General features: G+C 42.3%; 9 protein-coding genes, 2 long non-coding RNA genes, 2 other non-coding genes and 2 pseudogenes across 43 annotated transcripts; 6 read left to right on the top strand and 9 right to left on the bottom strand.

Annotated features, from left to right (window-relative positions):
- Positions 1–2,805: 2,805 nt before the first annotated feature.
- On the bottom strand, positions 2,806–13,131 carry LOC103160964. 3 transcript variants are annotated; one of them, XR_003483377.2, is made up of 3 exons: positions 11,133–13,131; positions 8,295–10,169; positions 2,806–7,593 (listed from the first exon to the last, which is right to left on the bottom strand). It is a non-coding gene; the product is annotated as an uncharacterized LOC103160964 (long non-coding RNA). The 3 variants fall into 3 exon arrangements; XR_003483378.2 differs by having other exon boundaries at positions 2,806–7,163; positions 7,421–7,593; positions 8,295–13,124; XR_003483376.2 differs by having other exon boundaries at positions 8,295–13,131.
- An 11,319-nt stretch (positions 13,132–24,450) lies between these two features.
- Positions 24,451–83,550, bottom strand: LOC103160963. 6 transcript variants are annotated; one of them, XR_004769252.1, is made up of 9 exons: positions 82,745–83,550; positions 78,973–79,962; positions 77,693–77,808; positions 66,051–66,133; positions 44,787–45,033; positions 36,594–36,862; positions 32,548–32,769; positions 30,656–30,865; positions 24,451–25,765 (listed from the first exon to the last, which is right to left on the bottom strand). It is a non-coding gene; the product is annotated as an uncharacterized LOC103160963 (long non-coding RNA). The 6 variants fall into 6 exon arrangements; XR_004769253.1 differs by lacking the exons at positions 24,451–25,765; positions 30,656–30,865; positions 32,548–32,769 and adding exons at positions 52,132–52,231; positions 52,323–52,460 and having other exon boundaries at positions 32,779–36,862; XR_004769251.1 differs by lacking the exons at positions 24,451–25,765; positions 30,656–30,865; positions 32,548–32,769 and adding an exon at positions 40,512–40,631 and having other exon boundaries at positions 32,779–36,862.
- Trnay-gua lies at positions 69,192–69,279 on the bottom strand. Its single transcript is given in 2 exon segments — positions 69,192–69,227; positions 69,243–69,279. It is a non-coding gene; the product is annotated as a tRNA-Tyr (tRNA).
- A 392-nt stretch (positions 83,551–83,942) lies between the features above and the next one.
- Irx3 (iroquois homeobox 3) lies at positions 83,943–86,812 on the top strand. Of its 2 annotated transcripts, XM_035442583.1 has the most exons (5): positions 83,943–84,359; positions 84,497–85,480; positions 85,581–85,622; positions 85,810–85,876; positions 86,348–86,812. In XM_035442583.1, the coding sequence occupies exons 1-5, from the start codon at positions 84,090–84,092 to the stop codon at positions 86,419–86,421; spliced, it is 1,437 nt and encodes a 478-aa protein (XP_035298474.1). In that variant the 5' UTR covers positions 83,943–84,089; the 3' UTR covers positions 86,422–86,812. The 2 variants fall into 2 exon arrangements, with proteins under 2 accessions (XP_035298474.1, XP_027261394.1); XM_027405593.2 differs by having other exon boundaries at positions 84,497–85,622.
- Positions 86,813–117,863: 31,051 nt separating this feature from the next.
- On the top strand, positions 117,864–118,611 carry LOC100771854 (annotated as a pseudogene).
- Positions 118,612–216,553: 97,942 nt separating this feature from the next.
- On the bottom strand, positions 216,554–575,853 carry Fto (FTO alpha-ketoglutarate dependent dioxygenase). Of its 6 annotated transcripts, none has more exons than XM_027405589.2 (11): positions 575,730–575,829; positions 563,490–564,080; positions 483,023–483,100; positions 471,759–472,377; positions 455,095–455,238; positions 421,349–421,428; positions 414,137–414,280; positions 405,668–405,787; positions 364,405–364,529; positions 287,817–287,944; positions 286,666–286,793 (listed from the first exon to the last, which is right to left on the bottom strand). In XM_027405589.2, the coding sequence occupies exons 2-11, from the start codon at positions 563,493–563,495 to the stop codon at positions 286,681–286,683; spliced, it is 1,557 nt and encodes a 518-aa protein (XP_027261390.2). In that variant the 5' UTR covers positions 563,496–564,080; positions 575,730–575,829; the 3' UTR covers positions 286,666–286,680. The 6 variants fall into 6 exon arrangements, with proteins under 6 accessions (XP_027261389.1, XP_027261390.2, XP_027261387.2 ...); XM_027405586.2 differs by lacking the exon at positions 563,490–564,080 and adding an exon at positions 514,407–514,457 and having other exon boundaries at positions 575,730–575,789; XM_027405588.2 differs by lacking the exons at positions 286,666–286,793; positions 287,817–287,944; positions 563,490–564,080 and adding exons at positions 216,554–218,741; positions 514,407–514,457 and having other exon boundaries at positions 575,730–575,789.
- On the bottom strand, positions 491,178–491,333 carry LOC113834625. The gene has a single exon (XR_003483450.1). It is a non-coding gene; the product is annotated as a U1 spliceosomal RNA (small nuclear RNA).
- An 88-nt stretch (positions 575,854–575,941) lies between the features above and the next one.
- Positions 575,942–683,677, top strand: Rpgrip1l (RPGRIP1 like). Of its 3 annotated transcripts, XM_027405584.1 has the most exons (26): positions 575,942–576,147; positions 578,893–578,984; positions 581,012–581,156; positions 584,228–584,526; positions 588,314–588,416; positions 589,572–589,715; positions 599,127–599,232; positions 601,093–601,239; positions 602,548–602,621; positions 608,238–608,377; positions 618,929–619,035; positions 619,469–619,519; positions 620,191–620,370; positions 620,988–621,105; positions 624,329–624,781; positions 632,463–632,614; positions 634,792–635,170; positions 645,910–646,100; positions 646,238–646,321; positions 646,661–646,762; positions 648,137–648,287; positions 650,969–651,039; positions 667,647–667,830; positions 674,972–675,056; positions 678,848–678,981; positions 680,799–683,677. In XM_027405584.1, the coding sequence occupies exons 2-26, from the start codon at positions 578,900–578,902 to the stop codon at positions 680,909–680,911; spliced, it is 3,798 nt and encodes a 1,265-aa protein (XP_027261385.1). In that variant the 5' UTR covers positions 575,942–576,147; positions 578,893–578,899; the 3' UTR covers positions 680,912–683,677. The 3 variants fall into 3 exon arrangements, 2 of the variants coding, with proteins under 2 accessions (XP_027261385.1, XP_027261386.1); XR_003483368.2 differs by lacking the exons at positions 678,848–678,981; positions 680,799–683,677 and adding an exon at positions 674,441–674,750; XM_027405585.2 differs by lacking the exon at positions 678,848–678,981.
- Positions 683,678–740,095: 56,418 nt separating this feature from the next.
- On the bottom strand, positions 740,096–740,510 carry LOC100770788 (annotated as a pseudogene).
- Positions 740,511–763,185: 22,675 nt separating this feature from the next.
- On the top strand, positions 763,186–773,530 carry Aktip (AKT interacting protein). Of its 4 annotated transcripts, none has more exons than XM_027405580.2 (11): positions 763,186–763,313; positions 765,827–765,938; positions 767,217–767,422; positions 769,351–769,359; positions 770,292–770,356; positions 770,443–770,543; positions 770,949–771,037; positions 771,115–771,213; positions 771,307–771,414; positions 772,508–772,568; positions 772,749–773,530. In XM_027405580.2, exons 2-11 carry the CDS (start codon positions 765,897–765,899, stop codon positions 772,857–772,859), a joined length of 891 nt encoding a protein of 296 aa, XP_027261381.1. In that variant the 5' UTR covers positions 763,186–763,313; positions 765,827–765,896; the 3' UTR covers positions 772,860–773,530. The 4 variants fall into 4 exon arrangements, with proteins under 4 accessions (XP_027261381.1, XP_027261384.1, XP_027261383.1 ...); XM_027405581.2 differs by having other exon boundaries at positions 763,198–763,313; positions 765,831–765,938; XM_027405583.2 differs by lacking the exon at positions 769,351–769,359 and having other exon boundaries at positions 772,752–773,530.
- Positions 773,531–773,564: 34 nt separating this feature from the next.
- Positions 773,565–825,371, bottom strand: Rbl2 (RB transcriptional corepressor like 2). Of its 3 annotated transcripts, none has more exons than XM_027405577.2 (22): positions 825,037–825,270; positions 824,247–824,377; positions 822,166–822,366; positions 818,489–818,553; positions 814,319–814,447; positions 811,900–812,060; positions 811,754–811,818; positions 810,599–810,785; positions 806,245–806,411; positions 801,185–801,294; positions 799,244–799,347; positions 795,844–795,981; positions 793,880–794,044; positions 793,330–793,441; positions 789,053–789,319; positions 788,611–788,888; positions 788,353–788,529; positions 782,498–782,569; positions 780,994–781,099; positions 779,660–779,862; positions 778,942–779,109; positions 773,565–775,121 (listed from the first exon to the last, which is right to left on the bottom strand). In XM_027405577.2, exons 1-22 carry the CDS (start codon positions 825,268–825,270, stop codon positions 774,951–774,953), a joined length of 3,411 nt encoding a protein of 1,136 aa, XP_027261378.1. In that variant the 3' UTR covers positions 773,565–774,950. The 3 variants fall into 3 exon arrangements, with proteins under 3 accessions (XP_027261378.1, XP_027261380.1, XP_027261379.1); XM_027405579.2 differs by lacking the exon at positions 825,037–825,270 and adding an exon at positions 824,579–824,659 and having other exon boundaries at positions 774,951–775,121; XM_027405578.2 differs by lacking the exon at positions 795,844–795,981 and having other exon boundaries at positions 774,951–775,121; positions 825,037–825,371.
- Positions 825,372–837,067: 11,696 nt separating this feature from the next.
- Positions 837,068–1,068,367, bottom strand: Chd9 (chromodomain helicase DNA binding protein 9). 11 transcript variants are annotated; one of them, XM_035442580.1, is made up of 42 exons: positions 1,068,221–1,068,366; positions 1,047,267–1,047,392; positions 977,927–978,044; positions 972,021–972,131; positions 970,513–970,757; positions 944,099–944,430; positions 927,860–927,971; positions 923,870–924,016; positions 923,404–923,472; positions 923,268–923,323; positions 922,123–922,240; positions 918,036–918,122; positions 917,073–917,210; positions 915,338–915,459; positions 911,772–912,015; positions 907,090–907,266; positions 904,170–904,313; positions 903,802–904,057; positions 902,763–902,973; positions 900,269–900,464; positions 897,060–897,227; positions 896,196–896,375; positions 892,624–892,734; positions 890,711–890,904; positions 890,106–890,305; positions 886,483–886,642; positions 885,868–885,957; positions 879,755–879,858; positions 877,802–877,919; positions 877,163–877,220; positions 872,318–872,360; positions 869,151–869,370; positions 861,865–862,067; positions 857,232–858,119; positions 856,377–856,537; positions 855,021–855,293; positions 854,031–854,199; positions 850,740–850,879; positions 849,930–850,124; positions 846,459–846,587; positions 842,197–842,301; positions 837,068–840,493 (listed from the first exon to the last, which is right to left on the bottom strand). In XM_035442580.1, the coding sequence occupies exons 5-42, from the start codon at positions 970,612–970,614 to the stop codon at positions 839,624–839,626; spliced, it is 7,290 nt and encodes a 2,429-aa protein (XP_035298471.1). In that variant the 5' UTR covers positions 970,615–970,757; positions 972,021–972,131; positions 977,927–978,044; positions 1,047,267–1,047,392; positions 1,068,221–1,068,366; the 3' UTR covers positions 837,068–839,623. The 11 variants fall into 11 exon arrangements, with proteins under 11 accessions (XP_035298471.1, XP_027261362.1, XP_027261376.1 ...); XM_027405561.2 differs by having other exon boundaries at positions 970,513–972,131; positions 1,068,221–1,068,367; XM_035442579.1 differs by having other exon boundaries at positions 839,624–840,493; positions 855,069–855,293; positions 970,513–972,131; positions 1,068,221–1,068,367.
- Positions 991,623–999,778, top strand: LOC107978764 (basic proline-rich protein-like). The gene is made up of 4 exons (XM_035441675.1): positions 991,623–991,811; positions 991,918–992,586; positions 992,667–993,157; positions 999,552–999,778. The coding sequence occupies exons 1-4, from the start codon at positions 991,623–991,625 to the stop codon at positions 999,604–999,606; spliced, it is 1,404 nt and encodes a 467-aa protein (XP_035297566.1). The 3' UTR covers positions 999,607–999,778.
- Positions 1,048,422–1,049,627, bottom strand: LOC113834588 (60S ribosomal protein L18a-like). The gene is given in 3 exon segments (XM_035442581.1): positions 1,048,422–1,048,832; positions 1,048,835–1,048,878; positions 1,048,880–1,049,627. Coding segments are annotated over 3 exon segments (528 nt in total). The 5' UTR covers positions 1,049,005–1,049,627; the 3' UTR covers positions 1,048,422–1,048,473.
- Positions 1,068,368–1,104,908: 36,541 nt separating the features above from the next.
- On the top strand, positions 1,104,909–1,105,124 carry LOC100769650 (guanine nucleotide-binding protein G(I)/G(S)/G(O) subunit gamma-2). The gene has a single exon (XM_027406102.1). It carries the CDS (start codon positions 1,104,909–1,104,911, stop codon positions 1,105,122–1,105,124), a length of 216 nt encoding a protein of 71 aa, XP_027261903.1.
- Positions 1,105,125–1,153,433: the final 48,309 nt, after the last annotated feature.

Here is a 1,153,433-nt window from a genome sequence, read left to right as displayed (position 1 = left end):
TTCATATGGCATATGGTAAAACTGATAGTTCTCTGAGTGGTAGAAAATATGTGAACACACACACACACACACACACACACACACACTGCTTGTAAAATGAAATAATCAACCTTGAAGAACTAAACTTTTTAAAGTAGACAAATATCACAACAAGGCAATCAACTTTCAGGCCAAGGAAGCCCTGCTCAAATTAGCTTTTGGGTCCCTAAAGGTAAGGTAACCATGTATTTCTCAAGTGGCATAGACAAGCAAATTCAATAAGGAACAATTCTTTATTTTTTAAAGTAACTTCTTTTAGATTTATTTTATATGTATGTGTGTGTACCTGAGTGTACATCTGTGTAACATATGTGTGCATGAGCCTGAGGAAGTCAGAAGAGAGCGTCAGATCCATGGAACTGTAGTTACAGCCATTTGTGAGCCCCCAGGTCAGTTTTGCTCACTGTACCTGTGTCTTCTCCAAGGGTAATAAGTGCTCTAACCACTTAGCAATCTTTCTAGCCCTACAAGGAGTGATTCTTTTTTGTTGTTGTTGTTGTTTTGCGAGACAGGGTTTCTCTGTGGCTTTGGAGGCTGTCCTGGAACTACCTCTTGTAGACCAGGTTGGTCTCGAACTCACAGAGAGGGATTAAAGGCGTGCACCACAACCGCCTGGATATGGATGGATGGATATATATATATATATATAAAGCTGGGTGCAGTGAGTGAAGTCTGTAACCATAGCACCAGAGTACAGTGACCAGAAAATCCCAGGGGATCAATGGCTAGCCAGCATAGTGGTCATGGGAGCTCCAAATTCAGTCAGAGACCTGGTCTCAAAGAACAAAATGGAGAAACAGTTGAGGAAAAAGGAAAATATCCCAGTGTCAATATCTGACCTTCACATGTACCCACATATATGCACACACACACACACACACACGCACACGCACACGCACACGCACACGCACACGCACACACACACACACACACACTCACACACCAAAACACATGCATCTGTATATATATGATGTACCTACATACATACAAACATACATATAAATAATAAAAATTAAATTTCCAAACTTAAAAGACTGGCCCCATCTTTCCAGAGTTTTGTAGTAAAAATTCCTAATTCTGTGCATGCTAAATGTCTCATCAGGTAAAGGCACATGCTAAAAAAGTCTGATGACCTGAGTTCAGTCCCCAGAACCCACATAATGGTGGAAGAAGAGAAATGAGTTCATGAAAGTTGTCTTCTGATCTCCACATGTACACATGGCATGTGAGCCTGCACGCACGCGCGCGCACACACACACACACACACACACACACACACACACACACACACACACACACACAAATACAATAGACAAATGACAAAGAAAAAATTTAAATCAAATTCTTTTTAATTGTCTAAACTCTATTATTTCTTTAAAGACTTGCAAGTAAACAAACACATCACATCTAACTGCATATAAATTCACTACACTGATAAAAATCAAACTCTATCCAAATGACCCTGCTCCTGGCACCAAACCCTGTGAAAATACAAGGAGAAGCTGTTTCCCTTCCTGAACAGAGAACCCAAAAGACATTTCTGCAGTTGTGGTCCAGTCCTTCACTGTATAGATCAGACACTGAAGCATGAAGATGATGAAAACATTCAAAGCTACCCATCCTTAGCCTTCAGGTTTTCCAGCAGCAGGTGCACACCCAGCCACCAGTTTTCCGACAGCAGCCATGAAGGTTTGCTGTCTTCTGACATCAGTGGTTTCCAGGTAGAATCTGCACCTTGTCTACAGAAGCAGGGCTGAGGGACCATGTGCCCACACTAAAAATGCTCTTTGCTGCTCCGCACTCAAAGTTTCTATAAACTCCAGTTTCCACAATCCAACTGAGTGCCTGCTGGGCATAGCCCATGCTGTGTATTACATTCGATGGCCTTTGAACATGCTATGGACTTTCAGAAGTGAAGGCTCCAACCTTCTGTGAACCCTAGGATGAGGTGGGCATGTTCAGTGTCACCAAAAGAAAACACAAGTTCCTAAACATTTGCTTTCTCTGGAATTTATGTTTGAGAGGTCTTGTTTCTTATGTTAAATGATTAGGCTGTAAATCTCACAAACTGCATAAATCAGGTCTGACACTGTCCCTGTGTGTAAGGCCAGGGCCAATTTATGGCCAGGCAGGAGAGAACGGTGGACTTTGTTTATTTTACCAGCTGGTATTTGCACACAGGGCCTCGGGAGTGCTGACCGGGAAGACCAGGGGACTGCTAACGTAAATCCACCTGTGAACCTCACCCTTAAGGTTGAGAGTGGGGCCTCTGCCTCAGTGGCATGGGGTCTGGCGGAAGATGCTGCCAGACTGCAAGTCCAGTGTGACAACTCCCTGTCTTGCTTGGATTTCAGTGAGTCACTGCTACCGTAGAGAATTGGTTTAGGGCCTTCCCTCATCCTTAGGATTGTTTGTTTTTGCTGTGGGAAGCTGGAGATGAGTATGAAGACTGAAGACTGAGAATGTGGTTCAGTGGTACAGCTCTTACCTGGCATGTGTGGGGCCCTAGGTTCGATTCATGGAACATCTTTTTTCCCCCTTTGCTCTTTCAAGATATGGTTTCTCTGTGTAATTGCCCTGGATGTCCCAGAACTTGCTTTGTAGTCCAGGCTGGTCTCAGTTTACAGAGATCCACCTGCCTCTGCCTCCCAAGGGCTGGGACTAAAGGGGAGCATCACTACACCCTGCCTCTTTTTTTTTTGGATGGGACGTCTTATGAATTTTAAAATCATGAAAATTTGCCAAGAAGAGTCATCAACCATGTTGTCATTAAACATGCTCACAGTAAATCTTGTTACTGTAACAGTCACTCATTAAACACATCTTTAAAAGTGTTTCACACTTACTCATTTGTTTACATATGTTTTAATATTTACACATATTTGTGGGCACACATTGCCACAGCACACATATCGAAATCAGAGGGCCACTGTGGGAATCAGTTCTACCATGTGGGTTTGGGGAATTGAACTCAGGGCATCAAACTTGACGGCAAGCACCTCTTACCCTCTGAGTCATCTCAACAGCCCCATCACTAAACATTTATATATTCACAATATTTAATAAATATTACTATGTGGTAGGGACAACCTGCTATGGATCTTACAAAACAGTAGCAGGAGACAGAAATAACGCAAACACTGGGCCAAACAATGAACACTAGCTGGAAAGCTAAGTAGCACTATAGGGGGTAGTTTAGGGAGCAATGTGGTCAAGCATGTGCCTTGACAGAATGACCTCATTTATTTAATGTTTACCTACATATGTATATGTGTATCATGTGCATGCCTGATGCCCTCAGAACCAGAGGAGGTACTGGATCCTAAGCAACTGGAGTTACAGATGATATGTGAGCCACCATGTGTGCAGTGCTGGGCACGGAAACTGAGTTACCTGCAAGGGCAGCTAGTCCTCTTCATCTTAAAACCTGTTATCTAGCCCAGGCATTTAATGCCAGTGAAGGGAAAGGAATGGTTGTATCCACAACGAAGAACATGGAAGGCAGGGGACAGCCAGCTGAGAGGCTGAAGGAGGAACAAAAGTGGCATCTTTAAGAGAGACCAGGGCAGTTGGAGGGGAATGAGCAAGAGAATGCATTAAGAAGAGAACGAGATCAGAGAGATAGCTAGGGTCCAGTTCCTACAGGGCTGGTAGACCACCGGAACTCTTTAACTTTAGCTGAGGAAGAAATGGAGCATAAGGAGGCCTGAGCAGAGGGTGAAACAATGCATCCAGTGCTTTGGAGGCTTAACTGTGCCGGGAGTACAGAATGTCGGAGATCTGAATGTCTGAGGCAAGACAAGGAGCAGGGCCCATTACCATGCTATTACAGAGGCCACACCAAAGATAATGGCTGTGGGTGAGGAGCTTTCTCTGATGGCTCTGGCTGCCTCATGCTTGCTCACTGTATATTGGACTTACTTTGGGATAGGTGATGCCTACAGCCTAAGAGCTGGGGGTAGTGGAGGGGAAGGAGCAGCTCCTGAAGGCACCCCATGGTTCCCTTCAAGACGGGATCCAGGTGCATGCAGCCCACAGTTCCCATGTTCAGGTACTTCTGGCTCCAGGGAAGAGGGATGGAGACCTGCTCACCAGTGTGTGTTCCGAGACCTCACTAGACTTAATTAGAGCCACACTGGACTTCATAGTCAGGGGACAAAGAATGCCAGGGAGGGAGAGAACAGAGCTGTCCTGAAAAACCCGCCTCTGGTAAATTACTTTCCTGCCATGGTGGCCCATTGGGAAGAACACTCGAGAGTGATTACTGAGAAGGGGGACTGCAGGACAGTGAAGAATGGGGCCAAATGGGAGAGAATGGACAAATTAATGATTCGGGAAGATTTTTTTTTTCTTTTAAGAGTGGTGTCCAGCCTGGCCTCTCTGATTTGATCAATCTTTCACTGTCAAGAGAGCCTGAGAGATGGATTCAATTAAGATTAGCGAGGCAGGAAAATGGCACAGGGGGGCTTCTGATGGTACTGTCTTCTCTCTCATCTCTGGGTGTTGGTGGCCTTGACAAGTCTCAGGAAGGCAACACAGGCATCAGAGTGGAGCTGGTGTGCCCTGCTGCAGAGGAGGCCTGTGTCTCTCTATTTACTTCTGAGTCAGCTCCCATGTGTCCCTCTCGTATGTCTTTCTCATAATTACTGACTTCTGAAGGGACACCAAGGTGTTGGGAGCCACTGTTATCTGGGAGGGTCAGTGCTGGGTATAATTCCTTGAAGCAAATAAATGTAATTGGAGTCTCATTAATTCCTAGTGATGCCCTGGTGCCCTTGCTGCTGTGTCAGGGGCAGCAGAACTGCCCTAGAGATGGAGGAGACCACGGAAACAGAGTCAAGAAGCCCAGACTCTAATAGCTAGAGCACAGAGTGGGGTGGAGAGGGAGTATGCCTTTTCCCCAACCACCATTGTGCCAGGATTCCACAGTCACCCAGTGGGTGGATTTCTATCCCAAGGGCCTTTGCTCAGGGAAGCCCCAGCAACTGTCTCAAACATTCGTGCCTTGCAAATTGCCATCACCTCCAAATTGGTATTCGGTCCTTGTTGCTGGATGAGTTTAATGAAAGTGGTACTTTCCATGAGGTCCCTGGTGGAATTAGTTCACATTACAAAATCATTATACATAATGTGACTCTATTGTGTGCCGTTAGCTTAGGGGAAAAGCCTGTTTTACAGCTCTTGGAGACAGAGGTCCCTCCAGATAAGCTAGGGCTTCCGAGAGAGGGAAGAACGGCTCCCTCTGGTTAATAATAAGAGAACCTCAATGCTCCAGGCAGCCACTGACTTTCCAGTAGGCAAGATGGATATGTAGTCCCCGTGGAGAAAATAGCCAAGTAGAATAGACAGTGGGCTGGACCCTAATACCCCAGGGCACACAGTTCATTTGTCCCTTAAAAATCTCTCCTGACACCTCCAATAGCTAATTGATGTTTCATTCTGGCACATCCTACCCTGATATTTGGCACAACTTTCTGTGTGCTGTTCCGGGCTACTCTACACTGTTCCATGCTGCCCACACAGGATTGCCTTATGCATGGTCTGGACAAGGGAAATCTCACAGGTTGTTAGAAGTTAACAGATTTCCACAATTGTTGTTAAGCAGCATAGGCCACTGGGTCTCTTTGTCCACTGCTTATATATTAATCTTTCCCCAGGATTTGCAAAAGTGCTTGGCCAAATGACAAGCACCTAAGAGTCTACTTGTTGAACACATAATGACCAATTTGCTATCAGGAGACAAGGCCACACGAGCCTAGCGATAAGTAAGAGGAATATGGTCATGAAGATGGGGCAATAAGTAGATAAATTAAGCCTACTAATACGTGAATAGGTAGGACAGGAACATGCCTGTCCTTATAGCATGAGGAGGAGACACTAGAGGTCTGACTCTAGACAGCAAGAAGCCACATACTTAGTCTAGACAGCAAGAGCATCCCCACCTGAAGCCACCATGCCATAGTGCATGGGTGGACATCAGAGGTCAACCTCCGGTGTCAGCACTCACCTTCCACTAATCTCTTTGGGGTTCGCTGCCACATAGCTCATCCTAGATGGTATGTGAGCCTCTGTGGAGTCCCCTGTCTCCCTTGCATCTCACTGCAGGCACACTGCTATCACAGAAATGCACTGCTGCTCCTGACTTTGAGCCCTGGAGATTCTGACTCTGGTCCTTGCTTGCTTAGAAAGCAAATTGTTGGCTGAGCCATCTCCAGGGCTCCAGGTGCAAGTTTTATAGAATATTTTCAGTGGTTTGTTGAATGTGCTCTTTCAGAACACATGGATATATTGTACACTCACCATCAGCTACTAGCATCCTTTCTTACTTAAAATAAAAACAAAAACCAACTTACCTCCCCCCCCCATCTGACTTCCAAAGGTGCTAGCCGCAGAGTCAAATAGCCCACAGTGATCTTCCCATGGGAACGTGTAGGCCCAGATGTCATCTTCGACTCATCTCTCTATTTTGAACAATTTGGTGTTCTACCTCTCTGGACCCCACCTCTTGATGCCAAACACCCAGCTCTTTTCCCACCCTTCCAGAGTCTCCTTTATTTCAGAGAGTGACAGTGATTACAGTTTTCCCCTGGACTACTCTTACATTATGCTCTAGATCAGACATCTCACCCACTCATTGCTGCAGCTAATGAGGCTTTCCTAGAGCTGTGATCACATCCCTGCTATGCTGAATAGCCTTGGAGTATCTTTACTACCCTGGGATGGACCTGGGTCTACCCTCCTCCGAGTCTACCCTCCTCCAAGTCTACCCTTGACTTTCTAGCTTTTACCTATGCTCCTCTATTACCCAAACCCACACCCCTCAGTCCTTCTTTTGGCCAGCTCCTGCCCAGTCTCTTGAGAAGGAATTGCTTGCACAGACCTTACAGGCTGTCACTGAGACACACTTGAATGCCATTCAGCTCTTCGGGTGCAATCTGCCAAGACTCCTTGGAAAGGCTGTCAGTCTCTGAGATATGAAACCCATTTGTTGTAAACTCTCCTCTTGGATCCTTCTTCATCCTTCTCCAGGTCCCAGGATTTCCTTTCCAGTTGTTCAGATTTCCTTCGAGCTATGGGAGCTGAAGCTACTGTCTCATTCACAAATGAATTCAGTGATTCCATGTCTGTGAGACCAGCACACCACAGGAAACACATATGAAACACATATGAAATCAAAGAAGGAAGGAATGGCTAAAATAGCATGTTAACAATAGAAGAGGTCCCCAATGGGTCAGCTCCACCATCTTTCACTACTAAGGGTCAGCCACAGAGAGGGCATGGCCCTGGGTCACATGATGAGCATGGCTGTCCGACACAGAATATGTAGATGTTTGGCACTTGGACTGAAGGCAGACTGGCAAACATTAGGGAATTTTCTGACCTGGAAGTGGACAGCATCTTCCCCAAAAGCATCATTGGATAATGCAGACTTCAGCAGCTGCAGGTCCATTCCTGCTATTCCAGGGAACAGGATGTAGGCTGGATGAGATTTCTAACATTGTCAGGCACTGGGAATTCGAAAGTCACAGATGATGGCAGGATCCCGCCTGTTTCCTAGACAAAGACAAATGTTCTTGGAAAATTCCCGAAGGCATGGACTCTCTCTCTACCTGTGGTGATAAGTCTGGCCTAAGTCATGCAAGAGAACAAGAATCCAACATAGTTCCTTTGTGTTCCAGAATGTTCTCAGGGACACATCATTGAGGACAGACTAGACATTCCAAATGTTGCAGAGACACCAGTCTCTGAACCAGAGACTAACTCCACCCACAATGTCTTTCCCCTCCCATCCTCAAGACCCCATCCCCTGCAACAAAGAGGAAGAAATGTTCACTCTATTCTATAGCCAAGAGAAGGAGATGATGGTAGGCTTGCTGGGATGTGCCTGTCATTCAGCACTTGGGAGACAGAGGTTGGAGGATCTTGAGTTTGAGAAAAGCTTGGGCTATAAAATGAGATATGCTTCAAAAGTAGAGGAGAAGAAGACCTGGAGACAGGAAGGGAAAGAGACAGATTTTAAAAAGACCATAGACCCATGCAGAGACTGGTGGTAAGACTCTAACCAGCTTTTGATTTGAAGGAGGATAAATGAATCATTCAAAAAGAACCTTGAACTAGAGAAAGAAGGTGTGAACATGCACTTTGTTCCTCCTTTCTCCCTCTGTCCTCTCTTTCTTCCACTTTCCCTCCCTCTCCCTTCCTCTTTTTGTGTCTCCATCAGAGCAGACTTCTTGGGGCCCACAATAGAGGCTCACCTTGAGAATGCAGCAGCAATCAGTCCATGGTCACGCTGAGAACCATGAGGCCTTTAACGCAAATGTTGTTCCACATAGCTGCATTAATTTTCCTCCCAGCATTCCCTTCTCTCAGACATTAAGTGTTCTGGACAGCCCCATCTTTTAGGACACAGAATCTCTGAGAGAGCTAGAATCTTACAGATGTCCCTCTTTGGGGTCCAAGGCTTTCTTGTGGGCTCTAGGAGAAGCTTGCCAGCACAGCTCTGGAAACCCCCAACAGTCTCAGGATGGGACCTCCTCCTCTGGTGCCCATACCATCCACTCCCAGCTGATTTCTGGTGTCAGGAGGTTGCTTTGATGATGAGGGTCCTTTTCTTATGAACAAAAAGGTGACCCTGAAGGGGCTGAAAGTTGCTCTTGTGTAGGCTTGTCTGGGGGACTCCACACCCAGCTTTGGAGATTCCTGATAGGCAGAGGGGAAGGGACACACCCCTGTAGGATGCACAGAGCCCAAAGACACAAAGATCAAACTCCACATTTCCCCAAAATCTTCCTGCTCTGGAAACTCACAAGGACTCTAGTCTCTGTAAAATACGAAACCAAGGTTTCAAATGACTTGCCTTGCAATGAAAAAGATGACCATAGTGTGTGCTCTGGCCATCCATACTCTCAGAGAAGGATCCTCCATTGAGACCATCTGGATGAGTTCAGTGATCACCTATTCTTGGCAAGATCCAGTAGCAAAACTTAAGTCATAGAGAGGTGAAGTGATTTGCCCGAAGCAACACAGTAAGTCAGTGTCTATACTCTCCTGTATCCTACACAATGGTTAACAGCCCAGTCAGTGTGGCTGGGAGCTGTAGGCATAAAGCTACACAGTGCAACGCAGGTGCTGGTACCTCAGGAATGGACAATGTCCACACCACTTCTTTGTGCTTCAATTTCCAGATTATGAAGCAAGGATGGTGGTGGTATGGACCCCAGGATCCAACATGTGGATCGAGATCATGCTTATGCTAGCACAAGGTCTTTGCTCAATAAAACTTAACTTTCAGTGCTTACACAAAATACTCCCACATTCATCTGAAGCTTGTGACAAGCAATGCCAGGGAAGAGACCCAGGAAAGCCTTCTGTTGCCTACATGACTTAGTGTCAAGCTTACCTGAGTTAATGCCCATGAATATGTACAACAGAACAGAGCAAGCGGCCTGGCATGAAATGGGCACTCTGAGAAAACCATCGCTGTCCCTTCAGAGAGCTGGGTCTGCACCTAAGTGTGTGTGACTCTAACTGATGTGGCAGGAATGACTTCCTGTTTGCCCACACGACTGGGCTTCTGGAAACTGCTGTCTTCTCATGCAACATTGCTTGGTTTTTGTCCTAGTATCATCTGAGAAAGGAGGGACATAGTTGTTCAAAGTGCCATGGGGAGGAGAAACTTCTTAATTCTGTCAAGTTGACTTTTCCCCTCCAAGATTGCTGGAGCCCCTCTCCTGGAGGCAGCAAGGCTAGCCAGGCTCCCAGGGCCCTCTGGCTCCATTCAAAGTCTCCTTTCTCAGCTTTGGCACTTTTATGGCCCTTAATGACCTCCTATTGTGCCCTGATTGGCAATCAGGGCACACGTAATGACCAAGCAGCATCACTTAGCCCTTATTCTGATGACAATGGCCAGAGTGGCCAGCTAGCTGTTTTGACATGAGCGGGGTCACAGGGAAAGATTTCAAGCCAGTGACATAAAGATCACTGACCAGCCAGTACCCTGGACGCTTCAGTTGCCAGGGCTTGGACAAAAGAATGAACTCTGAACTTTTCCTTTGACAAATGGAGGTCATTAAAACTGTGGTGGGGGCCCCTTCAAAGGCAGGTGTAGACCACGATGTCCCTCAAAGTGCCTAATAAAGAGAGAACAGACGATTGTGTGAGATTCGGAGGAGGGAACTTCTGAGCGATTCAGTGAAGTGGTTCAAGAAGTGACAGAGCTTGGGAGGAGGGTTGACAGGGGCCAGAAGTGCCTGGCCAGCCCACTGCCACCCATTCAATGGGTGGCTGCCCCGATTGTTCCTAAGCAGAGGCCAGCACAATAAACGCTTCTGAGCCTTTTCAGGGGTACCCTGGCTTCTAGGGCCTGGGGCTGGCAAGAAAATCCAGAGAAAGCATTGCCACCAACTGGCATTCTCAATTGGAACTATTTTCATAAAGTGCCGAGAGGCCTCCAAGCAGCTTAAAATCTTAAAGGTTTAGTTTATACACCTGGAAGATAACATCTAATTGCTAGATATTGCTCCCAGTAACGTATATGTAATGATATCAATCCCACCTCCCACCAGCAAACCCCAAACCACAGCTCTACCTGAAAACCTCCATCTCTACAGAACATAGGGCATCCTGCAAACTCCCAACATGGATTCCAAACAACATAGCTCATTCTTTGCTCCCATTTCCATCACCCCATAGCCAGCTGGGGCCACATGCTGCCCCTGGAGGGGCAAAACCAGAAGTTCTGACCTCCTGGAAGTCAACAGGACCAGCAAACTAAATAGATTGCCTGCAAATGATCTGAGTCATAGAAGTTCAACCATGAAGGGAAATGAAAGCTTAGGGGATTTAGCCTCCTCTGTGTGTGTGTGTGTGTGTGTGTGTGTGTGTGTGTGTGTGTGTGTGTGTGTGTGTTCAGAAGGTGTTTTTGCTTTTCACAAAAGACTCAGGAATTTTAATCCCCAAGGTCCTGTGTGAGAGCTTGGATGGATTTGGATGAGTTGGAAGCTGGGTCTTGGGGGAGAAGTGCTCTGAATGCATCATTAAGAACATTTGCTGGACACATCACACATGCCTGCTCAAGATGCAGAATTCCTTACCTGTGTGAGGGTTATTAATGGCAACACCATCAGATGAGAAGGCAGTGGACAGGAAGCCACAAAGCACAGATGAAACAATTGTGGAGACAAATAAATGGAGGTTCCACCTCCCCAAAATGTGCCCTCAAGGCAGAGTCACATCCTTCGAATTGTCCAAGGACAAACCATTATGGGTTCTTGGGCAGACGGTGTCGCCAGGGCTGAAGGAAAAAGTAATGACTCACGATCCTGGGGAGGGGCAAACGAGCACTTAGACCTCTTTCCAAGGAAAGCAACATTCCCCTCACTGGGCCACAAATGTCAAGACTGGGGAGGCTTTAGTGGGAGAAAGGATGCTCTTCTTTCTAGCAAGTCTAGAAACATGGTCTGAGTCACTAGGACAACTCACTACAACGCATGTCATAAACATCTTCAGCACAGAGGAAGGAAGCAATGCCTTCTCTCTACCCTCAGAAGATCCAAATGGGGTCTCGGCAAGTCACCAGGAGAAAACCTGTTTTGATTACAAGCAAATGCAGAACATCCTCTTATCCAGACAGGACCCCAGCAGATACCTGATGCATGGCAGCACTTTCTACAAAGCACATAAAGCTGATAAAGTTAGGCATAGCAAGGGACCAGCACCGATAAGCAATAACAGAATAGAGCAGTTGCTTATTGCAATCTGCTATGTTGCTTAACTTCTTAACTATTCTGAAGTTTTCCACTTACTATTTTCAGAGCATGGCTAACTATGAGTAACTGGGTCTGGCAACAGAGAAGGCACACATAAGATGACCACTGCAGACCTCCCTGGGCTATGGAAATGACTAGGGCTATCCATGTGTCCTTGACTTCTCAAAATAGCCAGCCCAAAAATTGCAAAGATATATACTTTAAAATGTCACATTTTTATGCATTTGTACTTTGGGGGTGCTATGCCTTGAGCCCCAACAGATGAAGATGACCTGCCACCTTCATTGGAACAGTAAACAGTAAACAGATAACTCAAGTAATGAGTATTATTATCTGAAATGCCACAAAGGATAACCAAGGGTGCCCTGAACACCTGAAGATCTGCCCTCATCTGGAGGGTAGGAAAGACTGGGCAGAGGTTCCCTGGCATAGGGCACCAGAAAGAGCACCGAGACAGACTGAGACAGCCCAGGCAGGAAAAGGATGTCTACAGAGGGCTTGCCATGAGAGACAGTGGCTTAGAATTTCCCAATGAGGAACAAAATGACCAACCAGATAGCAAGAAACTTCCATTCCCAGCCACCTCAGTTTCTCTGCACACTTTAAACATCAGAATCCGAGCTGAACTAGAACAGCAGGGACACCCTAGGCAGGAAATGGAGGGATGGGCTACCATGGGCTAGTGTGTTTACAACTTTGCTATGTGGATAGAGGAGGAACAGAAGAGGGGGGGAGATGAGGAAGAGGTGCAGGGTGGAGAAGGAAGAGAAGATGAGAAAGAAGGAGAAAAGATGAGGGAAGGGAGAAGGGAAATGATGAAGAGGAGGGGGGAGGAAGACAGGGAGGAGAAAAAGAAATTGAAAAGAAAGTTTGACTGTGAGATTCCGTCCTCCTAGGTGTTGAAACAGAAGCATCTAGAAACTTCTAGAAAATGGAAATACGCCCAATTCTTAGGTGTATTCAACTGTCCTGGGTGAAAACATCCACCAGCAACTCCGAGATGAGCTCACCCATTGCCACCTCTCAGTCTGCAACCAAACATAGAATACCATTCCTGTTTAGCAATAGCCTGTACCTGGCCCTTCGAACCACCCACTTCTGAGCATGTTAGTGGAAAATCATCCTTCGTTATAACCAGCACTAACTCATCATCTGTACAAGTTGTGTTGAGTGACATAAGCCCACATCCCACTAAACTAAAGGTTTGTTTGGATCAAGATGGAGAGATACTGATCCAGGCATGGAGACACATAGCCATGATCCCACCACTTAGAAGACAGAAGCAGAAAAATCATGAGTTCAAAGCTAACCTGGACTACCTAGAGATTCTGTCTTGAAAGAAAGAAGGAGAGAACGAGAGAGAGAAAGGAGAGGGGAGAAGGGAGAGGGAAGAAAGGGGAGGAGAGGGGAGGAAAGGGGAGGGGAGGGGAGGGGAGGGGAAGAAAGGAGAGGAGAGGAGAGGAGAAGAGGGGAGAGGAGAGGAGAGGAGAAGAGGGGAGGGGAGAGGAGAGGAGGGGAGAGGAGAGGAGAGAGGGCCGTAGAAGACATGGGTTTTCCCAAGAGACTCCCATTTCTGAGCCACATAGGGTAGACAGCCTCCATCACACAGGACCCTGTGTGTCTCTTTTGGAAGAGCGTCTGTGTGGTGTCTGCTCAGAGCAGTTTGCATTTTTCCAGGAAATGTCTCCGTTAAATATGCAAGCATGTTTAATTGCGGAGGCTCAGGCAACTTGTTTATCTTCCTTGCACACTGCCAGGGTGGCTCTCGTTTGTTATCTAGGGTGTGAAATGAACGCTGACAACAATTAATACCTCCTCCCAGGCAGCTCGGCGGCGCTCTGACGGGAAGCCGTGTACTTCCGAGCAGGCAGCTGAGGAGGTGGTGGGCCTGGCTGTCACTCAGGATCCAAGGGGCAGAAGAGTGACAGTGGCAGCTGACAGCCCCTCCTGCCGCCTCCGGAGAGGCCCCCGTGATAAAGCGTCCTGCTTTGTGGTGTAATCAACTTGCTTTACATGCCTTACTTCCTAATGAGCGCCGTGTTTAAACAAGTGTATAGAACACATCTGTCCGGGCCTTGGGACTTGAGGCTGTGTGACCAATTTCAGCATCTGAAAGTTAAATTAATGGTAAAGGGTTTAATTGTGAGTAAACAATACCGCATTAAGGAGCAGTAAACACAGCAGTGGGGACCCACCGACTGGCTCTGGTATCACAGATGTGGCTGCCGCTGTGTGACCATTAATAGTCCTCCCCGCCTGGACTCTCTGACAGCGCCTGGAAGCTCATTTGTCATCTAAATGGTCCATCCCCTTCTCAAACATAATTTTGGCTCATGGTCCATTTGGGGGGCTGGTAGGATATGTTCCTTGGAAGATGGGCCAATTTTTTTTTTCAAAGCAAATGGGAAAAGTTCTGGTTTCTCAATGGAGACCCGAAGTGGGTAGGAGGCACCATGGCCTCCTACTCTAAACCAACATGGGTCCCAAGGACTGAGTCTGGCTTAGACTGCAGGCTTTGATGGCAGTGATTCCAAAACTGGCTTTTAAACACCATAGGGTGTCTCTAACAAACAAAGGATGCCTCAAAACCAAATTAAGTTCCCTTAATTAAAGATCATAAAATACACCACAGAACATTCTGTTACAGCAGGGGGGAAGGAAGTGACTGTCACATAAAATAAACAAGGTTCTGCCATCCCAAAATTAAGAGTTAACACAACAAGGTCTCAGCACCTTCCTGGTTTGTTGGGGAACCAGGTCTGGCTGTCAGTGTGCTGGGTTGACTCGTCTAGAAGGACACGGGGCTCCCCAAAGGTATGTGCTCTGAGTGCTCCTGGCCCTGGGGAACATAGACTGTCCCCTGTCATTTCCTCCATCATCCATCAGGATAGGCGACATTTTGGTGGTCAGATCCTGGGAAAGGGTCACAGGAGCACATGACACTCCATGGTCCTGAGGTGATCTCCCTGGGCACACTCAATGCTTTCTCCTGTGGAGGGCTGGAGCTGGTGCTATTATCTCCCCTGGATGCTGAAAATGTACTCACTTGGATGAAGTTTCCCTGTAAGTAGAGATTGCCACCAGCCCAAGAAATGGGCGCCTAACTGTCAAGATTAATATCCTAGGTCCCCATCATCTCTCTCCCTTTAAACGTGGTAGTCTGTGGCTTCCAAGAAAACTATCCTCCAGGATACACAACCTCTAGGTTCTGAATCCCTTCTTGAACCTCAACATACTCATCTGTGAGATGGGAACATCAGTCAAGTTGCTGAAAGAATCAAGTGCCTTCATGTATAGGGAGGGCACCGGTCAATGTATGACAGGGTGGAAGTTCCGCAAATGTGACAAGCTATGACAGCACCTCTTTAAATAAAACCCGATGATGCCAACAGCTAAGACACACAGAGAGACAACTGGAGCCCCCATTGGGTCAAAGAAACAACTGGGCTGAGCAGGGCCACCATGTCTTTGGCATTGCTTGGCCTATCTGCCTTGCAGCTATGTGCACACAACACCCATAGTCTCCGGATATCTGCTGTTGCATGTGCAGTGAGTCGGGTATGGGACAGCTGCTGCACACACTGCTCAGAGCTCCGGACAACTCCTGCTGGCTCCTGTCAATGGGGGAAGTCACTGCCATCTCTCAAAGCCAGCTCCCAGTCACAACCAGCTATGGAGAAAACTCTCCCAAAGGGTTGGTCTATATCATGTATTGCAAATACCAGCAAGCACGTTTCTAACAACTCTCTGGCCAGAGAGGGTTTCTACATGTGGACTGCATGTATAAATCCATGCATGTCCCACAAACTCCAGAACCTCTAAGTAGGAAGGGCCTCTTGATGATAGACTTACAAGGAAATAGATGCCTGGGATCTGAGCACTTCCATGCAGCAATGGCTTGGGCAGAAGGTGAGATAAAGCCTCTTCCACCATCCTTCCCTCGCCATCCAGGATGACTCTTTGTCCCTTTGGCATTGCACTAGTTTGCTTTCCATTGCTGGAATTAACACTGGGATCAAAGCAACTTGAGGAGCAAAGGGTTTATTGTAGCTTAGAGTACAGTTCATCATCAAGGGATACCAGGTAGGGACTTGGAGCTTGGAGGCAGGATCTAAAGCAGAAGCCACAGAAGAAAGCTGCTCTCAGGCTTGCTTCAAGCTGGGAGTCAGCTACTTTTCATACACATGCCAGCACCACATGCCCAGGGTAGCACTGCTCATAGTAGCCCGGGTCCTCCTGCAGCAGTCATTAGTCAAGAAAATTCCCCCACAAACTTGCTTACAGGCCAATCTGATGGAGGCATTTTCTCAACTGAGGTTACCTATTCCCAGGTGACCCTGCTTGTATCAAGTTGACAAAAACAAACAAAAAAAAAGAAAGAAAAAGAAAAGAAAAGAAAAAACTAACCAGCATAGGTGACAATGCCCAGATGGTCTGATCTTAAATAGAGTCTCATATACCCAGCCTTGTCACACAGACTAGGTCATGTAATTTTACCAACACGCATGCACACACATGTACACACACACACACACACACACACACACACACACACACACACAGCGTGTTTGCAACCTGAGTTTTGCTGTCCTTGTCTCTTGGCTTCCAGGACCTTGTCTTGAGGACTATCATCTGAGTCTCCCAGCTTCTCTGACCTCTGGGTCCCTGAGATAGAGACTAGGTAGGCTGGCACTTTTTTACCCCTGCCATCTCTCTGCTGGCCCTGGGAAGAGGGTGGAAGTTGGCTTTCCCATGGTAACTGGTAACCGTGCAACCCATGCCAGAGCCCCTCTGAGGCAGGGGGAAACTTGGAAGCCCTCTACCCGGTGATCTCCAAACAGTTGTCTCTCTGCGAGATTCTAACTTCAGATGAAATCATTGAAAGGGGCCCAGAGCAGCTGCTGGGACACAGTGGCAGGATCCATGCTTGCCACCTGACCCTGACATCCGGTCTCTCCTTACTCCCCACTGTCTATCTGCTTCAGTTCCTCATAGGAGGAGAATAGGCTGAAAACTACTACACTATACTTTATTTCTTAGTGAAGAAGACTGAGGACCAGAGAAGTATACAGACTTATAGAGAGTAACACAGCAATCAGCAGACAGATACTTCATTTTCTGAAGAAATGGCTGACCCCATTGTTCTCCATAGTCCAAGGATGGCCTGGCCCCAAGTCTTGCCTGATGGATTCCCAGGCTACCTTTAAAGAAATCTATTTGTATTTTCCTACTTTCTTCTGTCTTAAAGACATGGCTGCCAGATACAGTCCTAAATAGCCAGGAGCGATGTAGCCCATCGAGGGAATGGAAGCTGTTCCCTCTTCCTCTGCTGCTTTAGTTGCCTTTAAAGCCCATTTTCACCTTTATTGATTTTAGTTTTCTGCTGGTCTATGAATGACAACTTGAATTAAGACAATGTAGGCTGAGAAGTCACCAGTCTGAACTAAACTGACACCCAGGGCTTCGAGGCTGAGTACCCCCTGACCCCACAGCATCCTACCCATCATCCTCTTGGGGGGCTGGGACGCATAGAAGAGGCTCCCTGAATGCCTGATATGTGTCTGCCCAAGTCTGTACAGAATTCTGAGGTGTAAGCAAGCTGGGACATGTCACAGCTAGCCCTCCTTGAAGCCTCTTTGCTGACCCACTGTTTGATGAGGGACTGTGTATTTATCCCACTGGGCAGCAAATCTGAGCCCCATCCCTCTAGCCCAGCCAGTGGCACACCTGACTCAGGTCAGCCCAGAAGCTGCCGTTCTCTCAAAGCACCTTGCTTTGCACAAACCTTTGACGGGCAAGCCTGAAGTGGCATTAATGCTACAGCTGTTCTGTACTGTGAACTTGAAAAACAACATAACCTTCATAAGCTAGAACTTACACGTTCACAGCCCATCTTAAGACATGATTGAGTAAGCTCATGATCTGAGGACAGCCAGTGCAGTACCCACTGTTAGCACAGACAAACCCTAACCAGAGGGGAGGCACCCCAAGAACAGAATCCCACCTTTTAGACATGAAATGAAGAAAAGAAGGAAAGAATTTGAGACAGGCCAAAATGTCAACATTTGGGAGAATTTTTAATGCCTTTTGGACTGATTTCTAAGTATATGAATTTATAATCAAGTAAAAATATTGCTGTTTTCATGGTGGACTTGGATGACACACCAAGAAGCCCTGGATGATTCTGAGGTTGCCCTGTTCTGTCTGCTGGAAGGAGTGCTCCATGTTTCTGAGGTTGCCCCAAACCTGTTCTGTCTGTCTCCTCACTGCTGCGGCAACAGCCATCCCCTACTGCCTGCCTTGTTCTGGCTCTGGGGAGACTTGAAGATGGGGTGATTCAGAAAGCCCCTTCCCACTGTTACTGTGGGAGAAGGAGGTTGAAGATACAGACAAACTGGGAGCAGAGAGAGGGAACTGGAAGTGTTCCACTAGACAGTGCACCAGAAAGGAAGGCCAACTCAATGTCTTTTGTCCTGGCCCCAAAGCCAGAGGCCTGGGATTTTGATGTGGTCAGATACATATTTCCTCCACATAAGAAGCTCCCAGAATGAGAATTCTAGCTCTCTTTTGGGGGTCAAAGACAAACTCAGAAATCTAATGGAAGATTGTTTTTCTGCCCCTAGGGGAAAAAAAAACACATCTAAACACAATTTTGCACTTGTTTCTCAGGGAAATTACAAGTCATCAACACTGAACTTCTTTGAGTCACCCTGGGTCAGGAAGTCATAGGAGGCTCTGTTCAGCTGGGTACCACAGCCTTTTTTATACATAAGCACCAGTCTCTGCTTCAGGGAAGAGTTTGCTCCATTCTTCTTACCAGATTGAACCAGCTACTAAGGTCCAAACTCCTCAGTCACAGAGCACTGAGATTCCTATTCAGGCCATATGCCAGGGCTGTGAGAGAGTCAGTGAGTGGAAGGGAGGAGCCCACCAAGACACACCCTTTTCTTCAGATAAAGAGGGCGCCATCTTGTAGCCAGGCTGCTTGGGAGGGCTCCTCCCAAAGTGAGAATATCTAAGTGTTTTGTAAGGGTGTTAAAGAGGGTAATTAAAGGGTACCACATGTCAGACCTCACACACACACACACACACAAACACACACACCATCCTTCCAGATCCCAGGCCCTGCCTCTCAGATCCTCTCAGCTGCTACAGAACCAGGGCTAGTAACAAAAGGTGTTAATAGCCTGATGAGGGGGCCATGCTGATAGATGACCCATTATGGTGATCGCTCTTGTGCGAATGGCAACTAGGTTTGATCAATTAGATTTTAATGTAAAGTGGGGCCTGGGGGAAAAAACAGCAAGGGGGCAAGGGAAGACCCTTTGTTACTAATGCATCTGAAAAAAGCACTTAATTGAGGTCATAATAATATTAGCAGTTCTCATCATCAATAATTCAGCCTTATTTATTACTACTGATAGAGAGCTGTCAGGTGGGAATTCAGGAGCCTTTGTTGAAGACAGGATGCATCCCTTCCCAGTGAGGGCTGTTCTAGTAGATTCTCCCTCTCCTCTCCTCTCCTCTCCTCTCCTCTCCTCTCCTCTCCTCTCCTCTCTCCTCTCCTCTCCTCTCCTCTCCTCTCCCTCCCCTCCCCTACTCTCCTCTCCCCTTCCCACCTCTTCTCCCTCCCTCCTTCTCTTCCTCTGCCTCTCTCTTTCTCCCTTCCTTTCTCTCTTCCTCTCCCTCTTCACCTCCCTAATTCTTCAATTCTCAAAACACTTTCTAGTAAGAGTCTATTTGTGGCACTATTTCCAGTTGGAGGACTGGAAATAAAAGTTCACAAAAAGGCATGATCCTGCACCCTTCCTCGCTCATTTTTAAAAGTCATTTTCTTTTGAAGAGTCGCTGATTTTGCTGAAGAAATCTGTCAGGAGAGGAAAAGATTCCTATACTTTTGTGATTTAAAACCCTGAAAATGACACATTTAGTCATGTGTGATTTTGTTATCCTTTAAAGAGAAAAGAGAGGGTGCCAGGAAGTGTGTGCTAAATGAATGTGTAATTGCACAATTAAAGATGCTACCCTCCGTGTTAAAATTTAAAATGTATTAGTCTCGTAAAACCGCCTCATTAGTCTGTGTCTTAAAGGACACACTTGTCCATAATGAGGCAAAGGCAGGAAATGGTCCGGGTGTGACAGCCGGGGGATGGAGGGGATGTTGAAGCTGGCTGCCATTTTCATTTTTACTGTGTGTGTGTGTGTGTGTGTGTGTGTGTGTGTGTGTGTGTGTGTGTGTGTGTGTTGGGGGTGCTTAATAAAGATAATTGGGCTGGTCTGCCCTGCTCCCATCTGGAATGGAAACAGACAGAGCCCGGGGCAGAAAATTGGTCATTAACCAAGAAAATAACCTATCTGAAAGGGATTTGTTTGTGTTACAGATGACATTTGGAAGTTTTTGCATGCCCCACTCCCTTTTTTTTCCATCCTAAATAGATGTTAAACTGCCCTTTGATGATTGTTGTCTGGTAGGTTAGAAAACATCAGCCTCAGGGTCAGGCCCAGCAGCACAGGTGTTAGATGGTGAAGGGAGTGGTCAGCTCCAATTCAGTTCATCTGGTAACGAGCCCTCACTATGGAGAGACAGGGCCTGACCTGAAAGCTGGCTTCCGACAGGAGATGAGAAGTATTAGTGGTCCATTGCCCTGGCCCAGCCATTGTGATCTCAACACACGCATTGGCGGGTCACGTGCTCAGAGAACTCATTCATCAATTCCAGTTGGAATCACAGAGATTAGGGCAGATAGGAGAAGCCCAGTGCCTTATCCAACAGGCCTTCTGGTGATTTCGAGAGGGAGTAATTACGGTAATTAGAAATGAGGGCTCCGTGGCAAAGCTCCTCTGATCCCGCTATTTCCAAGGAAGGTTGCTCAGCTGCTTAGAAGGGCGTGTGAAAGTAGGATCTTCAGAGACAAAGGGGATGGGAGGAACCAATGCAACCTGCCTTTTGAAGAAAAGAACTCTGGGCTCTGGAGAAGCCCCTCTAGACTGTGGTCCTCATCGGCTGTGACCATGTTGCTTTCCATGAAATACTTGGCAATGCCATGGGGCGTCTTGGTTGTCACAACTTGGAATAGGGTATCATTGGCATCTAGTGGGCAGAGGCCACGGATGATATATCCCTGCCCTACCTTCTTACACACACACACACACACACACACACACACACACACACACAGAGAGAGAGAGAGAGAGAGAGAGAGAGAGAGAGAGAGAGAGAGAACTACCAATCCCCAGATTCCATCAGTACAGGAGCAAGAAGCCTTATCCCCTCATGTGCCATTCACTGAGGAAGTCCAGTTTGCTTGGTCTCAGAACTAGCTCTCTGCCCTTGCCCATCCCCACCCATGATGCTCCATGGGTTAGCACAGTCCAAAAGAACAGTCTATAAAAGTTCTCCAGAACTATGATCCAAGCCAATTCATCTTTCAGTGAGTCGGTCAGATCCAGCCTAGAAGCAGAGGGGAAAGGATTGCTGTCATAGTATCTTTGGGCTATCTGCCCTTTATTTCAGGACACAGTGTCCTCTGTGAATTACAACAGGAACTTGAACAAGGAGTTGTGAGCTACTTTGTGGACTCAAACTTGACTTCAATGCCACCTCTCTGAAATCGATGTAATGGTTATGTTGCTTAGTAGGGCCAGGAGGAGGAAATACAAAATGCTGAGTCCAGTAGCCAATGTGCTAGGGGAGGCCTATGGGAGATTCTTTTCAACTGGTGTCAAGAGCCATGATATGTAAAGATGGTGACAGACACCCCAAACTGCACAAAAGGAGACTGCCCATTGCGAATAGAGGGGTGGTTGTCATTTTATGGTGATAAAGCATGAAGCAGATGCTCAGTGTTCCTGTCTAGTTATCATCCATATCACCCACAAGGCTTAAGTGTCTAGCCACGCAAAGCATCATTCCCCTTTCCCCTTGTTTCTCCACCTGGATTCTGGGAGGAGCAGGAAGCCAGGATGGCCTAACCAAACTTCTCCCTACTCACGCCTGGCTCCTTCTGGCAGCCTTCGACTGTGCTGTATCATTTCCACCAAAGCCCATATCACTTCCAATGTGAATTTCAAATCACACTGATCCACCCTTCTTAGCTGAAGTCAGCTTTATCAACCACAAGAGATGTGGGATTTGAGAGAGATCTGAGTAAATTCACATTGTTTGGATAAACTCATTCGGGAAGCTCAACAAATCAAAGCTGAAATGGATATGTATTCCAGAGAGACTAAAAGCTGCTGGGGGAAGAAAAGGGGGAAAGTTACTATTAACATTTTTATTTCTTAAGAAGAAAAAAAACCAGCAATTCCCTTTTAATGAGGGTGTTCACAGCCTCTTTCTCAACCTCCACCAGAGGTCCTGAGGATGTACCAGTTGAAGTGACGAGATCTTAGAGATGGTTGACAAGGGAAACAAGGTGTCATAGAGAGTTATGCTGTCCATTGGCCCTAGCTCCCAGTTTTGGTCAGCAAGAGGGCTATCAAATATGGTACTAGGTGAATTTATGCACTATCCCATAACTTAAGGAACTGTGTGTATCATGTATATCATGTATATTTAAAACAATTTCTCTGTAGTTTTAATTATCTCAGTCTGCAGGGGCAAAAGAAAAAAAAAAATAAAAAAGAACCAGGCAGCTCCCTTGCCTGGGACCAAAATGAAAGCATTTGCCCGCTGACAGCTAAGACGTCTGTCCTAGCTGGTTGAGATTTCTATAAAATTTGCATTGGAAAGGCAGCTTTAAGTATACTTAAAATAAAAAGGGGGCATTTGCATCTAATTTGCTACACTTGCAGTATTAGAGTTTTATCTGAATAAAGACACGTCAACTGGATTTATATAGTTAAGCTGATAGCTGGGAAAGTCAATACCAAAAAATACCAGCTAAATTCAACAAAGTGGCAGAGAACCTAATAGTATTCACAAATTGTTGTGTGCTTTTTTCTTCCTCTACTGATGACTTTAAAACTGCAGCAAACCATCTGCTTTTTGCACAAGTGGGGAAATAACAAGGTTTTAATGAAAGGCATCTTTATGGATGGACCTCTTTCCCTACCCGCCCAAGCCCCAGCACAGTCAAGCACCCTATCACTCTCTGTGGTTATGAAATGTGTCCTATGGAGAACTGCATTAGCTTTGGACTCAGATCTAAGCACAGCCACTTCCTCCCTACCTGTTCCGCCTCTTTAGCCTCGGTTTCATCATCTGCTAAATGGAGATCATGAGAGCTGTTCCCACTAAAAGGCTACAGTTGTGAGTACGTGAGGTGACTAACTGCCCAGCTGAAACCTAGCTCTTTTCACTTGGCAAGCCAGGGATGTGTGGCTTTCTGCCATCTCCTCAGAGGGAGCACTCATCATTCATACAAAGGTGCTGTCCAGGGTAATTTAGACCAAGTACCAGAGCATCAAGTGGAGTATAGTAAGTGCTCAGAAAATATCAGGAACAATATTGACAATGTCAGTCAACCATGAAATGTCACACTGCAGGGGGATTGTCCAGTAATAATAATTATACCTCACCTGTTCCTTGAGAGTAGCACTCTGGGCTAATGGGCTGCAGGTGACCCAGCTCCTTGCTTCCTTAGACTGGTCTTGAGGTCAGCCCAGGAGGGAAGAGTGGGCAATGTCCTTCCATCTGGAATGCCCCTCCTCTCCCCACACTGCCCAGCTGGAAAAATGCAGTAAATCCCAGCTCTGATCGCAGCCTCACACAGCTGGGAACAGATTTCTGTCTGCATGCTTGGAGTAGTCTCTGGGGTCTAGCTCCCCTTGCCCCTTCCCCAGCTTAGGGGGAAACATCACCCAGGAAGGTGACACAATGCCCCCCAGTGTTGGCCTCCCTACCTCTTGTTCCACGAGAGGCCCACCAACACACTGCCTTGAAAGATCAGCTCCTGGACCTTGCTCAGGGATCCGGGAGGCAGGAGTTCCTAGCACCATGAAGCCCCATGCTCAGCCAAAGACCCCAATCACTTCCCTTCCTTCCAAGCCATCCTGGTTTCCAATCCTGCTTCTCTGCTCCCCATCAAGGCACCTGGGGTGGGTCACCTTCTCTCATCTATGAAACAGGAGCCATGAGCATTCCCACCTCTTGATGTTGTAGTGGGATGTGAAGAGGTTGATGAGTAGTGGCAGCTGCCACAGACAGAGAAGAGAATAGGGCCACCATGGACAGCCACAGCCAGTTAGACTGGATCAAGGCAAGTCCTAACCAAGGCTCCCTAAATATCAATTTCTGAGACAGGTTGTAGAATGATCACCCCAAATAGACAGCCTTGATGACAGGAAACAAGAAGTCTCCCCCAGTTTGTGCCAGCCAAGGCCTGCCGTCTAGTACAACGCTCTGAATGGAGGTTTTGGGGTCTTAGTTGGGAAAGAACATGTGGGAAGGGGTGGAAAGATGTGGATGTTGAGTCTCCCTCTATAGATCTCCATCTAGGGTTTGTTTGTTGTTTGCTTTGGTTTGTTTTTGTTTTAAGCTTCTCTAACTGAACCTGAATGGAACCACTGATTGGCTAGGCTGGCTAGTCATCCAGTTCCTAGGACTGCCTCTACCTTCTAGCTCTGAGATTACAGGCATGTGTCCACTGTCACATGTCTTTTTTTCCAACATGGGTTGTAGACCTGAATTCAAACACTCTCGTTTGCACGGCAAGTTCTTCACTCTCTGAGTCATCTCTCCAGTCCCCACACAAAAACAAAAAACAAACAAACAAACAAACAAACAAAAACCTCAACATCCTTTGCCATTCACAGAGCAAGATCCAAAGGTCAAAAACACATAGCCATCCAGCTGGCAGCCTCATCACACAAGGGGATATCTCCAAACCAAAGGATTCTGTGGTTGAAGATGGTGGGCAGGGTAGTCCCAAAGCAACAGTCTTTTCCCTGTAAATGGGCATCTTCCCATTCTGGAACTGCTGAATTACAAATCAGAGGAGAGCATAGAGCATCCTCCAGGCCATCAGTGGAGAGAAGGCAACCACCAGGGTAGTTCTGAGAGCAGAGAGGGGCAGCATAAGCTATCCTGTGCAGCCTCTCACCTCCTGTCTAGCATGGGGCCACCTTGACAATCAGAGTCTGGACAAGGATCATGGTAAGCATGTATGGAGGGTGACCTCAGGAGGCCCTAAGGACTGTTAAAGTGTCTCATAAAAACAAAGGTTATTCTTTTCAAGGAACACTCATGAGCAGGTCACCAATGTGGCCATCTAGAACTGTTCAGCAGGCGACCTTCTGAGTCTACTGACCTCACATGTCAGGGTCCCACCAAGAGTGAAAGAGTTTGTCCAGGAGCACCCCTACACTCCCACTCATAGGCTTCATTGGATGTCAGTCTTTCTTGGAATTTTAACTTTCTAGACTTTTTTGTTGTTGTTGTTCTGCTGGAGAATGGAAGAACAAGAAGAAACATCTGATGACCTCCTAGTAGAGTCAAGGGAATGTGGCTGGGACTGACAGTGTCTGCCACGTTCCAGGAAGTAGTTCCCAATAGCATCTTTTCCTGCAGGGAGGCTTGGAGAAGGCATCACCATCATGCAGACTGAGAACAGCAAATTCAGAACTCATTGATCGCCAGGAACTGCAGAGGCTCTATCAGGAACCTTGCTTGTCCAAACACAACACCATGAAAGGATGTCAAGAAGGATGTTTTATTCGGCTAGGTGTTTGACACGTGTCACATGCTGGACATGGGTTGGTTTCCATGCTTCTAACCCTTTAGATCTCTTTGCTCTCTGTTTAACAACTCTCCCTTGGAGGAATCGGCAGCAGCTGAGAACTGGGACTCTGGCACACATCCGCCCAGACACTGGGGCACAGGCAGAGGAGATGCAGGAACTCAAGTCTGTGCTCCCCTGTCCTCTTAGGCCTGGAGCTCAGGAGTCAGATCCTAGCCAAGATGGTAAATGGAAGCCACAGGCTGGAGCCTCAAGATAAGGCCAGACTGAAGAATGAGGCTGGGAGAGGAAAGGAGGAGTTACAAGGGTCTTAAGACTCTCAGAAGAAGGGAGACTTGTGCTGGGGGCATGTCTAGAGGACTCCACAATTCTGCATCAGAGCTGTACTGAGGACCTCCATATGTACTAGGCTGACGGCCTACAGTGTTCTGTCTACCCATGTTCACCTCATCTAGGACACTGAATTCTTGTACTAGCTCACGATACTTAGTGAATGTCACTCTTCTGTGTGTCCATCTTTACATCCCAAAGAAGCCAACACTACCGTCTAAGGCTGTGTCCAGCCTGCCTGTGAGGACCAACCACTTGCTGTCACTTTGCACTGCAGGACTCATCCCCTGGCAACCAACCAGTTCCCTTGATAATGTGATTGTTCTAATGTCCCAAAGTCAGGCCAGACCCTGAGCCACACATCACGCCGATTTCACAAGTTTCACAGTCACAGCTCTGTGTTGTGGAATACTACTTGAACTATGGAAAAGTGTGTTACATTTGTTTATGCTGCCTTTGTGTAACAATGCAAAGATGTCTGCCTTATGCACCTGATTAGTCTAATAAAAAGCTGAACAGTCAGTATCTAGACAGTAAATGAGTAGGCAGGGCTGACAGGCAGAGAGAATAAGTAAAAGGAGGAATCTAGGCGTGAGAGAGGAGAGAACAAAGAAGAAAGAGAGGGAGACCTCTGGGGCCAGCCAGCCAGGGAAGAAACAGAAAAGTAGGACATACAGAATGAAAGCAAGGTAAAAAGTCCAGAGACAAAACATAGATGAAGAAACATGGGGTTAAACTAAGCTATAAGAGCTAGTGGGGAAAGCCTAAGCTAAGGCCTAGCATTCATAACTAATATTAAGTCTCCATGTCATGATTTGGGAACTGGTTGATGGCCAAAACAAAGCCTGATACAGACCTGGGCTCTGGAATCACATAGATTTGCTTTCAATTCTGCCATTGCAGAATTCTGTACCATCTCAACAGCTACCCTCTGAATCTCAATTTCCTAATCTGTGAAATGGGAGTATTCCTGGCTATTGGTCTCAAAGTTCTGTTGGGCAGAATGAGATGAAGCACTCAGTGCATACCAGTCAAGAGTTTATGTACCCAGGCCAGCATGAAAATAGAATAGATACTATGAAAAAAAAAAAAAACTTCCAGCTGTTTAAGTCACACACACTAATACAAACACACGCATACAAATATTGGATAAGGGCTGGAGAGATGGCTCAGCCATTAAAGGCTAGGCTCACAACCAAATATTGGATAAAATAAAATTTTACTGCTTGGGGGAGCTGGCAGGATAAGCAAGTGAAAAGCAAGACCAGAAATAAATGAGTATGTACTCAACAGGCATTGACCTAAGAAGCTGCTAAACACCTGGTGGGCCTGAGCCATTGTTTCCAAGGTCTCTGATGGGTGGAGAGGTGAAGACAAAGCTTGAGACATAGGCAATGTGGCTATTTTTATTATGACCCCCCCCAGAGAAAGCCAAAAGATGACCCACCCTCTTCAAGTAAATTGGGATGAGTGGGGTAAAGGTTTTCACTAATGCTGTTACAAGAAGAAGAAGAAGAAGAAGAAGAAGAAGAAGAAGAAGAAGAAGAAGAAGAAGAAGAAGAAGAAGAAGAAGAAGAAGAAGAAGAAGAAGAAGACAACAAAACAGAACAGGCCATTGGCCATCAGCCACAATAGGGAGATGGTAGATCTTACCAGTCCCTTCTGGGAGCCACAGTCACAAGCTGCCTTCAGTTGAGAATCAGAAGCCACTTCCTATGCCACACAGCTTCCCACTGACCAGTGTTCCCTGTTGGTCTGTAAGCCTGGCTGAAGTTTTCCCTAGAGGGCTACACCTAGCAACTCCGCACCAGCAATCCCTGCAGAAGAGCATGACTTTGCCTGCCCCACATCACAAAACCACAAGGACATAGCCCATCATGAGAAAGACCTCAGGAGTCTGCAGACATGTAAATGCTTGGGAACAGAATCCCAAACCGAGTATATTTAGGGTGTCTTAAGAATCCAATAAATCTGGACATGGTGGTACACACATGTAACCAGAGCACTCAGAAGGCTGGGCCCAAAGGATTTCAAGACAGTGGTCAATCTGGGATACAAAGTAAAATTCTGACTCTCAATAAAAAAGCAAAATAAATAATTTTTAAAATAAAAGGACTAAATGAGGCCAAGAAATGGCTCAGCAGGTAAAGGTGCTGGCTTTGTAAGCCTGGCAACCTGAGTTCAATTCCCAGACCCCCTGTAAAGGTGAAAAGAGAGAACAAAGTTGTCCCTGGTGGAATTGGGGAGTGCGTCTCTCTCTCTCTCTCTCTCTCTCTCTCTCTCTCTCTCTCTCTCTCTCTCTCTCTCTCTCTCTCTCTCTCACACACACACACACACACACACACACACACACACACACGGAACTGGCCAGGCAGTTGAGGCCAGGCTGTTCTAAACAACCAGAGCTACTTAGTGAGATCAAAACACAACAAAACAAAACAAAAACCAACAACAACAAAAAGATGAGGTGGGTGACTAGAAAAATAAATAAATAAAACTTCTAAAAGTAGATTCTCCACACAATATTGATAAATTTCAAAGATACATAAGTGAGTAAATCAGTCACATACAAAAGAGAGCTTCCAGTCACCCCTCAGGATCAAGATGGGGGTTCCACATCTAGGGTCACTTCTATAAAATAGTACAGTATAACTACACAGTCCTCTCATGTACTATAAATCATCTCTAGATTACTTTGGATAACTGATATGATGACACTATTGTGAGATCATTGGGATACTCTTATTTAAAGATTAATGAGGAGAAGAGAGGTGATGGGAGGAAGTGAGGGATTCCTTCATACACCCACTACCGGAGTATTCATCAAGCTGTGTGTCATGACATCTGTACCTGTCTCTATGCGAGACTTCAACTCAAAGAATGCATCAGACACAGCTAAGAGGAAACCCATGCCCTGGACAATGGGGTTGAAGAAATTAGACCACAGCATGGTGAGAAATTGATGCAGAAGCATCATGGGGTGGGGGGGGAGGTACAGGGGAGACACCTGATACATATCTGATCTCAGACCCCCGAAAAAGAGGACAAGAAATTAGAGAGGAAGTAATATTGGTGAAGATGGTAAAGAACATCCCAGAAATGATAGAAATTACTTAGCAGTCTTCAGTCTCAGGGTTATAAGCTGAATAAGCAAACATCAACATTTAGCCAGAATTCACGGAAAGAATCCCAACACAGGAAATCATAACATCTTGAAATAAGAGGAATCCTACCTGCAGAAAATGGGAAAGGAAGTGGTAATCCGCACAGAAGAGTAAGGGCCCATAGCGACACCCTCATGACAGGTACTTGTCATAGTGATAATCGATCTACGGGCATTGCCATTGCCTTATTATGGGACCTGAAACAAGATGCTTACCCACAAGAAGCCTTCATTTCCTCAGAATAGGGTTCTTGGTAAAGATGAAACGAGGTGACATAAAATACTTGGCAAATCTTCCAGAGCTCAGTTAAGGCTCCTTTAACCTGAGCTACAAGTCAACCTCCTAATGAGCCAAAGCCCCAGAAGAGATGAGGGTCATGTTCACCTCAAACTACCTATAAAAGCTGCTAGCCCAGGATTCTCGCGGCCACTCCTTGCCAAGGAAGGAAGTGGAATAAAAATGGGGTCCAAAATGTGATGGCAGCTATTTCCTCTTGTAAGGTCAACAAGCCCTGCACCAAATGCCAGTGGGACACAGAAACACGGTTTAGTCAGTCTTCCATAATATTTTGTGACTGCAAGTGTGCAATTACAGCAAGTGTGTTACTATGCCAAGTGTCACAATGTCACCATGGTGGAAGGAGCCGATGGGTGTTTCTCTTCCTTCAGGTGCTTTCTGGGTGCTCTTCCCGTACAACCACCTTGCAAGTTCTTAACACAGCTTCCTCAGCCAGACCTAACTACCCACCACCTGTTTGTGGATGCCTCTAGTCACTGAGGTACCAATGCCTAGAAAAGTGCCCGGTTTTGTGCAGCAACCATTCTGCAAGTGTTTGTTGACTGAATAAGCTTGAGAGGTGTTATAAAGTTGTTGAACACTTTAGAGGGGAACCTAGGATTGTGTGAATGGCTATAAATTCACTCAACAGGAATCCCAAACAAGATTTTCATTTCTCCTTCAAATTCTGCCCCACCACATTCTGAACAGTGTTTCCCAGGACAGAAAAATAAATAAATAAAAACAAATAAAAAAAAACACGGAGTGACTAAGGGGAGCAGTTCATGGTGTGGCTGCCAGTTCCTGCCTGCCATCTTTTCCCGTTCTAAGCCACTCCAGGAGCTGAAGAAGCAAGGCTACTCAGCATAACACTGCCCCTAGGAGCCACCTCTCCTCTCCCGTGTAGCAGTTTGGCAGAAACTCAAAATCTCTGACCCTCTACAATGTGTCTGTGACATGCTAAGGGATGGCACAGCCACTGTCTTCCCAGTGGATGCTAACATGCAACAGGCTTTGACAATAAACTGCAGTTTGGGCCACCAAGGAAGCCCATAGGGCAAGGGACCAAGTGACAACATACCCCAGTTCTGTTCAGGAAGCTCCTCCTGCTACCTGTGTGCTTCCCCTCAGAACTCTACCACTTCCCCTTGCCCCCTGGGAGCCAAGGAGGATACAGGGGGGAAGAGAGTGAGAGAGGGGAAGGAGATGGCGATGCATTAAAATAAAGAGTGAGAATGCAGCAGCGTAAGGTTGGTCACACATGTGTTGTTAAGTCAAAACCATGTCCCGGTGTTTGTGGGAGGTGGAATTATCTCATTCTTTTAGCCGGCAAGGCTCTGTGATCCACCATTCAAGTATGTGATTGGATTTTGGCTCAACAAAACCTTAAATTACACACCTATTGTGCCTGAGTTAAGCCCAGCTTCACAGTGGTGGAGGAGGCCTCTGCAGCTTCCTTGGCAGCATTCGATCCAGTGTGGGTTCTCATCACCCATTGATGAATGAGTAATAGGATTAGAGCGTCTCGTCTCGGGCCACACTGTAATCTTCAGGTTGGGACAAAGGCTGGGTGATGGATAGGAGCTTCGTGGTCCAGACAGGCCTGCTCCTGCAGTGTGCCATTGACACAAGGGACAGACCCAGGGCCTCTGAGAAGACGGTGCCAAGTCTTGAGAAGAGGCCTGTTCATGTGAGTTAATGGTCTACCAGACGAACAGGGCACAGCACTCACACAGAAGGCCATATCTTAGCAAATGGCCCCTGAGGTGACAGATATCTCATAAGTTTTTTCTACTCAGTGTCCTCTTTTCACTTCTAGTCACTGGACCAATTCTGTTCCGTGGAGACTCCACCCCATTCCTACTTTGAGAGGAGATAGGGCAGGATTGGCTAGGCCTCCAGCTTGGGAATATGTCATGTGACCAAAACAAGTCCTTTAGGACTACTGGCATTCACTGTAGGTCCATTGTGTGGGCTTTCAGGACACAGCCTGGAGGCAGGACCATATCAGCATGGGCTGCTTGAAGACAGCAAGGTAAGCCAGACCATGGGATGAAAGGCAGGAGGATGCTAATCTGTCTGCCAGAAGCCAGGTCCACCCTTGGAATTTTTTAATCACTAAAAGCCAGCAATTTCCCCATCTTGATGCAAGACAACTTGAGATGGCTTTTCTGTCCAATTTTATAATTGGACATTTTATAAATGAACATTTTATAAATGAAGATGCAGCGTTCACAAAAGTCTGGCTACCTGCCTGAGTCCATGAGCCCAGAGCAGGGCAGAGTTGGGTCTCAAGACCAGGCTTTTAATTTCAGTCCACTGTGCTTTTCCATCCCTTGACCCTCCCTGCCAGCCAACTGTGAACCTGTACCACAGGACTCCAACACTGATCCCATGTGGGAAGGAACAGCCCAGCAGCCTGAGAGAGCCAAGACATGTTTTCAGACTAGAGAGGTATGGATATGTTTTCTCTTCCTGTCAAAACTCCATCTAGCCAGCTGTGAGGGAAGTTTGTAAAAAACAGGAGTAAATGTTGGGAGATGTGTTGAGTTTTATCCTACCTAGACACTTTCTAGCTGGATGGCTTTGAGCTAGTACCTTAACCTTTCTGAGCAGAAATAGAAATAACTCCCTGGGACAACAATTAGGATCAACTGGAAAGTGCATCTGTGTCAGCTGCAAATAGGAAGTTCCTGTTACTTCGAACCAAACCAAGAGATCTGTATATGTTTTTCTCAAACAAGAGCATGTCAGATCTAGGTGTCTCCAGAATTACCTCAGTGACCTGCAATGGATTTGGCCTTCTGCAGTTGTAGGGTGATTCTGTAACTGCAGAACCTGGCACTTGAAGGAATTGTATTCCCAGACCTGTCCTGTCAAAATGGAATTCCCAGCATACCTCTCCTTACATCCCATTGGACAGAACTAGATCACATGACTGCTCCTAGCCGCAAGGGCCTCTGGGAAGATCAACAAAAAGTGCTTTGTGCTCTGTATCTCCAGTATCAGAACTCCAGGGAGGCAGTATTTGCCAAATGATAAATAATAAAAAGCACTGGACAAAAGCCAGCATGCTTGAAATACTTAGATCTGGAAGCAGCATTGTCCTTACTAGACAGCATGCTCTGCCAGCCAGCCAGGACATTTCTCATCTCAGGGCAGAATGTCACCAGGGGCCTCATGATTCCTGCCAGGCATCTCCCCTGACCCTGTATAGCCTCACCAGAAAATCCAGTCACTGGCCATCCCCATCTCCACCCTTACTCCAGAAGGGTCACATGCATTGCCTACCTTCTTGCAGCCATCATGGAGTGTCTGCAGAGAGAAGAGAATACCCAGGGAAGGATCTGAAACTTCAGGTCTGAAGGTTAGACATGGGTCATCAAGTGCAACAGGTGGGCAACTCCGGGGCTGCAGGAGCCTCTTCTCAGCCATCCTGAGGCTGCTTCCCTCACCAGTCATAGCCTGCAGTCTCCACAGGAAGGGTGTCCCTTCCCACTCTCGTCTCTGCTTCTGTCCACAAAAAAGAATCCTCACACCTTTCCACAAAGAGAGACTCAAGATCCTGGCCCAAGGGAACCATCATTCTTCTGGATAACACATAGTGGTGGTCTGACTCCTAACCCATCCATCCTCCCTGGGTCAGCAGGGACTGATTCTGTCAATCACCCATTCAACACTCAGTTATGAGTGTCTACTGATGTCAACTTGACACTGGATTCTGGGGCTACAGGCCAGCAGCTAGTCACTTGAGGACCCTGAAGAGCTTCCCTAACTGGTACCCAATGGGACACATAGCTAAGCTTCCTAGGGACAGTACCTAGAACGTCCCCGCAGCTTGCCCTTCGTCATTACTCAAGAGCATCCTACCTGAGGATTGCTTCTGTGTGTCTTGGGCTCTCCACGTCACTCTGCCTAGGCTGGCTGCTAAGTAATGACAAATGTTGGAGAGAGTGCAGAGAAATGGCCCCCTCATACACTGCCAGGGAGAATGCAAAATGGCACAGCTGCTCTGCAACAGGCTGGGAGTCACTCTGAGTTTAAACAGAGTTGCCATATGGTCCAGCAATTCCTCTTCCAGAGACATACCAAAGAGCTGAAAATATGCCCCAGAAAAATATTCACACAAATGCTAACAGCAACAGTGTTCATAAGTCAAAAAGTTGAAGCAACACAGGTGTCTAACTTCTGGTGACTGAAGACACAGGTGCATACTCTCCACAAAGAGATGTTAGTCACCCATGGAGAACAAGGAAACACCCTGCATGCCATAGATAGGCCAGCTAAGAATGTCATCCATGTAGATGCAGTCACCAAAGACTTCAGATTATGGGTCTACTTGCTTGTCCAGCTAGAGAGCCAGAAAGGAGGTCAGTGACAGACAGAGGCTGAGGGACTAGAGGGAACAGACCACTGAGAGATATAGGGCTTCTTTCTGGGGTGTTGAAAATTATTTTGTGGGGGATGGGTTTAGACAGTGGTGACGCTCACACTATCTCATAGATTTACTCAACACCACTTACTCTTCAAAGAAAAAAATGTTTGCAGGACAGTGAGATGGTTCAGTGGATAAAGGCATTGCCACCAAGTCTGCTGACCTGAGTTAGATCTCCAGGAACTCATGATGAAGAGAACTGGCTCCCAGAAGGTGTCTGATCTCCACATATGCACTGTGCTGCACACACATACACACTTAAGGGCCATGTTTGTGGCACATGGAGCATATCTCAAGATACCACCACAAACTGTAATCTCTCCCTGGCTCTGACTGCCATAAGAAAGGAATATTTTGCTGGGAAAAGGCAGCACCCAGATGCTTCTTCCTCCCCTGACAGCCCAGACAGCTAATGCTCCAGGAAGTCTGCCACTGCCTGCTGAAGCGCCCACAGCCTCCTGCAAGGCCTGACAGCCAGAGTGGAGGCATCACCAGGGCTTCTGCTGACAGCCAAAGCCTTCCCTGTGCTTTCCGCCCCTCTGAGTTCACCGCTTGACAAGAGAGCCATGCTGGACACTTGGCATGTCCTTGAGAAGGACATTGGAGTGGAGACTGCAGTGGCACCCTGTCACTGGCTTTGCCTGATTGTATGGTCCCCGGGGGGAGAAGAGTCCAGAGCATCCACTGGGGCCACTGAAGGTGATTTTTTTTTGTCATGACCCCTGTCCCCATCAAAGTCATCATACCTGCATGAGAAGAGTCCCTAAGGGGTCAGCATGGGCAATTATTCTCCATTTAAAGATTATTCTAGTGACCACACTGGAGTGAATGAAATGAATAGCTGGAATTTTCCTTCAGGCACAATAGTTTGGATGGACATACTGGGGACTCCTCAGGCAGGCTACTTTTCTAGAAAACCATTTAGCTAGGGATGGAACCCAGGCCTTTGCACATACTACACACCCACTCCATCACTGAGCAGTACCCAACCCTCCCTAGTGTGTTTAGTAGCATTTCCCCAGCCTGTTACATAAGTCTTTTTATTCCGCACACCAGTTCCTGAGCACTTAAGATGGAGGGCCGTTCTCCACAGCACTTCCACACATGTCTTTACAAAGACTACCTGCCCCTCATTCCTCAATTCTAAGGCCTGCATGACTATCTCACTGCCCTCACAGGGCTACGAAAGCCTTTTGGAGACACCTGGGCGGAAGGGCTAGTCTCATGACTCCTCAGATCCAAGGAAGCCAGTACTAAGAGACCTGAGCACTGTATTGACCTGGATTGTTTCTGAATCTAAGGTGTGGTTTGTTCAAAACCAAACAAACAAGCAAGTAAAACACCAGGGATCTGTAGAGGTCTCAAGCCCAAAGCTTTTGTCCTCAAATAGGACTCAGAAAAATATGAGAAAGACACAGCACATTCTAGAAGCTTTCCAGCTCCAGGTGAAAGAAACAGTTGTCACCCTTGGACCTGACCATGCTCCCACAACACCACAGAACATTCAACAAGGATGCCTACCGGCAGTCTGTGCCTGCTGGGCTCTCTAGCAAGCAGGGAAAGAGCCAGGATGGGGGCCAGAGGGCAGAGTCCTTTTTGACCCACCCGGAGTTCCTGTGAGACTTTGGCCTTGAAAATGGCCCTGTGATCAAGGGACATCATGCAAAAGACAAGCTCTCTGTCTGCCAGACACACTCATTCACAAACAGGAGTAAAGATCAAGACCACAAACAGGGGATAGTGTGGCAGGGAGCTGGAGACTGCAAGGCCAGCTGGGGCCAGGTAAGCAAGTTCCATCTCAAGAAAATACCAACAGCTCACAAAGAAGAAACTCATCCATATTCCAGAAAGACACCAAAAGGAAGAGACACCAAGAAAGAAGAATGTATTTGCAAATTTCCGGGGATGTTAGGAAACCTTAACTCAGTCCCTTATTTGAAAAGGTTTCCAGAGATGAAGTTTGATGTTACAATTCTGACTCATTTATTTTTTCTTTCCTTTCCATTTATTTATTTATTTATTTATTTATTTATTTATTTATTTTTGAGACAGAGTTTCTCTGTGTAGCCCAGACTGTACTAGAACTCCCTCTGTAGACCAGGCTGACCTTGAACTCACAGAGATCTGCCTGTCTCTGCCTCTCTAGTGCTGGGATTAAAGGCATGGGACACCACTACCTGGGCTGAGTCGCTCAATTTTTCAAGCACACACCCCATGCCCATACTGAGTTACAAATTTGAGTTCCCAAATCCTTGTGTCCTGGGGCCTCCCCTCCAGCAGGTCAAGGAAACAATAATATTTTGAAATCTTTAAAGGTGACAGTTCTAGGACAGCAGCAGAGGCCGTAGGATTTAGTGAGGAAATAACCTGGAGTACAAACTGGAGATGCAGGAGAGGAAAACACAAGGCAGTTGTTACCAGAGACTGAATGACAAGCAGCTCGTCTTGTTGGGTGATCTGGGGCAAATGGCATACTCCTCTCGCCTGGTTTACCCATCTCACTACAGAGAACATACAGCGGCCATCCACCTCACAGGACTGGGGAAATAACGTGCAGAGTGCTGAAGGTCATTCCTAACACACAGAGAATGCTCAATAAATTGACACTGTGTCACTCCTTGTGAAATGACTGTGTTCACCATGGGGCTGAAAAAGGGGGCATGGAGTTGTGGACTGTGTGAGGAGACCTCTTTTCTGGTCCCACCACAAAACCAATATGGCTGCCACCAGGCCCACTGCCACCTTAGGAAGCTCTTCTAAGGCTGGGGGCTTGTTGTACTTCTTAAGGTAAACCCATGGGCAGGGAAGTCTTCTTGTCTCTACCCACCCATTGCCTGTACAAGACCTGAGCTGTGCATCTCACTAAATGGTTGGACTTAAGTCCGAACTGGCCCCACCTCACCTCCCTGGGTGTGCATCCCCACTTAGGCCAAGATCACAGTGTCTCCAGCTCACTCCCAGAGCAGGTGGCCTGGAAGCCAAGTAATGTGGTCAAGCAAGTGATGTCCAAAGAATGTGACCAGGTCAGTAAGGGGTGCCTCGGGGATGGCAGAAGGCAGGATGTCCCTCACACACAGAGAAACTTCTTCATGATGTTCGTGGGGGTGAGAAACTGTCCCAAGGAAATTCTTCGGGGTTATTTCACCATCAGCAGCTGGTATTTTTTGGCAGCTGAAACAAGATAATAACCATGTTGAAATGGCACCCACGGCCTTGTAGGAACAGGGCATGACTTGTTACCTCCTCAAGCCTGGGCAGTCCCATCCACCTCTGCCCTCTCCCATCTCTCCTGGAACAGCCCAGGGCAGCTCACACCAGGGCAAGACAGATTAGCACCAGCTGTTGGGGAGGTGGGACAGAGGGAGTCTGATCTGAGTCAGCCCCTGGTTAGACACTAGGACCCACACAACCTACCAGAAACCCCTAAACACCATCACACCCATCTCTTCCCTCGGCAGCCCCTCCCACACTCATTCCACCCCAAGTGTACTTGGGCACATTTCAAAGGTCTGTTTAATAAATTACCACCTCTCCCTGACCTGACAATAACCACAGATAATCCAGGGCTATTAGAAGGCTTGTTTACAACTCATAATTCTAGGTTGTGCAAAGCCCAACAAGTTGAGAAAGGTGTCAACCATCCCCCTATGAATGGCATAGCTTGTGTTCACAAATTATATGTAATTGATCCAAAGATGTTGCAGACATTTGAGAAACAAAGGGCTTGCCTCCTCCCTCCCAGCCTCTCCTTTTGGGAATTTACCCCCAAGGAAATCACAGTGAAAAAAAAAATTAGTGCAGGGGTGTTGTTTATAAGAAGGAGAACTTTAGAAACAACCTAGGTGCTCAACAATAGGGGATTACTTAAACAAACCTTGGACATGTATACAATGTGATTCTAAGAAGCCATTTAAAATAATATTATGTAGGAGGCTGGATCCTGCCATGGGAGGAGTGTTAATCATCTGTTGTTAAGTGAAGGACAAAAAGCAGGCTACAAAGTAAAGGCTACAGTTAATGCCATTAAACTATTTTATATTTATACATGTACTTGACAGTGCTTGGGTGGTAAGGTGTGTGCTGTAAGCAGACAGACAAGTTTTGAGGCTGGATTTTCTTAGCTGTATGTAAATGACCTTGGGCAAACCACATGAACTCACCCTATGTTTCAGTTTCTTTATTCATAAAATGCAAAATAAAATAAAATACAAAAGACCAGCTTTGTGGGCCTGTTCTAACAATTAAACAAAATATTCTTCTAAAGATCTTCACTTTATATCTTACATAAAGTAATTGTTCAATAAGTGGGGAGTATTGTTTCTGTGAAGTAAAAGTAGATAATGCTGGGGGGCAGATGGGAAGATGGTTCCCCTCATTTTATGTTTTGCTAGGTTTGCTTCACTTGATCCTGGGAGGTACCATTAGAGTAATAACCTCACCCCAAAGTTAAAGTTAACAAAGCTGCCGGAGGGCTGGAAAAGGAGCTGTGACCTGTGACATGTGAAGAGTTGGGGCCTGGATGAATTACACGGAGACAAGGTGGCCACTTCTGCCAGTAGGGGTGAGGAGCTTTTGTGTAAGTCCATCACCTAGGAGGAAGCTAGGCCAAAGGGCAGCCACATCAGCAACCAGAGCCCAGAGAGGCCAAGAGAGACAGATGGAAACACAGCAAAACAAACTGCATATGCCTGGCACCCCCCCACACTCTGCCTCCTCCCCACCCTACCCCCCTTCCCGTGATCCCCATCTTGCTCCTCACTTCAGATAGTTGTATGATCCTGAAGAAAGGACTGAGCTGGGAATGGGGTTGTTGAGAAATGTGTAAACTTATGAGGGCCTTTCGCTATGGTCTGAGTCTTATAGTGAGGGCACTGGGGTGGTTGCTAATGATGGGGAGTGGCAGAAAGTAAATAGGAACTACTGGGAGCTAGCATAGCTCAGAATGTTCCATAAAACCCAGATTGAATGGCCCTTGTCTTAGCCAGGGGTCCCAAGAGTTCAGAAGTGCAGTCTCCAGATTCCTTGGGGCTGAAAATGTCACACAAGTCCACACTCCCCTGACATGAGCCCCCTAAGATGTATTACTGAGAGTCAGGGCTCTGCTGATCCTCCATAACTGGACTCCATCTCCCAGATATCAACAGTGGCCAGGGGCTGGAGAAGGACCTTGACATCAAAATGCAGTCTCTATCCTGTTTGTCCTAACTGCCTTCACAGGAAAAAAATCAATGAAGTCAAGTACTGAAGTCAGAGAGAGCCATGCTTAGAGAGGCACCCTTCATGGGCCTCCAAGGAAGACTGTGACATAGGAAGACATGGAAGAGGAGATTGGGTTCTTTCTGGGTCGTTATAGGGAGCCACCCCTCCCAGACTAGCCTGGGTCTCTTTAGCCTCAAAACAGGAACTTGGCATCATACAAGAGGCCTGTCACCTGCCAATTTAGGAACAACAATATGGCAGAGGAGGTGTAAGATGCAAGGAGACTATCCTGCATTTACCACGAAGTCTTTGCTCTTCCCCACTCAAGATGGAGGGAAGACAGACCTGAAGTTGAGGCCCTTCACCTTCAGGTTCTCAGCTCTGTTGGCTAAGGGAGGGCTAAAGAGGAAAGCTCAGGGTGAGGATTTGTGGGTCACCCCTGAGCATGATAGTTCTGTCCACATTGGTCACTGTGGGCTGTTTCTCAGGCATATGCTCTATCTGGTTGGCAAAGTTAGTCACCTTGAGCTAATGGTAAAACATGAGCCATGACCTCACCTTCCTGCCACTTCCTGCTTGACTGCACAGCCCCAAAGCCAGAAACTAGTGAGTACAGAGAGACCGGAAGCCTTGGACACACCACTGGGAACACCAAATGCTGCAAACTGCAATTAACTGTTTGCTCAACAAGTTCAGCACAGTATTACCATATAGTCTAGCAACTCCATGCTTATGGATACCTCCAGACAATGGAAAATGATTACCCAAAGGCTCATAATGGAACTCTTCAGAACATACAAATTTTGGGGACAACCCAAATAACCAGCAGTAGACTCTTTTTTCTTAATTATTTATTTTTATCTTATGTAAAGATGAGTGTTTAACTCTATGTATGTATATGCACCGTGTGCATGAAATGCCCATGGAAGCCAGAAGAGGGTACCAAAGGTCCTGGAACAAGCGTTAATAGGCTGGGAACTGAACCCAGGTCCTGTGCAAGAACAACAAGTTCTCTTAACCACTTAACCATCTCACCAGACCTTGATTCTTAATATCTTTAATTTTATTCATTCAATGGGACATGACCACCATAGAGAGGAACATGGCTCTATTGTACACAGCAACAAGGATAAATGTGGATACATCATGTCAAATGAAGGAAGCCAAACACAAAAGGTCACACACTTCATGATGCCTTATATTCAAACTATCTAAGGTAGGAACATCCCTAGAACAGCAGGCAGGTCAATGGTTTCCCTGGGTGTGGTGGGGATGAGGGCTGGGAAGTAGTTGTTTCATAGCTCCTGGCTTTACTTTGAGTCATAAAGATGTTTGGGAACTAGACAGATGGACATTTGGACAGCTTTGTCAAAGTACTGAATGGCACTGAGCTGCGGGGGTGGTGGGGGCCAAATGCTGAAGAGTTTTGTGTAAGTATCAACACTAAAGAGAAATCAAGCCAAAATTAAAAAGTTTCTGCTTGCCACACCATGTGTTCCACATGGTCCCCTGCATCTGTAGAACAGGCCTCCCCAGCAGCAGCAGAGTTTATTACCCCACTTGACTGATAAGGAAACTGAGGCTCGGAGGTGATCTGATCTGCCCAAGGCTGCATACTCACACCCTGCTCTAGGCAGACCAGAGGTCTTTTTGTCTGCACAGAGGCTGGTTCTGAACTGCCCAGAAATTCCTCAGTGTTGAGTAAGACATCTCCTCAGGGGCTGAGGATGTGCATCCTGACCTGGAAGGCAAGGGAGCCAGAGCTCAGGATTCCATGCAGTTTCTTTGTTGGAATTCAGGCTGGAGAGCCTGGAACCCAGGGAAGGATGCTTAACACATGCCTGATATGCAACGTGGCCCATGGAGGACTGCCTTGGGCGGGGCTGAGAGAGAGCTAGAGAAAGGGGGGACTGGAGGAGCTGAGGCCCTGCATTCAAGGAACTGAATGAATGGTGGCAAACTGTTCTTGAGCCTTCAAAGTCATCCTGCCATCACCCCCAAACCTCCACCCTTGAAATGGAGACAAAGGACACTAACTTTAAGATTAGTGGCTTTGGTACCTAGGTACTAAGATTCACTAAGTACTCTCTGTGTCCCTCACTGTCCCAAGCACTTGACCTGGCTCTCTAGAACCTTGTAAGGTAGGATAACTGTTACAAAGATAAATCTGAGAGCATGGAGCCCAACCCACCTCCCTTCATGTGCCATGTTTAAACCACACTTGTAAATGTTGACCCCTGTTGTCTGCGACTAAGTATGGGATGTACCCTGGCCATGCAATCTCCGGGTGAAGAATGGTGTTTATCCAGGCAGAACTCTCTTCCTATGATGCCATATGTGAATATGGTGCTGGGAACATGGCAGCCATCCCTCTTCTGCCTGATAATAAAATAGATATGAAGATGGCAGAGCAGAGATGTAAAGACATGGCACTGATGGTGCAGGGAGTCATGGGAGAGGATGAAATTCTTCACCATTCTTATAAGCATAGGGACCACAGCTGACAGGTCCAGGCTATGGCTAAGAACTGGGAGGCAATGAGAGGCTGGGCCAGTGGGCTAAGTATCCATACCATTAGGCACCAGGTAGTCCATCCTTCACCCTCATAAGACCCTGTGGACTGCACAGGATTGCTGCCACTGCAAATGCAGCATCATGTACCATAGGAGGAAAATCAAAATGACCAGCATCAAGCATGCAAGTGGAACTTTGGAAATATAAAGGATGCCCCAGGGCAGAAGCATCACCCTGCATCCCAATCCCCGTGCAGTGTCCCTGAGCCCAGAGTCTAAAATCTCCACTCTCCTGTCAGCTTCTAGCCCTCAGAAGTCCAGGTTTCCAAATTCTGGTCTCAGCCTACCTGCTCCTGGTAGCATCATGGCACAGCCATAACATTCCCTTCCCACCCCAGCAGCCAGCTCATCTACCTTTCCACACTCCAATGAGTGGGGAGAATGAGCTGCCAATATCTATACAGCAGCCAAGGGGATCTTAAGCATTCATAACACTCTCCTGCCCCAGAAATTTTTGCTTCTTCCTACTGAGCCTAGTATCAAACCAAACACAGTTGTGACTCAGAGGCCATGTGCTTCCGGGCCTGACTTGAACTTCACCTTGACCCAAGCACCTCCACCCTGACCCCATAAGTTCCTTGCACCTGGGAAATGCACTCCCAGCCTAGGGCTTTTGACCTTGTTGGCCATTTAGCTTGTACAACACTCTTTCCACAAGGTCATGTCACTTTATGGTTCCCTAGAAAGGCATATCCTGTTTGTCTCTGGTTAGGCATCCAATATTATTCTACAGATATCATATTCTTCTTTGACATCATCTCTAATTTTTATCTTTTTTTCATTATTTTTCCATCATACATACACAACACACACACACACACACACACACACAGAGAGAGAGAGAGAGAGAGAGAGAGAGAGAGAGAGAGAGAGAGAGAGAGACAGACACACACTTGGGAAGGTCCCTCCATGTGCTGGGGACCATGTCAGTGCAATCCACTGCCATATCCCTAGCATCCAGAACAGAGTTAGACACACAGTAGGTGATGGACACATGGTAGGCATTCAATAACATTTGTTTAAGGGCTAAGTCTCCTCCAGGTGAAGCTAGAGTGTGTCCTTTGAAGAGGGGTTATTGTACCCACTCTTATCCACACTCAGGAGCCTTGTTGCCACTAAAGGCGCTTACACAGATTCACAGAGAAAGATGCAGACTTCAAGTTCATGCCTAAGCTCTGCCAGTTCTCAAAACATGACCTTCAGCAAATCATTTACCCTCTCTGTGTGTGCCTCAGTCTGTCAAGTGGGAATCATGGAGTTCTTAGACTTCCTGGGAAAGACAAGTGAGAAAATATATTGGCATTCTCCGAACAGCTTCTGGAGTATGTGGCACCTTCAGTGTCAGGACAGCAGAGAAGAGGGGACAAGGACGGATGTGTGCTGCACATCCACAACAGAGCCCTGTCTAACATCACTGCATCACCCAGAGATGCCTGTCCTGGTGAGAGAGGGTGCACAGGGGTCTGGACAGACGTGTGCCAAAACCTTTCCCTAGTTTCCATGATGGGTTCTTTGCTAGGTTCAGGATTGTCAACACCCAAAAAGCCTTGGCTCCCCCAGATTTAATCCAGAGCAAGCCTTACGCATCAGGAGAAAAGTGGGGAATCCACTCAAGGACAGGGAACTTCCAAGTCCCTAAAGCTGCTGCAGGGAAACAGTTTCTGGCAGGATGAGTTTGTTAATAGCTGCTAATTGGTCATAAGGAGAATGGAGGGGAGCAAACCATTTGGCTCCGAGTGAATGGGCCATAACCCAAAGGGATTGTATCGGCCTGCATGCATTTTAAGAGTTTCCATTTATAAAGTGTCTTGACCATAAAATGGTCCACTAAGACCAAGGCTTTAAGAAAATGAGCAGAATGTTGAGGATCATATGTAGCCCACAGTTCCCCAGCTACTCTTACTTGAGAGCCACCTCGAGGCTGCCAGGCTGCCTTAGGCTCCTTCTTCCCTGCTCACAAACCCTTACAGGGTGGGGGTGGAGGGTATTGCTTGTACCTGAACACTGGAAGCCACCCATATTTCAGCCTAAGTTTGGGCATCATTCAAAAGAGCCAAAGAATGAGGGTGTTGTCTTTAAAGTTCTGTATGGGCACATGTGAGCTGTCAGTTGTCCTTTTGCTCCTATTTCCCAGAACAGAGAAATTACCCCTTCTTCCATGATCTTACTGGCCAGAAATAACCATAACCAACATCATGATTTATAGCTCTCTGGAGACATGAATTTCACTATATTAAGTATTTTGATAGCTAATATACTGAATATTTACATATAAACCACCTAGCTTTAAAAAAAAGCATCCGAATCAAGCTCGGTTCCTCTATTCTCTGACTCTCTTTTTTATACCATGCCCTTCCCCATGTCTTCCCAAAAGCAACCTGTTCTTCCCAGAAGTTACCCTTTTTGTATCACTTTTCATCCCACTGTTCACCCATGTGTTTGCTTTCTGCAACCTCAACCCAACACAGCCCGGAATCATTTGAGGGGTCTCAGCAGAGGGATTGTGGCCCAGATCATATTGGCCTGTGGTCACATCTTTGAGGACGTGTATAATTGATGATTGATGCAGGATGTCCCAGGCCCTATGGACAGCAGCATCCCTAGGCAGGTGGCCCTGGACTGTATAAGAGAGCCAGAGCCAGCCAGCCAGGAAGGCAGTAAGCAGCGTTCTCCCATTTTCTTCTCCAACTTCCTCCCCTGAGTTCCTGCCATGACTTTCCTCAGTGATGGACTGTGACATGGAAGTGTAAGCCAAATAAACCCTTTCCTCCACAAGGTACTTTTGGTCAGTGCTTTATCGAAACAACAGAAGGGAAACTAGAACACATAGCACATCCTGGTCTAAAAGTATTATGTGAAAATTTCCAGAAATAATCTATTCCTAAGCGTTAAACTGTGCATTTTGGGAACAGTGTGATAAAATCCTTTCCATCTTGATGCCAGTCATTGTTTGGCCCAGCACATCCACACTATATATGCTACACTCCCTTTAGTCACTTTAGTTGGCGATCAGAACATTGGTCAGTATCACAGGGCTTGTGTTCAAGTCACCATTATTGTATGTCCCTAAAACAGGAAAGTAAAGACACTAGTGATTTAGATATAGTAAAGACAACTTGTGAAGTCATTCATGTGAAAAGATAAAACAAGTCCTGAGTACTTTGTGAGGAGGACAACTTTAGTGAGAGTTTAGTGTTATTTGTGGTTTCAAGCACTCATTGTGAATCACAGGCTTACAAACTGCTAGAGGAGGGTACTGCTGTGCCCATAAACATATGTAAAATTGTGTCACCCTTTTGAAAACAGTAAAACAATTTACTTACATAGCAATCTTAATGCACTTAACTTTCTCCATCTTGCTTTTCCAGATTCTCCGTGCTGTCAGCGTTGGAGCACTATTTGTTCATTCTGCTTTCTGTCTCATTATGTCATTCTACCACAATCTATTTATCCATTGTCCTATTAGGAAGTCCTGGTGTCGAAGGTCTTCCGCTTCACAGGCAGTGCTACAGTGACCATTCTGGCAGCCAAGTCTTCCAGCACATGCAGACATCCCACTGGAGTATGCAACTAAAGAAGAAATGTCCATTTCATGGTATGAGCATCTTAGACTCTGCTGGACAAGTTGCTCTCCAAGATGTCCACACAATCAGCAGGCTTACCATCAAGTAGAAATCAGTGAAAACACTTTGAAGAACAATTGGGCAATATCTACACAGGCATGAATATCTCTGTGCTCTGCACTCTTGCTAAATGGTGTTGTCAGACATTCAAATTTTTGCCAACTGTTGGGTGTGGACAAATATTTCATGGCTGTTTTAATTGCATCTCTATAATTAACCAGACTGAACACCTTTTGTATGCTCTCTGGCCTTTCCAACTTCTTGTTCTGGGATTTACTTGTCTGTACCCTGACTAATTTCAACATATAGATGATAGATATAGATAGATAGATAGATAGATAGATAGATAGATAGATAGATGACAGACAGATACATACATACACATACATACATAGATACATAGATGATAGGTAGGTAGATGATAGATACATACATACACATACATACATAGGTGATAGGTAGATAGATGATAGGTAGATAGATAGATAGATACAGTCTTTGAACAGTTTATAAAGAAGTATGCTTTGAACCATTTCCTAACACAATAGATCTCTTTAGCCTAGAGTCTACATTGTATTCTGCAAATGAAGCTTGAACTTATTACCAGCTAACAATCCCTTCTGCATTGTCTTGCAATTGTACCACCAATACACTGTGATTTACTAATCATTTCTCTATAAATGGACATTTTATTCTCTTTTTCTCATTATAAATAGTGAATTCTGTAAAATTTAGCCACAGTCATAGTATTTCTGTGGAAAATGGACAATTCTGTGAGCTACAGTGATACTTACAAAAAAAGAAATTACAACAGTAAAAGTTTCCCAGATGCAATTCTTCCCCCTTCTAACAGCTCAAAGGGCAGCATGAGAATTACTTCTTAGGAAATATGTTTGGCAAGATCTGCTAAAGCTAAACATGCCGTTACCTCTGACCCAGGATTGCGATCCTGTGGATGCGTCCAACAAAAATAGATTCATGTCTCCATGAAAAGCATGAGTGTTCACAATAGCTTTATTCATAAGTCACATAAATCAGTGTGCTAATGGCAGGCTCAATGCCATGGGCAGATCTGAAGACACAAGGAAACCAGCCTTGAAAGAAAAAAATCTTCTCTAATTCCATGTGCACAAAGTCCAGGCATGGGCAAGACAATGCACATTAGTCTTATTTAGAAATTAGAAAATTAATTAGAAATAAGAAAAAAATGTCTGGATGTGATGACACATGTCTATAATCCCATTACTCAGGAGGCTGGGGCAGGAGGATGGCCATGAGTTTGAAGCCAACCTAGGCTACATAGATAGATGCATGGATAGATGGATGGATGGATGGATGGATGGATGGATGGATGGATAGATAGATAGATAGATAGATAGATAGATAGATAGATAGATAGATAGATAGATGAAGGAAAGAAATATGGTTAATCAACATCCCCAAAGCAGAGAGGTTCAATTAAAATTAAGAGACAGGTTAGATCCAAAAGTTACAAAATTCCAGCAGAGCAGGAAGAATGAGTCTAGTTCTGTTTCCTACATGGTAACTAGAGTATAACTAGAACACTTTTGAGAAGGGGTTTACACACACACACACACACACACACACACACACACACACACACAAGACAGAGAGAGATTAGCTCCCTTACTAGTAACTCTATAATGTTTGCATATATCAAACACATACAATAAATAGATCCGATTTTGTCTGTTAAAATAAATAAAAACAAGCTGATGTGATGGTACTGTCACCTCAGTTCTCAGAAGGCTAAGGCAAGAAAACCAAGAGTTTGAAGCCAGCCTTGGTCACATAGCAAGACCCTGTATCAAATTGCTTAATTAATATTATACAAATAAATTGTAAAAATGTACATACAACTTTTTTCCTTAAAAAACATAACTTTCTGGTTATTCAGTTTGGGTTCCACTTAAGTGAAAGGCAAATTTTACTGAGTCTTAACTACTGAGAGTAACATTTCCTAAATTTTAGCCAGCTTAATTTTCCTGGTGAGCTCGATGGTGCAGGCATGAGTGTCCCTATGCTCATATATGGAAAGCAAAGCATTAGGCGATTTGTCTAAGGCCCTAGCTGCATTCAGACTCTATCGATAATCACTTGAGTCACAGCTGTCATGGCTGTTGCTGACTAGGCACATAGTGTGTCAGACGTTATTCCAACAGCTTTTACGTGTATTATCTCATGTCATCTGCAAGATGATCTCATGCGACAGGCGCCATTATTATCTCCATTCTACAGGTGAGGAAATTGCGACAGTAAGTCTCTTCCCCCAGGCCACACAGCCGGTCAGTGGAGGAGCTGTGCTCTCTCATTTCTGTGTGGCACATGCCCCAGTTCTGACTTTTCTAGCCCCAAGACTATGCATGGAATCTGCCTCCTGCCTCATGACTCCAGGCTATGCTGCTGCACATTGTGGCAGCTGTTTGCTTTGTTCCTGACTCTTCTAATGGAGGCAGTGTTTATTTGTTGATGTGTTTTTCACATTCACTCATCTGCTTAGAGGTCAGAACAAAAAGCCATCAAGCATGGAACCCCAAATATCCCCCCAGGTAAATTAACAAAGAACTTCACCAAGGCAGAGAAGCTAGGGAGGGGATCCCCATTGTTTCCCTATGAAGAGCCAGACTTCTTCCCAGATCCCAGAGAGCCCACCTCAGCTCAAGGTTTGTGGTGACATGACTTTTGTAGAATAGGCATTACCTCGGGATGATGTTTTCATGGGAAATACAGCTGCCTGGAGGTCAGCTTCAGAGGTTTATGAAGAAACTGACGCTCTAACCACCTAACCACTTTAGAGAGGAATGATGCCTGACCGCCCATCAGCTTCTTGTCCAGCAGAGGCCTAGACCACACCACAGCAATAATGTGACACCAACAGCCCTCCTAGGCTGCTGTCCTTAGCCACCAGGCTCCCAACTAAAGCTCTACTCCACCTTTGTCAACTTACAAATCACTTTCACAAAGAACAACAGAAGCAGTAAAGAGAGTATCCACAGGCTCAGGTCCATCCAGCAATGGCAGCATGAGAAACAACAAGGTCCAGACCTCTTTCCATCTTCACGAGGAACATTTCCCCAGGGGTCTCAGAAGGAAGAAGTTGGACTGGATGCAGAAGAGAGAAGGGCTTCAAGGGAGCCACTGAAAGCCCAGGCTCATGAACCACATAAATAAGAAACCTGGGACCAAGAGCTTACTAAGCATCAGACCCTTCATATAAACTGACTCTCGTCCCTTCCGTGATCCTTCAAGACAGGGATGCTAGTCAGCCTTGTTGGACAGAAGGGGAAAATGAGGCTCAAACTAGGTCAAGTAATCACTGCTCAGATCTTGAGAGGGCGGCTCCCTGCTGAAGACCCTTACTTCCCTCTGCAGAGGAAGTAAGAAAGAAAGGAGAAGCAGGGGCATGGTGGCAGGGCAGTCTACTCTGAGGAGATGTTGCCCTTGACCATCTCCCACAATGGGGGTAAAGTCAGCACCCACCCTAGTCTGTTTCTCTGCTACCTTGCACCAACTTCCAGGACAAACAATTGCTCACAGCCTTTCCCAGAAAGGTAACAAAGAGGACAGAGGCCATCATCTAAGCAGTGTATAGGCAGCAGGCTTCAGGTTGGGATAAGGCTTTCTGGAAACCATTGGAGAATCCTGAAGAGATGCCTTGAGCAGGTAGGCCAGCCTGGATTCAGAAAGGAAGCTATTTCCATTGCCAGGAAGAGCAATAACACCCTGGGTGTCAGAAGGGAGCCCTGGATTAAAGAGAAGGGATTAGAGTGCGGACTGGTGAAAAGCCAGGATTCATGACTCCACTCAGGCATGCTCATTCAAGCTGCCCTCAGCCAGGGTCCATTATTCCTCTGGTTGTACTATGGCCTAGTTCTGAGCAGAGTGGGCTGGACTGGGTGGCAGCCTAGAGTCAAAGCAAAGCCCTTTCCTCCAGTCCCTGGGGGCAGCACCTGCAGAGGCCACTCCAGAGAGTCCCCGGAGGGGACCACCAGCTGTTCAGTTGCTGGATGTGAAGAAAGGAGCCCCTCTGGGGATATTATTGGAAAAGACTCTGCCAAGTCAGAAGGAAGGCACCCTTCTCAAAACAGAAATACTAAATGTAAAACTGTTCCCAAGCAGCGTTTTCAAATACTTCAGAACAGCGAAGTGGCCACAGCCATACACAGGCTCACAGCTTCTGGCTCCCCAGCCAAGCAGGTGGAATCTGAACCCTGATTATACTAACTGTGCAGTCCAAGGCAGATGCTCAGCCTCAGCAAGCCTCCCATCCTCACCTTCTCCTCCAAGCATCCTTCCATCTACTTCACCAGAAATGACTGGAAATGGCTGGCACTGAGCTGCCCAGCCTAAGTATCTGGGACTAATGAGTCATTGATGACCAAATTGCCCAGGCCGCTCACTTTCTCTGCACTCAAAGTCAGAGCCTATCCAGTATAATTCCAACACCAGAGATGTTGAGAAAGGAGAATGACAAATTCCAAGACCCAACAGCATAGTGAGAGCATGTTGCAAAGAAATACAGAAGGTGGGGTTAGAAGGGGACATGGGAGGGGGAGAGAGAGGAAGGGAGAGAAGGGAATAGAAAGGAAGGTGTTTGGAGAGAAGAGGAAGGGATAGAGAATGATGGGGGGAGAAAAGAAGGGAGGGAGAGGAGAGGAGGATAGAGGAAGGGAGGGCAGAGAAGGGGAGGGGAGAGGGTTTGTTCCTGGGCTCCTCAGATCTAGGCAGGCTGCTGATTGGCCTTAGCAGGCAGCACACTGAAAGCAAGGGCTTCAGTTTGCTTTATCCCATCTACCTAACTCTTTTGTATTTCCAAGAGAGCAACAGCTCAGGTCACCTCTAGAAGGCTGAGACACGTGGACCCATGCTGCATCTGCTTGACCCCTCAAATGTGTTGTGAGTTTATCTGAAGTGACCTACTGTCACACAGCTGACCACAGGCCAGTGACAGAGCCCTGCCAGTGGGCTCTGAGCTATCACACAGTGAGCACAAGCAGCTGTTCATTGAGATAGCTTGAGCACCCTTCATGAAAACATCCACTCAGAAATGCTCTAAAAGCTGATGCTTTCTGACACACCACAGGTGGAAAATTCCATCCCTGCTCTCATGACATGGGGCACAGAGAGCAGGTGTGCTACAAAAATCACACAGTTCCCTTCAGGCAGTGTGCATAAGGTAGGCCTAAAACAAAAAGGGACTCATTCAGACTTGGGCTTTGTCCACACATGGTCTCATTACAGATACATGAAAAATATCCCAAACCCTGAACTCTGAAATACCTCTCATCCTAAGCATGTCAGATAAATACTATCAATCCTGCCAGGTGGCGGTGGCATATACCTTTAATCCCAGCACTTTGGAGGCAGAGACAGGCAGATTTCGAGTTCAAGATCCACAGCCTGATCCACAAAGTGAATTCCAGAATAACCAGGGCTACACAAAGAATCCCTGTCTCAAAAAAAAAAAAAAAAAAAAAAAAAAAAAAAAAAAAACCTATCAATCCGTGTGCAACACTGAGGTGTCTGTAGTTATCACATGCTATCATTTTGGTCATGTTAGAACTAACAGTTGTTACAAAGCCATCAATGTACCAATGTCTCCTGGCTTCAAATCTTGTTCCTCCTATTCTCCTGGGCACATTGTTTAAATTCCTGGTGCCTCAGCTTATTGCCAAAATGGAAGTTGATAGCAGAAAACCCATAAGAAATATCTTCTGATAGTAAATGAATAAATCCCAAGATGTTTATGTCAGTACCTGGTAAGTCCTTAATGCTCAACAAGTATTTGCCACTAAAATACTGTCTGCAAATAGACTATGATGCCATTTTTCTCTATTTCCCATCCTTATTCAAAATATTATCTAGATAGTTTCTGCCCATTTATAATGAAGATGGAGGCATCTTTCCAAATTTCAGACCCCAAGGGTGTCACCTTTGGCCAAGTCTTTCACTGAGTTCAGCATGGCTTAAACTTGGAAATGATAAGACACCCCACACACACTACACCGGGCCTTGCTTAATTCTCCAGTCTGTTCTTCTCCCAGGCATCAGTACACTTCTCATAATGCAATAACGAGAGCAATTACAGCCTCCATATTGACCACTCTTCTGTGTTGAGTCGAAGCTGAGAATGTCTCTTACAATGTGTCACTGAGTGTTGTGGCCTCCTTGTAACCCCCATTTCACAGATTAGGAAACTTAAGAGTGGTTTGCCCAGGTCACCCCACTAATAAGCAGCAGAGGAAGGACTTAGGGTTCTCCCTGCTCCCCTGAGTCAGGCTGCTCAGAGGCAAAGCTGGAGAGAGACTCCCACACCAACTCCCTTTGCATCCTGCCCTTGGTGTCAGGCCAGGGCCCCACGTGGGCCACACTTTAGAAGAGATGGGGCAGTAGGGAGACATGCTTGCCATAGTTAAGAATCCTCACCTGAGAAAAAAACAGACTGTCATGGAGAGCATCAGCAGCCTGGCTGATGATAACACCACCTTGCTGAGCCCCACACCCCTACCCAGGCCTCAGGCTGTTCTGTGACACCTTGCAGCTCACCACATACTAGGTGGTCATTAAGACTACACTTAAATATCAACTCCCGTGTGCCAGGCATCTTCCTTCATGCCACACGTATCTGCAATGTAATATGGACGGTGCTAACTGTTCCCTGCTCCCCAGATGAGAAATGAAGGGTCAGAAATGGTAGAATGTTTGACTGAGCCAAATTCTAGCTCAGAAAGTCTATGCTCTACAATCATTGTTCAGAAACCACTGTACTGCTGCCTGTTAAGGCAGTCAAAGAAGGCTCAAGAAGGGCTCTGTTTTGGGTCCTTCTATGTGGCCCTCAGGCAGAGGGGTCAGATGAAAGTATATCACCGTGGGTCACCAGGATCCATGGCTCTTCTTTTGGATGTATGAAGGATGGTGATTCCTGGTCTTTATGACTAGCCAGGGCTGAAGAATTGGGAGCAGGCTCAAGCCACCAGGCACCTGGGCAAGAAGGACCTCTGAAGCCTGAAGCTAAGATACTTACCACTGGCCTGAGGTGGCGCTTCCCCAGCCTGAAGACTGGTGATTGATGCCGTGGAGTCTGCCTGGCCTCTCATCTCCCCCACTCTGGCTTCTGCACTCACCTATGTTGGTTACAACATACATGTGAAAAGGAAGGCTGAGCTTGAAGTCAATAGCATTTTGGGGATCCTTGTTATTGCATCCCAGTCTCACCTCTCCTGATTATTGTAGGTCTGGCTGTGTGAGAAAGGGAGGGATTTCAGGTGCCTGACAGTCAGATATACTTCAGGGGATCTGAAGACTCAGAAACCAGTCTTGTCACATCCGTTTCAGTGGAAATGTGTGTTCCTTCTGCAGAGGAGCAGAGAGCTTTTTCTAACCCAACCAAAGCACGCTCCAAATGTTAAGATCAGAGATGAAATTATGAACAGAAGATGCACAACAGGACCCTTCCTCAGACCAGGCAAACACAGAAGCCTCTTATTGCTTCCATGATCACTAACTGGGAGAAAGGTTGACCCAGCTGTGACTTCACCACCCCTGGGGCAGGCAGCCCCACAGTCTGGCACACTCTAGCTTCACCTACCAACACCAGGGCCCTGACTTGCATTTCACCTGGTTCCTGCAGCATCACAGATTCTCAGAGAGAATAGCAGAGAGCTAGGAGCTGCTGGGTAAGGATGCTAGCTCAGAAGGTCACAAAGCCCTCCCTAGAGGGACCAGCACATCAGCTGAGTCTTTAGACAGATTTGGAGATTTCTAAAAGGAAGAAAAAGCCATTCTAGTCAGAGAAATCGTGTGTGTGTAAAATTTGTGGTTTTGTTTGTTTTGTCATTATTGGTTTTTGGTGTTTTGTAATTGTTTGTTTTTGTTTTGTTCTGTTAATTTGAGACAGGGTGTGGTGGCCTGAATGCAAAGGACCTCCATAGGTTCATATGTTTGAAAGCTTGGTCCCAAGTTAGTGGAATTGTTTGGGAAAGATTAGGAGGTGTGGCCTTGTTGGAATGGGTGTGTTACTGGGAGTGAGCTTTGAGGTTTCAAAAGCTCATGCCAGGTCCAATCTGTCTCTGCTGCCTGCCTGTGGCTCATGATGTAAAGCTCTCAGCTATTGCTACAGTGCCGTACCTGGCTGTTTCCCACCATGATGATCATGGGCTAAACTGTAAGCAAGGCCCCAATGAAATGCTTTCTTTCATAAGAATTTCTTTGGTCATGGTGTCTTCACAATAGAACATTAACTAAGACAGAGGGTTTCACAATGTAGCTCTGGCTAGCTTGGAACTCACTATGTACCAGGCTGACCTCAAACTCCCAGAGGTCTGCCTGCTTCTACCTCTAAAATGCTGGAATTAAAGGTGTGCCTGGTGGGATGAGGTATTCATAGCAATGGCATTTGCTCTTATCTGCACCTATCAATCAACACAACCAGACTCCTGAAAGCTTTGATGGATAAGGACTAGTGTTAAAGGCAGTCTTTTGGGGGTGGAGCCAGGTAACCATAAAGATGGTCACCTTCAAACCTTGCTCCAGTCAATTCTGTATTGTCATCAGAACCTTGAAGTATAATGCAGATTTGTCACTTAAGAAGCTTGGCATGTTTCCTCCCAGGGATCCTGGGACCTTCCCCTTGAGCCCACAGAAGTTCCAGGGCTACCACAGGGCAAGGTAGCAACCTCAGCCTCTCCAGGCTGAGCAAGAAGGCCTTCTCATCAGACATGGAGTCCTGACTGGCTCAGTGGGGTGGGAAAGTGGGTTTAGACAAAGAGCCAAAGAAGCCAAAAGACACAAGGAAATTTGGTGCTCTGTGTGCACAGGTCCAGCACCAGCCTCAGGTACCATAACAGGTTCAGACATTGACTCTCCACTCTCTGGTCTTGAAGCTCCAGCTCTGTGATTTTGCCTGTCAACATTAATCTATTTTCTTCCTATTTCTCCTTGGTTGGTTTAATGTCTCTTTGAAGGGAACTTCAAGCAAAATGGATATTCAGATGCTCTCTCCTTCAGTGCTGGGGACAGAACCCATGGACTGGAACATTCTAGGCAACCCCTCTGCCACTGAGCCACATTGCAAGCCTACAAGTTGACCTAGAGGGAAGGCACCCGAAGAGTAAACATGTTCCGAATGGTGCTATTAAAGTGTAGCTGGGTGATGTTTCCACTCAAACTCTCCATGCGTGGAGCTTGCTCTTTGTTTTTATTATAGCAATTTATACAGAACAGAAAATTGGTCCCCACGACCGTTTTTATCCATGGTGGTGGCTATGTTTGTTTACTTGTTTTGTTTTCTTTTTCCCCAGCAATGGGCCATCAGACCCCGAGCTTTGTGAGTGCTAGGCAAGTACTCCACCACTGAGCAAAACCCTCCCCAGGCCTATACCAGTCAGCTCAGTGGCCCTCACCTTCCTGACAATCCATCACCAACAGCCATCTCTTGAACCTCTTTCATTCTTCCAAACTGAAATTCCACAGCCATAAACAGTGGCACCCACCCCACCCTTGTCCCAGTCCCAGGACACCTTCTGTCCCCATAATTTCTTTGGTTTAAAGGGAAACTGGAACAAATTAGAGAAGTGTGACCCTTGTTCTGACAAACAGACATAGCATGGGGAAAAAACAAATAAGTCATTTTGCTCTGTGGGACTTGATGCCCCCACACCATGACTGATCTAAACTCTTAGCATGTGTGGCACAAGTTTCAGATGGCCCACTAGTGTCCCTAGGTTTTTCTGTCTCTAGAGTCTGATTTTGCTACAAGCATGTGACTAAATCTGAATCTGACACATGACAGAGAGAAGGTGTGGCAGGATTTCTTTTAATGCTCTCAACACTGCTGAGAGAAAAATGGTTTCTACTTGACTGAAGAGGGTGTGATCTATCTCAGCAGGACAGTAATGCCCCCAAAGTGACACAATTATCCCATACCAGGGCTTGTGGCTCTAACCTCAAGCCTCTTCCCTTTCAACTCTACCATGCAGACTTCCCTAAGGCAAGTTTCAGAAGCAAAGCCCAGACATACCCACAAAGAGGTGGCTCTGCTGCTCAGTAAATGCAGTCCACACTCAGCAAGCAGACTCCTAACAAGCTAATCAAAATAAATTGGGGTGGCGCATGCCGGGTAACACTCTTTCCCAGTGCATAAATGCTACTGTCTTTTTTTTTTTTTTTTGTCCATGTGACCACTGAGTGGGCCCAATAATGAATGCACAGGAGATGCTGGCCATCAAGAGACGGTGCCCCTCTGCTCATCTCAGGGGACCCACCCAGCTCCTGACCAGGCCTTTGCACAGCAAATGGCTATGCATACTCTCTCAACATTTGGACATGTCTGCCCCCACGGGATACTGATACAAATGGATTTGACACACACAAGGCACCCCCTCCCAGCTGAGTGCCCAGACTGCTGAGGGCTGGCAGCATCCTCTTGGTATTGCTTGCCTTCATCTTGTGTGTGTTTAAATAACAGGCAGGCAGAGACTTTCACTAAGTATCTTCCAGTATGCCAAGAATGGCGATATTTCCCTGAACTCCACCCCACCTGATAGCGATTCCGTGTCTACAGAGGCTCCCAGCTCCCTGGCTGGCCTCCATTAATGTACCAGGCTCAGAGGGAGCCATATGCATAAAGTTCACTTATTAGTAGGAGTCTTCTGCATTTTCAGCCTCAGGGATGCAGCCAGGTACCTGGCCTGACCCTCCCTGCATACATTTGCTTTTGCCCCACAATCTTCCTCAGTGTGGAGTGGTTTGAGTGTGCTGCCTTAAAGGCATCACATATACAAACAGTCATCTCTAGGAATCCTAATGGGTGGTTCCAGAGCTCTCCACCCCCACATGTCAAAATCCATGACTGCTCCAGTTCCTTATATGAAGTGACACAGTGTTTGCATGTGGCCATGAACACCATCCTGTAGACTCTACATCACTTCTAGGTTGCTTTCAACACCTTGTACTCTGTAAGTGCTAGGGAGGTGTGCTGTTGTGTTACATGTGGAATACTGAGAGAAAAAAAAGAGTGCTCGACACGTTCGGCATGGATGGAACAGGATTTCAAACATTGTTAATTTCAAATATTGTTGAATCCACTACGGATGTGAAAGTCTGACTGCACCTCAGAAAATACTTTGATCATTTTAGGATCTGGAGAGACGGCTCAGAGGTTAAGAACACTTGTTGCTCTTTCAGAGGTCCTGAGTTTGATTCCTACCACCCACACAATGGCTCACAACCAGTTCCAAGACAGTTGACCCTATCTTCTGACCTCAGGCAAGCATGTATTGTACATATATACACTTAGGCAAAACACTCATACACATAAAATAAATAAATACAGAAAGTAGTTTTAAAGGAATTTCATCATTTTCTTTTTTAAGTTTTCTTGTTTTTAAAATTTTGCATTTGTTTATTTATTTTGTGTCTGTGTATATGTGCCTGTCAGAGGGTAGGGGCATTGTGTGCTATATAGAGGAAAACTTGTGGGAGTCAGTTCTCTCCCTCTACCGTGTGGGTCCTGGGGATTGAACTCCAGTCAGCAGCTTGGAGGCACCACCTTCACCCACTGAGCCATCCATCTCACTGACCCCTGATTATTTTCCCATTAAAGAAATCTCCAGTGCTGGGCGTTGGTGGCACACTCCTTTAATCCCAGCACTCGGGAGGCAGAGGCAGGCAGAACTCTGTGAGTTCAAGAGCAAGTGCCAGGATAGGCTCCAAAGCTACACAGAGAAACCCTGTCTCGAGAAAACAACAAACAAACAAACAAAAGTCTCCCATTGCTTCTCCCTTATGTGGAGACAGAGTTTTTCTTAGCATAGTAAGGACTTAGTGACTTAAGATCTAGGCTTGCTCAAGTTCACAGCCAGCTGCTGATAGCAGTCCGGCATTCGGTCAACCTGTCAGGAGGTCGTGAGTGGCTTGTTTTAGTCCTCAGGTGGCTTCAGGTCCAAGTCTGAAAGGTTTGGGTCACCTGACATAGATGGAGGGTGACATTGTTTATGCCTATGGGTGTCAGGGACAGAGAGAGTCTCCCTCCCACATCTTCCCTTTTTAGAGACCGCAGCAACCATGCAACTGTGACCTCAAGGTAAGGATCAGGGACCCAGGCTGAGGTCTCCTTATGGGGGTGTGAGAATGACAAGAGAAACCATGTAAGCCCTTGGTATCATTGCTGACACCCTGACTTGCCTGCTGCCATGGTGGTCTCTGTGCAAGCCTTCCCATCAGCCATCCTGCCACTTGTGCTGCCTGGGAGCTCTTTGCTCTTCAGGGCCATGTGTCTAACACTCAATCCAGCATCAGTTGGACAGTTGCTTTCCCAGATTACCTTGCAGTCAGAGCCAGTTGACCAATGACACATAAGAGGACAGGTGCTGGCTTGATTCCAGCCAAAAAAAAAAAAAGAAGAAGAAGAAGAAGCATAATCCATGTCCCACTTTGCCCCTTTGTCCACCTGCTTCAATCTCACAATCTTTTGTGCCAATTTTTCAAAAGCAGCAAAGGAAAGGCCAGCTTGTGAAGGAGGGCTGGCAGGAGCACAGAAGAAGCCCAGGTGAGGCCTTTTCCAGACTCTGGTGGATGATGTATTGAACATCTACACTGTTGGCTGGGCCTTACGTTTTATCCTACTTTCAGCCATTGTCCCTAGACCTGCTTGCAGCTTCTGGAAAAGCCGCATACAGCCCCCTGAAATTCCAAGGAACCAATCAATATCATATAAGATAATTATTTCACAACTCAGTCATTTCAACACAACAGCTTCAAAACTCAGAGACATCCCCAGCCTGGCATCTACACGGGTGAGCAAGCTCCAGGCATCTATGTGGGAAGCTGACCTCCCATTTACCACTGTCTGCCCAACAACCCTCATCTACCAACACTGGCAAGACACTGTACCCCTCCGTGTGACTTCGTTTCTTTATCTGTAAAACTGGGTGTTGTGACATCTCCTTTATAAAGTTGTTGACCAGAACCTTCTCTGGGGACAGATCTCCTGCTTAACTCACCAGATTCACAAGTCCCTCACATCATCCAGCACCTTCTAGATTCATGAACCCTGCTGCTTTCTTCTCACACATGCCCCCCCTGAACCCGAGATCTCCTAGCTGTCTCCAAGTTGCTTGGACACCATTCTCTGACCACCTTGTACTTTACAAATGTTGTCCCTGTCTGGGACAGGAACTCCCCCACCTCACCCTGGAAGATCTGCTATCTCATTTGTACATGTGTACACACACACACACACACACACACACACACACACACACACACACAGCATTGGGTACTGCGATTGTGGGGTTCTGTTCTGAGGTCCCTTTATTTGCTCAACAGTCTCTCACTGGTCTGTGAGCTATCCAAGGGAAAAAGCCAAATTCACAGGGCTCTTCATTTACTCCTCTACTCTCTAGCAGACCTAGCCCAAAGGAAACATTCCATAACTGTGTGCTTATTAAAAGAAGCCCAGGAGAGCTCAGCTCCAGGCACATGATAAATTCACACCTTCAGAGAAAATCTCCAAAGCACAGTGGTTTAGAGGTTCAACTTCTATTCCATGGAGCCATCCAGCTTGGGTGTAAATTCTAGCTAAGCCACTTAGCAGATGTGTGACCCTAAGCAAGTCACTTAACCTCTGAATCTCCAGTTTTCTTGCCTACAAATGAGAATTTGAATAATAACAACTTTATGAAATTGCTGTGAGAATTAAATAAATTGGTAAAATAATAACTCAAGTGTGTGTGTGTGTGTGTGTGTGTGTGTGTGTGTGTGTGTGTGTGTGTGTGTGTTGCTTAGGATGGAGCCTAAAACCTTGAACATGCTAGGTAAGGAATCTACCACTGAACTGCATACATCTCCAACCCTATTTCAAGGTCTCTTTATATAGCCCAGGCAGCCTTGAACTCTTGGGACCCTCCTTCCTCAGCCTCCTGAGTACAGAGATGACAGCTTCCTACCAATACTAGCTATTTTTATTATATTCATAGAGTTATCGTTGTGCTGGAGACATTCACAATGAGACCTGAAATAGGTTTGCCCACCATGGACCAGACCATCCAGGTTTGCCCATCCTGACATTCTGCCTCATCTCTGGATACTTGCTCTGGCAGTCTCCACCTTGGTCAGCAACGCCACCTATGCAAAGCTTGTCCTCTGACCGCTCCCCAGCTCTCCTTCCCAACTATCAGCGGTCACACACATACACTCATTTGATTGATAAAGTCCCTATCTGGTCATTTACGATCTGGCTGCTATAGAGGCAACTCCTGCCAGCTTGAAAAGCAATTAATCTGCAAACAAGCTGGGCAGCAGCAGGCCTGGGCATTTCAGTCTCGGGCCGGGCCACTCCGGAGAGCAGACAAGACTGCAGCCGGCTATTTATTGTACATTTTAATTAAGTGCTTGTTAACGACAGTTATTTTAACAGTCATAAAATTACTGTTGTAATGCATTTTGTTGGAGGGAGAATGGAGGGGCCTCAGGATTTTATGAAAGCAACCACAGATTGCCTTCACTTTAAATCAAAGAATAAATTCTGAAGAGGAGGGCCAGTGCTGTGGTCCAGGCCCAGACGCTAATGGTTATTTAATGTGCTCATCAGTGTTTGTAAGTCCTGAGCATACGGCGTGGACACAACAGCCTCCAAACCCTCTTTAACACTTATTTGAGATGACAGGAAAAATGAAACCATTTGTGCTTTCAATGGAAAAGCAATCATTGGTACATTATATTCGCCTTGCCCTATCAAGCTAATGCATGGTAAAAGTGTCACCAAATGTATTTAAGGGCCTGATGGACTGTTAACGTTGGATTCCTGGTACTGGACTGATTAATAAAAATCTTCAATTTGTATGTAAATGCAGTGAGGCCTCATATCATCGGCATACCTGCACCCTGAGAAAATAATAAACTGAAGTTTAATGCAGCAATTATCAGCATTTATGGAACTCTTAATGTGGTTGTTGGTGGCCCTTGAAGGTAGGCATATAAGAAGGCAGGGATAGGTTGAGATTCCTGCAGGACCTATGGGTTTCTCTCAGGAGCCATCACTGGCAGAGCTGGTAATACCACATGGTGGTACCCTGTGCATGTCCAAGGAGTAAGCCAAGTGCAATGATGCCAGATGATGAGTGCTGCCAGAAAGATGCTCCAGATAAAACAGCTGGGCACCTGCTAACACTCCAAGCTCTTATTTAGAGGAACCTCACAGAGCAGTCCTACAACCTGCTGCACCAAGCCATGTGTATAATGACAAGAAGACTCACTGCGCACCTGCAGAAACCTTCTATCTTGGTACAAATGGCAATGTCCTCAAGATACTGCATTGCTGTGTGTCCAGCCCAGGGCTAAGGACAGCTTTAAATATCGAATTCCTCATGATGTCAGAGACTAGCTCACTGCTTACTAAATTCATTTCCTTTTCCTCTTGGTCACACACCTAAACTATACTTCCCAGACTCCTTTGCAGTTAAAAGTAGCCATGCGAGTTAGTTTGACTGACCAAGAATAGATAGACACCAAGATGAGATTGGACACTAGATATGCAGGGGTTTGAAGCAATAGAGAGCAGGAGAAGCCTTGGGCTATCAGCCATCCAATTGCTACAGAAGCAGAACAGGGAGAAAAGAAGCATGAGCACAGATTCTCAGAAGGGAATCACTCTTCCAAGGAAGTGCTTGCCAGGCTAACAGGAAGTACTTGAGCCTTTGCCCATTGGCAGGTTACTGCTCTTGCCTCAATGAGCCTGGCTTCATAGCTCTACCATGCGCAGTCACTGTTCTAGCACACCAAAATGTGCTCACACTGCAGGAGCATGATGGGATAGACAGCAGCCTAGCTGGGCTCCCATAGCAGGAGACCAGAGGCACAACAGCATGTCTGCACACCATCAGTGGCTGAGGGCTAATAAAATGTAGACAGAATTAATCTAGGCTCCTTCTAGCCTGGCCCCTACAACCTCCCATGGACTATCCAGGCCATAATCACTGTCCTCAGCTTGAGGCACACAAGATACTTATGAACTGAAGAACCAGAGCTGGAAAAGGTCCCATTCATTGCTTGAAGACAACTGCTTAAGAGGAAAAAAAACTTCCATTACACCAAGCCATTGAGATTGAGGACCTCTCTATTACAGCAACTAAGCCTTAACCCAACTGACATCCTACCAGCAGAAAGCAAGTGTTCGGATCTCCATTTCCCAGTAAGAACAGGAACCCAGACATATCAGTTATATTCACTTCCTTGACTCAACCCTACTCTTTTTGTTTCCTGTTCCCAGGTTTTTCTGACACTTTAGGACTCCTTGGGCCAGAAGGAGTCCATTTAACCTTCTCCAGCCATGAGCATCCCAAGTATTCAAGGAGGTCCAAAGACCATGAGGCCACCTCCATAGACAGGAAGGGTAGACACAGATGAAGAAATGTTTTCCTTTCACCCTAGGTGGACAGTAGGAAATACATTCTGTCATGAACCCTTGGTGACTTTCTCCACCTTCTTTGTTCCTTCTGTCCAGCATTCCTCCACACCCCTGTCTGTTTTAAACACCTGCTCCCTGAGAACATTGTGAAGAAATTCCCTGTATATCAGCTTTTGCCTATGGAGCTATTTCAGGGAGTGCCCAGCTAAAACAAGGTGTGAATCTGAAACAATCAGAGTCGCCACTGGCCAAAAGGTCTAAATGAGGTTTTCAAGTAAGAAACAGCAATCACTTGGCAGAGAGAAATGGGATGAGGGACTCTGGGAAGACAGGGAGAAAAATGAAGCCGAAAGAGAAGGAGAAGGAAGGAGGTGGGGGGAGGATCTCAATTTGTTGGTTAGCTCAATGCCTCCCTGACTTTCTAAGTTCCAAATTGTCTTGCTTTCCTCCAGATTCCAATCAAGGCTGCAAGCAGCTCCTGCCCTTGGTCTCCCTCCCAAAAACACCTGTCCTCTTGGGGTCTCCTACCCACTTGGTGTCTCCCACCCACCAGTTTCTGCCCACTCAGGGTCTCCCACCCACCAGCATGGGGTGCCATGGGGGGGGGATGGAGGCTAAAAAAAACCTTCCACTTCCACTTGAATCTCAGCAGATATTAGCCAGTCAGCTAGGCAAGGAAAAGCAATCACTGCCACACCTGACACAAGAGTTATTCTCGCTCTCAGACCAGGCAATTTGTGTAGAGCTTTGGGGACAGAAAGGGAGGGGGGACATAGCCAGGTGTACCTACTCCTATCCCACACCCAAGCAAAGAGGGTAACAACAAAACCAATTTGCTAGTGATAAAATAAGACCTTCACATCTTCCAAAATGGATCCATCTGAAAGGCCCAACTGCTCTGACCACTTCCGATCTACTTGATCTTCCTCCAGAAGGACAAGGATGGCTATGTTGGTTGTATGCCCTGCCCAGCAGAACACCCATGGACTCCTCCTGTCACTCACTGGCTTCTTGAACACCCTCACATGTCCAGGGCATGAGTGAGTGAATGGTGTTCATCTTGGCACCCCATAGTCCACAGAACAGCAGCAAAGACACTCTGAACACAGTTGTCCCTTTTTCCTGGAGTGGAAGAGACAAAGCTTCTTTTTTCTTTTTAAAACTTTAAAGAGGTGTGTGTGTGTGTGTGTGTGTGTGTGTGTGTGTGTGTGTGTGTGTGTGTGTGTGTTATGTATTTTTTAGTGTGAACGTGTATTTTTTTAGCACATGAACATTCTACCTGTGAAAGTGCTATGTGTGCATATGGCGGCCAGAGACTGACAATAGGTGCCTTTCCTCAATTGGCTTTCCTCTTTTATATTTTGAGATAGGGTCTCTCACTGAATCTAAAGTTCATTGATTCAGCTAGACTTCTAGTCCGTGTGCTTCAGGGATGGATCTGTGCCTGCCCCATCTCCAACTCACCCAGCACTGGGGTTATGGTATGCTTTGCCACACCCAGATTTCTATGTGGGTTCTGGAGATCCAGACACAGATCTTCCTGCTTGAGCGGTACTTTACTGAATGAACCATCTCCCTAGCCCAAGGGAAACTTTTTTCAATGTATGTTTAATCGATGGCAAACTATCACATAAAATCACCCCTCTTGAGCACGTAAGTATTTTAGGCATGCCATTAAGCATTAAGTATTCCTTTCACTGTGCAACAGTCACCACCCAGAGCCCCTTTCCACCTTGTAAAACTAAAACTACACCCAGAAGCCATTCCTTATTTCAGCCCCAAAGGCCACCGCCTGCCTGCTTTCTCTATCTGTGACTGTGAAGACATAAAATGTCCCCACAGAAGTGGAATGGTGTGTGTGTGTGTGTGTGTGTGTGTGTGTGTGTGTCCTTAGGTTCATCCATGATGTAGTTTACGTCAGAATCTACCTTGTTCTGTTTGTCTAGCCAACTTTGGGTTGCTCCCACATTGTTTGGCTATCTTGCTGTTGTGTGTATGAGTGTGCAAATGCCTCTTTGAGACTCTGCTCTCAGTAAGGAGGGAACATTTGTAACCTCAAGTGGTCCCTCACTAGCTTGGGGGAGGAGGCAGGGCTGTGGTTCCCGGCTCAGATTTGTAAACCCACTGGACTGGTTTTAAATCTTGATTCCACCTCCTACTCTACTTAGGCAAAGCCGTGAACACTTATGGGCCCCTTGCCACATGCCAACTGCTCTTCTAACCACTTCACACAGGGTTAGTGTGTATGGCCCTCACCGAAATTCTCTAAGGTAGGTGCCACTACTCACCCTGCTTTACAGAGGAAGTTAAGCTGTTTATCTGGATTCAAATAAGAGATAGAACTGAGATTTCAAGGCAGGCAGTCTTGTGCCAGAGCCCATATGACTACAAAACATTGAATGATGGTCACCCATGTTTGAGTCAAACCTGGCCTTGCTGCACCATCTGGATGGAGAGTTAACTCCTTTAGACCTAGCACTGTCAGAGGAAGTGAATTAAGTAAATGTATTTGTTACATCTCCCTGATTTCCTCCCTCAGAGGCTGGATTTCCTAATTGTTCTATAGTGTGTTCCATGTCATGGGGTGAACAAGAGATGACCCAGGGTTCCAAATTCACTAGGCCCATCCCATGTCTGTTCTCTTGGCCAGTGATCTCTGCATGAATCCCTTTGTAAGGAACGAGGAAGGGCTGTGGGCAAAAATTGTTCACAGTCTCCATCTAGTCCTTCCAGCGAGCGCCTCAGCCAGAGCTGAAATTCCAAGGACATCTGGCAGCGAAGCAGCGAAGGGAGACCTGTGGAGAGAAGGAAGAGGAAGCTGGTGCAGCCTGGAGATGAGTGTGTGCCTGGGGCAGCCACAGGAAATGGAAGAAGGAAAAGAGTAACAGAGGGGGCGGGGAAGCATCTCTCTAGAGATGAATGTCATACACATTAAAGTGTTCTGATAGTCACAAGAAAAAAAATAGAACCCTCTAAAGATTATAAACAGTCTCCATTTTAGACTCTTTCTGAATACAGCACCTAGGTAAAGCTAGCCCACATAGAGTTCAGTTTGTGTTCAGGTTAAGTCAATTGAGAAATTCAATTTTTGATTGTTTGTTTTAAGCTGGACCTGGTGTCACAAGCTTCCAGTCTCAGCACTCATAAGGCTGAGGCAGGAGGGTCACAAAGCCAGACTGAAATACAAAGTGAGACCCCACCTCAGTAACATTTTGTTGTTGTTTTGTATTCTTTCTTTCTTTCATTTTGTACTTTCTTTCTTTCTTTCCTTTTCTCATATACTCTTTCTGTGTGAGCAAGCATTAACTGTAACAGACAGAGATGTTCCTCCTCTTGGGCTCCCTGTCACAGACTCAGAAGCTCATCAGAGCTACAATCAGGGATGGAGCTGTCTGGATATATCTCATTCATCTCTCCTTTCTCCTTTCACCTCTATCTTCTCCCTCCAGGGTCTCACTATGTGTGTAGCCTACATTGATGTTAAACTCATTCAAACTTAGGGCAATGCTCTTCCTTCAGTCTCCTGCATGCTGGATGATAAGCCTGTACTCCCAAGTCTGGCTTTCTTGGTTTCTCCTTTTATAAACCATATGGGGAACACCCTTATAAGAGAAGCTGACACCTCCTGCAGGGTGTCTGCAGGCTCTAACCTCCTCAGATCCTGCCCTCCCTACTCATGTTCTCAGCTCCCTCCAGCTCTGCTGCCCCAACTCAGCCCTCACTCTGGGAATGTTATAGTTTTAATGTGAAGTGTCCTCCCAGGGTGGTGTGTTTGAATACCCGGTGGTGCTATTTTGGGAGGTCATAGGACTTTTGAGATGTAACGCCTAGTAGTAGAGTTGGCCACTAGAGTCAGACCTTTCGAGTTATAACCCACTGAGCCCTTTTGCTTCCTGGTCTGTACCTAATGACAAGCTTCACAGCCAGCTTCCCCCTCTCCCCCATTGGGCAACCTCCTCCATCTCTAACCACCATGCCTTTGCCATCATGATGTGTTGCACCCTCTTGAGCCATGATTTAAAATAAACACACACACACACACACACACACACACACACACACACACACACACACGTTGTTTTTGTCAGGTAACTAATTATAGCAATATGAAAGTAACTGTCACAGTGTCTTGCTCCCCGACAGTGCAGCCTCCTGTGGACCACCTGAGAGCTTGAACTGCTAAGTTCCTGCCACAAAGAATAATGGCTCAGATGGACCCTTGGCTACATGACTCCAAAATGGCTACTGGTTACCTCCAAAATCCACCCTATGCATAACTACCTCCTTCCTCTTATCCTCTTTATCAGTCTTTCAGAAACTGTCTTTTGCTGGATGTGGTTGAGTACATCTATAAACCACTCAGGAAGGAGAGAGCAGGAGGATCATGAGTTTAGGCCAGCTTGGGCTTCACAGTGAAAGACCTTGTCTCAAAGAAAAACAAAAAGGCAGAATTTGCCTTTTAATATTCTAATAGCAGTAAGAGTATTAGCATACACATTATACAAAAAAATCAGAAAAGATAGAAAATTAGCACTCACCTCAGCATCCAGAGATGGTTGTCATGAGCTGCCATCTTGGTTGCATAAGCCAGTGAGTGCTCCCCAAGCTACAGGTGTAGACACTGAAACACAGAGATGACAAGAAACTGCTCGAATGTCACCCACCACAGGAAAAGGTGAAGTCAGGATCCAGGCAACCTGACTGTACAGTTCTGGCTCCAAACTCCTCTGCTCACTTGGTGTTTTCCTGTCCCTCCATGACTCCTACCACTGGACCTCAAGGAGCAAGTGAAGGAAGTCCCTCAGGGAGGGCTGCCCATTAGGACAGCTTTGGGCACATGCCCTCTGTCTTTAGAAACAGCCTTTGCTCACATGAACATACATCAGATACAGGCAAGGGGCTCTCCCTTCATACTCCTAGGAGTACCGCTGTTTCTGGGCTTCACATGCCAAGGCCTGAAACCACTGTACATATGTCTCCACCCACTGAGGTGACTCTGGAGGCAGAGAGAAAGCCTCCAGGGACATCTCTGTTCACACTCAAAAGCAGATCAGTAGACGGCTCCATACCCTGCCTTAGCAAGAATTCAGAAAACTACCCATGGCCCTATTTCATGGTGGCCTGGCAGCTACTCAGGGACAAATGACTTTGAAGGTTCATGAGAAGTAGAGATAGGAGAATTGCCAAAAGTTGCAGGTCTACATGGTCCCCATAGCAAGACTTAGGCTAGAGAGTAAGACTCTGTCTCCCAAGAGTGACAAGAAGACATTATTTTGGGATTTCAAGTAGAGTGACTGAAGGGTAGTCAGGTGGGACCTGGGACAAAACAGTAGATCCAAATCATTAAGCCCAAGTCCCGATTCAGACTTCCCAAAGCAGACCAGTATGGCAATCTGGGGTACAGTGAGCTTGCTTGAGAGAGAGGGAGAAATTCCAGAAAGCATGAGTGAATCAAGTAAAGGAAGGGAGCAAAGCCAACAGGAATGACAATGAGTAGGTTACCTCTGAGACAAAGGTTCTTGATACCCCCAGACCCTCCAAGAAGCATGATTGAACTAAGTTCAATGTCATCCCATAGGGAGACAGGAAAGCAGAGCTGTCTGTTCAAAATTTCCCACTTCTAACTAAAGTTCTAAACGTGAAGGGGAGTATCCAACTCCTGTCTTCAAATAACTATGTTGCCTCGCTACGTCTGTGCTCATTAAAAGCATCCATTCCTTGCTGACAAGTGCCTAGAAACAACCACGATCTTTGGGGCACTGTGTTGGTGTATTTTCCCCCTTGGAAATACTAGTGAAAGATCTAGGGTGTGGACCTGGAAGATTACATCTCTGGTCCTCAGCAGTAGTTTGTTGAGCCTTGGCTGATGTGGTGACAGATCATCAAAGCACAGCCCAGATGACCCAAGGTCACAGCTTGATGACCCGGCCCAGGTCATAGCCCCATCCGGAACCAGAGTCAATCCAACTAGGGAGTGGACTGAAGGATTCAACTTCCCTCCCAAGAGGATCTGAAGTGCAAAGGCCCAACACGTGGACACCCTCTCCTGTTAAGTGTTCTTCCTTCCTTCCTTCCTTCCTGTGGCTTGCACAATGGAGAAAGCCCCAATGTCATTAATCACTAGGGTCCACACTGCAGGACTTCCAAGCCTTGTAAAGCCCCATGGAAAGTAAAGATCCTGATTTGCTTCAGAGCCAGGTTCAGAACTTGTAAGTTGCAGACAAACAACAATGGAGGAGGCAAGGGCAATATAAACTGAGTCTGTCAATGTCACCATTGGGAAAGTTCCATAGTACAATTTTTTCCTCCCTCACCCAGAAGAGGTAGCAGCTTCTTCCACCCTCAACTTCCCAATGGGACTAACGACATGCATAGCAGGTGCTACAGCTTTCTTAAAGCAAAAATGAAGACACTTAATCCAGTCCCAGGCGAGCATTAAAGCAGATGTGCAGACTCATCCACTTCTGGGGCCAACCTTGCTTAATGATTATTTGTAAGTCAATAAATAAGGACCAGACACCCTCCCTGGGCATCTGCAGCAGCATCATCAACCCCTACTTGATCTTTTCCATTTCCTCATCACTCTGGAGATAACTTTTAGAATTGGCTCATTCTTGTGTGGCCCTTGGAGAGTCTGGAAGTTCAAAAAGATCAGGGGCTGGCTGTCACATGGCTGGCCATACACAGAATGCTTCATCGGGGTTTGGTCACCAAGTATATGAGCTCTTGACCTCACATGGGGAACTCCAGCTCTTGAGAGGTTAGAATTATTCTTCCCATGAGGGAACAGTTCCTAGTCTGATTTGAGCTGAGTTCTTTGTCTCAAGGCTCAGTCACAATGTCATAGAACCCCATAGTCTGAGCTCTCAGTTCTCTTTGAAAGAACAGGACACGAGAAAGTTCCCAAATGCCCACTCATGGTAAACACTGTAATTGGAGCACTGAGGGTAGCTGGAGTGAGAGATCTCCAGCACCTGTATCCCCGCTTCTGTGTAGGTAGATCACACATACACACAATGTTGAACCATAGATGACAGAAGCAAAAGAATGCACCCTGGACCTCCATTTCCATAAAGTGCAAAATGAGTGTGAATGAAAGGAGCATCGGGGGCTACCCAAGAGCCTCCTCCTTCCTTTGTCTGCTCACGTGGCTTCTCAGTTTGTGTGAAAATGTGTATGCTCCATGCTTTGGGTTCATGCACTTCATTTATAGAAAAATTGTTAAATAAGAAACTTTAAAGTTTCCTGGAAAGGGAAAAACCCTGAACATCCAGCGAAACACGTGTTGTATACATCAGCAAAGCACAGTGGCTAAGCTACAGGCTCTCTGGGTTCCTGAGTGTGAAGCCCAACACTCTTACTTTTAGCAGTGATTTAACCACCACTCTGGGCCTTGGTTGTTTTGTTTGTCACTGTCTACAAAACAGAAGCAACAACAGTCCCTGTTTCATTGGGATGTTTGAGTTCTCATCGAGGTAATATTTGTAAAGAGCTTAAAACCACACTTGGCACAGTGAGTGCTAGGTGCTGATTAGCTTTTATAAATAGGAATATGATGACAGAGACACATCTATTTCCATATATAATAATAATGGGAAAGATGCTTTTAAAATTTGTTAACTACACACTTTTTATACTATCTTTTGATAACTGGAATCTAAAGCTCACCAAAAGAGTCTTCCTTCGAGCCGGATTCGAACCAGCGACCTAAGGATACCTAGAAGATGCACCTACAGTCCTCCGCTCTACCAACTGAGCTACCGAAGGAAGCTTGTTAACTATATACTTACTGAGCACCTAATTACCTGTTATTAGCACTTTACTGGTATCCAGTCATCTAATTCTCCTTGCAGCGTTTTACACATGGAGGGTGGAGACACAGAGAAGCCAAGCCACTTGCTCAGTGGTCCCCAGAGAATAAGATGCAGAACTGGGACGTGCCAATATGTTTCTGCCCTGGCTCACAGTCCACACCAGAGTCTTGGTGGCATGTGGAAGACATATGATGCTGTAAAGGATGTTCACTGGTGCCCATGAGCCACTGAGACTACTCCTCCCCCCACACACACAATCAAGAGTTGGGATTAGTGACAGAAAGATGCTAAAGTTTCTATGGTGGCACTCTAGAGAGGGGTGACTGGGATGCAGGAGAACAGGAAAGCCACCAATCAAGTTTTTCAGGAGAAAATCCTTGAATGCTGATGTCATGAGCTGGTATAAATCTGTAAGAGCCCAGCTTTGGGTTTTGTTTTTGTTTCTTGTTTTTGTTTTTTTTGGGGGGCCCTTTTCTCCCACACATTTCCCAGCATACCAGCCTGTACCCACTGGGCAACTTGGCTTGTCTACTGGCACTAAACAGCTGGAAATATGGCAAACTGTCATCAATGATTTCCCAATGATTCGAGAACTCTTTCAAAATTTAAAACCTTGGACTCTTACAGAAAAGAAACCCAGCCCAAAACATGTATTGTGAGACGTGGTTCTGGGCTGGGCTTCCTCTCTGGATTTTAAAGGTGTAAGGTGATGGCAGCCTTTGCTGCTTTAAACAGGTCTCCTTGACTGCCTCTAACCAGCTGAGTTACATGGAAGCATAGCCCCCACTACCACATATAACCCCCATGTACTGGCTAGAGCTTGACACAAGCTAGAGTCATTTGGAAAGAAGGGAACTAAGTTGAGAAAATATCTCCCTAGTTTGGCCCAGGGACAAGCATGTGGTACATTTTCTTCATTAATGACTAACGTTAAGAGGGCCCAGCTTACTGCTGGCAATACCACCCCTGGGTGTATGGTTCTGGGTGCTATAAGAAAGCAAGCTTTCTTATAGCCAATAGGTAGCACTTCTCTATGGTGTTTCCATTAGTTCCTACCCTGAGTTCCCAAACTGACTTACTTGGATGATAGACCATAAGCTATAAGATGAAATAAACCCTTTCTTCTACAAGTTGCTTTCGGTCATGATGTTTCCTCACAGTGACAGAGACATTCTGGTAATAAATTATGATGGCTCGTCTCTCATGAAGGCTTCACTAGATCCAGCTCATGTGCATCCACTAGTCCAGTGCAAAATGAGACCTGGAGCCCCTTTCCCAATATATTGAAAACCTTCAAGATGGGGCAACAGAAGATTAAGCCAAGTGCAAGTAAAGGTGCCTTAATTGGCTTTATATTGCTGTGATGAAATACCATGACCAAAGGCAATTTGGGAAGGAAATGGTTTATTTAGTTTATAGTTCCACATCACAATTCATCACTGAGGGAAGCCAAGGCAGGAACTCAAGCAGGGCAGGAACCTGGAGACAACAACTAAAGAAGAGGCCATAGAGGAACATTGTTTATCAGCTTGTTCCTCGTGTTTTGCTCAGCCTGCTTTCTTAGACATCCCAGTACCACCTGCCCAGACATGGCGCCAATGATGGTGGGATGATCCCTTCCACATCAATTGTTAATAAAGAACACACCCCCATAGACTTGCCTCTAGGCCAATCTGATAGAAGCATTTTCTTGATTCCCTAGGTTTATGTCAGGTTGACAAAAAGCAGCACACACAACAATTCACATGCCCAGGAAGTCAGCCCCAAGAGCGCACAGACAGTCTCCTGTAGAGTCCAGGACCTCGCAGCTCTCCAGCCAATACACTGAATGCAGAACGTAGAACCAGTTGATGCTGAATCAACAGATGAATCCAGGACCTAGTCAGTGGTCAGTCAACCCACAGAATGTGTATCTCACCATCACCTTACCCTCTGAATGTGTGGTTTGGGCACAGGAATCTCAATGCTATTCCATTTATGAGTACTTATAAGCAAGAGTCATTACCCCTAGTCCTTGCTATGTCAGCTCACCCCACTAGAATGCTAAAAGGTAGATTGTATTATTGACACAGAGAAGGCAACAGAGGCAAAGAAGTGCACCGTGCTAAAGCTCATACAGATGGTAAGACAGGCTTCTGGGTTTCAACTCAGGAGACCTGCACGCTGAGCCTGCTACTGAGTTCAGGTGGGATGTCCTTAGGGAATCAAACTGCCCCTCTGAGGCCATAACCCATTCTTGATACTTGTAGCCTCCTCATCTCCTCCCCACCCCCAAGAGGAGTGATCCTTCAACAGAGATCTCTAACTCCATTACACCACCAGCACTACCAAGTATGGTTTATGGACCAGGTGAGAAGCCTGGCTCTGGACAGAAAGACAGCAGTGATTTATCCTTCTTCATCCACATTCCAAGTCTGGATGGAGGGACAGATTGCAAGAGGTGAGGCATGTGCCCTGAGGCAACCTGCAAAACTTTCAGTGGCAGGATCATTCAGAGCAGATCTCAGCTAACTCTGATGCTTAGGCAGCCCCCACCATGCCCACTGAACACCTTTAGTTACTGGATTATTGTGCTAGAGAAGAGGGTAAGACACTTGGGGCCCAGAATAGGAGGGCCCAGCCAACATGACCATGCTAGGACAATGCAGGAAGACATGCCTTTGCCCCTGCTCTCCAGATCATTGTGTTATCAAGGGCACCCTGTTCACTCCAAGCTCATGATATACATTTTTATCCCAGCATGCATGGTATGAAACCCCCGTGGAGGAGACTGTGATACAGAATAAGGGCAGTATTTTGAAATATAACTGAAACCATATCTGTACACAGTAGGCTCTCAGTTAATGCCTATTCACTGAGTTCAAGTGAAAAGGGAAAATCTTTTGAGGGCAGGGAGAGCACTGTTCTATCTTTGGACTTCATTGTATCAGTGATTAGCAAGGGCTAGGTAGCAAATATTCAAGTTGTAGTCTCTTCATGAAACCAGCAGCCGCTACTGCTCAGGTCATAACAAAGCAGCAGAGACAATACAGGCACTGATAGGCATTGCCAGCTTCCAATAAAACTTTATTTACAAAAATCTGTGGATGGAGGTTTAGGGACCCCTACCTACTGCCTTCACACAAGCACTTATTATGTCACAGTCTCTGTGAGTCAGGAATCCAGCAATGTGAGATTTAGCTGTAATATCTGGCTATTAGCTCTCTGGAAGTTGCAATGAAGTGAGCAACAGGGGCCACGGTCATCCCAAACCCAAGGTCTGAGGAGCCACTCCACATAGACCAGTAACCCACGTAGGATTTAGTGACTTCCATGTGGACCACCCCACACTGCTACCTGCTGTCCATGTGATCCAAAAAAACATCAGCCTGGGAAAACAGGAGCTCTCTCTTAAACAACCTGTATAATTAGCATCTCACTGCTGCACCAAAAGCCAATTCTACACCTTTTGTAATAAAACAGAGAAAGGGAAACACAAAGTGAGTAATACTTTAAAAGTAAGAGTGATCCCAGTTTTAATGCAATGGATTTATAGGGACTGGGAGGAGGAGGCTTGACCAATAAAGTGCTGGGCATCCAAGCAAAGGGCCGAGTGCAATCCTCAGATCCCAAGCAATAAAGAGCTGGGTGTGGTGTGTTGGTGCATGGAAAATCTCCCAACACTTGGGACATGGAGACAAGTGGATCCCCGAAGCCATTGCCCAGCTAGCCTAGCAAGCTCCTAGCCAGAGACTGTCTTAAAAAAAAAAAGAAAAGAAAAGAAAAGAAAAGCAAACTAAGGTGGATGGGCCTGAGGAATGACACCTGAATTTACACACACACACACACACACACACACACACACACGCACGCACGCACACGCGGCAAAACAACAGTTTCTGTACTATAGCCTTAAAAGCTCACTGTTTAAAGGAGACCTCAGACAGCAGAGTCAACAAGAGAGCATAGATGCCATCTCTTTTGTTTGTTTTCAATTATCCTACAAAGCATCATGTTTCATAATGGCATATTTTAAACAAAATTTTTCTTCCCTCCACCTCCTCTCCCATCCACCCTCCCTGCCTTGTGTCCTCTCACCCCCCCCCCATTACCCCTCTGCTACTTTATAATAACATACCCGCTGTCCCCTTTCAAGCCCGGCCTCATGTGGACTCAGACTCAATGATTGGCTCTTCCACAAATTTAAGACTGAAAAATTGAAAGTGAGTAATGTAGCTCATTGGTAGAGTTCTAGTCATGAGGCTCTGGGTTGGATCCCCAGAACTATGAAAAGAAGGAAGGGAGAAGGGAGGGAAGACTGGAGGGAAGTTGGTTGGGAAAGAGAGCGGTGAATGGGGAGGTGCAGGTTAAGATTTCATATTGAGTCTCCAGTTTTTAAATAAGGACTCAGCAGACAGGTAGTGAAGGTTACTGAGGGGGGTCTATGGGGAAATGCCCCCCTGGGAGTGAGCTGGAAACAGGAGAGAGACACACTGTTTGAAAAGTGTTACGCGATGTAGCCCCTGCTGGGACCTTCCCAGGCACTTGTAGCTGGACTCTCTGAAAACCTGGCCCCAAGAGTGGAGGGGACAATTATCTGGCTTCTTCCTTCCTTTGATGCCACAATGTGTTTTGCCCCTGCACATGACACGTGTGTGAGGGTCCTGCTGGCACAGGAAGTCAGAGGATGTAGTGGGTGTCATCAGCATAGACCTGCCTCCAGCTTGCTAAAGCAGTAACTGGAACTAGAGTTGAAGGGAACAGAGTGGCACACAGGCATCCACAGGTTGACCCCTCCCAAAAGAAGTCAGGTATCCCAACTTAGACTTCAAGCATGACCCCATGATGACTTTGACTAATGAAAGGTGAGCAAAAGGACCCTAAAGTTCATATCCAATCAGAAGCATCAACAGCCAGAGCTCAGGTCACCTTTCCCCCTTGCAAGGCATCCAGAGAGTGACTTTGTGTGGATTGGAGTCATAGCCAAGAACATGCTGAGGGAGGGTGCCCACTATTAACATCTGAAAGATGTTTGTTGTTGCCACTAGTTCCAGCCCAGGCTGGCAGATGAAACAACCAAATCTACACAGAATTCCAAAATGACCACACCCAGTGGGTAGAGGTGAGCCTGAGGCCATCACCATGAGAACTTCACATAAATGAGCAAAAGTCCTGTTTTAACAGGTGAACTGTCTCTTGAAGGTCACATGCAAGCTGCAGGCTCCTTGATAGCACAATCATATTACCTTTGTGCCGACCATCTGGAAACTTGGAGACCTAGGGAGCTGGGTCCAAGGACCAAGTCCCCCCCTGCTGAGACTTATATGACAGGGAGAGATGAGTTTGTGGAGCAGGAAGTATAGGCCTGCCTGCCTTCTTCCTCAGGTGTTCTGAGGGATTGCTAGAGTCAAGATTCAGAAAGAAGGCCTTGCGCTAAGGGCCAGGTTTCCTGAACTCACTTTGCCCCTCAGATTGGTGATTCATTCATATGTTCCATGTTCACTGCAGTATGAGCCTATTCACCTCTTCTGAGTTTAGCAGTGTTTCCCACTTAGCTCTGCAGGTTTAATGCTGTCACATGCCAAGTGAGGAAAGACAAGCAAGGCAAGTGCTTGGAGCTCTGTCTCCACCATAGACCCTTTTGTTTAGAATAACTCTACACAGCAGGCATATAATGTGAGCCACAAACACAACTTTCTAGTAACTACATTTTGGATTCATTAATATTTCATTTACTTTTTGTGTGTTTTGTTTTTGGTTTGGTTTTTAGAAACAAGATTTTAACCTCTGTTGGCTGGGAACTCACTTTATATATTGTATCAGGCATTGATCTGCCTGCTTGTCACATAAGTACAGTGGTTATATGCAAGTATGACTATACCCAGGCTAGCAACTGTATTTTAAAAGGTAAGAAGAGGTAAAATTGTGTGTTCTGGGGGCAGAGGGAGGGCTTATGGTATAAGGTGTATGCAGTTCTGAGTCCAGAGTCTATGCATGCTAGCTAGGCATTTTCTCTACCACCAATCTACTTTACCAGGCCAATTAATTTTAATAACATACTTTACTTAATCTAGTATATGCAAAACAGTACCACTTGGACATGTGGTCAGCCATTTAGAGTCCAGCTCCCAGCTTTCCTTTCGGCACTAGTCTTTGAAGCCACTTAAGTGTTTTTCATTTAGCTCATCTCCAGATTTTGGAGGACTGCATCTCAGTTGGCCAATACCACCTGAGGCTAGTGATCACTCTATCATAGAAAGCAACCCTAAAATGCACTTCCCCTTTGAGGTTATTTATTTATTTGCTTATTTATTTAACTTCTATCTCAACTAAAATGTCACCTTCTCACAAACCCATCCTCTGCCTGTGCTTCTAAAGCCAAAGTCTCCTAGCCCCTATCACATCACCCAATCTACTGGGTTCCAGAGCTTCTGTCACTCAGGGTCCTACTCTGGATGGCTGAAATTACAAGTGGCTCTTTTTTGGCTTCAGAGCAAGACAGATCCACTCTCCTGGGTCTCTGAGAAGAAATCCTTTCTTGCCTCTTGCTGTTGTTGGCCTCTCTCAGCTGGTGGCTGTCTCCTTTGGGTTCCAACCTATGTCTTCCATCTTTTTACAAGGGTACTCACCATACTGATAAGGTCCTTCCCTCCTCAAACATGACACAAAAATGACAGCAGCAGTGTACCATAACAGATCCGATCATCTGTAGTCATGCTTCCAAACAAGCTTCCTTTCTGTTGTTCCAGGAGGCTCTGGGTTGGGTAAGGCTCTATACACACCATCCTTGGCCCTAGCCTTGTCTCACTTGTTTCCTGATTTGGTTGCCACCCCAATGAAACGCAAGACCATTCAAGCCAGACTCTGGGTACCCTCACTACTCCATGCCCAGCACTTGGCACAGAGAAGGCTTTCTGCAACTGCTAGTTGCAAAGAAAGAAGCAAAGGGGGGCAAAGAGTAGGAAAAGAGTGAAAGAATGACAGAGAAGAAACAGACTCACCCATCTCTAAAATGGTTCATGAGAGCCAGGACAAGCCTAAGCTAAGTGGGGGAGGCATTGGGAGAACCCAGATCCATTATTCCTACTGGGTAGTAGACTTTCTAGATTCTTCCAGAAGCTCAATGATCAGCCCTGCTACAACTTTGTGACCAACTGGGTAACCACCCTGCAAAAGGGCATGACTATCCCTTGGACTTCTAGAAAGCAGCATTCAACCTATGGGACCTCAGCTTTATCCTATACTGGGGTGAACAGCTCCAGCAAAGCAGAGAGGGCCAGGGAGGGAAGTTGGGAAGATGTTCTTAGCCTTCCTGCATCTGCCCTCCTTCCCTACGGCTTCTTTTCATGAAGAAGACTGTCTACTAACAGGATCTGATCCATTTTCATGGACACCAAGAATGGCTACCAACCCTACTATCTAGAGGTCCCTGAGAAAAGCCAATGAGCTTGGGACTGAACTACAAAGAGCTCCAGAAGACTGCCCTCAGAATGGAGTGTGGTAGGGGCTGTGTATATGGTCTTGTGGCAATAGGCTTGCCTAGCTAGGAATGAAGGTGAAGAGCAGGAAATGAAAGAGAAAGAGAAAAGGGGGAAAGGAGAGGGAAAAGAAAAGGAAAGGAAGGGGAAGAAAATGTAGAGGAGAAGAGAGAAGAGGAGAGGAGAGAAGAGGAGAGGAGAGGAGAGGAGAAATGGAGGGGGGAGAAAAGGGAAGGGGAAGGGAAGGAAGGTGGAAGGGCCTGAAGGATCGATCTTACATATTTGAGCTTTCCCATTTGTCAAACAAACCTTGAGATCTAAATATTTTAGTGGTCTTAAAGTATAATTCAGACAATCCAATCAATGGGGAAGTCACTATTAAGATTAATCACAAAAGTAGAGGTACAAAACCATTTTCGTGTGTCATGAAGATTCTGAAAGTTCCAGCAGTGTGGGTATGAATGAGGAAAAGCACATGTGGTAAAATCTACATTGTTCAGACACCCAACATTAGGCCTAAAATTATAGACCTCCTCTCCCCTCCCACAACTGGGACCCTAGAAGGGACTATGCAGTCTGGATACCAGTTCAATTTTTGATCTAGGACTTGGTGAACAGTGAAGAGCTTGAGGGATAGACATCTGGGGTCCCTGTGGCTCTTTCCTTCAACCCATCCAGGGTCTTCCCAGATCCCTGCCCCATGCCTCAAAGACTCTAACCCTCTGGTTCCAGAGGGAATACTTAAAAATATCAGTTCAGGCTTTTCCAAGTACCCAGAGCCTCAGTGTTCCAGTTTTTTAAGGACTGGTCATCTTCCTAACTTTTTGTACAGATTAGAAAAATAGCTTCCCTGTTTTGCCAAAACCAGGACACACAGCTGAGGGGTGAGGGTGGGGGTGTGAGAAGTACCTTCTTATCCTCTTGAAAGTGTGTTCAGTAAACATCCTACACAACCACGTGTGGCCTCTGGACAGTCTCTGCCCGGTGAGGGAAGGTGAGAATTAGATGCAGTGCTGCCTGGAAACCTGTAATGAGATTATTTGATAATAATAGTTCAGAGTGTTAAGTTTTACCTTAAACTTTTCACATTCGTGTTAACAGAGCAACTTCCCCAAACCCTAAGCCAGGACAGCCCTTGAGACCCTGGACATCATTTTAGGATGGAGGGAGAAACATTCCCTTTTCATGCTCGCACACCCTCAGCGGTTGTACTTGAACCCCAAAGAGGAAGGGACAAGTCTCGGGAGTAAGGTTTGCTGTGTTTCCTTTCTGCCAACAGCTACTTTCTAGTTTGCAGAAGTGGTGGAAGGATCACATATGTATCCAAAATCATGCATTTGAGTTCTGAAAAGAACTTGATTTAAGGAAAAATCTTCAGTCCCTAACAGTAGAAGCGCTAGCAGGATGCTTGAAGGTTGAGAAACCTGACCCTAGACAATGGCCTCCTTTCCACAATGCATTTCAGCCAGCCATGGAACCCCGGTTAGGGACATCCCTAGTAGGAAGTAGGGAAGGCAGAAAAATGTCCTGAGGTGGGCTATGGGGCCCTGAACTCCCAGGGCGCATAAATCTCCTGCCTTCCCCCAGCCCCAACCAGAGTCTGACCTGCCCTGGGACCCTTCACCTGAGGTTGGCTGGCCTCGGGGAGGGGGCTGCCTCTGTTAGATGACTGGGAACCAGCTCTGAGCCCATGTCTAGAAAAAAAGTGGATCTCCGATAGCCAACTGAGTCAACCTGTCAGGGTCAAGTGATGCCCACGCCCCCCCCCCCGGGATGAAGGAGATGCGTGTAGTGTAGGGCACATGGTGCAGCTATGTTTCATCCTAAAAGGCCATTCTTGTCGCAAACAACGAGTAGTCGTTAGAGAACAGAGCCAAGCTCTCTTTCTCAGGACTCTGATCACCGGGAAAGAGTTCCGAGGCCCGTGGACCTGGGGCGCTACAGCCAGGCTGTTTTCCCTTCACCAGCCTTTAACCCGGGCAGAGACGCCTTTGTGGAAGCCAGAGCAAGTGGAGGGTGGGCAAGGCACTCTGAAAGGTCACTTCCTCGCTCCCCCTTCCGTGGGTAACTAGGGCCACAAGGCCCCGGGCCCACTATCGGGCTCCCGTGGGTCCACACCAATCTTGCCCATTCTGCACCGCAGAGGGAACCGCATCATTTCCATGCAACAATGCAAACACACTCATTACCATATTCTCAATATGCATGAAGAAAATGTGCGACGTTGGCCGAGCCCCATCGCCCTGCTCTGGCCTCCGCATCCAATAAGGCGACATATTCATCTCCCAAGATGGATGAGAAAGGGATGCCTGGGAAGCAGATCCACGGGCGGGGGAGGGGACAGACTCTGTAAAGGAAAGGAAGACAGAGTAAACCAGCAGAAGAGAGCTTGGGATAGACCAAGATTGAAATAGGATGGATGGGGACGAAAGAAAGAGAGGGAGAAAAAGAAGAGGAAACCGAGAAAGGGAGAGGGGAGAAGATGAAAACAGGGGGTTGAAAAAAACCTGAAATTTTAAAAAGACCCCACACACACACCAAAGAACACATTAGGAGTCAAAAAAGAGAAAAATAAAGGCTCCGGAAACCAAATATGCAGAAAATGTGAGGAATAGATAGGACTGAAACAAACAAGGCGTTCAGCGGAAATACTCGTCGCAGGTGGAAACGGGGTGATGCTGCATAAGAAAAGAGAAATAGAACCACTCGCGCTCAGGGCCACGGTTTTCCATCCATGCTGGGATTCCGGGAGCCGCAGCGCAGATCTGGCCACTCGAAAGCCGGTGGCAGAGGGCATGGTCCGGGAGGTTCCGGAGCGCGGAGGGCGGGCTGGAGAAGACTCGCGCTCCTTCTGGGGCGTCCTGGTCCGCTCCGCGGTGCACAAATCAGGCCTGGGGCCCACGCAGCTAATGCTGCTACCTTTCCAACCGGCGGTCTTCTAGCGCCGGCAGAGAAGTTTGCAAAGTTTACCTCAAAGTTTCCCAGTTTCCCGTGGCGTCTCTGGACTCAGGGACAGCCTCCGAGGCCCTGACAGCTCACAGGGCTCAGCCAGAGTTGCACGGCAGACGTGGCGGCGCCCAGCCGGTGCCTCCTGGGATGCTCCGAGGCCAGATTCACAGTCAAATGTGAATTCCTGCCGGTGCTACGCCAGGCCACGCATCTGCAAGTCCGTGTGGCTGCTAATAGCGGAGAGAGAGAATGCGAAAGCGAGAGAGGGGGAGAGAGAGAAAAGGAAAAAAATATTCTCAGCTCAATTTAAGTCTCATGGAAAGGGCTTACAACTGTAATTAAATCATTAAATTCTTGTCTACGCTTCACAGAGCGGAGAGAAATTAACTTCCCACCAACCTCATTTTCTATTTGAACATGAAATAATGATTTTCTGCCCGTCTAATTACAAAGCCAACATCTGATCAAGCCAGCATCCAGAGGGGATTATCGCATGCGCGAGTATTAGACCTCATTACCAGCTTGAGTGCAAAATTATTACATCTTGTAATTGGATGGTGAGATTTATATACAGATCGGCCCGGTTTCTGTAAGATTGTAATTACAAGCTTCGTTGGTTAGCTACTTATCAGAACTTTGCAGGAAAACAAAACAAATGACTGAGGAAAACGAGCGTTTCATTAACCTGTAACCCCAACGCGCGGGGGGGGGGGGCGGGGGAGGGGGCAGTGGGAGCGCACGCCGCTGCGTCTGCAGGAAGCTGAAGGATGGCCAGCCAGCACCTCCTCTGGGGGACTCTGGGCCTTGGGAGGAAAGGACTGAAAACTGGCCCGGCTGGGAGACCCAGGGCTGCAGTGGCTCCCCGAGATGGGGATGCAGGCACATGGGGGGAGCTAGACCAGGAGAGGGAAGAGATGGGGACTGGTGGCTCCGAGCGTGCCTGATTTGCGCCCTTCAGACCCGGGACCTGGTGGGCCTCTGGCCCTGGGTACACGTCGGGCACCTCTCTCAGTTGTCCTCCAGCACGTATGCTACTGGCGCCCTGGGCCCAGACCAGAGAGCATCCGCGGCGAGGGCTAGCAGCGTTTTGTGAGCTGGGACTGTTGGAAGAAGGATGGGTGCTGGAGAAGCTTCTGCCAGCGGCGGAAGCGTTGTTGCGTTCAGGTTTTTTCCCAATCAACTCCCCGGTGCACCTGCTTCTCTTCGCTTGCCGTGCTGTGCGAGTATGTCAATCTGACCTAATCTGGATTAAAAATCCCTTGAAAAGGTTCAACTACCCGCAGATTCAAGAGTTTAGTCTGGGAGCTGGCTTCCACTGGCCTGGTCCTGCTGAGGAACCAGAGCTATGTTGTGACTCCAGCCACTGGAGATACTGAATCCCGACGTGGAGTGCGGATTTCAAGGCCTGGCCCACGCTCTTCCCATTTGGTCACGGGGTAACCGGGAAGCTGTTTCTGTCTCTGGCCTGGGATGCCTGGAGGGATCTAATTAAGCGAGGTTCTTAGGTTCGTTTCTGGGTCTAGAGGTTCACCCTCTGGGCCAGGGGCAGCCCCCCACCGGCGTTGGGTCCTTCCTGAGAACAGCCTGGCTCTTCCGGTGCTTGCTCTCTCGCTTTCTCTCTCACTCCGCAGTTCAGACACAGCTAGGTCGATAGCTGGTTAATGCAATGCGGAAGGAGCATCTCAGGGGCTCGTGTGTGTGTGTGTGTGTGTGTGTGTGTGTGTGTGTGTGTGTGTTGTGTTTTTGCGTTTTCTTTTCCATCTGGAAAAAAACGGAATTAAATATCCGTGTTTTTACCCAGGTACATACAAAGAAGCCTCTTCGCCCACCTTGTAATCTGGCTATTGCTTATTGGCCTGGTCCACCACTGTTTAGGTAGGTCTTCACAGCTGCCTAGCAAAACTCACAGCCCTATACATAGGAAAGATCCTAGGAAATAATATTACCCCGATTCTGTACCCCTAAGACCCTTCCTGAACAGGTGAGCTTCCCTTGACAGATTTAACCAGAAACGGAATCAGGCTAGGGAAAAGCATTTGAAGGCCACAGCTGGCCTTGCAGTGCCTCCTCTGTCAGGCTCACCGAAAGCCAACCTCTGTAAGGCTCACCCCGCACCCGGCAAGGAGGGCCAGGAAGGAACAGAGAAGCCGCACAGAGAGAATTTAGGGAGATTCCAGATGCTGCCATTGAACTCTAAACCTTAGGCAGCTCCCCAAACTTCGGTCCGTGCTTCCCTACTAATTTTCTGAGTGGCACCTCCTGGAACCTTAGGCCCGTACAAAGGCCCATGGAATGTAACAGAGGTGGCACACGGACTCCACTTTTGACTGGAGTCCAGGGCCAGGGCGAAAGAAACCTTCATTTCCTGACTTAACTATTCATACCAGAGCCAATCAGCCCGGAACCCTCAGATCCCTCCACTGGGAATTCAGACTTGTTTCGTAGATCACCTGGAGACGCGGGAGTGGTGTTTCTACCTCTAAGTTGGGCTCCTCGCTCTACTAAAGAATCGCAGTCCGGGAGTTGTCTGGGCCGCAGGCCCGCAGCAGGCCTGGCCCGCGCGTGGGTCGTCGCCACAGTCTAAATCGCCACAGTCTAAATAGCCACAGCTATTCCGAGCATTTCAGTGTGGCTTTTCACTGCCCACCGTAATCCGTGAAGGTGGGCAATTGAACACTACATTTCAAGTTAGATTTAGTTATCCTACCATAAAACATTTAGATATCCTACCAGAAAACGAGTCTGGCTCCCCACCCCCCACATGCACACGCTCCTCGGCTCTAGGGGATTGTCACCAAAAGAAAACACTGGCCTTGGGCCCAGAGAACAGGAGAAGGGACAGTGAAATGAATGGTCGTAATCGACCAAAAACATCAACACAGAAACTTCTCGAAGTGCTCTCAGAAAGTTCCCAGAGCCTCCGCGGTGAGGCTCTCTCTGCTCCTCCCCCACCCCATAGCCAGGAGCTCCAACTCTGCTTGCTCCGCAAGACCACCTGGGCGCCAAACTCACTTTCTAATGAGAATTCTCACCGAGGTACCCCGGAGGTGTTAACGTGGTGAACTGTAGGGTTTCCCCGACACAGATTCGGTCTTTTAAAAGATCAGAGGGGCAGCTCTCCCTACTCCCAGGCTGCACGCTCAACTCTTTTAGCTGCCCTTTTTGCTGCCCGCTTAGGCTATTGGAAGCGTCCTAGGGACCAGAGCTGAGAACTGCAAAGGGAAACAGCATCGCACAGAAAAACCCGGGTGCCAGCCTGGAGCCGGGGTCCCGTCCCACCCCGGAACTACAGCTGCTGTGGGGGCTGAAAAGCGAGGAGTTGGAAGACCCGAGGGGAGAGGTGACCCTGTACTAACCCTCCACTCCTGGTCTGGGCTCTCCCCTCCCTGTGCCGGCAGGAGGGGGGCGGGAAAAGACTGCGTCCCGGCCCGGCCCGCCCCGCCCCTCCCGGCGCTCTGTATTCGCGAGGGAAGGCCGCCTCGCCCAGAAGGCTCCCGGGTGATTGGAGACTCCAGGAGGAGACGCGAGGAAAAGTCGAATAAGAGGGCGCAACGTCAGACTCGAGATTTGGGGAAGGGTGAGGGAGGGGGTGGAAGGGCGGGGACGGACACACAGACACTGACGCGGACACACACCCCCTGCACAGCATTCTAAGTGTCTACAACTTTAGGTCGTTTTAGCTCAGGACACAGAACAGAGACCAGGGAGAAGGAAGAGAGACTGAGAGAGGGAGAGAAAAAAAAGATTTAAAAGAGAGGAGTCAGACTAGGAAAAGTAAAGAGAGGTGAGCAAAAGCAACTGTGAGAAAGGGAAAGAGGAAAAAGAACCGCAGTTTCCAAGCGCCCGAGACTGCGAAGGAGCCTCGGGAGCGGAAGCGATCAGGGGGAGGGGTGGGGAGGACGCAGCGAGGGGAGGGGAGAGGAAAGGACAGGAGGGGAGTGTAAACTATAGGAGGGCGAAGGAAGCGAGGCGCGACACAGCTTCGGGAGAGGACAGAACTGAGCGCTGCGCGCAGAGCAGCTCTCCAGGCCTAGAGGAGGGAGAGCGGCGCAGAGAGGAGGGGCTTGAGGCCCCGTAGAAATGTCAATCAGAGCCCGGAGCCCAGGGAATCTCGGCCAATCTGTTCGGACCTGACCTGACTCCTCGCTGCCGCTGCCGCCGCCGCGCCGCCGCCGCCGCCGCCGCCGCCGCCGCCGCCGCCGCCGCCGCGGAGCAGATCAATAGGCGAACGCGGAGCGCAGCGCAGCGCGGCCCGAGCTCGGCCCAGCCCCCGATGCGCTCCGGAGCCAGCGTGCGGCTCTGAGCACGGCGGCCCCGGGGGCCGGGCCCCCTCAACGTAGGTGCCCCTCGGGCCACCATGTCCTTCCCCCAGCTCGGATACCAGTACATCCGCCCGCTCTACCCACCGGAGCGCCCGGGAGCCGCAGGAGGCGGCGGCGGCAGCGCGGGGGGCCGGAGCGGTCCGGGAGCCGGAGCCTCAGAGCTGGCAGCCTCGGGGTCTCTATCCAATGTGCTTTCGTCCGTGTACGGGGCACCCTACGCCGCGGCCGCAGCTGCAGCTGCTGCCGCGCAGGGTTACGGCGCCTTCCTGCCCTACGCTACGGAGCTGCCCATCTTCCCACAGCTGGTAAGAGCCGGAAAAAACCGGGAAAGAGGGGTTGGAGCTGGGGTGCAGGGGTCCCGGCGGGAGGGTGGAGACGGCGACGGCTGGAGCTCACTTGCGCTACCCCGCGCGTGTCCCTTTCCTTTTCCATGTGCGTATAGGGCGCTCAATATGAGCTGAAGGACAGCCCTGGGGTGCAGCACACAGCCACGGCCTCCGCGTTCCCGCACCCGCACCCCGCCTTCTACCCCTACGGCCAGTACCAGTTCGGGGACCCGTCCCGTCCCAAGAACGCCACCCGCGAAAGCACGAGCACGCTCAAGGCCTGGCTCAACGAGCACCGCAAAAACCCGTACCCCACCAAGGGCGAGAAGATCATGCTGGCCATCATCACCAAGATGACCCTCACCCAGGTGTCCACCTGGTTCGCCAACGCGCGCCGGCGCCTCAAGAAGGAAAATAAAATGACATGGGCACCCCGTAGTCGCACGGACGAGGAGGGCAATGCTTATGGGAGCGAGCGGGAGGAGGAAGACGAAGAGGAAGATGAGGAAGAGGGCAAACGCGAGCTGGAGATGGAGGAGGAGGAGCTCGCAGGGGAGGAGGAGGACACGGGGGGCGAGGGCCTGGCCGACGACGACGAGGATGAGGAGATCGATTTGGAAAACTTAGACAGCGCTGCAGCCGGGCCGGACCTGGCCCTGACTGGGGCAGCGCACAGGAACGGCGACTTCGGCCTAGGACCCATTTCGGACTGCAAAAATAGTGACTCTGACGACAGCTCTGAAGGCTTGGAGGAGCGACCACTGTCTGTCCTAAGTCTGGCCCCAGTGCCACCGCCTGTGGCCAGGGCTCCTCCATCTACACCCTCTTCACCCTCCGGCCTGGACTCCTGTGCTCCCGCACCAGCGCCCTCCTCCGCCCTGCAGAAGCCCAAGATCTGGTCACTGGCTGAAACGGCCACCAGCCCGGACAACCCTCGTCGCTCGCCTACTGGAGCCGGAGGTTCTCCTCCTGGGGCAGCCGTCGCGCCCCCGACGCTGCAGCTCTCGCCCGCGGCTGCCGCTGCAGCAGCGGCGGCACACAGACTCGTCTCGGCGCCGCTTGGCAAATTCCCCGCTTGGACCAACCGGCCTTTCCCAGGCCCGCCGCCCGGCCCGCGGCCGCACCCGCTGTCCATGTTGGGCTCGGCCCCACAGCACCTGCTGGGACTTCCCGGAGCCACGGGTCACCCGGCGGCTGCGGCCGCCGCCTATGCTCGGCCTACGGAGCCGGAGAGTGGAACAGGTGACTACAGAAGTGTGGGTCTCAGTGAGAGGGTGTTGGTGGGGCTCTCGCCTTGGCTAGAGGGAAAGAACAAGGGTTTGGGGCACATTCGATGTTTTCCTCTTCGCTCCCGCTCTAGTGCAGCGGCCCTAGAGGCCTGGACCCAGAGTTCTGAAGGCCTCTCTTTTCTTCCCCTTGTTTCCTACAGATCGCTGTAGTGCCTTGGAAATGGAGAAAAAGTTACTCAAGACAGCTTTCCAGCCCGTGCCAAGGCGGTAAGAGACCCTGCATTTGGGAAGCAGAGTGGGAGACCCTTCAGGAGAGATAAGAAAAACACAGAGCCAATGACAGAAACCTTTTGCTCCCCCCACCGCACCCGGGGAAGGGAGAAAAGTGGCTGGGAGACTATTTCTAAAAAGCACCAAAACCCCACTCTTGTGTCACTTCTTGTGGACTCATAGAGGCTTTTCCGTTCTCAGTTTGGCACCTCAAGCAGGGCCTGTGGGTACAGAACTGGGGAAGGCTGGCCCCTCAAACAAGCCTCAGGAACACAAGGCCTTCTCTGCCTGATTTCCATCTTCCTCCACCCCCGACCTTTAATTCTGAGCTCTTCTGTCTAGCTTATAGTTAATATACCCAGGGCTGAACAAGTCCATAAGCCTGGCCCTAGGCTCAGTAGAGTGTCCCCTATCTGAGCAGCCTCCACGTCTCTAAATCTCGTTTCCTTTGCTCCTGCTCTCTTCCAGGCCCCAGAACCACTTGGATGCTGCTCTGGTCTTATCAGCTCTCTCCTCATCTTAGTTCTTTCATCAATTTTTAAATCGTTGTACTAATTGTAAAAAAAAAAACACAAATCGCTCTGTATAGTTATGACTTGCAAGCATGTCTGTGTATGAATACCTAAAAAAGAAACACTAAACCAACAAACAAACAAAAAGAACAAAAGAAAGAATAAAGCCAGCCCCCCCCTTGGCCCTCCCCAAGTCGCTTCTGTACTGCCCCACATTAGATTGTGAGGCTTGTTTGTTCTGTTGATTTCGGGGGTGGCGGGGTGGAGTTGCAGAGAGAATAAGCGTGTCTGACTCTTTTTGTATATACAGAAAATGTACATATGTGTGAACCAAATTGTACAAGAAAGTATCTATTTTTGGCTAAATAAAAGAGCTGTTGCCACTTTTGACTATAACCGGCGGGTCCGCCACCTGAACAGATCTGTTTGATGGTTCTTTGGTGTTTTAGCGTCCCTCTACCCTACCCCACCCTCGGCTGTTGAAAGAATCTGCAGGAAAGGGCGAGCATAGTCTGGGGACAGCAATGGCGGAAGTGGTCCGCTCTGAGGTAGGTAGGCTAGGTCCTCTACAAGAAGGGGCGATGGAAGGCCCCCCTCCGAGAGAAAGGGTGGAGACGGATGAGAAAATAGGGTCCATTCCCTACTAGGAGCTGGGGAACTGGGTACTGTCGGGGATCCACTGGAGTAACCTTGGGGCCTGCTCTGATGACTTAGCAGAAAGACTTAGGGAAGCTTCCAGGACCTCAGGGCATGGGCTGAGAGGCTCTCCCTCCCTGCTCCGATTCCGACCCAGCACAACTGGTGTTTCTCAGTCCCGTGTATAGGGGCTGCCCATGCTCAACTTCGAGGCCGCTCCCACCGCGCTTCCCTCTCTGACACCTCCTTCCGTATTGGTGTAAGGGCGTTGGGGATCTGCGGGAGAAGCCGGGTGCTCACACTTCCCGCTTGGTGGCGTGTGACCGCGCTGGTGTTCGGAGTCCGAGGCCGAAGCCAGGCGGCGTTTGGTTCCTAGGTACTTCTGGACGTTTTATCCAGAGTGCCAGAGAAGGGGCTGTTTTCAGAGACGCCGGCGTGGGTTCGGGGTCGAGTCCCGACACCTTTGGAGCTGGGATTGCGGCCGCAGGAGTCCGCCGGAGGGAGGCGGGGAGGGGGGTGGAGGTGGGGGGGGGCAGGCAAGACAGTGGGAAACCTGGGGCTGGAGCTCCCTCTACAGGACGTAGGGGACGCTCGGCGTCCGGCCCCTCCGGCCTCTGCAGCCAGGCCGACCTCCTGGCCCCTAGCCCGGCTTGACCATGCTGGCCGGGCTTGTCCAACTTTGACGCTAGGAACTGGAGAGTCACGCTTAGGATAGTGACACCTCGGGGTTCTAAGTGGGAGCACCTTTGAGGCACCCGGTTCTGGAACTTTAGATTTTCAGGCTAGCCGGATGCCATACATCGGAGCTGCAGAACAGGGCTTGTGACTGTCATGCGCGCTGTTGGGGGGGAGGGTCGTGGGGGGGAGTGGCAGGTATGAAGAGCTGAAGTCTGGATCCGGTACAGTTAACCTTGTGGACCCTCGAGAGTCTGTGAGCGAGGGCAGCCAGTGTGTACGGGTCCGCGAGATGATGACCCGGCTGCCAGCACCGCGAGGGACCTGGGGCTTTCCTTAGGAAAGTGAGAGAGCAACGTGTGTCCCCAGAACAGAGACCGGAGGAGGGAGGCGGCCGCTGGCAAAGACAAGGATAACGGGGCAGGCTGGATGGGAGGGACGCTGAGATATTCGTGCAAATACCCCCTTGCTCTCTTGGCTAAGGTGTTTCAGAGGCGCAAGGTCCTTCATGGTGAAGACTGGAGCTCCATCTTCTGGGTCAGGGCCACAGCTTTGGTTAGCACCATGAGTGTCTGTACAAGGGCCACACCCTTCCTCAGCCCCAGCGCTTAGTTGTGGCCCACACGGCCTGCCCATTTACTTCCTGTGAGGCCAATGACATAGAACTCACTTCCTTGGGTCCTTTCTCATCAGCTAGTCGCCTCACAAGGTGGAGCGAGGATGACAGAGGATGCTCTGCCGGTGTTCACTCTTAAGTAGCAATGTCCAGCCATTTGCAGATGCTCGGACAAACATCCTCAGTACCGGGACAGGGGTGGGGGTATCTGCCTCACCCCCTCCCATCGCCCAGAAGAGTGAAGACGCTTCCTTCGGGTGACTCAAGAGTCTCTGCAACCAGCTCCACCAAGGGAAAAAGAAAACTTCCAGGGGAAAGGCGATCTTGGTGTGTGCAGCAGAAGTCTTCTAGGAGGAGTGCCCCATGAAAGGAGTTTCCTCACTGGAGGCAGATGGGTGTGGAGAGGCTGGTCAGGGCCAGCAGGTCTGACAGCAGGCATAGGACCTCTCTCCTGGGAAGCCTCTGGAACTACTCAGCTTTTCTAGCTATCTCATTCCCACATGACATCCTTTGCTTAGGTCTGTCTTGAAAGAACAGCAAAAGGAAGTACTAGTGGAGTCAGACTAACCCTGGGCATGGTTCCATGCAGTGTGTACTTCTAACTCCACTCATCCCAAAGCAAAATGCAAGCTCCCAGGTTCCCAACAAAAGACGGAGTCCGAGGAACCTTCTCCATTGATGCCTAAAATCTAGGAGGAAGCAGTAGAGATGGTGGCAGGGGTAAGAAGCAGGGAACATTTTGTCTCCAGTGCAGCTTCAATTAGAGATGAAATATGTCAATCCCCCACTAGGAAGTGCCTCTGCTGCTCAGTAGTTTACTCAGAGCCCTCCAAGGTGTGTGGGAGATCAGGCAGATCAGAGGAACTGCTTCCTCAATATCTGCACACAGCTAGGTGGGGGGCAGTGCCTCCCAGGTTTGGGGAGGCTAAGGAAAATAAAATTGCCCCCTAGGTGACTACCTGCACATTAATGGTTTCTAACTAAACTGTCTTTGGGGGAATGGGGTCAGGCAGGAAGAAGTACAGTGTTATCCCAAGGTGACAAAGAAGGGCCAGGGTCTAGTACATAAAACACCACTCACTTGCTCTATGCCTGGAGTGAAGAGGGGGAAAGCCCCACATACCAGGTGGCATTCTCTGAGCACCTGGAGGACAGGGAGACCCAAAGGCTCCTCGGCCACTGGTTGCCTGTTTGGGGAGGTAGGGTAGCCACAGAGACTGGTGCCTGGGTAACAACTGCACCTCAGGCCAGGCAGTGGTGGCACACACCTTTAATCCCAGCACTCGGGAGGCAGAGGTAGGTGGATCTCTCCGAGTCTGAGCCAGCCTGGTCTACAAGAGATAGTTCCAGGACAGCTGGGGCTATTTCATAGAGAAAACCTGTCTCAGAAAAAAAAAGAAAGAAAGAAAGAGGAAGAAGGAAGGAAGGAAAGGAAAAGAAAGAAAGAAAGAAAGAAAGAAAGAAAGAAAGAAAGAAAGAAAGAAAGAGAAAGAAAGAAAGAAAAGAAAAGAATTGTATGTGAGATGTTTTCTGGTTTGGGTTTATTTGGAGGTGTGGACTCTCTTTGGAACTGATTCCTTGTAGCCTTCTAGCAAAGTCCTATCCTTCCTAGAATCCTTGGTTACATGTGTTCTGGTGAAAATTCCACCCCAAGCCCCCTCTCCTAGCTCTCTCCAAACCCTGCTGTATCTTAGAAAACCCATCTAATAATGACCCCTCACCCAGAGATTCTCAAGACCACTCCCATAGGGTATTTAAACTGTACTCCAGAAAACAGACGTGTGGTTTTCTGGTCTCTCTTTTCTGACTCCTCTCGGGGGGGGGGGGCTGGAAGGCCATCCGGGAGCATTGTATCCATTAAATGTTGGCTTTTCTAATTCCGTTTGATTTGGTCTGATTTGGATTGCTGCATCGGCAGAGAGGCTTATTGGGATGCAGAAACTTCAACATGTAACCCCCATTGAGAAAAAAAATGGGCAAGTGCATGTCAGTAAAAATTGTGTCTGTGTTTGAAGCTAACTCTAACTTGAGTGGGGACAAGCCTCATACCTCACTTTGAGCATCTGGGAAAGGTTGGGTTTGACAGACTTAGCCAAACTTTCTTGCAAGTCCATCAGTGGTTAAGAAAGGGAAAAAAAAAAAAAAAAAAAAAAACAGAAAAGAAAAATGGGACCAAAGATAATTGTGGGGTAAGAGGACTCCATACACCATCAGATAGCCCTTCCTGATCTGAATTGACCACTGTCATCTGATCCCCCCATGTAGCTTGACCACATTAAAAAATGTCTGCCTGCTATGGGATTGCTCCCAGAAACAGGCTCAGGCCCTTTAGGTGAGGTCTCTGGATGAAAAATCTCTGAAGTAGGGAACAATGGCAAAGTCCTTAGGAATAGTATTGTAATCCACAACGAAGCCATCTGGTCTCCTCTCCCATCCTGGGATGTTTGACAATGCCTGCAGAAGAATAAAACCAGGGGGTGAGGACAGAACTGGCACCTTGGGGACAGAGGCCAACATCACTGCTCACAGTCCTTTGGACACAAGTGATCCTCCACCAAGAATGAGTCCACAGCATCGTGTCCAATGCTCCTCTAAGCCACACAGGTAAAGCCTGCTGGGTATTTGGATATGACTAAGATGCTGATAGTGCTGAAGCTAAGAGACAATGGGCATGAGGTGACAAGGGTCTATGGCACTCACAGCAACCTTTCCTCCCAGAAGCCATAACTTATTGAAGGAAATGTTCAAACCGAGTGCTAAGTGGACGGCTTCTGTTCTTTAGAGGTGTTTAGTATTAGAAGGAAGAAGTGGGGGTGAAAGAGAGCCAACAGGAAACTAACTATGCGAACCTGGGAAAAAGCAAAAGTGGGACTTAGGTCAGTTCTAGATAAGCCTTTCCCAAGCCGAGGTGGCAAAAAAGGGGTCCATCCAAGGAGAACATCGGTCTAAAAGGTTGGGGCCTTTCTCTTGTAGATGCTGGTACAAAAAGGTGGTCACAGATGCGAGCTCAAGTCATGTAGTGTGGGTCTAGTAATTACTGCTGTTCCTCAGCCACTTCCAGGTCTCCCAAGAACAACAACAAAACGCATCCATTTAGTTATGTGTTTAGTTTAACCCCCTCCCAGGGGGCTGGAGAGAGAGAGGGGAGAGGAAGAAGGAGGGAGATGAAGGGAGGGAGGGAGAGGGAGGGGAGAGAGAGAGATAGAAAGAGAGGAGAGAGGGGGGCAGTGCACATGTATGTGTCTCATGTCAGGGATCAGGACAAAGACAAAGGCGGGGTCAAATCTGACTCCTGGCCTGTAGCCTACCCTGGCTTGGCCTGGCCATGAAGGCTGTGATGTCATGTCTTTTGTGCTGGTGACAGTTCTGCATTCTCTCACTACACCAGGCTGCTAACAAGTGGGCCACAGCCCTCCAGGGCCTTTGGAGTGCACTCATCTGGCAACTGTGCTGCCCCCGGATGCTCAGATTTCTTTTGCCAAAGTTACAGGGCAATTATGGAAATGTGCCCTTTGAAGCCAGCCTGATTTCTCTTTATTTTCTTCTCCCTGACAGAGTAGAACAGAGCTTCCCCGCCTCTCCAGGCTCTCTCTCTCTCTCTCTCTCTCTCTCTCTCTCTCTCTCTCTCTTTCTTCTCTTTTCCTAATAATTCTTACATAGTGAGAGATATTCTAGGGACAATGTTGAGGAAAAAAAAAAAACTCCTAAGTGGCATCCAAATTGTGTATATATAAAATGGCATCAGTATTATTTTCATGTTAGGTTTTATTTTTTCAGTGGGGTGCTGATGGCCATGAAAGGACAAATGAATTGGGGAGAGCAAGAGGTAGGTGCTTCTGCCTAGCTGCTGGACCCCTCCCATGTCTGAAGTCTTTATTTATAGCCAGGCAGATGACCCCACTGGGGCAGACTGGCCTGGCCCCTGAGGACCCTGTGCTGTCCTTGAAATCTTAGCTCCACAAATTGTAGCAGAGGCCTTTGTTCTTGTCCCCTGCACCTGGAGAAGAAGACATCCCCAGCCTCTGTAAAGTTTCAGAGCTTTACAGTATTTTCAACAGGACATGGAATCTGGGGCCTCTGTGTGAAGTGAACCCATGTGTTTCTTTCTTCCTACCCCACTGTGCTTGGCATTGGGGTGTTGAGTGAAAGTGTCTGAAGTCAGATGGTATGGATGGAATGGGTCTGGGGAGGCCAGGGAAAGGTCATGAAGGGGGAGCCTAGGACTGGGGTTGCCTAGTGTCTGGGGACATTTCTACTTTTAAAAAAGTGACTTTGAAGTCTCTTTGTCCTTGTAGTCACTTGCTCCATCCTCTCTGCCCTCCTTCCTGCCTTTAGGAGATCTGCTCTGAGTACAGACTGACACCACCACCAAGAAGTCTTGCCCACCTTTCTCAGAATACCTAGAGAGGAGGCCACTTTCTAGCTCACTTTCCTGCCTTGCTTTTTTGTTTTGTTTTTGATACAGGGTCTCATAGTGTCAAAGAGTGTCATAGTCTCATAGCCCAGGCTGGTCTTAAACTCAATATGTAGCTTGAATGCCTGATTTTCCTGCCACCACCTCCCAGGTACTGGGATTACAGGCCACCTTGCCTAGCCTCCCTGCATTAACTTTAAAATCTAAAGTAAAGTAAGTGGAATCAAGTAAGCTGGCAAAGCAGTTCCCATGCTCATTATTTAATACTCACAGCTGTTATCCTCTCCCTTTTGCTGATGCAGAAAACTAAGGCTGGAAAAGGGGAGCGGGATGGAAGGTGTCAAGAAACATCTGGAAACATGGAGCAGTCTGCACTCAATGATAAAACACCCAATGCAAAAGCTCCCACAAACCAAAATGGAGAATGTGCAAGAGGCTAGTAAAAGTGGCTACCTTGGGGAGAGGACCTGGCAGCTGGGGTCAAGTGCAGGAAGAATATTTTTCCATATATAACAGCAGTTCTCAACCTTCCTATTGCTGCTACCCTTTAATACAGCTCTGCATCTTATGGTGACCCCCAACCACAAAATTATTTTCATTGCTGCTTCATAGCTGTAATTTTGTTACTGTTATGAGTCATGTTTTTTATGATGGTCTTTTGTTGTTGTTTGTCTTGTCTTGTCTTGTTTGTTTTGTTTTGTTTTCGAGACAGGTTTTATTTGTGTAGCCTTAGCTGTTCTGAAACTATCTCTGTAGACCAGGCTGGACTCTTATTCATAGAGATCCACTTGCCCCTGCCTCCCTAGTGCTGGGATTAAAGGTGGACACCACCACCACCACCAGGCTTTTTCTGATGGTCTTGGTCAACCCTGTGGAAGAGTCATTCAAGCCCACAGGTTGAGAGCCACTGATGTATAATCATTTGCTCCTGTTGGATCACATAAATATGTTGGCTTTCAAACATCTTGTTTGCTTATAAATAACTAAAATAAACGTGGGGAAGGAGAGAGAGAAAGAATGGCAGACAGGCTTACTTTTCTGGGTGTCACAGTGGAGGTGAAGTAGTGACTCACTGGACACCACAATCCTCATGTGTCAGTCAGCTCCACGCCACTCACACACATGCAGGAGGCAAAGTGCTCAAGGGAGCAAAACTGCATTCAGGCCCGGGGTTCAGTACATGGTGCTCTGGACTTGTGGCAAGGTGGAAAAGTGGCAAAGAATGTGTGATGGAGAAAGGCTGTTGGCAGGGAAACGGAAAGTAGGAGAGAAGGGAGGGAGGTCGACTGCACTTATACCAGCCCCTTTGACACTACACTCCCAGCGACCTCACCAGCCCCCACCAGGCCCTATCCTAAAGAGACTACCAGCTCCAGTGCTGCCATCAACTGGAAACCAACCTTCTTCCCTCAAAGGGGCCTAGAAGGGACATTTAAGACCAAAACCATGAGCTCAGCAGACTAAGGCACCCAGCACCAAGCTTGACAAGCTGAGTTCAAGACCCAGGACACATATGGAGAGAACCAACCCCTATTAATTGTCCCCTGACCTCCACTGTTATTAATTCTAATATACAGTTTTATATAGCTAATATTCTTATTAATTAGAACAAGTGCCTGGTGTAATAGGTGCTATTGCCCTCATTTTGTAAATGGACAAATCCAGGCTCAGCCACTTGTCCAACATGGCCAATAAATGAAAAAGCCGGCATCTGGACTCAGGGCTTCTTGATTCCAGAATAGAACTCCAAAAAAGTTCTTTGCATCTGGATTTGGAGCATATGGCTCTGTGTCCGTGAGTCTACTTTGTCTCCACTCCACCCCACTCCCTGACATATCTGATGTTCATGGACCTGAGACTCTGGATAGGGCCCCATAGCGCACCATAGTTCTTACTGAATTACACCCACTTCTACATTGAAAAATGGGACACTTGGCCATCTGAATGGTTGTGCCAGAGGATAACCCTGAACTCTTGCCATCTCCTCACCTACACCTTCCCAGTAACCACAGGTCAGGGTGTGGCTCTTTGCCCACTCCTTTAACTCCCTCTTTTGGCCAGTCCTTGTGGAAGGGGCTGCCAGCATCTGCACACATCAAGGTTTTTCCGAGAAAGCCGGGAAAAGCCCACCCATCATAGTAGAAGATTCATCCCTTTCCCATCTCTGCCACTTAGCAAGGGTTCCTGGACCAGCAGCAGCATGTATAAATACAAGGGAGAGTCCTGGATGCTCAGGTCCTTCCCAGACCTACTGAGTGGGAATATGCCTTTCCCTGGAGAGGCCTGGGTGAGTGATACAAGTGTATATTAGAGCAAGGTTCACCATTCTAGAGGCACCCCAACAAAACATGTGGCCCCCCAGCATGGAGCTAGCTTTATCCCTGAGACTAGGACCTCCCCAGGAATGTGGCTTGGGACTGAGCTGCAGGGAAAGCTGGATATGGGAGACGGAAGGTCTAAGGAATGAGGGAAGTCAGGGGAAGGGTCCATGGGCCAGCAGAACTGGATATACCAGGGTCAGATGTGCTTTGCCTCCTTGTTTACCTTTAGACACATCTATAGATGGCTGTAAGCAACACAAGCTGTCTCCTTGTGTTCCTTGCCTATGACTGTGTGGCCTTCCAGATATCTCACGGTAACAGGACAGTCACTAAAAACATTAGAGGTATCAGTGGTTTCTCACCACCTTGAGGTTCACATCTGATCTGCACTGGAGTCAGGTATGTTTCTGTAAAGGGAGAAAAAGACAGGAGGGGAAACAGGAAGGGAAGAAAGGAAAAGGGGTACCATTTGTGATGGCACAAAGTGGCAGGAGCCCTAGAAGGCAAGGCCACCTCATTTACTCCTTTTTATTCATTCAACAGTAGTTACCAAAGAGATATACAGTGAACAAGCCTGTCCTCATGCAACTTCCTGTCTCCTAGAAACAAATGTTTTCATAGGTATCTGGCCAAGATAGGGGTTAGGTAGTGGGACATACAGAGTATTACAAGCTTGTGCAAATGTACCAAGGAGACCTACCACACTGTGAGATCTAGCTAAGCTCCAGACCTGTGCCACTCAGTATGACAGCCACCAAACACACCCGGCTATTGAGCACCAAAGTGTGACTTGTGAGAGTTCATCTTGTCACCTTGGTTGTGCTAAGAAGTACTTAGGAGACTACTGAAGTTTTTTCCAGGGAGGATTAACTAAGTGGGTAACACTGATCCAGAGGTACAAAATGCCATTCTATAGGCTGGAGGAGAGGCAGAGTGCACCCTCTGCTTCCCGGCCACCAATGGAGGCTGCCCTCTGCTCTGCCACGCCCTTTTGCAGTGATGGGAAAGATCCTCTGAAACCAAAGTAAGCTTTCCCTCTTTTAAGTTGTTTTGCCCAGGTACATGGTCACAGTGAGGAAATGCTGACTAACACAACTGGGCGAGTTATCGTAAAAGCATGGTACAGTCTGGAATCCAAAGAGTTGGTAATTAAAACAAAGAAGATAAAGTATCACAAAAATTTCCTGCTTTTTAAATTTTATTTAAATTTATTTTATGTGCATTGGTGTGAAGGTGTCAGATCCCTTGGAACTGGAGTTACAGACAGTTGTAAGCTGCCATGTGGGTGCTAGGAATTGAACCCAGGTCCTCTGGAAGGGTAGTCAGTGCTCTTAACTGATGAGCCATCTCTCCAGCCCCTAAATTCCTGCTTTTACATGACAATATTTGAACACATCAGATTAAATAAGAAACATTGACGTCAATTGTATTTACTTACCTTTTTCAAAGATAAGAGGGTTTTTTGGTTTCTTTTTGTTTATTAGCATCCATGGTTCACATTGTGCTTCCAGTGGGCAGTTGGGCCACCTGGACATTGAAATGCCAGGAATTGATGCCCAGAACCACTGCTCTCTGTTGAAGGCTGGTGAGTGTTAGTCCAGCTGTGCTGAGCCCCTGGATCTTCCTCTGTTGTGCTGGTACCTGACCTTCCTGAGCAGAGCCTTCTGGTCAAAGCACCAGCTAATCTAGTCTTCAAAGGTCTTATGAGGTAGGTACTGCAGTTCCTCTCATTGTTTCTTAATCTGGAGAGACTGAGACTCAGAGAGACAGAACTCAGAAGATCCACATTCTCAGAAGGTGAAAGAGACAGGATTTAAGCCAGTGTGGCCCCAAAGCGCACACACACACACACACACGCACGCACGCACGCACGCACGCACGCACACACACACGCACACACACACACACACTTGACATACTAAGGTTATTTTGACTTGTGGTTTTAGAGGGTTTATTCTACCTCACACGATGGTGGAAGGGCAAGCACAGGAAAGCTCCTCCCTTCATGAACAGGACGTAAGAGAGGAGGAAAGAGATGCAATCTCAATGTTCACTCTCCAGGGCGCACCCTTCTGACCTGAGCACCTCCTGCTAAACACCACTTTTAAAAATCCCATCACCCAGTTCTCCGAACAATCAACCTTTAATGTGGCTCTTTGGGGACAGTTGAGATCCAAACTGTAGCATGTTTATTTGGACAACGTGTTGTTCCTTAGAATAGCACCAACATGATAAAAACATGTCAGGGGACAATCTAAGGAACTTTCACCAGGAAACACCTTAATAGTGTTCAGGTGACAATCTGCCTCAGAGAGTCACACATTACTGCAAAATCAGTCACCTCGAGCCCAGGGGCATAAAGAAATAGTTGTCAGCTCACAGACTTCTCTGGGTGCCAGAAACAGTCAAATGAAATGGTTTCTCTTGATCATCTCAGCTGTCAAATCTCAAAGGAGTGTTCCAGTGGACTCAGTGTGGGTTATGTACTCACTGCTAGGACAATCACAATGGCCAAATGTAGGCAGAAGTTTCTGTCCTGCCTGGTCCCTCAGCCTTTTAGTCCCAAATAAATACACAGAGGCTTATATCAATTATAAACTGTTTGACTGGTGACTCAGGTTTCTTATTGGCTAGCTCTCTCTAATTATTATCTATTTCTATTAATCTGTGTATCTCCACATGGTCTTGGCTTACTGATGAAGCCTGGGTCTCTTGCGTCTTTGGCAGCTTCATGTAGTCTCCCTTGAGACTAACTCTCTATGGTTCTCTTCCCAGAATTCTCCTAGTCTGGTAGCTCTGCCTATACTTCCTGCCCAGATACACCCTGCCTGTCTGCTGGCCAAAATAGCTTTATTCATCAACCAATAAGAGAAACATATATTCATAGCATACAGGAGGACATCTCCCATCAGCCAGGGTGTGTGGCAGGAAGAGACCCTCCTTGGCATCTCATGATGGACACCATCAAGGATATCTAGTAGGCTAGAGTGAGGCAAAGCATGGGAGAGGAGAGGGACAAGGTCTAAGAAGGAGTGTGATTGTGGGCTAGGGGTGTGGCAGGTACAGAATCCTGGGTTCCATCTCTAATACGACAAAAAAATTAGCTTTTACCAAATGCAGTCTGTCATGGCTGATAAGAGCATTGACTGAGACCAGAGGCAGCCAGCCTTAGGGCCCTTCCTGAGCTTTCCAGGTGCCGAGGTCCCCTTTGGATCACACTCGATTGGGCACAGGCTGAGCAACAAGGTCAACAGTGGTACAATCAACAACATTGCAAATTTTCCTATCTGAACAACCTGGGGTCAGGGGAGGAGCCCTAACATCATGAGGACCCAAAGATTAAAGAAGAGGTGGCCCCATGCAGTAGGCTTATGCATGCATTTTATCTTAAAACAGGGGCCTTCATATCTTTCTGCATGATCTTTTCTGTTTGTCATTACCAAAACGGGTTTCCTCCACAAAAGCCTGCAGATAAAATGACTCATTCAGAGCCCATGTTTGTCTCCAGCCTACTGGGGTATTGTTACACACCTTAGAGATCTTTATTGGACAACTCAAGAAATTAGGCTTGTGGGGTTGCCAGAGCTGGACCCCAGCAGGGGTGGCACAGGACAAAGGGATCAGGTTGTAGAAGACTCCTGGGGAGCTCAAGATCACTGGGGACTTTAGAGACAGCCGTGTCTCTTCTCTTGATTATCCTTCAGTCTTGCTTCCCCTCTCACTTGAGCTTCTTGGAGCTAAGGGCTATCCTGGTGCTGGGGTGGTGTAGTCTTAGCAAGTGACTAATATTTACCAAATGCATTTACAAAATTTACCAAATGCATTTCTGTTTGGGAACTCAGCATTAGAGTCAGACTCCCTTGAGGTATCACTGTGATATTTAGGAAGACCACTTACAGATATTTTATGAAATAAAATCCATTAAAGACAAGTGTGAGGAACTCCCATATAAATCCTAGTGCTTGGGAGACTAAGGCAGGAGGATCTTGATTTTGAGATCAGACTGAGCTATATAGACTCAGTCTCTCATCCACCCAAACCTATTAAATAAACATAATCATTGTGGTGGTTTGAATGAAAATGGCCCCCATAGTCTCATTGTCTGAATGCTTGGTCCCAGGTTAGTGGAACTGTTTGGGAAGGATTAGGAAGTATGTCCTTGTTGGAGGAGGTTTGTCACTGGGGATGGGCTTTGAGATTTCAAAAGCCCATACCAGGGCCAGGCCCTCCCTCTCAACCTGCTGCCTGCAGATCAAGATGTACAACTCTGATCTACTGCTACTACAGTGTCTGCTTCCAACCATGATGGCTATGGACTGCCCCTTTAAAACTGTAAGCAAGGCTCCAATTAAATGCTTTGCTTTATAAGACTTGCCTTGGTTATGGTGTCTCTTCACAGCAATAGGACAGTTACTAACACAACCATCATCAATAGAATTGCATGAGCAGATTTAATAGTTATAAAATGTCACAACAGTTCACACTCTATTATCCAATGGATAATAATCAGACATAATCAGACATTATGGTAAGTTACCCTGTGGACAGGGACTGGTCCCTGTAGTCAGCACAGAAGTACAATTGAGTGCCAGCAGCCACTCTATTTTGGGTTGTCTCCTGTCTCCTCCCTACAACACCCGAGTACTCCAAATATACCCAGAGCCCCTGCTGACTCTTGCCCAAATACACAGGCACAGTTGGAACCATTTATGGGGTCAGCTGGGGAGGCTGGACCTGGGCTGTCTTATCATATGTCCTGGTTTTTCCTAAGATGCTCGTTTTTATCCATGTAGCAGTCCAGCCAGGAGGTTGCCACATGGGGTCTATCTTTCCTGACCTTTCATGTCCGGGACTAGAATAGAAGAACAGGGTGGTATGGCCCAGCTGGAAATAGGACTAGGGAAAAGGCCACAGACTCTGCCACTTGGTCACAGCATGTCGAGGGCCACTGCCAGAAATAGAATTATCCAGAAATGTAGAAGGAAGAGACTGCAGGAGCCAGGGCTGAGCAGGACATGAGATGGGAAATGGCTGGGCAGGTGGCAGCAGAGCCAGTTCTGACAGATGGGCAGAGGGCCTGCCTCTCAGTGACCTGGTAGACAACCATTGTAGGGTAGGGAGTGCCAGGCACCAAGCCAGGCTGGTCTGCAAACTATAGGCTTTTAAGGAAGCTGTCATGGCTGGCTAACCTGGGGAAAGACAGAGATCCCTTGTGTCCTGGGAAACCTTAGACACTAAAGCTTGTTGTGCCTAGAAGGAAACTGAGGAAGGGTCCACTCAGGCCTCTCTATTCTCCAAGCCCCTGACTCCCTCTGTTCCCCAGGAGGAAAATCAGTGATAGGAGATACCATGGCCGACCATTCTCAGCTTCAGCCTCCTGACCGTCAGCTCAGAGGCATTTGCACAGTTGTCCCAACTCCTGTTAGGTCATTTCTCTTCCATGGGTCCTCACCAGTGTGACAGTTATGCAAAGCTGGCATCTCTCCTGACTCCAACAATGGAGGCATGAGCCTGTTTTATGGAAGGCTGTGGGACATTTCGGCCCTGACATCAACATCCCTGAAGGGGCGGTGCTTTAAGTGCTTCACAAGTGGGACCTCAGCAGTATCACAGTCAGCAGGATGCTGATGCCTGTGACTCCAGGCACTGTCATCTCAATTTATGAAACACAGGGATGTCCGGAGAGTCCAAGGAGGGACCAGAGCAAATAGGTGACACTTGGAAGTCTCAGGACAACACAATTTACCAAGTGGCATAAGACTTCATTTTAAAAACCAGCAGTGGGATATCCACATCCATGAGAATTAAGCTGGGCTCCTCCTTCACACTGTTCACAAAATGCATCATAACCTTAAGCAGAAGACCTGAAACTTCAAAATCCATAGAGGAAAACATACATGGAACTTTTTTAACTTTGGGTCCAGCAAAGCTTTCTTTAGGACATCCAAAGAATGAAAGAAATAGTTCAAAACAGACTTGTAAGCTATGAAGACATGCCTGTGAGTTATATATCTTGGTGGTATGCCTACAATATATAAAGACATTATAATTCAACAATAAAAGACAAATAATTCAGTTTAAAAATAGGCAAAGATTCCGAGCAGATATTTCTCCAAAAATGATGTACAAATGGTAAGCTTCCATACAGAAAGGTAGACAGCATTGTTACCTATCAGAGAAGCACAACTCAAAACCAAAAATCCAAGTTAGTTTGGCTTTCAAGAAATGGGAAAAAGATCATGTCCACAATGGCTGGAGAGGTGGCTTAGTGGTTAAGAGCACTGTCTACTCTTCCAGAGGACCTGGGTTCAATTTCCAGCACCCACATGACAGCTCACAGTTGTCTGTAACTCCAGTTCCAGGGGACCCAACACCCTCACACTGACATATCTGAAGGCAAAACACCAGTCAATGCATACAAGACAAAAATAAATCATAAACAAAAGAACATGAGTACAAGCAACTTAGGGAGGAAAGGGCATATTTGGTTTACGTATCCCGAGTCACAGCCATTGAAGGAAACTAAGGAAGGAAGCTGAAGGCGATAACTGCAGCGAAGGTCATGGAGGAGTGCTGCTTACTGACTTGCTCTCTGAGGCTTGTTCAGCCTGCTTCCTTGTATTGCCCAAGACAATCCGCCCAAGGATGACACTGCCCCCAGTGGTCTGGGACTTTTCACACCAATAATTAATCAAGACTGTGCCCCCACAGATTCCCCTGCAGGCCAATCAGATGGAGGCATTTTCTAAATGGAGATTCCTCTTTCGAGATAACTCTACCCTGCAACAAAATTAGCACAGATGGGCAAAAAACAAAAACAACAACAACAAAACAGAAAACAACAACTGTTGACAAAGCTATGGAGAAATCTCAGTCCTGTGTTGATGGGAAAGCAAAATGAAGCCTGCCATTGAAAAACAGTTGGGGGCGGTTGAAAAACAGTTAGGCAGTTATTTGATTAATTAACTATGTTTTTCACATGATCTAGACATTCCCTCCCTAAGTGTGCTGGTTAATTTGAATTGTCTTCAAATATTCTTCCTCCCTTCCTTAATTTTAAGCCCTGTAAGAACAAACATGGAGTCTGCAAACTCTAAGACCCTGGATCAAGGCCTGGCTCTAGGGTGAGGGGCCCTTTATACCATTGTCAGGTGAGCAGGCTTGTTTGTAGTGACCTAAGGGCCAATGCCTGGACACTCCTTTGAGCCCATGGCCTTCTGGCATACGTTATGCACCTTAAAACAATGTTTTTTGCTTTTGTTTTTATAAAAACAGGGTCTTGCTATGAGGCTCAAGCTGGACTCAAACTCACCATCCTCCTGCCCAGCCTCCTAAGCACTGGAATTACAGGTATATGTCTCCACCTGTGATGCAGTTTCTCCTGATTGGGTGTCATACACCAGAGCATTATATGTTAACATGGATTGGAGACATGCATCCTAGAAAACGCAAAATTAGAAAATGGGTTTTGTTATTTCACATTTAAAAAGTACCAAGAAGCCCAGGTTGTGACACCATGGTCATGAGGGACCCAAGCTCTTCCCTCAGTCCTGTCTTCCTTCCAGTCAACACATCATTTCCATATTCCTCATGATGTTCAAAGGTTGCTGGTACCCCTAACACCATATGTGTGCTCCAGAAAAAAAAAAAGAAGGACAGACATCGCCTTTCTCTATCACTAGTTAGTGGGCTACACGTGCTGATCTAAATGAGAGACCTGAGACTGCTGTGGGTGGGTGTGCACCTTCCTGTGGGACTTCTTGCTCAGTGTGGTCTGAATGGACTTAACCTGTCTCTTCCTTCCTTTCTGCCAACTCGAAGTAAGAGGCGGGAAGTGATCTTCATAAGATAATCCCTTTGGTTAGGACACTCCTGACTCCTTCTCAAATTGGAGCCCATAGCCAGGCCTGGTGGCAGAGGTTTAATACCTTGCCACTCAGGAGACTGAGGTACAAGGGTCATAAATTCAAAGCCTGTCTACACAGTGAGTTTAAGGCTAGCCTAAGAAACTTAGTGAGCCCCTATCTCAAAAATAAGGAAAAAAAAAAAAGAGGGCTGGGAATGTAACTAGAAGGCTAGAAGGTGCTAGAAGGCTTACCTAGCATCAGTTCCTGATTCAATCACTGATACTAAAAAGGAAAAAAAAATCAAAGTGTGGTCTGTGCCTAGCTCTTCAGTATCACCTGAGAACTTGTAAGAGTTATGAACCCTTGAATGCCCCACCAATAAACAATTAACTTGGTAACCCCAAAGACCTGGAGACCTCCTCTACCGCAAGCCCAGATTCACATAACTTAGCTCTTGACAAATGAATAAATAAATAGCTCTGCAGATTGATAAATGTGAGAAATCCTACACACCAGGTTCCTCTCCCCACAAAAACTCAGCAGCTCCTTTAAAGTCCTGACAAGTCTAACATTACAGGAACATGCTGGCAAGTCCATTGTTACAGGAACATGTTGATTTATTCAACTGAACGCCTCCAAACTTATCTACTACAAACTATTCTTTTCCTAGAATGCCCGGGTGCGGAATATATTTCTGGAAACACCACCCTTCCTCGGAAGAGAGGGAACCACAGGACAAGTGGGGCTCCCATGGGATGTTACATCTTAACAACCAGTTCTAAGACCTCCAGATGTTCAAGTCAGGAGCCTATTTCAAAGGTGACTGGGAAACTGACACCAATTACCTTTCGCAGGAGCCACCCCTCCCTATTTCTAAGATTTCAGCCTCCATTCCCACGGTCTATCTAACTCAGCATGCCCAGCCCAATGTCATCATAGAGCACAGTTCTTCTGAGCCACCCCCAGTGTCCTCCCAGGCCCCAGGACATTTTCTTCACTTCTCCACTCGTCAATCGCATTCCCTCTTCCCCACGCTGCCTTGGCTCCTACTTCAAATCAATCGCCAAGCTCATTAGATCGTATCTGTTCTGTCTCTGCACCTCTGCTCCTTCCCACTGTGACTAAGCTGGCCTGTTGCCCTCAGCCACCTCCCTGCCTGGTTCCCGCTGCCCTTCCTATCTGCCACCTGGTGCACTGCTCAGTCACACATGTGTCTCTGTCACCTGTCTGCTCAGATCCGGATGCACTTCAGCACAGTAGGTCCCACTTTGGAGATTGAAAATTGAGGCTCAGAGAGGCGGGGTGGTATGTGGCTGCAGGAAGGTTGGGGCCTAGACATCATGGTTTCAGTTCCCTCCGTGGCTCACCACCATTTCCTGGCTCTGCCTCCATGTGGGCCTTCAGCATCATTACCAGACCCACCACTGTGGAGGAGTGACAGTATTCCCCAGGTCCACTGGTCATTTGCCATGTATTTGCCTTTGTTCAAATACATCCAGTGAGGCAGCGAATATTCTGGAAACTAATCTGCCTTCCTGCCTGCCTGTGCACACATACCTCCTGCATGAGCATCACTTCACTCCTGGTCCTGTTTTGCACAGAGCAGTGATTCTTTGCATTTCAACCCCAGAAGCAGTGTGTTTTCTCGATAGGTTATTATTAGCATCTTACAGGTAAGAACAGCAAGATGCCCAAAGGGCAGGCCACCTGCTCAAGTGGTTTGGGGCAGATGCCTCTAACACATAGATTATGTGGAAAAGACTGCCAAGGCTCTGGGGCAGTGGGGGGGTCTGAGGGTGATGGACAGGTGCAGGAGTGAGAGCATGAAGGATGTGGTAGTATTTGGGATGGAATGAGGAGGATGGCTTGGGTTTCAGTGGCAGCACTTTGGTAGAGGGCATTCCAGAAGGAATGAACAGGAGGGACAAAACCTGGAGACTGGAAGGGCAGAGGCCAAGCCAGGACAGTAAGGAGTCAGGCGTGGCGAGGGCGTGGGACACACATACAAAGGGTGTTAGAGAAGCATTAACAGCAGGGCAGGCCAACAAGGAGTCCCAGAGCACAGAGAGCCCTCCTGGGGTAAAGGGAGTGCCTGGCCACTACTGTGCATGGAGCTGCCATATCTTTGGGGGCAGTCCTTGACCTTTGTCATTAAAGAAACATCAAGGAACTCTGCCCAGGACCTTCAGGCAGCACAAGCTTTGCCATGCTGCATTTTGTCCTGAAAGCAAGGCACAGGCAGGGAGATCCAGCTGGTTTCAGGGTAATCAGAGGCCTGAGGTGGCATGTGAGGCCAGGTCCCAGGGCTCTAGAGGAGGTGACACAAGGAGACAGAATTCCCCAGTGACAGAAAGGACCCTTCCTTCCTTCCTTCTTTCCCTCCTTCCTTCCTTCCTTCCTCCTTCTCTGCCTCCCTCTATCCCTTCCTTTCTGCCTTTCTTTGCTTTTACCATCCTGAAACAACATGATGTCTATATATGCATGATGCTACATGAGCACTGCCTCTACCCTCAGCCCAAAATATTTTACCAAAGGAAATTCTATCCCCACTAAGCCAACTCCCCTTCCTCTTCTCCCCTCAGCTTCAGGTAAGCACTCCATTGCTTATGTCTGTAAAAAAATTGCCTCTCAAGACTTGCATATGAATGAAACAATAAATTGTGTGATTCCCTGATCTGACTTCCTTCCCTTAGCATGTTTTAAAGTCCATCTCTTGTTTACATGTATCAGCATTTTATATAGCTAAGCAATACTCCGTTGTATGAATATACTACATGCCTTTTCTCTGTTTATCCAGTGAAGGACACTTGGATTGTCTCTATGCTCTGGCTGTTGTAAATAGTGCTGCTATGCACGTTTGTATGTAACTTTTGTTTGTCACCATCCTTAGAATTAAACCTAGTGCCTCACACATACCAGATAAGCAGTCTACTACTTGGGTCTCTCTGTGTAGCTCAGGTTGACAAGCAATTCACTGTAGCTGGTGCTGGCCATTCTGCTGTCTCTGCTGAGTGGAGTGTGATCACAAGTGTATGTAATATACCTGTAAGTGTGTAAGTTTTTCTTTGCACATTATTTTCCATCTTTGTGGCATCAGTGGAACTGATGAGTCATATGATAATTCTGTGCTTGTTTATTGAGAAACTACCAATTCAAATTAGCATTTCCCCCAAATATATGCCTCTGTCTCTGAAAGAATTGAAATGCCCGAAAGAGAAACTTTGTCACTCAAAGGTAAATACTACAAATCTTATTGTTTCCCATCAGGGCTTTTGTTTAGGGTGCCTAAATATGTGCATATTAAGACTGTTTTCCAAACACTAATACACACACACACACACACACACACACACACACACACACACACACACACACACGGGGACCTAAGATCGACTCCCCAGCACCATGTAGAAATCTGTCTAATCAGTGAACTACAGGTTCAGAGAGAGATCTTGTCTCAAAAATGAGGTGGACGCTGGGGATGCAGCTCAACAGATAAAAGCACTTATTACTCTTGTAGAGAAACCATGTTTGGTTCCTAGTGCCCACACCAGACAGCTCACAACCACCTGCAATTCCAGCTTGGGGGATCTGACACCCTCTTCTGGCCCCCATGGCCACCTGCATACATGTGATGCACATACCCACACTCAGACATACATAACACAGAAAATAAAACTTAGTAAATAAATAAAAAGATAAGGTGGAGAGTGACTAAAAAAGTCACTTGCCTTCAACCTCTGGCTTTCATGTACATAACAGATACAAATTTTAGTTGGGTTGCAGAAGGATCATTTAGTGACATGTTTTTTAACGGCTTCTTCTCAGTAACAAGCCTATTTAAAGTCACACCCTAACACTCCCTGCATCCTTCTTTGGTTTATTTTACTCCCTGACATGTCCCTTCATTCCTCCACCCCCATTTGTATGGTACTAGCATAGCCCAGTAAACACAGCTTTACTCATGGCCTAGTGCACTGCCAGAGTGCAGGACACACAGTGTAAACACCTGAGCGAATGGATACTGGCAAATGAATGAACACACAGGAATTTAATGTTCACTGTGAATTTTATTTTGTTTTGTTTGAGTTAGAATATTTCTGCTGTAGCCCTGGCTAGTGCAAAACTCTCCATATAGCCCAGGCTAGCTTTAAACTTGTAGTGGTCCTCAGGCCTTAGCCTCCCATATGCTGGGATAGCAACCCTACCTTATAACAAATTTTATATGTGCTACAGCAGTGGCTGCCCATTTTATTCCCTGTTAATTGCCATCCATATTGACACACTGCTACAGCCTTTGTCATCTCCTAAAAGCCCATTCCAGACTGGATACAGTAGTACCCAGAATGCCTTAGGCTGGGGCTAAGATGTCACCATACTGGAGCCTTCTGAGGTTTTTTGTTTTGTTTTGTTTTGTTTTTGCAAGGAAGCCCATCTTCCATCTCAGACTTCTAGAAAGATTCTGGAAAAAGTCTTCAAAATCTGCAGCATCTCAGTGCCCACTTGCTCCTGATTTGAGAACAGGTCACTGGAACTCCAAGCAAAGCCAAAGTCCCTAAAGGGAGACCACGTCTCAGCCTTCACCTTCCTGCCCACAGTCGAGCAACTCTCCAGACACCTCATCACCAGCCACTGTGCAGCTCGTATTAGTTACAGGTGATGGCGATTAGAGGCAGCATCACCCAGGCTCCTGGGAGAATATTGAATCAGAAATATAGCTATTTTAGGACTTTAAGCAGATTTATACTTAGTGCTTCAAAGAGAGCCAGCCAGCAAGGAAAATATGGTAACTGTTGCTTTAAATTATAGCTATCATTACTTCAAAAGGCTATTCAATCAGAAGCCACTGAAGGCTAAAACCATTTACATCTCCTGACACTTAAAAGCAAGCAAGCGGTTGCAGTTTGACAGCCTTGGACACACTGACCACAAGGAGTCCTAGCCCTTGGTGAGCTGCAAAGGAAAGCATGTCCTAGAAAGCGGGAATGAAAGGTGATCTGGAGTCCTGGCTGGTGCCTCCATCTCTCACTACAGCCTAGGGAGGATTTGGGGTGTGGGGTGTGGGGATATTGTCTGGTTCTAACCTCTTGAAAGGCTGATTTTTCAGTCTGCCTGGCCTCTGGCCTTCAGGGCCCTATAGTGGGAAATCCTGCTTGGTCCCATTAGTGCAAGTGCCAGGTTGGGGCTGTCCCCTCCTTCCTGGGTTGTGAGGTAGAGACTGACAGGAGGCTGGCTCATATATGGGTCAGAATCTGAGCTAGTGGTGTTGCCAAAAGCAGGGCTTTGCAAGCAGACTTCTCCAGGTTAGAGTTCAGGCTATTATTTAATGTGCTTCTTGGACAAGACAAACTCTCAGAGGGAGTGATTCAAGTCCCTATTTCATAGAAGCTTAAACTGAGATGAGGGATACTAAGTACTTCATTTAAGTGATGCTAGACACCGAATCAAATGCATCCCAGGTCGTGCCTCACTGCCACATTTATCGGCATCACCAATCAGTTCTAAGTGGCTCAGGGTAGGCACTTGTATCCAGGGGGTAGCCATGATGGTTTGGGGAGCTCCAGCCTTCTCCATTATCTCTTAGGTTCTGGAGTTGTCTGCTTCTCACTCCAGGGCGAAGAGAAGGATGGCACAGGGCCGAGGGAGAATCGTTGAGATGCAGAGACACTAAGATTTCAGGGGTCCATGAACTACACACTCCTGTGAAGTCAGCATAGCCTGGCCTCTGAGTTAATGTCCTTCCTTAGCATCTGTTCTTGGACTGTCACATTAGTCACCCAGACCCTCTATCTCTGCTGGTCACAGTCTCACTCTGGAAGAATCTGGCACATAGGTAGATTTTGACTCCACAGACTCTGGCTGGGGGAATTTGAGCTGTAAAACCCAGACCTCCACCACATTCCCTCCACAACACATACAGATTAGCAAATGCCACTGAGCAGGTGACAGGAGCTAGAGAAAGGAATTACAAACATCTTCTACAGCAGAGGCTAGCCACAGTTCAGGGACCAAGCCAAATCCCCTGCCTGCTTCTGCAAACATTTTCCTGGGATGCTGATCCACTTTGATAGAAGGGAGTCTGGGAAACATAGTCAGTGGCTGAGTCCCTGGTAGGCAGGAGAAGCTCAAATGTTCAGTGGACAGAAATATGCTGTCTGCCACGAGCACTTCCTACAGGGGTGTTCGTTGATTTTAGCATCATTTTAACCTGTTGTTTTCTAATACAAACTTGCAGCTGCACAAATGAGATGCAGAGGGCTTTGTGCAAGACTACAGCCGATAAATGGCAGAAGCAGAGTTAGAAGCCAACTCTCTAGCCTACCTCAGGAACTAGGGAAAAGAAAAGGTCTACCAAGGCTGTTTGTCTTGGGTGGAGACTTGAAAGGTGTCCTGTAGTCCTGTCCTGTGTTGCCAGTATTCTCTCTCTCTCTCTCTCTCTCTCTCTCTCTCTCTCTCTCTCTCTCTCTCTCTCTCTCTCTCTCTCTGTGTGTGTGTGTGTGTGTGTGTGTGTGTGTGTGTGTGTGTGTTTCAGAAAGCCAGTGTTTTAGGGCTGCTTATAGTTTTGCAGTACAGGATGGCCAACTTTATTTTCTGCCTATCTTCCTGGGTCCTCCCAACCTTCCCTGCTCACCCAGAGCCCCTCTCCCACAGTTAGGCCCTCCTTCTCTATCCAGAACCTTCCTCTAGCCAGCAAGAGTCCCAGCAGACCCCATGGTTGGGTGGAGGCCCATGTTCTCAGGAAGTGCTCACCTGCCCCTGCTGGGTTGTTGCTTCTTTCTCCCTGCCCCACTATGCTCAAGCCTGGACAAGTGACATGTCCTGTTCCTCTATTGTCGGGCAGGAATTGGGTGACCTAAGTAGACACACAGATTGTGTGAAGTTCAGTGAGGGTGGGCAGGCAGTGGCACCAGAAAAAGTCAGGTGCTGTGTGTTAGCTGGACAAGTTACTTCCCTCTCTGAGCTTGCACTTGCCCTTTACTAGCCAGTTCCATCTCCTTTACTCTCCGTGCGGGGATACAGAGGGTGGAGTAAAGGTCTGATTAAGACAGCGACTTACATAGTGGACATTTGTTGGCCGTAATAAATTCTGTTTCCTTTTAGTGATAGTCATTATGTTTCTTTTGTATGTATTAACCCTCTCCCAGTGGTTTGGCAAAATTATCAGCCAAGATGCTCCACCTTCCTCTGCCCACTGAGTGTGGGTATAATTCCACCGCAACCAATCAAGCTCTTGCTTCAAATTTTTATCCTTGAGGGGCTCAGAGTAATAAAGTATGAACACATACACACTCATGCACACACATATTACACACTCACACATACACATATACACATTCACATAGATACACCTACTCACACACAGTCTCCAGAATTCTTCCTTAAAAGTCTTCCTGTATTCTTAATGAGGCCAGTAAGTCCCTGGGAGGTCATTAGCATCTTGTGATTCTTCCATCCTCTTCTTTCTCCAACATGGGCTTCCAAAGCAATGTGGCAGGTGGAGCCCAAAGGCACCTCCCATTGCCCCTCTTAGTCTCCCCACTGCCCTCTCTAGATACAAAGTCATGTTGCCTAAGGGACCAGAAAGATGGCTCAATGTTTAAGAATAGTTTCTATTCTTCCATGGGATGCAAGTTCAATTCCCAGCACCCACCACTGTCTGTAACAACAGCTCCAGGGGATCTGATGCTTTCTTCTGGCCTCCAAGGGCTTCATATACCTCTCTCTCTCCCTCTCTCTCCTCTCTCTCTCTCTCTCTCTCTCTCTCTCTCTCTCTCTCACACACACACACACACACATAGTAAATTAATATTTTTCTTCCTTTCTGTTTTTATTTTTTGATAGGGCCAACTATCAAAAGTAACCTGGAACTCACTATGTAGATCAAGTTGGCCTCTGAACCTACAGAGTTCTGCCTGTCTCTGCCTCCTGAGTGCTGATTGATATTAAAGGTGTGTGCCACCATGACCAGCTAACATGAATGTTTTTAAAAATCACCTAATGTATGCAAAGGGGAGATTGCTGTTGTCACAATTATTCTGCCACTCAAGCCTGAAGACATATAAATGGTCTTAAATTTAAACTGCCCCCAATATTTTCCCATGGCAGGGTAAATTTTACCAAGAACCTAAAACCCTAATGAACTAGTTTTTAAGCTCTGCAACTTAGACACCTCCAATAACTTCTCAATAGCTGCTGTATGCCAGGAAGTACCCTGGATACTTCCATGAAAGTGTCCTCTACTCACAGGAGCTTCAGTGTTCAAAAAATAAATATTCCATCACCTATCCACCAAGAATCAGAAATGTGCCAGGCTCCTCTTCCAAGTGGGTGTGGTTTTCATCTTTTTCTGGTGGACCTTCCTCATTTTCATTAGGACATCCCCTCAAGCTGCTAGTAGCCCTAACATGGAGAAAGTCTTGAGTTTGTGCTGCCTTCTGAAATGGGGACCACAGACATGATGTCATTCACAAAGGAGCCAAAGTCAAAAGTAGCAACATGTGCCCAGACTGCAGGACCTCAAACCAGTGAGAACTGGCCTTGCTGAAGCACACAGAGGGCTGGTTGTGGCCTGCCCAAAAGAGGACCAAGGGGATGAAGGAGGATGCAGAGCAGTGCAGGTGGGGAAGATGGGTCCCCAAATTAAAGAACCCTAGGTAAAAGATGCTATGGAGGGGTCATCTGGGTACCCACTCGCATCTGTTCTCTACTCTCCATCCCTGCTCTGTGATCTAGGAAGCTGATCTCAAAATCAGAGTAAGTCCACATGCCCTTTCAACTCTCCCTTCAGACCCCAGCATACAGTTAACAGGAAAGTCAGGTTGTAAGAAGACAAGAGAATCATGAGAGAGCAGATAGGGGGAGTAAGAGGAGGAGGAGGAGGGAAAGGAAGTGAGACATTCATTCTCTTGCTGCCTTTCCACCCAAGGCTCAATGGTACAGCTTCAAGGTCCCCCATGGCCCTCTCCTAGCTCCTTCTCTTGTGCCTTTGGTCTGAGGTGGTGATGGGGCTCAATGTCACCTCCAATGTTCCCCATATTGTACAGTGCCTTTTAGAGGCCTCCTTGAATAACCCCAAGTCTGCTAGCTCTCCCTCAGCCCCAGGGCCAAAGGACCCCTCCCAAACTCTGTAGTGAAAGGGCTGTGAAATCCATTCCATGGGGGCAAGGAACCTTCTCCTGCAGGTGACCATACACTCTAGGCATCTACATGTCATGGTGAATAGTGGCAGTTATGGAGCTTCCTTGTCAAGACGCTGTGAGTCTGGGGCCAAGGTACAGCCAGCCCTTACCTAACCCTCCAGTCCCAAGAAATTCTATCTCTGTCCCTGAGATCATAAAATCCTCACCTGATTTAGGAGGAAATGGTCCCGCAGATGTCGCTCGGCAGGCACTTTGCACTAGACAGTCCTCATGATAAGTCACTGAGGACTTAAAAGGTTGCTGACATTTTCCGTTATGTATCTTTTCATTAGAGGTAACTATCACTTTAAGCAAATTGTTTCAGGGTCTGGAATGCAGCAGTAAGTGATGTAATTAGTGTAGGTTGTAATTTAGGAAGGTTCATTATGTCACAGACATTATGACTCCAGGGGATTACTAAAGGACTCATTTGTAGCCCTTGAAATGATTTTCTCATGAACACACATAATGTCACCCATAGAAGTGGAGTGGAGCCTTACAGCGCTTTGATGGATGCGGAGCTCCAGCTCTGCCGGGGACTAGGTTTCAGGACAGCCATAAACAAGAGAGTGCATGTGTCACAGGAAAGCCCAGGTCTAACTAGATCAGCATGGACCCTTCAGCTCTGCTACTCAACACAAAGTAAAACGTCACTTAAGGTGGAGGTGGTATTAAAGGATAAGCAAAAAGCCAGTAATGGGCCAGTGAGATGACTCTGCATGCACATGTATGCTTGCCACCAACTCTGGAGATCTGGGTTTGAGCCCTAGGACCCACAACAGAAGAGAACCAATTGTGGCAAGTTGTCCCCTGACCTTCACATGTGTGCCTTGAGGCACACACACACAAATAAATAAATGTCTAAAAATACCCAGCAGGTCTAAATATGTTCAATCCCATGTATCCAGAAAGCCTGAGAAATGGTAACTTTGAGTTTTTTCTTGTTTTCTTTTGTGCCTTGGTTTACCCACAAAAGTATACCTGTGATATCCATAGGCACAGAATAAAAACATGCTCTCCCCAGGACCACCAACTTGTAAATGTGCCTTTGGAGCATGGCAGAGCCAGCTAATTGCTGTCTATCCACATTTTCCTCTTTTCTTCTCAGGCATCCCACTGAACTACATTTCCCAGCCTCCCTTGCACTGGCATAGCCAAGTTACTAAATTCTGGAAAAGCTAATGTGCACCTTAACCAGCCTTCCCTCAGACCTCAGCACCACACTCCATGCTCTCCCTACCACCTACTGCCAGGATAGGGAGACCTCACAGAAATGCAGCAAATGCAGGGTGGAGTGAGGAGATGCAAAGAACCTGGACATTAAGTCCCCTTTTACCCACTGCCAAGAGGCAGTAATAGGATTGAAATTAAGTGCGTGCTCTCTCTCTCTCTCTCTCTCTCTCTCTCTCTCTCTCTCTCTCTCTGTGTGTGTGTGTGTGTGTGTGTGTGTGTGTGTGTGTGTGTGTGTGTGTACAGGCCATCAAGCATGTTCACTGACTAATAGAGGGCTGAGAAGTTCTCCATGGAACCCATGTTCCTCAGCCCTACCCACCAAAAGTCAAAGCTCCATTTTCTGTACCTCATCTTATGAATGAAATTTGTTTCTTTTTCCAGTCTTCCAAATGTTTTTTTGAGATGATCACAGAAACTTCACTTCCAATGCTTCTAACTTCTCAGACATGGGCAAAGCTGTCAACCAAAAACAGGTTAGCTCTGCTCCCCACTGACAGCCACTGTTTCTGTGGCACCAGGGATTAGATGTGAGCTGGCTGAAACCAGAAAGAGACAATGTTCTGACATGGGCCAGGTACAAATCATATGTCCATTCCAAGAGCTAATGCTGGAGTCCTTACTCAAACCAAATGGGCTAAATGTAGGAAAGGAGAACCGAGGTGCTGCAGTCAAAGGGGAAGGGATCTGGGCGGGTAAATCTAGAATGCTAGTTCCATACACACAATGCAATGATACTCAAGACTCTTTCCCAAGATCAAAGAGCCAGGAAGGACACTAGAAGCAACCTTCACCTCTACCTCAGTTCTCCCTTTCACCTCCATGACAGCACAGAACAACATGTCCACTCCACAGAGTTTGGGGTGCAACATACCCGCAATTGAAGCAACTGTGGATAGCTATAAGCACAGTGGACCCATGCTCCCTAATGCAAGGACCATAAAGCCATCAGATGTCCTGGGGCTGCAGGAGGATTTATAAAAGGCCATTCATTTCATTAATAATTGGTCTGCTGCCAACTTAAGTGCTCTGCTGCTGTTAACTGTGAGTATATTTTTAATGTAAGGAACTTACTCCCACTAGCTGTCTTCACTTCTGAAAATATGGCCAAGTAAAAGGCTGGGTTTTCACAAGCTGACAGAAATCACCAAACATTAGCTGGGCTCTTAGGAGTTTACCTACACAGCCAAGTTCGTTTCCAACACCCCACTCCAGAGGACAAACCCTCTTTCTCATTATTTATTTGTGTGTGTGTGTGTGTGTGTGTGTGTGTGTGTGTGTGTGTGTGTGACCAGTTCTCCTGACTACTAGTTTTATGTCAACTTGACACAAGCTAAAGTCATTTGAAAGGGAGAAAGCTCAATTGAGAAAATGCCTCCATAATATTCAGGTGTAGTACATTTACTTAAATGGTGATTGGAGGTGGAGGGCCCAGCCTATGTTGGGTGGTGCTACCCCTGGGCTGGTGGTCTTGGGTCCTATAAGAAAGCCTGCTGAGCAAACCATGATGATCAATCTGTGAGCAGCACCCTTCATTGGCCTCTGCATCAGCTCCTGCCTCCAGGTTCCTGTTTGAGTTCCTGTCACCACTTCCCAGCAATGGACTATGATATGGAAGTGTAAGTCAAATAAAGCTTTTCCTCCCCAACTTGGTTTTTGTCATGGTGTTTCATCACAGTAATAGTACCCCGACTAGGACACATGTCCTGCTTGTATCACTCTTTTTTAAAATTTCTTTGTGATTTATTATTTCTTGCTTCTTGATTTATTAAATATTTGATGGTCCTTGTAGGTCACTCCAGAAGACTGTTTTGAACTTGTGTGCTGACCTGCATGGTACCTTCAGCTAGGAACCAGTGAGTCCTGGTCTTGGAGAACAGTGACAGTCAGTTGCTTCCCCAGCCTTGCCTTGGTGAGACTTTCAAAAGAGCCCCAAGTATGTTCTTTGGCGGCCAATCACAAGTCTGAATTCCTCCAAACAACTACAATTTGAAATTATGACTTATTGGCATGTGTAATTTGGTCCAAAGCTTGCATCAGCTGCTTGGTCCAATTGAAAAAACAAGGGAGGAAATGTGAAAAGCCTCACAAGACTTTTCCAAACTCCCTTGACTTTTGCCAGGCTCTGATCTAATACTAGAAACCTTTGCAAGACTCTTCGGGCTGTATCAGAGTAAGGCAGATGGGGCAGCTGGCTGGCTGCACACTTTGCAAGTGGCTTTCTGCATCTTCAGTCATCAGATGCTGGAGTCCTGGATGCTTCTATTTCAATAGCAGCTGCTATTGTTGACCTCCAGCTTGTTAATTGACCCTATAAACACTTGGAAGCTTCAGGAAAGCCTGTTGCGTGGGGAAAACCCAGCCAGTGTGGGGAGAATCAATTCTAATCACTCATTTTTCTTGCCATGTGCTAGCTCTATACAGATGTTAAACACACCAGACATTTTCCCTCAAACACCCAGCTGTTTCTTCTAACTACTTCCAGAGATCCCAGATAGACAGAACCAGATAGACTTCAATAAAAATGGTTCCAGAACCTCTAGAAAGCAAACACCCCCACCCACCTACCACTCCACCCAGTGGGCTTCTCTGGCTCCTTGCATAGGGAAGTACCTGTCCCACCAAAGCAGGTGGGCTGCCTGCAAAGGAGCAGGTCTTTCCTTGGCCGGGCTGCCCCTACCCAGCTGCTCACTCTTGCTAGTCTGCAGTCAAGCCCAGGTGCACAGCAGATCACAGGGCCTGTGCTTTTTTCCTGCATTCCCATTCACTGAAATTGAAGAGGGTAAAGGGAACCCATGGCAGGATGCAGGCCCCAGAGCTGGTGCCTGACAGCTCCCTTATACATGGTGACAGCTCTATAGACCTGGAAACATCTGGAGAGAAGGGGCTGGAAAAACCACAGACAGCTAGGCAGGCTACAAGGGCGGAGGGAAGGTACTGCACTTCCCAGTTCCTCTCAGCCTCCTGAGGTCCCTATTACAAAGGCAGAATGGGATTAGAATGCCATGTTTTGCCATAAGATGTCCACTTGCTGAGTAAGTCACTCGACCTTGAAGGCAGGTTAAAGAAAGTCCATGAATGCCTGAATAAAGAATAACAGATATTTATTTGGGGAGCACTCACACAATGATGGCAAATAACCACCCAGTCTTCTGCCCTTGCAGGCACGGGTCTCCATTGCAGGATGCTCAGACCACAACCCAAGAGAGAGCCCTGGGAAGCCACTCCTCTTCCTTATAAGGGGTCACATCTGCACAGCAAAGCCACACCTTAAGGCCATTACCTCAAGATGCTACTACATGACCCCCTTTTTAAAAGAGGGAGACATCAAAGGGCTAACAAATGCTAGCACTTAGGAGCATTGACTCTGCACAGCTGTGACATCATCTACCTAGAATGATGCTTCCAAACCCATCCTCAATTGTTTCTCTCCAGAAGGCTGCCACCGAGGCAGGTCAATCAGTCTTCCCATTTTATGATGTAAAAACAGACATACAATGGACGTAAAAAGGACTCCAAGGACAATTCCCTGCCCTGGGTGTGTGGACCACTGATGCCAGGAGATGGGTACTCACCACACTGGCCCATCAGGCTGTTGTAAAGGAAGAGTAAGTTAATTACACGAAAATCATTGTGACGTGTGGCTGCAGGTACTCTGTGCACATTGGTGGTCATGATGAAAACAACAGCAGACAGATCTCTGAAATGCTTATGTTTCTGGAAGAGCCTAGCCAGCAGCCTGCCCATCATAAGTCCACAGGGGAAAAGATGATACCCCATGTGTTTCTTTCCTAGAGATGCTGGGACTATCTCCCTTTCATTTCATTCCAAGGCCACATATTTCAAAGATGTCAGCACACCCCAACCTCCACTATGGGATGGTATTCAGGTCCAACTGAAGGGTTTCAGAAGACCTCCCGTCTTTCCCCTCCCAACTAAACCCAGGCTATTTGCACAGTTAAAAACCCTCCCCTTTTGGGGGAGTCAGGCAATGTAGGTCACACCTAATTTTTTTTAACTTTTTGCTCTGGGAATAAAGCATATTAGGAAGCTTACCACTCCCCTTTTACACCTAACATTTTACCATTTCTTTGTGACAATACAAAACACTTGAAGGCTCAGGAGCAGACACTGATACTCCCCCACACCCATGGCTCCCTTCTCCTTCCTGGGCACCAGGCTACCATGATGGGTAGGTCATCTGTCTGAGTCCTGGTGGCAGAAAGTGAGCAGATGTGCAGATATGACGAGCACCACTTCCAGGCCTCACACACCTAATTCTGATTTCTCCCCAGGCAGAAGTAACTCAGATCCCTGCCTCACAGTGTGGAGGAAAGGTGCCTATCTCAGTTAGGAACACAGCTTAGGATAACTGATAAGGATTAACTGTGCATTCTGTCAAGACACTGGAATCTGGGGGCTGTGATTTCAATGCAGGCCCCATCTGTGCAGACTCTGGAATACTGGTCTGGGCACAATTATATGATAATATTAACCATTAAAAGTCTGTTTTTAAAATGTTTTGGTAGCACACATCCTACTCCAGCAAGAAACATGGCGTCTGCTTTGCTGCTGCTGCATTTCCCGTGGTCGACGCATCTGCTCTGGAGGTGCAGGGAGCTGCTGCAGCAACTGCAGCAGAGCTGGAATGGCATTGCCAGTCCTCAGTGGGCACCAGCATTAGCAGTCCAGGGCTCATCTGTACTCACAGAACTAGCACACGAGACCAGTGGAAATAAAGAAGATTCCAGCTTTTTAGATAGTGTCTTTTGGATGGCAGCTCCCAAATAGAGATGCACCATTGAAACTAACCTGTGTAGGAGCTTATTAAATTAAGCTTACTAAAATTAAGAACAATATAGACATTTGTCCTGAATGTGGTCACCTGAAGCAGAAGCATATCCTTTGTGGCTATTGCTACATGAGAAAGTACGCAAGGAAACAACAAAAACCAGACAACAAATATGGGCTCAGGAAGGGGGCCCATTTAAAGCTCCTACCGTAGAGACTGTGGTACTGTACCCAGGAGAGAAACCATCAGAACAGGATCAGGGCAAGAGGATTGTGGAACGAAACATGAAGAGGCCATCTTGGTTCACCCAGAATTGACACTGAAGAAGTTAAAAGGATAATTTCATTGTAAGGGAAGTTTCATAGTAAGTCTCTAAAATCAGGAGTCTTTGTTTCCATACTGTGCCTATTTTCATATCATTGTATTTTAAAATAGACTTTATTAGCTGTTAATTTTAAATGAGGTAATTTGAAGAGTGTATCTTGAATAAACTCAACATATTTATGCAAAGGCTCAGTGGAAAAAAATGTTTTGGTAACAGACTTTTCAAAGTTGGATGGATGTCGCTAGGTGGATAGGAGCAGATGGGTGGATGAATGGATGGATGATCGATAGAAATAGGTGGCTGAGTGGATGGATGGCAACAGATTGATGATTGAGGGAATAGATCAGATGAATGAATGCATGGATGAATAGATAGAATAATAGGGAAGTGGATGGATGGATGGATGGATGGATGGATGGATGGATGGATGATGATGATGATGAGCAGTTGGGTGAGTGGATGGGTGGAACTGGTGGGCGTTCACCCTGTTGTCATTGATCTTCTAATTGTCACAGATGACAATTAGAGAGTTTATTCTCCTCAAATGTAGGAAGAGGTGATGGACTCAGCCCACAGTTCTCAAAGGGACAAGCATGCCTATTTGGGCCATAAGACCTGAACAAGGACAGTCAGATGCACACAGAACTACTGAAGAAATTCACCGCAGGACGTGTGGCTTCAACCTCACTTCCTATGGCCTTTCAGCATCTCAAGGCAAGGCTGAGCACAAGCAGGTCCAGACAGCTCAGGCTGTATCTTGGCTCTTCTGCTGTCTGCAAAACCAGCCACATAAGAACAGTATGCTTATCAAGAGAGAAGGGCACAGCAGCCAGCCAGAGCCAGAACCATCCATCCACCGCTGCTTGCTTATCTCCCCAAAGTGCCTGTCCACTGTGGAAGTGCAGAATGCTCAGGCCTCCATCTGTCCAGGGCCCCCTTTCTGCATCATTGCAGGGGCCGAGCAGGCTCTCTGCTCAAGCTCTCCACAGGGACCACTGGGCTGCCTCCTCCAGCGGTTCCGCCTCTGGCAAGCAAGCCCTTTAAGCCTGTCTTTATGTCCTTATCAGTGCTCCACGGCAGGCCCAGGTGCCAGGCCCCATTCACTCAATTACCGTCTTCGCAGGACACAATGCTCTCTTCTGTGTGCAGACAGAGACACTTTCATGGCAAGGGTTCAGAGCTAAATCCTCTTTTGATGCTGTCAGAACCCCCCTGCCAAGCTGACACTGTATGTTAGAGAGGAAAGCGCTCATTGGCGCAGAAAGCCAAAATTAAATTAAACAGGATATCAATACCTACTAGTTAAGGAAACGATATTTCCTTTTTGTCATTCCTCTCTCCCAGGGCCTCAGCCAAATATTCACCCTTCCTTGGCGGAGCCAGTCACCCAGGGTTTTCCAAATAGAATACCTGGGGAAAGGGCTTCCAGGAGGCTCTTTCGACACTCGCCAGCCCTGGGCCCCAGGTTCTTCCCACCTGAAAGGTTGTTTAATTCTCTAAAGGGGAAGGAAACTGAAACTCATTCAAATGGCCTGGGATGGGTGGTGTCTTTTTTTCCACTGTTTTTTAAATTTAAAAATATTATAAGTGGGGCTGGAGGTGCTGGGTGGTGGTTCAGCTATTGTCCTGCGTGTATTGAGGCCCTGAGTTTGATCACTAGCCACACACACACACACACACACACAACACACACACACACACACACACACACACAGAATTCCAACAATAGGTCTGGGCAGTGGTGGTGCACACCTTTAATCCCAGCACTGGAGAGGCAGAGGCAGATGGGTCTCTGTGGGTTTGAGGCTAGTCTGGTCTACAGAGTGAGTTCCAGTACAAGCTCCAAAGCTACAGAGAAACCCTGTCAAAAAAAAAAAAAAAAAATCCAGGGATAGCGTTACATGCTGTAGTCCTAGCACCCAGCAGGTTTAGAGAAGAGGATTGTAAGTTCAAGGCCAACCTAGACAATGTACTCAAACCACATCTCTCAAAATGAAAAAGAAAAAAGTTTTAAAATAAAATTAAGGTTGGGTTTATACTGAAGGAGAAGGGAGGGAAGGGGGAGTGACCTTTGCCCTCTCACTGACCCTCCAGTCTTAGGAAGCTTCTCTTGAATGCTTGGCTGTACACCTTCATCATCAATGGTAACAACCCTGTTGCTATCAGCTCTCCTTTTGAAGGCACTCACTCAGCACTGGATAGCTTTAAATAGTCAAAAGGTGGCGACAACTCAAATGTCCATCAATAACAGTGAAAGAGCACTCTGCCTTTAAAAATGAAGGGAATCCTGGCACTCCACACCAGGGATGAGCCTTGCAGATATTATGTCCACAAGACAAACACAGAAGTGCAGACATTGTCCTGATCTACATGTGTGAGGCTGCTAGTGCAGTGAGGTTCTTGGGGACAGTCACTGGCTCAGTGCCTGCCAAGGGCTAGGAAAGGGGGCATGGGAAGCTTGTGTCTAATCGATAGTCTCTGTTCTGAGAGAGAAAAGCATTCAGGAAATGGGCATGGTGATAGTTGGACAGCAACACAAACATACTGTTATGTAGCTCACTGTGTGTGTGGCAAGGGCTGATATAACCAACTTTTGTTAAGCAAATTTACTAAAATAAGAAATCGATGAGGAGGGCTGGAGAGATGGTTCAGCAGTTAAGAGCACTGACTACTCATCCAGAGAACCCAGGTTCAATTCCCAGCACCCACATGGCTGCCCACACCTGTCTGTAACTCCAGTTCTAGGGGATCTGATACCCTCACACAGACATGCATGCAGGCAAAACACCAGTGTACATAAAAATAAATTTAAAATATTTTAAAGAAATTAATTAAGAAAAGAAAAAAAATAAACAAGCTAAAGCTCAGAAAAAGAAGACTTGTGGATGGTATTAGCCTGTGTAGTAGAGCCTGAACCCATGTGTGTATGCAGGGCCTTGGGCTTCCTTGGGAAGAGCTGCCTTGTCTGAAGGGTGCAGGGCCAGTTGGGCTGCACCTCTCACAGGCACCAGATCCTTTACTGAAGTGCATCAATGTTAAGAGCCAATACAAGTTGGGGTGCTGTTCAGCTATAAAGAGAAATCAGCTCCTAGTGTGTGCTGCATGTCTTAGTGTGTAGTGTTCGCTGTGGCTCCTAGTGTGTGCTGCAGCACAGCAAGGCTCCTCCTAAGAACCCAAACAGGAGAGACTGTATGATGAAATATCCCAAAGAGCAGAAGCTATAGGGAGCAGACAGGAGAGTGGGAGCTGGTGGAGACTCGGCTGGAAATGTGCCTGGGGGAGGCTGGAGAGATGACTTAGTAGCTCTGAGCAATGGCTGCTCTTTCAGGGGAGCCAACTTCAGTTTCAAGCACTCCCATGGCAGCTCACAGCCATCTACAACTCTAGTTCTAGGAAATCTGGTGACCTCTCCTGACCTCTGCAGGCACCAATGTGGTGCGCAGGCACATAAGTGGGCAAAACACTTACATACCTAAAATAAATTAATTTTTAAAAATTGAAAGAATGATTTAGAGTGACAGTTGCAAAACTGAGTAAAGATACCTTTTTAAAGCAATGGATGGCACTCTTGAAAAAGGTCGATCCTCTCTCTCTCTCTCTCCCCCTTGTGATTGAGTGTGCGTGTGCGTGAGGGGTGTGCTTGTGTTCAGTACAAGGCTCAACATGCTACCCACACCCACAGACCCACCAAAAATTTGTTCTGCCACCCCACTCCCGGCCACTCACTTCCCTGTAGTGACTTACCCGCTATGGCCTCCTCCATTCCCTAAGTTTGCATTCATACCTGAGGACCTTAGAACCTGCTACCCATGTGGTGCCCATGTGATCTCTGCACTTTACAACCCTTGTACAACAGCAGGCAAGAAGGGACATAAGACCAGCAGAGCAGCCTCCCATTGAGGTTTTTAAGGGTTTTGCTCAGCCCACACTCCTGAGCATTTTATACACTCTCATCCTCATTAATAGCCCCTCTCCAATCTTGACCTTGCGCTAAGGGCTGCAGACAGACCCTTCCCTTAAGGGTCACCATGCTGCCACTGCAGAGGGATCTCCTGGGCCAGCAAAGGCCCAATGAAGCAGTCATGCACTGCAAGAGCACCTCACAGGTCACACCCTGGAACAGAAATGCCTTAGAGCACATGAGAGAATGGAACACTTCTCAGTGACCTAGAAGCAGGGACTGCATAGAGAGCCTCGAAGTCCCGAGGAGAAAACTGACTTGACTGTTTCTGTGACCCTTTCCTAAAACCTCAGATTTGGACCCCTCCCTTTCCTTCAGCCTGCTGAATACAAACTATGCTGCTCCCAGACCAAGCCCACATCTCACAGACAAGAAACCTGAGTTCCCAAGAGGAGAAGATCACAGAACTGAGACTAGAAGAGCTCTCTCAATCCAACATTTCATTCTTGACCTTTATTTCAACAGTCATCCATTAGGTACAGAAGGACGTAAATGTGTCTTTTTCCCCAAGTTCACCCTTAAGACCGGAAGAGTGTGATCCCCGCCCAGCTCTGTGACTTCTCAGTAACAGTCAGCATTTATTGAGCACTTAATGTATCCCAGGCAGTACTGGGCCTCCTGCCACACAGACCAGTTCTGTTCAGGAAGCAGAGTTCGTAGGGGAGGAAATGAGGCTTAAAGCCAGTTATTTGCTTTGTGCAGTGCTGTATGCCTGAAGCATTCTGGAAGCTCAATTCTTCTTGCAGTTGTCTGACTTTACTCTGGAGCCCACATTTGCCATCTACAAGTTGGTCTGCCTTCTGGGACCTGATGTCTCTCACCAGTGCTTCTGGAATGTCCCTGCCCTGCTGAAGTTAAGGGCTGGGTAAATCACCCCACAGAGTTTGAGTGCTCCCTGGGTGACAGTGAGTGCTCCCCTAGATGAGTGTGAATGCTCCCTGGGTGATAGTGAATGCTCCCCAGGATCTGCAGCTATTGTTTTCTGTTCTCCTCAAGAAACAGGATGTGGAGAAATCAAGTGGCTGGGAGAGGGTCACACTGTGTTCTGAGAAACATTGGCTTCTCATTCATGGTGGGGCTTTGTAGGACTTACAGGGATAGGGTGAAGGAAGACACTGGTCTTTTTTTTTTTTTTTTTTTTCTCTTCCCTGAGGATCTTCTCTGGTGAGGCACAAGCTCCTGGCATAGGAGCCTTCAGAACAGAGGTCCCTATTGGACTGATCCCCACAAATCATTTCAGTTCAGCAGAACAGGTATTATGTGATGGCAGCAAGCACCTTCAGACCACAGCCTGAAGTTTCTCTGCTCCCCACACATCAGATGGCTCATCGTTTGTTTTTTTTAAGACTAATCATCAGAATTCATGAAAAATAAAATCAAGTCTCAGCCATAAGGACAGATGGCAAAGGAGTGACAGTAATGACTGGCTGTAGAAGAAATGGGGGTTGAGGCACCCATCTCCCTGCCAGCCGTCCCCACCCAGCCTGCATTTCCATGCCACATTGCCCTTCTTGTCCCGTGCCAGTCTCCACATTGTTGGTTTCTACTGTTACTCTGGGCATTCTTGTGGCTCTTTTTCCTGTCGTTATTATCAAACATCCTGACAAAAGCATCTTAAGGGAGAAAGGGCTTGGTCTGGTGCACAGTTAGAGGGCACAGTCCATCATGGCTGGGAAGTCAAGACTGCAGGAGCTTGACGCATATGGTTACATCACACCCTTGTTCAGAAACACAGCAAAGAATGCTTTCTCTGTTTTACACTATCCAGAATCCCCTGGCCAGGTAAGGGTACCACCCACAATTAGGGTGGGTTTTCCTACATCAATTAATGTAATCAAGATACCCACCCCAGACCTGCCCAGATACCCATCTCCAAGGTGATTCTAGACTCAGTCAAGTTGACAATTAGCACTAGTCATCCCAGGCACTAGTTTTGATTTTTGTAAACATTGTTTAACCTGATAACTGAGGTTTTGGGGAACTTGGTTTTAGCCATGGATGAGTGGATAACTGAATGAATTCACTTCTTGTAAGAGGCTCACATTGTGGGCAGGCACAGATAGCAACTGTGGTAGGTCCAAAGTCAAGTGCAGGCAAAGGCTCAGGCACTGAATGGACATAGGCAGGTAGGCTCTGCCCTCTCTCCCCAAACTCTGAATCTAGGCAACCCCCAGGAAATTGACCCCTCAAGGGACTGACTCTTGATCTAGCTGGAGAATGACAATGAGAACACATAGCAGATAGCCAATCTGCCCAAGGCCACTCCATATGCTAACATGTTTTACATGCTAGTCTCTTCCATGATCCCATTAGCAGGAGATATGTGAAACGACACCTCACTGGCTGACTGACTACCCCAGTGGCTCAGCCCTTATAGCATCCTCATCTGACTGATGAGCAAACGGAAGCAGGAGGGTGCACTCCTTTCCACCCAAAGCTGCAGGTGACAGAGCAAGGCTTCTCACCAAGTACTTTGTGTTAGGAGACTCCATTGCATTACCCCATCCCTACTCCTCCACAGAGCTGCTGTAACAGTCCTCCCTTTCCCAGATCTGGTGGGCTTCTGTTTCATAAGCAGATGGGGGGGAGGGAGCTGCAAAGACTCACTCTATAGAGGACCAGTAGTCCTAGAAAGGGACTTACTGACCACGACCTATGGGCCTCTGCTGGCTGTCAGACTGAAGGAATGGATGAAGCTAGGGTCATTATCTATGGTGGCTCCCTCAGGACAGATGGGCCTTGGGGAGCAGGCCATTACAGGCTCTATGAGGATAGCCTGGATGTGTAGTTCTTGGCTTTCCTGACAGTTTCAGGTGATTGAGACCTAAGCAATATTCTTAACTTGAAACTTCTACCACTGGCTGAAGCTTTTCCAGCTTTTCTGAAACACTCCAGAGGTTACAGTGCCCCATGGCTGGAAGGACACTTCTCTGGACATGTCTATGAAGGTGTGTCCAGAAGGAGTAAGCACTGCCCTTTGAGGGACCATATAAAGAGGATTTTATTCTCAGGGCTTAGTGACCAGAATATGTTTTGAGAAATGCAGTTAGGTAGTTCCATCATTATGCAAAGATCCCAGCATGTACTTACACAAATGTAGATGGTCACAGCCAGGCACATGGGAAGGCCTGTTGCTCTGAGACTCAGCATTGTACAGCACATTACTATACTGAGTGCCATGAGCAACCAAAACCCAATGGTAAGCATTTGTGTATTGGAACAGACCTGAACATGGAAAAGGTACGGCCAACAGAAAACATGCACATGAGAGGGGAGGTTTATGTTTGGGGTCAAGACTTGGTCTGCACCTCTCCATCCTCTTGCCTGGCCTCCCCAGTTCTGGGATGACCAGTGTGTGTCATCACACCTGGCCCCATTATAAGGTGATGGAGTCTCTAGCATATGTGTGGTCCGTTGTTGGGCATCACAGATCAATGGCTGGGCACTCTATTGGTTTATTTCCCCCAAAGACCATAATGCAAGACCTTAGCTGCCTGGTGCCCATAAACCACACAGGTGTAGGCTAGAGAGCACCAAAAGGTTCCATCCCTGCCACCCAGGGCCCCCTGAACCTGACAACTCTTCACTTGATGTGGCCTTCCCCAAAACCCTTCACAATGACTGTAGTTCCCCAGGCCTCCACCACACCCACAGAGCTGAAGCAGCCCAGTGTCCACCTGCAGCCTATGGTCTTTTCTTCCTTCCCAGCTCATGCTGGCAGGCAGATGCCATGGCAGGACACAGGCAGTTAATATCTGAGGCTGCATTCCTGGTAGCCGGCAGCTCCCTGTGCTTCTGTCTTTTGTGAAAGTTTAATAAAATAAATTTTGAATATCAATAAAGGACGTTCTATTTTTCTTGGCATGTCCCAGCAGTGCTCCATCCTTCTATCGCAGAAGTCATGCTACAGACAGATCGCTTTCCACAGATCATTGATGTGGTGCCACAAGGGCTGGGGATGATTTGCTAAAATGCTCCAAAGGTATTCAAATTTCTTTAAAGAAGAAATTCAATTTATGTGCATTTATATTACAATGTCTGTCAGGAAGAAAGGTTATAATCACCAGCATATTTTAGATTTACATTTCCCTCTGTACATGAGGTAATGGCATTAGAGGAAAAGTCTAAAGTGGAGAGTTGAATTGGATGCATGGGCCTATTTTCATTGCTGCAAAAAGCATGTGTTTGAAGTTCTCGAGGAGAGCATATGTTAGCATATGTTAGGGAAATGGCAAGAACAGGAGGCCGGATGGTTGGAGCTCCGAGCATTTGTCTTTGCTTCTGGCTGTTCCAGGTGGTGCTCAGACCGGGTGTCTTCTGCACCACGGCCCTTAGACGCTATCTGAGATGTCAGTCTCTGATAGAGACCAGGAACAGATTCAGGCTACATGGGAGTGTCCTAACTGCACTGTCCTTCTCCAGCCTGGGGGTGGCTGGTGAGGCCCAGGTAAGATGGTCCCAGTGAGGACAGGAAGGGGTGGATCCCCAGCTCATCTAAAAGCAAACCTTGATCCTGAGTATTTCAAATTACTCCTAGCAAGTCATCAATCACAGGGCTCACAGATCCCCAGGATGTTCTAGAGCAGTGGTTCTCAATTTGTGGGTCATAAGTCCTTTGGGAGTCAAACAACCCATTCACATGGGGCCATCTAAGACCATTAGAAAACACAGATATTTATATTATGATTCATAACGGTAGCAAAATTGCAGTTATGAAGTAGCAACAAAAGTAATTTTATGGCTGGGGGTCACCACAACATGGGAACTGTATCAAAGGGTCGCAATGTTAGGAAGGTGGAAAACCACTGGTCTAGAGGATGATTGGGGTCAGTCCTAGCAAAGTGACTGACTGTTGCTCTGGGAAGCAAAAGCTGGGATGCAGAGCCTGTGAGTGGTGAAGGTGACACCAGCTCCCACCCAGCCACAGTGCTTAGCAGCTGCTCAGGCATCCAAGGGAAACAACATTTTGGCTTCTTCAGTGAGACTCCCTAAACAAAGGTCTGCAGGAAGCTGGGGACAGATGTCCCTGAGTGACACCAACTAGGTCCTAGCCTGAAAGATCTCTGCTAGCAAAGGGTACTTGCCTCCAAATTATATATTTAAAAATTTGGTGGGAAATCTATGCATGCAGCCCTGAGTTCCATTCACAGCAGCACACACATACACACATACACACACACACACACACACACACACACACACACACACACACACACAGAGCGGGGGCGGGGGGGGGATATTTGGGTAAAATAATGGAGACAATATTTTCCCAACTTCTCTATGATTAAAAATGTTTCCTTAAGGCCAGGTGGTGGTGGCACACGTCTTTGAGCTTGGGAGGCAGAGGCAAGTAGATCTCTGAGTTTGAGGCCAGTCTGGTCTACAGAGCAAGTTCCAGGACAACCAGGACTACACAGAAAAAAAAAAAAAAAAAAAAAAAAAAAAAAAAAAAAAAAAAAAAAAAAAAAAAAAAAAAACCAAAAAGCAAAAAACCTATCTTGAAAAACCAAAAACAAATTAAGTAAATAAAAATAGTTTCATTAAACAGGTTTTAATTGACTATGTCACTACCTCTCATACTGTGTTTTCTTCTAACCCCAAAATGATAACTATAAAATGTGGAGCACTTGAGCATGATGGGCAAGCTAAATAAACCTAAAAGAGAAAGAAAAAAAAACAGCCTTACCTCCATTCCACAGAGGTAACCATTCTTAACATCTGGTATGAGACCATTGCATGTTCTGCATATAATCTACCAGATGTCTAAGTTTTTCTGTAAGTACAGTTCTTCCACAAGAATGAAAGCATATTGGGCTGTCTCATGGTGTGGGTGAGGCAAGTGGAACATCTGTTTACAGCACTGAACAGTCTTTCCCGGTGTATTTTTAACGACTACGTAGCATTCCTCTCTACAATCGTATATCCCTTTTGTGGAGGTATATCTGTTACTCACAGATTTGCATCTGTGTAGCTCATATCTACAATTCTTACTCAGGACAATAAAAATAAGACTGTGCCTTTATTTTCCCCATCATCCGAATATGAGATCCTGTGTTTCGTCAACTAACCAATAGTCTAAGTGGTGAAGAAAACTTCTAATATGCTTACTGTCTTAATTTGGGTTTCTCTTACTATACCAAAAGCAAAAGCAATTTAGAGGGGGGAGGGGTTATTTATTTCTGGTTACAACTCTCAGGACCATTCAAGGAAACTAGAGCAGGAACTTAAAGGCGGAAACTGACACACAGGCCACAGAGAAGGGCTGCTTACTGGATAGCTCCCAGTGGCTTACTCAGTCTGCTTCCTTACATCAGGGACACTTGCCCATGGGTGGCACCGCCCACAGTGAGATGGACCTTCCCACATCAATTATCTTGCCTACAGGACAATCTGTGGGGAGAACTTCTTAACTGAGGTTCCCTCCTTTCAGATGACCCTAGCTTGGGTGAAGTTGACATAAAACTAGCCCATTTTATGGCAGTTTCTGAAATTGGAGAAATGAAGACATGGGGTTTTCTAGAAGGCCAGACTCCCCTGGGGCAAAGAGGAGAAACTGCCTCTAGTTAATGGAGTTGGGAGAAAGAATGGGGAAGAACCTGGCCTTGCTGGTGGAACACCCGGAAGTCTTTAGGGTGGTGTTAGGCCCTGGCTATCTCTGATTTTATGGTCTGATCCTCAAAGAATCAGTAAAATGTGGTGACAGGGAAGAGACTCCCAGCTGAGCTGTGACAATGAAAGTAATGATACTGCTTTGTGTTTAAAAGATAAAAAAAACTAGGCCTGGAGAGGTAGCTTGTGTGAAAGAACCTGGGTCTGGTCACTGGAATCCTTGGTTTAAAAGTTCAGTGTTACAGACACATGCTGGGGAGCTGAGACAGGTAGGTTTCTTGGGCTCACAGGACAGCCAGCCTAGCCCCACTGGTGAGCTCCAGGCACTGAGAGACCCAGTCTCAAAAAACAACAAGCCCAATACTTGAGGTTGACTTTGGCCTCCACATGTACACACACACACACACACACACACACACACACACACACACACACACACACACACACACAAATTAAAAGTCATACCTAATAGAAAAGTGGGCCATGGTATGGAATGTATACCATAAACTCATGTATTTGATGCTCAGTCACATGCTGATGGTGCTGTTTGAGAAAGGTTATGGAAAAACAAAGACTACAAGAAGCAACATCATATGTGACACGCATGCCCAGTGCAGGAGCAGAGCAAGGAAGAAAAGAAGGCATTTGGGAAACTACATGGAAAGCCATGTGGTTGGCATAAAACACTAATGCTCTGTCCTTTCTCATAGTCCTATGGGCTGCTTGGTGATTCCATCCTGGGTCTGTTTGGACTGGGCCATGCATCTGAAATGACTCAAAGGGGCCTCTAGGAGAGAAGGCACCAGAGAGGCTGCTCCTGGCTGGGCCCTTAAGGCCCCTCCTTGCAGCTGCTAACCTTCTAGAAGTTTCTTCTGGCCTGCTGGTCTTGGGGCAGTATTCCTAAAGGATCACAGCAGGGCTTCAAAGTTCCCTTGCAAACTCATTCACCTTCATTTTTTAAAATTTTTACTGTGGTAAATTACTTAAGAACATGATGTAAACAATACAATAACATTTCAGAGTAAAAACGGGATGTTTGAACCATATGAAGTGTGTTGAACCATTCAGTGTGCTAATTACATGACTACCATCCACAAATTTTCAAGCTTCCCAAATTGAACCTCTGTCTCCTAGAACACAGACTCTTCCCATCATCAGTCCTTGGCCCTCACTCTGCATATTTCTCTCTGTGGATATCTGTGGAAGCAGCTCATAGAGCTACAGCCATCCATGTCATTGTCTGATGGTCTCATTTCACTTAGCAGTGTTCCCCAGACTCACTCCATTGTAGCGTATGTCCAAATGAGCTTCCTTTTTAAGATGAATAATTCCCTGCTGTATGGATATATCGCAATGCTTGTTTTCCTCCTTGGATAGACAAACACTTGAGTTATTCAATCCGGTCTCAATTCTGCCATGTTATATAGGTCAAAGTATTACCACAGTCATCTCAACCTCAAGACCACAGCAATATAGGTTCTACCAACTGATGGGAGGAACAGCAATGTCACATTTTAAGAAGCAAGGACCCAGGAAGTTCTGATTGGAGGCCATTTCTACTTCTGAAGCCTAATGTAACACTGATACCCAGAGATAGCCTGGGAAGCAATGAAATGTAACTCGTGATAAGTGCAGAGTCCAGAGGCTGGTTCAGAGGGCACCTGCCGAGGAAGGGGACTCTGAGGACATTTATGGTTCATAGATTTGGGATGAGAGACCATGGCTTCCATCCAGTTCAAAGACGTAATGAGGAGTTTAACCTGAGCACTGTGTGCTGACTTGAACAGTTTGCACAGGAGACAAAATGGGGGTATTAGAAGAGAAGTAGACAGAGAAACAGGATCCAGGTCCTATTCTCCAGCACCCACAAAAACACCTCCCACATGGCTGTAAGCACAATATCTACCTTCTCTTTGGTTAAGTTTTATCTGTAGCAAAATGGAAATCATGACATCTGTCTGTGAAAACGTGGTGGTCTGATGTTTGTGAAACTGTTTACAAAAAGCAAGAACGTGCTTGGAGCCACTCTCTCCTGCTCAGGCAGTTCTTTCAAGTCCCCTCATGCTCTTTGCTGGTGTCCCTCTCCCCCCCAGCTGGGGCCACCTACAATGCTCTTGTCTTTGCTTTCTCTGGGTTCTCTCTGAAGCACAGCCAGGTGCCCCAAGGACCACAGAGCTGACTTCATCAGGATGCTTCCTGGTGTGTCTCGATTTCAAAGTGCACTACGGGTTGTGAATGAATGTTAAATAGTAACGAAGACACAGAGACAGCGGCCTGACCTGCCTTCTTGCTGGTGACTGTCTTCTTCCTGTCCCACCTGCTGAGAGATGGGTACTCAGAGGCCCCCAGATCAGAAGACAGCAGCCTAACTCCTCATCACAGCTCCCATCAGAAAGTCCAGAAGCATAAGCAGGATGAACAGTTGCCTCCAGACCCTCAGTTTCTCTTTTTTCGAAACGGGAGAGATACAGGGCCAAGGTTAGGGCAGATGAGGTTCAGTTAGTGGGGTTCAGTCCTGCAAATACAGAGAAGGATGATGTCTTTAAAGAATTGCTAATTTGTTTAATATGGAGTTTTTATATTAACTTTGCTTTTTAAAATTTTCGGTGAGGTCTCAATGATTGGTTTGTCTGTTTTGATGCCTCCTCTAAGTATCAGGAAGCAAAGGATTCCCTCTCCTTGCCCTCAGTAGCCACAGAGATAGTAGGCTCTTATGGCATGCAATGAGGCTGGGACGCAGTGATGGGAGTGATCTTCATGGGCCAGGCCAGCTATGCTCATGATGGGCACATTCACTTCAGCCCTTCTCAGCGGGACAAGGAAACTGAGGCACAAGGAGGCCATGCAGTCTGAGTCTGCTGCATCCTGCTGCCTGGCAGCCAGGAGCCTGTTTTCTAGGATATTTGCATTTTTCATAGCTTGCTGACCCCAGTGGCTTCCTGGTTACTCCCTTCTCTCAGGCATAAATGGGGACTCCTTAGGACTCCTCACAGTCTGTTCCTGCTGCTTAAGACACAGGCCAGGAGACCCCTAAGATGCAGGAGACTCTGAGATACAGTGCAGAGCCCAAAAGGTCCGGTTCTTGGGGTCCTGCCTCTAATCCAGTCTTTTGACACGCTAGATCAGTGGTTCTCAACCTGTGTGTCTCGACCCTTTGGGTTGCATAGTACATGTCAGATATCTACATTATGATTCATATAGTAGCAAAATCACAGTGATGAAGTAGTAATGAAATAACTTTATGGTTCGGGTCACTATAACCTGAGGCACTGTATGAAAGGGTCACAGCGTTAAGGAGGTTGAGAACCTCTGCTCTAGAGGGTGATGTCAAACCTCAAACACCTCAAAGGGGATTATTGGTGCAGCCCACTGACTGGTTTTGCTTTTAAGAGAAATGGGTGGTTCTTAGAGCTATCATGTTTTCTCAGTATTGGGCATCTAGACATGAAAACAACACACTGTGTATAAGGACTGCATAACTGTAAACCCAGTACTAATGAGGCTGAGTGGGGAGGAACATCTGTCCAAGCCCATCTTAGGCCACTTCATAAGATCCTGCATTTTTTTTAAATCAATAATAAGGAAGCAATAACACTGTGAGGGGTACAGGTGGTGTTAGCTGATGCCTGCAGCCCCACTCCGCACCCACAGCTGTAGCACACCCTTCTCAATGGTGGTTTCTCAGGATAGCTTCATTTTCCAGAGGCTTGGGTGACTTGCTCAGGACCACACAATGAGAGGCAGGCCTGGCCTTCCACTCAGGTGAGCCCTTTCATCAGCACACCAATCCCATCCCACTGTCCCCCACCTCTTACTCTGTGGGTGTTCAAGAGCGAAACTAGGTGAGAAAACAACCAAATTCCTAAAGACCAACATCTAGGCATTCTCACACAGGGAATCAGAGTAAGAGAAAGTGTCCTTGAGAGAACTTCCCCACTGCATTAAACCGTTGTTTGCTGTGGTATTCTAGAATAAGAGCAGAGCCTTACATGGTAGGTTAGACCCAAGATAAGCCTGCTCCCAGAGCAGCCTGTAGACTGTCGGGGCAGCCCATAGGATGCTTCCTCTGCTTTCATTTCTGAAGGGAACACAGCTCCATTTGTGCCATCCAAGATATACTGCTATCCATCTTCAAGCCAAGGGGGATGGGGGACGCCTAGACTCTTGTCACTGCTCCTGACCTTCTGGTCTCCAGACAATCAGTGTGCACATCCCCTGAGAGCCTGTTAGAAACCCACTCTTGGGCCCAGTGCCGCCTCCTGGGTCAGAAATCTAGGGTGGGGCTTTGTTGTCCAGGGTGGCCACCAGCAGCTTTCATAGATAGGTTTCATTTTGAAAAGAAAAGCCTCACTCCACTGACAGCCAAGATAAGGCATTTTTGATCCAAGGAAAAGACTAGAACAATGTCAACTGTAGATAGAAAGGAACAAACTGTGCAGAAAGTGAGGCTCAGCTGGGATGAGACACCTTGGCATTGCCATAGCTTCTTCCTGTCTGTTTACCCAATTGTCACAGCTATGCTGAGCTCTGAGTATACCTTGACTTTTCTAGCAAGAAGCATTACCCATTTTTAATGCAAAATTCACAGGCATGAGATACAGCTCAGTGACAGAGAACATGGCTGCAGGGGCGGGGCAGGAGGTGCGGGGGCGGGGGCAGGGGGGCTGGGCTTGGTTCTCTCTCCAGCTCTGCAACAATCGAAAATTCAGGGTTTACCCAAATCCTTCTCCATGCATTCAGATACCATGCAGTTGTCACATTGTGGTCTAATATGTAGGACCTTGGTTGGGGAGCTCTCAGCTTGTACTTCACTAGCTTTGCAGGTATGGCATTTTGTTTTTTTCTAAGACAAGATCTCATGAAGCATAAGTTGGCCTTGAACTTACTATGTATCTGAAGATGACCTCGAACTTCTCATTCTTTTGACTCCACCGAAGTCCTTGGAATCACATATGTTTTATTGGGTTTCTGAAGTACGGGAAGTTGAACCCAGGGCTTGGCACTTAGTAGGCAAACATTTACCAACTGAACTACATCCCTAGCCTGACACCTTTCATTGCAACTTCCCAAGTCACATTGGGTACAAGCTTCACAGATCAGTGCAAAGCACTAAGCCATCCTGGGAACAGCCAAGACAGGAACAATGACCCTGGCTGCTGAAGGCACCCGGAGAGGAGCTTAAGTAGCAAGGAGGGAGCACATAGCCAGGAGGAGGCGAGTGACGGGGCCAGAACAGGTCATTGGCATAGGGCATACTACTGCCTTCACTAACTTCTGGTAGAAGGACACATGTTTCTACTTTAAGTGATCAGTTTTAACATTGGAGATTAAAATTAAGTGCATTACCATAGATCAGTTTTCAGGGATTCGGTACATCTGTTTTGGAGTTGTAAAGCAAAAAGCAGCACCATCACTTTATGTATTAGAGAATTGGGGAGAAGTCTGGGCATGGGCTGGACCCACTGCACTGCCTCCACCTTGCAAATTCCTCAGACTTTGTGGAAAGACTTTTGGCCGGGGATGGTGAGAACCACAGCCCCAAAGGGGTCACTGAGACACAGTCCAGATTCCCTAGTGCCCAGATAGCAAATAGCAGCCACTTCTTCAAACACAAGAATGAAGGGATGAGAGTCCATGGTTGCTGCTAGAACTCAGCAGAGGCCCCAGCTGTTGGGCCCTATGCCTGGCTTGACACCCACAGCATCCCACTTGCCAGGGGGTTTTTACACGGGCCTCTGAGGTCCAGCCATAAGGGAGAAGCCTGGCACATTAGATTATTGCCCTGGTGATGAGCGAATGGTTTCTGGTTTGCTATTTACACTGCTCTCCAGGAGAGAAAGAAAGTCTTCCAACTGAAGTACTCCGATTTCTACTATTTATCCAAGATTACACATCTAATCCTATAATAAAACACCATTCCTGCCCAGAATGCTGAGTGATTGCCTGCAGATGTGCCCAAACCAAAACATCTGCACTACCAAAAATGGCCACCGGCAGGATATTTTATCTGCCCTTGGTTGATAACCAAAACAGCTAGTTAACTTTGGAGACTTTCAGAGTGGAAATCCCATATAGGGAACAAAAAAAGCAAGTTGGTGGCAAAGCCATCTCATCCTGGATGAGATGCCAGAGATAGAAGGCCACGCTGTTCCTGACATCACGTAGCACCTTGTAGTCTGATGAAGTTTGGCCCCAACAGCATGCCGTCACTGACACATGAAAATAAAATGCTCTCCTAATGGTGCCTGGCACAGCATCAGGAAAATACCTCATCTGAATTTTTATTCAGCTGACAAATGATGTGTGTCTAGCCTTTATCTGGCTGCTTATATTAAATATCTGAGCGCGGCAAAGATTTCTTAATTTGCTTTTTTCTCCTGGTACCATGTAGCATGAGAGCTTAAAATGGAAATGTGTCAAGAGACAAGAGGGAGGTCTGCCTGCTTGAAGCAGCCCCCCTCACCCCTAACCATCCCCACCCCACCCCCACCCCCGGAAATCACTGGCCACACTGGATCATATCCCATAATCATCTCAGCTCTGCCTTGATTTGTCTCACAATATACTGTTTAAAAACATAACCCAGCCCAGCCCAACAAGCTGTCTGTTTATTATTACTTTTGATAGAAAGGTTCATAAAGCCCCGTAATGTGTGTGCATTTTTTATTCCGTTTGGCTACTAGACACCGAAACCTTTGGGGACATTTATTAAAATGCATTCAGCCGCTCTTTAGGACAGGGTTAATGTGGGATTTATACCTCTGCGGCGCGCAGTGCACAACGCAGTAATAATGGTTGGTTAGTACCTAGTTCACGTACAAAATGGTCGGCTATAAAAAGCGAAGGAATACAAAGATGGGCTAGAAGACGTGTGAAATGTGGAGCGATGTCTTCAAGTCCGGGCCTTAGACAGGAGACTGTGGAGGAGGACTTGTATGTGAAGGAAAGGTCTCTCTGGCTGCATCCAGAATGCAGCTCCCAAAAGCCTGATGCAACCAACCTAGTCCCGCCACCTTGCCAGGGGCTTCTGTGACACCAGATGGGGTCATGGGCGCTTCCTCCTCCTCATGCCTCCTTAATTCCTTTCTACTGCAGAAGCCCACGGCCATCACATGGATCTGAGGCCCAGAGAGAGGGCCCGAAGGCTGGAGAGATCCCGTCACATGTCCTAGCCCAGACTCCTTTGGTATCCAGAGCAGATGGTCCCAGCAAGATGGGGATGAAATTCCAAGCAGCTTCCCAAGCTTGGCCAAGCATCTGGGCAGCAGGCAGAGCACATGTCGGCTACATATGTTGGTGATGTGTTTGCCTCCAAGAACGGAAGTGGCCCAGAAGTCCCCTGCACGGTGCTGCATGTCTTCCCCGGGAAAGGCTGCCTGTCCATGGCAGCTGACTTGCTAGTTAGGGAGCTGATGGCAAACATCCCGCTTCCCCTTAAGAAAGTGGGGGCTTTGAATCCCTGTGAGCAGGCTTCATCTCAGCTCATCAGTGAGGCTGGAGGATGCTAGGGGTTTGGGGTCAGCAACTGTGTTCTCTGCTTCTTGCCCCAAGCAGAGCAGACTGGGAAAGGTGAACAAGGGCAGTCTGAGGCTCTAGCATGAGGCTCTGCAGAGGTCAGGAACATCCTTGGCATCCTCCCTTCTCCTATTTCCTATTCCTAATTCACTCACAGCACCCCAGGGATTGTCAAAATAAAAGTCTAACCAAGTCATGCTAACACCTGCTCAAACCTTACCATGGTTTCCCACTGGCTTTGGTCATTCCAGAGTCCTTCTGGGCTGTCCCATTGGCTGGACAGCACCTGCCTCCCACTTCCTCCTGCTGTTTCTTTTCTTTCCATTCCACAGCAATTACTATGCCGCAGTAGCCTTCACTCCTTCCTGCTCTACCCAGTCACCACACCCCAGACATAGAGCTTTTGAAGGAGCTAGCTCCCTGTCTGGACCTCGTGGTGCTCCAGATATGCACACAGCTGCATTCCACAGAGCTCAGGTTCCATGTTCCTCATGGCAGTGCCCTGAAGGAATGTGGGCTCCCATCTTGGGCAGGCCCCATTTTGGTGATAACCCGAATACGGGTGGCCTCTCTTCCCTCTGTTCACATTCTTTAGTAAGCCTCTCAGTGCTAGGTTCAAAGCTCTCTGAAGGCAGAGGCCCACCTGCCCTGTTCAGTTCTGTATCCTCAACTCCTTAAGCAGGATCGGGCACATAAAAGGGCTCAACATGCCAACAGAGGCTGAGAGGTTGAAAGCTAGTAGCCGTCTTAACTGAACTGGCTCTGAACAGACATGATCTCCTGGCATCCCAGTGAAAAACCTGTCTGTCCCTTGGCTGTCACACTGTTATCATGCCATTTTTCAAAGGAGGAAGCCTAGATGTTGGGACAATTCAAAGCTATCTGAGCCCAGGGCTCAAGTTCTTCACTAGACACCCCACAAGCTCACGTGCTGGGGTAGCCGGTAGGGTCTGCCCCAGCTCCTGGGCAAGCCTGTCTGTTCTGGAAGAGCTTCTGGAACAAGTGGCCTCTGGAACCACTGCAATCTCTACTCCGAGGTCGACTCAAGAAAGTGTGCCCTTCTTCCACCTGCTCTGGATCCCTCCCCAACCCTAACCACCTTGCTCCGCCATCAGAGGTCTTCCTGAACTGCCTGCACACCGCCCTCGTGCTCTTCTCTATATGTGAACCTCTGGGATCTCCCTTTCCAACTCCTGCCTTTTCTTTTGCCCTCCTCCCATCCACCTGAAAGCGGAGGGTGAGTGTCTTTTCTTAGAGAGAGAGAGAGAGAGAGAGAGAGAGAGAGAGAGAGAGAGAGAGAGATTTTGTGTATACATGCTTGAGGTCAGAAGACGACATATTGGAGTTAGCTCTCTCCTTCTCCTTCCACCATATGTGTCTGGACATTCAAACCCAGGTTTTCAGTCTTGGTGGTGGTACCTCTTCTGGCTGAGTTATCTCTGAGGCCCAAAACTTTTTTTCCTTAAATATACACAGCACAAACCACAGCACATGAGATTGTTATGAAAAGAACAAATCTGACTGCCAATCATATTTTTACAAATGGGTCCTCTGGCCTCTGCCAACTTTCCCTACGTGCCTGCAGCTTGTCTTGGGAATTATTCTTGGGGACCATTGCATTCTGGCACTGTACCATCGGCATGTGTATTAGACAAGTCCCAGGGTGGGGTGTTTTGCTTAGTTACACTGGATGATGAATGTTTCCACAGCTGCAAACAGGGCTTTCCTGCTAAGGAGTTGGGGCTGTGGGAGAAAGCTGCAGACCCAGTTGCTGGTGCTTGAATGGAGAAGGAGAAGGAACAAAGCAGGGATTCCACGAGGCAGCATTGAGGCCACCAGCAGTTTTCAGAATGTCCAGCAGGGTAAAGCTCTGCTGGTATCCAACAAGGTAAGGCTCTGCTGGTATCCTGGGCAAAGAACTAGCCTGGAAACAGACCAAACAATTAAATTTAAAGGAGCCAAGCCCTCCAGCATTGCAGCCCAAGGACAGTCCGGGAAGCATGTGTTTGGGACTTGCTGTTTGCCAAGCTTGCTGATTGCTGCACTTGAACCCTACTGCAGCTCAGAGTCACACATTCTCAGTACTGGAGACACAGAGGCACATGAAGAGTAAGGGAAGTGCCGGGACTTGAATCTAAACAGAGTGTTAGCTGACAGCTGTCAGGCTCTTATACTCACTGCTAAATGCTTCCACCTTCTATTCTTACCGTATTGACTAAGGAAAGTTCTGGAACCCAGCTGCCCATAAATTACTTTGGGGGCCTCTTTTGAAATGGGAAACTTCAATGCCTAGATCCCAGATCTCACCAATTAAGGCCCCCAGGCATCTTACTTATCCAAAGGTGATTCTAACATCCAGCCAGATGTTCAATCCATGCCTCAAACTAGTTCTTAATGTGGGTCCCTTGGACCAGCAATATCATCAATATCCAAGGTTTATTAGAAATGCAAAGTCCTGGATCAGCAAGATGGTTCAACAGATAAGGGCACTTGCTGCCAAGCCTAGGGACCTGGATTTGATCTCTAGATCCCATATGTAGAAGGGGGAATAGACACCTGCAAGTTGTCCTCTGACATTCACAAGCGCACCCTAGCATGTGCATTTCCCCACATTTAAAATTTGTTTGAAAAGAATGAAAGAAGAAGAAAAGAAACATAAACTTCCATAGACCTGTGAGATACAGAACTCAGGAGCTGATCCCAGAAATTGGCCTTTTTGCAAAACCTGCAGGCAAGTTTGAAATAATTCAGAAAGCCATGCTTTGAAAACCACTGTCCCTTACATGCTATTAATACTTTGAGGCAAGGACCTTCTGTAATCTAATCAAAGTACCTTGCACTGGGCCTTATCCTGCAATTGAAGTACCTTGCACCAAAATACCAAACAGAAAGGCTTCCTACAGCATGATATGCCTGCTGTTTCCATTAGAGGAAGAAAAACTTAAACACGGGGGCACATAGTTACAACTTTTCAAACACAGGGATGGGATATCTGTTAGCAAGGTTAAAGTTTTTGCAGTTCGAGTATTAATCTATTCATGCCCTACCTCTGACAGACTGCAGATGAAATTAACACCAATTACATCCATAATAGCTAGTCTGGCCCTTGCCAGTTCCCAGGGTGCAGGCAGGTCGCCAATATGCAAGGCTGCTGGATTTTCTGCCCTTCCAGCCTAGAGATTTGAGGGTGGCCAGTTTTAACAAACACATGAGAATTTTCCTAAGAAGTAAGTCAATCCTGCATCCAGCTGCCCAGCCCAACACCCAGACAGGGCTGTAGCTTCATCAAAGAGAATTAACAGTTCTCACAGCACTACTTAGTAGAAGACAGAACTGTGTCTGTGTCCACGCAGCTTCCTCATGGTTCCCTTTCTACATGCTGACCATAGGTTTTGAAAAATGGCCTGGAATCATAACAGTCATGCAAGTGAGAAATGATTAAATTTGTCTCTACAATTAATGTGTCTGTGACTGGAGGAGGGGAAAGGAGTTACAGAGCCATCAACAATCAATGGAGAGAAGGTGACCTGACACCACAATCCTGTGTGATCATGATCAATAACCCTCCAGCTTCCGGAGGCCTTCTCAGCCTGCTCTTCTCCATAGCTTGTTCTTGTATAAACACCTGAAATAAATAGTGGAAGGAGAACACCAAGGGATGCTTTAAATTACATCCATATCATGCAGAGGTAAAAAGCAAGTTCCGCTGGGAAGAACTTGGCTCTCAGAACCAAACAAGCTTCTTTTTTTTAAAACCATAATTGGTTATTTACACACTCTGTAACCTCACACGGAAGCTGACTCCTGATTACCATATGCAGTTCTGATCCGACAGAGCCTCGCTGTAAGTGCTCCAGCTCTCCTAATTTCCAATTCGACTAACTGTAGATAGCAAAGGGCAATGATTTATTTGTTTGTGATTTGAATAGATGATGCCTGTGCTGACTCCAAGCCAGGGCTGTGTGATGTGGACATGTGTTGTCCTGAGAACCCTGCCTGACAGACACCCTTTAAATTTAGGCATCATAAACATTATAGGAGCCAAGATTTTTTGCTGTTGTCACTGGTGGTAGCAGCGGTGATGATTTTAACTGTCTGGGTGGAGGATGGCAGGCCTGTGCTGAAACAAACTACACAGCCGAGGATGCCATGGATGCAGGTCCAATCTGCAGGTTGAGAAGCAACATCAATTATAGGCAAATCAATTCAATCACAACAGCAGAGTAGGTTGGAGACAAAGGCTAGATGCAGGCTCCTTGTTGTACTGGGCCTGCAGGATGCTGAAAGGCAGAGGGCCTGACTCCCCTTAGGACCTGGGAGAAATGTCCCTGTTGATCAGAGTCCAGGAAAGGGCCCTAGCACATCCAGTTACCCTACCACTCTGGGGCTCTCTCTGCATGGCTGCCCCCAAGCCTGTATGATCAGTTCAGCCACCTTGGCCAAGACACTGTGGGTCACTTTTGCCTATCCAGATTCAGATTTTAAAAATGATCAGTGGTCTTCCTGAACCTGTTCAAAGCCTACCTTCCCTGTGGAGTCACAGGGCCCTGCAGTAGTGGAGTTACAGGGCTGCTCTCACACCCTGACAACTGCTCTCTCTCTCTCTCTCTCTCTCTCTCTCTCTCTCTCTCTCTCTCTTCCTCCCTCCCTGTCTCTCTCTCTCTCTCTCTCCTGTCTCCTCTCTCTCTCTCTCTTGTTTTTTGAGATAGAGTCTCTCTACATAGCCCTGGCTGTCCTGGAACTCACTATGTAGACAGTAGGCTCGAACTCAGAGAGATCTGCCTACCTATGCCTCTTGAGTGCTTAGATAAAAAGCATGTGCCACCACATCCATCCTTCTTCCCTGTCTCTTCACTATATTGTAATATGATATAGTCATATATTAATATACCAGTTAAATTATAATTAATATGTTATATTATGTTACATATTATAGAGTACTATAGCATATAATGTATATATACTATATATCTAAGGTCCATGAAGTTTTACGTAATAAATACATTATATAACTTAATGTAATATGATATAAAATAGTATGCTATACTATATCTATGATATATTAACATGATGTAATGCATAACAAGATATATTAAATGTCACACATATATTTACCTTTCTTAGATAGACATCGTGTACCTACCTTAGCTCCAAAGCTGCCTCTTCAGAGAAGCCCTCCCTGACTGCCTGCCCAGTGCTCTGCACAGCCTTCCTTCGGCTCCCCTCTTCCATCACTACGGCTTATTTCCCCACAGCACATCCTCCTTGTGTGTGTTTCCTCCCTACTGTGACTGACAATCTGGCTTTCAGTGTCAAGTTGGCTGAATTTAGAGTTCCCAAATGATCAGAGAGGGGCATTTCTCTGGTGTCTGTGAGTACATTCTTAGACAGAACTGACTGAGGTGAGGGGAAAGACTCCCTGAATGTGGACAGTGCCATCTCATGGGCTGGAGGTCAGCACAGCATGTCCCTTGCTTCTGCTTCCTGGAGACATGAACTTACCTACCACACACACTCCTGACAGCAGGAAGGTTTGCCCTCGCATGTGGGGCCAAGAGGCCATGGACTGATCTTTCCCCCTTTATGTTGTTCTGATGTTGCAAGTCCTTCTGTGTATGTTTACTTTATTGGTTGTTGAATAAAGCACTGTTCGACCAATGAGGCAGCAAGTAAGGCAGGACTAGGAGTCAAGGAGGATTCTGGGAAATGTAGTAAAGTCTTGTGATCCAGGCAGGAAGCAACATAGCAGGCAGACTCAGAATATAAGCAGAGACAAACAGGAAGTCATTCTCTTCCTCCTCCTCTCTGAAGAGCCGCCATGTGATCCCAGGAAGACAGGATACATTGCCCCGGTGTCCTCCATAAAATAAATTTTATGAAATGTATAGATTAATAGTTATGGGTAATACATAAGACGGAGCTGGCAAATAAGAAATCCTAGTCACTGGCCAAAAGCATTAGACCTAATATAAATCTCTGTGTGTTACTTGAGACCTTAACTTGGCAGAACTTGGGGTTGGTGGAAAGATTTATTGTTACATTGTTCTCTTGGGCATTTGAGTCACAGTGATGAGAAAGCTGATGATGACCATGGTGGCTATGATGAACACCTGACATCCAGGCCTCTGTGTCTACTATCCTGCCTGCCTCCTTGCAGCTCTAGTCTTCTGACTCCAATCCCATATACAGTGGAGGTACAGCAAGGCTTACTATGTCCCTTGCACCCTTGGGTCTTGGTCCTTCGTTTTTTGTTTTGTTTTGCTTTGGTTTTTCAAGACAGGGTTTCTCTGTAACTCTGACTCTCCTACAACTTACTTTGTAAACCAGGCTAGTCTTGAACTCACAGAGATCTGCCTGTCTCTGCCTCCAGAGCACTGGGATTAAAGGTATATGCCACCACTGCCCAGCAGGTTCTGGTTCTTTAAGGAGACCTGGCTCTCCAGCATCAGAGCTCTGCCACAGGGTAGCCCACAGTCCTTTGTCCTCTCACTACCCTCTTCTGACTCTTTTTTTTTCTCTTTCTGCACATTTACTCAGCCTAGCTTGGCAGCTTCTCTGGATTCATTGAGAGACTCTGTAGGGGACAGTCCCACATACTCAGCATCTCACTCCCCACTCATCAGTACAACAACAGAGTAGCACTGGGGTCATTGGTATGGGTTTGGCTGCTAAATAGTGATCCAGTTAAGAGGAAAGACCTGGAGTCTTCAGACCTGCCAAATTCAAAAGTTGCCTTGTTTGGTACTTCCATGTCCCCTGCTAAGCTGTTAATCCAGTTGGGGTCTCTGCTTCCTCATTTCCAAAATGGTGATCACAATCTTTAAAAGAGGCTAACTTTGATATTTATAAAAGGTGGCCTACTAGAGTGTTGGGTAAAAAGGCAAGCACACAGTATGTTTCTGTTATTTTCTCCCACTAACAGCTATCATTTTAAATGTCTTGTGTTTAGCTCTAGCTTTGTGATTTTCTTTGCATTATGGCATTTTAACTTTTTTGAGTGATTTCATCTCCTGAGGATCTAGTTACATGTGGGCCATGTGCCAGGAACTAGGGGTACAAGTGTGTGTGCCCCAGTGTGCTTTCTGTACAGGGGGAAGTCCCTTATCTGCCATTTACAAAGCCAGGGCTACCTCCTTCCCCACAGTGGCACCCAGTGCTAGCTGGTATTGCTTCCTTCCTCAGAGAAATTGGTTTTTGTTTTCTGTTTTCTCTTTTACAGAGCTGGGGATCAAACCAAGTGCCTGGAGCATGCCACTAGAGAAAGAGATAGACGGCACATGTGTACATACAAACAGGATTCGAGTCATGAAGGAAACACGCATTGTAAAGTTAGAAGAATGTGGGAAACAGGCAGGGCGGGGTGGGGGGGGCACACTGAGCTGAGCCACCACAGATGGACCTATGAGGAACAGCCACTAAAACAAGGCAAAAAAGTAGAAGGAGTTTTAGACAGGCAGATCAAGTCAGAGGAGTCTAAGGGGTATAATGGGGTGCACCCAGCTCTCGTTCAGGGGCCCTCTGCCCCGGAGAAAAAAAAGAGGAAAAAGATGGTTTGAGTCCCTGGCAGAGTACCCCTCTAAAGAAAGACAGCAACACGAGTTGCTGAGTGTGGGTATGTCTGGCCAGTTGCAAGAGAATCTAAGAGCATCTGCAGGTGAAAAAGCAGACACCACTCTGCCACAAACACTTCAATTTGCTTGTTTCGCCATTAGGGATCCATTCCTTTGTTTGCCAAGTGCAGTATTTAAAAACAGCTGGGCATTAGTGGTGCATGCCTTTAATCCCAGCACTCAGGAGGCAGAGGCAGGTGGATCTCTGTGAGTTCAAGGCCAGCCTGGTCTCCAGAGCTAATGCCAGGATAGGCTCCAAAAGTACACAGAGAAACCCTGTCTCGAAAAACCAAAATAAATAAATAATTAATTAAATTAAATTAAATAAAAACAACTGTCTTGAGGGAGTGTGAGATGTCCTGTATTCACTCACTTGAAGATAGGAGGCCACAGAAAAAAGCTCTCAGCCCACTGCCAGATCACCTGAGACACTTTTTAAGCCACTCTCTAGAATAGTAGGGCCTAAGTCACCTGCAGTGATTGCTTGCTCCCTGGTGCTTCTGATGCAATGTCCCAGGCAAGAGTTCCTGCAGGGCAAACCCACCTTTACCTGCTTCAGTGCTGTTGCAGATGACATCATCAATGCCAGTCACATATACCTAGCACAGGGTCTGCAGAGAAGCCAGCTGCAGTCCAGAACTGCTCTGTGTCCTGCATTCTGCCTTCTGGACCAAGACTGCAGGGCAGCACCTAAACAACCTGCTCCCGGCAGAGGGACTGGGGCCATGTGTCTGAGGCTCCATGGGGGAAGAAGAGCAGCGACCAAGAATGGGCAAGGACATGTGGTCAGAGCACCAAACAGAAAAACACCTGTTCCGATGCTGACATCAATCCGAAATCAGAAGCAAGTTGCCTGGGGCACCTCAATGTGGCATACAGAATTCAGTCCCCACAGCTTTGGCTTACTGCCTGCCACCAAGAGTTCCGGAGAAAATGAAAATTAATGGGGTGGGAAAGGAACCAGCAGTGAGTCCCACTTTTATTAATAACTATCCTCCATCACAGGAAGACCGAGACAGAGTGTCCACTCAAGGCCAGGGTCACCTTGGGGAGGGAGGTGGGAGCCTTTGAAGAGTCTCTGTAGGAGCCCCCCTGGGGGGAGGGGCTAGATACTGTCTCAGACAAAGGGCTGATGCTTTTGAGCGTCAATGGGGGCTTCTAGTTTTTGAGACAATCTCACTATACAGTTCAGGCTGGCCTTGAACTCATGATCCTCCTCTTCTAGGCTCCACAGTGGTGGGGTAACAAGCATTCATCCTCAAAGACCAGCTCTATGGACTGAACAAGAAGAGTTAACTGGGACTCATGGGGAGTGGGGTGATCCACCTGTCCACACTGAGTGGTCAGGCCTGCCCTCCATGCTTTGGTTTTGCTCAGTGTCTTCAATCTCACTACCTGCTTCCTCGTCACCAGCCACAAATTTGCCAGAAGAGAAAAGCCACATTGGGACTGAAGCTGCTATAAACCAGTGGGCAGCCATCAGCCCAGGTCCCCAAATCTGACTCCCAGGCCCCAGCACCCATCAGATGTTAACTCTCCGAGACCACCTGCTGCCACCCTGCTCAACACTAAAAGGCATACAATTCAGTCAAACACCTCTCCAAGTGGCTTTGCCTTCCTATTAGTCAGCACAGCCTCCCTCTGCTCCTGTGTTGCTGGGAAATTGGTGACTCCTACAAACAGACTCTGAAGCAGCAAGCCCTGATGCTCACTACTGGGGACCTGTGAGCTGTAGGTAGCTCAGCACCGCCTGCCACGGGAACCCTGGAACTCAGCCCATCTATCTTAGAAGGCATGCGCAGGATGCCCTGCCTGAAGTCAGCAGAGAGATGGCAATTTCAGGTGTTTGCTGGGCACACACAGACCTGCTGGCCACATGTTCCTCCTCTCTCTCCACGCAGCAGGATCTTGGTTATTCTGCACGATAAACCTGTCTAGTGGACATAATTTCATGGCTAAACCTTGGATTCCAGAGCTGGTGTTTGAGTCAAAATTTCAACTCTGGCCGGGCAGTGGTGGTGCACACCTTTAATCCCAATACTTGGAAGTCAGAGACAGTCATATCTCTGTGAGTTCGAGGCCAGCCTGATCTATAGGGACAGTTCCAGGGCATCCAGAGCTGTCAAGACAGAGAAACTCTGTTGCAGGATATTTGGTCACAACTGTGAATCCTGAGATTTCATCATTTACTGAAAAAAAAAACTGTTTCTAGTTGTGGTGTGGCTCAGCTCTAGCACACACCTTTAATCCAAGAGTGTTCTGCTTGAATATTGTAAACAGGATTAAATAAAGTCCACCATAGGTCAAGAGGAGGAGCAAGCAACCAACTGACAGGAAAACACCCTAGAAAGTGAGAGGGAGTCAGGAGGACGGATAGAGATGCGCAGGAAGTAGAAGGGAGGGACATTCCATTTGAGGACTTTGGTGTGAGGCCACTTAGGAGAAAGCTCTCTTTCTAGGACATAGGTGGAGGAGGAAGGTCAGCTGGTTGTTTTCTCTGCCTCTCTGACCTGGCACCCCCAACCCCCCACCCCCAAACCCTGGAGCTGGCTCCTGAGTCTTTATTGATAAAATAGAATGATCGAGATTAAGATAAAAACAACAAAGCCCTGTCTTTAAAAATTAATTAATTAATTAATTAATTAAAAGAAAATCTCAACTCTGTCACTCACTATGTGACTTTGGAAAAACTATTTAACCTTTCTGGTATTACAGCTTTTTCTGTCAGCCATTGTCATCATCACCATCATGGTCCCCTTCTGTGTAGGAGTGCTGGGGCCAGACAGTCTCGTACTTGCCCACAGGCATGTCAGCCCTGCACTCTGATCCAGGACTTCCAAGCTAACAGCTGGAATTTGAAGCTGAAGGTTGAACTCTCGCCATCAGACCTGAGGTGCTCCCCATCTCTTGTCAGGCACTGTGGAGTGCTCCTTTGGCCAGTAGCCACACACTTCTGGGCACCGGAGAGCCTGTTGAAGCTTGTGGGCAGCTGGGCAGGTCAGGTGGTGGTCAGGGTCTGGGTACCAGGCATGGAAGTTCTTGTATAAGGAGCAGATGTAGGCCTCCCTCTGCTCTGAGTCTCAGCAGGAGCCCCTATCCCAAGCCCTGCATTAGCTGCTGGCAAGGGAGGCCTGGCTTAAGGGGTCTGGTGGAGAGAGGGGAGGAGCATGTGGCCAGCAGGTCTGTGATGAAAATCCCTGCTCCTCATTAGCAGCCTCCATCTGCCCTAGAGGCAGGCCCAGGCTCTTCTTGCCCTCTGTGGATAGTGATAGCCAGGATTCTTCTCCGCTAACCACAAGGCTCTGATGGTAAGGCCTGCCACAGGCACTGCCTGCCCATTCCCCATCCCATTCTTAGTTCTTATAGAAACAGCTACTGATGTGTCTAGGTGGCTTGACTAAACTCACCCAAAGCAGTCATGTGACCTTGCTCTAACCAATCAGGGCATCACATTTACTGTCATTGACTCAAGGAAGGGTACATATCCAAATACAGGCAAAAGAGAATAAAAAGGAGTCATCTTTAAAACTGTCAGTAGCATGAGCAGAAAAGGGGTTTTCTCTTCAGTGAACTTGAACTTCAGGATGAGGAGATGAGCCCAGGGCAACCAGCTGCCCTTCTGATGCCATGAGAATTGAATCAAGGAAGCTGAGAAGAGGCTACAAGACCAAGTCCCAATGGCATGGTATTCGTTTCTGGATGCAGCTGTGCCTGAAGCCAGAATTCCAAAGTATTTTTGTTATCTCAGCCAAAACCTGACCTCCCTTACTAGTTTGACTTGGGCTTTCCCACTTGCAAAAATGGTTTAAAGAAAGAAGAAAGAGGTTGGAGGGCAAACATTCTGAGGTGGGGCAGGAGCGCAGCCTGCCTGCCCCTATGTGCAGTAGACAAGAGCAATAGCTTTCTCCCATCTCTCATGGGCCACTGGAGCTGTAATCCAGAAACAGCAGAGCATTCTCCCATCAAGTGGGGACAGATGTGATATTTGGGCCACAAGGAACAAGGGGGAAGTCCAGCTCCAGTGTGGAGGTACTGGCTTCTCCATGGCCCAGAAATCTATGTGCCTCCAAGAAAGCCTGCACTTAAAAGGACCATGCATTGATCTGGGTGAGCCAGCAGCCACAGATATATCAAGCTGGCTTGACTGGCACTGCTTTGTGTCCAGCCAAAGCTGGAAACATTTGGTATTAACTAGCCCAGGAATCAGGGGTCCTTAGGAAATCAGAACAGAGACAGGGGTGCCCTAAAGCACCTGTCCACAGTCTGCCTGGGTGCCTTGGAGAGTCAGGATGCCTTCACACATATAAGAGAAAAAGATTCTGAAGCCAAGAAACAGTGCATCCTGGGGAGCTGAGGAAATGCCACCCATAACACACTCTGCCTCCAGGGACTTTGGGGAAGAGGGAAGCATAGAAATTCCCTAATTGTGCTGGCCAGCCTCCAGAGGAAGCCCCCTCTTTCCCATGATTGGTTTAAGTGAGCCTTGGGAGTAGATGCTGAGCAGGGGCAGAGTTAGCCTTAACAAACACAAGCAGAGGAAGACAGAGGCAGCAGTGTTGCTCAGTCTTGAGTCAGAGGTGGATCCAGTGGGATGGTTTTTTTTGTTTGTTTGTTTTGTTTTTTAACCAGGGACACAGTAAGTAAGCCTCTCCTGATAGATGCTCTAGGGGTCAGGTGGTCAGACAGACAGATGATACTCATACAGTTTCTTCATTCTCTCTTTCTAAGGACTGCTTGGGGGTCAGTCCAACCCTCTAGGGTAGAATAAGGTAGCTGAGGAGAGAGAGATGATGAGGAGATGTGAACTTTTTGCCCTGAGAAGAGCTGTTGGGTGTGATTTCTTCCATCTGTTCGACACCTAAGGAAGACTGGTGGACTCTCCAAGTATTTTTTTGGAGACAAGCCACAGAAATCTGGCTGGTAAAAGGTCAAAGGAAACTAAGGAAAGACTGGGGCAGCTCTCGGAATCTGAGAAGCCACAGGCAAGAACGGAAGAAAAGGGAAGGTGGCCTGTGTGGAAGCAAAGGCTCCCAGGATTGGAAGAGAGCTGGATGTAGCTAGCGTTCATCTTGAGTGACTCTTATTGGCTGATCTTTGCTCACATGCCCATTCCCTGGACAGAGGTTCAAACCATAGGAGAATCATATTGGCTAATAGTGAATCACTCTCAAGTCCTGGGATAGCACTTCATTGGCCATCTTACCTCGAGATGGGAGTGGGCAGGCCATTCAGTGAAAATAAGATTCATGGAACACCAGAGGAGGGAAGGACAGCACACATGAGAAAGGTCATCCACACACCACCTCAGTAAAGACAACTTTATAAAAAGAAATCCCAAATTTTACAGTATCTATTTGTGGACAGCACACAGTAACCCACATGAAAATGTCATCCACACACTGCATCAGAAAAGACAACTATATATATATATATATATATATATATAATATATATATATATATATATAATCTATTTGCAACCACTCAATCGATTACCAAATGTCCTTCTGAGTTGACTCAAGCAGGAAGAGCAAGGTAGGAGCCCTGCTGCTGGGCCATGTTTGTGTAACTCTTGCCTGGCCAGTGAACTGGGCATTTGTGCCAATGAGCTAAAATCAACCTTGTAGCAACAGCACCTTTTAGGTGAGGCCACCTATGCTCAACAAAGGGACTTGCCCGGAGCACACGGCTCCTTGAGTCAGGATTGGCAAATTCAGATATTGCTCCAAAGCCTGGGCAATAAATCAGTGTGCTTCAACGAATGTCAGGAGACGGAGGAGGGGGAAAGTCAGTATGAAGAGGAATACTGAGGTTTGGATGGGAAATGTCACCTGAAGGCTCTTGTGCTGAAGGTTGAGTCACCAGAACCAGGCGTGGGAGTGGGTCTTTGGGGCAGAGACTGGCTCCTGAGGGCTCAGAACCAATCAATGGATTAATGCATGAATGGATGCATTGTGGGGTGTCATTGTGGAGATATAGTGGAGGCACGACCTAATAAGGGGTCAGTCACTGGAGGCATGCCTCCGAAGGGCTGCTCTTGTCTCCAGGCTCCTCCTTTCTCTGAGTGTCTGCTTCCCAGTCACCAGGAGGAGTGCTCCACTGTGCCACATGTTCTTGCCACCGTAATATCTGTCTCATCATAGACACTTTGCAATAGAGCTAGCCATTGTGGACTGCCCTGGTTTATTTATCTGTTTATTTATTTTGTCAATTTGACACAAGGCAGAGTTATTTGGGAAGAGGAACCTCAGTTGAGAAAATGCCTCCATTAGATTGCCTGTAGGCAAGTCTATAGAGCATTTTCTTGATTAATGATTGACTTGGGAGGGCCCAGCTCACTGTGGGTGGTGCCACATTGGGCAGGTGGTCCCGAATTGTATAAGAAAGAAGGCAAGCTGAGCAAGCCATTGATGGGGGATGTCCTTCTGTATGCTGTGAATGTTTCTCTTATTCGTTGATGAATAAAGCTGTCTCGGCCAATGGACAGGCAGGATTTAGCCAAGCAGGATTGAGAAAGGTCGTAGGCAGAGTCAGGGAGATATCATGTAGCTGCTGAGGAATCAAGAGACCCAGGCATCACTGGTGAGCTAAGACCACACGGGTATACACAGATTAATAGAAATGGGTTAATAATTAAAAGAGAGCTTAGCCAATAAGAAGCCTAAGTCATTGGCCAAACATTTTATAGTTAATATAAGCCTCTGTGTGTTTATTTGAGACCAAATGACTGAGGGACTTGGCGGGACAAAAACTTCTGACTGCAAGCCAGAGGGAGGAAGCCAGTAAGCAGTGGGCCTCCATGACTTCTGCTTCAGTTCCTGCCTTGAGTTCCTATCCTGACTTCCCTCAATGATGGAGTGTAACCTGAGGGCTGTTAAGATGAAACAAAACATTTCTCCCCTATGTTGTTGCTGTTCATGGTGTTTATCACAGCAATAGAAGCCTAACTCAGACACGGACTGAGACCTCTGAGACCAGGAGCCAAAGGGAGCCATTCCTTCTCCTTCATGCTGATTCACTTTTGTCACAATGGTGAGAGGCAACTAATGGAGAGAAAGAAAATCAGAAAGGAAGCTGGAAGAGATCACAAGGGACCACTTGGAAAAACAGGAAATGCAACATGGAGTGTGTCCTGAACCACAGGCCTATCCCTTCTGCTATACCCCCAACACACACACACACTGCTGGGCTTCACTAAGTCTCTATTTCCTTTCACTATAGGATCAAAGGTACAGCATCATATAGAGGCCAAACCACAGAGATCCATTGTCCTGGGAAATCACTATCTCCCAGGAAATCACTGTCTCCAGGATGCTTGGAGCTTCACAGCTGTCTAAGTCCCTGAGAAGACATAACATAGTGGAACTGTCTGACTGCCTTGACTCTCTGCTAGATCTCTTAAAACTCAAGGGAGGGATTGGGGAAGTGGCAAAGTGCTTGCTCAACAAACATGAGGCCTTAATTCAGATCCTTGGAACTATGCAAAAGACAGGCACAGAGGTGTATGACAGTAACCCCAGGCACAAGTAGACAGGGGATGGGGGAAGCTTGCTGGCCAGCCCGTCTAGCTGATTCATGAAACAACAGGTTCAGTGGAAGACAAAGTCTCAAAAATTAGGATAGAGAGCAATCTCACACACACACACACACACACACACACACACACACACACACACACACACACCACCCAACCACACTCAAAAATGAAAGAGTCAAGGGACAGAGTCAGAGCGGAGTGACCTTCCCATTGATTGAGTGCCTACTAAGTGCCAGGTGCAAGAGTTCTTCCTGTGTCGTCAGTAACCTTAGGGTAATCCAGAGCTCTGCTCTCCACACACCCTGGGATGTGTGTGTGTGTACATAGGCGTGTACACTCAGGCCAGGAACACCCACTTTAAAGCTCATCTTCCCAGAGGGCACTTTCATCAGGACAGTGCTAGGTGGCCTGTCCCCTACCCCAACTGCTGGACTCGTGGTTCCTGACACCTGCAAAGCCACACTCGCTAAGTTGCAGCCTTACTTAACCAAAGTTTGTAAAAGGGCACCCTGGGAGAAGAAACAGTCTTATCCAGGCAGAGCTCTGCTAAAATCCCAATAAGCCCATTGCTAGCTGGAGATTGAAGTGCTATTTTGGCATCTCTCCTCTGGTGTGGAAAGAGATTACAGAGTCATATTTCAAAAAGGCCCCACTGACACAGTATAATCTCTGGTCTTAACTTCCCCTGACCTTGAGAGAGCAGCAATAATGCAGAGGGGCTGTGGTGGCTGGGAACACAGACTTAGATGATCACCAAGAAGCTGGGCGACCAGGAGATTCTCATCAGCCCATGTCTGAGACCTCAGGGAGATGTCGCTGAAGACACAGCCTCATTTCCCTAAGACCTAGAACCAGCCAGCCACAGCCCTGATGCCCAGCCTGGCTTTGACCTTCCCCAGCCCCTGTCTGCTTTCAAGCCCCAATGGACCGGCAGGACCTCCTCTCCTCTGCACTCCATCCCTGTCTCTTTCCCAGTGACAATAATGAAGCTGAAATGTTGCCAGAGAAGGCATCGATCTGTTTATCTATCACTCGCTAATCAAAAGTTTCCTGCCTCCTGTTAGAACAGCAATGATTTCCTTTGCGGAATCAAACAGGTCTGTTCCCAGACTCTGCCTGTCAGCAGAGACACTTTAATTATCGTCTTTGATGCTCCTTCCCTGAATACCAATCTTTCCAGAGCTACATGATGAACACACATTAGGGGAAGAATTAAATCAAAAAGCAGGGGCTGGCTAATTGCAGAACGCCTCTAGTGGACTCAGGCTTCCCCGTCATGGGCTTGATTCTCTGTGCGTCCCAGCATTCCAGAGGATGCCCCAGAAATGCCATGCAATAGGCAGAAGCTCACTCTCAGCATTGTCCTCTGCATCTCTTCTATTACATTACATAATATTATTCACAAAATAAATATGATGGCTGCATTAAGGGCTGCAGACTCAAAGTCTGGCTGCACCCTTTATCCCACTCCCAGCCAACTAATTTGGAAAAGCCTCAACTTCCCTCTATGTAAAATGGAGACACTAAATAGTCACAAAAAGGCTGTTTCGAGAATTAAATCAAATGACATGGGCAAACTGTTAACATTAAATAATAAGAACAGCATGATATTTAAAAACACGCTGGTGTGTTGAGCAATGGTGGCTCACACCTTTTATCCCAGCACTTGGGAGGCAGAAACAGGGAGATCTCTGAGTATGAGGCTAGACTGTTCTACAAAGAAAGATCTAAGGCAGCCAGGACTACACAGGGAAACCCTGTCTTGAAAAATAAACACAAAAGGCAAACAAAATTAAAAAATAAACAAAAATAGGTATCATAATGCATAACACCACATTCCATTATAAAATATGCTAATCACATAGCTGGTACAATTTTAAATTCCTCATAGAAGCTATGCTATCTGTAGGACATGGACATGAATTTCCAGGTCAGGTAGAGGAGTTGGCTCAGAGTCCCAGGCTGGAATACCATTCCTTCTCCCAATAGACTCTGTGATGAAAAGCAGAAGTAAGTCAAGTCACTGAATGCAGGCTCAGCTCTCCCTCACCTTCTTGGCCACAGTTGATGTCCTTCGCTGGAATTTGAACTCTCAGGTTGTGTGAAGAAGTCTGGTTGCCTTCTACCATCCTTGCATAAGAGATAGGTGCTTACCAGTGCTGGGGATCTGTCTTTCCCCACAGCTAAGCTGACTGACAGAAACAAATGACCGACAGGTAATACTAGCATGGAAAAGGAACAGCTTTTAGATTCTGTCTCGTATAAGAAAAAGCAATGGTAAAATTATATCTGCCTATATTCTGTATATATTCTATAACTACACAAGCAATGAGGCCAGAGAGCCTCATATTCCTCCATCAGCATCCCCAGGTCTCCATTTCCCATGTATACACCCATTCATATGCACGCACTCATATAGATAAATGTATAATTCATAAATACTCATACACGTATATGGAGACACGGTGATACGTGTACACACCTACCTGTGCGCGCGCGCACACACACACACACACACACACACACACACACACACACAGAGGCACTCGTGCACACACACTTCTCCTGCACTCATTTCTCACCTTTCCATGTGGGTGGAAGCTGAATTCCCTCTACTACTCAGTCAGCACTTCCTTAGCTACTCATGTTGTGTGGGGCTCTCAGCTCAAGGACCAGCTGGAAGCAAATGTCCACAAATTGCTGGGTCACCTTAGTACACTGAGAATTGCCACCCTGAAGATTAAACATATCCAGCTTCGTGGAATGCCTGGGTTAGCCCTGGAAGTGAGCCATCTGAAGGCCTGCAGACAGACTCCTCTCACACATGGCTTCTGTCCAGTCTACCGATCTTGTTGGCTGCCACTCTGGGGCAGTGGAACCCTCTCCTCTGGTTGCTCTCTTTGTTTTCTCGTCAAATAATGCAGCCAGAGAAAATCTCCCACTGGTCTTAGTCATTCACTTACCCTGCCGAAACCCTAACAATTCTGAGTGTTCTGTCCCATCAGGTCAGAGAAAGAGCTCGGTACCCCTGAGTAAACAAACTGGAAGACCGTTCTCTGGGAGGCTGCCAGAAGAATTAAGATGTTTTACACAAATCTACAAGTGTACATACAAAAGTGATAGTGTGTGACTGAGACAAGTTCCTAACCCCAGGAAGCATGAGAGTCCCCTATAAGGGACAGACAGCTCCACAGGTAACACAACACAGACAACAAGTCTGATGAGTGGGGCTGCAGCTCAGTTGGTAGAGTGCTTGCTGAGGATGTGTGAGGCTGTACATTCAATCCCCTGTACCACATAAACTAGCCTTGGTGTGAACACTTGTAATCCCAGCATTCCTGCTTAGGCAGGAGGACCAATGCCTGGCTTGGAACACACAGAGAGAGCAAAGGCAGAGGTATTCATATCTGAGCCCATGAACCATGTGAAGGGGCCATGGTGACATACTGAGGGTCAGTGGCCAGTCCCTGCCAGCTCCAAGCGAGAGAACAACTCAATCCCATTTACATGTCATTTTGGCCACATGTGGGTATTGAGAAATGACCCACAGGATGACAGCAAGGCTCCTGCTGCAGGTGGATAAGGGATCCACCCCCTTGCCTGACAACCAACACAAAAGATAGTCTAGCCCAGCGTCTGTGCTTGGCGCCTCCAACTGGCCACAGGATGCCTTCTGCTCTCCATCTCTTGATGGTCCCAATCCTCCCTTTCCCCCTCTGTGCCTCTTACTCTGGGTCTGTCTTTCTCTTTCATTACCCCTACCTCTTCCTGCTCTTCCTCTCTTGCCTCCCTCAATGTCCTTTTTTTCATGTCTGCCATTTCTCTACAAGTGTACACCCTTCCCCACCACCTTCTCTGACACAAACACAGCGAGATAGATGCCATCATTCTTGTGATTTTCTTCACTATTGCATGCACAATTTCTACCCACTCATAATGTAAATATGACCTTTCTGATTTCATTATCAATTAAAGCAGTGGTTCTCAACCTTCCTAATGCTGCGACTCTTTAATTCAGTTCCTCATGTAATGGCGACCCTGAAGCATAAAATTACTACGTTGCTATTTTCATGACTGTAATTTTGATACTATTATGAATCAAAATGTAAATATCTGATAAGTGACTCCCAAGGAGGGTCATGACCCACAGGGTGAGAACTGCTGAATTAAAGGAATACATTTCTTTCTCTCATCACAAGAGACTTTCCCATCCAAAGAGCACACAGGGCCTCTCATAGTGGCCACCATGTTGTCAAGTTCCCTAGAGACCCCTGTGTGGGCTGAGGAGGCTGGCCAAGACAGGGCACCTAGATGAGAGTTGGGAGTTACCAGAATCACTTAGAACATGGACTTCACTGTGGTACTGCAAATTCATAGCCCATTCTAGCATTCTGGTATTCAAATGCCCCATGGGTCCTCGCTTCCTTCTCCCTATGGGACATGCTGTTGTCCCCCAGGCACAAGTTAGGGACCATCTGGCAGAGCCCCCTTTGGCCTGTCCCAGCAAAGGCTCCTTCTCCCCACCCCAATGGTTTGGTCTGCGCTCAGAAGTTGCAGTTGGTAGTTTGCAGTTTAGGTTGATTGTAGGTTTTTATAGGTCACTGTGCCAGGAGCTGCACTTTCTCTGTGTTAATTCATTGCCCAAGCCCCTCCTTTTGGTCTTCCACCCCACCTTCTCCTCCTCTCCTTCAGCTCTTCTTCCCTCTCCTTGTCACTAAGTTTGAAAACATATGCACAGCTCTCCAGGGAGCCTATTTCCCATGAGAAACACAAAAAGAAATGGGAAGAAAGCCAGCAACAGTGCTGAGCTTGGATAAGGGTTCTGCCTGGTTCAGCTCACCCAGCCCTGTGAAAGCCTTCCTCTCCTAGGACTGTGGTCATAGGTGAGTTCATCTCCAGGTCTGCTAGAGACCCTTCTACTCTAGGAGGTAGGCCACCTTGCCTGGGAACAAGCTGGGGTTTTAAAGAACATAGTCTCTGTCTAGAAAGGCAACTCAGTCAAATAAAATGTTTACCTTGTAAGTATGAGAACCTAAGTTTGATCCCTACATCTCAGTTTTTTGTTTTTGTTTTGTTTTTTTTTTTTTGTTTTTTTTTTTAAAAAAAAAGTGGGTATGATGGAACATGCTTGTAATTCCAGTGCAAAGATGGGTAGATTCCCTGCAGCTTGCTGGCCAGCCAGCCTAGCTTATTTGACAAGTTCCAGGCCAATAAGAGGCCCTGCCTAGAAATAATAACAACAACAACAACAACAAGGTAGATAGTGCCTAAGGAATGACACCTGACATACTTTCATACATGTGCAAACATCTGTGCACACACACAAAAGAATGTGGTCTTAGGGGAAGGCACGTGCTACCAAGCCTGAGGACTTGGGTTCAATCCCTGGTAACCATTTGGTGGAAGGAGAGAAGTTACTCCCACAAGCTGTCCTCTGACCTCAATCTGCACATGCATTTGTACACACACACACACACACACACACACACACACACACACACACACACTTTTAAATGTAAATGCCTCTTAGAGAAATGGCCTAATCTATGTCCTTTGGCTGTTTCTCAGCAGTAGGCCCAGAGTCTTGTCCTCCAGCCCCAGAACACACAGTCTATCCAGGATGAAAACTCATAGACAATATTCATCCTCAGTGCAGTCACACCCATGGCTTAATTGCTGGTTAAGGATGGGCAGTAGCCCCACTGGGAGGACATGGTCCTGTGGACAGGGTGTCTGTCCTTAGCCACACCTGTCTAGGTGTGCTTTCGGGGGTCAGGGGCAAGCTGTACACATTACAGTCTCACTCTCACAGGCAGCATTGGGCATGGTAGTTTTGTGGTTGTTACTCATTCTGGACAATGGCATCCAGCATGAGGTCCTCAAGGCCTGAGAAGATGCCTCAGGGTAAAGAAGGAAGAACATAGGACAGGCAAGAGGATGGAGGCATAAGTCTCAGTGCTTCAAGATGTCAGTGTTCAGCTACAGGGTCTAAGGTACAGCCTTCATGAGCTGCCTGAGGCCACCAGTGCTACTTAATGCTGCCAGCAAATGACCTCACTAAACAGCCCAGCGGGCAAAGTGAGCCAGCACTTCCTCCTGTATCCTGGGATTCAGAACACTGAATGGGCCCTGCCATTCCTTTCTGGGTGATGAGGGAGCTCTGTCCACTAGGCCTTCAATCACTGCTCTCCAGAAAGACCCACGGATCCCTATGGAAGCCAAGACCTCTTCATACCTTCCTCGCCCCTCCCGACCTCCCTTCTTTCCTTCCTTCCTTCTTCCTTTTCTTCCTCCCTTCCTCCTTCCTTCCTTTCTCTCAGGAGAGGTGCACTTTGGTGACACTATAAGGCAGCTCAGAGTAATGCAGAGAGAACACCTGGAAATGTACAAAGAGGAAAGTTCAAAAAACATCCATACTACATACACACACACACACACACACACACACACACACACACACACACCTGTGCGCACACACAAACCTGACAAGCTAGCATGGCTATACCTCTGACCAATCTTTGTTCACTTAAAACGTAACCCAAATTTGGCATCAGAAATAGGGGAAGCAAAACACCAATGCACATAAAATAAAAATAAATAATTTTTTTAGAAGAACAGAAATAGGGGAGGGACTGAAAAAGCTTTCCCTCCATTCCCCTCATCCCTGTGCTTCAGGGTATGGCTGACCCCTAAAAAAAGAAGCTATTTATTTACCAGTTCCTGCTCCTTTTACAACTCTGGGGTCTCTTGCCATAAAAGGTGGCTCCCCAGGTTCAGGAAGTTAAGAAACCATTGTCAGGCACTTACCCTAAAGAGATGGCAGACAACAGTTTTTGAACTATATAGATTGCATCATTATTTATAACAGAAAAGGAAGTGGAAACAATCCCATCACCCACCATCAGGATCTGCTTGAGTCCATGGTCATGCATCAAAGATGTAGACAGCAAAGTGAGGACAAGGATAGTGGAGATGGTGAGATTGAGACCCAGTGCCATGGAGCTTGTAGGCCAGTGGGAGATGCCAGCCCAACAGAAGGTGCCCAGGAGGTAGGAGGGACGGCCCTGCAGTGTCCGTTCTTTAGCTATGAAGAGACACCATGACTACAAAAACTCTTATAAAAGACAACTTTTAACTGGGGTTTGCTTGCAGTTTCAGAGATTTAGCCCATTATCATCTTGGTAGAAAGCATGGTGGCATGCAGACAGACATGTTGCTGGAGAGGTAGCCAAGAATTCTACATCAGTATCAGCAGGCAACAAGAAGGAGACTCACTGGACCTGGCTTGGGCTTCTGCAACCCCAAAGCCCAGTGACATACTTCCTTCAACAAGGCCACACTCACCCCAACAAGTCCATACCCCATAATAGTGCCACACCCTGGTGACCAATCATTCAAATTTATGAGTCTATGGAGGCCATTTATTCAACCCACCACACTGCTGCATGTCATCTGGGTGTTGTAGCATTATTTGCCAGCTGTATACAGCTCCAGAGCGTCCCCTCCCCACAAAGCACAGCCACGTGCTTGAGTAACTGCTGGCAGCAAGAGATGAGCAACCTGAGACAGCCTTCAGGCAAAGTGCACAACAACAACATCTCCTTCATGTGATGAAATGCACCTTACAGTCAAAATTGAGCTACTAATTACTCATGTCTTTTTCTCTGTTCTGAGAAACTGTTGTTTAGGCTATTGCATTATTTACTTATTGCACATGCGTTAAACTTCCTTGGGGTAATTTTTAAGCCCAAGAATCAATATTTACAATTTCACAGATTCTTTAGATCAGGAATTTTGATTTCTCTGGAGGTAACCGGCACGATGTCAGCCAGGGTTACAGTCATGTGGCCCCTTGGCTGATGTCAGAGGAGCCATTGCCATAGTGGCTTGTTCATATGACTATTGGTAGGAGACCTCAGTTCCTCACCACAGGGACTTCTCCAGAGAGAGCTTGAGTGTCCTCACATTATGGTGGCTGTCTTCTCTCAACCAAGTGACCCAACAAAAAATAAGTGGAAGGCACAAGGCCTCAGAAATCCCATGGAATCATTCTATTGGCATCTCCCTCCCCCAGCTCAAATAGCCCAGCCCAGGCCTCCTGTGGTGTTGGATAAGTGCTGAGATATGTCCCCAAACCCATTGGTCACCTCTGTTTGATGTGAGAGGGGACTCTTCAAGGGTTTGACAGTTTTCTAATACTCTCTAAGTTTATCATTCCTCTCCTATAAATGTGGATGATTAAGTACCTACCCCTTCATGAAATTTTTCCAAATATTTATCTTATTAATTTATGTGTCTGAGTATATTGCCTGCATGTATAAATGTGCACCATGTGCACACCTGGTACCCACAGAGGTCAGAAGAGGGGGTCAGATCCTCTGGGACTGGACTGACAGATGTTGTAAACTGTTGTGTGGGTGCTGAGAATTGAATCTGAATCCTCTACAACAACAATAAGTGCCTTTAATGGCTAAGTCATCTCTCCAGCCGAAGCCTCACTGAGTTAAGGGGGACAAGATGAGACTGTATGTGTCAAGTACTTTAGGCAGTCCCAGGCATGGAGCAACATTTCCTCCATGTTGCCTTATGACCATCGTTTCCTCCTCCTGAACTGAGAGCTTTTCCAAAACATTTCCTTTCAAAGATCCAAAGACATGTGTGCATAAGATCTGTCCTGGCTGACCCCACTCCCACCTTTTTTAAGGATCCGTGCGGCTACTTTCTTGATTTGGTTTACCTGAAATGGCTCTGGCCAAAGGCTCATTGTTATGGCCTCAGCAAAGCCCCTTCAAGAGCCTCAGTGGAGGTGGGACACAAATGGTCTGAGCTATGGGATCCTGGAGCCACATTTCCTGAAGAGAGGCCCACTGGTGTCGGGAAATGAAGCATATAAAAGCAGGGCATGGGCGTCAGGCCTCTCAGAGGGAGAGCTATGGGGGCAATGATGCTCAGCTAGAACTTACAGCATGGCTTGGTTTTCTTACGGGTGTACTGGTGTATACACACACACACACACTCACACACACTCACACACACACTCACACACACTCACACACACACTCACACACACACACACACACACTCACACACACACTCACACACACACACACACACACACACACTCACACACACTCACACACACACACACTCACAACACACACACACCACACACACCACACACACACACACACACACACACACACACACACACACACACACTCACACACACTCACACACACACACACACTCACACACACACACTCACACACACACACACACACACACACTCACACACACACACACTCACACACACACACACACACACACACACACAGGGGGGCAGGAAATGAGGAGTGGGGTGAGAGAGAGGAGAGAGAGTGACTGGGGATTTGAACCCAGGGCCTCATGCTTGTAAAACAAGTTCCTCAGCCAGTGTTCACATTATTTCTTACAGCAGCTCTGAGACTAAACCTTGCATCTTATGCATTTCATTTAAGCAGGTACCTTTTACATATGGCAAAGGGTATCACATTTCTATTTTTAGAATTGATATGTTGTTCCCTCTAAAACAATTTGTCTAAATAAAAGAGCAGGACTGACGAGATGGTTCAGTGGTTAGGAGCACCAAATGCTCTTCCAGAGGACCTAGGTTTGATTCTTACCATCCACATGGTGGTACACAACCATGTCTGTAACTTAAGTTCCAGGGGATCTGATTCTCTCTTCTGGCCTTTATAGGCACCAGGCTCACACATGGTCCACAGACATGTACAGTCAAAACACTCATACACATAAGATAAAAAATTAAAAGCATATAAAAGAAATTGGGTATGGTGGCACACACCTTTAATCCCAGCACTCAAAGAGGTAGAGACAGGAAGATCTCTGGTTTCAAAGCCAGCCTGGTCTACACAGGGAATTTGAGGCCATCATGAGCTATATAGTGAGACCCTGTCTCAAAAAAAAATTTAAACAAATAAGTAAGTAAATAAATAAGTAAATAAAAGAGTAGTCACCAGGATGGAAGGTGTTAGATGAAAATTTGTATCAGATATTCAGTAGGCCAGGACAAGAGACCAGATAGCACTTGAAGAAAGTTTCGGAGAAAGTTTCCTAAGAGGCTGAGGCCTGTAAGCATCTCTATGACCTGCAGCCAGGCCTGGCAGTGTACCTGGTACCTAATCTTGTACACAAACTGTAGAACTCTGCCATCACTCTCAACTGTCAATGCTGTGCCATGACAGTCCCTTTCCACAGCTTCCTCTGTAACAAAGACAAACTGAAAACCAAAGCACATGCATGCTGTGGATCACACACACACACACACACACACACACACACACACACACACACACACACATTTTTTAAAAAAAAAAGTTAAAGAAAGTGAAGTTAATTTAATATGCCAAGTCCCACAATACCCTAAAGTGTAAAGAATCATTAGTCCTTGCTGGCAGAGGTTGGAAATGTTGAGTTGGCATAGGAGAGACTTGAAATGACCCAAGCAATATGATTTATGAAGTGCTTCCAAAAACTCAAAAATACTTTTTTCTGATGCCATAGCATAACAGTCATTGAGAAAAATAGTGCAATATTTTCAAATAAGATCAAAAATCCACAGATCTCATCTTCAGAACAACTCTTCCACATTCCAGAAGAGGCCAATGATATAAATGTGGTATATCTAACCTTGACTACTCTGAAACATCTTCCATTCTTGGAGACTGAGTTGGAAGCTTCTAGAAGCAGGCATATGAACAAAACACAGCTGTAACCTATCTTACAGGTTTTAGACCTGGGACTCTTGGAGTCTTGCTATGGTTTCTCAACTAGTTCCGAAGTCACATTTGGTTACTTGTAAATCAGGAGCCCCAGTGAACCCTCAGAAAGCTCAAAATAGTAGTTCCCACACTTTGCTCAGAAATATGAATTCTAGAGATTGATGTTTTCATTATTATCCATTTTCAATCTGTATGTACTTGTGTGTGATTGTGTAATGAATGTGTGTATGCATGTGCGTATGCACGTTTTCCTCTATGTATGTGTGGGGGGGCACATTCTTGAATGAGCATGTATACACATACATGTGCCCATGTATGCGGAGGTCTGAGGCTGATGGCTAGGGTCATCCTCCATCATTCTCCCACCTTGTTTGTTGAGGCAGGGTCTCTTAATGAAACCCAGAGTGGATTGCATCAATATGGCCACTCTTACTAGCCAGCTTGCTCTGAGGATCCCACTCTCTCCTCTTCCCCAAGCTGGAATCACAGGTAGGCTACCATGCCTAACTGGCATTTTATCAATTTCTGTGGATGTGCATTCCAGTACAGGGGCAAGTACTTTGACCACTGAGCCATTTCCTAGCCCTAGAGAATGATTTTTTAAATAGTTATATATATTTTAATATATATTATGTATACAGGTATATATAAAACCATATATTATGTATGTCAATACATATTAATATATAACTATTTCTGTTATATATAGCCCATTCACTAGAACAAGTCAATATTAGCATATAATATGTCAATATTATATATTATACATTAAACATTTTATAATTAATTTATAGATATATAATTGTATTATACATTTAGATATCAATATAAAATATAGCTATTTTATATTTTATAATTGACAATATTTAAATAATTACCTATCATAATATTTATATAATAATGTGTATAATATATACATATTTTTTCTATGGCACGTTAAGTTTGGGAAGTGCTGGCTTTCAATACTAGCCTTCTCTCTCCTAGATCATCTTGAGAAAGCCAATGCCACCTCACAGGACATAAGATTTTTACAGTTCCCAAAATAGCTTAGTCCACAATAACCTTAAAAACAGATATGCCCAAGAGTGGCATGAGTAAGATGGAAGACTGTCACTACCATCCATGGAAACATTAAGCACACAACTAGAAACTGGGTGAAAACACTTTGTATGCTCTCTGGAGATCAGTCAAAAGCCTAGAGCAACCAGGCAAATGCCCAAGCAAACACAATCCACACTAGCTGGAAGGAAATGCCATGATCTTCTTATTCAGCCCTGTTGATCTCCTCCTCACTGTGACACGGCATGGTGTGAGGGAAGAGGCATCTCAACTCCAAATTCCCTTGCTTGAACAAAAGAAGATACAGTGGACCTAATTGCAATAGGCAGATGTATCCAAACACTTCCTGAAAAAAACAGGCTCTGTCATCACTTAACTTGGAGCCTAGGCAGCTTTCTGAGTCTCTGAGACTAATCTGAGTCTCACTGAGGCTCAGAGACCAGTGGATATGGCTACAGAAATTGAAGAAGAGCTTGGAGACAAAAATTACTGATTGGAGTGTAAAGGTCCCAAGAAGAAAGAGATAACTGTTGGGAAACTAATACATTTAAAAGCAGCTAAATATAGGGGTTAGAAAAGATTCGGGTAGCCGGGCGTTGGTGGCACATGCTTTAATCCCAGCACTCGGGAGGCAGAGGCAGGCAGATCTCTGTGAGTTCGAGGCCAGCCTGGTCTACAGAGCAAGTGCCAGGATAGGCTCCAAAGCTACACAGAGAAACCCTAACTCACAAAAGAAAGAAAGAAAGAAAGAAAGAAAGAAAGAAAGAAAGAAAGAAAGAAAGAAAGAAAGAAAGAAAGGAGAGAGGGAGGGAGGGAGGGAGGGAGGGAGGAAGGGAGGGAGAAAAGAAAGAAAGAAAAGAAAAGATTCAAGTAAAACACAAACCCAGAATTACTGACCTTCTCATCTGCCAACCTGCAAAGCTGGGAGACTTCAAGTGCCTAGTTTTCAGAAGACATACAAAACAAATAGGAAAACATGGCCTATTCATTAGAACAAAATTAATCTTTAGACTCTGGCTCTGAGAAAACAGACATCAGACTTACTAAATGAAGACTAAGACAGCTCTTAAATATGCTCAAAATGCTAAAGGAAAATACAGACAAGAGGCAAAGAAGATTAGGAAAGTAATATGCAAATACATTTTAATGTTTACAGATACAAATATTTTTAAACAAAGTGGCAATTTTAAAGATTATTTTATTACTTTATTTGCATTGGTGTTGGTGTTTTTGCTACATGTATGTAGGCACATGTTTTGCTACATGTATGTGCACCACTTGCCTGTCTGGAACCTGTGGAGGCCAGAACTCCATCCTGTAGAAATGGAGTGAAAGATGATTATGAGCCACTATATGAATGCTGGGAATCGAACCTGGGTCCTCTGCAAGAGCAGCCAGTGCTGTTAACCATTAATCCATTTATCCAACCCAGAAATTGTCAGGAGCACAAGAAATATTTTTTAAACGAACAATACAGTAAATGAATTGAAACATTCACTGGAAGAATTCAACCGCTGACTCAAGCAGGCAGAAGAAATAACAAAATTGAAGAGAAAGCATTTTAAATTATCAGACTTGGGGGGGAAAAATAAGGCAAACATCCCAGTGTACTTACAAATACTATTGAGCAAACTATGCATCATGGGAGTTCTAGAGACAGGAGAGGGAAAGGGGCAGAGATATGATCTGAAAGAATAATGGCCAATTTCCCCCAATTTGATGAAAAATATGAATCTAAACATTCAAAATCTTAACAGATATCCAAGTAGGCTGCACATTACCACAAACTAAGACTCTGGAGGGTTTTTATTTTTTTTCTCTAAGGATATACTTGGATCTAGGGACATGCTGAACTTGGGTGAGCAATTAGATGCAAGTATTTCTCTTGGAACTATGAATAGCTGTGTTGAGGTTCCAACACACAGTCCTTGGTGTGGTCAGGTGCGGGTGCTACAAGGCTAGGTTCACTTGTCAGGACTGCAGGCTAAGCTGTTTCCATGCCAGAGAATCTGCAGAAGCCCAGCCTATGACCTTTGACCAGTACAAGTGTGCAAGAATAAAATTTCTGCCAGGGAAAGTTTTTAGATATTCACCATCTTGGCCCACTCGGCACTTCCTGCTGTTAAAACCAGAGCAAGTTTTCAGCAGTAGACATAGCTTAGTAGTAGTGTCTGCCTTGTATATAAAACCCAGGGTTTGATCCCCACTGCCATGAAAACACATGAGTAAATCCTTTCACAAATCTGAGAATACTTTGCCATTAAAATAAAAATGCAGGGCCATTGGAAATCCACGTACACACAGAAGATGCTAAATCAATGAAACCATTAACTTGGGGAAGGCACAGAGGTCAGGCAATGTTCATAGGGTTCAAGTCCTTTTCTGCCACAGGCTCTAAATTTTCAGGCAGCCCAGCAGCTTCCCATAGTGAAGAACCAAGCCCAGCACAGCTAAGCAGGGAGGGGATTTGCCCTGTGCCCTAAAGCCTACTGGGAAATAGTTAATCCTACAGGAAGCAAAAGCCAAGATATAGGCCTGTAGCCAACTCAGAATTTCAGAGAGTCTTGGGAGGTAAGCAAGAGAAGTGGGTATATAGGGACAGAATGTAGTCACACAAAAAGGTAAAACCAGAGAAATAATAATCTCAGAACAATGGACTCCACTGTGGCATAGGCAAGCTTTTCTTTGATATCTACCTCCATCCCCCATCCTGTCCAAACTCCTCTGAAATACACATTCCAGACAGTCTGATTACTTAAATATTAACAGAAATTTGCATTTTGGTAAGATCCTAACTACTGTAAAAGTTTTCTCAGGACTCAAATACTTGGAGCTCCATACAGGTTGCAGGAAACAAAGTGGGTAATGAACACAAGAACATTCTAGAAGAGAACGTAATGCAACACCACAGGAACCTGTGCTAGAAACTAAGTTTCTGAGCCCTGTGCCCTCTTCAGAGATGTGCTTCTCAATCCTTTGTTCTTGGTATTGGCTGTACACACTTGAAAGTGAGACAGCTTTGGGCCTTGTTTTCCTGTCTGTAAAATGGGACAGTAAAGCTGCAGTGTCCGGAGGCAAGCCTAGGAAGCTCTCTGTGACCGTATTCTCCTTACTCATGTCTCTCTCCTTCCCAGCATGCCCACACTCACCACCCCTACTTTCTAATAGAAATTGTTTGCCAACGAATGAGTGAAACGGGTTTCTCCAGAGGACTTGCTCCTTGGAGCAGTCAGATTGTGACCTTTTGGGGGTTCTTTTGGCTGTGTGTGATACCACCTCAAGTCAGCATAAGCAAGGAAGAAATATACCAGCTCACATAATTGAATGTATTAGAAATATATCTCTTTATGTCTTCAGGCATGGCTGGATCAGGGGCTCTGATGAGAGCAAGCCTTAGCCCCTCTTCTGAGCATCCTAGCTATTTTCTCTGTACCAATTTGATTTTCAGGTAGGGTCTTCCTGCATGATGCTCCTGGAAGTTCTAAAAGCCAACAATTTGAAGCTGGTTTTTGTTTTGCAGCTGTTTGTTTACTCCTAGGAAACTAAGATCTTAAGACATCTAGAAGGGTAAATGTCCAACTGAAATCCATAGGAAAAACAAACAAGAGGAAGAAATGGGTCACTGAGTACCTGATGGACCAGATACTGGGAGCTAGCTCTTCCTTCTTAAACACTCATGGACATGTTTGAGACCTAAAACAAGACTTATTTACTGGCTCTGAACTATAAGAAGAAAAACACAACACTGCAACTAATAGTGTTTAATTAAATGTCAGAATGCCTGCAGATATTCCATATTTTATCAGCTTCATTGATGGCTATGTTTACTATTCCTCCCAGATGCCATTATGGTGGGAAGTAATTGCAACGGTAAATACTGCTCTCTTTGCAGGCTTCCAAAGTTCACGCAATGGTTACTGGGAAATCTTGGCATTGTATGTGGATGCACCCATAGCCAGATCAAAAGCAAAAGGATTCCTTAAAACCTTCTCAGCCAGCATATAGAAAACAAGAGGTAGGTGTGGGATGTGATGTTGAGAAGGGGTGTCTTTGAAAGTAAGGGTACCTGAGTCTCTCTGGATAGCCCTGCCCATGGGACGCCTTGGAGCCAGGGAGGCCACAGCCACAGGCCACCATCCCCCAGTCCCTTCTTCCCAGCGCCTCCCTGGCTGAGCCCCCACCCCTCTTTTAAGCCTCTATCATGGCAACTGCCCCAGGGCCAGACCCCTAATTACCAGCTTCTTCTAAGTGCCAGGGGAAAAAAAAGCCTTCGATAGCCCTGCCCCCTCCCTAGCACAGGCCCAGGGGGTCAGGCAGGTTCAAAAGGTGAAATAAATGAATCTTTACACATTATAAGGGCCCTGAACAACATTCTCTGAGGCATTAGGGCCTGAAACAGCAGCAAGTAAAAGCAGGTGTGCTGGGCGCCCTGTCAGCTAAGTATACTGATAAGCCTGCCATGCCTGGTTCTGCTTCATTTCAAACAGACTGCTACAGAAAGGAGGGGAAAGCCAGAGCAGAAATAATTGCTGGAGCTTCCAGTGAGCAGAGAGAGCCTGCAGGCAGAGATCAACGGGCCTGATTTCACCCTCTTCCCTTTATTTCTATAACCTTAAATGTTCTGCTATTATAGAAGTCATCATGTCAGCTTTCTCCCCAGCCTCTCCAGCTGCCCATTTTCAAATTGTATCAATTGGTAAGACTTTGGGGCCCAGGGATTTTCATCTTGATTTCTGGTTTCTAGGCTTTAAGGATGAAGCCAACTCCCTTGATCTGATTCAAGCATCAGGAGAAGCTGTCCTGAGCATGCGTCTAGAATCAGATCCCCCATCTCACTCCAGAACTGCCTAGGAACTAGGCAGGGCTTGGGTGGGTCTTTTTTTTTTTATCCTCAAGTGATGGATAATAAGGCAAATCGAGAGCAAATAATACTTGTTACAGGTCTTCTGTTGAAGTGGATAAAGGGGCCTGATTCTCAGCCCTCCCTGGGGGATCATGCCAGCAGACTCCTCCCTGGGGAATCATGCCAGCAGGCTCCTCCCAAGCTTTTGAGTTTATTGATGGCCTCAGGCCTCAGGTATACAGACCTCACATGGGCCCATCTGAACTAACACTTCTGTGTTTTACTTTGCTTACTGTTTGAGACATTCTCTCATCATACTGCCCAGGCTGGTCTTGAACTCACAATCCTCCTGCCTGGGCCTCCAGAGTGCCATGACCTTGCAGTATGGAGAACAGACACTTCCCAAGCCCAGAATGGGAATGGCTGGGAAACAGGTTGTGTAGACCCTTCACACTCAAGCATTCACAGTAAAAAGAAGCACATTAAATAGACTTGAGTACACTGTGGGCTTCCACAGGGATACCGGATTTGAGGGAGATCATGAGTTGCTCTAGGGACTCAGTGGTTGTTCAAGAAAGTATGACAGCAAAATGCTAGGCAAATCAAAGGAAGGCCTGTGTGACCAATAATAAATTCTATAGCTGTCTTCATGCATCACCCATCAAAGACTCTGAAGTAAATCACCTAGAGACTTGGTCATGTTAAAAAAAAATATATGTACCATCATCAATCACCCCGTCCCACCCACCCCCTTGCCAAAAATCAGGGCCCTCTGGCAGTAACAAAGAATGTGGACAATGATTTGGAGAAGAGGTTAAGACAGACACAGGGAGAGACTCCTGAGCCAACACCAGCTCTTTTTTGGAACAGGTGGAAGCTGCCTGCAGTGAGATGGAGACATGAGGAGAGCATATAGTGGGGTTCATGGGTCAGAGATGGCCTATGCGGTCAAATGCAGGAAGAAATAAACGAGACACATGCACTACCTATGAGACCTTCCGAGGGGTGGAGAGTGGCAAGGAGTACAAGGCCCCATCTAGGAATTTCTCCAGGGAAGATGGCAAAGGTGGCAGAGGGTCACCTCAGTCCCTTCCTCAATTCCTTCCCATTAATGTAAGTGTACATCGGGAGAGAGAGAGAGAGAGAGAGAGAGAAAGAGAGAGAGAGAGAGAGAAGTAAAAGGAAATGCTAATTGTGCCGGGGACACTGACAGATGTAACAGAAACTGTCTTCATTGGGAAACTGCCATCTGAAGTCCCCTTGTTCCTTCAGAAACCAGGAGGAGAGGCAGAAGGAGCCTGACAGGAAGTGAGGATTCGAGACTTCAAACACAAACATTATGAAAAACAAGCAACATCTGCAAACAGTAAGTACTTATTTATATTTTATGGAGTGTGTGCTTGGGATTCTGACAGGTTTTTAAACAGAGACCATATTAAGCCCATTCAAAGGCGAGAATGTCCCTTTTAAAAATGCATTACCCTGCTGCTCAGGCAGGCAGGCCGACTGCTGGCCTCAGGTGAGCCCTGACCCCTGCCGACCTGGTCTAACAAAACACACATGCAGGTTTGCAAGGGGGCCGTTTAGTGCTTCTCTCTCAAGGTCATCGCAGGCGGGTGCTGGAGGGTTAGTATGCAGCGAGCTTTCCCTCAGCTGACAGAGGCGCTTTGAACTTTTCCCTTCTGAACAAATAGGAAAGGGACCCGCAAGGAAACAGTGCTGAGAATCTAAGGCAAGAGCATTCCTCGACTGAATAGGCCGTAAATAAACAACTAAATAAATAAATAAGTGGCCATCCTTGTCCCCGACATTTGAAAGACACCCCTCCTAGGCTTCCAGGGGCTTTGTGCATTTGCGGCATGTGAGAAACTTTAAAATAAAAACAACAGAATAAACCTTCTCTCTCTTTCCCCTTCCAAAGGATGAACCCTTTATTTTTGACAACAAATCCGAGATGGCTGGCAGGTACCGTGTGCTCTGTTCCATGAAATATTTAGTAAGGCAATAACGACTCCCTGGACAGCCTAAGAAAAGCTCGATTATATTCAGAGAGAAAGCCATGAGCAAACAGGAGGGGAGGACACAAAGGAAGATAAAGGAGGGGCTTTCATCAGGACTTCCTGTCCAATAAGGCAACCGGGCTTGATCCATATGTTTTGAGAAAAATCAAAGTGTCACAACTATCTAAAATGTCAATAGCTCCGGTAAGGAATATTGTGTAACATTTTCTATTACACCGTTCAAGAATTTGCCTCGCAGCGCAATTTGGAAGAAAAAAACTCTTTCATTTCAAAAACACTCAGAGAAAAGAAAGAAGGGGGAGGTGGGAAGAGGCGAACAAGGCGCATTTGAGGGGAGTGTAACATGATCGCGCTCTGGGCTCCCAACCATCCTAAAAGCCCAGCTGATGAAAGTGGCTCTCCTCCACACCTCTGCGGCATTCTTTCCTCTTTCCAGGCACTCTTGCTTGCTTAGACACTTCCTGGACAGTAGAGTGGAACTGAGCAGGCTTTTTGCTGCAGGCAACCTGAGGTGCAAGCCTTCAGTCGTCTTAATATTGCGCCGATCCCAGTAATCATTTAAGGATGAGTCGAGGAATACTCGACTCATCTTTCTAGATGTTGGGTACCCAATCACTGGGTGACCCACTTTGGAAAGGCAGAAGAGAGAGTCTCCATATGAGCAATTTATTGCTGCTTTGGCAAAATGTAAACAAAATACTCCCCACCTCACCCCACCCCCACCCCGGGGACTGGCCTGACAGGATGAACAGAACTTTCTGACTGTGGTTCTCTGATTGCCTCGGCCGCATCCTGGAAATTTTAGAGGGACAGACCAGGAACAAGCTGCTGCTGTCGGTGCCTTGTGGAATCTTAAATAGAATGAAACAGGCCCCAACAATCAATATTACTGACAAATTAATTTCTGCAAATAAACTGTTGTGCACATCAAGGCTGTCCCAAGTCCCCAGAATAATTGTGTTAAGGAAGTTAGGTCTTTGCACCAGCTTCATGGCATTTTGTTTGGTTTTTTGTTTGTTTTGTTTTTTGTTTTGTTTTGTTTTCTGGGCAGTGGCAGCAGCATCACTTAGACTGATGAAGCTTGAGAGTCCAGTCTCCCTGTGACCTTTCCCCATTGCGTAAACTCCCAAATGTAAAGGTACCTATCCTTTCTGGAGGGAAGAGAGGACAGGCAGACGTTGTCCATAGAAATGACCAAGACTCTCAATATCAAATCCTGATTCATTTTCCTTTGAGGACTAGAAAGGGCACAGGGTTCTTTTGTGACTTCCCCAAAATTCCTACAGTTGTATGAAAGGATGCCAAGGGAAAGGGCTTGTGCCCAATCTACACTAATATTAAATAAACCTTGGACCACTGGTTTATTTAGTGGCCTTTTGCTGTGCGGTGCTCTGGTTCCTGTCATCGGGCGCTGAAGGGTTAATATGTGGAAAGCAAAGGGACATAAGCCTTGGGCCCAGATCCTGTTCCCACTACAGAGGGTCTGAGCTACTTGGGAATGTCAGAGCAAATAGGCAAGACTCTCCGCCACCACAGGAACAGTACATCGATGCAGAAATCAGGAGTCACCAGAGTACAGTTGTCATTAGTATGTAAATTTTAAAAGCTCGGTCAAAAATATCAATACCTCCCACTTAATTTATTACTATATAAAGATGGATGGCGGTGAAGCATATCATTGATTTTCAGAGCTCTTAAAAAATGGCAAGGAAGAAAATAGTCAAAGACAACACAAAATGCTGTGTCTCAAAATTAATCACTGTGCTTTTTAAACACACACACAAATGCACTGTACAGCAGCCCGTACGGTTCAATCTTATTTGATTGCTGTTTCTGAAAATGAAGAAATGGTGCAGGGCATTTATGTAAAGAGCTCTCCCTTGGAATGGATTAGATGAAGCCGGTTAGCATTTTTACTGTATCGACAGTAGACTGTTAGGCAGCCACACTCCAGCCTGGCCCCTGAGAGGAAATCGAAGTGAATGTAGTCCCTTGGCAGAGCCTGGCAGGACAACCTATCAGTCCTCAGCCAGCCTGGTGTTCACTGGCCAGCCTCGCCAGGCCAGCTCCTCTTATTCTTTGATGCAGCAATGTCGCCATCCCCCTGTTTACTGAAGTGTTAGGAGGAACAGTCAGGATCATGGAAGCCAAACACAGATTCATCACCACCAGGTTCAAACTGTTCCGGAAAGTCTGTAACCTGGGAATTTCATGTATGTCTGAAATGACAAGGACATCAGGGCCTGATCATCCCCTGTGCTGCTAAAGGAAGGGTCACTTTCTTGCACTTGGCATTTCAAGATGTTTGCATTTATAGAGAGGGGGAGGGGCTGGAGAGAAAAGATTTTGAGGTGGCAAAAAGGAGAAGACAATAAAGGTGCAGTTGGTGGGAGAGTGCATCGTCTGGACGCTTGCTCTGTTTGATTTTTGTTTGGCTTCTAAAGCATTTTGGCTCTGTGTCTGTTGAACAAACAGCCTCCTGATTAAAGCAGATAACTGAGCCTTGGGGTGAAGTAGACACAGCCTAGAGAGATGCTGAAGATGCTACACTTCCCAAAAAACCCAGAGTCCCAAGGAGAAGGAATACTTATACTCCATAATAGTAAATCCTGGATGTCTGTCTCTGCTTCCCAGAGTTCTGGGGCCGTACCTCCAACCTTCCTCAAAAGACCCCGGGAATGATGGGCCATTGCCTTGGGTTTGCTATAGTCAAGGCAGAAACATATTTCCTTATAAAGATGTTTTACCTGTCATTAGGCTGTAAGCCAAGGGCAACTCTCCACATTCATTCTACTGGAAATATGCAGCTGGTAGATGCACCCTGTCCGGAGAACCCCAGTCTCTATCAGAGGCTGCTTTCCAGGGTCTCTGCCAGCAGACTGATTGTTCTGATTTAGCCAACCACTTCCACTGTAGTGAGCAGCAGCTTTCTTTCCCTCCTTGCTTTGTTTACAAAAATACACATCAACTTACTAGATGTCTTCTGACTATAATTGGATTTAATTCATTATCTTTGCTTTCAATAAAATCACAGGAAAACATGGGGATGTAAATGTGCAGGCTAATTGCTTATGGAAATTCAGTGGCCGTAGTTGGTATAAATTTACCCCTCATGAGAAAGACACAGTTGTGTCATTATCATAGCATTTTACAACAATATGTAATTATAGAGAGAAGCAGGTATAATTAGCAAGCCTTCCCACAAAGCAGGTAGCATTCCTGGTTAAATATTTACAGCTACACAAACAGCCAGTAATAATGAGTTTTCTCAGCCCCGCATTACAGAGCATCCAACAAACATCCCGCCAAGTGGTCATTATCACTCCAGCAAGCGCTGCTTTGCCTTCTTGCCTGCAAGGATGCTTCTGCAGAGTCTGCAAGACAGGAATCCAGGCTGACGCGCCACACCGTGCTGCCTTGCAACGGTAATGAAAACAAGTATGGAAGCGCTCTCCTTCTGCAGAGAGCCGCAATTAAAGCTGCATATTTAGAGATTTAGAGATGACATCAGCCATGAGTCCTGCACTTTGGAAACAACAAAACTTGCATCTCTTTCTTTTTCTTTCTTTTCTTTCCTTTTCCATCTGAAGGAAGCCCACAGCAAACTGCAAAACTACCAAAGCTGCCTGCAGCACAAGCAACGGCCAAACAACCCACCGAGGGTCACCCAGATCTGCAGCTGTTGCACAAAATAAAATCAACGCAGCCCACTCTGGGCAAACACCCTCTGTGGCTCTTTATTACCAAATGATATGAACTTTGACCCAACCTGAACAAAATTTAATATTTTCTCCCAAATATTTAAAAAATTCATTCTGGGGCTCGTGAGGAGTCAGAGAGTCTGCGAGCTGTAATTTGACATCTGAATTATTCTGAGGTTAATACGGAAAGCTATTCACAAGCTTATTTGGAGATGTGTCAATCAAGATATCACTTGTGCAGAGAAGATGGACTTGGGCTTAGGAGAGCAGATAGCTTTCAGGGAAGCACAAAATAAAAGGAAGGCGGGCTCTGATGAATGTGTTATGTCTTCATTCCCCACAATGACATTTTTCTTTTCCTGAAAGAGCCAAGAGCCTGTCTCAGGGAACATGCCTTTTTCCACACCTGCAAAAACATTTTAACGTTTATTAAAAATGATAACCATAAACAACAAACATGATGTCAAAACTCGCCTCTGTTAATTTCAGCACTCTGATTAAGATTTTAAGCAACGCTTCTAAATTAGACTGTCAGGCTGCCATCCTCAAGGCTGGGTCAGGGTTCTGATCCTGACCAGGGTTGCTGGGCAAGCAGTCTTTCTTGGTTTGACTGTGAGCTGGGCTGGCGCTGCTGCCGATAGTCCTTCTATTCATCTCCACGGAGTTGGGGGTGATTCAATTATCCCTGATTGTCCGGGAGCTACAGCCCAAAATAAAATGGCTGGCTCTGATAGCCTCTTTCTTACATATTTCCCAGCTGACAAATAACATTGTTAATTACCCATTGTTATGATCTGAAAAGAAATTCGCATTTTAATTATGCAAATATGGAGCCATTTTGTTCAGATAAGCCAAAACTAAGCAGGCTAGTTTGTCCAAGGGTGGTTGCATGCCTCTTTGAAATCTCCCTGTTAACTTGACTGTAGCATGTGTGATCTGTCATGCAAAAGTGGACTTCATCTTTGGGCATCTCAGGGGTAACTTTGTTCTCAAAAGACAAAGAATAAGACATCGTCTTTGACATTCTGTTTCTCTGAGCATCATTCATGGAAAGCTGTGATGGCAGATTTGCTTGGCTGTGGCTGCTATCTTGGGGGTGTCTATGATAAATGACCCGGTGGTCAGCAAACAAATATCTCTGGCTTTCATACCTGTGAGAGCCAGAGACTCGACAAACAGAAATAACAGCATGCATCTCCCGCCAATCCCCAAATATGTTGGACACATTTTGAGCTACGGAAGCTCTATTTAAAAAAAAATCCTACAAACTGAAAAAATAAAATCAAAATTTTCTTCAAAAGCTTTGGAATAGAGAGTTGGCATGTAGAAGTCAGAAGGCAACCTTGGGGGACAGGGTCTCTTTGTTAAATGTCTTTGCATACTCTAGTCTGACTGCTCTTCCAGGAATCACTCTGTCTCTGCTTTCCATCTTGATGTGGGAACACTGGGATTATAGACATGTGCTACCATATCGGGTTTTTTGTGGGGATGACCACTATGGGCAGCACCATTTCCTAGGCAGGACCCTGAAGTATTTAAGAATGCATAAATTTCACTGGGTATAAGCAGAAAGCAGGCAGCATGTAAGCATTCATGTCTCTCTGCTCTTGACAATGAGTGTGATGTGACAGCTGCCTAAGCTCTAGCCTTGACTTCCCTGAAGTCACTCGGAATTGTGAGCCACATAAACCTTCTTCCCTATGCTGTTTTTTGATCAAGGTGTTTCATCACAGCAACAGAAATGAAATGAGGATTTGTTGCAATTAGAAAATTGCTTAGTTAGATATGTGTGGCCACATCACATGTGTTAGGGACTGTGCCAATCAAGACCTATAATACCATAGATGTTAATGTATTTACAATGCATTGATAATGAGAATGAACAAACTCACTTCTACAGAGATGGCTTAAAATACAAATCAGGTCTTGTTTCTCTGTTCTTTAAAAAACCCTTCAGAAGCTTCCAGAAAGAATCCAAGGTCTTTATCTAGCTCTGGATTCTAGGGCTGGCTCCATCTGTATCTCTGCCAGCCACTGAGCTCTATCCACCAGCCATTTGGAAGTGCTGGTGGTTCTCAGCTGTGTCATGACCTCTTTAACCTTCATGCCTTTGTATAGATCTGCCTGGATCTACCCTTCTCTGACTCTCAGTGCACCTCAACTTTTATTTAAGTCCTTCTCCAGGAAGTCAGCCTGAGACCCATGGGATGGCATCAGAGGACCCAATGAATTATGGGTTATTTGTTCATTTCTTCACTGCACCCATCAATTGTGAGATCCAATAATAATCAAGCTCCCTGCTCAACTGCATCTCTTATGCCCCAACCCTACCCCTGGTTCAGAGGCTGCTGAGTGGTGTTTGCATTTTTATAGATAACAAAATACTGTAACCCTAATGATCCAGGCCACATAGGAAAGCATCCCCCCACAGGTTGGCTCTTTCACCAGACCATCCACCTGTGTGCTGGACACATCTTATCCCTTCCTGCCTGCCCCAGGGGAGATGGATTGGCTCAGCCATAGAGTTACTAGTTAGGCCAGGCATTTGCTCAGGGATCACGAGCCCTTCAGTACAAAATTACCTTGTGTCCAAAGCCATCAGCACTGGGAACAGCCTGCCAAATATTTGCTGAGAGTCCCTAACCTTTACCTTCTCTCCCATAGCCCCACGGGGATGCCAGATGAGCTGGGCGGCGGCAGGTGAATGGCAGGTCAAGGCTCTTCCCCTCTTTCTTCCTCCTCACCAGTCTCTGTGGTATGAAGGCTTGGCTGCAAGGCCAGCGCCTTGCCTAGTCACTCTTCATATTAAGTAGGGAGCCTGGGATGATGCTCTTTCCATGTTGACTCTGCTAACACCATTAATGCTCTTGGTGTCATCACTTTAATTTGTGCTTTTGAAGCCAACTGCTGTCATTGGAGCCCCCGTGGGAGGATTTTGCTTATATTGAAGATCAGGATGAAGAAACAGCAGCCTAACTTACAGCAGCACTGCCAGAGATGGCTGCCCGAAGCAGAGAGTTTCAGGAACACCAGCCTGAGGCCAAGGATTTGGAAAGAGACCCAGGGATGGAGAAGGGGCTGCAGCCTCTCCTAAACCCCACTGACAAAGTGAATCACTTAAACAGTCCACAAGACTTGCACAAGGTTGTCAGCAGTGTCACATCCTCCTGGCAGGCAAAGCTCAGTACACCGGGCATAGGGTCAATGCTAACCAAGTGGCTGTGAGCTGAGTGAGGAGTTAAGAAGAGCCTTAGAAAGTTGCCAGCCTTCTGCCCAGCCTGAATTTAAGGGTAGAGAGAAAGGGGGGGACGACTCCCAAAGACAGAGACAATACCTGTGTGGCTGTCAAAGGACATCAGAGCCCCAACAAACAGCCATGTGACACCTTTTGGGCTGAAGATAGGTTTGCTTGGTGAAAACTGTGATTTTCAGTTAAACATGATATCAGTTAAATTTGAATTTCAAAGAAGCAATATTGTCATGACTGGATAGTATTCTATTGCATGGCTATACCAAATTTTGCTTATTGATGGGTAGGCTCATGAGTTGTTTAATCCACTGGCCTTTATGTATTGAGCCGGGATGAACATAAGTGTGCATGGTTTTGTTTGGAACTCTATCTCTGAGTATATAGGCAGGAGAGGAGCTGATGAGTCTCATGGTAATTCCATGTTCAATTTCCCAAGCAGTTACCAAGTTGTTCTCCTCAGGGGCTATATCATTCGTTCTTCTTACAAAAGGTCCCAAACCCTTGAGGGTTTGCAGATCTTAAAAAGTGATGTTAAGAGACAAACAGAAAATATATAAATAGAGCAGTGAAGTAATGTGACCAAGGCACAAATAAATGACAGTAACAGACAAAGAGGCATCAGAGTTTGTACCTGAGCTGGATGATGAATGATGCCATTCACTGCCATGGGTAGTCTGAAGTGGGTCTGTTTGTGAGCTGACCATGAGCTGGATTTGGAGCATGTTGGTATTTATGGAATGCTCACCCTTTCTGGAGCACTGGCCTCCGAGGTCACCTTCATTGCCTCATTTGTCCTCAGGCTCTGGGATGGTATTCATGGAGATGGTTACTTCCCCAGGTCTTCAAATACACTAGTATTTGAACATTTAACTTGAGGTCTCCTATACTCAAGCTACACCTAGTGAGACAATTCACTTCTTGTTGCAGGTGGCTCTAGGATTTGAACACAGACCTCGGAGACAGAAGCCCCATGCCACCCTCATCAGACTGTGACCTTCAGAAACCATTTCTTGTCTCCACACCAGGGGGATGCTGCCTGTGAACATTGTTCTTTGCCTGAAAGGGCACTGCTGCTTTCATTTCTGTTGTCTATATAATTAAGAACTATTTAAACATCTACTAAAACAACTTGTCTTAGTTAGGGTTTCTGTTGCTGTGAAGAGACACCATGACCACAGCAACTCTTATAAAGGCAAGCATTTGAGTGGCTCACTTTCAGTTTCACAGGTTTAGTCCATTATCAACATAGTGGGAAGCAAGGCAGCATGCAAGCAGACAAGGTACTGGAGAAGGAGCTGAGGGTTCTAGATATTTGATCCACAGGAAACAGGAAGTGAACTGTCTTGCTGGGTGTAGCTTGAGCATAGGAGACCTCAAAGCCCACCCCTCAAAGTGACACACACACTCCTCCAACAAGGTCATGTCTCCCATTAGTGCCACTCCCTTTGGGGGCCATTTTCTTTCAAACCACCACACAAGTGTTCATGTTTATAATCAGAAAAAGTGTATTCACTAAAGGGAAGGAAGGAAAGAAGGAAGGAAGGAAGGAAGGAAGGAAGGAAGGAAGGAAGGAAGGAAGGAAGGAAGGAAGACTGGAAAAAATAAAATAACCAGCCAAATGGGGAGACCTAAGGGTCATGGACATCTGTGAGATGAGAGAGTGCCCTCCCTCCACCGCACAGGAGACATACACCAACTATGGATTAGCCAAGGGTGGGGGTGGGGAGCAGACAAGATAAAATGATGTCACACCCCAACTCATGGCAAATGAACGACAGGTGACTCAACTCATTGCAGCCATGGGAATAGCCCTGTCCTCACCTCCCAGAAGCTGGAGATAGTCTCTTTGGGAACAAACAAAAGCAAACAAGACTGAGGATAGTGCTAGAGATTTTTGCCATATCATCCCTGATGAAGGTGCAGTTGTATGTCTGTGCTGAAGTGAACAGAAGTGGCTTGAGGACATATTAGGGATGGAAAAGATCCAAAGTCCCCTGGGGCCTTGTTTGCCTGCAGGCAGGTGGTTCCCCTATGGACCAATGGAGCCCAGATTTCCCATGGGTGCTTTTGAAGGACCCCATTGAGTGGTGCACTCGTTTTTAGTGAGCACAACTGAAGTCTCTTCAGAGTGTGGAAAGTGCCTGTAACATACGGGTCATTACAACACCAGGGAAGAAACAGGAGCTTACATATTGACTATAAGTTTATTATAAGGCCCGGCAGAATGGGGAGACTGAGAAGAGGAACAGGGGTAAATGGCTGACCGCCATGGCCGGTCGCCATAGAGAGAGAGAGAGAGCGCGCACAGAGCGCGGGACAGAGGAACAGAGGAACAGAGAGAACAGGAACAGAGAGAGAGAGAGCGTAAATAAGCAGGAGCCTATCTTTTAAAGGGGTCCTCTGCACCTGCGTGCAGACTTCTTTCCCATGGAACCTTGGGCTGACCAGGGTATTGCCTGAGTGGATTCCACCAGGTAACAGGGGCAGGCCAGCATAATGCCTGAACCTTTCAGAAGGCACAAAGCCTTGGTCTCATGTGCTGCAGTGTGAATTACCCCACAGGGCAGCATCACATCAGCCAGGGGCCTTGAAAACTGACCACAAAACCATAGGCCATCTCTGTTTCTGCAGGTCTCATGTCCCAATTTGGATTAGTCTTGCGTCAGGCTCCATGCTGTCAGCAAGACTGGTATCTACCTCTCGAGGAACCACCAGCAAAGTCTCCCATGTGACTGAGGGTCACTCACAAGCCTTCACCTGCAGTTGCTGTTCCTGGGCTCCTGGCCTCTAATCAGGCAGCTGGCCATGAGTTAGGAGCCCTCAAAGCAAGGAAAGAGGAGCAAGCAGAGGAAAGCTGTGGTCTAATGTCAGAAGTCACATCCTGTCCATTACTATATTGTGTGCTGCACAATACTGTCGATATGCCCGATGTCCCTAACTGTACACTTAAAAATGGCTAAAGAGGCTGTGGTGGTTTGAATGTAATTGGCCTCCATAAGCTCATAGGGAGGGCCACTATTAGGAGGTGTGTCTATGCTGGAGTAGGTATGGCCTCCTTGGAGGAGATGTCTCACTGTGGGGATGGGTTTTAAGGTTCAATGCTCAAGATACATCCAGTGTCCCAGTGCACTTCCTATTACCTGTGGGTCAAGACTCTCAGCTAGCTACCTTTCCAGCACCATGTCTGCCTGCATGCCGCCATGCTTCCTGCCATGAAGATAATGGACTAACCCTCTGAACTGAAAGCCAGTCCCAATTAAATGTTTTCCTTTATAAGAGTTGCCGTGGTCATGGGGTCTCTTCACAGCAACAGAAACCCTAACTAAGACAGAGGTTATTTTGTCCTATGCATGTTTTGTTATATACTTTTAAAAGATTCCCTAGAGGCCCCAGAGGAATAATTCTAAGGCATCAAAACCCTGTGGGCAGAGGCCCTGGGTATCTTAGAGATTACCCACAACAAACATCTACTGAGCACCTGCTGCGTGCAGAGAAGTGTTCTGGGTTTCTGGGCATAACAGTGAATGCTGATTTCTTCCCCACAAAGCCAATCACAGAGGATGGTGTGACTGTGAAAATAAGACAGTGGACAGAAGAGGGCTCAGAAGTGCTGGGAGAGGAAGTGGGCTGTAGTGTTCAGTGTGGTGAGGAAGATAAGCCTCATCCATCATGAGACAGGAGCATCCTTCAAGAGGCAAAGCTGCTGAAGAAAGTCTGCACCAGAGTCAAGGCAGGTCCAAAGGGCCTGAGGGGGATGAGAAGGTCAGAGGAGACCCAGGCGGTAGGCCCATGTTCTCAATATGCTTAGCGGGGAAAAGAAACAGGAAACAGGGCAGGTCATACAAGGCCCACTCAACCAGAGCTTGTGCCTCAGAAGTTCTTGTTAAGATCTGTTGCCCTATTAGGAAGACATGAGGAGAAAGGCAGATGAGGGTGTCAAGAGCCTCAGCCAAAGGCTTGTGTTTCCTGAAGATATGAGACAGCCACGGTTCCAATGAAGACATACTGAGGGAAATGCAGAGAAATACTGGCTGGCAAGCACATCTGAGGAATAAGGCAATATAGTTTGTAAACATGTGGGCAGCAGAAAGAATGGAATGGAGGGCCCCTTTGAGATGGTCTTCAACTACTGTTCAGCCCCATCATCACTTCCTCCAGGAAGTCCCTTGGGACTGTCTCCCTGGAGGCTTGCCAGGACCTGCTTCTCTGTAACTCAGATGTTCTCTCTGGGTCTTAGCTTGCAGTGATTACATGGGGACTCTGCCTATTTGCTCAGTGTCTGAGTCTCTCACACTGGCCCACAGGCACCTGTGGACAGGGACCATGTCTGGTTTGTATATCCCTGTCAGTTTAGTGCCTTTTTGTATCTGGGGTACCACCAATGGTCAGACATTGGGTTCAGTGACTCCTGTGTCCCTGAGAATAACAAGAATGGAGACTCTGAGCCAGGCAGCTGGCAGGTCTCTGCTAAGGAAGGTATACCCTAGATCCCATGGAGACTGAGTCCCTCTGCTGGGAGGATACTTTCTCCTTAGACAATGTAAGCCTCTCACGTTGGGCTCCTCTAAGGCCAGATGTTTCTCCAGGCATGCCAGGGCCCTTGTCCGGCCACCTTGTTCCTCCATGTCCTGCCCTGGGCTTGGCCTCAACACAGGTACATTGTTTTTCTTGCTTTGTACAGAGGTTGGGGAGGGCTGGAAAGCTGGAGACCCTGGCAGGGCTGAAGGCCCTGCCTCTCATAATGGAGGTCAAACAAAATGAAAACCCGCCTCCCCTGCCCCGTCATCTGAATTCCTACATTGGCTATGACATGGCTAAGGGGGAAATATTGGATTTGTTTTTATGAGTTAGTCATAACCCTAAGGCCCTCAAGAGGAACTGTGCGAGGGGAATCCATCAGAAGGTTGAGAAGGTCACAGCTAACTTGTAAAAATAAATCCAATATTTTTCACTCTGTCTTATTAGATTTATTTGATGCAGACATCCAAGAGGGTTTTCTTCTTCTCCTTTTCTTTTAAATGGTCATTTTTTAGTGCTATTTAGAATCTTTCTTCCCAGCCTCTAACCAAACACCCGACCATCATGATCATCTAGCCCCAAGGCATTTTCTTGAATTTTGTTCATTTTATTTATTTTTTAATTTTTTGAAACAAGTATCCAGGGGTCTTCATATCTCCTGTCCAATGTTTTCCCTCTACTGGAATCAGCACCAGGATGTATGAGTCTGTGGCCAAATATGGAAGTTGGAAATACCTGAGAACATTTAATGGGCGATAACTGTGGATTTGTCAAAAGGTCAAGGCAGATCTGTAATCCTAGCATGCAGGAAGCAGTAGTATGAGGATCAGGAGTTTCTGCCTAGCCTGGGCTACATAGAGAGACCCTGCCTCAAAACAAATCATTTTTTTTAAATCTGGAAAACAAAACAGCAACACTGTGGGGTGGGATCAAATGTCTCTATAGTCAACACCCAGGAAGCAAAGTATGTTTCCTGGGCTCTGTCTCAAGTTCTTCAGATCCAGTCTCCTAGTCAGTATCTCTGAATGAGAATGAGTGAGTGCAGGAGACACAAGGGATTGAGGGAGAAACTGGGAGGAGATGGCAGAAGTCCTTCCCTGCTTTCAGGGGGTTACTCAAGCCAGCTCCCTTGTTTCTCCTCCCTGGAGGTCTATGCTTGCAAGTTCTCCCTCAATAGGATGGTGCTTCACTGCACCTGGTGTATGCCATTGCCTTCTGTGGGAGATTGCTCAGGCCTCCATAGTAAATATAGACGAGCAGCTTAAACAGCACAGAAGTATTTTCTCATGATCCTGCAGGTGGCAGGGCCAAGATTAAGGTGTCATCAGGGTTGACTTATGAGGATGCATTAGCCAACTTCTGCCACTTAGAAATGCCTCAGGTAGTCAATGTCAAAAGTGATAGCTTTGCAAGGTGGTGGCACAAACCTTTAATCCAGCACTCAGGAGGCAAAGGCAGGTAGATCTCTGTGAGTTTGAGGTCGGCCTGGTCTACAAAGCAAGTTCCAGGACAACCAGTACTACACAGCACTATACAGCATGGGGACATTTGCCTATGGCTGTTTGTCCCTGTTGCTTTCAGGAAAGACTGTATATGGCAGAGAGGGAGGGAGGGAGGAGAGAGAGAGAGAGAGAGAGAGAGAGAGAGAGAGAGAGAGAGAGAGAGAGAGAGAGAGAATTCCTGGTGAGCAAGCCAGGTACCCCCCACCCAGAAGGCATGGCTGGTAGTGGTGGTAGGCGGGTGGGGTGTCCCACAATTCCCTTGAAGGGCTTGTCCTCGATGATCTAAAACCTTCCACTATGTCCTGTCACTTCAAAGTTCCTTCACCTCTGCATACTGTCATAGACTGGGAACCTGGCCTTCAACACATGGGTCTTCGGGGAACATTTGAGATCCAAACTACTGCAAAGGTCTCTCTCCTCACTTGCTGATGTTCATCTTCCCAAAGGGTCCCCACATGTTCTCTTGATGTCTGAATGCACCCTTCTTAGGATAGGCATTAGTGACATTAGACAGGTATCACCTAAAGGCCTCTAACTCATTCTTTGGTATAGATGTCATCTCCAGGTGCTGTTACACTGAAATACTTGGAGTTAGCGCTTCAACACATGAATTTGAAGGATGCAATTCAGCCCATTAACCCCCAGGTTAGACATCAAGCCTTTTACTAGAAGGAAGGCCTTCCTCAAAAGTCTTTCCTGCCAGTCTAGAGCTCCCACACTGCTTGGGGCAGAAGTGTGCCACATAGGAGCTGTCTGGAAGGGGTGTGTACTTGTCAAGTACCCAGCATTGTCCATCCACAGTTGCATTTCATATGCTCGTCATGTGACCATCTCTCAGGCCATGTTTCTTTTCCACGTTGGGCAGAAAAAGAAAGAATGAGATGGGTGGTGATTTTAATCCACCATTATTCCTGGTGGAAACATTGATGATCCCTGTTTTACTGTTTGGACCTCTCTGAAATTTCAAATCATGTGTGCTCTCAAAAAGCTGTTAGTCTGCCCAGATGTCCAGGGCTACTTTCTAATGGGTGACAGATAGCTAATGCAGCCATGCTGAGCCTTCTGAGTCATGTGTGTCCCTTCTCACCTGGAGGGAATGAGGGCAACAGAGGTAGCAAACAACTATCCTGCTTGTTAGTCCCAGCTGCTGTCCCCCTAGAAGATGCAATGAGGCCGCAGTACACAAACAGGACAAGTGAAAAGTCTGTGGTGGGTGGGCACCCAATGTTCCAAAGTCTTACCCTTTGCCAGCATCCCTTGCTCTTAGGACAAGGTGTTTTTTGTGACCTGAGGAAGCTGCTCTCAGACAGGTGGAATTTAAGGCACTGAAAGACATCAAGCTGGACGTGGTGGCACATGCCTAAAGTTCCAGCTCTCAAAAGGCTGAGGTGACAATTCAGGAGCTCAGAGCCAGCCTGGCCTATTTGGTGAGATTGTCTTTAAAAAAAAAAGTAAATAAATAAAAGCCCTCTCCTGAGACTTGGACATTTTTCAGGGATGAGTCCTCAGGAATAGCAGGTTTCCTTTACCATTATCTTTCCATATCTTATAACAAGGGCACTTATACCCAGAGAGGGAGAGAAAGAGAGTGTGTGTTTTCAATAAATACATGCAGAATGACTTGTTTCAAAGGAGAAATACATTTGAGAAATGCCAAATGAAAACCAAAGTCAGAGTTTTCTAATTTGGACTTTTTTTTTTTTGTATTTAGAAACCTACATTATTTATTATGTAAACTAGAGCCTCTTGCACAGTCTAGATATTTCACCTTTTTTCCCCAACTTTTTTTATTTGAATTAGAAACAGGATTGTTTTACATGACAATCCCAGTTCCCTTCTCCCACCAGTCCTCCCCTACCCGCCCCCCCCCAACTAAAACCTTATCTGTCACATATCTTTTCTGCTCCCCCTGGATGGTGAGGCCTTCCATAGGGTGTCATCAGAGTCTTTGGTATCCTTTGGGATAGGGCCTAGGCCCACCCCCTAATTTGGACTTCTTTTGGAGACTGGTAAACTAGTTAGAAAAGTGCCTCAGAGAGGACTGCAGTCACCCAGCAGTCCAAGGCCAGGCTGCTGTAGTCACCCTGTAGTCAGAGGCCAGGCTGCTACAGAGTTTACACCTTTAAAACTGTCCCCTGCTGAGATGAAGCAAGACACATACCAGGAGGGGAAGGACATGAGTCTGAGGTCAATGGCATTTGGGGTAACTTGAGAGATGACGTTCCTCTCATCAACATGGATGGGGACTTTGAGGGGTGATGTCCTTGAAGCTCCTTTGAGGGAAATGTTGGTTGAATGCACTGTCTCTACAAGGTTCCGATTCACTGTGTTGCAGTGACATCAAGGATGGAATAGAGAAGGATATTTAGACAAACAAACAGTGAGGCTTTGGAAGAAAGGACTTGTATGGGTTTGTCATGAAGTCCCCAGCACAGAAGTAGATGTCTGAGGCAGATTGTATTTATGGGACAGGATCAAGCAGCAGGTGGAAAAGGGTCAGGAAGAAGAGAAGTCAGGAGAGCGACACAGGTGAGCAGGGAATGTAGAGTCAGGGATGTCCTGAGGACAGGTGTCATAGTCACAGCACCTTCAGGGCTGACCCTGCTCTGTGGTGCCACCAAATGAACATTAGCTAATTATCTGGCAGCTAAGTCCATTCCCATCCCAGGCAAAACAGAAACAGAGAGAGACTCAGAGAAGCAATGGCTCGAACTGCTTGGAGCTTCAATTTAGCTTTCCCTTTGACATGCGGCTGCCATGATGCACACCAAACAAGTGCAATTTAAAACTCTGGAAACTCGGCTTTCAATAATTCCCCGCTAGGCTTCCGTCTGTGAAAGAGTAAATAACGCAAGCGCTACAAACGCTGGGAGCAAAATCTCCAATAACAGCTCTATGCTTATGAGAACTTCCCCAATTTTCTTCAGTCTCCACTGCTTCTCTCCTGACTTGGGTCTGTATCAGATTTTTTTCCCCTTTATTGAACATCTGCCTTGGGAGCCACTGTCACAAAAAGTAATAAACACATCAATCCAAAAGAAAAAGAGGATTGCACAGTCCAAACTACTTAACCAATCAAATTGGCAGCCAGGGGGATGAGATGGAGGGGTGAGAGCCTAGAGAGACCCGTTTCCTAGAGAATTCTCTAATAATGGTACCTCCCCACCGAGGAAGAGCGCCCACACTGCACTCGGTTCCCAATAAGTTAATTACAGCTTCTATCACTAATTACAGATTTCAACCTTTGTTGTGATTTCTAGCCCTGGGATTAATTTGTAAGTCTTTCACTTAGCCAAACTCTTGACAGTTCCTGGTTCCTCTCTGCATCCTCCAAAATAGAAGAAACAGGGGAAAAATCTGTCTTGGAATCAAAAAACATTTCTTTTCCTTAAAAAATGAGCCCAGACAATAATAATGCCTTCCCAATTTATTACCCATGGAGTCTGCGTGTATTAGAGACAGTGATCATTTTGTTCATTGTCCCTGATGGTCCCCCCTCCACAAGAACAACAACTAAAAATTACGCCTGAAAGGAAAAACAAAGCAATTTATGTTTCCCAGTGATCTGCCCAGAAACAGCCCAAGATTGCTTGCATAGCAAGCACACAAAATCAAATCTTTCCCTGCTGCACAAAAAAAAAAAAATCCTATTACAAATTACATTTAACTCAGGTGTGTATAGTTTGCCAGTTTTTATCCAATTGTAAATTAGACCAGGGTTGCCTGTTGGGAGGGAAAAGTAGCTTTTGAAACATGTCTTATTGACTGGGTGTAAATTACCTGCAGCAGATTTGTGAAGCAAATTCGAAGCAAGCATGCCTCCCAGCAACATTGTATTGATTGGGCATTGATATTCAGCTGATTTTAAGGTGAAAAATAAATATTGTTTTAGCAGCAAATTAATTAACAAAATCATTGCACACATGGTAAGAATATTGTGCTGTTTAATACAGGGATTTAAGCTTTTTTTTGAAAAAACAATTATCTGAGAAATGTTCAGTTTCACATGTAGATTAATTACCTTTATTACTAGAAGTCTCTAGGAGAATTCACAGAAAGCAGTATAGCGTTTGTGGGCACCTGTTCTTCCGGCTTTGGAAATGAGGGCCTCTCTCCTAACTGAAATAAACACACTGCTCAGCACTGGCCAGGATTAAGCTGTGCTGTTTATATCAAAGTTCTGGTGGGAGAGTTGGAAGCAGAGGCGGGGGAGACCTATCTGCCAAACCAACTCTGGCTTCATGCCATCATGTGACCTTGTGCAAGGTGGTCTCCCCGCCCCCATCCACTTTCTTTACAGATCAGCTCACTGCGAAGCCAGGGTGTGATGGTAAGAAATCAGCTCTAGAAAGAGTGCTATATTGAAGCAGGTGCCCATCGCCCTGGTGTAAATACTCCTAAAATAAATAAATAAATAAATAAATAATACAAATCCAGGCAGTGGTGACGCACATCTTTAATCCCAGAGGCAGGCAGGTCTCTGTGAGTTCAAGGCCTGTCTGGTTTATAAAGTGAGTTTCAGGACATCTAGGCTGTTACACAGAGAAACCCTGTCTCAAAACAAACAGGCAAACAAATAAATATTAAGTTAATATAAAATCTTATTTCAAGCTACCAGTTTGACTTTCCCAATTGCACTGCTGGAAGAGATGCCTTGAGCCACCCCGGCCCAGCTCCTCCTGACCTGGACCCTTTGGCAGTTTTGGAATCCCAAAAGTCTAGGAAGGTAATGGATATAAACCCTCACTAGAATTAAAATGTAAATGCATGTAGACAGCAAGAGACCTGCATCTGTCTTTCTGATAACCCGGAAGTTATTTCAGGACCTTTCAGGGCAGTAGTCTTATTTGTTTTATTGTTTTAGAATTATTTATTTTCTGTGTAAGGGTGTTTTGAATGAATGTATACTACACTCATGTCTGATCACTGGAGAACAATATTGAATCCCCAGAGCTGGAATTATGAACAGTTCTGAGCTGTCACATGAGTGCTGGGAATCAAACCCTGTCCTCTCCAAAAACAAGTGCTCTTAGCAACTGAACCACCTCTCCAGCCTGTGAATGAGGTTTTAATGGTGGATATGATTTTTATTTTCTCATGAATAATATGACTGGGATGCCCAGCTGTTTCTCAGTTTGATCTTTCTTTGAGGTGGAGTCTGGCAAGGCAACAGATAGCCACGAGGAGGAGATGTCTATGGTTTCCAGAAATCCTCTAATGACTGATGGAAAAGGAAAAACGAAGCCTTCATTCTCGGTGTTAAAACACAGTGTGTGCATTGAAAAAAGAAAGGAGAATTCAGGAAATCAAAGTGGGTAAAACTGTTCAACTCTCAATTATCACCTCCTCCCAGATGAGGGTGTTGCTATGCTACTATCTATCTCTCCTTTCTTACACACACTTGCACACATATATGTACATATGGCTGTTAAGTTGAACGTGTATGCCTGCGTGTTTCTATAGTTTTTTGTGGGGTTAAACTCAGAGCTTTAGGAGTGCTAGGCAAGCATTCTCCCAGTGAGATATATGTCAAGCCCTCTATTACTTTTATAAAAAAAAATAAATCAGGCAAGGTTTTGTGATTTTTTTAAACAATAAAAATAATACCATGCCATCTAATATACCTGCATTAATTTTGAGGGCTGCATAATCACACATTAATCAATCTCTGCTTTATTTTTGGACCTTTAGACTGTTTAGGGTCAATGGAGGACAACTGCACCATAGACTTATTTTTATCTATAGATAGTTATTGTTGATGGGTCAATTATTATAAGAACCGTAGTTGGAGATTCTGCTAATATACTTGCTTAAAAAAAAAGAAAGAAAACAAAAATCCTTAACATCAAAACCTGTTGTTAGTTTCTAAGTACTGACTGAACAATATTACGTGATTTTTTCCCCCATGTAAGGCAATGAAAACCCAGTGCAGAGTTGGGTGTTGCCTTGTTGGGCAAGTACCACTGCTCCTCATAGTATGATCTGTGGTTAGAGGACTGGTTCATGATATTTCACCCAGGAAGTAAGAGGAGGTCCTGACAGGAGACCCTAGCAGTGACCTTGTTCAGATGGAACTAAGAGACGTGCAGATGGGGCCCCAGGCATGTAAGGAGCCGCTGTAGGTCAGAGGGCAGGATATTTGGAGGCCACAGGAAACACTCTCACCATATGGACGTTTTTCCAAGAAATGGCAGCTGGAGGCAATTTCTGATTTGCTTTTTCAATAATATCCAAGGGGCCATTGAATCCAGAAGCTGAAGTGGGCCATGTGAGAAAGAAGCAACTGAGATAAGGGGAGAGTGAATGGAGAGAAAACACAATTGATTAATTAAAAAGTCATACGAACAGCAGGGTGGATACTACAGAAAATCAATTTAATGAGGTAAAGAGACTAATTCAAGACATTTTCCATTAAACACATGGGAAGGTTTGATAGATACTGACTTATAGTATCAGAGAAAAACAATCCAAGACACATCTGAAAAACTTAAAGGTTGCCACTAGCAGAACAAAAGTGGAAAATGTACTAATTATTTTTAATGAAAGCAAGGCAGTAAACAGCTCATACAACAAAGGGCAATGAAGAAGTATCAAATACACCTAAAGCACAAAAGAATAGAAAAACCAAACATCACTGACATCATCTATAAATAGATCAACCCCTAAATAAAATGTCCTGCAGAGAGGTGGACACTATCAAATTCTCAGATAGGGCCAAAAGACAGGTCCAAATGTGTCAGTACTGACCTATGACCCCAGCACCTGGAAGGCTGAGACAGAAAGACCATCAGTTCAGGCCATCGTGGGCTACATTATCTAGATGCTGTCAGAAAATTAAAACAAATTATTGATATTTAAATAACCTCACCACAAAAGTATTCCAAGGTGTTAAATATTGCGTAATGTAAAGTTGACTTACACATGGTCTGTTCTATTCCCTGTCCAGGAAGAATATATTCTTTAAAATTTGCCACAAAGTATTTCCATAAAGTATTTTCTTTTAGTCCCAAGGTTGGTCTTAACAACTTTGAAAAGTATCAAACAGCTCTGGGGAATAGCTTTAAAACTGAGACTAAAGTCCAATTATCTCCCCCAAGTTTGCAGAATTCTACAGAAAATTTTGGGAGAAAAAAAAATCAAAGAGTAAGAAACAGTCTGTAGTTACATTAGAGACCTTAAAATACTTCAACGAATGCCCCCCCCCAACTGTAAAGTATTTCTGGGAACTGAGGAAATGGACGTGAAAGCAGTCCCAGAGTGGTTCTGCCTTGCCCTTCCCATATGTGGAGGAACCCTGAGAAGAGTAGGAAAATGTCCCAATATTAGAAAAGAAGGGTTCAGCAGGCCCTGGGAACCAACAGTGCTCAGCCCGGTTCTCTGTGAGTTTCAGCTTGGTTCTCTGTCTGATGACATGACAGAAAGACACCTGGAGTGTCCATGGCTCAATGTGGCTTTCTGTGACCTTGGGGCACTGATCCCCTTGCCTTGAAGATGGCAAATTGCTTAATATCAGTAAAATTCTTAGCTGGGGGTCTGTACGATATTCTACAAAGTGAAATTATCAGCCGATGAGGACCCACAGAAAAACTTCTCCCTAAACATCTTTCCACAGTGAGCATTTGCCGAAATCCCCGTCATTCTAGGGGCCACAGACTTGTAAACCACAGACTTACTGCTTACTGTTCTTAAGGCCAGAAAGCTCAGGACACTGGCAGACTTGGTGTCACCTTCTTTCTGAGTCCCCAGGGCACAAAAGAGGCAGGCAGCTAGCTATTTGGAGCATGCTAATCCCATTCAAGAGGGCTCCATCTTCCTCATTTAATCATGTCCCAAAATCACTTAGGGATGGCTTTGTGGTGCTGTTTTAGCACATGATTTTTAGAGGGTCTCATTTAGGCTATAGCACCCTCATAACTAAAAGACTGGTTCTGGCACTCTTGTTTTTGCTTTCGAAGTGGGAGGAAGCAAGTGGGACCAGAAGCCAAGCCACACCTACACCTTGAAATTGAGATGCTCACAGTTTTCTCACTTCTCTGCCCCCTCCCTACTTTTTCTTTCTGTTCTCTCTCCAGGAAAAAAAAAAAAAAGATGTCTGACATATTGTTTGAATTGTTTTTCAAATTTCAGTTAAGTAAAGATAGTATACCTAACCTCCTACCAAGTGCTTTGAGATATAAACGACACCATACAAACCCATTCGCTGACTGCTATTACACCCACTTGACAGAGATGGAGGAGAAAACCGAGGCACAGAAGATAGGTGTCTTTCCCAGGGTCATGGAGCGGCAGAAGGTGCCGAGTTCTGTACAGCTTCCTGCTCCCTAAGCAGTAGCCATAAAACCTTAACTGATTCATCAACAAACTTCATGAGGAAAGCACCTTGGCCAACTTCACAAGTGCTCCCCAATGGTTCTAGTCAAAGCAGCTATTATACCCATGAACTTTGCCGTTGAGAGCCTGCCCGGATCTGCGACTGGTTTTTCTCTTTAATTAAATGGGAGAAGTGTGTGTGTGTGTGTGTGTGTGTGTGTGTGTGTGTGTGTGTGTGTGTGGTGTGTGTGTGTGTGTGTGTGTGTGTGTGTGTGTGTGTGTGTGTGTGTGTGTGTGTGTGTGTGTGTGTGTGTGTGTGTGTGTGTGTGGTGTGTGTGTGTGTGTGTGTGTGTGTGTGTGTGTGTGTGTGTGTGTGTGTGTGTGTGTGTGTGTGTGTGTGTGTGTGTGTGTGTGTGTGTGTGTGTGTGTGTGTGTGTGTGTGTGTGTGTGTGTGTGTGTGTGTGTGTGTGTGTGTGTGTGTGTGTGTGTGTGTGTGTGTGTGTGTGTGTGTGTGTGTGTGTGTGTGTGTGTGTGTGTGTGTGTGTGTGTGTGTGTGTGTGTGTGTGTGTGTGTGTGTGTGTGTGTGTGTGTGTGTGTGTGTGTGTGTGTGGTGTGTGTGTGTGTGTGTGTTGTGTGTGTGTGTGTGTGTGTGGTGTGTGTGTGTGTGTGTGTGTGTGTCTGTGTGTGTGTGTGTGTGTGTGTGTGTGTGTGTGTGTGTGTGTGTGTGTGTGTGTGTGTGTGTGTGTGTGTGTGTGTGTGTGTGTGTGTGTGTGTGTGTGTGTGTGTGTGTGTGTGTGTGTGTGTGTGTGTGTGTGTGTGTGTGTGTGTGTGTGTGTGTGTGTGTGTGTGTGTGTGTGTGTGTGTGTGTGTGTGTGTGTGTGTGTGTGTGTGTGTGTGTGTGTGTGTGTGTGTGTGTGTGTGTGTGTGTGTGTGTGTGTGTGTGTGTGTGTGTGTGTGTGTGTGTGTGTGTGTGTGTGTGTGTGTGTGTGTGTGTGTGTGTGTGTGTGTGTGTGTGTGTGTGTGTGTGTGTGTGTGTGTGTGTGTGTGTGTGTGTGTGTGTGTGTGTGTGTGTGTGTGTGTGTGTGTGTGGTGTGTGTGTGTGGGGGGGGTCCTTGGCTCTGTCTAGCCCCTTCCCCTTCAGTCAGCCTTAGAGCCCTCTGCTGAGAACGAGATGAGAGGGGATGTCACCCTGGCAGCCTATCACTCAAGCAGAGGCGGCCAACGACTTCACTGAAGAAGGGCGCAGATGCAAATGAGGTCCCAAGACCTTTCCCATGTGATTTGCTCATGGCCGAGGACAAGGCTCTCTGACTCCGGAGTTCGTTGGCTTTTTTTAGTCCCAGGCTTGGCACAAAGATTTATGACCCAAGTGTGACCACACTTGCCATCCATCACGATTAGTTACAATAAAATCTCTCTTCGTGTTTTTAAAAGCCCTTCGCGTTACATTCCATTATGCAGTTAACATCTCGCAGATGGTCAGGCCATTGTTCACCCGGGGAACCATTTTTTGATGTCTAAAAACTAAAGCAGGCAACCAGCACTTGACCTTCCCTGAGGCCCTGGAGACCTGAGCCTGGAGCAGAGGAAAGAGAACAAAGGGGGTGGGGGGCGACACGGGGACCCTGATTAATCCACAAAAACTTGGCGGTCAGACTAGGAGTGGACAGAGAGGATGGGCTCAGGTGATGGGCCTCTTTACCTCTCAAGAAGCTAACATGGACGCTCTTCGGTACCTAGTATACCTGTCCTGTCTCCTGTAAGCATCTGAACTTGCACATGAATGCAAGCCTGAGACATGACACTCCCAGGGAGTCCTGTTCCCAGCCTCCAAGCAGCACCTGATTCAAGGTCCTGCTGGGAAAAGGTGAAAGGACAATTGTGAAGAACACCAGACCAGTGAGTTGCTCATTCCACTGCCCACACAACCCTAGCTGGGTATGGTGATTGACATAGCCTACTAGGCTCTGCTCCCTGCTGAGATTTGGGTTCGCTGTTTATAGGATTCTGTGCACCCACCCCCCACCCCTCTGAGCAAAATATAGAGCCCGCCCCTTGACACGACCACATGACTTTGTTTAACCAACTGGCATGTGGCAAGATGCTATGCTCTGTACATACCCTTCTAGGATTCTGCTTGTTGTCGCTTTGCATTTGATACTTGCTGCTCCCTTGGGCGTGGGTACTGAAATTAAAGACTCCCAAGCAAGTCACGGTGACCCACAGCTGGCGCTGGTGGAAGTGCGCGGTAAGCCATGTTGTTCGCTGCCGAGATTCTTTGGGTGTGTCTAACCCGGAAGAGTCTGAGAGGAGGGCTTACTACAGCCTTCCCTGGCGGATTCTTCCACGCTCTGGACTTTCTCCATGGACAGTATCTTGGTTACCATGCATCTCTGTCCCTTTTGCGGTCACTAGCTGACAACTGCAGCGGTGGCTTTCTGGTTGCACGCTGCTGGTCCTCACCCACCGCAAGACTGTGTGTCCATTGTGAAAACAGATTGCTGTGGAGATGTTCCCCAAAGTCTCTTATTGAAAGCTGGTCCTCAGGGCTATACTGTCCGCAGGGGTGGCTTCGGGGGGAAACGACCAGAGCTGTTAGTGGATAAATCCACTGGATTCTTGACTGAGAGCACCATTGGGAGGTGGTGAGAACTCTAGGAGGTGGGGCCTCATTGGAGGAAGTGATGCTCTGGGTATTCCTTTGAAGATAAACATTGTTCTCACCATAGTCCCACCAGGAGGTGCCAGCTTGGCACCACCACGGGTCAGGAACAGTGGAGCCAGGAAGCATGGACTGAAACTAGGAGCCAAGATAACCCTCCTTCCTTTAAGTTGATTTGTGTCAGCTCTTTTGCAACGGCAGCAGAACACCAACTAGCACAGATGAAAACACTTCATGCTTAAGCTACCTCTACGCCTTCTCATAGTTTCTGACAGAAACGCAAACACTATCCCTGCATACTAGCCCTGGGTGACCAGCTCTTCACACCACTTCTCTGTACCTTCCTTTTCTCTCTGCCATGCTGTGCCCACCTTCCACCTAGGCCTTCACTCTCCTCGTCTGTTGCCAGAGTTATACCAGAATGTTCTCCCACAGATAGAACCTTCTCCAGAATAGATACAAAGGTTGCTTCCTCAAAGGGGCCTTCACTGCCCACCTGCCTTCCCACTGCCCTCCATTTCAGTGCATGGGGGCTCCGGCCACCATAGATGATTATCTTCTCTGTTAGGTTACTTCCTGTCTGTGCCCTCCTCATGAAATGAGTGGCAGTTGCTTTCCTTTCATGTGTCTCCAGGGCCTGATACACGAGTGTTTGATAGACATTTGCTAAAAAAAAAAACTGTCGTTATATGCGCGTGGACTCCAGTCAACCTTCTTATTTTATGGTTGAAGGGACTGATTCCCCAGGAGTTTGTGCCTGGCCAGGTCCTGAAAGTAGCTGATGGCTAAGCCTGGAGGGGAACTCGGGTCTGCTGACCCCATTCCAATGCTTTTCTTGACTACAGCATACCTCTTTTATTCCACCTCCAGATAGTTTGTCTCCTTTTCTTCCTTGTGCCTCTGTTTAACATCCAATAATATCAGAAACTTTTTCCTGATGTCCACTACACAGCTCTCAGTATAGCTTATAACCCCTTTAACTCAACCTTTGACTTATGAAATTCTGGCTATGTTTCCATTCCCTGTTTTTAAAAGGATTGTACTAATAAGAGCCAACATTTAAAGGGGATGGAGAGGTAGCTCAGTGGTTAAGAGTGCACACCAATCTTGTCAAGGCCCAGAATTTGTTTCCAAACCCCCTTGTTGGGATGGCTCACAGCCACTTGCAAGTCCAACTCCAGGGGATCTGATGCTCTCTTCTGGCCTCTGTGGGCACTATCACACAGCACAGATGTGCATATCTCTCTCTCTCTCTCTCTCTCTCTCTCTCTCTCTCTCTCTCTCTCTCTCTCACACACACACACACACACACATACACACACACACACACACACACACACACACAGAGGGAGAGAGAGAAAAGAGCCAGCAATCACTGGGTACTTGCATGTATGAACTTACTAATCTCCTCAGTCACACAGCAGGCAGGCAGTGTTACCACCCTCACCTTTTATGTAAGAAGTAGTTGCCTTTGTATCACTGTCTCCAAAATACCTGACAGAAGCAATTTAAGGGTGGAAGGGCTTAGTTTGGTTCATGGTTTCTGGTATTTGGTCCACTGTGGTGGGAGATCTGATCAGTTCACTGTGGTAGAAGATAACCTTGAAAGGTCTGTCCCTAATGACCTAGGCCCTATCTCCCAAGGGCTCCATGCCCTGCTCAGGTAGCGCTGCCACCTGGGAAACAAGAGTTCAGAACATGAACCTATTTGGGTGGGCATTTCAGATTTAAATACCATAATGACTCATTTACCCAAGGCTGCAGAGTGATTGGTGTTGGTGTTGGTATAGCTGGGATATGGGCCCAGGAAGCCGGGCTCTGGATCCTGGACACCTTCTGTGTGATCCTAGCCTGGTCAGTAGTCTAGTGGAGTTCCCTACCACTAGCACACACTTATTCAACCAGAAATAGCACCATCAGCCAGTGTCTTGCAAGGAAATAGCTACATTAACAAAACCCAAACAGTATTACTTCCTCATTTAAAAAGATTCCTATGGCATTAGGAAAAGAAGAGTGGCTCTAGGGCCAGCCAGGCCTGTGGCCCACGCCTTGGCTGTTATAACTGAGCATTGATTGTGTACTTGGTACAGGGCCAAGAATTAGCAAATACCATCTCGTTTAACAGATAAGGAAACAGGCTTTGGAAGATCAAGTCCATTGCAGAACCTCTCAGGAGGAGGATGTGGCAGTTTAGACATTCGATTTAAAGACACTAGTCTAGATGTTTGAACCCTCTGAATTTGATGCAAACTAACAGTTATAAACACACAGGATAGACATGCAGTGTCTGGCACCTAGTAGGCCATCAGATGGCAGCTACCATTGCAAGGTGGTTCCACCACTGGGCACAATTGTTCTGTGGGTGTAACTGCTGGGTCCAACTATTAAGCAGATGTGGTTTTCAGAGACTCCTGAGAAAAAGTATCGATCCGCTAACGACCTGCCTAAATCACTTGAAAGCCATCTGCAAACAAAACGCCCTTGAGAAATCATCAGTTGTCACCGCTCCTTCACCTCGGTGGCCCAGTGGTGTCAGACAGCAAACTTCATTCCCTAATGCGTATCCTCCCCCCCTCCACTCCTTCAGCCTCTCAGTGTGCTGGTTAACAGCTTGGGGACAGGATGTTAGCCTTTGCAGGCCTTCTTCCTTCCAGCTAAAAAGCAATGGAGCTCTGTGCTAACCCCCAAGAGCTCTGAACCCGATTGGTTTTCTGTAGGTCCTAATAAATGAGGAGGAGGCAGAGTGTCTCCCTGCTCACTTTTCAATCCTGTGATCCATCTTGGGGATGTAGTAGTGTGTCTGGGAGCATGACTGCCTATCTCGGGCACTGAGCTCATCAGACCTGTCATCTCCATTCCTCCCAGTCCCTCTCTTCTCCTCAATGGTGCAGCCACCAGCTGCAGGACACCAGGACACCAGACTAGACTACTTTGCTTGGAAAACATTAGAGTTCTCTTCGTTTTTATCCATGGCAAATCCATTACAACAGCAGCTATGCCCAGCCTACAGAGTGGATGCTGAGTAGAGGAAAAAGAATCCCCCAGTCAGCTCAAATCACCCCCAAAAGCAAACGAGAAGAGAGAGGCTGATGTGCATTGGTTGAGGGAAGCTTACTAAGGCACAAACTTCCTCGTGAGTCCAAAGCAAAATCCAGATCCTTGTTTTTCTGGAAGGTAAGACTTAGTACAGAGAATGGTACACTATGCGTGCAGATTCCAAGAAGGTTCTGGAAGGTAGTTCAGTACTGGAGGCAGGATCTGGCATAGACCAGAGCTGGGTGTCCAGAAATTGCTGGTGGGTTTAAGGGCAGAGACTTGACACTCAACCTGAAGTGAGTTCCCTCCCACCTCCACCCCTGCACATACACACTGGGCATTAGAGTCACCCAGAATCTCAAGCTACACATCAGACATTGGGAAAGTTGGCCAATGGCTGGGCTCTGAGGGCCAGGACTCAACTATACAGAATTGTTACACCAACAGCTGACTCTTAGAAAATTTGCCCTCATAAAGGGTCAACAGTGAGGCTTTTGGGCTAGGGACAAGGAAAGCAGGGCCTACAGGAGGTAGCTTCTACTCTGACAGGATCATCTAGTCTTTGTTTCAGCAATGTGGGAGGAGAGAGAGGGGCCAGGCATAGGACCATGGCTTCTGAATGGATGGAACCCAAGTTCCATATGTGCCCTGGGCCACCAGTATAGAGGTGCTATAGGGAGAACTGTCAGGGCCATTGTCCTCACTGCAGAGCAGGGACCTAAAAGAAAAAGTGCTTCTCCATGACAGGAGACATAGTCCCCTAGAGCTAGGGAGGTGGCTAGAAGCAAAGTGAGAAACAGGAGAGGTAGTGAAGACGGGGAGCAGCAGTCTTGCTGACACAGCACTGCTGTGGAAGACAGTCATACTGCCCCATCCCTCAGCCCCACAGCTCCAGGACAGCCACCTCTTAGGAGGGTCCAGCAGAGTTATAGAGCTGCATGCTACACATCCTGTCACTCCCTTTTCACCAGTCACGGATCTGCATCCTGGACCCCAGTGAAGACAGGAAACAGCTACTCCCTCATCCATGTCCCAGGGAGCACTGCTGAAGAGCTGTGGTGCCTCTGGTTGTCACTCAGTGCTAACAAATGCCTTCTCTGAAGATGAAGGTCGTGTGGGCGGGGCACATCTGAGCAGATGACCCCCTCCACGTGTGTTACTAGATGCTAGTGCCAGTGTCATTTCTACTGAAGGCCTAATTCCAGTGACACTATTTGAGGCTAATGGGTTCTCTAGAAGATGAGCGATTGTATCATTTAAATAGGAGTGTCCACTTCAAATACAGCAACAAGACAACAATGCTATAGGCAGACATCCATGACTTGGGTGTGGCTGAGGGTGGGGCATTCTTTTGTGAGATGCTGCTGTGCTCATTTTTAGGGGTGCTTCCCCTCAGACACTTCCCTTGTTAAATTCTGATCTCGTGTCATTGGCGATATAGTCCTTTGTGAGGACTCCTCCCTATTTATAAGTGATAACTTCTCCTGGGAGATCTTGCTCTTTGTGAGAACTCCTCCTTATGTATAAGTGGTGAGTGCTCCTGGGAGGCCTTGCTCTTGCTAGTATAAATGAGTATGCTGGCTGGAAGAGGGGTCATCAAGAGGGGCTTTGGCAAAGGGTCAGGTGACATATGAAGGATGGGGGAAGAGACCAAATCCTCTATGTCACAATTTAGCAACTCCCCCTCTTTTATATTAGAATGAAGTTGAATTAGCCAGTGGGGATGTTGGGGGACTGTGGGGACAGTGACAACTATGACTTCATATGCACGTGGCAAAGAAAAGACCAACCAACTAACCAACCAACCAACCAACCAACCAGCCAACCAACCCACCTACAGCCAACCAACCAACCCACCTACAGCCAACCAAAAATCTAAACAAAACAGCTGAGGAGAAACTGGGGCCAAAATGCTGTTTCCCTTTGTAGTAGCAGGATGGGTGGTATTTAAAGCAAACAGACAAACATAAAGAGCTGAAAAACAAGTGCCGGGTGGATACAGACCTGTCAGAACCCTCTGTGCTGCAGTGGGAACAGCATTCTTTTGGACCCCCAGCAAACACAGGATCACCATGTGACCTAGCAAGGGTAAGTCCGGCTATATACACAAAAGAACTAGAAGCAGAGATGCCAATGTTTGCCCAGCTGTGCTTTAGAGCACCATTCTTGACAGTAGCCAAGAAGTTACCAAGTGTTCATCAACAGATACCAGAAGGAACAAAGCATAACACATACACACCATGGAATACTATCCAGCCTTTAAAAGGTAAATGTCTGCTACATGCCACACAGGCGAATCCTGAAGACATGATGCTAAGTGAACTGTGTCAAACACAAAGGGACAAATACTGAGTGAATGAATCACCTCAAACTCCAGGGGTTGGGTGGGGCCACTGGCAAGGAAGTCATTGTTTTATGAGTATAAAGTTTCTGCTGCAGGATGTAGAAAGTTCTGGAGATATACCGTGGTAATGGTGGATGGCTTTTGTGGATGTATTTAATTCCATTGGATCTGTATACTTTAAAAAAGGAAAGAAGAGGGGTCCAGGAGAGGGCTCAGCAGGCAAAAGTGCTTGCTGCCAAGCCTGAGAACCAAGTCCACGCCCTGGAACCCATACCACGGAAGAAGGGACGAGACTTCCACAAGTTGTCCTCTGACACCCTTACCTGTGCTGTGGCATCTCTCCCCTCCACATTCTCCCTCAAATAAACATAGATAAATGTAGAAGTTTTAAAGGAAAGAAGATATTTTGTAGTTGAAAACCTAGCATTCTTTCTTTTTCCTCTAGGAATCCAGTTATAGCCAGGGCTCAGGTTAGAGCAGAGTTCACGCCCGTTGGGATGGGCTAGCCTGTGGTGCATAATGAACATTCCCAGAATTTCTGACCCAGGCTCCACGTCTCTATCAGGGTGTGTTTGCAGGGCTCATCCAAAACCTTCAGGAGTCCTGTGGACAGAACAGCTTTTGTTAGAGGGAATACAGTTCCTGAAGTCTCACTTTGGTCTGGATGAGACACACATTTATGCTCAAGAATCCTTGGCCCAGCTCACAACACACACCTACCTTGTGTTCAGAAGGCAGAGAGCTGTAAGTCCTGGTGAATACCAGCTTTGATTCCTGCAGGCTCCTGCCATCACTTCTTGCCCCCTAAGAAACACTCCAGCCACCTCACATGATGGCTGAGATTCACCTGTAACCCAGGACAGATGAATGTCCTGAAGCCAGCTAGTGCCTTATCTGCCCCACTGAGAGAGGGAACTCTCTCCAGCAGCTTTGTGTCTGGCATCTTAAGCAAATGCTAGTTAGGACAACATATTTACAGCTCCCCAGGATGATGCTTGCTGGACAATGCTTGCTGTGTCTTGCCAGTGTTTCCAGTAGCCTTATTTATATTGTGTGTGTATGTATATTATATATTTGTGTACACACACACACACACACACACACACACACACACACACACACACACACACACACATATATATATATATATATATATATATATATATATTTGCCCCTCCTATTTATCCCCTGGTGAGTTGTGTTTCCTTCTCTCAGCTCATTCCACTGTTTCCTCCAGGAGCTACATTTGTTTTAAGAATGCTCCTGAACATTTCTTCACTCATCCAGCAAGCACATGAACGAATGTTTCCTGTGTACCACATGCTGTTCTAGATGGCAGAGACAGTAAACAGGACAGACAGAAGTCCCTGTCTATGTAGAACTGTTGCAGTTAGCAACATTGTGCAGACGCGCTAGCGTGTAAGGTAGAGTGGGACTTCTCAGATGGTGGGTCCTCATGATAGATCCGCCCCTCTGCACTCTGTCAGCCTGCTTTAGTCAAAGCTTTATGGTACCCTGCTGTCTGTCCACAGACATCATTCTTGCTTGCTGTTCTCCTCAAACGCTCTTCCGAGCTCACGGAGAAAATGCAGGTGTTCAGTCAAACCCTAAGTTCCCATAAAAATTAGGTTTAGTATGCTAGAAAGATAGATTCTTGGGCCAGAGAGTTGGTTCAGCAGTTGACAGCACTGGCTGCTCTTCCCGGGTTAAATACCCAGCAACCACATGCCAGCTCACAACTGTCTGTAACTTCAGTTCCAGGGGATCCAACACTCTCACACAGACATATATACAGGCGAAACACCAATGAACATGAAACAAAAATAATAAATAACATAAAAAAGAAAATTGGTTTAAAAAAAGATGGATTCTCAAGTGGATTTGGAAAGCTTGGTTTACCTTTGACTGGTGTTCAGGCAACGGGATTAGTGGAGGGTGGAGAACTGTTCCCTCACCTCATTCACAAAAATGATGAATTAGACATCTGAAGGTTACCTGGCGGCACGAGAAGCACTCGGGAGGCAGAGGTAGGTGGATCTCTCTGAGTTTGAGGCCAGCCTGGTTTACAAAGTGAGTTCCAGGACATCTGGGCTGTTTCAGAGAAACCCTGCTAGAAAAAAACAAAAACAAAAACAAACAAGCAAAAAAAAAATACAGAGAGCTATAAAGCAAAAAGCATCTGAAGAAAATAAGCTTTTTTTTCCTCCACACAAAATTCAATTTGTGTGGAGAGCTTGAAAGATAGAAATGAGAAGCAATAATAGAAATATTAAGAAATCTGACACTGAAAATCACACTCTTGTATGTGATAAGAGATATCACGCATCTGATAAAAAACAATCAGTATGGGAAGACGGTGCTTAGCAAACAGAGGAATGATGTGCAAATATACAAAAAAGCGCCCACAAATCAATGAAAATGAATATTTTAAATGTCAAAAGTTATAAACAAGCAATTCACAAAAGCAGAAATTGAAATGGTCATAAAATATACTGGAATATTTTCTTAGCATGTCTTTCTTGCTTCTAATGTACATCATGCAGTGAGGGGTCTAGCCAGCTTCACTGTGACCTATAAACCTGGCCCTTCTCTGGCTGTCATAGCAAAGGACTCATGGAGGCTGCAAGCAATAGGTTTATTTTGGGGAGTTGAAGTGCTGCCTGACCAGAGCCAGGCGTTTGGGATGCTGACGCAAAGACAGATGTAAGATCAGAGGCAGCTTTGGGGCTGACAGTTTGCTGAGAAGCCAATATTGGTCATTGCTATGGACAACGGTCTAGAAGGACCAAGACCGAAGGCAGTGGGCTGTTGATGTCCTAGTGGAAGCCATACAGAGCACAAAGGTAGCACTGGCAAGTCAAAGAGAGGCAGGATCCTGAGGCAGCTGTAAGGACGTGGAGACACGGACTGCAGGGATGAGAGTGAGGTGATGACCATGTTGAGCTGAAGTCAACTGCAAGCAACACTCTGAGTGACAGCCACTGGCTGACTGTGAGAAGGACTCCCAGTCTGAGGCCCACTTAAGAGATGACCAGCCACTCACAGCCTCTCATTAACACCCAGAATGCATAATCACTCAGAGAGATAGCCACACCACAGAGTACCATTCTGTAGCCCAGGCTGGCCTGGAACTCTCTGTGTAGCCCAGGCTGCATAGGATTTGTGATTTTGCCTTGGCCTTTTTGCAGTGTTGGGATCATAGGTGAGTACCATCATGCCTGGCTATTTTTTCAGTCTTGAAGAAAGAGCCCTCCCTGGGTAGTATGGTTCCTTTTGTGTTTTCCTGTGCAGGAGACACTACCATAAAAAGAAATCGAGAAGCGAATGGGGTACTGTTTAGAAAGGTATTCGACCCCCAAATAAATACACATGAACTATCTGATGCCCTATAAAACATATCTTTCAACATTTACAGGCTTCCTAGTGGAAGCCCCCAAACCATCTCTGGAACCCGGCGGACTACCCCTGATGTGATGCCCTGTGGGAGGCAGTGGTGGCACACACTGGTTTCCTCTGCAGCCTGGTCACACTGTCAGTCAATAATGTTGACACCTTCTCCAGAATTCCTCCTCCATCCTGACTCAACTACTGCTGAGGAACAGTGGGTCCATAACAGGAAGAAACAGAGCAGGCTGAGACGAAACAAGTCAAGACACAGCCAATTTCCAAATTGAAAATTATGTTTGAAAATTGTCCCCTTTAATACAGGATGGTGCTCTAGCCCTGTGGGGAATGGATGTGAAGTTTAAAGTTCCAGAGAGGCAGCTTCCTTAGGTAGCCTTCAGTTTATCCTGGAGGTTGAGCAATAAATGGAAACAAAAATAATTGACCACTTTTGCAGTTAGCTGAACCCAGCAGCAGTCCCTAAATAGCTTTCACCTTCCTGGAGCTTGTGGTCCTGGTAAAGCTACAAGATGCATTTCAAAGCTATGAATTTGCTAAATAGAACTTCATTTCCTCTTCTTATTAGAGGTAATTAAATTTATTAGACGTCAGTAAAAGCCTTGTAAACAGAAAATATGAATGCTTATAAAAAGTCTGCCCTTTCTTTTCAACCCAATAATTAAGATGCAAGGAGGGAGCGGCTAATATCGGCTTGTAATTTACGAGGTGCCATTCAACCCTGAATCCTCGACAGACTGCGGAGGTATTAAACACCAAAATGAAAATAATACCCACTGAAACGCATTATTTATTAAGTACATAAGCACTCAGAAATAAACACATCGCAGAAGAACTTGGTGTGTCTGGTGGCAACAGTGTATATACATCACCTCCTGCCGTGCATAGATTACCCACTGAGTCAGTTTCTTAAATCAAAGTCATGCTTGCTTGAGTGCAAACTGCCAGTGGCAGTCAGCAAGCCACATTCGCCTTGATAGTGGCTTTCCAAGACACAACAGTGTTACTATTTCTAACCTTCCCAAAAGGAAAGAACGCCCCCAGCAGGCGTCTGAAGAGTCTAAAAAGAACAGCACAACAATTAAAAAATTGTGATGAAACCCCTCACCCTATCCCAGACCTACACCCTGGTCACATGACTAAAGCAAGGAGACCAGGGGGGTGTCTATCCCGGCACATTTGACATCTTTGCCAGCGGTCCAGCTAAAATGTGGGCTTGAAGCTCTAGAAAAATGATTACACTGAAACTTTAAAAGCTGCATTTCATCGACTCAGAGATTCCTTTTATTTGTTGTTGTTGTTGTCTGTTTTTTGTTTGTTTGTTTGTTTGTGGCTTTTGTTCTTTGTTTGGTTTTTAGGTTTTTTTGTCTGTTTTTCCAGACAGGGTTTCTCTGTGTAACCCTGACTGTCCTTGAACTTGCTTGTAGACCAGGCTGGCCTTGAACTCACAGAGATTTGCCTACTTCTGCCTCCTGAGTGCTGGGATTAAAGGCTTGTGCAACTCCACTGCTGGTTGAGATTCCTTTCATTTTAAGGTGTGTCATTACCCACTGCATCACAAAGACAGGGAAAATAAAAAGCCAATTAAACTGGTTGGACACAAGCTGCCATAAGAGGTGCCCTGATATCAGAGATGTCAGAACTGAAAACAACAACAAGCCCTCCAGAAGCCACAAAACACAATTCACAATCCAAAAACACTTGAGTCAACAATTAAGGTCAGTCTGAAAACTCTCATTTTGGTTTGGGCACATGAGCAATGTTTCAATAGAGTTGATTTAGCAAATGTTATTTGGGGGTTAATGTTGGACCCTAAATTTCAGTTTTATAGAGGGTGGTATAAAAGGGCTTGGTCTGAGGTGCTACTGGAGAGAGCAATGAGTAGGGAGAAGACAGTGTCAGCCGGGATTGGAGCACAGGTCTTGCAGTATGGGAGCACCTTAAACAGAGAGCCAGAGTGAGTGGAGTTAGGGGAGGCAGAGAGGATCGTGGAAGGTGACGTCAGAGAGTCTAGAGCAAATGTGACCATTTCCTCTGCTCTTATATGAAGTTGAAAAATACTCCTTTTAACTTGGGAGCAAGTTTGTCCTTCACTCTAAAACCAATCTTGGTGGCTTCTAGAATGGTTAAGAACAAACCTTCTGGGGATGGAGAAATGGCTCAGTAGTTAAGAGCACTTGTTGCTCCTACAAAGGATCTAGGTTCAATTTCCAGCACCTACATAATGGCTCACAACCATTGGTAATCCCAGTTCTAAGGTATCCAACAAGCACACACAAGGGACACATACATTAATTCAAGTGAACCAGCCTCCATTCACATGCCTGCTATTTTCTTGAATGGTCCTTGTAGATGCAGCCCCTCCTCCAGGTCCATCCTCTCCTGGTTCTGAGAGGACTGGAGGCAACCGAAGACTCCTAGCTGGCAAGACATGGACTTTTGAGCTGTACCTTCCCTTTTTATCTGGGACCTAAAATCATCTCCTCTTATACAATAACACACAGACAGAAGCTATCCTCTCCACTAAACTACACTACCACCCAGCACCAAAAAACAAAACAAAACAAAAATGAAAACAAAATGAACAATAACAAAACAGTACCCAGCATAAAAAAGCTAGGTAACTATCCACAGTAATAGTCAACACTCCTGGGCAACAGCCATGGATCTTGCTGGCTTTTGTGCATTTTCCCTTCAAGCAATTCTGTGCTGTTGGTGCCATGAGCAGCCCTGTTTTGTAGAAGGGAAACGGGTATTGAGAGATTGGTCAACTTGCCCATAGCCTACTGCTGCACATGAGCTTATAGCCGGGCCCTGGAGTGTGGGCATGCTGCACCCCACATGCAGGAATCTCGCCACAGTGCAGCTGGGTGCTCCCACGACACCATGTCAAGTTTCATAGGAAGTTAGAAGCCTAGGGATGTAGCTAAGGTCAAGTGCCTGCCTAGTGTTCCCAAGGCTGGGTTTGATCCTCAGGGTTGCAAACAAACAAATTTTTTAAAAAATAGTCTCCCTACTTGTGAGAGCAGCTGTGCCACTGGCTTCTTGTCAGCAATCCAGAAGGCCCCACATGTTTGCACCCCACCAGATGCATTGTCATCACTGTGGCTAACATGATAACCACCACTGTAAGTGTTATTCTTTTGTTTAAAAAGAAGAAAAGAGAAATGCTGAGACATGAGACATATTGACTATAAGTTTATTATGAGGTCCAGCAGAGTAGGGAGACTAAGAGGAGGAACAGGGGTAAATGGCTGACCGTCATGGTCGGTCGCCATAGAGAGAGCGCATAGGTGAGAGAGAGTAGACAGGAAGCTGAGAGGAAACAGCGTAAATGGGCAGGGACCTGTCTTTTAAAGGGGTCCTCTGCACCTGCGTGCAGACTTAGTTCCCATGGAACCTTGGGCTGACCAGAGTACTGCCTGTTCCACCAGGTAACAGGGGCAGGCCAGCATAATGCCTGAACCTTTCATTCCCACCTCTACTTATTATTTAAAAAAGGTGGGGCGTTTAGATGTAGCAGGTTAAGGAATAAGGGCGTCGAATTCTCAAGACTGCTTCCTGATGACGTGCGGGGCGTTGACTATCTTTGGAGGACCCAAGAAGGTTGGGGTGCTGCCACGTCCTGGGGTAGCTGGTTGTTTCATTGCAGTCCAGGCTGTATGGAACTCCCTGATGCCTCTTAGACCTGGCAAGATGTTGACAGAGCAGAGGACAAGGTTAAGTTTAGAAAAAAATTTTTCTTAGGTCCTGGTATTTGTGGGAAGATTGTAAGGCGAGGGAGGGGTTCCCGAGGTGTCCCAAGATGAGGGGAGGGAAACCTGGGACCAGGGAAAGATTGAATAACTGGAGTGAATCTGACCTGTTTGTTTGGATCCAGTTCAGCTCCCTGGAACTTACAAGAATCCTTAGAGTTTGTGGAAACATAAGTATTAGACACATTAGCAGCTTGTTCATGTTAGAAGCAACTTGGCTGAAAGCATTATCATTTTAAAATAGACAGATTTTTTTAGGACAATGAAAAGCATCTTAATCTTGACCTTGTAGTTATGATTGTATAGTGGTATTGTAGAACTGACTATGAACAGTAGCATGAGAAATAGAGAAATCAAGAACATATTTCATTCTTTTTAATGTCTCAACTTATTTAATCATCACTTAAGCCTTTTTGTCCTCAGGCCTTCGTAACTACATTCTCAGACCTTCTTACATTCAGACATCTTACACTTTCCTATCTTCACATAGATAAACCCTAAAATACCTGTTCCTGGAATCTGTTTTGCTTTAAGCTGGTAAGACTACCAGTCGTCAAAAGTATCAGTTCTTGAGAAGGATAAGATTTTACCTGAATCAATGATTAAAGAATAACAGAGACTTGCCAGCAGGCTGCATGGACAGCCACCCCCAAGGTCCTCCATCCATAGTAGTGGGCTGTAAGATACCTGCCTTCTTGCTTGTAGCATTGACCTGTGTATTACACATTATAGGAAGACTCGCCTACCATTGTCCCAAGCAACGTGGGGAAAGTCGATTCCACTGTCATCCTGTCCACGGTCTGGAATACTTTGTTAGCAGTAGAGGTGAAGGGCAGGATTGCTCAGTGACCATCGTTGTCACTGACTCGAGATGAAGTTTCTTCAGTGCCCATCAGTCTTCTTGGAGGAAATGGGGTGGGGCCAGCAGCTGGCCTATCTCTCTGTTATAAAAAGCTTTTTAATAAAACATTTTAAATGCCATATTCTGGGCGCCAAATGTTATTGTTTTGTTTAAAAAGAAGAAAAGAGATGTTATTGTTTTGTTTAAAAAGAAGAGAAATGCTGAGACAGAAGACATATTGACTATAAGTTTATTCTAAGGCCCGGCAGAGTAGGGAGACTAAGAGAAGAGGAACAGGGTAATGGCTGACCGCCATGGTCGGTCGCCATAGACAGGCAGAGAGAGCATAGGTGGAAGACAGAGTAGAAGGGAAGCTGAGAGGAAACAGAGAGCGTAAATGGGCAGGGGCCTGTCTTTTAAAGGGGTCTTCTGCACCTGCGTGCAGATTTAGTTCCCATGGAATCTTGGGCTGACCAGAGTACTGCCTGTTCCACCAGGTAACAGGGGCAGGCCAGCATAATGCCTGAACCTTTCAGTAAGTGTGTGGTGACATCTCAGACAGTTTATTTTTAATTTTTATTTTATGGGTGTTTTGCCTGCATGTATGACTGTGCCTTCATGTGTGTCTGTTGCAGTCAGGTGAGGTCAGAAGAGGGTATCAGAACTGGAGTTACAGACAGCTGGGGGCGGGTGGCTACCATCTTGATGCTGGGAATTCAACTGAGGTCCTCTGCAAGAGCAGCCAGTGCTCTTAATCATGGAGCCATCTCTCAATATAGTTTGAATCTGCTCATGGCTAACATGTGTGATGCCCACCTCCTGCTTAGGGGCTCCCTGATGATCCTCTATGCCTTGATCACTGGCTCACTTGCCAGGGTTCTCCTCCTGGTACCTCTGCGGGCAATTGTTCATAAAGATGCTTACCACATATGTCCCAGCCCCATTGGCTCTCAGCCTTATTTTCTTAATCCTGACAAGGGTCTGCCATGACCATGGCCTCCTTACCTGGCCCTATGTCAGAGCCACTGAGCAATGTGGGATATGGAAACAAAGCAGGTGCTGTGGGAACCAAAAGTGAGGGGTGTGTTTCAGGGATGGACACTGGGAGAGGGGGAGGCAGGGCTCAGGGGCTTTTGAAAGCAGGGAATGGCCAGGTTAGTTTGGTGCTATCAATTAATAAGCTGACAAGTATTTATTGAGCACCTGTTACCTATCAGATAAAGCCTTCCCAACCCCCAGGAATGTTGGTTCTACAGAATAGCTTTGGGGATATGAGATGAGGCATTAGTGTGGAATGGGACCAAATAGAAGCAGACATTTGGCTCTGTAGGTTTGCCCTCTAGTATCTGATAACTTAATATGAAGATAACATTTGACATGCCATGTATTCAGAAACACTTTGGCAACAACAAATGAAAGTGATCAACATGGTGACTTCCTGAGACTCAAAAGCCACAGTGGAAAGAGAGGCATTATGGAAGGCAGATGGGGCAACCCTGGACAGTCTGGGGCACCATGGAGACTGAAAAAAAATACACAGGGAACCATGATGCCAAGAACAGGGCAGCAGGGAGAAAGGCTAATTTTAACAGTGTTCATTCCAAGTGAGCAATTTGGAATTTCTAAATCGAAATCGACAAACTGGGGACTCTCAGGCCTGACCACTTGGTTTGGATAACCATGAGGTGTGCTCTTCCCTGGGGAAGGCTATCTCTCCCATTCCCAGCATTCCTTAGGTGACTATAGTTCTTTATGTAGGGTTGAGGCTTCCTGGGCTTTCCCACATCCATTTTAACTTATCTCTTGTCTATCGTTCAGTTCTTGTTTAGGCAGTCATGTTGGTGAGACTATATGTGTATACTGTACTTACATATTTAGGGATGTGTATGTATATACATACACATTTATATATGCACACATATATGCATATGACAACAATCAATAGAAAAAAGAGGCCAAACATTTGAAAGAGAGAAGAGGGATATATGGGAGGGTTTGGAAGGAGGAAAGGAGAGGGGGAAATGGATGTAACTATATTATAGTCTCAAAAAGTAAAAGGAGGAGGAAGAGAAAGAAGAAGAGGAGGAGGAGGAGGAGGAGGAGGGAGGAGGAGGAGGAGGAGGAGGAGGAGGAGGAGGAGAAGAAGAAGAAGAAGAAGAAGAAGAAGAAGAAGAAGAAGAAGAAGAAGAAGAAGAAGAAGAAGAAGAAATAACTGCTGGGGGCTTATGAGTAGCAAGTCTAGCCCAGAGTTAGAAGCAGATATGCATCACATGTAGTGTGCCACGGCTGTAATCCCAGCACTCAGGAAGCCCAGGTGGGAGGATCCTGAGTTCAAAGCTAGCCTGGGCTACAGAGCAAGTCCCTGTTTCAAAAGAATAAAACAAAACTAAGAGGGCTGGAGAGATGGCTCAGCAGTTAAGAGAGCTTGGCTGCTCTTTCAAAGGTCCTGAGTCAATTCCCAGCAACCACATGGTGGCTCACAACCATCTGTAATGAGATATGGTGCCCTCTTCTGGCCTGCAAGCATATACGCAGACAGAACACTGTATACATAATAAATAAATCTTTAAAAAAACAAAACAAAGAAATATCCAACAGAACACTCTTCCAAAATAACACCAAACGTAGTAGCAGCTATGTGTTACTGATCATTTCTAACAACACACAGTCAGCCCTGGATGCCACAGAGCACAGGTACACACACGCTAGAACATTCCAGAATGAGCTAACCACTGGAAGCATTATAATCACTTGAGCTCTGACAACCAGGGAGCTTGGAAGGCCAAGCTTTAGCCCGCTTATCTGTAGGATACCCCACCACCACCACCACCACCACACAAATGGTGGTGGGACAAGCTATGTGGTGCAGAAAGCCAGGGTGGCTCTCTGCCCTCTTAGCATGATCACTGCTGGTGACTTTTCCTAGCTCAGTTCTCTTTAATTCAGAAGCATCCTGTCTGCTCTGCTCCTTGGATGCTCTGCATTGCCCTCCCCCATTTCTTGGTGTGAGTATTTTGGTGCAGCTACTATGAATATATCATCATAATTTACATGCACTGAACAGTTCCTATGTACACTTAACACACATGGTCACAAGTGAGCCAACAATCCACCGAGCTAGTCTTTGGTCAGGGCCATCTGTCTAGACCTGTACTGAACATGTGGGGAATCTGTGGGTCCCACCCACTCAACTCTGCTACAGTAGTGAAAAGGCAGTCTTCTGTGTAGACACACAGTATAGCCATGTCTTAATAAAGTTCTATTTGATCAAAACACTCATGAGCTGGATTTAACTGAGAACTGCGCTCCTCTCACTCTTAGATATTTTACTCTTATTTCATTTGCTTGCTCTGCCATCTATTATTTTGTGGTACTGGGAGTCAAATTTGGGCTCTGCATATGCTGGGCAAGGTTTTCTACTAGTGAGCCACATCTTCTCTCCTCTTATTTATTTTTTAAATTAATATTTTGAGGCAGAGTCTCTCTTGCAAAGTTTCTGAGGCTGGCCTTGAACTCACTCTGTAGCCTAAGGTAGGGATGGCATCAGGCTCAGCTCTGCTGTTCCAAGTGATCAATCTGGCTTCTTGGAATTCTAGTTCCCGAGTCATGAACACATATCTCAGGGGTTCACTCAGGCAGTGAAATCTTACCCAAGTCCCATGGGCATTTGTAGCTAAGGAAAAAGCAATTAATGACATATAAATTGTTTTCCAGGCTGACAAAACTGCTCCTTTCTGAGCCGGAATTGGAAGGAAAATGAGGCCATTCCAGTAAGGAACCCAGAATCACTGTCTTCAATAGTACACAGATTTGTGTGGGAGGTTGATTCAAATGAATTGTCCCCCAGTTCCTCTAAACACTGGAAACTAACCCAATTTACACCATCCACCTTAAATAGCCCAATTTCTCCCATCTGGGCTTCACTTGCCCCATCTGTAAAATGGGCATGATGCATAAATCTGCCTGGGATACATCCCCTTGCAAATAGGGTGAGGACCCTCTTCTGCCAAGCTGCTCCCTGTCCCTTCTCAGGCCCTGTGTCAAAAGGCAAAGGGGAGGAAGCAGACTGGCTGTTTGAGAAGGTGGGGTTTCAGGGCTCTCACTGCTCTTGTGTTTATGAAGGAACCAACAGGTGTCTGCTAGTTGGATCCATTTTAGTAAAGCAGAAAGAATTGTCAGTGCCCACAGAGCTGGCAATATGATGCCCTGACTGCTTCCTTACCCTCTCCAAAAGACCCTTAAACTCCACAGACAGGTTGGATGAGGGTATCCTCGTCTCAACCACAGGAGTCCCAGGCTGCCTAGACAGGCTTTCACTGACTGTGTACATTGTCAGACTCACGTCCACACTGGCCTCGGCAGGGCTTCATGTTTTCAGAAAGATCCCCCTTGTCTTTCATTCCAGGCCCTTGGCAGGAATACTGGTCCCTTCTGCACATACAGCTCGCTCAATGGGTACAAAGAAATGGGATTAAGTTCTGGAAAAAAAATAAGTAAGAGCCCCACCCAGACTAACCCTCTGGAACTCCACCGGGGGCCACATGGCTTTGAAAACTATCCCTAGTGCTTTCTGGTCAAATGAAAGCAAGCTTCTCATGGAGGGCTGGAGACAGCAAATGGGGCCAGAGTCATACACAGTTAGTTTCAAACTTATGTTGCTGCTCACGGGGAGAAATCAATGTACAGTATATTAAAAACAATCACTGCAGCCCTTAAATGATCCGATAGTTTAGCTTTGAATGCATTCGAGCTAATGGGGGCTTTAATGGCTTCTGACAGATCATTGCATTGATCAAGGGGCATGTATGAAATACACTGCCTACTAAACTCTGTTTTGATTTTGTCAAAAGAAAACTAAGCATCCATGGTAAACAGTGTTTGATTGTTCACATAGTCCCTGGGATGCCTCTCAGCCTGACCCTGGCTGCAAGTAGTAGAGGGGGACAGTGGGAATCCTATATACCTGCCCCAGCTCTAATCACTGTAATCAAATGCAACTCACTGTCAGAAGGGTTGGGGGGGTGGGAAGATGGAAGGAGGGGACCAGGGGCCCCGTTTCCATGGTGGGTGAGTTACCAGCTGCAGTTTTTGCTACTCTGAGAAACCTATTCATCCCTTGTGGGGCTTGGGGGTTGCTTGCTCCCCATCCTTCATTTGAAAAGAAAACGTGGGTTATGAGTGGGGTACAGCCATTTTGCCAAGAAGCAAATGGCAGCACATCCACTTTCCTTGCAGTGTTTGAGGCTCTAGGATAATTTGATGAAGAATGGAACACAACTGGGCTCAGCTTTGGTGTGTTGTCACAGGGTGTATGGAGTCTGAAAAACAACAAAAAACTCAAGAGTAGCCCTTACCATACTCCTCATGGCTGTTTGGTGAGGTGGGCTTGCTGCTGGCGAAGCCTCCAGAGTGAGCCACATGCCACTGCCTTGCATGGTCAGAATTGAGAAATGTTTCGGGGCACTAGCAACACTCTCTGTGGATCTGCATGGGTTTGGGTCCTTATGTTGACATCTCCCTAGGGGGAAGAAATCACATAGAGCACAGGACCAGTGGGTTTAAGCATGAGGATCCCTCTGGCTTATAGATGTTCTTGTGTTTAGAAGGGCCAAAAGGTCACTTCAATACTGGTACCCTGAAGGGTGGGATGGTTGTTGATTTTTCCCCCTTTACATTTTTGCAGAGCTATGAATGAAACCCAGGGTCCCCATATGCTAAGCAAGTGCTCTGCCATTGAGCTACCTGTCCAGCTTCATGGGTGATCTTTATGTGACCAAGCAAGACCATCACATGGTCACCAACCAAGAGGGCCAGATGACCCAAGTGCTTGGCTCAGAACCACTGCATGTTTGAGAAAGCAGCTCTCATAGAGTAGCCTTTTACTGGTCTAAGGCCAGCAAGCTACCACCTCTGCAAGTTCAAAACAAAGGGAAAGCCCAGGCTGCAAGCCCTTCATTTGTACTGGTGCTGGATTAGTCAGTAGCTTTTGTAAAATTGATGAATTTTGTCTAAAGGCAAGTGCAGACAGGCAAACAGATCTGTATCTTCTGTGATCCATTTAGCCCGACACATATGTGGCGGGGAGCTGGTTCACCTCGATTCCTGCAGGACTGATGAAAAGTAAATGCGAACAAAGTCATGCACTGCGTCATTGGAAAAGAATCACTGAGTCTAATGGTGGGAGTTAATTAATGCTTCCCTCCCCCGAAGCGGGCTGACCCTGGTCCTTAGGCATCCGAGTCAATAAACAATTGTTGTACACAGGCCATCCATTAGAAGGTGAGGCAGGAATGTTTTTAAGCAAATCTGAAATTGCCAGGGGTGACCTAATCCTGCTGCAGTAATGGCAGTATGAAGGAACCATTTTTCATGCCATCTCATTTATAAGAAGTTCCAGGCCATCTGCTGAGAAAAAAAAAATGGAAGCTGTGAAGAGCAACTGGGATAAATATGTGCTGGTGGCATTCTCTTGTCTTTAAGCAAACTGTAGCTGGCTGCTGTGCTCTCTTTCTTGGTGACTATTGACTATTGGTTGTGGTGTTGTCGATTATAGCAACTGACAAGCGCTGAGTGATTACTGTGGTCCGATGGGATTCACTGACGGCGCCTGACTGCAGAGTGTGGGGCATGGCCAAGTGCTAGCCCACATCTCCATCTACCCCCACTGGGTCAATGAAGACTGGATTGCAGAGGTAAGCCGTTTGCCTGAGTCACAAACCAAGGACTTCGATGTCAGCCGGTACTTCCTGAAGACCTGTGCATGCTAGCCCTGTATGCCCTTCATGACCTACTCAGGCAATAGTAACATTACTACACCTTCCATTTTGTAGACAAGAGAAGAGGTGTGAAAAGCATATGTAGCCTTAGGGTCACACATCCACAACTAGTGTAGACCCAGAAAGCCTGTACCCAGAAGCCTCTACTGTCACTCAGGACTCAGGTTTTGGGAAATCAGATGTCAACAGAATAGATGGGCATGTGCCTAAAGGAAAACTAGCTTCCAAAGTCAGAAGATTCTCACTAGATACCAGAAAGAACCTGTGTTGGTTAAGGTTCTAAGGGGAAAGTGAACCGTATGGTGAGAAGAGGAAGTCAGAGTAGAGGATTATGGATGTGTCTCTTTGGGATTATGGCCAGGCTGCAGCAAGGGGTCTTGGGAGGACATTCTGCCTTGCTGTGCTACACACAACAGACATGGGAATGGACCCTTCAGTCCCTTTCCTGGAGTCACCAGCACACTCTGGAGTCTATCCAAATCTCTCCGTGTCTCAGGGCAGCAAGAGTACTCCTTTGCTGACAACCACAGAGAACAGCCTCCCAAACACAGCAGCAGTCCTGGGTGCCCTTGTCCCCTTTCAGAAGTCATTATAGCAGGCCTGCCTTCTCTGTCCTCCCAGAGCTGCTGGCTCTCTGTGGCTCTCCCAGCAGTCTCAGTGGCAGTCATTACAACCCGCCTGCGCCTTCCTCCCTCTTTATGGTTGTCAAATTGATTTCACCACCTCGATACCTATGGCTCCCAATGAAACTTAATTAAAAATACCATTTAATCACAGAGTAACAAAGGCAAACTGGATAAACGCATTACCACTTCAGCGCCTTTTAATCCGCGCCGCTTCGCTCCATCTGAACCTGTTTGGATGAGAATTGCCTTTTCAAATCAGAATCCCCTTGTCTTCCATGCACTCGCCTCTGACAGATCCCCAGAATAAACAGTATTTAGCGTGGCATGGATCCAAATGTATGCAATTTGCCCAGTGGTAAAATCAGCCTTAACTAGAGCAGGCCAGAAAAAAAAAAAAAGTTGCACTGGAAAATACCTTCCCTGGAAACGTATACCAAGCCTGTGCCCCAGCATTAGGCAGGGCTCATGCAATCTCATTTCTGGCACCCCTCCACTCACTTAGTGATGGATTTGGAAGCTTATTACTAAAATTGTGTCAGAAGCCATGCTATGACCCTGCCCTTTTCTGTTTAGAAAACTGTCAGGCAGGAGGCTGCTGGTAAGAATGGGAATGGATGGGCTATTGTGGGTGCTGCTCAGCAAGGCCTCTGCACACTGGAGGTGGCTGCTTGCATCTTCCCACCACATGGAATTCCTGGCTGCCAAGATGGTCCCCTGGAACTGGGCCTGTTCATTCCCATGACCCTTAGGATCCAGGCATTAGTTGGAGCAATGGTTGAAAGCATAAACTATCTCATCAAGTTGCCCCCACCTGTCCTGTGGAAAATCCTCCACATTTCCCAGGGAATACTGCTTCTGTTTCTGCTCTAGTGGGGATGGCAGCACTCGCCTGGCTTTCTCTGCCTGGGTTACAAAAGCCCTTTTCCTTCCCTAAAGCCACCTTTACAAGGGCCCCCAGCCTTGTAGTCTTTGTGACTGTTATCCTCTCTTCTGGAAAGGTCTTCCATACTGCCCCAGGATAATTTACCCTTCTCTTCTGTTACTAGTGATCTAGTGACCACTAGTTCCCCTCCATGTCCCACCTAGGTATTTCCCTTCCAAGCACAAGCATCTAGGATGATCTTGTCACAGCATTGGTTTCTTGTCTGTCTCCCATGACAGTATAAATTCCTGGGAGCACCTGGAAGGAAGACAGAGATTGGTAGTAGGATCAGACCTATGGCTCCCCACACTGCTAGAGTCTGAATAGAGGAAGGCCAAAGCCCCTGAGGGTAGTAATGCATCTTTTAGACCACTTTCCTCAAATGGGCTATAACCTGTCAGCCAGGAAAGACTAGTAGGGAAGCAGGTAGGAGCTACTGAGAATGTGAGAACCACTTCCATCAACCCAGCACAGCACCCCGCCCTCCCTCTCCCCCCCCCCTGCCCCCTGCCACTGGTACCCAAGGAGAAAAGCACCACAGTCACTCTTTGGTTTCTCATCTTTGTGTTCTTTATTGTGTATGAACGGGTGCACACAGCACAGCAGTACAAGCAGACCATGAACACAGTTCAACAGGAGGAACACACACTGAGCACGCGACACTACTGCTTTCTACTAACGGGTGTGAGCAAGCAGGTTTAGAAAGCACTGTTGGGGGATCATGTTTATAAAATGACGACAAGGAGTAGCAGGGTCGTAGCAGAGCATAGAGGTCACAGACACTGCCAAGCCACTGCCATGCGGGTATAGAGACCCAGGAGCACATAGGCATTCTGACTTCTAAAGAGAATGCAGAAATTTTTATTTTATGTGGAATCTCCCCAATTTTTAATTTTGGCACCTAATGGAATAGAGCACAGAAGAAATATCATGGGGCCTAATAAACCAGAGCCTGGCAGCTGGGGATGGTGGTGGTGGGCCAACCTGTGACATCTGAAGCCACCTACACCTTACTTAGGTCATTTCATTTCATCTATGGCAGTACCCTCTGAGAATGGACCTCACCTCTCTACTAATGAGGAAGCTGCAGTTCAGTGACAAAAGAGGACACATCAAGGCCTAAGAGACTTGGGTCCCTACACTAGGAAATCCTAGCTGCTTTGTAAAATGCAGCTCCTGTGGCTAATTCTGGGCTGGAAGGCATCTCAGATGGAATCCTGACTGCAGCAAAAACACTGTTGTGTACCCCTCCACATGCAGAAGGTCCCGACCAATACCACAAAGTCATAGGCTGAGGGAAGGGGCCACCGAAAGACCTCAGGCCAGCAGAAAGAGATGTGGGCCATGAGCCACAGATAGCAAAGGACTGCTGCGGGGGAGGAAGACTGCTACAGCCAGGGCAACTCACATAACAACACTAATATGTATCAGGTGTGGAGCTAGGTATGCTAGACATTGCTTCAGGTCTGTAGCTCCGTCATGTCACTTAATCTTCATATTTAGCAGTTGACACTTTTAACACCTCCCACCACACAGATGAGGAGGCTGAGATACAAGGACATGCGAAGGTCACAGAGTGAGTGGGAATCCTGGCACTTGGAAATTAGAATTCAGGCTTAACATTTCCCTATAGCCTGTGACGCTCTGGCATCACTGGGATGGGGAGTTGGGTCCTTCAAGTTCCCATACCACCTGCCAGTACCCACAAATGGGGGAATTCTAAAAGAAACGCTAACTCCATGAAATAGAGTCTACAGGGCTGGCCTGTCATTGGATCAGGGAAGCCCCGTAAAGCCAGGATGTGGCCATTTCCTTTGTTGTTCCTTCCTCTTCCTGTGTGCAGTGTACAGGGCAATCAGTCAGGCCCTCTCTGAGCTTTGTCTCTGAGAAGAAGGGAAGAGTTTACTGTTCAGCAATTGCTTTTCCTTTCTTTCCTCCACGGTTACGGCAGCAATAGTCACTACAGAAAACCGTAAGAGGGGGTGCCTGCTCATAAACTTGAAACATGGAAACATCCATATGTTGTCTAAAACCACAGTCACCGGTACCCTCCTGCTAGGCACTTGACTTGTGGCCAGAGGAATTTTTAACTATAATCGAGCTGAATCTAAGTCTGCACAGCCACAGTGAGCTAGTAACTGCCGTTTTGGATGGCCCAACTGCCAGAGCCAAGGTGAGAAGCTGGGATGGGTCTCTCCAGTTCTGTGGTCCCATGCCTGGGTCTCCTCCCAGTCTCTGACGGGGCTAGCCCAAGAGGAAAGAAGGTGAGGCTTGTCACAGGCTTAGCTCGTCCCTGTTGCCACCCTGGGGACAAAAGGGCTCCCAAAGGGGCAAAAAAGTTTGGGGAATACTTTTTGGGGTGTGTGTGTGTGTTCTAGTTTAACACCAAATCAGACTGAAACACTGAGTGATTGATTATTCAACATTTTAGTATTTGTGAGCTTTATTTTCTAACTGTCTTGAACTGAAACCCAGGTCCTATTACCTACAGGTTGAAAGGTGTCTACACTACCCTTGTCCAAGGTTTGGGGAGGAAAGCCAAAGATATCTTTTTCTTCTCCCCTGAAGAATTGTGCTTCCTCTAGGGTCTTGCTTCCAGAAGCAGGCCTCTGAGCTCTGAAACCACTTCTGTGAGGTCAAAGGGCAGAGGCATGGAAGGGTCATCCTTCTCCCAGTAGGGTCGGCAGTCTGGCTTCTGATGAGCTGGTAAAGACCGGACAATTCGGGACTGGCACCTAGGAGAGGAAGAGCAGCAGTTAACCCACTGGGAAAGCACCGGAAGTTCCAGGCTTCTGGGAAACTCGGAGACTAACACTGGCAAATGCTCCAACAACAGCTGTGACAGGGGAGGTGAAGGTGAAGTGGGAGGAGATGCTTGCCAGGCAGAAAGAACACATTTCTGAGGAAAACCTGTCCCTCTGAATGTTGCAGCTTCAAGTTTTTCCAATTCCCCATCTGTATTATCTCCAGTGGCTTCAGAAAAGCCAATCACCAGGGAAATTGAGTTACTCTGCCTTTAAAATGGTGAATTATTTTTTCATTATCTCAACAGTTATTTAAAGTGTGTGATTAAGCCATTATCAGATTTAAATGTTTGTGGGATTTCAATGTATTACTAGATTACTGGGAAAGATTAAATTGAATTTACTGCATTAAAACGTCCAAGAATAGATTAAACAATATTACAGACCAGGATTGACTTTGGAGATCCTGGAGATTTACAAGTGTCCCAGCTTGCTGGGCTCAGAAAAAAAGGCACTCCAAGGAGAGAGAGGTTTATAAGGATATATGCAAATAGAGGTTAATAATCATTTCCGCTGATGAATAGGTGGAGAAACTTCCACCAAATTAAATTAAGAGGCTAGCAAGAGTTAGTCCCCAAGGAAAACACTTAAATCACCGTTTTTATTAAATGGATTATTCATCAATACTAGAGAAATTAATTATCATATGCTACTAAATTCTAGCCTGGTAGGAAAAAGTTGGGGTGACACCCTCACATCTCTGAGGCACCACCCTCTTGGAGAGTTGCACTCATCTAAAACTGGGCTTGGGAAGTGCTTTGGTTTCAGTTCCAGTTATCTGAAAAAATGAGGGTCACAGAAAAAGAAATGGGTGCAATAAGTGATGAATGATTTCTTATAGGCAGAGCACATACACCAAACCCGTGAACTGCAACAGCTGTGTGGGCGCCCCTACCTCTGCCCTCCTCCTTGTTGTCAGTTGAAGAGTGGCCACACCCACTTGAAGTCATAGGACTCAGTAAGACCCTCACAGAAAGCTATTTCTTCTCTGGGGGATTATTAATGGTGAGGGGATTCCCAGGGGAAAGCATACTTCAACTTTACACCTATTTTCGAATGTGGTTAATTGCTATACCGGCATCCTCTGCACTCAATCCGTCGTACATTACACGTAACATTCCAATATATCTTCTGCTCTCCGCATCAGACCCTGATAATAGCGTCTGTTAACACGCACTAAGTACTATTATGTAGCACATCACTTCATAAATAATAAGATTAGCTGACCTCGGGGCCCCAAGAAGAGTAATGTGTTTAAATGTTCTCATTATTTATTTAAAACAAGAATTAAAGCAACAGAAGCAGCCCCTGACAATCCTCTTAGCATAAATATTCAACTGTTTGTGCTGATAAGCACACACGGCATGGAGGGGCAGAGGGCATGCTCTGCAGCCTACTTCATAATAGGTGCTGGAGCCCACGCTGCTTGCTGTCGCCCTTCTCAGGGTGCATCTCTGCAACTCCTGCGACAGTCTCTAAATCACTTGAAAGAGACGAGAGGGAAATTAATATTCAAGGGAAGCTGCGACTAATTACAAAGGGACCCAGCAAAGCTTTTTAAATTGTGCTTTCTCTCGACCTCAGAATAGCAGAGTAATGCTCAATTTACTGGGTAGGGAAAGTTATTCCAAATTGAGCATTTCAATCTCACAGTGGATAAATTATCCGTGCACATATTATCCTGCTTGGCAGATTAAAGGGCTGTGATAAGTGTTGATCCACCTAGAATATCATAAGGTTTGTAAAAAGTCAATAGAGATGCTTTCTCAGCTGTCAAATGGTTTTGCCTCCTCACTTTGAGAAAGTATTAAAAATCTTCAGACCCATGGCAGAGCTGTGTGCATTCTGGCCTGCTTCTGGGCAAGCTGCTTCCCAGCTTGCTGCCACTGTTCTCACCAAGGTTGGCTGTTGAGGGACCTACCTGATGTCATAAAGACTGTGGCAGGCTTGGGGTGATACACACACACACACACACACACACACACACACACACACACACACACACACACACACACACACCTACTGACTCCATATGGGTTGGGACAAGAACCTTTGTTGAGTTTCTCAGGGCCTCAATTCAGCTATATTAAGATTGCTGTAAAATTTTTCTCTCAATGGCCAGTATTCCTTGCTAATTTCCAAATGCCAGTGCAATAGCTAAGCAGGTTTCCATGTTTGAGAAGGGACTCCCACCCCCCTCCAGCTACACCAGACTGTAGAAGGGGATGAAACGGGGTTGAGAATGATCTGAAGGCTTGTGCCCTTTCAGCTGTTATGTTTTATATCTTGCTCAAATCACCTGTCTGCTAGACAGGTGGCCTTAGGTGGGGCAGTAGGGGAATGGCAGCATCAAGGGTCATACTGTGTTCTCTGGAGGTGCTGCTTCTGAGGGACACACCATTTGGGAGCTGTGGGTTCTTGGCTATCTAATGGTGGTGATGGGAATAATGACGACAATGGTCCAGTAGTTCCTGCTACCTATACATTTTTTTTTCAGTTACCCACAGTCAACCAATGGAAAAGTCTAGAAATAATTTACAAGTTTTAAGATGTGCACAATTCTGAGCAGTGTGATGGGTGTTCCACCCAGGATGTGAGTCACCTGTGTCTCTCATAACCCTGTAAGTACACTATACAAGCTACTTCATCCATATTGCCATGATCTGGAGTCACAGAGAGCAGACAATCCTCCTGACATAATGTCAGGAGGTCAATAGTGGCCCGAAGCTGCATGAAAGCACCTATGTTATTGTCACCCATCTCAGCTCACCTCCTCATTGTAGGCACCTCACAGTACTACCCTCAGGGTGAGTGGAGCATAAGGCATTTTGAGAAAGACAACTAAAATCAAAATCATCTAATTCTATTGCAGCACACTATTAAAATGGTTCTGTTTTATTAGTTACTGGTGCTCATCTTTTTCTGTGCCTATCTTTAAACTTTATCCGAGGCATGTATGCCCAGGAAAAAAATATTACTATTATTATTAGCCATTATTTCAAGCATGCCTGAGGAATCTGGGGAAATATTCCCTACAAGCAAGCTGGTGTGTGTGTGTGTGTGTGTGTGTGTGTGTGTGTGTGTGTGTGTGTGTGTGTGTGTGTGTGTGTGTGTGTTGCAGTAATAACATTCTGACTTACAGGTTTGCTGTGATTAAATGAATGAACAGAGATAGTATTTGGAATACTGCCCAGCACACAGCCCAGTTACTATTAAATATCACGCCTATCGTTACTTCCACCATGAGTGCCAGTGACAGATGAGAGATGCCACCAGAGTATTGACTGTTACACAGTGGCTCTCTGCTCCTTCCAAAGTCCCTCTGTGGGGTCCTCTGGACAGGTTCTCTAGGGGAATCTCAGCAGCCCTGGTCTTTCTGCCTTGAATCAAACAGCCTGTGGCTGAATCTTGTCACAGGCTGCAACTCTCCAGTGGCAGGCTATACTACACAGACTCAGCAGGACCAGCAGCTACCAACTCACACTAAGGAAGGGGTGGTGGCTGTTTCATGTGGACTTGCCACTTACTGGAAACCATGCTGGGTTGTTTCTTAGCATGCGGATCCTGTATCCTACAGTCCCTTGCACAAGAGAAGGTCCTGAGTGTCTTCAGATGTGTTTTAGAAATACCAATCGTAGTGGTGCAGTCAGTACCGCCTACTCCTAGTCATAGGGAGTAGCTAGAGAGGCATGCGACACAACCCAGAGAAACCAGGATCAACCTGGTTTCTGATGCAGGATTGAGGGAAAATACTGTCTTCTCTCCTGATTTGTGCAACCCTGACCTCCCATGGTCATTTTGCTTCTCTGCCACCAGAGGCAGGATTCTAAGCCATATTGTCAGGTGGTGAAGGTTCATCTGAGCCAGGTCTCTCTGCAGACTTCATTCTCTCAAGCTTTATTGGCTGAGGTAGGTTTTCCTGTTACTTGCAACCCAAAGCATCCTGATGATGCCAGTCACTGTTCCTAGCTCAGCTACTTCCCACATTTTACAAGATTCATTGTCACCGTCCCACCACGCGTCCATGTTACTGCTGACACTGTGCACCCAAACTATCTGTACTTGAAATTAAGAACTTGAGGGCTTTTGCTAGGAAATAAGCCAGTTCTCACAGCCAGAACCAGATGATCTTTCCAGAAAATCTAAAAGATCCTACCCAACTTAGTGTTCTTCCCAGCTCTTACCGCCCTTCTAGCTACCCAGTATGAAAAGGTCACAGCCTCTCCTTCTAGTCTCCATTCTCATTTCCTAAGGCAAAAACTCCATTTTTAGATGCTTCTGGAATTAGCAAGTAAACCTGGATCAACTTAGAAAACCCTGCCTCTCTCTTGAAACACTTACAAGGGAGCCAAACAAAACAGAACAGAACAAAACAGAAAACTACAAGCCTTTCATCCCTCTCTTTCCCATTCACCTGGCTTCTGTTCAAAGGACACAATGGGCTACACTCGATGCTCTTTGCTGTTCAAGAGTGGTTCTCTCTGAATGACCTAGTGAGAGTGCAGGAAGCTGGCTGGCCCAGAGGTCCTGCAGCCTCCACCCTGAGGTGTAACTCACTGATTTCCCCCAGGGCTTCCCTTACATCTGGGTGATCAAGATGGCAGCTACATTAGGGAACATTGGCCACCATGCTAAAATTAACCACTTTAGCTAAAGTGTGTGTTAATTATGGGTATGCAAGCAGTCAATAAAGGTTAATGCAAAAGTCAAAGGATAAATTTCTTCCCTTATCGCGTCACTTCACAGACTAAATGACTAACATTATACTTTGTGTTTTTAATCAATAGGTTTTACAGTAATGTGCTGGCCATTGATTTTAAGAAAACACATATGATTCTTTCTTGTCCCTAAATTTCGCAACAAATAAAGAAGGACAGGTAACATTTCCGACACGCTCCAGACAATGATAAAGTTTCAGGACAAATGGTTTCTGCTAATAGAGTCACGAGGACAGACAAGCTAAGCACACACACAAGAACTTCATAGAGAAATGTCATCAGGCACAGGCCAAGAAGAGACAAGAAAAATGAACCACTAAAAATGAAAGTTCTTTCCTGGGGAAGCAGAAAGCAAACACTGAGGAAAGAAACTACAATCTGTTATTTAAAAGTCCAACAACCAGTGCTGTGTTCCCCCCTACCTCTTCAGAAAGCTGGAGGAGGTGGTAGGGGCTGGCATCTAGATTCCTATTTGCATGAGGCCTGCCTTATCCCAGGTTAACCCAGAGCTCTGCTGGCAGGAAGCTGGGTGGGCCCAGCCCCTACACAGAAACTGTGTGCCCTTTGCATTACATACTGTATCTTTATCATGGATTTCCATTTGGATCAAAGTGGGTCCTGTCCATCAACTACTTAGCTATTCTTGCCTAACTGAATTGGGAAATTTCAAAACACTTATGGGGTGAGGTGGGGGGGCACACAAACATTTTCTTTTTCTTATTTCTAGGACTCTTGCTATAGCAAACGACTGAACAACCTTACTTTTCTTCCGTTTCTCCCTCAGGCTTTGAAGTTCTTACGGGCATTATCTACAGAAATAAATGATACCTGTTTATCCTTCAAGTGCATAAACCCTCTCTCATTATAGCCTCTGGGTGACCTTGAGAAAATATCTCAAGCTCTCAGGTTTCTTAGCTGTTCCATGAAGTGCACGGGCCTCTGCTCTGCTGGGTTACGTGGAGATGAGATCAAGTCATGCATATGAGGCTCTCCAAAATAGGCAAATACACATAAACGCAGTCATGCCAACACACCATCTCCTACAGGGTGCACATCCTACTTTTAAAATGAGGCTGATAATGTCATGCAATCCAGGAAGGCTCTTAGCATTTGGGGATAAAAAGGAAGTAATTGGTGCTTCTAAAAGCAAGACAAGTTTAAACTCGTAACATCATCAGAAAATCTCTAATGACTAATGAAGTGTTATTTTGCATGTCAGAATTTTCCCTGGAATTTTCCCCTACAGTGAGGTGAGGGTCACTCTGGCTAAAGTTAGTTGAGAGACTACTTTAGGATCTCAGCCATATCCAAAAACATTTTCTCAAACAATACACACCAGTCTCAAGGCTTAGGAGGCCTCAGGGGAAAAAACAATAGGGAGATCCAGGCTAACCCACAAAGCCTGAGTGCCTGGAGCAGCACGAGGAAAGCAGGAAATAAGGACTGAAAGGGGCTTGGTTTCCTAAGGCCTGAGGCTTTCAAGGGGTGATCAGGAGATCAGGGGGTGACCCAGAATACCTGTCCCACTCAGCCTTGCTGGAGAATGAGACAGCACATCTGCCACACAGACTGAGGCAGCATTTTCTATCAAGCATGGCTGCCACATGCTCAATTTAAGGGATTTATCCATGCTGTTCACCTTAAACCCACTATTTAAAATCTAACCTCAGACTGGAATGTAAAAAATAAATAAATTAATAAAAAAATACACTCCCCCCCCAATCTACCCCAGGCCATTTCATTGTACTGTTTCTCACTGTTCTTTGTTTCAATTTATTTCAGTGTGAGCTTGTGTGCAGGCAGGGGTATAATGGTCTCAGCCTTTGGCTGGCATGGTGGTGGCATGCCTAAGATTTCAGCACAGAGGAGAAAAAGCAGGAGAATTGTGAGTTCAAAGTCAGTCTGGGCGACTGAGACTCTCTCTTTCTCCCCCCCCCCCATGTATACATACACATATACATATATATATTTACACACACACACACACACACACACACACACACACACACATATATACACATACATATTTACACACACATACATACCTTTGAAACATGTGACATAAAAACTTAGCCTTGTACTCTGGCCCCTTTGTGTGGATTTAAATGCTATCAATGAAGATTCACCTCATCCTACAGCCACCATGACCATCCACTTTGTAAAGGTGATATCATAAGTTAGCTTGCCAATTTTGCATAACTCAGAAGCAGAAGCAGTTCCTAACTGGATTCCGTGGAGGGGCACACTCTCTCTCCCTGTGAAGGGCTTTCACCTCCTACCTCCCTGTCACATTAGTGTTTTCAGATCACATCAGAGGCAGGAAACCCCACCTTTGCCCACAGGCCATCTCTCTTTCTTCCAGCTCAGCATACCTTTTTAGTAGACAGCACTTTTCAAACACAGACACTTGAACCTGGTTTAAATCTTAATTGTCTACAGATTCATCTTTGGGCCTCACACCATGGGAAGAAAGGAGGAGTCTAACAAACAAAAGGCTATAAGAATGCTTTTAAAAGGCTCCAAATACAACACATACCCCCAACATTTTAAACAGCAAGATGATGCTACCAATGACAACCGGTCATCGCCCAAGAGATGGCTAGGATGCTCAGCACAGACAGCCTGCTGTCTGGATCTTGGTCAAACACTTCATGTGTGGATGGAGTATTGACTGTACTGCTCTGTTGGCTGCACCATGGGAGCAGCTGGGAAGAGGCAGCTGCTGGAACTGGATAGTGTTCTCCATGCCTCCTAGAGATTCAAAAGACACTTCCTCTAAGTAGCTTTCAGAGCTCCCAACTCTTTCTTTCAGAATGGAGATGACCCATAATTTGCCTGAAAAATATTAGCCCTCTGTCACCCCAAGTGACAAAACTACAAGTGGCAAGCTTTGCATATGAAGCATGTATCCAAAGGCTTGTGTGTTGAAGGCTTGATTTCAGAGGTGTAGCACTGGGGAAGTAAGTGGTTAGATCATGATGGTTCTAGTCCAATAAATGAATTAATCCATTGAAGGATTCCCAATTGAATGGATTATTGGCTCACTGGAGGTGTGCCATTGAAAGCTCTATCTTGTCCCTAGCCCCTTGCTCTGTGTCTCAGCTTCCTGTTTGTCATGAGGTAAACCGTCTGTTACATCATGTTCCTGATGCCATGATGTCTGTCTGTCTCACCACTGGCCTGAGGGAGCAGGGCCAGGCAACCAGAGAAAAACCTCTGAAACCTCTGAGCAAAATGAATCTTTCTTACTATAAGTTATTTATCTTATTTATCAGAAAATGAGCACCAAGGTCTTAGTTTTGGTTTAACATTTAAAGGAGAAAGAGCAATGAAGTTTCCAAGTATGGGATTCTAAGAAGAGACTTCCTTTGCTAAGGGCTTCTGGTCTTCCTGGCTCAGGGAACTGGGGCAGAGGTTCTACCAGAGACAGCAAGGTGCTCACAGTGTGGCCAAATCAGGAGGTAAATGGATGGGGATTCAAGAGCTTCCTGCCATTTTAAGACAGGGACTTTCTAGTCACAATATGGCCCAAAGGCATCTCCATTCTTTTTGCAGGAGCCTAAAGGAGTATCATGCCCTCCTTCTGTTGCTAATGGTAACTGCTTCATTCAAGAGCTCTGCCCCATCCACAGTCTAGGTGATTATACTACAAGGACCTCACAGCATCCCCTTACACCTGTTGCTCTGAAAACGGCTCTTTGAGGATTGTTGGGTCTTTTGTTGCCATGGGAGAAGTATAGTTACTTATTCTAGACTGTGCCACTGCTCCTTCAGTGACAATTTTAGACCAAAGAGACAACAAAAATGCTACTGAAAACACAAAGGACCGATGGTAATGTACACTGTGTGTAGATACTCTGCACATTTTCTATGTAAGTTTCTTGTCCCTGAGAAGGAACTGAAGCCAGGAAGATTAAAAAAACAATCCAAGCTTTTATGACCAAACACAAGCTGGAGTCTGGATTCAAGGCCAGACTCATCTAACTCAGAACCACAAGCTCTTTGTATTATTCAAAAAAGCAAACAAAGAAAGAATCCCTTGTGGGGGGGTGTTACTAAAAGGAGTTTCCTGAAGGCATAAGCCCCCGAGTCAAGTGACTTCTAGGAGCAGGCTATTCAGGACAAACCTGTACATGTAAACTTGCCCAAAGGACCACAGTGATGCTAAACAGGGATGTAATGGGGGGACATAGGATGCTTTTGTGATCATACAGAACTAACATTGAATTCATCTTCACTACAGAGGAAACCAGAGACAGGACAGCTTCTGTAGGTATGCAACTGGGCCTGGTAAGCAGATAACTGGTGACCTTCCAGGGTTCAGAGCATCCAGCAGGTTTCCCAAAGTCCCTTCCCCTACTTCAGGGATGTTGGCAGGCTCATGGAACCACTTAATATGTGAGACTGTTTGGCCCACCTCTCTGGTGTAAATCTGGGAGGCAGAAGGTTGAGAATAATTTTATCCCAGGTTCATTTGTTGGCTTGTCAGTTGCATAATGATGGTGATGAATGGGCTACCTTGACAGCAGAACATTTAGGAGCTGCTGACCTTTGATCTCTGGTCACATGATAGGGTTACCTGAAACCTGCATGACTTCTACCTGCTCAAGGGTAACAATATAAAGGTCAAATGGGTTGGCGGTTCTATGTATCAAGTCTGAGGCAACTTGGTTGGAAGCTTTAAGAGAGGCCGGGTTGGGTTCCTCGGCACACAAAGCTATGGACGCAGTGCAGAAATGGGCTTGACAAAAGCTATACAATTTCAAAGGAGGCTAGAGTAGCTTTCCTTGCAAGGGAATAGAATGAACTCATTATTTTTAAAGGGCAACAATGAAAACAAACACTTTGGAAGAAAATATATTCTGCCAGTGACTCAGCCATTGGGAGGGAAAGCACACGGGCATACAACTTAATGAGTGTTATTAATGCCGTACCTGCGCTGTGGCATAAGGTCCAATTGGATGCAATTACTGGAACAAAATCCCCACTGGGTATGATCAAGCCCTGCTTTCAGCCATAAAAATACGGTCTCTCCACTGTCTCTCTGTCAGCACAACACCCCACAAAGGGCTATGATTGACAAAAGATAACCCTTGCCAATTTCATGACTTCCCTGTTGGTTGAAACCTAAGTCAAGTTTGCATGGGATGGTCTCAAACTTCAGAAAGATTCTAGAATAACTTAGGACCAGAAATTCAAGTCAGTGTGGTTTTAGATGTACTTATAACATTTCAAGAAATATTTCTTCCTACAATTCTCAGGATTTGCAAGTCTTTGAGAATCTTAGGATTTTCAAATGTTTGGAAAAATTACATTTACTCAGAATCAGATAACAGCTGTCACATGGGCAATAAACATAGTTATGAAAATAAAAGCAAGAGAGCCAATGCCATTGATTCCCAAACCTACAAATTATATAACCTGGGCAAGAAGCAGATGTCACAGAGAAATCTGATTTATACAGAGGGTCTGGTTTCTACAGAGGCTGTTTGCCTGCAAAGTCAAAGACAGACAGACGGACACTGGAGCATAATCCATTCATGCTCTGGAGAGATAAGCCAAGCAAAGACAATGGCTTACTGAATCTAAGGCCAGATGTTCTGACTTAGGGATGAACACTGGAGTTGTAAGCTGTTAAAAAAACCTGTGTCTAGATTTCCCCATATGCTCACTTGTCAGTCTATCTCCACAGCATTGCTGGTTTCAGAAATACTTCTGAGTAGCCTGCTTAACTGGGGTTTGAATGCTGAGAAACTCCTACACGAGTCCATTTTAATCCCATTTGGAACTTGAGGCCTAGGAGCTCAAAGGTCCACAGTGCTTGCAGTAGTGAGCTCTGGATCACCCAATACCAAGTGCTGGGCAACAGTCTATGTTCAGACTCCAGAGAAGATGGGGTGGACACAAGAGATGCCTGCTTGCTAAGGGCACACCAGACTTCCAGTGTACACTCATGCTTTGCACAGACTTAACAGGTAAGCAGAAGTCAAATTCTGCTGAGCATGGTAGTGAGTATTGTAATCTCTGTACTTGGGAGAAGAGGAGGAAGGAGGAGTAAGAGTTTGAGGCTAGCCTGGGCTACAAAGCCAACATTCTTTCCATGGTCCAGAAGATCCATCTCCATTTCCTATGTATCTATCTCCAATTCTCTAGTTTTCTCTCTTTCCATTGGTCTGCTTGTGCATTTGGCTCCACACACACTGGCTTATTTGTTCTTCCTTTATAGGACACGAACATACTCAGGGCATTAGTATGCTGCTCCTTCCACCCAGAACTCCCCTCTGTACTGTCTCTAGTGCTAACCTGCCCTCTTGCCCTCGGAGACACTGCTTAGAGGCTCTGAAGAAAGGCATTCTGGCTGTTTTACTCACTTCTCTATTCTCCAGGCCTAGAGCAGACTTTGACATATGAAGACATGGAAACACATTAATGACTGAAAACACTTGTGCCTGAACTACTCAGATGAGATCAATCTCCCTATTGCATAACCCTTACAATAGCAATGGAGAGTATGTGGCACATCAGATGGGGTCATAATAATAAAGTCATTATTACCTGTGGACAAGAAGGGCACTGTGGTGGGGAGGAAATGGGTTTGAGAATCTAGGACATTGTTCTGACAATACTTTACCCTGTCGTCTCAGATAAAACCTTGACTTTCTGGCTCACCTGTATGATAAGGGGTTGGGTAAGACAACCCTTAAGAATGTCCCCAACTCTGAACAAAGATCCATACACACGACTTCATATGCTTCTTACCACTAGGGTAGCACACAGAGGTGTTATCTCATCCTTGGAGACAAGCCAACTGGGGGCCTTGCTCCAGGTCACAAGGCCACAGTGTCACACAAATGAGCCCAGCATTTTCCTTTCTTGGTAGAATCAGAAGTACCACCAGGCACTGTTAATCGTGATTTAAAAAGCTGTGTTTGCAGGCAGGTTCTGACTTTTTCAGACATAACATATGTGCATGGGAGACTCCCCTGGGCCACTAGCCAAAGTCTACAGGCTCTAAGCGTCATTTCTTTCACAGGCTAGAGAGTATTACTCCTTTGCAGGGACCTTTATGGTTGTTGGTGTGGCTCTTATGAAGAAGAGAGGCCCAAAGCATAGCATGACTGAACTCAGGGTTCCTCTGTGATCTCTCTACCAATTCCAGCCCTGACTCCTCTCAATAATGGAGAGTGACATAGGAGTGTAAGCCCAAGTTGGTTTGTGTCAGGATGTTTTATCACAGCAGTAGAAGACAACTGCAACAAGAAGTAAACTAGACAAGAAACATGCATTTGGCAGCTAGCAAGGGGCTCTAGGAGCTGTGATGGTTAAAGGGGATGGATGCTTGTCTTTGTTTCATACTCAAGAAGTCCAGGGATGTAGGTCACAGGAAGACAGTTCACAGATTTACAGGGACCTGCTGCTCCTTCTATGTTCTGCTCTGCCATCCATGTATGGCTGTCTTTCCTGAGGTCACCTGTAGTCCAGAATGTTCTAGCCACCATTCTGGAGTCCCAGGCAGGGAGGAGAAAAGAAGAGGGTGAAATATGCCCCTCTTCCTCTTTCTCAGGCCAGCCTACAAGGGAGGCAAGAAAGTGGCTGCCTTGTCCCTTTCTTTCCCATCAAAACTGAGATTCTATATTAAGGAAGAGGGAATGAGTGGGGGAGGAAGAGAAATCAGTACTTTTCTGCTATACTCTGTAAGCCAATAAATAGTAAGAGGGTTTTTAGACATGCCCTGTGGCAAGGTAAATGGGTATATGAAGAAAAGAGCAAATGGGAATATGGGGGAGGCATTGGCACGGTGACTCTGGCAGGTGTTTACCTATCAGAGACTAAGTTACATCACTGTGGCTGGAGGAGTGTGAGCAGGGAACTCAAGATGGAGCCAGTGAAGCCTACAGTCTCAGAGGCCATCATGGAGACTGGATTGTTCCTAAGTGAGGACTGAACCACTGCAGAGTTTTGCACAGGAGGCCTTCATCCCAGTGCTTTGTAGGAGCCTCTGTGAGAGGAAGCATTTATGCTCGTTCCCACACAGAATTGGGGAAACTCGCAGAGGATCTTCCTGGAGTCTCATGGCTTCCACTGCTCTGGGACTGAGAGGGAGGGTAGACTTGGAGCCTTACTGTGCCAACAATGTTCATGAATTGTCCCCTTTGCACTAGAACATAAGAGTCAGGCTGAGCCTCCTGTGATCCCGAGTCTATCCAAGGTATCCCTGCTCCAGAACTCTGCTCACATCCAGTTTGAGGTGGTGCTCCTTTGCTTTTCTTTGTTATGGATTCAGGCTGAGGAAGAGGCCCAGCCTTGTATGCCTGAGCCAGCTTCAGAAGCAGAGCTGGGCTGCTTTGAAAATGACTTGGCTTGCATGGCAGTTTTTACAAAGAGAGAGCAGACTGAATTCTAAGATCCCATGTGCTTCCTGGGATACTGTCTCTGAACATAGCTCCCTGGAACCTTACGAAGAAAGGAGACTGCCAGAGAGATGGCCCTAGGGGAGTACTTGCATCCATAGCCCTTTGGCAAACTGGGCACATGGCTCTTTCTCTATCTTGACCCCAGAAAGAGAAAGGCAGAGGATTCAAGGCATTAGGTACCTCTTCTAGTCATGTTCTCTGGTGGATGGTAGGGCCAGGGCATGTTCTTCTGGGCCCTGAGATCTTGGGCCTATGGTTCCATCACAGTCTGGGGAGGGGGGGGGAGTAACCTCATTCTCCTAGGACCAGCATTTGCTTGCTTGTGAGGTGACCTTGAGGAGGGCACTTAAGAGGCATTGTCTCATCTGTCAAGTTGAGACAGCATGGAGACCTGGAGTCACATCTGGTAAATACTGAAGAGTTGACCAGTATTGGCTACCTCCTCTCATAGCCCCTGGCTCCGGGAAGAAGGCTTTCTTCCCACACGACAAATGAGCAAGGCCATGTCCTTGGCATGATGTCTGATGGTGATGAGGGGGTGAGGTGGATGACAGAGGTTCTCTGCACAGACACCCAGAGGCCCTCACTGTGGAGCCCAGGCACTTTCTCATTTGCCCACATGCAGAAGGTCATAAGGAATCAAAGGATGACATCTGCTGGAGCAGCATGTCATTAGAGAGGAGCCTGGGAACAGGAGGCCCATGACAAGCCACCTTCCAGATTCTGAAAATGGCCGATTAACAAGGAAGCTCTGCTTTTTCCCAAGCAGAGCAGGAGACAGGCAGCTGGGAATGGCCAGGGCTGGGCGGTGAGCCGGGCCAGTGCAGTGAAGCCTGATTAGCTGATGTGACCTCCCGCCCTGAGCCTGGCCTGTTGGGGAGCCAGGCTTCTCAGCAGACTGCTAAGTTGCAATTTATTCTTTTTGGAAGAACATTCTGCAGTTGAGAACACCTGGGAGTTCGCCCAGCCTGCCTCACCAAGGCCATTATGCATCCTCTGCTGGCTTATTTCAATTGCTCTTTCTATGTGCAGACTGCCTGAGAGATGCCTTGTGCCCAGAGGTGCCTGTCAGTAAGTTCCAAGGCCAGGCTCTGGACATGCTACCAGCAAGTGGCCTTGCCTGTGAAGCATGGATTAAGAGAAACCAGGAAGGTAGTCCTCCCAAAATGGCCTTTGCTCTGGCCTTCAAGCAATGTCATACTGTTGATTCCCTTTTTGTTTTTCAAGTGTGTGGAGAAAAAAGAATGGTATTTTCAAATGCAATGATTCGTATGGAGATGGGACCAGGCTGTATTGCTTCCTGGGTGAGGAAGACATGTAAGTTCTCCCCAGGGAGGGAAAAGAAGGTAAATGGCTGGACAGTTGTGTCTAGGCCTGACCATATGACTGGCCTTTTAGGGGAGATTTGTTCAGCAGAGCGGCAGACACACAGTGCACAGGATTTAATTGGTTCTAAGTTGGTCTCCTGGAAGTGCCTGGAAACCATGGTCACTAGCTCTTTTAAAATGATTTATAAAGTTCCTTTCCAGGAGAGAGGTCTTGGGGCAGCAGACCTGTGAATTATTTCTCCATTGTGGGTAGAGATGAGGACGAGGAACGGCTCCACTGCAAGGAATCTGAAGCTCTCCCTGGAAAGGAAGGACTTCTCATTTTTCAGTGAGGTAATTTCTGACAGCCATGCTTGCTCTTCCCAACTTCAAATCTGATAGAATCTCTGTCCTTCGGAACTAATCTCATCTGCTACTCCCTTGGCTTACAGTGATGCTAACAGACTGGCTTGTGACAAAGTTGGGCACCAACATCCTCTGGCCCTCCCTGCGTCTATGTGACATCTTTTGAGCACCTCTCTGTGCCAGGTGTCAGTAGCTCCCAGTGATGCTGGTGCAGTTTTCTCATTCCACCTTAGAGATGGGAACACAGAGTGGGCATGTAACTTGCCTAAGCCACCAGAGCTTGTACTCCAGAGCCTATCCTGCAAATCATTATCCTCCAGTGTTACTGAGTCATCCCGAAGTTCTAAATCTAATGCTACAGAAGACGGTGCAGGAAGATAGAACTGTCCCTCCGTAGTCCATCCCATGGTGCCTCTAATACGCACTGACTGCTGTTTCTCAATTGGTCAACTATGGGTATTACATGAAATACTGCATTCTTTATACATTGGTATTACATTTGTCTCCCTTATTCCACACATGTGTGAATGGTGTCTGTGGCAACTAGCTCTTAAGAACCCGGTGACTGGAGAGATGACACTGGCTAATTTCTTACAAACTTGGTAGTTTCTGCTTTTGTATCCTTAGAAGTCTTGAGCTGCCTCTGAAGACTGGATGATACCTGCTAGAGAGACCACAGGAAGAGAGCCTTCCTGAAATGCCAAGAAGGAAGCTGGGCAATCCCATGGCTGAAGCAGCTCTGTGCCCCAGCCGCACAGTCACTGGAGTCCTGTGTGACCAACTAAGACCTGGTCCACCAAGAGAAGACCAGAGTCTCAGCCCAGGTAAGAAATAACCAACCGTAGCTGAGGTCATAGGGTTGAGGTAAAAGTATTGTGGTGGAGAGATGGCGGGGTGTTTTCAGTCACTGCATTTGCTGTCTGTAACTTCAGATGATATGCTTACATTTCTCTTAGTTCTGCTTCCCCCGGGGCCTCTCTGCCTGGGCCTCCCAGGGAAGTCTTCTCTCTGGAAATGCCCTCACAGTCCCACCCAGAGGCAGGTCTCTTAGTTGAGTCCAGATTCCCTCAAGTTGATAATCAAGATTAACTCTTTGATATGGTTCTCTGATGTATAAAATTTTATAATTCTAGTGAAGTTCAATTCGTCTGCACTTTTTTCTTCCACTAACTTTTTGTAGGTTTGTTTGTGTGGAAAATGTATGTCTGTGTCTGTGTCCGTGTGTGTCCGTGTGTGTCCGTGTGTGTCCGTGTGTGTCCGTGTCCGTGTCCGTGTGTGTGTGTGTGTGTGTGTGTGTGTGTGTGTGTGTGTGTGTGTGTGTGTATCTGTGTGTGTGTACCTTGCTACACAGCCAAGGTTGTCCTTAAACTTGAGATTCTCTTGCCTCCTGAGTACAGGGTTACAGGCGAGTACCACCGTGCCCAGCAGTTTCCATACAGCACAGCTCAGCCTGGAATGAGGAACTGAGTCAAGGTGGAATGGAAGGCTACACGCTCACTATTGCTTCCCTTCCTATGCTCGGGCTGTTCTCTTTCCCAGTCACCATTCTCAGAACACTCACCAGCCTTCACAAAAGCAAACACTCTATTGCACTATTAACCTGGGATGGAGATGTTTCCTAAAACTAAAAGTAACTGGTGTGAATTGTTTTTACATTCTAGAATCTTTGACTGGAACGCTCTTGGTTGGAGGTTTTCTTTCTCTAGTGGTGTAAGCTCACAGGATCTGGCTATGTGTATGCTTGTCTCTTTAACTAAGCCAGAGAACAGGGGTTGGGGGCATCTCAGCACTTCCCCAATCACACCTAAGACTTCTATCTAAGGGATGATATCTCAGACCTTGAACAAAAAGTTGTGCATGGGATTTAACTCTCCAAACTCCTGGCAAGAGGCTGCTGGAGGTATAGTTTATTTAGGCCATGTGTGCATATCCTGATTGGCAAGCCATCCTCCCATAGCCACCGTCACCTCTCTAAAATGTGGGTGCTGGCAGATAAGACTAATGAGGACCCAGCAGCATGTTGGGGAGCAGCAGTTCAGGGGACATAGTCCAATGTGCCTAACTAGTACTTGAAACAAGAAATAAAGATGAGGGTACCCCTCACAGCACAATGCTTTCTTTCCCATGCTGAGAATATTTAATTAACTGCCATGTTTGGAATATCTATTTATTTGTGGGTACTAGGATACGACATATCTAATGACTATTGCTCAATGGAAGAGAGCTCAGGTAGTATGAGCAAGGTTCTGAGTTGGGCCTCTAGCCTCTAGCATTCAATGGGGGAAAAATATTTTGAAGTACGAGGGTAGTACAAACATCTTTGAAATTTTATCTGTACTAGTCAGCATGCCAGTTAGATAGTTTTACCAAACTGTCTCACCTCCAAACATATTAATATTCTCCAGAATTTGAAAACCTAGAAACAAATTCCCACTGGTGTATTAATCGCAAGATACCCACAGAATGGATGCCCTGGCAACAGTGAAATGGGGGAGATTGATGTGCTCTGCCATAGAAAGATTTCCAAACGCAAGACAATTGTTAATTCAAAAAACAACGTGGACATTGATTTCACCAGCAAAGCAACCACTTACATCTGCCTATGGGTCCATGTACATCTAAAATGCATAGAATAACATCTGGGGGCAAAGGGCCTGTTGGGGTGACCTGTGGTCAAAGAGGACTCTGTCCTTATCTAAAGAGCTTACATTTTTATAAAGGGAATATATTTGTGCATTATACTTGTGTAACTGAAAATAGACGGAGATACGAACAACTGTGAGTAAATGGCACTCCTTAGCTGGGGAGGCTCGGCAGGTGTTCAAGGTCATGTTGCCTTTGGTTCCCACTTCCTCTCTCAGACCCAACACTGGGAACCTAGTGACAACTAAATTCCCGGTCTAGAATTCCAGGTCAACTAGGTACAACAGGTCTTCTGCATCGTAAGGGAAGTTTACCCACAGCATTCTTTGTTGGTTTAATAAAGACAGGTTCCTTGGAGGACTAGAGGGGAGATTTATTCTGAGAGCCCACCTTGTGTCACTAAACTTCTGTGGATGAGACTGAGGCTCAGCACTGGGAAAGCTAAGAAGGGGTAGAAAGGACCAGTTCCTAACCCTGAGCTACGTCAGACTTCTCTCCCCTCTGCATGCTTGTTAAGAAAACTTGTCAAAACAAAGCTGGCAAGCAGAAACAGATGCTTCTCTACCAAATGCTCTCAGGAATGGCTTCAGAGAGCCCTGTTTGTTTTCCAAGTTAACTGTACCAACTGCCTCTCCTTGTTCTCTGTGAAGCCCCTGGCATGTTTCTTGGGCCCCTCTGGGCACACATGCTCAAACAGTGTCTGGTCATGGAGGCCCAAGTTCCCTCACGTCCTAGGGACAGGGCAAGGCCTAGGGCTCTCTGCCTGGAGCACCCTACACAGCAAAATGGGTACATTCTTCTTAGATGGCCCCCAAAAGGCAAGTGCCAGCTCTTTCAGCTGACTCTGCCTTGCCCTTCCCTAAGTGGCCTTCCCTAAGATGCCGAGGGGCTTGGGACTACAAGCCTCACCCCTGCAGTTCATGACCCCTCCCCCAAGTCTTTGCTTTTAGGCACCTTTGTTGCTAAAGGCATTTAACTCTAATTCCATTTGACTTCAATTGTGTCCAAATTACTGTAAAAAGGAAGAAGACAACAAGCTGTAAATATGAAGAGAGACAGAAAATCATTGAGAATCCTGCCTTTATGAATATTTGATGAGGAAAGGTTAGATCCATAGCTGGTAAATTATAAGAAATTATGTCCATCATGTGACTCTGTCAGCAGAGGTTAATACAAATGGGTTGGGACTTAGTTGGGATGACAATGCAGATTAAAAAAGATTTGTCCTGTCCCCACTGCAATTCATTTTTCTTCTATTATTGGTGTAATAGAGTTGATCATTAGGATTGTGGTGACAGAGAACTTGGGTTGTTTTCTCAGTCCGTCACTACGTTTTCACAATAAATTTTTCATCTCTGCTAATCTTGCCCTTAATTGTGTGGTTGCTGTGGGTAGGATCCAATTATTAACTCTTTTGATCCTTCAATGGCCCTGCCTTGGAGCTTGTTGATGAGATGCACACAGGGCGGCATGCCTGCATTTCTCTGCAGTTGGATGCATGGATCTTGTGGTTCATTTAGTGTAAGCAGAAAAAAAATGGTTATTTTGCTCAAATAACAGCTCTAGCCAAGTGTGAAATTGTATATAATTGTGTTATAGGATCCTGCCCGGGTTAAAGGGCTTCTTGGAGCTTCCATTATGAACCTCATTTCCCAGGTATTTATGATTTGTTTTCAGTTTAAAAAAAAATCTGAATTAGGCTTGCTGTGTTCTGCCTGCAGGCTTATTGTTGTTGTTATTTTGCAAAGGGGATTAAAGTGGTCATCCTGGATCTTTTTTACCAACATGGAAAATGTAACTGATGTCCAATTCGGTCAGCTAAGTTGTGGTGGGATACCAATAGTTTGAAGTACAGGTGTCCCAGTGAGCATGCAAACACATCTAGGTGCCTTCAACAAAGATGGGGAGCCTGGGAAAGGGATGGTGGTGAGAAGCCAGCTCCTAAAGAAAGGCGAGCAGGGCCAGTGAGATGCTCAGCTGGTAAAGTTTCTCACCACCCAGGCTGGTGACCTGAGTTCAATAAGTACAATTCAAAAATAAAATATTGAAAAATTTAAAAAGAAACACAAGCTGGTGCTTCTATCTCCCTGTGTCATTGCCAATGGGCACCAGTGCTTGTGTGCCATTGCTGGCTGAGCTCCTGGGAGGAAACACCACGCTGGCCTCAGGCCAGCCTCTCTCAGATCTCTACACACCATGAATTATACACTTTCATAAAGTGGCCATATACTTCTGAAGGAGCAGAGATGGCAGAGTATCTGGGAACCACCAACAGACAGGCAAATGTCATTTTCCCCCCAGCAAATGAAGGAAAACTCCAGAGGAAGGAGGGTGAGAGCTCATAACAGAAAGGTGAATTAATAAAGTCTACCCATGCCAACACCCCCAGAGTCCTCAACATGTCTCCAAATCTAAGGTAAAGTCAAAAGAACGTCATTTGGAAAAGGGTTAAATGTGACAGCCAAAGGAGTAATTGGAGCTATCAAGCTGCAGCAGTCTGCACTAGGAGCATCATCCGACAAGAACCAGCTAGAGTTCTCCCAGCACAGGGGTATGCCCTGCCTACACTTATAGCCACCCCAAAGTAGGAAATTTAACACATCAGGGAGCCCACTGGATTATCAAATTGACTAATCAATAGCATTGACAATATTTCTGCCTAAAAGCATTGGGAAGCAGCAAGTAAGTCACCAAGGCAGACGGGATATTTGCCAATACATTACCTTGGGCCTGTGACTTCTGCCAAGGGACCAGAGGGCACCTCGCTTTTCTTCCCAAGGCTTGGGATTTTCTGCTTAAGTGATTTCTGCCTGCTTGAGTTGAGTCAACAGCATCCTTCCTCAAGAATTGGTACAGGGAACATATGCAAATCACACAGGCCCAGTCTCCCAGGGTTCCAAAGCAGCATGTGGGCCATACCATTACCCTGTCTCAGCAACCCCCACCCCCACTCTGTAAATCTCAGCTGTGTGTGTGTGTGTGTGTGTGTGTGTGTGTGTGTGTGTGTAACATTGCTACACTCAATGGGATACAAATGGCTTCTTCATGTATCTGGATTGCTCCTGAGACTTGAGCCACCTGAAGAGTCTGTCCCCTTGGTGTGACCTACACCTGGTGGTTCTGAAAACACATTTTGGCCACACTCTACTCAAGGAATTTAATGCTCCAGAAAGCAACAAGATTTTATCACCGAGAATGATGCTAACTCACAGAGACAAGGAGAATACACTGTTCACATCCCTGGCTTTAAAGAGCCTGTGGGGCCATGCAAAGTGCAACTCATCAACTCCACACCAGCCATGCTCCCCAGACTCTGACCATCTTTCCAGATTGCTCCTTTAGGTGCAGCAATCTGGACACAGGTGAGCCCAAATACCAGATGAACCCCCTCTCTACATGACATTTGTCACCAAAGACCAGAACAGATCTATCAGAACCCACTATAGATTGTCTACCTCATTTAATCTCACTTAACTGTCTGAATAATCTCTCAAATTTACTATTGGAGTAACTGATGCTCAGAGAAGTTAAGTAACACACCCAAGGGCACAGCACAAGGAAAGAATGAGACTAGAATACAGGTTGGCCAGTAGGCCCCAGACTCTTGGTGGCATTCAGTGATGAAAGCTGTTGCTTGCCAAATGTAACCCAGGCAGGTAGACAGACAAAATGCTAGCCCCAGGACCCTTCCAGAACTGGGAAAGCTGGATTGAGCTATGGCACACTGGAGGAACAAATCCCATGGTGGGTAGAGGAGAAATGGGTGGAGAGACTTTTTATTTGGGACTGACTCTGCTGCAGGCTTTATCTGCACCAGTCCTTGGGTTTTGGAACTATGACAGAGCCAAGGTTTTCTTGAACTGGCATATTATTGCAGTCTGCCTGGCTGTGCTGTAACTATTTCAAGGACTATTAAATTAAACCCTGGAGACAGTTTCCCTTAAGATAAAGAGCATGCTTCTTATTGTGTCATCAAAGGAGGCCAGAAAACCTGAAGCTTTCAGCTTTAAAGACAACATAATGAGATCAGAGATTTCGCTTGCAAAGAAATTAACTTTCGGTTAATTAATGAAAGTAACCTTAAACAGCGGGCATGTTGCCAACAACCAGGACACTGTAATAAAAAGGGGGGAGGGGAGATAATGGGCTGCTTTCAAGGGGCTGGGGCTCAGCAGCCCAGAAAAGAAATCTGATGAGGATGCTGCTTGTAAATTTGATCTCAAATTCTTAAGATGAACAAATAATAGCCTTATCTGTAATAAAGTCGGCTACAAATGCTTTCTTTTCCCCCATAATTTTCTGTTCAATTTAGATAGAAGATTTAATTAGATGTTGGTGAAACACCAGTTATTTAATAAAACCCTTAATAAAAATCTAATCTATGGTACATAGAAACCACTGTAACATAATCACAATTTAAAAAATACATTTTAGGGTATTTACTTTTTACAATTAAGAAAATATATGTATGTGACACACTCTATTTTCCCATCAAAGTGAAAGCTAAGGAAGGCAAAACTAATCCTAATGAACAAGCCCTGAACTAGAGGCCTTTCCCTATTGCCATGAAGTTTCTTTTTAAAGGATTTCTTACATTTATTGCAGACCAAAGGGGGCCTTGAGCCTGAGTGGGAGGAATCAGGACTGATCCAGGCTGTCTCACAAAGCTTTACATTAACATTTTGGTTACTAAAGATTTCTAAAATTGCCTAAGAAACAACATGTCCTCCAACCCCTGCACTGGCTGTCACTGTGTCATCACAGACCACCAGCCAACCCATTGGTGGACACTGGCTCTCCTTTCACCCACTAAAGGAACACAGAAATTCTCAAACAGGATGATCGTGTTATGGAGCATGATGACCTGCAACACATCATTGAGCAGCATTGGGGACATCCTGAATATGTTCTCCATTTCCCAGACTTTACCCAGACTCAGAACACCGTGGGCCCCAGGAACCTGTCTGAAGAGTGGGTGGTGCTGGTTTCCACAAGGGATAGCAAGACTTAAGAGAAAATGGGATGAAAACTGAGAATCTGATAGTCTGCCTTGTGCAAAATTACTGGAGGGAGTTGGACATCTGAAGGGAGGAACACCTCTCTGAACTGAACTGTGCAAGTAGAATCCACAAAGCCATGTCCCTTTATTGTCTTTGTATAGTTCCCAAGACCCTGTGACTAGTTATATGCAAGAGTCTGAGTGAAATGATTTCTTGGACTAGCAGGGTGAAGTTTACAGTAGAAGAACTAAGTTTCTCTGGGCTTAAGTGGCAAGGAGCGCTGCTTTCTGCCTGACCCAGCAGCAGGACTAACAGGCCTGTGCTATCAACTCCCTGTGCCCTTGGCCAGGGCCATGTGGCATCTCTGTTGGCAGATGACCTGAGAAGGTCACTGTTCAGCACATCTGGAGGCTCTGATCATCAGGTTTAATCATCAGTATGGGGTTCCAGTGGCTTCCACTGTATATAAATTTAAATAATGGTCCCTCCTCCATGAATGAAGGAAAGTCCACAGACTTTGCCCATCTGTTCCATGAGGCTGTTCATTTGGAACTTCTGATTAGGCACCTCCTGTTATTCCTAAGAATGCCATTATCTCCAAACAATTCATGGTGTTTGGGGTATTTAATGATTTATAGTCTTTGTTATTTTGCTTCAAACCTGCCTCTTCTTTGGCTAGGACACTGAGGTTGACACAGACTGAATGTGGCTTGTGCAATTTAGACAGTGATAGGGCCACACAGCCATCCAAGAGTGTGTCCTGATTGGGTGTGTTTAGACCGTATTTCATTTCTTTGTACCTTACCAAATGGCTCAGCCAATCACAGATACCAACCCCAGATTGAGCTAGAGAGCACCAGAAGATGGGGTATACCAGGAGGGGTGTGGGAAACAGACTGGGGATACAAGAAAGAAACACTTAAATACCATCTACATGCCACCTGACCAGGAGCGCCAGGCCTTGCATCACCTTCCAGCCATGAAATCTCTCTCCCTTCTACAGGTTGGCTTCTCATAGCCTTGCCATACCCTGAGGACAAGAGACACATCCTTTTGTGTGTCTATATGTGAATGTGTTTAGGTGTGGAGGCCACCTCATGTGGCTTCCTCAATTGCTCTCCACATTACTTTTTGAGACAGGGTGTCTCACTGAATCTAGACAGTCTCAATTCTTCTGGGCAAGCTGGCCAAAGAGCTTCGTGGCTCTACCCTCGTCTTTTTTTTTTTTTTCTTTCTTTCTTTCTTTCTTTCTTTCTTTTTTTCTTTTCTTTTCCTTTCTTTCTTTCTTTTCTTTTCTTTCTTTCTTTCTTTCTTTCTTTCTTTCTTTCTTTCTTTCTTTCTCTCTTTCTTTCTTTTTTTTTTTTTTTGAGACAGGGTTTCACTATGTAGCTCTGACTGGACTAGAACTCTCTTTGTAGACCAGGCTGGCCTTGAACTCAGAGAGAGCTGCCTGACTCTGCTTTCCAAGTGCTGCCTCTGGCTTTTTTATGCAGGTGCTGAGGACACAAATTCAGGTTGTTATCATTGTGTGGCAAGTACTTTATCCACCAAGCTATCTCCTCAGCCTTGAGGGGCACTTTCCTTTTTTTCTTTTTAAAAAGAGTGCTGATGTACTTACAGGCCTCGAAAGCAAGCCTGTGTGAGTGCTTGAGCTTAGCAGCAGTAACCTCATCTCTTTCTAGCTCAGAGGCAGTTTCTGAAGCCTCCTTAAATATTGAAATTATAACTGGGAGACAGGGGCCATGCTCTAGTGGTGGGTTTCACACAACATCCTGCTTTAATAGGATCCTTTGGCTCCTGTGAGGCCTCCAAGCACAGGCTGTACTTGCAGAGGGATGTTGACTTTTGTGGTCTGTTAAGCAAGCGATGCCTAAGTCAAAGTATACTCTTCCAGGAGCAGAGCACTGACGCAAGTGCTTCAGGCCAAATGCACATAGGTCAGTCCCCTTTCCCATGAGCTTGGCAGAGCAAATGCTCCCTAATGGCACAATAGAAAGGACAAACTGTTGTGTTGAAATAAGTTATGGAACAGGTAGCAAAATCACCCCTGGAACTCGTTTGTGTTCATCTCTGTGTTGCTGGGGAAGCTGCCAAGGCTCTGGGGTAGACAGATCCCAGGGCTAAAAGTCAAGGTGATAGGGCGTGTGCCTCTCGGTGTGACTTACAGGTTCCCTAACCATTAGCAGATTTGTCTCACTGGGTGAGACTCTGAGTTTTGAAGTCTCTTGGTGGCATGGGGGAACTTGAGAAAATCAGAGTCCTTCGGAGTTTCGTCATCTGTAGGCGAGGGTGCAAACATCTACTTCCCAAACCTGCTCTAGGAAGTAAAGTCTGTGGCACCATGCATAGCACTCAGTCACCAGCTCCAGCAGTGGCAGCTATTACCAGCAAGTGGCACTGTCACTGTCTTTTAATATGCTGGAAGGCTTCTGTTCTGGAAGTACAGTCATTATTTTTCTCTAATGTTCCATGAAAGCCATGATATGGCTGATACTGGGAGCCACTGACAGTTTAAATGGGAACTTTTAAGTCTCTAGCCAACAGGTGACAAAATGGTGGTTCTGGGGTCACATTTACCTACAGACATTTATTTTAGCTCAAACACTGCTGATCTGTCAAACTTTCTTAGAGTACGAACTAAATGTTAAAGAAAAATAAGTTGTAAAGTATAGAAATTTTACTCAAAAAATGTAGATTTTGGGCTTCCTGTGAAACATGGGAAGATCTGTTTATTTGGGCCACTATTCCTCCATGACGTGTATTGGGCATACCTGAGTAATGGCCACACTCCTTTGGCAGGATGCAAAGCCTTGGACGAAAGTCAGGTCTGTGTCCCTGTGCTTGGCCTGCTTCATCACCCAGGCTCTGATCAGTCACTGAGCAGCAGAGCAGAAGTGAGATCTATAATCTGCTATAGACAGTCTATTTGATCTCTTCCATAATTCTGCCACTTTGCATTCTGTGGTTGCGATTCAGTGTCATGGAGCTAACTTACCAGTGTTAGGAGTTTCTCCATCTTACAGTGTTGCTGAATGTCAGCTCCGACTTTCCCTTACAGCAATAAAGTCTGCCTGTTGTCAGACAAGGGACTGTTGCCAGTCCCTTGCTGAGTAAAGTTTACTTTGATAGTTTCTTTTTCAGCTTCTGTCCTGGCTTTACCCAGAGCAGGTGGAAGCATATCCGTTTGAAAAACTCAGAACCAACCATCATTCTTGACTTACACTTCCTGTGTCCTTGTGACCTTATTCTCATTGTTCATCTCAGTAGGCCCTCAAGTGTGTGAGCTATGCCCAAGGACCACTAACTTCCAAGGCCCCACCCAGCACCCAGCAGATCTGACAGCCAAGATGATGATCTCACATTCTGTCTTCTCTACACCAAAATATTTTTCAATAGTGAGTACAGGATAGCCAGTAGTAACTAATGGGTTCATGCTTTAGTTTCAGAAGAATCGATCAGTAGTTAAGTAAAATCATTTCCACTAAAATATGGTAAAAACTCATCAAAATACTTTATAAAGAGAACTGAAAATATCACCTCCAGCAGCATTTAAAAAGCTTCTCTGTATTAAAATCTTAAAGACAAGTGAAAACCTCTGGGAATTGTGTGGAATGGTGTCTCCACTTCTACTGTTTTCAATGTACTGTTCTAATTGAGGGACACACAGTGCTGGAGTGGTCAGAGACAAACAATACTAGAAGTGAGCTCCAACAACTCCAAATAGTGATGAACTCACTCTTGAAATTCATATGTGTAGCTTAGTGTGTATGCATGTGTGTTTGAGAATCCTCTGTGAGTAAGAATCCTCTGAGAACAGTGTTTATTAAAAGACGCTTATTCTTAAAATGTATTGGTTTGAAGCTAAAGTAGAAAAAAGTAGACCCCCTTTCATCAAGCTTCAGTTTTGATAAACAGCAAGTGCGCCCTATTGCCAGTACAAAAGGAAAGGGGAGTGGGGAGGGCCTCTTCAGTCTGAGCTTCTGAGGGACTTGGCCTTTAAAGAGATTGCTGGCTGCTTTCTCTAGTTTGGCTTGCTGACACCCCTGACCCAGAAGGTAGCTGAGTCCTGAATGTTCTTTTCCTAAGTCTACTAGTTTGGATTTCTAGTCAGCCTGCCTGCCATTCTGGCCAGTAGACCTTGCTTGCCTCTTGCTCCTGGCTCAGTTCTTAAGCCAAACTGCTCACTGACTATGTCCTTGCTGCCTGCTTTACAACCATCGACCCCTCTCAGCACGTGATCTATTTCCAAATGTGAACACTTGCCTGCATGGATGAGAGACTGGAGTGCTTGCTTTCCAGTCTAGTTCAACTCCTGGCTCAGACTGCACATTGTCCTGTTACTGTTACTGCCTGAACCTCAAATCGGCATTTATAAGCAGTGTCACTGAAGAGACATACCTTGACGGGGAGGTAGCTGTGTAGAGTATTTATCCTTATGTATAAATGCATGTATTGCAAAGACAGCCAGAGCTGACCAGGACCAGCTGAAAACCAGAATGGGGAAGGTTCTGGGCTGAGCATGTTCTAATGCCTTGTCTGATCCCACAATGCACCTGCTCAGAAGCTTTAGTATTCAGGATGCCCTTTCTTACGGTATATTGCCCAATAGCAGCATTTATGCTCTGTAGTTCTGAGCTGTCAATAAAACCACAAGGCTACTGAAGAGTTTTCTCCAGGACAGTCTACTAAGGAATGCTTATCTTAGTCAGATCCAACATTAGCTCTCAGATCCCACTAAGTTTGCAAATCAAGCCAGGATTTCTACAGCTTCTCTGCCAGTAGCACTCATAGCCTGCAGTTCTGTTCCAAGGCAAAGATCGTTCAAGGTGATCAGCTAACCCCTTATGTCAAGTAATCACATAGGCTGGTTAATCAAGGTTGTTTTCCTCTGCTTTACATTTCACCGGTGACTCTAAGAAACAAGTGCCTCCAGAAGGGAAGGGAGGTTGGGCCTCATTCAGGAAAATCAACTAGAGGCCCAATGGTTAATTCTAAATCCTCCACATTGATTAACCAGGCACTTTACTCTTCATAGTAAGGAATAATAATCCTGGTCTTTCACTCCCTTTCAAATAAGACAATAGGAGAGAAGTATTTAAAGATGTTGCCTTTTTATTTAGTTTCTAAAACCTAACAAGCATCAGTGCCCAGTGATACAAGTCACTTAACTCCATGCAGTAACGCACATGTATCCAATATACACCTATGCAATGTGTACATATGCCAACATGTGCATGTACCAAGAATGTATATATAAACACGGTCATAGATACACAAGCACAGGTTATTTTAACAAGCACATATGTGTATGAAAAAAACACATATGTGCATACAGGCGAGCCACCTGACTCGGTGGGGGGTTACATGGAGTCCATATGCTAGAAGATCACTCAAATGCTTTTTGACTATTCTCTCCTCTATTGCACTTGCTTTGTGGAATTCAATCACTGCTCATTTTTGCTTAGCCCTCACATGTTTCAAGGGCGCTGCTCTGAGAAATCTGGGCCACCTGGAAAGATTTTCTAAAGTGACTCCTTTATTCTCGGGAAGAGGAGAAAGGCAGGTTAATCATCTATTGACTCCCGTTCTTATTACTGGCATAAAGCCCTGGCTTTGCTAAATTTCCTCTGGAGCTACCTAACAAACATACATCACCAGGAGGTGCAGATAACGATCCGAAAGATTAAGCTTTGTCACTCAAATGATAATTAAAAAGAGTATTTTAAACACACTGTAAATATACACAAGCCATCATGAAATCATCAAAACCCTGCAGAGCGTGCCACCTCCAGAGTCTATAGATTACCAGGGAGAGGGATATTGATGTTAAGTCCGGCTTGTCTTGGAAGACTGTCATTAACTGTCCCGAGCTTGCTCCCAGCCGGCCACCTGAGCTAGGAGACTCAGTGGAATCTGGGCTCACATCCCAGTGTAAATTAGTGGCATTTGGGCCAGGCACTTCAATATGCATTTAATTGTGACCCTTTTCCAGTCAAATTCAAGATTCCTAAAATATATATTATCGCAGGAACTGCAAATAAAAATGGAAGTCAAGATTCTGTTGTCCGGCTTTCAAAAACTGATTTCATACGTGGAAAAGATTTAGAGCAGATTATTGTCTTCTAAAATTTTTCATTTATAGCATGTCATAAAAAGACAAGAGCCCGTGTAGAGCAGAGGCACGCGGTAGCATCACCTTTCATAAAAAGAAAAGCTTGTCATCACAATCTTATTAGGATGTCATGCAATGTTAAACTGGGGAAATATTTCTGTATATGCCAATTAGTGCAGCCATTTACTGGCATAGGCATTAGAGCAACTGCTCTTCCTTGGAAAAACCCTTTCCACCGGGAGCCAGCCCTTTGTTTGACAACGCAGAGAGTGTTATTTAGAGATTTTAATTGCTCAGTTGATCTGTGGCTGGATCTCAGTAATCAAAACAATAAAATTGTTGGTTTTTTTCCCTGACAACTGTAATAAAATGCCGGCGGTGGCCTGGGATACTCGGCCGCGCTGGATTGACACTGTCAGATTCTCCTTCCTGTATCTTTTTTATCAGAGGCAAAAGAGTCATTTTCAGAAGCTAAAATGCATTATTAATATTGCTAGTATCAACAAATGCTCCAAATATTACTAATGTCTACATGGAAAATCCAATCTGATTATCTGTAACAATCTATACCGATTAGTGATAGCAAAGGTCTACAATTCTTAATTAAAAAGGAACTATCCTCAGTCAATTAGAAAAGCCTAGTGTTCCAAAACGGGCAAAAAATGGACATTTCATAAGAGAAGAAACATATGTATCCATGGAATAGTAGAAAATATGTCTACCTCACTGATAATTAAGAAATATGGATGGAATCAAAAGTCTATATGAGCATGTGCACCCATGCTGTCCAGTTCTGATGAGGTAGAGGAAGGCAGGCATGCAGGCATGCCCATAGACTGCCGGGGAATGGGTGTGACTGGTTCCACCTCTTGGATGGACATTTTGGTATTAAGAATGAAAAACTTAAAGAAATGGCATGTGTTGACTCAGTCTTTTAGTTTCTCGGAAATCATCCGAAGGTGACAAAGAATCTGGCAGAGTTCTTGGATCAGGATGTTCCGCCCAGCACTCACATGATAGGGGAAACAGTGAATAGCCAGATGGCCAACAACCGAGGGAGGAGAATAGATTAACAGCATCCCTATACAAGGGCAGTCTCGTTTCCAGGGGCAATCGCAACACTGAAAACTATGAACAATGAACGGCCAGGGCTGGGAGCCCGGCTTAGGGACAGAGCACTGGCCTGGAGCACATGAAGCAATGGGTTCGACACCCAGCCCTGCAAAAACCAATGGAGACACTGCTCAGGCTACAGACATCGACTGGAAAGAAGCGGGGGCAAATCATAACATGTGATCCTAGCTTTTCTTTACATTAACATAGGCACAATGATACCTTAGGGTGGCAGGACGGTCAGAGAATTATGACTCACACTTTTCTGAATTTTCAGGGCATATTTTCAATTAGCACAAACTACATCTCAGTTGAAGACAGTTGGTTTAAAAAGCAATTTTAGAAATCCTGAGCAATGAAAACCGTTTCCACCATTTTCTGTGAGTCATTGACCAGACTTGTGACAAACACACTTAGGGCTGTGCAAGCTTCTGTTTGGGGGAATTTTCACTATGTGAACCTCACAGAAATCTGGAAAAGGCATTTCAAAAGGTTTCCAAGGGTAGGGCGGCAGTTAGTGTTGTGGAATATTACTTTAAAAGATGCGCTGCATTTGTTTATGTTACAGAATATTACTTTAACTATGTAAAGATGTGTTACATTTGTTTAATTATGTAAAGATGTGTTGCTGTTTCACCTTGCCTGCCTAAGGCACCTGATTGGTATAATAAAAATCTATTGGACAGCCAATAGCTAGGCAATAGAGGGATAGGCAGGGCTGGCAAGCAGAGAGAATAAGGAGGAGGAGAAGTCTAGGCTCAATAGAGGGAAAGAGAATGAGGGAGAAAGAGAGGGACACTCCTAGGGCTGGCCAGCCAGCCAGGCAGCCTCCAGCCAGCTAGACACAGAGTAGGACATACAGAATGAAAGAAACATAAAAAGACCTGAGGCAAAATGTAGATGAGGAAAATCAAGTTAAATTGAGTTATAAGGGCTAGCAAGAAACAAGCCTAAGCTAAGGCTGAGCATTCATAACTAATAAGTCTCTGTGTCATGATTTGGGTGCTGGCTGGTGGCCCAAAAGTGAGGCCTGAGGAGATTGTTTGGTGTATTAAGCCTCCACGGGACACAGGACAGTTGAAACATGGTGCCAATGGAAATGTGGCAGGGCACAAGACTGACAATGACAGCTAAAGAGAAGCATAACACAGACCTGACTACATTGTGGTCAATTTTGATTCTGAAATTCCACAAATGAGAACATTTTAGTTGCTTCTGTTAAAAAAGAAGAGTTCCTCCCACTATTACCACCTCACCTGCTCTACCCCAAAGCACGCAAGGGAGGACTTTATAATGCCCCTTTTCAGTAACTTCTAAAAGGCTACTGGCATTCACACTGGGACCACATAGTTCTGAAATGTGACCTTATTTAGTAGACATGCTTCAGATCTCAGACTGTTCATTCTGAGGCTGAAATTAACCATTTGCTAAAGAGTCACAGCAGACCACAGAGAGATGCTGTATTCTTTACTTGGCCCACTCCTGGCCGGTTGTCCTAGCTTCACCAGCCCTTCTTCTTTTGGACTCCATAAAAATAGCATGTGGACCTTGTGGAGGCCACCTCTGTGATCTACTTGTAAGGAGGATGTGTCGGTGAAGTATGGGGATGAACCAGAAGTGTGAGGAGTAAAATCAAAGTCTGGCTGATGACTGGGCTACTGGGTCAGCACTGACTTGTACCCTGCACTTTTCTCTGCTTTGCACATGATCACGTTTGCTTTTCTGCATTCCACTGTCCTTAGAAAGTTCTTCCTCAAGGGAAGGATTATGGGAGCCAGAGGGACCAAGGGCAGAGACTGAACTGCTATCCAGAAAACTTGCATGGGACTGATCTGTGCCCTCTGCACATGTGTTGTACTTGTGTGGTTTGGTTTTCTTGTAGGACACCTGGTGGAGGGAGCAGGGGCTGTCTCTGACTCTGTTGCCTGCTCTTGGGGCCCTTTCCTCCTGCTTAGTTGCCTTGTACCACCTTAATAGGAGAGGAGGCACCTAATCTTGCTGCAACTTGATATGCCATGGCTGGCTGATATACATGGAAGGCCTGTACTTTTTTGAAGGGAAGGGAGAGGGGGGGATTGGGGGCAAGGACTGGGAGAACAGGAGGAAGGAAGGGGAAGCTGTGAACGGGTTGGAAAAATTTTAAAAACAACAACAACAAACAACACAATTCTTTCTCTAACCATGATATTCTTTGTGTCTTTCTTGTTTTTCTCTTCCTCTAGTGTCCTGCCTGCTGTATGTCTGTGCACTCCTTGTGTGCCTGGTACCAAAACGATAAGAAAAGGTCACCAGGTCCTCTAGCACTCAGAACTGAAGTTACAGATATTTTTAGCCACCATGTGAGTGCTGGGACTCTAATCAGGTCCACTGGTAGAGCAGCCAGTGCTTGTAGTTGCTGTACCGTCTATCTCTCCAGTCTACATCTCTTTATTTCTAATACTTGGGATCCATGCTTAGTGGCAGAAGGTGGACAGTTCTTAAACATAGTGGACAGTTCTTCTGCATGACTTGGGAGCAGCAGTTCTGAAATAGGAAGCCATTCATCCTAGTAGGTAGGAGGAGGAGTGCAAGCCACAGCCAGGGCAACGGATGCTCAACAGCCCGTGTCTTACAGCAGGTTTCTGAGAGTGCTTTTATTTTAGAGCTCATGAGTTTTAAGTTTCAGGTCAGAGCAGACTCTGCTTCTTCCCTCACTAAAGACTGCTGTTGTCCTCAGGAAGCTACCTAGGTGGAGGGAACATTTTTGGTTTGGTTACCTCTCTAGCAGAAGACAATGGGCTTTCCTGGTGGGGCTTGGTGAGCCACCACAGATGCCTCTATGGATTAAAGGCCATTTGTGCCAGCCTTGGGCACTTGCTTAGGATGCCTGTCTTCTGCATTTGCAGTCCTATCAGACAGCAGAGAATGTTCCCTTCCACTGAAGACCAAGTACATGATCCACTGCAGCTAATCAATAGGATAATGGAATGAATCAATAGGAAAGATTTTTAGAAGGTCTTAATTAAAGAAACACTTGCAGATACAAATGATGTCTTCAATCTATTGATAGTGCCAAGGTGAAGGGTTAAACACAAACAAAACCATCAACTTTATTTTGCCGGCATGCCTTCCACAAGAGAGTAACCCAGCAGCCTCCTGGCCCCAGGGTTGGCCCATTAATCAGTCCCTTGTCAATTGCAATAGCCACACAGTATGGGAAATTAGTCTATGATCAAAATTTTAATTACTAAACAGCAGCTCCAAACAATGAAAAATAGGCACGGGTATACTACTTGACTTTCCTTTGCTCCTAAAGCTGGGGTAGCATCCCCTATACAAGCTGCTTCTGCACTTCTCCACACCAAGTCTCCTTCCAATGAGATGCACAGAATTAGAATAATTAAAGAAAGCCTAAATTGATGGATCCCACTCAGACTGGGGAATTCTCCAGCGGGCCTTCTGCTCAAACATGTTACATCAATATTTCTGATTCCCCCAATGGTCTTGCACAAGGTACTGGTTTAAAGAGACATCAATCTATGATGTCAGCATTCATCTAATGAACCTTCAAAAATCAATGTCTGGGACGGTCTGTTACATACAATCCCCCAATTTGTCCACTCTCCTAGCTGTACTTGGCTAAACCTACAGCCATAATGACAATAAAACTGTGTCAAGTGGCCAGGCAGAATGGCTGGATGGGAAGAGACTGGGAGTATGGGGCTAGGTTCAACCCGGAGAATTCCAAGACACAGGGATCAAACACAGAGGCCATGATGTTCTTCCTACTGTGCAAGGAAGGTTCTCCTGACTTCAGACAAGCATGCCCAGAGATGATCACTTCTTCCCATTGTGCCCTCCAAACCCACCTCTTCCTTGATGCTTCCATCCATTTCCTATCCTGGTTCTGACAGCTGTGGTTGCCATTTAGCTGCACTCAACAGGAGGCCGTGCTCAGCTTTGCCCTTGTTAGTGTTTATGCTCAGCTCGCCCCAGCCTTCGGTTAACAGCACTCTCTGACATGGATATCTTGACACCCTAACAGTCAAAGGAGAGGGCCCAAGTTTGTTTCACTTCTTTCTGCCTCTTTAAAATAAATTGGCTTGAACTGGCTGCCATGAGGTTGAGCTACTTCGAATGCACAACTCAAGGTGACAGCATGCCACTCAACGCCAGTGTTTGGCCTGCTTTGCGATCTTGGCTTTTGTTAGCTGCTCTTGTCTCTCTCTCTTGACCAAAAGAGTCAGTCTTGAGAGCAAGAAAGGAGCATGGGCAGCTGTAGGATGTGCTGTACAGGCTGAACGTGCTTCTGACTGCTGTCTGTCTCCCTCAGTGAGGCCTTCAGCAGCCTTTCTCATTGACTTTGAGTCCAATTAAGCTACAATGAAAGGTACCATGATTTCATTTGCTCGGATCGTCATGTTTCAGAAGTTCAGTAGCCTGAAAAATGTTTGCTGTCTCTCATTAAGCAGGTTCTGGCAACTGGGTAAAGTCCCTAATTTTGCTGCTTTTCCCATAGCTTTCAGCCCTGAAGATGGATGCCTGTAGGGAGGATCCATGCCAGCCTCAATGTTAGAAAGGGCATCGGGCCCTACAGACAGAAGGGGGGGAGCTACAGACAGAAGCGGGGGGGGGGGCTTGAGAATGTCAGCTTCACTCTATGACAAACATGAGGAGTGGTCCCTGCCAGGTCTGCAGGGTTTTCTTAGGATGATGCTTTCATGTCCACGTGGGCATCTGTATATGCATGTTTGTGGGCAGGCACATTCCAAGCCAGAGAACTGTGAATGGAGTGATCATGTTTACAGAAACACCAATAAAGAACTACAAGGAGTTGTCCCAAAAACAACAAAGTTTTTATTTTAAAACCCTTGAGGAAAAACCAGTTTTCACTTATTTGAAAAAAAAAAAAAACAACCCTAATTTTAAATTACATTAAAGAATGCTATATACAATGAGGTTGACCTGAGAAGTGTCAACAGAGCTTTGCTTGGGTTTCTGTAGGAACAAGCAAAACAAAGTGACACAAAAATCCCAAACCTGCCTATTCTGTGGACTGTGTTTATGTTGTCCTAATTCCCATTCGTGTTCTGGCTTGATAAGGAGATTGCTCTACAGATGGCAGAATGACAGCTGCCATTTATTGATTGCATTCTTCTAGATGCTAGGCACTAAGTTAAGAACTTACACACACTATCTCATTTATTCCTCTCCAAAAACCGTGTTCCAGATGAGGATTCTGATGCCCAGAGGAAAAGACAGATGACAAGAGAAAAAGCCAAAAATGAAGCCCAAGTGTGGATCACTCTGAAGCCCTCTCCTAAGCATCTCATACTTTGTGGTGGTAGCAAAGGCTGGTGCAATCCCCACCAGATTCCCAAAATGAAAACTGGCAGGTGCATGCTGACAGGAGTTGTATCCGCTTCGTGTCCCTCAGGGTGGAGATTAGCATGGTCACTGAGTCAATTTCCACCTTGGCTAATGCATTTATTCCGGTGGACGGTGATCTTCAGCAGCTCCAGACTTACTAATCCCCTCACTTCCAAAAACAATGCTGGGGAGCAGGGTCTGTTTCCTAATTGTAAAAAAGGCACAGAAATGACTCCATCACTGAACACAGTCAGTGAGTGCAGGTTGCCTATTGTCTCCTATGAAGATTCCAATTTCCAGCATTGTTTGTGTTTGATGGTGTTCTGAACAAGCAAGCTCACCCCAACTCTGAGTCACATCCTTCCCACGACCAGACGTCCAGTTTATGGTCATTGAGCTAAGTATTAATTGTCTGGCTTTTTAAAACACCTACCAATCTCATCTGACTCCACAGGGGAAAACATGAAACTTTTTTAGGCCCAGGTGTTGAGAAGGGCCCCATCTGGTTGAGCACTGAAGGGCAAAGAGGCCCTGGGTCTGGCTGAGTGTGCCAAACCCCGAATCCTAGAAGATTACAATGTAATCAGAGTTCTTCCTCCCAGCTCAGGGACACACAGATCTAACATTCCTTAAAAAAATTTTTTTTAAAAATTACAGAAAAAGTCCAACATAATACCAAAGAAATAAGTTTAATTATGTATGTATGCATAAAAATAACCATGGTCAAAAAAAAAAAAAAAAAAAAGCTTTCCTTTTCCTGGGTAATTTTGCAGAGACTGCATACAGTTGATATGCTTACTCCAAAGATGGAGAGCTGCTTCAGCCTGCAGCAGTCAAGGGTTTACAAGACTGGGGCTGCTGCTCTCTGCCTGGCCTGGGAAGGGTGTGATGAACACAATCTGAAATCGATATCAGGGAACAGTTACTGCATCTCAATATTATTTGCGGAGATGGGCTGCTGGAAGGAGAGTGGGCAAGAGAGATATGTCAATAGCTTTAACGAAGCACTCCACAGCCATGCACAAAGGGAGGTCAAATAACTATCAGCCGACCAATCCCAATTGTAAGTAGTAAAAATGATAAAATCAATATTATTAAATAAAAAGTTAGCACTGCTATTGAACTCTCTCATGATCTTGGCAGCGCCTGGCTGCAGGCGAAGGAGGCTATTTTCCAATCTCTTTGGTGGTTAGCAATGAGGACCAGGAACAGTGGCACCCAAGAATTTTTCACACATACACTGTGTCACAGGAACTGCTAAGTAATAGGACCAGGTAGTTGATACCTGGCTAGGAACCAGTGACCCTTGCTAGCCCTGGCTTCATATCTGTTCTGATGCCACCAAAGACCGCCTCTCTGTCCTGGGTGGCAGAGGTTAAACTGATCCGAGGCTTTCAAGGAACAAAGCAAGGCCCTGCTTGGTGTCCTTGCCAATCTCAAGATTTAGAAATTTATCAGGAAAAAAAATTGTGGGAGAGGGGGTAAAAGAGAACGCAGGACACTATCCTCGCTAATGCAGAGAACGAAGGGACAGCGTCTCAAAGCCAAGGCTGTGTTCTTCCCTGCTGGGGCTAATCCTGAAGCTGAAAGTGACTTGCAGCCAGGTACATAAGAAAGAAACATTTAGAAAAAGAGACTGGCCAGTCAAAAATGCCTAGGAAAGCAGCATGCTCTAGCCTTGCCTATGAGAAGGGGGGAAAATAAAAAGAATGAAAAAGGAAAAACAAAACAAAACAAAACGGAGGAATGTGTAAGAGTGAGTGACAGCCCATGGGCGAGACAGCATGCACTGCTGCTCTGACCTGCATTTAAACACACAGCTGCTTAGCCTTTTGAACACCCAGAGTTGGCTCCCTGTTTACATTTCACAGAAACTACTATAGAGAGTAAACAAGAACCTTTGGTGAATTATTTAGCATACAAATAAGCCAGCAAAGAAGGCTAAGTAGGCCTCTATGAACTAACTGGATTGAAATATTCATCTGTAAATAACCTTCCAATCTGGTGCTTTCACGTACAAATACTACATGGAACATTAGACACAACTAGCTTCTAGGGATATTTAGGCTCACCAGAGAGCAATTTTTATGTCTACTGGCATCTGTGGGTAGTGATATGGACTGACTGTTAATATAACCAACATAAAATTTATGTGAACACTCACTGAAATAGCAGCACACTGTCAGACAGCTGGTGGCTGATGCGGAGCACATGCGGATTTTATATGCACTGCGTAAACTAACCTTTGCAATAAAGATTTAGCAGGTTTATTAGTTTAGGAAATCGCTATAATTAAGGATAATTCATAATGGCCGCTTATCCACTCTCCAGCAATAGCTCGCTTAATTTAGGCTCCATTTCTTTGAGCCGTAAATAAGTGAGCTGCTATCTTCTGCACAGATGTGGCATTCAACCTGTTCATGTTGGCTGGTTTTGCTTGTGTTTTAATCAAAAACATTAGTAGGTAAGACTATAAAAAGCACACGGTTTGAAATAAAATTAGCAAGGACTGCACTGGCAAAGTTTATTTTTTATCTACTAGCTTCCCCTTCCAAACTAACCCCAACATCAAAAATCTAACCTCCTCTTCCAGCAGTAAAACAAAACAATTACAAACAAATAATCCTTTAAAATGTACTAAAGGAGCTTTCATTTAAAAACCCAAGGAGAGAGAAAGTGACAGAGCAATAACATTAATGAAGGCCAAAGAAATATGAGCGTGACCTCTCTACAGTATTTCCATTTAACTGCGCATGTAATTAAAGCCTGACCTTTGCGAGTGCAGCGCACTGGGCTGTGCAGCAACTTCCCTGTGATCCCAGCTCAGCTGCAGGGAGAGGGGGAAGTTCTCACAGTGCATCTCTGCCTTCAGTGTTTTCTAGGAGGCATGGTCATGCACTTGTTCCCTGCTCCACTGATGGGGATACCGTGTACTGGCTCTAAGCTACATCTGATGCTCTTCCTGCATACATCCTCTGAATCTTCCTGCCAGCCGGTACACTCTGCAGGGCATGAGTCAGCACAAGGCAGCCAATGCCAGAACCCAAGTCCAGACTCTCCTCATCTGCTATACCAACTAGTTGGTAAGCATACAGTAGGTGCAGATCAACACCCTCCTTGGCCTGGTCTGAGAAGTCTGCAAAGGAAAGCTTACCCTGCACACATCTCCCCCAGGGAATTGCAGCATGATTGACATGGGAATTTGGAGTCATATTAGGAGTGAAGCTATATAGAGACTTAAGATTCGCTTTGTTCTCGAGATTTTCATGATTGTGGAGTTAATCCTAGTGTAATGGAAAGGGTGTTGGTCTAAGAGTCAGAAGATCTGGGATGCAGTCTTAGCTGTGTCACTCATCAGCTGCCATGTTCCCCCAAGAGACAGTTAGCCTCCCTGAATTTCAGGGTTCCCATGTGCAAATGGAGACATCATTCCCTAGCTACCTACTTTGGGGACTATTAAAGATCCAAAGAAATAACACTGACAGATATTTTCTGGGACACTACAAATTCTGGTAGCGGTGAGTTCCAACCCAAGCACTAATTCCAGGGGAGACTCCAGGTCCTAGCTCCCCCCTGGGATAGTAGGGCTGCCTTGCCCATTTCACTGTGCAGTGAGGATCAAGAGAAATGCTGTGCACAAGTGGCCAGCCAACTCACAAGGACTTTATTCTCTCATCTGTCCTCCTGGAAGCTTCCAGAAATCATCAAGGTCACTCAGAGCAAAGGGCAAGGACTGGGAGCTCAGAAGTAATCTCGAAGTAATCTCACATGTGGTCAAGAAGTATAGAAATTACTTTTGAGCTGCTTTGTACAAAATACCTGAGACAAACAAGGAAGAGAGGGTCCATATCGACTCATAGTTTCAAAAGGCTTGATACAAGACTGCTTAGCACCCTGAATGTAGAACATCATTGTGGTTGTGGTGTAGAGGTGGTAGCTGTTCACCTCATGGTAGACAGGAAGGAATGCACTGGGTGGGCATCAAGTACAGTGCCCAAAAGCCTACTTCCTCTGTCTAGATCCCACCTAATAGTTTCCAGAACCTTGCAAACACGTTCCACAAGCTAGTCATTAGGTATTCAACACAGGAATCTATGGGAGTGGGGGATACTTCATGCTCAAATCATAACAGGTACAATGTTGTGACCCCTAAGAAAGAGCAAAACACATCATTTAAAAAAAAATTGTATCAGGGGTGGGGGAGGAGGGATGGGGGTGAGGGGAAGGAGAGGGAGAAGGGATTTACATGTGAAACAAGCTTGCTCCCAACTTGAACTAATAAAAAAAATATTTTAAAAAATTGTATCTTGCTGCGCAGTGGTAGCACACACCTTTAATCCCAGCACTAGGGAGGCAGAGGCAGGCAGATCTCTGTGAGTTCCAGGCCAGCCTGGTCTACAGAGTGAGTTCCAGGACAGCCAGGACTGTTTCACAGAAAAACCCTGTCTTGAAAAACCAAATACATACATACATACATATATAATACAAACATACATACATACATACATACATACATACATACATACATACAAAAATGAACTTTCTCTGAAACTTTCCTATTCTTGGAAAGACACTAAACACAGTGCAGTTTCCTGCACGAGTAGTTTCACCTGGAGAAGATTAAAGAGTCAGCCCCAAGGTCAGTTAAACTGATCAAAATAAACAAATAAACAAACAAACAAACTAATAAATAAATAAATAAATACCTCCTTCAAAGCATCCTCATTGGGAAGTTGAGATTGGAGCTAAAATGGAAAAAGTTGGCAATCTTTAACACTTTATTGACTAATACTGGCCCTCAGTGTTCACTACCAAGTGGGCATGTACACACAAGAGCAGCAGCCAAGGGTGATGGGGAGTTCCTGGGGCTGGTGCCAGCACAGCCTGCCAGCTCTGTCAGTGAGAACAGGCAGGAGGGGCGTGATACCCCTGGGATAAGCCTTTTCAATCTGAGGAAATGCACAGCCAAAGAACGGCTTCTTACTCCCATTTCTTTACAACAGCCCCAAGAAGCAATGTGACCTTAGCTCCTGAGCTAATAAAAACACACCTGATGGTCACCTGATGGCCTTACCTGTCGCCCCTGGTGGCAAGTGGCTGACCCTCTTTTTAATTCATGTTGGGGCTTATTTAATCTGCTGTGCACCCAGAGATTTATAACCCATTATGAAAGTGTTCTTGGCAAAATAAAACTCTAATGCTGGGGGGTTGTAAAATGCTCCCAATATATGGGAGCAAGTGGGGTCAGGCAATAGGGAATCCTTTTCCAGCCCCCTGCTTGCACCGAAAGTATTAGCCCAACATGAGGAACATATTTATCAGGAAAAATCTTTTATTCTTCTAAAATAGTTTCCTTCAGGAGTCAAAGTTCATGGGAACATTTACCATTTTGGTGCACAAATTGACATCGTTAATAAGGCTCCTTCAAATTCAGACTTTAAGTCACAGATACAATGATAGGGTCAAAACAAGTCACACCAAGAACTCAGGGTCAAACAAATAATGCTTTCATTGCAGCAGAATCACTTTGAAATATTCTCAGCCTCCAAAAACCAAAACAAAACAATAAACTCAAAAGAAAGAGGCTGGGGCTTTCTAAAGAAATACCTGGCTCAGAGCTCACTAAACAGCACCAGGAAAAAGCAACAATGGGGCCCCAGCCCAGCAGTAACAGGAATGGCAAGGCAGCTCCACAGCACCCTCCAGAAGATCTCTCCCCAGCAAGCAGCCTACGTTCAGACTCCAAGTTAAGCTAAGTACATAAACCCAAAGTTAAGGGCATTTCCATGACAAGGGCAGGTGGCAGATGTGAGGGTGAAGCTGTAAGGTGAAGGGACTCAAAATAAGATCTTAGCAGGGCTTGGTACATAGGCCTGTAATTCTAGCCACTCAGGAAGATCCCAAGTTTAAGACCAGCCTGCAAGTGATCTTAGTGAGACCTAGTTTCAAAAATACAATAAAGAGGGCTAGGAATCTAGCTTAGGAGTACTTGGCATACCATGTGTGAGGCCCCAAAATAAAACAGAAAATCAAACGTTACCTTAAAAGCAGTCAGAACAAAGACTTGATAGGTCTCAGGACCTATCCCACCATCTTCTTGATGGCTGTTGTAGAACAGATGCTAGACTCATCCTTTGCCCATTTTCACATCCTTCCCATCTGCTGGAAGACCCAGGACCACCCTACTTGAAACTTTTGGAGTTAGGCACAATTATGCTTGCTCTGGGGTCAAAATACTTTTTCTAATGAGAGGGAAACAAAAACTCTACCTACTGTTCCAGCCTCCAGTCCTGTGTCTGAGCCCCTTCGGGGAACTGAGTGAGGTTACACTCTTACCAAGCAGTTTACTTTTTATTTTAAATCTGGCTCTCAGCTCTCCAGAAGATCCTAGCGCACTGCCCGATGTTCATGACTCCACGATAGCTAAAATAAAGATGGTATCTTCCACCTAATACCAGGGACTCTAAAATTGTAGAAAAGTTCTTTTTATCTCTGCAGCCTGAGTGGGAAATAGCAGGTCCAGCGCTGATTCCCTCTGAATTTCTCTCATTGAAGCAAAGCAGATTCACAGTCAGTAAGGCCAGCCTTCCTGGCTGGAAGATAAACTTGAGGCTCCCTGCTTCTGCCTGCCCTTTGCCCACCACCGCCAATGTCAGCAGCTTAGCAGTAATACTGTTAGCCATCATAACCCAACTCATTTGATTTGCAGATGGGGACCCCTATTGGTATGAGAAAAATCCCAGGAAAAATGGAAACCAGGCAGCACTTCTTAACCAACTGTGCCTGAATGTACCAATAAACAGAGTAGCAACCACAGTACCACAGTGGGAAACAAGAGACACAGCCTCGAAATGCTCCCCTCTCCCACCACATCAACACCCCCTCCCAGGAAAGTCACCCCCAGGCTTTAGAGTTAAACTCTTCAAACACCCCAGGGGCACGTGTGTGCGCACGCCCACTTCACGGGAGCTGCCCGTGTTTGCAGGGTGGCAGTCCATCTCCTCGCTGACAGATCTCCGTGTTGGGCAGGATTTCCAATCCTTCATGACTATCTATTTGTCACTGCAGGTGAGTGGTGGCACTCAGCCTGATCCCCAGCCACTTTCACAGTTACTTATCTGTCTTTATGGATTCATCCTGTGTGTCAAGCCAGCGCATAACAGCATTACTGTCAGGGTGACAAAACTGTCCCCAGAGTGCCACAAATGATTCTCTCTCCTTATGGCTGCTAGCAGATGGAAACGGCGACACTACCTCGCCTCGCTCATCCTTCTCTGGCTATCGCTGGGCTCACATCTCCTCCTGCAGGTAGAGCTGGCTAATGATGGGTGCAGCCCAGAGCAGCTTTCACCAGTCTACAAATTATAAAGGGAAAAGGGGCGGGCCAGAATGAATCATGGGCATTCTGTGAAGAGCCAAGTTTTTGTCATTCGCTCTTGGGTATGTACCTGACATGTCTGGATGCTTGGCACTGTGGAAGGGAGATCCTTCCTCTTCAAGTCCCTGTCCCCTCCCCGGAAAGACATGTGCTACACAGTGGAGGGATGGAGGGCTGGGAACTTCTGATCCTGTAAACCTGAACTGAAGTGGCAAGCTGAGATGTTTAGCATTGCCATACTGGGAAAAGAAATACCAACTGGAACTAATAGTAAATAAGATTCAAGAGCACTTTGATTCGCCAAATGATTTGTAATCATTTTTATGAGTTGGCTGCTTCAAAAAATAACATCTCATTTCTTTTCTGTTTTTAAATGGAAGCCTAGTTCAATTTTCCTCCGTGGCCTTCCTTCAAAATGTAATTTTGACAGCCAACGTGGGTGCCTGTGGCCATGTTGCTTAGAAGGAAGGTTTTTGCTTTTCCTTTATTTTAATTCCACAACAGCACACAAAACTAAGACCTCAGGGAAAAGGCTGAAACTGTATGGCACTAGGTAAGGACGCCACTGTTGAGAGCTGCTGGTCCTGGGCCAGGTACATAATCATTTTCCAGGCTTGCCTAGCATGGCTTTCCAATGCCTCTCAATAGTTTCACAGATTCCACCCCCACCCTCCAACCCCCGCCCCCAGTCAAGGGCAGTGGAGCTGAGCAGGGCAGTCCTATTGCATTTGGGGCTTCACTAAGCGTCAGGGAAATAGGTATTCAACAAGACACTGTTGGTCAGCCGGGTCTGGGATGAAGGTGGGTTGGAAGGCCTGGCTTTTCCTTTGGGAAGTCAAGTGAAATACATGAGTGTGTGTGCAGGTGCACACACACAAACATACTTGCAGTTCAGGCGTGCCTCAATCTCAGCTTTGTTCTTACCCCGATGAGTACTCACCGTCTTGAGTTTTTAAAAATAGGTTCAAGCTGATTTCTGACACTGGAAAAACAAACCTAAAAGCAATTTAGAAAACACCTGCCCGTGAAGTCAGATGGCAAAATATCTAAAGCTTCTCTCAAAATCTGTGACCTCAGAGGCTGACATGGTTTGATGGGAAATTTAATGTAATAGGCTGCGAAAGCCAAGAGGCCTGTTGTCAGCAATGAAGTCTGAAAGTTAGCAGAATTAATAACGCTGTACAATGGAAGAGCCCTCAAGGGACAAGGCTGCAGAACCAGGGCAGTGGGGAAAAATGACTTTTGAAGTCATTTCACTATGACATTCTGTCATCACTGCTAAACGGAAATAAAAAATCATCCGAATCACCGCATGTTTCTTTGTGTGTCCTTCCCTTATCTAATATAAAGTAATAATACCCCACCCAGGCTGGGGAGGGACCCTCAAGGGATTCCAAGAGCTCCATTTTGAATGGCTAAATGCAATCAGAATAAATGCAAGTGGGAGTCTGTGTAGCAGAGAGTGATGCCTGGGCTGTTGCCCATCGAAAGCCAATAAATCTCAATGCTTCAACAAGAGATGAAAATGGTTATCTCATCATTGCAGTGCCAGGGTGAAATTTTCTCTGAGCGAGAGTATTTTTATAGATGATTTATGTCTGCGAAGGATAGTTATTTAGCAAAATGGCAGATAATGATGAATAGAAAGTAAATATGAAGAGCAGCAAGGGAGTGGTGTTCCACAGCCGCAATAGACCAAACAAAATACCTCCATAACGTACATGCCAGAGATAATTGCCACAACACTGAAACTAGCGTCCCTCTGCAACTGGGAGGCAAATACAAACGAGCAAGTCTGATTCGCTAAGTGATTGCTCTTTGTTGCTCTAGAATGCCCTCCCCTGGAGTCTGCTAATTTTCTTGGAAGCATACTTTTGTATCTAAGGAAGAGTGGCTAATGCTCTGAGCACTGTGATTGGATGCCAGTCCTAGCACAGCCTCTGCTTTGAATCTTGCTTGAAGTCCTTGCTCTTCTAAACCTTAGTTTCCCTATCTGTGAAATGGAGATAATAGCACTGGCCTGTGTGAGGATTAATCAGGGTCATTGGTAGAAAGAGTTGGGCTATGATTATTGGCTTTGAGTTACAGCCACAAAAAATGTAGCTATCATATTTTATTGGGACAAGTCTCCTGGAGGATTATTTATTTATTATACTTTTCATTTTATCTGGCCCTGTCCACTAGCTTATTCTTTTTTTTGAAGCCAGAGTGAGATGGGCAAAGACTCAAAGGGGAAACTTGTAGTTCACTGGCTGGGCTGGGGCCAGCAATCGCCCAGCTTGATTTCTGACCACTGTGCCATCACAATCCTTAATTCTCAAGGCATAAGAAACGGCCACATTATCAAGCTGGAGGAGAAGCCAGGAACAAAAGAAATTATTCATGGAGATACAATGGAAAGGAAGTCTATTTTAAAAAGAAACAGAACTGAGATTTTGGAGCCTTTGAATAAAAGATAAGTTGACTGCACACAGAATGTCAAAATGGAATAGGAGAACATTTTTTTTTTTTTGTACTGAAGCACTACACAAGGAAAAACACTAATTACAGTTTTAAATGTCCAAAACGCCATGTCCACCAAAAGCCCGCTGCTCATTAGTACCAGTAATTAACTTTACAACTGTCAACACAAACAGCACACAGGCTGACAGATAGAGAGTAGCTCTGAGGGTGCTAATAAATCCGGAAATAACAACTTGACACACAGATGCACAAAGGAAGCAGGTGATAAAGAAATGTTGACATCAAATCTAATTATCTTCGAAACGGCCAACTACAGCACAAGCCACAGTAATGCTCAGTTATTGCTGCTGATGAGCCCCACTGGCACCGAGCTTAACCACCGCCTACAACCGAGCATTTACAGCCCTTGTCAGAGCTGGCGAGGACAATATCAAACAGGAAATTATGAGTGCCATGACCCCTCCAAGTCAAAACTCCAGTGATGAATATGGGCTCAGCAAGGCATGGCAGATTACCCCCTCACGAGTTCTAAAGCCGGGATGATATATGACATTTTTATCAGGCACTTTCTCAGGAATGTCACCAAGAGGGAAAATAAAGGCCCTGCAAAGAGCCGACTAGGTGAATTATGCAACTGTAATTGCCGATCATAACCTGATATGAGTTGAAATTGCTCTGTTTTCATATTGAGATAGCATAAAATTGTCGGGAAATGCAATGGCTCCTTAATGTGGGCTAGATGAGTCTAATATTCTGATCATTTTTCACTCGGCTGCAAGGTAAATCGAGCTTCCTTAACGCAGCCACTGTGGCCCAGGGCAATCGAGGGGCCCAATTTTACACTTGAATTGAGCAAATATGTGTAAACTACGATTTTTCATATTTTCTGCATGCATAAGAAGATGAAACATCTTTATCATCTGTATTGTCTGGCTGAGCTTATACAAAATATTAGTTTATCTCTCCTACTTGGTTCATCCCATAAGCGAGGCACATAGATCTGAAGGACAGGCAATATCCCATATATAAAACAAGTCCATCTTTTATGCAGTCTCATCTCACACATTCTCCTATTTAAACAGCTACCTCCACAACAAAGATCCACACAGTGGCAGTGTACAAAGGAAGAGTTCTTTTTAAGGAAACACATAAAGGCCGAAACACAACCAATTTTTCCATCGTTGCTCTAGCTGTACACAGGGGATGGAGAAGAGCCAAATACTCCTGGATGTCTCTCTTAAACTGTCCCCTTCTGTCCACTTCCAACAGGCACCCTACAGGATGCTACCAGAGTCTACTGCCTTCCCACAATGGCCTGTAGCAGAGCGGGGAAGGATCTGTCCTCTTTTTATATCCCAGGAGGCCATGGGAGCCCAGCTCATCTTTGCTGTATTACTGGGTCTGTCTGGTGCCTGGTTCTGTGTCTGGGCTTTACTACCCTGAGGATGGAGAGTACAGGGCTAGAAAGGCTGCCTTTTACATCCCGTCTGCAGGCTCTTAGTTAGCCATACACATGATTCATGTGCAGGGAAGCCTCTGTTTATGGGGGGCAAGGCCCTGAAAAATGGGTCTAGTAAAGGATCAGCACCAAAGGTCCTTAAGGAAATGTGTTTTTTAGCATTGTGATCTACTGATGACCATCTCTATGAATTAAGACTTGTTGCCTGGTGTCTCTATCTACATGACATTCCATAGATGGGTGTAGCTTCGCCCAGAGCATGACTCACTCCCACCTACTGTGTTGATCCCATGGGGCAGGCTTGATAGGAGGCTAGTGTAGGGAGATCAGGAATTCAATGTCATCATTAGCTATGCAGCAGGTTTGAGGCTTGTTATATGAGATCCGGCCTTAAAACTACAACAAAAACCAAGATAATCCCATGACTATTTCCTTTTTATTATTTTAGTAATATATTGATCAATCTACTTTTTTGTTCACTCATGTATCTATTTTGCAATACCAGAGGGTCTGGGGATTGAGTATAGGGTCCTTGTGCATGTTAGGCTAGCACTCTACCACTAAGCTATAGCCCTACCCATGTCCTTTTAAAAATAAACTGCTTGATTCTATCAAGGGACTGCTAGGAAATAGGACATGAATGTCAGACCAGGGGAGAATAAAGAAAACTGACAGACTGGCAAGAGTCATTCAAATTAAGTCAAGTTCAGCACAAGAGTCTCATAACCAAGAGCAGACAATGTATTCAAGTGCTCTCTCTACTGTAGTAGCCATTGAGCTTGTCCAGGAACGAACACAATACAGAAGTGTTAAAACTGAAGGCTAAGCTAGCCATAGAACAGTTGAGGAGGAAGTGCTGGGTAGGGGACAGGATGGAGGTGAGGTTCTATGGACCACCTTGTCAATGTGATAACTTCTGGCATTCTAGGTTGCCTCTCTGTATACCCACTGTACCTGCATGAACCTATGGAATTGTTTGTGCACGCTGTCATTAATCTCAGACAATAAGCTCCTTGAAGGCATGACTCTTACTTTGTCACAGAATACTCAGCACCTAGCACAGTCCCTGGTTGTCAGTCAGTAAGTAATGAGTAAATGAACATGTGAATGAGTTGATAGGTGTTCTAACTGGCTAGTGTGTTGATTACTGGATCACCACTCCTCTCTAAGTAGTAGGTTAAATCAACAGGGATTATCATCTGGTAGCTTCCTTGTGAATTTGGGGCCTGGATGCTTCTGGCTAAACGTCTCGGTGAAGCATACAATCACAGTATAGTCAGGGGTATAAGGGCTCCCTCCCATGTGCTGCTCACAAAATGGCAACCAACTTCTCCTACAATGACTGGACCAGGCACAAAGTGTTGGCAGGTGAGCATATTACCTCTTATGATTTACTGGAAGTGACTTACCAAATCTGGCTCACATTCAAAGGGAGGGACTTACGTAGGCTGTGAATAGTAGGGAATGTGGGTCATCAGAGGCCATCTTGGGATGGTTACCACTGTCAAGTTCTAACAATTCCATCCAGCCTATATTTATTGGGTGCCTTCTATATAATAACACTCTGTGTTGAGTGCCAGAGTGAGTATACCAGTCAGTGAAAAGCAAGTGTGTAGCTCAGTGGTGGTGACCCAAGCCTTAAGTCCCAGTATGTGGGAGGCAGAGGCAAGGGTATCTCTGTGAGTCCAAGGCCAGACTGATCCACAAAAAAAGAAAGAAAGAAAGAAAGAAAGAAAGAAAGAAAGAAAGAAAGATGAAAAGAAAAAAGAAAAGAAGAGAAAAGCAAGTGTGATGGTTAATCTCAAATATTCACTTGATGAGACCTATAATCACTTGGGAGATAGGCCTCTGGGAATGTCTGTGGTACTATCTTGATTAGGTAGAAAGAACCACCATTATGGGTGGTGTAATTCCCTGGGATGGGATACTGGACTGTATGAAAAGAAGAAATGGAGCCAAGCAATGCAGTCTTTGTTTCTCTGCTTCCCGACTGTAGATGCAATGTGACCAGCTGCTTCAAGTCTGCTGCCTTGAGCCCTTACCCTGATGGACTGCACCCTGGAACTATGAAGCAGAATAAGCCCCTCCCCATGAAGTTGCTTTTGTTGGATATTTTACTATAGCAACAAGAAAAAGAAAACAAGGGAAAAAAGGAAGGAAGGAAGGGAGGTAGGAAGGAAGAAAAGAAAACTTACTTTAGGTCCCTGCTCTCACAGCACTCAAAGCCTAATATGGAAGCTGGATATTAAACAACCAGACAGGGAGTGACGAGGGGCAGGGAAAGTGGGTGTACAGAATGCCCTTAGCAATATTTAAACTTGAATCACTGGTTATTTGACAGACTGTTCTGTGATTATGCACTATCACTTTAGCTTCTTCTCCTCAGCACAGAGGTTCACACCTCCCTGACTCACTGCACTGCTGCAAGCAATGGTGAACACTCTGTAGACACTGGGCAGGAGTCAGAGATGGTTTACTGTTCTCTGTGGTTAGAACTTTAGGCCAGGAAAGCCAAGCTTTTCTCAATTGCACAGTAGTGACTTTACATCAAAATACCTGCATTCTTTAGGTAGAAAACAAGTCATGGGTAGAGACAGAGAATCTGCTTTCTGAGTCCTGAAGATCTCTTTCAAATCACTAGAAGATGGGGGAGTGAATTACGATCATAGGTGATCAGAACCAGCTGAAATAAATCCCTCTGTGTAATATAGTGTATTTGATTTTTTATTTTAGAAGCAATAGAAATACATAAGGGTAAGTTTTTCTGTTTCTGTTTTTCCTTGTGGTTTTTTAAAATCCAAGAATTGACTTGTTTCTTCCCAGGGAATCTTTATTGAGTTGCAACACACTCGATATTATTAAGAATTCTGATCAGAGGTGAACATGCAAAACACTCAACCGGAGGGATTAAGGCTCTTTGTTAGTGTTTACGTTATCTGTTTTTAATTCCTATATATCCTGTCTTTATCTCAGTGTTTCAACACTAATTGCAAAACAGCCCTCACTCTCAGTAATGAGCCCCTGGCCCTTTGCAGACCTCTGGGCAGAGCTGCTATAGATAAGGCAACCCTTAACAAGGCTCGGCAGCTGCATCAAGGGCTTTTCCTGCTTTCCCACTTGCTTCTGCTCATCTGGCCTTCCAGAGGCAAATCCAGTTCACTAAATCATGTAGTTCAGGGTGATAGCTTAGTTTGCCGAGGCCTCTAACCCCAGCCAAGTCAGATGAAATGAATACGATGCTCTTGGCCCCGTCAAGATCTTTCTTGACTCCAAATAGAGTGGGACGGGGCATCAGTATTGGAAAGCACCCATTCTACCTGGTATCCAGGGCAAGGCTAAGCCCAAACTGGACCCTGCTGTGCAGTCAATCCCAGCTCCTGGGTATACACAAAAGCCAAATTAATCTTATTCTAGAGATTTCATTCTCCATCTCCTCCTCCCACAAATTTCCATGCTGCCTTCTGGGTAAAGTATGCTCCCTGGGTTCTGTTTGCATTGGAATCACTGCAAAGTGTCAAAGGAAGGCAATGAGCTCTTATATCAATGGACTACTCAACTGCCACTTACCCTTATTTCATTTAGCGAGAGAGGAACTAACATTCTGCCCTTTCTTTCCTTTAGCCCCAATTTCCCAGTCAACCATTTCTATGATTACAAGTATCTTTCACTCTTTTTTCATTATGGAGACACCTACACATTGAAAGGGTACCTATTTCATCTTCCTGTCTTGTCTCTTCCTGTGTGCCCCTTCCAGAGACTTAATTCAGGGACCGTTGCTAAGCAACTATACATCATAGCAGCCAGTCACCAATTACTAATTGTCCCCAGCACTTTAGCCTTACAAATCTGGACTGCCAGTGACAATGGCACAGTTTCCATGGCCAAAAAACACACTGAGAGGTTTCTTTGCTCAGCAATACAGAGACACTTACAGCTAGGCACCATCCTCAAGGCAGTAACAAAGACTTCCGGTCTCACACCTGCCCAGTCATTGCACAGGTCTCAGCCCATCGGCTAGACATTGATCTCTCCTTTCTGCCTAGGAAATAAACTGGAGGTATGGCTGGAAACATCTGAACACACGCACAGAGGAAAACATGGACACTGGCATTTCACATGTGCTCACCTTCTTCCCCTGCTGCTATAGTTTCTAACTGAACTGAGGATCTATTAGTAATCAAATTTCAGCCTCAATTTTATGGTTAGTGTAATGGAGTTAATTTCTCTAATGCTAGCAGTTCATGGAAGGGGTCTCTTGCGGCAGCACAGACCTGGGACCGGCGGCAGCTGTCAGGGACGCCGCTAAGGAATTCCTTATTAGCTAAGATGCAACCAGGCAGAAAACTCATTACACAGTGCTAAATATACTTAATCACATCTATTAGAGAAAAATGAACTTGATAATTACAACAAATAACTAAACTGCAGAAAGTGTTTAAGGAAAAAAATCCACACCAGGATCTAAGTGTATTGGGGACCCAGGGCTGAACTCACTGGAGAGGAGCAGGGAACATATACGCCGGCCGCTTTGTGCTGAAGGAGGTGGAGCCCGTGCAAGTTGCCTAGGAAAATGATAGATTTACATTTCAAAAGTGCCCTTGTTTATTTGGTATGTGTAAAATTTTAATTGAAGAGAAATCTTCTGAGGAGACTGCTGTGTTTGCTGACTCTCTTTCCTAGGTGTGGTGCCGGGGGCTGTGAGGAAGCCCACAGCAAACACTCAGCTTGATGAATGCAGATCTGCAATAGCTGTGTGGCACAGACCACTTCCCCGGGGACTAACAAATGCTGAGTCAAATTTGTCTGTTTTTCCCTGGTCACAAAATTGAAGTCCCCAAGTCAGGAGACCTTTACGATTGTTTTCCAAGGAATCTACTTGAGGAGTCCTGGATCCAGCATCACCTATTCATTTTCCCAGGCTCTGGCCTTCCTGGAGGAAGGCATCTATACTGTGTGTGTGTCAGAGCGGTGTTCTGGGTATCGTCGTCTGAAGAACCAAGGCTATGGACTCAAGAATTAGGTTAACTTCCTCCAAGACCTGGCAGGAGATCTTCAGAAACTGGGAGAGGGAAACTAACTTGCCAGTTCTCTCTCCTTACCTCTCCCTCTCATTAGTTCTTAGAATTGTAGCTCAGGATAGCCTAGGTAGCCCAGGAGAGCCTTGAGCTTACACTCTTCCTGCTCTAGCCTCCAGAGTACTGGAATTACAGAGGTGTGCTATCATATCCAGGTTAAAATGAGACTTCTGGGACACAGACATGGAGGATGCTTGCAGATCCTAGAGACAGGAGTAGTCTGGAACAGGACACACACTAGTCCACCTCAGAGTCCAGATGCAAGAGCACTGGATGAGCAGGGGAGGAAGCTGGCCTCAGCCTGGACAGACCCTTAACTCTGGTGTGGGTGTGTCCTCTACATAGAGGAAAGATGGACATAAGTTTTATGCAGAAAAAATGGCAGTATGATTTCATCTCTAAAAAAAAAAAAAAAAAAAAATCTGCTGAACAAAAATTCCCCTGTCACCTTCGGCCACTGGTGGCAGCAGCAAAAGCCTCTTCCTTGCTCTGAATTCTGGGAAGACAAAGTCAAGCCTGTACATCCAAGCCCATCACCAGGAAACACTTTCATCTGCATGATCACATTTGAAGGAGAATGAGAACAGAAGTGATGGGCCCAGCCCTCCTCACTCACTCCAGTTTCTTGATTCAGAGTTCATGCTCTGACCATGTCATTTGGTGAACAGCCTTTCCCATAGGTGAAGAACATTCTGGTTTTGTCAGAGAATATACATCCAGCTGTCTGATACCCTACCACAGTGCACCCTCCAGGAAGACCCTGTCTTAGCTCAAGGGCCCATACACAACTCAACCACCTCTACCCTGGCAGTGTTTATACTCACTCTCTGGTTAGAACCAAGGCAAGTGAGCAGCTGTGCTAGGAATGCTACATGGCCCTCATTTCTCCATGTGGGATGGACATGGGGGAACAGCTGCTGTGACCATCTCTTGGGGACCTAGAGGACAGTCTGAATGAAAATGGGACTCACAGAAGTAGGAGAAGCACATAGACAAAACGATGCTGAGCACAGCAGTATACTCTGTGAAAGCCAAGCACCAGAACTTCTGCAGACACACAAGCCAGTAAATTAGCTCCTCCATGAAAAATCTCTCCCCGTAAACTTAGCCAGGCTCCTTCCCATAGAAGGAGTCCTGACAGAACACCCCTTGCCCACTAGAAATCGCAAGTCTCTGTGTGGACTCATCTGCCCTCTAATAGGACACAAAAGTGACACAGGAGAATGGTGTGCATTAAGAGAGATGGCCCAAGCCAGGGACCACTGATTCTATGCTCAGTGCTGAGGAATGGGCATATTGGGCCCAGGCTACGGGATGGCAATGGCCAGGCCCTGGCCTTTAGCCTGGTAGAGATCAGAGGCCTCAGGAGTACCAGCCCCAACCAGACATGCAGCTGTGCTGCGTTTCATCACATATCAATTTTTACTGAAAAGAAAACCATACAAATTTAATCAGCTCTTCATATGGAAACATTTAACTTTTTTCCCCTGGAGTTGTTTGATATTATTGTTTTAAGAGTCGGATAAAAAAAAATCAAGATGTGTGATAGTGGTGGACACAGTAAAGCATCCATTTCTGGCAGGAATGCAAGTCTCATTTCCAGTAGACTCAGGTCTTAAACGCACTGGCGTCTCTGTCAATTGCCTGGCTCAATGAAGAACATATTACATGCCCATAACCATGAAGAAGACGACAAGAGGCTCCATCCTGCACAACCCTCACCCGAAGTCAAGGCAGGATACTAGTGTTGGTAGAATAAAATGAGCTTTGAAAAGCTTCCGCTGCCCGCAGCTTAGGGAGTATTCTGTCTTGGCATCTAAAGCTCTGAGGTTTACGTTCCCTCCTCTGCCCTTCAGAGATGTTATCAAACAACCTTGTTCCAAAGCTTCTAATCTCTGAAACCCTGTAATGTGGGACTCTTACATACATACCTATTAAAGAACTATGTTCTCTCTCAGTAGTCATAAAATGTAAAACACCTCTTAAAAGAGGTTTCCTTTGTTTCGTAGCCAAGGGCACAGGAGATGAAAGAAACTGTCTTTTAAATATAATTTTAAAACACCATGTTAAATAAAATGAGGTACCCATATACAGGGTGATTTGAAAATAAGGTCTGCTTTTGAGATCATGGCACTTTGGATGCCCAAGTGATGTAATCACAATTGAAAGTCAAGAATCCTGTCTCAGAAAAACATCTTCAGAAATCCAGGGGAGTAAGAAGTGTAGCTGGAACCAGCTGTATTTGGATGACAAACCAGTTCACAGGGCCCACAAGGCTGTGGAGAGGGAGGGCCCACTGCAGAGTGACCAATGCCTAGCAAGGACAAGCACCCTGAACTGTTAGAGCCAGTCTCAAATCCTTAGAAACTTCTAACCCTAACATGTTTAGAAAGCCCATATGGCATGTTGGCAATGCAGCTATTAAAAGTCTAGTTAATACCAGTTAATAGTCTCCTCAGTGTCACTTCGTGATGGTGGGAGTCCTGCCTGCAAGTGAACCAGCTTTCTCTTTACGGATTTCTCGAGGCCACTGTTAGCCATTGTGAAGATGCTTGAGAGAGGACAGCTGGGACCCAAGGCACCGAGAAATCCATGTCAACATTATGGATAATGCTTTTTAGTGTTTTAGGAGGGAAAAGAAATCCCATTTCTATTATGCAATCAGGAAATTGAAGATGTCTATCTTCAGATAACCAACTGCTTGTGGTGCGATTTCAGCTGGAAACTTGGGATGAGAATGTTTTCATGCCGTCTGTTCTGGTTTCTCTGTCACTTTGCATTAACTTTTTTTGCTCTCTGTAGCAAATAAATCAGAAAGTTAATAGTTGTGCTGATTTGTTGGTGCTTACCCGTCTCCCCCTTTAAGAAAACAAAGAAAAGAAAAGAATAGCTTTAAAGGGGAAAGCTGACCCCAGCGTGTTAACAGTGCCACTGCGGTTTCAGGCTGCGGTCATGCCAACTGTCTAGTAAAGAGAAATTCCATTGCAGCGCAAGTAATAAAATCTTCTTTTAAAGCACAAATACCATGCAGGGAGGAAATGTAAACCCCTGCATTGGGAAAAGGAAGGTGGGGCTGTCTGAGGTAAAATACGGCCTGGAGCAGTGGCAATGGGGCCTCCACATGGACATTCTTCAACTGAAGCAGCTGTTCCTATGGCTCAGAAGCATCTCTTCTCCATCCATCACCTGGAGGACTCTGGGAAGATGTAAGCTATTATGGGAGGTTCTCTTCATTGCTATTCAGATGATGAACTGTTAAGCATCCACTTGCTTTTCCAAAGAGACTGGTCTGTGAGATGGGTGGTAAGGACATTCTCAGCATGAGAGCTGGCTTGAGGCTGCTCTGGTGGAGGTGGAGTTGACAAGATTCAGAGAGGCTGCCATGTTACTCTTGAGTCTCTATCTGTGTTCTTAGACTCAAAATTGACAAACCATCCATGTTCCTTAGAATCTGGGTCAAAGCTCACTATATTTACCACCCTGAGTAATAAACATACTGGGCCAGTCATTCTCAGACTCCAACAAAATGTAGACACAAGTCAAATGAAGGGAGCTGGGATCCCGTTTCCAGGTGTTGATAGTTAGATGGAATCACAGTCACTCAGCATCTCTGATCACAGACAGACAGGGAAATCTGACTCTTCTGCCAGGTGATGCTTGGACACAGGAAAAGCCGAAGACTGCAGGCTAAAGTCCTGCTTCTCCTAATGTGGGTTCTTCATTAAAACACCCACACCATCACCTAAGTGGATCCCGGAAAATCCCTCAGAATAGCAGGGCAGAGCCTGTGAATGTGTGGCTAGTAGCTCCAGATTTGACTCGCCCTTCCCTTATCTTCTCCTAAGCTCTAAGGGAAGGGAAGAGGGGCCATTCCAGGATGGCAAACTGCAAGAGCCACTTTCACACTAATGAATTACACAGAAAGGTATGAAGACAAGTATTTCCTCCAGCCCTTCCACCACAGGAGCTGTGTGTAAACATTACCATTTCCCCCCTCACCACTTTGGACTTAATTGTATTCCTAATTGGAAATGAAAATTAATTTGCTTTTGATCAATTCCAGGTGGCAGATCAGCCCGAACTGGTAGTAGAACATTTTCTCCTCTCCTAGTGACCACACACATGTGCCATAAACACCAACCAGCATGCGGCTGACACAAACAGGCAGCCGTCTCCCTGCACAGAAGGGCTTCCAGTGTCTCTCCCTCCCTCCCCCTCCCCCTCCCCCTCTCCCTCTCTCTCTGGTTCTCTCTCTTTCCTAGGCTGATTGGCACCATTCAATTTTTTAATAAAAAGATTTACCAAAGTGACGGTACTTGTGGAAATAAACTGCTGACAGGCTTGCTGAGTTAAGTGCGTAATTAAAGCTGTGGAGGTACAGATGTTGAACAATGGTGGCCTACATCAAGATGTATGCGGTGGTATCACAAATAACCTGGCATCTGGTTTCTTTATCTAAGAACCTTTCTTACGGTTTGGATCTTAATTTTTTACAGTTGACAGCAGTGTTATTTGAGCCAGTCAGTGGCATCTGGCTGCTGGGGGAAAAAAAAAGGAAAGAAAGAAAGAGGGGGGAAATCTCCATGCACTTTAATTAATTGTGGAGAAATTACATGGCCCTTCAACCGTGTAGTTTGTCATCAGTGCACATTACAGATTTATATTAGATGTTTCTCCACAGTGTCAGGAATAATTAAAAGGGGGTAGGAAATGATGCCAACCAGCAATGCTTTACAGCAGAGCTGAAAGTTTCTATTTATTACAGCCAAACAATTTTAGAAGAAGATGTCAACTCAGAGGCTTGATTGTGCATGGAATACATATCAGGTCGGGATGGAAGCTGAAGCAGCATGGTTGCTTGGATAATGAGAGAGGGCTCATGTTTAATCTATCAGACCGACCAGAATTGGTGTGGCGTGCCAGAGTTATTAACGATGTGGTATCCCCCTTTCTCATAAAAACATTCACCCAAAACAATAAGTAACATATGCTTTTTCCTTCTTCCTTCATCCAATTGCTCTTTCTGATCCTAATAAGAACAGAAGTGCCAACTGTACACAAGTCACTATTTTTCTCCATTAATTTGTGCCACACTTACAGCTTGGGCACTGCTGGTGGAATAATTCAGTACAAAGATCTGGAAATGATGCCTGCCTTCATTGGGTACACAACTGTGGCAGCCCTGCGGTAACATCCTGTGACAGAAGCCCACAGGAGCTCAGGGAGGGCACACCTAACCCACACTAGCTGAGAAACCCGACTCTGCCTCCGTATTCCCAATACCATCAAACAAACCACAGACAGATTCCTTTATCTCTTCCAGACATCAGAGCCAGGGACTACAATGAGAAACCAATGGTGGTGGGAAAGCTCTGAAGAACATCCCACAGACCCACAGTGAAGGTTCTGGAACAGCCACATATAGGATGTCAATCTTGTTATTTGCTCTTCCAGCCAAACCACTTTCCTTTCGTATCGTCAGCTCATCAGGCGCACACTTCAGGGGGATTATTAGACCCTCTCACCCTGCATCGTGTATCTTGCGGAACAGCCACTATGCACAGTAATCCCTTAATATGTGATGCCTGTCACTTCTTATTTATTAGCTTCTTGCCCTGGATAGTTTCTAATTTCCATTTAGCTAGTATGGCCCCAGAAGAGGAGACATCCTGGGAACCACAGGCTCAGGAAACCTCACCTTTGCCCCTGGGGATGCATGTGCCAGCAGGGCAGCCAGAAGGGGTTCTCTCCTCTGGGGGTTATGGATCTAGACAGTGGAACGGTCCTCCGTGAGATGAAGACCACAGCAATGGAGTCCTCCGGGTACCGTGCTTCTGTGTATGACCAAGTGAGTCCACTAGTTCAGGTGATACTCCATATACAAGAGACAACACCCTTGGTCATTTTAAACACTTTCACAATGGCATTTGCCATTGTGAACAGTGCTTCAGAATTTCCAAAGCACTTCCATAAGTAATTTTACTAATGCCTGTATCACTCAGTGCAGAAGTATGAAAGGAAGAAACTCGGCACTCCAGTTGTAAGCATAGTTTTCTTCTGTTGATGGGTTAGAATAGTCACCAGCCATCTTCCTAAGATACTCTCTGGACTTCAAACAGAAGGTGAACTCCATGCTTCTTCTCATCTCCTTGAATGGTGCTCTGCTTGTGTGCTTAGTGACCTCCAAGCACCAAGTCCATTCCATTTTAGGGGCCTGGCACTTACATGCTCCCTGACTTTGTAACACTCAACTCCAGGTCTTGATATGGCTGCGGCCGTTTTGTCTTTTAGAGCATGGTTTAAATATTGCTATTCCCGACCTTTCTCAATCTACTATCAACACTGCCTCCCACTTTCCAGCCCACCATCTGAAATGATCTTATATATTTGTTTAACATGGGTCTCTCCCACAGTAATATGAGCACAAGGAGAACTTGCAATACAACTTTAGATTCCTCCATGTGCTTCAAGAAACACAATAAGGGAGCTGGAGAGATGGCTCAATGGTTAAGAGCACTTGCTGCTCTTACAGAGAGAGGACCTGGGTTCAGTTCTCAGCATCCCCATAGTGGCTCACAACCATCCATAACTCCAATTCCAGGGGATCTGATGCCCTCTTCTGGTCTTCATGGGCTCTAGGCACACATGAGGTACACATAATACATGCATACAAACATTCATACATATTTAAGAAAGAGTAAGAAGTATAATTAGGGGCTACAGGGATAGTTTGGCTGCTAAGAATGCAAGCCACTAAGAATGCAGAGAACCTGAGTTCCATTCTCTTCATGCAACTGCCTGTAACTCCAATTCCAAGGGGATCTAATGTCTCTGGCCCTCTCAAGCAACTGCACTCATGTGCATCACGCTCCTACACAAGTAAAAATAAACACATTTATAGTTGCAAATAATCCTTAACTCATTTTTTTTCTTCAATCACCCAGAAAGTCTTCAATCTAGCTAATATAGCTAAGATTTTTGCCATACAAATAATTTTTCTTCATCTCATTTAGGTTTTGAAGTCACCAAAGAACCTCTTTTTTTGGAGTGCTCCTACTGGGATTAACCACATTTAAAGAGATGTAGACTTGAAATCATTTTTACTGTAAAGCAGAAGTAGTGAAGAAATTGAACCACTGCATGTATGTCCCTAAAGGGCCTGTTTTCACATCGGTGTTTTTCATCATTGGTATTAAAGTGTTTTACTGGGCTGGGTTTGAACTCTGATCTGAGCCAGGGTTTGTAGAGCTTCAATCATATCCCCACTAACCCAGCTCTGCAAAGGGCAGCTGTATGTGACTGGTCAAGGTAAGAATCGATCTTCACTGGGCTCTCATCCCCAGCCTTGAACAGTGGATACCAACAAGAGCCTTGTACATGTTGTCTGACTAGGGCCAAGAGGCCCAAGTATCTTGAGACCAACACAGAAAACAAACTTCTGCAGGAAGTAAGAGACCTAAGAAGTCAGCAGATAGAAGATCAGAGCCTTCGAAGGCTACAGCTGTGTTTGTAGCTCCTTGTGGTAAGTGACATACCAGGCACTCAAGCTGTACACAGCAGACTGAACTGGCATAAGTGTGGAGTGGAGGGTAGGCCTAATACTAAGCACCATGAGGGCTGGGGCTGGATCATGTCTTTCTAGTTCTCTACTATATGCTGAGTGCCCTGCATAACTTGGCAAGATTGTTGAATCAAAAACATGCTGGACAAACTGACCAATGAATGAACAACTCACTTGGCTCTGTGCTACAGGGCTAAAATGCTGGGTAATCTTGCAGAAGTTAACACTCCCACCCCACCCCCAGTTTCCCCTTTGATCTCTACAGAGCTTTGTTCAAGGAAGCCAACTATCTCTTCTACATCCTCCACTCTCTGTCCACTCTATTACTCTTGGGGAAACAGAGGCATTTCTGGAGTTGCTACTGATAATCCTCACTCTCACCAAGGGACTTGGCACATTATTTTCCTGGGCCCCCCTCAGCCCTGACAGTGCTGTATTACATGCTGCATCGAAAGCTAGCAAGAGTAGCTTCATGGGCGTGAGGGAATGAAGGCTGGTAAAGGCCCCTGACAGCTGCGACACATGTAGAATCAGTCAGCTCTGCTCTGATCCCTTCCTCCAAGTCTCAGCCTCCCCCAAACTCTAGTGTACCATTTTCAAGGAGAAGAAAGGAAGCCAGATGAATGGGAGGTCCCACATCTCCAAGGCAAACCCTCCTGTCTACAGAAGCCCTGCTGCTGGCTGCTCTTGTATCCCCCCTCCCTTCACGTGCTCACCGTCCAGGGAGTGGATGAGAAAGTAGACAGTATCTAAGACACTGCTTTTGTACTCAAGCCTAGCCTTCAAAGTAGCCAGTGCAGCTTCTGGGAAGGTAGGAAGTCAGAATGGCTAGGAAAGACACTTTACAGCTGCACATGCTCACACTGCAGCTGGCATTGCTACAGAAATCACTTCAGGAGAAACCCTCCCTCCAGACCTTAGCCAAGCTCTGTGTCCAAATGTTTGGCATGTTCTGAGACCCTAAGAACAGTTCTGGAGCTCAAGGAGGTCAATCTAGATATATAGTGTGAGTGAGGCTCCTCCCGGCTCCTAAAGTCCAGTACTACTTCACTTGAAGCATCTCACCCAATCCTCTGATAGCCTCTGGCAGGTCACAGTGTCTGAGGACAACTCTCCATTTAGACACTAATTTAATGTAGCTGTAGTCACAGAGAGGAGGATGTCACTTCAAAATGTTCACTACCACAATGAAGGTTCCAATGGTGCCAAGACACACATGCCTTCACTAGCAATGGCATTAGGCACGTGGGTTTAGGGAGCTGGAGAGAAGCAGGACAAGGTGCATTTATTTTTTTAAGACTTTTAAAAAATATTTTATTTATTTATTATGTATACAACATTCTGCTTCCATGTATATCTGCACACCAGAAGAGGGCAGCAGATCTCATAACGGATGGTTGTGAGCCACCATGTGGTTGCTGGGAATTGAACTCAGGACCTCTGGAAGAGCAGTCAGTGCTCTTAACCTCTTGAGTCATCTTTCCAGCCCCTGACAAGGTGCATTTGTATCAAATGTTCTTTCTAACAGTAAAAATCATTTGCTGACAGTGTTAAGGGAAGGCAGAAGTTGCACCCAATAATACCATTCTAAGAGTTTAGTCACTATTCATACACATACAAAGTATTAATGGTATATCATATACATTATAAGCCATTTGCCCAGGTTTCTATGTTGTCTTCATAAACGTTATCTGTATTTTCTAAAGTAGAGAAGTCCATAAAACTCAAGCCATCTGTTAACATTAGGACCATAAATATAAGCCATTAGTAATATAAAAACTTCTAGGCAGCAAGAAAAAAAAAAAAAACATCTAAAATACGTGTTATGTGATAACAAAGGAAAGTGAACAAATGGTGTGTCAGGTGTTCTTAACCAAAGTGCTAGCACTGGGTGCTCTCAACTCGTTCAGGAGTTCTGGAAGCTCAGGCGCCTTCTTTTTTTTTTAAATTTATTTATTTATATTTTACGTGCATTGATGTTTTGCCTGCATGTGTCTGTGTGACAGTGTCAGCTCTTGGAGGTACAGACAGTTGTGAGTTGTCACATGGGTACTGGGAATTGAACAGGGTCCTCTGGAAGAGCAGCCAGTGCTCTTAACCACTGAGGTGCCTTCTTTCTGCCTTGGTTTTCCCAAGATGATATGGAGGAAGGCTGCTATAAATAAGAACCCTCCTACTCTGAAATTTCACATTCATTTCTCAGAGCAATGACAAACTTTGGGCAGTGTGATATATGCCTTAAAGGTGGGGGTCTGGTGGAAATACAAAGAGGTACTCTTGTTCTCCTTTTGAGACATCAGTGCCCAGTATGGCTTCAACAGCAGATTTCTGGAAGTCATATTGTTTTGGTGTTGCTGACTCCTGGCCATAGACGGTTGTTCCAGAAATGGGCACCTACTCCAGGCTGGAAAAAGGCAAACAACACAGCAATGTGATGGCTTAACCCACAGATTCTGACTCTGACACAGACTCTCAGGCATTTCTCACCCTATGGTTCAACTTCTATTGACAACGAGGGAAACTCTGGAGAGGAACCTCAGCCATCTTGGAAATCCACTCAATTCTGGATACGACTGAAGTTTTGGGCAAACAGATTTAAGGCATTTTGTTTTGACCCTCCAGTCTGTCTTTATGACCCAGAGGGATCCTTCTCAACATGTTCTGCTCTTCTGAGGCCCAGTGCAGCCTAATGACAGCCCTCTTATGCATGCAGAGATGCTAACAGAGATAGGCAACTAAGGCTGGGATCCCAGGCCAGCCAGAGGTTGCAAACATTAAGGAACTAAATATTAGATTAGGGCTAATCTGGTAAATTCAGAATACTGAGGGCAATAGGAACCTTAAAATAGGATAGACAGCTGAAAACATGAACCTTTTCTATGCTTTGCACTAATCCACTGAGCTATCTGCAGGTCTCATCTAGCAGGTATTTAACCATACACCAGAGACATTTCCTTCAGTCCGGGGAAGAAGGCCAGGGGGAATTGCTTCCATATGAAATATTAGCTCCTTTACATTTCTAAACGAAAGCTTTGCAGGCGTGGATATGATGACTGTGCTCACTCGTAAGAGCCCTCTGCTATCAGCACCCCAAATTCCCAATCTCAAAATCACAAGCCCCAAACCAACCAATGAACCAAAAGAGAAAGAGCTTCATTCAAGCGCCTGGCCAGGGATCCTGGGACAACCAAGGCTCTGACTTAAGGTGGCCAGGATGCACAAATCTAAAAAAAAAAAAATGTTGTTGGGTTTGTCTGCATCAAAGCTTCCCATGGCCCCAGAAGTGGCAGGAAGCTGCTTGTCAAAGGCCCTGACAAGGACAGTGACCTAAGATTCTGAGTTCTCTAGTGTACCTCAGTCTGAAGCTGCAGTGGTTTCAAAGGAGCCTTAAGCTTACCAGTCAGTGAGGGCTAGCACAAGGGACAGAGCTGTGGGTAAAACCTACTCTACTCCTCCCTTCACAACACCCCTGAGACCCTTGTCCCTCAGAAGAGGCCACATTCTAGCTAGTGTCTGGCTCAGAGGTCTTTGGGTACATTAAGTACAGGATAGCAAATGAAAACTGCACGCAGAGCAGAGAGCCCTTCAAGGCCATGCTACCCAAGACTCAGGGGCCAGAAGCATGAAGGCCAGACCAGAATGAAGAGGCCTCTGAACACTCCCCTTTTCCTTCTGGGAGTGAATGGCTGGTGGTTTTGGAGGAGACACCTGCCTCTCTCCTCCTTGAGTCCTCATCCCATTAAGGGCGGGGTGTGGTTCTGGGCCTTGTAGTTGGTTTTAAGAAATAGGTCTAAGTAAAAACAGAAGATCTGTTGAGAATGTCTGCTTTACAGCAAAGACAACAAACATGACACATCAGATCCAGTTCAGTCCAGGTACTTCCTTGCTGAAGATCAGTTACTGTGAAACATGCCTGAGTTCTTTCAAACCACAAGGCAAAACCTGTAATTAACCTACATTTTCTGAACTGAACCACTGTAGAATCACACACCCACACCGCCCCCAACACAACCCTTATTAAAATGGACAGTCCCAGACTACATATTGAGAATGCCTTTGCCATACAAGGAAAGGAGTGGACTTATTTATTGATTTATTTGCAACAAAGTGTGCTTAATTTTGCCACCTCAATACATCTGGAACATCTACTGAGAGTGGTGGTCACATGGATTAGCTTTACCTTTCCAGTTTTGTCTTATTGGCTCCTCAACATGATTCAGTACCTAAAACACACACTGCCAGTGTGCAGCCACACCTGCCAGCTTAGTATTAAAACATGCACTCAAGAGCCAGGTATGGTGGTGCACTCCTGTAATCTTAGTAAAAGGAAGATGAAAACAAGAAGGTCAGAAGTTCAAGGTCATCCTCAGCTATCTGGTAAGTTTGAGGACAGCCCTGGCTACATGAAATGTTGCCTAAAACAAACAAACAAATAAGCAAAATAAAATAAAACCCCCAAATCCACTCAAGTTAACCTCTGTGTAAATGTGAAATCTGACTGTATGACCAGAAAACAGGTACAGAACTTTATTATTTTACTTATTTATTTGTTTGTTTTTCAGAGACAGGGACTCTCTGTGTAATAGCCCTAGCTGTCCTGGAATTCACTCTCTAAATCAGGCTGGCCTTGAACTCACAGAGATCCACTTGCTTCTGCCTCTCAAGTGCAGGGATTAAAGGTGTACACCACCACCGCTGGTCGAAGAGAACTTTAAAGAGTGTTTATGGCTTGGAATTTAATTCAATCCCCTGTAAAGACCTAACAGCTACTATTAGCATAGCTCTGCTTCCAGCTACCATTCTACTGGTTTTCAAAGCTCAGTTCACTTCTCACATATGGCTAGGCAGACTCCAAGCCAGAAGTGGTTATGCCTAATAAAAGTCTCTACTCCAGTGCGCTCAGCCAACAGGCTACAGGGGGTGGCAAAGCAAGGCACCGTTTTTTTTTTTGCAAGAATATTTCATCATTCTTCCCTTTCCTAGTAAGGTGAGATTATTTTTTCTCATTTTAGGATCACAAAGCTTACACAATTCCTGCTTTGAGTTGGAAAAACAAGCCCTTTTCTTAGTACAGTGCTACTGGAAACAGGTCTATTTCTTGGCCATACCAACTTTCCCAGGAAAAGGAAAAGAAAATGTTTAAAGTCCAATTTAAAAGGTGAATGCAGGCCTTCACATATACCATTCAGAAGCAGAGGAAATAATGACCTTTAATTTTCTTAATTAAATTTTTTTAAACAGTATCATACATGAGTACTACTGTATTTACATAATTTACACTCTTTCCTCTCCCTACTTCAACTCTTCCCATGCCTTCCCCCCCAACCTTTGATATTTTTATTTTCAGACTTTTAAAATGTGACAAGCATCATCACCTCCTCATCGAGTGGTGCCTGTCTAAGACACGGTTCTTACTGGAAAGGACTTTATTATTTTTTAAACGTGTATATGTAGGGCCATATGTGTATGGGGTTGAACATGCATGTGTGGGCATATATGCAGAGGTCAGAGGATAATCTTGGCTGTGATCCCTGGGAATGCCATCCAATTCCTGTGAGACGGGCTCTTTTACTCACAAGGAGTTCACCAGTTCCTGGCTAGGGTTGTTGGCCAGGAAGCACAGGGATCCTCTGGTCTCTATCTCTAGCATGTCGATTACAAGCAAGTAGTACCAGGCTCTGCTTTCTACATGGTGCTGGGGACTGACTAAGGCCAACCACTTTACAAACCAGGCCATGCCCTTTGCTCCTTAAAGAAAACAAAACAGAACAAACAACAACAACAAAAACCTAAAGTAAATGAATAAATAAAATAAAAATAAATAAGTAAGAATTGACAGGCCCTTGGCTGTTTGACAGTTTTTGAAAAATCAAGCTAATACATGTATGTGACTGTATGTATATGTGTGTGAGAGTGCAAGTGTATATGCATGTGTGTGGAGGTCAGAGAACCACCTCAGATATTGTTTCTTAATCACAGGCCACATGTGTTTGGGGACCTGATCTCCTAGTGGCCTGGAGCTCACCAAGTAGGCTTTCCTAATTGGCTACTGAGTCTTAGGGATCTACCTGGCTCTGCCTCCCTAAAGCTGGGATTACAGGCATGCAGCACCATGCTCAGCTTTCTTATGTGGGATGCAGAAATTGACAGGGCTTCTTCATGCTTGCAAGGCAAGTACTTTATTAACTGAGCTTGTTTTTTCAACCCTGTGAAAAACCTTTAAAGTAACCAAGAATGAAGAGAGATCTAACTACTAACTAATGAGGGAATGAACAAAACCCTGTATTACATACAAGCTTACTAAGATGATGGTCAGGACATCATCAACAAAATACACATGCCTTATTGACACATGATGAGTTTGAAGGCCCACACACAAAGTACACATTGTCAGTATGCATGGACATCAATTGGCCTACTGCACACTTGCTTGCCACACAACTGCAGAGCATGCTGGCTCCCAAATAGTGCACTGCAGAGCATGCTGGCTCCCACACAGTGCACTGCAGAGCATGCTGGCTCCCACACAGTGCACTGCAGAGCATGCTGGCTCCCCAGGTGATCCAGGGATGAAACAGGAGCTGCAGTTCATTACCGCTGCTCAGCAGTGCAATGGTATCCTGCCACAATCACCGGCCCAGAAAGGGGTCAAAATCTACATGTCAAGAGCAGTTCCTATGAATGTAGAACCCCTTTGCACCACTCTAAAGCTGAAAGCCCTAAGTCGAACAAATGTTAGTTAGGTCAGGGAATGTGTATCAAAATCACAACTGGATCATTTTCTTTCATTACCTATTTGTGCCCTGGGCATCAATAACTGCATGGGCATAAAGGTATTGGTGTCCCTTTAGGAAATCATTTCTTTATAACCCAGAGAATGCCACTGTTCCTTACATTTGAGGTTTTTCTCAGTAGCCAATTTACATGGCTGCAGTTTTAAAAACTCCTTCCCAGGCTCAAACTATATTGGAACACACAGCTACTTCCCCAAATATACATTTATGTCTACATCTGAAATCACAAACTCACCCTTGACACCACCCTCCTCTTTATTGCCATAACCTGTTTATTACAAGGCTTTCTCACCTGGGAAGTCTTAACATCATCCCTCTGCTACCCTGTACCCATCTAATGTGTCCTCTCATCCCCTTATTTCAAGAGCAATGGTTTTCTCTACTTCTTTGCCTAGAACAAGAACAACCCTAGTTTTCCTGTGTTATTAGAATTATGTCACATCCAGCATCAGACACATTGGGAGGTTCCTGGAACTCAGCCACTTTTTAGTGCTTACACAAAATGGTCTAGATTTCCTGACACACTGAGCCCACCATCATAATACATCACATCTTATAGAAAAGACCTATTGGACCTGCCTGCCTAAGTCTTACACAACTCAAAGTCCCTATTTACCCTAAGTGTAATGAGGGGTCTTGTGGCATCCATTAGTATTAAGAGAATTTAAAATGTCTGGATTTTCATCTCAACAATGATCCAGAATAATTCATCTGTATCAGTGACATAGGTTTCTTGGGTGTTGACTTTTTTTAGTTGTAAGACACTTTGTGTCTTATATGTATTTGTATACATGTATTTGTAGGCACATGGATACGCACTTTCATATACAGGCCAGAAGTCAACCTTGACTATTGTTCCTCTGGACAGTTTACTGTCTTGTTTTCCAAGTCAGGGTATTTCCTTACCCTGGAAAGTTTGGCAGTTATGCTAGGTTTGCTTGCCACTGAGCCCAGGGGATCGACTACCTCCACTTTTCTAGTGTTAGGATTCAAAGGCATTATGCCCATTTTTTGCCCCAACAAATGGTTTCTTTGTATAGCCATGGATGCCCTAGAACTCAATTTGTAGACCAGGCTGTCCTTGAACTCAGAGAGTCACCTACTTCTGCCCCCTGAGTGCTGAGATTAAAGGTGTGTGCCACCACCACTTCACTTTTTCTTTTTTAATGTGGGCTCTAGCTTGAATTTAGCTCCTAAGGCTTGCAACACAGAGCTCTTCCTTTTGCTTATGGAATAATATTTCAGCTTCTTAATATATTAGAGACTATAATGGTCCTTATGATTTCCACTATTAGACTGGTCCAAAATCATCCTTTTCTTTTCAAAGACACCCGAGATCGACTTTGATAAGCACGTACTGTCATGTGCTGTCTCTCTCCTGAGGTCTCTGGGGCTGTTCTCCAACCCTCTTGTAGTGTTTTACTTTCATGTGCATTATGTCTTATCCTTCTAGGCCGATGGCAAACTCTGTGGGGACAAGGAGTATGTCTTGGTTCCTCTGGATTCTTGATGCTCCAAAAGCAATATACAGAAGGTGCTTGGTGAACACCAACTGCTGTGGTGCTAACAACCCATGGGCTGAGAGTCAAATGAGTGCTTCACAGGGGTCAAATGTCAGATACCCTGCACATCAGATATTTACATAAAGATTCACAACAGTAGCAAATTGACAGTTATAAAGCAGCAACAGAGATAATTTTATGATTGGGGGTCACAATGTGAAGAACTGCACTGAAGGGCTGCAGCGTCGGAAGGTGGAGAACCACTGCTGTAAAAGATGACATAAGCACACTCAATATTTAAGGGGAAAAACTAAGCAAACAACAGAGACTGAGCTTCAGTAGACAGTCAAGCCTTATTAGAACTGGGCAGCAAAGCAGAAGCATTTTTCTCCCTTGTAGCTGATGAGAGGTCTCCATGAAATCTGTTCATCGTCTCCATGATGATCTGTCAGTCCATCAGTTCCCAACGCTTCTGCCAAGTCCTTCTCTGGACAGTCCTTACAGTGCGAATTCGACAATGACAGCATTCATTTTACCATGCGAGCAAGGTGGTCTGAATTTGCCACATTAGTAGAAAACTGGAGCTGCCAAGGAAACTGTGTTAGAAAAGTGGAACCTAAGAGTGAGGCTTCTCTCTTGGGGTGCACTGAGAGGGCGGCACACCCTTTCCACACACAGTGCTTCCTTCACCTGGTGCCTGAAATACTCTTGCCTTGCCCATGCCGTCACCTGCAGACAGAAAGGGGTCAGTGGAGGACATCTAGAGCACACACGAGTTGATGGACTATTAGCTGCACCTGAGGGTCAGTCAAGTTCTCCCTCTTCACAGAAAGAGAACTGAAGGCTTAGTGCAGAGGAACGAAGATGAGAACCACATGCGCCTTACAACAGTCAGAGGCATAAGGAGGGGCAAATCTAACTGTATGAAAGAGCAGTCCACAGGATGTACCAAACTCACGGAGAAAGGAGAAAGCGTGAACTTCTCTGTAAAACAGCTGTCCTTACTGCTCATGTCTCAACTACATAAAAAGGGGAACGAGAAAGACAACTTTAGCCAAAGAAATTCTGAAGGCAGAGCAGAGTGGAGACTTCCTCCGTGAACTGCTCTTTGTTCAGGCGCAACCGCATCTTCAGCACAGACATTAGTTAAAACAGAGCGCACTGTTGCCTACACCTGGAGTCTAATTAGGTCAGTCTCCACTACCGCTGGTCTAAATCAGCCACACTACGCATCTCTCAAAGTGTGGCTAGCACTCAAGTCAAGTCGTTAGGATGGTGATGGTGGTGGTGGTGGTGGTGGTGGTGGTGGTGGTGGTGGTGGTGGTGGTGGTGGTGGTGGTGGTGTGTGTGTGTGTGTGTGTGTGTGTGTGTGTGTGTGTGTGTGTATAGCTAAAGTATAGCTAAAGCTTTCATTTATCCAGTCAAACAGAACAAATGTAACAAACGATGCTATAAACGACGAGAATGCTAGACTCAGTAGCATGGGGTTTTCAGTGACACATGCAAGGAGTTGTAATCAGTAACATTTAACCATAACTTACATCTGTCTTCTGCCTCTGTACATTGTTTGCCAGGGTTACAAAAGATTCCCGTGAGGTCTATCTGTCACTTAGCTGGGTACACCTCTGTTATCAGGTGAAAGGGACAAAGGGACACACGCATCCCAATCTGTGGATCACATGGCTTCACAAGAACTGATATTTCTACCTAACCAGTTCTGGAGACTGACAGAGGGGGAGGGAGAGTACAGACCTGATTCCTTGCAAGGCCCAGGCCCCCGGCCTCCGTCAATGCTGCTATCCAACTTCTGGGCCCAGCCAAAGCGATCAGAAGCAGGCAGACTATTGCCAAGTCTGCACTCTGCCCACAGCGACTGCCAACTAATGATAGATTAGACGAATCAGATTGCTCTATCAAAACATTAATCTCAAATCTTGATTAGTAAGCCTATTGAATTATGATTAGTTCACAAGGGTGCAGCTGACAGATAAGATACTCTATCTGACAATGGGTACTAGTTGCTCTGCCCAAAGCCAAAAATACCCCCAAACAAATAAAACAGAACAAAACAAAACAAAACAAAACTCGAAAATACAAACTAGCAAAATAACAGTAACCAGCACAGCACAATGAGGAGGATAATAAGGCTATGTACATTTCTTAGTTTATTAAAGAGTTTGCATGTGAGAAGCCAGCTTTCCTATAAAAAACAAGGGAGAGACTTAGAGAAATATATGGTAAAACAATATGGTGTGAACATGAGCCCACTGGGGCTCTCCTACTTTTTCAGTCAGCAGTGTGAACTTGAGATTGCTACAGGGGGCGCTCTGCCTGGTTTTGGTAACATCTTAGTTACAAAGGCAGGGCAAAATGACTTTCTTAGCGGTGCTGCCCAGTACCCTGGCCTGTGGGATGACAACATCTGTGCAAAGACCTCAAGGATTTTTAAAGGGGGAATTTTAAAGAAGTCTGTAGAGAGAAAAAACATGGCAAGGGAGGGATGGAGGTTGTTCAGTCAGGCATTAAAACTAGTTTCTGATGTTTTTCTTTTAAGTGCTATTGACTGAACAAGCTAAGCACATGCTACATTTCCATATCCCCAGCCTCCACTGAAAATATCCACAGGGGCTAAGAACACCGCTAGGCTGTTCTTACAGAGAACCTGGGTTTGGTTCCTAGCACCCTCTTGGTGGCTCACAACTGTCTATAATTCCAGTTCCAGTGATCTGACACTCTCTTCTGGCCTCAAAGAGCACCACGCATGCCCCATGGTGCAGATATATGTGTGGGCAAGCATTCACATACATAAACTAAAAACACACAAATCTTTAAAAAACCTTCCTAGTTTATAGGAAATGAACATTCAATACGGTGTAAGCTTATATTCTGAGTTGATACACATGTATGACTCAGAAAAATTAAAATAGTATTACTCATTCTCTTATCACCCCCCCCCCCCCCGCCTACCTGCATTTAGGTCTCTCTCAGTCCCCTGAATTCAGCTGCTACAGGGGGCTAAAGTGGCATAGTCTAAGGATGCCAGGCACTCAGACTCCTGTGTCACTTTAGATGGTATGGCCATCTTACCCTGACCTTATGATTTTACACAAAGCCTAATGTCCTATAATCGTGTTTCTCTTTAGCTGATATTAACCTTGCAGTGACTTCTCTCCTCTGTCTCTCGGACACTCATAACTATACTCTGCTAATCAATTGTGCTCTGCAGATGGGGTCAAGGAAACTTACTTCCTCTTTTGATAGCCTCCAATGTTTCTACTCTTGGGGATAAAAGTGCTTTAAATGGAGTTATATTCTAGGAAAATCAATATATGATTACTGCAAAGATCTGTATTGATTGTCCTGTTGCATTGCAAAAAGGCTGAAGAAAAATGGCAGGGCACATCTCCCTTCGATTCCTACTCCACAGAGTTTGTTGCAAATGTTTGGGCAGGAAAAAAATGGTGGAACTTCATTTAATGACCTGAAGTTCTCATCATTCAATCCTCTTTTTTCTTTCTCTCCTCTGCAAAGCACTCATTACTCCGCTCGGGCCTTCAGTCTCCAACACTGGTCTGCAGCAGAGGCTCCAGGAGAGTTCACAGAGCAGAAGAAAGGAGGCTTCAGACAGGGAGGGCCTGCCAGCAGCTGCAGGGTGCCTTCCCTAATAGCTACCATTCTCTTCTTCCTCCCTCCTAGAATCCTGCCTTTGTGGGACAGCCCTGTACCCAGCTTCAGACACTTCCTGGTGTTAGCAACTGGAGCGAGGGTGAGTGGTGGTGAATGGAGTGATCTGGTGGGCAGGGACTTCTGGGGGAAGTGCCTTGAAGTGTAGATGGGACTTGACTAGCCATAAGCATTTCCCCCTTCTTTACTTTTCCTCCCTACAAGACAGATGAGACTCTGGCCAGATGACAGCAGCTCTGTGGTCAGTAGATGCTGAAACTAAAACACATGTCCACACCAGGGCAGAGCCCAGCCCAAGAGTGACCTGATTACTTTGGCTGCAGGAGCAAGAAGACTGCCTCACTTTCTATGTATTCCTTTCTTACCACCCCACCCCCCACCCCCCCCACCCCACCCCAAATCCCATATACCTTACATCACTGCTTTCCAGGGTGCTGATGTGTGCAGAGAAACTAAGACATTCCTTCAGGGATGTGTGGGTCCTCAATGTTATACCAACTAATGAGAACCAAACCCCACCTCCAGGGCTAATGGAGATGGTTGACACTGCACCAGCCAAGGAGGAGCACATGGTTCTGTCACAGCCCTGCTGGCATACACCCTGACTCTCCTATTCCTAGGCCACTGCTACTGGATCACCCAATTCTCCAAGTTGTCTATGAGCTTCGCTCAATTGTTTTTGCAAGCATTAGCTCGGGAGTCACCACAGTGCCAGTGTTTAGCTGTCCCAGTGCATTGCTCCCATACTAATAGGACTCAGTTTCTTTGGAGGAATTCTTCTCTCTAGGTGAGCCTGAGTGGAGCTGCCCTCACAGCTCAGAAGAGACCGAAGTTCTAGGTTATGCCCACCAGGCTTCAATTAGGGCTTCAAGGCCATTTGGATGGTTCTGGATTTGAAGCTATTGTGGCCAAAGTGGGCCATCGCAAAGACCCTTGGAGGCACAACAGCCTTCACTGTGACTGTGACGTGCTTCCAGTGAGTTGTCATCTAAGGACCTGGAAATGCACAAGTATACTGGCTACTTAGCATCGGTGGACTACAAGGTTTCCTCCAAAAGTGTAACTTAATCGAGGGAGATATGAAATGAAGAGAAAATGAAATTTCTGCAATAATAAGAACTCATCTTTAGTGATTCCTATGAGGCACCCATTCTTCCCCCAAGTGTAAACTGAGGTTAAGTGCTACCACCAATCCCTCATTTGGATGGGGGACTGAGGCAGAGAGATTAGATAGTTTGCTTAATACCATCTAGTTTGAAAATGGAGGAATCAGGACCAACTCCAAAATGACTATGACAAACATTTATACTCCCACCTTGCTGGTAGGCAATGCAACTGACTGCAGGTATCTAGGAGTATATTTTAGTGATATGGCAATTCCATAGAAAGGCTCTAAATGGAGAAAGCTCAGATTTTCACTGCAGCATTCTTCATATTATCAAAATGAAACAGAACTACCTAACTTTTCAATAATGAGGAATAAGATAAAATACAGTATATTTACTTAGTAGAGTATTATTCAGTAACTACAATGCATAATTACTACAACATCAAAGTTGTTTCACTATGTGAAATGTGTTGTCATTTTATATAAAAGCAGAACATAAAATCAAATGCATTCAACAGTCATCTCTAGGTTAAATCATATATATTCACATAGCAGAGGTTGGAAAATAACTTTCAAAATGAAAATAGCTATGTTAGGAGAGTGGGATGTGAATGAATCCTGCACCTTCTATTTGCCCATTATTTTCAAAATTTCAAAGGGTAGAGAATATGCTCTTAAAAAAGAAAGTAATGGACACTGTTGAGGATGCTATGGATGACGGCTGGGTGAGCCTGCTGCTTGCCCTTCAGTACAGATGAGCAGAGAGCTGGAAGGAGGGGTGGCTTGGAACTCCTGGCTTTTTATCCAGACAAGGTAAATGAAGTTCGGCCGGTCAGGAGAGTAAATAAGATTAGTTATGGGCTCCAGGTCATCCACTCACGGAGGTCAGAGAGTGTGAGATTATTATCCCTGGTAGAAGAACAGCAAAATAGCATTACAGAATAAATTAATGAAAAAGGTAGAAGATTATTTGAACGAAAGCCCTAATCACTTTAGAGATTTCACTCAACTGCTCTACTGGCTATCAGTCAAACTCACAAAACAAATACGCTTGTTCTCCTAAGTAATTCCAGGAGCTCTCCCCTTCTTGCTTCAAAGACATCCAATCTAAGGAAAGTCAAGAATAAAGTTACCCTGGCTTGCTGTTCCGCCTCATGCAAACCCCCTGAAGCACTAGGGTGCACACTGTTCCAATGTATATACTCAGGATGCAGATGGCTCATTGAAGATTCATAATTGCCAGCCTGTTTGGCCTTTGATTCCAAATAAACCATCATTCCATACCCATTCAGAAACACTGAATTCACCAATGTGCAAACTGCATATTTTATTAAATAAACACAAACTCGGAGATAATGACATACATTTGTTTTCATCACAAGTCCTAATGCAGCATTTCTCCAAGGCTTCCGGTATTAGCATTGCTTGCCGCATTTCAAATGCCTTTGAACTTTCTGAAAAGCTACATCTGTTAGCTCCTGTGTATACAGGCAGAAAGTTACCAGGTGAATTAAGTTTTAATATAAACTGCTTTGTTCACTATTAAGATTGATGTTGGATACGCTGTACTGTAAGTTGCAAACTGCAATTACAATTCCTTGCAATTATCTTTGGCTGTTAATAGCACAAGATAGTGTGTCACTTTCTACCAAGCGCATGATTTATCATTTGTGTTTTTTTTCCCCCTGAACTCTTGTGGTATTCCAAATGTATAATCTTGTTGTATTTATTTCCCAGTGGTCCAACAAAATGCACAGCAAGTGCTGACTAGAACAAACTAAAAAGCACCACTATTGACAAGCCGTCACTTGAGCAGTAATGAACACTCTGCCTCCACTTTCACCTCAACAAGCAGCAGCTTTAATTTATGATAAAGCAAAGGAGAGGCAACCTCCAGGTTTATTATACCCTCAGTGCTGTTTCAAATAAAGTAATTAGAAGGTCAAGAGACGGGTCTGGAAAGCCAAATAGAAACGCAACCCTTCTGTACTGACATTAAAAAAAACAGACTAGTATGTTCAAAGAGTATTTTATCCATCTTCTCAAAGGCAGGGCAAGGCTGTTGTTGCCTTTTTTTTTTTTTAAATACTACCGTAACCAATCAGAACCAGTGGCTGTCCCACTCGCTTTCTCTTAATTTGCTCCATATGGACTGTAAGCAGCTCTAAAGAGTCACTGGACTCAGGGGAAGGCCAACTACTCTCCCCCTATTCCCCCCACCCCACTCCCCCACCCCCCACTCTGGGACAAACCAGGGACAGGTGATCAGGAAGCCAATGGGGTCTTATGGGGTCTTCTCTTTTTTAAATAATGAAAATGCAGAAGGTGGAGCAATGGGAAGGATCTGGTGAGCTCCTATACAAGGAAATAACTAGAGTCGGCTTAAAGCATCCAAGGGAAGCGTGAGCAGGGAGCAAGCTGACTTTTCAGCATATTTTGATTCTGGGGATGGAAACCCAGCTGCAATTAACTACCATGTTGTTTCTGAGGACTGTCTATAAATGCACTGTCCATTTTAAAGGGTCCTCCTTTTTCACACACCATGTTCTGCATTTATTTACACCTTCCCTTTTCTCTGCTATCAATGATAACACCCTATAGTTTTTACTAAAGGCCCAAAGACCTATTGGACTTTGGCAATGTGCTAGGCCACTCTCTGAGGAGTCGGGTAATTTTAAGGACCGCATGGACTCTTAAGCCAGCAACCTTGGACATCTGGAACCACAGATTTCTTCAGTGGGCAATAACTGTCCATGAATCAACTCTGTTTTTTCCCATTACCTACTGCCTCTAATTCTTCACCCTCTAAATGAGAAAGAAGGGGACAGACAGAAAGAGGAGAGGGAAGGGAGTACAAGGTGGGAAGGTTAGTCCTGAAGGAGTTTCTGCACAGGGAGCTGTGATAAGCATGTACCAGGAAGCATGTACCTAGAACTGGATGGCATATAAAACAATAAAACAAGGTATCCTTGCTTTGGCTACTTGAATGCTATTATAATCACCTTGACCTATCTCTTGTGGGAGTCTGTGGCCCATAGATTCTAAAAGCCTTTCTGAAATAATGTTTTATGGTGTAATTTTTGCTTCAAGTAATTTTTACCTTGTCTATTCTGGTAGTCTAATTGCACCTGATTATCTAAATGGTGGAAATGTTATGTAATCTCATAATTAGAACATGTAATTATGTTGTAAAAATCTTTGTGAAACTGTAAAACAGAAGGTTTATCAGTACAGTAGTTGGCCTCCCTGACTCTCACTCCCTAATCTCTACCTACAAAAAGCAACGACTTTCCGAAGTGTGAGAGGAAATGGGTACAATTGGGGTTGAGTTTTATAAGGTGAAGGATTGGATCACTCTGGTCTAAGACTCCTTAGGAATCCTAGTGCTAAACCACACTGTAAGTCAGGAAGAAAGACCCAGTTTCTCTACAAGTCATGAACACAAAACACGAACTAAGGCATACAGCATCTCTGATACTGTTTATCCAGCCCAGGAACAGGCTCTTCTGCCTCTGCCTTTTGTTGTTGTCTATACATTTTACTCTAAATTGTAATACTAATTTGTACACATTAGTGGCAAATGTGTCTGGAGATATACCAGATAGTTTACCAATATCCTTTAAGATGGCAATTTCAGCCATTTCTTCAATTAGATGAAGCAAGGACTTGCTGATCTCAGTTCTTCAATGTCCTCTTCTCTTGCCTTCCTGGCCCTTCATTGGAGGTGCTAATGAGTGATGCCAGGACCGAAGCTTGAGCTGTGCAAATGGTATAAGATGCCTGGAGCCTGTGTGATCCAGACTGGAAAGGATGCAAACTACTATCTCAGTGGGAGCTGGACAGCTTTATGGCACCAGCAGTTAGAATCCTCCAAAGGGAAAGGCAGAGATCCAATCTGTTTCTTATAGGAGACCTGTATGTTGAAACACCAACGGAGGTTTTGGAAAGACATTAAAGCAATATAGGGCATGCTTCCTGGCCGCAAGGACCTTCTATGCGGGGTAAGGCCCAGTGCTGGTGAGAGCTAACTGCTTTTGCAAAGATCCCTTGAATGCATAATGGTTACTTAGGGATTTTAAAGTGGGCCTAAGAGTATGGCAAAAATGGAAGAAAATAGTCATGGTGTTTGTGACAGTTAACCCACCACCACTCTCTCCAAAGACTCAGAGGATGTTGACTTCATTGTCAAGTCCAGAGGAACTCTTGGTTAATAAACTTCTTGGTTAATGGCACTTCTATTTCCTGTGACAGTGTTTAGCATAAGAGCTGACCTAAGACTCAGACTTCATGGTGAGGGCAGAGAAAGTGTCAACTGGAACTTTGAGAAATAATTTCTCCCCATCTCTGCTGTTTCTACATTTGATATGATGCCTGAGGCTACTGCAGTCTTTGGAAACATGAAGGAAGACACCACCAGGGTGAAGTTCATAATGGCCAAACTTAAAGAGCACAGGTCTGCTGTGACATCACTGGGCCAACAGCTTTCCCACTTCTGAATTTACTGTAGTGCAAGATAATGACTACCCATGTTTATGCCTAGTTGAGTCGGGGCACAGTTTGTCCCTGTGGACAGTGCCCACTAGTCCACAGTAGAGGAGTAATGCTTAGTAACTATGAGAAGGTCAACACAACTGAATTTAAATATCATTCACTAAAATTAAGTTAGAATCTGAATTCTAATTTAATTGGAATGGTGAATGAAGGCTTTTTAAATGGGTACAATCCTTTTGGTGAGCAGTCTTAAGTGTTTAAGAGTTATGAAAAGGTTATGAATTTTGATCAGCTGTTTTAGATTAGACAATCTACCCCAAGGAAACAATCAAAGCCATTATGAATATGTATGAATATGTAGGTATAGATAGCTACATAGACAGATAGTCACTACATAGGGGGATGGGGTTTATATAGACATCTTCATTCATATACTTCGCTCATATTCACCCCATCCCTTACTTTTTCTTCCCCTCCCCAGCCCCCTTTCTTTTCCCAAATGCCTTCAAGACTCTCTCTCTCTCTCTCTCTCTCTCTCTCTCTCTCTCTCTCTCTCTCTCTCTCATATAAGAGAAAACATGGTAATGCCATTCTGAGTCTGGTATTTCACTTATGCAATCACCTCCATCTCCATCCAATTTACTGCAAATTTGTTCTTCTTTATGGATGAATAGTACTCCACACAGTGGAGTGTTTGTTAATCCATTAATTAGCACCTAGCCTAATTCTGTAACATGGTTGCTGTGAACAGTGCTGCAGTTCTAACTATGACTCTGTAGGTATCTCTGTATAGGGTATGCTGACTCAGATCCTTTGTGTATAGTCCTGGAGGGGTACAGCTTGATCCTAGTTAGCTTTCTTTTCATTTCTGTTTCTTCTTCCTTCCTTCTTTTCTTCCTTCCTTCCTTCCTTCCTTCCTTCCTCCCTCTCTCTTTTTCTTCCTTCATTTCTTTCTTCTTCCTGCTCTCCTCCTCCTCCTTCCCTTCTGAGATAGGGTTTCTCTGTGTAGCCCTAATTGCCGTGGAACTCCCACTGTAGACCAGGCTGTCCTGGAACTTAGAAATCTGCCTGCCTCTTCTTCCTGAGTGCTGGCATTAACAGTGTGTACTACCACTGCCCAGCCCCAGTTAGTTTTCTTAAGGAACCTCTACATTGACTTCCATAGTAGCTAAACCAATTTAACTGCCACTACTAGTAGTGTATGAAGCCACACTAACATCTTTGCCAGCATTTGCTATTTTCTTTCCCTTTGTGCTGTATTTTTTGAGATAAGGTCTTATGTATCTGAGACTGGCTGGAAAGCCCTATGTAGACAAGGGTGACCCTGAACTTCCAATACTTCTTCCTCTACCTCTTGAGTGTTGGGATTATAGGTGAGTACCACCATGCTTGTTTTATGGAGTGCTGGAACTAATCCCACAGTTTTGTGTGGGCTAAACACTCTACCAAATGAACTACATCCCTAGACCCTGCTGTTTCCTAATGATAGATGGAATCTCAATATTGTTCTGATTTGCATTTCCCTGATGGCTAAGGATATTAAACTTATTCTCATGTATACTGGCCATGTGTACTTCATCTCTGAGAAGTACTTGCTCATTTCCTGACTGAATGGTTTGTTTTACTGACACTTAATTTTTTTGAGTTCTTTACATATTCTCTGTGTGACTTTTCTGTCAGATTTACAGTTAGCAGAGTAATTTTCCTACTTTGTAGGCTGTATCTTTACATAGCTAGTTGTTCCCTCTGCTATGTGGCAGCTTTTGAATTTTATTAAGCCCAATAGTATATATCTGATAGAGCACTATGCATCAATTAAAACTGTTATAGAAGTGAAAAATAGAATTCTGTAATAACAACATCAATAGACACATATGTATATTTAATAGTGTGAAGAGACAGCTTGCAAAGTTTTCAGAGTGGTGCTGATATTAGGAGACTAAATGACATATTATTGTTTTATTTTTCTTCCAATTTCACAAATAGAAAAACCCCTTATATGTGAAACATCCCATTGCATTATTCGGCAGCTTGGAACAATTTGTGGGCAAGACTGATTGAAAATGTCTAGACAGCAAGACTGGGCTAACCTAAGGAAAAGACTTGAAGTAGATGCAGAAAACTCATTAGCATCAGGATTTCTTCACAATGAGTTGGATTCTTTTAAAGCCTGGTGTTTGTCTTTTTTGTTTGTTTTGTTTTGTTTGTTTGGTATGTATTCTCTCCCCCTCTCTCCCCACCCCCATCCCCGCCCATATTCAGTGATTATTGCTTGGTTTGGGGAAGATGCAAAACAAAAGCAGTTAGTTTTACACAAGATGGTAAACTAACATCCCGTCCCTGAGAGAACTCCATGGGGATTCCCTATTCCTAACCAAGAAAGAACAGGTCAAATGTCTTGATTCAAATGTTCTGCTTTGGAATAAATTTGCCTGGAAGCAGTGGAGGGTATAGGGTGGGGACTGGGAGTTATTAATGTGGTCTTCTAAATGAAGTCTGGGACACAGGTACAGTGTCTAATCTAAGCCAACGATGATGCCACTGTTGAGCCCTAAAAAAGCTCCTGTATACCACATAATTAAGAGGGATGGTTGGTATCGGGGGACCCAAAATGTTATGCAGACTAACTGATTGTTCCAGTGCTAATGACTGCCCAATTTCTTTAGACTAATTGGTGCAATCTATATTTTTGCAGCAAAGATGAAGTATCAACTTGATTTGGTGTCGATAAAAAATTGATGGATGCTTCTGACTGCTCCATCCCAACAATACACGGATTATTACCACCATAATTATCATAAATGACAAAACATGGGCAAGTGGTGATTACAAGTCTAATTCTATCTTGAGACTTTAATGGCATAAAGCACTCAGGCTTTGCATTCATGATTTACTGCATGGGCACACCCCTGGTGAACAGCACTCATTATCTTACCCATAATGCAAGGCTTTGGCCTAACGTAGAACAAATACTCAAGATGGAGTTCTTAGAAAAGCCAGCCCATTACCATCCACAGACTCCAGTTTGGGAAGGAGACATGTGCCTACCTGTAGCCTCCTTTCCATTCTGGGATATGACAGTTGTATTTCATTCTGCCATGCACAGAGGCTGAGAGTCTGTCAACAATGGTCAAGCAAAGCTGTGCCAAAGCCCAAAGATGCAGTCATGACCCCAGTTAATGTCAACGTAGCATTTTGAGTGCCATCAGCCAGGAGGAGAGATAAAGGTCTACATATCTTAGATGTCCCCACTTGGTTAGGATAAAGTTCCATTTCTTTAGAGTCACCTTGTTTAGGAGGAAAGAGACAGGGAGGAAGGGAAAGGATGGCGCTGTGGTTCTAAGTAACCATGTTCGGTGAACACCGAACAACTGGGCTAGCAGACAACGAGCAGGCACATAGCCTGCCACAGAGGCAGAACTAGAGAATGTCTCTGGACAGGCACTGAAAAGTACAATGCCCCAAAGTCAGGCAACCAGAGGGTAAGTCAGCCTGTGTGAGGGTAGAGGCCATGCGGTGAGAGGCATCCTTTAAAATGGAAAGCCACCCTTCTTGCTAGGTGATTGTGGCTGGGTAGAAGGCAACTTCACCTGCTCTTTGCGCTCACTAAGCCAGAAGGCTGTTTTCATGTAGAACATTCGGGGTTTACAATGTCAGCCCTAGACTGCTTAAGTAACTCTACCAGCATATAAGGCATGTCACTATCCAAGCCTGTTTCCTGGTATACTAAGTGGGGACTGTAACTGCCTCCTAACTCCTGGGTTGTTTTGAGAATTACACAAAGATGCAAATGCAGATGCAATAGCAATGACCTACGAACTGCTCAAGAGATGCAGCTACCACCCAAAGCAGGCTTCTGTCCCAAGAAGAAACCTGTTCAACTGAAATTTCCACATTTACAAGGCCGAAGGGGTTTCCCCAGTTTGCCTCAGAGTATAGTTCTTTGCCTCTAGAACAGACAGAACACTTCTCAGAAGGCCTGAGGGATCCTGTAAGCTAGAGCATGTGTGTGACCAGCAAAGACAACTGTGTTTTCCATGAAATACTGGAGTGCTAGAGAGAACTCTGTTCATACCAGAAGTACCAACAGGCACAAGGTGACTACAGAGTCTCTCTCACATACATATGACCTTCAAATACCCTTTTTGGCGCATGTGGAATCTTTTCTGTTGCAGCAATTTAGGAAAATAAATGATGGGCATCACCTGGCATTGAGACCACAAGGCTGTCAGGAATAGGCCTCTGATGTTTCATATCCAGGTGTACTTGGTGGCTCTCCAAAGCCCCATACCACCCTGTTCATAAGAAAGAGCTCTGCTTTGCAAGTGACAGTAATCAAGAGTTTTCCCAGAGAAATTTCTCCTTTCATTAAGAGTTTCCACAGCATTTTACTTTATGTGCCCAGTCATGGAAATTACAACTGGACATAAATTAATTTTGTTTTCTCTCCAATTAATTGTGTATCATTTAAATATTCAAAGAGTTTATGCTCATAATGCCACCCTCAATTACTCCAATGTCACCCCCTCATGGATGTGAAGGTCAGTGGATGCTCAGGAAGCAGAGGCGGGTGAGATGGGGGGGGGGTCCCTTTGGAAACAGTCTGGTAAGCAGCCATCTCCTGGTCACTCCCCCTCCTCAATCAGGACCTACAGTTTCAAAATGCCCAAATCCAAGAAGAGATATCACTTACTGTCGGAGATGCACATACCAGAGGAAGTGCTGGGGATAAAGGAAATCTGTGAATCAGAGAAAGATGTTGGTATGCAAGATTGAAGATATACCAGCTGCCCACTGCTTCAGCTGCCTTCCAGGGGCCAGGAAGAAATTAGTCTCACAGTCCAGTTGAAAGAACACCTGGCCATTCACCCAGGGGCGCAAATTCACTGTCGAACAAGGTTATCTTTGTTTCCATTCCAAAATCACCCAGGAATTCAGCTATTTAAGATTCTGTGACTTGCATTGTCTTGAGTCACTCGCCTTCATAAAAATCAGGAGGTGGAGAACAGTGAAGAGCGATTGGCTGTAAAAATGCTGGTGTCAACAGACTGACCTCAAAAGTCAGGCTTGTCTTCTCCTGACTATTGCAGCTGGGTTGGAACTTGCTGTGTTGCTTTCCAGTGTGTGTTTCATTGAAGACTTACAAATGTATAGGGCGAAGGGAAAGAAACTGTATTAATGCCAAAGAATCAGCACTCTGCCACAACTAAAAAGACAGTAGAAGCTAAATGGGTTGGTTATAATAATTCAAGAATCTCTGACTTGGGGGAAGGGGCAGTGTTTTAAGTCAGTGGTCTGAGTTAAGGAGAAAACAACATGACAGCAGAGGAGATGATGAGGCCAGGTCAGAGCATAAAGCCAGAAGTAGACTTCTGACCTGAGAAAGAGTTGTGGTGAGGAGCCAGCAGCTTGTGCTGGCAGATCCTATTGTCACAAGACTCAAGGAGAGACCTGGGTAGACTCAGGCTGGGAATTAGACTCTTAGGAGGCATCATCTTAGAACCAGTGCATCTACCTCAATCTGTTCATCTTGTTGTTCATATGTTGTCTTTCCTACTACATTCAAATACCCCCCTTTAACCCGTCTCTTAGCTTATTTATTAAATATGTTGCAAAGTTATTATGGTATCTAGTTATATCTAAACATATTTATTTAACTGCAGCATGGTTTTGCTGAGGTCCATCTCCTCTGGGTCAAACCACCACAATTACAACAGTGACAAAAGAAACCAGGCACAGACTTATACCCATAGTATAAGGGCCCAGGTCCTGGTGCTGTGCAGGGCCTAGGATGGAAGTCCTTTTCTCACAGGGTTTCCAAACTGGTTGGCAAGCCCCAACAGTTTCATCACTAACCACCTTAGATGATAGATCTTTGAAAGTAAAATCCAAGACTTTGGGAATAACTGGGTAGTGGGATGAAAAAGAAATAACAGTTCCTAGAAAGAATGAAAAGCTGGCAATGTAGCACTTCTTCAAAGAGGTCAAGTGGTACCAGTAACTTTGCATACAGACTACATTAAGTGAGGGTGAAAGGTGAGAGTTTTCTTTGGTCAATTTTTTGGGGGGAAAACCTTTTTAAGATAGTTCTTATGAACTGTAGTTTTCTACACTCCAGTGTTTCCTTGCAGCCTCTGAGAGGCTTTGCTGGAGGGTTTTATGAATTTCCAAATGACACTGGACTAGCTCATAGGACCACTGTTCCGCTGAACATCTTTTCAAAGTATAAAGGAAATTCAAACTATCAAAGAAAGAAACCACAAAACCCCATGAAATAACAGGAAAACAACTGGAAAATATCAGAGCTCAAGTCTATGAGCCCTGGACAGTGATAAAGAGACAAGATGATCAGTGCTAGAAAAAGCAGACTCCTCAGAGTGATGAACAGCTGAGGCAGGGCATGCCTGCACTGGCATTGTTCACTCATTCTGAACAGCAGCACACCACACACGTCTCAGGAAACTGATGGAGCTCCCAAATACTCCCTGCAGCAAGTCTAGACTCAGATTACAGAATGAACTGAGGGCTTACGTTTGTTATAGTTCTATTCAGGGCCAGACTTCAAGTACCTTGCAACTTGAACAGAGAAGCAATAGCTAACTCATGGCAGAGTGGGTTTTGAATTTATGTCAGAGCTCTTCACAACCATGCTCTTTGCTAAGGCCATATGCAAGACAACTGGAGTTATGTGCAAGACTCCAGTATCCTAAGACCATAGTGGCCTCAAGCATAAGACTGATGCCCTTTCCTGCATTTTACTGAGCAGACTCCTCAGTACCTTTTTCATTCATTTGGTTGGGAGCATCTCTGTAAATCAACACATTTGGCAATCTTCCTGGCCACCAGGAAGTGAGCTGAAGTCTGGCTCCCCGACAGCAAACCCAATATTGACCAAAGTTTCCTTGGCCGGGGAGCCCCACAGCTGAGGACAGCAAGCTGCCTTCACACTTCTCACAGTGGCAACCGTGATGGCTTGCATTACACAAGCTCAAGGCTGGTGACTGGAAGACACACAGATTCGGTTTCATCAGTCCTCACTTTGGTTCAGAGTGGGTTCACAGAATAGCTGGCTAGAAGCCCGCCCTTTCACTTCAATTAGTTCTCCCTCTCCACAGTCTGGATTTACTGACAAAGCACTGGCTTTATCTGCTAGTGGCACTGGAGTTCTGTCTAGGCAGAGTGTGGCTGGTACAACTGGGCCATTCGGGTCACTTAGACACTTTCATGTGGGCCACTGACTACAGAAAGACATTTGATTTCCCAATTAGTCCATATCACCAAATTTATTTTACTTCCATTATTTCTTTGTTTCGAATTCTGATTCATAAAATATCTTAGGGAAAACATATTTCACATTACTGAGTCTTTGATTTTGTGGGGAAACTAATAAATAATCAACAAAAATATGATTAAAGACTGGCTGCACTACCATCCTGAGAAGGGACTCTCCCCAGCAAAGGCTCTTTCTGATCCAAATCTTTTTATTCCTAGAAACAGAATTCTTACTTAGCCTTTCAAAAAGCCTGATGAAGGCTTCAGCTAAGTTTTGACATAAGATTTTCATATTCAAAATATCTGTTGAAATAAGGGGAAAAGGGATATGGATCTCGGAACTGCATTAGTCTGAAATAAAGCTTAGTGAGCTAGAAAGGGAAATTACTTCTCTGTAATTGGAATTCTGTCCTAAAAAATCCCTTTGAAATCACATTCAGCTACTTCCCCATTATGTGTCCCAGAGAAGTGCATATTAACCCTTTCTGGGATGATCCATTAGAAAAATTATTTGATAATTATAAACTTCCCTGGGAAGAAATTTCGGAGAAACGGTCTGGTCTATGTCATCAAAGATCCTAATAATTAATGAGTATTTGCAGGAAATCCTAGACTCATCCTTAAAAAGTGCTTCTCTGGGACACTTCTCATCAGTACATTCTTCATATATATCCTAAGCAACTAGTTGCCACACCTCCCCCCAGTCTGGGTGCCTTCACATTTGGAATATTGTATTTGATTCTTTCTGTATCTTTAATGCCAGTATTTAGTTGATTAACAAACACTACAAATCAACACTGCATTCAAGAGAGCTAGCTGAGTAAGCCTGGGATGGGGCTTCACTTCTTTTCTCTTCAGGTTTCCTCATCTGTAAATGCAGCAATATCATCCTCAAAACCTCCTCATGAGGGTTAAAGGAAACAATAGGAACACATGTGTAATAGCATGGTATTTGGGACACAGATATATTTCATGGTTATTGTTATGTTAATATAGTTAATAATGTAAAGTTATGTATGGTATGTGTATTGCCAAGTCTTAGGAATGCCTCTAGAGAAATGAGATGGAAAAAGGGCATAACCCACACTGCTGCTACTTCATTCTATTTCCACTTCCTCCACCTTTACTGCTCTATCACACTGGAGTTGATGGCTAGTAGCACAACCAAATTGGCTGTCAAGTGTATCTGTGAAGTGTCCCACTTTGAAATCAGTCCTCTCCTTGAATGGACATCAACATATTAACTGATGTATGTTGCCTGGTGTGGATCGTATTCACTTATGGTCATGCTTCACTTCCATGGCAGCTTAGCTCATGGTTAGGATAAACAAATACCAAACCTGATGTGCAAGATAACCCAGCATGGACCAGTCTGGTGCTATACATACCACATTTGGAGGGGAAAGGATGGGCATAAGAGCTTTGCATATGTGAGATGGGCACTCCACCACTGAGCTACATCATCAGCCCTTGGCTTCAATAGACAGGGTCATACTATGTAGGCCTGGCTGACCTCTAACACATGAACCTCTTGCTCTTACCTCCTATGTGCTGGGATCACAGCCATTTGTCCCTGTGCCCAGCTTACTCATTGATTTTTCAGTAAGGTTTTTCCCTAAAATTATAGCATTCCAAGTAAAGACAACCAAATATTCTTATAAGCCTATTTTAAAAAGCTATAATGAACAATAGTGTATTATTCGAAATTAAAAGCAAAATCAGTGTTGGTATGTTTTAGTGAAAACTTTCTAGGAAAAATTTCTGAAAAAATGTGATGCATACAAATGTGTAAGTCATATGTGATCTTATTTTACCCCATCATATATGAGAATAGTCAGCAATTATCATTTCTGCTCCAGTGTAGCTTCCCTTAATGTGCAAACATTAAACATGGTACCCATGAAGACCAAATCTCCCTGTTTTAAAAGAGAAAACAGAGTATGAAATGACAAGATCGTTTTTTTAACAGCAAGATTGATACCCATAATTTGAGTGACATTGGATGACAAGTAACAAACTGTTTCAGTATAGTAACTGATGTCAGTTATAGTCTCTCTCCTTCCCTGAGTCCCCATCTAGGAACTCATGAGCTGACCCAGGCTTCATAGAAACTACCTTTTTCACTAATGTTTCATCTCTGGTAACAGTGTGTGCTATGTCAGCAGCACCTCAGAGCAGCCAGTCCTGAGCCCATGAAAGGGGGACATCTTTTTGTTGTTGGTTTTTGTTTTTCCCTCAAAATTCCAAAAAGCGATCACTCCTGGAAACCATAGGTGTGAATTCTAGCAAAAGGAAAAACTCTATTCCAGAGTTTCCCTCCTTCTCCCTGAGGCTGCATGTGGAACTATAGTGTAGGTGCCTTTGCACACCAGAGTCAAAAGGGACAACCTGCTAAGGTGGGCAAGTCAGCAGAGCCTGTGCTGCTTGCTCTTAGGGCTCCCCACTTCTCCAGAGGGGAGTGCTAGGAAGCTGGCATCTAGTACACTTCCCAGAATTTCTGAGAGTTGAAAGAAGGAGAGGCTAGCACAGAAGCATCAAACTGCCAGGAAGGGCTCTGAAACCTAATTTGACAGCTTAGGGGCTGGGGGACTGACAGTAGTGTGTGTGCTGTATGCCTGAGGAAAAGTCACACACGGGACTGCCAATGATGCTACAGAACAAAAGGAAAAAACAAAGACAACAAAACTAGAGTCTGTAGCTTTAAGACTATAAATAGAAAAATTATTTCAGCTACATAATAGATATGAGTATATCAAAGTATAACAGTATTTTGCAAATTTATAATTAGACTCACATTTTCAAAGTTATTTTCCCCCCATGCTTCTGGGCCCCCTTTAGGATTAAGGTCAACACATTTCAGTCTCTCCTGGCTCTCTCCTGGAAACATGAGACACAGGAAATGGAGGCTCTCAGGCAAAAGCTGTTAGCCATTCCCAATACTGGAACTATTAGAACAGAAGTAGGCATCCATCCCCAGCTAGTAAACATAGCTCATTCATCCTCCCAATACATAGGCAAGGAATGCACACATACCCAGAACTGAGGTGGGCCCAGGGCCTATAAGAGTTGATAAGACAATTACCTCATCTTAGTGGGGGAGACACAAAATAAACAAGTGAGGTAAAAGGTCTTTCAGACAGAGCTGAGTGCTTTGAGTCAAAATGGGCAGAGTGATCTGGCTGTGCAGGGGATGGGCAGGTCCCTTCACTGAGAGCAGTCACCTAAGGAGGTGACCTTCCAACAGTAAAACATGCAAGTTATGTAACGTCATCGCCAAGGAGGCTGAAGCAGGAGGCTCATGAGTATGATGTCAGCCTAAACTATACAATAAAAAGTCTCTCTCTCTCTCCTCTCTCTCCTCTCTCTCTCTCTCTCTCTCTCTCTCTCTCTCTCTCTCTCTCTCTCTCTCTCTCTCTCACACACACACACACACACACACACACACACATATTCACACACACCCTCAGAAGGCTGAGTACTTGAGGCTAAGGGAAGACCAAGAGGTAAAAATACCTCTTATGCTGGGCGTTGGTGGAGCATGCCTTTAATCCCAGCACTTGGGAGGCAGAGGCAGGTGGATCTCTGTGAGTTCAAGGCCAGCCTGGTCTTCAGAGCGAGTGCCAGGATAGGCTCCAAAGCTACACAGAGAAACCTTGTCTCGAAAAAAAAAAAACCAAAAACAAAAAAAAAAAACAAACCTCTTACTCAGGGAGGGACAGAGCCCAGTGTGGGAGGTGAAGAGGGGATGAGGCATAGGGGCTGGCAGGCAGAGAAAGTCTTGGTGAGTCTTCTAGGTGTGGCAGAGGGTCTTAAATGGGTTAAGCTGTAGTTTGACATCATGGATTCTTGGTTTTAAATTACTTTTGTTAGTAGCTCTAATGCAATGTAAATTCATATGCCATATGATTCACTCTTTTTAAGACTACATACATTTCAGTGGTTTTAAGTGTCCAGTTTTGCTCAGCCCAGCACCAGAAACCACTGTTCTACTTTGTTTCTGGACACACCATAGACAAGAGATGATGGCAGCTTGTGCCTGGTGCCTTCTGCAGTCCACTGGGTATCAGAATCCATCTGTGAGGTTGTGCTTGGGAGCTTTATTATTTTACCTGCCAAACTGGGACATATTTGCCACAGATTATTCATGGGTTGATGTCTGGACTGCTTCCACTTTTTGGACATTACCAACAATGCTGCTGTGAATGCTTACATAAAAGTTCTATGTGGACATGGTTCCCACTTCTCCTAGGTTCAGAGTGGTGCTGTTGCTAGGCCATTTGCTCTGCTATAGCCTTCTGATCTTCCATACTAGTTGCACATTTTACATCTTCACCAGCAGTGTATGTATAAAAGTTGCAATTAGTCTTTCTTCATCAAGATCTGTTAATATCTATTTGATGAGGTACATTTTAGGAGAGTATTTTCATTCTCTTAAAAGTATCATCATTTTACAAAAATAACAATAAAAGCTGACTGCTAACTGGCTATTGAGCATTCTGACTAGCTGAAGTCATTCTGGAATTCTACAGGCTAGCATGGCATAAGGACAAGTAAAGATCTTTTCCATGAACCTAATTCCATGTGGAAAATGATGACGAGAGGAGCAAGTGGAATACATCTTTGCTCAAAATTTGATAAAAAAAAAAATGCATTCAAGGACTGGAGAGATGGAGATGGCTCAGCAGTTAAGAACACTGGCTGCTCTTCCAGAGGACCTGGCTTCAATTCCCAGCACCCACATGGCAGCTCACAAACATCTGATACTCCAGTTCCCCTGGGGATCTGACACCTTCTCCTGCCCTCCTCAGGCACCAGACATGCATGTAGTACACTAACATGCATGCAGGTAAAACACCTATATACATAAAATAAAAAATAAATTTTAAAATTCTTAAGAACCAAATCCAAGACGGGGGGGGGGGGGGGGCTTGGAATGGTCAAACTCAGAAGTGGAAGACTTACTAGCTTAAGTTCCTCATTTTATAGCTGAGTAAAATGGGGGCCATAGAAAATGACTTGTCCAAGGTGGGACAGCTGGGCTCAGCTCAGAATGCCTGTTGGCTCCTATTTTGTGTTAGAAATTCCCATGTGTGGTAGTACAAGCCTGTCATTCCAGCACTTAGGAGGCTGAGACAGGAGGATAGTGAGTTTGAGGCTGGGCTTTGCTACACTATGTGATTCTGGCTTAAAATAAAACTCCAATGAATCAAAGAAAATAGCTGTAAGGGTACAAAAAGTACAGCTAGTAGCTCCAATTCTTCGACCTAGCACACACTACAGCAATTAAAACACAGCACACAGTGACTGTTGCTGTGCTTTAATCATGTTGTGCTGCCTGGGACATGTTGATGGACATGTGCTTTGGAAAGTCAAATAAAACCACAGAGTTGGTTGTCACTGGCTCCACTTCTTTAATTTACATAGTCTCAGCTTGCCTTTGGGGAATTTACAGACCAAAGCAAACCTGTCCCCTAGAGACACTGTGGCAACAGTTCTCAGAGCAGAGTTATTCTCTTTGTTGTTGCAGTCACTTATAATCAGAGAATCAGAATGTTAGCACAAGTCCACAGGATTTCCTGGAGACAGCATAGGGACCAGAATCTCCCCCAAGTCTCAGGAGCTACCCTTACCTGAGTGAAACACCCACATCTAGCATCTGACTAAGGCCTGAATGCCAAGAAATCCCCTCCCCATGAACATATCTGTTCCCCATTCTCCACCCTAAATCTGCTCCCCGGCTTTTCTTTGAAATCTGAGTAGGACATCTGTGACCTGTCGGAATACACTTGCTTGTTTGCTTTCTCCTAGGTTTTCCTTAATGCAATAACGTGAAATGTCAACATGGGGTGACAAGTAAATCCTCAGTCAAAATAAGTTCACAACCAAACTCGGGAGGGAAAAGAAAAGCCATAGAAAAGTGGCTGCAGAGGTTCTGACTGGAGGCCAAGGGCCAGCAAAGCATTAACGGGACACAGACTTATAGCCCCCAGGATGCAGTTTGTGCTGAGTTTACATCTCTTACAGAAAGTAGGCTATCAAGACTGGTAGCATTTCTCAATGCCAGAGATACATACAGAGCAGAGAGAAAAGCCAAGAGTCTTGGTGTTGTCTGTTTCTGTTGAGGTGGAAACAGCCAAGTGATGAGACCCTCTGCAATGCAGTGTGGAGACAATTAGATTTTTCTAATCTAACTTGCCAGGGATTTGGGGAAGATCCAGTCAGTTAATGGTACATTTTTATTTGAGGCAAAATGAAGTTATAAATAGGAAGAAGGAGATTTGCCTATAGGACAGCCACCAGCTGCCAGGGTCATTCACAACACAGCAAAAATGCACATGGTGCCAAGTTAGAAAAGATGTATTATTTTCATATTTTTGACACATCTCCCCCTTTCTTCCTCCCTCTGTTGGTGCAAACCTATGGCTGCACACCTCCCCAGGCCCTAAACTGAGAGGGATGAGTTACAAACCCAAATCCTAGTGTTTGTTAAGGGGATTTTTGCATTAGGTTCTTTGAAACTTTACCCAGAAAGTCTTCCCCACTCCTCTGCTAGGCTTCCGGAAGGAGAGACCCCTGCTGCGGATCTCCCTTTGACTCGGTGCTGGATACAGGCAAGCATAAATCCTGCTAATGACTTCTGCCTGTGGCTGACAGGTTCTGGTCTGGGGTAAAAGCCTGGTTCTCAAAAGCTGCTTTCTGTTTATTTCCAAAGAGGATTTACTGCATGACTTCTTCAGCGAGCATCGGCATTCCCCATGAAGGCTGTCAGCACCTTGGGTACTCCACACAGAGGGGCCTAATTCATGCTGTCAGACCTGGGGCCCAAAATATTCCAACCTTTAAAACCCAGAGTCATGTTTGGTAAAATCTAAGACCTCTGTTGTGAAAGTTTCCTTTTTTGGAGAGGGGAGGTTACTTCTGGAACATTCTCTACTCTTGGGACTGGTACTCTCAATTTTCCTTTGGCAGTTTCCATAGCTCAGGGGAAAGCAGTGGGTGTGCATGGAAGCTCACTTAATATGGACCTTAGCCCCTTGTCATATGACTGAGTTCAGGGATAGAATAATCCAGTTTCAGGAGAGATGTTTAGAAGATGAACTTCTGAGAAACAGAGTGTATCTCCCCTTGCAGGACTTGTGATGCTTCCAGATGTGAAATCTGAAGTTGTAACTATGTTGCAATGGGGAGAAGAGGCGGAAGTTTCAGCAGCCATGAGGATGACCAAGTACGGAGCAACTAAGAATCTAAAAAGAAAAAGACCCAGCAATGACAGTATGTTAAGTCTGCATCAAGCTAGGCCTGAAGCTAGGTGGCCATGACTTTTAAATGCCAATAAACTTCTTACTTAAGTCAACATGAGTTGGGCTTTGTGACTATTCTAATGGGAGGAGCAGCTGGATTAGATGAAATGTGTGATCTGGAGGCCAGGCTTTTCCTGGACTAATAAAAGTGGACGTCAGGCGCATAGGCACTTAGAAGTTCTCATGTAGCCTTGGGCTCTGCTTAACAGCCACCCTATCCCTGCCTTCAACTGGTTTGTTTTGTTTCTTTTGCCTTTCTATTGCTTCTCACTCTTGTCATATGTATGATCTTGACTCTTCTATTTTATGAAATGCCTCCTTTATCCATACCCTGGTGTACTGTTCCTCTAAGAGGTATCCCTCAGTCCCATGGCTTAAAGGACTTTTCTCTATCAAGACTTCCTAATTCCACTACTGCAAATGGTTACAAAAAACATTTTGGGAAATGCTCCAGAGAGCAGTCTTTTGGACAGTGGCAATCACCAGGAATCATCCAGGGCCATGTGACTTCTTACCAGTAATGAACACTTTTCAATTTTACTTACTAACACATGGGTTATGATCATCCGGGATGCCATCTCCACATTATTTATGCTTGCATCATTTAACATCTCCTATACTCTCAGTTCTGACGAAGACACACTGGGAAACGAGGGTTATACTCATATCCTATTTGTTTATTTGCTTTCAAGACAAGGTTTCTCTGTAGCTTTGAAACCTGTCCTGGAACTCACTCTGGAGACCAGACTGGTCTTGAACTCACAGGGATCCACCTGCCTCTGCCTCCTGAGTGCTGGGAATAAAGGTATGGGCCACCATTGCCTAGCAACACTTACTCTCATTCTTACTTTCCATTTATTAACTTAAAATAGTAACATTTAAAAAGTAGCAGAGTATAAAGAATAACACAGGCAGGCATGGTGGACCATGTCTTCAATCCCGGGAAGAAGCAGGTAGATCTATGAGATGGGAGGCCAGCATAGTGAGCTTCAGGCCAGCTAGGACTTCATAAAGAGATATTGTCCTAAAAACAAAACAAAAAAAGAATAATATAAAGATAGTAGTTACCAATGACCTTGCCAAGACAGCACTTAAAGATCCAAATCAAATATGGGCAAAACATTAAGATTTATATTTCTAAAGGTCCTTTTTTTTTTTTTTTTTCTCAAGACAGGGCTTCTCTGTGGCTTTGGAGGCTATCCTGGAACTAGCTCTTGTAGACCAGGCTGGTCTTGAACTCACAGAGATCCACCTGCCTCTGCCTTCCTAGTGCTGGGATTAAAGGCATGCACCACCAATGCCAGGCTTAAATGTTCTATTTCTCTTGTGCTTCTTAGCCTTACAACATGTTCCTTGTATTTGCCTTGTCTTCACCCAGGGAAGGATTCCTGGTCCCTTCTATCCCTCAGCCTATATAAAGGGTCATGGTCTTCTCATTTGAATGCAGTCAGTATTTTGAGTACTAAGTACCATGGCAAGCTAGACTAGATAGGAAGACCCCGTCTCCAGGAACACCCCCCTCCACCTCACAATGTTCACACTCTTAGTTACCTGTCCATCTCTTACTAGACTCCAGGTTCATTGAAATAGAAGCCACCTGTGGTTCTGCACTTCTGTCTGAATCCCACACAGTCCCAAGAACATCAGACAGAAACGATCAATGTCTCTTGAAGAATCTGTGTTTCAGGGTCATTTGGTGGTCCTTTCTCCCACTCACACTGCCAAGACGTTCATATAGTCTACCAACCTACTCTATTTAGCCTTCCCCAGGGCACTGTCTGTAGTTGTATTTTCTCCTTTTAGAAGCCAGTGCATCACCTGCGATTTCAATGAACAGAAAACCAGCTATCCAAAGTATAAATCACCAGGACAATTATCAGTGAAGAAGTCTGGAGGTGGGAGCTTCAGGTTGGCTACCACAGTCCCAGACACTTTCTGTTCATCTGTTTTACCAGCATGGCTATTATACCCCTTTGTCCCCACACTCATCACTGTATCCTGAAAGCCAGCTGCTGAAGCCCCAGTTTCAAGTCCTCTCATTATGCACAAGGAGGCCTCTCTGGAAGGGAGGCCTCTGAGCAACAGGAGGCTCTTCATGGTGAGAAAAATACTTCCCAGGGGTCCCTAATAGCTGCTGTACCTTCTGGCTCACAGGTCAGGACTTATCATGTGGCCACACACTCGCCCAGGAAGCTGGGAATGTGGACATCAGGAGAAGCAGGAACACTACAACTGGCTTAAGCCAACTATGCTTTTTCTTCCTTAGCTGGTTCACTACCACTGAAATCAAGAAATCTCTACCCACCAGCTGAACAAAGGTGAAGAAGGCAGGGTGGGGAGAGGGCACCTGCCCTTGGGTAGGTAACAAAGTACACCTGCCAAGACAACAGCGCTATGGTTGCCAGGGTTCCTGGCCATGAAGCAGGACGAGCAGGTTTCTAGACCTGGGTTCTCTTCATGGGTTTCTGCACAGTCGATGGTAGTCTGTGATATCAATGCTCTCTAGCTTGGTGATGGCTTTCCTTGGCAGGATCACATGGGCTTATCAGGACTCCTGCTCATTTGCCTCGGTCAAGCATCTGCTGGTTTTTTTTTTTTTTTGGCAAGAAATGACTTGTTTATGGATTTACTTCTCACTGTGTTGTGGCAACTTTGGACACAGATTAATTAAAAAACTGCCCTCAGAAGGCTCACTGGTGAACAGGGCCTACTCAATGTGGCAAGCGTGTCATGCCAGTTCTAGACAGTGTGGATGAGAGCAGAGGGCCGATCTGATGGACAAGCAGCAGCAAGATGTCAACAAGGCTGCTTCGCCTTTCACAGCTTGGTTAGAAGAGTCCCTAGATGCTGTGCCAAAGGCTTCCAGAGGGAAGTATCTGAGGTGCAGGCATGGGAGGGATAGGAAGTGCAGCCTACAGCCAGAAGCACAGCAAATCCTCAGGAACATGCCTTCTGTGGAACTAGAGGGAGGCGGTGGAAGTCTGACTTTACTCTGGAGTTGGCAATTGAGAGTCTATGAAAGTTTGAAAGAAATGTTTCCCTGCAGAGGTTATGGAGGCCAAGCCCATTTGCAAATTAAATAACTACCAAATCTCGGCACTCCTAAATTACAAGCTAAGCTTAATAACACAAAGACTTTACTGTAACAGCAGAGAAATAACCATCTCACGTGCTTTTTAAAGAAACTATGATAAAATGAATCCCTGTATTTTGTCCCTCTATAAAACTGGACAGGTCGGGGATACAGTCTGTAAATCCTGCAATTATTTAAAGCACACAGCAGGGCCTGACTGTGTTATCGCTTTTAAATAACACTTCACCAGATTCTGCTTCCCAAAACCACTTTGGGGGAAAATGCTTTCCTAAGTGACATCACCCCATTTTCCACATAAAATGGAAAAAAAAAAAATAAAGGGTTATATTCAGAAACAGGCTACAAAAGAGAGATTGGTATACCTTAAGCGCCTGCTATGGAACCCCTACTGCCTTGAGAGAAACACTGAAATAAAGTAAAAATATAACCCCCAATATACATGATTGAACTTACAAGAGGTGGGCCTGTCCCCCCCAAATCCATTAAAAACAGAAATCACTGTATTTCATATTTGCAGGCATCTCCGAAAGTTCTCTTAATTGCTCCATAGCATCGTGTTTTACTTTAGTAAAGTTCAGATTTTATTGCCAATGACTAATGGGCATAGAGTCCCTGAAGAACTTGTTTTAAAACATCAACCAGTCAACCATAAAAGGGGCATTAAAATGGCTACACGGGCTAAGCAAGAATTAAAAAGTATGGCCACTTATTTTTAAATTAGAATCCTCTTTCACATTTAGGAATACAATAAAATGTGTCATAAAATTTCTACTTTCATTCCAAAGTATTGTTGTAAGAATCGGCAGTAACAGACACCACCCTTGTATGGTTAAGCGTTAAAAATCGAGCACTGTTTTTAGCGTTATTATGGGCACCTTAAAATTACACATGGTTACAGCACCACAAAAGCCCTCCAGATGGAAACATAAGGGGAGATGGGAAGGCTCTAATGAACAAAGCTGTTAATAAACTGACAGCATTGATGGGTCAAAGTCCATAAGCTTTGCAGGAACAAATCCCAGTAAAGATCCAGACAGAACTTCCGGCCCAAAACTACATGCAAACTGAATTCAGAAGAGACTGGTGTGGACCACTGGTTATCACTCTGTAGCTTCCCCTATGGGAGGAGTCCAGCCTTGAACCATTTTCATGACCATATAATGCTGTCTACTATGTTCTTTACAGAGGCTTGGTGTCAACAGCCAGGCTGGAGGTGTAGGGTGAGTAGGGCATAATGGTTCTAGTCTTTCCTCAAGTTCAACCCGGGTAAGGTGCTCAGCTTTCCAGTTCTCTAAAATGACTGAAACGGTCTGTCTGTGCATTTAGCAGCAGAGGAAGGTGAGACTGTCCACCATCGAGAAGACCTGCTCTGATAAGCTGAGGAGGGCCAATCACACACTGAACGTGGAGACAGCTTTTCAGGCTTCTGAAATAGGGCACTAGGCACAAAGAGAGGAGAGGTGTTGTCCCCCACAGATGAGCTACTGGGCCAAATAGGGCAGACACAGGATGCTAAGCAGAAAAGGGCCATTTTTTTGGTGAATATGATCTCTCAAAAGACCCAAAACAGAGGTTGTGGCACAAATCCAGGTAGATGTCCCCTCAAAAGAAGTGTCCAGCTGAGGAAAAGGCAGCAAGAGGCCCCGGTGCTGCTAGGTTTCTCAAGCTGTGGCACCTTCTGTACAACCAACCAGTTTCAGAACAAAAGGATCTTGAACTGGGGTAGCCCTGTCCCCACAGGGCACATTTGTAAAGATAAAATGGACATGGTTGGCTTTCCTTCTGGTCCAGGGATGGGGAGAAGAGGGCAAGAGTGTTCCACCTCGTCTCAGGAGAGAAAACAAGGAATGAAACATGTTCCTAAGCACACATGAAACACTCAGCTTGCTTGTGAAATTCGTACTTTCCGGGTTACAGACTCTGGGAAGCAGAGAGTTGGTGGAGGCTGGTAGAAGCTGGGTTTCTTCCTGTCTCGGCAGTCCCAGGCAGAGCGTCTGTGGGAACACTCAGTGGCCCATCTGAACCTGACTGTAGAACAAAACAATTCCAGTTTTAAAGTGCTTGAGCTGCTCCAGCTCGACCTGAGGATTTGCCCATTGAATCTGGATTGCTTCCTTTTAACTCTGAATGGAGGAAGAATCATGAGACTGGAGCTATTCAATGAGAGCTATCTGTCCTGGCACTCAATCAAAGGGATTAGGATTTGGGAAGAAAAGCCTACAGGTGATCCTCCAGGAAGCACACTAAGCAGTTATCAAAAACATACAAGTTCAAAGCAGCTCCATTTTCATATGTTAAATGGGCTTGGATGCAGCCCCAGGCTCCTTTCTGGGTAAGAAATTGTGTTAAAGCTGTTTGTACTCGCATACTTAGCAGAGGAAGGAATGAAAGAGGCATGTGGCACAGCGGTGCTGGGTCCACTCCACCCCTGCATAACACAATAAATCAATCTTGTTCTCCTGGTGAAACACATCTGATACAATGTCCCTGCATCTCCCACCTTCGTGGTGGATACACATGGCAAACGCTGGTAGCCAGCTGGACAATGAAGTGTGAGCTTATCTTGAGTTGGTATTGTTTTTCCCAAGTGCCATGATCTGGGCTTAACAGTGTATTATCCACTTAGTAGCTGAACTTGGGCACAGTGAAAGAATGAAACAAGAACACACACTAAGATCTAGGTTACAGATGCTGGCACATTTTGGGTGGCCTTCCAGTGACAGCAAGTCACCAGGAATACAATATACTCTACCAGTGAGAATTCCACAGCACAACCATACACAAGGGTTCAACTCCCTCTGCTGTGCACAAATGGTCTCTAGAAAAAAATGAATGTTTTAAAATTTTTGTTTTGTTTTTTTGAGACAGGCTTTCTCTGTGTAGCCCTGGCTGTCTTGGAACTTGCTTTGTAGACCAGGCTGGCATCCAATTCAGAGATCCACCTGACTCTGCCTCTCTAGTGCTTCAATTAAAGGCCTGCACCACCACTCCCTGGCATATCTATTTTAAGAAGAAAAAAGTGAAGTGAGAAAAATGGAAAGCTATATTTAGTCATTAATTTAATACAAAGCAGGTAAGAGCATACCAGACACTGGAGACATGTTCAATAAATGGATGCTGAGGGAATGAGTCAGTATTTGCATCAACTATGTCAACCTTCCCTGGGGGGAAGATCAAGTTGACTGTCATCTTAACCTATGAAACTGAGCAGGAGAGAGCCCACTCCAAGAAGCAATGGTCTAGTAGTCTCTACTCAAACTGGTAAGACTTCAATGTTGTAGAATTTTGGAAAACGGCTCCACCTACCCAAACTTTGCTGGCCTCATCTCTACGATGGGCATTAAAGCCTGCACACCTGCAGGCTTGAGATAAAACACCATGGCCAGAAACAACTTGAAGAGGAAAGTGTTTGTTTCATCTTACATGTCCATGTAACAACAGTCCATCCCTGAGGTAAGTCAGGGAAGGAACTTAAGGCAGGATCCTGGAGGCAGGAACTGAAGCCCAGGCTATGAAGGGGTGCTACTTACTGATGTGCTTCCCATGGCTTGTGCAGTCTACTTTCTTATAAATTCCTGGAGCACCTGCCCAGGGGTGGCACTGTCAAATAGTAAGCTGGGCCAGTAAGCAGCATTCCTTGGTGGCCACTGCTTCATGTTTACAGTTTGCATTTTTTTTTCCCTGTCTCAGCTCATTCTATTCTTAAAGCCTGAAATGCCCCCTCTGACATTAACACCCCTACATCACATCTTCTCTAATGCCAAGCTCAAATGACACCTCCAACTTGCCTCTCTCCCCTGTGATCCCAAAGCATACTGGCAGCACCCCTCCTTAGCTCTCATGTCACTCTCCTTGGCATTCTATTTACCTGCAATCCTCCATCCACCCCTCCCCAGCTGAACTGTGGGTACCATCAACACCGTATTATCTCTTTTCTTATTTCTGTGGCATGTAAGACTTGTAAACATGGTAACAGTCACAGAGAAGAGGGAATATCATAAGCTAATATGAAAGGGAAATATCATCCATGCTTGTTCTGAATCAGGAAGGAACAGTGGGAAGCTGGAGCTGCAAGTCTGGCTAGAACGTTTCCTTGGGAGCTCAGCTGGAGGCCTATGTCTAAAAGGGCCATGTCACAAAGCTGGCTCCTCCTAGCTTCCTGTTGTCTTGGCACCAGGCAAGCAATTTGAAAGTACATTAAGTTATTTAACAGGTCACCAAGTAGAAGGACACGAAAAGTTTAGCCATATTTACAAGGGGGATTATATGAAAATATTTTATTGATGTTATAAAGGCCACAGTTTTAAAAGACTGTAGTGAAAAGCTGAGCATACGTGGAACAAATGGGCAACTCTTAAAGTGTTACCTGGTTCCAGACAGTCCAAATGTGTCGAGTTAGCAAACAAGATAAATGGCTGTCTGACATGATGTTTTATAAATCCTATTAACAGGCTGTAAAGGAGGTAATAGTTCCCTAAACAGGAAAATTAATTTTCTCAGTTCAATTCCCACTGTACATACAAGAATTTGGAGTATCTGAGGGGCTCATTGTTCATGCTGTATACTAATGGACCTCTCTGGCAATTATACTTCATACTCTTCAAAGTACCTGGAGGCTTGTTAGTCCCCTGGGTGTGTTTTGCTATTTGTTTGAATAACAGAGATGGGCACGGTGGCTTACTGAAGTCAGTTTAAAACACTTTCACACTGTGTGATGTGGAGATGGGCATTTCCCCATGTTCCCTGACTATGGGCTGGGGGTCTCTAGTGTTTCAAACACTGTATCTGATTAAACTGGAGTGTACCAGCTTGTTTCCTACTTGATGTTTTCACTCCTCAAATCACAGAACTGAGTGGCTCCCACCACTCCACAATCAACAATCCGGTGTTTGGCATACACTGCCTTTAAGACCGAGACACATTCTAACGACTGGCATGATGCTATTTTTGCCTTTTCTTGCCAGAAAGAAAATATGGCTTTAATAGAAGTGTACATCTGTGTGGTATTACATGCATGTAAAACAGATGTAACCTAATTAGGTTTTCATTTAAATTGCTAAATAGCTACTTAAGTAAAAAGCTAAAATAACATACAAACAACAGTTACTATAATGACAAGTGTACTTAGAATTACATGAAAAGGATCAAAGCTACAGGAGACAGAATTTGAGTTGGTCTTTCAAAAAGACAGAGTGACACAAAAACAGTCTTGTTTACTCACGAATCCACGGTCTCTACAGCTAGACCTAAATGCCGAGTTTGGTTTAGCCTAGACACAGGGAAGAAAATCTATAGCGTTTAGAGAAGACTGTGTTTCATGACGATTAGACACACTCTACCAGAGATTATGTAGCAAACCCCTAAATTGGAAATTAGAATTCCAGGCAATACAATCAGCTTGATTATAGTTTAAAGCAGATCCAGTGAGGCTGGAATCAGAAATCAGCTCCCAACTTTGAGATCAGAGTCTCCTCTTTGTATTTGTAGAAGGAGACAACACAGTCTTGGTGATTGCATATTCATGACGGGGGCCCTTCCTGCGAGCCACACAAAGGCTCGCCAGATACCTAGGACATTTGGGCTGATACTCAGCCTCAGTGCCCATTGACTGCAAGGTTAGTCCTCACAAAGAAGCAGGGAACAACGTATCACCGGCCTCAACAGTAAGTTCCAGACAACTTAAACCTCTTCAACCTGACCCTGCTAGTTCTAGCCTTGCCTCTTCTATTTCAATACATTTTGAACTAAAGTGAGTTTCCGGTATTTGGTGATCATGGTTTTGTTTTAAGCAGAATAAGACACTAGAGTATGAGCGCAGCATAAGCTTATCTGAGAATCTGAACTGTCTGTCAGCAACGCACAAGCCTCCGAGCAGGAATGCATGCTGGAAATGCTCCTGCTCAGCTTTCTTTTCTAAACCAGACTGGCCAGTTTTACTGAAGTTTAGTCAGGAGTGTAAAGAAAAAAAGGATCTAAGCTTGAAATGTTTAAGTCTTTTCAAAACTAAAGGGACCACCTCTGCTGAAACTGAGCCAAGAAGCTGCTTATCAAAGACCTGGACAGATTCTAAATTTAGCATTATATTTAAGGTCTCTCTCACACACACAACTTTCAAACTATAAACACAGACTGTGGATTTAGCTCAGTGACAGGGGGCTTGCCTGGTGTGTGAGGCTCTAGCTCAAGCACTGTACAAGTAAAATAAAATTAAAAAGGAGCAATAGACATAGCTTCATTTTATTCATCAAATGCCTTCTTTCAAGGAGAGAAAAGATGAAAAGTCTAACAGTCATTAGAGGTGGGGAGCTGGCATTTGGTGTCAACCTCACACTGGCCAGATTATGCATCTCAAACAGCATTTTATGAGCATGGTACTTTAATCTTAGCATAGCCCCAAGTGGACCCCTGTGCACTGAAAAGTTAAGGGGCAAGATTTATTTAATTTTCTTTTTCACATTTGGTCAGCTAACCCCTTTGCTGAGGAATCTGCAAACTCCCTGCTCTGAATCCACAAGAGAAATGGGCTATATCTGTGAAGACAACAGGAAATACAATTCAAGAACCTTCCATCTTATAGTCACTCCTTCATCTAAGGCTTTGCTTGATCTCTTAAGTCTCCTGCTATTCACTTTCTGGAAAGAATGTTCATGAAGTTTCACAATATATTGAGAACAAGATTGTAAAGGACAAGTGGAAGCTTGTCGTGATTTTGAAACCAATTATTTCATTTGTATTTTATAAATGGATCATAAATGTCATTCACTAATTGCCACCTTCTCCCTCTTCCCTCTCATCTTTCCATACACATTGCAACAAAAAGGCAACCTTCTGAAACCCTTCCTGCCAGAGGCCAGCAGTTAATGGCAGGTTTTAAACTAGACTTCAACTATTTGGAAGGATCTCAATGGAGGCTGAATACACACTGATTTCTCTACTTAGCACTGCTCCTCTCTGCCATCTTTACCCTCTGACCAAGAAACTCAGATGTTAGATGGAAAATTAATAAGATAACCAAAGGAAGCCAAAAGAGTACACAGTAGTCATACTATAGAGTCACTGACATAGGCAAGGCCTTTTCTGGTGGACCTAGCCACTAGAATAGCAGTTATTACTCAAGATTACACATTAAAGAAATGACTTCTGTTGAAGCACAGAACACATACTCTCTTCTGTTGAAGCTTAGGGGGCTGGGGGAAAAATGGAAACATCATCCAGCTAGAACAGAACATATTTTAAACCCCAAAGGCTGATGGGTTGGAGAGAGGGTAATAACATAGGAGGTGTGTGTGTGTGTGTGTGTGTGTGTGCACTTTGTGATAGTTTAAACATCAGGAAGAAAAATGAACACAGGAGGATTTATCCTATAGGTTCATAAGGATAGTGTCAGTCTTCACAAAATGTCCATGTCACTAAAGATAGATAACATAAATGTAACAAAGCATCCTTAAGGATGACTCAGCATTCTTTATCATTTTTTTCCCCCCACAACATGACACCTTCCCAGGAGAATGGGAGAGTAGAGCCTGTGGCATATTCTGAGAGGGGAAGTCTAACTTGTGGCATGTCAGCCAAAGCCAGCCCTCAAATGTGTTTTCAGTGTTATGTGTTAGTTTCCAGAATGTTTATATAAGTACATTTTATATATAATTCTGGAATCCTGCCTGGCTTCTTGTGTAAAAGAATCTGAGCAGCTTACAACATTGGGTCCAGTATATCACACTGACAGCTGGCAGGAGCAGAGTCCCATCAGTCAGACTGGGGTCTACACTGCAGTTCTAATCCTTGTCTCCCCACCACCTGCCTTGCTGTAGCCACTGCCAGTATCTGTTAGTTCTGGTAGGAGTTGTGTATATGTTTCCTAATTAATTAATTTCCCTACTCGAAGTTAAAGAGAGAACATTGTAGAAGCAGCAATTTCAACACGGCAGGCCTACATCCAGGCCTACCTGGAGATGCCTGGGCCCTGGTGCACTCTGCACTCCCCAGCTGACCACAAGGGCACCATTTCCTCTAGGATTATCAGTTCCTTAGGGATCTGTTGCATACTTTACAGGCAAACTATGACCATGAATTGTCCTAGTCTCTAAAGAAAGAAAAAAACAAAACATCAAAGAAAAAAGACCCTAGTCTTATTCATTCTTTTTGTTATTCCAAAATTAAGTTTGCTAAAATAAATAAAGAACTTGAGCTGCAGACGGAAGCGTGACTCTTCTACAGTTAGGATGGAGGGAAACCATCATTCTACATGTTGTACATTTTTATAATGAGGACCACAAAAAGTGCAGAAGGAAATCTCGGGATCTTTGGCAATCAAAATGAATGTGCATATTTTGCACTAGCTGCAGTAATTACTTCACCACGTGAGGCCCAGGGCAGGTAGTAATGTGCAATACCTTTCAACTTGAAGCCATCTCAAAAAACAAACAGAAAAAAACCCACCTCTGACCCTGTTTTGAAGCATCACTACCCGCTTGGGTAGTGTTTGCATGCTGAAATATTTATTTCCTTCATAAAAAAATCTATCTGAATATCCAATCTCTCAGCAGCAAAGAGTCTCATTTCCATGTCAGCAGAAGCCCTTAAGTAATTTGGGGCTATGATCTTAACACTGTAAGCTTTACCCACTTAAAACTTTGCCAGCTTCTAGCTGCATATTTTTCTCACCAGCTCCTCATTTGCAAAACACAGCAGAGATTCAGGTGAAAGGTGATGAAGTTTCAACAACACACAGCCCAGTTAGGAAACTAAGTTTCTTGGGCTTAGCTTCCTGTCACTTGAAGAATTTGTTTCAGTGTGGGCAAACAAGTCCTTGCAGGGAGGTTTTGTAATAGCAGCTACTAGCCATGGTGTGGATGACAAAAGCCTCTGAACCGGAAGGAGCGAAGGAGCGGCCTCTAAGACACACTGCTGGGGGGACAGCATCAGAGCAGAAACCATCTCTTCGCTCACTGTACCACATGGACAAAGATGGAAAAAGAACTCAGGATTTACATCAAAAGAAAGAAAAATCTAAATTCCATATAAGCTGCTACATCAAATTCACAAGTTTCCTAGGATACAGAGTAAGTTGGCTTGAGCTACACAGCAAGATCCCCATCTTGCCAATGCCTTCCACCCTAATGGCAGATTTGGGTAAACAGAAGAGACACATCAGAGGTACACTGTGCCCTTTTTATAAGGGTATAGTTCCCAACATACAGGTGTAATCCTCAAACCCCATCCACAAATAAGGTTGAGATTAATCCCAGGGCCACTGGCATAATGCTTTCTAATAATGGGGATGAAATGAGGCTCAAGGATCAACTCCTTGAAATTAGGCCCTTAGGAAGTAGAAAGGCTTCTGTGTATAACTTAGGGGAAATTATCTTTGAAAAACGCATAGTAAGTGGGAAAGGGATGAAATACTGTTCTGTGAAAAGAAATATAACAGAATACTTCTCAGCATGTGCTAATGCTAACAGTCTGGTGGTAGGATTATGAGCACCTTTTATTTTCTTTTCTATGAGTTTCAAATTTTATAATGAGCATTTATTAAATTTAGAAATGGAGGGAAGTGCTGAACACTGAAAAAGGAATAGCTGAAGAGCAGATATAGTCAAAAGCTCAAAAATTATAATTGAATTTGGAGAGATGGCTCAATGGTAAAAGCACTTGCTGCCAATTTGAAACACACATGGTGAAAGGGGAGAACTGACTCCTGAAGTTGTCCTAAGGACACCTACACCTACATCTGCACACACACACACACACACACACACACACACACACACACACAACCCCATAACACAACACACACTTCATTGTTGTGGAAACTAGGAATTACGTTTCAAATGGCTGATCTAGAACTTCAAGGCAGGGCTATAAGAGCCCTGGACTCCTGGCTTTGGATTTCTGCTATTCCGGTGATGCCAGCACCTGCCACATTTTGGTAGCTGAGGCTGTGCTGCACTGAGATCACTGCTGTCTGTTTTGCTGATGTGTCTGCTAGAAATGACACAACACTGTCTTCTCCAGAGCCTGTGCTCCTCACTATAATAACATCATCCCTATTTCTAGGGGGAACACTCGCTATAAATCAGGACTAACTACAGAATGCACGAAAAATGCACACAAAGGAAGCTTTACAATTTTCAAATGAAAGATGGTTAATTTCAGGTAAAATAATTTAAAGAGCAAACCTACACATTGGCTGTGGAAAGTATAAATAGAAATGAACTTCAAAGACAGGAGAACTTGCAAACAAAAGCCTTGAACATTAAATGGCCAAAGCCAGGCAAGCCCGGGACAAACTTCAAAAGGGTCAATGTCTCTATAAAGGTTGGAATGGATGAGTTCTGCCAAGAGCTGTTAACCAGGGCCAGAGAGCACCACCAAACACCTCTAAAAAGATAGCTGGCTGGGAAGGCAGCTTAGTGCCAGAGGACCTGCCCAACTGTGTTCGGTGGAGAGGGCACTCCAGTACTACAAGACAACAAAAGTAAAACTATAAACAAAGCACTAGGCAATCAAACCCCTGTGTCCATTAGTTAAGGATCAACTAAGTTTTTATCTAGGAATGAAAGCTGGCTCACCAGTATCATTCAGCAGCTCCTTCCTTCTAAGTAATGAAATTAGATACAATACACATTAAAGAGAGTAAGAATGCATAAACTTAATAAAGTATGTTTGTGTTTCTCCTTTTGAGAACCATCTGTCCATTTAATTAGCCCATTGATCTGACTGCCAGTTTTGTATTTTCAGTGTTTAATTTTTGTAGCTCCTTTATATAGTCTAGATATTAACCTCTTATCTGAAGAATATCAAGCAGAAATGTAGGTTTTAGAAAGAAGAGCAAGAACAAAAGAAAGAATGGATGTAGAAAGAAAGCTATGAAAAGTAAATAATGCACAGGAAAGAAAAGGCTACCTAGTTCCCATTAGTTCACAAATGCAAACACATGAGGGACACCCGAGAAGAGGACATGAAAGCTGGAGAACAGGAATCCTTGCTCTTGTGGTCGTGCAGCTTAGAGCAGAGAATGAAGACTGGAGGAGGCTGCCTACTTCTCATGCTGACCAGCAATCTGGGCTCCAGCTTATTGTCAAATCTAATATTATTCATGCTGCTTTGATTTCTTAAAAACACACCACAATGCAACACACCACACATACCAGGCAAGCACTCTCCTACTATGGTACATTCAGTCATGCCATTTTTGAGGACTATAAAGTCAGGAAGATGATGTCAGAGTGAGTCACTGTGACTTTTTTCATATGTACACCTTGAATGATCTTAACTTCGGGGAAGAAAGGTAATATTTAGAGTGCAACAATTAAAATTTCAGTCATGCTTTTAAAATCTACTCATATGTATTTCCATATAATGCACAGGACTAAAAGTTCATACAAATTACAAATGATTAAATTCTGTGTTGTAATGGTTGTTCTTGGTTGTCAACTGACTACAATCTGGAATTAATGAAAACCAAGTGGCTGAGCAAACCTGTAAGGGATTTTTTTCTTAATTAATCATTTGAAGTGGGAAGAGCCACTTCTAATCCAGATCTTTGAGGTGGGAAGATCACCTTTAATCTGGACCACACCTTCTGCTGGCAGCCTATACAAAGGACACAGAAGAAGGAAGTTGCTCTCTTAGCCTGCCTGCTCTCACTCTCACTGGCAAGTCCATTCCTTCAATGGTATTAGAGCCTGCTTTTTCAGAATTCTGGTGTACACTAAAGACAAACTGAGACATTCAGTCTTGTGGACTGAACAACTCTACTGGATTCTTGAACCTTCCACTGGTAGGAAGCCATTGTCAGACTAGCTGAGCCATAGCCTGTAAGCCATTCTAGTAATACACACACACACACACACACACACACACACACACACACACACACACACACACACACACACACATCCCAGAGTGATGTTTGGAAGAAAATGGCCTCCACAGGGGGTGGCACTATTAGGAGGTGTGGCTTTGTTGGAGTTGGTATGGCCTTGTTGGCTTAAGTGTGTCACTGTTGGGGTGAGCTTTGAGGTCTCCTATATTCAAGCTATACCCAGTGTGGAACACAGATTCCTTTTGTGTTCTACTGTGGATTAAGATGTAGAACTCTTAGCTCTTTCTCCAGCACCATATCTACCTGCATGCCATCTGCCATGATGACAATGGACTAAACCTGTGAACTGTAAGTCAGTCCCAATTAAATGTTTTCCTTTATAAGTGTTACCTTGGTCATGGCATCTCTTTACAAGCAATAGAATACTCACTAAGACACATACATATTCACTTTATAAGTTTTGTTCCTCTAGAGAATTCTGACTAACACATGTGTGACAGCAACATGTTCATTAAATGTAGAATTTCATATTTAGAAATTTTAAAAATGAAATAATGTACAAATTAGGATACAAAAGAACTTCATCTTGTATATTACTTTTATAAAGCTTTATATATTACTTTAAGTTAGTAGAAAGTCTTAAATTCACCTTCATTTTTATGATGCTTCAGACAAAAGATCAGACATTAAGTCAAGCAAACCTTTCAAGGTATAGAGGCACATGCTTTATAGATACAACATTTGGGAGGCGGAGTCAGAAGCCCTCAAGTTCCAGGCTGACTAGGGCTACCTAGTGAGATTATTTCAAAATGAATGGAGGAAAAAAAAAAGGCCAATCGTTGTATTTTTAAAAGGTTACCCTGGCCTTAGCTCTCCTTTTTGAATGCTGGTTTTATCCGTTGTTAAATGTGTTCCATATAAAAACTCAAGTGCAACATGCTCAGCTGAAGTCAATTTAAGAACAGAAAACACACAGAAAAACAAATCTCTGCATTAAATACACAAACAACTGAAGGAGAGTAGATTCCTGGGAAGCGTTTCTATAAATAGTCTGACATTATTACACAATCCTCTCTGCATACTTGTCATGGAAACACTGCTATGGGTGATTGAAGAAATAAGCAACTTTGACATTTCTGGATGTAACTTGAGGAGATTATTTCATCATGAAGGATTGGGATGGAATATCCTAACCAACAACTCAATATCAAAACTCTCCTTGCAACTCTAAAACAGTGCAGAGTGACATTTAAGATAATCCATTTATCACTACCCAATACAGGCTGCTTGTTCACAAAATGTCAGTGACAAGGCTGGGGCATCCCGATTGCCAGACACTGAGTCCAAATGACAACAAAATTTTAATATAGCATCAACTTCATTTCCTTATATGCTAGTGGCACCTTGGACTTCATCACTGGAGTTGTGATTCATATGAGCAGCTGTACAAATCCAATGTTTCTCTTCTCCCTCTAAAAAGATCACGACAAGTCTGCATAATCTGTGCAGGCCAGAAATTGATCCACAGTGAATTCTTCAAAAAACATATTTACACACACACACACACACACACACACACACTCTCTCTCTCTCTCTCTCTCTCTCTCTCTCTCTCTCTCTCTCTCTTCTCTCTCCTCTCTTCCCTTTCCCACCGTGTGTGTGTGTGTGTGTGTGTGTGTGTGTGTGTGTGTGTGTGTGTGTGTGTGTGTATCTGCCCATCACAATAAGCATGTAGTTCAAAGAATAACTTGTAGGAGTGGATTCCCTCTTGTTTCACCAAGTGCGTCCTGGGAATTGACCTCAGGTTGTCAGGCTTGGCAGAAAATGTCTTTATTCACGGCGCCATCTTGCTGTCCCTATCATGGAGAATTCTTGATGGTTTTCTTAAGCTATCTTTAAGAAGTAGAGCACCTTGATCTTGTAGAATACCAAGTTAGAGATTCAAAGAATCCCTTTTAATAGCTGTCGAGGCAACAGTGACCTGCACTGATACATTATCCATGTTTAGAGTAGTTGCCTACAAGTTATCTCACGTGATCCTTAGCAGACCCCTGTGGGATTAGTCTTGCTTCTTCAGTACCCGACAGGTGGCAAGAGCTGAGGTGTAGGAAGCCTAACTGTGTTGGCTAAGGTCTCAAAGAATGCTGGTGAGTCCTGGTGCTGAGACAATGTCAGTGTCAGAAGAAGAAGCCCCTGTTTCTGAGGTCACAAACCAGAGTTGTATCTGACCAAATAACACCAAAAGTCTACATATCCTATATGCATATTACATATGCAAATTACATACATATTTAAATTTCTGGCTCTTTTTGACAAGGGAGGAACAATCACCAACATTCTAGAGAAAGCCAGTGCCAAGAACTCTTCCTCACCCTTCACACAAGTTCATAACACTTTGCAACTTACTGCCTGGTCCATTCCAGTTGCTTTGCATTTACTCTAGGTAAGGTAAATTACTTAAGTTTAAAAGGTTAAATTGAAATGCCACCCAAGCAGGAGATGCATTCCACTCACTCTGAACTCCTCCAGGTACCAATCCTCTTCCAGTCTGTTCCCTTCTTCCTCATTTTCTCTAAACCATCAGTATTTGAATTTGAAGCCCTGTCCTTGGTCAGACCTTTCCACCATAAACAGTAAAACTGACCTTTAGGAGAGATGGAGCTGGAAGCAGCACCCACATTTGCACCCTGTATCTACAAAGCTTTATTCTGAGGATGCTCAAAACTAAGATATTACTTAACCAAAGAAAGATGCATATGAATATGCACTTGCTATCAAAGAAGATACCAAGATGTCACAGCTAGAGGCTTCAGAGAGAAATTCAGGGTGGTGACTGTTACATCACTCCAAATGAATCTGTCTGGAAGTAGCAATTAAGTGGGAATGAGTCTAGGTAGATGCTTCTGGGAGTGTAAGTATGGCCTAGATTTGATCTTGCTCTTTCCCAGCAGCTGAAGGGCCAACCCTCCACTACCACTGCATCTGCAAGGGAGAGCATCTGGGGTCAGCCTCCTGCTGAGCAGTCTTGCTGCTGCTGAACTCTGAAATGGCAAGAGCCCAGTAGCAGAAATAGCCTGCATTCTCTGTGCCAGGCCACCTTTGTTCTGTCTATGCCTGATGGTGCTTGCTTAGCAGGTGAGGTGCTGTATGGAAGGGGAACCTTATTTTTCTAAAGTCATTTTGCATGGACTTTACACTTGAATCAATGCAGGAAGTTTTGCAGGTTTGTGAGGAGCTAACTCAATGCCTCCATCAGCCACCATCCTTAATTAACTTCCCACCAGAGAGGGGAGAGAGAGAGAGGGGGGGGAGGGAGAGATAGAGAGAGAGCGCAGTGAGGAAAGACAGAAACAAAGTTCATTCCCCTTTGTAAGTTTTAAGGGACCACGATACAATGACTGTCACAGTAACAGCTCCACTTGGCTTTAGCCAACACAAGGGCTCTCCTTGGGAGTTGGGGTGTTTCCCTCCACTCCTTGTGCACTCTCATGAGGATCCCTCCTCTTTCCAAGGTTCACACTTCCTGAGAAAGCTGGCTGGGGGCGACAGCTGGACCAAACACAGGCTTGACTACATGTGGGGTATGTGCAGCCTCTGGGAGCTCCACAAGGCTTTTTCATCGGGGTTCAAATTTGTAGCCAATGAGAAAAGGTGATAGCTGAAAGGAGCCAATGAATGAGTGTGATTCTGCTTCTATACATTATGAACTAAGAAGCTGAGGGCTAGAGAGGTAAGCTGGTTAGTTAACTACAATTTCTCTTATGTCCCAATCAACCCAACCTGACCAACACATTTGAGCTCTGTGCTAGCACAGCAAGGTAAAGAGAAATAATTTCATTTAGTAGACAGGATGACAGAATTACAGAGATGAAAACCCACAAACCGCCTCTAGTTCGGAGTGATGAAGGGAGACTGGAGAAGCAAGTACTCTATCTTCCTCAGCTTTGCTTTCCTCTTCCAAATGATAAACAGTATTTGTTTATTCATAGTTGACCACACGGATTCGAACTGGATGAAGAAAGCCAGCTTGGTAGCATATACCTGTACTCCCATCACTAAGGAGGCTGAAGCAACAGGACTGTGGGTTCAAGGCCACCAACAGGGATACTGAGTTCAAGGCCACCTGGGCCAGACTCTGTCTTACAAAGAGTGAGAGCAAGCAAAAGCGAGATCATATGAAGAATGCATTTCAGCATTGGCTAGGTATTTGTTGTTGTTATTATGCTAGTAAACAAAGGGCTAAGCCAATAATGAAACTCCTGGTTACCATACTGCTGGCTCAATGCCCCTTCCATCAGGACACCTACAGGAAACTCCAATTATATGTCATCTGTAGTTACAACATGAGCCACATGGAGGAGTGATAGAGGGAAGGGAAGAGGCAACACAAAAAGACATGGAAAGTAGTTGTTATCAAAGGAAAAAGCACTGGTAACCACTATCCAATTTTGTGAGATGTAGTACAGCAGACAGCCCATCAGCTGGCTCCACCGAAAACATATTGTCTGACTCAGCTGTGGCTTAGCAGACACACAGAGCCACTCTTCAGGAAGCGGGTCCTGCTTGGTCCCTGGCCCAATTTCAAGTGAATGTAGTTAAAACTAGCAGCTGCAGTAGTGCTGCAACTGAATACATTAGGAGGACTTCCCAAATCACTTACTAGTTGTTAGGAGAGAGACTGTACAGGAACACACACATACATACCAGAGAACTTGAACAAAAATTCCACCACAGGAAATACAGATGTTGTCAGAACAAACACAAAGAGTCAAGAGATATATGGAAATACCCCTTAGCATATCAGTGAAATTCAATCTATGCCTACTAATGGAGAGGTCTCTAAAACAGAGAAGCTAGCGAGGCTGATTTAAAAACTCCACACTCATACTTGGGTAATTGCAGTGTTAATTGGTGCAATGCTTTTGGAAACAACCTGAGGATACACGAAGAAAGTCAGAAAAAACATTCATACCTTTTCATTTAGTCATTCTCCCTTTCAGTTCCAAGGAATGAATCCAAACTAAGAAAAAACAGGCCACATGCAAAGACCTAGCTGCAACATTACTTTACAGTGGTGTCAAACCAAGAAGGACTTCAGTGCCAGCAATAAGGAAATGATTTTGCATACTGTGATTCATCCCCTGGCTGGAGCATCCTACAGCCATTATAAACCCCATAAAAACATACCTCTGTGGAAAACCACAGGCACCTACAGCACTTTTAAAATTGTACAGTATTGGTGGGATATGGCAGCACATATCTTTAATTCCAGCACTTGGTAGGCAGAGGCAAGTGGATCTCTGTGAGTTTGAGGCTAGCCTGGTCTACAGAGTGAGTTCCAAGACAGCCAGAGCCACATAACAGAGATCATATTTCAAACAAACAAACAAATAAATAAATAAATACAAAAAGTACAGTAATCAAAGACACAACATGAAAAGGCACAATGTATTGTCTGTTAATAACTTTCCTTTATAAAAATTTTCTCCTCCAACAAGGAATCCTCCAAGCAGCAATACTGTTTGAACAGCTCCACCTTGGATGCCGTCCTTTGGCCAGTGTGTTGGTTTGAGTTTTTGTCAAAAATCTGGGAACCTTATTTGAGTGGAGTTATATCTGGGTCTTCATTTCTATTCTGTTGACAAATATGTTAGTTTTTATGCCCATACCATGCATGTTGTTTTTAACTATTTCTCTGCAGTTGCACTTGAAATCTATGAAGATGATACCCCCTACAGGTCTTTTATTATTCTGAATTGTTAAGGTATCCTGGAGGTTTCCTGTTTACATATGAAGATGAAATTCTTTTCTTTCTTTTTCAACTCTTGTGAAGAACGTGTTGGAATTTTGATGAAGATTGCATTGAATTTGTAGATTGGTTTTGGTAATTATTTTCATAATATTAATTGCACTGTTCTGAGCATGGGAGATCTTTCATCTTCTGATAGCTTCTTCAGTTTCTTTCCTCAGTGTCTTAAAATTTGTTTTATACAAATCTTTCAATTGCTTGATTGGAATTATCTGAAAATATTTTGGAGGCTATCTCCACAATTTCCTCTCTTTTTTTAAACTTCATTTTATTTTATTAAATTTCTTTTTATTCATTTTACATACCAATCACAGTTCCCTCTCCCTCCCTCCCTCCCTCCCTCCACCTTCCTTCAGTTCACCCCCAAAGACACCTCAGAAAGGGTAAGGCCTCTCAGGACTTCTTTTTCAGCACTTGGTATTTTATTCAGTATGCTTACCATTTATATAGGAAGGAAAATTTTTTGCTCTTCATTTGTTTTGTTTTTGCTGTGTATTTGTGTATATGTTATTTACATCCTGCTAATTACTAGAAGTGTTTATTAAATGTGGGATTTTCTTGGTGTGGTCTTGAGGGTCTTTTATTTATAAAATCAAATCATTTACCTATGAAAAAAAAATTTCTCCTCCAAAATGCCTCTACATTTTGTGACTTAGCATGTCCTTGCCTAGAGCGTGTCACTGCGTCTATCAGCATATGTAAAGTAGCTGCCTAGCATAGGCAACCCACTTCACATGGGGTCATCTGCCAACACCACCAACTCAATGTGAGGGCCTGCAGCCCTGGGCCCATACTCCACAGAGCAGCAACTGCCTGAAGTTAGGCAGTCAGCCTCCCAAAAGGAGAAGGTCTTAGAGTCACTTGTGTTGCTATTGTCATGCTCATTCTTCTATGCCACTTGCCCAATTTGTAGTCTCTTACAAATAAACAAAAAAAATTATACAGAGTTTGAGTATTTCTTTAAACATGACTCGCTGAATATTAAACTTGAGCTTCAGTGTAAGTGTTAACTGTGTCAGGGTACCAATCTGAAATGTTTTCCATGGTCTCATGTTTTGAGGTCCTAAGCTTTGGAGTGCTACTCTGGAGGCTGGGGTGCATTCAAGAGGTGGGGCCTGGCTAGCAAAAAGAGGTCAGTGGGGTGGATCTTTGAAGGTTATTTATCCTGATTTCACAGCTTGCTCTCTCTGCTTCCTGGATCAAGACACGCAAACAACCCACCATCTCAACACTCTAGTGTCATGCCTTCCTAGCAAGAACTGAAGCTTTCTGAAGCTGTGAGACAAAAGCAATCCATTCTTCTCTTAGGTTGTTTTTGCCAGCTGGTGCCTCATAGCAGTGAGAGTGTAACCACTACAAGTCACCAGAAAAGTAAGGGTGAACCAATCCACAGTTGTCCTCCACATCAGACAACACTAAGGTCCTTCCTACCAATAAGGACAACTGGGATAGCCTGTTCCCTCATCCCTCAGTCATCAGATGCTGTCTTCTCATTTCTCCAAAGCTGGACCCTGGCATCTCCAGGCCTAATAGAGTAACAGAGGGAACACACTTTTAGATGGAGAGCACAGTCATGTTCCCCTAGCTGCTTTTACACAAAAGCATTTTCTTTGTTTCTGGAGATGGAGATCAAGCAGGTTAAGGAAGATGTTTCTATATGAATTTCAGCTCAAGTCTGACAGAGCCCCAGTTATTTGCTGGGGGCAGAACTTGCATTTTTCTTTGCTTAGGGGTGGAAGGTAGAATATGAACAGAGGCTGCACAAAGGTGCTCTCAGAGCTACTGTATAGAGATAAAGTGTTGGGGAGAATGCCTGGGAACCAAACACTGCTCCACCCGCTACAGACATATACAGACTCATAGACACACAGACACAGATACACAGACACAAGCACACATAGACAGATACACAGAGACATACACTCACAGATACACAGACACAGACACATGCATACACAGATACACAGACACAGACATACACTCACAGATACACAGACATATACACACACACAGATATCCCCCCCCACACACACACATACACACACACACACACACACACACACACACACACACACACACACATGCACGCACGCACGCACACACGCACACAAGTCAGTTACTGGTGTCACACTCGTTTATATTAGTGACTATAAAAGGCCATAATTTTGGTTAATAAACTAACAGAAAATAAGCAAAAAGCCAGAAAAGAAAATGCACTCCTAGTACAAGTCTAATGTAGTAAGTACTTAGGGACAGAAGGAGAACTCAGGACTTTAGTAAAGCCAGGACACTGGGTAGAATGCCCTTACCTGCTTCCTGAGGTTCAGAAAATAGTTCTTCCGGCAAGAGAGATTTATTTCAGATAAAGGACAAATGCTGTCCTTTAATTAACAACATCTATCTCCGGGACAAGCACATCAGGCAGACAGTACAGAAGATTCTGTTAATATAAAGGACAGATGGCAACTTCTCCCCTGGGACATCTGAGGCTGCCTCAGAAAAACACATGATTTTAAAAGGCTTTGGAAGGACCAGTCAGGAGACAGGAAGGCTTCAGTGCCCCATTTACAAAGTAAACCTGAAAGTATCTCAGAACTATTCTGAAAACACTTGGAAAGGAGCCAGGGGAATCCGAGAGGAGGGTCATAGCTTATGCCTCACAGCATGGAAGGAAGGACTGTGCAAGCTTCCTCTTTGCCCAGCCCAAATGACACCAGATAAAACAGAGTTTTTTTCATGGGAAATATTAGCACTTTGGGCTTCATGACCCAGAATGACACAGTGGAAGAAAACTTGAAGACACTCTTATGCAAATATTGAAAACACCTAGCCAGGTCACTGCCACCAGCTGAGTACTAGATTTCTGGGTAAGAGGGCAGGATTTGGTCCTCAGCTCAAGGGGAAATGTTTCTTCAATGGTTCTCATTAGTCTGACTCAACACACACATCTTGTTGGTACAAGATTCCTAGCATGTATGTTATACCTGCCTAACTGGGTGCTAACATTATAAACCATACATCAACACTTCTTGCTCAAGTGTTAATGTCTATTAATGTCCTGCTGGGGAAGGCTTTTGAGTCCCAGTCTGTAGCCATGATCTGAGACTGGCTGCCCCCAGTTCTAGTCTTGGTCTGGGGCTTTTAGAAGGCAGATCTCATTAACAGCATCTGCAGAGTGGGGATTGTTGCCACATTGTACTTGGTTTTAGGTTGTTGTGATTATTCTCATACAAGGAGGTAAAAAGTCCTATGACACTAAAGGGATTTAGAGCTGAAGAACCAACTGTCTGGAATTTGGCTGCTGATACCTCAGACAGCAAATTAGATTTTTCTTGTGCTGCATTGTGATGCTTTCCTGCAGCATGGAGACATGGGAAGGAGCAGGCTCACCAATGTCATGGTGAGATGTGTTACCTGCAACTCTTTTACAGGCCTATAAAGTGTGTGTCATCCTCAAACTGGATTCAGTAAGTTCCCAGGTGCACATATAATGTGTTTAAGCATGCAGTTTGCATGCACATATGTTAAAGTTTGCATTGAACAGTGACTTTCTTTTTAATGTATGAAGAATATAGAATACTGTGTGAATGTACACATATGTATGTATTAAACCAACAGTAATTTATTAATGTAACAGTAATTTCATAAAGTTTGGAGCAGTTCTTCAAGCTCAACTTGGCAGCACATAAAGTGCATATTTAACCCACACAACTCCATTTCTGCAGATTAAAAAAAAAAGAAAGAAAACATTCATACAAACAGAACAGTCCAAACTGGCTTTGCCCTTCTCTAAATTAATCCAATTATTCAAATGTCAGTTATATCTGCCACAGTCTGGCTCCTTGAGTCGAACCAAACTGTTAAAAATTAAAACTGTTTTACTTCGTTTAGTCTTTCTGCCTTTTTAGTGTAAAATCCACAGTCTCGACAAAAAGTTGTGGGATTTGACACCCAGTGCAACACAACCCTATTGCTGTCATCCATGCATAATTCACTTTGGAAATATGCACTTGCTTTAAAATATTGCTAAAATATACATGTAACATATGCTAATTTCACTGAGCTGGTTTGTAAACTCCAGCTCCTAGGTTATATGTAAACTTCGCCAAGTACACACACTGTACATAAAGGGATTATAAATGAAAGGAAATATCTCTGTCCCTAGCTTTCTGTCTCCTGCCTTGGCCAAACTGACAGCCCCAAATCCCAGCACCATCTAACACGCCCTTCCCGTGGAGAAGACAGCCTGTTCTCAGAGTCTTAATTACATCCCAGCTGACTGCCCAACGTTGCCAAAACCAGGCAACAAACGCTGGCCCTTCACTCACAATATGGTCTGCTAAACAGATTCCTGGTCACACAGAAAGAAACTTGCACAACGTGGGGAAATAAAGGGACAAGCAGGAGATCAAGGTAGAGCACAAACAGTAACCTGGGGGATGGAAGAGAGAGGCAATTCATCCCCACAGTGCAGAAAAGGAAAGAAAACCCCTTCCCAGAATCCTCAGGCACCAGGCAGCGGAATGTTAACAAAGCTGTTCTTATACGATGAAGTCACTGCCCTACTTATCTAGCCAAGCACTGCTGCTCAAGATGGGCCGCTGATACTAAAGCTCAGTAGATTAATGATTGTTAACTAAGACGTAACCACCCACATGGATCAGGCCATTATAATTACAGAAGAACAGCATGAAACTTTCTGCCAGTGCAAATGGTATCATATGTTTTCCTGGCTGGCTTTTGGGGAAGGCTTTAGCTCATTTGACATGGCAGAAAGTGCTAGAGCCTTAATTCATATCCCATATAATCTACATAAAATTGAGTTTCTTCCTTTTTGTGATTTTGTCACATGGATATGACAACAAAGATGATTGCCAAATTTAGCAACTATCTTTGGCTTGGTCCAATTCTATATACAGGCAAATGGCACATCTTCTGGGAGCTTTGGAAGGCAGTCATTTCAAGTGCAACAGAAAGCAAGACCAACAGAAGCACCTGAGAGTGTCTTAATAGAGAGAGCTCTGTCCAGGTCACTAAGATGCTGTGGTCTAAGAAAGTAGTACTTTCAAACCTGAGCTCCAAACCAGTGGTCACAAATGTAGTTGCTTGGAACATTCCTTACTGACTTTAATATCTGAAATGGTGTTTCTGGGTGCCACTTACTCTACACAACGGTAATGGTGCCCTGGCAATCTGTACCAAGCAACTTGCTTTGTACATGGGTGGTTCTACATTTTACTAATAGTAGCGTAAGGTCCCAAAGAAGGCAGAGTCAGAGAGTCAACACTAAAGTGACTCAACTGGCCAAGTTTTTAAAAACACACCCTCACTGAGTTTCAAAGGTACTGCACAGTGTGAGATTGGCTAGCAACCTTCTGTTTTGAATAGCAAAATCCATATCTTCTGCACGGTCCTGTGTTGTTGCTAAAAAAAAGAAGAGGCAGAATGAAGGTAAATAAGTACTTCACAGGCACAGTCTGCTAAGTCCAGAGAATGCAGTATCATCAGTTGATGGTAAGACTGGGGATCCATAGGCACAGGCAGGCAACCAGAAGCTGTGATATGAGGATGTGATTTCTGTTCTCGTCCCTTTCTCTTCAACACAGCTGTCCTTAGTAGGCACAGTGAGGAGCCCAGGGATGCCTTTAAGAAGTGTTAAATGGGATAGCTGACCACTAAACCTGCTGCCCAGTTAATCACCAGCACTGGTGCCACCAAACTCTTTACTGATCCCCTCTGTAGAAGAGGTAGATGGCACTGAGCCTCATTACCCAGTGTTCTATAAAAGAGGGTCCTTACTGCAACAATGGGGAGCAAGGAAACCATTACCTCCTAGTGTCCTGGAAATGATGCCAGCACTCATAACTTCATTTTGGGGGTTGTTTGTAGTTTTCTGTTAGAAAATGCTTAGTGGGGAAGGAAGGGGGAAGCCTCATTATAATATAACCTCACTGTATCCAAGTTTACCTAGAAAATCAAATCTAATGCCTTATCTGTAGTTCTAAATGAAATCTTCATACTATTTTACTCTTTGAGATAATAGAAAGCCATAAGAATAGAAAACAAAGGGTTCAGTATACCTTAACAGTGCTGAGTAAGGGCCAATCCAATGAGTCATTATTTTTCTATGGAACTTAAATAATAAGATTTGGAATCCTGTTTCCATTACAGAGGCAGAACACATTCAAACTGCATCTTGGGAATTGATACAAATCATCCTTTGGGGATGAATTCACCGCAATTTGAAGTCTGGGAAGGCAACCAAGATATTTAACAGAAAGAACCTGGACATAGTTAACGTGTGCTTAAGCAAGAGATTATAAAAAAACAAAAAAGAAAGAAAAGAAAAGAAAAGGAAAAACCCAAGCCTTTAAATGCCAAGCCAGAGAATCAGGTTTTATGTTGTGCTGAGAGGGTACTTCCCTGTCTGGCAATGGACACAAACAAGTAATAACTAGTGGGGCAGTGGAACAAGCTTTGTTGTGGTCTGTGTCCCTTAGCATCACCCTATATTATGGCATTGGCCTGGGTGGGGCTAGAAGTATTTTCTAAACTACAGCACAAGGGTGACAACTTGCCACCTGTTTTGTAAATAAAGCCTCTTCTACCATAGCCACTCATGTATTTACATATTGTCTGTGGCTGGTTTTTTACACTACAACAGAACACTTGTGACAGGCTGTATAGCCCAAGAGGCCTAAAATATTTCTTCTTTGGTCTTTTAACAAGTGTGTAGGTCCAGAGATCTACTATGATCCATATGGTAAGAAATAAGTCTGCTCAACTAATTTTAAATAGTCTACCTTTGGAAAACTGGTTTAAAATTCAAGTGTGCAGGAATACAAGTTGCTTTATATCATGGCAGGTTTTACATTCACAATAGGAATCAAGAGCCCAGAAATGGAACCAACATCATCACCAGGGACAATGAGGAATTTTAGCCATCTACACTAATTCCTTCTCTGAAAACTCTACTTCTCAACATAAGAGCAACTAACTTAACAGGGATACAAAGTTCTAACCATCCACAGCCAATGTTGTAGCTTTAAAAGCAATATTCAGGTTCATGTCTGAGCAACCACATTTTTTTAAGACAACAGTTAATGAGAATCACCTTTGGCTTTCAAAGGTCCAGTTTCTCTATCTCAATGAATGGGTGAATGAGATAAGATGTCACAAATACTAAGGTACTTGACCCAGGCCAACAGCCCCTCAGCAAACAAGGGCCACTTGGAACTTTTAAGAGTCTTTCCCCTTGGTGTACTTTCTCTCCTCACTGCTATTTGCTGTTTTCAGGATCTTTTTACTTTAACCATCATGTTATACATAGGTGTTTGAATCCCCAGAACCAAGGAGAAGTTTTTGCTTTCCTTTGACTTGCTTTTTGAAAGCTTAAAAGTCATTCATTTCTATTGCCCCCTTTTAGTAAGCCTCTAAATTCTGATCATTTATTTATGTATTTCTTTATAGACAGTCTCACTATATAGTCCTCGCTGGGCAGACCAGGCTGGCCTCCAACCTGCCCTGCTGCTAGAGTGGTGGGATGAAAGGTGTGGTCTCCATGCCTAGAAATACTACTAAGATAATCAGTTTCCTGACAAATTCTTACATGGAGTTATATGGCAAGGACTCTACTATGTTCTCTAAGCAACAAACACAGGATAAGTCAGACAGTCTGGGCCCCAAGAACAACTCAAAATATATAGGGCAGTAGGTCTAGATAGGATTGGAAGAACAGATCACCTGGGCCTGAGATACACAGACAGAAATATGGAAAGGTAGCTCTGGGTCTACATAACATGCATACCCATGTTAGACTACAGAGCATGCATACCCATGTTAGACTGCAGAGCATGCATACCCATGTTAGACTGCAGAGCATGTATACCCATGTTAGACTGCAGAGCATGCATACCCATGTTAGACTGCAACTTCCCCTCGTGCTATGATGATGCATCAGGATCCTTACATAGCAAAAGACAAGAGTGAAAGCTTCAGAAAGACCTCTGGGAGCAAAACAATGTCTGCCTTGGAACGGGTTTCAAAATACCTCAAACTGTTGTAACCTTTGGTAATTTCAGAGAAATACAACAAAGATTAGTCTCACTTTTAATGGGAATGCCAGCCCTCCTATTGGATTTGAAGGTGAGAAAATAAGCCTACTAGGATTTCAAAACATATTCAATATTTGATGCTCTACACATCTCATATATAAACGAAAGACTAATGTTTCTTTCATTTTCTCTGCAGGGGAAAGAAAATATACATTTCTCATTCCTTGTAAATTACAGCAACTCAGTTTCAGCAGACTTGAGTTTCAAAGCAGTTCATTTAAACCAAGTGCGTACCTATGAGGAACAGGGTATACCACTCTAGATTCAGTGTAATTGAGACTCCACAAACTCTACCATCGATGGTCTAACACTATCATGAATATTCCAAGTAGAAATGCCTATCCCAGGGAAGAAAGCACCACAACACAGGTTGTGTGGCATTTTATGAGCTCCCAGGATACAGACTGGCCCTTGGTATGAGTTGAGGGTGACCAAGGACACATCTGGATTCCCATCTGGAGCTACAGCCCCTGTATCTCCCTTCCCTCACTCACAGGCTCAACCTTCTCACATTTGCCACTAGGTAAATCAGACTATAGTCTGCATAAGTACTTCCCAGTGGAGATGGGAAATGTCTTAGGATTCTAGAGACACAAGTAGGTCCCTGCAATCAATAGCACCCTGCCATATCTGGTCTTCAGGAAGAAATTAAAGTAATACTATGGCTGAGGTAACCATCTGTTCAGAAGCACTGACTTGAAGGCAAACAGAATACTTTACCTATTAGCCAGACTTGAATTCCCATTCTGGGTCCTTCTCTATTAGCTCTGAAGAAACACAAATGCAGAGATATTGTGAAGGACAGGGTCTCTTAGGCTACCTACTGTAAGAATGGAGGCTCAGAGGCCCCATTAAACTCTCATTAGAGCTTATATACTACTATGGGAATCCTAAAACCATCCATCCTACCTCTACAAAGATAACTTCCTAGAGATCAGAGGACAATGCACATATAAGGGTCAGTGACTCAGGCACATTGGGAGGGTAGGAGGCATCATACTTCCAACATACTCCTGATGAGTTCCTACTCAACGACACTTACTATCAAGTGCCCCCAGCCTCTCTGTTACAGCAGAGGATTCCTTCTGGGATGTCTTGCTTCACCCTGCCCAATACCCTAAGCACACAGGGCAAGAGCCTTACCAATATCACTAAGAGTGTGGCATGCATCCAACCAGCCTTGGTAAGCACTACCAACATTGGTCATGAGAACTGAATTCCCTGGGGCATGCCCCAACAGATGCTGAGTGAATTAGAAGCAAAAGTGGACTTTAGAACAGATTCCAGGTAAAGCTGATAAATGCCCAGCCAGACCTAAAATTGCAATGTCGCTGATAATAATGAAACCTAAGCTGGTGCATCTGGCTAGCAAAACCCATCTTCCCAGCCTTACACACGAGCTGGAATCTACCTTGGAAGAATGCACAATAGAACTCCCATGAATCAGCTCAAAGAATTTAATACCTGTTGCAATTTTCTCCAATTTAGTATATGAAATAATCACAGGCAGCAATTACCATAAAGAAAAACTTCAGGTGCAACAGCATTAGTTCAACAACTGGGATCAAGTGTCAGGCCAGAATAGCAAATTTCATTCATTTTTATCTCCAGTGCTGGAGACATGTTGCTACTAGCTGCTATAGCCAGGAATGTCTGTTGGCTAAATGGCTCTGCAGAGCTAGTCAAGTGAGGGCAGCCCACGACAATTTAATTGGGCTGCTCACTGTAACTATATTGGGGGGCTCTGGGCAGTGGACTATAAACAAGCACAAAGCTGCCCTGGGTGTTGAGCAGAACAGCCTGCAGGAGGGGAGTCAAAGAGGGAGGGCTTCTGTTGGCAGGATCTCTCATTCACACTGGCGTCAGCTTGGCTACAGGTGAACTGGAGCAAGGTATCCACAGCAGAAGAAAAGTGGGGTTAGGAGAGCAATCATTTATGTTGTATTGATTTCTGGACACTGTCTGAGATCCCTCCCAAGACACAGTGACAGTTTTCAGTCTTGTGCTGGCAAGAGATGAGAATGACCAAGCAGTTCCCTCTGTTCCAGTTATATTACCTTAAGAAACACATCATCCGTGTGTGTGTGTGTGTGTGTGTGTGTGTGTGTGTGTGTGTGTGTGTGTGTGTGTGTATTTCCAGACAGGGAATCCAAACAGGCTTATCACTGAAAAAGAAGGTTAGGGATGGTTAATCAGCCATTTGTCTTTGCTTCTTGGGATTGGGGAGTCAAGAGGTCAAAAACAAGCACAATCGGGCCCTTTGGCTTCATAGCAGGTAACCTCCCATCTCTGGTAATTGAACCCATTCCTTGTGGTCAGAGTTCCTGTCACTCATATTCAATGTCTGTCATTACAGAGAAATGCTTCATGTCATATTACATTGACAGAACCACTACAGCAAAGCTAGCAAGATTCCCTCAGCACCAGAGGTAAGACAATGGAAACCTCTTTCAGACCACTGATGTTTAACATTTTATGTGCTGACACTCTGTCTGTAAGCACACGATAATGAAAGTCTGCTAAATGGGAGATAAAAATTCACACTTTCTTCCTTCAGGGGCTGCCACGCAGTTTCGGAAATAAAACAGGTTGGCAGCTCCAACAATACCAGAGCACTGGTGCCATGGTAGGCATTTCTCAGAGCAGCATAGATGTGAGCAGGGAAGGGTGCTAGGAGGGCCTGTTTTTGATGTGGTTGTGTACAGACACCTTGCTCTGGCAGACATGACTCACTGTTAAGAGGGTGGCTAACCTCACAAAGCCAACTCTGTCGGGATGTATGCCGAGACCTCTAACCACAAAGGCCAGATGACTTTGCACTCTGGAACTCCAGGAAGATGCCCCTTGGGGCTGAGCAGACCCCTGACACAGTCAGTGTACAGTACAGTAACTCACTCCATTCTTCTAGCCATAGCATCCCTCATCTCTTGCCCAGGTAGTGTACACGGAGGTCTCCATGCTACTCATCTCCTACTACACCTTTATGCCTCTGGGCCTTTGCACAGATCTATTCCATTTGGAAACCTCTTTTTAGCTCCCTCCTTGCTCAGAGCCCAGCTCAGGAACTTGCTGCTCCATAGATGGGCCTCTGAACCCCTTCAGCTATTCACTTTGGTGGCTAAGTGCCTGGGCTGTGAAATGCAGCGGGTGTAGTTGAAATTCATGATTTGTCATTTGTGCCCTACTTTCCTTAGCAGCAAACAAGTTTAACAGTAATGTCTACCTTACATGTTTGCTGTTCTAGTTAAAGGAGGGTCCATGGCAAGTTCCAATGGTCATGTGGTTGGTCAATGGTGCGTAGTTCTGACCAAGCACTCAACAAATGCCAGGCAAAAATGCCATCAGCAGATCCCAGCACTGCTGTCACTGGCACTGCCATTCTTAAATCTTGCCACTTATATAAGCAATGAGACTTTTCACCTTGTTCTACAGTGATGGCTTCCCATTTAACACAGCACTAGGCATTGATACCATCTCAAAATGCCTTAGAAATCAAAGTGCCACAGAACACCCACAAGGGTCTGCAATCGGTGTGTCACAAGGCTACAAGGTGGTTCTGACTGTTGTAATGAGAAGGCCCAAATGCCAAGCTTTGGAATCCCAGCTCTTCTGCCTAGAAGCCTTGTGCCCCTAGGAGGTTATTCAATGCATCTGTGCTTGTGGTCTCCACTTTCATTTCTTTAAAGTAGGGCGAATAAAAATACCTACAGCCGGGCTGGAGAGATGGCTCAGAGGTTAAGAGCACTGACTGCTCTTCCAGAGGTCCTGAGTTCAATTCCCAGCAACCACATGGTGGCTCACAACCGTCTATAATGAGACCTGGTGCCCTCTTCTGGCCAGCAGGCATACATGTAGGCAGAACACTATATACATAATAAATAAATAAAATCTTAAAAAAAAAAAAACAAAACCTACAGCTGAACAGTGGACTCATAAGCGCTTCAAAACATCCTGGCCTCTGTGCTCAGTTGGCACTATTATTATTTGGGATTAAACAAGTTTGTAATACATGCAAAGCGCTTGATTGATTATCAGGTCTAATGGTAACTTTGATTATCATGTTCAACAGATGTCAAGCCTCCTCAGGGCAGAAACACAGCTTACTCAACCTCCCAGGCTTTGTGTTACACAGGCACTCTGAAAAGGGCAGCCAAGGCCTGAGAGTCTAGCTAGATATGAGTCTGGTGGCCAGGAGACTTTCCTGAAGCTGCAAGCCTGAAGGACAACAGTTATTTGTATAGACTTCTCCTTCCAAGCCAAGGCTTCCTTCTTTCAAGGTTACAACCTTAAGCCTAGGAGCTTTGGATTTTAAAAATCACTGACTTGATATTTCACAGAGAATAGGCAGGTGTAGTGAATTTAGTCAATCCTTCCTTCTCACATTGATGGGTATGTGGGGGTCCGTTTTAACCTATATGACAGAGCTTTGAAAGCCTTTACATAGAAACCACTGCAGCCCAAAGCATAATGGAAAGGATAGCCCGCGCCTTCGGAAGGATGACCCCACAGGGTCACTCCCCAGGCATAAGCCACACAGGGCTTGAGGAGCCATTCCTTCCATCTACTCCCAGAGAGGATGTACAACAGAAGCAGCTGCCTAGCAAGCTTCTTACATCTCTGGATCATCTACGGGAGAAGCAAACAAGCCTCCCTTCACCCCAGATAAAGCACCAACAACAGACCTAAGACTTTTTCACCCAAATCTGACTTAGTGACCAGGTGAGCTTACAGGACTTACAAGCGCATGGAATAACCCTAAAATAGCTGCACCGTCAAAAGGTCTGATCTGGCATTGGTGTTGACCACTTTAGCTAACCTTCCCCTTCCTATATACTCTAGAAGCACCCAAGACCATAAGAATTACATAAAAGTAGTGGCTGGAATCTCAGGTGAGGGTCTTAGGTAGGCAGTAACAACTGCTCTGAATAAGATGACAACAGTCCCATTTGCCTGGAAGACAGACTTCCACATCAGTCTGCTTCACCCATCTCCTTCGACGGTTAGGCATATCTTAACACCAAGAGTGTTTAAAAGCCGATTATGAGGTGGCAAGTCGTTGATTAAGGGCTTGTTGTACAAGTGTTGAGGATCTGAGTTCAGATCCCTAATGCCAACATAAAAGCTGGAGTGCCAATATGCACCAGCAATCCCAATTTATAGCAGTGAGGAGGCAGAAACAGGAGGATCTGCTGGAGCTTGGTTGCCAGCTAGTCTTGCTGAATGGTGAACTGTAGGTTTGGTAGAAGATGCTGTCTCAAAAAAAAAATAAGGTTGGGAGTGACTGAAGGCATTCAACTTTGACTTCTGGCTTCACCATATACTGTAACACATGTACAAGGACACACACTCTCATAAGCACACATACACACAAATTCATACAGACCACTCCCAACCACACACACAAAGCTGGCTGTGAGCTCAGCATGAAGGGACATGCCTGTAATCCCAGCACTCTGGAAATGGAGGCAGAAAAATCATGATCTCTGGGCTATATAATAAAAGCTTGTCTCAAAACCAAAACAACAATAGTGACAACAAAGTAATTTTATAGCCAAGAAATGAATTAGTCTGCTTGGGGAAAGTTCCCATTTTATACAAGTGCCAGGGTCATAATAAAAGTAAATGGTAACTTTAAATTTTATTAGATGAAACCACAGTGACAGAACTAGTCAATAATCAAAAATATAAATTCTATATCCATAAGGGTCTGCTATTTACACAACAGAGGATGAGACTTTCCCAAAGGATATAAACAGAGCTAGCCACCATTAGCAGCCTGCAGAAGATATGCTGTAAATACCTAACACAAAGTTCTGGGTTTTAGAATTTCTGCATTCCAATCTAATGGGCAAACAAGACACTTTGATGACTGTTTTTACTCTAATACCTCATATTACCAGACTGCTGATAATTAGAGATTTTCCCCCTACTTCTAAGAGTGGGAATTAATGGGACAAGGAACTAAATAAGCTATCTATTGCTCCTCAGGAGCAACATCAGGAAAATACAGGCAACATGGAAGAAAACCGTAGTCTATGAAAACAGCTCAATACTTCTCTCCAAAGGCATTGTTATCAGGCTCTCACTAGGATAATGACATGCCAAGCACAATCCTAGCAACAGGCTCACAGCCCTAGCATGCTTCTACACTCTAGCTGCTAGAGTCTAGCAAAACTTGGATAGAGTCTTAAACACTGACTGGATCCCAAATAGTCTAGTGGTTGCCATTTTCTGGAGCTCTGCAATGACTTAGGGACAAATTCAGTCAAGTCCCAAAGTCTTGCACTCTGAAGAATAAAGTAACCGATAATCCCTAAGCCAAGCGGGAGATAAGGCCTGTTGCAAAGATACTTCTAATTCTGAAATACCACATTGTGAATGCTCCATTCAAACTGTGGTGACTCTTATAATCACCAGTCATTAGCAACAACACTTATATCTGTTTACACTTCTGTCAGAAATGGCAGCCACACTGAAGCCAGAGAGTAGGAAAACTTGTCCCAAGATATACACTTGTTTGAGAAATGGTCATCTAAGTTGACCTGTGGGCACCCAGGAACCATCCTTCTAGGGGGAGGGTCTCTGAAGCAAACATCCCGACATAGAGAAGCAAATTTCAAGTCAGGTTTCGAGTCCTAAAAGGACTGGGGCTAAGGGCTCTGGCAGCTTTGATGGGAAGGCATTAGCTGGAACACATTCTCCTTTGCACTGTTTCTGGGGTCTTTCTACCTAGCACCCTTATTTACCCCCCTTATTTACCCCACAGAGTCAAACATGGCACTCAAGTCTTCCGTCAATTCTCTCTTCCTCGGGGGACAGGGTCTACTTTCCTTGGCATTCAGTAGCTGACTCTACTGGCTAGATTTGAGAGAATGTTCTCCCTCGAGTCCCCTTTCTTCGCCACAGCCATAAAAATAGCACATACTTGTCTCTTGCTTTGATGTTTAGTATATCAACGGCAGAGAGAAAGAGAAGGCGAGAGACAAAAGAGATCATCACAGGAATATCCAAAAGCCTATGATGTTTCTGGTTGTGATCAGCAACTATCAGGTTCTGCCTTCCTTCCAGAGGTTCAGTGATTTTTTTTTTTTTTTTTTGTCCTTTCAATTTCTTTGGATTCACTTTCATCATCTATCACATGGGAAGAACAGCATTCACTTCAGTAGTTACTGTCAAGAAGGAAACACATGCAGTGTTGACACATAGTGCATGCCCAGTAATTCCACTTGGGTTCTTTCCATAGAAACTTTCCCAACCCACATTAGAGACTTACTTCATGATTTACTTATGGTCAGTACCATTTAATTTGTTGTCTATCTCACCATTAATTTTTGTCCCTTTTCCAACAATTGAACTATAACCTTGATTAGAAAGACTGTGTTTTCCACTGCACCTAAGGAAAATAACAAACTTCTTGGTTAATGGAAGTTGGATTTGTAGTCAATGCCTGTTTGTCAGCACCAGAACAAAATGAAGGTTCCTCATCCCAGCTGCAGGAAGTGACTGACCCACTTGTGCTAGAGGTCCAGCTTACCTCTTCCCCAGTGTCTGGGCTTCAGATACTGGTGGGTTCCTTCCTTTTCTGTACCCAATTCCAATAAGGCTTCCTAGGAAATCCTTCAGGGGCTGCCCTTAGAAACTCCCCATGCCTCTCAGATCACCTGCCTGCTTCCTTTGCTCCACAGAAGGCATTCTTACTTCACAAGGCCCCCCTGTTTACTTTTTTCCAGTCTGTCTCCTGCACCATGAGTATAAGCTTCATCAAGACAAGAAACAGACTGGCTTTTGGTCACCCTTGTATTCCAAGAGTCAGGGACACTGTGGAATGTTCAGTGGACATTTATGGAATCAATGGATGGTACTACTGGATAGTCAGACTTAAAGAGCCATTGCACCAAAGCTAGATTCCAATGGCATTAGCCCCCAAAAAGATGTTAGCATAAAACAGACAGGACTAATGATGCACTGGTCAGAACATGAGAACCTTTCTCACTAGTCAGATAAGAAAAGGTGACATTAGATTTCTGGTATAAAAAGAGGTCCACCATGTACTCAAGAATAAGTCAGCTAGCCTGGTCTACAGAGTGAGTTCCAGGACAGGCTCCAAAGCTACAGAGAAACCCTGTCTCCAAACAAAACAAAGAGTAAATCAGGTCTTTGCAAGGCACCAATCTTGGTAACGGGTCTTGTCAGAACTCACTAATGTCTCAGCTCAGCCACTTCTCTTTGGCCTTCTTTCCTTTTGGACTATAACTTTGACACGTCAGTAGTATGCCCACAATGTCACAGCTACAATCTGTTTCAGGACAGCATCATCTTATCTTAAATGACAGAAGAATATTGTCCTAGGAAAATAGTCACAACTCATTGCTCACTCTGAGGAAGGCTTAAGAAAAGAAATCATGGCTTCCTTTGGATGATCCTTTGGCTCATGTTTCTATCTCCTGGCAAGATAACTCCTTTGCCCAACACAGAAATCAGAGATTACTGTCAACACCATCACCAACTAAGCCCTCATCCTTAAGATGAGAGTAAACAGATCTGGTCCTTCTTCTCTCTTACATTTGAAAATGGACAGTTGAAAAAATGGAGAATTTTTCTCTTACACATCCATAATCTATGAACACCTTCTCCATGCCAAGTGTCAGATCCAGCTTCTAACTGGACACTGTACTTTCTGCAGACTCCCAGTGTTCATCATTAAGTGTAAAGCCACGGGTGAAGGGGGAGGAATTCGACTGTTTTATGGATGTGCAAGGGGCAGCAACTCAAGTGTATTTCACTAGTTCAATGTGGTAAATGAAATCGGCCATGGCTGGCACCGCCACACATTGTTTCAGAAAAACACCCTGTAGAGAAGCAACACTGTACCTATAATTTTAAAAGCTCTGTTCATTTTAACCCACCAGCAGCATTTTCTGCCACATAATGGAGAAATTCACAGGATGCTGGGCCCCTCATGGCTTCTGTGGCTATAAAAACCCCTTCATACTGGATTTTTATATTTGGTAAATTAATAGTTTACTGTTCCAAGATTCCTACGTGTTTATGTGATTGCTTTTCTGACATAAAAGTTTGTAGTTGTTATGGAAACATATGGTAACATTTGCTGCTAAATTTTAAATGCATTTTCTACCCCTGTTACACACCTGAAACGAAGCCAAAAACTCTCTTTGCTTTACATTAGGGTGAAATTCAAACTGGTCTGGGTGACTATAAATGGTTACTGTTTGTCTTGGCTCCTACCTGTATCAGATTTAGACTGAAGAATCTTAGAGAAGAAATTACACGGGATAAAATGGATATTTCTAAATTACAAGGCCTGCAATTCCAGTGGCTCCAAATATCAGCTTTCTGTTTCATCTCAGTCTGCCAGAAAGAAAATGGTGGGACTGGACAATGAAAGGGAGGCAAGATTCACTGTCCAGAGCCAAATGCCTCTTGTTTTGATTAAAGGGGAGGAGATTGCAGGTCCATATCAGTTAAGTCTTGTTAGCAAATTAAATGACGGTAGATTATAATGGTGCAAGATATGAGTCTTAGCCCCCGGCTGCCAGCAGGAAGGAGGGAAAGGATAAATTCTTCAGAACCATTTTGTTCTGCATCTCATCATTTTTATATAATTGTTGATGTTGACTCTAGGCCCATAGGGACAGTAGCTTAGAAATGCTCATTGGACAGTTTTTGCTGTTGTTATTTTAAGTGCCCTAATTCCTCACTTCTCCAGACCTTAATACCTCACCCAAGGCAGGTTTCCTTGCGCAATGTCATAAATACTACTTAAGAAAATGACATACTTTGGCTCAGAAAAACGTCAGATAAGACAGTAATGACAGTGCTTGCCTATTTGAACATTTTTCCTGGGACTTAAGATCAAGATAAACCAAAAGCCACAGATGCCCTTCTGTGTGTGCAATAGGTCTTGCTCAGGGACCTGGGAGACCTACATTCCCACCTGCACCCTGTCCTGTGGACAGAATTCCTGAATTCTGACTCACCTCTGAGCCTCCTAGGTTAACTCACCAGCTCTCATTTTGGAGAATATAACCACACCATTAACTGGAGAGTGTCAACTGAAATGTCATACCAGTGAACATGCTACTCGCATTGATCTGAAGTGAACAGAGGAAAACGAAGCTACTTGCCTAAGCACAAAGGTAGTATATCTTCACAACACAGACCCTTGTAAGGCAAAAAAATGTCTTACTTGTACCCTAACAGTACATATTCAGAGTGGATGATAGCAGTGGGTTAAAGTTTCCTTGAAATTCCTGCCCTCCCTCCTCACCTTCAAATGAAGAACTCCAAGTCCTTAGGTATCAGTTACAAGACACTTTTAGGATGCTAAGGAGAACAAGGCCACAGAACATAATCCCAGTAGATTCTGTGAGCAGCTCTGGGCAGAGCCCCTAGAAAAGTAGGTGAGGGCAGCAATATCTTTTGCATTATTGCACATTTCTCCACATTTGTTCTTTAGTGAACAGGGGCTAAAATTTCTTAATCCATCGGGGCACAGGAAAATGAAGTAATAAAAAGGACACCAGAAGTTGCTGCTGCTCTGGCTCAAGTTGGGCTTGGCCACTTGGAACCTGCACCCATTTTGAATAAATTCCTGAGCTTTCCTGGGTTTTAGTTACTTGAGCTGGAGCATAGTGTGGGGGAAAATAAGGAGCTGTGGAAAGACACTGAAGACCATGTCTGCCTATAGCAAAGATGCAGGAGTTAGCTGTTGCTATTTATCCCCATGGCATGACCATCTTTCCTAGAAAGCACCACACAATTATGACTGAATCACATGATTCCTAGAGCCAGAAAAGTTTGTAAGGCCAGCATGCCAACAGCTCCTCAGCTTTGACAGAGTGCTCCGCCATCATTAATTTTAGCTGCATTGTAAACCTACATTTTTATATTTTTAGCATGGCTCACTAAATCAACCTTCAAAACTGCATAGTGATTTTAGTATTTATTTATCATCTATTTATTTTGTGGTTTTTCAAGATGAGGTTTCTCTGTGTAGCTCAGGCTATCCTGGAATTCAGAAATTCTTGAGTGCTGGGATTAAAGGCGTGCCCCTGGGCTTGATTTTAGTCTTATACTCAAGTAATACTATTTGAAAACTCTAGATCCAATATACCAATTGTCCCTTTCTAACTTAAACTAAAATATTCATGAAGACAGGAGAAAACAGTTTTTCAGATCTATTGCATAGCAGGGCGAGATCATAGTTGATAATAATATATATTCCAAAAATTCTAAGAGTAAATGTAAGCTACTTAATTACCACCACCATCCTCACCCCAGCTAAACAAATTATATAATTAAAAAAAAATAAAAAGTAACCCATCTGTCAGTTTGTTGCAGGTACTTGGGTATCAGCTGACCCTAGGCTCATAATCTCGGATGAGCTGGGGGATAACCTTCTAGTCCAGTCACCCCTACAACTTGTCCCAGAGGCTTTGGGACTACACCACTTAGTGACTACATCACTGGTTTACTTAATGTATGATTAGTGTACACTCTTGCATCAACACTGGGGACTGAAAACAGTTCCTTCTTCCATATCTAAGTTCCTGGTGATTTGAAAACTGTGTTGGGGGCTGCCTTTTTGAAAGAAGAAAACAAGACAGTATCCAGCGAGCACATTCCATCTCTGCAGACTGGTTTAAATGTATTTTGACCCCCATGCTAACTCAGTCTCATGTGATACATTTGGAGTGAGAAAAGATTAATTACTTATGAAAAACAAGCTAACATCTCTACAGCAAATATATTATCACAATATAGAGTGGGACATAAAGGTTTGCACTTGCATCATTAGCCTGGCTATAATAAATGAGAGGCACTCTGTGATGTATAATATGGTAAGGAAAACACAGCTGCTTGCCTCTGTAGGAAAGTGCCTAGGTGCACTGCACCTGAGTCCGAAAACCCTTAATAACCCCCAATAACAAAGCTGCATCCCTCACAACAGCAATGGCTGAAAACCATTATCTATGGATAATTAACTATGTCAGGACACTGAGGTCCTAACATGAGGTCCTCACAAATCCCCACTACAGGAGAGACAGGGATGCATTATTGTAATGGATTACTAATATCTCCTAAGAAGACTGTTCCCCTTGTGCAGTGTGGATGCAAGCTGGGAGTAAATGCACTATTCGAATTACTGTTGGTTCCTCTGGACACTATCACCAGAAGGGCAAAGCAGCCCTTTGAGTTTAGCAACTGTGAAGAAATACTTGGATTTAGCATTCAAACCTTAAAACTGTATTCAAAGTTCTGTTTATCTTCCTTCTGATTCCATGACTATATTGATGGCAAACATCTGCCACTGGAAAATGCATCACTTAAATCACCACAACTAAAGAAGCCAGAGTGGCCATTTGTAAAACATTCCTGGTGTGTTCATGATTGTCAAGGGTCCATTATTTTGCTTTCTTCAAATATCTCAGTCATTTTGAGACTCTCCCCAATAATGCATGGTGTTTTAATTCCTCAGTAACAAGCCTTTCTGACACTTGAAGACAAAAAGCTCTGCTCTATTTATTAAGACGACTTCCTACTGTGTGGGCTGGTTTTTACCTCATAATTAAAATAGCACCTGAACAGGACCATCTGTGAGTGTGGATTACGATTTGTATAAAATGTATCTTTTCATTTTTCCCCTGGCACATGCCTCTAGAACCTCATGCATAGTTTGTGACGCATTAAAAAAAAAAAAGCATATTTAAATGAACCTTTCCTCAAAAAAGGAGGGAGAGAGAGGGAAGTAAGGAACAACAGTTAGGGTATGTGTGTGCTCTTTGATGCACTCCAATGCAGCAATGAGTACACACACTGTAATTAGCCCACGGTGCCAATGAGCTAGTCTCTGCATTCTCTTCCTAGGATACTGCAAGTTAACAACAAGCCAGAGAGATATAGTTTACCACTTAATTTTCCTCTTCCATTTTCAAACACACAAATTTTGGAAAAGACATTATTTGTCCAAAGGGCTGCCAAAATATCATGTGAGGATGGATTTGAATATACAGACTATTTTAGAAGTTAGTCTCATTTAATCAAAATAAAGTCTCTTTGGGTGTGTTTTATTTTATTTTGCTTCTATTTTTTTGCACATACTGCAAATCCATAAATTCAGAGATTATAAACATTGATACAGACACCCCTTCCACAGGGTGTTCTGACCTCATGTTCACTATGCCATTGAAATGTGTGTTTCTTTGGAAAGGCTGGCTTACTTTAATGAAATGGTTCCTTTGGTATAGTTGGGGCTGTGATGTCAACCTGGCTCCATTCTGATAGCCCTTATGAAATATTTATGGTGAAATTTAACCATGTATGTGTAACAGCTGACTTTAGTGGTAGCCAAGGTTTGGGCTTCCTCTATTCTCTCTAGTAAAGGAAGACAATCATTTTATTTTTCTCTTCTCCCAAACCACACCTCTATGAACCCACTGTCTGGAGCAGTGACACTAAATGATTATACTGACCACAAGATGCCTGTGTGCTAGCTCTCCTGTACTTGGAGAGAGCAGCCCAACCCTCCACCCAGGAGCTGGGCACAGGGCAGGGGCTCTATAGCTTAACAGGAGAAATGGCCATTTCCTGGCAACAAAGTCCTAGCCCTTCTTTTCCAGGACTAAACCCTTCATCAGACTTGAAACCACCAATATTTTGCAGACACCATTTTTAATGTGATGATGAGTACCATCCACATCTCATCACATTTGAAAACTCTCATATCCTTTCTCTGGCAAAGGAAAGATGAAACACTGCCCAAATCAAGGCAAAACAATTAGTACACGAGAGAGTGGGCTTACACGCTCATGCACTCTCGAACCCCCCCCCACTCCCTCCACCCCCACCCACACACACACGGTGCTCTAGTCCACTGTCAGTGGAGAAAGCCTCCAATGCAAAGTGGTGGAGATGCTCACTCTGTATCAGAAATAAACCCATACCAACTAGTTTCAGATACATTTTTAATTAGCATGAACAATAATTACAAATATTGAACTGGTTGTTAAAATTTCAATATTTGGTAGACCCCTTAAGCATATACACGTTTTTCCCCTTGAAACTGGGGAAGACCCAGGAATTCGGATCCTGTCTTCCTTGCAGTGCTGAACAGGGCTCACACCCCCACTCAACCCCACCTCTATGGCTTCATCCATCTCAGTTACTGCCAGACCCTACAGACAGGACAGTTGGGTTTGCTAGTGAATTAGCAATCACCAGAAAATACAAATACCAAATCTCATGCCTGGTCAGCAAGAGCTCAAATACATCCTCCACAAAGCCTAGGGCCTCCTTGGGAAGCATCTTACCTCTGTGTGAGCCCTGCTAACCCTCAAAGCCAGGCCTCCTTAGCTTATCTACAGAACCCAGGTACAGGTCTTAGGTGCCAATACTACAGAAGCTTGTGGACGCATGAACAACATCAAAGTACCCAGAGACACACAGGGGAAAAGTGACAGCAGCCTGGGGAGGCTGCTACTTTACACTGATGAGAGCTCTCAGCTGCCAGCCACAGCAGTGTTTGTATACCCCACTCAAACCCACACTTGGATCCCTACACACAGGCATAACTTCCCAACGCATCCTATATGACTCTTCTGCCACAGCCCGATTCCAGGGATGCTAGAAGATACCTTGCTTAACACAGCTCCCAACTCTCAGAGGCCCCCTCAGAGCTTTTAGAGCTGGCATCACATGCAGAATGGCAAATGGAGAACCGGCAGCAGAAAGATCATTTACAGTGACTATACAAACAAGCTAAATGAAAGACTTGTGTTCAGTCATTAAAAATAATAATGCCAAATCCCCGAGGGCTGAAATGTAAAGCTTCAACTTCGTGTGAGGAAACAGAAAAGGAGTGTGTTTATTATCCCAATAAGATAACATGCTAATTTACTTAGTAGGCAATTTTAGAGTATGTTCACAGTGAAATCTCACTTTATCAGATTATATGAAAAATAACAACCACAAATAAAATGCTCACTCAAGCCTGGGGCTTCTGTAAGATAGTAATCGCCATGTGGGAGGCCAGAAAGGGGCTGCTGGAGGGGCTGGCTCTGGGAGTTTTCTCCTCCGTGCTTACCCAGGCCCCTGGACCGAGCCCAGGTTAGGATAAAGTTATCTCCCCCACACTTTGCAGATGATGCCTAACATCATGACAACGGGGGTGGGGGATGGGGGGTGGGGGGGGAGGTCTCTGGGCCTGCCTACCTGAAAGTTTCTGTAAAGTAATGAGTACAGACAGCTTGGGGACTGTCCACCTGCGCTGCCTGCCTCTGCCTGCCTCCAAAGTGAAACCACCAGGGATTGGCAGAAGGCACTTGCCTGACAGGGCCAGGACAGCCTTTCTCCTCCATGACAGCCTGGGCCTACCCTCTTAAACTTGACCCGCCATAATTCCTTCACAATGCAGCAGCGAGGCAGCTGACAGTAGCAGCTGCAGTTCCTAAGCGAGATGGATGGAATTTTCATAACTGGTTCCCCAAGTTACATTTTACCTTCAAGATAATTTATGAGCTGCTCTGGAGCCTTGAAGAGACAATATGCTTGCCATAAAATTATCTCTAACAGTCTTGTAGGTTATAATTAACACTGGGAGGGTAACACCAACTGGACGAAACACATGGCATAATTGATGGTGAAATTGGGACCGAAGGAAGCTTGCAGTGTGATGGCCACGCACACTCTTAGCACAATCCAGGTTTCGCTGTTTTTGAGGCTTCATCACAGTCACCTTGTAGGCCTCAGATCTGGAGACAGAAGAAGCCAGAGCTGGGCAAGGAGCTTGAAGGTTTGTTGGCAAAACCATGGGGCATGTGCATGGGTCCACAGCCCAGAAGGGCACCAAATTAGGAGCTTTTGGGGAGCTGGGCAATGTACTTAAGAGCTCAAGTCAAGCCTTACAGGAGAGCCTTCCAAGAAAACACAACTGCATTTTAAAACAAAACAAAAAGGATCTTTTCCAGTGAAGAAAAAGGGTACATAAAAAGTAGAGAATTTCTAAAAGGTCCTCCTAGAAGCGAATCTTTTCAGCAGTTCCAGTCTTATCCAGGAACCAACAAAGGTGATCAACTAAACATTAAGGTTTATTAAATTACAATGTCCAGGGGTGAAGACATAGGAGGCTAATCAGAAATCATGTCAATCACTGGCAAGCTACTCCTGCCTGTGCTTAGATCCTGAACTGCCTGACCACTGAAGGAACCATGACCACACCAAAAACACTGGGACCATCAAATGATTTTAGTGAGCAATTTAAAAAGGTGGCTGACCTAATTTTTATTTTCTGATTTGTTGTGTTTTTGTCCCAGGACAAGTTATCGGAAAATTCTGATAAATGATGCAACAGTGTCCCCTACAGGCCAACAGTGCTGTTCTTCTCCCCCTCCCCCAGCACCTTCTAAACCCAAAGCCAGTTAAACTTTTATCTATAACCTGGAATATTCATTATAGAGTAAATTTGTAAAATACACTGGGGATCCCCCTGAGATAGAATAAAATTACTATTCTTCACATGTAGTAAATTGTTTCCTAGATATAAACATACTGTACAGCTGACGACTAACCCACAATGGAGCAGACAAATCACTCCCCTTTCACCTTAGGGTACCTGCTCAAGTCGGTCTTGATTAACACAGCCCCAAAATTACTTGACCTGGAGGATGTACAGATTCTTTGAGGCTAACCTTTGATGTTCTCATCTTCGTCCCCACCCCCACCTTCTAAAAAGATTGTAATCAATATAAAAGAAACAACACAGCTATAAAAGGCAGAAACTTCCCTTTAAAAGATTAACGGCAGCGAGATTCATACAGCGTGGGCTGCAAACAACTGTCTTATGGAGAGATGCCTTCATGGCTAGAAGATGAGGTGTGTGCAGGTAGCAGAGGAAATATGTGTTTACAGATACACGATTGCTTATCTCCAAACTGGGAAAGATCCTGAAGGACTGGAAGTCCTGTACTGTGAGACTGAGTGTGAGTGGCTGACAAAGCTCCTAGCCTCTGAGCTGGGCATGATGGCTTAAGTTTCATCTCTACTACTGACTAGCTGTTGCCTTGGGCAAGGTGCTCTGCATCCTATGCTGTATTCTCATCACAGAGAGCTTGAAAACTGCCTGGCACTTGGGGAGCTCTTGGCTGGTGCTAGCTGTTACTATTGCTAACACTGTTTCCATCCCAGATTTCAAGGGCGAAAATAGAGAAAGCCATGTCTAAGTTTGCTGCTCTCTAGGATCTTTTGTCAGGGCCTGGAAGACGTTGTTTGCCTTGAGGGTCATGTGAATCAAGACACTGTTTTAGGTGAAGTTGAAAAAAATCCAAAGTGTCTGTGAATTGCCTAGACACCTATGGCCAGTTGCTAATAGGATTCAACCTGGAGCTTTGACCTACACCTGTCAATTCTAGGTGACAGTGTTTATCAGAAGTGAAGACCAGGGCTAGCCCAGTCTAAACTTCCACTCTACCTTCTTCAGCAGAATCAGGTCTCCATTATGAAGGCAGGATTTTGCATCAGGATACTGTCAAAGGAGAGGGCAGTTTGAAAGAGGGGATGAATTCATTTTTCATTTAATTCTATTGGCCTACCTTCGTCACTGTTCTATTGCTGTGAGAAGATACCATGACAAAGGCAACTTCCGAGAAAGCATTTAACTGGGGGCTTGTTTACAGTTTCAGAGGGTGAGTCCATGATCAATATGGCAGGAAGCATAGCAGCAGGAAGGTAAGCATGGTGGTGGAACAGTAAAAGTGGAGCTTACATTTGATCCTCAAGGAGGATGCAGAGAGAGAGAGAGAGAGAGAGAGAGAGAGAGAGAGAGGGAGGGAGGGAGGGAGGGAGGGAGGGAGGGAGGGAGGGAGAGGGAGAGGGAGGGGCTGGCATGGACTTTTGAAACCTCCAAGTCCACCACCAGTGACACACCTTCTCTAACAAGGCCACACCTCCTAATTGTTCCTAAGCAACCTACCAATTGGGAATGAGACAGTCAAATACATGAAGCTATGGGGGCCACTCTCCTTCAAGCCACAAGATGATGATGATGTGATGATGGCTTTCCGGAATTCTTAGTGTATGTCAGGCACTTGCCCTAGGTGCTTTACAACCTGTGCAACAACAGGTCCCACCATTATCTGTCTGCCCAGCAAATTACAAATGGGAGAACTGAGGTTCAGAGAGAGCTAAGTAACTTGTTTAGTTACTGTCTTCAGTTGTACCTTCCCTAGAGTTATGGAAGTGGAGCCAAGATTCAAACCCAGTCAATATGACTCATATTCTACACAGACAACCACTATGACATAGTAATACAATTTGTTCTAGAAAAAAAAATACTTAGTTCCACATTTAAAATTGAGAATGAGGAATCTCTTGAGAGAGGATAGCAAAGATTCTATCCAAGGACCCACATCATACATAGTTTTCTTTTTCTTCTATCTTATTCTCAAGGACAGGCAGTTTTCCTACTCACCAGCAGCCAGCATGTCTCAGCAGAGGAAGAGTAATCCTCCCAGAGGCCGACTTCCTGTGACTCACTCAAGAACACCTAGGCAGAGCTTCCATTTTCCTTCCCTGGGACCTGGGTTTCCATGAAATCATGACTCAATCTCTTTCTGGGTATTTATTGTTCTATGTTACATAATCCATTTCTCCTAATCAACTGCTACTCATCACTATTGCCCCAGGGCCTAGGATAATACCTTCTACCAGCTAGGAACTCAATAAATATTTGCAGAACCAACATGTGACTGACATCAGTCACAGCAACAATAACAACCTTTGATAAAGGAGAGTGCATTATCACCCATAATCCCAAACACCTATGGCACAGGTGTGGCTTTTCAAGTTCTCTCTTAAGGGGATTTTCTAGTACAACACTTGAACTGAACCTAAGCCTTTCTTAAAGTGAAGGCTTTAAAAGTGGCAAATGTCTGGTAAAGTAACTTGGAGCCAGGGAGCAGGCAATTAATGTGCAATCCCTAGGCTGGTGCTCCTGGGATAGTGATGTTATGTGGGGACCTGACAGACGTGACCCTTTACAACTACAAAGCCAAGAGTTATCACAGTGACCATTCATGAGGAAGATCAGACAGGACGTTTTGCTATCTTTAACCTGAATGGGATGGCTTTGGTTCAGTTCTATTGCGTGTTTGTGACTCAGCTCTACACATTTTACAGACACACTATGCAGGGTTCCACTAGGGAAACTGTGCCTGACAACCCCCACCACTGCACCCTCCCCCAAACACACTAAAAGAGAAACTCCGCAAGAGAAGACTGCTCTTCAGTTATGTTCACTGCTGTGTTTCCAAAGCCTGGAGCAGGGCTTGGGAAACAGCCCCCAGGAAATAGTTGAATAAAGAAATGTGGGAATCAATATTTTCTCAAAAATGTTAAGAAGCACTGATGCTAAGAACAGTCAACAACTAATCACAATGAGTAACCTGACAGCTCCAGCCCACCGGCCCACATGGTGACTTTATAAATAAGATGTGCAGACGTCAACTGGCTCCTGTCCCCATAGAATGGTTCAAATAATGATAGTAACAATGGCAATAACAGTAACAGCACTACCCACTTTAGATAAGCTGCTGTATACTGGACAAAAGGTAACCCAGCTCTTCATTTATTTATCCCTTGCTCTACATTCATATAATGATGTTTCAATCCCTACATATTTGTAGGGGGTTTCATGGAGTTATCAGGTTTTATGGAGTGATCTGGTCCAGACCCAAAGAGCATTCTTTTGCTAAGGGTGGCAGATAGCAGAGACTGCAATTATTAAAGGAGAAGGGCAGATGCATTAAAGAAGAAAAAAAAAATCAACACAGATTGGTAGGCCAGTGCCTGCTGGTTTCTCACCCACTCCCTCTCCCATTTTCCATGTTTCCTCATGCCACTCAGACAGTACCCACAAGTTCATCTATGGCAAAGGACAGTGACGTACAAACTCATGCTAAAACTCCTAATGCCCAACTAACTAAATGCCCAAAGAATCATGAAGAAGGAGCATGAAGGACAGTATCAGACACAGTCAGATGACTCAGTCACAGTTCATTTTAGTAGGTAACTGTCTCAGCCTCCCAGGGCACCCCAGGGGCTAGTGACTACACATATTGTTACAGCAACTGGAAAATGAGCTGTAGCCCAAATGGGAAGTCACTGAGGCGCAGGACACAGCAGGTAACTAGGACAAGGTAGCTGCCCAGAGCAGCTGGAGCACAGAACTCAGAACACCTGCAGCTGGGATTGTTGTAGCATTTAATAGTCTCTTCCACTGTAGACTTCAACCTCAGCCTGGCCCTCCTGGACTGAACCCAAACCTTATTCAGAGGCATGACCTGCAACAGGCCTTTAGGGCCTGACCCAAAATCTCCAGATGCATCATCTTCTCACCAAGGTCTACTTCTGTTCGACCCAGGGCAGGAAATTAGGAATGGCTAACTCAAGAATGATACCATGGCCTTTGTGCTAGCAGAGTCCCTTGGTGTCTTCTCCCTCAGCTAGCTTGTGTCCAAAGCTTTATGTTCAAGGTCCTGCCTCCTTCCACCTGCAAGTGTTCCACCCTTGACAAGGTGAGAGAATTTCATTTCTAGTATTAGGGTTCTCCCCTCCCCTCTAAATTCAAAGTTGCAGCTCAGCAAGTTTAAGGAAACACCAAAGAAACAAACAGTACTTAGAAACAGGCATGGGCTGGGGAAGTATTTCATTCAGTCAGTTGGAGTGCCAGGTGCCTTGGCAGATGCCAGGCACACATCATGAACAGTGTCTAGTCCCCTTGCTGGGATAGGCCATTATTACAATGGAAGAGACTATTAAATGCTACAACAATCCCAGCTGCTGGTGTTCTAAATGTCAAGCCAACAAACACTCTGTTTAACCTGTGGTAAAGAAATAAGTATAAACACTGAATCAAGTCAACAGAGAAGAAATATCACTCAGTAGCTGTGTGTGTGTATGTGTATGTATGTATGTGTGTGTGTATGTTTATGTACATATATGTCCCTGAGCATATTATGGGAGACTGAATCCAGGACCTTGCACATGTTAAGAATGCCTACTATTGAACTACACTCCAAGACCCATGCTATGCCTTTTCATAACCTACCAGAATGTGCACATGAATATTCAGAGGTGTATTGTTTGTAATAGTTCCAAATGTAAACAACCAGATGTCCAACAGCTGATAAGTGGGTAAATGAAGTATGGCATATTCATAAATGGAATATTATTCAACACCAAGTAGAATGAAGTACTTATTATGCTATGACATGGATGAACCCTGAAATTATGCTAAATGGAAGGAGCCAAGTATAATAGGCAAATCTTTAGATACAGAAAGAAAACTAGTGGTTGCCAGTGGCTGTGGGGAAAAGGGAAAATCTAAAGTGGTTATTACCTGATAACAGGGCTTTGTTTTGGGTAGGGAGTATGCTGCCACTAGGCAGTGTGATGACTGCATAGTCTTGAGCAGACACTTCAAAAGCCACTCACAGTGTACGTCACAATGCTGACTTTTAGATCATACAACATTGTATTCTCTTTAGATTAGATCTTGAGTTTTTAAAACCCCTAATGACCGCTTACTCCTCATATAGCAACAAGTAAAGGCACTGCCTGCCAGTGAGTAGCAAGCCTCACTCTGAAATGTGCCCTCCTCCATGGTCAGACAGATCCTTCCTGTTGTCCCTCCCTCCCTAATACACAGTCAAGTCGAAACCAAAAATATGCTAGCTTTGGGTAATGTTTAGAAGCTCTTTGTTTCTATTTTCAATATAATGACAGTCTAGGTGAGGCTACTATTATGCAGACAATATAGCTCTCAGAGTCAGAGCCTTCAATGCCACAGAATGCTAGTCTCTTAGGACTTCTATGATGACTTACTTTGCTGAGCAGGTTACGCAAAGAAGCTTCACATTCCTCCTGACTGCTTTCCACTGTCTCCTGTGCTATCTCATACTCAGAGAAGGCCTGGCTGCAGAGCACACCATCATAGGAATAGCATTGCATGCAGTATGTTGTACATAGTTAACCACACAAAGTATACGGATGCTTGATGAATAAAACCATTCTAGTCTCAGAAAGCAGAGAGTTATGATGTGTCCATGATCTTTGCAGAAAATAACAGAGCCATAGGTCTCCAATATCACACCTGAAGCAGGGCACTGCACATTTGTAGGATAGAATACGCAGGGAATAAACTTTACTCACTGAGTAAACAGTGTATCTTTTCCAGAAAAACTACAAAGTCTTAGTTGGGATACAGTGCTCAGGAGCCGTGCACAGACCCAGTGCTGCAACATGCAGACGGGCCATATGCTAGAATGGACACTTTGCTTTGTTTTGAAAAGCACTCTCATTAACCTCCATCACTGAAACTGAGCAAACAAGCAGAAACAAAATGTTGATAGTCATTCTGACATGTTCAAGGCAAAGGGGGCCTGTTCCATTCCTGAAGCTGAACATGGATAATTATGCCATCAATGCCTGGGCATTTTTAGCACTCTAGGTGATATGCTGGGATGTGTATAAAATAAACAAAGACACTGATTCTTAGATTTTATCTAGAGAAACAAGTCAGGCATGGACACTGAACTGTACACTTTGGTGGACTTTTCAAATGATAATTCCTTCCACTGTCACCATTAAATCTTAATCCATTCCAGCTCCTTGCATGGGTCATTGAGTCTATATGTACTGCTGTTATTTTAAAATGTTTCCCCTTGGTAGGGAAAGAGGGGGAGAAAAGATGTTGAGAGCCAGATGGGCCTCTTCACAGTTCATTTATCAAACCTAATACGCTGGGCTCCACCCTCCTCTCTCTCACTATTGCAGTTAAACTTCCATATAATTTGGTAATCATTTTCATTATCAGACAGTGACCCAAAGCAGCCGATCCTGGGATACTCAGTTCTTGCAGCTGCTCTTTTTCTGCCTGCTCCTACAGTAGGCCCTAAGAGCTTCGGATTTTATTAGCTGCAGACTGACCTCTGGGCTGCAGAGGTCAAGAAGGGGTCAGATCAGAGGGCTTGCCCAGTTCTTTAAAAGCTATAACAAGCTGTCCATCAGGCAGAGTGGACTGTATAAACAAAGGCAAATCTTCAGAAATTCGGTACCACTTCTGTTAACACTTACCCAGCATTCACATGGTGCTCCTGATGTACTTTGGATCATTCAACTCCAGGGAAGTGAATAGACAGCCCTAATAAGCCTATCTGGAGAGCACTGTTTATAGGATTATCAAGTTTGGGGAAGGGAACCCAACAGAGCTCAGATATGCCTCTAGAATCACAGGCTTGTGTGACACTGTGACAAACTCAGTTACCCCAAGTCACTGCAGAATTGACACTTTCCTCAAGAAGCTAAATCACAGAGAACATATGCTTTTGGTTTCAGGCATGTGGAGGCCCAGACAATGGCTCCACTCCTGGCCTGAGAGGGGGGACACATATTTTATGACCAAGTTACAAGTTCCACTTGAAATGTTCTCTGGAGACCACGAAGGCAGATGAGCCTGCTGAAGAAAGGGCTTATGATAGCAGCCTGGCACTGAAGCTATGGCAGCTGGGGTCGGGCTGACCTAAGGTTCTTGAAGTCGCACAGCTCAATGAGTGTCACAAGTCCATTAGAGTCATCTGGACGCAACTTTCTAAAGGAAAAAATTTCTATTATCTAATCTAACTGGTTCCTTACTAGCTTTGATGAAGGTGAAATGCTGTCATCTATTGCTTGGTCTCTGATGAATGCTAATTATTTTCTGTTAAAGCACAATGGTTTTATTTTGTTGTTATTGTTTTCTTCATGTAATTCCAAAGCATACAATAAGCCCATCTTTAAAATGCAGGAAACAAGGAAGAAAGGCATCTTCTGGGGTGTTTTTATAACTTTTACCACCACCCGCAGGATGGCCATGCAAGGCCTGGCCTGTGCCAGACGCCGGGCTGTGCTTTGATGAGCAAAGAGAGGGATATGGTGACCGTCTGTTTATCCGGCTCATGTGGATGAGGCTTTGAGATAGGGTACCGAGATGGGAAACATCAAATGCGGGCACAGGCGGGTGGGGAGGATACGGTTATTTAATACTCTGAGGACACTTTGCCTTGGGAGCTCTCAGGACACGGACCTCTTGAAATTTTCTTTCAGGTGTTTGGTTTTAAGAGGGTCTGCACAGTGTCAGCTGCTAAGCCCCTTCTTCCCTCTGCCTCTGCCACAAAGGACTTGCGAATTTTTGTTTCAGATGCTAGACTACATCAACTTCAACACTGGCTCCAGCTCCTGATTAAACTGTTAGCAGTAAAGGCTCAGAAATGCTGAAGCCAGACTCCTTTTAAACAGGCTATCTCGACCATGTTGTCTAATGAGTTGATGTCATAGGAAATCACCAGTGACAAACTATATGCATCCAACAAAAGACAGCCATTCCTGGGGAGCAGAGAAGAGTGTGGAAGAGAGAATATATATAGGGAGATAGAATGTGTCACAATGCTGCTACTCTATTATTTAATAAAATATAATACAAATATAATAATAATAATAATAATAATAATAATAATAATAATAATACAAAAAGGGCAAAATTTATTGAAAGTTAAAATGGTAAATCACCTCTTTGTCACTGCCATTGAAAACTCATTTACTGTGACTGCACTGTGAGGAAGGGGCAATACTGAAAATTATGATACTCCCCTTAAACACAAGCCTGAATTAGACAGAGATCATGCAGCCCCTGAGAAAGCAGCTTTCTGATACCCAGTGAGAAGCAACAGCTCATGCTGCCTTTCTTGGAAAATGCTCCTCGTGTCTTTCCCTTTCAAACACATCTATTTTTAAGATTATAATTACTAGTAAAGCTATCAATTACTATAAATTCTGCCCCATGAAGTTTTAGAGAATATCACGGCCATTAATAAAATTGTTCTTTGACTCCCAGGCACACAGAATTTCTAGGCATCAAATAGAACTGTGAAAAAAAACCCACATTGTCATCTCCTTATTCCTCTCCTTCTTGTGTGGAAATGGTTCAATATTTTTACCACTATGCATAAAGAGAATCTCAACATTTGAAGGAGCCAGCTCCGACCTCTCAGACATCAACTGTTTTCAGCAAGATAACACCAGACTTCCCCTGTGAGCACATTTCTTCAGAACTGATGACTTACACAAACCTTCCACCAGTGACAGCTTCCCAATCACAGGTAGCTCCACACACAAAGAAACTAGGCTGAAGCAAAAGGAATCTCTACCCAGCCAATTCTGAAAACGAGATCGTTAATACACTGCTTCTAGTCTGTCGCTTGCAGGACAGAGTGAACTTGGTGGACCTCCCAGGCATCTGTCTAACCGATCGTCTTCAGACTGCTGATCAGAAAGGGTGCTTGGGCATCAGGTACTTAAGCTACATTATGCTCAAGATGCAAACCTGCAGGCTAAATGCTACACTCGAAGAGAATTCATACACACATACGGACAACGTCGGGCATCATTATAATTGATGAGGTCACCATGGGCAGGAAAGCTAACTTCAGCTCAGAATGTCTTCAATGTACTCATTCCCTATGGCCCCACAAATGAGAGGGACAAGTTGAGCCAGGTCAGGGACACAAACCCCATCTCCCGGCAGCACAAACCTGGTGTGCCATTCTTTCCTCAGGTTCTGGCGCACGGTGAGCGGGGCCAGGATGGCAGCCAGAATTTCATTCCTTTGTTCCACAGGGAGTTCCTCTCTTTTAACTTCACGAAGCACAGCATTTGTCTAGAAGAAATGATTCCCAAAAGAGAAAGAAAAAGTGAAAAATTAATAATAAAAAAAAGCCCATAAGCAAATAAGGACAGTAAATCAATGGCTTTTTTATTACAGTTCCCTTGCTAACAAATCAATACGGTAAATGATGGTCAAAAATGGCCAGCATATATTCTGGGTTTAATCAATGTACATGGCACATAGGGCAAACTGCAAAGCACCATTGCCTAAAGAAACGTGTCCAGACGCTATGCATTCTCACTCTCATTTTCTCAGCACACCCAACGATTTTTTTTTCCCAGGGAATTGCCTACCATGAGCTATTATTAGAAATGATTTTCATGGACTAGTCACTGTGAGTTGTTTGTTTTGCCTTAAAAACAACATCAAAGAAAACACAGGCTCTGACTTCCCTGTCTCCTGCCACCCCGTGGAGGTTTTCTACATGGCTTTTCTCTTGAATTGCTACTTTCAATTTCTACCCGTGTCAGAGGTTGGGGGTGTTGTCACTCATTTCCCTGGCTTATTGCAAATCAAGATCTGGCAAAGATCTAAATAAGGGCATATTAGTCAGAAAGAGCAGTACATCTCAATAAACATCGTTAAAATTTGTGACTACTACTAGTATTTATTGACTATTAAATATCTTTTGTTTTGTTTCCAGCTTTGTGTACTTGTGTGTTTGTGTGTGGGCATGTGCAAGATCCCTTGCTGCAGGAGTTAGAGGTGGTTGTGAACTGCCTGGCATGGGTAGTGAGAACCATCTACCCCTCTACAAGAGCAGTATCCACTCTAACTGCTGAGCCATTCTCCAGTCCTACATTTATGTATTTACTTTTGGGGTATATGTATCTATGCATGCACACGGGTGTTATGAGAGTTGTATCTCTCGTATCATGTGGGCCCCAGAGCCTGACTCCAGCCATCAGACTTGACAGCAAGCACCTTTACCTGCTGAGCTGTCTTGCCAGCCTATGAATATTATTTTAGTTTCAAGTCAGTATGAAATTTGTGGGGATTCTATAGCACTCTTTTGTAAACACTAGTGTACCCCAATATAAACACATATCAACTAGAATTCAAGTCACAAATAACTAGATAGTTCTAAAACCATGATGAAAATGAAGCTCGTTTTCCTTTGAATTTATAAATATAGTTTTTCTTTTTTTTTTTTTTTTAATAGACGGCTGAAGGAAAGGTTAGCAGGACCAAAGTATCCTGTGTCTGATGCTGATGCAGCCGCTGACTTCCAGGGTGAACTCACAGTTTGCTTCTCACAGAATTTGAAATCCACCTGAGCTCCACTTGAGCATTCTACAGCATGTACTTACTACCAGCATGAGGAGGGACACAGCAGGGTTTATTGTTTCTGTTGCCAACACCAACCAGCTCCTTTGTCCAGCAACAGCACCTAGATGCCCTTAGGCAAAGTCCTTTGTCTCACTGCTCATGGCCCTAGAGGACTGTCACATTCCTGTAGGGATATGAGCCACAATACTCTGCCTCTTTTCTCGGATATAAGACTCTTGAGAGGATGATGAAAGAGAGTCCTCAGAGGCAACCCATCTAAGGACTCTAAGGGGTCCCAGCTGGGATGCGAACCCTGACTTGGGCCTCTAGGATGTAGATAGACATGCCTAGGACATGATGTCAGGGGACACTCAATCAGCTTCCACAGAAGTCATGTGTCAGTCCTCCAGCCCAGAGAGGAAGCTTACTTTCTCTAAATAGTTTCAGTTTGCAACCCATGATTCAGCAATGGCATGTTCCACTTAGAGCAGATAGATGATAAGAATGAGTCAGGTAGAGGTTACCTGACGAGAGCATGTGCTTTGTCAAATGGCTACAACCTGGCTCCTGTGAAGTCTGCTGTCCAGAGATACTGGCTTAAGAGGGCCAAATCAGGAATATTCAAAACAAAGAAACAAATCCATTGGCAGGGGAATATTAAATGTGAACATTTCTGGTTTTGTTCATGTTGGAAATTCATTACCTTTTTAAAAGTATTATGTAGGCAAAATAAGAAATATGGTGGGCTAACCAGAATTCAGGCAGCTGCTAGCCTGTGGCTTTTAATCAAAAAGAAGACTTATTTCAGAATGTCTTACTTGCATAGCTCTGTCCCTTGTCTGGAATACATCACACAGTGAAAGCCTAAAGGTCATCCAGTGTACTACCATGCCTGTGTGTATGTGTTACTTCACCAAAGCAAAGGACAATGGACACATCCAATAGGCTCTAAATGTGGTGAACATAACTTGTAAAGTGTCTTTAGTGTGCCCTCACTTCTACCATCATTTCAATTGTATCTGGTGACTTTTGCTTTCCATATACAGTGAGGAGTAATCTATGAGGGGGAAGAGAAGGAATGTACAAGACAGTGTTACAGAAGCAGAGGATGCTGTCCCGTCTGCCACCATTTCCCATTAGCCACTGTTTCCCATTAACCACCTAACAACTTACTATTTGTCAAAATGATAAATGAAAAAGAAACACGAAAAATAAGTACTGTAAACAAAAAGAACAACAGATGACTCTTAAGAAATTACTGTTACATACACGATAGGCTCATAGAAATGGTAAACTGTGGGAGCACTTTATGCTGCATGAGGGGCTCGTCACTGCCAAGAATTAACTTTATGATCTTCTAAGATAACCAGAACCCCAGGTTTTAGTTCCCTTGGATTCAGGCATTCTCTCATGCCCTTACAAGTTATACAACTTCCAACATTTTTCTCTTTAAATTGGCCCATATAAAAAAAAACAAAAAAAAAAAAAAACCAGAAAATATCCACACTTCAGAGAAAAATGGAGAAACCAGTGGTACTCTTCATAAATGAGATGAAAATCATAAAGACAGTAAAAGCAAGATGTCGGCCTGCCTCCCTCTACGTGGGTCACTGCTTGCCAGGGCTCCCAAATGGCAGTACGCTCCTGCTGCATCATAAAGGAAGGTATCAGAAATATCAGAGAATGCAAAAGCCATGTCACACTGCAATAAGACAGAAGATCTCAACAGTGTTGGATAACAAAAGCTCCATCACACTGCAATGAGGACTGCTGATACATCACATAGGCTGAAAAGAGGCCAAGGGAATCTCCTTCTCCCAGAACTCCAGGAGTACTAGCTAACTTTATCCTGGGAATTCCTGTGGGCCTCATGCCACACTCAAGAGGGAAGGCCAGATGGCAATGGCATAACTATAGAGCATTTCCTAAGTTTAGAGGTAAGTCACTGAACAAAAGGAAATTTCAGAGTGTCAAATGAACATTCCTCTTACATGATAGTTAACTGATATTTCTCCTTATACTAATGCGAGCTCCTCAAGCTTGACTTACCTGGGGAATGTCAGTAGGTATTTTCCATTAGTACTAACACAGAACAGTCATGTACATTCCATTTTATAAAAACAATCTCCTACTAGCCAAAGCACACTACCTCTCCCCTCACCCAAAAACACAGAAAGCAAGGCACAGGGTTAAGACCATGCCTCGAGAGTTGGACTCCTTTTCAATAAAGTTTGAGAGGATAATGGTCAAATAAGAATGAACCAAGCGTATTCTTAAGAGGCCCCTCTCTGTCTGCATATAGACACATCGACTGGCTGTCCACTACACCCGTCATTCTGATCATTAGTGTTCAGTTCCATCTCATGCTCAGCTCATCTACCACATACATACAAAGTTGTGCTAGTTCAACAACAGGATGCCAGAAAGAGTCAACTACTTGAAATTTAAAAACTTTTGTAAAGCTATCTTTGTCCAGAGCCCTCCAGTGTGCCACGAACACAAGCACATCCCTTTGTACATTCCAAGTACAAAGGCCCTCCTGGAGTAGCTTTCACATTTGCAACTGGCCCTGACCTCCTTCCATTAGATTGGAGAGACTGCTCTCTCCTAGGCTCCTTCTCAACCCTTGGCACATCCCTTCTTGTGTCCTAGGTGAATCTTCTTCCTGAGAGCATTAACTGTTGCCATCCTGAGGTCATAACCTTCATTCTCTTCTCTCTTTTGCCTGCTCTCTCTGTAGAAAGTTTTAAGGGGTCCCTGTAGACTCACTACATCTACATATCTACCCCCTGCACTGGCTTCTGCCTCCTGCAGCCAACAATTGACTATCTCTTATTAAGCATGACACCTCAAACACGGTATCACATCTGCTCACATCAGAACCTCCTTTCCTTCCCATCTCTCTTCTCCTCACCAATCCTACCCTAGAACAAGTGGTACCATTATCAACACAATGACACAAACTCCATCCCTGGAATCATCTAGTCTCTCCTGATTCTGGTACACACTCCCTTCACTTCAGCCTTCTCTCTTACACCTGTCTTCCTGCCCCCTCTCAGTTCAGACCTCTTATCTGTACGTGATGGACTCCAAACTGCCATCAATCTTACCCATCTGTGAAATTTTCTTACTTCAAGAGAAAATGTTGGAAGCTTGGGATGTAGTTCCAAGTGACAGAACACTTACCTAGTATTTACAAGTCCCTGAAGAGGGGGAGAGTAAGAGGTGGAGGAGGGCAGGAAGGAGGAGAAGGGGTCATTTTTCATAGTGCAAGTCTGAACAAGTTACTTTCTTTCATACAAGTCAGCTTTACCCAGGTGGTAGTTTGTGAAGTTGTCTACATGAAGTCCTGGTGCTCCATGAAACACAGTAACCTCAGAGACGAGGACCTCAGGTCTCCAAAGCCCAACACAACTAAGGTATTTCTGCTTATGAATGTTTTAGTTCTTAAAATTCAGAAGATTAAAAAAAGCAAATATATTTTTAAAAAGCTCAAATTTCTAACCAATGCAAAACTGAAACCAAAATAAAACAAAGGAAACCTTGATATCTTGGTATGCATCCTGCTGGCATTGCCAATTTTATCTCTTGCCATCTTCTGCTCCACATAAATTGCTAGGAACTCACTGAAAGGCCTACAGGATGCACTCCCGTGGACCCTACTTATCAGACACCTCTCAGACCACACCCCCTTAGCAAAGTCTTGCATGGGCCACAGTCTTGTCCCAAACTCAGCTGGTCTGACCACCTCTGAGCATGTCCTAAACCACATCTCAGTCCACTGTGTATGTTTAGTCATCTCCATGTTTCCTCCACCAAGTTCAGCTCTTTCAGAACAGACAGGCTCCGTGTCCATTTCCAAGGCTCCTGGGAGGGCCGCATGCCATGGCAGTAGACTCTGAGGGACGCCACTGAGTGAGTGAAGCCCAGTGATATGCTGTAGGGCACCTGACTATGAGCAACTAGTTACCTAGATATATGCCAGAGGAGCATTTTGTTTCGAAGTGCTCCTGAAGACACATCTAAGAAGGAGCTTGCCAAACCTACTCTGAAGTGATATAATTAAGGGAAAGAAGTATATACACCAAAGGCAATTCTCATTTGGATGGGCTGTCGACAGAACTGATTCACTGTAGTAATGTCACATTTTTTTCCATGTACACACTCAGTAATAAGCCATTTCAACGGAGAAACCAACTAGGAGTCTGGAGACACTCAGGACACTAAGAATTCCACAAAGTCTTTAGTCTTTTCTCTCTTAAGTCTACATGTACAAAACCAACACACACACACACACACACACACACACACACACACACACACACACACACACACACACACACAAAATCCATTAACAGGGAGAGAAAGAGAGAGGAAGGAAAAGAAACTGAGATTCTAAGAAATCTTGAATTTTAGGCTTATACTCCACATTCTTCTTTGAAAAGAATTTCTTAATTCTTGATTTATTAAATTAAAACAGAACTCACTTAATTTTTGTTGAGCACAGTTACATTCAGTAACTTTTAACATACCTAATAGTGAATGTGCATATGAACACACATGCCAAAGTGCACGATTTGATACATACAGGCTTTCAGAGAGGAGTCCTTAGATAAAAAGCAGGAAAGTACATGCACTCATCACTAATAATTCAATTTAAGCCATGAATTCCTCTGGTCCTCTCTTGACATGGAGTAACAGTTCTGACCAGTCTAGAATCCCAAAATTCACATTGAATCTACCACCCAAAAGCCAGACATATAGGGAAATGAATCGGCATTCCACAGATATGGCTGATAATGCCTCTGCTTAGCTTATTTACATTAGGCATTCTTGTAATTTCAAAATACCAACACCAAAATCCCAGAGTCACAAGATTTTTCTGCTTCCCCAGCTCCCTTTCTTACCACCACCAAAGAACTAACACTGTCATCATGTGGAAAACTGCCCTCCTAACACTACACACTATACACTCACAGCGGTCTTCTGCTAGGATTGTGTTTCCCCCATGCACTCACAAATTACAAAGCTATGCTCCGAGTGATACTGTGGGCCAAGGTTCAACTTGTGAAGAAACTTGGTTTCAGATGTTATCAGCCAGGAAGGCTATTTCCCCACATCAGCACTGTCAAAAACCCAACAAGCCTCCCCTCTTCAAAAGTCCAGGGGTCCTTTTTCCTTTCCTCTTTTCTCTATCCCCTCCCCCTTTAAGAAGAAAGGTTCTGAACCCACTGAGATAGCCTTAGTCCCATCAAAGAGAGGTCGATCTCAGGTCTTCCTTCATTTACTGATTGTCAGCTCGAGATGGCTCTTTTGTGTAGCCTCTGAAGCTCAATGCTGAGTGATGCCTTCACATTTTCTAAACTGGAGGGTACCACCAAAGATTTCCCCCGCTCTTGGATCCACGGCTCAGCAGAACAAATAAACATTCCTCGAAGCCCCGTTGCCTCCTTTATCTCCCTCTCTGGAAGCAAGAGATTTTGGGGGTGCCAATGTTTACACAATGGTAAAACTTTCTTTCCCCTGTTTCCTGAATTTGAGAAAACACATCCTGGTTGACCTCGGCTAAGAGATAACACCAAGCCACCACTGGGTGCCACCTCTACTGGACTCCAGGAGGCAGCTGTCTTCGGTCCCTTCCCCTCTCCTTCAGAGTCTGTTTACAAGGCAAAGGGAGATAAGCTGACTGTCCTGGGGTCAGAGGACTCAAAGGTAGGAGTCTTAAGAGGCTGCCAACAATGAAGCCTTTCATTCCCACCCAAAGGCACACTTGGTTCAGTTTGTCTCAAAGACCTGTCTCATTTGAATGGAGAGTTCACCAAATGCATCCACCACAATGTTCGCTAGGGCATCTGTGGGCCAGAGAGCTGGGAAGTTGAGGAGGCTAATGAGAAATGTCTGAGGTGAAAAAACTGTGGAGAAATGACTCTTTAATGAATCTCTTCAATTCCAAAGGGGTGTTAAGTGATAGCAAGGTATTCCTCCTCAGGCTGCTGTGAATACTCAGTGTGACATAAAGTGGCGAGCACAATGTGGCACATACAGAGTGCTTAACCAATGTTAGAATTGTCATGTGTAAAAAAGATTTGGGAAAAAAAGTCACCAGAAAGGTGGAAATGGATACCGATTAAAAAAATCTTAAAATTCTTATGACTGAGAATGGTGGCTTATTTTTTCCATGGTGCACACACAGTGTCTGTAATTTCCCAACTAGAAGAGAAATCATTAGAAGAGAAATCAGCTCCCTGCCTATCATGGCCCAACATCTCAGGGTAGTCTTGTGCTCCATGGCTGCCATGCTAGTGGGGTCTTGTGGGAGATGACCTTTATGTACGCTTCACCTGGGATGTCAGGGCCGTGTTTGCAAACTGGACACCACTCCTGCTGAGACTATGGTGTTTCAGATGGTGGGGAAAGAGCCTGAGCTTCTGTTTCCTTCTTGTTTCTTCCTTTGGGAAGGGGGAAAAGTAGAACAAGGAACGAAGGGAAAAAAGAGAAGTGGAAGGAAAGAGGAGAAGAGGAAGGGAACGAGAAAAAGAGAGAAGAAAAGAAGGGAACACAAAGAAAGAAGGGGCAAGGTGAAGACGAAGAGGGAGAAATGTGTTGTTTATAGAAGCCAGCTGCTTGGGCCTTGGCGCCAGCAACCCCCATCCTTCTATTTCACCAGGCAACCCCACTGCCCTCACTGGCACAGGTACAACTCAGTGTTGACTTCAGTGCTTCAGAGGGCCCTTGGCCGATTTGGTCCATGATTAATTGCCAAAGACATGGCTGGCCATATGGAACAGAGAAAGCATCAAGTAATTCATACTTTGTGTGTGTGATCACTTGGCCCTGTATTTTAATGCACAGGAAAGAGCCAGTACAGCACAGCCCTGTTGTCTTGCCCCCGACAGCCCATTAAGAAACCTCAGAGCACCTAGTCAGAGTTCCACTGCTGGGTTTTCAATAGCAGCCTAATAGAGTGGAGGCCAGGCTTTCCAGCTAGCCTTAAATCTTTCACATACAGTACATTAACTACCGCCACTGAAACAACGGCTTCTTATGATGAAATGGGATTTGATTTCTAGGCTCTGCATACCTACATACTTACTTACTGCCTTTTCCCCTGCTACCTTTATGGAGTTTACAAAAATCATTGTTCTTCTTTCCTTGTGTTTTCCATGTAGCCTAAAAGATTGGCCTATGTCAGGAGTCTGCTCCTCATCCCTGTTAGTGCTGTCTACCTAATAAAGTTGATTCATAGCGAGGTGTAAGACACGGCTTAATTATTCTCACCAAGACAGCCCTGGAGCCACGGCAGGGAGGACACTGAAAACAGGAGCAAACTGCAGCTCCCCAGGAGGAGGGTGCCTCCGACACACTTTCATGATTCTTCCTTCCCTCCCATCACTCCACGAGGAGACTACTCAACATAAGCATGAATATCAACTCACTTCCCTGTTCTGCTGACATGCTGCACCTGGCAAGGGGAGACGGTGCCACACTGGGAGCAATTCTACCCCAGCTTCACCTGCTACACTCTGCAGCCTGTACACACATTTCCACAGCAGTTTCCTTCCAGGGAATTTTTTTTCAAAGGCAAGTGGCAAAATGATGATGCACTCAGTAGTTGCTTCTGTCAGCTATGACACATGTTGGTAGTGATGACTTTGTTGACATTTCCTGCTAAAAAATATTTACATGGTGTCTTTTGTCCGATGTAGTTTTAGGTGCCGTAATTACCCTCCTACTGGAAGACACCATAGAGTTTGACTGCCTAATCATTAGCAGGACTGTAATTGCCTCCACTGCCAAAATGAGCTCCCAGACCATTTATAGCTGTAAGCCAAGGGGACTACTGCCTCACTGCTGGAATACACTGACACTTCCCAGAACAAGCGACTCAACCAGTAAACAATGTCAGCAAACAGCAAGAGCAAGAGCAGAAGAGGAAAAGAGCCACCAGCATGGAAACAGACTACAGAATATAGCCATGAAAATACAAACCAAGATGTCTTCACAGACCCAAGGAGTTTCACCACTATAAAACCATCTTATTTCGTTGAATTTTAGAATGTTCTATAAAGTATGATAATTCTCGCTTTGTCAACTTTCACCTGCCCTCTTTGGGGGTGAAAAATGACCAAGAGACATTTAGTGGTGCAATGAGTAGTATGCTAATTCATAAATCTCTAGTACAAGGGAACTGCAACAGTATCCCTAATATATTACAAATAAAAGTGTTACGTCTAATCCATATACATAAGATGTGTGTCTCTAAAATCTTACCCATGGAAATAAGCCCACCATAGCTGCAGAAGTTTCAGTACAGAAAACTAAGGGGCTAATCTACAGCACAGAACGGCATGTAGATCGAAAAATAAGCATGGCCATGCCTATATATTTCCCATCATGAATGCTGGAATGGCAGCTGACTTCTTTCCAATTATTGTAGAGGTGCCTGGCCTTGTCGTTTGTCTTTTCACCAAAAGCTATCCATTCTATAAATAAAAGCAAGAACTCTCCCAACCCCACCACAACACACATGCCCCCAATTTCTAGCCACCATTTGTGTACTTGTGTGAATCTTGCCGTACTAATCTGCTCATGGCCGAACTGCTAATTGAAGGTGAAGTGGTGTTTAACTACATCAAGCACTAAGGAACTGGACACTGATGCTGTCTGGCCTAAAGGTGGCTGAGTGCCATCCAGTCCCTGGGCAAGTGAAAGCTATCCAACCAAACTCTCCATCAGGTCTTCTCCTGTCTTCCCCTAAACATCAGGAGCACAAAGACCGGAGTGGTCTGTCATGCACACTGGATTATATGAAGTGTAAAACATTGGGGGAGAGGGGAGGAGGAGGCTTTTGAAAGGGAACTGGAAAAAGAAATCACACTTGCAAGAGGATCCGGCTGACAGCTCAGTCCCTAACTAGTGAGACAAGTGAATCTGTTTAGATGCTCGGTGAATGCAGGCAGAGCGCGGGCCCTTTGTCTGCAGCCCTACAGTGTGTCTTTAACCCAACTGCTGCCTGCATCACTGAACATATGTTTTCTACACAAGAACTGAAGCAGAAAAGGGTCTTTGTTATCATTCACTCTTTGTATCTCTCCACCCCTCCCCCTTCCACTTACCCATCCAAGCCAAAGCCCCAGTGGAAATTTTAACGGCTTGGAACAGGGAAGCCAGAGGCCTTCCTGCTCCCCTCAGGCTTGGAGAACTGGCCCCACAATGGTACGAAGGGCAAGAGCCACAGTTACTGAATGCATCTTCCTGCCAGGCTAAGGGGCATTTCACCCATGTTACCTCATTTAAAGTAGCTATTACCACGTGACAGGAGTCTCTGTGTGAAATGTGTAAATTGAGGCACGGTGATGATGGGAAGTTACTCTGCCAAGCTACAGGAAGAGTTAAGTTTTAGAGACTTGCAGTTCAAAGTGCTTATGGATATTCAGCAGACAGAGGTTTTAGGAAATCACCCCCGTACACACAGACTGACAGACAGACACACAGACAGATGTGCACACATGCATCCAAAGCTGATGACTCAGGGCTGCAGAAGAAATAATAATGGCGGTTAATGCTTCAGATCTCCCCTCATTGGGACTTTAGTATGGGAAAGAAGGGCAAAGGCTGCAGGTGGCAACTGCCTTACAGTGGCCAAGCTGGCCACAGGCAAGTTGTTTCTCCTTTCTGGCCTCAGTTTACCCACCTGAAAATGAGAGTAGCTATTGTCCTTACCTCAGGGATCCAATGGGACTCATCTTGTCTACATCAGGTCCCTAGAGCAGCAATGTTACTGTGTGTTACATGGTAATATGTGTTAGCTACCACTTTTAGCCTAGGACTCTGCTACTGAGATTTAGAGGAACAAAGCATATTGGCCATTTACAATACTGAGTCTTTTCTGTGTTGGTGACTTCCCTTGCTGCTATGGCCAAATGCCTGACTAAAAGCAACTTAAGGAGATAAGATTTATTTTGGCTTATGGTCTCAGGAGACATAGTCCATGATGGTAGGGCAATCATGGTGGCAGAAAGATAAAGTGGCTGGTCACATTGCATCCACATTCAGGAAGCAGAGAGAGACAAATGCTTGTATCCAGCTAGCTTCTTCCTTTGTTCCTTCTTATTTACGGTGGAAGTATAGCTCATGGGATGACACTGCATTCAAACTCAAGGTGCCTTCTCTCCTCAAATAACCTTCTCTGGAAACACCCTGCTGGTGACCTAGAGGTATATCTCCTAGGTGATTCCAAATCCCGTCAAGTTAGCAGTGAAGACGAACCCACACCTTATGCTGTTCCCTGTGCCTCTTCCTCCATACTCGCAGTGCATAAAATCAGTATCTGGTGATGCTTAGTGCCATCTAAGTAGTGACAGTGATGACGACACAAGAGGCACATCACCCAACATGTCCTGAATGCCAGGTACTGCTCATGTCATGCACTCTGCATCTCTGAATCCTAGGAAGGAAATTTGCAGTGCTTTCATTTACTGATGAAAGAAACGGAGGCTCAGAAAGGTTTTTAATTTGTCAAATTTCTTCTATAGGTAAGCAGCAGAGCCACATCTAACTCAAGAGGCCAGAGGCCAACACAGGCCTCTACTTACTTGTACACTGCAAGATGCTTTCTTGCATTACCTTAAATGTGCCAGTGCGGAAAGCAGTGGTTTACCATATCTTTACATATGAGGAAACTTTATGGAATGAGATGATGAAGCTTAGCTGAATTAAATAACCCACCAAATAAAAATTTAGTGAAGGAGCTAAGATATCAAGATGTATAAACCCAGGCTCAGAACACTTTATAGTAGGCACACACAGCAGACAGCAAAGGAACCTCCCGTGAAAGGAATGATAGCTGAGTCTCTGCTACTCGGTGGATACAAAAAGGTCAGAATACTCAGCCATCAGGAGCTTCTGATTTAGTAGGGAATAGCTACACAGACAGGGTGGAGGCTGAGTGAGAATGACATGGGGTACTTACTTAAGCTTTTAGGCTAGATTCTGATTCATGAAGTGTGATTCTGTTCTATTAGAATGTCCTCTTCGCTGACTATTGTAACGTCAGCAGCGTCATATGACACTAACCAGCTAAGCACTAGTCTTCTCATTTGATCATGACAATAAAAAACTAGAACACACACCTGTAAGAACAAAGCCATGACTTACACATGTCACCACAAAAATCCAGCAACCCTCAACCACCTTATTTTTCTTAAGATTCCCAAAGTGAAAACTCTGGCCCATTATAATGAAGTGGCTATTGACAATGGGATTTTTAAAACTCCAGACAATCTAGGGACAGTGCCATGAGCAGTTGCCACATCTGTCCTTGGAAAAGATCTACTCAATCAAATGTAGACCCATCTGTGAACAGCACAATCTATGGAGACCTGGGATGCCTCACATGGACACACTGAATGCAGGGTGCGCAGAGATGGACAGGCGCACACACTCTCACACAGTTCTGTGATATAACTCTTTGGTTTGCTGTTGTTTTGATTGTGACAAGGTCTAAGCACCGTATCCTAGTGCTGAGTGTAGATATGTACCACATACCCAGTTAGCCATGTGACAGAATTCTCTAGCAGGGCTTCGGTACCTGCTACTTGGCAGTTTATGCAGATTTTACTTATTAAAGTGTTACTAGGAGGCATGAAAAGAACAATCATGTCCTATAGTTGCTAGGCGAGTCTTATCAGAAAGGGGTTGATAACAGGAACTATCAGTTATTGAACATTCACCAACTGCCACATCCAGTCCTGATCACTTCTCACACATTCCCAGTTTAAATCCCTAGGACGATTCGGTGAAATAATACAGCAAAATGCTTTTATTTTAATCATCACCACAATTTACACATAAGAATCCAAGACACAGGACATGGTTTAGCGAGTGACGGCATATGATGCACAGGCTTACTGATCTGAATTGAGAAGTTCCATCCCCAGATCCATATAAACGTGGGAGGAAGGAACATACTCCACCAAGAGGCCTTCTGACCCCCACATGCTCATACTGCTCATAACTATCAATAATAATAAATGGTTATAAAACAAAAGCATTATGTAACAGCTCAAAATACACAGCTGGGCAGACTGATGCATAACATGACAGCCCATTAAACCCTCCCAACTATCTGTGTCGGTCGGTAGCATGAGCAAACTTATTCTGCACATGGTGACACCCAGGTTCAGGGTGTTGACACTGGCCCTGGAGCCAGAGCAGGAGTGGAAATGGTAAGGAAGACCATGTGGAGTGACGCTAGGCTTCAGGAAGTGCCCGGCCGCAGTGACAGCCTGTGCCAGTGGGAGCAAGGGCTGTCTCCCTGACTGCTGGGAGTCTTACTTGCACACAGATCTAGTTCCCTTTCCTTTTGTTGTAAGAAACTACCCTGAAGAATGCAACTTAAAGGAGACAAGGTTATGTGGCTCACAACACCAGGCTACAGGACAGTGCTGCAGGCAGGAACTTGCAGTAGCTGGTCACATTCAGTCAAGAGCAGAAATGACTGAGGACACTTTTGTTACTTAGTTCAGGGCCCTGCCCTTGAAATGGTGCTGCCCACACTCAGGGTGGGTTCTTCCTACTTCAGTTAACCCAGTTAAGAAAACTCCATCACAGGCATGTCCACATGCAACCTGACCAAGGTAATCCTCACTGGGAGGCTTTTCCCAGGAGATCCCACACTGTGCCACACTGGGTTAAAAGTGACCACTACAAACACCACTTCTTAAGGGAGAAAGGGAAGAGCCTCAGGTCTGCAAATAACTACTCTAGATTGCTACTTGAAAGGCTAAAAGTAATTAAAAATAACTTAGGGGGTTTTCATCTTTTCTCACATTTTTAAACATCATACATGAAAGAGATACACGTATCATTAGAAATACTAACTTCTACATACTGCTGTTATCTGAAAGGCTATAATCAACTCCTCAAGATTGGGAGCTGGTTATGGTGGTGCAGGACTAGGGAGGTAGAAGTGGGAGGATCTTGAGTTTAAGGCAATTCTGGGCTACATGCTGAAATCCTATCTCAAGCTCCACCTTGAGATAGGTGCTTGTGTGGTACACGCTAAGGCCAGGATTCCAGCCAAGCACCACATGTACACACACACTTCTCTCTCTCTCTCTCTCTCTCTCTCTCTCACACACACACACACACACACACACACAGAGAGAGAGAGAGAGGGGGGGGAGGGAGGGAGGGAGAGAGAGAGGGAGGAAAGGAAGGAGAGACGGAGGGAGGGAGGCCTTCCACTTGGCAGCTGCAATTCTGTTCATAAGTTTAGCATCACCAGCCACAGCCCTCATAGGACCAAATGTGCAGCTGAAGCAGCAAAAATGCAGTTTCCTTCTGGCAGGAAAGAGCATCCAGTCTTCACACAGCACTTTGTGTGGAGCATCCGTCACGTATTAGGATTTGTGTCTGAAGTTTTTGGGGAACATGATTTTCAGCTCCAGACGTCTCACAAATTTATAAAAGAAAACTATCATTACACTGCACTCATTTTCTTCAACAGTCCCAACTGTGATTTGGAATGAAATAAACAATTATGGGAATACAGAGAGGGGCTCGGAACATGAATGGATCCTGGGTGCCTTCATCACAATTGTGCAGCAATAGGAACTTGTCTGGGAGCCTGGCTTTGCCCTTTGGCTCATCTTTTAATGCAACCTACCCAGGGTGACCTGAGGTACAACTTAAGGAAAAGCAAAAATCTTCTTAAATATTCCAACCTAGATTGTTAAGTCCCTTTAAAAGCTATACCCCTTATTATAGCACCTTGCTAACCAGACAAGGACAGCATAGAATTTAACCCCAGTTTTAGGGAGCTCCTGGAGTTTGCACACACTTGCTTTGAGAGCCCCCAAGGACAACAAAAGGCACATTTCTGCCTGGATGTATATAGTGAGAGCCCCACGCTGCTGGCGTGTATTCCCACTGCACTCTAACTTGCCACACTGAGAACAGTTTCATGCTTTGATAAGCAGGTATTATTGGCTCATCTTTGGGAGATAATTGCCTCTCCTGTCTTGTTTGGTAGTGATACACTCCATACCCAAAGATGAAACCAGTGTGCAGAAGCATCAGCGGGCGCAGCCCTTTCATGCTAAACTTGTCTCCATGAGACTGAGCAGGAACAGTTTCAATTTGGGGTCTGGACAATGGGTATTCTGAAAGGATTAGAAAAATGGGCAACAACTGAGCCTCCTCCTCCCTCCTGTGTTCGAGTTCACCACCTGCTGCGGTATTTTTGTTTCAGGAACAAAGAGGCCTTCATGTTTGAGGCTCATATTTAATGTTTGCTGAACTGGCCCCCTGAGCTTTGGTTAACTCTTAAGGAGAAAAAAGAAATATCTCTTGCCTGACAAACAAACAAATACACCAAACTCCTTTCCTGGTTGGCCTCCACAAATCAATACATGGGTCTCTGTGGGCACATGTGCATCTGCCCAGAGACTGGAGGATACTCTATTTATATTTAATAAAGTATTATCAGTCAATAAGAGCTGCATGACATTCGCGATTTCATGGTCCACTACAGTAACAGGTGCTGTGGTGAACAGGAGTGTAAAGTGCTCAAGAGAAAGGGGATCACTTCAGAGACATTAAGCGGCTTTAAACACTGACAGCAGAAAGGGAAAATTTTTAAGCAATTTGGTTGGGTCAGTAAAAAGTAACAGAGGTCAAAGGAACAAAATGGTACCCAAAAATTCTGCCCATTGATAAATGATCCTACTGTTTTGTGGTTGGATGCACAAGGCAAAGGCTAAACAAGTGTTGTGTGGAAACAGAAATATGCCCCCTTTGTGGGTCTTTTACAATAAGTTACTTCAGCTTGGTGAACGCTTGGGGCCCCCATTCTCCCTGTGTCCGTGGCTGGGGTATACATTAATGAAAACAAAAAGGTCCATTTTCATTGTAACCATGAAGAAGGGTTAAGCATTTGACCTTCAAGTATGGTGTGCTTGTGCTCAGTGGAAAGGTTCTTGACAATATAAACAAGAATTACTGCTGTTAGAGAAAGGGGACACAATTAAAGACAATCTTAGAGGCTTGTTGTACAGCTGTTCAAGTTTCGGCTCTGTCTGACCTCTAAGGATGCTACATGCTTAAGGGAGACGATTTAAGATATTTTAGTGAGTCCCCCACCATTCACCATTTCCAGCCTTCCACCAGAAAGACCTATCTTTAAGCACAAAGCATTTTCCACTAATGAGATTTTGTGCCACGGTGTTTCCCCTTGACAACATTCGCCTTTCCAATCTGTCCTCCACTTGTATTTGATCATCCCGAGGAGTAGCTAAAGGCTGGCTCCAAGAGTCTCCTGGCAAGAAGTGGAGATCCTTCACTTTAGAAACTTTCCCCCCTTGTTCTGTTTTTAAGCCCGAAAAGCAAAATGCTATCATAACTTACTTTCTAGGAAAAGGTATTACTGAAAAAGAGTTTTATCTTGCTCCACAACAATTTATCAGAAAGGCAGTTTTCTTTGTTGTCACTTATTTCCAGTTTACAGATGAGAATGTGTTGAGACAGTTCCATCACAGATGGAAACAGGCAAACAATTAACAAAAATATGGGAGTATATTTCTCTGAGATACCAGAGAAAACAGAAATTCTAAGGTAAAAGACTAAGTCCTTTGTCCACACTGAGGGAAACATCCCTGTCTTCCTGGAGTCAGCAAAACACTCTGAAATTCTTCCACAAATAAGAGAGGGCCTGGGAAGTGGCCTTGGGAAGGTGTTGTCCCCACTGCAGCAGGACAATGCTGATGGTTGAGGCACTGATGCTGAGGCTTTAAAGCACAAAGGCTTTAAAGAGGCAGTGCAGGGCGGTAGGCTCTGGATTGGAGGGGGCTATGCTTCCTGCTTTGGGGGAAGATAGGATGTTGCTCTGGGGTGAGGCACTGGCAGGGAACACAGGCCAAGTGCAGTTTGGAGCAGGGCACTGGCAAGTTTTGTTTGTCAAACATACTTTAATCTCTAAAGTCACCAGCTTTGAAGTTGCTCCTAACAGAAAACCTACACTGTCTGCAAGATCTACAGCATCTCTAGCAGGATGGTCCATGCTCTGGGGTATTCTTCTGAGATTAGGGTCTAATCCCTGATGTTCACTGTGTCTGACTCTAAGAGCCTCATCAGAGACAAAGACATTTTCCTGACCTCTGACTCATCAAATACACCAAACTTATTTGTCAGCTCAAGTTCATTTTGCAGGGAACAAAGCTGCTGGAGATGGTTCAAACAGTGAAGTAATCCCCACCACCCTACAAATGCAGGAGTGTCCCTTTTTGAAGAGTCGGCTCCTAAGGAAGATGACAAAGATTGACTAAACATGGCTGTGTTAATCTTGGTGTGTCAAAAAACACATAGGTTTTTGGAGACAGGGTTTCTCTGTGGCTTTGGAGGCTGTCCTGGAACTAGCTCTGTAGACCAGGCTGGTCTCAAACTCACAGAGATCCACCTGCCTCTGCCTCCTGAATGCTGGGATTAAAGGCGTGTGCCACTACCACCTGGCTAATCTTGGAATTATTAAAAACACACACACACACACACACACACACACACACACACACACACACACACAATTCATTGCTTCAAATGAAAGGAGAAGCAAAAGAGATGGGGAAGAAATAGTCACCTCTGCCCACATATCCAAGGCAACTGAGCACTCAACCATCCTAAGTCACAGGGACAGAAGCCCTTGCCAAGGGCCACTTGAGGCAAGTTCACTCAAAGCAATGAGAACAACCACTGGCATTTCATCAATACTTCCTTCCTGAAGCTGTCTCCTCTTCTTGCCCTAACCACAGGTGAGCCCTGACTCTAAGGATGGCAGATGAAGCCAAGAATCTGGTTGCGAGGTTTGCCTAGGTCATGGGTCATACTTAATCCCAACACTACTTCAGAAATCTGGGCAGTTGGGGTTACAGAATGGTTCTCTTCATCTGCTAACTAATGACCCTGGGCATGCTCTATCCCATCTATGAGTCTATGAGTCTGATGAAGTCTGAGGATGGCTCATTTGCCAGGGCAAACAGAGATCATTCTTTTTTGCTAAAACAAAAGGCTAGATAAGAAAGGAATGCCTTACACCAGCTTCTAAATGAACAGGTTAACAAAAAAAGTAATCCCCGCTTCTAGGACTGAAGAACAAATGCCTTCAATGTCTCAGTCATAGCATGCTAAAGGAAGATGTTCTCTTCTCACTGAAGAATGTCAAGGCACCTGTAAGTATTAACCTAAGACCACCACACCCACGGGGGAGTGGGAGAGATGGATAGCCACCAGCCTGCAGATTATCGGAGGCTGGAGCATGACCCAGGCATCCTGGCTTCTGAGTGCACAGCCATCTGAGAGAGATCACTCCTTGAGGTTGCCTCGGGACACACGTAACTGTAAGTGAGGTTTTACTCTAAATTGCAACAATTTGATCTTTCTCCTAGTACCCCCAGCAACACTGTAATAACACCCAACATTTCCCTCTGCCTTTCTACCCTAGATATACACTTGTGAAAAAAAAAATGAAGGTAAGTTTGTCCCTTTGGGGGTCAGTTTCTTCCATGCAATTTGCAACAAAGCACACCTTGGATTTTAAGAGAGCTATCCTGTAGTTACGATATTGATTTTTCATTTTGCTCCACAAATTCTACCACAACTTTATAACTGATATACAGCATCAACAGTTTCCTTGGCCTTAGAGACCAAATTAATCACAAAATCAACAATCTGTTTTTTATGCCACAGAGTTCAATGTTCATTTTCAACATAAATTGCAAAGCCACAGCCAGAGCCTGGTGCAATTTTGGAGATGCATTGCTAAATGGCCTCCCATTTGTGATTTAATACAACAATGGTCTTGCAAATTAAAATGTTTAAAGCTTTAGGTTGGCCTCTATTTTAGTCAGCCATGGGCAACTGCATGTCCCCAGGCTCCTTTCTGCAGGAACACACCAGGGATAAAATGGGCTTCTTGGCAGGCACCTCAGGGTGACCTATAAACATCACTGGCAAGAGAACTGCTTTGAGGAGCCCTTTACCCCCACCCCGCCCCAAGCAGATCACAGAATCCTGTTGAGGTTCACCATCTCCCCATCTTATCTTCTGACGGTGCCCAGCACTCTTCCCATGCTGACCTTGACAGTGGGCTCATTCTCACTTCTCTCAGGGATTTGACACTGTTAACCCTCTGACTCCTCAGCTCACATCTACCACAACTGTGGCTGCCAGTCAGGCCATTTCACTGGCTATTTATGCTAGATACATCCCATACTTCATTGAGTGTTTTGGTTTTAGTTTTTTTTTTTTTTTTTACTTCCCTTCTCTTTCTCACTTCCTTTATTGTAGCTTCTATCTCAGTGTAGAAGACTGCCATGTGTTTTGTGTTTTCACACATCAGTTAACACAGAAGAACATGCCTGGTACATAGTAGACAATGATGCATGTCTACTGTAGACACTGTCCAAATACCCAAGTGTACACTAGGCTCTGATTGCCGAATTGGGTTCTGGACTAGAATCTTCAGTTCTTTGTTGACACTCTGCTGGCTAGTCATGTGTTCTTCAGTGTGGCACATGGAATAACCATCTATCCATCCATTCTCTACAGCTGTCATTTTCCTCGTCTCTCAAGGTTATTAGACAACTGATGATGATGCTTTTCTTATCTATAAAATACAGAACTAAATTCACCCTATGTTGTATTCCTTCCCTTGCTGCCTTTGTTATTTGTCATGGAAATTTCTTGCAATAAGTCTTCATGGCCAGTCTCTCCTCTCTGAAGCTTATCCACTGTGCTGTTATAGTTACCATTTTGACTCCAACTCCCACCACTGTCCCCCAAACAAAGGCCAATCATCTAAACATATCATTCAAGGCTGGTTCTCTTGTTTTAGGTGTCTGCTTCCCCCTTTCCCTCTCTGCTACAGCTAAGTACCAAATACACATTCTTTTCTTCCATGCCCTCCTACTCCCTCTGCTTTATCCAAAAAGGCCTCATCTCTCCTCCAGAACTCACCAAATCTTTCCCTTTGATTCACTGAGGCACAACCCAAAGGCAGTGCCTCTTTATGAAGTCTTCAAATTTTTCTGTCTAGCATATGCTCTCCGACTACTCTGTTGGATCCTATGTTTGGCATCCCACACATCATGTCTCTGCTTAGCATACACACACTCCACAATGAGATTTCTCTAATGCTTGGCACATTAAACTTAAAAAAATTTAATGACTGTCTATTGGCTTGAACTTGGGCCATATCTGGACTCTGTGTCCCTCTAGTAGATACCAGCTGAACTTGAACTACAATTTAACATGACCCTTTACTGACTTCTAGAAGAGAATGGAACAACAAGGAGATGGGAACCTAGGCACTATCCTAGGGCTTCTGGAGAAAGTCAGAAGGATAAGTTATCTTAACTTCAGCTCACACAGAAAAAAAAAAAAAAAGACACTCTTGTAGGCTCAAAAGGTTCCCACATTTCTCCCTTATGCATAAGACATGTTTATAAACACAGGAGATTATAATAAAACTCATGTGAGAGACAGAAACTCAGGGTTGGCAAGTGTTTATATTCTAATCAGGACGACAAGTCACTTCTCACTGAGAGATTCCAACTCAGACAGCATGAAGATTCTTGTACTTGTGCCAAGGGCCCTTCCCTATGCCAAAAACATCCCAGTCTTTCCAAGCTAGAGGACAAGGCTGGGCACCCACAGAAGAGTAATAAAAAATAGCTTCTGAAGAATAATTCTAAAACCAGTGTCCACAGACTGTATGGCTCTACACACTAAAGCATCCTGGTCCTTGACCTTGTCAGATGAGTCCCAACCCGGGCAGACTGAAGGCTGGATTATAGAGGTAGGCTACAGACCTTTCTGACAGGAAGCCAAGGGCCCTTCCTGGAGTGGCTGATGTTTGGCAAGGAAAAGGAAAATGTAACACCCCCCAAGAATCCTGGCTTTTCTGAATGTCAGAGTCGAGTGGCATTTGGAAGACGCTGAGCTGAGGAACATAGGAGAGCCTGGCTGATGCATTGCCAGTGCTCATTTCATAAGCCCAGACAACGGCTGCACATGCAAGGTTTCCCTGGAAGGCTGAACACTGATGACTTGTTGCTCTATAATGAATCCTGGACAATGGCTTCACTGCCTGGTCTTTGTGAAACAGGTGAATAGTATAGGGATCAAGCACGGTGAAAATTTGATGGCTGCTGTCTTACTGAAGACAACAGTATCCAACCAACATTATGGAATTGGCCCAATTCTAACAAATGGGAGGATCTACAAGGAAATCTAATGGCATTTCGAGTTGTAGTTGGTATGGATAAAAATCCCTGATTCTCTGTCAAGGAGCAGCTAATAAGATACACAAATCATTTGCCCAAAATCACATCTGCTATTCCCATGCCTCTGGAGGCACAGGATCTTCATGGAACAGGGAAATGTTCCTAAGGCCTGTCTGCCAAAGATACCCAAAGCCTCCAGATAAGCCCTGAGCTGCTAGGGCTGGCTTCCTGAGGATGACGGTAGAATCAGAGTCCGGCAACTTGATCTAGTCAGGAGGTCAAGGAAGTCATACCTGAAAAATGACAGTCTGCCTTGGTGGGAGGAGACATTTCAGGAAGAGGAAAGATACACAAAGACCATATAGCAGAGGGAGCCCAGTGCTGCCGCTGACTGGAAAAGGACTGCAGGGCAGACTCTGCAGAGTAAAGGGAGGAAGACAACACAGGAGACTGGGGATAAAGCAGTTGTGGAATCCACTGGTAAGTCTATGAGGGAGAAGCAGATCAGACCTGCAGTTAAAAACACTACCCTAACTGCTGTGTAAGGAATTCCTGAAGCCAACAGGCAAGCATGGTAACACCTGAGGTGAGAAGTAGTCCTGGACAGGCTAGCAGCAGAACAGCAGAAAGATACAATAGAGAGACTGAGGTGCAGAGACAGCTCGAGTGCTTCCACACACAACACCTGTCATGCAGAGAGATGAGCAGCAGTGCCATTTCCTGAATGAGACTAGTTTGAGTAGAATTACTAGTCATAGACTCTTTTAGGAACCTCGAAAGGAACCTGCATTTACCCATCCCCCATATATACAACTCGTTCCATGGAAAATGACCACCTATCTCTACCTGCTGCCAATGCCTTTCCTGATTTTTAGATTAACTCATAGCTCTCTGGCATCCTACCCACCCAATGCGTCCCTCTGCATGCCTTATGTTGTGACGGTATTGGCATCAGCCTTTACCACATATAAGAATTAGAAGCACAGCTTTTCCTCCTGAGCGCCTACTCTAGGCCACCCTGGGAATTAAAGAAAAACAGCAGACTGGATGCATATGCGCTGGGCTGAAGTGAGAGGGCCTTCCTGTTTATTTGCTAATTGCTTCATTTATTCATCCATTCAATCAAGTCTGCAGCTTGATTAAAATAATATCAACTGGGAGCCATGACTTAGACCAGGTAAATCGGTGTCTCTGGAGCTGGTAGCCAAGCAATATTTTGAAAAAAAGTTTCCTGGGTGATCCAAATATGCAGCCAAGATTAAGGACCCAAACAGCTAAGGAGCCTTACTTGAGGGTTTAAACAACCACACATCCTAATGTTGACTCTCACTAATACAGTGAAATAACATCCCAGAAAAGGCTGAGAAAGATTTTTAACAACCAATGTTTTTAACTCAGGGAATCTGGGCACTCAGACTAAATCAAGAAGTAGAGGCAGCAGGCCATTGAACAACGATCAAGTGCAAACACACACAGAGAAGGGACAGCCAACATACCCTGTACCACGGGCTCCTAGTTCTGTTTGGTTTTCTTTTTAAAATGTTTTTTTAATTTATTATTAATATATTTGTGTGTGTTAAGGGGTGTTGAAGGGAATGGGTCCTTGAAGCATGTTCTTAGGGACTTTGTCTTGTCCCTAGCCCTGTCTCTCAGCCTTCTAGCTGATGGGAGGTAAGCAGCCTCCTCTACCATATGCTCCTACAACTCTTTTTTGGTTTGGGCCCAAAGCAATATAGCTAGCCAACCTCTGACTGAAACCCTTAACCAAAATAAACTTTCCTCCTTTAAGCTGATTCCTCTCGAGTATCACTGTCACCATAGTGGGACATTTTACTAATGTCACAGTCCCAATTATTTGAGTCATGCTGTGCAGTTGTCTGTTTCTCTCTCTCTCTCTCTCTCTCTCTCTCTCTCTCTCTCTCTCTCTCTCTCTCTCTCTCTCTCTCTCTCTGTATGTGTGTATGTTTGTGTTTTATCATGTGTCACCCCCACCCCTGGTTTTCTGGAAACAACCTCTTACCTAGGAACAAGGAACTGGGAACTGTGTTGTACACAGTAAATGCTTCAAGCTGCACTTTTGCAGCAAAGCAGAAAAAGGCCCAGAACAGAGAATAAACAGTGTTTAAATAACCCTAATGAAGACTGACAGGGGGAGAAAGAATGACAGCAAACGAGAGGCCAAGAAGGCTCATCATATCAGAAAGCAACAACTGAAGCTCAGACCTGAAATGTGTCCAACAGTAACATAACTTTAAACAGAAAATCAGGCAACAGGCATGTTTTCTCCCATCACTCTGCACCAGTGAAAAATAGAACACCAAGCCTTAGGATTTGCAGGGGGAAGGGCAAAACTTAGCTCTACCTATAGGGCTCGAGTTGGCCCCAGTAGCATTACCAGATGTCATGCTAGCTGCACTCAGCTGGCTGACCCAGCTAATTCAGTGACAGTACGCAGAGACATCTTTCTGACACTTACCAGTCAGTGTGCATGATAGCTCCCTATTAGAATCTTGGGATCTACCCTGGTTCTTTGATCACAATAATGTAAGTACTGTATGGCTGAAGTCATTATAGCAACTAAGAGAGCAGGAACCTCAGCCTAACTACAAACCCCAGATCTGTCACTCATTAAGTGTGTGACCTGACAAATCACTCAACGGTCTGAGCCCTAACTTCTTCATCAGGAAAGCAGAAATGAGGAAAATGCAAACATTCTTACCAATAATAGATATAAAAAGTCAAAAGGTCTGATAATAGACTGTACTAGTGAAGATGCAGGAAATGGCACTGAGCCACATAAACCCTATCACACACAAATACACGCGCGCGCGCGCGCACACACACACACACACACACACACACACACACACTTCACTACAAACTCTATGGATGGCCATATGATACCCCCCTCCCCGGCCAATCTTTTGTCCTGCCTTGTTTTGGAGACAGAGTCTGTGTAGCTCTGGCTGCCTCTGGACTCACAACCTTTCTGACTCCACTCCATGACTTCTGGGGTTGCAGCCTGCGCTGCTACATGCAGCTGACCATCTCTCTTAGAATTAAAACTGCGCATCTTCTCTTTCTGCTTCCTGAATATGGATGAAAATGTGATCGGCCAGCTTCCTGTTCTTGATACCTTGATTTTCCTGATTGTTGCTATGTCTCCATGCCATAATAAACTTCATCTTCTGGAAGAGTAAGACAAAGCAACCCCTTTTTTCTTTAAGTTGCTTTTGTCTGAGAGTTTCATCTCAGTAACAGAAAAGCAGCTAATCCAGAAACTAGTGCAGGAGTGGGCTGTGGCTTCATTTATTTATGCCTTTCAACTATTTTGTGGAAGACCTTGGAATTTAGAGTTGAAAAAGTCTTTGAATGCCTCAAAGAGAGCTTAATTGGCTACTGTAGAGAAGACGGTGATGCTGAGGAAATGCATACACTGGAAACCTGCTTCATCAGGCTCACAGAGAGGAGCAAGGAGCAGCTGGGCTACAGGCCATTAGTGTGATATTTTGGTAAAGAATCTGCCTCCATTTTGCCCGTGAACTTGTGTGGGACTCTAAAAAGCAATGGACAGGGGCTAGAGACATGGCTCAGCAGTTAAGAGCACTGGGTGCTCTTCCAGAGGACCTGGGTTCAATTCACAGCACCTACATGATCTCTAAAAATGGTCAGTAACTCCAGTCTCAGGGTATCCTACACCCTCTTCTGGCCTTCACAGGCACCAAGCACACATGTAGCACACAAACATACATGCAGGCAAAACGCCCATACACATAAAATAATTTTGGATTACCTAAACAATGGCCTTAAAAAATAAACAAGGACTAATTATTTTGGGTGGGGGAAATTTCAAGACAGCATAGCACTAAATAAGCAGAATGGTTATTTTTGATTACTCTTATGCAGGTCTACTGTGAAAAAAAGAGCAACAGTGGGGAGAAAAGAAACCACATTTTTGAGAGGGAAAAGACCAATAGGAAGCTCCAATCAAGTCACATGCTGAAAGGAACTATCACTGTTAAAGAGAAGTCCCATTATAGGTACACCTCTGGCTCTGCAGTGAACAGCAGGGAAGGAAATAAGAGGTGGGGATGGCCTTCAACTAGGGAGAGTGCCTGAGGCATTGTTTGCTTCCAGAATGCAACTGTGTAGGCAAGCCTTTCACCATCTTCAGCATTCACCAGTTACAGCAACCTTGGTCCAAGTGAGCAGCCAAACTTGGAAGTATCATATATGTTGTACAAGTTTTGGAGACAAGAAAGGTGCAAGATTGAGGGAAGTCATGGTTCTTTCTCTGTGGTTTTAGAGAGCCACTAGGCAACATGTTTCAGAGTTAGAGTCCCTGCAAACAGGCCATTTGATGAAGCTCTGAAAGGGAACCCTGGGTTGCAGTACAGACCCCAAATGATAGAGCTGTCAGTCAAGAGGTAATCTACCAAGGAGAGCTGAATAGAGGAACAGAACCTAAGGGAGATGTACATAGCAGACAGCAAAGGGAAGAGCTGGGCCACCTGAGCCCTTTGAAATTCAAGCCCTAAGATATCTGACATGGAGCTACAGGACTTGGTGTTTTCCCTACTGGGTTTTGGTCTTGCTTTGGCCCAATCTCTCATCATTATGCCCCCATCCCTGCCTTTTGGAATGGGAATGTATATTCTGTGCCATTGTATGTTGGAAGTAGGTAATTTTCTTTTTACTTTACAGAGGTTACAGTTAAGAGACTCTGGACTTTTAAAATGCGGTGAGACTATGAAAGGCTATGGGGACTTTTGAAGTTGAGCTAAATGCATTTGGCATCATGAGATGGCTTTGAGCCTATGGGAACCAGAGGTGGAATGTGCTGGCTTGAATGAGAAATGTCCCCATAAGTTCATGTATTTGAATATTTGGTCCCTTTGGGAGATGTTAAGAAACTTTTAAAATAAAGAGGCTTTCTGGAGGAAGTCACAGGGTGAGAAATGGGGACAAGATTTGAGGGTTTATAAAGCCAGTTCCTGTTCTGTCCCTGCTGCTTGTATGTGGAAGAAAATTCGATCAGCCAGCTTCCTGTTCCTGCCAGCATGTTCCTGCTACCTGACTGTTGCCATGCCTTTCCCACCAAGATGGACTCTGTCTGAAACAATATGCCCAAAGAAACCCTTTCTTCCTTAAAAACTACAATAAAAATAGATGTGTTTTAATCTAATAATTCTACTTCTAGGTGTTGCTATTATTTCAAATGCTACAAATATTATACAGAAAAAGATTCATTACTACATTATTTGTGAATGTGGCAAACTGAAGATAATAGAAGACTAACCAAATAAATTATGAAACCACATGATGAGATACATGTCATAATTTAAAGAACATACAAAACTGCAACATAATGTTATGTGGGGACAGAAATGATGGCTTGGTGTCTAAGAGCACACACTGCTCTTGCAGAGGACCTGAGTTCACTTCCCAGACAAATGCCAGATGGCTCTCAGTGACTTATAATTCTAGCTCCAGAGGACTCTAACACCTTCTTCTCAGCTCTGTGGGCACCAGCACTCATGTGAATATTCCCTGACACATACCCTTACTCATGCACATAATTTAAAATAAGTCTTTTTCAAAAAAGATACAATGTGTTACAAAATCAAAACTGTATATAAAAATTTTTAAGCATGCAAAACATCTCTAAAAAGGTCTAGAAAAAACTAGAAATAGTGCTAGCCTCTGAGGGAGGGAAATGGGTGTTAGGGGAACCAAGGGAGAGTGAATGCCACTCTTCACTACAGACATTTTCATCCCAATGAATTCAGCTCATCGGAAAGTCCCAGCTCAGAGTCCTGGGACACAGGGTAGCCACACCAAGAACTCACCTTACCAGCCAGAGAAGAAAATGGCTCCACCAGCATATTGGGGGTTCAGGGTACACTGAACCAATGTCACTTCTACACTAACAGGGTAGTGGAATGTTTCAGAGGAACAGCTTCTTGGCTATACTTGGCTATACTTTGCTACAGCACACAGGAGAAGGCAGCTAACAGCACAGAAAGGGCCCAGCTGCTGGGAGATGGGGGCTGCTGTACAATGTGGAACTGCCACTGGGAAATGCACGCTCCACACCCACTATGGTCTGGCGCTGTGTTCCCAGACAAGTCTTTCTGCCCTGCTGAGCTTCTCTTTTCACTAAAGGAAGAGGTCAGATGATCTTCACGAGTTGCTCATCAGAGCACGGTACCCAGGCATGAATGTCACCTGGAGTGACATTAGTAAGATCAGAACACAGAGGAAATGACACTGGTAGGCCTTGGAAGAAACTAAACAATACCAAACATCTTTGTTACCTGTTCCTGGGGAACAGGAAAAATAAAAGGATATCAGAGGAGAGGAATTTTCTGAAAAGCATGAACCCCATTTATTTTCCAGAGAATTACCCTGTAGGGTAACTCATAAGGGTCCTGATAAAATGAAACCGTAGCACTATAATGTCATTCCTGTCTTATTATCGAAGGAGAAAGGGTCTGTTTAATTAACCCCAGACCTTACAGTCCCAAAGACAATCAAAGTAAGGGCCATCTTCAGATGCTCATGGCTGAATAGGCTGAGACTTAATGATAACTCAAGAATCGACACCTTGTGCCTTAGAAGGAACAACAGCAGCTCAGAGAGGGACAAAGTGAAGCAGAACAAAGGTCCATAGGCAATGAGAGGGACTAGAAGGAGCTGGCAGCCATTTCCATTATGGACACCACCTCAGTCTTTCACGCAGTGTCACTAACGTGCCAGAGTGCAATGGCAAACACAGGGCAGCACAGAGCTCAGTCCCAAACAGGAGCTGCCAGCCAAAGGGGGTGACAGTGTGAGAAAGAGCCCATTCTGTTCTATTTATTACCATGCCTGCTATCCTGAACTAAATCGAGGAACTCATGCATGGCCTTTAGCGATATTTCAAATTTTTTTCTATGCAGTACTGAGTCTTCAAGACTGTCACCAGGACAAGACACAGAGGAGATGCCATTTCCTTCACCACAATCCCAACAGTGAAGGGTCATGCTCCCACATACAGGAGAAAACCTCTAAGTGGCTCACACATGGGAAGATGTGCCTCTGGTCAAGGTTTAAAATTACTATTCTGGCATTTAGTTAATGGAAGGGAAATAAAAAGAAACTTGGTAAGAAAAACTATCCATTTGTAATTCATATTCCAACAATGCAGAGTGCTTGTTAGCTGTGTTTAGGGTGCAGACTGATTGTGAAATTGGGACAAATAATGTGATGTGACTTGTTTTCCAGGCAAAACCTTTGCAAACACAAGATAAACCAGTTTTCATTTTATTCCTAGTTGCACATACTTGGATGGCACTCTGCTCCAGATGACTTTGACAGTCATTAGGGACGAGAGGGTTGTACTTCACAAAAAATGCATCAGGACAAAAGGGTCCATACTAATCTTTCTCATCTTATCTGTAGCTACCTGACTCACACAAAACAAACTCCATGAAGTCTAATCAAGTCTGCAAGCATAAAATGTTTTCCTGCCTACTGCATCTCTGCTCTTGCCATCTTTGACTATCTCCCACCCGTCTCCATCTATCAAAATCCTTCGTTTTCCCACAGGCCTGTGTCAGACTCTGCCTTTCTCCTTTGATTTTCCTCCCACTGAATTACTTACTGCCTTGTGCCTTATCAGTCTGGGAGACCTAAGTCCCCGCTCTTTGTACAACTTCCCTTATCTGGACGACACGAAGCAGAAGTATGATTAAATGACCAGATGAAGACAGAACATTTCTCTTCTGATGTCACAATATTAAAATAGATTTAAAAGAAAATTATTGTCCAATTTTCAGATTATCACTCATATAAATATCTGAGTAGCATGGAATTATAAAAAGTAAGTATAGAAGGGTAGCTTCTAAATCTTCAGATTTGAAATATTGAAACTAAGTGCTAACATGTTGCCCATTTTATGAGAAGCTTCTTTTCAATTTCTAGTTTGTCTTCAGACCAATCAATAAGAAAGGTCAAGTTCCTTCGGCACTCATATTAGCACCCAAAAATGTAATCAAGGTTATTCCAATCTAGCCAGAAAATTCTGGTTAATCATCACAGCTAATAGAGTCAGATTCATTCTCTCATTAAAGAAAAAGGAAGCTAGTAAGAACAATCCTAAAAGCCCCACAAGGCACTCTGTGCAACTTCACGTAGACAGTCTGTTTATCCGGTCTCTTGCTGAGGATGAAGGGGCTATAGATGGTATACTCAAAATAACATCACAAGACCTGGGCATAAGCGGCAGACACACTCATTTTTTTTCCTCCTTCCTCCTCAACAAAGTGGCTGGGGGGTGACTACCTCCAGAGGCATTTCCTTCAAACCCTTTGTAAAGTTTGGATCCCCGACTTCACCTAAGAAGCCAGGTCCATTTCCGGTGCTCAGACAGCACAGTAGTTCTGTGGCTCATAAAATTATGGCCCAACTTTCCCCTTTGTTCCGGCAAAAGACTTCCTCTGAGAAAGCAGCAATCCTTTAAAGCCTCCCGGTGCAAAGGTCTCTCCTGGCGTGTTCCCCATCCCCATCCCCCAGAGGAAAAGCTCAGGCACATCACAAGGCATGTCTCGGTTCCAAGCTGCACCGGGCTCAAGGCTCCTGGTGAGGAAAGAAAACTGGTCATTTGAACATCCTTTCCTGGGATCTGTCTGAAGTGTAGACAAGCAGCAAAGATGAATATTAATATGCCTTCCATCATCAAAAGCTATTGCATACCCAAAGGATGATAAATATTTTAATCAGTTTTCAGCTTGTCTGGCGGAAGTCGGTTTATTCCTCGGGGATTTTCCTAGTTCTATGCCCAAAACCTGTCCAGTGCATGCCGCTTTCTCTGTATTTTGAAATTAACCACAACAAAGTTCAAGCTTTGCTACAGAAGTCCTTTAATTTTGACGTGATCCTACTCTATTCCATTTTTTTAGGAGAAGGGAACTCTGAGACTGAGCGATGCCAACAAAGGAGACAAAGCACCTTCTTCAGGTGTAGCAACACAATGATTTGAGGACACTAAGGCCTATTCTCTCATTAAAAAAAAAAAAAAAAATCCCCATATTTACACAAGTCCATTGTCAGTGATTTCTCAATCTGCTTAGCTAGAAATGCCAAAGACATGCAACCTGCCTTTGGGCTTTTAAACTGAAGAGGAGGAGGAAAAAGCTGCAGCTGCTGCAGATGTCCGCCAGTGTTGTGAGGAAGGTCTAAGTAGGGATCCAACTCAAAAACATCCCTTTTAATTAGGAAGTAATTTTTCAGAAACGTACTGGAGGCCAGGCCTCCTCACACGATGGGAAGAACCGGAGCACTGACCTCACATCTAGGTCTTCCTTCTTTAAGTGCATGGTAAGCACTACTGTGTGCCAGCCAGGGTCCCAGAGCTGGGATCACCACAGCAAAGCTGACAGCTTCTCTTCTGGCCAGCCCAGTGGGGGAGGGGCACCTGGATCCAGCTGAGGCAGACAGTAAAGGAATTCACAATCTCATGGTGAGGTGCTGTGGAGCACACAGAGAGGGCAAAGCCCCCTACTAGCAGAGTAAACTCAGAGAGACTCTCCAAGGACAACAAAAGACAATGTGGAGTAAAGGAATGAGAAAAGCAAAGCAAAAAAAGAATATTCCAGAAACCAAAACAAACACAAAGATACAGGCAGAAGGGTGGGTCCCGCAGCTCCAAAAGCAAGGCTCGAAAGGAAGATGGATTTCTGAGTGTAGGCTGAATGACTGGATAGTACCAGTTATTGATGTTGGGAGACTAGTCAGCCATTATAGGAATCAAGATTTGAGGTATGCTTAATTTGAAGCATTGCTACAGGTTGGCACCAATCTATCCCAACTTTTAGACAGGTACCCAGGATATGACTCTTTCAACGCCAAGGAAATATTGATTTATTATAGGCATCAGCATATTGTCCTGTTCCCATTCTTTACGAAGCTCTCTGATGTTGCAGTGATTCTCAACCTGTCTAATGCTTCAACTCTTTAATACAGTTCCTCAGGTTGTAGTGACCCAACCATAAAATCATCTCATTGCTACTTCATAACTGAAATTCTGCTACTGTTATGAATTGTAATGTAAACATTTTTTGGAGATAGAGGTTATGACCCACAGGTTAAGAATTGCTGGTTTATCAATTGATACATGGGACCTCCTGAAACTGAGAAGCTTCTGTAAGGCAAAGGAGACAGTCAGCAAGACAAAACAGCAGCCCACAGACTGGGAAAAGATAGTCACCAACCCCACATCTGACAGAGGGCTGATCTCCAAAATATACAAAGAACTCAAGAAGCTAGTCTCCAGAACACCAAATAATCCAATTAAAAGGTGGGGTACAGAAATTAATAGACAGTTCTCAATAGAGGAATCTAAAATGGCTGAAAGACCCATAAGAAAGTGTTCAACATCCTTAGCCATCGGGGAAATGCAAATCAAAACAACTCTGAGATACCATCTTACTCCTGTCAGAATGGCCAAAATCAAAAACACCAATGACAGTTTATGCTGGAGAGGATGTAGAGAAAGGGGATCACTCCTCCACTGCTTGTGGGAGTGCCAAATCGTACAGCCACTTTGGAAATCTGTATGGCGACTCCTCAGGAAAATGGGAATCAGTCTACCACAAGATTCAGCAATTCCATTCTTAGCACATTTATTCATACAACAAGGACATCTGTTCAACTATGTTCATAGCAGCACTATTTGTAATAGCCAGATACTGGAAGCAGCCTAAATGTCGCTCAACTGAAGAATGGATAGAGAAAATGTGGTACATTTACACAATGGAGTACTACTCAGCAGAAAAAAAAAAAAAAAAGCAATATAATCTTGAAATTCGCAGGAAAATGGATGGAACTCGAAGAAACCATTCTGAGCGAGGTAACCCAACCACAAAAAGACAAAAATGGTATGTACTCACTCATATGTGTATTTTAGACATAGAGTAAAGGATTATCAGCCTACAATCCACACTGCCAGAGAAGCTCTTGGTCTCCAGACTGATAGCTGGGATACCAGCATGGGACTGATCCAGACCCCAGGAAATCTATGGGACCTCCTGTAGTAATTCAGTACTTATTCCTAGCATAGGTGGAGACCATTCCACACAGAGGGATACTCCCTGAGCCAAGACACACGGGGGTGGGCCTAGGCCCTATCCCAAAGGACACGATAGACTCTGATGACCCCCTATGGAAGGCCTCACCCTCCAGGGGGAACAGAAAGGGTGTGTGATAGGTAGGGTTTTAGTTGGGGAGGGGGTTGTAGGGGAGGAGGGGAGGGAGAGGGAACTGGGATTGACATGTAAAACAATCTTGTTTCTAATTCAAATAAAAAAAGAATTGCTGGTTTAGGGCATCAAATAAAATACAAACTTCTTCATTCCCCCAAACATCTGCTAACATCTTATGATCATAGGCATTTCATAATTCTTCACCTAAATTAATAATGCTTAAAAGGTACAGGACTATGCACTATCAAGAAATCAGCAGCTTCAAGTCGTACAACCAAAGTAGATACATCTAAACACAGGTCTTACTTCACTTCCAATGCTGACCTGATAACCCAATTTTTTTTATTAGAGAGCTAAGTTTGTCAGTCAATCAAAACCAAACAGGAGATCATCTGTCTGTGCCTTTGATACACACTGAGGAAATGTTTACAAGTGAGATGGTCACAGGTGGTCCCAGATGAGGTTGAGCTCATAGAAAGGAAATGCAAGGTCAATTATACGGCACCTGTTAGGAGAAGATGGAATTAAAAGTATCACTGACCATCGACTCCAGAGGCACTTTTAAGAATACAAAAAAACAATATATCACAATCGCTTTCTGAAAAATACAGGTTGTTTTTCAGATGTCAAGGTGGAAGAACAAGATCATGGTTATGACACCCTTGATGTATGGAAGCGGGGATGTCATGTGTTCCCATAGTTCTCAGAGAAGTTAGGTTTTTAGAAATTTGAGCACATTTCTCCATAGGGACACTTCTGCAAAGTATGACAAGAGTCCCAGTCTGACCCCACAAGTGTTTAACACTCAGTGGGTGGGAGCATTAATCGAGTTAGCATTGTGCTCCAAACTGCTCTGGGACAGAACTGGGGTGGGGTAGAACCTCAATCAAATACCTCTAAGCAAGGGTGTCATACTAACCTCTAGAATCCCTACCTCGGATGCAACGTGTAGTCTACAAGCTCTCTCGGGAGATGAATATAACCATGTTCTTCAGAAGGGAAGGATTTTAGGGACCACTCATTAGCTAACTTGGGGGTTAAAACAGCAAAAATCTGGATAATATTCCAAATAAGTGGCACAGATCCTGGCAAAGGTTGCTTCCCTTGCAAAACTATGGGCTTGTCTTTTTATGTATGTATTTATTTATACATTACTTCATTCTCTACACTGATTCCTCTAAGATATGGAAAAGGGTTTTTTGTTTTTTGTTTTTGTTTTTTCCAATGAGGTGAATGATAGACTAGAGAGAAACTTAGTACTCCACCAAGCCATCTAAAAAAGGACTTGGGGGAAGGGTGGGGGAGAAGGTTTATATTAGCCTTTGTCTTTCTTGGGAAAATGGAAATTCCTGACACACCAGTCTGGCATCCAGGTTTCTGAATTCACACATGCATGTTATGGCCTGCTTGTCAAAGTAACCAAAAATAAATTCCAACAGCTGAGGCTACCACAGTTCCCCCAGGAAAAGTGGTAGGGCTTTTACACCCTTTACACAGATTTGAATTTCACAGTAGTTAAAAACATTTCAAACAGGAGAATTCACCTGCGCTTTTTGTTGTTTTTGTTTTACAAACAGAATGTATAAAAATCGTATGTATATGCCATGGATTCGTGAACTTAATGAAGGTAAACAAAATTTGTCTAATGCTCCAGTGTCGAGACTACAACAGAAACCCTGACTAATTATCCCAGGTTTTCTTTCTACACACTAACTGGAGAGATGGCACACTTTCCTTGGGCATGTCCTAGCTCCTGTCACATTTGCTCTCCATTTTCACTGTTTTGGGTCTTGTTCCTGTTGTGTTTGGGAACAGAGGCAGCAGCTGCGGCCTCTGAGCATCCTGGCACATCCTAGCACAGGGCACTAGAAGGCTTTGCTCATACTGCTCACGCAAGGGTTAAGAACAGAAAGTCTACCACTGGCCAGCTCTGATGTTCCTGGAGATATTGTCACTGGATGTATCCTCAGTAGAATTCTATTCAACACCTCTGTCTTTAAGTACAAAGCTGCAGGCTGTAGCAGCTTTAAGAAACATAAGTACCCCTTTTTTCTGCACACAGTATCTGTGTGTGAAATTCTCTAAAGGGGTTTAAGTATTTACCCTGAACACTATCAGCCGCTTTCTAAATTTTTCCTTATCCAGTTGCAAAACACTTCAAAGAGAATCACAAACACAGGCTTTTGTGCTTCCCATGCACACTCTGTTTGGGAGGCTTAAGTGTGAATTCTCTTGGAATTGTAATTTTTTCCCCCCAAAAGGACAGGATACACATACTTTAAAAAAAAATCATTATTAAGTTTATAGCAACAAAGGGGAGGTATTCTAAGAGAAACTAAAATAAATCTATCAAGAAAACCCCAAAACATGTTAGAAAGTGTTCAATGCTAAATTATACATAAAATTCCCTCCCTCCCTCAAGATATTTTGCTTTTAGAGCAACACAGCTATGGGAAATTGGCATTAAGGGGTGGGTGCAAAGAACCAAACTTCAGAGAATGTCTTGAGGATCACCAAAATGCAAGCCAAGGATTGTAGCTTTTGTGGCTGGAAAAAACTTGTTTCTTTTTTCCCAATTTCCAAACAAAGGCCCTAAAATACTGTGTTCCAGAATTTGAATTATTGGGTGCTTGTAACTGTTTAACCTGCTTCCAATCTGGGCTTATCTTGAGCCACTCAGCAATGTCCCAGTCAAACGAGGGAGAGGGGAATTTAAATCTTAATTGAAAACCACCAGACATTTCATACCAGATCTTAAATTACTGTAATATACTCTGCTCCTAAATTAGAAATCCTGGCCCTAAGGTTGGAGAGATGGCTCAGTGGTTAAGAGTTTATGGGGCTCTTGCAGAGGATCCAAGTTCAATTCCCAGCACCCACGCCGGTTGGCTCACACCTCTACATCAGCTCCTGGAGACCTGATACCTCTGACCTCCAAAGTACCTGCACTAAGTCACATATCCATGTATAGACAATACACACAGTTAAAAATAAATATAAAACTGAAAATAAAAATGCTGAAAAATGGAAGACAAGATTATGTTAGCACATATAATTTAGTATTCACAGGAATACTTATGGGGAGAGGTAAATATATACATATATAACATCAATATACATACTATATCTAGGTGATTTCACCATTAATATGAACCCCAAATATTTATTTGTCATTATATCGTTCATGTCCCTTACGATCTTTAATTTAAAAATTTAAAATGAATTTACTTGAGTGGTTATCTAAATGCCATTGTATTTGATATGTATTTCAGTACATAGGAAGCAGCCTTGTTCTATGTTCACTTACAAAGAACTTTATCCACAGCTGTAGTGACAGCTTCATTAACCTCACCCAAAACAAATAAACAAAACTGCTCTTCAGCTCCCTCATTCCCTGCAACTATGGGAGCCACAAACAGGGGACCAGTCCCTGCAGCAGCAGGCTGCCTCCAGAACAAGGTTCCCTGATGATTTATGCAGACCACAATGACAAGCAGAGAGGCATGACTCACCTCAGAATTAAACCATTATAAATAACTTGTCAGGGACGCCTTTACATGCGGAAGAACATTTCTCTCTTAAAACTTTAACAACAAGAACCTGGTTATGTTATGAAATGAAACACCCACTCATTTTCCACATCTCTCTGCTCTCCTGAGCCAAATTTTAACATAAATGGGCAAATTAAATGTAGCCTATTGCTTACCTAACATAATTATATGTTGCATTTTACACTGATTCAAAACGGATACATTAAAATAATCCAGCCTTGGCTCCCACCCACTACAGTCAGCAAAGGTTATTAAGGCCAATGGCCATGCACGGTGCCTGCTACTGTAGCACCAGGGACTGTTGGGACAGGAAATGGCTCAGAACACAGAGGATGAGCAGGAGCCACTTTCTCCCCCACAAGGAAAAGCAACAACGACAGAATGCATGAAGAAATCCCCGCAGTGCATGAATCATCAGCTTTTCTCAGAGTGCTTCCTCGGGATGCTCGTCTGGTATCATTCCACTGGATTGTATGTACCAAGTGGAGGCTTTTAAGGTCAAAAGGAAATGAATAAATGTCATCAATTTAGAGGATTTCACACACAGCATTCTTTTCAGTCTCACCATGAATTTGATAGTGTTAAAACATTTTTATAGGTAAAATAAATGTCAGTTTTGCAAAGAGTGATACCAGCCCCTGGGAGACAAATGGCCTATCCACTGGATCTCAGGCCACAGCATGACTTCGTTGCCTCACAGGAGACCTCAGCTTTTCATACTCCTCTTTAGCTGGCAAGAAAAGCTTGCACGGTTTCTTTCAAATGATAACTCTCCTATCCCGAGGAGTCTCCTCATAATATGATAATCTTGGATGAGAGGTAGTGGGTTGGTTGAAAAAAAATGAAATACAAATCTGTGACTAGTGCTCAGTGTTAGAAGACTTCTGGAGTGGAGAGTAAGAAGGCAAGAAAGGCTTGACCGTGCTGCAAAGGGTCAGGCTGCTCCCGGCTCAATGCTCAGCAAATTCACAAAGCAATAATCTGGGGAGATGTGATGTTTTATCAGAATGTCATTCAAATATAAGGTTTAACATTTACATCGCAAGAGCAAGCATGGGGTAAAACTGTCCTCCAGGAAAGAATAGCAGGACAAACAGTGCGCCAGAGTGTGCCTGCTGGGACAGGGAGTGGGCAGCAGAGGCCAGGGGAGTTTATGTATAGCTGACTAAACTTTCTGGATATGTGGCTGGTTATAACATGTGCAGTAATTACTACTAATGGAAGAAGAGCTATTTCAAAATTCATTTTCCATTCTCCTCTAGGCTTCCTACCCCTCCCAACCACATGAGAAAAAGGTCAGAAAGACAGAGAGAAATGATGACACTCGCCTCTCCCTGGTACAAGGGCCATCAAAGGCTGCTTTACTCATCAAAAAGGGGGGAAAGCACTGCATGCAGGGCCCAAGGTTGTAGGTCTTATTTTTTTCATTGAAAAAGATGGATCACGCCGGGCGTTGGTGGCACACGCCTTTAATCCCAGCACTAAGGAGGCAGAGGCAGGCGGATCTCTGTGAGTTCCAGACCAGCCTTGTCTACAAGAGCTAGTTCCAGGACAGCCTCCAAAGCCACAGAAAAACCCTGTCTCGAAAAACAAAAACAAAAAGATGGAACATACACTATAGTACAGACAAAATGCATTGATCAAAGACATCTTTCCACAACACTTGCATGACTTTATAACTGTTTTTTTTAACAGAAAGATAATAAAGAATCGCTTGTCTGAAATCATAATTTGGAGTAATATATTCTCTAGAAGAAAAGTCTGAACATTCAGAAATGCCCTTTCGATTAGCTTAATGCCACAGAATCTAAATGTGTACCAAACACTGCACTTTTGATGTGAAATTGCTGTTGAATTTGTGAACCCACAACTGATTTCCTGTGTTACAGAATCTTGGAGATTACAGTTAACTTGAAGCAACAGGGATAATTCTTGGTAGTTAATGGGACATTCATATGTATTTTCCTGAAAGGCAGCATCTTGGGACCTCCAACTGGCAGCTCAACATTGCCCCCTACTGCTTACAAGTTTAAAAAAAGCCGGAGAAGGGCTGACAGCCAGACTCCCACCGGCCAATACCTATTTCACCCTCATACCCAAATACCACATGTCACTGCACTAGAGCCAGCTAGCCAGGGACTCTTTCTAAGATTATTCTCTGCTGTGTCTTCCAATAGCAAAAACAACTTATCACAAGCTTATTAGAAATCATTTTTAAAGGCCCAAAGCACAATGCTTTTTATCTTGGCCCAAACCCTCACTCTGATGATAATGATCCAACTATGGTATTCGGGAGAGACACTGAACCATTGATTTTTTTTTTTTTTTTTCAGAGAAAGAACTGTGCTCTGGAAAATTACCTGGTTTGCTACTCCTTTTAGTATTTTTTTTTTCCTGGTAGAATACAATGAATAGAAGATAATTCCTTTAACTAATGTGCCAATACTACCACGTGTGTATACATACATAGGAGACACTGTCATACATCTACACACATATCTACCAAATGTGTGTATACATACATAGGAGACACTGGCATACATCAACACACATATCTCCCAAATGTGTGTATACACATAGGAGACACTGGCATGCATCTACACACATATCTACCAAATGTGTGTATACACTTAGGAGACACTGGCATGTATCTACACTCATATCTACCAAATGTGTGTATACACATATGGAGACACTGGCATGCATCTACACTCATATCTTTTCAATAAATTAATAATGAACATCACTGGTATGATCAGAATACTAAAAATTTCACTTGAGGGAAAAATACCCCTAAATGAAAGCAATAAAAACTTTTTAAAAATTATTTTATAAAATTACTGAGTTCTTTTCTTATTTGTTTCTAAATCTAACTTTACAACTTGATTAAATTACAATTTCAAAGTCAGGCTGATGTCTAAGAATTAGGCCTCGGCAAACAGGATTCTAAGTACATATGTAAAATGGTCAATATCTGGATTTCTGTGCATATCCTAACAGCATTTTCTCCCCAAGCTTGAACAGAGCTAGCCAGGCAGAGAAGGACTCTTCACCTCCAATCTGACAACACAATGCTCTGTTTTGTACTAACTTGGGGCTTTGGGGAAATCTATCTTTGAGTCTGTTAATACGTTAAGAGGGTAATCGTGTTGCTTTCCCAGACACTGATCCTTGCAAAGGATCTCAGAGATTAGAGATACACATTCTGATCATATTTGTAACTTGCTATTTTCATTATTATAAAATAGGGATTAGATACTATGTTAACATCTTTATCAAAACAACAACACTAAATTGATAGGCCAAATGAATTCCTTTGGAAGTGACAGATAGGTTTCAATGTGGGCTATTTCTATGGCATCATAGGTGTATATTTATCCCTCAACTCATCAAGCTGTATACATATGCTTGTTTAACTTGCTGTATGCCAACCATAGGTTCATAAAGCTGTCTAAAAACATTATGTGTGGGTACTGGCGATCACTGTGCACCCTGCAGATGAGCTCACTGCTCTCAGCACACTCCAAATCTGTGAAGTGGCACTCTCCAGAGGTCATCAGGCTTTTATCGCCTTTCCTCTACATTCCAAATTCAAGTGTTTGGAGGCAGATCAGTGAGCGGACAAAGGGCAAGAAGCCTAGAGCAAGCCTTCTAGAGTTCAAATCCCAGCTCTCCCACCTACTAGCTGGTGACCTTGGGAAAGTTATGTAAGGCCTTTGAGCTCCTATCTCCTCATATGTAAAAGTGAGCCAAAAGCCAAACCTATCCCACAGGGTCATCATGAACATTAAGTGGCAGCAATCTTTAGGACTCTTAAAACTGCAATGTAAGAATTTAGTGTTGTTATTGTTATTCAAGTTGAGGCTTACCAAGTGGCTTCCATTTGCCATCTAGCTGATGTTCATGTTCTGCATACCATAAATGCCCCGATTTCTGATTTTGTTTTCACACTTACAAAACCTAATGTTCTTCCCAGATAGCCCACCCCATCCTCTCTTCTCCACATGGGCCTCTAACCAGACCAGCACCTTCGTAACAGTCCCAGAAGTCATGACCTGAAGCTGATATTGATGTGAATCATGGCAAATATGTGGAGGGCAGAGGATGACTTTAGAGTCTATTTTCTCCTTCCATGATGTGCGTCCCTGAGATAGAACCCAGATTGCCAGGTTTGGTGGCTACTGTCTTTACATTCTGGGACATATCGCCAGCCCATGATTATTTATTTATTTATTTATTTAATATTTATTTATTTATTTTTAGGTCCCACTGTATAGTTTTATTTTAGCTATAGCAATAGGTGGTGTCATCCACATTTCTCTCCTTCCTAAACTGCTAGGTCATGCAGACTTAACTCATGCACTCTGCAGCCTGGGCTTCCATCTCAACTGTCTACTCAGTGACTTTAGACAAGCACCTAATTTCTCTATAACTAAGATTTCACATGTAAATAAGTTAGGGCTCATAACACTGTCTCACAACTGCTGAAGGAAGACCCTTTGAATAATGGCTGTAGCATAAAAACAAATGAGTGCTGGATACTGCTGTTGCCCTGTTCTCATGGTGTGTTGCAGCTTATGTCTGGCAGAGTGCCTTCTATGAAGGATATCAGAAATGTTTCCAGAAATGAACTGAGGCTCCAGTGACAAAATTGCAGGCTGCTCCCATTACCTTACAGGAAGTAACCTAACACACTCATGTAGATTGATAACATATACATTTGCCTGTGACAGCTGAAGATTTGCACAGTGCAGTACCCCAGAAAATGTGGTCAGCCCTCATGCACTTACCACACTCTCCATCTTCTTCCACAGCCCCTCCAGCTGAGTCATGGGTTCACACCACCAATCGGTGCAAATTTTGTTTCGATCTCCTTGAAACCAGAACTGTCTCAGCCACTCAAACTCGACCTGCGAACCAGAACCAGAAGGTGGCGGTTAGAATGTCCTTGTGCTAGACCAACAAGGACAATGACTTCCCCACCTAATTCTCCTTTGGCAACTTCATAGACAGGGCGAGAAAGGTGAGAGAAGCCTGGCCTAACCAGTTCCCAGCACACCCTGGTACCTCCAGAGCATTCTGAAAGCTAAGAAAATGGAAATCGCAGAGTTGAGGTCCTGCTAGGAAGACAATCCAGGCCAGGTTACATATTTTAGGCAGACACAACAAACATTCAGATCCTGGAGTACAAGCAGCCTCCACTGGGAACGACAGAAAAGTCATAACCAAACAATTAGACGTTTTTAGTAAAAGCTAAGAAGGCAATGACACAAACAGATATTAAGAATATCATGTGTCAATTTCTTAGAATGAAAAGAAAGAACTTACCTAGGGGCCAGGAGGAGCTGGTGATAATCTTAGCCATATAAGCAAACAATATATAATGAGTTATTGAGGCATTCAACCTCCTACACAGCCATTAAGGTTCTCACTTGTTGGTTCAGTAAGGGTCTATTGCAATAGGCAAACAGTAGCAAAGATAGAAGGTACTGATGTACATTCTTTTCTGGGAAACTGCTAAGCTGTTTGTGTTGACCACCTAGAGGCATTGCTCCTATCCACAGGATGGACATACAGCTCCCACCATTATCCCTTCTTCAGGCTCAGTCCTGTGTTATAGGTAGAGCTCCAGCTAAATACGAATGGCAGAAGTAGAAAGCCAGGGTTAAGCCAAACATCCCTCACTCCCCCATTTCTAGATTTTGGAAAAACAGATCTCAAGACTAGAAAAACACAAGAAGAAGCCTGTAGACATTTTGCTGTCAAACTGGAGCCAACATGGCAAGAAGTGACTATAAGGTAAGAAGATGAAATACAGGTCCTGGAGATGGCCACTGACTATCTCCAAAGCCCCTTTCCACTCAAATTGACTCAGGTTTAGTTGTCTGGGCCTTGCAATAGAAACAGTCTCAACATACACAGGCGTGAGTCTGATCAGCACTGTGCACACAAGTCTTCTATGGCTTGTCTTCCACTTGAACTTCAGATACTATCATCAATGTACAACTCCATCTCACCCCAAAACTCCTTTACTTTTGCAGTGAGCCAAGAACCATTCCATGGTGTCTGCTTTGCAGAATGATTGCATTTCACACACACAGCTGAACTATTGTCACCATCACCTGTGACCACAGAGGACTGTGGGCTGTTTCTCTACACTCAACTTTCAAGAAGCAAACAAAAAGCAACTTGTGAAGATTAACAATGGTGAAAAAGGCTCAAGTAAGAAACTGGAGAAGATCTAGTCTAACGAAAGGTTTTTGGTTTACGTTAAATAAATGTTTGTTTGATGTGTAGAACTGATTTCAGCTAAAGCTGTTTAAACAAAACAAAACAAAGCAGGAATGTGGGCGACATTAAGACAGTTGCTAAGCCTTATCTGTGGCATTAAAAGACAGTGGTTGACAGGAGGTAAATCTGAATACTTTGAAAGGAGAATGAATATGGCCACAGTTCAATTTCAGGGAAGATCCAGGTTTAGCAACACATTTACTACAAGAGAAAAACCAAGAGAGCCTCTTAATGGGTTTCTCATGAAACTGTTGACGCTGACAGAGCAGTCTCATTGCAGAGCCTCAGCCTGAAGTTAGGGAGAGGTAAAGTGGTTTCCGACAGCTTCTTAACCTTCGGGCCAGTTATTTCCACTAAAGAGGACAACACTTGGAAGCCCTGACCACCCTGGTACACAGGGAATGAAAAGACATGCAACAAGCCTATCAACCTATCAGTGTACAGGAGCCAGTACTTCTGTGATGGAGCCCTCGGAAGCAGGAAGAGGGCATATGCGGGACTCTGCCATAGGGCTAGAAAGCAAATGCAGAGCCCTGGCCATGCTAACAAACAAAAGCTTCTTTCCTCCTCAGGAACCTCAGTAGCTTGGCTCAGTGGGTAAGGGTGCTTGTCTCCAGGGCCATCAACCTGAGTTTGAGCCCTGGAACCCACATGGCAGAAGGAGTGAAATGGTTCCTCTAACTTCCACATACATGCTATGCCATAAGCACTTCGGACTCCCAGTAAAAAACCAAATGTAACTTCTGTATTTAAAGAATCAGGGTTCTGGATGTTCAGGGAAGATAGAAGACTAGAAAATGCCTCCTTGTTATGGATAAATTCCCAGCATATCTGACCTACCAAAATTAAGTCAAGACATAAAACAACTTAACTCCATAAAAAGCAATGGGACTGATAAAATAACAAAAGTGTCCCAAAATAACAAAAGTACCCCAGAACCAGACGAATTAATTCATTGCCAATTTCTACTAAATGTTCAAGGAAGAACCAACACCAGTGCTCCTTAAACTGTTTCATAAAACAGAAAGGGAAGGCAGGCAAATAAACATAGTGGACAAAGCCAGTGTTACCACAATCTCAAATCGAGAAGAACAGCAACCAAGGGCTATAGACTAAATTCACTAATGAACACAGACACACAATTTCTTAACAAAATATTTACAAATCAAATTCAAGAACAAAGGAGGACAACAATATACCATAAGTCATGACCAAATTGTTTCCACTCCAGGCATGCAAGGATGGGTCAACATATACAAATAAAGATGTAATAAAGCACATAAATTATGTAAGGGCAGACATCTTATAGACATCAGTAGATGCCAGAAGAGGCCTTTGACAAAGTCTATGTCCCTTCATAATGCAATCCCTGAATAAACTACAAATAGAAGGAACAAAGGGTATATATATCACAAGTCTATAGCCAATGTTACACTAAAGCCTCTAAAATTAGGAATGAGACAAGGTTTCCCATACTTCCCACTCTTACTCACTATAATGTTTCCTATCTTAACTAGAGAAATAAGGCAAGAGAAAGAAAAGGAATACAAATTTAAAATAGTAAAATGACTTCTATATACAGATAACATGATCCTAAACTTGAGGGGGTATAAAGACACCTTAGAAAACTCTTCCACCTGGTAACCACGTTCTGCCTTGAGGAAGGATGCTAATCCACACAGAAATCCAGTCCTATACACCTCTAACTTGCCAAGAAAGAAATAAGGGGGAAGCTCCATTCATAATTCCTCCCTCATCAGAAGAGCAAAAGATGTCTACAATGAAATAAAACACTGATGAAAGAAATTGAAACACACTAGAAGACAGAAAGACCCCAATACTCATGGATTGGCAGGATATCGTGAAAATAATTATATTACAAAAAGTTATCTACAAATTCAATACAGTTCCCATAAAACTCAAATGACACTGTTCACAGATGTAGAAAAATATTCTAAAATTCATATAGAAGTATAACATACCCCCATAAACCAGGAGCAATCCTGAATAAGCAATGCTGAAGGAATCATAACACATAATCTCAAAATATACCATAAAGCCATAGTAACAACAACAACAAAAAAGCATTGCAATGACACAAAATCAGACCAATGGAATTTAATAGAGTACCCAGAAATAAACCCACAAAACTGGGACCATCTGATCTCTTACAAGATGTCAAGAAGATACATTGGGAAAATTACAACCTCTTCAATAATGGTGCTGGGAAAACTGAATAAGCACATATAAAAGAAACAAGATTTACATCTTTTTCCACAGACAAAAATAAATTCAAAAGAGACCAAAGACCTTATTATAAAACTTGAAACTCTGAAATTGCTAAGAAAGGCAAAATACTTCAGAATATAGACATAGTCAAGGACTTTCTAGAAAAGACCTCTATAGCACAGAAAACAGTCTCAAGAATTATCAATGAGATTAAATTAAAAAGCTTTTGCTCAGAGACAGATACTATCAAAGTGAAGAGACAAACCATAAAACAGGAAAACAGTATTTATCAAATATATTACCCAACAGGGTATTACTACCTAGACTCCAAAAGACCTCCAAAAGCTAAATATCACAAAATCAAATCAAGTGAATAAATAGAATGAACTGAAAACGGTTCTAAAGGAAGAAATACAAGTGTCCAATAAACACTTGAAAAAGCATTCAACATCCTTAGCCATTAGCAAAAATACAAATTAAAGCCACCTGGAAATTCCATCACAGCCAAGTTATCAAGAAAATAAATGACAACATATGCTGGTGAGGAGGTGGGAAAATCAGAACCCTTATTCATTGTCAGTGGGAGTATAAATGGGTGCTGACATTATGGAATTAATATGGAGGCCCCTCAAAAAACAAAACTGGAACTACCGTAGGATTCAGGTATACCACTTCTAGATGTATACATAAAGGACTCTAAGTCAGCACACTATGGAGTTACCTGCTATCTATGTTTAATGTCACACTATTCACAACAGCAGAGATCTGGAACCAATCTAGATAGTCATCAGTAGATGAATGGATTTAAAAAAATGTGGTGTATATACACAGTGGAAATTTACTAAGCTGTAAAAACAATAACAACAACAAAAACTGCAACCATGGCATTTTCAGGAAAATAATAGAACTAGAGATCATTATGTTAAGCAAAAGAAGCCAGACAAAAATATAGCAGAATTGAGATAGAAATCTGTATGTATATGTTTATATATGCATGCATGCATGCATACGTATGCACATATATGACTGGAAATGGAACAGACCATGAGACAGGAAGAGCTCTAAAGGAGCTGCCTGATTTCTAATATGCACATAATGAAGATTACTATTCAACCTTCCAAGCAATTCCCATACACAGCCAAATGAAATCCCATGGGCAGAAGAAGGTGGGCTGTAGCTCAGAGTCCCACAGATCATGAAAGGCTTTCTGCATCTTCAGGGAACCATGAAAGCAAGTGTACAGTGGCTTCAGGTTCACATACACAACTCAGGAGACCATGTTCATAACCTTATGCATGCCTTCTCCACAGCACAGCCAAAAGAGATTAGCCAAGTTTAGCCTTCTCTCAGAAATACCAAGAGAATATGTCACAGGGAAAGAATCAGGATCCATCTGTCTGCCTGAACCTGTCAGTGAGCACTCAGACGATGTGGAGGAAAGATTACAACAGCCAGCGATGGCGGTGCACACCTGTAATCCCAGCACTCACATGGCTGAAGCAGAAGACTGAGTCTGAGTCTAGCCTGAGCTGCATAGTGAGAGTCTGTTTGGAAAACAAAAATGACAAAAAGAAGAAACATTCCAAAACCGTATTTCAAAACCACTATCACCACATCACCACCACTCCTCTAAAGAAAGCAAGTAGTGCCTGCTTTTTTCTCTGTCATGTTGGTTTAGACTCTTGGTTTGGCCTCAGGTCAGGCAATTGGTTTGCTCATGAGGTTGTGCACCTGTCCTAAGGGACATACGTCTCACCACACCATCTGCATTGTCTCTTCAGCCCTAAGGTCACTAGAGCAGGGGCGTGCCTGGCTACGGTTACACAGACACACACAAAGCCATTGCAGAGTAGAAGAAACTGAGAATCCAACATGCTACCCACTGTGTCACTTCCAGGAGAAACTTGCTAGACGATTGTTAGGTTTACAACACACTGGACTGGTTTGAAGAAAGAAACAGGTGATTTAATAACAAAGAAGGGAATTCTGTTTATAAAGATATTGAAATCTTTTCTCTGCATCTTAAACTGGGGGTACCAAAAGATCACTGCCTTCTTATAACTGAAGTTCCCATGCTGCCTTGCTAGAAAACAAGCTATTCTGAAGCCCAGATGGCTTCAAAGTATTCAAAGTGCTTCATTATAATTAGCCCAGCAAAGGTACATGGCCTTGAAGGAAGAGGAAAACAAACAAGAAACTAGATAACTACTAAGAAAACAGTGCAGGGTGAGTGAACCACCCCCATCCCAGGCCAGCTTGTACGACAACAGAACAACTCCTAATGATGAGCTGACACACCAACTTAACCTTGAAGTTAAGATGACTTTGGAGAGTGGGAGATGAGGAGGTGGTGGCCATGATAGGCACAGGGGACATTTATTTATAAGACTTTTTATCTGTTTACTCAGGGCTAACTCTCAAGGGCTGCCCTACCTCCCTGACACAATGTCAAAGCAGCCAGCTGGTTTCTGTGGCAGATGGATTCTGATGACAATATTCTGCTGTGTGGTTTTGCATTTTCCCTGTCCACTGCAGATAACAAAACACTACATCCGTGTAAGACCGGAGAAGACAGCAAAATGAAATAACATACATGCATGATAAAGTCAGAACCCAGTTTGCTGACCTGATTCTGAAAGTCATGAATTCTTTCAGAGTAGGTGAATGCCTGGATTAGAGATTCTGCACAAAGATGGAGACCCAATGAGGTCATCAGGTCCATAAATGCATGGCTTCAAGCAGTTCTATCTATGAGCAACATCTCCAATGGGGACACTTACTAGGCACAGTGAAGGAAGGAAACCCAGCCCTGGGTTCAGCATTAGCATGAGGCAACCAATATTCTCTGAAATCTGAGGATTCTGATGTAGTTTACCAAAGTGTAGAACTGCTCACAAGATAGGGAACCCCTTTTAAAGCTATTACAAGATATCTTATGCCCATGGGTAAAGACACTGTTTCTCATCTGCTCAGACTCCTTCAGTAACAATTTCCCTCACAACTGTGCTTAGCAGGATTTATACATCTGCTAACACTGTCCCTGTGACCCCACTTCCTACAACTGGTAGCCTCAGACCCTCCCTCACACTGCTGCTAAACTGTCCCATGAACACCAAGCATTCTCTGCCCCATGGTGTTTGCAATGGTTGCTCCTTCTGCTTGAAATGCCCCGCCCCCATGGCTCGCCCCTTCCTCTTCTTTCCAGTAGAGATGCAAGCTTTCTGGTTCTTGCCATCTTGTTCTGTTCTGTTTTCTGTAGCACTAGCAATGTCAGCACACCAATACTTTGCCAGTGTTCTGGGTTTCTTGTTTCCCTTCTCCATTTACTAGAATGTCTGTTTTCTTTACCAGTTTTCCCTAATGCAATCAGAAGAGGGGCTGGCGAAAGCTCAGAGATCATTATTTGACAGGATGAGCAGCAGCAGTGTCGTAGTCCAGGTTTTCCAGCAGTTTTCATTATATCATGAGAAAGTTTGAGATTGCCCACCCATTTGAACCTTTCTCCACCACCTGTTAATCTTACCTTTATCCTTATGTCTTTATCTGAGGTATAATTCACCCACAATAAAATCCATTCATTTGAAGTATAAAAGTCAACATTTTTTTTAAACTTATGAAGTTTAAAAAACTTTGCATGACCAATACCACAAATCTTAGCATGACAGAAGGGCGCAGGCAGATATATAAGGGTGCCTGTAGATGAGTCTAAGGATTGTTCTGTCTTCAGTGAATATGGTTATCGACTTTACACTTGCTTTTGACTAATTATAGAAGATGTCCACTTAGTAGTACAAAGTTTCTTTTTTTAAAAAGTCATTTATGCAAAAAAGTTGAAAAAAGCTAAACAGTTAATACATATAGTTTGGGTATGTGGGAATTGAGAGTCATCTTAGGATGTGCTCTGACCTCATGATGCAGACCCACTGAGCTCACAGAGTGCAGAAAAGCAGCTGTTCTCACAAATGTAAGGCATAGCATTAACCACTTATTGTTGGGTGGGCAACCATTCTCCCCAAGTCTCTTTATTTCTGCCTCTTTCCAGGAAGCCACTGACTGTATTATGCTGCAGTCCCTCTGCAAGGATGCTTGTATTGGGAAAACTCATGGGGGTGGGTGGTAGTCAGTGTCTTCATGCAGAAGTTAGGGCAAAGCTACTCATAGACTTGGAAGATGATTCCAATCCATTAGAAAAGTCAATTCCCTTGTCTCAAGGTTCTACTTCATATAATGGAACCCTTCTGGTGCCATGCTATATTTCCTGTGGAAACCATCTCAAAGAAAACAAAGGTCTGAATGTTTGTGCCCTTTGCACCCAAATTCTTATAGTGAAATCCCAACCACCACAAAGTGACAGCTCATTTGGGGAGGTAACTGAGCCCAAGGGCAGAGCTCAATGCAGATAGAAAGGAGGCCCAATGAGGCTTTGTCCTTTCCACCTTGCAAAGACACAATGAGAAGGTACCATCTATGAATCCAGAAACAGCTCCTAACCAGACACCCAAACTGCCAGTGCCTTGCTCTTGGGCTTCCCAGTCCAGACTAAAAGGATAAATTCCCACTGTGTAGAAGCTGTATGGCTGTATGGCTGTATGGCTGCCATGTTTTGTTAGCACTAACATGCTGGCTCTGACTATTGGTGTAAGCTGCCCTCTCCTCTGACTCCAATGTCCTGTGTTAGATCCTCTTGAAGCTGCAAGCAGGGGTGAGTCCACACCTAGCAACTTCTTGGCCATCCTCACCTCATTGTGGATATCTTCTCCTTTTTTCAAAACTGCAGGTTCCAAGGACTTCAGAGAGACGTCACCATTATCCGAGTCATTGAGGACATTCTGCAGCGCCAACTGGCAGCGTTGTAAAATATAATCCAAGGTGCCTGTTGAGCACTGCCAAGACAGAAGGACAGCAAGCCTGTGAGTGACTCCAAGCTCACAATGCCCTCTTCCTGCTCACATTTGCCCCTACTCTGTGTACTTACCTGCCATCCACACAGTTCATGCTTCCTAAGTGAGAATTATAGTGTGGCCTGCCCCCTTGATTCTGTATTGCCAGCCAGCCCTTATCTGGTCCCACAGACTGTGGGCTATCTGCACCATGTAGGACTCCTCTCTCTAAATAACATGCACCTTGAGGTGTGTCAACACCTCATATATGCATATATATTCTACATATATTGCAGACCTTAAACTGATTCTCAAATGTAGAAGAAATGTAACAAACAATGATTCAGGGAATCACCAGTTAGCAAAAGATAATGATTTTTGTCCTGTGCTATGAATGCATCAATGAGGGAGAATGGTAGACAAACTAGAAAATTTGATGCAAAGCACATAAACTAGAGCAGCAATAATGTGTGTGTACGTGTGTGTGTGAGTGTGTGTGTGTGTATGTGTGTGTGTGGCGGGGGGAGAGTGACATTACAAATTCAAGGCAAAGAACTTCTTCCCTTTCCTATATGTAGATATAGGAAAAAGCTGCAATCCTTCCTAGAACAGTTTCTAGGAAAACTATGGGGCTTAGGCTGCAAAGCATACTCAAGGCAAAGCTGAGACCTCATCATCAGTAGGGATAGAGACAGCTAGTTCACCGCTCTCTAGGCCTGTGGAAATGTGAGAGGTCAAATGGACATACTCCTTTGAAGGAGCATATGTTGGAGAAGCCAAGGATACAGATGGAGTATGAATTCACTTATTTTGATAATGAAGTGATTTCTTAGAATGATAAGAAGATACATATCCTTTGGGTGTCTGAGGAAAATGTGTCCTTAAAATATTTTTCTTTTAATATTTATAATTTAAAGCAAGCACATGGGGGGCTAGAGAGATGGCTCAGAGGTTAAGAGCACTGGCTGCTCTTCCAGAGGTCCTGAGTTCAATTCCTAGCAACCACATGGTGGCTCACAACCATCTGTAATGAGATCTCTTCTGTTGTGCAGGCATGCATGCAGACAGAACACTGTAAACATAATAAATAAATCCTTTAAAAAACGAAGCATGTGGAAAAGCCTTTGCAAGCAAGTCTTGTGGTATAGAAACCATCATTGCCCCTTTATGCAACACGGCATAGATAAGCCTTGGAAACAATAAGTTTTTGTGTCCACAACAGAAGCTTGGCTAATATGTATTTTAATATGGTGACCCCAGAGTGCAGAGTGCATGAGGGTAGGTAGCACTGAAGAAGAGGGGTGAACCCCTACTCACAAAATGCCCCATTACCTACTTCTAAGTGGTAACCACCAAGAAAGGCATTCCACTTTCATTTCTGCTTCCTAAGTATGGAGTGAAGTCAAGCAAGTGCATGCCATTTACTATACCTGAGAACTGGGATAACCTACGCTCTCCGTCAGTGTGGAGCCAATTGATGAACTAAGCCTGCCAAACCTAACCTGGCCATAAAAAAAGAAATGAGGGACTTTGTCTTTCTAACTTTATATATAATTGATATAAAGAACTTAGGAGTGGGCCTGCATTTTTGAGGTTTTATTCCTTTCTTGGTCACAGCTTTATTGAAATCTTTATTGAAATTTAATTCATATCATGAAGTACAGCTATTTAAAGCAACAATCAGGCTTTTTTTTTTTCAGTATATTTTGAGTTGTACTACCATCACTACAATTAACTCCAGGATATTCTGTTACTCTAAATGAAACTCTTGCCCTTTAGTGTCATTTCCACCAGCACTAACTTGCTTCGTGCTATAAAGAAATGATGCTGAAGTCACACACACACACACACACACACACACACACACACACACACACACACACACACACACCCCACACACACACACACTTGCCTGTTTTAAACCTTTCAGGTCATTAAAATCTTTGGCTGTAGTGGTCCTTTTTTTTTTTTCCTTCCTTTTTTTTTTTCTTTTGGTTTTTCAAGACAGGGTTTCTCTGTGGCTTTGAAGGCTGTCCTGGAACTAGCTCTTGTAGACTAGGCTGGTATCGAACTCAAAAAGATCCGCCTGCCTCTGAGTGCCGGGATTAAAGGCATGGGCCACCACTGCCCAGCATATGCTGTCTTTTGTGTCTTCTTTTTACACTAGTATGTCGTTATGGTTCATCTCTGTTGCAGCAGCGTGCATCCGTATTTCAACCTTGTTTATTGTCAAATAGTAGTCAATTATACGGATATGTGATGAGCAACTGTGCTGTGTCCAGTTTTAGGCTATTATGGGCATTAACATACAAGTTTTCATTTCTCTTGGCCATATGGCCAGGTACAGGATTGCTATGCCAGTAGCTTTCTTGAAGGGCCAGTCCACACCAAAGTCACTACAGAATATGGTGCATTCCTGCCAGCAGTACAGACTGAGATCTTGTTTCTGAATAGCCTTGCCGACATGTATTGCCTTCATTTGACTCTCGCCATCTTAGTGTGTGAGAACGGTATCTCACTGTAGTTTTTATTGGCAATCCTCTGATGACTAATGTTGATATAATTTTTTTTTTTTTGGTTTATTTCTTTGTTTTACTTTCAGTAATGGGGAGGGAATCCAGGGCTTTGTACACGGCAAGCAGATTTTACCACCAAAGCACTCTCAGCTATCCTGTGCATTTTTCATGTGTTCTTAGCTGTTTTTATACCTTCACTGGCACCTGTCTATTTATCTCATTCACCATTTTAAACAAAATCATTTCTCTTTTGAATTATTGACTTTAAAAGAGTCTTTTTATATTCTAATTACACTTATTAGATACATGGCTTGTTAATATTGTCTCTATTTTTTTTTACTTTGTTGACAGTTTACTTTGAAGTACAAAGAATTTTTAACTTTGTGATGAAGTTCATGCTTTCTATTTCTTTCTTGGGTTATTTACGCTTTAGCTGTCATATCTGAAAACCCAAGCCCCATGCAAAGATAAGAATCACTTGTTGGTAGGTAATTATCAGTAAGTTTTCTGAGACAAAACAAAAGATATATGGGTACAGGGAAGACTAACATGTGTTCCTGTGTCCTAGGCTGACACATATTATCATTGAAATGGTAACACAAACTTGATCACATTTGGTGGTCTCTATGAAGGCAGAACTAGTTTATCTAAGGAAAAAATAGAGAATATATAACTTTATATACTTTTAAAATTTTGAACTGGCTGAATAATTAAAAAATAATTATGTGTAAAGTTCAAGTTTATAAAAAAACACTCTCAAATCTCCAGAACATTCTGGAAATAAAACTAAAATCAAATAAAAAGAGCCAATAGTAAGAGTTTTGCTCACATACAACCCATTTCTCCACACACAACGCTCTGTCCCACTAACTGCAAGGAATAACACAGTGCCATTTCCACAAGACAATCTGCTTCCTACTAGTGCAACAGCCAATCATTTTGGGGACGGAGCACAGGTAAATCATATAACACAAGCATGCACAGTATGAGTGAAGATGAGGCAACCCTGGAAAACATGAGGGCTGAAAAGTCGAAGTAATTTATTTTCCCTCTTCTACTGAGAGAAACAAGAGTGCACTGCAGTTTGAGAAGGAAACTTTTCCCTTCTTTGATCAGTGGAAACAATAACAAAAGATGAAATGAAACATTTTAAATAAGATACAAACATTCTGTCACCTGAACCTATGTCTAGTTTGAGTTTCCATCTGTGCACCAACAGAAGCATGTGCTGGTTTTCATTACCTACACACAGATAAGGATTCAAACTGACCACTCCCAGGATTGTTGAGTCAATTTCATTAACTCATCAGAGGCACCAAGGATCTGCCCAGCTTTCCCTATTGTCCATGCTACATAAGCCTCTTTATCAATCCTGTTTTACTGAATTAGCTCCTAAGTTTGATCCTCAAATATACTGTTAGGAGACCAAAGAAGTGAGTGTTGTTGTGGCACTGTGCACAGCCCCGTGAGGAGCTCCAAAGACTAAACCCACAAGATGTGCAGGAATATACAGCTTCAGCGTAATGTTATCAGTACTGAATGCTATCAGTTTTTACTTCAGTAGTCATGTTTTTCTGGAAATAAAGTTGCTCTAAAATAGTGATTATTAAAAATTATTTTCAGTTTTTGGATGCTTGCCTACCCAAAATCCTACATACTCAGAATCATGCATACTAAGACTAGTAGTGTTTATTTTAAAACTAGCCACTAAATATTTTGTACTTATAAGCCACAAATATTCAGCTCTCTCTCAGAAAGGCCAAAGCAGCAGTAAACAGTATGTAAACAAATTGAGTGTAGCTGTGTTCCAATAAAACTTTATTCATAAGAGCAGCCTGCTGCTCCTGTCATTTGCTGACTGATAAATATACAGAAAAGACATTTAAGTAATTAATATTACAGGTATCCAATTATTAAAATATCATGCAGTTTGAACCACAGAGAATATAAGAATCATAGACTGGCAGTAAGTTTTCTTTTCTGAGATGGTCTCACATATCCCAGGCAGGACCCAAACTTGCTCTATAGCCCAGGACGACCTTGAACTTGTGATTTTCCCTCCTCTACCTCCCAAGTGCTGGGGTTATAGGCACACACCACATGTTCTGCTTATGGTATGCCTGGTGATCAAAAACATTAGGGAAGTGTTCTACCAATTCAACTACATTCCCAGCCTGACTTGGAGAAATGTATTCTTCCGAGAGACCCACTACACACAGCCCCTCTCTTTATTTAAAGTGAATTAATGCTCAAAATGTGGCCTAAAGATACAAGGATACTTATGGTTAATCTGAGAAAACTAAGCTTAAGAATATTTTTGAAAGTAACTAATAGACAACATGAAATTAGTCCACAAGGAAAAAGGAATCAAAGCTGGAAGGCAGGATACGTCCTAACTTTGCAACTTCATTTCACCACAGTGTCTTACATTCTTTGCTACCTCGTATTCTGCACTGTTCTTCCTCCTATCTGTAAGCATCATCTGTAGCCCACACTGGACCAGAATGTGTGAGCTCCTTCCTCAGCATCTAGGACTACAGGCATATACCACCACACCTGACTCGTAGGCATCTTGAAGACACTAATAAATCACCTGTTCCTGTTTATAACTGGCTAAAAGAATACCTTGAGTGTCAGACAGTTAATGAAAGTCTGCTAAATGAGTGAAATAAAATCCCTTCTTCTGAATAGCAACTCTCATTGAGTAGAAGTTTTCATCTTTGAGACTTTTTACTGTCTCTTGCTTCATGTCCACTCTAGTGAACACAGAGATGAAATTAACCTCCCACAAGGAGTCTCTGATATTCCTCTCTCCTCTTCTATTATTTTTCAATTCACTGTTCTAAAAGACTTAGATGCAATTACTTATTGCATTACATCAAATTGAATACAAAGAATCATGTGAATTCAAGAATATTGGTATCCCCATCAAATACATATTCCAAGCATTTTACTCTTTAATGGCCAAAGGTTCTGTCTGACTACTCTTACAGGTTAGATTATGAAAGATATGGGGGAGACATGCTTACACAGCACATACTCAAGTGACTGACAAGAACAGGACTCTTGGGAGGATTATATCTAGACAGATGACTACAAAAGGAAATGGAGTCATCCTGTACCACATCAAATGGTCTATAAATATTCCATCCCCTCCCTATTTCTTACCCTCCCTCCTTCTTAACAGAACGTACTTAGAACTAATTGACACTTGCCAATGGCATTTACCTTTCAAAGAAACAACACCAACAATCTAAGACAAGAATTTGTATGTTTGTATTTATCATTTTGAGTTGGGCAGAATGGCTATGTGGGTGGCTCTAATTCCCATGCTTGCAGTGCAGATCAATAAAACAAACACTGAAACATTCAAAGAATGAGTGAACAGAAAAGAAAAGATTTCAGAAAGGAAGACAGAATGACTAGTGGGCTTGCTGGCATTCTAAAAATATGCCCGCCCTTTCTGCTATACAACATCATGACACTCCATCTACCAAGAAAAGGCATGGTGTTGCCTGACTCAGTGGCCTTGTGCAGCCTCAGGACTAGCAAGACCTTGCACTTGTGCCATTTTACAAGGTTAATTTCTTCTGGCCAATATCCCCATACTTATCCTCTGAAAAGTCAAGCTATAAGGCAAAACACAGTCAACAAGCTGGGGTACTGGGGGTTGTTGCTCAGTAATTGCCTAACATGTGAAAAGTCTTGGACTTAGATTCTAGCAACCCATAATTAGTTTGTTCATTAATTAAGACTTGGACAGGAAGCCAGTCTATAACCCTTGTCATTACTCCCCTGCTCTCTAAAACCCTAGAGTGACTGCTAGACAATTGTTTCTCATCTTATAATTTCCATTCTGATCTCAGTTGATAGGCCACTGGGCTGGGAACATGATTGGGGACCTTGGAAGTTCTCTGACATCGATGTAAGCTTCTCATAAATTTACATTCATATGTCTACTTGTCGGACCAAAAATTAAGGCAAATGTTGATCTCAGCCATTTGAAAACAAATAATATATACACAAGCAAACAAATTCACCTCATTTTCTTTGCTCTTGACCATGGCAGGCATGATCACCCATAGAAGTGTAATGTTATCAGCATATGTAATAACATTTACCTACTTCATGAAATAAAACCCTTGGCTGGTAAGATGGCTCAGTTAGCAAGATACTTGCCTGAGGACATTGAGTTTCATCCCTGGAACCTACAGGAAGGAACTGACTCCTATAAGAAGTTCTCTGACCTACACACACACACACACACACACACACACACACACACACACACACACACACTAATAATATAGACATTTTCTTTTTAAAGAAATAGCTCCAAAAGGCAAAATAAGCTTATCCTATACTGTGAATAAATTTAAAAACTGCAGCCACTACAATCCAGAGCTAAAAGTAAGTAAATAAAGGCTAAAGGCAAATTAGATGAGAGTGCGTTTCTGGTTAAGCACTCTTCCAAAGCTCTATGATAAATTGCTTATTCAACTACTTCTGCCACCTTCAGTTAAGTGTGAATCATCACATTTTTCTTTTTGCTTACCTCTGCCACTCGGTGGGTGGAACTAAAACGAGGCTGTGAACCAGCCAAAACACAGTGCTGGTGGGTGGCATTGAGATCATCTGCAGGAAAAATGAAAAAAAAAAAAAGTTTATTAGTTACTACACACTAGCCACTGTTTAACTAACGCACAAAGTAAACAGTAAATGTGTCATCGAAGGAACAACAATTACCAAGGAATTAACACTTAACTTATGTAAACTGGTCTTTGTAATTGGGTTGGTCACATAAATATTGCATGTATATGTATAAAATGAATCATTCAAACCAGGATTCTTGCATATGTGTACATAAATAGGTTTCATAAGTAAAGCACCCACACCAAGGTGCTATCAGTAATACACCAGGACTACCCTTGGCAACCATGGCATATGGCCTCTAAGGACATGTGGTTTTATGATGCTCATCTACTACCATGTTTTCTCTCTGTGGACTGAGCTTTCCTCTTTCACAGTTATAATTATATCATTAACAGAAGCCAGAGTCCTTTTCAATTATTTGGAAATAAATATCTTTTATTCCAAGTTCATCTTTTTCTATCTACTTAAAGTGCTCATTTTGCCCTGACAATTGACCAATCAAGCATGTTGGGCTTTTGAACAAAATTCAAGCCTGGACCATGACTCCAAAGGAAAAAGGGGTGGTGCCTCATTAGTTGAAGAATACTCCTAAAATCCCAAGTACACAGAGACAAATCAGAACCCAGGTTTATGTGTATTCTAAATACTAATGCTTCTGCCAAACAGAGTCTCTATCACATTCACTTAGGGCATTGCCTCAATTATTACAGAGACAAGACAAGAACTGAACAGTAGGTGCCTCGACAAGCTATCATGACAAACAATGACTTTAACTAAGAGTACTCAGGTTCCCTCTAAACATAGAAAGGAAACACAAAAGGAGAAACAGAAGGCTTCAGCTCAGGGACAGCATGAAGTAAAAGTAACAGTAACAGTAACAGCAACAGTAACAGTAACAGTAACAGGGCTTACCCACAGCTTTTAACAATTAAATGCTTTTAAACAATAAAAAGTAACAAAGCAAAACAGGGAGTCAAAGATTTCTAACACAGGGAAGCAGATCCCAAAAGAGAAAAGAAACAACACAGGCAGGTTTACAACTGCCCTAACTTAGTGTCTAGAAAGGGGTTCAAAGACAGAGTGGGGAAGTGAAGCAAAAGGAAAGGACAGAGATTAGAGGGGAAAGCTAAGGCAACAAGATTCCTAAAATGTTCTAGATTGGGGGTAGGAGTTTGGGGAGAACATGCTGCAGTCATTGGCTAAGCACTGAACTGTGTATGTGTGAGTGAAACTCCCAAAGATGAAAAAGAAGCATCAGAGATCAGAAGTCTGAGCAGCCAGTACCTCACTCCTGACCATGAAAGAGTAGTCTCAGCAGAGGGAAGGCTCCTAGAGCAAGGTACTAGGCAATCCATAGGAAAAGTTACTTTAGTAACAAAGACAAACTAGTGCCAGAAGAAGTATTGTTAGAGATACATCCAGCCTAGCAGAAACTATGTCTCTAAAGAATTTAATTCATTTAAGTAAATTAATTATCCATCGAAGCATTAATTTAACATTATTTAAAAGAATGAAACAAAATAGACATATATCAAATACCATATACTCTAGTACTCATTGAAAAAAAATAAAAGGAGAAACTCTGTATCTACATAAGACATGTATAGATCTTTCTTTTATATACATAAACTTTAATCTTATACACATAAGCAGAAGCTTCTGAATATTAGATATGTAGTACCTGAAATTTTAAAGGCCACTAAATGAGATTAAAGAAAATTTAGACTGTATATAAGAAAAAAATGAGTGAACAAAAACACATGATAAAAGAAACTCTCCCTGAGCAGTGGTAGTGCACTCCTTTAATCCCAGCACTCCAGAGGCAGAAGCAGTTGGGTCTCTGTGAGTTTGAGGCCAGCCTTGTGTACAGAGCAAGTTACAGGACAGCCAGGGCTATTACACAGAGAAACCCTGTCTTGAAAAACAAAGAAAGAAAGAAAGAAAGAAAGAAAGAAAGAAAGAAAGAAAGAAAGAAAGAAGGGAGGGAGGGAGGAGGGAGGAGGGAGGGAGGGAGGGAGGGAGGGAGGAGCTCCAAAATAAAGGAAAGATTTAAAAAGACCTCAAAAGGATGAGAACATCAATGTCGGAGAGCAAAAATGTCCCCCCAAAACCAAGACTGAATCGTAAGGTACACACCATTTCCCCTCTACAGACCTCACTACTTCACTGAAGACCTGTTTAATGCAATATCATGTTATCCATCAAGAAAAAAAAAACTAAAAGTATAACTTGAAAGAATAAACAAAATAAGAATCAGTCAAAGAGGGAGGGATTTTAGGTAACATGTGTTAGTTAGATAAGAGGAAATCATAAGTAAATCAATAATACCAAAACCTGAAAGTATAAACTGCTGCCATTGGCTAAGGGCAGATAATGTCCTCAAGGATCACTTTGCAACATGTCAGAGTTTCTTTCCTTTTTAAGGCTGAATAATATTCTATTGCATGCATTGCATATGCTACAGTTGGCTTAACTATTCAATGGTTGATGGACACTTGGTTCACTTCCATCTTTCTGCAATTGTGAATGACAGTGGTGTGACCATTGGTGTACAGATTTCTCTTTGGGAGTACTGATTTCAATGCATTTGGTATATTCTTAGAAGTGAGATTCCTGGATTGTATTCACACTTGAGAAAATGTCTCACAGTCTTCCACACTGCCTTCCACAGTTTACACTTCTATCATTTAGCACACGAGCTTTCTAGTTTCTCCACTGCCTTACCAACACTTGCTAGTTTCTGTTTTTCTATTTTATCACAGCAATATCAATTGTGTGTGAAGCAATACAGGGCTTTTGATGTACATTTCCAAATGAGTCATCTTTTCAGACAAGAGTTAAATAACCTGGTAAATCAAAATTGGTCATAGACCTAAATGTCTGAAGTCAAATAAAAAATTCTCAGACTATAAAGGCAAAATATTTGTGAATTTCCAAAGACAGAATGACTACTTCTCAGATATTCTAATGAAGATGGAGCCACAGGAACAGAAAGCAGGTCAGCAACTTCAAAGGGGATCAAAGTACCCAATCTTGGCACCTTGGACCATCCATGAACAAGGATCTAAAGACACACCAACTGTAGCCACACCTTGTTGGAAAAGGAAATGTATTAATTCAGATGCTACAATGCATAGAGTCCCAACTAAGGAGGAGGGGAAATTCTGAGAACTTGAGAAATTCACAATTCAGAAACACAAGATCCCTAAAAGACCAAGATGGAATCATTAAGATAGACCATTCCCCTCCCCCATGCCTCACCACCTTACTAAAAGCCTACTTAATGCAGTTCTATTCACCTGGGATATTCTGTTACACATCATGAAGAATATGAAAAGGCATTTAAAAGGCAAAAAGCCGAGCTTGAAAGAATGAGAAAACATCATAACCAGTCAGATATGACAAGAATGTTAAAATTATCAGACCATTAATTTTTAAAAACTGTGATTAATATACTAAGGATCTAAAGGGAAAAGTAGACAACATACAAGAGCAGATGGAGAACTTGAGCAAAGGGTGGGGATTCTAATCATCAAAGAGAAATGCTTGAGATCAAAACCCTACCAGAAGTGCTGAGCATTTCTGATGGGCTCATTAGCAAACAGGACATGACAGAGGAAAGATCTCAAAGCTGAAGATATGTTAATAGAGACTTCCCAAACTGAAAATCAAAGAGAAAAAAAAAGACTAGAAAAAGTAGACTATGGAAGAACTATGACACAGCTATAAAAGGTATAATATATGTATAATGGGAATACTAGAAGGGAAATACTGAAAGGAACAGGAGAAAATTAGAAGCAACTATGAGTAAAAAATTTCCATAAGTCACCATTACACACCAGTCAACAGAAGCTCAGAAGGCATCAAGCCAAGTTAAGTGTCAATAACAAGACAGCATCTCATACTTGCTGAGGTCCTACTAGTTGTTTTTGTTTGTTTTGTTTTGTTGATACTGGGACTGAACCCAGAGCATGCTAAGCAATGTACTTCACCACTGGGCTACACCTCTACCCTAGCATATCACGTTGAAATTTCAGGAAATCAAAGACAAAAAAAATTTTTTTGAATGAGTCCAGAAGGGAAAACAATTAATCTCTTTGGGAACAAAGATAAGAAAGTCAACTGTTTTCTCCACAGAATCTGTGCCAGAAAGAAATGTGGGAAGTTAAATATTTAGCATTGCCAATGAAAGGTGGACAACCTAGAGCTCTACCACATGAGAGTACCCTTCAAAGGAAAAGGAGAAATACAGACCGTTTCAGACAAAGAAAACCAAAATAATTGTTTAGACTCACATTTCAAAAAAGACATCTCAGAAAAAAGAGGCAAATATTAAAAGCTACTATCTTTTACCCTTGTTCTCAGCGACAACAACTTGTCATGTGTGTCTGTTGTGTGGACTGCAATAAATGGCAGAAAGGATATAAATGATGAGATGAAGAATCACAAATATTTTGCTATTTTAGTGTACCTCAGTGATTATTCTGTAGTAGAATGCTTTTTAAAGACAGAACTGGATTAGCTGTAAACATAGTTTACAAATTACAGGGTGCGGCTTAAGAAACAAAAAAGAGAAAAAGTACCAGGGATATGTAAAACAGAAAACAAAGAAGAATCATACAAAATATTCAAAATCACAAATGGCAGAAGGGAATAAGAAAGAAAGCAGCACATACATGCAGTTACTATGTCAACTAGATCAGTGATCAGTCATCTAGGTATACCTGTAGCTTTCAAAAGACCTGGGACAATTCAGGTTGTTGCTGCAGGAGGAGGCTACTCAGACTTAGTGAGGGGGGGTCACTTCCTAAGATCACACTGGAAATGACATGGGTGTGGTCCTACCCTAGCTATAAAAGCTGTACAAGAAAACCATCAGGCATACTGGTTCCAGTTTCAGCTCCTTCCTGACTCTAGGATTTGGACAATTAATGTGTACTTTTTCCATAGTGGCCTCTCTGGGGAAACTACAAACTCAATACTTCCAAATTCATAGTCATCAAATTCTTAAGAAGAAACAGCAAGAAATGGGCTTGGAGTTTTTGATGCATGTAATGTTCCAGGCTGACTACAAGATATGCTTGCTTGTATGTATGCTGCTATCCCCAAGGTGGAAGTTTGCTTCCTGGATATGAAACTTGAAAATTGTTTCTGAGTTTTATTGAAAAAGTTGAGATCGTCAAAGTTTAAAAAGAAAAGTCCAACTAAATGTTGTCAATAAGAAACACAATCTAAGTAAAAAAAAAAAAAAAGCACATTTAAGTAAAAGACTGGAGAAAAGTATACCCTACTACATTCATCAAGAGAAAGGCACGGGATAGCTGGGGCTCTAGATTATCAGTGGGGACTCTCGATATAAGACAAGCCACCTTGTGGTCTCTATTTGTCCTGCATGGGGTTTCACCAAACACAGAGCTGAACACCTCTGTGGTTGCAAAGCACCAGGTGAGCAAATAGAAATTGAAAGTGGAGAAATAATTCATAATAAACACACTGAATAATGCACTGAATCAAAAAAGAAAGCTAATGTGGTTATATTAATATGAAAGAGCAGGCTTCAGGGAGGATATAATACAACTATAAACCCTTTGGCTCTCTGAGAAAACATACAAATCTTTAATGTATAACCACTTATCTGTAGAACTTAAAAAAATGTAAGAAAATCTGACAGAACTGTGAGGATTATAGCTGGACATTTAAAAATTCCTCTGTCTAAAACGGAAAGATACAGCAGATAGAAAGTCACTGAAGAAATAACTGAGCTCAACAACATCATTAGTCAACAGAGTACAGCAGACATCAAGAGTGCTTTATCCAACAACAGATAGGCATTCCTGCTAAGCTCAGATGAACGGGACTCCAGGGGAGACCACATTCTGGACCATCTTGTATGCATTACTACATTTAAAACAACTATAACTATGCCATATCAGCCCTCAGACCACAATGGAATGCATAGCAGCGGCAATAAAATGATTAACATAACAACAGCTAGAAAAATTCCCAAACACATAGAGACCAAAAAATATACTTCTACACAATACAAGCCACAGAAACAAAAAACTCAAGAAAAATTATAAAAGATTATGAATTAAATGAAAGTAAAATTCTATTGACCTTTCATGTAATTTTGAAAAACTACTTCAGAGGATCAACTAAGAAGAGGAAGATAAATTATGAGGCCATAGCTAGCTGGCACCATCATTTTTAGGCCAAAAGCAAGGCATAAATACTTTGACAAAGAGACATAGTGGAGCAAGGTGTTCACTTCATTGTGGCCATGGAACAGAAAGAAACAGAAAGGGACCAGGGCCAGGTATCCCCTCCAATGAAAGCACCTCCCCAGCCCCCACCTTGTGATCTACATTCTCCAAGCAGGTTCTACCTTCCATTGTGTACTTACATATGGATTCACCTACAGATTAACCGTGGCTGTTTTCATCATCATAAGTGAGTCAGCAGCATCTCTAGGACCAAGCCTTTACACATCAGGCTGCAGGGAAAGCATTTCCTACCTGCAAGTCACAGGAACATGCTGAATGCACAGTAAACTTCTTAGAGAAAAAGTTCTTCCTATGTTTAAAAGGAAGAAAGTGCTGAAACTAATAACCTGAGTTTCCATTTCAGAAAACTGGAAAAAGGAGAGTAAACTACTCCGGCACAAATGCAAGAAAACAAGTAAAAATTAAGATAAATTAGTGAAATAAAAATAGAAAATGGGAATATATTCAAAGTACAAGATATTCTTGTATGAAAATATCCTTACATAAAAATACAACTGAGAATGAATATATACAAAGGAAAACATTAAATTATACTTAAAAAAGTAAAAAGGGAAACCAATAAAATCTATGAAGCCAAAAGCTGCTTTAGCCAAAATACCAACAAAACAAGTTAGACTCTAGATAAGCTGAAAAATTAGAACAAATACAAATTACTAATATAAGAAATTAATGACCTGACAAAACTGCAGATACCATGGATATTACAAAATAATACATGAATGCCTCAACTATTTCTACCCCCTAATCTGATTATCTAGGTTAACTGGACCACTTTCTTGAAAAGTATAAAATGCTAAATTTCACATACAAATCAGTAATATAAATTCACAATATAAGTAGTCCCATCTCTATTAACTAAATAATGAATAACCTCTAAAACCAAAAGAAATTTATCCAAACAATATTAGCATTGTATCCCATCAGACACTGATGGGGAAAAAGTTTAGGCAGCCTCGAAGGAGGTGAAGGTATGGACACTCATTCTACGAGGTCAGCCTTTCCCTAACACCAAACACAGAAAACAGTACAAGACAACTAAAACACAACTTCTCATTAGCCCAGGGGCAAAACTCCTTGAAAAAAATCTTAGCAAATTGAATTCAACAGTGAATTAGAGGAATTATTCATCATGACCACATGGGATGGAAGATAAGCTCAACATCTGAAAATCACTTGATGTAATCCATCTAATCAAAAAGCTAAAGAAATGTATGATCAAACCAACAACACAGAGAACAATGTGATAGAATCTAACATCCATTCATGATGAAAAATGGTCAGCAAGCCAGAAAGAGAGAATTTCCCATAGAGAATACAAACTCCTAACCCAACCCAAAACCCCACAGCTGACACTTAAGGGAGGGTCACTAAAGTAACAACTTAAGTTCCTTTCCTCTCATCACTGCTTGCAATATCAGACAAGCAAGCTCCCGCTATGAATCATACAACTAAAGGATCTGAAAAGGACACAGATTTAGAAAAAAGAAAAACTATCTTTGTTCACATCTGATAGACAACGCAGACAAACAAAATAATCCACACACACAAAATAAGCAAACAAAATAACAACAAAAACCACCCACACCTAATAAGCAAATAGCCATTGTAACAAGGCTGCACAATACAAGTTTAAAATTAAAAATGACTTTCTATTCAATATAATGAAATTTGAAATCAATAATATGATTTATATTAGCATATACTTAATTAAATAAATATAATTCCAAAATATGTATACAACCTAGAACTGGGGGCTTATCTCAGTGGCAAAACACTTGTCTAGCATGCATGAATTGGACCCTTAGCACTGTTAAGTATAGCAAGTAAGAGATCCGTATGAGGAAAACCATGTTGGTGGAAGAGTTAACAGATCAAGCATGTGCAAAGTTGTCCCATGTTCATGGGACTAAGAGCCAGCACTCTCAAGATATCAGCTATGCTCAGCCTGTTCTATACATTCAGCACAAACCCAATGAAAATCCCAGCAAGATAACTACTTTTTTTCTTTATTAAAAAGAAAATTACTTTACATGTCAATACCAGGTCCTTCTCCCTCCCCTCCTCCCCTCCTCCCCTGCCCCCCCAACTAACACCCTACCTATCCCATACCCTTTCTGCTCCCCAGGGAGGGTGAGGCCTTCCACAGGGATCTTCAAAGTCTGTCATATGCTTTGAGATAGGGTCTAGGCCAACACCCTTGTGTCTAGGCTCAGGGAGTAACGCTCCATGTGGAATGGGCTCCCAAAGTCCATTCCTATGCTAGGGATAAGTACTGATCCACTACAAGAAGCCCCATAGATTTCCAAGGTCTCCTCACTAACACCCACATTCAGGGGGTCTGGATCAGTCCCATGCTGGTTTCCCAGCTATCAGTCTGGGGACCAAGAGCTCTCCCTTGTTCAGGTCAGCTGTTTCTGTGGGTTTCACCAGCCTGGTCTGGACCCCTTTGCACATCAGTTCTCCTTCTCTGCAACTGGATTCCAGTTAAGTTCAAGGTTTAGCTGTGGGTATCTGCTTCTACTTCCACCAGCTGCTGGATGAAGGCTATAGGATGACATGTAAGTTATTCATCAATCTCATTATCAGGGGAGGGCATTTAAGGTAACCTCTCCTCTGTTGCTTAGATTGTTAGTTGGTGTCATCTTTGTAGCTCTCCAGACATTTCCCTAGTGCCTGATTTCTCTTTGAACTTATAATGTCTCCCTCTATTATATTATCTCTTATCCTGCTCTCTTCTGTTCTTCCCCCAACTCAACCTCCCTGCCTCATCATGACTTCCTCGCCCCTCTTCTTCTCCCCTTCTCATTCTCCTAGTTCTCTCTCCCCTTCCCCCATGCTCCCAATTTGCTCAGGAGATTCTTGTCCCTTTCCCCTTCTCCAGGGGACCATGTATGTCTCTCTTAGGGTCCTCCTTGTTTACCAGCCTCTCCGGAAGTGTGGACTACAGACTGGTAATCCTTTACTCTATGTCTAAAATCCACATATGAGTGAGTACATACCATGCCTGCCTTTTTGTGACTGGGTTACCTCGTTCAGAATGGTTTCTTCTGGTTCCATCCATTTGCCTGCGAATTTCAAGATTCCATTGCTTTTTCTTCTGCTGAGTAGTACTCCATTTGTGTAAATGTACCACATTTTCTCTATCCATTCCTCAGTTGAGGGGCATCTAGGTTGTTGCCACAAACAACACAAAATACCTTGGGGTAACGCTAACCAAAAAAGTGAAAGACCTGTATCAAAGAATTTTGAGTCTTTAAAGAAAGAAATTAAAGAAGATACCAGAAAATTGAAGGATCGCCCATGTTCTTGGATAGGTAGGATCAATATAGCAAAAATGGCATCTTGCCAAAAGCAATCTACAGATTCAATGCAATCCCCATCAAAATCCTAGTACAATTCTTCACACACCTTGAAAAAACAATTCTCAACTTTATATGGAAAAACAAAAGACCCAGGATAGCCAAAACAACCCTGTACAATAAAAGAATCTCCGGAGGCATCACCATCCCTGATTTCAAGCTCTATTATAGAGCTATAGTCCTGAAAAGAGTTTGGTATTGGCAAAAAAATAGACAGGTAGACCAATGGAATCGAGTTGAAAATCCTGATATTAACCTGCACACCCATGAACAACTGATTTTTGACAAAGAAGCTAAAGTTATACAATGAAATAAAGAGAGCATCTTCAACAAATGGTGCTGGCATAACTGGATACTGGCATGTAGAAGACTGCAGATAGAACCATGTCTATCGCCATGCACAAAACTTAAGTCAACATGGATCAAAGACCTCAACATAAACACAGCCACACTGAACTTATTAGAAGAGAAAGTAAGAAATGCCCTTGAACAAATTGATACAGGAGACTGCTTCCTGAACATAACACCAGTAGCACAGACACTGAGATGGACAATTAACAATGGGACCTCCTGAAACTGAGAAGCTTCTGTAAGGCAAAGGACAGTCAGCAAGACAAAACGGCAGCCCACAGATTGGGAAAAGATAGTCACCAACCCCACATCTGACAGAGGGCTGATCTCCAAAATTCACAAAGAATTCAAGAAGCTAGTCTCCAAAACACCAAATAATCCAATTAAAAAGTGGGGTACAGAAATTAATAGACGATTCTCAATAGAGAAATCTAAAATGGCTGAAAGACACAAAAGAAAGTGTTCAACATCCTTAGTCATCAGGGAAATGCAAATCAAAACAATTCTGAGATACCATCTTACACCTGTCAGAATGGCTAAAATCAAACACACCAATGACAGTTTATGATGGAGAGGATGTGGGAGTGCAAACTCATACAGCCACTTTGGAAATCTGTATGGCGATTCCTCAGGAAAATGGGAATCAGTCTACCACAAGATCCAGCAATTCCACTTCTAGGCATATACCCAAAAGAACCACATTCTTACAAGGTTTAAGTGGAACTAGGAAGAGCCCAGAAAAGCTAACACAATACTGAGGCAGAAGTAATTCTAAGGAATACCATGACTTCACACAAGGATTATACTTTCAAGCTACATGATTGAGACACTGTGATAGTGCTGGGCATATGCACAGATCAATGAAATAGAAAGTGGCTCCCAAAACAGATCCACAAAAATTAAACCAACTGGTAACTGACAAGGGAGGATAGGAATGTTATAAAATGGAGCAATGACAGTCTTTCCAACAAATTCTTCTGGGACAACTGGATGCTTATGCCCACATAGAAACACACATGCTATGGGACTTTTATCCATGGTGGCTTAAACCTGGCCCCGAGAGAGGTGTCCCTCAGTAGGTGAATGGATTGACTGTGGTACACTCAACAGTGAAATAATTTTCAGCACTAATCAGCTTTCAAATCAGAAAACAAAGACACAGGAACCTTAAGTCCACAGTACTAGTGCCAGAAGGTAACCTGAAAGGGCTGCCCACTGTAAGATTTCACCTCTGTGAATTCTGGGGGAGATAGAACTATAGAGACAAAAAAAATATATACAAAGGTTTTAAAGACTTAGGGAGGAGAGACAGATAACAAGACAAGCACAGAGTGTTTACAGGGCATTGTAACTATTTATTCTTATACTATACTTGTAACTATAACTCATTATATATTTTTTTAAAACTCATAGAAAATACAACATAAAAAGCAAACCCTAATGCAAACTATAAACTTTGGGTGACAGTGACATGTCGATCAAAGTTCACTGATTGTATAAATACACCAGTATGGGTTGTTGCTAATAAGGGAAACTGGGGATATATGGGGCAGGAATCAGTAGAAACATTTCTGCAGCTTTGTTATGAATCTAAAACTGCTCTAAAACAATAAAATCACTAAAAGAGATGACAAACTGACATATGGACAGACAGACATAGATGGAACCTCATCATCAACTTGACTGAATGAAGAAGCATCGAGGAGAATGAGGCACACTTCCGGATGTGTCTGTGAGGACACTTCAGAGAGGAATAAATAATTGAAGGGAAAGACTGATTTTAAATGTGGGTGGCAGTGGGCTAGCAATCTGAATGGAATAAGATGGGGAAAAGGAGAAAGTAGGTGAGCTGAACACCAGCATCCATTTCTTTTTGCTTCCTTGTCCACAGAGATGAGAGGAATCTCAGCCATGGACATTATAATACACCCCACAGTGGGCTGCACCTTCAAATGACAATAACCCTTCTGCTCTTAAGTAATCGCCAACAGTGATCAGAAAAATAACAAGCACGCACGCACGCACGCACTCGCGCGCACACACACATACACACACACACACACACACACACACACACACACACAACACACACACACACACACACACACACAGTGAATTCACTTGAATGGTCACAAATGCATAGTGAGGGCAGGATGCTTGGTGTCTTCCTCTAGCACTCTCCATGTTGGTACTTTGCACCAGGTCTCCCACTGATCCAGGAGCTCACCTTTCCAGCAAGATTGGCTGGCTAATGCTCTCAGGATCTGCTGCCTCTATTCCTGTGATGATTATTCTTGGTCATCTACTTGACTAGAACTATAATCACCTAAAACTCAAGCAGCTGGGTACACCTGTAAGAAATCTGCCTCATAATTAAGTCATTCAATGTGAGAAGACCCACTTTTATCTGAGCCTTTTGAGGTAGGAAGATCCACCATTAATCTGGGCTACACCTTCTAGTAGCCCATATAAAGGCTATGGAAGAAGGAAGCTTGCTGTCTTTGACTGTGCTCTCTCTCTCTCCTCTCTCTCTTCTCTCTCCCTCCCTCTCCCCCCCCAAGTCCATTCCTTCCCTGTCATTACAGCCTGCTTCTTCAGGATTCCAGAATATACTAAAGACCAGCTGAGACATCCAGCCTCGTGGACTGAACAATTTTTGGATTCTTGGACTTTTGTTGATAGACAGCCATCATTGAATTAGCTGGCCACAGCCTATAAGCCATTCTAATAATATATATGTGTGTGTGTGTGTGTGTGTGTGTGTGTGTGTGTGTGTGTGTGTGTGTGACAGGACTGACAGAATATATTCATTCTATCAATTATGTTCCTCTAGAGAACTCTGACTAATACAATTCTCCAATACTGAAGATACAGGCACACACAACCATACTTAATATGTCAGTTGAAAGATTTAAACTCATATCCTCAAGCCTGCAGAGTAAGTACTCTTATGCACTGGGCCATTTCTTCAGCTCTGGAAAACTCTGTGAGACTGCCCAATTCATCATCTTGATATTACTAATATGTAGGCACTTAAGTACATAAAGCTATTCTTCCATGTTTGAGTAACAAAGAAAAACCTTTACATGTGGTAATTTATTATTATTATTATTATTATTATTATTATTATTATTATTATTATTATTTTGGTTTTTTCGAGGCATGGTTTCCCTGTGTAGCTTTGGAGCCTATCCTGGCACTCACTCTGGAGATCAGGCTGGCCTCGAACTCACAGAGATCCGCCTGCCTCTGCCTCCTGAGTGCTGGGATTAAAGGCGTGCACCACCAATGCCCAGCGTGGTACTTAATTTAAAAACAAGATGAGCAACTACTAAGCATCAAGCCTTAGCTTAGGCACAGAGAACAAAACAAAGCAGCTGTTCTAGTGGAGATTATGTTATGACAAAGAAGATGCAGGATGAACACATTCATGTGAAGAATGTTAAAACAGCAAACAATATGGACTTTAAGGATTTGTGGGATGTTTGCAAACAATGTACTACATTATACAGAACAGCTATGACACTGAAGCTGGAATATGAAGGAGGCAGGGCAAATGGCTAGGGCCAGGGCTCTGAAATGGAAATGGGCTTGGTGTACTTGAGAAAAAAGGCCAGTTGACTGTCACACAGTGAGAAAGGCACAGGGAAGTTGAACAAAGTTTTAAGGGTCTCTGCCAGGCATGATAAGGATGTAGAGTTTGTTAAAGTTTGAATATGAAGTGTCCTCCACAGGCTCTCATGCTTGAACACTGGTTATGGTGCTGGTTTGGAAAGACAAAGATCCTTTAGGAAGAAGAGACTCAATAGAGGAAATGGATCACAGGAAGCAGCCTCTCAGGTTCGACAGCCTGGCCCCACTTCCCATGTGCTGTCAACTTGCCACATGGAAACCCATGTGATCAGCCATCTCACATTCCTGCTGCCATGCCATCCTCTAGTCAACTACATTCTCAAACTGTGGGGCACAATAAACCCTTCTCCCTTAAGTTTCTTCTTGTCTGCTATGTAGCTGGAGCAAGAAGGAAAGTGACCAAGGAGTGACAGGGTGGGAGAGATGGCTTGTTAGAGAGGATCTGAGCATGAAGACCTGAGTGTGGATCTCCAGCACCATGTAAAAGCTATGCCAAGCAGCACACATCTAGGGCTATGTGGATGGATACAGGTATATTTTTGGCATTCACTGGCCAGCTGGCCTAGTCAAACTGTTATGCTTCTGGTATAATGAGAGATCTTGTGTCAAAACATGCAAGGAGGAGCGTGATTGAGGAAGACACCCGACATCAATCTCTGACCCTAATTGTTTTTAAATGACTCAAGCAGCTGTACAGAAACAAGAGATGATACTGTGGTTTGGATATGGCCTGAGTTCCCTTTTGGCTCTGAGTATTGAAATTTAATGTCTACTGTGAGGTATTAAGAGAGTACAAAGTTAATCTGACTAGGGTACTTAGAGGCCCAAGGTCTTTGGGGAAGTGATCAGAATTAAGTAAAGTCATTAGGGTGGAGCTCCATGATTGAATTCTGCTAACATTATAGGAGGAGAGAGAAAAACAAGGCACAAGCACACACACACACACACACACACACACACACACACACACACACACACACACACACACACACACAGAGAGAGAGAGAGAGAGAGAGAGAGCGGGGGGAGGGGAGAGAGGGCTCTGTCACTTACCATGTAGTACTTGGTACCTGCTTAGGACTCCACCAACAAGACCATTACCAGATATGATCCCCTGAGCTTGGATAGGAAGTTTGAGATAAAATAAACATAACTTTATAAGGTTATAGCCTGCCTTGAGTGATTCATTATAGTCATGGAAACTAACAGAAGTCTGAAAGCAAGCAAGAGCTGACACTGGGAAACTAGTAAGGAGACTTGTAGGTCATATGGAAGTTAATAGCGAGAGAGATGAGGAAGAGTGACTGGATTCAGAATGCTTTCGGGAAAGACTATAGCACCTCTCGGTGCATTGAGAGTGAAGAACTTAACGAGGGAAGAACAACAGAATTAAGATCAACTCTCGAGGCTTCAAGGAAAAACTGACTGAAGGTGAGAAAAATCACAAAACATTAGAATACGATACAAGCAACAGTAGAAAACACTGGTAAGTTGAACGAAACATCTGTGGTATGTCTGGACCTTTAATTACGGACATAAACACGGCAATACAGAAGACCGAAGCTGATCCAATTGTGCGGACTTGGTGCCCTGTCAGACAAAGAGGACATTCACTCCTCAAGGTGCCATCTTTGAGGACTAAGGACACACTAAGACATCTATGAAGGCCCTCTAGAATGTATCATTCTCCTTATTTAGCTAAAGGAGTTTCAGAATCAAGCAAAGTAAAGAAAAGCAGGAGTCAGAGAGAGACTGTCCACAGGCTAGACTTCTGGAAAGAAATGTAACAGGTCTAGGAAATGCACACAGATGCCATGTTCCACTCACGGGCCTGATTACTGTCCCACTATTAACAGCAGGACCCAAAGACATCACTAAGGAAAGATCATCCTAAAGGATGTATTTGGCAAGTGCCTTTGTTTCACCGAGTAGCAATTAATGTGACTAGAGCCAATAGGCAAATACCCTACAAAGGAATTCTTTGGTCAATGAACCTTTACATTGTTGCAACTCTCTAATCAAATGATTCTTTTGAAAATTCTTTCAAATGCCCCTAATTCTTTGTAACTTGTGTGTGTGTGTGTGTGGGGGGGTGACCTTGGATTTTCATTTTAGAACTAATTCTCTAAAACTCCAAGTCTCTAAAAGTGGTTCAGTCTTCATGGATTGAAGATCTCAAAGGACATACTAAGGCATTCCCACTTTCAAAGTCTATTCTTAATACATTTTAGAAAGAAAACACTGAAAGCATGTGGTTTTGTTGGCACTATCTGAGAATACAGTTAAAAACTACCCCCAACCCCAACTACATCAGGGCTTACAGATCATTCAACAAAAGAGCAAAGTAAAAAAGCACCGTGGCCATGGGTAAAGAGGGCCCCGGGTGTCTATTGGAGCATGAAATCTCATCTCACATATAAAAGCCACAGATGTAGAAGTTTAATGGCACACCGGGGCAACCAATCTGGGTTTTAGCACGAACAGCTCCACCACCTGAGACCCCTTCGTCCATGGATAAGCCTAGACAGGTGGTCACCCTAAATCTGCCCAGACCCTGACTTCCTTGGTTTTGTCATTCAGAGAGTCACGGGAGGTGACTTCACCCAAATTTCTTAAAGTAACAATCAGGAGCTTGGCTCACGGCACTCCTGAAGTAAATAGGTTGGATAGTGAAATCCAATCTCCTTGAGCTCCCAGTCACTGAAGCTCTTCACTCTCGCTCACCTGTCCATTCCCATCTCTCAATCTTAATATTTATGACCTGCTTTTTTTTTTTTTTTCTAGATGTTGGGACACCCTTCAGTGAGAACATTTTCAGAACTGAATAGCTGATAGGAGGGGGAAGGGAAACCTCTGGCAAGGTGTCAGACTAGACAAAGACACTGACTTCCTCATTCCCAGAGAAACTTCAGAAGGCAAAAACACCAAAAGCTCTTAGAGCACCATGAATTAGAAAAAGGGGCTCAGTACTTCAGAAGCCAGTATCTGTGCTAGAATTAGATTTAAAGAAGGGCAAAGGAAGTAGGCACGTGGCTGCCTCTCACAGAGCACCCTGCCTAATAAATGTGCAGCTGGATCGTAAGAGGAGTGCTCACCCTTTGCCACAGAACCTGGACAAGGTATAGGTGCTCAGAGGCCAGGGCTGTTGTCACTGAGGGACATCACTGTATGCACATAAGCAACTTTGTTCCGATGCTACAATGCTGCTGTTGCCAGCTGTGCTCTGAAAAGTGAACCAGGTAGGTCTGAAGCAAGGACTTGGAACAAAAAACAATGCTACCATGAGTCACATCTACTCATGCTGCAAGCATCCCTGTCATATGAAGACACACAAGTTGTGACACATGATCCAATTTACCAAGCTACCATCTTGGCTGTGAGAACACATTTGGCCAAAATTCATCTCAGTCTCCCACAGACAAATCACAAGGAGGCAATAGTCACCCTCTTTCTATAAGGATAACCAGACAAGAAGTAATCATAGTTCAAAGAAATGGAACCCCTTTGACTGACAGAGCCTCTGAAAGGGGGCTCAAACTGAGAAAACATGCTAGAAAACTTCCAACTTTTTTAGAAGACACTTGATTGTAGTGTCTTCTAAGTCTTTGCACTACAGCTGTTGGAAGGCCAAAGCTGATGTGAAAATGGAATCCTAAGATATCAGTGAAGATTGCTGGATTTTGTTTTTAACTAGAACTGTTACATTTAAAAGTGATACCTTGCACGAATGGCAGATGGCATGCTGAAAAAAAAAAAAAAGAGAGAGAAAAAGAAATCAACCTACTGCAGTAGATGAGTGAGCTTAAGAAAAACCACTGGAACACGGAAAAAAATGAAAAGGTGGTCATAGGAGAGACAAGACACCAAAATACCTATCACTGAAACCTGAGGAAGAAAGAAAGAAAGAAAGAAAGAAAGAAAGAAAGAAAGAAAGAAAGAAAGAAAGCAATGACACCCCTGCTTCCAAAATTGTGAAAAGACCTGAGTTTGTGCTTGACCAGTTACGTAAATACATTCTGATAAAAATTAAATATAAAACATTGTGGCCAGGTATGGTGGTGCCCAACTTTAATCCCAGAACTCAGGAGGGCAGAAGAGGAGGGTGGATCTCTGAGTTTGAGGCCAGCCTGGTCTACATATGTATGGAGTTCCAGGCCAGCCAAGCCTACATGGTATGACCTTCTCTCAAAAAAATAAAAAAATAAACAAAGAATAACAAATGTTGTATGACAAACATCATTGTCAACTTCACTAGATATAAAATTGCCAGAGAAGCTGGGCAGTGGTGGCAATTAATTTAAAGGCTTAATTAAGCCTTTAATCACAGGGCTCAGAGGCAGAGGCAGGCAGACATCTGTGAGTTTGAGGCTAGCCTTGTCTACAGAGTGAGTTCCAGGACTATTACACAGAGAAAGCTTGTCTGGAAAAGCAAAAAACAAAACAAACAGAAAAATCACCAGGAAAACACACATATGGGTGGATCTATGAGGGTGCTTCCAGGAAGGTTTAACTCTCTGAGTTAGATACCACCATCCCCCCTGGAGTGAAGAAAAGGAAAAAGCAAGCTGAGCAGCCACTCATGTCTGCTTTCTGACTGCAGAGGCAAAGGGACCACAACCTCACAAGTGTGTAGCCATGCCTTCAAACTCTAAGCCATAACAAACCCTTCCTTAAGTTGCTTTTGTCGTATTCTGCCACAACATCGAGAAATAACTAACACAAATGCCACAACCATGTTGTCTTCTTCATTATAAGTTGTAGTATATACTGTGACCGTTATGAGAACTCCACAGTAACTGTTCTTACTTAAGACTTCTTTGGCTATTCAAGGTTTTGCTGGTTTCATATAAATTTCAGTAACTTTCATCTTCTGCAAAAAAATAAATAAATAAAGTTCCTGAAATTTTGATAGGAATTTCAGAAAATTCTAATTCATTTGGTGGTAATATAGACAAACTAACAAAATTGGTTCTTTTAATCCATGAACATAGGTTACCCATCCATTTATTTGTTTTTTCAACATCTTTCAACAGTGTTTCATAGTTCTTGGTGTACAAAACTTTCACTTTCTTGGTCAAACTTACCCCTGAATAATTTCTTTTGACATTATTGTAACTGGGATTATGTACTTTGTCTTTTGAAGCTTGCTGTATATATAACTGCAACTGATTTTTTATGTTTATCTTATATCTTGCAACGTTACTACATTTATTAGTTCTAACAGGGTTTTGATTTGTTTTGTTTTGCTTTTTTTTTTTTTACATTCTCTTTTTAGAGTTAATCATATCCAAAATCATCTGTAATTATGGGCAGTTTTATTACCACCTTTCAGATCTGGAAACCTTATATTTCTTTATTTTGCCTAGCTGCTCCATCAAATATGATGCTGACTAGAAGTGCTAACAGTAGGAAGCCTTGCCTTAACATATGACTGCAATCTTCTCACATCTGACACTGACGGATGCTGCGTCCATCAAATGTCTTTTTTTCCATCTGTTACAATCATCACAGGATGTATACTTTTATTCAATTAATATAATATACAATGGTAATCAATATGCACATGCTTGGCTGCCCTGCCCATCAGGGATAAATACCAGTAGATCTTGGCATGTGATCCCTTTGTTACAGAGTACAGCTTGCTAATATTTTGTCAAGGGTTATTGTATCTATGTTCCTCTGAGATACTAGGCCAGTAACTGTCCTACCGCTGTTATGTGGGTGATAATGGATTCCTAACTCACACCTGGAAATTTCTTTCCTCTTCAGTTGCTTAGAAGATTTTTAGATGATCACCATAGGCTGAGTGGCTGTGATTACTACGAGTCCGTAATCATCACTATATACCAGTCTGTGTTGATTCTCTACTTCATCACAAGTCTGCCTTAGTAATGCTGTGTGTCTAGCAATGTATCCCTTTGTCTAGGCTACTAAATTGGTTTGGATAAGGCTATTCACAGCAGTCTCTTAAGATCTATTACACTACAGCATACAAGTTGTTAAGATTGTGTATTCATTTCTAATTCTATTTCTCTGCTCTTTTGCTTAATTTTGTTTAACTTTTCAAAAACCTACCATTTTAGTTTTGTGTACATTGTCTATTGTCTTTCTGGTCTCTATCTCACTTATTTCTATTCTGTTCTTTGTTATTTCCTTCCTTCTGCTAGTTTGAAATTAGTTTTTTTTTCTCTTCCTTGTTTCTTGAGATATAAATTTAAGCTGTTTATCTGTGGTCTTTCCCCTAACATAATATAAGCATCTATTGCTATAAACTACCCTCTGAGAAATGCTTTTCTTGCATCTCAAAAGTTTTGGTATTTTTGTTTCTATTTTTATTTCTCTAAAAGTGTTTTTAGTTCCTTTTTTATTTCACTTTAAAAAAAAAAACTGTTTTTTTAAGCAGTTCTGAAACTCCAGTATGTGCGAATTTTACAAAAATTCCAGTATGTGAATTTTAAAGAAAAAAAAAACACAGTACAGTGATACTTCTGCATTTACATCATTGTGATAAAGAAGAAAACATTAGCTTCTTAAAAGTATAGGCGCTTGTTTTGTGGCAAAATATATTATCTAACCTGGGGAATGCTTCATGTGTGCTGCATACCCTGCTGCTGGAAGGGCTGCTCCAGACATGTCTGTCAGCTCTATTGGGTTAACATGGTTGTCCAAGTCTGTTGCTTTTATTGATTTTCTGTCTGGATGATCTGTCTATTATTGAAAATAGGGAATTGAGCTCTTCTACTATTTTATATGTATTGCTAAATATTTCTCCCTTCAGTTCTAATATTTGCTTCATCTATTAAGGTGTTCATGAATGTATTATCTGCAATTACTGTATGTATGAAAGCTTACCAACTTATTATTATTGCATACGACCTGCACCTCTCATGAGTTTGTGACACAGAGCCTCACTTCTCTTCAGTTGTTACTTCCCATGGTACATCTTTTGCTACCCATTCATCTTTGGGGGAGTATTTGGCCACAGCAAGTATCTGATAGGCAGCACAAGCAGCAGTCTCCCCTTAGTATCACTTTCAATCGACCCAATCCAGCATCCACAATCTATATCATGATGGCACACCAGGATCACCTGAAGCATATCATCTTTATGACATACCATCAGAAGATAATGGCTCCTGTCTAAGTGCCACATCAGCTCTGCCTCACTTTACTCCATCTCATCATGGAGGCACCGTGTCACACTCCAGCACAAGGGAAGGGGAGTATGCTCTGAGATCTCTGGGAGAAATCCACATACACAGAACTTTATGGCAAATTATAGTCATTCTATTAGTCACTGCTATTAATCAGAACTTCTATTACAGCAAGAGTATAGTTATTCTATTTTAGTTTTTCTATTAATTCTATCATAAATTCACATTATAGGGATCAAAACAGGGTAGATCAGGTTTGGCACACCGATAATTTCAGGAATCCACTGAGTCTCCTGGAACATGTGGCTAAGAGGGAACTACTGTAGTTGGGCTTTGCGTTTTTTTTTTTTTTTAATCCATGCAGCAACTCTATAACTAGACATGATTAGAGAAGCAACTCCATGTATTTATTGCCATTTTTTCCATTGCTTTCTTCCTCTTATTTTGGCCTCTCTACAACATGGTGATTATTTTGCAGTGGTACACTTTGATTTCTTTGTCTTTATCCTCTGTGTATCAACTACATGTTTCTTAGTTAGTATGAGGCCTATGTAACTTACAGCAGGAACAGTCAATTAGTTAAGCTAATGACAACACCACAAGAACACTGTGCCTTAGTTTGTCCATTCACACTTTGTGGTTAGTGTCAGTTTAGAACCTTCATATATAGTGTGTCCATTAGTATAGCTATGCTGTTTTTTTTTAATACTTTGTCTTTAAACTTTTACATGAGTTATTTATGTGACACAATTACTTTATTAGAGAATTTTGAATTATAGTCTTACCTTTGTAGTGAGTTTCATACTTTGTTTTCATTTTGTCAGTCAGCAGCCTTTCATTTCCAAATGAAGATGTCTCTTTAGTAATTCTTACAGACATACTGAATGGTAATGAATGCCTAGATTTTGTGTTATGTAGATAAGAATTCTCCTTACTGTTATTTCTGAAGGACAGCCTTGTCATGTTTAGTATTTGTTGGCAGTTTTTTTTCATGCAAAACTTTGAATATATCATTCTTCAAGTTCTTTTGGGGGGGTGGTTTTTTGTTTTGCTTTTCTTGCTAAGAAACCACTAATTTGTAAGTGGGCTGGCCTGCAGCTTGGGTCAACAGACAGCTAGGCTGATATCTGGATCCTCAGAAGCAAGCCTGAACCATGGATCCATAATATGGGCCTCTGCTCCTGGTTTATGGGAAGTAGCCTGGGGCCTGGACCAAAAGGAGCAGGCCAGGCCTGGCTCACACACACTACTCTAGCTCTAGATTCTATGTAAGAAGTCTTAGGCCTAGAGTCCCATTGCCCAGATATGGCCCCTGTGTCAAATGTGAAGTACAAGTAGTGGAAAGACAGCCAACACGGAACCTGACCCAGAGTCTAAGTTCACAAAGACAAACATAGATCCTGGGTCTCTGCAGGCCAGACTGGAGCCGGGGCTGGTAGAGACAGGCCTGGTACTGGGTAGACTTGGTACTTCAGGCCAGAGTTCCTTGGGATGGGTCTGCTGTCATGTCCACCCCTCAGTGATATGCTTCTCCCCCACATAGCAGACTCTGCACCCTACCTAGTTCTCTGCTTCCCCCACATACTGCAGGGACTGTAACTTCAATTTTATGCTTCCCCTACCCATGCAGAGTCTGTCCCTTGAAGTTCTATGCATGCTCCCCCCCCCCAACTGCATAGTCTGTCCCCCTCAGAGTGAAGGAGAGGTGATAGAGAAACTGAACAGTCTTCCTACTTTCTCCCACGTGTTTCTTCTCTGCTCTACCTCCATGCTGTAACCTCTCCTCTAGATTACTTAGTTATTCTAAGGCATTCTTGTGCATAGATAATTGTTCAAATGGCATTTCAACGAGGGGCGTGGTGCTGAAAACTCCTAATTTACTATATTGCTTGAATGTAAAAGGTTACTTTTATACATATTTTAAAAATATAGCATCAAGGAATATTCAATGAGAAATACTAAGGCCCTAGGAACTAAATGAGATACAAGTATGGAATAATAAGTTCACGTACTAAAAAATAAACAAATGTTATAAAATGTAGGAAAAATGCAAGAATTTAAATAAATTTTGCATAAATATTATTACTAGTTTACATATTCCTATAGTTTGTAAATTCTCTACAGTGACTATGGCTCATATGTTATTAATTTCCCAAAAACATTTTTCTTTTCTCTTAAATTCAGATACACTATGTTTTAAAGATACAAATGGAAATGTAAAAATGGAGAGATACTCATTAACAACAACAAAAAGCCCAACCAAACAAAAAAGGAATGGGAAAGCCTATCCAATGAAGGCTTAGTTCTGTAAATGTACAAGACTAAAAGCATTTCTAAAAACACACACACAGGGCTAGGTGTGTGGCCCAGCAGCGGGGGACTTGCCTAGCATTGCAAGGCCCTGTGTTCCATCCACAGCCATACAAACAAAGCCAAACAAGACAGAAGCCAGAGAAGCTCAGCTCTGTCCTCTTGTTTTAAATTAACTTGTAGAATGTTTACTCTGCTGTTGTATGTTAATAATCCACTTCTGCTGTCTAAATATGCACGGGGATCTTTAATCCCCGCAAGAGCCACCTTCTCACTTTCCTCTTCCAGCTGCAAGCCTTCCCAAGGCAGTGAGAGTAGAGGGGCTGCGGAAGCTGAAGGATGAGAAGACAGAGTTGTGTTGGTAGAAAAGTTGAGGGACGTTGTGTTTTCCTTTGCCTTGCTTAGAGGGAGCCATCACTCCTGCCTGCCCACTACTCAAGTAACATATGAGGCAATCCAGTTAACACTGCAAGAGAACTATGCCTTCACACTTCCTGATCTTCTAACTCAGGCCGTACATCCAGGTTTTCACCAGCAGTTGAAGAATATGTAACTTGGTAATAGTAGTTGTATTATTAAAAATAATATAAATTATTATATTTATATAATGATATCATATCCTCAGTAACCAGTATACAATTAATCTTACTTTCAAGCAAGATGACATAAGCTGTTTAAGATGTATCCGAATAATGCTTGCGGGTAAAAGGAAAAAAAAAAAAAAAAGGTATTCTCGCAAATATGTATTAAGTTCCTATTTGGAACAAGCCTCCAAGTCAGTGGTTCTCAGCCTTCCTCATACTGAGACCCTTTAATACAATTCCTCATGCTGTGGGGATCTCCAACCATAAAGTTATTTTCTTTGCTATTTCATAAGTACAATTTTGCTATTGTTATAAATTGTAATGTTTCTGATGGTCTTGGGCAGCCCCTGTGAAAGGGTCTTTTGAGCCCCCACAGGGGTCGTGACACAAGAACAGCTGCTCTATGTGCTATGTAGTTCACATACACTCACACTCACACATACTCGTATACACAATACAGAACACGCACAGGATCTTCTTAGTCAGGAATGGTCAAAGATAGAATAGTCTATATTGCCTATAAGGCAAAGACCTAACATTATGAAATACATGAAATAAAAATAAAGGGAATCTTAATCTACTCATTCACTGGAGTCAAGAATTTATACACACACACACACACACACACACACACACACACACACACACACAGCGAGAGAGAGAGAGAGAGAGAGAGAGAGAGAGAGAGAGAGAGAGAGAGCTACATATATAAATATATATTATCACTTGACTTCCCAAAAAGTGGCTCTCTAGAAGAAAAGCTAATACTGGTGGACTAAAAGTTACAGTCCAATGGGAAATATGCCACAGGGGAAGACTGAATCAGGAGAGTTATGTTCAATTAATAATCTAGTCATGAGATGAAATCTTCAAAAAACATGATTTTACAAAACCAATAGTGCTACCTAGCTATGATGCCTATAAGTACAGCAATGTACTTATTGTGTACAATAACGCCAAGAGTGCAATAGTAGCAAGCATATATCTCGGCAGAAACCAACAGCTCTCTAATTAGAATTAAGAACCACTCAGTAAGAGTAAAATCATGCCTAGTACTAGACACCTAGCCAACTACCTAGGGTAGTGAGGTCATAGGTCTTGCAGGAGAACCTACAACTGCCATTTGACTAAACCAGTGTAGTTCCTAACTATATTCTTTTTTTTTAAGTCTATTTTATTTATTTATTTATTTATTTATTTATTTATATTTTTAATTTTTTATTTGAATTACAAACAAGATAGAATTACATGACAATCCCAGTTCCCTTCCATTTTGGTTTTAATTATCTATTTCTCTCTAAATCCATATATTCGCTTTTAATAAGTTTCTTTGTAGGATTATCATTCTCTGTTACATACTGGGTACCTACCCACTCCACCCCATGTCTCGAACCTAGCTCTCTCTGTTCCTGCTATCAGTCTGGGGAGCAAGAGTTTCCCGATGTTCAGGTCAGCTGTTTCTGTGGATTTCACCAGCCTGGTCTGGACCCCTTTGCTCTTCACTCGTCCTTCTCTGCATCTGGATTCCAGCTCAATTCAGTGATAAGTCGTGGGTGTTGGCTTCTACTTCCATCAGCTGCTGGATGAGGGCTACCGGGTGGCATATAAGTCAGTCATCAATCTCATTATCAGGGAAGGCATTTAAGGTAGCCTCTCCTCTGTTGCTTAGATTGCCTAACTATATTCTAAATACTTATACCCACGGATAAGAGTAACTCTTAGCTCTCATCAAGGAAACTACTCTCTGCAACAGACAAGGACTATTACAGAAAACCACAACCAACAAGTAAACATAGAACAAGTGTAGTGCACTGTCCAGCCCCAACTGACCCATCTACAGGACAACTCCTGCACCTAAAACGCAAGGAACAACCCCAAGAGAGGACAGAAAGAATGACTGTATGAGCCAGAGGACCAAGATGTAGGCTGTAAGATTGAATCTCCTAGAGATGTCAGGGAAACCACACCCTTGAAATCTGATCAATGTGGCTGCCTGAACAAGAACAGCAACAGTAGACAAGCAACAGTAGACAAGCCAACTTGGAAAGGGAAAACACATGGTACCCCAACCCTAGACAAAGAACTATAGGCAACTAAAGAATACTGAGAAGTGAGAGTTTTCTTCAGAGAACCCCAATTGCTTATCCAACACCAAATAGTCAACCCTGAAATCATATACAAACAAATAACATTATGTGGACTGAGCAGGTTGATTTATATATTTTGTAATATATAAATACATGTGACAGAATGAGACACCTGAAAGATTCTTTTCACATCTCATGCTTCTGGAGCTACATTACACAAAAAGAGACTCCATTTTATCTAATGAAGCCAGGAGCAATGACTCACACCTGTAATCCCAGCATCTGGGAAGCTGTAGGAGTCTCTGAAATTAAAAACAAAATGCTGCTAGCCAAAGGTGGGGTGGGGATTCTCCCTGCCCCAGGCAGAGACAGGACTATCCCAGTTCAGCATGGCTGTGACTAGATGAAATGGGAGGGAGCCATAGGATCCATGCCAGGAAGAGAGGAACACTTTTACCTCCTGGGGTTTTCTTAAGATTCAGAAGAGAAAGGGAAGACTGATTAGCATACAGTGTTGTAAAATTCTATGATATCTCATACCTATTGAAACTAACATATGGAGATAAAACACGGGTCACTATGCAAAGAAAGAGGCTGCCATGAAAGTCTAAATCTGTCTCTAGAGATCTCCAGGGATTAGCTGAAGGGACCTTTGTTTGGGAAGAAAATTCAAAATCTGTTCCAGTGAAGTGCTTTCAAAGGTTTTTGCCTACATAGCCAAGGCATACTCCCATGAAGTAAAAACAAAGCCCATTTTTGTTTCGCTCATTCACATAATCAATAATAGCTTATTAAGCACTTACCATGTCTAACTCCCTCTGTCAAGTCTTACAGAAGAGATAAAGCTAAACCAGCCCTCGACGGGCTTTTGGGAATCTAAGCATAGTCATCTTTACAACAGTCCAGGAAGAGAAACACAAGGTCCCATGACTACATAATTCCTAGACAAAACATGAAGAGCCTGTCTTTCAGACACTTGGGTTTGCATTTAAACACACAATTCACTGGGCAGGTTGCCTTGAAAAAACAAAAAACAAACAAACAAACAAAAAACGTGTTACATGTCTCGGAAGCTCATTCTGTTTAAAATCTTTACTGAGGCAGAGTTTACACCGCACACAGTTCTCCCACTTAAAGATTACAACTGAAGGTGCTTCAGCACATCCGGATGTTGTATGATGGTCACAAACTACTTTTAGAGCATTTTTTCCTTTCAAAAGGAGTCTTGGGGTCTGAGGAGATGGCTCAGTGGTCAAGAACACTTTAAGTATAAGGTTTTGAGTTCAAGTCTCATTGAGTACAGGAATGTGGAAAGTCTGGTGTGGCTATGTATGACAGTAACCCCAGCCCTAACGAAGAGGTAGAGATGGGAGGAGGGTTGGAACTTGCTGGCCACCAGTCTCGCTCCAGGTTCAGGAAGAGACCCTAACCGAGAGAATAAGGCAGAGTGATAGAGGACACCTGTCCTCCCCTGGCCTTTGCGTATGCACACCCAATCACACACACACATACCCTACATACACATCTATATCCACCCCCACATGGGTAGGTTTTTAAAAAGGGAACCCTGTACACATCGGCAGTCGATCCCCACCAATCTCCCTCTGGATGGGGTGGTCAGAGCAAAATAACCATTTCCCAATGATCTTGTGACAGGGAGTAAACACAGCACATCAAAGATCCCAGCACAGTGACTGGTCCTCACTGGACGCCCATCACATCCATGTGAGGTACCTGGGTATGATCAGAAAGTTTATCAGAGAGAAGAAAATCCCTCCAGAAACTGAAGAGCATGTTGGCTTTCTGTCCACAAGCCATGGCTCTCTCCCAAGTTTTACTGCATACCAAGAAACAGGAAGCCAGTCACAAAGTGTAAGTGTGAAAATGTCAGCCTCTGGCCAGATGTGTTAAGAGTGAAAGTTTCAGGAGATAACCTCACCGGGGTGCAAAACCCATCAGCCACTGCAAATTCTGCCATCCCTGGGAAGATAAGTACACCACCACAAGTTCATATTAGACAAGCAGCTGGAACTGTCCTGTCATGTTTCTACCCTTCACAGTGAAAACAAACATGACAGGTGCTCACTTGGCTGTTCAAGCACTTTCCACTGAAATGGCAATTCCTCGAGCTTACGGGCTTCAGCCTCGAGTTATAATTTATTACTGTTTCCCTTATTCCCTTGCCTCGGCAGAAAACAGAACATAGCACCTACATCTCAAGGCCTGTGAGAGGTAATAAAGTATAATTATTTTGAATTTATGATTAAGCCATAAATTACGTGTACTTTTTACTTCAGCTGGTCACTTAGAGGCTGGGGGAGGAAGGGAATGGGGTCAGAAGTCTTTTGCTTTGAATAAAATGTCTAAATCTAGGCAGGCCTGAGGAACACCTGAAGGATTTACAAAGATACTACAGTCTCCAAGTTAAGTCCCAAGAGAGCCCCCAGTCAGGCTAAGTTAAATCCTAGAGACCTCTGTTCTTCCTGCCCACAGGGCGACAGCCTCCAACTAGAGTGCCCATGTTGCCTTGAAAAACAGAAGCAGGCGTCACACTTCAGGTTACACCACATCAAATGTTCACAATGTTCTGGCCTTGCTGCCGCTAAGCCACAAGTATTTCATAGACGGGGAAATAAATCTAAAAAAAATGACCGGGTTCCATAACTGAAGGCAGCCTCCAACAAAGTAACACTGGTTAGCAGAGTTCCATTCAGCAGTGGCCAGATGCTAACTCACGTCACCCTCCAAAGCCAATTGGTGAGATTTACCGCTCTTGTAGTTACTCTGTGAAGTTATGGAAATATACGTGTAAAGCAATGAGCTGCAAAGCCCATGGAACTCTGGGCCTGAGGAAGAGAAGCGCCCGCATTCAGCACTCGTCTATCACTGCCTCGCCTCGTTGGTTCTCCAGTATGCCATGGCCCAGGTCCCAGTCTCTACAGTAAGTCCTGCAGCCTGAAAGGCATAGGTCCACACACTTTTCCTAACTCCTAAGAAGAACAGTGAGAACTAAGGCAAAAGGAAGTTCTCATTTTACCTCAAGGGCCAAGACTCAAAGATGTGCTGACATTGTGGGGCCATGCATAGTACAGCAAGCCTGGAACCTGCTCAGCTGGCAGGAAGTCCTACAGCCTTGCCTTATGGCCCCTCTACACAGTGGTGAGTGAAAGTAAAATCCAACAAAACCCGGCATTTCAACTTCTGCAATCTCTTTCTGCTTCAGCCAAGGGTTCTGTCTCTGAATTTAACAACTACGGCTCTGAAGTGGTAGCTGGTTATAGTACTAACAACAGACATTTCAAAGTGAGATTTGGCTAGACTCAGTAATGAGAGTAAAGGGACCAGAGAGATCAGCCATGAACAGTGACACTCAAGACATCACAGTGATACACTAAGGGAGACCAGCAGAGGTTTGCTCAATGTTTACTCACCTTTGTCCCCAAACATCCCACCTCCACACCCAGCTCCTGGTTAATGAACAGAATTTAGTTGCTGTCTCTTGAACTGTATAATCTGCTCCACGAAAAACAAACCCAGTTTGTCTCTAAGCACTCCTAAGTCCCTAACTCCCTGGCTACAAGCAGTCTATGGAAAACAGCTGTGGCAAAGTAAATCATTCGACCCTGAGAAACACCAGAGTGAATGGGTTCTTTTTTTTCCCCCTTTTTCTTTCTTCTTCTTCTTCTTCTTCTTTTTTTTTTTTCCTCCTCTAAGTATGTTTTGAAGTCCTGGTTGGAAAATTAGTGAAAATTGTAAATCTGTTTGCAAATCTGGTCTTGTCTAACTCTGAGATTAGGGCAAAGATTCCAATTTAAAAGTAAAACCATGACAACCCCATGAAGTGTGTCCTCAGGCACTGCCAACAGGGCTTTTGCTCACACCCACAGCAATGGATTTATTACTGGCACCCGACACGTTCCCCGTCAGACACCCCTGGAGTATTCACTTGAGACAGTGGGGTTCAGGCTGCACTTCCTCTGCAGACCAATATATTATTATAAATTGAGCTAAACTGTTTCCTTTCAGTAAGTACTGTGAAGTTCAGACTTCAGTTTTCAGAAGAGGGCCCAGAGACTTCCATGGTGCTCGTTATTATTTGGATTTTTAAAAGCTACTGTGAAAAGACAAAACTATACAACAGTTGCTTTTATTGTTTTTTCAAATTGAGTTTTTAATATAGGAGATGGGAGAAAATTCGTTTTAAAAATCAAAATATGATATCTTCATAAAAATGCATTGTAAATGCAGACCTTGGGGTTCACTTGTTATGTTATGCCTAAAAGAGTATAGTAGAAACCAACAATGTCACCTACATCTGAAGGCAGGAGGTAAAAAGTACTAGATTCTTATATAGTTTATCACCTATAAGTCTACGATGTTAGAGACTCAGTGACTGTTTGAACATACACAATTCCTTGTAAAGACTACATCAAGAGGATAATGTAATCAATGAAATAATGTTTTGAAAATGTAATTGATTAAATGTTTTCACTACTAATCCAGTTATTAAACTGGAAAGAAAAAATACTTTAAAACTGAAGAAAAAAAAACAAATAAAACACAAAACTCTGTCATTCTTTCTTCCCCTCCAGAACTATGAGGCTTAACGGAGAGAAGTGGACTGAAAGCCCAAAGCCGGAGGAAGCGCAGGTGTAGGGTGAGGGGTCATGGGGTTCCCAGGGGAACACAAAGGCCTGGGGTGGGAATGATGAGCCTCAGTAGACTCTATGCCAGGCTCTAACTCTTCACTCTTATTAGCTGTCTACCATGTTTTTTTGTTTTGTTTTTTGTTTTTTTTTGTTTTTTGAGACAGGGTTTCTCTGTGGCTTTGGAGGCTGTCCTGGAACTAGCTCTTGTAGACCAGGCTGGTCTCGAACTCACAGAGATCCGCCTGCCTCTGTCTCCTGAGTGCTGGGATTAAAGGCGTGTGCCACCAACGCCCGGCACCTGTCTGCCATGGTTAAGTCTATCAGTCTAACTAGACTTCTTTGATTAGAATAGCTAATATTTGCTCCTCAGGGTTGGTTACAAGCAAAATAACAGAATGCTTTACTTGTCATTAATTCATAATAAGTATGTTTGCTATTAATATTACTACCATTCCAGATATGCACGTAGAGGGAGAGACTGAGCAGGAATATGGTACAGCACATATGAAGTTTGTTTCTATATTCTTTCCTTTTATATTCTACAGTTTCTTTTCTCTAGGATGAACATATGCTGCTTTTTTTCTTTGTTAATGATGTATACACATGTGTGTCTGTGTGTAGATATATGCATGTGAGAGCAGGTACAAACAGAGACCAGAAGAAGTCATCAGACATCCTGGGCTTACAGGCAGTTATAAGCAACACAACACAGGTGCTAAGAATTGAACTGCTCTCTGCAAAAGGAGCACACATTCTTTACCACTGAGCTCTCTCTCCCGCCTCCATATTCTGCTTTTTAACCAGAAGAAGTGAGAGGACGTCATGAAATGCACAGAATGCTTCACTTGTCCCACCAGAGCAGAGCTTCTACAGTGCAAACCCACTGGTTTCATAAACAGATAAACAGGAAGCTATTTGAAAAGGCTCCATTCTGGCTCTTATCTCATCTACATATGCAAATTTTAAGAGAAATTACCATTACTGAGAAAGTATCCCAAAAGAAGTCTTTTATTTAGATTCAAGCCAAATATTCAAATTTTGGGACAACATAAATACTTACAATCTTTTTATACAAATGGCATTCAATGATAGGGACAGAGACTTCAGAGTAAAAGTATGGATCCTGAAATCATACAGGGGATGAGGGAAAGACATGACCTTAATGCTGCCAACATCCAGAATTTCAGCATCCTGAGATCCAGATGACATTATCACAATTAGACTGAGAAAAGCATTACATGTGAAGTCTGTAGCTGCTATGGCCTCTGTTTTCGCCACATATGAATGGAGTGACGGACAAATCTGAAGCTCTGACATCTCCCTCAGAATGCTGTTTAGAGTCTGACATTGCTTAAGGGAACAGATTTTGTATACTGTTGTAGCAAGATTGCCAATGGGAAGCAAGAACTGAACCTGAGCTGCAAACAGATACAGCCCTAAGTCACATGGCTACTTCCAATCCACATGCAAACACCAAGGAAAATAAAAAAAAACTCAGAATGGCCAACTTCAGAATTAATACTCCCTCGATATTAATGTTATTAGTGTCTCTGTCTGTCTGTCTGACCCACCCTCGCTTTCTCTAATGTGAATAATTTTTATCTCACTAAGGATATCTCATTTTAGCATACATTATGCTAATCGAATAATAAAAATCTAATGTCTGATATTAGGAATAATAATGAGATTCTTTTCCTTCTTATGGTTGTGCATTTTTATTGGCATATATTTACTGTGTGCTTAAATCTGCATAGTATTCAAAAAGTCTCTTGCTTAAACAAAGAACAAGACTCAGACTCTCCGATCCAACAAAGAGAAGTAGTGTGTACTTAATATTCTTTCAGTTTCTCTACATTTATTATTTACAAAACACTTGTAGTTAGGTCAACTAATATAAAATAATATAATATAAAAATCTCCTTCAAATTAAGTCTATTTCAGTAGTGGAAAAAATTAAGTTTTTGAAAGAAATAGTACATGAAACACAGAGTTAGCAAGTGATTATGGCAAGGGCCTGGACACTGACATGCAATAAACAGAAGTCTGGAAAACACTAATGTGCCATTTCATATTATGAAGTCCTAGGAGGCAAGGAGCAAGATTTATTGTGCTCAAGTGTCTCCTCAGAACCTAACTCCATAGCTGCAATATAGAAACTCCACAAATATGAAAAGTAACAGGAAAATAATCTTAACCAAAAACTGATCTCAAGCCCTGGTTCTTCCTAGCTAAACAGTCAACAGACCATTAGATCTCTGCAAGCAGACAGGTTCAAGAAAAACCTGGGGACACTCAGAGGGCACAGCAAAGGAAAGAATAAACTGTGAGGAGCTGTTTATGTTTATGTGTATATGTGTGCATGCTCTTGTGATGGTGTACCTGTGTGTGCCAGTACATGTGTGTGTGCATGGAAGCTGGAAGTCAGCCTAGGCACACTTCCTCTGGTGTGTTTGTTGAGACGTAGTCTCTCATTGGCTTGAGCTGGCTAATCAGCAAGTCCCAGGGATGCTCCTGTCTCCTCTCTAGTACAGGGATTTACTAGGGCACATCTCACACCGTGGATTATTTCTGTGGATCAAGCCCAGGTCCTCAAGGTTGTATCGATGAGCCATCTCCCTAGCCCAATAGAAGCCTCACAAGTAAACAAACAGAAGAAACACATCTTTGCACATTTTGCAGTGGAAAACAAGTTGAGAATAAATAACACCAAAAAATTCTAAAACAAAGCAGCAAGAATCAAAGCACCTCAAACTCCACAGCTTCATTTACTGTAATCCCATAAATGATACTTTGCAAATAATTAAAACACAAGCAGAGAGAACAATCCTGTGGCCAAGGCTGAGAGGAAACTGGCTTTTTGCTCTTGCAGAGGACCCGTGTTCAGTTCCCAGCACCTATATTACATGGTGGCTCACAACTGTCTATAATTCCAGTTTTAGGGGGTTCAACCTCTTCTCACCTCTATGGGCACCACATATGCATCTGGTACACAGACATACATGCAGGCAAAGCTGCACACACACACACACACACACACACACACACACACACACACACACACGCACACTATGTGTGTGTGTGTAAAGAATAAATTAATGAGTTACATGTTCTCAAAAAATCATTATGAATATAAAATATTTAAGAAGTTTACTACACAAGACAGACCCCAAAAATGCATGCCCCCACAACTCTAAGCTCAGACAAGTAAAACAGCAGCTCAGAGTCTCTGAACATTACCCAGCATGAAATAGCAGTCTCCCTGGTGAAGAGGTATTGCCAAGCCTGGCGTCTCGATATCCCACGATATCTTGAAACCAACATGCCAAGTGTCGGGATCTCTGCCCTCGAAGCTGGACTCATCCTCACTTTCGTCCTCAGAGCCTGTGGAGACGGGAAGAGCTTAGCAAAGGCACACTTCATCTACATTCCTGAGATTTCAGCTATTACCTTAGGAATTACTGGATTCTTAATAAAATATGGATGTTAGGTCAAGTCTTGTGTCATAATTTCTAAAAAGACATTTAAGAATATTCTTAATATTAATGGATTAATCTTTTCCACAAAAAAACTTAGATATAATAATGAGGAAATAACCACAGATTAAGAGGAGAATAAAGAATTATTTTGTTCAGTTTGAAGCAAGTAAATTAGGAAAGGTCAATTAAAGGCATTTCAAGAAGATACTAATCACTACATCCCTGGCTGTCCTGGAATTCACTCTGTAGACCTAGCTGGCCTTGAATGAAGAGATCTGCCTGCCTCTGCCTCTCAAGAGCTGGGATGAAAAGTGTGAGCCACAAGGCTTATGCCTTTACTTTAAAAGATCCAGTGTTGGTAAGAGGGTGGTAACATGGATCCCCCATACTCTCTGTGAAGGACAATCTGGCAATACATATTATAACTGAATGCATGAAGCATGAGTGCACACTATTGTTGCTATTTGCAGAGGGTGACAGGCACTGAGCAGGCACTGCAGCTTACAGTACTGTTTGCTTACAGTACCAACTTTAAAACAAAGACCAGGGATAACTTCAGTATCCACTAGCAGGCTACTGCTTGAAGAAATTATAAAATGCCCGGACAATATAATATTATAAGACCACCACCAATACTATGACTCAACAGTAAAGTGGAACCACCTTAAATATTTTCAAGAGAAAATTAATTGCACAAATTTATACAAAGATGCAGTGCCATTTCTATGACATTTCTGGAAAAATAACCAAAATTTTATAGGTCCAGAGTGGAAGAGACACATAAAGAAGCTGAAGGTGCACACTAGTCCTCACATTCACTAAGTCTTGCCGGGGATGGCCCTACAGATAAACTGTTCAAGTTCATCTAGAAAATATTATTGATCACTTGATATATCTTTAGATCTGTGCAAGGCACTTGGGGAACCCAGCCTGGGTAGAGAATTACTTCTACTGGAGTGTTAGTGATCAACACTGGTAACTGGTAGGACAGCATTTCAGATTTAAATGCCATTACACTTTAAACCACTGGACTGTACTCTGGTCCTCAAGGGCAAGATCTGAGGTTTGTCTTCAGAGCGCTGCAGACTGGTGGTCAGAGGCCATTGACGGGCACTAGCCCGTCAATTCCCACCACTCAGTCCTGTGGTAGGTGGCAGGGAAAGAAAATATTAATTTAAAAGGAAAAAAAAAAAACCTCAAACATCTGTTTGCTAGTTTGCTTTTAAAAGAGCAAAGAGAACTGGGGAGATGGCTCAGAGGTTAGCAGCACAGGTTTAGTTCCCAGAATACACATAGTGGCTCACAACTGCCTATTATAACAGTTCCAGGGATTCATCTTCTGGCCTCCACAGGCTGCTACATGCAACCACACAGGTAAACACAGATAAACATAAATAACACAAGTTTTAAAAATGAATTTTAAAGAACAAATAAGAGTATAACATTACTGCTAAAGTAGAATAAACACTAAACAGGTTTCAAGATTCTTTAACAAGGACTATAAAGTTCAAAACAGAATTCCTGCAGAAAAAAATGGGACTTGAAAGTCATAGTGTTCCGACTGGCAGGGATCACTGAAGACAAAATGATGCAAAGCGGGATGTCCTAAGGAGGACAGCAGAGCACACATTATTGGTTCCACCAGTACACATCACCTAACGCTCCCAAAGTGCCCAGATCTCAGACAGCGCGTGCCCACACGGACTCCCTACATTCTGAACATCAGCCTTTACCACAACCATATATGAGTTGAAAGCAGAGGAAGGAAAGGAGAGAAAAAGATGAAGTAGAGAGGGACACAGGGAAAGGAACTTCCTTTATGACTAACCACTCACATTACTTTGTGTAAGTATAACGAAAAAGAACAGGTCAAAAAGCCAAGTTTCAGTCTCTGTAGAGAAGAATGCTAGTAAATGACCTTTATGGCCGCATCTAACTTCCTTAAGTTCTCTAAATCTGAATCTAAAGATAGAACATTGTCTAATGAGCAGACTCTCAGCCCTTTTCAGCTTTGTTCTTCTTCCTAATATGTGTTCCCTGCCCCACAGATAGGTTTCACTATTTAGCCCAGGCTTGCTTCAAAGTCTCAGCAATCCTCCTGCCTCTGTCTCCCTGCTGCGAATAAAGGTACCACCATACCCAGATGCAGTACATGTTTTGTTTGTTTGTTTGTTTGTTTTGGTTTTTTTGAGACAGGGTTTCTCTGTATAGCTTTGGAGCCTATCATGGCACTTGCTCTGTAGACCAGGCTGTCCTCGAACTCACAGAGATCTGCCTGCTTCTGTCTCCTGAGTGCTGGGATTAAAGGCTTGTGCCACCAACACCCAGCCTGCAGTACATGTTTTTATGGATACCTTTCATTTAAGAGGAACTTTCATTTCTTTAAGAATACCACCATGTAATAACAAGTTTAGAGCAATTTCCTAGGTTAATCCAAAAGCCATTTTTAAATATATCTTTTGAAACAGGAATGATGATTAAAAGAAAAAAAAAGCTTTACTATCAGGGGCACAGCTAACTTTCTAGTTGTGGCTCTTGAACCTTTCTAGGGGATCTGCAGGAAATGGTCACCATGGGCAACAGGATGGCTGTAGACAGTACCAGCACAGGCTACTGTTACCATATGGGATACATCCTGCATATACTTCTCTTTATGCATAATGCATAGCTACACTTGAAAACACTGGAATGTGGTCTAGCGTTGGTGGTGCACGCCTTTAATCCCAGCACTCGGGAGGCAGAGGCAGGCGGATCTCTGTGAGTTCGAGGCCAGCCTGGTTTCCAGAGCGAGTGCCAGGATAGGCTCCAAAGCTACACAGAGAAACCCTGTCTCTGGGGAAAAAGAAAAAAGAAATAGAAAAATAAAAAGAAAAGAAAATAAAAGAAAAGAAAGAAAAAGAAAACACTGGAATGTGCTACAGGGGAGCTGGTGAACCTGAAAGAACTGAAAGGCACTCAGCTCCGCCTGCACTGCACTGCCTTAGCAAGTCTAAATCAGTCAGCAACTGACAAACTACTCTGTTAGGGGCTGGAGAGATGGCCCAGCAGTCAAGAGGCGCTCTTCCAAAGGGCCTTGATTCCTAGCACCCACACGGCAGCTCACAACTGTCAGTAATTGCAGTTCTAGGGGATTTGACACCCTCTCCTGATCCAGGGAGACCAGGCAAACACATACACACAAGCAGGCAAAACACCCCAATACATAAAATAAATAACTAAAAAAAAAATCCTTTGTATTAAAATACAAATTTCAAGTATTCTTGAATTATAAGAGTATGCATCCCTGAGTCAATTACACATGGCTACAGACACAAGGCATGACTTCTCTGCTGTCCAGAGCCCCCAGGCAGCCACTGCATTTCACTCATTTGTGAGACTGTTCTGGATCCTAGACCATGCTTTACAGCGAAGACACAGAGTGAGCCTGACTACAAATAAGTCTCATGACCTGCTGCCAACTATAGTTTAGCCAGACCCTACTCATGCTCAGTCATTACAGCATCTCACAGTAAGATGGTCAGGGAACACTAAGACCACAAGATCCACCCACCCCCAGAGTACTTAGGATTTGACCATTTACAGAAAATACTTGCTGATCTCATCTATGGACTGCTGATACTGGTGATTTGGAGGCGATGCCAATGGTAAATACTGATCAAGCCAAGCCTAAACAAAACAATAATGAATCATATGACTCACACCTGAGAGCAGAATGTGACTAACAACATCCAACATAAAGTAAAGTAGTTGATCTCCAGCTCTGTGGGAGAAGATAATGGTGTGAAAAAGCATGTGCTTACACATCTTTGTTTCCCCAAGGTTGCAAGATGCTCTGTCCAGGTGGCCTTAATGGTAACATGGCAAACAGCCACTAGCACGCATGTGTGTGGCATTTAAGGGCTGTGTGCACTGCCAAGTGTACACATCCTGGGATGTGGTACTCTTCTCAATCTGGAACCAGTAAGACCCTGAACCACAACCAGACAGCAAGAGCAATCAGTGCTTCCTGGTGTCCCTCCATATCATAACCAACCCAGCACCTTTGAAATGAGCTCATTAAGATGATGTTTGATGGACAGTTCCTCCCCCCTTGGGCTATGGAGGAAAGAGAGAAGCTTAAGTGTGATAAATTTTTTATTGCTTATATGTAGTGTCGCTCACTTTTGCAGGAAAACTGACTTGTAATTATCTACAGCAACTGCCAATGATTACTCTTGCCCCATGCCATTTGAATCAGGCCGAAGCAATGGGTTCCTACTCGCCTTTAAGTTGGAAGGATTTAAGTGTGGAAAGATTCTAAGTGTCTCTGTTTGTCTGGCACATGCAAGCTCCTGCAAACCACAAACTTAAGAAGGTAAAAAGATTTAACAAAATTCAGAAGAATAGAAATCTAAAGGTCAAGTTTCAAATATCCAAAATGTCCTCAAAAATTCACCAGTTTGATTTGGTTTGGGTTTTTTGTTTTGTTTTGTTTTTGTTTTTTTACCCTAAGTAGTTTTGGATAAAAATGACTCCATTTAATGATAAGTGAAGCCAAATACTTTCTTTACATTTTAAAGCTATCTGCAACAATACAAGAAACAAAGCCAGAGGTGTCAGTGTGATGGTAGAGATTAAAATACTAATCAGAATACATCACAAAATTTCCATAATTAATATATACATTAATGCTATATACCAATAATTTCCTTTAGATGCAAGTCTACAGACACCATTATCACAAACAGAAAGTGAAACCCTCAGTCCTATTCCCTCAGTCAACAGCTAAGATTTCAGTGCTTCTACCTGTGTAATTACTTTGACAACTGCCTTGAACTCAACCTAGACATCCCTTCTAGTTCAAGTCAAGGCTGTTTTGGAGACAGAAGGCCTTGAAACCAAACCCAGGGCCTTGTGTATGCCAGGCAAGTGTTCTACCACAGAGACATATTGCTAGTCCAAAGCCATAGGTCATAAGGCAGGAGAAACTATGAGTTAAAGATGGCAGATGGTGGAGGAAGACTAATTAATGACACCTAGTCCTGACCTATGACATGACAGGGTCTGGGGTGTGACAGAAGAGAAAACCAACCCTGCCCCCTCCCTCCACCCCTCACGCCCCCTGCCCCCCACCCTGTCTCCACATACACCCAAGGTGGAAAATGGTGTGGCTGGGTAAGCACACACTCAATTCTGAGCTGAAAGTGTCACACGAACAACACAAGTTGTGCTAAGAGAGTAATAAAGGTGAATAATATCCAGGACACAGAGGGTTATGCACAGCATCACAAGGAATCTTCCATAGAAGCAGTGACAAGACACAGATGACTTCCTCAAAAGTTGGCTGTTTTCAGAATGACCCCCATCGTCAAGCCTCTGTACAGACTTGGTGTTCATTTTCCAGACAGCATCCCAAAGGAATGGCAAATGGGTGGGCCTTGCATACTGCAGAGCCTTCATCACAGAAGGACTATACCCTAAAAGAAGAAGGTTAGCCAAGCCACAAATTTAACAACTTGGAATAGCCTTCTTCGACTCCTTTCTCAGCAAAGAATGAAGGGCTGAAGAAATAAAGGATTCTGAAAAGTCTGAACAGGGAAAAAACCCTAATCAATCCCAGTTCACAACAGATAAGTTCTCCTTAACTTGACACAAGTAATTCAGGACAAATGAAGTCCCTTGGCAGAGATGAATTGTAAAATTAATTGTAAGTTTTCTGGGATTTCAGGCAAAATACTGAAATTCTTCACAGAAAAACCTGAAACCCTTCAACACGACACCTAGTTCTGTCAGCTTTCAGATTAAGCATTTGGGGAGACAAAGTTTAAGATAAAAATATTCACATACATAGGAAAACCTCATTAGATTACATTTCATGGACTTGGAGGGAGGATGGGAAAAGTAGAGAAAAACAGCTTTGAGGGCCCTTGGCTAAAGCTTCAAAATTACATTAATTGAATAAAATAGGAAACAAAGGAAGGCAACACCCCGGCAATATAGTCTCCAAACCCTAGACAACCTAACAGGCATACAGATACTGAGAACACTTCCAAGAAGCTGTTGTTGTAACACGGAAGACCAGAACCAGACCAGCTGGGCAAACCAAAGGCATTATTTGCCCATCCAATACACAGACAAAGATTTATCTAGGTTCAAAGACAGTCAAAGGACATCTACGAAGGCTAGGGGGCAGTTGTTTACAGACCATGAGCTCAAGAACAGCCAGGAAGGGAAGGACTGACCACAGCACGGGTGCTGTGGAGTCCCTGGCCTTAGTACTACTTTTTACACTAAGTAGTTGAGGAAACACATGAGCAAAAGACTATCAAAGGAAATCAAGGCACAGGCTATGTCTTCAGGGGGAGATTCACTTGGAAACATGCAGAGAACTTATCTAGACTTTTTCAGGTCAGGAAGTGCTTACTAGAGAAACAGAGCATTGTTGGCATGCAATGCTCGGGTGCTGGATGGACCTGTACATTTTGACTTAAGAGCAATTCCCCAAGCTGTGTATTTATGGCATTTATGTTGACTATTTTTTCTAATTTGGTAAGTTGGAAGTTAAGAAAGTCTCAGAGAGTAGATGAAAACTACTCAAAACTATAGAAAGTAAGAGAACAGAAACGTCAACAACCTTCACATGGGTTTTAGAAAAGAGAAAACTGGAGAAAAAGACATAAATCACTAGCAAAATTCATTCAAGAAGATGTTCAAAATCGAAGGACATATGCTTCTGAGTTGAAATATCTATAAAATAGAAATATGACAGATGAAAAAAATCACTGTGGTACCACCAAAAAGGTGAAATAAATGAATAAGAAAGCCAGAACTACCAATATGAATAGAAACAAAAGATATTGGTGTTGTATCCTAAAAAAATACTATAGTAAAATTATTTCTTATCATGATTTCCATAGCCAACATAAATACACAATGCAAAGTAAACTATAAAATAATATTAAGACTTCAAAGTCAAAAATTTACATCTTAGGTCACAGAGAAGGTTTGCTTGTCATGAAGACTGACAACCTGAACCCAATCCTCAGGGTCCATATGGTGAAAGGACAGAACTGCCTTCTGAAAGATAAGATGCTCTCTGAACTCCACCTCTCTCTCTCTCTCTCTCTCTCTCTCTCTCTCTCTCTCTCTCTCTCTCTCTCACACACACACACACACACACACACACTCTTCCTAAAACCTTTTTCTCTAGTGTACTTGGAGAACACCAAGGCTAGAAAACAAGAGGGGGTGAGTGAGAGTGAGGGCTTGGAAGAATCAAAATAGATAAAATAACCCTCTGTATTATGCTACAGAAGTTAAAGGGGGATAGTTGCCACCAGGTACAGAAGGTGGGCAATCCCAACCAGAGAAGATAGATGATTTTGGATGGCATCACTTTAATATGAGACTGACAAAGAGCTGATGGTCTTGCACATGCTGAAGAGATATTTAGAAGGGTGGTAGAGAGTGAGTGTGGGATTTAACTTGTTTTAAGTACATAGAAAACCATGCAAACAGAAAAGTCAAGATTCACATTAACACAGAGATACTGATTCCTGTGAAAGTTGAGTATCAGTGTAACCAAAAATATAGCATATCTCCAAACAGGAGGAACAAGGGGAATTCAGGAGCCTTATGTGTAAGCAGAGGGGGTAGGCAAGAACAGAGCAAACCCTCACCTTCCAAATTAGGAAACCAACCAATAATATGAAAAGAATATGCTAAGGCATCCCAAAACATGCCTGAAAGAAAAGATTAGAAATAACCCCCACTGGGGAATGAACACAGTGAGGAAAGGTGTAGATAACTATAGCTTTCTTTTAACAAATGTCTTTTAGAAATATCTGAGGTTTTTAAAAGTTATATGACTGGAATAATTTAGTAAAAACTAAGAATATCTGGGACTGAATTGGTCCCTGAGGCCCCAGGGACCCTGACTCTGCTGAGATCGATGGGCTGTTCAGGCCCCCACAGAGTGCAGAGGTGAGCTGCTTTGGTCCCTGCCTTGGGCCCAACTTCTGCCTGCCCAATCTAGGAACTCCTGCCCAGGGGTCTGCAGGCAGGTTGACTCCACCCCTGAGGACCAAGCAACCCAGAGTCTGCTGACATCGTTGCTCCAGTCCTGCTCTCCCCCACCTGGAGAGCGAGTGCCTCAGACCTGCCTGCACCCACCAGAGAGAACTTGAGACCCATCAGAGTATCAGAGCCAATTGCACCCACCTGAAGAGAACACCAGACCCATACACACCAGGAAAGGAAGTGACACCAACTGTACCCACTGGAAGAAGAGATGGGAAGACGACAATATAAGAACACATCCAACCACAAGAAAACCAATATGACACCACCAGAGTCTAGGGACTCTACACCAGCAAGACATGAACATCCCAACACAGAAGAAGCAGAAGAGAGCAACCTTAAAAACAACTTCAAGCAGATGATAGAGACCCTAAGAGAGGAAATCAGAAAATCCTTCAGAGAAATGGAAGAAAAGACGAACCTCGGAAATCTACAGGACCTCCTGTAGTAGTTCAGTACTTATCCCTAGCATAGGTGTGGACTTTGGGAACCCATTCCACATAGAGGAATACTCCCTGAGCCAAGGTACAGAGGGGTGGGCCTAGGCCCTATCCCAAAGGATACGATAGACTCTGATGACACCCTATGGAAGGCCTCACCATCCAGGGGGAGCAGAAAGGATATGTGATATGTAGGATTTTATTTGGGGGGGATGGTTAGGGAGGACAGGAGGCAGAAGGGTACTGGGATTGTCATGTAAAATAATCTTGTTTCTAATTCAAACAAAAAAATCTGAAAAAAAAAAAAAAACCCACAAGCCAGATGTGGTAATAAATGCAAGGAAAAAAAAAAAAAACTGAAAATATCTATCAGATGCTATGTTCTCACAGTCCTAAGGTAGATATTTTCAGTTTTTACTACATTATTCTTATTAGCATTTTATGAATTAAAAAAAATGGAGCCACAAAGAATTTAGGTAACTTCCCTAAGGTCACAACTAATTAGGATAAATTGTCAATAGTACAGGATTAAAATGTTCAATTAGTATCACAGACAGTGAAATCTTTCTACTCCAACTTGTCCACCTCACCTTTCCTAACTGCATCAAGACAGCAGTAAAAAATGGATCTAACTTTGGAGTAAACAATTTAAAACCATATACTCAATGAGGTATTAATACCTGGAATACATAAAGAACTCTGATGTGGTTTAAATGTAAAATGGCCCCCAGCTCTTGGTGCTTTTTCAGGACACTGTAGAACTCTCAGGAGGTGGAGCCTCCCTGAAGGAAGTAGGTCACTCAAAGTTGGGTTTCACTTCCTGGTGAAAACTAATCCAGTCTGATAAAACTCGAAGTAAAAATGAGCAGACTGTATAGATGCTTCCCTAAAGATGCATGAATGGGTGACAGCACAGAAACAGTGCTCACTGCCGTCATCTGCTTACCAGGGAAGTGCACAGGAAACCAGCACATTTCACACACTCTAGATATGGCTACTGTCACACAGCACAAAGTCTGGATGGCAAAGTGATGGCGGAAATGTAACACAGTGCAGCTGTTGTACAAAACAGAATGGAGTTCCTCCAAAAACCAACACAGAGTGATCATTTGATCCAACAGTTCCTCTTCTGTGGACGCAACAGACAGAGCAGAGTAAAAGCACAAACTTAAAAATATTCAGAGCATTAGTCATAAAACAAAGATGGAAACAACCTAAAGAATTATCAGTAAGAGAGTGAATAATCAAATGTGACCATTCTAAGTTGCTTTCTGTTGTGACATACAGCGTGACCAAAAACAACTTCGGGAGCAGGATACTTTGGCTTATAGTTCGAGGTCACAGTCCACTGAGGAAGTCAGGGCACGAACTTGAACTGGAACTAAAGTAGAGATCATGGAGAAATGCTGCTTGTTGACTGACTCTCTGATTTAAGCTAAACTAGCTTTCTTACACAACACAGGACCACCTGCCTAGGGATGGGATGGGTCCTTCTACATCAATTAGCAATCAAGGAAATCCCCACAGTCATACCCACAGAACAATATGATTTAATCTAGGCAGATCCTCAATTGAGGGTCTTCCTTTCCAGGCAACTATAGGTTGTGTAAAGGTGACAATAAAAACTAACTAGGGGGGCTGGGCATGGTGGCACACACCTTTAATCCTAGCACTCTAGGCAGAGGCAGGAAGATTTCTATAAGTCTGTGGCTAGCCTGTTCTACATGGCAAATTCCAGGCCAGCTAAAGGTACATAGCAAGATGCTGTCTCAAAACAAAAACAACAAGAACCAAAACTAACCAGAACAGTGATATTTACTATATGTATGTGTGGTGAAAGCGCGCGCACACACACACACACACACACACACACACACACACACACACACACACACACACACACACACAAAATGAAGTGGAATACTACTCAGGCATAATGAAGAATGGAATTCTGAAACATAAACAGTCATTGGGTATGTTCAATAAAGTCAGTCAGACACAAAAGGACAAATATGTGATTTTACTCACACAAGATATCCAGGGAAGTTCAATCTGCTAGATTTTAGGAAGAGTGCAGAGCAAACAGACCCAGACCTCAGCAGATGAGACTATGTGCATTAGCACACACAGCACAGGGCAGCCTCTCTCTCCCAAGAGAATGGAGGGGTCTTCAAGGGCAAAAAAATCTAGATGGGACTTTCTATAGGGGTGTATGAGGAGCTTGAGGATGAGGCATATGTGCAGGTCTGTGGTCTCTCAAGACCATCGCAGTCAACTTTCCTCTTTGTGGCTGACTGACACAGTTGAACAAGCCAGCTGTAACATCATAGGAATTTTGTTTTTACACCTGAGGCACTCTATCAAAATCCCTAAAGACAGACAGTAGTTACTAGGGGATGAGGAAAGAGAGACCAAGGAGTTAGTATGGAATGATGAAAACATTTTGGAAATGGTCAATGGTGACCCACAAAAACATGAATGAGTTTAATGCCACTGACTGAATGGTATCCTTAAAATAAATTATGTAACAATTTAACATGCATACAATTGTACCATAATAGAAAAAGATAATAAAATGAGACCAAACTACTGATACAAAAAATTATAGATAAACCTCAAAATAATTATGCTAAGTGAATGAAGTCAGAACCCCCCCCAAAAATTAAAAGAGCATATATATAATTTCACTTGTATAAATTTTAGAAAATGGCAACTAGTAACAGAAAGTAGATCTGTGGATTTCCAAAGATAGCAACAAGTATTCATCAAGGACACAGAACCACCCCTGGGGTCATGGTATGCTTGACTGTAGTGATGGCTTCACAACGGTACTAGAACATAACAACACATGGAGACTACTGCCTGGCATTTAACCTGACTGAAGCTTCTTGGACAGAAACCTCTCCACCCTTGCCACCTTGGCCTTCTCTTGACAGGGACTCCTCTGCTGGTCTTTTCCACTTGGGCACCGAGTCCTGCTACTCTTATTTGGGTGCTATCCTGACACATATCCACCAACTCTGCCTGTTTTAGTAACATCATCTGTGTTACTATGGCAGCCTCTTTCAGCTGTCTTGTTCTCAGTGTTGCTTCCCTTCTACACCCAATTCACTCAAGTTTCAAGCTCAATACTTTGCATGGTAACAGGCAAAGGCCTACCTTTTGCCCTCCACATCCTCAACAGAGGCAGGGATATCGGTCTTGCTCACTGTTCGTGTTGAATCACTATATGACTTCTTGCCAAACAGGAGATGTATACTGACTACTGGGTGAAAACATGATAATTTCCTAGTCTTTCCTTAACCAGAGCTCTCAATTGGAACCCTGAAGTCCTAAGGAAGTTACTTTCTAGACTATCACACATTGGACAAGAACACATGGCCCTTCAGGAGATATCCAGAAATTGATGAAAAGAATCCATTAAACTGGGCACTAGTTAAAAATTTATGCATCAATTTTCTTATAAAGACAACATGACAGGGAATTGCCCCTTCCAGACCAAATAGAAAGAAAGAAAGGAAAGGAACCAAAAGTGGTAATAAGGGAATGGGCAGGTTGCTCAGTAGGTAAGAATACTTGCTCTACAAACATCTGGACCTGAGTTCAAACCCCTAGTAAGCATGTAACTGTGTAGCCCCACATTGTCGACAATGAGATTCCAACTTACTGACAGACTTCATCTCAAGGTAGCAAGAGGGAAAGTGGTAGAAGAAAATATCTAGTCCTGCTCTACTCTCCATTTGCATATGCACAGGCAGCTCATCAGAACACTTTTGTGCATGTACCACACACAAGCACACACACAAAATTGTAATCAAAAGTTAAGTCTGAGTGGCAACTTCAAAGGTGTTCCAATCATAGAACAAAGCATTGGACAAAATTAACTATGAGTTTTAATGCCTTCCCTGCTAAAATTCATTTTTTACAACTAGGAGTAACAAGAAATTGCCACCAAGCCTGAAATATACGATAATCAAATACTCTGTCTATTTACATATGGTTCTCCGAAGCCATTCCTGATTAAAAACTGTACCATTTCAATCTTCCTTCTAGAGATATCTATTAGCTAGAAATGCATGTGAAGTCCAATAAATTTAGAATATAATTACATGTATCCTATACAAATTGCTTCTCAATGGCTTCTACTCATGAAAATAAGAGCAAAGAGCAATGATCAGTTCATTATAAATCTACAGAAGATTCCCCAGGAAAAGGTAGTGAGAGCAAGTCCACAAAGACTTTAAGCTGCAGCTCATTTAAGTTCAGCAGAAAATAATCACTTCTGATCTGAGCTCCCAGTGCACTGTGGGAAGCACTCCATGGGTAAGCCACACTCCTTGACTGGCACCCTCACTAAGTAATGTAGTTCTAACCACTTGGAGGCTAGAACCAAGGGATTCGCAGAGTCTCAAACAGATCCAACGTGGCAACACTCCACAATCACAATCTCAAGATCAAAGCTAACCTCAGCCAGTCTGTCAAGGCAAGGAGAGATGGGACAAGTCCTTAGGGCCCCATGCTGCCCAGACTCTTTAGCAATGACTCACATCTTTAATGCTGAACACGTTAAAGGGCAAGAGAAACAGTCCAGTTTCGATGTTTCCACATGCTGTAACCTCTCTAGCCCTACTGAACCCTAAGCAGGACTTGAACCCAAAGGCTCCCTTAAAGTTCACCCTTACCACAGTTCTAGCTGACATAGAGGCCAGAGCTACATACATTTGTCACTTGGAAGAAATACAATCACTGGGACATTTTAAGGCCCCTGGTTTGCATGTCACCTGACCCTAAACTACACAGACACAGAGAAGGTTAGAGAATGGCTCCACTTCACAGACTACATTCATCCAACCCCCTCCAGTCCCCAAGTGTGTGTACTGGAAAGTATAAGCATGGAGGGGAAGCACAGACAAAAGAGAAAAGGCAACAGTACCAGAAAGGAAGGCTAGCAGAATATTCCCTTAACCACTCTAGAAACTGGAGTGTTGAACATTGTTAAAAACCCTCATTCCTGAAGCAGCTAACTGCTCAGATAGGAAATGCATATCCATAAGTCACACAGCTTAGGAATCCACCCTGTGCAGCCAAAGGTCTCTAGTTCTGCTCCTACTAGCTGCTAACAAGTGCCCAGTTTCCTCATCTGTTAAATTCAAGCAGTACAAGAACAGCTATGCATCCCTTAACAATGGAAATGCACTCTGAGAATTTGATACTTGGGATTTTTATCCCTGTAGGAAAATCACTGAGTGAAATCTGCCAAGCACAGATGGTACAGATCAACCACTTCATACAGCCTCTTGATGCACTCAAGAGACAGTGTAATACGAGTTCAACGAAGCAACTGCCCATTTACCACAGCATAGAGTTTTGCAGGAACTTTCTTTTTAATAAATAGAAGACACACCAAAACAGGAAAAAAAACAAAACAAAACAAAAAACCAACCAACCAACCAACCAACCAAACAAACAAAAAACGATAACCTAGAAAATGCCTGACCCACGCAGTCACTTATGATCATAGGGGTATGGACAGAAGTGGACATGCTATTCCTGCAAAGCAGACGGCACCACAGGCTTGTTCACATGTATTAGTTAGTAACTCAATGACTGTGATACTACAAAGTCACTAGATAATAGAAAATTTTCACAGCCATTATAAGTTTATAGAGCTAACATCATATATGTGGCCATTGATCAAAACAGCCTTCCATGGAGCATGACAGCACTTCGCTTCTACTTTCGTCACTGGTTGTTGTGAACAAGATGAAACTGGCTAAAACATGTGAAGTACTTAAAGTGTCTGGCCACAGCAGGTGCTCAGGGAAGTGCTGTCACTATTATTTGATAGAGCCTGGCCATTTTGGAGATTAGGAGAACAAAGGAATTATACTGCTCTGTTCTTATAGACTGGAATCCTATGAGCCTCTCTTCCAGTTAGTAATTGCGCATAAAAATATTTCTTTAAAAGTTTTTTGTTATGATTTTATTGTTTATATTCTCTCTCTCTCTCTCTCTCTCTCTCTCTCTCTCTCTCTCTCTCTCACACACACACACACACACACACACACACACACACACACACACGAGCGTGTGTGCATGCGCACCTCAGCCTGTATAGGAGGGTCAGAGGGCAGTTTGCAGGAGTCAGTTTTCTCCCTTTCACCATGTGGGTCCTAGAGACCAAATTCTGGGAGTCAGACTTAGCAACAGGTGCCTTTACCTCCTGAGCCATTCTACTAGCCCAACAATTCTATGTATATACAATTTGCATTTTTACTCTACCAGTCTTAACCATTACCAATCATAGATGCTTCATAGATGCTGTTTGTTAAAATTTTAGATTCCGCCGGGTGTTGGTGGTGCACACCTTTAATCCCAGCACTCAGGAGGCAGAGGCAGGCAGATCTCTGTGAGTTCGAGGCCAGCCTGGTCTTCAGAGTGAGTGCCAGGATAGCTCCAAAGCTACACAGAGAAACCCTGTCTCGAAAAACCAAAAAAATAAAAAATAAATAATAAAAAATAAAAAAATTTTACATTCCTTTCTTGATCACCCATGAAAGGGAAGTACAACAGACTGCTTAAACTGCAGTCTGAGAATAGGGCAGCAGGGCGGAACACAAAGGCAGCTCTGTGGCTGCCCGAACTATCACAGGCACTGCAGCTGGTTCTGAGAGCTGCCTCCTCAGAAAGAGCTAACCAACCCAATTATCCCTGGAGAGTTCTCAGATCCCCAGTAGGCCATATTCGAGATCAGAGGACCTTGGCTCTTCCCTCTCAGACAGTCCAGAATTACTTCAAGGGATTTTTAGGTTGCCATCACTATTCGAGATGCCAGGGAAACTGGTGAAATTTCCAACCAGTCAACTTTGTTCCTTGTTTTGAACTGAAAGCCCAAGGCAAATTTAGAAAGGATATTAGTTATCCTGAAGAAAAATTTGAGATTGAAAACAATGAAGAAATTTAGGAGTACCATGAGATGGATTTTTTTTTTGTTGTTCTTAAATCACTTTTCCAAAATAGGCATTTAAACAAACAAACAAACAAAAAAAGTAACAACAACAAAAATCAATAAAGAATCTGGAATTATCAGAAAACAATGACCTTAAAAGTTCTAGTTCATTCTCTCAAATGACTTAGTACTCTAGTTTTATAAGGGAATTCTTGCATTCCTTTGTGTAATAATCATATAATCATATAATAAAAGAGCCAGTGGTCCTGCTGTGCTCCACACAGTCAGTACCTGTTTGTAACCCTGTTCTGTGAAACTCTTAAGGACTCTTGATAAACAGAAATGAAACAGCAGGAAAACATGGCTAGGTCACCAAGTTGGCACTTTGCAGCTCTCTGCTGCAAGGCGTCGTCGGAACCTTACAAAAGACAAGAAAACTGGAATGTCTGCGTACAGAAGCCACTTAACTGCTTCTGCCAAGGGGGTCTTATAAAAATGATAGGAAGCCAGGAACAGGTCCATACCTGACAGATCCCAAACATTGAGATAGTGATGTCAGGCATAATGAAGCATTTTGGCAAGGCAAGAATGTACACTGTGAGAACCGGGTAGGACTTGACAGATTTCCTGTTTTCTGGGCTCTTTCTCAGCAAGCTAATTGTGGTGACTGAACAGCCTACTCTGAGCATTAAAGAACAGCAATTGGCTGTATGGATCCGACTGCTGCTGTCCTAGGCGATGGGAAGACAAAATGACAGAAGTGCTTACTTGCAGAAATATTCTGCACACAGTGGAACAATGAGCCAGCGAGCATTTAAATGGGTAAGAGGGGTGCTCTGCAGACATACTGGAGAGACAGGCTGGAAAAGGAAAGGGCTCAACACACAAACAACTGTGCATGCATGTATATCTTCAGGGCCTGAGTGACACTGCCACACTGCCACCAGGCATGCTTTCCCCCAGAATAGACGCACGCACCTTCACAGCTATAGCTGTACACTGCCACGGCTGATCTGTCCACCAGGTTCTCATCGTGATGCCAGCTCACCGCCATTTTCCCCATGCCGAAATAAGGCTCCTCTTTCAGGTAGGGCATTTTCTGGGGATCCATGAAGTTTAGTAAAGTCACGTTGTAGGCTGCTCTGCTCTTAATGTCCACTTCATCATCACAGGATGACCCCATGCCAACCCTTGGGAACTCTGCCATGCACAAAGGCACAGCATCTTCATTAGCCTTCTCTTTGACAGCCAGTTCTTCCAAGGCCTGGATGGTCTCACCCTGCAGGTAGTCATTGAGCTTGAGGAAGGTCTGACATGCAGCAGCGATCTCAGCCTCTGTGTAATTGATGGTGCAGCCCTTCACTGGCCAGGGCACTGTGAAGAGTCTGGTGTTCAGGTACTTGTAGGTACAGCCTGGGTCCCCGATGAGGATTCGAGACACTGGGGTGAGCACATCTTTGCCTTGGATCCTAACCAGGTCCCGAAACAAGCAGCCATGCTTATGCAGTGTGAGGAAGGCCTCAGGGACCTCTTTATGCAGCTCCTCGGATATACTGCCGGCTTCCCGGAGAACCAGTTTAGGATATTTCAGCTGCCACTAAAACGAAAGCAAAGGGAGAAATGGGTATGGATGGCTATCATCTTATTATTTCCAAAAGTCTGTTTTCCTTCTAAGAGTCCAGGGAGAAACTAAACTAGCTAGTGGTGTTTCCATGTAGGGTTCATATCTTGCCAATCTAAAAAAAAAAAAAAAAAAACCTACACAAAACTGACAGGAGACTCTCCGATGAGCACTGTCAGGTTGATGCTATAACTACTAATAATCAACGCAAACAAAAAATGAGAATAATTTGGCCTTTGAATTCCCAGGCTTCCTGTGCTCACACTGCCCCACCTTCAATCTCTTTTGCATCCTTTTACTTTACAGAAAATATGATTTTATTCACGAACCAATTATTGCCTACTGACAAGAGTTTTTTAATCCATGCCAGGTGTCATTCTGACTCACCCAAACTGGCTAATTTCTCATGCCTTTACACATACTATCAGCTCCAGTTTACAGATACAACACTGAAGCAGCCAGGCACTGTGAAAGCATGCCCCTTGTCAGGCCAGGATGTAAGCCTCTGGGCTGCAGTGTCTGGCTGGCTCCAGTGAGGGTGATCTTAACTATCTGAATGAACCCCTTTCAATTACTGGCAAACTGGCTTCTGGTTCAAGACACTCACCTAAAGAAAACTCACCTCTCTGGAAGCAAATACACTGAGTTCTATAAACACACGAGCCATGACAATTTGATTCATGACTATAATACTAGTGCCCAGAATAGTCTGCAAAAGGCAGTTCAACTGGTGTCATGGGAATGGGCTATTCAGACAGATCGCATCCTAATAAAGAAACACACACTGATGCTGCTCAGGGTTGGATTGGCTTTCCTGGCTCAGGATTTACGCTTGCCCCTATAAAGTTTAATCTGACTTGTTTCCTCAGTTTCAGGATGAGTCCTCAAGGAAAAGCCTAGGGATAGCAACCTACTCAATATCCTAAGACCACTGTACTGTTCAGGCCTTCATGCATGGAGAGTTAACATGCTCATTCCTGTGGGTATGTGCATGTGTACAGCAGATACATGTGCAACTGTGTGCAACTGTGTGCATAAGCCAGAGATCAAGGTCAGGTATCTTCCTTAATCACTCAATGACAGGATCTCTCACTGATTGGCTAAGCTGGCTGGCCAGTGAGCTAGAGGGATGGACTTGTCTCCACCTCCCCAGAATTAGGATGACAGTTGTGCAATGGCTCCTGGCTTTCTACAGGGGTACTAGGGATCCAACCTCAGGTCCTCAGGCAACAAGCTGTTTGCTACTATAGCATAATCTAGTGCATTCTGGCTCATTTACAGCACTGAGAGGGGGCAATCCTGCATAGGAAGTATACAAAAGAAAAACAAATTCATCAAATCTGAATGTGAGAAAAAGAATTCACTAAATAAGGAGAGTCTGCCTGTGCTGCTCTCAGAAGCCTATGTGCTATTAGATCATGGATGCAATATGAACATACAAGTGGCGTTCTATGTATGATCATGGATGTAACATGGAAGTACATGTGGTGTACTGCTGTGTATGATCATAGATGTAACGGGAAAGGGCAGGAGCATGTGGCGTACTGCTGTGTATGATCATAGATGTAACAGGAAAGGGCAGGAGCATGTGGCATATTGCATGTGGCACACTGTTGTACACTGTCAGAGACCCACCCAGAACTTAGTGTCTCTACTTCATTTATCCCAACTGCAAAATGGAGACAGCAATACCACACTTTTTATCAACACAGCCCGGGAAGACAATCCTGTAAGCAATACAATCTTGTAAGCAGAGAACATCATGGAACCATATCTTGTCTCAAAACAAGGAGAAGAGAAAGAAGGGGAAGGAAGGATGGGAAAATAAACTTCTATAATTATCATTATGTTTATACAACTAACAACCGATCATTTACTTATGCAAGATCTATTTTGTTGTATTCATATTACAGATAGAGTGTATCAAAGACATTTTTAAAGGATTAGTGGATTTGGAAGAATGTTTTCAAAATGTTTGTACAAATGAAGCATACAATTAATAATCAAGCTCTAATTGAAAAATATTTATAACCTATATAATAAAAATAGGATTAAAAAATTTTTTAATAAGAGGCCACTATGATTTCAGAAATATGTGTAATAATATATATTATGTATATGACACATGTGTGTTATACACATTACACATACACACACAGTAACAATTAAAAAGCGGCCATACATTTAAAAGAGAGCAAAGGTAGGTGGTGCGCTGGAGGATTTGCAGGGAGAAAAGAGAAGGGAAAACAATGTAATATAGTCTTTAAAAAAATAAAAAAATTGAGAAATAAAGCTTGCAGAGCTTTGAGGTTATTATTTTTTTTAAAAAAATTTTGAAAAGACATAAATACTAAAAAACAAACTGGAGAAAAATGGGGTTAGAAGTTGAAAGCACTAGCTTCTGGGTATGCACTTTGTATATTTTAATTTTCAGCCTTTAACATTTATTTTCTAAAATAGATGTAAACTATTTTGAATAAAAAAATCAAGGAAAAGATTATTTTAATATATTTTTCATAGTAAGACTTAAATTTGCCAGAAAATTATTCTTGATGTAATGATAAAATGATACAGAATCGTCAACCATCCTCACCAAAATTTCTACCTTATTTAAATTTGGTGTGTCTGTTACACCAAGGATTACTTTTTTATGATGAGAACAATTAATGATAGTAGGCTAATTCTGACGCAGTCTCAAAGATGAATGGGAGAAAATGCCTTCCCGATGTGTCCCCTGTCCTCGTCTACTATTTAGACAGTAGTTAATCTAGTACCTGACGCACAGAACAGCTACGGACATTAGTTATGAATTGTCTTAGAAAGAACAGCAAGTAACTTTGGAGAAGAGACAACATTAAATAATCTGAGTTCATCCTGTCAGGCGAGCAAGTTCACTTTCCGTTTAGACAGGTATATGAGGAACATCAGATAGCACACAGTAATTTGGAACAGCTGTTGGCAGACTTTCAAATATGTTAGTGTAATTTTTTTTACTAATCCTGTTTTTCTAGGGAGTGTACAATCACGAAATCATATTATCACTGGTTTGGTTGCACACTATATTTCTTGAAATTTGCGAATACTTCTAGGGCATAAAAGATGATGTTTAGTTTAGTATTTGGAATGGTATGGTAGCCATAATGTGCCAACATGCAGGCCCTATCCAATGGCTCAGGAGATCTGCAACACCAGGTCTTCAGAGGTGAGGCTTTGGCTTTGCCAATTCTAATGAACTACATACAAATTCTATATTTTCCTCTTCTACCAAGGGATGGTCTGAAATGATTTCATCATTCAGAGAAGACAGGCATGGCGCTGAATGAGTGAGATACTCATTTACAGGAAGCAAATCCAAATGAGGCCCAATATAACTCTATCTTCAATTAGGAGAACAGAATTTACTACCTGTAAGGAGCCTGGGACATGCCTCCACCTGACAATGTCAGTGGCCCAGTCTAAAGAGAATCCATCTATAACCTGCTGTCTCATTCTTTGCTCTAACACTTCATGCTTTGCACTCTGGAGCATTCTGCATGCTGTCCTTCATAATATTTTCTACATCATTTTTATTGAAAATACTTGCAACTTGGCAACAATCCCAACACTAAAAGGCTACACACTCAGTTGGCCAGTCTCCAGCTGTTGGATGCCAAGCGGGACCCAGAGGAAGCACACTTCTGAAGACCTATGTAGAACCTGCTATAGCTGTCACAGCCAGATTGGTGAAACCAGAGATCTGCTAGTGACACAGAGTTGGTTCATGCATTTGTTCACTCAACAGCTCAGGCTACTCTGCATGTTCATGTTAACATCCAACCAGCACTTGTTATGCACCAGACACTGGATAAAGTCCATAAATGTGCTGATAAAAGTCAGCTAGGTCCTCCTGATAATATCTCCTATTTTTAACCGCACAGACAGAATGGAAAGCAATGAAATAAGACATTAGACCCAGGGCAGAAGTACAAGTACACTGCTAGAGGAGGAGAGGACAGTGCGGGAGGAAAGCTTGTTAAACCCTCACTTGGGGGCTTAAAGACCAGGCAAGCACACACCATCTACAAAGTACTAAGTTCCAGGAATACAAGAGAACAAAACATCCCACTCTCTTCAAGCTTATATTCTGGCAAGGAGAGACAGATACAAATGAATAAACAGAGTAAGATGGCAATGAGTGCTTTAGAGGAACTGGGTTGCTGTAATAAGTGTGACCGTCTCACATCTCTCTAGCAAAGTGACCCGAGGACGGAAGAATGAAAGAATGAGGATGACAGCCTGCAAAGACCTGAGTGGGAGAGCTCCAGGTGAAGGGATCACAGCACAAAAGTTTTGGGGCAGGAGTGTACTTGACTCATTCCAGGAAGAGGAAGAGGAAGAGGAAGAATGCCTCTGTAAGAAGAGGATATGGGGTGAGGAGCCAGGAGAGCAGGAATTCAGTGAGGGAACAGTGAGGAGCTGGAGAACATGGTACTTTATATGTCAATGTCTAGTGCCAGGCTTCTAGGCTTCAACTCAGAATATTCTGGGAAGCTACCAAGCGACTCTCAGCAAGAAGGCTAATTAAAAGAAAGCACCGGGACAGGGTGGCTGGGTGGTGAGTTGGTTCAGTGGGTAAAGGCACTTGCTGCCAATCCTGATGACCCACACGGTGGAAGGAGAGAACTGACTCCCTCAAATTGTTCTCTGGCTTCCACATGTGCACCATGCCACCACACATGTGCACACACAGGCAAAATAAATTAAATGAATAAAAAAACATAAGATTTCCCCAGATGTTATGTTGAGGCCGAGGAAGAGGGAGAAGCTGGGAGGCAACTACACCAGGGATGAAGGCAGTTTTGGCCTAGGGGAAGCAGAAGAGGCAGGAAGCAGTCAAGATGATTCTTTACAAGTGGGGCTTCCAGGACATGAATAGAGTGTGCAGTATTACGAAGAACACGTTTCTTAGGGGGAATAGATGGCTTCCAGACAGTATCAGGGAGGAGGGTGCTGGCAGGCACAATGCAGGAAGGAGAGGCAGGGCAGGGATGGATTTCAGCAAGGTGCTCTCCAACCATTCGGCTGCCTGCCAGATCCATATTAGGTGATGGGTAAGAAACTGGACACAGAGGTAGTCTGGGTCTAATTGTCAGTGGCCTTGTACATGGTAAGTGGACACGCCAAGCTTGAACTTTACCTTGGAAACAAGAGACTCAACAAAATGAACAAAGCAAAGAGGTACATACTGAACACACTTCTAAAAAGCATGGTTCTGATGGTAGTGGAGGGCACCTATCAGGAAAATACCGAAATGGTACCAATGGGCTTCAACTATGCTGGCAAAGGTAGGAATCAGAGACATCCTGGGGAAGTAAAATTGCCAGGACCTAATGGCTGACCAGGGGACAGAAGCAATGGGTAGCAGTTGAAGATAGTAAGATCCCTAGCCTGAAGAACAGCATAAGGGGACGACGACGACGACGACGACGACGACGACGACGACGAAGAAGAAGAAGAAGAAGAAGAAGAAGAAGAAGAAGGAAGAGGAGGAGGAGGGAGAGGGGAAGAAGAAGAGGAGGAGGAGGAGGAGGAGGAGGAGGAGGAGGAGGAGGAGGAGGAGGAAGAGCTAGTGCTGAAGAGCACGGATCCTTAATAAAATGTAAGTCACTTCCTGTGACAGGCTCTCTCACACATTTCAAACACATCTCAGAGCCCTCGCTGTTCCTTAGACCTAGGACTTGAACTTCTTGTCACATGGCTCTTTTTCATAACTCCCACACTATCCATCCCGCAAGGAAGCGCAAGGAAAACAGGGACCTTTTTCACAGTTTTAATTCCTAAAGCATTACAGGGCCATGGTAGGAAGGTTAGAGTATGCAGTCAACTGACATGGATCCCACTGAGGTGGGGTACCAGGAAGACTTTCAGGGAGAACATTCTAGTACAAATTCAAGACTAGGGGTGGGGCGGTCACAGGTGTAGCCCAGAGCTCACCATGAGAGCCGGGTAGCAGAAGCCCTGGTCTTTAGACTACATGCTTGTAAATCTCAAAAAGGCTTTAACCCTCTCTGTACCTCAGCTTCCTACACTCAAAAGTGAGCTTTATAACAGCTACCATGGGGGACTACGGTGGTATTTAAATAAGCTAATTTGTGCTATGCTCTCAGGACAGCACAGGTGCTGCCTGGCACATAAGGAAAGGAAGGGCACCATAAGAGAGCCTGGGATCTGCAATACATCCCAGGGAGCACTCTGGGAAATGGGGAACAGAGTTTGTCTTCTGACTGAGTCACTGCTCATTTCCTGGTGTCCTGAGGCAAGCTAACTGATGTTCCCTTTGCTATTCAGCTTCTGGCTGTTGACACTGCCCCCCCCCCTTCATTTCCCCAGGTGTTTTGAACTGGAACATGGCACAGGGAGAAGGAGCCAGCCTCAGAGTATATCCATTTGAGCCTAGCCTTTAGTTCTGATGCCCAGAAAGGAGCTTACTCTCTCCTGATGTTTGAAACAGTGGTGATAAGACCTACCCTGGGTACCTTACACTTGAGGGAGATCGTTGCTGACTCCTGGAGAAATGAACGAGGCTGGTGTGGCAACTAAATATGAGAGCATTCACAAACAGTACAGTGCCTGGCACAGGCTAAGAGACAACCAACATGCCCACATGGTAGGTGCATGACACCAAAATTATACCACAATTCTGCAGAAGGAACCCAGTGTCAGACCTGAACCATTCATTCCTGTCATTTATAAATATTTTCAGTTACAGTAAATGGGTAAAGAAAACACATTGTATATATATACACAATGGAATACTACATAACCATAAAAAGAGGAATTCTATATAACAGAACCAAACACAAGTCTGTAGAGATGAGAAAAGAGAACGTGGAGCAGGGACAGAAAGAAGTTAAGAGGCAGTGAAGATTGGGAAGGATGTTGGAGGAGAAGAAAAGCAGCCTCAAGAGCAGAGGGTCGCCATGGGCACTATATGGAATACCACCGCAGACCACCAATTCATAGAATTAACAGGTGCTAATAATTACAGGCACTTTGAGTTTATCTCTTAAGAGAATAAGTTTGCTCCGTTTGTTTTTGTTGCTGTTTTGCTTCTGGTATTATCACATTCTATTTGCTGAAGGTCCAGCTCTGAACTCCTGGGCCAACTTTTTCCTGCCAGTTCAACCACCCCGATTTGCTGGTTCTGTAGTATGTTACCACAAAGCAGCCAGTAAAAGCAGCGTTTTACAGAAGCACTGGGGCTTATTAGCAGATATAGATTAGATAATGATAACTGACTTTTGGGTGGGTTCTAAGAAATTAAGGAGCCTGGAGGCATTGTCTGTTTGCACCTGGTTTTTTCCCCTGTCCCTGGTGTGTGGCTGGGCAGAGCACAGTGGGCTATAAACTTCCCCACTTAGTTCTTCATGTTGTTCTTGCACAGCACGAAAGTGGAAGTGACTGGAAGCTACACTGAGAGAGCTGACTGTTTTTGCTTGCTTTATTTTTTTTTCTTTCAGATTTTTTAATTTGAATTAGAAACAAGATTATTTTACATGACAATCCCAGTTCCCTTCTCCCTCCTGTCCTTCCCTACCACGTCCCCCAACTAAAACCCTACCTATCACATATCCTTTCTGCTCCCCCTGGATAGTGAGGCCTTCCATAGGGTGTCATCAGAATCTATCATATCCTTTGGGGTGGGGCCTAGGCCCACCCCCGTGTGTCTTGGCTCAGGGAGTATTCCTCTATATGGAATGGGTTCCCAAAGTCCACACCTATGCTAGGGATAAGTACTGAACTTCTACAGGAGGTCCTGTAGATTTCCAAGGTTTCCTCACTGAAACCCATGTTTCTGGGGTCTGGATCAGTCCCATGCTGGTATCCCAGCTATCAGTCTGGGAAGCAAGAGTTCCCTGATGTTCAGGTCAGCTGTTTATGTAGGTTTCACCAGCCTGATCTGAACCCCTTTGCTCTTCACTAGACACAGAGAAACCCTGTCTTGAAAAACAAAACAAAACAAAACAAAACAAAAGATGCTTTTGCTTGCTTTAAAGGGGCTTTTCAAACTACTTTTTCTATATCACAAAATAAATACATGTTTGCTGTGGATAATATGACTAACTAGATAAGCTAAAACGAGAGCAACCTATCACTACTGGCTATGATCTTTCTCTAATCAATACTCTATTTCAAGATGCCACCTCCTGAGGAGTGTGTATGCAGGCAAAATCAAAATGCAAACCACACTAGATTCATTATATAACTGACTTTTAAAGTAACAAGGCATCAAGACCCAGGTCTGTAATTGTCCCTAAGGAGGCTGAGTCAGAAGGGTGTGAATTCAAAACCAGCCTGAGGGAAATGGGCTGGGAAGATGGCTCAGTTGTCATTAGCACATTGAGCTCATTCAGAGGAGCTAGTTCCTACACTGGGCAGCTCACAATGACCTGTAACTCTGATCCTCCCTCCTCTGGTCTCCATGGCCTCTGTACACATGTATATAGATGCATATGCATACACATGAATAAATACTCGGTTTTAAAAACAGCCTGAGCTATACAGTAAGACTCGGTCTCAAAAATAAATAAGAGCTAGTATATTCATCATTCATTCATTCATTCACTCGGGCAAACTAAGCAAATGATGGGTTCCAGGGGCTGAAAACAGTGTAGAAGATTAGAGAAAGAAGGATATTTAAAAACAAAATCATCTCAGGGCTGGCTGGGGCTATGGTTCATTGATACAACACTTGTCTGGCATGTGTAAGGCTCTGCACTCAAACCCCAAGCATTACACCAAAACAAAAACAAAAGCAAAATTAACTAACACTACTAAAAATGGGTGGGAAGATAGAAATAAAGAACAGTGGGTGCAGAGACAAGCCTCTGGGCTCAAGAGGTGTCAGGAAACTTCTATGGAATGGCCCAGGAACTGTTAACAGCCTCTAGCACACAGGTGTTCTGAAAGCAGGGAACACGATGACAGAAGATGGAGGGAGAAGACTCAACATTTGAAGCTGCAGTGCTACTCTGAGGTGGTGCAAACATCCAGCAGGGGTAAATCACAAAGGAGTAAGGGGGACATGTCAATGACAGTTCACTGTGGATGTGAAGCAAGGGGCTGGCATGATTTTAAGGGCAGACAGGGCAGAGAAGAAAACCATAGAGCCCAGAGTGCTGATAAGCAAAAGGCAGTGAAAAGCCTAAGATGAGCTCTTAGAAATGAGAGTGACCATTGAGGAAACCTCGGAAATCTACAGGACCTCCTGTAGTAGTTAAGTACTTATCCCTAGCATAGGTGTGGACTTTGGGAGCCCATTCCACATAGAGGAATACTCCCTGAGCCAAGACACACAGCGGTGGGCCTAGGCCCTATCCCAAAGGATACGATAGACTCTGATGACACTCTAAGGCCTCACCATCCAGGGGGAGCAGAAAGGATATGTGATAGGTAGGGTTTTAGTTGGGGGGGGGTGGTAGGGGAGGACGGGAGGGAGAAGGGAACTGGATTGTCATATAAAACAATCTTGTTTCTAATTCAAATAAAACAAATCTGAAAAAAAAAAAAAAGAAATGAGAGTGACCTAGAAACTGGATTCCAGGTGGCAGAATGCCTTCTACCCCCCTTCCTTAATTGTAGAGGTTACTATGGACAAGCAGGCGCTTCCAAGGGTGACATGGTTCTATTAAAAAACAGGTGAAATTTCACCATATTTTGCTTGTCTAGCACACCTCTCTCTTATTTAGAACAAGAAATCAAGTTTTTCTTGGCAACATCATTCATCTTAACCCCCACACACTCAGCCATATGGCTTGAGTTGGATTGCTCCCACTGAACCTAGTTCAGGGAGGTCCATGAACTAGGCCAGGCAAACATGGTAACCCTAATCAGGCTAACTCAGTCACTGCCTGGAGAATCTGGTGGAACCAGAGGAAAAGAACCCATTAAACCTTTCTACAATCTCGGACACTGAAGACCACATATCCCTTGAGCTGACCAAGTCCTCCCAGGATATCAGATTAAAGGCAACTCAGTGTGAACTCACACACAGAAATGTCAAACCCATAAACCTAGAAAAAGAATGGCCAGGGACAGTTTTTGAGAGGCTGGGTACAGCAACATGCTTTTAGATTTCTGAGTGATGCCAATAAATCCCTTTCCCCAATCCTATTTGAGTGAGTTTGATTTTTTTTGTCATATATAAGGGAAGAGTGCTGAAGAATTCTTAGTGAAAGATGCAGAATCCCAATACCGCTCACTATTGAATGGGATAGGCAGGCAGTACAGCACACAAGGTGCAGCCGAACACAGTAGTATGATAATGTGGCAAAAGCTTCACAAAGGAGCCCCACAGTAACAGGATGAGAGCACAAGATTATATTATATTCTATGCAAGACAAAAACAAACAAACAAACAAACAAAAAGCCAGCGTGAGCAGATGTAGGAGGGACCATGGATACTGGGACGTGAAAATGACACGCTGTACCTAGACAGAGTCCACAGAGAAAGCAGACTGTGAGGGAAGGCAAGTGCTCTGCAGGCTCAGCACTGCCTGGGATCAGGCCTCTCAGTGTACCTAGCAATTTCACTGATCAAATAATGAGGCTACAAATTGATAAAAATACTAAAACATCTTACCTGTTGATAGAACTCATCATCTTTGGGGGTCAGGTAAGGAAGCCAGGTGTCTTCAAGCTCCTCGAGGAGCCTCAGTTTCTGGTTAAAAATAAGAATTACATATTACTGAATGTAAAGTGACTTCAAACATAGGACTTCAAAATAATATATTATTTTCCAATAAAACACACACAAAAATCTTAATGAACTTGAATGTGCAAACCTTTAAAGTTCTAAATTAAGGGCCAGTTATAAAATGTATCAACTAAGTCATATACACTTTAAGTTGTAAGATGTATGAAGCATTCCTTCAAAAATAAGTCTGCTTGCTGTCACATTTTATGAGACAATTTCATTCTTCCCTCCTACATCTTTGCCATCAGGGTCTTTCTCATGACCTAAGAGACCTATGAATCAGTCCACACAGTCCTCCAGAATAAATCTTGCTGTACATATAACCTGATACACTTAAGCTCTCTGTGATACCAATCCTGGGATAGCAAATAAAGCAGAACCATCTCCTCTGAGAACACTGGGGGAGCCAGGATGCTTACCCTTCCTGTAAACACTTATCTGAATGGTCGACTTATAGTAGTGCTCTTCTTTTAGATTACTTCATTTTGTGTATGTAAGTGTTTTGCCTGCATGTATGTACGTATGTTCATCACATGCTTGTCTGGTGCCTGTAAAGGTCAGAAGAGGGTTTCTGACCTCCAGGAACCAGAGTTGCAGATGACTATAAGCTGCCTCAAGGGTGCTGGAAACAAAACCTGTGTCCTCTAGAAAAACAACATGCACTCATAACTGTAGAACCATCTCTCCAGTGTGGTGATGTCTTGCTTGTACAAATAAAGCCTTCAGAAAATGGAGCTTGCCAGTAGCTAACTATAGAGATCTGGAGGTCTGTACAGACAGACAGGAAGTGAGGTAGCTGGGCAGAAACAGGAACTCACTCTCTTATCTGCTGAGACCCTAAGGAGTTAAGGTATGGCTGTGGCTTGCTCCAGGCAGCAAGATGTCTCTGCCAACTCTAGAGTTTATATATTATCCTTCAGGGATCTTTGATGGAGTTGAAGACTGATAGATATGGTATGGTTTCCCTTAGTTACGACTAAAGATAAATTACATATAAAAGTTTAGACTCACAAAGATAGGATAAATGATAGACTATTTTCTTTACATTTTGCCAATTTTTTTTTTTTGTTTTGTTTTTCAAGACAGGGTTTCTCTGTGTAGCTTTGGAGCCTATCCTGGCACTCGCTCTGGAAACCAGGCTGGCCTCAAATTCACAGAAATCTGCCTGCCTCTGCCTCCCGAGTGCTGGGATTAAAGGCATGCACCACCAACGCCCAGCCACACTTTGCCAAATGTTAAGGGACTAAATATTGTTAATTAGAGTTCTTGCTTGATAATTGCTTTGATACATATGTATGTATACACACACACACACACACACACACACACACATACACACACACACACACATACATACACACACACACACACACACACACACACACACACACACACACACTTACTATGTTAAAGTTAAAATCTTTCTTTTTATTTAGAGAGAAAAGGGATGTCCTTCTATGCTGTGAATATGTTTCTCTTATTGGTTTAATAAAATGCTGATTGACCAGTAGCCAGGCAGGAAGTATATGCAGGGCTACCAGATGAGGAAAATGCTGGGAAGAGAAAGGCAGAGAGAGAGTCACAAGGGAGACTCCATGTAACCACCAAGGAGTAACATGCCAAAGCATTATGGATAAGGCACAGCCTGGTGGCAATACATAGTTTAATAGAAATGGGCTAATAATTATGAGAGAGCTAGCCAATAAGAGGCCTTAGCCATCAGCCAAACAGTTTATAATTAATATAAGCCTCTTTGTGTTTATTTGGGACTGAAGGGCAGTGGAACCAGATGGGACAGAAACTCTGTCTTCACTCGAGCCCCACATAGTGCCTTTTAAAAACTAAACTCTCATCTCTAAAACATCACCACAAATTTATGGCAAGCCTCTTTGCTTTCTTATCCAATTTTAGGAAGCATCCATCCAGCATTGTCTAAGGCTGTTTCAGGAAATCAATTCTTCTTCAGATAGCACTGACTATTAGGACAGGCAATTGTAACATGAGATTTTACAATTCTTCACCTTATATTCAGGCATATACATAGCATATATGAGTATAATGTGCATATGCACATATAGGGGCACTCGTACACACACACAGAGATGTGCATATTAATTATCTGGAAGAAAAAATAGCAGAAAGAAGTAATTTTCAAATGAAAGTGGAAATTTTAAAGTGCATCACCAGGGCCATTGTTAGGCAGCAATGAAACACTGTAAGAACAGGAAGGTGTGTCATTGCTCTGCACCAGTGTGGGCCTCCCCAAGAGAGTATGGTTTAGCAGACACAAACTGTTTTATTCCCTGCAACTCCAGAAGTCACTGACTTTACACAGTGCACCACTCACTCAACCAGATATGAGAGCCCAGAGTATTACCTCCCTCCACCCCAGGAAAGCAGCCATCACTCACAAACCTACCATAACCAGAGCAGTTCATAGAAAACACCTCCTTTTAATCCAAAATTTCTAGACCTTCTGCATTATAATCCAAAATAAATAGCACAAAGGGAATGGAAATCTAACTACTACACATACAAGAAACAATACAGCATGTTCCATTCACACATGATTCTTCTATCTAATCAGTCTTCCATTCTGATGGTATTTTCTTACCCATAATGCTAAATGACTTCCTAATTAAGGTGTGATCAGTGATCACTAGGAAAGACCTGTGATAGTAGCATAGCGAAAATCATTTAATTTACTAATCGGACAAGGCTTTATTTGCTTTCAGCAGTAGCCACTACTACAGTTATAAAAAGAACTAACGATACTTCCATGAATATACATTCTCATACTATCACTACCTTTACCAAAACCCTGCACTTTAATTTTATTTGAAGCTCAGGAAAGTATGCAGTCCTCTGTGATCCTTTTACTGGGTCTTAGAACTTTTTATAAACACAAAGCACTACAATATTTATAAATGCCACCAAAAAATTAAACACTCAATAATTCAGGAGTTCCACCTTAAAAATACCAACTTAAAAATCTCTCCATGAGAGTCTATCATTTAAGCTAATCCATGTATAAGGTATATGTTTCCAAGAGGAATTCCATCCTTCATCTAAGACAGGCTGAAGATTAAGAGATCTGCCTCATAGGCTAACAAGCATCAACAGAAGATGCAATTGTTTGTAATTAATGCTTTAAGTAAATTATTGTGAAAATAAACAGTTCAGGTAAGGAGCAGAACACCAGACATGTGTAAGACATCTAAAAGCTGTATTAACAAAGGATAAAATTCTTCAAGAACGCTCCTACTATGGATCAAGCAGAACAGCAATGGCCTTGCTCTGCAGGAATTCAAAACATTCTACATTCTGCTTCTGTTGATTTCAACACTGTAAATCACCTATTGACCGTACTATCTTACCACCAATTTAAACACATCACCTATTGATTCTTAACATGGACACTGCTACAAAACCAACTTACGCTTCAGGGCTTGTTTTAGGAAAGACACCCTCCTGTTCTTGTGCAATGACAAATTTGTAGGCAACAATCACAGACAAACATTTTGGGGTAAGGAGGGAAAACCAGCTCTGCAGGTTCCTCAGTGTTGCAGGAGATTTGTTTGTGCCTTGGTTTAGAGGGCAGGGTCCACATTCAGGTGAGAGGAGTGGACCTTAGAGTTTTCTAGCAGACTTGGAGATAGATGAATACACAAGAGGAATAAGGAGGGCCCAAAGGAGACAGGCTCTCCTTTTCTATCAGGGAGAGTGAGGTCACTGATCATTTTCTCTATCGCTCTGAGAATCTATCAGGTTTTACCCTAATATCTGACTCCTGATCATCTTTTTTTTTAAATTAATAAAACAATAAAAAAGTCATTATACGTCTGTGCCAAATGCAATCCAGTCACCACAGCACATGAGAACATGATGGCTGGAGGCAGAGGGTCTCACACTGGGTCAGCTCTGGCCAGCAGCAGTGCCTCAAAGAGCCCACACAGTGGGCCCTGCAGCATACTGCTCTGCTCACAAGCTTCTTGGCTGTCACACTTGTAACGAATATATCAAGCTACTCACAAATGCTACATAGCCAGAAAGGGCTGGGAGCCTGGCTCCCCTACCTGACAGGAGGGTCACAGAAAAGGTCCCCTCTAGCCATCCCGGGATGGCTAAGGCCCACTTCCACAGCTCCTCAAGGAAAGGGACACACAGCACCTTACATTTAAAACAATCTACAACTCATAATCATAAAAGGGTTGAGGCTGAACATCAGAAACTGTAGGCATATACTTCCACTTTGCTGGGAAAGCTGAGAGGTCTGAGCTCACGGATCTTGCCAAAGACATGATTTGAGAGTCATACAGAAATCACCAAAAAACTTAACTGGTTTATAAGTCATGATGCACAGGTGTGTCTTATGCACACAAATGGCACAAATGGAGTCTATTTTTTGTCCCACCTCTCTCTTTAGCCCCAGTAGATGATGCTGCTGACAACTCTTAGTTGTCACCTGTTTTTCATTTTCAGGTACTAGTTTGGTTGTTTTGTTTGGTGTGTGTGTATGTGTTGTTTGTTTGTTTGTTTGTTTGACAGTATGGCAGGCTAGCCTGGAACTTGCTATGAATTCTCAAATCCAAGGTATCCTCCTACCTGAGACTCCCAAGTGCTAGGATTAAAGGTATATTCCATTACACCCAGCATTCTCTGTTATAGTCTTTAAATTGTACATGATATTTTAGGCTGGTCAACAAAAATTGAATTTTATTAAAATTAATGAACCTCTACTGTACAAAATACAATGTGTATTTTGAAGCAAGTAGGAAAGTGACCTGGTCCTTAAGCAAGGTTTGAATGAGTAGGAAGATGCCTTTCAAAAGGTAGGAAGCAGCCTAACCAAAGGAAGTAAAGGTAATACATTTAATATACCATATTCCTAAAGAAAAGGAGTCTGCATTCCCATCCTCATTCTCAACAAAAATGCAGCATTGTACAAAGAAACTGGACAAGTAGATTTTGGGACACAAACTTTGTAACTTCCAAGGTGTATATATTCCTCAGTCAATCCCTTTCAACCTTGGTTTTCTTATCTGCAATGCAGCTATGAAGAAGTAAAAATCAAGCATGTGCATTATTAAATACCACAGATGGCAGGCAAGTGAAATCAGGTGAAGGGAAAGGGTGTTCTAGACAACAGAGCATGAGCTCAGGAGTCAAACTCTGAGTTCCAAGGCAAGTTCCCCAATCAAGATATGATCTGGGGCTCAGCTCCCTGCAGGGCATAAAGGAAGCAACACATACAAACAGTTAAGAGCAGTGCTTGGCACATAACAAGCCCTCAGTACACTTGGCAGCCATAATTCTCATTTACTTGTGTCTGGAAAAGTTGCATTTAATAGTTATAAACACCAACAATGGAATCTATATGAATCCACCTAATTATACTTTAGAACATAAATCAATCCTACTTAAGAACTCCAGGCACTAATTTGCCTGGACAGAATACAGGAAAAATTCAAAAACACATCCCACAAAAGTTTATATATGTGTGTGCACATGTATGTGTGTCACAGCTTAACTAGCTGTGCTATAATGGTACCTAGGGTTTAATACAAGGAAACTTGCAAAGGCTTGGAACACAGAAGAAAGCAAGGTCCGTACCAGGCTGTGCTGGGACTACTGTCACTTCCCAAGAACTACACACAGTCAATCTCACCATAGGCCACACCTTCCCAAGGCAAGAAAAATTATGTCTTGCAAAACCTTTTTAATTTTTAATATAAGAGGATCATATGAAACACAATATTTTGAATTTTTAGTTAAAATTAAACCTACTTTTCAACTTTTAAAACTAAAGCTATTCCTGAACCAGTGGCACCTCGCTGCTCTAACAGGTCTAGACTTACAAATAGGCACAAAAGAAAAACCTTGTGATTCACAAAACACCAAGAAGAACACTCACAAGGCTTTCACCACAGGACAATTAACCCTCAAATACATGCCACTCCCTTCTTCCTGACAAGCCTCAAGAGCAAGCCCTTCCAAGGACCAAACTGATTCCAAGAATGCTCAATGACTCACTTAATGAAGATAAGAAATACTTTAAATAACACCAAGAACAAGATCTACATGAAAAAACTGAAAAATACCAGACATGACAACAACATGGGCAATAGAAGACTTTACTCTTTACTAATTAAATACTTACAAAAGATACCTGATTATTTAAAATAAAAATACATACACAGAACTAAAATATATGACATGAGTTACAAAGGCCCATCATCAGATACATGCTTGTTCTTGTAAGAATCTCATATTCGAAGTGCAGAAGGCTACTCCAAGAGACCCTACTAGGATGAAGATGGATACTAGAGATGTTAAAACAAGGGCAGAGAGTTAGGGAACAATGTGAAAAAGAACATAAAAGTCCTTTGAAAAAAAGGTAGGAAGAGAAGGAGGAGGAAGCAGAAAGAAAGGAAGGAGAGAGAAAAGAAAAAAGGAAGGAAAGAAAGAACAGAAAACAAAGAGCAAATAGCAAATTAGAAGTAAATCTAAGCAGATAAATGTTTTAACATATCAAAGTGGAACCTGGCCACCAAATTCTCCCAGCAGCCCTCAGTCCTGACCTGTTACAGGGTATAGCTGGAATACTCCTTCCCTACTCTAAACTTCTCCAGCTCAGGGGATGATCTGAATTTCCACATATAGTCCAAGCATTTTGGTTACCTGGTCTCTTTTCCTCTATTCTCTTAGCCAGTTTCTTAGCCCAAGCCACCCTCTAGGTTGGTGGCTCCTCTCTTGTTCCCTCCCCCCTCTCCTCACATGGCTCAGATATCTCTGCCTATGGCTTGTTCTCCCTTTTATCCACAATAAACTTTCTCCTCCACCATATCTAGGAGTAGTCATGTCCTTCCTTTTTATTTTTTTCATTTAATAAATAATCACATCAGGGAGCTGAAAAGATGGCTCAGTGGTTAAGAGCCCTGGGTACCCTTTTAGAGAACCCTGGTTCAGTTCTCAGCACCCACATGGTGGTTCCCAATCATCTGTAACTCCAGTTGCAGGAAATCCAATGCCCTCTTCTGGCCTCCAAAGGTACCAGGCAAGTATATGATGCACAGACATAATACATACAGGCTAAACACCCATACACAGAAAAATAAATAAATTTTAATTAAAAAATCACATTAGGCTAGTGAGATGTATCAGTCAGTGAGGTTTTTGCCCTGCAAGCAAGAAGGCTTGAGTTCAGACACACACTAGATCCATGTGAAAGCCATCCTTGGCAATGAACACCTGTAATCCTGGGATTTCCCACCTATAATGTTGGGAAAGCAAAGACAGGAGACTCGGGGACTCACTGGTCAGCCTGTCTAGCCAAATCAACAGGCCCAGGTCCAGTGAGAGACCCTGTCTCAAAGAACAAGATGAGGAACAACCAAAGAATGCAGATGCTGACCTCTGCCCTCCACTGCACATGTATCTACATGTATATGAACATGCATGCAAACACATACACAGATCTATAGGATGTACCTTTTTGTTTCCTCTTTATCTTGTATTTAGGGATATTTCCCACTATATACCTTATATCCTACAGTTTCAACATAAATTGAATTTCCCCATTTAGCTTTCAAATTCACCCTTTCTTTTCTTAACCCTTTGTCTCTTTAAGCTAAATTCTATGTGAATTGTTCAGCACTCTTTCAACTCGTCATTTTCCTTGTATATGCACTAAGTCTAATGTCTATGAAGTTTATTCTGGCAGATAAACACAGTGGTTACACCTGTAATCCTGGCACCAGAGCTGAGGCAAGCATATCATTAATTCCAAGTCAGGCTGAATTGCAGCAAGACTCTGTCTCAAAGTCAACAATCTACTTCTATGACAATGTTTTTCATTTCCAAAACCTACAACCAGTTCTTTTTCATATAGCTGAAATTCCCAAATATTTACAAACAGTTTAGATTTTTATTTTATTGTAAGAGTTTGACTTATTCAGTTGCTCTTTTCATCACTGCAGCACTGTTTCCCAGGACTCTAGCTCTTTCTTTCTTTCTTTCTTTTTTTTTTTTCTTTTCTTTTCAGGGAAGAGAACAAACGCAGTCCCCCACTACCACAATTTATGCAGTCCAGTTTCCTGCATTTGGGGAAATCACAGGGATCTTGAGTGCAATGGATAAGTCTCGCCGTGGGCAAACCACCTTTGTGATCATGGTATCTCCCCTGCCAGGTAAGTAGTAAGCTGCCTGTCTATAGTAAAGTGACTTTGTTGTCTAATTTGGCTTCTTTCTTTTCTCCTTCTAGGAGTATAGATTCACATTTTCTTTGAGTTAACTGAACATAGTTGCAAACACTTTTGTGAATTCTTTGTCTGGCAGTTCTTGCAGCTCATTTTCATTAGTGACCGTTCTTATGGTATTAGTGGTTTGTAGGTGAGGTGTGTTCTCTTGGTTTTTCCCGGTGTTTCTGTATCTGGTCTGGGACTTACCCACCTTGTAGTGTTTGTTGATGAGTGTTCCTTCCTTCCTTTCTTATTTTTTGATCGGCTCACCTTTCTTCTTTCAGTGATACAGAAGGTCATGAGGGCTGGGCAGCAAACTGGAGCAAAGTTCCTAGCTTTTTGTTTTTATGGAGCAACAGAACATGTGAATCTTTTGCTTTTTGGATCAACAGAACATGTGTATCTTTTAGTCTTTGATTTGTCCATAAAATATATTAATCTCACAAGGCATAACTTTTGTTCTTATTGGTTTTGTTACATGTTGCTCCAATTATTTTTAATTGTTAATGGAACCATATTTTGAAGGTTTTGTCTTTGTTTTTTCTCCTTGGTGGCTCACTTCACCTTCGGTCACCTGTGGATCCACAGAAACTCTGTCTTGCCTCTCCCAGAATGCCCAGTATCCAGGATCAAGCTTTGTATGATGGTCCTACACAGCAACATAATCTCTGATTTCCCACCCTGATTCCACTCCTGCTTCTCAAGACTCACAGATCAAAGTAAACTATTGCCCCCCCTAGGATCAGGGAACTTCTTTTAATCACCCTTTACAAAAAGTGAAACCACACTGCCAAGCTTCAGGAGGTTAGTCTATTCTGTGCCCATTCAACTTTTTGTGTCAACATCCAGGGGATCAAGGCTTTAATTCAGCTGACTACATTTTCTGGTTAACTCTTTCCAGGGCATAATGCCATCCTGTTTACAACTCTCACTCTGACTTTTCTTTGTTTATTCCTTCAACGTCTTATACCTGCCATCTTTATGTATTTCGAATAATGGGCAAGCACATACTGTCATACGTTAACATCAAGACACAGAATTCTTCAGGATAAAGATTCTTAGCAGGAGATTATCCAGGTTGAAGTGACTAATAGGGCTAACTTTTAAGGTTTCTCATACAGTTAAACTGCTCTCCCAGTATCAATTTTCATGTTCCTCAGTAGATAACTCCCATTTTTCATTTACTCAAACAGCAGTTACTACCAAACTTGTACTGTTTGGACAAAATGACTAATGAAAAGCAAGCTCTGCTGTAATTTACATTCTTTGTGAGTCGGTTAAATAACTCTTCATATATCTATTAACATTTGTAGTAGCTCTTTGTGAAATACATGATGGGGCCTTTTATCCATTCCCCACCCCACACCCCACACCTCCCACCCCTGCTTATACCTTTCCTTGGTCTGTAGCTATTAATCTACTCGGTTACTACGCAAGTACAATGAACTCAAAGTCTATATGATTTGATCATTTAGACTTTCCTTCATTTCTTCTTTTGCTGAGCAGCTGTCTAGGGAAGGACTGGATCTCCAGCAGAGCTGCCTTCATGCATCCCAGATAACATGACACTTTCCATGTTCTCTTTAACTAAGACAGCAATACTTGGCCTAGGATTCCACCAAGCTAGCTGCAATATTTCCTGGTCTCAAAAAGTTCTCTGTCAAGGGAAACGTTTCAAACTCAATAAAAACCACAGATTCAAAATAATATACTTGAGCTCCTCAGATAACTTGAAAAACAATCTACTTGTCCTATTAACTTAACTTTTTAAGTTATAGTTATAAGTTATAAGTTATAAGATTTAAGTTATAAATCTTATATATATATATATATATATATATGATTTTCAGCTATAATCATCATTTTAGGGAATGTATAGTCCAAGTTTCAAGTGGGAAATGGTCTCCTGAAGAAAACTGTCAAATTAGTGAAAAAGCAACTAAGGTAAAGCAAAAAGTAAAGTAACTGGAAGTTAGAAGTAACTAGAAGGAGCAAATGGAGGCTAAGAGTAACTGTAGGTTAGGGGTAACTGGAAGGAGTAACCAGAAAGGACTAAAAACTTTTCAAGGAGAAAGTTAATATATCTAAAGAATATGATATTACTATCAAAGCAGTACATACGACAAAATAGTATGTTAGATCCTTTTCCAAGGGACAGTGACTGCAAACAGTTCCATGCATTTGGCCCGCCCACGCATGGCACTGCATGCATGCAGACACTAAGTTCTTGGAGCTGGCTCCGTGTCCTGAGATGGTTCTTACTGAGGTTCTCTTTCACACAGAGTACAGGCCAGGATTCTGCAAGTGAATATAACAACCAAGGCAATCCCATCCCAAACTTAATGAGTCATTGCAGAATTTAGGAAACCCTTGCTGCCCATTCTACTTACATGCTAGCTCTGAGGCCCTAATAATACACCCCTTTGACATTTCCAAGAGGAAAATACCTCCTGTTGAGAAGAAAATCTCAAGTTCTCTCAGCTGAATTCGGGGCACTTAACACCTTGGAATCATACACCTTGGTAGTCCACCAAAAGGTCAGATGATGGGGGCTTCATGAGACTTCACAGGGTCTGGCCAGGCTTTAGCACAATCAAACCTAACACCTGCTAGCAGTCCAACTGTAAATAATCACACTTGAGACCAGTAGGATTTCTGATTTCTTTGTAATGATACAAAGCTTCAGCCATTAAACCAAGATCCAACAACCTGCCATGGGAAAGAAGATGAACATGCTGCTGCTGTAAGGTCATCAGAAGTGACCTTGGTGATACTCCATTCAATAAGCGTTAGCTCTCTAGTCCTGTGTGGGCTTCTGCTGCTTCCAAAGCAAGTGCTGCATAATCAGAGGACGTCTCCCCTTGAGTAGCAGCAACTGAATTATAGGAGATGGGATGTTACCTTAACAACAACAAAAATATAGCTCCTGACACAGTTACATCAACTGGTAGTTCTGTCTGGCAGTGATGAAAAATTAGAGAATAATATCTAAAGGAATGACTTATTTTAAACTACCACAGAAGTTTATAACATAAAACAGGATTCCAGAAAGTCAATATGCTCTCTTTATTCTCACTACTTCTCAACTGAAGCATTGACTAGAACCCGGTAACTTCATTAGTGTAACTTCATTTAATCTTATTTCCAGACATGCATTTGATGCTCTGAAGTTTTTGTTTCCAATTATATCATGAAGAATAATCCTAGTGCATTAGTTACTTCTCTCACTGTTAGGACAAAACACCTAAGTTAAGTAATGTAAGGAAGGCAGAGGTGGTCTGGGCTCAGTCTCCACAGCAGAGAAGTCCTTCAGGCTGCCTAGTCTCAGAAGGAGGTTATTCCCGTTACAACCTCACTTACCGTTGACCCAAACCTATTTAAACCTGCCTTTGCATGTCATATCTTGAAAATCCTTACCAGCACCTGGGAGTCAACAAGACCAAAATCAAAGTCAACATTTTCCTTTCTAGAATTTTGTGCTCCCAATGGTGCTGTTTCTAATCAATAGCACCATTGGCCTAACATACAATTGGGAATTCTATTCCCCTGCTCCTCCCCCTCCATTTCACTCACATTTATTAACTTCGAAAACTATTTTACCTACCATCCTTTAAGTAAAGACAATGACTCAAAGCATCCATGTTTACAGAAACATTCATTATTCACAAGAGCCTATGATGGAGGCAACCCAGTGTCCACAGTGCATGAACACTGAGCAAACTGTAGTTTACATACACCAAGGAATATTATTCATCCTTAAAAAGGAATAAATTTATACATTCTACAACATAGATAAATCTTGAAGACATTATGTTAAATGAAAGTAAACCAGTCACAAAAGGACAAATATTGTATGGTTACAAAGGCATTGGGTACCCAGAATAGTCAGCTTAAAGAGGTAGATAACTGGGACTGGAGAGAGGACCCAGGTTCAATTCCAGCATCCACATGGTGGCTCAGAGCTGTCTGTAACTCTAGTTACAAGGGATCTAGCCTTCTCTTCCACCTTCCATGGGCACTGCATGTACATAGTACACAGACATACATACCAGCAAAACAACTACACATAATACATATTTTTAAAGGAGAGGCAGAAAGTTACAATTGTACAGACTAGGAGTTGAGGGAAAACAGAAATGAAGCTATTCGGTGTATATAAGGTGCAGTCATATAAAGTTTCAGTAGGTGATGATGAGAAACTGGAGGGGGACACTAGAGATGGGTGCACAATAATTCAGTGGCTTAAGGGCCACTGAGCTGCTTCATTAAAATGGCCAGTTTTGTGTGCATTTTGCCACAATTTTTAAGTATTAAAATTCTATGAACAGTATGTGTGACAGAAGGGAAGGAGGGAGGGGGAGGGAGGGAGGGAGGGAAGGAAGGAAGGAAGGAAGGAAGGAAGGAAGGGAGGAAGTTTAAAGAAATGAAGAGCTCAGGGAGCTGGAAGCCACACACTCAAGAGCAACTGATGTCTGCTGCTGATACACTTTCCAAACCAGGCAGGATCTTGAGGCTCTGAGGCCTTGTGCTAGTCTCCAAATATGGAACCATATATATTTTTCTGGCATCATGAAATGAGCCAAAAAAAAAAAAAAGGAATTCACACTGCCTAATCAGAAATGAGAACCTCCTCTAACTTCAAAGTTAGGAAACTTTCATCAAATTCCAAAAGAACTGTAAAGTGTTCTTAGGCTGAGGGTGCAGAGGAATCTTAAATATAAACCACAGGTTTTACAGCTCCATGACAGCTTTCTGAAAAGACAAGTAGTACTTGTTGCTTTTGGAGAAGAACCTAGTTCAAGAGTGGGGAGGGTTTTTGCCTGTGTTCTATGAACAGTCTGTAGATCTTAGCTCATGTTGCAGTTCATCGCTGCTCTGCCTGCTAGTTACATTACACACAAGATGATGCCAATGGCTCCATTTACAGGGTATCTCTTCCATGCATAAAATTCAATCTAGGCTGAAATTTGGTACATGAAATCTCTGCTTTGGAGGCATTTCAGTGAACACATTCAGATAGGTAACTATGGCAGCAAGCATGGACATTTTAAGGCATACTATGGCAAATCTTGAGCTATTACAAAGCTCTCTCTTTGTAGTGTGTTTCAGCTTTACAAACATACTCTAGTCTTAAACTACCATGTTTAATTTCCAAAGTGAAATGTGGCATGTGATTAACTTATTCAAAGGCCTGGTTCTCATTTCTTACATAATGCGCATGAAGGAGAAAGGACAGTGTGTTTGTGCACATAACTGACACAGCACAGTACATGCAAGCAAAGGACACAAGCCTCAGGCCCCTATACTGTGCAGGGGACACCCATCAAGACTGGGTACCCACAGTACTGGAAGAGGTAAAAAGGAGGAAAGACCAGCACCAATTGTCCTCCAAAAATTTAGGGTAATAAGACAGAGACTAGGCATAATTAAAGTCCATTTTATATGAGGAACACAGAGCCAAAGATGAGAGAAGAAAATTAAAAGAGGAGAAAGCAAAAGTGAAAAGAAAACAATTGAGAAGTAGGATGTCCACCACATTTTAAATTACCTAAACTGAGGGATCTGTACTTTTCTCCTATAGGCCATGTATTCTACAATTGTTGTATGAACATCATTTGATGGAAATACAGCCTATTTTGGTTCCTTCATTAATCTTCACCCAGTTACTAAACAAACTCCACTCAACAAAAGCATGTCATTTCTGAATTACATACCATGATGGTTAAGATAGCGGACAGGGTATGGACACGGGGACACATGGCCCTAGAATAACCCCATGCTACAGAGTCAGTGGAACACTGTCTGGACTTGGTGAAGAGTGTGGTGCCCCTGTTCTGAACCCCATCACTCTAATGGAGCCTAGACTCGTGGAGCTTCCCTCTCATGCAGTGGCGTGATTTAAACATAATTTCATTTGACTTATCTATTTTATTAGGAACACACCCTGTAGTCTAAGATGACAGAGGACTAGATAATTAGTTAAATATACTAGACTTACAGGGAAATAAAATAGAGTGAAAACCTGAATGCTTGGGGGATTAATTAATTTAATTAATTAATTTACCAACACAGCATTAATCCCACCCATCTTAACCAATGTCAGTCCTCACTCTGTTTAACAGTAGGTCTCAAATTTAGTCTGTGCAACTAAATATGAGTCCACTTAAAAAGAAGCAAGCAACTGACGGCAATTCTTCTAAAAGCTATTCTTTTATTTATTTTTACATTTGAGTTGGCCACTTATATTTGAGCCCAGTTGTACATTTACAGTTAGTGGCATTACAGGCAAATCCCCAGACTCCTCCCTTATCCATAAAGTAGTGGGAACCAAACTCCACCTACAGACCCTTCTAGGGTGATTTGAAGGCTACCAACATCAGAGTATGTTATCAAATATTGGTTGCCTTTCCCAAAAAGAGGAATTGGCAGTCACGTGTTACTCATCTGCCAACAGCAAAGCAATTTTCACCTGACAGTCCCTTTGTCCCATAAGGTGGTGGTGGTGCAGATAGCTAGGACCCCTAAGACACACATGTTGGAAAGCAAAGGCTGCTGTCCTAGGAAGTGGAGGTTGAGATTTTGACAAGAATGCTGTTTCTAAAGGACAATGCTCAAGTCACACAGCTGCCTTGCTAGCTTGGTCTCCAACAGCAGGGGAGCCTAGCAGACTTGGGCTAATGGCTCCACAGTACCAGCCACTGGCACGGCAGCTTGTTCTCATGTTCTTCCACTCCGCTTCTGACTGTTCCCTATTAAAACCTCAGAGCTACAGAGACTATCCAAATGGATCACTGAGCTCACAGCAGTCAAAAGGTACCTAGAATTATTCAGACATCTGAGATGTGTGACTGACGCTTGTGTTTCTAAGAAAGCATGTTATCACAGATGGTAGGATGGAGACCATCTCTTCTGAAGCCCACTTCATTAATGAGCCTGAATGGATTATTTTACTTCATTTTTACTCTCATCTGATCTGCCAAATGATAAAGCAGGTCTATTGTCATTCTGCCTTGAATGCATGCTGTCAGAAGTGCCTGCAACAGCAACCACAGGACAGTAACAGAGCCACTCCCAAAAGTCCAACAGCTCGCCTTCCCCACATACCTATACTCCAAGGAGCAGTTTTCTCTCACAGGACCAAAAACCTCCTAATCAAAAATAACACATGTACATCAACTTCCTCGGGAATTCCCGAGGCCACAGAACCAATTTCTCCATTTCACTATACATTCCCAATTCAAGCACCTCTACTCATCCACAGAGCTACCCTCTCCATGCAAGTCACTTTGAAGCCATCCACAGTAATGTAACTTTTCCTCCTGGTTTTCTTCTCACCCCCTGTTTAGGATCTGTTCTCCACAGAAATCACAGAAATGTTTGGTTTGCTTTGGTTTGGTTTGATTTTTTGTTTTTTTGTTTTTTTAAAGCATACTGAAATATGCCACTTCCTGCTCAGTGTCATTTCTCTAATGAACCCCCACAGACGTCAGTCCCGCTCTGGAACTACCTTGCCTCATCATAGCACGGATCCCTTTCTCTCCTACTCTAGTTCATGAAGAATTTTATGCCATGCCTCCCAGCTTTTTGCAACTGTCCTATCTCTTCACTGGCAAACCAGCCTAACAAAAACAGCTCCCTCATCCTAGTGGGGAAAGTCCTATATGCTGCTGAATGAGCTATCCTTAGTGCTGGCTGTCTTCTTGCCCAGTATAACATAAGCTCACAAAGCAGGAAAGGCCAACTTTCTTCATTCTTTTATTGAAGAGTAATTTTGTCTCTACGCTGGGTACAGTGTAGCTGAAGTCACACAGTGGGTCTCTGTGTGAACCATGGAGGCAAAAAGTCCTTTCGCCATCACTAAGGCTGGGTGCTGTGAGGCTGGGGTCCCCACACAGAAGTGAAAACTGTGACCTTTATATGCTGCAGCAGGACTATCACATTTCTATTAAACCCATCAAATTACTAAAGAATGAAATCTACTGAGACTAGTTTCACACAAGTAATTTTTAAACTATGATAATGTTGAAAGCTCAACCCTAACACAAGTGTTTAGAGATGACTGCTGTCTGAATGCAAGCAAATATTTACCACCTCAAAGAAAAAGGTTTTCTTTCCAGTCCTAGCCTCTTTTATAATTTCTCTTGAATCACAACTCCTAACTTCTCCCCCACAGTACCCCCAACAAACTCTAGACCATCTTGACAGAGGCAAGTGAACTAAGCTAGCAGACATACATCAACAGTTTAAATACATGTGACTATACCTGCAATATATAATTTCTAACTCCAGATATAGTCCCCATTGTTTTTTAGTTCAGCCTTAACAGAAGGAACATCATTTACCTATTCAATCACTGGTAATGAAACCTACTTGGCAATTACCAGTTAGGTTTGTCACACCCAATTTAGCACTTCAGCAATTATAGTAAGTAAAGCCCAAATGTAAAATCATTTAAGTCTAGTCTTCATTTTGCTGGTGGGATGCCCTGAGTTCTACCCAGAGGAGCCTATCAATGCCAACACCTTGACAGCTCACATCGTTGCAGGTCTGCTGACACATGCCTAGCTATCTTTCCTCTGGCACAAGGCAGAGAAATCCTAAGAAAGTATAATCCACCTCTTTTGTTCCACTCCCCGTCCCAAAAAGGAGTTACTGTGAAAGCCACCATGTCACCAATCCACACTCAACTTATATGATGAATCTAGCTGAACTAAGGTGGCATATTCCCACTTTAGCTATTTCATCTCCAGAAATCTCAGGGACTTTTTGGAATGTACCACCAGCAAGCATGTTATTAGACTCATCATGCAGTGAAATGCACATAGAATCTCTGAGAAAAATATTAATAATGTAAAATACGAGGGACAAGTTCTAAAACCACATTTTATGAGTTACTTTTTTTTAGTACAGCTTCCAAGGCAACACCAGTCCTACTGATCCAGGAAGTAGAGGAGAACGTCCTGAAGGGCCATGTGCATGCTGTTTCTAGGCTACTGAGGTAGAGTGATCATCAGCCAGGTTTAAAAACACTCATCTATAGAACAGAAAACCTGAACCAAATGCCATCAGAATTAAAGCATACAGGACATGTGGGTTAAAGGTCTTCCTGTAGGACAGTGGTTCTCAACCAGTGAGTTTTGAACCCTCTGCCAAACATCTATCTCCAAAATTATAACGGTAGAAAAATTACAGTTATGAAGTAGCAAGCAATGAAAATAATTTTATGTTTGGAGGTGATCACACATGAAGAACTGTATGAAAGTGTCGCAGCATTAGAAAAGTTGAGAAGTGCTACTACAGGAAGTCATGGAGCATGTACCCCAATTAAATTTCAAAAATAAACACTGAAGGCCCATGTGCTCTTGCTGTTCTGACTTTGCCATTGTTTGTATTTAGACTTTAACTCCTTGAAGTTAATTCCATCTCTCGTTCATTTCTGTGTCTACTATGGTATCTCATATACAGGATGTTCAACCATCATTCCCTAACTTGCTGATAGAGATGGATAAAATATCAAGCATCAAGCTGGGCGTTGGTGGCACACACCTTTAATCCCAGCACTCGGGAGGCAGAGCAGGTGAACCTCTGTGAGTTCGAGGCCAGCCTGGTCTCCAGATCGAGTGCCAGGATAGGCTCCAAAGCTACATAAAGAAACCCTGTCTCAAAAAAAACATAAATAAATAAATAAATAAATAAATAATGAATAAATAAATAAATAAAAATCTCAAGCATCCTGACAGTATTCAAACTACCAAGGAAGCTTGGAATAATGGCTCATGTCTATAATCCTATCACTCAAAAGACAAGAGAACTGCATCAAATTTGAGGCTAGCATGGACTACATTGTGAGTTCCAGACCTAAATGTTCTCTATACTGAAGCTCTGTCTCAAAACAAGCATACAAAAAAACTGTCAATGAAGCACTCCCTCATTCATTCATTCAAATTCAAATTACTACAGAGCTATGATGCATGAGGTAGAGGATGAGCTGAGTAGGAAAGAGATTCCCACCCCTGTGGGATTTCTACCTGGAGAGAATGGAAGAAGACTGGAATCAATATTCATAAACAAGCCAATTATACACAGTAACGAGTGTCACCCTGTCATGAAAATGGGCTGCCCTCCCTCCCAAAGGCTTTTAAGCCTAGTGGATGTCAGTGAAAAGTACTGATTTATGAAGAACCTGAAAAATACTCACCTGATTTGGAAGGAGAGGTTAAAGCTACGAATCTGGAGTTCTGCCACAGTACCAACTTGGGCCCTGGACAACTGAATCACTCTACAGTAGTAATTCTCAACCTGTGGCTTGAGACCCCTTGGAGGGGTGTGTCAAATGACCCTTTCACAAGAAAAACACAGAGATTTACATTGAAATTCATAACAGTAGCAAAAATTATAGCTATGAAGTAGCAACAAAAATAAATTTATGGCTAAGGGTTGCCACACCATGAGGAACTGTGTCAGGGTCACAGCATCAGGAAGGTTGAGTACCACTGCTCTAGAGCAATGAGGTTAAAAGGTCTTCTGAGACTTACTAGCTCTAATGACACACACTGGGGACCAAAGCTAATCTGCAGGGCCCGACCCTTTGACTTGCCACTCCTCAGCGGCTGCCTCCTGGAATTTCCATGTTATTTACCAAATCATCTAATGAGTCCACCTCTACAGCGTACCTGAGGCCAAATCTCTCAATCAGTACTGTTGCCCAGAGCAAGGGTTCCTGCCCATAAGATGACATTAGGAAGCTGGCAGGGCCACAGGCCCCAAGGCAAAGGAAAGTTACATGTGGAGCTCAAAGTAAAGGAAAAAACATCCTGAAATTAGCTAAATTCCCTCATCAAGAAACATTTAAGAGACTGCAGAAAGTAAGTATTAACCTAGATTCTAAGAAAGTAAATATAAGCATTCCAACCCCCTTCAGATTCTCACACCGAGTTCGTGAGGTTTTATGAACCCAATGAAAGTAAATGTGGCATTTGGTATATACCAGTACCTCTTAGGAGAGGGTCAGCTGCTTTCACCAGATTCTCCAGTGGGCCAAACTGAGGACACTACTCATGACATATGGGAGCACCCCCCCCATCTGTCTTACAGATCCCCTGGTTTTCAGCTTTTACCTCTTAAAAAAGCACAGCAGCCCAAAGCAATGCTCACGACTCCAGAGCGCATCCCAATCCCAAGTCATGGTATATGCTCTTCGTCAGCCGCCTCACTCAGGATCACTGCCTACTGCATCCACAGCCAAAAGTCAAGGTAACTTTCAAACTGTTCATTCAATCTGGGGCAGGACCTGGACCTCACTCTCCTAAGGGGTCTCTGGACCTAACTCCTGGTCTACCATACACAGTCCAAAACATTGCTGACTCCATTCCATGACTCACACTAGGATTTACATCATACGGCAACTGGATCAGAGAGAGGGCTTAGTCAGTATTGTGCATACCTCAAAAGCATGATGGCCTTATACAGGAACAACATTTAAAGACAAACAAACAAACAAACAAAGCCAATGGGCATCGTATCTTGTAATGCCAGAGTTAGGAAAATGAAGGCAGATGGCTCCCTAGCCCCGTTACTAACCAGTCCACCCCGTGTGGAGAGCTCTAGGCCAGTGAGACAATCTGCCTCCCAAACACAATTTTTAAGTCGAATGGCACCTGAAGACACAAAAAGACTCTATAAGCATAAGCCTACATAGGCACATGTATATAAACACAAATAAAGGCAACATGAGAATCATGGGCGAAACCTGAGAACATGTGAAGCACAGAAGTATCTGGGGAAAGTCTGGGTATCTGGATGGAAAGGGCCCGGACTCTGCAATCAAGAGTCCTTCTTAGTCTTTGGACTGCTATCCATTTAGAAGTAGTTTGAACCTCTTTGAACACTAGTTGCTCCATTTGCAAACCAAAGATAATTTGCATTCTGATAAGTAACAAAGGTTTAGAGAGTACCTACTATGTGTCAAGCACCATTTTAATCTCTAGGAATACAAAGTAAACAGGATAAATACGGTTCCCTCATACAGTTTGCATTCCAGGAAGAAGAGACAGAGAGACACCCAAATAAATACACAGTAAACTAGTAGAATTTGATGATACTACTACATGATAATAGCTAACAATAATAGCTAATTACTCAAGTATTATCTAATCCTTATATCTGAGGGATATGATACTATTTTCATTTATAGAGGTATAAACTAAAATTCTCAAACACAGCTGGAAGGCAGTACACACACCTTTAATTCCAACACTTGGGAGGCAGAGGCAGGTGGATCTCTGAGTTGAAGGGCAGCTTGGTCTACAGAGAGAGTTTCAGGACAGTTTGACTACACCAAGAAACCCTGCCTTCAAAAGACAAAAATAAAAAAATAATAAAATTCTTTAAAAGACGAAGGAACTCATCCAAAGTCACAGGTCAGAATGTGGCACACCAGGACTGAAAGCCACACAATCTAATAGTAGAACCACACCCTCCACAACACCAAATGATCCAGTGAAAGTGAACCCTGGTGCTGGGCATGGTGGTACACACCTGTAATCCCAGCACTGGGAGGCTGTAACTTGAGATCAGTGGGATATTAAGACAAACCCAAGTCAAGTAGCTCACAGCTGCCTGTAGCTTCAGCTCCAAGGGAACCAGTACCTTCTTCTGGACTCTATGGGTCTCTGCATTAATATGCACATACCCCTGCATAGACAGATACATATATACTTAAATATCTATAAATTAGGGGTTGTGGAGGAAGGGGGATAAGAGTCTGGAACATTCTAAGCCTAATATCTAAAAATAGAATCTAGTGGTGCAATGGGTGAAGGTTACTCTAGCCTGGCTGATCAACGGAGCACAAAACAAGAGGCTTCAGGTAAGACTCAACCACAAGAAGCTGAAACCTGAACAGATATCTGGGCAGGGTCAGCATAAGGAGGTAGGGTTACTGGGCACTGGGCAGGTGGCTGGAGTCAACTAAGAGGGTAGAGTCAGTGGGCAAGGGGTGAGGTCTAGGGCAGTGTCCAAGCTCTGAGAAAGACCCAGCCAGGGGACGCTGGGGACAGAAGTTGGCAGTTAGGCCAGCACCAGTTAGTCCAACAGACTACAGGTGGTTCTAAGAGACAGGAGAAATCAGATGAGTAGGGCCTGTGCTCAGCAAGGAAGGACCTTAGCTTGTGTACAACTCAGAGCCACTGAGGATCTTAAGTACAGAAGTAACACAACTTGATTTACAGCTTTAAACCATGAATCCAACTGAATGGGTTAGCATAGACAGTGTGTGAAAATCTAAGGCAGGTGACCACACTGGGAGTGTGGTCTGGATCCCAGGTGTGACATAAGGGGGACTTGGTACATGCTTATCCTTGTCTCAGTAGCAACAGAAGGGGGAAAGCCACCCTGCATTGCATCCAAACCTTCCATGAGGATTAGGCAAGGCTGTATTTAAAAAAAAAAAAAAAAAAAAGCCAGCAAAGCACACAGTATGGGTCTCGAAAATACTCTCCCTGGTGAACATGCATGAATAAGGGTTTGGGATCCGACTAGAAATTATCACCAAATGATTGGGTCTCTTCTGACACCCCTGCCCCATTTATCCAAAGAAGCTGATGGCTTGGAGAGTAAATTGGTAGTGTACCAAATTCAGAACACAATAGAGAATTGATCATTAAAGGAGCTGGACTGTTAAATTAAAACCAATGCTGGGTGCCAAGCTGGAGCACAAAGAATTCAGTCTTCTTGAACAATCAAGACCAGTTTGCAGGAGCCTCTGTTACACAATCCTCTCCGCTTACCTTAAGGCACTTGGCTGGAATCTTTTTTAATAGAAAGGACAAACTCTTGAGTAAATGTAGTAATTGTTTCAATGATGTGCCCCAACCACCCAAGAAGTTAAAAAAAGAAACTGGCAAATTGGGAGTCTTCTATTACATGATCGCTTAATTGCTGCCTCGCGTCTGGAGTCGACTCCAGCAGCAAAGGAAGCTGCTCCATGAAGCTCTGACAGTGTTCAAGGATCCGAGACTGCTGGGCAGAAGCGAATCCATACACTAGCAAAACACACACAAAGACTTGCACTGGGACAATGATGGAAAGAAAGTGTGCTTGCTGCCCAAAACAGGGCTTGCTCTGGACAAGGCCTTTCTTACAAAAGTCCCCACAGCTGGTCCCTGGGGTGGGATAGTCATGGGATCAGCAGTTGATGTTCACAATCTTCTAACAAACAATAACAACCGCCACCATCCTGGCTACTTAGGCTATTATCATCACCAAAGGCAGATTTAGAAAAACAAAACAAAGACTCTCCCTTTGTTTTTTAACACAAAAAAATCAGGGTGGAGAGATGGTTCAGCTGTTAGTGCTCCCTGCTCTTTTGGAGGACCTGGGTTCAGTTCTCGGCACCCACGTTATAGCTCACAACCCTCTGTAACTCTTCTGCTCTGTGGGCACTGCACCTAGGTAGTACACAGCCATATACCTACACATAAAATAAAAATAAGTACATCCTTAAGATTAAATTAAAAATGGTAGATAAAGCTAGGAATTCCAATCCTAGACTAAGAAAGGGAAGAAGAGGAAAGAAATTTTCTCTTGTTGGCTTCATTCAGGCTAAGCTCCAGGAACAAAAAGAAATTAGCCGTGAAGAAATAAGCACTAAAATTCTTCTTCCTCTCTGAACATTGACTGTTGAAATCTTTCCAACTGGTCTCTAGTCTGGTGGCTTGGCAAAAGATCCACATAATCAATAACAGTATTCTCATAATATTAGTATTTGCTTGTTTTACTTTGTGGCTGAAAAGAATGCATGATCTCCATGGGGACACTTGGAGTCCAACCCATAGAAACACAGTGGAAGAGCAGTCTGCAGATGCTGCAGGCTTGGGGTGAAATGAAGATGTGGTAGTCAGTCACTAAATCTGGGTGGACAGGAGAGTGAGTCCTGGGCACTGTAGTTCATACCAGTGTACAATGTCTAAGTCATTAAAAGACCAGTTCTAAATGATAAGCAAGTGATGGATATGCTAATTAGCTTCACTTAACCATCCCACAATACAGGCATGCACCAGATATAACAGCACAATGCATTCCATATACACAATTATTATTTGTTAATTTTAAAAACTGCCATTGTAAAAATAATAAATAAAATAAAAATACACTGCCCCTTGTCAAGTTTCAGTACAAATCAAGGAAGAATGTAAACTTTTAACACTAAGAACCACACTCAAGTATTGCCCTCTTTAATAACTGAGGGAGACTGGATTTTGTTCAAATGCTTCAATCAAAACAACACATTACAGCAACTATGTATAAAATTAGATGTGCCAGTATGTAAAAAACATCATTCCTTTTTTTGATAATTTTTGTATTGGAGGAGTTACTGTTCATAAGAAAGTCACAGTCTCTGCTATAATTAAATGAATAAAGTTGTTTTGTAATTCTTCTGCTTGGTTCCAAACACAGTAACTGCCAGTAGACAAGCCTCCACATAAACAAGAGGGTTGGGGAGTCTCAGTAAACATCAGTACAAAAGGGCTGGGAAGACAAAAACTTTGAGAACTCCTAGTCTAAAGCAAATATACTAATAGCTGCTTTCACACACACACACACACACACACACACACACACACACACACACACACACACACACAGACACAAAGCACATGCACGAACATATACATGCATACTTGTACACATGCACAATGAACTCACAAACAAATCACACACACACACACACACACACACACACACACACACACACACACACCTGTTGTCCTGAAGAAACAAACCCAAAAAAAGAAAAGAAAATTAATTTCTTGGGAGTTATTGTGTAATTTGTTAAAGCCTATGGGCCGGGCTAATTTGCATGTCTGATTTACACAGACCCTTTCTTCCTCCTCCTCTCTGGCAAGCTATCATCAATCCCACCGTGATTTCACAACAGCACTTAAGCAAACTGCAAGGCTGTGGTAGAGTGGAGCTCATCCAGCCCAGCAAACAGGGGTAAGAGCTCAACTCCCAGGCTTTCCCTCCCAGGGTCCTTTTCAAACACTAAATCCACAAAACACTGCATTAGTTTGCTCAAAGCAAATAGTTAATTTGTCCTTTCACTAGAAATGTAAAGGACAAAGTCACAGAGACAGGCTTCTGCCTCAGCCCCACACTGACCCTCCACCAACCCCCTTTCCCAAGCAAGTAGATGTCAAAGCCATGTAGAATCAACAAATCAATCAATCCATAACAAATATTTATACTGCCTACATGAAAAACAGGGGAAAAGAAAACTAACAATGCAGGTAATAAAATAAAAACGCCTTAGCAAATAGTGCTGTAAGAAGTCTGAACAAAGGAGGGAAAAACTATGTGCCAAAGTGATGAGAAGAAGAAAGCCGAAAACTGAGATTGCCAGGTAATAAGGGCAGCGACGCTAACAAGTCAGTAATCAAAGCTGCTGATCAAGAGTCAGTGATTAGACCTTTGGCTAACACTCGCTTTCAGCAGGGGAGAGTGGAAGATAAGGCGAGATGATAGGCTGTGCCCTGATTATGGAAGGTCCAGAGAGTCTGGCTGAGTAGTCTGGATTCCATCCTGAATGTAATAAGCAGCCACAAAGGGCTTTTGAACAGGAACACAGGGAAGGCATAGGGGTGTGCGTGTGTGTGCATGTGCGTGTGAGTGTGCGTGTGTGTAATTTTGTTGTCCTGTGTTTTAAACTCTAATCAATTTATAATATGGTTGAGTTCAAAGGAACCAAGACTGGAGGTCAGAGGGCCAGAAAAGGAAACTACTGGGAAAGGCCAGGAAGGCATGGGCTGGGCCTGAACCAAGGATGGAAACCAAACTAGAGCTCCAGGAACCAGAGAAAATGGCAGTGAACACAGTGCCCACAGAGGCTGCTGGGGCCATGCATGAAACAAGGAAGTAAATGCCACTGACCCACATTTAGAGCACTTGCTAAGTTATTTGCTGTGCTGGAAAATATGGTTTGGGCCAATCTGCAGCCAAGGCTCTAGAAGAGTGTTAGGCCCCAGCAAGCCCATGGCCTGATATGAGAGACTCAGAAGACAGAAAGGAAACAAGTGTCTTGAGGTTTGGGTTTTCCTGCAGAGGTTGTGCAAACACTGAATTTTCAGCAAAAGTCCAGGAAATGGCCACTAACTCATACCTTTTAAACACCAGTTGTCATGGTGGCACCATCCTCATTCCTGGCTGCCTCTGGCTGCAGCTACAGCTGTCTGTCCTCACAAATGGACCATTCTAATGATGGCTTCCTGATTCCCATCCTGCCCACATGTGGCAGATGTGGGGCTCCCTGCCGGTAACACTGCTTCAGAAGCCCAGCTCTAGAGGCTCGGCCTGAGCTCATTTCTCTGCTCCTCTGGAGGCTCCTATACAGAAACCAGCCGCATTGCCGTCTCTTGAAATTAAATGCACACATACACCATCGGTGCACACACGGACGTGAGCAGAGGCAGAAGCTGCAAAATGGTAGGTGTTTAAAAGTATGGGGCTAGAACTCAGAAAGAAAGCCGTCAGCCCAAGTGAGGCAGGCAGTGGTGGCGCACGCCTTTAATCCCAGCACTCAGGAGCCAGAGGCAGGCAGATCTTATTGAGTTCCAGGTCAGCCTGGTCTACAGAGTAAGGTCAAGGGCAGCCAGGGCAAATTATAATATATTTATTCCCAGCATGAGTGGAAAAGTCTGAGAGACTTCAGACTGTAATAATCTTTCCTTTAAAATTCCTACAATTCCTCTTGGAGTCAACATAGGAGCCTCCTTAGTTGTCTGAAGGAATTATAAGCACACCTTGCTTTTATTCGGGACTAGGAAAATAAATACAAACGAAAGTACTGTGAAGAGTTCTCATTTCATTTTCTCCAGATTCAGGAGAGCAGAGGGCATTGTGCCAACCGTAAGAAATGGGAGAATCAAAGCACAATATGGTAAACAGGCTGCCTAAGGTCACGGAGGATAAGCTAATGGCCCAACCAGAGCATTTCTTACTTTCAACTTAGCTTTATCCTGTTTGGTCTTCTGTCACTTAATTCTGATCATGCTCTGTAAATGATAAAATTGTTGGCATAGAAATAGTAGGAGCCGAGCAGGGCTTGTAAAACCACAAAGAATTAAATGGAGCCTAACTTACAGCCATGGAAAATATTAAAACTCCATGTGTAACTTCTCTTTTCTATTTTAACCTAAGATGTGGAGCCTGTGCCAGGCACTGTGGATGCTTGCACCCTTCCAACACACACAGTTCTGGGTAGCAAGTGTCATCCAATGCAGGCAGCTAGTCATTTATTTTTCTATCATTCTACAGGGTAGAAAATTAACAGTGTTATGTTTACAAACCTTCACTGAGCCCTTACATAAAAGCTCAGAAATGTTTGTATTCCACACAACTCCAGTTTGAAGAGGCTCAGAAGCAAGTTAATATAAACCTATCCTGGACAAATGTGCAGAAAGTAGCCCTGTTAGATGCAGGTTAACCTTTGACCTTCCCAACTTTTTCTGAGAATGTACAATCCATCACGTACCAAAACACAGCGGAGGTGTGAGGTGTTGGTAAGTACCCCTGTTAGTGAGAAATTCTGCTAATTATTACACCAAATAAGCATAGTTAACAGGCCATGGCCACAGAGGGGCATGTTTCAGGGCATTAAATAGCTGCATTGGGTGGAGAAGAATATATTACACTATGCCCATTACCAATAAAACAATTTCCCTGACACCCAGAAATCCAGTCAGCTGGAGCAAAGTAAGTGTTCTGGGGCTCGGCTGATGGAGAGCAGTGCTGCACCGCCACCTAGTGGCCGTTACATTTTAAAGTGCAGCATTCAAGGCAATTCGCTGTTTGGCTGGAATAAGGAAATGGGATAAAGAAGCCAAAAGAAATCACATTTGGAGGGGCTGGGTGTAGCTTAGTGATAGAAAGCAGGCTTAGAATGTATGAGAATCCCAATTTAAATCTTCTGCACTATAAAGAATGAGTGAATGGATGGATGATCACACCAAAAGCTCCTTAAACTGTTTGTTTTTGAAAGCACACATACATATTTTTTTCTTTCCTGTTTTTTCTACCTCAGCCTTCCTAAGTATGGATGTCTCAAAACAAGCTCCAAAATCAAAATAAAGGCCCAAAGTATTCAGCCATTTTCCAGACACATATTATATCCTGCCAAGAAGTTTCTAGCAGAAAGCCCCCTTCAAAATTAAATGTTCCATGGAAGGAGGGACATTAGCAGAGGAGAGCTTAGTTATGACTGAGTAGAGCTGATGGTTCAGATCCAACATACAAATATAAAAAGCAGCTCATCTGAAAGAATGTAAAAGGTTTTCTGAAGGAGGAAAACCTAGTTATCTACAGAGTTAGAACAATACAGGATTATGCAATCCTGGAGAACTACTTTTCTCACAGTTTCCAGGGTGCTGGCTCCTAACCTGGCACTGGGTAGATACTCATCAGATACACAACATCGATGTAGGCTATGCCTCAAAAACACTATGGATGTAGCAATGGCACTGGCGCCAGGACGATGCCCTTCTTTTTCCTGTCACAGTTTCACAAAAGAGAACGGGTCCACACAGCAAGGCCACTGCTTCCTGCACCCAGGAGGACAGACAAAAAACAAGCAGGAATGCAGGTGTGTAGCAGAGACTGGGAGGAAATACAGAGATAACTAAAGTAGGGCAGGGGGCCAGAGACTCCAGCAGTGAGGCAGAAGAGCTGTTCTCAGGGAAGCCGGCCCAAGTCTCCTGAGAATAGAGACCAGGAGAAAGCAGAGACGGCGGCGTGTGCAGACACTGAATGTGAGAGAAGCACAGGAGAGCACACTGAGACAGGGAGCGTTTGCCCCGTTGCAGGACCAGAGTGGATCAGGAGCAAGAGGAGCATGGAAAGAGACAAGTCAAAGAGGTGGTGAGGCGGGTGGATCAGAGAGAAAGCTAGGTCGGGGCACTTTTGAGTTACAATGCTCACATCATACAATTGACCCTTCCAAAGTGTACAAGTCAGATGGCACAGTCACAGGATAGTTCAGTCATCACCATTAATTTCAGACCATTTTCATTACCCCCTCCCACCCTTCCCCACCTTTCTCTCTCCTACTCTTGGCAACCGTTAACTACCTCCTATCTCCATGGGTTTGCCTGTCCTACACATGGAATCATGTAACATGTGGGCCTTTGTCACTGGCTTCTTTAACTTAGCTTATGGTCTCAAGGTTCACCCATCTAATTGTAGTATGTACCAGTGTTTCACTAGTTGGGATTGCCAAATAGCACTCCACTGTATGAATATGCCACATTTTTATCTAGTCGTCATTTAATTACACTTGGAGTTTCCCTTCTTTGGGGTTACTGTAAATGATGCTGCTGAGCTGATGCATCACTAAAGGGGCTTCTCAAACTACATCTCCCAAACAGCCATTTGGAAAAGCCTCACTCACTTAAAGAGACAGGAAGAAGTTAGGGAAAGAAAGCCACCATCCAAGAGGCAGTGAAAGAGTGAGAGCCAGGAATGTGACCACAGAGTAAGGGCTGGGGAGATGGCTCCATGGTTAAGTGCATCCGGGGGAACAGAGTTCAATTCCCAGAATCCACATCAATGCCAAGAGAGGATGGGTGCCCACATGTAATTCCAGCCTCAAAACTTGGGAGACAGGGATTCCCCCAGAACAAGCTGGCTAGCAAGACCAGAGCAGCTATATGGAGTTGATTGAGACACACTGACTCAATGAAGAGTAATCCAAAATCATCGCTGATGTCACTGATGTCAACCTCAGATCTCCACATGCATGATCACATACAAGTACATACACACACACACACACACACACACACACACACACACACACACACGGGAAAAGAACAGACACACAAGGTACCTTTCCTGCCTGGCACTGAATTCACAGATCACACACCTGTGTCATTAATGCAGTGTGATTCCTGTTCTTAGGTTTCACTGCCGCAAATATTTTATCAGAAAATAAAGGAATAAAAGGGAGGAATGTAAGGGAGAAAAACATCTAAAAGCTCAAAATGCAAAATGTGACCAAGGCCCACAAACAGGGCTGTTTGAGGCCTTTGTTAGCAAACCACATCCTGCCACTTCTGAAGGCCCAAATCACCAGCAGAATAAACAGATTAAATTGCGCCCACATTTCCCATTAACGCTTCCTTACAATTTAAGAATGTGAGCACATTTTTTTTTTTTATCATTTTACTTTAAAACTTACTTGGTCTTGAAAAAACCTTAATGATTTTCTCAGAAATTCCTAGGCATACTGGGAACTCTTCGAAATTTAAAAACCCAACTTAAAAATTATTTTCAAATACAGTCACATTTTTTTGCATAAAATCTATTTCATCTTTGGAAGCTGCTGTTAAGGTTAAATATTATTATAAACAGCCAATGGAACAATTATTCAATTGTGCAGCTTCAGTTTGGAGTCTGGAAACAATGTTGTTCTCCATTCTTCTAGATCTGAGGAACAGACTGAGGAGAGTAGGTCCTGTCCAGCTCTGGCCAGAGGTATGTGAACACAAGTGATGAGTACCACTTCCAGGCCTGGCTCAGAAAACACTCCTAAACATCCTAAACACATCCCTGGCTGTTCTCTTCCTCACACTGGCTTAGGTGGGGATAACCTGAGATGACTTTCTCAGCCTTGATGTGCCTGCCAGGGCTCCTAAGCTAACTTCCCCAGCTAATGGAATGCATGGAACCAAGTGTCCTACCACCTGGCTACATAAGCAAGAAATGGAAAGTCACATTCAAGACACCACATAGGATTTTGATAGTGTTTTTTTTTTGTTTGTTTGTTTGTTTTTTTACAACAGTAACCTTCCTGAACTAGTAACATAAATCAGGACTAGACACAGTTCCTAAAGTGTTTTATAGACACGTGGCCTGGATTAACAATTAGCAGTTTCCTCAAAAAAAAAAAAAAAAAAACTTACACAATTGATAATTACTGCTAGAAACGACAACTAAAGACAGCACAAAGCTCTATTCTGGCCTTGGTATCTGGTATCAGTGCACTTTATGTGAAGTAAATATACCAATTCCAACAGCATCTCTCTCTCTCTCTCTCTCTCTCTCTCTCTCTCTCTCTCTCTCTCTCTCTCTCTCTCTCTCCCACTTTCTTCCCTCTATTTTCCTTCCTCTTTCCCTCCCTCCCTCTAACACACACCCAAGAAGGCAAGATAAGTGGATATACTGCAACCCCACCTCCTCATGTTTGACATATGCATGTCCACAGCTAACATTAAAGAGAAGTTCAGTAACTCAGGACAGTTGTGATTTGCTCTGAATCCTGACTTCAAAAAGCCATCCACTGCATATGTGGGGAGGTGGATCCAAAGCAGTGAACAATGCACTTGCTTTCAGGGAAATGCAAATGTCTCTGAAAACAGCTAATATGTAAGTCTTTACTTTTCCAAAGTAGTGAGGATTAACTTTATTGTGGGTTAAATTAGCTGAACATCAAAAAAAAGACATCCAAAATAAACAGTCACATACTCCTGGTAGCCAGGGGTGATGAGACCAAATGCACACTTGAGAAGGAATCCAAGCGTGCTCATGAACATTTTCCTGATTTAAAGTAAACAAAGAAACAAGGCAAGTTTTGACATCGACAAGACATCTGAGATCATAAGCAGCAGCAGCCCCAAGTCTAGATCAAGTACATATTTCAAACAACTCTCAAATCACCCCTAAAATGACTGCTCACGAGCCTAATAGTGGCTATTTTTCTACTTACACTTAGCCTATCCATCGCTTTATCAACACACCAACTGGCTAGGCTACGAAGCACTCATCCTGTCTCCTCCCTCCAAAAGAGCCACAGCTCGAACCCAGCACACCCCCTCAAGGGCAGAACAGAGATGTAGGCAGGCACAGTTAGTGCTTCGATGTCAGGTGCTGTGCTAGGAACATTAGGTTGATCAGCTTTTAACTGTGAAAAGGTTTGAAACTTGTATTCTCTCTGGCAGTGAACAAAGAATGCAGGCAGATGTGCAAACAGCCAAACTCACGTGCGCTCCTTTTGAGAGTAACCATATGAAGGATGAAAGGATGTCAAGTACCTAGAGCATTTTAGAAAAGACATAAAATAAGCTCTGATGTTACAAGGTTGGAAGGAAATCCTGAATGCTAGCGGTATCCATCAGTCACTGAGTATCTACCTAAATAGCAGCCTGTGTGCCTGGGCCTGGGCTGGGTAATGGGGACGACATAAAAGGCAGCTGTAGCTAACATCACCTCATAGCAGTTAATAACTCCAAAGATCAGTTGAGCATTTACTGTGTCAAGCTCCTTGGCCTGTAGTAACTCGTGTGATGCCCACATCAACCTGTGAACAATCCAGCATGAACTACCAGACACAGGAGAACAGAAGAATCTTATTACAGTAGACAGGCAAAACTCTTTTTTACATAAAAATACTATTTTTAGATCATTTCTAGGGACTCTTTCTATACTTAGAAGAATGAACAATTTACTTCAATTGCTATTAAATTATCCCACATATCCTCAGAACCAGGTCTGTAAATGTTATGAAGCCTGACTTGAATGTTAAATGCTTCATGTCACAAAAACCACAAGTAAATTACTCTCCTTGATGGAAAATTAAAATTAAAGAGGCCCATGGGCTTAATAATGGCAGTGTTAAAAGAAGTACCTTCCCCTACTAAAAAAAAAAAAGTAATCTATAAAATAAGCCTTGCTCCAAAGAAACACTATAAGGAAGAAAAACAAAGGTCTTCAGCTAGATTACAGCATTAAGAGGTTTAAACAGTGGAAGAGTAGCTATGAAGCCTCCTGCTGCTGCAAACACAGATCCAAACAGTGCCAAAATCAGTCTCTACATTCACTAAGAACAAAAGAATTGGGTTCCCATCTTTAAGGTCAGATTAAGGTGACGGGCTGGATTAAGCCATCCATCAGGTAAAATAAATGCTCTGACCAGAGCCTAGACTAAACACTTCTAATAGTAAGGTCAGCACAGAGGCCTGGCCCAGTGGGGAGATGCCCTGTGGCTGCAGCTCAGAAGGCTGCCCTACAAATTCTCACTAGACGCTTAATCAATATGATGCCTTAGGACTCGAACTGCTACTATAAAATCAATATTACCTTTATTTTAAGTAGCAGGAGGAACAATAAGATTATCTTGTTGCTTACAAGTCTGTCATGGACAATCTGGCTCCTGGTGTATGTCATCTTTTGCTTTTGCCTGAAAGAAATGTGTTTGTTGAGCATGGAGAAAGCCTGGCAGTAGGGCCAGAGATAGGGGAAGGTGAAGGCACACACAATAGTTGAGGAAATCTAAGACCTCCAAGTTTGTTACAAGCCAAAGAACAATGGTCTGTAAGAAGATATCCCAAGGCTTTCAACCAACAGCTACATGCTGGACCTCCTGCCCTCATCTTCAGATTCCTGCTTCCTAATAGCCCCTTGGATGCCAAATGAGTATCAGACATGTATCTGTCCAAAGGACAGCCCTGTTCTTCCCCAGTCTTCTGATTTCCATAAATGGTTACAATCTAGTCACTAAAATCCTGATGCCTCTTCTGGTGCTTCTGGCCTCTCAAACCTCCTCATTCAGTCTCACAAGAAATCCTATCAACTTTGCCTCAAGATTAAATCCCAAGTCTCTCCCCTTCCATCCATCTCTGTAATCATGTTACATCCCTGGCCATCAGCACATCCTTGGCAAGACTTTCCTCCCTCATTCTACTCTCACCCTCACATATGTATTATGTAATATATATATATATATATATATATATATATATATATATAATATATATAATTATATGTAACAAAGCAGATGGGTCACTGTGTACATGTCCTTCACCTTAAACCTTCCAGGGGTTTTCCACAGAGTTGGAATAGAAGCTAAATCTAAAGCACCCAGACTAAGGGTGCTTCTAAGATCTGTCTTTGACTCTTCCTCCTTAAATTCTGGCCACTGACCACCTTTGCCTCCTTTTTGAATAAACTTATCAACCCATGGATCCTTGTCCCTGCAGCTGGAACAACTGTTCTTATCATATTTGGGGTTTCACATCACTCTAACTAAAGCAACCCCACCCCTCCAATCATCTGTCACTTCATTACCTTTATAATGGTCACTGTTTCCTGGCTTGCATCCTCTAGCTTGGAGGATGCTAGCTTGGAGAAAAGAGGCTCCGATCTATATTGTTACCACAGAAACCCCCAAAACAGGACCACAGTGAGCACACACAGGCCTCTGCTAGAATTCTTACAAGGAAAAATACATGGGTAACACATGGAAATCTGGTATTGATATTAGTCATGCTGAACACACTAGCAAAGTGCTTCAGTCAGAGATAGAGGCTGAGCACAGAGAGACCTTTGGTTTTCTCCAAATTGGTTTAATCTTTTTAACATTCCAAAAGAGTAATATTTTCAGTAAGAGGTCAAGAAGAAATCAAGTCTCAGTTCTTTAGACACTCCCAACTTCAATGTTGTGAAGTTGGTGTTGACAGTGGAAGTTCAGATGGTGTCTCCCAGACACCATCACCAAATCTGCCCCCAAAGAGTAGATTAGGCTCATCTTGCCTGCACTCTCTCCATCACACACACAGCTCTTCTCATCTCCTCACAAGATTGTCCACAGTACTCAGAGTCTTTCTGGTTTACTGGCTCATCCCCTCCATCAATCAAGAACATCTAAGAGCTCCACCTCCTAGATAAAGCATGTTTGGCTCAAAGGAAAAGGAAAAAGAACAGGAAAAGGGCTAGGTAAGGGGCTAATGTCCATCCCACATTCAGCAAGGGCCTTGTATCTGCATATATCTGGGTGAGGCATTGGTACCCACCCACCTGGTAGGTACATGTTGGGTAGGGGGCTAACATCCACTCATATATTGCACATGGTGCTGAGTACTTAGAAGCTTTAACAGCCTGAGGGGTAAATTCAAATAAGCCCAATTTCTAGGTATGAGATTCAAGACATTGAAGAGATCAAACAGTGTCAGAGATGGGACTGCCATCCACATCATTCACACCCTAGAATCCCAGTTCTTTCCAAGATATCATCTTAGCAACAAAGGTAATGAAGACACAAATGACGTCCTGCTCTTACTGTTTAAATTTGATATATCCTGTCCCAGGTAGTTCTTTACCACATTTACTAAGGGGCCCCTACACTACAAACCACTTCTATATGCATTAAGTTTCTACAGAACAAATTCAAATTCCCTGCAAAATTCCCCTTTTTCTATTGTCCACTGGCAAAATATTCAGTTGCAAAGGACAGTAGCATTGAATTTTCTATCCTAGCATTACTACCTTACCTGAACAAATGTCAGAAGCTCTGTCAACTTGGTCAGTGTTATCAAAGGGCAAATAAACATAGTTTAGCATAACACATGTCAAACTTCCAGGTGTTCAGAGTGGGGTCCAAAGCCAAATGATCCTCAAAGGCTAATGGCTGGGGCCAATCTGAACCTCCTTATAAATACAAGACCAAAAAAAAAAAACAAACACAGAATCACTATGTTAAAATAAACCCTCTCATCTGTGAGCTTTTTAAATAAATCAAGAGTAAAGTTAAAATTTAATGAAGCAAATTTTTCTCTTGTCAATCTTTACTCACCTACAATAATTATTTTTAATAAGTCACATAACATCATGACATCTTAAGACTACAAAAAAATTTTACATTCAAAATATCAGACACGGGGCAAAAATAATTGGGCAAGCACATTTATTTTAGTCTTTTTACTTGAGGGGTAGACAGGAGCTTGGTTTGTAGACCATGCTGGCCTTGAACTCCTGCCTCCACCTCCAGAGTTGCTGGGGTCATAGATGCACCCAGATTTTTTTTCTATACTGGAAAACGTTAGAAATTATCTGATACATATCTTCTAGACCTTTCCAAGTAATCCAGTTATTTTTTTCATTGTTCTATTTTCTCATAGAACTTAATAAAGGTATTCATCACCAACCAATTTAAATAACATTCTGTGAAGAGATAAATTCACTTCATATTCTGTTTGAAAATAATACTGATCCACTTCTTTGCTATTCAACTCTGTTTTCACAGATAATAAGGTGATAACTTCTAAGTCCCATTAATGACACAATGATTAAGTTGAAACTTGGACCTTGTAACAGCAAGAAAAATCATTTCTGGTGCTCGTAGACTCTTTTTCAGGACCACACAGAACTCAGTCCTTAAGAAGATCACTGTCTACAGAGGGTTCTTTCCTTTTGTGATAGGAGCCTCAAACAACAAGCATCACCAAGTCAAGATTCTCTCCTCTCTTCTTCCATCCACCCTCCCTTCCTTCGTTTCTCTCTCAGTCTTTTTTTCTTACTCTTTCTGTTTTGCTTTTAAGATCACAGAGTGGTTATAGGTGTCAGGTTCAGCCCAAAACGATAAAACCCATACACTCTCCTCCCCGTTGGCATGCTCCAGGGGTGTAAATATTTCATGGTATCACCATCACTCACTCAGTGCTTACACTGTCTGATCCAGCCTCCACTCTGTCTGTTCAGTGCTCTGGAGGATAGCGCGTTCTCATGTCTACTGCTCAGTCACATAAAGCCCCGCTCCTCAAAGGTTCTTCAAAGTTCAATAATTCATTAAACACTGTGCTGGGTCGGTAAGTACGCACAGAATGCATAACTGTCGAATGTGTGGCGCTATTAAAGAATTTCTCTAATAAAATGGTGACTTTAGAGAAAACGACAGCATTGTTACTAATACAAGAGAACACACACTGAACAACTGAAGCTATGCTGTGCTAAGAGACAAGAGCTTAAAATAAGCAGAGGTGTCTGCTAAAAGGTAAGTCATTAAGCGAACCCACTATGAAACAGGCCATGTAGGAAGGTAAAATCACAACACCAGCCTGGGACCTATCCCTCAGAATTAGTAGTCAAGCTTCCACTGACACACATACACCCACAATCTCAATAAAATACTCCTGTAACTGAAGAAAAAAGTGACATGTTAAACTTAGAAATATTATCTCCAAAATAAAGTCATTGTCCTTACTTTCTCTTCTACTCTGAGTGACAGGCCAAAAAGATACTGAAAAGAATCACACAAAGCACACATAAAAACAAAGGATACAATGATGGGTGTATACTTGTCACCAAGTATCCACTGAACTCAGACCTATCAAGAGCCAAGGGGACACAAGTGCAGACTAAGATATCACTTGGTGGTCACAAGGCTACTGTTGGATAAAAAAGCACACATCAAGTGTTTAAAGAAGACCCCAGACAGTATAGAAACCATTACTAAATCAACATCCAGGCCACAACATTTCAAGAATACGGAATTGAACCAATCTGAGTGGCAGTGGGCAATGAGACTTTTAGAAGGAAGAAATGACTTATGAATTGGGTTTACTTCTTATAACTTTCGAATGGACCTTAGTAACAGAAAGCAATACTCAAGTTAATGATTAACACAACAGATTAACTTCTATTTACATAATGACATCAAAACATGTACCTGACTCCTTTTCCAAATCTTAATGATACTCTTATAAAGAAATTAAAACAACAGAGGCAAGCAGATATTTGTGAGCTCAAGGCCGGTTTAGAAGCAGATGAGGGACATGACTCTGTACATGTTAAGAGGCAAAGTGAAGGTAATTAACAGAGCAGCAAAGGCTGAAGACCCTCCACTCCTTGGAACAAGCAAAAAGACACAGAAGCAGCCCAACCTTTGCCACCTTCTCCTGAAAGCTGCAGAATTTACAAGAGCCACATACTCCTAAAAGCAGATGCATCTTAGAGTGGGGCTGAAAACAGGGAGACTGGGTGGAAACCCACAAGCAAAGCTCAGCTTTCCTTTCTCTTTGTCCTAAGTCTATGCCAATGCCAAATCTTTGACCAAGCAAAACATGAGCTGAACTATCTGGAAGGAGTGGCCTGAGGCCAGTTGTGACACTATACTACCCAGTCCAGCTAAGGGCAAAAATAAGGCCTGTAGTTGATAGTTAGGACCTTCTCTTTCTGTCCAGTATCCCAGGATTAAGTAGTTCAGTGGGTCATCTCCAGGCATCCTGGAAGGCACTGAGCAAGCTCCTTTGGTACAAGAAGTTACCTTCTATCACTCTTTGTTAACTTCATGCCTACTCCCAAATACTGGACTCTGTGGATGGATCCTTTAATTTCTTATATTTCTTCCCACTTTTAATTTTTTGCACCCTACCACCCTATGACACACATAAATTTTCAAGGAAAACATCTTTAGTATTTCCTATACTTTTATGAAAATTTTATTCCTGCTACCTTATTTTTGACTTTTGAGAAACCATTCATTTTTAACTTTCTTTTTTATTTATTCTTTGCGACTTTCACATCAGGCATCTCCATTCCATTCATTTCCCTATCCAATCATATCCTCCCCTCTGCCCATAGCACTAGCTCAAACAGAAAGGCTTCACTCCTTGCAGCTTGCAGACTTGGTGTAATAAGATCATGTGGGTTTTAAATCTAAATTAATACACAGCTCCTTTTTAAAAAGGTGCTTTCAAAATGAAAAAACTACATTCTCAGCTTCTTCTGAGGACTCCAATTTCCTGAAACAGTGACACTCTGTGCCCTGAGGCTCAGTCCAAAAGCCTCCCCTAAACTGAGACCAAGATTCACATTGAGTAATCATCTATCATTTACTGATAGGCAGCAAATATTTAAGATCTGCTTCGGAATGAAAGGCACCTACATAAAAGGCAAGGACATTGTAAAATATGTCCCAATTAATTTATTTTTTGCTATCCTGGAAAATGGCTAAAGAGCCTGAATCAGTAATGAGAAAGGGTAAAACACAGGGCCAGGCAGCTGGCTCAACACTTAACAGCACTTGTTGCTCTTAGAGAGGACCCAGGCTCAGCAGTTCCCACCACCCACAGGTGGCTCATAAACCTCCTGCAATTCCACTTCCAGGGGATCATGCACTCTCTTCCAACCTCCAAGCCAACAGATATGGACAGGGTACACAGGTAAAACACTCTTACACATAAAATATATAAATCTATTTTTTAAATGGAAAGAAAGGACTCTATGGATCAAATTCTGAATTTTTTTTCTTTTTTTTTGTAATTAATTTTTTATTAGCTCAAATTAGGAACAAGCTTGCTTCACATGTCAATCCCTTCTCCCTCTCCATCCCCTTCCCCCAACCCTCCACCTACCTCCCACCCCGTCCACCCTCCACTCCCCAGGCAGGATAGGGCCCTCGACAGGGGCTCCCCAAAGTCCACCTGGGCCAGGCCTAGGCCCAAATTCTGAATTTTAATGCTCTAGAAAGTCCCAAAAGTTCTTTAACTATATCTATGTATTTTACAAAAACACATACTATAGATATTCATATGTGCATATTATTAAATGCTCACAAATATATAACATACACATATGACTATGTTTAGCAAATAGGCCAAGGAAATTTCTAGAAGTTTCCAAAGACAATTTAGATATGCTTAAACTAATTTTTAAATACAAAGTGATCTGCCATTAACAAGTCTCCAGATAATTACTATACAACGTAGATATACTTAAAAATTACTAGAAGACTAGATTTTAAGCATTTCCATCACAAATAATTACAGTAGGCATATGAGCACAGTATATATACATTCATTGACTTGATCGAAGCCTTTCTACTTTAGATCATGAAAAGGACCTAGCTTAACAATTTTTAAAGTACTTTTTAAAAGGATTCTGAAGGGCTGGAAGAACAGATTTCATCCAGCTTCAGACTTGAAAGTCCTCCCTGCCGCTTATGCACCTGTTAGCTAAACAACTCGCTCTCACACTAACATTAACAGCCCTGTCATTTATCCCTTAAATGTTTATCTCCTTTGGTCCCAATTTTATTGTCATTAAACAGCAACTACTGTGTGACCACAATGCATTCAAGTGCTCACACAGAGGACACTGTTCTCTTTCCAGCTGAATGAACTCTTGCTGGTGTGAACAAAAGACGGAAGCCTGCCATTCATTCTTCAAGCTAAAGGGAAGAAACACTTGACACAATGCCTCTCTCCATTCACTGTAAAAATGCTAATGAGTGCAGCCAGCCAAACACTCAGTTTGCTTTTTCACGAGTTTTAACTCAGGAAAATAATGACACATTTTAGCATCTTTTAAAAGGCTATTAATAATAATTTACAAGCCACTGTAACTAAAACAATGCTTATTATCTACTGAGCACAGTACTAGAGTAAAGACACCACATGCCAGGCAAACAGAAACAGCAGTACTCTGCAAGGGACCCAGGGCACTGCACAGACTTGACATTTGAAACCAGAGGTTTTAAAAAGCTCCCAAGGCCTTAAGAAAGCAGATGAAGTTGAATCCCTATGGCCATCTCTCAATCAAGAAGCTGCTGCTGCCCCAGCACTTAACTGTGGTGAGGGCTCCCTGGCCTAACTGTTCCCAAAGGCTATGTTATTGCTCATGATCCTTCTTGCTAGTCCCATTCCATGTGACTCTCTTAGGAATACAGCTCCCCGACTTTACTCCTTAAATTAACCATTCCATTGTCTTTTCTGTACCTTTTTAAAATCTGTTGGCGCTGAGAGAGTAGGAGAGGGGTCAGTTTGAATTCTGATACTCTTTAGGATAGAAAATAGAAATCTAGGAATGTGGGACTTACTTTTCCCTCTTGTGCCATGAAGACAGATGCTATATTACTTAGGTTTAGGTTTCCCTGCAGATGACAGAAATCCTAAATAGCACTGGCTTAACCAGCCTGGTCGGTGGCTCCCATGAAGGCCTTAGAAGCTGCTGCTCCTTCTAGGTGGCTACTCCAAGGACTGGTCTACATTTTCAAGATCCAAAGGCAGAACATGCCAGGAAGCAGGATAAAAAGAAAGGCACAGCAGCTGTCTCTTTAAGAGCATTCCTGGAAACAACCACAGCAACCTTTTCTCTTGGTCACATGGTCACAACTGGCTTCAGGGAGAATGGCAAATGCAATCTGAACTTCCAGGTTACATGCCTTAAAAGTTCAAGACAGAAGTGAGACATGGTTTGGAAGTTAATTTTCAGTCTGCCACAATGAGGTTTACAACTTTTATAAAACTAGAAATTGTTTATAAATTTCAGTTAAATAACTGTTCAGAATAAGACACAAGTGTTCCAAACACAAGAACCATTGAGGTACAAGGACATTACAGTGGAGGTTGCACACCCCAGTGACCCAGACTAAATGGCTGAATAGTCATGGCTCTTCCCCTGCATTCAGTAAACACCCTGGGTCTGTGACTCCCACAGACCTGAAGATTCTCCTCTGGGTCTTGTCAACTATCCAAACTCCTCAGCCCTGAGGCCCAATCACTACCCATCATTAAGAAAGAGTGGCCTTTCACATCCAAGAAGCAAATCTCACCGAATGACATTCGGCTGGTACTTAAAAGTGACAGGGATGAGAGCAGGAAAAATAAAGAAAAATGTAGAAGCCAGTTGGGGCAGCCTTTCATTATACCCCTCTCAGGAGCTATTAATCTTGGTCATAGTCAGTCAGCTAAAAATAATTGCTTCTCCTAACACGTGTTGTACACACAACTAGGAATAGTAACAGGTCAGCCCTTTACCTAGGAAATGTGGCTTCTGGCTCACCTACAGCCAAGTGAGAGGCTCTACAGTTCTAGCACAGGTGCCTGTGGTCTTGTGTTGTCTATCTTCTTTAACATAAAGAAAAGCCATGGCAGGAAGTAATGTCAACAAGCTCACTAGGCTCACAAGTATATTAAAGGGGGATTAGTGACTTCTTTTAATTGCAATTAAGGTTGGGAAAAAAAAATTTTAAAACCTTACCACTGTGTTTACCAAAGTATTTCTTTGCTGAGATATTTTAATTAGGTCATTTTTGTTTGTTTTGTTTTGTTTTTTTTATCCAGAGGTACAGCAATCCTCTCCTGATTCACTGTTAATTTACCCTGAGTTCAAGGTCTTTGAACTTTTAAGTCTGCCAGTGTATGGAAAACACTCTGAACCTGGAATTCTAAATTATAGATTCTGTCCCATAATTAGTCACTGTGGAATCTGAAGCAGCCAATGAACTCTCTGGGCCTCGGCTACCTCAGCTCTACCCTGGGAGGACTGACTCAAAGAGCCACATGGTACTTCTCTGCATTAGTTCAAATAAATGGGCTTACCTCACTAATAACAATCATGAACATCCATCTAGACTTAAGCAACTCATAAATGGGACCCTGCTAAACGGTATTATAAAAGGATACTTCCGGGATCTCCAAGGAGACACACAAGATACAAAAACAAAGGCATTGTTGCCTAAAGCTTGGTGCCGTTTCATGCAAGAGGAGAAACTGAATGGGAGCAGCCTCCAACTGTGAGTCAGTGGGTAGAAAGCATGGGAATATGAATAACGTGGGGTACCCCTGAAGAAAATGCATGGTCCTAAGGACAGACAACCACCTACCAACGGGAAGGAACATGGATATATTCTAGCTTCAGAGAATCAAAGATTCAGACGTAGGGAGAGGCCCAGCTATTTATACAAGCCCCCACTTCCCAGTGGAAGGAACTGACCTCTTTCAGAGATACCTACACCATAGTGGGCACACTGCTTGATACTGTGCCCAGCCACCCCTTATCCTCCCAGACAGCAATCTCGCCCAGTGAAAGGTGTGGGCAGTCTGGAGGGCTGACAGTAATCAGGACACAAGTCTCAGACGCACCAAAAAAACAAGAAGCAGGAATTATGCAGTTGTTAAGGGTCTTTCTGACACCAGGAAAAACCACAGCAAATATTTTGCAAATTGTACAAAGAAAATCACAAAAGTGCAAAAACTGTAGGAATTTTTCAGTTATACTGATAACCAAATAAGTCCCTAGAGTAACAGCCATCACATAAAAATTTGATGTTTATTCATCTTCATTGGGCTGAACCCTAATAAATGCTTACATTGAAAACTCACCCTGCTGGGGTTTTTGTTTGTCTTGTTTTTATTGTGAAGTCCTCAATGGAGGAGTTGTTAGAAAAAGAAACAGCAGTCACATCTGACAACATGAATTTTATTTGCACATTCCTTATACCTTGGGGGAAACTGGCTTGCTTTTATTATAACCATAAACTTCATTTATCATTTCACAAGAGACATTAAAATGATTGTGGGCAGTTGGATATCGTCCCTTGCAAGCCACAGTCCTGCCCCGGAGATACACTGTGACCACACAGCTGGGTCAGAAGACAGTTGTTGAAATGACTTGTGGAACCACATAATTGTGGCACCATAAGTGGCTGGGTGGAAGGGGGAGGAATCCTAATGGGTTCAAAACAGGTACCCACACCAGCGCCTTCTAGAAACTCACTGTGGAAGATTTAAATACTGAACATTTAACCACCTTCTTGAGTTAAGATTTTCTCAAAACAAAACTTATCTACTCTAAAATTATTGTTACCCCTACATAAATAAAAGTGTAGACAAACCACATTTTGTTTCTCCATTCATCAGCTAATAGACAGGTATGTTATTTCTACTTTTTGGCAAATAATGCTGCTATGAAAATTAAATAGTTATAATTTTAAAACCCCAGCCCTCATGTATTATAAGACTCATTCAAATTTTACCTTCTCAAAGAGGTAGTAACTATTGCTGACTCTTTCTAGACTATTCTATCTATGCAAGCATTTATACAAATAGTCACATAACATTCCCACCGAGCTTTAACTTCAGTATCTTGAGGGTTATCTCATACTCACTGGTTTACTTTCAACTTAACATGTTCCCTACTGATAATGTCTGAGTTGTCTATTATGCTTTGTCACTGCACATAGTGCCTCAATACATATTCTTACAAACCTCTACCTGCTTGCTAGTATACAAAGTCTAATAAGCTTATGTAAGTAGAACAAATGGGTCAAAGGGAATTTGACTGTCAATCTTGCTTTCTGAAGATGTTAGTTTAAGAAGGCAAAATACAATGTAGAGACTCTAATCATGGCAGTTTATAAAAAGGGCAGAGTTAGGGGGCTGGAGAAATGGCTCAGAGGTTAAGAGCACTGACTGCTCTTCCAGGGGTCCTGAGTTCAATTCCCAGCAACTACATGGAGGCTCACAACCATCTATAATGAGATCTGGTGCCCTCTTCTAGCCTGCAGGGATACATGCAGACAGAACATTGAATACATAATAAATAAAAATAGAAAAAAATCTTTAAAAAAATTAAAACAAAAGGGCAGAGTTAGCAAGCATCATTAGAAAATGCCAGCCACGACAGAATTACATTAACATCTCTGAGATGTACACTCACTTAAGGTGTACAAGTCAACAGTTTTGAGGATATTCAGAGTTGTACAGAAATTACCATACCATATAAGGCCTCTGTGCTGACTGGCTCTAACTTGGTCCTGGGCCTCACTCCACTCCATCGGCAGCCCTAAGCAATCACTCGACGACTTCCTATTATAAATGTCTTTCATCAATGGAATCTGTTTTTAAAGAATTTTAAACTTTGTTTATTTAATCAACTTAGTCTAACTAGTGCTGCCCATAAGCACATGAGTGTGGGACCCTCCACTAGAGCATGGGTAACCGACCAATGACCAAATACCCCCACCTCAGAAGAAAAGTGATTCTCCCCAGCTGCCAAAAACTGCCAAGAGCTCCTCAGCCAAGGGTGGAGCTTCCTTTGCCTCTCCCCCATTGGGGTACTCAGGAGAACTAGAGGTGAAGTAAATATAATCAAGATATACTATATATATATATATGTATATATATGTATATATATGTATATATATGTATATATGTATATATGTGTGTGTGAAATATATATATATATATATATAGATGGGTGAAATCTTCAAATAAGTAGATTATAATATGTAGTCTTTTGTGCTTAGCTTTTGCTGAACATGTTTCCAAAATGCATGCACATTATAGGGTATATCAGAACTTCATTTTTATTGCAGAATAATACTCCATTTATGTACATACATACTTGTTTATCTGCTCATCAGTTCACAGACATTTGGGGTTGTTTCTGTTTTTCTGGCTATGATAAATATTTCTGTTATGAGATGTGCACTGGTGTTGGTAGGGCCATATGTTTTCACTTCTTGAGTATTACCTTCATGTGAGTAAAATGAGTGAGTGAACAGAAAGAAACTTGAGAAAAAAAAAAAGGTCTGCCTCCAGGACAAGAAAGAAACAAAACCAATTATCAGCATCTAAGATTAGAAAGAAGACAGCTCCTTGGTGCCAGGATACAAGTTCAAATCTTTAAAACCATGTCAAATATGACACTGTCTAACAGTGCATCTGAAGATTGAACATACTCCCATAATAATAGGTTTAAGCCCTAGAAGTGTCACCAGCATGAGACAGGGGAGGAAGGTCACTTCTCAACCCCTGGGCTATCCCCTAGTGCCCATTTTCTGTGTGTTAATTTAGGCACATGTGTTCTGTGCTTGTACTGTGTCGTCATGTACCCTGTTGGAACCCTGAAGTCCCCAAAACTGCAAAAACTCAAGATGTGGTAAGTGTGGCAGCTGCTGGTAACAGTTTGTAGAGATCTTAAGGGTGTAAAGGAGAGTCAGCAATGTTTTCCGCTAAGTGTCAAACATAATTTAGGCTCATGGGTCACGTACATCCTCTCTTGATTTTTTTTTTTTTTTTTGTCTCCCCTTCCACCCCTTCCACAATTTCTTAAAATGTAAAAACCAAGGGCTTGGCCTTCACATGAAAGGGAAAGGGAAAAAGTTGCAAATTCACACTCACACCAATTCAACATACTAGATACAGCTTAAAATTTATTAATATTGCTCATGATAACCTCAACTCAATTGTCTCTATTTACTAATTACTCTCAAGCCCATGACTCTCTACACCAATGGTATTTGAAGCCTGACAGTTGAAAATTTTTTCTTGTTCCTCCAATTCCAAATGGAAACTAATTCTACATGGAAGACTAAAAACAAACAAACAAACAAACAAACAAAACAACACAATCAGTTCAGTAGTGGCTGAAAAAGTATTTAACAAAATTTAGTGTCATTTCATTTGTTTGCTTTTGTTTTGTTTTGTTTTAAGACAGGGTTCTGTGTAGTCCTGGCTGTCCTGTAACTCCCTCTGTAGATCAGACTGCCCTCAAACTCATGGAGATCCACTTCCTTCTGCCTCCCAAGTGCTGGGACCAAAAGCATGCAGCACCACCCAGCTGGTTTTTAGTTTGTTTGTTTGTTTTTTGTTTTTTGTTTTAAGAACTAACAAAAGCAATGGGTATGGCAGTGCATACTTGTAATCCTGGCATTTAAAGGGCTGAGGTATATGGTTCTCAAGTTCAAGGACAGATCAATGGGGGGGAGGGGTCTAGTAGGAAAGTAAAAGGAGAAATTGTCACTTTTGCTGGTGACATAATTCAAAGACTGATAGAAGTGATAAATACAGTAAAGTTGGAGGGTATAAAACCAACATGCACATATCAACAACAATTTTCTAGATACCAATACGCAACTCTCCACAAAAATAAATAAATCAAGAACAACCTCATTAATAATAGCTGCATTAAAAAGTAAAACATGTAGAAACAAATGTGAGCACGGAGGATGTTTAAAAAAAAAATCCTGTCAACACAAGTTGTAAAAAAAATTGTGACGAGACACATAGATAGAAAGATAGTCCGTGTTCCAGATTCAATATAAACCCTGCCTAAATCCCAATGTCATTTTTTCATATAAATAGAAAAAAAGTAATCCTAAAGTTCATGCTGGGGCACAGAGAGCCCTGGATAGGTGGGGCAATCATTAGGCCACGACACAAGATGGAAGCAGGACACACCCTAATTCAAATTACAAAGTGCTAATAATTAAAACAGCATGGTACCAACATAAAAACAGACCACTGGCCAATAAGGCAGAATAAAGAATGCAGGGGTGACAAGCCCATGCATGTATGGTCATCTAAAGTTTAACAGAACTGTCAAGTACATATTCTGGTAAACAGTCTGTTGGATAAATGATGTCGGAGGAATTGGATATTCATATGAAAGGAATGAAACTGGACCTTTATCTCACCATTTCCAAAATTTAACTCAAACTGGCTTAAACAAGAAGACTTAAACATTACACCTAAATTCTAAGACTGTTATCAACAAGCAGGGGGACACACTATAGGACATTGATTTGGGCTACAACTTTGATTTGACCTAAAGAGCACAGACAACAATAGACACAAGTCAAACAGACAAGAAAAGAACTATATTAAAATTAAAAACTTCTGTATAATAAGCATCTACCAGGGGGAATATAACAGATACAATCTACACACAAGGAAAGAATATTTGCAAGCCAGATAAGGAACTCAAACAATTCCACAGAAAATAACAGCAATACAATTTTACAAAGGACAATGAACCTAAAGAAACATTTCTCACAAGAAACAACACAGACAGGCATGATGGTGCATGGGTGTAATCCCAGCACTCAAGAGGTTGAAGCAGGAGGATTTCTTCAAGCTCAAGGCCAACCTAAGCTACAGTGTGAGACCTTGGCCTTGTCTCAAATAAATAAATAAATAAATAAATAAATAAAGCCAATGAAAATAGCAAATAGATACATGAAAACTGCTCAGCATCACTAATCACTACAAAAACCCAAAGTTAAAATCACAATGCTCTATTAATGAAAATGGTATTATTAATAAAGGTAACTGATGACAAACATTGAAGAGGATAGAAAAAAAGATGCTTATTTACAGTTAGAGAAAATGTAAATGAGTATAGTCATTACGGAAAACGATACACAAGTCATCGGAAGACAAAAATTACAAATAGCATCCAATCTAGCAATTCCTCTTCAGAGCATATATACCTGTGATAGTTAGCACTGAATGTCAACTACGAGGCAAGTATCTCCCAGGCATGCTTGTGAGAGGTTATCTAAATTTAGTTAGCCTGTGCAGTGTCTATGAGGAATTGTCTAAATTAAGTTCATCGAGGTAGAAAGACTCACGCTGAATGTGGGTGCCACCACCCCAGGGCCTGAAGTCCCCAGGATAAAAAGGAGAAATTTAGGTAGGATCTGCTTCCTGACTGAGTACAGATACAGACAATCAGTTGCCTCAAGCTCCAGACACCATGGCCTCTCAACCATGATGGGATGTATCTTAGAACTGTAAGCCAAAATAAACCCTCCCTTCCTTAAGTTGCTTTTGCTGGGGTAACTTGTCACAGTAGCAAGACAGGTAACTAAAACACTAACCGAAAGCTGTAATTTGATAGGGTGAGGAAGTGTAGGCACACTTATGTTCAGTGTGGTGCAATTCACACCACCTAGTGGTGGAATCTAGGAGTTCACCAACAGATGAACAGATAAAGAAGTGGTATAAATACATGACACAATCCAGTCAGCTTTGACAATGAATGCAAGAAATTCTACCATTTGCAGAAATGCTGGAAAACAGTATACTAACTCAAATGAACCAGGGACAGAAAGATAAGTATCATACATTCTCTCTTGCATGTGAAATCTACAAACACCTGAACAACAGGAGGCAAGGAGTAGAACTGTGGTTACCAGATGCTAGAGGAAGGGAGAAGACGGGTTGCAAATGATGGGTTGCGCCATCAAGGTTTCGGTGGAACAGGAAGCATCCATTCCTATTCTGCAGTCCTTTGACACCTAGATTATACAGAGTGCTGAGCACTGAACAATAAAATGTGGACACTTCAAAATCATGTAAGAGTAAATTCCATAGATTTTCACTATAGCAAATGCTAAGTATTTAAGGAAATGGACATGTTAAATGTGTTTGATTTAATTATGCTATGATGGTTAATTTTTATTGGATTAAGGAATGCCTCGGGGATTAGGGAAGGTAACCTCTATAATGATTAGCCATATGGAACTTTCATGTCTCTGTTGGCCATTTGTGTTGCCTGTTCTTAATTAATTATTTTTGAGACATGGTCTTACCCCAGGCTAGCCTTGAATCTCAAACAATCATCCTCTTTCAATTCCAGTGACAGTTTGATCTGACCTGCTGAATGGATTTATCCTTGAATGGATTCATATGATGGGGGCTGGCTGGAGGGGAATGTCACTGGGGAAATGTCACCACAATTGTATCTTTCCCTGGTCCCTTCCTGTATTGCAGCATCTCTGATTCCTGTTCTATAAGAAGTGAAGTACAGCCTCTGCCACAAGCTCCACATGCCCTGATATTCCGCCCAAACATAGGAACAATGGAGCCAGAATCAATCCTTCTTTTAAGTTGTCTGTGTCAAGCAACTGACCACAATAATGTAAAATAAAACTAATACATTCCATGTTATATTCATAAATTATATCACTACTTTGTACCACATAAACTGTAATTGTCAATTTACAAATTTAATTTTTATATAAAAAGAAATATTCTATGAAGCTAGCTTAAATTTTATTGGCCACCAGACCCTTGTTCCCACAAATAGCTGTCCCAGCATTAATCCCCCCAGGCTACACTGCAGTACAAACAAGAACTCCAGCTCTGAGGTGCTTCCTGGGATGTAGGTACCTTTCTTGCTAATGTACAAAGATGAGTCAACTGGAGAGAGGTAGGCTCAACTCCTTCCTCCTTGTAGTCATCACAGGCCCAGTCTAATGGAGACTCCACCCTGTGGAACCCTCTGGTGATTCAGCAAGAAAAGGGGTGGGGGCAGGGCACAAAGTGGCCTTGCTGACCAAGAAAGCACCTGGCACTTCTATTTATATTTCCTACCAGAACTAATCACATGCCTCCTACAGACTGTTAACTGAATATCTCACGCCTCAGAAAGAGACAAACTAGGTGTTGACCAGCAAACACTACAGCACATACAGGCTGCTTGCTGTAAACAACTTCGTGAGGCTAAGAGCACCTCACTGACGGCAGATTTCTACAGTAAACAGCCTGATTTCTAAGGCATGCACAGCACTTGAGCTTACATAAATCCACACTAGTCACCTGGAGACGCTGCAGGCCGGTAATGCCAGGCCATTCCACATTCCACACTTCAGTGCAGAGGAATGAACAGGAGTCTTTTACCCAGTCATATCTGCAATCATATTAAGGAGCTTATCTTGTGAACAGCTCCAAGATTAATCAAGATTTAAGGTTATCCAGAGCAACATAACTCTCAGCCAACACCACCAACAAATATGCACTGAAATGCACATCTGAGGACAGTGTGAGAAAATCGTAACTAATCATTTTGACAAAAGACTATGAGCATCCTCCACTGAACCAGACACCTCCCTTCACTTCCTTTGAGAACATACCACATCAGATCCACCTCACCCTGGTATGCACAATGCCATGTTCTGTTCTTTGCATCTCATAAGGTTAAAGATTTCTTTATTTGAATGAAACAACTAAGGAACTAAATTGATGAAATTGTAATGGGGCTGAATCCTGTTAAGAGTTTCTTTCACAGGAAGATTCTAAGGCTGAAGAGCTGGGACTGGGATGCACAGCTCCACGTTTCCCAGAAGACTCAGAGAAGGTATTTGGAGTAGGTAGCCAACTGGACTTTGGCTTACAAAGCCCCATGGACACTGACAAATAGCCCAGTAATAACCCATCTGAGTCTCAGGAGTCACTCCTTAGAGCTGCCCAATAAAAGCCAAAGGGAATTATTCATTAGCAAGTGTGAATCACACTAGATACCATCAGCAGATTGTGTTTGGCTTTGCTGAATTATTCATTAGTGTGTGTGTGAGAAATGCACAACCCAAAGGGTTTTAAACCAGTCCAGAGTGTTGCAGTGCTTGCTTTCCTTTTAAAAGACGGAAAATAATAATAATAATAATAATAATAATAATAATAATAATAATAATAAATCACCTCCAAGTCACAGTTCTTATATTTAAAACCAGTTATAAACCTGGCTAAATAAGTAGGTGGAGAGAAGACAGTCAAAAAAGAAAGGAATCTTGGCAAGTCGATTTAATATTCATCACATAATGACAGGCAGCAGGCTGAACCAATGTTTGTTTACCTGTCCACATCTTGCCTTTCTTAGATGCTTATGGTCAAAGACAGTAGGAACTCTGCAATGAGATTCATATGTGAGGGGAAGTGCCTTTGAGCCCTGTCACTGAGCGGATGCAAATTTAATTACTGAACGTTAAGCTTTCCATCTTGTCTCGGTGTCCTTGGAAAGCAACTGTAAACAAGAAGCACTCGGCAATCAGGTGTCAGGGGCTCATTTGATCTGGTGCAAAATATGTCACAAATCACTGGCAGGAAGTGAGTCCAGAGGGGAACAAAGAGAAAGAAGTGACAGTGTTGGAAGCAGCTCTTGTGGGTGTGCCTGTTAGGACTGGGATGGCTCCCACTGACTTCCGAGGGAAGTGCTCCCTGCTTGACAGGTCCCTCATCTCAGATTTGTTACACAGTTTCCTATGGTCCAAAGAAATCTCTACACAACTGGGAAGTCAACTAGAGAGATACCTAACACAATTAAATCACCTGTGACTAAAGAAAACCTAGTGAGCCAATTCATTTTTAAGATGGTTGGAGAAATCTGGAGATTACTGCAAATTAAGGCAAAAAAGAGAAAAGATCAGCTAGTGTTCTCAGAGCACACAAGGCCTGACGTCTTCTCTTCTTTTCTGTGGGCCCTTAATTGACTAAGAAAAAGGTTCCGAGCTATGACGATCCAGGTCAGAGCCACATTGTCAAGTGCCCTGCAGTTTCTGTGATAATGTGCGCTTCATTGATAGGCAAGTGAAAGGAAGTGATCCCCTCGTGTACACAATTTGTAATTCAGCAGAGAGCCTGTGGCCTTCCTGAAGGGTGCCCGCATCCAGAGCATGCTGCTCGCATCCATCAGACAACTGAAGGAAACACGCCTGCTCCCAGCCAAGGGCTGCCAGTTCCACCTTCTACAGAGTCACATCCTAGCAATTTCCGCATCCAATGACTCAAGTCAGACTCTCATTTTCATGATCAAGTTCCAAATGGAGGGGGAGGATCAGAAAGCAAGGGGAGCAATTAACTTAAAGCAAATTAGCCCATCTCTAAACTGAGGGAGAAAATGGTAAGTATGAAGGGCATGGGTGAGGATTAGAAGAGATAATAAATGTACATAACAGCAAGCATTATTATATTAAAGAGCAAGGAAATTAATATTAATAAATGCAATCACCATCTGCCTCGTATCAGGGATTCCCAGGATAATAAACTATATTAAAAACTGTGCCTATGAGTCTCTGCAAACATGTTACCATTGTTTTATTATCTAACATGTCTAGATGAGCAAAAGCACCCCAGCACCACTTTCCTGTTTTATAGATGAAAAGGAGATATTAGAGACTCATCGAAAGCTCCCAGACTTGCCCTACCTGAACATCAGTCTGCGAGTGCAGAAGAACAGAGGTGGAGACTTGGGTATGAAAAGGGAATCAACACACTGTCTGCCATTCACTTTTAGATGTCCTTGCTTTCTAATCGTCCCTATGACCTTTTACTTTCCTCTAAGTGTGGCACCACGGGAAGGGCAGTGCCAACAGGTGACACCTAGTGGCCAAGCCAGTTCCCATTCACACTACAATTAAACAGCAAATAGTAATTCATAATGAGCTTCATTAAGAGAGGAACATCGGTATAAAAATACAATAGCATATATTAAACAAAGGTGCATATTGTGAGAAGAGGAGAAGAGAAGGGGTGAGGAGGACATGATGGGGCAGGGAGGTTGAGTTGGGGGAAGAACAGAAGAGAGCAAGATAAAAGATAATATAATAGAGGGAGACATTATAGGCTTAAAGAGAAATCATGCACTAGGGAAATGTATGGAGAGCTACAAGATGACACCAATTAACAATCTAAGCAACAGAGGAGAGGCTACCTTAAATGCCCTCTCCTGATAATGAGATGGATGACTAACTTATATGCCATCCTATAGCCTTCATCCAGCAGCTGATGGAAGTAGAAGCAGACACCCACAGCTAAACCTTGAACTTAACTGGAATCCAGTTGCAGAGAATGAGGACTGATGAGCAAAGGGGTCCAGACCAGGCTGGTGAAACCCACAGAAACAGCTGACCTGAACAAGGGAGAGCTCTTGGTCCCCAGACTGATAGCTGGGAAACCAGCATGGGACTGATCCAGACTCCCTGAATGTGGGTGTCAGTGAGGAGACCTCAGAAATCTATGAGGACCCTTGTAGTGGATCAGTACTTATCCCTAACATAGAAATGGACTTTGGGAGCCCATCCCACATGGAGGGATACTCCCTGAGCCTAGACACAAGGGGGTGGGCCTAGGCCCTATCCCAAAGGATATGATAGACTTTGAAGACCCCCTGCGGAAGGCCTCACCCTCCCTGGGGAACAGAAAGGGTATGGGATAGGTAGGGTGTTAGTTGGGGGTAGGGGGAGGGAGAAGGAACTGGGATTGATGTAAAATGATCTTTCTAATTCAAATTTTAAAAAGGGGGGAGGAACATATTGACTGCTACTTCACCCTAACCAAAACTCACTCATTTATAGACTGGGTGGAGTCTAGTAGTGGAAGGAAGATAGGCTTCCAGAATTACCCACCCTTATGTGGCATGTTCAGGACCCTAAGAACTCTTCAGTGGAAGGAAAAATTTCAAAAGAAACAATGCAAAACAAGAACTGAAAAAGACTATACACTGACCATGTTCCCCTAAAAAAAATTAAACTAAGATACACTGAGTAAAAAGGCAAATGCACCTGAAAATACTATGTACAGTGTATCTTCAATCCTGTGTGCACATTAGAAGGTTCGGTTTTTAGAAAACGGCCTCTTCACTTAGCAGAAGCATCGTGGAGATGTAAATATCTAAGAAATTCTAATAAAACAGATGTAAGCAATGACATCTAGTCACTATGTCCAGATCTTAGGAAAATTCCAGGTAACTACACATGTAATATTCAGCTCAGTGTCACAAAACCATTCCAGCTGTCAGCATTCCTGAAGAAAAAAACAAAAGGGCATGGAAAACATAAGTTCTGGCGCTTCTTGTTAACATTTACTGTGTGATCCCAGGGTTAGTGGTGGCCATGCTAAATATTCATGTCAGAATAGCAAGAAAGACAAGCCTTCTAATTCCAGGCCACACCTACCTACGGAGAAAAGCCAATGTAGGTATCGTAACTACTGCAAAAGATGTGGCTTTGTTGGGGCTGGAGAGATGGCTTAGCAGTTAAGAGCACTGGCTGCTCTTCCAGAGGATCCCCAGGTTCAATTCCCAGCACCCACATGAAAGCTCAAGACTGTCTGTAACTCCATTTCCAGGGAATTCCACATCCTCACACAGACATGCATGCAGTCAAAATGCAAAAAAACACATAATTTTTTTCAAAAAGTGGCTTCACTACGCTTTACACCTTTATATTCTTAGTCCCACAATAGATTTATGAAGGCTGCCTAGGAAACAAAATGGAATATTTTTCCTTCCTTTTTACTAAAAGAGGGAGTATTAAGTGTATACAAGTATTTTAAAGATAATGTAACTATAAAACTGCTAAAAAATAGACATGAAGACAGCAACCATCACAAAATGATACAGACAAGAAAATACAGTATGAATGAATTATAAGGAGTTGGGAAATACCATCCCTAATATATTCTGAGTGTTAAATATAGAACTTTTAAAGAATTTTTATTTATTATTATTGTGTATGTGTGCATCTGATGGAGGCAGGTGCGTGAGTGTCATGATGCACTTGTCAAGGCTAGAAGACAGCTCCCTACAGTCAGTTCCCTTCTTCCTTTACCTGGGTTTTGGGATTGAATGCAAGTCAACAGGCTTGTAGGGCAAGCACTTTGGAGCCATCTCAACTACCCTACATGGAAACATTTAAATTACTTTTGGGTAATGTACTCTTAAACTATCTACACTACTTCTTTCTTGGTATGGTGGTGCACACATTTAAACCCAGCACTTGAAATGCATAGACCGGAGGATCTCTGTGAGTTTCAGGCCATCCTGGTCTACACACAGAGTTCCAGGCCAGACAGGGCTACACAGTGAGACCCTGTCTCAAAAAAAAAAAAAAAAAAAGTGGATTTTTCAACTAAAAATAGCAAGAAGGCATTCTTTTGTTGTTGGGATTATGAAAATTAAACATGAAAGAGAAAATATGAACAGACAAGTGTTAGCAAGAACATAGAGAAGCTGGACCTCTTAAGATACACTCACCTTAGAGAGAGCTTGACAACTACTGCGAAACCTAAGCACAGAGTGAAACAACAACTCCACTCCTGGATGAAAGTGTGTGTGTGTGTGTGTGTGTGTGTGTGTGTGTGTGTGTGTGTATGTGTGTGTGTGTGTGATTCCTGGATGAAGGTGTGTGTGTGAGGGGGGAAGGAGGAAGAGGGGGGGAGAGGGAGAGGGAGAAGAAGAGAGAGAAAGAGAGAGAATGTGTGATGAAGATAAACGATTACAATGTCCACATAAAAATCTGCCTCTCAATGTTTACGGCAGCAACATTCATGGTACCTGAAAAGAATAATCCAAGTATTTGCCAACTAATGACAGATAAAAGGGATCTCTTCATATAATGGAACTCAGGTATAAAAGCAAATAAAGCCTTTGCACAACCTATAACCTGAATGAGCACTGTAAACAATAGTGTAATTGACAGAGGTTAAAGTACAATCCATAGAATATGAAATGGCCCTTAAAGGCAAACCTACAAACACAGAAGGCACATTTGTAACTGCTCAGGGCTGGGGAAAGGTGGTAGATGAAACAGACTATGGAGAGATGAAGAGTGAGTATATGGTTTCTTTCAAAAAGAATGGAAATTTTCTAAAATGAGAATTTAGTAGCAAGGGTTGTACAATCTAAGAATATATCATATAGAACCTTTAACTGTATGGTTTAAATGGATGAATTATATAGTTTACATTACAATAAAGCTGTAATCATCTCTTATTAGAGAGATGCGGGAGAAAGAGTATAAAGCCAGTGTCCATTATAATATTTCTGTACAATTCGACTATTCTTCACATGTGTTATTAATGAGAAACTTAATTATTGGAAAAAGCACATGCAAAACAATACAGTTCTCAAAGTAGAATTTCTTTGTGCTTGAAGTTAATCAAAGGGAATAATCATTGTTTCCTTGAGGACACCATGCAAAATAAAGGATTCTGACATTACTTCTAGATGGTAAGAACTGGTCTTCCTATATATGGGTATGTATATACATGTGCATATGTGTGCATGTGTATATATAAACAGATGCTTATACATGAATCTGCCTCTCAAAGACAAATACATAAATCATGTTCAACATGCAAAATTAAAAGCAAATTGTCGGAACATCAATGTATGCTTCTGTAATTAGCATGTCAGGCCTTCTGTTGTCAAAAATTGTGTCATGTGCTCTACAGGGACAGGCAGCATTCTTCTCTTCCAGCGATTTGGCATCAAAGAGACACCAAGTGCACCAACACAACAGCCATGAACAGAGTGACTCAAACTGAAGCTATAACTGCATTCAACCAAATGGAAAGATTTGGAGAGTCAAAAACTGAGAGCTAACCTTTAGCAGGAGAGGAGTGTCCTTCAAACTGAAGGGGAGAGATTCAGAGGGATGAGTATTGCAGGGAAGTTAGGCATGCAAACAATAGGACAGCAAAAGGCTGGCATGAGAAGCAGGGAGACATGGATGGACCAAACTAAGAGAGAAGCTGATGAATGAGATGGTGTACTGGCAATCAGTGGCAAGGAGCAGGGACACAGTAAAGACCAACACTTCATCAAAAGTCAAGTCAGAGTCAAATACTAGTAAAAGCTCTTCTGTCAGCAAAGGCCAGAGTGGCAAAAGAACATGCTGAGAGAAGCAAAACACAAAGGCAAGAGATCCAGTGTGGAGCTTTGTAATCTTTAGATAGCCCAAATTAACACAGAGGTGACTAGGAAAGGGAGCCTTGCAGTCTTTAGACAGCCCAAATTAAAGGTGACTAGAAAAGGGTAGGAGGGGGTCTGATACAAGAGACACTAAGAGGCTTGAGAGACCAGGCAACTTACTCAAAGCAGAAGATTAAAAAGGGTACATGACCCTAAGAGTCCTAGGGAGGTCTCCGTGTTAGTTAAGTGAGAGCAGCAATGATCAGATGAAGATAGAATCCTAGGGAGGTCTCCATGTTAGCTATGTGAGCACAGCAATGATCAGATCATGGTAGCACATCTCAGAAACACAAAGCTGCAAGTCTGACCCAGTTAACTGTAAAATAGTGCAGATCAAGACAAGTTAACTGACCTTGCTACAGTGCACGTTTCCCAGTGTGGTGTAGATGAGGATTCGGAAACTAGACACTATTCAAATCTCAGCTCTACCAGCTACTAACTGGAGAACTCAGAGCACACAGACCTCTGCCCGTTTCTTTGTAAAGTGGAGATTTAAAAAAACAAAAAAACAAAAAAACAAAAAAAAAAAACACAAAAAAACCTTGTTTATAGGGCCACATTGGTAGTAAACGAGGAAGATTTCTAGTACATGCTGAGTGCCACAAGCTATGTCTACTATGATACCTACAAAAAGAAAAAGAAAACAAGGAAAAACCTACTCTCTACTTGACAGAATGAGAAACCAAACAAATTTAAAATTTCTACATAGCAAAGCACAAAAGAGAAGGGAGAAAATCTTTGCCAGTGATTCATCCAACAGACAATTAAGATCTGCAAGATACAAAGAACTCTAGGACTGGGGAGATGGTTCTGTTAGTTAAGTACTCAGCACATCAGCCTGAGAACCTGTGTTCAGATCCCCAGAACCCATGTAAAGGGCAGGACATGGTGGCATCGGGGCGGGGAAAGAGGAGAGCCACAGATCCTTGAAGCTCATTTGCCACTGTGCCTACCAAAATCAATGAGCTGCAGATTCTGTGAGAGACTGTCTCAACAACTAAAAGATAAAAGGTATAGTGCAATCAGAGACACTCAACATCTGCCTCTGGCCCACACAACCACATGCATGTACAATAGCAAGTATACCTACCACACACATAACATATAATAACATATATTTCAATTGATAAATGAGCAAATTAATTGAGCAATAATTCCTGCCAAAAGTACAAATGACCAAGAAATAAACAAGAAAAAAAAAAGCTTAACATCTTGAGCTATCAGGAAACTACACTGAAATTTGGTCTCACTCTGGTCAGCAACAAGATAGCTAATGAAATCTGGAGAGGTGGCTCATAAGAGCACTTGTTGCTCTTGCAGAGGACCGGGGTTCTATTCCCAGCACCCACATGTCAGCTCACAATCATCTGTAACTCCAGTTCCAAGGGATATGACACCATCTTCTGGCCTCCACAGCACCAAGCACAAATGTAGTATGCATACATATATGCAGGCAAACACCTCTATGCATGAACGAAAGAAAGGCAGGCAAACAGGCAGGCAGGTCAGCTAGCAAGTCCAGCAGGATAGCCCAATGGAAAAAAGTACTTGTTATGCAAGCCTAGTGGCCTGAGTTCAATCCACAGTACTCATGTAAAGGTGGAGAGAACTGACCCCTATGACAACCACACTCATGTTATGGCACGAGCACATACATGAGCACTCACACCGACTCGTACATCTCTCCTCTCTCTCTCTCTCTCTCTCTCTCTCTCTCTCTCTCTCTCTCTCTCTCTCTCTCTCTCTCTCACACACACACACACACACACACACACACACACACACATATACACACACACATGTATACATACAACAACATTTTTTTAAGAAAGGAAGAAAACAAATGATATAAGCTTAAGAAATGGCTCAGTTAGTAAAATGCTTTCTATGAAAGCATTAACACATGATCCTCAGTACCCATGTTGTATAATCCCAGAACACACTTATAATCCGAGGTCTTGCTGACCAACTAGTATACCCAAATTGGTGAGTTTTATGTTGCCATGATTACTTTTCTATTGCTATGCTGAGGCATCACGACCAAGGCAAATTATAGAAGGAGTTTATTGGCTTTGATTGCCAGAGGATTAAAGTCCATGACTATTATGTAGGGCAGCATGGCAGCAGACAGGCAACTATGGCACTGGAGCAGTAGTTAAGGGCTTACATCTTGATCCACAAGCATGAGGCAGAGAGAGAGACAGAAAGAGAGAGAGAGAGAGAGACTCAGAATAGGGCTAGTCTTTGAAACTCCAAAGCCCACCCCCAGTGACACATTCCCTCCAAGGCCAAATAGTTCCAACAACTGGGGACCAAGCATTCACATATATAATCCTATGGGACCATTCTCATTCAAATCAGGTTCAGGTTCAGAGAAACTCTGTCTTAAAAAGTAAAGAGAAGATGAGAAAGACACCAAACATTAACCTCTGGCCCTACACCCAAGTACACATGTACACACACACACACACACACACACACACACACACACACACACGAAAACAAATGACAGCAAATGCTGGTGAGGACATGAGTAAAAGGAAAGATTTCTACAGTGTTGGTGGTAGAAGCATAAATTAATGTAGTCACTATGGAAATCAGAAATCAAAATGGCTGGGCTATAGTGGTATTTGACTTTAATGCCAATATTCAGGAAGCAGAGGCAGGTGGAGCTCTGAGTTTGGGGCCAGCCTTGTCTACAGAATGAGTTCCAGGACAGCCAGGCTACACAATGAGATCCTGTCTCAAATAAGGAAAACAAAAACTGAAACTGTCCTATGACCCAGCTATAACACTTTCATGTAGACACCAGAAGGAACCTAAGTCAGCACATCACAGACCACATCCGTGGTAACTGCAGCACTAATCACTACAACCAAGCTTTGGAGAACTACCCAGCTATAAAGAAAATCCTGGTGATTCAAGTCTGTCACTGGCAGAGAAAATAGGTGGGACTAGAGATAATTACACTAAACAAAGCATGACAGACTCAGAGAGTATCACATGGTTTTGGTTTTTTCCTCCTCATAACCATAACGTAAATTTTTAAAAGATGTGAAAGTAAAAAGGGATCAGAGAAAGGAGGAGGGGGACAAGGCAGGACAATGGTGGGTGGTGTTGTCCCGACCAGTGGGACAGCGACCTAGGGCAAGAAGTCCAGGGAGGAGAATGGGGACAAGAGATTCGGAGAGAATGACCACAAGACAGGATTCTGACCAAGTGGCAAATTTTTATTTTTTCCAGGCTAGCTTATATAGTTAGTAGTAAGGGGTGAAGGGGAGGGAGAGAAGAAGCCAAGAGCCAGGTGTTAGTTTAAGCAGGATGTCAGCAAACTATAGAAGGAGGATGTTGGCAGGGTAAAAAGTGCATGGGTTACCTAGGTAAGTGGTGGGGTGAGGGAGGGTTGCTTAGGTAAGTGGGCCTGTGATTGGAACAAAGTATTGACATCTGGGTCATGTTGTTCCTTCTGGGTGCTCATGCTTCTAGAAGCCATTTACAATCAAAAGACAGTTCTATAACCGTGTGGCCTGCCAGGTTTGGGCCTAAAGGTTCATGCTAAGCTGTATGGCTCCCAACAGGTGGGCATGAATAGGATCATGCATTTTACAGACATGTACCAAAATACCAATGACATCCATTGTTTTATACTTTAATCAGTTGTCTTAGCATCATTAGCTGTGTGCAATTAGTGGCTCTCAGGTTACATCTCAAAAGGTTGCTTCTCCCCCTTTTCTGTCCTCCCTCCCTCCTCCTCCTCCCCTCCCTCTCCCTCCCTCCTCCTCCTCCTCTCCCTCCCTTTTTTCTCCTCTCCTCTCCTCCCCTCCTCTCCCTTCCTTTTCTCTCCCCTTCCCTTCTCTCCTCTCTCCTCTCCTTTCCTCTCCCCTTCTCTCCTCTTCTTCTCCCCCCACCTCCTGCCCTCTTCCTCCTTTGTCTTTTTTGTTAAAGACCTAGTCTTGCTGTTTATTCCTGGCTGACCTAGATCCTCTCTGTGTAGAAAACAGTGGCTCCAAACTCAGAGATCTGCCTGCCTGTGTCTGAGGAATGCTGGAATTAAAGGTGTGTGCTCAGCGTACCTTTTTGTATACAGGGGAAGGTAGGTGGTTTTGGAGATACTTTGATTGTAATCGTAATATTTGGAAGCCGCTTAGGATTCCTCAGGAGTTTAGTAAATTTTTCCCCTTTGTGAATGGGTTTCTGCTGAGATTCTTAGAAACTTGCAGGTGTATGGCTGTAAATGGAGAAGGTCTTAAGCAGATGCCACTTATGCTAGAATTCAGCTCCACTGCTGCTGGAGAGGGCTTCAACCAGATGCTTGGATGGAATCAGTATCCCTGCCCCCATCTGCCCTGTTCTCCCTGCCTTTCTATCCTGCCTCAGATAGTTCTCAAAAGAAGCCTATACTGGGTTAACAGATATATGAAAAATAGTCAGCATCTTGAATCACCAGGAAAATACAAATAAAAACACAATGAGGTGGTACCTCATCCCAGTTTAGACTATTAAAGACAAAAATAAGAAGTTCTGGCTGGCATGTGGAGAAAGGGAAAACCTTATATGTCAGTGGGTGTTAATTAGTGTAGTAATAATGGGACAGTCTGGAGGAGCCTCAGAAATCTAAAAATGGAAGTGTCATGACCCACAAGTCCCACCATTCCCTGTGTACCTAGGGATAAAATCAACATGCAGAAGAAAAACAGCATTTCCTACTTTTAGTTTTTTTTTTTTATTACATGTATTTGTTTATTTTCCATGTGTATGGATGTGTCTGCAGTCATCAGTGTGTGCATATCTGCACACCCATGGAGGACAGACAACAACTTCTAGGAGTTGGTTTTCTCATTCTGTCATGTGGGTCCTGGGATTAAACTCAGGTTGTCAGGCTTGGTGGTGAGTGTCTTTACCTTGGTTTGGGTTTACTGAGGTCAAATAGAAAATGATGGTTTGTTTTTCTTTTTTTCCTAGACCCGTTCTTTTTCCATTTTTTCTTCTATCATGTTTAAAAATTTTTAACATTAACTTTATTTAGTGTATGTGTGTCTGTGGGGTGTTGGCTGTCCTGCCTTATTCCTTTGAGGCAGGATTTCTCACTGAACCTGGGGCTACCCTGGCAATCCTCCCATCTCTGTTCCCGTGGCTCTGGGGTTACAGGTGTGCATGCACTGTCACTTGGGTTTTTACATGCGTGCTGGGATTCAAACCCAGATCCTAATGTGTGTACAGTTGGCACTCTCACCCATTAAGCCATCTTTTCAGCCCATGTTTTACACTTTTAAACATGATTTGTAATAAGAAAAAAACTAGATAGTCATAGTATCAGGTTCTGGATTTTAGTAGTATTTAGTCTCTTCTGTGTGGGATTGACTCCCCTGCTTTCTAAGGAAGCTATTTCAATTGTAGTAATGTCTGATGTCTATTTTGTTCGGTTTTTATAAATCCTCTGTTAGAATCTGAGAGAAACCGACATGGTCTGGTGAAGGATACAGTCCTCCCTTCCCTCCCACCTTCCCTTCCTCCCTCCCTCCCTCTCTATCTCCTTTTTGGTTTTCTGAGACAGGGTTTCTCTGTGTAGCCCTGGCTGTCCTGGAACTTTCTCTGTAGACCAGGTTGGCCTTGAACTCACAGAGACAGGTGGTGGTGGTGTATGCCTTTAATGCCAGCACTTGGGAGGCAGCAACAGGCAGATCTCTGTGAGTTCAAGGCCAGCATGGTCAACTGAGTTTGAGGTTACCCTGGTCTACAGAGAAAGCAAAAGAGGCAATTCTCTAATGTTTCCAAATAACACATTGCACATTGCATACTTGGGTCTGTCTTTCCTTCTGAGCACCTCTCTTTCTCTTTAATAAAATTTCCAATCTCTTTGGTTAAATTTATTTCTTGGTAGGTTTTTCTGTGGTTTTTGCATATCCTTTTTGGGTTTTGCAATATGGAATATGGTATTGAACCCAGAACCACATGCATGCTAGGCAAGTGCTATGCCACAGACCTATACCCTGGCCAGCAAAGCTACTGTGACAGAGATTGTTTGCTTTTTTCAGAGACTTTGTCATTTACTTTTCAAGTACTATCATTTACATAGTTTGAAAATGTCCTCAATTGATTCAAATGAGGGATTGGTTTGTCTTATTGATTGTTGAAAAAAGAACTGTTGGCCAATAGGGGAGCAAGAGAGGTGGGACTAGAAGTCGAGGAGAGTTCTGGGAAATGAAGGGAAGAGAAGTCTTATCATCCAGGCAGGAAGTGACATAGCAGGCAGACTCAGATTATAAGCAGGGACAAGCAAGAAGTCGCCCTCTTCCTTTTCCTCCCCCTCTCTTCTTGGTGGAGTCCCATGTGAACCAGGAAGACAGGACCTTGCCGCAGGCATCCTCAAATAAGATGAGTCTTATAAAATATATAGATTTATCCTTACAAGGGATTAAATTTTAAATGCCTCAACTTGAAGAATTAGTGTGCTTTTCTGTGTGCACAACTTGTAGAATTGTTAACTGATAAGCACCTATGGAGAAGCAGGAAGCCCTGCTCTTACAGGTTCAGTTCCCAGCATCCACATGGCAGCTCACAACCATCTGGAACTCCTGGCTTCTATGGACACCAGACATGCATGCAGGTAACTCATACATGAAGACAAAATTAAAATAAAAAAAGATACTACACTTGATCTAGGACAAGAGGCTCAGAGGCAGGATATCTGTAGAATCATGTGCTACATTTAGTATTGTTGTTATTAGTGTTTGAACTTTTCTTAGTTTTTCTTCAAGACAGTATTCCACACATATAAAACTCTTCCTATCCTGGCTAAAGTAAACTATACAGCTTTAAAGCTCTGGAGGAAATCCTTAGATAATTTTATGTACTTGTAATGTTCTTTATGAGGCATGAGACAAACTTAGGCTCTGTCTGAAACACCTGGTAGGGAAGGCAAAGCCCTGTCATCTCCCTGTAACTTTACTTCAAGGCAGACAGGCAGAACCAAACAATGTGTAGCAAAACCCTGCATTATATCAAACACATCAAAACAGCACAACATTTTCCAAGAGGACCCTGACAGTGACCTCAGAGCCATATAGGTCAATGTATTTTAACTCAGGGGAAAACCCTCCTTCACTAGGGAATGGGTCTTATCGCTCACCCTCTACAAGTAACTGTGTATTTAGTCCACCTTTAGACAAGTCAGACAGGCCAGGCCAGTGAGGCTGCTTGTAAATAAATATATGCTAAATATAAATCAGACTGCAAGACCTGCGATCTTGGTGTTCCACGACGAGATGGGTCCATACTAGGACATGTGTTCAGTATCTCACACAAAGTCAGACTTCTTGTCTCCCTTATTCATTCAGTCCTTGCCCTACTGTAGTGTCACTTATTCCCTTCTTCCCAAAGCATCTCATCAGGAGCCAAAACTGTCAGACATTTCGATGGGTAAACAGAAATCTGCTGGCTATTTTTTTTTTTAATGCCTGTTGTTGTTATGAGAGGTAACAATGTAATCTGCCTCAGGCATCTCTCTCCATCCATGCCAGCAGGTTCTTCTCCTTTTATCAGGAAGGAGAGGGGATCATCACATGTTAGTACATGTTGACACCACAGCTAATAAAAGCAAGATAAGAAGTAGCGGCCTAAAGGTGCCTTAAGCTCTGCTTTCCTAAAAGATACTTCACAGCTGGAGCTGGAGAATGGTATGAGTCACCCACACAGGTCTCAACCAGGGCAGGCAGGAAGGCGGAGTGAGGCACAGAAGGCCAGCAGGCACACCTAGATCAGGAGATCACTACCCAGTGGTGTGAGCTAGCAAGATGGCACCTGTAAACAGACAACAATGAAGTAGAACATTGATCCCTCAAGTGAGCAGTAGACGTATGAACAAGACAATATATTCAGAATCTCAGATTCTAAACATTAGAAGATGCCAAGGCTGGCACTACATGCTTGCAACCCCAGCACATAGGAGGCTGAGGCAGGAGGATCACAAGGCCAATGGCAGCCTGGGCTACATAGCAAAAAACAAAGAGGTAGCAGTAAACTTAAAAAACCTTCTGATCAATAGTTTTCAAATGTTCATGTTTCAAACTATTAATATGAGGGAAACATTACCCAGCATAAATCAAACAGAACACACAGAGATGCTGAGCCATTCTCAGGTGCCCACATGAAGCTGCAGAGCCTGAGGGAGCCCAGGACAGGTGAGCATCACAGAACCACAGCTCACACACCTCTTGAGAAGATGCTTGTTCTCCCAGTCCCTTTAACTTTTCTCTCACTTACCTTATACCCACATATATATATGACTGAACCCCCCTCTGGATCATCCAACCTCAAACTCACTCACAGATGATCTGAATTTACAGAGCAAGCTACCTTGAGACATACACAAACCTTTTCTAAAACATAATCTGGAAATGTGCATCAAGGTCCTTAAAAAATATTACCATCTTTTGCCCCAAGTGGTCTAGGAATTTATCAACTGATTCAATAGAGCATTATCTGAGCTAACAAAATTAGTAAGACAGTTAATTGGTCAATCACAAGGAACTGTTAAATAAAGTATTATATCCATATAGGTCTATTGTGATTTGGCATTAAAATACTTTTAATATAATTAAAAGTGCAAAAGAAAACAAACAACAACAACAACACACACACACACACCAAAAACAAACAAACAAACAAACCATGACAGCACTACATACAATGATCTGATAATAAGGAGACGGATGGATGGATGGATGGATGGATGGATGGATGGATGGATGGACTGATAAATTAACTTAGCAAATGGAAATACCAACTTTGAAAATTGTTTTATCAAAGGCAACTCAACTCACATGTTGGATTTCTTTAAAGTAATGTGAGTGTCTACCTGAGACTAACTTGCTCCCTCAACACTGCCACATCTTGGGAATGGCACAGCCTAAGGGAGAACAGAACACTGTAATGTGCTCTTCAAAACTCCATTATAAACTTGGCTCTAGGTGTTCCTATAGATTCTGTCATAATAGTGACAACTGACTGTTTTGTGCTGGACAATGCAAAATTTGTCAATTGATGAATGAATGACAGAATCTTGCCCCCAAGGAGCTCAGAGACTAGACAAGTAAATGGACAAACAGATCCAGTGACGTAAGGGTGAAGAGAGTCTTGAAAATAAGGATGACAGAGTCAAAGGCATCTCAGATGAAGTAGCTTTTGAGAAAACGATTTTCTAGGTGCTACTGACAAGGTAGGAAGAAAACTGGGGAGCAATATGAACATGCTCTAGAGCAGGAGACCAGAAGGGATGTCTGGTTTCTCATTATCCATTGGCACCCCATTTCTTGGGACCTGTCCCTGCTCTGTGTTCTTTTTTTTTTTTTTTTAAGATTTTATTTATTTATTATGTATACAGTTATCTGCATGCATGCTTCAACACCAGAAGAGGGCACCAGATCTCATTACAGATGGTTGTTAGCCACCATGTGGTTGCTGGGAATTGAACTCAGGACCTCTGAAAGAGCAGTCAGTGCTCTTAACCTCTGAGCCATCTCGCCAGCCCCCTGCTCTGTGTTCTTTCTCCAAAAAAATCATCTTTCAAAAATTAACTCCCATCACACACACACACACACACACACACACACACACACACACACACACACTGTCCTGTTCAGAAGCCATTGGCTGGGGATACTCACTCAGTGGAAGTTGTGTGTGCCTGTGAGTGTGTGACACCCTAACTTCTTGAGTTGAAGGCCACCTGAGGTAAGAAAGAGCCTCTATTGAAATCAAAGATCCTCCCTTGCCCTGAGTCACCATCAAGTTATGGGGCAGGGGCTTCATTTATCCCAAACCAAGAAAATGACACTAAAATAGTAGGAATCCATATGGCTGAGAGTCTGGATTTGAACATGTTGCTCGTGCCAAATCTGTTTGAAATGGCCAACAGTAAGTGACATGCTGACTTTACGTTTTCTGTTTTGTCTTTTAGTAACAGGGAGGATCAAACCTGGGGTGTCCAAAGGGCTATATCACAACCACTACTTTACTATGTTTTTAAGGCTGGCAAAGAAAGTAGCAGAAGGAAAACCACAGCTCAGAGCCTAGGGAAAAGAAAAGAGTCTGACCTCAGCCATCAAATGAAGATGTGAGGTAAAGATGGAAAACAGCAGAACAAAGGCCAGGATGTGGATGAGCAGCATGGCAGAGGAATGTGGTACTCTGTCTTCTCTAACACTTCTGATCCAGGACCCATCTGGCCTCAGGTATTTCTCTGCCAGGAATAACCACACAAATGGCAACTCCTCCTTGACTGCCCTTACAAATCTGCTGTCTGATTACCCTTTGTTTCCTTAATTGCACTTAGGACTACAGTGTGTGCTGGTTTGTCCACTTGTGTATCTCCTGTCTCTGCTCTACAGTATGAAATTCATAGGTGGGTGCTGCTTGTCCAGTTCATGGCTGCTCCCCTCAATTTAGGCCAAGGTCTGGCATATACAATTCAATAAATACTTGCTGAGTGAGTGAGTGAGTGAGTGAGTGAAGGAATGAAGAGAGAAAGGGAGAAAGGGGGAGAGGAGAAGGAAGCAGGCAGGCAACTCAGACTTGTGGTCTCAATGCTTAACACAACTATGGCATTATGAGCAAAAATTGGTTATGTGAAAGAAAGGAAAATGTCAAAACACAAAGATTATGTCTAGCTCTGAAAATGTATTTGCAGGCCAACCCCTGCCTTACGCTATTTAATAAATCTTTTCTACTAACCCTGGATATAAAATTAAAGAATAGAAAAGGGCCAGAGAGTATCTACTGAGGTCTGACAACACTTCATATTTCAGTGCTTAGCAAACCTCTCCATTTTTGCATAGAAGAAAACTGGTGCTGGGGGCTTAAGTGACTTACCCTAGTGACACAGAAGTGGGGAAAGAAAACTAAAACTCTGGCTGTTTGACTTCTAGTCACCATGACACATTGGAGTACCAGGTTTACGCCAGGAGAAGATCCTTAAGCTCTCCTCCAGCTTCTCCACTTCAGGACACCTTTTAGTTCAGAATTTCAAATTTAAAAGAGGAGACAGTTTCCTAATGTGGCTTTTCAGTTCCCAAAGGCCCATGTAGTAGAGTTAGAGGGTAGTGTGCCTGGTATGTTCTGGAACCTTTGAATATCAGAGCCCAGTGAGAGGTCTTTGGGTCACCATGGCTGTATCCTTGGAAAGGATGGTAGGACCCCAACTCCTTTTTCTCCTTGTGTTTGGACCATCAGGTCAGCAGTTGTGTTCTGCCATATGGCCCTTACTAGAATGTGTGTATTGCCTCCAATCAGACCCAAATGCAAGAGAGTCAATCAATCATAGACCAGAAGCTTCAACACTCAAATAAAGCAAGCCTCATCTCTTTTAATCAGGTGGTTGTTTCAGCTTTTGTTAAATGACAGAAAGTTAGCACAGACAGCTTTCCCCACATACTTCCTTTCTCTAAAAACTATATTGCCTAGGACTGACTTCTGAAGGTTTCCCTGTTGATTTATGTCAGTGTGTAGAATGCAGGTCTCTAAACCTGGAGCTCACCAATGTAGCTAGTCTGGTTGTCCAGTAAGCTGTGAGGACCACCTGTTCCTACCCCTCCAGAGCCTTTGTATGTGGGGGCTGGGGATCCAGACTCAGTTCCTCTGCAAGTACCTTACTGACTGAGCCATCTCCCCAGCCTGACCCCTAAAGTTTCTAAGGCTTGCTCACAGTCAGTTCAGTTTCTGATGTTTGAACTCCTCCATGAAAGAAAAGGCCTCAACTGTCATACTAATCATACTCCTTCCAACTCCATCGTTTACTTCAAATTTATCACAGAGATCCCTCCTCTCCTTTTGCAACATTGTATAGCCACCGGAATAAACATGTCATCCTGTGAGCTAACCCAGGAACTTGTGGGCTAGCCTTATATCCTTTACATCCGAAAGCTGGACAACAAGACACAGAGTTTAACTGGCAGAGATGCTTAGATGCTATTTGAAAGTTGGACCACTTGAGAAAACAGTTCACTTCTTGACCACAGCAAGACTCAATCCCTTGGCCTGTTAAAGTTATCTGAATATATTTAGCCAAATAAAAACAAATGGGGGGGGAAGAGAAGGAATAGAAAAAAGAGGAAACTTCTATTTCCTGATTGGAGATAGATTCAGCACTCTTGTTTTTTTTATGCACACTTGAGTGTCCTGTTGACAGCCTTGGAAGTTAAGTAATATGGACTGCTGCACAGAGGTTTCAAACCTTGATGGAAACCAATGGCAGACTCCTTTTGACAGTCAAATAATGACAAGCACGTTGCAGGCCACTGCCCGTCATTCACCAACATCTCCAACCTGCTCCAACTGCTGCTCATCGACTAAGTGAAGGGTCAGAGGTTAAGCTCCAAGAAGCCAGCAATGAAGGGCAACTGTCATGCACCACTGCCTATCGTGAAGCAGCAAGGAGTGGCTGTCTCCTCTGGAACATGCAAAGTGTTCTCATTCTGTCCAGGCAGAGACACATCTGAAGGTCCTAAATGAGACCATTGCCAATTCATGAAGCTCCAAACTGACAGCATGCCATTCAAGCTGTCTCAAATTTGATTTTTTTTTCCTATTTCAAATCACAAATGCATGCAAAGTATACAGTTAAGCATGACTCTTCAGCCATGGTTTTAAGCAGGCTTTGCTTTTCGACACATACAGAGCCTCAGACACATGCACTTTCTCAGATCCTAAAAGAGAAAAAGAAAATGCAAAATTCTTCCTTAAGGAATTTCTAATAACATATGCAATTCAAAAAGGAACAATTAATGAAAAAAGAAGCCGTGAATTTAAAAGAAAGCAAGGAGAGGTATATGGAAGAGTTTGCAGGGAGGACAGGAAAAAGGGACATGATGTAATTATAATCTCAAAAAATGAAAGACACAAAACTTACATATTCATTTTTTAAGAAAAACCTCATAGGGGTTTCTATGAATGGAAATCTTCAAAGGGACTCATTTTTTTCCACATCACCCCAGTACCAGGAGAATTGACCATATTTACTGAAGTGGTTTACTTTTATGTACTGTAGTTCACAAGCACACCTCATAGTCATTGAAAGCCTGTTTATACAAACTAGAGTTCACAAAGGGTTCCGAGGGCAGCACATGACAAAAGCACATTCTTGCACACCTGTAAGTACAGGTTGTTACTGTTTGCTATGCAGTGGAGTTATGTGACCTCAAGTCACATGTGAAGTGCTAACGTATACTTGAAAAGTGGATGATTCCCTTATTCAGAAGCCATTTGACAGTCACCAAAGAAACGGGCAAGAGTCCACAATTAAGTTGAACAGATCTGCTTACATCCTTTTCATCAACAATATCACTTATAACCACAAAAAGAGCCCTAAGTAGCCCATATCAGACAGTCTTTGGTGGTAGAAACTGAAAAGGGATCATAGGTAAAGACTTTGGTCTACACATGCTGCACACTACAGTTAACTCTTTAATCCTCATTGCTAGCACCACCCCTCCTGAAGTAAGCCTGAAGAAAGATATCATAATCTGTAAGGAACAAGCCAACACTCCCCATTATTAAACCCCATATTCACTGCCCTATTTTCTAACAACAAGAGCATGGCTAGTTTATTGGGTACTGCAGACAGCCTGATGTAATTGATGTAGGAATAATGTATGACCATATAGCAACTTTTACTCAGGAAAAAAGAAACAAATTATAAAGCCACATTATTTATTATATGTAGTATTGATAAATAAAAATATTCCAAGCCACAAGCACACATTCAAATACTATCCACATGGCTGCTTTAAAAAAATTGTTATTCAGAAAAAAAATCTACTCAACCAGCATGGGGGTACATATCTGTGATCCCAGAACTCAGGAGGCAGCAGCAGGTGAACCTTTGTAAGTTCAAGGCTGGCTTGGTCTACATAACAAGCTCTGGCTAGCCAGAGCTACATGGTGAGTGAAATAAGTGAACATTCTATAATACAGAGACTTGATAAGGAGGCCAAGATGAAATTTGTATTATTTTCCCAGAGGGAGTTACAAGTGTATATATACTCATATACAAAAACTGAATCAGAGGAGGGAGTGTCTTCCCCAAATTTATATATTCTAGACCTAGGTGAGGAACTTTCAAGTTTAATATAAACTGACATAAGACAAACAAAAGAAAGTATTCCTGCAGACTCGTAGTCAACTAATAGCACTCATATTCCTGAGGAATACAATGAAACTTTAAAACAGGATGATAAATGGGTCTAAGACACTTAATAAGCAACAAAAATGGGCCACCATTTTAAGAGAGAAAAGATTCCTGAGAAGATCCTAAGGAAAATTTTAGGTGGATAAACTCAATGTTCAAACTTTTACACTGTCAGTAAGGTCTAGAAACAGCAGGTGCAATATTGAACCACTTCCAGCCCCAGACCCCAAAGCCAAAAGGAATTCCTTGCCTGGCCTTCCAGCTCTTTGACCTTACATAAAGGGGTCAGCAATCCATCCTGTCATGAATGACATGAAAGGGAGAAACTGACCAGACCTAAGACCATGGTCATAAAATCTGGTTTGTTTCCCATGCCAAAGATCATACTGGGGAGGAGGGATACAACTGGGAAAAGCAAAGCCAGCACTCGGTGCTGAGCTTGATAAAAACCATGCACAACAGTTGTTCATGACATTCAGGAGAAAGGACATTCAGGACATTCAGGACATTCTTGACATATGGTCTCTCTAACCAAGGACAAAGTAGATACTCAAAAAATATCTGGGGAATGAATCAGCATGTGGCTTCCTCAATCTTCAGTATCAAGTATTCAACTGAGATAATGGAATGAATCAGACATTTGAATTAGACATTTGAGTCACACCCTCCAATGATCCCAGACAACTGCTATGTTTCACTTTCCACATCCCAATTCAATGTTACTGTCTATGAAGTTGTTTTTTATCTGAATATCTGATTCACTGAATGTAAAATAAGAAAAGTCAGAGGACTCAGCAACATTCAGAAGTAGGCAAATTGGGGACTCCAGCCACTTTTGTGCTCCAGAGATAGGGGGGAAAGGCAAGAACTCCCACAAATGAGATGAGGAAGAAAATAAGGTCTCAATCTCATAACCTGGCATTTGTTTCCAGAGCTGTCAGGATACAAGAGTGCCATCAGAATTGGACCAAGTTATTCTCCGTTTTCTTCCAATGTGCCTTTTGTTCTGTCCTCAGTGACATGGTGGCAAAGACATTTCATTGTCTGGGGACTTCTTTTTATCTTTTTTTTGTAAACGAAAGCAAAAGCCTTTATGCTACAGTTTAATAGCTCTAGAAACATGGCTGCATTCTTCTTGTTGGGATGGAGAGGAAAGCCAAAGGAGGATACCGCTCTTGTCTATATCGCATCCAGAAGATAGGATGCTTCACAGAAGTGCCTAAGTGCTTTGAGATGATTGGTCAGAAACAGGAACTAGCCCACGCAGGCGCCCTCCTTCCTCCTTTCATCTGAACAAAGCCAAACATTCTCATTTTACCATATTCACTGTACGTGGAACTGTTCAGTGGAAGGAGTACCAGTTGCCTCCGGGTCATGAAATAATACTAAAAACTTGATAATCATTCATTGATTTAGTTTTCAGCATACTATATCATTTGAATCCAATGGGAGCATAAAGAGCTATTTGTGAGGTCAACCCCGGTACAGACAGATGCTGACATGCTATTGATGGCAAGGTGGAAAGAAATTGCTAAATACAGCAGATCAATACCTCGTTTCACTGTTACAGCCTTCTGCAGACATAAAATATATATCTTTACAGCTACAAAAATAATAATAATGAAAGTGTGAGATAAATGCTTCCCTCAAGGTAAACTATTTGATTAGCTAAGGGCAAAGGTGACAGCAGCAGTTACACTAAAGTAACTTTATAGTCTTAAATAAAAATAGGAAGAAGAGCCGCAGATGAAATGGCAAAATGAATCGGGACATTCAGTGGTTCAGATATAACTCTTAGGAAACAGTGATAGATAAAGGGCCTCCAAAATCTAAGGTTTCCCTGTAGCTTATAAGTACTTACCTGAGACCTACTACTCTCCTATATGACTTTATACAAAAAAAATTTTCTAATCAAGTATTCTTTATTGTTGATGGAGAACACATTGGGAACTACAGTTAAACAAATGTTCTTTGAAGTAAAGATCCCACGCAAGCAAAAAACAAAAACAAAAACAAAAAAACCTCAACTTCTAACCCATATATTTCTATTTGAAAGAAAACTGTTGAAGACAATCATTTTAGCACATTTCTAGACACATACACACATTTGTAACATGGCCAGGAGATCTCATTATCTCCCTATGGAAAAGGCAATTGCATCTAAAAATCTAATAGGTATGCGGCTGGAGAGATGGCTCAGTCAGTAAAGTGCCGGCACCCAAACATAAGGATCTGAATTCAGATCCCAGCACCTACAGAAAAAGCTGAGAATAGGACTGCCCATCTGCAATCCCAGTTCTTGGGGCAGAGACAGGAGGGTGCCTAAGGTCTGCTTTGACCTTTCAGTATGATAAAATGGTGCACTTTAAGTTCCATTGACACCCTGCCTCAAATAAAAATATAAGAAAAGTAAACATAAATTGAGGAAAATACTGGATGAGAATTCTGTCCTGCAGGCATGCGCATGCACGCGTACATACATACATACATACACACACACACACACACACACACACACACACACACACCAATGGGCACAAGAAATAATTTGGCTGAATGACAAGACATAGGGTATCTACCATACATAGGAAGTGCACAATACATACTTCACTACTGGTAGCATACATTTTGACACAAGAAGGAAAAAAGGAGGAGGGAGGGAGAAAGAGGAGGGAGGGAGGGAGGGAGGGAGGAAGGAAGGAAGGAGGCATTTAGGAAAATTGCTGAAGGATTTGAGAGTCTAAGACAGTATCACCAAGTTCACTTTTGGTAAAACTCTAAACTCAGAGCTAAACAACCTAGAAGAATTCACAATGTGTTGTATGATATCTTTAAAAAGCAGTCTAAAGAGTAATTATCACTGCTTTCAAAAGATTATAGCTACTATGTTAGTTAGCTTAACCTGAACAACCTAAGGGAAGAACTATTTATTTTGGATCACAGTGTTGGAGGTATCAGTACACAGACAGCCCTTGGTTCCATGGGTTCTGGAACCCTGGTGAGGCAGGAATATGTGGCAGAGGCTATTCACCCTAACACAGACAAGAAGCAAAGAGAAAAAAGACAGTCCCTAAGAACACACCCTCAATGGCACATTTCCTCCTGAAGTTACTAGAACATTCCAAAGTAGCACTGTCAGCTAGGACCAAGTACATTATCCTTCAGATAGACACTTTATATCCAACCCATATCACCTACCCTACTTTTCCGACTGCAATGAATGGGTTTACTGGAGAAAGAAGATACTGAACATGCACACACATGCACACACACAACATACACACCACCACCACCCACCCACCCATCCACCCAAAGTCATAGTGCTAAAATATCAGTGAATATCAAAATACTCCTATGAAGAATATTCTAAAGGAGAATGTTAAATATTTACACTGCAGAAATACTACATTTGGGAGTTCCTCTACAATTTTTAAACAACCTATTTATCTAAAATAAACTTACTTAGAGGATACTGAATTTCCCAAAGCCATGGGAAATCTATAACTACCATTCCTCCACAGCAACAACTAAATAAATTAAAAGTACAAGTGAGAATCAGTACAAAAGAAACACCAACGTAATATAAAGAAATAGTCCTTCAAAGAAAAGTAAAATATAAAATTGTTGTCTACAAATTCCAAATATGGAAAACAATTATCTGTTGCACATTTTTTAACCATATGATATCTCCAGCTGTCTGCAGAGGACTGAGATGGCCACTAAGGTCTGTGTCCAAAGGCTGTGCCCAGGCATGCACCAACCTATGCTAATGCTGTCAATCTCAAACACCCTAAGTAGGCTAGAAGCAGCACAGGTGGGGACAGGTTCACTCAGCAACAGGCATCTGAAAAGTGGGTCTTAGGGAAAAATCTCATTCAAGGAAGTATGCATTGTATGTCAGCAGACATGAGATGTTTTAGTAGTTTCTGCCCTTTAGAACTCAATAATCCCTACATGACAGCAGAAGAGAGAGGTAGGCAAGGCAAGAATACCAAAAGCCCTCAACTTTAAATCCTTTATTTTTCATTTTTTTTAATTTTTATTTTATGTGTTTGGGTATTTTACCTATGTGTAAGTCTATGCACCCTGTGTGTGCAAAGCCTGCAGAGGACAGAAGGCAATATCAGATACCTGGGACTGGAGTTATAGATGGTTGTGAGTCACCATGTGGGTGCTGGGAATTGAACCCAGGTCCTCTGGGAAAGCACACATGTTCTTAACTATTGAGCCATCTCTCCAACCCCTTAAATCTTCTTTGTTGTTCTTTCTTTCTTTCTTTTCCTTTTTCTTTCTTTCTTACACTAGGGTTTTATGTATGCCAAACATAGCGGTAAGACTGAGCTATACCCTAGCCCCTTTAATCACATGTGTGTCTATAAAACATTGTTTGGTTCAAAGTTCTTTCACATTTAGTATCTCTCTGACACATAAAGCATCAGAGACACTGAGGAATTTGTGTACAGTACTATATTGTTAGTACTATTTAAAAAGAGCAGCCCTCAACCACTGCTGGAGAACAAAAATAAATTCCAGGCTTGGGAACCAGGAATAGAACACTTTTAAACACAGTGGATATGTGGGTTTGATCCCCAGAAAGAAAAAATAAATAAATAAAATAAAATTTAGCCTAAGAGAAACAAAACCATTATAGTACTGAGTGATAACTACTGAGAGGTAACAGTACTAGGTAATAAGTGTTACAAAAACATGTAGAAATTGCTCCAGGAACACAAAAGAAAAAATTATTTTAAAATTTTAAATTTTTGAAATGCTTTCCATCTAAACAAAAAGAATTAAAAAACTGAAGTGTTCATTTCAAGAATTTAATAAAGGTAAATGAAGAATAAAGGAACTAATAAAATAAATGGGGAAAAAATCAATGAGTGTAAAGATTTTTGAGGATGAATTTAAAGAAATGAAGCAGGCAGAGCACCAACAAATATGACCCATTTTTTTTAAGCTTACTATATGTGAAAGAGTTTTTTGCCTGCATGTATATATATGAACTCATAAGTGCCTGTTGTCCATAGATGCCAGAAAAGGGCATTAGATGGCCCAGAATTGGAGATACAGATGGTTGTGGGTGCCAAAAACCGAACCCAGGTCCTCTGTAAATGCACCAAATGTTGTTAATCCTCTAGCTATCTCTCAGGTACTGCAGGTCACTTTAAAAGCGAAGACTTAAATATAGACTGTTCTAATTTTAAAAGCTATAAAAAGTAGAGTGTGAGTTGTTTTTTTTAATTGTAAAGCAAAATGCAATTCTAAAGAGGAGAATAAGCTCAATGCCATATCAAAATTATTTCTTTTATGTATATAGGGTTTTGCCTGCATATATGTTCGTGTTTGGGCACCACATGTATGCCTGGTGCCCACGGAAGCCAGAAAAGGGTGCCAAATCCACTGGATCTGAAGTTACAGACACTTGAGAGCTTCCATGTGGCTGCTGGAAATTGAACCTAGGACCTCCTGAAGAGGAGCCAGTGCTCTTAACTGCTGAGTCATCTCTCCAGCCTCTCATGCAATAAATTTGGAAACCTTCATTTCTGAAAAAACAAAAAAAGTAACAACTAAAGTATGCTCATGAAGATGAAGACTAAACAGACAGGGACAGGGATATCCAAGTGGCAAAGCACTGAGTAAATACATACAGGGCTCTGGATTTGACCAACATACAGTGAAATCAACTTAAATAGTCACAACTATGGAAGACACAGAGACATCATCAAAAAGAACCATCCACAACAGTACATAAAAAGTTGAAGTTAATCTAAACATATAAGAACAAATAGTGTCGTACATTAAAAATGGCTCCAAGGCAGAGGAGGGAAGCATTACCATTCATTTCATATTAGCATAATATGGTATCCAAATTAAATGAACAAAGCTAAAAAAGGAATGTTTCTCAGTATTGTCATACTGCCAGCTGCTAAGTTATCCCATCAGCAAAAACAGCTCTATGGTGTTTCACTAACAATGGTCTGAGCTGTGACTACACTGTGCATGCCAAATACAGCACACTCACTGACTGTCAGACAAACCCCAGGGGAACCACCCTCAGCTTCTAAATTAATCGCCACTACAGACCCATTTTACTGTCCTAATTGAAATAGCATAAAGTTGGATTCAGCAGTGTGTTAATGGACAAAGTAGGATTTTTCTATAGTGTCACTTCTAGAAGTCCTATAAAAACTTAGTCTACCCATAAAAATGAAGACATTATCGAGTGAAAAAATAGCAAAAATTTCAATAAAAATCAAATGTCAATCCTTCAAAACAGTTAAAGAATCACAGATTACTGCCAAGTGCTATTGTTATACTTCACATTGGAACTCCAAACTGCCGCCACTAGTGGCATGACCGTCCATTGCTGCTACCACCACTGAGAGTTCTAAAACTGGAGGAGGAGGGGAAACATTATCAAAAGGAGGAAAACAACAGTGTATTCACAAAAGACATTATCTACCACAATATACCTTAAAAAACAGAAAATTAACCAAAAATTTTAAAGTAAGAATGCAGTCTGTCCTGAAGTCAACGCCATCTTTTATATCAGTCAAAAGATATAACTTTAAAATAACCCATTTATAATAGGAAGCAAAACAAAAAATCCCCACAATAACCAAAAATGTAAATAACCAATAATAAACCCAAAAGACAATAATATAATAACTAAAATTACTGAACTTTCTAAAAATTATAGAAATACATTTAGACAGGTAACATTGTTGAATGAGAAAAATTGTAATAGCTCAGTTCTTTACTAATTTATATATTTACTATAATAGCAACCAAACTGCCAAAGAATTTGTGGGACACATGGGGACCCTTGAAAAATATTTTAAAGTTTATCAGGGGGAAAAAAAAGTTGCCAAACATACAAGAAAAGATCCAAGGAAAATTTGAAAACAGAATAAGTATGTGTCTTAATACTTCCAGATATTAAAAGGAACCATAAAGTTATAGCAATTAAAATAGTATGTTTATCATAGCACAACAAAGTAAAATAAAAAGCTCAGGTGAACATTTGGAGATACAGATGTACCTGGAAGAGTGGTAAGGCAGAGGGTATAACTGGTTAACCTCTTGAGAGGACCACATAACTAACAAATGACAAGTTCCTAAAATCAGGAAGAAAAGACAAAAAGCACCACAGCAAATGAACTAAGGCTATGGGAGTCATCAAAGCTCAAAGAACTGTCTGGCCAATAAACAGGCCAGGAAGAAGTCCTTCAAGGACAATGACTAAGAAAATACAAGTTTTCTCCACAACCAGCAGCTGCTGCTTCTCCCTGTAGCTGGGTGGTATTTTCACTTTAAGACAATTCCCAGAGTTTGAAAGAATGTACCAAAAAGCATTTTGTTGTATTTTTTAAAATAAGAAACTGTCATCCCCTTTCTGGCATCAAACAGATGCCCTGAACCAAAGCTCTTGACAAACACTGTCCACACAGGTCACCTTCTTTCCATTTGCCTTAGGGGAAAATCCACAGTTGTGTAGGGATTTATGTACCAGTATGTTCACTAAACAATGAACTAAAACAGAAGGAAAAAATATATACATGAAGAAATAACTTATCATTGTAATGATATGAAAAATATTCACAATATATTGGATACTGGTGAGAAAAATGGGGTACAAAATACATACCATATGATTCCAACTTTTGTTTAAAGTGTTTTTATAAGTGAAGATCATAAATACATTCTGAGTGTTTAAAATATATGAAAACTTAAATTATAAATATATTTTAAACAAAAGGAACAAACTATGCGTATTGTACATAATAAGCACCAAAATAATAATATAAACAAAACAAAAACTAACAGTGGTCATCTCTAGAGGACTACGGGGAATTCTTACTCTGAAACTAAAAAAATAAAATAAAAAATAAAAAAATTGTTTCTCTAAAACATTACTACAATCAGAAAAAAATATTCTAAGCAATGAATGTTTCATCATCTCATACCACATGGAGTACAGTTATAACACTAACAGATCCAACTTTCATGATTCACATGTGAAAATTAATTTCATTACAGTCACACAGAAGGTAGTGGCAGCTCTTCACTATCCTAAATGCTTTCACACTTCAAATCCCTCTATCTTCACCACCATCTATTATCGCCCCATTTCAGAGATGATGAGTGAAGATTATGTTATTTGCCCACCATCATTCATCTAGCAAGTATCAAGGAAGAAGAAAGAGGTGAAGGAACACAACAAAGCAGTCTGGATCCCAAATCTGTGAATCCGTGCTCTGAACTACTACAGGCCATAGCCTCTCCAAGGAAGCTACCCTCTAAAACTGAAGGACTCATTCACAATGCAAACACCAGGGCAGAAGCAATACAGGAAGTACAATTCTCTTAAAGCAGTCTCCTAATGAAACGCTATACATATCCAAAAACGTGATCACTGATCAAAACATTTTTGGAAACCCTTTTTTACTGTCCCCAGAACACAATAAACATGTCTCCTCTGAAAACTAATCCGAACAGCTACAAGTCATTCTTAATCAAAGCTTAAGATGATTACACAAACAGCAGATTTCTGCTGTTTGACAGGCAGCAACCCTGTCAGGCTGATTTTACTGCATAGCCTGTGCTCACTCCCCAAACTACATTCATGGTGGGTTTACCATATGCACTGTAGTCATTGTTTGCTTACATGCAAAGCTTCTACTGTACTGAGGTCATCAATGGCAAAGACTACACTTCATTTGTTCTTGATTCTCCAGCCCGACATATGTCCTGGCTCACAAAGAGAACCAATTAAGTATCACTGAAAGTACACTACTGAACATGCCACACAAATGCTTGAGTAATGACACCACAGTAAAGAAAAATACTGTCAAGCGACTATCTGATTCTATAAACAAATATGCATGCAAGGCCTGTGGAAAAGGAGTATAATAAAAATGGAAAAGTTATGGATAGTGTCCAAGTTTCTAAATAGTAAGGAAGACAGAAATCAGCTTTTAACGGATCTTATAATTTCTAGCTATCGTCATTTTCTTTTTTTTTTTTTCCTGCTATCATCATTTCTTACAAATCATGGGTGTGGAGATGCAATAGTGAATATACCTCATTGTCTAAAACAAAATCTCCTGAACCAAGGATGCAGAAATAACCATAAATGTTCTCAGACAACAACACAAAAATCACATCTGCTAAACAGAAGACACGGGGATGCATCCATACAGAGCACAGCCTGGTGCCTGAAATATAAATCAAAGAACCTTCCACCCCTGGTACTTATTGACATTTGCTACCTGCAAATTTCTAATATGTGCAAGATGGCTCTGTTTTTATTTACAGCACAAACCACAGACTGAATGTAAAACAAGATGCTTAATAAATCCAGAGGACCATAAAACACAGCATAACTCAGATGGCAAGGCAGACACTCACTCCTTAATTAAGTGGGTGATGTTCTGCTTAAAACAAAAAGACAACCCAGGGCTACGGCTTAGATTAAGCACTCAGTGTTTCGAGGGCAGCACCAGTCATTTTCAAGGCAAAGGCTTTAAATCATGAAAACTAAACCATCTAATAGTCCATATTCAATAGCAAGTAGACAGTCAGGACACAGGCTGATTGGGATTAACACATTTTCAGTTATAACAAGTAATTTTACAGAGGATTAGGATCTTGATGGTCTGATCAATATGAAGCACTGCTGCTATTACAGATGAGGAGAAATTGCCCCTCTGGTAATAAAGTGCCCGTGTCTTTGCTCTCCTTCATTTGCTCAGTCCATTACTGTAATGGCTCCAGCATTAACAGCTGGGACAATTTAAGCAGCAGGGGCCTGCTGAATTTAAAAGCCAGCAACAGTGGCCCTCACCCAATCCTCCTGTCTGCCTATGTAGTTCCTCTGCCTGGCTGGGCTTGCCACAGGAGGATCATGTTTTATGAGAACAATGACTATTATTTCTCAATTATTGTCTCATTAATAGTGCTACCAGCCAATAATGTGACTAAAACAAAAACTACTTGCTGTATATTAACTGCTGATTTAGCCAAAGCAAAAAAAAAAAAAAGAAAGAAAGAAAGACACACTATTTACCTGCATGTCAAGATTGACATGACAACAGGCTAAGTGTCCTCAGAAACTGTAATGTTTGCATTTGTTGGCCCGATGCTCTGAATGTTCGTGCTGACGGAGGAAAAATTCATCAACAGAATTTTCTATCTCTGTTTTCAGAAAACAGTGAGCTGACAGACTTCTGCACATGGAAAAGAAAATCCTCATTAACACAGCCCTGGGTTGTGTTCAGCACAGTGAGTTGAGGTGGCAACATCAGTCCATTTCCTATTATTACTGGAGAAACATGGGCCCTGGAGGCTCACCCTTGAGTGATCCAGTCACTAAGTGACGGTGCCATAGGGCAGACTTGGGGCTGGTGAAGAAATCACAGCTCTGACGTTTCTGATCACAAACAGTTATGAACACACTGACTGACTCACTCGGACCATATGCAACCTGATAAGGTGCTCCAAACAAGTTCCTACTTTATTGCCACCAGCTATGAAGGCCTCAACTGTCCTTTATTTGCAGAGCAGTTCTTCAACAAAACAGAAGGCATGGTCTCTTTACAAGCAGATCAGTTCCAAAACTACACAGCAAACAGATGCACAGCATACCAACAGGCCAAGTCTAGGGTATAAAGAAAAATGCAAGTTAAACTGGTAGCCTCAGAGACTAGAAAGGTGATTAGCAGGGACTAGTAGGGAAAGAGGACAAAAGAGTTTTTATCTGAGAACAGTGAATACAACAGGTCTGCTGCACAGCACTGTGCACAGCAACATTTAAAATATGGCATGATGTGCTTAAAAATGTGCTCCAAGGACAGGTCTCACGTTAAAGGTTTGTAACATCATTTAAAATACAATATTCTCCTGAAGGAGTCCTGACCCAGCCCAGCAGTCCTCCTGACTCATCCTGCCTCACACCAGTGAGGCACACTGGTAACAGTAACACAAACCCAGGCTGAAACACAGGATTAGATGATGAGTTTAGCAGAGTTCCAAATTCAGCTGTTCTAAACAGCTTCCTCCCCTAGGCGCCAGAAGTGCCATCTCACAATGAGGTCTTCTAGAAATCAGAAAGACACATTACCAAAATAACTATCAAGAAATCTACCCCATGCACCCATTATTACCAGCACTCGGGAGGTAGAGGCAGAATTAACACAAGTTCTAGGCTACACAGTACATTTGAGGTCAGTTGGGACAACATAGTGAGGCACTATTTCAAAACAAAGAAAGGAATGGAGGGAAGGAGGGCAGGAAGAAAGACAAAAATCTACCCTAAAACAAAGCTAACAGAATACATTAAGTATACAAGGCGAACTGGCATTTTAAAATTAAAAGAAAACATTGGGAACTACTGTTGACCACTGCCAGTGTACATGTTCAATAGATGAATCTTGATTCTCAAAATTAATTGCTATACCATTAGTGTGTGACTAATTTTAAATCCCTAAGTACCTAATCATTTTCCATTATTTCTTTCAAATTCTACTTCCATCTCTATTAGAAAGCCTCATGACCAATACAAGTTGCACTCTTGAGAATTCATTTAATAAATATTTATGGCATATTTGCTATGTGTCTGGCAAAATGTTAAATGCTGAGAATAATATGGGAAATGGCAAGATTAAAAGAAAAAAAAAGTGGGCCTGAATTTCTTGAACCATATCTTCTAAATGCCCAAACTTGCATCTCTAATGTTGGGCCGGGACTGATGGTGTTGACATGGAAATAAAAGAGAGTAGGCAGGCATCTCCAGAAGCAGAATTGTTCTTTCAAACAGAACAACTAAGGGCCACAGACTCTTTGAGGAATTGGAGAGTATGTGTTGTGGCACTGGGGGCTGCAGGTTTTGTAGGGCTTGAAGGGGAAAGGGTATATCAGGGTGTATCATTTTCTGGCTTTGTTTCTGCCTCTGCAGTTTCAGATAGGAACTGTCTTTTTTGGCAGTTATTCTTGAGCATGGGGACTGGGCAAGCATTTGCCCAATTGAATTATTTTTAGCCTTTAAATAAACTCTGACAAATAAGTGTGCTCAGTAGTCAGTGAAGTGGTGCTAGAATTAACCAGGGTTGTGTGTACCATATATCACACACTGGAAGCTCCAGGCCATGCAATCTTCCCTCAACAGATACTGTTAATGTCTCTCTCCTACATGAAAGACACACACCACTGGAAAAAGATGGATTCCACACAAATGCTGTTTTTGGATAAGCTAATAGTTGTTCAAAGTTTCTAATACTTTTGGGGAGGGAGAAAGACAGTGGATTTCATTTTGAAAAATCAACATTACAATGTAAAGCAGACCTGAAACAACAGAAAATAACAATAATTGTTGTTACTCAATGGTTTTGTTCATTAAACAAATGAGGTATTCAAAATGGTTTGGAAACTAGAATCAAATAATGAAGGCAACAAAACACAAAACAGTCAAGAAGGTGATCCTACTAGAAAGACATTATGCAAAAGATGAGGAGCTTGGAGGGAAGAAAAGAAAAAGAGGCACAGCCGAATGTTTCAGAGGAGGCTTTAAGAACCTGAGGTTGTGAAATATCTGCACTAGGTCTTCATCCCTATTTCCAAAGACACACTCCTAAAACCATGGGCTCCTGTAAGTACTAAGCGTCTTTTGTATCTTCATGAGGTGACTTCTATGTGGCAGCCATGAAGCAAGGATGGGGCTTAGGAAACAATACCCTGAAGTAGAGTGTATCGACTTGCTAAGTACTTTGAACTAAGAGATATGGGAAGGCTTCAGAACCTCAGAACCAAGGTTTCTCTGACCTTCTGACTCCCGCACAGAAACAAGTTAAACAGGGTTCTTTCATCCAGAATGAGGCAGTGTAACTTGAGACTCTTTTCCCAAACAAACCATAAACCCTAAAAATATTGCTGTAACTTCCCAACCTTCCTAAGAGAAGGCTGTAACTAACTGGTTGACATGAGACACAAGTCTCTCATTTCAGGAGTGTCCTTCCCCATACTTGGGAGGAGGAAATACACAAGAATATACCAGGCAGGACCCCATGAGTTTCCCATTCAGCTTTTCCATTGGATCCAGTTTCATCTAGCCCTATGTCTACCCAACTAGCCATTCTTTGCCCAAGCTAAGCATAAAAATCTCCAGTTTTTCCTGAAATTTTAGGTCTTCCTTCACAAGGTTCCTGTGTGATAAAATCAGATATGCTTTTTTCTTGTTATCTGGGATCCCAGCCATGGAATTCAGACTGGGTCTCTACCCCTCATTTAATCTCTTCAAACGCTCTCACAGACATCAATGTGTGTCCAATCCCCTTGGCAAACCTAAGTCCAATCGAGTTGTTATGAATATTAAACATCACAAGTTGTTCTGGGATCTTCTCAATAGCTGAATACATGGTGGGTACTGGAGTCTCACACAGCTGGAGAGGGCAAAAAGCTTTGTACCTCTTCCTGGACACCTGGCCCTATGCATCTCATCAATTTGGCACAGCTGTATCCTTCATAATATCCTTTATGATTGTCCTAGTTTGCTTTCTGTTGCTATGATAAAATACAACAACAAAAGCAACTTGAGGGCAGAGATATTTCAGTTTGCAGGTTATCATCACTCATCAAGGGATGCCAACGTGGGAACTAAAGCTGAGAGTTTGAAACAGAAGCCATGGATGAGCACTGATGACGGGCTTGCTTTCCCTAAGGTATTCCTTATAGAGCCTAGGCCCACCTAGCCAAGGGTGTCACTGCCCACAGTGACCTAGGCCCTCCTACATCAATTAGCCATCAAGAAAATGCCCCACAGACATGCCCATATGCCAATCCAATGGAGGCAGTCGCTCAGTTGTGGTTCCCTCTTCTAATGTTTCAAGGTAATATAGAACTAACTATGACAGTAATAAACCCCCCTCCTCTTCTGTGCAAATCAATCATTGAAGTCTCTCACTATCCCAGAACCACAAAGAACAATCCTTTTCACTATGCTGATTCCTGCTTGTTTCGTTTTAACTATACTTTTAGCAGTATTTTTACCTTCACTTTTTAAAAATGTGTTTTTCCCTTTCGTGCATTCATCCAGTTTTATTTTTTGTTTATTTGACATTTGGCCAATAATGAACATCATTGAGCAATCTTATTTTTCTTAGTTTTCATTTTGTCTTTTTTTTTCCTTTGCAGGTATATAATTAGTGATACAGAAACAAAAGAAATATGAAAAAACAAGGCAACATGACTCCTCCTCAATTACTGAATTCGAAATCCTGAAATGAGTTAGATGCCAGATGCGGATTTCAAGAGGCCACTAGTAAAAATGACTAGTGGCTCAGAGGTACCTTCAAACTACTTCAATCCAAGACCTGAAGCTTACAGTCAGCAACAGAGAGGAAAGAGACAGTAAAATGGTAAGAATATCATTAATTACAGGGAAGGGTAATCCAGCAAGGAAATGGAGACCAATAAATAAATAAATAAATAAATAAATAGTCAGAAATGAAAACCACAAATTTAAAAACACAGTGGAAAGCATCACCAGGTCTCAAAAGAAATATAAATGATCAATAAATATTTGTAAAACTATTCAACATCCTTAGCCATTTGGGAAATAAATGTGAACTGCATTGAGATTCCATCTCCCCACAATCAGAATGGCTGCCACAGGTGTATCTAAACAAGAACCCTTATACACTCAGCAATAAAAGAAATGTGAACTCGTGTAGTCACTTTGGAAATCAGTATGGAGAATTCTGAAAAAATGACTAAAAATAGGCCTGCCCATTGACTCATCTATACCATTTGGGAACATACCTGAAGGCCTCCAAGAAAATATACCACAAAGGTACTTGGCCCTCCACATTCACTGCCAACTATTTACAAGAGCCATGAAATGGGGCCAGCCTAGAAGTTCATCAACAGAGGACTGGATAAAGAAAGTGGTTCATGTACACAATGGAATTTTATTCAGCCACAAGAAAAAAATGATATCATGACACCTGCAGGAAAATGGATAGAACTGGAGATGTTAAGTGAATTAAGCCAGACTCAGAAAGACAAATATGTTTTCTTTCAAATGCAGAACCTAGATTTAACTGTATATAAATGTGTGCATATATATAGTATGCATTTGTGTAAGCATGTGGAATCTAGATTATTTCCCCATCGCTACCCACATGCCCCAAGTCTTAACATGAAGAACTTAACCATTCTTCATCTGAAATTAAACAGAACAAAGAAAATGGTTTGAGTGACTACTTTTTTTCAATTTTCCAAAGTGTGGTACATAACTAGTACTACCATTTTGAAGGTATGGGAGAGAAGTTTCTGGAATCCAAGTAAAGAAAATGCATTGTACAGAAAATATCAATGTACAGAATGAAATTTAGAATTTAGGCTAAATATCTACACGGTTCAAACAGTTAGTGGTGGAGGTGGTGATGACAATGAAACAGTGTTTATAAATTTTCCTTTACTAAATTCCAAGAATGTTCTAGTTGATACAGGTATGTGTTTATGCACACAAATCTCATTTAATATCCATTGTAACTATATCACCCCAATTTTATAAAAGAAGAAACTCAGACCAAAGAACTTAAGTTGCTTGCTAAAGTAACCACTCCAAGACTGATTCTCAAGCTTCATGCTCTATCTCTCAGCAGTGCCCTCTAACCTGGGGTACACTCTAAACACCTCACACCTATGCCCTCTACCCTGGGGTACACGCTAAACACCTCACACCTGTGCCTTCTACTCTGGAGTATTCTCTAAATACCTCACACCTGTGGTCTCTAACCTGTAAACACCTCACAGCATGCCTTCTGATTAGGGGATAATGTCTAAAGCCCCTCCCCAGAGTGCCTAAAATCATGGATAATAAATTTTATCAAGAGTATGATAGCCCATACTGAGAGGACAACACCTATAATAAGAAACCAGAACAATTACAAAGTACTATAATAAACATTCTATGGATGCTGTCTTTTGTTCTCTAGAAAAAGCCAAGACAATAGTAGTAGTTTGAGATTGTGGCCGAACATGGGAACCTGAAACCACAGAAAGCTAAACCCTGGATAAGGAGGAAGTGGGTAATGAAGGGAGAACTGGTGGAGGCAAAAATTGGCTATACAATGGAACATAGATTCCCCAGGGCAGGAGCAAGTCCACTCAACTTCAGTTAGGGAAGTACTCACAGAGTGCTATGGCTATTCTACTTGTCTGAGGGAGCCAGAAATCCTAATGTTTATGTGAAATTCTTCCACTTCTCAACATGAAAATAACTCTAAAGCTTTCTACTCACTTGGTCCAAACAAAACACCTCTACCCACCCAAACTGCACAACCCTACAACAACCACAATAAAACACCAGACAAAGAAGAACACACAAAACTGAGTGTAGTGGTGCACTCATTTAATCCTAGCACTTGGGAGGCCTATGAGTTCAAGGCCAACCTGGTCTACAGAGTGAGTACCAGGACAGCCAGGTCTATATAGCAAAACCCAAGAAGACAAAGACACAGAGAGAGGAAAAGAAGAACATTTGACCAGTCCACAGAACAAACACCCGTGCTCACTACAAAGTCTGACTCCTTTAAAGACGGAGAAAAGTAAAAACTAGTTTAAGTGATATTAAGAGAGAATAGAAGGCTAGGCAAGCCAGACAGCTCAGCAGGTAACAGCAAAGGTGCTTGCCATCAGGCCTAATGACCTGAGAAATTTCCACTATAACCATGACACTCAAACTTTATAGAAGAAACACAATACACACAATAAATATTTTTTAAAAAATAAACATAAAAAAGCAGAACAGATTGGGTCTGGGTGTGTAGCTGAGCAGTAGAGCACCTGCCTGGCATAATCAAGGTTCTGGGTTCCATTCAAAGTACAGTCAAAAAGCAACAATAAAGGAGACCAGATTATATGAAAAGAGACATTGCAACAAAAGGAAATGTCCAATCCTGAATTGGCACCTGGACCAAGGAAAAAAATGCCAAAGCAGATATTCTTAGAACAATTAGCAAGTGCGACTAGGGACTATGAGTTAAGTTAGTGTTACATACATATTAACATCTCTGGAATTGACAACTGAAGGTGTTTGTATATACTAGACTATCCCTGTTCTTCAAGAAATACATGCTGAATCATTTAGGGGTAAGGAGGGCTGATGTCTCACTTTTACTGTTAAGGTTTGTTAAAAAGAAAAGGGTGCAGCTCAATGCTAGAGGTTACCTAGCATGTACAAAGAAAGCCCTGTGTTCAATCCTCAGCACACACAAAAACTATACTAAACAATGGTAATGGTTCAGGTGTATACATGGGGATGGGGGAACTACAGAAAAGCTGACCCAGCAAGATGTCTCCTCTAAATTGAGACAATAGGCCTAGAAGAGTTAGTTCTAAGAACTATTCTTCTAGTTCTCCTGTCAGTTTTACATTATCTTAAAAAAACAAACCAAATCATCTGAACAAACAGAATGCCAAACTAAATGAAGACCACACCTACTTTGCCCCTGGAGCACACACATGCACATTCACATGCATGCATATAGGTACCATACATGCTCCCACACACATGCAAGCACACAGTGGAGACTCACAGCAGCCCAGAGTCGTCCAATCTTGGGACTACTGTCCCACTGGAAAAACACTGGCCCAAAGTATGAATCCCTATTCTCATCGCAGAGATTTGAAAGAACCAAATATATCTACCAAATACTACTGGACCATGCCACTGTAAGGAAATTCACTTTAAACATGCATGGATACATGTATGTGCACACTGAAACATCAACACAAAGTGAATAAATATTTTGCTGGAAAGCCAGATATTTAGTCCAACTTTCTTACTGTCCCTTCAGATTTGGAAAGTACATAAAGTCTACAGTACAAGCAGCTGTAAGGGAAAAATATAATGTAAGTTATTACAAAGAGAAAAGGTGAATCAAAGATAATTACTACAGAACGACAGCATTCAATTTTAAAAGCAAACAAGAAACTTTGTGACTTCAGGAGAAATATTTCAAAAGCATAACACACTGGCATGAGACTATAATCCCAGATAATTAGGAAGTCAAGGCAATAAATATACTTAGAAAATGTAAAGAACTCATAAAACTCAATAAGCCAACAATAACAATAAAACTGGGTAAAAAAATTTGAACACATACTTCACATGGGGTTGGAGAGATGACTTGGTGGTTAACAAAGGGAATTCATATTATCTGAATATAGATAAGTGCTAAGTAGGAAAGGGGGTCTGCCTATAGTCCCACAGCTAATAAGGCATGGACCCCAGAAGAAGGATCCCCAGAGGAAGCTAGCTAGCCAGACTAGCTGTATCTGCAATTTCTACCTTCAACTGAGAGATTTAGCCTCAATAAAGTGAGATTGATAGAGGAAGACTTCCTACACATGAACCTCTACATACATGCATTCACACACACACACATGCAAATACATCCATATACACCACACACATACATACATACATACATACACACACACACACACACACACACACACACACACACACACAGAGAGAGAGAGAGAGAGAGAGAGAGAGAGAGAGAGAGAGAGAGACATGCTCATTAAGTGTATAAGAGGATAGTCAATATTATTTGTCACCAGGGAACAAACAAGACCACAATGAAATACTCCTCCTGCTCACCATGACAGCTACAATAAAAAGACCAACAGTAACAAGCAATGACGAGGACTTGAAGAAATTCTAACCTTCAAAATCTCTGGTGAGAAATGTAGGGTAGAGCAGCATGTGTGGAAAACAGCATGGCAGTTTTGCAAACTGTTACGCATAGTCTTACAATGTGACTAGCAGTTCTACCAGGCGGCTATCCATGAGCCATATAAAAACCTGTCCACACAGAAACTAGGGTGCAACTGTTCATGGTATCATTTTTCAGGACAGCCAAAAAGTAGTATGGTAGTTTGATAGGAATTGCCCCCATAGACTCACATGTTTGAATGTTTGGTCATGTGGCACTAAGGAAGTGTGGTCTTGTTGGAATAGGTGTGGCCTTGTTGGAGGAAGTGTGCCACTGTGGAGGTTGGCTTTGATGTCTCACATGCTCAAGCTAAGCCCAGTGTGGCACTAAGTCTCCTGTACCTTCAGATCAAGATGTAGAACTCTCAGTTCCTGCTCCAGCACAAAGTCTGCCTGCATACCACCATGCTTCATGCCATGATGATAATACTAAACCTCTGAAACTGTAAGCCAGCCCCAATTAAATGTTATGAGTTGCCATGGTCATGGCATCTCTTCACAGCAATAAAACCTTAAGTAAGAGAAGCAGAATCGAATTGTTTACCAAACAATAAATGTCCTTGACACAAACTACAGTCACCAGGGAAGAGGAAAACTATATTGAGGAATTGCCTCCATCAGACTGGCCATTTTACATATTTGTGGAACATTTTCTTGATTGAGTAATGATTGATAAGGAGGGTCCTGGCCACTGTGGGTGGTGCCACCTCTAGGCTGGTAGTCCTGGAGAGTATCAGAAAGGAAGGTGCACAAGCAATGGGAGCAAGCCAGTAAGTAAGCAGTATTCCTTCATGGCCTCTGCTTCAATTCTTGCCTTGGCTGTCCTCATGATGAATTATTACAAAACAGTATAAGAAGAAATAAACCCTTTACTCCCCAAGTTGCTTTTGGTCATGGTATTTTATCACAGCAACAGAAAGCAAACTAGAACAGCAAATAAATAGAATGTGGGTATGTCTAGTTATAGGAATACTATCTACTGGGTAATGAGAAGTACTGATAAGTACTGCAAGATGTGTGAACTTCAACATGTATAAACATGTACGTTGGGTTGAAAGCAGCCAAACACAAAGGTCACACATCATATGATCTAGTTATAGGAGAATATTCTGGGACTAGAGAAAGTCAGTAACATGCTTGCCACACAAGCAAAAGGACCTGAGTTTGGATCTCCATCACCCAAGTAAAAAGCCAGGTGCAGTACATGCCTGTGATCCCAACACAGAAAGGGTGAGGACAGGAAGATCCCCAGGGCTGCTGGCCAGCAAGTTGAGCCCAGTTAGTGAGCTCCAGGTTCAAGGAGAGACCCTGCCTCAAAAATAAGGTGGAGAGTAGTTGAAGAAGAAACTCAATGTAGAGCTTTTGTCTTCAAGCACACAGGACAGACACACACACACACACACACACACACACACACACACACACACACACACGAATGCATTACCTAATGCATTACCTAAACAGAGATACATGATTGCTAAAAGCCTTTTTTTCTTAACAATCCCAAACCTGTAACAATCCAAATGCCCAGCAACAGGTGAATAAATAACCAAAATGTGACATCAAACAAAAGGCACTATTACTCAGCAATAGAAAAGGAATAACTTGATAATATGTTCATTGACATGTATAGATCTCAAAAATTATGATGAATAAAAACAACAGACACCAGGATACATAGTGCATGTTTCCACTTAAATAAGAAATTCTAGAAAATATAGATTCAACAATAGTGACTGATCACAGTGATTGCCTAGGGGGAAAAAAAAAACAGAAAGAAACTGGCTGTACAGAAAGTTTTTAAAGGGATCATGATGTGCTCTATGGAACATTTTGCATGTATGTACTGTCAAAACTCATCAAACTATACACAATAAATTACAAGATACTCTATATGAGTTATACCTCAATTCAGCTGAACAGGATGAAAAACAATCATTCCTGATTACTTGGACACTGTCTATTTAAGATTTAAAACAGTTTCCTGTGCTTCATTTCAGCCAATAATTCAGGGGGCAAGTTAATTAAAAAAAAATCAAAGAAATGTTTCAACAGCAAATAGGCCAGCTCTTCATGACAGTGTGTTTCACAAACAGAAATGAAAACAGAGCTAGGAGATCATAGTCATAGGGCCTGATTCTGACCCCTAATCCCACCTCTGCCAGCCTCTGTTTCCACGTCTGTAAAATACATAATTCAGGTCATTGCACATCGTATTCAAAATTGTAAATTTTGTTTACTACCTTAAGACAGGCTCTCTTTCAAGGCAAAACTCTATGACAGCAAGAACTGGACCTGTCTTATTTCACACTGATCCTCACTGCCAATGCTTACCTACTATAGAATAAGCACCAAACTGCATGTCCAAAGGCCTTTGACCCAATGAACTGCAGACTAGAGGGACTTTTGACAAGCCCAAAATGACTGACAGGCAGTCTGTTGTGTTCACTGAGGCTGCAGAAGCACAGTGAAACCAAACCAGGTGGGATCTTTCAGGCCATTGGGAAGTTCTGTATTTATCATTAGTAGCAGAGGCCCTTAAGAGACTTAAACAGGTTGTTGCCAATGGGGCATGACTAGAGTTAAATTTTGGGGAAGAAAAAAAAAAAACACATTCTAGTAGAGTGTGGGAAGAATCATATAATTGGGAAGGAGGATAAAGATTTTAGAGTGAAGATAGCCCAATAAAGAGGCTGTTGTAGCAAGCCACTTAAGAGACCATGGTAGATTTGTCCAAGGGAATAGAAATGTAAGAATGGACTGAATGCTGATACAATAGGACAAATGGATAGGTCACAACTTTGGAAATAGGGAAAGGGAAAACATTGGGCTTCCATTCCTCATCTGCAGAACAGACTGTTTATACTCTACCTATGTAATATTTGTCTTGCCATATGATGCAGTAATATGAAATATTATCCATTTAATTCAGGTGTCTGATACAATAATTTCTGTAAATAGTAAGTCACTGTTATTGTTGTTATTACTGTCATCCCATGGAATGTCCTGTCAGAAGCTAAACAGCAAAAACAGAGACTAGGAATGTACTAGCCACAGAAGCTGGGTAAAGCATATTAAGCTGTGCGGATCATGCAGACTACGTCACCTGAGACAATGTTCCAAATAAATACGTGATACCGAATAGATACTTTATCTCCGCTTCACTCAGGCCTTGGAGACCACTACAGGCTGAGAAAACACAGGTAGTATGATCATAGATAACCATTTGGTAAACTGAGGCACGAGAGTGGCTACAAATAAAACCAAGGAATAGGTACAGAAGCAGGACACGGACATTGATATGAAGCTTTTCATTTCTGTCTATGAACTAGATCTGCAGAGCAATATGAATCTACAGCACAGATGTGCGCGCGCACACACACCACGTCTGCAGGTCTCTTGCAAACAAGGCCCTGTCATCCCTTGGCTTAACGCCGAGCATCCGCTCACCATCCCAGCTGGTCTGTGGCTTCCTTGCCCCTAGCCCTAGACTAACGCAGAGTTCCAGATTCCCGGAGCCCCACATACCTTAGCTTCACGCTCTCGTTCCTCCGCAGTCTGGGCGCGCTTCATGCTGCCACTAAAGCCTTCTTCGCCACCGTGGGCCGCGTCCACCCTCGCCCTGGACCCCGCCTCCTGTGTGTAGTTCTCTCAGTTGCTCTTTCCCGCCTGGCTCCATTCTCTCTAAGAGCCGCAAGAACTACGCTTCCCAGGATGCTTCGCGAGACTCCCGAGAACTCCTTGGGCTTCAGAGCCGAATTTCTCAAGTCAGCCAGCTGAGCTAGCTTAGTCCGCTACGCGACCCGCCGACGGCCCGCAGCCCAGGGAGAACTACATTTCCCAGTGGTAACGGGATTCACCATGTTTTCCCGTGCTCCTCTGGGCCTGCGGCAGCCCGCGCTCTGGGCACTATAGCAACGGTAACTAGCTGAGAGCGAACGCAGAGGTGAGTACCCTGTGAGGTGGGGGCCGATGCAGGCTGGCCAGACCTCCCTCTATCTCACAGCCGAGGGCCTGGGGTCCTCTCCGAGGCCTGGGGAAGGCCTGGGATTCTTGCGTGAAAAGCAGTCCATCCCGACACACCTCCACATTCAGGCCTGCATCAGTTCGCCCTGACCGCCTGCCAAAACAGAAACCTAGCTGATAAGAATTGGCAACCCTGTCTAAATCCTGCAATTCGAAGATCACAGTCACAGTTAGCTCCATTTCCCAGGATTTGGAATTGGATTTAGTACCAAAGCCTCCCAAGGGACTTGTTTCTGTTGGTGGTGGTGGTGGTGATGGTGGTGGTTGTCGATTTTTAAAAATAGGGTCTCCATATGTACCCCAGACTGGCCTTGAACTAGTTTTTTAGCCCATGATGGCCTCAAATTCAGTAATAGGTCTTGCCTCAAGTTCCCACCACCTCAGTTCCTAGTGGCCTATCTTTATTACTGTTTCTCATCTGAATACTCCCGTAGTCTGTTAAAGCCATTATAAGCAAAGACATTGTTTAAACTCTGTGCCTGGCATTCATTTATTCATTCAATAAATGTGAACATTAATGCCCACCATGTGACATCAGATAGCAGGGGGACTGTTTAGGGGAGTCAGGGAACCGGTAAGAGGATGCTAGAGAGATGGGGGAAGGTACAGGAACAAATAATAAAGCAAAAAAAAACAATGATATAAATGTGAAAATATGTGCTAAATTAATAATGAATTATAAGACAATGAATTTGATGAACAACTCTGAAATAATAACAGAGGCTATTGCTGTAAAAAAAAAAATAAGCCATAGCCCTGTGTGATGGCACACTCATGAAAAATCCAGAGTTTACACAGGGAATGGTGGCACTTTAATCCTAGCACTCCGAAAGCAGAGAGGCAGGTGGATCTCCGAGTTACAGGCCAGCCAGGTTTACATAGACACTGTCTCTAAAAAAGAAGAGAGAATTTGAGGCCAGAGTGCTTTGTGTTCTTGGGGAATTTGAGGTCAGCCTGGACGGCATAGGTTTCCTTTGAAAAAGAAAATCTAGAAACTGAGATGACTAATAGGGAATAGAAAGGGAAATTTTGGGTGACAGTTGGGCTGGGCTGTGACATACGAGGAGACAGGTAATGAAAGAGCCTTTGGTGTAAGATTAAGGAAGGTAGAGAACAGTGTAAGTGGAACAGAGAGAGCAAGGTGGGAGGATTGGCAGTGGGATTGGAGAGGCCATGCAGCATGATGGAAGATGTCTTAGCCTCTACACTCTTTGAATTCTGGGCCCAAAAATTCATTATACATCAATCCTAGACTTCATTGACGGCATCTACCCACTATATGCCAGTAACACTTTGCTTCTCAGTTATGATAACCAAAAGTATCACCAAACAACTAATATCTGGATGGATGACCTTGAGCAACTGAGCTAGTTTGTGTTAGCTTCTGTTTGTCAGGAACCATTTGAGTATCCATTGCATATGCATCCTGTAAGCACAATGAACATTTAGTATGTGTTAGCATCATCTTCTGTCATCATTCTCTGAGATGTAAGTCCCTGGCAGTGTGGTTCTCAGCCTACTATGAGTTCTAGGCAAAGTTCTGGACCCTCTCTCTACGAGACATTCTTCATGCAGATATACATAAAATCATCGTAAGCCAAGTCTCAGCTTTTAGACACTGAAATCCAAGAGGTCCCTTTACCCATTCAAAGGACTCTTTAATGAATGATGCTCACTGAATGTGCCACACTCAGTACCAGATTCTGAGACAGAACTGAACAAGATGAATAAGCTCTCTACTTTCTTGGTCTTCACATTCTACAATCAACATTCTAGAACTTGGAAGTCTCTTCCTTACAAGGCTCTTCACTAACAGTTTATATCTAACTTTCTAGGATGGTCCAAGTGGAAATAGAGAATACCTATTTATTTATTTACTATACACAGTATATGCATATCCACATGCAAAACTAAGTTATTGTGGTGTGTTTCTGTGAAGAAAAGAAACTAAAAATTCTAGAGCAAGCAAGACAAGCCAATATGTTGAGGTAACTCATCCCTGGAACCTGAGGTAACAAAGGAAGGGTGCAACAAACATGAAAATGCATCACAAACACATGGAGCCTTTTTCACAGAGCTTGTAAGGGGCTATGCACTTGCACACCATGCAGACAATTGGAATTCCTAGACTCTCAACATCCCTGGCAATTTGCTAAATACCTTGAGCTTGTAATCTCACTTGCTTTTTAGAGTAACAATGAGATGGGTATAATTTATTCTATTTTAAGATTATGTAAATTTAATGACCAACTACTAGATGACAGAACAAATTATTTGCCTCGAGTTCATGACCTGAGTTTGTTTTTTGTTTGTTTTCCCAGAATTCATGCTGTCTTTAAGGAAAGGAGTAGGGATAGGAAACATGTCTTAACTTTGGAAAGGTTTCTTTTTGTTTCAGATAGATGGATAAGAAAAGGAGGAATGCTAATCTTACCTCATTTCCTAAGAAAACTGTAGGAAGTACTCTACAGAAAGAAGACCCCCTTCATGATTGGATGCAGTGTTCTTTCTAGAATAGGAGCTTTCATCTTGCTCAGGCAGCACATGTGGGCAATAACATGTCCATTAAAGTTCTAGTTTCTTATTCACTTTATTTGGCTCATTCCATTGCATAGTTGATGCAATAACTTACAAAGCGTTTGTTTGAATTTTCTTTTCTCCACAGATAGGCCATGTCTGGTCCAAGTGATGAGACAGCAGGAGACCTGCCGGTGAAAGATATAGGTCTAAACCTCTTTGGAGTTGGAGGGTTACAAGGTATGGCCACCTGTTATTTATTACAGTTATGAACTTTGTTCAGTAATTTCTGTACTTTTAATTTAAAGTATTTCTGATAGTCATACAAACCCAGCCATTTAAGTAACTATATAGCTCTTGATTGGACTAAACAAGATGGAGTGTTTAAAACACATATGGTATTTTACTGCATGCATCAATTATCAACAGCTCATAGCAAATGCAAGATCCCCCTCTGTTCTGATAAAGAGTTGTTATAAATCATCTTTTTAAAATTCCACACATCAGTAGAAACTGCATAGAGTATCAGGCCTCCAAACTGAATTGCCTGGTTTAAATCACATTCACCATTAAAACACTTCTTTATGTTTAAATTTTATATGAGAGGAAATACCATATTTTAAAATTTTTGCCTTTCAAGTAGAGTATCTCAAAATGGCCTGTTTATGCAAGTGATAGTGAGTTTTCAATCACATTAATATACATTAAAGGCTTTCTTTATCCTTTTATCATTTAGTTGTTCCTGTAGAGCTGAAGAGTACTTTCAAATGAGAAAGCAAAGCACTACTTTCAAGAACAGCATGGACTGGAGAGCCAGGTTCATGTTGTGGACAATGCCAGTCAAACCCCTTGTGCCACTGACTTTGCTTGTAGGAGGCTGGAAGTTCGAAATGTATCTTAAGGACTCTCCTTATGCCTTTTGATTATAACAATGTCAACGGCAAGATTTAGCTACTGTAGGAAGGTAGTCAGTGTATTGATCATTGAGAACAAAATTGTCCACAAATATTATGAAAAGGAAGGATATTTAGGCTTTGCTTTAGATTTTGGAGCCAGTATCAGGTATTCAAATACAAATAAAATAAGTATTTAAAACTATTGAGTTTTAGTACTGTGTAAGTACTATTGGGTTTTGGTATTGTGTAAGTCCAATCCTTATTATTAGTAGCCACCCTCAGTCTTTGATATCTGATTAAAAATTATATATATATATATATATATATATATACATATATATATATGTATTTAAAAATTATAGAAGTCTGTTGTGTTGTGTTTTGTTTTGTTTTTGAGATAGTGTCTTACTGTGAAGCCTTAACTGCCCTGGAACTCACTATGTATACCATGCTGGCCTCGAACTTGCAGAAATTGCCTACCTCTGCCTCTGCCTCTGGGATTAAAAGCATGTACCACTATGTCAGATCTAAAAGTTAATTTTCAGTATATTAAATAGCTTGTAGAGAATTGATCTGTGAAGTTTTCCAATTAGGGGTTTTTTTGGTTTTGGTTTTGTTTTTTTAGAGGATTTGTGTTTGTTCTATAGTTTGTTTCTATATCCTAGCTCCCTAACTCAGAAAAAAAAAATGTCCTAATCATATTATGTTCACTGAATTGTTGTAGTTAAATATATACATATTTGCAGACACAAGGACTTCTTACTGCTGCCATGTTAGTGATTAACCCTTGCACATGCTCATCATGTGCTGTGTGCCATTGAGCTGTGTTCCCAGACCAGGTAGCCGAGCTTTTTCAACTATGAGGCTTTACAGCACTCAGAATAGGAATTACAAATCTTTTAAATCAGTTCCTTCCTACATTCTGAAAAAGTGACTAAGTTCATGCTAGAGAATGCAGGTGTTGCTCAGATCCCTAATACTATACATGAAGTATTAATCACAGTAATGCTCCATCTCACCTAAGATCATTGCCATGAAAAATGCTGTAACATTTTCTAAAGAAAAACGACTTAATTTGCAGGTCAAAGTGGGGAATGGGTGGAATTTGAGTGTGATGGTGTATGCCTGTAATCCCAGTACTTGGAAAGTAGAGGCAGGAGGATTAGGAGTTCAAGGCCATCCCAGCCACATAGCAAGTTTGAGGCTCACCTGTGCTGCATGAAACCCTGTTTTTCATAAAACCAAAAAGTAGGAAAAGTAAAAATGACGAAAAATAGGAATACATCAGAGATTCTTTTAGTATCAACAGTTATTAGTTTTTAGAGACTATTTTAAGTGATGCTACAATTAATTACCTTGGCATTTTTTCAGAAACTTCAACTGCACGAACAATGAAGACTCGCCAGGCAGTGTCACGTGTCAGTCGTGAGGAACTGGAAGACAGATTTTTGCGTTTGCATGATGAGAACATTTTACTTAAACAGCATGCCCGCAAGCAAGAGGATAAAATTAAAAGGTTATGATAAAAAGCTTTTAGCTCTTTTTCTTAACTCTGTAAAGTTTGAAGGATATAGTTTTTTATAAACTTAATTGAAAGCCCCACCTTCAATCTTTTCTGGAACAAGCAGGTTATAAATAAATAGAATTTTTTAAAAATGGAAAATCTTACAAAGTAGAATAATAAACCAAGAGGATTGTGTTTATTATGTCTGAAGTTGCTATTTGAAAGAACACAGCTAATAGCTAAGAGTGCCATGAATATATTAGATCTATAAATAACTTTGGGGTTAATATTTATGGCGTAATAAGCAGATAGCCAAACATCTGTTTTTTTAAATGTCATGAAAGTTTAAAAAGTAATTAACTATTCCAACTTGATAAAATGCGTGCTCCCTTATGATTTGGGATTTACTAATGAAAACATCACTTATATTTGGGGCATGTTTAATTTCACTTGGGTTAGTCTTAGTTCTGTATTTATTTCAAATAATCTCTACCATTTCTGGAAAAGCACATTGTCACTTTTGATGAGCATGTGAGGAATGTATGCAGGGATGATGTCTTCATAGTAATTCTTCTTCAGTTCCTCTTTGCTCAGAAATGCTGTGGCCATCCTTGGAGTGCCTGGCATTGGAAACAAAAGTGTGCATACAGATCTGTATTCAAACTTATGTTCTAGGCTCAAAGGAAGGTGGCCTCTAAAGAAGAAAGATGGCTCCCTGCTTAGAAATGAGTCCACGTCACTTTCTACCCTGTATACTTAGTTTCAGATCCACCAGCCAACTTCTACTTTGGGCAAGCTTCTACTTTGAGTTGGTTTCAAGACCTAGAACTGGATACTTTTAATATATGCCTGGTTTGTTTGACCAATAGCACACCCAGGTCCACCAGCGAGAATGAAACCTGAAGTGTGTGACCACCAAACTGCTTTTTTTTTCCCATTGTCTACATAACTGGGCAGTAAAAGAATTGAGTTCATGACCTGACCTTATTAGTAATTTGTCCTAACCAAAAAATAAAACCAGCTTAATTAATAATGAACCACCTAGTTTAGTGGGTGGAGGTGGGGGACCTGGCTAGGAGTCAGGTTGTATATATGTGTTCTATTGTCTTTCTCCTAGTATCTTGTTCTGAGGCCATTTACTCTCTCATTTTAATAAGCTGTGGTGGGAGTACTTACTCACTGAACATGGGCCCATAGATGTAAATGCCTTCTCATCCTTACCCAGTGGCATTGGCTTGATCCGTGGATAGTGTCTTCACATTTATACTTAAGGTGTGAGTTAGTATCATTTTTTGTGTAGGTATGGATTTTATAAATTGTCTTTTTAAGTAAGTACTCAAACCTTACCACATAACTTACAATTCATTATCAACTTAAACAAATGGAAAATATCCCTATGACTAAACAAGCACATGCAGTCTTACATATCCTGATGAAGTTTACTTGAAGATCATGTCAAGAATCTGAAGACACTGTCAGTATCCTTCTTTTGCATTAAAAAAATCATTTATCATTTTTCAGATGACTGATTTTTATATGAAATCTGTACCTTTCATTTTAATGTACTCTATGTTTCTAAGTGCTAATCTTCCTGTAGTAAGTATTCAGATGTTTAAGTGACTTCTCATTTGGATGAATATAATATTTTTATGGATAGGCAATTGAGCAGGGCTCAGGACTCTAACCTTATTATTACTGGGCAAGGCAGAATGTGGTTTTCCTGGGTGATGATACCTGGTTAGGTTTCCCAGTGATAGATCATCCATAGGAGTAGGTGGAAAAGGAAGTAATCCACTGATTACTAGGATGTTTGTGGTACTCTTGGATCTAGGTTTTTATTATCTAATATCCCTTATAAAGCATGCTTAGTGGATGTGCCTCAAGGGAAAGAGAAAACAATCTTAACTGATTATGTTATGCATAGCTCTCCCTGATGCCACATGCTGTAGCCGAGTAGCCAGAAGTGTAGATAGACATGTATTACTACCGCATTTACAGAAGACTCCGCTTAGGGGGAAAACGTTCTATGACATCCCAAAGCTATTAAGGGTTTTTTTTTTTTTATTTCACTTTTGTTCCCTTAAGTAAAAGCTTCTGTCCATAGCCATGCTAAAATAAAGCAAACCCCACTTAAAGAAAAATGTAGTGTGTTTTTATTTCCAATCTCCTGTCTGGGTCTTTATAAAAATAGATTCACTATAAACTAGAATCAGCTATTGAAGATGTGCGACCAATTTTGTAAAGTCTTGAACTTGTGTCTCTCATCAAAGCCACCTTTTCTTTCTTGTCCTGCCAAGATTTTTCCATTCTCTGTCAGGCATGTTCTCCATGCGTGTGGATTACATCACCCCATGTGCCCATTATGTCTTTTGTTCTGTCTGACCAGTTTCTATCAAAACTTGAAAGAGTCAAAGGTATAGGTTCCTGGGATGTCAGGAGAACAATTTATGTCAAATTTTTAAGTATCATTAAAATGATATTTCTTGCATGTAATTATTTTTCTGAAATTAAACACATTTGTTGAGCACTAACCTACATTTAGTGTCATATTTTAGTTTCTTTTGAAATTTCCATTGAATTTTATAGGTGTACATCTGTGAATTCTATCATTTTTATGATTTTTCCTTGTCTTAATCCTATAGAAATATAAGATACTATCCTACCTAAATCTGCATAATCTTAGCTCACTTTTCAAAAGTTCTAACTCATTGTGGATTGTAGACACGGCCCACCACATCCATACTCTGTGACTACATTTAAGTGCATCCAGTGTTCCTAAATAAGGTCATGCGTTAAAAATTGCGTCTCTGGAACATATGGGGTAAATATGTGTCCTCTCTTTACTAACCTTAAATGATAAGCCTTAGGAAACTGCTATTTGTCAGTGCTATAAAGCAGATTGTTGCCCAATGGTTTCAATTATCATCAAAGGATTCTTCACAGGCAGTAATAGTTACATCAAAACCTGAAATTTATTATTCAGGTTCTGCACTGAAGTCTTCACAGTGATTATGTTCCTTTCAACAGAATGCATTTTATGCTGACTTCTCACATTCCTTTTCATCTTTTTATTATTTCCCTAGAATGGCCACCAAGTTAATACGGCTAGTTAATGACAAGAAAAGATATGAGCGGGTTGGTGGCGGCCCCAAGCGGCTGGGACGAGATGTAGAAATGGAAGAAATGATTGAGCAGCTGCAAGAAAAAGTTCATGAGCTTGAAAGACAAAATGAAGTTCTCAAAAACAGGCTAATATCAGCCAAACAGCAACTCCAAATCCAGGGGCACAGGCAAACTCTTCACAGTCGTGTGCAGGCTCGAATTAACACTGGCCGAAGGAAAGTGAGCGCAAATACAAGCTTACAGGAATGCCCCAGGAAAGGTAAAACATTCACCAAACGCTGGACTCACACACACAGCTTTGTTTCTTATTCATGCTTTCACATGTCTTCAAAGGAGGTTCAAAACAGCTTGAGGCTTGCTTTTTGCATAGTGTGTGACAAAGACGGTTTTATTCAGGAATCCCTAGGTCACTCTTCATTTATTTAATTAAACAATAACAAAACTGTCAGAGTAGGCCTGTATGAAACTAACAGCAATTGAGTTTGAGTTGAATGTGAGTTTTTGCCCCTTCACTTTGTAGCTGGTGAACGAGGACAAAATGTTGATTTGCAGTTTCCTTTGCATGTAAAAAGTACAGGAGCCAGTGGTTATAAAAGTCTCATCATCTCTAAAATAATTATGCCATCAGTTTCTTCACACTGAAAAGAATGTTGTAAAGCCTCTCTATATTACAAAGCATTTGCATAGGCCAAACTAATTTAGGCATCAAGCCCAAATCCTTTTTACCCACAAATGAACTGATTAAATGAAACTAAAAGCATATAAATATTTTAAGTCACTTTTTTTTTAAATGACGCTTCTAGAGAAGGAAATAAAATGCTAGCTCTAATTGATTTTTACTAGGAATATGCTTCACAGAAATATTGAACATCTTTTGTAGTATTAAAAAATGATGTAAGCCTTTAGTTATAATTCATTGCGGAAAGGGAAACACCATATGAACAGAAGGAGAGAAAAAAAATGTTGTACTTTTCTTTTCCAAAGCAAAATGTTAGCACTGTCTCTTCCCTAGATAGTGTGCCTTTGAAGTCAGGACTGCCTCCACACGGACAGGAGGCAGCTGCAGGATGAAAGGGTTTAGCTGTTGCCAGCTATGTGAGATTGCGGTAGCCTTTGGGTATAATCAAAGTGAGCACAGCGAATTATAAATCAGAAAACACACTGCCCTGAATTGTCATTTTATATGGAAGTCAGCCTTTGACCTCTCAGCCTCATTTTCTCCATCTATAAAATGGAGTGATCATAATGCCAATTTAGGTAAGAGGAAGGAAAGTGAACTCCTCACTGAGGGGCATTCCCTTAAAAAGTCATGTCCTCTCTGAACCTTTTGTCACCTAGAAATGCAAGTAGACGAGATGATATGGAAGGACTGCCAGATCTTTTAAGCTACGTAAAAGTAATGCACAAACATTACACTGATAGGGTAGTATTAAATTGCTGTCCAAATCAAAAGCATCAGCTTACCCTCCTCTCTATTATAAATGTTTGGTTTTTTTGTTTGTTTTTTTTTTTTGGGGGGGGTGGGGAATTGAGACAGGGTTTCTCTGTGTTAAATGTTTGTTTTAAAAATGATCCTTAGAATATCAGTCTTTAAAAACATAATTTACAAATTTAAATATGTCCTTGCATCTGTAATCTCTTTGGGATTTACAACCGCTTCCCCATTTTCAGTGTCTGGGACACAGAAATCACACACTGTGGTAAATGTTGACTACTTAATCATGGCGTGCTAGTAACCCTGAGGGGTCATTACCAGAGTTAATCTTCAATGTGCAGTTCAGTCAGTCTTCGAGGCTGCCTTTGAGACTGAGACATGGGCCCATTTTTTTTAGAACTGTCTTGGGTTGAGAGACTGAATGAGAAACCCAGACCCCCTCTGGCCATAGGAACATCTTACCCTGAAACTGCTGTGGGGGTGCCATCATTCTCTGTTTGCACCTTGAAATAAATGATGGCAAGCACTGACTCGTGTGATTGACATTATGTAGATATGGTTCTTACTGTGAAGAACCACTGAAACAAAAACTTGTGTAAAGTATGTATGTCTTTAAAATACAGCCGTTAATGCCCAGGTCTGGTACAAGCCTGTGATTCAGCACCTTGTACTCAGAAACTGCAGCAGGTAGCTGGAGAGATGGTGCAGTGGTAAGAGTACTGGCTGATCTTCCAGAGGATCTGGGTTCTATTCCCAGCACCCGAGTGACAGCTCACAACTATCTGTAACTCCAGTTCCAGGGCATCTGATACCGTTCTCTGACCTCCGTGGGTGCCACAATACACATGTACACAGGCAAAAACCACCACAATGTACATGTTGCACAGGCAAAAACAGGTATTTTACACACAAAATGATAGTGAGGAGGAGGAGGAAGATAATGATAATAAATTATTCTTTAAAACACTAAAACAAGCTGGATGGTGGTGGCACACAGCTTTAACCCCAGTACTCGGGAGGCAGAGAAAGATGGATCTCTGTGAGTTCAAGGCTAGTGTGATCTATGGAGTGAGTCCCCAGACAGCCAGAAACATTACACAGAGAACCCCTGTCTCTAAAAACCAAAAAAAAAAAAAAAAAAAAGACTAAGACAAGAGGATGTGGAATTTGGGAATTTGAAGCCATCCTGGACTACATCAGACAATCAAATCAAAATTTTAAGTGAATATGTAATAACCATTATAGAAATAATGACGGAAGATACTAATTAATAGCCAAATCAGCTTGTGACCAAATTATTAAATATATTTGAATTTATTCTTATGACTCCATTGCTAATTTTGAATTTCCCCATGATTGTGTAGGGAAAGCTTGAGTTAGTATTATAGCCCACATGTATGACTGGCCAATTGTGGCACAGTGAAGTCTGAATGTTTAGGCAGATGCTTTCCTATGCTGTAGTGTAGGCTACAGCAGTAGATAATGAGCACATCAGTAAGAGGGAGGAGGAGGTCCATCTTCACCTGTCAACTTACAAATAATGAAATTTCTCATCTCCATTTAAAGTCTCCATCATCTATTGCACTTTACTTAACTCTAATGGTTCTAGAAATGTAAAGTGCCATATGTAATTAAAAGTATGTCTGACTTTTAACAAATGGACTGTCCTTGTCAAACTTTATATACCTTTTTTTTCCCTTTAAGATGAATGTCTGCTATTGCACAGGCTACCTCAGTCTGCCTGCCTCACCCTCCCTCTAACTTTCTATTAGAAAAATACTGCAGGATGCTGCTTTATATTAAGACGTCTTCTTGTTGGTGATTTATTCTTAAATCATCTTTTTTACAATATGGATTTTCTTATTGAGGTTGAATAACCAAAAAAGATAACAAAAATTAAGATCAAGGGATGTTTATGGCTAAATATAAAAGATCATTATCAAAACCACTAGAAAGGAACTGGTAAGATGGTGCTTGCCACCAAGCCTGGTAACCTGAGATTAGTCATCAAGACATATACAGTGAAAGAGATAACTTGTTGGTTGTCCTCTGACCTCCACACATGGGACTGTGTCACATGCACTGAGTGTCCCAAGATTCCCACTCTGTATAACGTCTGGTGTGGGTTTCTATATCTGTTCCCATCTGCTGCAGGAGGAAGCTTCTCTGGTGATGGCTGAGCAAGGCACTGATCTACGAGTACAGCAGACTGTCAAGGAAGTCATTTTATTGCTATGTTCTTTTAGTAGAACAGTAGTATTTGATATTACCCTAGGTCAAATTTTTCCCTCCATATTTCAGTTTTTATTATAAATCCCTGAATTTAAAATGTCAGTTATTTCAGAAATTGGGATAGAAGTTCTAAATTCTAAAAACTATAGACTTATTTCTAGATGGTTTCTTTAGCAGGACTGTTCAGTGAGCAATACCTTTTCTGTATTTGCATACTACCTGCTGGTGGCTGAGGACTAATATCCCTTAGCTTGCACTTCTGTTGCTCTGTTCTAAGGAAACATGTAGCCCAGTGTTTATTATAAATAATACTTTTAGCAAATCAAGGATCTGTCTTTCCTTACTTTCTTTCTATAATATTTTACTACTTTATTTTTAGGTTTAAGGCTCCAAACTGTAGATGAAGCAGAAACTGCACAGCCCACACTTACAAAATATGGCAACAGTTTACTTGAAGAAGCCAGAGGAGAAATAAGAAATTTGTATGTATTCGTTTTTGTGGTCATTTTAGAACTTTGCATATTGATTATGTCTTATTTTGATGCATCCTTCTCCTTTATTATAAACAAAATTGGAGTATGTATAAATAATTTGCTTTATTAAAATACAGCTAGTTCTATGAAGTAATAACAGGTATTATATAACATGTTCTCAGTAGATAGTTTATCTAGCTATACTGATGTTGGGGTATATGTTCACTTTACCACCAAAGCAATGGCCTGAAGTCCAATCACTTCCAATAGTCTCAACTTTAAAGACATTATCATTCCCATAAACACAGAGGTCTTTTTTTAGATCCTGACTCCACCCTTTGCGGGAGAAGGGAGGCATTAAAAGAAACAAGGAACGACTTGAACATTTGGAGGTATCTGATACACCTGTGGTTCTGTGAGACATACATTCTGCATCATGTTATGGTTTCAAAAGAGTTTCTTCTGCCTCACTCATTTGTTTTCTAGTTCATCTGTGCCCAGTTCATTTAGGCCTTTACCTCAGTCATCAAAACATTGAATAAGGAAGAAATATTACTGAGAATATCAACATTGCTGAAGAATAAGATGATTTAGATTTGAAATGTTTTCTTTTGAATGTTTTAAATACCAATCACACTAGCAGTCAACTTGTGAGAAAATAAAAGACTAAATATTTTCTCATTCTTTGATAATCAAGTGAAAAGCCAGGGCTTGAGCAGTTTCCCAGGACTCACCTCACTGGGATGCTGCCAGATGAGGAAGAAATAAATCATGCTAGAGACCCTAGTTATGTTTGACACATTTCATGCTCTTTCTCTGAAGTATTAATTGGATGATATGGCAACTCTGTAAGTATAAAAGAGCATATAAATTATGTGTAGAGTATCCAGTAAGTGAACAGTACATACTTAACTGAATTCAACCACAGTCCAGTCTTTTTCCTAGAACAGTATCTTCTAAAAGGCCATCTCTTGAATTGTCCCAGATATAAGTCCCAGTCAGCACATTGAATCTGCTGCTATTTTACTATATGCAGAGGTAGTGGAGCCACTTTATTAACTTTTGCTTGCCCTATCATATTATAATAAAGAGATATCTTTGCACTGACTTTAAATACTACAAACTTCTCAAACTGCAGATTCTTATCAAGATTCTTTATTACAGAGAAAATGTCATTCAGTCGCAAAGAGGCCAGATAGAAGAATTAGAGCACTTGGCAGAGATCCTGAAAACTCAGTTGAGGAGAAAAGAAAGTGAAATTGAGTTGTCTCTTCTTCAGCTTCGAGAACAGCAAGCTACAGATCAAAGGTATGTTAAAACAGAAATGTCACTTTGATATGCCCAAAATTATTTTTAAATAATTTATCATGAACCATAAGATGATAACTCTATCTAAGCTATTTTAAAACCCTATTTCTACTTAACATTCTTTGGATAGAATTGCTGTAGAACTATCAAGTACTCCTGTGAAGAAGGGGTGGGGTGGTTTTCCCTAACTGTCCTTTTGTTTAATCCACTGTCAAGACTTCAGAAGTTTACATCATTTGATTGTAGCTGCTCAGAGAAACATGGGTAACAAAAGCTGAAAGATTGTACAGTTTGTAGAAGTCCAGTCTTAAGGGTTTGTTCAGACTGTGGTTCTACAATGCTTAGCAGTTTGTAACCACAAATGGATGTCATGTCTCCTGTACTCAGATTATAAGCAAATCTGATGATTGTTGTGGTTTATGGTCCACCTTGGCAATAGTTTCCTTGCCATCACTGTATTTGGGCTGTTTTATAAAATAATATTTTTGTTGACATTATCCTTTGTCAGTTTTTGGTTCTGACCCCATTTGTTCATTTGTGTGTTGACATTGTGCTTTGAACAAGACTCCTGTTCACAGTATCTCCTCAGTTACTTTTTTTCTCTTCACAACCTTTTTCTCTTCTTTTCTTTTGACAAAACTAAAGATAGTAGCCTATGGAACCTCATGTATATATAACTCTCTCTTACCAATCTTACTTCATCTAAATTTACACTTTTGTTTCCTTCGATTAGCCATACAGTCACTCATAAATAGTTGAGGATGTATCTATGTCCAACAAAATTAATACTCACTCTTTGGTAGCATCTAACAGCCAGTTTGTATTCAGACTTGTCTAAAGATACCTTTCTGCTGTTCATTTTAGTGTACTTCAAATAAAATCTACATATTGCATTTGGTAGTGGTGTCTATTTTTTTTTTTCACATACCTCATAATGTTGTTAAAATCAGACTTGGTGACTTGACTTCTATTTCCCCTTTCTGAACTATGTGATACTCTGATCACATTTCTCTTTTTAAAAACCCAGTAAAACCCAGGCATTGGTGGTGCATGCCTTTAATCCCAGCACTCGGGAGGCAGAGGCAGGCGGATCTCTGTGAGTTCGAGGCCAGCCTGGTCTCCAGAGCGACTGCCAGGATAGGCTCCAAAGCTACACAGAGAAACCCTGTCTCGGAAAAAAAAAGAAAGAAACCTAAAATTTTCTAAATTTTTTTATTTCAGATAGCGTGCTGAAGTATCTTTTCTTTAAAAATAAGAAAGTGGGTTTTTATTTTTTATTATCTATTTATTTCCTCTGTGTGTGTGTGTGTGAGCGCACGAGCGATATTAATGTGGAAATCCAAGAACAACTTACAAGAGTCACTAGGAATTCAGCTCAGGCTATCGGGCAGCTTGGCAGCATGTGTCTTTTCCCACTGAGCCTTCTCACCAGCCCTAATCCTCTCTCAACAAACTAACCCTGCATTGTAATACATGAAGGATCTATGGAAATACAAGAAATGGTAGACTTGAGTTTTGGGGTTTTTAAAGGACTATTTTAATGTTATTTTAAATGTATGAGTGCTTTACCTGCATGCATGTTTGTGCATCATATGTGTGCCTGGTGTCCACAAAGGCCAGAAGAAGGTGTTGGATCTCCAGGAGCCAGAGTTACAGGTGGTTCTGAGCTGCTGTAATAGTTCTGTGAATCAAACCTGAGTCCCCTGGAGGAGCAGACAATGCTCTTAATCACTGATCCATTTCTCTAGCCCCAGCTTGCTTCTTTTGTTTGTTTAAATATACTAAAAAATATATGAAAAGCCTTAGATTTAAAAGACTAGTATAATTCTTAATTATACTAAAACTGCAATATGTAAAACTATATTGTATAAGAAGATCCTAATGTCTAATGAAATTATATAGTATTCTTTTAGCATAGCCTAAGATAAATGAATATTTTTGAAACTTATATGTAATTTAGGAGCATAATTAAAATCCTGGCTTTATATCAAGTTGAATAATTAAGCCCTAACCATGTTCCCCAGAAAGAACTGCTTTAAACTCAGCCTTCTTAAGAAACAAGGATGGTTCCTAGTAAAGAACAGGACCAGAGGCCCAGGGCTCGTATCTGGGTGTGCTTTATTTGTGTTATTACCAACATCCATACTTAAGTTATTATCTGAATAGAAAATGCACTGTGTGACTGGGAACATGGCTCAGTCAGTAAAGTGCTTGCCATGCAAGCATGAGGATAGTGTCTGGATCCTAAGCACCTATGTGAAAAAGCCAGACATGGCAGCATGTGCCTGCGGTCCTAGAGCTGAGGAGGCAGAGATAAGTAAGAGAATCCCTAGGACCAAACCCTCCAGATTCAGTGAGAAGCCCTGTCTCAAAAGTTAAGGTGGAATGCAATTGAGAAAGATGCCAAGCATCTCTGTCCTCTCTGTCCTATACATTCAACCCCGACACACACACACTTTTACTTGGGGCAATTCAGGCTTGGGACATGTCCCTGTCAGTTTTGCTCAGCTATTAGGTAAAGGTTATCAGGGACTACTTTCCCTATTACATTCCTCAAGGTGCCAGACATTAAGATGGGCTGTGTTAACTGTTCCTATTCCAGATGGATTGAAGAGGAGCTCCACAGGTCCCCCAACCCTAGATACAGCAAAGCAAAAGGAGGGTGGTAGACAAGACCACATGCTTTTATACTGTGTTGCCAACAAAAGAAACCATTTACCTTGAAATCTAAACCATGGCCTTCCACAGTGGCTAGATTATCCACATGAGGAGAAGCAGTCTCTTTTTATCACAACGGCTACTAGAAGCAGGAACAAAATGATAAGCAATGGAAAATTGTTACCGAAGCCAAAGAAATAAGCTAGTTAGTACTCATGATTTTATAAAACTAAAAATCCACATTATTTGCTTGAAGGAAAGATACTCTGTTGAATAGCATATTGTTTCTTGAATACAATTTTTGAAACTAAAGAAATAAAATAAAGGTCTTCAAGGCTTTTTAAAAATTATGTTTACTTGTTCAAATTTTTATATGTAACAGCAATTTTTTGAGGCTAATGGAAAATTATTGAAAAACTTGGGGTAAAATGTAAAATTTGGTGTAATTTACTGTAGAGAGAAATAACAAAATGGAAAACATATTTGAACTTCTCTTCCACTGGTACATTATTTTAGATTTGAAATTCTAGAAGTCTGATCTAGATGTTGGACCCCTTGTTCTCAAGCATGAACCTAACATAACCGTAATCTGCAGGGTGGCGGCACTTGATGTTTATGGCAAAGAGCCTTTCATAGAACAGTACAGAAATGCTCCATAGTATGTGTTTAATAGACCAGTTTGGTTTGGCATCAGCTTGACATAAACTTTTGGTTATCCAAAGCCCTTAATTGCTTTGAAGTAAAATCCCAGTGCTGCTCTTTTTTATTAAAGTCATGTTTTTTCCTGTTGTTGTGGTCTATTTTGGAAGACTGAGTTGTGATTTTTGCATATGTTCTACATAATGCCTCATTAGCAAAAAATCTTGTATCATTTACAAGTAGCCTGAATGTCTGTTGTTTTGAACAAAAATCCATATTAAAATTTAAACAATATAAAAATGCACATTTTATGCTTATTAAAAAGGCTGTCTTAAATTAAATGCAAAGCAGTAACTAGTGAACATATGTATGTGAACATTAAAATCAGAACAGTTTTACCTTTTATTTACTTTTTCAACTCCAAAAATATTTATACCCTTAGCAAATGTGTAATCAGTTTGTACTTTCTTTAAAAATAAATATTAGGGTACTATTTATCTTCTTAATTAAAAATCATGTAAGTGCCATTATGTCCCAAGGGAGGAAATGTAACCCATATATGTTTCAGACTCTCTGACTTGCCCTGTTCCCTTTGGCAGACAGCAGACTGTCAAATCTTAAAACTAAGAAGTTCTTTGCAGCCGTGCATTATAAGAAACAGCTTGGCCTCTGGGCCTCTCTCTTCCCTTTTGCAGAGACAGGATTACTTCCTAGCCCTCTAAATTCTACCCAGCATTTTGACTTGGTAAAGCAGTAAACCTACTGAAAAAGAGAGCACCCGGGTGAGCCCTTATATCTTCTACCTTTAGCTTATCTAAGGAGGCCTGTTTCTGCAATTTGCTACTGCACAAACCTTCTCCTTCTGTCCCTTCCTCTTTCTCCCTTCCTTCTCCTTCCTCCCTAATTCCTTTCCTATTTCCTCTTTACCAGCCTATGTCCCCTCCTTTCATCCCCTCTTCTCTCCTACCTTTCCTCAGTTCCTCCATTTCCCGTTTGAGAGGTGCTTTTGTCGCTTTACCCAGTGTAACAGTTATTCAGAACCTTGAATGAACAACACAGTAACATCATTTAATACTCAGTCCAAATCCATGTCCATTTTCCCAGTTGTTCTAATGTCCTTTATAGCCTTTGTTTTTAAGTAGTAGATTTTATTTTGTTTTGTTTTCATCTAGGATGCAACTGAGGATTGTGTATTCAATGCCATGTCTTTTAAGTTTCCTTTATTCTAGAATAGTCCCTGCTCTTTTCCAGTCCAGTGACAACTGTTTGCAGAATACCCCTCAATTTGGATTTGCCTGATTGCCCAGTCCCCTAATTTAGAGGGCACATCTGGTTCTCTCATGGAAGATGATGGGAGCCTGGGAGATCCTTGCAAACATTATTATGCAGGGAGATGATACATCATTTTTAAAATACCTTCAGGCTCCCCTGTTGTTTGAGTAACTTAGAATGTGTCCACTGGTAAATATTATACCCAAATACCATATTCTTTCATCCCTATGTTTTATATTATTAATACTACCTAACATTTTTCTGAATAGCAGCTTAACACCTTTTCCAGTGCTCATGGAAATTGTTGCACATATAACTCGTAAATTAGAGCACATATGGCAGTGCAAGGAAAATGAAAACTCAGGAGGGACTATTTTAAAAGGAAAAAGTAACTTAAAAGAATGAGAAAAATTAGTTTTTAAAACTAGATGTGACTGTTGACTCATTTAAGCACTTTGTCCAAATTCTTTATTTCTCTAGTAAATGAGTTTTTTTTTTTTTTAAAAAAAAGGGGGGGGGTAAGTGGTTCCCTGCTCTGTAAACAAGTCATTTACTCCCAAGACCTTCTATATCTGAAAGATTTGCCTACCCAATAATTTCCCTAACTTTCCAATTTTTTCATTTTATTGACATCAGAATCTCTATCATTCCATTCATTCTTTCTGATAATTGTGAGATAACCTGTTCTTGTACTGGATTGGAGTAATTGTGTAAAACTGAATTTAAAAAGTACAAAATTTTCTGTTCACTTTTGCAATGTTAATAGCCGGTAAAAGTACATTTTCCACTGGGCTTTTGAAAATAATGGCTAAAAAGTCCCAGATTCCCATGGCTGTTGCAATAACCCTCTGATTGAAGTCTAGTAAACTTGATCCTAAACATGGCCATCTCTAGAAGGTGAGCCAAGATTTAAGTTACTCTTGTCCCAGGCTAGTTCTGAGGACTCCCCCTTCTCCTCATGTGGGTATGAGTACAAACATACAGAAACTTTGTCAGATTTATCCCGTCCATTCCTCTGGATGGTGACAGTAAGAAAGTACTAGAGTGCTGGCTTGTTCTTTGTCCCAACACCAAGAGAATTATGCTCTATTAGCAAATTCAACTTACATAGTCATGTGTACCTTTATGCAGTCTTAAGTCAGAGAATCATCTGTATCCATGATCACAAGTAGCAATTTTGAACAAAACCATTACCCTTTATATCTATTCTTGACAACTTTATGGAAGGTCGCTTCTGTAGCCCTGTTCAAAACACCCTTGCTAGTGTTTTGTTTTGTTTTCCCCAGTTTTCAGCGACCCACATTTCTTTCAACAATATGAAAATCAAGTTTTTACCGCCGTTTACAAAGAATATTAAAACGGTTTTTAACTCTGATTGCTTTAGCTTGGACTCAGCCAGCCTAAAACTATTACTGACAGTGATCCTTTCCATTCTGTCTTATAAACATTTGACCTCACTGCTTCCCAGAACCTCACAGCATAGCTTCTGTGTGATGGAGTCCCTCCCCATCCTCTGTAGCATGCTGCTCATAATCCTTCCTGTAGCGAGGAATGAAATGCTGGTAGGTAAGGTGGGGAGGCGAGTGTCTGGGGAATGCAATATATGAAACTCCAACTCTAGCGATGATTTCTGCCTCTTAAGCCTTCGCATTAGACTATACATTACATAGCTCCACGGAAGGTTCTCTTTCTCCAGTGTAGCTGAGGTTTTAAGTTTCTGGATTTATTATGGCACCCAGTAGCAAAGCTGGAGTCAAGTGTTTTCAAGGCTTCCATTCGAAATTCTTTTTTCAGAGTTTATTGCTTGGCTGTTTCAAATTATACAAGAGAAAGTTGGCACACAGGTTGTTGAGCTGGGTTACTTTTTTCAATATAAAGTCTAATTTATTTCAGCTTGTTTTTAATCTAGAGAGGAGCCAACAACTTTTCTCATAGTTTCAGAAGATCCGATCATAATTCTAAATCTTATCTATGAAAAGAGAAAGCAAAAAAGAAAAATAAGGTTACTGCATTCTCCAACTTAACTTTTTATAGGTTTTCAAAATTCTTGTTGAAATTTTGAGAAATGGACTTTTACAAAGCATTTAATTAGAACTCTTGATATCTGTCTGCAGGTTATTTTACCATACATATTGCAGGTTATACAAATAGTTGCACGACTGTCAGAGTCCATCTGAACATTGCACTGTACATAGTTCTTCTGCTAGAACATCACCACCCTGAAGACTTGGTACTATGTGTGTAAAAAGAGACAGTGTTATTATGTAGAGGTCTCGGGAAACATTGCTGATGCTTTCCTCCTACATCTCTTCCTCAAAGGAAGCCAACCGTAGGTTTTATTCACAGACGTCTAGGCCTGGGACCGGCTGCTTGGCGATGCCTGTATTTCCCTCTCACTTCTAACATCCTTAGCATCCTTTTGTGACATTTCTTTTCCATCCTGTCACCTCCACCCTTACTCTTTACCCCGAAGTTCATCTGTGTGAAAACGTTGAGTTGTTTATTGGGTCTGAGGTGATTTGGCTGTACATCATGAACACCATGCCACAGGTATCATGGTGCTAATTTTAATGTGGGTGTACTTTATATCTCTGACCAGTACTTGTGACAAATTATCATCTTCAGATTATTGTAGTCAGAAAATATGTAGTAAGAGTAATCAGAATACTTGCTACCTGCAAAGCCCTCACATGGAGTTGTTTAGACAAGCTGTGCTCTGTGATAAACTGACTTTGTACTTAAAATGCTTATTATTGCTGTTTTCAAATACAGTTGTGTTCATGACTAGCATTGGGCATCATTAGTATAAAATGTTCTGCCTCTTTTCTTACCAATATTTTGGAGTCCATACCCCAGGGCACTTAGGGCAATGCTCAGCAGAGCTCTTTCAGCCAAAATACTAAGTGTTTAAAACACTTGCTCTCCTTTGCAATACAAGGAAAATTCAGCATCAGATTTTGTGATGCTAAATGACTGAAGTGATTGTTGAGACTTAGTTGCTTGTTATTAACATGAAACTACAGTTAATTTTAAAATATATTTGATTCTTCTTGGAAATTTTGTTTTAAAACAAAATAATAGAGTCATTCCCTAGATATGATCCCTAATGCCTTCCCTCCCCCAGTAAAAAGAGCAAAAGCTGAGAAAGGGTCTGGAGAGATGGCTCAGCAGTTAAGAGCACTGGCTGTTCTTCCAGAGGACCTGGGTTCCAGTCCCAGGACCCATACTGCAACTCAACCATCTGTAACTCCAGTCCCAGGGTATCTAGTGCCTTCTGCCCTCTGGGGGCACCAGGCACACACCTGGTACACAGACATACATACAGCCAAAACACCGGTAATACAAGATTTTTTAAATTATTTTTTAAAAAGTCTAAGACAACAGAAAGTATAACAAAGAATTTATATTTTTGAGTCACATTCTGAGCTTCTGTATCAGTAGATGCATTACATTATTGAATGGTTAAACCAGCAATTCTGGGGAAAATAAGTAAATTGTATTTTGATTTCACATGTTTTTCATATTTTGAGTGAAAACAAGTTTGAATCTTTATTCTTTATTTAAAATATGAAGAAATATATTTTCTTCATATTGTGTTTTAGTCAAAAAATGTAACAACAAGGAAAACAGCAATAAGCACACTGTTGAATCTGTGCTCAGAACTGCTAGATAACTTGTTTTAGACACATAATTATTTTAACATTGTGTTAAGACTGTGCCCTGGGAAAGATCCAGGTTCTTGGACTTGTTTATCTTCTGTGTGAGGACAACTAACTGTGCAATGCCAAAATACAATGAACTTTCAAATATCAAAGAGGAAAACTGAGTATTTCAAGTCCTCAGCTGGTTTACAGATGTGTGAGCTTTGTAGTGCATTTGCTGGTTCCACTGGGCCTGTGACAATGTTTCCAATATGTGAATACTAGGTAAGCCTTAGAAGTCAAATCACTTAGTTTAAATGCTGAAATAATTTTCTGAATTCAAATTTTTTACCTTTATATATTTTAAAGTGAAGTCTTAAAATCAAGGCTTCACAATTTAAAAAAAAAAAGTTTAAATGAGGCATTAAATTAAGGAACCTTTTTTTCTGTTAGGAAAATAAATGCCTTTTGAGAACAGGTATTCATTTAGATTTGTGATTAACCTTTAACAAGATCTTCCTGTTAAATTCTACATTTGCTTTAATCTCAGTAGGAAAAATACAAAATAGTATTGCAGCATATAAGGTTTCTATATACCCTGTGGACATCAATAATCTCTTACAGCTAAAGGCACATCTGCAACATATTTAAATGCCAGCTTTGGGCATTATTAGTATAAAATGCTAAGTCATTTTTTTGGAAATATTTTGAGAAGTTGAAACTCCAAGAGGAAACTCTAATAAATGATAATCGTGTGATACTGTGTGTGGAGGGAGTGGTAGGGAGATGAATGACGGCACCTCCTCTTCTGCACTTAGGGGCATAGCATGGCAGTCCTCTATGGAAGTGTAGGCTTTGCTGATATACACTGCTGGCTGAAAACTGATGGTTTCATGCAGTCTTTCAGAACATCCAAAAATAGCTGTCAGTCTATATACTATCAGTGTGACGAAGCTAATATTGCCATCCAGTTTGGAAACTCCCTTCAAATTCAGAGGGTCTGTTTATGCACCTTCCGAAATGGATAGTGACTGGTTTTAAATAATCTACCATAAATTACAATAATATAAAATTTTAGACAACTTAATTATATACAAGTAAATCAAGCATAATATTTTGTTTGTGTGCCTGTGTTTTGTTTTCCTTTTACTTATATTATTAACTTGTATTTTTTTTCTTTTTCTTAAATACAACTTTGAAGGTCAAATATTCGGGACAATGTAGAAATGATTAAGCTTCATAAACAGCTAATGGAGAAAAGCAATGCTCTTTCAGTCATAGAAGGAAAATTTATTCAACTTCAAGAGGTACTGTGATTATTATTTTATTCACAGATGAAAAGGATTCAAAAATAGTATTCAAGTTGTACTTTTAATAATGGTCATAACACTAAATCTTTATTTTAATATTTGCTTTATTAAATTGTATAATTTATCTTTGTATATTGTTCATAACAGTTACCAAATAACCACTTAGGCTTTTTATAAATAAGTAATTTTTACAAGTGCTTCTGCCATGAATCCCCTCCTGCCATGAGTATTCTTTTCCATATCCTTTTTCCTGAGCTCATGTAATGGGGCTGTAGTACTGAAGATGTCTTTTTCCTGTGCTCATATAATGGGCCTGCAGTACTAAAGATGTCTCTGTACTTGGCGTGCATACCTCTTTCACATGTGTGCAGTGAAGACTAGAATTACAAACTGGTCAATAAATTTTTCTTTGATGTAATTTTGTTTTGTTTTGTGCTTCTTTGGTGACCACCATTATCAGAAAATATTTGAATACCCATAATATCAGCTGTCAGTATATTTATCTTAAACCTTGACAATTCAGTCTGTCATGTTTAGGTTTCCCCTTCCTCAGGATGGTTTTCAAATGACTGTGGGTACACAGGGATATGCTCTCACAGAGCTACTATTTATTGGCATTGCATAATTAACAGAAGTCCTGGAATTAATGAACTCCAAAACATAACAGATGATCAGAATCTATATCAAGTCATGCTTTCTTTGAAGTCCAGAGACAAGGAAAGCTGTGCATTGATGTAAAGTACTGGGTCACATGATTCCTGCTTCGTTATTGAAGTAAGTAGTTAAATACCTTTCAGACATAGCCCAAGTGATATCCTCCAGCCTTCGGGAACCTCCTGTAATGCCAAGTATGATCACCGTCCATATAGAAGCACAGATTTGTGGGAGTGTTACCTCTATCAGTGTATAGATAGGTCCCTTTAGACTAAAAATCCATGTAGGAGAAAGCAGTTTCAAAAATGAGGATTAAGAGAGGAACTGAAAAATGATCGGACATTCTCTTCTCTGACTATCTTGATTCCCATGTAACAGTGACTCCTGGTGTATTTGTTCAGACAACAAAGTACAAGTGCCTGCTACAGGACAGGCACATCTTTTGAGAAATAATGTATGGAATAGGCTTGATGAGGTGGGGCACTCAAAGGAAATGCTGTAATAATACAGCAGCAATGAAAACTAATCATAAGTGTTCTAAACTGTCTTAAAGGCCAGATTTCTTTTGGTGAGCTAAGAAAGCCTTCATTAGGACATACACAGGTGAGGTATTTCATGTTATGATCAAATGGGGTCTACAAAAGGCCTTATTATAATTAATAAGCTGTTTATCTACTTTCTAAAATATAGCATTTATGTATGTAAAATTGAATGTAAATCATGTTCACATATAATTTTTTACTACTTAAAGGTTTATAAATACTTTTGCAGAATTAAAAAACTTACTTGTATTAAAATTCAAAGCTAACCATTCAAAATTGTTTATTTATGGTCTGATGGTAAATCTTTTCAGTTTCCATAGCAGTGATCAGTGGTTTTTGACCCATGCTGAAGCACTTTTAGACAGCATGTCCAACCACTGTAGCTATAGTAAAAAGGGGGAGAATTAGTTGCTAAAACTAGTTTACACCAGTCACTATCAACATGTCAAAGCCTGGGGACAAACAAATAAAGGGGAGACAATTTATGTTGTGTGAGTGCTAAGTGGCCCTCTTTTTCCTTGTATCACATGTACAATGTTTATGACTTGAAAAATAAATTGTGCAGTGTAAACATCCAGGATCGAGCCACAGATAGACTTGCAATTTGTTATTCAGAATATAATATTTTAAAAGGTTCAGTTTTCCTCTCTTTGTTTTGTAGAAGCAGAGAACACTCAGGATCAGCCATGATGCCTTGATGGCAAATGGAGATGAGCTAAATAAGCAGCTTAAAGAACAGCGTTTAAAGTGCTGCAGCCTTGAGAAGCAGCTGCATTCTGCGAGGTTTTCAGAAAGAAGAGTAGAGGAGGTGAGCTCCGGGACAGTGCAATCATTTGTTGCCTGACAATTCTTCTGCAACTGTTTTTGAAAAGCAAAAGAGAAACAGTGTAAAAGTTGAATTTATGTCAAAATCCTGAACTACATATTTGGTATTTTGAATGCAGCAGAGTAGAGTAGGTAGTACAGAATATGAATGGCAAACTGATCCTTAAAAATGCCCACAAATGTGTTTATCTAGGATTAAAGAGCCTGGATCGAAACAAAAAGATAATATTACATAACCTAAAGAATGGAGCTTTCCTAAATATGACTTCTTAATCATTGAGACACAAGAATGAGATTAGAGGAATGACATGTTCCTGAGGGGGATGCTGTGCTCTACTGTGTCAGCAGTTTTGTAAAATAATCTTTCTGGGAAGTTGTTTGAAAACTTACCCTTCTATTACTGTTGCTGCTCATCTCTCCCAACTAGCACACTGTTTTTTCTGAGGTCTGTTAAACTTATTCCTAAGGAGAACAGAAATGGAAGGTGTTTACATTCTGTCCTGAACCCAGGAGAATCTTTTCCTGTTTCTCACTGGCGTCAAAAGAAATATCAACAATAGAGATGACTTAAGTTCTCTGCTCTATAGCAAAAAAAAAAAAGTTACCACAGAGCATACTTATTAATGAAACTTTAAATATTACAGTATAGAAATCCATATTTTAATCATAATGCTCTAATAACTATGTTATCTAATAATTGTTTAATTCTGAAAATATTATTCATTAGGATAAAATAAGCAATTGAGTTTATTCTTATGATGTGCTACCATTTATAAATCCCAGCTAATAAGATAAGTTGTGTCTTTAAATTAAATAACGATTAATAAACTTGCTTGAACCATGAACTCAAAGAACAGTTAGCACTAATTTTTATGGGCCAATTGGAAATTAATACAAAATGAATATAGTGATGGAATTCATCATGGTAGAAAGTAAAAACTATTATGTTCCCAGGGACTTAAAAGAGAAAGCTCTTAACACATTCTTTATTGAGTTCTGGCTCATGTTGTCATAAAGTAGTGTATCCGTTTCTACTAAATTAAAGCAGGAATATTAATTTCATGTTTATTTAATGACATGGAAGAAGTCACCACTGAATTGAATACAGGCACTGCATGTGGTCTAGCCAGCAGCTGCAGTGTAGGAATCCAGACTAAGCAAGTGGCTGTCCTGTCCTGGTTTTCTTACCGTGGTTTGATATGATAATCACTTATTGTATAACTTTATTTTCAGAGTCTACAGTGCTAACCCTGAACCGTGGAAACTCTTTGTAATTTTATTTTCATTTTAGCTGCAGGATAGAATTAATGATTTAGAAAAGGAGCGAGAACTTTTAAAGGAAAACTATGATAAACTTTATAACAGGTAAATCACAATTCTCTGTTTCATTTTGTTGGGCTGTTTTTAATCAAAGCATTTACTATCAGAATATCTAATATTGATTTAAAAACTAGCAATAGGTCATGGCAAGACATATACTTACTTTGCAAAAGGAAAATAAGCTTTTTAAAGGCATTGGAAACTGTTTTTATATGGCAAAGGTGGAGAATCAGGTTGTTTTGTTGTGAGTAACAAGCGCTGTCACTTGTTGAACACAAACTACAGGCCAGTAGATGCCACGCGTGATGGTCTGCATCCATTCCTATGAGTTCCTTGGGACACTGTGTAATGTAGGATTCTACATGCTCAGGTTCCAGACAAGGCTAGAGTACCTTCTACAGATACTGTGTGCTCTTGAAGAATGGTACAGTCAGGAGGCCTGAGAAGTTCTTGGAGTCTTGCTTGGGTCTCTCTACTGGGATTTCCAGCATCCTAACAGATTGAATATCACGGGAAAGGGGTTCGCTTTCAATATCTGTGTTCCTTATAAGGAGAAAATTAGGCATCTCAGCCTCAGCTCAAGATGAGTTTTGAAGAACTACTTCACTTTTGGTTCTTAATATGTTTCATAATTACAGTATTTTAGAAAATAATCCCTTCTGATAATATTTAAAACAAAATTCCACTCCATGGCTAAATCTTATTAAATGATTCTGATCTGTCTATTGATGTGTATCTGTGTAATTGTTAACATCTCTTCAGTATATGTGATGACAAACATGGGGTGACATAGAAGCATATTTACCATGTTTAAATACGTTTTATTTGATATTCAACCATTGCTTCATATTGCTCATTTACTGAAACCATAGAAAATAGTATTAACCTTTTAATTGAATGTTTGCAAATTAATATACATTTTAAATTTTTAGTTCTGACAGAGTGTGTGGGGAATTTTATTTTGCCTACTTGGAAACATGACCTAAGTCCATGTTAGGTATTATTATAATGCTTTGTACCTTTTTTTCCCCCTGTCTGTTAAGGGTTAACAACAGTATACCACCAGTTAACTATTCAGGGCCCTCTGGCAGGAGTAGCCTAGCTAATCATCTTTATGTGGAATTGCATAAAACTTCCTTCTAGAACATTATGTACCAGTCCCTTTTTAATTAGCATGACCTAAAAAAATCTATTACACCTCATGGTTTATATCTCCATCTCTAAAGAAGTGTGTGTATTTTTACATTGATGTATCTATATACTTTATGATCATATATTTGACATTTCAGGTGTTGTATAGATTGTACAATGCCCTATTGTGGAAAGTGAGGATATCCCTGTATTTTAGAAAGAAGGTAACTGAGAAGCCAGATGAGCAAACGTGTGCAGAGTCACACGGCATGGCTGGCGTAGCAGTGGAGAACTGAACCCAATTCTTTCTACTCTAAAACTAGATCTCTCCCCCCCCCCCAGTGTACCACTGTCCCTGATTTTAATTGCATTGGAAAATTGTCTGCATGAAAAGGAAGCATCCTTGAAATAATGGACCTGTCATACATGCAGAGATTTTGACTGATTTATCTTATACATCTTGTAACTCTATATAATTTAATGTAGTCTAAATATAAAAAGTGCCATTTGGCCATTACTTCTAAATTTCTACTTCTCTCCAGCTTGAGAATTTACTGAACACACATTCCTGGAATAAAAAACATCAGACTTATCTGGGAATAATATATAAATGGAATTTTGACAAGGCATATTTTTGTCATATTTACTTAATCACCATAAAACTTTATCTTTCCATATTAGAAGATGATCTAAGAGTGCAAATCTGGCTTTAAAGGTTTTGCTTTTTTTCTTTAATGTTTTGGGCTTGAACTACATTTTTTCCTCATCACGCTAAAAACAGGCTTCATTGTGCTGCTTATACATAAATATTATATGATGTTTATGGAAGCAAATGGCTACAATAAGCATCAAAACAATGTCAAAAAATCAACAACACTTAAACCTAAAGTCCAATATGTACATGTAATCATAAGTAGAACATCAAAATTTTCTGATGGAATTTTTAAAGATGCTTTTGAAAGCATAGAGGAACTACAAGTATCGCCATTGTCCGTAGATTCTTACAGCTCTTTTTTCTCATTACACTCTTATTCATCATTGCTGAAATTAATGTTAATCAGAAACTGTACAAGCTACTTGTTTGCTTAGTCATAATGATAGCATGCTTTAAAAAGAAGAGCATGTGTTTATTATTCAAAATTGGCTGTTTTTCAGGAGAAAAAGATAATTTACAGATTGCATTCTCATCTTCCTTTTTTAAATGAAATTTTGAATGTGTTTATTACTTGACATGTGACATATTAGAGAATCATGTGGTAAAATAATACCCTCGTGTTAGTACTTGGTATGAGACTTCTTTAATATGCTAAACATTTTTGATACAATGCCAAGAAATAAGAACTTTAATAAATGCTCCATTTTAAGATTCAGAATAATTTTTTGCAATTAAATCTTCCTGTTCAGTGAAAGAGAAACTTTATGCAATGATTGGTGAGGCTGTGTTCCATTCCTGAAATTAGATGTTTGGATGCCAGGGAGCTAGTGAATGCAATAGGCCTTAAGGTACAATGTGTACATGTAACCTGGGGAGGTTATTGGAATCCAGGTTCCACCACACTTCTGAGATTCTCCTACTGAGCACACACACACACACACACACACACACACACACACACACACACAGAGCTTCTCCTACTGAGCACACACACACACACACACACACACACACACACACACGTGTACACAAAGTGCTACTACCACCATCCGCTGCCAAGTTTTTGTCTTAAGGTTGGTTCCAGGATTCCTGTTGAAAGTGACTTTAAGCTATTAATTTTTCAGAGATGTTGATCTAATGGCTGTTTGTTTATTTTTTTTTTTAAAAAAAAAGTCTATTTAGAGTGTGACTGTTGTAGTGACCTTTCAAGAACTGAACAGATAGGTTTTTATGCTGGGACACTGCTCAGAATTTGAAAGAGCATAGCTGGTCTCTGCTTATTTCTCATCATGAGCTCTGATTGTCTGCAGTACTTTTGGGGAAGTACCCGTGGGTTTCTTCATGAGAGAGGGGGTGAATCTCCATCATTTCTCACATGAGGAAGTCCTGAAACATTGGAGCAATGAAGTTTTTCTTTGAGAAAGAAGACCCGAGGGTAGAAAGGAATTTTCAACTTTTATTTTGATCGTATCATGTTTTAATCAAGGGTTTGTATTAACAGTATACTTGAGACCCAAGACAGCCAGTGGGCATGCTAGTGACCACAGGCACCAACAGCCCTCCTGCATGCAGGCTGTCACAGAGCATACCAATGCAACGGGTACAGAGACAGTCGTCCTCCCTTCACTGCCACTGTTGGTATAGGAAAAAAAAAAACAACATTTTCATGAATAAAAAGTTCTTAAACACTCTTCTCATATGCAGATTTAATCATGTATATGGCCCTTACAAAGAAAATGGAGCCAGATGTGGTTCACCATTTATAGCTACACAGATGGCTCCAAGCATAGAGGAATATAGTAAATTCAAAAGGAATTCCTCATGAAACTCCAGTGGAATGCAGTCCTAAATTTAGAGGGAAGATAGCAGCGGGCTAAATTCAGATTGACTTATGCTGATTTACACTAGTATTTTGTGGGTTTGGAGAAACCAGGCTGCTAAATTGTTCTTAATTTAAACACACACAACTTCTTGATGTTTCTGCCAGACTAGCTGCTGGTGATCTTGTGCTGCGTGCACACCATTGGAACACTACTGTTTCTAATTGCTGGCATCTCAGGGAATGTATAGATGTGCCCATTTCATCATGTTAAGTTTTTTTCCTGGTGGTGTATGTTTCTAATGATAGAGGGCACACATACATACATACATTTACATTCATACATATGTATTAATTTGGCTAGACACAGAAATTATATACATCCTTCATTTTAAGTGAATTTGTACAGGAATATTCTTTAGTATTTAACGTATATGTGTTTTATTTAGATTTCATTTAAGTCTAGGTAATTCTGCCTTTAACAAAAATTAGCTTAGGATACTGGCATATCAATTGCATGTTTTTGTTTTTTAAGAATCCCTATATGAAATAAGAACACTGATAGAGGAAAACAGATGTCATCTTTAGAGTGACTTCTAGAATTCCATTTATTTTCAAGGTGATATTATTTTAAATGCAATACAAATAATAAAATGTGAAATGAATACAATTTTTTTAAGCTGAGCCTTCTACAAAAAGCATCTCTTCAGGACTAGCTGAGCAACATTAAGGTCAATTTTCAATAGTACATTTCTTTTCCATTTACTTCAGCTTCAGTAAAAAACCAGACTTTATAGATTTTTGTTTCATTTACTGAGTTTAAAATAAGTAGAGGGGTCAAAGCTGTGGGTGATTACTCAGTCAAGTCAAGCTTCACAGATAATGGTTTTCTGCTGAGATGCAGACCAAGACAGGTTTTCGCAAAGTCTGGCCATCACCTGGGAAGCTACAGAAACATGAGTTGCCAGGCCGTTCTCTTTGAAATGTCCCTGAGTGTCAGTGAAGGGTGCTGCAAGAGCACCATTGTTGACTGTGTTCAGGACCCACTGGATAAAGAAATGGTTGATTTCTTCCTCTGTGTAGTGTCTAGTTACTCCTATCTTGTACTTCTAGTATGCTATACCTTGGTCACTAGCAGATTTAAACACTAACTGAATCTACTTTGGGCTAAAGATGTAACTCAGTAGGTAGAGAATTTGCACAAAGCCCCAGCATCACATAACAGAGGTGTGGGGGTGCACACCTGTAGATTGAGTCCTGGAGAGGTGGAAGCCAGAAGGCTACGAGTTCAAAGTCATCCTCAACTACATAGGGAATTTGAGGCCTGAGACCCTGTCAAGAGAGAGGCAGAGAGAGAGAGAGAGAGAGAGAGAGAGAGAGAGAGAGAGAGAGAGAGGAGAGAGAGGAGAAAGGCGAGAGAGAAGTGCTACACTTTATTAAGGAATCAGTTATAATTCTGTCTTCATAATCTTTTTAGATTAGAGGCATTCATTTTATAACAGTCTTTGTTAGAAGATAAAATTATTTGTTCTTAGCCCATTGCTTTTGTTTTTAGGGTAAAACTGCCTTAGCACCACTTCCTGGTGTCAGAGTTACTACCTTGTGCTTCAGTACAGCATCATTTATGTCTGAGTTATCACAGACTCACAATTTCCTCAGGTGGAAAGTGTTTTTCCTCAGTATGAGTGAGTGGACCTGAGGGGGGTGGGGGCAGTCCTGCCTGTCATTGCTGAGGTTTGGAACCATGGATCCCTCTGGAGTATGTACAGTATCTGAATTCCTTTACTAGTCCACAAAAGCTACATGTTGCCAACTTTTCTGACTTTAGAGCTCTAAATTAAGGCCAGTTCCTTTGCTCATCCCACAAACTCTTTCATGTTCCCTAACCGCAGCCTGAGCAAGGCGCCTTGGTTTCAACAGCAGCAGACCAGCATCTGTTTACTTAATTCCTAAGACATGATGACAGTGGTCTCTGTGCCACTAAAAGCTTTCTCTTTATTATTTTCGGGTGAAACTGATTTCCCAGCGCTCCTTGCATGTCACGTGTGTTTTGCAGTGCCTTCAGTGCTGCCCACGAAGAGCAGTGGAAGTTAAAGGAGCAGCAGATGAAAGTGCAGATTGCACAGCTCGAAACTGCCCTAAAATCTGATCTAACAGACAAAACCGAAGTCCTTGACAAATTAAAGACTGAAAGAGGTACATGGAAATAACCATAGAAATAACCACCCGTTTACTTCTGTAGACATCTGATGCTTATTTGCTGAGTCAGTCAGTACTTCTTGTATGCCTAGTGTTTGCCAATCATCCTGCTGTCCTCTGGGGATACAGCTTATATCAGTGCATATACATATATGTATATATAATACAGAGGGGTGTGTGTGTGTGTGTGTGTGTGTGTGTGTGTGTGTGTGTGTGTGTGTATGTATGCCAAAAGAACTGTTTTTCCCCCCAGTCACTTTTTTTTTTTTATCTAGGTTGTGTCTCATTAGTTTAATATCCTTAAATTCTGAACTTTTCTTTATTTGACAGAAAACAAGTTTTATTGAGCACCAGTTTGTTCTCACCATTGTTCTAAGTTTTGAGGATACAGCAAATAAAACAAAGACTTGCCCTCATGAGACATAGAAGCCAACAATAGTTAAGAGAATTCTGTAATGGTTCAGGTAGTGGCAGATGCAATGGGAAAAACCCAAAGCAGGGACAAGTGAAAGAAATAGCTTCTTGCTAGTTTGGATAGATCAAACTGAATGATCTACTAGTAGGATGTCTAACTCTGTTCTCTTAACCAAGACACTTTGTCAGAATTCCCTGTTAAAATAATAATCATTAAGCATAATCATAATCTTGTCTCATAGAAATAAAATGTAATTAATTAAAGATGTCTTGACTGCTGTATTACACACAGACATATGAACAACCAGGGCACACAGATGCACAGTTGGGGTGACAGAATTTTTATTAAAGTGTATGTGTTCCCATGAGATACACCCAAGAATGTAGTAATAAGGTTGCTCCTTTGGAAGATTTACAATTCAGTTACACGAGAATTTTAAAAGTTTAGTACAGCCAGGCATGGTGGTACACGCCTGTAATTATAGCACTCAGGAGACAGGAGAATTGCAAATTCCAAACCTTCTTGGGCTATATAGTAAGACCCTGTGTCAACAACTAATAACAAAAAAATAAAAGGTTAATACAGAATCAGTAAGAAAAAATATATTTTTAGTTAGTACTCTTACTACAGGGTCACATTTTATTGACTAAATGGAACATAATTTTTCATGTTTAATATTCCTAAAATTAGAGTGCATCCATAAGCAATAACAACTTAAAACTGGTTAGCCATGGTTTGGTTTTTTTTTTTTTGCTTTTTTTGTTTTTTGTTTTGTGTTTTTTGTTTGTTTGTTTGTTTTACATTTCAACAAGCCTGAAATAGCAACAAGTAGTCAGTGGAGTCTTTATTGCAATGAAGCACCACGTGACCAAATTGACTGATATGATATTTATAAGTCTTTCTAAAGGACTGTAGATGGGATTAATTGGTGACATGACTCCTTAGTGGGTTCTGATTTTAATATCACTATTGAGTGCTTACTGGAGTGCTTTGGCTTAGTTGATCAGTAAATATTTGAAGTAGAAGTGCCCTATTGCCCCTTTCCATTTTCCAAAAATAGACAAATTACACATTCTTAAATGACAAGGGAAATAAGAGGCAGCAAGATGGCTCAGCAGGTAAAAGTACCCTGCCACCAGGTTGGATCCCCCAAGTCACACATGGTCAGAGAGAGCTGCCTTCTGCATCTTGTCCTCTGACCCCATGCACACCATAGCCCACACATGTCCTCTGCCACGCAGCAGATAAATACATACATAATTTTACAGAGAAATGGAAATGAAATAAACCTATTTTATTTCTATTTTTTCTGTATTTTCTTAGATATCAAGAATTCCAAAACTTTTGTCTTCCACACATCTGAATTGATCTCTCAAACAAAACTCTTAAAAGGGGTAGAATATTAATTTCTCTTTAAACTATTGTTTTTTATTGATTTGGAGAACTCTTATTATTAAATATTACAGTTGCTAAGAAATTGTAATTCACCTAGGCCATCCTCATCTTTTTTGCTGATTCTTTAATGATTTTTTGAATATTGAAATTAATGTGTGTGCACTGTGAAAGAGGTCTAGACTCTGTTGCAGCCCTCGAGTTAACCTTTGCTGATACTTGTGGTTCTTCTTCGAGTTGTTGGTATATGTGTGGATTTGCTTTTATAATATGCTCTTTTATTCACTGTATTGTGAAGTCAGTACTCTGGTATAAATTTAACCTCATGTCGTCATCGTAGGCAAGGCCTGTTTATAGTTTCTCAGAGTTGTCCTGAAAATGACTCTACAATCACTTAAATAGATATTTAAGAAATAATTTTTTAGCATAGTAAGTCACATCTTCCTACATGAAAACCCCCTTAATATGATTATCTAATTACTTTCTCAGTAAAAGTTGCTGGAACTGTGATTTTCCAGTTATTTTCTTTGAAGGGTTTAAATTTGCAAGACCAAGAATTTAAGTCTTTATAAAAATGTTTAAATGAATTCTAAGAAAATCAGTTAAAATAATTTTAAGAAAAATATTCTAGATTTTAATCATTTGGGGGAAATAAAAATTTGAAATTATGTATTTAGGGAAATCTTTGAATATGATGAAAGTTCCTTTTGTGATCCAGATTTTGAGATGGTTTAATTTGACTTTGAACTCTGCTCACACATTTGCCTTCTCTTGTATAAAGTGTCCCTTGCCAGACGATGCTTCCCTGGCTTCTTGTAGTCATTCATCTAAGCGGCAAGTTATTTTTAGAGAATGTTCACCTCTTTATTCAAGGTACAAATTAGTTTCAGACTGTGTGAATATGTGGGGAAGGATATGTAAATGCAGTTTGCATTTGGTTAGTGCTTAAATTAACCGCATGTGTTTAAGGGCTTGCTTTTGAACGTTCCTTTCTATCTTTAGCTGAAATGCATAATTCAGCATAATGCATATGGTTATATTGATCACAGCTGAAGATATTAGCACAAAGGAGCTCTGAAAATTGTTTAGTTGAATTGTTCTCTGCACTGTTATTAATGGCCTGCTGGAAGAATGTAAGTTTAAAGAGTGAAATGGTATCTCATTTGAATAAAATGCTGTTTAACTTAACCTGCTTTTTGTCAAATTCTAAGGTAAGACGGTTGTTTTTCATCTCATGCAGAGTGCTTTGATTTTTCCTATTATAATTCAGCAAGCCTATTTCCTCTTTGAACTGTAGCAGTTTTGGTACTTCTTAAAGACCCAAAACATATCCTAAATAAGCAGCTTGATGAAGAAAGACTACAGTGTATAATTCTACATAAATTCTGCAGAGTCCAGCAACGCTCAGTGATGTTTCCCCATTAAGTTATTCTCCCACAAATGGCACTCTATTTTTAAAATAGCAGTGAATGGGTACATATGTCGTGACCCAGCATGTCAGCCCCACGCCACGGCAGCCATAAGGTTCAGCCTGGGTGGGGGAGCGTGGACTTGGAAACTCCTAACAACCCAATAGCGATAAAGACCAAACACAGCTCATCTTTAGAGAGCTCTCAGTTCCATGCTGCAAAACTGGAGTCTTTTCTTTATTCAGCAACTTCTTGGCTGTTTTCTAACCATGCTTCCCTGGCCACGAGGCCATTTCTGTCTCCTTCAGTTGACTCCTCTCTCTGGTTGCTCCTAACTCTATCTGTCCTCACTTGTTACTTCCACACGCAGCCCTCCACCCAGATGCAGGCCTATTCAAATGCTTAGTCCTGTAGAGATGCAAACCAGGAGACATTCTCCACTGAGGCCATGCTATACAATAGCAGACTTGCTCACTTCTGCAATACAATTGTAGGCCTGAGCTCCTGGGTGCTCCTGTTTACTGAAACTGGAGGTTGGACCTTAAGACATTCCTTAATGAGGGCTGGAGAGATGGCTCAGAGGTTAAGAGCACTGACTGCTCTTCCAGAGGTCCTGAGTTCAATTCCCGGCAACCACATGGCTCACAACCATCCGTTATGAGATCTGGTGCCCTCTTCTGGTGTGCAGATATACATGAAAGCAGAATGTTGTATACATAATAAGTTAAAAAAAAAATCTTTAAAAAAGAGAGACATTCCTTAATGGAACTTTCTTGGTCCCTAACAGTACATAGCTGTCAAAACAAAAAAGAGTAAAAGGATGGAAATACTTATATTGTTAGACCCCCGAAAAACTCAAGTATCCGGGGTCTCAGGCCAGGTTCGCGGTCACCCCAATCACCAGGCGGATTCGAGAGCTTGCTGCAAACTGCACGAGGCTTTATTGTAATTTAACGAACTAACCCCATGTTAGCTCGGGTCTTTCACCCACCCGCCATGGCGGACAGCTAGAAAAGACGGCTCCTAAGGTCTCCCCAAAGATCTTATAGGGCAGCGTAAGGGGAGTGTCTAGGGGTACGCACAGGCTTAGGATTGGTGTGCTTCCAGGCTTGGAGGGCTTGCCCTGTGTTGATTGGTCAACTGGTTGTTATGGCTCATAGGCCCTCCCAGGGTGGTTGCTATGCTCTCTACGTCATTGCTGTGCGCTTGTCCGTAAAGCACACCCAGAGCCATAAAGCATAGCACCACCAGCTAACTTCTGATTGGTTCCTTGTCACAAGACAGGCATCTGACTTTCTGGTTTCTAGGACAAGGTCATAGAAGCACATGTTCAACCATTATGGCTGCCAAAAGGGAAGCCGGTTCCTTCATTCCCCCATTTTCTTTTCTGGAAATTCCAATCATGGAATTGCTGTCTCTCTAGCATCCCCATCAGGGAGTGATAGATATTGGCATCCCCATGTAAGGGAGTTCCTTTTGACTTAGCATTTTAACCAGGGAAAATGGACGCCGAAATTCTTTTCTAAACTGCTTCCTGCTGACTTTGGGACGAAGTTAGGGACCCCAGAAGGTTGAAATGCTAGTCAAAAGCAAAAAGGGATTTAGGCAATGGGGAATTCATCAGGGGCTTCTGGGTAGCAGACACTGTTGCAGAGACAGGGGGTGTCCATATCAGCTGAACTGGTTCACATCCACAGCAAGTCCAGGGCTCGCAGTCTTAGAACAGTCTGTAGTCAGCAACTGATATTCAGATGTCTGCCAGAAGCAGAAACCTGTTTAAGACATGTTTAAACTGGGAACAGAGGTTAAAGCTTATTTACTGAAGCCCACAGTGTAGAAAAAGCAGATATCTGTTTAAACAGCAAGAACATATTTATAACTTTGAGTCCTAGCAAAAACTGCAGATTTGGGCTATAAGCATGTACATTTTTCTTCTGTCCAGAGAGCCAGGTATGGATTGGACAGAGGTGCCTTTGGCCTGATGAAAAGCCCTTTAAGTTTGTACTTAGATGACAACCAAAATAAACTTAAAAACTTTGAACTTGTGCCTGAACAGTAGATAGTCACTATTTTATCAGCTAACATACTGACTAGTCTATAGTGGATCTGACTGCCTGATGCTGTCAAGCTGACAACCAGTAATATTTCAGAGATCTGAGAAGGGTATATTTTGTCCGAATCTACTAAAAAGTGACAGAAGCCAGTTAGAAGCCAGTCTATATACAGTTAGCCAAACCCAAGTTTCTCTATTACTGTTGGAGGCAGCTGTCTCAAAGACCAGCAATCTTCGCCAGGCCTATACTGTGAGAGTTTTTTTCCTCTCTGTGGAAGAGGGACATGGAAAAGACTGACCTTGTTTTGTCTAGGCAAAGGGGTGCAATCAATTTTCCAGTGTCCAGCAGCTTTGTCCACAGTCTCGGCTAGGTTCTGGCAGGCGGCAGGTATCACATCTGAGCATCTCGCTCACTGGTCCAGGTGCAGGAACTGAGGTGCCTCGTAATCTTCTTTGGAGACTTTGGGTCACTGTCAGGATCTGGCAGTCTGTCTGACATTATAAACTTTAAAGATAACAATTTAAATGCCATATTCTGAAGATCTCTGAAGCATTAGAGGTCTGTTTTAATTACTTGCCTTAAGCACACAAGAAGCACACAGGTGGCTAGTTAAAGTCTTTCTGTAAGACAGCTGAACTTAAAACTGCATAGAGCTACCTTATATTCCTTAAACAGTAGCTTAACTTTTTTTTGAGGCAGGGTTTTTCTGTGACTTTGGAGCCTGTCCTGGAATTCGATCTGTCAGACCAGGCAGGCCTTGAACTCATAAAGATCCATCTACTTCTTATTCCCGAATGTTGGGATTAAAGGCGTAAGCCACCAACGCCCTTAACTTAAAGTCGTGTGCCATCAACATCCTAAGCTTAAAGGTGTGTGTTATCAACATCTTAAACTTAATTTTTAAAAACATCATAAAACAAGAACTTTACATTGTCAGGCTTTGCTTAAAAATAATTCTAAATTGAAGCTCTTTAAGTACAAATATTAATAAAAACAAACATTTGAAAACTGGTTTTAAAAAGAAATTTAAATTCCCTTAAGGTCTTTCTGTAATATATAGAAGCATTAACATTTTAAATCTTAATTGAAAAACTTGTTTCTAAGATGGTACCTCTAATTTCCATGGGGTCACCTTTAGTCAAGATGGCGGCTTAAGTATTCTTTTTTTAACTTTAGCAAAATGGCGACCAGTCAAGTCATGTGACCAGTTGGCCATGTGCTGGCTAAACCAGGAAACAACATTTTAAAACAAGTATACATAAATTACTTGAGAAATAAACAGGACTTTTTTTAAAAACAAAATCAGCTTAATATGATTAAAATTTTAACTTATATTATTATTTTTAAAATTTACTGTTTGTAGACATGAGAAACCATAGCACAGTTTACATTTTTTTTTTGGCTTGTAACAACCTTTTCTCTGACCTTCGACAACTTTCCTCTGACCTTCTATAACTTATTTTAACCCTCTATAACTTTCTGTAACAATCTTTTTCTCTGACCTCCAACAACTTGCTTTAACCCTCTATAACTTTTACCATTTGTTTTAACTCTCTATAATCTTTTATTTTATTTTTCTGACTTTCTTAGACATTCTTAGATATTTTTTTTCTCTTTATTACTTGTCTTTTACATTTTTTTTTATTTTTTAGTTAACATAAAAATTTTGTCAAAGTCCCTTTTATAGTTCTTAATAACTTTAAGGCCATTTAGATGTCCGGATCAGGCCAGATAAGTTTATACGCTCGAGCTCCATGTGCTCAAGGCAGAGAGACCTGGGGTGGGGGTGCTGCTGGTAACCCCAGACCCTTGGCCAATCCAGGGGTGGGAAAGACTCCTGCGGCCCCCCCTGCATACCATGTGTGTAGAGCACAAAGAATGTCGGGCAGCTAGGCAAATGGCAGGGACCCACGGGACCGGCAAGTGGGGATAGGGAAAGACTCACCTACACGGGCCAGGCTCAGCTGTAAGGGCTGCAGCAGTGGTTCGAGTTCAGAAAAGCAGCCTCGGGGGACTCCAACATAACATTCTAACCCGTGACACATGGCAGAACTCCTTTCCCGTGCCATGTGCTTAGGGCAACAAGAAAAGACCCCTGACCCATGCATGCCACGTGCATGGGCAATGTGGGACAGAAAGAGATGCTTAAGAAACACATAACACAAATGACAGCACATTAGACAGCACAAACATTAGACAGGACAAACCGCGGCAAAGAAATGGTGCCCCAAACCAAAATTACAACCAAACCTTGGACTTTCATCCAGGGTGGAACCAAGGTTCTCGCAAGTCTGCTTACCCTATGGTTCAATTACAAATTCTGCGCAGATCAAATACAAATTACAAATTCTGCGCAGATCAAATCAAGCAACCCTCGGACTTTCATCCAGGGCAGGACTTCAGGGTCTTCCCCAGAAGTCCGAATTACAAATACAAATTCTGCGCAGATCAAATACAAATCATGGCACCAAACAAAACAGCAAGAGACAAAACAAGAAACATAGAACATTGAACATATACAAGTTTCGAGCTCGAATCATCTTACCTCCAAGATCGAATCCACTCAGGTGAAGGGTGGTCGCAAATCCCGGACGAGCCCCCAAAATGTTAGACCCCCGAAAACTCAAGTATCCGGGGTCTCAGGCCAGGTTCGCGGTCACCCCAATCACCAGGCGGATTCGAGAGCTTGCTGCAAACTGCACGAGGCTTTATTGTAATTTAACGAACTAACCCCATGTTAGCTCGGGTCTTTCACCCACCCGCCATGGCGGACAGCTAGAAAAGACGGCTCCTAAGGTCTCCCCAAAGATCTTATAGGGCAGCGTAAGGGGAGTGTCTAGGGGTACGCACAGGCTTAGGATTGGTGTGCTTCCAGGCTTGGAGGGCTTGCCCTGTGTTGATTGGTCAACTGGTTGTTATGGCTCATAGGCCCTCCCAGGGTGGTTGCTATGCTCTCTACGTCATTGCTGTGCGCTTGTCCGTAAAGCACACCCAGAGCCATAAAGCATAGCACCACCAGCTAACTTCTGATTGGTTCCTTGTCACAAGACAGGCATCTGACTTTCTGGTTTCTAGGACAAGGTCATAGAAGCACATGTTCAACCATTATGGCTGCCAAAAGGGAAGCCGGTTCCTTCAATATAACTTTATTTGTATTTACTGACATTCGTAGCTATATAAAATTGAATGATTAAGAAAAAGCTAGAGCATAGGAAAGATCACAGTGTATACTGTGTCCATGCTAAGTGGAGCAGTGTGCCCTTTGTACAGGGTCCCCAACCTTTCTAATGCTGCAACCCTTTAATACAGTTCCTTGTGTTGTGGTGACCCCCAACCATCAAATTATTTTCATCTCTACTTTGTAACTGTAATTTTGCTACTGGTATGAGTCGAAAGGAAAATATCTGTATTTTCCAGTGGTCTTAGGCAATACCTGTGAAAGGGTCATTCAACCCCCAAGTTGAGAACTGTGGCCTTTGTACCTTAGCTGCATCTTAGAATCCCTGCTTCTGCCAAACCACAGAGTGAATTCAGTTATCATCAGCACCTGATGTTCCCCTCCCTCTGGTTTTGTTATTCTGTGTCATTGTCACTCTATCTAGTTGTTTTAACTGGATCAACACAAGATATGCCCATGACCATTGTATTCCCTAACCAGTAACAATTCACAATGATTACTAACGCTGATTCTTAGTTTGGAGACAGCTGTTTGCCCCATACCTTCAAACTTTTGAGGTTGTTTTTTACACTTGAAAATTCTTTTAGTTTACTGGATTTAAGCAACTTATACCATAAAATAACCCTTAATTTTTCTATCCATATAATAGAAATGCTTATATATTTAATAAAGTACCTTTGTATCTTTATATGTCCTATGATTTCCAGGAACTATAAGATATTAACATCTTCCCAGTTTAGTCCACTTCCTCTTACCTGTGTGATTTAACATTTTTACTTGTGTGAAGTATTTATAGCTTTAGGAGCCCAAAGCCTTGAAAGGGCAGAGACATATTTCTGTTTAACATTCAGTCAGACTGCAAATGCATTCATGGAAAGAATTATTGGAAAATGTGTTACTTGATTTTTTATTAAGAAAAGGAAGCAAAAATGTACAATTTGAAATGAGCACTTATAATAAATAAAAATTGTGAGGTCAAAAAGAAATTGAGATACTTTGGATGACATGGTCTACAAGCAGCCCACCAGGTGTCCACAATGCAGCCTAACTGCCTACCACAGTGAAGACAGTGGGGAGTACACTTCAGAACACAGCACTAAAGAATGCAGTGCACATGCCTGCTAGCCATTAATGGCTTTTTATTTTTAATGTGTCTAGGTGTTTTTGCCTGCATGAATTTATATGTACCAAGTGCATGCAATGCCTGAAGAGGCCAGAAGAGGGCACAAGATCCCTTTGAGCTGGAGTTACAGGTGGTTATAAGGTGCCATGAGGGTGCTGGAAATTGAACCCAGATCCTCTGGAAAAGCAGCCACAGCTCATAACTGCTGAGCTATCTTTCTAGCCCATGCCCCCACCTCTTTTTAAGTTAAATGTGTTTAATACAGAGCAAGGAATTAGTATATGAATCTGCTGTTTCTTGATTTCTCCTTAACAGTCCTGCTATGGGTCATGGTGACTGAGTGCCTAGGCACCAGTGTCCTTTCCTTAAAGGTGGCTGAAAACCCATGTCCTGCTAAGATCAGGAACCATGAGCTGAGAATACACTTGAGTTATCATTGATGCTGCCCCAGAATCTGTCTCCTGTTGGAACAGATCTGTTAGGGGTATGACTGATTAAGTTGTGGATTTGAGTTTATAAAATAAATGATCTTGTTTTAATACAATGACTTTATGCTAAGCGAGGAAAAGAAAACTCAAAGAAGTCAATCAGAACACTAAAAGACAATTTTTTCTTTTGCATGTCTTTCAGGACCCTTAATAAGTAAGTAAAAAATCGTATTTTTAGAAACATATATTCTTAGGCATTTTAAGTAGAATGTTCCTTTGAAGTCCCAGAAACCACAATTTCCGTGTGTTAATGCTGTGAGCTTCAGTCTTAAGTTTTTGATAAGCGGGTGAGTCATGTGGTGGACACATGATGGTGTTCAGTGGCTCCTCAGCCCCTGCTGCCTCCATCTAAGGTGCCGGAGCTATTTCTCCTCTGACCTGAATGATACTAGATCCATCTTGGTGTAAAACCAAATGTAAATTTGTTTAAATGTGTTCTTCAACATAATTCTCACTGAAGTTTCTAATTGTGCTAACTTTATTTTTAAGACCAAAATGAGAAGCTCGTGCAAGAGAACAGAGAGCTGCAGCTACAGTGTCTGCAGCAGAGGCAGCAGCTGGATGAGTTGAAAAGCCGCATGAGGTTTTTCAACCAGGTGAACCATTTCCCTTCTTCAGAATGTGCGTGCGTGTGCGTGTGTGTGTGTGTGTGTGTGTGTGTGTGTGTGTGTGCGCATGCGTGTGTTTGTGTGCGTGTGTGTTTGTGTGTGTACACGCACATGTGTGTGCGTGTGCACACGCGCGTATGTGTGCGCGTGCGTGCGTGTGCGTGTGTGTGTGTGTGTGTGTGTGTGTGTGTGTGTCTTAAGCACAAACAAAGGAAGAAACACAGATGTGTCACTTGGTTCATTAGCTAACACATCTGGTTGCTTATGTTCTCTGAGGCGATTCTAAGTAGTTGAAATGTCTTCAGTACTTTGTTTCTTAAATTCATAGCCTCCAGGTGCCTTGTGTTCTCATAGATAATCTAGTGAGAATCTGTGCTGGAAAGTAATTCCTCACTGTGAGCTTTGACTTTCTGTCTTCCAGGAGAGTGACATTAATCCTGATGACCTGAGTGAAGCTCTCTTGCTTATAAAGGTAGCATTTTAAAAAGTAGCCATCAGTTCCATGTCTTCCTATTTCAATGTAATGATGACTTTGCCTATAATCCTTATGTGTAGACAGTGAATTACTTGTGCATCTTCTGAAACTCACTGCATCTTAGTGCATGCATGTAATTGCAGGGGAAGGGGAGGAGAGAGAGCACAGTAATATACTGATTCGGGAAATGGTTAGATGACATTTTAGTTACAGCATATTCATATTTCATAGTGACATCAAAGTCACATTAAGGGAGAGCTCAGCACTCTTATTTAAAGCCCTTGGACTACAACACTGTATTTTTACCTGACCCACTGTAAAATCAAGCTTGCCTTCTGAAGTGAGGTATTGAACCATAAATATAATACAAAGGTATTGTCTAGTTTTGAGATACTACAGGTACACTTCTTATGTTTATATCATAGTGTATATTTTGATCAGATGAAAAAAATAAATGTGATCTCATTTTTGTTGTGAAATTGATAAACTTTATATTCCTGTAATTGTTTCAAATATCTATGCAAATGTATTTATTAACACTGCTTTGTTTCTAGTCGAAAAATGAAAGTGAATGAATTCTACTAAGTGTTTCTTGATGTATCTCATTAATTCATATGGTCACATTCTGCAAATTCTTGTTTCAATTAAAAATTATGGTTTCATTTTAGTCTCAGAAAGAACAAAAAAATGGAGACCTTTCATTTTTAGAAAAAGTGGACAGCAAAATTAATAAAGATCTAGAACATTCCATAAAAGAGCTTCAAGCAACTCATGCAGAAACAGTACAAGAACTTGAAAAGACAAGAAATATGCTAATTATGCAACATAAAATCAATAAAGACTATCAGGTATTGTCAGACACTAAATTGAGACGGTATAATTTCTGTGATACTCTACTGATGATTGTCTTTTCAAAGCAGCTTTTTGTATTTATCTTCTTTTATTATCTATTGTCACCTATTATTAAATATTAATACATTCCTGGAATTTAGCCCTATAACTAGAGAGTGAGGATAAATAGTTTAAAAACAGGTGATTAAAGCCTTAAGCTTAGGGAAGTGCCTAGTGGCAGTGGTCTCACTTCTAGTAGTGTCATTGTAGTCTGCAGTGAGTCATAGTGATCATCCAAAAGCCCTGCCACAGCTGTCCATGTCAGCTTTCAATAACGTGGAGGATCTGGCTGCAAAAAAGGAAGCCACTGCACTGGAAGCCATGTGACAGGAGGGCACCATGCTTTAGAGCTCCTGCTAGCCATCCAAAAGATGTTAAAATCATCATAATTTTCAAAACTGCAACTAGAAGTGTTTGATTCATAACATGGTAGCCTTAAATTCCATCTAGGAAATGTTTGAATCCTAGCATGGCAGCTTTAAAGCCCCATCTTAAAATGTTTGGCTCAAAGTCGCTTTGACAGATGCAAATAGGATAATCATAAGTAGTGAATCTCTGTGTCTCTTATTTTTAGATGGAAGTTGAGGCAGTGACTCAGAAGATGGAAAATTTGCAGCAAGATTATGAACTCAAAGTGGAACAATATGTTCATCTTCTTGATATCAGGGCTGCACGCATCCAAAAGCTTGAAGGTACAGTGTGCACAGTTTTATGGCAGTTGAAAATGCTGTCCAAACCCTTGCTCACAGTATCTTCCTGCTCTATTTTTTTTCTAATTTGAAGCTGGAAAAAGTTACCCAAGTGACTATTTCATCTTTTCTACTTAAGAATTTTTAGTGGGATTTTTTGAGAATTTACTGTTTGCAAATTCAGTATTGTAAGCAAGATTTCAGCACAGCACAGAAAGCATCACAGACTCAAGTCTCACACCACCACTGTGATTTTGTCACAGACTCATGTCTCACGCCACCTTTGTGTTTCCTTCTAAGCAGCATGTGCACCTTTGCCAACTCTCTGTGCTTGCTCTTCATCAGATCCATTCTGCTCATTCACAGCACCAGCTTTTGTTCCTGGTGGTTTTCTTCCTAAACTTCCTTTCTTCTTGACATCTTGATAATACCCTTTTGTGTTTCAAAATCTAACTTGGTACATAGCATGCCAGGAAGTGGCTCTGATTGATTCAACCACTATCCCTTTCCCTGAAATGCCCTCACAGTGATTTTCAAACTTTAGCAAATACAGAAATCACCTGAGAGCTATGTGTGGCAGTACATGTGTGAAATTCCAATTTTCCAGGGGATAAAGTGGGAGGAATATGGCTTCAAAGCCAGCTTGCACACCATGCTGAGTTCATGGGCAGTCTGGTCTATCTAGAGAGAGTCTATCTTAAAAAAAAAAAAAAATCTAAACACAGAAAGTACCATACTGTCTCCAGTTATTTGTGTACTTTGTATCTCAAGTGACAGTGTTAGCTTTATGGATTTCCCCCAGCTAGAAGCCACTTGCCCTGCTTCACATCTAGAATTCTTTTCCTTCCTGTTATGGTGGAGTGTGTGTGTGATGGCCCCATATCTTCTATGTGAAATCTGTGTATCTTGGGGACAGAATGAGCATTATATTGTTATTATTTCATTGATATGAATATCTTCCCTAGAGTTTCTTCATTGGAAACTTAACCCCAAATGCAAACCCCAATGCAATGTTGAGGGGAAGAATGTTTAAGAAGTAATTAAGTCATTTGGCTCAGCTCTCAAGAATTGATCAATGCCACTACCATGGAATGGGGTTCATTATTACAAGAGTGGGTTTATTGTAAGTGAATGTGGCCCTTTCTGCCTTGGGATAGCATAGTGAGAAAGCCCTTGCCAGATACAGAGCCTTCAGCTTGAACTTCTCAGCCTTTACAACTAACAATAAGAACTAAATCTCTTAGGTAGGAATGTAGCTCAGTGGTAGATTACATGCTGAGCCTGCACAGACCCCTGGGCTCAATCTCCAGTACCACAAAGGAAATAAAACAAGTAATCTTTGTCTTTATAAATTACCTGAACTCAGATAGTCTGTGATAGCATTAGAAGTGGATTAAGACAATGCTTTCTGCATTCTCTTGACACACATTCTTTCCAGTAAAACACAGACTTCTATTTACTGGTCTAGGTTGTATGAGTTCCTTAAGAACAGTGCTTCACTTTTTCCCCATCTGTATTCTTACTGTCTACTGTTTGCTTATGATGCTGTAGAGGCTTCATTGTATTATGGAGTGAATTTTTGAGTATAGGGGACAGGCAAAGTGTGCCGGTAAAAGCTTGCAAAGACTTGAATAAAAATTCTTCACTTGGTGACCTCCCTTTTAACCAAGAAAATTCCATGAAACAATCTTTTATTGAGTATTACATGGAACAAAAGGTACACAGCGCTCTTTGACTTCTGGAAAGTTCTGTTCAGCCAGATAAAGACATTTAGTTCGTTCTTCATAGACTAGACGTTCTCAAAGTTCTCAACCCCCACGGCCTCTCCTAAACTGCTGTAGAAGCCTTCAAGGATAAAACTAGTTTATTTTCCATTTTCATTTTTATTCTCTTACAACTTTATCATGGAGTTTCTCAGAGACTGTATGATGTGTGATATCACAAAAAATTAAACACAGCCACAGATCCATATTCCAGCTGTTTTCTATTAAGCCAAACCCCAAAGATATTTGTAAAAATGTTTTTTAAGTTGAAAGGATTAAAATATCACCACTCTTCTCACATTTTTGGAAATTACAGCTTTGAAAAAATAAATACTATGATTTATGTTAACATGTAATAGGTTATTGTTGTTACATGTAAAAAGATACTTAGATTTTTTTCTTTTCAATATGATCAATAACAATAACTACAACTTGTTCTCAGAAGATTTTTGGGATCTCAATAACTTTTAAGATTATAAAGTTGTTAATGAGATAGGTGACTCTAATACTGAAGACAGTGGACGTGAAAGAGGCTAGTGCCTATCAATGTAGAACCCAGCAAACTAACAGAGAGGGGAAAAAAACCCTATAAGATGAAAAGACCAATAAGAGAAGGAGGGGGACAATAACATGGAAGTCAAGATAGGGTAATAGTTTAAAAAAGAGTTCATCACCCCGAAACAAAGAAAAGAAATAACGGAAGGTCTGACACTGTCCAATCTCTAGCTGAATGGGTTCCTGGTGGCCTTTGAAGGGTAGTTTCACAGAGGAGTAAGGCAGATATTTTTCAGGAGTGTCTTATAGGATCAGCTGAAGACACTGTAAACTTAAGGGTAATACTAGGGGAAGCTGTGCAAATAGAAAGATGCATAACCTTTAAAAAACAGCTTTATGAAGTATAATGGATAAACTTTTACTGCAGGTTTAAAATATAAATTGCTTAGTTTAGGCCTGTGTGTACAACTATGAAACTATCACCATAATTGAGATGTTGGCCATACCCATTACCTCTCCCAAAGTAGGAGCAGGCATACCCTATGAAGCTAAAGCGATGGTATCCAGTAAACAAGAGAGATCTGCTGTGTAGGATGAGCAAAGCTAGAGGAGCACATGGCATCTGAACTTTAGCCGTGAGCTACCTGTTCTTTTTCCTATTCCTAGCTAAGACTATCTTACAACTGAAGGTGGAATTCTTTTCATTTTCATTCTCTTAATTGTAAATTGGTGAATTACAGTTGCTTATATTTTGAAGTTGTAATTTTGTTTAATGACTGGTGTCAAAGCAAATCTTGAAGTTTTTTTGTTGTTGTAATAAGCATTATTTGCAGAAAATAACAGTACAGTTATAGCCTTTAAGATGGAGAATATCACTGAAAGCCCCAGACATCCTGTCACTTCAGAAGCTAGTTTGCATCTGCATATGTCAGCATTTTGACATCTCTAAACTCTATCTTCCCTTGCAGCCCAGTTAAAGGACATTGCCTACGGCACTAAGCAGTACAAATTTAAACCAGAAATCATGCCAGATGACTCTGTTGATGAATTTGATGAAACCATCCACCTGGAACGAGGAGAAAACCTATTTGAAATCCACATTAACAAAGTCACCTTTTCTTCCGAAGTCCTGCAGGCATCTGGTGACAAAGAGCCTGTCACTTTCTGTACCTATGCTTTCTATGACTTTGAACTGCAGACGACTCCCATAGTGCGAGGCCTTTGCCCAGAATATAACTTCACTTCTCAGTATCTTGTCCATGTAAATGACTTGTTTTTGCAGTACATTCAGAAGAACACTGTCACTCTGGAGCTCCACCAAGCCTACAGCACAGATTATGAAACAATTGCAGCATGTCAGTTGAGATTCCATGAGATTCTAGAAAAAAGTGGCCGGATATTTTGCACAGCAAGTTTAGTTGGTAAGTACAGTTTATGATCTTTGGATGTCTGAATCACTAGGTTGGCTTTTATGTTCACTGGAATTCTATATTATATCTTTATTTTTAAAGGTTTATTTTATTCTATTTGTATGAGTACTTCACCTTGTGTGTGTGTGTGTGTGTGTGTGTGTGTGTGGTGTGTGTGTGTGTGTGTGTTGTGTGTGTGTGCACCACATGCATGCTTGGTGCCACCAGTCTGCTGGAACTGGAGTTAAGGACAGTTTGAGTTGTCATGTGGGTGCTGGAATAGAACCCAGGTCCTCTAGAGGAGCATACAGTACTCTTAACTGCCGAGCCATTTTCTCCAGCCCCTATGTTTATATCTTATCTTACACATTAAGGGCATTTTGGGTAGGTGACCTTTTCTCACAGGTGATTGATATCTTCAATATCATGATTGATGGTCCAAAATAGCTATTAAAACTTATGAACATTATAAATAGTCATTAAGCTTACAAAGTCAAATATTTATTTTCATATTGATGCCCTTGCTTAATTAAAATATTCGTTGTACTACATTCTTCAAATGCTTCTGAAGAAATGTCAACACTGAGTTCTAGGAATACTAGTTAGTGGTAAATAAGGCCTATGCCTAAGTGAAAGATATATTTATCATTCATATATATAATAAAGGTAGAAAAGCCTGCCCACCAAGCCCACCAACTGTAAAACTCAGCAGAGGCCTGTAGTATGTAAAGAAGAGAGAAGCAACTAAAGTGAAAAGGCTTTGGCAGACATCAGACACTTGTCCAATACAGATTCGCCACCAGCACAAATCCCAAGAAAGATAAAAGAGCCCTCCCACACATCTGTGCACATGACTGAAATTATCTCCAATTTTCAGAAACCCCAAAGAAGTCAATCTAACACTTCATCTTGTTTGCTCTTTTTTTTTTCTAAATTTCTTGGCCTGACAGTGGTGTCCACCTTTAATCCTGTCACTCAGGAGGCAGAGACAAGGGCTCTCTGTGAGTTCTAGCCCAGCCTAGTCTACAGAACAAGTTCCAGAACAGCCAGGGCTACACAGAGAAACTGTCTCGAAAAACAAACAAACAAATTTTCCCTTATACTTCCCATTTTTTTTTGTTTCTAATACACTTGTAGTAGTAGTGTTTTCACTTAATATTGAAAAATTATGGTTTTATTTACTTCATATGTTATCTAATTTTGTTTACACATAATTTTCATTATTGGGCAATCTATTTTCAATTTTTTAAAATTCTTTTTTACTTTTTTGTTTCCACTTCCCCCTTCTTCCAAAATACTTTTTAATTAACTTGTTGTTTTTAGTTCAACTAACAGTTATATACTTATGAAGGCATACATACACAATGAATACTCACTCCCCCCTACCCTCTCCTGTCTCCTCTCCTGCTTATGCTGAAACTCTTCTTCTCTACCCATCCTCCTGCATCACTGTCTCTTCCCACTCTATTTATTTAGGGTTGTTTGGTTGAGCCTGGAAATGGAGTTATTTACTGGATTGTGATTGTGAAGAAAATGGTACCTCTTCCACTAGTAACCATTGACTGACAATAGCTCCTCAGGAGGGAGTGGGGCCTCATGAGCCATACCCATTCCCACCCACCCTGCCATTCATGATAGAATGTTGTTCAGGTCCTGTGCAAGGTACCTACCTACCTACAACTGATAAGTTTTCACCATTGAAATGGCCATGTAATATCCAGAAGTGTTTATAGAAATCTCCCCTATCCACTGGCTCTTATGGTCTTCCTGCCCCTTTTTCTGCAATGTCCTATGGGCCTTGGAAGAGCCATATAGATGTCCAGTTTTAGGGCTGAGCACTCAACAGTCACTTATTCCTAACACTTTGGCCAATTAGGAATCTGCCTTAACTGCTGCAAAAGGAACTTCTCTGCCCAGTGCTGAGAACAGCACTAGTCTATGGGTATAAACATAACATATTTAGAAGACAGTTTGTATCTCCATTAGCAAAACAATTGTAAACCCACCCACCCAAGACCTATATGACCTTACCAGCCATATGCTTTTGACCATGTTTACAGTACCAAGCATATATTCCCTCCCATAGAGAGGTCCCCAAATCCATTCAGATAGCAGTTGATTATTCCCAAACCAGTTAAGCTACTATTACACAAGTAGACATTTCTTGCCTGGCTGGTTTGTATTATAGGTCCACAGCTGTGTATGACTGGTAATTATTTTTATTCACTAGTAGCCACAACTCTTTCTGGCAGTGTGGAAGCTAGCTTCCAGTTCAGTTCCAGGTTGATTTCCTGTGACCTATATCCACAGTGTGTGGTGACTCCACCAATAGGGTCTTCCTGGGTAGTTCTGGTGGGCAAGAGCAATGACAGTAGTCTCTATTGTTTTCAGAGCTCCTGATGCTTCCAGAGACAACAACACATAGCGAGGTATTCTGTAACTGGCACTGGAACTTTGGTGTTTTGAAAACAAAACACAAAAAAGCATGACTTCTGAGAGTAGTATTTAGGGTACTTCTACTCAAAGTCTTTTGAGTTACATGTGTTAGTTACTTATAAAGTAGTAAGTTTTTATATGGCCTTCTCATTCACCATTAATTTTGTTTATCCCACTCCCCCCATGATACTTGTAGTAGAGTTTTTACTTTATGTTATTGGTTCACAGTTTTTATGTTAGTCTTGTCTTATATTTTTCTAATATTTTCAAACTTTCCTGTTTGGGAGGGGAATCTCTTATGTTTGTTGTTTGTTGTTGTTGTTGTTGTTGTTTCTGATCTGTTGTTCTTTTCAATCCAGAACACAACATTCTTCCCAGCATCTTTTCCTGTTATTTAACTCTGATCACCACTTTGTTTGCCCTTTCTCTACCTTCTTCCTTTATCTAATTCATTTATTGTTTTTATTTCCACATTTACCATAAATAATGTTTAACTTGGGCTGGAGAGATGGCTCAGCAGTTAAGAGCACTGGCTGCTCTTCCAGAAGATGTGAGTTCAATTCCCAGCATAGGCAGAGCAGTTTACAACTGTCCGTAACTCCAGGGTCTAACACCCTCACACAGACAAACATGAAGGCAAAACACAAATGAACATAAAAATCAAAATAAATTTAAAAAAAAAAGACTAATGTCTAACTTGATGGCACATTACAAAGTAGTTTCCCATCTGCTGTGGTCACTGGTGGTATGGTAACAGACTGTGATTAATAAATCTTTGTAGCATGCGTGCATGGATTGGTAGCTTCTGTTTGCTTTTCCTCTCAGGTACTAGGGAATAGGTCCTCAAGTGTAGGTGGCTCAATAAGGAAATCCTCAAATAAAACTGGGATCAATATCCAAGCATACAGAAGTACAAATCACAACACAAGAAACATGAAAAGGCTAGAAGCATGACTCCTAAAAAAAACATAACTCCTTTACTGCTAAACTCTAACATATTGACATAGTTAAAAAGTAGTTAAAATGGGAGGTGAACACATCGCTAGTAAAAATTACCATTGGCCTTTAAAAAGATACACAGGCAAGAAGATGAACTCGATTTGGAACATGGGGGGGGGGAAGTCAGCAACACTGAGGGAAAAGTCAGCAAAATGAATTTTTAAAATCCTACAAGGAAATTAAGGTATGTGTCAATGTGAAAACTTCAACTAATGAATCAAATTTTAAAAACTCAGAGTAGAAAGTGTCACTAATAGACTAGACTCAACTAATCAAGAGAGAATATCAGGGGTTAGAACAAGGTCAAGGAAATATACTACATTTAAATATAAAGAAAAAGTAATAGACATGAATGACCACAGTGCCCAAGAACTCTGATACACTCAAGAGACTGGAGCTAACATCTGACCTGAACAAGGAGGAACTCTTGGTTCCCAGACTGATAGCTGGGAAACAAGCATGAGACTGATTCCGACTCCATGAACGTGGGTGTCAGTGAGGAGACCTCGGAAATCTATGGGGTCTTTTGTAGTAAATCAGTACTTATCCCTAGCATAGGAATGGACTTTGGGAGCCCATTCCACATAGAGGGATACTCCCTGAGCCTAAACACATGGGGTAGGGCCTAGGCCCTATCCTAAAGGACATGACAGACTCTGAAGACCCCCTATCGAAGGCCTCACCCTCCCTGGGAAGCAGAAAGGGTATGGGATAGGTAGGGTGTTAGTTGGGGGGGGTGCAGGGGAGAAGGGGAGGGAGAAGGCACTGGGATTGACATGTAAAACAATCTTGTTTCTAATTCAAATAAAAAAAATTCACTTACAAAAAAAAAAAAGAATCCACAGGAAGGAAGGAGCTTCCTTCATTAGTTCACAACAGAGAAGACATGGAGCCAGCCTCAGAATCAATAAGAAAATGTATACTTAAACAACAGAATTCCATTTAGCTGTAAAGGATAAAATTACAGTTGTACAGGAAAATTGATAGAGCTGAAGATCATTATGCTAAGAGAAATAAGCCAAATTAGAAAGTCAAATACTGTGTTTTTTTCTCAAATGAGAAATTAATGATTAAATGTGTACATGTGTGTATGTACATGTTCTTATGACATGAAAGTAGAAGAGAAGATGTGAAGTCAGTGGAATATATGGGCATAAAAGCCAAGGGGGTAGCTTGGGGAAGGAGACCAGGGTTGGGGGAAAGCAAGGAGAGTGAAGGGGCAAGTACAATCAAAGTATAACAGTGTGTATGTATATATACATATATATATATACATATATGTATGTATTATATATAATATATATGTAATATATATGTGGAAATTTCACAATGAAATCCCATTACTTTGTACACTCACTAAAACAAAATAAGATAACATTTTTTTTATTTTTTTGGTTGCATTAATTCTTTTTTATATAATTTATTCTTATTTAAATTAGAAACAAGCCTGCTTCACATGTCAATCTCAGCTCTCTCTACCTCCCCTGCCCCCCACAACCCCCCCATCCCCCTTATCCTCCCCAGGAAGGGTGAGGCCCTCCATGGGGATCCCCAAAGTCTGTCATATCGTCCAGGGCAGGGCCTAGGCCCTCCCCCATATGTCCAGGCTGAGAGAGCGTCCCTCCACATGGAATGAGCTCCCAAAGTCCATTCGTACGCCAGGGATAAATACTGATCTACTACCAGAGGCCCCATAGATTGCCCAGGCCTCCTCACTGACACCCACGTTCAAGGGGTCTGGATCAGTCCCATGCTGGCCTCCCAGATATCAGTCTGGGGTCCATGAGCTCCCCCTTGTTCAGGTCAGCTATTTCTGTGGATTTCACCAGCCTGGTCTTGACCCCTTTGCTCATCACTCCTCCCTCTCTGCAACTGGATTTCAGAGTTCAGCTCAGTGTTTAGCTGTGGGTGTCTGCTTCTGCTTCCATCAGCTACTGGATGAAGGCTCTAGGATGGCGTATAAGGTAGTCATCAACCTCATTATAGGGGAAGGGCATTTAAGGAAGCCTCTCCACTATTGCTTAGATTGCCAGTTGGTATCATCCTTGAAGATCTCTGGAAATCTTCCTAGTGCCAGATCTCTCCTCAAATCTGTAATGGCTCCCTTTATTATGGAATCTCTTTTCTTGCTCTCCTCTATTCTTCCCTCAACTCAACCTTCCTGCTCCCCCATTTCCTCCTCTCCCCTCCTCTTCTCCCCCTCTCTTTCTCCCAGCTCCCTCCCCCTTCCCCCCATCCTGTGCTCCCAATCTGCTCAGGAGACACTTCCCCTTCTCCAGGGTACCATGCATGTCTCTCTTAGGGTATTCCCTGTTTCCCAGCATCTCTGGCAGTGTTGATTGTAGGCTGGCTATCCCCAGATCCATGGTAAGATAACATTTTAAATCACAATTTAACCTTATTAGTCAGGGGAAGGATGGTAAGAAAAGTGGCCATATATTAACTTCAGTCTTTCCATTAGTCCTATCAAGATTTGCTGGGCAGAGGATATAGCTCACTTGGTAAAGTGCTTGTACAGCATGCACAAAACCCTAGGTTTGATTCCTATCACATGATGCGAGTCTATAACCCTAGTACTTGGGAAGTAGAGGAAGGAGGATCAGAAGTTCAATATTATAGTGAGTTTGAGGCCAGCCCCAGCTAGATACCCTGTCTGGAGTTGGGTGTGGGGCGGGGTAGAGGGGAGGGGAGAGGGGGTTGCTGATCGGTTGAATGTGGGTCAGTGAGGGAAATAAAGGAAGCAGATTTTCTGGCAAGAGCAACTAGGAGAATGGTGATACAACTCACAAGGGAATCCTAAATAGGAACAAATACAAAGAAGAAAATAGATTTTTCTAACAAAAATCTAACACACAATGGACCTGCCTATAATCATCTGAGCTGAGGGATTAGGTAGACAGTTGAGTAAGTTGTCTGAAAGCTAGAGATGACAACCTAGAAATGAGAACCATTTGCTTACAAATATGCTTTACCCTGTGAGTCCAGATAATGCCACACTGAAAGTAAATCCAGATAAAGAAGAGAAGGCGACAAATGTCTGAGCATTGGGAATCTCCAGAACGTGGGGTTCAGGAAGAAGGAGAAACTGCCATGAAAGCAGTCCCCAGTGGACAGCAGGAAAATGTGAGGATGTGGTCCTCCAGAAGCCCGGAGGCCTCCGAAGGAGGAGGAGGGCAGCTCAGTGCCTGGATAGGGCTTTTGTTGTGTTATGGACTCACTGCTCAGATAATAGACTCCTGGCTCAGAAATCAGATCTGAGTGGCTTTTTCACTCTCCTGTTGCCAGCAACTCTGGCCTCTCACCAAAGGCTGCAAGTTCATTCAAAGATACTTTATATATATACAAGTAAATGTGTCTGTAGTAATACTCTCCTTTGAGAGAGTATTAAAATAATGGCAGACATCAAATATTTTTTCAGTATTGATGGTGATGACCCATTTGTAAGAACAAAATTGACAAAATAAGCATAATATACTTAACACTATGGTAACATTCAGAAAAAGTTACAGAATTTTCTTTTTGACAAGTATTTTGAAGCCATATGTACCAGTTCCTTGGGAAGAAGGGCAATGACAGCTGCTGTCATTGCCCTTGAGAAACCTGTATAGTATACTTGTGGACAGATGGACTTGAGTGGTCAGTGCAATAATAAGGATGTAAGCTCTGCCACAGACGCTTAGGACTGTTACATCTTCCAGAAGCTGCCTGAGTGGAGTGTCCCAGCAACTACCATACAAGGGCACATAGACAGTGCTGTTATTTGGCATATCTATGACCTCTTCCATATGCTTGTGGTCCAGCGAAGAAGTGGAAGGATGCCAAAGATCCCTTAAAAGTTGAATCAGAATGTGGAATGTCATATTTATAATTTTGAGGTTGTATATTGTAAATGTCAGTCTAGACTGAGTCCAGCTTGTTTAAAGAAAAATACCACAGTGTCCAAAAGAATCTGTGGAGTATCTGATTGACTGTTTGGATTTTTCTTTATATGCAAGATTGAAATGATAGCAGTTGAAATAGCTCAATTATAGTTTGACATTGCTCTTTAATATTTAACATTCACTGAAACTCATACTCCAGATGTAACTTTTCTTCATCTCTGTTATTTGCCAATCAAACATTATTTGTGCAAGTCATATTATTTTACTCCATATAAAGTTTATGCCTTTAATATATACCACCGTTGGTGTATTTTACTCGTATTTATTCTCATGTATGTGACTATTTTAACAGTGGGTCATGCATTGATTATGTGTAGGAACTAAAGGAGACATCCCAAATTTTGGCACAGTAGAATACTGGTTCCGATTACGAGTTCCCATGGATCAAGCAATTCGACTTTATCGAGAGCGTGCAAAGGCATTAGGATATATAACATCAAATTTTAAGAAGCCAGAGAAAATGCAATTGGTAAGCTTGTTTGAGTGTAAGACCCTTTTTATAGCACAGGACTCTATACTATCTCCTTATATCCAACACTTTAAACTGAGTCTGCTCTCTTTTACAGGCATCAAGGGGCTAATATAACCTTTTGTTTAAGAATAATCAGACTCAGGAAGTAGCAGGAACAGTAGGAAGTTGGCCTGTGTATACTTTGCCACTTACTCCCATTTGTAACATCTTACACAGTGAAAAGCATAATCTGGAAAGGTGGAAACCAAGCTGGGAATGGGGGTGCATGGCTGGTATCCCAGCTCTTCAGGTCACTGAGGCACAAGGATGACAGATTCAAGACCAGCCCTGGGCAGCTTCACAAGACCCTAAATCAAAATACAAAAAGTTTTTAATAAGGCTAAGGATGTAGTTTTATGGTAGAGTGCTTGCCTAGCATATGCATTGCCAGGCTCTTGTTTCACTCCCTAGTGCTGAAAAACAAAACAAAGTACAGAATTGACACTGTAGTATTAATTGAGCGCCATACCTTAAGCAGACTTCTTCATTATTTGCTCAGTCATTTGTGTGCAGCTTGTAGATACTCACTAAACCACTACCACAAGACACAGAACTGTTCCATCGATACAAAGGAATCATCTTGTGCCTCTCAGGACACTTTTAGAAAATTATATAGTAGTGTTATCTTACATCAAGAGACTTTTACTTTTTAATGATTTCTGCTCTTAAAGAAATAACTATTATATCATTCTCTATGCTTCTTTCAAACTGATTCCTACCATTAGATTTTTGAATACCAGGAGTTTAAATGCAGCTCTCTCTTCCCCTAACTATATTTCATGGAGTCTTAATAGCCACATTTTCAAATTGGTTCCATGAGCCAGTAAATGCACTGAATCTGGTTAAATAGAATTCTGGAGTTGGTGACCTCTTCTCTATAACATGAGTATCAAAAGAAAAAAAAAAGCATGTGATTGACAGGGAGTGAACATGGCAGAAACATGTTGAAATGTGTGTGCAGTTATAATTGTCTTTCTTCTTTTCTTGGAGTCTATGCTTCTGGGCCCCATAAACTAGTGGCCAGGTTTGTGGCAGGTGATCTCCTTTCCAATTGAGTAGCCCACCCAATTATGACTAAGAAATATCCCCTTGACCTCCATTAAACCAGGAAGATTTTGCTTTCCAAGAGCAAGGGAAAATAACTCTTTATGCCTCTAACATGTAAACTTGGGAGCTGTTGTCAGACATCTTCCACCATGTTAGCCAGCAAAATGAAATGAACAGAGTCTGAAGAAAAAATAATGAGCCTATACTTAGGGAAAAATCAAAACTAGAGAATTTAATTCTGGTATTTTCCCAAATGTTCGAGCTTCTAGGGACCAACCATATTTCTGTTGTACAGAAACATGAAATATCCAAGTCATGCTACGTGACATTGTCTTCTTTGTTGCTTTAGCTGGGTGTATTGCTTCTTTGGCTTTAATGTAAAAGACAGTGTAAATGTAGATTCTCAAATGGAAGAGGATATAACCTCTGCTTCCCAGTGATCGCCTTCCTGTAGCATTCTTTCTTCACAGCACACCTTCAAAGACTCTGTTGCAGAGATGAGAGAATCAGTGCTTTCTTGGTTTTCTACTTTAATGGATTGTTTGGGGGAGGGGATCAGGAGAGAGAGTTCTTTAAAAGTCATTCCACTGAGCTTTCCCCTGTTGCCTGCAAACTCACCTGGGTAAGCAGTATTGTGCCTGCTCAGGTTTCCCACTGCACACCAACAGAGGTCTCCACTGCGATGCCCTTCCACTCCAGCTTTTTACCCTTCCACGCTGGGTGAGCAGATGAATCTCCTTTAGTTAGGACAGTCTTCAGAGCCACTACTGACTTGCTTCTTCAGTTACTGAGCAGAATTAAAGAACTCAAATTAACTTTTGTCCTGGGTCTATTTGATATTAGGACTAATTTCGACAAATATCCTTGGTCACCCATGTTCACTGCCATTAACACAGGATTTTGTATTCCCATGTGTGCTAAGTTTTTCATCATATGGTTTTGAATAAGAATTTTTTTGCTGAGAAAAATAACCTTAACATAAAAATATGTACTTTTGTCCATTTACAATATTTTGTTTGGAGGTTGATAGATGGTGGTTCTCTTTTAATTGTATTATTTCTGTAATTTAAATATGTATGTTTTTCCAGTTGAGTCAGCAAGCTCCCACAACTGCTCAGATCAGTTCAACAGATTCCACAGATGGCAACTTAAATGAGCTTCACATAACAGTAAGATGTTGCAGCAACCTACAGTCCAGAGCAAGCCACCTGCAGCCACACGCATATGTTGTGTACAAGTTTTTTGATTTTCCAGACCATGATACAGCCATCATTCCCAGTAGCAATGATCCACAGTTTGATGACCATATGTGTTTCCCAGTGCCAATGAATTTGGATTTGGATCGATACCTTAAGTCAGAGTCTCTGGGTTTTTATGTGTTTGATGATAGTGATACCCAGGAGAATATTTACATAGGAAAAGTCAATGTGCCTCTGATATCACTGGCACATGACAGGTGTATCTCAGGTAAGAGTGTTTTCTTGATTCTATAAAATTGTAAAAGCAAACGTAAAGTATACCTTAGTGCTATGTCTATAATTTAGTGGTAACTAGTTTTCCTAACCTTAGACAATATTTGTACTTCAGGCCTATAATAGTGTTAATATTTTTAGTTATTTTCTTGCTTGGAATTACAGCACTTTCAGTATTTGAGAGCTGTAATATATACCTTATAGTCTACTTAAAAACAATAGTAACTTCAGCAGGGTGGTGTGCATGCCTTTGATCCCAGCACTCAGGAGGCAGAGGCAGGCGGATCTCTGTGAGTTCAAAGCCAGCCTGATCCACAAAATGAGTTCCAAGACAAGCTCCAAAGCTACACAGAGGAAAAAATGTTTCAAAAAAAAAAAAAAAGAAAGACAAAATAGTAACTTCATTATATTAAATATTTAAAAGTCTAATGTTATTTTGTTCTCTATTCCCTACTTCTTATTGCTATTTTGTCATTTTTATTGCTGTATATTCATTGCACAAAATAATGGATTATGACTTTCATACATGTATATAACATGTTGTGATCATCACCTCTCTTCCCCATTACCATCTTTACTCCCTCCCCTACCCACTTTGCCCATATATATTAAAAACAATGAAGTTTTCTAATTGTTTTATGTAATACCTTACTCCTGTAATGAAGTTAAGAGAATGAGAAGCTGTAATTATAGAGATCTGATATTTACATACATGTTTACTATATTGGATATTTATTTCTTCCTATAGATTGACTTCATTTCTCACTCTGATTTATGTCCTTACCATAGGGTCATTTCTTTGCTCCATGCAGCTCTGCCTCAGTCCTTTATGATACATGTTATCTGGTGTGTTTTAAAATTATTGGTTTATATGATTATCTTTTAAACTAGTTAAGAGAAAAGAAAAGATAGTTGCCTGGTCTTTTGTGATTACATATGCAGTTACCCTTTAGGTCCCTGTCAGATGTGTGGATTTGAGTTGCTATCATGTGTCTTTTTCTTTCAGCCTGAAGAAAGCTTATTTGATATACCCTGGGAGTCAGGTTTGCTGCTAGCAAATGGCTTCACTCATTATCTTGGAATATTCTTACTTTTCCTTTGAATTTGTTGAAGGCTAGTCTTGCCGGCTAGTAGTTTGGTTGTTAGGTTTTGGTTTGGTTTGGTTATCCTTCTAGCACATTTAGTATATCAACCCACTGGCTATGGGCAGCCATTGTTTCTAAGAAGCTACCTATTGACCCTATTTCAAGTCACACATAACATGATGATGTTTTTAAGGCTGTGTTTGAGGTTTTGAATAGTTTGTGCCTACATGTGTTTCCTCTTGTGTTCCTTCTGCTTGCAGTTTATTGAATTTCTTGTATTATAGTATGGTGTTATATACCCAATCTTAATGGTTATGTCATTTGTTTCTCCCCATCCTTCTCCTCTTCTGATACATATGCTGGTATGTTTAATAGCGCCCCTAGGTCTCCCTGACTTGGTTCTTTTTCTTCCCATTCTTTACATTTGATAGTTTTACTATTCTATCTTCTAGTAGACTGGATTATTTCCTGTGCCACTCACCTCTCCTGTTTAGCCCCACTATTAGATGTATTCCACTGCAGTAGTAGTTGTAGCTCCATAATTTCTGTTATTTCTTTTTATCTTCTTCTTCTTCACCATGCTCCACCTCCACTCCCAATGCTGAGTCTCCAGAGGCTCACATAAGCCAACACTATACCACTTGCTAATATTCCAACACCATTTCAGATGGATGGATGGATGCATGAATAATAGTTCTCTTTACTGTCTCTGATTCATAGGTCATTGTCATAAAATTTAATTTTTCTCATACATATTATTGAAAAAATTTCTATACAATATATTTTGATCATAATTGACTCCTCCAAGATCCTCCACCCACCCAACTCCTTGCCCTTTCTTTCTCTCAATGGCTCTCTCTCTCTCTCTCTCTCTCTCTCTCTCTCTCTCTCTCTGTCTCTCTCTCTCTCTCTCTCTCAAACAGATAGGAAGGAAGAAGGAAGGAAGGAAGGAAGGAAGGAAGGCATACAGACAAACAAATACATAAAAACACAAAATTGAAAACCATAATAAAAAAGCAAAAGACCAATAGGCCAAAAAAAAATCCCAAACAAAGCAATTTAAGACAAAATGTCTACAAAATTTACATGTAGTTTTTTTGTGTGTTGGATATCGACTGCTGGGCACAAAGCCTGCCCTTAAGTGTGGTTAATATACCCAGTGAAACTCCATTGGAGAAATCTAGCTTTTCCTTTACAAGCAGGTATCAATTGCAGATAGCATCTAGGTTAGGAGTGGGAGTGTGTGTCCACTCCTTTCAGCAATGGGATCACATCTGGCTTGAACCTAAGCAGGTTGTGGAGAGCTACCAATAACCTTGGCAATAGCCCAGGATGTTTGGGGGGTTTCCATGGGAAACTAGATAGAATCCACTTATGGAACTAGATGTTTTATTTGGTGGTGAAAAAATGTCTACTTGTGGCATAGTCTCCTCCTTTATTTGGTGATCCCATTTATATTTCGTTCAAATTTATATATATATTTGGAAGCTTCCAGAGCAATAGGTTTCCATATGACCCCTCACATAATCTTTAGGGTTAGTTTTCCATCCTCCTCATATTCCCTTTCTTGCCCTTTTCATCCATCCCCCTCCCCATTTAATCTTCCTACTCCAATCTCCCCATCTCCCAAAATTAATGCTCTTATTTCCCTTTCCTGGAGAGATCCTCTCTTCCCCACTACCAAGTCCCTTACTTAAATGTAACATCTGTGGTTATACAGATTATAGCATGCCTATTAAAGGCTTAGAAACTAGTATGCCATATGAAAGAAATCATATGAAATGTGTCTTTTCAGGTCTGGGTTACCTACTCAGGAGTTTTTTTTTTTTTTTGGTTTTGGTTTGTTTTTTGTTTTTTGTTTTTTTTGGGAGGGGTTGGGGGGTTGCTCCTTCCATTTACCTACAAATTTCATGATTTTGGTTTCTTTAACAGCTGAATAGTACTCCATTGTGTAAATTGCCACATTTTCATTATCCATTCATCTGTTGATGAACATCTAGGCTGTTTCCAATTTCTGGCTCTTATGAATAGAGCAGCAATAAACATGAACGAGCAAGTCTTCCTGTAGTAGGATGTCGAGTTGTTTAGGTAAATGCTCAAGAGTGGCATAGCTAGATTTTGAGGTAGATCTATTCCTAGCCTCTTGAGGAACAGTCACACTGATTTCCATTGCAGTTGTACAAGTTTTCACTCCTAAAGCAATAAATAGGTATTCCCTTTCCTAACAGCCTTGACAGCATGAGCTATCATTTGCTTTATTGATTATGGTGATTCTGACTGACATAAGACCAAATCTCAAAGTCGTTTGGATTTGCTTTCCCTGATAACTATGTATCCCATTTTTCATTGGGTGGTTTTCTTGATGAAAAGTTTTTTTATTTCTTTGTATATTTTAGATATAAACCCTCTTATCAGATGTGAAATTAGTATTTTAAAAAATTGCCTTTCTATAGCCTGCCATTTTACCCTAATGATGTCCTTTGCCATACAGAAGTTTTTTGGTTTCATGAGGTCATCCCATTTACTATTTTTTTTCTTTTTTTCTTTATTCTTCTCTCATACAATATAACCAGACTACAGCCTCCACTCTCTCCCCTCCTTCTACCCTCCCCACTTCCTCTCTCCCCCAGATCCACTGTTCCTCCATTTCCCTTTAGAAAAGATCAGGACTCTCAGAGATATCAACCAAACACAGAATAACATATCATGGCTGAACGAAGGAAGCAACCCAGTAAGAGGAAAAGGGTCCCGCGAGCAGGCAAAAGAGTCAGAGACACCTCCACTCCCGCTGTTAGGATTCCCACAAAAAAAAAAAAAAAAAAAAAAACTGTAAACAATGACAGCACGTATGTGGAGGGCCTAGTGTAGAGCCTTGTAGGCTCCGTGGCTGTGCCTCATCTCTGTGAGCTCCTATGAACCCTGCTTAGTTCCGCATGTGCTGTGTTCACGATGTCGTAATCCCTCTGAGTCTGTAATCCCACCTCCCTCTTCTATGGAGCTCCCTGAGCGCCACCTAATTTCTGGCTCTGGGTCTCTGTATGTGCTCCCATTAGCTGCTGGAGGAAGCCTCTCTGATGATGACTGGACTTGGCACCAGTCTGTGAGTGCAGTAGAATATCATTAGGTTCATTGACTTGTTTTCCCAGTCATCTTTGGTTCTACCCTAGGTGTCTGAACCATCCAGCTTCCAGATCCTTACCGTCCAGGCAGTGTCCAGCATGAATTGCCTCTCATGGCTTGGGCCTCAACTTAGACTAGTCATTGGTTAGCCACTCTCACAAGTTCTGAGCCACCATTGCTCCAGTGCATCTTGCAGGCATGACAGGTTATGGGTTGTAGGTTTTGTAACTGGGTTGATGTCCCAGTCCTACCACTGGGAGCCTAGCCTGGTTATAGAAGATGGCCTGTTCAAGCTCCACATCCTACATTCCTTGGAGCCCTCACTAGGGTCACCCTCTTAGTTTCCAGGAAGTTTTCACTGCACTAAGTTTCCACATCACCCCCTAAATGCCCACCTATTCCAGTCATCGCTCCATGTGCTCTCTCCCTCCATTCCTCCCTACCCCACCAGATCCCTCCTGTTCCCATGCCCACACACCCCCAGCCCATCCATAAAATCTATTCTATCTCCCCTTTCCAAGGAGATCCATGTCTCCCTAAACCTCTCCTCTTTATCTAACTTCTCTGGGTCTGTGGATTGTAATGTGGTTATCCTGTACTTAACAGCTAATATCCACTTATGAGTGAGTACTTATCATGTTTGTCTTTCTGGGTCTGGGTTACCTCACCCAGGATGATTTTTTTATAATTCCATCCATTTGCCTGCAGATTTCATGATTTTATTTTTTTCCTAACAGCTGAGTAATACCCCATTGTGTAAACATAACACATTTTCTTTATCCATTCTTCAATTGAGGGACATCTGGGTTCTTAGTGCCTGTGCTATCAGTGTTCTGTTCAGAAAGTCTTTTCCTGTGCCAGTGAGTTCAAAACTATTCCCCAGTTTCCCTTCTGTCATATTCAGAGTATCTAGTCTTATATTGAGGTCCTTGATCCATTTGGAGCTGAGTTTTATGCAGCATGAAAAATGTGGATTAATTTGCCTTATTCAAAATGCAGACATCCAGTTTAACCAGCCTCATTTTCTCAAGATGCTGCCTTTTCCCCAGTATGGTTCTTTGGATTCTTGTCAAAAATCAGCTATCATAGGTGTATGGACTTATGTCTGGGTCTTCAATTCAATTCCATTGATTGACATGTCTGTTTTTTGTGCCAATACAATGCTGTCTTTATTACTATATCTTTGTAGTACAACTTGAAATTTGGGATGTTGATACCTCCAGCAGTTCTTTTATTATTCCATATTGTTTTAGCTGTCCTAGGCTTTTGCATTTGTGTCTTTCCATATGAAACTGAAGTTGTTTTTCAATTTCTGTGAAGAATTGTGTTAGAATTTTGATGGGGATTGCATTGAATCTGTAGCTTGATTTTGGTAGGATAGCCATTTATACTTTATAAATCCATGAGCATGGGAGATCTTTTCACTTTCTGAAATCTTCCAATTTCTTTATTGAATACTTTAAAGTTTATGTTATACAACCTCTTACTTGCTTAGTTAGAATTGCTCCAAGATATTTTGTATTATTTGAGACTATTGTGAAAGGAGCTATTCCCTGATTTCTTTCAGTCCATTTCTCATTTGTATATAGGGGGGGTCTACTGATTTTTGTGAGTTAAATTTGTATCTAGCTACTTTGTTGAAAGTGCTTATCAGCTAATAGGAGTTTCCCAGTGGAATTGTTAGGGTCACTTTTGGTGTAATTTAGAAAGGTGGAATAGGAAAGGGAGGGATGAGGGGAGACTGGCCTCTGGGACAGGAGCAGAAGAGGAAAGAGAGAGAGGCAGAGAAAGGGGAGGGGGAAAAGAAGGAGAAATGGGAGAGGGGAGAGGAGAGGAGAAAAAAGAGAGAGGGAGAAATGGGAGGTGGGCTGGGCCATTTTAAAAGGGAACTTAGTGAATATGCACAGGTAGTGCTCTTAGTGGCTGTAGCTGAGGGTATATCCTGTCAGGACCCCAAGGACAGGTCAATACAGATGCCCAAATACTAACAACTTATATATACTATCATACATCTGCAAATAAAGATACATTGACTTCTTTCTTTCCAATTTGTATCCCCTTGATCTCCTTCAGTTATCTTATTGCTGAAAATAGAACTTCAGTGTATATTGAATAAGTATAGAGAGAGTGAACAACCTTGTCTTGTTTCTGGGTTTTGTGGAATTGCTTGGAGTTTCTCTCCATTTAAGTTGTTATTAGCTATGGGCTTGCTATAAATTGCCTTTGTTGTATTGCGGTATGTCCCTTGTATCCTTGGTCTCTCCAGTATTTTTATTATGATGGGACATGGGATTTTTGTCAAAGGCTTTCTCTGCGTCTGGTGATATGATCATGTGGAGGGGTTTGTTGTTGTTTTGTTTTGTTTTTCAGTTTGTTTTATATGGTGGACTACATTTATCCATTCACAATATGTTGAACCATACCTGCATCTCTGGAGTAAAGCCTACTTGATTATGATGGATGATCTTTTTGAAGTGTTCTTGGATTTGGTTTGCCAATATTTTATTGAGAAACTTTGCATGTATGTTCAAAAGGGAAATCTGCCTGTAATTCTCTTTCTTTGTTGGTTCTTTATGTGGTTTGGGTATCATGGTAACTGTGGCCTCATAAAAACAACTCTTTGTCTCATTGCTTCTTTGTATTTTTTAAATTTTTATTTTATTGATTTCAGCCCTGAGTTTGATTATTTTTGCTGTCTACTCCTTATGCCTGTGGTTTTTTCCTTTTTGTTCTAAAGCAGTGGTTCTCAACCTATGGGTCGTGACCCTTGGGAGGGTCAAACAGCCCTTTCATAGGGGTCATCTAAGTCACTTAAGGCCATCAGAGAACACAGATATTTACATTATGATTCATAACAGTAGAAAAATTACAATTAGGAAGTAGCACTGGAAATAATTTTATGGTGGGGGTCACCACAACATGAGGAACTACATTAAAGGGTCACAACATTAGGAATGTTTTAAAGCTTTCAGATATGCTATTAAATTAATAGTATGAGATCTCTATGATTTGTTTTTTATGTAGGCACTTAATGCTATGAATATGCCTCTTAAAACTGACTTCTTTACATCCCATAAATTTGAGTATGTTGTGTATTCATTTTCATCAATTCTAGAAAGTCTTTAATTTCTTCAGTTCTGTCACCCGTTTTTCATTCAGTATTGAGTTGTTCAGTTTCCATGAATTTCTAAGTTTTTGGTTGTTTCTGTTGTTGATAATACACAATTTTAATCCATGGTAAACAGATAGGATACAGGGTGTTATTTCAACTTTCTTGTATCTGTTGAGACTTGGTTTTGTGTGCAAATGTATGGTCAGTCTTGGAGAAAGTTCCATGAAGTGCTGAGAAGAAGGTACCTTCATTTATGTTTGGGTGAAATGCTCTGTAAATATCTATTAGGCTCATTTGGCTTATGACATCAGTTAGCTCCAGCATTTTTCTGTTTAGTTTTTGCCTGGGTGATTTGTCTTTTGGTGAGAGTAGAGTATTTAAGTCTCCCATTATCAGTGTGAGGGTCAAAATGTGACTTCAGATGTAATAGTGTTTCTTTTATGAACTTGGGTTCCCTTGTGTTTGGTACACAGATATTAAGAATTGCAATGTCCTCTTGGTAGATTTTTTTTTCCTTTGTTGAGTATATAGTGTCCTTCCCTATCTCTTCTGATTAATTTTGGATTTAAGTCTAGTTTGCCAGATATTAAAATAGCTAGTGTACTGGCTGGTTTTGTGTGTCAACTTGACGCAAGATAGAGTCATCAGAGAAGAGGGAGCCTCAGTTGAGGAAATGCCTCCATGAGATCCAGCTGCAAGGCATGTTCTCAATTAGTGATCAATGGGAGAGGGCCCAGTCCACTGTGAGTAATACCATCCCTGGGCTGGTTGTCCTGGGTTCTATACAAAAGCAGGCTAAGAAAGCCAGTAAGTAGCACCCCTCCATGGCCTCTGCATCAGCTGCCTCTGGAATCCTGCCCTGTTCCTTCATGTGATGCACAGCAATGCTGAAGTGTAAGCCAAATAAACCCTTGCTTGCTTTTTGGTGTTTAGTTGCATCAGTAGAAACCCTAACTAAGACTGCTAGCTACACCAGCTTGTTTCTTAGGTCAATTTGCTTAGAATATCTTTTTCAAACCCTTAACCCTGAAGTCATGTCTATCCTTGATGTTAAGATGCAGTAGAAGGATGGATCCTATTTTTGCATCAATTTTGTTACTCTCTGACTTTTTATTGGGGAATTTGAACTGTTGATGTTGAGAGATACCATTGACCAGTGATTGTTGATTCCTATTATTTTGGTGGTGGTGGTGGTGGTGGTGGTGGTGGTGGTGGTGGTGGTGGTGGTGGTGGTGGTGGTGGTTGTGAATATGTATGTGCTTCCCTTCTTTTGACTCTTCTAGCCTGGGATTACTTATTTCCTGTTTTCTTTTATCTGTTTGACCTCTTTAAGTTAGCTAGAGAAATCTTCTACAAATTAGGAGATAGATATTGCTTAAATTTTGCTTTATCATAGAATGCCGTTTTTTCATATATGGTAATTGAAAGTTTTGCTGGTTATAGTAGTTTGGGCTGGCATTTGTGGTCTCTTAGAGTCTTTAGCACATCAGTCCAGACCCTTCTGGCTTTTAGAGCCTCCATTGAGAAGTCAGGTATAATTCTAATAGGTCTACTGTTATTTGTCATTTGGTCTTTTTCCCTTCCAGCTTTTAATATTTAATATTCTTTCCTTGTTCTGTACATTTAGAGTTTTGATTATTACGTGCCAAGGGGAGGGACTTTCTTTTCTAGTTCAGTCTATTTGTTTTCTGTATGCTTATTCTACTTTTGATAGGCATCTCCTTCTTTAAGTTAGGGAAATTTTCGTATAGGATTTTGTTGAAAATATTTTCTGTGCCTTTGACTTGGATTTCTTCTCCTTCCTCTATTTCTGTTATTCTTAGATTTGGTCTTTTCATGGTATCAAAGATTTCCTGTATGTTTTGTGGCAGGATCTTTTTAGATTTAACATTTTCTTTGGCTGGGGTATCCATTTCTTTTATCGTGTCTTCGATACCTAAGATTGTCTCGTCCATCTCTTGTGTTCTGTTAATGAGGATTGCCTCTGAGTCTGTTTAAGTTCCTAAGTTTTTCATTTCCAGATTTCCCTCAGTTTGAGTTTTTTATTTATTTATTTTGTTTCTACTTTTAGATCTTGAGCTATTTTAATCATTTTTCTTTCACTGTGTTTTCATGGATTTCTTTAAGGGATTTATTCATTTCCCCTTTAAGGACCTCTATCATAGTCATAAAATCGATTTTAAGGTCCTTGTCCTAGGTTTCAGGTATATTGCAATAGTCAGAGCCTACTATGATAGCATTGCTAGGCTCTAGTTGAAACATTTTGTCCTGGCTGTTATTGATTGCCTTTTTACACTGGCATCTAGGCATCTGGGTTTATTTTAATTTTAGGTGCTGATATATTGTCTTGTCTTTGTTGGATGGGTGTTTTGTTCCTGGTTTCTGTTGCCCTCTGTAGTTCTGAGGAGCATGTTGTGACTGGTAAGAAATTCTTCTGGGATCCACAAAAAAAAGGAAAGCAGGATATTCACCAGGATCTGCTCTGTCCCCATGAATGGGGGCAGAGAGTGAGGAGAGGCCACAGCAGGTAGTCCACTCCAGAGCTGGGAATGAGACTGAGGGATTGGACGTGCAGGAAAGAGGGACAAAGGAGATCTGAAGCTTGCATTCCTGCTTTTCTGTTCTCCTTGCTTCCCTGTCAAGCTTGGCTGGTGGGTTCCCAGAAAAAGCCTGCTGGAGGTGGGGTGGGGATAGCAGGATGAAGGGGGAGGTTAGAGGAGATTACGTGATCAGTTGGAGATGGGTGTGCAGAGAAGGGGAGACCACAGCAGATAGTCAGCTACAGAGTTGGAGGTGAGACTGGGGGATTGGATTAGGAGGAGAGAAGGGAAAGGTGAAGAGCCACAGTTAGGCTACCTGCTTTCCTGATAGTACTTGCCTGCAGGTTTCCAGGAAGTGCCTGCTGGAGCTGGGGGCTGGGATAAAGCAATGAGTGGGGTGAAGAAAGGTTGAAGGGGAAGATTTGTGTGTTCTGTATATGGGAGCAGGGAGGGAACCAAGGCTGCAGCAGGTGGTCTGCTACAGAGCTGCAGAGGGGGAACTGGAATTGGAGGAGAGGAAGGAGAAGTGAAAATCTGCAGTTAGCCTACCTCTCTATCCCTGGCCTGTGAGCCAGGCATTCTAGGAGGCTGGGATTATGGGATGAGCCAGGGGAAGGAAGGTTGGAGGGAAAGATCTATGTGATCATTGGAGATAGATCTGAAAGGAAGGGAAGACTGCAGTCAATGTTCTGCTACAGAGCTGAGGATAAGACTTGGGAATTGGATTTGGAGGATTGGTGGGAGAATTAACGATCCACAGTTAGGCTACCTGCTTCCCTGGCTTGAGTGGCCTGTGGGTTCCCAGGCCTCTGCTGTAGTTCTTAGAATAACAAGGCTTCGTGTTGGCATTGGTGAAAATGATTTTCACAATTTGCAGGGATATTTGAGTTAATGGATAATGAAAAGCATTCTGCGGGGACTATCCAAGTTATATTGAAATGGAAATTCACCTACCTTCCACCAAGTGGATCAATAACTACCGAAGACCTGGGAAAGTTCATTTGCAGAGAAGAACCAGAGGTTGTTCAGAAACTACCTCCAACATCCTCGGGTATTACATCAGTTGTAGTGAGTAAAAGTGGCTTTCTATTTCAATTACAGAGCTTTGTATATAAACTTAATAGCCAAATAATTCTACCAAAAACTAGTTGAAGCCTCCTCTAAAATATAATGATTATCATAGTCTAACGTATCATTTATCTTAGGCACCAAAACCTAAACCAAGACAGCGTTTAACACTTGTGGACAAAAAGGTCTCTTTTGTGGATGCCATGCCGCACCTGAGTCCTGTAAGTAATAAATACTACAAATACCAGTTCCATTTCCTATAGCAAATACCAAAGAGTGTAGACTCTGCTCTTCGTTTCTGACCCAAGAAGAGACTGTAAGCCCAGCATGTCTTTGCTAGGGTACCAGTCTGGGTTCTTTAAATGGGTCCCTTCCTTGACCCTATAGGTCTTTCCAGCTGAGTCTTCTGCTCCCAGTTACACAAAGAAGTTGTATTAACTCTGTCACCCTTCTCTCATATTGTTTCTTGATCTTACATAGTCCAGCATGTACCTGCCTAAAACTACTGTTGTAATGAATACAAAATAACATACATTTTTTTTTTTTACTATTAATTCAAGACTTCGCCTCCTCCTCCTAAAGATACAAAGGACAATTCCCCAAAAATGGAACACACACCAGAAACAGTAACTAGTATGCCAGCTGGTACATTTACTTCCAAGGTATGCCTTTGTATTAAAATTATTTTGAAAGGTTTATTTTGGGACTTAAAAGACTTTATCATGTGTGTTAGACATGCTTTGGGAAATCATAGCATTTTTCCTATATTTGAATGACTTCTTCATGACAGAAAGATGTTAAAAATGATAAATATAACAGATAGAATTGTCTATACACTGGCAGGAAATATATAAACATGTAAACTAAAATCAATGTAAAAGTCATTTTGAGACTAATACATCTTATATTGTTTAGTTTTGTTGAGACAGGATTTTGTATGTGTTAGGCTGATCTCAAACTCATTGTGTAGCTGTGGATGACCTTGAATTCCATATCCTCCTGCCTCCTCCTCCATGTGATATGCACTACCACACCAGGCTAACTTACAGCCTACATTCTTTTTTCAGATTTTTTTATTTGAATTAGAAACAAGATTGATTTACATGACAATCCCAGTTCCCTTCTCCCTCCTGTCCTCCCCTACCACCCCCTCCCAATTAAAACCCTACCTATCACACATCCTTTCTGCTCCCCCTGGATGGTAAGGCCTTCCATGGGGTGTCATCAGAGTCTATCATATCCTTTGGGATAGGGCCTAGGCCCACCCCCGTGTGTCTTGGCTCAGGGAGTATTCCTCTATGTGGAATGGGCTCCCAAGGTCCACACCTATGCTAGGCATAAGTACTAAACTACTACAGGAGGTCCTGTAGATTTCCGAGGTTTCCTCAATGAAATCCATGTTCCTGGGGTCTGGTTCAGTCCCATGCTGGTTTCCCAGCTATCAGTCTGGGGAGCAAGAGTTCCCCGATGTTCAGGTCAGCTGTTTCTGTGGATTTCACCAGCCTGGTCTGGACCCCTTTGTATAACCTGCATTCTTAATGTAATGGATTTTTATTAACCTGTGTGTTTTAATCTGTTTCTACAATCTAAGTGACTATTTTCTAATGAGTCTTTAATAGCTATGCTGCATATGACTGTGTGTTTTGTTGTTTGAGTGCTGAAGGTAAAGGTGGAGGGTAGAGATGGATGGTGGTGCTGGTGCTGCTGGTGCTCATGATGGTGGGGGTGGTGGAGGGGTGGTGATGCTGCTGCTAGTGGTGGTGGTGGTGTGGTTTAGAGACAGAAGCTCATTTATAGCCCAGACAGGCTTGGAACTCACTTCTTATACAGCCCATGCTGGTCTCAAACTCATTGTGATCCTCCTGCCTCTGGGTGCTGGATTATGGGCATGAGACAGTATGCCCAGATATATGTCTGTGTACTCAAGTCTCAAATGTATATATTTGATTATTCAAGTGCTTCAACAAGAATGCTATAAAATGTAACTCAAGCAACAATAAATATAGCAATATATATCTCTTCTACACATTTCACAGGAAAGCAGTGTGGCTGAGGTCAAAGAAAACATAGAGAAAATGCAACAGGGAAAAGAAGATGACATCTCTTTCCTATCTGAAGGTCAGCTTGCATCACAAAGTGTGGCTTCCTCTGAAGATGAAACAGAAATAACGGAAGAACTAGAGCCAGGTGACTTTGTGTTTAAAGTGTTGTTGTTTACCTGAGTCTGCTTTGCCTTGTCTGTGGAAGCATGCCTGTCTTCCACAACACATCCTTCAGTAATGAAGTCCACCTCATGATGCTCAACTCTTTACACAAGTACAAGATGAGGGATGAATGCTCTTCTGGCTGTTATGTCTCCCTTGTTAGGTCAGCTTGGGGCTCCAACATAGAATACAAGTGTCATTGCTGAGCTTGCCACCAGTTTAAGTCTTAGACACTTTATGTTCTCTTTGGGTTCAGTATTCTCAATTGGATTATTCTTTGGCTTTGGCTTTTTGAAATTAAAATCAGGAATTATGATGTTAAAAAAGACAGCATACCATCTCAATTCATTAATATAAAATGTTGTAAAGGTGGACTAATTCTGAATAGACAGGAAGCAGGTAAGTAGCCTGTGAAAGCCTGGATAGGAGCAAGGGAGAAAGATTCAGAGGAAACTGGAGTGTCGTTAGGTCTACTAACTTTTTAAAAACATGTATTTATTTTGCATATGGGTGTACATGTATGTATGCTACATACACATTTGGAAGTCAAAGAACAACTTTGGGGGGCTAGTTCTCTCCTTCCATGTCGGTTCCAAGTATCAAACTCAGGTCATCAGGCTTGGTGACAAGGACCTTTACCTACTGAGCCAATCTTATCAGCCAATATTTGTAATCTTAATTAGAAAGCTAGAAATGTAGTTTCACAGAATTAAATGTCAAATAACAAATTTTATAGTTTAAATATGTGTATCATTTATTATATATGTGTGTTTTTACCTCAATACAGCTGTAATTTTAAAAAAATTTAAGTAAGGTAACATTGTGTTTTTTTACACAGTGTTTTGTGTAAGCCATTGGAAAATATCCACTATGTGATAGCAGGTGTGGGCTTGGCTATTATGGAAGCTCTGATGCCATATTGGAGCTGAGAGTGAGCACCATTCTCCACTTGCCACCCCACGGCCTCTTATGCATTACTTGTCCAGACACTCTAGCAGGTACCAGTATATTTTCATGAAATACATGAAAATTCATATGGCAACTTAAAAGAACACATGGGAGAGAAATGGAAAAATATATTCTTTCTATAATTGATGACCCAACTGTAGGACCACAGAAACTAAGTGGATCTGGCCTTGGTAGGTAGCTTATGTCTCATGATTAGTTGCATGGATAGAAAAGGACTAGCTCTCATTGTGTAGCTACAGCTGCACATGGCCTAGTAACACAGTTTCAACAACTTAACTGTTGAGGTAAAAAAGGGACAAAGACTTGTGGAGGGTACCATCAAGTACTGTGCAGAGAGACTTCATCTCGATTCCGTTTCATTACAGAAGCAGAGCACCACGGCTGCAGCATAGTTCTGCTCCTGCGTACTGCCCTGTAAGATTGCTGCACGGCATGAGGGTGACGCCATACCTTGGCATAGATATATACAGTCTGATGACTGGTTAGTCAGTGCAGATGTGCATGTGATCTTTCAAGCACACAGTGACGGATGAAGGGAGAAAAAAGTGGGCATTTAGGACATTCCATTTCTGTTGCTGTTCACAATTTCATTGATACTTTTTCAACTGTAGTTAACTAGGTTCAAAGTTTTTACTAACTTTTTAGGCAAATATATGAAGTAATGGATTTCCTCGTTGTATTTTCATCCCTATATGTCATTATACCTTGCTTTCTTTCTTTCTCCTCCCCTACCCCCACCACACCACCTTCTTCTTTTCTATCACATGTATTGCATTGCCACACTTTTAATAGCTATGTAATTGATATGTCCAGCAGATTCAAAGATTTGCTAATCTTCCAACCTGTACTTTGTGAATATCCTACAAGTATTTACTTAATGCCATCCTTGTACAAATAATATAAATTATGATGCAAGTATGGCTTCACTTGAGAAAATGTTCTTCCTTCCGTCTTTGTTGTTTTATCCATTAAATTAGCTGCTGGGTTTTTTGGTTTTTGTTTTGTTTTTTTATAAAAGAGAAGTCCACCTTTCCTGTGCATGCATCAGCTGTGCTAGTTCTTCACCATGTTCTCTACTTGGCATTATAAAGCTCAAATGTTTTCAGTTTTGTTTGCTACCAGCATATATGAAATTTATAAAACAGCTTCTGATTTAAAATACAGTAAGCTGAATATAGCAAGTTTTTAACAATTGGAGGAATTATGAAGCATAAAAAAGTCCAGATGTGAAGATAAAAAAGAAGGGACTGGAGAGATGGCTCGCTCAGTGGGAAAAGGTGCTTGCACCAACCCTGAGAACCTGAGTTTGGTTCCCTGGACCCACATAATAGAAGAGGAGGACTGACTCCCACAAGTTATCCTCTGACCTCCACACTTGTAGTGACCCATGAAACACATACACACAAATAGCTAAATGTAAAAATTGTAAGAGACAAAAGTAATATCTATTAGCTTATGCATTGTTTTCATTAATGTTATAATATAATAATTATTATTTTAATTTCTTTTGTGATTACCAAAGTTAAACATGGGAATTTTTCAGTCTGCTTTTGTCTTTCCTAAAATGTACATGCAAATGTACTTGCAGCTAAAAGTCATAGACCTGGTTGCCTTGTTGTTCTTTTGTGTTGTCCTGTGACATGTGCAGTAAATACATTGGCTGACCTGGTAGTGTTGCCTCGTGTCTTCTGACAGATGAGGACAGATCAACTTCTGACAGTGATGACTGTATCGTCCCAGGCTCTGTCTCCGAGGATACCAAAGAAGTGAGTAGCACGATGCCAGCACAGTGTTCAAAACTAAGACTGACTGTCATTTTCAGTGTATCACTTCATAAATGGAAATATAAGGCAAAAATAGTTCTGGAAAAATTTTACTTGTCTGCTACAAGACAGTTTTACTGATGCAGTTTTTCTCTGTATGTTTATGTATATATGTACACATGTTTATATGAAAGTACATATGTGTGCTTTTGTGTGGAGGTCAGAGATCAACACCAGGGGTCTTGCTTAGTAACTACCTTATTTTTTGAGACAGAGTCTCTTGCTGAACCTGATGCTTTGGTCAGACTATTCACCCAGCATGCCCTGGGAGCAAATTTTCTCAATCGTTCTAGTGCTGGGATTATAGACTCACACTGCTGTACCCAGGAATCAAACTCAGGTTCTCATGCTTGCATGGCAGACATGTAACCAACTGAGCCACCTCCTCGGCTCCTGCTTACACTTGCATTATGAAGTGGATTGCAGAGTATAAGCATTACATTTTTCAAAGAGCACCTGACACTGGTTCCATGGTCTAGCTCTTGATAAAACCAGCTGAGCTCCTTGCTTCCCCTTCAGTTTCTATGTACAAAGATGCATTAAAGCAGATCTGTGTCTCAGAGAATACAACTGTGAGATTGCATTGAGACTATACTAGCTTACCTACATAGCTTCATCAAATATTCAAATCTAAATATGTCTATTGACAAGCTGTTAAAATTATTTCACTTCTGACTGTAAAACTAAAACTATTCAGAAAAATGATTAAATATGGCCAAGAATTCTTTGTTTTATATCACATCGCTGAAGAGTAGGATATCAAATGAAATGTTGAAAAGAAAATTATATCTCAAAATATGCATGAGAGATTTCCTGCATTTGAGAGTATATTTTTATCATAGAGGGGAGGGAAAGATTCCCTGTAAATAGTGCCAGGCAGGTAGCACATGCCTAAGTTCTCAGTACTCAGAAGAATGAGGCGTGAGAAGTGCAAGGTCAAGCCCAGCTACCTTACATAAAGAAGCAAGGGCTGGTGAAGATGGTCCAGTGAGTAGAAGTACTTGTCTCCAAGCCTTAGACCTGTGCTCAATCCCTGGATCCTACATGGTGGAAGGAGAAAACAGACTCCTGTAAGTTGTCCTCTCCATGCCCACATCATGGCACATGTGCACTCATATACATACATACACGATAAATAAATATATAGTGACCATTTTTCAGAAAAGAAAGAGACAAGATCTGTGGGTTTAGTTCAATGGTAGAGCCTTGATCCCCATCACTACAGTGAAAGTGAGGAAAGCAAGGATGGGGAAAGTAAATGTAAATAAAATGAAAAGGTTTAGCATTCTCTCTTCCTCTATATTAACTTCCCTGGAACTTTTTTTTTTCTAAGAATTTTGCTTTATTGAAAAAAATCCAATACTTCTTTTTAACTCCTCTTTTACATATTCTGAACTCAGTAAAACAAAACCATGAGCCTAACATGTTTGTTACAGCCGCCATGAAGCAAATATATATTTTTTTTCTGTGTATGTGTGCACATGTAGAGACCAAAGGCTGACACTGGTATCTTCCTTCGTAACTCTTTGCCTTATTTTTTAACATGGTCTCTCACTAAACCTGAAGCTCACTGATGGACTAGACTGTTGGTCCAGTGAACTCCAAGGAACTGTCTGCCTGTGTACATCTCCCCAATGCTGGGGTTACAGGCATTTACTGTTACAATCAGCTTTTTACATGGCTACTGGGGAACTAAACTCAGTCCTCATGATTACACAGCCTAATAACTATTTTTTTTATGTGCTTAGTAAAGAAAACATCAAATTTTTGTAAAGTTGTATTACTATAATTAGTATATAATTACCACTTATATTAACATTATCCAACCTGTGATAATCTGGTATGTGGAGTGTTCATTGCTTGAAATTGATAAATCAAAAAGGGAATTTTATATACACTTATCTGAACAGTTTTAATTATGTTGCTCAGTTAAATTAAATTTAATATTTTTGCTTAATCAAATGCTAAATTGTTAAATAATTTATCAAACCAGTGAATGGAAATTCTCAGCCTCCCATTAGAGCTGATAATAATATCAGTAAGGAAATAAGCTTTCTGTACAGAGTTGGTTTTATAGTCATAGCAGGAGGACAAGAGAGGATGGAAGAATGGATGGATGGATGGGTGGATGGGTGGATGAATGGAATGATAGATGACAGATAGATAGATAGATAGATAGATAGATAGATAGATAGATAGATAGATATTTACTAAAGAAATGGCTGCTGTTATGAAGATCTTCAGTCAGCAAGCTAATGATACAGGAGAACAGGTTGTGTATTGCCAAACTGAGTCCAAAGACCTGAGACTTAGGGTATCAAGTGGCAGTGCTTTCTGATCTGGAAGCCAGCGGGATCAAGAACCAAGAATCTGCCTCCAGCCAACTGTGAAGGTTTGTCCCCATTGATGTCACACTGGCACAAGGAGTTCCGTGTGTGTGTGTGTGTGTGTGTGTGTGTGTGTGTGTGTGTGTGTGTGTGTGTGTCCAACTGGCTCTGTCTCCTGAGTGCTAGGATTAAAGGTGTGCACCACCACTGCCCAACAAGGAGCTCCCTCTTATTCAGCTTTCTGGTGCCATTATCCCTTCAACTGATTGGATAGAGCCCATCTACATTAGAAAAATCAATTTTCTCTTTTGAGTCTGTCTAGATTTTAAGCTATTTAGAAGTACCTCATAGTTACTCAATTGTCAAATCATGAATTATTTCACAACCGCTATGAATTGACCAAACATCTGGGTACCTCATGGCTTAATCAAGTTGGCAAATAAAATTAAACATCACACAATTTCACTAAGATCCTTCCATTCATCATGTCTGGGTGTTTGCTTTTTCTCTCTTATATCCGTAGTTTATTCTGTAAGACAGTGCCTACTTCAATTGGCTTTTGGGGCACATAAATGATTTAGTCTTTGAACATAAGAATGTAAGAAATGAGATATTGAATCATTTCTGGGTCTATGAAGACAGTAATACAAGAATATATTTATCTTGTCAGTTTCTAAACAACACTCATTCTTCATGCTATAAGCCAGGAATTCACTGCCTACTGTGATAGCAAACACAGTATTCTGATCCTATTTTTATGGAGCTCTATACTGATTGGATGTTAATAATCCATCAGTTAGGTTGAAAATAACATCAATAGCTGAGTCAGTCAACACTTGAATTCTTTAGCTAATTTCTGATCTACCTTCTCATTCTCCAAGTGAGTAACCTGAGAACTGGAAAGGAAGAGTCTGCCCACAGCCATTTCCTAGTTAAGGATGTTGAAAGGAAGGATCAATTCAGGGTAATTTTAAAAATAGAAACCCTAAAGGATATGCATGCTCCAATCTGGCATGCCTACATCCTTCAGTCATAATCAATGACTGACTCATCTGCTTCATTTGCTTATTGCCCAAAGATAGTCACACAGAAATGCCCATCCCCAAGGGAAGAGACCTGATTAGTCACATCTAACCTCTGGACTTGGCTCATCATCAGTATCACACAGTAAAGAGAGTTCTGCTGTAGCTGTGACATATCAAGGACAAAAAGAAAAGCACATGCACATCTAATGCAGGAAGGGCTACAAGAATGCACCAACTTGCAACCTTTCTATAAGAAGAAGGTCTTGCTTACAATGTAGTGGAACAACAGATACTTTGTGTTAGCCTAAAGTGGACCACAGGGGCAGTGTAGCAGTTAATCTTATTTTCAAAACGTTATTCATCATCTATAATTAAATTTGAATGCAGAGAAAAAGGTTTCTAACTTTTATTATCCTAGACCTTCACAGTTGCACATTAGGCAATGTTTGAAAACATTGCTTACTGTCACATTAAGAGGAACTGCTCTTGGCATCTCATGGGCAGAGGTCAGGGACTGAAGTAAACATGCTGCAATGTTCAAGACCCACAACAAAGAGCTCTCCAACTTAATGGGCCAATACAATCTTAATTTGCTGTCCAAAATACAATTCATGGAGGAGTATTGAAGCTTCACCCCTAAGGCAGCAGTGTTAAGAGCTGGGGCCTGGAGGAGATTGGCCAGGTCAAGAGGACTCCAAGATCATGAATAGGATATTAGCACTCATATAAAAAGGCAGAATGAAAAGGAGCACTCTTGCTCTCCTGCCACAAGAGAACATAATGTTCCTCCTCTCTGGAGGACAAGCATCAAGGCCTCGTCAGAGACAGAGCAGACACCAGACCTGCCAGCAACTTGACCTCAGCTGAGCTCTTCACCCTTTGGAACTGTGCAAATGGGTTTAGTAATTATAAATTACCCCATCTGTAACATTTGTACAAATGGACTAGGACAACAATGTATATATTTCCTATTGATTATGTTGGTTTTTCTGCATGCTACCTTAGCAAATTATGTAATGTGAAAAATGGAACCCTTTTAAAACTTTAATAATTACAAAAACCATAGACAACTGTATATCCTTTATCCAAACCCACAAATTGTTAGCATTTTGCATTTGTTTTACCCTTCAGTCTCTTAAACATATGTATGTATGAACATACCCAAGTGTTTGTTTATAATGTAAATGTATCCTTATAAATAGAATTGCTAAGAGCCATTTCAGAACTGTAAATATGGCCTTTCACCTCTGAGAACTTCACTGCAACAAGACAATGTTTTTATGTAATTCTAAGTACCTAAGATAAAACAAATCCAATTTCCCCCACTGAACTCTCATAACATTAAACAAAACACTTCTGTAATCAGATGTTTGTGGTGGCTCCCCCATAAGCCAAGTACTTCTTCAAGTGACACCAGATAAGTGACCTCAAATTTGCTTCGGTTCTGACATACCTATAAACAAAATCAGAAGCTACAAGTTAAGGGAACAGTCCTACAGGACTGAGCCCCCGATTCTAGATACTGAGCTCAATCCAAGTGTTCTACCTGTGCTTATGACAATAAACTGGGCTTCCAACAACCTCACTGGGTTCAGTTAGTTCACTAGAGTGACTCACAGAGCACAGGCCAACAGTAGATGAAGACACTTTGGACAAAGTATGTAAGGAGGCCTGTGGTGCTTCCATGCCTTTGAATGCCCCCATGCATTCTCGAAGCTCAGGAGATTACATGGAATCTCAGTTATACAGGTATGACGGTTTAAATCATTGGCCGGTGATAATCAGGTTGACCCTCAGCCCCTTCTTATCAATAGGGGTTATGAAGTTTGACTGAAAGAAACAACTCTAATCCAACCTGCTCTTTCAGGAGACCAGCACCTAGTCATCTCACTAGGAACTCCAGAGGTGTTAAGGACTCTAGAACCTGTTTGTTAGGATGCTAGAAAAAGACCACAACATCCCACTAATCTGCAGTTCTCATTAAAATCCTGCCACTTGTCCCAATAGTACCATTTATAGGTATCTAAATTGTGTCTTGTTTTCCATGTCTCTCTAGCTTTTACTGATCTGTGGTGGTTCCTCAGCATTTGTTTTGGTCTTTTATTGACTGTGTAGACCACAGACCATTTGTGTTGTAGGATGTCCTGTAGTTTGGATTTCTCTATTCTTTCTCTGGTGTTGAGATCAGATTCTGATTATGCCTTGTGGGAATATTACAAAAATGATGCTGTGTTCTTTCAGAACATCATGTCAAGGGGGAAGGCATCATTTTGCTGGATTATTGATGGTATTAACTTTGTTTGAAGTATTGTGTCACCAATAGTAGTAGTCATAGTTGTTGTTGTTGTTGTTGTTGTTTGTTGTTGTTGTTGTTGTTGAGGCAAGGTCTTACACCATAGTTCACAATGTTTTGGAACTCACAATGTTAGCAGGCTGGCCTTGAACTCACAGTAATCTTGCCACAGTCTCCCAAGTGCTAGAACTACCATCATGAGCTACAGCACTCTACTCAATTTTAAGCTTAAAAATATCCACAGCTTATTAGTGCCCCAGATGTCTTTAGGAGCTACATGGAGTGGAAATCTCAGGACAGGGATGCATAACCTTTGTAGACAGCATGTCAGTCAAATAGTCACTGCTTATAAAAACCCTGTGATAGCCAGTTTATGAGCAGTTTTTCTGGGCTAATACTTCAGAAATCTGGTCTGCAGCCAGTTGTCCCTGTGCTTCTGGTCTGTGTCAGAAGGCACACCACCATAGCAGGAGCACAGGGAGGAGGAGGCCTGCCCATCTCATAGCCAGGGATGAGACAAGAGAGCACTGCTGTCGCAGCATCTCATTCTAAGGCACACCTCAAAGCTTGATTTCCTCCTTTGAGACTCCACTGCCCAATAGTGCCAAGACAGTGACCAGCATATAACATGTGGGCCTTTTGGGGGCATGGCAGATCTAGACTGCAGCAAACATGTTACTAAGTGTTTTATGTGCTAAGCACATCTGTGAGTCTCCTTTCCACAGCCCAACTGGAATTAGACAGCTATTAAAAAAACAGTTCCTGTACTTAAAGGACTCACTACCTACCAGGCTTCCATAGCTAAGATGCCACCATCCTCACTCAAAAATAGTTTGTAAATTGTGTCTTCCTCATCATGATTCCTTAGAAAATGCATTTGTTTGGATAGCATTCTATATGGGTATTAGCTATTTAGAGGTGATTAAATATATGAGAGCATGTTTAGGTTATCCATAAGTACTTTCAAGAGTCTCTCCCTCCCTCCCCCGCAAACCCCCCCCCAGTGTGTGTGGTGGTGTGTGTGTGTGTGTGTGTGTGTGTGTGTGTGTGTGTGTGTGTGTGTGTGTGTGTGTGTGTTGCTTTGTAGAACATCTCCCTCACTTTCCCAAGTGCTGGGATTCCAAGAGTACATACCATGTCTGGCTTGCTTCTATTTTGGAGTTGAGATCTGAGAAAGGTAGCCTAGAGCCAATGTGAAAGTCATGAGCAGTGACTAATAAAAACAGGGGAAATGCAAGGAGAATGGAATGTGCAGGGTGTGGCGAGAATGCTTTAAGAGGTGTCTTTATTTAAGGGACCATGATGAAGGTTGACTTCCTAGAGTTAGTAATGCTTGAACAGTGTCACAGATAATTAGGAGCTAGGGAAAAGTAGGGAAGGATTTAGAGGCCAGTGAGAAAGGCATGAGAATTTAAAACTTAGAGCAAAAATTGTTGAGGTTCAAAATAGTTTTTGATGGAACAAGGTACTTGCAGAGCACTTGAGCCCCAGGACATTCAGCTGAAATGGGGAGTTCAGAGCACTGAGGCCTCGCTGGTTAACTTGGGTTGGGTTTAGTGGTGGTTTAGGTTGGTTTGGGTTGGGTTGGGTTGGTTTAGATTGGTTTGGTGTAGCATAGGGTTTTGTTTAGTTTGCTTTTGGCTTTTTGTTTGGTTTGATTTGATTAGGGGTTGGTTTGGTTTGGATTGGATTGGTTTCGCTTATTTTGAAAGTAGAGTCCTGCTATATTGCCAAGTCCAATGTCAAACTCCTAGGCTGAAAGCAATCCTCCTGCCTCAGCTTCCTGAGTTAGTAGGTCTACAGATAAATACCACTACACCCTGTTTTATCCTAGTAATTTTGAAAAATGGGGAAAGAACAATGATCCATTCATTAAGCAGACAAGTGACACTTAGTCTTTGGAACTGGAACTAAAACAATCAAAGAAATGGGCTCCTATTTCTTTTTTTTGACTTATTTTTGTTTTATGTATATTAGTGTTTTGCCTGCATGTGTGTCTGCACCACACATAAAAGAGAATCCAGTCCCCTGGAACTGGAGTTACAGACAGTTGTGAGCTGCCATGTGAGAATTGAACCCAGGTCCTCTGCAAGAGCAAGAAAACCACTGAGCTATGTAGGCTCCCATTCTTAAGGAGTCTGTGTTCTTGGGATGTATTTTAAAAGGCAGCTTCAATGTAAAGAATGGTTAGAGATAAAGTAGTTTAAAAGTTATCAGATAACTACCCTGTATTATCCCTTTTTCAGACTTTTAGAACTGCTTCCTTTTATAACATTGCAGTTAGGACTAGAAATACTGTCCTAGATAAATCTCACATATGCCAGTTACGCTGTGGACTGGGGTTCTCTAGTATCACTGTGTAAGCAGTTTAAGATCACTTTGTTTCTTTATGTTAACAGATCCTGACAGTTCATAGTTATTTCTTAGAATGTTGATCCTTAAAAGGAATCTAACAGATTTCCCAGGACTTGGACATATTCCTTGGGTTCTTCTCTTTCCTTCATGTCTGTGATCTATAATTAATCATAGATTACTTCATTTTGTTTCATTTCATTTACAACATTTATGAGCTTCACTTTGTCAGTATGAAATGCTTGTCCCCTCCTTTCCTTTGCAAAGTGGTATAATTAGTGTTAGCATCTTTTTTAACAGGCTACATAAAGTTTAGTGGCGGGATTAAATCAAGTCATTAACATAATGTGCTACCCAATTGGCCCCTATCTCTCTTCGTTTCCCGGACATCAAAGTGGCACAGATCGAGAGTGTAATTGGGCCTTGCTGGCCTGTCAGATCCCGTCAGCCTGATGACTGCAGCTTTTGCTAAAAAGCTTCTAGGCATGATAATTACTGGGGGTAGGGAACGGAAGTCTGGGAAATGTAAAACTTTGGACATTTCTTTATGAATATTTTATTAATTTGAATAATCATAAGTTAACAGTATCAATTTGATGTATAATACATCGATTAACAGCCTTGTTTCAGGGCCTCAAAATAGACATCAAAACTGAGAACTTGCACTTGCCATGGCATTGAAAAATTAATCCCTTTGCATCATTGTCAAGTTTATTACTTTAAAGAATGTGTCCACTTTCCACAACAAAATATACGGCTATCAGCTCATAGGTGGTATATGGCTATTCTTGGTTGTCAACTTGGCTATATCTGTAATTAACTAAAACCCAAGTAGCTGGGTTCACCTGTGAGGGATCTGAACTAGGAATATCCACTTTTAATATAGATCTTTTGAGGCAGGAAGACCCACCTTTCATCTGGGCCATACCTTCTGGTGGCAGTCTATATAAAGGACATAGAAGAAGTAAGTTTGCTCTCTGCTTGCTGTCACTCCTGACTGGCATTAGAGCCTACTTCTTCAGGATTCCAGTGTATACTGAAGACTGACTGAAATACCAGCTTCATGGACTTAGCAAGTACTAGATACTTGGACCTTCCATTGATAGACAGCCATTGTTGGACTAGCTGGACAGCAACCTATAAACCATTCTAATAATTCCCCCTTTCTATTATTGATAAATAAATTCATTCTATCAGTTCAGTTCCTCTAAAGAACCATCACTAGTACAGGTGTGTAAAATGTGTTCACAGGTAAGAAAGCAGTGAGAGAGAGTGGATTTTGTGTTCAGAATATCTTGATACCACTAGCTCTGTTTCTGCTAATGGCAGTTGTGTAAAAGCAACCTTGATCATTTGGACTAGTATTCAGTCCACCTAGAACACCATCACTAAACACTAAACTGCCATTTCCAGCTGCTGCAGAGATGATGTCAGCAAATACATCTTAAAACTTCAAAGGTCAAGATGAAAAAACACTGCCCTAGTTTTAGAATTCACCTATTAAAATTATCAAATCACTTAAGATTCTTATATGATATCCTACCATGGATAATAAGCCCCTCTCAGTGTTTTAGATGTAAAAACTAACATGTAGGTTTTAAAGTATGTTTTATATAAAACCAGAATTGTTGCATTGTTTTGCTGATAATTGCTTTTAAAAAGATTTTGTTTTTAACTTAATCTCTAATGTGTTATGTACATCTTTCCATAGACATATACTCTATTTTAACATGTGCATAATAATCTGTAATGCAGCTGTTCCACATTTATTTAAATAAGCTTTTTTGGTATACCCTTGAGTTTTGAACAGTTTCAGCTAATACAAACTCTTTTGGTTAAAATCAACATTTTCATACATGCGTGAAAAGTCATGATTTGCTGGCACTTAGCTACACTGCTCACCGGTTTATTGTCTGTGTTCTCTACAGGGGAAAATTGAGTGGTTTCACAGAAACCATGTAATATACAGTGCCAAAAGTACTTGCCATCTGATCCTTACAGGAAAATTGTTGCTCCCACTTTGTTGGCTGGGATGTGCTAAGTACATTTCTGTAGGAGAACATAGATTAGACTTTGGGGTGGCTGTCTAGGCATCGAGATGTCTTTAGTTCTAGAGTTTACATTTTATCCTTTTGAGGTCTTTGAGGGAGTTGAAGACAGATAGTTGTGGTTGTGGTTTTCCTTAGTTATGATAAAAGATAAGTTACATATAAAACTTTAGACTCACAAAGATAGGATAGATGATAGAATATTTTCTTTAAATTTTGTCAAATGTTAATGGACTAAATATTGGTTAACTATAGTTTTTGCTAGATAACTGTTTTGTTATATATAATTTTACTATGTTAAGTTAAAACCTTTCTTTTATTTAGACAGAAAAGAGGAGATGATGGGGGATGTATCTCTCTATATATGTTTTTCTTATTAGTTGATGAATAAAACACTGATTGGCCAGTAGCCAGGCAGGAAGTATAGGCGGAGCTACCAGAGGAGGAGAATGCTGGAGGGAGAGAGGCAGAGCAGAGTTGCCAGGGAGAGAATATCATGTAGCTACTGCAAGATAGGATTCAGGAAGTTCTCCGGTAAGATAAAACCATGTAGAAAGATATAGATTAGTATTTATGGGTTAATAATTAAGAGAAAGCCAGCCAGTAAGAAGCCTGAGCCATTGGATAACAGTTTAATAATTAATATGTCTTTGAAATGGTTTTTCCTATGCCCAGCCTGAAGGAAGGAAATAGACTCCTTTAGTCAGTGTGCATTCCAGGCGCCTTACACATGCCTATGCATGCCTATGTCACCATCAGTTGTGAGTTTGATTGTTTCAATAACTCTTTTGAACTTATCATCTCAGTTAAAAATTAAACTCTTCAGTGATGCAGATGTAGATCATCACCTTCAATTTCTGTTTTGTTTATATTGCTTTGTTACAAGGAACCAAGTCCCACATATTAAGTCTCCTACAGGCAAACATTGTGGGGTTTTGCACACACAGTATATTAGTTTGTGTTCCTATTGCTGTGATAAAATACACAGCACATTGGAGAGAGGGTTGATTTTGCTCATAGATTACAGTCCATCCTTAAGGAAGGCCAAGGCTCCAGGAGCTTGAAGCAAATCCCTCAGAGGAAGGCTGCTTGCTGGTTTGCTTCTTGGCTTGCTTAGCTAGCTGCCTTTCCTATACAACCCAGACCTATCTGTCTAGAGATAGCACTGTCTACAGTGATCTGGGCCCTCCTGTATCTGTTAGCAATCAAGAAAATACCCCACAGGCCAGACTGATGTAGGCAACAAACCAGGTATGTCTAGGTTTGTGTCAACCTGACAAAAACTAGCGCGCGCGTGCGCGCGCACACACACACACACACACACACACACACACACACACACACACACACACAAATGACTCCATTGTCATATAAGTGAATAAGTGTTAGAATGATTAGACTAAAATAAGTAAACCTCAAAAACAAAATATTGAAAGACAAAACTAGTTATGAAATGACTAATAGTGTATGTTACCACCAATGGAAATCCTTAGAAGAGAGTGCCATATGTTAGTTATGGACACATATAGACATAGAATATACTATTGTATGCTTTGGGATGATACAGCCAATTTCAAAACAGAGCTCCTCTGAAAAAAGACAAGAGAATTTGGCATTTTGGGGATTTGCCTTCATTAATAATACTGTTGATATTCATTTCTTCAGCAAAAGGTTTGACATACATAGCAAAACATGGCATCTGTATAAGACAGTGGGTACTTAAAAAGCCAAATTACTTTCTGTGCTTTTCTTACATTTTCACATTTTATAATTGAAAATTTAAATGTGAAGCCAGCAAGATGGCTTAGTAGATGTAGGTGCCACTGCTAAGCCTGACTGCCAGAGTTCAGTCCTCAGGACCTGCAAAGTCGTAGAAAGCGACTTCTCACACTGTCCTCTGGCCACAAACTCACTGTGGCATTTGATTACTGTGGCACACACTCGTTCTCGCTCTCACACACACAAATAAATGCATGTTTAAAATTAAATACATAGAAAATTTAATGCCACCTCGTTATAGAGATCGAGTCTAAAATTAAACACATCTGTAACCTCACCATTGTTATATGTAGTCTTACTGACCAAAAAAAAGTTATGAAGCATTTATCATGAGTAGTTCTCACAGAAAGCCATGATACTGTGTGTAGGGCTGTCAGGTTAGGGCTATTTTTAAAAACCAGTCAAATGACAGAGTGCCCATCTAGCATATGTAAGTTCCTAGGTTCAATCCCCAGCACTAGAGAGAAAAGTCAGACCAACCCCACTGTGTCAGTGGAGTGTCAAAACTCAGATGAAGAACTAAGCAAGATGCTGTGAGATAAAACATGGGCATTTTCAGCTTACTTGAAATAACCTAAATAGTGCTATAGAGAACTGTGGCTGGATGTAAACTAACCAGTCAGGGCAATGTGGAACGGAGCCAAAATCACAAGAACTCGGATTCATTTTCCTCTATGAGTAATACAAGCTGTCATCAACATTTCCAGATCATTCAGCCACATAATGTGTAGTGTCCATCTATACTGACAACTAAAAATAAGTTTTAACCAGTTCTTATTTGAGTCACTTCTGTTACCTCTGTTCACCATAGTCACAATGTATAACAGTTCTTCTTACATGCTGATGCTGACATCTCCCTAACCTGGGAGGCTGATGGGGCAACTGGTAAACACAACAGTGATGGAACGCATCAACCTACAAGTACCAAAGGTCCACATCAATAAAGAAGAAACAGTAGGAAAAGCCTGAGCCTGGACCATCTGGCCACTGCCCTATATCTCATGGATGCTAATGCTGTGCAGAGGTGTCTCATGTCCTCTACTTTTGTTATGCTAAGCAGACTTCAGAAGGCTTCTGCTGGAAAGGACTGCTTCCTCTCTATGAGTGAATGTGTGTGGGAGTGTGTACTGAGACAGAATCTCACTCATGTGCCCAGGCTATCCTCGAACTCATGTTGATCCTCCTGCCTTAGCTTCTAAGTGCTGGGACCATTATTCCCAGCTTCATCCACTGTCTTCTCAACGATTATATTATTACTCCTAATCCTCTTAATTAAAGTGTCCTTATTGTGACAAATTTCAAACATACAAAAGAGTTAAAGTAATACTACCCTGTCACCCAGATTTAGTGTATTAATCTTTTAGACAGTCTTCCCCAATTAAAATCCAGAATAATAAGTGGTTATGCAGTAGTTAAAAATCACCCATTTCCCAAAATGTATCACACATAAACATTTTTCAAATGAGAAAGCCCTAGAAACAGCAACTTTAGTAGCTCTGGCAATATAAAAGCTATTCTGGCTTACTAGCAGATATTCATTGTCCTGTTTCCCATTAAATGTTTATTGTGAGCCTACTGTGTGCAGGTACTGGTGAGGATGTTGAACAGCAGACAGGTGAGCTCTGTGCCTCCCTATTTGAGCTCATGGTCTATAGAGAAGCAGCTAGGTGAGGGCTCCATGCAGTGCAGTGGACCCAAGAAACAGGGAAGGGCTATGGGAGAATGCAGTCAGCACAACGTGTATGGTCACAGTGACTGGATTTTGTCCTATGAAAAAAGATTATTTCAGGCAGAATAAACTAGAGATGCAAAAAACAAACCATGGCTTGAGGGAATGGCTAGAATATAGGATAGTAGAAAGATCTTTGACCAAAATAAAAGGTGATGTAGATTGGCAAGAGATTAGGGGTCATGAGAGTAGATCTACTTCCTGGGTGTGCACAAAAGTGTCCCCACTGTCACTGAACTTTTTGATACAGTCTGTTTCCTATTGCCAACAAGTTATATTAATCCCGTCTAGTTTCTCCCTCATTCTGTCAAATTTCTATTTTTTATAACTAAAAATCTGTTGTATTAAAAGTTATCCCCAATAATAATCTAAAGACATTTCTAAGGTACTAAATGAGAAAAAAAGAAGCAATGGCTGCACAATGTGTGAAATATCAAATGATTGTGACATTTCAGCCAAGCATTGATATAGGAAGGAAAATGAGCAGAAATGGTGATCTATACAGTATAGTTAGAGGGGGGAAAGATGCAAACAGCAAGAAGACTCAGACCTTCTAGCTGTAGCAACAACAGTCAAAAGACAGTACTGCTGGCTGAGGTAGAAACACCAGAGACAAATGGAATTGGGGGAGGAGAGAGATGTCCAGTCACACGACTGCTGGGCCTCTTCATCTCCAGATCTTCCTATATGAACTAGTGACCTTTTGATTTGAATGTAGCAGATTAAATCAAATATTCAAATAAATTGCCTAGTACCATTACTGACAGTTATAATGCTGGAAAATTGTCTTCTTCAGAGCTTGCTTTCTGGGCATAGATTACTTGACATTCACCCCTTAGCATTCTAACAACATCAAATGAACAAAGACACCATGGCTTACACTCATAGAATTGAGCAGGAAATTAGAATACTAGGGTGGGAGAAGTTGCTAAAATGACAAAACTGGAGCAGAAAGAAAAACAGACAAATACGTTTAAATGCCTTTTTTTTTTTTTTTGATAATTCAGTGTATTTCCCTTTCGTTGTTACCTTTGTAGAGTTCTTCATAATCCTGACAACCCAAAGTAGTTTTAAAATCATGCAGGTTTCTGCCTGATAATCATACAGTTGTATGGTGGTAATTAAATACAAAATAACATCTTAAATAAATCAGAGTCTTGTGCTATCTTAAAATTCATTTGTGTCCTCATTTCATGTGTCATGAACAATTTTAAACTCTGATCTTCACAGGCTAGAATGAGTGTTGCTTCCCTTACAGCTATTTCCTCTCCTGCTTTTGAGCAGAAATGTAAACGGTTTGTAAGTTTCCATTGCTATATAATTCTAAGCTGCCCATATTCCCACTCACTTTTGCACTTTTGCATTGTGCTTTACTCCTGGCAGCATTATAAAATATATGTCTGCACTTCTTGCAACCACAGTACATTTTAAGGAAAAAACAATATCGTTGAAGATATTTTCCTTACCATGTAGTCTTCACAGTCAGAGGGCTTTTCTGAAGTGCAGTTAGACAATAGCACCAACTTCATTTTTTATGCACGTGAACAGAGAGAGCTTGAGGTTATTAGTTGAAACCGAGTAACCTTTCCAGGCTTTCATCTCTTTCTTTTCAAATTTGAATATGAAAAGCATATTCAAGTCAAAGACCATCACTTTAATGACATTTGGCAGTCATTTGATTTATTAGGTTTTAGAAAAAATTTTCCTTTAAATATTTCATCATACTATGCTAATCCTAGTAATATTGCCAGCTGCAGCCTTGTACCTGTATTAGTGGAGACAGAATGGTGTGGAATTTTCTCTGTCATCCTAGTAAAATTTCCATGAATCTACTGAATAATAAAATAACCTTATTGAAATATTCAGATTTCAGTTTTTAGTTAAAGTGTCTTAGAATGCATAATAAAAGAAAATGTCTTTTGAAAGAAGGGGGTAAAATTACTTCATCAAATATTGAGGAGGTTTGGCAGCAATGGAAATGGTTCTTTGTGGAGGCATTCTTTCAATAGGATACTTACATTTTTTTAATTTGCTTAATTACATGCTATGAAATGTCTACATTGTCACTGTGCTGGGTTTACATGCTGGTATACATTTAACAGTGAATTTCTACAACCTGGTCACAAAATAAGTGTTATTTTATTTTTTTCTGAATTTATATGATTGATATTATCATGGCTTTGATAGTAAAGAATAATTTTAAATAACAAATTGTAAATTGTGAGAAGCAAATTTAAGTGAGGAAATCTTGTACCATTATCAAATATTTAAGTCATTGTTGTCAGTTGAAATCACTCCTCAAGGAATGCTTCTCAATTTCATTCTAAGGAGAATACCAAACAAATGTCATTTTAATCCTTTATTATATAATGTGAAATGGAAAATAAATTGCAAAAAATAATATATAAACATAGGTATAAGATTTTGTTTCTTTTCTTTGAAACTGTGCTACTTACTGAATGAAATAAATTATGGCAGAAATGTGAAATGAGCTGTAGCTTCTGCTCCAGTTGCTATAGATTGATAAAGCTATAGATATTAGCATAACAGTGGTAAAGTGTTCAACAGGCTTGATCGCTGTATAATTGAGCATTCCCAGGTACTGCAGATTAAATAAAACAGTGATAAACATGTACTTCATTACCTACTTTGAAACAAGGCCAACTGATACTTGTCATTCTGAAAGCCATCGGAGATGAAGACCTCATAATCTTCACTCCTCATAGACTACCAGTGGGGTATTTATAGCCTCAAATGTAAATCAGGAGAAGATTGCCATGACACTGTTAACTTCAAACCCTGGGGCATTAGAATCTCATTCTCTCTGTGTGTCATGAATAATCTATCATATGGAATGTACAGTAGTATACACTACATTCCAGAAAAGAAACCCATTGACTGTGATGTTTTATTTTAAACTAATAGTAGAATAGAATAAAGGATTTTTTTTGCTTGATTATTTTGCTTTTGTTGTTTTTGGTTTTACTCTTTAAACAGTCATCAGAGGAAATTCGGATTGAGATCATAGCTCTGAGCCTTAATGATTCTCGAATAACCAGGGATGACACTATCCAACAGCTGTTCATTGAATGTCGGTTCTACAGTCTTCCCGCTGAAGAGACACCTATGTCACTGCCAAAACCCAAGAATGGGCAGTGGGTCTACTATAACTATAGCAATGGTATGTATGATTTATTTTTAATATAGACTTTTAAATGGGCTCTCTTTTCTGTGAAGAAACTAAGGTAATATGCATTGAGTTTAATTCTGTGATATTCACATGCATAGAAGTCTTGTCAGACTAGATTAATAAAAGCCAGCACTGTAGCATAACAATTAAGAAAATTACTTTAAAGTAATTTAAAATTAAGAGAAAACACAATGAGAAAGCAGTGTCTGGCTGTTACTATATTATGGTATCTACAGGAAATGCCACCTAAGTCTGTTGTTGAATTTTAATTTAAAAATGTGACATTTTAAAAGGGGGTAATGTGCTAGGGATTTTCTTGGTTACAGCATTCAAATCATGTAGTGCCCTGATGTGGGCTGCCCTTTTTGCCAATGCCTTGTCATGAATGTTTCTGCACTGACTGATACCACGATGCATAAGCTCTTCCTTTGCAGCAGGCAGGTTTCCCTTCTAGGGCCTGCTCTATCTACCAATTAACATGTAAGTCCACTAGATCAACAAAGACCCAATAAACACTTTGAGAATGCTCAGATCAACCGATTCTCAGGAATTTTTAATATTACATGATCAACAGTGTAGAGTCAGAGGGAAAACAAAGGTCAGATCAAGTTACCTTCATCAAAAGACAAAACATCCTAGTACATTCTTGGGAGTCCATGTGACAGCATGAAGATAAGTGCTGCCTAGCTTTTTATTGAAGCTGGTCGCCTCATTCTAGTTGGACACTGACTTGGTTACTTCTCTGTTGCTGTGAAGAGACATGTAAAGGCAACTGAAAGAAGAAAGATTTTATTAGGGGCTTAGAGCTTCAGAGGGCAGTCTCCGACTGTCATGGTAAAGGCAATGGCAGCAGATGGACATTGTTGAGAGATTACATACTGAGACAGCAAACAGGAGGCAGAGAAAGAGTCAACTGGAGTAGCATGAGCCTTTGAAGCCTCAAAGCTCCTTCCCAATGGCACACCCCCTCCAACAAGGCCACACTCCTAATCCTTCTCAAACAGTTCAGCCAACTTGGGACGAAGCATTGAAACATGAACATGTGGGGGTATTCTCATTCAAACCACCACAGGAACTATGATGATGATGATGGTGATGGTGATGATGTTTTGAGACAGTATTTCTCTATATAGCCATAGCTGCCCTGGAACTGGCTATATAGGCCAGACTGACTGGCCTTGAACTCTCATAGATTGACCTGCCACTGTTTCCCAAGTGCTGGGATCAAAAGCATGAGCCACCAAAGCAGACTACTAAATTTTTTTTCCAGTCTTAGAAACTGCATTTTAAGAAATACATATATTCTTGCTGTTGCAGCACCAAGATTGTGGGTGATCATGCCTACTCAAAATCATGCCTACTGACCTTTTTAGAAATACATTCATTGTTTGAGGCAGTAATCTTGGAGACCCAGAGATCTGCTCTAATCTTATCTGTATGACTGTGAACTTGGCCCATTATGTTGATTCTCCAGTTCCTTTATTTCTGATTTAAAAGACAAAGTGATCGCTGAGATCCCTTCCAGCTCAAACTCCATAACAATGATGGCTTGAGAAACTGTCTGAGAAGTATGTGGTATGGTCAAGACAAGAATCTGAGGGCATCCTTTCACTCACTTTCACTCCCAAAAATATTTTCTGAAGCTTCCTAAGGATGTTCTGTGGGGTACCAGAAAAATAAACCATATCAAAATATTGATAGGCATAAAAGAGATGTTCACTCAATTTTAATGAGAATACACTAAGGAAAGAGATAGACTTTGGATTTTATGTTGTCTAAAGGTCACCAGCACAGTGCTCAGCTAGACTGGCAACAGATTGTTCTTGAGAAATTGCCTGTACACTGAGAAATGTGGCCATGTAGCAGAACAGATGTTTTCATTTGCCTAGAAAGCATACTCAATCCTTCTTCGGATCAAACCTATGATACATGCTAACATCTGCTAGGTTTTGTGCACATGAGTTGTAGAGGTCTCTTTGGGATCTTGCTGCCAGGTTACTTTACTTCTCCCCTTTATTACAAGGCCTCTACTATCTGATTAGTGGTTTAAAAGTTGCTTATGCTTCTAAGGAATTAGCCAATTAATTGAGGAAGAAACCCTCTTTCAGGATAGAAAAAAATTCAGTAGCAATATTTATTATACTTAAGTTTCTGTTCTTGTCTATTGAGTTTTGATTAATTGACTATTTGTGGGCATCTTGGTGAGCAGGGAAAGAAATGCACTCAGCACTTAAAACTGGTGTTTCATATGAAAACCTGAAGCCCCAGGTCATCAGAAAATTTGAGAAATAGTAACCTTGTTAGCATTTTTTTTCATTTAGGTAGGACAGTGGGAATGTTTATTCCTTAATCCTTATACCTGGATCACTGTTGCAAAGAGACCTCCTTGAATATTTGGTTAATAGACAACTATTATTGCAGAGTAACTAATTACTGGACTATTTACCATTCACTTGTTAGAGAAAGTTGATGTAATACGGCCTTACACCCTCCAAGTCTCATTGAAAGTTAATGAACATCATTTTATTTCCAAATCAGTTTTTGGAATCCAATGGAAGATTTAAGGCATAATCTAGGCATACTCTCTTGTGTGGACACACTACCTATAGAGATGTTCACTGAGCCCAACTCTTCACTGTGATCAGAATAACAAAAGGAATTTGAATGTCAGAGCGTAAATTAGGTATATAAGATGACTGGAATAAACTAGCAATCCCCAGGATTATTCATAATCAAATTCAGTCTTTATGAAGAGGTGTTAATGCCAGCTCCATGTGCAGAAAAGAATATCTTCTTAGGGTTACTGTTACTGAAAAAACTGAAGTTCACTTCACTTGGTAGACGTTAGAAGCAAGAATAAAACATTTGCATTTTATTGGGCTTGAGAATTTTACTCTGAGAATGCTGAGTAAAGAAAATAGTTTTGGGGGGGAAAGATTAATGGTAGGCCTGAAGAGTGTTGTCTGGGCTGAATAAAGCTTTCTGGGGAACTGACAGTAGGAAGAAGAAAGATTAATGAAATCGGCTGAGGTTTTTATGAGACTTGTGCAGATCTGGACCCTTAGTCTCTGAGGATCGAGCAGTCTATCTTTTGGAACAATTAAAGTTTAATTCAGAAAATGAAAAGGATGTAGAACATCAGATTTTGTTACTAATAGGAAGAGAAATTTGGCAAAGATAAAGATTACAGGGATGATAATATTTTAATATAAAAGTTATCAAAAGGTTCAAGGTTAACAACCTCCTATAGTTAAGCCATCTGCATTTCTTCTTGCATTTGATATTGACTGAGAATGGCCGATTTTTTTAGCCTACCAAAATGAGGGATGTTTTTACTGAATTTAATTGACATAATAATTATAAATGTTGGAGTGCAGATATAGTCAGTGTTAGAGTACTTTTCTAACAAGCATGAGGCCCTAAGTTCAAACCCTGAACCCTAGAAGATAATAGTGAAAATAATAGCTATACTTCTTTAACAGGGCACCATATGATGCTTCCATATATATCACAGCACATATGTCCAACTCAGACTAAGCCTGTATAGTTTTGCTAACATTTATCCTTCATGGTAAAAATACTCATCATCCTTTGCTCTTTGAAGTAATTATTCTGCAATAGTGTACATCAGAACTTCCTTCTCTTATCTAATATGACCTGGGACACACTGATCAACCTTTCCCATCCCCCTGCCTGCTCCCCCAGCTTCTGGAAACTGTTATTCTGTTCTCAGCTTCTATGGGATCAACTTCTGTAGAGACCATATGTGCTAACCCAGCCTATTAGACTGAGCATAATACTCTCCAGCCCCACAGTCCCATTTGTATTGTCACAACTAACAGAATTTCATTCTTTCTGTGACTGAGAGTTATTAAATTGGGTGGTAGCTGGAGATTAGCTTGAGTTGGGACCATCAGATCTTTTTAAGTGTGTGCTTTTGTGAAGTTTATGTCAAAATTTAGCAAGTTCTAGACAAGTGATTTCTTGTGGAAATAGGAGTTAAAAACTATGACTGAGAGTCAGTTTACTTTTAGTGTCTACCATAATTACATTTTAAGGGGTATATTTACAATTGATGTTATTTTTAAAATACCCATCTATTCTTTCAGAGTCCCACATAAATCATGGTGCTTACAGCATCTAGGGCCATGTGTCATCTAGGGCTAAGCGCTTCAGAGAGCACTTAGTACTTCCTGAAGGTGAAGGAGTGTTGGTCTGAGATGGTTTCTGGTGTATGTTACCCTGACCAGCATTGATAGCAGCAAGAGGAAAGATGTCCGAATGGCAAAGTCTTAGGCTGTGCTGCAGATGCCTTGAACCAAAAACAAAATTCTGAGGGTTCAGCACAATAATCTGCATTTTACCAAACCATCCAAGTAGCTGGGATGTGCGTTAAACACTGAGAACCACTAAGCTAAACAATCTAGGCTATGTTTGTACAAACATGCACAATTCCAAGTTGGTATGCTTCTGTCTGTAAAACTAAATTTATTGGTTAAGAACTAGAATTTTATTTTCAAAAATGAATTTTTAAGAGTCAACCAAAATATTTAAGTCAACTTGATGAATCTAATCAATATCCCTTCATGGAAGAATGAGAAAGCAGGTGGGTGGCCTAGCTCAGGTAAGACCTCTTCCGGCTCCAGCCTCAGACAAACAAGATGCCTGGTTGAAAGCCAGGAGAATCTTGGCTCAGGGGAACAGGGCCATAGACACTAGAGAGCTCTCACTGTACTCTAACAAAGCTCTGGCCCTTGCTGGTCTACTTAGCCATCTGTAAAATACAGATCAGCTGCGCTCTTAACCCTGTGGTTGAGTGTAATGCAAAGTGCAAAATTATCACTCAGTGAATGCCCAACAGGTGACGCAGAAATGTAGTTGGGGAGTTATTTTATTTATGAAGGTTAAACATGGGCCCATGGTGTCTCAGAAGTTTCACCTCTGTGCAAATAGCAGAAAGAATCAAAATCAAGGACATGAGCACATAATGAACCCCACTCCTAACACCTAGAGGTAGAGCCAACCCAAGTCCATCACAGGATAGTTGGGAAAACAGTGTCTTGTGTATGTGTAGTGGAATAGAATTCAGCACTGCATATGATACATGCTGCAACAGAGATGAGCCTTGAAAATACCACAGCTAAGAAAAATGAGCCAGAGACAAAGAGCATGTGTGTGAGTCCACTTAGAGGAGGCTGGTTAAGACAGAAAGTGAAACAAGGTTTGCCAAGGATGGAAGGAGAAAGGGAATGAAAAGTCACTGGTTAGTAAGTAGACTTTCAGCTGGGGATAAGGGAAGGACTCTAGAGAGGAAAAGTAGTGACACGGTCTCCATGTTCACATTTAATGTCAATGAACATATTCTATAAAGTAGCTAAATTGAAATTCATCAAAACTAATCTAAAATTAATTGAAAGATCTTTTTATTTGAATTTGAATGATGGAGTTGGAAGTTCAGAGGCTTTTAATACAAAGAAAATATTTTTATTTATATATCAAAGTCTTAAGAAATTATTATTTGATAAGGGTAACAGAGTTCATGTCATGCTGTATGTCAGTCTGGAAAGCTATAGAGATTAGTCACTGTTTCTGCCTCAGATTGTTTTCTTTTTTTTAACTTACTAAGTGTGAGTGAGAAAGTGCAGGCATGTGTGTGCCACAGCACCTCTGTGAAGGATAGAGACCAGCCCTTGGTCGTTGGTTCTCTCCTTACCCCAGTGCTCCAGGGACTGCTCTTAGGTCACTAGGCCTGTACAGCAAGAGCTTCTGTCTGCTGAGCCATCACACCACCCTACTTCAGGTGTTCTTTTAAATTACTTCCATTATTCTGGCCCTCAAGTGTTAGAAACCAATGTGACTTAATAGCTTTGGAATTTTGAAGTAGAAGAATACATGATAAGCCAGATAATGGATTAGAAAAAGAAAAAATCCTAGTAAGTTCAATATACTGACAGCCTTTAAAAATGAGGTACTGACCCCACAGTGCTAGTACAGTATGTCTACTAAGATGGCTTTCTGGCAATGATAAGAAAAACACTGGGAACCATTTATGATTGTCTTTGCAATCTCAGTAGCTATGATGAGATCCACACAGTCTGGAACACTGTCAGGACAGTGGCCTTAGCTCTCCTGAGCAGGGTAACTTGGATACTGTCTCTTCATTGAGTTCTGCTTCTCCTGAGCCATTAAGTTACCTCCTTACAGGCATCTTGTCTCCTATTCCATGTGCCTAACTCCCACAAGGAAAATCTTTGGATTTTGGATAATATTGTCCAAGGAGCCAAGCAGTTTAATGAGTCAACAGTACGGTCATTTTGGAGCTGAACTGGAACTGCTTTTGGAAACATTTCAGTGAATTGTGTGTGCCCAGTGGAAACTGAAGGAACATGAGCTCCAGAGTCATCTTAGCACTGTTCCTGTGTGCACTTCGATCATGTCTATGTTGAGGTCTGGCCACAAGAGAGGCCTAAGCTCAGACTGGTGTGTAGAAGAGGAAGTCTTCTGCTAAGGAAGCAGGATGCCAAGTTCACACTGTGCATACAGTCTGTCTGCACTGCCGTCCTCCAGGTGGCACCTTTGACAGTTATTTCATCTCTTTCAGCCACATTCCTGAATGCCAGGACCAAAACAGTCATCACACACCAAAACGCCCCTCTCTTTTGATCCACCATGCACAGTTACATCAGCCTTGAATTTCTTCACCTGCACACTAGATGATTCTTTTATTGCATGTGGTGGCAGGAGAAGAAGCTTAAATTACTGGGCTGTCAAGAAGGACGAGCATGCTGCCATACGGTATCATTATCCCTGCTTCTTGGGTGAAGGAAAATGCTGTGAATCCCTCAAATACAAAGCAATAAAGACTCCCAGCTTTCTGTCGGGTCTGCCAGAGCCATTACCAGGCAGTGATGGTGAGGAGCACTCTGAGATGTTGCTTGTATCCTTTCTAACAATGTGCACATAAACCTGCCAGTGGTCTGACACTAGATCACATTCAGATTAGATTCAGATTTCTCAGACACACAGCATGGCACGTGTCTTTAAAGCAGTATTTGCAGAATACAGGATGGTACCAATGGAGTGTAGGTCTATGTGACTTCCTTGTATGAACTTGCTTTTTCTTTTGCTGCAGTGATCTACCTGGATAAAGAAAACAACCCAGTGGAGAGAGACATCCTAAAAGCCGTGCTGCAAAGACAAGAACTGACTCACAGAAGGTACTGACAGCGAGTTCACATAAAGCAGCTCTCTCTGTGTCCTCTTCATTTCTGGAATGTTGGAATTCCTCCTTGCAGTTTTTTTTTTTCACCTCTAAAGAAGTGTGAAAAAGAAAAGACATAGGAGTGAGGAAGTAGCTCAGTGGTAGAGTGCTTGCTTAGCGTGAGTGAGATACTAGGCTTGATTCCAGGCACCATACAAAAAAGAAAAGGAGAAAGGCCACAGTAACTGCAGTAACTCCTACACCCAACATTATTCCTTTTTAAATGGTGAAATGTCTCTCCCTCATGGATACAGGTGTTTGTGTCATTTTTTTTATTTTTCATGAAAGCCTAATATAGACCACAAGTGGGAAATGCTTATCTAGTGAATGCTGGGCCACTGCTCAGCTCCCTTCGCTGAAGAAAGGGATGGTGTGCCCCTTCCCATAGCCAGGGGACACTAACGAATGTTCTTTCCTGTTGTTATACTCAGAGGGAGTTCTCTGGTTTGAGAACTCAGATGACAGCCTCCTCAATACTGGAGCTAACTTACCAGCCATAGCTAGCGATCACCTTCTTTCTTGACAGGTCAAAAGTAGCAGACAACTCATAGTGAATTGCTTATGATACTTTCACATGCTGTCCCATCTGCATTTGGAAATATGTAATTGTTTTAAACAATGACACATTGAAATAAAACCTTAAAATTATTAACAATTATTTTGGGGCTGGAGAGGTGACTCTGTGGTTAAGAGCACTGTCTGTTCTTCCAGAGGATTTGGGTTGAATTCCCAGCACCACCAGGTAGCTTATAACCATCCATTCCAGTCCCAGGGAATCTGATGCCCTCTTCTGGCCTCCCTGGTAACTGCATGCACATGGGGCACAGACACACATACATACATACATACATACATACATACATACATACATACATACACTTGTACACATAAAATGGAAATAAATAAAATATCAAAAATGTTTTCTTCATTATTAATTTTAGGTCATAGTTTTGAGTCTGATTCAAGTTTCTTTTTGGCTTCTTTTTTCTTTTTCTTGAGCAAAAGTTCTACTGAGAAAATCCACCAATGAGGAAGACAAACTGATGACAAGTAAACAAATAAATTAATTACATGCTGTGATGATTAGTAATAAAAATTGAACAAACACAGGGTGTGGTGGCACTCACCTTTAATCCCAGCACTTGGGTGGCAGAAGCAGGTGGATCTCTGTGAGTTCGAGGCCAGTCCAGACTACATAACAAGTTATAGACCAGCCAGAGCTACATAGTGAGGACCCTTAGAAAGAGAAAGAGAAAGAGAAAAAAAAAAAGATTGAACAAGTTAAATGCTAAAAGAGAAGATAAAAATGAAAGCCAATGGGTGACATTTAAGCTGATTTATGAAGGTTGGAGGGACATATGGTTCCAGGCTGAGGGGATGCCAGCAGGAAGGATGATGCACAGGGCATTCTGGGATAGGTGGGAGGGCTAGCAAGGCTAGGCTCAGAAGTAGAAAGTTTCAGGAAGACACAGCTGGAGAGCACATGATGTTTGCACCCCCAGATGTGCATCTGGGCCCTCAGGCAGGCCAGGAGCCTCTGTGAGGCATGCACCAGGCCTATTTGTTCTGACAAGCTAAACGTAGGTTAGGAGGTATGCTTGGGCGTGTGGATATATGTATACATGGTAGTTTTTAAATTCATCTAGTAAGCTTTCTTCACTTTTGAGTTTAGCTTTCTAGTTCTTCCATTCGTTTTATTTGTTTTTAATGCTAGGAATGAAAGCCAGGACTCTGCTGAGGTCCATGTGAGGCAGGAGTTTTAACACCAATCTACTCTTGGATCTGTGAATTTTATTTGACCACTCATCTGCTCTCTATAGAATTTAAAGCCAGGAATATTGCATTTTCATATTCTTAGCCTTTTCTGGAACTTAGAATGTTTTTAATTTCTGTCAGAGAATTCATGTAGCCTTCCTTTATAAGATGATGCAGGTATAAGCTCAGAATCTGAGATTAAAGTGTATCCAGTGTCAAGGCACCTAAAGTACCTGAAAATGGCCCATTACTCTACACCCTTTCTTCTCAGTGTGTCCCATTCTGTAGGATGCCCTCTGCTGGCACTATTAGAAGGATAGTGTGTCATTTCACTCACTGTGCAACAGTGGCCACATGTTTCACTTTTTTTAATTCCTCCTTTCCAAACTACATTCATTATAGGACAACTTTGTTGTTGTTGCTCATGAGTGTTGCATGTCTACATGCGCATCATGTGTATGCTATGCCTGCAGAAGTCAGAAAAGGGCAATGGATCCTCTGGAACTGGAGTTACAGATATTTGTAAGCTGCCATGTGGGTACTGGGACTGAAACCCAAGTCCTCCACAAGAGCAGCCAGTACACCACCTCTCGGGCTCTATCAACAGTCATTTTCATTTAATTGAGTAAAGAAATCAGTAGATATTTGGAAATGTGTTTAAATCTCCTTTCTTCACTTTCCTCAGCCTGCTGTATTCCAGGCTCTGTTTACTTGTATCATCTCATCTGATTTTCACAAGAGCCTCCTCATTCCTAGGTATAATTGTCCTCATTGCACAGGAAGGACATTGAGATCAGGGAGGATGTGAGTCATTTCTCCAGGGTCCATCACACGGCTATCTCAGTATGGCAATCAGAATGTAGACTGTGAATGAATGTCCTAACCACCCACTGAATCCCTGCAGCCTGTGCATCATTTAAAGTACTCAGACCACTTGACAGTCTGGGTCTGTGTTCTATGACTTCTGTGTGAACGGGTGTTCACTTTCATTGTGACTTAGGAGATCTCTACTTTCTAGTTTCTTCACATTCTTTTCTTGGCTAAAAATGGCGCTTGTAAAGGAATGAAATGCTGAATATTGTCTTCAGCAAGTTGGTTAGAGACACTGTCGTGTTTACCTATCAGCATTTGGAAAGGATTTTATTTGGGTTTTTCAAGATCTGATTTCTCAGGGGCTTCGATTTTTCTGTTTCTTGTTTTGTTTCTGATTTGGGATAGATATGTTTCACAGAATTTAAAATGGTAAGGTTTACAAGCCTCCATGGTTTAAGCTATGCTGCCAAGACATATCAAAAGAGTACTTAACTGTAAATTCCTGTCATTTGGTCAATCCAAGTGTGTTTGGCCTCAGCACAAGCCACTAACTCAAATCAGTTCCATCAGGGCCCTACAATTATGTGTCTAAAAGTAAAGGAGAACTTGGATGCTGTGGTTGTATATTAAAAGGTTGCTAAAGCAATACGAATATCTGATACAGCCATTGGGCAGACCTCAGCCTTTCTCTGTGGGCATTCAGACTGCTCCCCCAGGCAGTGCAACCTCTGCATTTTGTAGGACAATACATACAGCTGGGTAGATTGCTTGCTACCAAGCCTAGAGTTGTACTACTGGGGGCGGGGAGCATTTCTTTCTGTCAAAAATGCTGACTGTGTAACCTACCGTGGCCTTTGTGTACTTCATCCTTTCAGTCTTAAAAGTAGAGACATCAAAATATCACATGTGGTATTATTACATGGACATTGGGTCCTTCCATTTGCCTGGTCATTTTCTTAGATTCTGGAGATAATTACCATCCAGGCTTAAAAAAGGGGATTGGTGTTCATTAGAAAGCTGGGTGAGCTCTGACTTCTAATAATTCAGGTAAGATATTTGCCTAACATAATTTCCTTTCTAGTGGCATCACTGAAAACATCACCATTTCATACATAGTTATATATTTTAAAAAAGAAAAAGGGGGATGGCCTTGACCTTCTCTGTCCTGTGACTTCTTAGTGTGCGCTTCACCGTGGTCAGTGACCCTCCTGAGGACGAGCAGCACCTAGAGTGTGAGGACATTGGCATTGCTCATGTTGACCTCATGGATGTATTTCAGAAAGGGAGAGACATCATTGAGCAGGACATTGATGGTATGAATGCAAGCATGGCTCTGTATGCCAAAAACTCTCTATTCAGACTTCTTTCCACTGCTTGGGAGGGGCTTGTCACACCTCAGCAGAAGGCTGTGCAGCTCAAGCTAACAACTGCTGCAGCTGGAAGCCTGTCATTACACCCTCCCCTCCCCTTCCTCACCCTCTGTGGCTGATAGAAATTTTTAAATAATTGAGCTTCACAGGAATAACTAATGCATTTCTTAGTGTTGGGGCTAAGACATATGGCCTTAAGCTTGTTATTCTAAACCATGCCAGCATGTTCCTGAGGCTTCTCTAGTTCAGGGCTGCAGCCAAAGAGTGTGTCCCCTCTGCTAACTCCAGGATTCTGGCAGGTAGGGTGTTCCTCACAAAACTGTGTCCTAGATTTTACCTTGCTTGGCGTGACTCCCAGCAGTACCTCATTTCTCCTGTTCTTACGTCAACCAAGAAATTACACTTTATAAACCATTACCAAGGAAGGCTCTGGCCACACACAGTCAAGAAACTCATTACCTCTGCTTGAAGCTGGCTAAGTTAACAGCCCTCTCTGAGACTATGTGCTGGGTTTGTTGATTTACCTGTTGAAGCCACAATCAAATCACTTTCTGAGCACTTCCTAAGGACCAGGATTCTGTAGTTCTGTGGCAGCTATATGGAGCTACCTGTCCCAGACACATGACAGGTTCTCGAAAGTCAAGATTGAGCCAAATGATTGCCCAAATAAATACCTGGGAGCATGTTTGGAAGCATCCATAAAGTGTGCACATCTGCTTTGGTGGCCACTAGTTACACTTTGTTTGCCACAGAGCCAAAGATGAGAGGATTAAAATGTTCATGTAACCTTAGTAAACTCTCTGAGAGTCTAACAGAAATCACCAAAATCAATCTCTTACAGTCATCTCTGCTTAGTGACCCACCCTCTCCTGTGAGGCCACAGGGGTCACACTCTGCTGACACCTAGCTGTTAGGACCACGTTTAAGAAGCCAGTCCAATGACAGGCACTGGTCCTAGTAGCATTTTAATACCTTGTTCTGTATTATATGCAAGTGAGCAGTCTCCAAGAAGAGATGAAAGCTCAGAAGGATAAGCTGGGTGCCACTGGGCCACTGCACATCTGCTTTCTCCACCCATATGCCCACCACACTTCCTTTGAAGGTTTCCTCACAATGGTTCTTTGAAGTAACACACACTACTAGGAGTGATCGTTGAGTTTATCTATTCACGAGGCTGAGGCTGGAGGAACACTCAATCTACCCCCATCATTAAAGTTCAAAGAAATAACAAGAAACTACAAGACCCATAAGCACTATCAAACTCACAAACTCCAGAATCCTGACCTTGGATCCCTAGGAAATGTCTCTCCAGCTGATGGGGTCTGGGGGACTGAACTGGCATTACATCAGGCTGTGTTCAAAGAAACCTCAGGACTTACATGGTCTGCCTTTGGGGCATCACTGATAGCTCTCCTGAGAAAAGCCTACATTCACTCAAGAAGTGAACCTCAGACCCTCAGAGCCAATTCACAGATGCCTTAGATTCGTGTGTCCAACATTCTGTTTCTAATGCTGATTGCATTAATACCTTTGCAGTAGCTTGAGAGTCTGAAGTTTGTTATTCTCACAGTATGTTAGAAGAAATTTTGACCATGTGTGGGTAGCTATAGTCTTTCATTTGGTAATCTTCAAGATTACATGTAAAATGTGTGTCTTCATATGTAGTGCTCTCACAACTGTGTTCATCTCAAAGCTGTGTGAACTAACCTAGCCAAGAAAACTGCCGAACTTCATTGACCTTGCTGCTACCTTCTCCTCAGTGTTTGATGCCCGAGCAGACGGAGGCAGCATCGGCAAGCTAAAGGTGACCGTGGAAGCACTCCATGCCCTACAGTCTGTCTATGAGCAATATGGAGAAGACTCAGAGGCTTGAAAGAAACTTATAGAGGCATCCTACTTCTGAGAAGATACCCACATGAAAGCTGCAGGATGAGATTTTGAGTAATCACTCTGGTGTATGTAATCTATAATTCATGGGGAGCTGGGGGTGCCTGGGTTAAGGCATGAATGTTCAAGTTTTGTATAGTTTCTATTTGTTTATTTTTCTATCCCCTCTTCCCCATAACTGCCCCCCTTAGGATTTCAGTTCTCCTCAGTGGGCTGCCTTCTCAATAATTTATATCAACATGATAGAATGAAATAGCTATTTACATTTGCAACATCTCTTACAAAGAACTAGGAGAGACTCATTTTTATTTTTCATACGAAAAGCCTAAATCTTAGGAAACCTATGAAAAAGAAATACTTTTTATGTTATCCCTAATCGTCCCACTAAGTGGAAAGCCTCTGATTAGCCTCATTAAGACTTTTATACTGTGAAGATTTTATTAGAAGCAATATATGAAAATTACTTGGATTAATGTGTTAATCTTCCTCTTTAAAATGCTAATATCCACTTTATGCACATTAAAGCTCAGTATGCATTTTCCTTGATGCATGCAGTTTCTATCAATTAAATATAAAGGAGATGTGGCACCAACTTAGTAAATTACTCCCAGTTTTGTTGGTTTTCTAAACATCTTAGTCATTCCAGGTTATAAGGTATCAGTGTGTCTGTAATGATGATATGGAGCCCAAGAGTACACTCTTATAAAGATAGATAGATAGATAGATAGATAGATAGATAGATAGATACATACATACATACATACATACATACATACATATATACATACATACAGGAAATTCATACTTTACAAACTAAAGTTATTACATAGAAAAAATTAAAGTGTGACTCAAATTCTAAAATGTTTAGTTAGACATGAAAGGAGACCCTCTTTATCATTTTTTAAACTTACATCAAGCTTATACAATGCTGGGATGTATCTGGATATGCAGACCCTCAAAAAGCAGCTCCAAAAGTTAATTTCTAGCTTTTACACAGTCTTGCTGAAGGGTTTAATTGATATTTTTAATGGAGCTGTGAATCAGTGCTGCAAAGGAATTGTCTCTGGGGGTCTGAGATATAATGCATTTCATTTTTTAATTTACTTTTTTATTTGTCGTTTTCTTCAAAGGATTTTTATAGGCTGTGGGTTTTCACTGTTTGCAAACAGGCTATTCCTTCTTAAGCATATGTAAAGTATTCAGGGAGATAAGTAATTTATTAAAATCTACCTAATTTGCCGTGCTATATTAAATCTCTGCTTCAGTGATCACAGACCATTTCATTTAGAGAATTAGGCATTCCCTCTTTGTGTGATTAAAGCCCTGGAAAATGAGTTCTTTGCTCCTATTTGTGAACATTCAAAGCCTGCTAATGGCAGGAAGATGGAATAGATTATGAGACAATTCATTACAGTTCAACAGGGGAAAAAGCAGCTATAATGCAAAAATGCAAGTATGAATATCAGTGTATAGTTGAACCATCTGTGCTCTAACGGCTTCAGTGATGACTCCTCCTTGGGAGGCTTTGAAATGACATCCATACGATATTAATTTGTTGGCACACTTTGTGGGACCAATAGAGTATGATGTGACCACAGAATTGTATAAATTGTGTCTGTACCATGGGGCACCCCGTCCTCAGGCCTGCCATCTCCAAGAAGAATCTTGCTCTCATCAGACTCTGCAGATCTTCATAATATCTCATTCCTCTGGAACCTTCCAGTGACCACAAACATCTGCAGACAGAACCTCTCCAATCCTAGTAAACAACCACATGTTTGTTGTCACTTTAGCTGGCTCTGAGCTCATCTTTTTGGCCTCCCTTTCTAGCTTTCTTTGGCTTTGTGCAGCTACAGTGTCATTAAGGCCATACTATTCCCTGCAGTAATTTAAAACAGCCAGATTATACCCTGGGATTAGCTGAGCGGTTTTCGAGACATTTATTGTGGTATTCTCCCAGGGGGCATGCATTATTGTTTTAAAATGTTATATCCCAAGCTAAATAACATTTTCTGCCAGGAGGAAAATGGGATGGTGCTGACTTCTTAGTGTCTTTAAGTAGAGACAGGGAAGTTTTAATCAGAAAATGTCTACAAGTGAGTCAGCTATATAGATTTTATACCTCAAGCACAATTAGGGGTTTAGCCAGACTTCTCTTCCATTTGTATTTACTAGCTTTAAAATTCTCAACTTCAGACCCTGCAGATGTTCTCAACACACACTCACATGCAATAGCTACTAAAGAGTTCTGGTGGGGAAGAGGAATGAGTGCCCTCATGCATAGTCCATAGCATCTTTGTCTAGTGATAAGTTAGCCAGGGTTCATTGAAAAGTTCACCTCTGGGAGTCAGGCTTGCTCTGTGAAGGATGGCTAGAGTGTTGGGGCTACCGGGCACACAGACACAGCCCCAGAGGAGAACTTGCACAGTTCACTCAGCACTCTGGGAGCTGTAATGCTTTTCATTTGGACATATAAATAGAGACGTGATGTGGCATGTGGGAGAGGGTACTGAACATGGGCTTTTGCCTACTGTAGTAGAAATGTCAAATTCCCAGCCACTGTCATGAGAAGCAGTTGACAAAAATAAGTTTTATGGTTTACAGTGTGGTTTACGTAGAGAACATTTCTCTTCACTCTTGGTTTCAACATGTTTTCTGAATTATCATGGTTTGTTGCCATTTAACTTAAATTAGTTTTTTTAAGAATAAATAGAGACTATGTTTAATCAAATAAAGAACGGCCACATTGAAATTCTGCTGTTCCTGCCATTCATTTGTTACCACAAAACACAAATAATTTCTATGTGTCAAGGAGAAGTGTGGGCTGAGACACAGTCATGTGATTTGGGAGCTCTTCGTGCACCAATGTTCCCACAACAAAACATAAATTATTTTAGTAATCTGACATCAAGAGCTGTGACAATGAAAACCAGTTCTTACACATGTTCTAACAAGAATCTGATTAACATTTTTGTGGATATGGAAAATAACTTTTTTTAGTCAAGCTGGCACTGTTGCTGTGTTTAGATGATTTCCTTATGTACAAAATAGCAAAATGTGAATCATGTCTGTGAACAAATATGGGAATAAAATATGATCTTTGTGTAACACAAAACAACCAAGGAAGAGACTTTGGGTTGTAAAATGATTGACACTATTGGGATGATAACTCATCCCAAAGGTAAGAGTGCATTCTAGTAAGTGACCATGCCTAAAGGCCTCTGACTCCCTTAACAAAGAGAAACCAAAACCATGATTTATTATAGATTGGGCACCATGCCTAATTAAATCCATGAGTGGGAGCAAACACAGTTTTACATCCTTTTGTTCCAAACAAAAACAGCCTCTAGGTCAACCAGAAAATATCAAAGTACTAGAAACAAACATTTTAAAGCTAAGAATACAAAGTTAGAAAACATCCTCTTTCTTCTGGCAAAGTAGAATTTTTCACTTCTGTCTCAAAGTGTTACCAGTAGACAGCACCTCACAGTTCAACTCCTGGAAGCCCAGCCTACACTCTAGGTATGGCCTTCCTTTGTCCTGGCCTCTGTTTTCTTTATCTGTCTTTTCTTAAAATAATAATAATAATAATAATAATAATAATAATAATACAGGATCCCACTGCGTAGCCTTGGCTGGCCTGGAAAGCACTATACAGACATGGCTGGCCTCAAACTTGTGGAGATCTGCCTGCCTTCACCTCCGGAGTGCTGGGATTAAAGGCAAAGGCAGGCATGCACCATCAAGCCCTGCACCCCTTTGTTTTCCAGATAACATTGGCTTGTGCTCTGGAGCCATGTCTGGCACTGTCAGACAGAATGTGGCTTCCCCCCTGAGATGTGTGCTCTTTTTGTCCCTTCACACTCCAGAAAAATCACATTCTCGTTACTATAACAGCACCATTTCTCTGTTCACTAAACACCATTTGTTCTTGTTTGAGTTTTAAAATGTATTTTTAATTATGTCTATGTGTTTGTCATTCTGGGGGTAAGCATATGTGAATCAGGGTGTCTGTCGAGGCCAGAACAGGTTGCTAGATCTGCTGGGGCTGGAGTTAAGGGAAGTTGTGAGCTGCCGTGTGGGTGCTGGGACCAAACTCAGATCATCTAGAGGCACAGCAAGTGCTTTTAACCACTGAGACAGCTCTGCAGCCTCTATTTGCTTTTCTATTTTTAAATTAGTGCCTGATTCTTATCTTCCTATTACCTATTCGGCTCAGACCTCTATTCAACCGAACACACCCATGTCTGTCTGCCTGCCTGTTTCATTGGCTGGCAGCGTGACCTTGTTTTTCTAGACCATCTCACTATGCATCTCCTATTGGCCTGGAGCTCACTTGATTATATCCCAGCTTTCTTGAACTTGGGAGCCCCCTGCCCTGTGCACCTATTTTGAAAGTGAGAGTACCCTTTCCCCTGTTCTCTCTCTCGCTTTGCTTGGCATTCCCCATGCTTTGGCTACTAGCATCTGTGGCAGTTCAGGGGCCTCTCAAAATGCTCTATTGTATGCCTCTCTTTTGAGGTGGCAATGGGGCTAAGAACTGCTATCAGGCCAGTGTGGCATTCCTGGCTTGAACTGAAGCCTTCCTGCCTCAACTTCCCAAGTAGCGAGATGACAGTACATGCCAACATACATGGCACAGGCTTGTCTTCATGCACATGACAGGGTTCATCACCCTTCTGGAAATGATTTTTAAAACGGAGCTTCAGGTCACAGAGGCAGGTGCTCCAGCAGCCCTGGTCAGGAAACAAAAGGGAAGCTTTATAAATGTCTAAGGAAACATTTGACCAAAATCAAGCTGTCATTGGTACAGATAATGCTTTGTCATAGGTTCCCAAGTTACTAATAGCAAGGAAATAAGAAAATTGTGGAAGAAAACTTAAGATACTATCCGCACAACCAAGATATTAGGTAGACTTCTCTCTGACCCAAACAAGAAAGACAGAGGGTATCAAACCCACATACTGAATCTGTGAACATTAGGGGAACTTAACTGTTTTCCTATCAGACTGTGAGAATTCACGGTGGAAACAAAAGACAAAGTTTTGCATTGTTAAAGGGAACAGTGGGCCACAGATATGTGCAATCCAGAGTGCGTGCACCAAGGAACTTAGCCTCAAAGTACTCCCAGCAGCCAGTGGGATGAGTATGTTATGGGCTGCAGTAATTTCAGTCCTAAATTTTAACTCACAGACATGGCACATCAGAGATGGAGAAAAAATTTAGATTTGTTTAGCATAATCTCTAAGCTCAGACAGACATAGAACACACATGGAACATTCAAAGGAAATCAACAGCACACTCAACCACAAAGGAAATCTCAGTTTCCAAAGGCCTCAGATCTTCAGACGACACTACTCTAAGCAAAAGGCAATGAAATTAGAAGCAGATAGCAAAACAAGATAACTAAGATATAATCTTTTCTAAAGGTTAAAATACATGTATTCATTTTCAGTTGAAAAAAAAAAACAGCATGTTATTGTTGGTTTCTAAAGGGACAAGAAACAATCAATTCCTGCAATGGAGTGAGGAGAAAGATAATCCTACAAGTACGTTTTTATGCATAAGTGAGGAAACAAGTAAATGTCAGCTCAGAAACCCACTGCTGGCCAGGCATGTGTTTCGCATAACAGGGTCTGACAGAATTCAAGTGGTGGAAGAACACAGATGATGCCAGCAGAGGAGAGGGACCAACCAACCTGAATGGCCGAGTATTGGAGCTGCTGGTGAGCCCTGGTGTTGCCCTTAGAGTCTATAATGTCCCCTAGACGCTAGTGTCTTACAAGTGTGGCCATCCAGCCCGGGTTGCTATTGGAAGGGGGTGGAGCCTGTTAAGAAGAGGTTGGGACATTGGGATGCTCTTGAAGGAGACGGTGAGCCTAGCCCCTCCCCGTCTCTGCTTCCTGGATGTCCACCCTGCCTGCCACATTCTCCTCACCATATGTTCTCCTTCACCACAGACTCCAAACGACAGGGCCCAGTGAGCACTGCTGAAACCTAAGCTGTGAGTCAAAATTAATTTTACCTCAGATGTTTTTCCATAGCAGCAGTAGAACACACTTGGCGAAGTCAGATCATTAGCTCCTGAAGAAAAGGAAGCCACGTGGATGATGCAGGAACAGGTGCAACCGGGAGGAGGCCATTTTTGGAAGCGGGAGATACTCCTTGGAGACATAGTGAAATAAAAGAGAGAACCAACTGGTTTCCCAAGAAACACAATGAATAAAATTAAATCAATAAAAAAAAATGGACATTTCCTAAAGAAACTAAACAGTGCTGTAGCAACAGAAGAGGGCAATGTTGAGCTAAGAAACTTGAGTTCACCCAAACCCTTCTCTATCAGGAAGGGTCCCCGGTTGGTCCAAGAAAATCCAAAACAGAAAGGGAATCCTGCACCCATCTTCAATAAGAATACAAGATGAGGATGAAACCTCTGTGGCTGTCAGTTGAACATCACTAAGTTGGAGAGGATGAAAGAAATAGCAACTGCCTGTCATCCCACCAACCAGAAGTAGTCACCCAAATCTGGGCATGCTTGTTGCCTTTATTTTTTAATGAATAACAATTTTAAAATAGCACAAGTCCCACATGCCCATATGTTCATTAGAAATCAGAGTACAGATGGTTAAAGTCTTCTGCTGTGTACCACCAGTAATCCAGACCTGCTGCCCACCCCCAGTTCACCATTCGTATGTAAACACATTTGCCCACAAAATATGTATAGAATTGTTTGCTTTTTATTTACATATGTGTCAGGCTGCAGACATTGTTTATACAGCTTGCTTCTTTCCACATAATTTTTAAACCATGTTTTTGAAGTCCATCCATTTCTAACATTTCAGTGCCAAAATAGAAGAGTCTGTGGTTTGAGAGGGAACCCTCTTCAGCAGGATGGTGTTCTACCCAGTATTGGTGAATCTGATGGTCAGAGTCACCCTCTGTTGAGAACATGTAGACATAATTTGAAAATGTCCAAATGCCACCTGGCTACCTGAGCTGACATAGCACATGGTCCAGCCTGGTGCGGGCCTGGAGGACAAGCCTAGCACTGGGGCTGCTCTTCCTTCAGAGGCACCTGCCAGCTTGAACGTGAAGATGAGAGGCCACACAGAACTTTCATAGACCTCTGGGTCTTGAAGGGAAAAAGTTGGTATTTGACTTGAGATCCAAGTAAGTCTTCCACAAGTTGAATCAGGACTCTGAAAAACTAAATCATCAGGACAGCAATTACTGGGAAGCAGACTGTCCAGCCTAAAGCCCTGTTCTCATTCTCCCATCTCTGAATGGATTAAGAATTCTCAGATTGCTAGAACCACCGCCTGTCACTGTCAGAAGCCACACTCTACAAGTTACCCTCTACATCCTCAAATCATTACCACAATGGTGGAAGAAGAAAAACAACCCATGCAAATTATCTTCTGACCTACACGCACACACACACACACACACACACACACACACACACACACACACACACATCATAGCATGAGTAATCCACACATAAACACAAAATAACTGCTTTAATGTAATTTTAAACATTTTTAAATTATTTAGTCCTGTATGTCTAGGTTTCTTAAACACACAAAAGTGTTTATGATACATTATAGAAAAATTGAAAGACCAAAGGAAAAAGAAAATCTTAAAAGCAGATAGAGATAAAAGACACATGCTCAGTGGACAACACTGAGACTGGAGAGACAACTTCTCAGTTAAATCACCAGAAGTGCTACAAACAGCTGGTGAGAAGTTCTTTTATTCTACATGGATGGAAACCACAGACAGGCAAAGGGCAGTCCCCTTACTGTTGATGGCCCTGAGTCCAGAGGCTACAAAGGCAGAGAGTTCTTGTGCGAGGTCCTCAAGTAAGGCGCGTGATATAGGGTTTAAAGTGTTAGCAGAAGCCAATTTCCGTTCTTTGGTTATCAGGACCACAAACTCTGTTCCCTCGGCACTCTGGAAGTCTTCTAATGGACCAGAGCTGGCATCCTGTGGAGTCTCATCTCCCACCTTTAGCTCTTTGCAGCCTCTCAGTTTCTCTACCATCTTTCACCATCTCAATACTTCAACCATCCCTAGCTTTTTGTCTATTCTTCCCTCCATTGCTCCTGGAATTCTGCTGGCTCCTGGTAAGAGCTACAGGGATGGGGAGCTCAGTTACCTCGGTGTTACAGCTCTAACCTGTGAGTGCTGAGGCCCTCAGCTCCTGGTACCTCTATTGGACACTTCAGCAACCTCCCCACTGCTGCTGCTGCTGCTGCTACCAAACTAAAAGCCCCGGATTTTTGTCTACTGTTCTTACAACTAGTTTAGCCCACCTCCCCAGTCAGAAAGACCACAAGCAGACAGACAGTAGGCAAAAGACCTTTCAAAAAAAGGTCTGGAATTGGGGGCAGGGCGTTAACCAGTGCATAGAAAAGAAGCCTCCAGGCTAGCAGATGAGTAAAAAAACAGCTTGCTAGGCTAACTAGAAATAGGTATGCCAAGCTAGTGTTCAGGGTATAATCCACCCAGTCACATCATAGCTTCTACTTCCATCAGTCATGAGCCTCACATAAGAACCAATCACAACTTACACAGTTCATGGCACCAAAATGTACTCTGCAACTATAAAAGAGAAAGGTCACTATTAACCCATCTACAAACCCTGTGATCTAAAATGGTGAGCTGCCTGCATGATACACTGATGCAGTAGTGGCAAAGACATTGTGGGAATAACCAACCACTCTGGTTACATTTAAGGCCAACTCAATTAGATGGAACCCATGCCTGACACTGCTCAGGTGGCCAACATGAGACTAGATATGCTATTGGCCTAGGGAAAAACCCAATACTATTGCTCTGCTAAAGAAACAGCAATAAAATTGCTCCTAACAACATTCTCCTATAACTATAGATCAGTGTCTTAGCCATCATCAGAGTATCATCTTCATGCAGTAAGTGGGAACTAACAAAGAGACCCACAACTGGACAATGTGCAGAGTGAGAGACTTTGGGGCACACGGTCCTGAATGGGATATTTTCATCAAACCCTTCCCTCAGAAGTCAGTAGCTATGCTGAAGAGATGGAAAGATTGTAGGGGGGCAGAGGGATGGGGGTGAGCAGGAGTAATGGATGAATCCAAGAAAACAGTGTCTTCCAAACTGTTGCACAGATGAACTCATAGACACTGGCAGCGTATACAGGGCCTGCACAGGCTCAAGCTTGACAGGTTCCCAGGACTGAGAGAGGGGAGTAGACATGAGTTCCTATCCCTAACCAAGACACCATCTCCAATTGACATCCAGTTACAAAATAAAAATTAGTTTTCTCCATTGAAGTCTCACTGGGTTTGTTACGTAGTAGAAGACCAACACAAAATGAACTCAATGTTATTTTGGTAGCCATTTTGTCTTGTGTTGCTTTGTTGAGGCATTTTTGTCTTACTGTATGTTATGGTTCCCAGTTTTGTGTTTTAATGGGCTTTGTGCATGTGATTCTTGTGGGGTTTTTTTCTGTCTTTCTTTTGTTTACCTGTTCGTTTGCTTTCTAGAGAAAGGATTGGAGTTGGGCAGGCGGAAAGGATCTAGGAGGAGTTGAGGGAGGAGAAACCATGATGAGAATATATTGTGTGAAAAATGTTTATATATAAATATATATATTATATATTTATATAAAAGGAATCATGGCCATTTATATAAAAGGAATCATGGCCGGGTGTTGGTGGCACACGCCTTTAATCCCAGCACTCGAGAGGCAGAGGCAGGCAGATCTCTGTGAGTTCGAGACCAGCTTGGTCTACAGAGCAAGTTCCAGGACAGCCTCCAAAGCCACAGAGAAACCCTGTCTCGAAAAACCAATAAATAAATAAATAAATAAATAAATAAAATGCAATTGAAAAAAAGCAATCACAAGCCTCACATAAGCATGGCCTCTTTGCCATCAATCAGAAGCTTTTACTAGAGAAGTGGTCCTATTCCTGTTGGTTTTACAGATGATCACTGCTACCAGGTCTGGGATGCAGGCATCTGGAGCTGTGAAAACAGGGTCATCTGCAGGCCACCAGAGTGAAGTGTTCCAGCACTAGTATAGGCTGGAACAGTCGTGGTTGGAGCAATGGCTGCCATGCTCCTTCCAGTCAGAGTACAGATATTCTCAAGGCATCCAGAAAGTGTTCAGAGCATCCAGGCTGTCATAACCAGTTTTGAAAAGAGTGGCAGCTAAGCTAACAGGTCCACTCAAGACAGCTAGGCACAAAGGAGGGTCTGGCAACTGTCGATCAAAAGTTCATGTTCTGAAACCCAACCTGAAGCCAACAGTTTAGCTTATTTGAAGAAAAAAACCTAAACACTAAAAAGCAGATCATTCATATTCTCAACAGTGTTTGCCAGTGCTGAGCTCTTAGCTGATGAGTCTCAGAAGCATAAGTATATGACACGTCTTTTACACCGTGCCTCTCATTCTTTACTCCTTCAGCTGTTCACAAGAATTAACATTACAAGCAGACTCATGACCAGTGAGATCAGGATGACCTGAAGAGTATGTACTTGCCTTCTCCATTGTTCTGATGGAGTGGAGATGTATTCTGTGCAGTTCCTCAGAAGGGCTAGCAGTATCAGTCCACTGTCACTCACAGAGTGATCAACTTAAAAAACACAGCTTTGCATTGGCTTCTCCATCCAACCCTCTTATTCCTCCCACTTCCTCCCTCCTGACTCCCTGCAGACTGTGTCTACAAGCAAGCCTGGTTGAAGATCTCCCTTCTTTCAGGAAATCCAAGCTAAAAGGGCAGACCCCAGAAGAGGTCCTAGGAAGAATGACACAAGGACGCTGAAAATTGGTCACACACCATTCTGGGATTTCTTAGGTGGAAAGCTGATTTTAGGAAAGAATTTGAAGAAAAAATGAGTTTGAAGTAACAAAATAACAAGATACCTAAGAGAGAAAAAATGCAGCCAAAAGTAGACTTAGAAAAGATAGTGGGTAGAAATAAAGATGGGAAAATGATATGAAATAAAGAAGTAGAAGGCATCAGTGAGAAAATAGCAGACATAGAGACAGATATGCAAAAGTATTATTGGAGATACTAATGGCAAAAAAGTGAATTGGAACTAATATGACTACAAGACAGCACCCCCTGAAAGAAAGCACTGAATCTTGAATATTGAAGGACCCAGCATGTAGGAAAATTGCTTCAAAGCAGTCAGCTTTGACACCCTGAGCAGTTGTCCAAGAAAATTACTCAAAATTACAGCAAAAGAAACCAATCCTTCAGCTTCCCGGCAGGAGAGGAAGCTTACAGGAAGTAAAAATCAGGTCAGCATTAGAGTTCTCCAGGTCAAGATGCAAGGCAGACGGTAGTGAAACCTGTCACATGCCAAGAGATCCAACTCCACCAGTCTTCAAATATCGAGGGTCTAGGGAAATGACTTTTATTGTAGTGAAATTCACATGTAAAAGTGAACTATGTAAAAAAATCAACTATGTAAAAGTGAACAGTTTGGTGTCATTGGTTCGTTCACAATGTCATACAGCGATCTGTTCCTGCTTTGCAAACATTACCATCACTCCACAACTAAATAATTAACTCCCAGTAGCCACTTCCAGTTATGGGCCGACCTGCTTTTTGTTTTTATGAATTTACCTATTCTAGGTTAGATATGTCATACAAATGTATCTTATATACCTCATTTCTTAAGTTTTTCAGGGTTCATCCATGTTGTAGCATGCATCAGTCCTTATTATTTTTATGGATTAGTAATATGCCATCGAGTGAATATGCTAATTTTTCTAGCCATCAATTGATAGACATCTGGGTTGACTCTGCCTTTTGGATACTGAATAATATTACTATGAATATGTGGGTAGGAGAATCCATTTACTTCTTTTCAACTCTTTTGAGTATATCTAGAAATTGAATTGCTGGGCCATGTGATGGTTTTATGCCTACCTCAATCTATTTTCCATAGCCTTTGAATCATTTTACCATACATTACCAGCACAGTGTGTAAGAGTTCTGGCCTCTCTACCTTGAGTATGAAGTAGTGTCTCCTATGGTTTTGTTTGCATTTCTCTAGTAACTAACGGTGCTAAGCATCTTTTCATGTGCTTGTTTATAGAACAATTTAAACAAGAAAAATGGGGGCATGTTAGACTAATGTCACCCTTTCCTGGAATTTACTAGAAGACAGTCTTCAGCTAAATAATATACAAGGGGAGAATCTTAAGGGACTGGGCATAAGCACTAACTATACAACCAAAGGTGTTCAGCAAACCATAGGTGGAGATAAGAGTAAGCAGAAAATGATAGTAGTTTTATGCTCTGAAAAAGTAGAAAAAAAGATTTTTAGGTACATGAAAGGAAAAATAAGAAAGTAGAATATATTTGTTCGTTTTACCTTAGAATGTGAATAATTCAGAGGGATCATGTGAAGGAGGCAAAGCTCGAAAGGTGGGGAAGGGGGAAAGGAAAAGTGTGTGAACAGTTTCAGTTAGTGGGAAACAAGCACCAAAGCCAGGCAGGAAGATATTCTCATCACCAAAAATTATCTTAGCAGAGATTAAAGAGTGGACAGTGGTCAGTGGAATCTGCACAGTAAATATATGCAAATGACAGGACCGAGACCCAGCTTTAATTGATAGTAATAAATGTAAATCGTCTCAGCACACTTAAGAAACAAATTTTCAGCCTGACTCACCCTGCAGAATTCAGCTCTTCACTGTGAAGAGGCACTTGTAAAGGACGGCTGAATCAAAAGCATGGCAGAAATACCCGGCAGATGCCGATGGGGAAGCACTTGATATCTCACAGGACAAACTCCATGGATATTACTATCTGTGAGTGCCCAACAGATCTCTGATTCTAAGGGCCATAACTCATAGTAAAGACCGAAGCAGCAGCCTTCATGGAGCATAAATACAGGGCTGAGAGGAGAAACACAGGGACACACATTAATTAGAGGAGGTGGCCAGGTCCTATTCAAGATAGGGCATGTAGGGAGGAGAGAAGGGGAGTGGGGAGAAAGACAATACATAAATGCCATAATGCTTAGGTAGACCTTATGAATACATATTGAACTCTTCAGCCTTATAAAAGAGAAATTGTCCCTTTTTTAAGTACTTGGGGACATTCATGTTAACTGGCCATGTGTGCAATATCTAGAAAAGTTTAATAAGTTCTACCAAGAAGTAATGAAATCAAAAATTCTTATCACAACTCAATAAAACTGGAAATACATTTTTAAAGTTACAAGTGCTTCTCCACCCAAACATTTTAAAATAATTGAACAGCTCATGGAAATAAAAGTGACCCTAAATAGCCAAAGCAATCCTAAGCAGCAAGAGCAAGCTGACCCTGGGATACCTGACCTCAAGTTATGCTATAGAGCTATAGTAACAAAAATAGCATGGCACTAGTACAAAAAAAGACATGTGAATCAATAGAACAGAATAAAGAACAGAAATATTTGACAAGTTTTTTAAAAAATTGAGGTAGCCTCATCCACAAGTGATGCTGGGATACTGGATTTCCATATAAGAAGGAAGACAGATCCCTTTCTGTCTTCATGAGCCAAAGTCAAGATGTAAGAGCTGGAACTGTGAAACTACTAGAGAAAAACAGACAAAAACCCTTGAAGATGTAGGCGAGGACTTTCCACTAAAGAACTCCAGCAGCATAGGAAATAATCCTGAAAATTGCCAAATGAATTTTATGAAATTAAAAGGCTAAAGGCTTCTCTGTAACAAGGGGGCAGTCAGCAACAGCCTACAGAATAGAAAAAAAAAAACTTTGTTGACCATATATATCTGACGGGGGATTAATATCTATGATATGTAAAGAATGCCAAAAGTTAAATTCCAAAAGGAGAAATTATCTAATTAGTAACAATAGGCAAAAAATTGAACACATATTTAGTTCTCAAAAAAATAAAAAAAGGAAGAAATACAAAGGCAATAAATATTTGGAAAATCTCAAATTCTTAGTTATCAAGGAAATGCAAATTAAAGCTTACCTGAGATTTCACATCCCAGTTATAATGGCCATCATTAAGGAAAAAAAAATGTTGCAAAAAGTGTAGAAAGGGAGTCTTCTACAACCCAGGGGCAGGGGTATAAACTGGTTCAACCATCCTGGAAATGAGTGGAAGAGTTCCTTGCTAAATGGGAAATACAACTATTATATTACATACTGCATAGACCTTGAGTATAGACCCAGAAGACTCTAAGACAACACACCAAAGAAATAGTTGCACAACCATCTTTACAACAACCAAGAAATGGAAGCAGCCTTGATACCTCTCCACTGATGACTGGATAAAGAAAATATGGTGGAGCTAGAGAGAAGCTCATTGGTCAAGATCGCTAACTTCTCTTCCAGAGAACCAATTAAGGTTTGCTTTCCAGCACATGGCAGCCCACAACTATAACTCCAGTTCCAAAGGATTTGAGAGGCACCAGTCAAGTACATAGTATACAGACATGCATGCAGGCTGTCTCATGGTTACTGTTGTTGTGATGATATACCATGACCAAAAGCAACTTGTGGAGAAAGGCGTTCATTTGGTTTACATAGGCTGAGTCACAGTCCATTGAGAGAAACAACAGCAGGAACTCAAACAGGGCAGGAACCTGGAGGCTGCAGCTGATGCATAACCACTAATTGAGAAAATGCCCTCCCTAGAGGGCCTAGAGCCCCATCAGAACCTCAAATGAGGTTCCTTCCTCTCCAACGACTCTAGCTTGTGTCAAGTTGCCATAGAACTAGCCAGCACACAAGCAAAACACCTCAACACATAAAAGTAATTGTTGTTTTTTATTTACAGCAATGTGTATTTCCACCCAATGGAATTTTATTCAGCCATAAAGAATGAAATTATGTCATTTGCAGGAAAATAATTAGAATTGGAAACCATCATGTAAACAAAGTAGGGCAGACTCAGAACAACAAATACAATGTATTTTCCTCTCTCTCTCTCTCTCTCTCTCTCTCTCTCTCTCTCTCTCTCTGTGTGTGTGTGTGTGTGTGTGTGTTGTGTGTGTGTGTGTGTGTGTGTGTGTGTAATGCAGCGTTTACAGGGGACTATTTGGGAGGAGGAAGGGGATCAGCAAGTGGGGAATGGAGATGACAGGGTTAGGGGGAGGGAATATGAACAAGGTACATGATACATGTGTGTGAACATGTCACAATGTAACAATGTCACAATGTAACCCATTATTTGTAGCTAACTAAAAAGTAAGATGCAGGACATGCAGGACAATGCCTGCCTGCTGCAAGTGTCTTTGTGTCACTTCCCTCTTCTTACTGCCCACTGAACCTTCCTTCGTTGGCCGTCTTCTAGTGACCCAGTCATGCTGCTAGTGTGCCATTTGAACTGGCAAGGCTTTGTAGGTGTTTGACAGGAAACTCGATGTGTACACCACTTCGTCGAACATGAGTTCTCTGCAGAAGGGGATCTGCCCTTCAGACATGTATTCAGTGCTTGTATTCTGCTCAGTTCTCATTTTGTCCCAGGGCCTTTTTGTGTCCATTACTAATGTGAACAGGGATTTTGATCCCAGTTTATTTCCAAATTAGTCAATACTAATATTTTTTAAATATCAAGCAACTCTTCAAAGGGGAGATGTAAATTAAAATTTCACCTTATTTATTTATTTATTTATTTATTTATTTATTTATTTGGTTTTTCGAGACAAGGTTTCTCTGTGTAGCTTTGGAGCCTATCCTGGCACTCGTTCTGGAGACCAGGCTGGCCTCGAACTCACAGAGATCTGCCTGCCTCTGCCTCCCGAGTGCTGGGATTAAAGGCGTGCACCACCAATGCCCGGCAATTTCACCTTTTTTAAAAAAAGAATAATTTTTTACAAGTGCTGCCTATCAGAATCTTTAAGATGCAATTAAAGCAAAGTCCATCAGTCCTCCTCTGCAACTGGATTCCAGTTCAGTTCAGTGATTAGTTGTGGGTGTCTACTTCTACTTCCACCAGCTGCTGGATGAAGGCTATAGGATGGCATACAAGTCAGTCATCAATCTCATTATCAGGGGTGGACATTTAAGGTAGCCTCTCCTCTGTTGCTTAGATTGTTGGATGGTGTCATCTTTGTAGCTCTACAGACATTTCCCTAGTGCCTGATTTCTCTTTAAACCTATAATGTTTCCCTCTTTAGAGTTTCTCTTATCTTGCTCTCTTCTGTTCTTTCCCCACCTGAACCTCCTGCCGAGCAAAGAGGTCCAGACCAGGCTGGTGAAACCCACAGAAACAAGTGACCTGAACATCAGGGAATTCTTGCTCCCCAGACTGATAGTTGGAAAATCAGCATAGGACTGATCCAGACCCCCTGAATGTGGGTGTCAGTGAGGAGACCTCGGAAATCTATGGGTCCCCTTGCAGTGGATCAGTTCTCATCCCTAGCATAGGAATGGACTTCGGGAGCCCATCCCAAATGGAGGAATACTCCCTGAGCCTAGACACAGGGGGTGGGCCTAGGCCCTATCCCAAAGGATATGACAGACTCTGAAGACCCCCTACAGAAGGCCTCACCCTTCTTAGGAAACAGAAAGAGTATGGGATAGGTAGGGTGTTAGTTGGGGGGTCAGGGGAGGAGGAGAGGGAGAGGAAACTGGGATTGACATGTAAAATAATCTTTCTAATTCAAATTAAAGAATTTTAAAAAGAATGTACAATACCTCTGGGAAAAAAATTAAAGCAAAGTCCAGAAGAAAACGCCAGGCTATGTATTTATAAACACTAGGCTGAACATGTGACAGGAAACAAGGTAAACACCCATCTCAAAAGCCAGAAAATAAATAAAAAGCAAAGTTAATAAAGTAGGAGAAGGATAAAAGCAGAAATTAATTCAATTAAAACTCAAGCTGTACTGATAACTAAAAAGATAATTCTTTGAAACAATTCTCTAAACAGATTAATCATTACAAGAAGATGTCATGAGAACAGACTAAGCATGACAGTTGGAGCATCCTGAGCAGGTATATGTGCAAATGTCTAATTTTCTAGAAAATCCCTTACCCAAATATTCCAGTAGAGATGAAAAGTTTAAAAGACCAAGTTTCATAGACGACAAGTTTACTGTCAACATTTTTTAATAAAGCAACATCGTTTTATTGGTGCTTCTAAAGAGCCCTTCAAAATCTAGAGATTTGCAGTGTGACTGAAGGTGTGCCAGAAGAAAAGGAACCCCCAAGAGCCGATGAATGAAACAACAACTGCTAGAACTGTAAACCCAAGGAAATGGTTAATATTGGTGGCCATCTTGACAGAATTGGATCATCTAGAGGATGCCTCTCCAGGACACCTGTGAAGGACTGGGTCAAGTTAGCTTCTGCATCCATGTCTTCGAGGGATTGCTTTGACATGGAAGACCTGCCTAGTTTAGGTCCACCATTCCATTAACCAGGGATCCAGGCTGAATGAAAAGAGAAAAACTAAGTTCAGCACAGCATTCATCACTCTGCTTCCTAACTGCACATGCAATGTGTGTAACAAGGAAGCCCTTGCCACCATGACTCGCCCAATAATGATAGATTAGACCCTCAAACTATGAGCCAAAAAGTCCTTCCACCCTTAAGTTATTTTTCACCAGGTGTTTCTCTTTTTTTGCAAGAAATGTAGCAAGCATGCACAAAAAGTACTGTGCACACATACATAAAAGATCTGCCGCCTGCTCAGAAACATCTGACGCCAGGGGTCTGCTCACCGGATCCTAGCTCGGCAATGGGATCCAGCACACCCGGACACTGCCGAGGCCCCAGTAACAGTGCCACATCCATCCACAACAAGAGGACAGACATCAGAGTATTGGAACTGTTTGCATCTACCAGAAGGGAACCTTGGTCCCATACCCACCGGGAGAGGAAGAGACTCCTGCTACACCAACCAGAAAAAAAAGGATGAGAAGAGGACAAGGTAAAAGCACATCCAACAACAGAAAACCCAATATGACATCACCGGAGACTAGGAACCATACACCAGCAAGACCTGAACATCACAATGCAGATGAAGCAGAAGAGAATGACCTTAAAAACATCTTCATGAAAATGATAAAGGACCTCAAAGAGGACATGAGAAAATCCCTTAAAGGAATGGAAGAAAAAACAAACCAAATAATACAAGATATCAACAAATCTCTCAAGGAAGCAGTTCAAGACCTAAAAACTGAAATAGAGACAATAAAGAAAGCACAATCTGAGGGAATGCTTGAAATAGAAAAGCTGGGTAAATGATCAGGAACTACAGACACAAGCATAACCAACAGAATACAAGAGATGGAAGAGAGAATCTCAGGAGTTGAAGATACACTAGGAGAAATAGACTCATCAACCAAAGAAAATCATAAGTCCAACAAATCCCTAACACAAAATATCCAGGAAATATGGGATACCGTGAAAATACCAAACCTAAGAATAATAGGTATAGAAGAAGGTGAAGAAATCCAACTCAAAGGTACAGAAAACATATTCAACAAAATCATAGAAGAAAACTTTCCCAACCTAAGGAAAGACGTGCCAATGAAAATACAAGAAGCCTACAGAACACCAAATAGACTGAACAAAAAAGCATACAGAATAAACAGAAAATATTAAGAGCAGCAAAGGAAAAAGGTCAAGTAACATATAAAGGCAAACCTATCAGAATTACACCTGACTTTTCCATGGAAACTCTGAAAGCCAGAAGGTCCTGGTTAGATATTCTGCCTACACTAAGAGACCACTGAGGAAAACACATGAAACATGAAGGTTAGCGAGCAGCCTTGGAGGGACGCAAGCCTCGGCGTGTACTTGATTACTTGAAGTGATTGTGGTGGCCTTGTGCCATATACAGCGACAGCTAATGAAACTGTCCTTTTATGAAGTACTTAAGAGAAAAAGAAATGTCTAGGTTTTGAGTGTTGGTCAGTACTGTTTGTCAGTCTAGGCCTCTGAGCACACCTTTAAGAGATGGTCTAGATTAAGGTTAGCCTCTGGGAATATCTGTTAGGGATGATCTTGACTAATTCAGTTGTTGTGAGCGGAAGATAAGCAAGACCACTCCCTGGCGGAGATCCTGAGCTATATTGATGGAGAGGGCAAACTTGACCTAGCAATGCTGTACTGACCCATTGCTCTCCACTCTGGCTGTGGATGTGAACAGCTACTTCAGGCTCATCCACCTTGACTCCTCTGGGGTGTGACCAGGAAGGATGTGCTAAAATAAGCCCTTTCTCTTTAAATTGCTTTTTGTCACAGCATCCGAAAAGAAACTAAGATAGTCATCCTATAAAACAGCCCTTAAAAAATTACCGATTCCCACCAGCAGCTGATCATTTGGTCCAAGACTAAAAAACCCCTTCTCTTCACAGCTTCACTTTCTTCCGGGTAGAATGAAGCGAAGGTAGCTCCGAGGTCAGGATTGTTGCTTGCCATTAGTCAACCACTGGATCGCAGCCCTCTCTAGGATGGTATATACCGTTCAGGATGCAGGACTATGACCCCAGCCTCAAATCCTGGTCTAGTCAGGGGTTTGTTGCTTCAGAAAATGATGGTCCGATACTAGCTTTAATGAGGAGAATGTGGGAGGAGCTGGTGTTGACTAGGATACTAAACAAAGTTCATTTCCAGAAGAAGCTGGCCCTGTTTAGAGAGGATCAGTAATTCCTGCTGGGCCTCCCTTGAAGTCTTGCTCTCCATTTTTCTCACCGTCAGTAAATAGGAACCATTGGTTACATGTGTAACAACTTAAGTGTTTTTCCTCTGAACTTTTATCCACTGTTCAGCAAGGGATCGCATATTCCTTCCACCTGCCCTGGTTGTCACTGATGTTAGTAAAGGAGAAGAAAGAAAACCTTTCCACTTGGGTTTATGCAGAGAGAGTTAACATCTGATTTACATGGAGGAACAGCAGGGCCTGAAGCACTCCTAGCAGAGGGTGTGGAAGCATTTGATGTCCTAGGGCTTGTGCATAAAGGAATGTTGTTTTTGAAATGCACAGTGAAGTCAGGGAAAGATCCAAAGAAAGTTCCCGTTGAGACAAAATCAAATCAACTCCCCACCTCAAATGGACCAGTGGGCTCCCTGGCTCCGTGCCCAGCATCTGCATTCAGAGTCCCTCAAAGCCTGGGTGCATACTGTGATGTGTGAACATGTGGCTTGTCCCCTTTTTTTTTTTTTTTCAGTCGTGATGCTCAAGGGGTCTCTGGAAGCATCCCCGAGGTACACAGAACTTTCCCACCACCCTCTAAACCTTTAGAGCAGTGATTCTCAACCTTCCTAACGCTGCCAAGTTCCTCATGTGTGGTGACCCCTAACCATAAAATTATTTTGTTGCTACTGCATAACTGCAATTTTGCTACTGTTATGATTCACAATGTAAATATCTGATTGCAGAAGAATATTGGATATACAAACCCCCACCAAAGGGGTTGCCACTCACAGGTTGAGAACTACTGCTTAAGTCTCTAAAGGTTCCAGAATCAAATTTTAATTGAACACATAAAAGAGCACATGTGTAAAAGGCACAGAGAGGTGCTGAGGTTTGGAAATCATTTAAGTGTGCTCCCAAAGTGTGCTCCCAATTGTGACAAATTGGAAGTTCGTGGGACCCTTAAGAGGCATGGCTTAGTCTGTAATGTTAGTTCATGGAGGGCACGCCCTTGGGAGGAACTAATGTTCTCCGGGAACTTGGTCAGTTCTCAGAGAGCTGTTCTAAAAGAGCAAGCCTGGCTCCTCCCTGGTCAGTTTCCTGTCACTGCCATGATGCCACCCACTCTGGGGTCCTCACCAGAACAGGGCTGATATTAGCACCATGCTCTAGAACCTGCAGACTGTGTGTCTTTTCTTTATGAGGTATTCAGAATCCAATGTTTTATTGTATATAATAAAGATCACATGCTTATACAAAGGACCTGATGGCTGCAGCTGAAATGCCCCCTAGGGGAGCGGAAGTGTGGGCCACAGGCAATTTTGGAGGAGCAGTAAATGACTTTCAGGGAACAGACTACCCCTAGGATAGGTGTCTCCTGGACTCTTAAGAGTTCAACTTTCAGTCTCTTTGACCTTCTTGGTCAGTGTAGAGTCCAGGAAAGTGCTTCATTGCAATCAGTAGTTAATTGTTCTAGAGTAACTTCCCCTAGCCAGGTAAGGAATGCATCGGAAAGCCTTTTGCTCCTGGAGAGGAGGAGTATCCAGAGACAAGGCTAGGGTGTCTGTGGTGGCTCAAAAGAGAAATGTTCCTATAGGCTCGGGTATTCAAACACTTGGTCCCCAGTGGCTGGCGATGTTTGCAGAGGTGGCCAGACGTACCAGAGAGTATGTGATGCAGGGTGGGCCTTGCCCCACTTCAGTTGGCCCTCTGCTTTGTGTTTGCAGTTGAAGATGTGGCCACTACTGCCAGGACTCCACCATTGAGGATGCTCCTTTGGAACCATAAGCCCCACATAAATGTTTCCTTCTGCTTTGGGTCATGGTCATCGTAGTACAAAAGAAACTAATAGGTGGGGGGGGGCACCACCTTAGGCTCAGCACTCTTCACCCAAAGTGCCATATTTGGAGTAGTGTTCCCTGAGCACAACAAGATGCTGCAGGAACATCACCCAGGTGTCTGCCCTTCCCCACGAACCCACTTAATCATGGGGTTCCTCCTCTGCTGCTCCTCTTCTCTTCCTTTCCTCATTTCTTTTTTTTTTTTTTTTTTTTTTTTTTTGAGACTGGGTTTTACTATATGGCACAGGCTGGCCTGGAACTCTCTCTCTCTCTCTCTCTCTTTCTCTCTCTCTCTCTCTCATTCTCTCTCTCAACTTTTTAATAAAGATAGGTTCTATGACACAGCACTATTCAGCTATATTTGAACCTAAGGCAAAAGTCAGTCATGCTAATTCTGTCTTTATTTAAATTTTGCTGTTTTACTCATTGTGGATTTTGTATTAGATTTATATGTTTTTCAAATATTGCATTAGAATGTGATCTGTCTTGATTCTCACAAGGGAGAGTCTAACTTGCTGACTCTCATCCCCGCACAGCACAGTCATGAGATCTAAGCTCCCATGTTCATCCCACCCTGTCAAGAGCTGCCTCTCCAGGATAGTGGAGAGGCACAGTTGTTTCTGGTCTGGGTCTGCACCAGGCCACAGGCACTACAGCCTTTTCTCCCACTGCCATGTGTGCCCTAGTCAACTCTCCTGGTCCTGCCTCTAGAGTTCTATGCATACTGCAATGTCACCATCTTCACAGACCATACTATTGTGCATGACCTGTATTTAGTTTAGGTCACAGGTGGGGGTGGATAGGCTCAAGGTCATGGGGGGATAGGGCTCATAGAGTCAGTTACCATGATGGTTAGAAGTTTCACATGTCCTGAGTTGGCAGCTGGTACGTGCCTCAGACCTTGCATAGACCTGAGCAGTGTAAGACAGTACTGGGGATGAGGGTGGGGGGCTCTTCACCCATATCTCTCTTCCATGACCTTGAACTTCCTCCCAAGACCTCACAGATAACTCCAAAAGTCCTCTGAAGACCCTTGAACCTAACCCTGCTGGGGTGTATTCTGTGTGAACCTCAGGGGCAGGTTCCATCTGGGACATTAAGACTGGCTTTGCAGTTGTACAGACTTCTGTGACCCAGTGCCTACAAGGCTGGCTTCTCTGCCGACAGAGAAGCAAGGACTTTTTTCCCACTGGGAACGGTGACTAGCTGAAGCCCTTGGAACTTTGGAACCTGCTTTGGCTGTGAGATCTGCTCTGCAGTCCACTCGAAGCCTTACCTTCCTATCCCCCCATCTCACTGCCTTGAGAAAGCCAGAGCCTGCACATGTGCCCCCAGAAGGACAGTCAGGCCCCCTCCAGCAACATGCTCACCTCCCAGGCAGCAGCCAGATCCTGAGATGTAGATGATAGATGCTTCCCAAAGCTCACAAGGCAGCTGGCTTCACCACCTCACAGCTCAGCGCCAGGAGATGCTAGCTAGCCTGCCAAGTCCCCAGGACCAAGGCCCAGCTCTTCCCTATCCCTGACCCAGAACAGCCCAGCTCAGCTCAGCAAACATCTAGGCAGGCAGCCCTCATTCTGGGAAACCTTCTCCAGATGCACGGGATTCCAGTGGAGCATGCACACCAGGAACACACTGGCCTGGGTTCAAGTGTGAGGAGGTGGATGAGAGGCAGCTATCCTGAGACCCTTGTCCAAATGGAAGGCAGGACCTCTTGTCAACCCAAGATCAAGTTCATCTCCTAACAAAATTCCATGCCCTCTCCCTGTGCTTTCCTTCCCTCTCTTGAATTCTGTGACCCAATGTGTCTGACCAGCCCCAGGTCCAGGTGTTTTTCAGTCTAGAATCTGCTCAGCTGCAGCAGGCCAGATCATAAAGTCTCTGGAGTGTCCACAGCACATTGTTCCAGGTCAATCCTCTGTCCTGTCCCTCCCGTTTTTGCCCTGTCCCCAGGCTCCAGCCTTGCTTCTGTGAGGCTAAAAAATCCCTTTTCCTGTTTTGATTGAGAAGAGCGTGCTCCATGGAACAGGCTGGCTCTTTGCTTCCAGGGAAGAAGCTTGCCCTGGGAGTTTCCCTCCTGCAGCTAAGCCTAATCACCCACCACATTCTCAGCCCCAGCCTTGCTTTGTCCCTTTGTCAGAATCAAGCATGTTTTCTCTGGATGAAATGGTGCCCTCTGGAATCTTACTGAAGGCCAGTCACTTCTTAGCCATTAACACTCTGTACCCAAGTAGCTTTCATTTGTGTTTGTGGGGAAAACACACTGCCTAGGAAGGCTTTTCTGCACTAACTCAGGTAGACAAAAGAAAGCAAGCTCAGTGTGCTCATCAGTTTTATGTCAGCTTGACAGTGGAGTCATTTGGGAAGAGGGACTCTCAATACAGAAAATACCTCCATAAGATTTGCCTGGTACAGACCCCTACTGGGTAGTTCACATTTGTAACTTCAGTCTCTGGGAATCCCTATGAGCTCTGCTTAGTTGATTCAGTGGGCCATGTCTCACGGTGTCCTCAACCCCTCTGGCCCCTACAATCCTTCCTCCCCTGTCTTCTGTATGGTTCCCTTGCTTGGTGTCCTTGTGGGACTCTTTTGCCTTGCACTTAGAACTCTTCTCCTCCAACTGGGTTGCCTTATGCAGACTTGATATGAGGGTTTGTGCCAGTTTTATTGTATCTTGTTAGGCCATGTTCAGTGGATATCCCAGGGAACCCTGATCTTTTTTTTTTTTAAGGGAAACTGAGGAGGAGTTGACCGGAGAGAGAGGGGAGGTAGGGGTAGGAACTGGGAGGAGTGAAGGGAGGGAAACTGTGATGGAGATGTAGTATATGAGAGAAGAATACAAGTTTATAAAAATTAGCCTATGGGCACTTCTAAGTCTGTAGTGCATTTTCTTAATAGGTGATCCAGAGGGCCCAGCCCAGCCATTCTAGGTGGTGCTACTGCTGGGCAGGCTGAGCAAGCAAGGAGAAGCAATACTCCTCCATGGCCTCTGCATCAGCTCCTGCCTCCAGGTTCCAGCACTTTGAGTTACTAACCTGACTTCCCTCAATGATGAACTATGATGGAGAAGTGTAAGCTGAAATAGACTCTCTTCTCCCCACGTTGCTTTATCACAGGAAAAGAATCCCTAATTCAGACAACTAAGGCCAGTCTCTACAATGGATGCCTTTCTCTCTCCATCGAGGAAAGCAAAGAGAAGGACTAGGACCCAGGCACCCTGCCCCTCACAACCCAAGCTTGCACTGCAGGTTTGGGACCCAGGACTCAGCTTTGCACTCAGCAAAGCCCAGAACTCAGTCAAGGCCAGGAAGCCCTGGCCCGTGCAGGGTAAGGCAGCAAATGAGCTCAAACACCCATTGAGTGCCTGAAGGTATTTCCCAGTCTGAAGTGATCCCCCTGGAAGCCCTTCAGGTGTAGAAAGAGGAGAGCCTTTCCCAATGTCTGATAGTGCCCTCCCGAGTCCTGCCAAACCATCTCTGTCGTTTCAAAGCAGAAAAGCCAAGGATAATGGGAGCTGCCCTGCATATCACAGACTTTGAACCCAGATGAACCACAGAAAAGCCCACACCTGATATTAGATAAGGCAGTTCTCTACCAGTGGGGACGGGCAGGCAGAGATGTGAGGTCAAAAGAGCAATACTGAGCAAATCTGATACTGAGCAGGGGCACTGCACACCCAAAGGAATTCCAAAACGTCCCATGGTGTGATGTGTGTGGGCACACTGGTAAAGTCCTGGGAGATGGTTCAAAATCATCTTCTTCTTAAGGGATTTGGTGCATGGGGCACAGAAAGGTTGGAGAGAAAATGAAGGGTATCATGCCAGGCCTGGCACTGTGCTGTGGAGTAGTTGGTCACACACCCCTCTTCTTTGCCCCCAGCCTCTCTCCAGATATGTAAGTTCCACTTTTACATTGCTAACATTTGTAACGAGAAAATATTTCTTCCAAATCCCTCGAATCTGTTGTATTTTTCAGTAACTTTATTTTCTTGAAGAATATGAATGCATTCTGAGGCCAGAATGTTTGCGAGTGGCTGTTGCATGGATCTTCAAAATATATCTGTAGTGTACACACACACACACACACACACACACACACACACACACACACACACACACACAAATTTTTCTTTAAAGATCTTTCTCTTTTTCTCATTCCCCACCTACCCATGTATGTTTGGAACTTTCTCTCTCTCTCTCTCTCTCTCTCTCTCTCTCTCTCTCTCTCTCTCTCTCTCCCACCGTGTGTGTGTGTGTGTGTGTGTGTGTGTGTGTGTGTGTGTGTGTGTATGTTGGGGACTGAACTCAGACACTTGAAATGTTCTAAGCATACATTTTACCACTAAGCCAAGCCGAACTTAATCTTTTGTATTTTTTTGTTTAGCAGGTAAAATAATTTTTATTTATTACAACATTTTATATATACATAATATCATAGTATGTGTTGTTACATCTTGGCTCAACATGAAAAGAAACATTTGATAATTGTCTGTTTCCCCTCCATTACCTTCTCTTTCTCTCCCTATAGGCCCTTTCCTCCCTAAGAAAGCAAGGTGTATGTTCTTTCTAGTGCCTGCTGGACAGACCAATATTGCCAGAACATAGGTCCCTAGAACTGACTGACTGACTGACTGACTGACTGCACCAGGCAGCCTCCAGCAACCCCTCTGTGGCGATACCCAGGCACTAGCAGCTTGGGTGTAAGGCCTGCTGGCAAGAAGGCACAACCCAGGGCTGTGAGACTAGGTGCCCCGCCATCTCTGCCGCCAGGCCAGACTCTGCCCCAGAAACCTTCTTTATTACCACAGGCTAAAAGAGTCTACAGGACTCTCAGGCCTCTTCTCCCGAGACTAGGAAAGTCTGCTGAAGTCAAGTGGGTGCTGACTGGGGGGAAATGAAGGCTAACACCACCACTCCCAGTCTCCCCTCTGGCCCTGTAAGCTGCACAAAACACAGAAATGTCTGAGTTTTCTGGTTGTTCACACTCAAAAACTACAACCAGAGACATGCCGAACATCTGCCTTTTACAGGCCAGCACCCCCAGCATGTGCACTGTGATGGCCTTTTGTAATGCTATGGCTCCATCTACAGCCTGAGGAAGGAGCATCCACACTGGGATTCTCTAGGACCGGCTTACGGGTGGAGCACAGGCTCATTGCAATTAACACTAATAAAGTGTTTTCCTCTAGCTGCACTGTTTATTCAATGCAGACATAGACTGTGCTGGAAGTTATTTAATTCAGACTGTGTCTACAGTAACAGCTGTTCAGAATATACTAGAACCCTTTTAGCCAGAATTGGCTTGGAATCTCTATTTTAAACCACTGTTAGTTATGAATTGAGTTAAATAGCCTTTTACCACTTTGTTTTTCTATTGTAACAATGGAACACATACAAGCCTTTTAAATGCCAAGATTGCATGTCCTTTCATTCACTCAACAAACATTTAATTTGCACCTACTGTGGAGCTGGTACAGTGCTGAGTCTGAACCTACCCCAAGCATCATCAGAGAGGGCTCCTCTTATTGGATGAAACATTTCCATATGGGTGGAGAAGGAAGGGGGGAAAAAGACCCAAAGCATGAGCATATCAGAAATAGAGACAGTGTAGAGACAGCAGCCACGGGATCTTTGGTTCATATACACAAGGGAAGGTGAATGTCAACCTCAATATATCAGCAAGATGTTTGTCGCCTTCATTTTTTCCCTCAGAAGTCTAATTAGCCTAGGCATAGTGTCACACACCTGGAGCAGGAGGACCATGGGTTCAAGGCCAGTGTAGGCTGAAGAGCAAGTTTGAGGCCAGACTGTATCCAAAAATAAGATGCTAATTAGCTTTTTTCCTAAATAAGTAACTGTTCTTTGCAAAGAAAACAAAAACAAACAAAGAAACAAACAAACAAAACAAGATGAACCTGTGAAAATCCTACCAAACAAAGCTAAGCTGAGCCTTTATAAACATGGTGTGGCCTTTTCACAAGGCCTGAGAGAGGCATGTTTTCCTGTCTTCTTGTTCCGTGTGAGGCTGAGTTGCTATGGAACACGTATGAACAATAAACATACATCACCTATGCTATACTTGGTCACTGGGCTTTTCACAGTTACAGCGTTGTATGAGTGTTGCCAGCATCCCCAAACACATCTACAGAGCAAGGAGGGCAGGGGAGCTTCCAGCCATCTGAGACGGGCACCTGCCCCTGCTGGCAAGACTCAACCTCCTGGACCACCACATCATGTCTGAACTGAGGTCTCCCTTCAGGAGCCCTGAGTGCTCAGCCCGAGGCTGAGTGGCAAGTGGCTTTCTTGGAATGGAGAGAGGCGTTGGGAGCATCACAGAGGAGGGTGGCTGGAGCAGCCCAGACTGGTGACAGGAGATTTAAATAATCATGTCTCTGGGGAAACAGGGAGTGTGGCGTGCTTTTGACCTGGTAAGCAATGAGTCAGTGGACAGCTAGCTGGGGTTCAGGAAATTATGGAAGACAGGATTGTTTTACCTGTCTTCAGCAGCTTCACCCCCACTCGTGATTAATGTCATCCCCACTTTGCTTTTCTTCTCCCATGCCTTCCTCCTGCATTCTGCTCCAGAGGCAACTACAGTTGTTCCTCAGTCTCTATTGGCAACTGGTTCCAAGACCCTAAATGCAAGGTCACTCAGATCTCTTATATAAACCCTAAGGGTTTACATAGAACCTCTGTGTATCCTCCTTCGGCTCTACACCACCCCTGGATGTCATGGGGCACTCAGAGCAATATCAGGGCTGGGCAAATGGTTTATTTTACTGGATATTTGAGGGATAATTACAAGGGGGTAAAAGCCGTTAAGTATTCACTTGAGATACAATTTAGTTCAAATGTTTCACATCTGTGGTTGATTGAGTCTTCTGCAAAGAAACTATCTGCTGTTTCCCCAGCATGCTGGACCAGGAAGATGGAGGAAGACCTGGCTCGTGCTGCTGCTGCTGCTGCTGCTGCTAAACACCTCAAACAGGGCAGGAAAGTGGCATAAATCCCACAAATCCCCGGCTGTCATGTTGACATCCTTGGTTCTTAGAAATATGCAGGTGTTGTGCTAAGTATGTACATGACTACACTGGGGATTCAGCTTTTCTACCTGAGCCCCATCTTCCATGAGTTTCCGAGCGTCTGGGGTGTGGGAAAGGGGCACAAAGGAGCTGAGTGAGTAAGGGTGCTGTCCTCTAAGGACACCCTTCCTCTATCCTCTGTGTCCCTGGAAGATGGAGCTATCGGGCTCTCAGCCCATAGACCTGATTCTTCCACCCCAGTAGAAAAACTGTGAAAATGTCTTAAGACGGGGCCAGAGGAAAAGCCCGAGGTGGAGCCCAGCAGCAACCACTGTGGACCCTTGAGCACACCAGATGAAACAGCAAGGTGATAGCTATGACACTGGAAATAACTACCTCTTCCTGTATACCTCTAAACTGGATCGCCAGTTACTTTTTTAAAAGTACACATATTTTTAAATTATTTTTGAAATGTGTGTGGGTGTTTATCTGCACATATGTCTGTATACCATGTGGGTGTCTGGTGCCCGCTGAGGCTGGAAGAGGTCATCAGATCCCTTGGAATTGGAGTGACAGATGGTGAGCCTCTTATGGGTATTAGGAATTGAACCTAGATCCTCTGGATCCTCTGGAAGAGCAGGCAGAGAACTCAGCCATCTCTCCAGCAACTGACCATTTACTTTATAATGAAATTATTTATTTTTGAACTTGAGGTAATTTGTTTATTATGTTGTGGGGTCACTTTTTTTTTAGTCTTAAAATATTTATTTTTTATGTGTATAAGTGTTTTTCCAGGAAAGGGCATTAGATTACCTGGAACTGGAGTTGCAGATGGTTCTGAGTTGCCATGTGGATACTGGGATTGGAACCTGTGTCCTGTGCAAGAGCAGCCAGAGCTCTTAACCACAGAGCCATCTCTCCAGCCCATAATAGAATATGTGAGTCTGGCATTTGAGTAGATTCCAGGTCATATATGATTGCTGGCCATGTTCCTGGGCCTTGATTCCCTCAGCTGGAAACAAAGGTGAGGAACGGCACCTGACCTGCAGCCATCCTGGCCTCCCTCAGATGGAAAGACCACAGGTATCTGCAGTGTTTCCCGGGCTTGTTCAATGCTAAGAATCACCTGGAAACGTGTCCACATACAGAACACATACTAGGCTCTGGAGGACGATAACTGGAGGAGGGGCCTTGGCATCTCTTGCTTGATCCAGTGATCTGACAAACTTGGGAAATGTCAAGTCAGTCATGGAGAAGACACGACCTGTACTCTCAAAGGAATGTTGGTTATCATTGTGACAGCACTGCATTTAGCAAATAAAAACACAGAATGCTCATTTAAATTTAAACTTCAGACAAACAAGGAATTATTTAAGTCTATCCTGTGCAATTTAAAGGATATATATATATATATATATATATATATATATATATATATATACATTTCCTTCTACCTGGCGAGCCTGGCAGATGCTCTGAGCCCCAAGTTATGGACAAGCAAAATAGTCTCACAGTGTAGTCTAGACTGCTCTCAAACTCCTCGGCTCATATGACCCTCTCTCCTTAGCCTCTCAGGTAGCTAGGACCACACCTGGTATGAAATGTCTACTCTTTAGAGGAAAATGCACAGCAATACTAGCAGAGCAGTCACTCTGACCCCAGCTCTGGGGGCCTCTTGGCTCATCACTTTCATGGTCTTGATTTTCCAGGGTCTTGTAACTCTTAGACTGGCCTCCAACTCAGTGTGGAACTGAGGGTGACCTTCAATTCTTGATCCACCTGTGTCCACCTTCCAAGTGCACATAACAGCTGTAAACCACTGTTGCTGGCATTTTCTTTCCCGACAGCCTGGTTCTGCAGCCACCTCAACCCCAAATAAACACAGAGAGACGCTATAATTATTAAACTGTTGGCCAAAGGCTAGGGCTTCTTATTGGCTAGTTCTGTCTTAATTATTAACCATAACTACTGATCTATGTATTTCTACATGGCCTTATCTTACCAGAGAACCCCTGGCACGTCCTATCTCCAGGTTCCTCCGTGGCGTCTTTTTTGGCGGGCTCTCTCTGCCTCCCTTTCCCAGAATTATCCTTGTCTCCTAGACTTGCCTATCTTCCTGCCTTTATTGGCTATTGGCCAAACATTGTTTTATTAATCAACCAATAAGAGAAACATATACAGAAGGACATCCCCCATCATACCACCAAGCCCAAAGCTCACTAGTGAGGTTACCATTCACCTGTCCACCTGGAAGAGCAGGCTCCAGCCTGCACTCTTCCTCCTCCTCACAGAAGCAAAATTTCAAAAAAGCTACTGTTGAAAAAAAAAAAGGGGGGGGCTTCATTCTTGAGATGCAGAGGTTTAAAACACATCTCAGCTTTTCAATGAGGCTGTGAAGACCATTTGGTCATCAGTACTGTTCAATTCCTGGAGTATTCATTACTATCAAAATGATTTCTTTCTAAGTCAAATGCATTTTTTCCATGACAACGTTTGTCGAGCTCCTCAGTCCTTCAGTGTGTGCACCTGTGAGTGATGACACCTGATACCAGGGTAAGGGCCTCCCAACACAGAACAGAGATGGATCAGTCTCTGCTCGAGAGGTGGGAAATAGCACGGATTTGGAAATCTCATAGTCAATTACAAAGCAGACCTCCCTCGAGGTGAGAGAAAGAAAATTCAGAGATGAATATGAAATTCCATAGCTGTGTATGGTCTGAGAATGAAATGTTTTCTAAATCAGATTAAGCAACATGGTGGAAATTGAGGCGAAAGTCCTTAAGGTGACTTTTAAATGAAAATGAAATGTCGGTTAGTAAGTTACAGGGGTACGATGATACTGTGTGGCAGGCTGGTGTCTCATTAATTTCAAACATAGATTTTTATGTGAGCCTATTTGATTATAATTTGATTATCTGACCCCGTAATTAAAGTTTATTGCCAATTTGGAGGCATACATGTAAAATGAACTGGTTTTCTTCAAAGCAATGTACAATCTTTGGACTCATCAAGCTCTGGTTGTGCATTTAAATGGAAAAGTCAGTTCTAACGTGACAAACAGGTTGGGGTTTTGATCATTAATCCTGCTAAAGCAATATTCATAAATTCAATTCTGAATCAGTTGGAATACTTTTCTTTTATTAGTTTCTGTGTTATTAAATGAGATTGTTTCTGACTAATATATTTCTGGACTCAAACTGTAGCTCCGAGCTGTTATTCAAATCAAATAACATGCCCCTTACTTGTGCCTCGCACTAATAAATGCCAACTTGTGATACATTTGCAAGAGGCTGTCAGCAATATTAAAGGAGGCAATAATGCCGAGGAGGTCTCAAAGTGAGCTGATTTTTCTAAAGACTGATCTTTCCCGTTTTCTTCACATACACACGGATACTCGAACCTTTTGTCTTAAGGTTAAAAAAAAAAAAAAATGAGTTTTGGGTCACGGAACTATTGCCAGCACTTTCTTGGCCAAGAGACTGGCTTAGAAAACTCCGAAATTGAGGATCCAAGCATGAGAAGCGGGAAGTGGATTTCTGGGTGGTTATCTTTGGGAAACCAGCTGGGGAAGGAAGAAGTGGGGTTTTCTTCTAATATGCAGGAGCAAAACAGAGGTTGAAACACTTTTGAAATTAGAAAATGTCTTTTCAAGTCACCACTGGGTCCCAGAGAAGAGAGGGATCTCATACTTACCCCATTCTATTTTATAGTAAGCCAACTGTGCCTGATCCATTGGCAAACTGAGGGCAAATCCTAAATGGAACCCGCTCTTGATGACCCTGTCATTTTCCAGTACTTTCTACACCAATCAGCCTTGTAATTATTTTTAGAAACCACACAGTGGCAGGATTCAGATACCCAGATGGCCCTTCAGTGTTTGGACCCCCAAAATATGAAAGCCTGAACCCCAGGAGTACCAACCACTTGTTACTGTCCATACTGTCCTTTCTCCCCTTTAAGAAGACCTGGCTATAAAGGTGAAGAGGCAAAGCTCAGACTGCTGATCTTTAAAATACAGTGTCCTTCCAGGATAATTATAATGGCAGTGAGGTTATCACTGCTCTGGAAATTTTCCCTGAGTACCCATATTTTGGCAAAAGAAAAAAAAAAAAAAGATCCTGCAGACAAGAGTACGACTATGCCCTTCTCTTCACTGAGACACTCCAGTCCCTCTTCTGTAATTCCAGGTCCTTCCAGGCTTCCTCCTTGTCTCACCATCATTGCAGGCAGGAATTGTCTCTACTGACCCAGAAAGAAAAGATTTCAGAGTCTTTGGTAAGATTCAAGTCCCCATACTGCCAGAAACCTTAGAGTCCACCATGGGCTTGTTAACCATGCCGACTATCAATAATGTCACCTGGAGCCCAGCCACCTAGCCTGCACACAGCAAGGGCCTGGCCTGCCCTCAACTTGGATCCTTATTGAGTGACTGAGTCACCCAGAGAAGCAGTGCATCCCAGGGGCTGTCCGTTGTTCCCACCATGAAGTGGGCACACTGCTTAACATTCCTCCTGGTTGCCTAGTACTCTGCTGTGCAACTTACAGAAGGAACAGGGAAGACACTAAGGCCAGGAGAGCTGGTTACTAAAAATGAGCTTCCTCCATCCCCTTTTCCCTGCTGGCAGCATACCCCCAAGGTGCCAGCTCTTTTGGTTTTGTCATCAGAAATGGGTTGACTGTCTCCAGTGCTTCTTGCTGGCAGGCAGTGTTCACACCTCTGTGATGGCTTGTGCTCAGGCTTCAATGATGTCTGGTAGGGAAGAGACTCCAGCCTCAGACTAACCATGCTCCTGGATGTGGCATCTGGGGCAGGTGCCTCAACAAGAGGCTGCTGTGGGTGTTGCTAGAGGACAGATCTAGAGTGATGGCTTCTCATTGCCTTGAGCAGAGGTAACTGGAAGTGATAGCGAATCTTGGTGGTCACCTTGACACACCTAGGAAGAGAGAACTTCATTTGAGAAATGTCCTCCATCAGATTGGCCTGTGGGAGCATCTGGGGCATTTTCTTGATTGCTAATTGAATGAGAGGGCCCAGCCCACTATGGGCTGTGCCACCCCTGGGCAAGTAAGCCTGGATTGTGTAAGAAAGCTAGCTGAGTGGAAGCTGAGAGTTTGCCAATAAGGAGTGTCCCTCCAAGGGTTCCTACTTCTGCTTCTGCTTGAGTTTCTGCCCTCGCTTTCCCTAGAAAAACTGTTACCTAACGGTGTAAGATGAAATAAACCCTGTCCATCCGAAGCTGCCTTTGGTCCTGTGTTGTGGCATGAACAGAAAGCAAACCAGAATACCTGGACTGGTGGGTCTCAACCCCGGCTGCTCACTGCACACTCTGGTAGCTCCTACAGACATTTTTGCATGCAGATTATTTCAGGCTGACAAGGGAGAAACTCTCCCCAGCTATGGTGAAAAAGAGGCCCAAGTGTAAAGGCCTTTGCTGCTGACCAAACACACAGGCCCTACATTTGACTTCATGTCTACAGCATGAGCGCATCCTGTGAGGCTGTACCCTATGTGTAAATCTGTGACCCATGTACCACAAAATCCTAAGGTTGAGCATTCAGAAGCAGTGAGGCCATCCTCTCTAATCCCTGAACATTTCATTGCTACCAAAATGCACCCTGCCTTCTAAGTGGCGACCAAAGTCAAGGGGGACCGAGACTTTGGGCATGGGTGGTGAGGACAGTGGTACCATAGTGGTTATTGTGCACTTACTACCAACCAGCCACTGTGCTAAGTGAATACAGGTGGGTACACATTTAGGAATAATTTGTACATATTCTGTGCAATCTACACCTCAACCCAAATAGGTGGATGATATTGTCACATGGATCAGGTCCCAGGTATTGTGTTTTTCTTTTCCACTGTCTATTGGGTCTGGTCGTGTGAATGTAGGAGAAATCTCCCTACAAGTGACATGTCCACTGTACTAATTCTTCTTTTATTCTTTTCTTTTTTTCCCCCGAGGCAGTGTTTCTTTGTGTAGCCCTGGTTGTTCTAGAACTAGCTCTGTAGACCAGGCTGGCCTCAGACTCACAAAGATCCACCTGCTGCTGCCTCCTGAGTGCTGGGATTAAAGGTGTCCACCACCACCACACAGTTTATCTAACTCCTTTTTAACAATTAAAATTTTTTAAGACAAGGTCTCAATATGTAGCCTTAACTGCCCTAGAACTCACTATGTAGCCAGGCTGGCCTCAAACTCACAGAAATCCACCTGTCTCTGTCTCTGTGTACTGGGATTAAAAGTGAGCACCAATACCCAGCCATATTAAGATTTTTATTATGACAAAATATGCATAACATATTACCATTCCAGCCAAGTGGTGGTGCACACCTTTAATCATAGCACTTGGGAGGCAGAGGCAGTCAGATCTCTGTGAGCCTGAGGCCAGCCTGGTCTACAAGAGCTAGTTCCAGGACAGGCTCCACAGCTACCCAGGGAAACCCTGCCTTGAAAAACAAACAAACAAACAACAACAAAAAATCCCACCATATTACCATTCCAGTCGTTTGAAGTGTGCACTTGGGTAGCACTGAGGACATTAATGATGTCATACATCCATCACCACTACCCATTTCAGGATCCTAAATGAAAATTGGGGGGCTGGAGAGTGACCTGGTGGTTGAGAATATATATATACTGTTCTTGCCAAGGACCTGAAGAATTTGACTCCCATTTTCACATTGGGTGGCTCACAACTGCCTGTGACTCCAGCTCTAAGGGGAGTCAAAGCTTCTGGCCCTCACTGGCACACATTCACAGACACACACACACACACACACACACACACACACACACTCATACAACACTTACATACGCACATATATACATACTCACACACACTCATACACACATACATGCACTCACACACATACACACTCACATACACACACATATACTCACATATACACACACTGGCATACACACACTCACATATACACACATATACTCACATATACACACACTGGCATACACACACTCACATACACACACATATACTCACATATACACACACTGGCATACACACACTCACATACACACACATATACTCACATATACACACACTGGCATACACACACTCACATACACACAATTAAAAAATAAGGTTCTGCACTCATCAAACCCTGAGTCCCCCGCCTCCAGCCCTCAGTTTGGATCTAATTTTTCCCCTCAAGAATTGTTTGTTGGAAATTTGACCATGGGGTGACAAGTGTTGAGCATTGGTGTGCACCTCCTGGAGGCACTGCCCTTGAGAGGGCTTGTAGAGAGAGCCCCAGCCTCTCCGGCATCCTGTTTCACTATGTGGCTTCTCATCACTCCACTTCCTGTTAGCACTGCCAGCCATGAGTGCCTGCCAAGAGAAGCCCTCTTCAGATTCAGGACTGCATGGCACTTTTCAGCATCCGACCTTCTTGTGAGCCATTCCATTTCAGTGATGAGAAATGGGCTGATACAGTGACCTATTGAGCTTTCTTTAAGAGTTTCTTATTCTCGTTACCTCCTCAGTGAAATCATCCAATTGTCACCCTTTTGTACTTGGCTGGTTTCGCTTAACATGACATTTTCAAGGTTTAACCCATCTTGTACTTTGTATGAGAATTTCATTCTCTCTATGACTGACTAACTGTATGTACATACCATGCTTTGGAGCTCTTCTACTACTCTGACTGTTCCTGTTGTGGCTGTATCCTGCAGCAAGCCATCCAAAGTACACTTTCTCTGCATCCTTGCCAACATTTTGTCATCATAGCTGTTCCTATACCTAACTTGTCTTCAAAGTTCATAGGATGAATGGAGATGATTCGTGTATTTGGGGGATGAGATGTTATCAGTGCAAATGAGGCTACTCTGGGAAAGTACAAAGGCACAGATGTTTCCTGATCTGGTTTGTCTTGTTCTCAGGAGGTTGTTCTGGTCCTTTTGAGACAACGTCTTGCTTTGTAGCCCAGGCTGCCTTCAATCTCTTGATCCTCCTGCCTCAGCTTCCTCCCATCCAAGTACTAACCAGGCCTGACCCTGCTTAGCTTCCAAGATCAGACAAGATCGGGCACGTTCAGGGTGGTATGGCCGTAGACCTGCCTCAGCTTCCTAAGGGCTGGGATTACAGACACATGCCACCATGCATAGCTGAGTTTATCTTTATTTGGGAGTTCTGCATCCCATTGCTCCTGTCTATAAGAATCCCTGGGGAAATTTTAGTTTTTTAAGATTTATTCATTTGTACTTTATGTATATGGATGTTTTGCCTGTGTGTATTTCTGTGCACTCTGTGTGGGCAGTGTCCACGGAAGGCAGAAGAGGGCTATGATCCCTGGAAATGGAGTTACAGATTGAGCCACCATGTAAATGCTGGGAATTGAACTCTGGTCCTTTGTGAAATCAACCAGTGTTCTTAACTGCTCAGTTATTTCTCTAGCATCTGTCAGGGAAACTATTGAAACTATGGAGGCTGGCAGCACCAGGACTTAGGCTGTGAAAACTCTAGGTGGGGTCAAAAGGGGACACCGAAGCCACCCCACCATGGTTCTTACATGCAGCCAGAGCCACACACACCACTCTATACAAACATCGTCAGGACATGGCAACCACCACCTGCTCCCCAGGCTCAAGCCCAGCTGACTCACAAAACTGTCTAGTTTTCTGTAACAGCTTTACTGAAATAATTCAAATCCCCCATTTAATTTACCCATTTAAATATACCAATCAACATAAGACCCTATTGTTGAAGACACCATACACTTTAGGATTGCAGGTCATATCGAAAGCAATCTGTAACTGACTGGAAACATCCTTCCTGCTAGCTGGTGGAAGGTGCTATGCAGGCCACTGGGGTAGAGAAGTCGATTGGATTTTCTTGGGAGCCAGACTGGCCCAAGACTGTCTCAGAGGCTCTGATGAAAGTGCAAAGGGAACTTTAATTTTGTGTCTTTGTCCAGTAGTGGACTTGGCAAGGCCAGTGTGAGGCTGGAGCTGGTGTCTCAAAGGAGCCAAGGCTGTGGTTTGTGGGGACCCTGACTCATCCCCGTAAGCTATGGTTGTCAGTCCTAAGGCAGCTGTGTTTGAGGAATCCCGTGTTCTCTATGACAACATTGCCTGACTCAGCTCTCTGCTGACCTTGGCTGTTTTCCCCTGTTGAGATTATATAGAATGCTGTACTTCTTAATAGACTTGTTTGGTATAAATTCTCAGCTTATTCAAAGACCTCCTGGTCACAGCTAGGGCTTTTGTCTCTTTATTCCTCAATCCTGGGTCCTCCCACTCAACACCTCACCCCTGAGGACACTTATTCCTGTGGGTTTGAGTCAGTGTTATTCACCTTTGGACCCTGCATGCTGAAATACCCATTTTTCCAGGCAGGATGTGCTCACTGTTACAAATAGTGGCATGACTGTTAAGAGGGTAGTCAACAGCTTTTTGGTTGGATTTGAGGCCCACACTATGGGATGGAATTCATGCCTGATAAATCTAGGCAAAAGTCCATGACTGAACAGCCTCAGGCTCTAGGAGGAACCTAATATGGTTATTTTTCTAAATTCTCATGTTGTCAAGCTACATTCTAAATGTGTAAGCCTACACCCATGGACTAGTGATGTGTGTTCTAAATGTGTAAGCCTACACCCGTGGACTGGTGATATTTTAAGCCTTGGCCAGAGGGGCTGATTTTTACAGTAAAGAGCAGTTAATGCAGTGGATAGCTGGTGGAGAGGCTGAGAGTAAGTGACAATTGAGTGCTCAGCCTAAAGGGAACATCTATATCAACTCCTCCCCTCTCACTGCTCAGCAAACATTGTGAGAGAAGGGGCAGAAGGCATGTAAGAGCTGAAGGATGGTGAAAGTGCGGTGAAATGCTGTCACCTAGACGAGCCATGCCACTGCACTCATGTGGTCATCTATGTAAGACCTAAACAAATCAAGCCTTCCACTTTGGATCAGGGAGGAGCTCCTAAGGCCTCATCCCTAGATGAGGAGTTATTGGTAGCTGATGGCTGCTGTGCAGAGAGTTGTTGCTGATTGCTCTGTCCCACCTGGTCCCGTGGCCCTTGAGTCCCAGGACATTATATTAATTATAAAACTGTTGGCCAGTGGCTTGGGCTTCTTATTGGGTAGCTCTCCTTTAATTATTAACCCATAACTATTAATCTATGTATTTCTACATGACTTTATCTTACCAGAGAACACCTGATATGTCCTTTCCTCCAGAGCTCTTCATGGAGAGACTTCTCTGCCTACACTTCCCAAAATACTCCTTGTCTTCTAGCCCCGCCTATCTTCCTGCTTCATTGGCCAAACAGTTTTATTCATCAACCAATAAGAAACATATATACAGAAGGACATCCCCCATCGGAGAGTCAATTTTCTTTAAGGCTTTGCCCATTGTAGGTTGCACCTGCTCCAGTGGATGGCTCCACACTCATGCACATTTGGGCAACACTAACTGGACTCTGAGTTACGAGAGAGAGAGAGAGAGAGAGAGAGAGAGAGAGAGAGAGAGAGAGAGAGAGTTCATGAAGGTCCGAAAACAAGGAGGTATTGGGGAGGATCTAGGGGAAGGAGACAATAAGGGTTGGATATGATCGAGATATATTGCATACATGTGTGACATTAATAAGACTGGAGAGATGGCTCCAGCCATGGCACCAGAGGGAGAGTTCCTCTGTCATAAGACCTGAGTTCAGTTCCCAGTACCCACCACCTAAGAGGCAACACTCTCTTCTAGCCTTTCTGGTCATTGGTATTCATGTGCACATACCTACACACACACACTATTGAAATAAATATTTAGATGTATGTTTGCATATATTTGGATGTATGTTTACATATTTAAATATGTATCTAAAAAGGTCAGCGACTTTTAATACAGTCAGTTTTCTTCTAACCATCATCACAATCAATGTTAAAACACTTCACTGGAAGGAGAGACACAACTCCCAAAAGTTGCACTCTGACCTTCACTCAGATACCATAGCATGCATTCCTCTATGACCCACCCTGCCAACACACATACAAAATAAATTAATTTGATTTTTAATTTTTTTAAATTAATATATAATTACATCATTTCCTTTTCCCCTTTCTCCCCTCCAGCCCTTGCCATCACCCCTTTGCTCTCTCAAATCCACAGCCTCTGATTCTTACATTGTTAATGTGTGTGTGTGTGTGTGTGTGTGTGTGTGTGTATCATCTCTAAAGGAGATCCTCTAGCCACCACCCCTAATTCCATCCTCCCCAGACAGACAGCAGTACCTTGAACCAACACAGCAGGCCAGCTGGCCTAATGTCCTTTCTCCCTCCACTCTTGACCCAACTCCCTGAGGCTTAACTGGACTAAACCCTCTGAGAGAAGGTCAGAGGAGACACCTGGTAGGAATGCAGAGATGATCAACTAAGGTCCACCTGGTGGCTCACTGGGAGCTCAGTGAAGGGAAGCAAGAAATAGATTCATAGATAAATACAAAACAAGCCAAAGTGAATGAGTTTCTGGGTGGGGACAGTTTATCAGCGACTGATGGGAAATATTTATAGGAGACACACAGATAGGACATTGCACCAAAACAAGGGAACTTCCCAGTTTTGTGCTAATGGGTCTTTAACACCTCTCTTCAACCTATGTCCTTAAAGAAATACTGTCCTAAATGCAAGTCTCTGCCAGCTTGAACCACTGCCACGCTGTTGTGTTTACCTTTCTTTTCCAATTGACTAGTGTGGCTGACACCACTCCCCACCTGCTGCCGCCATTACTATTGTAATGCAAAATTTACTTCTTAAAATACACATTTAATTTTAAGTTTTGAAAACTGAGTTTATTTGAAGAAAGCAATTACTTCAACAGTAGACCAGATGTGCCAGATGTTGCTCCAAGGACCCTAGGAAGTACCCACTGTGGGTTTCTGGGGTTGAGGGAGGCCCCCACTTATAGCTTATCACACAGGAAGCTGCTTGCTATAAAACCACTGACTGATGGCTAAGCATCTACAGTGGTGGGGACCTTAGCCAACAGGTCCCAGACACATTCTTTACAAGCAGGGGAAACTAAGGCCCTGAAATTCCAAGGCCCTCGCCTTGTGTTTAAGGGAGCAGCCCCCGGGCTTTGTGGCCATGGACTCTGCTAGGCAGGCGTTCTGGTCCCAGCCACAGCCTGTGTGTCGGAGGGTGTTCCTCTTTTCCCAGCTGACTCAATAAGATAGCACATTTTGCTTCCAGTAATGTGAATAATGAGCGCTGTGAATCCCTTGGCTCTGTCACTGCAGCTTCAGAAAGCTCCAAGGACGAGTCTCATTTGTGAGGAATCAGAACTTTCCTGAAAGTAAGACAGCATCCACAGCTTCCACACACTTTCCTTCCAAATGTTGGATAGGAGTTTGCTTCCCAGCCCCTGCTGGCTTTAGACATTTTGTTTTGCAAGAACAGGCAACTAATATAAACCTCACAGTTTTTTTTTTCTTTCCCTTCTAGTGCTGGGCATTGAACCCATGGCTTTGCATATACCAAGCAAATGACTCCACTGAGATACAGCCCTACTTCCAAAGTCTGTCTTTTATCATTCAATATAAAGTGTTTGAAATTCACCCACATGGCTGCAGAGCAGCAGCTCCTTCAGTTGCTGGCTGGGGTGCCTTGAAATGCCAGCTGTTCTCCAACTTGGAAACATTTCTGCTTTTCTCTTCTAAAAGTTGTGTTAAGTTCAAGTTTAACATAACATTGATATTGCCTTCTGATCCTTGAGGCCTGCTGTGAACTGGTTCCACTCACACCATCATTACATCTGGGCACAGGCCTCAGTGTTTGGACATCTCCTGATATGGAGAAGATGTACCAGTGTCCCCTGGGACATGTGTTACGCCATTCTGTGATAGCCACGATCCTAGCTACTCCAGAGGCTGATGCAGAAAGACATCAAGTTCCAGCCTGTTAGGGATACAATATGAGATTGAGATCAACCTGGGTAATTTAATGAGAACCTTTCTCTTTTTTTCCATTTATTTATTTAGCTCATAAATAAAGTCACGCACAATTATGGTACATAATACAGAATGTTCACAATGGCTTGGCTAAATTAAACCAATTAACATGTTATATCATGCATATTCATCATTTTTGTTTTGAGAACACTTAAAGTATACTATCTCACAACTTTTAAAATATAGCATATTGTTATCAACCATATTTATCATGCTCTCAGTAGACCTCAAGACATCACAGAGTCCATGCCTCTTGTCCATCTGCAGTTTTATATCCTTAAACCAATCGTTTCCACATTGTTAAAAGACCCACATTGAAGCCTAATAGCCACAATTCTGCTCTCTGTTCCCATAAGTTCATCATTTTAGGTTACACATAAAATTGAAATTGTGGAAGACATTTGTCTTCCAGTGTGTCACTTTTTTTTTTGGCAAGCATATAACTTTACTACTTACTAAAGATGAAATCAAATTTGCATGCACAGGTGAGCATTCACTGAAACACCTTGGATTCATCACATATTTGAGTTTCAATATATATATGCCAATAATGGCAATATGTTATGCATCAATAGCAGCAACAGCTTTTCCAGGGAGAACCTTTCTTAAAATAAAAAGTAAAAGAGACGGCTGGGGATACAGCTAGTGGGATGGAGTGTTTGCCTAGGATGTCCAAAGTTCAATAAGTGGTAGATGGGGACGGGGAGACTTTTAGAAAACAATTTCTTATTTTTAAAATTCTATTTTGTGGGCTGGGAGTTACACATGTATGTGTGGGTATACCCTCAAACATTTGTTTGTGTGTGTGTGTGTGTGTGTGTGTGTGTGTGTGTGTGTGTGTGTGTCTGTCTGTCTGTGTGTGTGCCACATAGTCAAATGTTTTCCTATATTGCTCTCTTTTTTCTTTTCTTTTAAGACAGCCTCTCACTGAACCTGAAACTCACCAATTTGGCTAGACTGGGCAAACAGACAGATGGCCCCCGAATCTCCCTGTCTTTACTCCCCAAGGCTGGGACTACAGTCATGAAGTACCACACTTGGCTTTCTACATGGTTGAGGAGGCCAAGCTTAGGTCTTCATGTGTTCATGGCAAGCACTTCTAAGCCACCAAAGCAGACCCTCTGTTTTATTTCTTATTGATGCTAGTCAGGACCTACTGACTTTCTTGCCTCCCCCAGGCCAGGCCTCAGAGTTTGGGAAACACTTGGCTGTGTGGCAGTGCAGGCAGGTGAGGAGGAAGCTGGATGTGTCTCCTGGACCCCTGACCCTTAGGTTGGCCTGGAGAAGGAAAACTGTGACTGAAAGCAATGGGCGAGGGCAGAGGAAAGGGGTTTCTGCCCAGCATCCCTTCAGATCCCAAAGGGAAGTCCCTGAATTAGGCCACCACGAGGAGCACTGTGGTTGTCTACTTGCAACCTGTCACGGAGTGACCAGAATCAAGAAACACCAGGTCACAAGCCCCCTAGGTAGAATGCCATGCCATAAGTGGCCAGAGAAACTGTGCTACTGAGCAAGGGAGCTGCCATGGCAGAGAATACAGAAACTAGAGGCAAACTCCTTCCCCAATGGGCAGATAATGTCTGAGATGGCTTTGCAATGGTAGTATTCAGCAGCCTTGTCTAGCTCCCCCTTCCCTTTATCTTGTATCATAATATTGTTCATGAAGGCATGATTGATTCTGGACAAAATAAGCCATATTCCCATGCCTCTGTAGGGCAATGGTGAGACTGCAGGGACACATAGACTCAATGAAAGTAAGATACCCTTACTTTGCCCATCACCCACTGTTCAGTGGGATGCTTTATTGTGTTTGCCAATTTCCGTGGTGTAAATTCCTCTCACTATGGTCAACTTCAAGCTGCCAGTGAGTTCAACAAAAGTAGAAAGACTCAATTCCGAGGTACCCGGGGGCTCGGCCAGGACTGTATGAGGTGACTGGAGCCCACTGGGCTCTTGGCCCACCCTGTCTTTGCATCCCAGACTTGTCATTTCCTTGGGTGACTAGGGACCACATAAACTTTCCAGCACTTGAAAGTCCCTTTCTCCAGAAGCGGGTGTTACTGCCTACAGAAACGTCTTTCTGGCTAAAAAGAAAACTCTTACTTGGGGTGACCAGTCATCCTCCCCAGTTCCTGCTTTCTTCTCCAAGCTCTTCCAGGTTTTCGGGTCCCACCCACCTACCCAAGATGCTCTCGAGCTAGCCCGCCTGACAGAATGGGAGCAAACCACCCCCTGGGGGAAGCTCCAGAGGTCACCCCAGCTGGCCCCCTGCCTCCAGGCAGGTCTCTCCCTAAATCGTCCTAGACAGAGCCTTGCCTGGGCTGGGCCATTTGCTTGGAGCGCCCCGGTAGCCGGGTAAAGTTTTGTGCTGACGCCATCTGGGAAGCACCGACCTGCTCAGCGCAATCCACCTGCTCAGAAGGGAATCATTAGTGGAACGCAGGCATGCGAGGGCCCGAAGGCCTGTGGCAATTAATCACCTCTCCTCACCAGGCAGCCTCAGCTGTCTCACTGCAGCCGTCCTCAAGGTAGCCCTTTAATTGTCCCTGGAGAGGGAAGGTGGGTAAGGGCTAGCTCAGCTGGTGTTAGCCAGCAATCCTCCCAAATAAAATAAATAAATAAATAAAACAAAATAATTTCTTTTAGATATTCAAATATTTCTCCCTTACTTCCCAGAGTCTGTTATTGGTATAAAGGTTGAAGCTCAGGCAGCTTAACTGTTATGTGGGGTGACCTTTAGTTTTAATATTAATATATTATCGTAAAGTCTGTGTGAATCATGAATGCAATTTTGGTATTCATATAAAATGCCACACGCCAAAGCCATTGCAACTTTTCTCCCCTCCCGTCCTCCGGTGGGCTGCAAACTGGGTGAATTAATATGCGTTCTCCTCCTCTCCCCTTTATTTGCCGAGCGAGGGTGGCCAGGCAACTTTATCAAGAGTAACATTATCAAGAGCTTTTCTGCAGGCTTCTTTATCATATTCACATCCGCGTCTGCTCGACACTTGTCAGTGTCAATCAAATCGCAATAATACGCAGATGATTTGCTCATTTGGTTTAATAAAATCTTTCTGCTTATTTGCGCTGCCTCCATTACACCACGTAATTGCCGAGCCGCGGAGGTGAAAGGCAGTCGGTTGCCTGGGGGATAAGAGGAGACGATTGCTATATGAAGGATTTGTTTCTTTCCTCTGACTCTCCCCAGTCACTCATATCCCTAAAATTAATATTGTATTTGAATCCAGCCCTGCTATTCTTATGCAGGCTAACATTGTTATTACTTATTATTTGGATGTGAAGTCATTTATTTTTAGTTTTATGTCCAAGCTGTCAAGCTAAATTTCATTGTGAACTGCCACATACAATTTTTAACTGCCATTTAAAGCGAGATTCAAACTCTAAATTATGGAGTGAGCTTGTTCAAAGGGCCAACCTGACAGGAAGTGCAGCAAGGAGTCTCCATGGCCCTAGAAATCAAAGGGGCACGGTGATTATTTTTTCAGGAACGCACCAGGCTTTAGCACTTTATCACTTCCTTAACTGTGGTTGGACGCCCATGGCTGTTCAGAGGGGAGAGGTGTGCAGGTAGCCCAGAAGCCTGAGGCTACACTCAGAGCCCACTCAGTGCCAGGACCTGAGTTTGCTTGATGCTTGGAAAGAATTGATGGTCTGGGAGGGTGATGAGGGGTCCCATGCTCCCAGCTAAGGTAACTTTGCAGAGGGATTTCTGTGTGCCACAGCCCTAGGATGACTGGATGTGGCAATGGGAGAGCCGTTGTGGGCCCCTCTCAAGAGTCAGGTATGCGGCAGGGTATGGCTGGGGAGAAAGAACAGTGAAGGCCATAGCTGTTTGTGGACTCTTCGGTATTCACAAAAATTTGCTCATCGTGGAACATAAACAGGTGTCTAGGAGCAGGGCTCATTACCTGAGATGGTGCCCTGCCTGCCTCACGAGATCCTGCACACAGAGCAACAAGGAGCCCAGAGACGGTATACTCCAATATATCTAGGAAGGACAAACTCACCATCCATAGCCTTGCCACCATATTCTTGCCACTAAAGACCTAGGTTTTCTTTGCTCTCCCAAAAGATCCAGTGTTCAAGGGAGCCAGGGTCAGGCCAACCAGAAGGAGAATCCCTGACAGCCACAGCTGGTGAGTTTTGAGACTTTCAGGCAAGCCCTAGGAAGCCAATGTGCTATCAGTGCCCTTGGCTAACAAGTATTTTGAGGGGCAATGGTGACACAGCTGTAAACTCAGCGCCCTGGAGCTTGAGGCAAGAGCAATGTGAATTTGAGGCCAGCCCGGGCTACATAGCAAGACTCCATCTCAAAGGGAAAGCAAGAGCCTGTGCTTAGAATTGAACACAGTGGAGCCCTGCTCCATTTGTCCTTACCAAGCCACTTTCCCAGAAGGACCCTCAATGGCCCACATCCCTGACATAGGTCCCCGGGATTCAGATAACAACCTATTGAGAAGAGGTCTGAGCCCCTCCTCCTGCTTTTGGCTGAGTCCCAGCTACTGCCTAGTGTTAAAGGGACCTTAAGTCTAGAGGCACAGACACTTTCTTGGGTGCCAGTGTGAGTTTATGAAATAGAACGTGTGGTGTGATGGGCCCCTGTGGGAGGCTGAAGAAGAGAATGGTCTGAAAAGAATGGTTTCCTCTTCCTGTTTTCCCAGTGACTCACATGCCAGGAGGCCCCTTTTCCACATCAAGCTCCCTCAGAACAAATTCCACAGGTACAATGTTGTATCATCTATGAGGATTTTACTAAAGATACAGTATAATTGAGTCACAGTTCTTGGTAAATAAAACCTCCACAGCACTGCATCATTTTCAGCCTTTCTCCTCTCCTCTGCCCAATACCCATGTAACTGTTCAGTCTTCAGTCTTAATCCCCTTAATTTAGCTACTCTCAAATGTACCTGGGCTAAGGCTTCGCTCCCACAGGTCTGCTTGCCCATGCATGATGCATGCTCCTTAGGAAAGGCCATGGACAGATAGGATAAGCCTGAACTCCCCAAACAAGGGTCTTCACTTACTAGGATCTCTATAAAACAATCAGATGGAAGATAAAAATGAATCCCAGCCCAGGGACAACCCAGGCAACAGAAGCATTCTTCTGCAGGGTCAGCAGAGTACAGGAGGTCACAAACTGGTGGCTCTTGTGGTGTTATTAATTAAAACCTTAGTTACTGAGAAGTCTTCTGGTTTTCTGTTTCTCAAAGTTAGGAAGCCTATAATTTAAAAACAGCAAAACCAAGCCAGATATGGTGGCACTGGCCTGTAATCTTGGCACCCGAGAGTTCAAGGTCATCCTCAACTTCATAGTGAATGTGAGGCCATTTCTGGCTACAGGAGACCCTGTCTCGAACACAGCAACCAAATTGCCATTTTCTCTTGAGAAACCCAAATCCCCATCAGTGCCTGGCACAGGTTGATGAAAGTGGGTGCCTGGGAACTCACTGAGCAGTACCTGCCCTGCCCCTCAGGCTGGGCCTGTGGCTACTCAACCCCTGACTGGCCCACACACTTCACTGCCCTTAGGCTCTGGGAAGACCTCAGTCCCATGCTGAAGATAGAACAGGTGCTAGCATATGAGGTTGGCACAGTCAAGGACTGCTTAGCAGGTGGCAAGTGCTGAACAGAAAGCAAAACAACTCACATGGAGATCCTGGCAGGGAAGCCACTCAAAGACCACAGGGGAGGTAGCAGCCACTGCCCAGAGAACCACACCAGACAGTGAGTTGTTCATTTCCTCAAGGGCTTGTTGAATATCCAGTGTGCGCATTGCTGCAGATCCAAGGACCCAGCTATGGGCAACAGACAAGCCTTCCCATCTTCATGGAGAGGGCTTTCAAGTTCGGGAGGCATACAAGATGGCATACAAGGTAGGTGAGTGAACATGTGGCTTGCTCCACCATCGAGACGGACTGCCAAAAAGGAGGGAAGAGGAGTGGAGAAGGAGGTAGGAAGAGCAAACGGGACCCCTGGTACAGACAGAGTGCCCCAAGACCTCTGCGTGTGTTGTCTGAAGAGTGAGGAAGTGAGTTTCATAGCTGTCTGGAAAAAGAAGTTTCCTAGCAGGGGACACAGCAAGCAAAAAGGTGTGCTCCGAGTACTCAAGCAAGAGCACAGGTGCCTGCCTTCAATTCCATCACTTAGGAGGCAGAGGCCTCGGAGCTGTCATGTATGTCATCTGTAACAATGCACACACTGGATAAGAAGCTTGTCATGCTTTAGCTCTTAACTGCCCTCCAAAGGCCTATATATGGATGGCTCAGTCCCTGCTGGTAATGCTGCAGGGAGGTGGTGGCAATCTTAAGAAGTGAGGCCTATTTGGAAGAGGTAAGTCACTAGGAATATGACACTGAAGAGTGTGTCTTGTCCCTGGACCCTTTCCCTCTGTCTCCTGCTGCCATGAGGTTAGCATCTCTGCTCCATCACACACTCCTCCCACAATGCTCTGCCTCACCATGGCCCAGGAACAATGGAACCAGTGACCATGGGTTGAACTATGAGCCCAAATCACTTCCCCCTCCCTTAGGTTGACTTTCAAAGGCGTTTTCATCATGGTGACAGAAGGCTGACTAACACAAGTTGCAGCCATGATCCAAGTGGGCAAGAAGAGAAGGAAAAATGATGAGCAGGCTGGGTGGTGAGTGAGGTTGCACTCTGGATTAGGTAAGGCTGACAATGAAATGTGAGGTGTGAGGGGAAATCGGCTTTGAAGCTAGACCTGCCCACCTGGTAGAGTAGCACCTCCATGTCCCAATCAGGGAACCAGTATGTGGAGATGACTGGACCTGCTTGTTTTGAATGAAAACATCACAGGGAAGATGTATAAGTAGAAGGAGAATCGAGAAAGAAGAGAGCAAAGGCGAGAACAAGGAGAGGAGGACATTAAGGGCTAGCCACCCAGCCACCCAGCCACCCAACCACCCAGCCAGGAAAGGAAAGGTATACAGGAATAAAGAAAGCAAAAAGCTCTGAGGCCAAAGATAGATGGGATGATTTAGATTAAGAAACGCTGGCAAGAAACAAGCCAAGCTAAGGCACTCACAGCTAAGAATAAGCCTCCACATGTGATTTATTTGGGAGCTGGGTCGTGGGCCCTTAAAAGAGAAAAGAGAGTAAGAAAAAACATCATACTACCACAACAGGGGTGATAAGTGTAAACCATTTTCTGATGTCTCACCAGCATTAAAGTGTTGAGATGATTTTGGTCTTTGTTTGTCAGCAAACAAATTAGTTTCACTTGGAGAGACATTATTTTTAATGCCTTTCATTCTGGCCTGGTCCCATCCTGCAGCTCAGTTACCAAGGTAACTATCCTCAGAAGACACTGGGAGCAGTAGATCAGAACTTGTTGCTAGAGTAGCCAGCATTGATTTCTGCAAGCCACCTGACACAGCTGATCACATTTGATTTATTCAGAATTTTTTAATACAGGTTAGTCTACCTGGCTAATCCCTTTATCTTCAGATCCACTTGTGAAGTCTGGAAAATACCTGGGTGATCTCCACCTTTAGCCCCTCCCCTTGCATACATGCATGCACGCACCCCCTACTCAGCAGACAGCTTCCTACAGGGGCAGCTAATTACCAGAGCATGGTCTAAACCTCCCTCTCCTTCTACAGAGTCAGAGAAGTTTCTCTGAAGTCTGAGGTGTTGTTTATTTGTCTATGAAGGGACCTACCCATGTAGCCCACGATGGCCTCAAACTCACAATCCTGCTGCTTCAGCTTCTCAAGTGTGAAGGGCACAAGAGCCAGTTAAAGATGGTGCTGAGGGGAAGTCAGGAGGGTGAGTCCTGAAGTTTACAAAAAAGGGTGATTGGTCACCAAGATCCAACCAGATGAGGTCACTGCATAAATGGCTCATGTTCACTAAGTAAAGCATAGGGCACCTAGGCATGAGATAGGCTAACCTTTAAAACCATTGGCTGGCTGTTTTCCCTGCTCTGTGGTCTTTTGCTTTAAAAGATGCTTGTGTGGGGCAATAAACAAATTCCTGCTTGACTAGACTCCCTGCTTCGTCTGATTGTCTCCGGGATCCTGGGGGACTGGGAAATGGGTGAGCTGTGTACTTACCTTTCCTCAGACCCAGCTCAGCCTTCTGTGGTTGGGCTAAGACCCTGTAAAGTGCTGAGATTTTACATCTATGGCACCACATCTGGTTCTAATTCAACGTCTTTAGAACCAAAGATGATAGAGTATAAGGGATGAAGGAATCCAGACACTCCCAGTTCACTTCCCACCATGAGGAACTGGGGCTCTACCTACAAATGAGGTGACGGACTCGTGGGTCACAGTGGCAATTCCAGCAGAACAGCACTTGATTCCATTTCTTAACTGGGTCTCCGCTTCTTCCACCTACAGTTGTTTTCCACCATGTGTCTCAAGAGCAGAAATGCCTTCCTCCTAGAAACAGAGACCTTTCCCTGGGATCTCCAGCAGCTGGGTCCACTGACAATCTCAACAACAGTAGCTGGGACAATGGATTGCGTAGAGAGACATCAAATGAGGAAAATAATCTTTTGAACTATTTAAATCACATATGGAGTATGTAAGCAGCTATGTGAAGAACTTGAAACAGGACTCCACTCTCCTAGACCCCTCCAGCCTCCGAGAAAGTGGACATCATGGCCCCACAGTGCAAGGTGAGCATGAGGGTCTAGGTGGATTTGAGATCAGAGCTAGCCAATCTGTGTCTAGCCTCCCAACCCTTCTTTGGGAGTAAACTGTCAAGTTAGCGACCCATGGACCTGGCCCACCCAGGAAGTGACAAGCCCGGCTCCTTCAGAAATGGCTCTTGATTACGTGCCGGTGGTGTGCTAGGAGCCAAAAGATGTCATATCTCGTGATCTCACTTTCAACAGGTTGTCCCTGCAAATGTGTATCTGAGGCTCTTCCACTATTGGGTGGGTTTCCTGGGTGAGCAATTTGCAGGCGGGAGGGGACAAGCAGAGGGATGCATGTGACTAGAAAATGTATACTGTCCCCATCTGTCACAGAGGGGCTTATTGTTAAGCAGACTGCTGTGTGCTAACACTCATCTTCTGCTCCTTTTACTGAGTTGCAGGCGGAGGTCCCAGGGAAGATCAGCTAAGAGTGGTGACCTATGTGGGCAGAGAAGCACCCTGTAGTCTGGGGCCTCCCTGAGGCTCCACAAAGTTTTCACCAAGCCACCACCTCCTCTATGAAGACCCTGTTAATTGAGATGCTCCCTTGCATCTGTTCTAGGTGGCAGAGCAATGACAGACTGAATGCACAGAAGGCCACAGATGAGTGACAGTTTCTTTGGTTCTTCAGTGCACTCTTCTCTCCGTTTTTGTAAGTTGTGTTTTAAATGCCAACAATGGTGCTTTGCCCATGGGTTTGTTTGCATAGTGCAAATTAACAGTCAAATCTGGCCCTGCACCTGAATGGCAGAGAGAGAGGTTACAGATGCCTTTCAGGGGGAAGGAGGGTCACACAGTCAAACCAAGAGAATTATGGGGCAGAGAGTTTTGAAGACTAACAGATGCCCCTTTTTTCTGGTACATGCTTCCCACCTGGGCAAGACCAATATGCCAAATTAAAAAGTGTGGCCAGTGTAGCTACCTCTCCTGCCTTAGGAGCACCGGCTCAACTCTAGAGGATCAGCTGTGGTAAATTCTCTCTCCGTCTCCCTCTCTCATGCTTATCATTGCTCTCTGCTGCAGCCCACAAGCAAGGTTCTAAAGAAGGCAAATGCCATGCCCACTCCTCCTTTACATTGCAAGGGCTAATGAGCTGGTAAAGGAATGAGTGATGTGACTTTTCTAGTCACAACTGTGTATCAGCCCAGAATTTATGCTTATACCACATTGAATGTTTTTTTACTTCACCCAGAGCTAAGAGATTGGTTGATTGACTGACTGGTTGGTTGGTTTATATTGTATGGGTATTTCACATGCATGTATGTCTGTGCACCATTTGCATACCTTGTGCCCACCAAATCTGGAACAGGGCATCAGATCCCCTGGAACTGGAGTTACGGGTCATTGTGAGCCACCATGTGGGTATTGGGAACTGAACCCAGGTCTGCAATAGCAGCAAGTGCTCTTAACCACTGAGCCATCTCTCCAGCCCCTAGTTTTTGTTTTGTTTTGTTTTTTATTGTTTGTTCTTTAGCTGTTTCGTTTGCTTTTAGTTTGTTGAATAAAGCCTCACTTTGTATCCCAAGGTGGTGTTGAACCTAATCTTCATGCCTCAACGTCCTGAGTGCTAGACTGCAGATAAGACTCACGTGCCAGGATAGCCTATGTTAAGAGATGGTGCTCTTAGATCTCCTGGCTCACACCTGGCTGGATTCCCACATTCACATCACTGCTGGGCCTCTTATAGACAGGTGCCTTTTGCCTGCCACTTGTATATCAGCAGATACCATGATTAGAATCAAGAGGAATGTTAGGGCCAAGGTGTTGGGACCCAGTTTTGCTCTCTGAGAGGTTGTGACCATCTTGAATATTATTGAATCATTTTGTGTTTTTGTAGCATCAATCTTGATATTAAGTGGGACTCTCTTAGTTACTTTTTTATCGCTGTGATAAAACACCATGACCACAGCAACCTATAAAAAGAAAGTGTTCAATTTGAAGCTTCTGGTTTCAGAGGGTCAGAGACCATGGTGGCAGAGCAAAGGAACAGCTGAGAGCTCACATCTTGTTCTGCAGGTTGAAGTCACAGGGAGGCACACTGGGAAGCCTGCCCCCAGTGATACACTTCCTCCAATAAGGCCATACCTCCTAATCCTTCCCAAACAGTTCCACCAACTGGGGGCCAAGAATTCAAGCATATGAGTCTATTGGAGGCATTCTCATTCAGACCACCATAGGCTCTATGTGTGCCAGCCTACCCTCACATAGCCATGGATTGTGGGGGATAACAGGAGCCCCTTGCATGGGGTACAGCCATTAGATTCTCCTTCCCAGAACTAGTACTGCCAGCCTGAAGATGGCCCAGTCTGTTGTATGGAGTCCCTTTGCTTTGCATGGGGAGAGATAGTAGCAGGTGAAGAGAGATTTTCTGCTGTACTCTTCAGAGGGTTTTATAGCCTTGGCTTCTTGGCAGCAGTGGGTAGGAGTGGAGCAGTGGGGGAGGAGGGCAGCACTGAGCAGGGTAGCAGTGGGTTGAGCCTCGTAGGACCATCAGGGACCCAGGTGTTTAGCCCTACAGCACTAAGTGTTTCTACTCCTGTGTAGTCCTAGACAGAGACTAGTGTTGCTGCTCCTGGGCCTCCATCACCACAGCTGAGGCCTCTGCCACTGCCGCTGCTGATGCTGATGGTGCTATCTTCTCTACCACTCTGCTGTTGTCCCTACTTACCTGCTGCCTGTCACTTCACCACTGCTCTTACCAGCCCCACGTCTGCACTCTCAAGGCCACTAGCTGTTCCTGTAGTTCTGTAGCCATCTTGGTCCATTACTTCTGTGGCGCCAGGTCTGTGACCACTGAAGTCACTAGCCAGCCCCAATGTAGCTCCAGTATTTCTGCACCTGTCAAAACTGCCAACTCTCCAGCTCTGCTGCTTCTGTAGCTCTCCAACCAGATGTTGCACTGTCACAGCTGCTGTTACTCCCGTGTCTGCACCGCCACCTCTGCTTCCATCACTTCACCGGATCAGCCCAGCCCACTACTGATGGCTAGTAAAAGCAGACAGGGCCACTTGAGAGGATCAGTTTGTTGGGTTGACTGTCACAGCACCAGAAGTCAGCCCAGGAGGTGTCTCCCAAACGGCCCATGTGCCAGCTGAACAGCTAGTTCACACCAATCACCACCAGGCCTTTGTGCAAATGAAGGATTGTGTTTACACTGGTCAGTCACAACCCTCTGCTATGCTACCAGAGAATATCTCCCCTTTGTCTGGTGTGAGAATGGCTCAGGGAAATTGCAGTGCACCCGTCACACTGAGGCCACAGGTCGGTGGCAAAGAGCTGCAAGTGTTGTGCATCTTCCTCAAGACATCTGTGGAGTGTTCAAGACAGCTGGAGCTATAAGGTTAGTCTGGCTGCCCGCTTGATTGACACTTCTTGGTTCAAAGCAGCCAGGGTACCAGGATAGAGTCTGTACAGCTGTCAATTAGGAAGTCAAATCTCCCCCATGCCCTATTGTCTTTGTTCATTTATAATAGAGCAAACATCAGAAGGCATGCTTACAAGAACTTAGAATTAATAGTGACTCTTAACAGTCCTGTAAGCACCAGTAAGAGGTAGATCCCCTGGCAGTTTGAATATGAAATGTCCCTCATAGGTTTATGTGTTGAACACTTGTCCCCCAGCAGGTGGTGCTGTTTGGGAAAGTTCTTGGAATTTTTAAGGGGTAGAGCCTCCCTGGAAGAAGTAGACCACTGGGGGTGAGCCCTGAAGCTTCATAGCCCCATCCCACTTCCCATTCACTCTCTGCTTCCTAAGTGTGGCTGCAATGTGACCAGCCACCCTCCTGCTCCTGCCACCATGCTCTCTCTGCCATGTCTTCTCCACCATAGTGAACTATGGTCCCTAGGGATTGTCAACTGACCTCTTCTCCCTTGAGTTGCTTTTGTCAGGGTATTTTATCACAGCAATGAGAGAGTAACTAAGACATTCCTCATCTGTCTCAAAGATGTGAAGAACTAAGTCCTTCTGAAAGTCAGGTTCAGAGCTCCCATTCTATCGATGCAGTAATGACAGTCTCTTGACCCTAAGGCTTCTGCCAGAGTCTAGAACTCCAAGACAAAGACTCGTACACTACAGATGGTCCCCAGCATACAAGTGCTGAAGTTAAAAATCCTCAAACTTCTGCAGCTTCTCTAGCTTGGCCACCAGATCATTCTGTCTCCGCTGCTGTTTTGCCTGTTTCTTCATGTCACCAGCTCAGCCTTCTATATTGCTGATGGCTATCAAGAGAACACAATGCAAGTCTGGAGAGGTGGCTCCCTAGTTAGAGTGCTTGCTGCTCTTCCTGAGGACCCTGGTTCAATTCCTAGAACCCAGTGTAATTTACCAATGTCTGTAACTCCAGTTCCAGGAGATCTGATGCCCTCTTCTGGCCGCTGTTGTTACTGAATAAACATTGATTTGTTGCTTTTTACATCCTGACTGCAGCCTCCCCTCCCTCCTCTCCCTACCACTCCATTCCATTCCTCCTCTCTAATCTATCCCTCCTCCATATTTACTCAGAAATGCCTCCCATGGGCATCAGAAAAGCATGGCATATCAGGCTGCAGTAAGACCAAACACACACACACACACACACACACACACACACACACACACACACACACACACGTACGTATTTAGGCTAGGCAAGGTAATCCAGCATGTCCCAAGAACCAGCCAAAGCACCAGGGATAGCCCCTGCTCCCATTGCCAGGAGTCCCACAAATCAACCAAGCTACACAACTGCCACATACATGCAGAAAGCTAGGTCCATCCCATACAGGCTCCCTGGTTGTTGGCTCAGACTCTGTAAGTTCCCAGAGCCAGGTTAGCTGGTTCTATGTGGGGTTTCCTTCTATGTCCCTGACCCCACTGGCTCCTACAATCCCTCTTCCCTCTCCTCAGCAGGACTTCCCAAGCCAGGCCCAATGTTTGGCCCCAGGTGTCTGAATCCACCTCCATCAGTTACTGGATGAAGGTTCTCTGATAACAACTGGAGTAATCATCAATCCAATCACAGGATAGCCAGTCCAGGTTATGCATCCACTTCTGGCAGGAGTTTTAGCTGGGGTCATCCTTGTAGATTTGTTGGGGTTTCCCTTGCATCAGGCTTCTACCCAACTCCTTAAGTCCCTCCTTTCTAGTCTTCTCTCTCAGCACTCTCCCCCTCCACACACTCCCCAACCCAATCCCTCAAGTTCCCATGCTCACCTGTCCCCAGTCCATACAGGAGATCTCCTCTATTTCCCCTTCCCAAGGAAATCCATGTGTTCCTGCCAACCCTGTCTTGGGCCCTCCTTGTTTCGTAGCCTCTCTGGGTTTGTGGATTGTGTCATGGTTATCCTTAACTTTACAGTTAAAATCCACTTATGAGTGAGTCTGGGTTACCTCATCCAGGATAATTTTATATAGTTCAGCCCACTTGCCTTCAAATTTCATGATGTCATTGTTTTTAAACAGCTGAGTAATACTCCATTGTGTAAATGTACTACATTTTCCTTATCCATTCTTCAGGTGAGGGGCATCTAGGTTGTTTCCAGGTTCCGGCTATTATGAACACAGCTGCTATGAACATGGTTGACCAAATGTCCTTGTGGAATGATGGAGCATCCTTTGGGTATATGCCCAAGAGTGGTATCACTGGGTCTTGAGGTAGATTCTCATTTTCTGAAAATCACCATGTTGGTTTCCAAGTGAATGTAGAAGTTGGCACTTCACCAGCAGTGGAAGAGTGTTCCCCTTACTCCACATCCTCTCCAACATAGGCTGCCATTTCTGTTTTTGATCTTCGTTATTCTTACAGTTGGAAGAGTCATTTTGATTTGCATTTCCCTGATGGCTAAGGATGTTGAACATTTCTTTAAGTTTATCTCAGTCATTTGAGATTCTTCTCTTGAGAATTCTCTATTTAGGTCCATACCCCATTTTTAATTGGATTATTTGGTTTTTCGATGCTTAGTTTCTTGAGTTCTTTATATATTTTGAATATTAACCCTCTGTCAGATGTGGGGTTGGTGAAGATTTTTTCCCATACTGTAGGCTGCTGTTTTGTTCTATTGATGGTGTCCTTTGCCTTACACAAGCTTCTCAGTTTCAGGAGGTCCCATTTATTAAGCATTGATCTTACTGTATGTGCTACTGGTGTCCTGTTCAGGGAATTTTCTCCTATGTCAATATGCTCAAGTCTACTTCCCACTCTCTCATCTATCAGGTTCATTGTATCTGGATTTATGTTGAGGTTTTTTAACCACTCGGACTTGATTTTTGGGCAAGTTTTTGTTGTTGTTGTTGTTGTTGTTGCTATTGCTGTTGTTCAGTTTCCATGAGGTTTTCTGTAGTTTGTGTTGCTCTTGAATTCTAACTTTAGACCATGGTGACCTGATAAGATACAGGGGATTATTCCAATTTTATTTTTTTGTATCTGTTAAGACTTGCTTTGTGAAGGAGTATGATGTGGGATGTCCTGTATGTTGCAAATATGTGTTGTTTTTATTGGTTGATGAATAAAGCTGTTTCATCCAATGGACAGGCAAATTGTACGTAGGCAGGAATTCCAAACAAAGATAAAGAGAGAAGGAAGCTGTAGTCACAAAGAGATACCATGTAGCCACTGGGGAGGCAAGATGCCAGGGCATCAGCAGTAAGCCACAGCCATTTGGTGATACACAGATTAGTAGTAATGGGTTAATTTATAAGAGAGAGAGCTGGTTAATAATAAGCCTAAGCCATTGACCAAACAATTATAAATATATATTAAGTCTCTGAATGGTTATCTTATAAACAGCTTTGGGGACCAGGCGGGTGGAGAGAAACTGGTCAAGTGGGACTGGGCTACATGTGAAAAAGTCTCCTTTACACAAGTATGTGGCCAGTTTTGGAGAAGGCGCTGAAAAGAAGGTATATTCTTCAGTGTTTGGGTAAAATGTCCTGTAGATAACTACTAGGTCCATTTGAGTTATAAAATCTATTAGTTCTGTTATTTCTCTGTTTAGTTTCTGTCTGGACAATCTGTCTATTGTTGAGAGTTGAGTGTTTAAGTCTCCCACTATTAATGTGTGAGGGTCGATGTGTGATTTAACTTTAGTAATGTTTCTTTTTTAAAAAGATTTTATTTATTTATTATGTATACAACATTCTGCTTCCATGTATATCTGCACACCAAAAGAAGGCACCAGATCTCATAGCATGTGGTTGTGAGCCACCATGTGGTTGCTGGGAATTGGACTTGGGACCTCTGGAAGAGCAGCCTGTACTCTTAACCTTTGAGCCATCTCTTCAGCCCCTAGTAATGTTTCGTTTACAGACGTGGGTGCCCTTATATTTAGGGCATAGATGTTCAGCATTGAGACACCATCTTGGTGAATTTTTCCTTTGATAAATATAAAATGTCCTTCTCCATCTCTTTTGATTAGTTTTGCTTTGAAGTCTATTAGATATTAGGATAGCTACACCAGCTTTCTTCTTCCGTTTGTCCGATTGGAAAATCCTTTTCCTGCTCTTTACTATGAGGTAATAATGTCTGTCTTTGATGTTGAGGTGTGTTTCTTGTGTGCAGCACAAGGATGAATCCTGTTTTCATATCCATTCTGTTAGCCTGTGTCTTTTTATTGGTAAATTGGGTCCATTGATATTGAGAAATATTAATGTCAGTGATTGCTAATTCCTATTATTTTCATTGTTGTTATTGTTGTTGGTAGTGGTGGTAGTAGGGCGTGGGTGTGTGGGGAATGTTTCCCTCTGATGTGGGCTTGTGTATTGCCTGTGGTTTTGTGGGTGTAGTTAATTTCTTTGGGTTGGGGTTTTCCTTCTAGTACATTCTGTAGAACTGGGTTTGTGGATAGAGATTGATCAATATGACTTTGTTATGATATATCTTGTTTGCTCTATCTATAGTGATTGAAACTTTTGCTGGGTACAGTAGTCTGGGCTGGCATCTGTGGTCTCTTAAAGTCTACAAGAGGTTTGCCCAAGGTCTTCTGGCTTTTAGAGTCTCCGTTGAGAAGTTGGTGTTATTTTGATAAGTCTGCCTATCTATCTATCTATCTATCTATCTATCTATCTATCTATCTATCTACCTTTTTCCTTTGCAGCTCTTAATATTCTTTCTTTATTCTGTATGGTTAGTGTTTTGATTATTATGTGGTGAGGGGACATTTTTTCTGGTCCAGTCTATTTGGTGTTCTGTAAGCTTCTTATGCCTTTATAGGCTTGTCCTTCTTTACATTGAGAAAATTTTCTTCTATGATTTTGTTGAATATATTTTCTGGACTTTTCAGCATGGCTTCTTTTTCTTCTTCTGTTCCAAGGTTTGGTCTTTTCATGGTGTTCTGGAGTTCCTAGATACTTTGTGTTAGGAATTTTTTAGATTTAACATTTTCTTTGACCCAGTTAATCTATTTCCTCTATTTTATCTTCAATGCCTGAGATTTTCTCTTGCATTCTGATGGTGATGCTTGCATCTGTAGTTCCTGTTTGCTTACCCAGGTTTTCCATTTCCAGAATTCCCTCAGTTTGTGTTTTCTTTATTGCTTCTATTTCCATTTTCAAGTCTTGAATAGTTTTATTTGTTTCTGTCAACTGTTTGAGTTTTTTCTTAGTTTTCTTGACATTCTTTTTTTTTTTTAAGCAAGAAGTTTATTTAAACAACTAAATGCTTGACTTGAAGGTGAAACTATCTAGGATCATTTTGTTCAAGAGTAATTATCCCTTCTAAAAGACAGATTGCCCTACATGTAACAGCTACATACAAAAAAAAATTGTCCTTGGTTTTACAATAATAAATGAAAAACATTAAAATTCTCCAATCGAACAAGGTATGCAAGGATTTTGTTGTTGGGTTCTTTTGTTAAAACATTGAAAGCAAAATAACTTACTGAAAAATACAGATAAGAGCTGAATGAGTAAGCCACTAATGGAGAAAGGGTGGTATTTTCACAGAACCAGTACTTTCCCTAGACCATCTCCATCTGTGGTCAATCAAAACAGAACATTGCCCATTTAGTTTAAAAAAGAAAAAAAGCACAATATGCCTGTGCACATACACCGGTTACTTTATGTACAATAAAGAAATGGGGACAGGAAAATGAAAGAATAGAGAAAACTATACTGTAGTCGTCAGGATGTGGTGGAACCAAATTGCGGCTTTCTAATTGCGAATGTGTTCTTGGTCTATAACAAAATTCTGGAGTAAAGTAGCAGGTTCCCTTTTTAGTAGACAGCTCCTGTCTGCTGCTGAACACATCAATCGTATCTTCAGCCTCCATTTCCAACTGTGCAGGTGTGTGTTTCATTGATTGGTTGTCCATCAAACCGGAATCTGATCTGCCTCATTGACAATCCCTGCCTTTCACAATAGGCTTTCATTAGTTTCCTAAGGGGTGTATGCCTCTTAATCTTAAACTGCACCACAGAACCACCCTGCCCCGCCACCTTCAAATTAATATCATCGTTGTTCTCAGTCTTGACTCCTTCCTTGGGTTTCTCGTCGGCCATAGCGAGCTCCAGAGTCTCCTCGGCTGCTGCTTCACAAAAGAGGCACCAGCACTGAGGGAGCACACAGGCAGCACCAGGAGCGGCAGAAGGAGCGGCAGCGGTGGACGAGGCGGAGGGCACGCGCGCATCGTGAGCCCCCCTTCTTGACATTCTTCAAGAGATTTATTGTTTTCTTCCAATTTTTAGTTGTCTTTTTTTTTCCATTTCCTTAAGGGATTTTTCCATTTCCTCTTTAAGGACCTCTATCATCCTCATAAAATTATTTTTAAGGTCGTTTTCTTGTGCTTCAGCTGTGTTGGAATGAATGTTCAGGTCTTGCTGTTATAGGATAGCTGGGCTCTGGTGACATATTGCCCCTTCTGTTATTGATTGTGTTCTTACACTGACATTTAGACATCTGGATTTGGGGTGATTATAGGTCTAGGTGTTGATTCCCATTTGTTTTTGTTGGATGGGTATTTTGTTCCTTGGTTTCTGTTTCCTCACTGGCCTAAGTGGCCAAGGGTTCTGGTGACTGGTGAGTCTTCAGGTACAGTAGGGTGTCTCTGTTAGAGTTTTAGGGGTCTTGGGTTCCTTGATCTGGTCTGGCCTCTGGCAAAGCCCAAGTCTTCTTGGGTCTTTGGATCTGGTTTTGCCTCCAGTAAAGCCTGAGTCTCCTTGGGTTTCTAGATCTGGCCTGGCCTCCACTAAAGGCCGAGTCTTCTGGGATACCTAGGACTAGCCTGGCCTCCAGTAAAGGATCACTATTGGGTCTGTTCTTTTGAATGGTGTGATCTGTGTCTGGGTGTATGGAATCTGCTGGCATTCTGGGGAAGGGCCACTTGTCAAATGGTGAAAGCAGTTGTGGCTGGTGTGGTCTGCGCCTCACTGGTAGAAATCAGCTGGGGTTGAGGGCAGGACCCAGCAGCAGCAAGGCCAGGGACAGGCATTTGCCTGGTGAAGCAGGGGTGGGAGGTGGGAGGTGGCAGGGTGAGGGGGGTGTGGGGTTCCACTAGTAGGCAGGTCACTCACCTGTTCTGGATTGTGTGGTCTGGGCCTGCTTGGCAGAACTCTTCTGGGGTAGAGGGGAGGACCCAGCCACAGGGCAGGGGACTAGCTGAGATGGTGTGGCTTAGGGAGGGGGTGCAGAATCCAGGGAGGGGTGCAGTTCCTCTGGTAGGCAGCTCACTCACCCATTCTGGTGTGTTTTGTGCCTCAGTGGCTGATATCCACTGGGATTGGGGGTGGGTGCCCAGCGGCAGCAGGGCTGGGGATGAGCTGAGTTGACCTTGGCCTGGGGAAGGGTCACTGTGGACAGAAGCGGGGACATTACAGTTCTAGTTTGTCTTATATGGCCTGGACCTGCTTGGAGGAAGTCCTCTGGGGTTGGGAGGAGGGCTCAACCATGGAGCTGGGGACTAGCTGGGACTATGTGGCCTTGGGGAATCCTGCATGAACATTGTACAAAGCCTAACAAGCAGGCAAAATATACCTACACATGAAATAAAACTAAATAAATAAAAACTTCTAAAAACAAAACACCACCAGGTGGTGGTAGCACACACCTTTAATCCCAGCACTCAGGAAGCAGAGGCAAGCAGATCTCTGTGAGTTCTAGGCCAGCCTGGTCTACAGATCGAGTTCCAGGATACCCATGGATACACAGAGAAACCCTGTCCCACCCCACCTCCCAAAAGATGAATTTTGAATTTGTGTCCATTCCAGAGCATCTTAGTTTGTTTTTCTCTAATGATCAAACATTGACCAAAATCAACTAGGGGAGGCAAGGGATTAATTTAGCTTATCCTTGCCTTTTTCCCCTTGGCTCCTGCTCCAGCAGCACAATGTGATCCACCGGCAAGAGAGGACACCAATGGAAGGTGTCGGATAAGTCTTATAAAATATAAAGATTTATGATAATTAAGACTGAGCTAATAGATGAGAATCCTAGTCATTGGCCAAGCAGCATTTGTACCTAATACAAGTTTCTCTGTATTAATTTGGGGCCTAATTCGGTGGGCAGAACTCAGGCGACTGAGGTCGCCCACGTGACAGTGGGATTCGGGCGGCTTTGGCGGAAAGATTTATCGTAACAGAATGGTGTCAGTGAGCAGGATCACCCCATGCCCCAAGGTTCCCAGAGGAAGAGGGAAACCTGCCGACACAGCCTGCCCTGTAGGGCCACTGAGAGGCATCAGAGCAGTTTCCATATGCTCTCTCTGCCCCACCGTCCCTGTGCTCTTGGGTTTTGGACTCAGCACTCCCGAGATGGCCTGCAGCCCTTGAGGGTACTAGGGTTAGGATTCTGAGCTCTCGCCGCCACAAGCTGCCTTCTGGAGACTAGTCAAACAGCCGCAGAACCCGGGCAGCTGCAGGTAGTGTTATAAACTTCCATTTAACTTCACAAAAGCTTAAAAAGGGATTTAAGCAGCAAAAGATCAGAGACAAGCACTACTTCTTGTTAGCAGCATTTTCTTGGGTGGTCTCTGTTTTGCTAGAGACAAGCAGAGGCTTGAGTGGTTGCTTTAAGAGAGATTGCCTGACTCAGCAAAAGTGGGAAAACAAAAAACAAAAAAGGAAAACAGCAGCTAAGAAAGCCGCCACTTTAATTTTGGCGGTGTTGTTTAACAATTAAAAGACTGGTGGCCAGAAAAAGGTAAAGATTTACAGTAAAGACAGATCCAGATAAAGAAAAACCTCTAAAGATTAACACTGCATTTAAAAATATATGTAGACTTGTGAGAGTGAAGGAACCGGCTTCCCTTTTGGCAGCCATAACAGCCGAACACGTGCTTGCCATAAACCTGCCTTGGTCACTTAGAGGTCAGATGCCTGTCGTGTGACAAGGAACCCATCAGAAGTTAGTCACTAGAAAGTCAGATGCCTGTCTCGTGACAGGGAGCCAATCAGAAGTTACCTGGTGGCGCTATGCTTTACGACCCTGGGTGTGCTTTACGGACAAGCGCACGACAATGACGTAGAGAGCATAGCAACCACCCTGGGAGGGCCTATGAGCCATAACAACCAGTTGACCAATCAACACAGGGCAAGCCCTCCAAGCCTGGAAGCACACCAATCATGAGCCTGTGCGTACCCCTAGACACTCCCCTTACGCTGCCCTATAAGATCTTTTGGGAGCCCGTAGGAGCCGTCTTTTCTAGCCGTCTGCCATGGCGGGTGGGTGAAAGACCCGAGCTAACATAGGGTTAGCTCGTTAAATTACAATAAAGCCCCGTGCAGTTTGCAGCAAGCTCTCGAATCCGCCTGGTGATTGGGGTGACCGCGAACCTGGCCTGAGACCCCGGATACTTGAGTTTTCGGGGGTCTAACAAGAGAAAAAGTAACAAGAAGAAATAGAGTAGCTGGGTGTGGTGGCACACACCTTTAATCCCAGCACTCCAAAAGCAGAGGCAGGCAGATTTCCACAGAGAAACACTGTCTCAGAAAAAAAGAAACAAAAGGAAGTAAAAGTAGAATAATAGAAAAGCCACATAAAAATGGAAAATACACAGAGAATCTAGATACTATATGCCATATTGCTGTCTTTAAATTGTTTGATTGCTGAGGAAAGACTTACTGCTGCTAAAATACATTTGATTGTAAATGCTGCTAAATTAATCCAACTTATACATTTTAAAAATGCTTTGACTTCAAAATTTAAGTCTAAGGACAGGCTACTTGGAAAAAGAATTTCTATTTGTGTTTCCACAGAAAATGAAAAGCTGTGGATTCCTTCCAGACTAATATGGTTTAATCAAACAAGACCCCCTGAAGCAGTGACCCAACTTACATCATGATCCCTATGGCATGAACATCGCCCCCAATCAGCAGGAAGCAGTTTAGAAAGAACGACACCCAAATCCCCAAATATTGTTTATAAATGTTTGTTTTCATTTAAATGGGGTTGGTTATAAATGATAATGAATGTAGTCAATCTCTTTTTAAAGAAAAAAAGGGAAATAGGATATAGGAATGAATACTTTGCATTGATATGGATTTTCATTTATTGATACAACTTTAAGGTCAATTTTGTGATATGTATATGTCTCGTCCTGTTTAGATATTGTGTTTATACAGATCTTTTAAAATTATATACATAATTAAATACAGGTTATATAGTTACCTATAATAGTCAGAACTTACAATTAGGCTAGTTAGGTCTTCTAGATATACAGAGATGTATTTGAGATAGATAGGTATTCTTCAAACCTTTCAAAGACCTACAGAAATATGACATTTAAATGGTTTAAGGTTTTTCTTGGCAGTGAGACACAACTGCTCCTGGCACACCAATTACGTCAGAAAGGAGGATGGACATCAAAGAAACTCGTTATGGAGTTTGCTTTCAACATGGCAAGACTAGCCATTTGGGCAAGAAACTACTCTTGCCTTGACTCTCTGTTGCTGTATAAACTGGACATGCAGGACCCACAAGAAAGTGACTGCTGAACTTACAAAACAAGACAGTACTGAAGGGTTCCTGTTGAAATGGAGAAGTGTGCCAGACACACTGTGGCCTATGGGCTGAAGATGGATGCCCCAACGTTACAGAGGAATTTTGGGTGACTGTCCAGGTAGCAGATGTCTCTGTCAATTCTAGAGTTTATATATTATCCTTCTGTGGTCTTTGATAGAGTTGAAGACAGATAATTATGGTTATAGTTTTTGTCAGTTATTATAGAAGATAAGTTACCCTTCTTTTTATTTAGACAGAAAAGAGGAAATGATGGGGGAAGTGCTTCTGTGTATGTGTTTGTCTTACTAGATGATAAATAAAGTACTGTTTGGCCAATGAGGCAGCAAGTTAGGCAGGACTAGGAGTCAAAGAGGATTCTGGGAAATATAGTAGAGAAGTGGTGATCCAGGCAGGAAGTGACATAGCAGAGAGACTCATATTTAAGGAAGGACAACCAGGAAGTATCCCCCTTTTCCCCTTGGCTCCTGCTCCAGCAGTGCGATGTGATCAACCAGCAAGAGAGGACATCAATGGAAGGCATCCTCTATAAGATAAGTCTTATAAAATATATAGATTTATGATAATTAAGACTGAGCTAACAAATGAGAATCCTAGTCATTGGCCAAGCAGCATTTGTACCAAAAAAAAAAAAAAAAATAGCTTATCCTTCTGTCACAGTTCATCCTCCAGGGAAGCCACGGCAGAAACTGAAGCAGACCCTGGAGGAACACTGCTTGCTTCCCAGGCTTGGTCAGTGCCTTTTCTTAGACTACCCAGGCTCACCTGCCCATGGACGCCACTACCCATTGTAGGGAGACACTGTAGCCCCGCCTCCTAGGAGCTAGCTACAGGTGTGCTTGACTATGCCTGTCAGGGCGTGGTCAAGGGAGGTTCAGGATGACTCCTGGGGAGTTCTTAAGGGGGCGGCAGACACATGGGAGCGCTTCTCTCTGGCCTCCCTAGACTGCCGCCTCTGGGCACACTCTGGCTTATGCTTGGCCGGTGTTTATCTGAATAAAGATATTTTAACCTTATGGACTACTGATCGTCTTCACTCTCGTTATAACCCACCATGGTCTGGACCTTCTCATATCAATCAGCAATCAAGAAAATGCTCACAGACATGTTCACTGGCCCACTTGATGGAGGTGGCTCCTCAGGGAGAGTCCAACTCTTCACAGGTTTGTGTCATGCTGACAGAAGCGAACTATGACACAGGGATAGTGATATGTACCCAGTCGGCTCTCTCACGGCTGAGTGGTGGCAGCTTCAAGTTGTGTCCCCTACTCAGCTTCGTGATCATGAGGCGGGGTCGATGCTGCAGTGGGCTGTCTTGCCCAGGTGGATGTGTAAGAAATTCATTGTACACTTCTACTTCTTCCTCACAGTGGCTTGGCCGGCATAACCATGTATTAGCATTTTGTTGTTGTGACAATATATCTGACATTGACAACTTGGAGTTCTTTCAGCTCATGAGCTCGGAGGTTTCAGTCCCCAGTCACTTGCTCTACTCTTATGGGCTTGTGGTGATGACACAGAAGGAATGGACCTGCTCACTTCATGGCAACCAGGAATCAAAGAGTTAGAAGGAAGGATCATACTGGGGATGCCCCCAGTGACCTAGTCCCTTTCTAATAGCCCATTTGGTAATGAACTCACCAATGAGTTAACCCACAGTGAATATAGCACTCCATGAACCAGTCATCTCTCAATAGTCAATCCCTGGAGCCATACAAGGATGCAGCAGTCCACAGATGCCAAGTAAACTACCGTTTCTGATCTTCCAAAGGCAGCCATCAGCTACCAAGTATTCACAGGGTGTGCTATTGCTCTCTTAGTTAAGGTTGCTATTGCTGTGATGAAACACCATGGCCAATGTAACTTGGGGATGAAAGGGTTTATTTAGCTTACACTTCCATAGCACTGTTTATCACTGAAGGAAGTCAGGACAGGAACTCACACAGGGCAGGAACCTGGAGGCAGCAGTTGATGCAGAAACCCTGGAGGGGTATTGTGATGGAAGATGTCCTTCTGTATATATGTTTCTTTTATTGGTTGATGACTAAAACATTGATTGGCCAGTAGCCAGGCAAGAAGTATAAGCAGGGTTACCAGATGAGAATTCTGGGGAGAGAATGCAGAGAGAGATCGCCAGATGCACCATGTCGCTACCAGGAAGATAGGACATGCCAGATGTTCTCTGATAAGGCCATGTAGAAATATATAGATTAATAGTTATGGGTTAATAACTAAGAGAGAGATTGCCAGTAAGAAGCCTAAGCCATCAGCCAAACAGTTTATAATTAATATAAGTCCCTGTGTGTTTATTTGGGGCTGAAGGGTGGTGGGACTAGACTGGACAGAAACTCCATCTACAGTGCTGCTTACTGGCTTGCTCCCCATGGTTTGCTCAGCCTGCTTTCTTACAGAACCCAGAACGACCAGACAAGGCATGGCTCCACCCACAATGGGCTGGGTGGGCACCTCCCCCAATCAATCACTATGAAAATGCCCTACAATGTCTTGCCTACAGCCTTGTCTAATGAAGGCATTTTCTCAATTGAGATCCCTTTCTTTCAGGTAAGTTTAGCTTGTGCCAAGATGACATAAAACTAGCCAGAACAATGACTTTGCTGACTTTCTCTCACATGGGTGACCTTCTATGGGAACAGCCTGATGTCACTTGAGTATGCAGGTATTTTCTTCTGACAAGGACATCAGTTGATATGGACTGGGCCCACCCATTTGGCCCTGATATAACCTTAACTGCCTGTTTAAAAGCCTTGTCTCCAGACGTGGTCATATTCTGAGGAACCAGGGACTAGGCTGTGATGATATATTGTTTATGATCTAATAAAGCCACTGAAGATCAGAATGCACAGCCAGCCACACTAGTCAGCCCTAAAGGTCAAGCACAGGTGGCACACACCTTTAATCCCAGAACTTAGGAGACAGAGGTATATGGATGCAAGTTTCTGTCCTGCCCAGTCCTGCAGCCATTTAGTCCCAAATAAACACACAGAAGCTATATATTAATTCTATCTGGCTGATGGCTCAGGCTTCTTACTGGATAGCTCTCTCTTAATTATTAAGCCTTAACTATTAATCTATTTATTTCCACATGGTCTTGGCTTGCTGGAGAATGCCCGGGCATCCTAGCTTCCTGGTAGTTTCATTTTGTCTTCTTGGTGACTCTGTGTTCCTCTTCCCAGAATTCTCCTACTCTGGTAGTCCCACCTATACTTCCTGCCTGGCTACATCCTGCCTGTCCATTGGCCAAAACAGCTTTATTCATCAACCAATCAGAAAAACATATTCACAGAATTCAGAAAGACGTCCCCCATCAGAGGCAGATGGCTCTCTGTGAGTTCAAGGCCTCTCAGAACTACATGAGAGTGAATCAGTCTAAAAGAGAAACAGAGCTCATGCCTTTAATCCCAGCACTAAAGAGGTATATAAGATAGGAGCAGGGTCTTATATTCAGGCAATTAGTCTACAGCCACAGTGAGGACAGGATCTCCCCAGCCTTGGTAGTGGTAAGAACTCTCTGGCTGTTTTGCTTCCCTGATCTTCAGCTTGAACCCCAATATCTGTCTCTGGATTCTTATTATTCATGTTACACTAGGCTTCACATATGAACTTTGAGGGCAGGGTTAGAGTTCAACCAAGCATGTGTGCCTTGTTCCATGATTGTTATGTGCTCCTTTAATGAATTTTGAAGCTAGAGAGGGTAAGTAATCCCAACACTGAGGAGGCTGAGGCAGGAGCATTACAAGTTACCGGCCAGCCAAAGCTGTAACTGGAACACTGTCTCAGAAAATGAAAACAGATAGCAAAAGCAAATCTAGACAGGCCTCTGCCACTGCTTGTGGAAGCAGCTTCTACACTAGGTGACAACAGATAACAACATTATGGAGAGAAGTGCAGTGGGGATTGGAGAAGTGTCCAAAACAAAAAAGAAGGCCAACATAGGTGTGCTCGAGGGTGGTAAATGCTGCGGAGTGAAATAAAGAAAATACGGGGGGGGGGGGGAGGGGTAAGGAGGGGCGGCTTCTTAAGTGGTCTGGGAATCTGAACGTGTTTTGGGGCAGAGGGGATGGCACATACATGGACTCTGGGCCAGGAGTGTGCCTGGCAAGCTACAGCAACAGCAGAGGCCATGGGCTGGAGGAAAGACGTGCTAGAGGACGCTAGACAGAGCAAGGGACAGATGGCAGGTGATGGATGGATGGGTTTCTGAGATCTCATAGGTTTTTGGCTCACTTTGATAACAAATCACTGACTGTTTTGAGTAAAGAGTGGGTAACCTAACCAAGGTGCACAGATCAGATCGTTCTGCCTGCTGAAAAGACCTGGGCAGCTGTGGATGGAACTCGGGGAGAAGGCATAGGTCAGATGGCTTGGTGGCAGAAGTAGGTTACTTTTCCTGAGTTGACTTGTTCCTCCCAGGATCTATTTCTGTCTGGCGTTGTACTTTGGCATTTCTGGTCAGGAAGCAAGAGCCATATACCATCTCATCAGCCCACACTTAGGGAAGGGCGGGGCCTGGCACAGTTGGCTCAGGGTTAAATGACTATGGCCCTTTCAGAAGGTTGCAGAAACTAATTGGGGCCTTGTGCCCCACCCTGCCTTGTGATTTATGGTAGAAAGCCCCAGTAACTCTGGCAGTCATCCTGAAACTGTGGGTGTAATGTGACCTGGGGATGAGCACCCTTCTTAGGCCCTTGTGGGAGCTGAGCCATGTCACCTGCCCATTATCTGGGCTGATCAGCTCCATTTAGCCAGTGAGTAAAGCAACCATTTGTCCTAAGACACTGGGTCACATGATTTATATGCCTATCACACGGTAGTCAGAGCCAGTGTGCCAGCTTACAAGCATCCTTCTCACTCTAGGAGACAGATCCAGAGCCAGCCTCACCCTAGGTGGTATCAATATACTCCCACAAAAGTTCAGTGTGGGAGCCAGAGAAGAGGGTAGCCACCTCGGCTCCCTCCAGCCCTCCCTACCCCCATCTCTGCAGGGTAGAATCCCTGCTCTGCATTGGGTTACTCCATCCCTTTGATTTATGACTTGGGGCCCCAGTGTGTGTTGTCTGGTGAATTCCATTGTCATTTGTATCTAAGGAAATGAAAATTGATAGTCATTTGGTTTTGGTGATTAAAGAAAAAATGGAGATGGAAGGTGGATTGGAGGGAGCTAAAAGTCATGAACTTCCTTAGGCGGTTGTGGGGAATGAGTTTTGAGATAAGCAACAGGTTCTTTAGTGTGGCTAAGGTGATAGGCTTGGTGAGAGACTGCCCTTGAATCCACCTTGCACCTCTGTTACTGGAACAAACAGCCCGCTTAAGATTCTTTTGTTTTGTTTTATGTTTTGTTTTGTTTTGTTTTGTTTTTGTTTTTCAAGACAGAGTTTCTCTGTGTAGCTTTGGAGCCTATCCTGGCACTCGCTCTGGAGACCAGGCTGGCCTCGAACTCACAGAGATCCGCCTACCTCTACCTCCCTAGTGCCGGGATTAAAGGTGTGTGCTACCAACACCCGGCACCCGCTTAGGATTCTTAAACACCCTGCTTAAGGAATGGGCAAGGCATGAATTTTCAGGAACTCAAATGTATGGTTTTTTTTTTTAAACTTTATTTTTATTCCATGTGCATTGCTGTTTTGTCTGCATGTATGCCTGTGTGAGGGTGTCAGATTCCCCTGGAACTGGAGTTATAGACAGGTGTGAGCTGCCATGTGAGTGCTGGGAATTGAACCCAGGTCTTCTGAAAGAGAAGCCAGTGCTCTTAACCGCTGAGCCAGTTCTCCAGCCTGTCAGGATTTTTTTTTTTTTTTAAAGCATTTTTTGTCTTGTTTTTGAGACAGGCTCTCGAGAGCCCCATAGCTCAGACTTGCCTTGAGCTTGAGAATCTTCTGTCCCCACCTCCCCAAGAGCTGAGCCTGCAGGTTTCCGCCACCATCCTCCGCACACAGATCTGCTTTAAGATCTTTCTATGAGAAATATTTGGGTACACTGATTTTTGCTTTGCTGCTTGCATTCTTCCCGATGCCCACCAGAGGGCACTCGACTATTCAGGAAAAGCAGCGGTCAGCAACTCTGTGGCTATTAAAACTCAACCAGTGCTTTTGCAGACCCAGTTAGACAAGTAAGGGAAGCATTACTGGTTACCTATCAGCTGGAAGGGGAGGGGCTGTATGAACAGCTGCAGCTACCGCTGGGAAAACACAAATTACATTCCGAGATGCTCATGAGGGCGCACACTCGTCTCTCGGCCTTTGCCTTTGTGTAGATTCACTCTCCCAGAGCATAGAACCAGTCTGGTGTTAAAGAGTGTGTCAAAAAATACTCATTTCCTTTCTCTGAACACACTAATGTCACATCAGAGAGATAAACAGCAGCAATGGGCATTCTTTAAAAAAGTTCACAGTGTAGAGGAATCGTCTCAGTTCGGGGGGGGGGGGGTGGGGGTGGGGCGGGGTAAATGTTCGGGTGCAGATGAGTGACCCCGCCCCTCGGGTCCCGCTGTTTCCTGTTTACAGATGTTAGTACTGCAATTCGCATCAGCTTATTTTTAAACTTAATACAAATTCACTGGCATAAAGGCCGGAGCAGTGGCCATGGGAACCAGTCTGATTTATGGGCTCACTGATATTTGCAAAAACAAACTTATTGGAAGCAAAGCAGCCATTAGAGGGGGCAGAAAGGACCACAATTACAATGGGCTGTTTCAAAAAGCAGGCACAGCACACATAGTCTGTACAGTACGGAGTAGTCAAGTAACTTCTGGTAGCATAGAGTATGCCCCAGAGGCAGCTCTGGTCGCAGGAAGTGTTAGGGACTGAAGAAGGTAGAAGGCTGTTCTAGAATAGAGGGTAACGGGTTATAAAAGTTAATGTAATGACTGAATCTTGGCTGGATCCTGATTTAGCAGACTATTCTAAGCCTATTTGGCATCAATAACAAAATACCATACAGTCAGCTCTTGGGAATTCGGGCTGGGAAACAGGTCAGTTGGTAAAGTGTTGGCTGAGCAAGCACGAGGACCAGAGTTCAATCCCCAGCACCCTCAAAAATGCAGGGCACAGTGGTGTATGCCTAGAGTTCCAGCTCTGGGAAAGTGGAAGCAGGAGGATGCCTGTGACTTGCTGGTGTCCACCCACTACCCTAGTCAGCAAGCTCTGGGGCCTGGTGAAAGGCTTTGTCTTGAAAAAATCCAGTAGACGACTAAAGTAGATGACTCCTGAGGAAGGGTACCTGAGGCTGATGCACATGTGTGTACATGCACGCACGCGCGCGCGCGCACACACACACACACACACACACACACACACACACACACACACACACACACACAAACCTCTCACAGTTTGGAGGCTGGATTGGCCAGGAGGTTCTGTGTGTGCTGTGCCTGCTTTTTCACACTGCAGCTGCCTTTACTTTGTGTCTGTATACATAGTGAAATCGATTTGGTGGAGAGCACTTCAAGCCAGCAAAGCATTCAAGCTGTGGCACAGTTGTTTGCTCTTCTTAGCCTGATTTACATACACACATAAAGAGAGAGATGGAGAAGGAGAAAGAGAAGGGGCTTAACAAGGCTGCCTAGAGCAGCAGTTCTCAACCTCCCTGATGCTGCCACCCTTTAATACAGTTCCTCATGTTGTGGTGACCCCAACCATAAAATTATTTCATTACTCCTTCTGTTAGACCCCCGGGAAACTCAGGTTTCCAGGGTCCCAGGCCACGACCGAGGTCACCCCAATCACCAGGCAGATTCCAGAGCTTGCTGCAAACTGCATGAGGCTTTAACGAGCTAACCCCATGTTAGCTCGGGTCTTTTGTCCACCCACCATGGCGGTTGGCTACAAAAGACAGCTCCTAGGGGCTCCCGAGAGATCTTGTAGGGCAGTGTCTAGGGGTACGCACAGGCTCAGGATTGGTGTGCCCTCCAGGCTTGGAGGGCTTGCCCTGTGTTGATTGGCCAACTGGTTGTTATGGCCCATAGGCCCTCTCAGGGTGGTTGCTATGCTCTGCGCGTCATTGCTGTGCGCTTGTCCATAAAGTACACCCAGGGTCATAAAGCATAGCGCCACCAGCTAACTCCTGGTCACGAGGCAGGCACCTAACCTCTAGTGACTAAGACAAGGTCATAGGCGAGCACGTGTTACTGTCATGGCTGCCGAAATGAGAAGCTGGTCCCTTCATTCACAACTGTAAATTTGCTGCTGATATGAATCACAATGTAAGTATCTGATGTGCAGGATATCTGATACACGAATCTCATGAAGGGGGGTCATTAGACCCTCCCCCCACCACCCCACCCCCCCACCCCCCCCCCCCCCACCCCCGCCAAGGGGATTGTAACCCGCAGGTTGAGACTGCTGGCCTGGACAAAAACTTGCCCTGCTCAGCCACACAGACGCTCAGAGGCTGCTGTAATCTAGTCCTAAGTGAGCCAACACCTTGAGCTGGCAGAAGATTTTTGGGCAGTGGCCACATGGTGCTCTTTTTACAGGCATGCAGGATGTAAGAATTACAAGGTGCTGGAAGTTTGTTTGCTCCCAGGGTCAGTGTGAATGTATGGCGCTCTTGTGTGGGCCATGCCTGAAACTGTGAAGTCTAGATTGCCATGGAGACCCCGAACATTGAAGATGCAGGAATGTGGAACACCTGCCAAAGGAGACTTCAGGCACTTACTGGGCAACTCTTCAGGCAACTCAAGAAAGAGTCAAGGTGTGCTACAGGTGGCAGTATTGGGAGGGATGGGGGTCCCAAGGACATTCGAGTCCAGATAATTCTACCATGAGACTCAGATGCCAAAAGTGGAATTGTAGGGTGTAATGTCTGTCCTGCTTGGATTTTGTTTTTTTTGTGTTCCGGTTCTGCTATCTGGTTGGTTCTGCTCTCCTCCTACACTTCCTATTTGGAACAGTAGTGTTTACCTTGCACGATTATATATTGGAAGTATCTGACTTTTTAAATTTTTAATTAAAACTTTTTAAAATTTAATTTTATTTGTTAAATGGGCTCACAGTTTAAAAGTAACCTTAAGTCTCAGAAGACACTGGAGTTTTGAACACTATTTGAAGTTGGTTTGAAAGCATTTTGCATTGTGAAATGCCCATGGGCCCTGAGGGAACCAGATGTACAGTGTTATGTTTGGACATAGAATGTCCCTAGTGACTCATGTGTTTGAACATTGGGTCCTCTGCTGGTAGGATCTCCAAAAGATGGGGTCTAGAGGAGGAAGTGGGCCACTGGGAAACAGGCCTAAGGGTTATGGCCTGGTTCAACTCAGTCCAAGCTGCTTCCTGACCCACCAAGATGTGAGTGAGCAACCTCACACTTCTGCCTCTGTGGACAGGATCACCCTCAAACTGTGAGCCAACTTAAAGAGCTCCCTTGAGCTCTTTCTTTGAGGTAATGAGAAGAGCAATACATACAGTCACTAACCTCAGGACCTGCTCACCTCCCTAAGTCCCATCCCTGTACCATTACATCGGTGATTAAAATCTCAATGTTCAAATTTTGATGAGGGATATAAATAGCACCCCATATCATTAACTATAAGAACTAATTCCTTGGTGTGTGACAATTAAAATTGATCTGCTATTCAACAGTCTAGGCATGTTGAGTGAATGTTGTCAGGTGTAGCTGTGGGGAATGCCCTTGTTATTGGGTGATCCACACTGGGAGATGTTTAGAGTTGATACTCATCATGACTATAGTGTATTTTTAAATGAACCAAGAAGAAAACATATCAGAAGAGAAATTAGTCCTACTTTTGACGGGACTCAAAAATTTTCCTGCTAAAATGTTAGACTAAGAGATGGTTATGTCATTCCTGTTTATTGGTGACTTTCAAAATCAGGTGATGACTTTAATGTAAGAAATAGAAGTGTCTGGGCCATGCTGGGGGTAGTCCTTCCCACACAGGCTATTTATCCATGAATGAATGTTCTCTCTCTTCTGCCCTCTCTTACCCCATTCATTGATTTGTTTGTTTTGAGATAGGGTCTTACTCTCCCCAGGCTGGCGTTGAACAGCGTGATTCTCCTACTTCAGCTTCCCAAGTGCAGGAACTGCAGGCATGAGCCACCATGCCCGACTTTCTAGTTCTAACTCTGCAGATGTGGATACTAAGCATTTAACAGTTTAAAAGCTCTAACCCACAGGAGGTGGTTTCCACAAGTTGAAGCCCATCAGCAAATTGCTCCTATGGCAAGTGATACAGTTGTCAGTGTTGAAAAAGAAGGCGGATAATTACAAGCATTATGTCATGCTCAAGATGCTGTTTGGTTATAAAAGGAGATTGATGCTCATCCAAACTGGATGAGCATCAATGTTATATGTGGGTTGCTTTTCTTTAAGCCACAAATATTCAATGGTCCATGAGCTATCCTAACTTTTTAAAAATGCTATTATTTAAATGCTATTTGTTTTTCAACTATCTACCTACTACTCAAACTGTTAGACCCCCGGAAAACTCAGGTCTCCGGGGTCCCAGCCCAGGACCGAGGTCACCCCAGTCACCAAGCGGATTCAAAAACTTGCTGCAAACTGCATGAGGCTTTATTGTTGTTTAATGAGCTAACCCCATGTTAGCTCGAGTCTTTCACGCACCCGCCATGGTGGATGGCTAGCAAAGACAGCTGGAACCGGCTGCAGAGAGATCTTGTAGAGCAGCGTAAGGGGAGTTCCAGGGGTATGCACAGGCTCAGGATTGGTGTGCCTCCAGGCTTGGAGGGCTTGCCCTGTGTTGTTTAGCCAATTGGTTGTTATGGCCCATAGGCCCACCCAGGGTGGTTGCTATGCTCTGCACGTCATTGCTGTGCACTTGTCCGTAAAGCACACCCAGAGCTGTAAAGCATAGTGCCACCAGCTAACTTCTGATTGGTTCCTTGCCACGAGGCAGGGATCTGACCTCTTAGTGACCAAGGCAAAGTCATGGCGAGCATGTGTTACTGTCATGGCTGCTGAAAGGGGCAGCTGGTCCCTTTAAAACCTGGCGTTGTGGGGAACTATTGTAATGACATAGAAAGGACAGACATGTGTAATGAGAGGTTCTTTGTCCCGTTGGTCTCACCACCACCCTTCAACCCCAAATGAACACACGGACACTATTTAGTTATAAAACTGTTGACCAGTGGCTTGGACTTCTTATTGGCTAGCTCTGTCTTAATTATTAACCCATTTTTATTAATCTATGTATTTCCACATGGTCTTGGCTTACCTGGTGCATCCTCTCTACCCAGCTCTATATGACTCCATCTGCCTACATTTCCCAGAATTCTCCTCATCTCCTAGCCCTGCCTATACTTCCTGCCTGGAAGAACTCGGGGCCTGGGGGAAAGAGTTATTACAATAGGCCAAGCATGCTAACACATGAGTCTACAAGCTCCATACCTATTCAAACCACCACAGGGAGGAAGGATTTGTTTTGCTCTTGGATTTAGTCTATTATGGTATAATAGCTGAATGAGAATGGCCCCCATAGGTTTACATGTTTGAATGCCTGAGCCCCAGTTAGTGGAACTGTTTGGGAAGGATAAGGAGGTGTGACCTTGTTGAAAATGTGTCACTAGGGGATGGGCGTTGAGATTTCAAAAGTCTGAACTTGGCTCAATCTCACTCTCTCTCCCTACAATTTACACATCAGATGTAAGCCTTCAGCTACTGTTCCAGTGCCGTGCCTGACTTCCTGCTTCCTTGATGGTCATGGACTCACCCTCTGAAACTGTAAACAAGTCCCCAATTAAATGCTTTGTCTTATAAGTTGCCTTGGTCATGGTGTTTTATCAGAATGAGAGAGAGAGAACAGTAACTAAGATACAGAACAAAGAGGGCCTAATGGAACATAACTGTTTAACCCATGTTAGCCAGAAAGCAAGGGTGAGCACTGGGAAGGAAAGGTCAGGGCAAGCTGTAAACTTGGACACATCTCCAGCAAGGTCTTTCTTCCAGCCAGGCCACACCTCCTATAATCTAGTCAATGCATTTGTATTTTATTTTATTTATTTATTTATTTAGTGTGTGTGCACGCACACACACACACACACATGCCATGGCACATATGTGGAGGTCAGAAGACAGCTCACAGGAGCCAGTTCTCTCCTACTATGTGGGTTCTGGAACTCTAACTCAAGGTCATCAGGCTTGGCAGCAAGCACCCTGAGTCACTGAATCACCTCACCAGCCCAACTTCTAGGTATTTCTTAATCCAACCAATTTGTCAATCTAAATTGAGCATCAGAATTATTAACAATAGACTCATTGTTTATTTAATATCCTCCTTTAAATCCATTCAGTTAAAAAAGAAAAGCTATCTACTTTAATCTCACTATCCATAAAGTCTTTGATGTAAGATGTTAACTAGTTGTCTTGTATGCACTAAACAGTATGTGTAATCAGCAGTACAGATACAGGGCTCCATGCTTCAGGAAGCCCTTGGGGCAAATGGCTCCAGGTGAAAAACAGCCTCATCGCTTCCCTTCTTCTTTCTGTTAAGATCTTTGATAGGAAATGAGAGATTAAAGTTAATTTGTACAAGTAACTTCTGGGGACAAAGAAGAGCTTTTGTGACTGTCTTCCTGATGGGACATGACTACAAGTTCTGAGCACTCACGGGGAATGTAGGTCTATAACATGCCCTGGCAATAAAAGGACCTTTGAGACAATTTTCATATCAGATGCATTCCAGAACTATAGACTGGTAAACACCATAAAATACAAGTGCTTTGGAAGGTGAATAGCTTGCCACTAAGCCTGGTGACCCGAGTTCCAACCCCAGGTCCCATGGTGGAAGGAGAGAACCTACTCCTCCCATTCCCACATAAATAAATGTAAAAAGGGTTTCTGAAGAGAATTTTTTTTTTTTTGAATAGATGTCTTAGTTGCCTGTCGTTTGCTGTGGTAAAATACCCACCAATAGCCACAACTCCAGGCAGGGCTTGTTTGGGCTCATCATGTTGGGGAGTGAAGGAAAGGCAGCAGAAGCTCCAAGCAGCTGTTCCTGCCCTGTGAGCAATGAGTGTTTGCTTCTGCTTGGCTCCCTTTCATCATTTCCTGTAGTCTAGGATTCCAGTCAGGGAATGGTGCCACCCACAGTGGCCAGGCAAGCTCATCTCAGTTAATATGATCAAGATAATCCCACACAGGCACACCCCGAGGGCTGTCTCCCGGGTGATTCTAGCCTGGTCAAGGTAATGATTAGCTCGAATTGGCACAACAGGTAAAGCCTAGGATGGGTTGTTTTCTGAGCTCAACATCTTGTGATAATGTTATCTGCCATCCCATTCGATGCTCTTTAAACAAGCCATCCTGGGTTTTTGTTTTGTTTTGGCAACAATACATAACACAGGCTGACCTCACACTCTTGATCCATTTGTTCAGATGATAGTCAGGCACATCTGTTACCCATTGTCCTTTTCTTAGTAACCTGTCTTAGTTTGCTTTCTGTTATTATTATACAATACCTGAGACTTGATGATTTGTAAAAAGTAGGTTATTTTAGTTATGGTTCCTTAGGTTGGAATCCAAGAGTTTGGTATTGGCATCTGGTGAAATGTGGCAATGCTTCATTTCTTGGCAGAAAGCAGAAAGGCAATCCAGAAAGTATAGAAAAAAGATATGTGACCACACTTAGTAACAATGCATTATTGTGGTGACTGTGAAGGAACAAAACTGAGAGGGTGTGTGTGTGTGTGTGTGTGTGTGTGTGTGTGTGTGTGTGTAGATAACCCATATCTATATACGTATGTATGTAACATAGATATATATTAATTACCCCATATCATATATATATATATATATATATATATATATATATATTTCCATTGCAGTCCGACAATGGCTGTCTTGCACTGGAGGGAATGAGAACCCAGTGGTTGTTCAGCCCACAAGGCTGTGTGTCTCTACAGACCAGATCTGGATCTGTTTGTACTGGAGAAGAGCAAGGCTGGCTTGACATCAAGAGCAGGCAAACAGGGAGAGCAGGCAAAAAGCAGCTTCCTCCTTCCGTGTCCTTTTATCTGGCTGCCACAAGAAAATGTGGCCCAGATTTAGGGCGGGTCTTTCTGCTTCAGATGATCTGACCTAGGGAAGAGTGCCCTGCCCCTCAGTTTGTGGTTTTCGTGAACTGCAGATGTAGGCACGATGACAACACTGATCCACCATTGCAGTGGCTAATGGAGTGCCACAAGAACTGTACCCCTCTGATAGGTGCCTCACCTGTGGACACAGTCAGTCCTTTGGAAATCAATGTCCTTCTGAATGTCAGAAAGACAAACCATTTCAAGCCGTTTGCGGTGCAGCAAGGAGTGCACAAACATACTTCAGTCATCCATCCTTTCCTTTGTTGCAGTTTTTGTGTCCCTCCTCCATCCTGGCATGAGGCTGGGTGCAGAAACAATGGAGAACCCAACAGTCATGGTTCCTCCCCCACACAGCTTGCTGATTAGGGTGAGAAATGGACACTTGTCTCTGCAGCTCCCAAAGAAAGGGCACATTGCACTGCAAGGAGTTGTTTGTGCTGAGAGTGCGGGAAAACTATAGTGCAATGCCCCCTCCTGTGGTGAGCAGCAGGCCTTCTGGGAGTGGTGGAAGAACACTGCATGGGGAGCTTGGGGACAGCTGCACCAGACACATGAAGGCTGGCTTTTCCTATTAGGAAATCAATGGGAAACTCAAGAAGGGCTTGAACTTACCGAAAGCAAGGCTGTCAGCAGCAAAAGGAGGAGGGAATAATAACCACTCATTTCTTTCCTGCCCCCACCAAACCCTCAACCCCCTACCAAACCGCCACTCCTCACACCAAACCTCTCAACCCCTGGCCAAATTCCCACTCCCCACACCAAACCCCTCAATCCCCAACCAAACCCCCACTCCCCACACCAAACCCCTAACCAACCTCCCACCCCCCACCAAAACCTCAACCTCCAACCAACCCCCCCACCAAACCCCCAACCCCTGACCAAAGCTTCCCCATTCCCCTACAAAATACCTCAACCCCTGACCAACTCCCCTACCTCCCCACCAAAGCTTCAACCCAACCAAACACCCCACCTCCCCACCAAACCTTCAACCCCCCAACCAACTCCCCCACCAAACCCCTCAACACCTGACGAAAGCCTCCCCTTCCTCCACTAAACCTGCTCCATTTCTCATTTTACAGAGTGATCTGAACAGCCAGTAACTTAATCCAAACATCTGCATCAGAGGTTCTCAGCCTTCCTAATGCTGTGACCCTTTAATAAAGTTCCTCATGTTGTGGGGACCCCCACAATAGAATTATTTTTGTTGTTGCTTCATGACTATAACTTTGCTACCTACCATCATGGGCTGTAATGTAAATATCTGTGTTTCCTGATGGTCTTAGGTAACTGCTGTGAAAAGGCCATGCATCCCTTAAAGGGGTCACGACCCTCAAAGGGGTCACGACCCACAGGTGAGAGCCGCTGATCTAGATCACCATTCCTTGAAGTCTCCTTTTGTAGCTCCTACCCCACAGCTAATCCACAGCTTGCTTTTCTCCACTCTAGCCCTTAATTATTCCAGAACCCATTCAATTCTCCAGCTGTGCCACTAAACTCATGCTGGCCTCTGGTCGCCCCTACATCTGCTCTTCACAGAAGGGGACATGTTCTAAACTCCAGTGGCATTGTGTGACTCCTCTCCCTAAAGTCCAGGGGTCCAAGGTAAATGACTTTGCCCCTAATTGTGGCAGCTTAGTACCTGGCTTTTGACTCCTTTCGTTGTATTCACAGACCCAGAGGCTCATGTCTGATCACTGAGACATTCTAGCATTTCTTCTGATGAAAGGTATTCTTGCCCATCAAAAGAGACCCCTGGAGGACATATTTACTTTGTATTTTGCTAGACCTTGGATCCTTCCTGGTTGCAGCCATTTTACTAACAGCCCATCAGTACAGTGTCATTTCACAATGTAAGAAACCCCCTTGCTATGTAATGTAGCCGGACCTGGTGGCTGGCATATGCAGGAATAAGCACTCTGGCATTGGGATTGTGTGTCTGGGTATCCAATGTGAGGTGGGCAGGTGAATGCAGGCATGAAACAAACTCAGTGGAGAGATCTGCACTGAGGAACATCTGCGAGTGGACTCTGCGTGAACAGTGAATTGGGGAAGGCGGAAATCAGGGGCTGTCTCAGAGGAGGATGTCGGCCCTGGGAGAAACTGGGCTAAAGAGATTGCAGAGGAGATTTTGTATGGCCAGGGAAAAAGACTTCCAGACCTCCTTCTTTTCATTTTAAGACCATACTAACAGGACCAGAGAATTCTTTCCAAAATGATGAGAGGAAGGCTCTCACAGCTGTTTTCAGCTGGGGGAGGAAGCTGGATATCAGAACCAATTTTTGGGATTGCCATCATGAGTTTGGCTCCCTGCCACTTAGTAAGTCATTTACCAGAATCTTGGCGGCAATAGAAATGGAAGAAGTAAACTGCCCAGTTAAGACTTCTCCCGAGTGGAAGGCACCCAACAATGCAGCCACAGAAAAGACCTAAGTGTTGTGTCTAAGAGGGATCGTGCACTGAGGGGAAAGGTGGCCAGGATTGTTTAATACTAGGGGCCTGGAGACGTTAAGGCCAATGATAGCCTTCACAGAATTGGGTAGACCAGAGGCCAGAAAAGAGTGTCTTGAAAGCCAGAGGAGGTTTGGGTTTTATTGAGCTTGAAATGTGCCCAGTGAGAGTCATTTGAGGAGGAAAAGGTCTCAAGTGTTTTAGGTCAAAGCAAGAGCTACCTGCAGGAGCTGTGCAGGAGTGGGCTACATATTGCCATGAGAGACCTTGTGACACTATAGTTCCCTGATTCACAAGGTGCCCTACCTAACAAGTTGGCTGAGGAGTTCCTCCTACTGCGGGCTAGAGCACCCTGTGCGCAGAAATGGGTGAGCCTCCTGAAGGAGAGGAGTGAGCCCTCCATTGAGAATTCACTCTGTACTCTCAGGAAAAACACAAAAAGGCTGTTTAATACCAGTGTGCTTCTGGTTCTGGCTAGTGCTCAGAAACAAACCTGCCTCCAACAGAACATTTTCCTGACTTCTGTAGGCTTTAGGCTTATGCACTGCATTTATGCTGTCCCCCTTAAAGCTCTTTCAGGGGCTGGCCCCAGGTTACATCTTGAAGAATTTAAACAGAGACTAGAGGCTGCAAATCTGACCACTTGGGCAGATGGAAGATTTACACAGCAAAATAGTGCCAGAATTATTTCTTTTTCCTTCCTTTTTTCCTTCCTTCCTTCCTTCCTTCCGACCTTTTTTTTTTCCTTGCCTCCTGAGTGCTGGGATTAAAGGCCTACGCCACCACCACCCAGCTAGAATTATTTATAGTACATCAGTGTTGTTCTTTTCTAATAGTTGTTACCCAGGGTCATCTTGCCCACCTGGCAGAATTATGTTTTTCTCCAGAAAAGAACCGGAGCTTTATTTCAGGCCAGTACTTAAGGACTGCCCTACCTATCTTAAACTGCCTGTTAGAAGAGCATTCTCTGATATGGCAATGGGCTTAATGGCTGGTTGTAAATCAGTGTTCTCTCTTAGGTTATGGGCAATCTCCTGGAACAAACATTTATACAATTAGTTCTAACAAGCCTGGTTAGTACAGTACTGATCTTGGAGTCACTTTTAATAATTAATAATTTTATAATAATAAACATCAATTTAATAATAAAATTGATGTTATACACAATTTATTAATTTATTTATTAATAATTTTATTATTTATTAATTGTGTATAACATCAATTTTACTACTTCCAGTTTCTCCTACATACTCCCACTAGGTAGCTTCCAGCCTTCCCACACCAGCCACTGGCTCAGAGTCCCCAACGTGGAGGTCCAGCCCTTTCCTGGGTAACAGGCGGAGCCAGGAGCCAGCAGCACTCACTGGCAGAGAATGGCTCCAGTGGCTGCCGCATAAACCTCTGGGCGGGTCTCCATGGTGACTGGCACATACCATGCCCAATGGCGGCCGAGTGCCTGATTATTTCCCCCCGCCTCCCCAGGGATGGAAGCTTCTTTGATTGACAGCTTATCTTGGGGCACTGTTACGTAAGGGGAGGGACGAGCGGGGCCCCACCCGACCGGCGCTGATTTGATTGGCAGGACGGAGCGCCGACCCCCAGCTCCTCCCGGAAGCACGTCCTTGATGGACAGCGAGAGAGCCACTCGGCATGGGCGCCAGAGCGGAAGGTCCCAGGCTGGGGGTGTGTTCAGGGCGTGTCCCGCCGAGGGCAGGGCGGGGCGGGGCGCTGCGGGAGAGGAGCGGCAGGGTACCGCCTGCGCTGCGGCCAGAGATGCTGTCGGGCCGCGGTGGCGCTCGGCCGCCGGAGCTCCGCAACGAGGGCGTCCAGGTGAGCGTTCTGCCTCTTGGCCGGTGGCTACTGAGCGGTCGGAGCCGAGGGGCGATGTCCGCGGCTCGGCGTTCGGTTCTCTGCGAAGCGCTAGGGACTCGGGCGACGGCGGCCGCGCGGGGACACGGGGGCGGGGCCGCACCTGTGCGCTCCGGGCACCTGCTGCGTGGCCTCGGCGGACGGCCGTGGAAGTAAAGGGAGACGGGCTCGGTGGCTCTCCCGTCAGGCCTCTAGGCCCGCCCCGTGTCCAGTCCCCCGCCGAGGGGCTGCCGCGAAGCCCCAGGCCCTCAGCCTCGGCTGCAGACTCGCGGGCCCGGCCGGCCTCCAGCCAGCTTAGAGGCTAGGGCCGGGCACCAGCCTTGCATCACCTCGGGACAGGTTTGTCCAGATTCTCTACGTGCTCTGAGACGGGATTGTGCCCCGGGCGAAGGTGCCCGGCCCAGCCGTCGGAGGCCGGGGCTGTTTACTTTTTCTCGCTTCTGCCTGGTGGTCTCCTTACGTTGGATTTCGTAAACCCGATTTTGCGGTGATAGATTATAGTTATGCCCTTGTTAGCTCTATGTCACAGAGGAGGAACGACGGTAGCCAGGTCTCATTTGTCCTCTGCGGTGTACTCATTGTCGCACAGGTGAAGATGCCAGCTTTGCGCAGCTGTGTGGTGTAAAGCCACGCAAATCATTTTTTATTTTCGGGGCCAAAGGAGCTGAAACTCTGGTGGTGTTTTCTGAGAACAAGGATGGAGCCTGTTTTCCTTACACCTGTCATTACTATTGGACTACCATATGCTATGCTTATGGTAGATTGAGCATCTAACAAACTATAGTTTCTGAAAAGTTGGCTATGATTCCCTGTTCCTCTGTTGGTACTGGAACCATTTAGTTAAAAATGTCTCTGCGATGGATGATGGCACATGGTACCTCTTGGAGGAGCTGAGGACAATGTATTGAATTTTTAAAGGCAAAAAACAGACTTGAAAGGTACCTGCTGCCAGTATATTTGCAAGTAGGAAACCCCAAGTCTCAAGGGAGTGAAGGACCCCGATAAAACAGGTGTACCTAGACAGTGGAGTGCTGGTCCTGAAAAACCAATGTGGTTTTCATTTGAGCCAAACAGGAACATACCCCCCTCTCCCATTTTTGATACACTGTTGTGTCAGCCACCTTTAAATGCCGTTTGCAAAGTCTATTGACTGGCTGCAAGTCAGCAGGTTAGTGGGGGAAATGGGATCCCTGTCCTCTGGTTTAATTACGGGGTAACATTGTCTCCAGGAACGCACAACAGCAGTTATAGGCACTGGCTGGGATGGTGGAGCTAGTACCCACCCATGGATTCTATAGGCACACCAGGAAAAATAAATCACTGCTGCTTAGAGACATTCGGTACAGCACTGCCTCCTAGGAATTTGAGGAAATGTTGCTCAGTTTTGACTCTTTTCACCTTCAGCTTTTCACTGATAAACAGCAATTCGGATAAGGAGCCATACTTTAAAATACAGCAGAGCCTGGGGAGACAGTTTACAGCTGGTCTGGCTACTTCTTCCTTTGCAGCTTTGGATATTTAGTAACTGTTGCACTGACCTTGTGATCTTTGAAACCTACTTTCTTATTCATGACATGTCTCACTTGAACCTCCCTGAGTTTATACATTCACAATTCCTGAGTGCCTAATACTACAGAATTCCCATATTTTTAGTACTTTAAGCAAACCTTTTGCTAGGAACCTTTTGCCTATAACCTGTGCTTCCAGTACCTTAAGGCAGAGGCGGGAAGATTGGGAGTTTGAGGCCAGTCTGAGCTGTATAGTGAATTTTTGATCAACCTGGACCACATAATGAGCCCATTTTTGTTTGTTTTTGGTTGTTTTTTAAGGGCAGTTTCTCAGGGCTATAGGGACAGGATTCTATCTCTCCCTCCCTCCCTGATACAGGAATACTTGGACTCCCATGATTTTACTTATTTTGTTGGCTATTAGTTTTGTGCTCAGCACAACTCATTCAGGATGTTCTAGTCATCCACCTTGACCCTGGGACCAGTGACACAGTTTGTGTGTAGATGGTTAGTGCATCCTGAATACAGCCTTCCCATTAGTCAGGTCCCTGGATATAGTGCTAGTGGTGATGGCCATGTGGTCAAGCAAAGCTGAATCCTGTTCTTGACTATTCTAAATGCTGGTCAGGAATCTGGTACACAGGTTATTTTTTTGTTTGCTTTTGTTAGCAGGTATCACTATGTAATCCAAGCTGGCCTCCAACTTTGGATCTTCCTGCCTCAGCCTCCCAAATACTGGGCTTGGTATGCTTGGGTATGGTACATTTTCATATAGATATCTGAGGGTCTGAGAGGAACTGGAGCCTGAGTGTAAAGGTGTGGAGAAGGGATTATTATTCTTAGAGCTCTCTGATGACATTCCCAGGCCTCTCAATCTGTGGACTGCTTGGCAGGATGTGTGTCCAGAGTGCTAGGCTGTCTTAACTGTTGGTGTTGGCATGTTGTATTCTTTCCGTTTGTTTCAAGGCAGCGTGAATGCTGAGGACAGAAGAGTTTGATGCCACAGCACTGAAGTTCTTTGTTTGGAGTACACGTTATGAACCCTTTGTGGAGCATGTCTGCAAGCTCTGTGCGCAAAGTAGGTACAGTCAATAAATAGCAATTCTGATAGAAAGGAAGGCTAACAATATCTATTAAGGTCATTTGTAATCTTTAGCAAAAATTCCTGGGTTTTATTTCTGAGAAATCACTTTGTCCATTAAGGTCAGTTTCCCAGGCTGAGGTCCCATCCACAGAAGTTCCAGTGAATCACTATGCTAAGATTATTTCATTTAGTTTGTATGCATACTTGATGAAGTTTGTGATGTATTCTGAACATTTCTCTGTTGAAGTTTCAGGATTTGGTTTTTAGAGAAGCTTCAGTCATGTCAACTAAGGGTTGGGCATTAAATGATCTAAATAAAAGTTATTTCTTTTTGGAAGTAAAGTCTTGTTGTATAGCCAAGAATAGCCTAGTATTCTGTAGTCTCGGTTGCCTCAAACAGCAGTCTTCTTGCCTTAGCCTACTGAGTATTGGGACTATAAGTGAGCTATCATGCACAATTTTATTGTATAATCCATAATATATAGTTATATAAAATATATATGTGGGGTGGCAAAATGGCTCAGTGGATAAAGGCACTTGTTTGTCCTCTATATGTGTGCCATGGCACAAATGCACCCCAAATAAATATTGTAATAAAAAATCTTTAAAAAAATAAAAATATATTTTCCTCTTAGAAAACCTTAAAATATACAAGCAGTAACTTAAAAGCTCAATTCTACCTGTAGATAACATCATTGTTACCTTTTTTCCTATCACAACAAATTAAATAGCCTCTGTTGTATTTGAGATTAGGAAGGATCAGTGAGATGCTAGTTTTCTGGTCATTCTGAAGTCATTGCTAAGGAGAGCAGTGTATGCTAGTGATGCCAGTGTGGAAACGTAGCAGGATCATATGAGACCTAAGCAAGTGAGATAATAACAGCTTTGTTTCTTTGTTCCTGTCCCTCTGCTCACATTAGGGAGCAGCTAATTTCAGTCATCTACACTGTTAATTTTGAACTCCATTTCTTCAGTGTCTGCATGTACACGAGGCCTCTCTAATCTTGTTCATGTCTTTCCTGCTTCAGTTGCTTGTGAAAGGCTTGACTACATTGTTCTTATGGGATGCAGCTAATGGAATTCTTACTGCTTTAGTCATGCTTCAGTCTTACTTGCTCCTGCTATGACCTGCCTTCTCAAGGGATTTGAAGGCATCTTGATCGTGGTGTGAGAATTCCTATGTAAAGAATAACTCTAGCTTAGAAGCTGGGAGTTCTCAGTGTACTGCTTTCAGAGTTGCCATAAATGCTCTCACAATTTCATTCTGAACAGCGAGCTGAAGGTGAAGAGAAGACATTAGCAGGGGATGTGAAAAACAGCCCTCCACGAACTGCACCAAAAAAGCAGCTGCCATCTATTCCCAAAAACGCTCTGCCCATAACGAAGCCTACATCTCCAGCCCCAGCAGCACAGTCAACAAATGGCACCCATGCTTCTTACGGACCCTTCTACCTGGAATATTCACTTCTTGCAGAATTGTGAGTCCTTCATGGATGATGGTTCAATTATGAATGGTCCCCTGAAAGTTAAGATGAAGTCATGTCCCCTGATAGACATGTGAATTAATCCGAAGGCCCAGACTAGTCTCCACTTGCCCTACTTTGGGGAACAGGAAGGAAAGTCAGGGTTTTTGAGAATATACAGTGGATTAGGAACCTGGTAATTAATTCCTGTCTTCCTTTCTGTGAGGCATTTCACTGGAAGAGGTTCTATTTGATACCTGCTCTTGGGCGGAAGCTGGGTGGCATTCTCTTGGGTCACACACATTGGGAAGTATGGGCTCCGTTCTGGCTCTGATGTTTTAGGAAGCATTCTGACAGGAGTAATCACAGTAAGAAAGGGTCAGGAAGCCATGGTCAGTAAGTAGGTGGAGGAACTAGAAACACTGACTTGGAAGGAAAAAACTAAAGAGTGCTTAATTTATTTATTTATTTTTAAGATTTATTTATTACATACAGTGTTCTGTCTACATGTATGCCTGCACGCCAGAAGAGGGCACCAGATCTCATTACAGATAGTTGTGAGCCATCATGTAGTTGCTGGGAATTGAACTCAGGACTTCTTAACCACTAAGCCATCTCTTGTATGTGTGTTGGGGAGGCAATGCTATGGCACAGGTGGAGCCAGAGGACACTTGTAGTCACTTCTCTTCTTACTATGTGTGTCACAGGTATTGAACTCACATCATCATGCTTGGTGGCAGGTATCTTTCCTGACTGAACCATTTTTCCAGCTCTCAGAAAAGTACTTACAATGTTGTTTTGTATGTTGGAAGGTCTGTTATTAGAAGACTTACTTGGTACAACTCTCAAAGGTTCCTATCAGTGGCAAAAGGTTGAGCTGCATAACTTGTCACAAGGTCACCCTTCCACTGAAGATATGCCTGCCTAAGGAGAGCAGGGGCTGAGTACTGTGCAGTGTGCCAATAGTGATGACACACTGCTTCGCACATACAAGAATTCAAGTACCATGTAGTTTGGATCACTTGTTAAAGGGATAAAAAATCTGGAGAATTCTCAGTTTCTATAGTCTTTAAGTTTCTCTGTAGTTCAGTTATTTTCAAAGCATCTTGATCACTCCTCCCAGGGTACAGAGGCTGTAATGGCCAGAGGAATGAGGTCCCAGTGTAGTGGAGCAATGGTCTCTTCAGCTCTGTAATGGATGCCTTGTGTTTTGTGGCTGAGCAGTGAGGTGGACAGGCTCCTATTGTTCTGACTGAAAGTTGGCTATGTGTTAAACACAAGAAAGACTGCCTTCTCTGACAAACATCTCTGTGGGTTAGCTCTGTCTGCTAGCCATGCTTCTGTAGACCAGCTACATCTCATGGACTTGAAAAGGTAATGGATCCACCTGGTACAGTTGCAGTAAGACTGTTGTGCATTCAAGGTCAGCCTGAAGTACATAAGTAACTTAGAAAATGCTTATAAGTAAATGTGAGGTATTTAGGGAATAAACAAGGTCCAGAGGCTGGAGTGGTGGCTTAGCAGCTAAGAGCATTTGTTATTTTTGTAGATAACCCAAGTTCAGTTCCCAGCACCCACATGGTAGCTCACAGCCATTTGTTTCTATAATGCAGAGGATCTGATGCCCCTCTCTGGCCTCTGGGGACTGGGGACTCACATGGTACATTTACATACATGGCAGGCAAAATGCTCAGGCACGTAGTAAAAATCAATCTTAAAGCCGGGTGTTGGTGGCACACGCCCTTAATCCCAGCACTCGGGAGGCAGAGGCAGAGGCAGGAAGATCTCCATGAGTTCGAGGCCAGCCTGGTCTACAGAGTGAGTTCCAGGACAGCCTCCAAAACAATACAAAGAAATCCTGTCTCGAAAAGCAAAAAAAAAAAAAAAAAAAAAAAAAAAAAAACTTAGAAAAAGCACCTAAACAATTTCTCTGTACATTTCAGGATTTGCAGGTAACTGTGTTTAGAGTGCTTTGGCCAACACTGTCCTTTTCAGTGTCAGATCACAGCTCATAGCTGCAGCTTCAGGGAACCAAGCAAAATGGTTGCCAGTGTGTAACTGGGTCCCAGAAAACAGTAGCATCTTTCTGCATTGTGTCTTGCCTTGTGTCATCATACACCTTCTCTAGAAGGCCCAAAGAGTCTGAGTTCAGGATGTTTGGGAGCTCAAAATGATGCCTGCCTTCACAAGCAACACCCAAAAGCCTGCCCTCCCACTGACCCAGTGAGGCTGACTCAAAAGGACAGTTAAGTGATGACAACTTTAGACTCTTATTTAGTACCTGTGATTGCAATTGAAAGCAGTTTGCTTTTCATTTAGTAACACAAATACAGTATACTGAAGCCCAAAAGGAATATACCACATTTTTGTTAGTAAAAAATAATTTTTTAATGTGTGAACTCTAATTTATAATGATAAAAGCAATAGTTTTAACATTTACCTCAGTTTTCTTGTGGGTTTTTTTTTTTTCTTTTTTTTGAGACAGGGTCTTACTATGTAGAAACTTGACTCATAAAGATACACCACTTTCTGCCCCCCCATCCAGTGCTGGGACTAAATGTGGGGGCTACCACATCAGCTCATGTACCTCAGTTTTAATGTTCAAAATTATCTGTTTCTGTTTCTGAGAGTAAATCTATTCTTTGTCCCTGTTCGGCTTTCTAAGTCTGGGACTGAGTATTGGCTATGGTTTCTTTGGGCTGGTTTGGAAGTAAGAGGGTGGTAGGTAGTGGGTGATCTAGGAGACTCAGGTGCAAGACTAGAATGACTCCATTTGTATAGTTTGAGCACCAGCTGCTACTTGTCTCAGAAAATGTGGGATGGTTTGACTTTTATGTGTCATTGGCATCTGTACAAGCTAATTATTACACTGCTCTTGTTTTAGTACCTTGGTAGTGAAGCAGAAGCTACCAGGCGTCTATATACAGCCATCATACCGCTCTGCATTGGGTAAGATGTGGACTCAACCTTCATTTTTGGTGTGTGGGAATCTTTGGACACAGATGGGACTTTAGCATATTTATGTTCTCCTGCAGTGTGGTTTGGCGTAATATTCATACGACACGGGCTATATCAGGATGGCGTGTTCAAGTTTACAGTGTATATTCCTGATAACTATCCAGATGGCGACTGTCCAGTAAGTGGGACTACAGTTGAGCCCATGCAGAGCTTTAGTCACTGAGGGGAAATCAAGGCTTACAGATTTCTTGATTCTTCTCCTGACCTTAGATGCTGTAATGAAATCAGTTTCCTTAGATGTATGTCTCCCACAGCCAATGGGGTTTAGTGCTTTGTTACCTGGGGTCAGGCTACCCTGCCTGCAGCTTCATTCTTTTCTCTGCTCCGGGGTGTGGGTGAGGTTGGGGGCTGTGCTGCACCATCCACCGTATGCCTGGGATGGCCATGCTGCAGGAGGAGAGCAGAATCTCCCCTGCTGCAAAGCTGTTTACAGGAAAGTAGTTGTAGTTAAGGGCCCTTGTTGGGCCCGATCTGACTAGCAGCATGACATCACTCCCACTGAAGTGTTTCTCTCTACATACAGCGCCTGCTGTTTGACATTCCCGTCTTTCACCCGCTAGTTGATTCCACCACAGGGGAACTGGATGTGAAGAGAGCATTTGCAAAGTGGAGGTTAGTGTATCACTGTTTCTTATAGTAGCATAGTCATCAGGAACAAACTGAAGTACTCATGCTTTGTTTCCCGGCAGGCGGAACCATAATCATATATGGCAGGTCTTAATGTACGCAAGGAGAGTCTTCTACAAGATCGACACAACAAGCCCCCTAAACCCAGAGGCTGCAGTACTGTATGTGATTTTTACTTTGTTACTTAGGGTAACCTTATTATTTACTATTATTATTTAAGATAAATTGTTAAATTTTTAAAACTTTTAACACAGGTATGAAAAAGACATTCAGCTTTTTAAGAGTAAAGTGGTTGACAGTGTTAAAGTATGTACTGCTCGTTTGTTTGACCAACCGAAAATAGAAGACCCCTATGCAATTAGGTAAGTGGTAAGTTACCTAGTGCTTTACACTTCTGCTTTAGAGGAACATGTGTAATGTTAGCCTGGAGCTTTTCATTTTCTGTCAACTCTATTCCTAATGCTACTTGGCTCTTGGCTTTAAACCAAAGGCTTTGTGTGACTTATACACTGTCAGTAATGAGATATTTAGTGATTTTGGTTTCCTGAGAATCTCTGTCAAGGTGTGTCCCGTCCCCGTGTCGTCCCCGCCCCCCCCCCCCCCCCCCGAGACAGGGTTTCTCTGTTGCTTTGAAGGCTGTCCTGGAACTAGCTGTTGTAGACCAGCTGGTCTTGATCTCACAGAGATCCATCTGCCTCTGCCTCCCGAGTGCTGGGATTAAAGGCATGCACCACTAACGCCCAACTTCTGTCAAGTTTTTCTATGTGAGGACTTTTCAGAAGGCAGTGTGAGCCTTACAGCTGAAACCACAAACTTGAGACTATTACATAGTGCTCATTTCTCTCTGCTGTTAGTTTAAGTAAACACAACTTACCTCTAACATATTCAGAAAAATATGTCTCAAGGTACACAATAATTTGGAGTACTGAACTAGATCTAGCTTAACTCATTAACATTTAGATTTGGTGGAGAGAGCGTGTTAGAATAGAACTGAGAGGCCCTATAGCTCTTGTGGAGATTGGCATCGTTGGGAAGCATACTGCGGTGTTGCTTTTGGGCTCAGCTGATGGACGGCTTGGCTTCTGGACTTTTTAGCTTTGGTAATCCAAAGTAATTACTTGGTTTTACTCTGCCTTGTTTTCTTCATCTTTAAATAATATTTCAGGGGTGGTATGAGGTTTACAGGGATGTCTGTTTTAGATGATATCAGTATAAGCCAACAACTGATTAAGGATTGTTCTTTAGCCAGGGAGCAGTGGCGCACACCTTAAATCCCTGCACATGGGAGGCAGAGGCAGGCCTGGTCTACAGAGCAAGTTCTAGGTCATCCAGGGCTACACAGAGAAACCTTAAAAAAAAAAAAAATTGTTCTTAAGTTTTATTAGAATGGTTTTATTGGATGCTTTACATGTTTTGAAAGCCATGAACTATATTTAATATTTTCTGCCCTTCAAGCTTTTCTCCATGGAACCCTTCTGTACATGATGAGGCCAGAGAGAAGATGCTGACTCAGAAAGTAAGTACATAACCATTTTTGAAATGGCTAGCCTGGTTTCTTAACTGTCTGCATTTGTGGCCATTGGTTACATATAACTAACTCTTGGGGAAACTAGTCAGTATGGTTCTGAACTTGAACTTGCTCATCAGTCCTTTTTTTTTTTTTTTTTTTTTAATGTCTGTTTTTGATTGTGCCTAGAAGAAGCCTGACGAACAGCACAATAAAAGTGTTCATGTTGCTGGCCTGTCATGGGTAAAGCCTGGCTCAGTACAACCTTTCAGTAAAGAAGAGAAAACAGTAGCAACCTAAGAGATGGTGGATCTGGTGCACCACGCACTTTCCTGCTGGACTCTGGCCTAGTTAAAGCTGACTAATGGCAAAGGACTGCCTGAAGAGTAAACCTCGTGAACAGTGACTGGCTATCAGTGTTGTGTATGCGTAGGTTCTAACAGCAGGTTGTGGAGACCTCTCATTAAGTAATGCGTTACTTCTGTCAGAAGTGTCAGGGTGGATCTAGTTCAGTACTCCAAATTATTGGGGACCTTGAGGCTTAAGTATTTTTTCTGAATATGTTAGAGGTAAGTTGTGTTTACTTTAACAGAGCAGAGAGAAATGAGCACTGTGTAGTAGTTGGAAGTTGGTGGTCTCAGCTGTACATACGGTAGGTAGGTCATGAAGAAGGGTGTAGAGAAGAGATTCCAGAGTGCAGCACTTTCAAGTAGAAGACTGGCTTTCCGGCTTCAGCCTGCTGACTTGCTGTAAACGTCTATCTCAGAGCATTAGGAAAGTAGGCAGAACCAGGATGCTTGTTCATAGTTGTTTTTGTTTTTTTAAGCAAATTACTGTATTTTTATGGCAGGAGGAAGAAAAAAGTGTTCAAACGGTTTCTAATGAAGTCAGGTATTTAAATGGTGAATGACTGTTGTGTTAGTAGAGATGAAATAAACCAATAAATGATTGATTGTCATTTATGCAGGAAACTAATGTTCTTTTTCAATATAACTAAACAGAGACTAATTTATAAGTGCTTTATTGGAAAATACACATATTTTCATATAAAATTACAGTAGTGGTACCAAGAGGTTTTCTAAGTACTCTGCACAGCACTACTCTAGTAGACAGTGCAAGGTCTATGCTTTAGAGCAGTATGAAGTTACCTAGTAACTTTGCTTATATGATCCAATTTACAATTGAATTTTCTCCTTAGGATTATTAATCCAACTTAAAAACAACTGGAACAATAATGATTAATAAAGATATGTGTAGATAATCAATAGCTGTTAAATAATTTTCTAATTTGTATAAATGGTACTACCTACTAATAAAAACCTAAATTCTCCAACCTATTCTTTTAACTTCCAGGAATTACCTCAAAGATACTTTCCTTTGGATAGCTACCTCCAAAAGGAACTGGTCATAATTTTTCAGATTCTCAATTCAGCTTGATTTAAAAATCTTTACTTAGCCAGATGATACCTATGTAACACCACTACCACACACTGGAGTGTTTTACACATGCCCAGAATGTGTACATTAAGTCCTTTAAGAAAAGCATTAAAGAAAACATTGGCTGTATAGCCTAGAAGTCTTGTACTTACTGAAGTCCACATTATAGAAAGTGCCATCATAAATATACAGCAAAATCTGGGTTACAGTGCCATGCATTTTACAGCCCTAAAGTGCCACCAATTACACAGGTTCATTCAGACACTGCACACCTTTCACAATGAACCATATCTACTGGGGAAGGGATCGTAGTACTCAAAGGGAACAGGAGCCTTAGGCAAGAGTGCCTGGAGATGTCCAGGTCTGGGCCATCCCTTCTGTTCTGTTTCATGAATGTGAATGTCTCAGATGTTCTGTCCTACAACACATGGTTGGGCCAAACCATATGAAAGTAAGAATGAACTTCAAATAGAATTCCTCTGCTGGGGCTTACCTACACAGGCCTCTAAAGATTTTTCTGCAGTGCTTGTAAAAGTTTACCAAAGTTAAAAGTCCAGGTTTGGATTATGGGCAGTGTTGAAGGTACGTAAGCACTGAATAGTAAGGGGAGAGGCGATAGGGATGAATAAAAACATCCTAAGAATACTGGAGCAAGTCTAATTTCTCTAATGTCCTTTTTTGTTGTTGTTTTTGTTTTTGAGTCAGGGTTACATATAGCCCAAGTTGGCCTTAGACATGCTATGTAGCCCAGGATAGCCTTAAACTCCTGGTCCTCTTTCCCTCTACCTCTTGTGTGCTGGGATAACAGGTATATACCGCTATACCCAGTCGGAGAGCTTCCCTTTTCTGCCAGGCTCTAATAACTGCTGGATTAAGGAGCAAGCTCCCATAATCCTGCATGCATTAACTGCTAAGCAGTTCATGTGAAGACAGTTTCCATACCGGAGACTAACCTCAGTGTGAACCTCGGTCATTAGCTACATCTTGGAGACGACGTAACAGGGCAGAATGATTTTCTGGGCAAATTCTTTTTGCAGGTGACTCGCTTCCATCGTCTAGGAGAATCCCTCTCTTTTTAGTTGGAGTCTCTCCTGTCCGTATCATACTGTTAATTTCTCTCAGTCTCTGTGGTGAGGAAAAAATAGACACAAAAACTTTAAAATGCTAAAATACATTGCTCTGTATTAAGTTAAAGAGTATCAAGTGAATTCAGCAGTTTAAACATTTGAATACCTTTACAGAAAGGTATTCTGTATTCTGCAGATCCAGGCAGGACACTGATGACTCCAGGTCAGGCAGGTAATTCCTGATTTTAACAAACTTCCTTGGTGATTGTGATATACATATAGTACACATGTCCAACAACTTGTCTGATAGTTCTAGAGTATCATAGTTATGCCATGTTTAGTCACATCCACTTTGGGATTTTTGTGTGAGTGTCTATGTGGAGGTCAGAGGACAATTGTGGAGTCAGTTTTTTTCTTCTACCTTTATGTAGAACTTTTGTGGCAAATGCCCTCACCCACTGAGCCATCTCAACAGCCCCACATACACGCTAAAAACCAGCATGACTTTAAAGGTCAGTGGCTCCTATGATCTTCACTTGGGAGGCAGAAGCAAGAGGATTGCTGTAGGTTTTTCAAAATCAACGTAGCCTACATATTGAAGACAAGGTCAGCTGAAGTTATATAGCAACACCTTGTCTCAAGCACCACACATTTTTCTTGTTTAGAGACATGTGTCACTGTAGCCCAGGCTAGCTGGACTCAAACTCGAATCATCCCCCAGCTTGCATCAGCCTCTTGCATGCTAGAATTAAGTGTGAGCTACTATGCCAAGTTCCTTTTGCATTTTGAGACTAGCTTTGAAATCTGCAGCCCAAGCAGGACTTGACCTTGTAGCTTTCCTACCTTTGTCCCCAATAGCTAGGATAACATACCTGAGCCACTTGTTTTCTAGAGGTTCTCAACCACAATTTCACTAGAGAAATAAGCTTTAGTTCCTGAAGGTTTTCATTACAGGTAATGCATCAGTGGCCTCTGGAGGCATTGTTTCTTCTAGGAAGAGCCAAGGATTTATTAAATTTATTTCTCATGTTCAGTGGCTTCAGTGAGCAGCCCAATGAAGAAAGACATAGCCAGAATGTCAGCAGCATTGTTTCTTTGGGCCTTAAAGTCTGCTCAGAAACCATGTTCTTCTGGTACCTGTTGGCTAGAATTTTTGCTCATGTTTCTTATTTAAAAAGGATATTGAAGCCAGGCGTTGGTGGCACATACCTTTGATCCCAGCACTCAGGAGGCAGAGGCAGGCAGATCTCTGTGAGTTTGAGGCCAGCCTGGTCTACAGAGAGAGTTCCAGGTCAGGCTCCAAAACAATACAGGTTTTCAAGAAACCGTGTCTCAAAAAAACAAAAGTTAACCCTCAAGCTACTTTTAGTGTGTACTGGTAGTGTGTCATTTAGAAATGTAGAGTGATACACCTGTTAGTGCTATTTCAGCTGTAACCTACTGTGGTGATCTGAATGAGAATGGCTCCCATAGGTTCATAGGTTTGAATGCTTGGTCACCAGTAAATGGCAGTATTTGAAAGATTAAGAGGTGGGGCCTTATTGGAAGAAATGTATCACTGAGGGTGGGCTCTGAGTTTCAAAAGTTTATGCTAAGCACCCCCACACCCCTGGCTATGGATCATGATGTAGAACCCTCAGCTACTTCTCCAGCACCATGTCTGCCTGTGTGTTGCCATGCTCCCTCCATGATAATGGACTGACCTCTGAACCCCCGATTAAATGCTTTCTTTATGAGAATTGCCTTGGTCATAGTGTCTTGTCACAGCAATAGAACAGTGACTAAGACACATACAATTTAACATTGTAGAATCTTGTTAATATAAAATGTTTTCAGTTTCTCTTGGGATCTCTTCTTTGACCACAGGAATCTGATCTTTAGCTTCCAAAAATTTGGAGGTTTCCAGATAGCATTCTTGTTAATAATTTCTGATTCACTGCCATCATGGACAGAAAAAAAAAATACATTATTTGAAAGCTTTAATTTACTAAGACTGGGGATGTGGTTCAATGGTATAGCACCTGCCTAGCAGGGCCAAGTCACTAGATTGGTCCTCAGCACTGTACTAAGTTCAGTCTTTATAGTCTAGAGTGTGGTCTACATTTGTAAAAATGTTCCATGTGCAATTGATGCTGTTGGATTATATTCCTATCTTTTTATATTTAATAATTTTTCTCTTTTCTACCCTACCAATTATGTTGAATTGTCAACTATGAATGTATTTTTCTCTCCTCTCACATCGCTCATAATTGAGCACAGAGCTTCATACATGCTAGGCCAATGCTTTAGCTCTGAGCTATATTCCCAGCTCAGGAACTGAATCTCTTGGTCATGTACTCACTGCTCTGAAGTCCAGTTTTCCTGTTACATAGCTACTCCGGTTCTCTTTTTACTTGGTGTTACTATGGTCTTTTAAACATTTTCTTTAAAAGAGCCCCATTGAGATACAATTTACATACCATATAGTTCACCCATTTAAAGTGTGACTCCAGTAATGTCTGCATGGTACAACCATCTCCACACTCAACCTTATTGCTCCCAAAGAAACCTTTCCCACTAGCAGAAATGCCTCTTTTTCTCCTAGGCAACCACTAATCTACTTTCTGCCTCTGCATTATCAGCTCATTATGAGCATTTCACTTAAGTAGAATCATATGTAGTCTTTTCTAACTAACCTTACTGTCATGTTTTCAAGGCTCACCCACACTGAAGCATGTACTAGTACTTCATCTTTGCACATATTTTACTCATCAGCTACTAGACAGTTAGATTGCTATCTTGGAACTTTCTCTGTAGACCAGGCTGGCCTTGAACTCAGAGATCTGCTCGCCTCTGCCTTCTGAGTGCTGGGATTAAAGGTGTTTGCCACCACCACTAGGCAAGCTTGCCATCCTTTAAACTGTTTGTGTCTTGACAGTTGAAGCAATTGCATTAACTTTTTACGTCTAACTTCAGGTTGTCTTAGTGGATTTATTTGTGAAGCCTTCAAACAGATTGACAGCAGTTGATCTCAAAAGAAGTTGTGGGGTGAGATTGCCTGATTCAGAACACTATTTCCTATAAAACTGGACTTGCAATTTTAACCAAATATATTCCCAAAAGGATTATGGGGGGAAATGAATCAAATAGGTAAAAGAGCTGGGGAGATGGCTCAGTCAGCAGAGCTATAACAAGCCAAATAAAGTGTGTGACCTCCATTGTCATCAAATGTAGGTGCCCCACTAAGTCCCAACCCTGCCCTGTGTAGCATGGTTCCCCAAGCACAACCCACTCAAAGCCACATGCTGCATTTGGCTTGTCATAGCTCCTTCAGTCCCCATCTGACCCTGTCTGCATTACTACCAATGAGAGCCTTTGCCTTAAGGGTACCACTTCCTTCCTCTTCTTTGCTTCTTAAATGCCCTTCTACATCTATGTAACCATGTAACTCTTCACCATCAAGCCTCAAGTTTCCAAGCTCTCAGACTGAGGCAGATGCTACCACAGATGCCTAACATTGAGCTCTCCATTTTCCCTATAAACAGTCCAAAAGACAGAGACATGCCTGTTGCAGAAACAGAACCTGGTAGCCAGTTTAGGGATCCAAAGTTTCTATTCTGAACAGAAACAGAAAAATAGCATTTTACAAATGAAAGCAAACTCAATATCCAAAATTTACAGATAGGAAATGAGGCAAGAAAAAAGGGAGTTATTTCCCCTACTCTATTTCTAACCCTGATGTCCTCAAAAATAAGCTTGGGTTTTGTCCCTTGTGACTTACTGCCTTCTGTTACTTGGCAGTTGTAATCACTCTAGAAAGTACTTACACTTAGCAGAAACTCCATTCCTGGCATCCAAATGCATTTTACAGTTAGTGAAAGCCATTTATGTAGTCTTACCTTTGATGGGCTGTTGCTGAAGTAGTAAAAAATCTTCTCTCGAGGAGAAAGCGTTGCTTCATTTTTGTGTGGGGAAATGTAGATAGGATGATTTTGAGATAACTGTACTCGACGAGGGGAGCCTGTTCTTACAAATGGATAGGGAGAGAGAGGAGGAGTGTCCATTTGCTGAAAAGAAAATCAGTAATTCTGAGAAAAACATCTTTTCTGGTGAGGCTGTAATAAAAGTCATCAATTTTGTTGAGGGAAAAGGCATAATAAACCAGAAACTTTTGAATGCTGAACAGCGATGTATCAGCAACAAAGACACTAAAGAAACATACTAGCAGCTAACACTGGCGGGTGCTTAGTTCCTGCCAGTCCGTCTGTTAAGCATTTTTATACAACAACCAGATAAACTATTAACTACTACTTTCTCATTTAATATTGAGGTGACAGAAAGCACAAAGTTTCATAATTTGCCAATACTGCACAGTCTAAACCCATGTGCCTGCTGTATCCTGTTCTTCTAGATGTAGAGAATTTTACAGTCTTATTCATACTGCTGAGGACCAGCAGAAATTATATTGATTAAGCAAGGTACTTGTGTTGGAGACTTCCTTAGTTTTATTTAATGAAAGAATTATTTGTAAATCTAGTTTATAACTGAAAAGGTCAATCAAATGATTCCTCCCCTTCAAGAGTAAAAACAGCATCCAGGGATCCCTGATGCACTTACATTGGCCTGCGAGTACTTCATGGCAAATGTTTGGATTTGTTTTATGTAGATGTTATTGTAGAACTGAATGAGGTCTCCTCTTTCCTCCTCTTCAATGTCACTGTTGGCTCCTGTGAGTCGAGTTGGTGTAGGAGGGGCACTGCTGGGCTGTGGAACTGGTAAGGTGCTGTTTGACCTCATTACTGGACTGGAATCTCTACTGGCTGCAGCCAAGAGAACAAAGGGTGATAGTCTGGATTGTTTGAACAAAGACACTTCACTAGGAAAAGGGGGAAACAGCTATATGTGTGCATTAGTCATCAATGGCAATAAGCAGGCACTCTGATTCTTTGGGGTTTGGTGTGTGGCATTCATGTGTATGCAGGTGTACATGTGTGTGGAGGCCACAGGCCAACCTTGGGTATAATTCATTGGGAACTGTCTACCTTCTTTTTTGAGCCAAGGTTCCTCAGTGGGGCCTGGGACTCAACAGCCAGCAAACCCCAGTGATCCACTTGTCTCTGCCTCCCAAGAACTAGGATTACAAATGCTTGCTATGGTGGCAGGTTTCTTATGTGGGGGCTAGGGATCAAGTAAGTCCACATCCGTGTGCAGCACATAATTTACTGAGCTATCTCCTCCGTCCTTGGTTGTATCATCATCATCATCATCCAATGAGAGGTTTCACTTTATAGTCCAGGCAGATCTGGAGCTCACAGTCCTCCTGCCTTAGTCTTTTTTTTTTTTTTTTTGGTTTTTCGAGACAGGGTTTCTCTGTGTAGCTTTGGAGCCTATCCTGGCACTTGCTCTGGAAACCAGGCTGGCCTCGAACTCACAGAGATGTGCCTGCCTCTGCCTTCCCAGTGCTGGGATTAAAGGCGTGTACCACCAATGCCCAGCCTGCCTTAGTCTTAGTAGAGATGAGATGATAGGCATGGGCCACCACTCCTAGATCCTGAGCTCTGTTCTTCATACCAAGAAGCAAAGCTCAAAATACAAATAACTTTATTCCCTTATCATAACTATACCACAGGTTGACTGAGTAATTTATATTAATAAGCTACACAGGTTTCTGGAATCTGAGCCCTATACTAACAAGTTTAAGTCAACAACTTGGAATAGCATTTCAATAGCACAGGTCTAATCAACAGGCAAGCTCTTTCTAGAATTCAGGCTAGAAATTCCTATCTGAAAAATGATATTATTTAAGTACCTCAGCACTGGAATAATGGACAACTGACCACTACTTTAGTTTATAACAACAAATTATTTGAGAACAATATGTATTTGTATTTGATAATTCTTAGTCTTCTTGGCCTAAAACTTAGATGTTCATAGAGATGTATCTTATGTACCTCTGTCTTTATTTAGTTCTGTTGGAGAATTCTGGTGGCTTCTGCTGTCACTGTTGCCAGAATTTCTTCTTTTCCTTTTCCCTTTTATCAAAACACTTCTGTATACCTTTAAAGAGACAGTGAGAAGGGGACAGAAACTAGCATTTATTGACTATATACTAGGTGGTAGGACCTTAACATATGGTCCTCAAAAAAATACGCTTAGTGATGGCTGTCTTCAGGGAATGTTAGGAACTGTAACCAAGTTAGGCATTGTGCATGTCTGTGATACCAGCATTCAGAAGGCTAAAGGAGTGTTGCAAGTTCAAGGCCAATTTGATCTACTATCCTTTCCTCAAAAGATAAAAAATAACAAAAACTTTAATCTAGCCAGATATAGTTACATGTGTGCACACACACTACTTGTTAAGAGCAATAACAGATACTCTGATTCTCTAGGATTTGGTGTATGTGTACATTGTTTAATACCAGCACTTGAGAGGCAGAGGCAGGTAGATCTCTGTGGGTTCAAGGCCAGTCTGATCTACCCAGTGAGTTCCAGGCCAGCCAGGGCTATGTAGTCTGTCTCAATAACACAACTTTATAAGCAAGGTGATAGAAGCTATTCACTAAGATCTGGGACTTATATCAGAACCTGCCTCACTTCACATTCCCAGTACTGCCTAAAACACTGCAGAGCAGTACTAGAAACTACTATAAAGTCATTTTAAGAAACAAAGGTCTGGGCCAGGCGGTGGTGGTACATGCCTTTAATCCCAGCACTCGGGAGGCAGAAGCAGGTGGATCTCTACATTTGAGGGCAGGCTGGTCTACAAGAGCTAGTTCCAGGACAGCCTCCAAAGCCACAGAGAAACCCTGTCTCGAATGACCAAGAAAAGGAAAAAAAAAAAAAAAAAAAAAAAAAAAGGAAAGAAAGAAAAGAAAGGTCTAACAGCATTCTTGGTTTTCAGTGACAAACAAGCCATTTCAAGATAAAGTGGGTTTTAAATTTTCATTGAACATTGTCTTAGGTTATTACTGTGTTTTTCTAAACTAGTATACTATACTAGTATATGTATCTAGTATCTGAATTAAGAAATACATCACAAGCTAGAGAAATGGCTCAATGATTAAGAGAACTGGCTGCTCTTCTAAGGGACCCAGGTTCCATTCTCAAAAATTCCACATGGGGGCTCACAACTGTGTAACTCCAGTTCCGGGGGATGCAATGTCCTCTCGTGACCTCTGAGGGCACCAGACACCCATGCAGGCAAAATACCCACATACATAAAAAAAAATTTCAAAGCATTGCCTTTGAAAGGAAGAGGACTTTAAATAACTTGCATAAAATTGAATGCCAGTAAAAAAATGAAAATAGCCAATCCCCTTAGATTCTTAGCTGCAAATCCTGGCAGTAAGAAAGGCACAGAACTAACTAACTATAGCTTTTTTTTTTTTTTTTTTTTTTTTTAAATTATTCACAGACTTAGGCTTTACATTCAGCCCTGAGAGAAAACAGGGTTACCTGGCTTCGGGCCTGTGGCTGAGTCCTGTAACAACGCATGATATTCTGGAAGGATTTGTCTTCTTTTGTGACCTACAAAGGGTGAGAATGCTTAAAGAGATTACATCAGGCATGGCAGCGTGAGCAGCTCAATGAACCTGTTGCCACTATATTCAAAGACTGTAGAGCAAATGAACCATCATCTATTCATGAAAACCTGAAGTTTAGTAAGGAGCCTGACATGTAAACCACAACCTGGTGTAGAAAAATACAGTAACTAAAGTGAAACGTTGGCTAGCAGTGAAGCTGGTAGATCTGAACTGGAAAAGAAAAAAAAAATCAACAAGCTTGCTTAAGGACTATATTATCTGAAGAACAGCCCTAGAAAACTGCTGGGCTTGAGGAAGCACATGAGCATCCATGGAACAAGAGTGTCAGAAGAGATAGAGGCAGAGAAGCAAGAAAAGATGCTCAAAGAAACAAAGGGTAAGCTGAGCACCGTAGTAGGCAGGGGCAGGAGATCAAGAGTTTCAGGCTGGCCTGGGCTACATAGCAAGACACTGGACAAAACAAGACTGATAGTATCCAAGGTTACTTTAAAACATTAATGTACACATTCAGGAAGCTCATCAGATAGCACACTGAATCAAGATATCCATATCACGTTTATCATAGAAAAAATGTGTAAAGCTATAGAAAGCACCAAGAAAACCGTTTTTTCCTTTACAGGTAAGAGCTGACTTCTCATCAGAAACTACAGGTGGAGCAACAGATTGAAAAGGTCAAAGAGAAAAACATCTTTCAGAAGTGAATAAACACAATCTGCTGCTAACAGCAGCCCTCACAGAAAGGCAATAGAAACAAGTGATACAAATACACATGAAAAGGGCCAGGAACACTTGGAAAGCATTAATGTACTGCAAAGACAGGGTAGATGCATATTCTCCTTAATTAAAAACAGCAATTACATAAAACAAAATGTGTATGATGTGTTGTTATAGCTATAACAGGAATATTCATTTATCAAAAATGTACAAAGGAGGTGGGTAGGGTATTAGACAAGTGACTGGAGCTGCCACCTAAACCCACAGGAACCAATAAGCAGAAATGTAAATAAGGTTAATATAACAGCAGATATAAATACTAACATACCCTTTGTGGCTCTTTTAAAAGTCATACCTTTGAATCAAGGTAATGGTGGATTTGCAGTACTTCCAATGGAATACATATAAATATATAAACAATACCATCACAAAAAGATAAATGGGGAAAGAGAACACTAAGGCATGTACATCTTGCTGACATGAATTTGAAGCTAAGTTCTGAGAAGTTAAAGGGGGGAGAGAATACATGTATAGAAAAAAAATGACAATACCTAGTTCAAAAGAAAGCAAAAAGGAGAAATAAAGGAACACAGTCATACAAAAAACAGAATGCATGTATATAAAATACATAGAAAACAAGTAGACAGGCATGGTGGCACACCTTTAATCCCAGCACTCAAGAGGCAGAGGCAGGCAGATCTTTGTTAGTTTGGACCAGTCTGGTCTACACAGCAAGTTCCAGGATAGGCAGGGCTGTTACACAGAGAACCCTGTATTGAAAAAAAAACAGAAAGGAAAACAAAAACCAAAACAACATAAAGGCCAGAAAACAAGTAAAATGGCAGACAAACAAGTATAGTCAGTAATAATTAAAGTAAATGGATTAAACCCAAGTTGTAAAACTGGGAAAAATAATCAAACTATATTGTATAGGGAGATGCTTTCCTTTAAAAATGCAAATATATTTGACAGTAAACAACAAATATATTAACTAGACAGTAGTCGAAAGAAAGCTGGGTATCTACTGTAAAATGGGTTTTAGAAAAAAAAACACAAATATTACTGAAGAGTTAGTTTACTTCACAATTAAGGATCAATCCATCAAGAAGCTGTAAGTAATAAACTTAAGTTTATCTATTAATAGAGCACCAAATACATGAACCCTAGAACAGAGAAAGGTAAAATAGACAATCTAACAACATAAAGGTTTCAATACAGAACTTTCAACAATAGAAGATCTAAGCAAAACATCAAAGAGAAAACTTTAACAAGTCTATTAAACAACTCAACCTAACAGACATGTAGAAAACACCCTATTTTCCTGATGGCAATAAACAAATGTGGAAGGCTAGAGACACTGCTCAGTTGGTACATTGCTTGCCTGTGTTCAGTCTCCAGCACTGGGTAAACTGGCATGGCTGTGCACACCTGTAACTCTAGCACTTAGGAACGGAGGAAGTTCAAGCTCCTTTTTTGGGCTATATGAGATCCTGTTATCAAGCAAACAAACACTGGATACATTTAAAAGGACTGAAATATATAAAGTGCTTTTCAGAAATAGTAAAATGAAAATAGAAATCAGCAACAGAAGTCTGGGAAACTCACAAAACTGGAAGTCACATGGCCCTGCAGATCGTACAAGTTAAATAGAAGTCATATGAAAATCAAATGTAATTTGAGATAAACATACATGATACCAAGTTACAAGATACAGCTAATATAATACCCAATTTTGCAGTTAGTGCCCATATTTGCAAAGGATACTGAAATACTATTTTTTAAAGACACTGAAACAATACTATAATCAGTTACCTAAACATTTAATGCAGATGTTTAGGAGAAAAACAAAAATTTCCAAGGTCCTCTGAGATGGCCCAATGGGTAAAGATGCTAGCTGCAGGCCTAATGTCCTAAAGGAAGAGAGAACCAACTCCTTGGAAATTGTTCTTTGACCTTGTGTGGCACATGTACACACTCACATACAACACAACAAATAAATTCAGTTTTTTAAAAGGCCAAAGTAAACTGAAAGATGAAAATAATATTACGGTATATGCTAATAGAGAAAATAAATCAAATAGTCTTGGAAATTATTAAAATTTACCAACTTTTAGATAGATTGACGAAGAAAGAAAAATAAATTACTACAATCAGAAATGAAAGCAGACCTTACTATAGACCTTACAGAACAAAAAGGATTACATGTCATTAACTCAGGAGAAACAATGTATTTGAAAGATGCACACTGCCAAAACTGACTCTAGAAAAGACCAGTGACCTGAATGGAGCTACAGGAATGAGGCTGAATTTACCAATAAACTATCCACAAAGAACAGGCTCCAGTGGCTTTTTTGATAATACAAACTTCACAGAGAATAAGATGAAACATTATTTTTCTAAAAGGCTAGATTTATCCCGGGAACAAAACCAGACAATAAAATTCCAGAAAATCACAAAATTCTTCAACAAACTAGTTAACCAAACATGAAAGTAAAAAATTTCACCATAATTGAAAGGGATTTGCAAAGAGAATGCAAATGATCTACCATGAAATCCAACCAATGTAACATATCATTAAAATACCAAAACCCACAATGAACACAGAAAAAGACCTTTAATAACATCCAACACCTTTTAATAAAACTCAGTAAGCTAGGAAGAGAAAGATAACTCTTCACTGGACTAAAGCAGGGATTTAGTCCAGGATACCAGTGAGGTGTGGGAGGATATACTTAGCGCCAATAGTGAAAGACTAGTTATTTTCTCCCTAAGACCAGGAACAGATTTCTGCTTTTAACATTGCACTGGATGTCCTAGCCAAGGTAATCAGGAAAGAAAAGTAATTTGGACAAGCAGTAGTACAATTATTAAAACTGCATAATCTGCACATTAAAAAGTCGATACAAAACATGATTAAAATGCACTAGATTAAGGGGTTCAAGACTGGGGATTAAGCTCAGTGTAGAATGTCTACCATTTTAATGGGCCTCGGTTCAATCCCTGCACCAAAAAAAGCCAACCAGCTTACCAAAGTCAACGGATACTAACTCAAGATAGAGAAACCCAGCTGTTCATTTGCTTGCAATAAAACATCAAAAATGAAACAGTTGCATTTGTAATATCAAAAACAGGAAAATTAACAAAGGCAAGGGTTATGCCCTGAAAATCACAAATTATTAAAAGGTGCTAAATAAATGTGAAAATGTCATTATTCATGAATGAAGACTGAAGTTAAGATGATTAAACTTTCCAAATTGATCTACAGATTTTCAAGTGACTCTTTTATGACAGTGACAAATTGATTCTAAACTTTGTATGGAATTCCAAGGGACTCAGAATAGCTAAAATTACTGAAAATATAATAAAGTTAGGATTCACATTTCCCAATTTTAAAATTTACAAATAAGCAAGAGTGTAGAGTACTATACTATGCATGATGGATACAGATTAATATAATAACACTGACAGTCTCGACATAACCTATATTTCAATAACATTCCACAGACCATTCATTCAGAGGTGAGATGTGTCTTAATGGTGGCCACCAGAAAACAACACAAAAAGGGAAACTGGGCTTGAATTTCAGGATAAGTCAGAAACTATAAAATTTAGAAGACAGTGCAAATTTGGTGATGAAAGACTCCCTCCCTCCTCCTCACATATAATAAATCTTTTAAGATTGATGACAAGCCAGAGGAATTAAGACTTTCATATATTACATGCAAGAATATAAAATGGAACCATACTTTGTTTAAACTTACAGTTCCCATATGATCCACAGATCATTACAAGGCATTCACTCTGAGGGAAATGGAAGCCTGTTCTCTACATTGTTTTTCATAATTGTCAGAAACAACCCACATGTCCATGGGTAAAAATACTACCCAGTAGCTATTAAATGGAATATTCTAAAACTCCAAGTATGTGATGACTGCACATACTTGGGAAAATGTTCTGGACCATCCTGAGTGAGGTAACCCAGGCTGAGAAAGACAAATACAGTATGAACTCACTCGTAAGTAGATATTAGCTGTAAAATAAAAGATAACTATGCTACAATCCACAGACCCAGAGAGACTAAGTAACAAGGAGGGTTCATGGGATGCCTGGATCTCCCTGAGAAGGAGAAACAGAAGAGATTTTGTGAGTGGACTGAGGAAGGGTGGGAATGGGAACATGAGTGGTCAGGTTCAGGGGGCAGAGGAGGACAGCAGTGGAAGAGACTACTAGAAAGGGGGGAGGTGTGCATTTCAGGGTCAGGTAAAAACCTGGTACAAGGGAATCTCCCAGCAATCTACAAGGTTGATCCCAGCTAAGACTCCTAGCAATAGCAGATATGTAGCCTGAACCAGCCATCTCCTGTGACCAGACTGGTGCCTAACCCCATTGTCATCAGAGAGGCCTTATCCAGCAACTGATGGAAACAGATGCAGACCCACAGCCAAACATTTGGCAGAGTTCGGGTAATCCTGCAGAAGAGGAAGAGAAAGGATTGTAGGAGCCAGAGGGGTCAAGGACACCACAAGAACACTCATAGAGTCAGCTAACCAGAGGCTCACAGAGACTGAACTGACAACCAGGGAACCTGCATGGGACTGACTTAGGCCCTCGCATATAAGTTACAGATATATAGCTTGGTCCTCTTATGGGACTCCTAACAGTGAGGGCAGGGGCAAACTTTTTTTGCCAGCTTTTGGGACCCCACTCATCCTGGGGAAGTGCCTAGTCTTACTGCAACTTGGTATTTCATCTTTTGTTGATATTCATGGGTGGCCTGCCCTTTTCTGAATAGAAATGGAGGAGGAGTAGATGGGGGGGTAAGAAGGGATGGGACAAGGAGGAGAGGAGGGAGGGGAAACTGTAGCCCAGATATAAAATAAATATATAAATTTATTTTAAAAAAATGTTCTGAAGTCAAAATCAGGCCTTTGGGGGCAGAAGTTACCCCTTTGGCCTGTGAGCCTAAATGTTATTCATTACAGTAAAGCCTCATGTCTTGGGGAGCAATGTTCTGAGAAACATCTTTGCCTTTCCAGTCTTGAGTGTACTCACCTTTGCCATCACGTAAATGGCACACATTAACAACTGGTCCAGATGTCTGTCCATCATCAGTTCAGGACACTGGATTATAGAGAATTCAAAGCATGTCCAAATTTTTTTCCTCAATTCATCTGAAATATCTAGTTTTGTACAAAGATCCCGAAGGCGGACACCTGCTAAGTGATAAACCTAACAGAGAAACAGGAATATTTCAAACCAATAGTTACACTTCCCAAGTATGTGTTCCAGTAACAGTACATGAAAAATTACCTTTCTAATGAAAAGTGATAAAGAGCTGGTCTTCCGGGTTCTAATACTGCTGCTGGTTAAAGGCTGGCCTTGTTTCTGTTGTCCACCTGAGGAAATCTGCTGAACAGCCACCTGAGCAGGGACTTGCAAAGTTGTTCCTGTCACTTGTTGAGAACTCAGACTTCCAGCCAGGGCTTGAGCACTAAGGGGCTGGAGAGAGCCAGTCACAGCTTGTGCCTGGCCCCCAACATTGACTTGGACTGGGAAGAATGTTATCCCTCCATTTTCATTTGCAATACCTACAGTTTATTACAAAGGAAGAAAAGAATTGTTCATGTGAGGTTTCCATTTCTTTCTATCCCATCTTCCATCATAGCTATCTTATATTGACACTCTTTCCAAATCTTAAAGTAACTTTCTGACAAATGTCAGAGAACTCAATACCTAACTCTGTCTTCCTTACCTTGTACAGGAATGGTCACTGTTTGTCCATTGTTGGCTGTGACTGTGGCTGTTGCCATGGTGACCAAGGTCTGTCCAGGAACTGGTGTGACAGAAACAGCCTCCCCAGATACATTCTGCACAGGGACAGCATTGACTAGGGATTGTTGGGGGATGCGCCCAGATGTACCTCCTTCAGAGGGGCTATCATTCTCAAATAGCCGCCTTCTAGTAGTACTGACTGTTGGGGAGCTGTACCTGTCATATAATGTGGTTGGAGATGTTATACCTACAATCAAAAGAAATCAGATTATTTAACACAGAAACAGATCTGACTTCCATTTAAGCTCTTGTTCAAAAGGAAATTCAGTGTGTTTCAAATACTTCACAATTTTTAAAGCAGATAAAGTATACAGAAGTTATGGCACACTATGGCTATTCCAGTGAAAATTCAAGTGAAAGCACTTCACAAAGGAAATGCTCCCTGTCTCACAACACTACTCTCTTTTTTTTTTAAAAAAAAAAGATTTTATTTATTTATTATGTATACAATATTCTGCTTCCATGTATATCTGCACACCAGAAGAGGGCACCAGATCTCATAATGGATGGTTGTGAGCCACCATGTGGTTGCTGGGAACCGAACTCAGGACCTCTGGAAGAGCAGTCAGTGCTCTTAACCCCTGAGCCATCTCTCCAGCCCATCACACTACTTACTCTCTTTTTGGTCTCCCTTCCCACACAGCAAACTGGACTTTGTCCTCTACCACCTTGTCCACATGTTACTACTTTGATGTAGAGGTAATTTAAGGAATCATTTAATTTTTCCCCCATACTCAATTTTTTTTTTGGGGGGGGGTGGTTTCCAGACAGGGTTTCTCTGTGAAACAGTCCTGGCTGTCCTGGAACTCACTCTGGAGACCAGGCTGGCCTTGAACTCACAGAGATCCACCTGCCTCCTGAGTGCTGGGATTAAAGGCGTGCACCACCGCCTGGCTTCCCATACTCAAATTTTAACAAAGACATTACCTCACCAGGAGACATAATGACTTGTCATCCAGCAGCACTCTCCCTCAGATTTCTATGAATATTCCTGTCTTTTTCCACATAGGGGAGATTACTAACATTCCATATTCTTCAGTAAGGAAGATGTGTATGGTTTACATTTAATAAACTTAGTTTTAAATAGCTTCATTGAGATAAGATTCATGTGCCATACATTTCATCCACTTAAGTTATATAATCAATGGCTTATATATTAAATAATTTTTAAATTGTTGCAAAATATAGATATAATGTTATCAGCACTGGCCATATATACAGCATTGTTTAACTGTTAACACTTTCTTAAATGTTCATTTTTTTGAGACAAGGTCTCTATGTAACTCTAGCAGACCTAGAACTCACTATTTAGTACAAGCTGGCCTTGAACTCACAGATATCCAGCTGCCTCTGCCTCCCAAGTGCCAGGATTAAAGAAATGCACTACAATGCCCAGAACAACTGTTTCTTCCTCTTTTTTCTTTTTTCTTTTTCTTTTTTTTTTTTTTTTTTGTCACTCTAAACAAGAACTAACTGTTATGGCTTAGTTTATTTTTAAGTATTTTTACTATGTGTATTTTTGAATGTATTCTTTTCTCCCATGTCCACCTATAAGACCAGCATAACAGTAGCTCTTTCAAATTTAAAAATAAAAGTAGGGAAATCATAACAGACACCAACAAGAGTGAACCCTGGAAGCTGTGTCTTAACTTTCCCTGTGTTACAAGAAGACATAAAGACTGGGACAGAGCTGTGGATCCAACCATGTAGATTCATAAAGAGACAAGTTAGGAAGTACAGAGAAACAGAAGTGAAGGGATCAGACCCTCACTCAGTCCCTGCTTTAGCAGCCATGACAGGCTACAGAAAAAAACACCTAGGCCTCTGACACAAGGAAACTCCAGATCCTCTGGCCTCCAGGAGCCTAGAGCCAAAACTAGACACAAAGAAACTCCAACTGCCCCCCTCCCAAGCCTCCTAGAATCCTGGTTCCTAGGAACTGTTTGGCCACAAACAAAACAAAACAAAAAAAAAACTCCAGGGGAGACCAAAACCTCCCCTGTAGTTTCCAGGATATAGTTCTAAAAACTATTGGTATCTATGTACAACAGGCCACCTGCAAGTAACAAGACAAAGCCATAGAAACCACAGAATGTTCCCTCTCAGCACTGACCAATGAGAATAATTGGTACACAGGTATTTCATGCCAAAATACGACTTTTGAGAAATTCTCCTGATTGTTCCCATATATCACCCAATCAGAAACCAACCCATACCTACTGATGTAACTTTTGTCTTTAAAACCTAGCAGTAGACAGGGAACTTCACTCCCTCTGGAGGCTGCTGCATTGGCTAGCCAGACAGGGTCCCTGTCATGGTTGGATGAACAATAAAACCTTGCTTTTACAGTTCAGTGGGTCTGTCTCCCTGGTGGTCTCTAGGTGTCTTCACAACTTGGGCACAACAAGAAGTAAATGACAAATTATAATTCACAGACTTGGGAAGGAAAAACTACAAAAATGGTACTGAAAAGACTAGTTTATCAGATCTGAAACCAGGTCTGTATGACTGAAAGTAGTTAAACAATTATTGCTGTTCTTTGAGAAATGAGCAAGGGCTGGAGATGCCTCAGCACTTTAGAGCACTGCTTTTGCAGAGGACGTGGAGTTGGTTTTCAGCAGCCACATGGTGGCTCACAACCATCCGTAACCCCACTTACAGAGGATCTAACACCTTCCACCTCTGTAGGCACAAGCACAAACCTGGTGTGTGGACATACATGCAGGTGAAACACTCATAAACTTAAAATAAATCTAAAAACAATTTTAAGTGAGAAAATTTCATAAAGCATTTAATTAGTGAGTTAGTTTGGTTTTCTGTTGTCTGTTATTGTTTTGAGTCAGGGTCTCTTGTAGCTAAAGTAGACTGGCCTTAAAGTTAAGACCCTCCTACCTCAGCCTTCCAAGTGCTGAGTACAGAGGAGTGTCACCACACTCTGTATCATCTGTGTTTATTGATACGGCACTGACTTGGAATAAACTTGACTTTAAAACTGATCCTTTGATAGCTAGTGGTTACCAAGTACATTATAAAACTGGCTTAGTAATGACAATGTTCTGATGGATGCAGAGCTCTCTGGAACTATACAACTGTTCTTTGAAAACAGTTGTGGAGCTGGAGGTGTACTCCATCTATTGCAGGATGTGTGCTTTGCATTTGGGAGGCCCTGTCTTGAATTTCCAGCACCAGGGGAGAGAAATAGAAAGAAAATCAAAGAAGACAGACTCCCATACATAAATATAAACCTTGCACCTAGGCAGTCATCTCAGGAGCCAGCAAAAACTTAAGCCTGTATTTTCTGTACTTCTTGGGCCAGTATGGATATCACATTACCCTAAGTAGCATAGCTCCAGTCACAAAGCTGAACATGGTCCAACCATGAAGCCATCCTGTCTCACTGACTTATCTGTATCTAACCAGATCTCATAGCTCTATCTTTAAGAATAGTCAGGTGTGGTGGTACACACCTATATTCCCATCTATGACAGAGGTTGAGTCAGAAGGACCAGACCAAGGATTGAAAATCAGCCTGGCCAATATAGTGAGACTCCTATCTCTAATAAACATTGCAAAACAAAACCATAAAAAGGAAGATATAGTTGAAAGAATGAAAAATTCACTGAGAATTCTATAGTTAACAATGTAAGTATTATTAACAGTTTGATTTTCCCATTTTTTTTTGTGTGTTTACAGATAAAAATTCACTTACAAATGAAGACCAAATCAAATGTAAAGTGTTCTAAAAAGATACCCGTAAGCATGGCATGGTGACACACTCCTGTAGTCCTTGTAGCAGGGATGTGGAGACAAGAGAATCTAGAATTCAAGGTCAGCCTGGGTTATACAACCAAACCATCTCTCAAAAATGTTTTTATGTTCTTAATATTCCTTAAAAGCATATTTAAGTCAAGAGTGGTGATACACACCTGGAATCCAGCATTTGGAAAGTGGACAGTCAGGAGTACAGGGTCATCATAGCAAGTTACATAGCAAGTTCAAGGCCAACCTAGACTACACAAGACCCTGTCCCAATCTTCTTGCCCAGGAAAAAAAGCATTTTTAAGTGATTAATACATCACTAAAAGACATAGAATAGTCTTTGCTCTGCATGGCCTATTCACTTTACTTACAGGTTTAGATGAAATCTAAGTATCTAGATTGAAGACGCAAACACTCCTCTTCCTATTTTAGACTTACCTCCTCCAAGCCCTCCAGCATCACTGCGGACTTCACTCACCCTTCTCGGGGTTAGGGGAGAGCCAGCAATACAAATTTCATCTGTTCTTTCTAGGTTTTGAGGTGGCATTACCTACAAAGAGTTATTTCCACAAAATCTTAATAGTAGAAAAGCATTTCACTAGAAATACAGTAATAGTCTAAGGCAAAAGGAAACGACTTTTGTCTGATTAGTTATTTCTTAATAAAATTACTAACACTAAAATCTTCAGTCTTAAGAGATTCAAACTTGATACCGGATACTACATGTGAACCAATGTTCCTTACTGATTTGGAGGGTCAGGATAGCAGCCTTAATTTTTACTGTCATGGAAATCTTGAGGGCAGTTACAGGTTCCTCAAAGAACCTGATTCTGTTTCCTCTTTGATACAAGAATAAACCATTAACCACACTGCAAACCCATGCCTGCCAAGGGCAGACCCCAGCTCTAACCACTCTCTGTAGCATGAGGACCATAAACAATATTGATATGCTTCCCTTACAGATAGGTGTTAAGATATTGTCACAAACCTCTTCACATGTAGGAACTCTGTTTTCATTATCTCTAATTCTGTCCCACAGTGGGGACTCTGTTTTCCATGCCAAATGATCTAAAATTTGTTCTTCAATCTGGTTGAGGTGTTTCACCACTTCTCTGCAAAGACCATCTTCTGCTCTAATAAATACTTCTATTACCTGAAAAAAGAAAATGCCCTGGTTAACTGAGTAACAATTACTATGATTTTGCATGCAAAAGTTTTATGAGTATAAAAGCAAAATGAGCCGGGCGGTCGCGGCACATGCCTTTAATCCCAGCATTTGGGAAGAAGAGGCAGGTGGATCTCTGTGAGTTCAAGGCCAGTCTGGTCTACAAGAGCTAGTTCCAGGACAGCTAGTTCTAGGGCTACATAGAGGAAACCGTTCTCAAAAAAAAAAAAAATTAATGAAATGAGGGGCTGGAGAGATGGCTCAGCAGTTAAGAGCACTGTCTGCTCTTCCAGAGGACCTGAGTTCAATTCCCGGCACCCACATGGCAGCTCAAAACTGTCTGTAACTCCAGTTCCAGGGGATCTAACACTCGCACACATATATGCAGGCAGGCAAAACACCAACGCATATAAAATAAAAACAAATAAATCTTTAAAAAAAAAAGCAAATGAAACATCTAAATATTTTTTTAAAATATTCACAACTTGGGGCTGGAGAGATGGCTCAGAGGTTAAGAGCATCGACTGCTCTTCCAGAGGTCCTGAGTTCAATTCCCAGCAACCACATGGTGGCTCACAACCATCCATTATGAGATCTGGTGCCCTCTTCTGATATGCAGATATACATGGAAGCAGAATGTTGTATACATAATAAATAAATAAAATAAAATATTTGCAATTTATCAGGAATGACAAGTTTAATAATGCAATACCACATGTAGAAAGCTGAAATTCCTTTTATAATTTTTGTAAATAATATACACATATGAATAATAAAAATATTTTGTACAACTGTATATTTAAAAACAAAAATACACTTTATACATTGAGCTTGAAAATAGCACTCTTAAAATTTTATGTCAAGGGGTTGGACGTATAGTTCAGAGGTAGAGTATGTACTTGTCTGCCAAAGGCCATAGGCTTATTTTCCAGTATCAATAAAACAAAAATAATATTAAATATCTCTGAGCATGAGCAGAGTGTGGGACTCATGCCTGTAATCCTTGCACTCACGAAGTGGAGGCAAGAGAATCAAAAGTTTCAAGTTGTTCTTGAGTTTGATGCCAGCCTGGCCAGATGATACCCTGTCTCAAAAATAAATAAGTAGGATGATAGAAAATTTTTTTCCTGAAAGATATCTTCAATATTAACCTTTCATTAATACAAGATATATAAAATTAGTGACATAAATGCTGCTGTTTTAAAAAGATTTATTTTTAATTCATGTGTGTGTGTCTTTATGCCCTGTGTATGGATGGGAAGGAAGCCAGAAGAGGCTTTCAGGTCCCTTGGACCTGGAGTTGACATGGGAGCTGGGAATTGAACTCAGCTACTCTGCAAGAGCAGGGAGTGCTCCTAATGACTGAGCAGTCTCTCCAGTGCCAGCATCCCCTCTTCTTACCCCTCCACCCTTGCCTCTCTACTTCTTTTCTTCAGAGACAGCCCTTGCTATGTAGCCTGGTCAAGCTTGCAATCCTCCTGTCCAAGCTTTCCAAGTACTGGATTATAGGTGTAATTCACCACATCCTTCTTCGCTTTCCAATCACACTATTCTGCAGTCCTCTGGCAGATGACAGAAGAAATCAGATGAATGCTTCAGCCAAAAGAGATCTGCCATATTGCTGTATATTACAAGAATTTATATAGGTTTTACAACTATGTTTCTCCTTTGTTCCCTACATAAAGATTATTAAATGTTTAATAGAATAGATTTATATGTTTCATGTGAACAAGGTAGCTAGCAAGTGGTTGGTCTCATTCATAATCACCAGTATAATTTTTAAATACCTTATAAAAATGATAATGTGGTACATCAAATATTTCAGCAATAAATGGAAAATTCCCAGGAGGCTTATAGGAAAAAGCGACAACCTCAAGGCAGCAGGCCAAGAGTGACCTGTGGAATGCATCTTGTTCCAGAACACCCTATAAAACAAAGTAACATTTAGAAACTGTAGCCTACTCTGAAAACACATTTCATATCCAGTCAGTTTAAATGTACTCATCTTTTTATTAAAATATAGATTAAAGAAATATATAAGAACTTCCAAAAACTTAAGCTAAAAATACTTTTTAAAAGGTAATTTAAAATGATAAACAAGTCTTTTGAGGATATAAGAAAATTGCAACCCTAAGTATTGCTGGTGGGAATGTAAAATACAAAATGCTGGTATGGAGAACAGTATGATGGCTCTCAGGAAGTTAAACATAAAATTACTGTATGAGGCTAGGGTTGTAGCTCTATGGTGGAACATCTGCGTCACCTATGTGAGATTCTGGGTCCCGTCTCCAGATCTACTGTGTGACACACCAATTCTAATTCTAGGAATAAAGAACCTGAAAGCAAGCACTCAAAACAGATGCCTTGCACACCAGTATTCATAGCAGCATTGTTCACAACAACCAAAGGCAGAATGATCCCAGAGTCACAAACAAAAGGTTTAAACACAAGTAAAGAAGCTGTAAAACTTGCTAGAACATGGATAAACAGTGAAAAGCAAACTTGAGTCAAACACAAAAGGACAAATATGATTCCAACTATCTGAGGAACCTAAAATAGGTAAACTCAAAAGACTGGAAGACAGTACACAGAGGGCTAGAGAAAAGGCTGAAGGGAAAATTAATGTTTAATAGGATGAACATGGCAGAGATAATGGTATGAAGGTCAGGGGCTAGAGTTGGCGCAGTGGTTAAGAACACTCGTTACTGTTGCAGGGGACCTGGGTTCAGTGGCCAGCATCCACATGGTGGGTGGCTCACAACTATCTATAACTCCACTTTCAGAGGATCCAACACTATTTTCTGACCTTTGAGGGTACCAGGCACACACATGGTGCATATACATAAGCATGCAGGCAAAACACTCATACACATAAAATAAAATCTAAAAAAGAAAATATTATAAAAAAAAAACAGTGTTGGGGGCTGGAGAGATGGCTCAGAGGTTAAGAGCACTGACTGCTCTTCCATAGGTCCTGAGTTCAATTCCCAGCAACCACATGGTGGCTCACAACCATCCATTATGAAATCTGGTGCCCTCTTCTAGTGGACGCAGAATGTTGTATACATAATAAATAAAAATTTTTAAAAAACCAGTGTTTGTAAGTCAGACACAGGAGTATGTCCCCATAATCATAGCATTTGGGAGACCAGGGCAGGAAGATGAGAAGTTTAAGGCCAGCATGGGCTATACTAAGTTCAAGGTTTACATGTATCACACAGTGAGTGAAACCTTGTCTCAAATTTTAATAAAAGAAAAAAGAGCTAAATACAAACAGTTGCAAGGAATTTAAACCATTATTGACCTATTTTATAACTTTTAATGTCATTTTAAAAATCATCTCTCTTTTTAAAACTTTTTATTTATTTTATATGTATGAGTGTTTCACCTACATGTTTTCTGTGCACTACTCTTTGATACTCCGGTGCCAGAAGAGGGCGTCAGAAATCCTGGGACTGGAGTTAAAGAGTTGTAAACTATCATATCGGTGCTAGGAATTGAACCCATGTCCTCTTGGAGTTAAAAGCCAATGCTTTTAACTGCTGAGTCATCTCTTCAGCTCCAAAATTAGCACTCTTTTTTTCTTTTGGGTTTTTTGTTGTTGTTTGAGACAGGGTTTCTCTGTGTAGCCCTGGCTGTCCTAGAACTTCTTCTGTAAGCCAGGCTGGCTTCAAACTCAGATATCTATTTTGCCTCTGCTTCCTGAGTGCTGGGATTAAAGGCATGTGCCACCACCCAGCTCAAAATTAACACTCTTAATTGTAAAAAATTCTCTTTTAAATTAATGTGAATTAAATGTAGATAACCATGAAAGTACTATAGTACTTGCACATATTTCTCATGTTTCATGTTCCTAGCCTTAATTTTACAAATTGAACAGTTCTAGTTTTCCCTAGCTTCATCTCTGTTACAAAGATGAATTGTATTATCCGTTTAATTGCCACATAAAAATTATGTACAAATGTAAGGCAAGGCATTTTATTGTTTTTTTAAAGATCATTTTTGAAAAAAAAATTGTTGTTCTTTGGTGATAGTCCCCAATGCTAGCAGTCATAATGAAGTGAAATCCATCCCCAACCCTTGTTAGGGTTTTTGTTGTCTTATTGTAGTTTTAGACATGGTCTTACAAAGTTGCACAGGATGGTCTCAAACTTGTTATGAAGCCCCGGCAGCCCTGAAATTGTGATTCTCCTGATTCAGCCTCCAAAGCAGGTAGGATTAAAGGGGTAGGTGAAAATGCCTAGCTATTTACATTTCTTGCTTAGAAAAACATAAGAAAAATCATCATCTTAGCCAAAGAATGGTTGGATACATATGTTGAAGTCCCATCTGGTCAACATTCAATGTTTTCCTTCTATCAGGCTTGTATAAAAACTCCATGTTATTAAACACCCTGCTAACATCAAATCTGAGTATTTTTATACTTGACTACTATGGTGGTGCAAATGAGAATGTTACTCACACACTCAGGTTTGAATACTTGGTCCCTATTTGGTGGTATTGTTTGGGAAAGATTTAGGAAGTGTGGCCTTGTTGAACCAAGTATGTCACTGGGGGAGGGCCCTACACCATTCCCATTTTGTTCTCAGCCTTGTGCTTGCCATTGACAATGTGAGCCTTCAGCTTTCTGTTCTTGTCACTGTGCTTTCACTTAGCCATCATGGACTCTAGCCCACTGTAACTGTTAGACCAAATAAACTCTTTCTTGTGTGACAGACTTTGATGATCCCCCCCCCATTGGAGGCCTCACCCTCCCTGAGGCGTGGACAGGTGGTGGGGGGAATGGGAGAACCGGAGGGAGAGGGAACTGGGATTGGTATGTAAAATAAGATTGTCTTTAATTTAAATAAAAATTAATTTAAAAAACTCGTCTATAAGTTGTGTGGGTCACTGTATGTTATCACAATAAAGAAGTAATTAATACATCTACAGAATCTGCCTATTCTAAAACCAATGTTGTAATTAATGTATGACCTGCTACAATGAGAATCACTCCTTTATTCCATTCCATACACCTTACATTGTTCAGATAGGGTCAAAGGGCTTCGCATACAAGTTTCCTTCAGTGCTAACCTTATTCCCTAAAGGAACACATCATTTCTTTGTAATGACCTTTTGTTGGGGGGTAAGGGGGTGAGGATGAAGCTATGTCTTATTGTGGTCATCAATACATTACTATTTACTCACAGATAAATCCATGTCTCCCAATCTTTTTTGTTCCTGCTCAATAATAGACTCTAATACTTTATAGTAAAGCATTTCTGCAAAACGAAAATATTTGTTGGCAATTTCTGTTGAAATAAAAAAAAATCACAAAAATTAAATACAAATTAAGTAAATATCATGGAAAAGACTCAGCCCTCCCTTCTCTATCCCAAAAAAGAAATCTGAAAACCAAACCCATACTTTCTTTTATTTTAATTATTTTTCTTATTTAATGTATGTGGGTGTTTTGTTTACATGAATGCCATGTGTGTGCCTGGTTTCTCAAGAGGCAAGAAAAGGACATCAGATCCCCTGGGTCTGGAGATACAGATGTTTGTAAGCCACTCTATTGGTGCTGGGGATTGAACCTAGGTCTTCTAGAAGAGCAGCCAGTGCTCTTAACTGCTGAGCCAGTAGTTCTCAACCTTCCTAATGCTATGACCCTTTAATACAGTTCCTCATGTTGTGAGGAACTATATTAATTCCTCTTGTTGCTACTTCATAACTGTAATTTCACTGTTTTTATGAATCATAAAAACATAAAAACCTAATATGCAACCCCTATAAAAGGGTCACCTGAACCCTAAAGGGGTCTCAACCCACAGGTTGAGAACCTCTGTGCTGAGCCATCTCTCTGGCCCAAATCTATACTTTCTACAGTTGATGTTTTGATTATCTCTAAAAATTTCTCAATATTCCTTTTCCCCTGAGTCAGGGACTCACTCTGTAGCCCAGGATGGCCTTTAACTCTAATCACGGGTCCAGCCACAGCCTCCCAAGTACTGGGATTATAAATGTAAATTCCAAAACTGGCATCTTTAATAAAATCTTTCATGTTAACACTTTCATATTTCTAAAACGGACATGAGAGCATCAAATAAAGAACTTAGTGTCTCTACATTAAATGCACACACGTTATCATTCTGAACACAACAGTTCTCTGCTTCTATGGCTTAGTGCTGGAAGTTCTTCAGGACCTATGTGTTTAAGCTTTTGTACCCACAGTGGCACTGCTGGAAGGTAATGGGACCTTTAAGAGGTGCTTAAGTCACCAGAGTCTTGACTGCTAAAGGGATTGTGGGCTCCCTGTATTGTTCCTTAGTCCTGGACACTTGAGGAGCATGTACTACCTGAATCGTTCTGCCTGCCATGACGATTCACCTCCAAGGTCAAAACAACTGGACTGCTCAGTCATATTCTGAAACTTCCAAACCAGGAACTGAATAAACATTTTGCTTTAGAAGTTAATTATCTTGGGTATTCATAGGAACAAGAGCTAACTAATACATACTATATTAACCTGTATATAACTGGTTTATTATTCTAGTATACTTGGCTCTGATTCATGACATGAAGAAATTACCAGGCTAGCTTTAGGCCTGAGAACTGCTAAAGCAAAAAATCAAAATCTGAAACTTTTTAAAAATCAGCATCATGTCACAAGATGTGTCAGTCAAATACAAGTGCACTAAAAGGTGATGTGTAAGGATTAGACTATATACAAAACAGAAATTACTGTTATCTTTAGATTTGAATTCCATGTCCCAAATATTTCATGTTGTATATGCAACAAACTAAAGCTGAAAACAAACAAACAAACAAACAAAAACCCAAATACTTCTGGTCCCATGCAGGGAAGGAGACTCAAGCTATGCAAGTCTTTGTTTTCCTATGCTGAAGAATCCAAATATTTATATTTTATTTCCAGATTACAAATGAAAACTTACAAATTAAAAAGTGCTAAAAGTCCAGCATAATAAAGATGTTAGACTAAATTTTGCTTCCGGAAAGGGCCCAGAAATTATCCACTGACAGAAAAGATGGAGAGTGACACTACAGCCTTCAGTTTATAGGTCTAGTCTTTCTGACTCAGCACAGTCAGATGCTTAAGTTAGGAGCAGTCTGGACAATAGAAAATCTTACCTTTAGAACAATTACTAAAATCCTCATCTGGCTGGAAGTGCTGCGAATATATTTCATACATTTCTTTCAATCTGTTAGCAATAGCCTGAGTTGGATCTCGGGAACATGTCCTAAAAAGTAGTAAAAGATTACCTAATGTAACATGTTTTGGTCACAAAGAGATAGAATGCCTAAAACTATAAATTTCATTAGCATATAAATAGAAAATTCTTTGAACAGACCCTATATACTTTGCAAATGAATGAAGGAAATCTCATACTTTCTTTTCAAAGATGGTGGCATTACTACTTCAAGTGGCAGCAGTATTTTCTGCATGGAGCTATACATTTTATTAAACTAAGTCCAGCAGACTTGATCTGGAATCATTTAATGCTGGGACTAACCCCACAGCCTTAGACTTCCCATCATTAATAGCAAGGAAACTGCCCTCAAGTGATTGTATAGTGAGCAGCAAAACTTCCAGGAAGAACTCCTGGAAAAAACTAGAATAAAGGGGTACAGACCTATACTATAAACACATATAAGCCAATGTTGGCATTTATAAAATTCACCCAAATGAGATTTATTTCATTGACTTTTAAATCTTTGTGTGTGGAGTATTTGTATGTGTGTTTGCTAAAATATTTATGGGCACACACATATGAGGGACCTGTGCAAGTGTGTGCTTACATGTATGGAAGCCAGGGATCAATCCCTAAGATTGTTCCTTGGCAGATGTATACCTGCTGCTAAAACAGGATCTCTCACTGGGAACCTGGAGGTCAAGAATTAGGCTAGGATGACTGGTCAGCAGGCCTCAGGGATCCACCTGTCACCAGCCTGCACTGAGGTAACATGCCTGTGTTCCCACACTGTTTTTTTATATGGGAGCTAGGAATAAAAGTCAGATTCTCATAAAGCAAGCACTTTACCCACTGAACCATCTCTCTCACCTTATGGTTCACAGATTTCTTTTTATTAGCAATATGTGTTTAATGCAGAAGCATCATACAAATCATGACCTTTGGGGCTTTTATAACAACTGTTTTAATTTGATCACAACTGTTTAATTTGATCACATACAAACACATATATATATTTAAACAACTGTCTGACTTAATCATATACATGTATATAATTATATATATATATATATGATCAAATATACATAGCAAAACTTTAGCCAGTTTATGAAATTATAAAGAAAAGTTCCATACTTGTGAGACATAACCAGAGATAACTATATAATATACTAGAGTACAGAGTTTTATTTATGAACATATACATATAACTTAATGTTTACAAAAAAATGGTTGGCTTTACCTACCATCTACTGGTAATATATAATTCCATTAATAATGACTAAGATTAAAGTTGTCATGAGTGGAGATTATAAAAAGCAGTCCATTGCCTTAATTACTTGAAATGGCTCAGAGGTTAAGAGCACTGGCTGCTCTTCCAGAGGTCCTGAGTTCAATTCCCAGCAACCACATGGTGGTTCACAACCACCCATAAAGGGGTCTGATGCCCTCTTCTGTCATGCAAGCATTCAAGCAAATAGAACACTCACATACATAAAATATGTTTAAAGAGATTATAAAGATCTGAAAGACATAGGTACAATATAGGCTTTTATAACATACATATAAAATGCTTTGCTTAACTACTCCAGAAACTGAGGCAGGAGAATAATGAGTTTAAGGCCAAATCAGGCTACAGGGTGAGTTCAAGTCCAGCCTCAACAACACAGACTCCATTTGTAACATGGCCTCACTTTGTAACTCAGTCTAGTCTTGAATTTGTTATCCTCCTGCCTCAGCTCCAAGTGCTAGGATCATGGCCATGTGTCTGGCCAAGACCCTATTTCAAAAAAGTAAATAAATAATTACTCCCTTGAAGAAAAACTAGGTACTGTAACCTAGCCAAACTGACACATAAAATTAACTACCATATCATGTAGAACTCACAAAGTCTAAGTATAAGACTCTCCAGACCAAGCTCTTGTTTTTCATATGAGGAAGCATATGAGAAACAAAATGCACTCAGATTATGCATGGGTCCACAGGACTATGTGCACACCCAAATTCCCACAAGGGTTTGTAAATTGCTCATTAACAAATTAATTGGAAAAACAAAAATAAAATGCTTCTAAATTCAAGGCATAGAAAGCTCATCTGAAAAATATGACTCAGGAAGAAGCCACAGAACATGACTGTTCAGTGTTAATCACAATCAAGTTTAAGAATAAAGGGGACTATGAAAATATAAAGGAAAAGTAACCATTCTTGAGTTTCAGTAAACCTAGCTAGCTGTGGGTGGAAATCATTGAGGTTTATAGATAATGTCTTCTTTATTCTATATTACCAGAATATGCTAGTATTGCAGAAAATCTATACAATCAAACTATAAGGTCTTAGGAACTTTGGAATCAGCTTTCTCAAATCAACCTGCCAAAGTTATACACAGAAGTACACTATGGGCTGGAGATGTGTCTCAGCTGGTGGACATGCATGAAGCCATGAGTTCCACCAGCACTGCATAAAACTGGTGGTGCAGGTCAGTAAACCCAGCATTAGGGAGGTAAAATCAGGAGACTCAGAGGCTTCAAGGTCATCCTCCACTACATCTGTAGTTAGAGGCTAGCCCAAGTTAAAGGAGCCCTTGTCTCAAAACAAACAAAAATTATATTCAGCCTACTGTGTTTTGTTTTTTGTTTTTGAAAAGTAATTGATATTCCTATCAGTTTTGGGCAGAGTAAAGAACTAAAGCATGTCTTTTCCAGGTTAGGAGTGTTTTACAGAGCTTGCAGAAATTAGGTAACTGACACACTGAATGCTATCAATCTTTTCAAATCTAAGCCACCCTTCAGAATTTTGCTCAAATCCTCTCATCATCACCAACACTCCTCCCCCCTCCTTAAATTTTTTAAGCAACTAGTAATAAGACACTATGAGGTATTTATAACCACTGTTGTACCACCACCACTCTCTTATAGCAATGCTACTTGTAGACTGTCTAGTTCTAGCAGGAGTAGTAAATGAGAAGTCTCTATATTGTGGTTCAGACAAAGTAGATTGCTCATAGATCCACCAGTGGGAAATCACAGGCAACGATTGGCTACAAAAACCACTCACAATGTGTGGCCTCTCTTGAAAAAGCAAAGACATTTTATTGTTGGTATTGTGGCTCTTGGTGAGCCACCAGAAGTTCACTGAACTTCTGACTCACAAACTCCCCTCTTTCCAAGTATGAGTAGCTGCTCAAGACTTCAAAATAAATGTGTGTTTCCAGAGATATTAGTGTTTTGCAAGAGGCAAGTGAACTGGTTGGTCTACTTGAGGTAACAACCTGTGTTGCTGTCCATGTCTAACATACAACATATCATGCCCCAAAATACCCAGCTAGTACAGTGCATATGTGGACCATGTGCTTTGGAACCCACCATGAGATGGGCACAAAAGCACATGCCTATAATCCTAACACTTGGGAGTGGAGGCAGGAGCATCAGGAGTTTAGTGTCATCTGTGACTGCTTAGAAGGTTGAGGTCAGTTTGGGCTACATGAGCCTCTGACATACACACATATGTTTTCCTACTCTACCTGCATCAGTAGTTCTTAATGGGGTCAAAAGTACATAAATATATGGCTGTGAGTGGAAAAACAGGGACAGAAACAAAGTATTGGCTGTTTTTTTCCACTTCTAAGCATATGTGAATTTTTAAATATAATTTGATATAAATGTAAAGATGTAAAGTATTGATACAAGTCAAAATGTTATCATGATCAGGCTCTAGAAGCTCAACCTCTTAACAATTACAAAAAGTATTTCTAATTAGGAAAAATTTCTTGCCTAGTTTGGTGTCTTATGGTCATAATCACAGTTCTCAAGAAGCAGATGCAGGGGGATCATAAGTTTAAGGCCAGTCTGGGCTACATAGTGAATTCTAGACCACCCAGGACTGCATAGCAAGGACCTGTCCCAAAAAAACAAAACACACACACACACACACACACACACACACACACACACACACACACACACACACCCTCAAAGTTTGTAAAACAAAATAAAAAAACCAGATTTATAACAATTAAAATAATAAACCTGCTTTTAGCAGGGGGTCTGGATAATGCCAGAATTTTATTTTGTTTGTTTTTGTTTGTTTTTTGAGACAGTATTTCTCAGTAGCTATGGAGCCAGTCCTGGAACTCACTCTGTAGACCAGGCTGGCCTCAAAATCACAGAGATCTGCCTGCCTCTGCCTCTGCCTCTGCCTCCTGAATGCTGGGATTCTGCCACCACCACCTGGCAGAACTTTATTTTCTTAAGTACATAAATTTCCTTACTGACAGTAACTACATAGTGTTTTTATATTTTTATTATACAGTAGATTCCACCCATGAACTGTATTTTTCTGAGTTAATGCTACATGCAAGCACAGTTTTTTTTTTTTGTTGTTGTTGTTTTTTGGCTTAATTGGCTTTGTTTGGTTGGGGGGGCACAGCTCTTTTTAGAGTGGGTTTCAGGTATCCCAGGCTGGCCTCGAACTCATGTGGTGGAAGCCGACCTTGTATTCCTGATCTCACTGCTTTCACTCCCAAGTATCAGGATAGAGACATGTGCTGGCTCAAGCAAGTTTTTAATGTTGTCAGTTTGCTGCTAACAAACATGAAACTAGTTTTTAAGGCTAGTATACAGGGTCTACTGTAGCTACTGTCTCCTATACCACATTAAATAAATGTGAGCAAAGGAGATTGTCTTCTACTTATATATCTTCTTACAAATTGCTTATTTATTTATTTATGAGGCAGGGTCTCACTCTGTAACCCAGGATAGCCTCATACTTGTGATCTTCCTGTCTTAGCCTCCTGAGTCATGGAATTATATACAAGTACCACCATGCATGCCTACTTATACATTTTATATTGCTATATCATTCACTGACTAGCAAAGACTAACTATACAATTAACGTAAGATTGTGAAGGGGCAACTTAAGGCACTGATACTGAAAACTTATGGTAAGAAATTGAAAAATGGTCAACATCTAAATCTTGGAAGGCAGAGGAAACTATAACCGACCTGAGTATCTGCTCCAGCCTCTCACTGGGTGCGTTCCTGAGGCCACTCAGCATGGTGTGAAGGCGACTTAAACTATATGCAGCTGTGGAGACAGGGGTCACACAAGAGCTGGTCTCCTGAACATAACTCACGCCAGTCAGTGGTGTGCAGATTCTAAGTGCTTTAGACTAGAGGAGAAAAATTTTGTTTCTTTAAGTTACAACACAAACAGGAATTCAAGACAATGAGACTTTCTATTAACATATTTTAGATCTCAAACATTACCATTTTAGGAATTTAAACATAATTCTACTCCGAGCTTCCATATCTACAAATGTTCTTCCAAAGAAGAACAATGCACACTCTAGGCAACTAAAAGCTCTCTATAAGTGAGTCTTACAAATGAGGTCTATGCCAGTGTAGGGCTGAGTGCAATGGCACCATATGCAGTTACACACACAGTGTCTATCCCTCTGTTAGCCTTCCTTCAGAGACCATGCTCAGGGCAAAGGGAAATCATGCTTGCAAACATTAAGATCATCACTCTTATTGTGGAGAAACATGATTTCACAGCTTCAATCCACAGCACTCAAAGATGGACACATGAAAGCAATGACTTGGATCTGACCTAAATAAAGATCAGTATATCCAGTTTACTTCAGAAGTAAATATTTCAAAAAATAAGTAAATAAAAAATAAGTAAAAGGGGGCTGGAGAGATGGCTCAGGGGTTAAGAGCACTGCCCATTCTTCCAGAGGTCGAGTTCAATTCCCAGTGACCACATGGTGGCTCACAACCATCTGTAATGTAGTCTGGTGCCCTATTATGGACTGCAGGGATACATGCAGACAGAACACTGTATACATAATAAGTAAATAAGTAAATAAATAAATAAAGCTTAAAAAAATAAGTAAAAGGGCAATCTGATACAATACAAGTCCTCATCGGTTGTCCCCTGACTTTAGTTCCTAGAATCCATGACAGTTTTTCTCAAGCAGACAGGCCTTCAGAGGAGCAAGTGAGCCAACATGAACACATACATGAAAAATATGCGACCAAGAATTTAAGCATGAGCACATACCCTAGCAAATCAGATTTTCTAACTTTCCAAAGAAACCCTACAAGGTTATTAGCTTAAAGCATTTTTAAATTCAAAATTTAACATTTCCCCAAGTATTGAATGTACTTACCCTAGACTTTCAAAAATGCCTAGCAAAGCTTTTACTTAGTAACAGAACAAACTATTCAATTCTCAGGGCACAGAAAAACATTCACTAAATAGAAATAAATAGAAATAAATATGTGTTCTAGGCTGGGTGGTGGTGGCACCTCCTTTAATCCCAGTACTTGGGAGGCAGAGGCAGGAGGATCTCTGTGAGTTCGAGGCCAGCTTGGTCTACAGAGTTCCAGGACAACTAGAACTTTTACACAGAGGAACCCTGTCTCAACACTCCCCCCAATAAAAAAAAAGGGCGGACAGGAAGGGAGGAAGGGAGAGAGGGAGGGAGAGACGGAGGAAGGAAGGAAGGAAGGAAGGAAGGAAGGAAGGAAGGAAGGAAGAAAGAAAGGAAGGAAGGAAGGAAGGAAGGAAGGAAAGATGAAAGAAAGGAAGGAAGGAAGGAAGGAAGGAAGGAAGGAAGGAAGGAAGGAAGGAGTGTTCTATATGTCTTAACCACAGAGCTGAGACCTTCATTTTGTTTCAAGGAAACTCATATTATTGTTTAAAGGCAGTAAGATGCTATGGGTGGATTAGGTGCATCAGAGGGCTGCTGCTATCTTGGCTTTCTTGCATTGCCCACATCCCTGCACATAAACCACTACCTGCCTGTACTGTGAGATAAAAATGTCCTGGATACATATGAAGAAGTCATAGCAGCTAGCAATACATAAAACAATCTCACTCACAAGGAGCATTGATTTCATAGAAAGTAGGTGTGATCAACACAGCTTCCAGCCCAAAGTCTTCAAGGTCAACATGGGGCTTCCCTGTGTTGTGTCACTGGTAGTGGGGCTTAGCTTTACAGTCCCCTGTGCATTCTCACTTAGAGGGCACTGTCCTTTAACCTAGGTATGAATACACAGCTGACATAAAAAATACTAGGCCAGGTGTGGTGGCACATGCCTTTAATCCCAGCACTTGAGAGGCAGAGGCAGGCGGATCTCTGTGAATTCAAGGTCAGTCTGGTCTACAGAGAGAGTTCCAGGACAGACAGGGATACATAGAGATCCTGTCTCAAAAAAACAAAACAACAACTAGGATGTAGAGACAGGGTTTGGTGTGCTCCAGAACTCTGCCTTTAGATCTTTATTCTCCAACAGCTCACTGATAGGAATCTTCATTTTATGATTTTAACCATCCATGCCCAGCTGACTCCAGAACATACAACCACAATGCCAACCTCTCTGGGAAGCTGCAGTAATACATTTCTAAACTGCCCCTCGGTGAGTTAACTAGATCCCAAAAGACATCTCAAATGGAAGGTGCTAATAACTCTCACTTTAAATCCACCAGCTTCCCTCTTGATAAACAGCAACAATAAAATTTTAGTGATAACTATTACAAGCAAGCACTGCATATGGCATTAATTGCATCCCTCCTGAAGCTTGCAGTCTAACACAGAAAGACAAAACAAACAATTCAATTACTTACTTACTTGCTGTCAGGTGGTATAATACTAAGAGAGCACCAACAGTAGAGTAAGAGAAACAGAAATCTTGAGGGAAGGGGTGTGTTGGACTATTATTTTACAGGAGTCAACTTATTGGAGGACAAAAAAAAAAAAAATGAGGAAGTAAGCCACATCAGCAGAGACAATAGTAAGGGCAAAGACTTTGAGCTGGTGGCATGCTTGGCATATGGGAAGAATGAAAAAAGAGGTGGAACAGGTGAGGAGAACAGGATACGAGACAGGGTCAGATCACTTAGGACCTCATGGGCATTTGTATGATGCACTTGTATCATTCACCCAATGATGATCATTGGCATATTTCTCTGATACCATAATCCAAATATCTCTAAAATGTGGTCCAAATACAAATGTTTCTATAAACCAAGCCACTATTAAGAATTGCTAAAATAGCCTCTTAGCATCTTCTTGCCCTGACCCCACTTCTTCCAGGACCTTTAAAAATGTTCATTAGATCATGTAGGGGTCATCTTTCCAAATAATCCCTTGAAAGCTTTTATCTCAACTACAGCCAAAGTCCTTACAATGGCTTCCAAAGACTAAATGACCTCCTTGTCTCTACACAGGCCTTCTCACCATGCCTCCAACATCAGATATACTCTTACCTCACATCTTTGCTTGCTTCCTCAATTATCTCAGAAACTATCTCAATAACCCCTCAGAGACATTTCCAGTTACCACGTCTATAGTGGACCCCAAGGACCATTGATTCTGCCCCACTCTGTATTAATACTCTGTATTATCAATTTGATTTGTCTTCATGTATCATCATCCAACATAGTATATGTTTAATTATTTGGTTAGCTATTGTCTAGCTTCCCAAACTAAAATTTAAGTTTTTTAAGGACAGGCTATTTGCTGCTGTTTTGTTTACTGCTGTATTTCCAAGGATCCAGAACATAATCTGCCATATAAAAACATCTGAGTATTATCAAATGGTGGGTCATATCTATAATCTCAGTGCTTAGGCAGCTGAGGCATGATTGCTGTGAATTTGAAGTTAACATGGAATGCATTGTGAGACCCAACTCAACAACAAAAGAAGAAGAAGAAGAAGAAGAAGAAGAAGAAGAAGAAGAAGAAGAAGAAGAAGAGGAAGAAGAAGAAGAGGAAGAGGAGGAAGAGGAGGAGGAGGAGGAGGAGGAGGAGGAGGAGAGGAGGAGAGAGAGAGAGAGAGAGAGAGAGAGAGAGAGAGAGAGAGAGAGAGAGAGAGAGAGAGAGAGAACAAGAAGACCAGTGTCAAGTCTGAAGCTTGTCAGGGAAGGGAAAATGACAGCTACCAGTTTTCATCATTCTAAAATTTATTTTCAGTTCAACAGCATTTTCTTAAAGACTGACTACAGATCCACAGACCCCAATTATAGTTAACTGGTATTTCCGAAATGCCTCCTGTGTCCACTGTGCAGAGTGTATGCTACCGCCCATCTTTCCAAAAGACTGCCAGCAGGACACATCTGTTAGGATTCAGTCAATTCCCTTCTCAGACCTAACTAAAACCTTTGAAAGTTGGTGCTAAACAAAACAATAAGTCAATAAGATAACTTGAATTTTCTTTTCCTTACCACAGCATTTAAACATATATACATACACAAGACTATGAAAAGAGAACAGAAACCCATTTTCCTCTTGTCCCAGCCCCACCTCTCCCAAGTCCGTGAAACATGCTCATTACATCACGCAGGGCTCACCTTGTCAAGATGCTGCTGCAAGATGTCTTTCACCTGTGTTCGTTCAGCACTCTCTGTACTTGAGGCAGCATTCAGACACCGTGAGAGAGTCCCAACTTCCTCCTCAGCATCCTCACCAAGAAATATCCGTTCATCCAGATTCCCAGCGGCTAATACATATTCTTCGTAAGCCTTATTAACAGCCTTACTATGGGGAAACAGGGCCGCCATTTCAGCTCATGTTCTACACCACTTACTTCATTTTTTACATAAGATCTGGTAAGTTTCTCAAAGTCATATTTCAATAGAATAATTGCACATTACAAAAACTGAAAAGAAGATGTAGCTTGTTTTACTCTGCGTGTCCAGCACACACTCTGCACAGATTTTCAATACTGTGTCAAGGAAGGACCCTGAACCAACCTACCTCCAATAAGTTAATAATAGCAAATGATAGTAAGCATCCAATATGCCAAATTATACTAAACTGAGTATAAATAATAGTGAGCCTGGTAATAGATATATAACTGGAATACTATCATGTAAGAACACTTCCTCAGCTGTCTTGGCAGCTCTGAAGACCTGGTACTGCCAGTTTTTGTCACCTCTATAGTTCCAAACACTTGTCTTCTGTCCCCCAGCCTCCCCCCTTTAAAAAAAAAACAAAGTATCCTTAAACTTACAGTCTCCTTTACCTCAGGCCCCAAGTGCTGTGATGTCAGCCATGTAACCTAAAATCTAGGTACAAAAGCATTTTTTTTTCTCTTTTTTTGTTTTTGGTTTTCTGAGACAGAATTTCTTTGTGTGGCCTTGGCTGTCCTAGAACTAGCTTTATGGACCAAGGTAGCCTTGAGCTCTGATTTTCCTGCCTCTGCCTCCTGAGTGCTGGGATTAAAGATGAGTGCCACCATACCCGGCACAAAAAAAAAAAAAAAAAATTCTTAATTTCAAAATTTATAATCTAAACTCTTGACTAATAAAACTTTAAACAGAACAAAAACAAACTTCACTGAGGCTAAAGACATGAATTTATAGTAGAAGTTTCCAGAACTGTTGTGTTCTGAGTTCCACATAAAGCATTGAAAACGTCCTGAGTACAAAGAGTACAAAGGCCAGGCACTGAGGCCTCCTAACAGGGAACTTAGTGTCAGAGCAGGGCTGCGGCACATTACTCACAAACTCTCCCCAAAGTTGCCGGGCTCCAGGAAGCCAGTAAGATTTTCTTCCTTCCCCTTGAGGAGCTATGATGAAAAGAGGGGTCCTTATATTACATGCAACCAAGTTTTTATCCAGAAAGCATTCTTACATCATTGCATACAAACCTTCTTTTCAAAGAGTTTCCTAATATAGGGCTTCCAGAAATGCTCCTTTATTCCCTTTGCCTCCAATACGAGACCGTCATGTAAGGAACACAACTTCTCAATGACACAAGGTGGATCAGAGGAAGGTTTAGAATCCTTAGGGTGACAGTCCTCTGATAGGCCTATGATGTATAAAATCACAAAAAAGAGACACTGTCAGCATCAATTAGCTAACACAAAATATACTGAAACATAAATATTAGTGAGTCTGGTCAGCGTATGATTGGCATGTGTAACTAATTTGTGTATACCTCAATAAATGAAGAGAGAGCTGGATGGGCAGTATCCCTAGTACAGACAAACGAAAAAGGACACTTTAGTCCAGACACATTGCCTCACACCTATAATCCAGTGTGCTGAACTGTCGTGAATTGGAAGGACTGCCTGAGCTATCGCATCCTGTCTCACCTAAAGAAATGACTACATACATTATAAATTAAATCTGTTTTAAAACGGAGATGAAGATAAAGTACACTACCACTCAAAAGATTTATTATGAGACTAAAGATTATTAGAACAGTAAAAAAAAAAAACTGTTTCAGGAATATCTGAAAACATAAGAACTATATTATGCAAATGAGCCGTACATTAAAATTTTAAATAAAAGCACCACTTAAAAAATTACACATTTCTGTCAAGTGTGGTGGCTCACACCTTTTATCCCAGCACTCAGGGGCAGAGGCAGGTAGATCTCTGTGAGTTTGAGGCCAGCCTGGTTCCACAATAGCCAGAGCTTCAGAGACCCTGTCTCAAAAAATCACCCAATTCAGGCTGGTGAGATGGCACATCAGGTAAGCCCCCCTACCAAGCCTGACACCCCGAGCTTGTTCTCCATGACAACCGACTCCCTCAAGCTGGTCCCTTACCTGTACTTGCGTACTGTGGCATGTACATGCCTTCTCCATGCCCCTCCCAACAAAAATTAAGTTTAATTACATAACTCAAAGATTATCTATTTTGACTTGATTATATTAGATGTATTTGTACTAATTTATCATGTACTCTTTCATAAGGACAAAACATTGCCAAAGAAAACTAAAAGGAGGTAAAAATAGATTGAACAACATAAAGAATATCAAATAGAAGCAAGAAATACATCATAGGACCAGGGTGCCCTGGTTTCAGTTCCCAGTAAAAATAAAGTAAAAGAAGAAAATGAAATGAAGGAGAGGAGTACAGAAAGGGTAAAGGTAAACTGTTCCTTGTCTAAAATGCTTGGATCAGAGGGTTTAGAGTGCAGTTATTTGGATTTTGGAACATCTGCATTGTCTTTGCTAGATGAACATAATCAAAGGAATCTCATAAAGAATCTCAAAACTTTTTTTTGTTTTGTTTTTCTACTTTTTTGTTTGTTTGTTCCATAGTACAGAAGATCAAACTTGGGGTCAGGCAATCAGTCTGTCATGGAACTCTATCTTCAGCCCCACGACTCAGACCTTTTGAGAAGCAGGTAATTGTACTAACTCACTCCACTAATTTTGAAATCAACCTTAATAGGGAAGTTGAAATTCTAATTGAAACCACGCCCAAACTGACAATCAGAATTCTTCCACAGTGTACTTCAAACAGAATCAGCATTAAAGATCAGACTGTACATTCTCAGTATTTACATGTATGGCTCAGCAATTACATAATTTAAAATATAGTATATGCATCGCCAAAATGAGTATGCTTCTTATATTTGTCACTTATAGAACAAAGATCTTATTATTTTAGAATTTCATTTTCCTGTAGCAAAAAGATTGAAATGATATTCTTTTAGTAAATTATTTTATGCTACCTGGAGTGCACAAAACTTGCTAACAGCGAAAAATACTATCATGACTTTAGAGTTATCTTTGATACTCTGAGTTTCTAAGTTCCTTCTCTTTTTCAATATATTTTTCAAAAACTTCTAAAGTTCTCATTTAAGACTAAGTGATATTTTAGTGGTGATATTTGCTTTTGTTTTTTTAAAAAAGGGGGGTGGATTAGGGATTGGAGAGATGGTTCAGCAAGTAAGAGCACTGGTTACCCTTCCAGAGGACCCAGAATCAATTCCCAGTACTCAGGGCTCACAGGCATCTGCAAGTCTGGTTCCACAGGATTTGATACTCTCCTTTTGGACTCTGAGAGCACAAGGCATGCATGTGGTACACAAACACACATGCAGACAAAACACCCACACAAATAAAATAAAATAAAATAAAATAAAATAAAACTTTCAGAAAATGTAGACATGCTGACTCTTCAGTATAGGAACTCTTTGTGGCTCTGGTGGGGAAGCGTTCCAATACTCACATCTCTGATGCTAGCAAACCTGGATTTGGGGATACAATTCCCAAGAGTAAAAATCGTGTAGAAACATGGGCTGTCAAAAATGTTTCACATATAAGCTTACCTTTGAAATTAGGGTTCACAAGTTCTTTACGATTAGAACACTGTAGAGCATTTCCATAAACTAGATCTAATGCACACAGCAGAAGATGGTAAGAGTTCACCAAATCATCACTGATCATGGGGAAGTTGCCTATAGGATTATATAAAGTCATAAAGTTGAATCGGCATCAACTAAACAATATTTTTAAATTGCTTCCTTTTATTATAACACCATCATATACCATTATACCAAGTTGGTTCAAGAGTGATAAAGTGTTTTGGCAACTGATAATTTAATGTATATCTAAGAATTTAATGAAAACAAAAACTTTACTTAAATTCAATATACATTTAATAAGCATGTATTATGTGGCTAGTAACTAAAACTTTAATTATTACTGGTCTTGTCTTTGGAATTCTGAACACACAAAATATTTACCAGCTCTCTTAAATTGTAATAAATTATTTTCCATAAAAAAGTTTTGCTGCAGTGAAAATTAATATAAATTTTGGAAGTAAACCACTGGAAAATGATTCCTGTATAATTTTTCTCATTTACATACTCTAAAGAGAAGAGAGCCTTTCTTCAGAGCCCTAATGCTAACATTTTAAAATATTTTTCTTTATAGTAATAAAAGTTTATAAACATTAATCAAACAGAACACAAATACAGACATTTGACTTCAAAAGCTACTATCCCAAGGATAACTGCCAGTGCTTGTGGCAAAAAAATGAACATAAGTCCAAGCCTACAAACATGCCCTTCATGCAGTGCTGGTTTAAGATGAATGTCAAACAACTCCATTTAAATTGCTAGCGAGTATCTGTCTGAAGAGCTATTGTCACACTTCTGCATTTTCTCAGTGAAAGGCATTCACCACACACACTTGGTTTTGTCTCATTTGGGTCTGTCTTAGACTTTGCCCTTTTGCTTCCTTCCAAAGAAAGTTACCACATACCTTAGGTCTCAGGATATATGATGCTTTTCTTTTGGGGATAAGTTAAAGCAATAAATAAATAAATAAATAAATAAATAAAATCCTGCTGCTGTCAGAAAGGCAAATCGTTACCAAGAGATTGAGACCTGCATTGATGTAATCCAGCTAACTTGCTTGCCTCTACTATAAAAGGTCAAATATTGAAAATCTATTCTTGCACAAAAAACAGGAAGCCACACCTATTGGTTATAAGCTACAAAGCCACCACTGGCAAGCCTAAACTTGCCCCTGCATGTACTTGCAGCAGAGAGAAGGAACAGCAGCACTGTCCTAACCATAGGCTGACATGCTCCTAACAGGCGCATTCTAATGGAATTCCAGGACAGTCCCAACATGACACAGTTGCCATTTCAAACTCTGACCTTACAAATGGACCTTACTTTACAGGTTATTTTATTATTTAATCAAGAGATAACAGAAAAATGGGAAGACTTAACCACTAGATTTGGCTTATTGTCCAGGAATGTGATTTTATAAAAACAGGAAGTAGTCTTCTGCCCTTCATGTGACAGCTCAAACTTGTCACCTGCCATACCAAATCAAAACACATACAAATGATTATCTTATTATTGGAAATAAGATGATTTAAAATATCCATATGCTGCAGGCACAGTCTGTCTTCCCCACAAATAAACTAAGCACTGAATGAAAACAATTAAGCCACCCATGAGAAAAATCCAAGCACACCACAGAAGTCATACTGAGCTGTGCTATGCATCTGAACTTAAAACTTGCAAGTTTTTGTTTTAAGATTTTATCTATCTATCTATCTATCTATCTATCTATCTATCTATCTATTTATTATGTATACAACATTCTGCTTCCATGTATATCTGCACATTAGAAGAGGGCACCAGATCTCATAACGGATGGTTGTGAGCCACCATGTGGTTGCTGGGACCTCTGGAAGAGCAGTCAGTGTTCTTAACCTCTGAGCCATCTCTCCAGCCCCAACACTTGCAAGTTTTAACCCAGCCTGGGCAACAGAGACAGTCTCCCAGAATCTAAGTGTGGTATCTCCTGCCTAAGTGAGACTCTGCCACCATTTTAATAGTCTATAAACTAGCAAATATATTTGCTCCTAAGCACACAAAACAGATTAAAATCCTAGTAACCATACAGCTATCTAATACAATCATAAGATTACTATCATATGTAATACTCATAACGCAAGCTAACATGGCAGCCTTCACAGAAAGTTTATATACACCTAAGATTTTATTTTATGCCATTGATTTATGTCACATTTATTTTATTTTGTTTTATATCTGTGGTGCTTAGGATCAAGTCCAGCGTCTTGGACACACTAAGCAAGCATCCCACCCTTGGGCCACAACTGTCACTTCTGACTGCACTAAGGAAAGCTGCCAACATCATTGTTACGGAAAACACAACTTAAAAGCTCATAAAGACACCCTTTCAGCTGGGCACACAGCTCAGATAAGGATGAAGGATTCTTCTCCTGAGTTATTGAGGACCAGCTGCAATCACATCACACCTGGACAACACACCTTCCCATTCAGCAGCAAACCAGAAGACAAGATCTGGATCCAGTCCTAGCATTATTCTTAATATTTCTGGGCTTTAGTTGCCTAACCTTGAAATGAGTCAATTGAGATAGTTGATCTGATAAAGGGAATCTCTTACACAGTAATTTTCCTTTACTCATGGTTTTGTTTGATCAACAGACCAAAATACCAAATGGAAAATTTAAGAAATAATTCTCAGATAGGCAGAGACATCTGTAATCAAAGACTAAGGAGACTGAAGCAGGAGGGTCACTGGTTCCAGGTCAGCCTGCATAGTAAGCCTCAGACAAATAAAAACTAAGTTTAATATTGCATGCTGTTTCTGCTCTGCCAAGCTCTGTGCCACCTGGGACATGAATTGTCCCTGTGTTCTGTATATCCAGGCTAAATATGCTATGTATCCATTAGACAATTAGTTGTTTTCATGGTTATTTGTCTTCACGCAGCAGTGATTTTATTCAAGCAATCTGTATTTTACTTAACAATGAGCCTAATAATAATGCAGCAATTGCCAAAGAAAAGGCAAAAACTGGAAGTGTCTCCATTAAATGAAAAGATGAGTGTCCTTAATTTAAATAAAAAAATAAGTTTTTACAGGTGCTAGAGAGATTGCTCAGTGGTTAAGAGCAGTGGCCACTTTTCCAGATGACTCAGGGTTTGGCTCCCAGCACCCACATGGAAGCTCACAACCATCTCTATCTCCAGGTCCAGGATATCCGATGGCCCCTTCTGACCTCCTCTGGTACTGAATGCACATGGTGTGCAGACAGACATGCAGGCAAAACATCCATACATATAAAATAAAAATAAATCTTCAAAGGAGTCATATACTGATCCTGCTAAGATTTATAGTACAATAAGATAATTGATAGACAACATTTATATAACCTGTACTATACCAACTAACAGCTCTCTTCTTATTATCACTGATGTCATTATCTCTTATTGTGTCTAATGTATAATTTAAACTTTATGAACCTATGCATAGCAAGAATAATATTATACAGGGGTTGGAACTATCTTTGGCTTCAGGTTTTAGAATGTATCCTGAATACATAAAGGTGAGACTACAGTATACATGAAGCTCCTTCCAGTTCTGACAATTTGCATCTTATTGAACTATCTTAGTGGCAGCCACATGCCACAGTCTATAGCGAAAAAGCTAATGAGTATAACTATACCTTCTCCTTATAGTATTAAGAATTATCCCTATATAGAACATACCAAAGTAATAGAGACATATTTCAGTGCATGGAAACCCTGGATAGAGCAATGGAATGAAAAGAGGAGAGAAAAAGATTCTAAGTATCTGATTAAGTTTAGAGATGTTACCTGTGGACAGGTATAAAGTCATCAGAACTACTGAGAACTTCAGTCCCACTCAGTGAATCAGACACAGCTTAGGAAGAGCAGAGGCCTAGGTATAAGCTGATACAGAGTGGGGTGGCTCCACTCACAATTAAAAAGAATAGCTTCATGTGGAACAAGAATAAACACAAGGGTATGCCATTTAATATGAGGAAAATGTGGACTCTGTAAAGATAGTCTAAAGATCCTCTTATGAAAGTGAGGCTCTCTTCCTGATACACAATTCAGCTGAAAAATCAGCACCTAAAAATGTAGGTTAGCTAATTCCTATCCAAATAAATATTACTCTTCTCTTACCTTTTGCATAGATAAAAAGCACCCAACAAAAGTGGAAAATTTCAGATGTGGTACAGGGCTGTCGCCTGGAGAGGGAAAAACAAAGTCAAAGACAAATACAAGAATTTCAAAGAGACATCCCAAATGACTCAAATCAGGTGTGAAACAAGCCCAAAGGCAAAGGAGTGAAACAGATGGAACTTCACAGGGAAATGTACAGAAACATCTGCCCCAAACAAATATTGAGAGCAAACAGCTGGGAGGCAGAAAAAGCAGCACAGAGGGGGGCAAAAAACAAAACAAAAACAAACTTTCTAAGTTTTTGGAGTCAAGATACATAAGGCACAAAATAAAGGAAACGCAACCATTCTTGTGATGACATTAATACAAGTAATACTGTTTCCAGGTGGCATGCAGGAGTTACATTTGTAACCCTCTCTATAAGATACTCCACACTATGTAAAATCACAAAAGGTCACTTTGAAGTCTTTCTGGCCCTATACTTTTGCCTTACTCCATCTACCTGTTGTATTTGACCAAGCTATCTGCTAAAGGGAGTGTCAGACCTGTGTTGGCTTGGCTTTTCTGACAACATCTCTGCCAGGGCTTATACCAGGCTTCTGTGGTGTCAAATCACAAGAGCCTCAACTTTTGTTTTATTTTTGTTTTCTGAGGCAGGATGTTATGTAACCCAGGCTGGCCTTGAAACTGCTTTGTAGCAGAGGCTGGCCTCGAACACCCGACTCTGCCAAGCGCTAGGATGACAGGTGTGTGTCATCAAGCCCAGCTTTAGAGAGTCTATTTTATAAAGATCAAAGAGAGCAGCATGCCCTGGAGAAGAGCAGATTTGGTTTAGCTCTGGTGCTAGCACAAGCAGGCACCTGTTTCTCTCGGTCTTTGTCCTTCACCCATCAAAGTTCAGGATTCAGGAGTAATACTGGACTTAATCTACTGGGACACCATCATAGTGAACAGTCAGGGCTGGGCTTCTAAAAGCAGCTTCTTGCAGCCTTCAGGAGGTAGAAACAGAAGAATTTGTAGTTCACAGCCATTCTCGGATGCTTAACATGTTCAAGGATACCTGGGTTACATGACACCCTGTCTCAAACAACAACAAAAAGATAATATGGCCATTCTGCCATAGCATATGATAAACTACTTATGATTTTGATTGGCTTCAAATATAAAATTTAGGCCTTTTTGCTTGTAATAAGCTACTCCAAATTTTATTTCTGTAACATTAGGACCTTGGGGATACCTCGACTAACCTCTCTGCTCCCCAGTTCCCTCTTGCTTGCCACTTCTGAGACTATTGCTATTACCCTGTACTGAAGGTCCCATCTCTATCTCTACAGTCATCAGGCCAAATCCTACCCATTTCCACTTACTTCATGGAATGCTATCAAACTGGCTCATCTAGATTTACTTTTGCCTCAGAAATCCCATTTTTCTGTATCTCCTGCACTCAAATGGCCTGTGTGTTATTTCCTCTCCCTCGTTTTACTGTCAACTCTCAGAAGAGAGCCTGTGGGAATTCCCATCCCCTGCATGATATCTAAACAATTACTTCTTATTGTGTGTTTAACACATAGTTACAAGCTTTCATATCACAGTTGTACATTACTGTCATACTCTAGAGGCAGTACAAACATGGTAAACATATGGGTTCTGCAGTAAGTCTACCCACTCACAGATACATGGATTGCCCTTGTAGGAGTTTATTTTCCATGCCTAACAAGTCAAAGACCCATAAGGTCTTTCATGTTCACATCTGAGATGAACACTTGCCTCATAACACACACATACACACACATACACACACACACACACACACACACACACACACACACACACACACAGGTAAGTGCCATACATCACTAGGGTGACTGTTAGCAGACAGTACGCAAAAGTGCCAAGAGCCAAGAGTAAGCTGGGTGTAGCAGAATGTTCCTGTAATTCTGGCACTTAGAAGGCTTATAGAGGAGGATAGCAAGTTGGACACCAGCCTGGGCTACCTAGAAGACCCTGTGTCACAAGTAACGAAAACAACCCCAAAACTGTAAGTGAGGCTATACATGAGTCTTAGAGAAAGTGTCTAACATGCATGAAACCTTGGATTCAGTTTCCAGCACTCATTCCCAAGTACAGAATAGTATAAATCTAAAATTCTTGAAGAAATATTATAAGCCTCTTAATTAGAACTAGGTGATACACACACATACCAAACGAGTGTGATATGAAGCTATTTTTTAGACATTCTAAAGAAAAAACCTGTTTTGAATTTTTCTATACATGATCATGGTAGCCTTACTAAGACTCAGAGAAAGTTTGCATCCAGAGTTCAGACCACATCGATACAAAGCTGGGGTATGAGGTATCAAGGAGAGCCCCACTCAGGACTGAGATAGGACAGAAAAGGATTTAGGGCAGCCTGGGTACCTAGTGAGTTGAAGGCTAGCCTATCTATACAATGATATTCCTTCCCCAGTTTTAGGGGCTTTGGTTTTGTTTTGTTTCTCTTTTTGGCTTTCTGACATAGGATCTCTCTTATACAAGTGATTCTCCTGGCTCAGCCTCCTTAATGCTGGAATTAGAGTTAGGTGTAACTATACCCAGCCCCTTTTACTTTGTTTTTTGTTTTGTTTTTGTTTTTTGGTTTTTCGAGACAGGGTTTCTCTGTGGCTTTGGCGGGTGTCCTGGAACTAGCTCTTGAAGACCAGGCTGGTCTCGAACTCACAGAGATCTGCCTGCCTCTGCCTCCCAAGTGCTGGGATTAAAGGTGTGCACCACCACTGCCTAGCTGTTTTTGGTTTTGTTTTGTTTTTCAACATTGGGTTTCTCTGAAAGCCCTGGATGTCCTGGAACTCACTCGTACAACAGTCAGGCCTCAAACTCAGAGATCTGCCTGCCTCTGCCTCCCAACTATTGGTTTTAAAAGCATGATCCATCACACCCTGCCCTCTTGGTACATTTCTTATACATACTATTTTAAGAGGAAATTTCTTGACCTCCTTTAAAAGCAAAATTTGCCTCTCCACTTTAACTTGGATGTTAAAGGAGGGCAGTTTTTATCTCATAATGCCCCATAGTTGTAAAGACAGAGAAAGCTGGTTTTGTAGACCTTGACCAGAAAACAAGTCCACAGTGGTTTAATTCCCCTATTCTCACCCAGCCTAGTTTCTCTCATGTTGATTGGCTATGAGCATCAAACTCATTTTGGGGACTATTAACTCAGTTTGACAGAAAGGTCAAATAACAGAAAGAGAAAATATCACCATCTGATCTACACCAAGGGAGACAACTAGAGAAAGAACCTAAGGTCTGATTTGTCAACCTGCATTTTTTGCTGCTTAAATAAAAAGGGAAAAAAAATTTCCAACATAAAATCCAAGCATTTTGCATTATGAAAGAAGCCAGACAACTTCTAACATACAGCAAACAACAACAACAACAAATTATCATTTAATAAAACAAAACAAACAAAAAACATTTTAAGCCAGGCGTGGTATCACAAGTCTTTAATCCCAGGACTGGGAGGCAAAGGCAGGCAGATCTCTATGAGCTAGAGGCCAGCCTGGTCTACATAGTGAGACCCTGTCTCAAAGCAAACAAAAACCCCAACTTCTTTGGGAAGAGTGATCTCTGAAAATGTGTGCCTTTTGAAGAGTGATGAACCATACACACACACAGAAGCCTACCTCTGCTTCCGTCCTCTTTGCTGGCGAGGTTGTTCTTCTTGGGGATATTTAAAAATGTCTTGAAAAATGGGTTCATATTTCTTAAAAATCACAGCAGAAACAGTGAAGTTTCTTTCTAATCTTTCAGTACGTTCTCTGAATTGTGGGGGTAGATTTGCCATGTCTTCCCACTTCTTCATCTTGTTAAAAAATTCAATTAAGCTGATATTAAAAATAAAAATGAGGTACTTTAATAACATAAAGGTGATTTTATGCCAATACAATTAACAGTAAATCAAAATCATTTCATCAAATTATATTCTGACAATGACATAAAATCAAAGCCATGCCTTTGATTAACTTTATCTCCTACCATTTGTCTTCTTACTCCAACCCTCCTAATCTACTTTGTTCAGATTATGATAGTTTTGATTTCTTAGTGTGTATACATGTTCATGTAGGTGGTGTGTGGAAATGCACAGGAAACCAGAAATTGATGGTAAGTGCCTTCCTCAATCATGGTCCACTTATCACTTACATTTTTCTGCTGGGTGTGGCAGGAACTCTAACCCTTGGCATCATCTCACCAGCCCCAGCTCAGATCCTTTAAATACTAAAACTATGGAGATGGAGAGACGGTTCAGCAGCTAAGCGTATTTGCTTTTCTTGTAGAGGGCCTCGGCTCAGTGCCCAGCACCTACAAGGTGGCTTATGACCATCTTTTATTACAGTGCCAGGAGATCTGATGTCCTCTTCTGACCTCCGTAGCCACTAAACATGCACACTTGTGCTTGTACATACATACAGGAAAAATACTCATACACATAAAATAAAATTCATCTTAAAACTTTTTAAAAAATAAGACACTAAAATGAATATAGAAACAGCCAAAATTTCAATTTATACATCTCCTAATATCATTTTCTACTTCCCACCAATATAACCCACATTCTGAAGTTAATTTTTTGTACATATATTCATAAAAATAACTATCTTGTTTTCTTTTACATTTTAAGTAAAATGCATCGTAAGTAGCATTCTGCAACTTAATTTTCATTTAATGTTTCTGAGATTCATTAATATTAATACATGGAAATATCTAACTCATGTATTTAATGATGGAAACCATTCCTTCCTATGAACACATATATCTCTGCATTCACTCAATCACAAGAAATTCAGGTTATTTCTAATTTTCTTTTTAAAAAAATGGTGGAGGAGCCGGGCAGTGGTGGCTCACACCTTTAATCCCAGCACTCGGGAGGCAGAGGCAGGTGGATCTCTGTGAGTTCGAGACCAGCCTGATCTACAAGAGGTAGTTCCAGGACAGCCTCCAAAGCCACAGACAACCCCTGTCTCGGAAAAAAAAAAATTGTGGAGGACTGCTGAGGTGTGAGTGGTTAATAGCACTTGTTGCTCTTGCAGAGAACCCAGGTGTGTTCCAGCACCCATATGGTGACTCACAAACACCTGTAACTCCAGTTCCAGGGGATCCTTGCTTTCTTCTGGCCTTCACAGACACCAGGAACACATGTGGTATACACAGATACATGCAGACACTCATATATGTATAAAAATCATGAATTATTAAATGGTGCAATAAACATATTAGTATGTGTGTAGGAGTTTCTTTTTTCTCTTCTTTTTCTTTGTTTCTTTCTGTGTGTGTGTGTGTGTGTGTGTGTGTGTGTGTGTGTGTGTGTGTATGGGTTTCTTTAGGGCCAGAGACTCTGCAGCTTCAAGTCTACACATTTCATGGACATTAAAACACAAGTGTCTAAACATAAAGCCACATAATTGACATTTTATTTACCTTTTTGATCCATAGTATCTTCAAAAGCTCCTCAATATCTTTATTTAAATTTATATTAATAATATACAATGAGGCATAACCTTTAATTCATTAAAATGCAAATATACTCAAGTTAGTAAAATATGATCCTGACTCTGAAATGGTAAAGGAAAACCCTCAGTTTCTAAATTCAGCAATCCACATGTTAGATGCTCAGAAAATAGTAAACGAAGAGAATTTTCATTACCTGTATGATTTGTAAGATTTTCATTTTAGCTACATTCTACTTTGCAAGCTCGAATATAGTTACCTCTGCTCCGAACATCGAAGGATTCTTGTTAAAGACACATAGTTTCCTTCAACAGTCCCTTTGCTTACAGTTGGGACCGATTTTCTGCAAGCCACATATAAGGCACATGCTAACCAATGAAGATCATTTCCCTGAAAAAAGAAAGCAGTGCTTAAAAACTTGTCCAGAGTCACTCAGATCCTTAAGGTCTGATGCCGCCGTATTTCTTTTCTGTGCTATAACAATGGAGAGGGGGGAATTCGATGTGTGAACAGATTAAAAGATATATATCAAAATACACCAACTCAGCAGAACGACACAGACATAACCACCATATTATAGTTAAATAACACCTTGCTTAGCCTTCAGATCGTGGACCTGTTCATAAAAGGGCCGTTCGCACAGGCAGCTGATAAACAATCCGTACTTCCGTGTCACTTCCTATTGGCCCATGCAGGGGAGGTGCCTGTAGAGTTGACAGGCACTGGCCCGAATGGCCATTTTTGTCAACCTCAAGCCCCGTCCCAAGAACGGAACATAACAAACCTATAGTTGGATGACAGCCAAAAAGAGTGTCAGAGCTCAACAACAAATGTTGTGTGTCTACACCGGTTTTCAACTGCCGGGGGTGGGAGGTGAGTAGGGAATAACAAATCTTAAACCGTTGTCACACGTAAGCAAGCCCAAAACTTAACTCCTCTCCGCTGACGGCTGCAAAGCCAGGGCGGAGGCAATGGTGCAATGCAACCAACCAAGCGACCCCAGAGCCACACCGAGTCCCCCGACCTCCCCGGATGGTCTGCGCGCGCACCTCCAGCGTGTAGCTCTCGCTCATGCTGCGGTAGCTGCCCCAGGCCTCGGCTCTCGCCGCCTCGTCCATGTTGAGGCGGCTACACAGCTCCTCGAACCGCTGCTCGATCTGAGGGCCCGGGGACTCCGCGGGCTGCGCGCCGTCCGTGGCGTCGCCATCCTCCTCCTCCTCCTCCTCCGAGCTGGCTGCTGCCGGAGGAGGAGGCGGTGGCGACTGGTTGCCTTCAGATGGCATGGCGCTCCCCGAGGCCGCGGCTCTTCAGATGAGCTGAGGGCCCGGGCCGGCAGCCATTCAAACCGCAAAGCGCCCGCCGGTCAGCAGCTTGTACCACGACTGTGCCGCCCCCAGAGGCCTTTGGCCCCATGCGGGCACCCGTCCTTCTGAGCACAGCCTGCTGGGAAATGTAGTCTCGGCTGGGAACTCAGGGGGACCAAAAGTCGAGGAACAAGAAAGAGCAAAGCTAGCTCTGAGTCATTTAGGGGCAAGCGAACGCGCCCTCCCGTTTTAAGTATCTCTCAACAATCAGACCATTCAGAAGGCTCCTTTGAAGAGAAAAGGACCACAAGAAATGCCGACAGGAGAAGCTCAAGTATCCAAACACTTCGCTCCTCACCTAGAGGTCCTCAGATGATAGTAAAGATGAAAGGTCCAAAGTAAAGATGATAGCTCCGCTGCTTTTTCTCGTTCTTTCTCTGTTACTGAGATAAACACTGACTGAAACCAACCCGAGGAGGAAAGGGCTTATTTCATTACTGAGGGAGGCAAAAGCAGGACTCTGTTTACTGGCTAGCTCAGACAGCCCCCACCTGCCAATGGATGGCGAACAGCCAGTTCAACAGAGAGGATGCTTCAAGTTAAACTCCTGTGTCAACACTAACTATGGCAAAGGTATTTGGCCTAAGAGTCGATCTCACTAATCAAAAGCCAAAACACTATCAACCAACAAGTAATCACGAGTGTGTTTTCAAAAATAATTTAAAAATTGTATTAGACATCACACTTACTGAATTGATATCTTGATGATACCCCTAATTTCCAGGCCTTTCACTGGTAATGTGTGAGTCAGGTCTGGCAACAAGAAATGCAACTAAATATGGCGGCAGTGCAGACTGAGCATTCTCAGAACCTGGGTTTGGGGAAGCTGATCCTTTGACATCTACAACGGAAAGGCATTTTGGGACCGGTCACAATGAAACACAGTTATCCAGGCCACTGACTAACGTCAAGACTGGAGACTCCATTGTGCCTTTTAGGAGAGGAATACACTCAAGGGGCTCAGCAGCTATACGTGTGTGATGAGGGGTGTTAAAGCAGCTTAATCTCCGAGCTTAAACATGAGAGAAAGGATGTGCTGATTTTTCTTATCCAGAGAATTTGCTCTTGGAAAAGAAATTGTTAAGGCACACTGCATGGGCTTGAAGGTGGAGAAGAGAATCTAGTAGAAATAAGCACATTGGCTGGGAAGATCCTCAGTGGGCTGAAACACTCACCTGAATTCAATGCTTACAACTCATGTTTAAAGGAGGCAGGGAACTAAAAAGCCAGGAGTGGTGGGTTGGCTTCTAGTCTCAGCAGTGGGGAGACATAAGCAGGTAGAGTCCTGGGGCTTGCTGGCCAGTGAGAGACACACACAATCTGAAAAAGAGAGAGGGACCAGAAGAACAACACTTGTGGTTGTTCTCTAGCCTCCAGACCTATGTGCATCCACAAGCACATGTACCTCTACACACGTGTGCACGAACTTGAACATGCACACAAATGCACTCAAACATGTGCACACTTGGGGCTGGAGAGATGGCTCAGAGGTTAAGAGCACTGACTGTTCTTCCAGAAGTCCTGAGTTCAATTCCCAGCAACCACATAGTGGCTTACAACCATCCCTTATAAGATCTGGTGCCCTCTTCTGGTGTGCAAATATACATGGAAGCAGAATGTTGTATACATAATTAATAAATAAAAGAAAAAAGAAACATGTGCACACTTGCACACACAATACTTACCAAAAGGATACTTACTTCTACATAAGTACAAGGACATTGGATTTAAGACATCATCCATTAGGCATTTCAACAAACTTGTGGACTGGAGCACTAGCTGCTCTTCCCCCTGAGTTCAAATCAAGTAACCACATCAGGCTCACAAACAGGAGCCTCTTCTGGCATCTATGGCACCTGCACTTATGTACACATACCCCCCCACACACAAAATACATATACATAATTTAAAAATAAGTGAATAAATTAAAACCAATTCTTATTTGTGATGTTTCTCTGTAAGGGGAGCTTGGTTCATTCTAAGGTGGCCTGATTTGTTATGTCTATATATCTGAGTGTCAGCCTGAAGTAAACTAAAGTCAGATCAGGAGAGTAATGGGGCTCTTCCCCTTTCCATGCCCCCTCTCTGTCATAATTAGCTATCCTGCCTCAAGTCTTTCAAATAATCACTGGGTCTTACAGTTTTGTATTAACATATATTAATTACACGTAATGAGCGTGTCACTTCCGTACTGAAGGGACCAGCTCCCCATTTCGGCAGCCATAACAGCCGGACACGTGCTTGCCTGACCTTGCCTTGGTCACTAGGCGGTCAGACGCCTGCCTCCTGGCAAGGAACCAATCAGAAGTTAGCTGGTGGTGGTATGCTTTATGGCTCTTGGTGTGCTTTATGGACAAGCACACAGCAATGACGCACAGAGCATAGCAACCACCCTGGGAGGGCCTATGAGCCATAACAACCAGTTGACCAATCAACACAGGGCAAGCCCTCCAAGCCTGGAGGCACACCAATCCTGAGCCTGTGCATACCCCTAGACACTCCCCTTACGCGGCCCTATAAGATCTCTATGCAGACGCTTCGCAGCGTCTTTCCTAGCCATCTGCCATGACAGGTGGATGGAAGACCCGAGCTAACATGGGGTTAGCTCGTTAAACAATAAAGCCTCATGCAGTTTGCATCAAGCTTTCAACTCAGCCTGGTGATTGGGGTGACTTGGTCCTGGGCTGAGATCCTGGAAGCCTGAGCTTTCCGAAGGTCTTACAGTACATGCATGTATTTTGATCATGTTCACCCTGCTATTTACTCCTTTGTCTCCTAGCACTCCTGTTGATGCCCTTCCATTTCCCATCTAGCCCCCTTTTACTTCCATGATTTTGTTAATGTCATGACCCAGTGAGTTTGATTAGGGTGTCTCATGGTGGCGGGGGTAGTTATAGGAGCATGAAAAACACACCAGTGACTACACCACAGAAGAAATGAAAGAGAGAAAAAGCAGGGTGGAGTCTTGTGAATCCCTCACTCTAGCAACCTTTAACTAAATGACCACGACTCTACTGCACATTGCCTCTGACAGCCCTTCCCTGTGTCTGCAGATCTCTTGCCTAAGACATCCTCCTAGGTGGATTTTCTGGATATGCTTGAGCTGTCTTACCTCCCAAAGCCTTTCTCTTGCTGTCTCTTGTTTTCTGTCTGCCTCTGCTTACAACAGCTACTGGATGAAGACTCTAGGGTGGCATATAAGGTAGTCATCAATCTCATCGGGGAAGGGCATTTAAGATTGCCTCTCCACTATTGCTTAGATTGCCAGTTGGTGTCATCCTTCCGTGTAGATCTCTGGAATTCTCCCTAGTGCCAAATCTCCCCTCAAATCTATAATGGTTTCCTCTATTATGATATCTCTCATCCTGCTCTCCTCTATTCTTACCCCAACTCAACCTTCCTGCTCCCCCATTTCTTCCTTTGCCCTCCTCTTCTTCCCCTCTTTTTCTCCCAGCTCCCTCTCCCCTCCCCCCATGTTCCCAATTGGCTCAGGAGATCCTATCCCCTGAGGACACTACTTTTAACAATATCTTAGTTTCTCTATACATAGTTCCTGAGTAAGTCTATAAAGGAGAGGATGTATTTGGTCAGGATCCAGAGCACTCTACAGGTGGGGTGGAAGGCTCTGTTTTGTGAGCACAAAGGATTGGTTGTCAAGGGTGCTCCTTGAAGCTGAGTTTAGGGGAATGAGGCAGTGGAAGAGAGACAAATGGGGCACATGCAACTTGTGATGGCCACGAAGGAATCTCTGAGCTCTTTAAATTCTGTTGCAAGAGGACTGCGTGTAAGGATACAATTATGGCTTAATGTGTGATTGGGCAATTAACCTTCTTAGTCCACAAGTAGGTATGAAGGCTGTTTTAATATACTTTAATTTTTTGTTTTCTTTATTTAGGTGTTTTGCCTGAATGCATGTCTATGCACCATAACCTTGTCTGAGCTCCTGGAAACCAGAAGAGCTCATTGGATTCCCTGGGACTGGAGTTTCAGATGTTTGTGAACCACCCTGTGGGTGCTGAGAATTAATCCCAGATCCTTTGGAAGAGTAGCCAGTGCTCTTAACCACTGAACACCCCCCCCCAATTGACTGTCTACTGCTATAACAAAGACACCATGACCAAAAGCAGTTTGGAGAGGACAGAGATTATTTGGCTTATATATTCCAATTACAGTCTATCATCAAGAGAAACCAAGGCAGGAACTGAAACAGAGGCCATGGAGGAATGCTGCTTACTAGCTTGCTCTGCATGGCTTGTTCTATTTGCTTTCTCACACAACCCAGAGCCACCTATCCAGGGATGGCATTGCCCACAGTGGGCTGGGCCTTTTCATATTAATCACCAATCAAGAAAATGTTTTCACAGACTTGCCTACAGGCTAATGTGATGGAGCCATAGTTTTAATTGAGGTTACTTCTTCCCAGATGACCCTAGCTTGTGTCAAATTAATCCAGTTTAGGATATGACGTCTTAGGATCTGGTCCAGGAGTGATTGGCAGACCTTTGTTCTAGAGCCATGTGAAACTTCATCACTTGATTTTTAGAAGAAAAAAAGTGAAGAAGTCAGAATAAGAAATCCCATTAGAGTTGCTGTAAGAGTTGCTGTGGTCAGGGTGTTCTCTTCACCTCAATGAACCACTGACTCAGACACTTGGGAGCATAGGGGACATTTTCCTCTGCTGACTCTCTTCTAATAGGGCCCAACCTCTCCTAGTTCTTGACTGCCCTTGGAAGGGAAGGGTCAAACTATTCCCTGTCCTTTCAGCCTCTTACTCCTCAATGGGTTAGGTCTCCAAGCTTTGTTGAATACCCAAGAAGGGAATCTTTACCAGTCTTGAAGAAACATTGGGTTTTATTTTTAGCTTTTGCATAACATTTAGACATTGCTTAGTCATAATCCGACTTTATCATGACTTGATTTCCAGATTGTTATCTACAGCTAAAAGCTTGACAAATTTTGCTCAGATTATGACAAAAACATTTTTTTTTGGTTTTTCAAGACAGGGTTTCTCTGGTAGCTTTGGAGCCTATCCTAGCACTTATTCTGTAGACCAGGCTGGCCTCGAATTCACAGAAATCTGCCTGCCTCTGCCTCTCGAGTGCTGGGATTAAAGGTGTGTGCCACCAATACCCAGCTTATTTTTTTGTTTTTTAAAATCAGTTTTATAAATACTCCCAAGAGCAGATCAGTATCTTGAGAGCCTCATTGTTTTTTTAAATTTTTATTACATTTATTTTCATGTATGTGTATATGTGAGTCACAGAGATGAGAGAATAACTTGTGGGAGTTGTTTTTTTTTCCTCCAAGTGGGTCCCAGGATTGGACTCATGCTGTCAGGCTTCATGGCAGGTACCTTACACACAGAGCCCCCTTCTGTAGGGAACCTAGGAGTCAGGCAAGACACCCTAAGACCAAATTCTCAGCACAATGGAGATTTATTTGTCTCAGAGGACAGAGGGCAGAGATAAGGGACAAAGGCTGGAGACAGAGCAGGAGGGAGAAGGGAAGAAAGGAGGCAAGGGAGAAGGGGAAGGGGTATTTGCCCCACAGGGGGACAAAGAACTGCCTCTGGATAGAAAGGAGACAGACACAGCCCATAGGCAAATGGTGGCTTATAAAGTTCAGGAGGAAACCCATGTTAGGATCAGGTGTTTACTTTTAACTGGGCATGTTAATTAGGTGAGCCAAACTGGGCTTTTGATTGCTGGTCTTCAATACTTTGATAGCTGGACCTTGGTAGTTGACCTCAGGAAGAGGAAGTGGCCAAAATAAGGGGATGGTTTAGCCAGGTAGAAGGAATGGGAGAGAAGTATAAGACCTGCCAGAGACATGCTTGCCATGTTCAGGCTGACTAGTCTCTTCACCTTCCTCCATTTTTCTTTTTAAGATTTATTTGTTTATTATATACACAGTGTTCTACCTTCGTGTATGGCTGCACACCAGAAGAGGGCACCAGATCTCATTATAGGTGGTTGTGAGCCATCATGTTGTTGCTGGGCATTGAACTCAGGACCTGTGGAAGAGCAAACAGTACTCTTAACCTCTGAGCTATCTCTCCAACCGAGCAACACCCCAACCCATTTTTCTTAATGTGGATGCTTAAAGCTACACATTTCCACTTTGGTATGTTGTATTTTCATCCATTTTCCCCCTAATTTTCTTTGAGATTACTTGTCTTTGACCCATGGGTTATTTAGGAAAACATTGTTTCATTTTTACATACTTGCAAATTTCAAAGCTTTGTTACTGATCTTCCTTCCTTCCTTTCCTTTCTTTCTTCCTGTTTTATTTTTCGAGACAGGGTTTCTCTGTGGCTATGGAGGCTGTTGTCCTGGAACTAGCTCTCGTAGACCAGGCTGGTATCGAACACACAGAGATCCACCTACCTCTGCCTCCCGAGTGCTGGGATTAAAGGTGTGCACCACTACGACCCAGCCTGATTTCTAATTTCTATTGTTGTTAAAAAGCACCTTTTCTGTTTTAATCTTAAATTTTGAGACACTGTTCGATGGCCCAGGATGTAGTGGTGTTCAGGGTGTTGTTCAAGCCTTGCAATTTCTTATTGGCCCTTTGCCTCCCTGTTCTATTCATGATTGACATTGGGATATTAGAAACTCCACTATGGCCAGGTGGTGGTGGCACATGCCTTTAGTCCTAACACTTTGGAGGCAGAGACAGGAGGATCTTTGTGAGTTCCAGGCCAGTCTGGTCTACAGAGCTAGTTCCAGGACAGGCGGGACTACACAAAAAAGTGCTATCTTGAAAAACAAAACAAACAAAAAAGAAAAAGCAACAACAACAAAAACAAACAAAGAAAACCCTCCACATTTTCTTGAATCACTGATCACTGTCCCTTTCTTTTTTTGTTGTGTTGGATTCTGGTACAGGTAATTTTTAGTTTTGCAGTGTTGTTAGCACTACATACATATATATATGTCTTAAATTAAATTATTCATTTTGTGTGAATTAACTGTAATTAATTCAGGAGTGGGCAAAAGCAGGAGGCCCTGCATTAAGTAAGCCAAAAGCTCTGAGGAAGCTGAGGCATCTGAGTTCCAGACCAGTATGCACCAGATGCCCTATTCAAAAATAGGCTCAAAACACTGGGGCTGGAAAAGCATGAGAATTTGAGTTTGAATTTCTAGCACCCACATAGAAAGCTGGACCCAAGTGGCTCATCTATAATCCTGTACAAGCATGAGGACCTGAGCTTGGATCCCCAGCAGCCATCAAACACATAGTCATTCGAATCTTTGACCTTAGTGCAGTGAGGGCTGAGAGAGGCAGTTCCCTAACACTTGCTGTTCAGTCAGTAGGTACCAGGTTCAGTGCCTCAAAAGGTGGAGCGGGGTCATGGAAGACATCCAGTATTGAACTCTGGCCTTCACATGCCTATGTGTGTACATTTACACACACACTCACACAGACTAGGTGGAGGATTGTAGATGGAAGTTTCTGTCCTGCCTGGTCCTGCAGCCATTCAGTCCCAAATAAACACATAGAGGCTTATATTAATTATAAATTATTGCTCAGTCTTATTCCTAACAAGCTCTTACAACTTAAATTAACCCGTAATTCTCATCTATGTTTAGCCATGTGGCTTAGTACCTTTTCTTAGTAAGGCATTCTCATCTTGCTTCCTCTGCTTCTCTGTCTTTCCTCTTCCCAGAATTCTTCTACTCTGGTAGTCCCACCTATACTTCCTGCCTGGCTACTGGCCAATCAGCATTTTATTAAACTAGTATGAGTGACCAATCTTTACAGTGCACAAGAGCATTATCCCACATCAGAGTATGATTTAGAAACAGCTCACATTGAACTCAGGCCTCCACGTGCACTTGTGCGTGTGTACTTGAAGGGACCAGCTCCCCATTTCGGCAGCCATAACAGCCGAACACGTATTTGTTTGACCTTGTCTTAGTCACTAAGGTCAGATGCCTGCCCCTTTTGGCAGCCATGACAGTAACACGTGCTTGCCATGACCTTTACTTGGTCACTAAGAAGTCAGATGCCTGCCTCGTGGCAAGGAACCAATCAGAAGTTAGCTGGTGGTTGTATGCTTTAAGGCTCTGGTTGTGCTTTATGGACAAGCACACAGCAATGACGCACAGAGCATAGCAACCACTCTGGGAGGGCCTATGAGCCATAACAACCAGTTGACCAATCAACACAGGGCAAGCCCTCCAAGCCTGGAGGCACACCAATCCTGAGCCTGTGTGTACCCCTAGACACTCCCCTTACGCTGCCCTATAAGATCTTTTATCCCAGCACTTGGGAGGCATAGGCAGGCAGATCTCTGTGAGTTCCAGTCCAGCCTTGTCTACCGATTGAGTTTCAGGACAGGATCCAAAACAATACAGAGAAACCCTGTCCTGAAAAAACAAAACAAACAAAAACCCAACAGAAAATAAATAAAATAGCTGCACATTAAAAATAAAGTGGCTGGGAAAATGAGGGATTGAGTTGGGTGGTTTGGGGGTGGGATGGAGGGGGAGAGTAGTGAAAGAGATGGCTTGATAGGGGCTGGCATTTTGGGGTTAGGGAGAAATCTGGTGCCAGGGAAACTCCCAGGAAATCACAAAGATGACTGTTGTGGAATATTATTTTAAGATGTGTTACATTTGTTTATGCTGTGGAACATTTGTTTAATGATGCAAAGATTTGTTGCATTCTCTTATGTTGCATTCGTTTAACTATCTGAAGCTGTGTTAGTTTGCCTGTCTAAAACACCTGATTAGTCTAATAAAGAGCTGAATGGCCAATAGCGAGTCAGGAGAACTGATAGATGGGGCCAGCAGGAAGAGAGAATAAAAAAAGGAGGACCAAAGAAAAGGAGCAAGAGAACAAGGAGATGGGGATGTCAGGGCCAACCACCTAGCCACATAGCCAGCCATGAAGTAAGAGTGAAAGTAAGATATACAGAAGTAAGAAAAGATAACAGCCCAAAGGCAAAAGGTAGACAGGATAATTTAAGAAAAGTTGGCTAAACCTTCAGTGGTGGCACACACCTTTAATTCCAGCACTCAGGAGGCAGAGGCAGATGGATCTCTGTAAGTTCAAGGCCAGCCTGGTCTACAGAGCTAGTTCCAGGACAGGCTCCAAGGCTACAAAGAGAAACCCTGTGTTAGAAAACCAAGAGAAAAAGAAAAAAAGAAAAGGATAGGAAAGGAAATCTGGCTAGAAACAGGCCAGGCATTTATAAGTAATAAGCCTTTGTTTATAAGTCTTATAAGTAATAAGACTTCTTTGGGAGATGGGTGACAACCTCTCCCACCCCCCAAAAGATGACTACAGCTAAGAATCCTACATATAGTGGAGAGGGTGTCTGAACTGGCCTTCTCTTGTAATCAGACCATAAAAACAAAACACCCACAAATCAAAACCAAAAACCATTGAGAGGTAACAAAGCCTTAAACACTGAACTAGTAATGCATTATGTTTAATTAGCTGAATATTAAAAACTCATTTTAAATGTTTAGTAAGTAGGCATTAAATGAACTGTGTGGTGGAACAGTATAAGCACTTAGAATTTGTAAGATTCTTTAATGACATGAGAAGTAAATGAAATAAACAGGTTGCAGGGAGATGTGGTTCAATTGGTAGAATGCTTCCCTGGCATGCAAGAATATCTGTGCTCAGTTCAGAGCATGACAATAGTAGAGTTGTAATGTCACATGCCTATAATTTTAGCACTTGATAGGTGGAAGTAGGAGGTTCAAAAGTTCAAGTTTATCCCTGGCAGCGTAGTAAGTTCCAGACTAGCCTGGGCTACAGGAGACCTTGCCTTTAAAGGGCAGAAATAGTATGTAGTTTACCTGCCTTCTCCTCTCCCTCCACAGTGAGTCAGGGTCTCATTTTGGCTCTGGGATTATAGGCATGAGCTACCACACCCAGCTATCAATCAACCCCTATCTAATTACAATATGTAAATGTACACAGAAAGCCAGCAGTCACCCTGAATGTGAAGGTCATTCAGGACCAGGCATTCGTGAGTGTGAGCGCTCTGGGTGATTATTTGTGCTTCTGCCTCTCCCCCCCAGATTTTCTAATACCCAGTGTTATTTTCACCAAGGAAAAGAACAATTTAAAAGGATAATACTGATTTTTGCCTATGAATTAGGCAGTTTACAAAAATTAGTACTACAGTATTGTTAAGGAACTTGGATAAATGGGTGAATATTTCTAATGACAGTAAAAATTATGAGTGATAATTTCTCTATGGACTTGGCCACATAAACTAAGATACTTAGATACAGAGGAAGCAGGGAGTGTGCTCAGTGTAGCTCAGTGGCAGAGTGCTTGCCTAGCATGTGTGAAGTTCTGGGTCCAACTCTCAGCCCCTCAAGTAACAGAAAAAGGAAACATGTTCAGTGCTAAAAACTAAGCAAAGTATTATGGATGAGTGCACAGGTTTCATCTCTACACTGCAGGATTCCTAGCAGAGGTCAGTACTTTACAAACACTACACTAATATCATGTACTATAATTGAGTATGAGAGCGTATGCTCTTTCTCTAATGCCACAAAGTGGAAGTCTTAAGAGAAAATTTAACCTTTACGGTCAAGGATGGAAGCAAAATCACATCAAGGTGCTGGCAATGTGTCCTAGGGAGGCCCTAAAGCAAACTGTTGTTCACTTCTCATGGTTCCTAGCTGTGGTCTGAGTGGGTGATCTTTGGCTAGCACTGTCTGTTACAGGGCCATCTTCTGTAGCTGTCTTTGTCCTGTCCTTTTCTGAAAAGGACACCCTAAACCAGTATGATCATTATCTAATCACAATTACCTTTTCTTCACAAAATCTGAACTATGCCATTTCATGTACATATACACTTAAAACATCCAACTCAGCCAGCTCTGCCTGCAGCCTTGGAGTAGTGACTGCTCCTCGGAGCCAGCACTAGATGAAGTAGCTAGCTGGTTTATGTATTCTGTGCTATGCAATACAAAAGAGTCAGTACAACTCCCGGTGTTCAGAGTAATGAGGGCACAAGACTCCAGTTTTACTCCCATAATAAGAGAAGCTGTTAAATGTTTCCTGAAACAGACTGCCAAAAATGGCACTAAGTCAGAAAAAAATCTTATGGCCAAGACTAAATGAACTCTATTAAGAGATGAGGTTATCCAGGCGGTGGTGGCACACAGCTTTTAATCCCAGCACTCAGGAGAAAGAGGCGGGAGGATCTCTGAGTTTGAATCGAGTCTGGTCCACAGAGATCCAGGACAGCCAGAGCTACACAGAGAAACCCCGTCTCAGGGAAGGAAACAACAATAACAAAAAAGATGTGAGGTTTGTCTTTTTAAAGTTTTGGAAGTTTTAGGGATACAAGGGGAAGAAAGAAAACACAATATTTGGCATAGGGTAGGGGTCACTCTCTAGACATGGGCGTTAACACTTAAGGCTCCTAAAGAGCTATTTCCCTTTTATGCAGACATCAATATCAATGGAAAAAAAACAATGAACTGAAAATGAAAATCAGATATTTAAGATGCTATTATAGATATAAACATAGAAAATTCCAAACCCATGTACATCACTGAGCCCTGAGTTTGAGATCAGTCTGGATGACAAAGGCCTAACAAAAACACACAAACACCACCATCATAAGCATTTCTTCCAAAGTAAACATTTCTTCTAAAGTGTTTCTGTTATAACTAGAGTTAGATAAATTCTATATAAAACTCAAGTGAAAAAGTACTGTCATGTATGGAGTCTGACATCATGGGTAGTCAAAGAATATGTTTAATAAAAAATAATTAAACTTCCATTTGCTCTATAGAACATCATAGAAAGTAATTTAATAAATTACAAATGACTTTTTTAAGACCTTTGCTCAACTACAGAAAGCAAGTTTAGACTACACAAAACACAACTGGTAAATATTGCAAATGTCCAAAAGAAAAATTGGACTAAGACTTGAATCATAAAACCTGAAACAAGGGCTAAAATACAAGGCAACACCAGCTCTAATTCCTTCAGTAACTATCAACACATACTGGGATACCCTTTCAACTGCAACTTCAGTATTATGTAATTCCATTGACTTCTTTTATAACCCTTAACTTTACATTTCCATATCTGCATGTTTTTCTTAGCTGACACCTGGACAATCTTCCCCTAATTAATCTACAAAGAAGTGTCTTGAAACCCAAGAGAATGTTTAAGTTAACATTAGCCTTTATGCTTTGAAAACTGTAACTGCCTTATTATATATAGAAAGAGAATCACTAGGGTGTTACCAAATTTATTAGACCATTATTAGGAAAATACTTTATCTCATAGATTTTGCTATAAATTAGATTTTAATGACAAGTTTTTTTTTTAACTTCATTTTTTTTCTTTTAATTGGGAAAGACAGGAATAAAGATCATATGGGTAGACCTAGAGGAAGGAGGGTATGGGTGGCACTGAAACACTCCACTTGCAAACCAAGGTAACTGTCTGAAAAACTTTGGCTATCTCACAGGTGTGTTCTAGTTAAACAAAAGTGCAATACTGCAAAGGGAACACACTAAATATGTAATATATCATTTTCATGATGAAGGATTACTTACTACCCACTGCTCCAGGATGGGCATTACAGTGACTATTGCTAAGACATTGCATAAAGAACTATCAATTCAAAGTACTAATTTGAGAAAATACAAAAATTAATAATACAATCCCAATGGAACTCATATAATTTGGTAAATACATATAACATTGTCTAATAATGGGTTACGTTTTTTACAGACAGAAACATAATTTACTGGTAAAGGTCTTGGGAACCCCAGTACAATCACTTAGTCCATGACAAACAACAGCTCTATTAAAACATACTGCAAGGTAGTTTTCCTATAGGAGAGAACTGGGGTATTCCTCCAAAAATTAATACCTTGCAAACTTTACCATGATTTATTTAGACACCAGGAAAATGCTAATATTTAATATCTCTCCTTAGAATGTCTAAGTCCGTTCTAATTATTTCTGATGTGTATAAAGGTAAACCTTGGACCTCTACCGTGTCAGAATGATAGCAGCTTTAGCAGGAGAAATGATATCACAAATCAAATACCAGACAACTTGTACATGATAAAGGATTATAAGAAACAGAACAGAAGCCTTGGACTTCATAGGTATAGTTTGTACATCTTTTTGAGATTAGTCAAAGTGCATTTTCAAAGTGGGCAGCTCAGTGTTTATTATAAACTGATAGCCCAACACTGATTCTGGGTAACATGCTGTCTTCTTACTCCTAGAAACTCAATTAATTCATACTACCTGCATATTACTTGACTACTATTACCTGTTATTTTGGAATATTTCCAGGACATAAGACACAAACAGAAACCTATACATAAAGCAAACAAACACTTTCTTTTATGTGAAGGGTGCTGTGTTGAAAGTTCTCTGTGGCATTTCATGAGTTTGCCTTTCTGAACCCTGGAAACAAGACATTATTCATCTGAGACATAATTATTTGTAATAGGAGGCCAAACTTTTAAAAGTTTTAATGTATGTGTACAGGGTGCCAAAGCCATATGACACATGATTATTTTATGACTTCATTTTTACTGATTTCTGAGTTAAGCACAGTAAAATACAAGTCATGTTCCTCACCAGATTGACATTATATATAGGATGTGTTTAAAAACCCCTGAAAACAAGTACAGAATTAGAAACGAATGTAAACTTCCTAAACTAACTCAGCTGAGGTAACAGGTAGCCAGATAAATTGGCTGATTGGGAAACTTATCTCTTCTTTAAAACACACTTGTACCTGAATTGGAAACTTCAGCAGTGCATCACGACACTAGAGCATTTTATGTAATTAAAGCAATGGGTGGTGATGTAGAGTCTACAGCTTTCATGACATTCATTAGCTGCCCAAATTATTGCTGAGTTTTGATCTGTAAATTATAGGTGTCAAGGAGGCTGTAAAACTATATTCAAATTAAATCAGTAATATGCATAAAGTATTCTGTGTTCACTGCAAATATATTAAATATACAACTCTTATTGAGCATCATTTTCATAAAATTAACCCCCAACAAAATTATAATGCCTTTTGTTGTAATTTTATACGTGTATGTATCTGATAGTACATCCAAGTTCAGAAACTTAGGGATCTTAAGAAATAGGACATGCAAAACGTCTCTGAAAGCAGTTTGCACTTCTAAACAAACAACTGAAATGTTCTGTCAGTAAGTTATTGATGCACTCAACACCGGGATATTTACAGTTAGTAATTAAAGAAAAGGTAAAGTCAGTTTAGGATGAAGTGCAGAGTCCCCAATCAATCTTCATTGCTTGAGTCTGAGTCCTCAGATGATGATGATGTGCTATCAGAGCCGGAAGAAGCTTTCTCGGAACCCTCATCTGTGCTGTTCTCATTGAAAGGACTAGGTTCAGTTCCTCCTTTCTCTTCCTGATCTCTCACTCTGGAAGCTTCTTCCTTTATTCCTACTGACTTAGATGAACCTAAGTCACTATTTTTGTTTTTCTGTACATCAAAAGTACTCGGCTGAGACAATGTTGGAATATGAAGATTAAGGCCTGGAGTGAGCAGCATCCCTGGGTAAAGTATGTTAGACAGCAATAGTGGGTTAAGAGCTATGGGCTTGGCAGCTGCAGCTGGACTCAATGCAGCCGTGGAGGACGTTGAAGGAGAACCCGACACACAGCTTTCTCCTCCATTCTCTGAACTTTGGCTCTCTGTCCTTTCTTTTTTTCCTTCTAGCTCCTTAGAGTCATTTCCTTTTTTCTCTTCAGCCCCAGATTCTGTAGTCTTTGACAAGAGTCCTCCCATGCCTAGAAGATTTGGTAATCCAGCCATTCCTGACAGTAGCATGGGGAACATAGCAGCCATGTTCTTAGTTTCTCCTCCAGAAGAAAGACCAGCAGGCATGCCCATCAACCCTGCAGTCACTTGCAATGACTGAAGGTTCTGTAGATTTTGTTGTAAGGCCTGAAGAGCTGTAAGATCCACACCTGGAAGTAATCCATTGGTCAACAAAGGATTGCCTGGCACACTGCTGGCAGGAGCAGTTGCTGCTATTGTAGCCTTGGAAATTCCACTTTTAGGCCTTCTCCCCCGCCTGCTTACTTCCTCTCTTACAACAGGACCAGTGAGAATGCGTTCATACATACTTTCTGGAAGAAACCCCTAAAGAAAATATATATTCATTAATAACAGTTACATGAAGATAAAATCAGCTTATCAAATACCCTATTAAGAGGTAGCTATGTATAAACTTATTCTATATTGATATGAAATAATTATGAAAGACATAACTGTAATCTAAGTTGTGGCTTCAACCAGCTATCACCCTGCTTCCATTTTTTTTTTTTTTTTTATAATCTTAAGAGAATGGAAAGAGGCATTTAGTTTTCTTTATATTATAAAGCTTAAGTTTGTAGGCCAGAAAACTTAAGATCCAAGAAATGTTACCAAGCATATTTTTATAACCCTTTCTTGGTGCACATTACCACTTGTTCAGATCCTTCTGATCTGGGAAAGCAACACAGGAAGTACAGGGAAAATAAGCAAAAGGTTGAGGTTAAATTGAGATGCTTTAAACCAATCTTGACGTCCACTTTGGGATCACAGCCAGGGCAAAAAATATATAAAAAAAAGGAGAAAGGTATTATTATTCATTATTATCAGAATACCATGGAGGCTTTGATGCTTATGTATACATCTATCACCTGTAAATGTTTGATGGGCAGGAGGCTTCATGAATTTATATTATATCCAAAATAGCTGGTTATATATTTGGTGCATAATCACATATTGGTAATGAGCATAAAAAAAAGGAAGAAAGATGAGGGATTAACACCTGGCTGAGAAGAGCAGTAGTACCTGCTGATAGAGTGACTAAGTACAGGACAAATGGCCATCTGTGTTGCTTTCATGTAATTCTCCCTAAAGTTTTATCTTATAACCTCTGCAATAGCACTGTCCAGTAGAAATGCAATGCAAGTCACACACATAGCTAAAATTTTCTAGTAGCCACATAAATTTTAGTAATATAAGCTAATGAAATAAAACATGGCCTAAATATTTTCACTTCGTTATGTAATGTATAAAGATTGAGATGTGTTATATCTTTCCCAACTAAGCCTCTAAGTTCCCCAAAAGTGTATATTTTAAACCAAGCTTAGTGACTGATCTGTGGGGAGGTGCAAACGTAGGAAGTAGTTTAAGCAGAAATCTAATGAAACTACTTTTTGTTTGGTTTTAATTGGTCAACTTCATTTTCTCTTTAAAAGCATTACAGCTCACTGCAGATTGTACAATAATAATACAAACAGAATGAAACCATGTTTCTCTTATCACTCAGCCACAGTGCTGCTAATGTTCAAAGTGTACTTTTTTTTTTTGCCAAGGTTTCTCTATATAGCTTTGGCTATCCTGGAACTCACTCTGTAGACTAGGCTGGTCTGAACTCACAGAGATCTACCTTCAGAGTGGGATTAAAGGCATGTACCACCACCATCCAGCTAAGATATACTTCTCAGGAAGTTGAGGCAGGATTGTAATTCAAAGCCAATCTGGACTATCTACAGAGACCCTGTCTATGATGAATATTATTATATAAATTTCTTTGCATACCTACTTGATTTTCTTTGTGGCACTGTCCAAACAATATTTGAACTTAAAAAAGAAAAGTGTGTGTGTGGGTGGGAATGGGCATTTCTGGTTCTACATTCAACCCTATCATCAATTACACATTCTGAAAAATAAAAACTGTCAACTGAAAGCTATTGTCACATGTGTATGAAATTCTTATTCTGAAAAGAACGTTTAACCCAAGACATCATCAAGTGACTCTAATCTCTAAAATGGTGTGATTTTAATACACTCACAGACTGCTTAACGACATCTCCCCATTCAGGAGCTACTCCATATTCTGAATTTTCTTTCAGGAATCTACATAAATCCTTCAAAGGGGGAGCAAATGCACCTCCAACCTGTGAACAAACAAACAAAGATAGTTAGACAGTTAACACTATTAAGTGAGGAGTTATTTATTGGATTTCTGATATAGAATTTCTTTAAAATATATGTTTTGAACAACCTTTAACAATTGTATAATGACATCAGAAAGAATTACTCCAATCTACACAGACTACTGAACTACTATATAAACACAATAGCTTTATTTGCTTTTGTCCTCTGGTTATCTTTAGCTATCATCTTGGCAGACACAACCTAGAATTGACAAAGAAAATCTCTATTGAAGAACTGACTAGATTGCACTGGCTAATGGGCATGTACACGGAAGGATGGTCTTGATTAATAATTAATGTAGGAGGGTTCAGCCTACTGTAGGTGGCACCATTTCCTAGGCAGGTGATTCGGCATTGTATAAAAAAGCTAGCTGAGTATGAGCCTCCAAGTTAGCAGGCAAGAACTGAACCATCAAGAAGAAGCATTCCTCCATAATTTCTGTTGTAGTTCCTTGGGTTTGAGATGCTTGGTCAGGGATAACTCTGTGGAATAACAAGCAGCCCTGCCTTCACATTCTTGCTTGAGTTCCTGCCTTAACTTCTCTTGATGATAAACCTGTAACTGGAAATCAAACCTTTCCTTTGCTCAGCTGTTTTTGGTCACAGTATCTGTCACAGTGATAGGAATGAACTGAAATAGAAATGATGTAAACCTCTTTTTTGAGACATTTTAAGTGGAATAACTGGAGTAAAAAATGAAGAAGTACTATTCACAGTGCACTTAAAAGGCAAGACAGTCAGTCTAGCCTACCTGAAAGTATACCCTTTGGAGTCAGATTTCCAAGCTATGGAAACTTAGGTAAACCAGTAAATCTCCTTTGTGATCTATAAAATAGGGTGATAATAATATTTTCTTCAAACTGTTTGATGGAAATGAAATGAAATGATTCAAGTGTCTTACAATACTATCTGGCTTAATAAGTCAAATACTGGACTAAGAGCATTGCATGTATACTTTGAGTTCTCAGAACATCTTTTTGAGATCGTATTTCTATCTTCAAAAGAAAGGACCCGAGCATCACAGAAGTTATATTTAGCTTTCTCAAGCCATCTAATAATGTCAAGAGGAGTCAAACCTAGGTTTCAGAATTCCATACTTTTATTTCATTCATTATGCATATTAACTAAATTATATACTACTAAATTATAAATATCTTTTGTATGTGAAAAATTTAAGATTCAAATTAATATTTAGATCAATGATTTTGACCTATCAATTTAGTCTCTTTGCCGTCTAAAAGGTGTTTGAGCAGTTCCTTTTTCCATACCCCCTTGAAAACATATGCATTATATTTTTTTTTTCTTGAGTGGTACTAGGGACTCAATTGAGACCTGTGAATGCTACATAAGCATTCTAACACTGGCTACATCCCCAACTGATAAATATATGTCTTGATAGGATGTACATTCATTTATTATAGTCATTGTATAACCCATACCTATAAGCATTCTCATCTAACATTCCTTATATTCTCTAGTCTCTGTGATTTCTGTTGCACTCTGCTTTTTATTAAGCTTCAGGTCAAGTGGATTTACAACCTGTAATTCAATCTCCAGAAGGCTAATGCAGAAAGAATACCCTGAGTTTGAGGGCAGTCCAACCTACATAATGAGTTCCAGGTCAGCCTGTGCTACCGTGTGAGACCCTGTTTTAAACAAAACAAAATAACACAGCTTAATATAACCTCCTTTCCTAAAACTAACTGGATCTATTAGGAAGTTTCTTTTTCTAAGTAATTCATCAACCTATCCCTATATCTTAGGGACTAAAGAGAACCCTACAACTCAAGGGAAATGAGCAGAATTCCAGGAATTTTACAACATTAACATTTAGAATATTTGCTGCCAGAGACATGGCCCAGCAGAAAAAGGCACTTGTGCTAAGTCTGACAACCTGAGTTCAAATCCCAGGACTTACATGGTGGAAGGAAAGAACTGACATGTGCATGTTGTCCTCTGACCTTTGTATACACACCACACACACACACACACACACACAAGTATTTAGTATTAAACATAATAAACTAAAAAGCAAAAAAACAAAATGCATTCCTTCCCTTAAAATTGGCTAAGAAGCTGCGAGGTATGGTGGCACACACCTATCACCCCAAGACTCAGAAAGCAGAGGCAAAATGATCGTGATATCAAGGGCATCCTAAGTTACATGTTGAGTATACAGGAGACAAAATCATCAACCACAACTCCTGCAAAAGAAAGCCAAACAAACAAACAAAAACCCCAAACTGGCTGAGACAAATTAAAATGTTCAGTAATGTAAAATTTTGTTTGTTTAGAGAGGCTCAACTATATAATACTTTTTTTCAATATCTTGTTCTTTCTTCTCCTTCCAAATATTCTTCTCTTATTTTTTGCTTGTTTTGCCTTTTATTTAACAGATTCTTCTTTTCTTTTGTTTTTCTCTGACTACTTCCTCTAGTCTATTCAATTCATTCTATTTGCATTGTAATAATTTTTAACCTCATAAGTTCTATGTAATTCTGACATTCTTTTTTATGGTTATTTGCTATAGTAGTTAGCTTTACTTGATTTAAAAAGACATTTCTGTATTTGTGTGTGCACATGGATATATGTGCACATGTTTGTGCATAATGTGTGGAGATCAGAGGTCAGCCTCAAATGTCTTCCTAAATTATTCTCCATCTTATTTTCTGAGGTAGATTTTCTCAGTGAACCTGGAGTTCACCAATTCAGCTAGACTGAATATCCTGTGATCCCTGGGGTCCTCCTGGGATATTTTGCTACATGTGACATTTAAGTGGGTGATGGGGATTTGAACTTAGGTCCTCATACTTACCCAGCAACCACTTTACCAACTGAACCATCTCCCAAGGCTGCCCTGCCTGCCCTCCTGCTTTTTGGTTTTTTGAAGGCAAGGGTTTCTCTGTGTAGCCTTGGATGTTCTGAAATTTGCTCTGTAGACCAGACTGGCCTTCAACTCACAGAGATCCACCTGCCTCTGCCTCCCAAGTGCTGGGATTAAAGGCGTGTGCTACTACTGCCTGGCTCAACTTTCTTAAGATAGCATTTCATGTAGTAGAAGGAGACTATTTAGGGATAGTATATATATCAATGGGGTTGGGAGTAAGCCAAACCAAAGGAGGGTAATACAGAGGTGAATTTGTTTTTTGTTTATTTGTTTAGTATGTATATAGTATTCTGCCTTCATGTGTCTCTCTTCATGTCAGAAGAGGGCACCAGATCCCATAATAGATGGTTGTAAGCTACCATGTGGTTGCTGGGAATTGAACTCAGGACCTTCGGAAGAGCAGTCAGTGAGTGCTCTTAACCTCTGAGCCATCTCTCCAGCCCCCAGAGGTGAATTTGATACACACCTGTGAAAATGTCACTAGAAATGATTATTTGGTAGACCTACCAAAGTTAATATTAATAATAATATCTGAACAAGAAAAAAAAAGGCTCAACTATGAATAATTTGTGAATAGTTAGCACAAACTAAGCATAGAAGTTCCATTCACCTATGAACGTAAATTTTGAAACACTTTATTTCCATCAGGGAATTATACAATATGCCTAATTGGGAAAACAAGGTAAACTTGAGTTATCTGACAAAAATCACACTGATAAAAAATACAGTAAATTTATTATGATAATGTAAAGGGGCCCCTTTGAATAAGGGGCTCATCTTTTGGCAAAAGACATTTGGGTTGGTACCTCGGTTCTGCAAGAAGTAAGGCCTCTTCTTTAGAGAGAAAAGTAGCATTTTCTCCCTTCTCACCCCTTCCCCATCATGCTGAGTGTGGCTACCAAACTTGTGTCCAGACAGCAACAAATGTCCCCTGAGGGAACAAAATTATGCCCTGAAAAGAACTACTGCCTGAGATATAGTGTTCTGTACATGCACAACCATATGCAACAACACTGCAAGGCCAGAATTGTGGAATGGCTTGTTTATTTCATTTATTAGTTTGATCAATAATGTTGGATTTGATATTAGACTACATAAAATTATCATGTATGTCTTTCTCTACAAATGTGTTAGATTCAACCTATTCTAGTCTCTTAGGAAATAATGCATAGTGCAACCAGTTTCTTTAAATGCGGCATTGATGTGAAAGGGTAACAAGAGACATAGATACCTTTCTTGCATTCCTTCTGTTAATCAGCTGTACACGTTCCTCTCCAGTGAGACTGTTGACATCCAGTTTGTTTGGGTTTCGGCATCGATGCCTTTTCTGTTTGGGTCTTCCCTCATGAAGCTGCACTCTCTAAAACACCAAGAAACACTTTGAAGCTGGTGCCTCTGTTCAAAACTGTTCAGAATGATGCACATGAGCTGACCTGGGCGCTTAGCCCTGCATGAGCTGAAAGCTCTCTCTCTCTCTAGTCAGCTTAAATTTTTAAACTTTCAATATTTTAGCTAAGTTTTACATTTTTTCCTAATTTTATATTTGAAAATATACTCAAGGTCTCTGTGATGATCACAATTATGTTTCTATATGGAAGTATGACTCCTGCAGTGAGCCTCTGCCAGCTCTTCCCTAAAGGCCACAGAAAACCTACAGAGTGACACCTGACACCTGGAGTGGTCCACTGGTGCTAATGGAACAGTTTCCTCTGAAATGGCCTATTATTTTCCATCACTTACATTTCATTTGGTAAGTTTCTCATCTAGTAAATTCCAGGAAAACTCCTCAGACTCCCTCTGTTCTAAGACTATTAACTTGTTTGTTTTTGAGGCAGGGTCTTATATAGCCTAGGCTGACCCTGATCTCATTCCGAATGAAGGGTGTGCTTGAACTGGTGACCCTCTTGTCTCTGACTTGTATATCCTGAGATTACAGGTGTATGCCACCAACTCCTGCTACAACAATTCATAATTGTGCTAGGGACATTCATTCCTCTTAATCTTTCTTATTTTTTTCTTCTCATGTAATTCTCATAATAATAAAGGTCTTATCTTTATAGTGTGAATCAAGACATGAAGAGGTTATTTTTTTCAAAGTCATTCAGCTATGAAGTAAAAAAGCAGGCTGAGTATAATGGCATACACCTTTAATCTCAGCACTAAGGAGGCAGAGGCAGGTAGATTATCTGTGAGTTTGAGGCCAGCCTGGTCTATAGAGTGAGTTCCAGGACAACCAGGGCTATACAGAAAGACCTTATCTCAAAAACAAACAAATAAAAATAAAGGCCACAAACCCCAAATCTTAGTACCTGGCAATAAAGATGAAAAGAAACCTCTGCATCAAATTTGTCTCTTAAGTTGTGGACAAGGAAGGCTTTGATGTTTGGAGTTATTTCCAATCAATCATAAAATTCCAACAAATCAATTGCTCAAACTTTTTGGCTGGGCCTGAGCTTATGAAACTCATCTTTTCTCTTTACAGTTACTCCTGTTGTTCTCTGCCATACTCTGGACCCTTTGGATCAGTCACTACTTTGTGAATAGCTCTATTTGCATACCATCTTTTAATGTTCATGATTGTTCTACAATGCCTGGAATACCTTCCTCTTAGGTTCAAGGAGTCAATGCTCATTTAGATTTTTCTTATTTACTATTACAACTTTCTTACTTTCTCCATATATTTTACTATGCCTAGGCAGTTAATGGTTCTAATCTTTCTATTCATGGCACTTTATGCACACCTTATCTCTGTTACATTCTAAGGTCACCTTATAACTATTTAACTACAGACAAAGCTAATAAAATCTTATTTACAATGATAAGAAAAAGGTACGAAAATCCTTTTGGAGGCTAAACAGTGCCACATGGGTAAGAACTTTTCATTTTTATTTTTCTGTCTTTAGTTATTGAAATTGTAACTAGTTCTTAGTTGTGTCATACAATATAATTATGTTGTTTGAATAAAAGAATATTATTTTCTAATATGTTATGATTTCATAGGTTTCATAATTGCAACATTCATTTTCATAGCTTGGTGTAGTTATAAGGAAAATCTCTATTCACATAATTATAAAAGGATTTGACAATAAAATAGAAAGGAATTAAAGGAACGATTGAGAATTTGTGGAAACTGTTTCACAAACTAGGGATATGTAAGGCATCCAAAATCCAAGACTAAGGCTTTCTGTTTTAGACTACTAGGCTGTTTCTTGGTGATAAAGAGAAATACTATAAAGATTATCTAGTTGTTTCATATGAAAAAAGAAGGAAAATAATTTTATTCTAATAATTTTAATAGTAATAACTACATTCCCTTCACATTGCAAGTAAAGTTTTCAAAATTTAAAATTTTTAAAATCATAGATTAAAAAAATAAGCCATGTAGTGGTGCACACCTTTAATCCCAACACTCAGGAGGTAGAGGCAGGTATATCTCTGTGAGTTCAAAGCCAGCCTCATTTACAGAGTGAATTCCAGGGCAGCCAAAACTACAAAGAGAAATCTGTCTTGAAAAAACAACAAATTTACAGGTAGGCAGATACTATTCTATGTTTAAGGACTCATGTGCAGAAGCTTGGGACATCAGGTGAATAATGCATAGTTCTCAAGAAGCCTACTTGGTAGAGCACAGTTTCCCTGATGTAATCCATATGAACTTCACAATAGAGGCAGATAAAATAAACCTGCTACCTTCACTGTAGGGAGTATGGCTTTTCTCTTTTGCCTTAAAAAGTATACGGAAAAGGCTGGGTGGTGGTGGTGCACGCCTTTAATCCAAGGACTCGGGAGGCAGAGGCAGGAAGATCTCTGTGAGTTTGAGGCCAGCCTGGTCTATAAAACTACACAGAGAATCCCTGTCTCAAACAAAGAAACAAAGAAACAAAGAAACAAACAAACACAAACAAAGTACACAGAAATGTTACACTTAAATATGTGGTACGTTACTGTCTGGTAAAATGTACAAAAAGCAAACAATAGATTTCTATGACTGAGGAAGGCATGTGCAAAAAGACAATAGGCAGCATTTCAGAGGACAAAGACAATGAAAATTAAATATAGTGACTCATATCTTTGATTAACAAACTCCTCCTCTGTGGCCTTGAACTATTTATTTATTTATTTAAAATTTCAGTAGTTTAATTGCTTTATGAAATACTTTAACTAGCAGTGGTGGCGCACACCTTTAATTCCAGCATTTGGGAGGCAGAGGCAGGTGGATCTCTGTGAGTTCGAGGGCAGCCTGTTCTACAAAGAGTATTCCAGTACAGCCAGGGCTACACAGAGAAACCTGTCTCTAAAAAAACCTAAAAATAAGTGTCATGGTAGGCAAACTCACACTTCAATAATTTTATTACTTTGTATTTATTATTACTTTAAAATAAACTTCTTGAGAAAAAAGGGTTAGAAGTTTTATACAACCTTTACTGGGTATGATAAAGTACTTTACATCGTAAGGTTTTTCTTTTAAACAAGAACAGCTTTGAACTTAATTCTTCTTGAGCACTGGGATTACAGGTGTGTGCCACCATACCTGACCTAAAGTGATTTTTGTAATTAGATGGTAATTATTTCTTTCGGATAATTTTTGTAAATCTTTGGCAGAACACATATTTAGCACGAACAGATGAGAACTTGTACTTTATTATCATAGGTTTGATGAATCAAAGGAACAAAATATATCCGGATTTTTAAATATACTTACTGGAATGAAAGCTCCTAAGTCTTCCACATAGCCTGGGTGCTCCTTAAGCCATCTGTCCAGGTCCTTTCTCTTCGGTGCATCATCTCCTGCGAGCCTCGTCCCATCTTTGAGATTAATAACTGGAACTGGACTTTCTGTATCAGGAATTCTCTGAGGCTGAGTATAGGACAGTGCTGGGTTTATCCCTGTGGAAAGCTGTGAGGTGGTTAAGTCTAAAGACAACTGAAGAAAATATCAAATAGCATTTTTATTTTCATGCTTTATTATTCTAACTTTTGTTCAACACTGTAAGTTCAACACTTCGGGTCTTGTTATGTATTTCTCACAACACGAGGATGGCTTGAAACTGCATTTTGAATCCTGGGGTCACACAAGTACTCTACCATGCTCATATTCAACAGAGTCTTTTTTGTTTTTTTTTATTTTTGAAGAAGAAAGTAGTGTCTAAAATTCTGCCAAGTCTCTTTTTTTGTTTTGTTTTTTGAGACAGGGTTTCTCTGTATAGCTTTGGAGCCTATCCTGGCACTCGCACTGGAGACCAGGCTGGCCTCGACCTCACAGAGATCCGCCTGCCTCTGCCTCCCGAGTGCTAGGATTAAAGGCATAGGCCACCAACACCCGGCACTGCCAAGTCTTTTAAACTTAAACTTTTTATGACTTTTTGTCAGTATTAAATTCTATTAATATCCAATTTAAAAGAATGAAAGACAAATATCCTAATTTATTTTATTAAAAATATAAAATAGCAATTATACTTATTGGGACTGAATTTCAGACTTAAGTTTAAGTAATTTTAAAAAGTTTACTTACATGATTAGGTGGCTTATTTCTGTTTAAAAAGAGGATGTCAACGCCTTCTACATTCTTCCTCCTTCCTCGTCTTTTTTTCACTATAGGCTGGTTGTCCAATATCACTCCATTGGCACCAAGAGTTGACTGAATGGAAGTACCTAATCAAATTAAAAATGCAAAATAATGACTCAAAATTTAAATGGGATATTATAACTTTTCTAAATGTATAAGTAATTAGTTCTTGGGCTGGAGAGATGGCTCAGAGGTTAAGAGCACCGACTGTTCTTCCAGAAGTCCTGAGTTCAATTCCCAGCAACCACACGGTGGCTCACAACCATCTGTTATGAGATCTGGTGCCCTCTTCTGATGTGCAGATATACATGGAAGCAGAATGTTGTATACATAATAAATAAAAAAAAATCTTTAAAAAAATACACATACACATAAAAAAATGTTTAAAAAAAAGAAATTAGTTCTTTTATACCCTAAAGTAAGATGTTCTAGTATTAAAAATATGCTAATTTCTCAATTTACAAACTTAGAAATTTGTAGGCAGAGGCAGGTGGATCTCTGTGAGTTCAAGGCAAGCCTGGTCTCCTGAGCTAGTGCCAGGACAGGCTCCAAAGCTACACAGAGAAACCCTGTCTTGAAAAAAACAAACAAAACAAAACAAAACAAAAAAAAACTTAGAAATTTGTAATCTAGGTCTCTCACTCAATAGCTCATACAAGCCTCCTGTGTTTGCCATCTGCATTCTAGGATTATGGGCATGTATTACCTCCCCTAATTTGTAATAAACTCTTTACTGCCACTTTGTATGCTGTTTTATTTAATTCACCACAAAATGTGACATCTCTTTCTCCTACTACTTCATTTTATCGACAATAGAAGGCTCAAAATGTTAATCAATTTCCAAAAAGACCAGGAAGGAAGACAGATCACATTTGCAATTGTCAAAATGCATTATAACAAAACATTGAGAGAACTACATAGTATTAATAGTAATACTTGCGACTTTAACACAGTTTTATACAGTTTTAAAACTAGTGTGACCATTACTATTATATTATACTATTATATATAGTATTATACATATTATCATTATATTAAGATTTTATTAATTTTAAATCGTGTGTGTGTGTGTGTGTTTATGTGTGTGTGTATTTGTATACACATCAATGCAGGTGCCTGTGGAGTTCAGAAGCATGCAATGAAGCCCCTGCAGCTGGAGTTAAGGCATTTGTGGCAGCCTGATGTGAGTTGTAGAGACAGGTCCTCTGCAAGAGCTGTATGCACTCTTAATCACTGAGACATCCTCTGAGGCTCTAATTTACATTGTTAAGTACTGACATAATACATAAACATATGATAGTAATAACTGCATAAACTATATTTGCTATACAATATTTTATATATAATTACTATGCACTATGTATAATTTTATTCATCAAAGACATGGATATCTTCAGCTGCAGTGGCACTGAAACCTTCAAGTGATCTAAGTACTGACTATATCTTATAAAGGGGCTTTCAGGTTAAGAGTGGGAATAGTAAACCCACTTAGGGTGGGCAAGAGAGTCCACAGCTGATCTCCATTTGTCTTCATGTTTTATTGGTAACAAAGGAGCTCTTAACTACAAAACTATCATTGTAAAGCATATCTGGGAAACAAACTTCAAGAATAGAAACATTCACCTTCAATATTCTTCCGGTGGCAAGGGGAGCATAGGAACATATATGTGGTAGATATGGACGCACATGTGTGCAGCTGTGCATACACATGGCATGTGTGTGTGAAGGCCAGAGATTGCCACTGGATATCTTCCTCAATTGATCTCCACTTTAGTTAAGGAGGCAGGGTCTCTCTCTGATTTGGCTAGTATAGCTAGCCAGTTTCCGCGAAAGATCCCTGTTGCTAGGTAACAAGCTCTGGGATTCCAGGTGGGCTATCACACCTGCCTAGCCTTTATGATATGCCAGGGATCCCCAGGTTGATCTTCAGGCTTATATGGCACATGCTTTATCCACCAAGTTATAGCCTCAGTCCTTCAGTTGTAAGTCTGACATGTGTGACACCTAGTAACTAGAAAATTATACTGCATGAATGGTTCATGAATCCACAGGAGACCAAACTAGTGCTATTGGAGCTAAGATAATCTATAATTTAAAAGGTAGAAATAGCATCAATTGAAAACAGCAATCAATTCCCAAACTGTAGGAGTCCCACACACTATACTCATGCACAGTAACAGTTTTGAAATTCTTCCAAGTATTATGTGGCAATCAGACTTAGTTCCTATTAAAGTAGAGTCCTTAGCTTTCTGAAATAAAGAAGGTATAAAGAAAAATCAACTCATTCATTTTCTTTAATTGAGAACTATTTCTATTTCTGGGGTAAGTAAAGCTGATGAATACTCTTGAGATTCAACTGATCTTAAACATCATTCATAATGCTTGATACTTTCAGAAGAACACAGAAGAAGGAGGTCAAACAAGACAAAAACAGTGTTGAGTGCATTTAAAATATTTTTTGTTATTCATTTTTATTTTATGGGTACATCACTTTGCCTGTCTGTATGGATGTGAATCATTTACATGTCTGGTGCCCATGGAGATCAGAAGAGGGTGGAGGGATCCCTCTAGAACTGGAGTTACAGATGGTTGTGAGCCAGAGCCTCTGAAAGAGCAAGTGTTCTTAACTACTGAACCATCTCTCCAGCTAGTCCAATGCATTCCTCATTGTTCAAAGAGCATGCAGCACAAGGCATAAATGATGTATTCAGTAAACGTGTTGATTTAAGTTGCCAAAAGGTTAGAAGAAATAAAGATTCAAGGCAAAAGATAGTAATAAGGTAATTGTTTTCAAAATGCTATGATTTGTCATGCAGACATAAGTAGTCTTCTACCAACAGCCATTACCATGTGACTTAAATTGTCTGAAGCACAAATATATTGTCGTACCAAAATGCTAACTATACCTGTTAAAATCTACTTGATAAAATGGTAACTCCAAACTGCTGATTCAAAATGCCATGAATGTTAAAGTTCCAACAGAGCTTTCAGTGGTAAAGCGAAGTCCTTAGTTTGATCTCCAGTGTGCATACATGTACACAAACACACGCACACACACCATATAAACACATCCTAGGAATTAATAAAAGTCAAATTATGCTGACTACTTTACAGGTGTTAGGGAGGTCTCCAACACTAAGGAAAAAAATGAATTTTTAATTTCAAAAGTCTATAAAAGAAAATTTGGAAGTGATAAGGAATATCTTGTTAATAAAAAGTTTCTAATTGGATATTTACCTGATGCTGGCATAGATTTTGGAAAATTAACAAGGCTCGTCTCTGAAGCACTCTGGAGCTCCCGAAGTCGAGTGAGGTACTGCTGCTGGCCCAGGGCACCATCTTCACCATCAAAAGGTCTTTTCTGGGCAAGCCCCTGCTTCTGAAATGTCAACTTCAAACCACCTTCCTATTAAAACAAACAAACCAAAAACATTATTAAGAGAAAATGCTAAGAAAAATCTTACTGTAGGATATCAAGAAAAATAGTTTACTTAGAAAGAGTGAAGGCAAAATCCCTGATATACTACCGAGGTTCTCCTGTTTACAAATCAACATAGGGAAAACTCATTAATCATTTCTATGATGAATATAAACCATACTTTTTCATGTGAGAAGTACATGATAGCTGTAACATTTTCAACTTCAGACAGATATTTCTAGGTGCATTATTTCATGACATTTTTAAGGACATCACCCATACATATATATATATATGTACACGTATACATTTTTTCATATATGAAATATGGTCTTATTGTGTGCCCTCAAGTTATCCTCAATTTCTTCCTGCTCCTTTCTTAGCCTTTAAGGTGCTAGGATTACATGTGTGTCCTCCACATTAAATATCACCCATATTTTAGATATCAAAAATTAAGTTTCAAAGACCATCTTAAAATAATAATGGGGCACAGTAAATGTTTAAGAGAGAAAGTGCACTGATATACCACATAAATATTGTATAAAAAGACCAGAACAGAAATTGTCATATTTTTAAAGAAACATCTTGTTCAGCAGAGAGATATTGTTCAGAAGAGAGACATATTTAATGATGAGCCCTTTAATGGGATATTCAACTTGAACAACCTAGGTATGAGAAGAGAAACAATCTAAATACCATGGAACAAGTATGTGAAGGAAGGAAGAGTAAGAGCAGGCAGCCATCTGCAGGAAAAGCATGCTGCACACCGCAATCGCAACCAGGCCCTAGGGCAATAAAAATACACATACGTCTTTGATTTTCACTGTAAACTCCTTTTCGCGTACATGCTTCTTCACCTTTGACATCTGTGTTGACTGCTCATGATCTTCTTTGACAGCAACAGCTGGGGGTGTTGGGACACTGGGCTCGCTATATTCTGTAGCTGCTCCTGGGCTATCCAGCAGTTTTGTAGTATAGAAAGAAGCCACTGTATTAGCATCATAATTTCTTCTAGCTGAAGGCCACTTCCCTTTCAGAACTGTTTGACAAATACTGTCCAAGCGGTTGATCATTACCCGATCCTACAAAAACAGATAACAACAAGGCATACTCTTTTAGTAATTAGGCCAGAACTTTGGAGATCAAATAATCTAAAAGCTCTGATGACTTACATACACCAGGTACAACTCTGTGGGTAGTATGTATGTATATTCTTATATGTATTATAATTCTATAAATTATTCAAGTACAAATTCCCTTTAGTGAAGTTCAAAAGCATTATACCACAAAGGTATTTTTATTATTTTAATATTTTATTCCTACAACAAAGTCTGGCCTTGAACACACTAAATAGCCCAAGGATGACCCTAAACTTCTGATCCTCTTATCTCCACTTCCTAGTTGCTGGAATTAAAGAAATATAATACAGATGAGTGCCATAGTGCCCAGTTAAACCCGAGGCTCTGTCCATGTTAGGCACATACTCTATTAATGGAGCTATATCTGTAGTCCTTTTTTTTTTCTTTGTAATAACAAATGCAATACAGAGGTTCATTATTTAAAAAGAAAAAAAGCAACTTAGACATATAGAAGGAGAACAGGGTCCTCCATTTCTCACTTCCCAACCTCATTCCTAACGGTACCCTGTACTAGTCTAGTCACATATGGAGGATTATAGTAATCCAATTGTAGTTGCTTTTACCACTGAATGTACCTATTTAAAAGGAACCTTTTGGTAGGTTACAACTACAAAAGGCATTCACTGTCCATCATTCTAAACATTCTGAAGCTACACTGAAAAGCATAAACATGTAAATATAACTCATTTAATAGGCAGTAATAAGTTTTACTTTTGCTGCAAATGTCAGTGACTAATTTTTTCATAAAAGAGTATCTACCATTAGGCCAGATGTGGTGGTGCAAACTTTAATTCCAGGATTCTGGAGGCAGAGGCAGATATAGGCAGACATCTGGGAGTATGAGGCCAGTCTACCAGCCAGGCCAGGACAGCCAGACCTGGCCTAAAAAAACAAAAAACAAACAAAAAAACCAAAAAACAACCCCCCCCAAAAAAAAACCAAAAGACAAAACAAAAGAATGTCTACTATCAAAGCTATTCAGAAAAATTTTAAATGATCTATGTCAACAATAACTTATTCTTTTACCTTTGGCCAATATGAAGCTGCCAGCATATATCCACCTTGTAATAGGTAAGCAGACTCTGGTGTTCCATTGTTTGCCTGGAAACTATCCTGGGTCTCATCCTGGGTAGTGCTCAGTGATGCAACACTTTCTTCATCATAAGCTTTCACATGAGGGGCTCCCTCTAATTAGAACAATTATAATCACCTTTAAAACCCATATAAAACTTTTACATTCTTTGCATACTTTTACAACCTTCTGTAATTTCTTAAATACTCCACAAGTCTCTAAATAAGGTAACTCTTAGACCTGGACATGCTCCATTTGGCAACCCTGAAAGTTATGCCTAGAGAACTGTGACAAGGGACTCTGGCTCAAGTGGAAGATAAAGCTCTCTAAGCCAGAGAGGTTCCTAAACAAGCCTGGTGCTGACTCATTTTCTTGTACCTGAACTGTTTGCCTGCTGTAGACACCCACAGAAAAGGACCACCCAGGACTACTCAGGTGAGAGTACATCCTTCTACTGATACTCGTTTGTCTATTTAATCTAAGATTCCTGGTAGTTCCTAATAACATCCTTTATTTGTTCATTAATAAACTTGTTCTGAGGAAAACAGTAAATAAATTTAAGGCAATCATAAAGAATGTAAGCTATTATGTAAAACTTCAAACTCTCCTGTCCATCCATTTAGCAATGCCTTGAATACAGAATAGGGATTATGTAAATAACTCTAGCTTCCCCAGTCATGCTTTTGTAAGAAAATTTATAAGCATAAAAATTTAAGCTTACAACTTTAAGCATGCTTCAGTTATTTAAACCAAGTTCTATACATTTGCATCTGAAAAACTGTCAGAAATTAACAAAATTATGCATGTACCTCGCTTTTGGACTTCTTCTTCACTGTCACTTTCTTCAGATGATGATGAAGATGATGATGAGGAGGAGGAGGAGGAAGAAGAGGATGCTGAAGAACAAGATGAGGATGAAGAAGAACTAGAGCCTGATCGAGAGTGTGAACAAGAGGAAGAGGAAGAGGAAGAGGAGGATCTGGAAGAACACGATGAGCGCTCAGAATCAGAGTCAGAGTCGGAACTGGATTCTGACCCTCTTTTGTGGACTCTCTGTTTCTTAGACGCTGGGTTTGGAGTTAGGGGTTCTGTTCTGGCTGCAACCATGCGTCTGTCTGTGTCACTTTTCCCACCAGATTTCTGGTCTCCAGTAGCCTGTGGTAAAACACCGTTCTTTGGACTTACAGGCTCAGATTTAACTCGTGTCCTTGTTTCCACAGAAGACATAGATTCTTCTTCAGAAGACTCTTCCTTAAGGTTTTCATTTTTAACTTTTACATCCTCTAGAAGAGTACTTTTAGCATCTAGCAGTCTAGGCAAAGAGGTAAGAGGAGAAGCAGAAAGTGCTGCTTGGTATTGCTGTAAAAGTGGGGCACAAGTCCTTGAATGAGCCACCTTACTCTGACTGTAGTTCCTTTGAGCTGCCATAAAAGACAGTTCAGGATCACGTAGAATGTGATAGTCTGTCCGGCTCACTCCATGCTTGGCAGCACCAATAAGCAAATCCCTATCATGAGGGCCACATTCCCACCAGATAGGTAAGTCTGGATTTGGATGACAAAGCTTCAAGCGTTCAAACAGCTGTGGATGTCGAAGGGCCTGCTCCCGTACTTTCCTTAGGAGTTCAATGCGATATAAAGTCCGAGAAGCACGCTCTTCTGTGATTGGTTGGATAAAAATATTTGGATCCACTAATTCTACATTGAAACAAAGACCAAAATATTAATTCAAAAATGCTCTATGGGAGATTTAATGTAAGGTAACTTTAAAAATATAACTCTATACAATATCATTATAATTTCCAGAATTGCACATATGAAAATTGTTTTTTAAATTGCTAAACTCACAATACACAAAATATCTATATTTTAAAATGAGTAAGTAATATATGATTGCTTCAGAAGTACGTTTCCATAAAGAAACTCTTGTCTATTGATGTTGGCACATGCCTTTAATCGCTTGGAGGCAAAGGCAGGTGGATCACTGTGACAGCATGGTCAGCCTGTTCCACAAAGTGAGAGCCAGGACTGTCACACAGAGAAGGCCCATCTTGAAAAGCAAAAACTAAAACTAAATAAAACAAATGTAGGGTAAGCTAGCCTACAAAGGGATTTTGATTGTTTTTTTGAGACAGGGTATCTCTACATAGCCCTGGCTGCCCTCACTGCCTCTTTCTCCTGTGTATGCCACTATACCCAGCAACAAGAGGATTTTTCATGTTTAAGGTAAATATCATCTATCAGGCAAACATCACACAAGTTACTGGAGACAAGGAGTTCAGCTTCAGCATTAGCTCATAGTGCATTAGTTTTGATGAGGTTCTATCTTTGTAAATCTGGAAATCACTTTTTAAAATGTCTTATTACAATAATGCAGGAACCAACTCATAGAGATACACAGAAAAACCTCGTCTAAAAAAAAAAAAACAAAAATAGATATATAAATAAATAAAAAGAAAAATAAAGTGTTGGGATTATAGTTTATAGATTGCATCCTACAAATGAGTCCAGATGAAGGAGAATTCTTCCTTGCAGTGGGACTACACAGAAAAACTATTGCACACAAGACTGAATATACAGCAGGCATTAAAACCAATAGATTCATTTTTTATTATTTTTATTTTATGTGTGTGTATTATTTTGCCTATATACACATGCGTGTACCCATGTGTGTGCTTGTGGCCACAGGAGGCCGAAGAGGTGGATTTCCTGAAACTGGAGTTACTGATGATTATTGGCTGCTATGTGGGTGCTGGAAATCAAACCCGAGTCCTCTGAAAGAGCAGCCAGTGTTCTCAACCACTGAATCATTTCTCCAGCCCATCAATACATTTTTGAAAGTCTGAGCAGAAACAGGATTTCTGAGACTCAAAGTTATTTGTTAATTATATGGGAAAAGATAAAGTAGAAAAACATATCATAAACTACCTTGACCAAATAATGATTCAAATGAGTATTGTTCTGACAGCACAGACTTCACAGCATTATTAACTCATTATACAAAGACACAACAAAGTAGGCATGGTGACACACAGCTTTAATCCCAGCACTGGGGAGGCAGAGGCAGGAAGATTCATATGAGATGAATCACATGGTCTATATATTAAGATCTTGTTTCAAAAAAATAAAAAAGAAAGAGACACAACATGGTTTTGTGTTACTCTTGCCAAAATGAACACAATCCAATTATATGAAAACTCAAATCCAATTAGAAGGAAATATGGCAAAATGACCGATGATACTTTCAAAGACTTTAAGGTCCCATTATGAAGAGGAACAATGAGGATACTCAAGTACCACATGGGTGTCCTAGAAAACAAATGTATGTCAGTAAAGGCCTAGTGTGGTAGTGATGCGTCTAATCCTAGCATGACGAAAAGAGAAAGGAGGATTATGAGGCAAGAACAGTTTGGATTATAAGTGGGTTCAAGGCCAGACATGCTAAATGGCAAGAACCTGTTTCAACACAAGCATCAAGCCCCCAAAATGAATAGGGGTAAACAAACAAACAAACAAACAAAAAACTGGTTAGATTCAATCAGTGTGTATCTAATGATTTAGCTAGCATATCTGGGAGGCAAAACTGTTATCTGTGCTGAGTATGGGTAGTCTGTTTTCCTTGTCATTATTTCCTGAACAACAGAGAATAATATTTATTTAGTACTTACATTGTGTTAGCTATGGAAGTAACAGCAGACTGAAACTACCCTGAATATCCTGACACTGGGTAATCAAGAGATTTGCTACATTATTTGGCAACCTGACAATAAATCTGCTCAGAAATAAAGTAAAAACAGAAACCCATGTGGAGTTTTAGTAAGCTACTTAGTTTTTACTTTGAAAGAAGAGACTATTGGATTTAGTAGTTAGGAATCATAATCAATAAAGAATGGATGGCTGGTTGAGGTAGATACATGCCTTCAATCCCAGCCCCTGATGGTTCTCTACGAGTTCAAGGTCTACAAAGTTAGTTCCATGCCATCCAAGGCTACACAGTGAGAGCCTGCTCAACACACACACACACACACACACACACACACACACACACACACACCAATGACAACAATAACAGGGGAGATGGCAAGATGGCTTAGTGAGTAAGAATGCTTGTTTAAAAGCCTGATGACATGAGCTTAATCTCAAAGAACACACTTGGGGGAAGAAGAATAGCAACTCCTACAGATATTGGGCTCATATGAACAGCAAACAAATGAAAGAACAGGAGGACTGCACACAGCATAATATATGCTGAAAGAAAGTGCTGATACAATGGCAACAAGCGTTTTCTCTGGGCGTCACAGGAGACATTCATCCCAGAACAGCAGCTTAGCTGAAGAGTAAGTTAGCTCACTTGTCATCCTCTCTAAGCTGATCTTACCAAAATTCTTTGAATAAGGGACCTTATTCTCTACAAATTATTAGGTGAACAATCCCTTTCACAGTTTTTATAAGAGGGACTCAAAATATGTTATCTCTGTTTACAAAAAAAGATACCCTTTAATGTTCCCTTTCTCCCTCTCATAAAGCTATTGTTAAACATACGTTATTTCCCATTTTTAATTGATTTTGAGAATTTCATTCAATGTATTATGATCATTTTCACCCAAAATTCTCCCAGATCTTTACTTGCTTGTGTACCTATTCAATTTGTGTTCTATTTTTTTCTAAAGCCTCCCAAATACAGTTTGTACTACCCTTATGCTCTTAGATGTATGGCCAGTCACTGGAGCATGGAAGACCTATCAGGGGTTTTTTCCTGAAAGAAAACTCTCAGTTGTCCAAAGCTCCTTAGCTAGGGATGGGTATTCTTGCCTGTTTCCCCTCTCCATGTTGGGGTTTTGCCTTGAGATTGCACAGGTCTTATATGTGCTGTTACAACTGAGAGGAAGACCATAAGAGCCAGAGGTAGTGGATGAGTACAGTGTTTTTTTTTTTTTAAAGATTTTATTTATTTATTTATTATGTATATAACATTCTGCTTCCGTGTATATCTGCACACCAGAAGAGGGCACCAGATCTCATAACGGATGGTTGTGAGCCACCATGTGGTTGCTGGGAATTGAACTCAGGACCTCTGGAAGAGCAGTCAATGCTCTTAACCTCTGAGCCATCTCTCTAGCCCCGAGTACAGTGTTTTCTTGACACAGCACATATTATTATTATTATCATTATTACTTTGGTTTTTGTTTGAGCCAGGGCTTCTCTAGATAGCCATGGCTGGCCTGGAACTTATTATATAGAACATGCTGACCTTGAACTCAAGAGACCCACCTGCCTTCTGCCTATTTACTACTAGAATTAAATAGTTGGTTTAAAATTGTTTCAAATTTGCTGTGTATTTTTATTTTCTTTACCTCACTGAAATAACAGGTTTTAAAAACTTAGAAATTTCTAAATTTTGTTTCTTTGATTTATACAAAGGAGGGAAAAACCTTATACATACCTTCTTTGGAAGGAAGACGACAAACCCTCCGACACATGGACATGAACGCGTACAAATACTTCTCCAAACTGTTATCAGTTTTCTTGTGTAGCCTAGCCATAGCTCTGAATTTCGTCCAATCAAACTGGCCTCTGTCAGGGTCAAAAACTACTCCAAATGTAGACACAACTCTATAAAAGTCAGCTTCTTCTCTCCTTGTCCATCTATAGAGAACCAGATTAAGAAGAAAAAAATATACATATCACTAAAATGTTTATTAATGGTGAAAATAATGACTATAACACAAAGTTAAAATACTTGTAGTGCCAAAAACTTTACAGGATTAAATCCACATTTTAGCCTTGAAAATAATTTTAAAATTCTAGTTGACTCATCCATTCATAACTTGATTGATACATACTGCTCTGCTCCTTCAGACATTGCTAACTGGCTTCTAAATATTCACTAAATGAGAAAACATTCATGGAATACAAAATTACATGATCCTGTTCTTAAATAAAATGACAAAGTGTTCTTAAAGACATCTGCAATATAAAATATTATTTAGTATAGAAAGAAAGAATTTCAGGAGGGGAGAGAAGACAGAAGGGTCTATTCAAACTTAAGTGATCAAGAAGAGCATCAATGTGCCAGGAAGACGGCTCCGTGGATAAAACAGTGCTTTCCACCAAGTATGCTGATTGGAGTTTGATCCCTAGGACACATGGTAGAAAGTGAGAAGAGACTCTTGAAAGCTATGCTGTAACGCCTACATGTGCATATGCACACACAAACATGTGTGTACACACACGCACACACCACCACCACCCACAAATAAAATAAGGTAAAAGAACCATAAATGCATCAAGGGTGAGTAGCACACTGCAGAGTAAGATGGGACAAGGCTACAATTTGGGTGGAGGGAGAGGCACAGAATAAGCAAAACAGGGAGTATTCTTTACTTCAGGGGTTGGTAAGTATTACAGATTGACAATGATACAGCTTACACTGAGAATAGAGCAAAGAAAATCTGGGGTCTAGTTACAAAAGCTCTAAATGCCAGGCTAACAGTAATCTCTTTTCAGGTGAGTGCTTCTGATACTGAGAAAAAGCATTGGCAAAGCTTCTGTCAAATGTTAATGGCTCATTTTTATCATAGTCATACATTAATGATCATAATACATCAACCTATGTTCAATTCCCAGAACCCATGTAAACAGAAGATTAATGTGGGGAGCTGGAGAAATGACTCAATAGTTAAGAGCACGTATTGCTCTTGTAGAGGACATGGGTTTAGTTCCCAGCATCTACATGGCTGTTTACAATCACTTGTCACTTCAATTTCAAAGGATATCTAATGCCTTCTCCTGACCTCCGTGGATACCAGACACACACGGGTGCACAGACATATAATGCAGGCAAAACATTTATACACATAAAAAAAAGTTAATGTAACTATGACATAAAATATAGCCTGAGAAACTAATTGAGTAATGAATTACAGACTTGAGTAGAAAGAATATACTGGAGAATGAAGGGTGTACTAAAGATTATTCAAGACAGAAATAAGCAATAAAGATGACAGTGATTATCATCACAAAAATTGCAACCTAGAACAAGATTCAGAAAAAAATTATCACCATAATATCTTATGTGCTATTGTGGTAATGATGCAGTTTAGTTAGGTAAATGCTCTATGAGCACATAAAAAATGAGAAAATGCTGTGATCTGATGTAAAAACAAACCAAATGGGTCATGTGCCTATCTCTGAAAGACAGGTTATGTTATGGACTAGTGGATATAAAGAAGGCTATTTCGGGTAACAGAGACAACATTAATTGGGGGACTAAAACAAAAATCTTCTTGGCTGAGGAAATAGTAAAGTTAGAAATGTAAAGTAAAACATAAAAGAGGAAGGGCTGGAGAGATGGCTCATCTGTAAAGAGCACCAACTGCTTTCATAAAGAACACAGCTTCCATTCAGAGCATATACTCACAATCAGTAATTCCAATTCCAGGGGATTTGATGCCCTCTTCTGGCCTACTTGAGCACTGCATGTACATGATGCACAGACATACATGCAGTCACAACAAGTACACACATAAAAAAATAACAGGAGCTGGAAAGATGACTTAGTGGTTAAGAGCACATACTACATTTCCAGAGTACTTGGTTTGACTCCCAGAAACCACACTAGGTGGTTCATAAATGTCTTTACTCCAGCTTCAAGGGGATCCAACATCTCTCACCTCTTAAGGCACCTGCATTCACACACATACACATACCCAAAAAATTAATAAGAAAATCTTAAAAAAAAAATCTTTAAAAACAAGAAAACTCTAATTTAGGGGCCGCTGAACTTAGACTTCAGAATATAACATTTTATACTCATGCAAAAATATGAGCAAACAGTGTCATTAAAAAAAAAAAAACTATTGTCTTAGGGAAATTAATCCATATCTTTTATACAAGAAGGGCCAAATAAATTAACAGTGACTACAATTCTTTACCAGTAGAGATGGAATCTGTGAAGTGTTAATCTAATTAATCTTATCAATAAGAAATCAGGAGTCAAATTTTGGGCTAAGAGCCTGAAAGATCAGAGAATCAGGAGCAGCTGCTGGTTGCTTCCCACCTCTTTTGTTCCTCTGTCCAAAAGGGGCAAGATCCTGTATCTGCCCCGCCTTACCACTTCCTGTCCCTCTCTCTACCGTCCTATAAGCCTATGGTCAGCTAATGGCTGGCTTCACACTGTGACTCCAAGCAAGCTTTATTTGTATGCAGTAAAACTATATACACAAAATACAATAACTACATACAAATATATACATGTAAGAATTACATTAACAATGTCCAGTACACTTGTATTTGACAAATTCAGAGAAAATACTCCATTATCTATCCTATCTTGGTGAATCCAAAGTGTTATACCTAAATCACTTTCTATCCTATCTTGTATTACTAACCCAAAACTATCCTTTTATGTCTTTCAACCTTATTCACTTTACATCTCTTTTGTGAGTTTCTTTTCTGAATTTGTTAACAAGGAAAACTGTACACTGTGAATATATGTTGCAATGATTGGTTTAATAAACAAATTGACCGGCCAATAGCTAAACAGTATACAGTAAGGCAGGAAAGACAAACTGAGGATGATGGGATGAGGAAGGGTGGAGTCAGGAGATGCCAGCCAGCTCCCTAGCAAGCAGGACATGTAAAAACTAAGGTAACGGGGCTGGAGAGATGGCTCAGAGGTTAAGAGCACTGACTGCTCTTCCAGAGGTCCTGAGTTCAATTCCCAGCAACCACATGGTGGCTCACAACCATCCGTTATGAGATCTGGTACTCTCTTCTGGTGTGCAGATATACATGGAAGCAGAATGTTGGATACATAATAAATAAACAAAATCTAAAAAGAAAAAAAAAAACTAAGGTAACGAGCCATGAGTCATGTGGCAAAGCATAGATAGAAATATTTAAGTGTAAGAGTTAGCTCGTAACAAGTGTGAGCTACTGGACGAGCACTTATAACTCATATTCAGCCTCTGAGTCAGTTATGTGGGTCTGGCAGTCAGGACAGGAAACATCTGCTCACAAATCTGCGTTTCTTCCCTTCAGCATAGCCTAGGCTGGTTCTGTGACAATTCTGACCATAGGAAGGTGGCAGAATGGCATTTGTAACTGAGGAGAAAAGACTTGAAATCTGCAGCCTCTATACCTCAACCAACAGTTTATTATATATACCTTGCCAACAGACAGACTATACAGCAAGTTTTTCAAAGATGAATTTTATTTATACTATAATCATGTTTAGCTATAGGATACATTTGTCTGGGCAGTTATAAAAAATTAAAAATAGTACATGACTTTTACTGAAGTGCTGTATACCACTAAATCAATTTAGTGTCTGCTGATAAAGGAATGCTTCTGTAAATTATAGAATTTCTGAGCAATAGGCAGCTAAACAGTTACTAATACTTCACTGTGTAAAAAGTGCTTGCTATACAGCCTGCTGTAATTACAATGCTCAGGAAGTGGAGACAGGAACACTTGGCACAAATTGACTACCTCTAAGAGCCAAAAGGGAAGCTCTGAGTTCAAGTGAGAAATACATAAGGCCAGAAGCAGTGAGGAATACAATCAACATGAACCTTTGCACACATTCATGTGTGCACATACACAGACACACATGTGAAAAAACAACATTTTTTATGAGACAGGGTCTCTCTATGTTCTCCTGGCTAGACTGGAACTCACTGTATACACCAGGCTGGCCTCAAACTCAGAGATCCACCTACAATACCCTCCAAGTGCAGGAATCAGAGGTGCATGCCCCCATGCCAGGCCAATTATTTAACATTTTGGTAACTGCTTTTACAGCATGGAGAATTCTTTGGGTGTAGTTTAGAGTAAAGAAGACAGAAAGTTTGAAATATGATGAGAACTCAACTTTGATTAAAAAAAAAAAACAAAAAACAAACCTAGTTGATCACTTCTAAGACACATGTTCTTTCAATCACATTTTTACCTTCCTAAAACACAAGTGTTTCATTCTCTTTGGGGCAAGAAAGCTTGAGTCAATCAATTGCACATTCATGGTGAAACAAAAGATCATACATTCCCAAATGAGGGTGCATTTGATTTCATGAAAGCATAAATGTGAAAAGGAAAGAATTGACCAAATATGAACAATAATTACATATTTGTGTTTCTTTACATTTTTCTGTATTTTGTAACCATTTTTAAAAACTCTGATATTGCGTGTGTGTTTGTGTGTGTGTGTGTGTGTGTGTGTGTGTAGGAGGAGTTCAGAGAGTATCAGATTACCTGGAGCTGGAATTACAGGCAACTCATAGCTCACAGTGCTCTTAACTACTGAGCCATTTCTCCAGCTTAATTTTCTGCATTTTTAAGAACTTCTATAATGAGCTTCTATTATTTTTAAATAATTTTAAAATTGTAGGAGAAGATGACAGCAAAGAAGAAGAAAACAACAATTATACTGATCTGTAGCATCAGCCTTAGCCACTTGGAAGGGCCCTCCTTGAATGTGAGCTCTAAGATGAAACCAACTGCCAGTGACATGAGCAAGGCTACTTTTGAATTTATATAGAATTTATAATTCTATATAAGCCCCCCCTGGTTTAGAGTACAAGCAACAACTCATGAAGGAGAAGAGCTATCTAATTAGAATCTAAAGAGTAAAAAAACCCCTAAAACCAGACACTATTTTCAGATGCTGTGTGGGGATGATTGTTGTACAACAACTGATAACTACAAGAGATACTGACAGAAGTTATAGTAATTTGGAATTTTAATAAGGTTAGCTAATATACTGGGTTTCATACAAACTAAATTCTAAGATGAACGTTCTGCAAATTAAATAAAACAGCAGAACCTTAACAAAGAAAATTCAAGGACCCAGATTTCACAAAGAGCCCTGGTTACTGATATACTCTGTTCTTTTCCATTTATTTTTATCATCTTTAAGAAGTTGAAGCTTTTGGGGTTGGTGAGACAGATAGTCAATAAAGTGACAAGCTTACAAGCACAGGACCTGAGTTTCATCTTCAGAACCCATATAAAAAATACCCAGGAAAGGTGGTACAGGCTCGTAATATTTGCATTAGAAAGACAAGGATGGAAGCTAGTGGTTATGAGAACATACTGCGCTTCCTGAGGACCTGAGTTTGATTCCTGGAACCCACATCAGGTGACCTACAGCTGACTGTAACAACAGATCCAGGAGAATCTGACAGCTCCACCCTCTGTGCACAATTGCATTCTTGTGTATACACCCTGCCCTGCATATATATTTAAGATAATAAAAATAAGTAAAAACAAAAAAAAAGACAGATGGATGTGTGGATGTTTAGGGCTTCCTAGCTAGAGCTAGACACAAAACAAGGCAGACAGTGTCCTGAAGAACAGGAGCCAAGGCTGATCTCCAGTCTCCAGGGAGCACACACATACACACAAATATTACACACACCAAATTTCATGGGGCTGAAATGCTGGCTCAGCAGATTGGAGAATGGTTCCCTGCATCCATATGAAAGCTCACAACCATTTGTAATTCTATATCCAGGGCTCCCAAGTCCCCCTTCTGACCCCCTCAGGCATTAGGCACAAACAGGTATTAGGCACAAATATATATATATATATGTATATATATATATATTTGTTATATATATTATATATTATATTATATATATATATATATTGAATAAATCTTGAAAACATATTCTAAGAAGTCAAAATTTGTGGTTGAGAGCTTCCCCTATCCTGTGTTGTTTTGAGACAGGATCTCTCTACATATCCCTGACTATTGAGAACTAGCTCTGTAGACCAGGATGGACTTGAACTCACAGAGATCCACCTGCCTCTGCCTTCTGAGTGCTGGGATTAAAGGGCTGTGCCGCCCCTCCAAGCTCCCCTATCTTAACATCTCTTACGATGTTTTTTCCTCAACAACAATTTACAACAATTCACCTTTTCATAAAGATAGATTTGCTTTCCACCCATTTTTAAAATTTATAAATGTTTTAATGTAAAAGAAAATCTTTTAATATAATTTAAGCTTTGGATATATTGATAATTTAAAATTATATGAATAACCTTTCATTCTAAAATTTTTCAATGTTCAGAAAAATGACAAAATTGATTAAATATGAAATATAGTTTTTTTCATAATTCTATACACACAAATGTAAAGAGAATATGCATTTATGTACATCAGTCTTTTGCATTGGCAAATTAGAATGATAATCCAACAACTTCATAACCTTCAGAATGAACAAACATGTAGATACTGTATATTAAAACTTAGTGCCTTAGGGAGGAAGAGGGAGAAGGGACTTACATGTGAAACAAGCTTGTTCCCTAACTAGAACTAATAAAACAAACAAACAAACAAACAAACACAAAAAAAACCTTAGTGCTTTTTTTCCCTGGTGTAAGAAGGGACTTTGAGAGCCCATCCCACATGAAGGGATTCACTCTGGCCCTGGACACATGGGAAAGGGCCCAGGCCCAACCCAGGAAGATTTGGTGGACTTTGTAGAGCCCCCGTTGAGGGCACTACCCTGCCTGGGGAGTGGAGAGTGGATGGGGTGGGGAGTAGGTCAGGGGTGGTGGAGGAGGGATGGGGGATGAAGGGAGGGAGAGGGAGAAGGGATTTACATGTGAAACATGCTTGTTCCCAACTTGAACTAATAAAAAAAATTAAAAAAAAAATAATAAAATCATGTAGAGGAAAAGAAAAACAAAAAAAATAACAAACAAACCTTAGTGCTATTGTCTTACCTCTGCTGTCGTTCTATCTTGGCTGCCATTTTAGGGTTAAGAGTGACTTCTTCATAAACAGGCTGCATTACATTGGCAGGCACTGAGAAGGTTGGCTGTATTTGCTGGATGTTTCTGTTTTTATTAGTTCGCTGATATGCAGTGATCAGACGTCTCAACCGTGTGGTCAGAGCTGACGGAGTAGGCCAATAAACTTTATCCCCTTCCATCAATTGACCATCTATATTTAAAGAAACTCATATCAATAACAATAATAAAACCTAAGGAGATATTAGATGAAGCGCACAAAAGTAAGAAATGTTATGCCTTTAATTTGACTATAGGAAGTAAACCAGACAAATCTTTCATCATCATAAAAAAAAAAAAAAAAAAAAAAAAAGAATTGCTGGGTATGATGGCACACACCTTTGATCCCAGCACTTGGGAGGCAGAGACTGTCAGATCCCTTTGTTTGAGGCCAGCCTGGCATACTCAGCCAGTGAATTTCAGGACATCCAGGACCACAAAGTGATACCCTGCCTCAGAAGGAAAAAAAAATGTCCATAGTATTAAAAAACATGACAACAAACTTTAAGAATTGTTCAAAATAGCTGGGCGATGGTGGTGCATACCTTTAATCCCAGCACTCAGGTGGCAGAGGCAGGTGGGATCTCTGTGAATTTGAGGACAGCCTGGTCTACAAAGCTACACAGAGAACCCCTGTCCTGAAAAATCCAAATAAATAAATTAATTTATAAAATAAAGAATTGCTCAAAGTAAGAAGAATATGATGAAAGTACTGCCACAATGTTACCTATTTAAATAGAATTTTTCTTGCACAGAAAATACAACTGTTGCGATTCCAGGTCTAAAAATGATACTGTCTTGCAAATATTCAAAATTAAAAGACAAACATTGGGGCAGTGGTGGTCCATGACTTTAGTCCCAGCATTCAGGAGCAGAGGCAGGGAATCTCTGTGGGTTAGAGGCCAGTCTGGTCTATAGAATGAGTTCCAAGAATGGCAGGGAGACCCTGTCTCAAGACAAAAAAAACAAACAAAAACCCTAAAAAAAATCAAAGAAACAATGGAGGCTATAGATGGTTCAGTGGTTAAGTGCATTTGCTGCTCTTCCAGATGATCTGGGTTCAGTTTCCAGACCCACACGGCAGCTCAAGACTGTCTGTAACTTCAGTTCCAGGGGTTCTGATACCCTTACACAGACACATATGCAGGCAAAACACCAATGCACATAAAATAAAAATAAATGAATTTTAAAAAAGCAAAGAGAAAAGCCAAACAGAAATCAACAGGATGCTAAATATTATAAACCCAGGGAACATGAATTATTTTTATTGAATCTTTATCAAACATAAAACAAAAAATTATCTCTAGATGACTTGTACACACTGCACATTCTATACTTGCGTTAATATAGACATGTGTTATCTTTAAAAGTTTGTGTGTTTTCAGAACAAAAAGACTAGGCACCAATGAAGACAAGTAGCCCAGGTGATCCATCCAGTTTCTCAGAATGCCTCTGTTACAGTTTCCTCAAAAGTCTGCATTCAAAACAACTTCAAAGCTGCTAGTTGAGATGGTCCAGCCTCTCCATCCAGGACTTCACATAAGCTCTACACTTTCCATCATACAGAGACCAAACAAAAAACATTATAGCTAGCTCTCCCAGGACTTGACCTTATCCCATTTTTCTCAGGATCTGCTAAAGATGCTGTCATCCCCAAACAACAGGAAGCGGTCTACAAAACATGACACACAAATTCCCAAGAGGTGGGGTATTGGTTTCTGGTGGTTCAGTGGATATTTATCATTGCTTAGGGGTGTTGGTTGTAAATTGATATTGGTCATGGTCAGGAAGGAAACTAAACAAAGGAGGTTAGATTTGGGGATCTTTTTATTAAAAAGATAAAAAAAGGGGGGGATATAGAAATGATAGGATAAAGGGATAGATTATTGAATCTACTTTTAAACTAAAAAAACAACTATTAATCTCAAATATTTTACATTGATATCGATTTTTGTATATTATACAAATTTAAGGTTATTTTAGTTTTTACATACTGTATAACACTTCGACTCTTGTTTAAAGTATTGTACCTATACAGCTCATTTTAAAATGTAAAGTTCTAGTCCTTAAAGTCTATTATTCAAAGTCATCCTGGGCTACAAGACATCCTGTCTATCCCCCAATCCCACACTGTTCCAACCAAAACCAAACCAAAACAAAACAAAACAAAATCACTATGACAATGACACATTTTTTAAACTTTAATTTATTCAAGACCTAGAGAGCTGGTTATGCAGCTCAATGGTAGATCACTTACAGCATACCTAGTGTAAGGTTTGGGATTCAAACCATAGCAATAACAAAACAAAGTGCAAAATCTATTACTAAGATTATATATACACACACACACACACACACACACACACACACACACACACACACACATACACACGCGCGCGCGCATGCGTGCGTACGTGTGTGTGTGTGTGTGTGTGTGTGTGTGTGTGTGTGTGTGTTCATGCACTATGGACAGCTTCCCTAGCCTAGGGTGAGGCACACTTCTCCTCTGGATGCCAGATAGGGATGAGTGGACTTCAGCAATAATGTGTTTCTTGTTTTAGTGTTAGAAACTGACAAAAGGAATACTGGACCTGGTGTCATATTTACTTGGAAAATGAGGAATTCAAGGCCAGCCTTGGCTACATGAGATCCTCTCTAAAAACTCATACAAATACCAACAAAACAAAACAAAACACCAGCAAAACACACAAAAAAAGTAACCTTGCTCAGCTAAATTTGTAGAACTGAGTGATAAGGCTGTTCTCTAATGTACACATGAAACTAATAAATTATTATCGCAGTAGTATTTAAAGATTTAATCTCATATATATACACACATATATATATACATATGTACACACACACACACACACACACACATATATATATATATTAAGGATTTAGAACTAAGGATTTGCAAACATTAACAGTTAAATTAACTGTTAAATTTCCAATAAACTAACAGTTTCTATGACAAGCATAACACTATTCAATACTACTCATACAAATTAGAAATACAAAAAATGTGATTTATTGACTTCATAGTTCATGATGATATGAAATTATACCACTGCTAAGTGAAGTGAAAAAGCACAACCTACCTCCATCTGCTATGATGAGATCTCCAGGTGAGGAAACATCATCCTTTAAAAAAAAAAAAAAAAAAAAAAAGAAAAGACAGACATTTGTCACAAAGTAACAGAATCAAGATAAATAGAAAAAAGAACCAAGCAAACTTTTTTATAATAGAGACCTCTCTTTCAACCCATTTTTTTTACAACCTGAGCTATGATTTAACCCAGAACTTACTGAGCTAATACTATAGTCCCACCCCAAAAAATTATTTGTTAACAATCTACTTAGCAAAAACAAAATACACTTCTTGGCTTAGTTCTCACAATTACCATTACTCTTTTACATTTAAAATCAGTCACTATTTACTATTGACTTCTTTCCTACGAATCCTTCAGAGAGTTTCTCCTCCTCTGACCTCCTTTTGTCCTGAGCTGCCCAAAGTGAGCTGCTTTTCATGTATTGTGCATCACCTCATAGACACACTTATTTACTGTACTATTCACCAAACTACAAATAGCTTGGACTATTTTCTGTGTAGAGTCAACTTCTACAGTTGATTCCAATAATCACTCCTTTCTACTACTGCAGAACATGATGTAGTTAGAAGCATGGCAACTCCTCATTGCAGGTGAGCCTCATCTGCTCTGGTTGCCTTTACCTTGTCTTTGTCTGGAACATCTACAGTTTGGTCAGGATGTAGATTTCACTTTACTAATCCTGAGGATTCATGTCTTTTCAACTGATACCCCCTTCAGATGGTGTTCCTTCTGCATGATAGCCATTCATTCCTTTTGGAATGTCTTCTAAGCAGGTACTATTGTGCTATCCTGTCTCTCAACTTTATTTTTCCTCTGATAGCCAAAGTGATGTTAAGGTTTGTCAGTAGAATGAACTTGGATATCATAGGAGAAAAGACAAAACTTTTACTTCCTCCTGCTGGGGAAGTCACCATAGCTCAGCTCCACCACAGCCTCTACCAGAGCCCAGACCTTGCTACAATAGCTGCTCTTCCTACCAATTTCTACCTATAACAGCTTTTTGAAGAATGTCTATAGTAAGACTTTTCTTGGGAAAAGTGTCCTTGGCATCTGAAGAAGGCATATGTCCAGCCACTTCCAGGGAGCTGCTGGGTGGGAGCACAATAACTCGTTGGCCATCTAATGAGCAATGGTCATGTATAGTCTAGATTTTAGTCTGCACTGCGATCGGAATCTTCCTTGGGGGCTCTGAGTGCTATGAATGGTAGATACCCTCTCTGCTAACTTTTTTTTACACTCATTTATATATTATTTTATTTATTTATTAGTGTGTGCATGCCAACCATGGTGTACATGTGGAGGCCACCCAAAAACTTGAGGGAGTATGTTCTCTCTGACCACCATTGAAGTTTCAGTCATTAGAGTCAGCAGCAAGCATCACACATGCTGAGCCATCTCATTGGCCCTACATCCTCCTAAATTTTTAATGTAAGCTAGTAAAAAATTTAACAAGCTGGATTAGAAAAGGCTGCTCAAAAACCTTTAAGTAAAATTTCAAAAATTGTTTGGGACATATGCTAAGTTCTAAAGAATTTAAGACTTAAAGATAAAAAAATTTATGTTACTTATGTCAAGCAACAAGTTGATTGGTTATTTCTAAATAATGATTCATTGGGCAATGGTTTTTGCTAAATTTTCAGGGAACATTGATAATCAATTACAGCTCATAGGCTGTTACAGTTTATACTAATACATTTTCCCCCCAAAACAGTAAGAAACAATCTCATAAAATACTAAGTCAATTTTTACTGACGGTTCTTCTAAGAACAGCTTATATTATAAATGGTAAAAACATATACAGAACAGACTGCTCCAACCACAGCTCAGGCCATCAAGTTACAAGCTGTTGCAATGGTCTTTCAGCATCTAATAAAATGATTCATTTAATTTGTATACTAATAATCATGTTTTTAAGGCTCTTTAAGTAATAGAGACAATACTATACATAAAAACTAAAATGATCAGGTTTAAAATGTTACTTAAACAAATTCAAAATACACCTAACAAAAATTGCCATGTTTCATGGGTCACATTAGGGAATCCATCCAGGCCTTTCCCTACCTACTGGCTAAAGGGAACGAATACAGATCAATTAATAAAATTGGTCGATTTGTCTTAGATAGAGAGAACTCTACAGTCTCATAACTTTCATCATTAAAATAACAAAAACTCTAAGAAAACAATTAGGTTTAACTAGAGAGACTACTTGTCAAAATTGCCAAACAATAAGGTGTACCCACAATGTTTATCTGTAACTAATTTAGGAATAAACCCTAGAGGTCCATTTCCTAATCATCCATGGCAAATGGATGTTACTCATATTACAAAATTTGACAAATTAAAATATATACACATGACAATTGATAGATATTTAAATTACAACTAAAAGTTCAATGATGTTTTCCTTATATGGGAGTTCCAAAAGTAATAAAACAACCTATACACTAAACAATAAAAAAGACCCAATTTGGGGTGGAGGAAATGTTTATGCTTTCTTACAGGAAAACAATAAAACAAGATGGCTACTGGACTGTTTGGAGATACGCATGGAGAAGCAGAAAACAGGCAAGCAACCCTTCTCCTCTTCCTGAAAACTCCACCTCCAAACTTACCCTTAGCCAGCTCATGGGTTCTGGGCTCTGTTTGGCACCCCCCCCCCCGCTTTCAATTCCCTTAACCCATAATTTTTCTGTAACCTTACCCTGTCGCCCCCAACCTCAACCCCCCCCCCCAGTGATTCCTCCTAACAATGCCTGGCGGGCCTGCCTCAATGGCCTCATTCCCTGCCTTTCCACCTATATCTTTGAGGAGATGGCATTCTGTGTTCTTGTGCAGGTTGTTCTCATCTCACTTATCACCAGCCTGACAAATTCTTTCACTTCTTGGAACAATCCCATGGGACCTCCGCTCTTTCCCATCCTCACAAACGCAAGAAACCTATATCAGCAGTTACAATTGCAGTCCTCCTCGACTTGGGAATTGTAGGAGTGGGTACTGGGATCTCTTCCCTCATCATTGGCCCATCCAGCTACACTGAGCTCAGTGCCAAGATAGATTGAGATGTTAAGGAACTTCAAAACCAGATAACTTACTTAGAAGAATCCCTACAATCTCTAGCTGAGGTAGTCCTACAAAACAGAAGAGGCCTAGATTTACTCCTCCTCCAACAAGGGGGCATCTACCCTGCCCACAGAGAAGAATGTTGTTTTTACATTAACCGTTCAGGAGTCATTAAAGATAGCATGGCTAGAATCAGAGAGGGCTTAAAAAAACACCAAAAGGCAAGAGAACAACAGGAAGCCTGGTACCAAAACTGGTTCTCCACTTCCCCATGGCTTAGCACCCTCCTACCTTCCCTCCTGGGACCCCTTGTGGGACTTCTGCTATTGGTATCCTTTGGTCCTTGGGCCTTCAACCAACTAGTGGTCTTTATCAAATAGCAGATAGAGTCTGCCACTAGGCCTATTCAGGTTCACTACCATAAACTCTCCTCCAAAGAGGATGACCTTGGCTACCCCAACACCACTTGCCTTGGGCTGTTTCCCCCGAAATGGAACTAGCCTCAAAACCCCCATGGCCAGCTTCAGAGGTGCAGACCTGGATGGTACTGCAGAAAGATTAAAATCACATCTTTTGAGGAAAATGCCTGTGTGCAACGGGGTTGATGTTCCATCTCCCCACCCACACAAAAGAACATCGGGCTATAAAACCCTCAGGATGGATCCGAGTACCTGTCCTGAGGGGCACAAGAGTCTACCCTGCCCAATCTGCTAGGGGACCAGGCCTCTATCCCCTTCTGCTGCAAAACTTGGCCTTTTTCTTTAATACAAGGAAGGGGGAATATGTTGGGAGCCATACCCCTTGGCATGAACCTTTAGGCAAAACTTGGCAAGCTACAGGGTTATAGAACTGTCTTTTGATTATAAATGGCTGCTAGAAGCATGAGCACCCAGAAGGAACAACATGGCCCAGACGTCAATCCTGTGTTCCAACCATAGGCCCACTTACCTAGGCAACCCTCCCATGTTCCACCACTTAACTAGGTAACCCTTCCTCCCCCCACCACCCATGAACTTTTTACCCTGCCAATATCCTCCTTCTATAGTTTTCTAACATCCTGCTTGAACTAATACCTGGCTCTTGGCCTCTTCTCCCCCTCCCCTTTACCCCATACTACTGACTATATAAGCTAGCCTGGAAAAAATAAAATTTGCCACTTGATCAGAATCCTGTCTTGTGGTCATTCTCAAGTCTCTTGTCCCCATTCCCCTCCCTGGACTTCTTGCTCTAGGTTGCTGTCCTGGGGGTCGGGACAACTACAGTTCCCATCTTCATTTCCCTTTTTATAAGCCAAACTCTCACTACTGAAATCCCACGGTTACTAGTAATTATTTACACTAACTTTCCTTGTTTAAATGACTACAGCAGCTTAGGACACTTGTAGGCTCCATTCTTTACTGACGTCCTTTTCATGGATGTATAATATCTATATTTGCTGTTTACCTTAGTATAGATTGTTACTCAGTTTTCAGGTTTTGTCCCAAGATGATGTACTTCTGAGTTCTAAGAACTATAAAATAGGGCAAACTGCATTATATATATGTGCCTAAGGTGGTCTTCATCTTAGCTAGAACGGGATGTCAGGCAATCTTAAATGATTATTTGTGATGTTTGTCAATTTAAGATGACTACTTATTTACAAGGTTTTTAAAATGTGATCCCAGAACCGTCCCAGCAATGGCAACAGCAAACAGTAATGGACAGAAGAGACAGAAGCTCTTTTCCATAGCTAACAAAATTTGCAAAAAAAAAAAAAAGTGATCCCAGACATACCTCAATATCATCTTTAAAGATGGCTGGGGCAGGTTTGTATTCTGGGTCTTCCACATCCCTGTTTGGATAACAAGTGTTCTAATTATTGTAATGGACTGACGATTTCTTGGCTTGTCTTAAAGGTCAGATTGATCCCTAGCACCACAAAAAAAGCCAGGTGTGGTGGTACACACCTGAGATCCCAATGATAGGGAGGCACAGACCGGGGATTGCTGCAGCTTGCTTACTTACCAGCATAGTGTAACCAGGGAGGCCCTAGTAAGAGACCTCTCTCAATAAAAGCAAGGTAGGCAAGTCCCAAAGAATAATACCTCAAGTTGGTCCATGGCCTCTATCCACACGATCATGCTCAAACAAACGTAAGGATAAACCTTGGGTTGGAAAGTTGGCTCAGTGGCTTAGAGCACTTACTGCTCTGGCAGAGGAGCCAGGTTTGATTCCTGTCATCCACAAGAGCAGTTCTCAACTGTTGGAACCAGTCTCAGGAGAGCCAAAACCCTATTCTGACTTTTGAGGGTACCAGGCATACAAATGTTATACATACAGACATCCATGCAAAACAAATAAAATAATAAATAAATCTAAAGAAAGAAGATGAACAAAGCATACACAGAGAATTTGAATCTAAAATGCACATACCCATCCATGTAATCATTTGCTCTCTGTTCAGCAGCAACAGCTTTGTCATCAGGCTTCCCCACTCTTTCCAAGAAGCACAATGCTGGGTCTGCTCTGATGGTATTATATTTTTCATAACCTGGAAGCATCACCAATTACAAAGGTACAGAGGACAGAAAGAAGTTATATAAATGTAAGTGAATGATATTTTGGCCTTAAAGGAACATTTTATTTATGTAATATGAGTTAAATATGCTGTTTTGAAATCATCACAAATATTATAGTTTAATGATACTTACAAAAATTTAAACATATCTGTTACAAAGAAAAACAGAGGGATGGTCCTGTGGTTAAAAGTGTTCCTGCTCTTTTAGAGGACCCAAGTTCAGTTCTCAGCACACATATTAGGCTGATAACAGCAGCCTTTAATTTCAGCTCCAGGTGTTCCAACATTCTCTTTTGGACTACTCGGGCATTGTGTGCACTCATGAATGTACCCACCCACCCATCTACAAATCATTAAACAAAAAACAAACTAATGATAATAGTAAAAACAAAGCTGGATGGAGAGGATGTGGAGAAAGGGGAACACTTCTCCACTGCTGGTAGGAGTGCCAACTTGTACAACCACTTTGGAAATCAGTATGGCAACTCCTCAAGAAAATGGGAATGAGTCTACCACAAGATTCAGCAATTCCACTCCTAGGCATATACCCAAAAGAAGCACATTCATACAACACAGACATCTATTCAATGATGTTCATAGCAGCACTATTTGTAATAGCCAGAAACTAGAAGCAGCCTAGATGCCCCTCAACCGAAGAATGGATAGAGAAAATGTACATTTACACAATGGAATACTACTCAGCAGAAAAAACAATGGAATCTTGAAATTTGCAGGAAAATGGATGGAACTCAAAGAAACCATTCTGAGTGAGGTAACCCAATCACAAAAAGACAAACATGATATGTACTCACTCATATGTGGATTTTAAACATAGAGTAAGGGATTAGCAGCCTACAATACACACTGCCAGAGAAACTAGTACAAGGAGGACCCTAAAAGAGACAAACTTTGTCCCCTGGAGAAGGGGAAAGGGTCAAGATCCCCTGAGCAAATTGAGAGCATGGGAAGAGGGCGGAGGGAGCTACGAGAATGAGAAGGGAAGAAGAGGAAGGATGCAGAGGTGATGAGGAAGCAGAAAGGTTGAGTGAGGTATAGATTAGAGGAAAGGATATGCAATAGGTAGGGTTTTAGTTGGGGGATTGGTAGGGGAGGAGGGAGGGATAAGGGAACTGGGATTGTCATGTAATTCAATTGTGTTTGTAACTCAAATTAAAAAAAAAAAGAAAAAAACATTGGAGATGATCAGAACATTTAGAAAAATATGATGCCGATTAATTGTGTAATAATGAAAAAAAATATGCTGAGAAAATAAAAAAAAAAGAATATTTCAGTCTTGTGTCAACTCCCCCCCCCCAAAAAAAAAAAAAAACAGAGCTGGAGAGATGGTTTAGCAGTTAAGAGTATTGTTATTCTGGAAGAGCAAGGTTTGGTTCTAAGCACCCACATGGTGGCTTCACGACCATCATTAACTCTGGTTCCAGGTGACCCAACGCCATCTTCTGGCATCTGAAGGTACCAGACACACATAGAGCACATACATATATGGAGACAAAACATTCATAAATATAAAATAAAAATAAATACATCTTAACAAACAAAAATCACATAGAAAAAAAGAAAATTAGAATAAATTGATCGTACACATAGGTCCTCCTAAGGGAGGAGATTGTGTAAGACTGATAGCCAAGACGGCAAGTCACATATGGCACGTTCTCATGAAGACATGAAGTAAATGCAAACTCATTTTGACAATCTATAATTTTATGTGTATGTGTTTTTTACTGGAGTAAAACTGTAAGCAAAAACCAATAAACTAAGCGCTTCCCCCCACCTCACTACTTACTTACCGTGCTTAAAAACCCCAATAAGAAGTGACTTGTCAGCATCAAAGTCCCACCACACAGCAGGAACCTCAGAGTGGTCTGGCTCTGGTACCCAAACATCAATGTCACTTAAAAACAGCACAAGATTATGAAATTTATAAATATGCATGAAAGAGGTAAAAGGTATAAATGATGCAACAGCAACAAAGATGCCATAAAATAACTAACATTACACTCAATAAAACAAATACATTTCAATAAGGGTTACTGCCTGGCCTCATAAGGCATAGTCTTCTTGACCATACATACACAAAGTGCTTCAATGGAATGTTATGGCAGCAAACAGCTTAGTAAAATATCATCTGGTTGAAATATTTTGTATATGAGAAAACTGGGTTCTAAAATGGCAAAGGAAGTGCTTTGTGTTCCAAAAAGAGGTTGTCTTTTCTGAACAGTTATGTTAAGAAGATGACACTTTAAAGATTAGGTATTTTTTTATTCACAATTTAATTAAACCATACAAAGCACTACTTTGGTATCTATATAACCGGGATTCTGATATAAAATGGTAATGTCAGATTATCAAAAACTCTGACAATAACCCATAATGCTTTGGCATTGTTTTCATGAATAAGAAAGAGCTAGTGACAGCTGAAGTATATTCCCTCCCAGTACCTGAGATTCTTCTCCCTGAAACTTTCTCCAAATCACACAGGTGACTCCCTAAAGTGACATCACCTATAGGTATGTCCATTTCTTTGTCAGTGATTCAAAATGTTGTATAGGCTAAAAGATATATTCCTAATGTTTGGTTATTAGTGTGTATTGTGTATGTGCACATGCATGTGTGTGTATATGCATGTTTATGTGTGTGTGTGTATGTATGTGTGTTTCCTGATATTCAATAGTCAAAGGAGAAAAACAGAATTAAGTGTGCTACAGAAAATAAAATAGCTGAGAATTTTGCTATTCAATTTCATGAAGCTATCAATTTCTAAGGAATCAGAGAAATAATATAATACAAAGTAATACAATCTCTGTCTTATCACTATAATTTCCTAAGTTAATTAGTAAAGACCTTTAGATTTAACATGCTAACCTTTCTGATGAAAATTGAGTTCTATGACAAACGTTCTTTTTTATTTTGGCTATCATATAAAAACAAGATACAGCAGTAGAGAGGCAGAGGCAGGCAGATCTCTGTGAGTTCGAGGCCAGCCTGGTCTACAGAGCCAGTGCCAGGATAAGCTACACGGAGAAATCCTGTCTCAGAAAATGAAACAAAACAAACCAAACCAAAACAAAACAAAACAAAAAACCAAACTGATAAATGATCCATGGCAATCGACTTAAAAGATATGGACATTGGAAAAAGTTTTTTCCAGAAGCCTTAAGCCCACGGTGAGAATGTAGGTGAAATGACCTCCGTAGTATGTCAGCACTTTTAGCAAATATTTTACTATATTTTTGCTATGGCATAAGCCAAAACTAAAAATTTTTAGCTTAGTAGAGAAAAAGAGAGAGACAATGATTTATCTGCTATTTTTCAAAAACTAAGAAAGAGACAAAGAACATAGCTAATGGAATCTTCATTTTTGTTGGAGTTTCTGACTCAATGACCAAGTGGTTCTAGATCCCAGAGCAGAGACTCCCCTGTCCACCACTAGGTGGCAATCGAAGTCCATACCATTGTGACAGACTGAGATTGAAAAATGTTTCTGCCTGTGAAAGCAAGGTGAAAATTTGAGTGCCACATGATCATGAGATGCTTGTAAACTGTTAGCACAAAGGGATACAAGCCCGGCTTACATCTGCTGTTGACTTTTGGTGGTTCTTTGTTCTTTCGTTTTGTTTTTTTGAAGGCAGTATCTTGCTATGGAGATCAGACTGACTAGAATTTACTATGTAGATCAGGCTGACCTGAAACTTGATTGTTCTGCTTCAGCCTCCCAAGTGATTGATTTCTGTGTTTAAAAAATCATGTGATATCATGGGGTAGGGCGTAGGCCTGGCCCTGGATGATGTGGCAGACTTTGGGGAGCCCCTTTTGAGGGCCTTACCCTGCCTGGGGAGTGGAGGGGGGATGGCTAGGGGCAGGTGGGATGTTAGGGGGCAGGGGAGGGTGAGGGAGAAGGGATTGACATCTGAAGCAAGCTTGTTCCTAATTTGAACTAATAAAATAGAAAGATAAAAAAATAAAAAAAGAACAAGCCAGTAAGCAGCAAAAAAAGTGATATTTTCCACATAAAGCCTTCTTAAACTTCCTTGGGTCAAATCCTTCATTCAAAATACATTTAGTATCAATAACTGTACTGAATTGAAACAGATGCCCCTGTCTTTGTAAAAAGGTACCTGAAGTAGTTTATGATTAATGTCATGATATGGTTCTAGTAGAGTATGTGCCCAGCAAGATTTGGAGAGAGGGAAAGACGGGCTTACCAACTAAGGAAAAGGAAGGGCCAAACAGAAAAATGAGAGAAAGAGAATGTTCTAAGCAAGAATAATCAACCATGGGACCTGCAAGAAATGTAGTAGTTTTCAAGAAAGGAACACAGGCTTGAGACAAGAGATCTGAACACATTAACATAGAAATAAAAACTTAGGCCACCAAGATGACAATCCTCAATTAACTGAAGCTAAGTGGTAAGTGATGTGTGATGCATAATATCAAATATCAAGTTGATACATTCTAGAATGACCCAGGAGGGAAGCCTGTGGGAGATAGCTTTGATTAGGTTAAACACACCATTCCCTGTGCTTGGATCTTGAACTGTATAGAAGAAAGTAAGCTGAGCACAGGTGTTGAACATTTTCTGCTTCCTGGCTGAGAATGTAACATGGCCAGCTGCCCTAAGTTCCTGCGGTCTTGCCCTCCCTGACACGATGAATATACTTTTTAAAGAAGATAGTCTAAGCTGGTGGTAGTATCGGATATCTTTAATCCCAGGACTCAGGAGGCAGAGGCAGGTGGATATCTGCAAGTTCAGGGCCAGCCTGGTCTATGAAGTGAGTTCCAGGACAGTCAGAGCTGTTTACACAGAGAAACTGTCCAGAAAAACAAACAAAACAACAAAAAGGGTAATCTGAAATAGAAGAGAGTATAATATGGTAGAAGAGATACTGGGTTCAAAAAAACAACATATTTGGTATACAAACTTATATTTAAGATGATGGAAATGTAAACTTGACAAAATCCAAAGAGAAGTAGAGGAATAATTGACAAAACAGTGGGTAGGAAAACAAAAGTAGATCAGTTATAAGCCAAAGGAAAAGAGGCAATTAGTAAATAAGTATTTATTGAATACTTAATATTTTAAGATTCCCAGTTCCATTTGGGGAAGGGGAGTGCTGGCAATTGAATCTAGGATCTCATGTGTTAGGAATGTGCTCTACAGGAAACAGATGCCCAGTCACAGATGGTAATGGATGAAAAATGCAATTATCATTAAGATATCAACTTAAATTGCAATGAAAAAAAAAGGTTTTGAATAGGAAAGGAATCAAGAGGCATTAAAATCAACTAGTGGTGAATAACTGAAGGGCTACTTTAGATGGTGTGGACAGGAAGACCTACTTGAGAGGGTAACCGTTGAGGTGAAATTTGAATTATATGGATGGAGAGTTCCCTTCTTTTGATTTTAGTTTTATGTGTATGGGTGCTTTGCCTACATCTATGTACCAGTTATGTACTCTTGATGGCAAGAAGAAGGTGTCAGATACCCTGAAAGTGAAGTTAGAGTGTTGTGGGCTGCTATGCATGTGCTAAAATCTAACCTTGGGTCTTCTGGAAGAAAAGACAGTGCACTTTAACTGCTGCGCAAACTCTCCAGGCACTTGAATGGACAGTTCTTAAGGAGATCTGGACAAAGCATATTTGGACCAGAACAATACAGTATGAGCTTGACCTGTTGAATGAACAAAAACAACAGAGTGGCTGGAACACTGTAGGTAAGGGACAGAGTGAAGGAAGTCAGGCCTAATTTAGATGAGCTAGAATCTGGATTCTATTTTAAGAGGACGTCTTGAAGAGACGGGCCACTGCTTTGAGAAAAATCACCTTAACTGCTGTTTGAAGGACAGAGTGTAGACAGTTTTGTGGAGGCAAGGATATTCAATTACTAGGTCTCAGCAGAAGTTTAAACAGAAAATAGAGGTTCGACTAGAAATGTAGTAGAGGAGAATGAAAGTGCTCACATCTGGCACATTTTTCATGGAGCCAATGGGTTTTCATTCATGAAAATGGGGAAAGAAGACTCAAGATTCATACCAGAGAAATATGTGGTACATTCAGTATGATGGAGTAGTCTTACACATGGGAACTGAAGGAAAGAATTGGTGGGTATAGGAAGGAGCCTGGATACCTATGGAAGATAATATTTTAAGAACCAAATAAAGAAATAATTGATGGCTGTGGTCACTGGCTATGCTAAGAAACATTTTGTGCAATCATGGAAAGGAAAGATTAATTGCAGCAGACTGATAAAAAAGTTCAAGAAAAGAAAAGAAAGAAGTAGAAACTGAAAACACAGGATTCTGTTGATTAGGGAATCATTAAAAGAGCAAAGTAAGAGACATATTATGGAAGTTATTTTCCTTTTTATGGTAAGTAATATGGACACATGTATATGCATAAGAGAGAGAAGGGAGGAGAGGGAAGAGAGAAAGGAAAGGAAAATAAGGTTCTTAAATGAACAGAAGAGATGTGATTCAAGACAATGAATTGGCAAAGGAGAGACATTTCTACTATTGCCTGAGGAGACAAACAGGTAGACATGAATACAAGTAGCTCCTGCCTGATTGTTTTTCTATGAAATATATCTCAAGGTCATTATTAGACAATGTTGGTGAGTTGAAGGGTGCTTTGGGGAGAGAGGTATAAATTAATCCTCTTAAAAAGAAAGAAAAGGAACTTACTAGCCAAAGTGGTTAAATAGTCTGTACTTCATTTCATTTGATGCTGAGTACTCATGAATTTTAAGTAAATCCATTCCCCCATTAAGTGTTTTTTTTTTTTTTTCCCTCTAGCCATGTTTAGTTGCTTAGAAGGTGGGAAGAAATAGGTTAAACTGAAGTTACAATGGGTATATGATACAGAGAGACAGGCGAGCAATGGGGTTAAGGAATTTTTAAAACTGCAAGAGGGGTAGGGACATGCAAGATAATGTCTAGTGACTGAATGGTAAGAGGATGCTGTGATGAGGTTTGAGTAACAATGATAAGCACCCAAGTGTTGGTGAGTTGGAAAGGAGGGAGCAATGGTCAAAAGTCACACTGAATAAAATTGCAGCAGCAAGTTGACAAGTGAATAAGTGACAGAAGATGACTGACTGTTCAACAGAAACAAGAGTCCAGGAGCCCAGAGTATTTCTAGGGTCTCATACATATAGCTTCTGTATCAGAAGAAACAAACAAAAAAAACAAATGAAAAGAATGAGCTCAGAAAAGTTAGGTTTTCCATTTGTTGTCAGAAAGCTGAGGTTACTTCTACTTGATAGACTGCTTAAATTTAGTTCCCGAGAATAAGGAGCTAAATAGGCAGGTAGGGTGTGTACAAGTTTAAAACTGATGTTTCAAAGAATAGAAGAGAAACAGAAACACATATAGTCAAGAGGCAAGATGAAACTAGAAATGGAAAATTCCTGCTGGCAGCTAATCCATGCAACAAAGCATATTCTAACTTCTGTCCACTGATAACATAAACTGCTTAAGGATGAATATTCATTATGTCTTTTTATCTTCAGGGCTTCACAGTGCTTCAAGTACTCAGAATTGGTGTACTGGGCTCACAGTGGTGTAGATGGGTGGGAAAGCATGTACAAGCACCCTGGGATTGAGCAGAGTAACACAAAACAAAATAACTCAGACCTATTTCTGAAGAGATAAATTTAATCACTTATTTCATGTGTGTCTACCTGCATGGCATCTTGGCTACATACAATTCAAATTACTACTACTGCTCCTGATGTTGCACTTTATAACAAGCCAAGGATGAAAGTAACAGAAGAAAGGCAAGGGTCAATTCTCTATGGTTGGGGAATTTTCTTCCACTGAATGAAAGAGACACATACTGTGCAATTTTCTGTCATTGTATGTTTTTTGCTTTGTGCTACCAAAAAGTAAATAAATATTTAAGTTACCTTGCATCAACTCCATCAAATACTTTTTGACACTCATTTCCAATGACTTCTTGCTTTAGATAGTATAGCATCCTTACACGAAGCAAAACTCTACAAACAACAAATAAAGTAAACAAAATGAGACAAAGATATTAGTCACTAAAGCAAAAAAACTGGGGGGGGGTATCTATAAATGTTTGTAATTTTTTGTTTTGTTTGTTTGCAAGAGGATTTGTATGTAGTTTTGGCTGGCCTAGAACTCTATGAGTAGAACATGCATGCCTTGAACTCATGGATGAAGTCTCCTGCATCGCCTTCCAAGCACGTGTATTCCACTTGTTTATATAGAGTCTTTCAATAATAGAGTAATGATTATATATGATCAAATGACACTCATCACTAATGCTACACAAAAGACACTGCAAAAATCTACACAATGGTGACTATTTAGTACCCGGGAAGAGGGGAGTTCATCTGGAGATTAAATTTATGATAAAAATATATGTTTCATGAGTGCTTGAGGTATCATATGAAGTTAAAATCTTAGACCACACTATCACTAGCCTAGGTCTTAAGATGGATGCACTCAGGAAAGTGAATGTTTAAAGAAGTGCTTCTACAGTATCCTCTACCTACTTGTTGCAGTGGTGCTTCACATGTTTCTTGTAGCCTTCATCTTGAAGGAGCTGCTCAGGATTGTATTTTCGAAGCCACTCCGCTTTCTGTATATCAAAGGAGCTTGTCTGAGTCTTTACTTTCTTTCCCTTTCGGCCTCTGGGCACAGGAGCTGAGAGGCCTGTTAAGACAAGAAGTACACATGAAATCAGAAATAACCTGTATAAAAAGCTATGGTTTGGAAGATTTTTACAATGCAAAAAATTGCTAGAGACTTTCTGGGGTCTCTGCAGGAGACTGTGCTAAAGACCTCTATATAATGACAATAGAACTGACACAATCACATGTCAAACACAATTCAAGATGGTTTTATAAAAATTAAGTCAAATTTCATAAATGAGACAATAATTTACCTCAAATTACAATACTCATTTTGGTTTCCTTTGGATTTAAAACCTATCCTCCTCTTTTACTATTGGTTCAATAGTTATCAGAACTGTATCTGTTCTTTGTTTTTCAGAATTTGCTTTATTAATAAATAACATGGAATGGTCTAGCCTTAAGATAGCTAAAGTCATTTTTATGTCCTTGAGAGTTCTATTGTGAATTTCTTTAAAGAATAAAAAAAGCATCATTGTTTAGGTTGATCACATGGGTCACAGGTACTTAGTTTTCCAGGAAAGGAAATCAACTACAACTGAGTCTACACAGTCCTATACTGGCTAATCTATTCATCTATCCCAGAAACCAGCAACACATGAATCGAAGCTTATTCCTTGCTTATTATCATTGCATACGCTTATGAAAAATTTAGCATTTGTTTCTAGATTTTATGTTCTATAACTTACTTATTAATCAAAGAATCTGTAGGATATATTATGAGGTTTAGTTCAACAACTTTAACCATAAAGTAGTAATTTACAGTGACCAGAGATGTCATATTCATTAATCTCTAGGAAGTTTGACTTGTTTCACTTTTAATTCTTGACAATTACAAATGATGCAATTTGGACTATATCATCTGATTTTTTTACCTTATCAGTAAACAGAACCAGTACATTAAAGAAAATTTTTTTCATTTTGTAAAAATTACTTTTTAGCATTCAGAATTATGCACTTCATTATGATGGAATGGGCAGAGCTTGTGATTATAGAATCAAAGGAGGTTAATATTCTGGGAGGTTTTGCAGCCATTATATTTAGTTTTGCACCTGATCTTTAGTTTTCTTTCCTGAGGACTGCACTAAGCAGTATGTGGCACACACTTTTATTACCTTCCCAGCTCACATCTAGCGATCTTCACTCTCTCCAGAGGAAAGCATCAGCCAGTTAGAATCTGGCTCTAAGAGGCCAGGGGTATTAGGGATCTGATTCACTTAAGCAGCTTTAACTACAGCCCTTATCTATTCATGACCAATTTTAGAGGTTCCTGACATCATGAATTCTTGAAAAATCAGGAAATGTGAAGCACATCAGAATCTTTTCAACTCCTTCAAAGTTAATAAAATTGTCAGTACAGAATATTTGCTTCCAAGTTCCAAAATTTTATAGGCCCCTTCATTCTTCCTATTTTCGAGGGGTTGAACCTATTTTTCAAAGTATGGACTATTAGCATACACAAAAGTGTATGGAACAGTATAATGGATCCCACATTCAATTATTTTCCAGTTTCAGTAAACATTAATGCATGGCCAATTTGTTTAATCTATACTCTTTTCCACAATACCACATAATTTGTTGACATGAATCTAGGATAGCTATCATTTAATTCACGAATCTAATGGTTACCTTTAACTAAAAGGTAAGGTGCCCGCCCGTAAACATCAAAGGCATAGACTAATGAATAGTTTCTTTTCTTTCTTTCTTTTTTTTTTTGGTTTTTCGAGACAGGGTTTCTCTGTGTAGCTTTGGAGCCTATCCTGGCACACATTCTGGAGACCAGGCTGGCCTCGAACTCACAGAGATCCGCCTGCCTCTGCCTCCCGGGTGCTGGGATTAAAGGCGTGCACCACCAACACCCGGCGTAATGAATAGTTTCTTAATACTGAGTATTCTAATGTATAACCATCTAGTAAAGATAATATATTTGCCTTGTATTATTTATCTCAGTCATGATATAAATTAAGGCCCCAAAATGAAACATGTTGTTAAGACACATCTCTTTTAAGTTACAGTTATATTTTTTTAAGCTCTACTAATTTTTTGTTTGTTTTTGTTTTTGCAAGATGGGGGTTCTCTGGATATTCTGGAACTTGTTTTATATACCAGGCTGGCCTGAAACTCACAGAAATCAGGCTGCCTCTGCCTCTTGAGTGCAGTTCTTCACTGGGAGGCACTGTCTGTGCACATCTAGAATCTATGCATTAAATACCAGCAACATGCTCAAAGTTGAGATAAATTATGGAGGGGAGGCAATCTGGGACACAGGATCATGTCCAGTTGAGAAACACTATTCTCCAATCATTTTCAGCCTTACAATTAATTTGTTGAAAAAGTCAAGTCTTTTCTTCTATAGAATTGAGCGAGCTTAATGCTTTGCATTTCTTCCTTTATTTTAAATGTGGGTTTTTAGGGAAGAACATAGTCATGTGTGTGATTCTTTCACCTTTACCTAAAGGCTAGTGCTTCAGATAAACTAATTTGAAGACCACCTTACCCAAAACAAATGCTTGCTATTGTGCTACCTTGAAAACATATAATGGCTACAGCATGACTGCACAGGGTTTATTACAACCTGTATCTGTTTAAAATCTATATTCTATGTCTTCTACCTAGCTATAATGTAAGGTAGAGGAGCTCAGCAATCGTCTCTATTTTATTTTATACCACATGTATATTGTACAAGAATATATACTAGACAGAGAGTAAATATTTTGTGATTCAGAAAAACAAAACTATAACAAAAATGTAAAGCACAATAATTTTTCATTTTTGAAGAAAATGCAATTGTCTTATGGCCAAAATTTATTTTATACTGAAATGAACATTCTGTTAACAAAGCTGTAGAGAATATTTCTTGCATATACCAATGGTAGCATTGCAAGCCTGTCACGTTGGACAGCAAACTACTGATGTGTTACATACTTCAACAGACATACTAATTGCTGAGAACTCAGTTAAAAAGCAGATTGTGATTCAGTTAAGTCTGAGGCCTTAAATTGTACACTTACAGGAGATGATATGATCTACCTAAAAACCATATTTAAGGCACTACAGATACAAATACCATCAATGGTAAAAGATTTACCTATTTTCATGAGAAAGATAGTACAGAGCTCCCTACTGAAACTTAGTTTCAACTGTGTCAAACCGGACCCGAATGCCCATCATTAAAGGAGATGCAAGTCAAATTATCAAACACTGATACCATGGAATACTAATAAAAAGCTTCGAAATGAGACACAAGTACAGGGACATATTGTGACATACTGTGATGTCAACAGTTTGCAAAATGAGACAAATTCAACACTAATATGAAAAACAAAACAAAACAAAACCCTCATCTATGATACTGGCACTATCTGAAGCTGGATTTTTGAGTGTAAAGGTTAAGTTCATTAATACTATCTATATTACTTTAAATTTTACATTAAGTACTTTTTATACATCACAATTTTTTTTTTTAAGGAAACAAATATACTTGCCTAAATGGTTTTGTAGCTCACGTGTCTGGCCATCTTCAGTGGGAGTGATGAGATCCCATATGAAACCTTTAATTTTCTCATCACCACGATAATGAACAAGGCAATAGGCCAAAAGAGCTCGGCAAATGATTTCTACATCTTGTTCATTTAACTGCCGCTTAAAACGCCCATGAGATAGAATCTCTCTCCATCGGCCCCACCTGGTTAAAAAAGGGATAATCACAGTAATACTGACTTAAGTCTGAGCAAAAATATAAACTCATGAATAAAAGCCAGGAAAAAGAAAAATTCTGTCATCATAAAGTTTTACTAAAGCTTTCTCTTGTGTATAGAGCAAAGAAGCATGGAATATTAACTTTTAGAATTATCTTACTCAGTGACAGATAGTGGCATTATCTTCTTTAAATTACTTAATGTATGCAGATTTCAGAACAAGGAGCAAGACATAGTGATTCACTCAACCAGTGTAAATACAGAAAGATAATATATGCTAAATAGAAATTTGGTATACTTATAAATACTATTGATTCTAATAAGACTGAAAATAGTATATATTTAAGTTTCTATATAATTGCTTATGACAAATACTAAACAAAACATTTTACCCATAAACCAGGAGGTTCTTCTCAACTCTAAAGCATTCAGTTCTTCCGTAGCCACTCCGGTCACAGGGTCTCCGGAGTTTGGGTTTTTCTTCTCCTTCACTTTCAGCTTCAGATAATTCAGCCAATTCATCTTTTGTGGCACTAAAAGGTCTGGTTTGCTTCCTAATTCTTGGGGTGTCGATAACTAAACTGTTCTGTAAAATTTAATGTTACATTTAAGGAAGGTTCTTTAACAATTTACAGTAAAACTTTATTTTCACCTTTTAAATTATAGAAACAAATGATAGTAGAAAGAAAAAATAAGTAAGATATCTACTACCCTACCAACTGAAGAGACTTTCTTTTAAAACTGTTATGATATATAATTTTGTGGCATTATATTCATACACTAAAAACAATAGGTATTTTCTGTGGATAGTAGAAAAAAATTTACTGTTTCTACAATAACCATAATATATTTTAGGTTTGCTTTATTTGGATTGCTTTCAACTTAAAAATAAATAATGCTGAAGTAAATCTTTTTTATATAAATTTATCTTAAAGACAAAAGGAAAATCAAATGTATAGGGGTGGTAATACTGGTCAAATGCTGTGAATATTTTGCAGAACTAGAAACATGTTTAGTTCTGTACAGAATAATTATAATAGTATATAAAGGAGAGGCAGTGTCTCAATTCCTAATGACCAATTCAATTTAACTCATTCAATGCAACTCATATGTCTGCTTCTCTAATAATAGGTACTATTGATACAAAGATCATACATTTTCTGCTTTAAAGGAATCCAAAATTTTGGCAGTCAAATAATGTGTTACAAATAAATACTACTCAGGATGTAATGTTTTACAATATGAAAAAATTGCAAAAGCTGTTTAGGAATTAAGTTATAAAGAACGTTTAAAGAACTGGAATTTTGCAAGGCAGTCAATATCATTACAAGACAAGAAAGATACTTAGGAAAGCCCCAGAGCAGAAAAAGATACATAGCAGAGGAAGCCAGGATCAGAAAATAGAGGTGATTTTATTTTGTACTCAATATACTGCACTTAAAAAGTACATGTATAATGTTGGTATTTTTTGTTACACATAGCAAGCTTTGCTAAGTTTCTCTGATAGCAAGCTAATATTTTTGCTTGCCTAATTAACATTTTAGAGGATTCACACTGAGAATACAGAAATTTCCTGTTTATTTTTTAAACATTAGTTTATTTATGTATTTTATGTATGTAAGTGCTCTTTCTACATGTACTTTTGCATGCCAGAAAAAGAAATCTAATGCCATTGTAGATGGCTGTGAGCCATCATGTCATGCTGTGAAGGAACTCCGGACCTTTGGAAGAGTTGAACCATCTCTCCTGCCCCATGTTTTTCTTAAATAATCCACTAATTAAAAATTTACTACAGGTTTTACCTACTATAATTATTATCATAGTGGACTGGGGTGATTTTTACATTTCCATCATTTCTTCTATATTTATTAATTGGAATTTTTGTAAGGAAGAATTGTCAATTTTGCTTTTCTCAAGTTTTTTCTCATTTTAAAAAAACATTTATTTATTTATTTATTTATTTATTTATTTATTTATTTATTTATTTATTATGTGTACAGTGTTCTGTCCAGGTCAGAAGAGGGCACCAGGTCGCATTACAGATGGTTGTGGGCCACCATGTGGTTGATGGGAATTGAACTCAGGACCTCTGGAAGAGCAGCCAGTGCTCTTAACTGCTGAGCCATCTCTCCAGCCCTTTTCTCATTTTTTTTTTTTAATGATTTGTATTTGAATAATTTTTCAGGTGTATTTTGTTCATAATCTTTTAAGATCTAGCTGAATATTGACCAGAGAAATAGGAACTTTCATATGAACATCAGCTACAAACAGTAACCAGCCTGATGCCACTTTCATAAATACTTACCCTGCCACTGATGGCATCTATATCTATTTCTGCTTTTTTAGCCCATTTTTGCCAGAAGTTAGGATCATCTAAGGAAATATCTGTCCGGTTTCCAGATGCTACAAAACTTGCCTGAAATATATAATAGCAAGATTTAAAAATACAAAGAAAAAAAAAAACATGAACACAAAATTTGAATTTAGCATACAACATCTCTTGAAAGCCAGTATTTTTAATGCCAGAATTCAGAAACAGAATAAGAAGGTTACTATTGTGAGTTAACTTGAAAGATTTAATAAAACAGGGTAATAACTTCTTTTTGGTAGGAAAGAACACAAACAAAGCTATACTTTCTAAAATATGACAGGGGAATCAAGAAACTATGGTAGAACTAGCCAGGGGTGGTGGCAAACACTTTTAATCCCAGCATTCAGGAGGCAGAGTGTCCTTTTAAATTTTAGGCAAGCCTGGTCTGCATAGTGAGTTCTAGGACAGCCAGGACTATGGAGAGAGACCTTGTCTCAAAGAAACATACAAAAAACAAAAGAGAGGAGAAAAAACAAAATAGAAATTATGGTAGAATTTAATTTATGGCCTGGCAAGACAGCACTTTGCTCCCACTTTAACAAATAAATAATTAAAAATTTTAAATTACATGTTTGTGTTTGTATGCTATGTTTATGTAGTGTGTGTGTGTGTGTGTGTGTGTGTGTGTGTGTGTGTGTGTGTGTGTGTGTGTGGCCTGCAAGGTATATGTATGTGGAGGCCAGAGGCTATTATTTTTTTTTCTTTTATTTTTAATTTATTTTTATTTTTTGTGCATTAGTACATTTTCTGCGTGTATGTCTGGGTGAGGGTGTCAGAGCCTCTGGAACTGGAGTTACAGACCAGTGTGAACCACCAGGTGATGCTGGGAATTGAACCCAGGTCCTCTGGAAGAGCAGCCAGTGCTCCCAAGCTCTGAACCATCTCTCCAGCCCCCTTCTATTTGAGACAGGAGCTCTTCTTTCACTGATGAGCTAGGCAGGCTGACCAGCTAGCTTCAGGCTCAGCTTATGCTAAGGGTGCAGATGGGAAGCACTTATGCCCTGCTTTGTTGCTGTTTGCTTTAATGTAGTGGATGGAGACCTGAAGTCAGGTCCTCAGGCTTGTATAACAGGCACTCTAATGACTGAGCAATCCCTCAGACTATCTATAGTAAAGTCAATGTAATGAGTAACTCCTCTCCACAATTATTATGCATACAAACATAACACAAAATTCTTAAATTTTATGTGTGTTCATGTATGTATGTGGGTATGCATATGTATATGTATGAGGGTACATGTGTATGGAGGCCAGAGGACAACTTCAGATGAAATTCTCAAAAATACCACCTACATCTTTTGAATCATGGTATCTTCCAGCATGAAGCTCACCAATAGTCTCAAGAGGCTAGCCAGTGAACACTAGGGATCTGTTCTCACAGGTTTCTACCTAGCAATGACAGGCTGACAAGCATGTTTGTGTGGTCTGGAGATCAAACTTAGGTCCTTGTGATTACAAGGTGAGCACTATATTGACTGGGCCATTCCCCTACCTAACCTGCTATTTTGTTCTGTCTTTATTATACATAATCTTTAGTTCTTATCTATACTCCTTGTATTTCAAATATTTTTCCTGACTAATGGGTACAACTGTTTGTAGTTATTACATATATCCCATTTTACTGGGATAAGACTACATGTAAAAACTTGATATAAAATTAGAACAAATGGAGGAAAAGATTACCTATTATAATTGGTAGAATGTTTGCCAACTATGAACAAAGCCCTGGGTCAATACCTAGCCTATCATAAAACTGGGTATTGGTGGCGGCCTACCACTGTGATCACAATACTCTATGAGGTGAAGCAGCAAAATCAGATATTCAGTGTTATCCTGGGCTACACTGTAAGTTTGAAGGCAGTCTGGAGTACAAGACAGCCTATCTCAGAACAAAGCATAACAAAACAAAAACCCACATGTGGTTACTGAAGCTAATTTAGCATGTTCAAAGAAGAAAAAGAAACAAAAGATACAAATATTTTCAGAAGGTAATACGTGAACACCACTACTATATTTATAAATTAGGACTCTGTGATGGCTGCTCATGGTTGCCAACTTGACTACATTTGGAATTAACCAAAACCCAAATACTGGACACACCTGTAAGGGATTTTTTTTCTTAATTAAATCTGGATCTTTGAGGTGGGAATATCCAGTTTTAATTCAGAACTTTTTTTTCCATATCTTTTTTAAAATTATTTTTTACATTCCAATCCCAGTTCCCCCTCCCATCTTCCCTCCTACTCCCTCCACTCCCCCTTCCTCTGATCTGCTCCACGGAGAGGGTAAGGCCTCCCATAGGAAATCTATTAAGTCTGTCCCATCATCTAATTGAGGCAGGACCAAGTCACCCTCACACCCCTATGTCTAGGCTGGGCATGGTATCTCTCCATATAGAATGGGCTCCACTAAGTCAGTTTGTGCATTAGTCTTAGATCTTGAACCTACTGCCAGTGGTCTCATATGTTGTTCCAGTTACACCATTATCACTTATGTTAAGGGAGTCTAGTTTGTAATTCAGAACTTTTGAGGTGGTAAGATCCACCTTTAATCTAGGCCACACCTTCTGCTGGCAGCCTATGTAAAGAACATGGAAAAAGGAAGTTTGCTCTCTCTCTTCTTGCATGCTCTTGCCCTTGATAGCAACTCCATTCCATCACAGGCATTAGAGCCATTTTTTTCAGTATTCTGGTGTATACTGAAACCAGCTGGAAATCCAGCCTCATGGACTGAGCAACCACTGGATTCTTTGACCTTCTATTCATAGGTTGCCACTTTTGGATTAGCTGGACCTCAGCCTGTAAGTTAATCTACTAAATCCTCATTATATATACATGGATAGACAGACAGACAGACAGACAGACAAACATACAGACAGATAGATTCATTCTATAAGTTCTCAACCTTTTAAGGCTGCAACCCTTTGATACGTTTCCTTGTGTTGTGGTGACCCCCAGCCATAAAATCATTCTATTGCTACTTTATAAGTGTAATTTTGTTAGTTATGAATAGTAATGTAAATATCTGGTATGCAGGTTATCTGGCATGTGACACGAAATGGTTCATGATTCACAGGCTGAGAACCACTGCTCTAGAGAACCCTGACAAACCCTCACTGTGTGTTATTGTAAGAAGGAACCAAACTGAAGCCATTCTGAATAAAACTTACATTTTGAATAAGGATCAAATAAATTTTAAGTTCTCAAGACTTCCTGGTAACTGACATCAGGGACATCCTGGTTAGGAAGTTAAGACACACATGTGGGCAAGCCACACTGCCACACTTGAGCAAACTAACCAATGAGAACAAGATAAAAGAACCACATAGGTAGATGTTTCTGGTTTTCAGGTGTAAAATCTCTGTAATATTGTGCTCGGGGACAAAGTTCAGTTCCCAAAGTTCTGTTCTGTGATGCTAATGGATCAGGAGTGGCTTGATTTACAATAAATTTTTGTTTTCTCCTTTGGTGAGTTGTGTTGTCCCCAAGCAAACCTGGTAACATTACCTTAGCAAATGTTGACCCACGTCCTTCTGATTCAATTGTAATAGTTTTTGTTCGACGGAGTAAAATCTGATCAATATCTTCTTCACAGAACTTAGAGCCTTCATCTTCCTCCTCCATGATGGCTCCATATGCACCTCTTCGCAGCAGGTCTTCTATTTCCTTTTTGGAGAGCTGCTGAATCTAAATAGAAAAAAGGTAATTCTAGGAGTTACAGTATTTTAAAGGCCACAAAATATGGAAACTTCCCCTAAAGAACGCTTAAAAACATACAATGTCTTATTTTAGGCTTAGGTCTCATATGAAAATGAATTCCATATATATTATATAGAATTATATAGAATTATATAGAATATATTATAATATATATAATATATAATATATAATACTAAAGTTATATATTCAAGTTATTGACTTTTTATTGTTTTAAAAACATGAATTACGACCTAGCTAAAATGGTTTCAATTAAACCAATGCCTAAGGGCCAAGTAATCTCCATTTTAGAACTATGATCCTATATTAAGCAAAATATTTAACACAAAACAACAATAACAAACAAATGAACCCACAAACCATAATTTGTAACAAGACATAGCCAATGTTAGAAGTTGGAAATTTTTAACAACTGAAAAATCTTCCTGAATTCTACTAAGTTAAGCCATGATACAGATGTTCTCAGAAGATAGTAACCCTGTCTATCTTGGAAACATTCTTAAGGTCCAGCAGTTCTGAAGCTACATAGACAGAAGAAAAAGCACTCAAAGTACTAGCTAAACATTTCTCCATTCTGAAGATGCCCTTGTGCCCAAACAGTGAATGAGACAGTAAAAGTGACACAGACCCCAAGTAAAGCAAAAGTGTACATACACCACTGACAGTGCCGTCTCTTCCGCTCATGCTCTGTAGAACAGCCTTATCTAGGCCCAGTTTCAAGCTAGCTCGGTCAAACATCTCTCTCTCATAGGAGTTACGAGTCACTAATCTGTAGACTTTAACTGCTTTGTTCTGACCAATTCTGTGACAACGAGCTTGGGCCTACAGAAAATGAAAAGTTATAGATTATCTTTCACAAAATATATACAAACTATATACATAGAACAAGAAAGTTTTTGATTTGATGAGAAATAATTCCCACAATTGGCAGTAAATTAGATTTTAAGATTCTATTTATAACCCCTTAAGGGTTATTACATTTTTAAATTAAGTTAAATCAATGTATTTGTCTGTGTGTATGTGTGTGGGCAAATGTGTGCCAAGGCACAAGTATAGAGGTCAGAGGACAACTTTTGGGGATTGGCTCTCTCCTATTGTGTGGGTCCTGGGAATTAAATCAGGCTGCTAAACTTGACAGCAAGAGTCTTTATCAACTGAGCAATCTTGCCAGCCTGGATTATTGTATTTTAATGGGGATGTTGTTTGGCAACCCTTATCAGAAATCCAAAATCCTAGCTGAGTGTGGTAGTTCATCACAACAAGGGAATACCACCCTCACCACACTGCAAAAAAACCCCAAACAAACAAATCCAAAATAAACGAGAAATCATGCTGGGTATGGTGCTGTATGCCTTTCATCCCAGCACTTGGGAAACAGAAGCAGGCAGACCTCTGTGAGCTTTAAGGTCAGTTTGGTCTGTAGTGAGGTCTAGGCCAACCAGGGACACACAGTGAAACCTTGTGACCCAAAGTAAAAGAACATAAACTATTAAAAATAATAACAAATAATAATAACAAAAATGTAAAATAAATCTGAAATTTTCTGAGCATAAATATAACATGGAAAGTGGAAGAGACACTATGGAGCCTATAAAGGGAACGGGACTGTGTCCTTCAACATGAAGAGAATGATTTAATCTATACATTAATTTTTGGATAGACATTTGATATTTTGAACTATATTACACAAGCAAGCAATTTAAAATGGTGTCTTGTGGCTGGAGACATGGCTCTGTGGTTAAGAGCACTTACTTGTTCCTCCTATAGAGGAAATTCAAGGTCCCATGATAATTCACAACCAGTTGCATAGGATCCCACACAGTCTTCTGAGGACACAGGGACCCACTTACACACAGGCAAAATATTCACACATGTAAATAATAAGTAAATCTAAAAGGTTATTTTTTATTAAGATTGGTATATTTTTAATAATCTATTGTATTTCATAGCTATTCAAAGTATTACTATAATTATAGTATAATTAAAATTATCCTGGATAATAAACAAATTTCACTTATAATTTGTTTTCACGTCTCATCCCTTCCTAAATATGTATCCTCTGCAAATTTTGACTCTTTGTGGTCACTCTCTCTCTCTCTCTCTCTCTCTCTCTCTCTCTCTCTCTCTCTCTCTCTCTCTCTCTCTCTCTCTCCCTCTCTCTCTCTCTCTCTCTGAGATAGTAGTTTTCAAACTTATAGTATAGACTAGGCTAGTCTTTAACTCCCAGAGTTGTCCCTGCCTCATAGTCCTGGGATGAAAGGCATGTGCCATCACAACCAGCCTCTAAGCACTCTTATATACATAATTTATTTTTATTTAAATTGGAAACAAATCTGCCTCACATGTCAATCCCAGCTCCCTCCCCTCCTTCCCTACCCCCAAGAACCCTCTACCCTATCCCTCCTCCACTCCCCAGTGAGGGTGAGGCCCTCCATGAGGGATCCCCAAAGTCTGACATATCATCCAGGGCAGGACCTAGGCCCTCCCCCATGTGTCCAGGCTGAGAGAGCATCCCTCCACATAGAATGGGCTACCAAAGTCCATTTGTATGCCAGAGATAAATACTGATCTACTACCAGAGGCCCGATAGATTGCTGAAGCCTCCTCACTGACACCCACATTCTGGAGGTTCTGGATCAGTCCCATGCTGGCCTACCAGCCATTAGTCTAGGGTCCATGAGCTCCCCCTTGTTCTAGCCTCTGAACACTCTTAATATGGCTTATTTTATTTATGTTATGTGTATAAGTTTTTGTGTGCATGTATATATGTGCACCATGTATATTCCTGGTGCCCTCAGAGGTCAGAAGAGATATTCACTTTTCCTGGAGGGTTACAGATAACTGTAAGTTACCACATGCCTGACAAAAATTAAACACAGGTATTCTGGGAAAACAGCCAGGGATCTTAACTACCCCTAACCCCAATCACTCTTAACATTTTGGGTCTAAGAAGTCCATAGAAAGCTTAACTTTCAAGCTATCACTTATATATAGTATTTTGAACACGGGTATATTATGGCTCATTTTACATATGCTATATGATGCTTAGATTAGACTAAAAGAAACATACTTAAGTAAAGGGAAATGAATTCTGACATTTTTATTTTATCATGAGTAAGTCAGGTAGAAGTAGAGCTTAAGTCTCTTACATTTATATATGTTTTCGGGATGGCAGTGATGAAACTCAGGTCTAGGACATCACCTTTTATAGGGAATCATCCTTCCACTGAGCTAGGTGGCCATGCCCAATATTTTTATTTTTACCCAATATTTTATTGTATTTTTAGTTTTTCAAGACTGGGTTTCAGTGTAGCCCTGGCTGCCCAGGAACTCACCCTGTAGACCAAGCTGGCCTCGAACTCAGAGAACCACTTACCTCTGCTTCCTGAGTGCTAGAATTAAAGGCATACACCACCACTGCTAGGCTTGCATGCCACTGACCCTTTATTTGTTCTTTTTTGAAGCAATTCTTACTTGCTTCAAATATAGCCTTGGATGGCCTGGAGCTGGCTATATAGAGCAAGCTGGCCTCTAATCCAGAGATCAGCCTACTTTGGCCTCAGGAGTGCTGACATTAAAAAGAATGCACAATCATGCCTAGCCTATCCCATATTTTAAAGAACACAAATATTATACTCAATTATTCATACATTTTATAAGTTATTAAGAAACACTAAAATGTACATCTTACTATATTTTATTATCATTAAATGATAATTAAAATAGTTTTATTACACACAGGAGTATCTTAAGAGAAACACATGACAATCTGTCTGTATAAAAGCAAAAGATGAGGGATCACCAAAAAAGTAGCATGAATTTTTAAAAAACTTACATTCCTTGTTAGTCAAGAAATTTATTACCTGGAGATCATTTTGAGGATTCCAATCAGAATCAAAAATTATGCATGTATCGGCTGCAGTTAGGTTGATGCCTAGACCACCAGCTCGGGTACACAAGAGAAAAACGAATCGATCTGAGTCAGGTTTACTAAATCGATCTATAGCTGCTTGTCGAAGATTTCCTCTGACTCTCCCATCAATTCGCTCATATAAATATCTATTTAAATGAAAAAGCAAAAAGTTTAAATGTTGAATATAGTGAAAATGAAGATATGGTCTATCATTGGCAAAGTCAGTGCCCCTGTACCACACTATGTTTCCTGTACAATTAAGAAACAGTACCATAACAAATATTTTCTACATATGAAACACAATAAAGATACAAATGTATTCATTACTAGATGAACACATTACTTTGATAGGACTGCACAAGAAACTGTAAATGTTCTCCCCATAACAACCTCTCAACTGATACAGCACATCTGTAGAGGACAGACTGGGACACTGTACAAATCCTTAGAGTCATTATACAAAGCAGTAATTTTTAACTTCTGTTATCCTTCCCCATTTAACATTCAATTTTTAAAAACAATTTATTTTTATGTTATGTGCATTGGTATTTTCATGCATATACTTAGATCTTGGGGTTATAGACATTTACAAGCTGTTATGTGGGTGCTGGGAGTTGAACATAGGTCCTCTGGAAGAGCACAGTGCTCTCCATTGCTGAGCCATCTCTCCAGCCCCTAATTTTTTTTATTTTTAAATTGCAATTTTTTAAATTGCAAGACATCAACTATATATCATTTCAAAAGCTATCACAGGAATTTAAATAGTATTCATTTGCCATACTTCCTCTGGTTCTTTCTACGTATTTCTTACTATTCCAGTATAAAACAGAACATGATTTCTACTGTTACATATAATTTTAAAAAAATCAAAAACCTAGGATTTTCCATGAAATTTATCATTTGAAATAATTGAAATCTGTTTGCACAGATTTATCTCCTCATCAGTTCTTTATAAAATGCCATCAATAAAATGTGTGAGGGGATACAGAGATGCCCCATGGTAAAGAGCTCTTGCTGCTCTTTAAAGAGACCTAGGTTAGATTCTCAGCAGTCATACCCAAACCAGATGGCTCACAACTGGTTCTAATTCCAATGCTTGGGTATCTGACTCCATCTGGCCTCCTTGGACACCAGCACACATGTGGTACACATAAATTCACACAGACACAGATGTATACACATGAATAACAAATATTGAAAAAGTGTAAGAATTTTTAAGGGCAGTATTGTAATGAAGTGATCTTTATGGTATAAGACTGAGAGCAGTACATATTTTAGTATGAGTTCATAGAAGTAGAAATTCTCAGAAATGCAAAGCCTCAGGTTCAAACCACAGGACTGTAAAGGAGAAAAGAAAGTCACAATGGAGCTTGGAAGATTTTCTCAGTTGGAAAAGTGATTGCTATACACATATGAGGACCTGAGTTTCAATCCCCAGTATCCATATAAGAGTGGTATCCAGGAATAGTGGCATGTACCTGTGATCAGGGCAAGGAGGAGGAGATAGGAGGATACTTAGGGCTTACAAGCTAGCCATTCTAGACAATCAGTAAGCTCCAGGTATCAACATGTATACATACATCACATACGTATATACACACGCTACACAAAGTAGCAGTAAAAATGAACTACATAATTGTATGAGTGAATATGAACCTTTACTAAGGTAAAGTGATAAAAATCTTTCATAATAAAATGAACAGTTAGAACTGGAGAGATGGCTCAAAGGTTAAGAGCACTGTCTGCTCTTCCAGAGGTCCGGAGTTCAATTCCCAGAAACCACATGGTGGCTCACAACCATCTGTCAAGATCTGGTGCCCTCTTCTGGCATGCAGGCATACATGCAAGTGGAATACTGTATACATAAAAAATAAAATAAAATAAAAATGTTTAAAAAATATTAATTAATTAATTAATTAATTTTGTTTTTTTTTTTGTTTTTTGTTTTTTTTGAGACAGGGTTTCTCTGTGGCTTTGGAGGCTGTCTTGGAACTAGCTCTTGTAGACCAGGCTGGTCTTGAACTCACAGAGATCCGCCTGCCTCTGCCTCCCAAGTGCTGGGATTAAAGGCGTGTGCCACTACCACCCGGCTAAAAAATATTTATTAAAAATAAAATAAAATGAACAGTTAAAATTTCTGATTTCCTTTTATAATATGTTGGTGTGATTGAAATCTCTAACAGTCTCATAAAATATCCTAAGGGTATTTTATTTATCTATATAAATAGTAAGTTAAATCGATATTATGAACCAAAAACTGAAATGGAATGACAAACTCATATTAAACAAATCAGAAAAGATAAAATAAAGATAAAAATATAAAAAAGTGTTATAGAGCATATAAGAACAATTTATAAGTTCTAATTAGAGCAACAAAATAAAACAGTTAAAAACATCACACCAAAGTTGATGAACCAAGTAAAATAAACAGTAGGCCTTTGTACCTTTTATGAATAAGATAGTCTTCCAGGATGTCAAGACAGCGCACCATCTGAGAGAAGATAAGGACTTTATGGCCTCCCGCTTTCATTTTGGGAAGTAACTTATCGATGAGGACCAATTTACCAGCAGACTGGATCATTGCTTGCAAGTGAAAATCAGAAGCAGATGGATTGTATGTATCTCTAAATTCTCCAAGTATTTTCTCCTCAGCACCTATCAAAGAAAGATGGCATAAGAGTAATGAAAAAAAAAAAATCAGGCAATTACCAGCTGCTTTAGTTTAAATCAGAATCGATGCTCTTCTATACTTCTGTAATATACTACTGCTTTTATTAGAATTATTTAAGCTTGTGTATAACCCCCCACCAACTAACATGACACTATTCCTTTCACTGAAGATACACAATATGTCAGTCTTTATACAGATTTTTGTTTGATAAATAGTAAATGGGTGCTTCTAGGAAAGAATGAACAAAACTATGGGCCTGCAGGGTGTGGAACTCATGGAAAGCTGATGCAGGAAGACTGATTGTGTGTTTGTCCTAGCCAGGCACTACCAAGCAAGACATTACTTCCTACTGTACCCCAAATCACCACAAAACCAAAGAAACCAAAAAAAGCAAAACCCCACAAAACCAGAATAAAGCAAAACAACTGTGGTCTTAACCCCCCCCAAATGCATATACTTTTAAACATGCATACATATATATGTACATATATAAACATACATACACACACACACACACTTTTTTTTGTTTGTTTGCTTGTTTTGTTTTTCGAGGCAGGATTTCTCTGCATAGTCTTGACTCTCCTGGATCTCCAAAGAATTCTCTTAGACTGAACTCCTAATCTTGTGACTTGGTGTGCTTAAAGAAGACTACAACAAAAGTCATACTGCCTCTGATGCTAAGACACTTGCAAGCGCTCAGAGGAGCATAAAAGAAGTAATAACATCGGGACAGCGCAAACAGGGTGCTTTGCTTACTTATTGATTACTATTTTTTACAAAGGAAGATATCTGTTGCAATTCCTTTTAGTTACCTTTGATAAGATATGGGTGATTACAGCATTTCCTGAGCTCCATCATGGTATTGACCAAGTTAGGCACATTAGTTTGTCCAGCGCCTTTAGATAAAAAGGAGAAGTTCTTCTCTAAGATAGCCCTATAGTATTTCTTTTGAATGTTGGTAAGCTCTACTTCAATAATAGTCTCTTCCTTAGGTGCCAATTTCTTTTCCACATCTTCTTTTAATCGTCTCAGCATCATTGGTTTAAGGATAGCCTGAAGTTTCTGTACCTGAATAAAAGCAAGATAGAAATATGTGAAATATCTGTACACATTCAACTATCCACAGAAAGTAATTATAACAAAAGATTTGTTGTGCTTATTTAAAAGAACAATAGAATACCTGTTCCTCTGTTTTCAGATCTCCAAATTCTTGCATAAATGTGGATTCAGAAGGAAACCTTAAGGGTTCAAGAAAGTGAAGAAGGCTGAACAGTTCTTCAACTGTGTTTTGGAGAGGAGTGCCAGTCAACAGCACCTTATGTTCCTACAGAGAAGAAGAACAAGTGAGTAAATACCTTGATACGCAAATTAAATGAAAGCTCATATAGGTTACCAGAGGTTTACTGAACTACAACAAGCAAGTAGTTTCTGACTATAATATTCACAAATTGATTAAAATGTAACAATATCCCCCAGGATATTCATCAATGTATTAACCAGTCAATTAAAAGAACTTGCTATCAATCTTTCAATGTATCACTTTCTATGTTATTTTTAACCTATTCATGCCTATAAAAAATTCTAAACATTTGAAGAAGCATATTTTAGGTGTTTTTGAGAACAAAAAGGTTATTTGTCTCTTTGTACTTGATCATCATGTGAGAACTTTTGAATCAAAGTAAGTTCATTTTTTAAATTTGCATATTGATATTCAACTCTTCACAGAAAAGTAAATTGTTGAATCACTCAGGTTTTATAACCCAAATAAGTAAATGGCTGACTGGAATATGCTTCTAACTATTGAACTCCATCAAATTTTAAGAAAAAATAAGAATATTTTAATTACATAATCTTTTAAAATTTGATTTGCTAATAATTCAAAATTCTGTGTGTGTGTGTGTGTGTGTGTGTGTGTGTCTGTCCGTCCGTCCGTATCTTTGCATAAGTAAGAACTGGTCTCAAAAGACAGACAAATGTAAATATCGAAATGAGGACTTGAACTAGATTTCTACATACATAAGGTCAGTTTAATTTTTATTGTATGTGATTGTATTTCTTCAAGTATTGAAGCACTAATTATGTGACAATAATTAAAAATAAAAATGGTTTCAAACACTTACATTTAAAAGAAGCAAACATGTAAACAATAATATGACCTTAAGAACCTTTATTATTCATTATAGCAAACACCATGAACATCTAAGAGTTGGTTTTTTGGGCTAGTGAGATGGCTCACAGGACAGGGTGAGGTGTTTGTAGCTATACTTGTTGACCTGAGTTTGATCCTTAGAATGCATATGGTGGAAGGAGAGAGAAATAACTCCTCCAGGCTGTCCTCTGACTCTACATGTGTGCCATGGAGAAAAATAGGCTTGGGGTTTTCTAACATAAATGATAGGAAAAATTCGGTGAAATGGCTTCTTTTCAAATATTTTTTTTTATTTTCTGAGAAAAATTAATAATTATAGTATTTCTCCATTCCCTTTCCTCTCTTCAAGGTTTACCATATGCTCCCCATGCTCTTTTTAATTCATGGCCTCTTTTTTCATTATACATAAGTACAGCTTGCTCACTCTATTCATGGTTATTTGTATGTATTTTTTTCAGAGCGAGACCATTTGGTACTGGCTAACCAATTGCTGTGTTGTTCCCTGAAGGAGACTATTTCTTCCACTATTTCTTCTTAGTTAAGGTTGCCTATACTTCTTTGTGTAAGGTTGAAGCCTAGGGTCCTTTCACTTTTTTTTTCAACTGATTGCCTGGATGCCCCATCCAGGCAGTCAGTTGGTATGACTCTTTCAGTGTAGTTTCTCACATTACTAGGAGATACAGTCTTATTAACAGGAAACTCCCAGTTCCACTGGCTCTTACATTTTTTTGAGCCCTCTTTTCCAAAATGAACCCAGAGCCTCAGATTCAGTTCTATTGTAGACGTATCTTTGTTGGGGCTTGGGTTCACAACTAGGCATTTTGATTGGTTGTGATTTTTTACAAAGGTTTCCATTTCTTGCAAAGAGAAGCTTCCTTGATGTGGAACAAGAAATAGCCTTTTAATTATGGAATTTAAGGTTTGAAATTTCATGGGCTTACTTTCTTTTCAATAGTACAGATCTACAGGTTTGTTCTTCTCATTTTAATTTTATGTGTATGGGTGTTTTACCTGAATGAATATGTAACATATGCAGGCATGGTGCTACAGAGGCTAGAATAGGATATAGGATGACCTAGAACTAGTTACTGATATTTGTGGCCCATGTAGATGCTGTTAACTGAACCTGGGTCCTGTATAAGAGAAACAAGTGCTCTCAACTGTTGAGCCATCTCTCCAGGCCCTTTTCTTTTAATTTTATAAATAATTAAATCTTGTCTTAGAAAGTGGTATGATGGGGCTGGAAGGATAGCTCAGAGGTTAAGAGCCCTGACTGATCTTCCAGAGATCTGGATTGAAATCTCAACATCCACATGTAGGCTACAACTGTCTGTAACTCCAAGATCTGACACCCTCACACAGACATACAGGTAAACAAAAGAGCAATGCAAAGAATAAAAAATAAGAATAAATAAATTATTAGGGGCTGGAGAGATGACTCAGTGGATAAGAGCACTGACTTTTCTCCAGAGTCATGAGTTAAATTGGTGGCTCACAACCATCTATAGAGGGATCTTATGCCCTTTTCAAGCAAAAATTCAATAGAGCACTCATATACATAAAATACATAAATTTTAAAGAAAGTGGTATGTTATTTATAATATATGCTAAGTAAGGCAAAATAAACTAAATACTTCAATTAACAAGAGAATTTAAAATACCAACTCTATGAGGGGTAGTGGTGGCGCATGCCTTTAATTATGGCACAGAGGCAGGTGAATCTCTGAGTTTGAGGCTAGCCTGGCCTACATATTGAATTCCAAGACAGCCAGAGCTACACAGAATCACGCTGTTTTACAAAACCAAAACTGAAAAACAAAAACAATTCCTCTTCCCAAAACCACAATTCTATAAAATTTGAAAATGATGATTTAGCACTAGTTTTGAATCTTCATGGTCCTTTACTATCTACTTAGGAAACTAAGTCACAAAGATACTTCAAGCTACTTACTAGATTCATGAGTTTCAGACCCTCCAGAAGTTTACAATTTTTATTTTTTAACCTATGTGCTTCATCTATAATCACACACCGCCATTCAATTGCATTAAGTTCTCCACAGCCCCCAAGAATCATTTCAAAGGTAGTGATGATGGCTTGGAATCGGTAAGCTCCTCGAATGATGCGCCCCTAGAAATTACAAATACAATACATTGGTAAAATATCTTAATTTCACTATTTATTTCTACTAGATGGCATAAAATGTATTAATAACATTTGTTATAAACCATTTTTCATTGATAGTTTTACATATGCAGATAATAAAGTTTCATTATTTGAAATATATTAGATAACTGTCAAAAAGCCATACTTATGGGGCCAGAAGGATAGCTCAGTCAGTAAAGTGCTTGCTTGGCAAGCTTGAGAACCTCAGTTCAATTCCTAGCACCTATGGAAAAAGCCAGCTTAGTCAGCTCAGTGTGATTTTACCAGGCAGGAGTAGTAGTCAAGAGGAGGCCTAGGTATAGAAGACTAAGAAGACTAGCCTAATTGAATTCCAGGACAAAGAGAAAGCCTAACTCAAAGGGAAGATGCTACCCAAGGTTGTTCTCTAGCTTTCACATGCCATGTACTTATGTACTTACACACACACACACACACACACACACACACACACACACACACACACACACACCACAGAGCATGGCTATACATGTGTATTATTTAAACATATATCCAAGTAAGCATATCCTACTAAAATGTCTCAAGAAAAGAAAGGAAGCCAAAAGCTAGGTGGCAGTGGCTCATGCCTTTGATCTCAGCACTCAGCAAGCAGAGGCAGGCAGGTCTCTGAATTGAAGGCCAGTCTGGTCTACAGAGCCAGTTCAAGGAAAGCCTGGGCTACATGAAGAAACCGTGCTTCAAAAAACAAACAAACAAACAAACAAACAAAAAGAATTTGAGGTTAGGTGTGGTGGCATACATCTTTAATCCTAGCACAGAGAAGGGAGAGGCAGGAATATCTCTATAGGTTAGAAGCAAGCCTGGTGTACACAATGAGCCCTAGATCATGCAGGGTTCCATAGTTAGACTTCATCAAGGGTAGAAGGGGTGAGGGGAAAATTAAGCCAATTTAAAAAATGATCCTTATAAAAATCTGGCCAAGGAGATTTCAGTACTAACGTTTAGTGTTTACATCTATGCATTCACATTTACAAAGACAAACAAAAAATGAGTATCATAATAGCCATGGAAATAATTTAATCAGAGAATATTTGTTTAGCATTTATCTATGTCCTAGTCTTGTTCTACTTGCTGGAGGTATAAAGGTAAGTAAAACAAGCTAAAGTATAATCCAAGTGGAACCTAGGTGTTAATGTTCCTAATATAGGATAATTCTAGTAAGAAAAGCAATAAGTATTGTGACATAGGGTATGGAATAAAAGTATGATCATTGCAACCTTACACATGATAACTGAGAGGTGATACATAAGACCTGTGTTGAGATCTAGAAATCTGGAGAGAATGCATCCCTGATAAAAGTAGCCAGCACAAAGGGCCTAAGGTATCACTGCTAATACTCCTACTACAGCAAGGACTGAGGACTTGCTGAAAGTAGTGGGTGAACGAAAGTGAGAGCATAAGGCAGACACCAAAGCACCTGGAAACTGACAGGAAGGACTAATCCACAAACAAGAAACTGGTAAGGCAATCTGACAAGATTAGGAATGTGTGGCTGCTGCAGTGAAAATGGTCTAAAGGGGGATAGAGAGATGGCTCAGAGGTTAAGAGCACTGACTGCTCTTCCAGAGGTCCTGAGTTCAATTCTCAGCAACCACATGGTGGCTCACAACCATCCCTTATGAGATCTGGTGCTCTCTTCTGATGTGCAGATATATATGGAAGCAGAATGTTGTATACATGGTAAATTAAATCTTTAAGAAAGAAAGAAAGAAAGAAAGAAAGAAAGAAAGAAAGAAAGAAAGAAAGAAAGAAAGAAAGAAAATGGTCTAAAGATTCAACAGACAGGGTCATAAGAACCTCTGGTGTTATCAGAGGTAGCCAGGTCTGATACTGCTTGAAGGAGGCAGCAACAGGTTTCTTATGTTACAGGTGTGGAATGAGACATGGAAAAGACTCAAAATTTACTCTAGAACAGTGGTTCTCAACTTGAGGGCAATGACCCTACATGCATCACATATCAGATATCCTGAATATCAAATATTTACATTAAGATTCACAATAGTAACAAAATTAAATTATGAAGTAGCAACAAAATAATTTTATGATTGGGAGTCACTACAACAAGAGGAACTGTATTAAAGGGCCACAGCATTAGGAAGGTTGAGAACCACTGCTCTAAAGCTTTGGCTTGAACAGCTGGATGGTAGAACTGTGGTCCTGTACATGTTAAGTTTGAGATATGCATTAGTTTCATGCAAGTGGAGATGTTAACTAGATATTTTACAGGACTCTGAAATTTAGGAATGAATTTAGAGTTGATATAGTTTTGGGGAGTTTTCTGTCAGCATAGAGGTAATTTAAAATTATGCTTATAAATGAAATCTCTGAGAGAATTAGACTAGACAACTATCCCAGAAGTTTAGAGGGAGGGGACCTATAAAGTAGCACCAAGTCTAAGAATCTAATAATCCTAAGTACAAGTGAGACAAAACTCTTAGGTATGAAAAGAAGGAAAGGTCAAGAAAAATTGTGTCTTCTTACTTTGTTTGTAGTTTACCTTACACTAGTTTTACACACTGTCCACTAAGTTAGATAGCAGCTCCAATAGATACAAAGTACAAACTCATGGCATTTATAAGACTTTGAAAACAGGATATGTTTGATTAATTACAGTATTGCTATGTTCTTTTACTATAATCTACATAATTCCTTTATGACTCATTTCACTCAAGTATAAAGCTAATTTAATAAAATCTATGTTATAAGGTTGCAATTACAAAGATTAAGTAAAAGAATATGTGTAAACTGTTTAAAAGAACACTTGGCACACAGTAAATAATTGTTTATACATATTATTTCCTTATGTTACTCTTTCCCGAGAAAAATAGAGCAAGGTTTTGTGACTACTATTATATTTAAGCTATTCAAAAAATCAAAAAGACAAGGAAATATCCAACTAATTTGTTAAAATGTATTTGTGATACTTAAGTCTAAAAGTTGTATCTGTATTTACTTTATAGTACAGATCTATTTTGTTCATTACAAGTCATGTTGAAATTAAAAATCACTTCAGCTAATATTTTGGAAGCTTTAACAATAATCAAAAATACAATATTTGATATATGGCACACAGTTTACTATACATTAAGAATCTTTTGGCTTTGTACTATGTACTAAACTATCATGTTTGTATTAAAGTTATAGCTTAGACATAAACACCACTTAATGCCTCATGATTTTAGTTGTGTTTTCTTAAAAAGTAAATTCAGAAGCTAGGCATGGGAGCATGCCTGTAATCCCAGTATTTGGAGCTAAAGCAGAAAGATTCCCATGAGTTTAAGAACAGCCTGGGCTATCAAACAAGACTCCTATCTTAAAAAATAATTTAAAATAAAAAGGTATGCAATTACTTTTTTATGATGTTATAGAGCTTTATAATTCTGCACTTATTTGCGAAGGGATAATATACTATGTAAAGGAATCAAGCTAGAATCCAAGATGCCATAGAGACTAAAAAAGTGCAAAGGAGGTAGTTTTCCGTTTGACTATGAAATAGATGACTGTATGTATGCTCAGTTTCATACACATGCAATAGTTTCAACTTTGTAAGCAGGAAAGTGATGTTATGCAAGAAAATCTGGCTATGCCACTCATTCTCAGTAGGAAATATAACAGAAAATCAGTTACAATTGGAATAAAAGCACAGGCTATGCAAACTATTTTGCTTTGACTTCTATTGTAATCATGTGGCCACTGCATAGGAAGACAAAGCAATGAATGAAAGGAAGGATATTTAGGTTCGACTTAGGTAGCAAGCCACACTTGTTCCAATTAAAGAGTATCATTCTGTCTCAACTGTGTTTACTGACTTATTTTTATTTCTAAATGAGGATTTTTATCAGAAAAATTCATATTAACATTTAACACCATAACTTGAAATACTATGTCTTACAGTTTGTTCTATCTCTGTCCCTGTGTCTCTCAAGGTCAGAGGGAATCATACACGATAGGCAGGAGCTTTACTGTGGAGATGCCCCTGCCAGACTACAAACCAAATTAAACAGATAAACAACTCTAAAATCAACACATATTCAACATGAAAAAGAACCTTAGATTCACTTCAATATGCATTTAATGCCATCCTAGTCACCAAAGAATAAACCTTTAAAGAGAGGATAGTGGAAGAACAAGAGAGTGATCAAAGACAGATATATCAAGAAATAATGTATACTTATATGTAGTTGGAAAAATAAATTATTGCAGTTAAAAATTATAGACAACAATCAAGTTATATATTTGTATAAATCAATACTATGCTACAGTGAACTAGAAATATTAAACTGGCTTTAGTCATTGCTTTTCACCTACTAAATCTATCACAATATAAATATGAATGAGCTTAACATAAATTAAGTGTACAATTAAAATCAAATTGTAAATTGTTAACATGCAATACTATCTTATTCAGCTGTAGTCTTTTAAAAAAATAAGCAAAATCAGTAATAACACACCTGTGAATCCCTGAAGTACATCTCATATTGCTGTATCATTTGTCTGCTAATCAAACTGCCGTGATAAACTACAACATTGATATCAGTCCATGTACGGAATTCTCTTTCCCAATTTGCAATGGTGGAAAGTGGTGCAATAATCAGGAAAGGTCCTCTTATACCAGTCAAAAGGATTTCGTAGAGGAATGTGATTGACTGAATGGTTTTGCCAAGACCCATTTCATCTGCTAAAATGCAGTTTCGTCTGAAATAAATAAATATATTATCCATGCATACACACATTGGGCTTTTCTGAATAATAGTTTTTAAAGTTAAAATACAAAAAGAAGCAAAGATCCAATGAAAATACTTGCATTTATAAAAACATAAAATGTTACATTGCAAATGCAGAGTAAGCTCAAGATTACAATTTTATTATAATCCTGTAAGGAAACACTAAAGACTTTTATAGCTTCAAATAAAGATATTGCCCAGTAAGTGTTTGATTTTTAAGAGTGAAAGACAAGAGCAAGGCATGTCAAATATTCAGGAAGCATTTATTAAATACCTTCTATTATCTCAGGACAGTATGAGAAGATGGGATACAAAAGAAAGAGAACATGTTCTCTGCCTTCCAGGGGCTTGTATCTATTAGAGAAGCAGATATGCAAATACATAAATAAGTAGTCTTGCAATGTGCTATTGTAGAAGAACAAATTTAGCACTGGCTTTCATCTGTGGCTTTGTGTTAGAAGAGCTCACACAGCTTGGAAAACAAGCAAACAAACAAACAAAAAAACAAATACACAGATAAGTAGGTCTTCCCTCTATATATTCCAATTACTGTGTATGGAATAAGATCTAAGCAGCTGCAATTTCTAAAATAAATTCCACAGATGATTTTGCAATATGGCCAGTGAAGAATCAATAGTAGATATTCTTATGGAAAATCAGAGGGACATGACAATAAATAACAAATGGGCTAGAACAAAGGAGAAAACTTCAGGTCAGTTTTAGATAAGATTTTTCAAATGGGAAAGCAAAAACAATATCAGAAGTACAAGGAAAAAAAAAAAGGTTCCAACTAGGGGACCAAAAGTTGCTTATATGATCAACAAGGGAAAGGAGAAGGAATGAGAGATTAGTGAGATAAGTCAGAGCCATGAATAGAAGAGATTAGATGTCATTCTGTTATTCAAAGTCAGGCACTATAAATCTTTTAAAAATATATAAAACTAAGTTTGTATTTTAAGATTTATTGCAGTGCTATGGTAGATATGGTAGATAGCAAGGTACTATAATAATACAGGGAAGAAAGTTAAGGCACAGGGACTAAAGAAAAGTTAAGGCAGAATATGCCAGAGTTACAATGACTTGGCCCTGTTCACCAAGTATATGTATGGGGTAACAGACTTGAGTTTAGGTGAATAAATGAGTTGTGTTATTATGGGAAAGAACAAGTTTGACATGTAGAAAATAGAAAACAAGAATAATTTTGAATCTATTATATATCTAAAGAAACTGTTGAATCACATATTCAGGCAGCTATAGACAAAAAATATGGGATCATAGTTCAAGGCCTTAGGGATAAAGTTATGAAGCCATTAAAATATTGGATAGTCTAAATTGGGGGTGGGCATAGTGTTGAGAAGGCTAAGGGAGGAAAAATATGGAATCTGAGAAACAAATTAAAGATAACATCTTGGTTAAGGGGAGAAAAGTAATGAGCAAACTGTTGAAAGTAATAATCATAGGGATGCTAAAGATCTTGGGGTCACACTGTAGAAGGTGTTGGAAATAAGAATAAGAAGAATGTTTAAAGGGAGAAATGGCAAACTGTATAGATTTAACACAGGAGACATGAATTGAGGCTAAGAATATTCTATTAACTAGGAAATAAAAAATTTCAGAGAAGCAACAGAAACAAAATGCAAAGCTGGTTATACAGACACATGCCTGTAATCCCGCTGAGACTAATTCAGAAGTGAGTTTGAGGGTAGCCTGGTCCACACAGTGACTTTTAGACTAACATAGGCTATCAAGTGAACAAGCAATAGAAATCTAGACTGTAACAGATTGAAAAGAAAATTGGGGAACAGGATGTTCTAGCTTTGCAGAGAAGTTACAAAGGGAGCTTGAGGTAGTCGGTAGGAATGGCAGAGTCAAAGGATTTACAGTTTTCTATTTCATTTTTATAAATATGCAAATTGTCCATAGATTTAGGCAAACAAGTCTTCCAGCATAGCCTGAAGATATAAAAGAAGAGCGCTTACTGAAGATGATACATGACAGCCTGAAGAGAGAAGGTAGTGGGATTTAATCATGGTTGTGACATATGAGGTTAGAGCGATAAAGGGCTACATTTCCAAAAGTGCTAGAAGGATTAGACATGAAAGTAGGCAAGAATTTGAGATTTTGAAGCCTAATGTCTCTGGTTCTTTGTGAAGCAGTCACATACAGAAAGTGATCACAACAGAATTATAGTAAGGGATTAGAGGAAAATAACCAAAGTTTAAACCAGGCAATAAAGAAATGCATAGAAGTACTAATGAGAGAAGACAATTTAAAAGGTATTACTATTTTTACCTGGATGATTCTCTTGGAGGAAATGACTAATATTTAGAAAGTACAAATCAGAGAATAGAACTGCATGGGCTAGCAGGTCATTCTCATGCAACCTAACTGAATTACATAACTCATCATAACTCACAACTTAGAAGAAAGGAGGATTAAAACAGGGAAAACGGATTTTCAAACAAGAATCATTAAATTTTTGTAATCGGAGCTGGAGAGATGGCTCAGTGGTTAAGAGCACTGACTGTTCTTCCAGAGGTCCTGAGTTCAATTCCCAGCAACCACATGGTGGCTTACAACCACCTTGAATGAGATCTGGTGCCCTCTGCTGGCATGCAGGCAGAAGACTGCATACATAATAAATAAATAAATAAATAAATAAATAAATAAATAAATAAATAAATAAATAATTTTTGCTAATATGTCTGGTAGTATCAACTTCATTTGGTAGTCTGTACATAGTACTATACTTAATCTTCCACAGTACTATTTTAGCTCCTTTGAAATTACCTTTTTACCTCAATAAATTACTTGAGATATGTCCTATAACATCTAATAAAATGAACAATAGCCAAAGGAAATTCAATGTTATGTTCCCATAATTTTATGTTTACTAACTTACAGTCTATGTCATTTGAGATTTAAATTAAATATTAGAGCTTTATATAATTTCTACATGTATTAATATACAGCTCACTCTACAGATAAAATTGTTGACATAAATTGTATATTGCAAAGCTAAAACACAGTGTATAGTCTGAAACTATAGGAAAGCTATTTCAAATTTAACTATTAATCAAAAAACATGTGACTGATATATACTTAAAGGAAGCAATGTTAAAACTGGCATCCAAAATCATGAATTACATTATTTTTCTGAAGTATCTTCATTTTAAATAATAAAGATTTCCTGGCACAAACAGTACAGAAACATAAAAATCTATTTTAATTAATATATTTTGTCATACACAAAAAAGGAATGCACTAAAATCTTCTTATGATATACTACATACCTATTATACCAATTGAACAAAAGCCAGTTGAGTCCTTCTAGTTGATATTCCCTGAGTTGATTACCATTTTTATATTCCCTGGATTGATCTATTTTCTTCCAAATATTAGAGGGAGGACGATCCTTTGTGAACAAAAATAAAATGAATGATGCATTTCAGATGTTTATCTTCCACACAACTTACTCATGGCAAGAAACCTTGCTTTTAAAAGAACCTAGAAGCCAAAGCATACAGTATATGAAGTTTTGCCTAATACTTAAACATCAAGTTAATTCTACTCAGACACCTCCAGAAAAATACATCAATAAGGCTCATATTGCAATTCAGGCAATACTAAAGAAAAGGAACTACACACCAATATACCTCATCATTAGATATTTAAATTCTCTTAGAAGAATTTTCAATAAATGGACAAAGTTTTAAAAGGGCAAAACATTAAACTAGGATTTTTTACAGGAATAGCAAAGTAGGTTTAAAGTGTTAAATCAATCAGATTAAGAAAACAAAAGGAAATGAAGGGAATTTTAGTAGATACAGAAAAAGACACCTAAAAAGGTAAATGCTCTTTTGTAACAAACTATTATCAATATGTATTGTAGGCTCAAGTAAGTATAATTAAGCAAGGAAAAGAAAGATGTCATCAAGATGGGAATTATAGAATGCTAACTAGTTGGCCTACAGACAGTTCTGTGACTGCTTCCATGGCCTGCCAAAATCAGGCAAGGGCTTCCTCACAATGCTTAACTGCCAAGTGCCTCAGCTACCAAGTGTGTGAGCAGAGGGATAGGAAGAATGCAGTCTGCTAGAGAATAATATAGAGCTCCAGAATAGTATTATACTTTAGCAATAATGGCAATATAAGCAATATGCCAGCCTCAGCTTGACCATTTATAATACAGAAACAACACAGTTAATCCAATTAACCCATGTAATGAAAATGTTTTAGGTTCTTAAAAGGAAATAAGGTTAGTAAGGAAATAGACAAACTGCATAGTTATGAGTAACGACTGGCTTACAGAAAAATAATGAAAAATTAGGTTTGATTTGAATTTTTTGTTTAATGGAGAATTAAGAATGTTAGAGATAGAACTGAGAGTAAAGTTTATATCAATTATCTGAGAAAGATAATAGGAAACTTAAGTTCAGAGACAGGGAGAACTGTGTGGGGTTTTGAATTGTTTTGTTTCTGAAAACAGGGTTTCTCTGTGTAGCTCTGGATGTCACAGAACTCACTATCTAGACCCATCAGGCCTGCTTCTGCCTCTGCTGGGATTAAAGATGTGTACCACCACTACTAAGGAGAATTTTTAACTGGAACATCTTGGTGGGAATGGAATTTGTAAAGAGATACTTACTGAAATCTTGTGTACATTTATTCAAATAAATTACATATTAATCTCTCAAAAACAATGTAAGAACTTAATATTCAATTAAGCATTATTTATAATAGCAAAAAAACCAAAAACAAAATCCAGGATTATCAGTGGAGAAGAGCTAAAATTAGTTCTGTGGGATATTATGTAGCAATTTAAAGACTACTGTATAGATTATACACCACGGACTATATTAACTGAAAGTTAGGTCTGTGGATCTAAGAAAGAAGTCTGTATGCTTAGATACAAAAAGCATTGGTTGTGAATCGATTATCACACAAACATAGAAATTGAAGATAACCTTAAACCTGCTAAATGAAAAGTGCTATGATCTTAAGAAGCAGTCTAAGAAAGGCTCTCACCAAATGTCGTGTGTCAGGCCTTGAAGATTGCAGTTGTTCAAACTCTTCAATTTTTGCAAGATCCACATCTTCTTTTAATTCCCAGGTGCTATCTTCATATGGCAATGAGCACCACTTTACCAAGTAGTAAATAACAGACTAAAAGAGAAATTGTTTTTCATTTTACCACTTGTGAAGAATAGTTTAATTAAAAAATGTTTAAGAAACAAATTAAGTGTATACTAACAGCCATCAATAAAAACAAAATAAACATTTAAAAAAATTTATGTGTATGTCTGGGTCCTGCATGTGCATGCTAGGTGCCTCCAGGGATCAGAAGAGGGTAATAGAGCCTCTGACACTGGATTTAGGCAGTGCTAAGGTACCATATGTTTGCTGGGAACTGAACCTGGGTCCTCTCAGTGTGGCTTAGGCCTTAGGTTTTTTTTTTAAAAAAAACAAGTATATTGGGAGTGAATATGTAGAAATTTTAAGAAAAAATTCTTAGATGTATTTATTTTCATTTCACGTATATGAGTGTTTGCTTCCACATATGTATGTGTTCCAAGTGCACAACCAGTACCCATGGAAGCCAGAAGATGGCATTGTGTTCTCTGCGACTTGAGCTGTAGGTGGTTGTGAACTACCATGTGGGTTCTGGAAACTGAACCAGCGTCCCCTGCAAGAGGAGGCAGTGCTCTTAACCACCAGCCTCCTTATCTTTTAAAATCTTTCTTCCCCAATTTTTATTTATTTTAATGTATATTTTTATCCTTGTGTATGTTGTGTGCCATGCCTGTGTCTGGTGCCCTTGGAGGCCAGAAGAGGGTGTTGGATCCCCTGAAACTGGAGTTACAGATAGTGGTAGCCACAATGACCATGTGGGTACTGGGAACTGAACTGGATCCTCTAGAAGAGCAAACAGTGCTTTTAACAGCTGAACCATCTATCAGCTCTTAGAAACTATTTTTACTGAATAATTACCTCACCAGTATCTTTATCTTCACAAAAAGAAACTTCCAATATCCTGTCTACTTCAACGTAGTCTGGGTTAAAGGGTTCTTCCTCCATCTAAAATTAAAAAGTAAATTAAATGATATCTGAGGAAAAAGTGGAAAGATACAAATAAAAGCAAATACACCTGTTTAACTGCAATTACATTTCTAATATACAAAATTCTTCCAATTTAATTTCCAAAAGCTATAAAGGTATTATGAAGCACCATGTGGTAAGTAATAGGGAAGCAAACTAATACAACTAAAAACTAATATATTCCAGATAAGTAACACACTATAACAGATATGTTTAAAGCTCTAAAAGCAGCCTGTGCGTCTTTTAGTTTTTTTTTTTTTTTTTTTTTTTTTTTTTTTTTTTTTTTTAATCATACTCTCCACCTTTAGGCATGTTCTTTTCTAGATGAACACCAACTACATTTGTGGCTACTTCAAAATCAACTGCACTCATTCTCTTCAACATGTGAGTCATCCTATATTCTCTAACTGGGTTAGTGGAAACATAGCTCTCTCTGCTTCACATTCACAGTTGCAAAATGGAGAAGTGATGGTAGATTTCTTTTCCTTCTTTTACTCTCTGATAGCTAACAAATTGGCAATTTGGAGTTGGACATGGTGGTGCATGCCTTTTATCCCAGCTGTTGGAGGTATAGGAATCTCTGAGTTCAAGACCAGCCTGGTCTAGTGAGAGTTCTAGAACAGCCAGGACTACACAGAGAAACACCTTTCCCAAAAAATAAATAAATAAATAAATAAATAAATAAATAAATAAATAAATGGATAAATTGGTGATTTGTACATTATGTGTGTATAAGCATACATGCATGCATGTGTACACACATGTGTGTGTCCATGTGTAAAACTGGGTTTTGCTAATTGCTCAAATTGTGTTCAAACACATGATCCTCTTGAATTAAGCTGTATTACTGCCATTTGCTAATATGTCAAGGTTGCATAGATTCTTTTAAAGTGTGTATTCTACCACTGGGGGGAAAATATATATACATACACATATATATGTAGATGTATGTGTGTCTATATGGATATCCCAGTCTCTCCATTTATTCATTCATTTATTTATTCATTTATTTATTTATGGTTTTTTGAGACAGGGTTTCTCTGTATAGCTCCGGCTGTCCTGGAACTCACTTTGTAGACCAGGCTGGCCTTGAACTCAGAGATCCACCTGCCTCTTCCCCTGAATTGCTGGGATTATGTGCATGCCTGGTGTCTGCTTATAACAGAAAGAGAAAGTCAGACCACAGGACCTGGGGTTAAGGATAGTTGTAAAATCATGTGGATTCCAGGAGATGAGCTCTCTGCAAGAGCAACAAGCCCTCTTAGTGGATGAGCCACTATTCTATCCCCTAACATGGAATCTTACAATGCCCTCTAAAGAGTGACTAAACTCCTGCCTTAACCTTTTAAAATAATTTTTTAAATAATTTTTATTGTCCCTGGTATGCATAATGTTTCCCAAACAAATTTCATTTATTGCCTCCCTTGCTTGAAATCCTTCAATGATTCTTCCCATTTGAGGATAAGATCCGAATACATAAATTAAAAAATCTACATTCATTCTTCAAGAATAAACAGAATCTTTCCTTTTCCTAAGGCACCATTTTCTAAAGCTTAACACTTTAACCCAGATTTCATGCTCCAGAAGTACAATACAATGTTTTCCAAAACCACAGAGCACTCCATATTCTGCCACAGCCTCATAATTTTACCCTCAGCTTCTTTTCTGCTGACTAGACTGCTGCTATTTCTTTAATTTGCTTGAGCAATTCCTACACATCTTTGAAAGCCTATTTTCCATAGCCAGTTCAGCTTTAATTGCCTCTCAGCTACTTAAATGAAAATGTAAAAGTAGCCTGTTCTACACTATGCCTTAACACCAAAGCACTCTTGATACTAGAGTTACCTGATAACAATGTGTAACCCAACAGAAAAATAGTATTTTTAGAATAGAAAAAAGGAAAGGAGAAAGTGGCAACTATTATTTTCATAATTGGTATATCCATTTGTTTAAGGTGATTATTCAATGATGTTTATATATAACTAAACATGCAATTGTGAAAATTAAATATATGCAATTTTATCAAATACAGTTCAATAAAAAAAATTCAAATGCTTAAAAGAAAAAAAATCACATAGATCTTAATTATGATGCACCTGAGTCAGGTGAAAAGAAAAATTATCTGTATGAAAATTCAACAATATTTAAGGAAGATGGCCAATTATTGAAATTTCTAGGCTGAAAGAGATTTTGGAGCAATAAGAAAACCCCTAGCATCCATAAAATGTTACATCTTCAGAGTAACAAAAATTTTAGGTAATTTTAATGATTGTAAAGAAAGAGCTGGGTGTGATACCTAACACTAACTTCAGCATTCTGGATAGAGAGTTAAAGACATGTGGGTCTTGGAATTCTAAGCTTGTCTGGTCAAAAAAAGCAACCTCCAGGCCACCAAAGGCTACATATAACACACCTGACAGGTATCCATCTTCAAGCAATGATTTAGCCACAACCTGGCCATATGGAACAAACAGCTACCATACACCATATAATACAATCCTTGAAGAAGGAAAATTAATCATTCCCATGCCAATTTTTTTAAAAAAGTAAATAATAAAGAATAAGAATAAATTAGACTCTTCAAAAATGTTCCCAAGAATGAAGTGGGTGTAGTGGCGCACACCTTTAATCCCAGCACGCAGGAGGCACAGGCAGGTGAACCTCTGAATTATAGGCCAGCCTGGTCCAGTACAGCCAGGGCTACACACAGAGAAACCCTGTTTTGAAAAAACAAGAACAAAAAAGATAGGGTGGAAGACGGTGGTGGCATACACATGCATTTAAACCCAGCACTCGTGAGGCAAAGGCAGGTGGATCTCTGAATTCGAGGCTGGCCTGATCTATAAAGCTACTCAGAGAAACCGTTTCTGGGAAAAAATAATAATAAAATAAAATAAAATAAAAAGGGGCAGGGGCAAGAATAAAAAACAAACCCAAATTGTACTATGTTTATATAAGAGAACAAATACTATAAATATGTTCAAATGGGTAAGGAAAAGAATTAAGTGTGTGATAGGAAAGATGTTGAGAAAATGACAGAAATTAAATATGAAAAAAACTAGTTAAAATGCATGTTAGAATCTGTTGTGCTATTTTAATAACTATCTTGTTCAAGAAAAAGTTTAAAGTGTAACGAACCTTAAACAAATAAAAAGCTCACAAAGCTGGGAGGTAGTAGTACACAGAGGCAGGATGACCATAGCAAGTTCAAGACCATCCAGGTGTACTCATAAACGAGTCTAAACATAGTGAGCTCCAGGATAGCTGGGGCAACACAGTGAAACCTGACCAAAAATAAATAAAGAGATCAAAGAAATAGAAAAAAATTAGAGAAGGACATCAGGCCATTGATCAAGTCCTAGAAATGAACAAACCCTTTCCAATGATGCCATATATACCAAAGTTCATGATAACTATGCAATATGTTTCATGTAATCAGAATTATGCTTCCCACTTATTTGCTGCATTATCACTTGAAGAACACACTGAAAAATGCTTTGTGATAGTAACATATCCACATTCAACTCTAATCAACAAAACACATGCTAATTAAAAAATACAAGCATTAACTGCCACTGAATTATCAGTGTGTTTTTATTATCTTTTAAAAGACAGGCACTCATTAAGTAGCCCTGGCTAGCCTGAAACTGCTAAGGAGACCAGGCTGGCCACAAACTCACAGAGATGTATCTGTTCCCGCCTCCTAAGATAAAAGACATGCATCACTACCCCTACCTATTAGGGTTCTTATTTCTGAAATTTTCAAGCTAATTTTGAGAAGGGAAAACTATTACATGTAGATAACATTTATAGTCAACTATTAACACTCGAAGTATAAAAACATTTTGTTTTGTGATTCTGAGATTAGAATTCAGAAATTTCTGTATACTACACAAATATTCTACCACTGAACTACATAGCTAGCTACTTCCTTAAAATTTCCATTTTAATACCAAATTCAGTAAAGGTTTTTCCTTACGTCTGCCAAAAAATGTGCCCTCTGTGCTTGTCTTAGCTTGAATCGTTTGATTTTCTGCTGGATCCTTTTATCTTTCAAAAGTTGTTGTTCTGTGGCCCATTCACAGTGGAGATAAGAGCTGAAAGTTTTATAAAAACAATATATTAGAATGATACAGAAAACTTTTCATATATATATATTTAATTATAATTTCCAATATAAAAATATTACTTTTAATTTTACATATGTTATCACTACACTCATTTTGACTAGATTTCATAAGACTGCTAGAACAGCCATTTTGATTCCTGAATGCTAAAGAAATTGTAGTCAAGGAGTCACAGTTTGTTATAAGGAAACAGTGATAAACTGACCAAAAACTGTTTCTGCAACATGACTTATTATTTTACTATATTGATTTTGTATGATCAAAAAGCTATGTGCATTAAAACCAACAGAATTTTCTCTGAAAGAATTAATGAAAGTGTGGAGAAAAACTGGAAGCTCTACAAATGGAATACATTTTCTTATAACTGCTGACTCCATTGATTTAATTCACCTACAACCAATGCAGAAATTTAAAACCTTAAAGTGAAATCATCATTGTATACATCTGATGTAGCAACTTAAAGATCAACTACTGTACATAAAATAATAAAGCTGAAAATTCAAAGTAGAAAAGGAATAAATACCTATAATTTATAAAATCATGTTTTATAAAGATTCCTACATTTTAATATAATTTTTAAAAACTCAGTCTTAACATGAAAAGTTTTATTCCTTGTTTTGTTTGTTGGTTTTTGGGTTTTTTTTTGTGCGTGCGTGCGTGCGTGCGTGCGTGCGTGTGTGTGTGTGTGTTTTTAGAAGCAGGGTTTCTCTGTGTAGTCCTGGCTGTCCTGGAACTAGCTCTATAAATCAGACTGGCCTTGGACTTAGATATCTAATGCCCAAATGCTGGGATTAAAAGGTATGTGCTACCAGCCCATAACAGGTTTCCAAACACAACCTTTTTACAACTTAATGATTGAATTAATTATAGCTATAAGAAATAAACATTTTCATTAAAACGTAGGTAAAATGAATATATATTAATTGTAACTCCATATACTTACAATACTTCATATTTAACTAAACACCATTTGATAATCTTTAATTCAAATACTTACTAATTTTTGTATTTCACAAAAAATTCTTCTACATCAAGCATAACTCCAGGTGATAACTAAAAAATAAAAATTAACAACTGTGATTCAAATAAGGACACAAAACATAAAGTTTATAGTATATTGTAGCATTACTTACTTCCTTTTTTACAATTCTAGAAGATAGTATTTTATCTACAATTGCAGCATCTTCTTCACTTGGATTTTCCTATAAAGAGGGAAAATATGTGATGAAAAATCATCATTCAAAAAAATATCAGTGTAGCACTAAAATTAAGCACTATGTGAAATGTTAGGAATGAAAAAAAGAAAAGAAGTTACATAGTTACTACCCTTGTTCTCATTTGCATTACCATTATATGAACTACACTGTGCTGCTTCATTTCCAATCCCCCCACCATCACGAATTCTACTGTACCAGTTAGGAAACTCTTATCTGCCCAAGGTTTCAACTCAAACAGATGGTGGCTAAATGTTTGGTTCATAATGCAAATGAGAAAATTAAAAAATAGAAATGAAGACTATATGGTAATAATTTACACAAGGAAATGAAGGAGACAGGGAAGCATGAATTTCTGATGTGGTGGATTAAACTGTAGTCGTACCACAAATAACTGCAAAGGCTGTTCACCAGGCAGAGGAGCTGAATTCTTTTTCGTTTTTATAGTGCCCTTGACCTCTTCTTCAGATTGTTTTCCTTCTGCATCTTCTGCATACTTTTTTCTTTTAATTTGTCGATTTGATCTTCTTTTCTGTAATGAACCATAAGGATCTGATTTATATAAATTATTTTTAAAATCTTTAGCATAGATTTAAAGAACATTACTCTTAATGGTGGTGATTTCTTAGAAAATAATTTAAAAATATATGCAACATTCATCTCTGTCTTTTTCTGACTAAAGGCTATAACATACCCATGGCCACGAGGTCACACTCTTCCCAAAGTATTACCTCCTATAATTTCAAATATGAAAGTTTAGTGACACCTTTGTTTATTTTTCTTTATAACTTAAGAATACAAAAATCTGGTTTTGTTTTGAACTAGTTGACAGCTTGGAAATGCAGTGTTCTATTAGTAATACCTTTATTGCTGGATTAGTTTTCTTTGAAAACAACTACAGAAAAAAAACAGGTTATCTTATTAGCTATTAATTTACCCCTTAGGCAATATACATTTTAAACTGCAAATAATTTTATACATTTTCCCCATACCTAAAAGTTACATCAAACGGTTATCTGTTAAATAATTATTTGGGGCATAAATGCAGAAGATATTAAGTATTCTCTAAAGCATGTGAAAATGTTTATGATAGAAAATAAAATGTTTTAGATTATATACATAAGATGATTCTGTTTAATTAAATTTAGATGAAGGACTAAGTGTTTCACTAGCTTTACTAGTTTCTTTAACACTAAAAAAAGGACAAAATCGTACAACAGAAGCCTTTATAAAGGTAGTACTTGTAGTAATAGCTCTTTTTAATAGTCTAATTTTAAATCAGAACCAACTCCCTAATTATTTAATATATGGTTTAAGAGTTTATAATTCAAGGAGAATTTTTCAAAACAGAGTTACACAACTTTCGGTGTTTTCACAAAAAAAAAAAAAAACAAAAAAAACAAAAAACAAACAAACAACAAAAAAAAAACAAAGCTCAGGTTGGTTTCAGAAGACAAAAGGACTTAAGTGTGCTTGCACTTACATGAACCCTTTGAGTGGAGGGGTCTCAGCCAACTAACTAGTCTACTGGACAGTAGCAATCTACTGAATGAATCAAGCCCTTCTTGCTTTTCCTGCTCCATTTTCTTTTATGCAGAGTAATTTTCCTAGCATTCCCGAGAAGTGGAACAAGAAAACAGCCCATATGTTGTATGTATGGTTTCTGCAATATTATCTGTGTGGGAACTTTTTCATTATTTTCACAACCATAACAAAACCAGCTGAATCTGTGTATCAGTGAGGCACCAAGTTGTTATATTAAGTTTGCAGTGGTTGTGGTTTTGTAAGACCAGGCATCTGTCTTCTGAGATGAGCAATACTGCAAGAAAGTAAGGCAATAGGTGGGTAGCCAAATTCCATGCCTTTCTGTTAGGATGGGTCATCAGCTTATACTTTCTGTTGGTGGAAAAGGGGTCTACTGGGAATCAACATGCTAGGCAAGTACTCTGCGATAAAACAACACCCAGTCTTTCTGTTGAATATAAACATATTTATGTTGTTTGATTTAGAGACAGGTTTTCTCTTATAGCCCTGGCTGCTTGGAACTCGATCTCTAGACCAGGCTGGCCTCAAACAAAGATCCGCCTGCCTCTGCCTCCAAAGTACATGGTGTGTGCCACCATGTCCAGCCTCACATTTACATTTTTGAACATCAAAGTAATACTTTCTAAATGGAAGAGACAGGACCATAATAAAAAGACTACAAGAAGTGTACTTTTTTCACATACTAATTTGAAAAACACATGAAATATTTATTGTTCCCTAGAGGGAAAGTCCTATGAACTTATTAGGCTAAATGTATGTTAAGAATTCTATTACAACCATAATATAGATCTTAATGTTCAAAATAGTTTAAATCATCACTCAACATGACATTTACTATAATAAAACACGTATGAATTATCAAAGTTTTACTACACGTGATTTCTAAATAATTAAGTTTCAGAATCATTCGGGATATTTTTAGAAGATTCTATGGTAGATTTTCGACTATCGCATAGTTTCTTTCTGGTTACTTGGCCACTTATTGGTACTCTGAAATGCCCACTGATCTTTAGTAAAAAAAGTAAATGCATGGTGTGAAAATTTCCTTTACACTCACAAAAATGTATACTCAGACAATGCCACAAGATAAAGTGAGGGCTACTTATTATAAACTTTTCTTTCATCCTACAAAGAGTTTATCGGCTTAATTAATTGATTTGAAAATCTGTGGATAGAAGACTGCAGATGATCTCATTCTAAAACGTATTAGGTGAAATGTACAGCAGCATATTTAGGCAAAGTCACTTCTCCAGTTATCTTTCTTTCTCTACCATACAAAATCTCTAATGAGTTTTATAAATGTGGAAACTAATCTGAATTCCACATAATTGGTAAAATGTGTCTTTTCTAGCTTTCTCCATGTTTTTTAAAACAGTAACATGTTCTCTCTTCTAGTTTATTTTTACCTTCTATCCTTATATATGAAAGACTTTGGAGATTAGCTCACTACACTATGAATAAAGAAAGCACAGGATTTATGTTTTTAAGTGACTAATACTTTGTTATGTTAGAACTAGTTTCCTATACATATTTACCCTAACCTGCTACAGGGGCATTTACAAAAACATATAGGTCTCTAAATTTAGTTTAACTATGAAAGTATTCTTTATCAAGATTAAAGATATAAAATTAAACATCACATTCACAATTCTAGATTTCTCTGTCTCTAAAATTTAATTCAACTTTAAGAGTCCATCTTGACAATCCACTATTGCCACTAAAAGCTATAGAGCTTTCACTCATTTGTGAAATGACAAAACCAAATATACCACAATAAAGATTTATACTTATTAGAAAGTGTGTTCTCTTTTCATTTTGTTAAAGCAATACACTTGTCAAAGCAACCTAACACTACAGTGAAAAAAAGAAGATATGTTTACAGAGAACTATACTACTGTCTCACTGCTTGGTAAATTACAAAGTGGTAAATGGCCAGCATTATTCTAGTAATAATTAAATAAAAAATTCTGATACTGAATAAGTTAAGTATAAGTTTACCTAAGTTAAAGATAGCATATGAAGAAAAGGCCTGGCCATATGATATTAGGAGCTTTGATCACTGCCCTTACCTCAACTCTTGCAGCAGCCCAGGAGCCTTGAGCCACTACTCTCCCATTGGATAAGAAGCTGCATAAGGAAGAAGAAAGGCCATTCAGGGGCTTTCTGGCCCCATAATTCAACAATTGCCACCACCCCTACGGCCTACAGTAGTATTTTAAGTATTAGAAAGCAGAGGGTGGGCTGAATTATTATGACCTTCACTACAGATTTATATATAGAAAAATCTACATATATACATCCCCACAGGATTATTTTGACATCTACCTATTTTTTAAAGGCAAAATGTATAATATTTATGTCTGTTGGATTTTGGATATCATAGGTTATCTTTTTCTTCCACACAAGCAGACAAAAAGTATCAACTCCAGGAATGAGTCAATCCATTTGTTCTGTGATTTGTATTATTGTTTATATTAATATTTCTGCCATTAATTTCATTCCAAGCACTCTGTAAGTCCAACATACCACAGGATACAGCTTTACATTAAAAGTCATCCAGGACTTTGTGTTGTTATTTAACCTCTCAGAGTTTCAGTTCCACTACTGAAAAATGAGGGGATTGAGGAAGACAGATAAATTTCCTCCCACATCTAATATTATATGGTAATACTGTAGAAGTATATTGGAATAATGCTATGCTACAGGATTTACTATATAATAAGTTTCAATTTTATAATTCAACTGGAGTGTAAATATCCATGAGGCAATATTATGCTCCCTAAGTAATTCTAACAGTGTTCCACTTCTCAGAATAAAAATGAATACTCACTTGAGAGTGTTGGTCTTTGAATGTGTGCTGGGACAGCTGCTCTGCATCAGATGGCTCATCTGAAGACTCATTCTTTCTTTTTTGTTTCTTACCCAATGTAATAATCAGTTTGCTGTTTCAAGAAGAAAGAAATTAATATTCAGAACTCTGAATTTTCCATTTTTGGTGAATTGGGTTGCCCTGATGAACATAATTTTACATTGAACATGTCTAAACAAATATGTTAATTAAACTGAAATCCATATAGGTATTTTCAAAACAAACTCTTCTAATGGATTGACAACAGCCTGTAACACAGGTAAAAAATCAAATCTTAACTTTGCTTATTAGGCTCTGAATGTACTTTACATGGGAAAATTTTCAAGTCACACATTTATTTAACAAAAAGAATTTGTTATCGTACAGATTAAAAAAAAGGGACTTTTCTCTACTTCTGCCTACAGAGATGCTACTCATGGTGCTTGAATACTCCCCTCCTTCAGAAAAAGGGACTTTTCCTTACTTCCTGCCTATGGAGATGGTGCTCATTGCACTTGAATGCCCTCCTCCCCAGAAGGCATGGATTCTTTCTACCCTACAGTAATGTCTTCTGTACTTCAGAAAATCTGACAACCAGCTATTTGTTAACATTTTAGTTTTATGTCAGGGCTTATCAAGGCTATACCATATGAACATAAGAATAAGAAATACAACTTATATAATTCTTACAGGATGTGTCAGTATAACTTTCTGGTTTTACATTTAATGTTACACAGATGTCAAATATATATCTCTAAATTAAATGTCTGTTTTCTTGAGAGATAAATACTAGGATTCTAGATTTCATTATCTGTCTCAACAGCACCATTACTAAAGTACCATATTAATCATAAACCATGTTACTAACCAGCAAAGATCTCTTAGATATCTCTATTTGCAAAACTAGAAATCCCTCCACTATTTTCATATATGGTATATCAAATAGATCCAAATCCTTAATACTTAAAGTTATGAGCATTGTAAGATTGCAGATTCAGCAATTTGGACCCTCAACATTGAGCAAATTACCTGATCTCTTGGCCTTACTTCACTACCTACAAGACGGAGAAAGTGTAACATTTGCCTCCCTTAGTGTTAAATTGGTGACAATATGTATTTTATGGTTTGAATCTTAAATGTACTGCAAATGTTAAAATTAAAATCAGTCTTGGTCGTCGGCTAATGGCACTGTAAAGATGAGGTAATGTTTACCATTAGGGGTGTTTCTCTAGAGAGTACATTGAGTCTCCCTCCCATCCTCGTCCACATGCTCCTAGCCATCATGCTAAACCACTTCTCTGGCCCACAACAATCAGTGCCTATGGACTGAAACCTCAGAAATCACGAGACAAAACAAATCTAGCATTTCAAGAGGTTGTTTATGTCAGATGCTTTGTCTCAGCAATGAAAAGTTAATATATTAGCTCATAACATAGTCTTAACAGATAGTAAATCTCAACTAACAGAAACTACAAATTATATCAGTAGCAAAATGACAGTTTAACCTTACAGCATCATAGTGAGGCAAGGGCCACAACAAAAATGCTAAAATGAAGGTTCGCACAGAATTCAGTGTGACTATTGTAAAAGTGTTATATTTATGGGAAGATTAAAGGAGGCATTACAGAAAAGGTAGAATTTGAGGTGTCCAATGAATGACGAAGTGGAGGTTAGCAGACAGTGAAAAGGCTATGGTACATCCCAGGCAGGAAGATGCACAGAAAACAGAGGCAAATGTGCAGCAGGAATAATGAATGAGTGGAGCACACACACAGAGGAAGTGAGGGTCACAGAAGGCCTAGTAATGGCATGCAAAGACTAACATTTTAAAGTTCAAGTCAGCTTTTATGCTCCATAGGATAGGGCACTACCTAATGAATAGGTCCTGAAATATATTTGAGTAAAGTAAAAAAAAGAAAAAGAAAGAAAGAAAGAAACAAGTACTGAGGGGTAAGAAAACTTTAAAGAAGGGGCTGGAGAGATGGCTCAGAGGTTAAGAAAACTGAATGCTCTTCCAGAGGTCCTGAGTTCAATTCCCATCAACCACATGGTGGCTTACAACCATCCCTGGTGCCCTCTTCTGGTGTGCAGACATACAAAGAAGCAGAATGTTGTATACATAATAAATAAATAAAATCTTAAAAAAAAAAAAAAAGAAAGAAGAGAAAAGAAGGAGATCTGGTGCCCTCTTCTGATGTGCAGACATACAAAGAAGCAGAATGTTGTATACATAATAAATAAATAAAACCTTAAAAAAAAAGAAAGAAGAGAAAAATATGACTAGAAGGAAGTGAACTACAAGCCAGAGAAATTATTGAAAAGGTAAAGGACAATTCATGTAAAGAAGACAATAATCTAGGGTCATGGTAGTGAGAATGAAGAGTGAAGAAAGTATGCCCTTTTATTATGAATGTGAAACCAATCAGATATTCTCAGTCAAAGATGTGACATTAACAAAAAGTTGTGGATGATTTTTTCCCCTCTGATTTAACATGTTCAACAGATAATTCTTACTTGTTTTCTAACTTGCACTCTTGTGAGTATGTGGGGGGTGGGCAGTAAATAAGAGGGAAAGTGCCAGGAAAGCAAAGGAGATAAAGAATGATCTGAAACAAAAAGAAGGAAGCAGCTATAGTTATAGTCCTTTTGTCTTACCACTTTCATTGCTTCTTTCCTTCCTCATTTAGTCATTTTTCTTATTCTGTTTTCCCAGAAGCCATTTTTACTATCTCTTGTGGCATGATCTGTTTCTTCCTCCTCAGCTACAGTTTCAATGTCATTTCATTTCTCAATCCAAAATAACCTCAGTTCTTAGAACTAAGGTTTATATTCACAGCGTCCACATACTCAGGGTTGTGGGTTAGCTTCTTTTCTAACTTTAAATGATCTCTTTTATTTGATGATCTCTGGTGATATTTTGTTTATGATCTAATAAAGATTGCTTGAAGATCAGAGTGTAAAGCTAGCCACAGCCATAGAGGATAGGCAGTGGTGCTATGCACCTTTAATCCTAGCACTCAGGAGACAGAGGCAGAAGGAACTCTGAGTTCAAGGCCACCCTGGACTAAGAGAGAGTGAATCAGTCTAACAGAGTTCACACCTTTAATCCCCTCACTAGGGAGGTAGAAACAGGAGTGATATGGCAGGGGGAGAGAGGAATATGAGGAGACAGGAATGCAGTGGAGTCTTAGTGAGTCTGAGCAGCAGTGCAGTCGGGAGCAGTATGAGATTCAGTGGATCACCCCCTTTGGTCTGAGTAATGGTAGAGGTGAGAACTCTCTATGGCTTGGCTGCTTTGCTTTTCTGACTTCATCTTGAACCCCAATGTCTGTCTCTGGGTTCTGATTATTAGTGCTGCAGTGTTCAATTGCACAGGCAAGGAGTATTATTATAAAGAGACTAACATGAACTTAGAAAATGTAAGCAATTTTCTCAAAATACTATAGATTAAGAATAGAGAATTTTGGGGGCTGGAGAGATGGCTTAGAGGTTAAGAGCACTGACTACTCTTCCAGAGGTCCTGAGTTCAATTCCCAGCAACCATATAGTGGCTCACAACCATCTGTAATGAGATCTAGCACCCTCTTCTGGCCTGCGGGGATGCAAATAGACAGAATACTGTATACACAATAAATAAATCTTAAAAAAAAAAAAAAAAAAAAAAGAATAGAGAATTGGGAAGTAGGGAAGGCTAGAGCAATAAATAGCTCAGCGGTTAGAAGACCTGGAACCAATTACCAGCACCCACCATAGCAGCTCACAACTGTCTATAAACCCAGTCCCAGGGAAACTGATAGCCTTTTCTGCACATTGTATAATCACATACACCCATATACATAAAAATAAAAATGAAGGAAAAAAATAGAGATGGGTTGGCAAACATGATTCAATGAAGGCTTCTTGCTGCTTCTCGCTACTGTTTAATCCCCAAGACCACAAAGAAACAATTCCAAAGTTGTCCTATGAAATTCACATATACACCATGGCATTCTTGTATTCTCCACGCAAATAAGGGAAATTTTAAAAACATAATAAATAGACAAAAATTAAATATTACCCATGCTAAAGCCTGAAATACTACAACCTGCAGCAGCAAATGACCTTTAAAATGCAAGAACCAGCTGAGTGTTGGTGGCACATATCTCAAAGGCTTTTTTTTTTGAGACAAGGTTTCTCGTTGTAGCCTTGGCTACCCTGGAACTATCTCTATAGACTAGGCTAGCCTCTAACTCACAGAGATCCTCCTTTCTCTGCCTTCCTTAACTTAAATTATCCCATCACAGGAACACTGGCTACTCCTCCAGCAGTCCTGAGTTCAATTTCCAGCTCAAAACTATCTATAACTGTAATCCCATGGGAGCAGATACCCTCTTCTGGTGTACAGATATACATCACACAAAATACCCATATACATAAACAAATAATTAAATAAATTTAATAAAATTTATTTCAAATATATTCTATATTTTTCTTCTAACATAGGCCTAGGATATAATTTTATTTCATAATCTTATTAATAACTTTTCATCACACAGGCAAAAATCCTTTTCAAATTCTCATTGACTTTTTTTTTAGCCAGGTCAATCTTGAATTTAGTATGAATCCAGCCTCAGCCTCCTGGGTGCTTGGATTTGAGATACATACCATCACATTCCACTTGAAAAGCTAGCTTGGTAAGAGCAGTACAGCTCTGTGGAAGACTGCTCGTCTAATATGTGCAAAGCCCTAGGTGTATCTCAGGCATCACAAAGCAAAGTAAAACCCTCCTGTGGCCAGGTGGTGGCAGCAGAGGCAGTGGATGCCTTTAATCTGAGTTCCAGGCTGAAGAGACCAGAACCTCACTCAGCACCCCCTGTTTTAGCAGCCATGACAGGCTACAGAAAAGAAATGTAGGCCTCAGACACAAGGAAACTCCAGATCCCCTGGCCTCCCGGAGACTAGGGCCAAAACTGAACACAAACTCCAGACCTAGCCTCCTAGATACTTGGTTCCTGGGACCTGTTTGGCCACAAAAGAAACTCCAGGGGAGACTAAAACCTCCCCTGTAGTCTCCAGGATACAGTTCTAAAAACTAGTGGTATCTATATACAACAGGCCACCTGCAAGTAACAAGACAAAGCCATAGAAACCACAGAATGTTCCCTCTCAGCACTGACAAATGAGAATAATTGGTACACAGGTATTTCATGACAAAATATGACTTTGAGAAATACTTCTGATAATTCCCAAATGTCAACCAATCAGAAACCAACCCGTACCTACTGATGTAGTCCTGTGACTTTTGTCTTTAAAACCTAGCAGTACACAGAGAACTTTCTGCTCAGCCAGCTAGACGAGGTCCCTGTCAGGCTTGGATGAAATAATAAAACCTTGCTTTTGCAGTTCAGTGGGTCTGTTTCTCTGGTGGTCTCTGGGGATCTTCACAACCTGGGCACAACAGAGGCCAGCCTGATTTACAGAGCAAGTCGTAAGACTGCCAGGGCTACACAGAGAAACACTGTCACGGTGGGTGGGTAGGACCACAACCCCTAATGTGGTAGCAAATATTTCAGATCTAGTAGTGTATTAAGTTTAAGTCTAAAATATTACACATCTTTTCTGTTTACAAAAGACATAGTTTCATGATTTGAAAAAAAAATCTGATATTTGACAAATTTGGACTGTCCTAATTCTGGAGTGGGAGGAGAAATACATACATATTTGAAGATTTAAAGCCATGGTTTAAATGGAACACTGATTGGAAACTGTTAAGTTGCATTAGTTTATTTTCTGTTCTAAAAGGGCATCTATAGATCACTACTACTAAGGGGGATAATTACTAACTTGGTATTAGATTAGCATGGGCTAGGCTTTAATAGAAAGTTGTCTATTTAGAATGCCTATTCCTCATGAGAAGTAGCACAGAAAGCAAAAATGAAAGTCTAGAAAGGACTGACCAGTGAATGTCAAAAGTGCAAATGCAATCCGACTATGTGGAAGGCAGAGGAAGGTGATTAGGGATTTGAAGCAAGTTTGGCTACATAGGAAGACCCTGTCTAGAGTGTTTGTTTAAAGGGAGGCAAAAGGAAAAACAATATTGGGAATGAAGCCAGTAAATTAGTTAATTGTAGAATATTCTTCTATACTGTATGAATATATGTCATTGTGACTGGTTTAATAAAGAAGCTGAATAGCCAATAGCTGGACAGGATAAAGTTAGGCAGGAGAACCACACTCAGGATACTGAGAAGGGCAAACTTAGAGGATTCACCAGCCAAACAGGAAGGAAGCAGGACATGCTGGAGAGGTAAAAGCCATGAGCCTTGGAGCAGTACATAGATGAATAGAAATGGATTAATTGAAATAGTGTGAGCTAGTTAGTAATAAGCCTGAACTATCAGATGAGCATTTATAACTAAGATTAAGCCTCTTTGTGGTTATTTGGGAGCAGCTGCCAAAACAGAGAGAAACTGCCTACAGCTAACAGGATTGAACAAATGTTTATTTCCTAGTTTTGATCCTTGTGCTATGGTTATATAAAATGTCAACACTTGAGAAAGTTGAGAGAAAAGCCTAAAAGAACTCGAACCAAGTTTCGCAAATCTGAAATTATTTCAAATTTAAAAGTAAAAATCACTCGGGAGGCAGAGGCAGGTGAATCTCTGTGAGTCTGAGGCCAGTCTGGTCTCCAGAGCGAGTGCCAGGATAGGTTCCAAATCTAAGAATTAAAAGAGCATTATACTGAGATTGACTCCCAGGCTCCACTCATGTAAACAAGCACTTCCACTAAGTCACATCCCCAGCTCATTCCAACTTGTTGTTTTGAAACAATCTCTCTTAATTGCTTGCGTTGGCCTCCAACATGCAGTGGGACTAAAGGTGCAACAACACAGTGGGCTCTAGTTTTAAATAATTCTCCTAAAGTATTCTGTTGTTTCAGCAGATTAGGAATAAATATTCAACTGATTTTGTTGTTGTTGTTGTAGTTGTTTTGTTTTTGTTTGTTTTAGACAGGTTTTCTCTGTGTTCTGGCTGTCCTGAAACTTTCTTTGTAGTCTAGTCTGGCCACGAACACACAGAGATACACCTGGGGAGTGCCAGGATTAAAGATGTGTACCACTGTGTCCAGCTGAAGACAAATTTCAAACTTCTTTTTATTTATACTACACTGAAATTTTAAAAAGATCATTTGTCTGTACTAGTTGTTAATTCTGAGAAAAACTCTAAGATGTCAGAGAGGAAACCTGACTCAGTAGATAGGGACAGTTCATCACCAAATAATAAACAAAACTGTCAAAGTCACAAATCTAGTAAGAAGCAAACAAGACAAACACAACAGCAAAGGTTGTCACTAGGTTGCTATGAGACCTCTTAGTCAGACAGTCAATAAATATTTACCATGAATTAAGTATGATAGACAGACAAATCTGAAATGCTATTATTGGTAAAATTTTTAACCTTAAAGTCTGTATGACTTTTGAGCATCCAGGTCTTTATTGGCTGTACAATGACAACAGATGCTATAACTGGTGAACTCAGATTCAGAGATTAATGAGAGACAGTCAAGTAATCAAATATCCAATTGTTGTAGAACATCCTGAATTACTAATTGTACATTTAAAATTAAGTAGAAATAACAATAAATTTTCATTGTAAATGCATTTGTCAAATACAATGATCTTATAGTTAAAGGAGAAATATTCACAAAATAAAGCATCATAGTATTAAACAACTTAATAGTAAATTTCTTATGCAACTTTTGGTTTTAAAAACACTTTAATGGGCTGGGCATTGGTATTTTACGCCTTTAATCCCAGCACTTGAGAGGCAGAGGCAACCAGATCTCTGAGTTCAAGGCCAGCCTGGTCTACAGATCAAGTTCCAGGACAGCCTCCAAAACAATACAAAGAAACCCTGTCTTGGAAAGAAAAAAACAAAACAAAACAAAAAAAAACCTTTAGTGGAGCCAACTTAATCCCAGCACTCAGGAGGCAGAAGCAGGAAAATCTCTGTTAGTGTGAGGTCAGCCTGTTCTACAGAGGGAGTTCGAGGCCAACCAGTCACATGGTGAGATATTCAGCAACAATATCAAAAGGATTTGCTATTAATACCAACAAACTAGAAACAGATATTTAGGCAAAACCAACCAAACACCCCTAAATATCCAAACAGTTTGGGACAGAAAAGAGCAATTTGATTTGCTTTTTAAGTATAGTGTTTATAACTAATGTGTCTACATTTGATTTTGAGTGTAATTTATGCACTCATCTACATAAAGCCTGTTCATTATTAGTAGATTCTGTTAACAGGCTAAGCTCAATACTGTGTCAATTTGTAATTGCCCCCTGTTGATTCTCTCATTGCAATAATTGGACAATGAGTCTTACTCAATTAGTCCATATGCTGTGATTAATACACCCATCATAATGAGTATAAATGATTCACGCCTGTGATCCTCACATGAAGGGGGATGAAGCAGAAGTACTATTAGTTCAAAGTAGAGCAGAAATATACAGCAAAACCCTGTCTCAATCAACCCAAACCAAAACAAGAACTACCCACATAATTGGCTTTTGTTTGTTTGTTTTGTTTTCTGAGATAGGGTTTCTCTGTGTAGCTTTGTAGATAAGGCTGGCCTCGAACTCATAGAGATCCACCTCCCTCTGCTTCCCAAGTGCTGGGATTAAAGTGAACCACCACTGCCCGTCTCTACCCACATATTTGTAAGCATAGAAAACAGGCAAAAATAACATTTTAACATTATTTTGTTTTTCCGAGGTAAGTAAAAAGTAGTGAGGTCATTTTTAAAGGCATCAAAAATACTTATTTTTCTAGCCAGGCATGGTGGACACACCTTTAATCCTAGCACTACAGGCAGAAACAGGCAGATCTCTAAATTCAAGGCCAGCCTGGTTTACAGAGCAAATTCCATGACAACCAGAGCTACACATAGAAACCCTGTCTTGATAAACAAAAGCAACTCTAAATAAATAAACAAACAAACAAACAAACTCATTTGGGGGGGGGTAGGAAATGGCTCAGTGAGTAAATGTTTGCTGTACAAGTATAATGATGTGAGTTTGGATCCCAGTGTACATGCCTAAAAAGTCAAGCAAGTTTTAACTGGGCTTTTTATTTTAATTACAACAATATTCCTAGGCAGTGGTGGTACTGGAAGCAAAGGCAGGTAGATCTCTCTAAATTCAAGGCCAGCCTATTCTACAGTACAAGTTCCAGTACAGCCAGGGCTACACAGAGAAACCCTGTCTTGAAAAACAAAAAGCAAAAACAAACAAACAACAGTAATCCTTAAATATGTGAAAGGATATTGTATGGTAAGCTTTTGATAACTTTAATTTCTTTTTATTTCCTGTCCAGAGTTGTTTTACCAGAGTATGACATATAATAACTGTTAAGACTCTACACAATCAGGCTGGAGAGATGGCTCAGCAGTTAAGAGCCTGTTCTTCCAGAGGTCCTGAGTTCAATTCCCAGCAACCACATGTTGGCTCACACCCACCTTAGATGAGATCTGGTGCCCTCTGCTGGCCCGCAGGCAGAAGACTGTATTCATAATAAATAAATAAAATCTTTAAAAAAAAAAAAAAAGAATCTACACAATCATTGAACACATGTGTGTACAGTCTGTTTTTATTTTTTGAGACAGGGTCTCTTTATATAGCACTGGCCTTCCTGGAACTCACTATAAAAAGGTTGGTCTCAAACCCATGAGATCTGCCTACTTCTTTCTCCTAAGTGCTGTGATTAAAGCATATATCATCATGACTGACAGCACAGTCAAATTTTAATTCTTAAAAAATACACATGTAAGCCGGGCGTTGGTGGCACATGCCTTTAATCCCAGCACTTGGGAGGCAGAGGCAGGCGGATCTCTGTGAGTTCGAGGCCAGCCTGGTCTCCAGAGTGAGTGCCAGGATAGGCTCCAAAGCTACACAGAGAAACCCTGTTTAAAAAAAAAAAAAAAAAAAAAAAAATATATAATATATATATATATATATATATATATATAATGAAACAAAATAAACAGAGAAGCACATGTAACATCTCTATAACTAGAATTTTTCTAGGAAATTGCCATAGCTTTAATTGACAACACTTTTCTTTCTGACACAAAAAATGATGGTACCTCATGATCAATAACATTTTATATGCAATGAAGTAGGATACCTTTTTCTGCAAATGACAAACTTGACTAGTCTTTGTAAAGGCATAATTCTTAACAATGGAGAAGTGAGCCAAAACTGAAATTTGTAAGTATCACTACTCACTTTGCAGATTCCTGTTCCACATTATCTGAGTTTTATTATTTAGATTTAAACAGGAAAATTAGAAGAGCATTTTGTCTGCTTGGCTTTACACAGACTATTTATTAATGGTATAATAGGAATATATAATAAATTTATACCATATACTTTTATAACTATTTTAGTTAGCATATGACAAACAACTAATTTAGTAGCCCAAGTTGATCTCCTCTCTCTCTCTCTCTCTCTCTCTCTCTCTGTGTGTGTGTGTGTGTGTGTGTGTGTGTATGTGTGTGTTTGGCAGGGTTTCTCTGTGTAGTCTTGGCTGACCTGGAACTCATTCTGTAGACCAGGTTGGCCTCAAACTCACAAAATTCTGCTTGTCTCTGCTTCCCACATGTGTGCCACCACTGCTGGGCTGATTTCACACTCTTAAAGGCCAAAAGAGGCTGAGGATAGAACTTAGTGGTAGAGCCCTTGCCTAGCACAAACAAGACCCTGTGTTTGAGCCCCACTAGAACTAAAACCAAAGCAAACTAAACCACATCAAAGCATACCAACAAGACTATAGAAAAGCATTGAGGTTTAATGTTTTACTGCCTTCTATCATAATGTCTCAAATTTAATTTCTATTTGAACTTGATAAATATCTCAACATTTAATCTCACTAGACAGAAAACTACTTCAAATACTTAATAAATCATTTCCCTATAGCCAACGGACTAATGTGAATAATACAAAATCAAGAGTTCAATCATTAAGGGCTGTTTCTGATGAAAGTTACACAGCTATGAGACCATGTCAAGATCAAAAGTACTCTATTTATGTCCGTTAGATAATCAGTAAGAAAGGAAGTCCTGACTAAGGAAGACCTTACAAAGTAGCAACAGTTGGGCCAACAGTATAGTTCAGTGAGTGCCTCCTAGCATGCATCCACATGAGAGACCCTGGGGTTGACCCACAACACCACAAATGAAAAACACAAACAACAAAATAAAGCAGTAACTGAATTTCCTAGCTGTTGTTTCTTCACATTTTTTTCTGTTTGGGTTTTAAACTGATCTTACATAGAACAAAGGCTTAAGAAAGAAAAATAACCAAAGTAGTGAATGAGTATAACATTTAGGAAGATGTGTAGTTCCTGGCCTGGACTTCTTTCCTAAATTTATGGACTCAGAAAATAATAACAGCTCACACCTACTGATCACTACATATATTATAGATATTGTTTTAAATGATAACCCATTTCCTCATCAAAACGATACTATGAAACATATAGTATGATTATCCCTCTCCTAAAGATGGCAGCTAAGTATCTGTACAGGCTTAAACTGCTTGTAACTAAAACAGTTGGTTCCAAAGCCAAAGAATTTAATCACATTAACATGCCATCACTCAAACCAAGTCTCAGAATTACTATAAAGATTAAATGAGGTGATATGAAGTGTTCTGAAAAGAACATTTTACTGCTCACATTTGAACATGTCAATCTAGGGGCTAGAGAGATGTCTCAACAAATGAGAGAATACTAGTACCCTCATCAAGTGGCTCCCAACTGTCTGTAACTCCAGTTCTAGAGGATCTGATGCCCTCTGGCCTCTAAGGGCACCTGCACACACAATAAACCTTCACAGGCACACATACATACACATAAATTTATTAGAAAAAGTGTCAGTTTAGGGTCTTGGGAGATGGTCTACTGGATGCCAGTCATATAACAGTAAGTGCCAGTGTTCTCCACTACTATCCCATACACATATAAAAGCCAGGCAGTGCTGTGGCTTGTCTACAATCCAGGTACTGAAGAAACAGCAGATCTCCAGGGCAATCTGGCTAGCTAGAAGGGCAGAACTGGCAAATTTGCAGTTCAGTGAGAAATTCCATCAGTAAATAAAGTGGAGAGTCACATGATATTAACCTTGCCTTCACATACAGTACCCTCCACATATAGTACACATGTATACCCACCATATGCAAACATACATATAACACAAACATATACCATACAGACATACAAATGAATAAAATCAGTCTAGGAGCTCAGACTTGGGGAGATAGCACAATTGCTAAAGTGCTTGCTGCATAAGTGACACTCACTGGCAGATACAAGCAAGTCCCTGAAACCCTCTGCCAGAAAGAAAGCCTAAGCGAAATGAGTGAGCTCCAGGTGTAATGAGAATCTTGTTTCCAAAAACCAAGGTAGGGTGCTTGAAGATCTGGCCTCCACATCTACACATTCTCCCTCACATACCCACACAAATACATACCACATACACACAAAACAAAAACACACCAACCTATAAAAATGAAAAAGTTTCAAGCATATTAATGATTATTCTTCAGATTAATATTATTGGTTTACATCAAATCACATCTATGAGTTAAATATCAATTCTGCCTGACTATCATCAATAAATTATGACCTACAAATGTACTTTTTTTAAAGGTTTATTTTTAAATTGTGTGTGTGTGTGTGTGTGTGTGTGTGTGTGTGTGTGTGTGTCTATGTACTTATGAGTGCTGTGCCCATGGAGGCCAGAAGAGAGCATGGATTCCTTGAAGCTGGAGTTACAAGCAGTTGTATGCCTCCTGATGTGGGCGCTGGAAACTGCACTTGCATCTTCCACAAGAGCAGTACCCTCTCCTAACCACTGAGTCATCTCTCCAACCTCCAAATATACTTTATAAATTTATACTTAACACTGTAGGGGTAAAAAAGGGATTAAGATGAAGAATGAATTATATTCAAAATTATTGGTGTTAATAATTTGACATTAGTAGAACAATTCTAAAACCATCAGGAAGTCTTATTTTTTTCAAAAGGAACTATTCACATATCATGAAATGCTACTTAAAACAATATAAACTATTCTTTAATTGAGTAACGCCTCACCTAACAATTAAAAACTAGGGCTGGGAGCCGGGCATGGTACTGCAGCCCTTTAATACCAACACCTGAGAGGCAAAGATTGGCTAATTATTATGAGTTACAGGCCAACAAGAGATACATAGTAAGACCTTGTCTGAAAAAAAAAACAAAACAAAACTAGGATTGGGAATGCAGTTTAGTGGGAGAGTGCTTGCCTAGCATGCAAAGGGTCTGGGATTGACCTCCAACCCTGCAATAAATACTGAGGACTCAGCAATGAAAACAAGAAAGTACATTGGCTTACTAGAATATATTATAATAAAATGTTAATATACTTTATCCCATGCTGATGAGATGATTCAGTGGATAAAGTACTTGCTGTCAAGCATTAATAACCTGAGTTTGAGCCCAAGGACCCATGTGAAGAGAGGAAAAAATAGATAATCACAACAAGCTGTCCTCTAAGGTGTGCAAACACAGATACATACATACATACATACATACATACATACACACACACACATACACCAAAAAAATGTAATTTAAAATTTTTTATTCTGTTTTTTCGAGATTTTTTTAATCTCTAATGATAAAGATAATAGAGGTTATTTACTGCAATAACTTCATAAATAAATTCAATTTTATTTACTTGCCTGTAACTTATCAATCCCTCTATCAAAACAGCCTAGGGATATGAATGTAGTTCAGTAGTAGAGTGCTTGCCTACCATATGCATTGCCTTAAGTTAATCTCCAGCCTGACAATAAACTGTCACAAAGCCTACACATTCTCAAGTTTTTCTATGTAACAACTACTTAATATCCTGACATGTATTTAAGCAAGACAGAAAGAAAAGCAAAATGCAAATAAAAAAAAAAGCTTTCAGTACAATTTTCATTTTCTGCTTAGTAAAGATTTGCATACTTGAGGGTCAGAGGGGAGAAAGAAGCGGAGGAAGCATTAAATCAATTGGTGATGTAATATTATAATAGTGGCCTGGCAGTGGTGGCTCACATCTTTAATTCCAGCAAGCAGGAGACAGAAGCAGGAGGATCTTTATGAGCTTGAGGCCAGCCTGGTTTACAGAGCGAGTTCCAGGACAGCCAAGGCCACACAGAGAAACCCTGTCTCAAAAACATACTACTACTACTAATAATAATAACAAATAAAAGTTTTTAAAAGTAACAAACCCACGCTCCTTCCAAACAGTCCATAGCAATGTTAATATTTCCAACAATATTTATTCACATTTTAAAAATACATGTATCTCTTGATTTAATTATTTCTATTTTTACTTCCTGTGCCTAAAATTCTTCTCTTAAATCAGATTCAGCTCTAGAATTATTTGCCTCTAGGAGCTTGGGTCTCCTTCAACCTGAGAGTTAAAGCAAATAACAGTTATCACAGCTTTTGAAGCTTACCCACCAAATTCAACGTCACTGTTTTCAAAGTATTATCCTTGTAAATACTACATTTCTCCATCCTTTTCTCTGAACAAATTAAAATCAGAAAAATCTTAACAGCTAAGCAGTGGTGGCACACACCTTTAATCCCAGCACTCAGGAGGCAGAGGCAGGTGGATGTCTGAATTTGTGGTCTGGTTTACACAGTGAGTTCTGGGACAGTCAGGATTGTTACACAGAGAAACCCTGTCTCAAAACATCCCCGCCTCCAAAAAAAAAATCTTGACTGTTAGCTTTTAGCATAGTGAAAGGTGAAATGTAGGCTTCCTAAGTGAAAAATAGAGATAATATTGGCATGGGGGGTGGGGCACTTTTATTAAAAACAAATGAACAAAAACGTTTTAAAAAATGAATGAGTAAGGGCTGGAGAGATGGTTCAATGGTTAAGAATACTTACTTCTTTTATAGAGGACCTAGGTTCAGTTCCCAGCATCTACGTGGAAGCCCATAACCTTACTATACATGAATACACTCAGGCATACACAGAAAATAATAAATAAACATAAAAAAAGAATCTCAGCACAATTTATGCTGGCTATGAAGACTGGTAACATAGGGACAATGTTTTTTTAAAAATGAGAAGATTAACTTTAAATTTCACTTTGGTTGTTGGCAAATATTGTACAATCAATAATATTATTTATTGATACATTATATGGAGAACAGAATGCATTTATTTGACTGCATCAGAATGCAAGTAAAGTTTGTTGGTAACCAATATAGCAATAATGTAAGCAAATGACAGAAGTCAGAGGAATTCTCTCTTTACAGTGTTCTCTGTGTATGTGTGTGTACAGCAGAAAACTTACATTAACTTAGATAAAGCACTTTATGCAAAATTATATATAAGGCTTCAAAATGACTAAATAGTCTTCAAGAGCAATTATAAGCTACTATGGGCTTACATTATGCTTAGTTTTACATACAAAGCATACATATATTTATTTTTTGAAGTATATAAACAATCAAATTAAAATACATAGAATTGGCACTGGGAATGAAGTTGAGCTACAGGGTGCTTGTCTAGCATATTTTTTGGCTAGCATAGAATTTAAGACCTTGGCTTTAATTTTAAACAAAAAACAAAGACAGGTTTTGGTCTCTAGCACTCAAAAAATTGTAATAATAAAATTCAATAGATAAATAGAATTGGTAGATAGTTCTTTGCTCTTAAGATTCTCTTGAAGAATACCTGGCCTCTTTATTTCATAAAATAAATCAGTAAATGTGTATTGTAATTGCTGATTGACAATCCAGAGTTTTTATGTAGTTGGGTTTTCTGAGAAAATACTCCATGTCATGCTTTTAAATTATTAGGTACCCTGTGAGGTACAAAGCAACCCTGAAAATTTTCAAATATGTTTTAAAGAAAGTTACTTTAGAAATGTCACAAAAATATGGATTTTTATTCATCTCCCTTGCATGTTTTATTAATACAAATATACAAAATACTATATCAATAGAAAAGTAGTATTTGTGCAACCCTAGTAATACTTAATTCATTGAAATTGGATATAAAGTATACTTGGTATCCAGGAATATAAAACTATCCTAGTGGAGTCTATATGCCATACTCAGAAGGAGGAAAAATGTCACACAGGTTAGATTTCAACAAAAACTAGAGAACATTACATAATAAACTTACCCAATTTTGGTCTTCTCTTTCAACTTCGAACAAGTTTTTGTCTTTTTGTTGTCTCTGTCTTTGGGCTTAGATTTCATCCTTCGACCTCTCTTTTCTTCTTTCCCTTCAACTGAAGCACTAGGAAAGTTCTCAGGGCTCATTACTCGTGGAATATTACGTTCCCCACGTTCCTTTGCTCTTGCTATGGCCTCTGATATTATACGATTAGCCTTTTCTTGTTTGCTTTCTGATTCCACCTTTTTTCTTGGCTTTTTCTCAGACATCACCCTCACCTGGGTATTCTGCAACTTAGTATATGTCCCAGAACCATCATTCTTCTTGGAAGACGGAGGCTAGAGAAACAAACAAATTTCTCTTAAAATAAAATACAAAGTATATAAAAACTGACACAAATATCTGTAAATTTTAAATTAAACAGAGCATTAAATTTACATAAGCAAATACCTGAGTCCTGCAAACAATTGTACATGTAAAACATTCTGCTTACCTGGAAACTAATATAAAGTAAACATCTCAGCTATTGACAGGGAAATAAAGGTTAAGGAAGAACACAGATTTGTTGATATTTTTACAGCACTCTTTAGGTGATTCAGATTTTATCCTATAAATATAATTATCTCTAATATTGTCTAATAATTATTATTTGCATTTAGGATGAAAGTCTTTCAGCTTTCCTCCAAAACTCAGGTAAATTGTAACTTAGAATCACTTATCCTTAAATTGAGTTTTACAAAAATAAAGGCCTTGTTTAAGACTAGGAAGAGAACACAAAATCATCTTAATCTAAGCACATAGCTAGCTGGTTAGACATTTTCATATCTAAAATTAAAGTTTTCATTTTTCCACGAAAGAGTTAAATATGGATTTTGGATTTTCTTTATCATAATTTTGTTCAAGCAATTTGGGAAAGGAACAAGTTTTACAGTTTTATATTACAATTACTAACATTTTAGCAATCCCACAGGAAGCAGACCATTTTCAAAGAATTTCCTCTCCAAACACACATTCATCCATATAAGCTTAGATCACAGGCTTGTTATATTCTTACCCGTAAACATGCCTCTGACTACAGCAAAGGAAAAAAACAGGAATTTCCAAACACATTTTCACGCCGATTCCAGTGTGTTCTACTGGGTATCTTTTCTATACCTGCCTCATCAAGGTTTCAGAGCAGTGCTACAGCACTGGTAAAGGAAGGAAGGCTTAGATAGGATCACTAAAATGCCACCTTAAGGCCTACAGGCTACAACAAATAACCAAGACTGAGAAAACAGCACCAAGCTCAAGATGGCGATGCAGTGCGACTCCCGCAGCAGCAGCCAGTAACGAGGAGGGTTATTCAATCCCATTAGCCTTTTAGCCCAAAGAACCCCTCCTCCTCCCACTCATTCAGGCTTTCACTTACCCTTCCTCTTGGCCTCTTCACTGAAGACATTTTTGGCGTCAGACAAAGGCTTGCCCTCTGCTTTTTCACCACCCCAGGCAGTGCTCAGAAAAAATGCATTGAAAGAAGATTCCTAAATGGCCTATTTAGTAAGCTGCAACCAAGAGATGCACAACCGTCCACAAACACACATTTTGATTTATCAACACATTCCTGCCTTGGCAAGTTTATATCCACTGTTCATCCTCTTCGGTTCTGGTAAATAGGCTGCAAGCCCTCCCAAAAGCTGTTTCCTCAATAGCTCTAAGCAGATAGCCAGATTCCAACAAAGCACAGAAAGAAATGAATGCACAAAGCATCAAAATGCATCAGCATGAATATTAGAGATGTCGTTAAAAATACTGACTCCTTCTGCGGAAGTAGGCCAGCAGATGGTGCTACCAGTTATTATTCCATTAGACTCTCTGCAGTTTAACCCCCAATGGACTGTTCTTCCCACTGAAACACATTAACTCTCAATCTGCCACTTTCTACAGTCAAGTTTTTTAAAAGTAACCCAAAACAATAGTTTTGTTTGTTTGTTTGTTTTTTTAAAATCATCTGGGAACTAAAACAGCATAGAAAATGGCTTCATGTGGCTTGGTATTTTATTTTTCATCCAATGCATTTTTTACTGAAGAAAAATACTTTTCTTCAAAAAAAAAACCAAAACCCTAATAAAATATTTAAACTACTAAAAGTAGCTGCCAATGAACAACGGGTTAAAGAGCAGGTCATGCAAATGAATACTTAACAAGTGACTTATTCAGAAATTAAATCCCTTTATGTATCATCCAAAGGCAGCAATAACAAAACTGTTCTCATGGACACATTGATTTCCCAACAAAAATCTTAATCTTTTTTATCTTTACTCTTCATACTGTTTTAACTAAATCTGTGAGAAGTTTAATATCTTGTTAAAAATAAATAACAAGTTGATATGAATTTGTTTTGTTTTTGTTTGTTTGTTTGAGACAGGGTCATTTTCTGTTGTCTTGGAACTCACAGAGATCTGCCTGCCTCTACTTTGGAGTGCTACGACTAAAGGCATATGCCAGTACACCTGATTCTTGAATTTGATCACTGATAAAACTTTCCTTTTTTTAAAAAAGGAGAATATTTTAGTAAGCAGTATCTTTAAATAGTCGAAACTTCTACTGCTTCAAAACTCAAACTCATCTCTTTATTAATGCCCCCTTTCCAGCTGTTCTTTGCAAGTCAGCTGATAGCATTTTTAAAAATGTTTCATTATTGCTCCTTTTGGGAAAAAGCAAAGGTCCCAGGAGAAATGTCACATTCTCTGAACAGCCTAGAAGGACTGATCAAGTTGGGTAGCATGTGAAAGGAGGATGAGAGCAGAAACCTTATCTCAGGGATCACAGTGACCACAGTGATTACTGATTCAAAAATTTACAGCATTATTAAGAATTAGCATGTACTTAGTAATTAGTCAGTGCCAGGCACTGTCCTAAATATTTACGGATATTAACTAATTTAATTCTGAAATGAGAAACAGGTAATAACATTAACAAAGAGGGGCTGGAGAGATGGCTCAGAGGTTAAGAGCACCGACTGCTCTTTCAAAGGTCCTAAGTTCAATTCCCAGCAACGACATGGTGGCTCCCAACCATCCATTATGAGATCTGGTGCTCTCTTCTGATGTGCAGATAAACATGGAAGCAGAATGTTGTATATATAATAAATAAAATCTTTAAAAAAACATTAACAAAGAGAAGGAGGATTGCAAACAGAAGAGGACAGACACTCTTGTGGTTGTTGTTACAGAATGATAGAAGAGACAAACAATATAAAATTATTGATATAAGAACTAAAACTTATTGCTTATTTGGCATCAAGTACTATTCTCACAATTCCTAATAGTTTGTATATATTGTCCTAGTTAACATTAAAGACAGATCTGTTTTAGTTCTGTATTGCTATTTTATTTCTTAATTTGCAGATAAGGACACTTGCAGAAAAGAGGTGACCTGCTTAAGATTCCATGGAGAGGAGCTCATAGAGGGATGGTTCAGCATTTAAGAGCACTAGCACATATTGGCTACTCTTCAAAGGACATGGTTCAGTTCTTAGCCCTTCACAACAACCTGAAACTCCAGTTCCAAGAGGCCCGATGCTCTTTTCTGGCCTCTGTGGGCACTAGGAACATACATGGTACACACACACACACACACACACACACACACACAGACACAAAATAAAATACATTTTTAAAGATCCCATTGCTTAGGGAAAATGGATTAGAAGACAAGACAACCTCTTTAAAGAGACCATGTCTTTTAGCTATGTCTAATGGCATATAATTCAACCATAGGAATTTATAGGGATGGACTTAAATACAAATAAAAGTGAGTAACTCTCTCAAAATGTCAGGTTGGTAATAATAAAGCTAGGATATTTTTTTTACTCGTTCTAGTGCCCAATCAAAGATGCAGAGATCAGTAAGGTATGGATGGAATATGGTTGAGCTACAAGAAGTTCTAGACCAAGTTCTGGTATACAAAAAGGTAAAAGAAATAGGAAACCTAGTTGAGAAAGTGTATGTGTATGCAACTCTTTTCATGATGAGTTTCAAATGGTGAACACTAACATTTGGATTCTTAAACAAAGAGTAGTAAGATTGAAAGATAGGGGTGTGGGTCCTGGGGATGTGGTTCAGACATTAACTAGCATGTGCAAGGCCATATTGAAACTCCCGATTTCCTGCCATTCTCCTCCTCCCCAAACCATCACACTTTATTACAAAGCTTCTCCTTACACAAACATAGTAACAGAAGAATTCATCTTAACAGAAGGATGGTGAGTGTGTGATCAAGCAGTTCTTCTGCTATTGGAATTCAGGGTTTACACTATATCCCCATGAGGTGAAAGTTATTTTTCAGTTTATATAAAATACAAAGATAGTGTTACTGTTTTGTCTACTTCCTCCTTCCAAGCATTAATCAAATTCTATCTGAAACTCCTTAATTATACCTTGTTTTCCTTTCCCTCTTTACAGCCTCCATTGTACTAATCTCTCATTTACAACATTGGGGTTGTGTAGGAAAATGTCCCTAATTGTAGGAAAGATTTATTCAAGTATTTGGGAATATGGAACATTTATTTGATCTGCAACTGTTTTTCGAATGAGGTAAGGTAAAATAACTTCTTTTAATGTATTGCAACTTTTCTGTAGGCTTGTAATATAATACTTGCATAGCATACTTGATACACTAGGTACAATCCCAGTGCCAAAATATCAGTGAATGAATAAATCAATGAATTTCTCCAGTCACAAAAAGAAAATATATAAAGTAAATATCCCATAATAACGTGATACCATAATTTACAAGGTGTTTTAGTTTTCAACAGTAAGTTGACACCTTAGCTTTAGTGTTTAGTCACTGCTGGCCTTAACTAGGGGCCCTAGACATCTCCAGAGCTGGAATTATAGGTTTGTACCACACTACCACACCCAGCTAAAACTGCTGGGATTATAGGTATGCACCACACTACCACAACCAGCTAAGACTTGCTTTCAGAGAGGGGAAAATATACTCAAGTCAATTGTTCCTTGAGTTCTGTCTTGATTTATTTTCAGAGTTTTTACCTAAAGTGGAGAGATCATTTTGCTACATTCTCTTCATATCTGTGAACTGTAATATTAATAAATTAAAATGCTGAAAAAAATTTTCATCTTGTGATTGGAGTATCTAGGTTTCCTCAGTAGTTAACAATTACATTGTTTTTGTTAGGGTTAGAATTTTTAGATTACAGTGACATGGGTAGTGCATTTTAAAAAGTGTCTATATTTTAATCATGAACTGGCTGTTCAAGCAATAGATAGTTTAAAACTAATAGTGATGGGTGTGGTAGCGCACAACTTTAGCCCCAACACTTGGGTAGAGGCGGGCAGATCTCTGTGAGTTCAAGGCCAGCCCAGTGTACAGAGTGAGTTCCAGGACACCCAGAACTATGCAAAGAAACCCTTTATTGGAAAAATGTTTTTTAATTAATAATTTTAAAATATATGATGCAATGGTGAAATCCAGAGGCAAAAAAAAAAAAAATCCAGAATTTGGAAAAGCTATTGAAGGTAAGAATCTGCTTCTTTCACAAAGAAAGGAAGAAGGGGAAGGATGGAAGGAAGGAAGAAAGGGACCATAGAACTAAAGGTGAAAAAAAAAATGAGAGAAACTTAAAAGTTATCCATCAAATGCAAGGCATGAACACTGTGTATTGATCTGAACAAGTCAAACCTGAGTACTGTCTGAAGTCTGACAAAATATGACTATAAGATGAAACCAGTGAAAAAGTGGCTGCCAAGCTGGCTTGACACTTGACTTGTGTGTACACTTGAATGTCAGCATAAATAATGTTTAAGTTATATTCTAAAACAGCAAGTAGCTTATCATGACAAGAAAACTAGATGCATGTGGAAGAATAATCAACATAATTAAATCAAGTGATGCAGAGGGAATCAAAGAATCAATAAATGATTATAGCATAATGAGGACCAGGAATGCTACCATACCATAATCTCAGCACTTGCAGGTTTGTAGCCAGCCTGGTCTATACATTAATCCCCAACCCTGCCAACTGCTACATAGCAAGGCCTATTTTTTTTTTAATATTTTTCATTTTGCCTATCAACCCCAGGTCTCCTTCCTTCCCCCTGTAAGGCCTATTTTTAAGAATAAAGTTTGAGCACTCAGAGGCTAAGGCAAAAACAACTGTAGGGAGGGAAAATCAGGGGAGGGACTAAGAAAGGGAGAGAAAGAGAAGAAAAAGATAAAGAACAGTACATAGGGTTGCTAAAACATCAGAACTTGTAATTTACAATAAAGCTATACATACAAAAACAATATATATATATATATATTAATTATCACTCTATATAACTTACCATACATATGTCATATACAGTTTGTATCAGTTTTCCAATGTGTCCAATAGGAAAATATGCATTTAACACTTCAAATCACAAAATCTTATTAAGTTCATTACTCACTGAAAACAATAAACATTCTGAATTCCTTGGCAAAAGAAGTTATTCTCAATATAATAATAATAATAATAATAATAATAATAATAATAATGAGTTATGGAGCTAGAGACATGGCTTATTATTAAGATTACTTATTGTTTTTGCAGAAGTCCTGGGTTTGGTTACCAGCACCCTCATGATGGCTCACAACTGCCTGTAACTCCAGTTACAAAAGATCCAACATGCTCTTCTGGGTTCCATGGGGACCATGCACACAAAGAATACACGTATTTACATGCTGACACAATCATATAAACACATAAAATATAAGTAAAGCAGGGTATAGTGGTATATGCCTTTAATTCCAGTACTCAGGAGGCAGAAGCAGATGGATCTCTGTGAGTTCAAGGCCAGCCTGGTTGTTATCTGAACTCAGTTTTCATATTTGCACAGCAAGGGCTCTTACCTACTGAGACATCACCCCAGCCCCTGATGAAATCCCTCCATCTCTCTCAGCCTTTCACATATATTCATAAGTACTTATAGACACCTATATATTGAGTCCTAGTCAAAAAAAAGGTTTCAAGGCAATATTCTAAGTTACTGAATGATCTCATTTCATGGTGTCCTGGCTAGTTTCATGCCAACCTGACACAAGCTATAGTCATCTGAGAGGAGGAAACCTTGATTGAGAAAATGACTCTATAAGATCAGGCTGAAAAAAGAAAAAAAAAAACAAAACAAAACAAAAAAAGAGATCAGACTGTAAGCAAGGGTATTTTCTTATTTAGTGGTTGAGGTGGGAGGGTGGTACCATCCCTGGGATGGTATTCCTGTATTCTATAAGAAAGCAGGCTGAACAAGTAGTGGGGAAGAAGCCAGTAAGCATTACCACTCCATTGTGTCTGCATCAGCTCCTGCCTCTGGGTTCCTGCTTGAGTTCCCATCCTGACTTCCTTTGATAATGAACAGTGTACTGAACACAGAAGCCAAACCATCCCCAGGATGGTTTTGGCCACAGTGTTTTATCAGAGCAATAGCACCATGAACTAAGAATAGTAGGATGGCTGTATTGCAATTCAAAAAAAGGTATTTTGTTCTATATTATTTTTTAAGTCTGGCTAGAGGATAACTACAGAATCAAAGGAGAAAAACTTAAAATTTACATCAGGGAAGTAAGCTCTTTGGAGAACAAGACTGTGTTCTTTGCCACCTGAAGCAAAAAAGCCATATTGAATGCAAAATATCTGGTAAAACAATGAGTGAATGAACTGAATCAAGTTACCAAAGGTAGTGAAGTCAAGAATTTACCCTTGTTGGCTAAGATGGGCTACAATCCAAGCAATGGGAGGGTAGAGGAGAGGGATCAGGGCTCAAGAACAGCCAAGTTACACAGGATTGTCTCAATACAATCAATTTGACATTGTCATTGACTTCTAGAAGAAATCTTTGCTTTACGTAATAAGAGTGTCTCTTTTTAGACCAGGGATTAGACACCTTGGACTTTTACCTAGGGTTGGCTATCAGAAAAGTGAATTATGCAGTTTAGATTGGAGGATTTGGGCTCCCTAGAATCCATCAGACCTGAGACTGAGATCAGGTAAGTAAGCAGTCACCAAGAGTCTTGGTGGGCTTCCCTGAGGAACAGTACTATATGTATGTTGTCATGTCTCAGAGCTGAGACCTAAATCCTTGCGAAAGGAAAACAGAAACTTCATGTATGAGACCCTCAGTCTAATCTTCCTCTTTCTTGGAAGAGTTTTAATGCATTGCCTACCTCTGTAATAACACCATAAGTGAGAGCAAAGAACCTTTAGTGAGTTTTTGCAGTCAGTTCAGCTCCAGGAACCACTAACTCCTGCCCAAGCTTGCATTTGGTGCTAGAAGTGAAGACAGTCCTGGAACTGCGCTAACTGCAACGGGGCTGGCTTTTAGTAGTGCTCCACAAGGAGGAAGGAGGATGAGGACCAACAAGAGAACAAGGAGGAGGATGAGGAATGGTGAGATACAAGATATGACAGACAGCACACTTAAAATATGACACAGAAAAGAATTATGTTGTGAGGCTTTAAGGAAAATGTGATGCTTCTGGCTGAAGACATGCTCAGCAGTGAGAGTCCTGGCTGTTCTTCAGAAGATCCGGGTCAGGTTCCCAGCACCCACATGGTGACTCACAACTGTCTATAGCTCCATTTCCAGATCTGATGCCCTCTTCTGCCACCACTCCAAGTACATGGCACACAAACACACATGCAGTCAAAACACCCACACACATGTTTTTAAAGTTAGCTTTTAAAAAATAAATTTTATCCCACTGAATAGAACACATGAGTCAGTTATATCTCACCTCCTACAAAACAAAGTAAAGTTTCTGTTAAGAAATATTATTTTAAGGTGTGTGACTTTTGTTGATGCTGCATTTGTTTAACTCTGTAAAACTGATAATTTGCCAGTCTAAAACACCTGGTGGTCCTAATAAAGAGCTGAACAGTCAATAGTGAGGCAGGAGCAAGGAATAAGCAGGGCTGGCAGGCAGAGGTATAAACAGAAGGAGAATTGAAGAAGGGGAGAGCAATAAGAGAACAAGAAGGATGCCAGGGGGGAGCCACCCAACCACCCATGGCTAGCCATGGAGTAAGAAGGAAAGTAAAATATACATAAGTAAGAAAGGTAAAAGCCCAAAAGGAAAAGGTAAATAGGATAATTTAAGATAGGAAAAGCTGGCTAGAAACAAGCCAACCTAATACCAGGCACTCACAACTAAGAATAAGTTTTTGTGGCTAAGTTATTTGGGAGCTGGGTGGTAGGCCCCCCAAAAAGGCCAAAAGAGAATGAACAAAACAACAACTATAGTGCCAATACAAAATTACTTTCTAGTTATTGTGAGTAGGCTGAGGTCTTCTGGAAAGTTATGTTTTCAACTGAAACCTCAATAATCCAAGACCAGGCTGATCATTATAAATACCAATTTCCTTATGAACAGCTGAGCAAAGAATGTTACTCAAGTACTTCTACAATTATAAATATATGATTTAGAGATGAAAACTAGCATTTGTGCTGTCTAGTAGAGGAATTTAATCTGTATTACCTTAGTTAATTTATCCATCCCAGAAAATGGTTTTTGTGATGTAAGTTATTATTCGCACTATAAAACAAAAGAAACAGCCTGGTGGTGGTGGCGGCAGCACACACCTTTAATCCCAGCACTTGGGAGGCAGAGACAGGTGGATCTCTGTGAGTTTGAGGCCAACCTAGTCTACAGAGTGAGTTGCAGGACAGCCAGAGCTACACAGAGAAACCCTGTCTCAAAAACCAAAAATAAACAAAATGGAAGAAACAATCCAAGGTAAAATCCACAATCTCATTAAATATATGCCAGCCTGCCAATGTCTTCCAGCCTTTTCTTTTCTACCTCCATTTTTTCCCCATAGAGACAACATATTCACCATAGAAGCAACCTCAACATAAATTAAGTCTTGGTTGGGGTGGCAGAACAGTATATACTTGTTTGGTGAATTTCCATCGAGACTCTGAGAGAAGAAGGCTATCCTTCCTGCTTGTCTGCCATAACGAAACACCATTTTTACACCACACATCAATTAAATCATCATAACATTATACTCAAGAAAACTGAAGGAGGGCACATCTATGAGCAAAAACTAAAACTTGGACTGGAGAGATAGTCTAACAGCTAAGATTGAGTGCTGCTCTTCCAGAAGACCAGGGTTTTGTTACCTGGACCCACACTAGTGGCTCACAACAGCATATAACTCCAGCCCCAGGGTATTAGACAACTTCTTCTGGACATACATATACATAATTTTAAAATTAAGATATCTTTTTTTAAAAAAAGGCTGCCGGGCGTTGATGGCACGCCTTTAATCCCAGCACTCCGGAGGCAGAGGCAGGCGGATTTCTGTGAGTTCGAGGCCAGTTTGGTCTCCAGATTGAGTGCCAGGATAGGTTCCAAAGCAACACAGAGAAACCCTGTCTCGGGGAAAAAAAAAAAAAAGGCACATACTTTGAATTCCAGTAGTCAGGAGGCAGAGGCAGGAGGACCTCTAAGTTTAAGTCCAACATTGTACAGAGAAAATTCCAATACAGCCAGGATTACACAGAGAAACCCACCTTGAAAAACCAAAAATAATAATTCATATATTAGAAACTAAAATTTAATTTCACTGGGAATAAATAAAAGGCAGTCTAGTCAGTGTCTACTCAAAAATTTACTTTACAGTCATTACAGAGTACTGCTTAGTAGGCATGAGACCCGAGCACATGGAACAAACAAGGCTTACTTTTGGATACTATTTTTTATTACATGTAACTTTATTGATATACTTATCATAGTACATTGTAGTTATTTATAAGCTAAGGCCATATGCAGCTTATATCTCTAGAATCTACATTATGTTTGATGGTTTCAGATTTAAATTTACAACCTCTAGATATGTTATGAATTTAAGTGAGATAATTCAATTAATTGTCTTACTAGAGACACTAACTTCTTTTATATCTGACTGTGAAAAAGACTTCAACAAACTAACGACTTCAACAACAACTAAACAAGACAGGCATTTTGGGATAAAAGATATACAGCATCATAATGTATTAGGAAACTACAAATTACAACAACAATGTTAAAATTAAAAAGACTGAAAAGCTATCAGGGTAGTTTGAAGTACATCTGAAATCTCAACAATCAGGATGTGGAGGCAGGAAGAGCTCAGGTTTGAGGCCAGCATGGGTTACATCCAAATTCAAGGTCAACCTAAGCTAAAGAGCAACAGACCTATTCTCAAAACAAGGGCCAGGAGTGTAGCTCAGTACTAGAGCCTTAAATTAAAATGTGGTGGGGTAGGAGGGGACCTGACATCCTGTTTGGAGGAGGAGAAACATCTGAAATTCTCATAGACTGATGCTGGGAATGTATAATACAATCACAATACAGTCTTTGTTTTGTTTCTCATGTTGTGTATACATGTGGTATGTGTGTGTGTGGAAGCTTGTAGGCTGATGTCAAGAACTAGTTTTCCTACTTCATTTACTGAGGCAGGATCTCTCAGGCAAACTCAGTGTTCACTTATGCAGATAGTCCCGCTAGTCGGCTTACTCTGGGGACCTGTTTCTACCTTTTGAGACCAGAATTCCAGTATGGATGCCAATCTCACCCTTGCAGAGTAAAGAGTGAACAATTTAACCCCTGAACCATTACTTCAGCTCTATTCTGTCTGTCTGTCTCTGTCTCTCTCTCCTTCTCTCTGTCTCTCTGTCTCTGTCTGTCTCTCTCTCTGTCTCTGTCTCTCTCTCTGTCTCTCTCTCTCTCTCTCTCTCTCTCTCGTGTGTGTGTGTGTGTGTGTGTGTGTGTGTGTGTGTGTGTGTGTAAAACAGCTGACTTTGAACTGGATATGGTTGTACACATCTGTAGTCCAGAACGCAAGTAAAAAGCAAAAGCAAGAGGATTACTCTAATTTAAGGCCTACCTAGCACAGTAAATTCTAGGACAGGTGATCTGTATAGGAAGGGAAGTCAGGAAAGAGTGAAGGAAGAAGGGAGAGAAAGAGGAATGGAAGGAGAAAAAAGTTGACATTGGGCTTGCAAATGTATCTGACATAGAGAGTTTGCCTTGTACATGAAAGGTCTTAGAGTATAGTAGCACAAAAATCAAAAAGACCATCTTACTACACATAAATTCTCTTTAAAAATGTTCTTTGATGACTTAGTGGGATTAAAGGCATGTACGACTCTTGCAGAGGACCTGGGTTCAGTTCCTATTACACAGATCAGAAGGCTTACATACCCTGTAATTAAAGATCCAGAAGATCAGTGCCTTCTTCTTGTCTCCACCGATACCTTCATGCACATGGTATATATACACTCACACAGGCACAAACATACACATCAGTAATAAATATTTTTTAAAAGTTTTATGGTATCCTGATACATGAAGTGATATAAACAAATCTAAGAAGTGCTATGTTTCTGGAAAAAAATACAGAAACAAGAGACAACATGATTCCATTTATATAGAGTCATAACAATGCCCTTTCCTGGTATCTAAGACACCAGAAACACATGTGGTGCCCAGACACACTTGAAGGCAAAATACCCACACACATAAAATAAAAACAATAAATTTTTAAACAAAAAGGAAAAGAAACATGAAACTCAATGCTGGCCACACAAAGACACACACACACACACACACACACACACACACACACACACACACACACACACACACACTGATAACCTTATTACAGACATAGAATATATAGCAAGCACAAGACAATAGAACAAAATAATATAAAGTATCACATATCGGTACGAAACAAGTCAATATAAACAAGATAAGATTGTCTTCTCAAGGAACAAAGTGAAGAAAGGATAAGAAACTTTCCAAGGAAAGAAGACAATCATAAATAACAAGTAACAGAGTCTTGCTAAGTAGACTTGAAACTGGAAGATGTAAAAATGCTCACTCAAGGATGCTGCAGCACTATGATCTGTCCCCCTCTGAACATCAGGACAAACACTGCTCACTCTCAAAATCCCAAATGGACTAGAGAAGCAATGGAAAAGTCACTTACAAGGATTAGATGAGGCAAAAAGTTGAGAAACCTTTGATTCAGACTACAGACAAATCCTACCCTTTGTCTATTTTAAATCATCTTGATTGTCTGTTGGTTGGTTATTGGTGGTTTGTTTGTTTGGTTGGTTTTGTGGTTATTGTTAAAAAGACAAAATATTTTTGAATGTTGAGAAAAAAATATATTTCCCCTGCCAGGTAGAAAGTTATATTGTAGGCTATGATAACTGGCAACAGGGATTCAATCAGTAATATGAGGCCTTAGCAATCAGTATGAGGGGGTTGGAGAGATGGTTCAGCAGTTAAGAGTGAGTTCTGTTCTTTCTAGAGGACCTGAGTTCAATTTCCATCATGCTCATCAGATGGCTATAACCACCTGTAACTCCAGTTCCAGGATATCCAAAAGCTTTGGTTTCTGAGGGCACCCACATTCATATGCATACACATAATTAAACTTTAAAACATGGGTTTGGTAGGCTGGGAGGAGGCATATGCCTTTAATCACAGCATTTGGGAGGAGGAGGCAGGCAAATCTCTGGGTGTTCTGAGGCCATTCTGGTCTACAAAAGAGTTCTAGAACAGCCAGGACACAGAGAGGGACCCATGTCAAAAACAAAACAAAACAAAACAAAACAAAACAAAAAAACACCAAAAGAATGAGTTTGGGAACCAATATAGACAACATTTGTTGGCTCTCTTGTAATTTGTAATTCAGGAAGTGGGAAGGGGGAGAGAACATCATTCAATATGGCACTTTTAGAATACAGAGTCTTCTAAATAACAAATTTAATAACAGTAAAATGCAAACATAAAAACATTCCACTGGAAGACAGGTTATAAAAATACTGTCAATATTAATTTTTAACCTACTTTGTTGAGTTTACTTATTAAAAGCAAAATACTGTATGGGAGAAAGTCTACAAATGCAATAAATTATGAACAGAGGTTAAAAAATATTTTCTAATTATTTGCATTATTTACTAATACAATCATGTAGATGACTTATTAAAACCAAAGAAAAAGTAAACAGTTAAATTAATGAATGCAAATCATAGATCAAAACCAAAATAAAACAAATTAAAGACTAAAGTTGACTGCCAAGACAAATAACTCTCAAAAACAACAACAAAAAAAAACCCACTAATAGGGGCTGGAGAGATGGCTCAGTGGTTAAGAGCACTGACTGCTCTACCAGAGGTCCTGAGTTCAGTTCCCAGCAACCACATGGTGGCTCACAACAATCCGTTATGAGATCTGGTGCCCTCTTCTGGTGTGCAGATATACATGGAAGCAGACTGTTGTATACATAATAAATAAAATCTTTAAAAAAAAAAAAACACTTATAAATAAAAGGAAAGAGAAAGAAGAGGTGCAGGGAAAGAGGGAAAGAAACTGAGCAAATAGATACATTTCAGAAATAGAAGCCTAATCCACCCTCCTCCCCTTTTCTTTCTTAAGGGAAAGGCCAGATTTTCCCTTTCTTGAAAAAGAGTTTTGTAGCCGGGTGTTGGTGGTGCACGACTTTAATCCCAGCACTCAAGAGGCAGGCAGATCTCTATGAGTTCAAAGCCAGCGTGGTCTACAGAGCAAGTTCCAGGACAGACTCCAAAGCAATACAGAGAAACCCAGTCTCGAAAAACCCCTCAAAACAAAACACAAAATAAACAAAACTCTCCTTTTTTGTGCTTGTTTTTGAGATAGGGTTTTTCTGTGACTTTGGAGCCTGTCTTGGAACTAGCTCTTATAAACCAGGTTGGTCTCAAACTCACAGAGATCTGCCTGCCTCTGCCTCCCAAGTGCTGGGACTAAAGGCTTTTACCATCAATGCCTGGCTTGTTTTTGTTTTTTATAAATTTGTTGATTTATTTAATAAATATAGGTGTTTTGCTTGCATACATGTCTTTACCTGCCTAGCAAGAAGAGGGTGTTGGATACCCTGGAACTAGAGTTAAGAATGCTTTGAGCCACCATGTGGGTACTGGGAACTGAACCCGGATTCATCTCTCCAGCCCACAAGATAATTTAATATCTGAAAACCAATTCATGTAGTACAGCTTGTCACGAGCCTAATAAAAGCTTCATATCCTATTAAGTGATGAAGAAAATAATTATCCATATTCAGTATCCTTTCATGATAAAACTACTCTTGATGTAGCAATTAAGAACAGAAGGGAGCCTGGTGGTGGTGGTGGTGGTATAGTACACCTTTGATCCCAGCACTCAGGAGGCAGAGGCAGGCGGATCTCTGTGAGTTCAAGGTCAGCCTGGTCTATAGAGCAAGTGCCAGGACAGGCTCTAAAGCTACACAGAAAAACCCTGTCTCAAAAATCCAGGAAAAAAAAAAAAGGGAAGAAAGAAAGAAAGAAGGAAAGAAAGAAAAAAAGGGAATAGCCAACAATTTTCTAAATAGGACATCTATGTAAACCCACAAGCATCAAGTGAAATACAGAATGTGTGTCTTAAAAACACTTGGTCAATGTCTCTTCCATAGGAATCCTGTGAGCATATGCCCAAGAAAAGTAGAGCTGGTTCATATGACAGTTCTAACTAGTTTTTTTTTTTTTGAGGCTGACACAGTGCTGCACCATTTCACACTCTTACCAATAGCAATAAAGGTCCCCTTTCTTCATGTGCTCTCTAACATCTGCCATCTCTTGCTTTCTTAATAGGAACTCTGACTCAAGTGAGATGGAATGTAAAGGTAGTTTACTTGCTTTCCTGATGAACTCAAGGTAATGCTGTACTTCCAGCCACAGATCTGTGCTGCTCTCAACCTTGGACAAAGAAGCTACTGCTGCTTTCTTTTATTTTTTCTTTTTCTTTTTTAAGACAAGGTCAATCTATGTGGCCCTGGCTTTCCTTGAACTCTCTATGGAGACATCAAACTCAGAGAGTTCCTCCTGCCTCTGCTTCCTGAGTGCTGGAATGGAAGTGTAAACCACCATGCCTGGCTCAGTGATGCTTCTTACTACAGTTGATAGTCGTTAATGCAGAGACTCAACTGGTATAACAAGCTTCTTTGAGGGATTAGCCATGGATGAGAAATTTATATAAACAGCCCCAATAGCAATTCTAGAAGTATCGAAGGTCTTTCAATCATCTGTTATGTTCAATTGCTTTCTTTTTTTCTTTCTTTCTTGTGTGAATGTGTGTCCTGAAGTTATCCCCATAGATATATTTGATCTTAGTGATTGCATTTATTACTAGATATTTTTTCTTTGCTATTGTAAATAGGATATTTTCCTTGATTTTTTTCTCAGCAAAATGATTTTACATGGCTGGTGAATACCAATCACCCTTTATGGAGGAAGACCCCCGAGTCTGAAAAGATAAATGTGCTCAAGTCTATATGGCTACTAAACAGAAGAAAAAAATCTCAATATTTTAAATCTCAACATTTTTATTGGGGTCTGGAGAGATGGCTCAGAGGTTAAGAACACTGGCTGCTCTTCTAGAGGTCCTGAGTTCAATTTGCAGCAATCAAACTGTGGTTCACAACCATCTAAAATGAGATCTGGTGTCCTATTCTGGAGTGTAGGCAAACATGCATGCAGAACACTATGTACATAATAAGTAAATCTTTCAAAATATGTTTTATTATTTTTATATGTCTCTCTGTGTCTTTGTGGGCACATGAGTGCATGAGTGCACAAAAGTCCAGAGACATCTGGTCTCCAGGAACTAGAGTTATAAGCAGTTGTGAGCTACTTACCTAAATTCAAATAATACATGCAAAATTACATCTTCATAAATATGTTAACTTAAAATTCTTGGTCTTGTTGGGAAGTTCAAATCCCAATAAATTTGTGTGTGTGGAGGGAGGAGTCTGTGTAGAGGTCCAAGTACAACCTGTGGGCATTTCCTTTCATCTGAAGGGTTTTGGGGATCAGATTGTTAAGCAGGATGATAAGTGCCCTTACCTGCTTTGCCATTTCACTAGCCCCAATTATGTGTCTTATAACAGACATAAGGACATAAGCTATAAAACCTCATTTAAATTACTACTTCATTTAATTAACCTAGCTAGCTTTCTTTCCTACTTTTCTTTTGTCTGTTTGTTTTTGTTTTTCAAGACAAGGTTTCTCTGTATAGCTTTGGAGCCTCAATCTCACAGAGATCCACCTGCCTCTGCCTCCATATTCTGGGACTAAAGGTGTGCACCACGATGGTCCAGCAAGCTTTCTTTCTTATAGCTCAAATTCCTGTGTTTTTAGAAGTATCAAGGTCTGGTCAATTTGAGGTTTTTCTAAAACTGATTTTCTAAAATAGATTTTTTAAAAATCTGACTGTAGGCTGTACTGTTATTACAGCTCAGCCTGTGGTATCTTTAAATGTACTAAACAAATTTCTCATTCTGTTAACAACAAATAAATAGTCAGCTAGATATATGGCTCAATCTTTAAGACTGTACTGCTCTTTCAAAAGACTAGAGTTTGGTTGCTAGCACCCACATCATGCAGCTCACAACCACCCATATCTAACTCCAGCTCCAGGAGGATCTGATGCATCTGGCCTCCAAGGGTGGCCTCTCTCTCTCTCTCTCTCTCTCTCTCTCTATATATATATATATATATATATATATATATATATATATATATATATATATATATATATATATATTTTTTAAGATTTAAGAACAAATGTCTTATTAAGGAAAGAGGATGCCAAGTGTGGTGGCACACGACTTTAGTTTCAGCACTCAGAGGCAGGTAGATCTCTGTGAATTCAAGCAATGCCTGGTCTACAGAGTGAATTCCAGGAGAGCCAGGGCTACACAGAGAAACCAACAACAACAACAACAAAAAAGAATAGAGGAAAATATTTATTCCTCTCCTTCACAATTAACAAGGTTGATGACCAATTTAACTACCTGTATTAAAGGCCCAATTCCTGCATGAAAAAACACAGCTGTATAAGTTAAATCAATAGTGTATGGAACCAGAAGGAGGTGGCACACGCCTTTAATCCCAGCACTTGGGAGGCAGAGGCAGGCAGATCTCTGTGAGTTCGAGTTAGTTCCAGGATAGCCTCCAAAGGCACAGAGAAGCCCTGTCTCGAAAATCAAAAACAAAACAAAAAAAAAAAAAAACAAAAAAAACACAAGATTTAGTAGAACTTCCCCCCACTCAATCTACAGAAGATTGGTTCATTAAGCTCCAATATACCAAAATCTGTAGCTATTTTAGTGCCTTATATTTTAAAAAGGGTATAAATATTTGCATGCTAGAGTCAATAAATTATAACTGTTCTCTGTAACACAGTATTTTAAATATAATGTCTCATCATAGATGGTCATTGCTCTCATTTCTGGTCACTTGTAAAAACACTACAGAATTTTACCTACAAAAGAAATGATGGCATAAGTCTACTCAGTTTGCTTTTAGTATGTAAGACAAGAGAAATAGCTTGTCTAGTGCTAAAAATCCATGAATTCATGGAAAAGTCAGTTTTGGGCTACACAAATACATACTCAAGTGGGGGAAAATACCTGTTCAAATACTCTTCTTTTCTCATGATTTGTAAAATACTCTCCGTGTGGTAATGTATAAGATACTGTCTACAGTATTAGTCAGGGGGCACTTAACTGAAAGCTGTAATACATGCTTCCTGACTCACATTTGACATGTCTTCCTAGAGCAATACCAACATACCACAGTAAAACAATTCTTTGATTTATAATACTTTCAGTTAGTGACTCAACTAGAGAAACCTAGGCAGTCATATATCACTGTATAAAACAGCTATGTGCTCATGTTAAAAAAAAAAATCCTGATTGTCTGAGTAAGCCAAAGCCCCAAAAATAGAAATTGTCTAGGAATTTACCTACAGTTAGAGGATTAATGCTTGATTTTGGTATTTCTGTCAAATCTTCTAGATTGAAGTGTCCAACTTTAATTAAGAAATCAGAGTATTATAATTGCTATTGAGAAGCTAAACAGACTATAAATGATATATTCTATAAGATGTCCTAAAATTATAGTTATAGAATATTACAGAGATCCTTCTATGAAAATTCTGGGCTATTATTCCACTTCCCCGCCTTGAGTAAAAAGACTTTACTGGAAACTTCTTCCATACACTACACACCTGATCTCAGTTCTGCTAGATAGGCCTCATTATGGTGTTCTAAAGTCCTTTAAACATCTGAAGATAATTACTCTGCCTACCTTTAGGACATTTGGTGTTATCTTACATATAATCTTTTAAGTTTTTTGTTTTTCTTGCCTTGGGATTTTTCTCTCTCTTATAATGGATAGTATATTACCAACAATACCTGAAGAAATCCATGGTCTTCTATAATTGAAGGTTCTCAACAGTATGGTGTGTGTGTGTGTGTGTGTGTGTGTGTGTGTGTGTGTGTCCTTGCACCCTTACCCCGACCCACTAGTAGAGACCAAAGCACACTATCTACTGTATCACTCCCCACCTTATTTCCTCCAAACAGTGTTTCACTGAACTTGGAGCTCAGCATCTTATGGTTGGAGTGGCTGGGAGCAAGTCCCAGCAATTCTCCCATCTCTGCCCCTCACAGTGCAGGAGTTAGTGCAACAGCACACCTGGCTTTTAGATGTTGAGGATCTGAACTTAGATCCTTGTACTTGCACAGCAAGTGTTCTTACCCATTAAGTCATCTCTCTACCACTAGTAATGTTGCCTCTAAATGGGAAGATGAGGAAAAAAATTACCATAGTATTGTTATATCGTATAATGCATTAATATATAGTGAAAATGAACTCAAATTAGGTGTGATTGAATTAGCCTTTACTACTTACTATGTACCTTGTTATTTGTGACCTGTTCCAAACCTATATTTCCTCCCATCTGAATTAGAGCAAATGATCAAATACAAATAAAATGCTCATTGTGATGGCCCAATGTGTTAATGTAAGCCAAATATTTTATATATAGCATTTATGCCAAGTACTGCTCTGTTAGCTATTACATTTTCTTAGCAAGATTCCCTGGTACCTCCCTATTTGGGAGACAGAGACAGAGGCAGGGAGAGGCCATCCAGGTCTGTATAGTAAGTTCCAGACCAGTAAGCACAACATAGGGACGCTACTGTCTCACTGGGATACTTATGTAACAAAGTGTCAACAGTAAGGCTTGTCTTCTAACTTTGTTTCTTAAAGTTGCAAAATTGTCTCTTCAACAGACCTCACAAGATACTTTTGACAAAGTATTAATAGTAGTTATCTTTCCTAACACCTCACAAGTACTTCTTTTCCTCCCCCTCCCTTCTCCTCTTTCTTCTTTTTTGAGACTAGTTCAATTTTGTCCAGAATTCCTAATCTTCTGGCCTTAATCTCAGTAGTATGAGGAATCACAATCATACCCCATACCCCATATCTACTCCATATCACATGTGGCAATATTTTTTTCACATATTTGACTTCTATATAATCCAAAAAAAAAACACAGCACTCATTTTTTTAAGTCTCCAAACTTCTGTAATACTGCTTGGTTGTCTAGTCTAAAACAAAATTATTGCAAGAGATAGAGCTAAAAACAAAAATAAAAAAAACTGAACTGCGGGGTGAGAGCACATCTTTAATCTCAACACTTGGGAAGCAGAGGAAGGGGGATCTCTGAGTTCGAGGCTAGCCTGGTCTATAGAATGAGTTCCAGGACAGCCAGGGTTACACAGAGAAACCCAGTCTCAAGAATAAACAAAACAACAACAATAATAAAAAACCAAAACCAACCAACCAAACAAAATAAAACACTGCTGAGCTGCTGAGACGGCTCAGTGATTTAAAGACACTAGTTTCCCTCCAGAGGACTCAGGTTTGATTCTCAGAACCCACATAGGGGCTCCCAACCATGTTCCAAAGGATTTGATGCCCAATTCTGGTTTCCTCAGGCACCAAGTATACAGACACTACACAGGCACATATGCAGGTACAACACCCATACAATACATTTTAAAAAATAAAAGCATGTTCCAAATTGATTGCCTTTTGTAAATTTTTGAACATTGTTTTCATACAGAATAAAAAACGTTAGTAGCTTTTAAACTTCATTAGTTTATCAGTACAGATCAAGATGATGTTTTTTAAAATGTTTTTCATTAGCCAGGAGATGGTGGATCCCCACACTCAGGAGGCAGAGGCAGGTGGATCTCTCTGTGAGTTCCAGGCCAGCCTGCTCTCCCAACCTCCAAGACAGCTAGGGCTACACAAAGAAACCCTGCTCAAAAACAAAAAAAAAAAAAAAACAAAACAAAAATGTTGTTTATTATTATTAATTTGAGTGTATGTATGTACATCTACATTTGAGTGTGGGGGCCAGAGGATGTTAGATCCCCTGGAGCTGGAGTTCCAGGCACCTGTGAGTTGTCTGATGTGAGTGGTTAGAAGAGAACTTTGGGTTCTCTGCAAAAACAGTATGTTCTCTTAGCCACTGAGCCATTTCTCCAGGCCCTAGGATGATTTACAAATGGAGTTTTAAGAGAATGTATCTTGCTTGGTGGTAGTATACAAGCCTTTAATCACATCACTTGGGAGTCAGAGGCAGGCCGATCTATGTGAGTTCCATGCCAGCCTAGTCTATAGAGTTCCAGGACAGCTGGGGTATTACATAGAGAAATCCTGTCTTGAAAAACCAAACCAAACCAAACCAATATAACAATAACAATAAAAAAGAATTTCCCTTCAATGTCTATATGTTTATATGCTACCAATGGAGGCTATGTCACTTATTTACATGACCTTGCAAATCCATAAAAGAGAGTACTTACTACTTTCAAAGCTGGAAACATCTTTAGAAAAACATGAATTTGAAAACAAAAACAAAATTAAAACATGTTAGCACTTAGAAAACAAAATCAAGAAAAAAGTAAATAAATTTAATGGCTCATAATTTAATTATACATTGAACAAAGCTAGTAAAAGACTACATATAAACTAAATAGATGAACTTAAATTTTGCTACTGGAGAATTTCTCCAGGGTCCTTCTGACTAACATGCATGACCCTCCCTCCAGTAGAGGGAGCAAAATACTAAGAATGGAAGCAGAATGGAAGATAAGTTTGTACCTTTTAAGTATACCTAAGTATAGTTTTGATACATCCATCTTAGACATTTCAAAAGCTGTGTGTAGATACTCTGGTTGCAGTATATAGAAACATCAAGCCAGACTTGATCTGGAAGCTTTATCCCCCTATGAAAAGTCTCCCTCATAGTGGAAAGTGCTATTCAGACTGCTGGGAGAGAATTGTCATCAACAGATTTTTATAGCTGTGTGCTATACTATTAATCTGCTAAGCAAGCTGTGCCACTAGTGCAACAGTGACAAGTCTGTTATGAGGATAAACAACCACTGTTTCATTAGATTTGAGATGCCCCACATCTGGTACTGTAAACCTCGTCAAGAGCCTACAGCTGGGAAGGTCATAGACCCATTGGGGAAGCTACTGTTTTTGTTTCCTATGTGGATATGATCTGCCTACCAAATTGCCTTCTAAATAATCCTGTTCATGCCACTAGATTATAGCTGCTGTCTGCGTTAAGTCAAAGAAGCAGTATTTTTGTGGTAGACAGTAACTAACGAACTACTGGCCAAAGTACTGAGGAAAAGTGAATACTGAACATTCTGCCCTAAATGGGACCTCTGTATTGCCCCTTCCAAGGCTCAGAGAACATTTCACAAGAGGAAAAATACACACTGTCACAGTGGAGAGAAGGGAACTGTTTTGGAATGTTGTCTCTTGGGAGTGACATATCTACTGTAGCTCTGATTACCTCTTCAAAACCTGTACATGATTGGATCTATCACCAACATCCAGTCATAGAGGCTGGAGAGGCTCATCGGTCCTACCCCTCTCTGAGAATCTATGGGCAGTTGCTAGGGAGGGAGGGAGATTTTCATCATTGTTATAGCTACTAGCCAGGTGTCCAAGTCTCTATAAACAGTCTCTCACCCATACTCCTGTAAGCAATGCTAATGAAAATAAAAGGAAAGCAAAATGGAGACTGGTTGGAAAGAGGAAGTGGAATAGTGGAAAACAAGAAAAGTTAAAACAGAGTGTGTTGGGGCTAGAGAGATGGCTCAGGGGTTAAGAGTACTGACTGTTCTTTCATAGGACCCGGGTTCAATTCCCAGCACCCATATGGCAGCTTACAACTGTCTGTAACGCTAGTTGTAGGGAATCTGATACCTTTACCCAAAGCACATAAAATAAAGGTTAAATAAATTATTTAAATAAAAAACAGAGTGTGTTAATAAAATCAAAATACATTATATGCACAATGAATATACAACACATATATATATATATATATATATATATATATATATGTATGTATACACACACACACATACTATATTCATGAAAAGGTCAAAACAAAGTTTCCTGTTATGTGTAATTAAGATATGCTAATAAAAATTTTAAAAAACAGTATGTTGAAATGTTTTTTGAAATAAAACAAGGCTGGGCTTGGGGCAAAAGCTTGTAATCCCAGATACATGGGAAGCTGAGGCACAAGGATTGTAAATTTACAGCCCTGCCAAGCCTACAGAGTTAGTTCAAAACCAATGTAAGCATCTTAGTGAGGCAGGTGTAGTAGCTCACTCCTTTAATATTAGCACTTGAGAGGCAGAAGCAGTCAGATCACTGACATCTGGGTTATGGGCTCCCAAAATGATATAGACAAACCCTGTTTCAAACAAAACAAAACAAACAGAAATCTGTCTTGAAATGAAAAATAAAAAGAGGGCTAAGGATAAAGCACAATGGTAGATTACTTGCCTATCATGCCCTGTGTTGATCCTCTAAGCATTAACCAGGTACATTAGTCAATATAATAACCAGGACATATTAGCCAGGTGTGATATTATAGTTCTATAATTCTAGCACTCAAGATACAGAAGCAAGGAGATCAGAAGTTCTAGATAAACCATAGGGAGTTTGACATTGAGGCCAGCCTGTGAAACATGAGATTTGGTCTCAAAAAAAGAAAAAAAGAAATCCATAGTATTTCATTGTATACTCATTCTTACAGGAAAAATATTGGAACATTTCACTTGGCAGAAACAGCCAGCCAGATATATGTGAGTCCAAGGCCAGCATGGTTTACATAGTGAGTTACAGGTTAACCAGTCTATACAGAGTGACGCCTTGTCTCAAAACAAATTCATAAATAATTTAGTAAACTTTTATATTACCATATTTAATATGTTTTTGTCAGAAGAGTAATATTCTCACATGACAAAAATTACAGAATGCAGGTAGAAAAAAGTATAAATGTATTACCCTTAAATAACCTATTTCCTTCTGGTATATTTTCATTTGCATATTAGAATACTAGTATAAAAGTATAGTTAGAAAGGCATTTATTAAGTACCCAACTATAATCTAACAGTTCCAAGTATTTTCAAATCTTTTGTTAATCACATACACACACACACACACACACACACACACACACGCACACGCACACGCACACGCACACGCACACGCACACGCACACGCACACGCACGCACATTCTAAAGACAGGTGTAGTCCTGGTTGTCCTGGAACTCTACATGGACCAGGCACAGATGCCTCTGTGTCTTAAATGCTGGGATTAAAGTCATGAGCCACTATAACCCAGCTCATAATTTTATATTTAAAGATCAGCAAAAAGGCTGGAGAGAAAGCTCAGAGGTTGGGAGTACTTGCTGATCTAGCAAAGGAGCCAAATTCAGATCTCAGCACCCATCTCAGGTGGCTCAAAACGACTATGATGCCACATACTGATGCCACCCCCTCTGGCATCTGAGGACACACACATAAATAAATCTCCTTTTGTTCCTGTTTTGTTGTTTTGTTTTTCAAGACAAGGGTTTCCCTGTGTAGTCTTGGCTGTCCTACAACTTGCTTTCTAGACCAGGCTAGGCTCAAGAGATCTGCCTACCTCTGCTTCCCGAATGCTGGGATTAAAAGTGTGGACACCATGCCTGCCTATAAATAACTCTATATACAAATAAGAAAACAGAGAAATACAGATATTAAATAGTTAGCTCAAAGTCACACATCTGAAATATGAGGAGCTAAGAGTCTAATGCAGAGTCTTCTACCAGTATCAGTACTCTGAACTATTTTACTAAGATCACAGTTTGGATTTACATCTTATTCCTGAGGAATCATTAACATTTTCTCAGTGGTAGCCTTCAAGGTACTTTTAATGGTGATGTTAATATATTAAATAAGCATGTGATAATAAGATGTGTTTTTCTACATGAAATGTGTTTGGGGGCTGGAGAGATGGCTCAGCAGTTAAAAGCACTGGCTGCTTGTCCAGATGACTCATTCTCAATTCCCAGCACCTACATGATACCTCACAACCATCTATAACTCCAGCCAAGGGGATCCAACAATGTCTTCTGGCCTCTGTGGGCACTGGGCAAGTACATGGTACATATACATGCATGCAGGCAAAACACCCACACATAAAATAAAATAATATATTTTACAAATACATTTTTTGACACATTACTTTTGCTATGTTAGTGTCAAAATGCTTTTCAAAAGATTCTATCAGTTAATAAGGCCATGCACATTGCTAACATCCCCACAAACATGCCGGCATTAAGCATGAAGATGAGAACTGGTGGGATGGCTCAGTAGGTACGGGTACTTGCTGACAAGCCTGGTGACACAAATTTGATCCTAGAATCCAGATATGGAGTCCCAACCTCTACACGTATCTCAGCATGCATGCTTCTACATACATTCACACACAGAATAAATAAATAAATAAATGTAAAGGCATTTTTTGAAAGCATGAACATTGAAAAATTGTTTCTAATAAATGAAACGAATGTTCTACATTACTTTTTTCAACACACTGAATTTTAACCAAAGTCCCACATTACCTTGGCTTTACAATTTTTGATTTCCTGGGTTCTTGATGTGTGTTTTGTTTCTCCACAGGTTTTCTAATGTACTCAAACTGGCCTAAACTTTCAACCCTGCCTCAGTTAGCCAGAAACTACGATCACAGAGGTGAACTCCATTGTGCCTGTTTTCTGAGTTTCTTCCTCTCTGTTTTACGCAGTGATCAGAGAGATGTTAGGTTTGCTGATAAATCTGTATGAGCCTGAATAGGAATATCAATACTATGCCTATCATTTTCATACTAAAACATCTCCAGACTGTTGTTTCCTATTTTATTATCATAGTTACTAAGGTTTCATTTTGATGAAATAAGCTGTTAAAAGTGAACACAAAAGCAATAAGACATATTAAAACTTACTGTTCCAAAATACAAAGAATTGCTTCTAATATGATTTTAATAGCAAGATAATCCTGTCAAAATATGCAGTCAATATAATTCTGACTTTGAGAAATCTTGAATAAGTCTCATTTAAAATTAACTGTGTAGAAGCCTACTCACCCTCAAATTGCCAAATAAAAACAAGAAAGCTACATACCTGTCGCTGTAAACATAGGTGATTTCTGTTATGTAAATGCTGATGATTAGACAATGAGGAAGGCCAACTCCGAGCCTGATATTGCAACTGAGTTTGAGCCATGTCAGAAGGCCGTGCTACAAGATGTGAAGTAAACTGCCGATCAAGGTCATGATCTAAAACATGATTTGAATTATCTTGTCCAAATGTTGTTTCATCAAATTGAGGGAGGAGACCCTCTTGAAGGAGGTCCTCTGGGTCAAGTCCTGTAAATGGTTCTGTATGAGATTCCACTTGATGAAGTAAATTCTCTTCTAAAGATGAAAAACCATTAGTTTCCACATGGTCATTGAAATGACCCATTGGAGGTCCTGAGTCAACAGGATCTGGGAAGCTCATGTGCACAGGAGATAATTTTGAATTGCTATAATTACCCTGAGGATGTGACGAATGTAAAATATGAAAATTATTTGAATTCAATGATGGAGTGGGGTTTAGGATATGCTGAGCAGATTCTTGCTTAATTCCCCTATGAGGTGAAAAGGAGTTACTTCCGGCAAAATCAGATAAAGCCTGATTTGTGTGACTGGGTGCAAGAACTGCAGATGACTGAAGGAGACTGCTTGGTGACACATGACCACTGGAGAAGGAGCAATGTGCAGGAAACTGCTGTGCGTTGCTGACAGAACAGGAAGTCATACTTGGAGAAGGTCTGTTAAAGTTTCCTTCCTGATGACTGCCACACTTGAGGAAGTGTACTGGGGGATTTGCTGCTTGAGAAAAGTGCACTGAAAGAGACTGTTGGGAAGGGGAGGTGTTAGTTATGTGTGGTGGGTGGTTAGCATTAACTCTGTGGGGACCAGAAACATTAATGTCTATAAAATTTTTAGACTGGCCAAGAGAATTTTGCCCTGGGTTAAGATTACTTCTGTTTTGTTGTGAGCGAAGTGAAGTACACTGTGTTTGATGTTCACTGGCCTGAAATAAGGCAAAATCATGGTGCACAACAAAGCTCTTACTTTGATGGAGAGAGTGTGAATGTCCTTGTTGATGAAAAGGAGATCCATTTTGATTAGAAAGGCCAGTGGCTGTCTGATGACCCCACATTGGGCTGCCATCTGCTACATCTTGAAACAAGCCATTGGCTTGGTTTTGGGGATGGATTGGAGAGCAATTGAATTGAGAGTGTGGGGACAATACATGTTCAGCTGGGCTGCCAAAAGACTGATTAACTTGATGAAATTTCATTGAGTCAAACTGATTTAATTGTTCAAAATCCGTCATTTTCTGATGCGTTGGAGTACCTTGAACATGGTTTAATGAATCTATATGCAAAGGCTCAAACTCTGCACCCAAGTTCAATTCATCTACTAGTGAAACAGGTCCCGGCTGGACAAATGCATCATCTGACAAGCCTTCTAATGTCTCACCAAAAAGATTAGTATCATCAAAAAAATCCATCATTGGATCTGTCATTTTGAAACTTCAGTGACAATTTGGGTTGTTCACTCCAAACAAAGTATGTTCACCTTCTCTGTGGCAAGTAGTCCTGTATCATTTCTGACGGTCATCAACTAATCCAAAACAGGCCAGTGTTCATTATTGCTCTACATAATGACATGTCATGAAGAGTCAGAATCCTAGAAAAATAAGAACAAAAGTAATTTAAATTTAGTAGTAGGTATTCATTAAACATATAAATAAAACACACAGTACTTTGTGTGTGATAATTCATTGCAAATAGGTCATTAATATTCTATACAGAGGAAAAAAGACTCCTGTGGGGGACAAAACTATTTATTTAAAAGTAAAACTGCATATTACTTTACTCTGAAGTACATACATTAGTTTTGCTGAGAACTACACACACACACACACACACACATACATACACACACACACACACCCCTACCAAATTTGGCTAAATTATATCTAGATATCAATGTGTCATCAATCACAACATCATCTCATGCTTTGATAAACAACATGTACCCATATCCTGGTAGTGTATATGCCTATACTCCCAACACATGAATGTCTAAGGCAGGAAGATCCAATTCAGAGAGCCTAGACTACAGAGTGAGTTTCCAAGGACAGTCTGGGCTACAGAGTAAAACCTTATCTCAAAACAAAAACAAGCATTTGTAATATAAAATCCTTCACAATAATCTTAATTAACTGAAGAAAACTATACTGGAAAAAAATGGGATGAAATAAAGTATGGTGAAGGGAAAGTATTAGGTGATAAAAACCTAGATACTAAAGTTTTCCCTTTAACTGTAGAATAGAAAATTATTCACTAAGCACAAATAACAAGGGGAAAAATGGAAATAATAGCTAACAGCAATTTATTCATCCTTATTTTTGGAAAAGCAAACATAAAAAATAAAAACAGAGGCTGGGTGTCAGTGGTGCATGCCTTAATCCCAGCACTGGGGAGGCAGAGGCAGGTGGATCTCTGTGAGTTCAAGGCCAGCCTGATCTCCAGATCGAGTGCCAGGATAGGCTCCAAAGCTACACAGAGAAACCCTGTCTTGAAAAACCAAAATAAATAAAAAAAATAAATAATTTAAAAAATAAATGAATAAAAACAGAAAGATCATGTTACTGTGTCGCTTTAGGGTTTCATTGTATTATCATTATAATATACTCTAATACTTGCTGCAAAATAGTCCTATAGGACTAGTTAGAAGAAAACCTAGTTTTTACTTCAGCAAAATGAAAAGTTTTGATATGAAAGGTTTTTAAGCTACACATAAAAATTAAAAGCCCAGTGTTGGGGGACACACTTGTAATCCCAGTACTCAGGAGGTAGAAGCATGAGGATCTTTGTGAATTCAAGACCAGCCTGGTCTGCAGAGTGAATTCTAGGAAAACTAATTACTTGGTGAGATCTGTCTAAAAACAAAAACAAAAACAAAACCGCACAAGCAACCAGTGTGGTGTTGAAATGCACAGCACCACCTACTCAGATACTGAGACAGGAGGATTGTGAGTTCAAGGCCAGCTGTGGTGACCTAATGAGAGACTGTCTCAAAAATAAATAATTAAAAGTAAAAACATTTGTGCTTCAAAAGCTACATTAAAGAGCTGCCGGACTACCTTATAAAGGCCACATTCTCACCAATGAGTGTGGTGATATATTATTTATGATTAAGTAAAGCTTGCCTGAGGATTCAGAAAGCAAAGCCAACCACAAACTATAGAGATCAGGCAGTGGTGGTACACACCTTTAATCCCAGGACTCGGGATTAAGTAGTAGACGGATCTCTGAGTATAAGACTACCCTGGGCTACCAGCTTACACCTTTAATCCAAGAATTTTCGAGGTATAAAAGGTAGAGAGAGACATTCAGTCTCAGGATTAGTCTCTAGCCAGGTTGAGGAGAGCATAGAAGTCTGAGTGAATCTTAGGAGCATTGAAGTTGGGAGCAGTTTGAGGTTCGCCCCTTTGGCCTGAACTGAGGTAGAGAAAAAAGCAAGTGGCTGGCTGCTTTGATTTACTGATCTTCAGCTTGAAGCTTGAACCCCAATATCTGTCTCTAGGTCTTATATATTTTGTGCTACAAATTCCAACCCTCAGGACTCTGGCTCTCAGCTGTGTTCTAGGAGAAAAAGAAACAACCCGGGGCATACTAAAGAGATACCTGGGCTTGTGGGCCCATGCCTGTATTAACAGAACTTCAAAGGTAAGGACAAGTAGATGAGGAGCTCAAGCCCAGCCTGGGGTACACAAAACCAAGTCTAAAAAACTAGAAGGAAATGAAGGAGAGGACAGTGAAGGGAAAACAGCAGAGAAGAGGGGAAGGGAGGGACAGCGAGGAGAGAGAACAGCATGAAGTGTTGGATGTGGTGGCACATGCCTGCAATCCTAGCAAACAAACAAACAAAACAACTCTGTGATTACTAGAAACCACTGCTGGGTGTGGTGATGCATACCTGTAAATCTAAAGAATCATAGGTTGGAAGCCAGCCTAGACTAAAGAGAAAGACTGTCATTAGAAAGGAGGAAGAGGGTCTGGGAGAGATGGCTAGGCAGCTAAGAGTACCCAATCCTCCTCCAGAGGACTTGTGTTTGGTTGGCTCACAACAGCCTATAACTCCAGCTCCAGAGAATGATGTGACACTGTCTTTGGCCACCATGGGCACACAGACAAATGTGACATATATACATATATACATACACATAAATAAAAAAAATCTTTGAAATTAAAAAAAAAATGGAAAGAATGAGGCCAGTGAGATGTCTCAGCAGATAAAATTGTTTGCTATTAAGTATAGCACATGTGAAACCCACATACATATACACACACACATATTTATATATACATGTACAGACAGATACACATAAGTAATAAAACTTTTTTAAAAAGAGGGGATGAAAAAGCCAGTGAATTGTTCACTTAAATAGATTGAATCATATGTAAAGTACATCACTAAAATTATTTTAAATAGTATCTTAAATAATACAAGGCTTCATAAGGTCATATAAGTATAAACTTTACTTAAGCATATCACCCCATGCAGATGCACTCTGCTTCCTTGTTTTTTTAAAACAATATAACTTCATTCTTCTTTAGGCTAGAAAAAATTCCACTGTGAGCCAGGTGTAGTGATACACGCCTTTAGTCTTAGCACTAGGTAGTCAGAGGCAGACACACATTTGTGAGCTCAAGGCCAGCCTATGGAGCAAGTTCTGTGACAGCTACAAGGACTATAGCCTGTCAGTAGTGGTGCACATTTTTAATCCCAGCTCTTCTGTGATGGTGATGGAGAGGGTGGGGGCAGAGGTAGGTGGATCTCTGAGTTCAAGGCCGGCCTGGTCTGTAGTGAGTTCCAGGACACCCAAAGCTACACAGAGAAACCCTGTCTCAGGAGGGAAAGAAAAGGAAGACTCTAACAAAAACAAACAAAACACACACACACACACACACACACACACACACACACACACACACACACACACACACACACACACACACACACACACACACACACACACACTCGAGCAAAAAAAAAAAAAATCTTTTTAAAGTTTTAAAATGACTCGAGGCAAAAATTCTTCTCAAAGTAAGCTGGGGTGGTGGTGGTTGAGCTACTGTGATCATTTTACTTAACCAAAGTTTTAAACTTCAAAAATTAGCTAGCCAGGTAGCACACACCCATAATTCCTGCTCTTGGGGAGTCTGAGAAGAGTACTGCTGACTGAGCTACAAACTGAAATTCTGTCTCAGAAAACCAGGAGGGAAAAAAAAAAATACAAAACAAAACAAAATTTCCTGTGTTGTTAGCCAATTTTTCTTTTTTCCACTCCCCTAGTGGTCTTTCTTAATTTCTGTTCCTGGTACTGACCCAAGAATACCCTGCATGATTACTATGTGCACTAAGAATGCCTTGTCTATGTCAAGATGGTGAGTTTCTGTGGGGGGGGGGGGGGGGGGAAAGATGCTGGGCAAGCAGAGTCAGGCTGGGCCACACTGACTAGCAAAGTAAATTCCCTGCCCATTAGCAGTGTGACTATTTACAGTGCGGTTGTTTCTCAGACTCTTCACTAAAATCAAGTGTACAATTTACACAACAACCACACACACATACACAGTCAAATAGTAAGGCAGAAATAATTAGTTCTTGGATACATTGTATCTTGGGAGAAAAGTCCTAAGTATTTCACTTTATTATCTACCTAACCATTCCATCCTGAGAGGGAATATGATATTATACCCAGCACTTAGGAGGCAGAGACAGGCGGATCTCTGTGAGTTCGAGGCCAGCCTGGTCTCTAGAGCAGTGCCAGGATAGGCTCCAAAGCTACACAGAGAAACCCTGTCTCGAAAAACCAAAAGAGGGAATATGATGAAACTTCTTTCACTTGGGGATGGAGTGAAGGACACACACACTAACCCAAGAGCTTGTCTCTTGCTTGATGCCAGTCCTAAACAGAGATCTGTATCTTTGAATGACTTCAAGTGTGCTTATTGGTTCTGCTCCCCTGGGACAACTAACCAACACTTGGGCACTAGAGAGATGACTTGGCTGTTAAGAGCCATGTACTGTTTTTACAGAGGACATGAGTTTGGGTCCCAGCACTCAAATCAGATGGCTTACAACTGTCTTTAACTTTGGCCTGAAGGGACCCAACAGCCTCTTCTGGCCTCAGTGGGCAGTGCACTTCATGTGCACAAATCTATATTCTGACACAGACACATACAAATAATTAATATTTTAATAATAAAAAAAAAAGGATACCAGGTTGTAGTGGTGGTAGCACACACCTTTATTCCCAGCACTCAGGAAGCAGAGGCAGGTGGATCTCATGAGTTTGAGGCCAGCCTGATCTAGACAGTGAGTTTCAAGACAGCAAGGACTATGCAGAGAACCCTGGGGGGGAGGGGGGAGGACAGGGACACAACAACAACAACAACAACAAAAACATTTGTCCCAGCACTTTGGAATCAGAAGCAAGTGGAGCTCTGTAAGTTCTAGACTGGTCAGGGTTACATCATTAGACTTTATCTAAAAAAACAAAAAAATAAACATATAACAAAAAGACACCAGCATTTGGTTCCAAAGGGAAAAAAAAAATTGAGTAACAAGGATCCTTACTGACTCTGTCACAAATGAAAGACTCTATCCTAAGTACTTTATATGATGGCTAATTATGTAATACATACTAAAATGTTTTCCCTATCAAAGGAAGATGACACCTTTGCTATAATTACTGAGAATAAGTGCTTGAGGAAAACTTTGATAGAATGCAACAGAATAACCCAGGAAATATTAGTAGAAATAAAAATTTAGAGTATCATAAAATGTAATCTATTTGTTTGAAGCACCTTATGATTTTATGGATATAAGTGTTTTGCCTGCTTGTATGTTTGTGTGCCAGATACATGCAGTGCCTTCAGAAGCTGGAAGAAGGGCATTGGATTCCCCTGGAACTGGAGTTACAGACGGTTGCTAGTCACCATGTGGGTGCTGGGAATTGAAACCAGGTACTCTGGAAGAGCAGGCAGTGTTTTTAATGACTGAACTATTACTCTAGCCCCTTACAATGCTGTTTTTAAAACAGGAAGCTCAGGGAGTTTTGAACAATCAATATTAAATAAAAATGTATAAATCTACAAATAGAGTCACTATTGTCTCATCATTATTTAGAGCTTTTAAATGGCAACAAAGACTACTAAAAGCTGAATATAATTAAGAATTAAAGCATGTAATAACCTGTCAGGTATTTCTATTTACTTTTTGATTAGGTCTTCTTCTTTCCTTTCCTGGGAAAGGAAATATTACCTGGTAGGCTAAATATATACATTCCAGAAAAACAGTCTCTTGCCTACAAACTGAAGTATGCCAACTAACCCCCACCAAAACCATTAGAGACATTATGGGAAGACAACGGTTTTGAGATTTCTTCACCTAAGCATGAGAACTCATACCTGTAATCCCAGCACTCAGAAGACTGAGGAAGATTTCTTCAAGTCCAGTTTGGATTGTACAGTGAATTCTAGGCTAGCCTGAACTAAGAGTGAGGCCCGCTCCTTCCCCTTGGTCATTCTGTCTCAAAAAGGAAAAAAAAAAATGTATTAAGTATGTGTTAATGGGGAATGAACTCAGGGACTTACTATATATGTCAGTCAAGCCACATCTCTAATCCTTTTAATTACTTTTCAGACAGAATCTAAGGTACCCAGGCTGGCTTTGAACTGAAGGCAATCCTGCCTCAGCCTCTTCAGTGTCAGGATTATATATACATGAGCCACCATGCCCACTTTATTTATTAAAATCAGTTTTATTCCTATCACTTAAATTGACCCAGCCAAAGATATACTGATATTTTCTTTCCTGCCCATCTCATTTTTCACTGTTTTTTAAATTATCTATCAGCAGTGTTTGCTCAGTTACCACTGAGGTCTTTTTGAAATGCTTATGTTAGCAAAAGAAATTCACCTCATTTCTCTCCTTTTTTCTGAATGTTCAACTTCAGACTCTGTAAATGACTGTAACCTATAAATATTGGCAGTACTTGGGGGTACTCTAACCTCTAAATTAGCAGTTCTTAACCTATGAGCTTTAATCCCTTTAGGGTTACTTATCAGATATCCTGCATATCAGATATTTACATCACAATTCCTAACAGTAGCAAAATTACAATTATGAAGTAGCAACAAAATAATTTTATGGTTGGGGGTCACCATAACATTAGGAACTGTATTAAAGAGCTGCAGCATTAGGAAGGTTGAAAACCACTGCTAAATGTTGGGGTATTGGAGATACTCTAACCTCAAAATGTTGAAGGTACTTGGCAGTGCCCTAACCTTCAAGTATTGATGGTATTTGGGGGTACCCTAATCTTTCATTTCTGTCTATACCAACTGTCAAGCTAATTTTAAGTAGTCTCATGGTATTAAATGTCACATGTACTGGTAATTCCCAATTTAAAATCTATTATATCTCTGCCTCAACATCAAACCCATATACACCTAAGAAATACTTGGCTTCTCCTCATGTATAATGGATATGAAACTAACCCAATATTTACTAGGTCATATTTAAAAACAGTAAGTAGCAGGTGTGAACTTCTGCCAGTTGTTTCAGGTCACTTCACTCACAATCCTCCAATGACTGCACTGCACCCATAATAAAAGCAGCACTCCTCATTCCAACTGTGTTATAACCATCCACTCCCACCTGAACAGCCAGCTCTCTGCCCACAGATCCTGCTCTCCTCTCAGATCACTCCCTTGCTTCAGTCACATGGCAGGAGAGTGATGTCAGCCAAAGAGCCCAATAGGCATCTTCAAATACCCTTCCATGTTTCTAAACAAAGGCAGGAATCATCAAAACTGTCTTCAGCAGGAACCTAGGAAACAGCCAAAGATTTGCAACTAAGAGAATGAAGAGAAAAGCAACAAAAAGCAAATCCCTATTGTTAAAGAAAATCTGCATTAAAATCCTGACAGAGCCAGGCGGTGGTGGTGAGCACATTTAATCCCAGCACTCTGGAGGTAGAGGCAAGTGGATCTCTGTTAGTTCAAGACCAGCCTGGTCTACAAGAGCTAGTTCCAAGACAGCCTCTAAAGTCACAGAGAAAACCTGTCTCGAAACCACCCCCCACCCCCACCCCCCAAAAAAAATCCTGGCAGAGCAGTGAGAATTATCTAAGGTGAAGGAAGAAAGCCTGGATTCAATTCCAGGACTAAAAGAGAAATAATGGGAAAGAGAGTCTGAACACAAGATAAAGATAAAAATGACCGCCCAGAAGCAATACAGTTACTTCATAGAATGGACTCTAGCCTTCAACCATCAGGAACAGAAAATTCTGGATCAAGACTTTAAATAGCTGTATTTACAGATTTGCAATACCAAATGCTAAATATGTCTGTTTTACACACACACACACACACACACACACACACACACACACACACACACTTTAATGTACATATAAAAAATAGTAAAGACAGGTAGACTGTTTCCCTAAGAAAGCTACTAAATTTAGAAGACAATGAATTAATAAACTCTGTTAAATATGCTCAGAGAACTAATGGAAATCATGCCTCAAGGGTGAAAGCAACTAGGAAAATGACATAAACAAAACAAAATATTAATACTTAAGGAGAATTTAATAAAAAGACCAATCAGAAAGTCTGCAGCTGAAAAGAAGAACAAGAAATTTGAAATTCATTAGAGGGAGATTTAATCAAACAAAGGAGAACAGAGAACATGGCCACTGAAACCATGTAGTCTGAAAATACAAAGAAAAGGGCTGGAGAGATTGCTCAGAGGTTAAGACACGTGGCTGTTCTTCCAGAGGTCCTGAGTTCAATTCCCAGACACCACATGGTGGCTCCCAACCATCTATTATGAGATCTGGTTCCCTCTTTTGGTGTGCAGATATACAGGGAAGCAGAATGTTGTATACATAATAAAATCTTTTTTTTTTTTTTTTTTTTTTTTTTTGGTTTTTTGAGACAGGGTTTCTCTGTGGCTTTGGAGGCTGTCCTGGAACTAGCTCTTGTAGACCAGGCTGGTCTCGAACTCACAGAGATCCGCCTGCCTCTGCCTCCCGAGTGCTGGGAATAAAGGAATGTGCCACCAACGCCCGGCTCATAATAAAATCTTTAAAAAAAAAAAAAGGAAAGAAGGGGACAGACTGAGACTGGTTACAAGGACAAGCACCACAGTGAGAGATCCTAGAGCAGAGGGAAGCAGGTAATGAAGATGGCTGAAAACTCCCCAAACCAAATGAAAGACAACTTTTTAAAGGATATTTTTAAGTGTATGTATGCCCATCTTCTATCTATATGTGCATGCGAGTGCACAGGAGGCTGGAACAGGACATTGGAGTCCTTGGAGCAGTTGTAAACTGTGTGGTGTGAGTGCTGTGAACCAAACTTGGGTTGTCTGGCAACACAAGACATGGTCTTAACTTGAGTTCTGTTACCAACACTTGCATCTGTTCACAACCATCTGTAACTCCAATTCCAGGGGATCCAATATCCTATGCATATATGTATATGCAGGCAAAAAACCATGTTTAGATTAAAAAAAAAGATGGATCTATGAAGTTATGTACATAAAAATGGACAAGTGTTAGGCCTTGGGTGGGTGTGATATTTTTTCCTCTTCAAAACACAATTCATAATTTTCTAGAACTACATAACTGCTCTATGTAGCCTTGACATGTTGATGGTAATCTACATTACTTATACTTTCAACTCTATATTCAAAAGTAGTCCTAAGAGATGGTTCATCAAGTTAAAGGGCACATACCATCAAGCCTGTTGACTGTAGTTCAGTCCCACATAACAGATGGGGCGAACAGACTGTAGAAAACTGTCCTCTGACCTCCTCATGAGTGCAATGTGGCACCAATGTACCCCCCCCCCCCCCCCCCACACACACACACACACACACACACACACACACACACACACACACACACACACACACCATGATAATACAAAATGATAAATTAAAAACTAAGTATAATAGCATTAGTAAATTAGCACTTGGGAGGGAAAGAGGGCAGCAAGTAGCCAGCCAGTCTGAGCTAATAGTGAAACTGTCTCCAAAAACACATGTAACTAGCAACAAACAAACAAATTAAATTAAATTTAATATTCATTCAGGGTCACAGTGATAGCTCAGTGGTTAAGAGTTCATCCTACTTTTCCAGAAGACTCAAGTTTGGTTTTTTGATGCCATGCCAGGGTGGCTCCTAACTGCTCCACAGAACCTGACACTCTCTTCTGGCCTTCTCAAGCATATATAAAGACACACATATACATTTCTTTATAAAGAAAAAAAATTAGATTTGCCGTGCGGTGATGATCCATGCGTTTAATCCCAGCACTTACTCAGGAGGCAGAGGCAGGCAGGTCTCCAAGTTTAAGGCCAATCTGGTCTATATAGTGAGTTCCAGGACAGCCAGGGCTACACAGAGAAACCCCATCTCAAAACCACAACAGATTTTACTGAGAAATCAGAAAAAATATCTGGTAAATACATGACCATCACTGCATAGTTAGAAGAGGCACAGTTTTAAATCCTCACTGTCAAGCTCTGTTTCTGCTGGTTCTTAGAATCTCTCAGTCTTTTTCCTCACTTGACCATCTAAGTCACAAGTGACAGAATTTAGAAAGAACACATTCAAAGTCCTAAAACACAGTAACTCTGTAATTATAGACTCTCATTGGGCTGTAGAACTAGAAGCATAAATGAAAATTTTCTGGTGAACTCCCGAAATAGTCATGACTACATTATACTTATTATCCAACTAATTTTTTAATACGTTCTTATGTGTATGAGTGTTCTGCTATATGTATGTCTGATCACCACTCATGGTCTGGCATTTCAACTATCTTTAACACTGAATATGGGCACTGTATTTTGCAAAGTTTTATACACATACATACATACATACATACATACATACACACATACTCAGAGTATGTTGCTATGCATTGACTTCATATATTCTGCATTTTACACACTGTATTGTCATCTTGGTCTGCTATTTTGTTTTCTTTACTAAACAGGATGAGCATATCTTTTAATTCCTAATATCTACTATAAATTTTTGGCCTACAGTAAGTACATATTTTCAGAAATTCAATAATGTCAAACCAGAAAACAAAATTTTGTTATTTTTAGAAATTACTTCAAAAGTTGAGATGCGGGGCTGGAGAGATGGCTCAGCGGATAAGAGCACTGACTGCTCTTCCAGAGGTCCTGAGTTCAATTCCCAGCAACCACATGGTGGCTCACAACCATCCCTTATAAGATCTGGTGACCTCTTCTGGTGTGCATATATACATGGAAGCAGAATATTGCATACAAATAAATAAATAAAATTAAAAAAAAAAAAGTTGAGATGCAAAAGCATTTGTTTGAACAATAAAACACTGTTCTCCTGGCTTTATAGGACCCCCACTGATATACAGATTTAAAAGTTGTTACCTTGCACCACAAAAACGGCTGTGGTAATCCTAGAACTTGGGAGGTGGAAGATCAGAAATTCAAGTGAGGTCACCCAGGGCTACATGAGACCCCTTCTTAAAAACAGAACAAAAACGTACTTAAACGGGAGCAGGCAAGCTAACACAGAGAGCAGGTAAGGGCACACGAGGCTATACTTGAGGGTCTGAGTGTCATCCTTAGGATCCAGATGGTAGAAAATAGAACCAATTGCTACAAGTTTTCCCACAGTCTCTACACATACGTACTATGGCACACTGAAGATAACAAAACAAAACAAAACAAAACAAACCCTTGGACTAGAGAAGTAGCTCAGCAGCTACGAGCTTTTTGTTGCTCTTGCTTAATTTGAAGTAAGTAGGTCCATTTCTAATCCAGATCTTGAGGCAGGAAGCTACACCTTTAATCTGGGCCACCTCTTCTGCTGGAAGCCTATATAAAGACACTGAAGAAGGAAGCTTTTGCTCTTTGCCTGCTTGCTCGCATCTTGCTAGCACATCCATTCCTTCACTAGCATTAGAGCCTACTTCAAGATTCCAGCATAAGCTGAAGACAAGCTGAGACATGCAGCCTGATGGACTGAGCAACTACTGGATCCTTGGACTTTCAGTAGTCCAGATTAGATGGACCTCAGCCTGTAAGTCATTCTAATATATATATATATATATATATATATATATATATATATATATATATTCTTAAATTCTGTTACTATAGAAAAGCCTGACTAATACAGATGGCAAACACAGTTATGGATACTTTGCCACACTTAACAAAAATAACCCAGTGACCCTATTTAAATTCACAAATATCCCTTATTGAAAGAACACTTCTAATTGACAGTTCTACACAAGGCCTTATGGCACAGCCGGTGTTTTCCAGGGAAGCTTCATGGAATACTGGTAATCTGTAGCCATTGAAAGGAAGAGACAGCTTTAGGCATTCCCTTCCTCCCTTTAACCCTACAACATGACTTCACCTTCTGTATATATTTTTATTTTATAGATTTTGCTTTCAAGTAAAAGTTTGTACACACACCTTTAATCCCACCACTCGGGAGGCTGAGGCAGATGGATCTCTGAGTTCCAGATCAGCCAGGGCTATACAAAGAAACCCTGGCTCAAAATAAATAAATAAAAAAATAAATAAATAAAAAATAAATAAATAAATAAATAAATAAATAGTGAAGAAAAGAAAAAAAAAATCAAAGCTAGGCATGGTGCCACATATCTTTTAAAAGAGAGAGGCATGGTCTATGTGGTACTGGTTGGTCTAAAACTCACTAAGGAGACCAGGCTAGCCTCTAACTCACTGAAATCTGCCTGTTTCCACCTTCCATGTACTGAGACTAAAGATATATACCACCAAGTCCGGCCAATATTATAGTTTTAATATATTCTACCCTCCTTTCCTAGGATAGATTGATTCCCTCTTTCTCTCCCTTTCCTTTTCCCCTTTCTTTACTTTTCTTTCTTTTTTTCTTTTTTTTTTTTTTTTTTGGCAGAGGGTTGGAAAGCAGGCATAGCTATTCTGAACTATTGCTTATTTAACTGTTTTTCAGGTTTTCTAAAAACCCCTAGCCCAGGCTAACATCTACCTTGTGTCATTTCTTAAACTATAATAATCTTTATAATTTTTATCTTATGTTCCTTTCACTACATTTAACTTAGGTTAAAGTAAGTATTTATCATCAACATTTACCTCGGGAAATCATGAAGACTTGCCAAATATATTAGTAGGTTAATAAAACCACATAACTGAATTGATAGCTGGTACTTTTATGCATTTTTAAATTATGCGTGAACTGGAACAAATTTGAAAAATAAGACTGCATTATTGCCAGTTGCACATGCACATATCTATAACCAAATTTTCAATTCTTAGAAACATACACACATTTGTACACATTGACCAAGACAACATCAAGAATGTTCACATCTGTATTACAAATTATAATAAAAAACCAAAACTGAGTCTACCAGAATAAACACAATGAGAATAAATAGACATGTTTATTTGGACATATTTTACTCACAAAAATACTATGCAAAGGAATATATAGTGTCTCATTCTACTTAATAAAGTTCAAAACCTGGCAAAACTAATCTATATAGTTACAGAAGTCAGGATAATGGTTACCTCTGGAAAGACAGAAAGGGAGTGGTAATTAGAAAGGCCTATGAGGGGAGTTTCTGCACTGCTAATGATAATGTGCTATTTTTTTAAACCTGGGTGGTAGTTTCAGAGATGTGTTTGCCTTGCAATAAATCACAGACTTGTGTACATGTGATTTATATGCTATTCTGCACATCTGTCATAATTTAACAAAAAATAGTTTTTTAAAAACCTAACTAAGCTGAGCAGAGTGGCTCATGCTTGTAACTGTAGCATGTGGGAGGCTAAGATAGGAAGAAAACCTTGAGTTTAAGGCCAAGTTAGCTTACAAAGTGAGTTCCAGGTCAGTCTGGGCTAGAGAGAGAAAGTCTCAAAGAGCAAAACATCAACAATACAATACTACACTGTAGTATAAGGGAATATTTATAAATAAAGAAAGTAGACTTCACTCAACAAAAAAGGGCAAACAGCTCAGTCTACAAAAGGACTTCCTAATGTCTGTACAATGCTGATTTGAAGGCACTTTCACCAAAGTAAAACCATTAAGCATATTGTTACAGACTTAGATAAGTAGTGAATTCATTTAATTAGGGAATCTCTCAAAGTCTTCCCTAATATCTGGACATCAAGCAATTCAATATTTCTGTACCTTAATTGCTTCAGTTGTAAAACTAAATAGGAATGTCAAATCTAATCTTAAGTCCCTTTGGGTTGGCAAGAATCCACAAAAAGGTGTAAGGAGGGAATTAACTTGACAAAGTTGTGCTCTGATCTCTAAATGCATACCAAGGCACACACATACAAATAATAAAAACTGTAAGATGGTTTTAAACATTCCTATATTAGTTTCACCTATCATATATGTACATGTATATGTTCATATATGTATGTGTGTCCACACATATGAGCATGCATATGTATGGGAACTAGAGGTCAAAGTTAGAGTATTCTGCTACGTTTAAATTATATTTATTTATGTTGGGGGGCACATATGGAGAGGCAAAGACAACTTGTAAGTGGTTCTCTATTCCACCATGTATATCTGGGGACTGAACTCAAGCTGTTAGGTTTGGTGGTGAGTACCTTTACCCACTGAACCCTCAAAACTTCATATCTAGTATAATATTTTTATTTTAATTTTATGTGCATTGGTGTTTGGCCAGCATATGTGTCTGTGTAAGGGTGTCAGATCCTCTGGAACTGGAGTTACGGACAGTTGTGAGCTGCCACATGGAGGCTGGGAAGAACAGCCAATGCTCTTAACAACTAAGCCCCTAATGTAATCTCTCCAGCGCCCAACATAATCATATAATTTGAAAATTGTAAGAATTTTCGGCTGGGAAGTTATGGCACACACATTTAATCCCAGCACTTGAGAGGCAGAGGCAGGTGGATCTCACTAAGTTGTAGGCCAGTCTGATCTACAGAGTGAGTTCCAGGACACACAGGGCTACACAAAGAAACCAGTCTCAAAATTAAAAAAAAAAAAATCAAAAATTGAAGTATATTATTGTTAAGAGATCATCTTAGTTATGATTTTTTGAAAAGCTTTCAATTTTTATCTAACTGAATGTGTGTATGTATGTGTATATGCAGGTGCCCATGGAGGCCAGAAGTGGGCATTGGATCCTTTGTCACTAGGGTAGCAAGCATTTATGAGCTGTCTGATATAAGTTCTGAGATTCAAACTCTGGTGGAATAGTAAGTGCTCTCAACTGCAAAGCCATGTCCCCAGACCCTAGTTATCAAGTTCTAATATAAATATGAAACTTGCTGCTTCTTTTTATGAACATATACTCTCTGAAAAAGTCAGGTGTGGTCTTGCAAACCTCTAGCTTTCACATTCAATAGGATAAAACATTAAGACTGCAGTGAGTTCAAGCTGAGTCTGGACTGCCTGGTCTACAGCAGCACTTCCAGACAAGTCAGGTGAGACTGTCTTAAAACCAACAAAACAAATTTCAAAAACCAACAACAGAAAAACAAACAACAACAACAACAACAACAACAACAAAAAACACTATGAATATATCTTACTACATCCTGTCCCGAGGCACCTACCATTCACATAAAGGCAGACTCAACCTTCTGAAGCACTGGTCTGGGGATGGTGTTCAAAACTTATTTCTGGCCAAACCCTTTCTTTCACTCATCTTCATTTCAGCAAATCACACACCATCCATCTTGTGCCTTAAGCCAAAAATCATCAATGAAATCATTGTTGACACCTTTCCTAATATCCAATCCATCATGAAGCCGTCAACTGTTTCCCGCCCCATCCCATCTCCAAGCACATCAGCCGTTCTGGTTCTCTCAAATATATACATTAGTAAAAGATATCTATAAAACATTCAGAAGGTGTGTAACATACACACCTTTTACTTTCCTTTACAGCTTTATCTTAACAGTTGCTACCCAAGATGCCTTAACCTAGACAACTACAGTTCTACAGTGTCATTGCTTTCACTCTTGTCTTTCTCCAGTCCATCTTTAAAGTGGCTTGCTGAGACAAGTTCTCATGTATGTAGACAAGGTTGGTTTCATACTTGCTATAGAGTCCAGACTGGCCCTGGGATTACAGGGATATGCTACTACAGCTGCTCCAAAAAAGTATTTAAAAAAAATAATAATATATGAAGCTCTTTTCTTGTAGTCTTCAAATACATTTCTCTCTCACAGAAAATTCCCTTTTCTTTTTATTCTTCTGATTTCATTTTCTTTTTTTGTTTTTTGTTTTTGTTTTTGAAGACAGGGTTTCTCTGTGTAGCCTTGACTGTTCTGGAACTTGCTCTATAGATCAGGCTGGCACTACCCAGCAACTCACTATTCTTTAATATCTTAACTTAAATGCCACTATCTGGGATACTCTCTAACCACAGAATCTAAAATCCTTCACATCTGTGTCTAATGACAATGTCTTTTTTCTTCATTGTACTTGTCATAAATTGTCACTTTACAATTATTTACTTGTTCTGTCTTCATTTCATGTAGGCAAGAATCACCATGCATCTTATCACTTACTGTGTCATATCTAATAAAGTACATTAAGGAAGGAAAATCTGCTTAATGAGTGAATGGATACAAATTTATTGACATCTAAAGAATGAATTACAGCTAAAAGTGGCTGGCCTTTCTCCCTTTCTCCCAGTGCCATTTGGTTAGCTTTTCCATGTTTCTAAAAAGGAAGAACAAAAATGTTCCTGAAAACTTAAAGGTAATACAAAGTCAAGAGGTCATAGGTAATATTTCAAATAAGTGAGACAAATGTATAACTGGAAGGAGGAATCTCATGGGTCACAATAACAAGAGATGGCTTCATTTATAATAGAGATCCAAACCTGAGTATTCCAGACTGATAAAGTTCTAAGAAATGGAAAGCTATAGCATGAAGCCCCAATAAGGAAGTAAACAGAGGCACCAAGTTCTCAAAAATAGTTATAAAGCTGATTAATGGGCAATTCTCAATGGCAAAGTAAGTGTAAAAGTGCTAATCATGTAAGAAATTTATGTCTCATGTTGAGACTACAAATACAAAGCTTTAAAAGGTTACAAGTAAAATCTTTCTGTGAAATGTTCACAAATTTCTTCTCCAATTTTTCAGTTTTAAACCTTTTCACTCATCAACATCCATTCACTCTGACCAAATGCATTAATCTTCTATATTCTAACCTATATCCTTTACTTACTATCCTATTACTTGGTAAAATCCCCCACTAGATCAGTTACTTCAGGCATTTTTTATTTCTTTTAAAAAAATATCTTTGGGCCAGGCATTGGTGGCACACACCTTTGAACCCAGCACTTGGGAGGCAGAGGCAGGAGGATCTCTGTGAGTTCGAGGCTACCCTGATCTACAGAGTGAGTTCCAGGACAGGCTCCAAAGCAATACAGAGAAACCTTGTCTTGAAAAACAAAACAAAACAAAAAATCTTCAGACTGAATAGGTGGCTTAGCAGTTAATAGCACTTGTGGCTCCTCCAGAGGACCTGGATTCAGTTCCTAGCACCAGAAGATACTGACTCCCTCTTCTGGCCTCCTATGGTACTATGTCATATATGGTGCCCCAACATACATGCAGGCAAATCCTCATATACATGAAATAAAAATAGATCTTTTAATAGGGCTAGAGAAATGGCTCTATAGTTAGATCAGTTGCTTCCCCCAAAGAACCTAGAGTCAGTTCCCAGGATCCATATGGTAGATCACAGTCATCTACAAGCCCAGTTCTAGGGGGTCCAATACCTTCTGACCTCCACAGGCACCAACCAGGCATATGGTACATCTACATTCATGTAGGCAAAATATTTGTACACATAAAACTTAAAAATTAAATGCACACATAATGGGCATTATTCTACATGCCTTTAATCCCAGTACTTGAGAGGCAGAAGGAAGAGCTCTTGTGTGTGTGTGTGTTTCAGGTGACAGATCTTATGAGATACTTAGAATCCTAAAATTGTAAAGTTGAAGGAAACTGATTTTTCTTGGTTTTTGAGACAGGGTCTCATCATGTAGCCCTGGATGACCTGGAACTCATATGTAGACCAGGCTGGCCTCAAACTCAGAGATAGATATGCCTCTGCCTCACAAGTACTGGGATTACATGTATATGCTACCACTTCTGGCATCCAAAAAAATTAGATGAAACAGAAATATAAGGCTGGGGCTGGAGATATGGCTCAGTGGTTAAGAGCACTGGCTGCTCTTTGAGATGTCCTGAGTTCAATTCTTAGCACCCACATGCTGGCTTACAACTGTCTACAAGTGTAGTTTCATGAATTCCAATGCTCCCTTCTGGTGTGCAGATATACATGTAGACAAAAGTTCCTAAAATATACATAAATAAATCTTTGAAAAAAAGTTAATAAGGTTAGCAGGAGTCAAGAACCTGACTATAGCTAAACAGCTTGTTAGGACAACATAGTCTTGACTCATTCTCTCCATCAAGTACTCCAAGAAGTGGGTTTTAATGTTACATACACCAGCACCCGGTTATTTTCTAATGGTATTTCTGTGCCATTAAAACATCATCCATCATCAATCAATCACAAGCTAATCTGTGTATGAGTAGAGGATATTTTCTTTTTACTACAATAACCGTTTCCCTGGATATTTATGATTCAAGGATGATAAAGTTACTCTTAACCAACTTTGAGTGACAACTAATTTGTTTCCCAGTGTATTTTTTGTTCTTATTACATAGTCAGTATTTCAGAAACTGTAAGTGCTGACACATGCCAATACTTTTTTGTATTTAATGTGAATTTTTGTTTTATTTGTTTTGTCTTTGTTTTTTGCTTTCTGTTTTTCAAGACAGGCTTTTTCTATGCAGTGCTGGCAGTCCTGGAACTCACTCTGTAGACTAGGTTGACATTGAACTCAGAGATCTGCTTGCCTCTGCCTCCCAAGTGTTGGGATTAAAGGCATGCACCACCTCAGCTTGTTTGTTTTGAGAGAAGATCTTGCTATGTAGCCATAGTTAGTTTGGAACCTACTTCATTACAGGGATCCTCCTGTACTTGGATTATAGTCGGATTATAGTCTTATGCCAACACTCATGGACCAGTGAATTATTAAAGCCAGTGAGAAAAAAGAAAAGTTCTGTACACTCTAATTCTTTAGTGTGAATTGTTAAAGGCACATTGGAAACAGAAGTCTTCTGGGAACGTATAACACAGGTTAAGTTACTCAGAGCAACAGATGAATTTCATGTAACGTTTATCTGACATCCAGCATAAAGCTCTGTGCTGCCTGCTGTTAGCAAAAAGGGGCATCTAAATTCAAGTTTTGTAAATTCAAGAGAAAGGCTGTGATTATCCTTTACACTGAAAACTTTCTCCCCATTCCTGAAATGTGAAATCCTCAAGTTTGTATTTTGGGTATGCACGTGTTTGTAGACTTCGTGATTCTTTCACAATGAATGTACAGTTCAGGTAGAGTTAAGTAACATTACATAAAATAAGCCCTATTTTCTGTTCAAATCTTAAGTCGAAGAACTAGAGAACTGGAAGTAAAAAAAAAAAAGCTGGAAAACTAAATTCTGATAGTAATTTTCTTAAGATTTAAATTTTTTTATTTGTGTGTGTGCCTACGTGAGTGTACAGGTGTCCACAAAAGTCAGCTTGGAGCTGGAGTTACACATGTCTGTGAGCTGCTTGATGTAGCTGCTGGGATCTGAACTCTGGTACTGACAGAGCAGGACATACTCTTAACGACTGAGCCATCTCTCCAACGCAGTGGGATGGTGGTTTTCATTAATATACTTTATTGCATAGGGCAAGTTCAAGTAAATGGATAAACGTCACATCAATATCAGGACCAAACTCCCAGGAAAGTAACAGTACAGCACTGTTAATACCTCGAATGTGTTACAACTTTTAATTCGTGTCTACTTTGTCCTGAAAAGTTTTTGCTTTCCCTTTTTAACAGGCAAAACAAAACCAAAAAAGGAACAAGCAAATCACTCTCTGAGCTGGCAGCTGTGACAGGCCAGGAAGACACACAGGCTTTCCGGGTCCGTGCTTGGCTTCAGGATGGATGTCCGTGAGGAGAGCCTTGGAGCCACCCAACACGTCCCACACCCTGAGAGACACCAAGAAAGCAGAAGCCCTGGCTGGCGGAGACCCACAGCAGACGCGGAGAAGCCCTAGAGGTGGCCCTTGGACCGTGGGGGAAGGCAGTGTCCGGAACCCAGAGGCGAAGCTTGGGGAGTGCCGGGGACATGCAGTGCTCTGGGGCACTCACTGTTCGCGCGCAATGCCCTGTCACGAGTCACTGAGGCAAGACAGCTAGTGGGGGACAAGGCTGCTGGACGAGGGAAGCCTGAGCCTAGGCGGGGACCGGGCCCGGAGAAGGCCATGAGCAGCGCCCGCCCAGCGCCCTGCCCATCGGGGTTCACCTCCGGCCCACGCAACAGGCGCGGCTCCGGGTCCCGACCCGGGTCCCCCACCAGGGCCGAGGGCAGCACCGCAGCCATGACAGGCGGGCGGGCCCCGGTGCGCCCAGCCGCACGTGTGGGCAGCACCCCCTCTCCGGCGCCCAGCCCCGGCCGTCCACCCCTCAGCGTGGGGAGCCCGGCTCCGGGCTCCGGGCTCCGGGCGAGCGGCTGGCGCACGTACTCACCGCCGCAGCTAAGGCTCCCCGCCGCCTGCCGCCTCGCCTCGCTAGACTGACACGCGCGACCAGCAGGGCGGGGGCGGCCTCTGGCGACCACCGGGCTAACAGACCCTCCCCCGCCAGTCTCTACCAGTTGAGCGGTGTTCGCTGTCCCGGGGCGCCCCGGGTGTCCTCCCCACGCCGGAGGCGGAGGGCGGCAGCGGCGAGCAGTGGCACTTACCGGCTGCGCGGCCAGGCCCCCCTGTCAGCGCCCGGCCGGGAGCGAAGGAGGGAGGCGAGCAGGGGCGCCGCCCCCCGACCCCCCCGCGCGCCACGCACCCGCCTGATTGGCCCGGTTCACTCCCCCAGCGCGACCCCACCAGCCCCTGCGAGCGGCACTCCCGAGGCAACCGGAGCCTCATTTGCATATCTGTGCCCGCGCTGCTGATTGGCCCCGGCGCGTAGGGGCGGCCGTGACCGGCGCAGCTCGGGTCGTCGCTCGGTCCAGCTAGGGCTACCCAGAAGGGAGGCTACCTGCGCGGCTCCGCGCCCCGGCCCCCGGGCCCCGGCCCCCGGGCCCCGGCCCGACCTCGGACTAAGGGCAGCGGGAGGCGGGGTTGCTGCTCTACTCCAAGGCGGCCCGCTTTGCCGTTCCTCGCGCAGCCCCGGGCGGCCTCGGGGCGGGGAAGGGCTGTGGCCGGGCGCCCTCTGGCCGGAGCGTGGGGCAATGCAGAGCCGACTCCCCCGCCGCCACGTCAGGCCCCGCCACGTCAGGCCCCGCGGGCACGCCCCGGCTGCCGGCGGCCTGCGGGGTCGCCGCCGAGGTCACTCACGCGGGCTCTGGAAGCCCTTTTGAGCCGCTTGGGCTCCGACCCACCACGTCCTCCGTCCGCGCCGAGTCCCCGGAGACACGCGTGTGCAGTAAAATCCGGAGCCCTGGTGAAGGCCGCCACCAATGATGCAGCGATTAAAGCCAGGTGCGGAGCACCTGCTGCGAAAAGGGCACGGGGACCGAGTCCCAATTCACGCGACGGCGTGCCCCGAGTGAGAGGGCTGTCCCCGGTTCAGGATTTACGTTCCAGAAAGGGGAAGGAAAACGAAAGAGGGGTTGCATAAATAAATGATAGGCGTGCCACACTGGTTGAGGAATTGAGCATGCACTTGAAAACCACTGTCTTCGGAAGGCTCTGGGACACAGGAGTTCCTTCTGTCACTAATTAACTGAGTGACCTACATTGTCTCAGTATGTCTCAGGGCCTTGGTTTTCTCCTCTGTAAAACGAAGAGGTAAATGCATCTTCTAAAAGGCTTTCAGCTCTAAAATTCTACCAGTCTCTACTTTCAGACCCAGAGCTAACTTTATAACCTAATTAAATTTTTTCAACCCATATTTAGGATTAAGATAGACAAAATGCTTGAACTTCGGTAAACCTACCTATGTTTGTTCAAAACTGCTTATTGTTTTCAAATACAGCCTGGGTTGGATTTAACATGCATCCTCCAGCGGACCAAAATCTGATCGTGAGGCTTCATACAGGAACACTGTACATGGTCAAGTGACTAATTTTTTAATTAAAAAATTTTAGACATTTATTGGGGTGGGGGCATCTGATGGTCAGAAGACAACTTGGCAGCAGTTAGTTCTGTCCTTCCACCATGTGGGGTCTGATGGCCAAACTAGTGTCATCACAAGCGCTCTTGCCAGCTGAGTCACTGAAGCCAAGTGTTTAAGGGTCTTCCACGTGCTAATCAGCATTCTACAGGGTGCCTAAGTCATGTCATTCTTTAGATGAGAGAATACTCATGACCTCCAGAATAGATCCTCCCAACTGAGACCCTGACAGCTAGGAGGAAAAGGTGCCAGAAAGAAAGGTTACAGTTACTATGCTTCCCCTAAAGGATACTTAGTAACAAGAACCACACTGGACAAAATACAATGGGCAGTCATGATCTCAGAACTTTGAACTCCCTACATTGCTTATTTGTAGAGTGTTCTATTTTTTTAACTTAATGTGAGTCGAATTTAAGGCCAGTACCATTTGTCTGGCATTGCAGAAATTATTCCATATAGATGAAAATTTTTGGCTACTTTACAGAACTTTCCTCCCCATCTTTGATGGAAAACTCATGGCCTTTTGAACATAGCTTTCTGGAAATTATATATAGTTAGTGATTAAAGAGCATCAATAATTATCACCATTGCTGTACTCCATTACAATCTGTGAGTGCCCTCAAATATGTGTAGAATTTATTCCTATAATAAAAGCCTCCACAGTACTATTTATTTTTTAACTTAGTCTGGGTTTGTGTGTGTGTGTGTGTGTGTGTGTGTGTGTGTGTGTGTGTGTCCAACACTGTTAGATAGACATTTCTCATAGTTCTACCAAATAACTTCCTTTTTTAGTTTTTACTTTTTTGGTGTTTTCATGATATGGGAAATTAAAGTTCAAATTATATTTTAAAAAAACCTAAAATCCATTACATGTATATTTATTGTGTGAATACAAGGGCTTGCCATAGCATGTGTGTAGCAGTCACAGGACAGCTCGAGGGAGTCAATTCTCTCCTACCATATGAGTTCTGGGGATCAAAACCATGTCATCAGACTTGCCAGAAATCATGTTTACCTAACTGAACCATCTTGCTGGCTCTAAACTATCAAGTTTTGGGGAATTTATTTTTGGTGTGGTTCATCTAATGATGATGGCACCTATTTTGGCTATACGGTAACTTGTTTTCACTGTGTTGTTCTGTTTTGTTGAGACAGAGTTTTGCTATGTAGCCTAGGCTAGCTTTGAATTTGTGGTCATCCTCACCTTTATCTCCCAATTGCTGAGATCACAAGTGGGGCTAACTCATCTATTAAATCCTGGTGGTTATCTCAGTGATAGTTCTTGATACGTGAATACCCAAAAACTTCAACAGAGGATGATTCTGAAACAATGTGGTCCCTGTTACACTTTAATTAACATTAGGAAGGATCCATATCATGAACAACTTCAAAACCTGATAACATAACAGGGTTGTGATAGTGTTGCACACCTTTAATCCCAGCACTTGGGAGGCAGAAGCAGGCAGATCTCTGAGTCTGAGGCCAGCCTGGTCTACAGAGAGTGCCAGGACAGTCAGGACTACATAGAGAAAAAATGTCTTGAAAAATCAAAAAGCCAAGAACAAAACCAAACCTAACTAACACCGGCTGACTGTTCTTATTAGATCATGGGATGCTCAAAGCCAAGTGGTAGCCACAATGGACCTGGGCAGGAACCCCTTCCCACTCCAAAGAAAGAACAGTTCTATTCCTACACAGTGTATCTTGAAACAAAAAGGCCTCACCCATGGACACAATGATCCAGATCACTAGAAAGACTGTGCAGTAACACAGTTATTTTCCACTCCCTAATGAGGCATCCTACAGCAGATGTCAATTACTGAAATGAAACCATTCCCAGGCACTGTGCTGATAGTGGTTATTTCATTTTATCTTTACTCTTTCTTTCTTTCTTTCTTTCTTTCTTTCTTTCTTTCTTTCTTTCTTTCTTTTTTTCTTTCTTTTTTGACAGTTGTTACAACTGCTCAATGAGGAAATGATTCTTTTTCCCATTTTATACACAAGGGAAGGTTCAGAATTTTGCCCTAGTTACACAGTCATTGACTGACAGAAATATTTAAACACAGAACTATCTGGTCTCAGCGCCTATAATTCTTAACCATTATACTGCATCCATCCTTCAGCTTGAATTTCCAATCCCATGTTTTTAAAAACTTTTATTTTGAAGGGGTTTGTAGTAAGTAACTTGACACCTTAGAAGGGAGAATTCCCTGCAAAGACATTTCAATTTAGGTCACCAAAACAATATCCCACAAAGCAAATTGGAAAACTTTTTCTGCAGATTCTGAAAAATGGTAATTCTCCAGATATGCCTCCAAAACTGAGTACTGGTTTCTTGTACTTGATACCACAAACGTAAGTGACAAAAAACAAAACAGAACAAAAACCAACCTGATTTCATTAGTACCTCCTTTCAGTGCTGTTTGGGAGTAAACTGATACATTCATTCAAGCATGAAACTACAAAACTCAGGATTAGAACTTATTTTAGTAAACCCTGAATAGTGATATCCATATATTCCCAAAAGCCCCAGTGCTAGAGTACAAGGACGGGTCCCTTTCTGCCGTGGCATGGAAGAATGAGAGACACACCCATCTAAGACAGATCTAGCATTGCAGAGTGAAATTTATTGGAAGACTTGCTTACAGAAGCAAGACAGATTGATCCCCACAATTCTTTCTTTCTTCCTTCCTTTCATTCTTTGTTTTAAATTCACTAAGCAACTGAGGATGACTGAATCCCTGACCCTTCCTTCAGCCTTTGCTTCCTAAATATGGGGATTACAGCCATGGTACCCAACACCCCACAATGTTCTAAAGGTTAAGACAGGCTCTCCTGTTGTCCAGGCTGGCCCCTTGGGCTTTGTACTTGCTAGGCAAGATCTCTACCAACTGAGCGATATCTCCGGTCCTCCTACCACTTTCTTTCTTTCTTTTTTTTTTTTTAAGGAAATGTTTTAGAAATTATCTTTATTTATTTATTGTGGGGGGGTGGAGGGTAGGTTAGAGGTCAGAGGATAGCCCAAGGGAGTTAGTTCTGTCCTTCTATCATGAGTTTCAGTGATCAGACTCAGATTTTTCCAAACTGTCAGTTTGTTTTGTACAACATTTGTGAGAAACCATTGCCAAATCCAAGGTCCCAGAGACTTTATTCCTCACTCTTGTTTGCATCTTCCTAGTTACAGTCTTATCTCTAGTATGTAGCTGTGTGAATCCTTTGGTTTCTTTGTGTAGTTTGGGGGTTGGGGTCAACATTATTCTCTAGAATGAGTGTGCCCAAGTATCTATTTGTTTAAATGACTGTGCTTTCCAGTTGAAATGCCTCAGCCTTTCTGTGAACCATACATGGAAGAGTTTACTTCTGAACGTCTTGAACTGTTCTATTGATCTCTATGTTTGTCCTTATGTCACTGCCATACTCTCTTAATTACTATGGCTTTAGAGAAAGGTGTGTAATCAGGAGTATGGATTCTCCAAATATCTTCCTTTACAAGGCTGTTCTGACTAACACATTATATATGGATTCAGTTTACCAGTCTTGAGTTAATTGTTTCTAGCCCATTTTCCATGCCTGGGGTCCTAGCAAACTGTAAGAGGGAAAAACCATTAGAGTCGTACATGGAAATTTCACCAGCAGCTCTGATTTCAGGGATAATATCTTAAGATAAATCAGATGCATTCTGGCCTTATACATGCTAGGCAAGTACTGTCCCACTGAGTTACATCCCCAGCCCATGTGTGTTTTATAATTAGCACATACGAATGAGTTGTTGAAGTTCTTTCTAAAATCCAGGAGTGGAATGAAAGCTAGCTAGTGATTCCATGGAAAAATGGTGACCAAATTGTCAAGACCAAAACCAGGTCTTTCTGTGAACATAGTGGAGTATGAGGCCACCCTGGAATACATTAGACAGTCTCAAAACAAACAACAAACTCAATTTGAAACTGGCCAAAGAATCTGGATATGCATTTCTTTAGAAATGCATACAAGTAGCCAATATGCACATGGAAATATACCCAACACATTAGTTGTTAGAAAAATGCAAATCAAAACCACTTTTCAACCTATTAGGACAGATATAATCATAAAAAACAAAAGAATAAGAAGGATTGGAGAAATTAGGATGCCTTACATTGCTGGCAGAAATGTAAAATGATGCAGCTGTTCTGCAAAACATGTCTTTGCAAAGCCAAACACAGTTACCATGTGACACAACAACACAGAAGAAATTAAAATTATTTTCACAAAAAACATGTTCACAAATTTTCACAGCAGAACTTACTCCCATAATCTCAAAGTATAGCTAATCCAACTGTCCATTACCTGGTGAAAGGACAAATAGTGGTGTGTATGTGGAATCTATTATCCAGCTATAAGAAAATTAAATACTGATACATGGTCCAAGGATAAGCTTTGGAAATATGATGCTCACTGATAGCAGCCTGTAACCCCAGCCCTCAGGAGGCTGGGGCAGGAAGACTACAGTTAGTTTGATGACAGACTGGATTATAGGCAGAAATCCTGTCACAAAAAAAACCGAACTAGGGGCTGGAGAGATGGCTGCACAGTTGAGAGAGCTTGTGGTTCTTCCAACAGGGACCAAGGTTCAATTCTCACTACTCACAAAGTGTTTCATAACCTTTCATAACTCTGGTTCCAGGAGATCTGACACTCTCTTCTGACCTCCACAGGTACCAAAAGCACTCAAGTAGGTAAAATAAATAAATAAATTTTAGAAAAAGAAAAAACTAACAACAAAAAAAGACAAAAATTGTTATTTTACAGATCAATAATAAGTACTTGTTAAGGCTACAAGCATGCTTCTTAAGTATGTTATATATTTATACATTGTATAAAAGTTCCTAACTTCCATTATATTGTAGGAAGTAGCATCATGTCTATCTCTCTGTTACACTGAAGGTAGCTTGAGCAATTCAAATACTCCAGAGAAACAACTTAAAAAGGGGTCTGGTTGATTCATCAGTAAGTAGATGTTCACTTTCTAGTAGCTCCCTGGGAGTTGTGAAATTGCCTTGACTCAATGAGGAACACGGACGGGGCTTTTCTTAGACTGAAGTGAAGGATATTGCTAGAAAGCTCTTTAAGTTTCTTTTCCAGGCTCTTTTTTAAGCTAGTAGAACTCTTAGCCATAGATGAAGCACACTACCCATTATTTCGGAGCATGCTTAGTTAGCAGTGTTTTCCAATCTAGTGTCAGTAGATAATGACAATCGCCAAAGCACTTCAACAGCCAGGAAGATGCTTTTTGGGTTCTTTCTCCGAGGCCCATTTGATTAGGGGCAGATCTTAGAATGCTAAGGCTTTATCTAGTTTATTTTCTTCCCCTATCTAGGAAGATACTTCAAAGCCTCCTCCTGCTTTACAGTTCAGATCTCACACTGTGAGCTTTTATAAGCAGCTGCTTGTCATAGCCTTAGAAGATCTTTCAGAAAAAGAAGTCTGGATGCTACCCCTGAGTACCTGATTCCCTACCTATACATTTGCTTCTACTAGGGAAAAGTCGGATCTGTGTCTAGCTTGGGAGGAATTCAGATTCATTAAAATTGGGCTGAAACTTGAAAAATGAATGCATCCAACACACCCGTTGGTAAGTCAGACATAGGAATACTCATTGCCAGGAATGTAACAATTAACATGATACACTATCCTCTGACCTCATCTCAAATTATTTTACAAAGCAAGCAAATATCAGCTTATTAACTCTTGATAATTAATTTTGGCAATATCCCTCACTTACAGGTACTGTAACTGTTGTACTCTAAAAGTATACGTGATCCACTCAGCTAAAAACTGATGGAGCTGAGCATCTTGGACAAGCTTTTAATCCCAGCACTTGCAAGACTGAGGCAGCAGGATCTCTGTGAGTCTGAGGCCAGCCTGATCTACATAATAAGTTCTGGCCAGGCCAGATAGAGATACATAGTAAGATGTCTCAAACAAACAAAATAAAAATCTGATGAAAACTATAGTAATGTGTTTTTCTTTTTTAATAAAATGTACTTATTTTAATAAAATGTATTTATTTTATTTTATGTACATTGGTGTATGTCTGTATGAAGGTGTAAGATCTTGAAGTTACAGACTGTTGTCAACTGCCATGTGGGTGCTGGGAAGTGAACCCAGGTCCTCTGGAAGAGCAGTCAGTGCTCTTAACTGCTGAGCCATCTTGCCAGCCCACTAATACAATTTTCTAATCAGTTCCTTTGCATTATAGTCATATTACTTTTAGAAGAAAACAAAACACAAAAAACAAAAAACCCATCCTGAGTTGGTTTGTTTATTATTGAGACAGGGTCTCATCTATCCCAAGTTGTCTTCAAATCCATCATGTAGCCAAGGACAACCTTGAACTTCTGATCCTCCTAGCTGCAGCTGAAGAGTGTTGAAATGGCAGACATGTGCCAGTGTGCCCAGTTTATGGTGTACTAGGGATGTAATCCAGGCAAGTTTCTACCAACTGAGCCATATCTTACCCATCCTGGGGTTGGAGGATTGATAATTCAGTCACCATCTTTCCATGGAATCACTACCTAGATTTTATCTAGTTTAAGGAAGAAATCCCAAAACTCATTCATATTAGCTAATAATAAAACACACATGGGCTGGGAGGGTAGCTCAGCAGGACAGAACTTGTTTAGCATGTACAAGGAAGGCCTCTGGCTTGGATTCTCATGGGTACAAAAACAAAAACCAAGTCCTTTTCTCTAACAATGATCATATCATAGTCCTACCCTTTACCCCTCTTTTTTAGATTATAGGGTCAAGATTGTTTGGTTGGGGTTAAAAAAGGGTCCCTCTATATAGTTCTGGCTGTCGAAAAACTTGCTATGTAAACCAGGCTGGCCTCTAACTCACAGAGATCCCTGCCTCTGCCTCCCAAGTGCTGGGTGGGATTAAAGTCATGCACCACCAAGAGTCGCATCAACCTTTTTCCTGCCTCATAATTACTTATTTTTTCTTTTATTCTTGTATATTTGCAAATTTAATATGAAAAACAATTTTTAAATTATATTTATTTTTCCCCTACCTTTATTAGATATGACCAGTATGTTAAAAAATGCACACGGTTAGTGACAATTAACCTGGTGATTTGAATATACATGTATACTTATGTCACCATCATCACAAACCAGGTATGTGGATATTATATAATTATCACTTCTGAACTTTGGGGACCTTGTGGCCTATTTCAATCTTGGCATTGAGGAGGCTGAACAGGGAGGATTTTTTGGTGACTTTGAGGCCAGTCTGGCATACAGAACAACATTCTGTCTCTCAAAAACAGAAAAAGGAAGAAGGGAAAGATAGAAGGAAGGACAGGCAGAAAAGAAAAGTTCCTTTGGGGGCTGAAGAGACAGTTCAGTGGTTAGGAGCACTGGCTGTTCTTCCAGAGGACTTGAGTTTAATTCCCAACACCCATATAGTGGCTCACAACTGCCTGTAGCTCCCATCCACTAGATCTGATGCTGTATTTGTCTCTGTAGACACCAGGTACACAAGTGGTACACAGATTATATATGCAAACAAGACATACATAAAATAAAATTTAAACTTTTTACGAAAGCAGCAAGGGCTGGAAAGATGGCTCAGAGGTTAAGAAGACTGTTCTTTTTTTGTTTTGTTTTGTTTTGTTTTGTTTTGTTTTGTTTTTCGAGACAGGGTTTCTCTGTGTAGCTTTGGAGCCTATCCTGGCACTCCCTCTGGAGACCAAGCTGGCCTCGAACTCACAGAGATCCGCCTGCCTCTGCCTCCCGAGTGCTGGGATTAAAGGCGTGCACCACCAATGCCCCCGGCAAGGACTGACCATTTTTCCAGAGGACCTGGATTCAATTCCCAGCACCCACATGGCAGCTCACAGCTGTCTGTAACTTCAAGATCTGACACCCTCACACAAACATACATGTAGGCAAAACACCAATGCAAATAAATTATTTAAATGTTTTTTTTTTAAAGGAAATAACAAAAAGTTCCATTGATGTCCTTTCAGGATTTTTCTAGCTCGGGGCAGATTAAGTGGGACTAACTTGGCTAAGATATTTCAGGTACAGTTGTAACCTCAGCACTTAGAGGTGAGAGGACCAGAAGTTCAAAGTCAGTCTTAATAACATAGCAAATTAAGGGCCAGCCTGAGCTACATCTACATGAGACCCTATGCTTGAGATCCTGGTGGGATCTACTACCAAAACCACTTTCACCAGAGAGACAGAAACAGATAGAGACAGACAGACAGAGGCACAGAGAAAGACAAATGAAGACAGAGAGAGAGATACAGACAGACAGACACACAGAGAGAGACAGAAAGGTACACACACATACACACATACATACACACACACACACACACACACACACACACACACACACACACACACACACACACACACACGTAGAGAAAGACAAAGAGGGAAGTATACCAGAGGGGTTGGTGATATAGCCGGATGGTAGAGATTTTACCTAGCATTCTTGAAGCTCTAGGTTAGATTCCCCAGCATTAAATAACTGAGCAATGATGACATGTGCTTACTATAGTCCTAACACTAGGAAATTTGTACCTGTTCTACCATTGAGCTATACTCCCAACACTTGATAGATAGCATGTATTCCATATTCCTGCATACTAACAGCCTATTTCCAAGTGATGGTTGGCAAGAGGATAAAAGACTAAGGGATTAGACAAAATCCTCTGGATATCAAATTTGTAATGCATTTTTTCCCTTTAGCCAAATGTCAAAACTTTTCTCATCAGCAGCAATTTTAGGCGAGTAAAGTGACAGTGTCATTGTCTGGCACACATTACTCTGGTTCCTAAAGGATGTTTCCCTGTATGGTTCCTTTGCAGAGTGTGTATTATTTGGCAAGGACATACTGAGTCATTTTTGTAAATGATAAGAAAGGTCGGGCTGCCACTTCTCACTATCTGTTAATCCCTTTCTAGATAACCGAGAGCAGCATGAGTCTTTTCTATCTCCTTAAGCACACAGCCTTCCTTGTCTGGGCCTCTTCTATTTACAGAAGCTTTGGATGCCCCTCCTCCATCCCCAGGTCTTGAGAGGAACTTGGTGCCTCCTGTCAGCCTTGCTTTGTCCCAGTTCCCTTCTTAACCACTTATCCCATGCTGATTACCTATTTATTATTTGTCTTCATCTACTAGCTGGGTGGTGGTGGCAAACATCCTTTAATCCCAGAACTTGGGAGGTAGAGGCAGGAGGATGTCTATGAGTTCGAGGCCAGCCTGGTCTACAGAGTGAGTTCCAGGACAGCCTTCAAAGCTAAAATCCTTGTCTCAAAAAACCAAAAAAAAAAAAAAAAAAAAAAAAAAAAAAAAAAAAAAAAACCCAAAAAAAAAAAAAGAAAGAAAAAAGAAAATAGCTTGAGGCATAAACAGTTCCAGTATTCCCAGTAGCTAGCTGTTCCATAAATGTGTATTTTATACAAAATGAGTCGTTCCTTAAGACTCCTCAAATGTTTCTATCAGAACTGTTGCTGCTACAGGACTGGTGAGATACCTGGGCAGTACAGCACTTGCCTAACATGCTTGATGCTCTGGGCTCAGAAATGGGAAAAACAAAATACCTCTATCAAAAGCTCTCACGGGTGGGGGTGGGGGGGTGGAGGTGGGGGTAGGGGTGGGGGGGTGTTGGTAGTCAGTACCCCACAAGTGTCTCACAAGCATTTGTAACGACAGTTCCACAGAATCCAATGCCCTCTTTTGACCTCCACTGCTACCAGGCACAAATGTGGTACACAGACATGGCTGAAAGCAAAACACTAACATAAAAATAAAATAACCTTTTTCTTTCTTTTCTTTTTTTTGAGACAGGTTTTCTCTGTGCAGCTCTGGCTGTCCTAGAACTCAGTGTGTAGACTACACAGAGGTCCGCCTTCCTCTGCCTCTTAAGTACTGGAACTAAAGGTGGATGCCACCAAATCCCACAAAATAAAAATTTTTAAGAAGTTCTCAAACCTTATTTTATGAGTTAAACATTCTGTCTCCAACCTATAATCTCAGCATGTATGAAGCAGGAGGATCAAAAGTTTGAGATCAGATTCAGCTACAGAGTAAGTTCAAAGCCAGCCTGGCTATATAGTGAGACCCTTCCTTAAAAACAATAAAACATTTAAAAAGCCTTGCTGTGGGCTTTTTCAATATGTTTTCAATATGTCTCTCAAAGGTTCACAGGATAGAAACTTACTCCTCAACTCCATTTGCTGATGGCATTAGGAGATAGGGCCTTTAAAACTAGGATTAGATGGGGTGGGAGCCTCTGTGACGGTGTCGATGGCTTTATAAGACAGACATGGACCACTTTATTTGCTCTATCTCACCATGTGATGTCCACTGCCATATCATGATGTTGTAAGAGGACCTTCACTAGATGACAAAGCAGCCACAAGTGCTATGTCTTTGGCCTCCAGAACCACGAGCTATATAGATTCCTAAGCTACCCAGTATCAGATATTTTGTCATAGCAACAGAAAACAAATGAAGACACTGCACAATAGTATCTTCAGAGAGACTTGAAAATTGTCTTTATTATGTTCTACCCACACCTAGAGGTGATAGGTTTTGGCATCAGGATGTTAAGATTTCTCACATGGTGACTTGTGTAGACAAGAGAGGAAAACACCACTCTAGGCTGCTTTAGGGGTGTCGCTGAGTGGCAGCACCCTTGCCCCATGTGTTCGACAAGATGAAGCATGTCTATAATTCCAGCATTCAAGAAACAGAAGGACTGTTGTAGGCCAGCCTGAGTTACAAAATGAGATCCTGTTTCTAAAGGACAACGGGGGGGGGGGGGGGCGGGGGGGGGGGGGGAGGGATAAAATGACCTTCAATGGGATGAAATTAGAAGCCCTTCTCCTCATCCTATTAGTAAGGCCAAATATCAAGCCCCCTGTGGTGTCTCAGCTCAGAATTTGGGAGGATCATGGGGCTCAGGCCAGTCTTAACCAAAGAGTGAGTTCAGAGGCCAGCCAGGCCTATGTGTTTCCACCATGGGACCCTGTCTCAAAACAACAATACACAAACTAGCAAATATCACAAGGCCAGAGGATAATAATAAAATGCAAAGGATAAAAGATGAACAGAGTTATCTGAACTGCACTGCAAGCTGTCACTGACTAACTAACTGATCAGCAAGTTTTCTCGCCCGTGAAGTGAGAATAACACCTATGCTGCCTGCCTGGTTGTTCTAAACACACTCATAAGCATTCTCTCAAAGTCCTAGAGTGTGCAAGTGAAAATTAGTAGTCTCCTGTCTTGGAGGCAAACTTAAAGGAAAAAACAACAGTGGTTACTGTTTGGTGGGAAAGAAAACTGGGCTGGAATTTGGGTTTCTTAGATAAGTGCTGAGGCCTGCTTCAGATTCATCAAGTCCTCTGAAAACACAGCCCACTCACAGTGGAAGCAGCTAGAATATAGTGGAGATCCAACTGCAACCAGGGGGGCAAGGGAAATCCCTAAAATTTACAGACTTTTGGGGGATGGTGTCTCAGACAGGAAAGATGGCTCACACCTTAATCCTAGCACTAGGGAGAGAGGCAAATGAAGCTCTGTAAATTGGAGAACTGATTGGTCTACATAGAGAGTTCCAGGCCAGCCAGAGCTACATAGTGAGACCCTGTCCCTGTGTTGAGCAGGTTAGTTAAGATACTAGGTGGAGCCAGGAGGTGGTGGCACACTCCTTTAATCCAGCACTCAGGAGGCAGAGGCCAGACTGCTCTACACAGTGAGTTCCAGGACTGGTAGGGATACATTAAGAAACCCTGTCTTGAAGGGGGAGAAAAAAGTTACTAGATGGAATAGAAGGCCATAATTTAGGAAGCTAATTGTATTGCCCCACTCTGCCTGAAGCAGCTACATGCTAGGTGATTAGCAGCTGAGTAAAGATACTACATAGGATCCCCCATGCCCAGCAAGTGCTAATTTTTTTTTGTTTGTTTGTTTGTTTGTTTTTTAAAGTTCTGCAATCAATAATTGTGTGGCTTTGTGAAATCTTCTCCACATATGCTCATCTCTAGGGACCCTGAGATCCTTAAACTAGGTGTGGAAAAACAGGTTCCTTTGCATCATGGGAAACCCAGCAGGAATAATGGTGTCTACCCCAGATCTAAAGTTCTTTCATTTCCACAGAAGAAATCCAGGTCATTGGAGGGGGCAATTTAAATTCACGGATCCTCTGATCGGTCAAGATTAAGGCAGTGAACAAAAACAGCTGTGTGTTAGCAACTTCCATTCAAGGCGTTTTCAGTAGCTAAGAAGCTAAAGTTGAAAGCAGTTTGCTAGAGGATCTGAAGACAGCTTCAAACAAGAGTCCTCCTGCCACCTAACTTCTCAAAGTTACCAGCAACTTAGAGGGAAGCAGGGGAAAACATGTTGGACAGGCATGCATTACAGTCTGGGTGGTCCAGACAAGCCTGGACCTCACCTAGCCTTTGTTTCTCTAATATCAAACAAAGACAAAAATACATCTTTTTTTTGCACAGTTAATATTTTGAATCTTATGTAGTCACCATATGTTGTTATCAACAAATTCTAACTTTTTTTTTAAAGTGTAGTCTAGCCTAGCATTGAACTTCTGAAGCTCCTGTTGTGGGCCTCTCAAGTGCAAGGATTATAGGTGGGGTCCACTATAGCCAGCTGTACAGATAACACTTTAAAATGATTACAGGTATTGCTTAGATTGAGCAGAGTGACTGGAGTTGGAGATCTCTGGGAAATGTTGATGTGTTTTATCAAATCACATGTCTCCACAAGGCTTTGCTGCTAGTGTTTTGTGTCTCTTTTATTGATGGTGGTTCCTTATGTTTTTTTTGTTTGTTTTGACAGGGTTTTGCTTTTTCCCAAGCTGGCCTCTGACTCCCGAATCTAAGTCCTATCTCGGCCTCTTAAGTAACAAGGACTACAGATATATACACCACCATACAGACAGATACACTACCATACAGACAGATATACCACCGTACAGACAGATACACAACCATACAGATGATACATCACCACATAGATATACCACCATGTATGGCCAGGAAAGCTTTTCAGTAGCAAATATGATTGGTTATGTTGCTTCTAAAGAGCATAATGCTAGAAATAAGAACATATGTTTCCAATTAAAAAGTTAAAAAAAAAAAAGCCAGGTGGTGTGGTGAACACCTTTAATCTCAGCACTTGGGAGGCAGAGGCAGGAGGATCTCTGTGAGTTCGAGGCCGGTCTGGTCTACAAAGAGAGTTTTAGGATGACCAGGGCAATACAGAGAAACCTTGTCTCAAAAAATCAAAACAAGCAGGGTGGTAGTGGCATACTCCTTTAATCCCAGCACTTGGAAGGCAGAAGCAGGCAGATCTCTATGAGTTCATAGGCCAGCCTGGTCTACAGAGCTAGTTCCAGGATAGCCAGGGCTACACAGAGAAACCCTGTCTTAAAAAAACAAAATTGAAACAATACAAAACAAAAAAACTATTGAACTAATGTTCAGAATCTTCCTATAATTCTGTATGTGTCTGTGTGCATGTTTATGTTTATGGATCCACATATGTGCATGTATGTATGGCTGTAGTGCATGCATATGTGTGGGTGTACGAAATGACTTTGCCCTTGCTCTACCACTGAGCTTCACCCCAGCTCTCCCTATAGCATTTGATAGCAACTTATTCATTTGTGCCTGGGGACAGACTTAGTGACAACTGGCTGGAAGCAGACAAGCAGCACTAGACAAACAGAGAAAAGCTAATAACACCTTCCAGTAGAGCTGAGCCTCTAATTCAAATTTTCAAACTTTAGAAAAGCAGGGAAACTCTTCCGAAAGATTTTATTTTTAAACTTTTGGCGGAAGTCCAAGATATAAAACTAAAAAAGCAAAAAACCCAAAGACAAAAACAGAACAAAGGCTAAGCTGAGGTTCTGAAAGCCTTGGGGGTCCCCCAGCATTCCCCAGCTGGGCGGCACCTCTGGAGACTGGCTGGGCTTAGATGGTCATGTATTGAAAGCCCTTGAGTCTGGCCCACCCTGCAGAAGAGGCAAGCAGAGCTCCAGGTGGAGGGGCTCACCGGCCTTGGTACTCTTACCCACTCTACCAGGATGACTCACAGGTTGCTACTTTCTCTAAAATAACCTGGGGACTCAGCAGATGGGATAGAACCCTGGCAGGGAGTCAACACCCTAATACATTCACATTCTCCAACTATCAGTTTGATCAAATTTCTGCCTTTTGCCTGCCTCCTCTTCCTTGTTTTGTGAAATAGGGACTCTCTTTGTAGCCTGGGATGGCCTTAAGCCTAAGACTCTTGCCTTGGTCTCCCAGGAATTTTTTTTTTCTTTTTTTTTGGTTTTTCGAGACAGGGTTTCACTGTATTGCTTTGGAGGCTGTCATGAAACTCACTCTGTAGACCAGGCTGGCCTTGAGCTCGCCTGCCTCTGCCTCCCAAGTGCTGGGATTAAAGGTGTGCGCCACCAACACCCAGCCTTTTTTTTTTTTTTTATGGCTTTTCTTTTTTTTTCTTTTCTTTTCTTCTTTTTTTTTCTCCTTCCTCCTCTCCTCTGGCTCCCCTAACACCCCCCCACACACACACACACACCTCCCATCTGCTACTTGGAAAGGGTAAGACCTCTCCTAGGAAGTCTACTAAGTCTGTCCCATCATCTAGTTGAGGCATTGCCTGCCTTTTCTTAATAATGGTCCTTGTTATGCAAAACTAATTGTTATGTCAAAGATCATAAACTCACCTACACACCTGAATTGCCAACATTTAAAAATCAGAATGTTTTACCTAAAAGTTTAGGCTTCAAGCTTTTTAGAAATCTGGTAACACTGAGCTCTTACGCTATACTCAATCCATCCTGAGTGAAGGCCACCTGTCTCTATTGCATTGTTACAACCTACTTATCTCTAATGGGTTACACTTGCTTGTGCCCATTTTTGTCTGTTCCCTGTGAACATCTATGTTTACTGCTGTGGTCCAAAGCTTATAGTCATGGAAGCTTTTGGAAGAAGTGAATTTTGGAACAAAGATAAATCAAGGGTCTGGAGGGGACCAATCGATCTCCAAGATGAAGGAAATGCTGTCAGAAATTCTGCTGTTTCCTCTGCATTTGAGAAGGAAACTCCAAGGCACTGGCTCAGGCCTGTAACTCCAAAACATGGAAAACTGAGGCAGAAGGATTATGCCAAGTTTAAAGCCAGGCATAGTGGCACATGACTTTAGTCCCAGCACCTGGAGACAGAGGCAGGCAGAGCTCTGTGAGTTTCAGGCCAGCCTGGTCTACATAGTGAGTTCCAGGCAAGCCAGAGAACCACCACCACCACCCCAAAACAAAACAGACCAAAAAAAAAAACAAAAAAACAAAAAAACAAAAACAAAAACAAAAACAGAAAAACAAACCAGATGAGTAAGTTCAAGGCCAGTTTGAACTACATAGTGAGTTCTAGGACAGCATGAATATTTATTTTTGGTTTATGCATTGGGTGCTTTGCCTGCCTGTTTGTCTGTGCGCCATGTGCATGCAGGGCCAGTGGAGGCCAGAAGAAACTGTTAGATCCCTTGCAACCAGAATGACAGAAAGCTAGCCACCAGGTAGGTGCTGGGAATTGAACCCAGGCCCTATGAAAGAGAGTCAGTGCTCTTGCTATTAACCACTAAGCCAGCTCTTAAAAACAAATCAAACAATCATAACAAAAGCAAACAAACAAACAAAAAAAAGGATGGAAAGGAAAGAGGGAAAGAAGAGGGCAACTCTTGAGCTTCTCACCTTGTTTGCTTTGCTGAGACTGTTGACTCTGCTTTCTGTACGTCACCAATGATAGACAACAGCACACTTCCTAACAGACCCAATTCCTCCTTCTCCCTCCTCCTCCAAGGAACATCATTAAACCACACAACAGAGAGGTGGGGCTTAGCTCAGGGCTGTGGCCTTACCTAGCCTATGCAAGCAGCCTTGGTTGATCTCCAATGAAACCAAACCACCAGCAATCTGTTTGCTACACCAAAGCACACCATTCCCAGCTCTGCAGTAAAAACAGGCTGGATTTCAGGGTTGTCCTTTTATTGCTCTCTCTCCCTCCTCTGCTCCAGGGCATAAAACTTCCTATTTGTTCATTGCCATATTCTCAGTACTGTGACAGTACCTGGACTCACAGTATGTACTCAATAAATGTTTGTTAAACAAATGAACTTGTCCTACCTAAGCCCACATAACAAAGCCACCATTACTTCAAAAGGTTTGGTAGTTTCTAATAAATGGTGATGACGAGTACATCTGTGTTACATTTTATTTATTATTTATTTTGGGGTGTGTGTAAGTATGTGTACACTCTTACTGTGGTGTGGGTGGTGGTCAGAGGATCACTTGCAGGAATTGGTTCTTCACTTTCTATCACATGGGTTCCTCAGATGGAACTCAGGCTGTCAGCCTTGGTGGCAAGCACCTTTAACACTGAGCCATTTCATAGGTCCATACCTAAACCTTTTCCTATTTCTTTTTTGTTTGTTCTGAGACAGGGTTTCTCTGTGTAACAGCTCTGGCTATTCTGGAACTCGCTCTGTAGACCATGTTGGCCTCAAATCACAGAGATTCCCCTGCCTCTGCATCCCAAGTGCAGGGATTAAAGGCATGCTTCACCACTTCCCGGTTTCCTACATCTTAATTATGGAACAGGATCTCAGTAAATTGTCCAGACTGGCCTGGACCATGCTGTATCCCCGTCAGGCTTCCAACTTCTGCCTCAGCCTTCCAAATACCTGGGATCATGGGCCTTAATTCCTGGGTTTAGCCATATACCCATCTTTTACAGTAAATGTGCACAGCTCCTTTCCTATTTTTAAGAATAAGAACCAAAGGAGCAGTGAGTTTGTAGAACCAACACCAGGCTCCAGCTGAGGACTTCCTGCTTTAGCCTTTTCTCCTCCACCACACTGCTGCTAGCTTCTCCAAAATAACCTACTGGCTAAATATACGACGCAGAAGCAGAACAGGGAAGCAATTTGGCAGGGATCAGCGCCCTGAAAATTGGCCTCTTCTTCTTTCTTTTTAAGAGTTTAGAAGAGATGTGAAATAGTCTAGGATGCCAAATGTGATGATTTCCTTCCTTCCCCAAATGCTAGACTGTATCTCTAGCATTGGGGGAGGGTGGGGAGGGGGGCACACAGAACCACCCCACATAGACACTGTGGCTTGTATTTTCATCAGGGACATCTTTACCCAGACTGTGATCCTTCCTTCCCTTCCTCTGAGCAAACCTGGATGTGAGTCGGCTATATAGTGAGAACCTCTCTCAGAACTGAGCCCTCACTCCTGGAAGAGGATGTTCCTAACTACTTTACAACACTGCCTCCAGCCATCCCTTGGGAAATGGCTGCTTACCACAGTATTCTATTGGTGTTTATGCCTTTTTACTATGTATGCTTGAGCTCCCTCAAAGTCACACTTGGAGAACTCTGCTTCATTTCCCAAATGCAAATCTCATAGAAACATACTCTTTGGTTCTAGTGTACTAACCCAGCATAGCATGAAGGTCAGATACAATCGACTGAGGATTCCTCAGGCCATCATGGATGAATGTATGGTACATGTGGACAGTAAGGAACAGTAAGACCACTTCGGCCCAATGAAAATACCCTATTCAGAACAGCTCTGATCACTGCTGAGACCAGAGACAGACACTGCTGGTTGAAACCTAAAACCCAGGACCTAACACATCAAAAGAAGTTAGAACACAAGAGTGGACCTTTCTTTGAAATACTTGAACTTATGAATTTTTCTGCATACTTTGTTGGTGCTGGGGTTCACACTAAGGCCTAGTGCAGGCTAAACAGGCCCTCTTTCACTGAACTATCTCAGGTGACTTCTGCTAGAGGTTGAGAGAGACCCTCCAGTCCCTTTGGACACAGCTTTCAGCAGAACCTCAAACCTAGTCTCTATAAGTTTCAAACTAAGCCAGTTGTAGTGGATCATGCCTAAAATCCCAGCACCTGAGAGGCTGATGCAGGAGGGTTTGAAACCAGCTTGGTATACATAGGAAGTTCTAGGCCAATCTGGACTATGAGATCTTAAAACACATACATACAAAATAACAAGGCATGGTGGTACCTGCCTTTAATCCCAGCACTCATGAGGCAGATGCAGACTCTATGAGTTCAAGGACAGTCTGGTCTACATGTAGACTTCCAGGACAGCCAGGACTACATAGAGAGACTTTGTCTCAAATAAAATAAAATAACAAAAACCAAAGCAAAACACAACCAAAAAAGTTAAAACTAGCCTAGAGAGTCACATTCACACAAGGCTTCATTACAGTGTAAGTATCAGCTAAGGCTGGGAAACATGCTAACCACAGCTTAAGGGGACTGTTTAGCCTATCTATGGAACACAAACAACACAACAAAATAGGAAAACTCTACAAAATGAACCAGAATGGGTTCCAAATAGGAAAATCAGGTTGTAGGATACCAGAGAAGGGGTGGGGCACAAATTAAGACTACATAGTTTCTGGACCTGGGGAAATGGCTCAAAGGGAAAGAATGGCTGCTGTGCAAACATGAAGCCTGAGCTGGACTCCTCAGCTCCCACATAAAAGAGCGGGGTTTGAGTAGGCACATCTGTAACCCCACAGCTGAGGGATGGAGACTGCTGCATCCTGGGAGCTCAATGAATAGCCAGCAGCCTCACTCCCCCCCCCAAAAAAAGAACCTCAGGTTCAGTGAGAGACATTGCCTCAAAGGAACAGAGTGATAAAGCAGGACACCTGATGTATGAGTATGTACCCCCTGCAACCTCATACACCACACTCTTATACCACACACTTACGTACCATACACACTCATATACCACACACACACACACACACACACACACACACACAAAATTTAAGTTTATAACTTCTTCAGTTTTTTGTTGTTGTTTGTGTGTGTGTGTGTGTGTGTGTGTGTGTGTGTGTGTGCTTCAGACAGGGACTCAGTATGTAGCCTTAGCCAGCCTAGAACTAGCTATGTAGATCAGGCTAAACTTAAAACTCATAGAGATTTGCCTGCCTCTACCTCCTGAGTGCTGGGATTAAACGCATGCACCACAACACCCAGCTGTATTTTTGTTTTAATATTTATTTTAACGTGTGCCTGGGTGTATGTATGGGGTCACGTGTGCAGGAACCCATGGAAGTGAGAAGAAAAATCAGATCCACTAGAATTGGAGATACTGATCATTGTGAGGAGGTGGGTGGGTGCTGACGGCTGAACCCAGGTCCTCTGGGTTAATTGAATTTTCAAAAATATAAAAAAAAAATGAAACAAAACAAAACAACGATTGTTTGCTTGTAGAAAGTAGTACTGGACGATTGGGATAGGCTGAGGGGACATCTCCCAGTCATCACTTTGAATTTTAAAGCAAGAAAATACAATTCCTATTCAAAATAAAGAAAAAGTAATTTTATTGCTATTTATTTATTTATTCTTGTATTTTTGAAAACGGGTCTCTCTACATAGCCCTGCCTATTCTGAAACTCACTATGTAGACCAGTCTGGCTTTTAACTCATAGAGATCTACCAAGGATTAAAGTGCTGTGCCACCACACCTTGCTTGAAAACTCAATTCTTTAAAGAGAAAATTACATTAAATAACTCAGTCATAGTGGTATACACACACCTATAACCCCTGCATTCAAGAGGGTGAGATAAGAATTGAGAGTTTAAAGACCTTGGGTTTTAACAAGGGGGAACAAACAAAAACGGAAAAAGAAACGATTCAGTGGCACACTTTAGAAATCCAACACTCTTACATCCAGATGGGAGGAGACGGGAGGGACATCTAGGATTTTGTGAGCCAGTGAGGCTGGAGAATGTAGTTCAGAAGAAAGGAGAGAACAAGCTACAAGGGAAAAAACAGCTTCCGAAAGCTGCCCTGACTCCACTCCCACAGGGCTTGGCCAGCACTTGTATTTGCAGGAAAAAAAAAAAAGACACACAAGCAAACAAAAAAAAAAAAACCCCAAAGCTGGGAGCATGAAGCTCAGTAGCAGGGAACTTGTCTGCCATGCATGAGGCCCTGAGTTCCTTTCCCAGTACTAAATAAAACCAAAAAGATTAAATTAGACAATATTTTTAAATTAATGAAGTTCTTGTTAATTCAGGAGATGCAGAGGGGGCATACATTCACCTTTCCCATAGAATTTCCTACAAGCTTTACTTCCATCAGAGCTCACTCCTGAAATCCCAGTCCTCAAGAGGCAGAGGCATGAGATTCCAGGTCAACAATACTATCTCATAAACAAAACAAAACAGGTCAATAAATGAGAATTTAAAAGATTCTCTCCTCCCGTGACAGTCTGATGCTCTGCCATACAGACTATAGACGGAGATGGCTGATTCAGAGGTATGCTTAATTTGGTCTGACAGTCAATGGCAGACATGACATCTTTCTTAGCTGCCATCAGGAAACAAACAGCCTGTCATCATGGCAGTGCAAGTTTTGATTTTACCATCAGGAAGGAGAAGCACAAGGAAAAACACCTTTGTTTTTGTCTTTATTGTTGTTTTTGGTTTCTGTATATGTGAAGGCCACAGGCCAGTATTCTGTATTTTCTCCAATTGCCTTCCATCACATATTTTGAATCATGGCCTCTTAACTGAACCTGGAGCTTGCGAGCTCAGCTAGACTGACTGACCAGCCATCTCCACTGGTCCTCCTAACATTCTGCTTACCCAGCTCTGGGATTACAGGCATGTGATACACAACACCAGGGTTTTATATTGTGTTAGTGTTACAAGCTGAGGTCAAGAACTTTGCCAACTGAGCCATCTCCCCATCTTCATTCATTCATTCATTTTTGGTTTTTTGAGACAGGGTTTCTCTGTGTAGCCCTGGTGGTCCTGGAACTCATTCTGAGGACCAGACTGATTTTGAATTCACAGAGTTCCACCTGCCTCTGCCTCCCAAATGCTGGGATTAAAGGCATGTGACACCACCACCCAGTTTAATATTATTAATGTAAGACAAGGTAATGTAAGAACACATAGGCCAGGCTGCATTTAGATTTACAATAATCCTCCTATGTTAGCCTCCTAATTGGTGTGACTATAGCAATGAGCCACCACACATACATTGTGCAAAATGTCTTTTGATAACTGTTTGTACTCAGAAGTGCAAATACAATCATTAGGATCAAACTGGTCAGAGCTCTCTAGTCCTATCTTCTCATCTGCTGGATAACTTAGCAGGTCCCCTAGCCTCTTGGAGTCTTAGTTGTCTGCTTAAAAATGGGTTTAACACTAGCTACAAAATGCTGTGAGAAGTAAGGACAGCTACACGAAGTGCTGTGCACAGAGCAAACTCCCAAGCCGGCATTCCCTGTCCTGAGCCTTGAGTCATCCTACTTTGAACAAGGGACACTTCATAGATGGGCTCACTCATCACACTCCTTGTCCTGTCTGCTCTTCTTTTCCTTCTTTCCATGCTAGATTGCTCATGTTGGCCAGGCTCTTCACTAAGCTACCCCCTTATCCTATAGGGTATATGGAGCCCATCAGTCTTACCATCCTCCTGCTTTGGTCTCTAAATGCTAGGATAACAGGTATGTACCATGGCCCAGTTTTCAATGAAACTGTTTTAATGCCATATGTGATAATACACACATGTAATCTCAACTTGCAGGAAGCTGAGGTAAGACAATAAAAGGGACAAGACCAAGGTAGACTTAAGCAGTAAGATTCGGTTTCAAACAATAGAAACTGTTTTAAGCCAGGTATGGTGGCACTCATATTTAATCCTAGCACTGGGGAGGCAGAGGCAGGCAGATCTCAGAGTTCGGGGCCAGTCTGGTCTACAAAGTGAGTTCCAGGATAGCCAGGGTTACGCAGAGAAACCCTGTTTTGAAAAACCAAAATGAAAATAAAGTAGAATTTAAAAAGGCCAAGTGTGATGGCACAGGCCTTTAATCCTCAAACTCAGGAGGCAGAGGCAGGAGGATCTTTGTGAGATTCAAGACAGTATGTTCTAAATACGGAATTCCAGGACAGCCAGGGAAACACAGAGAGATCCTTTTTAAAAGCAAAACAAAAATACAATAATAGTGTAAACTACAGCAGTTGTTATAATCTGAGACAGAGGACTCAAAATGAGAACCCACTGGTGAACAAGGCAGGTTTGGTCCATTCCTTCAAACTTAAACAGGCCTAAAATCATATGCCACTTATCCTAAATGCAGACAAACTAAGACTTAAGTAAATTAAATGAAGAGCTAGGAAGGCATCAACTGGGATGCTGCATTTACACATCACATGGGAGGCTGGACAAAATAGATCTAAAAGGCAACACTAGAGACCAAAACTATGCACAGCATCAATAAAGACCAGTCTGTGAGTGACAGCTTTAGAGTAGAAACCACAGCTTCTCCATTATTAAGCCACCAGCATCAGTCAGATCCAGACCTTCTGGAAACTTCAGAGCCCCATAGTATAAGAATACACTCTAAAAGTCCACTATCATTAGCCCAATAATTCTTGAACCCCCATCATCTCCAAGCTTTCATTCTTTATGATGTTGTCCTTGCCTGGCCTACAAATGGATCTTTCTGCAAATGTCACATCTGGAAGGCATGATAGAGTTAATAAGAAAATGTCATGTCCCCTAAGCCACTACCATTTGCATCACTGCTTATAAATCTTAAGCAAGTCCAGGGTGTCTTGGTGGGGTGTCAAGTATAGACTCTAGTGGAGACTACAATGGGGAGTAGCTTCAGAAAGCAATATAAAGAATTGTCTAAGGGGTGGTGCTTAGAGCTAAGTGTGGAGACACATACCTATAATCCCAGGACCTGGGAAGCTGAGGCAACTGGGTTTCATAGTGAGTACTAGCAGCCAGGATTATATGTTCAAGAACAAACAAATTTAGGATGGTTCAGTGATAAAGAAGTTACTTACCTAGCATGTATAAGACCCTACATTCCCCTGAAATTTTCAATTAATTTTTAAATTACATTTATCTACTATTTTTTTATTTTGTGCATGTGATAGGGAAAGAAGCCAGAGGACTACTTCTGGAAGTCAGTTTTCTCCTTCTACCATCTGGGTCCCAGGAACTAAACTCAGGTCATCAGCCTTGGCAGCAAGCCACCAGACCCACTGTGCTGGCTGTTCTTATGTCAACTTGACACAAGCTACAGTCATTCACGAAGAAGGAACCTCAGCTGAGAAAGTGCCCCCAACAAACTGGCCTGTAGACAAGCCTATGGGGCATTTCTTAACTGATGATTGATATGGGAGGGCCCATTCCACAGGGCCTGGTGGTACCATCCCTGGGCTGGTGGTCCTGGATGCTGTAAGAAAGCAACTGCAAGCCAGTAAACAGCACTCTTCCAGGGCCTTGAACTCCTGCCCTGACTGCCTTCTATGATGGGCTGTGGTATGGAAATATGATATGAAATAAACCCTTTCATCTCCAAACTGCTTTTGGTTAAGGTGTTTCATCACAGCAATAGGAATCCTAACCCTTTAAGACATTCATTGAACCATCTCACCAGCCCAGTAATGCTTTAAACTAAACAAAGTCTGTGACTTAGAAGGGATGCAACTAAAGGGCGCTGAGCTTCAGGCATAGTGTCATGATAAATCTATGGTTGTTGTGGTTGTTTCAATGTAATTGGCCTCCATAATCTCCTAGGAGTGGGACTATTAGGAGGCGTGGCTTTGTGGAGTGGGTATGGCCTTGTTAGAGGAAGAGTGTCACTGTGGAAGTGGGCTTTGAGGTTTCCTATGCTCAAGATACTACCCAGTGTCTCAGTTGACTCCCTGTTGCCTGCAAGATGTAGGACTCTCAGCCACTCCTCCAGCATCACATCTGCCTACATGCTGCCATGCTCTCCACCATGCTGATAATGAACTGAAAGTGTAAGCAAGCTACCCCAATTAAATGTTTTTCTTACAAGAGTTGCCATGGTCATGGTATCTCTTCATAGCAATAGAAGCCCCAAGACAGTTGTCTAATTTCTTTCATCATTCTTTCAATCCAGGTAACTAGCTCCTTCCCTACCATCTAGCACATTTGAGGTATTAACTTCCTAAATTCACATCCATACTTAAAACCTGAGGGCTGGAGAGATGCCTTAGTGATTAAGAGTACTTGTTCATATTTGCATAGGACAAGGGTTCAAGTTGCAGGATCTACATGGTGGTGCACAACCATCTGTAACTCCAGTTCCAGAGAATCTGATACCATCTCCTGATCTCCTCAGGCACCATGCGTGCACATTTGTGCACTTGCACGCACACACAAACACACACATGCACACACACCATTCACACATTGAAAGAAAAATGAGCCGGGCGTTGGTGGCACATGCTTTTAATCCCAGCTCTCGGGAGGCAGAGACAGGTTGATCTCTGTGAGTTCGAGGTCAGCTTGGTCTCCAGAGCGAGTGCCAGGATAGGCTCCAAAGCTACACAGAGAAACCCTGTCTCAAAAAACAAAAAACAAAAAACAAACAAAAAAAAAAAAAAACAAAAAAAAAAGAAAAATGAACATATCTTAAAAAAAAATAAAACAAAAGCTAGGGACTAGGGATACAGCTCACTTGTTAAGAGTGCTAGCCTTTCATGCATGAAAACCTGAAGCTGATCCTGAACATAGCCAGATATTATGGTACAGACCTATAGTCCCAGCACTGGAGAAGTGGATGTCAGAAGACCATATGTGCAATGCCATCTTGATTGTGAGTTCAAGCTCAGTTTGAGCGACATGAAGCCTTGTCTTTAAAATAAATGAAAACTCTGCTTGGGCTGAGGGCATGGCTTGGTAGAGCTTGCCTAGCATAAGACCCTGTCTTTGAGGGGGAAACAAACACAAACAAAACTAAAGATTGTGCTTCATCTGAAGATTTTTACCTAAACTATGATAAACATGCAGCATTTTTATGTAATGTAATAAAACAATGTGTGGCTAACCTATGGAGCTGTCTGTTTGATATGGTAGATGACCCTATAGTCAGACGTGACACAGTTTCTCTTGTCCTCTCCCTCTACCCTTTTCGAGACTTCAAATCCTCTGTGTAGCTGAAGAATGCTATGAACTTCTGACTGCCTCCCCCACTCTAATTCCAAAGTACTAGGATTACAGGTGCAAACCACCAAACCTGGATCTCAGCTCTTGCTTTAATATTATTTATTTGTTTTTGTTATATTATGGGTATGGGTGTTTTGCCTACATATATGTCTATGTACTAGGTATGTGTCTGGTACCCCTGGAGCCCTTTGGAACTGGATTTACAGACAGTTATGAGCCACCTTATGGGTGCTGGGAATTGAATCTGGGTCCTCTGGAAGAGCAGCCAGTGCTTAACCTCTGAACCATCTCTCCAGCCCTTCTTCATTTTAATTTTTTTTTAACTCTTTATTTTGAAACAGGGTCTCACTAGGTTATCCTGGCTGGCTTTGAACTTTTGATCACTCTGCCTCAGCCTTCCAATTACCTGTGATTCCAGGCCTGAGCCACCAAGAGCTGGCTCAAGAACTTATCGTTATACATAATGAATAAACCCTACAGGAACCATCTGATTTAATATGGACACTATGATTCGGTGGAGGGGTTCTACTAAAATACCCACCCTACTGATGAAGGGCTTAACTCTGCAAGGTCACAGCACTGTTGGCTGTGAAGGAAGGTTTTAAAGAATGCCTCTGAGTTCAGAGCTCTTTCCAATTCAAAAGGGACTGTGATCTTTGGCTAACAGTCACCTTTTTCAGGCATTATGCCCAGGGACGGGGCTTCAAGTTTGACTCTGAACGCTTCTCTCTTAGTCTCTTTTCCCACAGCACCCCCATCACCCTCCCATTCAGAGGACAAAAAGACTGCCACAGGACTGCCACAAAGAACCCATACACAAGATAAGCAGAGGACGGTCTGTGGGTGATGTGTGGATGGGAACTAGCCTCTCTGTGGGGTGGAGGGGCAGTTTTCCTGGGATGCTGATTGACCGGATGAGTCATTAAGGTTTATCCCGTCATTTGCATCATTTCTTACTTCTCCCCTTCGGGTGGGTGGTAATGTCACCAGCCACAATGGCATGCGCCACTTTACCCCCTCACAGCAGACCTGGCCTTGAGCTGACAGTACCCAGGCAGGAAGCCTGCATGCAGCTCCTAGTGGCTGGCTGTCAGCTTTCCCAGCTGACTCAGCTGGCCACCACCCTCTTAGGCCACCCGCCCGCCTCCAACCTCTTAACTTTCCATTTCCAGGCCTCTGCTGCTGGCTCCCGGGGAGGGAGCACCCCTCCCGCTGCCCAGGGCGCCTGTCTGTAGCCCGGGCTGCCAGGGCACCATGCCCATTGCCTGGCGGGCTGGTCTCCGGACAATTACAATCTTCAGTCACAGAGTTCGGAATATAGGTCAAGGTGCTCTCGGAAGGGCCCAGGGGAGGATCACCTGACCCGGAGGTGTGGTGACTCAGCGGGAAGGATGGGGGAAGGAGGGGCAGCTCTGGAATCTCCCCGCCTGCGGGGCCTGCAGGAGAAAGAGGAGGTCAAGTTGCCTGTCTGGCTGATTATCAGCAGAGGAGGAAGAAGCTGCTGGAGACCCAGGGAAGGATAAGATGACCTGTGGTGACCTATCTGAGGTGGCATCCAAATCCTCTCCAGAGCAGCTGTCATCCCAAGAGCAGCTAAAATCGCCCGCCTCCCACTGTCTCTGCGGCTGTGAACACCTCATTAGCTACCTCCCTGCCAAAGTGAGAAACCAAATTAACATCCTGGATCAATCCAGACTCCATTCACCCAGACCTCCAGAGAAACCAAGGCCACTGGCATATCACACAGAGGCAGCTACCCCTATCGGAGACAATCTGATTGTGCCCCGCTCTGTCCCGATTTTGAATATGAAAATCACTAACCCATTTTATTGTAGGTGTCCACATGGCAGGAGGCTTCTTTCCGGGGAGAGGCAGCAGCTGCTTGCTCTGTCCCAGACTCACTTCCTCTGGCTCCAGCTGCTGGTTCCTACTGGCCAAGCAGGGAGTTTCCTCATACTTGGGGTTCTGGCTAGCTGTGCTAGCCACCCTCACCTCCCACCCCCAGCCGCCCTCTCACCACCCTCTTTGGGTAGTGCTGCCGGGACTCCCTGGTTCCATGAGTCACAGCCAGGCTGGAGACAGACAGCAGGCTTCCTTTATTAAATCAGCCTCCTGCCATGCTCACCACAGAGGGAAGCTATAATTACTTGTTTGGCCCAGCTCTGAGAACTGAGCGAGCCACAGATGATGCTTCACTGGGAGGGAAGTTCCTGCTTTCTGCATCTATCTAGTGTACCACCACCTCTTTGGTAATAAGCATAACTGCCAGGGGTTAAGGACCTGTTATAGAAATATCTGATGTTTTGCCTATGTAATGGGGTGCCTTGGGTCGGGGCACCCAAGGCTGAAAATGCCAGCTATATGCAAGCTGCCAGAAGTTTTCTGTTGTTTTGTTTAGAATACAAAGGCACTCTGCTTCTTTGCCAGAGTCTATACTTGACGAGGCAGACTGTTCATTGCTGCTTTTCAAGAGACAAAGGAAAAGAAAGTAAGATTGCTCTGGGTGTCCAGGTTATGGCTGTTTTTAATCTTCTGGCACAATAAGCACAAAATCTTAGGCTTCTCCACTTCTTAACCAATAAGCACAAAATCTCAGGCTTCTCCGCTTCTTGACCAATCTAGAGAAGTGTTTGAAATATGAAAAACTCGCTGGCTACAAAATTTTAAAAAGCACAAAATTCAAATACTAAAGTCGGTTTTCATGAACTGCCACATTTCCTATCCATTCATTCATTCATTCATTCATTCTTGCATTTCAGTTATCTCAATGACATTTTTGGGGTGACCTGTGTGCCAGGCATCAAGAAAACATGAGTGCTGAGTCAACAAGGTATAGACAGTTATTCAGGTCAGTAAAAGATACAGTAATAATCCCAGTACTTGGAAGGCAGAGGCAGGTGGATCTCTGTGAGTTTGAAGTCAGCCTGGTCTACAGAGCGAGTTCCAGGACAGGCTCCAAAGCTACAGAGAAACCCTGTCTCGAAAACCAAAATTAATAATAATAATAATAATAATAATAATAATAATGATAATAATAATAATAAGTGACCTAGATAGTACAATAGAGGTAGTAACCGTGATTAATAACAGAAAAAATAGTAACAAGGTATGGTTGTTGTTGTTGTTGTTTTTTAAATAAAGAAGGAATTCTTGAATACCTCTTTACACTTGAAAACAATCTGTAGGTTAGGTCTGTCTCATGCCTGATGACTACTGAGAAACCTAACTGATTATGACCTAGATGAGCTATATTTAAAATTTTGAAAGTCTTTAAGCTTTTTTTTTTTAAACTTTATTTTATGTGCATTGGTGTGACAGTGTCAGATACCCAGGAAATGGAATTACAGACAGTTGTGAGCTGCCATGTGGGTGCTGGGAATTGAACCTTGGTCTTCTGGAAGAGCAGACAGTGCTCTTAATCACTGAGCCATCTCTCCAGCCACTTTAAGCTTTGTTTATAAGCAAAAATTGTGAGTCCATTTAAAACATATTTGACACGGCCCTTCCTATGGTTATGGATAGAAAAAACTTCATTAAAGAATTTACTGGAGGACTGGCAAGATGGCTCAGCAGTTACAAGTGATTGCTGCTATTGCAGAGGACCTGAGTTCAGTTCTTAGCATCCACCTCTAACTCCATCTCCAGGGGATTTGATGCCTCCTTCATTACATAAGTTAATGGCATATTGCCAGTTGAGAGACATTTCACAGGCATACTGTACTTCATTCAACCCTCAAGGTCCCCACTGAACTACCAAACAGCTCCAAACCTTATTCAGGCAGACAGCAGGCACAAAGTGAACACAATGGTTACCCTTTAGAACTCCAGTTGGGATGAATAGCAAAGATACAAATCAACAAGGTCATTGTTGTGGGGATTGTAAATTGGTAAATTCATACTATTTTCCAGAAGACCTGTGTAACAATGTCCAGATCTTCTCATTCAGTGTAACAGAAAGCGGTAACAACCCAACTGTCTATTAATGGGAGAATAAATATGAATGGGACACAAAAAAGGGAACTGCAGTATAGCAGCAGAAACAAATAGAATGTAACTCTACACAGCAACATGCATGAATTCTAGAAACCTAATAGTATAAGGGAAGCAGTGCATTCCAAAAGGCTACATGTAGCAGGGTATTCTTTTAAGAGAGAGAAAACAATATTTCTTTTAGAAAAATGTATGAAATAAAAGCAAAGAAATAGCAAACCCAAAATTCAGGATGGGTAGGAAAGGGAAGGCAATGGAGAGGGATAATGGGTGGTGGGGGATCTGCAGTGGGCTCAACAGATTCTAAGCATATAGGCAAACCTAAATGATCCGATATGAATGGTACAGGGTCCAGTCAAACACGCAAGGCTGTTGAGAGTCAGCAATAATGAAAAACCCCATGCATTTGGGTTCGATAAAAAAGGAAAAGGAAGCCAGGCTTGGTGGCACAATCCTTTAAATACGGTACTTGAGAGGCACAGGCAGGTGGATCTCTGTGAGCATGAGGCCAGCCTGGTCTACAAAGTGAGTTCCAGGATGCTGTGGCTGTTACAAAGAGAAACCTTGTCTTCAGTCCCCCCCCCCCAAAAAAAAACCTACCCTACCCTTGGGACTGGGAAAAAACTGACCTTAGATGTGGGAAGCCTTTGGTCCTTTCTCAGCTAATGATGTTGTGAAACCTCAGAACTGTTACCCGGGGTCAGGAAGTAGAGTGAATTTAACTGATCAGGAAACTCCTAGCCTGGTCATTCAAAGGACCCCCCCTCCCCCCGTGTGTGTGAGTGTGTGTGTGTGTGTGTGTGTGTGTGTGTGTGTGTGTGTGTGTGTGTGTTTCTTGTTGTTTGTTTTTTGTTTTATTTTATTTGGGTTTGGTTTTTGTTTTTTCAAGACAGGCTTTCTCTGTGTAGCCCTGGCTGTCCTGGAACTCACTCTGTAGACCAGGCTGGCCTCAAATTCAGAGATCCACCTGTGTCTGCCTCCCCACGGCTGGGATTAAATGCAAATGCTGACCCTGGCCTTTGCCAGTCTTGCCCCAGCCACTTCCCCTGGCAGGACTTTCATTTCCTCTATGGTGTACTCTTAGCTAGCACTAGTCTTGTCCTGCCCGGGCACTGCCTGGGGGACATTGGTGTGGACAATAGAGCTTCTTCCAGCTCCAGAGGTGATCGCAGGGGTTGCAGAGCCTGGGGTCCTAGCCATCTTCTCTCCTGCTCTGATCAGCCCAGGGGGCAGAGTTCTCAGGAAGCCAGCTTCCTGCTGTCATGACACTGCCCCCTGGTTCTCTTTATCTTTACAAGAAGGGTTCCTCTGGACCCACAAAGTTAGCACCAGACAAGGGAACATATTGTCAGCTCTTGCTGACAGACATACTTCATGGGCTGGAGCTCTGACAAGCTGACAAAGGACAGTCTTTAGAGTCTGTTGGACTGGGGCTCTCATGGCTTTGGCAGCTGCTTTTGTACTCCTCCTCTGCACCCGCAAACAATCGTCAGTGCCTGTCTTCAGAGTGCTGGAGCCAGGAAAAGCCCTCCCTGGTCAGCATCTCCCTGTTTCCATTAGCTTACGTGTGGAAATCTCTGCTTTCTATTTGTACAAGATCAGCTACCATATTGCCCTTTCTTAAGTAAAATACATTAATGAGAACCATGTAACACAACAGGAAACAAAAAAAGCTTCATCGCTTCACCCTCAGGACCAAGGACAGTGTCTGGAACATAGTAGGTGTTCAATTAATAGGTAAGACTGATGATGATGATGATGATGATGATGATGATGATGATGATACTAACATTAACTGCATCTTGCCAAAGACTCTGATTAGACCTTATATGGATAATCCCAATTGAATTTGACAACAACTCAGTGAAAGAGATCCTGTAGTTATTAGTCCCATTTTGCAATTCAAAGAAGTCAGTAATTTTTCCCAAGGTCGCACAGCCAAGTAAAGAAATTATTAAGCAAGTTTTATGAATTGACAAATTCACAGATCCAGGACCTAAAAGTACAACACATGTGGACCTGGTGCTCTGGATTTTGGTATCTTCCTCTTCCTAAGACTACAGAATTAAAGGGTACATGCGTTGAGAAACTAATTTCAATCTGTATACAGGAAACAACCTTGGTGGCCTGTTTGCTTGCTAAGAAAACAGTAGGGATTTTTTTTTTTCAAATAATGAGATTCATGGGGTGGGGGTGGGGGGATGCCTGGTTGGGTAGGTGTGGGATACACCTGGTAGATGAAGCTGAGGTATACAAGATGAATGCTGATAGTTTCGCTGAGAACTGTACACACTCTCTCTCTCTCTCTCTCTCTCTCTCTCTCTCTCTCTCTCTCTCTCTCTCTCTATCTCTCCCACAGGGGTGCACCTGCATGGAGGTCGGAGGACAGCTGTGAGAGTTGGTTTTCTACTTCCATTATATGGGTTCTGGGAATCAAACTCAGGCTTCAAGTTTTGGCAGCAAGTACCTTTATCCAGTGAGCCATCTTACCAGCCCAATTTATGTTTCTTTTTTGTGATAAAAACATGCTTTCTCAGACTGGAGAGATGGCTCAGGGGTTAAGAGCACTGGCTACTCTTACAGAGCATCTGGGTTCAGCTCCTAGCACCCACACAGCTGCTAAGACCTTTCTATAACTCCAGTTCCAGGGCATCTAACACCTTCTTCTAGCTTCTTTGGGCACTGCATGAACTTGGTGCACAGACATACATGCATGAATACATGTAAAATAAGATTTTGAAAAAGGAAAATATGTTCTCACCAGTACTAAAACAACAATAAAAATAATGCATTGTATTTTACTCATTGAAATATTTATTTAAGGGACTGGAGAAATGGCCCATTGGTAAAAAAAGTCCACTCCTGCTCCAGATCACCCCAGTCTGTTCCCAGCAACCACACTGCGTGGCTCATAACCACCAGTGACTTCAGCTCCAGAGAATCCAGTTGGCCTCTACAGGCCCTGTACTCACACATATACCCACACAGAGACACACGAGTGTACATAATTGAAAGAAGTAAATAGTTTTAAAATATATAAATGATGCACACGTGTAATCCCAGCATCCAAGAGATGAGACAGCAGGAACCTAAGTTCAAGACGAGCTTATGCTATAAAGCAAGACACTGCTTCTAAAATGAATGAATGAATGAAAAACTACGTGATGTGGGGGTGGAGGGAGGTTGAGAAAAGGTCATGGGCTGGACTCTCTTCAGCAACATCGCTTCCAAGACTACAGCCTGAGCCAGGCTGCAGCTCTCCAGGGCTTGGCTGGTTTACTGGAGATGAACGGCAGCCCCCGACCTTCCCAGGGCGTGACAGCCAATGAGCCTGATTCGCAGCTGGGGGCAAGTGTTTGCCTTGGCAGTTGGCAGCACCGCCTGCCTCCCAGCCTTCCTCAGCAGAGAATCATTATGCAGTTTGCTCACATGCCCTATGCATTTTAATGAATGAGTCAGGGGACAGACTCAATTTGAAAGAGGAATCGCTGCTCTCGGAGTTGGGTGAAGGGCTCTCAAGGGATGGTCTAGCAGCTTAGATATTACAAGAAAAGGAAAGAGGGATGCAATCTCCCTTTAGCAAAGAGAGAGAGAAAGAGGTCTGGGGGAGAAAGGTGAAAAGGAAATGAGGGAGGGAGGGAGGGATGGAGGGAGGGAGCAATTGAGTGAGAGCAGGGAGAACGACAGGAGGGAGGGAAGATGGAGGGGCAGAAATAACTGCCTAGAGCTCAGGAAACGGTCCTGGAACACACTGCCTGCCAGAACCCCCTGCTCCTTCACCCTCCACTTACTTGCTCCAACCATTTGGCACCTCTGAAGCACCGACACACTAGGCAGGGACCTCGAAGAGAAGAGAAGCAAAATTCCTTGTATAGAACTGAATCTTGATCAGGTTAGAAACACTGTGGTGGGGGTTGGAGACATGGCTTAGCAATTGAGAGCACATACTGCTTTTCCAGAGGACCTAGGTTCAATTCCCAGCACCTACATGGCAGCTCAGAGCTGTCTGTAACTCCAGTACCAGGCGATCCAACACCCTCACACAGATATATATGCAAAACACCAACACACATGAAATAAAAATGAATTTAAAAAGAAAGGAAGGAAGGGAAGGAGGGAGGGAGGAAGGAAGGGAGGAAGGGAGAAAGGAAAGAAGGAAGGAAGGAAGGAAGGAAGGAAGGAAGGAAGGAAGGAAGGAAGACTACCGTGGGTCTGGGAAGGGTGAGGGACAGAGGAGGTAGTGGTCACTCTCTTTCCTGTGACCACACCCCTGAACAGCAGAAGTTGCTCCATGAAGATCAAGAGTACCAATTCTCCAGCACTTCCTACTGGCCAGATGCAGGGCAGTGTGGGCCAATTAGTATCTTGTCAAATTCCCATGACTGTCCCAGGAGGCGGGTCTTGTTACTGTCACATTTTTTAGACATGAGGAAACTGAAGTGGAGAGAGCAGCTCGTCCAAGGTCACCCAGGGATTTGAACTCAGCCCTGTCTGACTCCAGAGCTCCTGGCAGCTCTGCTCTATGCTGTCAGCCAACCCCTGGCCAGGGAATGCTGGGGAAGGCCTTTCCCTTCCCAGGCTTCCTTCCAAGAACACTCTGAACCCCCAGGAGGAAGGGGTTGGTGTGAATCCAGATGCAGTCAACGCCAAGTGGCCTGGGAGTGGATCTGAAACTTGCCCAGTACAGAGCTGTGTATGAGACCCAGAACCCAGGGGCAGCAGAGAAAGGAAGGAAGCACAGCCCTACTGCGGTCAGCTGGGGTGGCTAGCCTGTTCCCAGGCTGTACACCACAAAACACAGGGCAACAGATGCTCGGCAAATGCTTGTGTGGGAGTGCAACTTACCCCTTACATGGTAGGCAGGCAGGCAGTGTCCCTGAATTACTCAACAGAACCATCTCAGCTTTGAACTTTGAGCCAGGCTCTGCAGGAACAGGGCATGGGGGTTGGGATGGGGTGGCACTCACCACCATGAAAAGGATGTCAGCCATCCCCCTGCCCTCCCAAGTGGGAGAACATAGACTGGGCAGCAGCCAAGAAACCAGAAAGCTGCTATACACCCACATTCTCCCAAATTTTTACAGCTGGAGGGAAGAGCGATACACAGCACAGCAGCTCTCTGGGGCCCTGGGCTTCATGCCTGGAGAAAAGCAAGGCCACCTGCTATGAACTGAACTGGACACAAAAACAGTCAGTCTTTTCTGAGCCTTGCCTGCCTTCCCATACTCCCAGATTCGAGACGCATGATCATGCTTGAACCTCGACCACCTCCTTGATAGAGGAAAGGCCATGCCTATCCCCACTATAATGAACTGATGGGCAGAAAGATTAATAACATACTATAGTCACTCATTTGCACTGCTTCTGGCTTTCCCTGAGCACGCTTTCCGTCCTTAACTCCCTATGTATGGCAATGGAATGGTTTCCCTGACTGGAGAACTCAGGAAGCCTCTGGAATAATCTTCTCCCAGGCGCAATCAAGAAGCTAATTCTGCTCTCACAATATGCTCCCTTCTTCACACTAGTTTTGTGATAGTTAAGGTATACTTTGACTCACTGCCATGCATGCCTTTGCCATCCCTATGTGTTCAGAACCTGACACAGAAGAGGGATGCTAGTTTCTCTGGACGACTCTTTGGAGATTTCAAACATACTTAGGAGGATGTTTAAGCTCTGTACAAACCACCTCCATCTGACCTCCCACCTTCTCTCTGTATCCTGGTGAGGAACATTCTTGGCTTCAGGCCCAAGTTCTCTTGGGAGAAGGCAGAAGGCAACACTGCCTCCTCGGGCTCTTTTAGACAGAGTCCCCTTATAAACTCATCATCTGCCTGCCTCCCAATCAACAGTACACCTAGGCCTACTGGTGTGCACCACCATACCCTAGCCTGTTTGCTTATTTTGTTTGGCATGTCCCTCCCCCACCCCACAAGGAAAACCAAGTTTTGTATTCAGCTACTTGGAATAAAAGGAGCCAGTCATGAGAGGGTGTTTCTGGAGTGACAATGTCCTGTCTATACACCAGTTCTTTCCCTTGCCACCTGCCAGGGCATCAACAACGGGTCCTTGACATGACCGACTGTTACCACCCCAGACTGTTTACTCAGGAAACACACCCTGGCAGCTAACCTAAACCCAATGTCAGACCTTGTATATCCCATCAGATCTGCAGAGAATTCTGAACCAGCTGTAGCTCTGGGTGAGTGCTGGCAAAGTCCACACTGTCCTCTGTGACAGCTCTGTGCTTTGAGTTCCTCCCTACAAAATGGAAAGACAGGGCTGGCTGGTGGGATGGTTCAGAGGGTTGGAGTACTCCATGACTTCGATGATTAATTTTCAATGTCAACTTGCCTAAATAGAGGAACGGAACGCCTGAGCGACTAATGAAGCTCAGTTCCAGGTCTGAAGCAGGGCATTTCCAAGGCCAATTGGATCACAATGGGTGTTTGTAATCAATTGTTAATCCACTGATGGATTAAAAATTTGAACAGATTTGATAGTGACAAAAAAGAAGAGTAGTAGCCTACAGGTGTGCCCCACCATACCCAGCTTGTTTGCTTGTTTTGTTTGGCATGCCCCTCCTCCACTCCACAAGAAATACCTTTATGTTGTGAGGATGTGGAATTGTGGGAGGTGGCACTGGCTGGAGGGGAGGAAGAGGTCACAGGGAATGTGCCTTTGAAAGTTCTATCTTGGTGTTGGCATCTGTCTGTCTGTCTGTCAGTCTGTCTGTCTGTCTGTCTGTCTGCTTTCTGGTCTCCATGAAGTGATCAGTTGCCTTTACCATGATACTCAGGCCCACAGCAATGGAGACAGCTGACTATGAATTATAACCTATGAAGCTATGAACAAAATAATGTTTCCTGGACTGGGGGCAGATCTCAGTGGCAGAGTTCTAACCTACCATGTGTGAGGCCTTAGGTAGTCCTCAGGACCAAAAAACAAATACAAATGATAAAAGCACACATCTTTTCTGCTGTTTTGGCCAGACATTTGTTACAGCAACACAAATGTGACTAGCCACAAACTGGGCTCTGTGGCACACCTCTAAATCCCACTACTGGAAAAGCTGAATATAGGAGAATGAGTACCAGGCCAACCAGGGCAACATACCTTTGAAAAACAAAGAAAATGAAATGTTAGCTAGCCCAAAGATGAGTGAAGAGAAGTAGAAGTTGCAGTAGCATCTTCAGCTTGGTCAACTATACCCATCCACCAGCATTTTGATGGTTGTCATAGTAACAGAATGCCATATAGTAGGTAATTTATAAACAATAGGATTATCAGGGTGGGCGTTGGTGGCACACGCCTTTAATCCTAGCACTCGGGAGGCAGAGGCAGGTAGATCTCTGTGAGTTCAAGTCCATCCTGGTCTACAGAGCAAGTTCCAGGACAGGCTCCAATGCTACACAGAGAAACCTTGTCTCAAAAAACAAAAAACAAAACAAAACAAAACAAAACAAAAACCTAATAGGATTATCTGTTTGTTGGCTTCCTGGTTCTACAGGATGAAAAATCTAAGAATAAGGCTCTGAGAAGGGCCTCTGTGCTGTTGTAATATCACTCACGTGTGGGTAAAAGCCAGCTAAATTCACCCTCTTTCCCTCTCTTCCCTTCCCTTCTCTTCCCTTCCCCCCCTCCCTCCTCCCTCCCTCCCTCCCTCCCTCCCTCTCCTCCCTCCTCCCTCCCTCTCTCTCTCTCTCTCTCTCTTTCTTTCTTTCTTTCTTTCTTTTTCTTTCTTTCTTTCTTATTTTTGAGACAGGGTCTCAGTGTGTAGCCCTGGCTGGCCTGGTGCTTGCTAGGTATGCTATGGTGGGTTTGAACTTACAGAGATCCACCAGCCTCTGTCTCCTGAGTGCTAAAATTAAAGGGGTCATCATGCTCAGGCCCTACTCCTCATAACTAATTTGCTCTCCTGATAACCCCTTAGGAGTGCAGAGCCCTTATGACCTAATCACCTCTCAAAAGTGTTACAGTGGCAATTCAATGTCAACACATAGAAGCTGGGTATGTAGCTCTATGGCACTGAATTTGCCCACAACCAAAGAAGCCCTAAGTTTCATTCCCAGCACCAAACAAAACAAAACTATGAGATTTAAACATTCAAACCATAGCATATCTTTTCACCCACCTCCCCTGTGTGAGCTACCTCCCCTGTATCCTGTGTGAGCCACCTTCCTTCAGTCTCTCGGTCCAGGAAGATCCAGTAACCCTACTCAACATACATTAAGGGGGGTCTCATTTTGTTGGCTACTAGGAAGGTCATGGGACCCAGACATGATCAATGAGACTTTTTCTACATCTCTTGGGAAAGAAAACCCCTTTCTATCTAAAACCTGCAAGGATATATGGGCTAGAACTAATGTCATATTGTTACAACTGCCCAAGATTTTTTTTGCTTTTGTTTTTGTTTTGTTTTTCGGGACAGGTTTTCTCTGTGTAGCTTTGGAGCCTATCCCAGCACTCACTCTGAAGACCAGGCTGGCCTCAAACTCACAGAGATCTGCCTGCCTCTGCCTCCCGAGTGCTGGGATTAAAGGCGTGCACCACCAATGCCCAGCAATTGCCCAAGATTAAAATTCATAAACAAAATATAAGAATTCAAGTTCTGATCAAACATTTGAACTCAGAATCCATCCATGAAGGGTTTTGTTTTGTTTTGAATAGAACCTAGGATCTCATGCAAACCAAGTTGTCCAATATGTCCTTGCCTCCCACCCCCACCCCCCTATTTTAAAGATAGGATCTTTCTATGTAGTGCTGGCTGTCCTGGAACTCACTATGTAGACCAGGCTGGCCTCTTTTGTGTGTGTCTGCCTCTTGAGTGCTGGGATTAAAGGCGTAGCCACCAAGCCAGCCTCTAGGCCCCAGCTTAAAATGAGATCCTGGAACCCTGCAGTGGTGACTCATGAATGCCTTTAATTCCAGCCCTCATGAGGCAGCAGCAGGTGGGTCTCTGTGAGTTTCAGGCCAGCCTGGTCTAGAGAACAAGTTCCAGGACAGCCAAGGCTGTTACACAGAGAAATCTTGACAACTCACTCTCCAAAAAAGATGAGCTCCTGAACTAACATTTTGCTCAAAGACATTTTGTGTTGAATTTTCTGTCACTTGGTACCAAGAGAATCCTAAAAGTTACCATATTAGTACTTTATTTTTTATTATATTTTTGGAAGTTAAAGAATAATTTTATTAGCATTAAAACCCTGAGGGCAGGCCAGTCATGAACTTCAGCAACTGCCCAGAGGAGGAGGATGGAGTGAGTAGAAAGGAAAAAACCATGCTATGGAGTCAGGCACATGCAGACAAGCACACACATGTCGGGGAAGGAGGTTTTACAGAAAGAGTAAGGGAGACAGAGAGAGAGAGAGAGAGAGAGAGAGAGAGAGAGAGAGAGAGAGAGAATAAGGAAGCCCAAAATGCTGGGAGAACTCAAAGTGTTATGGAAAACATACTGTTTGGAAATGCAGACAGACTTACATAGCTGCAGTTACTTACATGGCCTGGTGAGCTACTGCAGCTTCCTTTCTTAAATAAGGAAGGGGTGGGAAGGTAGGAGTAAAAAAGGGAGGAGGGAATATGGAGGGGACAACAAACACTGAAGGCCTTTTGAAAAGCCATATGGAAACCTACTACTGTAAAAACTTCCTAAAATATATACATATATGAAATGTATTGAAGTGGAGTCACCATACGATATTTGAAAGAATGCTCCAACTAGACCTCTCATGCTGCCAGGTAAAACCTTCAGTGCTACAACTGTGGGGTTACATCTGGTTGAGTCATTAGCCAAAGGGATCCCATACACTCCCCTCTCAAACATAGTTTATTGATGAGGCTATTGGTCACTCTTTATACTCTGATGGTAAGGCTTTGTTGCTGAAGACACAACTTATTTATGTCATAGAACATGGAGAAATTGAGCTGGCACCATCCACTGTGCCAGGAAGGAGAAAAAAGTAATCAGTATCACCCAGCTACAAACCCCGTGACATTTAACAGTAACCTGCTGCAACAGTGGCACAAATGTTATGATAGGAACCAAGCACTTTTTGATTGGATTGAAAGCCCACTCCCTGTCATGGAACCCCTATCTAACACTGCAAAAGTGGCCAAGAACTTGAGACTACATAAGTCATGGGATCTGGGGAAAACTTATTACTCTTACTCTGCTAAAGAAACATAGCAATAAAATGACTCCTCATGACATATTGCTATACTCACAAATCAGATCATCACTCAATCCTCATCAGAGATACTTCTTTTTTATTTTTGAGACAAGGCTTCATGTAGCCCATGCTAGCTAGCCTCAAACTTGCTATATAGCTGAGGCTAGCCTTAAACTCATGATCTTCCTTCTTCTGCTTTCTAAGTGCTGGAATTACATGTGCATACTACCGTGTCTGGCTACTAATCCATTCAACAACTGGGAATTAGAGAAACTGCTATATGCAGCAGATATAAGATTTGAACCTGGTCCCCCAGTCTCTGCCTGGTGCTTAAGGTCCTAGAAAGAGAGAGACCCAAGTCTCCTATGAAGCTCAGGCTCTCACTTTAGTCAGTGGTAAATTACTCACTTAGAGGGGAGAGCCCTGATTCCCCAGCAGCCAGGAGGTGAGTATGGAATCCTGCTATTCTCAGCTCCATGTACCCACTCCCTGAAAAACAAGCACCAACTGAAGAAGGCCTCCATCAGTTAATGTAAGGCTGTTCTTGATGTCAAGGGCTTGGAGGTCTGTAAATGGCCCAATACCTCCTGTTCTTTCAGGGGGACACTTCAGTGTCTGCTTGTCAGAGCATCACCTTTTTCTTAGAAGATAAGAGGACCTGATAAGATACAAACACTAGCCGGGCGATGGTGGCACACACCTTTAGTTCCAGCACTCAGGAGGCAGAGACAGGCGGATCTCTGTGAGTTCAAGACCAGCCTGGTCTACAAGAGCTAGTTCCAGGACAGCTTCCAAAGCCACAGAGAAACCCTATCTCAAACCCCCCCCCCCAAAAGATACAAACACTACTCAGGCCTCTCAGGGCTGACATCCTGACTACTGTTGGTCACGACAGTCTTGTAGCAAGGAGTTAGAGTACTAGGAACATGGTTGGGACAGGAGATATGTCACTGTGTAAGAAGGGAATGGTACAAAAAGGGATAGCCAAGAACTAAGTGGGTTTCAAGTGGTTGAGGATGTAACTCAGTCATGTGACTTTGAAAATGGGATAAAACACCAGGCAGTGATAGCACATGCCTTTAATCACAGAAGTTGGGAGGCAGAGGCTGAAAGGTTCAGGCATTATGCTGGCCTGCCCCTGTTACCTGGTGGAATCCACTCAGGCAATACCCTGGTCAGCCCAAGGTTCCATGGGAAAGAAGTCTGCACGCAGGTGCAGAGGACCCCTTTAAAAGATAGGCCCCTGCCCCTTTACTCTCTCTCTCTCTCTCTCTCTCTCTCTCTCTCTCTCTCTCTCTCTCTCTCTCTCTCTCTCTCCCCCTGTCTCTCTCTCTCTCTGTGTGCTCTCCCATCTCTCTGTTTCCCCGCTCTGTCTCTCTATGGCGACCGGCCATGGTGGTCAGCCATTACCCTGTTCCTCTTCTTAGTCTCCCCATTCTGCCGAGCCTTTATAATAAACTTATAGTCTTATGTCTCATGTCTCAGCAATTTCTCTTTTCTTCTTTTTAAACAAAACAATAACAGAGGCAGGTGGATATCTGAGTTCTAGGCCAGCCTGATCTACAGAGTAAGTTCCAGGATGGCCATGTCTACTCTGAGAAACAAAAATAGTGAGTGTGTGGAAACAATAGAATATTAGGGAGTTGCTTCAAAATAACCCAGAGACAAAGAAAGTGGGGGAGTCACTGATGAAATAGAACTGGACATGGGCTCATAATTGTAGAAGCTGTATTATGGGTGCAGCCTGCTTGAGCATGCTTGATAACCCATGATAATAATTTTTTTTTTTATTTGGGATGTATGTGAAGATCAGAGGACAACTTTTAGGAATTGGTTCTCTCCTTCTGTCATGTGGGTTCTAGGGACTGAATTCAGGTTTGGTGGCAAGAACCTTTTACCAGCTGTACCATCCCACTGCACCATCTCGCTGGTCCTATAGTAAAATTTAAAGTGTAGCAAATAATTTAACTTTTCTTTTCTTTTCTTTTCTTTTCCTTTCTTTTCAAGGTTTCTCAGTGTAACCTTGTCTGTCCTGGAACTCCCTCTGTAGACCAGGCTGGCCTCAAAGTCACAGAGATCTGCCTGCCTCTGCCTCCCATGTGCTGGGATTAAAGGCATGTACCATTACTACTCTGACCAAATAATTTAATTTTAAAAAATATATTTACTTATATATTTGGGTGTTGCTTGTTTGTTTGCTTTTGCATTTATCTCGTGTAGCAGATGGGTGCCAGCAGAGGCCAGAAGAGGGTATCAGATCCCCTGGAAATGAAATTATAGACAGCTGTGAGCCACCATGTGGGTGCTAAGAATCAAACCTAGGGCCTCTGGAAAAGCAATCAGTGCTCAATAATCACTGAACTTCAAATTCATGATTTCATTTTTGAGATGGAACCTCACTTTGTCACCCAAGCCCCAACTGGCCTCAAATTCCTAGGCTCAGTGATTCTCCCAAAAAGTTTTAACTACCGGCTCATGTCACCATGAGCTGCTATGGTGAATTTTGAGGTTTTTGTTGTTGTTGTTTTTGGAGACAGGGTTTCTCTGTATTGCTTTGGAGGTTGTCCTGGAACTCGCTCTGTAGACCATGTTGGCCTTGAACTCACAGAGATCCCCTGCCTCTGCCTCCCGAGTGCTGGGATTAAAGGCGTGCGCCACCAACACCCGGCTATGGTGAATATTTTTAATGTCATGTTTTGGGCTTTATTTACTGTAAAGAGCCTCTCTCACACATCTTGTATACGCCTCACAAGTGATACAGATACACAGACAGCACACGCACACTTATTTTAAAGAAAGCAAAACAGAAGCTCAGAGAGGCTAAGTCTTTGATGCAGGACAGAACTGAGTTGGACCTTGGGTTTCTGATTCCTGCCCTACAAGATAAATTGGAGGCAGGAGGCAACTGAGGCAGCTTCAGCAGCTCCTGGTTGTTAGGGACTCTGTCATTCCCTCAGGAGCCTGGTCCTATTCACTTCTAAACCCTGATCCTAGGCAGCCAGGCCTCTGCATAATTGGTATGGCACAGACCCCAGCAGGACCCCAGGGAGTCATTGAGTGCACAGTGGAAAGCGCCCAGCCACTGATTTCACGTGCTTCTTGGTAGTTAAGAAAATACAGTCTAGCCCAGCAGGCTCTGGACCCTTTCACAGGCATCATGAGAGCTGCTGCCTGAACATCTGGGTCTGATAAAGGGGGACCCACGTGGGCTTCCCTGCCCCCTTTCCCATAACTATTTCCGCACATACCCTTGAAGCTCTGTGCGTGTGGCTGCTCCTTTCTTTCCTTTCCCAAACATATGGATTCCCAGCTCCTATTTCAAACTCTAGTGCTGGGCTGCTGTAAACTCCCCAAAGCTCTCAATTTCCTTTTTCCATTGCTCATTCTTTCCCAAAGTGCATGAAAAAGCCTCTTTTAGCTCTGTTCCAGCTTCCTTGTTTGTGAAAGAAGGGCAAGGAGAGCAGTTTTCAATCACCAAGGTGACCCTCAGGAGAGCACACCTCAACAGCCTGAGCGATGGAAGTGTGCAGGGACCCGGAGGTACTCAGCACAGGAAAACCTTGTCTCCCTCAAATCATTCATGATGCAGGAGGCCTGAAGCCCAGTCATCTGCTCCCTCTGGCTGGCTGAAACTTCCCCTTTGAAAATCACTAATGGAAGGGGGTGGGGCAAGACATGGGCAGGGTTCCCAGAGGGTTACTGTTGAAGTGGGTATGTCATTGGGCATCGAGGGGCAAGTCCTTGCCTGCTTCTTACCCTGTAGCCTTCTACATCTTCATCTAATGGTAACTTTCCCCTCAGAGAAGACAGAACAGCTCTCTCTCTCCACTGTAACACCAGACACATCAGTGGTGAGGGGGATGGAGACAGGAAGTACAAGCTCCAGGGGCCCTGGGGACAGAAGGTACTCCTCCCAGACAGAGGTCAGGAGGCCTCCGATGCCCTCAGGGATCCAGCAGGCCACATAAATGTCTGGGGGTGGGGTGGGATAACAGATATAAAAGACAGAGAACTGGGATAGGGACTAGGGACAAAGTGGTTTCCACAAAGGGCAGTGTGTTGTTTGGTTTTTGTCAACTGGACACAGACGTATCTAAGGAGGGAATCTTAATTAATTGATGGATTGATTTTTCTTCTCTTTTCTTCTTCTTCTTCTTCTTCTTCTTCTTCTTCTTCTTCTTATTATTATTATTATTATTATTATTATTATTATTATTATTTTTTGAGAGAGAGACAGGGTTTCTCTGTGTAACCTTGGCTGTCCTGTAGACCAGGCTGGCCTCGAACTCAGAGATCTACCTGCCTCTACCTCCAGAGTGCTGGGATTAAGGCATGCACCACCACCACCAGGCTGACTTTTTCTTTTAAGTCAAGATCTTACTTGGCTGGCCTAGAAATCATCATGTAGACCAGGCTGACCTCATGTAGAATGTCTGCTTCTGTCTCCCAAGGTCTGGGACTAAAAGTGTGCAACAATCCCTGCCAAAGAAGCAATCTTTTTGGAACTAGCTCTTGTAAACCAGGCTGGTCTCCAACTCACAGAGTACGGCCTGCCTCTACCTCCCGAGTGCTGGGATTAAAGGTGTGTGCCAACAATGCCTGGCCCAAAGAAGCAATCTTAATTGAGAAAAACACTTCTATCAGATTGCCTGAAAGCAAGTGTTTAGAGAAGGGCCTTTTCTTGATTAATGATTGATGTGGGAGGGACTAGCTCACTGGATATAGTGCCATCCCTGGGCAAGCAGTCCTGGATGGGATGAGAAAGCAAGTTGAGCAAGCCATGGGAAGCAAGCCAGTAAGCAGTGGTATCTGTTCCTGCCTCTAGGTTCCTACCTTAAGTTCCTGCCCTGACTTCCTGCAGTGATGGAGTGAGTTGTTAAGGTGAACTAAACCCTTTCCTCCCCAAGTTGCCTTTGGTCATGGTGTCTATCACAGCAACAGAAACCTCACACGGGCAATGACTTCTGAGCCAAAATCTGGCTGTAACTATGGAAGAGTAGGAGAACCATGCTGCCAGGTCCCCCATCTCCTCCAAAAGCAGAGCAAGACTGCACATGACATCTCCCAACTTGGGAACAGATCTGAATGAAAGATTCCAAAGGCTGGCACAGTGAGTCAAAGCGAACCAAATTGTATAGCAGACTGCGTGCTCTGGAATACCCCACCATTTGAAGGCTGATCTACCTGCTGAGTCTGCAGGACTTCAGGGCGTCAGAAAGAAGAGGCCACAGGAAATGGATGAAGCACACTGCTGAGGCAGGTCCTCAGCAGCAAGAAAGGCTCTTCACTGCCCCCCCCCCCCCGCATGAACCGCTTTCACACCTCTGTGATTTTTATCACATGGTATCTTTGCCAGTGGTGCTAACCAATAACACCCCCACTCACCAGAATGTTCTTCCTCTCCCAAGCCAGCTTAGAATACTTCCTTTTGGAAAGAGCAGCAGGCGTCACCAACCTCTGACCACACTGTAAGATGTGTCCGCCTGTGCATCTATGTGATGCCCTCTTTCCTTTCACACTCCAAGAAGTGGCCAATAACTGCATATTTGAAGTGATGTTTTTCTGTTTTGCTTTTGTTTTTCTTGAGACAGGGTCTTGCTATACAATCCAGGCTGGCATTAAATTTGAGATTTTCTAGCCTGGGCTTCCTAGAGTACTGGGATTACAATTGTGCACCACAACAGGACTTGGACTATTTTTTAAAAAGAATATATTTAAAGAAAACAGTTTCCCATGTCTGAGAGAATAAAGAAGGAAACCAAAGCAAAGAGTTTGAAGAATCACATTTTAAACTGTTAGCTGCTTCGGCTTCTTCTTCTCCTCCTTTAACAGTGTTTAGAATCAAATTCAGGGCTTCAAACATGCTAGCTACACTCCTGGCCCCAGTACTTCGTTGTCTTTTTTAAAGTTCAGGTATCTTCATAAACTATATATCATAAAACAAGTTGTTGTTTTTTGTTGTTGTTGGTATTGTTTTTGTTTTGTTTCTGAGACAGTATCTTAGCATGTAACTCTGGCTGGCCTGGAAGTTGCTATGTAGACAGGCCAGTCTCAAACTCTCAGAGATCCTTCTGCCTCTGCTTCCCTTCCTGGATGCTGTTATTAAAGGTGTATGCCACCATGACCAGGTAGAATACGTTTTTTTATTTGTTTTGTTTTTACAATGGAATGGTGCTGGAATGTAATGTGCAGAAGAGGGAGAGAGGGAGGGAGGGAGAGGGAGAGGGAGAGGGAGAGGGAGAGGGAGAGGGAGAGGGAGAGGGAGAGAATCTGAATGAATACAGGGATGAAGGTACAGTAGTATACTATGATGGTATAGGCAGTGGTAGGAGGACAGGTAGATCTCAAGTAGTGACCAGCCTGGGTTATATAGTGAGTTCCTGGCTAATTAAAAAAAAGTGTAAGATAGGGTGGGGTGGTGCCTTTCATCCCAGCACTGGGGAGGCAGAAGCAGATCTTTGAGTTCTAGGCCATCCTGGTCTGTTTTACACAGTGAGTTCTAAGCCAAGCCAGCCAGAGACCCTGTCTACCCCACCCCACCCGAAAAAAAAAATAGTAAAAAAATGAGGCAAAACCATAGGCAAGGAGGCAAGGGTGAGTTCCTGATCTTATTGGCATTATTTATTGCCTTTTTGCTGCCAGGTAGCAATTCTCTGTATATTAAGGAATGAGAAAGATGAGTGGGAGGAGATGACAAGAGGTGAAATTTCAGAGCAAGGGAAAGTGTGTTGCACAAGTGTTTGCCTTCAGCAGAGAACATGCAGACATGCCTGGGTGTGGGAACACAGGTATTACAGTCCTGGCTTGTATGCAGGCCACTTTGGTAGAAGTGTTGTTTCTCATATTTCAGTAAATGCTACCTCCATGATTCCAGCCACCCACTGTCCATTTCCCAACTCAACGTTATACTCATTTAATATGTGTTTGTGGAGAACTTTTTATTATCCAGCACTATGATCTACAGTGGAACTCAAAGCAATGGTGGGGCTCAATGGTACAATTGCCTACCCTGCACTGAGTTTGATCCCTAGCACTGCCAAAATTAAAAAGCTAGGCCTGATGGTTTACAAATATAATTCCAGCTACTTAAGAAGCTAAGACTAATGCTGGGGGTTGGTGGCACATGCCTTTAATCCCAGCACTCGGAAGGCAGAGGCAGGCGGATCTCTGTGAGTTCGAGGCCAGCCTGGTGTTCGAGGCCAGAGCGAGTGCCAGGATAGGCTCCAAAGCCACAGAGAAACCTTGTCTCGAAAACAAAACAAAACAAAAAAGCTAAGACTAGAGGATCACAGGATCACAGGTTCGTGGCCAGCCTGGGCCACTTAGTGAGGGCTTCGGATATAGCTTTAGAGGTGGAGTGTTTGCCTAACATAAGCAGGGCCCTAAACTCAATCCCCAGTAAAATGGAAAAGGGGGGGGGAGGAAAAAGCTTGTCCTAAGGGGCCCACAGGATAAAAGAAGGCTGACAAGGGATGAGCATAGCCATTCAGCAGAGTGAGCACTCTGAAAGAGGAAGCAGACAGGACCCAAGGGAAGCCTGTCTAAAAGGCAGGAGGGTGGAGCCGGAACTGTATCCCAGAGGAAGTCATCTCAGATGACATCTGAAAGGTGAACTGGGATGGGACAGGTAAAAGGGGAGGGGAGCTGGTCAGGAAAGGAGACAGCATGACAAATGCCTGGAGGTTGGGTCTCCCAGTGCTATAGCAAAATCTGTTGCTATAGGGAAGGCTAACTCTGTCTGGGAAGCAATTTGGGGGAGTTCCGGGGCCAAGTATGGAGCCAGCATGGTAGTGACTATCAACCTCGGCTGAGAACATTCTCACATTCAAAAAACTTATCTAAAAGCAAAAAAAAAAAAAAAAAAAAAAAAAAAACTCTCCTGAATCAGGCATAGTGGCATGTGACCATAATCACAACTCACAACTGTCATGCCAGCACTCAGGAGTCAAGAGCAAGATTGTGAGATCTGCCCCAAAGAAAGACACAGACAGCCGGGCATTGGTGGCGCACACCTTTAATCCCAGCAATCGGGAGGCAGAGGCAGGTGGATCTCTGTGAGTTCGAGGCCAGCCTGGTCCCCAGAGCCAGTGCCAGGATAGGCTCCAAAGCTACACAGAGAAACCCTGTCTTGAAAAACAAACAAAAAAGACACATGCACACTGGCATACACACACACACACACACACACACACACTATAGAGGCATGGTGTGAAAAACCTCCAATCCTAGCATTTGAGAAGCAGAGAGGCAGGAGAAGCAGTTCAAGATCATTCTTGGCTACTTAGTAAGGTCAAGGCCAGCACAGGATGCAGGAAACCTTGATGCAACTAAACAAAAGAGTGTAAGACAAACTGACTATTAAATTCCCATTTACAAAAGACATTTATGTATTTTGTTCCGCCACTGCACCCCACTAGCACACACAGATTAGGCTAGCCTCGAACTCCTGCTCCTCCTGTGTTCACTTCCTTAGATTATCAACATATGTCATGAGCCACATGCCAAACCTAAGTCACATATTACTGAGACAGGCCCAGGCTGGCCTCCAACTGGCAAAGTAGCAGAAGATGACCTTGAATGTCTAATCCTCTTGGTTTATTAACCAAATGGCTAGGAAAATAGGCATCTATCACCATGCTCTAAGAAAAGTATCCAGGGTTATCAGCTCTCTTATTCTTTCTGCAGTCACTGACACAGCTACCTGCCTGGGCAGGCTTGAGCTAGGTGCTGTGGTTCCACCAGTAATGAAAACAAATATTTCCTATTCACAGGGGTCAGCCTTCAACCAATTGAAATTCTGATTCCTATCCCAGCACCTAGAACTGCAGGTTGGCTTTGTCATTTCTAAGGGCTTGGGTGGGTGCCTTCTTGCTCTACCACCTCCACAGCATACCATCCAAAGAACAGAGTGATTGTTATGCAAATGTTCCGTCAAGACAAGGTGTGGAACCAGACCTTGCATATTTCTCTGCTTTGGAGATTCTGCTGGTATCACGTTCGCTCCCACCTGGAAACCATTCAAGGCCACTGGGAGCTTTTTTCAATCCATCTTCACCTCCTGTGAATGCTTTTACAATCTCACCATTGGCTAGTCACCCCTACCCCAAGAATCAAAGTATAGAAGTAGAAATGAGATAAAGGTTGTTTCCAACCCAAAGGAGGAAGTGGGGAGGGTAAAGGACCCTGGACCCACTTTACCTTCCATACAACCTTGTTGTGAGCCAGCCCTGGCCAAGATCAGGGATGCCTGGCAAACCCCACCCTCACAGATATCCCGGAAAGCTGCCTGGGAGTGGCTGGTGCTTGTCCCCAGAGCCTGGGCAATGTTATTTCCTGGGCAACTACAAGTCACACAGGATGAAAGCTATGACTGAATGTCTGGGGCAGGGTGGGAGGCCTTGCCAGGAGGTGGGGGTGGAGCAGGAGCAAGGGAGGAGGAGCAGCGCCTCGGCTGGTTTTGCACAGACAAATCTCTTCATTTTTCCAGACTGGAAAAAGCTGTTTGGGCTGTGCACATTTTCAGAGTGTCACGGTATTTACTATACTTCCTGAATCCACAGATTTCTTTTTGTCATTCACTCAAACCCAGCTTGTATTTTTCATGAGAGCTGAACAAACTGTGGGGGCTCTTCCCCCATGTTGTGTTCAAAAGCACATCACAAGTGACTTAAAAAGCCCCTACTCACTTGGACAGCAGGGGTGGGTGGGGTGGCATGCTGTAGAGACAAAGACCCAAGTTTAGACAAACATTGTCTCTCCCTTGGAGGTGCACACACACTATTTTCACACACACACACACACACACACACACACACACACACACACACTTTTCACCCACACACACTTTTTCTTTTTTAAGAAAAAAAGAATGTTATACCAATAACCAATTCTAGTACTTTACACATATCTCTTTCTTATCTACATTGTTAAGGGCATAGGTAGGGTCAGACATAATGATTGTTAATTTTTTGAAATGCTTTCTTGCCAGAATGTGCCCCCAAATGTTTCTACCCACAGAACTCTAATAGCAAATGTGTATACGTGCATTTCCCATGCCAACCAATTCTCCAACACTAGCTGGTACCTACCAAGGTCAGATTCAATTCTAATGCTGACTACCTAGAGTTGGCATTAGAGCCCACAGGTTAAAGACTCAGTCCCAAAGACCACCTATACTTTAGAAACTTCTTACATGCTCTGGACCTTGCAGTCCCCAAGAACTGTGTCCCAGGCCACATCCACAGCAAGATACTGTCTCAAGAAAACAAAGAACTGCTAGAGAATTGGCTCAGCAGTTAAGAATACTTGTTGCTTCTGCAGAGGACCAGAGTTCAAGTCCTAGCATCCACATGATGGCTGGCAACCACCTATAACTCCAGTTCCATACATGCAGGCAAAACATTCATACACATAAATAATAAATCTAAATTTTTTTGAAGAAAGTGAAGAGAAATAGATGCACTCTAAGTACCCATCAAAAAATGAATAGGTAAGCAAGTTATACATAGTATCTCTAACATGGAGCAGGGCATGATAGTATGGTTCTGTAATCCTAGCACTTGGGAAGCAGAGACAGGATCATTGCAAGCGTGAGGCTGCCCTAGTTCATGTAGCAATCCTGTCTTTAAATAGATAAATGTCAGGCAGGGTGGTGCATGCCTTTAATCACAGCACTACTGAGGCAGAGTCAGGTCAATCTCTGTGAGTTCAAAGCCAGCCTGGTCTACAGAGTAAGTTCCCGGACAGCTAGGACTACGTAGAGAAACCCTGTGATGAACTAGTCAACCTCCATCTTAGGCTTGAAAGCCATTTTATAGTGAAGACAAACTAGGCTCATTCCTGTTTATGACTGGACTGTGCCCCACCTGTAACCTTAACTACAAATGGTTCCCTACTGCCTATTCCAGGAAACCACAACCATGTCTTTGTTTCAGAAAATTATGACCATCTTCCAACCCTACCTTTGTTTTAAAAGGTTATTATAACCGCCTATTGTTACTACTACCTTGTTATGTTCATGCTAATGGAGGACCACCTTTTTCCCTGCCAAATCCCCCATCTGGAGACACCCTCATCTATAAAAACTTTATCTTCCCTACATCCAGTGCTGACATTTTGAACCCCATCTTAGGGGGAGACACCCATGAACACAATAAATAAATAAATAAATAAATAAATAAATAAATAAAACTTGCTTTAATTAATTAGGCCATGATTACTTGGGTCAGTTAACAACTGTCTGGGAAAAACAAACAAACAAACAAACAAAAAAACTAAACCAAACAAACAGACAAATCAAAATCAGGGAGTTCCCAGAAACCCTTCAAGGTGGCTGTTTGGCTAACAGACTCCTGGAACACAGGGAAACACTTCACTTGAGTTTGCCAATTTGTTATAAAGGATTCAAGTCAGCAACAGCCAAATGAGAGAGATGTAGCAGGCGAGTGGGCAGTGACCAGTGCCTCATCTTTCTCTGGGTCAGCCAACTGCCCAGTGCCCTGCTTAGTTCGCCCCCCATGTTCTCTACCTTTTTTTGCAGATGATCCACAGGGCAGGTAAAGGTGGCCAAGTGCTCCAGAGAGTCCCAAAGCTCTAACAGTTCAGTGACAGGCCTGGCAAGGAACCCTGCAGGGGCCCATCTTTAAGAACATTAGCATACTGAGAGGTGTGATTGAAGGGAACTCATTAGCATAACAAATGCTGGTCATTCAGGAAACTGCAAGGCTTTAAGTACTCTAGTGTTAGGAATAAAGGCCAGACAACCATCTCCTAACTGCACTCTGGGAAGCCAGGAGAGGAAATCATCTGAGGAAGCATTTTAGGTAGATACATGAATTAAAGTCAGGTGGTGGTGGCACATACCTATAATCCCAGCACTTTGGAGGCAGAGGCAGGAGGATCTCTGAGAGTTTGAGACCAGCCTGGTCTACAGATCAAGTTTCAGGACTGACAGGCTACACAAAGAAACCCTGTCTTAAAAAAACCAAAAGCAACAACAACAAAACCAAATACATGAATTAAATACACAAGATACTATGTGCCCTAAGGGTGGAGGTGAACGCAGGACTAGAGAGTGAACTCAGGGTTGAGCACATGCTAGTAAGTACTCCCAACTCTGCGTGGCACATTTTTTTCACTAAGAAATAATTTTGGTGTATTTAATTTTCTGTGTGTTTTGCTTGTATGTGTGTGTGTGTGTGTGTGTGTGTGTGTGTGTGTAGGCGTGTATGCATGTATGCATGTATGTATGTGTGTAGGCATGTATGTATATATGTGTGTATGTGCACCACATGCATACCTAGCACCTACAGAGGTCAGAAGAGGGTGTCTCGTCTCCTGAAACTAGAGATAATGAATGGTGGTTGTGAATGACCATGTGGGCGCTGGGAACTGAACCTGCATCCTCTACAAGAGCAACAAGTGCTCTTAACCACTCTCCATCTCCCACTAAAAATAAAAGTATTTAGAGCCTGGCATGATGGTGCACACACCTTTAACGCTGGCACTTGGCAGGCAGAGACAATAAGTTCAAGGCCAATCTGCTCTACAGATTGCGTTTCAGGCTTGTGTAGACCCTGTCTCAAAAAACCGATAAACCAACAAGTATTTAGTGTGTGTATGTGTCTGCATGTTGTGGCGCACATGGGAAGAAGACAGCTTTTGGGCCTGTACTTTACACTTTTAACAGGCAAGAGAAAGTAAGTCCAATGGCATGTATAGGCAGTAGAATTGTATTAACCAGATGGCTCAGTGAGTAAAGGTGTTTGCTGCTAATAAGCCTGAGGACCTAAGTTTGATCCTCAAGACCCACATGGTAGAAAAGAGCCAACACCTGTAAATCGTCCTCTGACTTTCACATGTGCACTGTGGCACTTGAATGCATGCACAGGGACAAATGCAATTAAAAACAACAACAACAACAACTTTAGACACAAAGCATGTGCCCAGGAAAAGCTTTCCCAGGCCCTTCACACCATACACCAAGGTTCTGTGAGCTCAATGCAAGCGGGTGATCTAACTAATCCTGCCCAAACAACTGAAGAATCATGCTTCACTTGGGGGCCTCATTTTCAGAGATGATACAATGATATAGCCAGGCAACTGCTGACCTCTCCAGGCAAGATGGTAAGTAAACAGACACCCAGGGCTGCAAGTTAGCACCATCAGAGCACTGTGACAAAAGCCCTCACACTCCTCTGGGTTGGCAAAGCACAAAGCCATCCTTTACTGATTAAAACACTGAAAGAACTCAGGAGGTAGTGGTAGACAGATCTCTGTCAGCTCAAGGCCAGCCAGGGCTACATAGTGAGAGCTTGTATTAAAACAAAACAGAGAGATAGATAGATAGATAGAGAGCCAGATGGTAGTGCATACTTTTAATCCCAACAGAAGCAGAGACAGGCAGATCTCTGTGAGTTCCAGGCCAGCTCTGTGGGTCAGAGCAAATTCCAGGCAGAGGATCCAAAGCTATAGAGAAACCCTGTCTGGAAAAACCAAAAAAAAAAAAAAAAAAAAAAAAAAAAAAAAAAAAGAAAAAGAAAACGAAAGATGCTTGGGATCAAACATAGGGTTCTGCGCATGTGGCAAATATTCTTCCACCTGTGTTACTCCAGCCCAGAATTTATAGAGATATTTATGTAGAAGTGGTCACAGCTGCATTATTTACAACAGTCAAAAGGTAGAGCTAGAAGGACTGCCGTGAGTTTGGGTCCAGACTGGGCTACAAAACAAGACTCTGACTCAAAACACAAAAAGAAACAAAAGAGAAGTCAAAGGAGGAATTGGTGGCACACACCTTTAATTACAACAGGAAGATCTCCAAGTTTGAGGCCAGCCTTGTCTATGTAGTGTGTCCAAGGCCAGGGCTATGTAGAGCCTCAGTCTCAAAACAACAACAAAAGAAGTAAAGAGCTGGCCATGGTGGCTCATGACTGTAATCATCTTGGGACTCTGGAAATCAGGTAGGAGGAATGCCACAAATCTGAGGCCAGCCTAGTCCACATGGCCAGTGCTAGGCCAGCCAAAGAAAAAACAGAAAAGAAAGACAGTGAGCAGGAGCGTTAACAGGAGACATATCATCCCTTTCCTTTCTGAAGTAGAAAGGCAGGGATGGGAAATGTGCTTCGGTTGCCATGGAAATGGGAATGGGAGTTGGCTGGGGATTGCAGGAGCTGCAGCTGGGGTGGAATAAGCAGCCTGGGAGCTGGCCCTGTGGCAGAGGGGGCTTCCAGCTGGGGATAAAACAACAGGCTTACCTGGAAAGAAGAGGTAGGAAAGGAGACAGACTCTGTCTCAGACTCGGGAGCCCATGAATTTTGCAGTCACTGGGAGTGGCACAGAACAGTCTGTGTGTGTCTGTGCTACATAAGTGTCCTACAGGCCTGAAAAACAAGAAGCAAAATAAACCCAAGGCTTGGAAAAGAACTCAAAGTGTGTCTGTTGTCACGAAGCCCCAGACTGGAGCGTGACAAGAGGATACCTCCCAGGTACAGGGGCTGTCTGCACTCTGTCCCTCAACTCTGTCCCCACCACAGTCTTCAAACAGAGCTATGGGAGAAGGGACCTGGTTTGCTCCTTCCTCTGTTCTCTGTTGTTCCTGTGGAGAGTGGGAGGATCTGTGATGCTGGGGCTCTAGGGGCTTCCAGAGGACTTATGGCTCTGACTGCTCTCAATGGCATGTGCTGGGGAGATAGATGTCTTAGGCCTACAGCAATAATGGGCCTCTGCAATCCCTTTGCTGGGTCTACCTGAGGCAATAGTATGCTATCCATTTCTATCCCAGAAAGACAAACTCCCTGGCTGTTTCTTCAAATCAGAGCTGGGTAGTGACCAGGATGACTGCAGAATATAAAGGGACTCAAGTTTGGGATTTTTCTCTTTTTCTGAGATAGGAAGAGGGCAATTGAGATGGCTCAGCACATAAAGGCACTTGCTGCCAAGCCTGAGGACTCGAGTTCAGTCCCCAGACCCATGTGATAGAAGGAGAGAACAGACTCCTGCAGACTGACTTCTGGTCTCCACACACCCCCACACAACACCCCCACCACATACACACAAATGAATCAATGTTTTTAAAAAGAGAAAAAGGGAGTAGCTGGGTGGCTGGAGGTATGACTAAGTGGAAGAATACTTGCCTAGCATTCCCAAACCCAGGATTCCATTCCCAACACTGAGGGACAGAGAGAAAGAGAGAGAGAAAGAGAGAGAGAGAGAGAGAGAGAGAGAGAGAGAGAGAGAGAGAGAATGAATATGAATGAGAATTGAACCATGTAGGCAGGCTGGTCCTGAACTCATGGTTCAAAAACTCCTAGTCTCCTAAGTAGCTGGGAACCACATATTGAATCCACTTAACCTAGTTTTTCTTCCTTCCTTCCTTCCTTCCTTCCTTCCTTCCTTCCTTCCTTCCTTCCTTCCCTTTCTTCCTCATCCTCCTCTTCCTCCTTCTCTCCTTTTATCTCTTCCTCATCTTCTTCGACTCTCTGGGGGTCTCTGGGTGTTGAGCCTCTTGATGGGGAAACACAGCTTGCGCTGGAGCCACAAAACGAGGTGAGGCAACAGGAATTTGATCTTGAAGTTGAGGAACTGCTTGATGGCCAGCAGGCAGCACTTGCCCTCTTCAATCTCTTCCACCTTCATGATCTGGATGGAGTGCTCATGGACACTTTGCCGGGCACCCATGTCTTGGTAGCACTGTGTGACGATGCCAGCCATGATCGGGTCCCAGTATCCATGGTACAAGATGCAGGAGTCAGAGCATAGCCAGATATCGAAGTTCTTCTCACACAGTGGCGACTTCTCAAACACCTGCCCACTGTACAGGTGTTTGATGACTTCATCTTCTTCAGTGGAGATTCGAAACACCAGAAGGGCCTTGGCCACCATATGGTTGGGTGTGAAGATGCACATTTGGTATAGTGGTGGCATATGGCTCTTCAGAGTGGACAAGCAGCACCCCACCACCTTGTACTCCTTAAGTGCACCCAAAGCCTTCATGGAGCTCTTTCTGTGTTCGCCACCACCCACAAAAGGAAGGGACCCAGTTTTTCAAGGTCACTTGACATCCTGTCTCCTCTTAGTCTCTGTGTGCATACAGACACTTACACCTGCATACTCAGATGCAGGTATACCACCCCCATGTCCCAGACATTGAAGACTTAATACTAAGATACTAATAGGACTCAAAGTAACCTACAGCCTGAGTCTCAAAGATACCAGGCATAACACTTTGCTTTGATTTGCAGTTCTAAGGATCCAAACCTTGTTGTACCTGCTAGGAAAATGTTGACCTACACATCCATGCCTTTTAATTTTTACTTTGAGACAGAATCTTGCTTCCATGCTGGCCTCAAACCCCAATCTTTCAGGCTTAGCCTCCTGAGTATTGGAATAAGTGTGTACCAGCCTCAGTAGTGTTTGGAAAAAACAGAAATATTCATGCTAAAATTCATAATGACTCTCAGAGGACTAAGTGGCTGAAATAATCAAGAAAGGTTATAAAGCTCATGCATATCGTGACTTCAAAATGAATGCACTACAGATCCACGGTACTCAAGACAATGGGGTAGCAGTGTAAAGAAGGATATCTAGACCAGTAGAGCTGAAGAGCAACCCTAGAAACCAACCCTTGCAGGTTTGGTCAAATGATTTCAGCACGGCCCTAGAACTCCTAAGAAAGATTCATCTCTACAACAAGTGATTTGGGAAACTGAATATCCACATACTGAAGACTATGGACCCTGATTGCCAATCACACAGAAAGAAGTTAATATATGCCAAAGGTCTGAATCTTAAGAGTAGAAACTAAAACCCTCAGAGGAGATGAGAAAAGGCTTTATAGCACGACCCTAGTGATGGTTTCTTAGACACAACACTGAAAGTACAGACAGCAAAAGAACAGAAGAGATAAACTGAAGCTTCATCAAAACTTAAAACTTGTAAGCCAAGTGTTAATCCCAACACTTGGAAAGCAGAAGCAGGAAAATCTCTGAGTTCGAGGCCAGTCTGGTCAACACAGCAAGTTCTAGGACAGAGTTGTAACACAGAAAAACACTGTTAGTATTCAGGCATCTGTACTGGCCTGACCTTGGGGTTATGACAGGCTACATCTTCAGTTGCAGCCACTAAGAGTACCACCTGTGCACATTTACTGTGCTCCCTTTCAAAAGAGCCCCACTCACCTCCCATTTCTCTCCCCCTTCTCTTTTCTCTTTCCCTCCTTCCCTCCCTCCCTCCCTCTCTCCTCTTTCTTCTCTTCTGCTGCTCCTATTTCCAGAGGCTTTTCTCCCCTCCCCGCTTTTCCCATTCACTTTCCTCCAATTAAAAAAAAAAAAAATCCTCAACCCAAGCTCTGTTTTTTTTTTTTTTTTTTTTTTTGTTTTTTGTTTTTTGTTTGTTTTTTGATACAGGGTTTCCCTGTGGCTTTGGAGGCTGTCCTGGAACTAGCTCTTGTAGACCAGGCTGGTCTTGAACTCACAGAGATACACCTGCCTCTGCCTCCCAAGTGCTGGAATTAAAGGAGTGTGCCACCACCGCCCGGCACCAAACTCTGTCTTGAGAGCCACTTTTTTGAATTACAACAAACCCTGCCTCAAAAGAAATTAATAAATTAATTACTTAAAAACTCTGAGCCAGCTATGGTGGCTTACCCTTGTAAAAATCTCAGCAACTGGAAAGCCGAGGGAGGAAGACTGCTGAAAGTTTGAGGCTAGCCTAGGCTACACAGTGTGTTCCAGGCAGGCCATCAATGGCCACAGAGTAAGACAGTTTCAAAATAAGTAAAAGTAATCAAACACAACAAATAACAAAATTTGTATATTTCAAATAACATGAAGAATTGAAAAGGCAATTCTAAGAAGGAGGTTCATCTGACTGACAAGTAACAGCAAAACACCCAGATTGATGAGAATATGGGCAAATGAAGAGAAGGAGATGGCTTATTGGTTAAGTGTTTGCTCTGTACACATGAGGGCTTCATCTGTGTTTAGATCCCTAGGACCCATGTAAAAAGCTGGCTGGCATTTACCCCTGGGAGCTCTGGGGAGGTGGAGATACGAGGATCCTTGGGGCTCACTGGGCAGCCAATCTAGCCAATTGGTGAGCTCCAGAGCCAGAGAGAGACATTGTCTCAAAAAATAAGGTGGAAGGGTTGTAAAGAGTGATAAACAGGTAAGAATGCTGCGTGTTGCTTTTGCAGAGGACCCAGTTTAATTCCCAGCACCGATATTGTGGCTCACAATCATCAGTAACTCTAACTCTGGGGAATCTGACCCCCTTTTCACCTCTGTGGGAACCAGGCATGCATGTGGTATACATATATGTGTATGTGTGTGTGTGCTTGCATGCAAAATACTCACACATAAAATAAATAAAGACATAAAAAAGAAAAAAAGTTGAGGATTGGACAAAACACTGAAGTCAACCTTTAGCCTCCATATGCATACACCCACCACACACACAAACACACAAATACCCACATACCACAGACACACACACACACACACACACACACACACACACACACACCATATACACATGTGCATACGCACATATGCACACCACGCACACACACTATATACACATGTGCATAATACACAAATATCTGCATACATACATAGCATAAAACAGGAGCAATGGACTTGAACAGCTATGTCTTCAAAGAAGTCATTCAAATGGGAAATAAGTAGACGGCCTAGTGACCACCTCAACAGAACTAAAATGGTAAATTCTGTGACTTGTATATTTCACCACCAGAAAATTTACAGCTAATGCAAGTGATGCAGACAGAGTCTTTGTCTGGTCAAAGCTCACCACAAGTGCCACAAGCTTGCACCAGGAGGTCAGTGATAGCTATAGAAGAGAGAGGTAGGCCAGCAGCCCTGGCTGTCACACAGTCTGAGGTAGTAAGTGCTGCAAGTGTCTGTGACTCTGGCTGTTCCAAGGAAGAAAGGGGACTTGCTGCTTGGCTCTGGAGCAGTGTCACAGCAGAAGTGGTGGCTCTGGTGGGTTTGAGGGGATGAGAATGAATAAAGGTGTGAACTGGTGGTGGCCACACCGAGAAGGCAGTTTGTTTGTCAGAGTGTGATGTGAGAGGCAGAAGGTGGGTGAGAATGCTGGATGGGAAGGAAGAGGAGGTGACCAGAGGTGGTGACTCACTGCCACAAGACTTGCTACCTTAGAAGGAAATCTAGAAGGAATCTGCAGGCTAGACTAACACTAGTAACAAGTGATGCTTATATGGACCATGCTATATGCATGGTACTCAAAAGGTGTCAGTGTCAGGTGGCAATATTGGTTCTGTTCCTTAACTGAGAGGTTCAAGAGGTTAAGCAACTTTCTCAGGAGCACTGTCTGGTGGCAAGAAGTGGATCTGGGGTATAAACCAGTGCTGTGGAATACACTGTAAAGACTGGTCACTTGAATTGGTTTAATAAAATGCGGATTGGCTGGCAGCCAAGCAGAAAGTATAGGCAGGGAGAACAAACTGAGGATGCTGGGATGAAGAAGGGTGGAGTTGAAAGACACACCAGCCAGCCACTGAGGAAGCAGGACTTGTATGTAGAAAATGAGGTAACAAGCCATGAGCCACGTGGCAAAGCATAGCTAAGAAATATGGGTTAATTTAAATGTAAGAGTTAGTAACAAGCCTGAGCTATCAGTCAAGCATTTATAATTAATATTACGCCTCTGTGTCAGTTATTTGGTAACTGGTGGGCAAGATAGAAATGACCACCAACAAATCAGCCTTACAGGGGTCTTGAACATCAATACATTCTAAGAAATCTTTTGAAGGTCATTGGTGGGGGTTGGGGGGTGTAGTGGTAGTGTAGCTTAATGGTAGAGAGAACACTTGCCTAGCATGCACGACCTGGGTTCAGTCCCCAGAACCACAACAAACAAGTCAGTATTTGGACTTGGGGTTAGCTAGGATGCTTGTTGAAGCTCAGCTCTGTCACCACTACCACAAAAGTATACTGCATAGGATGTGATTGCTGGATAGCCATAAGAAGGTACCATAGTAATGTAAGACATTGAAATGGGGAGCTCTGGGGTTATATGATAACTCTGGACTATTGTACCAATTCTATACATTTAAACTACCTTAAAAAAAAAAAAAAAAAAACACATAGACTCTGGGTCAGAGAGATGACTCAGTGAGTAAAGGGGCTTGCTGCCAAGCCTGGTAATCTGAGCTCCATATCTGGGATCCACAGAGTGGAAGGAAGGAGAGAATCAACTCCACAAAGGTTTCTCCTAGGGACTGGAGTGATGGCTCAGTGGTTAAGAGATCTCACTGCTGCTGTAGGGGACCTGGATTTGTTTCCCAGCACCCACATGGTAGCTTACAACCAGTTCCAAGGAACAGATGTCCTCTTCTGACCTCTGAGGGTTCTTGCAGGGGTGTAGTGTACAAAACTCACATAGACACGCACAATCAACCAATCAATCTTTAAAGAGGTAATAAAGCCAGGCATGGGCTGGGTGGCCGTGGCACACACCTTTAATCCCAGCACTCGGAAGGCAGGGGCAGGTGGATCTCTGTGACTTCAAGACCAGCCTGGTCTACAAGAGCTAGTTCCAGGACAGCCTCCAAAGCCACAGAGAAACTGTCTCGAAAAACCAAAACAAACAAACAAACAAAAGCCAGGCATGGTGATGCCTTTAATTCCAGCACTCAGGAAGCAGAGGCAGGCTCTGTGATTTTGAGGCCAGTCTGGTCCATACAGTGAGAGGGGTGTATGTGTGCACGCATGTGTGAGCATATGCATGTGTTCTATTAAAAACAAGCAAATTTTGAGTTGAAGAGATGGTTCAGTGGTTAAGAGCACTTGCTGCTCTCCCAGGGGACCAAAGTTTGGCTCCTAGCTTGCACCCACACCAGGAAGCTCACAACCGTCTGCAACTCCAGCTTCAGGGGAGCTTCTGACTCCTCTGGGCTCACTTCTACACTCACATACACATGTCCACTGGCAGACACAGACACAGACACACCTACACACAATTAAAAATGAAAATTAATCTCTGAGACAAACAGACAAAAAGCCCATTCAGAAGCTGCTCCTGCCCCAGTACAATGGAGCTTGGCTGAAGCAGTCAGCACCTTGCCTGCTGCCTGGAAGAGGACAACAGTCACAGCTAGATGAGTACGTGTTCTTCTTTAACAGGCTCCCTGAGGTCAGGAACAGTACCCAGGGTGAGAACCCAGCTTTGCTTGTTAGACAGACCTGCCCCCTACGCCAAGGGACCACCTTTCTTCTCAGAGGGCTCCAGGAGGCTTGGAAGCCCCCAGAGCTCCCTCCACCTGCTCAGATTCGCCACATACTTTTTCTTTTCCTTTTGGGTCAGTCAGAGGTTCTCTATGTGAGTAAAATGAAGAACTGTGCCAGCATGTGCTTTCTGTGCAGTTCTAGGGATGGAAGTCAGGGCCTCAAGCATGCTAGGCAAGTGTTCTTATAGGGTGCTGCCTCCCCAGGCCTGAACACCCCCTAAGGTTGGCTGAGGGTCCTCTTGCTTCAAAATAATAGGAATTTGAATTCTCTGTTATTTGTGTCTGTCTTTTTATTTTGATACAGGGTCTTGCCCTATACCTGGACAGACCAGCCTTGAAGATCCTCAGGCCTTAGCACCCTAAGGGCTGGGAATATATGAGAAAAACACCATGCATGCCTAAGCATTGGCATGGCAAAAGCAATATTCAAAAGCAGCAAATGCAGGAAGTGTGAGGCCTAGGGTTCAGTCCTTAGCATTGAAAAAAAAAAAAAAAAAGGCACAGATTCCAGTGCTTGTACATCACTCCTTGGTCATAGCTGAATGACAGTAGTCATTAAGAGTTTAACACTGCCATTTGGGGGCTGGTGAGATGGCTTGGTGAAAGTGCTTGCCATGAAAATCTGAAGATTTGATTTGAGTCCCAGAACCAGAACCAAAAGGTAGCTCACATCTGTAATCCCAGTCCTGCTTGGAGACATGAAACAGCCTAGAGTGCATATCACCACAACAGAAACAAGAGAGACCTGGCATCAGCAGGGTGGACAAGAAGAACCAACTCTGTGAAGTAGTTCTCCCATGATCACCACACACACAATGTGGCCTGCACATGTCTGTATACATATGCACATACTTACTTGCTCACAAACAAATACATTGAATAAAACAACAAAACCTCCCAAACCTCCCGCAATGCCGCCATTTCTATAGCAGAACAAAGCATACATCATATTAAACTTTTCCCTCCTCCTCTTCTATTTTCTAGACAGGGTCTTGTGTAGCCAGGCTGGCATGAACTCATGATAGCCAAGGATGACCCTGAACTTGTGATCTTCCTACTTCCACCTCCCAAGAGCTGGAATCACAGGCGTGGTTTTACGCAGGGCTAGGGATGGAACCCAGGCCTTGTACATGCCAGGCAGACACCGTAACAATTGAGCTACATCCTCAGCCAGCAAAGCACTTCCTGACTGCAAGAAGTTGCTGCTCGGAGTTATACATTTGGTTAAAATGTGTAATTTTCCAGTGGAAGCCACACATACAACATCTACGGTTAACTGATCTGCCAAAGTCCTTAAGGACGGGACAGGATGTGTCTTGGGACAAAGCCGGCCAAGCAAGCCTGGAAATCAAATCAAGACTTAACAATGAGAAAAGAGAAAGCAAGCAGGCAGGCTGCATTAACGAAAGCTGTGGAAATAATAGGCTGACAGAAATAATACGGTAGATGCTCAAACGCAGCGCCAAGGGACGCCTCTGAGAGCCTGTGTTGTCTCACGTTGTCCAGGCTAATGGCAGCTCTGGAAACTTCGTTAAGCAACATAGGCAACTTTGAGGTCTGGCCAGGGCTTCCAGGAAGTCTCTCTTTCTCCTTACCACACCCCCCCCCGTGTTGAATGTAAATACTGATATGTACATACACATATGTACAGGAATGCATGCGTGTCTTTGCACGTGCCTGGAGGCCAGAGGTCCACCTTAGCTGTCATCTTCCTCCATTGTTCTCCACCTTATTTTTCTAATCTTAAAAAAAAATGATTACTGGGGGCTGGAGAAATGGCTCAGCAGTTAAGAGTACTGGCTGCTCTTCCAGAGGACCTGGGTTTGATTCTTAGCACCCATATGGCAGCTTGCAACTGTCTGTAACTCTAGTTCCAGGGGATCTGAAACCCTCACATCAATGTCCATAAAATAAAATTAAGTTAAAAAATACTATTTATTATTATCAGCAGCAGCAGCAGCAGCATGGGGGGGGGGGGCATGCCATGGACCATGTGGAGGTTAGAGGACACCCTTGTGGAGTCAGTTCTCTCCTTCCATGTTTTATGTGGGTTCCAGGGATTGAATCTAGGTCATCAGGCTTGGATTGGCCAGGTGCCTTTACCTGCTGGCCATTTCACAGTTCCTCCCCCACTTTATTTATTCAGACACCGTCTTCAGCGAATTTGGAGCTTGAAGCAAGCTACAGAGATCTGCCCATTTCCATATACTCCACAGGAACGTCTGGCTTTTTATGTGGGTGTAGGTATCCGAACTCTGATCTTAATCCTTGCACTGCAGACTTTACTCACTGAGCCACCCACCTCCCAGCTCCTTCAGGATACTCTTTTGTTAAGGATCTTTAGGCTGGAGTAACAGGAAGGAAACAGGTCAGTAATTGATCCATCAGCCACAGGCCCAGGGATGGGGAATTACAGCAGGGGAGCTGCAATTTTGGGCTCCTCTTAGAGGACACAAATGTCTTAGGCTCTCCTGGCTATGAAATCATTTGTCTTGCTCACCTTGGTTTGATTCCCTGAATGCCAATCTTCTAACTAGAATGAGCCTTTCCATCCGGCCTTCCCCACAGGGGAAGGGATGTGCTCACAAGTTCACAGAAGGGGGTGAGGCTGTTTTGCAGTCCCTCTCCCATTGTGATTCAACGTTCCCAGTCTGGCTTCTTCACCAGCCTCTGGTGAATTTAATTGGTCTCTCCTTTTCTTTCTGATTAACTCTGAGTACACAGGAGAATCTCCACTCCTGGCTTGCAAAGATTCTGGACCACCAACCTCCAGCCTGTGTGACATGAACCAGGAGGGATTTCTCCCTCATAGGAAAGCATGGCTCCCTGTCCTTTTTAATGGTGAGCAGTGTGTTGGGGACTGAAACCAGGGCCTTGCACAGGCAGGTATTCTACCTTGGAGATTCTCCCTGGCCTCGCCTCCCTTTTGACCTGACTAAGCAGCCATCCTTCAGGGCCTCTATGACCCAGCCATAGTAATCTTCTCTGGCCCAGGATGAAATGTGGGACGGCTGAAAGAACAAATCAATAACAAAACCAACACTGTAAACTTAAAGAGAAAAGTATTAAGGAAGGAGGCCCTGTGCTTGGGGAAAAGGGCCAAGGATGCAGAACAGAACAAACAAAGGAAATGGTAATGTTCAAAGTTACAGCAGCAAAGATCCAGGAGAAAAGGGTGTCCAGCCACCAAGTGGAAATCAGGACTGGTGTGGCCAAGAGTGGAGAGGTTATTCTTGGAGGCTCCAGGAGAAAGTCAAGAGAGAGAAGATATAGAAGGACGGAAAATAAACTAGGTAGGGACCTCGCCTGCCTGGTGACACATGTGCAATCTAGTCCTAGGGTGGCAGAGGCAGGATTGTTACCTCAAGTTCAAAGCCACTCTGTACTACATCGTGAATTCCAGTCTCAAAGAAAGACGGACGAGAAGAGAAGGGGCATCGTGACAGGTCAATAGCAGCCTCCACACAAAGCTGACAACCGAGCTTGAGACTGATTACATGGTGGAAGGAGAGAGCCAAATGTCCTCACCGCCACCTGTCACCGTCCCTGCCACTACCACCACCACACATACACAATGATTATAGGAAATAAAACAGAATAAAGCCAGCAGTGATGGCATATGCCTTTAATCCCAGAGCTTAAGCCAATCTCTATTGTGAGTTCTAAACCAGCCTGGCATACAAAGTGCCCTCTTCTGGTGTGCAGGACAGCCAAGGCTCCACACAGAAACCCTGTCTTGGAAAATTAATAAAACAAAGACAGAAATTTATAGCCAGATATGGTGGTGCAATCATTTAATCCCAGATCTTGGGAATCAGAGATAACCAGATCTCTGTGAGTTTGAGGCCAGCTTGGTCTTCATAGACAGTTCTAGTCCACCCTTGTCTACATAGGGAGTTCTCGGCCAGTCAGGGTTACATTGTGAGAGATTGTTCCAAAAACAAAATAAAATCTAAAAGAATTATTTTAAAGAAGTAACTTTTTGTCTTTTTCAGTTGCAAGATAGGAGAGTAGGTGACGGGAAGGCAGAGGTGAGCCAGGCTTCCCCTGTGGTCAGGCTCCCAGAGGGCAAGAAGGGAGAGAAAGGAGGAACCTTTTTAAAATCACATTTTACTTCAATTATTCAAGTATCATTTCCCCCTTTTCCTTTGTTTTTGTCAGCTGTGAAGAGCAGCGCAGAACTGTGATGAACAATAGTCAGGCTGGCGATGGGCTCAGGAGCAGAACACTTGCAAACATTTCAGAGGCCCTAGGTTTGAAAATAGACCTGGTGGCCCAGCCCTGTAATCTCAGCTATTCAGGGAGATGAATCAGGAGGGTTCCTGAGTTCGAGGCCTGCCTTGAAGACCCTATCTCAGAAAATGTTTAAAAACCAGTTGGGGTAGATTAATAATAATCTAGTGGTAGAATGCTTGCCTACCATGCATGAGGCCCTCTATTTAATCCCCAGCACAAGGGCAGAAATGATGGGGGTGGGGATGGGTATTGTTCCCTTGAAGCTCTGCCTCAGACCCCTCTTCCCTCTCCAAACCCTGTCCCTGGGAAAGCCAGCCAAGTGGAAGCACCTTCCTCAGAACTGGTCCATAGTCCTGCCATGTGGTATCCCCACCCCCCACGCCCAGATCAGCCAAGAATGCTTTTCTCAGATTAAACCTGGTCATTGGAGAAACCTAATACCGAGGGATCCAAAAATACTTATCAGGTATGACAATGGTAACCTCCAATTTTGGAGCAAGACCAGCCAAGTTCATCCCCAGCCTATAGCTCACTTACTCTGTAACTCCCAAGCAAACTTCTTTGTTGTTACTGTTTTTCCAGACAGGGTTTCTCTGTGCAATAGCCTTAACTGTCCCAGAACTCACTTTGTAGACTAGGCTGGCCCCGGACTCCCAGAGATCTGCCAGTCTCTGCTACCCAAAGTGCTGGAATTAAAGGTGTTTGCCACCACACCTGGCTCCAAGTGACTTTTTTTGTTTGTTTGTTTAAACTCCTCCAACTGGTTTTCTCTGGAGTGAAATGGAGCTAACAACAGTATTTAATTTGAACAGTCTTTAATCCAGATGGCTGAAGTAAGGATGAATTGAAATATACACACAAAGAGTTTAGAACAGGGCTGGAGAGATGGCTCAGAGGTTAAGAGCACTGACTGCTCTTCCAGAGGTCCTGAGTTCAATTCCCAGCAACCACATGGTGGCTCACAACTATCTGTAATGAGATCTGGTGCCCTCTTCTGGTGTGCAGATATACATGGAAGCAGAATGTTGTATACATAATAAATAAAATTAAAAAAAAAAAAAGAAATAGGTCAATGTTTTAAAAAACAAAAGAGTTTAGAATAGCAGCCAGAAAGGATACAGTGAAGGGGGGGGGGGGAACTCTGGCTGCTGGTGGGAATGTAAATAAGTAATAGTCATTATGAAAAACAGTATGGAGGCTAGGCATAGGCTTATTACCAACTGATTGGGCAATCAATGCTGCTACTGAGTATATATCCAAACAAATGGAAATTGGTTGTCAAAGAGACATCTATCTATCCTCTCATGTTTATGACAGCATCATTTACAATAGCCACAGAAGGAATCAAACAGGTTTTTACCTGAATAAGCGTATGAGTAAAACGTGTGTGTGTGTGTGTGTGTGTGTGTGTGTGTGTGTGTGTGTGTGTGGTGTGTGTGTGTGTGTGTGTGTTAGGAATAAAGCTCGTGAGGGACCTTGGCGGATTCCATGGTGGGTGAGGGTGACCGAGGTGGGGGACAAACATGCCAGGAAGACAGAGCTTAGTGAGAAGTTTTATTAGAAAGGGAAGGGGGGGTGCGGAGAGAGGCAAAGAAACAGAGACAGAGCAAGGACAAGGACAGAAGAGGGAACCAGAGAGATGAAAGAGTGTACATGGGCGGGGTCTTTCTTTTATAGGGGTCTTTTGCACCTGCGTACAGACTAGTACTCATGGAACCCCGAGCTGATCAGGGTACTGCCTGAGTGCATTCTTCCAGGTGATAGGGACAGGCCAGCATAATACCTGAATCCTTTAACACACATACACACACACACACACACACACAAAACAAAAACAAAAATGAGAGAAAATGTGGTATATATACTCAATAGAATATTATACAGCCACAAAAAAAAAAAATCTTGCTACTTGCTGGGTGTAGTGGGTTACATCTGTAATTCATGCTCTTGACAGAATCTGGGCTATAATAAAGTCAAGGCCTGTCTGGGCTATAGGAGACCTTGTTGAAATTAATTAATTCACTATTTATGGTAATGTGGGATGAGCCTGGAGGATATTATGCTAAGTGAAATGAGTCAGATTCTGAGACAAGTATTACATGTTCTCACTCGTATATAAAGGTATAAAAAAACCCCAAATGTTAGTCTTCCAGAAGTAGGGTGTAAAACAGTAGTCACCAGAGATTGGTGACGGGGCAGGATAGACAAAGGTAGAGAGTAGGTTGAGTGGTCCAGGAATACAGTTTCACAGGAGATACACTTTGTTTGCTTGTTTTGAATTTATTTTTATTATTTTAATTACATGTATGTGAGTTCAAGTGCCTGTTGGCAGGAATCATCCAATCTGCTTGGAAGTAGAATAAGAAACAGTTGTGGGAAGCCCTATGGTTTGGGTACTGGGAACACAGCCCTAGAGATCTGAAAGAATGGTAAGGGCTTTAACCACTGGACCATTTCTCAAGGTAGTTTTCAGACAGGGTCTCATTATATAACACAGACTGACCTGGAACTAGTGACATAGATCACAAAGAAATGGTAAATACTTACAGAGAGAGTAAATTTAATCACCATATACTATAAAAGAGTATTGTATAATACCACATTCCATAAACACGCTCAATTATTATGTGACAATTAAATAGCCAGTCCAGGTGACACAGGTCTGTAATTTCAGCACTTGGAAGAACGAAGCAAGAAGACTCAGTTTGAGGTCAGTTGGGGTTCACACAGTAGAAACTTGTCTTAAACAAACAAACAAAAACCAAAACCAGGACTGGTCTGGTATGGTGACATAGTATTCAGGAGGCAGAGGCAGGTAGATCTCTGTGCCCTTGAGGCTGGCCTGGTCTACAGAGTGAGCCTTTGCCTCAAAACAGAAAAAGATGATGACAACAAAGAAGAGGAGGAGGAAGAAAACTGACAAGGTCTGGACATATGGCTTATGGGAGAGCACTTTCTTAGGATGCTGCATAAGGCCCAGGGGTCCATCCCCAGAACCTTACACAAATAAATAAAATGAAATGTTTTATATTTTTAAACAGCATTGAGCACAGGGCAAGTACTCCATAGACAGCAACTTTATTAACTTATTATTGTTATTTTTATTTATTGTTATTTGGTGTTTTCAAGTTTTTCTGTATAATTGCCCCTGCTGTCCTGGAACTCAATTTGTTTGTTGACCAAGCTGGCCTTGCACTCACAGAGCCTGCCTCTATCTCCCAAGTGCAAAAGGCATGCTCCACCACTGACTGGCACCTGGTAAATTCTTATACCACCTATCTTTTAAATTTTTAAAAATTATTTATTTTATTCATATGAAAATGTTTGCTTTCATGTATGTATATGCACCATGTGCTTGCCTGGTGTTTACAGATGGTAGAAGAGGGCATCAGATCCCCTGGAGCTGGAGCTACAGATAGTTATGATCTGCCATGTGGGTGCTGGGGACTCAACAGTCAGGGCTCTTAAGCTGCTGAACCGTCTCTCTACACTCTGTACCACCTGTTTTGCTATTTGATACTTTTCCTTAAGTAACACATCATTTCTATTGGTTAATTTAGTCTATGCTCTTGTTGCTCTTTAAAAAAAAGATTTTTTGGGGGGGGGGAGGGAGGATGTTCAAGACAGGGTTTCTCTGTGTAGTCTTGGCTGTCCTGGAACTCGCTCTATAGATTAGGCTGGCCCCAGACCCAGAGATCTGCCTGCCTCTGCCTCCCTTATACTGGGATTAAAGGTGTGTGCCACCACTACCCCACATTAATTGGGGTTTTTCCATGTATATGTGCATTTGCATGCTCATGTATGGATGTACAGCTGTGTGTAGGAGCCCATTCATGTGCATCCCCAAGTTGACCTCAAGTGTCTTTCTGGCTCACTCTTAGTTATATTTATTGAGGTGAAATCTCTGGCTGAAACAGGAGTTGGCTGATTCCAGCTAGGCAGCTTGTCCTGCTGAACAGGTCTCTACCTCTGGAATGCTGGGATTATACAAGGCCACTAGGCTAGCCCTGCTTTTTGTTTTATTTTGAGACTGGGTCTCTCTAGGTAGCCTTGGCTGGCCAAGAACTGGCTATGCAGACCAGGCTGGACTCCAACCCCTGCCTCTGCCTCCTGAGGACTGGGACTAAAGGTGTGTGCCACAGCCTGGACCTCTGCCTCTTCAGGACTCTTCAGTTCAGAGCATCTGACTCCTGTCTTCATACCAGAATTCACCCATAGTAATTTATTTCAAAGGAAACTTTGTATTATTTCTACACTTACAAATCATTTAGACTTGGCTGTGTGGATGGCAACTATAAAGATAAACATGAAACAATGTTTTTAAAATGTTCCTTTCGAGGGGCCCAGTTGTTACTGTTGCTGTTGTTTTTTGAAACAGTTTCCACATGTAGCCCTGGCTAGCTGGACACTGGGATCCTCTTGTCTGAGTCTCTGGCATCCTGGGTTGGAAGAGGAGGATACTATCTTGGTTACTTTTGTTTTGCTTAGGTGCTGGGGGATTGTTCAAAATTGTAATGAATTTAGCAATGTTATTAAGTAATCACAATTACTCTGGCCTGTTAAACACTCAACTGTAAGAATATTGTCCAATTAAAAAGGGGAGAAGCCAAGTGTCACGGAGGCATTCTAGAGGGCTGGGAGTAGAAGCTCTTGCTTAACATGTATGAGGCCCTGGAACATTCTAGTACTTCCCTGAGTCTTCTACTAATTGACTGCAGTCAGAAAGAAAAATCTGGAAGTGAGGCCTGTGCGGTAGAGCACCTGTTCCTCTAAGAAAGGTGGCCTGAGGGTGGCGAGGCTGGCAGGACAGGAGGGAGACTGTAGACTGGGAAAGCCCTTCCTGTCCTAATCACCATCTCCAGTGCCACCCAAATGATCTTACAAGACACCCAGCCAATGAGAAGCACCCCTAGAGGGCAAGGTCAGACACCCTGTGTAGCAGAAGCTGTGGCTGCCGTGTCCCTTCTCCCCAGAGCACCCGGAGGCTCCAGTGCCTCCCACTTCCGTCTGCTGTAGGTCATTTTCTGGCCACAAAGTATACCTAGCAGCTGCTCAGCCAGATGTGTCTGGGAGGATGGGTTCTCAGCAACACAGAGCCAACGGCAGACTACAGGGGAAACACCCTAGGTTACCTTGCCTCTTCATGGACCATATTCCTCTGACCTTCAGGTCCTAAAATTCTGGATCAAGAGCCTACAAAACAACTCTGGCTCATATTCAAACACTGCCCATTTTTGTGTAACCTGTAAGTTAAGGAATTTTACCTCTGCAAAGGTTAAAAGATTAAAAGGGTAACACTTTAAGATACATTAAAAACTCCATGAAGCCAACCAGGTGGGGGGGCACATGATTGCAGTTCTTCATCCTTAGGAATCTGAGACAGGAAGATCACCTGACCACAGTAATTTGGGCCAGCTTAGATGACATGGGGGGGGGTAACTCTACCCCGTGATAGTGGGGTGGGGAAGCTGTTGGGGTGGGGTGAGTTTGGGGAAATTGGTAACTCAGTGGTAGAGGGCTTATTTAGCACAGGAAAGGACCTGAATTGCTTTTTTTTTTTTTTTTTTTTTTTTTTGAGACAAGGTTTCTCTGTGCAACAGCCCTGGCTGTCCTGGAACTTACTCTGTAGACCAGGTTAGCCTCGAATTTACAGAGATCAGCCTCTCTCTGCCTCTCAAGTGCTAGGATCAAAGGCGTGTGCCACCACTGCCAGGTCTGAATTGTTCTTAAGACTACAAAAACATTTTTTTTTTTATTTGTTTGGTTTTTCATTCAAGCCCAGGCTGGCCTTAAACTTGTAGGATCCTTCAGCTTTGGCCTCCTAGGTTCAAAGATAAGCCACCATGCCCAGACATCCAATTTTTTTTTAAAGCTTTCTTTTCAATTATACAAAACCCAAATTTCAGTGACTATGACACTTTCCTGAAACCCAGCTAGATTCATTTCTTTAACCCACTCTGTGGCTACAGTCACTCTACAGAGACAAACTTAGATAACTATAACTCGAGTCATATGGTTCCAAGGTCAAGACCTTCACAGAAAAGGGTGGCAGAGCCCTGGTTCATAATCAGGGACAAGAGGCAGACTCAGGCCTGACTACTTGAGGATGGGGGTTCTGAATGTCAAGCCCAGTCAGTTCAGGGACACTCAGATCACAGCTTCTCATTTCCTGCCAGTACATCTGTGTGCCAAGGCAGCCATCCCAGTCTTGCAATGAAGCACTGATGTCTTTACCTCAAGAATTTATTTTTAAAAAAAATACACAATGCTGTTGTCCTGCTGGTCTCATTCATGCTTGGTGGCTTTGCTACCACTTAGTCATTGATGCCTCTCCTAATCAAACCAAACCTCCAGCAGTATCCTGAGATATGACCTGAAAGTCTGCTAAACACTATATAAGACAGGTTGCAGGGTGGGGTGAAGCACTGGTGTGTAGTGGGGGGAGACAAGGTACTTGAGTGTGTGTGTGTGTGTGTGTGTGTGTGTGTGTGTGTGTGTGTGTGTGTGTGTTGGGGGTTGCTACTTAATAGCAGAGTAACATTTTTAAAAATGACATTATTTCACTCTATAGTCCAGCTTTGCCTGGAACTCCCTAAGTAATTTATGCTGTCCTTGAATTTACCATCTTCTTGCCTTTGCTTCCCAAGGCTAAGGATTACAGTCATAACTCCTAACTCTAGGCATCCCACCTATGTAATTTTTGAGTACTTTATTTATTTATTTATTTATTTATTTATTTATTTATTTAAATTAGAATCTATGTGGTCCTGGTTGTCCTGGAATTTAATATACAGACCAGTCTGGCCTCGAACTCAGAGAGATTCACCTATTTCTGTCTCCAGAGTGCTGGGATTAAAGGCATGTGCCATCATACTCGGCAAGTAATTCTCTTGCTGGCACAGGACATTGACATCATCTGTCAAAGGTGGAGATGGTCCCGACCAGCCTGTCATGATTACTGAACTAATCGGATGAAACAAGAACAGGCCACCAAACACAATGACACTTGGTCCAGACTCCCTCCAGCATATTTCTATTTCATCGTAGCTCTGCTCCCTCTGACCACCATACTCCCCCCTACCCACTGGGTCAGCACAAGTCTCTAACCTTATCCCGATCTTGGCCACTTCCAGACCTTTACAAGTCTGAGCTTCCTATCTAGGGTACCTTATCTCTCACTTTACCCCCACCTTGCTTTACATACACCTGTTTGAAGATCTGCATGTATGTAGTGCTTACAGATGGAACTCAGGGCCTTGTACATGCTAGGTAGACTCTACCACTAGGTTACTTTCCCAGTTCTAAAGAGACTGTACTTAACATATGCCATTTCCTTAGCACTGGGTTCTGCCAACAGCCCTGCAACCCTTGTCTGAATGAAGATTTTCCAACATGAATTTTCTCACAAAACACATAACTGACTTCTTGTGCTTTGGGACATCAGTCAGCATTTTAGCACTAGGATCAGGGACCATTGTAAATCAGCCAAGTCACCAAGAAAAAGTACAAACACACAGAAAAAACTGTGGCACCCAACAGACCATAGAACAGATATTAGTTTACATAAATAACCTCTACTTGTGATGGACCTCACTACCCACAAACCAATTAGAAGCTGAAGACATTGTAGGTCGGAGGTACTCTGCATGCACCCAACCTGTTGACCATGCCAGCTCAGCAACAGGGCACGCTGGAGCCTGTAGGCATTTCCCCTTCTGATCACATGGCTGCCTGAGAGATGCTGCTCATTGCTGCTGCCCTGAATAACAAGAAAGAGACCTTCTGCAAACTGTCAGTCCAAGGAAAGACCAAGATCGAAACTCAAGTAGAGCTCACATTGCACAAAATGCATGTGGCTCATGTATAGCCATAGTAAAGCCAGAAAACCCAAAGTTGAGCTATCATAACCCAGCAACTGTTTGCAGATTGAAAACTGAAATGAGACCATAAACCTTCTTGCTGGACCTCAGCTCGGGACAGGAGTGTTGGGTGACAACATTTTGGATGCTATGAAAAGTTCATAAAAATGACTATGAAAGTACCAGGGATATTGATTTCGGGGGCACAACTGGGTTTAGCAAGCCTTGGTTCTTGCTAAAATAATGTGCACCTGCTTTTCTCATTGTTGGGTCTGAGTTCACTGACAGCTGGTTTACCCCCGTCTTACCCACATTTACTGTTAGTGTCAGGAAACCTGCTTGGCACACAGTAAGTGCTGGATAACGATCATAGTTCCATTGAGGGATTGAGAAACTTTCGTGGAAGGGCTTGGCTCATATCCTTAAGGGATATGGAGACACAGCATGGTCCACCCCAGATCTAGGTGTTTGTCCTCACCTTCCTCAGCACCAGACTTTCTTTTAGACATGGGCTAGACTCAGGTTGCCCAGGGCACAAATACGGGATGTTTCTTGTGTGTGTGTGTGTGTGTGTGTGTGCCTCGTATAAGCTTGGCAAGCCACATTCCTAGCCCTCAATCTGCCTCTGATCATGTTGATAACCTTCAGCAAGTCCTTTGGCCCCTCCGAGCACCAGAGTGGCGGTATCTATAGTAGCATTTCAGCTATCAGATGGGGCCACTTCTCTGTACAGTACCTGCTACCCTGTGGGTTATGGTGCACAGGAAGTGCAGTGCCCAGCACAGAATCCTTTGTAAACACAGGCTTTCAGTCTTAACAGTTCCCACAGCAACTCTACGAGTTTTATATTGCTGTACCCATTTTATAGATGTGGAAACTGAAGGTGAGGGTGCTTCAGTGAGTTGTCTAAGGTCATGAATAAGGGAGGGCTGGCTCTGGAGACTCCAGACTCTAACTGGTAACACTTGGCTGTTACATAAGATACAATAGGCCATTTTTATTAGACAGAAAGGTTCTTCCTGGCTGGCTTGGCTCCATTTCTCAGAATGATGTGGGCAGTCTGGGTCACCTCAGGCACTTATCTGGGATTAGTGTGTGGGAGAACCCCTCTCTCCTACCAACTTGGGGATCCCTTTCACACTGAACACGATTGGCTTTCTTTTTCTCTTGTACTTCTGAGTTCCACCCTTTGGGGTGGGGTGTTGGCTTGTCACACTGAGTTTGACAGCCCAAAGGCAGAAGTAATTGCTGGCTGAAAAGGCAAGAAGGAGAAGAGGGGAAGAGGAGAAGCCTTCAGGGCTTGTAATAGACACCCTTGGTTCTTTAACTCTTTTAGTCAAAGGGCCCTCAAATCTGGCTGCAAGCTGGGATCCCCTGGGAAGTTCTTAATATTCAGATCCCCACGTCCAACTCAAACCAATTACATCTGGGTTTGGGGTGGGGGTGGGGTATGGAACCCACACAGCAGCATGTCTTACTGTTCCTTAACCAACAGCCAATGCATGCCCAAGTTTGAGAAGTGCTAGTACTTTGCTCACCCCTCAGCTCAGGTTGGAGGCACCTTAGGACAGTAGCATCTCCTTTCTGTGTTGGGGACTTGCTGTGTGGGGGATGGGCATGTCTTCCAGAGGCCCAGGCTCGTGGAGTATGTCTGGGTGCTAGCCAGAGACCTGGGGCTCTGTTCAGCTCAGGCCCGGCTCTGGGACTGCGGGGCTCCAGGTCCTCTTGAGGCAACAGCACATGGGCCGCTCTGTCCTCGCTGGTCATTAATCAGACCGCAAACGGAGCTACGCGAACGCCAGCCCAACCCAGCCTCAGACATTCTAGGGACACGCCCGAGGAATCCTACCTTGGCTGCCGGCGCTGTCCTCCAGTCCTCGGAACCCTACGACTCTGGTTCCATCTGTCTCCCTCGCCGGCTCCAGACAGGCGCCCACTAGAGCGCAGGCGCCACCTAGTGGCTGCGGGCCGGTAGCGCTGGCAGAGGCTGGGAGGTGCGAGCGCAGTGCAGGGCGGAAATGCAGCTGGGCCTTCCCACGTGGGCGGCTTCCTACACGGCGGAGCCCGGGGGTGCAGATCCGGCCTGGGCCGGACCACCTTCACCCCTTTGGGGAGCGTGGGGAACGGAGTTCGCTGTACTTTTTCTTGGAGGCGTGGAGGAGTTGTCAGGCCTGGGCCCCTGACCTGGGATCCACCTTGGGATTTTCCTGGCAGGGCTCGTGGATATTTTCCTTCCACCATCAGCATTGAGTACAGCCTAGCGTGGCATGGCTTCTCTTTTAAACGCGCTGGGAGCATCCGAAGGTGCCCAGGACTGGTTTTTTTTTTTTTTTTTTTTTTTTTCCTAGTCCAGGGAACCCGGCCCCTACCAGCAGCCCTTCCTTTCACCCTTTCCCTTGTTTCTTGATCCTTCCGTTACCCTAGGCTGACCTGTATAAAACACCCAATCTGTGCCAGTACGGGGGTGGAGTCCGAGAGAAACAATTAGAACCCTTGGGAGTTGGCCACCCAGGTGGTGTTTCTCCCGGAGCCTTATTAGCATGTCTTTGGCTGGTGCTAGAGGTCATATAGCATCCCTGACTCCTTAGCTTCACATGCCGGCAGCCACCCCTTCATCACTGTGACGCCAAAATCACCCCTTCAGATTTCCAAATGTCTCCTCGATTGGGAGAACAGCTCCAGGCTGAGAACTAATTAGCTGATAATTAAGATCAGATGACACTAAATGAAGTCCACTGTCTCACGGAAGTCCTATTACCATGCTTTGCAGAACTGAGGGGATCTTCAGGCCCATCTTTTTCCCAGGGTATTAAGTATTTTCTTCTAATGAAGACACGGTTGAAGAGTGTTAAAAAAAATAGTGGATTTAACAAAAAACCAAAACATACAAAAACAAAAACAAAAAGCAAGCAACAACAAAAACAAAGAATTATGGGGTGGAGAGTTGGCTGTACTCTGAGGCAGAGTGGTTTACACAATGAGCTCGAGGTCGGCCTCAGAAATGGTTCAGCTGGTGTAAGTACTTACCACACACAGTAAATACTTATATAGTTTTTAAATGGTGGATTATCTAATGCACTTATGTCTCATCTATTTCTCCTTTAAGTGAATATTCATTGAGAATCTGTACACCAGACACCTGTGTAAACGAGGGATCCATTCAAGAACAACCACAAAAACCTCTGCCTCCTGGTTGCATGCGTGAACTCACAGCATGTACACACAACAGTGAGCAAACCCAAACCCGACTAAGTCCCAGCATAGAGTGGGAAGGTGGGACCGAAGTTCTGCACCTGACTGAGGAGCTACTGGTATTTGATAACCAATGGGAGAGGGAAAGTCAGTTTTCTTTAAATGATTTGACAATGAAGGGACCGGCTCCCCTTTTGGCAGTCATAGCGGCGGAACACGTGCTTGTATGACCTTGTCCTGGACACTAGAAAGTCAGATGCCTGCCTCGTGACAAGGAACCAATCAGAAGTTAGCTGTGGCGCTATGCTTTACGACCCTGGGTGTACTTTATGGACAAGCACACAGCAAGCAATGACGCAAAGCATAGCAACCACCCTGGGAGGGCCTTTGGGCCATAACAACCAATTGGCCAATCAACACAGGGCAATCCCTCCAAGGCTGGAGGCATACCAATAGTGAGCCTGTGTGTACCCCTAGACACTCCCCTTACGCTGCCCTATAAGATCTCAGTCCTGTGGCTTCTCAGAGTCTTTGCTAGCCATCCGCCATGGCGGGTGGGTGAAAGACCCGAGCTAACATGGGGTTAGCTTGTTAAATTACAATAAAGCCTCATGCTGTTTGCAGCAAGCTCTCGAATCCGCCTGGTGATTGGGGTGACCGTGGTCGTGGTTTGGGACCCCGGATACCTGAGTTTTCCGGGGGTCTAACACCATAGTATATCAGCCATATTGTAGGGCAGGCTTCACACCCAAGAATAGCAAACTTATAGAAACTGGTGGGGGGGGAGGGGCAGTGGGAGAACCAATAGGAAGTTGTATGAGTAGGATCTGGGGAGTGTTGGGTGGTGAATATGATCAAATTACATTGTTGGAAATTCTCCAACAAATACATCTATATCAATATCTACACACACACACACACACACACACACACACACACATTTAAGACAGGGTCTCACTATGTAGCCCTTTGTTGACCTGAAATTTATTATGAAGACCAGGCTGGCCTTTGTTAGATTTTTGTTTAAATTAGAGATAAAGAAGAAGAGATGGATGAGACATAAGACTAAGAGACATGAGACATATTAAGCAGTTTATAAAAGCCTGGCAGAGTAGGGAGACTAAGAGAGAAGAGAAACAGGGTAAATGGCTGACCGCCATGGCCGGTCACCATAGAAAGGCAGAGAGCGCATAAAGAGACAAAGAGAAGAGAAGAGCAGAAGCAGAGAGAAGAGTAGAGAGAGAGAGTAAAGAAAGAAGTGTAGAGAGAGAGCAGAGAGCATAAATGGGCAGGGATTAAACGGGTCCTCTGCACCTGCAAGCAGACTTAGTTCTCATGGAACCCTGGGCTGACCAGGGTACTGCCTGTTCCGTCAGGTAACAGGGGCAGGCCAGCAGAATGCCTGAACCTTTCTTTCAGCCTTGAAGTTGAATCCTGAGAGTAAAGATGTGCACCACCCTGCCCAGCTTTAGAAAATTTATAAAAACATTATTAAAATAAAAAATTCTGCCTTTTTCCAATTTACATTTAATGTAATATCTAAATGATTTGTTGTGGTGAGAATGGACCCCAGGGTCTTAAGCATGCTAGGTAAGAACTCTCTACCCCGAGTTAACATACCTGCCCCATGCTAACATACTTTACATACAGTATTTATAAAATAATACCTATTTTCAGGGCCCCAAAGGCAGAAGGGGTGGATGGTAGATCCACGAGCTGCTAAGTTATATGGAAAACTTCCTTTAATCCTGGCAGTTATCCCTGTGACATTCGGTGATAGTGTCACCAGTGGAACCATGAGGCAATTTTCAAAAAGTAAAGTCTAAGCCATGCATCCTGTCACCCCACCCTGTGGTCATCTCAGTCACCCTGTGTGTGTGTGTGCCTCCATCTGTGGACTCTGTGCTGGTGTAATCTGACCAAAGTGAGTATCAGAGGCAGAAGTAGGCAGAAGGAGAGACCCGTGGGCAATACCTGGAAGGGTGAGAGGCAGAATAGAGGTGGGAGGTGCCTCATAGATGGACCAGTCCCAGCTTGCTCATTGCAGGGTAGAGCCATGGTGAAGGGGAACAAGTCAGAGAAGTGCTGACACTTGGTGGTGAGGACCAGCTGGCAGGTAAATTCCCATTCTTTCACTTTCAAATGCTCTGAGTCACTTCCACTGCCCTGGTTGGTTATGACAACAGCTCTCTCCTCTCTGCATGTCCCAGTGCATGCCTGGGCAAAGTCCTAGATCACAGCTTCACTCTGGGAGGGACTCTGATGCCAGGCATGACCTACTGAGGTTGGAGCACCTAGGACTTTCCCCTGGAAGGCCTCCTAGCATTTTTCTATTCTATAAACCACGCTGCTTTGGAAACTACAGCTACCAACAAATGTGTTTCCTCTTAGGTTGTGGTTTCCTTGGGAGATGGTACAGTTTGCTTGGTAGAAATATTGTCAACAATAGTAGTAAGAATAGAGCCAGGCATGATGGCTCTTGCCTCTAATCCCAGCAGTAAAGGACATGGATGCAGGAAGGGGAGGATGTAGCCTTAGCTACAAGAGACCTTGTCAAAAAATGAAAATCTCACAAACACCAAACAGTAATAATAATTTTTTAAAAGATTTATTTTTTCTTTATGTGTGTGTTACACGCGAACAAAACTGGGGTAATTCAGCAAGGCAATTTCTTTTTGTAAAAGTATGGCTGCATCAGGATCCAAACCCAGTCAGTGAGCAGTCAGGCAAGATGGCCTCTATCTTTTTTTTCCTGATGGAGGCAGGGACCGACAATCATCCTGTTGACCACAACTCTACAATCTGTCTGATGAAATTGGCTAATGAGGCAGAGGGACACTTGTCAGTTAGGCTTACTACCTTCGTAGAAAAAAACCCCACATTTCCCACATGTATGGGTGTACGTCCATGTGAATGTATCCCACCCACATATTTGTGTGGGTGCCCACAGAGGCCAGAAGAGGGCTTTTTGACCCCTCGGGGCTAGAGTTAGTTATAGGAGGCTGTGGGCCACCTGACATGGATGTTGGGAATGAAACTTGCATCCTCTGGAAGGGCAGCAAATGCTCCCAACTGCTGAGCCACCTCTCCAACCCCATTATCTTTATAATGTATTGGACACTAAGAACTTTAGACTTAATTTAACCCTCACAACAATTGTATACACTACTATTTTTCTTATATTAGCAGTGAAGAAACTAGGATTTGTAATGTAGAAGTAACTGTGTGCCTCAGGCTTGACTTGGGAGTCCCTGCACACACAGATCAACTCCAGGTGTGTACAGCCAACCTTGATGGCCAGGCACTTTCATTCTCAGTTTCTTGTTCTGCTCATCATTTCCTGTGGATAATTTTGTTACCTGTTGTTGTTGTTGTTTTAGTAAGTTCATTATGCTCTGAGATGTTACCCAGTTTTTATGTAAGAAACAGCACATTCGCTAGTTGGTGGTGGCACACGCCTTTAATCCCAGCATTTTTTTTTGTGGGGGGGGGAGGCAGGTGGATCTCTGTGACTTAGAGACCAGCCTGGTCTACAAGAGCTAGTTCCGACAGCCTCCAAAACCACAGAGAAACCTTTTCTCGAAAAACAAAAAAACAAAACCAAAAAAAAAAAAAAAAAAAAACACCCCACAAAAAACAAAAAACAAAACAAAACCAAAAAAACAAAACAGAGCATTCATCTTGTAAACTATAATGCATGAGGAGAAAGGGGGAAACTTTCTATTATTCAAGGGGGATAGGTGTAGAAATAGGGGCTCTGTGGGCACAGGCAGTAGGACAGCAGGATCTGAGACATCAGGGATGCCAAAGGGACAAACAAGGAGGTGAGGGATTGGGTGCCCATCCCAGGATGTATGCTTGGCCCTTGTGAGACAGGTCCAGTATGCTGGATGACAACTCGACTTTTGGAGTCATAGTGTATTTATAAATGGCTGGAACATGACAGGACACCTTCTGGTCTGGGGTTGTGATACTTAATATTGTCAATTCGACGGGACCTAGAATTATATAGGAGACAAGCTATGAATGACTGATTGCCTAGATTAGGTTGAAGAGAGAAGACCCCTCTTAACTGTAGGCAGCAGCATCACATGGGCTGGGGCTCTGGAGTGAATAAAAAGGAGAATGTGGGTTGAGTACCAGCGTTCACCTCTCTCCTTCTGGATTGTGGATGTGATGTGACCAGCTGCCTCACCCTCCTGCCATCATGCACTCCCTGCCATGGTGGACTGCACCCTCGATTCATGAGTCAAAACAAACCCTCCCTTAGATTGCTTCAGTCACAGAAAGAAGACAAGTAACTAATACAAAGGCTACACCTGACTTTTGCATTTGACATTTGTTATGTTTATTTTGTGTGTGTGTGCGTGCATACATGCACACCATAGTGTGTGTGTGGAAATTAGAGGACAACTTGTGGCAGTTCTCCTACTATGTGGCTCCCAGGAACCAAACTCAGGTCATCAGGTTTGGCTGAGCCATATCATGAACTCCACTCCCTTTAAAAATGCTTTTCCTTAGCCAGGCAATGGTGGTACATGCCTTTAGTCCCAGCACTTGGGAGGCAGAGGCAGGTGGATCTCTGTGAGTTCAAGACCAGCCTGGTCTATAGGAGCTAGTTCTAAGGCAGCCTCCAAAGCCACAGAGAAACCCTGTCTTGAAAAAAAAAAAAAAAAAAGCTTTTCCTTTCCTATGTTACAAGGTCCAATAGCAGGCTGTCACAGACATTGCCTCATCAATTCATCCCTAAAAATCCCAGGAAACAGTTGTTATTAGCACATTCTCCTGATGAGAAAACTCACTGAGATTTTAAGCAAAGGCTAAAGGCCATGCAGAAGGTCCATCCTGCTTAGACCTGGCCTTTATCCTAGGCTCTAGGCTGGGAATTTCTCCATCTCCTTTTCCCTTCCCTTTCCTTCCCTTCCCTTCCCTTCCCTTTCCTTCCCTTCCCTTTCCTTCCCTTTCCTTCCCTTCCCTTTCCTTCCCTTCCCTTCCCTTCCCTTCCCTTCCCTTCCCTTCCCTTCCCTTCCCTTCTCTTCCCTTCCCTTCCCTTCTTCCCTCTCCTTTCTTTTCCTGTTGTTCTGGGGTGAGTTAGTTACTTTTCTTTTTTCTTTTTTCTTTTTGGTTTTTCGAGACAGGGTTTCTCTGTGTAGCTTTGGAACCTATCCTGGCACTCACTCTGGAGACCAGGCTGGCCTCGAACTCACAGAGATCCGCCTGCCTCTGCCTCCCGAGTGCTGGGATTAAAGGCATGCGCCACCAACGCCCGGCTTTGAGTTAGTTACTTTTCTTGTCAGTGTGACAAAATATATGTGAGGAAAGCTCAAGGGTCTGTTAACTTGTCTCATGGTTTAAGGTGTTTTTGTCACAGGAATCTGACTAAAGGAAGCTGTCATGCTTAACACCAGAAATGGAGCAGAGGATCAGGAAGTTTATTACATGGATGGGCTCTGTGAAGTTGTCTCTGTACCTGAGCAACTGCACAGAGGTTCCAGTATTTACGATATTTACGGGTTTTTCAGCATTATTTCAAACGGTTTCATCATTGGTGGGCTTACTTGTTTATCAACCTTAGAAGATCCCAAGACTGAGATCAAAGAAGAAATTCCTTTCTTGTGGCCAGGCCTGTTTCCAGAAGCAGGTAAAGAATGTGGAAGGCGGGCTATTTGTCCATTCTGTAAAACAGTATACTTGCTGACAGCTGTTTTACCAGATTAACGGTGAGTAGCTGTTTTCTCCAGATGGTTTCTGCATTTCTGTTTCCTCCCTTTGTTTTGTTCTGACTTCATTTGCTTTTTTCATCATGGCCGAGAAAGCATGGCAGCAGGAGTGAGAGGTGGCTGGTCACATAGTATCCACAGTCAGGAAGCAGAGAGTGACAAATGCTGATGCTCAGCTGGCTTTTTTTCCCCTCTCCCATTCAGCCTGGGATCCCTGCACTCGTGATTGTACTATCCACATTCAGGATGTGTCTTCCTCTGCTCAATTAATCCTGTCTGGATCACTCTTACAGACATGCCCAGATGGGATTACAAATCCAGGGAAGCTGATGTGAAGATGAACCAGAACTTGGAGGTTGGACCCAAGACCTCATATGTGCTAGGCAAGAAACTACCACTGTGCTGTATTTCTAGCCCTTTTCACATTATACATGAAATTATGTATTATACAAAATATGTATTATAGATACATATTGTATGTATGTACATATATAGTTCTATGAGGAATAGTACTATGAGGAGATGTGGCTTTGTTGGAGGAAGTGTAGGAGTCACCGTAGGAATGGGCTTTGAGGTCTTCTTTGATCAGGCTCAGTGTGACCCTCAGTTCACTTCCTGTTGCCTGCAGATCAAGATGTAGGGCTCTCAGCTCCTCCAGCTCCACGTCTGCCTGCATGCTGCCATATCCCACCTTGATAATGATCTAAACCCCCTGAAACTGTAAGCCAGCCCTGTAGCACAGATACTAAAAACCCAGACACAGATATTGGGGTTAAAGCTGAAGACCAGAGAAGCAAAGTGGTCAGCCACTAGAGAGTTCTCACCTCTACTAATGCTCAGAATGAAGAGGCAATCCTGTTCCCAGACTGCTCCCAATTGCACTGCTGATCAGACTGTGATGAGCTCCTGTCTCTTCCTGCCTTATATTCTTCTCTAGTGCTGGGATTAAAGGTGTGGGATCCCAAGTGCTGAGATCACCTTTGTGTGAGCTCTTTTTCTCTTTTAGAATGGATCGATTTCATGTAGTTCAGGGTGGCCTTGAACTAACAGAGATCTGTTTGCCTCTGTCTCCCAAGTGCTGGGATTAAAGGTGTGTACAACCACTGCCTGGCCTCTATGGCTAACTATGGCTAGTGTGGCTAGATTTGCATTCTGATCTTCAGGCAAGCTTTATTTGCTAGATCATAAGCAAAATATCACCACACAGCCCCAATTAAATGTTTCCTTTATAAGAGTTGCCATGGGCATGGTGTTTCTTCATAGGAATAGAAACCCTAATTAAGACAACATTGAAATATAAATAATATGTCTGGCCTCTGCGACTTTCCTTAGTCAGAGAGCTGTCTTTCTTGTATCCTTGACTCTAAAGCCAGAATGATGTGGCCAAAGCTGCTGCTTGCTGAGGCTGGAACATGGCCCCTTTGCTCAACTACATCCTCATCAGCTTTCTGTGTGTGTGTGTGTGTGTGTGTGTGTGTGTTTAAAGATTAATTTATTATGTATATAGAATTCTGTCTGCATGTATGTTTACATACCAGAAGAGGGTATCAAATCTCATTACAGATGGTTGTGAACCACCATGTGGTTGCTGAGAATTGAACTCAGGACCTCTGGAAGAACAGTTAGTGCTCTTAACCTCTGAGCCATCTCTACAGACCCTTCTGTGTTTTTTTTAACTTTGTTTTTATTTATTCTTTGTGTCTTTCATATCATGTCTCCCAATTTATGCCACACCATCAATAAAACAAAACAAATTTTAAGAGAGAAAAAGGAAAAAAGAAGTGGGCAATTTCATTCTGGAAGCTGCAGTATGACACGTGAGTCACACAGTAAACACTTTTTTTTCTTTAAATAGTGTTTTATTTAACTTTATTTTATGTGCATTGGCATCAGAGCCCCTAGAACTGGAGTTACAGACAGTTGTGAGCTGCCATGTGGGTGCTGGGAATTGAACCTGGGTCCTCTGGATGAGCAGTTGGTGCTCTTAACCACTGAACCATCACTCCAGCCCCTACAGTAAAAACTTTTATCCATACACTTTTACATGTACGCATTTGTTGAAAAGAGTCATTGGTCTGGTTTGAAACACCTGGTCTCTGCTACACCATTGATGCAGGTTCCTCACTGGGACTCTTCCTGGACATCCCATTGTTGCCCTGTGTCACAGAGATCCTGTAATATTGGGTCCACATGACCAACCCCCACCCCTACCACAGGGTTCTAGCAGATCACAGACTGAGTGGATTTTAGGGTGGGTCAACACATAGACCCTGGTTCTGGGCCTGGGTAGTTGCAGGGTTGGTCAGCCCGCCAGTTCTCCACTGTCTTCAGTACCAGGGTGAGCGCTCCAGTATTTGCCCTGACTAGTTCACCCCTTGCAGTGATGAGAAAGGGACTGGGCCAGTTCTTCAGACTTCACATCCTCAGAGTCAGTTCCCCCACACCTACACCTTCAGGACCAGCTCTACTCTGTTGCCCAGGAGAAATGTAGGGGCCATTCTCCTGATTATGTGTGTTGCAGCTGATGAGGGGCAGGGACAGCTCTCCTGCACTTATAACCTTAGGGCCAGCTCTTCCACCTGCCTCAGGCTTAGGTGGGTGGTGGTCTCTCCCCAACCCATGCTGCCACCTAACAGATGAGCAATGGGTGCAGCTCTTCCATGCTCACAACTTCAGGGCTCTCTCATCCACACCTCGACCAACAGGGTTGGCTCTTTGTGCTGCCCAGAAGAGGTCCAGGGCCTGCTCTGTTATTAGGGCCTGCTCTGTTGACAGAGGTGTGGGTGAGCCAGCCCCAACGATGTCTTATGGTGGCATGGGGGGGGGAATGCTCTTCTCTCCCACCAATACCCATCAATGCCTGAGAGAGGTGTGAGAGCTGGCCCTGAGGTCATAAGTGAAAGAGTTTTCCCTGCCCCTCATCAGCTGCAATACTCAAGAGAGCTGTTTTTGATAGTTTCCTTCATTGAGTAAGCTTGACTGTCCTGAAACTCAATCTGTAGACCAGGCTAGTCTCAAACTCAGAAATCTGCCAGCTTCTGCCTTCTGAGTTTTGGGATGAAAGGCATTTACCACCTGAACCTAAACTGTTCTTTAATTCCTTTTCACAAGTTGGAAACTTAGCTGGGCAGGGTCTTGTTTAGTGATGCAAATATGTGATGCATTCTTTTATGTTGCATTTACTTAACTCTGTGAAGCTGTGTTACTTTGCCTGTCTAAAACACCTGATTGTTCTAATAAAGAGCTGAACAGCCAATAGCTAGGCAGGAAAGGGATAGGTGGGGTTGTTAGGCAGAGAAAAGCTGGCTAGAAACAAGCCAATTTAAGGCTGGACATTCATAAGTAAAAAATAAGTCTCTGGGTATTTATTTGGAAGCTGGGTGGGGGTCCCCAAAGAGTAAAAATCCAACTACATTTTGGTGTTCCAATGTGGGCCTCGAATATCCACCTAAGGCCGAGAAAGCTGAAAAGGGGGAGGGGAGGATATGGCTCCTTTAAGAAAGTCTGCCATACAGCAGGGCACTTAAACAGCCTTTTCCCACACTAAATAGAAACAGAAAGCTAAGTAAAAATGCTTTGCCACAGTGTGGGGCAGCTACTTCCTAGACCTGGGTTGTTGAATGCAGTTCCTGGTCAAATGCACCTCTGTCTGACCTTCGAGCTTTGGGCTTAGCTCTTGCAACTGGAGAAGTAAGTGGTGGATCCAGCTGCCAAAGCTGAAGCAGAGGTCCTGTCCATGCCACTTAGTAGTTTAAAGGCTCGCGTGGTCAAAAAAGGATAGAGATATGCAGTAATGCAGGTTCAGATGGAAAAATCTTCTAAACAGGTTACAGCGTGTTTAACAATATGCGTAGACTGAAAGAAAAGAGAGGGCCAGAGAGATGGCTTAGAGGTTAAGAGCACTGGTTGGTCTTCCAATGGTCCTGAGTTCAATTCCCAGCAACCATATGGTGGCTCACAACTATCTATAATGAGATCTAGTGCCCTCTTCTGGCATGCAGGCAAACATGCAGGTAGAACACTGTATACATAATAAATAAATGTTAAAAAGAAAAAAGGGAAAGGATATAGACAGTCAGAAAAAAGTAAATAGTTTATAAATAATAAAGTATTTAAAAAGAGAAGTAAAGTAATATAAAAAAAGAATAAGCCACATAGAGATGGAAAATACCCAGGGAGTCTGGATCCTGTATGTTGTGTTGATTTTGAATGTTTTGAATGCAGATAAATAAACAGCAGCTGCTGACAGACATGGGATTATGAACAGGACTGCTAAATTGATCCCACCTAGATACTTTAGGGATATCTTTTTTGTTTGTTTGTTTTCTTGTAGCTTTTTAAAATTTTTTTGAGATATGGTTTCTCTGTGTAATAGTTCTTGCTGACCTGGCATTTGCTTGTAGACCAGGCTGGCCTTGAACCCACAGAGATCTGCCCGCCTCTGCCTCCTCCTGAGTGCTTGGAGTAAAGACATGTGCCACCAACACCAAAGGAGTCAAAAATATGTCACATTGGAGAAGAGGTTATGTTTCCTATGGAAACAAAAGGCTATGGATTCCTTCAGGGTTGATATTGATCAGGTTTGATAGGGAGACCTCCTGTATCTTGACAGGTGGTATATATCAACAAGGTTACAATTGGTCTTCCCAGGACTTGGCCATTATCTCAATTTTCTCAGGGACCCCTAGAGATGCTTTCACCCACAGACAACAGGAAGCAGTCTAGAGAACATGACACCCATGTTTCCAAGAGGTGGGATGGGTGGTTATTTTGTGGGTTATGGATGCTTGTTATCATTTAGGGAAATATAGGATAAAAAGACAACTATTAATCTCAGATATTTTGCATTGGATTGATTTTGATATATTGTTACAAATTTAAATTTTTTGTTATACTGCATATTGGTCTCTACTTTTGCTTGGGGGATTGTGCTTATGCAGTTCATTTAAAATGCAATGTATAATTAAGAAATGAGGTTAGTAGTTAATCTATAATCAAACTTGTAGCCACATTAGGTATGTTTTCAAGGTTAAACAGGTATATTTTAGGCAGACAGGTGATTTTCAGACACTTCAAAGAACTACAGAATATGGTATTTATGATGTTTAATAACCTAAGGTTTTGTTGTTATTGTTGTTGTTTTTGTTTTTTCGAGACAGGGTTTCCCTGTGGCTTTGGAGGCTGTCCTCGAACTAGCTCTTGTAGACCAGGCTGGTCTCGAACTCACAGAGATCCACCTGCCTCTGCCTCCCAAGTGCTGGGATTAAAGGCGTGCACCACCACTGCCCGGCCTAAGGTGTTTTTTAAAAATATTTTATTTATTATGTATACAATGTTCTGCCTGTATGTATGCCTGCAAGATGGAAGGGGGCACCAGATCTCATTATAGATGGTTGTGAGCCACCATGTGGTTGCTGGGAAATTGAACTCAGGACCTCTGGAAGAGCAGTCAGTGCTCTTAACCTCTGAGCCATCTCTCCAGCTCCTAACCTAAGGTTTTTCATGACAGTGAAACATGGATACTCCTGGCAGTATCAATTTACTTCATAAAAGGATGATGGTATCAAAGAACCTCCATATGGAGTTTTCTTTCATTATAGCAAAGTTAGCCATGGACAAAGAAACTGGTCTTGCCTTAACTGCTGACAGTATGCTGTACAAACTAGACAAGCAGGACACAGGAAGAAGACTGTTGAACTTTGCCAAGACAAGGCAAGACAATACTTAGAGATTCCTGCTTCACTGAAAAGTCTGCCAGATATCCTAGGCTTGTAGGCTGAAGATGGATGCCCCAACATTGAAGAGGAACTTTGGGTGACTGTCCAGGCAGCCAGATGTCTTTGTTGTTAGGTAATATTACATCATTCTGGAGTCTTTGATGGAGTTAAAGACTAAATAGAGTTATAGTTTTTCTTAGTTATGGTAGAAAGTAAATTAGGTATAAAACTTTGGAATCACTATGATAAGGTAGAGAATGGAGTATTTTTCTGAATTTGTTAAATACAAATGGACTGAATATTGTAAATGTAATTCTTATTTGATAACCGGTTCTGATGTATATAGTTTTACTACGTTAAGGTTAAAACCTCATTTTTATCTAGACAAAAAGGGGGAAATGCTGTGGAATATTAGTTTAAGATGTGTTACATTTGTTTATGCTGTGGAATAGTTGTTTAATGATGCAAAGATGCATTGCATTCTTTTATGTTGCATTTATTTAACTCTGTAAAACTGTTACTTTGTCTAAAATACCCGATTGGTCTAATAAAGAGCCAAATAATCAATAGGTAGGCAGGAAAGGGATAGGTCGGGCTGTCAGGCAGAGAAAATAAATTGGAGGAGTAATATAGGCTTGAGAAGGGAGCAAGGGATGAGAAAAGTAGCAGAGAAGGATGCCAAGGGCCCCACCCAGCCACACAATCAGCCACAGAATAAGAAGATATATAGAATAAAGAAAGGCAAAAAGCCCAGGAGTAAGAAGAAATATAGAATAAAGAAAGGTAAAAAGCACAGAGGCAAAACATAGTTAAAGAGAAATGGGATAATTCCAGTTAGAAAAGCTGGTTAGAAAGAAGCCAAGCTAAGGCTGGGCATCTATAAGTAAGAATAAATCCATGTATTTACTTGGGAACTGGGTGACAGGCCCCCAGAGTAAAAAAGCCAACTACACACCATGATCTTGGCAACTCTTAGAAACACTAAGAAGAAAGTTGAGCCCCTGGGAATGGAAGCACATGCCTATAATCGTTGTTTTCAAAGATAAGTTCAAGGCTCCTAATGAGATCCTTATATCCCACAATCCCTATGATCTCAGTACTGCAGGGGGGGGTAACCCTCACAACTTGGAGATGAGCCTGGTCCACACAGTGAGTTTCAAGGCAGCCAGGACTACACATAGAGAAGACACCCTGTCACTATCAGAGAGTATGGGAGTATTCGAGGACGGAGAGCATGTGAGGATAGAGAAGACATGTTTGTAAATGTAGAAAAAGAGCTCTCATCATAAACCAGAGGTATTGACACCACAACTGTGCCCCTTATCTTCCAGAACCCTGAGGTCAATGTGTGCTATGTAAGTTGCTCTCTGTAGCATTTCGTGATGGCCAGCCAGCCAGCAATACAGATAAATATCCCATGGTTAGTGTGTGTTTATAAGCAACTGCCCAGTGGTTTCCCAAGTGCCTTAGCACTTTGGGTTACTAGCAGTATAGGATTGGTTACATCCACAGCCTTATTCAAATATGATATTGTTGGTAAAATTTTTCAGCATTCTCTCTCTCTCTCTCTCTCTCTCTCTCTCTCTCTCTCTCTGCATGTGTGTGTGTGTGTGTGTGTGTGTGTGTGTGTGTATGTGTATACATGCATGTGTTGAAGGTATTAATAAAAGACATTCTGAGATGTGCTAAATTTATTACAAAGGCTGGAGAAGAGTGGGGTTAATCAGTTAACCGCTGTTGTGGATAAAGCTAACAAAGAGACTTTATGTGGAAACCTTGATTTAAAAGCCATCTCACCTCCAGAGCCACTGCACCCTGTTCTTCCATCTAGCCTTTCCTGACTGTTAACCTCAACTAGTCCAGAAGGCACCACCTCTTCTTCCTCTTCCTCCACCTCTTCATTATTGATGCTAAAACCCAGAATCTTACATATCCCGGGCAAGAACGAGTGGTACCACTGAGCTACAAGCCTGGCCCTTGGGCTTTCAAGACAGTCTTGCTATGTAGCCCAATCTGGTCTGGAACTCAAAACCCTTCTGTCTTTGCTTCTTGAATGATGGATTAGGGGCATGTACCATCTCCATTCCTGCTAGGAAGCAGGTTAAGGCTGAAAGTGTTTTAAATGTGTCCTGCTCATATCCCACCCAACTTTGGCTTGGCCTAACCCAATGGCTGTTTGGCAATATCCCCAGTGCCAATCAGCCAACAGACTGGCAAATGACAGTCTTCATCAGAGGCAAGTCTGTATCTGGAAGTTGAGGAAGAAGCTCAATGTGGCATATGATGTAAACCCTATCCCTCATTTGAATTTCTCAAGAACTTTTGAATGAAAGCTAATTTAGTACTTGACCTTGTAGATGATATAAATGGTCCCAAGTAATCAGGGAAGCCAAGATTTCTTACCCTGTTTACTTGGCCAAGGGCCCTCTGTCTATTCCTCCCTGCCAGGCATCTACACACACACAAAGCTCTATCTGAGCTGGGGGGGGGCTTTTTTGCCTGTTCCCAAGGTCCATGCTGCCTGCCTCTTGGGATTGCCTTCGATGGGTAAAATTAATCTAGAGAGGTTTATTGGCCCGGGATCCTGATTTCCAAATGAGGGTTTACCTTAAACAGAGTTCCCTCCTCTACCTTGTCACTCCTGAAGTCTATTTTGGCATGTATATGACAGATGTAAACAGAGGGTATCACAATGTCTTTCTGTCACTCCACCAAGCTGCCAAGAGGTTGAGACAAAGCAAGGTGACTTACAGGGGAGCATTGTGGTGTTCTTTTAGATCAATGAATGCCCAGGCCCAGAGACAGGGAAGAAGGGAAGAGGGGCCTGGGTAGGAGGGAAGATCATAGGTTTTGGAAACAGCAGGTCTTGAGTTTGTATCATGAGCTGGATGCTCAAGTTCACCACCTCAAACATGGAGCAACTGACCTGACCACCATGGACTTATTTTTGATTCTCAAAGATAGTATCTCATTCTCAAAGGACTGTAGGGTTGTGAGGAGTTCTAGGAGGATTTCTGCAGGGTATCCAAGGGGAGCATATACCTGCCCTCCATAGTGCACTGGAGTTGAAGTCACCCATGATGGCTGCACAGATAATCAACAAAGAATCACAGCGGGTTGTGTGGCTCTCTGAAAAGCTACTTTATACACTTACTGGATGTTCCTTCTTGCTTCCTAGGAGTTGGGTCAGAACTATGAAGCCCTGAGGCTGGAGAAGTGTCTCAATGGTTAAGAGTGTTTACTGCTCTTCAGCGGATGCGAATTCAGTTCCCAGCACCCTTGTTGTGGCTCACAACCATCCATAACTCCAGTTCCAGGCTTCAGGTGGTGAATATACATGTTGCCCAAACACTCATATATGGATCTCTGAGTTTGAGGCCAGCCTGGTCTACAGACAGTCCAGGACAGTCAGGGCTACACAGAGAAACCCTGTCCCAAAAAGCAAAAACGAACACTGAAAAACAAACAAAAATCTAAAAAAACAAAAGTAATAAAAGAAAAAAATTATGACGCCCTTGTTGGAGTTAGGAAGGGAAAGTGAGGTGATCAGAAAGTCAGTGAATGAGGACTGCAGAGCACAGGAGTCCTGAACTGACACGATCGGAGGCCTCCCTCAGGAAATTCCTGCATACAAACTCATCCATAGCTTTGAAAACCTCTATCTGTTCATGTCAGCCACTCTTCTTAACCCTGTGACAAAATACTTGTCAGAGCAACAGACAGAAGGAAGGGATTATTTTGTCTCAGTTTCAGTGTTTAGAAATAGGAAGTCATAGAGTTTGTGAAGGAAGAAATGTATGGTGGAGGTTCCTTGTATCTTCTGTAGATCAAGCCATGGAGTGCAGAAATGGAAACGGGGCTGCCTCTAACCTTAAGGCCCCTAGTAGCTTATGTTTTTGGGGTTCACCTTGTACCTCCCCAAATGGTGTCATCAGCATGGTATCTAAACTCACGAGCCAGTTTAGGACATTTCACATTTAATTAATGCTGCATGCGCACCCCAGATTAAAAGTGCATCTGTGTATCTCAGATTAAAAGTGCAATGCCAAGCTGGGGTTGTTGCTCAGTGTTAGTTTTACCTAGTCATGCAAGAGGGTGAAGGGTCCGTTCTCAGAACCACAAAACAAAAACAAGCAAGCCTACTCAGCCAAAAACATCTGTGACAGTGTGTGACAATGGCCTAATAAAGACTTAAACATGATTTACACACACACACACTATCAAAGCGATGAAAAGAGGGAGCCATGTTCTGTGGTGGTGATCTCCTGTCATTCAACACTGGGGAGGGTGAGCTGGGGAGGACCATGGGTTTGTGGTCTCCCTGGCCTGCATATGGAGGCTCTGTATTAAAATAAAAAGTAAGCCAGATGACATGGGTTTAACTCCCAGGTCAGTTAGTTTGCAGTCATTAGTAACTACCTCAGATAGACGATTCCATCTTTCTTTGCTGCTGAGTTTCCATCTGTTAAATGATACTTGAATAATGGAAACTGCGTGTTGGAGTTGCAAACCAGATAAGGAATGTGAACTGCCCTTGGCACATGGCCTCACCCAGTGTCTTTAGTACTTTAAGTTCCATGTTTGGGTAACTCTGAGAGTTCATGGAGCAGACATTCTAAGGTAGTTTCATTGGCCTCCAGGCAGGAGGTCTGTGAGGCCCAGGAGTGGATGTGCCCCTGGGACAAGGCAGAAGATCACAGCTTGTTGCATGGTAACTGCTTTTGCCATCTAGGAAGGTGTAGGCTAGTGTTTACCTGTAACTAGGTGGTGGTGTGTGACCTGTAAAGAAGTTGAAGACCCAGGGAAAGGAGTGGTTTACAGAGTGGGATTAACCAGGTTAGCTGTGAGGGCAGTGTTCCAAGTCCTGCCTACCTCACAGTGCTGGCCAGGGGGTGTCTTCTTGTAGCCATAGAAACCATGCCAGCTCTTTGCAATAGTGTTCTAGGGAAGAGTTATTTAGCTCTGGCTTCTGAGGCTCCCTCCATCACACGAACCTTACTCTTTTCTGTGGGTCCGAGAGCACCAGGCCCTCTGTCCCTGTGAGATGGGATGCCATTCCAGCAAGGGCTGCGAGGTCGTAGAGCAGTCCCAGAAACCTGGAGATCACCCTGAGGAAGGAGAACCGAAGGTGGAGCCTGGCACGGAGGCAGCGGATGGCAAGGACACTTCAATGAAGGAAGGAGCCCAGAGTGGAAGAGCTGATCCTCTCTATTGAGGTGACCCTCACCTCATCCCTGGAACTACCTTCAGCCTGTCAAGTTCCACTCTGAAGATCAATCCTTGGAGGGCAGAGAGAACCCTACTTAGGATTTGACCTTCAGTAGGGCTTGCTTTCTGGCCTTGGGCAGATGAGGGTGAGGCTTTGATGCGATTTCATCTCTCCAACGTCCAGCAAAGAGGATAAAAATTGCTTCATTCTTCTTGGGCCCTTCCCACAGCTTCTGGAAAGAGGAAACCATGTAGACTGACTCTTCTGGTCCAGACTATATGCTTCTGGCTGTGACTGCCAATCATGGTCTGCCTCCCTTTCCCAGAACTCTGGAGGCTCTGTAGCCATGACATTGATGGGGACTATGGGTCTTGGTTGGTCTTAATCTCTTTCCCTTTTTTCAACAGCTGACTCAACAGCCAGCATCCCTGACAGGAAGCTTTTGCATTTGGCTGTCTTCATGTTGTTGGCATGAATAATTTAGTATTTAACTTGCAATACCATTAATGAATTATGGGAATGATCAGGATTGGACAGGGATTCCATGAATGGATGGCGACAGGGCCTTGGGCTCGAAGCAAGCAGAGTGCTGAGCCCTGGTGGGGGTCTGGGGAGGAGAGATTCACATTTCTGGTTATTAAATCCCTGGAAATGTCCTCCTGCTAGCCCATCTTCTGCCATGAAAAGTCTGTCGGTTTGAACCCTCTAGCATCTGAGCTGTCTGATCTAGCCTTCAAAAATATTTTGCTGTTTACTAATAATGAGTCTGCCAGTCTCTTTCCCTGCCGCCCCCTCCCCCAATTCATTTTGTTTTTAATGCAACCCCAGAGCATTTTCATTTGAAATCAAACAGACATGTTTGCAAATAAATGATGACACAACACATTTGGAAGGCAAGGCTGGGGCTATGTGATTGCAGGATTGTCAGGGAAGGGGGGCTGTCATTCTGAAGAGCAGGAGTGAGCCTTCCCTTTGTGCCAGGCTTCACACAGAGCTCTCCAGGGATCTATTAATCTAACCAGCATTACCACCCTGATTTGAGAGGTGAGAAAATTTAGGAACTTGCCTGAGTATGGCTAAGTAGGATGTGTGTGTCTACACGTGTGTGTGTGTGTGTGTGTGTGTGTGTGTGTGTGTGTGTGTGTGCCTGTGCCTGTGCCTTGTATATGTTTATGTGTGAGAGCGCACACTCTTGTGTGTATATGTATTCTGGAACTTGCCCTCTTTCTGAGTGTTGGAATTACAGACATGTGCCACCATGCCCATCTACAGAGACCAGATCTGAACCCCAACTGTGTGACCTCAACTCACACAGAATCCTAACTGATGACCACATACCTATGGTGTTTCTTCTGAATGAACTAAAAAAACTGAAATCTAATACCTAAATTTTCCCCCCATTTTCATGAATGTGTGTGTTGCACATATGCATGTTTTTGTTGTTGGCATGTGTTTGGGTGAGCGTAAGTGTGTCCACGTGCAAGTGGTAGCCCAAATTTAATGTCATCTTCTACCCTATTCACTGAGGCAGGGTCTCTTAGTCAAACCTGAAGCTTGCTAATATGACTAGTCTCACTACCAGTTTGCTCAGGGGCTCCCTTTGTGCCTTCCAAGGCTAGAATTACAGGCAGTTTGCCTGGTCCTCCTAGGCAAACAGAGGCTCTAGGGATCTGAACTCCCATTTTATGTTTGTGTGGCATCCCCTCATTCTGAATTTTTTTACTGTGATCACTTAGCCCTACTGCCCTGGGGAGAAGTGGGCTGCTGTCCTGTTCAGCTGGGGCTGTTATTTTCACTCTGGTGGGACAGGGGATGAGGGGGGAGGGAGAAAGGAGATGAGACATAAGGAGCAGCAGGAGAGATCAGGAGGAAGGGAGGAAGAGAGAGGACACCCCCCAAACATTACCGGGAAACTACTTTTGGCCACAAAATCCTGAGAAATTGATAGATTTTTTTTACTTTGCTTTAAGTTTATATGTGTGTGATATATACATTATATATAAGAATATAACAACATGTATATGTATATATGTATACACATATATCAAAGCAAAAAATTCTATGACATTATTCTATTTTATTATTACATATTGTTTATGTGCATAATATTTATAACTATTATAAGTGTTATATATTAAAATTATATATCATTATAGTATTATTTTATTACATGCATTGCTAGGATGCTTTTAGGGAGAAGGAAAGTCAGAAGTAAAGCAGTTCAACCTAAAATTTAGCTTTTGAGGTTCATTGATTTGACAGAGCCTGGCTGCTTCCAAGAACAAAGAAAGCAAGAGTGCTGGAATTGGTTCACTGGGAGGCCGGCAGAGATGCAGAGCTAGCTTAGGCCAGAAAACAGGCCTGGGCTTGCAACTGCTGATCAGGAGGGTTAGTGCCTTTCTACAGCTTACTTGGGACAGGCCAAGCCCAGGAAACTGCTTTCAGGTTTATTAAATGCATATTTACTTAACTGAGCTAACAGGACTAGGTCCAGTAGGAACCACTAAAGGCCTCACTCAAGACCCAGGAGGAAGAGTTCCCAGATGGTGGTGAGGCAGGGTGAGGCTTCTTTCTGTAGCACCCAAAGGACCAGAGGAAGGAACCCTGCTCCATGTCCTTAGGCAGTTTTTCTTCCTTCTGGGAAGGAGCAAAATGCTCCTTCAGTTAAATGCAAGGTCTCAAGGCTTAGAGAACAGGTTTCCTCACTCACCCCCAGCTGTGGTAGACATGCTGCAATTTTCTGGGAAGTTCAGCTGTCTCAAGGAAAGCACTGGCTTCTCTTAAAGGACATTCTAGGGCTGGAGAGATGGCTCAGCGGTTAAGAGCAGCGGTTGCTCTTCAAAGGACCTGAGTTTAATTCCCAGCAACCACAAGATGGCTCACAACCATTTATAATGAGATCTGGTGCCCCACTTCTGGCCTACAGGGATACATGGAAGCAGAACACTGTAATAATAATAATAATAATAATAATAATAATAATAATAATAATAATATAATATAATATAATAAAATAATATACAGTTCCCCTGGGTCTCTCCCACAGAGGATCAAAAATGCTTCAGATGCCAGGGACAAGTGCTGCTATAGCCTCTGAAAGAGATTGGCACAGGCTGTCTCTGACCTGAAGTCATTGTTTTAGCTCATTCTGCAGATGGCTGGAACAGGAGGTGCCCATCCTTCCACCCGTGCATTTATTTAAGCTTTGCTTTTGGGGCTGGAGAGCTGGCTCCAGAGTCGATTCTCAGAAGCCACAGGTTGGCTCACAACCATTTGTGGCTTTAGTTCCAGGGGATCTGATGCCCTCTTCTGGCCTACACGGGAATTGCATGACCTACAAGGGCATTGTATGCACTCATGTACATATACACAGGCAAAACACCCATACACATAAAATAAAAACTAAGTAAGTTTTCAGTTCATTAAAAAAATCTTATTTTATATGTATGAGTAGTTTTCCTACATGCATGTATATATACCATGTGTCGACTGGGTGCTTGTGGAGGCCAGAAGAAGGCATCAGATTCCCTGGAACTGGAGTCGGAGAGGGTCATGAGTTGCCATGTGGTTGCTGGGAAATCAAATCTTGTCCTCTGTAAGAGCAGCCAGTGCTCTTAACCTCTGAACGATCTCTATCTCTCCAGCCCTCATCATGATTTCTTCAAGTGAAATCTTTTTGGTTTTGTTTTGGGACATAACAAAACATTCTGTAGGCCTGAAAGTACTGCAACTCATTATGTAGCCTAGGCTGGCCTCAAATTCACAGAGATCTGCTTCTGCCTTCTGAGCTTTGGGACTAAAGGTGTGGCCACAGTACCTGGCAAGCCCAATAGGAACATGGATATCAGAAAATTCCCAGAAATCAGAGGGCTTTCAGGTTAGAGGTGGGTAGACCCTTGCCCTCCCACACCAAATGTTAATCAAGAGAATACTCCACAGAGTTGCTGGAGGCACTTTCTCAGGTGAGGTTCCCTCCTCCCAAGTGATCTAGTTTGTGTCAAATTGACAAGCACTAACCAAGCCAGGAATGCAGCTCAGTGGCAGAGTATTTATCAGCAGAGGCAAGGCCTATGCTCATCCCTAGGACCACATAAAAGGAGATGGACATTTTGGTGACCATCCTGTCATATTGCAGCATGAGGTTTTTTGTTTTTGTTCTTTTAATACCCATTTACCCATTTACAGTATATTCAGAATTTGCCAACAGAGAATGTCCAAAGTAACAGTAATGCATTTAAACTCCATAGCCTCAGAAATACAGCCCAGCACCAACATGAAATATAAAAACTTTAGTCATCTCTATCTGGTAATATTAAACAGGGTCCATTTCAATTCTGGGCTTTCCAGCATGTCAAAATTCCTTTCTGAGATTGGTGGTGTAGCTCAGTGGTAGAGTGTTTGCCTGAATGAGGTCCTGGATTTATTCCTCAGGAACAAACACACACACACACACACACACACACACACACACACACACACTCTTCTGCTCTTCTCTAGTTCTTTCACAACCAGAACTGCCAATGATCATCTTATCAAATCCTCTCATACTTTTTGTTTTTTTTGAGACAAGGCCTGATATTCTCCTCGTAGACCAGGTTGGCCTTGAACTCATAGAGATCCACCTGTCTCTGCTTTCTGAATGCTGGGATTACAAGCATGAGCCACCACATGAGCTCATGTTTTCTTTTTTAACCTCTAACTCCTGTAAATTTTCCATCTTTGCCCCCCTCTCCTGATTCTTTGTTAATTAGAATAATTTATCCTGCCATTTAAAGTGTTTGATGCAGTATGTAGTTTTCCTAACAGAAGGAACATTCATACATGAATCAAGTCAGACTCCAGTCTTCCTTCTTCTGCAGGATCATTTTCACGACTCTGTTATTTAAAAACAACAAACCAAAACCAACCAAAAAACAGAAAACCAACCAACAAAACAAACAAAAACTGGAATCAGACTAATAAAGGAAGACCTCCCCCTCCCCGCACTACTCCAGGGGTGCTGGGGATGTTCAGATATTGAAACATAATTATACTGTTACTTTTGGTCCAAGATTTCTTTTTCTTTTCCATTTTATTCACAGGCCTGGACCACTAGGTCTAATTACCTTCCTTTCTTTCTTTCCTTATTTTTTCTTTCTTTTTTTCCCCCAAGACAGGGTTTCCCTGTGTAGCCTTGGCTGTCTTGGAACTCACCCTGTAGACCAGGCTGGCCTGGAACTCACAGAGATCCACCTGCCTCTGCCTCTAACATACTGGGATTAAAGGCGCGAAGCACCATTGCATGGCTTGATTGTTCTTTTTTTTTTTTTTTTTTTTTTCCGAGACAGGGTTTCTCTGTGGCTTTGGAGGCTGTCCTGGAACTAGCTCTTGTAGAACAGGCTGGTCTCGAACTCACAGAGATCAGCCTGCCTCTGCCTCCCAAGTGCTGGGATTAAAGGCGTGTGCCACCACCGCCCGGCTTGATTGTTCTTTTTTTTTTTTTTAATTTGTTTTTGTTATTGTTTTTGAGACAGGGCCTCACTATGTAGCCCTGGCAGTCCTGGAATTCTCTATGTAGACCAGGTTTGTGTCACCATGCCCAGCTTACAATAAAATATATACACACAAAAATATTTTAATTTTGTGTGTATGGATGACTGCATGTATATATGTGTACCACTATGTGCCTGGTGCTCACAGAAGTCAGAAGAGGGCATCAGGTTACTTCCTGGAACTGGAATTACAGATTGTCAGGCTTGTATGACAAGGGCTTTTATGCACTTTTACCCACTGAGCCATCTAGTTGGCTCCCAGAATATGTTTAATTGACATTGGGCAATTGTACATATTTATTGGTTTCAGTGTGATATTTCTACACATTGTGTTAATTTTTCCTGGGAAGACATGAGCAGACGTCTAAGCATTCCAGACAGGGTACCAGTGACAGACCAAAGAAACTGTTCACTGCAGTCTCAGTTGGTGAGCCAATGAGTTCAACTGGGATTACCTACAGAAGCATGAGCAAATTACTTGTGACTTTACCACTGAAGAAATTGCTCCTTCCCAATGCGGTCATTGACCTGCAATAAGTCTTTGGAGAGAGACAGGACGTCTTGTGTCCATTGTTGCTTCACAGACAGATTTCCAGTCACCTAGTGGGCCTCTTGTGACTTGCCTAGTAATCCTTTCTTTCCCTGCTGGAGGGAATGTTAAGGGGTTCAATCTTGTAAGGGTCTCATGTGGGCAGTTATAGTGGCTACAGTTTCAAGATGCCATGTCAGAGTTCAACAATACTCCACCCCTTCTTCCAGCTCTTACATTCTGTCCACCCCTTCCTGTAATGTTCCTGGCCTTAGAGGGGGTTGTGTAGGTATCCTGTTTAGTTTGGAAAATCCAACAGTCACTTATTCTTGGCACTTTGAGTAGTTGTGAATCTCTGTAGTAACCATCACTCATTGCAAAAAGAAGATGACATATTTAGAAGGCAGCTTTACAGGCATATCATATCCATTTAGCAAAATAAAACAGCAGTAGCTTCCTCAGAAGAATCTATGAGCTCCCTGGCCATGGGTTTTATTTATTTATTTATTTATTTATTTATTTTTATTTATTTTTATTTATTTTTACTAGACTTATGGCACCAGAAGTGAACTTCTTCCTGTCGAGCAGACTTTAAGCCCAGTCAGAAAGTAATTAATTGTATGCCACTATTGCACCAGCAGGGACATCTTATCTGGTTTGATGATGGTGCAGCACACAAAGTCTACATCCAAGCTGGACTATTAACAAAATTCTTGTTCAGTAGTCTGTATAATGCCTTCCAGTAGTACAAAACTAGCCAGCAATGAGGAAGCTTCCTTCTCAATTAAGGCTTGATTGTCCATATTCTGAGATCAAAGCATGTGGTGTCTCTAGCAATAGTGTCATAAGTTCAAGTGGGCCATAAACAGCAGTGGCAATTGTAGGCAGACTTTTCTGTTCTGCCAGCCAGTTTCCAAATAAGCACGCAGAGATTTAATATTAATTATAGATGCTCTGCTGATAGCTCAGGCTTGTTGCTAGCTAACTCTTACACTTTATTTATTTTTTGAAAGTTTAATTATTTATTTTTATTTTATTTGCATTGGTGTTTTTCAGGCATGTATGTCTGTGTGAGGGTGTCAGACTCGTAGTTACAGACAGTTGTTAGCTGCTTTGTGGGTGTTGGGAATTGAACCCGGGTCCTCTGGAAGAGCTGTCAATGCTTTTAACCATTGAGCCATCTCTCTAGCCCTAACTCTTACATTGTAAATTAACCCATATTTCTTATCTACCCTCTGCCACATGGTGGTACCTTCTTTCAACACAGCATGTTCATCTTGCTTCTTTCTGCATCTCTTGCAACTCCCTAGACTCTACCCTCCTTCCTCCCAGCCTTCCTCTGCCCCAAAATCCTGCCTAGCTATTGGCACGTCAGCTCTTTATTAACCAATGAGAGTAATACATGTTCATGTTGAAAAAAAAAAAAAGATGGTTCCGAAGCAGGCAATAGCCTGTATTATTTTGGGGATGTCAGGGACCTTCTTGGCCAACAACTCAGAAAGGGAGGTAGCCCACCCCTCAGTACTGGGATTCTGTGGCCTCTGGAAGTGTTGTTCTCCATTCACACAGGGTACCTTCATTCAAATTCTTCTAACATTGTATTAGTGTTTCTTGGTGTAGCTATTGTGGTATTTTTCTCATTGTGTTGGGTATCACATGCACCTTACCCAACAGAAGATTTCCAAGAATTTCACAGCTGTGCTGCCCCCTTGCACCCTGTCTGAACTGACTTCCTATTTTCACTCCTTGAGAAGTGTTGTTGGATTTTCTTTTACTCTAGCCCCGTGTTGGGCACCAAAATGTTGTTGTTGTTTTAGTCTTTGGCTCTTTTGGGGGGCCTGACACCCAGCTCCAAAATAAATACACTAAAGCTTATATTTAGTTATGAATGCCCAGTATCAGCTTGGCTTGTTTTTTTGTCAGCTTTTCTTAACTTTTAAGTATCCAGTCTATTCCTGCCTCTGTGCTTTTTCCTTCTGTATATCTTTTTTCCCTCCAAGACAGGGTTTCTCTGTGGCTTTGGAAGCTGTCCTGGAACTAGCTCTTTTAGACCAGGCTGGTCTTAAAGTCACAGAGATTCTCCTGCCTCTGCCTCCTGAGTGCTGGCATTAAAGGCATGTGCCACCAACACCCCTCCCTTCTGTATATCTTAATTTCCCTCTTACTTCATGGCTGGCTGGGTGGCTGGCTCCTGATGTTTTCCTCTCTTTGATCTATCTTGCTTGCCTTCTCTTTCCAGATTTCTCCTCCTATTTATACTCTGCCTGCCAGCCCCACCTATTCTTTCTCCTGTCTCAATATTGGCTGTTCATCTCTTTATTAGACCATCAGAAGTTTTAGACAGGCAAAGAATCACAGCTTCACAGAGTTAAGTGCTGCATAAATAAAAGCAACACATCTTTACATTATTAAACAAATATTCTAGAGCATAAACAAATCTAACACACCTTAAAATAATTTCCTACCACAGAGGTATACTTTCATTCTTTCAGATGCTATTTATGTATCATCTTTGTAAATTCACATTTCTCCAGATGCATAGCAGAATCCATCAAGGCCCATAGCTGTCCACTCAGAGCAAGTGCCAATTGATCTCAGAAGTAATCAGCTTCAGCCAGGCATAGTGGCACACACCTTTAATCCCGGCACTTGGGAGGCAGAGGCAGACAAATCTCTGTAAATTTGAGGCCAGCCTGGTCTATATACTGAGCTCCAGGACAGCCTGAGCTACATAGTGAGACCTTGTCTCAATAAACAAACTAATTAAAACAACAACAATGAAAGAATTCATCATCTAAAAGTATACTGAAGAAGAATATGGACAGGAGATGTAGCTTAGTTGCTACCAAGTCTACACTATTTGCCTGGCCCTGGATCCAACACCCAGAAACACATAAACCTAAACTGGATGTGGTAGTGTACAACTAATCTAAATACCTAGGAGATGAAGGCATGGGTATCAGAAGTCCAAGGTCATTCTCCAATACATAATGTGTTTCAGAATAGGATGGGCTACAAGAGAACCCCATTTTTTTTAATTGAACAAGGTTCAATAGCCCAGGGAACAATCTCATTGTTGGAATCAACTTTTTTCTTCAAAAGATCCGAGGTGAGTATAGCTGCATGGATATCTGTGGTGAGTATAGCTGCATGGATATCTGTGGTGAGTATAGCTGCATGGATGTCTGTGGTGAGTATAGCTGCATGGATGTCTGTGGTGAGTATAGCTGCATGGATGTCTGTGGTGAGTATAGCTGCATGGATGTCTGTGGTGAGTATAGCTGCATGGATGTCTGTGGTGAGTATAGCTGCATGGATGTCTGTGGTGAGTATAGCTGCATGGATGTCTGTGGTGAGTATAGCTGCATGGATGTCTGTGGTGAGTATAGCTGCATGGATGTCTGTGGTGAGTATAGCTGCATGGATGGGAGGCTCTGCTTTAGTTAGCCCTCCACAATTCACAGGCATTCTCCATGACCTTTCCATCCAGGGATACACTGATATGAGAATGCCGTATATCTCCCTACCCTAAAAAGGCTTGATGGGGTGGCCTCCTGCTGCTCAGAACAGCCCAGGACCCACAGGGAGCAAGATCCTGTTGAACATGCCTACACTGGGTGATGACTCTCTAGTCCTGAGGAAGCTTCATCTTTTTATCTGTACCATTTTTTATCATTTATTCTTCAGGACTGTTCAGGACTAAAAGCCTTTAGGACATATGGCACAGACATATCTCATGGCAGCAGCAGAAGTCACAAGCCCAGCACAGCTGCTTGACAAAGATCCAGCAAAGCTGGGCCACATGATGGCTGCTGTGCCACCTTTGGTTTTTCTCTCCACCTGTTGCTTACTTGGGGGACTTTTAGTATTTGTACAAGTTTGGGATGATGGATTAATGGAAAATTTCTTATGACTCATTTATGCCTTTTCCCAGGAGTACTGCTTCTAAGCTTCCCAGGAAAGTCCAGAACACACTACCCCTCCCACTTTTAGGGAGATATCCTTATCTACTTGAAGGTCTTCTTTATGTCTTAGAGGTTGTGACACACGTAAAGAAGCCAAAGGTCTCTATATGAGGCTATGAGACACTCTCGAAACATCTGTCCCTGAACTCATGCAGGAACAAGACATTTAAAACAAAGTAAACTCAAAAAGGTCAACAAGATTCAGTGGGCTAGAGGAGTTTGCCACAGTTCAGATTGCAAATCTCTTCCCATTATACACTCAGGCAATTATGTGGCATATACAGCAACAAAGTTAGATTAGCTAAAGTTACCTCTGCCCTATACAGAGACTTATATTGATGCGAAAAGTATGGAGTGGAAAGACAATAGAAGAATGAGATGTCAGGGCCTCCCTTTCTTAGAAAAGTTAGCACATGCAAAGCCACTGTGGTGTCTATGACCAAGGAACAACAGAATTCCAGGATTAGACATATAGACAAATTCTAAAGATATAAAATGTAAATATTGTATTATGCCAGAATGTGAATAATAACTGCAACAGTTTTGGCCTGAGGACTTTTCTTGGGCACTCTGACCATTCAGAGTTAATAATGTACTTCTTGGGACATGGCAATATGCCCAGGCTGGCTTGGAAATTTTGTTTTGGTCTAGCATCCTTGAAGCAACCAGAGCTACCAGCCTGAGAACAGGCTGTCGTATGCCTCTAGATTCTTAAAAATTGGGTTATGGGGTTAATGAGTAAGAATGATTAAAAATGATAACTGTTTATTAATGATTTCAAAACTTGAGGGAAAATGATTGGAAATGATAGCTTTGTTTTTGTCATAGTTTATTAATGATGACTAAAAGATGAGCAAGAGGAAGTGAAACACATGTCCAAAACCAAAAATGATATGATTTATGTTTTGAAACAACATAAATATATCCCTGCTTGCTAAATTGTATAAATAAAGAAGCACTCTGGCTGCTTGTCAGTCAGGATGATTCTCCCGACCATCATGGCCTGGCTCACTCCCTCCCTTATATCTTCTGCTGTCACCACCAGGGATGACTCCCAGCAGACATAAGCACTAATTTTGGCTCTCTGTTAATTTTTATTCCCTAGGAACTCCAGCTCAACACAAATCTTGGCCACATTTGCTTTTGAGTGCTCCAGAAAGGTTTCTTTGTCTGTCCCCTCCCCTGCCTTCTTTTTGGCCATCTGCTGTTTATTGCTTTAGTGTTCCATGGGTCCAATTTACATTCTGGGGTAAATCATTCAGACCTCCTTGAACCTCTACTACCTTGTAAAACCCATGTCCCACCGTGGGCCACAGCAAGGCCTCTCTGGCTCTGTAGCAGACTCCAGGCCCCTGATGAGTTATCTTCTTTTTGGACACTCTGTGAACACAGTCCTATTTGACCCAGTGAACTCAGTATTGCACACTGCCTGTCTCATGCCCAATTCCCTCAGTAATGCCTGTCATTCCTCATTTGTCCTCCAGTATCTGATACTAATGGGGATCCTTATCTTCCAATAAGCAAGCATTGCTATGGCCACTGTGTGCTAGTCCATCAGGGGCCCAGGGTGTTTATATTTCTCAGTTTTATATGATACCCAGACTGATCCCATCTGGGATCTCTCCATTTCTCTAGTCTCATGAACCAAGCTGTTATTTATTTATTTATTTATTTATTTATAGTACAGATTTATGTTGAAGGATATTTCCTTTTGTCATCCCAACTCCAGTTGCATCTGCATGGCTTTCTTTTTGTTGTAATTCTTCTCTATGTGGACAGATTTGTTGCTGCTATTGTTGCTGTACTGGGCAGAGAGCTCACCTTTAGTTACATGCCTTATCTCTAGGGCAAGGGTCATGAACTAACGGCCTGATACCACAAGCAGCTTATGATCTCATTCATATACACCACTTCCAGGGGTTTTTAATATATTCCTGGTCTGTCAGCTATTTGGGAAGAGGGTATCTTATACTTGCATGGTAGACCCCATTCATCAGGGAGGCTTGCCACTCTATGCCAGCCATTCTGGAAGTACCCTCATGGAATTCCTTTAGCTTTAGCTGAACATCTTGTTGTCCATACTGGGTATAGTGTGAATGTTACTGCAGCAAGAGGCCATGGCATTCCACACTACACAGGGAAGGATGGTCATCCCAGCATAGACGATGTTAAGTTTTCCTGACACACTCAACTTCGGTTCACTTGGTCCCTGTATGGGTGCCAGACATCATGGTAACTTGTCCTGGGAAGACAAAGGTAATATTTATTCACCCTAGACAGGATGCCAATTATAGGCGGATGCTTCTTTCCCCATCTCGACATCCAGTCCCAAATAACCAATACAGAGGCTCAATATCTCAGGCTTGTTACTAGCTAACTCCTACATTTAATTTAACACATATTTCATATCTATGCTTTGCCACATGGCTCATGGCTTGTTACCACATTTTCTGCACATTCTGTTTCCTCAGTGGCTGGCATCTCCCCTGACTCTACTCTTCTTCTTCCCATCATTCTCCTGGTTTGGTTGTCCCACCTACAATTCCTGCTTGGCTACTGGCTAATCAGCTTTTTGTTAAACCAATCTAAAAGACAAATCTTCACAGTGTACAAAAGGATTATTCCACAGTAGTAATGTTTATTCACCCTAGACAGGATGCCAATGGCAAACCAAAGAAAAGATTTTGCCAAGTCTAGCTTGGTGAACCAACAAGTTTAACTGGGGTTCCTTACAGAAGCAGGACTCTAATGGCTAGTTTTGGTTGTCACTTGAGGAGTTGCCTACAGCAGATTGATCTGTGACAACATCTGTGAGGGCATTTCTTTGATTTCTAATAGTTGTTGCAGGAAGGACCAGCCACTGTGGGCAGTACTACCCTTAGGCAGGCAGGCATGGGCTGTATAAGGATGGGGATGTCACAGACAGCAAGCCCGTAAGTAGCGTTCCTTGTTGATCACACTTTTAAGCTGCTTCCTTGAGTTCCTGCCTCAAGAAACTTAAATTCCTGCCTTGGCTTCCCTTAATAATGGAGTTGCAACCCATAATATGAAACAAACTTTCCTTCCCAAAGTTGCTTTTGGTCAGTGTTTAATCACAGCAACAGAAAAGTAACTAGAACATTGGGTAAAGGACAGCCTCTTGGGGCATAGGCAACTTACAGGTGACTATGCCACCAAAGAAAAACCATTCCCTCAACAACCATTAACTCCTGGTATGCCTTGGGAGGGGCAGGGTGTAGCTCCTGAGCTGCTAGGGAACTCCCTACTCTGCTTCACAAGGGAATGTTAGTGGGCTGAATCTTGTGAGGTACTCCTGCACAGACTTAAGAAGACTACTGTGGCTTTAAGTTCTGGCCATGCCACTCCTGGAGAATAGAGTGTCTTCTAAAAAACTGCAAAACATTAAAAAGCAATGCATGCATGCATGTATACACACACACACACACACACACACACTCCCCCCCCCCCAAGTCCATTTGTGGTAGTTTACCTTTTTTTTTTTTTTTTTTTTTTTTTCAAGACAGAGTTTCTCTGTGTAGCTTTGGAGCCTATCCTGGCACTTGATCTGGAGACCAGGCTGGCCTCGAACTCACAGAGATCTTCCTGCCTCTGCCTCCCACCAACGCCCGGCCCCTTTGTGGTGGTTTAAATGAGAAATGTCTCCTATAGTCTAAGGCATTTGAGCACTTTGTTCCCAGTTGGTGGTGCTGTTTGAGGAGATTAGGAGGTGTGGCCTTGCTGGAGAGAGTCTTTTACTAGAGGTGGGCTTTGAGAGTTCACAGGCTCACTGTACTTCCAGTTCACTCTTTCTGCTTTGTGCTTGCTGTTAATGATGCCATCTCTCAGATTCTGGCAGCCTGCTGACACACTGTCCTCATCATGACACACTCACAGGGCTGGAGAGATGGCTCAGTGGTGAGCCACTTTCTGCTCTCGAAGAGGACCACATAGTGTCTCACAATCATCCATAACTGCAATACCGTCTTCTGACTACTGTGGGCACCAGGCATGCATGAGGTACACATACATGCATACATACATACATACATACATACATACATACATACATACATGCATACATGCAGGTGAAACACTCATATACCTAAAATGCTAATACATGCATCTTTAAAGCAATACATCTCCCCCTCACACACAAAAGTATGGATTCTTACCCCTCTGGAAGCATAAGACCCCCAGAACTTTTCTTTCCATAAGCTTTGACTGAAGGGATCAGAGTGCTGTGGGGTGCTCCCTCTGGACCATGGATTAGGCACAGATCATACCTAAACCCCAGTTTCCAAGCACAAACCAAACACAAAGAGATTCATCATTTAGCAAGGTAAAGAGACAAAGTGACTGAATCTGAATTGGGCAGAAACAGCAGCAAATAGCTTTTCAAGTACCAATTTTAGGAGGGAAAAGGAGCCACGATATGTTGGTAAGTACTAATTAGAAATCTTAATTAGGGTAATCAAAATAATGAATTTTGATTGCTGGACTTTTTTGATAGTTGGAATTTGGTGATCCGTCTCAGAAATGAGGCAGTGGCCAAATAGGGGAATAGACCTAAGTGGCTAGCTTTAGGAATGTAACCTAATTGTTTAGCAAGGGGGAGAAAGGTAAAAGGCAAAGCCCATTGGCACCATGTTTGCCATGATCGGGCCTGCTAGAGCCCTTCATTGACCAATGTGTTTTATCACAGCAATGGAAAAGTAACTAACAAAGCCACTTGACACATACATCACATATATTTTCTCTCAAACTTTCTCTCCCTTCCTCCCTTCAATGATGAAAAAAAATCCAAAACCAATCTCTTTTTGTCATCATGGAAATGAAGGAAATTTCTATGACAATGTAATTAGAAAAAACAGAGGACCCAGATCAAGCTTCAGTTTATATACTGATTACAGCCTGTTTCTAAAACACTAATTATAATTTGGTTATCTTTTTGAAAGTAGACAAAATAATTGTCTTCAAATATTTTGAATCATGCTCCTATAGAAATACATTAAGCTTAACGTATAATATCTCTGAGTTGAAAACCAGAAATAATGAGTAGAAAGATACACAAAGGCAGATTTCAATTAAATATGAAGAACTTTCTAAATATTTAAAGATATTTAATAATGAAAACCATTTTGAGAAACAGTGGGTTTCTTATTTTGAGTACGTTTAAATATTTGAGAATGTGTAAGGGATGAGAGGTTTTCTTTTCTTTTTTCTTTTTTTTTTTGGCTAGGGTAGTGTGGACTTACTCTATTTATTAGAGAAGAATATTTGGCTAGGTTGGTTGGGCAAACTAATGCATAAGAATCTATATGCAGCTGGGAGATGGTGGCACATGCCTTTAATCCCAGTACACAGGAGGATAAGCCAAGGCAGGTGGATCTCTGTGAGTTCAAGGACAGCCTGGTCTACAGAGTGAGTTCCAGGACAGCCAGGATTGTTACACAGAGAAACCCTCTCTCAAAAAACCAAAACCAAACCAAACCAAACCAAACCAAACCAAACCAAAAAAGAACCTATATTCAAACCATAGCTTGCCTCTTAGTAGAGGAGGATGTAAGAATTTTGTCTATCCTCCATGGTTCTTAGTGGGAGATTCCCTGTTACGAAAGACAAACCAATAGAGAAAAACCAACAAACTTATTAACAATATCCCTCCTGCAGGCATGGAAAGACACTCAAGGAAGTAAAATCATATGGTAACTGTCAAAGGGATAGTGTAAACTTCAGGGCTGAACACCTTGTTTGCTGGAGCAGAAGGAAGGGTGTGGAGAAAGTCTGGTTACAGGGAGATAGTTAGGAAAAGAGGGCAGACAGAGCCAAGTTTGCTGGGCTGATTTAAGCCAAGTGTTTGTTAATGCTGAGTCTCTGTTGAACACTCCTCCCTTCTTCCTGGTGCAGAAATTAAGAACACTCACCCATGCAGACTTCCTCTATGCCACATTCTATGGATGTCTCTCACAGCAGGGAACTTCTCTTGTTTTCAGAGCTGTCTGCTGTTTTCCCAAAGAGTTCTTATGCCTAATAGGCATATTTGGAGCAGCATACTGTGGTTTCCTACTGCTGTACTTCAGGATGCTATGTCCTGAGCTCTATCACTACTTATCATCTCTATCGCTTTGGAGGAAGTATTTGATATTGAGATTCTTTTTATCATTGTATTAAAAAAATGAAGCTCATGGATAAATATTAAGGAATAAACCTGAGAGATCCATAGAGCAACCATAACATGGTCCTGGCCCTCCCTACTTCCCAGATCACAAAGGCCACACAATCCCTCAGGCCCTCTTCTTCCTTCTCTGTGTGTTCTTCTATCTCCCTCTGAGTCCTCCAGGAAACTTTAGTTCACCCTGGCCAGTTGAATGTGGACTCTGTTCTCTGAATGTAGGCTTTATTGGTGGTCTTGGAACCATTGACACAAACAAGAGCTCCCCTAACATTTTACCCTTTTTTGTCTAAATAAAAAGAAAAGGTATTAACTCTAACATTATAAAACTATATACAATAAGAACAACTATCAGGTATTGTCTAAATAGAAAGGAAAGGCATTAACTTTAATGAAACTATTTATGATAAGAACAATTATCAAGTAAGAATTACATTAACAATGTCCAGTCCGTTTGTATTTGGCAAATTCAGAGAAAATACTCCATTATCTAATCCTCTATTGATGAGTTCAAAGCTGTGCACTAAATTCACTTTCTATCATGACTGAGGAAAGCTGTAACTATAATTATCTAGTCTTCAACCCCATCAAGGATCTGAGAAGGATAAAATATTACCTGAGTAAGCAGGAAGTGCAGACCAAGAAACTTCCAAAACTATGAGAAATGACAGAAACAGCTGGCTGCCTGGGCAATCACTCAGGTTCCTCTGTAACCTTAGGGCATCCATCTTCAGCCTACAGGTCTAGAATATCTGAAAGACTTTTCTGTAAAGCAGGAATTTTGAAGGACTGTCTTACTTTGTCTTGGCAAAGTTCAGCAGTTGCCTTCTTTTATGTCCTACTTGTCCAATTTGGACAGCATATTGTCAGCAGTTGAAGCAAGGGCAGTTTCTTTGCCCAGTGGCTAACTTTGCCACAAATGAAAGCAAATTACATATGGGGGTTCTTTGATGTCCATCATCTTCTTTTGGAGTAAATTGTTGCTGTCAGGAGCAGATGCATCTCACTGTCATGAAAAGCCCTATGTTATTAAAACATGTTAAATTCTATAGTCTGTAGGTCTCTGAAGTGTTTGAAGACCATCTATCTATTTAAAGTATGTCTGATTGACCTTGAACGTACATGACATGACTATAAGTTTGATTGTTATAGATGACTAACAACTAATCTGTATTTCATTATTATCCTAAACAGCTTTTAAGGACTAGAACTTTACATTTTTAAATGATTTGCATAGGTACAATACCTTAAACAAGAAACAGAAACATATAATACAGTATAACAAAAATAACCTTCAATTTGTATCAATATACAAAAGTATCTTAAGTATGATTAGAAGCATATATAGAGTAAATACTAACAAAAATTACCTTAAATTTGTATCAATATACAAAAATCCATACCAATGTAAAATATCTGAGATTAATAGTTGCTTTTCAGTTTAAAGAGGATTTAATAATTAAACCCTCTTCTCCTATCATTTCCATACCCCCTTTTTACTTTTCAGAAAGGTAGTTTTGAATTTAACCTCCCTTGTTTAGTTTCCTCCCTGACCATACCAATAGCAACTTGTAATTGACCCCCTTAAACAATGATAAACATTGGGGCTGGAGAGATGGCTCAGTGGTTAAGAGCACTGGCTGCTATTCCAGAGGACCCAGGTTCAAATCCCAGCACCCACATGGTGACTCACAGCCATCTATAATGAGATCCGATGTCCTCGTCTGGCATGCAGGCATGCATGCAGACAGAACACTGTATACATAATAAATAAATAAATCTTTAAAAATGATAAACATCCATAAACCACCTATAGACTAAAAACAATTCACCGCATTTCTTGGGAATGTGGGTGTTGTGCTCTTAAAATTACTCCCTGAGAAGATAATGGTCAAGTCCTGAGGGAGCTAGCTCTTGATGGGATAATGCAAAGCTTATCTGAAGTCCTGGCTGGAGTAGAACTCTATGAGGCTGGACCATCTTGGCTAACTGCCTTGAAATAGTCCTGAGCAGTTTGTAGTCCAAAGCTGATCTTTGGATGGTGTTTGTCAGCTTAGTGGCATTACCACAATTCAGGTGGAACTGTAGTTGTGGGGCCCCATCATCAAAAGTCTGTATTAGGAATGTTCATGGTTCACTGCCAAAAACTTAAACATTTTAAATGTTATATGCAGCAGATCTCAGAGGGGTTAAAGGACCATAATCTACTAAATACACTTGGGATACACAGGTTTAATTTCTAATTACCTGCTTCAGAATCAAGCCTGAAATCATATACAGGAAGATAGATGAAGCCTAAATTTAGAATTAGTACTCTATATGATCATTAATATTACAATAGAAAGTTCAAATATATACATATATAATAATCATATACATTTTGAGATAATATTTATACTTTAAGAAAAGTTTTAAGAAAAGTTTCCAAATAAATCCAAGGGATTATAAGATTAGTGACAATAGAATAGCCCCTTAATTTTGGTTTTCTTTTGTCCCATTCCAATGGCCAGCAACAACACCGCCAGCATAGCACAAGCCAGGAAGCTAGTAGAGCAGCTGAAGATGGAAGCCAACATCGATAGGATAAAGGTGTCCAAGGCGGCTGCAGACTTGATGGCCTACTGTGAGGCACATGCCAAGAAGGACCCTCTGCTGATCCCAGTCCCAGCCTCAGAAAACCCCTTTTGGGAGAAGAAATTCTTCTGTGCCATCCTTTAAGCCTCTGAGAGGAGGCTGAAGAGCGCCGGGGCTCCTGGGACATTGATGTAGAGTTCCTAGCAAAGCGGGCGCCTTTCACGTTCACAGCATTCAAAGAGAGGAAGGAGAACCATCCTGGACACTCTACTCTGGGCTGTGCATGTTTAACTGTCCCCTTATGAGAATGGAAGCGAATTCCACGTCCCAGCTTTAGAGATCTGACCTTGCAGACCTGCCTGGAGGAGGGGAATGTATAAAAAACAAAATCAATGTCACTTCTTTTCTGCTATTCCTCTAAGACCTTACATTTCTGCTTCGTATTTAAAAACAAAATAAACATTAAAGCCGGTGTTGTGAGCTAAAAAAAAAAAAGGAGAGAGCCACACTCCAGCTCCAAAATCAGCTTTAATTTTTTAAATTGTTTTTGATTTATTTTCTATTAATTATGTAGAGTGTTCTGTCTGCATATTTGCTTGCAGGTCAGAAGAGGGCACCAGATCTCATTATAGATGGTTGTGAGCCACCATGTGATTGCTGGGAATTGAACTCAGGGCCCCTGGAAGAGCAGTTAATGCTCTTAACCTCTGAGCCATCTCTCCAGCCCCAGCTTTAATTTTTAGTTGAATTGGGACTACAAAAAATACCATTTGCCTTATATGTCTATAGAGAACAGCAGAAACAAACATTTGTGAAGATTTATGGAATTTTATCCTGTTGGAAATGTGCTATACCATTAGACCAGTTTACTCTTTTTCTTGGGGCATTTTCTCTGGATGATTTGTTCTTTTTCTTCAAATGTCTCATATATCTAGTGCTCTTCAGATCCCTTAGTTGGATGTTTTTATTCTCCTGGAAAGACAACAAACAAACAAATAAAAAACAAAAACAAAAAAACCCTGCCCCAATCCTAACTTACGGGAGTTTCATTTTTTTTGGCAGGTTATATCTGATCAAATGAAAGGCATTTTGTAAGTTAGTTTAGGTTGAATGACCAAGCTGTTCGATAAAAGTATCACCTTTCCTAATCAAGAGGTCTCTCCTGTTTGACTCTAATCTTTATAATTCTGATGGTGTTCATAGCTTTTCTTCTCTTGTGGAAACAAAAGCAAAACCTCTTCCCTTACATAATACAAAACCTAGTTTCCATTGTGAAGTCAACACATCTTTAAAGTATACAGGCTGACTTAATTCAGCAGTTTTTTTTTTTTTCTGTTATCCAATGTCTCTCTGCAGCTGTCATTCTTTTCTCATTGGAATTTAGAAAAGTTAAAGTTAATAAAGCATTGTGTAATTAATATATGTCTGAGGTTCTTTGTTATCCTTTTCTGTTTATTAAACATATCTTTTGGATTTTTTTGTAACTGCTTATCCTGTAGGATTATGTGCTATACCTGTAATATGCTTTATGTTATAATATTCAAAAAACTGTTTCATTTTACTAGAGACATATGCTTGACCATTATCAGTCTTAATTTGTACAGGTATTCCCATAATGCCCTTAACTTCTAATAAATGTGTAATTACAAGCCGGGGTTGGTGGCACACGCCTTTAATCCCAGCACTCAGGAGGCAGAGGCAGGCAGATCTCTGTGGTCTCTGAGGCTAGCCCCAGAGTGAGGGCCAGGATAGGTTCCAAAGCTACACAGAGAAACCCTGTCTTGAAAAGCCAAAAAAAAAAAAAAAAATGTGTAATTACAGAATCAGCCTTTTCAAAACTCAAAGCAGTTGCCCACTGAAGTCCTGAATTTGTATCTATGATATGGTGCATATACTTTAATTTTCCAAATTCTGCAAAATGAAAAACATCCATTTGCCAAATTTTGTTTCTTTGAGTACCTGTTGGTTACTTCCTGAAGATTGTGGAGTTTGGTTATACAAAGAACAAGTAGGACATTTCCTTATAATTTCCTTGGCTTGTTGCCAAGTGATGGGAAAATCTTTTTTCAAATCTCTGCTGTTACCATGGTGTTTCTTATGAAATTCTGAGGTATCTAGTACATTTCCTACCAATAGCTAATCAATTTCATCGTTACCTTGTGATAGAGGGCCTGGTAGACCTGTATAGATCTGATATGTGTTATATACAAGGAATGATTTCTAGTTATGATTATTTCTTCTAATTGAGTAAATAAAACCTTAATTCTGAATCATCTGAAATTACTTCAGTGGTTTCAATCTGTAAAACAACTCTTTCTGCATATTGAGAGTCAATAACTAAAGAGATTTGGGGAAATCTAGTAATAGAAGAATAACATATTATTCTGACTTTTGAGCAGAATCATAGGGGCTTTGAGCCACTTTACTTAAATTTTCTAACTGATAACCTGCCTTTCCTGATTTGTTTGTATCAGTATAGAATGTAGGGGCTCTAGAAATCGGTGTTCCCTGTATAATGTGAGGAAGAATCCAATTAGTTCTTTTTATAAACTGAAATCTCTTGCTTTTGAGATATTTGTTGCTAATCTCTCCCAAGAAGCTACTGCAAGCCCTTTGCCAGTGTTCATTTTTCTGCCCATAATGAGGCAATTTAAGCATTACTAAAAGGTACCACAGTTTCTGTTGGGTCTGTTCTGCTAATTGATGAAGTCTTAATTTCCCTTGCAGACTCAATTCAGAAACCTGTCAAACAGGTCTTTAGTTTTTTACTCTGTTTGTGTGGTAAAAATATTCATTTAAAGATATTATTTTCTCTCTGCATTTTGGCCTCTCCTGATTTGTGCTATCTGTGGTTGAATTTTTGTAAACCTATCTTATATCCTAGATAATTAATAGAATCTCCTCTTTGTATTTTTTCAGGAGTAATTTGTAATCCCCAACAAGGCAAAATTTTCTTTACCTCTTCAAACATTTTTTCTAAGGTATCTGAGTCCCGATAAGATATGGTAATATAGCCGGGCATTGGTGGCGCACGCCTTTAATCCCAGCACTCGAGAGGCAGAGGCAGGCGGATCTCAGTGAGTTCAAGGCCAGCCTGTTCGGGCAAGTTCCAGGACAGGCCCAAAAACAATACAGAGAAACCCTGTCTTGAAAAAACCATATATATATATATATATATATATATATATATATATATATATGGTAAGATATCATCCATATAATGGTAAATTAAAGATTGAGGAAACTGTTTATTTATGAATTATTTCCAATAGTTGTTATATAAAATATAGACACAAGATAGAACTGTTCAACATCACTGATATATTTTAACAGGTGAGGAATTATTATAAGGTACTGTGAAGGCAAATTTTTCTCTATTCTATACTTGTATAGTAAAAAAAGCAGTTTTTTAAATCAATTAGTATAATAGACCATCCTTTAGGTAGTAGAGAAGGCAAGGGAATTACAGGCTGTAAAGAGGAAAATTGGCTGAATCATCTTAATTAATCTGTTAACAGTCTCCATTTTCCACATTTCTTTTTAATGACAAATATAGGAGAATTCCAAGGACTGGTCAATTCTTCAATATGTTGCACATTTAACTGCTCCTGTACCAGCTGTTTAATTCCTGTAAGTTTTCTGATGCCAAGGGCCATTGTTTCACTCAGATAGGTTTGTCAGTTAACCATTTTAAAGGTAGGAATGTTGGTATTCCAGGTTTGTAAGCTATTTTAAAGATAAGGCTGTTGTTACCTTTGAAAGATCAGCAACTATTGTGCCCTGCTTATGTACAACCAGAATGGTTAGTGACTATTCTTTATAATACCTTTAATATTTTCCTCAGAAGCATACCTTACTTTTTGGTTTGTTTCTGAAATTGCTGAGGGTGGTATGGGCCACCAGAATGCGGTGAGGCTGGGTGTGGTTGATTCTGGCTCGTGGAATTCCACCCAGCTAGACTGAGGTGGTGAGAACGCTGAATCTTAACCTCTAGACCACTAGGCCAGCCATGTGGACTGCTGGTGGGAATCCAGCTACATTGGCACCAATTGAAGGCAGGGATAATGAGTTCACTAGATCCAAGATAAATTACAAATGGGTGTTTTATTGGGGAACAACTTACACAGATAATAATAAAGAACCACCACAGCCTTTCTCTGCCCTTCCGGTCCTATCCATGACCCAAGAGAGTGAGCACTGCCTTATGCTTCCCTCTTGCCAGTTCCATCCACACCTGAAGCCACACCCAAAGGGGTGTGGCCACTAACACTAACACTGGCAAGGCTAGATGCCGCTACAAATCTGTTTTTTTATAGCCGTAACAAATCATGTCCCCACAAATTCATTGTTATGCTAGCTATATATAGCTTTGTGGTGATATATTATTTATGATTTATTAAAGCTTGCCTGAAGGTACAGAAAGCAAAGCTAGCCACAAGTCATAGAGTCAGGCAATGGTGATATACATCTTTAATCCCAGCAGCCATACTAACTAGCTATAGAGCCAGGCAGTGGTGGCACACACCTTTAATCCCAGGACTGAAGAAACAAGCAGATGGATCTCTATTAGTTCAAGGCCACACTGAGCTACATGAAATTGATCCAGTCTTAAAGAGAAACAGCTCACACAAAGATGATCTCAGCACTTGGGATCACACACCTTTAATCCCAGGATTTGAGAGGTATAAAAGGAAGAGGCAGTAGTCTGGGATTGCAGTCTGAGGCTTGGTGGAGAGATTTATTATCTAGCCACACTGAGGACAGGACAGCCCTTTCAGCCTGAGGTAGAGGTGAGAACTAGTGGATAGCTGTTTGCTTGTCTGACCCTCAACTTGAACCCCAATATCAGTCTCTGGGTCTTTTATTTATCATGTTACAAGGCTTTAATTTCCCTACTGGTCCTTCTGGCCCTATATATCCAACCCATCTTGTACTTTGTTTTACCTATGATAAAGTTTCAATCCCTAGAAGCTGAATATTTACCTCCTGAAGAGGCCAATTCAGATGCCAAAGTTTTGGTAAAATTATTGTTACATTCATGCATGTGTCTAGTAAACCTTCAAACACAATGCCATTTATTTGTATTTTTAGCTTTGGTTTTGATAATTTATAGAAGTTTGCCAAAATACTTGTTTTATAGTTTCTCCAGTAAAATTTATTTTATCTACTGAAGTTTTTCTATCATCCAGAGCAGTATAGTTTTTCACAACAGGCATTAAGTCTTTTTAATTTTTCTGTGGAGAAGTTTCCACAATGCTGACAGGGAATGATTGAACCAAATTTGATATGTGGTCCTGTGAGAGGCCCTCTAAGGTGTTTCCCAATGACAAAGGGTTACTCTGCCTGTTGCATGTTGATCTGCATTCATTAGTCCAATGCCAGTCTTTTGCCACACCTTCTGCATATTCCAGAAGGCTGAGGCCTTCTGTTTGAATTATCTCTACAAAAAACATTGTTTCTCGGAGTGACTTGCCTACAATCACATTTCAGTTGACCTGGGTTACCACAACTAAAAAAATATAACCTTTTGATTTTCCTTAAAGATTTTAGAAGTATCCTTGTATAGGATACTTCTATCCAAGTTTCATAAGTATGAGATCCAACGTCAGTTGTATTTCTAATCCACTCATCTATTGGTGCTGATCTTGCCTTTAAAGGCCTGATCGCCATTTTGCATCCTGAGTTAGCATCTTCAAAAGCCAAAGATTCAATTTAATATTTGTCTAACTTCTAGATCTGTTATAATTCTGTTTACAGATGAAGTCATTCTTTGTGAAAAAACCAGTGAAGGCTTCTTTTGGGCCTTGTATAATTTTAGTAAATGACTCAAACATTTTTCCTGTTTCTTCAACCCTGTCCCAAGCATTCAAAGCCACTATATGGCATAGAGCCAAGGTGTGATCATCAAATGTGATTTGTCTTTGCAAATCAGCCTACTGGGCTTCACCTAGAAGCTGTTTTTCGGAAATTGCAATACCTCTAGCCCTACTTCATTGTTCTTTGACCCTTGCTTCCTCTTTCTACTGTGTTTTCCAATGCAACTGAAGATCAGCTTCTAATATTTCTGTAGCTAAATCTTTCCAGTCTTGTGGAATAATTCTGTTGTAAGTTGCTCATGGATCTAATATTTGCTTCACAAAAGGTGAATGCATACCATATGAAACCACTACTTCCTTAAATCTCTTCAAAAATAACATTTCTACAGATACCAGTTAACTTCTGAATAGCCTTGAGGTGCATATCATATGGTGGTCACTTTTGAGTGGTAACTGGATAAATTAAGGTTGGTTTTCTAATAACCTGGGGCCACTCCTCTTCAGTTTCATAAAGCAATGGTGAGGGAGGTTCTGTTATAAATTCTTCTGTCTGTTGTGAATATTTTTCTCAATTCCATTAGTAGGTTTTTCCTAAGGATTGTATCTTATCAGGTACTATTTCATATATGGCCCCAATATCAAACCACATGAATCACCAAACTGATAATGACTATAATTGACATTATGTCAATTCCAGCTAAGACATATTCATTTAATTTTTTTTTTCATTTTCAAACCATCTATTGTGGAACCATACAGAGACCTAACTCTCTGCATCAAAATATTGTTCCTCATTTTTAAAAAAAGATTTTATTTATTTATTATATATACAACATTCTGCTTCCATGTGTATCTGCACACCAGAAGACGGCACCAGATCTCATAACAGATGGTTGTGAGCCACCGTGTGGTTCCCGGGAATTGAACTCAGGACCTCTGGAAGAGCAGCCAGTGCTCTTAACCTCTGAGCCATCTCTCCAGCCCTGTTCCTTATTCTTAACATGTGTAAAAACTTTTAAAAAAATGAATTTCCCCCTTAAGAATTCCCAGGTGTTTCACCATATCTGTTTGATGACAACAGGGAAGTGTGAGGCTGGCTGTCACTGCACTGCACAGCCAGGCAGAGATTATGGGTAGTGCACAGCCTGACCAAGGGCAGCTACAGCTGCTTGCATGTAGCTGGGGGCTGAGAGCATTTGACAGTGGCAGCAGCAGTAAAAACCTGAGTAGGTGTTGAGGTGGCTGATTTGAGGAGGAGGTTCAGGGGAAGCCTGCGTGATGGGGGCGGTCCTTCTGTGAATATGATTGCCTTACTGGTTGAAAAATAGAGTACTGTTGGCCAATAGGAAAACAAGAGAGGTGGGACTAGGAGTCAAGGAGGATTCTGGGAAATGTAGGAGAAATCAAGGAGGATTCTGGGAAATGTAGGAGAAAGCGCAGAGTCACCATGTGAGCCTGGGGAAGACAGGACCCTTTCGCTGGCATCCAATAACATAAGTCTTATAAAATATATAGATGGCATCCAATAAAATAAGTCTTATAAAATATATAGATTTTTGATAATTAAGACTGAGCTAGCAGATGAGAAATCCTAGTCATTGGCCAAGCAGCATTTGTACCTAATATAAGTCTCTCTGTGTTACTTGGGACCATAACGTGGCCTCGGGCAGAACTTGGGCAGCTTGACGGAAAGCACCCATGTGGCAGCAGGGCTTGGGAGGTTTGGCGGAAAGACTTATTGTTACACCTGCAACCCATGGGGAGAGGGAGCCAGCCACCTGAAAAACAGACACAGGGAGACATATGGAAGAAGCCCATGTGACAGAGAGTGAGGGCACAGTAGGGCCACCTGAATAGCAGAGCTGGCTGGTAGTGGGTGGCTAACCCCAGCGGTGTTTAGGACCCAGCCTCCTGCCATGTTTGGGGCTAGGGCCAGGCAGCAGTTGGAGGCTGCTGTAGAGAGTCTGCAATAGGAAAGCCCCAGACTCAGGAATGGAGGGCCTGGGGGTGGGAGGGAAAGCCAGCCATGGTGGCATGTCCTGTGGCTGCAAGGCCTGCAGCGAATGGCTGCCTCGTGATCTCATGCCCCATGTTGGATGCCAAATGAAGCGGTTATCTAATTATTCTTTATCAATAAAAACTCAGATATTGCAGTAAGAACCTGAATGATCAGAGAAGTGGCAGAGAAGCAACCTCTCTCTCTCCTTCCTCCATCCAAAAGGACGTGTGTGTGCGTGTGCATGTGCCTGTGCCTGTGCCTGTGCGTGTGCGTGTGCGTGTGCGTGTGCGTGTGTCTATGTCCTTAGTTCTCCAAAACCTTTATGGCTAATTTTGGTCAGCTAGCTCTGCCCTCTGATTCAAAGTAAACTTTATTGGCAGTCTTGGGAGTGTCAGAGTGTGATTAAATTATCCCACAACAATATAATAATGAGGGTGTTTTGAAGAATAAATGAAACAATGAGAAGTTTATTGCATGGAGCAGAAAATAAAATATGGTTATTGTTATAACCATTATGTAAGTGTAAGTATATTATCCTGGTTGTTTTTCTTTTTCTGTTTCTTTCTTTCCTCCTTCTTTTCTTTTTCTTTTTGAGACAGCTTCTTATTGTATACCCAGGATAGCCTGGAACTACCAGTCGTGGAGGCCTTGAACTCAGAGCTCTGCCTGCCTCTGCCTCCCCAGTTCTGGGATTAAAGGTCTATGCCTCTACTCTTGGGTTTGTTTTTTTGCTTTTTTTTTTTTTTTTTGAGACAGGGTCTCATGTGGCCTTAAACTCCCTATGTGGCTGAGGATGACCTTGAAGTCCTGCTCTTCCTGCCTCATCTTTCAAATTCTGCCACTGTGCCTGACTTATAAATATATATCTTCATTAGAATATATTCCCAGGCATGTTAAAAACAAAGGGTTAGATGGTCAAGTGAGTTTGACCACACCGATTCCATAGAATTTACGGAGGGTTTTCTGTAAGTTTTAGATATTAAATGTCTTGGTATATACTTCAAAGTTCTAAGAGGTTCAACAAATGGGTAGTTTCCCAACTTTTTAAAATTAATATTAAACACTTTGTTTCTGTATTTTTTTAAAAAAAGATTTATTCACTTATATGTATGAGTGCTCTATTTGCATGTATGCCTGCATGACAACAGAAGAAGTCTTCAGAACTGCATATAGATGGTTGTAAGCAGCCATGTGGTTGTTGGAAATTGAACTCAGAACCTCTGGAAGAGCAGCCAGTGCTCTTAACCACCAAGCCATCTCTCTAGATCCTGTTTTTGTATTCTTTAGTAAGCAGTGTTCCATGGAATTCATTCTGGGCAAGACTGGGTATGTGGTTTCTTTCTACATGCCTGCTCTTCGCTATTTTATTTCTTTGATTTTGGCTGATTAAGGACTCTGAGAACTTTCTTCTTCAGTTACTCAAAGTGCTTTATTGTTTTCCTTCCTGTCTGTTTATTTTTTAATTAAAAAAATTTAAAGACAGGGTCTTACTGTGTACCATAGGCTATCCTGGAACTTACCATCCTTCTGCCTAGCTTCCAAAGTGCTGGGATCACAGCCCAGCATCATTCCTGTCTCAAAGCCCTTGAATGTTTCTGTCTGTGGATTTATAGGGAGGAAATGCTCCCTGTGGTACAACTATCCAATGAATGGATGAGACAACAGGACAGAGCATTTCTTTTCTTCTGACCTGGACAGTTATCCTGAGACATCCCAGGGCAGTGTGGATCCTAGGTTCTGTTCTTTTGAAGGTCCCCAACAGGCATATGCTCTTTGTCCTATAAGCAATGTCAGGAGAATGTGACTTTGGCAAGGCAACAAGTGATGGTCAGAAACTGAATCTTCTGCCAAGTTTGGTGATACACATCTATAATCCCACCACACGGAAGACTTAAGGCAGAAAGAAAATGAACTTGAGGCTAGAAAGACCCTGTCTCAAAAGTAAAGCAAAACAAAACAAGAGAAACATGCAGAACCCCCAGAGACCTGAAGTCTTTGAGTCAAGGGGAATGTTGAGTTCACTGCCTCCTGTGTGGTTAGCTCTCAGGATGAACTTGTTCAACCCTGGTTGGATTTTCAATTGCTAGGCAGAGATAGGCACCCAGAGCTCAGTGGATGAGCTACAATCTAAATTCTATAAGAAAAGAAGTCTAAATTTGTGACCGACACCTACTAAGATCTCAATATGTGTGTATCTATGTGAGAATGTGTGTGTTTTTGAAACAGGGTCTCTAGCTCAGGATTCCAAGGATGATCTTAAACTTCTGGTTTTCCTGTCTCTATCTGCTAAGTGCAGGGATTTCAGGTGTCCTCCCAACAATTCTGGAATATTATTGCATAAATGTGTACAGCGATCAGTCTCTCATTGCACATTATCCTGATTTTGCTCATAGTCACACTCATAGTCCACCCCCTGAAATCTGTTCCGATGTTCCCTGTCGCAGGAGCTGACTCCAACACCCATCTGTTTATTCAAACAAGAATCTAAAAACATCCCCGACTTCTCCCTCTCCTCTCCACGCTCCCGTGTGCGAGCCAACACCAAGCCATCACTCTCTCTAGTCTGACTCCATCTCTTCTTTTTCGGCTACTGTCATAGTGGTCAAAGCTCCATTACCTCGCACCAGAATTACACTATTAATGGCTTCCATCTGACCTCCTCTGCGATGGCCCAGCTTCAATCCCTCTCCCACCTGCTGAGAGTGGAACCTTTTCAAAACAGAAGTCTCACCTCAAAGTACAACAAAACAGAAACCAAGCTCACTGCTCTTTGGCACCACCTAGGGGCAGAATGGAACAGAGGCAAGAGATGCTAAGAGGGAAAGAAGTGTGGGTGGGGATGGCCCTGGCTCCCGCCAGGTGTAGGGTAGAAGGACTGGAAGGCTTGTGGGGTTTTTAGTTTCCTCTTGGCTGGTATCGGGTCATATATACATTTTGCTGCCCTCTAGGAAGGATTTTGATGGCTGGGGTCTGAGGGGCTCCAGCACCCTGGACACTCTGCTTCAGAACTGCTATCTGGTGGAGATTCCAGGTGGGAGAATGCTCCTGTTACATGGAGCTAACGTCTGCGGGCAGTTCTCGATAGCGGACTCAGGAGCACAAAGCAGTCACTAGAGGGAGGAAAAGACAAGCAAACAATTCAAGCTTTCTTAGGTCTTCAGAAGACTCTGCGTGGGGGCTTCCCTTACTGGCCACTGGAATCACTGGGGCGGGGGACAGGGGATGGGGGTGGGGCGGGGGACGGACCTAAAAAACACAGGTGCTGGCCCTAGCCCTAGAGATCCAGCTGGCTGGGGTTTTGACCAGGTGATCCCAATGGGCAGCAAGAATTTACAACTACAAGGAAGAAAGGAAGGCGGAAGAGAAGAAAGAAAGAAGGAAGGAAGGAAGGAAGGAAGGAAGGAAGGAAGGAGGGAGGCTAGGAAGGGAGAGAGGCAAGAAAGAAGAAAGGAAGTGGGGCTTTTTTTCGAGATAGGGTTTCTCTGTGGCTTTGGAGCCTATCCTGAAACTAGCTCTTGTAGACCAGGCTGGTCTCGAACTCACAGAAATCCACCTACCTCTGCCTCCGGAGTGCTGGGATTAAAGGCGTGCGCCACCAACGCCTGGCTGGGGCTCATCTTAATAGAGACTAAAACCCTAATGTGTTCAGCAGGCAATGGTCCTTCAGTCTGTACTGACACCACCCAGACTCCTGTGTTTGACAATGCAGTCACACAACCCTGTGTTCCCTTCTTCAAATCCACCTTACTCTCCCTGGACACAGAGGTCTTGACTTGCTAACTCTGGCTAGCCTGTTGCCACAATAACTTTTTTCCTCATCCTTCATATTTCCACCCTAACTTTCTCCAGAGATGCCTTTCAGACCTCTCTAGGACATTCTCCGTATCCTTGGCAGCACTATCAGCTGCATTGTACATTTTACTATAACATTTATTATCAGTTTCTCTAGCTAGGGTTTCATGAAGACAAGAACTGTATTTTTTATTACTTAAAATATCAGTGCGCGCGCGCGCGCACGCACGCACGCGCACACACACACACACACACACACACACACACACACACACACACACACACATTTAGAAGCAGGTTCTCATACTATAGCCCAGGCTAGCCTGGAACTGACTACATAGACCAATCTGGCCTTGATCTTGTGATTTTTCTGAAGAGGGCCCATCTTGTGAGAATAGGCATTCAATAAATACTCGATAGAGGAATGCACAGGTAAATTTATTATTATTGTGCTGGGGGATCAAACCAAGGGTTTTGTGTATGCTGGGCAAATGCTCTACCACTTAATTATAAAGCCAGCTTTAAGGTATTTTAAATTTACATACAGAAATGGATATATAATTTACATATAAATCTAGATGAATTTCCACCAAGTATTGGATATATTCTCAAGAAATTTCTTTCCAGGTTTTGGATTTTATAACTCTGGGTAGCAAAACAGTGTCTAGGAGCAGCATAGGGAGCGAACACTAGAGGGCAGGAGAGGCAAAGGAATGCAGGCCAGCCTGCCAGTTACAGTTCAGAGCAGAGCATTCCTTGTAGATTCTCAGAGGAGGATTATGGTGAGTTCCAAAGCCATCCAGAAACTTCTAGAGTCCAGATGCCAAAGATGTCTTCTTTGGAGTCCCTGGAATATAGGAAATGGCTTGTTATCACCTTCCAAAGCTGTGCTGAGCAGGCATGGACAGGATAGCATGGATCATTTTAGAAACACTCAGTGATGAGAAGGAGACAGTTACCCAAAAGTTACCTACAGTGTTTCAAGAACAGGGCTAAGTAGAGGCTTCAGAGCTATCTATAGTCTGGCCGTTTTGTGTCTGAAACGGGAGTCTACCACCTCTCACCTGTGTGCTGTGCTCAGTGTCACCCCCTTCCCCAATCTGGGCACTGGGGATCAAACCCAGGGTCTTGTGTGTGGTAGGCAAGCACTTTGCTATTGAGCTACATCCTGGCCATTTACATTTTGAGACAGGGTCTTGCTATGTAGTCCAGGTTGGCCTGGACTTGCTCCAGCTTCCCAAATTTCGGGATTACTGGCAGGGGACCCAGTATGATCTGCTCAATTTTAAGCAGCTTGCTCTTGGACTCTGCTCCTTCCCAGCCCTCCAGCACCGATGTGGAGAACTTGCTGAAGGTTTGTTCTGAGTTGCTGGCTGTATCAGGTAACAGCCAAGCAATCACCTGCCACCTGTCTGGGTGTAAGTGGCCTCCTTATAGGCAATTAGGGTTTGGATTTCAAAGGTCTGCCAAAATGCGCATGTGTTCAAGTCTTTGTTGCTTTAGAAGAGGGGCTCCTGGAGAGTGACTGGATCTTGATGAGTCCGTACTATGATGGCATTACTGGGAAGCAGTGGAAAGTCAGAGGTGGGACCTAGTTGGAGGAAGTAGGTCCTGGAGGTGTACTTTGGAAAGACATACCTTGTTCCTTGGCCCCTTCCTCTCTCTTTCTGCTGCTTGTCCATCATAAGATGGGTAGCCATGCTTCACTTCATGGCTTTGCCATAGTGTTCTGACTCACCACAAGTCCAGCAGTAATGGAATTGAGTAATCTTGGACTGGATCCTCTGAAACCATGAGTGAGCCAAAGCAAATCTCCACTTCTTTAAGTAGATTTTGTCACTGTGACAAAAAAGTGAAAAACAGAGCTCCTAGGGCCATCTTGTGTCTTGCCTGCTACAATCAGCAGTGTAGGCAGGGTAGCAAGGCCACACCAAACCACTCATAGAAACTTTGTGATGGAGCTATCTCAGAGGAATGACAAGCACTGGGTCATTCTCCCAAATGATTGAAAACAAATGGAAAGTGACATGAAGCCATGACCAACCCAGCTGAGCTACCTTTATACCCCTCCTCCTTCTAGTTCTTTTTTATTGAGACAGAGCCTCTCTATGTAGCTCTGGCTGTCCTGAAACTCACTCTGTAGACTAGGCTGGCTTTGAACTCACAGAGATTCTCCTGCCCCTGTCTCCTGACTGCTGGGATTAAAGTTGTGGCTACCATAACTGATTAACCATCTTTCTCATTGGTTACTGCAGACATAGCATGCTCCATTTATTCTAGATTAAAGGATTTGGGGAGAGGGAGAGAGAGAGAGAGAGAGAGAGAGAGAGAGAGAGAGAGAGAGAGAGAGAGAGAAGAAAAGCTCCATACTTTCTCCAAATTACTCCTCTGCAAGTGCTAGGTTAAGAATCTCTGTACAGGGCCAGGTGGTACTGTTATGCAACAAGATTTTCCCAGGGAGACCAAACACACACATCTATTTACCCCAGATAGGGAGCCCATGACAGATCAAAGAACAGATACACCAAAATCCAGCTCCATACGTCTCTCTCTCTCTCTCTCTCTCTCTCTCTCTCTCTCTCTGTCTCTGTCTGTCTGTCTGTCTGTCTGTCTGTCCTGTCTGTCTGTCTGTCTCTCTCTCGTCTGTCTGTCTGTCTGTCTCTCTCTCTCTCTCTCTCTCTCTCTCTCTCTCTCTCTCTGTGTGTGTGTGGTGTGTGTGTGTGTGTGTGTGTGTGTGTGTAGTCCAGGCTAGCCTGGAACCAGCAATTCTCCTGCAACTGCTTCCCAAGTGCTGGGCTACCTCTGTGTACCACCACACCCAGCTACAGAGCATTTTTAATTTGCCATCAAGGCTACACCAGGCACCTGCAGGTTTATTGGTTTGCTTGTTAGTTTTTATCCCTGCAGCAGCTGGGGTATATGTGTGTGTGAAACATTGTCTTGCTCTATGGTCCAGGCTAGACTTAGACTCTTGATCTTCCTGCCTCAGTCTCCTGGTGCAGTGTTTTATAGGCCTGAGCCAATAGGCCCAGCTCACATCTGGAGGTTTTCCAAGCACAGTGAGATAGAGAACAGATACAAAAGCACCTTACAGATAGCAAAGAGCTTTTGCCCTTAACCTAAAGGGCTAATCAGAAAAGGTAGTATAAAACCATTGTACAGACATGGAAACCAAGGCTCAGAGGTTAAGTGACTTTCCTAGGGATACAGTTTGTAAGTAAACTAATACAAAGGTATCAGCCCCCAAATCCTTTGATCTAGAATAAATGGAGTGTTCTGTATCTGCAGTAACCAATAAGAGTTACTAGTGAGACTTTGTCTTAAAAAAACCAGAATGCCACTCCCATTCAATTGTTTTTCTTTGCAGGGTATGGAACCCAGTGCCTTGTACATGCTAAGCAATGTACCTGTGAGCTGCATGGTAGATCCCCAAGGCAGGATTTTTATTATCTGAGTTGACTAAGAGTAAGTCTACAGTGCTAAGGTTCCAATTCCTGCATACCAGGCTGAGCCTCCCTAGTTATTCTTGGTAGAAGCCAGTGTATTTTAAAGGACAGTTATATCAGGGCCCACATGTTGGAATTTAGAGACACATCCTAAGACCAGTGACAGTGAGCAGGGAATGGAATGACAAACGTGGGGTGTGTGTTGGGGGGAGGGACGGATACACACATACTGAGACCCAAGGTTCCGGTTCTAGTCATGCCTGTGAAGGAGACAGGGGACAGTCACACTGGTGATGGCAAGTCCTGGCTCTTTCTGTACTGGAGGGGAAGGATCCCCAGAGCCCCACTGACTTCTCCTTTCTAATGAGCTGGCTCAGAAAAACATGGTTTCTGCCCATAAAAACACAGATTAAACAAAAATCAATTCTGATTTCGATGCATTCCACCCTTTTCATATTACAGTTGTAGAGCTAATGGATCCTTATTATGATTTGCTCTAGGGCAAAGTCATTAGTAAAGCACCAGAAAGTGCTTCCATGAAATGGATTTGTGCCAGAAAAAGATGTGTTCTTCTTTTTGTGGGTTGTTTCTGGGGTAAAAACAACAAACAAAGCTCTTTTTGGACATGGTCACACTATGTAGCTGGGCTGGCTTGGAATTTACCATGTGGTTCAAGCTGGTCTCTACTTGCAGTAGTTCTCCTGCCTCTGACTCAAAAATTTCCCCCCAAGACAGGACTTTTCTGTGTAGCTCTGGCTGTCCTGGAACTCACTCTGTAGACCAGACTGGCTTAGAATTCAGAGATCCTCTTGCCGCTACCTCCTGAGTCCTGGGATTAAAGGCATGTGTCAGCATACCTGGCTTGCCTCTGATTTTTTTTTTAAGGTTTTTATTTTTGTTTATTATGTGTACAGTGTTCTGCCTACATATATGCCTACATGCCAGAAGAGGGCACCAGATCTCATTATAGATGGTTGTGAGTCACCATGTGGTTGCTGGGAATTGAACCCAGGACCTCTGGAAGAGCAGTCAGTGTTCTTAACCTCTGAGCCATCTCTCCAGTCCCCTTGCCTCTGATAGTTAAGGGCTGGGATTGCATCACCACTCCTGGCTAGAGGTAAATGTTTTGTTTGTTTGAGACAGAATCTTGCTATGTAGTTCTGGCCTGGGACTCACTATCTAGACCACAGGGGCCTGGAACTCAGGAATCTTCCTGCCTCCTGAGTGATGGGATTATAGGTGTGAGCCACCATGCCTGGTGGTAGAGGTGAGCTTTTTAAAAGGACATTTTTGAGAGAGAGAAAGAGAGAGAGAGAGGCCTTAAATTTGCAAAAGAAGATACATCCATAGATTCTATATAAATTCCTAACAAATGGTGATTTGCCTTGGTCAGTAGCCTTGGGATTTATTTATTTTTATTTTATGAGTATGGGTGAATGCCTGCCTTTATGACTGTGCACCACATGCATGCATGGTGCCCCTGGGAGTCAGAAGAGGCCATCAGATTCCCTGGAACTGGCATTACAGACTTGTCATCTGTCAAGGTTCTAGGTATCAAATCCAGGCTTGCTTTAAGAGCCACCCAATGCTTTTAACTGCTGAGCCATCTCTCCAGCCCTCTGTGTGTGTGTGTGTGTGTGTGTGTGTGTGTGTGAATCCCTTGGGGTCCAATGGTCCAGCAGGAGGAGACTCAGTGGTCATGGAGATTATATAGGTTGTCTGTATCCTACTGTAGTAATCCAAAATGTAGCTGTGAAATTTAACTGGTGGTAAAGGTTTTTTACTCCAGGACAGCAACAAAGCTTCTTGTAAGGAAGGCCTTGTGTGAGCTGAGCACTCAAGGATGGGGCATGGGCGTGGCATAGTATGTTCTTGGCATGTACAAATCCCAAGTTCAATCTCTGGCAACAACCCTACCCTTAAATTCTTGAGGATGAGTAGAGATTGTCAGCAGGTGACAAGGCCTTTGGGAACCCAGTGAGAGACTGGCTTGGGTGTGGCATGAAGCTGGAGAAGTGGGCAGATGCTGAGGTTGACCTCAGGATTTTATGCCTGCTAAGGATGTGGGCTATCCTAGCTATGAAAGTTCGGCCATACTGACCCTACTAGGCTGTGATGTTTAGCATGAAGGATGATGGCAGTGAGAAGTGAGCATTCTGGCCACATGAGGCTAGCCTAGTTAAGAGGGTATTGGGCTCTCTCACCAGTTGTTTAAAGTTCACATTACCACAATGAAACACCTGAGATAATTATCTAGAGAGGTATATTTGGGCTTATAGTTTTGAAGTTTCCAGTCTGGGATTGGGTGGATCCACTGTTTTGGGAGTCTGATGGGGGTACCTGATTACAACAGTGGGGAGTGGCATGGTTGACTACTCACTTTATGGCTGGGAGGCAGAGAAAGACACACATGCACACAGAGGGAGAGAGAGATATAGAGACAGAGAGATAGAGAAACAGAGAGACATATAGAGAGAGACAGAGACAATGACAAAGGCAGAGACAGAGGAGGTGTCAGATCTTATTCTCTTCAGGACATGTGCCCAGCAATATGAAACCTACCACCAGACTCCACCCTATACAGGACCACAGTGCCTCTCGACACTGGAGATCAAGTTTTTAACACACGGAGCTTTGTGGCCATTCAATACCAGCTGTAAGAGCAGAAGATGGGAACTTGAAGGTAGGCCAAATCCCTCCTTGGAGCTGGCCAGCTTCTCTCAAGAACAGGTGGTGTATGTGTCCTCTGGGGACTGAGGCTACCCACACTGAACCAGGTCACCCCTGATTTCATCACAAAAGCTCAGAGGCTGCCCAGCAAGATGCCACCAGCAGTCTTTCTCAAGGAAGAGGAGACTGCATCTTTCCCAAAAGTTACTTGCTTTTGTAGTTAAAAAAATTCTCATGGGATTCTTGAAGACTCCCTGGTGGGTGTGTAGAAAACATATGGATAATAGTTCTGAACACACAGAAAGGCCGGAATAGTTGGGGGGGGGCACCCCCATACACTGTTTACCTTTTCCATTTACTGGGGAAGGCCAGCTGAGAAATTAGGGAATAATGAGACTGGTTGGACTTTAATATTTAGTCCAGGTCATGCCAGTTGGGTCTACTAGAGAGTGTTCAGGTACTGTGAGACTTGGAGGGAAGTAGTTGAGTGTAGAATACATTTTAGCCTTTGTTGTTTTTTTGTGTTTTGTTTTTTGCTTTTTTTTCGATACAGGGTTTCTCTGTGTAGCTTTGGAGCCTATCCTGGCACTCGCTCTGGAGACCAGGCTGGCCTCCAACTCACAGAAATCCGCCTGCCTCTGCCTCCCGAGTGCTGGGATTAAAGGCATGCACCACCAATGCCCGTCTATATTTTAGTCTTACCATATATATTTATCCATCTATCTATCCATTAATCCATTAATATAATATAGTGTTTACCTCCTATGTGATTAACCAAACAACATTCTTGGCTCTTGTTCTATTTATTTATTTATTTTAGTTTATTTATTATTTAATTCTTTTAACTTTTTTTTGTTTGTTTTTGTTTTTTGAGACAGGGTCTCTCTGTGTAGCTTTGGAGCTTATCCTGGCGCTCGCTCTGGAGACCATTCTTTTAACTTTTATCGATTCTTGTTGCATTTCACATCATTCATCAGGATCCCACTCATCTCCCCATCCCCTTGAATCTGCCCATGCAACCTCCCTCCAAAACAAAACAAAATTCTTCAAAAGAAAACAAAAAACCAAACCAAGCAAACCAAAGCAAAACAACAACAACAACAAAACAAAACCAAAACCAAAAAAAAAAGGGTGGTGGTGTTAATCTCACTGTGGAAGCTGTAGGGTGGCCTTTTGCCCATTCATCTTTACCCGTAAGTGTTCATTGCCATGAGTCATTGGTCTGGTTTGAGGCCTCTGGTTTATGCTACACCATTGATAATGGGCTCTCACTGTTGTTGTCCTGTGTTGTGGGGATATTGCAGTTTTGGGTCTGTAGGGTGACCCCTTTTACATGCTGCAACAGTTCATAGATGAGGTGGATGTTCGAGTGGGTCAACTCACAGCCCTGGTTCTGGACTTGGGCCAGCCCACAGCTTTTCCTTATTGTCACTACCTGGGCTAGCACTACCTTAGCTAGCTCGCCCAATGCAGCAGGCAGCAAGGAGAGGGGTCAGTTTTCCTGCTCTCAGGCCCTTGGGTCAGGCTCAACCTGCACTCACACCACCAGAGACAGCTCTACTGTTTTGTCCAGGTGAGGTGCAGGGCCCTTTCTCCAGTTGTTGTAGGGCGCATACCTGGGTGGTGGTGGGGAAGCAGCTCTCCTGCTCTCACATCCTCAGGTCTGCCTTACCTAAGCCTCCACAATAGGGTCAGTTCTGGTGTGCTGCCCAGGCAGGTGCAGCTGGCTCTCCTGTATGCTGCAGCTGTTGAAAGGCAGGGCTAGTTCTCTACTCTCATGATCCCAGGGCCAGCTCTCTCACCTGCTGCAGGTAGCAAGGGACATGGGGGAGGAGGACATCTTTCCATCATCCATGCCACCGTATGGCTGATGAGGGGTCGAGATGCCATTAGCTCTGCTGCTTTCAAGCCCTCAGAGCTGGCTTACCTGTGTCCCTGTGATCCTGTGACAACAGGGTCAGCTCTACTGTGCTGCCCAGACAGGGTGCAGGTGGCTCTTGTTTTAAGTGTGGTTTATTTTCAATTTTTTTGAAATAAAGTTTCGCTTATGTAGCTTAGGCTGGACTCAAACTTACAACTCTTTGCCTTTACCTCCAAAGTGCTGAGATTATAGCCACGGCCTGCCACACCTGGATCCACGATCTCCTCTCTCCCTCTCTGTGTATCTCTGTCCTCCCCTGACACTCTTCTCCAAACAGGGTCTCAGGTAGCCCAGCCTGGTCTTGAACTTTTGTCATAGCTGAGGATGACCTTGAACTCCTGATCCTACTGTTGCCACTTCCTGTGCTGCAATGATAGGTGTGCCCCACATTACTGGGCTCTATAATTCTCTCAACTGCTCTCGTCACCTGTTTATAGGACTCCAGGGGCCTCCGGGTGACAGAGAAGTGGAGCATCATCATCTTCCCGCACCAGTCCCCAAATTTTCTGCCATATGTGCAGACTCTACTTCTCTGTCATGGCTGCCTAATTACGCCTTAGACCACAGTTGTAAACCATATTGGATGCTGCAACTCTGCCACTTCTCACACAGCCAGAATTCAGCTTGTAACAACAGGATTATGTAAGTATCTCCAAGTAAGAATTTTCTGTTTCTTGACAGTGGGGATAGGAGTTAAAAAAAAAAAAAAAGGCACACACACACACAAAAACAACAAAAAAATCTCTCTTTCCTACATCTGCCCTGCAGTAAGGCTGACACAACAGAAATGGAAAACAATTGGCACAGGCATAAAATTCTATGTCAGATGGAAACCTGTGAAATAGAAAAATGGATTTCTAGGGGGAAAATGTAACTTGCTGTTTTTATGAAAAGCATTCTGCAAGATATTACGGTCATTAAAAGTAGCAAGAACTTTTTCATTTTGAGGGGTATGGAGGCTCTTGATGGCCTATTCCCCCTGACCCCTGCAAACATTCCCCCTTCAAATCCATATTAAAGTTAATCATCAATGGGAAGCCAGAGCTGATATTGGAAAATCATTCTTTTACAAACGGAAACTATTATAATTTAAATGGGCACAAATGAAACCGCACATTTTCAGAAGGGGATCAATGCAAACCACTTTATTAGAAAATATAAATCACTTTTTAATTTCAAATGCAACAAGAAAAGAACTCATTTTTTCTGTTTCATTGAAATTGATTGGTACACCTGCAGAGAAAAGCAGCTTTATCATCTCGTTATCAGCCAATTAATATGCAGGGCTGAATGTGAATACTATTCCAGTTAACGAGAGAGGGATGATTTTATTGAAGTCTTAATAGACTAGGAAAAACTGCCTTCCACCCTGCTTAATGAGGTCAGTTGAGGAAAAAAAAAATCAGAAGTGCAGAACTTGGCACAGTAGTGTCTAAAACTACTTCTCTAAGTCTTTGGACCACAGAGAAATGCAGGCACAGTGCCCCATACGCAAGCAGAGCCGCAAAGTGGCAACATGATGCAGGGAGAAGAATTGGGACGCTGAGCTCTCTTTTCACCAGAAAAGAGAACTATTTGGGTTTGATTTTGCAGTCAGACTCCCTTGCTGTTCAAAACACGACAGACTTTTGTCCTTGGCCATGTCTCTATTTTGATCACAAGTGAACAGAGCTGTAAAGTAAATGATGCTCTTTCATTTTCTCCTGTGCTTATTTCTGCCCTGAAAAGCTAAGGAATGCTCTCACTTCTCTATACCTTTAACTAGTCAAGCAGCTGAGTGCTCTTGGGGTAAGCTAATTCACACTGTGGTGTAAATGACTGACAGGCTAAAAGTGTTGCCATTGTCATGATACTTTAAAAGAATATGACCAAAAACTAAGGTGCATGCTTGGAGTTCAAGCTACCTGGAAGGCTAAGGACTCAGGATTGCTGAGCTCAGTGATGCTATGCTGATCAGGTGTTTACACTAGGTCCCAGCAATCCACGTACCCCCGTGAATAACCCCTACATTGAAGTTTAGGCAATGCCTCTTAGGAAAACAGAAGGTAGTTGGGATAGGACAATCTAGAGGCCCCCTCCTTTTCCTGATGAAAACAGGGATCAAGGCCATCAGTTCATCCAAGTCTGTGCATGTTCCCCATCCTGTTCAGCTGTGCTGATGCTCCATGCACTTGGGCATTACCTGTTATTCCTACTGCCACGGTGGGCACACCCATAATACCTTGTGTCAAGAGAGGCCCTGGTGACATCCTGATTTGAATGAGAAGGGCTCCCATAGGCTCATATATTTGAATGCTTAGTAACCAGGAAGTGGAATTATGGGAAGGAGTATAGGTGTGGCCTTGTTGGGGGAGGTATGCCACTAGGGGTGGACTTTGAGGTTTCAGAAACACATGCCAGGCCCAGTCTCTGTCTCTGTCTCTCTCTCTCTCTGTGTGCGCAAACATACGTGAGTAAGAGCCTGATGCCTGTATGTTAGGATTTAAAGCTCTCAGCTACTGCTTAGCATCATGCCTGCTTCCCACCATCCACCATGATGATCATGACTAGTCCTCTAAAACTGTAATCAAGCCCCCATTTAAATGATTTATTTTTTTATTTATTTTTGGTTTTTCGAGACAGGGTTTCTCTGTGTAGCTTTGGAGCCTATCCTGACACTCCGGAGACCAGGCTGGCCTCGAACTCACAGAGATCTGATTGCCTCTGCCTCCCGAGTGCTGGGATTAAAGGCGTGCGACACCAAAGCCCGGCTTAAATGATTTATTTTGAAAGAGTTGCCTTGGTCATTGTGTCAATTCACAGCCTCAGAACAGTCACAGTTACAGACACATCCTTATGAGGAAAAGAAATCGGAAGGACTGTAGATGCCTTTGCTACCAAAATTTCTTGCAGCTCTTGCTGTCACTGAGGACAGGTACTGAAAGACTTGAAAATTAGCAAAGAAATATAGCCCAGAAACTGACCAAGGCTACTACTATGACTTAGTGCCTGGAATTTACCAGCCACCAGCAATTACTCCCTTATAAGGCCATAAGATAACTGGGTACCAAGAATTCCCAGATGGCTACCCTCCCCGAGTGGCTCATGAAGGAAACAGATTGCCCCACTGGCCAATGTGTCAATAATTAACAATTAAAGGTCCCTGTGAAATGAAGAGATAGCTACCATTAGTTAGCACATCCTGAGGTCTGCAGGTTTTACAACTGGTGGGTTCAGGAGGCTATCTGATTCCCAGGCCTCCCCTCAAGACAAAGGGCTTCCTAGAAACCCATGACTCCTGGGTTCAACGGACAGAGAGTCGAGGCCCCTCCCTAAGCTTATGGTTTTTGCCTTTAAAAACGCCTGTGCCTGGGGGATGGGGCTGCTCTCTAGCCTGCATGCTGGGAGAGCCCGTTTGTTCAAATGTCCACCTTTCATTAAAGCCTCTTGCTGTTTGCATCAAGTTTTGGCCTCCTCATGGTGATTGGGGTGGCTGCAGTCCTGGGAAAAGATTCTGGAGGCCTGAGCTTCTGGTGTGTGTGTGGGGTCTTACAGTAAAGCCTGGTCTACTGAGGACAAGTGCAGCCTGGGCTACTGAGAACAGGTGTGGCTGGGCTACTGAGGACAGGTGTGGCTGGGCTACTGAGGACAGGTGCAGCCTGGGCTACTGAGGAATCGTGCAATCTTCTTTGACACTGACTTGAGCTGATAGAACAGTGCAGAGGCTATGAAGCAGTGCTGTCTCCAGGGCTTGAACTTGCACACTCCCCCTTGTGTGACATTCTCCTCACTGAAGCTAGTCGGCAAAGCCTGGAAGAGGTGACAGCTCTGTCCAGTCCCTCGATAGCAATGTAAAATGACAGTCTCATTCCATGATATGACACCTTGTCACAGGCCCAAAGCAATGAGGCTGACCAACAATGGACTGGAATCTCAACACTGAGAAGACAGCCTTCTTCCTCTTCCTTCCTTTGAGACAGGGTTTCTCTGTGTAGCCCTGGCTGTTCTAGAACTCACTCTGTGGACCAGGCTGGTTTCAAACTCAGATTGCCTCTGCCTCCCCAGTACTGGGATCAAAGGTGTGCTCTACCACACCTGGCTTTTAGACAACATTCTTAAAAGTTAATTATCATAACTATTTAAAAATTGTTAAATTTATTTTTAGTTTTGTAAGTTTGAATGTTTTGCCTGCTTCCATGTATGTGCACCAGGTCCATGCCTGGCACCTGTCGAGTCCATAAGATCCCTGGAAACTGGAATTACAGATGGTTGTGAGTTGCCATGTGTATGCTAGGAAATAAAGGTGTGTTCTCTGCAAGAGTAGCAAGTACTTTTGACCACTGATTCATCTCTCTAATGTCTATATCAAGTATTTCAGTATAGTAACATAAAGCTAATTGATACATATATGCCTAAAATTGAGTATTTTAAATTAGGCCACTGTAACTTCTTTTTGGTGTGTGTGTGTGTGTGTGTGTGTGTGTGTGTGTGTGTTTGCTGGGGCTGCACCAGAGCCCTGTACATACTAAACACATATTCTGTCAGCGAGATACAATCCCAGTCTGTAAATTGCTTTATGCAGAATGCATAGTAACTACACAGTTAATATGAAAAAGTAGCCAAAGCACACTTCTATAGAAAACCATCAAATCTCAAAGGAAGATATTACCTGAGGAAGAAAGGAACAGCATCAACATGACACCCAGGAACAATTAACAAGAGGTGATATTCAGTGTTTGCCTCTCAACAGTTTTCTAAATGTAATTAGATTAGATTCTATAATCAAAAGACACTGAGTGTAGTTACGGGTTATAGCGCAGTGGTAACAGCAGTTGTAACAGCATACACATAGTCCTGGATTCAATCTCTGGTGTTACAGAAGAAGGAGGAAGAGGTAAAAGGGAGGAGGAGGAGCTCCAGCAGATGTAGAACTCATTAGAAAAGACCCAGCCGTATTCTTCCTGCAAGGGATTCTCTTAAGGGACATTCATATATGGACAGTGAAAGGAAGAGTAAGTATATGTAAATGGCAACAAAAAGGCAGTAGAAATACTTATACTTGTTTCATGTAAAATAGAGTTTAACAAGTATAAAAAGAGACCAAGAAAGTCATTATATACTGACAAAAGAGTAAATTCACCAAGAGGATATAACAAGTGTGAATATATATGCACTCAGCGTCACAGCATCTAAATTTCTAAAGCAAATGTGAGCCGATCTGAAGTGAAATAGACACTAATACAACAGCAGAGGACCCCAGTACTCCAGTGTCAACAATGGATAAATCATCCAGACAGAAAATCAATAAGGAAACACTCAACTTGAACTACACTTTAGACCAAATGAAGCTAACAGACATGCAGAGAGTGCTCTGCTTGCCACCAGAAAATACATGTTTTCCTCAAGAGTACACAGAACATTCTTCAGGGTAGGCCATGCTGGGCTACAAAGCAAGGTTTAGCAGAGTCAAGGACATTGTAATCATGATGACATGAAATAGAAATTGATAACAGTAAGGGAATTGGAAAATTAAAAAAAATAACAGAAGTCAAACATCACATTCTTGGACAGATTCAAATCAAAAGGTAAATTGTGCACCCTTAGATCCCAGGTGTCAGGTCTCCCTACTGGGACTAGCTTCCAGTTACTGGCCATTCCACAAGTAGGGATGGGAGACTGAGTGTCACTTGGCCTCCAGAAACAACCCCGGTTCCAGTGCAGTCCTCCTGCATTTGGGTCCCTCCCTGATCTCCTTGAATCTGTCTGAAGAGAAGGGCAGTACCACGGTGTAAGGGGCACCATGCTAGTTTTCCTTACGTCTGTGACATACACAGGAGTCCTTAAACTTATTAAAGAGACTTGAACCAGCTTTAAAAAAAAGTGTTTGTCAAAGCCCACTTAGTTTATAAAAAACAGCAACCCTCCCCCAAACAACAAACAAAGACAAAAGGGAGGAACCTGGAGAGACTGCTCAGCAATGAAGACTGCTTACTGTCCTTGCAGAGGACTTGGGTTCAATATGCAGCGTCCACCTGGCAGCTCACAACTGTCGGTAACTCCAGTTCAGGGGATCTGATGCCTGTTATGAACCCCCTCCCAGCTCCCGCATGCACGTGGTACATGCATGTGGTGCACACATGTCCACTCAGGTACATATACATACATACACACACACACAGTTAAATAAGTATTTGAAAGGAGGGTATGAAGTTAGGAGGGAGACAAGTGAAGGCACTAGGGGAATTGAAGGGAGCAGTGAACTGATATGGTGGCCCACACTGCTAATCCCAGCACCTAGGAGGCTGAAGCAGTAGGCTAGTGGCAAGTTTGTGGCTAGCCTGGGCTACATAGTGAGTTCAAGGTCAGTTAGGCTACAGAGTGAGATCCTGTCTCAAAAATAAAAAAAATAAAACAAAAGACTCAACTATTGAATTTTGGAGGGGTCACACTCAAATTTTATAGCAAAAAATAAATGGAAAAAGAAAGTGTGACATTCATAACCACCTACCTAATTCAGCAGGAAAAAATATATGTACAGAGACATATATATTTGTATCAGCTTGAAAATGGAGGGAACCCTCCTGTTGTGACAACAGGGATCATTATAGAGGTTACCATGCTGCATGAAATGATTCAGGACAAATACCGCATGAACTCACCACAGAAAGCAGACTCTAAAGAAGTCCAACTCAGCCAGGCCTCAGAGGCTGAGGCAGGAGGACTGTCAAGTGTCTCAGGCCAATGTATATTACAGAGTGAGTACTAGAGGCCATCCAGAACTGCATCATGAGACCCTCTCATAGAAAAACACAATAAACTGGGCGGTGGTAGCACACACCTTTAATCCCAGAACTTGGGAGGCAGAGGTAGGTGGATTTCTGTGAGTTCCAGACCAGCTGGGTCTACAAAGTGAGTTCCAGGACAGCCAAGGCTACACAGAGAAACCCTGTCTTAAAAGACTCAAAACCAAACCAAAACCAAAACCAAGAAAGAAAGAGATTAATCATTTTTAAAAAGAAAGAGAAGGGGGATAACAAGTAACATAATGTCCTCTTCCTCATGATTGTGCCCACATTTATGAGCACAGTACCATACACTAACACCCCTAATTATGATGGTCCCATTTGCCTTTGCAATGCTGTGAAAGCAAGGCACAGTCAGAAGAAACTAAACTTTGTATTCTGGATTTTTATCCATTCCCAGGCTAGCTGTATGTAGTAAGATTTTTGGTTGTGATGCTGAGCAGTAACCATGAGCTACAACTCCTATCAGCCACATGATCACCAGTAGAAACAACCTATATGATCTACAGGGCACTGTGTTGCTAGCTTAGAAATTTCAACTCAAAAAAGGTGTTTCAACTTGTGGTGGGGTTGTAGAGGTATAGCACCAACCGTCCCAAAGTGAAGCAGCACATCTGTACAACACAAAGAACATCACAGGGCTGGAGAGATGCTCAGCAGTGAAAAGGGCTTTTGCTCTTCCAGAGGACCTAAACTCAGTTCCCAGAACCCTCATCGAGGAGCTCACAACCCACCTGTAACTCCAACTGCAGGAGATTCCACACACTCTTCTGGCTTCTGCAGGCATCCACACATGAAATACACATAAATAAATAATAATAAATACACATAATAATAAATACACATAAATAAAAAAGATCATTGCATACATGATCAAATCAAGTTCTTTTCTTTAATTCTATCTTACTATGCAATCTAGGTTGGCCTCAAACTTATGATCCTCCTGCCTCAGACTCCTGAGGAGCTGGAATGACTGGCATGTACCACAATGCCCGGCTATGCCAAGGATCTCAATATGAAGAAATGAGCCTAGATTATCCAAGTGCATCCAATGTAATTGCAAAGATCTTTTGATGGTGAAAGGAGAGAGCAAGGGAGTCAGAGATGTGACCAGAGAAGCAGAATGTGTGTCAGGGTCAAAGCCAAGGAACAGGAATAGAACATGGAGCAAGAAAAGGTGCCTGCCAGAAACTAAAGACCCCAGCATCCAGCTCTAACGAGCGTATTGAAATGGATGGGTCACATATAAGCCAATTACAGCTGGCAGCCAAGTTTGGGGAAATCACTTTCCCTGGAACCAATCAGGACTTCACTCTGGTGGTAAAGGGGACAGCACATTAGTCTCTGTGGTCAGAAGCGGCTTTCATGCATTTCACGGAGCAAAGGAAATCCAAAACGTTTTGAAATGGAAAAACAGGGTATGGCCAAGTAGCTCAGTCAGAGCATGTAAAGGGTCTTTAGCGTGACGTTCCAAGAGGAACCTAGTTGTTTCCTCAAAGATTCAAGTAGGAACTAACATCTGTCCATCTAGAATATTACCTTCCCTGCGCCCCTTCATGCTTCCCTGTGTGTTTAATACTTTGATCATTAAAACATTTCATCATAGGTCTATAGAGATGTAGGGCAGAAACTCCCCAATAAGCTAAAATCTCATCATTTGTAATTAGTTAAATGCCATTTCCCATTCAAGATCTTTTCTGTTAGCTCTGGGGTTAGGTGGGGTAGGAGTCATAAGAGTCATGGGGTCAAAAAAATGTAATATTCCTAGAAGCTTAGAAAGCTCTAAGTTAGGGGTACAGTCAGATTTAAATGTTTGGTTAAAAGCTTCAGGTGCATCTGGTATAGTAGCAAAAGACAGATGATAGATAGATAGATAGATAGGAAGAAGAGAAGGGAGGGCAAAAAGAGAGAGAAAGGAAGAAAGGGAGGGAGGGAGGGAGAAGCAAAGAAGGAAGAAAGGAATGAAGGAAGCTATTAGGGTCTACAAAAGAATTTTAGTGATGTAAGAAAACCCCATGATGATCTAATTGAAACCTCTCATCAAAAATATGAGCCAGGTGTGGTGGCCCAGGCCTTTAATCTTGGTACCCAGAGACAGGCAGATCTCTTGAGTTCCAGGACAGCCTGGTCTACAGAGTAAGTTCCAGGACAACCAGGGCTACAAAAAAAAAAAAAAAAAAAAAAAAAAAAAAAAAAAAAAAAAAAAAAAAAAAAAAAAAAACTGTCTTGAGAAACACTATATATATACAAAATGGAGTACTTCTCAGTGGTAAGAAACAACGACATCCTAAAATTTGCAGGCAAATGGACAGAACTAGAAAAAACCATCCTGAGTGAGGTAATCCAAAACCAGAAAGACAAATATAGTATGTACTCACTCATAAGTGGATACCAGACATAAAGCAAAATAAACCCAGTCTATAATCCATAACCCCAGAGAAGCTAGAACCCTCTTCCAGAGACAGAAGGAAGCAGATGCAGAAATCCACAACTAACCAATGGGCCAAGCTCCTGGAGTACAATAGACATGAGGGAGGATTGATAATATGAACAAGGGAGTGAAGACCATGATGGGGAAACCCACAGAATCAGCTGACCTGAGCTAGTGAGAGATCACTGACTCAGGTCTGACAAATGGGGAACCTGCATAAGACCAAACTAGACTCCCTTAACATAGGCGACAGTGGTGTGGCTGGAACAATATATGAGGCCACTGGCAGTGGGTCTAAGACCTAACACGAATGTACAAATTGACTTAGTGGAGCCCATTCTATATGGAGAGATTCTTTGCTCAGCTTAGATACAGGGGTGTGGGGGTGGAGAGGTGCCTTGGTCCTGTCTCAATGAGATGATGAGACAGACTTGGTAGACTTCCTAGGGGAAGCCTTACCCTCTCTGAGGAGCAGATGGGAGGTGGGGAGGAGTGGGGAACTGGGATTGTAATGAAAAAATAAATTAATAAAAGAGAAAGTGTTTGAGTTGGTTACTGATGACCTACACCTTTAATCTCAGCACTTGGGAGGCAGAGGCAGGTGGATCTCCAGAAAAAGAACAGAAAGTAAAAACGGCATTTGAAAGTGCTGGAGTAGATGATCTGTAAATGCTGTGACTCGAAGTGGGTTCTGAGATGTATAATTCTTCAACATTTCAGCAAATTCTGCAGCCTCAGGAAGAAGCCAGACACTCTGGCATTTCTGGATTTTTATTTAGCCCAAACTTGCTGTTACTGAGGAGTGTATCTGAAGCCAGTGCCCTCTGTTCACAGCACAGCCCATGGCCTTGGGAAGCATGAAGTGTGACTGGATTTCCTAATTTTAAGGATTCTTTAGACCTAGGATCAGTTCATCAAAGGGATAAAAATTTAGGCATAGTAGAACAAGCCCACACACATCCATTCACAAATATGTGTGTCATTTGTAGTCAGTGTCAGTCTTCTGTGTTAGAAAGTCCCACAATTATGATTCAACCAACTGCGGATCAAAACTAGCTAAAAAACTGATATCTGTACTTACCATGTATGGATTTTTCTCCTTTTCATTATCTTCTAAATAGCATCAGACAACAACCCTACACAGCATTTCCTGTGTATAGGGAATTATAAGCAATCTAGAGATGATTTGAAATAAGTAAAAGCTTGTGCATAGGTTAGATGCAAATACTAGAAATCTTTAACGTAAGCGCTCTCAATTTGGTATCCTTTGGGACTCTTGGGACCAATCCTCTGTAATACTAAAAATGATTATATTTTAAATGATAGAAGAGCATGATAATGGGAACAGTATTATCAGAAGAAAATGAAGATGATCCATAACCCCTGATTGATCATTATTCATATTTCAGGATTTCCTATCCATCCATCCATCCATCCATCCATCCATCCATCCATCCATCCATCCATCCATCCATCCTCCCACCCATTCATTTGTTTACCCACCCACCCTATCTATCTATCTATCTATCTATCTATCTATCTATCTATCTATCTATCTATCTACCTAATCTCTATAACTTTGTATATTTTTATTCATACAGTCTTATTATATAGTCCCACCTGGACTAGGCTAGCTTCAAACTCACAGAGATCTACCTTACTCTACCTCCCAAGTGCTAGTATTAAAGACATGTGGTACCACTACTGGCTCTGCCCAATATTTAAATACTACTGCTATGTCTGTAGTGTATGCCTATAATCCTAGCACTTGGGAGGCAGGAGGATTACCTTAAGTTCAAAGTCAGCCTTGCTTACATAGTTTTAGATCATCCAAAATTCAAATTGTGTATGAAAAGTGTTAGTTCAAGATAGGGAATGTGACGTATTTTGAATCTTATGTGTTCAGATTTTTAATGTATTATTCCGTGAACATTCTACTCATGTCTTTAATTAAAAATATGACTTTAATGACTATGTAGAATATGTATAGATATATTGTGGTTTCCTTAACAGTCTCCAATGTTGACATTTTAAACATTTCTAATTTGTCATGACTGTCAATAAGATTCTGAGAACCTGTCTGTAGAAAAACCTTACATCCCTGCACATTTTTTTGAGGTACATTCTGAGGTGTCAGTTACTAAACTAAGAGATAGGAATATTTTTGCAAAGCCTCTTGATGCATTTTTCAAAAGTATCTTCCAAAATTCTCTACTACTTTACATTTCCATCTTCTGCTGGAGTCATTATTAATAGCATCATTACACTTTTGCTAATAGTTGGGTGAGATGTTTAGTATCATTTGCAATTGACTTTCATTCTTTAAAAAGTGATAATATAGGTAGCTATTAAGGTAATAAAATATGCTATCATCTTTTCTTTATTCTTTTTTTCCAAGACAGCATTTCTCTGTGTAGTTCTGGCCGTCTTGGAACTCACTTTGTAGTCCAGGCTGGCCTTGAACTCACAGAGATCCACCTGCTTCTCCCTCCTGAGTGTTGGTATTAAAGACAAGTGCCACTATGACTGGCTGCTATAATTTTGAATAGATATTTTTCTGAAAACAATACAGAAATAAGAACAAGGTTAAAATAAGCCCGAGTGTTTACATATAAAAAGGAAGAGGACTTAGAAGAAGACTTTCACAGGGCTGGAGAAATGTCTCAGAGGTTAAGAGCACTGGCTACTCTTCCAGAGCACCTGAGTTCAATTCCCAGCAACCACATGGTAGCTCACAACCATCTATAATGAGATCTGGCACCCTCTTCTGGTGTGTGGATACAGCATTGTATGCATAATAAATAAATGAACCTTAAGAAAAAAGAAGCCGCTGCGCGTTGGTGGCACACGCCTTTAATCCCAGCGCTCGGGAGGGAGGCAGAGGCAGGCGAATCTCTGTGAGTTCGAGGCCAGCCTGGTCTCCAGAGCAAGTGCCAGGATAGATTATACAGAGAAACCCTGTCTTGAAAAACCAAAAAGAAAGAAAAAAAAAAAAGAAAAAAAAAAAAGAAAAAAGAGCCTTTCAGTTCAGATGTAACCTGATCTGATCTGATGTGTTGCCCCACGCATCATGTGTTGAAACGTAACTGGCAACATGGTAGTGTTAAGAGGAGGGGCCTTTAGGAAGCAATTAAGTCATCATGGCAGACTTTAACAGGTGAGGAACAAGGTGGAGAAAAAATTTGCTCCCTTCTGTTGCCTAGCCATACAAGGACACAGAGCTTTTCTCCTCCAGAGGATGCAGCAACAGGGTCATCTTGGATGCAGGGGGCCAGGCCCTTGTTGGCCATTGTACCTACTGACACCTTCCTCTGAGATGTCCCAGCCTATGGAATCCAGAGGAAAAGCATGTTTCTACTTCTTATCAGTGATCCAGTCTGCAGAACGGCCTGAGACATTAATTTTCCAATCACCTATTTTCTTTAAGATGCAACACAGGGCCAGTGTTTGTGGCTAGGCTAGTGAAAATACCAGGAGACTAAGGTTAGGACTGTCCCCTAAGTGCCTGTATGAGAATACAGCCATCAATGTGTCATTTGTTAACTCAAGGCTTCAGGAGCTGCTGAGTCCACAATCTCAGGGCTCTTCCCCAATTCCTGTGGTAGGGCAGTATCGATGTCATGTCTACTCAGTAGAAGGAGGTTTCCAGGTCCCCTTTCCACATTTATATTATTTCTTGGATCCTCAAAAAGGTTGCAGAGACACTGTTTTCTCTTAGTGACCCTAGACTTCAAAAGTAGAGATGATTTGGGGGCTTCTGCTATCTTTCTCCGCTCGATTTGTACATTTTCCTCTGAGTGTATTACAATATCTATAACTTCTTTGGAAATACTTCATCATAGCCAGACATGGCGATTTATGCTTATAATCCCACTAGTCAGGAGCCCGAGACCGTAGAATGTTGAGTTCAAGAACACTTTGAGCTAGAGAGCAAGTTTCAAACATATGGCTCAGTGCTTAAAAGCACTTGATGCCCAAGCCTGATGATCAGAGTTTGATCCTTGCAACACAGAAAAGAGCCAGATGTGGTGATGGGGATCTGTAATCCTAGGACTCCAGCTGCAAGAGGAGAGGGAAACAGATGCAGGAGAATTGACCAGAGGCTCACTGGCCAGCAAGCCTGGAGTACAAAGTAAAGGTGTAAGGAACAAAAGAGACCCTGTCTCAGAACAACAAAGTTGAAGGTGAGGTTAGATTTCTACAAAAGTTGACCTCTGACCTCCCATACATGCATCCACGTGTAGGTGCGTGTGCAGGTACACACATTCACACATACACACAAACACACACATACAATGAATAAATAAAATGAGATGCCTCAACACACAAACAATAGGATTGGGGAAGATTGGAAGAGTGAGCAGGTTCATTTCCTTGGTGCCCATGTGACACAGTAGCATTGTGCGTGGTCTGCGGGTAGACAGTTGTCATTCCATCACATGGACTCCAGGCTTCAGCCAGAGGCAGTTACTGCAAATCTTTCATCTGTCTGTTCTAGATTGTTGGCAGAAGATTTGCTAATCAGCACACTTGTATCAAAAATGGAATTTCTAATGATGAAACTAGTGATTGGGAATTGGCTTGGAGAATGTTCAAAATGAGCTTCAGCTGTGCAGATTCGACATTCTCCTCCCTCATCAGCCCAGCATGCCTTGCTCTTGGTCAATGCTGCCATCAGTTTAGGTTTTTTTTTCTTAATCCCTTGATTCTAGCAGCAGGGGCAGAATCCAGCTCCTTGAAAATGATGGATTCCATATGGGGCAAGCCACCAAGTGTCTGGTGTCTACCTGGCTAACTTCTATCTAGCTAATGTTGGAAGCTGGGCCTGTTGGCAGTGCAACTCAACAGGATGGAACTTTAGCTTCTCTTCTACTAAGTCAGAAATAGAGAAGTCACTGTGGGGATTCAAGTGATCAGGCATTGCCCAGCTGTCTCTTTTTTCCCAAGCATGAACCTGGGCCAGATTGTTCCTGATTTGATCCAGGGAAACTCATTTAAGTTACAAGTAGGCCAGGTTAGATCTGGCCTTTAAAACATTTAAAACAAAAACAAAAGACAAGAGAAGAGCTGAAAAGGAAAAGAATGGAAAGAGAGCAGAGTTGACTGTATTTTAGACATTCATGTGCAATTTTAATTTTGATGATTCCTTTAGTGTCAGACAGCCAGAGTGGCTGTCACAGGGCAAGAAAATGAAGAGCTTGTTCTGAACCACAGAGGCACTTGGTCCCTGGTGTAACCATGTTATATTCCTGACAGCCACACACTTCTGGCACTGAGCTCCTAATTTGCATTTATAGCTGTGACCTGGAGGACTGGTCTGATGGGTGAACATGGAATGGAGTCCTCACAACCTTTTTCTGCCCCTTCCTCCTAAGAAGGTCTTAGTAGTTAAGTGAGCTCTGTAAGTCGGTTGGCATGAAAGGCCAGCCTGGCCTAATCTGCTTGGAAAAGTCTACCTTGTTACCATATAGGTTCAGTTTCTGATGAAGAATGAGTGTTAGTGTATGTTTAAATGAGTGGGAAAAATTTGTTCTGAGCTTTAAGTTAATGGATCAAGTCAAATTTTTGTTTGTAAAATGTTTTCTTAAGTGACTGGATCTTGTATCCATATTTCTGTACCATTACTGATGGTTAGGGTAATGCTTAACAAGAAACAGGTATTGAATTTTTGCTGTGTCTCAGCTTCCTTCTTTTTCCTCCCTCCCTTCCTTTCTCTCTCTTCATCTTTTCATTTCCTTTCTTTTCTCTCTCTTTCTTTCTCAAGATAGTCTCTTTCTGTAGTCCAGGCTGGCCCTGAACTTGCAGCAATCTTTCTGCCCTATCCTTTTTTTTTTTTTAAGATTTTATTTATTAATTATGTATACACCATTCTGCTCCCATGTGGATCTGCATACCAGAAGGGGGCACCAGGTCTCATAACGGATGGTTGTGAGCCACCATGTGGTTTCTGGGAATTGAACTCAGGACCTCTGGAAGAGCAGTCGGTGCTCTGAGCATCTCTCCAGCCCCACTGCCCCGTCCTCTTAAGTGCTGGGATTACAGGGGTGAGCCACCAAGCTCAGCGTTCAGGTTTCTATGTATTATGCAACTGGATCTTTAAATTTAAGCTTATGGCTTTCTTAATTTCTTTGTTTGAGTGGTTCTAGGATCAGACCTAAGGCCTGGCATGTGCTAAACTCTACTACTGAGCAACACCTTCACCCTTTCCCTAGACTGGTTGTTTTGTTTGAACCCAGGCAGTCTGTCTCTAGATCTTCATGTTTAAAATCCAAAGCAGGAGGCTGGAAAGATGGCTTAGCTGTTATGAGCACTGACTGCTTTTCCAGGGGACCCGGGTTCAATTCCCAGTACCTACAACTGTCTGTAGCTCCAGCTCCAGATTATCTGACACCCTCACACAGACAAACATTGAGGAAAAACACCAATGTTCATAAATAAAAATAAGTGAGGCATTTAAAATTCTATTAAAAAACAACATTAATGTTAGCACTTTGTGAGTTTGAGGCCAACCACCTGGTCTAAAGAGCTAGTTCCAGAACAGCCTAGGCTGCACAGAGAAATCCTGTCTCAAACAAAACAAAACAAACAAAAAAACAAAAACAAAACAAAACAAAAAACCTACCAACCAATAAAACCCCCAAGCTGTACCAACTCTTTCTTTTTGGTATTGTAAACATCTTCATCATCTATTGATTTCTTGAAGCATGCTTTTGGGGATGTGTTGTTTTGCAGCATAGCCACTTATTATATACCATATTATTTGTATTATACCATATTGATGGGGGATGTCCTTCTGTATATATGTTTCTCTTATTGGTTGATGAATAAAACACTGATTGGCCAGTAGCCAGGCAGGAAGCATAGGTGAGGCTACCAGACCAGGAGAAGGCTGGGGAGAGAAAGGCAGAGAGAGACAGGAAGAGACGCCATGCTGCCCAAGGAGTTAACATGTCAGATTAGATTACATGTTAAGTAAGTCACAGCCTCATGACAATACATAGATTAATAGAAATGGGTTAATAATTAAGACAGAGCTAGCCAGTCAGAAGCCAAAGCCATTGGCCAATGGTTTAATAGTTATTATGTCTCTGTGTGCTTATTTGGGGCTGAGGGCAGCTGGACCTGGTAGGACAGAAACTTTCATCTTGGGGCAAAGTGGCTGTGGGACCAGGCAGAACAGAAACTTCCATCTTCACTGTAGTATTTATATTAGAAAAACCAGTCTATGTATTAATCTGAGCATCCCTGGAGAGTGAATCTGTAGCTATCTGATATCAAGAATAATAATAATAACTATGGGGGTTAGAGACTTGCCTCAAAAGCAAAGAGCACTGGCTGCTCCTACAGAGAACCTAAGTTCAGTTCCCAGTACCCACACAGAGGGTTACAACAATCCATAACTTCAGTTTCCTGGGACCTGACACCTTCAGGCACCAGGCATGTTTGTACTGCATACACATGCAGGTGAAAACACGAATATGTACATATAAGATAAAACCAAATAAATGTTCAAGAAATTTAAAAAGATAAAAAAAGAGTAATAACTACATTGATTGAGACAATATATTTTTGCTAATTTTCACACCCAGATCGAAGAAACAATATATTCATTATTCCTCTTTATAGATGAGGGAGCTGAGGCTAAAAAAATACATAAATTATTTCATGCAAAGCTGGAATTTGAATACAGGTCTGTGAGATGCCCAGATTTCTTCTGTTCTAAATGGTGCTCAGACCCATTTTTTAAAATTTACTATTTTATTTTATGTGTATGGGAGTTTTGCCTGCATGCAGAGGAGGGTGTTGGATTCCTTGGAACTTGAGTTATAGATGGTTGTGAACTGCTATGTGGTGCTGGGAATTGAACTCAGGTCTTCTGGAAGAACAGCCAGTGCTCTTAATTACTGAGCCATTTCTTCAGCCCTTTCAGGGCCATTCTTGGTGACACTTTAGCTGGCACAGCTTCTATTCAGGGTTCCTCTGAGAGATGCTTCCATTGTGAGGTGGAATTCCTGGTTGAAACTGACAGGGTCTTGTTTGACTGGAAGCAGGTTAGACATTTGCCATCAGCCTGCTTTGGCTTTCAGTGAATCTTGACTTGCTGAATTTGCAATGACACAGCAAATCTCATTGCTAAGGGACTCTGGGCAAGGCTGGGCAAACTCCAGCTATTTCATCCTGACTTGTGTTAGTACTCTTACAGTAATAAAAAATTAATTTCAGCACTTGAGCTAATTGGGATAAAAAATGTGACACCCAAGCCAGAAATAAGCTTAATGAAGCCCATTAAATAATTCAACGATTACTTAATTATGTTCATTTAAAATGCAGGAATTGATTACTCTCAAATTAATTTTACCATCTCTATACCTTTTTGAGCACATTTATTTTGAACAAAATGAAAGATTAGTTTTATTTCTGATGGGCACTCTGCCATTAATAATCATGCCTCATTGTAATGAGAAAATGTTGTGTTTTGAGTATGTTCCTGTGACTCTGTATTTCCAGATAACAGGCAGGCCTGTTCAGTGGAGAGAGTCAAGCCATTGCAAGAGTATCCCTAATTTGAATCATAAAACACTAAGTGGAGGATTGATGTGCCCAGTGAGCAGAAATCTAGATGGTAAACTCCAGTATCATTCAGCTAATTCGGGGATGGACCAGTGTGCTCTGGATAGTCTAGATTTACTGCTAAGTTAAGCCTGTAGGATAAAAAGGGTCAAGGCAGAGGCTTCAAGGCAGAACTTCAAGTGCTGAAGTCTTCTAGAGTCTTTCCCTCCCCTTTCTTAAGTAATTTTTATCTGAGGATAAACCTTTCTAAGGACTAACCTTTCTGGATTCCACCGAATTATGGTCTGTATGATTTTATTTTATTACTTCTTTTATTCCTGGGTTATTTAAAGCCATTTCTATGAAGTATATAATGTGCTTCGAGCAAACCCCTTTCCACAGTGATTTGGATCTAAAAAAAAAAAAAAGTCTGTTTATTTAAGGTGTGTCTTAGTTAAGGTTTTTATTGCTGTGAAGAGACACCATGACCATGGCAACTCTTACAAGGAAAACATTTAATTGGGGTGGCTTACATACAGTTTCAGAGGTTTAGTCCATTATGATCATGAGGGGAGCATGGCAGTGTGCAGGCAGATAAGGTGCTGGAACTGAGACCGCTACATATTGCAGCCAACAGGAAGTTGTCTGACTGTCACACTGAGGAAAGCTTGAGCAAAAGAGACCAAAAAAAAGCCCACCCCCACAGAGACACACTTCCTCCAACAAGGCCACACCTTCTAAGAGTGCCACTCCTTTTGGGGGCCATTTTCTTTCAAACCACCACAATGCCTATGGGAGTTTTGCCTGCACGTGTCTGTGCACCAGGTACATGCAGTACTCACAGAGGTCAGAAGAGGGAGCAGGATGTCCTTGAATTAGAGTTACAGATGGTTGTGAGCTGCCACGTGGGTACTGGGAATCAAACACAGGTCCTTTGGAAGAACATCCAGTGCTCATACTAGCTGAGTCGTTTCTCCAGCATTGTAGTGGTCTTGCTATTAAATGTCCTCTAAAGTCTTTAAGGTGGTCCCCAGCTGATCGTGCTCCTGGGAAAGGGTGGGGCCTCTAGGAGATGGAGCCTGTCAAAATTTGATTATTTGGGCAGTACGCCTGAAGAGAGTTCGGGAGGGTAACCCCTGCTTTCACTCTGCCCCCTGAATGTTACGAGGTCGGTGGCGTCCTCTACTATCATGTTCTGTTTTCCACAGGGCCAAGTGGTAATTTGTCCTAGTGAAGGAAAGCCGACTAATGCAGGGGCATTGCACAAGATCCTGCAAGCCAGCCTGTGCATTTCATCTTTCTGGCTGTAGTGATTAGTGAGGTAAGCACATGACCTTGGACCAGCCAATAAAAATGAACCTACTGGCCCTTCAGGGGCTTCTAGGAGAAGACTCCATCTTCCTCTTTTGACTATGAATGAAAACAAACAAGTTGACAGCCATTTGGGACCCACCAGGGAAGCCTGAACTGGGGAAAAAAAAGAAAAAAACAACCAACCACCATTACCCCCCCCACTCCCCCTCCCCCCCGCCCCCCCCACTCCCCCCCCCCCGCCCCCACCAACAAAATGACAAGAACAACACAACAGAGAATGGAAAAGCAGGAGAAAACCAGGTCTGGGTTATGGTGACCTTTATAAAATAGGGAATTTGAAGACAGACACACGTAGGGAAAAGGCGGTATGAAGACACACAAGGGAGAGCTGTGGTTCTTTGCGATGGCATCATGAAACATCATGCAAAGCTGCAGTCGGTCTTCAGGTCTCTCTGATTCCAGAGCTGGGTTCCTTTTCTTGTCTTATTGATCCATAGTGTGTTAATGTGTTCTTTATTCTTTTTTAAAATTCAGGAATCGATTTTTTTCACATATTTATTTATTTATTTATTTATTTATTTATTTTGTGTGTGTGTCTGGGTTGTGCACATATATGGAGGGCAAAAGATAGCTTGTGGGAGTCAGTTCTCTCCTTCCACCATGTGGGTCTCAGGGACTAAACTCAGGTTGCCAGGCCTGGTGTCAAGTGCCCTTATCTGTTGGGCCATTTCACTGGCCTCTACTTTATTCTTTTCTCAAAAGTGTGTGTGTGTGTGTGTGTGTGTGTGTGTGTGTGTGTGTGTGTGTGTGTGGTGTGTGTGTGTGTGTGTGTGTGTGTGTGTGTGTGTGTGTGTGTGTGTGTGTGTGTGTGTGTGTGTGTGTGTGTGTGTGTGTGTGTGTGTGTGTGTGTGTGTGTGTGTGTGTGTGTGTGTGTGTGTGTGTGTGTGTGTGTGTGTGTGTGTGTGTGTGTGTGTGTGTGTGTGTGTGTGTGTGTGTGTGTGTGTGTGTGTGTGTGTGTGTGTGTGTGTGTGTGTGTGTGTGTGTGTGTATGTGTGTGTGTGTGTGTGTGTGTTGCTGGAGATGGAATCCAGTGCTTCATATGAGGCATACATTTTGCCATTGAGCCACACCCCACAGTTGCAGTCCCGGATTTCAGAACTGAAGTACAGTTCTGTACTGCCAAATGCGATTTGCTCCCAACCCACTCCAGGAAGAAGGAGAGAGCATTTGCTACAGGCAGCTGCACTTGAGCGACTCAAAACAAACACATAATCTTCCCACTGGGTAATTGCTGATGATAATTGAGAGAACATTTTAATTTGTTACCAAGGATGGCAAGGGGGAGAGTTTGCTTTGCTTTCACAGATCACCAAAAGAATCTAAATAACGCCCCCATTCTTGGACACATGCTCATCACATACAGTGCATGCCCTAAGAGCTTTGCTGACTCATTCTAACAGACATACATGGACTGTCTCCCTGTGTTTGGTGCCAGATAGCAGCTTTAGCCAATAGAAATTCAGTGTCAGTCATAACTGTGAACCACAAAAACCATTTATTTACTTATTTTTTGTTGTTATTGTTTTAGAATGGTTTTAGACCTGTTCCTCTCCCTAAAGTGCTAGGATTACAGGTGTCTGCCACTATGCCAACTTCTCCAGGGCATTTAAAATATTCTGATGAGGAGGTTGGAGAGATGGCTTGGTGGTTAAGAGCACTGGCTGCTCTTGAAAAGGAACTTGGTTCAATTTCCAGACCCACAGGACAGCTCGCAAACATCTGTAACTCCAGTTCCAGGGGATCCAGCACCCTCTTCTGGCTTCCTTGGGCACCAGACATGCACATGGCACATAGGCAAAATACCCATACACATAAAATATTCTAACAGCTACTTTAAAAAGCAGAAGAAATAGGTAATATTAATACATTAATACATTTTCAGTTCAACATGTAATCCATGTATAAATTTATTTGTGATATTTTACATTCTTTGCTTCAATACCTAGTGTGCATTTCATGTTGACAGTACATCTCTATGTGGGTCACTGTGCCTCAGGTGTTGCCCCATCATGTTGCACAGTGTAGGTTTGAAGTTCATGATATAATGATCATGGTAGCAATAAGAATAATTGTTATGGCTTGCATGAATATATATATAATATTTATATTATATATATAATATTTATATTATATATATAATATTTATATTATATATAAAGTACACATATATATATTTAAAGTGGAAGTTTTGAATTCATTCACAATTTTTTTTTTTTTTTTTTGGTTTTTCGAGACAGGGTTTCTCTGTGGCTTTGGAGGCTGTCCTGGAACTAGCTCTTGTAGACCAGGCTGGTCTCGAATTCACAGAGATCCACCTGCCTCTGCCTCCCGAGTGCTGGAATTAAAGGCGTGCACCACCAACGCCGGGCTCATTCACAAAATTTTAGATAAAAACGTGTAAGAAAAGGTAGGGCAAAATGTCTTGACCCCACTCACCAGCTCTCCAGTTCCCATTCACTAATAACGAGAGCAGATGTAGTGGGATACGCCTGTGGCACATTCCTGTGACACCAGCATCAGAAAGCTGAGGCAGGAGGATCCTGAATTTGAGGTCAGCCTGGGCTCAGAGACCCTATCTTAAAAAAGACAACAAACAAACGAAATTAGTAGCTGAGCATGGTGATGAAAGCCAGCAAGTGGGAGTCAGAGATGGGAAGAATGCTGCAAGTTTGAGACTAGCCTGGGCTGTGTGCTAAGACCTTATCTTGTTCTTTAGCCCAAGAAAAATGAACTCAGTTTTACAATTTACTTCAAGCAAGTGTGAATATATATTTTGGTTTTTTAAAAATTTTTTAAAGATTTTATTTATTTATTATGTATACAACATTCTGCTTCCATGTATATCTGCACATCAATTGAAGAGGGCACCAGATCTCATAAGGGATGGTTGTGAGCTACCATGTGGTTGCTGGGAATTGAACTCAGGACCTCTGGAAGAGCAGTTGGTGCTCTTAAACTCTGAGCCATCTCTCCAGCCCTATATTTTGGTTTTACCTTCTCTTTTAGCCCACAGGGAACATGTCCTATTTTATCTTGTTAACCTGCATCTTATTTTAACTTGCTGCTTCATTGAACAACTTATTTATTTACATGTGTTTCCATTTTAAGATTTTTATGTGTACATGTGGGGGCCTGCATGCATGTGTGTCTAGTGCTCACAGAGGCCAGAAGGGGGCATTAGATCTCTCAGAAACTGGAATTACAGGTGATTGTGAGCTGCCTTGTTGATGACAGGAACTAAACCTGTGTCCTGTGTAAGAGCAGCAAATGCTCTTAACCACTGAGCCACCTCTTAGCCCACCCCACCCACCCTCATTTTTTATGTTTTTTGAGATAAGGTCTTATGTAGCCCAGAATGGTCTTGAAGTCGCTATGTAGCTGAGGATGACTTTGAACCCCTCATCCTGATCCTCTTGTCTCTACTTCTCTAGTGCTAGATTATAGGCATGTGATACCATGCCCAGCTAACAAATTATAGTAATCCTGATCCTCTTGTTTCTACTTCTCTAGTGCTAGATTATAGGCATGTGATACCATGCCCAGCTAACAAATTATAGTAAATATTTTTTCATATTGGAACATGATCTGCTTTTTAAATCTACAACTGCATTGAATGAAGGTAATTTAGTTACTTACCTATAGAGTCACATGTTGGGCTGTCTCCAGGATTTGTAATTAAAAGCGATGTATAATAGGAACACATTGTGTACATATGGGTGCAGATGGATGATCTGGTTTTCCTCTGGAATGATTGTCTGAAAGTCTTTACTGTTTGACTTCTGCTCCCAGGGAGACTTGCTGTTTGCGGTGCTGCTTTAGGTTGGTGTCCTCGTCTGATGAACTCCACCTCTGGACAGCCAGCCCATCGGTAATGGGTATTATCTTTGTTGTGTGACAGTCTGGAGTATATTCCTGCTAGGAGACGACTTCCTTTTTTTGACCAGGTGTCAATGAGAGCAAAACTTCCATTTCTGAGTTTACAAACCAGTGTTTTCACAGGCTACTGGCTGAGTGTACGTTAACACCTGGCAGAGTTCCTGCTACGGGATCTGTGTGATGAAGCTCCTCCTCCCACTGGAATTGTAGCCCTGTGTTTTGGGTCTTAACACTGAGTAGTAGGACCAAATTAGACAGGGTGGTGGGCATCCGTCCGTTACCTTTCATGAAGTCTTTGACCTTGGGAGCAGGCTCTCACGGTTCATGCTTAGTTGTAGGCAACATGCCAGGATCCCAGAGGCAGTAACAGGAAAGTGGGGCCAGTTGTCTCTATTCCCAGGAGCCTCCTCTCCTAGTAGATAGCTCCCTGTAAGCAGCAGGAGGAGTCTGGAAGCCTTCACTGCACCCAAGCTGGATGTACCCTGAGATGATTGTCTCTTAGAATACAGGAGAATGTAGTGACAGTAAATCTTAGTGAAATTGCCTTGCTTTTCAAAACAAACTTTTTCAAAAAAAAAAAAAAAAAAAAAAAGCAAAAAACGTGTGGCCTTTTGAGCACATTGTTAGGGTTTCATCGGCTGTGTGGTAAATTGGGCTCTTCTCAGTTCCCCTTTCATTCATCCCATTCCAGGCACATCGACCTGTTCTTCTCTTCAATTATACCAGGCACAGGGCTTTGCATTTGTGGTTCCTGATCCTTGGATCAGTTTCTGCACATATTCACATGTAGCTCACTCTCTGCTGTCTGTTCAAACACCGGCTTCTCACCATGCTGTCTGGACTAGCTTCCTGACAACTTAGTGATGCCTTTTTGTACCCTTGTTTTTTTTTCTCAGTGATACTACAGTGATCTAGTATAAACCTATTCATTTGCTTATCAGGTATCTTCCTTCTGTTAAAACATTAGCTCATAGTTGACTTTGTTGGTGCAAGCCTACAATCCCAGCTCAGATTGAGGGATCATGGATCTGAGGCCAGCCTGGTCTACATAGTAAGTTCTAGGCTAGCCTGAGGATTCATGGCAAAACTGTCTCAAAACAAATAAACAAGCAAAACCAAAGCCTAATCTAAAGCCAACAGACTCTCAAAACACACACACACACACACACACACACACACACACACACACACACACACACCCCTAAGCTCACAAGAGGAGGGACTTTGTGCCTTTGCATTTTGGTGGCCCCCACATCTAGACCAGTGTTGTCCAGAGTAATTGCTCAATAAATATTTGTCGAATGAATGCAATGCAGTTGGGAACCACTGAGGGATTTTAAGCAGGAGAGAACATTGGGCTTTTCTGGGTCTGCCAAAATAAAGTAATCTCTCACTTATCTTTCTCCTGCAATATCTTTCTACAATTTCCCTTCAATTATAATGGCATGTCAGTCTAGTTTTCTTCACTGGATGGGAGAGGATAGAGAGCACATCTCTGTCATCACCTTACCCTGCCACACGGACTGCAGGGATGAATGCTGATAGAATGGAATTTACTGTGTCTTCGCTGATGAATTCTTGCAATGGCTTTTCCCACAGTGGACTAGATCAAACCTGTTTCCAAGCAGAGGAAATTTCCCATCTTTTATGTAACTGAGCAGCCAACACATAGTGCTTTTTCCAGAAGGTTTTGTCACTGTATTTCTGTCTATAGAGTTTCTGTGATGTTTTAGTATCCAGTTCTCTGTTATAACAGATTTCCAAAGCAGTCATGAACCCTCTAAGATACTTTGAACTTCTCCCGCCCCAAATCAGAGTAAACAGGTGAGGCTTATGATATCAGATTCAAACATTCTGTACTTTGTCCAAATCCTCTCATGGTTCTAGACCAGCCTGGGCAACATAATAAAACCCAGTCTTGAAAGAGAGTGAGGATGAGAAAAAGGGGACCGCCTCTCTTGAAACACATGCTCTCCTCTAAAATCTTGGTTAGGAAATTGGCTAGTACATATTAATTGAGGTTCTCCCTCTGGACAGAGGAGGGGTCCTTGTCCTCAGCATGAACCACACAAACAATTGTTGCTCTTATAGCCAAGGGAAGGAATAGGAATGGATCTGGGCTCACACCAGCTCTTCTCACTTTCCTTCTGCTATGGCTATGTCTGGATGTTGACTGTCCCTAAAGTGTCCATAGTGCCCCCAAAGTGTCGTGAAAGCTTGGTCACCAGGGTGAAGGGAGTAGGAAGTTATATGGACCTTTAAGAGGTGGAGCCTAGAGAGAGGCCTGTAGGTCTTTGGCAGTGTGTTCTCAAAGGATATTAACTATGGGGTAATTTTCCCCCTCTTGAATGCTTTGAGAGATGACTGTTTCAATTAACTCTTGCCATGCTGTTTATCATCCAGCATTCTCTCCAGAGGGCAAACCAACACATCTTGCAAATGTCAAATATTTTCATATATAACTGTTATTGGCTATGTTTTTTTATAGTGACAGAAAGATGACTAATGTATCATTCATTATGGCCCATTCAAAAGCCCCTACAATTTGGAGGTCCATAGTTCCTTCCCATCCAAAACATTGGGGTATTTTATTTTTCAGTAATGATCTCCTTTTTAAAAAAGTGTGTGTGTGTGTGTGTGTGTGTGTGTGTGTGTGTGTGTGTGTGTGTGTGTGTCTGACAGAGGGCTGATTTCCAAAATAGCAAAGAACTCAGGACACCAAATAATCCAATTAAAAAGTGGGGTACAGAGCTAAATAAAGAATTTTCAATAGAGGAATAAAAAATGGCTAAAAGGCACTTAAGAAGTTGCTCGACATCCTTAGCCATCAGGGAAATGTGAATCAAAACAATTCTAGAATACCATCTTACAACTTCCAGAATAGCTAAAATCAAAATACCAATTACAGTTTATGCTGGAGAGGATGTGGAGAAAGGGAAACACGCCTCCATTGCTGGTGGGAGTGCCAACTCACACAGCCACTTTGGAAATCAGTATGGCAGTTTCTCAGAAAAATGGGAATCAGTTGATGTCAAGATCCAGCAATCCCACTCTTAGTCGTATACCCAAAGGATTCTACCCAAAGGATGCACATTCATACCACAAGGAAATCTGTTCAACTATGTTCATAGCAGCATTATTTGTAATAGCCAGCACCTGGAAGCAACCTAGATGTCCCTCAACTGAAGAATGGATAAAGAAAATGTGGTACATTTACACAGTGGAGTGCTACTCAGCAGAAAAAAACAATGAAATCTAGAAATTCACAGGCAAATGGATGGAACTAGAAAAAACCATCTTGAGTGAGTTAACCCAGACATGGAAAGACAAACATGGTATGTACGCAGTCTTATATGGATATTAGACATAGAGCAAAGGATTACCAGCCTACAATCCATACCTCTAGAGAAACTAGGAAATGAGGACCCTAAGAGAGACAAACATGATCCCCTAGAGAAGGGGAAAGGGACAAGATCTCCTGAGAAAATTGGGAGCATGGGGAGAGGCGGAAGGGAGGGGGGAGAAGAGGAGGAGGGAGGAAAGCATGAGGGATCAAGAAGATTGAGTTGGGGAAAGAATAGAGGAGAGCAAGAAAAGAGATACCTTAATAGAGGGAGCCATTATAGGTTTAAAGAGAAATCAGGCACTAGGGAAATCTCCAGAGATCTACAAGGATGACCCCAACTAAGAATCTAAGCATTAGTGGAGAGGCTACCTTAAATGCCCTTCCCCTATAATGAGATTGATGAGTAACATAAATACCATCTTAGAGCTTTCATCCAGTTGCTGATGGAAGCAGAAGCAGAGATCCACAGCTAAGCACTGAGTTGTACTCCTGGAATCAAGTTGTAGAGAGGGAGGAGTGATGAACAAAGGGGTCAAGACCATGCTGGAGAAACCCACAGAAGCAGCTGGCCTGAACAAGGGGGAGCTCACAGACCCCAGTCTGACAGCTCGGCAATCAGCATAGAACAGAACCAAGCCCCTTGAACATGGGTGTTAATTAGGAGGCCTGGACAGTCTATGGGGCCTCTAGGGGTGGAACCAGTATTTATCCCTAGTTCACGAGTGGACTTTGGGAGCCCATTCCCCATGGAGGGATACTCTCTCAGCCTAGATACATGGGGTAGGGCCTAGGCCCTGCCCCAAATAATGTGACTCTTTGATGATCCCCAATGGAAGGTCTCACCCTCCCTGGGGAGTGGGTGGGGGTAGGATGGGGGTATGAGTGGGGGACGTGGGAGGATGGGAGGGAGAGGGAACTGGGATTGATATGTAAAATAAGATTGTTTCTAATTTAAATAAAAATTTACATAAAAGTGTGTGTGTTTGTGTGTGTGTGTGTGTGTGTGTGTGTGTTTGTGTGTGTGTGTGTGTGTGCTTGGAGAGATGGCTCAGCAGTTAAGAACACCTGCTACTCTTTCAGAAGACCCAGGTTCGATTCCTAGCTCCTACGTGGCAGCTCACAACTATCTGTAACTCTAGTTCCAGAGGATCTAATGCTCAACACACACACACACACACACACACACACACACACGAGAGAAGAGAGAGAGAGAGAGAGAGAGAGAGAGAAAGAGAGAGAGAAAGAGAGAGAGAGAGATGAGGGTATATACTTATTTTCTCCCTGTCTTGGTTTCTTTGTCTATAAAATGAGGACAACCACCACACCATCACTGTCATCATATTTCACTTAGAAGGTTAATACAAAGCTTAAATAAATAATTGTTAGGTCAATTTTTAGGATCCATATGTTCTGCACTGAATTTGCTTACTCACTGATATTTATTTGTAACCTCAAAGTCAATACCTGCGGTGATTTTGTAGTCAGGTTTGGACATTGGTTAGGTAGTGAAAGCCAAGTTGTGTGGGATGTACTATGGGAGAAGTGGAACAAATTGTGTGTTCTTTTGCTTGCCTAATGAATACCATGTGCTTTGAAGATTTTCCCCTTTTTGTTTACATGGCCCTAGGCTTAGTGCTGAAGGGTTCTCTACTGTGCTTATGTAACAGAATTCTGTGATATAACGTAGGGAGGAGATAGTTATACGAGATGTACCTCCTTCAGACATGAGTTAGAGCAGTGGTGATAATAGCTGTCAGTTCAGTGGGAGTGTCTCATGTAAAATGACATCAAGCCCACATATAAGTGAAGCAGGGATTTAGGTGATAGCTTAGCAGCTAAGAGGTCTTGTGACTCTTTCAGAGGATCCGAGTTCAGTTCCTAGTACTTATATTAGTGGCTCTCAATTTCCTAGTAACTCCATTTCTGAGGCCATTTGATTCCCTCTTCTGGCCTTCGTGGGTACCTGCACATAAGTGCATGTACACACACACACACACACACACACACACACACACACACACACACACACACACACAAATAAGATAAAATAAAGCATGGGTCTATCTGTACCCACTGTTTGACAAGAGCACTGGACTGCAGCGTGCAGGAACCTAACCCATCATTTTCTCTAGGAGCAATGGGTCAGTGTTCATTTTATTAATTTAATTACCTTTTTGAGACAGCATCTCATGTGACCCAGGTTATCCTTGAAAGTCTATGTAGCCAAGGATGACTTTGGATTTCTGTTCCTTCTGCCACTACTTCTGGAGTGCTGGGATTACAGGCATGCATCACCGCACCTAATTATTTGGAATTGGGGGTTGAACCTGTGGCCTCTTCTGTGCTAGCCAAATACTCTAACTGAGCTACATTTCCACCTCTGGCTCAGTGGTTATAGTCAGCAACTTTATGAAGTCATAACTACTTAGAATACTGAGAGGTGACTATCT

The sequence above is a fragment of the Cricetulus griseus genome, chromosome 3 (assembly GCF_003668045.3).
Source record: "Cricetulus griseus strain 17A/GY chromosome 3, alternate assembly CriGri-PICRH-1.0, whole genome shotgun sequence".
NCBI lineage: Eukaryota > Metazoa > Chordata > Mammalia > Rodentia > Cricetidae > Cricetulus > Cricetulus griseus.
The sequence above is the reverse complement of the archived record's forward strand: the minus strand, read 5'-3'. Positions and strand labels throughout refer to the sequence as shown.

Excerpts from the sequence above, each read along its gene's own strand:
- Fto (XM_027405586.2), bottom strand. The coding sequence starts at position 575,774 with ATGAAGCGCGCCCAGACTGCGGAGGAACGAGAGCGTGAAGCTAAG. Across the intron at positions 421,429-455,094 it reads AGACTGCTATTTCATGCTGG|ATGATCTCAATGCCACCCAC; the intron begins GTAATGTTCAGA and ends TTTTTCCTGCAG. Across the intron at positions 364,530-405,667 it reads GGAAGAAGATGGAGAGTGTG|ACAAATGCTGTGCTTCGTGA; the intron begins GTAAGTGCATGA and ends CATTTCTTCTAG.
- LOC107978764 (XM_035441675.1), top strand. The coding sequence starts at position 991,623 with ATGTCCGTGAGGAGAGCCTTGGAGCCACCCAACACGTCCCACACCCTG. Across the intron at positions 991,812-991,917 it reads GGGAGTGCCGGGGACATGCA|GCGGGGACCGGGCCCGGAGA; the intron begins GTGCTCTGGGGC and ends GCCTGAGCCTAG. Across the intron at positions 993,158-999,551 it reads GATGCAGCGATTAAAGCCAG|GTACTGTAACTGTTGTACTC; the intron begins GTGCGGAGCACC and ends CCTCACTTACAG.
- Aktip (XM_027405580.2), top strand. The coding sequence starts at position 765,897 with ATGAACCCTTTGTGGAGCATGTCTGCAAGCTCTGTGCGCAAA. Across the intron at positions 771,038-771,114 it reads AGAGCATTTGCAAAGTGGAG|GCGGAACCATAATCATATAT; the intron begins GTTAGTGTATCA and ends GTTTCCCGGCAG. Across the intron at positions 771,415-772,507 it reads GAAGACCCCTATGCAATTAG|CTTTTCTCCATGGAACCCTT; the intron begins GTAAGTGGTAAG and ends CTGCCCTTCAAG.
- LOC100769650 (XM_027406102.1), top strand. The coding sequence starts at position 1,104,909 with ATGGCCAGCAACAACACCGCCAGCATAGCACAAGCCAGGAAGCTAGTA.
- Chd9 (XM_027405561.2), bottom strand. The coding sequence starts at position 971,967 with ATGACAGATCCAATGATGGATTTTTTTGATGATACTAATCTTTTTGGT. Across the intron at positions 904,314-907,089 it reads GTCTGAAACTCATGAATCTA|GAACATAAGGTGCTGTTGAC; the intron begins GTAAGTAGCTTG and ends TCTTCTCTGTAG. Across the intron at positions 886,643-890,105 it reads TGAGCTACAAAACCATTTAG|GCCTCTCAGCTCCTGTGCCC; the intron begins GCAAGTATATTT and ends TTGTCTTAACAG.
- Irx3 (XM_027405593.2), top strand. The coding sequence starts at position 84,090 with ATGTCCTTCCCCCAGCTCGGATACCAGTACATCCGCCCGCTCTACCCA. Across the intron at positions 84,360-84,496 it reads TGCCCATCTTCCCACAGCTG|GGCGCTCAATATGAGCTGAA; the intron begins GTAAGAGCCGGA and ends ATGTGCGTATAG. Across the intron at positions 85,877-86,347 it reads TTCCAGCCCGTGCCAAGGCG|GCCCCAGAACCACTTGGATG; the intron begins GTAAGAGACCCT and ends GCTCTCTTCCAG.
- Rbl2 (XM_027405577.2), bottom strand. The coding sequence starts at position 825,270 with ATGCCATCTGAAGGCAACCAGTCGCCACCGCCTCCTCCTCCGGCAGCA. Across the intron at positions 788,889-789,052 it reads AGTGACCATTCCTGTACAAG|GTATTGCAAATGAAAATGGA; the intron begins GTAAGGAAGACA and ends AATAAACTGTAG. Across the intron at positions 775,122-778,941 it reads TCAGCAACAGCCCATCAAAG|AGACTGAGAGAAATTAACAG; the intron begins GTAAGACTACAT and ends TCCTCACCACAG.
- Rpgrip1l (XM_027405584.1), top strand. The coding sequence starts at position 578,900 with ATGTCTGGTCCAAGTGATGAGACAGCAGGAGACCTGCCGGTGAAAGAT. Across the intron at positions 588,417-589,571 it reads AGAGGAGAAATAAGAAATTT|AGAAAATGTCATTCAGTCGC; the intron begins GTATGTATTCGT and ends TCTTTATTACAG. Across the intron at positions 646,763-648,136 it reads CTGGTACATTTACTTCCAAG|GAAAGCAGTGTGGCTGAGGT; the intron begins GTATGCCTTTGT and ends CACATTTCACAG.